Raw genomic sequence first — 1,083,121 nt, forward strand, 5'->3', positions numbered from 1 at the left:
ACTGAACATGAGGTATGATGTGTGGTCTAAGGCCCGGTTGTGATACTCAACTCAATGGGATAATTACATATGCCGCTACAGGCACAATGTATGACTATGCAGGATTCAAACTTGATCTAAATTGCTGATAGATCATACTCATGCAAGTATAATTAAACCAACTAGACACCCCACATGCATTAACTGGGGGCCAGGATGGGGTCATAGGCAGAATTCTCCGCTCGTAGGTAACACACTGGGCTATATGAGTTCACCTACTCCTATTACCCTCTTTTGCACCCTGAAAGGCAAACAACTTATTAGCTAGTTCTCTGCCCGGTCCCTTCCTCTAAGGGTGAAACTATGTTCTCTGGGTCTTAGTAATTTATCTCCCTAAAAGGGCTGTAGTTAGTAATCCTGCTTCTTACAGTAATTCTAGCACTCTTCTAGGTTCTATTATTTAGCAGTGGAATGTAGAGGTGTATTTGAGTAATAAAGGTTGATTTATTAAGAAAGTTCAGCTTAACCATTAGAACTCGAGAGGGGTATGCACCACCCTAGCCAACCATCGACTATACCCCTAACTAGCGTTTAGGGATAGAGTTCAATTCGCACAGTGCCTATCAATTTGGCCAGGAATCAGGCAAAGCCAGTGCTGATCACCCAGCTCACGTCGTTGTTGAACGAAGAGGTGGCGTCGAATGTGTGAACACCGCCGTTGCTCGCGGCGTAGAGAACGTTGTTGTAGTGGCGGAAATAGCGGGTGGGATAGTTCCAGGACCGAACCGAATTGCCCTGGCCGTTGAGGCCGGCTTGCGGACAGAACGTGGCGTCTTCGTGGAACTGCTTCGTGCCGTCGTTGGCGCCGACCTGGAGCACGAAGTTGTAGTGCCGTAGGAAGCTGCCGGCGGTGTCTTTGGACTCAAATGAGAAGCAGTTGCTATTGGCAAGGCCGGTGCGAACCGTCCAGCTGGCCTGCTGCTTGAGGGTGGTGGAGCTGGACGATGAGACGACCTGAGTGTTGACGGTAGAGCCGGAGTGTGCGATGTACCGCGTCGTGTAGCCGGGTGTGGTGGCCTGCAGCGAGATTGAGGAACCGACAGTGAGCTTGGGGCCGCTGGTCAGCGATGCGGTGGCGTATTTGGCTGCCACAATGTTGGCCTGCACCGAGTTCTCGGTGGCATCGGACGGATAGCCGGAGGTCATCACGCCCTCATAAAATGTGCCCTGGGCGCCGTTGCTGTTGTCGCCGCCGATGCCAAGAATGATGGCACCCTCTTTGCTCATTGGATTGTAGCCAGACACGCTTGGGCGCGCACCATTGTAGAACGTCGATAGCGAGCCGGACGCAGCGTTGGCGCCGCGGATAGCCCACTGGTTTTGCTTCCCCTTGACAATCGCAGTGAGGAACCGGTAGGAGATCGACGGGTCGCCAGAGTTGTTGTCAGGGCTGGAGCCAGAGAACAGGCCGTTCTCAAGATCAGCCATGATCCACGGGCCGCTGCCGGAGCCAGTGCCCCAGACAGTGTTGTCACCAAAGTAGATGGCCTCCATGTGGCCGTTGCCTGTATCACGACTGCTAGTCTCAGCATTACCATAGTCGAAGCAACAGGCATCATTGTAATGAGTCCCATCAAGGACCGCGTACATGCCCTCCGCTGCGTCTCCTGTCGCTGTGCCACTGACGGCGTTGTTGCGGTAGCCGGTGCCGGGCGAGATGAAGACACCATACGCCTTCTGACCGTTCAGCGTGACCGGTGCGCCAGTCGCGCTAGCCAGGTTGTCGTAGCCATTAGATTCCGGGCCACTGAAGCCACCGGGCGGAGCCTGGGTGAGGTGATTACCGCGGCCGGACTGGTCATAAATGATGGTGATGACGCAGGTAGTGCCATTACAGAAGGAGTCTTGTGCGGCGGCATTCGCGACACCGCCGGCCGAAAGAGGCGCAATGTCAGCTGTGGCACCATCAGAGCCGCGCTTTACCTGGTAGAGTGGGCCACTGTAGCTGTTGTATAGGGCGCGAGTGGTGCCGTGGGCGGCGACGCAAGGCGTGCCACCAGCCGAGTAGATGTCGCAGGGCCCAGCAGCGACAAGGGAGCCTGTGGCAACAAGGCCAAGAGCAAACACGCTAGCACGTTCAATGCTTAGTTCTGGGAACATCTTTGGTGGCTTTTCGTGGGGGACAGTGGGATGAGGACGCCCGTGTGTGTCTTGGAATCAGCAGTGAGATGCTGAAATGGCCACTGAAGCAAACAGGTATGTTGGAGGGCTGCAAGCCGTCAAGTCCCCCTTTTATAGTCTTGATCCGACTCATCACACTGTCTATTTCTCATATTTATCGTCACATGCAGCAGTAAAGTGGCGTGAAATTTCCTCCAATAATTATAGCTAGATTATACATTATACTTGGTACTATAACCTAGTGAATTTTAGTCTTTCAGAACTCGGTTAATACTGGAAGCAGACATAACATCAAATTAAGCGACAGTTTTTCTAAAACTGTATGATACTCCAAGGCTATCATTATGGGACAGTCTGGATCTAACTGACATAGCAGAGAAGTACATAAATTGCATAGTGGTGCTATATAACAGGCCAATCTTCTCAAAGGAGCTCATTAAGACTTCAAGACAGAAAGACTTTAAAAGATATTACTCGACCTGAAGCCTTGCGTCAACATGGATAAACCAATGCAGTCGTTGTATTCATGATCTTGCAGAATTCCAAGGTAAGAAGAATTGTCATGAGATGAAGCCTTGTGCTGAATGCTGGCGGATATACGGAGTAGTGCAACGATCTTGCCGAAGCTTTTACCGAGTTGTCTTGCTAAGAGGATTATTGTAAAACAGACAGGTCACAGGTTACGGATCAAATGGAACCAAAGACGGCTTAGGACTATTATTTTTGGTGCCTTCATAAAGCTTCGTAAAGCTTCAAGTATCGTGTCCGTGGGATGCGGGGAGGAATCTGCCGGCACTAGCCATGGGGTTCGTTAATTGTATACAGGTCAGTATTAGTTGCGGGGAAATTGATATTCAAATGGAATGTTTTGTTCCACCTCTGAAGCTCGCCAGAAGCAGCCTAATGCGTGTCACGAGGCCCTGTTTATGCAACACTGGAGAGTGATGGCTCCATTTCAATATGTTTTTCTGGCCCGTGTCGAATATACCCCGCATAATGGTCTGGGGCATTAGTAGGTATCCATGTATTATGCGCCCAGGACTAACCATGCAGCTTGTGCCACCGGGATTTTCCCAGTTTTCCTCGGCAGGAGAAATTAACCGAAGCTACTAACATAGCTGAACATAGGAGAGTGCATGAGCTTATTTAGAAGATCGGCGACTCTTGTCCATTTGCTTGAGGATGCGGGGCCCCGGATGAGAGGGAAGAGAATCACAGACAATCAGCCACCAAATTGCGATCGCCCCAACGCGTGTCTTCACCATTTGATCTACCGGTAATGCCACCAATTCGCACTCAACCCTCGAATTTGACTGAGCAGGTTATCAAAACCCACAATTGTCAACTGATCTGTGAACTTGATTTTCTCTACGATTTTGGGTTCGACATGGTCTGCGTTTCGATCCGATCCGACATCGGACGATCTATATATATATATATATATAAACATGTCTTGTAGTGGTCTTGCCCTGGTGGGTGATGGGGTTTGACATTGAAGATCATCTGGCTAGTAATACAAGAACTCCCATTATCTAACATAGTGACCTCTAACTACCGAGGCTGATGTTCATGATCTCCTCGACCAGTCCTATGGGCTAATGCGAGCGTTGGTTGCGGGATTTTCAGGTACTTGGGTTGTTATGAGGATACCCTGCGGCTGGGTAACCGGGCCGTGTTTAGCTTCGGTTCGGCACACAACCACAACCAGAACCAGGACCAGAACCACAATTCAAATGATGAATGACATCAGTTTCCATCTCTTGGAGCTTTTCGCCTTCCCCTAACCACTGATTTAACAGGAAACATATGGGAGTACTACCCGATATTTCACCGCCGTAGGTGGCCTTCTAGTAAATTTGTTGCAACGTCAATTCGGGGGCAATAATTCCCACACATTCCTCACATCCGTTAGTCATGGACTGAACCAGGAGGCCTAAGGAAAGGAATTCATACGTGAGCCGCAATCAAATTTCCCTCAGACAGGGCATTTCGCAGCGCCGGAAAAGCATCTGGGTACTTGTGCCATCCGCTCTCGGAGAAGACCACATGTTTCGACCTGCACCGGTCTCTCAAGGAGATAGGCGGCCATCAAGGACCATCGGCAGTGGTGATATGACACTTCTGGTCTGGGTCTCCAAATGTATCCATTCAATCGACTGTACCGAACGGCGAGTGATAGCGGAAAACAGGATCGTCCAATCGCGGGGAGAACCCCATGTGTAGCGCGGAGATACAGACGTTACTAAGGAGTTGCATGGCAACCCGGCCTCCACCTACTGTAAAATGGCGGGCCCAGACGTCGAGGATGATTTGGCCCTCGACCGTTTGGTTTGGTGATTGGACATTCCGCTGGCATACCTTGCCGCGTGGTGAAGCATCGTCTGGTCGTAACATGGAACCGTGTGCCGCCAGCTGCCAGCACAACGCTACGATTCAGTCGGGGTAAATACTCTCGGATCCACGGACGTGACTATACTCTGTCCAAGTTTCTAGAAGCTGAAGACGATGCGCTTGATCGGACTGGAAACGCCTATGGACCAGCTTAGTCCAAAAACATTTCCTCTCCCGTCCCTACATCTTCGTGCTGTTTCAGACAATCTTCACAACGGCTGTGGCTTTACAATGATTCGGGGCATACTAGTCAATAACTACAACGCCGAGGGAATGTTATGATTACCGTATAGTACTCACGACGAGCATTTTCCGAGATAAGACCGAAATCGTGGCCAACCACTCTCGCCAAGGAGCATGAAGAGGCCCTGGACACTTCAATTCCCTTGCCAGAAACTAGCGGTGTCTATATAGATCACAAAGGGGGCCAACAACATGAGGGTTCTCCACGGTGAGAACAACGGTGAGCATGCAGCTTCATCCGAATACAGAAATTCTTAGTGTAGTTTCACTGACGATTAACCAATCGTCGTCTTATTCGCCTACGGCTGCGCGACCCAGAGAATGCCTGGACGACTCCAAGCCAGTTTCGAGCCGCTGGGTCAAGCTATATCATTGTAAACATTCAGTCGGCCCCCAAGCCTACCCTTTGGATTTGGGTGCGCGATCAAGAGGGAAGTCTGTTGGTATGATTCTTTGTACTTGGCAACGAGTAGGTAGCTTGTGGCTTCTATCAGAGTACTGTTTTTATTATTTTCTGTATGACATCGTGATCATGTCATCTGTTGCAATTTCCTCGGGTTCTGAAATGTATTTTAACTAAAAAGTGTATAGACAGATTTCTACTGTAGTAGAAATATAGTGTAGTATTGGTCAATCTTGATCATAATGCACAGACCAATGTGTTCTAGTTGTTAAAGAATTATGTAGATAGGATTGTTCTTATAAATACTCATAAATAAGGCACATGTGTATGCCTGCAGTCCAGACTCTGAACTAGGATCTATTCCATTTTGCTAGGAATAACATACAGATTAGTACGCCTGCAAGCTGTATATGCGGCCATGGATCCCCGCAAATGACCACTGGACTCTCCACTTCCACGTTTTCCTTCACAATAAGTATTCTTCTGCATCTATGTTCCCTACACCTAGATATACAGCCGGGGTTATATTTAGGAGTAAATATACTTCCTTATATACCTTAGAGGTAGCGAGCTACTCTATCGGTTTGTAGGCAACCATCCGCAAATCGGCGGTGAGCCTTCCACATTTGTGTGGCGTAGCTGGAGGGCCACCCTACCCTGCATGGGGACCACGTCAAAAAGGTTACACAATTCGTATTCGCTATCTGTTGAGGGGTAGAGCTCTGCCAAGGTACTGGGCAATTTCACTCTTCTCCGACAGTCGACACAACAGGGGTCCATGGCGAGTGGTAAGTGCCAAGTGCTGTTGGCAACTGGCATGTCTCGGGCTGGGCGACTCCTGATTGAATGAACTCGAAGCTAGTATCTGACAAGGGTGCCAGATGAACAAAATAATAGGCTAAATACCGGTATGTCGTCCCGTCTGACAGCTTATACCCTGGACTTGTCGGAGTAACCCGCTAGACTAGCGATATGCTTTATATATGTTTTAGACTTCAGATCCACTGGTGATCACATCCATTTTCCGCAACGCTTGCTACCCCAACCATCTCTAGAATAGCATGATGGAGATTGCAACGGAGACTACGCGTCCTGCTGCGGTAACCACGAACGTCACTAACGCCAACGAAAATGAAGAGCAGCCTGCAACTGGATATATGCATGGATGGGCTCTCGCTTCTTTGACTCTGGCGTTTATGTCTATCTGCCTCGTGTTAGCTATTGATAATACCATTCTAGGTTCGTGCTTCCCATAATCTGGCGGACGGTGCATCAGACCTGATTGTCGTACCAAGCAACGGCGATACCACATATCACTAGCGACTTCAAAAGCCTTAACGATATCGGCTGGTATGGGTCTTCCTACTTGATCGCACAGATGGCACTGCTGCCGACCTGCGGCCGCCTCTACGCATTCTATAATATTAAGTGGGTGTACTGCCTCTCGCTCGCCATCTTCGAACTCGGCTCCATCCTCTCTGCAGTCGCCCCGAATTCTATGTCGCTTATCATAGGTCGAGCCATCTCTGGCCTCGGCGCTGCTGGTTTGGTGAGCGGGACGACAACGATTATGTCTTATTGCGTATCTTTGAAAATGCAGGCGATGCTGTCGCCTATCGTCCTGGGCATGTACAACGTTGGATCGGCGATTGGACCACTGGTGGGTGGGTCGATAACCGATAATAAGGTGCTGACGTGGCGGTTTATCTTCTGGATCAATCTCCGTGAGTTTCTGTCGACGAAGAAGCCCATATAGTGATTATGGCTAAAGTTTCAAGCCTTCGGAGCTGTTGCGCTGGCTCTGGTCTGGTTCACCTTGAGGAAACCTCCACCCGCAGTAAAGGGGGACCTACCCTGGGTCCAGAAGCTACGTCAACTTGACCTTCCAGGGGCTACTCTGCTGCTCGGTTCCACATCGTGTTTGAACCTGGCCCTACAGTGGGGCGGCATCGTCTACCCCTGGTCTGATGCCAAGGTATTCGGTTGCCTGATCGGATTCGGTTTACTCTTGATTACCTTCTTGTGCCTGCAATACCTAGGCAAGGAAAAGTTGGTTCCTTCTCTTGCAATTTTAGTTCCTATCTACATAGAGAGTACTTGTCCAGCATGCTTGCTAACATCAATCCAAGCTCAAATATCCCTCTTCGCATCTTTCGAAGCCGTACCGTATCGGCATCATGCGGCTTCATGATGCTCGTTCAGGTGGCTATGGTAGTGCAATCGTACTTTTGGCCCATATACTTCCAGTCGGTCAGGAACACCAATGCCAAAGTCTCGGGGATCAATCTACTCCCGTTGATCGTGTCGAACACCCTCGGCACGCTGTGCGCAGGCTCTATGGCGTCGACATTCAGGCACTATGTACCGTTCATGTGGGTTGGACCTCTCGTCCTGGCTACCGGAGGGGGTCTATATCAACTGGTTCGTGCCGACAGCCCGCGGGGACAGTGGATAGGATTCCAAATCCTCTCTGGGCTTGGCTATGGCAGCTGTAGCCAAATGCCAATCCTGGCTGTGCAGGTCGTCCTCCGCAAAGCAGATATACCAACAGGGCTTGTCATGATCATGTTTTTCCAGATGCTTGGGGGCGCGCTGGCTCCTAGCGTTGGGCAGAACCTCTTCACTGATGGACTTCTGCGGAGTCTCAACAAGGTGCAGGGAATAGATGTTGCAGCCGTAGTGGAGGCCGGTGCAAGTGGTTTCAGGGAAATTGTTCCTCAGGAGCGATTGAATGCCGTCGTGGATGCATTCAATTCTGCGTTAAGGAACGTGTTCTGGGTGGCGCTGGCTACGCCAGCCCTTTCTTGGATAACAAGCTGGGCAATGGAGTGGCGGCAATTGCCTGACTCTAAGAGACAGGTTACCCAAACGCCGGCCGAGGAGGTCGGGGAGAAATAGCTTGACAGCAATGAAGAGTGGCCTGGGGGTAAGGGGAGCATGCCCGACTCATCGCATCGTAATCAATAAAGTACGAATCCGAGCAATACCTAGACGGCGATGCATTGGGAAAAGAAAACGTGAAAGCCTGCAATCTGCCCACGGCGGGCTGGTGCTTATGTCGGCGACCAAAATCGGATGATAGGTAGATCTCACACTTTAGAGTAATCTCCCAGACCAGAAGCATCACGTGTTCCTGTGCGTCCACCCTCCCTCCTGTGGGTTAGTTAAACCATAGCACTCGCAGTAGCAGGTGGGATCTACGTTTGCTCCACACGATGTCCATCCGCAAGCACTACGAGTCACTACATCGCTATCCGTAAATAGTGGCAAGGTAGGATGCCATCGACTGTGAATCAGGCGTCTGGTTGTGGACCATCGGTGGTAGGTGGAAGAGTGTACAGAACCTTGAGAATTTCTCTATGCCGTTTGGGAATTGCGTGTTGCGTACAGTGTGCCTACTGCCAAAACTATCTCCCCTTCAGCTTCCTATAATACTCCTGTTTATTCAGAAGAATACTTCTTGCTAAGGTATAATTATTAGCTACAGCCTCGGCCTGATCAGAAGAGAGTGACAATACAAAATGAGTTCTAGTTGCATATTTTATATATCTTATTGCTCTAGCGACGCCTCACGAGCTTTTCGGGAACCCCATCCCATCCTCCCTACCCCAGATATAATGAACATTTACTATTGGACCTTGCCAGATATTATCTGGATCCCAGTTCTTTGCGTGGAGACCAGGCAAAGAACTAGAGTGCTCACCGATAAAATTAAGACTAGACTTTACCAGAAAGTTTCCAGGATTACTACTTTACCTTCAAGAATTCCTGATGGTACTGTTTATGTGGCGCTAGAGCAATGATATCCAAGTTCGACATTTGGATTTCGGCTGTATTGAAGGACCGGATATGTCTTCCTTGGTCCCGTGGTGGAGTTTATAGTATTATAGTGGTTTTTTGGGGCGATCCTATCCGCCGCTTGCTGCTACGTCAAACTTTCCTGCGAGCTTCCCTGTTTCAATATGTATAAGACTGCTTGTTGATCAATGAATATGGTCCCAAGGAATATCCATTTTTAATGTTGTGGGACTCAACGGCTTAATTATATGTGAGTATGAATCTCAATTTTCGCTCACGTAATTCATGCTCAAGTCCACAGGAAACTATCATATTCGAGATCCTTTCGCAGCCTTGGGTTGGATCAGTTGCACGGGGTAATATCTAGTGAATCCAGGATTGATAACGTACTAACAAGCCCAGTGTTCGTAGTCCTACTCTGGGCTAGGTCCTACTGGTTGAAGTTGTGTTTCCTGACCGTCGCCTGCACGCTTTCCGGATATATGACCCAATAGTATGGATTGGACTTCGCTCGAGGCTCGACAAGATCGACCTGAGATGTAAGTATGTATTATCGACGTTATGGTCCGGTACTCACATCATAGTTCATGAACAGGGCAGTAACAAACTTCTTGATTTCAAACATGGCGACGTTCTGGCCCAGGCAACCTCGTGTCCCGGCCCCAAACTGGCGCAATCAGACATTGAACGTACCAAGGACCCGGACTGCATCCGACTTACACTCAGCAAACTAGCTTCCAGTTTTCTAATACGTGACGGTTCGCCTTCCAACCATCGCTGGGGACGCCACACTTCCGCATCATCCCCCCATGTCGGCCGATAGCGGTTAGTAATATACGGACTCATGCCTACGACGGTACCCCCAGGGTAAAAGTGACCGCAAATTATCGCTCCTTCAGCAGGAACCACTCGTTCGAGAGGCATAGCGAATGGAGGATCAAGCCGAAGTGACTCTTTAATACAAGCGTCAAGGAAGGGGAGGTTCTGCAGTTGTTGCCATTGAGGAATAGGAAGAGTGAGCCCTGTGGTAGTGCCTTGCTTATTCCGCAGCTCGGTTCGTACTGTTTCCAGTGCGTCAGGATTTTCCACGAGGAAACAGACCACAGATCTAAGCATGGAAGCCGTGGAGTCGGCCCCTCCCAGTATATTGGCAAAGGTCCACGTTGACACAAATCGAAGCGGTACATTTTCCTTTTTCTCCTGGGCCTGTAGATAATACCCGAGGAAGTCACCGTCAGCACATGGTCCGTCCGCGTTTGCATTGGAGAGCGTGTTATGACTGTTCCGACGCGCGTTCCGACGCTCTGCGATACGCGCCAGAACGTAGTCCAGCAAAGGGGCGATGGATTCGCGTTTGATGAGATTTGCTAGTCGATTCTTATGCAAGAGCCAATCGAACCATGGTATCTGCGTCATCTGCTAATAGTTGAGTCTTATCCCATGTCAATGTCCTCCGTGGTCTATAACTTACTGGTCCGATATTCAGATTTGCTCTCTTGACGTCTTCCATGATACCGTGTAAATCTCTCCCATGCTGCACGTACCCATATGGGCGGGAGAATGTCATCAAGCCCATGGTATCGTAGGACATGAATTTAGACCAACTTGTTAGGTCAAAATGTGCGCCCGTGGGCACAAACCGGCGATCAAGCTGGTCAAAAAACATTTGCGTGGCACTATCCATTCTTTGCTCGAAAGAGGATACAGTATACGAGAGCGAATAGTACACCGAGATATGTTGCTTCATCTGTCGATTCGCCGCGTCGTCCTCCGCGGTGAAGACGGAGAGGAGTAGGCCGTCTGTGGTCCACGGCCGGAAAGCGCGGTACATCTTGCTCTGCTTTGGTCAGAAGATTCTTCGCATCCATCAATAGGGAGAGAGACAGCCTGATGGATATGGGTTACGTACCTTGGGGAATCCGCCCCGCAGGTTGAAGATTGTCTGGATGGCCTCCGGGTCACAAATGCATACAAGGTTGGGACCGAATCGTACGGCGGGACCATATCGCCGGTGAGCGAGAGTTTGGTACAGGTGGAGGAAACCACGGCGCGCTAGAATGAAGCGATAGAAGTTGGTGAATTTTGCGACGAAGGGACCGGGGATGTGCTGCAGGTGCGAGTATGTACGGTAGAGGTGATAGACCAGTATGGTGGTGATCCCAATTACCAAGACAGCCAGCGCCTGTTGCGTGTCCAGAGACTCCCACAGCATTCTCAGTGATAATAATGGTGAATATAGTAGGTGGTGAAATGTAGAATATCACTGCCTGTTCATCCTACTTCTATTTATAGTCCGAGGCACAGTGCCTGACTGAAAGACTAGAGGTGAAAAGGGTTGAAAGGCGACAATGTACGGCCTAGGCGAACTTCGATGTCCACTGGTTCAGCGAAAGTACGACCCCAACAAGCCGCAGGATACTCCCCCAGTTCTTGTCACCACAAGAGATCTGTCAATGTGACAGTCCCCAACTGCATTCCTCGGCGTATGTGTTACACAACCTTGGAAAAGAGTCTAGAACCTGATTGCTGCGAAGAACAATCAGAGGAGAGAAGCGATATGCACATATCTACACCCAGAAACTGAGGTACGGGAATCTGTAAGGAGGTGGCAGGGCCTTGAATAGATCGGTTAAGCGCTCTATACTCTTGTTGGCTTGCAGACCGCCCTTTTTCTTCATAGAACTTCATAGCGAAACAGCGGTGAGTTGGAATCGCGCGTGACAGCATTGATCGCCGTTGGGACCGAAGACGCAAGCCCCGTCCAATTTCATAAATAGATGGAAGATCATAGGTGCTGCGTCGCCGCATGTAAGTCCGTCTTTGCATCGGCTCTTCGCTGTCGATGCTCTCAGGCCGCATGAAGCAAAGCCTGTCCTGGCTTTCAGAACATGCCTCCGCTGAACCAACCCATCCAAAGGGCGTACTGGAAATGGACATGGCGGAAAATTGGCTTGTCCGACCAGACGCACTTCCTATATTGAAAGACGCAGTGTCGTTGAACCTGAAACAGCAGGACCTCTCATATTCCCAAGAGCTAGGTGGACCTCCAGGGCTTCTGAATGTGTCCGCCTCATTTTTCAATCGTTTCTTCTCTCCTCAAGTTGCTGTTCTACCCGAGCACATCGTTACGAGCACAGGGTGCGCATCAATTCTTGAGACCCTTGTCTTTTCGATTTGCGATAGTGGAGATGGTCTACTACTAGAGACACCCATGTGGGATGGGTTTGCGGTCACCTCAACGCTGAGAAACAACGTGCGGATATGTCCCGTGAAATACTCGAGACGACCGACAAGTGCAGCAGATCTTATACAGCACTATAGCGAAGCGATTAACAATGCGACGTGTCCAATTCGGGGCGTCATCGTTTGCAACCCCCACAATCCTCTGGGTCAGCTCTATCCTACCGTATGGTTAGAGGCACTGCTTCAATTCTGCGAAACTCATAATATTCACTTCATCTCGGACGAAATATACGCCCTTTCAAATTTTGGGGCGATTAGATGCAGTCAAGATGTCAGCAACCCCGACGTTGTGATTGGGCTAGAAACGAAGTTCACATCGGTATTGGCCATAGACCTGAAGCGACTGGGGGTTGATCCCGCTCGTGTCCATATAGCTTACAGTATCAGCAAGGATCTTGGTAGTAGTGGGGTTCGACTGGTTTGTCATCATTCTCAATGCGTAACTATATTGGTGCAATCTAACTCTGACACATTCTCAGGGATACCTCGTTACACAGTCGAATCCTGGGCTCCGCTGTGCACTAGCGGTCCTTAACCGATTCAAGGTGTCTAATATAGCATCAACAGCTGTTGCGTCTCTCTTCTCGAACCTTCAGACACTCGAAAACATACTGGACCGTAGTAAGTCTCGCCTGCGCATAGCGGCGGAGATGGTGGGAAATTTCCTATCATTCCATCACATTGCGTTCTATTCCCCAGTTGCTGGATGTTTCATGTGGGGGCGGGTTGGGGGCGAGCTAGCGACAAAGGAAACAGATGCAGAGCTACTAGAGAAATTTGCAGCGGCAGGTGTGGCTGTTGCTGCTGGCTCTAAGTTCAACGGCGGAGAACCAGGGTGGTTCAGACTCACGTTTGCTCTACCCCGAACGAATCTGATCGAAGGTCTACGTCGAATCGAAATTGCAATGGGGGCGAAACGACATTGGATACCCGAGAATAATGCGGTTGTCGATTTCTAGTCAGGGCCATGACAGGTGGAGGAAGACTCAAATTGGATAGCTGATAAAGGCATTACACAAGCTCCAGGGTTTTCCCTGGCAGCTCAGTCGTCTAGACCGCCTCTAATTAGAACGATGGGCCATCATTGTACAGTCAATCTAGCAGGTGCAACATTACCAACTAATCCACCGACCCGTAGAAATAGTATTGGCGCCGGCATCTTGGGTTACACTCGGGAATTAGATCAGACAAAGGTGCAAAGTGTCCCTTCTCGTAATATCCAAATGAACGTCCGTATGCTGTCCACTGCCACCTAGCATACTTGCAGGCGGAGACCAGCCCGATCAGTACTAGGCCATGCGTCTCAAGTCTCAACCATGTAGGGGGACTCTTTCCCCACTTCGCTATCTAAATACACGTGCAAAGGTGGGTAGTTGAGGAAAGAATCTAAATGGCAGGGCCATGTATTACCATACTGAATCTAGCTCGTATCGGGCATACTCTAGTCATAAGACCAATCTTCAGCTCCCACACTGTATCCGTTTGATAGCTTTAGCCCCATTGGCAGACCGCGGGTGTAGTTGTGAGTGTAGGCTTGTCCGGTGCGTTCGGAGAATACCTCGTCGATGTGCATCTGCATATTATAACTGATACTAATCAGGACTAGATTTCCCCAGAAGGATTGTCGACTCACGCAGTCATCTCTTCAATTGTCAATTTCCCCTGCTCACTCTTCACCACGTAAACTGGATTGTGAATGTTGCTAGAGAAACCTAGATAGATGTTAATGTGCATGTATCCGGGGTTCTCTCTAAAGTGCTTTTTTAACTTACCGATTCGCTCGTTGATATTGTGTGAGGCTCTCGCCGCTGCTGCCTGAACCTTGGTTGCTCTCGGGAGACGAACTGACTCATAGATAGATAGTGACTCGACCACATCTCCCTTGAAGTATTTCTTGCTAAAAAGAATGCCCAAGGCAGCTGCGTCTTCAATTGCCATACAGGCCGCTTGGCTTTGGTGAGGCATCATCTGACTGTCTGTCAGTTTCAATGTTTAATTCCGCTAACCCAGATGGTTCAAGACTTGTGACATACTGGGTGAGCTGCATCACCAAGTAAGCAGACCATGCTTCTTGCAATATACGGATACGGTTCGCTGCGAACAATCAGACTCGTTGAGTAAAGGCCAATTATGCGTTGGGCTAAACCCACTGCATCCATAGACGCCATGGCTGGATTTCTTTGCCAAGGGCCAAATGTCCGCGGACTTGCGCATCGAGTTGAGGGTACGGCATCAGCAACTCTTCCACCGGCCGGTCAGCTCCCCCCCAAGAATGATTCAGGTAGTCTCCTTTCTCCCGTGGGAAAAAGCAATAGTACGATAGCAACTTGCCCCCTCGGCATGGCGAGAGAACGATCTTGTCCCAGACCTCCCCATGGCCGCCCCAGAACTGCAGGGCGTTATCTTTGGAGAAGTCAGTAAGACCAGCGGCGATCGCGTCTTCCGTGACGACGTTTGCATGTAGGCAGCTAGACTCGGCGGGTCGCTTCTCAGACCAGATACCGAGAATACCACGAACGGCGGATCCGATGCCATCCGCGCCGATAATGAGATCATGGTTGGCCATCTCTCCGTTCTCAAACTCAATCAAACCGGTATCGATATGGATGTTCTTGCACTGAAATAAAGAATATTAGATCGGCTGCGCAAGGGCCCGGGCAAGTAGGCGTGCTTATACTGACTCTACACCTTACCTTGTGATTCATGAAGAGTTTCGCGGGCACCCCTTCGCCCTCCCCCAATGCTGAATCCTTCAACATTGTGTGCATACACTGCCGCTGAAACATGTAGTACACGTATCCCCATCGTTCCTCGTAGTCATCCAGTTCATACTCAGTCAGGATCTTGCCCGTCCTCCAATCGCGGCTGATGAGCTTTTTTAGAATGACCCCATCACCCTTAGCCACGTCTACGCCCCACTCGTGTAGCCAGCGCGTACCGTTCGCTGCACAGGAAACAGAAGCACCGGCTTGACGAAGGAAATCGGCACGTTCGTAAATAGATACCTTGTGGCCGGCACGGCGCAGGGCGGTCGCCGCGGACATTCCTCCTATCCCACCGCCAACAACGGCGATGTCTAACTGCCTCCAGCCAGGAGGTGAAAATGACCCCATGAAGACGCAGCTTGACAAAAAAGAGTGGGAGGCGTTCCCTCAGGGTATGGCGTTGTTGTAATATTGTTAGATGCAGATCCCTAGTCAGGACTTTTCCATGACCGAATGTCTTCACTTGTCCGGCCCACGCAATAAGTACTCACTGTAATGATCATTGTAAATGAGCAGCTAGGGGCTCGGGTGACACTGCTTAACATGCAAATGTTTATTTATGGGATGTAATTGCGTTACGGTAACTGCATGCCCCACTAATTTGCTGCCCTGTCGATAGTTATTCTTCTGCAGTATATGTCCTGGGTGGGGTCTTAGACATGCAAGCTGGCTGAGTATGGGTATAGCAACCGTGGAAGTGCCCGTCAAAGTGTAGCTGCACCAAAATCTCAATGCAGATATGTTATCGAGGTCCTGGAAATTATCAAGATCTCGACCATATTTGGGTGCGTCCAATCAATATCATCGGCTCCTCGGGTGCTGTGCCTCAAATAGTCGAGACCATTCTAAGGGCATGACAACCAGTCTTCCTGCAGCATAGACTGCATTAGCTTAGAACCTTCTAAGATTATACAGCATTGCTTTCGTATTCTGGCGATTGGTGGAGAAGAGGAGGTCGTGCTGCTGTTACAAGAGGCGAGGAAGGACGATTCGTCTAATAGGAGGAGCTCCGATATAGGGCGAAGTGAGTTATTGACTTGGCAGTTGGATTATATCTCGCTATCCTGTGTCTCAGGAAGCCATCTCGTGTTGATACCACGTAGATCATGTAGCGGTGCTGCCGTCTCTTATCTACCACCCTGGTGAGTCTTACTTGGGTCTACACGTGGATCTGCTAGGCGGATGGATAGACGAAATACATTCTCTGATGCTTTTCCACTCTCTCCGAAGATTCTTTTTTATAACACCAGCATCACCATGCCGTCACGCACAACCATTTTCAATGGTCTCGCATGGAAATTCTACTTAGAAAGAATGTGGTCGGCGCCGATTTCGTCAACGACCAGGTTCAGCATTGCTATTAAGAAATGCCCACTCGTAGTGACCGATATATTTAGAAGTAGTCATATACTGTTCGCAGGCATATCGATGTTGCAAATTTCATTGGCAATGGGGTTCTTAACGTCCTCAAGCCAGTGACTGATGCGCCCAAGTTCAAACGCTATGTGCTCTCCGAAGTATCCGAACATAACCTTGAGTTAAAGAAACCGATCAGATACGCCGGTGGCAAACGTGCCCAGCAAATGAAGACCAACCCCCCTGGCAATGAAAGAGGGGTTCCAAAAAGATATTTTGTCTTCGCCTAAAGTTTCTCAAACACAATGTCTGGTGGTAGGGGCCGGGTGGACATAAACTGGGATATCAAGCTTTACGACCAAGCGCCAGAAAGCATCCGAGTTTGGTTGATTGTAAAAGTCATAGGTCTCTCCATTAGGCCCAGACTGTGAAAAGTCCTTCACCGACTTTTACAGTGGCTTTATGATGTTTTCAACCGACCCTTGCAATGAGTCTAAACTTTATGACATCTCATCAGCCCGTAAGAACCCGTCAACATATAGCGACATTCACTTACAGCTATACAGTTTCACTGGCTATTATATCTTAGTCACCCGGTCAGATGTTCTTTACCTGATGGTACCGTGCAGCTATCACTAATAGATGATGGGATACCTAACCATCATTTTTGCTTCAACCTAAAGCTTGCTACGCAAGCTTAATCTCCTTTGTGTAACCACTCATTTGTGTAACCACTCATTTGTGTAACCACTCGTTTGTGCAACCACATGACCTATTATCGACTCTTGACGTGGCTAGGAACGGAACAACTAACCCCTCTCGAATAATCAACACAAGGCTTTCCTCCACAGGGTGACCATATGCATGAGCAAATATCCATAGTTGCTTTAAGTTGAGCGGAAACGTCGGCTAGGATGTAAATCGATGCCGAGATTCCAAATAGACAGTAAGTGTCTCGATTTTAGCCTTTAACTGATATATTCAACCTTGTTACGTACACCTGAGGGTGTCTGTAACATAATTGCCTACATCTGCGGCAGTACACCAGGTCTGCATACCACACTGTCTCGTAGTTTGATCGCACCTGAGTGCTTATTTACGAGCAGTATGCCAGCCCAGACAACAGACCGAGGCCAATCCCCTATCGACGTATCTATCGCTACCGAGTCGAATAACTTCGAAGCGGTTCCCACACTACTGAAGGAGATTACAGAATCCTTTGATGCCTTTACTACTAGCAGTCTAGGCCGAAAGGACTTACTTGCCAAATGTCGCCGCTTGGTTCAAGCCCTGGAGACTCCCCGAGAGACCATGATTTATCATTGTTGGGCACAGGTAAGCACCACGTAGACAGTGCTTGGCAGATCTAACTGGTTTAACTACCAAATAGACTGGTGCAATGGCCGGCCTCAATTTCGGTGTGGACTCGGGTTTGTGGACACTCATGGCGCAAAACGGCGACAAGCCGCAAAAAGTCGGCGAGTTGGCAGCGAAGCTGGGGATTGATCATGTACTTCTGAGTATGTTCTACGGTAGCTCATCTGGCCAGTCTTACTAAAACCTTATGAGGTCGTCTGATGCGACACCTCAGCGCCATGGGGTATCTCATCGAGATTGGTGTGGACGAGTACAAGTTGACGAATTACACGAGGGCGATGAGCATTCCGGCGATTGGCCATGGCTACCTTGCCATGTAGGCGCAATCTCTCAGTCCGAATGCTTTCCTTGTATCTGCTCACATCCACAGGCTCTCCTGCACAAGTGCAGGTCCCATGAGGTTCCACGAGTTCTCCCGGAAGCGAGGTTGGGTGAATCCCACGGATGCCAAAGACACGGCAATGATGTACGCCTACGGAACCAGCATGGATACTTTTGCGTGGCAGCAATCTCTGGGTTACGGGACACACTTTAACGACCACCTGAGTGGCTATGCCCTTGGTTCTTTGCCTTGGATGGACCCTAGATTCTATCCAGTGAAAGAGAAACTGATCGACGGTGCTAATACTGATCCAGAAGCTGCCTTTCTCGTCGATATTGGCGGCAACGTGGGCCAAGACTTGGAGCTATTTCACACACTTCACCCCAAGGTTCCAGGAAAGTTGATTCTTCAAGATTTACCCGTGGTCATTGGCCAAATTCGGAACCTAGACCCGGCTATTCTCCGTATGGAGTACGACTTCCATACGAAACAGCCCGTCAAAAGTAAGGCCTCTACGGCACCACAACGTCTTTTTCCTGGAAGGCGAAAATACATACTCACAAACTATTAGGCGCCCGAGCATATTATATGCACAATTGTTTGCATGACTGGCCAGACGATGTATGCAAAAGCATTCTTGCGCAAGTCAAAGCTGCCATGAAGCCCGGATACAGCAGGCTACTGATTCATGAGCACGTGATACCGGAGACAGGTGCCTACTGGGAAGCCACAGCACTCGACATGGTCATGTTGACACTCCTGTCTGCTCAGGAACGCACCCGCACAGCTTGGTATAATCTCATTGAAAAGGAGGCAGGCCTTAATATCAATAAGATTTGGAGCGGTGGAGAGGGTTCCCAGAGCCTGATTGAATGTGAACTGCCAATTCATGCAGCAAACTAAGCTTGCATGACCTCTCTCTAGCCGATCAGGTTTGATGAATTGGCGGCTTTCTATCAAGTGGGATTATTAGTTTGGTTCAATGACGGTGAAAAACTGGAGCGGGTCGGGTACATTTCGGGGCCAGATCTGAGTTCAATTTGGGTAACACATGACGCTCAATCCCGGACCAGCTATCTTTTTTCGGAAAGCCAAAGTCTTGCAGATGAAGTGTAGTTTGCCTATGGCCTCAAAAAAAGCAGCTCTGGCTTGGAAACAGTCTGGGCCTCCTATAAATGTCTTGCCGAATGAATCTGAAAGTCTACAATGGATTCCACAGCTTCTCTCGGCCTGCCAGAACTCACACTTGCGCAAAATGGCGAGCTATTTGTGAGCCATGGCATCGTTTGATTTTTGACTTTCCGCGGGTCAGAGCGGACGTCCATCAAATAGTTGATGGCAGAACCGTCAAGATCGAGTGCTCTTTTTTTCCTGATTCTCCATAGAATATCTTTGCGGGTGGCCCTGGCTCGCCTCCTTGGCCCCTCTATCTGCACGTCAAGATCAGCCAACCAAAAGATTGTTTCAGCACACACCCCCCTATAACTGGCTCCCTGATTAATGCTTCTTTGGGACTAGTGTTTGTGCTGTTTTGGCCCACTTGGCATCAATATACCGGAGTCAAGGATGGTTGAAGAAAGCTGAGGAGCGACAGATGCAGTGGCAGAGATGCGCAAAAAGGTGCTCAGGCCAGAGCATCCAGACGCCCTGGCTGCCATGGCCGGCTTGGCATTAACGTACTGTACTTAGGGATGTTACAAGGGTGCAGAGGAGCTGCAAGGTGAATTGTGCTGGAGACCCCAAAGCAAGTGCTGGGTGAGAGTATCCAAGTACTCTGACCCAGTATGTTCCCATTTGATATGAACTCCCCAGGGCAAGAAAGCTGCAGCAGAGGAGCTGACGGTGAACATGATTAATGGTGAACTGCACCTGGTCAACTGGAAAGAGAGTAACATCCCCAGGGCATCTCAGCTGCTGTGGCAGTCACTTAACCAAATACTGAAAGCCGCATTGGACTAAACCTGAGCACCCACAGCAGTCAATAGAAGATTGGACACTGCCATTCATTGAATTAGTAGCTTAGTTTGGAGTTTTATTATATATTAGACAGCAGAAGAAAGTACAGGCTAAGCCAAATAACTAATGTCAAGAAAGCCCTATTCCTTGAATTCAGATCAGAGTCACTTCGCCGGCTTGGTCCGCGCTGGTAGGTAGTTTTAGCTCCTCATTTGGTTAGAACAGAACGCTCTATAATGGGTTACAACTTTACAACCTCCCAACTCCCGCATTGGCCTTGACAAACGCGGCAACATCAGAAACTGCTCTGGCACCGAGAATACGATTAGTCCCTGCGGCCGCCAACTGTGTCAGCGCGGCAGTGTTCTTAACACCCGCCAGAGCCCCTGAGCCATCGATGATTGAATTAGCCACACATACACGTCCAATGATCGAGGTGCAAGTCGATTCAGCGCCTGAGGGCACGTTGAAGATGGCGTTGGACTTTGTGGTTGAGCCGGTGGTCATGGGAGTGGTTACGTTGCTGAAGACATTTCCCTCAATAAGCGACCAGGTATTCGCCTCAATGTCAAAGGCATGGCCGGCCATATCCTCAAAGTAATTGTTGACGGCGTGGAAGATGTTTGTAGCGTCATTGCTACTAGTCCCGTAGTGTGGGGCGCGACCGGACAGATGATGCAGGTAATTCCCCGAGAACGTGTAGTAATCCTTTGCGCCGATGAGCAGGAGAGTCCAGTAGTGCTCGCTGTTGCAGGTCGCGGACCAGTGTGTCCGACCATCGAACTCGGAGTTCGAGATGGTGACGTGGCCTGCAGCTTCCCAGCCAGATACGATCATCTGACGACCGACAAGGCTGAACTTGCAGTGGTCGACCCAGACCTTGTCTGCCTTCTGGATAGTGAGCGCATCGCCACCCCAGACGTACTGCGGGTTGATGTTGTAGAGGTGGACGTTCTGGATTATGACGTTGGAGGCTCCGTAAATGCGCAGCCCGCGACCCTCGATGATGCCCTTGTTGCCGACGCCAACTATGGACTTGTTGCTGTTGACAGTGAGTGGCTTACCACCAGCCGCATTGTATGTAATCGCCGAGACGGCCGTCGTAGTGCTGCCAGTGCACGACAGCGTGCCGATGTAGTCCTGGCCACCGTGGAAGACGTCGCAGCCTTGGTAGCAGCCGGCCGAGGTGGTGGTGCCCATGCTGGACGTGAAGTCGAAGGTTTTGTCGATCAAAATGACCCGAGGAACATCGTCTTCTAGCCACGACTCTAGTCTGTGATCTCCTGTCAGTATCTTTTGCAGCAAGTCGCAGGCAGCATGGGGCCGGTGACATACTGCGCGATATCGGAGGGTGCTGCCGGCGTAGCACTACCTCCTCCAGTAGTGCCGGTGGCCATGCCAAAGGCTGTCCCAGTGACGCCTGCAGCAGTAACAGTGCTGGCGAAACAAACTATAGCTAGGGTGATGGCTTTCATTGCGGCGAGCCGGAAGCTGGGCAATCTGATGCTGTTCTGACCGTAGGCTCATTCATCTGGACACAGCACCGCTATTTATGTCTTTTGCGATGCATAGTGCAGATTCAACTCGTAAATTGACTTCATGTGGAATGATTAACGCCGTTATAATCTCCGAGTCCTGTGTCAGCAAGTCCCGAAAAGGGAATAGCTAGCACCGACTAGATCCGTTTCAGGACTGTGTGGAATCACTAAAGACGGGGAAATCTTCCCACCTGTCCATTGCCAGACAAACATAGGCTCGGCAGAACCCGATTGGACGGTTCAGATACTTCACACTGCATTTCAGACTGATGGTTTCATGTTTAGTGGTGCTCAAGGGTATGCTGCTCTCAATCTTTCTAGTTTGAAATCCCCAAATCACAAATCCTGGGCGGGTCATGCCATGATCCTTCATCTGATCTCGAAAGAATGGAGCAGTTACATGCGGCTGTCTAGCTCTACATAGTCGTCACGGATGCAGGAATTTCTTGGCTGTTCTCTGTGTCTGCCAGAATCGATTGCAGAAGGTTGACTCTACGCTACTTGTAGAATCCTCCAGTCAGATTGTACGGAACACCTTGGACTCAAGGCGAAAGCCAAAAAAAAAAAAAAAAAAGAAAAGAAAAGAAAAGAAAAAAGAAAACTATGAATGAGTATCCAGCCTGCGAGTAGACCGCAGTGAATGGAATCGAGCACGTAGGTCTAACGAGTTATGCAGTGGCAAAGGGTTGAGTCCTTTGGTTAGATAACACCAATGTATGACTGTTGTAGTTTCACTTCCGCGATGTAATAGCTGTGTATGAACAGTGGCGAAATAAGGGGTAGAAGGAGCTCCCTCCGCAGTGCCTGATGGAGAGCGTAAGGTACATTTGCGGGAGGGGAAGTGGATGGGAGTTTACGCAAGCACGCAAAACAAAACCATAGCCAGCTGGTGACATGCTTATTTCTTTCCAGTTCGTTAATTACACTTCATTGCATCCTTATCTAGTCTTAAATAAGCTGCTCCACCTCTTTTCCAGTAGAGATCTGTCTGGACGCCGGCATCAATAATTATATTTACGCACTCTTCAAGCGTATGCATGCAAAAACACAAGTCAGCTTCCAAGAAGCCCACGGGCATCTTCTAGGAGACCTTACAGTGCACGAACAGACAGACGCATATCTAAAGATCAGGCTTATATAACTAGAACTCTCGAAATCTTGGCACATCGGACGGGTTACCGTGTTGCTACAACTTACAGACCCGGGCTTTAAGTTATGAGCGAGCGACAAAATCAGAATGATAGTAAGTATAACTGTGGACAACAGCTCTTCTAGACAACCATGCCACTATTCTAGCCTCGTTGCCAGCCATTTAGTCAGTTTCATTACCGAGCAGAAAGACTGTACGGCCATTAGAATGCGAGTTTGAGACAGTCATAGATCAGTTGTGATCACTTTCCAAACATAGCATGCCTGAAGTCTTTCACTAAGAGCTCTAGTCTTTTCATATACCTTCCTACATGACCTTATGCGACACACATTTGGTTATAAAACCGGTTAAACTGGTACTAATTCAACATTGTTGTGATGCTCTACGTAGAAAATCCCATCCAAGTCACACCGTTGACTCTGCACTTCACTTTCTAACACACCACCTAGAAGCTGGGCTCGTTTTAAAGCACGGCATAAAGAAGTGGCATTGTCGCCAAAGAACAGTTACAATCCCAGGCGCATAACTGCCAGGTGCTATAACTGCATTCTATGCTCGGGCCAACAGCAGTTGCGACTACAACAACGCAGACACGAAACACCCAGAAAAAGAGAAATGAGGCATGGCTGTTGTAGTGGCGACGCCATTATGGTTTAGTCTCCATTATCATTATACAAGCATAATGGGTCCCTCTCCCCTGCAGTGGTACCTCCCTGAATGTATATACATGCCACCTTGATCACATACAGATACTTTATACATTTCTTCTTATCTTGATTACTTTTATCTCCTCTCGTCCACTAAGACAGTCACTGAAAAGGGCTATATAAGGACACATCAGGATTATATACTCAACCAACTCCATATAATCTACCAGACAGTCACAGTTACTACAAGGGATGAGGCTCTAGTCTGCCAGTTAACCTTCTTTCAGAAACAGGGTGTATACTTGGGAATTGAGGACTGATTTAGGATCATGAGCATTCATATCTAAAAGCCAAGGGTGCACAAAGAGTTGACTGCTTTAACTGCCTATGAGCCACCGCACACCAGGTAATGGCAAGTATCCAACCTTAAGTCAGACACATGCTTCCAGTACTGGGAGATATTTAATTAATCTGATTCTTAAAAACAGCAGTCTAATTACTAAGTGATATATAAATAATATACCCACTAGTCTAGCATAATTAGGGAAACATAAAATTAACTAGCTTACTGTGCTGGTTAGGCAAAACCTAAACTTATCTATCACTTCATGAGCTCAGCTCGAGAAGCTCTTATACTTTAGGATGGGTATGATTGGTATCATTGTTTACTAGTAGCCCTTTAGGGTTAAAGACCTAAACATTGCAGCTAGTCTGAAGAGAATTTAGCAAGCTTCAGGCACCACAAGTTATTAGTATGACCTTCTCCGTAGGCTCCCATATAGTGCAAGAACTTTAAGCCTCTTGTTTGTAATTCGCAGTTTATTCTCAGCCATATCCAGGGCCCCTGTCAGCTCCAGGGTACTAACCCGGTCGTCCTACCTCCAAAAACCAAGCTATGGTAAGTTCCACGCATTTGCTGAATCGAGATTGGTTTCTGACAGGCAATAACCCAGGGACGGACATAAAGGATGTTCGAAACGAGAGACTGGCCGAAGTACCAGAATGTGCAAGTTGCTGGCAATATTGTTGCCTGTTGGGTTGACACAGCGTAGACCATATAACACCTCGACGTCGTTCAGACTGATGTGGTTAAAAAGGAGTGTTGCCAGACATACCAGTCTCTTGACCACCACATATGTGCCGCAATGTTGGCAACAGCTTCCAATTGGGAGAGATGCACAAAATCCATATCCCATACATCAATCAATTATTTATACAGATTCTACCTCAATCCCCTCACTGGACTCACCTGGCAACACCCTCTTCTGTGCCTTGGCGCTCTGGTTCGACCTGAATGAAAGAACCATCATGAAAATGATGTCACACTGAGTACTCCTGCAATAACTTAGTAGGTAATTATTACCCTAGTTAATGCATTAATGCCCTGATTCTTGGGAAGCAGGAACCCTAACCTACTATCCGTGATACTAAGAGTACTTACTAACCAGCCCGGCCAGTGGTATATATATATGAAGACACTCTTCACGCCTGTGCATCAGAAATGAATATATTAAATTAACCTTATAAGTGGTTGGAAGAGCAGCATGCTAATAACAACCAATAACAACCAGACTAATGACTGGGTGGTAATCGCTAATTAATTATGCCAGTATTGATGCGAAGGTAGATTCCTAATCCAAGCCCTATAATAACTAGAGCCAGAGTAAACAGTTGTAGTGGTGTGTGGGTATGTAGGATCGTCTTAGCATAGGGGATGATGTGAATTGAAATAGTAAAAGATGGTAATAATATAATAAAGGTAATGCTCATAATGACTGCATGGGCTGTCAATGCTAAGTTGGATAATCCAGTCCGTCCTTTGCCTGTTGTCTGTGTGGCTGCTATCGCGTTGTACCTAGCGAAGGGGTTTGATTTGTTCACAGTGGTCAACTGGGCCTGTGTTATGGTAATGGTCTGTGTCCCATAGGAATCATGCCACACCAGATTGTATGAGACATTGCTAGAGTCAATTAGGGAGCTCTTCTTTGTTCCCCAGATCTATTACTTAAGGTGCTGGATGTATCTAGAGAGCCACTAGTCCATTGAAGGCAGTTATTACAGTGCATATTAGTGGTCATGTACCCATTACTGACGCTAGGACAATCTAGGAGATTGATATGTGCATTAGAGTTATAGTCCAGCTCTGAGTGACCTGCGTTAGACTAGGGAGAAAGGGTTACATTATTAGCAGACACAGCATACATAATAAATATATTATGGCCCGCCATCTTTGAGCCTCAGCCAAGAGCCACCCATTAATATAAGATGAGCCTGTGGATTTGAAGTATAACAGGGCAGAGTTACTGAAACTATGCTTCTATTCACTGTAACACTATAGGCGACATCACTTATAGGAGAGAAAGAGTAGCTTTGGCTGGCAACACGGGGAGCTGTCATGTCAGCACTTATTTAGAGGCACAAGTAGGAGATACATACTAAATGCCAGATATATGAACGTGCCTCAATGCATTGTGAAGATATATCTCTTAGTTGTTACTGCAGTAGGCAAGCTGAGCATGAGCAAGAGGGACTATACAAATTACTCAGAATGTCAACCAAAAGTGCGTTGCCTGCATTGATAACTCTGATAGCCAGTCCAACATAGACTACCGAAGTCAACCATCCATGGTTATCGAGGGATCCGATGCACCATCTGATCAACTTGGCCACGTTGAGGAACGCCATGTCCCGTCTTCGTTTTAACTCTCCGCTATGCTATGAAGAATGCCCACCAATCAGTTCCTCATAGTGTTGCCTTATATATCTAACCGATCGAACCTTACCGTCTATACCATGGAGTAATGTTCAGGCTATAAGACTGATAGAATAATCTGCTCCCAGTCGCCTCATTCCCAGCTAAAGCCAGGGACTATCAACGGGGCAATGGAATAGTAGATCCCGCACCGTTTTGATGAAATCGGATCCACCGAGAAACCCCCGAGGTGAACCCAGAAATCCGGGGTCTGATTGACCCGAAAAGAATGACGACTGTGTCCGGGGTGAGTACTGACGCGTCCTGGCGGCGTTCTTCATGCAGTCCATGGATGAGCGGGGAGAGACATGAGCTTGACCGGCTAAGATTGCACGCTCAACCAAGGCCCTTTCTTTTAGTCGTAATCAAAAGATGAATCAAAACTGGGGTGATTGGTCGTATGATAATTGTTTCCACGTCAAACAATATCATTTGTCCTGAAAATACAGTTGCCTTGAAGGATCAATCACAACTTGTACGTCGAATTTCAAGTAGATACAAAGGAAACTTTATTCCCGTTGCACAGCCTGCCTTATCTTTATCCTAACCTCCGTAGGCCATTTCGTGGAGCAAAGAAAGATGGCTGGATTGGTTAGAAGAGGAAATAGAGACCATCTCAACTTACATGGCCGGTCCCAAGTTTGAGTACTGAGAGCAATCGTCATCAACTTCATTTCTAGGATTGGAAGGGGATTAAGACCTTGATCGCTCCATGAGAGGGAAGTGCTCCAGGAAGGAGAAGTTATCGAGTTTTGTGTCATATTCTTTGAGAACATGGCTGGAATCCATCTGTCTAGGGACAAATTCATGATTGGTCCGTTTGAGGAACTCTCCATAAAGTAGCGATAGTGATATATGTCATTATCCTCGATATAATAGATAGATTACATTTCGTACACTTATAACATTGCTCATGTTGTTAGGAGCTTTCCTCTACCCTGAGTTTGTTTGAATGGGAGACCTATCCCATCGGCCCCGCCATGGTTCTCTCAGGGGACCACTTTGTGGGTCTTGTCGTCAGTGCGCATAATAAAGTTTCTGCTTGATAGGCATCAGCAAGATAAAGCTTGTGTTCGCCACGTATTGGATAGGAGACGGTAGGCAACATTCTTATTCCAGCCATTGATGACCATCAGTCTCCCTCCCATTGGCTGAGTCGATCTGAGACTACCACGGAACCCGCCCATCTCCTACTTCTGGTAACTACACTAATTGCTGATGACATCTGCCACTTCCGAGTATGAATATTTCTCACGTGACCATATACGTCCAACTAGTTCAGCAATGTGGAGGCTGCTGCTACAACTACAACCATCTTTGTGTATCTATTGTACATCAGCTTATTTCTTACTGGGCAATTTGAGCCTCGCCTAGAGGCTTTTGATGGCCACTTGTCTACTGTTCCGACACTTTGCGGGGCCCCGTGGCGCGCAGCTATGAAACGTTTGAGATGCTTACTGCGAAATCTGAGCAGCACTAAGGAAGCACAGTTACAACCATGTGCCAGTCACCCTTGCAAATTTACTGCATATGCGTCCTGAACTGGTGGCGTGGCTGATGATGGCTGCTGCCTTTGCCTTTACCATGGAACCTGAGGACCATAACCTTGATTGGTCACTCTTCAGCGTCCTGGAAATCAGACCAGAAGAATCAGCTGGTAAGCTCTTTTCGGGAGGGTTCAACAGTTGTCCCCAGCATTAAGTTAATAAGATGTCGTGGTACATATTTCTACTGCTCCTAATGGGGCGCTCATCTTTCAACCTTGGAACCTGCCAGGCTGACGCGTACATGCAAGTCTCGAAGTGAAAACGGTGCGGCTTGCTAGAAGTGAACTGTTGAACTATTTATGCGCGTGTTCGGCTCTTCACTAAAGATGGTTGATTACCCATGATTAGGAACCTACAAAAGACGCAATCATCCATAATCACTGGTTTCAAGATTAGGGACATGGCTCATGATGTTACCCAGCATGTCTCTGTGAGCATCAAGAACAACCTGACTAAGGGTGAGATTATGCTTCAAAACTTAGCTCTGCTTCGGTACGTCTACTAAGGTATAAAAAGCTTTTATGCTGAGCTAATCATTCCTCTATTTGGCAAGCGGCCAACCTTACAAAGAGGGAGACAGGCCAAGTCTCATATCTGCCGAAGATGTGAATAAAATAGTGATTCGTTCAGGAGAGACTAAGAAAGTGTCTTTCTGTGGAAGTGCGGCATATGGGGCGGGAGTTGAAGGCACTTTGGGTCTTTATAACGATCAGGATGGCCAAATTGCCTCACTATACTGGAATGGTCCTTATAATCAGAAGGGAAATCTGTTCGAAGTAACCAATGCTAACACTCAACATTACGAAGTAATAGTTGGACCTATCCCTTTCAAAGGCATTTTGGGAGACGTTTTAGTCACTGTGACTGCTCCTGACGAGGGTTAGGTACAGTCTGCCGCAGAAGTATTCGATCAATCTTGCCTTTAACACAAAATATATTACAAGTTGAGTTTCCAAATTTAGTATCAGAGCCACAGTAGTCCATTGAAATGATCGACATGGTGCATTGGATCCCTTGGCTTCCAAGAAGAGGCAAAGGATTGTCATGCGGCAGCATTCCAGGTTTACGATAACAAGTCTCGGGTCTTTATGAGCCAAGTACGGAAGGCGTTGGTGACCAAAGTGTTTTTGATAAGATACAGTGGTCGCCTTATTGGGTCATGTGGCTGGCATCATGCTTGAGGCTAGATCTACTTGGCGGGCTACTTAGGGATCCCAGTGAAGGGATGGCAGCTGCCAGAGCATGAGATCTTGAGGAATTGTGCTGAAGCTGACGGGAGTTGCAAAATAGGTTACGCAGAAAGATGAAGACTTCATTATCTTATGTTTTTGTGAGAAGTAATGTACGTGGCACTGCGCCGGCCCGTCCACATGACCATTAGTTGATGGAACTGGCATCGCGAACCCTCCAATAGTCCCTCTGATAGTCATAAAATAAAAGGCGAGGCTAAATTCACAAAGGGATATTTCATTTGCTGAGATGCGAGAGGGCTTCTCTCTCTCTCAAATCAACCGAGTTTCTTTTACCCCTTTGTTGGCTCTATTACCTTTTTCGTATAATTTGAGGTGCATCTCACTTTCTCTTGCTCGGCATTTCCCACGGGATGCCCCAATTTGTCCCTCACACGAGTTCCCAAACCCCAAGGTAGGCGAGAAGCCGTCTTTGCTTCTTTATTAAAATGAACAGCCAGAATACGCCATCGTCGTCCCACAGGCGCCGGCGACCCCGCGTTGGCGTGCGAGCAATGTCATCGGCGCAAGGTCCGATGTGACCGGAAGATGCCTTGCGGACCGTGCAGGAAGACTCGAACATCCTTGGCACGTTCGTATGTCCATGAAGGAAAAGCCGCCCTGGATGCTGGGCTTGACACGTCTGCAATTGACGGGGAGGAATCAGAGTCGCAGATTCCTTGTTCTCCTGGGGCCCTTCTTGATGCTAGGGGTGGCTATGTCGAAAGAACCCGACTGGCCCATCAGAACACCGTGTGCGAACGCTTCAGGAAAGGGCGGAAAACTTGGAGCATAGTATTCCTGCAAATCATAGGCACGATGATGGATCTATGGCATATGACATTTCTGGAATAGCTCGCAGTCTGAACGAACTTCAGGATCGCGTTAAAGAGCTGGCACGGCTATTCCCTACTAGCAGACCGGATCGACGAGCTTCCCATCGGATCAAGATTCCTCCTCTGGTCCCATTCTCGAAATGCACTGACCATAGGATAGAAGTTTTCGGCATAACACATTGGGGCCCATGTGTTCCAACGGGTAATTATCAGTTCAACTGGTGGAAACGTTTCATTTTGTTAACTCCAGCCAGTTCCACTACCTCCGCGACTTTCATAGGTCAGCTATTCATGCCGAAAGTCAAGTCAGCAACTTCCTTCAGCAAACTCGTGCAATGACATCCATCATCAAAGGCTGGCAAGCACCGCAGCTTCATGATCCGGCTCCAGGCTTGCAGAATGATCTACCCATGAAAGAAGTCTGCGACCAAAACGTCCATTGCTACTTACGGACACTCCAATTGATATTCAGAGTACTACATATACCTTCGTTTTATGAAGACTATGCAGAATTCTGGGAACATACGGAGTCGGGAACAGTATTGTCTCCTAAGCGGAATACTTGCCCAGCCCAGGTCACACATCATTCAAAAGAAGCAAACTGTGATTTGCGAAGCTCCTCTAGAGAGTATGCAAAACTGCCGGTCCTCTCTCCAGGAATTCATTGCTCGTGAAACGAACAATACTAGTACTGATGGGACGCTGGCCCATGAACTGACGTATCGGTCGAGTTGTGACGGTGCCATACCACCCAAATTAAGTCCAGGTTTTTGCGTTCTGTCCTCGGTTCGTCTGATTTGTACATTCGTTACTGACAATCTTCAGGCTTTGGAAACTGATTTTGATTCATTCAGCTTTTGGGAATTGGCACCGGCATCATCACCTATTTCTTTGGATTGATTTCGGGATAGTGATAGCAAGTCTCACTCAACCGTTGCAAGGATAGTTCATATCAAGATATTGGTGTCATGTCCTACGCTGGCCAACTCTTGCTTCATCCTTTGGGTCTTCTAGGCGATATGTCGGAGCTACAGTCCTTTTTCGTCGCCATGGCTTTCAGGTTAAGGGATAATTCTTGATGTTACATTTCTGCGCTCTATATATCGGGAGACTCTCGGATTACTTAGTAGCCACATGTCGTTTAACTTGATTTGCTGCGCCTGCACCGGGGGGTGAGCCTGATTTTCGCCGCCCTCTTCGCATAGCCATCCCGCCTGGAGGAAAGGGTCATCTTTGGAGCGAGATCCAGCGCGTCATGGACTGCTATCTCGTTGACTAACTTTGGAAGGAGAGACAACACAACGAGCAAGAAACAAGTAGATTCTTCAAGAATTTTTAACAGGGCTGCTAAAAAAATCAAGAAGGCCCCAACGTTTCTGGGGCATTATCGTTTAGACTAATATGGTGACGCACCGGGGCTGGGGACATGGACAAATGAAGGAGGGCAAAAAGCGAATGCGGGTCGGATCGCGGACGGCCTAATAGGTTCACGTCAAATTTGAAGGATTCTTCGACTGCTCATTAGGGGACTACTAGAGAGGTACTTCACAGTAGATTCTGACAAACCTGACTGATCCATGCCAAGATTAGTACCTAAAAGGGCAATTCCTCGAAAAGAGTAAAGGGGACCCTTGATTCAAACTAATTGCTCCTGAAACATGTTCATAGCCTCAACTTATCATTACGTAGTATTAAGCATTATGGTCTCAAAGAATCTAGGCCACGGCGCTTGAGAATCAGCAGGCTAACCCGAAATCTTGGTGGCGTTACCCCTGGCGCCATAATGCTAATTTAAAGAGCATGAAATGACCCACTCACAGCAAGCGCAGAGCTTCGGGCTTGAAGTCTAGAATGCCCTCGACATCTAACTTCCCTCGTCGAAGGAAACTGCCGAGCGAGCTTCATGTAACGTCAACAAATTGCGACCCGGAAATCCCGATAGGGGATATTTGAAGATATATAAACAGGACCCTCATGTTACTTTCTTTTCTTTTGCATTTAGTTGTTCCCCACAACCTTCCATTCATTTCTCTCATGAGTCTGGCTACTCACGAGGTTCATTCATTTTTTTCTCCTTCTTTTCACTGATTCCACGGTGTACTTCGACTGAATTATACGAAGATGCATTTCAAAGCTACAGCTATTCAGTTCGCTGCCCTTTATGCAACAGCATTCGCCAAGGACTCGCGAACGTTCGCGGTGAACCACTTCTATGGCCAGGGTCCGCTAACAATGGGCCGTATGGATCCCATTATCAATCCCGGTACTGCATCCAGTCATGTGCACGCGATCCAGGGGGGGAGTAACTTCAATTTGACCATGGGTAACGATGATCTGCTGGACTCACGTTGCACCTCTTCCCTCGTGGAGGCGGACAAGAGCAATTACTGGACTCCGGCATTATACTTCCAAGATCCCACAAATGGAAGCTTCATCTCAGTTCCCATGTTTTACATGAATGTCTACTACTTGTGCGTAGCCCTTCAAGTCCTGCATTTTCGAGAAATCAAGTTGCCAACTAAGAAAGAACAGTTTCGAACCGACCGATGATGAGATCAAAGCCTTCCCTGTCGGCCTCCGCATGGTCAGTGGGAACAATAGCCTTCGAACTCCCCCACCGGGCGGAGCTGCCAATGTCCTGGACACGAATCAAGGCGTCATTCAACCAGTTCAGTGGACATGCCCACGGACATCCTATGATCCTCCCTCGTATCCTGCAGATTCCGATGGATTGCATGGTGTTGGGATTCAAGACCCCAATAATGCTGGGGCTGGAGCTGGCTTCCCGCATATGAACTGTGACGGATATGCATCCCCTCTGCGTGCTGATATTCACTTTCCTTCTTGTTACAACCCCGAGGCTGGCCTCGATGACTTCGAGAACAATATGGTGTTCCCGAGCAGCAAAGGAACCACAGGAGGCAAAATGAACTGTCCGACAGGATGGATTCACGTACCCCATATCTTCTACGAGGTTTACTGGAACACCCCTTTATTTGCGGACATGTGGGAGCAAGGGAAAGGCACGCAACCCTTCATTTTGGCAAATGGCGACCGCACTGGGTACTCTCTTCACGGGGATTTTGTGAGTTTTTTTTATGATGATGAGTCCTTGGTACTATAGCTAACAAGATTATCTAGATCTCTGGCTGGGATGTGGACGTCTTGCAAAAGATTATTGATAACTGTGATGCCGGCGATTCGGGCATGGACAAGTGCGCCGACGCTGGCAAAATCAACGACTCTTCCGACAGCTGCAACATCGCCAACCTGGTTCCCGAGAAGATTTCCGGTGTTCTCGAGAAGCTGCCTGGCAACAATCCCCCAACTGGATGGGGTCAAGGCGAGAGCGAATCCTCTAGTTCATCCGATCCACAGAGTACATCGACTACCACCAGCATACTGTCTGCATCTCAGGTCTTATCTACCACACCTACTCAAGTCTCTACTACAGAAAACAGTATCATCGGCTGGTCATATCTTGGCTGCTATTCCGACAATGTGTCTAGTCGTGCGCTCACTGGGATCCAATTCGCGGATCTGGGCACTGGCAATGTGACTTCAACTGGCTGTATGGAGTATTGCGGAAATGCAGGCTTTAGCCTGGCGGGCACTGAGTACGCTGGCCAATGCTTCTGTGGTGACAATATGGAAGGCAGCTCTGAGATCGCGGCAAACAAATGCGATATGAAATGCGAGGGTGACACCTCCCAGATTTGCGGTGGCAGCTTGGCATTGAGCGTGTATAAGAAGGCTAAGAAGGCTGCATCGAAGAGATCTCGCATGGACTTTCTTCAACATGTGCACCGCAAACATGTTTGATTTCAGTTTTGCGTGAGCGAGTATCTGGGATGCTAAATTACGCGTAGACTCGAAGACCCCTCGCAATGCGATATGCAGGGTACAGCAACTATATATTGTTGAGGCTTTATCAGTCTTCAATACCGCTGAGGCTTCCTTGATAGATATCAGGTGACTGAGAGCTTCTTTTGCTCTCCGGTCCCTGAGACACGGTGTATGGTAATATGGACCTTTGGGAAGCGTGTAAAGCACGCTTCTACTCAGGGGTTATCTTAGACTTCTCGAACACCTTCAATATTACTCAATTGCAGGCTTGCGTCGTTCCCTCCAGATCCTATGTATACAGAATCCACCGCTGCTGATTAATGCATGCTTGCTCCTTGCAAGTAGTGTTGCGGCCTTGGTCTGGCTATTGGGCCGGCCGAAGATTCGAATGAATGGTCTGTGTCAACCAAGGCCTGACTCCATCCATGTGGTATCACGCTCATGGGAGTACTACCTTGCATATAAATTCTAAACAACTGCATCCTAGCACATACGATCATAGGATGTGGAGAACACGGCTTCCTGTCCGCCCAGCCGTACTTAAACCCATTATTGAACGCGGTAAATTCTTAAAAAGCCTCCCTCCCCTGAAAAGGCGACCTTATGATTTTAGCGCGGGTGCTGGTGATGTGGGTGAGGACTTTATTACTCCTCATCACTACTCTGAAAGATGGCTTAGAGTGGTGATGAGAGGTGGTGATAAGGGTGCGCGAGTAGTGAAGGATACCTTTACTAAGTAAAACATATACTAGGCCGCTAATCCAGCTGCTGTTAGATAGGCTGAGAGCCCTGTAGTTTAGAGATGGAGTTTTTTGATTATTATATTATTTAATCTTTACTAAATTGTCTACTGGCCCCGAGCTTATATCCGCAGGTGATGTCGCATAACCATGTTTTCAGAAATGGACAAAGAGCGTCTGGAGAAAGTGGTCAGAGAGCAGTAAAGGCTTGCTGAGTCACTTGGATTTACTCTTGACTAACATAACTCCCAACCGAGCCACCCCTCATCTGATTTCGACGCGTTCGAACGTTTGAAGCCATCCAAATCAACCAAAACAATATATTTTTATTAGATCTAGCTAGTACGGCGCGTAGGGCAGCTAGTTCTAGTATACCCTATAATAAAGTAATTAGAACACCTTGGTGGCGCGTGTTTGGTTGGTTCTAACAGTAAAGGTACAGAATCAATAGATATACGGTCTAGAGTTGCATAACCGACCCGCAAAAATCGAACCCAACCCTCACCGAACGGGGGGGTCGGGCTCAGGGCCTAGCCTAGGGAATCGCACCAGGTTAGGGGCGGGTCTGGGTCAGTTCTAGGGGGTCTGCGGTTAACTGCAAAAAACCCATTTGCTTAGTAATTACTAATTTCTCAGATTGAGCTAATAGTTTTTATATCACTAGATAGCCCCAAAATCAGGATATCTAAATATATAAATATCAATTCAAAATACCTAGTGGTTGCTGAGATATAAGGGAATAACCACTTTAGTTATAGATTGGTATGAAAGTGGTGCGGAGATATATATATAAGGGCACCAAGCTCTGATACTGTGATACCCACTATAATTTAAATATATTTTTAACCACCACCCATTCAAATCAGTAGATATTAAATCAATATTTCTAATATAGATTAAAACAGCTATAATTATTATATATTCCATAAAGAAATCATAATTTTATATAAGCCTGTTTAATAGGCTTAAAGTATTGGCCTAAGGTAGGAGAGATTGAATTCTGAAAACTATTAAAATTCTGGTTATTGCCTCGGCATACTGCTGGCCTAGATAGGTTAGTAGGGGCCTCGCTATACCGAGCTAGGGCTAGTAGTGGGGTTTTAACGGTGAAACTGCAACCAAATCACACTAGGTTTGATTTGGTTCTGAGTTCAAAAATTTAGACCCAAAACCGTAGCGGTTCGGTGCCAACTCAGGTTAAACTCACCCAAACTTGCACCAAATGCAACTCTATATCCAACCATGAACATCATTTCTTTGATTAGTTACATATCAGGTGCAGAACATGACATTTTAGTCTTGGCCATTGATTATATTTAACACTGTCCTTGTCTTATCCTCAGTCTCCAATCCTGACTGGAGGATGCGAGAGTTGCACATCAGATTGGAGCTGAGAATCCTCGTTAGTTCTGAATGACAGATTGCTCTTTCCAGTCTAGAGCTGATATCTTCCTGGCAGAACTTGTCTTCGTTGGACGCATCCCCTATCATGGACTTTTCTAGCTGGTCCATCCGCTGCCCAGTTACCCTTAGGAACGGCGTCATTGCTAATGAACGGAACGACAATCCCTGCATTTTGGCTATGTACTCTTTCTGAAGACAGCCACCATTGACAGTATTGAAATTTGCTGTGAGCTTGTTGCTTTAAATATAACTAGTTACATTTAAGCACATCAAGTATTTGTTCTCAGGTTGTACTAGTATTACTAGCCCACTGTTAGTTGCTTGTGCCTTTGCAATGACACCACCTACTGTAAGTATATATAGTATTATTGCCTTGAGGTAATCCTTGTTAGTTGTTTATAAACACCCTTGGAGCCTTTCAAGCCATCCTAGGAGTCCTCCACCAGAGACTTTAACATTGATATATAGGCCTGGTCGTGTGATTAAGTAAATGCCAGCTTGTCTTACAGCATCAAAGAATCCTCTACTGCAAAGACACAGTCAGGGTGTATTTTTCCGCGTTCTCCTTTAAGCAGGGCCTAATCTAAGTAAAATAATGCTCCTGATTATCCCAAAGCTTGAATTTTCTGGAAGACATCAAGCCAGACACTGGGTGAAGGAAGCTGAAATGGGTGAAACTCGCCGGAGAGGAAGAGTAGCCTCTCCCCCTGAATAGAAATAGAATACTCATCCCATGTCATGATGCTTTGGAGTGATCCGCTTTGGGCCCAACCAGTACTCTCATGATCTGAGACTGGAGCGTAAAACGGATGAGGATGCGAGACCGCCAGAAGCAGTGACAGTGTGCTAAATAGCAGCATCACGCCAGCAAAAAAGTTTTGGACATTATCGTGGTTAAAAAGTAAGTAAATGCTGAAATGGAATGTCACAACGAGCAATAGAGCGATCAGACCACTTTCAGGCTTTACTAGATCTTGTAGAGTAAGCGCATACACCATTTTAGGAGGCGCATAAGCCGGATAATTAGGTCCTACCGGCTCTCCTCTCCTAGTACTTTAGGTAGAACGATTGCAAATCCAGCTTAAAGTGAACTCAAAGCCCAGTGAAAACGGGGGTTGAGAACCCGCTTCTCCTTGCAGGGGACTCGAAAATCTCAAGGGTCACACACGTCTCGCTCTACTCCAATGCCTGTTGGCGAATCAGCAGAGACTGTATCCATGTATAGATTATGTACCCATGAAGTTCCTCGCCACATCGTGTGAAATGCTGAGAACATAGCCAAACTATAAGACGAGTACGCGTAATTTCGTGAATATGTTCGGTGATTGCAGTTTAGACTTGTATGTACTGCATTACAGTATCTGTATCAGATTGCAAGCCGCGGAAATAATTAGGTCTGAAGTCAAGTCTCGACTCATCGGGAAATCCTCAATCTCTGCTCCCAGCCGTTTCCTGAAGCGAAGTAGCGTGGTATGGATAGCTCTTCTGCCTTGATTGTATAGGGTCGTATATGGATGGTAAAGGCAAATACGCAAAATGCGTACGAAATGAACGTCTGATTCCTCCAATCTTGCTATATATCGTAGTACCTATATATGGGACACGCGATATTGGTAAGGACAGCATTAAACGAAGTAGACTCATTGAAATTGGCGTGTTGAAACTATGGTAGATTCTGGCGATCTGATGGTTCAAACGAAATACAGAATGTGGTATTGCCCTGGCATTTACCGATAGCGGCCAGTATGATTGACGCACCTCCCAGATGAGGATAGCGAAACTGATAATACCAACCCCATCTAGTGCACTGATGAGGCGGTGCACGGTTCCCCCATCGAGGTACGAAGCTTGTATCCGAGGGCCGAGGAGTACGAGAAATATGATCCTTGCCACTGCGGGGTTTTCCACTAAAAGGTCCTCTAATAGCCAAATCATCTTCGTACTCGTTCCATTCTCCAAAGAGAGTATAGCTTCAAGGCGCTCCTGTTGCTAAAATCCCGATGTCACGGATTGTCTCTGCACTCTGGTATCGCACCACTGGACGGTTTTCATAGGCGAAGTGGGATGGGCCGAATTCTTCGAAGAACCGCCCTTGCACTGGCTATGTAATATTCACCATCTACTCTTAGTCGAGAATCCCCAACACGCTAATCCTTTTCGCGTCACTGCTAAGCTTGTTGTCAGAGCAAAGGTAGCCTGGAGCGACGCAAACCCAGGACACTGCGGCATAGATCCTCGGTAGTGGAATAACAGCCTTTTCAAATGCATATCTCGATTCCCATACATCACTAGGGCAAGCTTTGCTCTAGTGGGTATGATCGATTGCACTGGCGCATGTTTCGCTCCCCCGGAGTTTTCAGCAGTCCAAGTCCACCATCCCAGACTCAAACAACGGCGTCAGCACTACCTAGATCCTTTCTATCCCGCCATGGTACTGGCGTTCAATAATAATCATGCTATCTACTATTGTTATTTGCAGGGGCCTATCAACAAAGAGTAGTATGAAGCCACAAGCAGGGGTATTTAACTGAGGAATAGCATCCTGGACATTTCCAGGCGATGCCTAACAGTCTATTCCAGCCCTATTGGTCCCCTCCCAGCCTAGCAAAAAGCATAATGGCGGGCATTTCATTTGTGGCCACAAACGCCACCAGGTTGATGACGCGTTCCCCGCACATCTGGGGGCCCGTGGTCCCTCCGGTTCCCAGACATGCTCCGAACGCCTGGTCAAGAAGAGTTCAAAATGATGAACACCCCCCAGCTCTCTGTCGCCACCTGCACATACCGTGCAAGAAACTGGCGTCGGCACGATACCTCAATTTGCATTCCTAGAGGTACTTCATCAAAACGACTGTATCATGTCCTAGCGACTGTGTGCGAGAGCAACACGTCGCTTGTCCGCCAGCATGAGGAATGCTTCTGCTGCGGTCGTGGCGTCGTGGCCAAAACCAAATTATGAAAACCCCAAGTACCAGGGTCCACAGCTACTCATAGTTGGGATCATTCTTTTGATACTGAGTACGGTAATTGTAGTACTCCGCATATGGGTTCGCTTGTTTATAAAGAACAAAGCCGGGTGGGATGACTGGCTGATGGTGCTCGCCATTGTATGACTCCTTGCAGATGTACTGAGGCGGCTTCCGGCTGATGTGTGATAACAGGCCTTTATAGTATGTTCTACCGTCACCGCCAATCTTGGGACCACATACGGATGGGGTCAGTATCCTGTGCTTTGTCTGATCGAATAATGTCTCATGATTCTGGTGCAGGCCACCATATTTGGGATGTCAAGCCGGAGTGGTCAAAGCCGACATTGATGGTACTCGAACCCAGCTTGCGTTTGGCCAAATTCGGAATCTAACGTGGACACAGACAAGCTGGTTTAATCAGCTGTTGCTTGTCATCATAATGGCATTGGTCAAGCTTTCGCTCCTCATCTCCTATCTGCGCTTTTTCACACAGCCTCTGTTCAGAGGGCTGACATGGGCCATGGTCGCGTTGATTGTATCATGGGCCCTTGGTAAGGATAACGAGATCGCCTCGTTGGAAGCCCTTAATAATTGAGCTTTCTAGCATACATGATCGCCCTTTTCCTTGCATGCAAACCGCTCAAGGACTACTGGGAATCTATCCAATTCAATCCACCGAATTGTATAAATCAGAGCGCGTCGACGTTCTCCTTTTCCATAACGAATCTTGCTACCGATCTCATGGTCTTGATTCTTCCCATGCGAGTCCTGTGGATGCTCAAGCTCCCAATACGCGAGCGGTTGGTCCTGATTACGGTGATGGACATAGGAATACTGTACGCATTAGTTCTTTCGACTCATCCCCAGAGTATGACACGTTACTAAAGCAATTGAAGGGCGTGTGTAGCATCAGCCGTCCGGGTTTACTATTCCTATCGCACCCTAAACATAATTTACGACATCACCTGTTCGTTCTCCAGCCGTATCATTAGTAATGAAAGTCAGCTAATTACTTCCAGGGGACGGCTACGACATCTGGCTGTGGATCTTGGTCGAAGTCAACCTCGCGGTGATGTGTGCTTCTATCCCCACCCTTCGTCCTCTACTAAAGAAATACGGTTCTCGAAACTCCAAATCCAGAAAGTCCCGAGCATCAAATGCTATGCAACTGACTTCTCCCTCCTCTCCACCAAAAATATACATACACACTACCGTCAAGCAAACGGTCTGGCAATCAGACTCCACAGAAGCTTTCGCACTGGTGTAGCTACCGTCGACCGTGTATCAAAGGTTAGCGAGGTGGAGTAGGTCAAAGCAGAAATAATACTGTTTTATTATATTAATAGACCACGGATATAAGCGACCCGACTATTAGCAATCTCTTTGATATAAGCAATCGAAGACGTGTCCAAAATCAAACCACCATATCAAAGTGATTAACCCAGAGAATCTAGGGTGTAAATGGCGTAGTAATAAGAAGGCCTGGATGAGCCAAAAGAGCACCGGCTTTGGTCCCGCTTTACGGTCTATAACCCATCGGTCAATGAAATGTAAGTGTTTGTCACCAGCTCCTAGCCCGTTTGCCCACTAGTCGACACCAGCTGATCAAGCTTCTCCTTTAGCGTGGCTGTTGTGTCCGTCTTCACGGGCGGAGCCTTCTTCGGTGCTGTTGTGGCAGGCATCGCTGCTAATCGCCTCGGTCGCCACTGGACCATCATCTTGGGTTCTTTGATCTTCTGTCTTGGCGGCGCCTTGCATACATCTGCCAAGAACCTCAGATGTCTTTACAGCGGCCAGTTGATTGCAGGTCTCGGTGTGGGCGTTCTCGTGATGACCGTCCCATTGTATCAAGCTGAGATTGCGCATCCTGCTATTCGCGGACGTCTGACAGGGCTGCAACCGCTCTTCACTGGGTTAGGGGCTACGACTGCGGGTATACCTAGACCATCCTATTATTCCTGATGCGCAAGCAACTCTCACATGAAAGGGGGCTTTAATGCTCTCTAGTGTTTATCGCACACGGGATGGTTAGCAATTTTGTCAGTGATAGATTAGTGGCGCGTGCCTCTCGGCATCCAGATCATCCAGACCGGCATTTTAGGAGCCCTGATAAGTCTATTCCCAGAGTCGCCCCGTTGGCTCATGGATCACGACCGACAGCAGGAGGCGCTCCAAACGCTTGCGAGACTTCACTCTAACAATGATCTTAACAACACATGGGTTCTCGCAGAATATGAGCAGATCAGGCGCACAATCCAACATGAGAAAGAAAATGGCGCTTCGAGTCCATACGAGCTCTTCAAGGACCCGGCATCTTTTCGGCGATTAGTTCTTGTCACGGCCATACAGGCGTCCGTCCAGATGACAGGAGTCTCTGCAATACGATACTTTTCCCCGAGCATCTACAAACAGGTCGGAGTTGGGACAGCGCAGGCACTGCTGTACCAAGGCATTTCATACATCTGGTGCATTGCTGGTCACAGCCCGTATACGCGCAACGTTTCTTTTGCATGCGTGTCCCTGTTGCATGCCATCAGAATCATCGTCTCTAGTAGAAGACGCTTGGCCGAAGGCAGCGGTAGGCCGATCAAGATCGGCGTTGTGCTACTATTAGACACTGGCCTGGCACATCGGTGAGGGGTGGGTTGAATGCGAAGTAAGAGACGCGGGAATCGAAAGGATGTCTCGATCGCCTGCTGCATTTCTCCGCTTCCCCGGTATCCAGACACGGCTAATCTGTCGATGTGCACAAGTACTTCCATTCCAGGACTAGAAGGGCCCAGTCTCCTTTGTCTGGTTGCAAAAGGGTGCCAGAACTTAAGATGGCCAAAAGAGACGTCGGCCGGTCTTGCGACTACAGAAACATGTGATGAAGAAGTCACGCAGCCGGAGAGGGGGCTGAAACAAGTCCTGCCCAATGTACACAGTACTTTGTCCTGATTTGTCTATTACATCCTACTCCTATCTTATCCGCCAGTCGTCCTTTTATTTTAAACTTTTTTTTTTGCGGGGAGATAATAAGCCTCGCTTTAAGTCACCTAATAAACTTAAAATAGAGTAAATAGGCTGCGGCTTGCCGCATTTCGCTATTCGCCAGACCCTTGGGCCCACCAGGAGATGAACCTCAACCGGTATAGTTAATTACGTGGTCTGGTTGATCTCCCTTCTCTTTCAAGACTAACGCTGTGCCATCGGCAGCTGCAGCCCTCTACAATTGCCGCTTCCTCCTGAAGATCTTTGTCGCTGAGAAGAAGTAATCTATATCGTTCCCGCTTTTTACTAGCCGCTATGGCTATATCCGAGTGTACACAGGTTACATATGAACTAATCTGCGCGCGGATACGAACGCAAATTAGAACAATCTAACCCCGACCTCGGTTCATCTCAATTGCCGCCTCAGCATGTTTACTACTAATACTACTACTACAACACTCTCTGCGTTTGACGTTCGCACCCTCTATACACCATCGTATATTAATAAAATATATAATATACCAGTATCTTTTAGTATATTATACTAAAATTTGCGAAATCTAAGACGTACATGGGTATAAGGTGATAAATCAAAAAGACTCTACTTCATGGCGAGAATTAAATAGTTCCATTAATTACTCGGTGAGAACTGTTTCAAACCATAATTACCGATCGTGTGACTATCAACGACTTCTTAATATAGTTAGATCTATTTAGGTCCTTATGATTGGCATTTATACGGGCGAAGGCATATTACTCTGGTTGAACCCAGCGGCTTTGTTTGCACAGGCGGACTGAAGAGCAATGCTGTAATAGTTAACGATGGTTTAAAACAGATGACTGCCTGCTCCCATAGGTAGAAGACTTGATTATTATGAAGATCAGCAGCAAGATATCGGCCGGAGACCAATACATGATCCCTGATAGCGTGCGAATAAAAGCCATACTAATAAACCCACCGGGGTCAACGAAAGTAGCTGGGGCATCTGATCGTAGGCGACGACTACAGCAGACTAGATGTCTAGATTACCAGGTTAGCCAAGGAAACTGAAATCGAACCATTATATTTTGATCGCCCCAATTCGCCGGAGTTTAGGCTCTCGACGGTCTCTACTGTCGAAGCCACACCTCCTCCGAAGCTCCTTCCAGCTACCAGTGCCGTTAAATGTACTACAGGCGAGACGGCCATAAGTGTATTCTATGTAGATAGCACCTTCTATTTTTTGAGTGGCTATTAGCAGCACTAGCATTTAGATTTTCTGTAAGCCCGTTACCATAGCTCGCATGTCCTCATATGAGGGTGTCAACACCAGACGCATGATAAGGTTTGGGTCGTAATTTCCCCCGATTTTGGCATGGAAAATAAGACACAAAGCTTTTGGTCCGAGGGACCATGTGAACTCCTGGCATAGATTAAGCCGGCGGCCTTAGGGTATAAAATGCGGCTAGACTTCGTTTTTACAGCTCACCCAACTTGATTGTCCTAGGAAGAATTTTCCGAGTTGTCAGGCTCACATCATGTATAATCATTTGTTCACTCTCTGCGCCCTGCTACCAGTTGTACTGGCTTCTCCTACCCGACGAGACGCGAAACCCACTGTTACTATTTCATCACCAATAGCTACCATTGTCGGCCAGAGCAGCCATGGGCTAGAACGCTTTGACGGCATCCCATTCGCAATGCCTCCGACGGGCACGTTGCGTCTAAAGCCCCCTCATCCTATCGAGACGTCCTTGGGGACTATCCAGGCGACCGGAACCCCGCGGTCCTGCCCTCAGTTTTATGTCAGCAACGAATCCAAAGATCTTCTAGTCTCTCTGGTTGGGGGAACCCTCAACCTGCCTTTCTTTCAGGAGGTTACAAATGCTGGAGAAGATTGCCTCACTTTGAATATCATTAGGCCACAAGGAACTACATCGGAATCTCGGCTACCCGTCCTCTTTTGGATCTACGGGGGCGGATTTGAATTTGGCTCCACCGCTATGTACGATGGGTCGTCCCTAGTTTCCAATTCAATCGATACGCATATGCCAATGATCTTCGTGGCAGTGAACTACCGTCTGGGTGGCTTCGGTTTTATGCCAGGCAAAGAAATCCTCCAAGATGGATCTGCGAACCTTGGTCTACTAGATCAACGGCTCGGCCTCAAATGGGTTGCTGATAATATTGAGGCCTTTGGCGGTGACCCTGACAAGGTGACCATCTGGGGCGAATCTGCTGGGTCTATCTCAGTGTTTGACCAGATGGCGCTCTACGACGGGAACAATACTTATAACGGCAAGCCCCTCTTCCGCGGGGCTATAATGAACTCTGGTAGTGTCGTCCCGGCTGAACGTGTAGACGGCATCAAGGGCCAGGCTGTTTACGATTCGGTTGTGGCAGCTGCTGGATGCACTTCAGCCAAAGACACGCTCGCGTGTCTCCGTGCCTTGGACTACACCACCTTCCTTAATGCAGCAAATTCTGTTCCTGCCTTTCTCAGCTATAGTGGGGTCGCACTCTCATATTTACCTCGCCCGGATGGAACTATCTTGTCAGACTCGCCTGACAAGCTGGCAAGAGCGGGGAAATACACAGACGTCCCTTTTATTATCGGCGACCAGGAGGATGAAGGCACCCTTCTTGCGCTCTTCCAGTCTAATATTACTACAACCGAGGAAATTGCCGAATATCTAAAGCAATATTATTTTCACAACGCCACATCTGACCAGATTGATGGCCTCATTGCTAACTATCCGGACACGGCGCCTGATGGTTCTCCATTTCGCACTGGTCACCTTAACAACTGGTACCCCCAGTACAAACGTCTTGCTGCTATTCTAGGAGACCTTACTTTCACTCTCACTCGCCGGGCTTTGCTGGAGTACTCAACACAAGTCAAGCCAAATATCCGTACCTGGTCATACCTAGCATCCTATGATTATGGCACCCCTTTCCTGGGTTCATTTCATGCTGGTGATATATTGCAGGTGTTCTATGGGATCCTGCCTAATTACGCAGCAAGGGCAATTCGGTCCTACTATTTCTCCTTTGTTCAGAACTTGGACCCCAATGCGGCGGCATCCTATTCAACCTGGCCGCAGTGGTCGGAGAACCAAACTTTGATGCAATTTTTCGCGGACTCGTCAGCGATCCTTGCAGATGACTTTAGATCTGACTCTTATGAGTTTCTTCTCGCAAATGCGGAGGCTTTCTATGTATAGTGGCTTCAGAAGTGTCTAAAGAAGCTTCACTCAATCTCTTTGTTCTTCTTTCAGTTTTTTGCTCGTATTCGTCTTGTTCTTAATTTACTTTTGCCCGGTTTTTGGTTTTTACAACTTTTTGGGTTAGGTTTAACCAACCCGCACTGTTTACCTAGAAATCATTAAATTCTAAATATTTTTGAATGATATTAATATCACTAGATAGCCTGGATTAAGGGCTACCTAGTGATGTTAATATTATTTAAAAATATCTAGTGGTTAGTGAGATATAAGGGAATAATCATTTCTATCATAGGTTGGATTAGAATGACTATAATTACTATATATTTCATATAAAAAATCATGATTTTTTATAAGTATGCTTGTTAGGGGGCCTCAGAGGGGTGCCCTGGGGGGAATAGTAAGGGTTAAAATAGTTAAAATTTATAGTTTAACCAACTTAAAATTAAACTGAATCTAACCATGGTTAGTTAGTATAGGCCCCACTATACCTACCTAGGCCTAGCAGCAGATTTTACAGTGAAAACTGCAACCAACCCCAGATTCGGTTTAATCTAGTTCTGAGTTCTAAAATTTGGACCCGAAACCGCAGCGGTTTGGTGCCAACTAAGATTGAACTCGCCCGAACTCACACCAAATGCAACTCTAGCCAGAAGCAAGAAATTGCTGCAAATCTGTTGGTAGTTAGTAGGATGGTGGTTGCTGGAAAACAAACCCACACACATCTCTTATTATGAGTATACTATGTAAAGAGCGCAATAGAGTACTTACTAATATATCAGCCCAGTCCCAGGGCTTTGGTACCAGAGCTGGAGACCAGCAGTAGGTGAAAGGCATATTAAGGGTCTCTACAAATCTTGGCCCCTCAGCCATGGGAATGGGATCCAGGTCAATAGTGGCTCGCCATCGATTGATCACATCACCTAGCCTAGTCCGTCTTAGCTATATGAATTAAATGCAGACCGGAAATCAATGAATGCCCCTGCCATGTTAACCACTCTATTACGCCAACTCTTAGGGGAGGGAAAAAAAAAAAAAAAAAACAACAACATCAAAGGAAGAAGAAGGGAAAGGTAAAAAATGGTTAGAAGGGCAGATATAGGAGCACAAATTCACCATAGTACCTCGGCTGCTTTGCTCTGGATGCTACGGATATCCAGTGCTGCAGCTGCCTGGCGTTCTCCGCTGTATGTGGCTCGGTCGGATCTGAGAAATCAGTCTACATGAAATGTCACCTATTAGCTTCGGGCGATCCCTAAATCACCTAATTTGTCGAACAGCCTTTGTGACTTGGAAGCCCAAAATAGTCTTTAATACGAGGTACGAGCATCTATCTGCTCGAGGGTTTGGCCGCGGCATTCTTCGGGTCTACCGACAGTCGCAATGGGGTGGAGCAACAACCTCAACACCGCAAACCGTACGAATATGAAAGCCTGCTAATTTATACCTGATCTGGTGGGTCAGGTTCTAATATATTTTCAATCATAAAACTACTCAGCAATTATTTTCTGATGTCCCATAGTAGAGCGATAGTAACTATAAGAATAATTATACAGAAAAATGCGCACCGTTGGCATACCATTCCTGGCAAACCGGGGCGAGACAGTTGCCACTGGGACCCCACAGCCCACCCGCTGTTCAGGATTAGCGTGAAACACGGAAATGCCCAGGTGCGGTAATACATACGAGTACGAGCACTAATCCCAGATACCGCTCCAACCTGAGGCTGTCAGGAGAGTTCCATGGAGACGTTCGTGACTTTTTACTTGGGCACCGAGGGTTATGTCTGTCCTCCGTCTTGACAAGAGCAACAAGCCACCATGACACAGCAAACCAATCCAGGCCATGGTTACCGCTCTAGTCAGCTCCAATAAAGGGCGCCCCGATGCCAGCATCTTACCCGCCTAGATTAACTACGAGCAAGGCACGCTGAGCCTGCGACAACCATCTTCATCAGTCCCTAGGAGAACTACTGTCGGGGCTACGACCAGATCAGTTAGCATTTCTGGAAAATCTCTCAGCTTCTCGTCCTCTTAGCATCGTCTATGAAGCCCAACCTTCCCGATACCCAGCCGTCTCCAACTTTGAAGTGCCTAGAAGATCCCTCAGTCAGCCAGGTGTCTGCAGACTTCATGGGGGTAGTGATAGGCCCGTAGAACTATGGCTCGTGACATATGAATTTCGCCCCTTCGTTGAGGACAGCTAGTAGGATATATCTCGCTGAGGGTGTTAAGAAAATTACGACACCATACAACCTTCAAAGAAAACAAGAACATAACATAGAGTAGTACATCATGCTGGTCTCGTTATTTATGTCCTGAAGGTCTCATCGTCCAAACCGCTATCGTCTCTGCAAATTCATAATCAGTCTGTCGATCACTCTTTCTTTTCTCTGGTCGTTGACCTATAGCTTAATGGGAAGGAAAAAAAAAAAAATGTTATTAATTGGTATAGTCAATAGCCCTGGCAATTCCCTGTAGGAAAAGAGATGATTGAGGGAATGAAGCTGGGCTTCATTAATTCTGTATGGCCACATTCCGTGCCTTATACCGAAGTAGTATCCCGTACGAATACGACGTCAGCTTGGTCTACTGACGTATTTAGTATCCCATCCATTCAAAGTTGGTTAGGAATGGCTTCCCCAAGAAACAGGAGTTTATATACTGACTTGCCATACCAAACTTCCTACTTTTACCGACAATATCACTTTCATACTTACCTACGAAGTCATACGCGAATTGGTCATACCTCCCGAGTAATCTTCAATCTTAAGCGAAATGATCAATAGCAGGCACATTTTGTTGGTTATCCAGGTCTTTGTTCTCAGTTTGGTCACCACATCGGCAGATCAAGGCGTCAACTTCACTTCCCTAGAGCTTTTCTGGTCATATGGACGATCGCCTGCTGTGTACCCTTCTCGTGCGTGCCACAACCCCTAATGGCCGTGCACGGTGTTTAACGAAGTCCAAACAGCGCCGGGAAAAGGGCTAGGTGATTGGGCTCCGGCATACCGGAAAGCTAAAGCGGCCGTCAAAAAATTATCCAACGAAGAGAAGAATAACATTACCTTTGGTTACAACAGCTATGCCCTTGCCAACTTCTCAGGCTGTGCTGGCTTGAGTCTTCCGTTGCCGAGAATTGGCTACCCAGGCATGTGTCTTGCTGACGCTAGCAACGGCCTTCGCGGGACAGATTTTGTGAATGCGTATCCTGCTGGTATACATGCAGGTGCTTCATGGAATAGGAGCCTTGTCTACCACCGGGGCCTTTACATGGGTGAAGAATTTAAGGCTAAGGGAGGTACGCGATGCCACTACCTTGATTGAAGTCGGCTTATGACCGCTGCTAAAACACGAGTTTCCTGATATAGTGAATGTTATTAACGGCCCAGTTATTGGTCCATTAGGCAGAACTGCTCGCGGTGGACGCAACTGGGAAGGGTTTAGTGCTGACCCATACCTGGCTGGAGTGCTTGTAGCCGAGACTATTCAAGGCTTACAAAAGTCTGTGATAGCGTCCGTGAAGCACTTCATAGCCTATGAGCAGGAAACTGCCAGAGGGCCGGAGGGAAACAATGCCTCTTACTCGTCCAACCTTGATGACAAAACCATGCATGAGCTGTACCTCTGGCCATTCGCGAACGCGGTCCATGCGGGAGTTGGCTCAGTCATGTGCTCGTGAGTCGGACTCCGAGTCGTTTCTTGACAAGCGATAAAGCTCCTTATTGATGGGTCTCAGGTACAACCGAGTGAACAATTCATACGCGTGCCAGAATAGCAAGATTCTCAATGGCCTTCTCAAAACTGAGCTCGGTTTTCAAGGCTTTGTCGTCAGTGATTGGAATGCCCAGCTCACGGGTATCAGTAGTGCGAACGCCGGGTTAGACATGGCGATGCCGGATTCACCCTACTGGCAGGGTAACCTGTCTCTTGCCGTGGCCAACGGCACAATGTCGCAGGAGAGACTAGACGATATGGCCACGCGGTATGCTCTAAGCTATACCACTGAGGGGAGCAGCTTTTGCTGATCAATCTACTACTGGCCAGGATACTTGCAGCTTACTACAAGCTCGCGCCTCACAATCATCCCGGGTCTGGCATGCCGCCTGTAATCATCAATTCGCCAGTCCCAACTGTCGATGCCCGAAATCCAGAATCGAGACCGACAATATTCCAAGGGGCAGTTGAAGGTCAAGTTTTGGTGAAGAACATCAATCACGCCTTGCCGCTGTTGAAACCGAGATCTATTTCCGTCTTCGGCTACGACGCAGGGCTGCCACCCAAAACAAACCCCGCTTTCAGCCTCAAATGGTATCTCGGTTACGAAGCGCTCGACCTCGCGGACAGTGTAGAGCTAACAAACCTCTCTCATCTCGCCACCTTTCCCGAAGCTGCAACTTTGGGTACCCTAATAGGCGGAGGAGGCTCCGGGGCGTCGGTACCATCGTATATCAGTACTCCCTTTGCGGCTCTTGTGGAGCAAGCTACAGTGGACGGTACCTATATCTCATGGGATCTAGAGTCATTCTCCCCTACTGTGCCTGTTTCTTCAGATGCGTGCTTGGTTTTCGTTAACGAATTCGCGACTGAATCACGAGATCGGCCTGGATTAGCAGATCCGCAATCTGACAGGTTGATCATGTCTGTTGCAAGTCAGTGTCCAAACACAATCGTTGTGATACACAACGCCGGCGTACGGATTGTCGATGCTTGGATTGAGAATCCCAATATTACTGCGCTCATCTTCAGTCATCTTCCAGGGCAGGACAGCGGCAAAGCCGTGACGGAGATTTTATACGGGAGACAATCGCCGTCCGGCAGGCTGCCGTACACCGTTGCCAGGAAGCCTTCTGATTATGGCCCGCTCCTGGACCCCACTGGGCCGGAATCAGTATCTGACTATTACATACAAGGTATGGGTTCTCTCTGGCCCCATTGCTGGGACTCATTCTGAGGGGCCGTGCGCTGATACGTTCCCAGCAAACTACACAGAAGGAGTCAATATCGACTACAGACACTTTCTTGCGCATAACATAACACCACGTTTTGAATTTGGCTACGGCCTCACATACACGACTTTCAGATACTCGGCTCTCCAACTATCACGTGCAGAGGAACATTGTTTCTCAACGCGACCCCCAGGTACTGAAATTGCCGAGGGTGGACTCCCTTCTCTCTGGGCAAACATTGCAACTGTCAAAGTGCAGGTCATGAATACTGGTAACTTCACTGCCTCTGAGGTAGCTCAGTTATATATTGGTATTCCTGGTGGCCCACAGAAAGTGCTAAGGGGTTTTGATAAAGTGATGCTTGCCCCGGGACAAAAGGCATTGATCAACTTTCAACTGACTAGAAGGGACCTTAGCTCATGGGACGTCAACAGTCAGAGCTGGATTCTTCAGTCAGGGAATTACCTCATACATGTTGGAGCAAGTGTCTTAGATATACGGCTCACAGGATCCTTGTCGATCACCTCGTCATCAAAGTGCTAAGCCCACCTGACGGGGAGATAGGTACCCCAGTGCATGTTTGGACAACCGGATTGAGATTTTAAGAAAAGAGCGATGAGTCTAAGTAGTTACCAGGTCCGGATCATGGAGTCAGATCATATAAATTGAACTACAGGCAGTATTAGAATCACCACTCTTACGCTTTGGGCACCTCGGCAATTAAGTGTGAGCACCACAAGTGCAATGATTTCTTTGCCCATTGCACTGCCAATATTAGTCACTCAAACAACTGAGGAAGTGATCTATACTAACAGAAACTTGTTGGAAAACAGAAAGCAGCAGTATATAAAAGAAACTTTTCGCTACAGCAGGTCGTGGTACATAATGGTGAGTGTTGAGATATCTCTGGCGAAGAGAGGCAATGAGGGGCTGCGGGACGTGAATTGGAAATTTCTCTTCACCATTGCATATAGTATCAATGACAATGCCCACAACCATTCCTTTAAGGGCATAAACAGCATCCATATCTACCGCAGCATTCATTTCGCTTGTGTACCAGGGAGACGGTATATTTGTGGTACCTGACAGTTAAGGAGCCTTCTCTGCTGCCCATTGTTTACGATACATGAATGCATCGAAAGGATAAAGCTAGTCATCGTGCTTGATCAAGGAATGCGCAAGCCACATCCGATTAACAATGTCTTCTTCACCCAGCCATTCCAATTCAAGCCATACTTCAAGGCTTTGTCCGTGCTGAATAGGTCATAGTCTCAGCCAAAAGCAGGTTCGTTACAATGATTAGAGTGCAGCAAATTAAGGCAGAGTGTTTGTACAAAAGGAAATTCAAAATTCTAGCAGGTCCAGCACTTGGCAGGAGCGAATACTAAGGTGCTAATTCGCACAGCTATCTGAATGGCTCAAGGACCCTTATCATACGCCTCCTTTTTTGCATTTAAGGACATTCCTATCATTGGGTCTGCCATTCTTAGTCTTAGTTCCTCGCGTTCAATATGAATCTTTCGCTTGAGTACAAGTTCACTAGTCCAATTCGTCAAATATAGAGATATCATTAGACTACACAAAGACAACACACTAACGTGTAAGCAGGGATACGAAACGATCGCCCAGGTATCATGAATTACACGGTATTAGAAGACTGGTTTATGTATTTGATACCATTATAGAATTGTTTTTTAAAAATAGAAATAAAACGCCCGTACTCATTCATACGGTCTAATTTACAGTGGTGCCACCTACGCACACTTGAATTACCGTCGTCATAATATTCAGAGGAGGTTTTGAGAGCTAAAGGTTAGTATGAGCAACATTGCTAACATGAATTGTTTTGCCGGTAGGAGCACTGGCTGAAGAGCTAAAGACTATCAAGAAGAGAAAATGGATCATAAATGCTCTATGAGATGAGTAATAAAGGCAGCAGATGGGTTTATCCTAGTTTATATGATCAAGCGAGCAGTATCTATTTTAGTAACCCCCAGTAAGATGGTTTTCGTCTATGGGCAACTCTGCTGGTGAATTCGGTAAATATGGTACCCCGAAGCAGCAGTCCTTTCCCCTCATCTGTTTCATTCCAGTCCTAATCCTCAATTTGTCGGTTCTTTTGTTCCGTGCGATCAAGGTTATACGGAGTTCCGGGCCGGCGATGCAGTTGCACTGAATGCAACAGGAGGGAGCACTGACTGTATCAACAGCGTGAGGGGTGGTTCTGAACTCCACAAACTGGGTTGCAAAGGAACTATAATAGAGTATTTGTTGGGTACTCAATACAGCAAGTCATCTGGGGATTGGCTAAAAGGCTTGTTTTGTATTCGTATAGCAGCAGCAACTGCTCACGACCCTAATGATAGTCTCTACATAGTATACATCAAACGATTAGCGCAATCTAGGGTTTCAAGCTTTCCGTCCACTAGAGAGGCTTCGACTAGTGCAAGGGTACAATAGAGTTGGGGCTAAGGATGCAACTCTTGCCCTTTGCAACACCTGGCTGCCTCAGGTTACCGCTTAGGGATAGGCTAGATACTACCCAAACGCAACTCCATTGGTACGGAGGAACGGGGTTGTCGGGAGAACGGGGTAATGTGGAGCGAGCGGCTACCGCAATACACCTGATCAGAAACCCTTGCCGGCATAAAGCAAAATTTCCACCACTGACACAATAGGTCTGCTTAATGTTTACGAAGTGCTAACGTCTCAGAACATTACCAGTCACTATGGCATGAGGGGCCGTCAAGTGGGCTCAGTACCATTAAAGGGCAAGATACAGCCATATGTCACTTGAACTCTGACCCTGCAGAAGCATATATGCTGTATTCCCATCTAACCGGAATACAGGGCAGTACCAATGGCCGAATGAAAGTCGATTTTTATGCAACAATTACTGTTTCAATTTGATGAGTCTGGAAATCTATATAAAGACCATCATCGTGCCAGAGAACGACACTTTTTAACCATTGCAGCTTCCTATTCGTGATATAACCATAATCATGAAATTCTTGACTATATGTGGCGCATTGCAGTCAGTGCTGTGTCTTCTCCCATGCTCTACCCTCGCTACTCCAGTAGAGCGATCCGCAGCATCTAAACCTGCATTCTTTCTTGCTGGAGACTCAACTACAGCAATAAATGGAGGCAAGTGACCTCAACCTGTCCAGAGCACGATGGTGGCTGACGGCAGTGATTATAATTCTCAGGCTGGGGTGATGGCTTCCTAGCCACGTTGGCCGACGGGTCAATTGGCACCAACTTCGCCCATAGCGGTGCTACAACGGCCTCCTTTGTGGCCGGTGGATACTGGACCAAGGTTCTCGACGCTGTCAAGAAAAATAAGTCGAATTACCATCCCTATGTCACAATCCAGGTAAATGACCAGATTCCGTGGCCATACCTTCAAGGACTTACATAAACATGTGTTATGATACCTAGTTCGGGCACAATGACCAGAAGTCAACATCCGGAGTCTCCATCTCCCAATTTATGGCAAATCTGGAGAAAATGGTAGCCGATGTCCGGTCAGCAGGTGGAACACCAGTCAGTCATAAGTCCGCGCTTGGATGAAAGAAATTTCACTAACATAAAACCCAAGATCCTGGTGACTTCTCTGAGCCGTCGAAGCTTCGACAGTTCAGGTCATGTGGTTCCCTCGCTGGCGAACGTCGTTGCTGCCACCAAGGCTGCCGCAAAGGCCACAAACTGCGAATATGTGGATCTGAATGGAGCGTCAACCAAGTACCTGAACAGTGTGGGCGCAAAAAATGCAGCAAAGTATAATCTTACACCCAAGGATTATACACACCTGGACAAAGCTGGAATGATTATCTTTGGTAATATGATGGGTTTGCTCTTGCGGACGTCTATAACCAACAGCTCTCAGATAGCATCTTACATTCACCCCCGGAGTGACGTGGTAGCAGCTATTAACACTGGCAAGTTTATATATCCTTCCTAAACAACACAAGCAATTTAGAGCAACTATTGCTTTTGTTAACAGCAAGGGTGTGGAATCGCTTGAGTTTGATGAAATGTTGCAAGCCTGATGCTGCACAGGACAGGTTGTGTGAAATGCTTGCATAGTTTGCCATCTGCTAGTGCTCCTGCCGCATGAGTTGTTGTTTTCCCTCAATTTAATCCTTCCGTAATTCCCTCACCCCGGGATAGTTAGATAGGTCTCTTACTACTCTGGTGCAGAATTTCGGACACAATATTCAGCTCAATCTAGCAGCTATTCCACGGACACTTCTTAAGATCGATCAACAAATTCTTGGCACAATGCCCGAAAGATGATTCGCCAGGTAGTCCAGCGCGAAGGCCGGCGAATCGCTAAGTAGTTGGCCAAGAAGAAATGGAACAAGCTCCAACTCACCGACCATTGGAATGTGTTAAACTTCTTCAGTCTGTTAACAGGAATCCTTGAGTTCGCTGCAATGCTCGAAATTGTGCCGTCTTCGATGGCCTCATACCTCACATTTCTTGCCACTTTACTTATCATCCTGTATATACTGCCTCCGTCCATGTTAATCTTAACTTCATGTAGGCCGTGGTGGCCTCACCACCTGAAAACCTTTCTCCTTTGGCTTGGAACCTTTCAACCTTGCTACAGTTCTGTAAGTCCATTCATACAAAGTACCCCGGCCTGTCTGTTCTTTTCCAGGATCTTCCAGCGGAATTGATGTCGGAGGCGGTGCCGAATCGCCGGTGGGTCTCCCATAGTAGAAATCTGACTCTCTTACGGAGTAGTCCACATCGTCTCTGGCGGGCACCTCCAAGAGCTCATCCAGAGTGTCTCGGCGACGCCGTGCCGAATCCGGATGATAGTATATCTCTTCGCTTGAACCCCTGGCCGAGTTTATGGAGACTGACTCTTGGCTTGAGGCGTCAGGCTCGACAACATGCTTTCTGATCCCAGGCCGCGGAGGTCTATAAAAAGCGGAGTAGCCGGTTATGTTTCGTTTTATATCTGCTGGCGCGGAGGATAAGGGAATCATTATGTTGTTGTTGTCGTGGTGGTCTTCGTCGTCGAAGCCTCTATAGAATGTCCCGGATGGTCCCGGATAACGGAAGCTAGAGAGCCTGCCATTCTTATCACAATTGTGTTCCAATTTATATACCGCGTTATGGTCACGGGCGTCGGGAGAAAACTCGGTAAGTGTTACACGCTGCGACAGCCAATCAGCCTTTGGAAGCAAGCATGAAAGATCTGCGGAATGGCTTACCGGTAACGCATGAGCATGGTCTGCTCGATCCGTTGACGAGGTTTGCTTTCCGTCGATTCTCTTCCAAGCAGCTCGGAAGAGCTGCCATGCTGAATCGACAAGGAAACCAAAGAAGATTATAACAGCATGAAGGCACAAAATTATGTAGCCAATCCATTGTTTCTCTGTCTCACTCGACCGGCGTGCGAACGCAATGCTCAGTGAGAGAGTCAGGAGGCGGACAGCAGCACACCAAATAGATTTTGAGAAAAGGAACCTGGAGTGCGGCTGTAGGATCATATGGAGAAGAACTATAACTTCACAAGCTCCGAGCACGAGTAGCTGGACTAAACCCCAGTTCTGTAATCCTCCGATCATGATACCTTGTAGAAGCTGAATAGCCTGTGGTAGAAAAGTGAAACAGCGCAGTAACTCTCTCGAACCGGTCGACTGGTCGTCCTGGAGGGAGAGTCCTGTTGATGACGTAGCGCTTTGTTCCTTTTCTTTCTCATATTGGCGAGCGTTGAGATAATTTGAACAGACGAGAACAGCCATCGCCACCCCGACTAGAGTGAGGTGGTAGTTAGGAAGATACCCGATAAGGATCATTTCATACGACATATAGGACAATAGAGGGAAGCTGAAGAATGGCAGAGTCATACTGAGAATGATCCAACCTGCTTGGCGAATCATCGCACTCAGTGGGGGCAGCTGATTGGACGTTATCAAGCGCAAGGTCAGCAAAGTCAGAATAAGAGCGGAAACTAGTATAAAGAGGTTGATGAATGCGTCGAGCATGATATCCGGCACTTGAGGAAACCCGATCATCTGAGCCATGTACTCTAGGCCGTAAGATGCATTGCTAACGTACATGCCATCCTCCACTCCAGCATAACTGAAGCCATGATTAATCGGGCCTGTCCAGTAGAGAAGCGAAGACCAAGCCAGGTGGCCTACTATCGGTTGATAGAACCCCGGGTATTCAATGGAAAGCGACCCAGCCAAGAATATGAACTGAATGTAGCGTAAATAATCAGTTAGATCGAAAATTATCTCCCGGACAGGGTCATGGCTAATCCTGGCGGTACTGTACTCAAACGGCGAGTTTCTTCCGAGCTTGTGGAAGTGTCGATGCCACGAAGCGATGCCGACAAGGACCATCACGCCTGCAGGGGTATATGTAAGAGCTGCAGAGGCTGTTGTTCCAATTTCTGGGGTAATGTTTGCCCCTGCACAGTCAAGCTCGACGCCATTATGAGTTTTCATGCTAAACTCTCCGGCGAGGGTCTGGAGCTGATGAGCATGGCTGAGGGAGTATATAAGCTCGTATTGTGAGAAAAGTAGCCCTTCGGGACTTGAAAATTGTATAAGTGAGTGTGTATTAGGGAGCAATCAACAATACTTACGGCGTGAGCGTCTCAGTGATTGGTAGAGGGCATTGACTCCGAAAAGCGTCTACCTAACCTACTGGAAGCCCGAGCACGTGGAACCGCAAGTCGGTCTCAAAACCCGTCAAGTTGAGGTCATTGCAGGAGAATCGTGATTGATTGTGGACACCTAATAGGGATAATGACAAGACAATCGAGGCATCAAAGGTGTCGAATGTTCCATGGAGGCTATCAATCCAGAAAGGACTGTCCGACGGGGCACTTGGGTGAGATGAACCGCATCGGGATTTTTTCACCCATGCAGCTTGACAGATTGGGCTAAGCAGCATAAAGATAAACAGAAAACAGCTCCGCAACAGTGGCATATTGTAATGAGCATGGCATGCAACAGAACATGTATAGCGCACCATGAAAGTCAGTAGCGAATTTGTAGGGAGTTTGATATTGATATTTAGGACTAGTCTTTGATAATGAAGTGACCCATTTGCTATGCAAATGACTCCTAGGTTGTTTCCCACTATTTCTACCCTTTTCAATGAGGAAGGTTTCAGAAGGGCAGCCGGCGGTAGGGTTGTCCACATAGCATCATAAAATGTTCTGCGGGCGCCACTGTGGAGCAAAATTATTCCAGACATGTTTGCTTTGATTTGTTCAGGTCATACGCCAAGGACAACGACCTACCGAAAAACTTGCGCCACCTTACTCTTTCCGCAGTAAACCAAGTACGGACACTACGAATCATGGCTCTTTATTCGTACAGAAACAATACTCTGTAGACTTCTAACATCCAAGTCGAGCTGCTACTGGAAATCTTCAGAGAGACAACCTGAAAACTTGGAGGCTTCGCTAATCAGTAGCAAATTATAGCGTCCTATCCTCGGAGGTAGACATTTCTCAGCTTGACAGAAGACTGAGTACGATACAAAGTAATCTGTTCGTCCAAGTATTGCAAGAGTAATTTCGCATACAGTTCCTCTTGACTGAATTCTTGGTATCGGAAATAAATTGTCCTATAATAGACTGATATGAGCCATATTGTCTGACCAGTAACCCATAAGACGACCAGTGTCGACAAGAAAAGCCTCGGCCCTGATAATTGGGTGATAATGGGCGAAATTCAATCGTAGAAACAAACGTATACATGGCATCGAGGCGTAAAAGTCGGCATTTCCAGGGCATCCAACTTTCAAGAATCGAGGCTGGCATGCCATTTCATAATAAATCTCCCGAAGAATGCGGACTCTGAAAACCGGCAGTGACCAGGTCTGGCAAATGCCGATTGGCGGACATGATCCCAATTGCAGCAATCGTAGAATCTGAGCACAACAATGGCGAACGTGGGGAACACATCTCCATGATGAACCATCATATTCAAGGATTTGTTCACGGATGATACACTCGGGTAATTGGCATTTATATTTAGATCAATAACAGTACTTGTGCTCCCCTGAAGCCACGTATGGAGTAACTGCATAGTCCCCTAATAAAGGTATATATGCATGAGCCTGAATTACAATGGCTGTCCCATTTTTTTTGTTGCAGCCGGCGTTCTATGGGGCCAACTACAACCAACTATACAACCTCAAGCAGAAGCATGATCCGTGGGATTGTCTGTTGCGCGGACAGCTGTTGGCGCCGTGGATTGGGAGGTTCAGGTCAAGTGCCCTACTCGTGGAATTACCAATGGACATTATGTCCTGTCTCCTCTTGGCTTTGTTGCAATATACGGCAAATGGTAAATAATATTGGTTATGCATTGATAGAATCCTAGAGAAATCCCGGTAAAATATGAGGTGGTAAAATCCCACTACAAGGCAGGACATTACCTCAATAGATTTCATACGCAAGCATAAAGGCTTCTCGATTTATGACCGGATGCTCGACTCAACTCCCGGTAAATAACTCTTCAGTGTCTCCGACGCTTAGCTATTGAGCTTTTCAGAGCCTTCAACGTGGTTTATATAATCTAGTAACTGATTTCTAATCCAGAAGAAGCACAGTCGAGAGCATCGCTATAGCTTCTGACCGAAGACACTGTAATTGGGCGTTATTATTGTTATTGCTTGTCTCTCAGCGATGGAGTTGTAAGAACTAGCACATGCTAGCAGTGGCTCTGTCTGAGATGGGTCTACAGATAATATGTATGAATATGGTGTGTTAACTGGTTAATTATCCAATCCTTTCAGTATATAATAGTGTCTTGTCATTCATTCAATTGTTTGATCGTGATTCGGCAAATCGCTCTCTTTCTGCTAGTTATGTTAGTCTCTGCACTTATTCACATTATAACTCCTCTTGCACCACAGAGAAGTATTTCGGAATTCAGCATATGGAATCAATGAAGAGCATACATCAGAAACAGACCGCGGTCCCAGATTGGCTCCACCCGACCATCTCAGGACCCACTTGAATGTTAGAAGTAGATCAGCCCTGTATTGCTAAAGGGGCGGATCGATGGTTTATAAGAATGTTTCGAAGAACTACTCATTGTAAGTTGGAGAATTTGTCCATCCTATCCTCACAGTTTCCTTCAAATAATCTATTCTGCTGGTTTCAGAAATTACAACTACAAAATGGTTTGCTTCAGACGGTCTCTTGCCCTGGCGGCTTTATTGTTGGCTCACGTTATCTGCGCTCTTCCAGCAGTAAACGATGTTCTTGATCGGGCTCAATCCCCGACCGCTCTCTGCGGAGACTATGATTATATCATCCTTCAAAATTCGCCATGGATTGTCTACAACATGTTGTACAATGCGGCTCAGATGGTCGGCACGCAATGCACAAATTACGCTGGGGTCACTACGAGCGACGGTGGCACCAAGGAGGTTCTATGGAGCAGCATGACAGACATCGATTATGTCGAGAGCACGTAAGCTTTCTGACTCTGTGTCGACATCAACTGCCTAACATGGTCTTATCATAGGAGCAACGTCCCCAAAGGGTACTCCTTTGTCGGCCTGACCCAGAATCTCGAGACCAAACTGTCCGCTATTGACTCAATCCCGGCAGTCTACAACTGGGCGCGTACCAATACCACTTATTTTAAGGGTGCGATAACTTCGCTATGCCTCAGATCCGCCTTAAATACTAATACTCCGAGAAGGAAACGTTTGCTTCGATTTTATGACCAATGACATCAAAGGTGACTCGACTTCCTCTTCGTCACGCGAGCTCATGCTGTGGCTGCAGTATGATGGCGGCCAACTGCCCATCGGCTGGACCAAAGGACCGGCTGCAACCATTGACAACCTCTTTGGGACCTCGTGGACGCTATACGAGGATATCAACACCGACACCGGGATAACGGTCAGCAGCCTTCTGCCTACCAAGCAGTTTGAGGGCTCTTTCTCTGGTGATCTCAAGGACTGGCTACTCGCCATGGCCAATCTGGGCAGATTTACTGAGTCGACATACGTGAATGTCGGCAATGCTGGGTATGTGTTGTTTGCCCTTATTGTCGCCGTATTCAACTGACAGGTCTGGTAGGACGGAGTTCTTCTACGGAAATTCCGTGATGAACGCGACGCTCGGCTTGCAGATCAACCTTGCGTGAGAATTGGTCCGACGCAGGATAGAGCATCTTCATTCGTGAGTCGGCCAGAGCTTTCTTGCTCGCGACACGAGATGGTTCCAGTTCTGTATCTTTATCCTCTACAGTACTCTAAACTCCGGAGTCTGGTTGCAATGTATATACTGTAGTGTCCAGGACGAGCCGACTCTTCAATATACAGACGAGTTAGGCAATCGTTGAAATAAAACACCACTAGGTCAAAAAGGGAGTCCGGACGCAAAGTACTCTTGAGTCTGGGGTTTGTATCTATAATCATAGCGGCACAATATTGCGCCATCAATGATAAATCATGGTCGGTAAAGCGGCAACAGGTGTTAGCGCAAACATTTTTACGGAGTACCTTTTTATGGACGGCGTATATTAAATACAACATGAAATGGTGCAGGGGCGCCCGGCCTTATAGAATCGAGAATTCTCCGCTTCGATGGCCGTGTCTGGTTCTGAAATATGGCACGACTTGAGTAGCTGCCCCGTACACCTTCCGGATACCGTCAAGTGTTACTGCTGAGCGTTCGAGATATTCCTTCGCATCGATTTCGCGACAGACCTACGCAGCTTCCTTACCCATTTGAGTGGACGGGAACGAGGCCCCCACTACCCATGGCGAAAAGACGAGAAATAACCAGTGGTGTCAAGGTGCGGCCAGTCCGGTCGTGTAGGCCTTTCCTTTTCCTTGGCTGGGGACCTTGAGATACAGATCATTCACCATGCTCTGGCGAGCGACGATTAGCAGGCCACCATAATTTTTGCATTGGTTTTCTTCTGACCAACGTCGACATCAACTTATTGCTAGGATGGCAATACAGTTTCATAGATAAAGCCAGGGTTGGTCAAGGGAAAGTTGGGTTGTACCGCTCTGAAGCGACAAGTACGCTTCGGTGACCTCTCTCCTAATTGACCGGGCCAAATTGTCGGACGAGTCGGTGCAGTGGGCATTTCATAAACTGAACTGGGCAATGGAGACAAAGAATATCACCATAAGGCAGCAACTAGGGATACGTGGTATTCCTGCCATATACACCAAATGCTGCGGGTTTATCGCGGGGTGAAACATCCGAAATGGCCGGTGTCAGTAGGTGGTTGTTGGACTGGTCCACTATGGGTGAAGCAAGGGAAAAACTGTAATTTCCAGCCAGTTCGAGGTGTGGATGCTGTGTGGCTAGGGCCACAAAAACGAGGAGCGGGTCAAGCCAGGAAATGCCAGGCCCGTGTTAGGCAGAATGCTCGTTGGAAACCCACATTTGTCTACTTGTTACATGTAGCCGGTGATTCTCTAGTTCCGGCTGGTTCTGGAGGCATTTCAATAAGCTTCACGAGCTGCCGCCCAAAGAAATATGGTGTGTGCTTCCACAAGTTCTGGGTCCAACGTTCTAACATGACCGTTGTTGTAACAGTGAATGCCGACCGCGCACTGAACAATAGTGAAGACCAAACTAGACGAGCGACAATTGATCTTTGCCTAGGGTAGTTTGGATTTAATGCTGTATGTTAGGTCTTATCCTTTGTGAACTTCTCCGTACGTTGCGGACCGTCTCCGTCGGGGCATCTCCGTCGGATATCTCCCGCTGAGGTTGTGTCTGGTTCGGCTGCCATTCTTTCATCAACCTCGTAACTTTACCAGGAATGACAATCGCTTGTGTCCAAGTCTGTGAGGGTGTCAAAATTCTCTTCCATATACTCCGTTCCGTCAGTAGGAAGCTCGCTCCAGGTACCGCGCTAACACAAAATATGGCTTGGTCAACAGATACAACTTGCCACATATTAGACAAGCCGAGCTGAACTCATTCCTGTATCTGAGCACACTTTCTTCCCAGACTTTCACGTTCTCTCTGTCCACCATGACCGACAGCGTTCTCTACGAAACTTCTCAAGATGGGAGAGTCGCATACATAACCCTGAACAGACCGAAACGCTTTAATGCCATTGACTCGTCCATGCCTCAGAAAATACGAAATGCTGTGAGGCGGGCAAATGCTGATCCCATGGTCCGTTGCATTGTGCTGAGAGGGGCTGGGCCGGGGTTCTGTGGTGGTTACGATCTTGAGATCTTTGCAGAACACGCTGCGCGGGGCCAAACCGACGGCAGCCAGGACATTAGTAAAGGCTACGATCCTTTGCGAGACTACTCCACCATGAGGGAAAACACAGCCTGCTTTGCAGAGCTATTCTATAGTGCAAAACCTACCATTGCACAGATTCACGGTGCTTCTGTCGCCGGCGGGAGCGATATTGCTCTGTGCTGTGATCTTGTTGTTATGGCCGAGGACGCTCGCATCGGTTGGGTGGTGCGCATTGGTGGTGAGAAGGCTAAACGAATGCTTTTCACCAGGGATCTAATAAGTGGCAAGGAGGCCGCAGACATGGGCCTCATTCTGAAGGCTGTTCCAGAGTCTCAGCTAGAGAAGGCTGTTCAGTTACTCGCAGATCGAATCAAGGATGTTCCTGCGAACCAGAACTGGATGCACAAGCAAGTAATCAACGGCTTTGTGGAGGGTCAGTTACAGAATGCCCAGAAGCTTGCAACTGTATTTGATGGCATCACAAGAAACTCGCCTGAAGGAGTCGCCTTCCAGACACTTGCCAAGGACAGGGGCTTTAAAAGCTGCTATAGTTGTGAGAGATGGACCAGGAAGGACAGAGCATTATATCAAGATGTGGAGAAGTGTCCTTTAAATCACGTCGCTGTTGTCTTAATTAATTCCTGCTATTTTGCTTGACTTGTTATATTTATTCAATCGGGTATATTGTATATTTAAAGCGCTATCTTCCCCCGGATCCGTCTCTGCTGGGCAGATTTTTAGGATGATAATGTAGCCCACATGCCCTCTTAGTATTTGGATCGACATGGTAAGTTGAGTTTAGGCAGGCAGCAAAGGAGAATGTCGTACAGGCAGTCATGTCTGATTGGAGTGTGATTTGATGTACTCCTGTGCATATCTTTTCGTGGCTCGTACGCGCCAATTCCTGGGCTGGTGCGGGTGGAGCATGTTCCGGAGAACCGTTTTGTAATTGCGAGCATGCTAGTGGGTACCGATCCCCAGCGAATCAGAGGTATTGGAGTAAGGTTTGATCGTCATTCGTACTCGTATCCATTGCAGAATCGAGGAAATGCCGCCGTGGCTATGGCTATGGGTATGAGAACGAGGGCCCTCTCAACACTGAATTTTTGAAAAACCTCCGCACTCCTTTGTCTCCTCCGCTCCAAGGATGAAAACTTGAAGATGGCCCTAATGACTTCTCAAACTAATGACACTGCCTCCATCAAGCATTCCTCCGAGAAAGAGGACACAGTCAGTCTTTCTCCGGCCCTTAATACCTCTCCTGATTTCTCCAAATTTACTGACAAGCCGACAGGCAGAGGCCTCCTCATCATGGACCACCACTGCTCGTTCCTTCGGCCGCTGGGTCCTGACGCCCCTGGGGTTTGCAATTACGGTCTACGGCCTTAATGTAATTGCATGGGGTGGGATGTTATTTCTACTACTGTGCAACGCCGCACCGGCAATGTGCCATCCCAGCTGCAACGATCTGTACTCCTCTCGCCGGATCTGGATCGAGGTCGACTCGCAGATCCTCAATGCGCTTTTTTGCGTCACGGGGTTCGGGCTTGCGCCCTGGCGGATTCGAGATCTCTACCTGTGGTACCGTTGGCGACTAGGTCTGGGGGCAGGAACCCGGCGGAAGTGGTTCGATCGTCTGGCAGCGATTCATGCAAATTGGTTCTACCAGGGTCCCGGGCCAAATGGGAATGCTCTACTTACTACAACTCAGTATAATCCCTCTAAAGGACGAAGTCCTACGCCTACGCCGAGGTGGAAACTACATGTGGTAATCTGGGGCAATATCCTGAATACTGTCTTTCAGATCTGCCTTGCTGCCTGTATGTGGGCGATGAATCGATTTAACCGGCCAAGTTGGACTACCGGACTATTCGTCGGTTGTGCTTGTGTGGCGGCTGGAGTCCCTGGGATTCTGATGTGGTTGGAAAAGAAACGCATCAAGAGAGCCACTGAGCATCCGGGGGCTCTATTGTTGATACCGCGTTCCGCACAATATAGTCTACTGGCTGGCAATTCTAGCACGGCGGGATCAGGAAACGACACCGCAGAAGCAGGATAAGAGCTCTGCGCGAGCGAAGAGCACATTTGTCAGGGCTGGGACTCTGACTGGTCGTTGGAAGGCGGTCTGAAGAACCACGGCAATGCGAATGTAGATACGAGGTCCATTATGCCTGGGAGGGATGGTAGTATACAGGCGAGGATACAGCCTATTCATGAAATATTGGGTGAGAGTTTGAGTGCGCTACATGTGCTGCTACATGGAAATTGTTCAATGAGCTCCAATACCATTGACACAGTCATTATACGTATAGTGCATTTACCTCAATAAAACAATATGCCAAACCAAGGAGTACCAAGGAGTATAAAATGATCACCGTCCAGCTCATCTTTGGAAGCCGCAAGCAGAGCCAATAAATTATCTCAAAGGCAACCCAGTCCCCTTGCAAGCATCCGCATGGACAAAGTACCAAACGTGCGAATGAAACGCCAAAATATCAGGCAGCCCGGTACCCGTATTGCCTTTGAAGTTCACATCTCCGTCCAAGACAGAAACATCCTTCTCAGTGACGGTAGCATTATCGGCGGCAGTGATATAGTACTCCGGACTAACATGGACATAACCCATAGTCAAAAGTGGCAACTTCGGCACGGGATCATCGCGATGAGTGAAGCGATAGTTATTGCCCTGGTCCGTGATGAACTTCGCCAGAGGCTTGTTAGCCACGCGCGGCGCAGCATAGGCATATAGGACTGCATCGTAGTTCTTGGTACGCAGGTCAGCGGCCGCGAGTGAGGCGATGGCTGCGCCGAGGCTGTGGCCCACGACAACGACCTTGTACTCTGCGTATTGGGATCTGAGGTCCTTGATGATGGAGAGGATGTCATCGCGGACGAGCTTCCAGGCGGTCCAAAAACCCAGTTCGGCCTGGCAGCCCTCACAGAGCCCCGGGTCGGTTAGGGGGAAGGTCGCGTCTGTGATCCAGTTGCGCACTGAGTAGGATCCGCGGAAGGCGATGACTATAGCCTTGTTGGTGTTGTCTACGGCAACAAAGCCGGCGGTGTCAGTGATGGTTTTGCTGTTGTGAGATGTTATTTGGTGTTAGATAGTGGGTAATGTATGTATAAGTGACTGACTTGGAGAAACTGTATTTGATGTAAGTGTCGGCTGCTTCTACATCAGGGCAATTTCCCACGGAACAGGTTGGCTTGGTACCCTCTGGGGCGACATAGTTGGGCTGGCAGTAGGTGGCTGCAGCATATTGCACCCAGAACTTGAAGTCATCGAGCTGGGTAGTTGGGATACCTAGACAATGAGTCAGGGCACGAATTGAAAGTTCCCAGCACGAAGCCAGTACCTCTAACATCGATTGAAGATGGGTACGCGTATCCCAACAGAGCCAACGAGGACAGAACGGATACAATGCCGGAGAGGAACCGCATGTTGCCAAGTACGCTGCGTAGTGGGCGCGTTTTCGAGGACAATGATGTGATTGAGGAGCATGAACAGACTAGGGGACGGAACCTGCGCCTATTATATAGTAATGATCTACTAACAACTCTTCCATACCATCCTCCTTCCATATCTCGGGTCCGAAACAGCGCGGATGCAGTTCCACTGGATTGAGTGAGACATGGTATGGATGATCCCTAGAGCCAACCCAGCTGTAGTCTTGGCTGGTTTAAGCTGTATTGGTAATTCCGCACTACTTGATCACGCATATCCATTAATGAAGTTGATGAGAATCCCACCATATTTGCCTCGGCATCGTGGGCAAGGACCCTGCGTGGCCTTCAATAGTAAAGCTCAAATGGTCACACCCGCGGAATCAGGCTACAGCATCAAAAGCATCGAAGTCTAATTCATTTTCCTTACGATGACCACACTGATTCAAAAATGCCTGTTAATGAATAATATATTTGCCTAGCGCTTTAAGACATTACGATGGCGTTTATTCTTCATTTAGAGAAGCCTCTTATAGGCACGGTGTCCCTGATCAAGCCTCCAGCGAAGGCTTGCCGGCCACAGGAGCAAGCACTTAAGCCACCACTATCAACAAAGTTTAAGTCCTAATAAAGGGAATCCCTTGTTCTATGGGTAATTGAGCAAGACACACAAGGATTCTCTCCTTTCTATCTCTAGTGTATGTGAAATGTGCTACTGAATTCTACACAAAAGCTTGTGTCTCTAGATTTACATATAAGGAGCCCAAAGATTGCCTCTATACTTGGAGATGGATTATGGCGGACCCAGACCTGCTGAACTCTTATATAACTTCTTGTCTACTCCAAAAGCGAGATGCAATATACAGTATACAACTAATGGATATATGGGATATGGATGAGCATGTGATTACGTTGGGAGTATGTACAAACTCTCAATTATTGGCAAGACTGGAAACAAGCATGCTTATGGGTACTGCTCTGAGTCAAGGTGGGGAATGGTCCACAAATACTGAATCTAGAATATCCCAAATACTTGTCTTCGATCAAGTATGGGTCATGAGAGCGCTTAACAGCAGTTCAAAAAGGGACCAACTTGTTTGTGGATAACCATCGAATTTGATGGCTCATTGTGGAGGTGCATCCATGTTCTTAATTGTTGTGGTCAGATTTATACGAGTGCTGAAATTTGGGTACCAAACTCTATCCTCCACCAGGGAACAACGAACCAAGTTTCATCCATTATCGGCATTTGCCTGACTTTTGATTACTGCCGGTTTTTACAATCCTCGCATTCTCTGGGAAACTCATTGCCTATGTATCGGCATGCCAGCCTCGGTTCTTGAATTTTGAATGCCCTGGAACTGCCGACGTTTACGTCTCGGTGCGATATGATTTCCCTCCACTATTGAATTCGCCCATTTTAACATTTGTGTCTGCACTGAGGTTTGTGTTGCCGCCTGGTATTGTTCTCGGTACCTTCAATGGGGATTAGTGTTATTTTTGGAGCCGATGACCACGATGAACTAGTCCTGTTCATGGAACTTTAATGGAGGTTGCAGATGCATAAGATGATAAGATATTTGTTCTCTCCATCAGAGTCTCTGCGAATCAGGCTAGGATCATGGACAAATTGGCAAGCTCCAGGACATGGCCCAATTTTCCCATAGCCACGGGCTGGAACTACCAGGCAAGATGTTATTGCGATGAAAGTTGATGCATATCTGGGAGAATAATTCCATGTCGATAATATACGGAAGTATTCTGACAGCATGGGGCACAGTGCGGTAGGCAACTACACTGTACATATGCGCACGCAAGGGACGCTATGTAAGAGAATTAAGAGAATCAGGATTCAGAGAGCAAGGGTTGGTGTGGTAGACTCTCTAAGGGTCAGTATGCTGGATCCTTCAGGATATAACAGGCGTACTTCAATTTTGAAAGGCGGGAGTCTGATCCTGTGAGTCCCTATAATCTATAAAGACATCCATCTTGGGATGATTAACTAGGTCCAATGCAAATAATGGTAAGTTATGTCTGATGCATAACTCCCATGCCAACCTGGGTAAACATAATATCTATCTTGGCTAGTACAGAGATGGACCTGACGATCACAGGGGATAAAGCAAACTAAATTTTCAGAGTGTGTCTAAAGAACTTATAGACATAGCTGACGGAATCCCCCTGACAGAAATAATCTATAGTATATGAAGAAGTCCCATATAAATAGTACAGCTAGTTTTAAAACCAGAACTTAAGCTTATAAATAAAAAAGTCCAATATATATAGGCCTAAGCCTTCTGTCTCTACTCCCTTGGTTTCCAATATCCCTAATACTAAGTTTAAAGGGTAAAGTTGCTATTATCATCAGCCTTAGCTAAACAGCCCCAGAAGGTTAGGGTATTAGTGCTGCCATCACTATAAAACTTTTGTAACACAGTGCCCTTATCTTTAATGGAAACTGCACCTTGTCCGCAGCTAGGTAAATAAAAAGCCCAGGTAGAGGCTAATGGTGGCACATGTGATATCTAATAAATAGATACTACTATTTACTAATGCTGCATCTATTGAGGCGCTGGGCTGCTGGTAGACAGCTGCATACAGAAATATAGCTATAATAACATCCTTATTAATAACATAGGGAGGTTAGAGCCGGGCTATCCTAGAGTTGCATTTGGTCCAAGTTCGGGCGAGTTCAAACCAGTTGGAACCGAGCCGCTGCGATTTAGAGTATAAATTTTAAGAAACCAAAATCAAACCTGATCCGTTCCGATTCGGTGCGAGTTTAACCGAAAAATCGACGCTTGGTATAGCTAAACCATTCCTGGCCAAGTCACATTATCTACTAATTATCAATGGTTAGATTCGTTTAGGTTTGGGTTGGATAAACCGCTATTTAAAACCGGGCATTTTGTGACCATAAGATGTTACAATATATCCTTATATACTAATAATTCTAGTATAAAATATTATTTAGATAAGTCTCTATATGCAGAGGTTTTATCCTGACTTAATAAAAAATAGATTTAAGCCATATTAGGTGAGTTTGTGGTTTACCGCTTAAAACATAATAAAATACATGAATATATATATAAAAACCTTAATGGTTGTTCATGCTCATGGTGAACTCTATATATTATATTAGCTTTCAGCCTCTCATATTATCATATATCTAATAAGATAATCCAAATATGCTAAATCTAACTATAGTTAGATTAAGAAAGGACTACATATCATACACCTATAATAGTTTTAATATAACTGAGAATAATGTGACTGAGTAGTATGCAACAAGTTTGTTCTAACTTCCAAGTGCAATGAGTGCTCAGACTAGTGATGTATTCTCTAGCTTAGGTGAATGTATTTTCTAGACATCACCCCTCCATAAACTGCACCCATGCTAATCACCACCGTATTTAGATAGCATCACCTCAATCATCCATGAGGGCACTGCCAGACCTATTCATAGGCAAACGTTAAAGTCTGGTCCGGGGCCACTTAGTTGCTTGCGACGTCACAGTTTGGTCCGACAGCATGTTTTGTTTGCTTCAACTACACTGATAAGCCTGCAGTCAGGCAGAGAGAGGGTGGGGTTGTATATATATAGGTAGCGGAACTGTTTGCCTCTACCCATTGGGTGGAGGGCGTGTCCATCTCCTTTGGCATTTCCGGTTCATCAACTCGGCTTCTCAAAGAAACGGTGCAGTTCTCAGTGCGTATATTCCGTGGTCGATGACTGTTTGGGCCCAATGGCTGCTCGGAGAGGAATGTTCAGCTTGACCTTTGGGGGAATATCCGCACAAGTAAACTGCTGCATACTTGCGAGCAGCATATCATCCAACTATCATTTGGGTTTGACGGATCCGCGGTTGCCCTCGAAACCATTGAACTGCTCATGCAACATAATCGGAGATGTTCCTTTCGGGACCCGCGCGCTCCGTAGAAGGGTGTCTTACCACATGTCCTTGCGCACGGGTTTTCTCTTACACATCTTCATACTCATTAATAGCCTCGCAGCCGCGGCTGACCATGGAGCCGTAAGCGGATCCGCTCGGTAGCTTCGAAGTGCATCTCATGCTGCTTGGGATTTCATCGCGATGGCTTGAAAGTTGCGCAGAATGGAAGCTGTCTGCTTTCCGGATTCGACCCTACATAGGGGAATCACGGCTAGCTTGAGGTGTATATAACTTCACATTTGACTCCTCTGTGAAAGGATGCATCGACATCACTTGTCTCAGACTTCTTTCAGACTCCTTTACTACCCGTATTATTCAGCGCAAGAATGATGAGTTCGCTCAGATCCCCCAAACCAGTGATTTTCATCGGTGCCGCTGGCGAAATGTGCCGGTTGGCCGTCGAGCGTTTCGCCAAGGCAAGTGATCATGCCCTGATTCTCACGGATATCAACCTCTCCACGCTCGAGACGACCGTCGCCAAACTCAATCTTCCACCTTCCCGCATCTCTACAATGCAGTTGAATCTCTTTGACCGTGCCGCCCTGCTCGAAGCAATCAAGGGTGCCGCACTGGTTGTGCTTGGTGCTGGGCCTTATATGCGCACTTCAGAACCCGTCCTTACCGCGTGCCTGGAAGCCAAGGTGCCTTACCTTGATTTTGATGACGATGTGGATAGCACTCAAGCCGCCCTTGCCCTCCATGAGCGTGCAAAGACCGAAGGGGTGCCGTGCTACATCGGATGCGGGGTTTCCCCAGGCATGTCCAACGTGATGGTGCTTGATGTCACTGCGGAGCTCGATACCGTCGACGCAATCGACATTTGCTGGAGTGTCAGCGACGGAAAGGGCAAAACCGGCAAGGCGGTCTTGGAACACTTGATGCATATTGCTGCTGGCCCCTGCCTCACATGGGCAAACGGCAAGCCGACAATGAACGAGTCATGGGTTGAAACGACTTACGCGCCAATGCTGGGCGGCGAAGGAGAAATGCTCCTCCACGAGACTGCGCATCCGGAGCCAGTCACCTTTCCACGCCTCTTTCCCAACGCTCGACGAATCCGTTGTGTTGGTAGCCTGGATCCTGCCCCGCTTAACGGGATCGCCAGGGGTCTCGGCCGCGCCGTCCGCCGCAATGCCTTGACCATGAGCGACGCTGTCGATTTCCTGTTTCATCTGGCCAACGACGAGTCCTCCCTGGCAGGAATGGGTGAGGCATTTGGTGAAATGGCCGCACAGTTCCGCGGCGGTGACGTCACGATCAAGGAGCTATTCCAACTGGTCGCTCACGCGAATCGCAAGCTCAGCCCCTTACGGTACGCTCTGTGGGGAATGGTCGAGCAGATTTGGACAGGGGAATGTACGGCAGGGGAGATCCTTAGCTTCCTCGTCGACACAGCTCGGGGCAAGGTGGTGGCAAATGGGACCGGCTTGCTTGTTCGAGCTGTTGGCACACGCAATGGTCTTCCTGTCTCGATCACCAAGCGTACACCCAAAGCAGACGAGAACGCGTCTCTAAGCAAAACTATGGGTACTGCGACGGGAACGGCATGTGCAGCCTTCATGGTCATGGCAATTGAGGATGGTCTCGAGCGTAATGGCGTCTTTTGTCCGGAAGATTGGGCTACCCCGGTCAGATTCTACGAGGCCTTGGGACGTGTTGGCATCCCCAAGAATGAAATCATAGAGAAAGTCTAGTGGTTTTCATTCAGGTAGAGCTAACTCGTGTTGAGCAATGCAATAGGAGATATGGTTAGGCCTAACTAGTTCGGTCCGTTGAAAGAGCCGTGTGAATACTATATTTGACAGTTAAGTGGCGAAGAATAGCTCCTATTCCCTTCTCTAGATCACCCAAAATATTGGACTCGAGAAAATTTAGCAACTCTTTGTTGACAGGCATCGTCATCAAGTACGATGCTATGATGGGCTGAGCTGCTTCCGTTTCGTGGATCCATCATCCTCCTAGAGTATCAACCTACTCCAACCCGTAGCACTTCAATAGCTTAACTGTCACTACCTCGATACGATCGTTTTCCGTCCAGAATTCTGTTGCCAACATTTCGTAAATCATGGCGAGGAAAGAGGTGGAATAATGATGCCTGGCACAATAGTGGCATGGATATTACTGCTCGTGACAATTCAAGCCCCATCCGCGGATCCGCGGATCCGCGCTTTCGATTAGCTAGCTTAATGATCTGCAGTCCTAGTACAATTGACCGCTTGTTCCTGGATGCGTCTTTCAGCATTGCCTCATTCCAGCCTCGGTAATGTCCGTTCCCAGGACTTATATCAGAGACCCTCATAGCTGTCCTCTGAGGAGCAAATTCAATACTGCAACCCAACAATCTTTGTCTCGAGTAATCCAACCATCGCATTCCGAATATACAGCATTAAGCCGACTTGCCCAAAATGCCGAACGAATTCGACGTCGCTGTGATTGGGGCCGGAATGGCGGGAATCGTCGCCGCAAGGGATCTCAGTCAGAAAGGCTACTCAGTCGTGCTCCTAGAGGCCCGTGATCGCATTGGAGGACGAACCTACATGGACCACGCGCTCGATGGGGAACTGGAGCTCGAACTGGGAGGAGCTTATGTCCACTGGACACAAGCACACGTCTGGCGTGAGCTGCAGCGCCACGGAATGTCCCTCAAGCCACCCATGGAAGGGGGCAGGTTCTACTGGCTGGCCGATGGGGCTGTCCACTCTGGTGGGAGCGAAGACTTGTATGGGACAGTCATCCCACTAGTACAACGACTTTTTGCAGACGCCCGAGCTCGGTTCCCGGTGCCATTCGAGATTGACCTTCTCGAGAACCGCGAGATCGAAGAGGAAACCATCGAAGATCGCATTAATTCGTTGAACCTGTCCAACTACGAGCGTGATGTCCTGGAGGGGCTCCTAGCAGGCGTCATCCATTCATGCAAGAAACAGGGGATTGCACAGCTTCTGCAGGCGGCTGCAACAACCTTTGGAGACTTCACGGCCTTTTTCGAGACCGCCGGAGCTTGGGGTATCCAGGGAGGCACCAAGCAGCTCATAAGTGCCATCATGGCCGAGTCGAATGTTGAGCTCCGTCTTTCAACGCCTGTATGTGCGGTGGCCGATAGCGGCCGTGGTGTTACGATTACAACGCGCCAAGGTCAGCTCATCAACGCTCGGTCGGCCGTGGTTGCGCTACCCCTGAATACCCTGGGCGACCTGAAGATCAGCCCAGACGTACCCCCAGCGGCGCGCTCGATGATTGAGCGGAGGAACCCAGTGATGGCTCACAAGGTCTGGGTCCGAGTGAAGGGCGAGATGGAGCCGTTTTCGATGGTTGCGCCGCCCGGGAAGCATCCCATCAGCGCAGCCAGGTTCGAAAAGCATTATAACGGAGACACGCTTATCATGTGCATGTGCGCTGACGCTGCCGCTCTTGACCCTGCGGATTTACATGCAGTTCAGGAAGCCCTGCGCAAGTTCATCCCGGAGATTAAAGTAGTTGATACGGCCTGCCATGACTGGGTTGCTGACGAATTCTCCAAGGGGGGGTGGATGATGCACCGGCCGGGAACTCTAACAACAGGCCCACCAATGTTCCGGAAGCCGCATGGAAACATTTACTTTGCAGGGGCCGACATAGCAACCTGGGGAATAGGAACGATCGAAGGCGCCATGGCAAGCGGCGCCCTTGCCGCGCGGGATTTGTCCATGGCATTGGGGCAAGGGGCATAAGCTTTAGCGGTGGATGATGTTTGTGACTTTCAATCCGCGACTCATTCTCCTTTCATCATATGTTGTAGGTAGTGTCCCTCCAATCAAGGTTTATCATGTGTCGTGCGACCCAGATCTCCGATCAGGCACTGGCGATGTTACTTCGCTGTAGTAATGTACGTAAAAGCTGTTGAACATTCCTCGTTGAACAACAGATCTAGTAATATTCAACATGACCAATGAATTCCCAGGGGAAATACTATGTCTCGATCAACTAGAATGATATAGCTGACGGGATGACACATTGTCTATAGACGCCCGACATGATCCGTCATTGACACTCAGACTAGCGCAGAATACTGCCAGATGAGGACTATCCACATCTTGAAAACGCTGTGATGGTGAATAATTGTACCTGTTAGGAGCATATGTTTGAGTGGACGTGTATCTAACATTTGAGAATAGAGTGAATCACCGGCGCTGACAACATCGTCAATCCATTGCTCTTGTAGGACCTGGAAGGAGAGGTTCTCAAGAAACTAAGTCTATGCTCTATGCTCTGTGTGACAGCTATCCAGAATGCCGCAGTACAGCGAAAACAAATTGAGAAGAAACGCCTCGCGAGGTCGCAGTAGACAGGCCCTCTCATTTCGACCATTCCATGCCAGCCCAAATATCACCCCAGCGAGCAGTAAATATGTCTTTCCAGTAATATGACCGACGCTGCCACGGAGAACGATCGCCTGCCTTTGGCAGCACGCTCTTCCCTCGCTGGACATATGTTGACTTCAGGTAGAGGAACGGAGTTTCTCTCATTCCTTTCTTCTCATCATCGCTGCAACGAGGTACAATCATGCTCACCGAATCCCGTTTCATCCTATTCAGCAAGCGGCTCGCCAGCTGTGCCGTTGCGTCCGCTCCCAAAGTCCAGCTAGCATCCACGTATCCAATCGCGAGAACCAGGTTGGGCAGGCCCTCGAGCATGGCACCATTCCACATGAAATGGTCCGCCGCCTGGTATGGCTCGCCATCAACAATGATCTCGATGCCGCCAGCCATGGCCATTCTAAGGCCTGTGGCGGTCACAACAATATCTGGATTGAGCTCGTCGCCTGATCTGAGTCGGATAGCTGCCTGCGTAACTCTATCGATGACCCCTGTCTTGATGCTGCCTTTACCACGACGCAAACAAGCGTAGAAGTCCCCGTCTGGACACACACATAGCCTTTGGTCCCACGGATTATATGAGGGAGTAAAGTCAGGATCGAGAGACGCCCCCTGTGGTAGTTCTTGCTTCACCTTTCTAAGAAAGGATTTCCGAGCGTGGTTGGGGAACCATTGGCAGTAGGTCACGAGCAACAGCGACATCAGAATCCATTTAAAACGGATAATTCCAAACGCCAAAAAATGTGGGAATATGGATCTAATGGCTCTGTCGAACATGCTCTCCTTTGATACCGGCATGATATAAGTGGGTGAGCGTTGCAGCATCGTGACATGGGATGCTTTTTCTGCCAGTGCCGGCAGCAACGTAACGGCTGTGGCGCCAGATCCGATGATGACGATGTCTTTGCCACTATAGTCAAGGTCTGTTGGCCAAAACTGTGGATGTACCACCGTGCCCTGGAAGTCCGCTATTCCCGGGATCTCAGCATCCATGGGTGTTTTGTAGTCATAGTAACCGGTCCCGAGCATGATGAACCGTGTGCGTAGGGACTTCTTAGCAGCTCCCAGGTCCTTCACGGTCACATCCACAGTCCATACCTTCGTTGCCGTAGACCAAGATATCCTGTCAACACTGTGGAAGAATTTGATTTTTCGATCGATTCCCTCCTGCTCGGCCGATTCCTTAATGTAATTGGAAATCATCGAGCCTTGTGCAATGGATTCTTTCTCTAGCCAAGGACGCCACGCGAAGCCGAAGGTGTGAAGATCGGAATCGGACCGTATACCTGCAAGGTAGAATGGATCAGACAGTGGAGCTTTAAGGCCTCGGAGGCTCCATGGATTTCATTTGTTTACCGGGATACTGAAAAAGACTCCATGTCCCGCCAATCTCATGGCGTGCCTCCAAGATACAATAGTTCAGATTCGGATTTCGCTCCTGAAGTCGGTAAGCGAAGTTGACTCCGGAAATTCCGGCTCCAACAATCACCACATCGTAATCAATATCCTGCGTGTTGTGTGAAGGGCGCATGTTCATATGTACCGTGAGGTTCAAGAGGAGAGGCTTTCTGTTCAAGCATACACCATCAGGTTTAGGGCAAGGGACATGCCTTTATCCTGTCCCTGGCAATGAGTACGACGTTCAAATATGTCCATACCGATCCTCGAATCGTGCCTAGGGCTGCCCTTCTTGGGTGCTGATATGTTTTGGAAGTTGTATTACCGCGGGACCGACGACGCAGGCCCCCCGCTGTTGCATGTCCAGAACATCCATACGCACCCGAAGTCAGGCATATTGATTGATCCGGGGCCACATCCTTTGCCGCTTCATCGCTCCTTAGTTTTTCAGCCACTTTGCCTGACTGGCTTTCCCTGACGAGGGAGAGCGGATCCCGCGGACTCCGAGCAATATTTGCTTGACCCAACAAAATTCGCCCAGCTTAACGGCCTTAACCAGTCCACCCATCTCTCCTTACATAGCCGATCCATGTGGTTTAGACTATTACGGTAGGTTAACGGCAAATCCAAATCCTGGAACAAGAGAAAGAGCGGGGTTATGGGAACTCACTCATCTAGGATAGTGGGAGCCGCGGATCCGCGGATCCGTATTTCCCTCCCTGCGGTTAAGTAGGAGTGGCTCGCCCGTTCTCCAGGGCTTGCTATTCTTCCCTACGTCGACATCCCAGGATTTTCTATTATCATTGCTTTTGATGCAAGAAGATGGCTTCCGAGCCTGCGAATGAGTACGCTCACAATTACGATCCCTGTAGCCACGATGACTGGAGCTTGATAATGGGCGCCCTGATGAGCCAGTTTCCACTTACAATTCCGCACCCTATGGGGGAAGGAGTAGGGTATAATGCAGGATCCACTGCTCCCGGCGGCTCGGAAATGGATCCCTTTGGCGCCTTCGCGGCTCCCTCTGCTACGAACAGAGCCGCGGAATGGCAAGAATCCTTCGAATCTGTGCTACAGACATTGCCTTGCCCAGCCCCAGTTAGCCAGGTTCCTGCGGATGATCATTCCCAACTTCCGCGTGGGTTGCTGCCCGGGATAAGGAAGCGCGCACGGAAGCAAAATCATTGCTGTGACCCCTGCCGTTCGGCAAAAAGGGCATGCGATTTGCCGCCAAGGGGCGCCAGCCAGAATCACAAGCCGTTGTTAACAGCTTGCTCGACCTGCAAGCTGCGTGGTGTGGAATGTACGGTTACATGGCTTGCGAGTAGACAAAGCTCACGACAAGTTAGGAAAGGCCCTGTAACAAGGACCGGGTCCACTTCAGAGGACGGGTCGACCAAAGACAGCCAAGGCATATTGAGAAAACATGTGGAGGCCGCTTCTGTACTAGGTAGTCTAACTTCCATAGCAACCGCTGAGGGAGACTTGGCCAGGCAGGCGGTATTACATGAAGTGTGCTTCCAGCGACTCTATCTATACATAGATATCGTCGACATGCCCCTGGCTCAGTGCATGACGCGGGAGTGCATGCCTCCTTGCTATTCCTTGGGTATTACGGCTCTCGGGCCATTGGGTGAAAGTGTCTACATCAGTCCTTATCTGGACCCTGTGCGATCCAGGATCGACCGCTTCTGGAATATAAGTGTGACCTCGTCGGGCTCCGAAGATGCAGCGCCACAGATATTTCTCGCAGCAAGCCTCCTTGATGCGCTCTTTCAGGTCTCCATGCCGACTTATAGCTCACGCCATGACTCCATAAACGAGGCATACAAGTGGGTAGCAATAGCAGCAGCGTCACAGTTCACAGTCCAGGAGGATGGCCTTCCCGGCACGGGCGGGTCCCATGGACGAGCAAGGGACATTGCCTGGGCGACCTGGCAAAAGGCAAAACAGATGGTGTTCGAAAACATTGCGGCCACCAGATCTTTTCGCCTGGCACTCTGTTTGCTGTTGCTTGGCACTTTGCTCCCACCAACGACGCCCGAAGGGAGCAGCAGCGTTCTTGAAGACGCGGCTTACGCTACGCGAGAGGGCCTTCAGCGCCTCCAGACACTCTGTGCTGAAGCTCGTGCACATTGCGTGCCTGACCCTGACACGTCACCAGATCCTCCCTACCGGACAAGGCGAGTCGAGGCTGCGAGCAAACCTCACCCAGTCCGAACGTTGCCATCTGACGTGCAAAAATACATCCTGGAACTGATCGCTGCTGTTGAGTGGTTAGCCTCCATGTCTCACGCAGCAGCAGTAGTCTACTCGGGAAGAGTGCTCTGTACCGCTACTCGCTTCGTCCGCTGCAACTGCAGCTCAGACTGGACAATCGATATAATGCGAGAGCAGGTTTGGGGTTATAGGCAAGAGTTTGAAGACTCCATTATCGCGCGAGCCCAAACCGATACGTACAGAGTAACCGCGTTATGGGGTCGCCCGATCTCCGACGAGATTGTGGCTCGAGCTGTGAGTCAGGCAGGCTCCATCGGCATACTCCTATGGCAAACATTGGCCATTTTCACCCTGAAATTCGAACAGCTCCACACAGATAAAGTCCAATATGAAGAACTACATAGGTGCTATTCCGCAATGACGAATTTGATCGATGTTTGGAGATTGGCCTGGGGCGAAATTGATCGCTCGGCGGCCATGAGTCTGCACCGGTCACGACCCAACGTGCTACGCAGCGTTTATTTCTGTTCCACGGATGTCGACCTCGCTATACTTCTTTTCTGCGAGCTTATCTGCCAACTTGAGTCTCAACTTGCGGAGCAGATATCATTAACGTCGTCGTCATCAACGGCAAGGGAGCGGCTATGGAACGCTCTCAAGGAAAAAAGGGCCTGTCACAGGGACCAACGGCGTATGAGCGCAATGCAGATATCTCATCTGGCCATGGCAAGTCAAGGCGTCTCGAGTCCAGGCTTTCAAGGCAAGAGTGGCCTAAAGGCGAACGTTGAAGACATTAGTGCGCACCCAGTACGTAAAAGACAGCGTCTCCTGGAAATTCAGGACTAACGAGTCCGTGTAGTATCCTACTCTGGCGGTGCAGGCACATAAACTTGCGGCCAAGGCGCTAGCAGATGAGATCCAATGCTCGATCTCCCAAATGGATGCCAGACGAATTTCAGAGCTAACAGTTGGCCTTGAGAGCTGCATGGTGGGGTTGCAGCGGCTTCAGGCAGCTCTCGTGGTGTTCCCGGAAATGAGCAGTGACATAGACCGGTTGTTCCTGTAGTGTTGTGTAAATGCCCATAAACAGTAGCGCCTAGTAAATGTTGGATCGAAAGGCTCAGGCAGTCTCCGAATATGCGGCGGATCATACAGTGATTTACTGACTACATATGATTGTCTTCCATTCTTCACCCATGGCCGATTGACTTGAACCGCCCCTACCTGGGGGCAATGGACTGAATTTTCGTCTCTCCTCCCTGATCACTCCTAGAATTTTGTTCTGCATGGGTCAAGTGGTTCAGCTCCGTTCAGACAGTGTTCAATAGTCCTGGTAGTCCTGGAAGGCCGTCTCACTTGCACGGTTTGACGACTGGCAGGGGAACAAGCTAACTATAGGAGACTACCTTGATCTCAAACCGGTAACGCATCTTTTCACTATACTGATACCTCATGTGTGCTAGCCCTACATAGTTTTAGCCACTCGGGACTGAGCCCCTTTCACTTCTTGGTGTATCAGTTATTGAGAATAGAATATACTGGGATAGTATTGGGCGCCAGTTGATGCCTAATAATGTGCACGCAAAAATTTCCTAAGCATGATTGTATCCAATCTGAATTTGAGTGGGAACCCCAATTTAGTTTCTTCAGTGCTTATATATGCAAAGTGACCCCTGTTTCAAGGATTCGACTGATCTCCTCTGCACTAGCCGGCTCGCATGTCGAGAGGACCTCATTCATATGCGTCCACCAAAAACCTGTCAGGAAATCTGGTAATGCTAGAGTCTGCTCTTTGTACTTCGCGAGAAAGTTTTCAACCAATTGCTGCGACAGCCGTATCGAATCCTTCTCCTCATCTTGAATCTCTGCGATCTCGTCTGGCTCGTAGGCTTGGTGCCCTTCATGGCTGCATGTGTGAGATATTCCCAGACTTCGAGAAGTAATAAAGCGTAAGACACATGGGACAACTTTGCCTGTGATGTATTCCCGAGTATGGAACTCCTCCGAGTCGAAAAGTATCTCCAACATCGTCGCAAGTCTCTGTACTAGTTCGTCCATGCCTTCTTTAGATCTTGTTGGGAAAAGACCGCCCAAGAGTCTCGTGAGCGCAGAGCATCCAGCCAAAGAATAGGGGCAGCAGCAATTGTCTCTAATGTGATCGCAAATTATTCTGCGCAATAGTCTCTTGCAGTCCTCGCTCATTTGACTCAAATGTGAAGCGAATTCCTCGGTGTCCTTCACCAGATAAATAGCCGTCCCCACAGTGTGTCCCAATATTTGCAAGGCTGAAGAGCCAGATATATTGTGACTGATGTCGGCGCCTTTGCTGACGAGCCAGTTCGCTTTTCTCAACAAGCCCACAAATTTCCATATCAATGGACTCCATCCTATCCTTGCAAGGCAAGTATCGCCAGTTTCGTTTACCTCATCAACATCTCGGAAGCCGGCATCCCAAAGCCGATCTGATAGCTCAAGATTATCGCCTGTCGAATCATAGACTGACCATAGATGTTTATAGTCTTCATGAAACTCGTCAACGTTAGCGAGGCTCTCGTTGAGGGTCCGGTAGGTGATGAAGACATCGAATCCTAACAGAGTATCAGGTGTGATATTCAGCGCATGGCGCAATTCGTCTGACAGGAAGGTCTCTGCTACGACCTTTAGCCTCTTTCTGCGGTCTAGGAATTCTTGGACTACTAGGTCCCTAATTCCTGAACGATGATGTCTAGCAGCAACCTGTAGTTCATCTCGCCCGAGGCAGCATCTTGTGGACCTGATCAACATCTTGACGCTGTCCTCGCAGTCCGCTTCACATGCTGCTCGAAGAGTGCCTGAACCAGTTGTGTGACCAGATTGAAGCAGTAAAGAAAGACCCGCTGGCCAGTGAGTATAAGAATCAACCCACGTCTGTAAGCAGAGTCCTTTTCTAAGTAGCACCTGAAGATGTTTTTCTGACCTATTTACCAGAGGAAGAAGCTCTTCCGGAAGGTCGATATCTAACGTTGATTAGCCTCCGCTATTCCGAGAGCCTGGGTAGAAAACTCCACCTTCAATCTTTTCTTTATCAACAAGCTGCCAAACGAGCCGAATACTGTAATCTTCAACTAGATGATCATGCCCGAACCCATAATACGAACCATGGTAAGTGTTCGGATCATGCCTCCAATCAAGGGCCATGTGCGTCATGTAGCCTCCCGAGCTCAGAATATCAGAACAAATATCAAGTGTAGCCTGTTGCTGGCCAGGATCTCGTCGCCAGTTATATGCTTTAAAATGTTCTATCATTCTGTCTGGTGGGGTTTCTCCACGGTCATTAAGACGATCCGGTAACACCCCATTCCGTAACAGGTCTTTGATCAAGGCACGCCAGGCTAGCCATGAGGAGGCATCCCACTGGTAAGTGTACTGTTGCCAGCCAGTTATCAACTTTTGAAGGAGTTAGACGAATTCTTCTTCCAAATGACAAGCGTTCATGTAGGTATAAGCCCCCTCGCAAGCTAGGGCAGAGCTTTCGATTTGGCACGGGTAGTCCACTCACGTGTAATATTGTATCACCATTTGGTAGAGTGTCAGAATATGATGCGTTGCCTTCTCGAAATAGCTGGAGCAGCTTTTTGTGGGTACTATGAATGACAAAATCCGCTTTTGGTGATCCCAAGCCTTTCTTGGTATCCTCGAGAAGGCTAAATACTGGCGAATCTAGCGGCACAACTGATCGGAACTCAATGTGGGGACTAATAGTGAAACATCCAGCTGCCTTTGTGATAGTCAATGATGCTTGAACCGAGAAGTTTAGATTCCAGGTATGGAATGTTCGTTTCTTGAACAATGAAATGACCCTTTTGTTCTGTGCCGGAACTTCGCATCCACTGTAATAAGTTGTACCGCTTTTCAGAGCCTCTCCAACTGAGTATGTGGGCCAGTTGCAAGAAGGGCATGAGCATCTCATCCGGGGTGTCTTAGGCTGAACGTGACCATTAGCTATAGATCTGCCAGTGGCTTTGTCAGAAGTTTGGTGATTGTCCAGTATTGACCGTAGTAAAGCCGGCGTCAGGAACTGGCTGGTTTCGAACCGAAGAAAGTTGGATTCCTTAGTGCAAGTAGTGAGTAGTTGTGTCACAATCACTAGGCAAGCTTCTCAGTCGAAGTTCTACTCGTACCAGTTGCTTTACATGCTGTTCAATCGTATCTAATTTTCCACCAAGACCAAGACTGCCTTGGTCCAAACGATCTGCCGCTGCAAGAACCAGGTCTATATTCGATGCGCTAGACGATGAGCTGCTGAGTACCAAATCCATCTGCCTTTGGTTAACAGTCATCATAGAACTATATCACCGTCAGCGAGAGGCTAATAGTCTTCGCTTAGTTGACCCCTTACATGTTCAATATTTGCAAAGACGTACTGAGGTTAGATTGCAACCAGTTCATCGTTTCCATGAGTGTCACCAGTGTGTCACGTCTAAAAGGGTACAACATCCGATTGATTTGAATATTGGATCCCAGTAGGTTGCTGGCTGGTTTTGTGTTTTGACATTTCTTAAGCATCTTCCTTAGCCTTTGCAGTCCGTTGTGGCAACATATAATGGAATCGATAGCAACAGCCGTAGATTGAGCTGTAGAGGAGTTGGATAAGTCATGTGCATTAATGAGCACCCCTTGCAGAGAGTTCAAGATTCCGTCTAGGGATGATACTCGAGAGGCCATCTCATCAATCTGCTCGTGAAATGTTTTGAATGGCCCATAGTAAGCAAGAAGACCTTGACAAACTGTCAGGCCTAGAGATATGACGCCTACAGCGCCCCCAGCCGCGGAGAAGGGGTCAGCCATGACAGAAGTCTGATAAAAACAATAGTGGGCGATAGAGAATTCAAGAAATCTATCCATATATGACAGGTTTTTGAAGAGGGAAAACTGATGGGGCTGGGGTGGGCTGCGCTGGATCCTAGCCGCCCAAGGCTGCGCCATGTCGGACACAAGCAGCCAATGAACTGACTATGTTGCGGCAGTGTGCATACGGCAAGCTACTAACTGTTTCACATGGGACAAAGGTGACTGCTGTATCTTAGCATACCTGAGGAAACCAGTGCAGCAGTTCGCATCACGGAGCTTGTTTCTATTGTACACCATCCCTTCTGAGACCAGGTCATGCAACACTCAGCTGGTGATCACCCATTGTTCATCTAGGCCGCAGGCATCCAAATACTCGCCAACGGTAAGCCATATGCCAGCTGTTTGCTAGTTGGGTGTGTGACTACCAGGAGCCCCGACTGTTGTATGTTTCTGTACAGGCTCTTCTCCATTATCAAAGTCTTTCTTGTAGCACCAGTAAGCCACCGCAAAAAACGTATACGATTCTGCATTGAAGCTGGCTTTTGCCCTTTCGATGGAATTGGCAGATGCCAAATTAAGACATTCATCCAGGTAATCTGTCCATACATAAGTTAGAAGCTGGTCCTTCGTACAGAGGCCTCTAAAGAGGCAAATTAGTAATCACAGGTATGGTCTCTAATACATTCGTAGTTACCGGCAGGTGTTGACTGAAATTCTCGCCACATGGTGACCAAATGGGTCAACTCATGAAGGAGAGTCGCGGATACTGGCATGGCCGTGTCCAGCGGAACTTCACTCCTGGGGCTCGGCCAAGCTAGTTCATTCAGCAGACGTGCAGCCAGTCCTTCCCCGTTTATAAGCCAGGGGCAAATGAGCATCACTTCTGACGCTGCCGTGTATTTGACAGTCTGGCTGCAAAATATTTGTTCAACTTTCATCGTGTCTATAGGACGTGCTGCCGGCCATGCTCTTCTCATCAGGGGAGGTTCTGCTGTTATTATCGCTATATTTCACCATGAAGACATATCGCTTATGGAATCTCACCCAGAATGGACGACTATCATCTCCGAAGAAGTCCTCATAGACTTCCTCAATGGGGAGCATATTTCCCGTCGGTTGTCCATTACTGTCAAGCTGAGGGATTCCCTCTTCCTTGTCATCAAAGGCCTCATCTTCCCATTCAAACCAGTCGACATTTGTATCACAGAGGAGTACTGGAGGCTTGTTTCATGTAGCATATGAGTGATGTCTAAGGAAGTAAGCAGGGGCGTCGATTGTGTTTTTCATGAATTCCGAAGTCAGCGCAATAAACCCCTCAACTTCACTGGAGTCATTTGATTCTCATACCTCGAACTCCAAACCAAAGGAGTTTGCTTTCAGTATCAGGCGCCCAGAAATAATTATTGTCATCCTTCACAAACCGGACGCCGAGGTATGGTGTGAAAAGTTCCGCCACACGCTCATCGTGTGGCACATCTGCAATAGCTTGTTCTAGTCCCATAACAAGCGTTTTCACATCGTCGAATTGCTTTATGTTTACTGCTTGAAGGGATTTGGTCTGCCATGTAGCCACCGCTATAGCTAGATGAAACCTTGTAATCTGAATCTATTCTCCCCTTGTAGAGGTACAGTTGCTGCTCCTCAGTCTGTAAGGATGAGGGCTAACCATAGTCCCAAGCTAGTAGCGAAAAGACTACATGTCCTGTTATGCGGAACTATAATTCATGGTCAGGATTAGGCACCTCCTTTCTGATATTAATACAAAAATATATACCTGACTGCATCCTTACTAGTTTCCCGTGCTTCATGCTAAGATGAACTTAAGACACATGTCTTTTGCAGTCCATACTGGTTCCTCAACATTGGTTCGCTTGAGATGTTCTCGCGCCTGTCCTGCTCTGGCCATGTTATCGATGTGAAACAGAGACGGCCTGTCGGTGACCCTGGCAAACTAAGTCATGTCCAGAACAACGGCCACATAGGCTGTACGTACACTCATTCGCGAAATTGGCTTGACAAATACACACTAACTCTTTCAGGGCCCCACCCCCAAGGCTTTAGCGCGGAAAACTTATTGAACAATATCTGGTTGGCCCCTAGGCAAATCGAGCCTATTGGTCCCGCCCACATGACGACAGTTTAAACCTGAATCAGGTCTTCGAGATCCCGAAATAATTTGCGGGGTATTTCAGGTTTACTTTTCCCCCTGAGGCCCTTGCCACGAGTGGCAAGGATATCCAGCTTCTATTCATTCCGAAAAGTTTGGTCCCTCATTCGCTCTGTTGATAGCAGCAAGCCTTGCCTGGCCCATAAAGCCATAAAGAAACATGGCTTCAGCTTTCAATGATGACACTGCGTCACTAAATCAGAGCTTTTACTATGAGAATCCGACTCATAGCTATACGGTCAAATGGTGTTCGCTAGGCGACCCTGCCTCTCCGCCCCTTATTCTCATCCATGGAACACCCTGGTCCTCCCGTCTTTGGGTACCTTTTGCTCTCTCTCTATCTCGACAGTTCCATGTCTATCTGTTTGATAGGCCTGGTTTCGGGGACTCTCCTCCAGAGCGCAAGTTACTTGGCGCACCTACCAGCTCTAATAAAGTTGTTGAGCTTGACGCTGACCTTGCCCGACAATCAGAGGTCTACGCTGCGCTTTTTCAGTTGTGGCAATCAGAGTGGGGCAATCACAAGCCCCACGTCATAGCACATGATAATGCTGGCTTGCTCAGTTTGCGAGCATACCTGCTGCATGACTGTCACTATGCAAGTCTCTGCCTTATTAATGTGGTTGCCATTGGACCATTTGGACAATCCCTATTCAAGACTGTTGCCGATGACCCCCATCACTTCGAGCAGCTCCCTGGCATTGCATTTGAGGGTATATTAGAAGGCTACATCCGGAATGCCGCCTTCTATGAGCTATCAAAGGAGACTATGCAGATGCTAAAGTCGCCTTGGCTTAGAGAGGGCGGGAAAGAGGGATTCATACGGGAGCTATGCCAGGCTAACTCAAGATCCACTAAAGCAGTTGAAGGACGATATGGGGAAGTCGGGTCGCAGTTGCCAGTCAAGATTATTTGGGGTGCCGAGGATAATTGGATACCAGTAGAGAGCGCATGGAGGCTGGGAATCGCGCTGAAGGCTAAGGAGGTCGTGGTCATTGAGAAAGCAGGCCATCTTAGCATGCTTGACCAGCCAGCACAAGTTGGAGTTGAGCTGGGGACGTGGCTAATTTCTGTTTCCAAGCGAAGTTAATTTTCCCAGCTCGGACGACAAAGCAATGGAGAATGCTGGTAGAGAATCAGCCAACAAACAGAATTATGTCATGGAGCAATTTTGCTAAGCACTACAGAAACAGCTCCTTTCGAGTACCTTAATAGAGTGATTTCTTTTACTCTCATTTTCGAGTAAGCAAGAAGACCTTGACAAACTGACAGGCCTAGAGAAATGACGCCTACAGCGCCGGCAGCCGCGGAGAAGGGGTCAGCCATGACAGAAGTCTGATAAAAGCAAGAGTGAGTGATAGAGAAATCAAGAAGTCTTTCCATATAGATATGACAGGTTTTTGAAGAGGGAAAACTAATGGGGCTGGGGTGGGCTGCACTGGATCCTAACCACCCAAAACTGCGCCATGTTTAACGCAAAGCAGCCAATGAACTGACTATGTTGTGGCTGTGTGCATACGGCAAGCTGCTAACTGTTTCACATGGGACAAAGGTGATTGCTGTACCTTAGCATATACATTGGCGAGATTGGATTGGTCATAACGCGCGAGATACCGATTTCCGATGTTGGCCCTTAATGAGATCAAAGTCGCCTTTCGGAGCCATGGTAAATAAATATTTCGGAGTTATGTTGACAATTTGATTCAGGGTTGACAGAAAGCAACTTCGCGGAGAGAGTTGGACCCATGTAATTAGGATTAAATTGAAAATTTTAAAATTACTTACAACTATAAGAAAATGGCTCCAGCTACTAACAAGGGATATAGCCATTGTATGGAGGTTGAGGAATTATATAAACAAATACTTCTTTATGAACTTACCCTTACGCCTAGTTGCTAATAGGAGAGACCTGTCTCCGAGGCTGGTACCATTCTCAATAGCAAGTAGAACGAAATCATTGAGCCAACATTGGCATTGTGTGTCCACCGGCAGGAAGTGGCGTCCAGTTTTTTGATTTACATCGAAAAATGCCTTGTTAAGGTACATTGCCCAAGTCAGTCTAGTGCCTATTGTATTTGGTGGCTTAGCGTCCCACTGACTTTGCTAGAGCTCCCTCTGTGCTGGTAAGAGCGGTTATAGCTTGGGATCACCGAGATAGGTTCGAGCTAAATAGCGTAGGTTTTAACTCCTGTGGAAGGTACAAGGCCTGTTACGACTTAGGTGGCAAAGGCGCGATAGGCCACTCATAGCCTCTAGTGAAGCTCGTCTCGAAGACCCAGTCCCCTTGACCAATAGTCTCCCTCTTCTCCCCATCTCCATCAGGAAGAATAACATCGCAAGTCGTACTATACGGAACCGACACCTCCAATCTCAACCTCTCGGATCCATTACCATTCTTTTCCGTTTCCCATGAGCATGACAGCAACCCGAACGGCGTGATATGCATAGCAGCAGCATTCAAGATTTCCGCTCCTATTCCTGGAGCAACGCAGGACCTTTGCCAACCAGGCTCAACCCGTTGCAACCCAGCAACCCGTTCATACATGAACTTCGCAATCGTGCCGAAGGCATAGTGATTGAACGAGGTCATTTCACCAGGGTTAACCGATCCATCAGCAAGCATACTATCCCACCGTTCCCAGACTGTAGTCGCACCCATGGTAACCGGGTATAACCAAGACGGACATTTCTCCTCAAGGAGCATCGCATACGCGATCTGGATATTCCCAGTCAAGGCCAGTGCTTCACAGATGTAAGGGGTTCCAGCAAAGCCAGTACCGATTCTAAACTCGTTCTTCCGGACCAGATATGCTAGTCGGCCGCCAGCGTATTTTCTTTGACTGGGACTCAACAGGTCAAAGCAGATGGCCAAGGCGTATGCAGTTTGGGAGTCGGAGACGATGCGTCCATTCGCAGTGATGTATTCGTCTTGAAATTCTCTCCTTGCAGACTCGGACCAGCGTATAAAGCGCGATGTATCAGTATCTTGCCCAAGAATGCGAGAGATCTTGCACATCAAGTCCAGGCTATGGATGAGGAAGGCGTTCGCGACCATTTTCGCGTCCGTGGTGCCCTTCCACGGGGCGTCTGGTGGTGCAGCAGGATCCAGCCAGTCCTACCTTATTAGCTTCATATATCACCCGAGTTGGCTAAAACGTACTCCAAGGTTGAAAACACTTGTGTCCCACAAATGCGTAGCCCCAGTGCTATTCAGGGGCACCTTCCGCATCCAAGTCAACATACTGTTATACTGCTGCGCGAGAATGCTCTCATCCCCCGTCTCTTCGTACAGCGCCCAAGGCGCGAGAATTGTAACATCGTGCCAGATGGCACAAGGGACGCGTCGACACCAGACTGGGTCGGGAAGCGTTGCATTAGGCGTGACCATCGCCGGCACTCCACCCAGAACACTCTGGTCATACTCTACATCGATCAGCCAGTTCTTTAAGAAGCTGAAACAGTCGTAGATAAGCACTGCCGTAGGAGCAAATAATGCCAGATCACCCGACCAACCGAGTCGTTCATCACGCTGGGGACAGTCCGTGGGCACGGAGAAGAAATTCCCGCGCATGCCCCAGACTATATTCTGGTACAGCTGGTTAAGTAGCGAATATGAACAGGAGAACCCGCCCACGAACTGCATATCTGTATGACAGACGATAGCTTCTGCGGATGTCTCCAGCTGCGCCCCAGTCCAGTTGTCTATCTGCGCGTAGCGGAATCCATGAAAGGTAAATCTCGGGGCATATTCTTCGCCTTGACCGCCCTTGAGCGTGTACACATCGACAGCATTGCAAATTCGAAGCGGTCTAGTACAGAGCTCTCCATTTTCGAGCACCTCGGCGTGAGATAGAATTACTCTGTGCCCGGTGGGACCCTTGATGTTGGATAGCTTGACATAACCCACTAAGTTCTGGCCAAAGTCGAGAATGACCTTTCCAGATGGACTAATCATTTTAGACATTGGCTTCAGTGCTTCAATCCGCCGGACAGGCTCTCCAAAGCCGGCAGTGAGCTTGACAGATTCGGGTAAACGTGACATGACAAGAACGCTAGACCAGCCAGGAGCGTCTTGAGAGATCCCAGCTGAGGACCAAGAGGGAATTTCCTTAGTAGCATCATACTTTTCCCCATCATAGATCTCCGCCAGCCGGATAGGCCCTCGCGTGACGCTCCAAGAGCCGTCTGATGTAATCGTCTGCAACCCTCCATCCTTCAATGTTACTTCCATCTGGACTAGCAGCGCCGTATGGGAACCCCAGATATTGCGATGCCCACCTTCAAAGCCGATGCGACCAGAAAACCACCCCTCTGCCACACGAACACCAACACAGTTGTCCCCGGTCGACAGATAGTCCGTGATGTCGTAGGTTTGGTACTGCAGTCTCCCATCGTATGTCGTCCACCCGGGAGCGAGGAAGTGGTCGCCCACACGGCGACCGTTGATCTCCGCTTCGTATACGCCCTGGGCGGTGATGTAAAGACGGGCTTTGGCAATAGAGTCTGCGAGCCTGAATTCCCTGCGATACAACTGCTCCGTGTCAGGCTCGCAGGTATCTGGGCCCCATGGAGCCGCGATGCGATCGCACTTCCAATCACTCCGATTGAGCAGACCAACTTCTAGAGACGCGGGCTCGCTCCATTCCGTGGCATGGCCGTCCGGATCCCAGGCTCTGACTCGGATAGACACCTTCTGTCGGGAGGTCAAAGGCTGAGAATGTGGCCAGGGGACAAGATACGATGAGGGCGATGACAGCTTGATGGAAGAAAGAACAGTGGCCTGCGAATTCCAAGCCACTGCTGAGACCTCGATCTCGTAGGCATCCTGTTGGAAATTTGGTGGATAATCCTCGAACTGCCAGGATATCCGCGGACGAGTCTCCTCCACCCCGATGGTGTTAGGGGGGTGATAGTGCTCAAACTGCACGTTGGTAATGCGCGTCATGATCGAGAGCCGGTGCTTCGCAAGGACCATATTTCAGTGGGTTGGCTGCTTATTTGTACGATCTCGGGGCCATTTGACACGAGACCCATGCATAATGTCTCAGAATCGGGGTAAGCTGGAAGCAGACTGGAGTATGGTCGGCGCATCTTTATCCCAAGGATCGTTCGGCAATTGATTCTGGGTAAGAATTCCGGGTCTATATGTCCAGACTTCTGGCTAGCCTACATTCGCGACACTTTCAGACTGAGCACAACTTCCAAGTCCAAGACACGATGACCGACAAAATGAACGTCAACATGTTCAAAGCAGAGGATCCCAACTCTGAACCGTCTGCCTCGCCGGAACCCCCCTACGATCCCCTCCCACCCGTTGAAGATCTCCCGCTCCCGTCGAGTTTCAAATGGGGAACAGCAACAGCAGCCTACCAAATCGAAGGCGCTCCCTCGGCAGATGGAAAAGGCCCGTCAATCTGGGACACCTTCACCCATCTCATTCCATCCCGGACAAATGGCGAGAACGGCGACATAGCCTGCGACCACTATAACCGCATGCTCGAGGACGTCAACCTCATGTGCTCGTACGGCGTCGACGTGTATCGATTCTCTATCGCCTGGACACGGATCATACCCCTCGGTGGACGGGATGATCCCATTAACGAGGCAGGCATAGCCTTCTATAACCGTCTCATAGACGCTATTTTAGCACGCAATATCGAACCGGTGGTAACGCTCTATCACTGGGATGCTCCGCAGAGACTCAGCGACCGATACGGCGCCTTCTTAAACACGGCCGAATTCGTCTCTGATTTCGCACACTTTGCGCGCCTCTGTTTCGCCCGGTTCGGGGATAGGGTTAAAAAATGGATTACATTTAACGAGCCTTATATCATTGCGATCTTTGGACATCATAGCGGTGTTCTTGCTCCGGGCAGGAGCACTGCCACTGGTGGTGATTCCCGTACGGAGCCGTGGAGGGTCGGGCATAGCCTGATCCTCGCTCATGCCGCTGCTGTAGAGGTCTACTCTGAGGAGTTCCAGTCGCAGGATGGGAGCATCTCAATTGTGCTGAATGGGCACTATTACGAGCCCTGGGATGCGTCTAGCCAAAGTGATCAGGAGGCCGCGCAACGCCGTCTCGAGTTTTACATTGGGTGGTTTGGCGACCCGATCTTCCTAGGTCGAGATTATCCACCGGCCATGCGAAAGCAATTGGGCGATCGATTGCCGTCCTTTACTCCCATGGAGCTGGACCAGCTGAAGCGTCTCGCCACGCTCAACGCCTTCTACGGAATGAACCACTACTCCACCAAATTCGCCAGGGCTCTCCCCGACCCCCCGGCGGACGATGACTGCACAGGAAACGTGGAAGAACTCCCCACAAACTCCCAAGGAAGAGCTATTGGCCCCGTTTCGGGGATGTCCTGGCTGCGGGTTGCGCCTGAAGGGTTCAGAAAACTCTTGAACTGGGTGTGGAATCGGTATCAGCTGCCTATCATTGTTACAGAAAATGGGTGTCCCTGTCCGGGGGAGAGCCAAATGTCTTTGGAGGAGACAGTGAATGATGAGTTCCGGATGACATATTTTGGACTATATCTCGATGCGATCTCGCGAGCCATCTATGAGGATGGGGTCCCGGTTGAGGGGTACTATGCGTGGAGTTTGATGGATAATTTCGGTATGTTCTCGCCTCCACTTACTAATTTCTGCGTCTGACAATTCGTTATCCAGAATGGTCTGCCGGCTATGGCCCTCGCTATGGCATCACACACGTGGATTATAAGACCTTGGTGCGAACTCCCAAGCGCTCTGCATTGTATCTGAAGGAAACATTCCGGGAACGTAGAAAACATTCGGGATAAACTTCTTTTCTGTGGGTAAGAGTCATGGAGTAGGAATGGCATACTTTTCAATTTCGCAGCTGAATTCATTACATTCCACACCAATAGTCGTATCTTTTACCAGGTAAAGCACGCCATTGGCCTATCCTAATGCAGCCCGTGAGGAGACAGTTGAGGGACGCTAAATGCAGCCACGTCGAGTTTCTTCCCCTTTCCGGTATAGTTTTCGAAGTACGACGGCAACTCGCCACAAGGGTCATGCTTGGACACTTTCGGCATGTCGGTTTATGATTTCAGATCTGCTCCTTGCGGACTCAACTACGTCTCCAGATCCGCCCCCAGGACCGCCCCCCGCACTGTAGCAATCTGGGGAGGCGAGTCGGCCTCTGATGGCACGAGAATCCGGTTGTCCCGAGTTAATGCATGTTACTCTGGCTTAGGACAGTATAGAAGTCAAGTGTATAGAGTTGTGAGGCGCTCACAAGATCGAGCCACTCGGGGGTAATTATGCCATGAGAGGCAAAACAGTATGTTTAAAGACCCTGATCTCGGCCTCATGACAGACATTCATCCAAGTTACCTTCTGTCCCTGTGGGTTGCCTGTCATTGAGCCATGGAGTCCTCACGCCCCTCAGAAAAGCCCCCAGCCGTTGAGCATGTCGAAACTAGCGATGACGCGCCCGTCAAGGGGGACACAGCAGTGGATGCAGCAACGAGAGGGCAGGCCATGACCGGATACGAGCATCTCAGTGTCATCGAAACAATCAAGACTTTCAAACTGGCCAGCCTCATATGCGTGGCTATGGCCTTCAGTGCCGCTACCGACGGATATCAGATTGGGTTCGTGTTCCGCTCCTGGCTGTATAAGGCGACACGTTAACATACATGGTACAGTATCAACGCCAGTGTTATCGCCAACAAGGGCTTCGTGGCTCGCTTTGCCACGAAGAAATCGCACAATGGTTCTCCCGCACTCGCCTCCTCGATCCTCAGCGCGTGGAGTTCGATCATGTCCTGCGGTCAAATCGTAGGCATGACAAGCTTGCCATTCTTGTCCAGTCGATACGGGAGGAAAATCGCCATGTACACCTACTGGTTTATCTTGGTCGGTAGCGTGATTGCCGAGTGCACTACACGGTCGTGGCAGGGCTGGTTGGTGGCCAAACTCCTGGCAGGAATCGGAGTGGGATGCGTGCAATCCACCGTGCCAGCATACATATCAGAAGTGGCCCCGACGCGTATCCGTGGTGCATTGTTGATGGCATATAGTTTCTGGTGGACGCTGGGGTCCTTCTTCGCCCAGGTTGCGCTGCAGCATCTCTCACGGAGTGACCCGACAGATTACCTCACCCCAGTCTACACCCAGTGGGCACAGCTCGGCGTCATGTTTCTCGTCTATCTCCTGGTTCCGGAGACGCCCGCATGGTGTGTTAGTGCCGGCAAGCTTGACAGAGCCAAAAAGGAGCTGCTGAAGCTCCATCGAGGAGTCAAAGACTACGACGCCGACCATCAGCTACAGGTCCTGGTACTGGCGGTGGAACACGAGCGTGCCGTGGCAATTGAACAACGCCGCGAGAAATGGTACGCCATCTTCCGGGGAACCGACGGATTACGAACGGTCATCTCGCTCTGGACGAATCTCTCGCAGCAATTCATCGGTCTCACCCTGTTTGGATCGTTTGGCACGTATTTCTTCCAGCAGGCCGGGATTGATGACCCGTTCAGAGTCAAGGTCATCACCTCGTCTATTCAGATCGGCACGGTGCTGGTGCTGGTGGCCGTTGTAGACTTTGTGGGAAGGAGGTATCTCGCATGTGGTGGGACAACCCTCTCGTGGCTGTCCTGCGTCGCCATCGGCATCATAGGGGTCACACCGCGGGTGAAGGCCTCTACATATATTTTCGTCATGTTTGCCTGTTTCTGGAGTAAGTAGCCCCCTTCCGACCAGACTTTGCAGTGACCAACCGTATCAGATGTCGGCCTGGCCGCAAACGGAGCCACCGGATGGGGGTATATCGGCGAGATCTCCTCCCAGCGTCTGCGCCCGTATACCGCCGGCTTCGGTGCCGCAACAACCTGCGTAGTGGGAGTTGTGATGAATGTCCTCGTACCTTACATGACCAATGTCAATGAATGGAATTGGGGCCTCAAGACGGGCTGGTTCTACGCGGGTGTCGGGTTCCCCTTTGCGCTGGGAATGTGGGTTTTGATTCCTGAAACTGCTGGGTACGTTTTCTACCTTCGGACATTGAAGAAACTAGCTGATAAGGCCATCCTAGTCGTTCCTCCGCGGAACTGGATGAGTTGTTTGAGAGAAGAATCAAGCCATGGAGATTCCATAAGACGCAGACAGCGACTCAGCGCCTTGTTCAGGAGAATAAGCGCGAGGAGCTCTAGGTTAAGAACTGCCAGTTCCAACCAGGCTGGTAGCTTGTGGAACTGCCCTTACGAACGATCGCATAAGAGGGTGTCCCTGTATCGAGTATGGTGCATAATATAGCGGAGGAGGATCCTGGTTGATACACAGTAGTTTACGGAATATGCCCTGAAATGAAGAGGCCGTCCAGACCTTTTGCCAGTATACTTATTGAAAGCATCGAGATGCCATTGGACTGATGTCTCGGTGGTAATTCAGCAGTATCTCACTACAAGCCCTTGTTACGCTGTCGTGGAGAGGTCACAAGGGCAGTGTATGCTGCACGGCAACGTTTTTGAAGGTTGCCAATTCCCCATCGATCGCACTCTAAGAAACAAAAGGAGTAGGAAGAGAATATATTGTCCTTATTACGTTGGTACATCGATTCGGTTGAGCAGCTCTTTGTCCGCCCCTGGTAGATGATCTCTAGCAAGCTTAAGCAAAAGCTCCCCCCAGCCTTCTAACCACCAATGCCCCGAGAGTATCTGCAAGGAGCGCCCGTAAAACGCAAGGGTGAGGAGTGCTATCCGTTCTTTGCGAAGCAGACAGTCAAAATAAGACAGGTCGACCACGACTGGCCAGGCCATGATGGCCCGCGAGTCTCCGCTTTGCAGATAGAGTTGAAGTAGATCTAAGAGGTTCTTGTTCGAGCCGTTCAGCGCCGGGTTAAAGAGCTCCGAGTCCAATGAGGGCCCCGCTTGCGGCAGATTGAGGTCCAGTGACTGCAACTGCGCGCACAGAGCCAGAGTACACCGTTCTGCCGCTGTTGCTATTGGCCTTTGACACTGACCAACCCGCAGCAAGGGATGCAAGGGTCCTTGTTCGATCCACGATCTGGCCTGGTTCACGACGGAGGCCGCCCCACGAATCAGTCTGAACGCTTCGATCACTTCGATCAGACTCCAGATTTTCGGGTTTTTTCTTGGGCTCCGGGACGCGAATACAAAGACCGGAACCAGGCAAGACAGCGCAAACAGGGCGTGGCAGTTTTGGCGAGTAATGTTCTTGAATAAAGGGGTACACAATGCCAGAGACCGGCTATGATGTATCGTGGCGGCCTCAAAGTACATCTGGCCATGGTTCAAGGGCCCACTGTGCACCCGGTGAAGGGCAGAAACTGCCAGAACACTGTGCATTAGGAAAGGGTTCGCCAACCCCTCCTGTGGCATGGCGGTGCGTATGACATCCTGCAGCGGCTTAGCATCCGCCAGGTAGCTTGCTGTCGCCGTATGCCAGTGATGCAACAGCTCCAAGTCCAGCAGTGGGAGCACAGAACTGCTTGGACGCTCTAGAATGACATCGGCAATTGACGGATGTGGGGAGGTCTGGGGCGCAAAGCTCTGAAAATCACACGGGAGCTGTTTCCTGCGGCAGGAACCACAGACCGGCCGGGCTTCATCACATTTTATTTGGCGCCGCTTGCACTGCGTGCAGCCGTGATGAGATTTGGAGTGGGATCGACGCGACGGCATTGCTTCTTACGGGGGTGTTTGTGATTGAAGATTGACTAGAATCCGGGGTATGCAGATATTAAACCTGGCCAGGGATTGTGGGGTCCGTATGCCTTTCTCCATCAGGCTAAGAATACGATATATGATCTAGTGGGTCCACTGCTAGTGCAAGATTAGTTTGTAATCGGGATTCCCGAGACTTGGAGTCACGCACTGTCATTAACTCATTACACCGATGTGAGATAACCGTCATTTGCTGAGGACCGCATCCAAGTCATGCCTTCGGGCTAAAATATGACCGATCGACTGCTCATTGTCGAGTCTCGGGGCAAAATGGCCAGCGAGCTTTATTTCCTTCCCCTGAACCTCGTTGCCAGGCAGCGACCTAGTCTCTCAGCGGCATGGTTTACGAGCATCCATCGAGATGCAGGAGAAACAGAGAACACAGATGTGCCTATAGCTGACCCAACGCCGGTTATGGGCAAATGATAAAAAGGGCGTGTGTACACAATAAAGGCCCCCGTTCCACAACGATATATCCGTCAGACATGATAGCGAAGCCAAGGTGCGGAAACAACGATGGCTATTCTTTCTCTTGTCGTTCTAACCGGGCTCTACCTGTCGACAGCCTCAGGGCAAGCGCCTCCGCGCCCTGAACCCTTCACAGTCGTCGAACTTCCCCTCCCTCCTGTCGTGTCGAGCAACACTATTGGGGCCTGCACCACTGACGTGAATCCACATCGAACGGGCTGTATCGGTCAGGTTTCAGAGGGATTTCAGGCGGGTGATGTTGCACCGGACGGAAAGCATATCATTGTCAATGTCGAGTTCGTAGGCGCTCCGGCTGCTCCGGATCCCGCCAGCATATATACCGGTGAACAGCTTATCCTCGTCAAAGCGGACGGCACCACGTTTGCCAACGGTGACCCATGGAGGTGCCTTAGCTGCGGCGTTCCCGCTGCAAATGCCCGGTCACTGGACCCCCAGAGAGACTATCCTCATGTTGCTCGCAGTGGGAAAAGGGCTCTCTGGGGCCACAACATCGTGGAATGCAGCGGCCTGGTTTTGACCAGCGAGGAATGCACTCCGAATAAGACCTTTATCTACCCCATTTACTGGCCAGTGAACGCAGATGGTTCGGGACCAGGTGGAGCTCCCCGTGAGATGCGTATGCATCCAGACGATGAGCACATGGGATGGAGCTCGTTCACGTCGAATGGAGGACAGTTTGCTTACTTTGGCCGACTTACATTCAACAAGAACCCATCGACTGGCGACGTCCGAGCCCCTCGCTATGACCTGGTCGATGTGAGCGTGCTGGTTCAATCAAACGGGCCGGCTGCTATTATGGCAAACGGAGATGAACTAGAGTTACATGATGAGGCCATCACAGTCGGAGAGCTGCGCGGATTCAGCGGCTCTGGGGATGAGATTCTTTACATTGGCTCCCCTCGGGAGGCAAATAATATCGACGTGTTTGCTGTCCACCTTGTCACTGGCGCTGTTCGGCGTCTAACGAGTCACCCTGAATATACAGACCCTGTCGCGTTCTCTCACGATAATAAGTGGTTTGTCGCAATGGACACCCGGGGCTCCGATCGCCAGATGTGGATGTCTGGGATGCGCATGGTCCCTCCTTTAATTGACCTTGTCGCTGTCACGGCCGCATCTTCAACCCGCAACAATGGCCCGCGTCGCTTCTTTCAACCTATCTTGATCGATCGCTATGGTGACCGTGGTGACTACTTTGGTCAGCAAGTCAATGCCGAAGGCGACGCCAGTAATGGGAGCATTAACGACCCTAACTAGAACGGCCGCGCAGATCCGGCCTTTTCCCCAGATACCACTCGGATTGTCTTCTGGCAAGCCTTGGTGACGTCTCCTTCCTGTGGAGGCGTGAACCCACTGGTATGCCCTAACTCGACTGCCGACGGAGGACGCCGCTACCGTCTCATGGTGGCTCATGGTACTAGTCGCCAACCCACGAAACCCGCCCCAGTATTCAAAGTCCCTGCCGCGATACCATGGGCGACACCATTACCCCCTGGTGCTACAATCCCGAAGCAATACAGACTCCCAGCAGGGAACTACACCCTTAAAGGGCAGATTAGCGGCATTGCAGAGGTCGCCATCATGGCCAACCCAGCAACAGGCGGGTATCAGACCATCTCCGTGGAGTACGACAATTACTCCGATGATGGTAAACATATAATAAACGGCTACGAGTCCGTCACTTCCAATCCCGATCCCTCCAACCCGTGGATGAACAGGCTGAACTGGTTGTCAGATCTTCAACAGACGGGCGTAGTCAATGCGACGAAGAAGACGGGTCCAGGAGGCTTCCAGCTGTCTATTGATGCTGTGACGAACATCTTTGAAGCGAATGGGACGCTGACTACAACTATTGACGGGGTCGCGTATCGACAGCCCGCTAATGGGACTTGAGTCGTCGGATGCACCGTTGATTGTCAGAGGTGGTTGAGATCTGTATCTGTATGAAGTCTAAGATCGGCAAATGGACTCTTTAAAGGGAGGTCATTGTATACCGTATAGCCGTCAACACGTTCGAAGGCATTGCGTATAATGATTAACATTAATCAAAGCCGTGAGGTAGAGGTGGAATGGTAGACAATCAGATGGTGAACTTCTCTTGGTACATGCCAGTGACACTTTCCTAATTCACTGCCGAAGAGCTTAGTGAGGCTGATTGTCACCGATTCATGTCATGCCCTTCCAATTGATTACTCTGATCTATCAAGCTTTCCCAAACTCCAGTTGCTGGTCCACCACATCCCGCAACATCTGGTCCCACGAGCGCCATCGCATCCCCAGCTCTGCTTGTGCTTTGGTACTGTCCGTTGAGAGGAACTCTTCCTTGATGTCCGGTATGAGATTTGCCCCGGGCTCCGGATAGAGTCGCTGAACAACATCTGCCACGTCTTTCTACGTCCCGCCCTGTCCCGAGAGCAGATACTGCGGCCCGTCCGGGATGGCTGGGTCCAAGACCTTCAAGTGTGCTTCCTTTGATCACGTCATCGGTATGAACACCGGGAATTTGGGGATGAAAGCAATGAGGCATGCCTGGCATGATGGTATACCAGAGAAGTCCATTTGATGATTGATGGATCTACTCGGCAGATGCTTGCACAGGGTTGCGTCCATACACGAACACGGGGTGAAGCGTTAACTGAGCTTAGTGCGGTTTGGTAGTCTGCCAGACTTCCCAGGTGGTTTTGTTGGCGATCAGTTTGGATGCATTGGTACAAGTGCATAGTAACATGTAACAGTAGTAATTGCTTCGGCCGTCCGAGCTTAAAGTATTTTGGGATTTGGGATTTGGGATTTGGCATTTGGCATCTATTCATAAAGCACTGATGGTGGTTCCCTGGGCACTATATTCATGCATATACCTGTTTTCTGTTACTTTGGCGATCTCTAATTTGACGACTCAACGCATACAGCTGCGTTCGGGTATAATACCATATATGCATATCCTGGATGTTGGTGCAGCCAAGTCTCATAGCATTCTGACAAGGCGGAGATCTATATCAGGACAGACAGCTTCTCTTGCAGTCCCTTTGTGAATCCTCGGTTTTACTTTGATAACATAGGCATCCCTTTACCACCAAAGGAGAGAATCACATCCTTCACCTGGGAGACATCCACGCCAGCATTTAACTTTGCGGGAAGGTTCAAACTCCAAGTGCAGAATGGACTCAGGGATATCGACTTCTGATCCTGTCCGTCACCGGAGTCAACTAGCGCGCCACCCGCAAGGTACCGTTCCTCTGCCTTGCCGTTCTTCTCAATGATTGCATATTCATACGTCGCTACGACGGCGTTGTGTGTGAATCGTGAGACAGTGCCAGAATTAGGATCCACCACTGTGGAGTCACCATGGCATTTCAAGCTCAAGTAAACCTTTTTGTTGTTCGACGTGAACCGCACCCCTGGCAAGGAGACAGCGAATTTGGTTAGCTGAATGTGTGCCAGCCCTTGGAAGGCAGTCTCGTTGGCAGGAATGCAAAAGACGAGATCTCCGCCGTGTCGAAAGGCCACAATCGAGTCCTCGGTTGCGCTGCTCATGGGATGAGTGTCTAGACGGTCAAAGGGCTGCTCGATGGTATTCACTGCATTCTCGTAGTCGATTACTGCCTGGAGGATCCGGCCTTGCATTACGTTCAGTTCGGCCAGAGTATTCCCGCTTTGAAGGAGTTTCTTAAAGTCCTGCAGTGTGCGGTATCGATAGGCCATAGTTTCGTAGAATAACTTGTCCATGACGCTATCTTTGTAATTGTTGTACAACCCCAGGAGGAAGGTCCGGTAGGGCGCGAGGGTCGGATCGAGCTTGCCACTTTCCACGCTTTGTAGCTCGCCCATCTAGGCCTGCGTCTGGGTGATCTGCGCATTCAACTGCAACACGTCCTCGTCCAGCTTGGAGCACTGAATGACCTTTGTGTTTCGCGCGTTGCAGAGATTCACATAGGTTCGTATAGCTGCTCTGTAGGCCTGGGCCGCGGGCATACTCATATACGGCGCGAGGTCATCGTCAACGGCGGCAGCATCTGCAGCCAGCTTGGCAGAATCCGGCCCATCGGCCTCTAGAGCTGCCTGGGTCTTGTCCCATTGTGCTGCCGCATCGGAGAAATCACTTTTGAGAATGTTTATAGTCTTGCAGACCCCTGAGACACTCGAAGGCAACGTGGTCGCGAATTTGATACTGGCCCCCGAGAACGGCGATTCGCCAACCTTCTTCGCCACATCGCTGACCTCTGCAGGAAACGACGCCAGCGAGGCAATTAGACTTACAATTCCGTCGGACTTCATACAGTTTTCTTTAGCTTCCACTGCTTGCTTGAATGACGTCTCTGCCACCAGCATTTTCTTCTGGGCGGCGGCAACCTGCGAATCCAACTGGAGGCACTCGTCCCACAGCTTCTTCCGCTGGTCGATGGTGGCCGCAATAGCATCCTTATAGGTTTGGATGGCCTGAGTACCTGTGTTGTAGACCCTGGTAAAATCATTGTACCCGGCTGTCTGATCTTTCAAATACTGCGTGTAAGTGTCGAACACAGTTTGTACCGTTCCTCCGAGCGTTAACATCGGTGTGACGGTGGAACAGTACAGACTAAAGGACGCGAGAGGGACAAAGTTGGCTGCGTTGCCGAAGAAGTCGAGTCCTCGGGCCAGTCGTGACAGATATGTCCCCGCTTGACGGTGCAAGCCCTCCCACTTGGCAGCATGGTCAGCTTTATCCCGGCCAGCCGTGAGCCCAAATATCCAAGCCAGGACATTCTTAGCCCGCTGAAAGTCACGGTCGAGATAGTGGACTTTGACTACCTGCATCATCAGCTGGAGGTGAGCGAACAACAGACTATCGGCCCCAATCGTCGCCTGAATATTGTCCATTGGCTGGATCGTCACGGTAGCCTTATTTCCATCCTGGCCGGGGACAACCTGGCCATCCTGGCCGTGCGCTCCATCAGGGCCATCGGGATAGTTGCCGTTATACACGAACTCCATGGTGGAGGCCCCGTGTCCGTGGTGATCTATCCTCCAGTGACCGTGCCTTCCCCCATGTCCCCCTCTCCCTCCTCTCGCCCCAGAGCCTGGTTTTCCTGGCTTACCCGCTTTGCCTCCAACTGCTGTCGCAGCAACATCCCGGGGTTCGGTGACAGTAAAGACGGAGATAGTGCCCGCGTCTCCTCCGTATCCGGGTCTCCCGCCGTTGCCCCCATTCCCCCCTGCTCTACCACCGCCCCCTGGACTCCCGGGATTCGTGCCACTCGGGGACTGGAAATGTCCAGAGCTTTGTGGTTCATCGTCCCGGCCATTGCCGCCATCGGCTCCTTGTCCGGCATCCCCGCCCTGCTGTCCATCGCGGCCCTTTCCTCCCGTGCTGTTCAGGGTAAGCGGCTGCTCAATGCTACCGGCTAAGATCGTGATATTTCCTCCCGGGTGGCCAAATTCCTCTTCTGCTATTGGGTCTCCATTGAGCCCATTCGGGTTACCCTTGTTCACAGCCGGATCATCGCTGGTTCGAGGCTTTGGCGACGGCGCCGGGTTCTGAGGGTCTTGGGGCTGAGTGCTGATAGTTGTGCCATTCGGATTCAATGACCGACAGCAGAAAGTAACATTGCGCCCGGGAAAGACCAGATTCCCTTTGCTGGAGTCTAAAGTAAGGATATCGGCGTAGATGACACAGTTCCTCTTGGGATCAATCAAGTCCGCCGTCAAGGCCAAGTCACTCGTGAGAATAGTATAGCTGGCGTCATCCTCGTACCTTTGGTAAATAAAGTCCTGCGGGATTGCCATGTTGTGAATGGGTTGATTCCTTTCGCGGATTCAAAAGCATCGAATCGTTGCTCGGAGCGAGGAAAACGGTCTTTCTCAGGCGGTTCGCGATCTCAATCCGACACCGGTCAGACTGACGTCAAAGACGGAAACATCATTCCATTGCATAAGGGGATTTCCAACAGTTTGGACCCCGCCCTCTCAGTGAAAACAGACAGAAAATGAAGGCTCATGTCCCTGATAAGGGGCCAAGGAATGTTACCTCAACTCCAGGCGTGACGTCAGAAAATCCAATGCTAAAGGACCTCCACCAAGTACTGTCGCGGATTCACTCATATGAGGAGATTCGGCTGTTCATAGCGGGCACTCCCAACTTTGGTCATCAAGCATCATCTGTCGATTTGCTGCTACGCTTGTCCTGGGACTACGCGTATCCCGGTCTGATCACAGTGGTGTACGACCGGGGCAACCAGAAAAACGGGTGGACCGTACCTAAGCTAGTACAACTCCTACAGCGCCACATCAATCCTGCGGCCCCAGAACTCCTGCCACAGCAATTGCACGTTACTCGGGTCCAGTGGCCCTCGACTGAAGAGTTCGCAGCTCGCACCAGCAAACTAGTTGACTTTGGTTTGACCGGGGGTGCGGAGATCGGGAGGGTCTATCACTCCAGCCTTGCGGACATGCTAAATGTTCGAACAGCCCTGAAGGCGCAGCCATTTCAGTGGCCATGGTGCAGGGATGGCATTGACTTTTGCACTCAAAGTAACCAGTCGTCAGTGGACTTGCTGAGCGAGGACTATCTCGGCTGGAGGCTGTTCCATAGGGCCTACCGGCTCCCTGGCATCCTGCAGCATCCGCTGAAACCCGGTCGTCAAGGCAAGAATGATGCTGTCGTGCAACAGCTCCTGACATCCAAAGGCGAAAACTCGGCTATGTTACTGTCCTGCGTATATGGCGTGAGGCCTGATGGAGTCTGCCGAATCGACCCGGCCAATCTTCTTTATGTATATTTCCTTGCCCTTTTGCACGCATTTTCAGTAGATACAACGCATCACCGCCGTATTCTGGTGGTCACATTTGACAAATACTGCAATGACGCGTTCGCCAGGCTGCAAGCTTACATATGTGGCCAGAAGCCTTGTCCAACATTTGCACAGGCGTCGCTTTCTGGCTCTGGAAACCTTTCCACCTGGATCCGTTGCATTCACGCAACCGAAGACCTACCAACAGCGATCTCATGGTTTGAATCCTCCGATTGTGATTTCCGTGTCAAGATACTATATGTTGACATCGGGTTCGTCTCCCCGGAATCCTTCGTCGAGGTCCTCAAACAGGCCGATCTGCCTTCTATATTTGAAGGCCAGCACACAGCATCAGTTGTTGCATCATTGGGAAAACCATACTTCAAACTCCAGGATGCAGTAATTAATAGTCCTTCCCAAGTCCTTCGGATTCCGGACGACACCTATCGGCACGGTGATGTGATTGACCGGATCCAGGCGGCCAGCCTTGACCTTCAACGTGGAGCACTCGGTGAAATGGATATCAAGCGATCAATTGAGCGTGTCTCTCATTTAGTCTTCGAATGTACAGATCCTGCTAGTCCTTTGAGCACGTACCTTGATGACCTAAAGTCATATTACCGACAAAGGGGAGCGGATAAATTCGAGACACTCCTGAGTGCGTGGAACAAGTATGGCGTCTTCAATAAGGCGGAGGCCATGAAAGGAGGCTGTGTCAATATCAACCCTGCTGACTCAGTGAAGTCAAAGCTACATATTGAAGAGGCGAGAGAGCTGCTTTTCCAGTTAGGTCTCAACTAGAACTCGTTCACTAGCATAGTCACCATGGTTACAGTCACAAAGGGAGGGTCTTGCCACTGAACTGGAATACCTTGTGTCTATCTAGAAGGATGTGTGCTCCTAGTATTCCGACTTTCTACCATTGCAATATTCTACATCACCTCCTGGCCTTTCTCAGCTTTCAAGACTTTAAGTGGGTCTGAGGGATCATAGACAGCTAAAGCCCTAGAAATATGTTTTGATTTGACGGTACGTCAAGCCTCTAGCTCGGGACTACATGACGGATGGTGTTGGGAAAGAGCAAGCCTCGAGCGAGATCTTGAAATAAAAGGGGGCATGTCGAAGAATGAATCAAGAGTTCTCGTGCAGGGTATCTCGGTTATTGTTGACAGCATGATCACGTCCAGTTCCTTCCATGCCCAACAGAACCACGTTCAACAACCTACTCTTTCCCTTCAATGTGAACGGTGGCCGTACCCTTGTCGTTCGATGCTATTATGCCCTGCTCCTTCAAGTCTGCAGCAGCAACTTGACCGACATCAACAGCGTCCTCGCCGTCGAAATACTTGGCAATTTCCTCCATAGGGGTGTATCGGGTTTCAATGAGGAAGCAGTAAATCACGAACACTTCGAATCCCAGGAACACACAGTACACAATGTAGTACTTCCAAGCCAAGGCATCAAGGGCGATGGCATTGATGTACTGATTGAAGAAGAGAGCAGCAGTGACGCAGAAGTTGAGCCAGGTGAAGCCTTTGGCTCGGAGTCCGTAGGGGAGGATCTCCGTTGTATAGTTCGCCATAAGACCGGACCTATCCAGTCGTCAATGGGGATTCAGAACATGGCAGCAGGGTACTCACTTGATATCGTAGAACACTCCGTACAGGAAGGTGAGGAACACAAACGCATAGCCGAGCGCTTTGTTCGGCGCAATCTCATACCGCGCTGACACAATCGTCCAGGCGTTGAAGACGACGAATGTACCAATCGTTGACACCAGATACACCGGTCGTCGTCCGAGAATGTCGATGAAAAAGGCGAAGACAAAATTGACGACCAAGCCCTCAGTCTTCATGCCTGCATTGATACCAAGCTGAGTCTGGGCGTCTTTGATTCCGACGCTATCCATGACATATTTGAGGTAGTAGGAGATAAGTCCATTCCCACTCCATTGACTGAAGAGACCAAGCGCCGTAATCAAAGCAATCCGCTTGCGGTTTCCCTTGGACCTCAGAAAGTCTGCCCAGCCAGTGTGGCCGATTTCTTTGTCCAGGGCGATAGCAGCTTTGATTTCCGAGTACTCAAGCTTCACAAACTCATCATTGTGGTCACCTTCAGCATGGTACTTTACCAGGATCTCCAGAGCCTCTTCGTGTCGTCCTTTGTTCATCAGCCAACGAGGGCTCTCGGGCATCCACCAGATGCCGGCAATAATGACTACGGTGCAGATGGCTTGTAGTAAGCTCGGCAAGCGCCATGACCAGTCACTCTACGAAAGTATATCATTAGCATCTCAGCACCCTGTGCAGAAACGTTGTGGTGAACTTACCGAGATCTGTAGAGTTCCAAGGGTCACCCAGCTGGCTATGAATGCTCCCGAATGGTACGACGCTCCGCTCAGCGTGACGAGGATGGCCCGATCTTGAGGATGAGCAATCTCAGCAATCAAAAGAGGCGCACTTCCCAGGACGATACAGTCCCCAAAACCGAGGATGATCCGGGCCGCGACGAACATGCCGAAATTCCTGGCACCGGACTGCAGCCCGACAGCGAGTAACATGACCAGGCAGCCAATAACCAACCCAATCTTTCGGCCTGCCCAGTCGATCAGGTATGGGACGATGAAGAGACCGCTCAAAGAGCCGAGACTCATCGACGCATTGAAGAGACCGAGAATAGAGCCGCGAGGATGATTAAAGTAATTCCGCCAATAGGACAGGCTCTGTAGTCCGTTCATCATCGAGCCGTCAAAGCCATTGGCCGTATTGGTGAGAATGAGAATGACGATGAAAATATAGAGCGTGCGCATGTTCCGTCGCTTCCACCAGGGGAGACGAGCGAACTCCCTGCCCGCGAAGAAGAAGTGACCTTTTGGAGGCTTTACAGGGAGGACCCTTTGGCTCTGCTTGGGAGGTCGAAGTCGGAAGCCCATGTTGAAGGATTGAGATGGCAAATCAGTTGAAGTTCAGATGACAGACACAGTGATACAGTATGGAAGAAGGATGGCCTGACTCAAGAAGCCCGGGAATGGCCTCTTGTATAGTATCAGAGCATCATAACAACATGGCTAAGAATATCGTGAATTGACCGGTTATACAGGTGCATTCAGCCGGGATCAACCCCGCATTTTGGAGATCATGTCCACGGGGAAATAAACAGCAATCCAGATCCATTATTTATCAAAGGAAACGGACAGGATTCCATTCGTAATACGGAGTGGCGTGCTGGGATCTCCACCGGGAGAATACTCCGTCCAGCTTGAATGGGCAATACTCGGCAAGTGACAAAGACTCCTTGAGCCGATGCCCAGAGTCCAAGGATTTCCAAGACACGCCAATATAACAGACTTCCATAAAGGGTTACTGGCAAACAAATATCAAGACAGTCCAGCCAACCAGCGATGCCCCGAGAATAGGCTGAATTCGCATTGTTTCAGTTCGATCCCTGCGATTGTTGGCAAGCCAGCGCCATGCTTCTGAGCGCAAAGTAACGGAGACAGGTGGACGTGACTTTGGCTTTGCCTGAGGTAAATTGATGTATTCAGTTCATAGGCTAATTGAGGTCTCGAGGTACGAACGCCATATCATCTAGCAAATCGTGAGGTTTCCAAACTGAACTGCCGTATCTGCTGTCTCTGCCACCGCAAAAACGCCAATGACCGGGCCTGTAAAATCGGGACCAGTCAGATCCAGAGTGTCAATCGTCGATGCACACGTCCAATTCGACTGAACGGCATCTCCAACAGTGTAGAATAGCCGATACTCCTGTTCAGTATATTGCATTCGAAACACTACTGACTTGGGGAGACTCTCGAGTGTCTGCCGCTCCCGTCGACAAATCTCCTTTGGCTTGTTGATTATCTCAGTAACAATAGCAAGGTCTGTAGCGTCATAGTATACTCGGAGGAAGCGATGCTCGTCCTTGTAGCAGGCCATTCCAGCCCGCAGCTTTGCCGCACCCCAAGTTGGCTGCACAGCTTCCAGCTTGACACTACTCAATCCATGTAACTGGCGCTGTCTCTTACCGACAAATGTAGGACTGAGCTCAGGATGTGACAGACCGGCGGTTGACGCACTCAGGGTCAGATAGTCACCGGTACTGCTGGGTAGGGTGTAATTGCTCAGATTGGCATCACGTATGTAGACGTAGTCAAGGCCGGGATTGGCAATGAGCTTTTTCCCTTCGTCGCTGGCTAGAAGGCCACGCGGTATCAGTTCGACCTTCTCCAGGGAGAGCCAGTCTCCGTCCCAGCTCCCTTGCGTCAGGAAGGTCTCTCGGCCCATGATATAGCGGCCATTCTTATCTTTCCGCACGCCGAGACAGGTACACCACCATTGGTCCCTGTCGTCCTGAAACACATCGCAGTGCCCAGTATACTGGATGTACTCGTCGGTGTCTCGCGCTGTGAGTATCGGATTGTTGGGACACCCTTCGTACGGACCCCAGATGTCCGTTGATCGCGCCATGGTCACCATATGCCCTTCATGGGTGCCCCCCTCCGCGATGATCAGATAGTAATAGCCTTTCCGCTTATACAGGTGTGGGCCCTCGGGGTAGATACCACCAGTACCGCGCCATATCGTTCTCTCCTCTGAGAGCTTTCTGCCGGAGCGTAGATCGATCTCGAACATATTGATCGTGGTGAGAGGATCGGATGCAGCGGATCCTTGAATGTATGTCTTGCCGTCGTCATCAAAGAAGAGGCTCGGGTCAATACCATTGAATTCGAAATACACTGGATCGCTCCAGTTGTTGACCCAGATATCCTTGGTTGAGATGACGAAGTTCTGCCTGGAGTCGCCGGTGGCTGTGCGAACCACATTTGTGCATACGACATAGAAGATGCCGTCCTGGTATCGGATCGTGGGCGCATATAAGCCTCCGGTGGCCACCAGAACTTCACCCGTGGGCAACGGGTGTAGGTCCGTCTCCGATTTGGACAGACTCAGTTGAGATTGGCGATTAATAGCATTTCCTGGTCTTGCATTAGTTTTGCACTCGTAATTTCATGCCTGTGAGGACACAAACCTATATGTCGCCACGAAATGAGGTCCTGCGAGGCATAGATGGGCAGACCAGGAAATAGATGGAAGCTGGAGTTGACGAGGAAAAACCATCCGTCTACTTTGACGACAGACGGATCTGGTGCGAAACCTGGTACGATAGGGTTGATTGACGACATGATAATTGAAACTAATGCTTAAAAAACAAGGGAATTCCAACAGAAACCAATGTCATCAGTGCCAATGGACAGTATTATAACAGGCGGGGTCCGGCTAAAGTCATAGTCACCCCGCAGGATGAATTTAGCTTACAGCCATAATGACATGAATACTAGAGCTGTTTCTCTGTAAGTAGGCTCATGCAAGTCATGCTCGTTTTCATGGCTTCTACCAGGCTTCTTCCTATCGCTACCACATCGCTATCTTTGATATCGACAACATGTCAGCCGATGTGTGCATTCATCTGCGTCCGATGTTTGACACATAACATCCTTCTATGCCCTTCTACGCGCGGAAAGCAGCAAGACAAGAGTTAAAAATAGAGTAAGCTAACCGGCAACGGATTTATATTGATATCTGCGTTGCTGCGTTGTTGCTAATTGCTTCGCGGTCAAACGACAAGGGAACTACGTTAAGGGAGTCCTAAACTGGTAGACCCGACCCGCAAATCCACATCAACCCGCCTAATCTGCACTTTGGATTGGGTAAGGATGGGCCCTAATTCAACCTTAGATAACTGGGTCAACCTGACCTAATCTACATAGATGTAGGTAACCATTAGGTGCAGGTAACTTAGGGCCGCCTAGAACTAAATCACTAATATGCTTATTATCTTATCTAGTCTTGTCTGGCTAGATAAGGCAATATTTTTATATATATAGATGAAGAATAGTAATATGTATCTATATATAAAATAAAAACATTCGGTTTACCAGGAAACATCAGGGTTATGGTAGATTCTAGATTTCAGATGAGGGTGATCAAGATGGTCGTAAGGTATATATATCACTGCGTTGCTTTTACGCTAATTTTAGGGTCACCCCTTAGCCCCCTATATAAGGTTCTTCAGCCTATACAATATGTAATATTTACTATGCATATAATGACTTATTACATTATCATATACAGTATACAGTATATAGATATCCTAGTGGTGTGGGTAGAATACTAGAAAGGAAATGGTGATCTAAATACTAGATGTCGCCTGACTAGACAGTATGGATATATTAATTATCCGCAATCCAATCCATATGGGTATAAGCGTGGGTTAATAGCTGGTGGATCAACCCTTAATCCGCATGGGTTAGACCAAAGATACCTTGGTGTGGATCAATCCATATCCAATCCACAACCAGTGTACTCCATAGGGGTTGGTGTCTTTATCAAGGACACTAACCCAATTGGCGTTAGATAATGCTTGCAGACGTCGTCGCAAATGACTGTACTGCTAGGCAACAATAAGCCACAGTCAATGTCGAGTTGGCGAGCAGAGGATCTGGCAAGATCGGCTGCCGAAGATAAAGAACCTTTTTGAAACCACCAACCATCTCAGTGTATAGCAGATATCTTCCTTTCAGCATGGAAAGTAATTCCCATGTTCGAGTCCCGCTCGATTCCTCTCACAGTCGACTTCTACACCAAGACGCTGGGATTTGAACTTGCGAGCGTCAAACCTGAGGACAATGGATCTGAACTATATTTCTGCTCTCTGTTTGTTGGCAAGAAGGCGGATGCGAATTTCTTTATCTCGAAGGTGACACCTGAAACATTCAAGTCATCACACGCCATGATCGGTCTGGGGACTCGCGAGCTCGACGATTATTACCTCTATTTCAAAAGTCAAATCAGAGTGGAATGTTCCGAGGACATCGAAGACAAGCCTTGGGGCTTCCGACAATTTACAATCAAGGACCCCGATGGAAATTCACTCACGTTTTTCAAATTCCTGGAAGGGGGAAACCTAGGCAACGAATAACTTTGGGAGCTCGTGAGGGAGTAGGCTACGGACGTATTTGCCTAAGAGATGAAACCTGACGATGCTCTTGCACAGACAGACGCCATAAATCAATGGTAGTGTCAACACCTTCCGTCAGTTTCAACAAGCTATCGAGCTTTCTGCCAGCAAGTGGAATTGTCACCACAATATGATACTAGATGCTTTCCCATGACCTTCGCCTATTTGGGTTTAATTCCACCGTACTTTTACAAATGTATTCCATGCCCCCAGGGAGGGTGAGAAAATATTAATAATGTCTGCTTCTCTGGCAGCACCATCACATTAATGCCTCCACCACAAGCAGCGACGCGGAACGGATAGATTGAGTTCTCATCACAGCCAAGCAAAACTTCATAGTGGACTTGGTGCCAAGTGATCTCACAGAAGCTCACTTCCTGCACATGGTATATATTATCTTCTCTACACCTACCACTTCTGACAAATCTCATCCGACAGAGAGCAGTGGAAGTCTGTCGTTACATTGCACTAGTGCCTGTGTTGCTAACCCTGTCTCCGACGACGGGCCAGGCAAAAATCCACACAAACGGCCACTGATAGGATGAGCCTTATACCACTTCGGACGGTCAGCATGCAATGTAATTTGGGAGAAAAGACCGAGAAGTCTACCTACAGGCAGGCAGCACCCACCCAGAGTACATTACCTACCCACGTACTTGCCTCATCCACCCCACGAGAGGGCTCATAATCCCGGGGTGGATTGGATATGAAATAATTAAGAACCGCACCTGGAAGCAGGAAAAGCCCAATCAAATCCAGAGTCAGCTGTCCTCCGCCAGACAAGCGTGGAATAGAGCGACTCTTGTCAAGTAGAACCCCGACTTCTAGCGCATCAGCGCAGAGAGCCCAGACAGCCTAGCAAAGGTGGTTAGTTTCGTGCGTGTGGTAGGGGTAGGAAGGCTGAATACAGACGGCCACATAAGCTACTGGGTAAGTTTCATGGTAAATCTCAGTCAAACTACCGAGAAAGACGAGCAAGACAATATTGACGAGAATGCCTGCTATGCGCAATACCATGTGCACAATGGCTGACTTGGAAGGATATCGTGGTCGTTGCGGCATTTCGTTGGTGTTTTGGTCTGTCTTGCCAGACATCCCCTTTTTGACTCAGGGTTTCCGCCAGATATACACGAAAACTAGGTAGTATTAAGATCATATTAATAGGGAATAAAGAACACTACTCCCTTGGCATCCTTGGCGTTCGTGTCGGATGGTGACCCTGGTCTAGTTGTATAAGCGATGTAACCGAGGCTTGGATATAGCTTCTTTCCAAGAGTTCGCTTAGAGACTAGGACTTCTAATTAGAGATGGTTTCAAAATAACTAATTAAGTTGCATGGATTGTATGCAGGGCTAATTATCATCTCTGGTTCTCAAGATATCAGTCAAAGTGACGCTGAATAGCACTCGATACCTAGCTAGGGAGGGTTGGCCAAAAGGTATAACTACAGTGCTTGCTGCTGGATGGAGAGCAGGTCTCTAACAAACTCACTCTTTTATTACCATTCACTCATTTAGCACTTTCTCTCATGTGTGGTTTAAAGTCCTAGGCCATCGCCCTGTTAGCCTGGGGTCTCCTGATATTTCAGGTGCTTGCACAACCCATCTACTTAGTTGTATATTCAGAACCTAAATCTGATTCGTCTTTTAGATTGAGCTCTAAATAACGTTCTTCACATTAACATTGGCGCAACCTTGCAGCATCTGTAATCACATCAGAGTGCACTTAAAAATGATCAAGCCATTACTCCAAGGTTACGGAGAGAAAAGAGAACATTACTCATTTCTAATCCTATGATTATAGCTAACACACTCTCATTATGTACGCACAGAGTGCCCAGAGTGCGGTCCAAGTATACCGATTATGCAACCACAGTCTTACCGAAGATACTCACAACGAGATACTACATTCATTACTCGTCATACACGCTGATTCCACACACATCCTATCTCCATAGACCAGCTGTCTCTGTTGCAGATATTGCTACTAATCAGAACGCGTTGTTCGAGTCTATATGCAATCAAATGGGGTCACTCACCAGCTGGCCATCGATATATAGATCTCAACTGTGCGATACGGGGACGCTCGGAAGCACGATATGCTGTATGTGTCCCCCAAGCTCTCCCTATCTTTGTTCAATATCTTCTTTTCTACCTTATGTCAGATTATGGAACTTCGGTGGCAAACTCCTCTCGCATTTTGCAATGAATTAGATAAAGTTACGGCTATTTCATCTGTAATTCAGAATGCTCGGGGTCATTTTATCATCGTTATGTGAAATAACCCTAGATCTTGTCTTTCGAAGGTATGATGCGGCTGCACACTGTGCCAGGACGTCTGGAAAACACCATAAGCACCAGACACAGCTATCAGTATGATCTGCCTGTTACGGCTGAGGTACGGCTTGGGATGACAGACGAAGCAAAAGCGTCGTCGGACAAACGATCTCTACTTTTGGAAGGCCTAGAAGGGTTTGCCTTGCGGGGGCATGCCGCCTATTTCTTCCCTCTAGATAGTTTCTTTCCTTGTCTCCTTTCTTAGTTTCGTTGCGTTTGATTCAGCAATATTTAAAATCTTCGCTCCAGATTGCAACCACTGCCAGTGTTTAATTTTCGTGCATTGTTCAATAAGCTAGAACAACAAGACCCGAAAGTCCCACTGGCTGAACTGATGTTCTTAGAGAACCCTAATATTACCATCGTGTTTACTATACTATATGTATTCCATAACTAGGGCCTCTGCTTTGCCGGCTCCTCATTACACCACAATTTGCTCATGACTCCATCGTGCGTGCTAAATACCTCCACATTGTGCAATTCCTGACCTGCCAATCGGGAACCACTTCCATTGCTGTGTCATTGGTCTGCAGCCAGAGTTGCGAGCCCGACAAATTTCCCCAAGTCTCCCATTCTGGCAAGTCGGAGTCTTTATAAGTGTTCGGATTCAAGTTTCGCACAAAACTCGTCCAGTACCCCATGACAACGGGCACAATGGCAGCATTAATAGTGTAGTAAGAGCTTGCAGCCCAGCCCGCCTGTCCTGGACCAAAGACTGCGCTTATCTCGAAGGTGTGGGGAACTCCGTAGCCACCGGCCACAATCTCCGGATCGAGCACGTTGTACCGGTAACTCCACACCTCAGCAGCGCTAACAAAGCGGGCTACAGCGCTGGCCATCTCGTTGGCAGGGCAGGCAAATGTGGCATCACCATACGCAGCCGAAGCACTAGGGAAGAAGGCTGCGTGGCCAGGGAGGGGAGCCATATCCGCGTATTTGTGATTGATCTCTTCTAGCTGAGTCTCTTCTAGGTGTGGGTAGTTGGAGCGAAGGAAAGAAGAGACCTCTGCGGCGCTAGACGCATTGTTGGCAAACCATGAGCCCTCGTTGGCAACGTGGCCCACCAGCATGGGCACATGGGCGAACTGGCCGGTCGCGAAGAGGGTATGGAGTTGGTCGGGGATCAAGTTGCCATCAATGACGGGTAGCCAGTAGAAAAGCGGTAGGGGGTCGCCAGGTCTGGTGTCAGGAAAGGCAGAGCCGCCGCTCGCTGCCTGGAGAGCAGAAAGGCTCATCTTTCGTAGACAACCTACAGAGGAGCAGCTAGTCGATCCCATCAACCGCTGATACTGAAACTCCATCTCCGAGACAGTTCGAAGTGTTGGCCAAAACGGACTCTCCAGGATTGCTCCGACGAAAAAGCGCTCTTTGTCGCGGCCTCTGTAGGCCGTGAGGTGATGGGATACGGAGCCACCTCCAGCTGACGAGCCTTGTATGACAACATGACTCGGATCGCCACCGAACTAAAGTAAAGATCGTGGTCAATGTCTGTAGTTTTAGCAGAGATCCGTCAACGCACCTTGCCGATATGCGTCTGAACCCAGAGAAATAGCTGGCGTTGGTCGAGAAGGCCGACGTTTAAGTCGGCCTCGTGCCCTAAACAGTTACTGGCGAGGAACCCAAGGACGCCGACGCGGTAGTTGAACAATACTACTATCATGTTACCACCGGAAGACCGAATGATCTCTGTGCCGTTATAGTTTGGATTCCCCATTGCTGCGTACCCGCCACCTTGAATATATATCAATACCGGCAGCTTAGACTCTGGAGTAGCTTCTGAGGGTCTGAACACATTGACAAAAAGGCAGTCCTCATCTAGACCGTTGCCAGGTTGCTGTCCGGTACCCGGGCAGAGAGCGCCAAACTATAATGAAGCAAGTCGGGTTAGTCCAAGCTTCGGTATTGCTACCGACAGCATTCTTTGGGACATATCCTACCTGGGAGGCGTCTTGTTCTTCGTACTCGTACTCTGGCTCCCGTGGCGCTCTAAACCTGAGTTCACCGACAGGTGCCCGTGCATATCGCATCCCCAGGAACTGATCCACACCCCCTGGAAGTCTGACACCACGGTACTTCGAGTATCCAAGGTCAATGGTTGGAGAACCTGGCTCACTATTATTGCTGGAATGTGTCACAGCCAAGGAATTCGTTATGCTAGCGAGATAGATGCCCGCTGCGAGGAGCGTGACTAGTGCCATATTGTGTTTTTGATCAGCGGACTCCAAGGCCGCGAATGAATATCGTGCAGTCGATTGTTGCAATCCCAGCGCATTCATTTTAATTTCAAGCCATCCTCCAGTTTCACGACAAATTTATAGGTGCAGATACATGAAAAGCAAAAAGGTTCAAAGCACCCAAAAGATATAGCCTAAATCTGCGGTACGTTACTTTGTTGTTGGCGTATTAATTTGGTTCATCCAGCGCCAAACTCTAATCTCATTGAATCGAATATAACCTTATACAACGTGAGGAGCGGATGTGCTGTCCATTCCCACCGGATAAAAGCATGCTGCTTTTAAGAGACACCGGGAATCGACTGCAAACGGCCGCAAGCTGTGGATGCAAGAGACGAATTTATGTGGTGATCCATTCGCCCGAGCATAGCAAACTAGGGGAGACCGTTGATAGGGTAGGATAGACCGGAGCGATGAGTATAGGTTCCTCGCAGGAGTAATACTGGTAAGTAATGGCTTGAGACTGCAGAAGCTCAGGTCTAACTACTGTTCGCCATTGTCTAACCGGCGACATTGCTCTCTCCGTTAGCCCCGAGATTCAGCAAGCCTGGTTGGTTGAAAAGCCTTATTCTTTTCTGTAGTCCGCAGTCTACCCGTGGGGTCGTTAGATCTTTACGTACTTCAGGAGTCTCAGTGCAATGCCGCCACGTCAATGCAAGTAGATCGTAACCAAAACTGGGGGGAAAATCAAAGTAAATCTCCGATAATATAGCGGCTCCGTGATGTGATCGGACAAATGGGGCCAGGGATTAGCTCCGGCGGGTCCAAATTTGCGGATCGATTGAAGAGAAAGCCACAAATGTACTAGGACAGATTAATGTACCCCACAGATGGCTCCGGTACCTAATGTTACGGCAGCTGAAGTGCCAAAGATACCAGATTATTAGTATACATAACAGCAGAAAAAGCGAATCGCGGGGTATAAGACATGTTCTTGCCGTAAGTTATCGCCTGTCTCGACATGACCACTAGACTGAGACCCTAAGTCGGTTATATAGAACATAACATTTCACGTGCTACCCGTGTCTGTCGCCCCCGTCGTTATTATACCGTATGAAAGGAGCAACTATTAGCATTGGGTTTGATCTAACGAGCTGTGAGAACAAGGAATATTGTCGACTGAACCAATATGAGACCGCGAAAGCGTGCCATGCCTGCCGGTGGAGTCTCTCTCCCCTCTTGCGGCCTTGTTCGCATAGGGGACGATGCAAGAGGTGAAGGAGTGAAAGCACAAGTAATAATATCAACCTTTGAATGATATTGGACCTTTCTTCTAGTTGATTTTTGTTATATAATGTGCAAGTCGAGTTACGAACACAGTTGGTCAAGTGAGATCCTTGCCGATGTAGTAGATTTTTCTTTCTTTTCCTCCGATCGCAACCATTGCCGTGAGGGGGGGGGAATACACACAGACGTTTGTAAGTCCACACAACTGAATTAAAGCTGCTTTTCAAGGTCATGTAACTTTCAGAGTTGGGGTCCATTACTTCAACTCGTTCAAGCATGATTTGAGAATTGCCCCAATATGACCAACAACCGGCCAAAAGGGTGTGGTCAATCCTTCTCTATAGCATCGTATTTTCACACTGATTAGGGAGCGAGACGGATGCGAACCCTTTCTTTGTGAGCGCTGTTACTGTGAAGGTGGCCACCGAAACATCAAAGGTTCACAGGTCCTGATCGCTAGGGAATTATCTCCACGAACCAACGATGCTTATTGCGGTCTCAGCACACCCGCTAGGCAAAGTATACGATCGATTAGGGTCACTTTCCCATATAACACTCCCATCCTGCCCCTTCCTGATGAATTTGTACTGGAAATGGGTACCGGCAGGCAAATCCAGCTTCACACTCCACACCGGGTTCGAAGAGGTGTATCCGCTAGCAGACAGTGCAACCGCTCTAGAAGTGTCCCAGTCCCCAAGCTGGTCGATTGAACCGGAAATGAAGATATTCTCCCCATACGAGGTGGCCACCCGCTCATTAAAAACAACTGGAATCGTCGTGGAGGGAGCGCAGGTGCCAGTAGAGGTAGAAGACACTGTCGGGGTGGCCAGGCTAGAGGTGGCCGAACCGCCGCATAGTCCGCTTCCAGATACCCAAGCGGCTGGAACGAGCACACGAGGGAGACCAGATGCCATTGGGACAGGTAGGTTGCCGTTTGAGTCGACTTGAACGGAAGAGCACGTGTACAACTCAGTCAATCTTGAGCCGGACGAATACCCATGGCTGTTCAAGTTGAGAGTGTACGAGCCGGCGTTGGAGCCGGAATTGGTCAGGACGGTGATGACGTTGGAGCCTCTGGAGCCCTTTTTCATCGCGATAGTGTGGCTATCTGTGTAGAAGGGATTGTTCTTACAGATTCAGTATGGGTGTTACAATGACAGGCTGTCTGACTTACCCTGACCGGGAGATAGTTCAAATCCTTCGAGATGGCCAGTCTGCGGATCTTGTTTGTCGTGGCGATGAACTTGTAGAGTTCCGAGTTGGTGGAATATCCAGAAAGCCACAGAGCTTCACGGTTGTATGGATCCGCGCCACCGGAATAATGTTGCTCTTGGCCCGAGTAAACGATAGGAATGCCGTCAGTGAGGAATATATAGGCAATCACGCTCTTGGCTTGGGATATGTCGCTGGTATAACTGTAATCGTTAGCATAAGCATCATAGGGCCCTGGGACGTAGCTTACCTTGGAAATCGGGGATTGTCATGGTTCTCGACAAAATTCCCAAGAAGAGTGGGGTCCTTGCAGTTAGAAGCCACAGAGCTGATCGTATTCGAAAGGCTACTGATGCTACCACTCGAGGATTTGAAAGCGTTAACGAGTTGGTAGTATCTATGGCGTCAGATGAGGTTTGCGCGAGACGGCGGGCAAACTTACATTGGGTAGTTCATGACAGCATCCAAGTAACCCTGGTAACGACATGTATATGCAGGATCTCCATGGAGAATTTCACCAACAGAATAGACTCCAGCAGCCTGCGTGTAGCCACTCCAAAAGTCCTTCTCGACATGCGTGGCGGTGTCGATGCGAAGTCCGTCGACTGTTCTTCTCAGATATTGGCATGACAACAACGGAAAAACAAGACTTACCGGAGTAATTTGCAACCAGATCCTTCACCCAGTCATACCATATTTCCCTCACTGCCGAGCTTTGTGTATTCAGATCAGTCAGAGAGACCACGCTATCCCCGAGATAGCAATTTTCCACCTGCCATTGATCATCATAGTTGTTGATGGGGCAGTAGGAGTGGAAGTAGGATGCTGAATTGAAAGGTGTAAAAGTACTAAAGTCTGTTGAGGAACCAGGGCCGTTGAACCCCTACATATCATGCTGTGTGAGAAGCTGAACAGTCGTTTGATTAAGACGATGACACGTACCATGTGGTTGGCCACAACGTCCATCATCAAGTACATTCCCCGGTCATGAAGAGCCTTGGACAATGCCCGAATATCATCGGCGGTGCCGAAATGAGGATTGACATTATATCTACGGAGTATGAGATCAACATTGACCTTCGTCACCTGCTGCTCACAGGACCTACATATTCTGAGGCCAGTACCCGTGGAACCCTGTTCCCTCGGGCGTTGTCTGCGGGATTTGCTCGACAATTGGCGTGATCCAGATGGCGGTAAACCCCATGCCTTGGATATAGTCGAGCTAATTTTTGGTCAGAGTTTTTCATGGATAGATTGCAAGGCTGTTGAGGTACGTGATCGATGATGCCTTGCCAAGTTCCGCCGCAGTACCCCTGTCATCGTTAGTACCTGATCAAAAACAAAGGACGTCAACATACACGTTGTCCGACATCGCAAGCGGCAGTGGTGGAGCCATCTGTCCGGGCAAATCGGTCCGTCATGAGAAAGTAAATCGATTGATTGCGCCATTCGGCTGCATTCAATGCCAGTACACCTTTCCCCAGCAGGGGGATTGTCAATGCAATAGTAAGGAGATTCATGGCGGTAAAATCGCAAGAGCCAAAACTGATCAGTTCTTAATGCTTGCTCGCTGATAGAAGATATTTTTTGCGATATCTGAGCCCTTTTATCTGCCTAGTTCGGGTTTTGTATCTGGATTAAGGGACAAGGTCCATCCTGCGGAGATTCGACTTCAGTCTCGGAAAGACAACAACGGCACTTGATTTTCGTTTGACGGACTTTTCAACCTATCACAAACAACTTTCTCACGGTAAGTGCTCCGTGACGAAGTCAGACATTGATGGGTATCCTTCCGTGTGCTTATAGCATTCCTGGCGTGAAGGTGCAATAATCTACCTTGCATGGGGTCTGCTTGGGATATTCCTCCGGTCATACATGCGCTGATCATCTTCTGCATTAATATGCCTATGCCGTCCTTGCAGCAGTCCACGCGTGAAAGGGTGCCCTTGGCATTAGACAACGCATTTGATAGACCCCTTGTTAAATCCCCGGCTCTGGAGAGAAGACCCCACTTCGGAGAACATACGACATAAGATAATCATTAAAATTGCCCCAACTTCAACGTTCTTGAAGGATCGATCTCGGACCGAGCACTCCAAAAGAACAGAGAGGTGTGGCGCATTGGCCAATAGCGTAGCTTGATTTCTCGTCGAGAACAATGAGGAAACGGGGGGTTTCATCCTGCATCGTCGTCTCAAACCTTGGCGATTCCAAGGGGCCGGATGTCAAATATTAAAATTCATACGAGAGCATCGGCATCGTCAGGGTGACAAGAAAAGAAATGGGCGGAGATTAATCAGGGTTGGGCCAAAATGACAGTCCTCCGGCAAAACGATGGTCAGAAACTGTTGTAGAGTCTTGATCTGAAACTGGACCACTAGTAACAGGAGACTGTTAAACAAGACAGAGGAAGGCAACGCTCTTTTGGCTGTAATGGGTGAGACCTTCTTGGAAATAGCCATTCACTCTTAGCCTAGTAGGGCTGGACTACTGCATTATCTTCAAACAACCAGTACTGATGTAGGCTCTGCCTTGAAGCACTGATAAAAGAAGGCTTGTGTTCATCAATAAGGCTGCTCATCGAAAAGGCTCTAATTAACAGTTCTCGAGTGAGTTTGTACTAGTCGATTCCTCATATTGAGATGTACAGCACCAACGATGACTATCCACAACCACCGACAGATCATGCCACCATATAGGGAGGACATAATAGTCAGTATGTTAGATTATCTACATTAGAGGGGCATCATCTTGTGCATCAAATCATTGCAGAAGCTTGAGACTAGGTTATGTAAATCAAAGGCCAACCTTGTTAGGGTGAGCGGTTGGCTGATACGGCCAAGAATGGCTCTTGGATAGAATCTTAACTGACATAAGTGTCCCTCTTCTTATGTAAACAATAATTATTAGCTTTTGTTCAAAGGCCAAGGTGCAATCTTTCAGTTTTTTGAAGTACTGAAGCTAGAAAGTTTCCTTCACTTTATCTCCATGATGACTTGTCTGTGACCGTCAACCAGGTCGCCACTAGTCGACGAATGCAATGAACAGCTCGCTACAGACGATGGGCATATCATATGACCTCTCCTTCATCGCGAGTTAGGTCGGAGCGAGCGGCATGTCGCTGCAATGCGCATTTGAATGCCGTTACTCAGGGAATCCGCTCTGATAATTTGTTGTACATGAACGACCAAGAAAAGACATGAGGTTGTTTACCAACTCGGTCCGACATGAGCGCTGAATGAGATCATTGGAGAGGATCTCATTACTCACCCAGTTCAAGAACCTGTCACCATTCTCCTACGGTGGTGATTGGGTCAGGTGGAGCCGAATACGAAGCGCCACATGGGTTTAGCATACTCCCTGACTCAAGAATAAACTGCCATTAGACCATGCAGCATGGCCGGGGAAAGATCTCGGTGGATGAGCGAATCATTGAGCGAGAAGGCCTTAGGACCTTGAGAATTAATAACCGGCCACCCGATGATACCGCGAATCTTATTAGTGATTACTTGATAGACTTGGAGTAGAATTTGTAAGCTGTTGAAGTCCAGGATTACCTCTATCAGCCATCCCCGTAAACGAGTTCCAATCCCCAAATCCAGTGTCAGGGCGGGCATTGGGCGGAGATTTGGCGGACACTGTGTCCATTTAGTAGCTAGGCATGTTCTGTGTTGCGGAGAAGGAGAGCTCTACCATTAACTCCAGGTTACCCTGGCCGATCCATCCATATGGTCCCGACGTCTAACATTGCGGAGGTATAAGGCTGCCGGTTGCCCCAGTCAAAACCAAAACCACAACCATCTCAGAAGATCTAGTTCCAACTGCCCAGGATGGTCGGTCTCTCCAAGCATATGTGCAGCCTCTGGCTGGTTACTGTTGCTCATTGCTTGACCCTTCCTACTGCGACCAAGACCTCTGCGAGTTCTCAGTACACCATTCCCTCTTCGGCCTCCAACGGCCAGAACGTGCTTGCCAATATTGAGGATCCCGAAGCTGTTGATGCGCAAGATGTCTGCCCGGGCTACAAGGCGTCGGATGTCCGCCATACCAGGTCCGGTCTAACGGCCACTCTCGAGCTGGCTGGAAAGGCATGCAACGTTTACGGAACAGACCTGGATCGTTTGACTTTCGCGGTTGAGTACCAGGCAGCCGACCGCGTCAATGTTCAAATCACCCCGGCTAATATTGATGCCTCCAACTCCTCTTGGTATATTCTTCCAGAAAGCCTGGTTGCCAAGCCCAAGGCTGCGGGCGGCATGTCACTGGGAAGCGGTGACCTAGAGATTGCCTGGTCTAATGATCCCACTTTCAATTTCAAAGTGACTCGGAAGGCAACCGGTGACGTGCTCTTTAACACCGAGGGTAGCGTCTTGGTGTTTGAGAATCAATTCCTGGAGTTCAAGTCCTCCCTACCGGATGACTACAACCTCTACGGCCTGGGGGAGCACATTACCAGTTTTAGACTGCACAGCAACCAGACCTTGACAACCTACGCGGTGGATATTGGTGACCCTTTTGATACGTGAGTTACCAGCGCACTTAAACGGGTGTTTACTGATTGGCGAGAAGGAACTTGTATGGCGCCCATCCCTTCTACCTTGAGACTCGATACTATGAAATCGGCTCGGGTAACCGGACGTATACCCCAGTTTCAAGCAGGACTACCGATCGCTCCAAAAAGTACACTTCATTCTCACACGGAGTGTACCTACGGAACGCACATGGTCAGGAAGTGAAGCTACAGCCAGACAGTCTGACTTGGCGCGCCATCGGTGGCAGTATTGATCTGTACTTCTATGCTGGTCCGTCTCAGGCTGCTGTAACCCAGAATTATCAGGTCAGCACCATTGGATTGCCTGCCATGCAACAGTACTTCACTCTCGGCTATCACCAGTCTCGCTGGGGATATCGTAATTGGGCCGAGCTCGAGGACGTTGTGGACAATTTCGAGAAGTTCAAGATCCCGTTGGAGACTATCTGGTATGTGTTCTCCTGCTGCTGTTTCCACACTGTACTGACGAAATACCAAGGACTGATATCGACTATATGAACCAGTATCGCAACTTTGAAAACGACCAGAACACTTTCGGGTACAAAGAGGGTAGGAAATTCTTGAACAAACTGCACAAGAGCGGCCGCCACTATGTGCCTATTCTCGACACCGGTATCTACGTGCCAAACCCTGAGAATGCTTCCGACGCGTGAGTATCTCGCTATTGTTCAAGTTCGAGTCTCGCTAACCACGGGTAGTTATGATACCTACGCCAGGGGTACAGCGAATGACGTCTGGCTCAAGAATCCGGACGGCAGTCTGTATATCGGCTCTGTGTGGCCTGGATACACCGTTTTCACGGATTTCCATCATCCCAAAGCGGTGGACTTTTGGGCTAACGAACTGGTCAAATACCATGAGAAAGTAGCCTTTGACGGCATCTGGATGGATATGAACGAGGCTTCGTCGTTCTGCGTGGGCAGCTGCGGGTCTGATCTCATTACTCACAATCCTGCCCATCCCCCTTTCAAGCTTCCCGGTGATCCCGGATATCTTCTTTTCGACTATCCGGAAGGGTTCAACGTCACAAACGCTACAGAAGCCGCCTCGGCATCTGCAGCGGCTTCAAGCCAGGACGCGGCCAATTCTGCTACTCAGGGCCCTGTCACATCCACCGCGATCACCTATCTACGTACAACTCCTACTCCTGGTGTCCGAAATATCAACTACCCGCCTTACGCGATAAATAATGTCCAATCTGGCCACGACCTGGCAGCCCATGCCATCTCCCCCAACGCCAGCCACGTCGATGGGACTCTCGAATACGACGTCCACAACCTGTACGGGCACCAAGTAATCAACGCGACTTACCAGGGGCTCCTAGCCATCAATCCAAACAAACGCCCCTTTATTATCGGCCGCTCAACTTTCGCAGGCTCCGGCCAATGGGCTGGCCACTGGGGCGGAGACAATTATGCCAAATGGGCATATATGTACTCATCCATCCCCCACGCCCTCTCCTTCTCGTTGTACGGAATTCCCATGTTCGGCGTCGATACATGCGGCTTCGACGGAAACACCGACGAGGAGCTCTGCAACCGGTGGATGCAGCTCTCCGCTTTTTTCCCGTTCTACCGCAACCACAACCGGCTCGCTGCTATCCCGCAAGAACCATACCGCTGGGCCTCGGTCATCAAGGCGTCGCAAGACGCAATGAAGATCCGTTATTCTATTCTCCCGTATATGTACACGTTGATGTATCAGGCTCACGCCACGGGGTCGACGGTCATGCGCGCGCTGGCATGGGAGTTCCCAGATGATCCGTCTCTGGCGGCCGTGGAGACGCAGTTCCTGCTCGGCCCGGCCTTAATGGTTATTCCCGTTTTAGTACCGCAGGCGACTGCAGTTCAGGGAGTCTTCCCTGGTCTGGCGCACGGCGAGAAGTGGTATGATTGGTACACGCAGCGTGAGGTAGATTATGCCCAGCCGGGGAAGAACACGACCATCCCGGCGCCGCTGGGGCATATCCCGGTTTTTGTTCGGGGCGGGCATGTCATTCCAATGCAGGAGCCGGCGCTGACAACACGCGAGGCGAGGAATACGCCATGGTCTTTGCTGGTTGCGCTGGATGACAAGGGGGATGCGGCGGGCCAGCTTTACCTGGATGATGGGGAGAGTATTAGTCCGGAGGAGACTCTTACTGTCAATTTAGTTGCCTCATCCGGTACGAAGCTGGTTGCATCCGTCACTGGCTGTTGGAAAGAACGGAATTATATGGACAGGGTGACCGTTCTGGGCGTTAAGAAGGCGCCATCGCAGATTAGGTTCAATGGCGAGAAGGTCAAATCTGCTGAGTATAATGCCACTTCTCAAGTCCTTTCGATTCACGGTCTGGAGAAGATGACCAGGAAGGGAGCATGGGAGAAGGGATGGGTGTTGGCATGGTGATCTGTTGCAATCAAAGTCTGTGTCAACCGTTGGTTCTAAATAACTTCTATCACGGCGCATGAAATTATAGCCTCATATGCTCTGCCAAATGGCCTCTCAAGCATATCCCGGAGTGTCTCTAGGAGAGGCACTTACGCCAAATCTCAAGCTTCAGATTTTGTTTCTATGAAGCCCTGAATTGAAGTACTGAATGTGACGACTACATTGCTACCGATCACCCTTCCGCACTGTGTGATCAATCTTACACCTATTCCCATACAGGACTTAAGCATGACTCTCAATATATCATGTATCCTGACTCCTGAGTAGGCTGTCATAGGCAGACAGTGATAATATCGCGGAGGATGCAGTGGAGAACTGTGTTAAGACCAACACTATCCATTTTTACGAGAGGTGCACTTATATTTGGGCACCGCTGCTCTGTGGCTAACTTGCTTCCCCTGCCACTATTCTACCAAGCAAGCACACTACTTTAGCAGCCTAGCATCCATTTGTCCTCTTATATGTGCAATTGTATGCACGTAAGTTCCATGTTTCCTTGAAGCCGTCATAAGAAATTATTGCTAGTCCCTGTCAGTTCTGAGAATTCTTACTCAGGTATCTCACTAAAATAAAAAGGAGAGGTAAACAGGAAAAAACCGTTGGTGGGTGATGATAACCACTCGTTGGGATGTCTGCAACGATGCAATTCAGCAGAAAGCCATCGAAACACGTGTCGAAATTGAGGAGCAAGCATATGTATAATAGAAAGAATGGCCAAAAGTGTGGAACTGGTGCGTATCAAACCATCTTCGAATATTGGTCGTCAAAGGTTAGTGTCCAAACGGCCGCACACGAAAAGTTGCACGAGTTATGGAATGACCTCGAACGTTATCGACGGATGGAGCTGGCCAGGTATTGCGAACTTTTTGCAAGAAAAACAACTTCAAAGAACTTCAAAAGCGCGAGGTAATTTGTGGATCGAATCAATCAGCTGAAAGCCATCCCACGCGGATCCATCAGAGACGAAGCCCATATATCGATGATATTGACGCAGATTGGGCCTGGGATCTTCGTCCTCAAGCGATATCGACTTTGAAACCCCTCTCCATCGCTCTCCGTTTTTGCTTTCCTGGAAGCATCCGCACCACTATACCCGGGATAACAAAGGTGACTATAAATACCACAAAGCAAAATGGTAGTGCAGTAGCCAGATACTGGGATAGTTCAACCTGCCCGCCATTAAAGATATTGAGATTCATTCCGTACACGGATGCGATGAAGGACAGCGACAGCAGGATGTTTGTCATATACGCAATCTGATCAATTTTTGTTATAATATGCTCACCGTAGCGTCGATTCCAGCTGTACGGATTTGGAGGATCCGGCGGGCCCCCCGCCCCTCCAGAAGCGCCTGGACTATAGCTCTGTTTCTCCGTTAGGTCGTTCCGAGTTGAGCTATTGGGGCTAGTGAGACCTAGCAAGGAGTCGCGCTTAGAAAGGAGGGTGTCATTTTCGCGCTGAAGTCGCTGGGCCTCTTCGGTTAGAAACGTCAAATCGTCCCTGATTAGTTCAGTGTCCACGCTCCCACGCTCCGGAAGCCTGGAGTGAAGGACGTCGCAGTCGTGCATCGCACGTTGCATTGAGCAGAAGACTTCATGGAGTTGCTCGTAACGGGCGCTCGAGCGAAGGTATCCATTGTCTAGTGCATTTTGTAACCATTCCAGCTTTCCCAGGCGCGTTTCGTCGCTCAGGTTGCCTAGTGAAAGTTCTTCAATCGTTCTCTCTGCGAGTTGAGCGGACGAAGCAAACTCAGAAAGCAATCCAGCTGACTCAGATACAATAAGCGGAAAAACCGAATAGATGACGGCTGCCAATGTTGTTGACGCGTCTTGCTGAATATACGTGGAATACTCCATCGAAGAAGGGATTGCGTCGAAAAGAGTGTTAATTTGGTCCCTCACCGTCTCCCGCAGGTTTGAGCGTAGAATGGCTGCAGTTTGACGTTTGAGTTCGTACTCACTTAGCAAAAGCAATCCTAGATATCTTCAGTATGCTTCAAAATTCAACGCCGATTTTCTCCTACCGGTCCACGATTCTTCTCCTCCCTGTGACATGCTGAAAGAGATGTGCTCTCTGTGAAGTGCGCCATTGTTGTCTATGCGGTAGTAGTTGAACTGCACAATTTGTCGAGCTGCAATGCTTGATGGGATCGAAAGACTGAGAGGTAGATCTTGCCGGGAAAGGAAGAGTGCAAAGAGATCAGGATTCAAATCTAGGCTTGAGCCCAGAAGTCCAACCACGGTGTCAGACAGGCTCTCAGATGAGACCAAGTACAACCTTCTTGCTGGGCGGGAATATCTGAGATAGTGACGTAGTGCATCTACCGACCTGAGTCGTCGCCGGGTGATGATGTCTCCTTGTTCCAAAACGAGGATGTTGACCAGCTCGCTACGACTGCTCTGATGTGGAACATAGGCAGACCCATCCGCGACCGTGGCAATGGGATGGAGGCGGAGAAATTGCCGGATAGAACGTGGGTTGGTGGACTGGATGGCTTCGGTAGCCGGGATACTGTCGAGATACTCATTCTCGCGGTCATGCTCATTGATGGTGATACCCACTGATTGGACAGCGTCCGCAGCTAAGGATCCGTTGTCTCTTCTAGGTTCCTCGAGTATTGGCGTCCAGGTGTGAGTTCCAGTTTCTGCCATGGTCATACTTGCCGTTGCCATGTTGGCTGGTGTTCTTTTTTCAAAAATGTGTAGACTTATTGCAATGAATAAGGACCGACTATTTCCAATGAGGTAGCTGTGAGCATTTTAATCCATATTCCCGTCTGAGATGCGCCTTGTGAGGAGCCTTACGGCATCTGTTATATCTCCTGGCACTTCGAGTGTGACCGATGCCACGCGACATCTGAATTCCTGCCCAAATCAGTGATAACTGATTGTATATACGTGGTCTGAGTCCCGTTTAGCCCAAAGAATACGAGACATGGCGCTTTCAGCCTTGCAGACCGTCCTATCCTTTGGACAAGGCTGAATCGACTGACTCACATCCACATCACTGCCAGAAACAGGATCACTCGCACAGAATGTTGTCTCCTAGCCTCTGGGTTGGATGCCGTGCAGGGATTATATTTCATGAGCCATATGTGGCAGACTCTACAACTCCCACAGCAGGAATCCTACCTTCACCCACGGGATACCAACCCAGCCTGTCCACCCGATACGAATACGAAGCGTCGCTGATCCCGCAACACATTCCCTGCGATGCCTTCGAGTGTCCGCAGGGCAGTCAAATATTCCAGTCGATCCGTCTAACCCAGTCGCGTCTTGCTTTAGTAGTCCTTGCTTGAGACCATGGCGGTCCTCCAGGTATCGGACATGTGCCACATGTCGAGCACGAGCGCATCGACGGCGAGCTCAACCTCCAGAGGCTAGTTCTTTGCCTGTTTACAGCCTCTCGCCACTCAAAGAAGAATCGAAAAACTCCGTGTGAATAGCTGCGAAACTGACCGACCCAGCAGTTAGGTTCATACTGTGCCCACTGAAAACTGCTGTAGTGGCTGTCTCCATCCATGGGATTCGGCGCAAAACGAAAGTTGTGACGGGTGTCGTGCTCAGTTGCGGAGAAGCTATAGGAATGGTCCATGATCCATATCTCCTATCTTAGTATGGCTGCTGAGAAGTAGGTAGGATTCTCTCCCTTTCGCCCTCCTTTCGTGCGCTAGGGTCTGATTGATTGCGTCCTTGGCCAGGGACCATCACCCACTGCAGTGGCTTCTACACCATGGTGGGGCCCATCATTGCAGCTAGATGTCCAGCTAGTCACAGAGATGCCTATACTGTTCGGCAAGGCTATTGTCGAAGGAAAAGACACGCTGGTGCTGTTCCAGTGGACGGCGGAGAGCCCCTGCATTGCCCCCGTATCCGGAATCGTTCCAGCAATGGATAGGCAGCACATCGGGTTCCCTTAGTTCTAACGTTGAGCACTGAATCATCTCTTTGCCTTTTCCGCAATAGGCGCTACCGAAGGGTTTCTTCAATTTGAAGACAAAGCAAAACTTGGTAGTGACAGGCGAAGTATATCACCGGATTTTTGACCTGACAGAAGGGGAATTCAGCATGCGATGGTTTCTCCATGATAGAACCGCACGAAGTCAGAGCGCAAGGCATCGAGAGATGTCCCAAGAAGCAGTGGACCAGGGTCAGTTGTGAAGAAATATGATAGCTACCTAAGCTGCTCTCCATACGTACCCAGCCATGATCATAAGCAGCAAAAGACAGCGCTTCCAAAGCCTCTTCGGTATTAGGTAGATAAATTAACTTGTCATAGAGTAGCACTAATAACAACAAATAGATTGCCTACTGGCAGTAGGCGACTTAGGAGACTAGCTAAGCTAATAAACACAAGCCATAAAGGCTGAAACTCTTATACTATGTCAAATTAGTCAGGAGATATTGCTTAAGTATTAACATTTAATACTCATACTCTGCACATTAATAGGACCCGGGTGCACGGGCCTAGATCCAGAGAACACTTAGATTATATGTATGTACATATATTTATAATATGATTGTATAGCATCCTAACATAGAAATCTGACCTAGGCTAGTATAATCTAATTACTATGTATTGTAATTAAAACCCATTTTTAAAACCCAAACTCAGATGGGTTCTGATTTCTAGAACCCAACTAACCTATGGGCCCTAGACAATACGGGTTTAGGCCGGGCTGGGTTCAGATTTTTGGGTTGGTTTAACCACTCTACTACTATATGATGATTTAAATCATTCAATACGCCTAAGGGAAGAGAACTGAAATCTAAAACTTCTTCGATGCTTACTGCTAGGATAAAACCATGGATTACTAACATACTGACAAAACCAGAGACGTATTTTTGGTTCTGTCTCAATGGCTTGCCGTACTCGTCAACTATCCCGTTGGTGCCACAGGCTCATCAGCACATTCGACTTGAACAATCTCGTGCTTGGTTTCTCCATCGCAACCCGTAATCACAAGCGCGCTTAACCGATTGCCGTATAAACACGCTGAATCCAGTCCGATGGTATACCTTCCCAGTTGCAAACGACGCTTCGCATCGTGTCCGAATATCACAGTAGTCTTGGATGCTAGCTTATCTTGCCATCGGTCCCATTCCATCGCCCAGCCTTCTTCCCCGAAGGTTTCAGCTGGTTCGAAGTCACTCTCGCCATCGGGTGTTCGAACGAGACTCCGCATGTGCATAATAGCGTGTGGATCCTGCGCTTCAAGTGAAATACCAGGGACGAGGCCCGCATGTACAACAATCAAAGTATCGCCGAAGGAGGATGTCAAGTTAGGAGGTAGCTTGACGCGCAAGATCAACGGCAAAGCGGCAAGCCAATCGAGCTGGCGGGTCGAAAGTGCCAATGCTGTAGTATACGTTGCTGCGCTATGTTTCCTACTTGCCCCGGTGGTAGCAGATGCGTCTTTGTAAGAGATCTCGCGGTCTTCGACGGTATCCTTGGGCACATCGGCTTCGGGGGTTTCTGGTAGGGCCCGACTGCCAGTCAAGCGTCCAGATTGTAGTAGACTATCGTTTGTGGCTTTGATCTCCGCGGCCGCATTAAGAACAGCATTGTCGTGGTTGCCTCTCACTGCGCTGGCCCCCAGCTTGATGGCCAAGTCAACAACACCAGGGCTATCGGGCCCTTTATTGACTAGGTCGCCAGTTAGTATGAGATGATCTCCTTTGAGTTTGTCGAAGCCAATTTTATCTAGGAGCGCCTCGAGCGATTTTCTCATCCCATGCACATCGCCTACAATGACTAAGCGTCCGCTAACAGGGCCATTTTCGGATGACGATGGGAAGGACTGCGGAACGAGACTAGTCGGTAGGTCCAAAATAAATGTTGTGATTGGGAATATCTCATCGGGAATTGTTCTAGGGATCATTTTGTCAACACAAGATTTCGGAAGTATGGGTCCTGGTCCCATGGTTAAGACCGGGGCAGAGAGATGTGTCCGAAGAGGCTCCGACGACTCACTCAACAGGCTTCACAGCCCTGGAGGAGGCGGTGAGCAGATGACATGTACAAGTACAGCGGAGTCACGGGCTACGGCGAACTATAGCTACAATGTGGACTTTTGAAGCTTTTTTACCTTTTGCCACAAGTACTACCTATAGCCACTGCTTCCGCAAAGATGCAATCATAAAATGAATCCTTAGTGACTGTATCAAATTCTCACAGATGGATCCGGTGCGAAATCCACTATGATGATTTAAAAACAGTACTGGGGAAAGACAAGAGACGTATATCAGAAACCAAAGTCCATGAGTGACTAGGAGCCCAGGACCATTATTATTGAGAGTAGACTATGCATGTTACAGGTGAGCGCCGGCTAAAGTCCTTAGTAGCCCCACAGAACTCGACTTATAGCTATAATGACCTGGATCTTTGTGCCATCTCCCTGTATGTCCCTCCCGTCCAGTGTTGGGCACATAATGGCCTTCAACTCATCAGGCGCTCAAGATGTCTGCATCGGTGTGCACGTATGCTTGCTTGCAGTTTCCCTTTCAGCAAGCTGACCAGACTCTTGCCTGGCATATTCTCCAGTTCCTGGCATCCTATGATCACAATCCTTTGCGACGTGATACACACTCCTCCAGTTGGTCAAGGTTGCGTGTGCCGATCAGAAACACAAGGTCCAATTGTAGCGGTCCGGACACCGTCGGAGCCACGAAAGGTGAGTCTCGTATCCTGATGGTAGCAGGCGAGAATTGGCTAACTCTTCGTTCCGGCCAACAAGGCTCGGAGCACCATGTACATATGTATGTATCATGTTTGGTCGGTGAGGTAGATGGGGTGTCAGAACCGCATGCGCATCGATCAACAGGACTGTCGTCTCCTGGCCGTACATGGACGAGCATCGAGGCCGACAGTGCCGTAGTTGCGAATCAGGTGGCTGCCGTTCTCCTCTGAACCTTTGCTGTGACACCTTGTTGAGGACGCACACTGACATAGCAAATGTCCTTTGCAGAAATTCTTGCATCATCCACTGTGAGCGGAAAACAGATTGAGAGCCGTGGTAGATCTTGTCATCTCCAGAGCCTTCCCAAGAGGTAATGCAGTGGAAGGAGTGGGCTGCTCATTTTTCAAGAGGCTTCATGTCGCACGATGAATGGGAACGTGGAAGGCATGACATCTTGTATTTCTTGTAATTGTCGACGAGGAGAGGATTCATTTCCAGTTAGACTTCCATTGCCTTTGGTCATCGACGAGAAATACGAGCTGGCGTCGAGAAACGGATATCGCAAAGTCATCATACTGTCGCCTTCTGTCTGACAACCTTATCTCTCGCACTTCATGTGCTACCGAGTCGGTGACAGGTCCAATCGAAACACGATGGCCGGAATTTGCACTCAGCGACGTGAGCGTGGCGAAGTCGTTCGTCCATCCGTGTGGGATTGACTTCCTGGCGATCGCAGGCACTCTGTTTCAGGTGGCGAGCGTGGTCAATTGGTGGTCTTGAGTCTTAACGTCGTTTAAAACAAACCGCCAGCACGAGGGGTCGATCCGAAGGGAAATTGAAACCGCTCCGCACGTTGTTTCTTTATCGAGAATCGATCTGAATTGAGCCTGTTTACTTGTCTACTTTGGATGCCAACGCTTGCGCTGAATCTTTCCGGCGGCCATGATCGGATGCGTCATTTTCGGAAATGTGCCCGCACCAGGGAGATTGGATGAACAGGCTCGCACTCGCGCTGCTGAAGAGACCATGCATTGAAGAGTAATCTCAATATCAAGCACCTAGAGGCGGACCAAGAGAACAAAAATCATTAGACAGACCCCGAAGAGGACTGGAACACATATACTGGGTAGGTAAAAACATACCAAGCTCCTCAACCCAGGCCCTTGCTAGCAATACATCATGCAAAACGGCAATGCTTGTGATCATTCTCTTTCGCTGTTTCAGCCCAACGCAGAGCGTTTGTTTTTGGCGTTGGACAATGTAGTCGAAGCTCATCAGAACTTGGTACTATCAGAGCTGGAGGTCGATGGCTGTTGGGAGCGAGATCATACAATCCACATTTACCCCCATGGTCTTTTCAGTGACGAGAAATCAAGTGAGCAACAAGCCTACTCGCGTTCGCATTGTTTCGTCTTGAGATACAATGCAGTTCCTGGATACAACGCATCTGGCGGTGATTGAAGAGACGTCGTTCAGGTTTGACTGGTTTCTGCGCTCGGGACGGCCCCGGCGAATATACGGAAGCCATGCTATGACTGGCTTGGTCGTTGAAGAACGATTGAGCGTCCACCTTGTTGTAACAAAAGGAGAAGATTGACACGTAATGGCTGAGCACGGGAAATGCTTGATGCATCATTGGATGCTGAAAGATGGAAACACCGCGACATGTGTAATAGTCGCAGTATGAGACCTCGCACCAGATCAAATTGAACGAGCAGCATTTTGCCAGGCCGTGTAGCAATGTGCAAAACATGACGTTTGTTAAGCTTTCCTTACAAATATCATGCCTCGCGTGATATCACATGCAACATAAGAGGCCGTGGTCTTCCGCGGAAAGCTCCGACATATTGTCCTTGATTGAAAATCGGTGCGATAGACTCAAGTGAGGCGTGGCACGATGGGTTGCCCGAATGATTTGGTTGATCAGATTCCCACGGAAACAAGTCCGGCGGCATGTAGATGAGCGCCGCATGGAGGTGAGTGACTTCTCGACAAGGGATGGAGTAGCTTTGAACACGTCGAGCCTTGGAACCTCAGTCATGGTGGAGTAAATATGACACGGATGGTTGGCATTGCGCAACCGCTGGTCTCACGAATGAAAAGAGACATGTTAGGATGACTTGCCCAACAGTTCTGGTTGGATGCAGTCTCCTCGAATTGCTCGTGGATGGCAAAGCCGGTGAGCGCCGAATGTACAAGGGCGCTTTGTAGAGATAGAATAAACTTGCAACACATCGAATGACGGAATCGCCGACATGATGAAAGTGACAAAACATAAAATTTGATCGAGCTGAAATGAGTCTCGAATGAGTGGAGGTGCTCCGCAGGTAGGTGAGCGTCGCGAGTAGGCTATTGAGTTCTCGGTAAGGCTTTCAGAGTCCTGCGATACATGGAGTTGTGAAGGACTTCGGATACAGTGGAGGAGATATGACAAAAGTGGTTGGCATTGAAAAGCCAGGTCTCACAAATGGGATAAGGATTAAGAAAGGTCAAACTGCAAGCCTTGGTAAGAGCGGAGGCATTGCTTAGTTGGTACTGGGTTCATATTGGGTCGTTCACGTTGGCTTCGCCTTTCGCAGTAGACGATTAGTCGCTGGAAAGCTTCAGCGACGAGGGAGACAAAGCGAAAAGTTACTGATCCCCGACACCGTAGCGTGTAGACGCACATGGGTGTGAACAAGCCGGGGTCCCCGAAGGGGATGGAGGAATCCGTCATAACGGCAGACCTAACCCGGTGAAGGAGCCGTCCTAACGTCGGGCCTCGAGACTTCAGCCGGGTCAAACGGTCATCGAATGGCAAGATATCCCCCATGTCAATAGCTGTGTCAAGGCTAGAGTTTGGTAACGCGGTTTGCTTTCCGCTAGACGGTGGTAGGTCCTTTGGGTGTGTCAGGCCACAAAGGGCGGCTCCCAAACTCCACGGACGGAGTGAGCCCCTACCGGGTTCCGGTATTTTCTTCCCGTCCCCCTCAAGACACCTGGCCAGGTCAACAGGCACAGGAGAGACCTTTTAACGACATGTCCAAGGTCGTCCGCAAACCGACTTCGACGTCCATCCAACAATCAAGGCGGGGCTCCCACACTTCCGGTCAATCGGCCAAAGTTGAGAATATTGCCCTTGTTGATGCTGATGAGGACTTGGCAATTGTCACAGGGGTCCCAGAGGCTCTCCCAGATCCTCCCAGACAGTCGATCGTCGTAGGCAGGAGCAATGTGTACGTAGCGGCTCCACAGGGCCAACCCATGCACCTTCGCTGCCTCTTCTTCGGTTTTACCCCTATCGTTTATTAGTAAATATTACTGGGAATAGCAACAGCTGGGAATGGCACAAACATCAAAAGTTTGCGGACAGGATACGTCTCCGCACAACGCCCAAACGGCGTGCCCCTCTTTCGGCCTCGAGCTCGGATGGTAGGAGTCCAAGCTTGTGACCAGTTGGTCAGCTGCAGTAATGGAGACCTAATGACCCCATACCGAGCCCTGTCCAACACGGCAAGCCAGGATCCCATACTGCTATCAGTCACACAACCGCCTCTAGAGGCTCCAAGATGGAATTCCCCGTCTTCGGTCCAACTGCACTGAACCACACTTGGCAAACTGAGTCTTCCTTGCCTGATCAACTTTGAGCACCACTGCCCGTAGACAGCGGTCAGCGGCAGGTAGAAATTCCTCTTCGTTGCTATTGTGGGAGCTCGACCTAATGTGCTCATAAAGAGCCCCAAGAGGTCCGGAAGGGCCCAGTATTCCACTCCATCGTACGTCGACTTTGTAAGGCGAAATCGCGACAGGGCCGAGGGCCATTTGGGATGACGCTTACGGTCGATGTTCTGCGGTGGTGGTGGAACGAGGTAGCTGGGACCGTCCGGGCGGCTTTCTTCAAAGTTAGCTATATTTGAACATGCTTGTCTGACTAGCGGCTTACCGAAGGCGGGTGATATCCGCATGTATTAATCGCAGGTTGGCGACATTCTGAGGGAGGACTCCGTATGCACCAGGGTTTTGGGCGATATCCGCTAACAGCGCGACAATATCGCTCCAGCTCATGGTGTACGCATGTCGGAAATCAACACGGCCGTTCAGCCACAAAAGCAACTGTTCAGCCATAGTGATTTACTCCAGAATGATGCTGCCTACAATCCTCTACAAGGCTACGTTGGACACCAAATGCTGCGAACGATTTGAATTACTCTCACTTCTCCGAAGTGGAAGGAACGTCTGAACTGGAAACAACAGACGGGCCTTGCCCTTCAACTATCATTTCCTCCTCCTCCCAGGGCTCCTCATCTACAACCACGGGCCGGAGCACCTTCATCCTCAATCCTCTCTCCCCCTTCGTGGCAAGAGCGCGCAAAATCTCCGGCCAGGTCCTGGGCTTGGTGATCTCAGCGATGTGATCAACCATCAGATCACCCCAGTAAAAGCGGCCACCCGACGTGATTATGTATCCCATGTCCCCAGTATCAGGGCTCGTCATCAACAGAGGCTTAGGATCATTTATCCCATGGCGTCGGGCCAGGTGGGCTTCCGCAGAGTCATAGTCGAAAAACCCTTCGAAGAGCCGGGGGTTGTTCGTCCAGCCTTTCGGGATGTCTTTAGCCTAGACACCTATTGATTAGACTCGACGTTGTAGTGACTTGGTTGTGAATTAGGATCTACTGGTGTTTCCATGATGAGACCAAGAATTCTTGAAGAGACTGATGCAGACGCTGAGAAATTAGCTCTTGTCTCCATATAACTAAGGTTAGGGCAAGTGTTATCATACGAGAAACTTTCTTGAAGGCTTCTTTGGAGTGATTTCGGTTATTGTGTTATTGTTTTGATGAAATGAAGAGAAAGAGAAGTTTGTTATCTGAGTTTTGTGTGGTGAGTGTGGTCAGTCTAGTTGGGTCAGTCATAGGTAATGAGTGAATGCTGACAGAATCACTGAAGATGGGCCTAAATTTAGTACAACCCTAAGACACTCAATATTAGGGAAATCAAAGCAGAAGCAGAGAGTGTGTCAAAGAAGCTTAGATTGTACATCACTTCCTTTAAAAGCTGTCCCAGATTATAGAAAGGCGATAAGCATCCTTGTCTCACAACACAACTACCCAGCTATTGTTGCCAGTGGGGTATACCATATGCGAACATCGAGCTCACTGTGTCGCCTGGATACATGACTCCTGAGCCGCACAGTTCTGTCCTCAACTGGGACAAAAATAACTACAAGAAAACATACAACAGGATATATTTGTCAGTGGCCACCCCTCTCAGCGTGTATTCTATTACTACTTTACTACCTAAGTTAGACAAGGCAGACGAAGAAAGGCACTTCTGTGTGACGTACTACAATTACTGGCACCAGCGGGCCGTTAGATCACATGATCTTACGATCCCTGATGCCAAGGGCCTAAGGCTCACCACCAGTCCACGAGGGACCGCGGATAAAAACACCACCAAGGACTACAGTACAAATTCACTAGTCTGGTTCATTAGTTACTCTCTTACTATTAAGTATACATACTCAATACCCCTTGCTTCTATCTCTACTGTTATTATTATCGCGTTACCTTCAGATCACACCTGACCTGCAGCCCTTGAAGCAAAGTTTGTTGTTGGTTGCATTACCTTTGATAACAACTAGTATACATTATAACCTGAATATTAACATTTCTTTCCTTAACCCCTCGGTATATTTGTTTGTAGTTCAAGGTTTAGTGCTATCTGGATATGGAGCAAATGTTCCATCAAGCCCTCGAATAGTTATATGGCTTTGTTCTACTCCGCTGTGCCTTCTATATATACAGAGTTTACAGCTATGATAATCTCGCTTACATCTGAACGATTCGCACCCCATCCGATTCAGCCCGATAGAATTTACTGCAGCGACGGTACTTCCAATCTCAATGCCTCGCTTTAGATCAAACACATCCTACAGCAAAACAGTAGCATGTGAACACACAGTGGGGAGGCTAGGCCGCCTATAGTGGTTGCAATGGATTCTTTCCCTGTCCTTTTCTTGCATGTTTGCCTTTAATGCCTCACCAAATATTGCACAACTCCTTGGCAGGGTAGGTTCTCAAATTAATAATAAGTATATGCAAGTAAGAGGGGCAAGTGGGGAAAGTGGCGTGAGCTGAATGTACTTTTGTTTAATCTAGATACAGATGAGTAAATGACTCCCATGTAGGATGAACCAGGGCTAGTCTACATGATATGCTTGTTCCATCGCATTATATTTCTGAACGCTGAGTAGTAAAAGATGGTCCGACGAGCATGGCCAACTAGAAACACACCTATTTAGCCAGCCACTATCAGGCCATTTGTCGATTACTGCATCTGGACAGAGCCATCTTGCCGGCCCGATCCCGTCCCTGCTTCTATACATTCAAGGCTCACTAGAGATTCAGGATTCAGGATTCAAGATTCCTGACGTCAATCATTAAGCAAGTCTACTTCGCTATCACAGACATGCATGCATCATGCCCCGCTGAGCTGCATTCCGACCAGACCAACAGTGTTGAGGATCTACCTGGATTCGTAGCTATGCTGGGCGAAATGCAACTTCTTCCTGCAGTCAAGCCAGGGGAAGGGGGGCTCGAGCACCAACGTAGGAGTGATTTCACTTACAACAAGACCTCGCCACCCGAGATCCGGCTTCGATTCAAGTGGCATATAAGTGAGCCGATTCTGTACTTTTCATGTCTTATCTTTCATCCAGTCAATGCACCAAAGTCAATCCGCAACCATAAAGTCATATTCTTTCCATCGCCCATTATGGCAGATGCCAACCGTGAGCTGTTTGACGACCTGCTCGCGAGCTTGAAAAGCCTCCCTGAAATTTCGTATGAGGCTCTTGCCCGCCGAGTCCATTACAAGGCAAGACATGTCTCCCAGTTCAGTTCGATGATGAAATATATCGCCGATGTCGATCCCTATCCATCCGACGACAAGAGCACAAATGCCTCCCTGGCCGGCGGCGAGGACTGCACCGCACGGATGGAACGCATGGGCAGTTACTTCCTCTCCCATGGGGTCAGATCAGTCGACCAAAACAAGTGGACAATAGAGTGGTACGAGATGGCATTCACTTGCTTGGTTCGTTCACCACCCCTTGGACCACCATATCTAGCTTACCGGGGGAGCTGACATACGGCCACTCATGATCCAGGCTTATGAGATGTATATGTTCTGGAATGATGGCATCATTCGCCCGCTCATGCCGTTGCTACTAGGCGAGCATATTGAAAACCGCATTGAAGTAATGGGGAAAAAATCCCTTTACACCCTACCAGATGCTCCAGGCTTTACAGAATTCTTCTTGAATGAGGTCCAAACCAAGGACTTTGCGAGCAACGTCATGGATACTGATGCTGCTACGGGTGACCATCTTTTCAGTATCTCCATCCTGCTGATCGCGGACTACCTACATTACGGAACTTTCCAGCCTCGCCTAACCCAGATCTTTGATAAAGAGAGACCAGCCTATCAGATCCTGGCCAAATGGTCGCAATATTCCTGGGAAGTGGAGCCTGACGATGAGAGTTTGAAGAAAACTATGCTGTTTTGCGGGCAATCTGCGACGGCACTGTTGACTGGCTTAGAACAGCCCCAGCTAGCCTCCCTTGCGGTCAAGGGCTTCTATGAGTTGGTTGTAAACACGTCCGATAACGAGGCTTACACAGCGGCAATCAAAGACGCTCTGGAAAGAATGGACATTGTTGGTATAATCGACGAGTGGCAATCCTACTCAGAGAGACTGCACAGCAGTCTATTCTCCACTCAATATTCAAAGTGGACAGATGCAGTACATGTTGCTTTTAACAAGGACCGCGACGCAGTGCGTGGATGGTACAATCACTACAAATGCAAGAAACCGCCCCCCAATAAATGGAAAGGGCCGCAAACTAATATGAGGAAAATCCAGTAAACTCCATGTTGCTACCGGGGACCGACATCGGGTTGCTGCAAGGCCCGTCCACCTCGGTTGAAGAATTCTCTTCTCTGAATGAGCAACCCCTTACTGTGATGGATCACTATCAGCTCCGCGGATCTAACGCCGAAGGTGTGCAAGTGCGTGTGGTTGGATTTAGTACGCTCCCCAGCCTATATGCCTCAGGGCATATTCCCGTCGATTAGACAGTTGCACAAGACTAATGCTGTTTAAACTAATCTCCAGATGGCGAAAGGCCATTTGCTACCACATCCCAAGTCTTCCGAACCACCACCGGCCTACGGGCAGTTGACCCGGAGATCGCCAGAGCGTGTAGTCCATTTGCGAAGATTGAGCCGCTTAAAGTAGGCCATGTTCTCTATCGGAAAAAGGGATCTAGCGATGAGACAGTCGAAATCAAATCCATGCAGGTGGAGCCCCTGTCTGAAGGTAAATTATATGGGGTCTCTCTGCCGGGAACTCCGGAGTCATTCTACGCGAACGGTTACCTCATGGCTGTGAACAATCCTGTTGTAAGCTAAGCGCCGTCAGTCTGCAGAGAATGTTTAAGTTTGCTCATTTCATGGCTTGTAGCAAAGTATCCGGTCGACGACAGAAGCGCTCCGCTCTCTTTCTGCGGAGCAGCGCTTGGCATGTCTTGCATCCCTTAAGGAATTGAACCCTATGTTCGGTAAACACGAGCTCCAGGCTATTAACAGCCGACTAACTCTCGAGCTGTTCGGGGATCATCAGGTTGGGAAACAGAGACCTATCTCAAGCTCGGCAGTCTTGCCAAAGATCAGCTCACCCAGCCACTTGATCCAAATCATGCGGGATACTCCCCGCGCAAGGTCGAACGGAGCGCCGTTGGACAGACTTGAGAGGACATTCACACTAACCCCGGCTGGCGGAGAAGAAATCCAGTCAGGCTATCAGTTGCCTGAACTGAGTGTTGTTGATGGTTACGTGCTTGCAGACGGTGAGCCGCAGCTGAAATGTACCATCAATAGCGGCAGGCGGACCTTCCAGTGGACTCGACAACTTCATTCGAATAGCTTCGAGCATGGTGTACTCGAGGTTCACCCGCACGGTCTTTCGGGCCGTGGTGTGATTTTGCTTTCCTCATCATCAGAGCCGACTGAAGTCTCCGGCCAACAGATCTACCATTTCCAAGCCATGAAAAAGAATGCAGAGGTCGAGATTGACGACGAAAGCCATCCCACTGCAAGATCTGCTGGTAGCGGTCAGTTTGTAGTCACACACCACGTCAATATGACTTATGACAAGAGTGTATGGCCAGCGGACAAGGAGCGTAACCAGCCGGATAGTCCTATTCCTGGCATGGAGGTTAGGACAGGCATCTACAAGTCCCCTAGCGGAGCACAGATGCCATTCAGCAAGATCCGAGCCCTCGACGACCTACGGACCGCAATCAAGGACAAATTCAATCGCGACCTCGGGCAGTTGTATGATTGCTATCACACAATTCTGGAAAGTGGGCAGATGAGGGTGAAATTTCAATTCAAACTAGCGAGCCTAATCCCCTTCATCTCCGACGTTGGTGAGGACATCACAACAGTCTTCAACGTGGGGTTTCAGTCAACACTGGGGACTGATCTCACGCTGCCTATTCTCTGTCAGTCATTCTATATTGATTTTGACGTGGAGGAGAAGACTGTCACTGGTGCGCTGTATGAGTATAATCCTCTAGTCCGCGACTTGAAAGGAGACAGGTACGGTCATGCATCTCTGTACGATGCAATAGCTAAGATCGACCATAGGCATTATATTTCCGGTGTTGTTCGTGTTGACGAGAGCTTTGATCTTCTGCGGTCCAAGGTGTCGCGTGCTTGTGCCGAAATCTCGGACCCTGCCATGCCAGTCGCGAGATCCAATAAGTTCCAGGCAGCAAAAATCACCGAGACGTTACACCTGGAACAAAGGACCGACATCAACACCTTACTTGAGCCCACTGGCTATGACGAGGTTGTGGTAGGTCATGCAACCTTTTGAGGGTATTGCAGAAATGTTGATGAGCGCGCTATAGGTCCACAATATCTCACAGGCCTTGATCACATCGGCGATGTACTATCACATGGACGATAAGCAGCGTGAGGACCTCACTGATCAAGCCAAGCCCACAGACTTGCCTTCTAGTTTAGCCGGTGACCTCCCAGCGGATGTGAAACAATTCCTTCGTGAGAAGTACGCCCCAGCGTTTCTATGCCAAATGATCAAGCGCGACAAGAAGTACGGGACGTATTTCAGCGACAAGCAAAAAGCAAGGCTCTGGTATTGGTGGAATGGGAATGTGAGTCTCGCTGGGGTAGAAATAAAAGGACGGTACTGATATGAGGGACACTGCAGGGCAAAACCTGTCTCGCTAAATCCAAGGAATATGCCCAGCTCACCCGCATATCATCTGGCGAAGCTGTCAAGCAGTACCTTGGCGATGAGCTTGACGGTTTCATGAAAGATAACCCGGAGTCCTGGGCCGAGACTCTCTACACCGAACTCAAATCCGATCGCAGAATGTACTGGTACATGAATTGCCCTATTAGGAGAGCAACGAGAGACATAAGCCAGGGCGTGAATGTGATGAACAGGCAATCATGCGTCCTTGATGCCCTAGATCAGTCTCACAACTATGCAGATGATTGGTTCAAGGATGCTGTCGGATTCATTGGCGCAAATCAACTTCAGTATCCGTGCATTAGCAATGACACCGACAGAGCTCGTCAACAGCTACACGATGTGCTATATAACCTGATTCTCTATGTCCTCACTGACAACGCCTCCATCGACCAGGAGGTACGCGAGGACTTGAAGCAGGACATAGAAGACTTTGAGGACGCCAATGACCTCGACAAATCCGAAGATGAGGCGAGCCGAGCCATGAAAATCATCCAGCAAATTAGCGAGTTTATCACTTCCGCCGGTGAATGGATCACAGCAATAGAAAAGGGCCTTGCTGCAGCCTTTGGAGGGAGCAAGCTTTTCCAAATTTCGGAAGCTGTGTTCGCCAAAGTAGCAGATGCTATTGGAGACAGAATTCCTGGATTGTTGAAGATTAAAGGAGTTGCTTCGCTAGCAATGGTACGATCTACCTCCAGCTGTGGATGGGCGCTGTGAAACTGACGGTGCGAATCTTAGGTGAGCATTTACGCGCTAGAGCTATTCGCAAGTCTATACGGAATCATCAGCGACTGGAACGAGATGCCAGACGGCGAGAGGGCCAAGGCTATCCTCGAGGTCGTCAGAGTTTCGGTGAACGCTGCTGCATTTGCAAAAGGAGCCTGGAAACAGTTCCGAGGTCGGAAGGGCTCATACAGTCCTGGAGACGTCATAGACACCGCTGAGCTAGATCAAGGATTCTACAAATCTATTGCTGAGGAGGGAGAGGGTTTGGAAAGTCTTTGTGAGGCTATCAACCCGGATGCAAGCTTTCAAGAGGTGATTGGAGAGCATCTTACCCCGGAGGGAGCGGCCACGTCTCCGGGAGAGTCTGAGACCTGGGGCGAGCTTCCCGATAGACCTCCAGCGGGCTTACCGGCCGAGGGTGAGGAGATTGCTTCCAAATGGAAGATCGGAGGAAACGCCATAAAAATATTCAATGTCTGCATGGGAATATTGCTCGTTGCTGCAGCTACATACAGGTCTGTCTCCATGAAAGTCATTTCCAAGGCAAACAAAGCACTGACAGTCTTATTTAGTCTGGTCGCGGATTGGGACAAACTGTCAGACCGAGATAAGATCCTAAATATCATCTCAACCCTCATCCAAGTCCTCCAAGTGACCATGGATATTGTGGAATTAGGTGAGGCGATGGGAGTCTTTGCAGTCACAGGTGCATTCGCCACCGCCATTCCTGTCCTGGGGGCAGTCCTCGTCATTCTAGGTATCGTCATGATGCTAGTCAATTTCTTCCTTAGTCTTTTCGGAAGCTCACAGCCGGACCCGGTGGCGGACTTCGTCGACGATGTGGGCAAGAAACTGCTGGATCAGTTTGAGGAGTCGCCACCCCCGAAGCTGGAGTATACCATCTCCACAGACTCAGTCACTGTCGGCCAAACCACTAGCATATTTGTCCAAGGCCAGAACAAGAGTGACCAAGAGCTGACAGTCACGAATGTGCACATCACCCTCACTAGCGGCGGTGAAGACGACTGCCTTTTCAACAGCGACAGCTTCGAATTGGTCAATGATGATGACTCTGCAAAAGACAGCTCTAAGCATGTCTACGTGACACCAGGCAGTATTGTCGGCGCCGAACTTTCTAATAGCCAGCTGGGGTATGATTATTCGAAGAATTATAGCGAATATGACCTCCAGGTTGCTGGCTGCAAGAAGGAGACGGAGAGTAGCCTGCTGTCTTTGGTGCTGCAGCCTGGGGAATCTTTCAAGGCTTGGTGGACTGCGGAGATCAATAAAAAGGGGGACAGTTTTGTGGATGTTGTTGAGAAGTCACTGTTTGACCGTGGGCATAAACAGTTTCCTATTGTACGGGCTTAAATGTTAAGACAACTTGAGCCCTGTATAGTTTAAGTCATCTGGTGTCCTTGGTCGTGCTTGAGTGTAAGTATACTGAAAAGATCAACAACCGAGAATATTATCCTACAGATGATATTAGACAGTGTTAGCATTACTACATTCACAATATCACAAAACACATAATAAAAAAGGATGTTAATATTCGGCGTCATAATCTTACCGCCCGTATAATATTAGATGATTGCCTAAGCAAGGATCTGATAGCTTAAAGAGGTATATATAGAAACACCATATCTTGAGCAGCGTGATGTCTGATTACATCACAGAATCTTGCTGGGGCAATTGCTGTCCTATTTCTGTCAACTGTCGACACATGCTTCGTGAATATTATGCTCCATCTCCTGTGAAGTCCCAAACTTTTATACGAGCTATTCTTCACCACAAACCCCGACTACAGTTGAAATAATACCTGTTGGCTTTAGGTAGGCTACACCTATCTGGAGTTGAGCAATAACACAATCAATTAACACACCACTACCTTACATAGTGCAAGAGTAGAGCAACATGAAGATGGGAGATAGGAACAGTTCTGACCCTCACCATCCCAAGGTCAATAAGACTAGACGGTTTATGGAGGTGTTTGTGATCATGTCTATGACGACCTTTATCGCCAGCACTTTTGAAGACATCTCCTTTACACAGGTTGATAGTCGGTCTGTTCTCCATCATGTGATATCCATATCATTTTATATGCTGTTTACTTTCCTGTACGAGAAGTACAAACCTGTGTAGATATATACGTCTTCTCTTTCCCCGAAAGCCATGAAGCCTTAGAGTACTTTATTACATAGTGCGAGATAGCGATGGCTTGACTAAGGGCACTTATTATCTGACTCTTTTTTTTTCCGTGCAGAGTCAAACAAATTCGTTTGTAAGAATACATGTATGATCATTTGGCCCTAGCAGTACAGGATGATAATGTAGAGGATCGGGGAAACGAAGTATGGCATCACGCTCACCCGTTTACTGGCTGCGTAGCCTCCGCTGCCGTCGTTGGTAGCTGGGGGGGAAGGCTGTGCTAGTTTTTCATGGTGGTGCGAATTGGATCGCGCTGGCTGTCAAGACGAAATGCAGCGCCAAGTGGTGAGTGTGGGCCTGGTGTGCTTGCCATTTTGTGGAGGCCACGTTTGGCGGAGTGCATGACCGGGTAGGTTTTTCAGGAAGTGCACGTTTGTGCCGTTGTGCATAATTGTGTCTGCTGACGCCAAGATGTGGTCGCTGGTTTCGGGATCGAGGCCTGTGAAAGAACACTGATTTAATTTAGCTTGGCAACAGGCTCAGCGAAACTAATATATATTGATGTGCTCCCATGCTACGTATTTTGTCTAGTATACTCCAAGGCGCTAAAAGATGTAACCTTGTTTGAGTCATCTACTATCCGTTATCTTGCCTTTTGAGCCCGTGTTCCTGGATCGAAATCCGAGCAAACCCGAGCAATAGTTCCATCTCACCTACCATGGATTTCCACCCCAGCGAGCGTCCATCTGAGAGCGATCTCTTCAAATTCGAGCGATTTGATAAGGGCTATGACGCGGAAGATATCTGCTGTGTTGTCTGTGGTGCCCCAAGCTTCGTAAGCTCTTCTTCAGTGCCCCGAGATCCATAGTCAGCTTATAAAGATCAAGGTAGTGGAAGCAGAAGTGCGAAACAAGAATCTTGAGAGGTACAAGTGGTTTGTACCGCTGGCCATCCGAGCAGAGGGTTATCACTACGAGAAAGATTACGATATTGCGAGCCTGCCAAATCATGATCTACCACTAGAAGTACTTGGGATAGATGGTGGGTTACTCTTTCAATTCTCATTCTTGTGCGAAAACTATAATCTGCTAAAGAGATTTCTGATTCCTTAGAGATCGAGATCGACGGTGTCCATTATGGGGAGCGGTTGTCAAGATTAGAACCTGTGAGTTATTGGGAGCACTCGTCGAAGTTAGTCCACCATCTCTATACGGAGTACCCGTATGTCACGGTACATTCGGAATGCCTTGGAATGATACGACGTTTGGTAGACCATCGCCAGGCTCTTCTAAAAGCTGGAGTGTCGGTTGGCCCAAGGCGCCCCACCACTCTCAGCCAGTTCTATGAAGTGTTTGAACAGCGATTAACTAGGGTGCATTCTGATTATCCCCTTGGACGCAGTGGCTCGTTTAACCCCCGACGTGTAGTCGAGCCACATTTCTATTACTTTCGGAACACCGACCTCTTTCACAATGTTGCGTGGGCGTTTGGAGACCGGAAGGTCTATGTGGGTTCTGCATAAGTATAGCCTGTGGTGCTTCCACCCATCACTAACAAGCTGCCATTAGGAATACGAAATGGCACCATATCCCATACCAGGACTCACACAGGAGATCCTTTCATATCTGCGACCTCTTCCGCCGCCCTTGCAAGGACAATCTGGTATACCTCCTAAACTGGAGGCACTACCCAGTGAGCTCCAAGACATGATTTATAAAAATTTACACCCTTTTATCAACCCTGCGCGGACATGCACTTATTCCTTACCGTCAAGGCTGTGGCGTGACTTGCTTTTTAATCAGCAGATTTTACCCTGGCTTTGGGATTTGGACATCTCGGCCCTACAGAGTTGCCCTGTGACATCCCTTGCGGTGGACGCTCCGACATTTGAAGCAGACGAAGTCTGGGATTGGGAGAGCCTTGTTCGCACCCTTGCACAAGTGGAGGTGTTCGAACCAGGGCAACCTTTAGAGCATGCTCCCCTCCGCCTGCGGAATCGTCGGCGCATCTGGAGACTACTAGAGGAGGCCGAGGATGAAGATATTGAGGAGTGGCTCGATACTTATGTACATAAGAGAAAATGACGTGGATATATGAAGATACTAGTGAAACAATGTAATTTGGCCGAGGTTCAGTAGCTACTGTGTATGACCTGAATACAACCCTGCCCCATTAAGAACGATGATGCTTGGTCAGGGAATTGAATCTAGAGCAAGTATTCTATCCGCTGCTAGCCACGGTCAGTAAGATAGTATGAGTTCTACTTCGGCTATGTGGATTAACATATACTAACATATACAGAGTATATTTCGAAAAGATTTATCTTGGAGCTAGTAACGTCACATTGCTCCATATGGGGAGGGGGTTTTCAAATTTCTAAACCAACTATAATTGAAAACTCTTCATGAAATAGCAAAATGTTGGAGAATAGAAACAAACCAGGGCAAGATGACCACCAACAATCTCCGCGAAGGTCCGAACTTCGCCGCCCAGCCCCTGAGACTAGTCCATAGTAGAATTTTGAACAGTGCAGTCGAACCCCCTAATTGGTGACTCGATCAAGCATTGCTCCATTCCGATTGGATAAATCGGATGGCCCTTTTAAATGAAAATCCTTCGCCCCAACCGACCCTCTCTATAATCTTGGCGCGCATGGTATAGTACCCTGTAAGCAGCCATATGGATAACGGCAATATAGTATCTACATTAGGTATAGGTAACACCTACGCAGGTATTAAAACTATAAACCATGTGGCCAGTGTAAACCCCCACTGAAAGTAGTACAACCTACAACTCAGTGACAGTAGATACGAAGGATAGGAACAACAGGTAAAGAAATTTGAACTAAACCATAAGACCAGCAACAGTAATGAGTTTCCAAGGATTTAGACTAGAAAGCGCTATCATGAGACCGTGTTCAGCTAGATAGCGCTTAGTGCTTATCACTAAGAGCCATAGTTCTTACAATCTCCCTGAGACATTAATATCAACTTCACTATCTAATGGGATCTGGTCTACATACCCTTGGCTTGTATACTTTTGATAGCTAGCTAACCGCAATCCCAGTTTAACCCTTCGAATTTAGAAGTGGTATGCCTCGGCACCCAGTTTACCACCAGCTTCGACTAGACTATCCTCAAGTAGTAAGGGCTGGAGGTTCAGAAGTAATATAAATACTCCCCATTGTCTCGCTTCAAAGATGGAAGACAACAAAATATGCCAGCGTTCAGAATAACGCATCCTGATTGCTAAGTCGCAGCTAAGAGGTTGTTGTTTCACGTCTCGCAGGCAACTCTCGTCCGATCGTTTTATCTTGGTTTCTTTTCTTTAATCCTCATGGCGCCTTCCTACCGGGGAAGTAGTACCATTAGAGGTAGTTTCAATCTTTACCTGACTTTCTTTTTGTGCGCAATCTTCACTTTCTCTGACACCACTTTCGCTTATTCATGGCTTCCCCCACGGAGAGAGAACAGCCCAATGCCAACATCTACCCTGAGTGGCAACGCAACATCTTTGGCTGCAGTGTCAACAGCTACCATAGAATACTCATCAGCCGTCGCGATAGAGTCTAAAGTATCCTATCAGCTATCTCAATTAGCTACCGTCCCAGCCATCCCTCTTCCGACGGACCTCCCATATTATGATATCCTGAATCAGGTTGCGGGCCTCATGCCGCCGCTTCAGACAGGTGGCGTACAGAACAACAGTGTCCAAATGTTGGCGGCTATGAGGGATAACCTAAGGTCAAGCGAGAACTCAACCACGGTTGGCACGGAACACCTCCACGAGCGCGCAGCCAATCTCAAGGTCATAGTCGTCGGCGATTCCATATCTCAAGGCCGAGAGGGAGACTTCACGTGGCGGTATCGCATATGGGAGTGGTTCCAGTCTCAAGGAGTAGGAGTAGACTTTGTTGGTCCTTATACAGGCACGGTACAGCCTGATAAGCCAGCACCGCCGTCCCCCCCAGCTTTATACGGGGAACCCCAACCAACAGGCGCGATCAAAGTCAGTGGGGGCTACGCCAAAGAAGTGTCATCGGGTTTTCCCAAAAATCATTTCGCTGTTTGGGGCCGTGCTGCTGCTGTGGATAAAGGCCTAATTAAGGAGGTCATGGCAGCTCATCCAGCTGATTTGATGCTGCTACTACTGGGCTTCAATGATATGGGGTGGTTCTACAGTGATTCGATGGGAACTTTGGACAGCATTCATACGTTGATCAGCAATGCCCGGGCTGTAAATCCAACGATGAAGTTTGCCATTGCTAATGTACCACAGCGGAGTTTCATTGGTGGCCGTGAGGATCTTCCTGTTAGCACCAATATATACAACTCTCTCTTACGCGATGCTATTCCTGAATGGAGTACTACAGCTTCCCCAATCCATCTTGTGGAGCTGGAAAAGAACTACAACTGTCAACCTAGTTCGTGTCCAGTGGGTTCGGATGGGCTCCATCCAAATGCGATGGGTGAATACCAGATTGCTCGCGCCTTTTCGCAAACCCTAGTAAAGGATTTCGGGATCGGATCATCCGCACTGAGTATACCCAGTGATGTTCCTGCCAGGCCCTTACCGGTGCCTAGCAATTTCAAGGTATTCACGAGCCCTAGCGGCGTAACTGCAACATGGGATCCAGGTAAGCCACCCTGCAACCAAGTCCATAGCATCCTCTTGCTGATTGAAAGATACCTAGTCTACGGTGCGTATAACTACGACGTTCGATCCAAGATCAAGGGCGGTATCCCAAATTTTTCCGCGGGCAGTGTATCCTCCAATCGATGGGATGCTACCTGGCCTATAGATGGGTGGGAATATGAGGTCCAGGTGCGCGCCAGTGCCGGGGACACTATCAAGGGCGACTGGACCACTACTTTAACCGCAACGGCCCATCCCCAGACAGCGGAAGCCCCTAAGAACGTGATTGTTACCGCTACTTCGACTGGTTTCGACATATCCTGGGATCCCCCCACAGGTGCTTACAGTGACTCTATCACCGAATATAATGTTATTTACTGGGACAAGGACGCCGAATGTGATTTTGTTACCGGAGCCGCGTTCAAAGGCACTTCGGCCCACATAAATGGCCTAGTTACAGGACACCGTCACTTCGTGGCTGTTGAGACCTGGAATGCCGCTGGAGAGGGCTTTCCAGCTGTGGTTCGAAGTGTTATTCCTGGTGCTGGCACTCCACCGCCCCCAACAGACCTGAAAATCATCGCAGCAGATCCAACCACAGCCCATCTCACGTGGGATAGCCTCTCTGCTGCGGCTGGCTACCGGCTTTGGTCACGCAACGTAAATGCCGCAGGTAGCAAGCTTGAGGCATTGAATTACACGGTGGAGGCTTCTTGCAGCGATCAATACTATCTGTTTCCCGGTACATGGAACTATGAGTGGTGTGTTAGCGCTTTCAATGGAAATGCGGAGTCTGCCAAAGGGAAATGTGTCCTCGCACCATCCCCGGACAAAGACGGTGACACAGCACCAACCTGCCCGTCTGCTCCTCAATGGTGTCCGAATGGTGGTGGTGTCGGAGGAGGCAGCGGCGGCGGCGGCGGCGGTGGTGGTGATGGTGGTGGTGGTGGTGGTGGTGGAGGTGGTGGAGGTGGGAACAGCGGTGGCAGCAGCGGTGGCACTACGGAAGAGCCATGGCCGATAGTTACCAATGGTCAATGCAAAGGTCCGGATTGTAAGAACGGCCAATGTACGGGTGTTCTTTGCGCTTCCTTTGGCTGCAGTGGATCCGGCTGCTTGAATGGTGTCTGTACTGCCTTTGGGCAATGTACAGTCCATGGATGTCTTGGAGCCGGCTGCAGAGATGGTGTCTGTGTGGCGAGCGACTGCATCACGGCAGGCTGCGTGGGGAGTGACTGTGGAAAAGATGGAAAGTGTACTGGCGACCATTGTCTTGGCCTGGGCTGTTCTGGATCCGATTGTGGAAAAGACGGTATCTGCAGCGGTCCGGATTGCTGGGAAGGGACATGTGGTGGCAGCGGATGTGCCAACGGGATTTGCTCCGGCAGCAAATGTTCGAGTTATGATGGCTGTGTCGGCAAGGATTGCAACAACGGTACTTGCAAGGGAGACAGCTGCAGCAGCTGCTCGGGCTCGGACTGTCGCGATGGCGACTGCACCGGCGACAATTGCATTGGATGCACGGGGCCTGACTGTCATAACGGCCAATGTACTGGTTCCAACTGCTACGCCTGCACGGGTCGGGATTGCCATCATGGGAACTGCAAGGGAGAACACTGCAGCAGCTGTGTAGGATCGGACTGTGTCATGTCTAATGGCAAGAGCGGTTGCAAGGGAAAGCATTGCACCAGCTGCACAGGTCTCGGTTGTTCCTGCTTCGGATTGGGCTGTAGCTGCAGTGGGTCGAGATGCAGCGGCTGTACCGGTCTCGGGTGTAGCTGCACTGGGCTTTCTTGCGGCTGTACAGGTCCAACATGCAATACCTGTCGGGGTCTGAGTTGTATGTGCAGTGAGCCTGGCGGTTGCAGTGGCGGTGGGGGAGGTGGTGGCGGCGACGAGGATCCGTCGTGCAGCGTCAAGGAGACGGCCACCATCTGCGCTGAATATTGTACTGTGACGACCAACGCAGCTGCTGCGACAACAACTTCGTGCACATCGACCACTTGCATGCCAACTGTGGGCTGCAGTGTGACGGGGACGACGACTTCGACAATCACCTCGACGAGCAGCGCTGATTGTCCCTTCGCGACGGATATTGGAACCGGCAATAAATGCAAACCATGTGCCTGGGCCTTTGACACGGTTTCCGATTTAGACGCGGAAGGGAACCTCAGAATTCGAGAAGGCTTCCAACCTGTCTACGCTACTATTACAGCGGGGGCCATAGCCCCTCCTCATGCTGGTCTGGTGAAGAGGGCCCCCGCGAGGACTTCTACTGCCCTTGGAGGTTGCCAATTCAAAGCGGGGGCATCTGTTACCATCCCAGCCTACAAGGGTCCACAGAACTATGTCCAGTCAGCCATCGCTGGAGAGCTTCCTGCCTCCCTCTCAATGTCCAGGTGGTACAGCAAGACGACTGTTGACTGCGCGCCCGTCACAACCATGATATCCGATGAGCAGATACAGCCTTTCCTAGGGAATGTCAATCAGTCACCGACTATCGAGCATTGCTGTAAATATCCTTCCGACATCTCAGATAAGTACTTGAGAAGCACTAGAATTGCTGCTAATGGCTCGCAGATGAATTGAACTGGATGGACGGATTCTGGAAGTATCTGTTTACTGAACAACACTACTCCTGCGACGATTTCAACAAACTCATGTTCGACGGTTGCAACATCCTTCAGCCTGTTTATGATAGCCTGCCGGGAGACGAGCATTGGGACTTTGTTGGTATAACTCAAGAGTTAAATTCGATCAAGGCCCTGGTAGGTTAGAGCTTCCCGGTGCCCCAGGATTCTGCTGACACGATACAATTGCAGATAGGGGGCGAGTACCAAGAGACCATTGTCAGGCAAAGTGCAAATGCCCGCAAGAAAACTATAGTGCCCCAGAAACCGTGGAAGGCTTCAGAAGCAATAATCAAGGAAAGAATGGGGGTTTTAGAAAAGATCGCTCTTGGTTGTGATTTATGGACTTCAAGCGCCATCTTCGGTCCACTTGATTCAACAAATCATCGGATATACTCCGCCTTGTATGTGATCTCCAAATCTTTGGATGACGTGCTTTAGCTGGGACACGATATTAACTATTTCTCCTAGGAGAAATGTTGATGCTGACCTAGCGGCCACATATCGATTTTGGATGACAAATATCAGGATTCCCCAGCAGATGGCGGCAGGCAGCGAACAAGCTGCACTTTTGATCACATCCATTGAGACAGGACTTAACACCGCCACTGCGAAGGCAATGGAAACAGAAGATGGTGCAAACCGTTTGAGTGAATACCGCAAGGCATTACAAGCTATACGTGAGAGATACCATCTTGACGGCACAGGGAACGTGTGCAACAAGCCTATCAATTTGAATTGGAATATGGCTACTACAGATGGCGCCCTGAGGCCCCTCCTTGCCGGCCGAGATTCATGTCCATTCCCAATCACGACCAATACTCCTACCAAACCGACTAGCACATCTGCTGCTCCCACAAAGACTACCACATCTTTATCTATTCCAACCCCGACCAAATCCAGTGATCCAATTTACTGCTTCAATGAACACAACGATAGCTCCTATGTACCATTCGAAATCGCTGGGGCACGGGCAGCGATGGGAGCACTTTGCAATAACGGCAATTCACTAATGCCTGGCGGACCTCCATACACGTATGTATACACTGATCCCTATGGAATCAACGTGATTGCATCTGTTCAATGGGCCCCGGATCAGTCTGGCTGCAAGCCAGAGAAGGAAGTCGAGATGAAAACCCACGTACGTGCCCCTTTTCCCCCATTGTTATTCACAGCACTAACCAGACCTTTACAACTAGTGTAAATCTTCAATGGAGGATTGTTTGTCCAAATGTAGAAGCCCTACCGAGGGCTACGGTGGTGCTTTTGTTGAAAATCAAGAGTTTGGTTGCATTCAGTGGATGCTCTACGCGCGGAAGGGCAAAGGGCAGTGCAGCTGCAACGAAAATGGGTGTACACCCGATAGCCCTGCATGCTGTGCTAATGGTTCCTGTGGTAAGAGTAATGCGTTGATGTCGGCGAAGATGAAGTTGATCTCACTGGACGAGGTGGATCCTGCGTTGAGCCTCAGACTGAACATGAAAAGTACGGAGGACGATTGAAAGCTTGATAATTGTCCGGGGTAGCAAGAAGTGACAGTTATAGACTGTCTCGCCAACAACCCTCTATGTACTATTCTTTCTATATTCATATATCCGTTGTGATTGTTGTCAGCTGAAGCTCGCCTCCTGGTAACAGAGCCGGTGAGGTAACATCTCTCCAGTCCATCTCATGGTGTATCTGCGAGCAGTATCTAGCTTATTAATTTAAACTTAACATTCAATTCTAGAGGTATCATAGTAAAGCTCGCTTTAATATTATGAGAAAAGGATCCGTTCAAACCTCCGATTCTGGGGGGAAAGAGAACGGGTATATATTACATTATGTGTAGAGCCGAATGGCCCAATTATAACTGTCCTCATGGCCCGCCTGTTATTTTCACCAAGTTTTCCTGTCCATTCAGTCAAGTGAATGTAACAACATCTAAGCCACTTACTGACCGTGATGTCGGGAGCTAGACAACTCTCCCTGAGCGGATAACTAGGTAGGGCGAGCCTATCTTCTACGAGGAATCCATCCTGTATCATCAATGAGTATCTTAAGTGAATAATGCATTTTATATTTACATCTGTCTAGTTCAAGTTCCCAAATACAAAGTATCCGGAAAAACACTGACTAGTTCAGCCCTTTAAGAATCTCCGGAAAAAGAAGCTCATCGTACTGCCACAACGTGGTCTGGAAATTAACCGAGAAAGCGCCGCCGGTCCACCAGGTCGACCGTCCTCCCTGCAGCGCGTATAGCTTCTGGTAAAAGCCGTCTTTCAAGTCTGCAACCGACACGCGGGCATGCATGGGCCCATGTGCAGAGAAGTCGACCCAGCTCACCTGCTCCCCTTCCTTCGCATCCAACAGGCGACCGGCTTTGCGGAGAGTATCAAAGTCCTTTTGCACCAGTTGTCTGGCGCCGGCAGAGTCGAGTGTATCGTCACCAACGATCGTCACCCTGAACACGTTATCGCCACCCAGGTAGTCAATGCGAGCCGTGAACGAGGGATTCGGCAGGGCCAGATAGTTGTCAGGCGCGGCAGAGGCAGGGAGGTTGAAGTACGAGTAGTTGGTTGCGAATGCAGAATTGTTCACCAGACCGGTGTATTCGTTAGTGTAAGTAAACTTGGAGAAGACTGTACGCTCGTTGTCATCCAGGTCGAAAGGCGCCATGTTGTCCTTGGTCGGCTCGATAGCGAGGAGGAGCCTGCGGGCTGTGATGAGGGTGATCTGGCCTGTCTTGCTGTTCTTCACTGTGAGGAAGACGCCATACGGGGTACGCCAGCTGTCAACAACTGTGCTTGAATACAGGACGTCATCGCCGAGATGCTCGGCTACGGCATCGTACAGGTCCTGGTTGCGACCGGACGCAGGGACAAACATTCCTTGCTTGCCGAGCATCGCTCGAGCCATGGAGGGACCGAACGACTGTAGAACAAACAGAGTGGTTTCCCGCGTCATGTTCCCGAGGCCAAGGCCGGTACTCTCGTAGATCAGAGGGGCGGCATCTTCGAGACCATGTTTGGTGACAAAATCACCAAACGTAATCAGAAGATCTTCAGGAATGGCATCTGGCTGGGGAAAGTCGTAGTAGCCCGGCTGCATCAGGTGCTCCCACGGCTCGACCACCTCGAGGAATTTGGCCATGGCCGCAAACTGGTCGGGAAAAGGTGGCAGCGTCATGTTGACCACGTCTCCGGTTCGGAAGTCAATGTACTCGGTTGTGACCGTGGGGTTGGACGAGTTGCCCCTGGCGATGCCAAACCGGTCAAAGAAGCCGGCCGCATTACCAGCGTCGATGAAAATCTTGACGCCATAGTCAAGAGGGGCGCCGGTCTTGGGGTCGACATAAGAGTCGACCATACCACCCTGTTGGTGTCAATAACTGTGGATTTACCCGAGGCAGGGAAAAACTTACAAGGATGCTCTGCTTCTCGATGAGAGCTACACTTTTGCCAAAATCATCGCGAAGTCGCACCGCAGCGTAGGCACCAGAAGCACCGCCACCGACAACCACAATGTCCTTAAAAAGGATATTTGGTAACAGGCTAGCCGTGGCCAGAGACGCGGCTGCGGCCAGGCTGAGGATAGGAGATGCAAGTGATAACATTGTGGGAGTTTGGAGGAAGGATATCGTCTGAAGTAGGCGATACTTTCGCATCTTGGGGGTTGCATATGCTTTATAAATCTGCAGCTGGCCCTGTGGGCTTGTATTCTTCGGCATGATAGTAAGGTAGTATCAACCTCATCCAATCACTTTGACACACCATGGCTTCAAGGCCACGGTTATTTCGGCAATAACCCCAGATTGAGCAATTTCGTTGACCTGGACGAAATTAATTGGCCGACGGCACAAATTGAAGTGATAGCTATGTCAGCTATGCCGTGTGTTAGCCTCTATAATCCCTGTCCATGAAGTGCCAAGTCTGTGCTAGAGTCGGACCAGAACCGGATACGGAATTCATCTTCTTCCTCTCTGCAGTCAAAGCGTTGTACTGAGTCGCCGATTCTTACACAGACTAGCTGGCTTCGCTTTCGAAGGAACACTGAGTCAGTAGCTTCGGAGCACTAAAGTAGGTGACATTTTGATATATCTTGGCAATCGCGGAGATGTCATCTAAGCCTCGGCCCACGTCTGTGCCTGTAGAGATTCTGAAAGTGACTGGCAGGGACCGCATATACACTGAAAAGATCGGGGGTTCAGATGGAAACAGTCTCCACTTGACAGGTGGACTAATTTTATCCGATAAGCCGGTAGCTAGCATTGCTCATGTCGCTAACACTGCTTTTGTCACAAAGTCAGCCGGCTAACTGTATTCGGCTGAGACGACAGCATTAGGCACTATGAGTAAGCAGAGACCAGGGTACTGATGCTTTTGTCGCGTGATTGGGGGATTAATGTTGATATAGTCTGACATACTAAGGTCGGGTTCGCTGATCATTTTATAGAGATGTACGCATATATATACATGCACAAAGGTCGTTGAGATCATAGTCCATAAATAATCATTATAGTCGAGAAGAATGAAGGAATGGGAAATCAACTAAGGTGGCTATAGCAAGACGACAACAGCATCGCATCTCCCTGGACATTAAACTGGAAGTGATAGCCATAGATTTCATGTACTGCCGATCATACTCTGTCAGAGCGAGTTATAAAATCAGTTTATAGAGTTGTATAGTCTAGCAATGAAATACATGTCCCTGTACTCGTGTGCAACTGTTTTGCTTTTGGTCATGGAATAGAGTCTGGAGTCTGGAACATAGAATTGCCGCAGTATCATAGGAAATATATTCCCAAGCTGCAACAACTTGTAGCATTGCTGTTACCTGTGGAGTCCGAACATCCCCAGAGCAGAAGTTTAGAGCGGCAAAACCCTGTCAGTGCACATGTCTTATACGAACCCCGCCGGTTTCTGGTAGCATGGAGGGCATATCGCGTCCACAGGCGACGCCGATTGATTCTCCACCGATTGTCCCTTAAGCTTATCTGTACCTTACTGTAGAACCAGTGGTAACCAATCATAACAAACTGCGCATCTCGGCGATCCGCTTGAAGTCACGTGCCGCTGGGCCACCTATTCTTGGCTTTTTCGCGGATCGGGGTCTGTGTTGTGTCCATCCTGAAATTACTTCCACTTTTGTTTAGAATTACTACGTAAAGTATTTCTCATTCCTGAGCTGCAATGGGAGGGAAACAGTTCGACCCCTTTTATGATGAAAAAATTTCCGCCGTCTCGGATCCGACCTGCATACAAGACGTGGATGATCCATGGATGGTCTCTTGATCCGCATGCCACGCCTCTGACTTCCACCCAATCAAGTTACATTTATTTTGGCCGTTCCCCTCTTATCGCCACGGGCTAGCCCAGGCCATTTGGTCAGCCAATCACATCACTGCTTTTAATACGGGGACACAGCGCAACCGCACAACTGCCGGACCAGTGTCGACGCTCAAAATGGTCCTTTGATGGTGATCGCTGAGTTTTCCCACTTTCGGCCGGCCACTTGGTTTCTGTTCGGATCCGACAAAAGGGGATTATATTTACAGTCTCTGGCTGAAATGTTCAGCATGTTCTTCCCAAGCACATCGCATCATGCCACGCCGCATCCTGATTGTGGGTGGGGGAATCGCCGGTCTCACGGCCAGCATCGCTCTAGCAAAAGAGCTCACACAAGTTGAACCGGATCTGGACATCGCCATCTATGACAGTCGAAATGAACATTTGATGGGGGATGGAGGGGCCATCAGTCTCACCCCGGTCGCTCAGCACCACTTGGACCAGCTCGGCGTCCTGCCCGAACTATCAAAGATGGGAGAAGACACGGGAATTGAAATAGACGAAATCAACATCTACTCGCTCCGCTCCGGGCTATCGTTGGGTCCCTTGCGATTTGCCGATGAGACCGGACGCGGTTACGGGGGCTATAAGAGCCGCCGAGTGTTGCGGAGTGCTCTCTTTCGCGCCATGCTGGCCGTGGCGCGCCGGTACGCGCAGATCTCGGTGGAGTTTGACAAGAAACTATCCAGCAGCAGCACGGCAGGGAAAGTAGTGACCCTGCAATTCGACGATGGGACGACGACCACAGGCGATCTACTGCTAGGATGCGATGGCGTCCACTCGGCGGTCCGCACGCAGCTGGTGGATCCCGGTAACCAATCCGAATATACCGGCATCGCCTTTATTCAGAGCCTGGCTCCGTCCGAGCGGGTATCTCTACCTTCTCATTTCGACGAATCCGCCATTCATCTTACAAAGCAAGGCTCGCTGCTGGCCAGCTACTGCGACCCCAGTCATCAGACCATGTTTGTGGCCGCGATCATGCGAGTGAATGAACACATTATCGAGCGGTACCGAGCGCTGGCCTACACAGATACCAATATCGCAGCACTCACGTCAGCGCAGATGGCCCTTCGCTACCAGGTGCGCAGCAAATTCGGCGTGTCGGCCTTCCCGTGGATTCGGGAGTGGATTGACGAGACTCGCGATTGGCAGTTGTACCCCATCTATCAGGTTCGCCAGCGGGGGAAATGGCACGTTGACCGCGCTCTCCTGCTCGGGGATGCTGCACACGCAGTAAGTATGAAGGTCTTCTTGTGGAGAAAAATTGCACCGTTAAATGACAAATTGCAGATGCCACCGCGCGAGGAGTCCGCCGCGTACGCCATCGAAGATGCGGTCATATTCGCGCAAATCTTTGCTCGAGGGCGTGATCGTTCTCTTCACCATATATTTGTAGAATACGAGAACGCGCGGCGAGGGCTGGTCGATAAAGCGTTTGATGCCACCCGCCGGTTGTGGCAAAGCGACCTTGACAAAGGACTCTTTCCCGGGAACTTCCGCGACTGCATGTCGTCTACTCAGCTGCCACCAAACCCGTTAATCAAGGAAAAAGCCGCCGGGCCGATAAGTGAACCCATCTTCCCGCCGCCGACGCACGAGAGCATGTCCGATTTATCCGTTTATACATTGACAAGCGAACTGGAGGCGGCTCTTGATGCGGATGAAGGGAGGACACAAGTCCCTTTGTCATTATGAGGTCTTCTATGGAATGTTAGAGTATGGAGAACGGCGTTTGACGACTCGTGACGACTCATGATTTGATGGTGGTTTCGGTCTGGATATGGCCACGGTAACATGAATTACGTACGATCCTCAATAGATAGAGGATACCTTATGACTTATGAACTTTCTGCAATCCACCCAAACTTTATTGTTCAAATGTCTTTGACATAGCCTCAGGGAGGATGAACATCACCTCGCTTCGATAGCCATATGTGTTCTGCATGGAACTGAAACGGGCTGGATGGTCAGAGCCAGGCGGTCATCATCGTCACCAGTCGAATTGGGGCCAGCGAGATTGAACGGAGGGGTCGGAGAGGAGACTGTACCTTAGCAAGGAGTGAGCAAAGGAAGATGACGACGTACTAGCGGAATCCTTCTTCTCAGTGATATCACTGATTATGCGAATGACATCTGAAGACGAGCCCTGGAGTCTCGTCTTCCGAAATGGTAATAACCATCTACCTCTCGCGCCGAGAAATGTTCTGGGCTGTGATCTTCAGGCTCCCCATCGAATTTTCTACGTGCACTTCCCAGCCCGACCTCTCAATTGGACTATGATGGGGCTAAGGGCAATGAACATAACACGTCAAACCGTCGATCAACGTCCAGAGATCATCACATCAGGTAGCCCAGGTTCGACAGAGTCGTCAGGCAATTAACGATCCGTCCAATTACCCTGCTCATATCCCGCTATTGGATCATTTCGGCAGGTACATTCCGTACCTGATCAAGGCTGTTGGGGTGGGGTATTTTCTGCTGCTCACTCATCGTCAAGTGATCGCTTGTAAGTGTGTACAGAGACGCAATGCTGGCTATCAGAACAAACAGACAGCACCCCACTCATGGTGCGAAAAAGCAGATGAAGCTTATTGATCACACCGCTGGACAAGAGAAAAGTGCTATAGCTGAGCCAATGTGTGATATAATGTACTTAATGTTCACCAAATGCCGGTGCACTATAATCATATAAGGAATTCAACGTTTACACCTATTGTCTTTTGATTACGCGGTTCTGCCTTTCATGGCCAAAGACTGAAGAAATATTACATAACGGACAGAAGTGAAGCATACTCTAATAAAGAGCCCCTAACAGGTCCATTATAACTACAAACCACATGAGGTAAATAGAAATAGAACGCGGGTGAGCTTCCTAGCTTCTACCATTTATTCACTTCAGTAATAGGTTCTCAAGTTCAGCATAAAAGTCATTGGCACTTACAGCAACTGTAGAGTGAGGTCCCCATGTATTTTTGCCTTGAGCTGCACCTCAATGTCCAGATTCAAATCTAGCCGTAACCTCACCTGCTCATCCTTGCCTTTCGGCTCACCCTGAGATACTCCAACCACATCCCCCAAAGCCTTGCCAGCTGTGTTACCAGCGGAACTGATAGCTTTCGAGCTCACCTCCTGAACGGCACCTACTGCGCTATCCACTGTCCTGCCGGCAATATCCGATTCGATCGGAGCCAGTTGTTGGTTTCCACGCCTACGGCGTACCCGCCTATGCCAATTTTCAATAGGGGCAGTACTTGGGCGATCAATCACGGCTGTTTGTGTAGCTGACGGCTGAGCTGCTCTCTGAAGACCGCCTTGGGGTTCTGTTTCGGCTATGAAAGACTCTGGCTCACTGATGTACTTGTCGTCCACAGTCGACTCGTGGCCAATGCTTGTCAAGTCCCCGTCAGTATCACCAGAGACTTGTCTGGAATCGGGGTCCTTGTTGGATTTATTGTCTTTTCCGAACGCTTCAGTAGCAAGGGGGAAGTTCCTTCGGAGCTTCGGTGGTCTTCGCTTCGGCGGAGAGTTGATACCAGGGTTGTTCGGGCGGGCATGTGTGCTTGGAGGTTTCTGCACAGTTTCCGCCATTTGGATGGTAACTATGGCGTCTGCTTGATAAAGGGTACGTGGATGTAAGTATTTTGACTAGACCTAATTCATATATGTTACAAAGTCCGCTATAAAATCGTCGATTTTGTACTTTATCATCTATTTGACCCAGTATGTATGTGCGGTTGTGATGTCAGCGTGGCGACCTGGCTTGCTGCTGGGAAATATGTAGCGAGTATCTTGGGAAAACTAGGAGAAACAAAAGAAAATTGATACTGAAATAAATTTTTATTGCTCCATGCTTACAGTCTTCTGTAGCCTAGACCTGGACCTGGTTCGTCCGGAAGCTGCCATGGTGCTATACAAAGGGAATAGTCGAGGCACAACCAACACACAACCGAGCGTAGGTCTTACGTAGAATCAAGGGATTACTTTGCTTCCTATTGTTACGGCGCCATTAGGTCGAAAGTCCATTAAGGTATCATACTTGGATATTTACTGGCGGCATGGCGCCAAATACGCTCGGTTATCCGGCCACTTTGCAGATAACCATACCAAGGTTAGGTTGATATAAAGCACGTCATGGCCAAGAAGATGATGTGAACTGTGTTCGTGATCACGTTCCTTTAATGCGAAGTCGACAATCCAGTCCATGGTAGCCTTCATTGCCCGAGCCAGAGAACTGTTTACGATTAGCGAAATGTCGTCGGTGGCGCTGCAAATAACAGAGTACCCCCAGGGTTTACAACATCCTTGATATGAAACTACATCTGCACTCTGTATAAGACATTGTTATCTAATTGCAAAGTGGGTTGGAAAAAAAGCTCTTCTCTATTGGCATCATTTTGCTTTCTTACACCAGTTATTGCCAGAATGGCTCGCCCTTCTCGATCAATAAAAGAGGACCTTACTCTTTATGAAGACGACTCTAATATGGACCCTGCACCTTCTCCAGGCTATGAATATGAGAGCCGTTCCCAAGTTACACACAGATCCCCAAGTCATAAGCAAATGGAGAAGGAGACACAACAGCTGCAAGTAAATCGTCGGCTAAACAAGTTTCATCCTGCGAAGTCTCGCAGAGACGAGACCCAATTCAGCGCGCTGCAGCCACTTGACCGAGGCGCTTCCGAGCAGAACCCCTTGGCAGGGCCTGTAACTCGCACGCAAGACCAGTCCACTGAAGAGCTTAGTTTGATTGAGGAGAATGAGAGCCAGCAACTTCAGAAAAAAGATGAAGACTCGGGGCTTAAACTGCGTCTGGACTTGAACCTCGACGTCGAAGTCGAGTTGAAAGCCAGAATCTATGGTGACATTACGTTATCGTTGCTGTAAGTGTTTTCATTTCGTGATTATGGCACGGAGCTATCCTGGAAGCTGTTGATAACCTAAAAGTAGTAAGTGACACATGGGCCACGCCCATCATATCTTCCACTGTATTAAGAATCATCGGTCTCGATTGAACACTCAGGGTTCATGGATCTTTAACCTGTTCGCCTGGTCTGAAATAATTTCAGAATATATAGATTTCTTCATACACGCACACACCGTGGTAATTAGTATATTTTGGCGATGCCCATCATTACAGAACTTGCAGATATCTTTATATAGCTGCACATTCCAAATGTATTTTCACACTCTATAATGGAATGACGAACACCCCATCTTTTACCGGCTCAAGATGTCCTAGGTTGAACGAACATCTAATTGTGGGTCTGATTCGCTTCCTTTGGGCTACTGCGCCACTAAAGCTTCATTATTAAGCATATAGCTGTTCTTGAATATTATTAGTCTAAGATTTATGGACGCAGAGTAGTACGTGCATTAATTTGATTTACATGGACTCGATTAGCTCTCCTGTTATAAGTATTATCAAAGCTAAAGCCCGTAGAAGGGAGATTACGTTTTGGATCTATAGATCGGTCCCAGTTATTTATTTTGGGTTGATACATTTCGCTTAAACGACCTAAAATAAGCCAAGGATGACGTCTTATCGAAACGAGTCCAGGGTATGTCTCTGCGTTCTTGAAGCATCTAGCCGCCACCAACCGATGGAACCAAGACAAACGAACCAGTTCCGCCGTGTGGAAGACTTTGACGCGACAAAAAGCATGGCGGACCAAAGGAAGTGACAGCAGCCCTACAACGTGGTTCTCCGTATCACTTGGTACACAAGGCATCTGGCCATGTCCTAAAGTCGTCCTCGTGATTGAAGCCCCACGGTTCCTGCTGAAAATTCCGTACCGTGGTACCTGCCAGCCCCAATGATGGCTTTCTTTCCTATACGCTTAGTGCACAATGATGGAGCAGTAATGATGGAAGAAGACGTCAATGTAATCAACTCCAGCATTCTTGAGCTCGCGCAGTACTTTATAAGCATTGTCTTCGAGATCTCGATTACATCACATAGCAATCGCTCGATCGATTTATATCGCTGCCAACCTGTTTCGGTCTCTGGGCATTGTTATCTAAGCACCGACTATATTAGCCTCCACCTCCAAGCAGAGACTGACAAAGCCAAAAGACAAAGGGGGAAAAAGCAACTTCCAGCCAGTGAGATAATCAGAGAGAAGAAGAAAACACGCGTTCCGACATTGACGGTTTCTTCTTCAGATAAAATGAGTAACTCACGATTTCGAGAACAGAGGCACCCGGGCGATCAGGGTCGACTTGACGCTAAAGCGTCGGGTTCCGGTACGCTTGCTTCGTCGATCATGGACCGCGCGAAAGGGGGCGCATCGAAGCTCACGGAACTGGGTAAAGGGGCAGCTTATATGGGGGGCCGCTTCGTTCGCGACGAAGGTCAGAAGACTCCCGCAGCTATACCCGCGAGCAATGTTGTCAAAACCCATCTAGAAGAGACTTCTCTTGATCTGTCAAGTTTGAAGGGGCTCGAAGTTGGCGAAGACGGAAAGATAGTCGATAAAACGGGCCAACTGATAGGTCAAGTCATCGAGGGCGACCCGCAGGACCTTGTCGGTCAGATTGTCGATGGCGACGGGGAAATACTGGATGAAGACGGTGACCTCATTGGGCGTGTTGAACTCGTCCCTCAGGAAGTCAGGCAGGAGCCGGGCGATCGAGCAGTGACAACCGAAGGAAGCGAAGGGGCTAAGGGCATGGTAGAAAGTGGCCCAATACTCAAGGGCAGGAGAATAAATAAAGACGGCAAAATCGTTGATAAAGATGGCCAAACGCTTGGCAAAGTCGTGGGCCAACAAGACCCAAGTATTCTTGCAGGAAAGCTAGTTAATGAGAAGGGCCAAGTCTTGGATGATGACAATACTGTCGTTGGAAAGGTTGAAATCTTGTCCGGGCAAGGCGCTGATACTGGTTTTCAAACGCCGCAGGAGGGAAACGACGAAGCAATGAGTGGAGCTGTAGCATCGACTGTCCAACAGTTACCTGACATTGCCTCACTGGAGAGCCTGACTTGCGATAAGCTTGGCAACATTGTGAACGAAGCCGGGGTCACTGTTGGGCAGCTTATTGAGGGCGATGCGAAGAAACTTAGCCGAGAGGGTCTGCAGCTGGACAGTGAAGGTCAGTTCTGGGATAACCGAGGGCATCTGGTTGGCAGAGCAAAACCAGTGTCAGTGGAGCAAGAAGAAGAAGAGGTGGGTGTTTTTGCCGGTTTCGGGGAACTCTTCGTCGCCGACGACGGTTACATTCAGGATGTAGACGGAAACCGGTTCGGAAGAATCGTTGACGGTGATGTTGAGAAGCTTGTTGGACGTCCCGTGGATGATGACGGCGATATTCTGGATAAAAGAGGCAACATTCTCGGTCGAGCTGAGCCCTTACAGCCGTGGGAGATGGGATGGGGGAGCGAAGGCGAAGGAGAGGAGGAGGAGGAGGAAGAGGAGGAGGAGGAGCAAGATTTGTCCATTCTCGATGGAAAGATGGTGAACAAGCTGGGAAATGTTGTTGATGATACAGGGGCAGTTTTCGGGCACATTGTCGCAGGGAAGCTTAGGAGGATGGTGGGTAAGAAGGTAGATGCGAAAGGGATGGTCTGGAACGACACTGGTGAGGTGATTGGTATGGCGGAGCTTGTTCCACGTGAAGAAGACGAACTGCAGGAAGGCCCCTTTTTCGGACTCAGTGGCCTTGTTGTGGCCAAAGGTGGTGTGGTTACCGATAGTACTGGACAGATCATGGGGAAGTTAGTGGAAGGCGACGAGGATCGACTTCTCGGACGGGCTGTGGACGAAGACGGAGAGATTATGGACAAATCGGGCAACGTTATAGGTCGTGCAGAGCGCTGGACTCCGGATGAACAGCCACAGCTGTCCCCCGAAGAACTTGAAAAGCAGCAGCAGGAGGCAGAAGAGCGAGCCCTGGCAAGGAAAATGTGTACAATTCTTCGGCAGACGCTCGACTATGTTGGATCGCATTGCAGACAAATCTCACAGGTACATGTCCTCTTTCCTAACATTAGAACTGCGGACGTCTAATGCATGTGCATCCCCCAGCACATTCAAACTGCCAATAGCACCCCTAAGGAAGAGCTTGACGAGGAGCAACTCGTGAAGGACGTCAGGCCCTTAATAGAAGAGGCGAGTGCTTCCCTGCAGGAATGCAAGGGTGCTCTTCGGTCTCTCGATCCGGATGGCCAGATTGCTGCCGCCGCCAAAGCCCACAGTTCTTCTCGCGAGGCAACTCCGGAAGAATATGAACTGGCAGACCTCCTCAAGGAACTGACAGAGACTGTCGTCGAGACTATTGACAACGGAAAGAAGATGATAGCCGATATGCCTCACGCCAGAAGGCAGATCAACCCTTTGTGGGCTCTGCTTTCCGAACCGCTGTTCCAGATTATTGCTGCAGTTGGCCTCCTTCTTAGCGGAGTGCTGGGCCTTGTTGGTAAGCTTCTGAACGGACTGGGTCTTGGGGGACTCCTGAATAGTTTGCTGGGTGGACTTGGGATTGACAGGCTCCTTGAGGGGCTTGGATTGGGCAAAGTGACAGGCTCACTGGGGCTGGGTGGTAAGGAGTAGCTAATCTCTAGGAACCTTAAAAGCCGTTATTCTGATCTTTCTAGACAAGCCCTCTTTTCGTGCTCTCTTGGGTTCGCTCCTTTTCCTTGCTTATCAACTTATTTTCCTTGTATTCAACGCTGTATTTGGTTCCAATCGTTTCTGAAATCTCATTGCACCACTCATCTCACCATCAATAAGTATTTTCTCCGCGAGGACTGCCATGCTAGAGTAGGGAAAAATAGGTATTTGTATCTATAAATGTTCTGTATTTTTCCATATTACTTTATCTGATACAACCTCATAATTCAGAAACAAGTTCCTAATGCTTCGTATTAAACTCTGCTAATCTTTTATGTAATTAATTAAATCTGGTGACTGACCTACTACGTGGTACTCAGACTAGGCCACAAGGACAGTACTTGGCGTCAAAGTGTTGTTGAGTGACCCTAGCATCGTGATAAAAACTAATATTATATAGAAATGATAATAGCTAGGATTTATCTGTCCTTGCGTTCTCTCACGAGGCGGCAAGCTGGGGCCTCCAGAGTGTAGAGAGCCATAAAGTCCACTGTATACACAGTCAGCTGCTAACTATCTTTCTAATGCTGCCTGTTCTGAATAGGTTATTGTGGCACTCTAAGGAGGTATTATGAGAAACAACAACATATTTGCTGGCCCATGGCCGAAACTGAGATATATCTGCTCTTGGTCTCTGCATCCATAAGCGCACGGTCGGAGTATCGATAGACAAGGGGATCAGTCTTTGACCTAATGCCATTTTCCATACTGAGGATATCCTTGTGGTCTCCCATCGTTTTTTGACTGGAGTTGAACTGTCATGTCGTAGGTTACAGAGTCAAATGCACCAGTTGGAACGGTAGTTGGATGATTCAGAGTGTCTTGTTATAGATTTGCTTGTCAAGGAGCAGTATATTCAAATACAGTAACAGTTCAATCATGCCCGCGAAGCCACCTCGACGTGAACGTCCTGCGCCTTCTCGTTAAGCCCTTGATCAAGCTGCTTGTGAACAGCCGCAGCCACTTCATTCGCCTTTTCCTTGCCCTCGAACACTGTATTTGTCAGTTTTGTCTTGCAAGCTCAGAGGTGAAAACTTACTGAAGGACAGCTCCTCGAGAGTTCTGCCGGACGTCTCGGGAAAGATCAAATAGATAAACGCCACCTCGAAAGCCAGCCAGCAGCAATACACCAGCAGCCACCTCCAGCTGATATTCTTCAAGCCAACTGGGTTCACATAGGTTGCAAAGAAGCTCGCGCCTCGTCCGTAGAACTGGAACCACGAGATACCTCTGGAGCGACCAAAGTAGGGGAAGATTTCGACCAGGTAGGCTGACCAGTCAGTGGATATCTTGGCAAAAAAGAGGAGGACTTACTATATGTCAACGCGTTGTAACCGAGGTTATATGCAGGCGAATAGCAGAAAATGAAGAAAATGGTCAGGATGGCCGCGGCCTTGGCGTGGGTATTCATGAAGCGTTCCATGGAGATGGTCCAGGCGATATACACGCAGAGCAACGAACAGGCACAGGTTAGGTACATTGTCCGTCGTTTGAATCGAGGAGCAGTCAGCGCCAGGGTCGTGCCGCAGACGAGACCCCAGCACGCAATGCCGATGTTGATCTTCGACTTGACTACTCCGTCGGTGATGTCGACCATTTCCAGGAGGTCACTCAGATAGTATCTGGCATCATTAGCAAACATATCACGATAGTAGCAGCGGTACGTACGAGATCAAAGTATTGCCCGACCACTGGGTGAACAATCCCAAAAAGGCCGAAATGAGCAACCGACGACGCATACCGGCGGTGCGGAACATATCCCACCACGTCTGCTTGGCCTCTTCGAGCTCGAGCTTGATGGTGCGTTGGATCTGGGCGATTTCGGCTCGGACAATGACCGAGTTGCGGTCTCCTTCGGCATGGTATTTGGTGAGGATATCAAAGGCCTCCTCGTGGCGATCTTTACTGATCAAATACCGAGGGCTTTCCGGAAGAAGGCTGCGCACTTGTCAGTTCTGTTCAGGGACAGTAAGATATATACAACATACAAGATGAAGGCAATCTGCACCATCGCCGGTGCAATCTGAAGGAGGGACGGGATTCTCCACGCCCAGTCGGTTTTGATGGTCACCGTCCCCAACCCGACAGAAGCAGCAATAATCTGGCCAATAAAGTACGAAGAATTGAACAGCGACGTCAAAATGGGTCGTTCCTTGGGATATCCCAATTCTCCCAGAAGTGAAGACCCGGCAACGATGCAAAAGGGGATACCGAATCCAAGGACCATCCGCGCGACGATATACATGCCGACTACAGAATTAGCATGTGGATCAGACTCGAGGTGGGTAGCATACCTCCATTGGCAAAGCCCTGCAGAAGAGCACCCAGGAGACTGACGCAGGAACCAAACACGATCGTCCATCGTCGTCCGAATCGCTGGTTTACCCAGGGAACAAACGGGAGGGAGAGGATGGCTCCGAGGGAATATGCGGCTCCAAGGAAACCTTTGAGATTCGCTTCGATCTCATACTTGGGTTTGCCGTCGACAACAGCTCCGGTCGGATGACCGAAATCTGTAGATGTCAGCATCGATTATAGTATAACGTGTGATGAGGGATACATTTGTTCCATGTGTAGACGATCTGCACAGTATTGATGATCTGCGAGTCGAATCCCGAGGTGATCTCGATTCCCATGCATGCAGGAAACAGAATAAAATACAAGTATCTCAGATTGGGCTTCTTGTACCAAGGAGTGTGATCCTCGGCCAGCAGGTTGGCCAGGACGGGCTCCGCGACATCTTCTTCACGATGCTTTGGCACTACAACCATGATGATCGGTGTCGGATAATCGATGGTGCTGATGGCTTGATACTGTCAGGAGACGGCCTTCTCTGGCTATATGTAGAATCCCGTCTTGGAGATGTCTATGCCAGGGCAGACTGGTTTTCAGCGACGATGACCCTGTTGATAGCTCTGACCGGGGTCTTCGTCCAAAATGCCCCTTGATGGAAAAGGCATCCCGCAACCCCCACGTTCACAGGACGGGAACTCTGGTTATATCCCCCACCAATGGGATCTTGAAGTCAGCGTGATTGAATGCTGTCAGCATACCTGCCAAGAGCGGCCAAAGACCTCATGCGGGGGTTTGCTGAGACAATCCAACGAGCTGACGGAGGATTTGGGTTGCAGTTGGGTTAAAGAGTCAAAATATCATCACATGCCCCACGTTTACCCCGGATTAAACACGGTAACGGCCCTAATAGGTAATGAACGTGGCTCGATTCAGTAATTGATTGACCCCCCACACTGCCCAGGCCTGCACTTTGGATAAATGCATGCTCTTTATCCGGTGCCAAGCTCGTGGGATTCGAGTTCAGACTAAAAGATGGAACACGATTGCTACAATGCTGTCTATACACCACTCCAGTATCTTGTCTGCTCCACCCTAAACTCTCCTCGAGACACAATCTCCTGACTCGAAGTCCCAATCAGCACATGATAGACGCCCTCTTCACTCTTCCACATATCCTCGATCTCGTCCCAAAAGCTGGTAGCGTATTTGTCAATGTGGATGTCTACCGATTTCTCCTCTGCTGGATGCAGGAACACCTTAGTGAATCCGTGCAGTTCCTTGACAGGGCGTGGAGTGGCTGAATTGGGCGCGGCGATGTAAAGCTGTAGGATCTGCGCTCCTGCCACTGGGCCTGTATTCTTGACTAGAACCCTGGCAGTGGCTGGACAGTCCGGTGAGAAGATACTCGGAGAGACAGTCGCTTCAGGAAAGACGCTGAAGGTCGTGTATGATAAACCATGTCTGCAGTGGTCAGCATGCGTTTAGTGAGTAAGATTATCAACCTACCCAAATGGAAACAAGACCTTGCGGCCGACTTTGTCATAGAATCGATATCCCATATACACATCCTCACCATAGAGCATTCTACCGCCAACGCTCATATTGTTCAGATACGCGGGATTGTGCCTCACATCCACCGGCCAGGAAAGCGGCAATTTCCCACTGGGGTTGACATCTCCAAACAGGACATCGGCAATGCCATGACCGGTTTCATTGCCCCCATACCATGCCTGAACAATCCCTCTGGCTCGATCCGCCCACGGCATGGTAACAGGAGTCCCGGATTGGTTAACGATGACAGTCCTGTCAGCCGCCACGTCAAGCACAGACCAAATCATCGCGTCAATGCCCGGAGGAAGATCCATATCCGGACGGTCAAATCCTTCCGACTCCCAGTCTCTGTTGAGTCCCGTGCACACGATTGTATAATCCGCCTCTGCAGCGACTTTAACCGCATTGGCAACCATTTGCTCAGGGTCCATGTGTAGACACGCGCCGAGGTGGGCGGCGCCACCACCAAAGTGGACCACACCGATAGCTTTCATAGGACTGGTGTTGGCAGAGCCGAACTCAATTCGAATTTTATACGTCTGTCCAGCAGTGAGCTGCTTCTGGCCAACCTCCTGCACCGTGCCCTTGCCGAAAAAGGCCGTTCCGCGGGTTTGCCGCGAGGTGTTGTCAATGACCATCTCATCGTCAATGAAAAGCGTGGCCGTACCGAAGACAGTGAGTCCAAAGTCCCATAGTCCAGAGACATCTGGCCTGAACTCTCCGACTAGAGTAGCCCAAAACAGACCCCTGTTGAGACCGGGAGCATTGTAGTCCATCAACTGAAACGCAGTGTTAACCACCGGTTCGGTCGCCAATAACTTGCGCTCCTTTTTGGGCGGCTCATTGTAGAAGTGGATGACGGCATTGCTAAGCATCCGATCGATGACAGGAAGCATCTTGTGAGCATATGCTCCCGCTTCATAGATGATCTCAGCATCGGGAAGGGCTTCAACGACTGCATCATATAAAGAGACAGTATAGTATGGTTCAAGAGAAGCACTACCGCCGCCTGAAATAGCGGGGGTCTTCACATGAGAACCGATGAGCGCGATCTTCTTGACTGTCTTGGGAAGCGGCAGTAGATTTCTCTCATTCTTCAGCAGCACGATGCTGTTCGCGCACAGCGTACGGTTCAGCTCCCGGTCTTCTGGGAAGTCTCGGCCAGTCTCCTCGGCCGACGCAGGTGCGCGGCTGGCGCGTTCGACAAACTCTAGCACCTTGCGAGCACGCTTGTTGATCGTCGACTGTTTGATCAACCGCGCCTGCATGGCTGATTCGATGTACCTTCCGCGATATCGCGTCGGACCCGGCATCTCGAGATCGAGACCAGCATTCATCGAGTCGATGGTGGTGTATGTTCCTAACCAATCGCTCATGATCAAAGGGTCCCAGTTCCAGTCTTTGCGGACAATATCCAACATGGCAGGATTCTCAACGACATGCTTGCCGTTTATTTTGTTGTACGAAGTCATCAAGGCTCCCGCACGGGCGTCCCGAGCAACAATCTGAAAGGGACGCAGGTAGATCTCCCGAAGTGCTCGGGGAGTGACCAGCACGTCAACAGCGCGGCGCTCATGTTCCTGGTCATTCCCGACGTAGTGCTTTACCGTGGAGATGACCCCTGTACTCTCGCAGCCCAGGATAATCGACTTGGCCATGATTCCCGAGAGATGGGGATCTTCCGCGAACGATTCAAACCCGCGTCCTCCCAGCGGCGACCGCTGCATGTTGATCGTAGGCCCCAGCCAGCAATGCGCTCCCTTTGCGAGACATTCTTTGCCGAGCAGGACACCAGCTTGATGCAGCAGGTCACTATCCCAAGTGGCGCCTAGGGCTGTGCCACATGGGAGACACGCAGCGGGAACACCCGCGAAGAACTTGGTGCCACGGATACCATTTGGGCCATCAGTGGTACGAATCGGAGGCACATTGAATTTGGGGATTGCATGTGTGTGCCAAAAGTCACTTCCTATTAGCCATTAGTACATGTTGTAGGTAGTAGTTGCGTCAACAATAAGTACCGGAGAGAAGAGCGATCTTGTCGTCCTCGGTGATATTGGCTAAAACATAGTCGACGTCGAATTTGGGTGTCATCTTCAGTTGGTTGTCATTGATGGTTATTTTGTCATTGCCTCAGACCAGCACAGCTCCAGTGATCATAAAAGTATGGTATGGTTAAACAAGATGACGATCTTCACGGCCCTCGAGCCGAATTCCCGATTCGGTGCGGGACCAAATCCGTCGAGAGTATCCTGATGGACTTGGCAACCCCCACGCGATGTGGGTTTTATCTGATTGGAAGAAGGACTTTTGTGTCTCACAAATGAAATGAGTCGTTGTATCGGTTAAATGAATCTCACCGTGACAGTCGCAGAGTCCTGTCAAGCTGACAGTCTGCCAAGCTCAATTGCCGACATGAGATCTTAGCCTGCTCACGCAAGAACAGTGCTTCCTGACTCATTTCGCTGCTCCCTCGTCATTGCTCAAGTGAAGAATACAGGTACACTGAAATAGCCATTGTGATCAAGTGTCCGAGCTAATTTTGTACCAGGCATGAGTGTCATATATATATCGGGTTGACAGCGGGTGATGGCAATCACGACCTTGGCAAGAATATGACGCTGTAAGGACTATGCTAGGGTTCAGTACCTCTGTATTTAGGAAGGGCATTCCTACGCGTATGGCAGCGGATTATTCTCAGTTCAAGCCATGCTGCTAGCAATTGGTTTCTTGCGGACATTGTTGCTGAGTACTTCGAGCTCCACTGCCTATCCAGTAGCGGAGAAAGCCGATGCGACTTGGCGACTGAGCTGTGCACCTTACGGTCAATATAACTGCGGGATTATGTCCATGCGGATGTCGAGATGAAAGAAATGTGGTCATCGCAGTCGACAAACGCTCCTGATCGAGAGCACCAGATGCCTCAATCCGTCAGCACACAACCATGACGGCTACCACTACTAGGACAATTACTCCAACCGGTGCTTCGTGACAGGCAGAGAGACAAACACAGCCGTGGCGAATGTGAATAACAATATGACTCCTCGTCGTCACCTTAATCAAATTAACTTCCCTGGACACTCAAATAATCAGTCACCGCCAATAGCTCTCACCCGTCATGGGGGCCCGAGGCCAACATTGTCTGTGTAATGCTTCGCCTTTCAATACTGCAGGACGATGACGATCGACCAGAAGCGAGAGGCCTGAGGAACGGATAGATCAGAGAAAGGTCAAGGCGGAACGAGCCAAGCTTGGCGAACCAGTGGACCAGGAGCAGGCCTTTCGCCAGAAACGGTGGGACTGGTACACTCCGAATGGCATTGACTGGATTTTCTGCCAGACTCTACCAGACTCTGAAGGCCGTTTCGATCCCTGAGCGCGCGACTGATCTCATGTCCATGTCCCCAGCAGGGCATTGTACCAGAGCAACCGAGAACCTACCGCAAGAGATCGCCACATACGGCATCGAAGGTATAACATGAAGGGCAACATCAATCTGCACTCTCTTTGATACCTTCAAAGCGCTGGATGCTGGCGAGAGCCGGTCATAAGGACTGGTTCCGAGACAGAAGCAATTTGTCATACATCTACCGGTTCGTGAGTCTTGCTCAGCAGTCTGGCCTCCTCGGGGAGCCCTCGGTAACCAATGAAGCTTTGGACAATTGGCCTCATGCAAACGGCACTCTATGGGTCGTCAAGGGAGTACCAGGGACGTACTGTCGCAAGTCGCACTGTGAAAAGCCTATCCTCGTGATCCTGCAAGGCTGCTTCTGTTCAAAGACACTTTTGCCGTACAATCACTTTGCGGACCGAAAGAATTGACATAGCGTTCAGGGAGTGGACTGCGAGCCAGCAGAATAGAGCAAGGTTTCTGGAAAGGATATCCAGGAGGACTGCTGATCGTTCTACCTCTTCATTGATGGTGGTGTCATTGCGTCCCAGTAACGAATGCGAGCTATTGCTACTAAGTTTAATCCGGAATTTTGGTTACATATTCCTACTGATCAGTTATAGAATGTAATATCTCCCGCTTGAGTATTGAAACCTGGGGAACTAGCCACCACCACTCGCGTGCAATTAGTGCTTACTCTCTGGTATATTGGTGCAGACTCAACCTTGAACCGGCACGAGTCATCACTCATTTAATGAACCCATGCAGGAGGGGTGTAAAGCCCAGCATTGCCGCTTCATTGTCACATTCTCGAGTTCAAGTCAGTCCACACTCAGGCAGAATTGCTCAACATTTTGTGGTTCGTGATTGAAGCAGTCAGAAACATTCCTCGGCATTTTATACTGAGGCTGAGACATGGCTGATATGTCTGCTCATGATTGTTGAAACCCCGCATTGTGTTGTTTGCATGATTGGATGCAAAATACGGTGTAGCATTCTGAATACCAAGCGTCTAACCGGGTAGAACACTAGTGGACACTCGGACCCCTGCCTAGATTCGGGATTATTTATACAAGGGTCTAGAAATCCATCCATGAGGTTGCAGTGATCCTGGTTAGTGTTGCACCGCCATGGCACAATTTCCCTTGTTGGTAGACTCCATTACCCCGGAGTCCGATGCCATTCTTCAGGGCCGAAGAGCCGGGCTCTTTTGGGATAAGGCAGAGAATATTTGCTATGTTTCTTAGCTTACAGCATGTTGCCAGTGCACTCCACCAAGCAATGTCATTGGCTCTCTTATCGATGGAAGGATACGTGGTGGTCATTTCGTGGTTCCCCTCGTAAAGACGGCCCATCCAATAGGCCGCCCATATGACCCAAGTAAGACCGTCTGATCTCACCATTCCTTGCCGATAGGCTCGTCTTTTCCCTAGTCAAAGCGGTTTTCATGGGTCGATCGGTATGCGCCCGACTTCTCCGTGGTAGAAGACCTCAGAGAGCCCTTCGGGGACTGCCTATGTTCTTGCGAAACTCCACAGTTGAAATCATGTCCAGCGATGATATCGAGAAATATGCTATCTTAGATGCAAAAGGATGGCGACCTCGGCCACCGCTAAGACGCAGACGTCGGGCTATCGCATTCCAATTGCTCATGATATTCATTGGTCTCTGGATATGTTACGACTTTGTTGCTGGGCCTGTGAGCCTTTCATCACCGGATAAGGCCAGTGGCGGCGCGATCCACGTTCAAACCTCGCCGCTGACAGATGGACTGGACTTTGTCAAAGACAAGGGCGCGTCGATAGACCCCAAACTGACGCGACTTGAGCCCACTGAGTCAGAGCTAAACCCCGAAGATCCTGTAGTCGTCCCTGGTGACTTACCTGACAAACAGCCAACTGCGCAAGGGATAGACTATGTACCACCGCCTCGAATTGACTTGAGCATGGCCCTCGATCGGATGATTGCCATTCTGCCGGACGAAATGCGCATGCAAAGCCTCCTACGTCCTCTCAAAGCGACCGGCGGCGAACGACTCCGTGATCTGGGTCTCCGAACACGCGATTTCTGGGCTTTGTTCGAGGCGTGGGAAACCGTGCACCTGGTGCCAACCGATGATGGCCTGTACATCCGCGACGACATTATCCAGTACCTGCGACGACATCCTGAGGTGGCAGAGAGTATGGTGAGAAACACAACGGACATTATCCGCTCCTATGAGTCGTATCGCTCGCTCATTACCCGACTATCATCACTACTGTTTCCGTGGACTGCACCGCATTTTCCGGACCATATTCATCTTCATACACAGATCCATAGTGGCGGTCGGGGGCTGGTCTTTTCGGCCGGAGACAACCAGGCACCTTTTCTGCTCGCTTCGATTCCCGCCATCCGCCAGTTGGGATGCGACCTGCCAATTGAGGTCATGTATCTGGGCGACCAGGACCTGAGCCAGGACATGCGTGAGCAGTTGGAGGGGCTACCCGGTGTTACTACACGAGATCTGAGGCAGATGGTGGACGACAATGGCTGGACATTGGCTGGATGGGCCGGGAAACCGTTTGCGATTCTATTTTCGAGTTTTAGGGAAGCGATTTTTATTGATGCCGATTCGCTTTTCCTGCAGAACCCGGAGATCTTGTTTGAAGACGAGGCCTATCAAAAGAATGGGGCCTTGTTCTTCAAAGACCGCCTGATGATGCCCGAGTCTAAGAAACGATGGCTGCAAGAGATTCTGCCCAGACCAGTGTCCAACAAAGCCATGGAGAGTCGCTTCTGGAGGGGTCAGAGTGGTCATATGCAAGAATCAGGGGTGGTTGTGGTGGACAAATGGCGACATTTTATTGCGCTGCTTCTGGTGACGCGGATGAATGGACCTGACCGCGACGGCGACAAGTCGAAGCACAAGACGGGCGTGTATGATATGGTTTACGGTACGTTCCTGCCTCTCTGCTGTACGTGACTTTGGATTGTTGCGAACTAACGATGCAAATCAAACAGGCGACAAAGAGACCTTTTGGCTGGGATGGGAGCTGATCGGGGACCTGGATTATGCGTTCCATGATGGGGATGCAGGCGTGATGGGCACTCTGGAGAAGACTCCCCCGGTAAAAGGTCTACCGGCACAAGAAGAACTGAACAAAACCAATACCACGGACCAGAAAAAGACAACTGCGCCAGAGATGTACACCATCTGTGCTCCCCAACTACTTCATCTTGATCGCAGTGGTCGACCGTTGTGGTTCAACGGCTGGCTCCTCCCAAATAAGTTCGAGAAAGGCAAGGATCGAGAGCCTAGTCGATTTGAGGCCTTCTTAAGGGAACCCCGAGAGATTCGCGACCCGGGCGCCTGGCAATTGCGGGCGCATAACATCTGCTGCTTGACCTCGGAACATAAGGGAGAATTCAGTCCAGATGAGAGACACGCTCTTGATATGATCATTGAGTCAGGACGGCGTGCAGGCGTGCTGGGTACCAAGGGTATAGCACTTTAGCACTCAAGCAAGGTCACTGTAAATATTTGGGGCTTTTTTGATGTACATAATTGTAGCTAATAATGAACGTAACTGATAATGAAGAACATAAAAAGAAACTAGCGTATGCATCACTTTTTGGCAAGACCCCTGGTCCTGTTGAGCCAATCACAGCATGTCCTCTTGTTACCACATCTGCGGCTGCCTGATACTCAGGTACTTAGGCACTAGGGCTCAGTTACGGCTGAAGCTGAATATTAGTACCTTGGAGTCCTTACTTCTGCACGAATAATTTCAGCCTGTTGGAACTTAGTGTGGGTCTCGATCGACTCAGCTTCAGATTGGCGTCAATAGTTCACTTAGTTTCAATAGTCCAGCTAGGATTGACAAATGACAACTCATGAATACTTGAGTGCATCCACTGAGATGCATCTGCGGCCCGAAGGAAAGAGGGTTGTTCCCTAATCATAGTCTTCACAGGACGATTTTCCCTCGTCGCATTTCTGGTCTCCACGTCAGATTGTCAATCGCATTCCTGAAGGCTGTTCGTGGTATGATCAGCCGAATGAACACCGACGATCTTCATGCAAGGTGATATGACTGCAGCACGCAGGATACACCAAGAGAAAGATAAATAGCAAGATGCTCGCTCTGGATTTATTCTCCTCAGCATTACACGGCGCATTCTCACGATGATCTTTACAAACGCCATTCTGGTGCTTAGCACCTTGCTCCCTGCTACTGTCCTCTCCTTCGAACACATAGAGGTAAACATCTCGCCATTCATCTCACCATTCAATTATTCTGACTGACCCTTCAGGACTCTCTCTTCCCCGCCAGATGTTGGCCCGACCCCTGCGCCGGGATTACCTTCAAGAACGACACCTACGTCTGCGGAGACCCGCGCCTCGGCCCCGTCGTCCCACCCCGGAAATTCCCTCTGCGTAACGAGCTACGCACCTACGCGCGGTTCGGCGCTCTCTGTCCCGCCGAATTCCTCGACAAATGGGCCACCGACGTCGCTCCAAACGGGACATACATCTACCCGCCCGCCAACGGCTTCGTCGTCGACACAGAGAAGCACCCAATCCTCGGCAACGCGACCCTACCGGTTGGCATGAAGCTCGACCGCTTCGGGTCAGAGTACGGCACTTTCCTGGCGCCGCTGGGAGCACCGTATATCGAGCGCTCGCTGCCGCCGAGTAACCTCAACACGTTTGGCGGGGATTACCCGTACAATTACCACGTGTACCAGGTGACCAAGGAGTTTGTTGTTGGGCTGGGGCCCATTGCGCCTTGGTTTGAGCAGCCTGGGATGGGGACGCAGTTTGTGACCTATACCAATGTGCTGGGGTTGATTAATGGGGGGTTCCTGAGACGGTTGAATGAGAGCGAGTATGATGAGAAGGTGGAATATTCGAATCCGTATACTCCGGGGCCAAATCAGTAATGCATGCGCTTACGAGAATTATGGGCCTTGTCTTTAGATATTTTAATAATAATACAATCATCAGGCATGATGCCTCAGCTCTGAGCGCATTCGTCAACATGCTAGCATGATGCAATTGGATGTCGGGAATAACCGCAGTGTCTACTACTCTGCCATGGGCGGCTACAATGTCTTGGAGAGGAAAGAGAAAGCGGGCCAGAGAGCTGTCAATCTAGCCAGCGATCCTATCGTGATTCCAATAGCAAGAGTCGGCGACAGACTTTGGGTTGAAGGGATAAGTTTTCGATGATTTCCGGTATCTAGTGCGATGGCCACAAGGGCTGTTAAAGTGTGTTCGGCTTTTGCGGAACCGGGTACCTGCGTAGCTGCACTCCCAAGATGAGTCTATGTTAAACAGCTACGCAGTTACTACTGCCTTATTCTTGTTTGCATCGACTATTTACGCCTAAATACATGTTTCTCCTTCAGTCACTAGACGCAAGAATCCGCCAAGATCTGTCCGAACTTTGTACACATATTCCGCAGTTGAACCATGTCCCGCTCTTGACTTGCGATGAAGGATTATCTGATTTAACAGCGTTTGGAGAAGCTCGCATGGCGGAAGTTGGACACCTTTCCGCGTCAGACCAAGGCTTCTTCGTGACGAGTGGTTAGATGCCGGAACCCTATCTGCGACCTATGTGCAATTGCAAACCTTCTCCATTTGGCGTGTTCCTCTTCCTTACAGTACATTCCTTCGAGGCACTCATTAAGGTTCCATTCATGCACTCTGTCTCCATCCAGCAACAGCCTGAGGACTCCCACGCGCTCGTAGATCATCCTGCCATCATGATAGAAGAGAAGCAATTGCAAGAGCTCATGAAGTACACAAACCAGATAGTCTGGATGCATCTTATAGTCGACTCCCGTCTCCTTTATTAAGCTGAGTAGTCTACCAATCTCGGGTGACCTCGGGCGTTGCGTCCTGGGTATCACAAACCTGCGGTCTTCGGTAGTGATATTCCGCGGACCAAGCAGGTTCTCCGGGATACCGGTTCGAGTGCGGACATCCAACTCGAGCGTCTCAATTAGAATATGCGCGTCTGCAGACGCATGTGTTGCGTTAGGAGGCCCGCATTGGAGGAAGCGCTGTAGAACCCTGTACAAGTCCCAGCAATCCCCTAGAGCGCCTCCGCTTACTGAGCGGTATTTAAAGTACCAGGACTCAATGGGGCGCGTCCCGTCGTCTTTCAGAACATAAAACTTGGCGCGTGCATGCTTGAAACGGGTGGGAAACTTTTGGGTTGGCATGAAGAGAATCAGGCGCTGTCTCTGGAAGAACACAATGTCCGCCTCATATCTGGATGCAGCGAGTTTGTTTAATACTTCCCAACCTTCAGCTCGAAACTGGTGGTTGACCAGCAAAAGTGGATAGTGCAGTAAACGCTGTCCGTGGGACGCATACTTGGTTCCCTCAAACCGCTTTTCCCGCGGCGGGGACGGGGTGGGGTAATTTGGTAGTTCAATGCTGACTGGATCCCGTTCTAGGAAGCTGTATTCTATGATAATGTCCCGGAGCTCTCGTGGAAGAGATAGAATAGTTGGTTTTCCAGACGCAGCTGGACTGGAGATCATAATGATGCGTAGAGAGATGTTTGTCAAAGAATAATAGCGACATCAAGAGAAGAACCTACTCCATCATGTGATGCTGCTTGGCCCTCTAGCCCTCTCTGGTTGGCGCTGCAATTGTATAGTAACATGCTTTTATATCACCAGAGAAAAGCCAGAGATAGGTTTCTGGACTTTCCAACTGTGGGGAACTCCATTGTATATCTATAATACTTACCCATAAGCTACGTGGGCGTCAGGAAATGTCCGTATTGTTGTTGGTTGGAAGGCGCATGTGTATTTCCCTTTTTGGTCCCCGCTATCGATAAGCCCGCAGTATAAGATGGACTTGCAACCCCTCATCCTCTTTCTCTTTCTCCCATCGTCTCATCTTCAATCTTCTTTATCTTCTTTCATCTTCCTCTATAGAAAAATGTCAAAACTCTCCGACTATCGCCTGTTGTGCTTCGATGTTTATGGGACCCTAGTCGACTGGGAATCCGGGATCGTGAACGCCTTCCAGCCGATCCTCGACAAGAACAATCCCTCTGTTTCACGCGAGCATCTTCTTACTGTCTACCATGAGCTCGAGCATGAGCAACAAGCTCTGACACCCGATATGCCTTATTCCGAAGTCTTAGCAAAAATCCATCCCAAGCTCGCTCAGCGCCTCTCCCTCGCCCCGCCGACTGAGGAAGAGAGTATCGCATTTGGTGAATCAGTCGGAACATGGCCCGCCTTTCCCGACACTGTGGATGCTCTCAAGCGTCTATCAAAGCACTACAAGCTGGTGGTCTTGTCAAACGTTGACCGGGAATCATTCGCCAAGACGAACGCGGGGAGTCTGCAGGGTGTCAAGTTCGATCGCATCATCACCGCGCAAGACGTGGGCTCGTACAAGCCTGACCTGCGCAATTTCGAGTACATGTTGAAGACTGTACAGGCCGAGTTGGGTGTCGAGAAGAGTCAGGTCCTGCAAACGGCTCAGAGTCAATTCCACGATCACCAGCCTGCCTCCAAAGTCGGGATCAAGTCGGTGTGGATTGTAAGGCCAGGAGCTATTATGGGTAACACCAAGGATACTATCTATGATTGGAAGTTTGACACTCTGGGCGATATGGCACATGCTGTAGAAAGTGGCCAATGAACGAGACATCTATGAGAGCAGATTTTCAACGCAGGCAATCATATTGCTTATCTCAAATAAACTCCCGCAATGAAAATGGTCCAACATGGACAACATAAAAAATGTGGCCCATCCAAGATGGTGCCTAATCTAGCCACTTCTAAACACGAGCTTCTTCATGCCGTGATCAACATTAGGGAATTATCCCAGTCGCAGATGGCAGGGATGCCAGGTTATCATACCCTCATGCTAGGATCTACTAGTTCATAAAAAGATGTTATAATGTCATATAGACAATCCATGGGAGCTAACCCTGTGAGGTAGTCTACCTTTAGTTCAAGGAAAGATATACTTTCAGATGCCTGCAAACAGAAAGGCAGCATACATCTTAGCTTCCTTAGGTTTATAGACATCTGCTGCAGTTCTATCAATAATAAGAGTAGTAAAGAGGTTGCAATTACAACTAGAAGGTGATATAGACCATAAGACATGGCCTCATGTAGGCATAATTCTAAGTACTATATAAGATCATACACCACAGTTACTAAGTTCAAAGCCCAGGGACTATTCACATGAATAGGTATAAATAACAGCTAATTTTATGATAGTGTAGCCTCTTTCTAGAATAGTATGACATTAAAAATGCCAGGCAATAGAGATTCTATCACTTATAGCTACGTAAAAACACCTAAAGAAGTTAGAAACCAGTTGTTCTTAGCTACATACTAATGTCTGCATGCTTCAATATTTATTTCAACATGGTCTTGCAGAACCATAGGGAGAGTATCCCTATCATGTCAGCCACACCTTTTTTGAAAGTGAATATCTACCATTTAATTGTTGCTACTCTCGCAAATGTTCTGTATGTCTTATACCCCTGGTCGACTTCATAGCCTTAAGGACCGCCCATCAACTGAGTACGGCATGAGGCTACCCACACCAACTTCCTTGGGATTGCGCAGAGCAGGAAAAATCCAAAGCTTCGAGGCTCGCATCGACGCAGCAGAAGCACTCAAGATGGCAGCCCTAACCATGAAACGACAGTACGACAAGTCACACCAGCCTCTGGTATTCCACCCAGGCGACAAGGTCCTGCTACGGCTTCACCAGGGATACAATATCCCTAGAGCACTGTCGCCAAAGTACAGCGACCAATACGCCGAACCATTCAAGGTTCTGCAGCGTGTTGGGCCCCTAGCGTACAAGATTGACATACGAAGCACATGGAAGATCCACCCCGTCGTATCTATCGCTCATCTCGAGCAATACCCGCAAGGTGACGACCCATTCAACCGACCAGCGCCGGACCAACCGGCCCCCATCCAGGTCGAAGGGCAAGACGAATACGAAGTGGAACGGATTGTGGCGAAACAAACGCACGTCACGGAATCGGGCAAGACAAAGACTCAATAACTCGTTAAATGGGTTGGATATTCACTCGTCGTTTCCTCAAATACAGTTTCTCTCTCGTGTAAATATTGACTAGCTATATGACACCAAAGCATCTAGACTTATATTGTTTGTGGTCGTCTCGAGCCGCAGGCAATCACTTTCCAATTGCTTCAAGCTCATCGGACATACCTCGGCACAATAGTACAAGGATACGTATGCTCGGCCATCTCGAGTCTCCCGATTATTGAATTCAGGCTAAATACACTCCATTTATCCGTGCTTTAGACGCGTTCCGATTCCATATACTTGGTTACTTGGATTCGTCATGGATTCACCAGCAATATCTCTTTCTTTGTCCTAAGGCTATCCACCGACACAAAGCGTCCAGTCACTGGATAGTGAAGGTATTCGGCGTCGTAAGATAGTGGAAAATAAGTGTTACTGGGAACAAGGTATATAGAACTATTGGGTGTATGTTCAAACATACTGGTGTTGTTTAAGTCAAAATGAATGATGCAGGTGTAACAGGAAAATTGACAGGGTAAAATGGTTTTATTGACATCTGAACAATGCTGAATGATTGTGACTATCTATATTGTCTAATACATTCCACTGAGCCGAAACGTCTACCATAGTATTGTATAGGTGCAGCCACAACTTCACGAGATAGTCGAAACATCAACATATGATGCTTCTTCTAGAGTGATACAACCACTACGAGCTGGCAGTCTTGGGCAACTCAGCTCGCTCGCGGTGATCCAAATGCTCCAGCTTCTCGGACGTCTTCTCGCTCGAGTCCGGATCTTCACCCAACAAGGCCAGTAAGCCGATCTCTCTCTCGATGCGACGCTTCAGAGCCTCGTCCTCGACGGCTATGCTTCCGGATCCGAATAACTCGTCCATCTCTTCCAATGTGCGACCCTTGGTCTCGGGGACGAGGAACCACACATACAGGACACCGATGGTGGTCACCAAGCCGAAGAAGATAAAGGTACCGTAATCAGAAGCTTCGATGAAGGGGGAGGTTGATAGACCGACCGCGAAATTGTTGAGCTACCTTCTGTTAGAAATGTGTATATGCCACGATGGAGTACACATACCCAGTTGCTACTCCCGCCAATACTAACACCTTTGGCGCGCATGCTCAAAGGGAAGACTTCCGACACGACGATCCACGCGACAGGGCCTGCTTCTGTCAGTTCGTCTGTCAGAGTCCAAGTCAGAAATTGACTTACCCCATGCGTATGCAAAGTTGATAATGAAGATCCACACAAAGACCACGGCAGCCCAGCCAGCTCCCTTGTGATTCTCGAACTCGCCCGAATACGTCCCGATGATGCCGGCAACGATAAAATGGCAGACAGCCATACCGATTCCTCCGGCAATCAGAATCTTCTTCCGGCCGATGTTATCGACCCAAAGAACAGCGGGGATGGTGAAGACAAATTCGAAAATACCTGCGACACCGGTTGCGAGGAGGGAGGTAGTCTTGCCGCCTAGTTGAAGACCTTTGAAAATCTGCGGACTTTTTCAAGTCAACACAATGATATTGACTTCAAGAGTAATGCACTTACGCATAGTAGTTGATCCTGTGAACTGTTAGCAAGCTTCTTATTGCACCAAATGTATTGACTTACGCATTGATTCCGTTCCATTGCTGGAAGACCATGATCATACACTGCGCGAGTCAGCGACTTGCAGAGGACGCGGAGAGAATACTTACCGCTACAGTTGTTCGTTTGAACAACGACTTGTCGGTGATTAGAGAGAGATAGTCATTGAGCCCAATCATGAATCGGCTCTTGAAGGAGCCATCCTGGTACTGAGGATACCTCTTCCGAGCGGCTTCATCCTCGAACATGCGCAGAGCCTTGATTTCGAGAAACTCAATGCGGACTGAAATGTCATCAACAGAGGTATCGCGAAGTCTGGCCAGAGTCTGTAAGCATTCCTCTTCCCGTCCTTGATTCATTAAGTGTCGCGGGGATTGCGGCATGAAGAGTAGCATTCCCGCTGCCAGGACTAGGGCTGGAAGGATCTGGATGCAAACGGGGATCTCCCAGGCAGCAATGGATTGCCCCTCACCAGTCCCTCCAATATAGTTTGTCCCGTAACCGATCTAAAACATCAGCATTCGATCATCCTCGAGCTGACTATATACTTACCCAGAAGCTGACCATGATGCCAAAAGTAATGGATAACTGCTGCACAGCGACCAGAGAGCCACGGATTTCCGGCGGTGCCTAACGAGGTCAGACAGAATCGTCATATAGGTCCTTTGAACATACCAGTTCCGCATTATACAGAGGCACAATCATACTCAGGTTACCCACACCCAGACCAGTCACAAACCGCCCAGCGTAGATGTAGTCCGCGTTCTTTGTGCATGCTTGGACAATGACGCCGACGCAAAACACAACCACAGCAATGACAACCGTGATGCGACGACCGGTAGCATCCGCCAGATATCCGTTGATGAGAGTCCCGAGCCATGCACCAAGTTCCAGAATCGCGGTCAACATTCCCTGTTTCACACCAGTGGTCTCTGCGTATCCTTGGGTCTGGAAGTGTGAGCGACTATCGACGTTAGGTCGTCAAGAGGCACATACTGCTTCAATGAATGAGTGCATTGTCAAAATCTGCGCGAACATTCCTTGGTTGTCTGGATACGTCAGCCTCTGAAGCATTCCTCATGGGGAGTAGGGTGATAGGAGACGCTCATACATCCATAAACTAAGCCACCCAAAGAGGCGAACAAGGCAATACCAAAGGTCTTCTTGCTGCTGAGCAAGCCACGCCAACCAACCTTTCCTCCGGCCAGTTCGGCTCTTTTGGCCGAAATGTCTTGGGAAGTCATGCCCCCGCCCATTCTGATGGATTGATGTAGGCAAGTGGATGAACAGAGGTGTAAGACAGAATCAAACCCGTACTAGCGAGAGACCAGAAAAGTAAAAGAAGGGTTCAATTGTCATCAAATATATAGTTGACACACAGCTAGGTTCGGAACACTCGGCAGCCAAGGGCGTCCTGCGAGAGCTTCTATTGCCAACAAATGCTTGATTTCAGACCGATAGCCGACCAGAACCGGCGCGAGCCTCCCCATCAGCCCATGCATTTACCCCCTCCTGTGTACGATTCGATTTTCGGCAATGATCGGTATGGATTTATCCTGAACCAATGGCGGTGATAGACTGAATGGGGATTGGTCCACTTTTCCCCGGCCTTTATCCCCGTGGGGCCACAGTCGCCTGGAGTATGTCCATTTTCTTGTCACAAACATTCACAATAGTGGAATCGTTGTTCAAACTGTCGGTAAGTATAACACCGCAGAAAAAACCGCGTTGTAACCTGGAAGTGTATGCCTTCGATATTTGCAATATTATTAAGCTTCGTGGCTGCCGGTACGAGACGCCATGCCGGCTGCCGGCGCGGGATCGCAATCACTTTCCATACAGTACCGGTTAGTCGTGAAGCTAGGCAGGGAAACGGTCATAGAGCGGCGCCAGTGCTTTAGCGCAGACAAGAGCAACTCCAGCGTACCAATCATAAGCACAAGGAGATACGTACTGTCTCAATCCGGGGGTGAAACCGACTCAGGTCGTCGGAAGAATACTCAGGAGGGGAAATTTCTCACCTTTCGAATCGAGTGGAGCTGGAACAACCCAACGTTGATTTTAGCCGGAATTCTCCCCTGTGGACTGCGGTATCATTCATGTTCGATTGGACCTTAGCAATCGATGCATTGCAACACGTCATAACTCATAACTATCTATGCGGCATAAGGACGGCATAATGCGTGGCTGGATACCATGGCTCGACACATGTCGCTAAAACCCAGAACATGGACACCGAAGTTACTGAGTCTGTCGAGATATTCGAATGAGAAGGCACAAGATGCTGTGGAATACTCTCAAACAAAGAGTTGCCACAAAATATCGCGCGCTCCTGGTTCGAGTCTGATTTCCATCTCCAGAAGGAACTTTCCGGATAAAAGACGAGCTTTTCGGCGTCAACTGTCAGGTTCTAGAATATGATCTAGAATAATCCATGACGTCTGTGGCCATGCTAGATAGGGGGCTTTGATAGTGGGTTCCAGACATAAACAAGAACAAGAATTGGATACTAAGGTAAAAGCAACCTCAGGCAGTCTTAGCCTCAGGCCACAAGAAACCAGATAAAAATGATTAGTCAGCGTTCTCCCAGAAAGATAAACAGACACAAGTCTGGACCTCTTTGTCAGTGCTATGGACCTTTCTCTTTGAACTACAACAGTTGAGTGGAACCTGCCTAAATCTGGCTGCGGTTGTCTTTCCCAGCCAAGGGTGCCCAGCATGGAAATACAAGGCCATATGCGCCACTTTTCGTGAAGCGTCTGCAGATGATGGTGATCCTGCATATCTCCGTGGACCTTCACCTACATCATCTTCGAAAATCGACGCGCGGATGTCTATCTCATCCAGCACAATGGTTAAAGTCCGCCTTTGAAACTCCATGCCCAACCAATGAGGAATCAGTCAAACTTTGTCCTACAAATAGCATCGGAGTCTTTCCGGGCTCGATGCAAGTTGCTGACAGCCAAGACTTTCCGCCGGCAGTGAGCTCCAGTTTTCCCCCCCGCTATTCCATACTGCGACTTTGGTTCACCAGTACCGTTCGGCATTGTTGGCCAAGATCAAGTGGGAAAGCAGCATAGCCACTTTGTCATTGATAATAAAGCACAGTCTCCGATTTTTGACTTCATCATCGGCGGGAATCTGACATCTTGGCTGGCGTTAACGCCTTTCTCCGACACATCCGTCAGCTACCGAGCAGAGTGTAATCGGCAGCCGGTGGCTGTGCATACACCATATCAAGGCCCCGGCCAATGAGCCAGGCCACTCACGATGTCGAGTCTCCTGTTCGATTGGGTTCTTTTGAGATGACGAGTCCCTATCTTGGCTTCCCCAGTACATCGATTTGACCCTGGGAACCGCAAAGTTTCTTCGATTTATTTGGATGCCTAGCGGAAGTCACAGTGGCAGGCTCTATCTGCAATATGTTGTGGTTCTCTAACTTGTTCGTGTTGAAGTGGCGTGCAATACATATATGGAAATGAGGTCTAACGAGAAGATGTCGATTTACTTCATGTGTGAGAGGCTTCAAAGGCGGTAGCCATGATGATTCTCAAACTCGTCAGTTTCATTGGTCTCCTTGTTGCTGTGAGTCTAAATGTTGCAGGTAAGGTGTGAGCACTGTACAATGCACTATACGTCCTAACGTTCTTAGCACATTCGGTGCAAACCTCCGTCTGGGATAGCGAGACCCGAGTCGAGGATACCATTATCCATACGCAGTCTCATCGAGTCGACGCCTACTCACACTTTGATTTGTCCTTTAAGCTTCCCGGGCAAGGAGCGCTGAAGCTGAGCCTGGAGCCGAACCATGATATCCTCACACGGGATTCCCGTGTCCAGTACATCGGTACAGACGGCGTAGTTCGCAGGAGGGAAGCCGTGAACAAAGCCGAACACAAGGTGTTCAAAGGAGTTGTGTCTGCTCAGCAGGTTGGCTCAAACCCAACTTGGAATCAGGTTGGCTGGGCGCGGATATATATACATCGAGATGGGGATGATCCCATGTTTGACGGTATTTTCAGCGTGGTCGGTCAGCAGTACCAGGTGACGATAATATCAGGATCCGGAAATACCGGGGAGCCGCACATGGTTGTTCACTATCACTCTTCATATCATGAATGGGACCAATTAGCACCTCGGTCGCCGCAGTCTTCGGGGAATCCTTTCATCACAGACGACGATTTACCATGCCCTAGCACCAGAAGAGTCGCCTTGGTAGGTATCGCGACTGATTGCACATACTCGGCCTCGTTCACCTCCAGCGATGAGCTCCGTCGAAACGTCATCAATATGGTAAATTCAGCTTCGGAAGTCTACGAGCGGACCTTCAACATCTCCCTCGCCCTCCACGACCTGACCATTAGCGATCGAGATTGCCCGAGCAGTCCGTCGAGTTCAACGCCATGGAATGCCGACTGCTCGGCAGGAGATTTAAACTGGAGACTGAGTCGATTCACCTCCTGGCGCGGTTCCCTCAACGATGGCAATGCATACTGGACGCTGATGACCGGCTGTCCGTCGGGTCAGGAGGTTGGTGTCTCTTGGCTCGGTCAATTGTGTACTTCCAACCCGGGACGGCAAAGCGCAAGTGGTGCGAACGTGGTGGCACGCACTCGCAGTGAATGGCAAGTTTTTGTGTAAGTCCTCCTTGCCTTGCACACGCAATGTTTCAGTTGGCTGAACTGCGAATTTTGTAGCCACGAGTCAGGCCACACATTTGGGGCCGTCCATGATTGTGAGTCAACGCAGTGTGCTTCCGCCCAGAGTCAGTGCTGTCCGTTGTCCTCCTCCACCTGCGACGCAAATGGCCAGTACATCATGAACCCGGTCTCCTCAGCCTCGCAGACAGCATTCTCTCCATGCAGCATCCGGAACATCTGCTCGCAACTCAGTTCTGGGCGCGTCAGCACGCGCTGCCTGGTCAGCAACAGCAACATTACCACCATTACAGACGGGCAGTGCGGGAATGGGATTGTGGAAGTTGGCGAGGAATGCGACTGCGGCGCCACCTGCGATCAGAACAGTTGCTGTGATGGCTCGACCTGCCGGTTGCGAGCGGGGGCTCTCTGCGATGATGCCGCGAGTCCGTGCTGTACTAACTGCCAGTTTGCTTCGGCGGATACAGTTTGTCGTCCGAGCACCGGCCCCTGCGATGTTGAGGAGACGTGTACTGGCAATTCGACCATATGTCCCGCGGATCAGGTTTTGTCGGGTGGACAACGCTGCGGGGGTGGTGATGGGGGATCCTCGTGTTCCAATGGAGAATGCCGGGGAAACGAGAGGTCATGGGTGGACAGTCATCGATCACTTATTATTGGTCTCGCTGCTGGGATTGGCGGTGCGCTGGTTCTTGCCATCTTGGCTTGCATGATCTGTAGCTGTTGTCGACGGCCGTCAAAGAAGGCATCGCCAGCTGTGCCAGTTGTGTCGCAGACCTATCCCCCGCCGCCACCTTATCGTTACGGTTAGGATGATTTAACGAGCCCAAGTTTTTAAAATTTGTAGAGGATCTTTCTGCAGCATAGCAATCGATGAGCACGGCTACTTGGTGCTACACTCATGTCCCTTTCTCACTGGCTCTTTATTGTACAGAAATTGCAATGTCCATGAACCCGAGTACGACATGCCGTTAAACTACTGCCCTGTCATAGGTATTAATGTAGTAGTAACTGACTCTGTCTATTCATGCATTGATAACTGGCAGATTGCGAGTCAGATATCCTCGCCACTCGGGAAGGGTACGTTTCCAAGGAGTATTCGTGGCCCTTTGCAGGTCTTCGATGGCGCTGGCGTATTTGATCAGAGTTGATTCGGCAAAGGCAGTCTGCATAATTGCTAGTCCGTACGGCATCCCTGATTCCTCATTGACACCAGCGGGGATTGTAATGACAGGATATCCCGCCTGTGCTGCAATCTGAATACTTTGGGCCACATCCGGCGGTACCAACAAGCCGTCCAGAGTGCGGTTTCCGTGCTTCAACGCCGCATCGATTCCCTCTTCACGTGTAGTACGTCTGCAGAATTCCAATGCTTGCCAGTATGTTTCGTTCATGATGCCTTTTGTAGCCAAAGACGCCTCGAACCCGTCCTGCCCTGAACCGAATGCCGGATGGACACCGGGGTAGCCGCCTTCCGTCCCAAAATTCGCTCTATTATACTCGACCAAGTCTTCCAGAGATCGCATATTGGTGTTGTTCAGTTCCGAGAGATAGGCTTTGATGTTGTTGTAAAAGTCGACCTTCACGTAGGTGTACTCGGATTCATTGGGATATCCACGTTTACTCCCATAGTCCCAATCCCATCCGTCCGGGGACACAAGTTGACGATAGTGGGGAAACTCGGTGCCATTGATGATGGTAGCGCCGGCATCCTTGATCAAATCCAAGAGCTCCATCAACTGAGATACTTGGTCTGGATCCCCTAAGCGCCACACAGATTCCCATGGAAGGCCGAACACGGCACCCTTGAGAGATGATCGATCGCTCAGGTACTGAGTATAGCCGCCAGGAGGCGTCCGGCCTCGCTGGGCCAAGGTGTAGTTATCGCGCGTATCAACACCATGTATGACGTCCAGGACGTAGGTCGCATCGCGCACCGTTTTCCCGAACACTCCCACTGTATCTTGATGCAGTGATTCAGGGATAACACCGTCGCGTGAAGTGAGGCCGACTGTAGGCTTTATACCAACAATAGCATTTCTCTGCGCTGGATTGATCACTATCCGTGATTGTCAGAGATATTCCGAAGTATGGAGCTCCATATGAGAAACGCACCACTGCCATCCGTCTCAGTACCAAGAGCAAAAGGCACAAGGTTGGCTCCCACAGCCACACCTGAGCCAGAACTGCTGCCCCCGGGATTGACTGTGAGGTTATATGCACTGCGGCACTGACCTCCTCGAGCGGAATAGCCTTCAGAGTAGTTGTTGGATCGCATGTCAGCCCATTCGCTCAGAGCGGCCTTCCCCAGCAACAGCGCCCCCGCTTCCCGCAACCGCCGCACAACAAACGCGTCGCGTGGCACCACCGAGCCCAACAGAGCCCAACTGCCAGCGGTTGTCTCCATGCGGTCCTTGGTCGCGATATTATCTTTGACAATGAATGGAATGCCGTGTAGTGGGCCACGTATTTTACCCTGGGCGCGTTCAACATCCAAGGCCTCCGCGATAGCGAACGCGTCGGGATTGTGCTGGAGGATCGCACTGTGCTTTGATTCAGCCATATGAACTGTGGTCGGCGCTGGCAGTAGAACAGGTACTCACTTGAGGTAACTATCCGTTTGGGAGATACGATCCAGGTAGCAATGAAGCAGCTGAAGGGTTGTCAATTTCCCGGAGGTTAGGTACTCCTGCAAGTCGTCGATGGTCACTTCTTCCAACTGTATTCCATGACAAGGTCGCATTGGAAACAAAGAGGAGCCACTGGTACCAAGCACTGGAAAGTCATAGACGGATGGATTCCAATAAGTCTGGACGTCCAGGAGATGGTCTTCTGCCGGCTGTGCATTCGCCGGTAGAAGTAGGGGCAACAACAGGAGAAGGCGAATCATGAAGGCGGATGTTTGATACACTATAGGTGAGTTGGTCCTAATTTAATGCTCAAATAAGTAATACTCCGTACTGCCCAGGTGATTTTCTGATACTTTCGCAGCCCCACTGTGATTTGTTGTGGGGTCACAGGGATGAAGTGGCTACAGTGCAGACTCATAGCCCTGATGATAGTCCTATAGAACTGCAAGTATTTGCATACCCGAATTTCATGTCTCAGGCTGAGCAGTAGAGAATATACATATGCCTAGAACACTAGCTGATCCGCCAGCTTATCTTTATTTTCTTACACATACTAACTGCAGATTCAGGTCAGAGCTCCTCAGTCTTGCCTGTTAGGCATGTTGTGATCCTCACTGAGAAACCCTCCTGATTAGTTCAACCCCAGGTCCGATTCTGGTATCCTAGGGCAATTCCCCGCCATGATGAACCAGCTGTTGTTCCTAGCAGTATCCCGAGACTTTGTAATGAACCCACATCCGGCCTGCTGTGCCCTTATCATTTGCGCGTCCTCGCCCCCCGGAATTGGCGCGGTAGTAGAATACAACTCCCTCGGCAACAGTTGGAGTGGTAAGCAGAGAGAAAGCTGCAATAAGACCGACAAGAAGTCGCATAGTGGCAGATTTCTGACATTCAGAAGTTAGCACTAATTGCTCATCAGAAGAAAGAGCCTGTCATGATTTATTAGATCCAACCTTTGCTGAATGAGAACAGAAGAAACGTCAAGCACTAAAGCAATATTATATTTTGCCGGTCTATATAATTACTGTTTAGCCTTTACCTGATTATGCTCCATAGTGAAGATGTCATACCTTGTAACAGGCCTGAGCCGAATCAAGTTTGACTAGGCTAACGGATTTTAAGTACAAAAGGATCGATCAGAGAAGAAAAGAAGAAGGATAAGGAATCGGCAACAGGTTGCGAAGGATTTTCTAGGGGTGAAAAGCGTGAAAAGTCCTGGACGCCTTGGCAGAGAGTGGCTTCTTCAGAGATGCATAGTTTTCTGTAGCTCTCGTATTTTCCTCTGGCCAATGAGCAAGACCATTCTGAGAGAGGCGATGATGCCCTGACCATTGGACCAGAGCTACAGCCACTATACGCATGATAGACCAGTCGACAAGGCCAAGTGTAAGACAAGCAGCAGCTGAGGGCTTTCTTGTCGATGACAGTTGATTGGGTTGATCCACATACTAATTCAATTCTGGATAATTATCTCAGTGCTTGAAGTTCAATCTTGACGACAGGGAGGGACGCGCAATGTTAGAGACCCAAATCTTCACATACTCCCATGAGATCAAGAGCATTTGCAACAGACGGAGCAGCATGTGGGGTAAGAACCCAAGCTTTGAAAGGTGGAAACCCTAGATACTCCAGGTCTGGGTGATCATAGGTTCGTAAAGTACTAAGTTCAACCTTTGTGTGGGTCACGTCGAGGCTGAAGCTGGATAAGCCAACCAACCGTGTCTAAATTCACATCTCTATATTATTATATAGCGGGCCTCTGAATTCTATTATGCAACTGCTTCTAGATGGGTGCTCTCCCCGACTTACAAAACTCCATCCTTTCTGCGGAAGCCTGTTATTTGCCATCACCTTGTGTTGTAGCAGCCCTGGGGAAAGATGAGCGCGATTGACAACAAGCGATTCTCGACCGGCCTGCGCAACAATTGGTTGACTGTTCCCAAGTCGGAGATACTGGGGTTGTTCTGCCACCGTACGCTCGTTGACATCATCAAACAGAGAAATGGTAGACAAAAGTCTTGATTTCCCTGCCAGTACGAGGCACCCTGGTGTGTATAGAAGGTCATCTGAGAGATTTGATTTCTTATGACTTTCCCACTAAGTGGCAGTTTTTGGAAAACCGTCAAATAGCCAAAGTTGCAACTGAAGGTGAGGTACCTGCTGGTCTGAAACTTTGGATGGATGCTCCTTACTTTGCCCATGGGTCTCCTTGTCGCTACCTACCATGTATGTATCTTACCTCATCATTATCTTCACTACGTCTAGTTATCTCATCTCATTTCACTTCACTCGTCAACCTCGCGACAAGGTAAATCATATATTTTACTGACCATCAGACAAAGAAGATGTTATCATATTTGTCTTTCAGTCTTCCCTTTCACTACTGGCTTGCCTCTTATACGGCTGCCACCATTTACCGTCTCATTTGGCGTTCAGCCTCGGAATCATTCAGTTGTTTCGATGTCTTGTCAATCTTAGTATGCGCCTCATCTTACGTCGTGTTCGCCAAAGAGGACCTGCCATGCCAGCACAATTACAGAAGGGACATGCTATACTACACGGGTCTCCTTATCGCAGCGGTATATCTGGGCAAGCTTTCTGACCACGTTGTGGAGCATTCATACTCTTTAAATAACTTGCAGGGTCTGTCACAGAACAACAGGAAATGGATTGTCCATGTCCTCTGCGTTTTTGCTTTGATTGTCGAAGCTGAATCCAAAATACACCCGGTCAGTCCTACAGTCTACAGTCTACCACCTGCTGTGCACCTGCCGAACTGCTGTTGGCTGACCATTCTCACAGTCAAAGAAGGCGAAGGTGCATGTTCTACATTCTCGTGTGACCAGTCAGCGTAGATTCTTCATTATTTTTGTCGTCTGCGGATTAGGATACGGACTCGGACGGATCACAGAGAGATTCTATGGATTCAGATTCACGTTATGTGCAGGTTTGGGACGTTTACACCTTAGCGAACACCCTAATATCCTGGCCACGGTGATGGGGGATGTATGTGGTCAATCACTGGTCATTCTGATTCTCCAGGTAAGATTTACCGTCACCATGCACGTCTTCTGCAGGTATTGACTGATACACCTAGGTTGCCGGCGTCATCGAGGCGATGTTGGTGAAGACACAAATCCTCCAGCCTGAACAAGACGACAAGCCTAAAGACGGAGAACTCCCTGATCCGAACCAGAGAGTCCGCTTTGGGAGATTGCTTGTCGAGAGCACTGTTTGGTATTTTGTTTGGTCTTTTCTTCCTCCTACTATCGAGAAACGGGTTGGCCCCAGCGCAGTTTTCGAGAAAATCGCCCTCGTCACAGTATATTGGATAGTCAGCAAGTGGATCCTAAATATAGGAGACCGTGCCGCCGGTGCCACAATTGAATCACTGTTTTCAGCCTGATACCAAGAAGGATTCCCTAGTTTGCTCAGACGTTTGTTATATAATAGTCTGCCTTGACCCTATGATATGAAAGCTCGTCATTGACGCATATAAGCTTTACCAAGTACTGTGATAATGGCTTGATATCATGATAGGTCCCATTCGCTGATCTTCAACTCTCTGCTTGATTTTCTTCGTAAAAGCATTCAGGCTTTACAAGTAACATGGTTTAAAAGTTCATTTCATTTCTTCTCCTCTTCCATCCTAAAATAGAACTATATGGTCAATCGGTACCCTGTATACCCTTCCTCTTCCATGAATTACCGATGTTTCTATTCCGAGAAGTAGCCTTGAGTAACCTACTCAGCAGCTGCGCCGGCTTTCCCCACCTCTGTAACAGTCCAATATGAATTGTTTCAGGCGAGACTGATACGGCAAATGAGCCGGATTATCCGAAACGCTGGCCTCCTTACTGAACATGATAGGTGGAGACGATTGTCGTAGTGGTCCATTCATTAGACTGCCTAAATTGTCCCGTTCTTCAACCTTGTCATCCGATTGACCGGAATATCCTCAGCACGAACCTTTTTAATCTATCTCGGACCCTGCAGGTTCCCCAGGTTGATGGAGTTTCCTTGGCACGGGGGAATTTCTGCAGCAATCATGCTTGGTGTTTTTATTCTTTTCAGGCCTGCAACTTCGGTATATAAACAAAAAATGGCTCCTCTTTTCATGATCCATGTTTTATAACCCATACCTCCAATATGAAGCTATCCGCTCCTCTTCTGGTCAGTTTAGCAGCTTTCTCTCAAGCTGTCACGGCGCTGGTCGCATTCCCTGGCGCTGAAGGTTTTGGCGCCAATGCGATCGGAGGCCGCAAAGGCCAGGTTTACGTCGTTACCAACCTGAATGATTCCGGAACAGGTTCGCTACGCGATGCTGTTTCTGCCACTGATCGCATCGTTGTCTTTGCAGTTGGAGGCGTGATTAAGATCTCCGATCGAATCGTGGTTTCGAAGCGGGTGACTATACTGGGACAGACGGCGCCTGGAGACGGCATCACAGTCTATGGAAATGGATGGTCATTTTCTAATGCGGACGATGCGATTGTGCGATATATCCGGATGTATGTCTACGCTTTCCGCGGTGACCATGTATTAGATTTGCTTACTGACATCTCCAGTCGCATGGGTAAGGGCGGCTCCTCAGGCAAGGACGCCATGGGCATCGCCGAAGGAAATAGGATGATCTTCGACCACGTTTCGGTGTCATGGGGACGCGACGAGACATTCTCCATCAATGGAGATGCTAGCAACATCACCATACAGAACAGCATCATTGCGCAAGGGCTGGAGACGCATTCCTGCGGCGGATTGATTCAGACCGACGGTGGCGTTTCGTTGTTCCGCAACCTGTATATCGATAACAAGACGCGCAATCCCAAGGTCAAGGGCGTGAACGAGTTTACGAACAATGTCGTGTACAACTGGGGCGGTGGCGGAGGATACATCGCTGGAGACTCGGATGGTCAATCCTGTATGTCCCTCTACCCTCTGTGTTGGCACCAGCTAATTATTAGACGCCAATATTATTGGCAATTACTTTATCAGCGGTCCTTCGACGTCAGTGACGGCGTTTACTCGTGGCAATGCAAACTTCCACGGATACGTCGAAAACAACTACTATGACCCTGACAAGGATGGGCAACTGGACGGCTCTGCGCTCGGCGTGTCGTCGTCGAACTACGGCGGCATGGCAATTGTGCCGTCTAAATACAACTATCCAGCGGTGGCATATACCATGAGCCCAGCTGAAGCTGTGACCTACGTGACCAAATGTGAGTTTGCCTCGTCCAGGGTGAGCATCGCTGACTAAATTCAACAGATGCCGGAGCATCCAAGGTTAGAGATAGTGTCGACACGCAATTGATCACGCAAGTACAGTCTTGGGGCACAAAGGGTGCTTTGATCTCGGATGAAGCTACTATGGGAGGACCAGGTAGTCTAAACGGAGGCACTCCTGCAAAGGATACTGATGGGGATGGAATCCCTGATGAAGCGGAGAAGCAGCTGGGAACAGATCCCAACACCAACGATTCTATGAAACTACATAGTAGTGGCTATACATATCTGGAGGTGTGGGCCAACTCGCTGGTTCCGTCCACCTACCATTGACCTGTCATTACTGAGCTCAGTGCATTCGGAGTATATATGCTAAATTTCCCCAATTTTTCCACGATCCTTGCAGAATACGATCACAAGGTCATGTAGATCATCGATGTAACATAGATATTAGCCTAATCATGTCGGTACTGAAACCTTGTATAGGCTCATCGGCTGATCGGAAGAATGCCTCTCGAGCATATAAACCGCAGGATAACTGAGGTATCGAGAGGGTCACCAACACAACGATGCTTTCCTGCTTAGTCTTCCTTTACCTCATCTCCAGGGGAGGTAAGTCACCTCTCTGTCTTCCGTTGCTATTACTGACCATCCAGCTCTGGCTGCCACCTGTCCCAGTCTCCCTTCATCACCCCAGCTGCAGGCCATCAGCACACTCCCCGATCCCTTCTCGTGGTATCCGCTGCAGCAGTCCGGTCGTGTTACCACCCTTTCCGACTGGCAATGCCGCCAGAGCCACATTAGCACCCTCCTCCAGCAGCTCGAACTCGGCACCAAGCCTCCCGCTCCCTCCAGCGTAACCTCCACCTTCAGCCAAAACAAACTAACCATCACCGCCTCCAACGCCGGAAAAACCATCTCCTTCACAGCAACCATCACCTACCCTTCCTCAGGAGCTGGTCCCTACCCAGCAATGATCGCCTACGGAGGGCTGAGCATCCCCCTCCCACCGGGCGTAGCAACCATCACCTTCGACAACAGCCAAATCGCGCAGCAAAACGACCAAAGCAGTCGCGGGAAGGGCCTCTTCTACACCCTGTACGGTGCCAACCACGCCGCCGGCGCAATGATGGCCTGGGCGTGGGCCACATCGCTCATCATCGACCGGCTCGAAGCCACCCCCGCCGCGAGAATCAACACGGCTCGAATCGGGGTGACGGGGTGCTCGCGGAACGGCAAGGGCGCACTAGTCGCTGGGGCATTCGATTCGCGGATTGCACTTACCGTCCCGCAGGAGTCCGGCACGGGGGGTTCAGGATGCTGGCGGCTGGCGGCGGCGTCTGAAGGCGCGCCGCAGAACGTGCAGACGGCGGGGGAGATCGTGCAGGAGAATGTCTGGTTCTCGACTGCGTTCAATACCTACGCGAATAACGTGGACCAACTGCCGTTCGACCATCATATGCTGGCTGGGTTGATTGCTCCGCGCGGTCTGCTGTCCATTGACAATGCGGGGTACCAGTGGCTAGGCCCGTGGTCGTCGCTGGGATGTATGGGGACGGCGAGACTGATTTGGCAGGCGATGGGGGTACCGGATCGGATGGGGTACTCGATGTCGACGAATCATCCACACTGTTCTTTTCCGGATCAGCAGCGGGATGACTTGTTTGCGTTTGTTAATCGGTTCCTCCTGGGGATGGATGTTAATACCACGGTGCAGAAGAATTATGCGGGGATTGCGTTTGATAGCAAGCCGTGGGTGAACTGGCAGGTTCCCACTTTGACCTGATTGTTCGACGATCGAGTCTCAGTTTCTTGTTTTGGTGCTCTTCTATGATGATGTGCTTGGATTTATCGATTGCCTATAGCTTGATCTGTCATCGTTTTCTAGCTAATGATTCTTGTATTCGGTTGCCCTAGCCGGAACTCAGACAGCTTAGCTTTCCTATGACCCCAGACCTGAGGACAGGCCGTAGCTAAGGGGAAGGTAGTTGTAAGTTGTTATAGACTCATGGGGGAGGTCGACATTGTGTAGCTCCCAGCTATGCCAGTCGCTGTTCTGTCTAGATCGACTGGGAAATAATGATACAATGGTCTATACAGCGTAGTGTCTACGTGTTCAATCTATGAACTGCGTAGACCTGCGCGAGCATTTCTCTTCAGATTCCTATCTAAACCCCTTTGAAATCATGACCTGCGGCCAAATATAGCTGGGTCACACAAGTAATGGATCCATTCATTATAGAAGAAGCACTTCCCTGCCAAGTTAAGGTATGGCGCGAGAAGCAGGAGCTAAGCTGGGTTGCAAATAACAAAGTCAACAAAGAAACAGAGGCACGCGTTGAAAGGTGGTGCCAAGAGGATGTATTTTAAATACAGTCAACAGGATGTATACAGTTGCAAGACGAAATGATGGTCTTAATAGTATATATTGTAAAAATATATAGATAATAAGTAGCTAGAGTTATCAATAGACTATAGTAGATAGCTTTATGGTATATCTAGACTTCGTAGTGATAACAGTTTAACTCAGAAAGGGGGATCCACCTGCGCAGATAAGTCAATCTTATTATCCACCCTGAGCTCCTTACAGAAGACCCCTTGGGCTGCTCCCACGGAGTCCCACCTCGGCATGGAGTGTGGCGAAACGTCGATAAAGATGGTAATGTTATAAGCTATAGAGCTCTGAGCCCAGAAGAAATCCCAGAAGCGCTGACTATTTTTCCTGGCTGGATGCGGGAAGGCTCGGAGAGCGATACGAGGGGACTGACAGGAGGAACGTTACAGATATAGAGCAACTGATGAATCCTGGGAAGATCTCATGCCGAAATTTGGAGGATAGGATGGGGCCGTAGATGGGAGGAATGAGTAAAACAAGCTTTGGTGCTTTGATAATAAAGTGGTGGCACAACGCGGTCTAGACATCGATCATCACCATCTAACGCTCTTCGTCTACTGATGCAATAAAACAGGCTATCGAGCGATCAGATCGTTCAATACTCAATTAAGATTGGATATACATCATCGGACCGGTTCCTGTCTGTAGGCAACGGATGAACGCATCAAGAAATCTGCTCCTTACGTCACCATTGCCTCGGCCTGGTCGGTCGAATTTGTCAACAAGTCTAGACGCCGTGTATAAGATAAGCCAGTGTCAAGGATGGCATCCGATTTCTCAAGAGCGCTGAATACTATAAAATGCATCGAGGACTGAGTTTACTTCGGCGGCAATTTGGTATAATTCGCGGGACTCACTCTGGCCTGAACACAGTGCCCTTCGTATCTAGCATCTACTGCAAGAACCACCCTCATCAAGGCTTCCACCACAGCGTCGGAAAAATGTCCAATTTCCACAAATTCAACGGCAATACGGCTGATAAGCCGCCCAAGAATGAAATGGTTTATCTTCCCGGCGTGATGTCGCCCAATCGGAAGTTTGGCGTTTTCCGCAAAGTACTACATACAGGCTTGTACTCCCAGTTTGTTGCTATGGAAGTACCAGTGAACGGAGAGATCGGAGATGAGGTTCGTCTTTGCATTCAACCTTTGATGGCTCGGTGAAAGCTAATGACCTTTAGATTCACACTGTCGACCAAACGCTCATCTTCACACACGGAAAGGGAAAGGCTATCGTTGCTGGAAAGGAGCAGGAGATCAAGGAGGGCGATGTCGTCATCGTTCCCGCAGGTACCCAGCATCAATTTCTTAACATTGGCGATGTCCCCTTGGAAGTGGTGACAATCTATGCGCCTGCCGAGCATTATCCGAGTACTATGCACCAGACCAAAGCAGAAGGAGATGCACAGGAAGAAAAGGGCGAGGATGAGGCCCCGGAATGGAGTCAGCGAAGCAAGGCCGAAAATGAGAAGATGGGGCTGGTGAAGGGGGAGTGAGCTTCTATAGAACTCCTTGAGTATGTGCCGCCCGCAGCCTCGTCTTGTGTCCCAGGCGACAACTGTATTTAATGATGTCTGAGCAATTGTTTATTTTTGGCATATTTCGAATTAATGCATTCTAGGAGTAAAGTTCGCCAAGATATTGTATCCTTGCTCTGGAGAAGCGGCATCTTGGATGGAAAGGATGGAAACCTCATCAAGATTGATAGGATGCAACTAAGATATATTAGTCTGACATCTGCAAGACTGCCAACTGCACTTACATCAAACTTCCAGATGATCAGAGCAGCTGCTCGCTTCAATTCTTGCCAAGTAGCTCGAGCTTTTGCAGAATTTGGCATATTCGGTCGCAGAACCAACAATGCTGCCTCCATCAGTCTCAGTTGCCGTCGGCCCAAGTCGGCCTGTAGCCATCTCTGAGGCCGAAAAGAAGAGACGTCTTCTCCGAAGATGGTATGATTATTACTTAGAGTCTCTGAATGAAACTGAACGGCCGTTCCTTCAGGAAGGTGATGTCCCAGGACTGCTATACCACCCCCAGGAACATCTCTTCGAGGATCGAATCTCATGGCAAGTCGCATCGATTCTTTCATGACAGCATCCAGGAATGGTAGGGTGTGTAATTCCGTCCCTTTCTGAAGAATATCAGACAAAGCCTCCTTGCAAAATGCGATGTCTACCTCGTGCTTGAGTCGAGACATAGCCGTAGGGCACTTGACCAAATGGAGAAACACTGAAACGAATGCGGTAATCATACAGTCCGCTCCTTTCGCAATCAGAGAGGCGTGCGGATCCAAATCTTCACGGGTTCCTGCCTGCAGGAATGGTCTCCTGCCAGTCTCCGGCAAGACTTCGAAGATAGACGCATCGTTCCACCCGGAATAGGTCCCTGTGCAAGAAACCCATGTTAGGCTATTGTTGCGTTTGCGCTTTAGCATAGCAATTGGGCTCTTGAACATAATATGCTCCAGAGACGCTGTAAATCGGCATCTATTCGTAGGGTTTGTCCCGGTACCCATGGCTGCTGCTCGTTCATTGTCAAGGTCGTCCACGAACATGCGTCTAACAATGTCTGTCGCGAAGGTTCGGAACACGGCCAGTTTCGAAGTACGCTGATTTCGAATGGCTCGGAGAAAGTCGAGAACCAGGTTCTCGATTTTATCATGATGGTGAGGTCCGTCGTCGGTCTGTCCGTCTAGGTAAACACGATGATTGCTTTTGAGTCGAGTATTGACAGTCCCTCCTTCTGGTTCATCCACATAGCTATCAAGGAACGGCTTCATAAATCTCAGCTTGTAGTCCATCTACTTGGAGAGGAAGTGATGAATACCTTCGACGTTTGTTGACGGGTGGCGTCCAGCCAGAAAACGGTGGAGGGGTCAGGGACGCTGACTGTCTTCGGCCCTATGCGAACCACCTCGCCATATTTGCGATGAAGACGCTCCAAGCGATAAGCATATCGTGGTGACGATTTAAGACACTCCCGCCAAATATTAGATAGACGCGCAAGCACTGGGCCGGGGATTGAGTTTAGCCGCGTATAGTTCCACAGGATTCCGCCGAACACGCAGAGAATCAATAGTAAAATCGCAAGCACAGCCATTTGCCTGGGACATCTTTCGAAATGGAGCTTGAATCATACCTGTGGGCTTTGTTCTCCTTTGAAGAAATCAGTAGAGAACCGACTTTAGAGTTCGATGAAACAACTCGGCATGACACCACTCCATCTCCTTGTTTAACCGCGATGTCCCGAACCGAGAAAAAGAACCGGGGAGAAGGGCAGTGCTTCATTTTTTGTTTTTCTTTTTGTTTTCCCCAGGCGACCAGTCTCAATCCTTGAAGCCTCGAAGGTCACCAGCAGCACAGGTAAGCCTAGGTACTGCGTAATTGGTCAGCTTTTCCTTTGGGTCTTATCTGATTGTTCAGTGGGTTAAGTCATGTCCATCTCAAGACCCAACTGGATTGGTCGTGCCCCATTCTCCATCGGGCCGACGGCTTATCAGCTCCCATGCTGCGTGACACCACAAGCAGCCATTAGGTTAATCCGGGGAATCTGGAGAAGACATCATTGATTCATGAGAAAAAAAAGTTATCTTCAAGGTCTGCCAAATACGAGCAGGATTTCAGCCTCGAGGTCAGCAGTGTGGGTGTCCAACGAGACAACACTGTTAAAAAAAGCCGATCGGAGAAGGAGCATCGTGGGGTCATGAGACGAGCTTCGGCAAACATCGCATAGTCGTCGTCAACCTTGATTGCATAAATAATCGAATCCTTGAGCTCACTTCCTGGGCTGTTGACGCCCCTGCTGTGAAAGAAAGGACAATCGAACGAGTTCAAGTCTATTGCAAGCCAGTTTATCTGATCTCCCAAAGGCAGGAGACAGTCAGTATAATTATGTTCTATCTTTGACTGCCACAAATACTTCCCAATGGCGCACGGGAAAGCTCGAAGTGGATTGCAGAACCGATCAATAGACAGGTCGGGAAGTACGCGTTCTGTTATAGCGTGCGTGATGATCACCAGCCGTTCTGCAGAGACCTGCTGACGACTATAGCAGATGCAATCGATGTCGGGGCAGAAAGACCCGATGCGCTGGCACACCACCCTATCCCTGTGCTGCATGTGAGGATGCGGGACAGATATGTGTGTATTCTGAAGCTGAGAAACGTGTGTCGGTATCTGAAAGGTGAGCAAAACTACCCGTACTACGCGGACCAGGAGGGGAGCGGAGATATAAAGGAATAATCGTCGGGAAGGTGCAAGGTGCTAATCGCAATGGTACCTCAAACAGCTACCTGCGTCAGCTTCAATCGCAAGCTAGAGCTGCAAGACAAGGGTCGGAACACAGTCTTCCACCTCTGTCATCGCACTCCACTCCAAGCCAGCCCACCCCTTATAGCAACGCGAGCGAGAGCACTCCGCCTAACCGAGATGACTGGTGGTATAATGGAACGGATAATCTTTTCTTAAACCGATCGGGAGAACATCGTACGTCCCATAGGTTGCGTCATCCATGATAGCAGCTAATCACTCTCAGACTATGTTGGCCCTGCTGCGGCGGTCGCGCTAGCCAAGCGACTGCATCCTTCATCATCCAATCTCGCATGGGACGTACGCCCTCTGTACGATGATCCTTCGTCTCTGCACCGTTCCGTCAATCGGGCTCTCCCACAGATGCCACCATTCGAATTCGCCAAGCGATTGTTCTGGGTGCAGTATGCCTATATTGGAACTATTTTTTCCCTTATACAGCCCGAGGACTTCGAAGAACGACTCAATATCGTCTATCATCACCCCCCTGACTTCTCGAACCGGGAGTCATGCCTCGTTTATTGCCAAGTCCTGCTTGTCATTGCCTACGGACTGATGTATTCAGTGAACCAGTGGTCAGGTGACGATGGCCCGCCTGGCTTCAAGTACTTTAAGCATGCCTTGCGTTTTCTGCCAGACATTCATGAGGAAGGCTCGATATTCTTCGTCGAGGTGCTGTGCTATGTCGCTTATTACATGCAGAATCTGAACCGACGGGATGCTGCTTTTCTATACGTAAGCATTCGTTTTTATAATGGCATTGATGGCCCGCTGACATGGTTGTAGATTGGCCTCGCGCTTCGCATGGCTATTTCTTTAGGACTCCATCAGGAGGTATCGCATCCCGATGTGAGTGATGCGGATCGCTATCGACGACGGCGAGCCTGGTGGTCCGTGTATAGTCTTGACAGGTACTGCGCCTTACATCTTCTGGGAGCGGCATGCTGACATGTTGCAGGTTACTTTCTGTCAAGTCTGGGAATCCAATCACTATCCAGGATGAAGATATTGGGACATTATGGCCGATACCTGAAGTATGACTCCTCAAACTTTATTCTTTAAGTTCTTTCGGTTTTCGTCATTCAATCAATGACTCTTTGCTAACCATTGGCAGGGCGGTTCTGCATCAGCTCCGTGGCCGTCCGTCGTTCTTACTCATTACACCCGACTGTCTCGCATTCTAGGCAGAATTGGAGAAGGCAAGCTCCTCAACCTAGGCCGTTCAACAGCAATGCTAACATGCGGTATAGAGATCTACCGCAAGAAGCCCCGATCCGGGTCTAATCTCCTGGCATCCGTACAGAGCATTACAAATGACCTATCTGACTGGCTCCGACAAGTGCCAGATCGCTTACGCATTGATTTTACCACGCTAGACACCCATATCAATCGCGAATCAGTCTCCATATTCCTTCACTTTTACTCATGCATCAACATGACTGCCAGACCCCTAGTGTTCTATGTAATCCAGAGGCGACTGGATGCAGAGACTGGAGGTCAGGCCGCGAATGACTGGAAAGCAGGCTTGTCGCAAAACACAGTTGCCGTCATTGAGAGCTGCATCACCGCAGCTCGAGCCACGACGCTCATCATGGATGCTGCAGCCAGGCACAATCTAGTGGGTACGTTCTCATATCTTCCTTCTCAACCCGAACTTGATGCTCATTGTAAACCGATCAGCAACCTACGGCTACTTGGATGGCGAGTACATCTTCTCGGCCGCTCTACTGCTGGTCATGGTCAATGCAGCCTTTCCGCACAATGAGACCAATGCCCGAACAATGGACATGGCACTGAATCTGTTGCGCAGCATGGCTGATCGAGGGAATACCTACCTCGGGTCTCGTCACTCCTTGCTGCTAGAACTTCAGGCCTCCATTGGATCCAATCAAGTGGCCGAGGAGAGGGTTGATTTCAATGCTCCTGTGACACCTAGGAGCAGTCAGCAGCGTAGTCCTCCTCAAGATATCGGTATAGGACACGATGATCCAAGGGTCGGTCCCTCAGACTGGCCATCCCAGCAGCATATCACGTTCAATCTTGATATCAACGACGACCCGGGATTGTGGGAAGAAGTCCTTGGTCAGATCGATATTGATATGGACACTGACTGGATTGAGAACACGCTGAGAAGGCAGGACTGATTTAATTGTTCTCCAATAAAGACTTTGCGATGTTAGTCATGACTCTTTTTCAAATGTACATATCAAGTCTTGGCATAGGGTCTTCTCTAGTTGTGAGCACAACTCTGGTAAGATGATAAGCCATGGATATTTTAGGCTATATTCGGAGTTCGTGACCAACTCCCATGGGAATTCTCTTCCCTGAGGCCAGCCTAGGTTCTATAAAGATATAAACGTGTTGCATGTTTACTGCACGGTTGCTTAACTCTCATAGGCCCCAAGACCGCACAAATAAGTGGAGATCATTAGTATCATACTAGTACTAACGCAAAATACAGCGCACTGTGCACTGGTTCCTGGCCTATCCTAACTAAACATAGTACTCCGTACTAGTTAGCGTCACTAGGGTGCTTAGTGTTTATAATGATCAACAAACACGAGTCCATACCCACCTGGCTATCCATCAAGAGACTGAGAACTAGTTTAGCCTACTTGCATCCAAGCAACAATTTCTCTGTCTGATGAGAATACTGCTAAGATAGTACCATCATTCGTGTCATTCCTGTACTATCACGCTCATCCTTCTGATCCTTCTAATCCTCGTTTCTGCTGACTGGGGTATTCTCGGTGTAATCCCTAGTGGGCCCATTGACCATGCCTATCACTAACTATCTAGTACTAGTCTTCTAGTTAGTCGGCAGCTTAAGAGCTAGACATGAACATCCTGCGCAACCCGACTGCAGGTACAAAAAGGGGCCCCGTGGCGCGTGGGCCCATGGGCCTTTGTTCCGCAATCCCGTTCAGTACGACTTTGACTTCGGCATTGCATCATGGGCAATACCACCAGTATCGCCGCAGGGCGTGACTGTTTACTATCCGCTGTTGGGGGGAATCATGCTCATGTCGCTTTCCAAGATCAGCTGTTGTACCAGGCTACCGCAGTCGAGCCATACAACTTGAATATCCCGGTCACTCCCGCAGCAGTCACATACCCTCAATCAGCGGAGGAAATAGCTGCGGTGGTACAATGTGCCTCTGAATATGGCTACAAGGTGCAAGCGCGCAGTGGAGGACACAGTTTCGGCAATTATGGTATGTATGACTGGTTACGGTGGTAGCTTGCAGTCTCGGATATACAGTCCGCTAACCGTCTGTTCTAGGCCTCGGAGGAGAAGACGGGGCCATCGTGGTCGAGATGAAGCACTTTAACCAATTCTCCATGGATGAGTCGACCAATATCGCGACCATCGGACCCGGAATCACACTAGGCGACCTCGATACCGCGCTGTACAATGCGGGCTATCGAGCAATGGCGCATGGTATCTGTCCGACCATTCGGACAGGCGGCCACCTGACGATGGGCGGATTGGGTCCGACAGCGCGCCAGTGGGGTCTGGCGCTCGACCACGTCGAGGAAGTCGAGGTCGTGCTAGCAAACTCGAGTATTGTGCGAGCGTCAGATACTCAGAACCAGGATATTTTCTTCGCTGTCAAAGGTGCTGCCGCCAGCTTCGGGATAGTCACGGAGTTCAAAGTGCGCACCGAACAGGCACCTGGCTTGGCTGTCCAATATTCATTTACGTTCAATCTGCAAACCCCTGCCGAGAAAGCAAAGCTCGTCAAGGACTGGCAGGCATTCATCGCTCAGGAAGACCTCACCTGGAAGTTCTACTCCAACATGAACATTTTCGACGGTCAGATCATTCTCGAAGGTATTTACTTTGGTTCGAAAGCGGAGTACGACGCGCTGGGCCTGGAGAAAAGGTTTCCGACAAGCGAGCCGGGCACCGTGCTAGTTCTGACGGATTGGTTGGGAATGGTCGGTCACGGATTGGAAGATGTCATTCTAAGACTGGTCGGAAACACGCCGACCTGGTTCTATGCCAAGTCCCTAGGATTTACACCTCGTGCACTGATTCCCGATTCCGCAATTGACGACTTCTTCAATTATATCCACAAGAACAACCCCGGAACGGTGTCCTGGTTTGTTACCCTCAGCCTGGAGGGTGGAGCTATCAACAAGGTGCCTGAAGATGCCACAGCATATGGCCACCGCGATGTGCTTTTCTGGGTCCAAATCTTCATGATTAACCCGCTTGGTCCAGTCTCGCAAACCACATATGGTTTCGCAGATGGTCTGTACGATGTTCTGGCTAAGGCAGTACCAGAGAGTGCGGGTCATGCATACCTCGGATGTCCCGACCCCAGGATGCCCAACGCCCAGCAGGCGTACTGGCGTAGCAACCTTCCAAGATTGGAAGAGCTGAAGGGTGAATTGGATCCAAAAGACGTCTTCCACAATCCACAGGGCGTTATGGTTGTCTCCTAATATAGCACAGGTTGCATTTTTGTAAAGTGTTATGCTTCATGCCAGTGTAGGCTCCAGTTGACGGTGCTCCACTTGCTTGGATATCTCCTTTGCGAAAGGTAAGCGCCGGTTGCTACCATCAGCTGGGCAAAAGACCTACTCCAGCTTCCATATATGTATATACATATCTTCTATCCCTCTCTTACAGCTCGTCTATCCTTCCCACTAAGTCTTGGGTAGCCACTAATCATCCTAATTAGAAATATAAATACTTAAATAAGTTAATAACTTAGGTACTCTTATAGTTATAAACTAGAGATATATATTGGCTATTCGCTAGATTACCACACCAGGCATTCCATGTATCTTTACATACAAACTCCATATAAGACATCATCTGAGCATTGATTCCACACCGCAAGTCTGTGCAAGACGCAGCCTTCAGCAGGACAATAGGACTTCTCCTGTATATCACTGGTATCACCTTAATCTCACTCATCACCATCGTCTTCAACATTCTTCTATCGCAATGACCGGCCGCATCGGACCGCTGCTCCCGACGCGCCGACCATCGGGCCGACACGTGATCTGGTCGAATGCGCCCGCAACGCCGGCACGGAGAATGCAGCGCGAATGATGGGGCCAAGTAGGCGGAGAACCAGTCAGATCGGCGCTGGACTTGCCAGTGATGTGATTTCGTTATCAGTGATGGTCTCTTTCGGCCCTTTAAAGTCGGAGAGCGAACGAGCTTAGTGTTTGCCAGAATCTGGGGTGGCATATTATAAATCGGTGATACCCCTCGTTCACATAGCATACTATACTTCTTTCCCCCCTCCATCCTCTCCAAGTTCTTACATCATCTCCGCACACATACATAAACAAGATGGAGGAAGAATCAGGGAAGATCACTATTTCAATCGACCGCGGTGGTACATTCACCGATGTCCATGCCATCGTACCTGGTCGTCCAGATATCATTCTTAAGTTGCTTTCGGTTGACCCCGGTCACTATGAGGATGCCCCCACGGAAGGTGTCCGTCAGATCCTCGAGCTTGTAACTGGCGAGCCGCATCCTCGGGGACAGCCATTGAAGCTAGACCGCATCGGCAGTTTGCGGATGGGGACGACAGTTGCTACAAATGCCTTACTCGAAAGGAAAGGTGCGCGATCTGTGCTCTTCACAACGAAAGGTTTCCGAGATCTCTTGAAGATCGGCGATCAATCGCGTCCCAATATCTTTGACTTGACGATGGCCAGGCCTGGTGTCTTGCCAGAAGGTGTGGTGGAGGTTAATGAGCGTGTTGTGCCCTGCCATCCGTCTGCTGACAAGGACTGCTTCCCCGGCGCCCGCATTGTCGAAGGTGTTACCGGCGAGAAGTTTCGCGTGGTCCAAGAGCTGGATCTCGAGGCCGTTCGAGAGGAGCTTCAGAGACTGAAAGAGCAGGGGTATCAGTCATTGTCGGTGGCGCTTGTTCATTCATACGCATATCCAGAGCATGAGCGCCTGATCGGCGAGCTGGCTGAGAGCATGGGCTTCTCCGTTACACTGTCTTCCAAGTTACAACCCATGATCAAGGTCGTGCCTCGAGGGATGTCGGCCGCAGCCGATGCCTACCTCACCCCAGTCATCAAAACATACATTGATTCCATCTCTGCCGCCTTCGAAGGGGGTCTGGAACAACAGCGCGAGTGTCGATTCGAATTTATGCAATCTGACGGTGGCCTGGTTGACTTTCGCCGCTTCAGCGGGCTGAAGGCGATTCTGTCTGGTCCGGCTGCTGGCGTGGTCGGTTTCGCAGCCACCAGCTATGATCCTACGGAGAAGATTCCCGTCATTGGTTTCGACATGGGTGGCACATCCACAGACGTTTCGCGCTTCGCCGGCCATCTGGAGCATGTGTTCGGATCCAAAGTCGCTGGCGTTCTGATCCAATCCCCTCAACTCGACATCAACACCGTGGCAGCCGGTGGAGGCTCCATCCTCACCTGGCGGAACGGTCTGTTCTACGTCGGTCCTGAATCTGCTTCGGCTCACCCTGGTCCGGCTTGTTACCGCAAGGGTGGTCCTCTGACCGTGACGGATGCCAATCTGTTCCTTGGCCGCCTGCTGCCGGAGTACTTCCCACACATCTTTGGTCCGAACGAGGACCAGCCACTTGACCTGGAAGCCACTACGAAGCTGTTCAACGAACTGACAGACAAGATCAACACTGAAAGGAGAGAAAAGGGTCAGCCAGAGTACACGGCGGAAGAGATCGCCTTGGGTTTCTTGAAGGTGGCGGACGAGTCCATGGCTCGCCCAATTCGCAACCTGACCGAGGCTCGTGGTTTTGAAACTGCTTCCCATCATCTGGCTTGCTTTGGTGGTGCTGGTGGCCAGCACGCCTGCTCCGTTGCCGCCTCCCTTGGAATCTCCCGCATCATCATCCACAAATACTCCTCCGTCCTATCCGCCTACGGTCTGGCCTTGGCTGAAGTCGTCAAGGAGTCTCAGGAGCCGGTCTCTGCTGACTACCACGCCTCGCAGTCGACGCTGCAGAAACGCTTTGACGCCATGACCAAAGCTGCTACCGAGGAGATGGTGACACAAGGCTTCCGTGCCGATCAGGTCCATCATGAACTGTACCTCAACATGCGGTATGAAGGGTCGGACACCAGCCTGATGATCTTGAAGCCGGAGGAGGACTCTGGTTTCCTCGATCAGTTCCGAGAGCGTCATCGCCGAGAGTTCGGCTTCAACTCGGAGAGAGCAGTCCTCGTCGATGACATCCGCGTGCGTACGACCGCCTCTTCCAAAGTGCGGACGGAAAAGAGCCCACTAGTCCAGCTGAAGGAGGCATCTCTGAAAGACGTCAGTCGCCCGCCTGATAATGTCACCAAGGCATACTTTGATGGCCATTCTAGCCGCATTGATACTCCCGTTTATCTGCTCGATAAGCTCGAGAAGAGCACCCGTGTACATGGACCTGCCATCATCATCGACAAGACTCAGACCATTGTTGTCGTACCCAGCGCTGTTGCAAGCATTTTGGAGACGTGCGTCGTAATTGATCTCAAAGACACCAAGACCGATGCATCTGCGGCCAGCGATGAGTCATCTAACATCGATCCCATCCGGCTCAGCATCTTCGGCCATCGATTCATGTCTATCGCCGAGCAGATGGGCCGGACGCTCCAGAAGACCTCGGTATCGACCAACATCAAGGAGCGTCTGGACTTTTCCTGCGCTCTGTTTTCTCCTGATGGGGGGCTGGTCGCTAATGCACCTCATGTTCCTGTTCATCTCGGCTCGATGCAGTTTGCTGTCCGGTATCAGCACCAGAAGTGGTTAGGGAATCTGAAAGACGGCGACGTCCTCGTTGCCAACCACCCAAGCTGTGGTGGAACTCACTTGCCGGATATCACGGTACGCTACTTTTATTCCATCGCTATTTAATGTACTGACATTCCCAGGTTATTACGCCCGTCTTTGACCGCCCCGGTGGCACCGAGATCATGTTCTACGTGGCGTCTCGTGGCCATCACGCGGACATTGGAGGCATCCTTCCTGGATCGATGCCTCCCAAATCCACCGAGCTGTGGCAAGAAGGAGCAGCGATCGAGGGCGACAAGATCGTCAGCAACGGCGTCTTCGACGAAAAACGCATCATGGAACTTCTGGTTGACGGACCCGCTCAGTACGAAGGATGCTCGGGTGCACGATGCGTCAGCGACAACATCTCCGATCTGAAAGCGCAGATCGCCGCCAACGCGCGCGGTATCTCTCTGATCCAGGCTCTCTTCGCCGAGTACGGCGTCGAGACCGTCCAGAAGTACATGTACGCCATCCAGCACACGGCCGAGCGGGCCGTCCGCGACCTCCTCAAGGGACTCCACAAGAAGTTCGAGGGCCAACCCCTGGAAGCAGTCGACTACATGGACGATGGCACCCCCATCAAGCTGAAGGTCACCATCGATGGCTCGGACGGCTCCGCCGTCTTCGACTTCGACGGCACCGGCCCGGAGGTCTACGGCGGCTGGAACGCCCCGATCGCCATCACCCACTCGGCGATTATCTATTGCCTGCGGTGCATGATCAACGCCGACGTGCCCCTCAACCAAGGCTGCCTGGCGCCGATCGACATCCACGTCCCATCACCCAGCATCCTCTCCCCGACCAAGACCGCCGCCGTCGTCGGCGGCAACGTCGTGACCTCGCAGCGCATCACCGACGTCGTGCTCAAGGCGTTCCGCGCCTGCGCCGCCTCACAGGGCTGCTGCAACAACCTCACATTCGGCACGAACGCGCGCACCGACCCGCACACCGGCGAGACACTCCCAGGCTTCGGCTACTACGAAACCATCGCGGGAGGCAGCGGCGCGGGGCCAACCTGGGACGGCGAGTCCGGCGTACACGTGCACATGACCAACACGCGCATCACGGACCCGGAGATCCTGGAGAAGCGGTACCCGACGCTGCTGAGGCAGTTTAGCCTGCGGCCGGGATCGGGCGGCAAGGGTCTGCATCCTGGCGGGGACGGCGTGATTCGCGAGATTGAGTTCCTCGCGCCGATGCAGTGCTCGATCCTCTCGGAGCGGCGGGTGCATCGTCCGTACGGACTGGAGGGCGGCGAGGATGCGCAGCCGGGAATGAATCTGTGGGTTACCATGGATAAAGAGACTGGGGTGGAGCGCCAGGTGAATGTTGGCGGGAAGAATACCGTGTCTGTGAGCACCCATGACCGATTTGTAATTATGACTGCTGGTGGTGGTGGATGGGGGGCTGCCCAAGCATGAGCATGAGCATGAGCATTTGCATTTATTGTATATGGCGCAGGTACTGTTATATTGTTTACGACGAATATAAGAAATGTATGATTTCAATTGAGGCTATTCGTCTATTCCTTATCCATCTAATGCAGGCTATTTATCAGAGAATCTCCATCCACAAACGATGGAACTCCTGCTTAGACCGACAGTGGTAGTATCACGTCGACAAGGGTGTTGCTAGGGTGTATCGGTCCGACAGCCACAACACCCGAAGGATCATGAAGCAGTGTCAAAGCACGACGTGATCAGGTGGTTTAATGGACTGAAAGGAACGTGCTCAATGCTCCTCGTGTCAAAGGACCCAGCACTAGTTCAGTTTTGAAACAATAATAATAGTAGCTAGCCTCGGAGAGATCTGAGCTCAGAATTGTCGCTAAGGATTCCTCGCATGAGCCTAAACAAGGATGCTGCAAGGCGTTTTGTAAGTGCCGAATACGGAGTACTACTTTAGTGGAAGCATGTTGCGACATGTGAAGGAGTTGGATCAAATATTTACAGCCCCTGGTCTCTCATCCAGTGATCAACTGGACGACTCGGTTGGTGCCTGAGGCATCACAAAGGATCTAGTGTTACTGAACACCAGTCGTACAATATGAATCTTCGTTGGATCTGCTTCACTTCATTGAGAGGAAGTAGAACATACACCTTAGATAGATAGTCTACCTCTCTAATATTCAGACATCTTGACAAGTCACAGAAACTCAGTTCTCCTCTCTTCAGAATCCTACTCCTGAAATCGGCGATTCCATTCCTGTTTTACATAAGCAGAATCACATGTTTGTGATTGTGATGGCTTATGGCTTACGGCTTATGGTTACTCCCGGAGATGGCACCTTTTCTGCAAGAAGATCCCATCCTGTCTGAGCGTCTGCCTGTGACCTGTCATGCAAAATGACACAAATCAGTCAGAAGAATTATTGATTAATTAACATTAGTCTGTTTCTGATAAAGCTGGGGTAAGGTAAAAAAAAATGGAAAAAGAAAAAGACTGATTTCCACGATATCTGCTATATCGACTAGGTACAGGGTACTAGTCACCTTATGGATGATGGCCAGATAAACTAATACTTTTCCTCGTGCTATAGCTATATCCTCATGATCATGTTGTCTTGCATCTGCAACAAAAAACAAAAGCAATGCTCTGATCTGATGGCTTGACCAGGCATCACCGGTCACATTTACCCCGCCGGACCTTCACAACGAACAACTGGAGAGCTTCCCCCTCCCTTGACTGCTCCTTTTGACAACCAGAAGAACTGCCTTTCTCTGTTTTTTCCTTTTCGTCATCCGCCTTTTTGTTACCTGAAAGCTCCCTTAAACGTCTTGCCTGCCATGGGGAAACTCCCCGCAGCCATCGTTATAGCCAGGTATGGTCGAAGTTCATGAGCTTCTGAGGTAGCAACGTTTGGCTGACAGATTGATCTCAGGCATGGCGCTCGACTAGATGCTGCCGACAAAAATTGGCACCTCACCTCTCCGACTCCCTATGATCCTCCCCTTTCCTATGGCGGATGGCTCCAGTCCCGCGCGCTCGGAGCTCGAATCATCAACCTACTGCAATCCTTCGACGACCATCCCCCCGTCTCGTCCATCGTACCATCAGACGAGCCGAATTTCCCATCATCGCTCCCGAATCCCAAAAAGAAGCGCAGATTCATAATTCATACTTCTCCATATCTTCGTTGCGTGCAGACGGCCATCGCTGTCAGCTCGGGGATCAGCCAGCACTATACGGACAGCGAGATTGTTCACCCCGCCGTCGCTTCCAACTCCACCCAGGTCAATGGTGCAGACTCACGAAGAGAGTCTATCTCGAGTCCGATGACCTCTGCCCCTGCGATGCCTGGTTCCCACGATCATCGGTGTCTCCTGCGCGTGGACGCATTTCTTGGGGAGTGGTTGAGTCCAGACTACTTTGACCAGATCACCCCTCCCCCGAAGTCGGAAAGGCTCGTGGCTGCGGCCAAAGCTGAATTACTTCGGCGCGGGGATGACGTCGTTCCCGAAGCGGACACGGCCAACAAGCCGTCGACAGGCAACTTCCCTGGGGGCTGGGGTGGTTTCACAAACCCTGACACAACTCGCGTGGATGGAACGGTAAGCAGTGTTGGCCCTTCCTCGGGTGTTACCCATACTCCGGGCCAGCGCACCCGTGCAGGGAGCTATGACAGTCTCAAGTCCGCCGAAACCCCTAACGCTAGAAGAATCCTCGGCAAAATCAACACTGATCTTCCACCGATTCCAGACGGCGCATACATGCCTCCCACGCCGAGCTACGCCATCTCGCCCTCGGACCCGATCCCTGTAGGATATGTCACGCACGCGCGCAACGCCTGTGTGAAGATTGACTACCAGTGGGACAGCATGCGTGAGCCCCAGAACTGGGGCAATGGAGGGGAGTACGGCGAAGAGTGGAGTGCCATGCATTCGCGCTTCCGTGCTGGCTTTGAGCGAATGCTTGCCTGGTACCGCGACAACGAGCAAGGTGCCGGGACTGGCCGACCGCGGCGACATTCGCAACAGCCTGGAATTCACGGGGATCTACACCAGCCAGCTGACGACGACGATGCGACCGACATTATTCTCATCGTGATTACTCACGGGGCAGGATGCAATGCCCTAGTTGGGGCTCTGACTGGAGAGCCCGTGCTGTTGGATTTCAAAACAGCATCCCTTACCCTGTCCGTCCGCAAGGACAATACGGACGAACAAAACGAGGCAGACACTGCTCGGGAGCGATTTTTGTCCCCTGGACCGGTAGAAGAGGCTCCACTCACGAAAGAGTACAGCTTACGACTTGTGGCCTCGACTGATCATCTACGCCCTACCGTGAATCCAATCCCATCCACCTCCAGCTTGCCCTCACCAAGCAGCGCGGTCACTCCCTCGATGTCCGCTTATCGTCATCGGCCTGCGTTGCGCCCCTCGCTTTCTCAGGGACAATTCATGATCGGCCCATCCCCGAATTCGGGTGTTGGATCACGTTCGTGGTCCCTTTTGCGCCCCTCTACCGCACCAAAGGGCTCCACTGGTCTATGGGGCTCCGCCTCTGTTATACACGAATCGGCCGACGATATTTTACCTAACTTTGGCGACCGGAGATCGACTTCGTCTGATGCCGTCGGTCCAGGTCAGGCAAAGGGTTCTGCATCAAAGCCTGAGGAGCCAGCCGCGTGGTCCAACCTGCCTCAAAGAACCTTTTCCCAACGCGGTCTCTGGGGTAGCACACCGGTATCCAAGGACCGGGAAGCTGCTACCAGAAGACGTTGGACGGTGACTGAAAGAAGGATATAGTCGGCTTTGTTTCCACTCTTATTTTGGTTCTACTTTTCTTACTTTGAATTTTTATCAGGATACCTTGGGATGTTGGTTTGTCACTATTTATGTGTTATTTGATTTGTATAAGGCGAGGCGTTCAGGGATCGCGGTCTACAACTGCATGAGACTCTCCTGAAACATGACATAAGTCATGTAATACTCCCCATTCACAATGCTGTACAAAAGTGATGGCCATCACCACTTCCATCAATTGCCATAGTCAGCCTTTTCTCACTACAATATATTTGACTCGCTTCTCGGACTCTAAATCATCTTCGTGTAGTACGTCATTTGTTTACTCCGCCGATTGCACTATGGAGTTTCCACTGACGAACCCCGTTGATCCCCGCGCGGATCCACCTGTTGTAATTGGTGGTGGCAAGCTAGTTCTGGAGGTGCCTTGCAGCCGTGATGCCTCAGGCAGCACTTGCTGATCCCCGTGTTGCCTTTGAGCTCATTCAGCTAGCTGTCTGATCCTCTTTCACTCTTCTCCCGCCTCTCCTTCTTGACATTACTATATCCTATAAATGATGACTCCAGTCGAACTAGATGGCCTCACCATCACACATTCCTCCAACAGAACAGGCCCGCCTGACTTGCGTCTGATTCACTACAACGATGTCTACCACGTGGAGTACGCTTGACCCCTCACCGACATGCCTTCTCGATGAATGCTGACCATGTCCCAGAGCTGGTTCCGCTGAACCCGTTGGCGGTGTCTCCCGTTTCCAATCTGTGATCAACTACTATCGTTCGCACCCGCGATTTACCGACCTTCCCGACGTCCTGACCTTCTTCTCCGGCGATGCCTTTAACCCCAGTCTCGAGAGCACAGTCACCAAAGGGCGACATATGGTACCGTTCCTGAACAAAGCAGGGACGGATGTAGCTTGTGTTGGGGTATGTGAGCGTTGCACAAAGGCTTGATTATGACCAGGAATGTGGCTAACACGCTATGGGGTGGACAGAATCACGATCTCGATTTCGGTGTCGCACAGTTTCGTCATCTGCGTAGCCAGTGCAGGTTTTCCTGGCTGCTGGCCAATGTTCTAGACCCGGCACTGGGTTCAGACGTCTCGATCGCCAATTGCGAGAAGATGGTTATGTTGACATCGTCGAACGGACTCAAGGTTGGCGTTATTGGGCTGGGAGAGCGAGAATGGTAGGCTATTGAACGATACTATGGTACTATGGTATCAGGCGATGAATTGACAATCTTAAGGCTAGGAACCATCAACTCCCTCCCTCCGGACCTGATCTATAAATCCGCCTCACAAACCGCGTTAGAGCTTGCACCGAAACTGCGCCAGCAGGGCGCGGATATTATCGTAGCCGTTACCCACCAGCGAGAACCGAACGACTATAAACTGGCCCAGAACCTTCCCCCCGGCACGATAGACCTCATCTTAGGAGGCCATGATCATTTCTACGGACATGCGGTGATCAACAACACGCATATCTTGCGATCCGGCACCGATTTCAAACAGCTGAGCTATATCGAGGCGTGGCGTAAGACTGACGGACCGGGATGGGACTTCAACATCGTCCGTCGCGATATAGTTCGAACGATTCCCGAAGATCCCGCCACCGTTGCCCTGGTCGGTCGGTTGACCTCCAGTCTCAAGGCGAAGCTGGAAAAGCCGGTTGGATACACTGTCCGTCCGCTCGACGGCCGTTTCTCCACGGTTCGTCAGAAAGAGTCCAATCTCGGCAACTTTGTCTGTGATCTCATGCGATTCTACTATGACGCTGACTGCGCTATGATGGCCGGCGGGACGATCCGCGGTGACCAGATCTACCCACCCGGTCTCCTACGCCTCAAGGATCTGCTAAACTGCTTCCCCTTCGAGGACCCGGTGGTCTTGCTCCGCATCAAGGGCTCAGCACTTATGGACGCCTTAGAAAACGGAGTGAGCCAGCTGCCCGCCCTCGAAGGACGCTTCCCACAGGTATCGAACATCTCCTTTAGCTACAACCCGTCCGCACCCCCTGGCTCGCGCCTCAACTGGGCCAAAGTAGGCGGACAACCGATCGAGTTCGAACGGAGCTACGTCCTCGCGACGAGGGGCTACATGGCCCGCGGAAAGGACGGGTTCACATCCCTCCTCGTGCAGTCCGCCGGAGGCGAGGTGGAAGAGATCGTCGACGAAGAGAACGGCGTGATGATCAGCACCATCCTCCGGCAGTACTTCCTCAGCCTCCGGATCCTGGGCAAGTGGCAGCGCTGGAGCAAGAGTCTATCACGGCACTGGGCAAAAGTCCACCAGAACCTCCACTGCGAGGGCTGGCTGAAACCCGCCTCCGCGCAACCCTCCCCCGTCTCCGAGAAGGTGCCCAGCCGGCCTTTCTTCTCGCGACCGAATCTCAAACGCACAAAGCACTATTACTACGGCCGGTTCACCGAGATCGAAGCAAACGGGACTGCCAAAGGCCGCGAGGACGAGGAGGGCACGAGCATGGACTCGGACTCGGATTCGGACCCGGAGATCTTGACCTCCCCGCAGCCGACCACCAACTACGTCACTCTGCCCGCCCGCTCTGCCGCGGAGGAAGAACAACGGATGCGGCTTGCGCGCCGGGCGGTCCGGAAATGGATGCGCGCTGCGGGGTTCGAGCCCACGACGCTCAACACGGCCGATGATGCTCAGGGGTTCACGCCGGCGTGGACCCCCGGCATTGCGCCCAGACTCGAGGGGCGCATTGTTATCGAGAAGTAGTGCCAACTCGTAGTTGGATACATGAGTTGTAGTCGGATTGTTTGGGAGCTCTGCGAGCAATGCTTACTTCTTGATCTAAGCACAATAGAGTACGACTTACGATAAATGACCAATGGATGATATACTTGGTATTGGCACTTGTTCATTTACATTATATCCATTCCAAACCCCCATTGCCGGTGCCTGAACGATCATCACTTGACAACATGGAACATAGCAACACTGCTCAATGACTCGAAGACTTACTTTTGCTTCGTCTTGAGCAGATAATCCCCTCCCCTCCAGGCTTTGTAGACACCATACAACCCACTCACAGGCCAGAGGTTCCACACAATATCTCGGATAGATCCCCAGCCCATACTGCCAGTACCATCCTCAGACGCCGCAAGTCTAAACCGAACCTTTTGGTACAGATCAGGCAGATAAGACGCATGATATCTCTCCCTCAGCTGGTCGTATTTCCTCTTATCGTATATAGACCAGAATTCGTCTTCGGTGTAGTACGCATGCGCATATAACCATTTCTTTCCATCGAGTTCGCGCACTTTGCCTTCCAGTCGGCGATTCTGTGCGATGAACTCGGCAGTGTTGCTGTGGAAGGGAGACGGCGCCCACAGACCAAAGTTCATGAGGTACCCGTCGTCCTCCGGATTGGTAGATGGTAGGGCCGCATTGGTCGAATCAGTACGTGACATCAGCCCTTCTGAATGCCGCAGAGGGCACAGCCAGATCGGGTATGCGCCAAAGTTCTGTTTCTGGTCCAGCCAGTCGAGGAACTCGGTTGTCCCCGTGTATGGTACCGCCACGTCTTGGATGATGTACCGCTTCGAGTGTCCGCTCTCGTGGAGAGCGTGGTACATCACCCGCGTGTGCATGAAATAGTCCAGAATGTAGCGTGTGATACGGTTGAATGGAACTAGGAAGTACGAATAGGCGTACCGGGCAACCCAGAACCCGCCCCGGTCATAGCGGAAAAGGTAGTCGGTCAACGGGATGTAGTCTGGGCTTCTTGAAGATGAGTTGGCACGTTTCTGTGCATGAAGATAAAACCACGGATCCCGAGCGCCGGTGAAGCGTTGTGGTTTGATGTTTGCAGGCAGAGAATCGGTCAATCGTCCTGTGCAAACGACGATGTGATCCCTGGCGAAGACGATCCCGTCGAGGTAATCGATCTGTTGATCTGCAGCCGCGGTGCGGAAGACGTCCATGGCATGAGCCATGCACGAGGTGGACTGGTACTTCAGCTCGACATAAGGTTTAGCCTGTTGACACTGTACCTCAAGCAACGTGACGACACCTAGAGTGCCGAATGCCGACGCAGCACCCCAGAAGAGATCGGGATCGGAGGTCTTCGAGGCAATCCGTACCTCACCGTTTGGCAGGACTATTTCAATCCAATTTACAGTGGCATCAAAGAAACCGTGTCGAAAAGAGCTGCTTTCGCCGGATGTGCCGGAAAACCCTCCTCCGGCCGTGATACCAGGAAACTCCATTACAACAAGAGGGACCAGGCCAGCAGCCAGAGTGGCCTGGACGAGGTGGTCCATCGGGACATTGGGTTCGACCAGCACTGTTTGAGCTTCGCAATCGGTGCGCATAACATGATTTAGATGTGCTGTGTTGATGGTATTGTTGTGATCATGCTCAGACTGCCGTGTACTATTCGTTGAGCCATGATAGATGCGAAAAGGTTGTTGGCGACTGTGGAATTTTCTGACCTGACCTGCAATGGTCGCTACGGTCTTGTTGTGATCGTCCATGTTGTGATGACCAGGGGCTTTGCGGGAATCGGGGAGAGCGGGTTGTGACGTAGAGGAATAGTACCGTGTCCTAGCTTGTACCCACACCAACTAGGCTACCGAATTACTCCGTAGTGGCTCGACTAACGCAGGGTAGGTCGGCAACAGTCGCATTCCGCGGCCTACCGGTTGTCTCAAACATTGCGAGTTTCATAAGATATAATGATCTTGGAATGCAGGCGCAACGCACATGCGATCATTTGAACCTTCCGCCAGATGCTATCACGCCGACCGTGCACCCTGTGCTCTGCAGCAATTTTCGCCGTGCTCATTGCTAGGTGTTCCTGGGAGCCATCCTTATCAGAGGATCACTGAACTCCAACTGGGCGCGCACCAGACAAGTTCACGACTCTTCCACCGCCGCCGGCAGCAGCAGCAGCAGCAAACTGAGATGCCATCGGTGACGGGGGCTGCACCCATCCAGGCACAGTATCATCTTCTCCTTCCCGTGCAGAGATTGTTTGCCAAACGTTTGGAAAGCCAGTAGGCAAGGCACCACGAAGTCGTGCACCAGGAATCGCAAACCGAGGGTTCCTGTGCGTAAGGTATCCGCGCATGAGACCTTGAGTCAGGAGCGATGCAAGAATGGACTCGAGCTCGCGCATCATAGGTGTTGGCTTTTCGTGTCCTTGATCTAGATGGTGAGCGTACGGATCTAGCTCAAATTGACTGTACTCTGCATCTATTTCGCCATCCGTCAAGGCGCCCGTCGGATTGTCTTGCCATCGGCCCAGAGCATCAAAGTATCCGTCTGGAGCAAGATAATCCCCATACTTGGATTGCAAGGTAGCGGCAGACTCCAGCTCACCGGCATCCACGCCACTCACTCCAGTGAAGTCCGGATCCAATACCTTAAAGACGATCTGCGACCCGGCGCTATTGCTAGCAGCCTTTGCGTCCTGCGCTCTGCTGGGCTGTATAACTCCGATAGCTCCGAGGGATGCCTGAGTATGTTGCGATTGCAGCCATCGCACAGCCGTTTCCAGTTTGCTCAAGTAAAGATAGGGCGGCGGTCCGCGCTGGGATTGCCCTTGAGGATCCCCATGGAAGCCGGCATGAATAAACACCTTACGCGCTAATGACCGCCAAACTAAAATCTCACATCGATTCCGCAAGGGAAGCAAGATGCCTCGCTTTGCATACCATTCAGTCGTCGGCGAGTCCACTGCCAGGTGCTCTCGGAAGGCAATGTAGTCCCCACGAACGATCAATTGGCAAATTGGGATGAATCGCTCGGCGAGTCCTTCGCATTCTGGTCTTTGCAAGAGTTGCAATGAAGGAAAGCGGCCCATGATGATGTTGCATGGGATAAGGTACGTGAGAATCATACGTTTCTGACCGACAGCCTGGCGGTGACACTGGTCATAGGCAGCTTGCAGCGCAATCTGCGCCGGATAGAAGAGGTTGTTGGAGAACAAATATCGTCCGAGGTAGTAGAGATAAGTGACTCGCTGAGAAGCCGGGAAGTACTTCAGAGGCGGGGACTGGGCACTGATGCTGGCGAACATTTGTTCCGCGTTTCGCAGCTTGCCGCACTGTATGGTTGTTTCAGTCGATACGTAATTGATAACGATGAACTGTATGCCGGGGATGAATGCATACCTGAAAGAGTAGTTTCAAGCACAGATTGGCCATAAGATATATGCCCACTCGCTTGCCTTCAGGCTTTCCATGAATCCCTGGAGTGCCGCTACGATCGGTAAGGCACTTGATGAAGGCTTCACGGACGACATTTGCAGACCGCTCCACGAGGGTGACTTTCTCAACGCTCTCTTCCTGGTTCGAACTACCCTCCTGCCTCAACAAGTGTGCAATCAAATCCGGCCGACGGTCCAGGCCCATTGCTAACTTTGCAAGGACTTTGGACAAATAGAGGACGGTCGGTAGCACTATCACACCCATCTGACTGTCGCCGAGAGCTATGACGCATTGGCTGTTTGGTTCAAAAAGGTACAAATCAGTCACCGCGTCGCGAAAGCGGAAATATCGGTCAGAATCTCGCTGCTGATCGAGATCGAGACAAGAAAATCGTGGAGGCGGGAAATACACGGCGGCGACTTACTTGAGGAGTCCCTTGAGTAGGTTATAAGTCTCGAGGAGGTTGTCGACGTTGACATCGCGAAGGAAGCTGAAATATAGCTTCATGAAAGTAGGGAAGGCCGCCCACGAGCTAGCTCCTTTCGTGCGCGGCACAACCTCTTCGCATCGTCGCAACAGGTTTCCTTCCTTTGGCGATCCGCTGGGGTATTGTTGTCGCAGCTCGTCCACCATCTGTCGGTACACGTCGGGAAGAGGAGGTTCGATCTGCAAGAAATCCTGAAGCTTGGCTCCATCGCGCTCTTTCACAAGATCAGCAATTCCTGCTAGGAAGCGATCCAATACAGGAGTGCCCTGGCCCGTCATAGTTGGTAGTCGCGAGAAGCAGCAATAGGAGGAATAGTTTACGTCGGAAACGTGGTGGATAGATTCAAGTTGTTGGCGGTCATGGGAGCTCAGCGGTCGTACGAACTGTGAGGTGAGTAGATAATTATCGGTAAGAATGCATTGTTCTCACTATAGAGAGAGAGATTGAGATTGTAAGCGGCGCAAAGAATGCGGTTGAGCGTATCTTGGGTGGACAGAGAGACTTGACAACCGCAAAAGAAGCGGAAGAAGCTGCGGAGTTTAAGCTCTTTTGTGGCGGGCGGAAGAGACAAGTGACTGACCGCAGGCCAATAATCCCTTTTGTGGTTAGCTCTACTCTTTGTTTTGGGAAACGACACGACACCACGTTGTCTAGTGACATCTGCTACACCTATCTAGATAATTGTCATCTTGCTCATCACTTCGGAGGCTGAAGATGGAGATTATTCAATTCGCTATATACAACGTGACGAAGTCCAACAGCCTTAATCACATCCATGATAGGCTAATCCTTGAAGGAGATTGGAGAAACCAGCCTCCACACAATATATATTTTGGAAATCATGCAAGATCTTGTCTCCGAGCTACAATTCCACATCATATGATGGAACCGATGCTCGCTGACACGGTACTTTATCCTATATATTTTGAGTGGCTTAAAGGCTCTATGGATGTATTCGTGTGGAGAATAGAGGAATGTACCTTAGGGGAAGCTTAAACTAAATATGCCTGCCAATCACCTCACAGTGTCTGCGCTAGATCCTGGAAATCAACCCGGAGATACAAAAGGACTATGGCGCTAGGAGGCTAGCTACCCTACGGAATGATTATAACCTACAAAGAGAGCATTGGAGTCTCGACCACATACACAACGGTCTGATCACATGTGTCTCCCCTGGGCAATACTTATGAGATATAGGTATCATGTTTGATGCCTGCTCTTTCGAAGCGAGGCTCGCCAATGATCTATTGCTTGCTATATTTCAGAATATCGCCATTTCAGGATTGCGTTTATGTAGTAAGATACAAGCTTTAGGTCATTGAGTTGGGTGCTTAGGTGCTATGATGATCTGGTGAAGTGAACTCGTTATAATGGTGAGTCGTCCACTGTATTCCGGAGATGGACATTCATCGTTTGCCTACCTCGGGTGAGGATCTTCGAAAAGCTGTCAAACTTGATAAAAATAACGCACCCCTGCAATATCTTGCGAAATGTTGATGCCGGGCGTCGTGGAACGAGAACAATCACAGGGAAGCAGCAAACATCCCTTTCCCTCGTCCACTTTCACATGAAGACGATCCACTCGCCTACGTCATGCTTGAACCACACCACCACCACCACCTTCAGAGCAGACCAGGAAAAGGCCTATCTGAGATCCGATTGAAAAGAAGCCTGATTTCCCGCTTATTGTCCTTCTTGTAAACAATTTACTCCGTATTACCTTCGCTTTTCATACTTCCTCTTCTCTGAGGTCCCCCTGCCATCGTTCAGCTGGGCAATTAAGTGTTGGCCTTTGCTATAATTTGTCTGCCATATCCAAAGTCGCAATAATCCTCCTAGGTGTCAACCGAGTGTTCATCTTCTATGGCACAATCAAAAGCCAAGTCCACGGCTGTGGACTTCTTCACGCATCCTTTCCTCATGGTGTTCAGTGTATTCTATATGCTATTCCAGAATATCCTCACCTGGATTTTCTCTCCCGCTCCTCCGCCTCCAGCATCAACTGCCAATGGTCTTCCCAAGAAAAGAGTAGCTGTCATTGGTGCCGGCTTGACTGGAGTATCGTCTGCGGCGCACTGCATTGGACATGGATTCGATGTGCAATTATTTGAAGCCCGTCCCAAGGATAAAGGCCTCGGAGGAATCTGGAGCGTACGTTGTTCTATCTTTGAACTTATTCGAAATTTTACTAATGCAATCTCATTTAGCGCGTCAACTCTACCTCATCCTTGCAGGTTCATAGTATAATGTATCGGTTTCATCCATCAGTGAAATACACCACCGCCTATCCCTCGCAACAGGAAATTCGCGAGCAGATCATTGACCTGTGGAAACGCTACGGCCTCCAGAAGCGTACCGTTTTCGACACTCCAGTTACGTCCGTCAAACAGACAAAGGACGGAAAATGGATCATTAACGACAACGAGGAAGAGTACGGACTCTTCGATGGCGTAATCGCATCTGTTGGCGTTTGCGGTGATCCAAAGATGCCGCCTCTTCCGGCTCAAGACCGCTATAAAGGCAAGATTTTCCATTCTTCTGAGCTCGACGGGAAAGACGTCGAGGGCAAGAAGGTGCTCATCATTGGCGGTGGCGCCAGTGCCATTGAAGCGCTGGAATTTGCCGTCAAGTCTAAGGCGAGTGAGATAGACGTGCTGTCACGGTCCGATAAGTGGATTATCCCGCGCAACGTATTCGTCCAGTCGCTGCTAGCCATGAACATCTTTGGACAGGAGACATTCTTGTCATGGATTCCGGAGTGGTTGCTACACAAGCTTTTCTATCGCGATCTCCAGGACATTGCCCCGTCAAGCGGTCTCTACACCGAAACTCCCATGGCCAATTCGGAGCTCTTTGACCAAATCCGCCAGGGTAAAGCACGCTGGCTACGCGGAGACATTGTCTCTCTCACAGAGGACGGTGTCATGTTCAATCATCGCTCACGAGGAGTCCCCAAGGGAGGTCCCGGACACGAATCGGTTGTTCCTGGAGATGTGATCATCATGGCAACGGGTTTCAAGCGACCATCGCTAAACTTCCTGCCGAATGATTGTTTCGAAGACCCTTATGGCCCACCCAGCTGGTATCTCCAGGTTTTCCCACCAAAGTACACGAGCATCTGCGCCAACAACAGCACCTACATCAACGCCATCGGCACTGTGGGAAACATGCACATTGGTATCTACACGCGCTTCCTGCTGATGTTCCTGGTTGATCCTCTATCGCGGCCAACGGAAGGTCGGATGAAGACCTGGATCGACTTTACGCGCTTGATGAAACGGCTGGCTCCGACAGGCGCTTTTGACTTCTTCACTTACGCCGAATTGATCTACTGGTACATCTTCGTAATTCTTGTCAACCCGTTCCGCTGGAAGTGGGCGCCATTCGTGCTCTTTGGCATTGGCCGTACGCTTCCGCTGGAAGTCGTCAGGCAAGAAGAATCGTTCCGACAGCAGTTGAGGAAGCAGCATTAAAACCTCTGTGTGGTTTTGAATGCATCTTGCAGCAAAGCATAAGTCTTGAACTGGACGGTGCCCCGGAAGATGTTCTATCACGATACATATGACATTTTCTTTCTTTGTTCTTATACAAAATATGTTTGATATTCCTGTAGACAGCACTTATAAAAAATTGCGCTCACGTTTTCTATGCCAATATCTTCCATTTAATCTGAGATAAACCAAGGGTCGAAGCAAACCCATGGAGCCTCAAGGACGTAAACACCTTCCCAATATTGATGAAGACTAGCTAGTCGCATGTCCCATGAGTTATGATTATCGCTCCAATGTTTGTTTAAAAGGTACGCTTAAGGCAGCCAATCTTGGTCCTAACTATAACTCTTTGTCACCCTTGCATCCGTTGTTTTGCCTTAGACAAAAGAGAGCTCAGATCCACTGAAAGGTCTCTCGGTTTCGGGTAGAATGAAAGGTGTTGATAAATCTGCAGAAGGCAGATATACTCCAGTTTGTGAGAGAAAAGGAGGTCTGGTCCCTCGGTGTCTTTTAAAGCTCTAATAACAAATTTCCGAACGATATTCACGCTCACGGGGCAGACAGAGTAGATATCTCGAGAAGGAGATAAACAAACAACGCCAACACAACCATGAGTTAAGTTAAACTTGATGACCTCCTCGAGAGCTCCGCCTCACTCTTTCCTAATCTCCGGTATCTTCCTCTCAATATTATACACAAGGTTTCCCTTGCGCAACATCTTATAAGGAATAACCCGCCTCTCCTCCAGCCACATGATAGGATAGAAGATGACAACACCGAGCATACAGAAGAGAGTCGCAAATGATTGAAAAGCAAGAACAAAGAGATGCCCTACATGGGGAACTAGAAACTTGATCCATTCTGAGACCTGGTACAAATCTTCTTGCTTGGCGATGTAGTAGAGGGTATGATCCCCGTTCACCATCGAGGGCTTCTGGACTCCAGAATCCGTGGTGAGGTTGATGACCGTCGTGAGTCTGACGGGAGAGACGTGGAATGGGACCACCCATATTGAAAATATCTGTGACATGGTAATATAGAGAGTGAGATGGCTTTCGTCATAGGCTGTGGATTATTAGCGACCCGCAAGATCAGAGACTTGAGCTATGAACACTTGCCTATGGAATGAATTTGGTGCTCAATTCGAGGCGACATGATTTTGTACCATTGGAAGATCTTGATGATGGACCAACGGCTGCCATCATAACTCGTAACACGGCAGAATGGATGTACAAAGGCTGCTGATGGCGTGAAGTATTTCTCTATTGTTTCCTGCTGAACTGATGGCGGTGACTCTATCAGCTGCTTGATAACTGTCGAGATCTCCGACACTGCATTGTCACATTAGATCAGATTGGCCATTATTGTAGGATTTTGGCGCTAACCTGGGTTTTCCATCTTCCTAATTCCTTCCTTCGAAGTGTGATTTCAATTGCCGCGTGAAGTTGGAAAGCAATTGAGGACAAAACGAATGATGGATGGGCTTCTCCTTGATTAACTTGTTCCTGTTCCTGAGGCCGAAATGGAGATGATGTCATTCGCTTTCCGACGCATGTGAAAATGCAATTCGGAGACGGTGACATTTCAGCATGTGTTTATCATCGCAAAATCTGACTTACATAGAGAAGTAATCATTTATAGAGATTACTAGATCAATGACAGCGCTGCAAGGAATTGAGCTAGTCTTAAAAGATGCTCTGATTAGAGTTCGCACAGGCGGCAAAATATATAATCGATCAACTTTTGGTGGTATCGGTGAAATGCCAGTTGCCTCACATATAAACAAAACTCCAGGACCATATCCGGAATGCTAAAATATGTACATCTAAGCCCGTTTCCAGCTCTCAACCTTCTTCCGACGCTTCTCAAAGATCTGACCCACTGCCGCGCCATCACTGCGTGGTCCATCATCGTTAAGTTTTCGCTTCCGACTCTTCTCCAGCGCGCTGCCGCTTCCTTTGGCCCTACGCGTGAGCTTTGCGATCCGGTCTGCACCCTCGGTAAGACCTCTCCACTCTTCACCACCAAAAGTGCTCTCCTTGCCCTGACCGCGCCGCTTGGCTCTCTCCTTCTTGCTCTCCTTGGCCAATCGCACGAAGTTGGTTTCTTCATATGTAGTACGTTCGGCCTCGTGCTCTCTTTCCCTCCTGGTCTTCGAATGTCTTCCTCCTTGGACAATCGTGCTACCGATACTGGGCTCTGCCATGGGAGCGGCCGACATTTCAGCACTGACAAACTCGTCAATGACATTGGATCTGCGTGGACGGCGGTCCCTCTGCTCTTTGCGTTCGGTTGTGGGAAGTGCAGTTGGCATGATTCTCGGAGGCCGATAGATACCGTCGCCTGCCATTTTCTTGTCTGCCTTCTCTTCTGTCTGAGCCGCCGACTTTATTCCCTTCGAGAAGGCAGAAATATTCGGTCGGTAAGCCATCTCATCAATGCCCTCTTCCTCCTCGTCTTCTCCTTCACTATCGCTCTCACTGTCGCCGGAGCTCTCTTCAGAGCCGGATTCGTTGTTGTTATCGGATTTCGCATTCTTTGCCTTGCTCTTTGTCGAAGCCTGCGCACCGCGCTTGGCCCTGTCGGCATCCTCTGCAGCCTTGATGACTTTGTCAACCTGGTACTTCAGTCGGCCCTCCAGAGGCCGTACGCCTCGGTCCAAATACACGCGGAGCTCGGTAAGCTTTTTAACGATTTCTTCGCGCAGTGACAAGTTTCCATTACCGACATCGCTGTTCTCTTCTGCCTTCGACTCCTCAGAGGCTACCTCTCTCAACTGGAAAATAACGAGGAAAACCAAGTTGTGTAGGTAAGATAGTAACAGGTCGCTTTTGGTGTCAAGAAGCGATATGCCATCGTGAGGAGGTTCGATGGAGACGTCGGTTGGTGAATCTCGTTTTGCTTGCGGAAGGGACGACCCAGTGCTCGACAAACAACTGGTGAGATTCTCCAGTAATGTAGAAATATTCTCTAGACCCGAAGGTTCTGTTTGAGCCGCCGCTGTCGCCATTGTAATGTGGATAGTTATATAACTTGCGTCTTTCTCTAGAGTGCGGTAAAATATGCTGAGGGAAATTTTTCGATCACCCAAATCTTATCGGCACGTGATTATTAACCTGTTGCTTGGGATCTCTCCAGCCATCACGTGTGCCAAGACTGCGGATTAGCTGGCTGTGCGGAAAGTCCAGGTAACCAGAGCTCGTACGGAGTAACCACTGCTTGTTACCTATTCTCCTGCTTCTACAGCAATTGTAATCCTTTCAGCCTGTTGGCCTCATCTATTGTCGACTTCCCATACATGATCTTCTGAGTAGGGTCTCAGCTTCACGGTGCGCGGGTTGTTCGACCTATGGTCCAGTTCGAGTACTTTATGAGCCATCTTTATCCGCTTTAGGCTTCGCCCGTTTATTCTAGACCGACACACCTGAGCTGATTGTCCCCTTTTCCCTCCGGAAACGCCCAATATGCGGCTCGACAAACGGTTAACGACATCTACTCTTCTCCTGACAGCTCCTTCATTATCTGCCGCCTTTTACCTTCCTGGTGTAGCACCAACCTCATACGATGAAGGCCAAGCTGTGCCGCTCTACGTCAACCATCTTACCCCGGGACTAGCGCAACAAGATGAACAGCTGCATTCCGTCTTCGCTTACGACTACTATCATACCGCATTCCACTTTTGTCGTCCGGCAGATGGACCGAAAGATGTTCGCGAGTCATTAGGTAGCATTCTTTTCGGTGATCGTATCCAGACATCGCCGTTTGAGTTGTTTATGGGCAAGAATGAATCGTGCAAGGCTGTTTGTGGAGAAGTCAAGTTCGATTCGCGAAGCGCCAAGTTTGTCAACAGAAGGATAGCTCAGGGCTATAATATCAACTGGTTGGTGGACGGGCTTCCCGGTGCTCAGTTGAACCTGGACGCAGTGACCCAGTCCAAGTTCTACAGTCCCGGTTTTGCGCTCGGCACTCTGAATGATGATGGACAGGCAATGCTGAACAACCACTATGATATCGTCATTGACTATCACCGTGTAGGGTTCGGCAGCAAGGACAAGTACCGGGTTGTCGGTGTGCTCGTTCAACCAGCGTCCCGGCGTGATTCCAGAGTCCTTGAAGATGGAACAGTGGAGTGCGGCGCAGACGACGCCTCTGTAATTCTGAGCGAAGATGGCGAGACAGCAGTCACTTGGACGTATGGCGTGTACTGGCGCGAATCGCCCACTCCTTGGGCTACTCGCTGGGATAAGTACTTGCACGTTTACGATCCGAAGATCCATTGGTTTTCACTCATCAACTCTGCTGTGTTTGTGGTTTTCTTGGTCGGTATGGTGAGTATGATCCTTCTGAGGGCTCTCAAGAAAGACATCGCTCGTTACAACCGCCTGGACATGATCAATCTCGAAGATTTGGATGGCACGTCAGCTGCCATTGAGGACGGAATTCAAGAGGATTCCGGCTGGAAGCTTGTTCATGGCGATGTATTCCGATGCCCCAGGTCACCTTTGCTCCTGAGTGTGCTTGTCGGCAACGGGGCTCAACTTTTCATGATGACTGGTGTGACAGTTGGTAGGTTTATCTGAAGTTCTCGTTGTGCGAACCGAATGCTGATTCTGTCAAAGTCTTCGCGCTTTTCGGTCTTCTCTCGCCAGCCAACCGCGGTTTCTTGGCCACTGCCATCCTCCTCATCTACACCCTTTTTGGCTTCGTCGGAGGCTATGTCTCGGCTCGCGTATACAAGTCATTCGGCGGCGAGGCTTGGAAGCGCAACATCATCCTGACTCCGGTTTTGATTCCTGGGCTTATCTTTGGTACCTTTTTCCTGCTGAACCTGTTTGTCTGGGCCAAGGGTTCCAGTGGAGCCGTACCTTTCACAACCATGCTTGCCCTGGTCCTCATTTGGTTCGTCATCAGTGTGCCATTAAGTGTGGCAGGCAGCTGGCTTGGTTTCAAGCAACGAGTATGTTCGTCCTCAGCCTCTAACGAGCATCTGCTGACTTGCATTTTCAGGCAATCGAAGGTCCAACGAAGACCAACCAAATTCCGAGACAAGTTCCTCCCATGACTGGAAGCCTTCGGACAATTCCTTCTTTGCTACTTACGGGCATCTTGCCGTTTGGCGCTATCTTTGTGGAGCTGTACTTCATCATGACTTCTTTGTGGACGAGCAAGATTTACTACATGTTCGGATTCCTCTTCCTCTGTTATGGACTCATGATCATGACCACTGCAGCCACCACGGTCCTGTTGGTTTACTTTTTGTTGTGCGCTGAAAACTACCGGTGGCATTGGAGGGCTTTCGCTGGAGCCGGAATGACGGGCTTCTACGTTTTTATCAATGCCTTTATTTTCTGGATCACTCGAGTGAGCTTCGGTGGACTCACAGGGGCAGTCCTCTATGTGGGTTACTCTGCCTTGATTGGTTTCCTGGTCTTCATCTTAACAGGTATGTTATTCGTCCATGAGCCAGGCTGGAGGGTTTTGAGGTGGTCCCTAACTCATTCTGCACAGGTTCGATTGGATTCTTCGCCAGCTGGGCGTTTGTGCAACGCATCTACGGCTCGATCAAGGTCGACTAAACCGTACATTATTTATGCCATTCGAAGTCATAAATCAGCAGGTAGTCCGCGCTTCCAATTGGTGAATCAGCACAACTTGCATTTGTTCTCGGGCTTCGGACGGGAGATCCCGTTGCGGAACAGTTGAATACACGTACAATGGAACGATCCAGACGTGATGATCGGACTCCAAAGTATAAAAAGTCTGTCTGATGAATACGCTTACTTCTGATATCTTCGTGCTTCCATGGTTCTTACACATCCATATTCCACTACTATCATGTTCTTCTAAGCCGATGACGTCAACCGGGACTTTGTACATATCTTTGGGTCAGCTTCAAGCTTACTTAGTCACCGACGCAATGGCGGAGGAACGACAACGGGGTGTTGGTGCGATTATTGATTTGACTCGAGATGAGCAGGCGATGTACGATAACGAAATGTAGATATATATTATAGACTGTTCAAGCGCGCACAGGGTCTGAGCTTGGAGGGTATTCTCTCTCCGCATCACGGTGTTATTAATAGAACGTCAATCTAATCAGGAGCTACAGTAGATAGAAACCATCAAGACCTGGGTTCGAGGATCGGAACTAGAAATAATACTAGATATCTTCTGATGATAAAAATAATAATACCCTGCATGAATTAATCCATGATGCATAGTGGAGCTTCCTTCCATCCTGCCGTCTGCGCGCCAAGCCGACGACCTGTTCTGGACCGATGGACTGCCCACGCTTGACGGCTTGACTGACTCCATTACAATCAGGAAGACCTACGGCCAGTTACGACACTACGACAGTCTATTTCTCCGACTGGAACCCGAACCATTCAACTTTCAAGTTTATTACTACACTAGGTTCTTTGTTCCTATATCATCCGTTATTAGCCTCTCTGTCAGTCATCTATACTCCTTAGCTCTCACCCTCTCTTGGCCAAGCAGCACACGATCTTATCAAAGCAAACCTCGCTTTACCCCGCGTCTTCCGTGCTTCCGTCTTTCCACCGCCGTCGCATAATAATTCGGAGCGCTGAGCCTCGCTTGTCCTTGTAAAGGCCAAGAGCTACTTTTTTATCCTTTGATAGTGTGTGGGAAGTTTGTTTGATCATGGGTAAATCGTGAGTACTGCGCTTGTTTGTCGTTCCGCGCATCAGGGGAGTGATGAGACGGGGTTACAACCCGCCAGCTATGGACTTTGCTTTCCCCACGGGGTCGACGACTATATGGTTTTGGAAACTAGGGTCTGTCGTCTCGACGGACCTACATTACTGTTTTCTTCTTGATTATCGTTATAGTTGGGGAAAACATCCCCGCTTAGGGATATAAGCTAACGACAACTGGCCACATAGACAGTCGAAGCTCTCCCCCTCCCAGCTCGAAGAGCTCCAGAGGGCAACACATTTTGATAAAAAAGAGCTGCAACAATGGTATAAAGGTGTGTGAAGAGTGAGCAGCGGCGATCCCAAGCCGGAGGAGATTCAAGTGCGCTGACCGTGGCATGGCGGGGTAGGTTTCTTGAAGGACTGCCCCTCGGGGACCCTGACAAAGGAGGAATTCCAGAAGATCTACCGACAATTCTTTCCCTTTGGCGATCCTTCCTCGTTTGCAAATTATGTATTCAGAGTGTTCGACTCGGATAATAGCGGCATGATCGATTTCAAGGAGTTTATCTGTGCGTTGTCGGTGACCTCGCGGGGTAAGATGGAGGACAAGCTAGACTGGGCATTCCAATTATACGACATCGATGGCGACGGAAAGATTACGTACGACGAGATGCTGGCTATTGTTGAGGCGATTTACAAAATGGTGCGATCTCACAATGACTGGCTCTCTCGCGGACAGACTCCAGCTAACAGGGCGAGTACAGGTCGGCTCCATGGTCAAGTTGCCCGAGGACGAAGACACACCAGAGAAACGAGTCAAGAAGATCTTCCGCATGATGGACAAGGACGAGAACGGCAGCCTGGATATGGAAGAATTCAAGGAGGGCAGCAAACGCGACGAAACCATTGTCAGCGCCTTGTCCCTCTACGATGGATTGGTATAAGTGCGCGCGGACGAAGTGTCCTCTCGCACATGGTGTCGTGCATCCTCTTACCTTTGGCGAATGCGGCGCAAATTCGAGGCTCTCCTCATCGGCCATGGCTCACTCCATCTACTTTTTATCTTCTTGTTCTTCTGTCGGTATTTGTTGCTTATATTTTTTAGGATTCCCACAGCCCGTGATCTCTTACTTGCGCCTGCCCACGTACTCTTTTCCGAGGGCTTGGTAGACAAGATCTCATTTTTCTTGTAACTTTTCTTTCTTCCTTGTTTCTGCTCTGCTGTACATGAAAAAAATCAAAAAGACAAAATCTCGGTGATTTTACCTTGTTTCTCTTTCGGTTTGCTTGCTGCGTCTTCCTTTCCACGATTGGATCGTGCGTCTTCCCTGAAACAAGGGCGGATTTCGTGGGATAATTCTTCGTTTCATGTACAGGATTTTAGCAGAGGCCATTGGTCTCTCCGACTGTTTTGACGGTTATTTATTGCGGTGGATGCGGTTTGTGCTTTTAGCGGGCGAGCCTAGAATAGTGAACATTGCCATATGCTTTTGAAGCGGATATAACTATCGAGTGTACTTCGTATACAACCGTCTCATCCCAAGTCTTCTGATCGCAACAATAATTTCGACTCAAATAATAGCCGTGAGCTGTTGAGCAATGCGTTCTGCAATTCTGTTTATTTGCCTCGATCGCCTCATTTTATTAGCCTCTTACGGCGAAGTCGCTTGGCTCCGGAGTTGACCACTAGTGTCTCATTGATGGCCATCTCCACCGCTCCAAAATGGCGCATCCACCGCTCCTAAACGGCGCTCTAGCCTTTTTCTTCCCATTCCTCCTTGGAGTGCTGGGCATCTTGGACCACACTGGCACACTGACACCCCCCGTACGACCCTCCCAAGACCGATAATCAAGCATTCGCGCAGAGCAGCTCCTCATGCCGAGTGTTCCGAATACGAAGCCTGCGGAACTTCGTTTGATGTCCTGGTGACGAGCATGGCCGCGGTGCCACATGGCTGTCATAATTGTATCGATGCTCGAGCCCAGGTTAGTCAGGTCCTTGTCAGCTTAGACTCAGTCCCAACCACCACGTTATGGCCTTGATTATTATGATTGCTTGATCCTATATGTGTTCTTGTGCATTCTTGTACAATTCTGCCTATCATGTCTCCCCCATGACCCAATTCTGTTCAAAGCGTGACCGGGCGCTAGCTATTCCCATGTCATGTTCAGGTTCAAGCGATTTGCGATGATCCTCATCTTCTGGAAGCCGCTTTTAAGGTCACTGGGTTGAATTTGTCCTAATCCTGCTCCAGTGCGCCGGTCAAGCACCGTGCTCGCGCTGCAGAGACCTCAATCTCCTTTGCACCGGTCATACGACGACCCTGGAGTCCGACGATGAACTGCCAGCCTTGCAGAGACGCCACCAGTTGACATCCTCGTCCTCCGCGACATTCCAACTTCGTAACAAATCCAAAGGCCTCACCAAGGCCGTCTCTCGCATCTCCAATGCGACCGAGACGATTTCTTGTCCTCCGATCGACGAGCTTGCATCGCCCTCATTGACCGCCGTGGCCGCGTCCTCCCAGCAGACCGAAGTCTTCACGGACTACGTGCTCGCTGCGTACCCCTGCTACTTCATGTGCACCGTGAATCGCGTCCCAATAAACTGGGTTGCCTATGTCCACAGCCGGCGCGGATCGATGAACACCCCCTTCGACTGGGCGCTCCGCGCCTGCACCACCGCATACACTGGTGCTCTGCACAACGACCCGCGGTACACGGATGCCGCAAGGGCGATGTACACACGGTCTCTCCGTGGCCTAGCAGCTATGCTATCGAACGCCTCGAGGGCCGCGTCCGACGAGGCATTAGCCACTGCAATTAGCTTAGCCTGCTTCGAGGTACAGAACTGCACAAATCCCGACGCTTGGCTGCGACATGCTGCCGGGATCAAGACGATGATGCGACTGCGCGGTCCGCAGGCCCACCTCCACGGATTCGGGCGGGCCATGTACATCGTTTACCGGAACCTGATGGTGACAGCCGCTCTGCTGTCCGGCGAGGAATGTCTTCTCCAGGCACCGGAATGGCAGGACCTGAACAGGCAGATTGCCGCCGACAATGCGCGTCGGCCCGACTCATCCGCCTATACTGACGTCGCGGAGCGCGGTTTCAGCGAGATCTCTAAGGTACCTGGGTACGTGAAACGGGTCAGGGAGCTGCTCGCCCTGCCATCAAAAAAGAGAGCTTCGCTACAACCAGCCCTGCTGCGGGATGTTCTGGCCGCGCGGGCCGCACTGCGCGGCATCCACACCGAGTTCGGCGTCGCCGTCTCGATGGTTCGAGCCGGGCAGAACGGGCAGCAGGGGTTCATCGGCCCGCTCCCCTTCGTTTTCTTCGATGGCTTCTCCGGCCTCTACGTCCGGGGCATTCGCTCCGCGCTAGTCATCCTCAACAACCTGATTCTCGCTATGGATGAGAAACAGCGCGCGGCTATTGAGGCGGAAAACCGCACCCTGTCTGATGGAATTCCTGACCGTGTCTCCGAACCAAAAAGCGAAGAGTACGAATCGCCCCTTACACCGCCCAAATCCCCTGGCAAGTCGCGCAAGCCGAATCTGGTCGTACGGTCTTTGATCTCCCCTCAGACGCGTGAGCCGCCGACATCGAACTTGATGGATCGGCTTGTGACGACCATGGGCATGGACGGCGTGAGGGTCACACTATTGGAATAGACACCATCGTGTTGTCTTCGTCTTGCAAGTTTGGCAAGTTTGATCTTATTGATACCCATTTTGTTCATTTATCTTCTATTTATATATATATATATATTCAACCATGTCATGCATTTATTGCGTTCTCTATTGGCATAAATCCATCTTAGATACTACAGGCCTGAGAAACAACCAGGTTGGATACACAGAATTCTCCTCGCGCAGTAATAACGTCTACTGAGACCGTATCTTCTATTGACATCTGAAATTCGTCTACTTACTATGTATTCATCTCCAAACCGTCCCCTTTCTTTCCCGATGTACTTTCTATCGGTCTGGTATACAAGGGTATCAGGAGAACCGGAGGCCTCTCCTCGCATAGGCTCGCCGGTGGCTCGGAATCTAGGTGTAACCAGCGATGCAAGAACGAGACGGAACAGAAAAATGGCAACGTCGTGAGCACAGCGGAACAGACCTCGTCATCGGCCAAATCACAGAGATAGGAGAGCAGAACAAGCGGCAGGATATCTAGACACCAAGAAAGATGATAAGAACGGGTTCTTAACAAAGGCTGCTGAGCTGTTTGCACAAAACGAAAGGAAAAAAAAGAATTCAGGTATGTTCGGAGGAAGGGTAGAACAAACAGCAAAAGAGAAATCGTGGATCATCGTCGATCGAAAAACCAGCTCGTGCGCTTTCCGCTCTCCTGCGACTGGACTCCTGCGACCGGAGCACTGCTCTCTGGCCCTCCACCACCACCGCCCCGGAGCGGCTTCGCGATTCTCGAGCCGCCAAAACTGAAACCACCGCTGCCATCCATAGACGGAAGACCCCGAGTCGAACCCTGCTTCGCAGCCTCCAGTCTCTCTTTAACAGCAGTGAGTTGAGCCTCAAACCTGTGGGCGTGGATATGATATTAGCCACTGTCTCTTGCTCACAGCCGAGCTATTAAATTGGGGGGGGCGACTTACCGATGATTTGCCTGAGTAAGTTTCTCTTGGCTCTCTTGCAGGAGACCTTCAAGACTCGCAATGCGTTCGTTTCTGGCAATCAGCTTCCTCTCCGCAATAGCGACCTCCTTCTTCAGGCTGCTGTTCTGTTCAACCAGCTGCCGCTGTACATGAGTCAGTTGCTCCAGGTTGCGTTCCAAGAAAGCCATCTTCTTCTGCTGGGCACGGTTGTTAGATGAACGCAGAACGTTGTTATATTGTTCTCGAGCGTCGTCCAGCGAGATCTCAAGCTCCACCACCCGCTCGCAACGGTTCTGCAGGTCGCGCATCAGGGACTTCTTCATCGCATCGAATTCGGCGATCTGCTGCTGCAGGTTCTTGCCGGTGGCGCCATTTGTCGACGCCTTAGACTGGGAATCTGCAAGGGACTGCCGCAGCTTGGCCAGCTCCTCATCCTTGCGTGCAATCTCGCTGCGGAGTTCCGCCGCTGCCTGCATCTCGGTCTCCTTCCGGGTCACATAGATCTTTTCCAGCCGCTCGCGGATCTCTTCGACATCACCTTCGCCCAGGTTGCGCTCCAGAAGGCTCTCATAGTCCCGCTCGAGGTCGGCCAGCTTCTGCTCCAACTCCAGTCTGCGGCTGTCCTGCAGCTCGCTCAATTCACCCCGATCATTCATGGTAAGCTCAGCCTGCCGAATGAATCCCTGAGTCTCCACCAGGCTGGTCCGTAACTCCAGGAGGTCGTCAGGGGCAACTGGCTCGCCAACCTCGCTGACCTTGTGCAGTGCATCCACCCGCTGTATAAGGTCCTGGAGTTTCCGTTCGTTGTCCGAGAAAACGTCGCCTCCCAGGTCGAACCCAGCCATCATCTTCGCCATCTTCTCCGCCTTCTTCTTCTCCTTCTCATCGAGTGCCGCACTGGTCTCCTTGGCCTTCATTCGCACGTCAAGGAGTTGCTGCTTGACATCATCGAGCTCCGCCGTCAGCTCAGCATTAGCTTCCCGGAGGCTGTCCATTGTAATCGAGGCTTCCTTGCCCTCGTAGGAAACCTTCTCCAGCTGCATCCGAAGCTCGTTGACCTCCGCGCTGAGTTTCTCATTGTCCTTGCCAGAGCGTGCTGAGTTCTCCTTGAGGTTCTTTAGTTCCTCTCGAGTTTCGCGTAAGCTCCTCTCCACATTCGCAATGTGGGATTCTCTCTCGGCGATTTGATCCTGGAGCTCATTCTCCCGTCGTAGGAATTCCTCCCGTTCATCTTTCTCGAGCACAAGGCTGGGGGTGCTAGATCGGTCGCCGAATCTCGAGTCGGGTCGTGGTGTCTCTGATCGCGGAGTTTCTTGCAATCGAGAAGGAGTGCCAGGTCGCGTAACACTTGCACGAGCTTCAGCCTTGGCCGCGTTGACGGCTTCCGAGCCTCTGGCTGGTGTCCAACGGTCCTTGGGAACTGTTTCGCCGCTTCTCCACACTTGAACCTCGCTCTCCAAAGCTGAAATGTAGTTCTCAAAGTTGATGACCTGGGTCTGCGCTTTGCGAAGTAGTTGTTTCAGTTCAGCTGGGCTCAACTCAGCATTGACCTTCGCCTTGTTCTTAATTGCCTTTGCGCGCACACCAAATCGCAGCGTTGAGATCGTTTCCGCATCGTTATAGCTACTCGGAGAGCAATTGATGATCAGGGTCGTCCTAGAGTTACCACCCAAACTCTCCTGTAGAATTCGAGTGAGCTTTGAGTCACGGTAAGGGATGTGTGTTGATTTGCCATCTGTCAGCGCGTTGATGACCATACCAAGAGCACTCAAACTCTTGTTAATCTTCTTGGCCTCCTCAAGGGTTTGGCCACTGGCGCCAGTCTTGCCGACTTTTTCACTACCTGCGAGATCCACCAGGAAAAGCTGGCCGCTCTTTGCGGAACCCGTCTCTAGATTCTTCTGGGTGACAGTGACGACGAAGATCGAATGGGACCGAGACGATTCTTGATTCATGTTGGTCGCAGCCACCGCTCTTGCCGCACCACCGCGTCGCATCACTTCGTAGACTTCCTGCACACTGGAGACATAGACCTCGAGCAGACCTTTGACGTAGACACCACGCGACTTCTCTTCGTGGACAGGCAGATTATCATTCTGTGGCACCAGGAGATCGCGGATCCGTTCCATGTAAATTTCCATATAGCTGACTCGGACCGTATATTCGATGTTGCTCGGGCTAGTGAGAATGCTTGCGAAGATCTGCTCGACAATACGCGGAATGATACCCTTGCCCTCCGGGTCATCGATATCGGAACCCATCATTGTGTAAGACTTTCCAGCACCTGTTTGACCATAAGCAAAGACCGTGCCGTTGTAACCGTTCAGGATATCGTCGACTGTAGGGCGGATCGAGTAGTCGAAAATGTCCGTTTGTCTCGAGTCCATGGGAAACACTCGATCGAAGGTGAAGGCTCCTGAGCCTTCCCTGGACTATCGCTCGCTGGTTAATATCTCCATGCGCCACCAGACCTTGCCTTTCCTGGGCCTTGGAAGAAGACTCACGTTGATTTTACATGACTGCTCATTTTCAAACTCAACAATCGGTTCTCCTCCAGACGCTAATTCGACTTTGTTTTGCGGTCGAAATCTCGCAACGACTATGCAGTACCGGTGAGTATCTTCGAACACAGGTATTCGGACGGAGCATACAAACCCTTGATGGTGTTGGAGCCGGGCCCAGATGATCTGTCATGCCAGGCTATCATCAGTCTTCTCCGCACTGTTTCACGCCGCAGTTGATAGAATACTCACGCCATGTTTGCTCCGACTCAAACCTCAAGAACCACCAGAAAGAAGACCTAGAGGTGAGGGACAGCCCCGAGGGGAGGCGGGTAATTTCTAGGCTTTCGTTCAGAGCCGGATTTCGATCTGTTGGCCAGCTGCGTAGAGTTGGTGGGATGTTTGGGTCAGGGGTCCACGTGCAAGACGGCAGCCAGGAACACGCGATGTCCTCACCCCAAACAGTGACAGAAGGATGGGTCGAGGAAAGCAAGTCCGCACGCACACACCACCACGAGCTTGTGATGTGGGTTAGGACTCACTGCTGATCGAGCAAGGAAGAGTAGCGTGGGGATCAATATGTTAGAGTCGCAGGAATGCTTCGACACCAGCTGTTTGAGGATGTGGCTTGGCGCCGGCCTAGGAACGTTAGAGAAACACTCGTCCCGCATCACCAAAGGCCGCCACTCGACCACACATGCTCAACGCTTTTCTTTCAGCTATATCTATCTAGAGCTACATTTTCCTGTACGGAGAGAAGAATGTCTACGCTCACTTTAAGGCGGAAGAGCAGGCTGCAGAATCGGGGGACTTTAAAGACAAGAAAGGCTCATGCATTATGCAGGCAGAAATAAACAATGCAGCTATCCACACAACCAGCAAAAAATAAATAATTCACCAGGCGCCAAAAACCCCGCGCTGTGCATATCGTCAACATAACGTGGAAGTCAAATACGAACTCGGCCAGAACATTCAGATCAACAACCCGTCAGAGTCGTTAACGTCCCCTTGTAACTCCCGGGTAAACGACATTGTTCCTGTTGACCGATCCAAAACAAGAAACAATAACCACCGGCTTGACAACTGAGCTCAACCACCCCTCTGCTGAGAGTAAACTAGTCTTCCCAGCTCTTCTCGACTGTCTCACGCACGCGCTTGATATATTCCTTTCGATTATCTTTGTAGAGGTTCGATGCTTCCACATTCGCCGGAGATGACGTGTTGGGGTCGTTTAGTAGACTTCATAAGATATGTCATTAGAATCACTGTCCCAAGTATATTCTGGAATAACATTCAACATACCTCTGAATACTAGTCAGGATGGCCGCCACGTCATAGGTCGGGCTCCAGCGGTTCTGCAAGATATCAAGGCAAAGTTCCCCCGTACCATAGACATTAGGATGGAACATCTGGCTGATAAACTTGACACCTGGCGGCTTGTTGGGGTATTGTTCCTCGAAATGCATGACCAAGCGGAATGTACCATCTTCGAATGGGGTATCGGCGGGGCCAATGATGACGGCATTCCTAGAGACGGATATGTCAGTCACTCCATCACCACATTCTTCAGATGTACGGATGAATCGAGAAGAATGAAGAACTCACCAGGTCATGACATTGTCAGCTACTGGAGATGCTGAGACGCCGGCAGGAGGGTCAGTCTGCATGCGCTGCGATCATGAATCAGAGTTAGCTCACGAGACATAGCCTGGTAGCTGAGTTACAGGGTAGAACAAGCAAAAAATATGCAAGGACGAAATAGAAACATATGAAGAAAGAGGTGACAACGAACTGAGTCGGAATCGATGGTATTCAATAATAACGTACCTTGAAGTCACGCATGAGACGACGGCGGGCAGAAGTAGACATGGCGGCGGGTGCTACGACCGATAGGAGCTATCAGAATAGGCTTTACAGACTGCAAGTAAACCACGTCTTGGAGCTGTTGAGATTGGAGAGTAAGAGACCTGATTTGTATACAAAAAGGTAGAGAGGGATATGCCACAAGAGAAGTTGAGATAGCCAGCGGGATATGGATCCTTCTGGATGAGAAGCGATCACAAGAGCGGGAGGAGAAGCGTTGATCCAATACCGGGTTCTCTTAAGGTCGGGATTCCCCTCTTGCTTAGCTGGACGTGCCGTTGTTCCTTGCCAATCCGGGTCCCAGAACGGCAAAACTTTCCATATGGAGAAACTAGCTTTTGTATAGCTTGAAACGCCACTGCTGAGTAATCACACCCGAACATCATGTGAAATCACGTCATGTGATCACTGATCATGTGATTACAAGCAATGTCCAAACAGCCTCGGTTGCGGGAGCGCGGCTACAGGCGGAGCGGAGATCGGGGGAGAACACCAGAGGCGAGTTGCAGTAAGCCAGCAGAACATTTCCGCTTCATCCATCTACATCTCCTCGTACTGTTCTCCTTCTCTCATTCTCCTGTTTCTGAGGCACCCTCATATCACCTTCTAATACCTCTACTCCTTCTCCATGGCGATTCAAACAACAACTGGGTTGGCAGCCCGCCTGGTCTCCAAGCGCGCCGCATTCCCCGCATCTCGGCGAAACTTCAGTGCCTCTCGTTCAGCTTTGAAAGAGATTCAGGAGGCTTACATTCTCAGTGGTGCTCGAACACCTACTGCTAAGGTGAAGCGTTTTACAGATCAACCCTCGTCGTCTTCTTTATCTACTAACGACTCATTCAGTTCAACGGATCGTTTGTCTCGGTATCCGCTCCCGAATTGGGTGCAGTTGCCATCAAGTCCGCCGTGAGCAAATCTGGCGTTCCTGTTGAGAAGATTACCGATGTGTACATGGGCAATGTTCTTCAGGGTGCAGTTGGTCAAGCGCCCGCTCGCCAGGCCTCCATGTTCGCCGGACTCTCTCCTACAGTGGAATCCATGACGGTAAACAAAGTGTGCGCGTCTGGCCTCAAAGCCGTGGCCCTCGCCGCTCAAAACATTCAACTCGGTCTCGCTGAGGCCCAGATTGCAGGTGGTATGGAGAACATGTCCCGCGTTCCCTACTATTTGCCTCGATCCACCCAGTTGCCACCCTTTGGAGAAATCAAGTTACAGGATGGTCTGATCCAGGATGGCTTGTGGGATGTCTACAACCAGTTCCACATGGGCATCTGCGCTGAAAAAACAGCTAAGAAGTATGAAATTACGCGTGAGGAACAAGATCAGTACGCCATTCAGTCGTATCAGCGAGCGCAAACAGCTTGGAAGGAGAATAAATTCGCCGAGGAGATCGCCCCTGTTACCGTCAAAGGCAAGAAGGGAGAGACAGTCATTGAACGTGATGAGGGCTACGAGAACCTTCGAATTGATAAGATGACCACACTGAAGCCAGCATTCTTGAGGGATGGCACCGGCACAGTGACCGCTGGCAATGCTTCCACTATGAATGATGGTGCCTCGGCGCTCGTCCTGGGCAGCAAAGCTATTGCACGTGAGTTCGCTCAGGGTAACCGGGCTCTTGCGCGCATCGTCTCTACCGCAGATGCTGCCATCGACCCAGTGGATTTCCCCGTTGCCCCAGCCAAGGCCGTTCCCATCGCCCTCGAGCGGGCAGGTATCACTAAGGATCAAGTCGCGGTTTGGGAATTCAATGAGGCCTTTGCTGCCGTCATCAAGGCTAACGAGAAGGTGAGTCTGAATGCATTTATAGACCTCTGTCTGATTCTGTTCCCTTGCTAACTATTCATTAGATTCTCGGTCTGCAGAATGCTAGGGTCAACCCTCTTGGAGGAGCCATTTCCCTGGGACACGCCCTGGGAAGCTCTGGTTCTCGAATTTTGGTTACTCTTCTCCATCAACTGCAGCCTGGGGAGTACGGTGTGGCTGCCATCTGTAATGGTGGTGGTGCTGCAACTGCAATGGTTGTTCAGAAGCTGGATCGGGTCGACTGAGCCAGAGGCCCGTTGATTAACGTTCCTATTAGTCCTCCTGTTCCCAAAGTCCTTGGTCACCTCAAAAGCGACACGCGATGATTATACCCACGCTCTGACCAGTATTTCTTAGCATGCTATGATTGTATATATGTATGGATGAGAATTGAGAATTGATGAATCATGCAGTTTTCTCGGCACAATTGTATAAACATTGTCACGTGACAACCCAATATAACGCTTACCGAATGCAGTAAGCCACACGTCCACAGATGGGTGCTAAACCCAAGATAGTTGAAACTATTACATCCCAGCTATTGTTCAGACTTTACTGCAGAGATCAATTGCTTTAGAAATTAGTGAGATTAGCTGCACTACTTGGTCCGTCAAGAGCTTGCTTTGGTATCCCTGTAGTCTCTTGACGGACAAGGCTCTCGTTCCGACTCACGATAGCGATGTTCGATCAGGTCGAGCTAACCGTCTCTCCTTCCTGCTACAATTGCCTTGCCTGGTCAGCAGACGGTGAGATTGCCCTGGCCGCGGGTGAATATGTTCAGATCCTAGTATGCTCCGTCATAACCTCGACTATGTGCTTCTTGAATTAAGCTCACACCAAATAGACCCCGAAGAAACCAACGCAGGGGAAAGAAGAAAGTGGCTCCGATCGTCCAAAATCCGAACCAGAATGGCATATCACGCGTTTTCGCGCCAATCTGTTCACGAACAGGGAGTGGCCCACAGTTTTCCCTCAGAACCGGGACGATTTCTCAATTGGGGTTGAACTCTCGCCGAGCTCAGTAGTCAGTCTGTCATGGTCACCACCAGGACTCGCTAGGCATAGGCGGTGCACACTTGCAGTGCTCACTTCTAACCTGGTACTATCCTTCTATCAACTTGTTGATGGAAAATGGATGCGAGTTGCTATCGTCAACGACGCCTTAGCCGCACATTTTAATTCATTCATTCACGATGAGGGTCCCCGATTGAGGAAGACTAACATAAGGGAATTCGCGTGGTGTCCGCCTTTAAAGGTACCGCAGGGCGAAAACGATTCCGTCCCTGCAGCCGAAAGCAGATGGGGGTTTCAAATACTTGCAGTTGCTAATGACGACAATGATCTGATTTTCCTGCATGTTCGAAGAGAAGAAGCTGGTTCGGCTCTCTCTTCTTATTCTTTCGATATAACCTCGATCATCTCAGTGCATGATCCTGCGGCAAAGTATCCTATAGTCCAGTCCGGCTCGATCCTGGCTACGTCTTTGAAGTTAAAAATGAGAATTTCGGGCCTCTCATGTGGCCCCTGGCTCCTCAAGCAAGATAAAACAACACCGGACGTTTGTCATGCGATAGGAAATGCAGCCGCCACTTATGGCACCCGACTCAAGCTGATTAGGCTCGATGTAAGCCTATGCCGAGATGACGAAGACTCAGAGACTCCTTCTCGCTGGAACTTGCAGGCAACCGCTTCGGAAAACCCAGATTTATCTAGCAAAGATGCTGGCGAACGCGTCTACCGCGGCCCTCTTGAGTGGTTTCAAGTAGTAAGATTCTCAGTAATATTAGTTAAATACTTTGAACTCACGTATATCCAGGCAGAGTCTGGGGAAATTGGCCTAGCTGTGCCTACAGTAGGTGCACTGGTCGTGATAAGCCTCCCTCGCGACGTATACGAGGGCAAAGAGACATCATCTGGAAAAGTTCGAACAAGAGAATATCCCCTGCTTGAAAATACCGACACCACCATTGAGAAAACGGACACAAGGCATTGGGAATCGATTAGTGGTTCGTCACACACTAATACAATTTTATCTGCTTTACTAATAGAAATAGCCATGACGGTCGCAAGCGATGATGAGTCGAAGATATCCTTACTTCATTTGGCCACATCAGGGGGACATGCTGCAATCAAGGAATTGATTGAATTTAACGATACTCAGGATGACGGCCTGCTCTCGCCGCCACCCTGGAAAAGTCAGTTTGATGCTATGCGGGAAAGCTTCGATATTGACCATGATCTCGGAGGACTAGCGATCGGGAGGATCTGGGGACTGGCAGCATACGGTGGACTCATTGCTGTCGCATTCACTCTCCACCCCGGGGACATGATTGAATACCGCACTGGCTCGCAGGAGCGCACCATCATTGTTTTCTCCAAAGCAAACCTACATCAGCAACCACAGGCTCCGTCATTCCTTCGCGAGTTGCCAGTATTCACGTCAGACTTCTTGCGCCTGAGACGCGAGGTGGTGCTGCGCTTCACGTTGCGTTCTCTCGACTATGATGACAGGAATCCTTGGTACCAGAAACTCGTGTACACGGCTGCCTGTTGTGCTCTCGTGGAATCTCAGGATGAAGCTTTACTCCTACAAGCTAGGAAAGTCTTCGAGTGGCTCGCGACTGCTACTGGAGTTGACTTGACTGAGGAGTTAAAAAAATGTTCAACGCCTGGGAATAAAATCGAATCAAAGTCCGCAGAGCAGCTCAACGGCGCTGGTGGACATATTTTCGAGAAGTGCGATATATGCCAAGCTGGGGTAGCTTGGTATTCGACACAGGAAGCACAGTGTGCTGGTGGCCATCTATTCGGTAAGCCCATGAAACCTTTTTGCCAACAGTGAAGCACAATTGAACTGATTGTCTTGCATAGTTCGTTGCAGCCTCTCATTCTTCTCTATTCAAGAGCCAGGAGTATCCAAGTTCTGCTCCGACTGCAGCACAGAATACCTCAATGAGGACGCCCTCGCTCAGCTCCACGGGAGAGAACTCCAAAGCGCTTATAAGAAACTCTCTACCGTTTTTGACACGTGCATATACTGTGGTGGCAAGTTTCGTGCTTAAGGCCTACATTCAGATAAAACTCAAGCTGCCCAGAAGGGGAAGAAAGCTGGCTTGAATGAATACCGATGGAAATAATGTGCGCTTTATGCGAGGCCTAATAGTTTTCCAGCTATGGGATCCCATTCGTCGTTCCAGCGACGATTACTCTCTTTGCGAGCACCAGTACGGATCTTCTCCAGCTTACTTGGGTTCTCGAACAGATCAACGAGGTGATCGAGGAGCTCACCAGAACTTCCAAAGCCCACACCGTTCACACCTTCGGTGACTAGCTCAGGCCAGGCTTGAAAACGATCCCAGCCAAGCACCGGTAATCCAGCCCCGAACATGTCAACAACTTTCATGGGAAGATCGACACCGCTGCTACTGGTATGTAAGCTGATTCCCAGGGAAGCAGACGCCAGAAGGCGCGCATAGTCATCGGTGGTTAACCATGCCGTGCGAATTGTGACCTTGCTGAGCTTGCCCGCTTCTTCAAGCTTTGATATTTGCTTCAGGTACATGTCCTTCTGAGGTCCTTTCCCAGTAATGATGGCCAAAACAGCGGGTAATCCAGGCTTGCTAGTGGTTGCCAGGTTCGAATACCGGCAGAGTGCGTCAATGAGTAACGAGAAGTCTTCGTCAGCTGTCCAGGACGTCGAACTGACTATAACACGGAGGGAGCCGGCCTGGAGCAGGTCTTTCACCGAGGCTGTTTCTGACAGAGATTCAAGGAACCTCTTCCGCTCGCGTTCATCCAAGATGGGCTGAAAATGACTTGCTGGCCGGTCATGCAAGGGCAGTATGGGGGCTGTGAGGCCAAAATGGCTCTTCAAAATGGAAGCCATGGCTTCTGTAACACAGAAGTGTGCCGTGGCGTACCTACAGAAGCTCTTCTCATACCATTTAGAAAATCGCACAAGTGGGTGTCTACCCCCGAGTTTGAGCGCCAAAATGGTGTACCCAAAGTTATGCCAGTCTATTATCACCTTGGTATGCCGGAGGAACGATACCATGGATGCGATTGCCAATGTAGGTATGGAAGGCGGGTTCTGCATTGGACCAACTTAGCAAGAGGATATGGATACCAGACGAGTCACTTGGGCGGACCAGCGTCTTACCTGAAGGAGCAGCCATTGAGCGGGCTCTGTGCGGTACGCCAGAGCCCACCAAAGACATACGATCTGGAAGGCTACTTTGAGCGGACCAAATAGCAGAAAGAGGAGCTTATTACTTGTTTGCAGGAAGGTCGGGTGCGGCGGAAGAGCGATTATGGATATTCTAGGATTGGACGAGATGTCGGGATGCACTTCTGATTCTGTATTATAAAGAGCATCAGTCATACGCTCATTCGCAATTCAGAAACCTAATCTGGCTGTACCATTGTAACCGATAATTTCTACCTGGCCTCCTCCCCTCGCGATACTCAAAGCATGGTACTGCATGCGCGGGCTGCGGCCGATATCGCCCAGGACGAGAATCTGCGTCGTCGTTTTGGGCGCATTGGAAGCAACCCTTTTGCTCCTGTCGGACCGTTTCGGGCTGTATCTTGAAGGAACTAAGAACAGTAATAATGTCACCGCCGTGGAGATGTAGAAAGCGACGCTGATCAGGGATTCAATCATGGTGTTTTGTTGGCGAAGAAATCACACTAGACAGTCTAACGCGCAATCATTGTAGTAAAAAAAGTGGAATAAACAAATATTGATAATACTTATCGCATATTGCGGGCCGAAAAGAAATCTAGTTGTCAGTAGAAAGGCGAATGACGCAGGCTCAAAGCTGTGAAGCTATTACGTTACGCTACCAGCTGTGCGGAGCACCATAACAACAATCTGATCCCCTCGTAGACACCTGAGGCTGCTATCTCGACCTGGAGATAAGGGAATCTTGGCGCGTATCACGTGTGCCCCTGACCCATGCGTTATCACCCGCAGCTGATGAAACGCAAAGGTTCACTCAATTCAAAGTTGATTTCCTATAAGACGTCCTCTACAGGCAATTATTGCTCCTCTTCTTTGAGCAGTGACTGTGCACGTTCTTTTGGCGCGATGCCGCGTTCCTTATCCCAATCCCCTGACCGACTGTCCCCTCAGAGCTGCTAAGCTCCCTATTCCGCCCCGATCTTGGCCGCGACGACCCCGTCAAACGTCTTGGCCTCTTCGCCTTCTCCCTCGTTGCTGTTACAATCAATTGCGATTTGACAAAAAGGCCAAATTACACAACCAAATACCATGTCAACGGGGACTCCCATGCCCAGCGTGGATACACACTTCCCCGCAACTCATGGACATGGATTCGGACACTCCCGCGGCCATGGCCACTCTCGCTCAAAGCGTTGGTCACAACCTCCAGTCGGCCAGTCGCTGTCTTCTTTGAATGGTTCTGCGACTCCAATGCAATCGAGCCTGTCTTCTGTAGACGCAACTTTACCCAATGGCTCTGCGGTAAGGTCCACATCGCACAATCACCACCACTCGCACTCGCACGGTGCAGCCAATCACTCAGGGAGCTGCGACCACGGACATTCAGGGCATTATCATCCAGCCGAAAAGATAGAAGATGCTACAGAACTGCGCGCGCGCGATGTTTCTGTCATCTCTGCCGATTTTACACCCAGCACCAAGTAAGTAACCCTGATAAAACGACGGATCAATTAAGTGACATTTATTCTTTTAGTGGCGAACTCTTCTCAGGACTGCTAACCGCTCTACCCTGGATCGCCTTGTCGTGGTACTACAATCAATATGCCAATTGGAACTCAGATATCGCCAATAAGGACAACACTGACCCGAAAACGTTGGCTGGAGGGAGTCTGGATCGGGCAGTTCTAAGGACCTGTAGTTTGACGGCAGTCACTATGGTCATGACGGGTGTTGGACAACTTCAATGGACCTCACGGGCCGGGAACAAATCCGTGGTCAAAGCTCCAAATCTGAGGGCAGATATCGCAGGTGTTGCGCTTGCTCGCATATGCTCGATTGCGCTGCCTATCTACGCAGCGCTCGAAGTTAGTGGGTTTCTTGTCGCGTTGGGTTTGCTTCTCGCAGCGGCATCAGGGTTTCCTGCTCTTGCCAAAGGCCGCGCTGCTGGCAGCGACGCTCGCGAAAAGCTGGGCCACAAGAAATTCACAGTTGCTCTGATACTTACAATTCTGGTGTTGAGCTTTTCCGGCTGGATTGGCTCCCATGAGTCGAAGTCGTACTTCGGACATCTCTCCTTGTTACTGTCAGTCTTTGTCATTCCTCCGCAATTTGCAGATGTCGGCCAGTCAGATCCTTCTCGGGGGCCCGGTTTTGGTGTCTCCGCTTCTACAAAATTGGACACTTCAGTAAACCGGAAATCGGGCTCATTATCTATCGTCTCACCGGACGATGGTATGTTGACTTTGATACTCGGGCTCGTTGTTGGGCTAGTCGGCTTCGTTCTCTTCGGTATCCCTTCCCTCTCGGCGTTGGATGCGATGTACCTGCTGGCAACAGCCGGTAGCTACGCAACGTCCTTACTCTTCTCAAACCCGCCCAACCTGCGTTCGCCGCACAAATGGGGTCTCGCTACAGGTATTGCGGCAGCGGGAATTTTATCTTCGCCACCTGTAGCTGCTGATAACTGGGTGGTCTATGCATCGCGATGCACGCTGGCGGCGGTGTCGTTCTTCGCCGCTCGATTTGATGACCGCCGGCTACGCCTTGAGCGCCATTCACATAACCACCATCATCATGGTCACTTAGCGGCTCCAGCCTCTCGGGTGACCAAGGTCCTTCTTCGCTACAGCGAACGTTACCCCCTGTTGTACAGCATCCTCAAAGAAAGGGATTCTCGCCGTATATTCTACTTCATGACGTATGCATGCACACCTCTTTGCATTTATGGATGACAACTGATGATATTCTATAGCTTGAATTTCACCTTTATGTTGGTTCAATTATCTTACGGATTCATCACCGGGTCCTTGGGACTGCTTAGTGACAGCATACACATGTTTTTCGATTGCCTTGCACTTGTTGTCGGCCTTTGTGCTGCCGTTATGAGCAAGTGGCCGCCAAGTGCTCGGTTCCCTTATGGCTATGGAAAGGTTGATACTCTTTCCGGATTCGCCAACGGAATTTTTCTCATGTACGATTTGAACCCACTTTTCAATGAGTTTAAACCTGACAACTGCCCAGGATCATAAGTATTGAGATCATTTACGAAGCTGTGGAGCGACTTTCCTCTGGAAGCCAGATGCATCGACTGGGCGAATTGTTGGCTGTCAGCGTTGCTGGTCTGGTAGTGAATCTTGTCGGTATCATGGCATTTGACCATGGCCATGCACACCACGGTCACGATCATGGCCATTCACACTCACACGGAAATGAGAATATGCACGGCATCTTCCTCCATATTCTAGCCGACACTCTCGGCTCCGTGGCGGTTGTGATATCCACCATTCTTGTGCACTTCTCAGGCTGGGCAGGATACGACCCTATTGCCTCCTGTTTGATTGCCATTTTGATTTTTGCCTCGGCAGTCCCACTAGTCACCAGTACTGCTAAGACCCTATTGCTCGCCCTTCCTGCCGACGTTGAATACAATGTTCGTGAAACGTTGGCCGGTGTCAGCTCTCTACGAGGAGTTGTGGGGTACACAGTGCCAAAGTTTTGGTTAGACGATACAGGCACGACCTCGGGACATGACCACCATCATGACCATGGCCATGCCCATAGTAACAGTCACAGTCACGGCCATAGTCATTCTCATAGTCACAATCACAGTCACAGTCACAGCCATGGCCATGATCATGGCCATGACCACGATCACGACCACGACCACCATCACCATCATGAACACGACCACGATCATTCTCACGAGAAACACAAATCAAACGTCCTCGGGGTGATTCATGTCATTGCGTCCCGCGGCGCCGACCTAGAGGATGTACGACAACGGACGGTCAACTACCTCCGCGGAAAAGACATGGACATCCTTGTCCAGGTCGAGCGAGAGGGCGATGGGCGCTGCTGGTGCGGCGGGGGCAACAAGAGCCCCTGATTACAGCCATCATTTCTGTATATTCTGACATGACATACAGCTCACTGCAGAGTTTCAACCACATGCAAATACATTTTTGTACTATTTCACTATTTATGACTTGCGTACACGGAAGCGTTTGGGATGCACATACCATGAATACCATTCAAACGGTTTAGTGGCCGTGTAACGACCTCGTTACAGTATAACGGTCAAAGTCTCGAAGTGGGAAAAGTATATCCGCCTCGGTGTCCAGCGTGGTAAGGGACGTCCAACCACCACACTGCCACCATGTGTGACATCTGTACCATTAGTTTCTTCGTAGTAGCCAAAGAGTCCATGGATGAAATTAGCACGACTCCATGCTGCGCAGATACACTGAGCGATTCACCAATTTAAAAGCATGCGCTCGACGCGGGAACAGTCCGTGGAACGAAGAAGTTCATAAAGGTCGTACAAAAGTATACCCTCGGCAGCACATGTCGACGTATTGAGAGAGGGACTGTAGTTTGATATCCAACATAACCCCTGCGGGAGCCAATTGACTCAGAGACAGTCCAAATCCTTGGTATTCGATATCTCCATTGGCCTTGAAAGAAATATGCAGGTCACAACGGTCTAAGTTGTGTTACAGCACCGACACAAACTCTGGCGAAATACGCATGGAATCAGATGCGAACTGCACATAGAGGAAGTGCCGAACCGCGGTGTATGGTCGTCATGGCTAACTGGACCATCTTATATTTGTAGCTTGTAGCCTCACAATATGACGCGCCAGGACTGGGTGGATGATAATCGATTCAGACGTCATCTGTACAAGCTTCGCCCAGGCTAGCAATGTCAGCCACAATGGCAGATAACGACATCCTAAGGCACGGGTATGCAAAGACTTTTACGAGACACACCGTCTTCCTCACCGGTAGTACTGGATCACTGGGGGGATGTCTACTTTACAAGTTGGCACTGCAGCTTCCTACCCAGAAGATCTTCGTTTTGATCCGCGGATCGGCTGAGTCCGCCATTGGAAAATGGCGGAGACTCATGCCGAAACAGACTCAGGCGATTCTCAATACCGGCAAGGTGCATTTTGTCGTTGGTGACATTAAGGAGACGGACTTCGGTATCGAGGAGTCTGAGTTGAGACGACTGCGTGAAGAAGTCACTCTTGTTATTCATACGGCAGCCACGATCACGCTTGACGCAGACATCGTGGAATCGATCGAGAACAACTGCCTCCCTTCCCTTGAGCTTGCAAAGATAATCTCGCGCTTCAGACGGTTGAAGCTATTCGTCCAGATCTCGACGGCGTATGTGAGCAGCTTCTTACCCGACGGTTATGTTGGAGAGCGACTGTATTCCATCTCCGACGCAGACCCGGAGGATGAGCTCGCGGCTATACTGTCAACAGGCAACTCTCCTGACACCGCTCGGTTTTCATCGTCGTATACTCATGCAAAATATCTCATGGAACGGTTGTTGTTGAAGAGGTACCCACTTCTGCCTCTGCTGCTTGTCCGTCCAACCATTTTCGGCGCTGCAATCCGGGATCCGTACCCTCTGTACGGGACCATCAATTCCACACCGATGAATAAATTTGCCAGTCTGTTCTTTGCGGACCGCGGGGGAACACACATCTGGCACGCCACTGAGGGTTACGCGACAGGTGCGAATATAGTAGACGAGATCCCCGTCGATTTTGTCGCGAACGGCTGTCTCCTGCATGCGGCGGCGAGGACTCAGGGAATTGTTCACCTTGGAGCTCAACTCTATGTGCCGTTCACTTTCGACGACTTCTTGCGTCTCGCAGAGGCCAGCGCCCCTCCGTCGATTCAGAAAGAGTTGCCCACTCTCATATTCACCCAAGACCGAAACGCCCCGCAATCGCTCCTCGCTGATCTGGTTAAAGTCAGTACACGTAACTGGGGGTTTGACTGTGGCAGATCGTATTGGCTAAAGCAGATGGCTGGACCGTTGAGCTTGGCTGCCTGTAAGCATGACGTTGACAGGCTCAATTCAGCGAGGATCAAGGAGATATATGAGCACACAGCAAAGAAGTTGGCGAAGCTTTAGTGTCCTGAATGTGGTCCAAGCTATCTTGTATCAAGGGAGTGCGGATAGAGTGGCTTGTCCAAGAGGATTGAAATCTTGTTTATGATGCCGCGCTTTAATTCAATTGATCATCGTCTGGTTAGACAGCCTTCGTGGCGTTGACCGGGTCCGTTGGTCGCTCAATGGACGAGCTTCGATAGGCCCTAGCAGGCTTGAGGAAGTCGATCAATCCTGGAGCAGTCATAGGCCCATTTTATGTTTGGGCCATAGCCGAGCCTCCTCCCAACGGATATCTCCCGGTTGTAGAGCAGCCAAAAGTTCAGAAACCAGAGCCGTACCCGAGCTTTTCGCCCACCACCATTTCCCATCAAGTTCGCCAAGAAGTACGCCCCAGTACATAAGCACCATCAAGGGAAAGGGTTTTCGGCATCGTAGGGCGTGGGCAAATTCCTTGCTGGCTACTGCGAGCCACCTGAGTACGGATGCCGCATCCCCGTTGGTAGCATGCCGCGTAAAGCATTCGTGAAGGCCAGATATAGCGTCCTTCACTATGAGGTACTGCTCAGGGTCCACAGTAGCCACAATATCATCGTTCAATGCGGCGAGTCGGTTCAACGCACGCTCCGTTTCGCTGTCTAGTTTCGACGTCGTCACTTTGTCCGAGTCGTCTTGTGAGGTGAATAGCTGCATTGTGAGCCATGGGCGGCTGATTTTGAAAATTTTGCTTACGCCTTGCAATAGCTCAAAGACCACGACGATATTTTCAGTGATGCCTGAACTCTCATCGCGCTCCGCAGTCAGCCGTGGTAAAGCTATACCAATGACCGTAGTGAGCACGGAGTGGGCGAATACAGCATCGCAGTTCATAGGGGTTAGGTTATCTATAGCTTGTCGGTATGGGGCAAAAGCACGATTGTGGTATTCCAGGGCCGTGTCAATATAGGTCAGTGCATCTGGCGGCTTGAGCGTTGAAGCTATATGCAAAGCAGCAACCGCAAGAACTCCGTTCAGAAGAAAATCATGTTCAAGAGCTTTGCGGGGAATGACCATTTGCCAGACATGGTAGTCTGATGGTCTATTAGAGAGACTCAGGTACGTTTCAGTGGAGAATTTGTGCATGAGCTCTAGCTCTCGCAAGTTGGAACCTTTGTTCAGGGTCGCGGTTCCGGTGTTGAACGACCGGCCGAACGTTTCAGCAATGCGCCCCTCGCCAGAAGAAGTAATGGACACGGGGCTAGCAGATGCCCCATTCGCTAAACTACGTGGTTTGGGGGTGTTGTAGTAGGAGCAGCTCAACTCTCTAGCAATGCAGTTCGCACATGGTGGCCCAGTCTCATCACACTATTTTGCTGTCAGAATAGAGATAGGAAAACAAAATATCAATGCAGAAGACAAAAGAAGGATGATTGGCTCACCTTGACCCTTCGTTTCTTGCACTGGTCGCAGCCCATGCGGGACTTCGTATGGGATCGACGGGGCGGCATCTCCAAGATTGATTGGGTTCAAGAAGCCAATTCATCCCATAGGAGAATTGCCACTGACAGTCAGAGCTAGGAACTGCTGTCGCCTGCGATGGTGTTGTGCATGGCCGATGGATGATGTTGATTTGACCATCACAACAGATGGGAACCCACGTGGGATTCTCGTGGGATCACGTGATATGTATCGCGTGTCAACAGCACCACCCAACAACGTCATTTGTGTACTCGGACGAAACCTCTGTGATGCACAGCTCTTGCCCTGCGACTACGAAACTACCTTTTTTCATATCAACCAAGCACTATGACCTGACGTACAGCATATGCGGCTCATTCGAATACTTCTCAGTGTTATCCCTGTTGCGCTGGTGGGGTCTCCGCGTACCCACTACGCCAACTAGCGGCCCATGAATCATGGCGAACTAAGGCCGGTGAAATTCGATTCTGGCCGTTTATAACTTTACGCTCGGAAAGAACCTTATTGATCTGGCTTGAGCAGGTACCTGATCGTGTTTTGTGGTTAAGATATGGAGTACTCTACTGTGTATATTGCATCTTAGATTTAAGGACTACCGGGCCCAGGAGAGGCCGAAATCCGAGGGGCTTAGCAGGCAGCACTGCCGTGTCGGTTATGATAAAGCCCTGGCTTACAGTCAGTGGGGCAAAACGAAGACGAAAACGAGAGCGAGAACGAACGCGATGGATGACGAGCACCAATCAAATGAGATAGCGAGGTGTTTCAATATTGTTCTCGATCCACCTCGACATTGGCATCATCATCCTACCAGGCTCGGGTATCTTGGTGCAGTCAGCGCTAATATAATGATGAATGCCAATGGACGGTTTACTGATTCAACGGTTACTAAAATATTACAGAGTACATCTACCCAAACCCCCATTATGGATCATTCTGGATCTAGATTCATCCTCTCTTTTCTTGTTCTCTTTCTCAGCATAATATAGACAATACATTCCGTCCTTCCTTTTTTCTCTCTTTCCTTTCTTTCCCTTTACTGTACAACCCTGGTCACACCAAACATGGCCAGCTACAGTACCTGCACAGAAGTCAGCCCGCTTTGTCCAGTCGAGGCGACGACATACGGCTACTACCCAAACCTAGCCGGCAACGTCTTCTTCACCGTCTTCTTCGGCATCCTCGCTCTCTTCCAGCTCGGCATCGGCATCTACTACCGCACATGGACCTTCATGGTGGCCGTCGCCGTAGGCGCCATCCTCGAACTGGCGGGCTACATCGGCCGCGTGCTCATGCACAGTAATCCGTGGAACTCCTCAGCCTTCAAGCTGCAGATCGTCTGTCTAGTCCTCGCACCCACCTTTGTCGCCGCAGGCATCTACCTCACGCTGAAACACATCATCCTCGCCCTGGGCCCCGAGCACTCGCGCCTCAAACCCGCCCTCTTCACCTGGATCTTCATCGGGTGCGACGTAGGCTCGCTCATCCTTCAGGCAGCGGGAGGCGGCGTCGCCGCCGCAGCAGGGAATACGAACGTCAAGCTGCTCAAGGCAGGCGACGACATTATCATCGCGGGTATCGCGTTCCAGGTTGCGACGATGTCCGTGTGTGGGTTCCTTGGGCTGGAGTTCTTTATCCGCTATTGGAAACGGGGGCCTGGGTTGTCCGGTGAGAAGACCTCTCTCGGGAGAGACATTAAATGGGTCATTGTCGGCGAGGTCCTCGCTTACTTTACCGTTTTGATCCGTTGTATCTATCGGTATGTACTCTTCGTCCCACCTTACTACCCCTCTATCCAGCTTCGCTGGCAAGACTAACAAACGAAAACAGTATCCCCGAAATGGCCGGCGGATGGGGTAACCCCCTGATGCAGAAGGAAAACGAGTTCCTTGTCCTCGACGGGATGTAAGTCCAGGACACTCCATGCAGCAGGTATACAGCTACTAACAATGTCAGGATGATCGCCCTGGCGGTACTTGCCCTCACGATCTTGCACCCGGGGTTCTTCTTCGGGTCTATCCGAAAGGGTCCCAAGAACCAACCCTAGCATTGAATGTATACCATCCTTGTCCATTTCAAAATGCTTCTTTAGCCGGAGTTTGGGATATAGTACATGGCTACACCGTATATACATGAGACACTATAGACATATTCTTATCGGTACTACTCTCAAGAGATAATATTACAATCATTTACCAAAAGTACTCCATGAACAGTCGTCGAGGCCACCGCGGACATCCAGCAACAAGGATATATGTGCAGCGCGCTGATCTCAAGCTATGATGCCATAATGAGAATGAATCAATTCAACTCCAGACCCTTAGAGCGCAGTAAACTCCAAACCAACAGCAAAATAACCGAGAGATGATGTATAGACCATAGAAACGTATAAAACTGAACCGCCCATTGACCGGTTCCTCATGCACATGAGACAAAATAAATGAGCACCGAAAACCGCACCCGCTTATCGCGCTGGTCAACAGTAGAAAAGGCCATCAGAGAATAAAAAACCAAGCGTATTGTATGCAGTCAACTCCAGTTAATGCGCTCAATCCTCCCCCAGACTCTCGCGGACGCACTTGCGGACTCGTTTCTTGAACTCGGCCGGGTCTTCCCTCCATAGCCGGGCAGCTTCTACATTGGCCGGGCTTTCGTCGTTCGGACTCGAGAGCATAGAGATGACGGAGAGGAGGATGGTTTCGGGCGTTTGAACGGGGGACCAGCGCTCGGCGGCGGACTCGTAGCCGTACTTGTCTTCTTCCGGGGGGTGTAGGATGGAAATGCAGACCTCGCCGTTGGGATAGACTAACAGAAGAGAGTGTGTCAGTATCATGGAAGAGATGCAACCAACCACAAAGAGGCAAAGAGGCAAGCCTACTGTTTGGGTGAAAAACGGGACTCTCAAACTTCATTTTCGGCGGCATATGTGGATACTCCGGTGGGAAAGACAGTCGAGCACGGAAAAAACCCCCTGTCAAACGACGTTAGAATATCTTCAAATTGCATGGTACAGTCCTGGTGATCCGTTCGGCAACTGAAGTGAAATAAGTGTACATACCGCCGTACAACTTGACATCGTCCGAAATCATGAGCATAACCTCCCACTCGAATACATTGTTATCCACCAGCCCACAGCTGATTCCCGGAATGTCCTTGTCCTGTTGCATCTGCTGCAACTGGCGTGCCAGCATACGACCGGCTGGTGTTGTGGCCATGGTGGAAGAGGTTATGTCCGGACTGGCCACTCCAGGAGCTAAGAAAAAGAAGTCGGAGCGAAGAATCGGTGGACTTTCGGCCTCACCCAGGGGTAGCGGAGAGAAATAAGAAGGATGTGTCTGAAAGGTACCCAAAGACAGAAAGGAGAAAGAAACTGATTCGGAAAATAATGGACGGTGTGCAGAGAGTGAAGATTGGTTGAGTGGGGAAGCGGGGCTACCTATCACTAACAGATAGATACCTTGGAAGACAGGCGGATGTGATATGACAAGAACGATAAGACGGATCCGAGAGATCAGAGATCGTCAGGGACTCCAAGCGCAGATGATGGGCAAGATTAATGATAGGCTATAAATGTAAGAACAACGGATGATCCTATCGTAGACTAGGGGTAATGCCTAAGAATAACCAACAGCAAGAGAAGAGGAGTGAACAGAATGGCAAGTGGCTGTTCTGGTGAGGGGCAGCCCAGGGCGTGACATTCGGCCGCATGAAGTCAGCGTTGGAAGCCTCCGCGCCGCCACAGTCATGGCAAGACGATTTGCCACTATGCTTCAAGTACAGAGGCCACTTTTTGGCGGAGGATAATGATCTGGTTTTACAAGGAAAAATTAAATCGAAACTATAAATATTCAATGAAGGGACATGCGAAATGCAGCTGATAGAATGACATTAAATAGGAAAGATAATCGTATAGACCTGAGATGATAATTGAGAAAGTGTAGATGTACAATCTGTGCAGCCGGAGCCAGACTGATACCAATCCAGAATGATATATACTTAAGCGCTGCCGCCGCTGCGAGCAATCATGTCCGCAATGATCTTCATGAAAGACTCCGCTCCCATGTATACTTCACCGGCGAGCGCCAGCGAGAAGAAGGCGAACACGCCGAATTCAAGAGCCATGACTTTTCCAACCACCTTGAGGAAACGAATCCGGGCAGCCCGGTCAAAGGTCTTCCAAGCATCAGTGATGCTGAGCTTACCGCTGCCCCCAAGAATAGCGGGAGCCACCTTTCCGCCGAAAGAGCGATCGAAAGGCACGATAGACTCGTCCTCCTCGGGCAGCATGGAAGCGGCGACCCGGATGAAGACCACACGAGCAGGAATGGACGCGATCAGTGAAAGCAGAGACGGAAGAGCGACAACGGTGAGTGCCTGGCGAACGGCTTCGGCGGGAGGAACACCCTCCTCGGGAGCGGAGGCCAATCCATCCAAGGCGCCACAAGCATTCATCACAACGAGAGGAACATAGAATGCAAGACCGGCAACAGCATGCTCAAAGGCCACAACGGGTGCGATCTTCAACCAGGCCTTGTAGCCAGGAATACGCTGGTAGAAGCGCTTAGGAGAAGGCTCCGAGATGACAATGTGGACCCAAGCCAACTGCAAGTTCGCGAGCAGAACACCGACAACCATTTGGAAGATGAACTGGGGAATAAACTGATTCACTCCAAAGGGCATCATACCAAGCAAGAAACCCCGAGCGAAAAGGTATGTGAGGAACATGCTCATGCCGCGGAATCGAGACCAGGGACCGGCACGGGCGCGAAGGTGCTTGATGGTGGTACGGAGCTTGCTAGTGACGGGCTTGGGAGGCACAGCTGCCAACTCGGGTTCGACTTCATCGCCGGGCTTGGTGGGATCCATGTCACCGTCGATGCGGACATAGATATCGGGGTTGCTGTCTTCAACCGCAGCGAGGGTGGTGACTACCATGCCATAGGTGTACTCGATCTAGACCACACCTCATTTAGCAACAATCCCTTTGAGGCTGGGGTATATTGGCGGGAATAATCACTCACCGACCAGGAAATGAGAACGAAAGCAATCAACGTAGCGAAAAAGAGAGCGACGAGCCATCCCGACAGCTGGATCTCAGGCGGTTGCTTGGAAGGCTGCTTCGGGTGCTTCTGGAGATGCTCGGAGGCAAGCTCCACTCCTCGACGGACGAGGGAGCTGACAACCATGATGGATCGTGTTAAGATGAGAATAAAGTGTCGTCAAAGAATATGAATAAGAATATGTGATAGATGTCTTTGATGTAGAGAGAGACAAGTAGTTGGATGGCAATAAGAATCAAACAAAGAAAAGATGATGGGAGCGTCGGCGATTTTATTTGCTTGGAACGGGGGGCGGCGGGCGGGTCAGCCAGTCCAGGCAGGCAAGCAGGCTAGAAGGCAGCAACGAGGCTGAGCCTCAGATCGGGGTTTACGGATGTATCGACGCCAATGAAATTCTACGAGGGCGCAATATGTCACACCATTCGGTCCTATCAGATCCATCTCTGTCATCCTGGAGTTTTGACAGCCATCAATCCTTGCCCTGACGCAGCAAACTAAGGAGCAGCGCAACACGATTCCGTCAGCAGGCTTCCCCTATCAACCATGCAGAATTTATAGCATCGATACAAATCCTTGGGTTGGACCACTGGATAAGAGACCCGATCAGCGTCGCGATCGTTGCTTATTCCCCTACCTATTTGTCTACTACTCTGCCACTGCGTTTGAGCCCATACCATAAACATCAGGAACTGCAAGAGTGAACTTGGACTCCGGACAAATGTCTCTTCGTAACTTCACAAAACGATCGGTTCGGATCATCATTGCTGTCAGCACGGCGCCAAATGTTTCAGAAATCAAACAGTCTTGGCCGACGGTCGCATAATGGAGCTGATTACGAATAGACCAATAGAAAATCATCATCAAGTCTATAATACCTAGCAAACAGGATATCTAGGCTTCTATGCTCCCGTACATAGCAGAGAAAAACTGGCCAAAAACGCGGAATATGAACTCTCAGGGCCACGAACAACGGAAAGTGGTATATATACATATCTCAACGGACGATTCACCCTACACGATCGAACCTCATTCCCTTTTTTTTTCTTTTGGTTCCATCAAGTGTCGGCATCTAGTCGAAGAGCTTGTTCATAAACTGGTGCGCGAGTTCGACACCGGCACTTTTCGACTCGTTAGTAAACAGTATTCAATGCAACATCTAGGGAAATCACATACAATGTAGCCGCGTTTGCGGGCACAGCTCTGGCCAGGGCAGGCCCGAAACCAGGGAAGAAGGCTTTGAAGCCACCGCTGGCGTAGACCGACCGGATAGTGCCGCCGATTGTGGGCTTGCCGGGGGCACTCTGAAGACGCGACTTGATGGTGTCGACAGGGAAGACGGGGATCCACATGGCAATACCGGCAGCACCACCGGCAGCCAGGACGGCGGGCATGGACAGGCCACCGGTGACATTGCCGTGCTCGTCCTTGGGGGTCAGCTTGCGCTTGATGTACTCGTAGGCAGCGAAGTAGGCGGCGGAACCAGGGCCATCACGGGCCAGAGTCATGGCGCTTCCGCGGAAGACACTCCGAATACCACCCTCCTTGTATAGTTGCCGCACGACGTCCAGACCGCCAGAGTACTTGGGCTTCTGTCCCGGAGGTGGAGGGTTCTGGCCCTGAATCTGCAGAAGCACCTTCACTCGCTCAAAGGGAGCCGTGATCAGTGTCATGGGAATGGCGGAGAAGAAACCAGCAGCGGAGATCTGGGCGATGGTGTACTGAGGGGTGTTGTTCTCCATGCGCACGTTCGAGAACCGGCTGACAAGTGTTTTGCCGACGTCGTAACCCTATGAACTGTTAATTGCTTCAACCCAAACACCACTTTTATTGCCCGAAGCATACCCAGAAGCTAACGGCGACTACAGACATCAGTTAGCTTAGTCTCAGACTTCCAAGGAAGCGACACAACTTACACATAGGGGTGACTCCAACCAGCGGAGCCGAAACACCAGCGTACAGTCCCTACAGCCGATTAACATCAAGCACCACATACAACTGACCGCGCGACTTACCCGAGCCAAACCCTCACGGGCAATAGTCTTCTTGACAACATCAATGGCACCCGAGTAGACGCCCTTCTCCGCCGTCTGCAACCGTACCTTCACCAGATCAAAGGGATGGCCGACAACCACCGCACAGATACCACCCGCCGCACCTGCGACGAGGGAGCGGATCTGAGCGATGGTCTGGTTGACAGCCTTGGTCTCGATGGCCTTGAGCTCATCGCTGAGGTTTTCAGGAGTAGACGAACCTGGAGTCGACATTGTGAAAGGTGTGGAGGGAGACGCGGGGAATCGACTCAGTCAGTTCGTAGCGGGGAAGAGGAGGAAGATAAGCAGGGACACAAAGAGGTCAAGGTGTGAGGCGATCCCGAGGAGAGCGTAGGGTGAGAGGACGGAGGACGCGAAACGGTCGCAAAAAGGAAAAACAAAGAAATGAAGCTGAAGTGAGGAGAAAATTGATCAAGGATGATATTCTACAACAGAAATGGAGGAGGAAAGACAGTCAAAGGGGAAAAAATAGCTCCAATCCCGCAACAAAAGCGGCCGAGGCCGAGCAGGAGGATACCGACAAATACAGTCCCGCTACAGAGGTACAACCACCGCTCGGCGAACGCGCGTGACTGGACCTCGGCTCGGTCCGGATCAATGTGTCTCCTCCGATCGCAGATATTCGATTTAACGATAACAGGTTCTGATCTTGTCAGCTGCACTTTATCATCGAAGGCACCACGATAAAAGTGATCTTGTGTCCTTCGTGTCCTTTGCTACATCCCTGAATTTGTACTGTTTGAGACCACCGGATACTTGACCGCGGGCAATGAACGGTCCGGATGAACGGGCACTAAACCACGGCTTGACTTTTAGGTCTTTACCCTCTCCACGGATCCCTGCCCCGGATTCCATTACTCCAGGTATTCTGGCCAGTCACACCAGCCAACAGCAGAGGGCACCTCTACGGACGACAGGAAGCTTGGCTCTCGTGGACATCCCTGTCTTCCAGTATGTAATTTTTGGCTCAAGCGACTGACCTTCTTGACCGACGATGTGGAGAGTGTCTCGATACCAGCTGATGTCATCAAAGACCTTCTGGGAATGCCAAGGATCACATGCGACTGACCGCTCCAAGTGAAGTGATGGTACAGAGGCAGAGCTAAGATAGTCAACTTCCGCACCCACGTGCGTGCTTGAGGTTGGAGTATTTGGTGACGCGTGATACTACTCACACAGTTGGTTACCTATATCTACGAGCACTGGAGAGTTTACTTGAAGGAGAGAAAGGTATAGACAGTTCAGAAATATTAATATATTAGGATAGCACGACATATACCGTGACATCAGAAAAGGTCAAAACATTATTTACTCATCAGACCAGAACCCACCAATTCCCATATACAATCCGGCTTTGACGGCAGGTTTCATCAACCATTATTCATCAACATAAGACATACACTGACATCAGCAAACCTATTCCCATCAACTCTATCTTTGAGAGGATTAGAGGATAACCAAGGCAGCGAGGGCCAGGGCTCCGACGGCACCGGAACCAACGACAGCGCCGCGAGGGGCAACGTTGCCAGTGGACGAGCTGTTGGGGGCAGTAGTGGAAGTGGAGCCGGAGCCGGAACCAGAGCCGGTAGAGGTGGAAGAGCCGCTACCAGCTCCAGTCCCGGAGGAACTGCTGCCAGTGGAGGAGCTGTTCTCAGAGCCGCTAGTAGTAGTAGTAGTCATTGTCGTTTCTGTGGTAGCGGCACCAGTGTTGGAGGGGTTCGCTCCAGAGGTAGTAGCGCCAGTTCCCGAAGCGTTGGTGCCAGTGGAGGAGGCACCAGCTCCAGCACCAGCACCACCAGTCGTGCCGTTGCCGCTGCCGGTAGCGGTGCTAGTAGCGGTGGAAGACGCAGAGCCAGTGCCAGAGCCAGTGCCAGAGCCAGTGCCAGAGCCAGTGCCAGAGCCAGTGCCAGAGCCAGTGCCAGAGCCAGAGCCAGAGCCAGAGTTAGAACCAGAGCCAGAACCAGAGCCCGAGCCAGAGCCTGAGTTAGAACCAGAGCCAGAGCCGGAGCCAGAGCCAGAGCCACCAGCTCCTGTGGCAGTGACAGCTGCAGAGTCACCTAACGATTGCAGTCAGCACCCAGCTCAATCGCGTTGGGGCAGCGCAGAATCTCGTGAGTACTCACTAGGGCAAGAGGAAAGAGCGCTGGATAGGACAGCGGCGGCATTGTCGCCAGGGCAGGCCTCGGTAGTGCAATCACGGATACCATATCCGTAATTGACTTTTGAGCAGAGACAGTTATTGTCGCCGGCAGAGCAGCCCAGCTCGCCAGCCTTGGCTTTCATGTTATCGAGGCACATTTGCTGCGAAAGGGGGAGTCAGTCAAGGGAAACTTTTAACGTAGTTTCAGGGCAACTGAACAACGTACTGCGCACTGGGAGAAAGACAGGGCAGCGCTCGCCATGCTGGCGGCTGACAGCAAAAGAAGAGACACAGAGGCCTTCATGATGAGGTATAGAATATCGAAAATCAAGTGAGGATCAAAAGATTGATGAATATGCTGAGTGATATTGGATCAATTAGAGCACTGTTGAGGCCTTGAACAGAATCAGGTCGATGATGTAAGTTGAAAGAACGCAAAGGAGCGGCAGTGGAAGAGGGGGCTTTTTATAAGGTAACTACGGCCCAAGCGGAAAGTAAACCAAACAATCGCGCTTGAGTTGAAAGCAATTGAAGCTTCGAGTTCCTAGTGGCCCTAGGGATCCATTCCACTCAATGAAAGTGCGATCGCCAGTGGTCCTTGTCCACAGTAAGTCCTTGACCGCGTCTCCGGTTAATGCTGCCAAGCAACGTGGCAGTCTAGTACAGAGTAGTTGCAAGGTAGGTACCCACCACTAAGGGTAGGGATGGAGGCACCGGGCATGTTTTGCTGCTTGGTGAAGTCATTGATACACTTCATGGACTGATCAGCTTTACAAGCGTGGGTCATGGAAGGGATCTTGGATTCTGCATGCGGGCAGGTGGCTGACTGAGTAGGCATGATCCCAGCCGCTGTGGCTTGAGCTGAAGCATCTCTGGCCTATCATTGGCTGCACTCGCTAGATTTTAGGGTTTAGCGTGTGATAGTTTGATCAAAGATTTGAGATTTTGCTCATCATTACAGAGTTCGAAGCGGTCACCAGCCACACTCTTAGTTCTGTTAGTCTCTGTTAGTCCTGCTAAGTTCCTAGCTTCAAGCATAGCAATACAGGGCCATAACCACAAGAGGGACGCATTCCTAGATACGGAGGTACATGCTGGCCAATTTGAAATAATCTGCATCGACGAATGAGCTGCATAACAGGATTAATCCAATGCCTACTCAAATTAAGGATGGCTTCCTCGCGTTGTACTTTGTATCACCAGTATACGTCAATGACAACGTCATATACGGAGTACTGATTGGCTATCAGAAGCACACGAACAAGCTCATTTTGCCAGCGCAGAGCAAGGAAATCATAGGTGGCGGCTGAATTTCTACCTAGCGTATGCGATCATACGAGTCTCCCTCTGGAGGGGCTGGAGTCGAGAGGGGCTGGCAAGTTGGCGTCTGTGATTTGGATGATCGACGGTGGATCGGAGCAATTGAGTTTGCTTTTTCCATTTTCATTTTTCAAGCAATTCCCTCTCTCATGATTGGCCAGAAGCTGAAGTAGCATCCCACCGCCTATGTGCGATACAGAAATACATGAAGTAGCTCACTAGCCACATTTTCAGCTAAAGCTAAGGTAAGCTAGCTAAGTAAAGGCGAAAGGCTCCAATATAATAAAGTCGGTGGCAAATTGGTCTTGGACGATTTCCGCAACCCATTAACCCAGAGCTATGAATTATGCACCATCTGGTAACTGTGGTGAAACACAAAGGCAAGTGTAATTTGATGCTACCTGAGATCCCTCGCTACTAGGTAGCTTAACTTGCGTTAATTTTGAATATGTTGTGCAATAAAAGCAATTTGCTTGTTAAGTTTGAAAATAACAATTACCTTGCTGTCAAGGAGCATTAAGGTAGCTGCTGGTACTCTGCCACTCAGAAGCATGGCATGATCACCCGTGATGGCATTGGTCATTTCCCACTTGTAACATGAATTGACCTGCCCTCGGCAAGGCATGGTCTACCTGTACAATTGTGGGCAATGTCTTGAGGTCAATTAAGATTTGAACTGCGAGACGTCTCTTCCTCGCGAAACACAATAATCAAGGGTTACCTCGGCGAAAAGTGTGTTTGACCTTTGACTTCGCAACAATGCCCTAGGCAGGCGGCCGCTTTCAGGCATCTTCGCTCTACTCGGTCGAACTTAAATGGATGCCACTAACTGGAAATGTCTCGCAGAAGCAACTCTGAAAGTTCGTCTGCAGCACCCTTCATTTCGCATCTGCTCTCCGTCCTCGCTAATTGTACTATCTTCGACCTCTATCCACCGGCCGAAATTCTGAACCACTGGGGAAATATTTCAGGCTCACCTGACCCTAGTTTCCCATCGAACACCCAAGAACATTCTCATTCTTCGAGCTTCACGAGTACTGGTTCACTGATGAACATGTGTGACCTTTGCAAATTATCGAATCAAACGACTAAGTGTGTATTTGGAAGCGCAAGCATTATCCCAATGACCATTGTGAGCATTGTTTCATGCAAAATAAGCTTGAAACGATGCTTCTTTGGACATTCAGCCTAACCTGCTGTTTTCGTCAATTCTGCGCTCTGACTTGCAGACGGTATGATGAACCAGAGATGTGTAGGAATGTGGTCACCATCCAGCTGGCACATGGGAATGGCCTCTTTTGCCCTGACAAGGGTGATTTGGAACGAGGAATCTTCGCTAGGGAGGATATCACCAGACTCCTTGACAGCAGACCCTGCATTCCATTCCATTCCATCCCCAGACCATCCCACGTTCTGATGCTCCTCGTGTCTGAGCTCAACACCAGACAGGGAGGGATAAAATCGTAGATAATTTCCACATTCTCCCAATTAATGAACCTTGAAGTGAAGAGAAGATCGTCATTTGCAGGAAGAGTTAGCATATCGTGTCGTCGATCTTCTTCTCACTAGGCCAGCATACTTGACACCACGATCGCGTCCAGATGCGGTTACATTCCAACCGGACGGGATTACACCTGTTTGCATGAAGCTGCAACAGGAAGGCAAGAAACCATAAGCATCAACACACAAGCCATGAAGGTCAAAGCACCGATGCTCAAGTTATTCAGTAGAGTTAAACGAGATCTCCCGGCCTTACCAACCATGTTCGCACCATTTGATAAAAATGGAAGAGCATTCCCATTTCCAGGGACGTTCCTTTGGCTGTACACTCGTCGATTCGAATACTGAGGAAAACTCGGTGTTCAACCAACGCAGGGCTCACCTGGAGCCTAGTTCAACTTGGAGAGCTAGCTTCGCAGAGATCCGGAGTCAGACAGAGGACGGTCAGGCGGAAACGTGCCTGTCACTCTCACCTGTCAATCCAACGGCCCGCTTTTAGACTCAGCCAGACTCTGGAAACCCGGTGCTCGACATGTTCCCGAAGCGTATCACCCCTCGCGATGCAACCTGAATCCACCCTGGGGACTACTGATTTCCTTCGTTCTCCCTTTAACTTTGATCCCGCGCCTGAACCAAGCGTTCGGCGAGCTCTACTGCTTGAACCAAGATTTAAGGTAGGAGCTGTTCTCCAGTTGTGGTCCGCTCACAGAAACGGCCGTGGTTCTGCTTGACCTTAATGTAACCAATTGTTTTGTGGCGCCGACGGATTGAGACCATGATGCTCGAGACTTGTAATGATTCAAGTCTCGGCCGTTCGACTCTTAGGAGGTAGAAACAGTTAAAAAGCGTGACACACTCCCAACGTCTGGGGCAATCTCAGAGACGAAGACTCGGCCAATGCAGTCCTTTTTGATCTGATTGTTGTAATTCTCCACTTGACTCACCAAAACATCGCTGTGATAACGCTACTATGGCTACTCTACGGAAGGCCAAAGCCAGCTTACTGGCTCTGATTTTCTTGGTCGATATGGTTTCATTCTCTGGTCTTGCCGGAGCGAGACCTATTGCCATGGACCAGTTAGATGTCGTGAGTCCTTATTGATAGAAAGCAGAACTCATAATGTTCATCACTGACACCCGGCACAGGAAGGTTACCATGGCAGACTCGGGCAGGAGGGAGCCGCTGACCTCGCCGAGGAGCTCGACTGGCACAAAGCCCCTGGCGTGGACAGTAGCACGCACATCCAGTCCAGACAGTACTCTGGTTTTGACAGCACTGCCACCGGTGACATGACTGCGGGAAATGCCGCCGCAGGTAATGGTCAGCCTCAGCCCGGAGGCACGACAACGGGAAACACCTGGGCCGGTATTAGCTTTGCTGGAACGGTTCCTTCCGGTATCGCGGTTACACCATCCGGAGGCGATGATAAAGGCACTGCTGCCTCGCCGTGGAGCCCTGGCTCTAGCGCTCCGGGTACCGAGGCAAGCGGGTCTGCCACGGCAGGCAGCCGTCCCGGTAGCGGCTCCAAGGGTGGCGGTGCTCCGACCACTACTTCAGCCAGCTCTGGCACTCCAGCATCTTGGGATGGTAGCGGAGGCTCTAGCTCTGCTTCGGCGAGTCCAGGAACCAAGCTCAGCGGACCTGGGGTGTCTGGTAATGCTGACGAGGCCAGCGACACCGGTACCAGGCCTAACAGCAGCGGTTTCTCCCCCAGCAGCTCCGGGAGCAGCGCCGCCATGGCGGGCTTTGGTCAAGGTTCTGGAGATGCAGCATCTAAAGGGAGCGGAATGGTTTCCAGCGCTCCCGGTTCGTCTGGAACCGGGGGCCCTCGAATGCCAGCACCTTCCATAGGCAGTAGCAGTTCTGCCGACGGCACTTTGGGCAGCAGGGGCTCTGAGTTTGCAAAAGACAACACAGGCTATGGAAATGATACTCCTTCGACGCTTGCAAACGGTGCTAGAGCATCTACCCCCAACGAACCTGCAGAATCCGGAACGGCTACAAAGGGTTCTGAAGCTGTAGACTCTACTCTCGGTCGGGCTTCAGCCAGCATGGAAGCGCCAGACTCCGCCAGCACCAAGGCGTCCGAACGTACCAAGAGATCGACTGAAACAGACCCCATTAATGGGGGCGGAAACACCAGCAATGGAGTCAACGGTGGAGCGACCAACACCGGCGGCGGCACAAATGTCAATGTCATTACGAGTCCAGCCAACGGTGGTGACAGAGACAAAGGGGCGCTTAATACGCTACTGGACAAGGTGACTTCGATTATAAAGTCTTTGCGCTGAATTTGCTGTCATTTCATTTCTACTTGGAGGCAATGTTTTTTACAAGTGTGCTTATAGCTATATGTTTTAATGGGAATATGCTGGACCGTTAAGAGTACGGGATCGGCTGATGTTCTCTTCATCAATCTATCAGCCAATGTACTACATAAGCATGCTTGTCAAAGAACCCCTCAGGCTTCAACTGACATCTCAATCAAAGTTTAGTATGCTGGTACATAACTGTTACTTCGCAGCGATCCGCACAACAGTCCGCTGTGGAGAATCAGGGTAATATACCGTCTCGACATGCAATCACAGTAGTATCTTTCCTGGATGGGTGGTATCCTAAAATGCAACGTCACAAGTCCGCTGGTCTAAGACCACAGCCGATTACCAAACACAGCTTACTTCAGATCCTGGCTGGCTGCTTGCAGCCATACCTACATAGACAGGGGGGACAGAGCACATTCATACGAGTGACTGAGTGACTACCTAATGAGTACAGATAGTAAGGTGGGATGGTCTATGTATATAGGTTGAACGGGGATGCATAGTATGAGCGCAACCATAACCACTACATGAAGGCCTTGCACAATTCCCTGAATGACTGGGAGGAATAGCTACAGTCCTTTACTGCATGTATACAGACTTGATAGATATCATGAATAGACAGTGGTAGTGTGTACAGCTAGTCACCAGTATACTATACTAACTCATAATATGAGGTTTTTCCGAATGCAATCAGCGCGAGATGTCTCGAGTCTGATGGCGACTAGCTAAGCAATATCAAACTGACCAGATCGGGAAAATAAGAGCACGGTGATCGCAAGTATAGCCTATCGATACTGGAGCGTCGTCTCCTTCGGCCGTCAAGGTGAGACTGACATTGTCTCCATCCTGATCCAGTTCGTCCATGTCGCTCGTCCAGATGGCTGACTCGCACAAGATCCATTCTAGTCCTGAGGCCATGGCCATGATGATGGAGGTAGGTGAGCAACTCCCGCTCATTCAGCTATACTATATAGGTGCTGTCTTCCGCTGTTCATGCCCGATTTATTCGCCGATATCCCCTCAGCACACCAGAGAGGAAATCCCATCTAGGTCAGTCCAGAGTCCCATTTATTATTCGGGTTGGTGTATCCCACTGCCGCTAGATATCACTTTGTCCTAGTTAGTCGGACCGTATAGCCCGTCTTCATTCTGGCTGTGCATCTTTCCTTGGAACTGACAATGAATTAGTTGCCTGGACTTGCTCACAATTTGTTCAGAAAGATTGACCGAAGGAGCAGACATCTTACTGCGTTGCTTGGCTTGAAGCTGAACCGAGTGGAGACATCCATTTTCGAATCGGAATAGGGTCCTAGTGGATCTCCACATACGATCCAGACTTGACAGCAAAAAATTCAACAGTAAAAAAATTCAGATTGATTGCAAAATATGACCTACGCAGGATTCGAACCTGCAATCTCTTGATCCGTAGTCAAGCGCCTTACCATTGGGCCAGCAGGCCTTGTTGAGGCAAATGAGCGATATATCATCTTAAGAAACATGGGCATTCGTAGGAATGGCTCATAAGCGTGCACTATAGTATACAAAAAGAGATCTATGGTTTCATACAATGTCATACATCCAACCACCGCGACGATCGACTCAAATTCTCCTTTTCCGAGACGAGACCGTCCTCCAGCTCCACCGAGTCAATGGTAATAGCCGGAACCTCGCGATATCCCCTTCCACTGCGGACATACCAACACCGACACAGCGAGATCATCATCTTCCCAACCACAAACCCAACCAGGCACGCACACAACCCCGCCGCAACACCCAGCAATGCAGGCAGGATCACCGGCCGCACGAGCCTCATGAAGCTGCGATCGCGGCTGCTCCACGGCATGGTATTGTGGTAATGGGACGCAGGGTCCCTGAATCGGTAGATATCGGCATGTAATGGCCGGCGATGATGCCGCGGTTCTTCAGGGGCGACCCCAGCCAACTGATCGAGGTAAGGCTTGATATGCGATTTCAGGAGGCGCCAGGACGAGGTCATGTGGCCGTGGCCGTGCCTGTGGAACGGGGACCGCTCGACCTTGCTGATGCTGAGGGTGCCGTCGGTGCGTCGGGATACGGCCACCGCGATTAGGTCCGGTGTGACGGGCCGGCCGTGGAGATCGAACAGGCGCAGTTTGAGGAGGAATGTCTCGCCTAGGAGGGCGCCCGGCTGGGCGGGGAACGGTCGTGCGTCGAGGCTGTATGCGACTTGGACGGATTGGTCGCCGGAGTCCGAGTGCTTGACTGCGGTGAATTGCATCGGTAATGAAGGTGGGAAGACGGATTCATGGTTGGCGTAGAGTGTGCCATTGTCGGAAGAGATGTCAATAGTCTGTGAGGTTAGTTTAGAATCGTCGTACCGGGGATGTTAGGATTGACGTACCACATGTGATTTTGACTCGGGGTTCTGAGAGCATTCGGCGTCTGAAAATGCACAGTGAGAGCAGGGAATGTCGATTTTGTAGAAATGGCGAGAATGTTGTGTGTTTGACGTTTGTATATTGGAGGGGAGGCCGTGGCCCTGAGGGGCGAGGGCAGCGACACCACGGCCCAGGCAGAGACCGGCCAGTGCCAGAAATCGTAGCAACATGGTGGTTGTTGGAATAAGGTAGAGAGTCGTAAGGAATGATGGCGAGGACTATGTTCGTATATAAGAGCGCATCAAGCGCTTAGCAACCTGGAATATCCGTGTGCGGAAGGTAAATGAGAGTAGAAGGAGAACGTTGGGTGAACAGAGTCAGATGGATTGTAATGAATGAAGCTGCACTAGTGGCAAAAGTGGCTTTTGTGGATGGAAACGTGCTCATCTCATAGTGAGGTGATTTGACGCGGGGAAGGCATAACAGAACCTAAAATGGGTGGACGGATGAATGGGCAGGGAAAAAGGCAAAACTGCGGGCAGGCAGGCAGTCAGTCTTATAAATATCTACCTTGTCTACAGGCGACTTCTGGAACACGGCTACAATTATGAACTAGTCAAGCTAGGAGATTATCGATTTGGGGTCCGGAGGATCAGTAGCGCGAGACAGCGAGGCAGATCGATAAGTTAAGGGCCTTACAGCCTCAATGACACGAGCCGATCGTTTCCTGCCGTCCTTGGCTTGGAAATACATACGAGAAGGATGCCTTGACTCATTGCTACACTTGAACAATACTAAGACTTGGTAGTATCTATTGCAATGCATAACACGATTAAGAAAAATTAAGATTCCTGTTGCCTGGAGGTTTGCGGTGGAGAGTGATCGCACATTAGATGAGCTTGTAGAACTTAAGACACAACCCACTCGCCTATCGATTTACTCGGTAGGAACCTTGGTCCATACCACAATAGTCAGGTACTTCCGTTACTCAGGTAGGTAGGTAGTTCTTAGGGTTCCAATTATCTAATAAACCCGACTGCTGTTTGGCCAACACTTGCAACAGCTCAGCCTCCTATTGGTGTTTATGTCACTGTTGGTTGTTGTTGGTTGGTCGCTCGTAGGCACCAGTACCAAGGTAGCCGGTCATTTAAGTATTTGGGCTCACGCGGATCCTCAACTCATCCTCTTCAAGCATTGCATTCAACACAGTCTCATCTACCTAATGATTGTTGTAAATAATGCAGTATGGAAATTCATGTCTGAAAGTTTTTCAAATCGAAAGGGGCAGATGTCTCGGAGAACACACCTGAGAAGTGTGAGATCCTGGCTCAACTAAGACACCGACTATCCGCTAGTCTAGTCTATGCACCATCTATTGTTAGCAACGGCTCAGACAACCGACGTTACCAGACCATGTGACTCGTCTCATAGGTCAGAAAAGTTTATCTTCCTCCCCACATGAGATGGAAGAATCTGGTCAACAACGCTGAGGGATTAAAGGGGCCCAATCAAATCGGGCCAAAAGAAAGCTTAGAAGGATAGGATAGCTCACGATCCATTTCTGCCTTTTCTGAGTTGCCTGGCTCAGTCTTCTCCTTCAAACACAGATAGAACTCTGCATCCTCTGCCCTACCAGGAATCTAGAAGCAGCCTGTGAGGCATGGAAAATACTGTACATGGAGTCCTTAGCCCTAGATAAGTAGGATACATTGAGCATGCATCCCCCGATGAGCTTTCACTTCAGAACCCTTCTTACTCCATTTATCCTATCAAAGTTAACTTCGTTCTGTGATATTACTGATTTCGCTGTCTCCATATTCCTTCCACGCTCTCTTCATTCAAGATGCGGGAACGCTCGAACTCTTGGAAGGCTGCCCAGCAGAAAAAGAAGAGGGAGGCACGTCGTAAACTGCGTGAAGTTAGAGGTTATAACCCAGATGCTCATCGAGAGAAGGATGCTGAACGGGCCACGGGTAGAGCATCGAAAAAGGCTAAGGAAGTGTACAGGAAGCACGCACGCAAGTACGGGGAGTACGCTTTTACATCTGTTCTGTGTAGCTATACCTATGGACGAATATTGGTAGGTTCCTTATGGAGGTGAAGAACATGCATGAAGGCTTTAGGCTCGAAGAGGGATATCCAGCCCCAACGCTCGAAAGACTCAAGCAATACATGCGATGGTTCATTGAATCTACGAAGGACCGGCTTGACCCTGATGGTCGGCCAACAATGAAATCGACTCAACCACGCCGGAAATTTCGTTCCAGGCTTTTTCCTGACTGGCAACGTATCCCTGAATGTGATGCTGCCGATCTTTATAATGTGAGCAGTCTCATTACTTTCATATAATTATTCACTGATGTTTCAATGTGGATCAAGAAGGATTTGGTCCAAGACCGCACCAATAAAGCAATTAAAAGGCAAAAGTTTGATCTGAAGCTTTGCGATTTTGAACGAGCTATGACGGCTCTGTGGGAGACTGATGATGTATGTGAGAGGTCCCGAGTACATTTTCATTTCGTCACCCTCCAGTTCTTATGTACAGGAGCAAGGATTGGTTCTCTCACACCTCGATCAGATCAGAAATTCGAGCGAGGTCTCCGTTATGAGGTAAGTCACCTCTTTGCTTTAATTCCCTCTCCCAAATTCTCACATCATTCAGAACATTCAACTTGTCTTATTCCGTGCTGTCGATGCCCCTTGGAGACTTGGATTTCGACTTGAATATCGACTTGATCAACAGTGGGCCAAGAACAACATAGATCCCCTTAACAAGGTGTATATCATGCCTAAGTTACAGTGCTATCCCTTCAGCAACATTTTCACATTGGAACCCTCGTGTGGTGAGGTTACTGATATGTAAAAATTGCTAGATTTGGAACAGCCATATGGGACTGCGATGAGCCTATTTATACCAGAGGCAGTTACCTACTCGCTTTGGCTCTTCATGATATGCTCTTGATGGGTTTTCTTCAGCTAAAGATGTCTTTGAGCAAAGAATCCCCGAAGGGCACAACGAACTTGTTCTTCTGTGGACCAAAGAGGCTAAAAATCGTTGTGTTGTTAGACATGCGACGGCGGCAAAAGGAGTTAGTGAGGACCTGTTAACACAGGAACGCTACTCAGAAGCCCTTGGGAAGATATTTGCAGCTGCCTGTTATCATGTGCGTCCTACTGTTCATGCTACCAGTTAATATTACTCAATGAGTATTATGTCTGAGTCTAGCACATGTTTAGCAGACGATGAACGATCGAGAGCATGTAATACACCATTATGATTTTGACGAGCAACACTGATACCGCCCTCCATATGTCACACCTTGTTGAGGAGAAATTTGGGGATCATTCTCCTGCCCAGAAGTAGTAAATATTAGTTCCCGGGCCGATGAGCGCCTTCCAAAATACTAATACAACTAGTATAGCCTACTCCACAGCAGAATGATTGCTGGAGTTGCAGGATCAGGACAGTCTGGAATTTCCGACTCTTATCACTTAATTATCTAGTTGGAACATGCGATACCATGCAGAACCCAAGGCGGATGATGCTAGAAGTGGTAGAGGGGTGGATAGCCTATTTTAAAAGCCGCTTACTGCCTTCTGTATATTGCTGGGCGCGTATATTATTACAGGTCTCTATTATTCCGCCTTGCTCTATATATTTAATAAGAGCTTTTGAATGGTGGAACCGAAGTTTATACTCCCTTTCCCAACCGGGTCCTGCCAGGACTGATCCTATATTGATAAGGCAGTCCAGGACATTATATTTTTCTCAAGACATATCTCACTGAAGTTTGTTCTGAGGAGTTTTAGTGTTAATCTGATTGTCTCGCTCCCGTAAGTATGCTCTTGGTTACTGAGGAATTTCCTCTTTTCCTAATTTTTTCCGATAGGAGATTACTGTTCCCCATATAGTTATAAGGGACAGGGATCTGATAAAGTAGATTTATAAACTATAACTAAAGTAACTGGTACAGTAGTAGGATGCAAGGAACAGAGTAGTTAGTAATGAGGTGATATTGATGACAGTCATGGTATTCACAGGATCGTCTGGCGCATTCCATGACATAGTTATTTGGGATCAAAAGAGCAAAAGCCATAGTAGACGTCGTCGTTGTTCAAGACCTCCTGGATACGCTCCTGACAGGAAGGCATATTGTCATATACAAGCTGGCCAACTCGCTAGACAAATTCCAGAATTAGCCCTGTTGCTTGAAAGCCTGCAATGTAGACTTACCCGCCATACATCGTTATGAAAGCTGTTTTCGGGGTAAAACTGGTCGTCTAGCCACCCGGGAGTGTAACAACTGCGGTCCAACGCGTGGCCTTCAATATATGTTTTCCATGGTTCCAAGACATCATTATCACTATATTTGTGGTAATGATCAAAAAAGGGTTTCTCCTGGGATACCAACTAATAGTGAAGTTTACGGTGGTTAGTCTACTTGGTCTCATCCTTACCAGTGGATAGATTATGATGGTTCTCACCTCTTCCAACTTTGTGACAATCTGGTCCGCATCCTCATTGCTTACCGGCTCCTTGACCAGCTCCTCAAGATCGTCCCCAATGTGAGCAACGGTCTTGATAGCCCACTCTAAGTTTTCATAAACCTCCTAGCATCATTTTGTGAGTTGCTATGGTCAGGATCAGCACCTTGGGCTGTAGTGCTTACATCATAATGTTTTTTATTTGATTCCATATCAGTGATTTTCTGGATGGAGGGAACGGCAAGATCCTTCCAGGCCTCGATAGAGTTCTGAATGACTTTGAGGATTTGCGAGTCAACCATTTTGTAGAATTGGATTTATTGGGCTGGGGTCAGGAAAAAGTATGCGAAAGGTTGGTGGTGGACACTTGACTGCCTATTAATAACCAGGTCGGGGCTTTCAGCCAGCCTCAGCTATGAGATCATGTCAGTTCAGCTGTTGTGTTCACATTACTCTATGAAGTAAGGATCATCAATTGATGGAGGGGTTTGCTGCCAAATTTTCAGCTCCGTTGTACTAAACCCTCCTGAGGACTTGATCGATCTACAGACTGGTCGCTAAGAAGCCATTCAGATAACTTTTATTGGGCAACTCTATAATACCGATACAATAACAATGTAAGACAGATAGACACTAAACCCGGGGCGTCAGCATAAAGGCATACACATCCCAGAGGTTCCAGGACTGCTACTGTGGCTGCGTATCTGCAACTTAGCTTCGAGTGCATGCTGCCTATCGAAGGCTTGGTGTTCTCATACTGTAAATGGTTTGGTGATCCGCAGATTGTGCAATGCGTCTGACTATATCCAGCCCAATTCCAAGACGATATCGACTTTTGGATAATGGCGTCTTGAGGGGATTTCTTTTATTCGATACCATGCTTCCAGTAGGATGAATCTACATGTACTATTGAGGTAGTCTTTTTGATTCTCCATTGCTCCAGCACACAAGACATCCATATAAACACACTAGGTTGGATTGACTACATTATCAGCTTATTGACTGCGGTCTAGGCACCACAATGCTTATGCAACATCTTTGCAAGACCAGGAAAGACCAGGGGTATGGTTAATCGCCCTATACCGAGCATCGTATTATTTGTAACACGGACTTTTTTCCAAGGAACTAGAGGCCCGTCTTTATTTGCACGCTCAGTTCCTCGCTAGCAACGCCACAGACATTTCATCTCTTCCTTATACCCGCTGCTCACTTCGCCGTGGTGGAGCCGAAAGCATACGTAACACACGTTTCAGAATAGATCACACAACAACGGTAATACATCTGTAGGTACAGCGAGATCGTTCGACGACCAGAGTTTTCCAAGATCCGTGTTAAGTCGTTCAAGCACGACAAAGTGCACTTGTGTTCGTACTCCGCGAGCTGAGTCAATTGCGTCTCCACATCACCGTCTGACTTGATGCTTTGAGGAGACGAGAATTCGGGAAAGTTGACTGAATTGAGGTTTGATGCAAGGCGGTCTCGCTCAATGCTTCCCAAGTCATTCCAAAGCCTACCTTCTATGGACATCTGCCTCCATAGCTTCTCGGCAAAGTACTTTTCTCTGGCTGTAGTGAAGACTTCTCCACCATTCCCAATCTTACAGATAAGGTATTTGGAGACAAGCGCACTCTTGACGTCATGAACAGCGGATGTATGTAACCAGTCATAGAATGTCTGACCGGTACCAAGTGTAACACGCTCTGTGTCAGAATGTGGACGGCTGCCGTTGAGTGACTTGTGCGCTTTAGCTTGTTGCATAGCAGCCAAAGTCGCCCTCTTCAGTTCTTCTTGTAGCTCGCGTCTATCATATGGACTTGTGTTTGGCTTGAGGTTATCATCCAAAACAAAACGGAACCAGACTCCTATGTTCTGTTGTATGCTCTTGAGGAGAGTAAGAGTTCCCTCATCCACATCAGAGATATTTGTTCCAGATGAAGGTCCGTGGAGAGAATTATCTTTGCAAAGGGCAGTTTCGTGGCAAAGTTCATCAATATAGCCGGTTATAATGCGGGTGGTAAAATCCGGTAGATTCGCCAAGGACTTTTCCATTATTTCGTCTTCTTGGAATATGCCAACGGAAAGTTCAACCATGCTGTAGATTATCCATGTACTCAGGAGATACTCGGGGCTTGAATTGTTAGCCAGTATCCAAAAGCAGGCCGCATATTTGATGTATTTATCTCCGAGAGCTTTTCCGGTCGAGAATACATCCAGCTTCTTTAGCTTGTAGCTAAAAAGAATCGCCTCTATGACTGAAGCTTGGATAACCCACATCGGTGTTTCCATCTGAGATGGCAATCGAGAAAAGTATTCGGCCATCTTAACAACCATTGTTGTTGACATGTCAACGAGCTTATGTGGTATTTCGGCAGATTTGTCGACGGTGTCCTCAGCTTTCACAGCAGCCATGATATAGGAGTCTGATACAGTCGGTATGGCATACAAGGTTTTGTCCAACCAAAGCTGGTCATCTGTCTCTGACCGCTGGCCTTTGGTAAGAATAAACTGGACACCTCTGCTAATGGCATTTGCAACCTCGGCCGATATCATGTCAGTGAAACTGAAAGATGCCACACTTTTCAGAATCAGGAGAGCATAGGCGGTCTCTTCAGCAGAGTCCGAGATTCCCCAGGATCCATCTTGATTCTGGGTGCGCAGTGTTCGGATTAAGGCCTGACAAAGCGTGATCGGAAGTTGGAACTTCATAAGATCGTCGGGTAATGCGGCCAGATGTCCTTCACTCCAGCGCTGGATATAAGACATCAATGCTTCACACATCAGCATCGTCGGATAATAAGGCGAGATATTCTAGTAATGTTAGAGCAAAACCCGTATTTTCTACGATTATAGTTTGACATACCCATTTGTCCTTTACCATTCGGTCACAGTGAAACCATGCCTCGCACAGGTAGCGAATGCATTTTTCAATTTGTGGCTGGTAGCGATCATCGGTTGAAAGCAGCACCAGAGCGGTGAGAACATTAGCATTGGTACTTATGCTAGTATGCGTCTCGTATAGATATGTTGTAAAATGGTTTTCTCGTTCAAATTGATCGACCAATGCTTGTGGCGAGTAGTGTATTCCCTGAAGCGCAAAGGCTGCTAAAGCCTTGGCCGTGTCATCCGCATCAGGACATGCCTTCGGGACTATTCACAGTATGTTAGTGAAAGAAAGCAACGTCCAGAGTAAAGGCACTCTACCGAATCCCACTACTCCATGCAGCTTAATCTCGCTTTCGATCTGCTTGCCAACTTCTTTGAGTCTGCTGTTTGGTTCGATGCCATGGCGTATTAAGTTTGTTGTCACCTTTCCTGGATTAGAATTTTCATCATACTAAGCACATGAACAAAACATACCCATGCCCATTCAAACACTGTGGTTGGATATCCTGCAGCCACAAGCCCTGATCCATGACCAGCTCCGTTGGAGATTGCACGCCGAATGTATTCCTCGGCCTCATCATCCCACACAGGATTATACATCAGATATGCTGCTGTCGCCGATGGCGATGCTAACATGCTGCCAAGAACTTTATAATGGGCCAGCCCTTTGAAGTCGACCTTCCCAATCAAAGCTTCTAATGAGTGCAGAAGAGAAGATTGTGGGCCGCTGAAAATGGTATTCAAGTCGATCTTTGAAAGTTTCTTCGACTGAACCTTGGTCAGGTATGTCCGATCAAAGTCGAATGCGTGCCCCTCCGCTTCCAGGAGATCAAATATCGCTGGTAATCGAAGCTCCAGACTAACAGGCAAGATACTTGTTGCTAGCAAGTGGTTGAGGCTTTTCAAAGCTGTATCCAAATATGCCTTCGCTTTACGGATTCTCAAGTTGAGACCTTGACGGTCCGTCTCACAGGAGTCGCCCGCATGTCGTTGTAATGCAAGAAGAGCTGTTAAGGTGCTGGCAATGGAATCCAATTCCGACGTAGCTCCACCCCAACTACCACATTCGTTTTGCTGCTGTAGAAGGGCCTGAAAGGCAGCTGGAAATGCCCATAGAGCCTTACCTTGGATGGATTTTCTGACCATTGCAATCCATGCGGTATCGTATATATTGCCAGACATGGTACCCAGGCCATAGGTTGGATGGTAAGACCTATCAAAACTCTCCAACAAACTTCGCTCCTTCATATCGACAAGAACCGCCACTGCATTATCATTCATGGTGCTTGAAGGATACCTGAGAATGGAAGGAAAGGAAACTGTAGATGAATGGCTGATGGGTTGGAATGAGTTCAGACATGCCTGGCTTTGGCAACATCTTAAATAATAATTCCCAGCATGCGTCTACTTAGACCAGAGTACAGAACGTATGAGCCTTTCACTGGCTTATCTTTTAGCTTTCGATCGACATAATACGTCGCCATGAGATTGAGGGAAGAGAGGACTGTGGGGCCTCCTGGAGACGGGTTGCTGGTAAGTTCTTTATCGTGTAGTAGTGTAGTAGTTTGCTTATTTTTCAGCGATGCCTCACAACCTCCAGCAGCCACCGGTACGTACCATGTAAGGGTTAATAATATGGCGTACGGAGTAAAACCTCGATCTCGGCAGCTCCGATATAAATCCCCATCCCAAAATTACTTAGAATGAGAACTAGTGGATCTAACTAGTAGGAGAATAGTCCAATAGTCACTTCAATAGTACTGTGGAAGGCTGCGAGACGATCGTGGTGATCGTCGTCGATCATTTCCTGCTACAAAATTTGCCGGCACGGTCGATCCATACTTAATCTATACTAGATCTAAAATACCTACACTGTCTGTGTCGGGAATATCTACTAATCAAGGTGGAAGACCAGTTAATTGAGTAGGGATATGTAGGCTAAGAAGATCAAAGGCAGGGATATATAACCCAACGATGTCGTTTAAAATCGGAGGCCGTGAAAGGAGAGAGAGAAGGGAAAAAGAAAAGAACGTGCTCAAACCAGATCGCCTGCTTTGCCTTGGAGATAAGCCCAGGATTATAGTGGGTGGGGAATACCCTATTTTTCTTTAACTATTTTATTATTATTGTTATTTCTACTCCGTGGTAAAAATTTCTTGTTTTCTTTTCTCTGTTTCTACTGTTACAGGTAAGGTGGCCGAGTTGTCCATGCACCAGGGGCTATACTGCCAGTACAATCACCCACAATCACCCTGCCATTTGATCTGTGATCATCTGAATTACCTGAACTGTTCAAATTACCCAAATTAAATTCAGAATTCTGTGACTTGATGTAAAACGCCAAGATTTCAGTGAAAAATCGCATGTTCACTGCAAGCTAGGGTTTAATCCGCTGTATATAACCTCCGTCGATCTATCTCATGCTGTGGGTCCCTTGTAGCGTCTCAATGTACAGGACTCTCAGCTGAAGATTTCTTGGGTTCAGCCTATAATTGTCTCCCACAAAGCACATTTCTCACTTAGACTAGGAGTACCTTGGGTTGTGGAATACATATAATACCTATACCTCCTCATTTTTTCTGTATGACTTGCGTCCTCTCTTATAGCCTACAATTTCGCTCAAAATCATGGGGGTCATTTCCGCGGTCGCGGCTTTGGCTTCGGTCAACGAGAACTTCATTCTATCTATCCTACTATTCCTCCCAGTCGCCTTGATCGTGCGGAGTATATATCGTCTGTATTTCGACCCACTCCATCACATACCTGGACCTAAGCTAGCCGCAATCTCTCATGCCTATGAGTTCTATTACGATGTCATCCGGGGTGGCATGTTCATCTGGGAAATCGAAAGGATGCACCAAGAATATGGTCCGATTGTACGGATCAATCCCCGTGAAGTCCACATAAAAGATCCGTATTTTTATGACGAGCTCTACGCTCCAGCCCATGGGGGCCGCGACAAGGATCCCAAGTCCGTTGAGATATTCAGTTCGCCCACTGCGTTGGTTGCAACAGTTGACCATCAAACGCATCGCATGCGCCGGAAATTACTCACGAACTTCTTTTCAAGGCGATCAATCGAGAAGATCGAGCCTGTTATTCACGAGTCGCTTTCGACATTCTTGGATGGCCTTATGAGGGCCTACAAGGAAGGCTCTGTAGTAGAGCTCATCGACAGACTCCAAGGGTTGACCGGCGACGTCATCACACAATATGCTTATGGAGAGAGCTTTGGGCTCCAGGACCCCAAGAACTTTGGAAAGGGCATTGTAAAGGTTGTTCAGGAAGGTACGGAGGAAATCCACCTGCACAGGTTTTTCCCTATCATCCAGCGTTCTTTGCGATTAGTGCCCTCGGTCTTCATGACCCGGATCTTTCCAGCCCGGGCAGCAATGTACGACCTGTTGGGTGGGGTAAGAAATAAATCAATAGAGGTGCTTCAGCAGAAGGGCACGTCCAACCCTCCTGAGAGGATGACCATGTTTCATGCTCTTACAGCTCCCGAGGTCCCCCCTGAGGAACGGACGTTGAACCGCCTTGAGGATGAGGGACTGGTTCTGTTCGCCGCTGGTACCGAGACCACAGCGACCACCTTGGGAGTGGCTCTATTCTACATTCTTAATGATCCAACGGTCCTTACAAGACTCCGCAGAGAGGTTGAGCAAGTCATGCCCACTCCGCAAAGCCTGGCAACGTGGCGCCAACTTGAAAAGCTGCCGTATTTGGTATGTACCGTGTATATTTGTGCTGGCCGTTCCTAGGGTCCTGGTTAATAGTTTATTTCACAGAACGGGGTTATTCATGAAGCCCTACGGTTTTCTGGCCTAGCTATGCGGCAACAGAGAGTTTCGCCGACGGAGGTAATCAAATACAAGGATTATGCCATTCCACCTGGGGTATGTTGTCTCTTGATAACCTTCCTGTAACGGCGGGCACCACTGATCAACGCAAGTAGACTCCCGTTAGTATGCTCCAATACTTCTTGCATACAGATCCAGAACTCTTTCCCGATCCCAAGAGATTTTACCCTGAGCGTTGGATGCTCGCGGCTGAGCGGAATGAGGGGATTTCAAGATTCCTGGTGACATTTGGCAAAGGCACCCGATCCTGTATAGGAATGAAGTAGGTTGACGTCATTTCATTGAGGCATTCGTCCCGCTAACTTCGAATACCACAGCCTGGCCTATGCAGAATTACATACTGTCCTAGCCGCCATTGTCCGTCGATTCGACTTGGAGCTGTACGAGACGACTGCGGAGGATATCCGTTTTGTGCGAGACAAACTGCTTCCACGGGCCAAGGATGGCCCTTGGAGAATCCGAGTGAAGGTTGTTGGTGTCCGTGAAGAATAATGCCTCGCTGCTGTGTATAGCAGTGGAAGAACTGCTAAAAAAAAACGAAAAGTCATTCTCCATGCTGTACATCCTTGACATTGCGCGCATTCGGGAAAACTCACTTTGAGATCTTTCAACACCTAGATTCGTAGATATTTCAGGGAAAGATAGACTATCGCTATTCTATCCTCAAAATTTAGTGGTTTATCTACGACACGAATATCGGATTGAATGGAAATCAGTCGTCATAGTAGGAATCGATCCCTCGCAACCGGTAACCACTCCCCAAAGCGCGCTTCAGCATGCTGTAGCATTATCAGGCATGTAATACAAAGCTATACTACTAAATCATAACAAATCCAAGTTCTCATTATATAATTCATTCTCATTCAATAGTCAACCCAACCATAGGATGTAGTAGACGGGCGGACAAAATGACCACTCACGCGAACACTTGTATGCTGATGTAGATCCTCGAGCTTGCAGGCAGGATGCAGATCCTCAGAAGGATACCCCCAAAAAGCGGTGAGAGGGAATGTGAGTTATTCGCTATTTTAGGGTTTGTAGATCCCTTTTTCCGGAAATCACTAGCTATTTCTTGGGGTACTAGCAAATCCTCTTCGGGCAATAGTTTAAAACTCTAATTCACTTTCCACAATACGTCCGGGCTCCGTGTATATTTCAATTTTGAACGAACCTCGAGGTTGAGGGAAAAAAAAGAAAAAAAGGTTATTCGTAATTATGATCAATAATGGTGTTAGCTGGGTTGAAACATAAATTGTCCAGAGAAATGTAGAATGGCCATAGAGAGTTTGTCTCCTGCTTGTGCTGTCTGGAAAATACTGATTATCACCGAATGCAACCAAAACCATGGGCCAAACTGCATCGGCTCCCAAGCCAGGAACCCAGATCCAAGTCATCGGCGCCGGACTGCCCCGTACGGGTACTGCATCATTCAGCACTGCCTTGACCATCTTGCTCGACGGCCCTGTCTACCACGGCGGCACCCAGACGACACGCGGCCCGCCCTCTGAGTTGAAATCATGGGTTCGCATCCTCCGCGCATGGCTGGAAGGCGAGAAGCGCACCGTCTTGTCCCTCATCGAACGCCGTCTTGACGGCTATGCGGCCATCACCGACACCCCCGGTTGTCAGCTCCTCCCCGAGCTGCTGGAGCTTTACCCGGATGCCATGGTCGTATGTACCGTGCGCGATCCGGTCGCGTGGGAGAAAAGTATGAATCAGATCCATAGCTTTACACGCCTATGGTTCCTCAAGGCTCTCCTCCTCCCACTACCGGGTATGAGACACTTCGTGGAATTTACTTGGTTGCTACGCCAGCAGTGGAGCAATCTATATGGGGATGGTCGACGGTTTAATTCAGTGAAGGAGGTCAGCGACACACTACCCCAGAGGGGGGTCTATTCCAGGCATGTAGCTTGGCTGGAGGAGAACGTGCCCGCCGATCGGCTTGTATTTTTTGATGTTCGAGAGGGTTGGGAGCCGCTGTGTAAAGCGCTGGGCAAAGATGTCCCTACGGATATACCCTTCCCGCATATCAATGATTCTGAGCAGATCACGCGCACTGCGCGGTATCACATTCAACAGGCCTTGCTCCGGTGGGCGGGGATCTTTGCTATCGCTGGACTTGCTATTACAGGCTTTATGTGGCGACGATGAAGTGATAGTGAAGTGGATGGAGTATAGGGGTGGTGGGGTATGACGCATCATGCCTAGGAAGATTTAGACTAGGAAGCCGCTTGCTCCATCAGTCCAGGCAGGATCAAGGTGGGGAGAGGCAGCCACTATGCTGGTTACTGTGGTGTGTGATTTCGTCCGACTTCTTCTAGGTGCAAGGATGCGCCTTCGAACAACAGAATTCTACTAGCTTGTGGCTTTCAATAGTTATTTATGGCTTTCAATAGTTAGGCTCGACTAGGGAACCGAATTTGGATTGATGGCCTGCAAGTCAGGTCAGCCCAGCTGCAGTGGACCAAGTGACGATGTGGCTAGCTGAACCCCACTGCATAGTAGCCGAAGGATGACGGAGAGGCTTGAGTGTATATAGCAACTACCGGAGAATGATATTTTTGGAGGAAATGACTAGTGTAAATTTTACACGCCATACCTGCTAAAGGGCGGGTAATAAATATGATCACTAGTTCAAAGAAATGATCTTTTGATGTTACATTAGCATATATGGAAAAATAAATATCATTCTACTCCGGAGTACGTGCGAGAAGATCATAAGTAGAGCTGTGGCACGGGTTATATCTTCAATACAGCTAGCAATTTTTGTATACAAACACCCCCCCACAGGGATCGGCATGACCTGTCAGATGTGCTGCCATCGATCTTCTGTCGATCATTTCGGCAGCTGGACCCGTGCGTATTATATACGAGTAGATACCGTTCAAGATTACCCATGTAAATGCTGTCCTAAATCCATCGTGGATCACCCCTTAACTCTATACATTGCCTGGAATGTTACGCTGGAGAAACTCGATGCAAAGGGGCAATTGAATACATTGTTTTTTCTCCGAGACGATTGAGAACTAGGTTCGTGTGGTTAACCAACTCAGAATCTTTACCTGGTGTCAAGCAGTTGCCATTACTCGAATTGTCCGACAACCACAGCATGACAGTTTGCTTCTCAAAGACCCCAAGCATCCAGAAGATGCCGCAGATGATGCCCCCATCAGCCTTTCTCGAGGTCTATACCGCCCAGAACGTTGCAGAACCGCAGAACAAGGAACAGGTTTGTTTGATTCAACGGGAGAAAAGAGAGATTGATATCCCCTAACAGTTTTATAGATCATCTGTGGGCCACTAGACTACCTGCTATCGTCTGGGGGAAAGAACATCCGAAACAAGCTTATGCTGGCGTTCAATGAGTGGCTCCGGATCCCACCAGAGAAGGCAGAAATTATAAGCGATATTGTGCATCTGCTGCACACAGCATCTCTGCTGTAAGATTTACCTCCTGATCAAGATACCTTTATTCTATGGTGAACCGTGGCTAATTCGAGTACTGCAGGATTGACGATATCCAAGACTCCTCTAAGCTTCGACGAGGGAAACCAGTCGCCCATAGCATCTTTGGTGTGGCTCAGACCATTAACTCCGCCAACTACGCATACTTCCTGGCACAGCAGAAGCTGTCCGCTCTACACAGCACACGTGCTAATGATGTCTTTGTCGAGGAGCTTCTGAATCTTCATAGGGGCCAGGGGATGGATTTGTACTGGCGAGACACTCTGACGTGCCCTACGGAGGAACAATACATGGGCATGGTCCTAGACAAGACGGGGGGGTTATTCCGACTCGCAGTCAGGCTCATGCAGTTGGAAAGCCATCATACATGGTACGGCAGTCTAGCCGAATATCATTTTATGAGCGTGACTGACAAAGTAAACCTAGTGACTGTATACCCTTGACGAACACCCTCGGCAAGATCTTCCAGATCCGCGACGACATTCTTAATCTCACAGCCAGCGAGTATGCCAAGAATAAAGGCTTCTGTGAGGACATCACGGAGGGGAAGTTTTCGTTCCCTATTATCCACAGCATCAACAGTGACCCGGAGAACATGCAGCTTGTGAATATCCTGAGACAGAAAAGTGACGATGATGCTCTAAAGGCCTATGCGGTTGACTACATCACCTCGACGCGAAGCTTCACCTACAGCTACAAGAAGCTGAACTCATTGATTGCAGAGGCCGAGTCAATGATGGATGAAATGAATGCACAGATGGGCCCCTCCACAGGTATGTCTGTGTTTTTAGAAATGCTGAAGCTCAATTAATGCTCTTAATACCTCTGTCGTTGTATGGCACTCTTATAACACAATGCTTGGGGCGTTGTTCCGTTCGGTGGTACGCAGCCAGGAACTCCCGCTGTGTAGCATCAAACTCGCAATTTCAATGTGGGTATAGGTGCTTGAAATGGGGGAAACCTGAAAAGACTGAGGTACTATACAGAACACGCTCGAATACATAGGAGCTTGGTAGTGTACAATGCTTGGTTGGAACTTGCGAAGACGGTCACAACAAGAAAGAATAAACCAGTTAGGCACCGGGGTGCCGCGATGTATGTAATGGACCAAATACAGAATGTATTGAACTTTATATCTCTGAACCTTTCCTTCGGGAAGCCTGCGATAGTCGTGGTATTGGCAAGTGACCAAGCTTCCATTTCCAGGCATTTACAGACTGGAGTAGGTGAAAATAATCATAATTCACAATTCGCGTTGGATGATATCTTATCATTCTAAATGGCCCCTTTCCAGATGACCGAATTCATAAAAGTCATTACAGTAATAACCTAGGTGGGGACTATGTTAGTTGGCACTGTCCGGATGCTCAGTCACAAGGTATCCTGGAATGAAGGGAGCAAATGGAACTAGACTATGATCCAGATAGCTAGATAACATGGACAGAGACCACTGATGATTCCCCCAAATCAGCTCTCCTAAACCTGAGTGATGTTCTCTGAGATTGCAAAAGCTTCCAAAGCTGATATTCTCGCCCAATTAAATAACCACTCCAAGCTTCGCCGCTGTCATCTCACCCGCAATGTCCTTTCTATGTAACTAATCTTTGACCTTCCTTAGTCCACCATGTTGTTCTGATGTTCTGAACCATATCGATGACCTCGCATACCTTTTTCTTCCTCTTCTCCTGGCCGTTCTAGGGCCCCAGCGTGCGAAGCGCGCGTCATCCAGTCCAATCATAGGTTGTGGGATGTATGTCACGGTTTAGGTCTAGTGTGTATATGAAGTGGAGGTTCACTGATGCTAAGAGTTGGCACATCACACTAGCACAAAACTTTCCTGCCACAATCTTTGCATATAAAAAACCATGGAAGAGACGCAAATAGAAATAAGAATTTAAATAGAACAGTACAATGGGCTGAAGATATATAGGTTAGTATTCTGCACATATTATGAATATATGATTGCATAATTGTGAGCCTTCCTTCACAGACTTATTATATTCTGTTATGATCTCTCTACGGCACCTAAAACATTGTGTTATATATTCTCATACTTGTTAATTGCCTTGTTGCTGAGATCCCAAAGACAATTGCCCATCTGAGCCATAGTTATCTCTATTGTCCCTAGTACTGTAGTACTAAAAGTGAAGGCACAGAATCTGCAATGATGCCTCTTTTGGCATTTATACCAAAGCTATCCTGGTCATAGGCGAGAATTTATCCAGTCTTAGCATTACTATTGCTATTGTGTAGTCGGCCTGGCTAATAAAATAATACAAGTTGGTAGGTTCTCTGAGTAATGGTGACTGAAGATCTTATCAGTGTCCTAGGTGTAAAGCTCTTCGCTGACTTCCTCATCCCTTTTTAGGTGTGTAGAATCCTAGCTAGTCAGTAGATAATGACAGATTGTACTCTAGTTTGACTAGTTTAGTGGGTAACTGTGATTTGGTGGGTTTCCAAAAGCAGTGGGTACCAAAGTGAGCTTTAAGCCAGAACTTGTTTAGGTTCTTTAGTAGCAGCAGGTTGTTCTGGGAGAGTTAGCCGGTTTACTTATATTATAGTGCTTGGAAGCTGAACATATATTAGTGACTATAGATCTTAGGATTTGTTTCTTGTTTCCTAGGTTGTTGAGCAGCTGATGCAATGCTTTATGGCACTGTGCTAGGCGAGCTACGTCTTGAATACTTTCTAGGGTCCCATAGATGGTTAGAAGTAGCTCGGCCTGGAGGTCTAAATGATGGGTCATTGTGTGTTGCAGGCGGCCTTGTTCTGTGTCTAAATATGCTCTACCGCTGGAGTATGAAGCTGATAAGTTAACTTGGCTGTGCAATCACAGTGGTCAGCCAAGCAAATTTTGCCCAAACTCCTGGATATTGATGTTGATACACTGGGCGCACGAACTCGATTGGAACCGAAGACCTGATGGCGCCATTGTCAATGAATAATTTTCTTTTAGAGCTTTTCAGAGTATAGGTCTGTGGAAGACACTTAACATAACATATGCAACAGTTGCCGCAAATATTTCCGCCCGGCGTGCATTCGTCATCAAACCAACACTGAGAGCAAAAACCATGAAAACAGCCACCAATCCAAGCTTTACTGCATCGGTGGTGGCGAAGTAGAGGTTAGTGATAGAGCCAATCAAAAGAATAGCTGCTAGAAGGGAGCTAATGATAGCGACAATGTTTGAGATGGATTTCTCGCTGGACCGCCCTATACGATGAAGACCATCCCGGGAGAATTCTCCTATGCCCATGTCAGTGCGAGTAACTCAGGGTAGTAGAACTCATCCAACGCCACTGACATTGACTGGCCAGTAGCGTCTCAGGGTGCTCGACAATATGTCGGCTTCCGGTAATGTACTGAAATTTACCAGAAGGGGTAAGAATGAATATTGTAATATCCAAAGACATGATGGCGCATTAATGCAATAATGGAGTTGTAGGATAGACAGGATAGGCTTGAAGAGGAAGCAATTCGCTGGTGGGAAAGATGAGCCTCAAGTACGTGGCTCAGGCAGAGATCCTAGCCCTCGTTCAGTCCTCAGCTTTGGCCTTCGCGACCATCCAACAAGTTTCACAGTGGTCAGTCAGCGTCAAGTAAACACTGATGGTCAGCAATATTGTCTAGGTCCCTGGTGTTTGGATTTTTGATACTGCGTGGAAATCCAAGCAGTGTTGAGGTCGGCAATCCGACCAGCTCCGGTCAATGACGGGAGGTAGTTCTCCCTCAAAGTAGTCAAAATTCTGGATTTCTCGGGATCATGGTTGTGATATGGGCTGCAAAAAAGCAGTGGTGTGCTTGTTTTAGTGGAGGTTCATACGATAATAACCTCGTTGTCCCTCAAGATGGCAGGCAGGTGTAGTTTTATTTGAGAACCAACTCTAAGCATGAGGCAACCTTGCAGCTCAAAGTGCTCTGTGCAGCGGTGCTTCCAGCAAAAAGGAGAGCCTCAAAAGCCATCCCTGACTCCGGCGGAGATAGATAGCCGACAGCACAATGATGCACTCAGCCAGTACCAAGTTGTACGAGCCTGCTGTTGTCTCTCCTTTGTCAATCTGCAGAGAGTGGTTACATTATGTTGGACACACTCTTGGCTATCTAGCTAAAATCTGACGTGATCTTTGTGAACGCTCCATGCCGACCTCTGGAAGTAGATGAGGGGGCAGGACGTCACCGGCGTGTCCGTTAGGATGACACCGCAATTGTGGTATCTGTAAGCCACCGGAACCAGGGCCTTCTTGCGAGGCGTTCTAAGTTCGCTAACGTTGACTTAAAAACCAGTGGAGAGGCAACTTCGTAAGTGGAGCAACCTGAGCCACATGGGCAAAGTTTCCTATATCAGAATGCATACATCTGAGCTCATCTTCGGTCAATCGTAAGAGAGCATGAGCTTCAAAGTTCCAGAACCATCTCCAGAAAGTAAACTGAGCGATGAGTGAGTCCTAAATGATGATGATGCTAGGCGACGGAGACGCCTCGAAATGGTGGGAAAGCGATAGTGAGAGCGCAAGAAGTCACTAAACGGCTCCAGTAGTTAGACTGCCGTCAATTCAATAACCCCACTACGAATCTTCTTACGTTCATTAAGCCGTCGCATGCTGAGTCTTCGCAGATATTTTCTATGAACTGTCAATAAGCTTCAGATACGTGCGACAACAGCTACCAGTAAATCCACCGTATAGTAATTAGTACCAATGCGATCAGTGTCCTCTCCATCTGTTTGTCCAGCAAGTCCAGTCCTTGGCGCCGTTTCCACGAATCAAGGAGGGTGCACTGCCCCAGTCTGGAAAGAGGGTGAGATTCAAAATCGCCGCCGCTCCCATGGGATCCTTGCAGCTAACAGAGTCCATACGGCATTATCCTTCGGGTTGCCTCTCGCGTAAGGCACCATGGTCACTCTTTTGAGTTCCCTGGGCATTGCGACGGCCGTATTTGCGGTCGTTTGGTTCCTACGAAGGACAAAGTCTCCACCCCAAGCGCGACCGCTGCTAGAAGTTCCAACGAATTCGGTTACCGCAAGCAAGCTCGCAAAGGCGCTGCCACACATTGTGCTTTTGCATCGCGATGAAGACGCCTTTCGCAAATCAATAAACACCTACTGGGCCCAACAGGAACGCGAGGTCATGCAAGCCTGCATCGTCCAGCCACGTGATGTTGGTGAGTTGGCCAAGGCCATCGTCATTCTTAAACGGGAATATGACGAGCGAAGGACGCTACCAAGGAAAGAATCTGATGATGTTTTGTTCGCTGTCCGGGGCGGTGGCCAGTCTCCTGTACCTGGCGGTGCAAGCGCCAGAGGAGGCGTGTTGATCGATCTCTCTCTGTTTCGGGAAGTGACAGTGTCTGATGACAGAGAAAGCGTAGCCCTGGGAGCAGGGGTGCGTTGGGCTGAAGCATCGCGGATCCTGGATGAGAAGGGTCTCGGCGTTGTAGGAGGCAGAAGCTCTGATGTCGGTGTGGCTGGGTATACATTGGGGGGTGAGTATAACTGTTTATGTCTTAACATATTCCGAACTAACTCTATAGGCGGTATATCCTTCTTCACACCACGCTTTGGTCTGGCCTGCTCGAATGTCCTAGCCTACGAAGTCGTTCTCGCCTCAGGTAACATTGTTACGGCCACTGCCTTGTCGCACCCCGATCTTTGGCGTGCCCTTAAAGGCGGCTCGAACAATTTCGGCATCGTTACCCGCTTTACATTGCGCTGCTTCCCGTCCACGCAAATATGGAGTGGGTTCATGTACGCTCCCATTTCCCAGTCCACCAAGGCGCTCATGGCCTTACATGAGAGTGCAAAACTCGCCAATCCCAAAATACGCGGAGCGGCTGTCGATACCCACGCCGCAGCGCCTATCGCCTGTTTCACCTACATACAGGGGTTAGGCATGCAAACAGTCACGGTCCATTTGGCCTACACAAAGCCACCGGAAGAGCCCAAGAAATGGCCGGTTTACTGGAAGAATTCGGGGTTCGCAACTCTCTGGCGCTTCTGGAGCACCTTTAAAGTCCACACAGTGACATCCGCTGTGATTGAGATGAGTGGCACCTGTCCACCAGGCCAAAGATGGTCCTTCGGTACTACGACCATCAAGAACGATTTGCGTACGATGTTGGCTGCACGTGCCGCCCATGAGGAGGCCATCACCTCGTTGCGGAAGGTCAAGGGGTTGATCTGGACGATTGCCATGCAACCGTTCCTGCCCTCGTGGGCAGCGAAAGGTGACGCAAACGTGCTCGGCATTCATGAGGGAACGGATGATGCGCTCCTCATCCTCAGTTTCTCCGTGTATTGGCGGAGGGCCGGGGATGACAAGTATGTCTACGCCTCTATACGCGAAACCATTGAGAAAATCGACGCGTTCGCCACGGCCAATGGGACAGACCATCCATTCCGCTACCTGAACTACTGTGCGCAGTGGCAGAGACCGTTGGAAGGATACGGCGAGGAGAATCTGCTCTTCCTGACGGAGGTCAGCAGAAAGTATGACCCGGACGGGCTGTTTCAGAGAGGCTGCACAGGGGGCTTCAAGCTCCATCCTCAAATCTAAAGCTGTAAGTATGCATCCCCAGCTGTGTACTATGCAGCACATTAATGAATTTGACAGTCTCAAGAGTTGGCCTCAATACTTTGTCTAATCTTGCTAGTGGTCCGCTCCCTGGACACCTGTCTGCGATTCTTACCGCGCGGAGTAACTAAAGGATTTACAGAAATGTTTCGATTTTGACCGATGCTATCGTGGTTCCAAGTGTTCAACCGCCGAATTCCCCATCCGCGAATTTTACTGTATCTTTTCTGATTTCGCATTGTTTTGAGCAGGTTAGAAGGATCAGATGTCCATCCCTCTGCATTTGTGTCTATACTTCACCATACAATAACAACTCGCGCGGATTATCCAACGAGACCTTATTATTCTTGCTGTTTTGACTAGTGCCAATATAGCGGATTAAGACAAAAAAATTTCAAGATATCTCCTGCATATTCACCCTCAGCAAGTCACAGCGTTTCACCCGCGTTCACTACACTTGGCTTTATACTGGGGCGCCATAGTAAATATAATAAAAACCTCTGGGCAGTTTCCCTGGTGGGCTTAGCCTGATGACTACAAGGTTTTGTTTGTCTAGATGGAAGGATACTACACCGCTACTGAGCCCATGGTTTCTCATCTGAGCATAACATAACATCTCAGATGCCAAACTGGAACAGTGATTTATGTTAGTGCCCGAAAGAAACTACAGTCTCCAAAGGGACAGATCTGGTATCGGATGATAATCGAGCTCTCTGGGCAATAGGATGGGTACTGTTCGCGAGACTACCACCCATGTAAGTGTAGAGGTTCCAATGGTGGCTATGATGGAAACAGTGCAATGAACAAATCGTTTGCTGTCCTGGCATCCCATATAATCCATTCGACCCTGTATCTTCCTTTTCTGTGACGACTTTTACCCAGCCAACTCTACTGGTATACCTGAAGTTTCTGTCGTATTTGGCTTTCCTTGTGCCGGAAGGTATATCCTCCGTCGGTGGCGTGTGAAAGACACCGCCAGCAAAACCAGCAGAATTATAGCCGCACCCCTAACACCGGTCTCCACACCGATCCCCAAAGTCCTTGAATTCGACGAGTCTCTCCTCCCATCGATTGGCATGGACGTGGCAGATGTACTTGCAGAGGCAGTCAATGTCGCCACTGTATCAGTCCCTGTCAACAAAGCAATTGTTGATGTAGTAGTCATAAGCACATTGGTTTTATCTCTCGGACGTAAAAGAACAGGCTCCAGGCTCGCCAGCCGTACAGTTGTTTCCGGCCGTGCCCAGCTTGGCCGACGCATCGAACAAACCGAACTGGTACTGTGGGGGTGGGGGTGGGGGTGTTTGTGTCCAAATCAGTTGGGATGGTCCAAGTGTAATGCTCAAGGATACACTTAGTGGTTTTGTTGGTAACAAGGCAGTAGAGGTTGCTAGACGCGTTGAAGACAGCGCCGACTGTGCGAATCTGTGTCAGACAAGACATGTGGGGATATTGTTAGATGAATGTGATGTGTGGGCAATGCACCCACAGTCTGAGAAAGCAACGCGCCCCTTGCCGTGCCAGAGAGATATTTAGAGACATCTTTCCCTTGTCGACTGCGCCCTATGTAAACCAAACATATCACCAGGGTAAAAGTATTGTCTTAACTATCAGTAAGGTCGTAGAAGGTCCCAGCGACACAGTTCTCATATCGGATGGTGCACATAATGACTTACACAGTAAGAGTTGGGGCCATAGCAAGAGCATGACAGTTGAATAAACACGATGCTAGGTAGCTACGATAAAGGCCAAGACAGACTCTCGGGAGGTGCACCAAAGGTTGCTTTGCGCAGACTATGGTACCGTAGTCCTGTCACTCGGCACGCTGCCACTAACTGTAGTTCTAGTAATATAAGAGTATCTTGTGGAATAATCGTCATCAATGGCTTAAGCCGCTTATCTATAATAAATCATCATATTTCCAAGAGAAGAAGAAGAAGGAAGAAAGGAGCAAACGACTAGAGAAAGTTGGAGACGAATGTCCAATGCATCAAAAACCGCCAAAAGCGGGCTGCGGCGGCGGTTCCATCTTCTTCAACGCTTCCCCTATAGCCTGAAATATGGCAATCTGCCGCTCCTGCTCTTCCTGAGGCAGGGCAGCAAAAGCAGTTGTTTCTTCGTCCCACTTTTTCACACAGTCCATGTTCCAATTGCACTTCTCAACTTCCCCAAAGATGGGGTGATAGAATCGGGGGTGACGTTTTGGCCACTCGGAGGCATGGTAATGATGCTTGACCAACGCGTTGCGCGAATTATGGGTTCCCGAGTCGGAATGACCTTGCCCAGCGGCGAACGCTTCAACCGTCAGGACCAGAAACCCTCCAACAACTTTGGACTCGGGGATATCATGGAACGTATCCCATGTCACGGTCTTGCCAGTGGTACGGCTCATTTCTGATAGGATGGCACTCGTAAAGGCAGAAGGCCCGGTGCCTGTGATCACATCATCGAAGTCCAGCTGAAGCTCTGAGATTGGCTTTCCTTGCTTGATGGACAGCTCATTAAGCCAGTGGAGGATATTCTCGACTAGTCGCATCATCACGGGCTGTCGGGGCTTGCACATGAAGGTCCATTGGCAGAAGGATCGCGATTTCTGACCCAATATAGGATGGTCGCTGAACTCTGGCTCATCAATTTCGATGCCTATGACCATGCCGATATCTCTTTCGTCATGAGTGTTTGGGACAAATCGCTCTACGGGTCTCAATGCTTCCACGTCGATATCAGCATAGACACCTCCTTCTATGTACATCACAAGGTACCGAAGCAGGTCAGCCTTGATAATCGGCGCAGTCAAAGATCGATACGTTTCAACGATATCTGGTCGATTCTCCCCAAGAGGTCCGAAATTCGTTTCGACATATTCGAGGTCATTCTGGTCGGTCAGAACTTCGTACCGATAGCCCGGGTTTTTCGCAGTCCAGCTGCGCGCAACCTCGATATCACGTTCGTCAAATTCTAATGGGTTCACTTTCCAAATCTGCCAGATTTTCCGGGGAAATGTTCCACCAACATTAGCGGTCACCTGGTTAGAGTAAGATCGAGTCTCGCCAATGTTGTGTGATGTCCTGGTGACACAGAAGTAGATGAACAGGAATAATGTCGCCAGGCTGCCATGCGTGAATCGACGTGCCCTCTTTGGAAAGAGACTGATCGGTGCGAATTTTTTCTCCACCATGTCTGTGCCTGAGATGTGATCTTATTCACTGGCCTCTCATCCGGGAAAGCATAGAAGTCGAAAAAAGGTAAAAGATTGAGAGTCCAGGAAAATTTAGCCTTATTTCACCGCTGTGTTAGATTACATTCAGTACATAGCTTTGTATTTAACATGTGGTCTTCACTAAATCTAAAATGCATTGCCTCGGATTGCGTTAGTCGCTGACACCTTTGAAAGCTTATGTCTCATTTGCTGGGTTGTCTTGTTGATAACCCCGCGAGCACAGTGGTAGCCACTGGTACAGGAACTGGATTGTTTGGTGGCATCTAGACTTAATAGTAGGGATGTGGTGTGGGGCAGTCAATCATGGCATTTTACTCCGTAGTGGAAAACACCATGGAGGCTTCTGTAAATCTTAACCATGTAATACAAACCGCTAGCTTAACTAGGAACTTCCCTGCTAAGTATCGGCTGAAGGTTTAAATCCTAAGATACCCTCTCCAATTTAACAACATCATCATGGCGCGCCTCACTAAAAGTAATCACTGTGAATGTGATTATATACATACATAGGCTCTATAGCATTGGATAGAATCATGATAAGCTATATAGAATCCATCATAATATCCCTCATGGGACTATTATGACTGCTAGTTTTTGAGAATCTATCGGGATACCTAAACAGGCTAGCGGTAAATACAAATAGGATTCAAACATTTGAGGTACCACTGTACCTATGGAACCCACTCAAATACGACCCCAAACCTTGGTCGAAGTGCGGGGGCGAGATTGTACGGTTTTGTACCTGCCCAGCTTCAGCCACTCGAGTATGTTCCCCGGGGTACCCCGGCGTGTGGAGGTAGGAAAGATGGTCCTCAAAAACCTGGCATAATCTCTACGAAAACGCAATCTTGCGGCAGCCTCGGCACCAGTGGGTAGTGACACTGGCACGGCCTTGCCTGTCCAGCGACCCACTTAAGGAGCACTAGTCACTGTATGAGTTCACGCAATTCACGTGTTATCGAGTTACCAGGAGCTGTGTATTAGTTCTCAAGCATTGAGACTTGGGATTTTATTGATCGTCTTCTTCGACCTTTCAAAAGACCCTGGCAACTTCAACTCTTGGCCCCGCGATGCCCATCCTACCAGCCTCAATTGAGAGCTTCTCGCCTCAGGTGAACTTGAGTCCCGAACGAGTCATCGAGGGTGGACAGTGGACACCACAGTTAGCCCAGAGGACACACCCTCGACATGGAAAGTCGTCTTTTTCATGGATGGCTCCTTTCCTGCCCACTTTGTTCACTGGGCCGACAAATAGCGATACAAACACGAATGAAAAGCAACGACAGCGTACCAGGCCGACCGCATACCTAGATGGATTGCGAGGGTTTGCGGCTCTCATGGTCTACTGGCAACATCATCAACTTTGGGCCCACGATGGCGTAGGAGTTGGAAAGGCCTTTGAGCTAGCATATGGTTACGACAACAAGTACTATTTCGCGTGCCTTCCTGGTGTTCGAACAATGTTCGCCGGGGGTCATTTTGCCGTCAGCGTCTTCTTCGTGCTCTCTGGGTACGTTCTCTCCATGAAGCCACTGGGATGCATCCAGGATGGCGACTACGCTGAACTAGGTAAAAATCTTTCCTCTGCGATATTCCGCCGATGGTTTCGTCTCTATATACCTCTCATTTGCACAACCTTTTGCTACATGACTTATTTGCATTTGTTTAAAATTCGCACTGTCCCAGAGCTTCAAGGAAGCTACCTCTCGGAACTATGGAATTGGTACGCCGAATTCAAGAATTTCAGCTTCGTTCTGCGAACAGGCGGTGAGCCATGGTTCACGTACAATTCCCATACTTGGTCTATACCCGTCGAATATCGAGGCTCTCTGGTTGTTTACACCGCCGCGATCGCTTTTGCAAGGTTTCGCCGCAACGCCCGGCTGATCGGCGAAGTCGCATTGGTGGTATACTTTTTGTACATTGCGGATGGGGCGCACTTTGCCATGTTTATTGCTGGCATGCTTTTGAGAGATCTCGATCTCCTCGCCATGCGCAATGACTTGCCCGGCTTTTTTCGCAGACTGGAGCCCTTCAAGTCAGCCATTATGACTTTACTCTTCTATGCCAGCCTCTATCTCGGCGGGGTCCCATCGCATACAGATAACTTGCAACAACTACGTGACTCACCGGGGTGGTACCTCTTATCATTCCTCAAGCCACAGGCAGTGTTCGACTACAAGTGGTTCTACCTGTTCTGGGCCGCTGTCTTCCTTGTCTCGTGCACATCTCACCTTCAGTGGCTCAGGGCATTTTTTGCAGCCCCGTTCAACCAGTACTTGGGTCGCATTTCATTTGCCTTCTATTTAGTCCACGGACCGGTTCTGTGGATTTTGGGAGACAGGCTCTACGCTGCGGTGGGATTCGAGCGCGATTCACATGCCCAAAATTGTCCCTGGTGGATTAATCGTTTGCCCCTGCCTACATTTGGTCCTTTTGGGCTTGAGGTCAACTTTCTCGTCCCACAGCTGATTTTGTTGCCCTTGACCCTCTGGCTTGCAGAGGTCACGACTAGACTAGTTGACGAGCCTGCTGTAAGGCTCTCGCAACGGATGTATCAAGAGGCGCTGGCCGACAAAACTTGACAAATCTCCGCTTGTGTTCATGATTCTACTTATTTGTTTTTGAGCCTCTCATGCAGAGCCTACTCTGCATTATAAATTGTTGTATGATACAAGTCTAGCAATGCTTGGACTCCCTAAGTCCGGATACACCTCAATCATGCACACTTGCTACGAAAGGACGTAGTACACCATGTGTCTGAGACCATAGTGGCAAAGTTTGTCGGATCATTGATTTCGGCATGTGTTTTTCGTAGCTTTACCTCAATTCTCACGGTCGATGTATTGTCACTCTTAGAAGTCGTATCTGGCGAGAAATTAACTTGATGCTCTGAGAATACGCCGATTACCATACACAGAAATTAAGAGTTGCGGATGTGGCCACTCGCCATCGATGCACCCCTCAATTCAGCCACTACCCGCGTCCGTTGGGGCCACCCTTCTCTAGTCAATGTATCAGTGACCAACCTTCGGCAACCCGTTTGCTGAAATATGGCTCATTAGCTCTTACTGTTACATCCGATGCTCTACTCTACACTCACCAGACTGAACATGGCCAAAATACCAGCCACACGCCTGATGCTTATTGCAGGGCTATTGTCCGCAGTGATTCTCGTCGCTAAACTTCAATCCAAGCATCTCGACTTGCAAACGAGTTTTCTGTCCCCGTATCACTCCACGGTTGTATCACACATTAATGCCGGGGAACCCGAGCCAGCTTGCTCAGGCGTCCCCGGCAGCGAAGCCTGGTCTCACTGCCAGGAGGGACAATCCGCAGACGAGGACGGAAGACGTCCTATAATCGAAAAAGAAATGTCTCGGACGCATCATATATTATACTCAGCATCTAGTGGCGATCGAAAGTACTTTAAGATCGATTTTGGGAGAAGAACCGTGATAAATCCCAGTATCATACCCCATCCTGAATTGCTTGACACCTGGATCGTCACTGCCCAACTTCATCACCCTCCTTCGGCTCGAATGGCATCAGTCTGGTTTGCTGAACTCGTCTGCAATGCGGCGTTCTCAGAAGATAAGCGAGTTCTGAGCTGTCTGGAACCACCCCTGCAATTGCCCATACCAGCGACGTTTGGTGACTCCAGCAAGTGCGTCGGCGACATTTCATACTTTAGTCTCAGCATTGGGCCTCATGATGCGAGGGTATTCTACGGGCCCGAGATTCCGTACACCATTTATGGCTCGAATTCTTTCTTTACGTGTTTTGGACAATGGATCTCCGATTTTCGAATCTTGGTGGACTGGGGCATGGACACGATACATGAACACGAGTTCCGCCAGTATCGTGAGCTCCAACGTCCAATGCCATGGAATGCTGTCGAGAAGAATTGGTTTCTTTTCTGGGACGACTTTGGGCAAATGTTCATACACCACGATATTACACCGGTGCGAGTATTTGCGAAACTCGAGCTCGATGGCTCCGTTGGGCCAAACTTGGCTCTGGCGACGGCGGCTTCTGACCAAGCGTGTCTCAAGAGATTCCTGCCTCAGAGTACGAACCCAACGCAGAAAATCCATCAAGCGACAAACTCGCTAGCTATCACTCTATGTGCACGATCGGACCAATCTTGCCAGCCTGATACAACCAATACCTTTGTGCTTTTCATCATCCAACAAAAGACCATGCAAGGTTTTCACCCCGTATATGAGCCATATGTCGTGCTTACTCGGCGTTCTACGCCATATGAGATTTATGCGGTCTCGTCGAAACCAATTTGGATTTTTGGTCGCAATACTGCTGCGAAAAAGTCAGATGTATCTTCTTCAACCTTGTTCTCGGAAGACTCCGAGATGCTCTACATGACTAGCATCAGCTGGAAAAGCCACGGCCAGAAGTATCATGGGTACATTGATGACACACTCTTCCTGGCATTTGGGTGGGAGGACTCAGCCGCTGGCGGTATCGACGTTACCGCGAGAGACCTCCTAGCAGAGCTGGGTATGTGTGCAGAATCTTGATTTAATTCTTTACTAGGAGTCTTGCATGGCTCGTTTTTCAATTCCCTTGAGGGTGAATGCGATCTTGTTACGATGTATAATACAACGGTGGATCCACTATCAATACACAGAAATTACAGAACGAACAAAAGGAGAAATGATAACCACGATCCCTTTGAGAGTCAGTGGCGGTCCAGAATCCTTGTCAGTCTCCATTTCTCCATACTGTCTTCCTATCTTCCTATCTTGTTTGTTGGGGTAGAAACTTGGCCAGTGGGCTGGGTGGCTTGCGCGGCGCGGGGGTAGCGTGCTCTCCCACAGGATCAGTTCTTTTTTTTGGCATGAAAAGGGTTGGCCTGCTATCAAGCGTTATGCGTGCTTTCACATGCTTTTGCCACCATTTTGTTCAAAGACATTGATCGACCGAGGTGAGTCCCGTACCTGGGGAGTGCCCCAGTACCTTTTGAGCATGTGCCCGAAACTCAAGATAGTTAGTGCCTGCGTGGTGGGGCAGTCCTCAAGCTAAGGATCTTAATCCCCGCGTTGGGCGTATGCATCAATTGGTCAATGGAGACTTTCAATCTCGATTCGGTTAGATATCCGGTCGGTGGCTGATCTAGTCCCACCTTGGCCACCTTGGTTTTCACGAGGTAATTATGACAGGAATCGTTCAATGCAGGGAATATCATGCATCAATACGAAGTAGGCGATAAGGATCGTGTGCGGTTTGGTATCTGCTATCGTCGGAATCAGGCATTGGGCGAACTTTCGCGGAAATTAGTCCCCACCGGGGAAATGAGATTCCAGCCAGGGGCACAGTGACGAGGTCCGAGGAGATTGACTGGCAGACACTGAGGATTTAGACAAGGCTTCTTGGTCCAGTCATTCTCCCCTTAGTTTGGGCACTGTTCTTCTTGCTGACTTGCATTTGTACCTTACAGAGTCAGAATGAAAGTTAAATCCCGCGCACACACAACTAATTATAATAAGCTCCGAACCAAGGACGTATTTAAGGTTCTCTTTCTATTTTCGGTTAGTTGGCCGGTGCTGATAATATTACTCTGTACAACTAGGGTGTTTAGATTACGGTGCCTCTCGCTGGGAATCCCTGTTTTCCGCATTCCAAGTTTTTAGAGGTGTGCATATTTATATAGGCAGCTGCTGGAGAGTGCCTTGCTTCGAACCGCCATGACGCCATTCCAATGAGACTTCGTGTATTCACATGTGAACAAGTCAGACCAAATATTTGACCATGAGAATGCCTTTCTTTTGTGTCTGGGTGTTCCTCTTTTGAGGACTCCGCTCGTCGTTATTCTTTCCATGGATCATGACAATCGAATTTGAGAAGGCTCTAGGGTCAAGTTTGAGACAGACAATTAGCGAAGAAATGCACCCTGCGGTCAGGTTTTCCACAGTGTCGTAATTGTATAATGTATTATAGAATAGTAGATATTATAAATGATTGTAGCTTGAGGTAGCTTGGCAGCAGGAAGCTACCAGCGTCAAAGTCAGTATATCAGCCAACAGTGGAAAGAACCTCCGAGTCGTTCTCCACACCATTCTTTAGACCAAAAACATGATGCTGGCTAGCAGGATGGCAGTACCAGCCACCTGAGCAACTCCGGATCCAATGCCAGAGGCCCCGTTGGATAGGGAGGTGTTCGAAGGCGAAGCAGTGTTGGCCGTGGACGAAGTCCTGGAACCCGTAGTCGAAGTCAGGGAGGCCGTAGACGAAGTCCGAGAGCTTCCGCCCAAACCACTGACCGTGGTAGAATTGGAGCTGCTCGATGTGGTCCGAACACTTCCTGCAGCAGTCGATGTGGCAGTCGACGAGTCCACCGGCGGGACAGAGACCGGGTGGCCAACACCAGAGCACAAAGATACGACGACCTTGGAAACGGCTAAAGGGCATGGGTTAGAGAGGATCATACGGAGGGGAATATGGCTTCTCATACCTTGTTGGTCCGCGACATCACAAGCTTGTTTGACGCAGGGCACAACCTGTTCCACAAGGCCCGTCTTTTGGCAATGGCATGCGAAATCCGTCAGCTCAGAGCAGCCGTCCGCACCAAGGGCCGAAGTGAGACAGTTAAGCTTCGAGAGAAAGGGAGCAGGGGTTAGTTTTGAAACGAGATATGGAGCCGGAGCATTGAGCGGACAAGTCTTACAGAGCATTGTGGGATACTGGATAGTTGGGCGCTGGTGATGGCACCGGCGCCGAGCAGAACAGCAGCAGCAGCGAGACGCATTTTGGCTATGATGTGAAAACGAAGGGATGGATAGCCTGGAGGTTGTCTGGCGTGAAGGGGCTCTCAACGCGACAAAGCACAATAAAACTCGAATGTATGCACCCGACTATTCTTAAATGATCTGGCACTCCAGGCCTCATATCTAGCTAGCGGAGTATACCGGCTACGAGCACATCATTCACGTCATGTTATTGGTCGCGTAGAATTATCTTTGATTTATCTTTTCCATTGACTCAGCCGGCTCGGGTCTTTTCAGTCTTGGTCTGCTGGTTTTTTATACAGAGTAATCCCGTTACTATGATACAGTTGATCCTGTAATGGAATGAACAAATCAAATCAAAGGTTGAGTAAGACAGAGTCCCAGAACCCAGCCAAAAGTGGGTTAGGGTGGTCCTTTGGCTCTGTTGCTGGAGTGTTCGTACCCCCGCAAGCACTGTTGGACAGATTTGTGGAGAAAACAGTGGTACGGGGGGCTGGCCGCAGCCACAACTAACTAGTTTAACAGTTCACATCAGGAACCCATAACACCCTGTTTCCATGCCCAATCAACTAATTATCATTGGGCAGTACCTGTTACCCTCATTAGAGTCCACCAGCATGTGAACCCTGTCCTGCCTGTCCGTCTCAATTCGCGCATTCCTTTATTCATCGGTCTTACATACATGAGGGAATATTGCCCTTTTTGTTGATTAGTAAATGATTGAAGGCGCTCGAATGCCTAGTAGCGTCCCTCATCCATGCTGGGTTGTGTGTCTGTGGCAGTATTAGATATTCAATATAGCCCCCTTTTGTGTCAGTACTACGCCTATGGTTCAAAAACTTCTACTGAAAATGTTATGCCTCAATCTCCCCGGGCTCATCCTATGGAGACTTTAACTGAGATGGAATGGGGTAATTCGGACGCCGGTAACTCGGCCGGAACGCCGGACAGGCCTCAGCGACCCTCCACTGCGGGCACTTTCTGTCTCTTCCTGTCGATTAGAGCTTCGCCAAGAAGAACAAGATCATTGAGGATCATTGGAAAAACAATAGATTTGTGTACATTGCTCATGAACCATGCTCGTGGAGACCACTGGTACAAGAGAGACCAGATCTATACTTTGAGGTGGTAGACTTTCTATGGGAAGAGTTCCATATCGTTGTGTCAACGTTCACGTTCCGCCGGGCACGTCGATCCTCCCGATGGTCTAAGGTGACTTAGAGATTTCACTCAGGAAAGAATATGCGCTTTCTCCTTGGAACAGAGCATTTTATGCTGGAGTTCAAGACAAGTATAGGCGGACCCCACAGTCCTGGGCCGCAGAGAATGGAAATGAGGCAACAGTCAAGTTACTACTAGCAACCGGCCAAGTTCTTAACAGGCAACGTCTCCACCTCCAAAGGCTGCCAGAACCGAGCCGATTCAAAGCTAAAGCTGACCTGCTGAAACGGGCTCTTCGCCCAGTTATTCACATACAGCGTGTCCGCATCAAATGCTGGCGCCATGTCTAGGAGCCCATTAAACGCCTGTGCTTCTTGCAGCCACCGGTATCTAATGTGGAACTCGTCGCCAGACAGCTGTTCAAGACTCTGCCGGATCTTCAGCGCGATCATAGGAGCTGTCCAGGATGTTAGCGTTGGGGTCTCCTCCACCGCGAAACAGTTCCTGAGATATCTGTCCGACTGGTCTCCTAATGTGCGAAGCATTCCCCATGGTAATGTTCCAGGCGAGGGCCTTCTTGCCTAGCGATGTGGGCTAATAGCAAAAATGCCACACGCCCCTAAACCTGGTTGATGCTTCATCTTATGCGTAATATAAGACTGCCTGCAAAACGTGTATTATGACCACCTCATAGCCAAGAACTGCCTCTTTCAACTGCCTAGTATGGACGTGCATCTTGTAAGGGTTATCAGTAAGTGTAGTGGGGACTCTTGGAGTGAACTTTAGCTCACTTGGGAGGGAATCCTTCCCATGAAAAATTAGGGATTGCAAAGGCTGAAATGAAGCTCCATTCCACTATGTACTCTAATGCCCGTTCTCGGCAAGCTAGGCTTGACCTTTTCACATGGTTCGCTCTAAATCTGGCCAGTCCGTTCTGTCTTAATGACCTTGGGACTTGTTTGGTTGGCCTCATGGTGAGGTTCCTAGGTTATAAATATGATATTGCCTACTCTCTGTAATAAGTCCACTTGGAAACACTCTTCTAGTACCTTTTGTTTCTGGGTGTTGTCGTCTTGTTGCTTCATATGGATAGAAATAAGAAAGAGGAACACCCTGGAGGTGTTCTGCCTGCCATATCCCAGTAGTATTCAGAGGGCATGGTCCTGTCTTGGTAAGCTAAGGTTAGTTTTGATTAAGAAAATACCAAGCACCTATCTTCTCCTGTCTAAGTACTTTATGTTAATTGTTCTGAGATTTTGTTACTCTAGGTGAGGAGGAAAGCAGCTGACAAGGTATTATGATGATGTCCCACTCTTACAGCCCTCACTTGAGGCAAATCAAATAGTATCCCCCATGTCCCACAGGTGCTTCTATATGCATGGCTTCTTCGGCATGGAGTAGATGAACGTCCCACGTATATTTAATGGCAACGCTGAGGCAGGCACCCTGACAGAACCCAAATCCACATGATCAGCGGTGGATATATAAAGAAACTACTCGAGAAATCTGCACTGTACCTAAACGATATTGCTATGTGTTCCTATGGGATGTGTTCCTATGGGATGAATCTAAGATGCTAGCAACTCCCTCCAGCATTAGGAGAGCCCTTGTGTCAGAAGGCTGGTCCAGAAAGACAGCTCAACAAAAGGCCAAAGAGCAGAACACATTACAAGAGAGTCATCTTCACAACCTCCCTAAGTGCAAGTCATACGACCTTGTTTGGGTTGATGAATCTGGATGTGATGAGCGGATTAGGCTTTGATAGACAGGCTGATCACCACTTGGTGTAGCACTAAGACAAGTATCACAGTTTTACTGTGATGAACAGTATAACATTCTTCCTGCATATGCTCAGGATGGTATTGTGCTTTCTCACCTCTTTATTGGCTTAACGGATTCTGTGTTTGAGGACTTTGTTGATCAACTTCATCGATATTGCGGAAGATGGCTGCAGCTGAAACAGCCTGCTTCAATCCTAAACTCCTTCATCAAAATGTGCCTCCAAATCTCCCTTCTCACACAACTCTATGTGTTTGCAAGTCTCAGCCATGCACTTGTCGGTCCAACCTGTATCAAAATTCCAGACGCGATTGGTGACAAACCTGACAAGATCTGCGAGCTATTGCAGGGAGAGAAATATTATCATTTTGACAAGTGGCCACCAGCTACCAAGAACTACCTGCGATGCCTGGGGCGCAGATAGTCTATGGGGCAGTGCTTCAGCACATGTTTGATGCTGCTAAGGAAAATGTTGAGACGGTGGGTGATGGTGGTGATCAAATACTATTGGAAGAGGAACGGCCTGACCTTCCAGCTTGCAGAAATGATCATGACCTTGAATTTATTGCCAGGGTTTGTGGCTAAAGTGGGGGATGATTTCATTTTGTTACCATGCTTTCAATCACAGGTCCTTGGATTCTAGTTGTCATCATTACATCTTTTTCACTTACTACTGTTAAACTAATGATTAGCTACTGCCTTATCACTAAACCATCATCCACTGGTTGCCTTTTGCTAATGGCCATTACTGCCTCGCTGCTGCTGATGCTCAATTCGCTTCTACAATCTACAACAATGCCAACGCCTCCCCCTGATCACTCCCCTTTGCTGGGACAAGCGCCAGCAGAGTCAAGTCTCAGACGTCGAAGATTCATCTTCCAAGTCAAAAATGACATTCTCACTGCAATGGAACCAGTATTTCTGAAATATGAGAACATAGAACCCAGCACTGGGAGTCGTGCTGCACTCAGTCTCGACTCGGATGGGGAGATCGAGGCAAGATCAGTCCTCATCAATTACAATTCAGTCACCCGGATCTTCACAGTCGACATGCCCGCAGCTATTCCCAGTTGCCATCAGCCCTGGATTATTGATGAGTTCATCCAGGCAGGGGTGTCGGGGTTCTTGACTCGCGCTGAAAATAACCATATCAGCATGTCTTCAAGCACTCGTATGTTATCTCCTTTCGACTTCTTGCACATCTAACCGAGTCCTGTACGGAGTAGGCTTCAATACATTTGCAGCCCCGTATCAGATGTCATTTGCAGAGCCAAATCTCTACTTGCAGCCGAGGGGCTTTTCCCTGCCCACGATCGTGTTTGTATTGGGGTTTTCTCACTTATATCCATATCTCATTATGCAAAAAGATGTCTGGTTGATTGGAGGGTCCGCATATGTTAACATCGTCTTCATTGTGAAATGGTCCCAAACAAGTCAATCTAGAGTAGAAGGTAGACTTGAGATTTGGCGTAAAAACCAGCAAGGACCTGAGACCTTTGTAAGGATCTCCCCAGGAACGTCGTTTTCTTTAGATGCTCAATTAACAGCTCCTTTCCAGAACATTTTCCCTCGTCCCCCACTGGGGACTCCTCCGCAGGAAATCACTATTAGAAGGGATGAGCTGTGTGGCAATGCGATTCCCACTTGCAGAAAACCCAGTGATGTCTGGAGGCTTTCTCTTGAGCGACTTCGGTATAGAGCTGATCAAGCCATACGCAACCAAGGTTATGTCCCAGCATGAATGCAGATGACCACAATAATCGATTGCGCATCTAACCAGATCCTGAGACTTGATTCATTTGCAGCTCCATATCAGATTTTGGCTAGGCCTGGCATGCCACTCCCGCTGCAGTTGTTTATGTCTACGCCATTTGCTAAACCTTGACAAGGTCGAAATCAAATATACTCTCGCATATAGTGTTAAACATCACCAACCTCTCGGATCTTATACTCAAACATCTGATTCGAGGGAATTTTCTGTTCATCCTCCAGCTTCTCCGCGGTTTCCACACCCGCCGCAGGGACTCGATACTCGAATCTCTTCCCCGGGCCTGGGAGCCTGCCATCGGGCAAAGCATAAGGGTATGGGAGGTATTCTGGCATCAGGCCCAGCTGCACGAGGACCGTCGCCTGGTCCCATGCTATGTGCTCGTGGTACAGACGATCCCCGCGGATATTCACTACTGATGTGAATGGTATGCGGAGAGGCTTTCCGGTTGGTGGGATGCCGGGGATACTGTAAGATGTTAGGGTTTGCTCGTAGAGTGTATGCAGGTGGATCTCACAGCCAGTCGATCTCCTTGTTATGCGTGAGGGAGAATATGAACTCGTCTACGACCCGGTCGATACCCACCGTGCGACTGATAAGCTCCAGGGCTGTGTCATCGGGATTATTGAAGATGAAATGATTCATGTAGAAATTGCTCAGTCGCGCACGGCCAATTCCACCGGTCATCTTTACAGTGTCAGTCTCTTCAACAGCGGCAGGAAAGGGGACCTCTCACAGTCGGAACATGATTCACATAGGGCTCCTGGACCATTGTCGCCATGGTCTTCTCTACCGATCGGTCTCCGAATTCGTAATAGGTATGCTCCTCCCAGATCTTCTCGAGATTAAAGTAAGGCCCGTCTAGGTGCTTCTTCAAGAAGCTCAATGACCGGGTATGGGCTACTCCTGCAGTGGAGTACTTGAAATCCGCATGACCGGGCACAATGAAGCCGGCGGACGAGACGCCAGGATAGGTGTACACAGTTCGGCTTTCTGTTTCCTGGATTCCATTGCTAGCGCCAGGTATATGTACCAAGGCCGGAATCTCAGCGAGCGTCTCCCAACGACCGCAATATACCAACGCTGCTATACGAGCAGCTACGATTGCATCCAGAATCTTCGCAAATTCCGGCGCATAACCAGTTTCGGAACCGTAGACTAAGCCTATTAGTATCCAAAGGCTTTTAAGACATACTGTGCATACCTAGCAGACCAAATTGATCCTTTTTATCACACTCCCGGAGTGAATCAAGGCTCTCAATCGCTGTCTTGACAGCGTCAAGTACACAATCCTTGTCGCCACTGGATTCCGCATCAAGACTAATCTGGACTATCGCGTAGCTCTCCTCGGCCCATTTCTGCAACGGCTCTGGATCTAAACTTTTGTTCTTCTCCTGGCATTCTGCAAAATGACTCGGCCGAATAAGTATCAATCCCGGGCCATGGCCGCAGCGGGAAAGCGGGGGTTGTAAAACAACGCGGGGGTGTAGATCAACTCGCGGAGCAGAGGGAAGGGAAGTAGAGCTGGAAGCCATCTTGTATTTGGCGGCTAGATGCTCTCAACATACAGGTAATAATTCGTTGAATTTGTACTGTCGAAATGGTGCGCAAGTTATAAGTGATCCGGGGAGTTATGGACCCCGATTTATTCAACAATACAAGAAGCCAGGATCTGATATAATCGCTGGAGACCTCTCTGTTAATATCAGAGGACCAACATGGCCTGACTCGTTCAATCGGATCTTTTCCGCATTATCTCGCCCGCATCTCGGCTATGTAACCCCATATCAAGATAGGCCTACACTGGCTATTGACTGATAGTAGGTACATTCAAGTTGTGAAGGCATGTCCCCTTATAACCAGATAGCCTTTTTTAAGATATTCCCCTGTTTGGAGAAACTGGACCTCGAAGAGAGAATGGTTAGATGATTGACACGTGATGCGGAGCTGCAATATCACGTGATTCATTTGTTACTTGTTTAGGCCGTGCTTCAATGTTCCTTTGGATCAGTCACCATTCAAGCTCCGGTCGCATCACAACCGGTCAATGCAGATAAACCTCCCAATTACTGCTTGCTTCTAGCCTGACATAATTTTCATCATTCTCGACTCCGCGTTGCCGCACGTCAATACCTCCCGCGACGCGTGCGATTGATTGAACCCAGGCAACTCACATAACAGCAGGAAGGGATCTAGGATATACTCAGAATGAACGTCGAGTTCCAAAGGACTCTTTCGAATCTGGAAGATAAACTCAATGCCCTCATAACGAGTCTTACAACCTCGCCGACCGCCTCAGGAGCTCCTGCCGCAGCCCTTGCACTGCTTGACGCGGACGACTCGCTCACATCTGCCATTGAGACGCTTCGCCGGCATCAGGAGAACTACGCCAGGATTCTAAAACTGCGCGTGGAAGCCGAGAGTCTGGAGGAGAAGGTCAAAGGCATTGTGAGAGACGTTGTGGGCTACGAGAAGGAGATTCGAAGGATCTGCGGCGACGACGAGCCGAGCGATTCGGATGCGGATGACGTTTCGGATGATGATGATCTGGGTTATGGCGGCGATCAAATACAAACCAAGCCAGGCGGTCTGCGGAAAACAAAGGAAATTGATTACAAATTGCTGCTGGACTTTGCGCGACGGATTAGCAAGTATAACCACCAGGCCGCGGCGGATGCAGCTACCAACGCCACACAGGCCGCCAAAGCACGGGGAAGAAGTCTACAACCTGGCGACCAGGACATGGCAATGACGGGTGTAAATGGTGGCCCTGGTGCTGAGGAAGGCGCAGAACCGGTCTCATCCGTCACGAAGGAAGCGACATCCTGGCTCGATGAATCGGCGAAGATGACCCGCCAGGTTTACATGATCCCATATCCGATGGAAGACCGTATTCGAATGGGTTTGATGGGTCAGATACAGCTGACCGCTGCCGAAGGTCGGCCGGGGTTCGATCCCGATCAGGAGGTGGAACGATTGATACGCGAGGCCGAGGGTTTGGGATCTACAGAGCCGGTAGTTCCTGCACCACAGCCTATGGGAGAGGAAAGGAGGCATGCAAACGAGGCCGCCAAGGCTGCAGCTCAAGCAGGCGCGGCGAGCAGCGGAACTACAGCCGCAGCAGCGCCTGCGCCGAAGCCCAAGGCAACTCTGGATCTTGATCTCTACGACCCTGACGACGACGAAATGATGTGATTAATGTACAGTGCCCCGAGTACGTTCGCACGTATCGCTACATGCTGAAGATCACGGATTAAGTATTCATTGCATGAACTCATCTGAATTGGGAATCGGAAAGCATCCAGCGCTACCTCCATCAGTGACATGGAACTACATACTGTGAACTGATGACTTGGCAGTCCACTTCCGGAAACGCTTTCCGTAGAAGTAGACCGGAATGGCGCAAAGACACCAGAGGGTGGTCAATGACATGTTCATCATGATTGGGCTGATGAAACCACTTTTGATCACCCACGGGGTGATGAATTCAGAAAATCCATAACCCCACAGGTTCTTGTTGACTGTGATCGCCACAAAGACTAAGCCGGCAACGGGCTTATAGCTGTCAACAGCGTAGGTGCTGGTAATGGCTGGAAGAGCGCAGACCTGAATGCCAGCGCAAGTGTAGCCGATTATCACAATAATCTAAAGGCAGTTAGCTTGAGTCGCTTTTCAACGGGATGCTGTCAACTGACCTTCCAATCCCATTTGTGTTCGTAGCCAAACGCCACGACGAAATTGCCGATTATCATGATGATCACGTAGGGTATCATGGCTGGCAGTCTCATCTCCGGCTCCCGAATACCTCTGTTCTTCTTGGTGGCCCTCATCGAAATCCAGTCAGACAAAGGCCCGTTGGTAACCAAACCTATGGCGGCTCCAACGATAATGGCAAAGTTGAAGAACCCGATGGTCTGGCTGTTGAAGTTGTACGGAGGAGCGGCAAAGGCCTGACTCTGAGTGAGGTTCAAGGTCAACATGCAGCTGGCGGACCACGAGACGGTGAAGGCAGCAAGTTCGACAATGGGGAACGCGAGCAGTTTCCACGGGATCCAGAAGCAGGTCCACAAGGTCTTGAGATAGTTGTCTGATGGCTGCCAGAGCATGAACTGCTGTTTGGAGGGATAGCCCTTTCCCAGCCAAGGGTCTTGATCTCCTCCGCTCTCAGATGCGACGTTTTCCTGCTGCAGGGTGACCGCCGCCGGCTTCTCTGGCTCAGAGGCCAACGAGGGAGTCTCCACCTGTTCTGGACCATCCTGTATCTCGGAGGGGTGGGCGCGGTGCCATTTGGTTTCGGGGAACAGGAAGACGAGGGCTACGAGGACGACGCCGAGGACGCCGGTGTTGAGCCAGAAGAAGCTGCGCCAGCCGACGTGTTCTGCCATGGGGCCCGCGATGACGGGACCGACCTAGATGAGAAGTCAGTGGGTTCGACACCATGAGAGCATCATGCCTACCATGAGAGAACCAAAATAGGCGGTGAAGTATAGGGTGTTGTATGCTCCTCGCTCGTGAAGGAACATGATGTCGGCAATGATCTCAGGTTGGGCTGACTATCATCCTGATTAACACGAAGTCGTGTGTCGTTGCGAGTGTTCCTACCTCGGCAGGCCCAGCTCCGAAACCGTTCAGGATGCATGCTCCCATGTAACTCCCATAGGAAGTAGCGACCGCTCGCCATATGTTACTGACCAGACAGACAAGGATGGAAAAGATGAGGACCGGCCGTCGACCGAAAGCTGCCTGGACGGGAACCCTTCAACCTAGTCAGCCACATGTTACTTTCGAGACTCTCGAGGACGCACCAGAAGAAATTACTGAAACCAAGGACGAGAATGCAAATGCCGGTGAACTTGACCACGGACGCCAGATCGGTATCAAACGACTTCATCAGTTGTGGGAACATCGGCGCGAGCGCCAACGGTCCCAGACCCTGACTGAACGACACTGCGGTGGACATGCAGATGGCACTCATCTTCCAGAACCTGTTCCAATTCTGCGGACGTCAGCGTTCGTCTCACAGATTCATGCGGATGGGCCATATACCAAAGGATCATGAGGGCTTTGCGAAGGCTGTGGCACCAGCACTCGGTCGGAGGATTTGACAAAGTGGACGGAGCCCACATCAGCCATGATCTCCGTTCCGGGATAGATCTTGGTATTGAGCTGCTGCTCGATCTGATGGATCGTCTGTATGCTTCATGTCAGCGCTGCTTGCTGTTCGTAAGCCAGTTGCGGTTACTTACAGCCTCATCATGATTCATCTTCATATTGGGCAATTTCACTCTTCATCAGCAGTAAGGCGTAGTTGAGTGCTAGACTAGCACTGTAGGCCCGTAGGGTCCGATCTCCCTTATATCATTGACGAGAGACAAGTCTTCCAGAATGCGGAATTCCGCCGGCAGTCAGGACTGCCGAAAGGTGATGTTTATACTTTACGAGACCTCGGTCTACCTATATATCGACGTGGCGTTTCAGCCAGTTTAAGTTCACGACTGTTTGCAATCCACAAACAGGACTGCTGTCACTGAACAGCCTAAAAGCGGGGAAATAACGATGCCCGGAGAGAAAACGCTACATGCAGGGGGGGAGCTAGCTCTCGCTGCTCCACAGCAACCCCGGATTTCCCCATCGGGAACTCCACTTCCCCAGCTCATCCACCAAGACGATGGACCGCCCCAGCCATCAACTTCTTATCTCCTGCGCCTGGGCCAGCGCCCAGCATTGGCTAAGACATCTTCTATCTACCCTAAACGGCGGACCACGGAATCTGCCCGCAGTCAGACACATTGACAAATCCCCAACCAAGCTCGAACCGGAGTCAGCAGCCTAGAGCCCTAACCGCCCCAGACTCGCAGACGCAAGCACGGCCGTTCCTTCCCAAATGGGTTTAACTGTCCGTTCTGTCACTTCTCTGAGAGATTGGTTCGATAAGCTACTGGCTAGTTCGTTGATGACACTTGGTTCATCAACCGAGCTGCATTTCCGATGTTCTGAGGAATGGCCTTAGGCGCAGGATTAAGGTTTGGGGTGTATTCCTATCGGCAGATCGAACTGCCGATGAAATTGCTGCTTTTGTAGCCTAGCTAAGGAGACGGAAATGTTCCTGGTGTTTTATGCTGAATTGTCTAGAGCTGCTAAAGCATGGTAATTAGCTAGTTGAGGATGGTGTCGCCACCACAGAGTCTACTCTATGCCTCTTGAGAAAGCCAGAATGGACGTTATCCTGTAGTATATTCAACTCCTTTGGTCCGGTTTTGGACAAGGGTGTCATTGATATCTGCGAATAGCTATCCCCTTATCATGCCAGCCTTACCTGGGCAAATCGATTCTCACAGCTAACGGCATGAACCCTATGCCCTATACTATGACAGGGCCGGACGTCAAGGCTTGCTATTACAGATAACCAGCAGTATATTCCTTCATCTGGTTAAGACAGGCGAAAAAGCAGGACAGATCATACAAGTAATACAGCACAGTCCTGCAACCCAACCCAAGTCTCCATATACAACCATGCCAAACAAATGCCATCAAAGAATCAACTGACTTGACTCACTCCTTGAGCGCATCATGCCCCCAATTCTTCAACGACCTGTAACTCCTACTCCCGGTATCCCGCTTCGCATGCTCCTCCTGTGCCAGATGCCGCTTGCAGTACGAGACCACCCTCCGCATATGCTCTAGATCCTCGTCCGAGTACCCGGCCGGGTCCTTGGAGGGGTTGTGTTCGAGGATCTCCACGATTCTGCGGCCGCTTTTTCGGTCGTCAAGGTCAGTTTTCTTTCGGGACTGTCCAAATAGGTAAATATAGGAGGAGATTACCTCTTGTGACCGACTGTCTCGCCAGACGCGGTCTCGGACGCGCCCATCCAGCCTGAGGACTGGGATTGTTCTTCTGCGAGCCAGGCGCGGAGTTCGTTGGGGGTCATGTTGACCAGGTCGTTGAATTCTCTTGGAGCAGTGGTTAGACGGGATTGGTGGAGGGCGAGGCGGGACATACTCGATGACAGTGGTTTTGTCTTTTACCATTTTGGCTAGTTTTTATTTTAATTGCTGATAGTGAGAGTAATTGTTGAATTGGCGAGACTTGTCTCATATATATCTCCCGTAAAGAAGTGGTACTCGTGGAGAGCTGCTTGATTGACGTCATGGATTTCCCGGCGATCGAGATGGTCGATTGTTTGGCTAATCTGATCGATCGGTATACACAATTGTGCCATGACTTAAGATGATCAAGATTATTGAATGTCTTCATAGGAAATGAACACATCGGCTTTGGCGATACTCGTTGATCTTGAGGCCATATTGGCTTTTACATACAAGAGCAATTGTCAGAGACTGAGGGAACACCATATATACTTGTAGTTCTGTAGTATAGCTCCTTCAATTATGCTTTCAACCAATTGCGAAAAGAAAAATGCTCCCCAAGTCTGCATAAGATCAATTGGACAGGGTACCTAAAATCGATAAAATTAGTTCCTATACCGCAAGGAGTAGAGTCATAACTTACTTAAACCGCGTAGGACCCTTCTGCGAGTCGATCTCCTCTTCAACAATTCTCCCGTTCTGTCAGAAAATGGACTTATTAGGGACCACTTGATTAGTGAGAATTAGGTATGTCACCCCCTGGCAGCCCTGTTGTTCTGCTCCTGTCCTTTGTTGTCATAATAAGTCGCTAGGAACTCCAGCTCGGTGATACGCCCCGCGCGTGTGCGACTTTCAACCTCAGCTTCCGTAGACTCTCCTTGACTATGAAGTCGCGGAGTCGTGCATTCGGAGGGTGGGATGGAGCAGATGACACTGGTGCAGTGCTGGGCGAGTCAATGGACATCTCATTGTCTTGTTCCGAGTCCGGCTTCACACGAACATAGTAGTAAGGTAAGTTATCTCCCTCGTCTCCATCGTAGTCCAGACTGAGATCCCATCCATCTTCGGACTCTGGCTTCAAAGAACACGTTTTTGACAGTCATTTGTGAAGGAGGACAGGCTTTTTGTCCATGGTCAATGACATATTGAAATAGCGGACATTGTTTGATTGCGAGCAGACGGCGACCACTGGTGACTGCGGCTGGGTTGTGCTGTGACATGAGTCCAGCTGGCCAGGTCGCTTCATATTCATTGCAGCCAAATTCATCATCGTCGTCGTTGTGGCCATCATTAACGGCCGGGCCTTGGTCAGGGACACTTCCAAACACAGGCTCCTCAGGTTTTGGAATCGGATCCGACTGGACTGAATTCAGCCCGGAAAAGCCTTTGCTATTCATGTTGGAGACCACGGCTCCGCTCCTCGCATAGGTATACCCGGTATATCTCCTCGGGATTGCAACCTCACACATTGAATGCCAACCATTTGGGATCGACAATACTGTTCGAAAGCTCGGATCTGACAATCAACAGCCTCGTAAACCTCTCCAAGCCTCGTCGAATAACACGAAGAGATGGCAAGCGTTCGAAATGCTGATATTCAATGGGTCAGCGCAGGACTTCGCCGTGTAACAGGGGTTTCTTCGAGGGAGCAATGATATGGATATCACGGGCGAACCCAGCGTGCGTCAGACACAACCCTCTGCATGCGTCTGGATGACCTCGGCCTCCGCGTCTCCATCAACTGACTCCGCTGCGTCTCCCGTCGTGGCTGCCATCACAAGTGGCTTGAGAATGTCATGCAGTGATGCCACAAGCTTCGGGTGTCCTTGACAACATTGTTACACTCTATCGACTTCGATATTGTATGCTCCTGAAACAGGATCTATGCCTTTTGCGCGTCACGCTGTCCCACGCGGTGCACCCGCCCCACTGCTTGGAACAGGGTGTTGAGGTTTAGTGGCGGTTCCAATAGCACTACACGGTTGCACTGTCCGTGTAAATTGAGGCCGTGAGCCCTGCACTGGTATAATGTCAGGAGCATATCACAGTTGCTGTCTGCCTTGGTAAAGAGCTCAGCTGCCTCGCGGCCCCGTCCAGGGGGTCTCCCATGTCCGGTTGAAGACATATCATTCGGACAATCACAGGTAGGATGTAGTGAGCGTCCCTGGGGGTGAGATGCCCCAGCCGGTCAACGACATGAAGGCCATGGGTTGGAGTAGGCGGTACGGCGGGGGTTGGATCTGTTATTACCCTAATGGCAACATTGTTGACGCTGATCGAATCTAGGACATTTCAACCACCCACATGACCATGGGCCAGTGGACAAATAACAAGAAACGTGGTCGCCGCCCTGCCGTGAAGGGAACCTTCTGGTAGAAAATTCGCAGCAAGTATCTCAGCTTGACCGTGTCAGCCATCAAGTAATATGCCTGCCCCAGGCGGGTCGTTGGAATCATGTTACATGTCCTTTCGCACGTCCGCCACAAAAGTCGGGGAAACCTCGGTCTCCACGCTCAATACTCTTCCCGGTGCCGTAGTCATCGCATCTGTCTCGTCGTCGGCCCGGCAGTAGTAATCATCCAGCAGTGGGGTAAACGCAAGGTGGCAGAGTAGACGCATGACGCGCCAGTCGAGGTGCCCCTAGCTGTCACCACCAGGGGCACCCGCGCTATATGAGTCATATATTCGGCGCTTTAATTATGCTGGAGCCCCAGCTGACCTTGCAGACGTTCGCTTGCAATCAGGCATAGGGCAGGGCGCAACTGAAGGCAAAACGCAACCATGGGTTCTTCCTAGCAGCACGGTGGACAACAGCAGGCTCGATTCGTCCTATTCATCTTCAATGGCCTCGGCAGGGAGACTCCTAAGTGAGGGACCCGTATCGGTAACGTCCCTGTCCGCATTGACGTGGTAGCGCCGCTCACCAGCCAGAGATCTTTGTCTCTTGTGAGACGAGGATATGATTCAGAATACCCAACTTCAAATGGGGCTTGATTAATAGTGAGGATCTTCAAGGAGAGTGTGTACGAGCGATTGATGGAGGTAAACATCCGGTCAGCTGCACTGGAATACTCGCGGTCAATCAAGCCTGTCCTGCTTCGCATACCAATGTCCATAGCGAGCAGAGAAATGGAGGTCAAAATTACTCTTTTTTGCTGACGCTGCCTTCAGTTGCCGGCGATTCTCTTGTCGGGTGAAGATGCGTCGTTCAAATTCCATGGACCGAATGCAGTTGCCCTGAGTCGACGGCCAGTCGGGATGACGCTTACGGTCGATGTCCTGGGGTGGCGGTGGGACGACGTAGTCAGCGCCATCTGGGCGCTTTTACCAAAGTTAGCTATATTTATATGCTTGCTTGATAAATAGTGGTAGCTTACCAAAGGCAAGTGATATCCTGGTGTATCAACACCAGGTCAGCAACATTCTCAGGGGGAACTCTGTATGCACCAGCGGGTTGAGAGGATCACAAACTGGTCTGCATCATTTGTAATGGTACCCTTTCGTGCTTAGCAGCATCTGCGACTGCTTCGATTTCCTCTGTATGGAGACTCTGGTCAGCGCTCTCCATGCTCGCACGTGCATCAAGCCACTTTCTAGCCTCAGCGATCATGAGTAAGTTACAGTGAGGAAATGCCCTGACCGTCTGGATGCCCTCGATCGGAGTACCGTGTCCGAGAAGCAGGGTCATATTCAGCAATTGGTGCAGTTCGACTGTGTCTTTCCACTCCTTCACCCCTACTGGAAGGAGGCGCCTAGGGGCGACACCCAGATTCAAGCCATCGCGGGGTGCCATGTATTTGGTAGTAGGGCCCGCCTGCACGCAGGGGCAGCAGATGGAGAAGTCTGCAGCGCTTGGGCACTCATCTATCAGGTCCTTGGTTGTCAGGTGAGAGTAGTTTGCCGTCATTAGCAGCCCGTGATTTCTCAACTGCCTGCGTGGCTACACGCACCCTGCGGCTAACAACACACAGTTGCTGGCGATATCCGCTAAGAGCGCGATAATATCACTCCAGCCAAGGTGTACACCTGTTGAAAATCACCACGGCCGTTCAGCCACAAAAGCAACTCTAGCATGGCTTCAGTGACCCGAGCGAGTCCACATTCCGCGGTGATCATCCACCGTGAACCCAAGATCTGACATCTTGCCGGCGCCGAGATGACCCAATCATAGATGACAAGCTGCGACTCCTTGCCCTGCATGGAGTGCGTGGCGGCCACTTTGGGGATATCCTCCGCCTTGAGAATACCCAGCTGCTCGAGTTTGAAACCCCACCAGCCGAAGGTCCGGAGGCCATCAAATATCAAATGTCCAACGGTATTAATAGCCCACTGTTGACGGCCCATGAACACGATCCAGAAGTCCTGGGAAGCCGGTGGCGATCCGGAGATGTGTGAGCTTCTGGGGTCAGCGATCGAAACGGGCCAGGGAAGGACGTTACCATCCAGAAAAATCTGGAACATCCTGCCCTCCTCCCGATCCTGCTATACGGCGGCTCGGATCCTATCCAGTTCACCGAAACCGCGGAATCCATGGGACTGATATCATCAACGTATCGCTCCGGGATTGGGCACGACACATCGATCCTTTCGTCCGGAGACATGTCGTTAATCGTGTGACGAAACCATCTGGGATCAACAGTTCGGCGGATAAACCCGAGGGTTCAGTATCAGCCTGTATCTCCTGTGGAGTTCGTGGATCCTTTTGGCATGACTTTGCCTTCCCTTAAGGTGTTCCATATTCCAAGGGATTGATCGTTGCTGGGCCTCGGAGTAGACTCCGGGTCCAAACCCCCGACGTCTATGGTCAACCTCAGTCTGAACGTCGATCGCGAGTTGAATGATTCCTGTCTATGACGAGGAGGATGCAACAAACTTTAGCAGTGCGTTCGAGGATAGTCCAACAAGAGGCGCAGACGCAGGAGGAATGGAGCCCGGGCCAGGCGCAGCAGGGATAGCAGCGGGTTCCTCTAGTAGAGGTGGCCTATACGATGTTAGACATGCATTCATCAATTGAAAGATTTAGTATTTGGGCCAGCTCAACGTATGTGCTCACATTAATATGCTTGTAGTTGTGAAGAGGAAAAAAAAAAAAAAAAAAAAAAAAAAAAAGGCCAGAGATATTGGAAGACTGGCATTGTAAAGGTGAATTCTCACTTGACGTATCAAGGGAGCGCGTTTTTAAGGAATCTATGGTTTTTCGAAGCAGATTAGAGTTGATTGTGGAGGGAGAGTAGACGTAGAATTGGACTCACAGAAAACAATTCTTATGGCCTTGATGCGCTGGGTTCCCACTGCGGAAGGAACAAGACATACATGGGAGTTCTCATTTGACAATGGGCGACTTACTCAGCTCGAATCTGCGTGTTGGCATGTTTGTCGAGGCAGATTTCAACTTTCACTTGGAGAGTGTGCCCACTGCCCAGGGTCCGAGTGCGCTTGATTCACTGGTCTTTGGCCATTCTGAATTCTGATAGCAATGTTGCGTACCGGACTCAGCCTAACCAACTGCTCGGCGCTCGGTGCGAGGAGCAATTCTCTGAGTTACAGTGCCCTTGGTCCTTCTGAATCTGGTACATCATATCTGTTACCGGGGACAATCAAATTCGAAGATGGCCCTCTCCTGTCGACGGATATTGTAGGGTACAGGTCGCTCATTGTTTGAGTTGGCGGAATGCTGCCTTGGTGTCAGAGATGTAGGATACCGGAGAAGGTATACAGAACAGAGGCTTGGGTCGTTCGTCTGGGGTAGGTACTGGGCTTCGTATATCTTGGATATTGGACAGTCGTCAAGGGGCATGACCCCGAGCGCCCTCATATGTTCTCTGTTCCATGCTGATCCCCGGACATGGAGCTTGGGTGCATGCTCATGGAAGTCGGTGCGTTCGTCTGGCATGATGGATCGAGGAAGAAAAATGATGAAAATGATTCTGGTTGGTTGAGAGTGGATGAAATTGAACACTGCCTTAGACTCAAACATGGAATGGCTCTACGCAGATCTCCCTCGGTCGCTCACCAGGATCCGCAGCCGCACGAAAACGCAGACTGAAAACGTCTGGATTTGATTCCGAGATCTGGCACTGGTCACCAAAGTTGAGCCTCAGTTGAACCTGTTTATCCTGCCTACTTGGTTGACAAGCCATGGCGATGCGAGTAAGTGAGAATCGATCGAATTGACCAACGAAGGTGGGAACAATTTTCCGACGAAGTTGGTCGGAGGATTCGACTGCAGATGCCGCGGAGAACAGACAAATTCGTACCATTGGCTTCTCCAGTCGGCAGGGGCTGAGATAGTCGGGTTGGCTTATGTAGGCGTCAATCAATCGTGAAAGAGACATCATCTGCCACCGCTGCCAGGCTTAGGCAGGTACCAGATATCTTCCATCTTCGATGTTATCAAAGAACCAGTTGGACCCTCTTAGGGCAGTAACCATAGTTGCAGTCCCGATGAGGTCGTCATATATTTGTAAGAAAGCTCCCTCAAAAATAATAGGGTAACGTCATATACAGGGTTGTGGTCTGTTAGGACATAGGCTTCATCAGAATAATTGACTGTTGGTTTTGCCGTTGCCATTGATCTTGCCATAGAGACGAATTGAGCCGGCGTTCATAGCAATGCCTTTTCTTGCCAGGTTTATCGCTCTGATTCGGTCTTGGTGCGAATACACGCGTCCATGTCGAACTCGAAAAATCGCAGTAATCATAGACATGGCCGGCGTGAGCCAAGCACTGGTCGTATCGAGTGGTCTACTAAGCGTCAGTGAAGAAGCCTTAAACGTATCGACCATGATCCATCAACGTACCTTGCGTTTCTTCTTGTTTTCAGTATGCCATGGGCGAGCGATGACATGCGGAAGAAGCGTTGAAATGTCTTCCTCTGGGGGTATTTGCTCACAACAGATGGCCGATAGGATATTCGAAGCAGTTCCGGGGCTTCATGTTCAGTCGCTGCGTCAGAGCTACTGAATCAAAAGGTCAGTACAGTCATAAAATAGCTGACTATGGACAACTCACTTAGGTCAAGGAATAGCCCTCCCAACCAACAGGAGTTGACCAGGAACAACCGCGTCACAAAACAACTTCAATATGATTGAGTCGTAAGAAATTTAATCTAGGAAATGAATCGTATCGAAGGAAAAGCTGCTCTTCATGCTCCAGAGATGAAAAGTTGGAAGAGTTGGAGAAGGGTGGAAGGAGAGGAATGAGCTGTCTTATATACAGAGAGCGTGAATGAGCCGTTGTCCATCTTGCTTAAGCCAGTGAATGCAGAGGAGAATATTTGTTTGATGAATAGTGAATATGAATAAAGAATTACCCAGAAACCACGGAACCCTAAGCAAACAAACTTATAGTTTACAAAAGAACCAACAGTCAGCTTATACGAGCACCAATCAGCCACCATCTGCAGGCGCATCGGGCAGTCCGAAATCCATGTAACACGAGGCTGGAAATATGACAGCCTCATTCAGCCCAACCGTTTATGGTTACATCGTCATTAATGCTGACACCTCTTGCAGCTACACTCACCAACCCGCTTACGTTCCATCGTACCCATTCTCCGACAAAGCCGTATAAATACCCCTATGTAACCAGTCAAACAGATCCTGTGGCACATTTCTCAACTAGACCAGTCAAAATGGAAACCCTCAAGGAAACTCTCAAGGAAACCCTCTACAACCTCCCGAAGCCACCGGCGCGCACCCGCACCAAGCCCATGCAGGTGATCTGCGTGGGCCTCCCGCGGTCCGCCACGGAGAGCCTGGCCGTCGCGCTGGGGAAGCTTGGTCTAACCTCGTACCACGGGTGGGACATCTCCTTCGAAGAGAACGCGGGGTACATCGAGGGGTGGGCGAAACTGGCGCGGGCAAAATGGAACGGCAAGGAGGATGGCGAGTTCCGTGTGTCGCGTGGGGAGTTTGACGCGCTGCTGGGACACTGCGATGCGGTGGTGGACACGGCGGCGTCGTTCTTCGCGGCTGAGCTGGTGGAGGCGTATCCCGAAGCATTGGTGATCTTGAACACGAGGAAGGATATGGATGCGTGGCACCGCAGTGCGATCAAGACGCTGCTGGAGGAGATCGGGGACCGCTGGTTCCTGTGGATGATGCGGGTGTTCTGTGCGGATCTGTTCTGGCTGTGGGAGCTGTATGTCACGCATGGTTATCCGGGGTTGTTTCGTGGGAAGTCAGTACGCACGGCGATCGCGAAGAACGGGAAATGGGTGTATCGTGAGTATTGCGCCATGATTCGGGGGTTGGTTCCTCCTCAGCGATTGCTGGAATGGAGTGTTGAGGATGGATGGGAGCCATTGTGCGAGGTAAGCTCATTTGCTCATGTACTCTGACGACGCTGATGGTTGTAGTTTCTACAAAAAGATGTGCCTACGGAAGCATTTCCCAAGACGAATGATCCGGCAAAATTCGCGGGTAATGTGGAACGAGTGCTCAAGCCACGGTACATGAGGGCATTCCGCAACCTGGTGCTGACGGTCAGCTCGACGGCGGTCTTGGCCACGGCGATTGTGGTGGGAGTGCGCGGGGGAGGACTGAGTCTGAGCTCGATTCGAGACTCTGGGCTGTTTAGTCTATAGGATATATCTCACTCTTGTTCTTCGGTTGTTTGAGCCCATAAACCTAAGACCCACTGTCTAGAGACTAGTGAGTGGAGATGTGATCCCATTTGAGCACATTATCTGCTTCTTTGCTTGGCATGGTCAAATTCAACCATGATATCATCACGGTTTATAGATATCTATATGCAGGAGTACCTGATGACACTGCGTCTATACGTGAAACAATTCTCTCCATTCTGAGCAGTGTTCCTCATACTGAAGAGGGGAATAGATTGCTCCGACTGAAACACTCCAGCAGCAAAAGTGGAAATCTCCACCAGCGGAAAACTTGGCAACGCCTTTGAGCAGATTTCCTTCTTGGCAGCCCACTCTCTTGTCGCATCTAGATTTGCTGTCTGTGTCGGTCGAGTATAAGACCCTCATGGCTTTCAGTTTTCTCTACTCTCAATTCTCTGGCAGCAGCAGCAGCAGTCAAGATGCTCTCCTCACGCGCCCATCATATGGACATCCCCAATTCCGGCCCCGGGGTCGAGCATCACTGGGGCTACTATAACCGCCAACTCCCATGCACCACCGACAAGGGCAAATGCGACTATCTCGACACGGTGTATCATTCGCACGATCTGTCCATTCTCTACAGTGCCATTCTCTGGGGCGTAATTCTTGGGGTTTTGGTGCTCTGCGCGTTGAGACGGCTCATCCCCGTTCGTCGCACATCGCATCCTTGCCCTCCAGATGCAGCGACGGAAAAGAGTCAGCCCCAGGGCTTCATCTATCGCTGTCAACAGTCCCTCAAATCAGTCTACCACCGTCATCTTCTTCGAGGATGGCTCCCCGGCATATTCGGCCACACAACCGGCTTCAACATCCTCGTCCTGCTCATTCTAACTGCCTACCTCGCCGTCTTCTCGTTTGTCGGCATCGTCTACAAAACCTGGTACAGCCCCGTCAAAGGCTATCCCAACCTGCAGCAGACCCGCGTCGGACTCGGGCCCTGGGCCGACCGGCTCGGAGTGCTGGCCTACGCCCTCACCCCGCTGGCCGTCCTCCTATCCACCCGCGAGTCGCTGCTCTCGCTGCTGACCGGCATCCCCCACCACCACTTCCTCTTCCTCCACCGCTGGCTCGGATATATTATTTACGCCCAGTCCGTCCTGCACACCATTGGCTGGACCGTCATCGAGGGCAAGCTCTACCAGCCGCAGCCCTCCACGTGGAACGAGTTCATCGCACAAGAGTACATGATCTGGGGCGTCGTCGCCATGATCCTGCTTTCTTTCCTGGTTTTCTGCTCCGCGAAATGGTGCATCCGATTGACGGGGTACGAATTCTTCCGCAAATCGCACTACGTCGTGGCGATGGTCTACGTCGGCGCCTGCTGGGGCCACTGGGCGATGCTATCCTGCTGGATGATCGCCTCGTTGACAGTCTGGCTGTTGGATAGAGGTATGCGTCTCCTGCGGACGGCCCTGCTGCACACCACCGCCTCTGGCAATCTGCGCATGCACATCCCCTCAGCGCAGATAACCTCCTTCCCCAACGACACAGACAGCGACGTCATCAGACTAGACTTCACCCTCTCGCATCACCCCTGGTCCATCGGGCAGCACTTTTACCTCTGCTTCCCAGACCTGAGTATCTGGCAATCCCACCCCATGACGCCCTCCAGCGTGCCTACAGAAAGCCGCGAGCAAACACACACCTACATCATCCGCGCGAAAACCGGCCTCACGCGCCAACTCGGTCTACTGGCCCGCAGCAACCAGTCCTCAACGTCGATTGTGCTGGCCGGACCATACGGCCAGTCCATCCTCAGCACTGAACTCCTGCAAGAGGACATCAACATCCTCTGCGTCGCCGGCGGCACAGGCGTGACTTTCGTCTTCCCCGTCCTGCTCCAGCTCTCTCGCCAGACAGGCTTCGCGTCTCGAAGTGGACTGATCGAATTCATCTGGGTCATCCGCCGCAAGGCAGATACGGAGTGGCTCAAGTCCGAGCTCGACGAGTTGCGAGCTGCCGCGGAAGTGTGTGTCAATTTCCGGATTAGGGTGTTTGTCACGCGTGAGGGCGCCGCCGACGCCGACGCCCAAGTCCAAGACCTTGAGAAGAAGGTGCTCGTCAACGATGCCATCCAGCGGACTGAGTCTACCACGTCCCGGGACGGGGAGGCGCCGTTTACTGTGCAGTTCATGGGTTCCAATTCTGGCTCTGACTCAGGATTCGCCGGGACGGATCGACATCCTGATGTTGCCTCGCATGTTACTGATTTCGTGGCGAGGACGGTACACGGCCCGACGCGCGTGCTTGCTAGCGGTCCGACCGGGCTAATAACCGATCTGCGGAGGGCGATTGCGTCGTGCAATGATCCTGGCCGGGTATGGAGGGGTGAGGAGCGGTATGATGTGCAGCTGGTGCATGATGATCGGTTGGAGTGGTAGACTGAAACAAACAATGACCACGCGGGTCGTGGTCTGGTCTGGTCTTATGATTTTTTGAATACGAAGTAAATGTTATATACCCATTAATGCATGGTTATCTGCACTGCACTACGACATCTACACCCCGTAGCCGCTCATACTCGGAGGTAGATCCTCGACCCTCGTACCCCACGCACTCTCAGCTGCCCCCAGCTCAAGTTCCAGAACGCCCCCTTCCATGAAAAAATCATGCGAGATCCAGTTCTTCGTCCATGGCTTCCCATCGCGTTTCGCACTCTGGATGTATATCGCCTTGTAGCTGGGGTCGAAATTGGTGTTTCGCACGGTTGCCACCTTTCCCGTCACGCGGTTGCGGATGCTGACCTCCTTGAAGAATGGCGGGGTGATCAGGTAGACGTCCTGTCCGTGAACCGGGAAGAGACCCATCATGCTCAGCACGGCGAATGCGCCCATGGCGCCGCCGTCGTCATTCCCCGGGATGCCTGGGATGGTTGCGTTGAACTGCGACGGGATGTAGAAGTGTGCTCGCGAGGCGGAGAGCGCTGGCCGGCCGGAGTAGTGGAATTGGAAAACAGGCAGGAAAGCTTGTTCGTCTCCCACGTAGAGAATGCCAGAGTCATGCAAATAGGATAGTCGTGATGTGAATGTCTCCGGACCGCCGAGACGGGTGATGAGAGCGGCCATATCTTGCGGTACGTAGCTGAGGCAGCCGGTCAGCGGTCAGCTTTGTTTTTTGCTTCACAAACGAAGGGCGGAAACTCACAATGTGTAGAGCCAGCAGCTCCCCTCGTAGGTCTCGTGTCCTGCCGGATTGAGGTAGCACGAGGTAAAGTTGTACAGCGGACTGCAAAAGATCGGATCCTGGAATCCCCATGTTCCGTTCAGGTAGCGCGGCTGCAGGAAACCGCTGAAGCCTGTGTCCACCCCATTGATGTACGACCTCTGATCTGCCTTGTACATGTTCTGCCAATTCGACGAGCGTTGAATGTACTTTTCATAGTCGGCGTCATGGCCCAGCTGCTTGGCTAGCTCCGCAATGCAAAAGTCGTTGTACGCGTACTCCACCGTCCGCGAGATACTGCGCGTGTGCGTGCCAATCCCATACGGATCATAGTCGTCGGTCGGGATATACCCGAGAGTCTTCCAGCTATGGAGGCCTCCTCGGCCTTCCACATTCCAGTTGGATGGCTCAACTTCCGCGTCCTTGACCACGGCTTCATAAGCGGTAGCCCAGTCCACATCGCTGACGTTCTTCAGGTATGCGTCGGCGATGAGCACGTCGGCGTTGGACCCTCCCTGGGTGAACCCCTTGCACAGCGACATGCGGCAGTCAGGGAGATATCCCTCATGGCGGTAAATGTCTACCAGACTTCGGATCATCCGCGACTGCGACAGAGGGTCTAGCAGTGTGAGCAACTGATGCACCCCGCGATACGAGTCCCAGATGCAATAGTAGCTGTCATAGTACGGTTCCTCACTCTGCCACAGCGGGTTCTCTCCCGTGTAATCCTGGGGACTCATCATGGTACGGTACACTCCGCTCCAGAACACGGTCTGCAGATCAGCAGAGACACCTTCTGCGTCAACCTCAATCACATCCAGCTTCTCTCTCCATGCTTTCTCGGCCGCAGATACCGTGCCGTCAAAGTCAAAGTCGGGCTGCTCTCTCTCCGCGTTGGAACATGCTTGTTCGACGCTGATGAAGCTCACTCCAACCCTGGCCAGAAGTGTATTGTCCACCGGAGCATGGAATCGGACGAAAGTCCCTGCAGAAAGTGTCGACGCGGTGTTGGTCCCATCAGGAGTCACCGAGACTGTCGTTTGGTTTGTACCCGCCCGGGTCTTCATCCACACGCCCGTGTCACGGAGTTCGGCGCCTTTGAAATCAGCGCAGAAATGTAGATCATAGCTGCCTATCCCAAAGCTTGGATTGAAAGTGCCGTTACCGGTCAATCGCCCTGTCGATGGGTCCACCGAGGCGGTGCCGTTCGTGCGGGACAGGGGCAGATCTATCAAATCGACTAGAATCACCGGGCTGAGTGGTCCGCCGCCGCTGAATTTGAACCGATACAAAGCTGACCGGTTCGTCACCGTCATCTCGGCATTTACGCCATTCTCCAAAGCGATGCTAAAATAGCCTGGTCGGGCCTTTGGGGAGTTTGGCACCCACGCAACCGCCCGATCAGGCTGCTGCCACTTGCATTGATTGAGGTCATCCCCCGGACAGCTCGCATGAGCAAAGAGGGGGAAATTGCCCAAGGATGGTGATCCACCAGTTCCGCTGTCGTGCATATGACTAAAGCCGGTCACGACCTGGGTGTCGTATGCGAATCCAGCTTGATTCTCGCCTTGCGTGTCTGCTACTGCTTTGGCCATGCCAAAGGGCAGAGTCGCTCCGGCGAAGGAATGGCCACCATTTGACGTGCCGATAAACGGATCAACATAGTCCAACACGTCAAAGTTTGAATCTCTCTTCTGGTGACCATGCACGAATGGAGATGCGACAAGTGCACCTAGCACGGCGAGTGGAACTCCTTTCGACCAGAAAGCTACCATTCTGAAGGAATCTGACTTCCAAAATGTAATCAACACTGACGCATCCTCTGTTTTGGAGAAGAAATAAACCAACTCAGGTTCGATGTGCGCGATGTAGGCCAAAGGATCCAAGCATTCCAGGGGCTGGTGGCTGGGAAGGAACGTTTAAACCCCTTCCCCGCGTCAAAACCCTCATTTTCCATGTCACATTGTAGTAACCTTACAATGTAGCAATCACATTGAGATCATCATCGGTCCAGATGCACCCCTCATGTTAAATGCTAGAAAGCATGCAGCGGAGTGGCTCCGGCCGCCGGGATTTGCAGGGAGAACTTCCCAAAGGGGGTTTCGGGAAGACGCAGTGGCATAAAAAGTCAAACTAGTAGTCACTAGTAGCTGCAATGCGGAGAAATCATTTCAAGAACCCAACCGAAGCCTGTGTAGAACCTGTTTGCTCTCCCGATGCTAAATTAATCCCCGCATTGCATGATGTGCAAGCAGACAATGCTGAAATCCTGGCTATCTACAGGAGAAAGACGGAGGAATGCAACAGTACTGCATCTGGCATGTGTCCGGTGTCACTTTGGCGACATTGATTTTTTTTTTTGGTTCCGAGTGAGTCTTTAATCTGGAAAGAGGACACCGACGCGGATCAACAGGCCGTAGTTGCACTGGACAAACAAGCTTGAGCGTGGAGCCTGGACTGTCGACTGAGGGTGTGACATCAATAATAGTGGCTCTTGTGGCTCTAGTCATTGCAGTCTCCAAACCATGCGCGACGTGACTCTTCAGGACACGGCAAATGTCTCCTCAATGTCGACTCAAAACTTGTCGAGCACAACGGCGGGTGTATGGCTTGCAGATGGGCATCGTTCTGCAACGGACAGTTCCGTTCCACTTCCCATCAAAGTTCGCATGCATACCCTGCTGATGCGACCTGGTACAGCTCCCGAGGGCGCACAAAGGCTATCAACCGCAAGCAATGATAAGATATGATTTCGTGAGCAAGTTTACCAACAGGTCAAATCAAATCCATGACAATTCTGTCCCATGACTTTCCCGCCGTGTCGGGAGATGGAGTCTGGATCCTAGGCGCTAGGTGAGAAGGGGAATTGAGGACAGATTCATTTATCGGTGTTCGAGAGGGATAGTGATGCTTGGTTTTCAAAGCCTCTCTTCTCAAGCTGGCATTTTCCTCTCGCAAGTCCTGGATTTCCTGGAGCAGCAACTGTTGGGACTCTAGCTCCAAGATCATTGTCCCCAAATTCGACAAGAGCTCGTGATGAAAATCTTGAGACGTAGGAAACTTTCCATGCTGAATCAGAAAGTGTCGAGCTCGAGACATGATGTCGGAGTTTGATGCCATACTGAGCTCATTCTGGTGCTGCTGACTATCAACCAGCGAAGAATGGACAGGCGGTCTTTGCAGACTTGACTGTGCTGTCAAGACGTCTGCTGCGCCTGTGCGACTATGCATTATAGCTGGATGTGGAACGGGTGTGCTGCTCCGAGAGACGTCTGGTGAAGCCGCCAATGAGTTGATTAGAGGCGGCGTCAGATCCCATCGCTTATCTCTGCAAGAAGGACAATAAAATTTGCCTGTAGATGTAGCTCTAACAGGATCCGACAGACATCTTGCATGATATGACCTACAGCAAGTCTCGCAAAGTATCAAATCATCTGGACTTCGACACTCTGAGCAGACCAAATTGTGAGGTTTCCCTGCTTCTGCAAGCACGTGTACACGTTAGTGGTTCATAAGTCTGTAGAGTAGAAGGGAGAACTAACTAATCCAGTCCGTGTAAATACGGCTCTTTTCATTATCTGTAAACACATGAGAATCAACTTTCGAGGGCACCGGATGGCCGACCAGTCGCAAAAGTTCCTCATAGTCTACTGCGAGATTATCGTTCGGCGAGCTGTCAAGAACTGCGCGACCTTGACTAAGGTCCATTTGACTAGCCAACCTTCTCAGCATGTTAACGACCAGGTGCGCACTTCTTTCGAAAAGAAATACTCATATAGAGTCAATCTACAAAATGCTATTGCTATAAACAGCAAGACCGAACCTCTTGGAGCCAAAAGGCGGATCTGCCAGGCGGTGAGAGATGCCGAACGATTTGCCGATTTGCCGACTTTTATCCGAACGAGCGCCGACGCACGTCACTGACTTGCCCCAGTCCATAATCAATCAAGAATTCAAGATCCCTTACGGTTAAGCTTTTCCTTGCTTCTTGGCCCAGCACGCACTTTCCTTGATCTACGATCTAAAATTTTCTCATCATCTTCGTCGCTGTGAATTGAGATGAGACCCTCAGTCGCGTTTACAAGAGATCATCTCCCGCATATTGAATGCCGCATAGGAAAGATCGACAATGCCAGGGGTACCATCCAACAAGGCTTGCGAGCGTTGTAAAAAGAGACATCTCAAGGTGTGTTCAGGAGCGCAGTGGGACGATTAGACGCATTTCCTGACCTTTTCAGTGCGACGAAACGCGGCCAAGCTGTCAGCGTTGTACCAATGCTGGCGTGGAGTGCCCTGGTTATGTCCAAACTCGCAAGTTCATAGATCAAGGTGCTTCTGTAAGGCGTCGCTATGCACCTTACAGTGAAGCTCACTCGAAGCCACATGCGACCAAATCGAAGGAGGGTGTAAGTCCTGCATACTTACCTTGTGCTTTATGGTTACATCTCATGCCAGGACAGGTAGCCAGTAATCATTCAACAGACTTTGAGCAAAATGTGATGCAAAGTACTGCTGACCAGGGTCTGTCCCACACCAACTTGGCCTTGGGAACCGCCGAGGTCACTCAGTTAGCGGTCCGTTCAACGCCAAATGAGCTAGTGTCAGCCGTGCAAGACCCACCCGTGCAAACAGACGGCATGGCCGAGGTTGTGAATCAACCCGCAGTACAGAGTGGGCCAACCGAAATTGCAGGTTCGGACCAACAGAGTGCTTCCAGTCGGAGCAACGCACAGAGCTCATTTTCGCCAAACAAGTCCGCAGCTGGAGGTTTCGCCTTGCGAAATAATGTCTACGGCGAGCTCAAGAAATCCACTGCCGCTACGCATGTGAGCTCTCCAAGGAGTCCCTCGCAGCATGTCGAGGAAGAGGAGTTTCAGGATATATTCTCCGAGCTCATGACCGGTACCGAGCACGAGCTTGCATTCCTTACGAGGCACTTCTCCGCAACTCTGGGACCCTGGTTTGTAAAGACTCTCTTAGGCAGCTACTTTTTGTGCTCATTCATCTTAGGCTAGACATCTCAGACTCTGGAAAGTTCTTTTCAGCATACGTTCCGGTTCGCGCGATTGACGACCCTTGTCTCAAGTATGCAATTGCAGCTCTGGCAGCGAAGCATCTTGGAAGAGTCAAAGGCGTAATATCTCCGGCCAGTGGAGGACTGTTTACCAGTCCACCGACAATGGAGGTGTACCCGAATTCCGCTCAGGTGGACTGGTTTCTAAAAGCTGCTAATTACTACTATCTTGCCGCGTCTCACATCAACACCTCGGTCTCCGATGCCTATTCAGCTGTCTCTAGCACAGCCGTCCTGGAGTCGCCAGTGGAGAAGATCAGTCGATGGCTGAACCTTCAAGTACAGCAAACTGGACATGGACCTCCTACGGAGCAACCAGTCATAGGGACCTTTTGGAGAAAAGTGGAAGACTTACTCGCCGCCGCGGTCATACTCACAACGTACAAGCTCTTGGATGAAGCCGCAGAAATGTGGCAATCGTATGTTGCACAATTAAACCCACCTCCATCGAGTTCTTCGCTAACCCCTCTGAACAGTCATCTCAGCGGTGTCAAATCTGTTTTTGATAGTCTGTTGCAAATATACAGCAATTATGCAGAGCCCCCGCAGTTTTCACATGGGATTGCGGCCTGCTTTTTTGACTTTGCTCGCTTTGACTATCTAGGGGCATATTTTACTCGGTCTTTGACACATTTCGATCCGGACAGCCTCACACTATGGAGAGCTGCCGGCGTCCCCATTGACGATCAAGGAAACCTCCTGCTAGAGAGTGGACTGACTCGAAACCCAATGATGCTCCAACGGGAGGACTTGGCAGCAAACAGTCTAATCTGGCTTCTGAACAAAGTTCTTAACTTCTTAGCGGCTTCGAAAAGGTCCCAGGTCGAGCAGTGGGTCGGTCAGCCGCCGACAAATTCACCTTCTCCAACCGTCACATCTCCACGTTCCCAGCCGACGACATCGACTTGGTTGAGACTCTGCTTCGAGTTCCAAACGTGGGTTGAGAGGATCCCCGAGACCTTCCGCCCCTGCCTGCGTCTTGCTCGCCCAAAGGATCTATCCAAACTGCCTGAGATCGCCGAAATGCCATTCCCCGAGATCTTCTACGGCATGACATCCTGCGCCGCTGCGATGCAGCAGTATCAGTTTGGCCGCCTTGCATTGTTACTCAACCGTCCGCCGGATGTGATCAGCGCACCGAGCACCGCCTTTGACCGGTTACAGGGCTATCGAGAGCTGACAAAAGAAGTCGACTACCGCTGCAAGGAGATCTGCGGCATCGCCCTCGGCAGACCGCAGGGTGGTGTCCGTATCTACATGATACCCCTGCTCTTTGCCGTGGGGCAGTGTCTCGAGAGCCCTGAGGAACGTCAGATTATTGGAGACCTGCTACGCGGCGTCGAAGCTGATCTAGGATGGGCGACTGGTTCACAAATTCAGAAGCTCCAGAATCTGTGGGATCAGTGATAGGTCGATGCTGCAAAGTGGCTAGCCATCGGCCACCATAGAAATCTAAAGCGCTTGTCTGCGAGACTGATTCGGCATTCGTGCAACACACTGAAGTCAACCACAGTTACTTGGTGGGCCGTACGTCATTGACGTTATAGGAAGCCTTACACAGTCTCGGAGGAGGCTCGATCGATCACGGTTCTCAGAACGCCTACCCACTACAGATACAGACATAACTCTGTACCAAGAACTGGAACAGATGCGGATACTGGTCCAGAATGACCGCCCCCAACCATAACGACTCGGATGTGACCAAGATACGAATATACCAATGCCATAGCACGACACCATATATGAAACGGCATCACTGTCCTGTTGAGCCTCTTAATTCTAATTGGAGTACGCGTGGTCGCCGAGGAGATCTAATAAGTGCAGTACAGCTTGGCCAACAACAATACACGGAGTACAAATGGGTGATGTCATCAAAAGTGCCAAGTACCGGAACTTCATCCCGGGTTCATACCCGGCAAGCGATTGTTTCGGATCTCGGAGATCAACCCCGAGTCAGTGCAAGCACATCAGAATAGCGTCAGGTTCTACCAGAAAAAGAAAAGTCGAAAGCTCGATTGATGGCCATACCAGGAGCCTAGAAATCAAATTCGCTCTAATCATCAGAGTTAGAGTCACCAATTCGCCAAGCTGATGCGAATATCGTGCAGTGTAATCGAATGAATAAGAACAGGAAATGCAAAGATCAAGCATTCAAATGCACAGGCGTGTTAGTCCCACTTGGCACCAATTTCGCCAATCTAACTTACTGGAATTCTCCCTTCAGTTGCCATATAACAAAATCGCACGAAAAGAACTTCCGAGTGTCAAACTACAAGGTCAAATTCCAAACTACTAAACGGTCCAGTCTCATGGATCAAAGTAGTACTCCTCGGGGCCGGCATCGCCAGAACCGCATTGAGAGACCCGGCGTCCGGCCTTCTTCCTGTCGGACGCGAGAATCTGGGCGAATTTGGACCTTTCACGGATCTTAGGTCCGTTCCAATAGAAGATGTAGATCGGGGTGATGAAGATGATGGATAGGAAGCCGAGCAGGGTGGAAGGCCATTCCAGTGGGAGTGATTTGCTCATGTATTTGTACACTCGGCAATTATTAGCACAGCACCTGGATATCTTTCAAAAGTGGTGCTGGTCTTACTTGGAACGGAATACATGGCTGCGATGCCTGCCAGGAAGTCTCGGGCTAGGGCATTACCGCCGGTTGCTGAGGCGGAGTATGGTCCGTAGGAGGCAATCATGTAGTCGATTGTGGCCATATAGATGGAATACTGTCTCTGCGTTAAGACAAGTCCAGCAACTCTGAGGAGAACTTACATTCGCTATCGCAATGCAGGCGGAAAATATCATCGGCGCTATCCAGTGGACGTGGTGCTTCGGACCTAGACTGGTCCATGCGAAGCCAAAAAGACCAATCGTCAAGAGTGGAGCAACTAATACCATTGTGAGTTTGACAGGCGAATGGAGAAGAGAAAAGAGACCTACCCCATAGCAACCAGTATAGACGGACTTCGGGCTGGAGCGCGTCAGGATCTCGTTCAAGCACACGGCAATGGCGATGAATCCAGGGCAGAAAGGAGAACCAAGCCAGAATGTATCCGACCATGATCCTTTTTATATAATCAGCAAGTACTTGCTCCGCGGTTATCGTCGAGAGAGACTTACGGAATGAAGGCCAACCCAATTGTGATGGTATTGAAATTCCACTGCTTGTAGACAGGTTCGTAGGATTGCAGGAAAGTGAAGATCAAGGCGTCACTGAACCCACTGAGGAGGGAAAGCCATAGCACGATGGGCTCCCGGATGAACATAACGAACGGACGAGCCCAGAGAGTCGCAAAGTACTTGAGGTCCACCCGTTTGCCTTTGAGCTCATCACCACTGTACACCTCCTCTCCCTGCTTGCGTCTCTTTCTAGCTTCTCTCGTCACGAGAATGCTGCAGCGCGTTTCCGGCACCCAAAAGTGCACGGCTTGGACGAAGCCACCCAGGATGAGTTGGAGCCAGAAGTTCCAATGCCAGCTCAGAAAAGTCGTTACGAAACCTCCGACAATGGGTGCCACGACTGACCCTGCAACCGATGCAAAGACAATGTACGCCACAGCGTACTGTTGCCGATCTGGTTCCCACATATCCGCAACCATACCGAGTGTCACAGAGCCACCGGCAGATGACAGACCACCCAACGCACGACAGACCACGATGGTGCCAAAATTGGGAGCCAGGGCACATGGTATTTGCCATATGTTCACAAAGAACAAGCTGAGTTGCATGACGGGCCATCTCCCATACTCTTCACTCCAGGGAGCCCAGAACTCGCTACCGAATCCGTAGGCAATGAGGAAGTCCATTTGACCCACTCTTGCGGCTTGTTTTGCAATGTGAAAGTGTTTAGCAATCGGAGTGATTCCGCTGGCGTAGAAACTGGCATTGAAGTTCATGGAAATCTGGACCATGACGACGACCGTCAAGATTGTCCATTTCTTCCACGATGGATAGGAGAACCCCAGTTTATCATAACAGTCACTCTCCTTCAACTCTACCTTGCCATCGGCCCGTCCATCAGCCGCCCCATCGGCTCCCTCTTTCTTCTGCCGTTCCTCTCCATGGCACGCTCTAGACTGAGACGCAGGCGAATGCGCTGCGGTACCATCAGGAGCCTCTTGCTTCTCCCCATCAGACAAGCCAAGCTCCTGGGAAACGTTGAAGTTGGGATGGGAGCCATGAGAGGCAGACATGGTGCATTGAGTTTGAATTGAGGATATGGTTCAGTAGAAGGTCGCGAGCGGTTGCTCATGATGAGTTCTAGCCTCAATCAGAAGGGGTTTTTCTCCATTAAATGCCTCCAGCTCTGCCATACGAGAATCGCCTCTCGAGGCCGGCCTAGACTATGATTGTCACCATCTTGCCTCCGATTGGTTTGACGTCACGCTACCATAGGCCAGGGTAGGCTCTACCAAGCTCCACCGAGCGTTTGGATGTGGAGGAAACATCCGGGGAGGGTAATGCAGTCGACTGCCAATCGCTCTCCGCATTTGCCTCCTCGATTAAGAAAAGGATAGGGCGCAATTGTAGCCCGGGGACAATGGAACGTGGACTCCTCAAACCTAGCACTCGGCCACCCCGAGCTTGTTATCTGCCGGCGCGGCCAATATGAGCCGGATCTGCATTCCGAGTCTGATTGAAATGGACTCTCTCAGATAAACGCGAGTCTCTGGGGAAACTGGGATGCTCTGGAGTCCTCCGAAATCTCAAAATTAGATTGTGGAGAGGCTAGAGTTTCTCCATATCCCTGGTGATGATGGGATTCGTCGTCAAGACATTACATCATTACGCGACTCGTTCTCATCCTCGCAACCGTAGTCGGGCTTGAGGATTATGATGGTGGAGAAGATAAACTTGAAGGAAAGGAGAAAGTTCGAAGCGATAGGTGCTCCTCGAGAAAGGAATGACCAGATTGGCAAGACGGTGGAGGAGGATAAGAACGAGGAAGGCCCCGAGACGCAATGGAAAAGAAGGCAAGACCGTCACATGGCAAAGGATGTGCCTTAGGCAGCCTCCAACATTTTGAAGAGACCCGAATGTAAGATACGGTCTTGAGGTGATTGCTAAGAAGTCCTGCACTCTAATCTTTTGCATGAGCAATTGAATGGTAAAATAGGAACCTAGTACAGTTGCGATGCCTCCTCTTCGGTCGTCGCATTCAACCATTGGCCCCATAGCGTCATCTTCAAGGCACATACTTGAAAGAGCCCACTTAAGCATACTCATCAATCTTTACCTTTCCCTTCTCAGAAGAGTGTACTCTTCGTACAGTCTACTTCAGGTAAAACGCCAGATCCGCTTCCTCCCCTCGCTCCCAAGCCAGTTCCCCATTTCCAAGATACCGGAACGGATTAGTCGTGTTGTACCGGATGTCAAAATGTTCGCCGCGGATGGTGCTCAGGACAGCTGTGGCATGGTTAACACATTCCTGTAAATAGGCAGTAGCAACTCACCCTTGTAGTGCAAGACACTTCCTGGATACATTGCCGTGACCGTGACGCCCTCTCCCTTGTTCTTCTTGCTGTACCAGGCATGGCAGCCCTTGGACCAGACCGCGCGTTTAAGGTTCTCCTGCGCGTAGATGTTGTAATCACGGACGACGGAGTCTTTGACGGCAACCGATCTGGATACGTCAGTAGATGCCCTGGTAATGAAGGACTGACATACTTGATATCTTCGATTGCCATCTTTTGAACCCAATCTAACATATAGTCGGCCGTCCAGGCGAGCATCTGCGGTACAGAGCCATGGCCAATGGGGCAGTTCGGGCCAGCAAACATAAAGTAGTTCGGGATACCGGCCGCGCAGACAGAGAAGTACGCCTTGGGCTTCTCCTTCCACTCCTCGTCAAGCCTTCGTCCGTCTCGGCCGACGAGCTCCCAGGGAGGAATGAAAGACGTGTTGAATCCGGTGGCACAGACGATCAGATCAAACTCCTCAACTCCTTTGTCTGTCTGAATACCGGTCTCGGTAATGCGTTGGATGCTGTCGAAGCAGATCTCCGCGTTGTCGGCCTGCAGTGCTTCGAGGTAACCGTCTCCGGGGCTAAGACGGCGGCATCCAATTTCATACTTTGGGATGAGCTTGTCGGCTAACTCTGGGTCCTTGGACAGCCGGGCTCGCATAACGCTGTCGACGAGATTGAACAGGAATCTGTTCTCTTCGGAGCCGGAGAGCATGAGTCGGAAAACGGAGTTGACCCTGAGGGGATATTAGCTCAAGCTTGATATTTGCAAAGACGGACATACGAGTTCTCGACTGTCTTGCGGTACTTGAGAAAGTCCACAAGGTCTTCTCTAAATTGCTGCTTTTCCTCCTCTGTGAATTCGAAGTTCGTCCCCATGCCATCTTTGGTCAGATTCCCGCAGAGATTCGTGGACACCCAGGTCGCGCGGCGGATGTAGTTGACAATCTTGTTAGCCTTTGGCTGGAGTGCTGGAACTATCTGCAGAGCAGAAGATCCGTTGCCAATAACGGCAATTCTCTTCCCCGTCCAGTCGTAATCCGGATCCCTATATTGTTAGCTACAGAGCATCAGCGAACTACCGTAGCGCTTACCATCGGGCACTATGAAGGAGTTTTCCTTGAAATAAATCCAGACCCTCGACATCGGGCCATTTCCATTGACTGTCCCGAGTCAGCCTCATACTTGCCAGCCGGAGGAATAGCTGCGCACTTTAGGATGCCACTACCATCCAGGACAACATCGGCCACGTCCTCGATGAGCGAGCCTGCCTGCTCCAGCGTGAGTTTCCACTTTCCATCCCTTTCGTTCCAAACCGCTTGTAGAAGCTTTGTGTTGAATGTGATTTTGTCTCTGAGACCGTACTTGTCCGTCGTGTTGACGATGTAGTCCTGGATCTCTGATCCGCTGGCATAGAACTTGGACCAATTAGGATTTGGTTCAAAGGGGATGACATAGCTATCTATTTGGTATTAGGTCAAGAAGCAGTGAGTGTGAATGAAACTTACGGGCCGGAATGTCACTGCCAGAATCATCAGCGGATCGTCTCAATGTACAGAAAGCTAAGAACTAACCATCCAACCCCGGGATAGACATTCTCGTACCACGTTCCTCCGACCTCTGGGTTCTTTTCGTAGATAGTATAATCGACAAAGTCCATTGGTCTCTCGTGCTTCAGCTTGTACGCCAGTATCAACCCCGAGAAGCCCGCGCCTATGCAAACCACTCTGACCTTTCGGGGCGTAAAGGCGAACTGACTTGGATCAACAGACCAGTCATTCTCGCTGTGGCCGTTTGAGACTGAGAATGATTCATTTGAAGGCATTTTGCTGGTACTTGTCACTTTTCCCGACCATGATCGGACACGGGGTAGATTAGGGGGATATATGTCGGTCATCGACCCCTCTCGAGACCAGTCGCTCCGTGAAGCCCAGTTGCTGGGCCCTGTCTATATCTGCTCTGGACCGTCGAATGTGACTGACCGAGTAGCTTGTGAGGAGAAATAGAGCTATTTGGCTAGTTGCATGATTAGTAGATTTAGTGGATGGTATGATCGTTTGACAGTTCGCCTGGGCAGGGAGTGCTCTAGATAGTGTTACATATTAGAATGGGTCAGTGCAACGTACCGTATGCACTCCACAACCTATACTGTTGAATTGTATGCGACCGTTGTTGTGGCTCCTTTTAACAGCCGTTTACTTATCGAGGTGGAAACTCTGAACAGCTGCTGGGCGACGGGTTGCCAATGCTCTTTCCACTTTCCAGGGGTAATGAGCCGAAAGATCAAGATATCTCCCTCCTGTTTCCAAGTCGGCATTCTGTCCTGTACGTTGAGCCGGTTTATCCCTGTCACCGCAGGGATGTATATTGGGCCGTTCCTGGTCTAAGTGTGCTAAATAACCCCGTCCAGTCGGAGACATCGTTGTGTTGGAACGGCGTGCGCGTTGACAGGAGGAACATCATGTGGACCGAGTCTTGTCCCTGCAAATTAATTATTGAAGTGGAGAGTATACAAGGATGTTAGATAGGAGACAGTACATTGATCCAGACTCACTAGAGACTCCGAGATTTCTGGTGATGCCTGTTTTCCGCCTTGGAGATCTTCTCCATCTCATGGAGATGCCATGACCCTCGCTCACCCATCGCAATTGGGAAATGTGCTCCTAAGTCTCTTAGAAGATTTGTGACCTCTGACTGTCAGACACATTCAATTGCGATGTCAAGCCCGTTCGGTGAGCCTTCCCCAGGCATAAACCTCAAAGAAAACCACACGCCCAAGAACAATGCCACGGTCATCGCATTGTACATTCTCGCCATCATTGCGATTGCATTGCGAATCACCGCGAGACTAAAGGTGCAGCATTCCAATGTCCTGGCGGATGACTGGTTGATTGGTCTAGCACTTGTACGTCTCTGTCAATCAACAGGTCTTTGGGGGCATACTGAGCGAAAACAGATCCCCGTCACGGCGAATCTCGTCTGCACCATTGTGGGTATGCAACCCTATAGTGACTTCGCGACAGGTGCTCGAAGGTTAACGTATCTCAGGGGGCTACTATGGCCTTGGGAAACATGTCTGAGTGGTCGAGTTGGACAATGTGATCGTCGTGATGCAGGTATGGCAGTCAAACTCGTGCAATAGATGAGACGAATGGGCTGATTCAACAGCTTCTTACTGCATATGTCCTTATCTATGTCGTTGCTATTCCACTGATCAAACTCTCTATCATCCTGTTCTACCGCCGCATCTTTGGCATGAACTGGGTGATGTGGATTTGTGCGTTCTTGACCGTGGGCTACTGGTTCTCATGCACTATTGCGTTCCTCGTCTGTTGCCGACCGTTATCGTATTAATGGACACAGTATCGGGACCCCGGCGAGGGCAAATGTATCTTCAACCTGTACCCTTTCTACATCGGCAATGCGGCGGCCAACGTGGCCACGGATGGTATAATCCTAATGGTTCCCATCCCTCTGGTCTGGAAACTTCAGATGCGAACGGCACAGAAGATCCTGGTGTCCGGTATCTTCTTATTGGGGGGATTGTAAATTGCCCTGTCCCTGGTGAACGCATGGGGTTACGCTAAGACTTGCAGTGTTTGCGTCGCGAGCGTCGTGCGCATCTACTTCATGACCTTCCTCAGCAGATCTCTCGACATTACCTGGGCAATGGGCGACGTATTCATCTGGTCCAGCGTGGAACCGTGCGTCGGCATCGTCTGCGCCTGTCTTCCAACCTTGCAACCTCTTCTCAAATCAACTCTCAAGCGCATTCTCGGGTCTTCTCGGGTAGCAGGCAAATTTGGCGCGAGTTCGTCTCAAGAGGTTGAGCTCCAGGGTAAAGCACGAATTCAGCGTATCTCAGGCGGCCATGATAAACGTCGTCTCTTACGCTCCCTTGACGATAGCCAGCACGGAAACAATGATGAACGTTTGATTCTCCGGCCAATGGAGGATGAAGCAATTTTGACGACGAACTCGGAGCCAGCCGAGGGGACCAAATTTGCGGGAGGCAAATGCAGCGACATTGAAAGGAATGAAAGGAATTCCATGTCGATCCGAGTGCATCGGGACTTTCAGTGGCAAGAAGAGCATGCTGGCCGATGAGCAAGACTTCAGCAGCAAACCAATGTTGTTGCCTCCGCCATATTAGAAATCCACCTCCTCTACCTTAACATTAAATCCTATGACGGCGTCAGTATTAGAGTCAGAAACAAGACATGGACAGAATGGTTTCTCTTTTCCTCTACCTGCGGAAATTCTCGGCATCATCCTCAAATCCGCCTTCACCTCCATTTCCAACTAAGGGACAATTGCATTCTACGCGGTTCTTGGGCGCTTTCTATTGCGTGGTGTTGTGCGGCATCAGCCTGAGAAGGAAAGAGCTGAGAGAGGGGGTCTTTTATATCCAGGATCAGGCCATCGCTTTCGTTTCAGGTGACGAGGGAAAGGCGGACGTAAATGCGTCGGGTAGATGACGCTGGAGGATTGGATGTTGGAGGAGATAAGTACGTTCCTGCGGGGATTGAGACGCAAGCCTTAAAGGCTTATGCGGGCGGATATGTTAGCTGGGTTTGTAGAGAGCTATCTTCGACCTTCGTTTGAGACTTTGAAGAGAGTTAGTAGTACGTTGAGATGCTGGTGGTGGCGTTGGGACGATTCAGATCATTGTCAATGCATAGATGATGAAGGGGTGAAGATATGATCGAGGCGTGGTACGGGTTTGGTGTCCTGGCAGTGAGCGGAAGATTAAAACAACAGTGATGAGACAAGCTGCAGGCTTACCTGTGGGAGCAATCTAAGCGATACTCTTTCCATTTCCATCAAGTGACGGATATGAAAAGAGCCTCTTAGCTGATGAGGTGAAAGCAAGTTGGATATGATACGAACAATCTATTGAACGGAGCCCCCAGGTACCATCATCATTGTCTATACTTACTACACAGCTGCAGACCACTAGACAGGCTTCTTCCTCGAGGTCACCTTCATACTTAAGCTACTGCCCAAAAGCATTGATCTCCTATTTTTTCCTTTGCCTATCAGCTTAATCGGAACTCCTTCGTCTTTATAGCATCCAGAAGCAGATATCAAAGCGACCCAACATCAGGATGGAGGAGGGAACTCATGTTATCGACCCCGACGGCGAAGTGGTCATCATCGTGCATAATCCCAATGCACCTTTCGCGGTCTGGAATGATGAGAGTGCTCAAGTTGAAGAGCCTACGAATTCCGGTGAGTCACTAATATACTACCTACTCGTCATATGCTGACTCACAGTCTGCAGAAGGATCAGAGGAAGTAGCTGAGAGGGTGGACCCCGTCTTGACATTGACGTTCGATGGCCGCTCTATTGCTACGAATGACGAGCCAGCCGACGGGCCTGTCGAAGGGGAGGACGGTATACCTTCTAAAGTCGACGTCCGTATTCAAGTGTCCGCAAAACACTTGATGCTCGCCTCTCCCATGTTCAAGAAAGCCTGACTGGCAAATGGAAAGAAGGTTCAACCTTTGTTGGTACTGGATCAGTCGAGATTACCACTGAGGGCTGGGATGTTGAGGCTTTCTTGATTCTCCTTCGAATTCTTCATTGCCAGCACCACAAACTCCCAAAGAGGGTGAGCCTCGAGCTCGCTGCTAAGATCGCTGTTCTCGCAGACTATTATGAATGCAACGATCTCGTGGGGTTCATCCGTGATGCGTGGATTAACTGTCTGCGGGAAGAGCTTCCAGATATGTACTCACGGAACTTGATCTTGTGGCTATGGATCTCTTGGTACTTCAATATGCCCATGAAGTTCAAGAAAGCGACCTCGATTGCCATGTCGCAGAGCAAGGATGAGATCAATGCACTGGAGTTGCCGATTCCAGCGCGCATCATATGTAAGTCTGTACAAATCCTCTCAATAAGGAAGATCACTGACCAATAATTCAGACGAGATGAACCAGAAAAGGCAACAGGCTATATGCAAGATCATTCTTCAACTTCAGCAAGAACGTGAAGCGTTCATGACAGGATCTAAAGGTTGCAACTTTGAGTGTAGGTCCATCATGCTTGGTTCTCTCATGGGGCAAATGCACAAAAATGGTCTACTTGAGTCAGAGGTCAAATTCTACTACAAGGGTTGCAATGTCAAAGACTTGACCAAATCTGTCCAGTCATTTGTTGCCCCGAAGTGGAGGGCTTCAATCTACAGCCACGAGCCAGGGTATGCCTATCACAAATGCCCCCACAGTTCGTTTTCTCTATTGGAGAGTTCACGCGATACGGTGGAAGGTCTCAAACTGAAACAATTTCTTGTCAATTGATTTTAGGCGATCGTTGTTCATACACTCATAGCTATCCTTTAATTCCAAGTCAATACACACAAATGAATAGACACATCACCATAGGTGCATTGATACAAAGTAGAAATGCAAATTCCGGGCAGGAGACGGCTCTATCTTACTCAAAACTGCCTCTGTCGCAATGATGCAGCACACATCGCGATCTCCTCGCGAACAGCATCATTGGCAAGATACCTCCTCGTCTCAGAAACAATCTTGTCCATCTTCTTTACCTCCCCCAGTCCAATATCCCCCAATGCATTCGAAACATTGAATCGGAAGTACCGGTGTTCCTCAACTAGGTCACAATGCTCATAGGCAAATGTCTCTGCTTCAAACTCCGTATCCGTCAGACCACGCTTCCTCAGCTTCAGCTCTTGGATGAATCCCCCGGTAAAGTTCATCTCAGACCGCATGCCAGTACCCAAAGACACCAGACATCCCAGCCGACTCTTCAGGTCTTCCTCCCATAAATCCCCAGCATGTAGCCACATTTGTTCAACAGCATTATTGGCTCCAAGCGCACCATCAAGAAACACTCGCTTATACCCCAACAGCGGATCGATTATCACCAGCGGATCAAAGAATGACGGCGCAGCGGAAGTCGCCCTTCCTGCCTCCCAGATCTTCAAATGTTTGTACAAGCCATAGTGTCCACGCAAATGGTGATAACTCGTGAAGCTTGTGACTTTTCCAGTCAATTGCTTCGTCGTGCAGACAAAGACGCGGCAGGACGTATCAGGGTCCCAGAGGAGAGCATCCTCGTCCAGACCCTGTTCGACCACTACAGTCTTCAAGGCCTCTTCAAGCTTCTTGGTGTCGAAGCGCGCTCTGAAGTTACCCCGTAAAGTCACAGGGATATAATTCTTCCTGGTAAAAGCCTGCTTGGAGAGTCGAACGTATGCGTCGATGCATTGGTCCACGTCCATTTTGAGGCGGCCTAGCATAATAGCGATCAACCTGTTTGTATTATGATATGCGACATAGAGCGTTGGCTGGGCTGTTTGGCCGGTAACTCACCCGCCTGTACTTGTCCCACCGATCATATCGAAAACTTCGCATGGTTTTGGGGGATGGTCCGGATCGATTGCTTCCATCATATCCTTGAGCACATAAAGGGAGGAGAGGCCGCGGATGCCTCCGCCGTCCAGGGACAGGAGATTCAATTTCTTCTCTTCCAGTTGCATTGTGCAAGGATTGTTGCTATCTAACTTGACTTCAAGAATGATATTCGAGTACCTACGGTTGTTTATCTCCCTATATGTTGTTCTACGTGCTTATGTGTCTGGTAATAGAGGGATTGCTATTTTTAAGACATCTCAAGCGCCGATCGACACTAAGCACTCTTAACCAGTCATTTGGTTCAGCAAAGATGGATTATTCAATGAAATCCTTGGGAAGGGTCTGCTCTTGGCTTGAGCCTATCATATTTGATCAAAGCAAGAGCTGGATGCTGACCACGTCAACAGCTAAACGCCGCAGATGACGGCGCTTACTGGAGTGCAGAATGTTTCAACTGAGCTGGCGGCTATGTTCCCGGTATTCAGGTTCTATGCTGGAATCTTGCTAAATCTGTCTTCGTGTTGGTCCATGGTATATTATCAAGGTTATTGTATCATGTATGCCCATGAGATGAGACCTGCACATTTTAGACGGCGAGAATATCCCAGCGCTTACCGACACAAACCATTATTAGTCTTTCGACACTCACTTTTCTACTAGTAATTCTTTCCAAATTTCCTTAGGGCTTTGACTAATCAAGTCTCTCGTTTAAGCCCGGTAGGGACAGTTAGAATAGAGCCGTTGTGGCATCTGGACTGCCAACACAAAAGAGGTCTGTTCGATTGTCTCGTCACGGCGCTACATCATAAAATCTTCTACGACGTGGTCCTTTGCTTCTCATTGGATAGATTATACCATCTTCGGTTATTACCTAAGTCATAGAGAAACAACTGACATTGCTGTCCACTCTACATCATCTTTGACAAGTTCCTTCAACTTATCTGTTGCTTCATAGACTGCCCCAACGAAGGAGATGTGGCACTGTTCGCCTTCCTGATTGACGCTGATCCATCTATCAATCACTGAGGATTGAAAACAATGAATCCTGTCATACTCCAGAGACATGAGCATCATGGAAGAGTATATCCCCCATCAATCACAATATTAGCCCCAGTCATATAGCTCGACGCATCTGAGGCACAAAACACATACGCCTGTGACCAAATCAGCACTCTGCACTTCATCCGGAGAAACTTCAAAAAACTCACCCCTTTGAGCTCGTATGTATCCGCAAACCGCTGCGCAGGAACCATACTGTACCACTTCTCCCTCCACTCCTTGGGATGAATATCGAGGATATCAGTCTCGATGAATCCAGGCGAGATGCAATTCACCCGACAGAAATCCACCCATTCGACAGAAAGACATTTGGCCAGCTGCACCACCCCCGCTTTCGAGGCATTATACTACTCCCGTCAGCACTCTCAACTGCAGCTATGCAGGACAAAAACATACCGCAGCTTGCTTTTGTGGAACATTCACCAGCGTCGCGCTCACAGAGGCCGTGAAGATGACGTTGCCGCGTCCCTGGGCTTTGAAGATGTGCGAGGCAGCCTGCGCGGTGTAGAACGCGCCGTCTAGGTTCACCTGCATGATCTCCTTCCATTGCTCGGCCGTGTAGTCCTCCGCCGCGACGTTCGAGGTGATCCCCGAGTTGACGACGACGATATCGAGTCCTCCAAAGTCAGAGGCAATCTGCTGGATGGTCCGCTCAATTTCGGCCTTGTTGCTGACGTTCGCTTGGTAAGCTGCGGCCTTGACGTTGTTCGCAGAGGCGATTTCCGCGGCGGTTGTGTCGGCCGTTTTGGACGAGTTGTAGATCAACGCGACCTGATTATAAGTTTTACTCATCATATGCACGGATGAGGATGAGAATAAGACATACATTGGCACCTGCTTCGGCCAGAGCCCGAGAAACTTCCAGTCCGATGCCACGAGCGCCGCCTGTCTGATCAGCTTTGTAGCCGTGCATACATTAGCAACTTACCAGTTATAGCGGCCACTTTGCCCGTGAGGTCAAAGGCCTTGAGGACATGTTTGTTTTCTGGTTTCGCGAGGACCATCTTGAATCTGCTTGAATCAGACGAGATACTCTTGGATGCACGATGAAGATATCCTCCCCGCGAATACGTTGACCCCGCATCGGAGGCTCTCCGACGGTAAACCAGGAAACGATCAGCTCTTATCAACAGTGGTGATAGATTCAGAGGCTTTAGTAAAGACTTCTATGCAGAGGTCCTCTATTCACAGTAGCCAATATCGCGATCATAATGGGATTCGCGGCGGACATCATGGTCGAACTCGTCTTCACTGATCTCAGAATATGCACATGTCCCCCAATTCTGAGGAAATCAGTCATTTCAAGCACTCAACCAGACTTGAAGAATTCATCTCAAGGTCTCGTCTCGTAGACCTCCCGCGAAACAAGACGACCGCGCCGGTCCCAAAAGGCCCTGGAGCGGAGTGTTTGTAAGTGAATCCAGAACGGAGTATGATAGCACAGTATCTCATACAGAAATTGAGAAAAGCTTACTCCGTACTGAGCAATCACTAGCAGATAATCCGGTCTATAGTGTGCGCAGTCTAGAGTATAAATATCCCTAAACCCAAAATAGTCGACTTATATGCGCATAACATCACGATCATGAATCATGACCATCCTGAGCCGAGGAACTCGGCCTTGGCGTCATCATCATTCCTTTCATCTCAACACCATATCACATCTCCTATCTTCCACATCACCTCACCACATCAATCACCACGCAAAAGAAAGAAAACAGCACAGCCAAAATGTCCCTGTCAACCCCGCTCAAAGCCACCTCCATCGGCTGGCTCCTCGTCTCCGTAGGCCATACTGTAAGACTCTCCCCCTTCCCATCTCATCTGCATCTGCAGAGTCCATACGTACAAACATTCATACATACTAAATGCCTCAGATCTCAGCACGGGACTGGCAATCCCTCCCTCAATTCCGCAAACTGCCTAATCTAGCCTATACCTGTGCCAAGGCAGGCTGGTATCAGGGTAGTGCCTTTTTTCTCATGACTGGTTTGTCCCCTCCCTTTGGCAAACAAAAAGATGCTGGAGCTGAGACTACTGCAGCAATGATCAATTACAACTGGGCGCAGAATCCGGCGCTGTTGGCGGAGCCGATCAACAAGGGGATTGCGGCGTTGATGACGGCGATTGTGTGGGTGAGTGCCGGGTGGTATTTCAAGAAGGGGGTCAAGACGAATGGGGTGGTTGTTGCGGCTATGGGGGCGTTGCAGGCTTGGGCTGCTTTTCGGTAGCTAATAGTTACTTTTCTAAATGATTTGAAAGTGGATATATGTATCAATTTAGCACAATCTGAGATATATACAAGGTATCATATACTTGAAAGATGAAAAACCAAACGCCTATCCAACATGCCAGACACCAATGCAACAGGCCGAAAATCACCTGGCTTCCGCGTACGAATCGTTGGAAGATACGGCTCGACGCCCCCAGCCGCTGAAGAATCCTCCGCCACTATTGACCGGCTCCGTGGCTGATTTAGCAAGATTCGTCGAGGACCGGCCAATAAAGGAATTGCGCGAGTCGCTTCGTGACAATGATCCTTGCCCTCCGATCATCTTCCTCAACGAGTCCAGCTTCGCCTTGACTTCTTCGAGCTCCTGTTTGGCCACCGCCTCGGCCGTCTTGGCGTTCACCAGCTCCAGCAGCAGCGTCTCCTCCGCTGCGGGTTTGTGGTTCTCCGTCGCCAGGACCGACTGCAGTCCGAGGCTGCTCGATCTCTTGTTGAACGTCGTGCTCTTCTGCGAATTCGACCGCCCCAGCTTGAGCTCGCGGAGCCCGCTGGGCGAACGGCTCTCTCCCGCGTCACTGGTCGGCGAGCCAAATGTCTCGGGTGGCGAGTCGGGCGTCGACGTCTTGATGTTCCGCAGCTCCCGGATGGTTCTCTCCAGGCGTTGGCGATCTCGGTAACCATCCTGGATGCGACTGCGAGCCTCGCGCAACTGTTCTCTCAGCGACGAGTTCTCTTGTTCATGTTCGTCAATGCGACGCGTTAGATCGAGACACCGGCCCGCTTCGACCTCGTGCATCTCCTTCCACCGGTTGAGATCCTCACGGAGTTGCTGCTTCGTCTGGGGGATCGAAACGCGCTTAGCGCTGGCCGAGTCCACGAATCTCTCTTCCGCTTTGCTAATCAGCTCAGCAGGCGGATCATCCGCCTCCATCTCCTTGATGTAGTTCAACATGGACTTCGCCAGTTCCTGGTCCTCTTCCCGTTCCTCGCGCTCCTGCTGCAGCTCCCGTGTAAGATCCGCATGCTGCCGCTGGAGATCGCTTAGCGCCATCAGCAGATCCTCGATCTGTGAGTGCAGATCACGGTCTTTATTGTGCGACATGGCCGACTTGGCCCGTGGCTTGGGTGGTTCCGCTGAGAGCTCTGTCGGCGCTGTACTGGCATCGGAGGTTGATTCTATCGAATTGAGCGTGGAGGTCATGCTCTGTTTGGAGGCGGACCGCCGGACACTGGCGCGAGCTGACATACTGCCGTTGTTGGGGTTGAGATTGAAGGACTTCGTCTGAGAGCCGGATCCCGCCCAGAATCGGCCCAGGAATCTCGACGCCGCAGCCTGCATCTGAGGGAAAGTGATGCCGGTTGGCACCCCTTGCGATTGATTGTAGCTTGCCTCCAATGCCTGCAAACTTTCCTTGGTGACCAGTGATGTCAGGGAGACAAAATCATTGACGAAATCATCGGCATGGCAAGCGTATCTGCGAAAATTAGTCAGGTCATGCATGAATTTTAAAGCTCGTGTAGACTCACGTATCCCACAAGCTCCTCGACAGCAAGAATTGCATGACGTCCTCGAACTCAGTATAGGCCATGATCTTCTTCTCGTTCCTCTGCATCAGCGACAAGGCGACCCGCATCAAGGTCTCGCACGCCCCTTCCAAGAAAATGACATCGTAAATTCGAAGAAGCATGGGAAGAGGACAAGATACTGCGAAAAAAGACAGGAACCATTGAGACACATAGATCGGCTCCACATTTAAGGATTCCAGGTGAGCGAACAAAGCAGGACGGTGGCGGGCAAGGAGGTTTTGGAACTGATAGACGCGCAAATGGAGACCCGATAGATCAGGCTGGTAGCATGTCCGCAGATCATAGTGATCCATCAACCTGTGACAATCAGTTCGGGCCTCAAGGTAGAACAATATTTGTCTGAGTGAAAACCCACCGTACTAGTACGCAGAAGGCTTCCGCATCGGTCATGTGCATCAGCAAAGGTCCGACGACAAATCCCAGCCCCTGACAGTAGCCGATTTTAGTATCGTAGAGACTGAAACACTTCAAAACTCTAGCCAGCATCTGCTGCCCCTCGCCGTGGGGGTCGCGGAACATTTCCACGTTAGGAAAACTGCGACCAATGTCTTTTCCGATTAATCCTTCGTACGGGCTTGATTCGCCGCACAGCCGTTCATATTCGACTAGTAAAGAAGAATCTCGAGCCCCGGCCAAGCTAGGCCATACTACGCCCCGAAGCGGCGGCGGGATACCGCCGCGGATTTTATTCGAGGTCAAAGTCGGCAATCGCTGGGCAGTCTGAGGGTAATCCGCGACCAAGGCGGCCCAGAACTCAAGCTCAGTCATGGGAGGAGGGGGCAGCTGAGAGTATCGCAGAGACGATCGAGGGTCCTCGTTAATCAGCCGCTTGATTTGGTGCAGTGAGTGCGCTCGTGATGCCCTTGTCTGCAGCCGGTGTTGACTCACAGACTTGGGATTCGTCGCCAGAGCATTGTTCTCCTGCTCCAACCGAGCCAAAAGAAGAGCAGTCGATTCATCAGATCCCTCACCACGGGGCTCTTGCTCTTCCGTTTTATCTAATTCTTCCCAATTGACTGCATCGCCTCGCTCATATTCTTCGCTGCTACGGGACCGAACAGACGGAGCAGCCGAGGTGCAATGTGTCGCAAGTTCTGTTTTCGAACAGTCGCGGGTGGGCGTTGTTTCCCTTTCCACATTATCTTCATCATATACCTCTTCCTCCCTGGACAAGCTCGACTCGACGGGCGTCCGAGGAATATCAAGCATCCGCCAATCCGGTTGCGAATGTTCAGAATTGGACTGCACGTCCGACAGAGGGACCGTCACCATCGAGTCGGTATGGTTTGGATGCGTTGGCTCATTGTTATCGGGAACGATGTCCGACGGATGCGCGCGAGAGGCGATCGGGTCGGAGCTCTCCATTGTCGATGTGCTGTTTATTAGGATACGATCGTGAATGGTCCACCGTAGATTAATCACACGTTCCTCAACAATTAATCGGTCAGAAAAGGCTTCAATTGTAGTCCGCAACTAGTATCTATGTGAGATTCAAATAGCTGCAGGGGATTAACCCAAAACCGGAGGGCGATAAGGAGAGAGGAGCTGAACGAGAGGTCGATAAACCGCCAATAACGGCAGCATCGCTTCTTGAAACGAGAGCAAAAAGAACGTGGCGGACACTGACTTCGTGAGACCTCAAGCCAACTGAGAGAGAAAAAAACAGTACAGCAGGAGTCGAGGGAGGTGGGAGAAGTAGCGGTGGTGTTTCAAGGCTCCTCCCTAAGCTAGTGTCAAGGACACTACTAGAGTCTATGGACTCCTAGTCTAGACGGTGGATCCTCAGAGTGTTAGAATAATGAATTAAACCGGTTTAGCGGACAGCGCTGTTTGGCTAGCAGCAGTGCTAGGAAGGCCTTAGACTCATAAGTGGGATATGACAGGATGAATCGATGAAATAGGGGGCAGCCCGAGCCCACTTTTGGTGTGTTCGAGAAACGCGAAAACCACGAATCATCCATCTTGCTCGATTCAAGGCCTCGCCCATGTCGATCCTTGGTCAATGATAATTATTCTTGATAATTGATGATTTCAGTTTAACCGTCTTTTCCCGTTTACTGGTGTTCAATATTGAGGGAGATGATTTTCTTGGCTTCGTGAGTGGAAGAACCCAAGCATGTCTGTCTGCAGTTGTCCCTGAATTTGGAGTAAAGGCTGATCTGCAAGGCACGCAGGCACTCAGGCACCTAAGACCAGTCATTCTCCGCACGGGGGGATTTTTGAACCATGGATTGAATTTGGTGCCCCTGAATGGGTATGAATTAGGTACTGAGCAGATAGTTGACTGCAATAGGATCAGGAATCAGAACTACAGCATGTCACGATCCTAGGAAATAATGATTAGTATCCGTACTGGTTGTGGATTCAATCCGGCGGTCGGGATTGATCGCCGCGACATTTGTCCATGCGCTCCAAAAAGCGCACGGTCGAATTGGGATAGGATATGGTCCTTCTGGTTTTCTTTTTCTGATGATTTTGAGCTCTTGAAAATTGGTACTATGTTAATTGATAAGGCTGCTCAGGCACATCAGCGTACTGATAGTGAAATGTCGCGTCAGAGGGCCAACAAGTACGGAGTACTGCCCTACGCATGACTTGCTAATCCATAAATTTGGCTTAAGTCTTAAGGTGTCAATGTCCCCGGCTTGTTCAATATCGCTCCTAGGTGTATTTGCTACTTCTAAGGCCAATCACTACGGCTATTCTGCTGCTGATACTAGTTATATTGTGTTGTTAGCTGTTCCTATTCAACTCTACAAGCCTCGACAGGATATGTATTGTATACTAGACGCTAAGTGAATAACAGCCTAAAACTGAACAAGAAGTGAGAGATAGGTAGCATATAGACTTTCACTCTTATGATTATAATAGGCATATTCCCTCCAGCATGCCAACCGGTCGTCAAGCCCTATCTACAGCTGCCTTCCATTAAGAAGCTGTGACCGAGATCGGCTATTATATATTGCTGAGAGGCAGGCAGGTCGCCTAGGCAAGCATCAGTCTCGCCATGGCCTCCAACTAAAACCCCTCCTAGCATAGAGCCAAATAGAAATTACGAAGGAAATACATGACATTTCTGAATGAATGTATAGCTGGCTGGAAACCAAAGCTTCTGATAGCGCCTGATACGACCTATGGTTGTCTAGGGCGACTTGGTCTCTTTTCGACGAAATGATCTCACAGCTGCTCGATATCAACTCGAAGGTCAGCTTGGTCTAATAATAGATCTAGACCCATGACTCTTTATCTGTCTACAAATGGTAGCCTCGTTTGATAGCCTCGTTTCTTAGTGTTTGCTGCTGACTTTGTGTTGTTGATTTCCCCTCCCCGCCTCCACTCCTGCAATTGTTTGGGTCGCGCCTTCCTCTTTGGGCCAGCTTGTTTAGGAATTTCCGTTTTAGGCCGTTTTGCGCCACTTTCGGCAGGAAGAATAATATTCCCCGTGGCTTGAAGGCAGTTTCTGGCAGCAACTTAACCACAAGCCGCAGCAGCGCGTCAACAACAGGGAAAAAAGAACATAAAGAACTCGACGACACGAGCATTGAGAGTGAATCGCATCTTCTTATCATCATCTCTCGCTCACCCTTTTCTACGAGCATGCCGGAGGTTTAGTCTCTGGCATCTCTTCGTTCCTACTAACCCTTTTGTCACTCGTTGACCCCCTCCCGGATTTGCCTCTTCTTTTCCGCTTCATTTCTCCGCTCGTGCTTTTTGAGTCTTTCATAACACTCCCTCATCATGGATGACTCTATCATGGAGGGCTCCGTCTTTGAGGACGACGGCAGTTCCGACTTCGTCCCTGAGTCTGCACCGGTATGAATTTTCAAAAATCTGGCAATTTCTCAATCCAACCAGCTCGTGCTGACACCTGTCTTCTCGTAGAAACCCAAGGCAAAGGCCGCTCCCAAGAAAGCGGCACCAAAGAAATTGACCCAAACAAAACTCACAGCGAAGCCAGCGGCGAAGGCGACCGCGTCAAAAAAGCGATCCAAGCCCGATAGCGAGGATGACCTGTCTGACGACATGGGAATGTCCGATAACGACGACTCCTCTCTTTCCCAGACACCTCCCAAGAAGGTCAAAAAGGCTCCCGCTAGCAAGAAAGGAGGCTCGAAGCCTCTTGCAGACCTGGAGAATGAATCATTTGGAGGGGATGTTGGCGATCAACCTGCAAAGTCCACCAATGCGTCAGAGAAGTACCAGAAGGTGAGTCGCTGGCTGATTTTGCACCACTCTTTGCACTCCACTATGAAGAGGAAGCATGCTAACTAGCACTATCTACCAGCTTACACAACTTGAACACATTATCAAACGTCCTGATACATATATCGGGTCCGTCGAACGAACTACTCAGCTTATGTGGGTGTACGATTCGGAAATGGAGGGAATGAAATACAGGGAGGTCTCTTATGTGCCCGGTCTCTACAAGATCTTTGACGAAATCGTCGTCAATGCTGCTGATAACAAGCAAAATGACGCGAACATGGATGAGATACGTGTGACCATCGACCGCGAGTCGGGCGAGATCAGCGTTTGGAACAATGGTCGCGGTATTCCCATCGAGATTCATGCAAAAGAAGGGATTTACGTTCCCGAGTTGATCTTCGGCCATCTTCTCACCTCGTCCAACTATGACGACACCCAGAAGAAGGTGACCGGTGGTCGTAACGGTTTCGGTGCTAAGCTTTGCAACGTCTTCTCCACCGAGTTCACCATCGAAACTCAAGACTCCCGTCAAAAGAAGAAGTACAAGCAGACCTGGACCAACAACATGTCCAAGATGGGCAAGGCCAAGATCACCGATGCCAAGGGCGACGATTACACCAAAGTTACCTTCAAGCCCGACTACGCCAAATTCGGAATGGAGGGTATGGACGATGATTTTGAAGCTCTCGTCAAACGTCGTGTCTACGATTTGGCAGGAACTGCCAAGGTTGCCGTCAAGCTGAATGGTAGCCGCATCCCAGTCCGCAACTTCAAGAAGTACATGGAAATGTACACCAAGGCCATCCGCCGAGAACGGGGCGAAGAGGACACCAATGCCAAGGACGAAATCATCACCTGCAGTCCAGACCCTCACTGGGAGATCGGATTTACAGTCTCGGACGGCTCTTTCCATCAGGTGTCCTTTGTTAACTCCATTGCTACCACCTCGGGAGGAACCCACGTTAACTACATTGCGGATCAAATCTGCGCCAGGTTGGCCGACCAAGTCAAGAAGAAGAACAAGAACGGAGCGACGCTGAAGCCTGCCCAAATTCGAAACCATATCTTCATTTTTGTGAACGCTCTGATCGTGAACCCGGCGTTCACCTCCCAGACCAAGGAGCAGCTGACAACAAAGTCGAGCCAGTTCGGCAGCAGATGTGTTCTTGAAGAGGACTTCTACAAGAAGATCCTGAAGACCGAAGTCATGAACAACATCCTGCACTTCGCGCAAGCCAAGGCGGATCAGTTGTTGAAGAAAACAGATGGTGGGCGTCGCACCCGCATGAACAACCCGAAGTTGGTCGATGCCAACAAGGCTGGTACCAAGGATGGTCACCACTGCACTCTCATCTTGACCGAAGGTGACTCGGCCAAGGGTCTTGCCATGGCCGGGCGAGCCGTGGTCGGACCCGATCTTTTCGGTGTCTTCCCCTTGCGAGGAAAGTTGCTCAATGTCCGCGATGCCTCTTTTGAGCAGATTTCGAAGAACCAGGAAATCCAAAATATCAAGAACTTCCTGGGTTTACAGCACAAGAAGGAATACACCGACACCCGCGGGTTGCGCTACGGTCATTTGATGATCATGACCGATCAGGATCATGACGGCAGTCATATCAAGGGCTTACTCATCAACTTCCTCCAGGCTCAATTTCCTAGTCTGCTGAAGATCCCAGAATTCCTGATTGAGTTCATCACTCCTATTGTCAAGGTTTGGAAGGGCGATCCCAAGAACCCTACCAAGCAACGCTCGTTCTTCACCATGCCCGAGTATGAGGCCTGGAAAGAGGAGCACAAGCATGAACGTGGCTGGGAACACAAGTACTACAAGGGTCTGGGTACGAGCACGACTGAAGATGCCCAGGTCTACTTCCGTGACCTCGACCGCCATCTGAAGGAGTTCCATACCATGCAGGATCACGAGACGGAGCTCATTGAGCTTGCCTTTTCGAAGAAGAAGGCCGACGAGCGAAAGGAATGGCTTCGCCAGTTCAAACCTGGGACCTTCCTGGATCATTCCGTCGAGAAGATCACCTATACCGACTTCATCAACAAAGAGCTCATCCTGTTCAGTATGGCGGACAATCAGCGGTCGATCCCTTCTGTTGTCGATGGCTTGAAACCCGGTCAACGTAAAGTCCTGTACACGTGTTTCCGTCGCAATCTTAAGAAGGATATGAAAGTGGTTGAACTGGCAGGGCATGTCTCCGGTATGACCGCGTACCAGCATGGTGATGCCTCCCTGCAGCAGACTATCGTCGGTCTCGCACAGACCTTTGTCGGATCAAACAACATCAATTGCCTCGAGCCCAGTGGTAATTTTGGAAGTCGTCTCCAAGGTGGTCAAGATTGTGCCAGTGCTCGTTATATCTATACGCGACTGTCGCCCTTTGCGCGTCGTATGTTCCACGCTGCGGACGACCCTCTTCTCAATTACAACGAGGATGACGGCAAAAAGATTGAGCCAGAGGTCTACGTTCCCGTTGTGCCTCTGATTCTGATCAATGGTGCTGACGGTATCGGCACTGGTTGGAGTTCTTCAATTCCAAACTATAATCCCGAAGACATTGTGGACAACCTGAAGCGGCTGATGGACGGCCAGCCCGTCAAGCCCATGCAGCCATGGTTCCGCGGGTTCACCGGCGAAGTCACTGCTCTTGGAGGCGACCGCTTCAAGTTCAGCGGTATTATCAAGGAGACGGGCGACAAGGAGGTGGAGATTACTGAACTTCCCATCCGCACCTGGACACAGGACTTCAAGGATAAACTTGAGGAAATTATTAAGGCCGAGAAAACGCCGTCCTTCATCAAGGACTACAAGGATTACAACACGCACACCAAGGTGCACTTTGTCATCCAAATGGACGAGAAGAACATCAAGTCCGCCGTGGCGGAAGGATTGGAGGAGAAGTTCAAGCTGTCCAAGACCATCGCAACCACCAATCTGGTTGCTTTTGACCCTGAAGGCCGAATCACCAAGTACGCTTCTGTCGACGACATCTTGAAGGAATTCTACGCAGTTCGTCTCAAGTTTTACGAACGTCGCAAGGTATGTGGCTCTGACGCCTTGCGTACTTGAAGGCATGCTAACTTGGACGTTATCTAGCAATATCAACTCAATGAACTTCAGAAGGAGCTGGACAAGCTCACCAACCAGGCTCGTTTCGTGCAGATGATTATTGACGGTGATCTTGTCATCTCGAAGAAGAAGAAACCTGTTCTTGTTGCCGAGTTGAAGAAACATGGCTTCAAGGCCTTCCCCAAGGTGATTGATGCTGTGAAGGCGGGTGAGGATGCGCCAATAGTGGAGGAAGAAGAAGACGAGTCTGGCAACGACGAGACTGAGGTCCTATCGAGCGCTTACGATTATCTCCTTGGCATGCCTCTGTGGTCTCTGACCCACGAGCGCGTGGAAAAGCTGCGACGACAGATCGGAGAGAGGGAGGTTGAGATGGACGCCTTAATCAAGCTTTCCAAGGAAGATATCTGGAAGCGCGATCTTGATGACTTTATCAACGAATGGCGATTCCAGCTTGAGGATGAAGCCCGCCGCCAGCGCAAGGTCGCTAATATGGGCCGCCGTACCTCGGCGAAGCTCATGACTGCCGCCGGTCGGGGGAAAGCAACCAAGAAGCGCAAGGCGGCGCTGGACGACGATTCGGACGACGAAGACTTTGCGGCTCCAAAGTCTAAGAAATCAGCGGCAGCAAAGAAGGCAGAACCTAAAGGTGGCCTTCTCAGCTACTTGGGCAAGCCATCCGCGAAGCCTGCTCCCGCTTCTGCTCCCTCTGGCGATGGAGGCGATTCTGATGATGATTTCGAGGTAGAAGTGCTACCGAAGAAAAACAGGGGTGCAACAACCAAGGCAGCTACCAAGGTAAAGGATGAGGATGAAGTTATGGATGACTTGGGCGAAGAAATACTCCCAAAGAAGAGTCGCGGGCCTGCCAAACCAGCATCTCAGCCGAAGGAAGAGGACGATGATGATTCTGAAGACATCGCTCCTAAGAAGGGCAGAGCCGCCGCTAAGGCAAAACCCAAGCCCAAGGACGAGGATGACGACGAGCTTGATGACGATGAATTCATGGAGATTGCTAAAGCCGAGGCAGCCAAGTCCGCCAAGTCCCAGCCGACTCGGACAAGCCGGAAAATCACAAACTATACGGCCCTGGACGACTCCGACAGCGATAACGGCGACGATCTTCTTGGCGATGTGAGCAAGATGGTCAAGGGCATTGGAGGCGCTACCGCTGACTCCACGACCGATTCACGCCAGCTCTTCTCCGAGCGATCCAGACCGAGCAGCAGCTCTTCTGGCTTGAAGGTCAACAGCTCCAAGCCCTCGAAGCTATCCACCGATTTCGATGCAGATGAGACGGACTACAGCAAATTAATCCCTCAGAACTCTCCCCGCCGATCGCTACAGGTCAAGCCCAAGGAGACCAAAGTCAATGATGATTTTGACATGGAGGATGATGACGACGACGAGCCCGTGAAGCCAGCTGCCAAGGCTAAGCCAGTTGCCAAGGGCAAGTCGGCGACCACGGCTGCGGCCTCGAAGCCCGCAGCTGCCCCCAAGCCGCGTGGCCGCCCAAAGAAGGAAGCGGCTAAGCCGGCTGCTCCTGCGCCTAGTCTCAAGCAGACGACTCTATCCCCTGCCGCCAAGGCATATGCATCCAAGCAGGCCAAGGCGACAGCCACCAAGAAGAAGCAGCTTGTCGACGATTTGTCAGATGACGACATCGATGCCATGGCCAACGACATCCTGGACTCTCCGGCAGGCAAGATGGACGTTTCGGAAGACGATGAGCCCCCTAAGCGGAAGACTGCTGCCCGACCAGCTCGCCGGACTGCGGCCGCCAAGAAGACGTACGTGATTGAGGATGACAGCGAGGATGATGATGGAGATTCGGGCGATGACTTTGATGAGGACAGTGAGTAGAGGGAGAGAGTGTCCATAGGCGTTGATCGTCTGGATACCCGCTCTTTGTTCTCTGTTTTCCTTTTCTTCTTGTACTTGGATTCTATGGTTACATCTCGTTGGTGTCGTCTTGTCTATGGGTTCTTTCATTTAGATCAGCTTCATACATACTGAGTTACTATCATGCCTGGGACATAATATAACTCGCGTTACCATGCAATTACGTCCATATGGACCGACTCCGAACCTAATACTAGACAGTAGACAGAGATTACTTTACTCGCTACGAAACACGCACAGTAATCAACAGCTATCCATGATGATAGATCGAATATAGAAATGCCGCCTCTTTCTTGATGTGCAGACTCTGCTGAGCATGTATCATGTAAAGTGAAGCGAAAGCAAACCAGACCGGACAATACACCAAGTAGAAATGAAACAACGCCAGCCCCATCCTTCTAACTTGGCCTCGTCGTCATCATCACTCATCAAGACCGAAACATCAAGCAGATGCCCTCCGTCTCTTCCTACTATTCGAGCACCGCGAGGCCATCAGCAGAGGCTCTTCATCGCCGTCACTGCCCGTGGCTTCTTGCATGTGCAGACTCAGCAAGGCATGCGCGGCCTTGACTTCTCGCGCGAAGAGCGCAGAGCTATGTTTCCGCTTGGACCGGGTCTCGATCTTCCGGTTGTGGTCAAGGCTCGACAACTTGACGGAACCCTTATCGCTTCGATCCCTTTTCTCGCGGTAATCCTCGTCATCGTCATCGTCGTCGGCATCAAGATCCATGGAGAGGACCTCTGTCGCGGTACTGGTACTCTCCGTGTACACGGTCGAGGAACCCGTCTCGTCCGACCCGGAATCCTCCTCGCTTCCTGCTGTGTGTTCTCTGTCGGGCGGTGGGGCGATGGTAGCGAGCATCGCTCGCGGCGAGGGTACGTCGGAGCAGATCACCTCAGAGCTCCGGGGTGTGTTGACGGGGGTGAAGCTATTCCGGAAGGGGCTCACTGGAGAGACGCAGTATACGTCGCCATGGTACTCGGGTGAGGACGACCCGTAGCCGCTCCTAGTATCTGGGTATCGGTGCTGTTGGGATCGGGGTATGAGTCGCTTCACGAACCCAGAGCTCCCTGGTGAGTTCGGACGGAAATTGGTTCCTGTCCTGAGAAGGCGGAGGGAACTATGCGATGGAGACTGGAGTTCAAGCATGCGGTAGTAGTTTGCTGTCTCGGTAGCTTTTCTTACAATAGCCGGGTCAATGACCATACGGCCGAACCGTCCTCGGTCCTGAGGGTGGATGCACATCGACGGGAAATCCAGGCCGAATAATGGTGTCAAGGCGTGTCGGATCTTCCAGCAGAATGTCGCTGCCACCGCTTTTGCGGCCTCATATGGCATCCAGTAGCCTCGAAAGGTAAAGAGTCAGCAGGAGAATACGGACAGAAAATGACAGTCAAATACCTTGGGCGGCAAGTGCTCCCCCAGTGATACTGTGGCAAATCTCACGAAGACCAGGGTTGGCATTCAACATCTTGGCTGGTGTCGTCTGATCTCAGTCAGTCAGGAACTACTAGCCAAAGTCGTTGTGTATACCTTTGAATAGTCATTGCATTTGAAGAGATGTGTCGTCCGCACAAGGCCAATGTTGTAATCCCACATCACGATCCATTCTTTCTCGTCGCCAGGAAGTTTAAACGTATACTGAAAGACTAGAGAGCTTGTAAGCAAAAGCACCCCTTGTAATGCGGTGTGGTGTTGGCTGCTGTGACTCACCCTCAAAACTCTCCCGACCAGTCCGCTCCTGGAACGATTTTTTGTCACTGTTATATGGTATGTGTCTTGCGTACTCTACAATATCGCCCATGGGATGGATGCGAAATTCGCGGTGCTTTCGAGCCAACTCTTCGTCTCGCTCTTCGCAAGGGGGGTACCGAACCTCGCCCCTGGGCTTGGCCTTTGTGAAGATCGCGGCATCCTTGGCGACCTTAGGCCGTTTAGGACGGGGCGTATTAGAAGCCATACTGGCTGCAGAGCTTGCCAGTGTTTGGGTTGGTAATGATAGTTGGCTCGGGCCGGGAAGGGGATTCAACAAGGATGCTATCGACGCCATGTAAACAGTGGTCGAAACGAAGGTGGAGATTGATGTACAGTCAGCGGATCTCCAGTGAGTGCTTTTGGAGATAACCTTCTCTTCGAAGCTGGAGATTAAGAGAGACACTGAAGAAGACAAAAAGGTCAAGGTTGAGAGAGGATTTATCTGACTTGAGGAACAGCAGAGGATGAGGCTAAAGTCAATCCTTCCGATCTGATCCCTAAGACACTGAGGATGAAAGAATTCTAGAAGGCCTTGCCCAGTGCCAAAGGAAAATATAAGAGACAATGGAAACAAAAGGATGGGAGATGCAGAGACGGGTACGAAGGGTACGCAAATGTGTGGTTACCGTACTGCTTTGGGCGATCACCGGACTAGCCCAAAGAGTCAAATTAGAAAATAGAATGCTGGAGGCCCTCACAAGAGACAAGTGGGCGAGCACCCTTTTCACTTCTTTGTTAGGAGGCTTGTTCTGAATTGCATTCCCTTCTAAAAGTGGATGCAAGTGACGGCGTCTTAGGAAAGCTGCCCAAATGGCTATATTCTGTTTGTCCGGCCAGCCAAACTGAGAAGTAACCTCAGCAAGTGCAATCCTCTCTTGCGAGGCAATGTTCCATAACGGGGAGGCAGCGGTGAACCCAGGCCTACGACTAGACTCCAGATCTAGACGTCTGGGTTGAGCGGATGTCTTGGATTGAGGTGAGGTGGGAAAGTCTTCGGCATGAGAACAACCTCACCGGTACTTGGACCCAGGATTCATCACGAGGTACACGTTCAGATTGGCCAGGCTGCGATGGCGAGTCCAGACTTGCCCTACCTCAAGCACCGTTAGAGTATAGCAAGTACTCCCAAGGTATAACCAGACAACGGTTCGGTTGCAACAGAGCTTCAATTAGCGCCAGCTCGACAATGACAGAAAGCTTGCTCCCCTTCCTCCCTCTTCCTCCAACTCCCGTTCCCCTCTCACTGCCCGGCCATGACCTGTGACCCCTACTAGCCCGATCAAAAGTAACGCATGCCCTCCAATTTCTCGAGGCTTCACCTGTTCCACTCCTGATCTGCAGCTACCCAAGACCAAGAGATGACGCAGGCCTAATGAAGAGACATGGTAGATCACGTTTCAGGAACGGCTGCCACCATGTGGAGGTCTTGCATAGCCGGACCATGTCTATTGCTGCTCTTGCTCCAGATCCCCACCATGCAAACAGATGGAGACAGCGGTCTGACGAGCGTAGACCCCAAAGGGACTAGATAGCCATGGAAAACAAAAAAGGGTATCGACAGACTTTCGTACCGCAATACTAATTCATTTTGTGTTGACCATCTGTGGTTGTTCCCGTTCCCGGTTGGTGAAATAGTGTTTTGGTCACTATTTTTGCCCTCACAACTTGATATCAACCATCCATGTCGATGACCTCGACCTTAGAAGATGGTATCAACCGCTAGATCATCCGGAAGATTAGACCTGACCAGATGAAAATGGCCAATGAACGAACGGGCTCAACAGCGACGGCTCGACGAGGCGGGCAGTAGGGAGGTCTGAGACTGCGGATAGCTGCATGGCGCTTTCTTCCTGTACGACGGGAAGCTGCTTTTGCTCCCAACCAACGAGTTCCCGCTAAATCAGCCATTTGAGCCAGGTGAGACCCAGTATTGCCCGTAAATTTGTCCGTAAGGGCGACTTTGGCTCCATCCGAGTCGGATCTGGTCAGAGACAACCTAAAAATTGAATAAAAAATTGAGCTGCCGTGGTAAATAGTCCGAAAGGGACAATTCATTTCAGAACCATACAGCTCTTGGGTGAAGCCGGGCTAGCCTTCGAAGAAAGAGGACAAGCACAATAACAGTTGTTACACCAACGGAGCTCCCAAAATTATGTAGTCATTCTATTTCCACCCCCCTGCTTCCGCCCGTCAGGCGACATTGCGATAACATGGAGCATGCCATACTAGCCTCGCTCCCTGGAAGTGACACCCGTTGGTCGACTTGACGGCTTTGGTTCCGACAGACCGCTATGACAGGACATAGCTCTCACTGGGCAGTTATTTCATCAGAGACGCAGTTTATGCAGACTCTGCTTATAGGACCACAGACTTCAAAGGAACCTTCCATGCAGCTTCTCTGCAGTAGGTCCACAACCTCCGTGGCGTACCCAGTCGTCATTCCTGCTTGATGGCCTGTCTATTGGAGGACCCGCTTGTTTCGTTGATGTCGACAGCTCCGCCTTTGCCACCCTTTCAGGCTTCCTCTTTGAAGGCTCTGCATTGGTTTGTCAACGGTACTTCAGACCCGCAGCTAAGCCTGGGGACAATAGGTGGATGGCTACTGGCGATGAGGATTCTCAGCCTCATGCTGATCCACAGAGTATGAGGTCTTGCTTGAACCAAAGACAACAGCAAATATTCTTATCCATCACGGCCAAGTCAGTGGCAGTATCCCGTAGGTATCGAGCAGTCCTGCGCTTGCCATTCCAGAGCCTCTCAAGTTTGAGACAACGAGGATCTAGAAGGTGAGAGGGAAGCTCAACGTCCGAAACACGGACTACATTTGCAAAAACTACTCTCAATTTTCGCCATGGACGGATATCCTGTGTATACCTGTGCTTTCAAAATGAAGTCAGAAAAGTCTCAAGGCTGTTACTCGTATGCGACAGACGGCAAAGGATGCGTCATCGAGCAATGCCATCTTCTGTGAGTCAGACTGCCACAGGATCAAAATAGAGATTATGCAATGACTTCACTTAGCCTGCCTGTGCAGATCATGTGTCCCATTTGACCTCAAGCTGATGAGTGACTCGATATCAACACAGCAGGCTGCTCCAGCCCAGGTCACTGTTCTATTGAGAGGCAAACAGCACAAACAAGCCCAAGTCGCGTGACCTCGAGGTACAGAGTACGATGCATCGAAGCACTTCCCCAACCCCCCAACCCATGTGTCAGGAACTCTCGTGTTACATTGGACATTAGCTAACATACAACCCGGGGGTTGTACTGAAGCCTAGGTAACTCCTTAATTATTCAATCTGCATTATACATGACATGGCATGACATACAGCACGCAGTCAAGCACGCCCGTTGCGAAATGCGACGTTGCCGGGTGTCCCCCGTTAGACTCAGGGCGGGATGACCCCTGTCGACTGCGGCATCATAAAACAGCTCAGGCAACACTTGTGTGACGTCTCTCAATCTGGGGTAAAGGGGTGGAAAGGAGCGAGGTCATCCCGCTTACTGCAGATCACAGACAACGTTATGTCCTGTTTGGATGTATTAGGAACAAAGTACCACGCTTCGTGGACTTGGTCCGCATTGCGATGCAGCATTGCCTGAGAGGAGGCGAGTCGGAGCCATTACACTCCTTAGGCCGTGAGGCTGCCATGGGTTGATAATCGAGGATCGAAACGGTTATTTCATATTGGCATTCTTGAAAGGGGAGGTCGACCGACGGATCAGACCTTCGCAAGAACAAGACTCGGCACAAGTACCATGATGCAGACAACTCAATAAATTTGAGGCGGATCGTAGCGTATGTCATTTAGCACGCTGATGCGCATCTTAAATACAACGATACTAGAAAAGCATGAAGAGGGGGAGAAAGGAAAAATGAAAATGAAAAAAAGAAAAAAAAAAATTTACATATGTCACAGGATACTGATGGTGAAGCTTTTAGACAATAAACCTGAGTGTCAACGCAGACTCGATTGCACACAGAAAAGAAGACCCTTGTAAAGGGAAATAAGAGAAAAAGAAACCCTGAGAAATCATACCATCTTAACATCATGCACGCCGAACCATCCGTCCCGAGTCACAATGTACAATCCAATTCTACCCAAACTCGATTCGCAGGAGCAATACTAGATCGCTTGCCCGTTAGCATAATCCATGTCCGATGTCATCATATCTTTGACCGGCTAGCAGGTCAATAGACGAGCAATGAGACCAAATTGCGCACTTAAGCAGCCAGCAGAGGCTCCCTGGACTCCAGAGGCTGACGGTTGTGCTCAATCGGTTCTGCTACCGGCTCCTGCTTTGGAGCCTCCGGGAAGTCCGCTGTCTTGATGACGGGTTCGGGGATGGGCTCCTGCTTGACAATGGCTTCGGCGCTAGGCTCCTTCTTGACAACAGGACCGGCGGCCTTGGTAGCTTCTGGTGAAGTACTGCGGCGGTGGCCAATGTACTCCTGAGCCTTGGCGCTGTAGTCACCGACGTATTGCTTCACGAGACCGGTGGCATGATGGGTACGCTCCTCGGCGAGGTCCTTCAACTGGTGCGCTTGGGAGTTGATAATTGCATGGACATTCTCAATTTGAGCATCAATGACTTCGCGGTTGTTGATGTAGACAAGCGGTCCCAGATACGCGATGGTGACAGCAATGAGCGACAATCCCCAGAATGGGAGGAATTTGATCAGCCAGTAGGCAGTAAAGGCGGCAGAGAAGGCCTGCAACTCCCGTCAGCGCTGAGCCCGTACTTCAAAAGGACAATAAGAGGAAGCATATTCGAGGCTAAACATACAGCAACAGTGTGGACCACATTCTCGGCGAACAGAATACGCTGGAACTCAAGAAGAAGGAAGTCGACGAGCTGTTCAAGGTCCTCCAGGACTGCCTCAACGGTTTCCTTGGGGACGGTGTAGTATTTGCGAGGACGGAATGAGCTGGCGAGGCCCTGTGACAGCACGAGACGACCACCAATTTCGGCCGCAGCAGTGACTACCATCTCAATCAGCCAACGATCGCAATATATGCACCAACCAGTATCAACTCACATCCCAAAGCCAGATATGTAAACTTGAAGAACCAGCGAAGAAGGGGCAGGTAACGGGCGGCAAAGATAAAAGCGATGACGCTCACAAAGGAAACGGCAGTAGCTCTTGGTTGCTCCCACTGGTGCATGTCAGCAACATATAAAATTGAGACCAGACCAGGAGATAACTCACGCTCAGGAGTCTGTAAAGCAAGGAATGATAGTCTATGCGATCATTAGCTCTGTTTTCTGAGGTTACTAGCTTGACTTTAAAAATTGCTTGACATACATGTCAGGGGCTGGCCGGTCGCAGTGGTCGTTGACGGAGTTGAGCTCGAATATCTCAGATCGCGCAACTCCTCTTGGGTACGCGAGGCCTCAGACTTGATGTTGTCAATAACAGGACCTGCAAAGCAATCTTGTTAGAACTTTGATATCTCCGCTATCGATTGAGTTCATTCTGTACCGTTCGTCACAACATCTCTGATGCCTAGATTCTAAGGTCAGTCTATGTAACGCTAGGCCGTAGGGAAATGACAAACTATAGATAGCAGTTGTAGTTAGCATTCCTGTCTTCAAAGGAAGTCGCCTATGTCTGCTCCAAACGTACCTTACTGCCGTTAGGGTTGGGATAGCTCACGTCACCTTCGGCCATGGCGGAAGTTTGTGTGGAAAGCTCTAGAACTTGGGTCACAGAGTATGAAGATGATTTTGTTGTCAGGGGTTCCGTGAGAAAATGAAGTTCCGGATTTAAACAGATGAAGTCGATGAGATTAGGAGGAGTGTTTGAAGAAGAGAAGGATAAGAGAGGGATGAACGGATGTGGATGGGGGCAGCAGCAGCAGAAAAAAGATAAGGAGAGGGTCGTGCTTTAGTCTAGTCTGGTTCGATCCGGCCTGTTTTGGTGGTGATGCAATACAAGCGAGCCCGGACAGGTTCGGGCTTGTCTGGTCGTGTGCTTCACTGCCTTTTCTCTCTTGTCGAGTTAAGGGGACGATCCACTCAAGTATTATTCTGCAATAATAAACGTCATTTATTGTTCATTAATTAGTTCTCGTCTCGAAGCATTAGAAGACTGCTACCTACTCCGTACATGGCGGTAGGATTGTCTGACAGAGCTACCATTAATATTTCTGGGCTCCTTCGACATGTGATAGCGGCACTCTTTTCCTAGCGATGACATACGCAGTAACAACATCATAGGGGCATTCTATCGCCACACTCTGCAAACTTGGCAAGCAGCATATCCATGAAAGCAAAGTTCCAGTGTTACTGCTGTACTACTACATACAAAGGTCATTGTCCATTTGTATGTGGACTTGATCAGATCTCTCAGCATTAATATTGTGGCTGAATAGACACAGTCAACCCCGCGCATATGGGCGAATGGTGGACGCCGTCGAGTACCTATGATCTCACAATGATATCTTGATTCTGACAGGCTGATTTGAAAGACCATGTTTGCACTGCTGTTGATTGCAGGAACCGAACGCCCATTAACGAGCCCGCTGTTCGATCTTCTGCTCGAGTCGTCAAGTTGGTTGGTGGATTGCGGCTTATAATAGCTATGCTCTTAAATTCTTAAATACAGTTCAGAGTTCTGTCCAAAAGCTTAGATCTAGTTTGTCAACCCTTTTGACTGTTCTCCGTTCTGGCACTGGTTTATCCCACTGGAGGAGGCAGTAGTGAAGGCTGAGAGGCTCACCGACACCGGCCGATTCCACTGCTGGAAGCAAGGGATCAAACGACTGCAGAACAAGAGAGTCTGGTGCAGGCTTTGGCCATCAGGTATGACCCTTCTAGCGAGCTGCTGGCTATTTGAGAAGGAGCGAGTATAAATGTCATTGTATCGAGGATTCGCAGCGTAGAATTAGAATAAATCTAGATGCCAGCAAAATCAGGCAGAGTGCATGATGTAGTGTATCACGTGATCTGGCAGGACTCACGCGTCTCCGATGTTTTGATGCTCAACTTCCGCCGACGACGAGCGACCGCAGCACATTGTTCGCCAACAGACATTAGCCGCACCACTCCATAAATCGATGATTACCTCGCCTGGTACTGACTCCTCAGAACGGGCATCTTGGCCCTTTACGTGATTGCACCGATTCATCCCGCACCCGCCCAGTAAATCCTTCCGATCGCATTTGTTTACATCGCCATGGCGCCTGCCGGACCAAGGGTGCAGAAGCCTGTGGGCTCTGCAGCATGGATTTCAACCGAGAAGGAGAACTTTGCGCAGCTGGTCGATCAGGAGATGGAAGAGATTGAGTATCCTGTGCGCCATGAAATGGATTGGTTGAATGAGCACATGGCAGAGGTGTTCGCCAGCAATCAATTGTGCGTTCTGATCTACATCTCAATCAAACCGTTGACCCTTGCTGACTGCAAAATAGCAATCTTACAGACGTGTTCAAAACTCCCGGAAAGCTCCGAGGTAAGACACCTCGAACAGCACGGAAGCGGAATGTAAATGAGAACAGAATTGTACGTTGGCCACACCCATTGCTATGTTTGATGATCTTCGATTATTCGTACTAATCGATAACAGCCTTTGAGTGAGATCTTCACAACATCTCATAATCAAGGAGACCGCAGTCGTAATGTCAGCCCCGCCCGTTCACCCGTCAAACCCTCCGCTGCGCCTATCACAAGTGCACCGTCGGAGCCAAAAGTCTCTCCAGCCAAGACGAGGGATGCCGCGGAGAATATCTCGCAGCCTCAATACCCTGATTTAAGCCAGAACTTGAACTCGTTCCCCCAGTATAACACTGATTCTGGCTACCATGGCATGCCGGACGATGAAGGGGAGGATCAGGACGATGATGTGGTTCTCACCCAAGTGCAGTCGGAGACGCAGACATCCACCCAGCCTGTCGAAGACGAGCCCGTAACCGCCAACGAAAACCGAAACGAACCACAGCGACAGTCTGTTGATCGTCGTACAACAACTGCTTCATTCCATTCAGCTCAGGAAGACGTACGGCAACGCGGAGAGACGATCGAGCCTATGGGGGAGCCTGTGGAGGCTATCAACAATGAGACAACGCCAAGACAGGAGAAGGCGGCTTCTTCCACGCCTCAGCCAGACGAAAAGCAGCCGGAAGCATTCGTCGTGGCAGATCCGGCACCAGAGGGGGAACCAGAGGCCGAGTCGGAGTCCGAGTCCAAGCCACGGGCGGAACCACAAACATCGCCAACCAAGTCTTCTCCAATGAAACGACCAGCAGCTCCGGTGGAAGAAGATCCGGTGGAAGAAGATATCCACGAAAAGGACGACACGCCTCTTGACTCCCTGGATGACATCGGCACGCCTTCGGACAACTCCACTCCGGAAAGACCTCCCATCCGCAAGAGCAGTCTGAGCTTTGCATCGCTCCCTGCACGGGAGCCACTATTGAAGAAGAGCTTGGGTGGCTCGAGACTCTCTCGCACAAGCCACGTTGATATTGCTAGAGTGAATAATGCTGCAGGTCCTAGTTCATTTGGTCGGCAGACCGGTGGACACAGAAATACCGCTGTGGATGAGGAGCCAGCGCTGGATGACGATATGGACATTGATGAAGGTAGAAGAGGTGCTCAGCTGCAGGATGATATTGAGGCAGAAGCAGACGCCACAGCTAGCAAGGCCCATACCAAGTCTTCCACTCAGAGACTTCACGAAAAGATTAGCATGCTTGGCAAACTTCAACCCTCGCGGCCCACGAAGTCCATCCCATCCGTTTCAGGTCTATCCTCCGCTCACGTTGTTTATCCCGAGCTCCCGGCAGCCAGTGCAAAGTCAGAGGTACTCAATCAGGAATCTCGCGAGCCGGCTGCACCGGAGCCTATGGCAATCGACGCGGACGACTGGATCAAGCCAATAGAGTCTCCGCAGAAAGCACATGCTCCCAGAAGCCCGAAAACGGAAGTGAAGGTGAAAGAGCCCACGAATGAAACGAGTCGTGCACACAGTGAGAAGGTTTCGCTACCACGAACTCAGAATCAGATCGACGCGGACGCGGCGAGAGCCAGCAACCGAAACGTCGCAGAATCAATCCGTGAAAAGTCTTCAACACCAGCTTATTCTTCACCCCAACGGCCTGCTCATCAGAAGAGTGCGTCAGTGTCCAACAGGAGCCACCACGCTTCCACAACACCAGTGGGGTCTCCCGCTGCCGAGCGTCATGATGGCCCTCTGAGCGCATCCAAGTTGAAACTTCAATCCATCATGAGATCTGCCAAAGGTCTGTTTACGAACACTGGCAGTGTGACAGCTGCAGCAAGATTAGAAGCGTCCTCGCCTGATGAGCTAGGGTTGCATTCGTACAATCGTGCAAGCGCTGATGCTGGTCGTGAAACACAAGATCGCCGGCCAGTCCAGATATCTAGTCCTCTTCCTCGACAGGAAGGGCGCAGAACGCGAAGCTCGACAGAGAGGGAAGAAAAGCGCAAGCAAAAAGAGCTTGAAGATCGTCGTCGAGAAGAGGAGGAGGCGGAGAAAGCGCGGGTAGAGGAACGCCAGAGAGCCCTTCAGTTGAAGATTGCTCAGGAAAGGGCGCGGATGGAAGAAGAGGAACGTAACGCTCCTCCTTCGGCAGCCGCCGCTCCAGCAAGCTCGAAGAAGGCACAGCCGCTGCAGAGACATCAATCCAGAGAGCCCGAGCCCAGCCATGAGACTAGTTCTCGAGCACCCAGTCGAATGTCCGTCTCCCAACAGCAGTCAAAGCAGAACGATCGGCGCCCTGTCAAGCCCGCTCGTGAAGTTCTCCAGAAACCCAAGCCTCAGCCCGTCTCCATTCGTGTTGGCAGCGCGCTTTCGCGCCAGATACCACTGGCATCCACTTCTGTGGCGTCTAGCGCTCCGGAGCCCAGTGCTTCTGTCGCTGTACCGCCCTCGGCTTCCAAGCCGCCAACTCTCAAAAAGAAGGCCAGCAATTCTTCTTTACATACCGCCTCTTCAAATAGCAGTTTCAAGAGCTCAGTCTCCAGCCAATCGCAGCGCAAGGTTCAGCTTGCGAACGAGAGGAAGAGGGAGCAGGAAGAAAGAGAGGCGCGCCGCAGGGAGGAGCAGAGACGTGAGGTAGAACGCAAGCGAGCTGCTCAGCAGCAAGAAGACGCGCGTCGTCAGGAAATGCGCAGCCGAGCAGAGGCCGAACGTCGGGAAAGGCTTGCTGCTGAGGATGCGAAGAAGGCTGCCCAGATACAGGCGATCGAGAAGCGGAGACAGGAAAATGCACGGAGATTGGAAAGACAGGGCAGTCAACAACCTACTAGTGAACGGGTAAGTGAATCCCGTGAGTGGCTTTGAACCATGCTGATACTTCATCTATTTAGGCTTCAATTGTCCAGCCAGAGAGACCTCTTTCACAGGCTGCCAGACCCGCGTCACGGCTTGGATCCATCCAACCTTTCAGTCGGACGATCAACCCTCCTCAACCCAATCCGGCCAAACCACCAAAGAGAGGGTTGGATGAGGAAACCAACTACCGTCCCGCGGCTATGAAGTCCAGTACTGTCCAACCTTCCGGGGAATCCAAGCGCAGGAAGACGGAAGACGAACACAACCCTATGTCCGCCATTCGACCCACAATGGCCCCACCCATCAGACAGTCGGGTATCCGCAAGGTAGACTCCCGCCATTTCCAAATCACTCTGGTCGTATATGCTCATCTGTATTGCAGGAATCCATGAAACCTCCCATGTATGGTCACGGACAGACGTCTACGCATCAGCAAGGCTCTTCGATCTTCAAAACCGCCCAGCCCCAAAGGCCAGCTCACCCCATGGATATGGCAAAGTATGCAAGCGGCAAGATACCCTTCGCAGAACCAAGCAATGCCGCGTCTCAGCTGCCTGGGCATAAGACTCCAGGAGCCAGCTCGTCTCAAAGGGCACCGGCGAAGCCATCTCCCAACTATCCCAACGGCGAGAACATTCATCTTCCCGAGATTGCTACCGATAGTGAGGATGAGGACTCGGATGCGGAGATGCTCCCCGTGCCCAAGTGGGCTCAGCCTAAGGAGCTCGAGAATATCCTTCGCCAGCAGGAAGGCATGGAGGCGGACTCAATCTTTGGTCCCATCGCTCCGTTCTCACTGGAGGAGACTTTCAAGGCGGACAAGAAAATCAAGAAATTCCGTGAGCGTACCAGCAGCGCCAACTGGTCTGGTGCCGATGGACTGACCCAAGAGGAAATCCGTCGTGACCTCGCCGAGCGTCAACGGCTGAGACTCAACGGCGGCTGGACCTTTAACTCATAATTCCTACCTCCATTCTTATTTTGGTCGGGTATTTGTTCAATCTTTATGTTGAGGGGTTTGCGTTGCTAGCGACAGCTGAACTCTGGGAGAAATTGGGTGATTGGCATACCTGGCGGCGTTTGCGGGTCGTTGATACGCTATTAGCTTTGCAGTTGCATTATTGGGAACATAACCAAGCATTTAAATTTACACGATTATGGATAAGTTTAGGTATTCTAATGTAGTCGAAGCATTGGTTTCTCCCGGTCGAATACAATAGACTTGTAGTCCATATTACATACAGTCCATCTGATCGGGATATATATTGTATCTGCTGTACACAACATCGTTCTAAGAACTACTACGAAGGGCAGACGGGTAAACAAAACGGAAAAACATCAAGAAAAAGAACGAGAAAAGGTAAACATAAAAGAAAACGAGGGACTGAGGAAAACCGTTCCAATAATGATAATGAGAGGGGTGGAAAAAAAAAAGAATGCATCATCCGTGAATCGAACACGGGCCTCGTCGATGGCAACGACGAATTCTACCACTAGACCAATGATGCTAGTTGTTGAAGTTCCCTTCTTACTTTGCTATATATTCCAGAGTATGCTAGTCCTTCAATTGCGAGAGAGCCTGGTCCAGTACAAGTTGAAAATATATAGTAAAGAGCAACAGTTGAAAATATATAGTAAAGAGCAACGTACAATCGACGAGACTCAAGTCTCAAATGGGTTATTTAGGCAGCCATCGGCGTCTACAAGTATTCGCTATGTGCGTTCAGGTGTCGAGAGAGACTTCGTCTACTAGTTTATTCAACTAGTACTCTGGGAAATATATAACCCCCACGGACTCATCGTGAAGCCCTAAAGAGTTAGAGACCCAGTGAACAGCAGATGTCTCAAAAGTCGGATTTCTGTTCCTCAAGGCTCTGGTATCAAGGTGAAGGGCACTCATAATTTTAAGTCGCTACATTCTACCGCTAAAATCCAAACCAAGCGAATCTGCTATGGGCTATTCCGGATATGATTTTCTGAGTTTCATATTCTGGCACATACGACCACAGGGTATGGAAAACGGGCTTCCTATCTGATATAGGAGGTATTGTCCCAATAAGTTTGATGGAGACGGCCAGGACAATCATTGCCAATGCCAACATCCAGTGCAGATCACCATATTTCGAATGGAGACTGTCTTCCAGCATGGGAAATGGCTCGACATGTCCAGTCAAGTAACTAGACAGCACACACAACGTTAGAGTCCAAATCAACAGCATCAATGATCATGTCACAGTTACGCTTTTCTTGTCCAACTGAGGGGCCAGTATGGAAATCTCTAGCACCAACAACCTGATATAGTCCCGATATCCCAGGTCAAGTCGTATCAAGGTCCCATCCCAGCTTTGACTCCAATCCACGATATCTGGGACGTCGTGTACCCCGTAGTATGTTGGAGATCCCGGATCCCAAACCAGAGATCACATTGCTCCTTGCCCTCCTTGTCCTCCTTGTCCTTCTTCTCCTTCTTCTTGATGGCTTTGAGGAGCTCCTGGGCCTTGGTGCGCTTGCGCGCAACTTCCGCTTCTTCGGCCGCGGCGGCCTTCCTTCTCCAGCCGATCGACTTAACTTAGGCCCCCTAATATGATAGATAATGTCATATATCAGCATCAGCCTTGGCTCACTACTATACGTGCATAGTGGCAATGACAGACAGACTTACCAACGTTTCCGATGGACGAATCCATCTGACAATATGGGCCTTCTCTCGGAACTCGTAGCTCATGAGCCTTAGAGCCGGAAGTTGGTCAAACAGGCCATTAGAGGAAGTAAAAGTTGAAAGTGGTATTTCAGTGTTGCATTACTAGTAGTCAAACGAGTATCTGGAGAAGTGATAATGTCTTACAGAAAGTGAGTGAGGAGCCTAATATGACAATAGCTTGAGACGTTGGTAGGAATGGTTAGAATTTTCTGTTCATTCACTGTCTTTAACTTCCACTAGTGAATTGTCTGCTTTTAGATCTATGTTGTGTGAATATCTGTAGGGCCTGAATAAGTGGATAGTCAATAGACCAGAGTCCAAGGGTTGACCTGAGTATCGAGAATCCGAATTCCTGATTCACAACTTCTTTGACGATATGGTAGACATAATTTTCAAGTACACAGGAGATGTCTATATCCAACGTGCATCCGTTGATGGTATTGGTATTGGTATTTTATCATGACATCTGCAAGGAGTATACAAGGGCCGAGACCCTATCTAGATACATACATTGTGCTCAGCAAGACTCAATCCCACCATGCACTGATAGTTACAAGCCTGTCCGGACCATTTCAATCAACCTCCGGTTCAACGTCACTGACCTCCTCGTACGCCTCGTCCATGGCGTCTGGATTGAGATTGGCTGCGTCGGGGGTGATGCCATCCTTGTGCCTGTCTCTGTCATGGGATACCGTGCGCCACCCAAGTGGCTGCGATGGGTCTTTGATGTACTCGGACATGGGGAACTGTCGCAGGGTCAGCTAATATCCAAAAGAAGGAAAGAGATAACCTACGTAATGATCGTTCTTCTTCATCGTTACAACCCATGGCACGTTGTCAAAGGTCACGGCACGCAGCCGGAAGTATGTATTGTCTGGAATTTTGCTGACCTCCCTGACGAAGCAGTCAAGGTTCGGCGTCGGAACGCCATTTACGGCGGTGATGAAATTCGTCGGAGCGAGGCCATATTGATAGGCTGGGGAGCCGCGACTCTGCAGGAAGTTAGTGCCACGACTACATTAGAACTCTCAAGTACAATGTTGAACATACCCTCGCGCTGACATACACCTCGCTGTGCAGCTTGGAAATTTGCTGACGTACGGCGTGGTGTGGCTTCTGTAGCACAGCACCGCAGAAGACAACAGCACGGTCCGTCTCCAGATCCTCGGTAGGCACTGTCGGTAACTTGAGGTGCATCTCCTGTCCGTTGCGCACGATAAGAGCGTCAAGAACCTCTTTCTCATACATTTTGTCCAACTCGGAGACGCGAGTGATGAGTTGACCGTCCAAGGTCAAGATAATGTCCCCTTCTTGTAATGAGTCCGCGTTGGACGTAAACTGCGGCGGAGGACAATCGACTTTGCGCACCATGAAGAGTTGGTGCCGCGATGGATTCGCCTGTGCTACCTTCTGGATCCACTCTTCCGAGACACCCATGATGCGGGCCTGACTCATTTGAACCACATAGCTCTCCATGTTGAGGATTCGCAGGTTGGGAATGATCCCCTGCTGAATCTTGGATGTAACAGGCAGGAGCGCCGGTGTGGCGAAACCGAGATGGTATTCCACATCCTTGTGAGAGCTCGGGGTGCGCTCTCCCAAATAGTTGAGCCACAAAGCCTGGACGACTCCATCTTCCCCAATCAGCACACCGTTCGTGCACTGCCCACTCAGGCCCGTATCAACCGTGATAGCGTCCAGGTTGATCGCACGGTAGCGCGGCGCCGAGGCATTCGCGGGGATCGAGACGGTGGTGATGTCGGTGACCGCTGTCTTGGCGACCACGATGCGGAAGTTCTGATTGAAGCCCACAAAGATGGTCTCCTGGCCCTGCTTGATGTACTCGGTGCTCAGCTTGGCGCTCTGAACTGGAGCCTGTACGAGACTGGGGTCATATTGGATGATGGTATAGTTCTGTAAAGGATGCAAGAAGATAACCTTGGCCGCGACAATGATCGAATCGGCCACAGTGATGTTGATGTCACATAGGTTATAGGGAACAATAGCTCTGGACACCACAACAAGACCCTTTTCGGCATCGATTACCAACCCGAAACCGGTTTTCTTGGCTTGCGGGTACCCATCGAGCTTCAAGGGCATGGTGCAGGAGACACGTACGAAGCTGCGCACAATATCCGCAACCGCAGGCTGACTGACTCCGTCGAGCTGAATGAAATCAGCTTTCCTCGGAACCGGCGTTTCAGCTGGCACGGGGTCGGAAAGATCGGAGAAGTCCCAGAGACCCGTCTCGTCGTTACGAATGGCCATTCGCATCTTGGGATGCCAGTGGCGGTCTATGTACACGATGCTGGTACCCCGGGTGTGGAGATCTCGAATATGACGATACGAGATGACCACCCGAGCCCGATCCGGAATCGTCTTCATTACTTCAATGAACTCGTCTAGGTTTCGGGTCGGGCGTTTGTCCACAGCATCAATAATCCACCCCGACAGGGTATTCTCCAACTTGAAAGAGCCTGCTGCTTCGCAAACATACACTCCTCGAGCGGCAATGGCATAAAGCCGGGCCTGCTGATAGGACAGATTGTGGAAAGTGCCACCGGCCACCGCCACAAAACGGTCTGGTGTGATGGCATGCAGATCGCCAACCTCGCATTCCACCTCGACATTCTGACCGCCTCTCTGAACCAGCAAACGCACGGTCTTCCCGACGCTTGAATCGAGAATATCGTCCAATCGGATGAACTGCGTGAGGAGCTCCCCGTTGACCTGCAGCAGGACATCTCCTTCTTCGAGCTTTCCATCTGCAGGCCCTTCAGGTAATATGATCTCAGCCACCAACATACTGGTCTCATGCGGCGAGGCTTTGCGGACAGCAGCCTCCCACTCGGGGGTCAATCCCAACCGCCGACACTCGTCGAAAGGTTTGAGGATCCACTGTGTCTGAATCGTACCCCGGGCGACAGGCTCACCGCGTCGGATGCATTCCAAAGCGCGAAGGGGGCGGTCTAGGGGAAGGAAATAGTCCGTGGCCGCACCATCCGCGCGACCTCCAGCCTGTAAAGCAATTGCATGCCCGTCGATATTGACAACAGGACTGCCGGAACTGCCACCACTGGCGGCTGCCGCGGCCTGGATGTAGTTCGTATTAAAATCACAGTAACCGTCACCATACTCCGGCGCATTTCTGTCGAGCCGACTGATGACACCAGACAAAATGCTCAGCTTCTCCCCAGCATCATTACCCACGACTCGAATCTCACAACCCACGCGGGCCGCCTCCGGTCGAAGCTTGAGCTCAGTCAATTCCATGTATCGAATTGCCTTGGGGTCGAATTTCAGAATACCAAAGTCGTGCACGGGATCTCGATAAACAGGACGCACGTCGCACTAAATAATCCCATGTCAGCACTGCACCCATATCCGTATGTCCAAGCCCAGAGATCCAACTCACCTCCTCATGATTATCAAATATACAATAACCCCAGAACGGCCCCGCGCAAACCACATGGCGATTCGTCAGGATATACCCGCGCTCAGCATCGACCACAAACCCCGTCGCCTGACTACTCATCGACAAGTCCGTATCAAACGAACAAGTCTGGCAGAAATGGATCGACACCACGCTCTTGACCACCTTCTCGATCGTAGCCTGCCACTCGGGCGAATCCGCCTGCGCGGGGCCGATAGGCATCACCCGGCCTGTATCCTCCTCATCCTCGACATCGTAGACGGTCCCGTTCGCGGGCGTCGCGTCCCCGGGCGTTAATGTCGAGCTCTCGGGTTTCAGGTGTTTGGCTGGACGGTCGGCGGGGGCGGCGACGGAGCTGCGCTTGCGCTTTGTGCTGGTCTCGCCATTTAGATCCATGCTCTTTCGAGAAGCAGACTGAGATAGGGACGGACGGGAACGAGTGAAGGGTGCGAGGGAGGAAAGTAATCGGTTGTTTGTCCCAAGACTGCTGCGTATGACAGGTGTCGCAACGCTAGACCACCGCGAGAGAAGATGTCGATGCGGCAGGAGACGATCAAACTGCTTATGCGGCGACACAAACGTAACACTGTAGACACTAGGCGATCGTGAACGACTCCAGGCGTATCGAATAGACTGTTTGGAAATTCGAGGTGTAGAGGTGTATCGCGATGGGGGCGGCGCGGAGGCGGAAGTAGCAGTAAGATCAGCGATAGTAGTAGCGACCGGCGGGCTCCTTCTGTACAAAGGGAGCAAGACGCAAGACATTCACAAGACACCCCCTCCCAAGTCAGCTACTACCTTAGGAATAGAAGAGGGGAAAGAAGCAAAGAATGAAAAACAGAGGAGGGTGAGACGAAGGTTAGTAGGGAGAGGAAGTCAGGCACAAACTCCAGAGCTTCCCAAGGTTCTTTTTTTTGCAGGGCGGACAGCCGCAGCGCAGGCCACTGATTGGGCAAGACCCTGGCCCGACAGTGGCTGGAAGGGGGGATCAAGTGATGATGCGCAGTCATTGTAGTCCTGTCTTCTGACCTTTTCTACTGCGTAGATTAAGCTAGATTCTGAAGAGAAAGCGACCGAGACATATTGCAATCAAAGCGGATCGTCGTCCGAAGTGAATTGTTGTTCTACCCTGCTCATCTACATGTGAAACAGCACAAATCTAGCGATTACTGTCATGGCAACGTCACATCCGGAACAGACCAACAAGACGCCTTCTCTCCATGGAGCTGTAATATACATCACTTCCTAGTATACAAGTAGATACAAGTCAAGAGGATATACGGCACTTCCTGTTCTCACACAACCACCTCAATACCCAGGGACAGTACATCAGTCCAAGTTCCCGCTTCCGACAAGGGGAAGAAAGTGTCCGGCATCCGAGAGATCCTCGAGTGTTGGTCTATCGCGCTTGGTATTGAACACTGCACGTTCAGGGAGAGTCCCGGCTGGAGCCGTTTTGTTGTAGATAAGGAAGGCTAGAAGAGAGAGATCCCTTGTACTGCTTCTTGGTGGAGACTGAGAGTATGGAAGAGCTGGCGACGGTTATGAAGAGATTCGTGGGAGTCTGTCCTCCAGTTAATAACGATCAAGTGACTATTCGTAGTCTGTCGTCTATCACTGAGGAGTCTGGTATCGGATTGCATGTTCGCAGTGTTGTCAAGTGTCGCCTGGCGCACCGTTTTTGCTTAAAGGCGTAAATGCGTAATCCCCGCCCAGCAATGACCGCACATGCCGACCCCGGGTCTGTAATCAGCGTAGCGCCGAGCGGATGAAAGCCGAGAACTGCGCAGGTAACCTCGAAACGAGGGGCGTTGACTTTTCTGTTGCCTTTCGTGTGCTGGCCGATTGCTATTCCAAAATCGATTTCGAGCGCGAATGAACCCTACAAGTGCCCATACTCAAACCGCCGACTCGGCCGCGGGCGACGGGCTCGGTTTGGTGTTGCCAGGCGTACCTTGCGGGCTAGGCTGGGGTGTGCCCACGGCACCTTTCGACGGCCGGAACAGCTCATTCAACTTGTTGTAGAGCTCGTTGATCGCTGGCATATTTGGAGGCGGCGTCATGATGGCCGGGGCGGTGGGAGCCACACCACCCGACTTCTTCGCCCGATCGGCAATAGTCGCCAGATACGCCAAATTGGCCTGGAGACGGCGCATACACTCAACGTACTCGAGACTGGGCTTTTGCGTCGGACCCTTGGCCGCGTCGGTCGCCTGGTCGGAAGTTGGTGATGGATTGTTGTCTTGCGATGCTTGTTGATTCGGAGGCCCGCCAGCCTTACCCGCCGCCTGCAGATTGATGACCTCTTGCAACAAGATGGAGTTGATATCCAGGAGGGTTGACACACGAGCCTTCTCTCGCGCTGCCGCAGCCGGACTCTGCCCTGCTGTCGGAACGGATCCTTGCTGTTGATTTGGCTGCTGGGCAGGGCGTTGTTGCTGTTGCTGCTGTTGATGCGGCTGCTGCTGTTGTTGTTGCTGTTGTGCCGGAAGCATGCTATTCGCAGAGACCGAAGCCATGTTTTGCGTGAAGTTTTGCGCCGCACTCGGGGACATGTTCGAAGAGGGAGCACCCTGATGCGGTACGAACTGGCTAAGAGTGGCTGGAACAGGAGGTTGGGTGAAAGCAGCAGAGAAATTCCCGTGGGGACCTGCAAAGCGGGAAATTGCACATCACGTTAGCGGCTTGCCTAAGAGCCTAAATCATCCAGGGCGTCCATCCGAAGAAGTCGTGCGACTAGATACTCCGCAGATACTCTGTAGATATGTAACGGGGCAGGGGAGGTGTTCAGGAACGATGTTAAGGCTAATGGCCCGCACAGATAGGACAGGACATTCATGGCATCCATCAGGGATTTGGACTGAGGAAGACAGCTGAATCAAAGTTCATTCAAAACAAAACAAGCTTCAGATAGCAAGTGCAAGTACTCGATCGACAAGACGACCGAGGGACCAGGCCAAGGGGACAATGCACCCTACGCAGAAGAAGGACGGCCGGTGAATGGTTGGACGACGCGAAAAGGAAAAGCAGAAAAAGAAAAGATAAAAACTAGAAAACGACCATGGAGATCAGAAGTCAACGTACCAGACGGCTGCTGAGGGAAACCAGACGGCATCATAGCTCCACCGGGACCGCCAGATTGCAGAGGCACGGGACCGAAAGAATGCTGCTGATGCGATTGTTGGACCGGCGTCTTGGATTGGGGAAATGAGGAGGTGGGCATAGCATTCGGATAGAAAGGGAACTGCTGTCCGTGTGGACTCTGTGTGGTGACAGGATATCCCGCGTTGTGCTGCTGTTGTTGCTGCAGAGCAGGATAGCCGGTAGCGTTGGGATCCATTTTTCCTTATTCACAGTGGTCTGGTCCGAACGTAGTACCTTAGTGATTTGACTGCTGGAGAAAATTTGCCCCCAGTGTTACGCTCGGCGGCCTTTCTTCCCGCTCGACCTATATTAATTTGCTGGACGAAGGGGGATGCGCAAAAAAAGACTTGAAATAAGGCACCGCACGGACGATAGGCAGGGCCCCAGTTAGAGCGCCAGAATAATCTGCGAAGGAGGAAGACCAGCTTAGCTAAGGTACGACCCGTAGACAGCTCTCTGACACTCTGACTCGTCGGGGAATCCAGGGATGACTCGTTAGTGTACGGAGTCAGAGGACAACAAAGGCCAAGGACAATGATGATTGGCTCGACGAAAAAGGTGCTTTCAGGAGTCGGAATAGACCAGGTTAAGGAGTGGAACAGTTAGTTCATTTGGCTAAAAGACAGGATCGACTCCGGGGCAGTCTTCGTTTGCTGGGACGAATCGATTCATCAACCACTGCGCCTCGGAACGGAATTTATTCGTCCGCCGAAGTTAGAGTGGTTGCTACGGGAGTAGACACTGGGGATCTTGACAACCCGGTACTGCAACTGGAGTCTGGGGACAACGTCCATGATGCCCCTGACTCGATATGGATGATTGTAACCTTTGTCTGATATAGCGAACTCGACGTTGGAAGGATGAAAGAGAGAGACTGCGGCAGCGTTACTATACGTAAGTCATACGGATAAAATACAGAATACCAGCGGGATCTGCTCTGTATTTTACAAAGGTCATGGCTATACCGTTACGGCCTGCCTAAAGAGTCAAACTGAGACAGCTCAGAGCAATCCTCGATTGCAACTAAATCGAGGATGCAACGTTCTACTATAATGTAGATAGATGGACACAAAGTATCTAATAAGTACCTATCACTTCAAGTCCACTGCAAGATTCTTCCCTTACCTCTCCGGGAACGGTTGGAATAATGTAATGCTCTATCGATGCTGAAATCCTTCCAGAACTTCCTCATCCACAGGCCTGAGCACCGATCCGCTGTGGCGGGCCTCGGCGACACTGACAGTGACAGCTGGCATATGATGCGTCACATATTTCATGCTTCAACAATCATCATCCCCAGCGATGGCACATAAGTTAGCCATTACCAGCTTGACAAAACACACCAGGGTCTCTCCTCGCGCCTGTCTCCATTTCCTCGACATTATTACGACTTCCAAGAGGTCCAGATCAGGTAACAGTACTCCGTACCCTTGTCTGATCGGTTTTATTGATCTGTCATTCGAGAAGTCTCGGCAGGCGGACTGGGCCGATGGGAGGGCTTGTCTTCCATGGTCTCCGTTTCTCAACATATGTCAAGTCTTGGACAGCTCATTCACGGATTGTGCTGCGGCTCGTCAACTAAGCGATCTTGACTCAGTCTCCTCAAATAGGAAGCATATGATGTGCATGTGATGGGAGAGGTGTACTCACCTAATAGAGTTACGGCATCAGCGCATCTTGACTGAAGAGTCATGCTTCCATCTGAAGTACTTTTCTTTGTGAACATGGGCCACGTAGCGCCCTAACTTCTTCGAATCCTTCAGCGCCATATTACGCGTTACCTGCGGATACCACCGGCTCATGCAAGGGAGCATTGATCCATGGTTTCGGGAATAGACAGCCATTGATATGGAAGTAGGTCGAAGATTGGACCGTGAGGCCCGGATATATAACTCCGGAACCATCACAGGTGAGTAGTTCCGCCACTAATTTTTGCTGTCGATCAATAGTTGATACACCCACCTTTGCCCCATTGGAAAAGAAGCTGTTCGCCAATTCACACCTATGATTGGATGTCGTGGATTGGAGACGGCCGTATTGGTAAGTTTATTATTATAGCAGATCAGCCGCGTTTTCTCCCAGTCGAATGCTTCATCTCCTTGTTCGCGTGATGCAGTCCGGCGAGGGCAGACTGATAATTATCAATGTTGTGGGAGCGATCAATGGAACTATTGATCTCAACGATATGTACTTACTCTAAGGAGGTGAAGTCAGCTTGACCAATAGGTGATTGTACTCCTGTGAGGTTCGCTGTCTAGTATCTAGACAGTTGGCCTCTGGAGATCGTCAGATGCAGAAGAGCGTTAGTCGTAAGCCCAATGCAGCTGAGGGGGGTGGCTCCTGCGCACCGCTGTGCGCATAGATGTATGCATGGCAATGAGGCAGCCTTGGCCAGGGTAGACTCATGAATGCAATTGATTACAGTTTCGGTCTGAGAGTGCAGGTTGCTTTTTTCGTAGGATGTTGTCAGGCGCTCTTTAAACAGAGTTGTTTCGCGCGTATAAAGCACGGTGGAGCATCACAAGACAGTTTCAAAGCCGAGACAAACCTTGTGGACTCCAGTTCATGGATCTTGTCCTCGCTACGTTCTCTTCTGTGCCCGATTTTCTTGTTGCTCCATAAGACATGTCTTCGGAAAGTAGGTACCACCGGCTCTCTTGCACATTATCGGCATTGCGAAACCTGGATCGTTAACTAGTCTTCTCATGTTAGACGACGCGAAGCTACCATCCTTGACTGCCAACAAATTCGATTATTTGCAACAGCTGGTACAAATACCGAACATCCGAGAGGCTAGTTGCTTGTTTAGAAAACTGATTCAAGCGGGTGCAGACGCCAGGGTCATCGGATGTCCAGCTCGGGAGCCTCACGTATGGCCATTATGCCATCATTTACACTGATGGCAATGGCAAAGTGCGGCTACAAGCTTCTCCTTCAATTGCGAATAGCTGCCAGACCATCCTGTCACCCATCGTTATAAAGAACTTTCTGGAAGCAGTGGCACTATCGAACAAAGACAGAGTGTTACCCGGTCCAGGTAGGACCTTCAGATATTCACAACAGAAATTGACTGACGCCTGAGGGGTAGACTCCATCCACGAAACGCCTTCGGCCAGAGGAAGAAGCCCGCTGTCGCCACAGTCGCTTGGGACAGGAGATGTCAACGACGTGACGGACCAGGACGATGTAAAGGCGTCGGAGCAAAGAGGCGCAGCTGAACAGGTGCCTACTGATTATGGCCGTCGGGCAAAAAGGAGGAAAGTGTTGCATGAATGCGTGGTGCCACTGAACATCACTTGCCATCAGAAAGCCATGTTGCCGCTCCGAGACAGAAGGCTTCTGCGAAGATTCTATCAAAAAGCGTTCGAACGCCTGCAGCAAATCAACTGTCGAACCATCGCTAAAGCATATGTCAAACTTGTGGAGCCCCGAAAGCAAGTCAATTATCCTTATAACGGGCGAAAGCTCATCGCTGGTATCTCTCGGCAACTTGACCCAGAGATGACAAAGCCAGCCTGGTGGCCAAATGGTGTCACACATAGAGAGCCCGACCATCTTCCCAAGGCGGGTAAGATATAACGGAGTCTTTTTCCAAGTTTCAGAAGCTGACCATATCAGAGAGAGTTCGATTGCTTGTACACATTCTTTGCGAGCTCCGCGATAGCCGTGGCATCACCGTCGCGAAGCTTAGAGAGGCCGATCAATCCATCCGCCGTCAGATTTCACCACCGGACCGTCTGGGGGTCCTGGACGAGATCTATCGCGTCAGAGAAGAAGAGGAGAGTTACCTGGACAACCGTCTCGGTACGTAGCCCTTGAGGCCTATATCAACATAAAAAGATGCACACTCATCTCTTGATAGATGAACAAGCAGTTGTGTATATCTCCCGAGCACACTTGCCGGATGAGACAGACCCGAAGGATGCTGGTTCTCCCATGGCAGAAGTGATGAACGCAGACGTGAACCCAGTTTACAAGCGCGAGAGTCATGACATGGAGTCCCACACATCGGTCTTTCCATCAACAGGAGCTTTTTTCACCAGTCATACTGATACAACAAGCGGGAAGGGCGATCATGAAATCATGCCCACCAACCCGGGTTCCTGCCCCTCCGCGGCAGTACCGACTCCCAGGATACCGAATGACGTCCACGAAGGGGAACATCCGTTCTCTGTAAGCATCCCGTCAGCTCATACCTTCCACCATGCTCCTCCACCTGTCCCGTTAAACTTTCACGCCTTTCCTCTGCGATTTTATCATGAGCCGAATGTCAGTCATGGGCAGCAAGATCATCATGGGCCCGACATGGGCGTTGCTGGCCATGGTATGGAGAGTTGTCCAAATCCGTACTACTTTAACTTTTGACGTCCGATTCCTGGGAGGCTGATGGAGCTGGCTACAATCTGTCTTTGGGGAGGATTTTCTGGTTGCTTGATTTCGGTTCTTGTGGATCATTTGGCGGGCTATTTGATACAAGTCAAAGCGCATATTCTTGTTCATCATTGTACTTCATATAGAAAATTTAATAGTAGCTGAAAATAGTCAAGTGTTAAGAAATGGCTCGAGAAGCCGAAGACATTTTGAAGGAAGAAGAGGAAAGGGAGTTTCGGTTTGGAAGGGAGGCGACAGAAGAAGACACCCTAGTTGGCTGTGCACCTGACCTTCCAGAAGTGGTATCTAAAGCTGCCTTTGAGCACCGCACTAAGATGCTCGAAGCAAAGTTCATCAACTGAGGTTCTTTTGTAGATGACCTCTCTTGTTTGCAAAAGTTGTATATAAGAGGTTTATGATTTTTCATGAACAAGCGCAGTTTGTGTTTCAGCAGTGAAGCTAATCAAGATTAGATAGATGTCAAATGAATTCATCTTGCAAGTGCTGGACTTATTTCAACTAGTTACAAGAAAGAAGAGGAAAAAGCAAAAGAATGAATATGCTAGGGCTGTGATCCATTTACAGGCACTGCGAGTACCAGTCATTCACCTTCTGGCAAGTGCTTCCACTGACACAAGTTGTTGGCCCCGTCCAGCCGATACCGCCGCACTGTCCCCATTTCTGAGCGACTCCAGTAGGCCCTGCACCTCCTGTAGTAGTAGTGGTAGTCGTCGTCGTCGTCGTTGTGGAGCCAGAGCCGCTTGCTCCAAGACCCGCCATCAGGCCATTGTATGCCGGCTTCTTAACATAGTTCTCATCCCAAGGCAATGCGGCGCCGTAGCCTTGGAACACGCTGGGGACCCAGGAGTACTTGTCGGTCCAGTCCCAGATAGTGACACCCACACAGCCTGTGGTGCTAACGCATGCTGCGGCGACGCCCTGGAAGTCAGTGGACTGCTGAGCCAGCTTTGCGGCGGTCGAGGGCGTCTGCATGCGGATGTCAAGTTCGGTATAGGCCACCTCTACGCCGAGAGCAGTGTAGCCCTGCAAGACGGTCGTCAGAGCCGATTGGCTCGGAGTGCTGCCGACAATGAAATGTGCCTGGAGACCGACGCCGTCAATCTTCGCTCCGTAAGCCTTGACCATCTTGACGATGTTCTGTGCAGCAGTCGCTTTGGCGCCGGAGTATTCAATGTTGTAGTCGTTGTAGTAGAGTTTCACGTTGGGATCTGCGGCGGCAGCAGTCGCGAACGCAATAGGAATGTATGCTGGGCCGATTATCTGGTAGAAGACGGAGTTACGGAAGGTACCGTCCTCGTTCAGGGCTAGATTGACAGGCGTGTCAGTTTCGGAGGTACCATTGAAGGATAGATGGAGCAACGAACCTTCATTGACAACATCCCAGGCATAGCACTTCCCCTTGTAGTGAGTGACCACGTTGGTGATATGGTTCTTCATGGCCGCCAAAAGGGTTGCATTGGTCCATGACCCGCTAGAGACTGTCAACCGTTAGAGAGTATCTGACCATAAACAAGACGTCCACTTACCCCAGTTGGGTAGCTGACTGTGCCAGACCAGAGTATGGCACCGCATCATCTGGCCATTCTTGTTCGCCAGATTGACAATGGCGTCTCCGTTTGTGAACGAGAAAGAATTCTGAGAAGGCTCGGTGGCATCCCACTGTCCATCAAAGCAAGCAATTAGCTCCTGACGCAATGCTCCAGGGAAAAGACGTAAACAAACCTTCATGGAGTTTCCGGGAGTGATCTGACCAAAGTCATCGGTGTTGCTCAGTTGCGCGACATACGCAGAGTCCGAGAGCTCCGGGTTGTCAGTAGCGGAGCCAAAGTACTTTAGTCCTTTGGCTTTGGCTGCTGTGTTCAGGCCAGCTCCATATACGCTAGAGCGATGTCAGAGCTGTTTCTCCTCTCGTGAGTGGTAAACATACAGAGGCAGAGCAGCCAGGGCTGCTGCGATTGAAGATAGATGAACCATCTTGGAAAGTACTTTGAGATACGGATTCAAGAAGGATAGTTATCTAGTCTAGTCAATCGCAAAAATTCCGTCGTGCAGGTCTGGATGCCCGTTCTTATACGGACGAAGGTTATTATTATGATCTAGTAAAAGGACCAGGCTAATAAGACATGGTTCTCAATACTCCTCGTCCAGATTGATCCAGATCACTTCAACCGGCGCTAACGTCGTCGACGCTCGACGGCCGGCATAATTTCCTTGATATATTCTTCAGGTCAAGGATAATGCGAAGGCCGTGTGGCCTGCTCGGGGCATGGCACCGTGGCAGATTGGTGCAGGAAGGTATTGCCCACACTGACTTCATCGTTTTGGGCAGCATGACCGGCTCGAGTTCGGCCAAGGAACAGTAAAAGCCCCTATTTGTCGATTTGTTTTTGAAGCAGATCAAGCAATGATAGCTTTTAGCCTGAAGATAGACACGAACGCTCGTAGGAGAGACGGCTGACGAATGAATGTGAGATTGCCGAGGAGCAGGAAGGTGGGCCAAGGAAAATTTGTGTAGGGAGTGTGATTAATCTATCTTCAACACCAGAGTGATCATTACGAGTTAGTGTCGTTGACGAGGTATTTAGGGTGTTTCAGGGGTCACTTCAAGACTTCAAGTGCGACAATCGATGTTTTGGCTCCCCGTTTTAATGAGAGACTTTGCTACAAATGTCCTTTTGAGTTAAAAGAGGTAATCTGTCAAGCGCGAAAGCGAACCATGATCAACATTGCAAGAGGACCAGGTACGAACGACAAATGCTGACTAGACTACCACTCTTCAGCTTCAGTACGTCAACGAGGAAGCGAGATCCACTAAACCTCCAGGTTTCCAAAAGTGGAGTTCTTCAGGGAATGAAGGAACGGAACTTCCCCGCATTTTGTCCGGATAAATTGGAGCAGAGGAGTGGCTGACCATCTATCCAATTCACTCCTTAGATGAACTGGCTTCTAGCCGGAGACTTAACGAGACATGACTTTCGTCAGTAGCGAACTAACGTAAGCGGAGGTCATCTATTCATCCTATAGTCATAAAATTTCGTTACGTAGGATATTCGGCCCACGATTCCGGCGCCATTCGGCAGTTTGTCCATACAGCCTGAAGAAATACAGCCTGCAGAACAGCCTATGGCTGTATGTACATCATTGAAATTATAGGTTACCCCAAGCGATTTCAGGGATCGAAGATCCGAGAAATACACGAATCCCTGTGGAGTGCAGAAATGCGGAGAGCGATGCCTCTTTTCTCGGGTAGACAGATAGCGGGCATATTGCCCAACGTTGCCAGCCAGGCCGCGGTGTAGTGAGCTCAGAAGCATTCAGTCTGACAGACTACTGCACATGCAATAGCCAGTGCATCCCTGAAGTAACAACACGCCGGTCGACGAAAATTCTAACCGGTATGTACTCCTAAGGATCAGCCCTCTTTTCTGGCCTTCATCTCGGCAATGAATTTTGCGCTCTTGGAGGTCGGTATCACGTAGATCCTGACAAGCTCGTCGACTACTTCAACCTTGCCCCCACTAAGGATCTGCAGAAGCGGTAGTTTCTTGCCGGCCTTGATCAGTCCCCCTGTCACGGTTTCCATGAAGCAATCAACACCGTTGATCGTATACTCCTGCTTGGTGTCCCATGGCAATGGGAAGATGTACTCCAGATGATCTTGAATAGATGTCGCCTCAGAGAACGTTTTAATAAAGTCTGATTGGGCGTCCATGTGGTACAGCAGCACGGCCGGGAACTCAAGGGTACTTTCGGGAGACAAAGGATCGGGAGTCAGCCGAATATGTGCACCCTCCATGTCCGGCGGTTGGGCTGTCTTGCGAGTCCTGATCTGTCTGGCACGTAGTGCAGTACCGAGAAGCTGCTTTTCCTTTTCTATCCTTTCCTCTTCCGCCTTCTTTCGCGCCGCAATACGTTCCAGAGTGGCCTTGCGATCAGCAACTTTGGCGGCCACTTGTTGTAGCGACTTGTTGTTGGGGTCAAGGGCGAGACCCCGCGAGGCGGCATCTTCGGCCTCCGGAAGCTTGTCGAGGGAATAAAGCGCCATCGCGGAACGGTAATAGGCTTTGATATTGTTCGGGTTAAGCTTGAGAATAGAGGCGCAGTCGAGGGTGGTAGAACGGTAATTTTCTGAGCCAAATTAGCAACTTGTGCCAGGTGTGGCCATAACGCAGTGACCTACTCAGTTCCAGATTGCACAGAGCGCGGTTGATGTATGAAGCCTCCTCGACCTGCCGCAGGAGCTTCTCCTCCTCCTTTGGATCCTCTGGTTTATCCCACTTATCGAGTTTACTTGTCACTACCGCAAGAGCCTTGGTATAAAACTCCTTCGCATCGATCCACCTCTTTTCTCTCGCTGCCTCGTTACCTTGCTCGCGGTAGCTCTGGGCGACTTCACCACGGGTACCTTCGTTCTGGAGAGCTTGTATGGCGTCGAGCATGGGATTTTCGCCATCTATGCAGCGAGCGCATCGTCAGTCTTCGGTCATGATATTGCATCTACTGAGTGGGGAGGATAAGCATACTTTCGTCGCCCGCCTGATTGATATCGGTCATAAACAGCGGGGTCTTATTCATCATGCTCAAAAGCTCCTCCGAGGTATGTGACTTGACCGACGCCATAGCCGGCGGCAGCTTGGGTGCATTGGGGTCATTTTCGAGCTCCTTCAATCTCTCTTCGTTGATTGGAAAGGGAGTTTCTTCCACGGCGGGAGAAGGGCCGTCATTGTAGATTTTGGAGGGAGGCACCTCGGTAGTTGGAGGCTGTTCGTTAAGATTGAGGCGCTCGTCAAAGTCGTCTGGAAGCTCCTCTATTTGACCCATCGTGCTATCTGTGGTTGGATAACCAAATGGTTGACATCTTGATCAAAAAAGTCTCACGAAATCAGTACCTAACAAATGCGATCAGAACAAACATTGCAAACAAGAGGGGATAGGGTTTGCCCTTTTGCCTTATTGCCTTGGAAATGGAAGGCGGTGAGCTGTCCCTTCCGGAGGGTGTCCGCAACAGAAGGGTAAGTGCATATGTAGATTCGGTGATGCCTCTCTACTCCGTACATCAAGGGCAACGGCAGGTAGCTAGGTAGATGATGCATCTTACTGGAAGATAACTGGAAATTCATAAATAGTGGAAAATACTAAGGTAACCGGTGTTTCTGAATTTCATCTACTGTCCGCCCATCCCCAGGTACCGGACATTTGAGGGGAATGTACATCTGTATCCATCCAGTTCACAGCGCCATCGATGCCCATAGACAATTGTTTCATGAGATGCCATTGGGAGTACGGGATACCGCCGTTCTATTCCAGGCAGTTGAGTGTCGGACCCTTGAAATCAACATCCTATCCCTGGTTCACGGCATGTTTATATGATCAACTGCGTTCCTGGCTGGAGCCATGGTTGACAGTGTGCTTAGCACAAGCCACATCACTCCTTGAGCGTCCTTTCTTTTCAGGTCCTGAGCCTTCAGATGAGCCGTTAAGATAATGTCGTACAACCCAGTTCGTAACTTCTTGAATGGATTGAGTCGGACGAACCCCGCGGTCTCCTCAAACCCCGCAGCATCGGTTGGAGACCGATAGCCGATACAGGAGCTACAGTATGCTTATATAGTTCTTTGTAAACAGGGTACACGTTTTCCATGATCTCATCAAGCTCTGAATCCAGTCGATGGTATTGCGTTGAACATTGATCAATCCTTGCACTTGTCTGATATCACTCGATGAAAGAGATGGCGACTACTTACAACATCCTCGTCCTTCCGGGCGATGGGATCGGCCCCGAGGTCATGACCGAAGCGGTCAAGGTGCTAAAGGTCTTTGAGAATGAACACAGGAAGTTCAACCTCCGGCAAGAGCTCATCGGGGGCTGCAGCATCGACGCACACGGGAAATCCGTCACAGAAGAAGTCAAAAAGGCAGCTCTGGAATCCGACGCCGTGCTCTTCGCAGCTGTCGGGGGTCCAAAATGGGACCATATCCGTCGTGGTCTTGACGGGCCGGAGGGAGGCCTGCTGCAGCTGCGCAAGGCAATGGACATCTACGCGAATCTCAGACCGTGCTCGGCCAGCTCGCCGAGTGCGTCGATCGCGAAGGAGTTTAGCCCATTCCGCCAGGAAGTGATCGAGGGTGTAGATTTCGTCGTTGTGCGAGAGAACTGCGGAGGAGCGTATTTCGGGAAGAAGATTGAAGAAGAAGACTACGGTATGTCGTCACTTACAAGCAGTATGCTTTCAGGACTGACTCTGTTATTTCAGCAATGGACGAATGGGGCTATAGCGAACGCGAGATCCAACGCATCACCCGTCTCTCTGCGGAGATTGCACTCCGTCATAACCCCCCATGGCCCGTCATCTCGCTGGACAAAGCCAATGTACTGGCCTCTTCGCGGCTCTGGCGGCGCGTCGTTGAAAAGACGATGACTACCGAGTATCCCCAGGTGAAGCTCGTGCACCAGCTGGCGGACTCAGCGTCACTGATTCTAGCGACTAACCCGCGCGCCTTGAACGGCGTCATCCTGGCCGACAATACATTCGGCGACATGATTTCTGACCAGGCCGGTTCCATCGTCGGGACATTGGGCGTGCTTCCCAGCGCCAGTCTCGATGGGCTACCCAGTGAGACTAGAAAGAGAACGAATGGTCTGTACGAGCCGACACATGGATCTGCCCCGACGTACGTTCCTTCCCTCGTTTCCTGATTTTCAGGTTTCACTATGAAGCAAGTTGACAATCATCTGCAGAATCGCGGGCCAGAACATCGCCAACCCCGTCGCCATGATCCTCTGCGTGGCACTCATGTTCCGCTATTCGTTAGACATGGAGGCCGAGGCGCAGCAGATCGAAAAGGCAGTGCAGGGTGTTTTGGATGCTGGGATCCGCACCCCTGATCTGGGAGGGAAATCGGGGACGAATGAAGTTGGGGATGCAATTGTTGCTGCGCTGCAGAGTAGTTCATAAGCTTTGATGGGCGTGTCAGCCAGACTGAGATCAGGTTATGACAGATTCAAAGAAAGAAAACTCCTTGAGTCTAGACTCTTTTCCCCAATAGTGAGGTGAAGCTTGAGCCTCAGGTCTGATTCACCAGAACAATGGGCGCAATCAAGTGACGGGAGTGAACAAAGACATCTCCTCAGAGTTCAAACATCGGTTATATTGTTTTGCATGGCTTATCATACTGAGTTATGAGAAAAAACAAAAGATGCTGGATTAAACAATCTGTTAAGGAATAATATAAGCCATGACTATACCTACATCCATCTCACCTACCTTCTACAATCTCGCAGTCCTCTACAATTCCAACCATTCAATTACTACGAAATGCCCAAAGACAATAGACACACATCCTACATCTCCCGCCTCCAAACCCTCCCGAACCTAGACAGCTCCTCCAAACGCACCCTCCTCTGCTCCATCGCCACCGACATCACAGCAACCTTCATCTGTATCTCAAGACACATCGAAAACGGCACTCTGAGCGATGAACATACAGCCTCCATCGAGAGCGTCATCGACATCATCAAGGGAACAGAGGTGTCGCACCGCCGGATGCTGGAGCAAAAGGTAAAGCGGTATGCGCGGCTGACGCGACGGCTGAAAAGTGACAGGGAATGGATGCGTAGGGAGTTTGGCGAGCTGGTGAAGCGCGCGGATGCGGTCAATTTGCGGTGGAGCAAGAGAGTGCGGGATCTGGAGGTGGTGAATAAGGCGATAAGGAGGGAGTTGGTTATGGGCAAGCAGTGAGGAATCTCAAGATGGGGATAGGAGCAGCAGATGCGACCGAGGATGAGTTTTGAGTATCCCGGTGACATCAACGCAATCTTTTTGATGCTTTAAGCTTTCATCGCTGGAATTTGGACATCTGCAAAACAACATCAATTTCACGTGGCAATGTTCCCCTGTCGTCCGTAATTGGCCGATAAATTTTGATGGTGGACGACTCCGTGGCAAAATCAGCCATGGGGTGAATATTCCATTTGGAGATTGTCACATCTCAGTAAATGCACTATTTGACCATCAGTATTCATATAGACGGTCAATTGCTGAATTGAATCGAATCGCCATATCCTCTGCAGGTAGATAGATAGAAGTGACTTGTGCGTTCTCAAGGCGGAATCAAAGTTCCGAGGTTGAATCACGCAAAAAGTTTCGGATCGGGATTCCCAGCACACCCCTGGCAGAACTCACAGGCATCATCCGACAATGATGATATCAAACTAATCACCAAAGGAATTTCTACCTGTAGTCTCATTCTGGTTGTTATCCACGGTAGTCACTGATCTTCCAATACTGACGCGATAGAGTACAGCATACTCCGTTACAGCCGGACGATCAGCTGCGCGAGGAAAATGTCGCGATGCTTCCCCAGATGTTTCCAGAATCCGGTCCAGATCCCGCGAAGGAAAAGCCAGTAATCAAGCAGATATATCAGATCATTCCTTCTGGGACCAAATGAAATGGACCTCGGCATCTGAACACTTATCGGCCAGAATCTTTGCACTGATTCGGCCCGCGGATCCACTCCCTTTTGTCCTTCATGTGCGACAACTGACAAGAAAAAGAGTCGACGCCTCCCAGGCTCAGTGACCTTTGACCTTCTTTTCTCCCCTTCATTGTACATTCTTTTCCTTTTGACTCTCGATACCCATAGTGTTCTGTCTCTCTTTTTTTGAGTTCCGTGTTTGACCTGAAGAGGCTGTTCAGTGTTGACCCACCTATCGATACCCCGGAAAGAACACAATCCGCCGAAATGAGCAGAGCCGGGGATTATGACGCCGTCCGCAAGGACATCATTGCTCAGTTGAAGAAACCCGACTATGACGATGGCAGCGCAGGTCCCGTATTCGTACGACTGGCATGGTTCGTTTTCTTTCTCTCCTTTCCGGCACACTCGCCACTGACACTTCTCCGCTACCAGGCACTCCGCAGGCACATATGACCTCGAAACCGACACCGGCGGCTCCAACGGCGCAGGCATGCGCTACGAAGCCGAAGGCGGCGACCCCGCCAACGCCGGCCTCCAGCACGGCCGGGCCTTCCTCGAGCCCGTCAAGGAGAAACACCCCTGGATCACATACGCCGATCTGTGGACACTAGCCGGCGTGGTCGCCATCGAAGCGCTGGGCGGCCCCAAGATTGTCTGGAAGCCCGGCCGGACGGACCTCGTCGACGACTCCAAGGTTCCCCCGCGCGGCCGCCTGCCCGACGCCGCACAGGGCGCCGAGCACCTCCGCGCTGTCTTCTACCGGATGGGCTTCAACGACCAGGAGATCGTCGCGCTAGCAGGCGGACATAACCTCGGCCGCTGCCACATCGACCGCAGTGGGTTCCAGGGTCCCTGGGTGAACAACCCGACACGGTTCTCGAACCAGTTCTTCAACCTGCTGCTGAAGCTGGACTGGAAGCCGAAGACGCTGCCGAACGGGATTAGCCAGTTTGTGTATGTGGATCCGGACGCGGAGGAGGGCGACGAGCCGCTCATGATGCTGCCAACGGATATCGCGCTCAAGACGGACCCTGCGTTCCGCGTGTGGGTGGAGAAGTACGCGGCCGACAAGGACCTATTCTTCGATCATTTCGCCAAGGCGTTTGCCAAGTTGATGGAGCTGGGGATCAAGCGTGATGAGAACGACCGTGTCATCAACGCCGATAACGTCAAGGGCGGGTACATCTCTGCGCCGAAGAAGAGCAATCACCCCACTGGGCCGGCGAAGGGGGCTCACGGCGGTTGCCCTGTGGCGGCGTCGCAGGGTGGATGCCCTCGGGCTAAGCTATAATCCTTTTCTTTCTCTGCCTGTCAATATTTTAGAATCTTCCTTTTTGTGGATACAGGATCGGACTAGATAACTAGATCACGGGTGCATGTACATGTATAGATTAGACGCATACAATACCATGTTTGATTTTGCTCCAAAGCAAATCGAGTCGTCTTTTCTCATAAGAAGAGGAAACTATTCGTGTAGGATAGAAAGAAGATCTTCAGTACTAATATACCCGGGGAAAGGGGAGAGTAAATGCGGGGAAGAAAGTATCCCTGCAGCCGCACAGACAAACGGCATCAACGGCACCTCCGCTTCGCTAGAATTTATAATTCATTGGTCGTCGAGATTTTTATTATTCATAGCATTATCAGCATGGCTTGATCTACTTGGGAATGTTCCTCGGCCTAGAGACGGGTGTCGATTGTTGACAGTTGACTTTGGTGGCCTGTGTGCAGTGTAGCCACAGTATGCATGTACCTTGTTGAAATCCAATCCGCTACAGATGAATTGTCTATTTTTGACTATCATCTCGGGTGAAACCGTACTATGAAATTCAAGAACTCAATATGGCAAATAACAGATTGTTGACCCAAATCAAATCATCAACCATGTAAGCAAGCTGCAACAAGCTAGCAAACTCCAACCCAAAGCAAAATAGAACAAGCAAAACCTCACTTAAATTCATATACTGAGCCTTGTGCTTCTCCTGGTGCCGACTCTTTCGGTCCGTTCAGCCCGAGTTCGTGCTCTTTTTCTCGGGGGTGGTTTCATCGTAGTGTCTGCCGTGGCACCATTGTCACCATCGCCCTTGTCGGTACCGTTGACATTGTTGCCTTCGCTGCGATTGTTGTTGTCGCTATTGTCATGCACTTCTTCGATGGCTCGCTTTGGCGACACACGCATATAAATTGGCTGCAAGGCACCACACACCGCGAATCCCGCCATCATCTCCGGTGATGGCTGACCTGTCTGCCCTGTTCTCTGTTTTTCGGGGCTGTTCGACGCAGATGGGATCCAGAAGAATTGCTGCGTGGGCGAAATCGACATTGCGCTGGGGTCGCCGGTAGGCTGCATCACGAGCGTGTTTGTGAAATTGGCGAAATTGCTGAAGGGGTTCTGCGGGCTGTTGCTTCTGCGATTGAAGCCGCTGAATAGGCTAGTCGTGTTCATTGGTGGGTTGATCTCGAACGGGTTCACGCCTACAGGTTGCGCCATTGCAAAAGTCGAGACGAACGGCCCGACGGTGGCTGGTATCGCAGAAGTGTATGTGGTGGGAGCCTGCGTGTATGCAGCCTGCTTCATCCCTGTTGGAACGGGTGATACTCGCATAGAAGATCTGACTGACGTTGGAGCGGAGGGTAGATCAGGGCCGGACGAGCGGCCTGACGAGTGGCCAGCCGAGCTGACGGAAGTCTGACTTCGCACAGTTATACTCTGTTCCTGTTCCTCTGTAACACCATCTGCTGCAAGCTTGAAGCGGTCTGCGTTGGGCAAGATTCGGTCCCAGGGAGGTGACTGCGTGGGGAGCGCAGGTTCGGCTCTGGTCCAGGGCGTATGCTCCTGGGCAACTAGTTTGCCCTCCATTTTCACCTTCATCATGTCAAGCAACGAGTGATACGCAAGACTGAATACTTCGGGCTCCGGGTCCATGACTCGTTCGTAAACGAGGAATGGCACCGAGGTGTTTCTCCACCATTCCGGAGGTACTCTCTCATCCCTATGGGCCGGTGGAATATCGCCGATGATCAGGCCCGCGTTCATCGTGCTGTCATACATCTTGAGGAAGCCATGGTCGGTCTCTCCTCTCTTAGTGTCCGTCCAAAACACGCGATACCGGTAATCCTTGTAATAAATGCCTCCCAACCAACGGTACGTGGCCTTTTGCAGCTGACCATCTCCATCGCAAAAGTCGAAGGTGATGTCCTTGGTGTGGTTTTTGATTGAAACCTGCTCGTCAAGTCCCACTACCATGCGCAGGGGAAGAGTGTCGAATCTTCTCTCGATGGTTACAGATTGTGGAGCGTTGCATGCCGTACAATCCGCATGAAGAAGAGGCGCGAACGGACGGGCCATCACCTCGGTCATGGACACCCCATGCATATCACCAGGATGCAGGTCGGGCGCCACGAAGGTTTTGGTATGTGCTTGAACAGTGGCAGCCTGCCCGGTACATTGACAAGGCGCAACTGCTTCTCGGTAGGTGAAGTGGAACTGGTCAAAGTGCCCCGCGCAATCAGACCAGACAGTCCACAAAGGGCTGAGCAATCCAGGCTGGACGCCTGCTACGTGCTCCTGAACGACTTCCCAGAAGTGGTCTCTCATTTCTGAATTTTCATCCAGGGAGAGAACATCCCAATTGACATCAGTGGCCTCGATAAAGGCTCGCTCCAGTGCACCGAAGCGGGTCTCCCATCCAGCCCTCTTACGATCGATAACCGTGGACCCAGCATCGAGCAATTTGCCCACAACAATCAAACTGTCGATGGTGCTCGAGTTATTTTTCCAGATAGGGCCTCTGCCTCGGCAGGGGTAGTCATTGCCGGTGGGATCGATAATCGTTCTGGTAGGGTCGTGCGGGTCCAACGAGAGCCGCACTTGAGCATTTGCATGGTACAGTCCAACAATGGCTTTCGATATGTCTCTTTCATCCAGAGCAGTAAGATATGGCCGGGCGACGGTCTGTGGAGCAGCGCTGGCGTCTCGCTCAAGCTCCAAGTAGGCATATTTCATGACGACTTTTTCAACGTCCTCGATGATTGCTCGAGCCATGTGAGCAGGCACGCGAACGACCGCAGAAGGAGCGGGTGCGGGTATAAAGACGCCCGTTGGGTTCGCAGGGGCTGTAAGGGTTGGGTTTGCGAGTGGTCCAGCTGCTGCACTAACCACGGCCGTTGTCAGGTTATTGTTTTGAAATGCAGCAGTATTGCCATTACCCCCAAGGTTCAACGCGCCCATCGCGGGCGGGCTTGACCCTAGTGTTTCTGCTTCGGACATGTCCAAGTCACGACTGGGCTTGTTCATTCGCTCAAGGTAGATATCGGGAATATTCGCTGCAGCATTCGCCGGTCTGACAAAGTCGGGTTGCGTGGTGCCGTCCAGCGCCGGGGGATCAGGGTAGTATCTGCTGATGGGCAGGAGAGAGGGATGGTCGATCTCGCAAGACAACAGTCTCGGGCCACCATCTTTGCCTTCAAAGTCTAGAAGGTCTCTGAAAGATCGAGGTCGGTGATAGTCTGCCGTGTAATAAAAGATCTTCCACAGAGCTTGCAGAATTCTCAAATTGGTCAACCGCGATGGCATTCCCGTGTCGATTCCCCAGCTGTAAAAGTCCAGCATAGCTACCATTTGCTCGCGTACGTATTTGCGCGTACGGAGGACAACGTCCGCAGACTCCCCAAGGAACTTCCAGCTTGGGGGTGGATCAGGCATCTCGGCGAGATTGAACCTGGGGTGGCGAAGGGCAGGGTTCGGCCAGTTGTGGCCATGAGAAGATTCGCCGGACGAATGCTCCGCCGGTGAGCTCATTGTGGTTGTAAGTAGAGTGAACTGTTGAAGATGAGTGCTAGAACACTATTGTAGGGACAAATTGCGCAAAGTAAACAATTGTATGGCAAGGAACAGGGAGATAGGGATGAAACGATACAAGTTGGAACAAACAGGAGCAGGTCGAGGAGAATGAGACGATTTAAGTACGCAGTAGAGTCTCGTCTTTCGAGACATATTGCCATTCATTCAGAGACTGGAGACAAAGGACCTCATGGCGACTTGATGGTAGACAAAGATAGAGCATAGAACAAGTCAGACGTGGAAAGAATACCCATATTCTCGGCAATGAGGACCGAATACTTGGCTATCAATCCTGGTTGCAGAGCTCTCCACGTCTGTTTCTCCAACAGTTGAGCAGAAAGCAACCTCTACTAAAAGAAGGTGTGCAGATTGCCAGGCTGCCATGGCCAGTCAACAAGCGACGGGGTAGGAGGATCGAGTCAAAGGACTGTTTCAAATCAATCACCATCATGGTGACAGGCCCTTTGTCCAGGTTTCGAAGGTCTTGATTGTGTCTAGAACAGACATTCCAGCAAACTCAACAAAGATGGAGAACATAATGGCTGTTGCGACGATCCGCGCTAAACTCTAACCCAGCGAAGTGGACGATGGAGCTGCGAACATGCTACATGGTTGCGAATGTCAGTTATATGGCAGATGGAAGGGCCTGCACAAATGGGATCACATCAAATTAGCACACGATATGAGATCAAAGAGCATCTGCTGTTTCTACAAGGAAATCTCGCTCTGTCGTAAGGTGCCTCTTGAAGACATCTCTTTCATCAGATTGATACACATTTTCATCGAGAAAAAGACGAGCAAGAAAAGCACTGCAAGAGGTCTAGAACCATCACTCAGAAGAGTCCATGAAGGTCTCAAAGACATACGACAATCCTCTAAATGGCAGACATAGGATCTCTGAATGAAGACAAAGACCGACAATCGCCAGTACATCTGATACAATACACATACATGCCAAGTCACGTGCCAGATCTAATGCGAAGAACAGGTAATTTATCCCTGTTGAGTTTAGCGGCTTCGACAAGCGAGCCCTTAAGCGGGCTTTACCCAATCAGGCTAGACCACTGCTTACCCGATCCCACAACGGGAGCGAGCAAAGTCATGGAAGGCGCCCTCGATTTCACCTCTCCTTCATCCCTCTTGCTGTCGACAATCAATCGCGAGTCCCGTCGCGCCATCGCCCATCATGTGTACGTTCATCCCATATTCCCGGACTCCCTTTTGTTCGCACATTGCTATTTCCTCGATTATTTGGTTCGGAAAAGTGGTTGCAAATGATGGAAATGAGAGACGGGTTTCAAGACCGTTGAAAATTGCTCCATCGGAGGATGCTTTTCGGAGACGATAAAAATTCAGAAATGACGGAGAGAACAAGAGGCTGACTTGATTTTTTTTCTCGATTCTACAGCGCTCGTGTCCGGCGAGAAGACGAACTTCCAGTACATCTTGCGTCTGCTCAACACCAATGTTGACGGCAAGCAGAAGATCATGTACGCCTTGACCCAGATCAAGGGTGTCGGCCGTCGTTACTCCAACTTGGTTTGCAAGAAGGCCGATGTTGATCTGAGCAAGCGGTAGGTTTCAATCTTTTTTTCTTCTTAGGACATCTACAAGTCGGTGGTGTTGGTGTGGACACGAGGAGAGCGAATGAATCGACTTGAAAGAGTTTCACTACGATGACAGAAGTTGACTTGAATCACAGCGCTGGTGAGCTCACCACCGAAGAACTCGAGCGTATCGTCACCATCCTCCAGAACCCCACCCAGTACAAGATCCCCAGCTGGTTCCTCAACAGACAGCGCGACATCGTCGATGGCAAGGACTCCCAGGTTCTGTCCAACGGTCTGGACAGCAAGCTCCGTGAGGATCTCGAGCGCCTGAAGAAGATCCGCTCCCACCGTGGTCTGCGTCACTACTGGGGTCTCCGTGTCCGTGGTCAGCACACCAAGACTACCGGCCGCCGTGGACGCACCGTCGGTGTCAGCAAGAAGAAGGGCTAAACCATTACGGATGTCTTTTTTGTTTTCCGCTGGAGTGGATTTGGTGGGACTATGTTGGTGTGTGGTTACGAATCCTCGTGGGACTCTGGACTTGATCTGGTGTTGATTTAAAAACGACACGGGCCCCAACAAAAGCGAAAGAAATCATACCAATATGAAATGAACAGATCAAAATCACTCCTTTTTCCTTTCACGTTATGACTCGGCATAGCTGGTATTCTATGGACCTACCTACGTGGTGGTAATGATTTCGCCGTACCGTTCCATTGTACTTCCGTAGTTCGAGTAGGCGTGCGTCACGTACAAGGACTCCAATACTTAAATGATCTTTACCGGTCTGAGAAAAGCTGCCATCTTTCTATAAAGTATAGTATATATATCGCCTTCTCAACTGAGCCATACAATCCTGAGCATCGTTTATAAATAAAATTGGGTTATGCAATATCCGCACAGACAACACTATCCAAAAAAGACTGCGATATAATCAAAAAGCCAGCATGTTTCCAGTATAGCAACGAAAAACGATGTCTAGAACCATTCACCTCCAAGCCAGCGGTTGAAGAATTCAAGACTGGCCTCGGGCTGGTCCATGGGAACCATGTGTCCAGCACCGTAGAGACGCATGAAGGTGAAGTTGCCGTGAGACTTGATCTGGCCAATCTTCTTGCCCTTGTGTTCATTCTCCTCGATGACCAGATCCTTCAAAGGAAGAGGTGCATACTCCTTCTGTCCAGGCCACTCGAGAGCCTCGGTCCAGGCCTTGTTACCGAGCCAGTTGCAAATGAAGTCCGCGTCACCGGCGTAAATCAGGACGGGAATCTGCTCAAGAAGGCCAGGAACCAGGCGGTGATACGGCTTCATCCAGTCACCGTGGAAGAGGAAGTTGCGGTTGATGTCAAAGTTGCAGGATTCGTAGCCATCGACTTCGGCACCGACAGCTTCGCGGACTTCACGCTTGTTCAGGTACTCGCTAACATAGCCCATGCCCTTGTAGCACAGGTTACTCGTATCCTCACACTTGCCACGAATATCGTAGACGTTCTGGCCGGTTCTCTGGTAAGGACCAAGGAGGGCGTTGTTGCAGTAAATCGAAGCAGGGACGCAAATCCAGGAACTCTCTGTGTTGTAGCAAGACTCAATCATCGACTTGCAACGAGGCAGAGCGTTATCCATAGATTGGCAGCTGGCTTCGTCCAGGACAGCAGGATAACCACCCTCACCGCAAGCCATGGGCCGGTAGTAGTCATACTGAGTCAAACCATCGGTGAGACCATTGCCAATGAGGACGGACTTCAGGTTGATGTTGCGCTTCTTGTGAGACAGGATCTCAGAGGCAAATACTGGGATGTAGTGACCAGCGTACGACTCTCCAGCAATGTGGAAGTCCTGCTTGGCATATTCGGGGAATTGCTTGAAAAAGAGGGTAAGGAGGGCGTAAACATCCTTGCCTGCAGCAACGGTGTCGCTAACAGCAGCGCCACTGTAAGAATAGCCGACATTGACGGGCTGGTCGAGGAAGATGACGGAAGCGTTGGAGTTCCAGGCAAAGTCATTGTAGACGGGCTTGATCTTCTCGTTGATGCTGCTGGGGCCAAGCTCCAGGAACAATCCAGTAAGGGAAGAACAGCCAGGACCGCCGTTGAGCCACAGCACAACGGGGTCGTTCTTGGGGTCATTACGGGACTCGAAGAACCCTTTGAAAGTTAGCATTCAGCCATGCAAGGCCGAGAAATCAAAGTGAAACTCACAGTAAAACAGGTGCTTGTCATTCTCGTTATCGTCAAGATAACCAGTGTACTGCTTCACACCAGGATCGATACCGAGAGCACTAGGATCGGTCTTCTTGACTCTCAGATCATAAGCCTCGAGCTTGCCATCGATCTCCCGCTCCTTCTCGCCGCTAGCTCCAGTGACCCAGACACTCTGGACATCAGCACCGCGGACGATGTGGTCCCAGTGGGAGTCAGGACGACGGGTGTGCTTCTTAGGCAGCGAGAAGACAGGGTTATGATCCATGCTGTTAGGGAAGTGGCTAGCAACCTCATCCCACAGATGACGAGCCTCACCAGACAGGGTCTTGAGCTGCTCTTGGAAGTCATGAAGAGGCTTGGCCAGTGTGTCGGCACCCTTCTTGGGCAATCCGAGGATCTGCTGGAAGGGAGGAGCAGCCGCAGTGGCCGCTCCGACCAGCAATGTAGCTGGAAGAACTCTCATGATGACTTAATTCGTTTCCAGATCCACCCGGGATGTGTATTGATGATGGATGGGAGGATGGATGATAGAGTACCCTGGGGATGGGGGATGACCTGAGCAGCGAGCTTATCAGTACCGTATCAGTGGGATGGAGAGAGCACAGTGATGGTTGGCAACGTACGATTCACAGATAAACAAAGCACAAATTGCTAAAACAGTTGATGAACACTCGACTGGCTTGAAGATAGATGAAGAGAAGAGGAGAGGAGATGGCGGATGGATGGACGAGAGGTGAAGCTTGATGGGCAGGGCCAATGACGACTGAATCAGCAGCACTGATAGCAAGGTACGGAGGCAGCCACTCAGAGCGCGGTGCCTTGTGCGGAGAACCAGTCACATGCCGGGTCACCTGCCGCTGAGTCACGAGGGCGGCATGAGACCAGCGTCATCGCATTTTTAGTAGGTACATTGGGGATAGTCGCATTTTTGGAGGGACTACATGACTTTTTTCATCACGAACAGCCACATTTATTTCGATCTCATAGATTAATATTGTTTAAGTTTCGATTGCAGAGAGCCCAGGAGGCTCAGAGAACATAGACAGAATGCCTATCAATCAACCCTCCAATCAGATCAAATTTACCAATGTATCAATCGTCCGATTAAAAAAGGGTTCATTCCATCTCCCCTTCAGATAAAAGCATACTGAATCATCACTAATCCTACAAACAGGCAAGAAGAGATTCGAACTCGCGTGCTACAAAAACAAACTCCTAGAATACCGCTCCGGCGCCGAAAAAGACCTCGACAATGTCCTCCAAGTCCCCACAATCTTCCTCTCCGTCTCAAAAGCCCAAACCGCCCCCTCCGCCGAACTAACAAAAGCCTTCGGCTCAAACGTATCAACCGACGAAATCCGCCAGGAGATCCTCCGCAAAGGCGAAGTGCAGGTCGGCGAGCGTGAGCGCAAGGAGATGCTGGAGCGGGTGGGGAAGGAAGTCCTCGACATCGTCTCCGGGCGCTTAGTTGACCCCAACACGAAACGGGTGTACACGCCGGGAATGATTTCCAAGGCGCTGGACCAGTTGAGCTCGGCGAGCGGGCAGCAGCAGATGCAGCAGGAGGGGAATGGGAACGGGAACGGGGCAGGGGATGAGAATGGGCCGGCGCAGCCGCGGAAGCCGCTTTGGACAGGCGTGACGCCCAATAAGTCGGCGAAGAGTCAGGCGCTGGAGGCTATGAAGGCGTTGATTGCGTGGCAGCCTATTCCTGTAATGCGGGCTCGGATGCGACTCCGTGTCACTTGTCCTGTGGCGCTGCTGAAGCAGTCTGTCAAAGCTGCTGCGGCGCCTGGGGCGAACAAGGAGAAGGAGGCACCGTCTGGCGGGGCGAAGAATAATAAGAAGGGTGGAAAGGGTGGTAAGGGGAAGGCTGCGCGGCAGCAGGACTCCGATGTGGAAGCTGGTGGCTCGGACGCGGAGACGGCGCCTGCTGTGAAAGCCCCAACCAACGTCAAGGACAAGATCATGAGCTACATTGAGTCGGTGGAGAGTCAAGAAGTGGTTGGCGGTGATGAGTGGGAAGTGGTGGGGTTCGCTGAGCCAGGCGCCTTCAAGGGGTTGAACGACTTCATTGGCACCGAGACTCGCGGAAGAGGTCGAGTCGAAGTGTTGGACATGGCGGTTACCCATGAGGATTGAGGCTTCCCTTCTCCGTGACATCCCTCCGCCCAATCAATGATTACTGTCTTTAGAGTCAACTAAAAGTATATATCCTGCATGTTTCACTTGATGTCTGTTACGAGCGATGACAGGGCTATGTAATGATTAGTCAAAGAATAGCATTATAGAGATTGAACAGTCAATGTTTCTGGAAGTATTTGACTATGGGTAAATATGAGTGGTAGTGTTAGAAGACACGCAGTTGCATACTCAATCTGGGAATAGTACAGTAACACTACAGCGCCAGAGGAACGAAAACCACAACAGACCACAAGAAAGAACAGATCATCCCGCCACAAGCAAGACAACATCCTTCCCCGGCCCAAGTTCCCTCGCAAGCCGAATTGTCCTCTCAACCGCATACCCCGTCATCGCTGCCGAGACAATCCCCTCCTGACTCCGAAGAATGTCCGCACCCCGCAAGGCCTCAGCATCCGTCACAGCAACATATTCCACCCTGGCCGTCTCCTTCCAGTGTGCCAGTTCAGGACCAACGCTGGGAAAGTCGAGATCGGGGGATATCGAGCTCGAATCGAGGATCTGGCCATGCTCGTCCTGGAGGAGATAGGTGCGGCAACCGTGTAGGACGCCGAGGTCACCGTTGGATAGAGGAGCTGCGTCTGCCGCCTCGATGCCGAGCAGTTTCACTGATGGGTGTTCGATGAACGGGTAGAACATGCCGACGGCAGCACTGCCTGGTCCGATGGGGGAGACGAGGGCATCCGGCAGCCGGTCACCGCTGGCGCTGCCGAACTGCGTTTTGATCTCCTCGCCAAGAATAGACTGGAAGGTGCGTGTGATGGTTGGAAGCGGGTGGGGACCGATAGGGCCGCTCATGATGTGGTATGTGGTGCTGAGATGGGCGACAGAGTACCGAAGGGCCTCGTTGACTGCAGCTCGGAGGGTCCCGCGACCCGAAGGCGCGCCCATGTCTGCAGTGAGCACTGTGGCTCCGAGTTTTCTGATCATGTCCACGCTGTCCTTCTGATTTGTTGCGTCCCGACTCCCCATGAGGATGGTGCACTTCATATTCAAGCGTGCGCAGGTCGCCGCGCAGACTATACCGTGCCTGGCCGAGCCGCACTCCATGACGACTTCGGTCTTTCCTAGCCGCCGTGCGAGCAGGGCTTGACCGACGATGCTGCGGATATTGTGACTTCCATGTTGGTTGAGATCTTCCCGCTTGAGCCAGATATTCGCACCGCCAGCGATGCGCGTGAGGTTTTCTGCGAACCGAAGTGGGCTAGGACGGATACCGGGGAAGCTTAGGAACTCTTTCCAGAAGCCGTAGTCGGAGATGAGACGGTCGAACGCCAATGTGAGCTCCTGCAAGGCGTCCATCTGGGACTCGGGAGCAAAGCGACCGCCAAAGGTGCCGAATCTGGTTGGAGACAAGAGGATTGGCAGGGAGGGAAGAGGACTTGTTTCCCATGCTGCAGTATTGTCAAGCGTCTCTCCGTTGATCAGACGATCTGACTCTAAAGGTGTCGCGAGCTGTACATCATGGAGAAGTAGCGTGGAAGGGACGGCCGTCCTCCCTTGTATAATGCTGAGATGATAGAGACATGCTGGACACATCGAGTGAGTATCTCCATTTTTGACCCTCTTGTTGCGTCTCTTGCTTCTGATTCTTGTCAGAGAAGGCTTGAAGCTGGTCGGAATAATCATGGTCAACAGATGTGCAATATCAGGGATGCAACCAGGAATAGACAAGACGGTAGAGAAGAGAATGAGATGTTAGTTCTCAAACAGGTATTGAGAGACTCATTGCCGTCCAGGCATTTATACCCCAGGGCACCTCAATCTCACACAGACCTAAGTACCCCCACCAGGCAGCCAAGCGTTGCAAAAGTTGTCAGTCGGTCAAGAGGATGTCCATCGAGCTTGGGTACTTTTGAAAGACACAGCGAGACCATAGACATATCGAACCCGACTCCACCAGGCCCGCAGGCTCGTCGCAGTAACGTCACGAACCAGGAGCCAAAATGCTCAAGGAGGCCCAGGAATCCTATCCATGCGTTCCTCTTGAAAACCATGAAACAGGGACACTCCTAGCAAGGATCTGCACAGGGTGCTCGCGTTTGTTCAATCCATCACAATCCACACGTACTTCATGGAGGAAGCTCCGAGTAGAATGTCCTCACTGGCCACATTCGCCTGAGCAGGACGACGCACCACGCGCAAACTGACCAGGGTACGACATCCGGAACCTGGAAGCTGGGACCGATGAACGCAGACTAGACCACTTTGTACTGTGGCAACTTGCGGTGTGATTCGCCTGTGCTTTTGACAGCTCAACCCTGCAGCCATGTAGCAGCTGCGGAAGCGCTCTATCTTCAGGCTTCGCAGGACGAAAGTACGAGACCCAGGCGGTTGGGTACGACATTGTCATTGTGTTGAGGGTTGACCAGGTTGTCGGAGCCGGGGGGAACGAGGAAAATCGACCCGATCGTCAAGGAATCATATCGTGTGTGTGTGGTTAGATCGATGTGATTCCCAGCGATGTGGGTACTGGGTTGTCGAGGAGTAGCTGTGAAGCCTGTGATTGCTTCAAAAGCTTCGTTGCTTTTTCGACAGCGATGTGATGAATCAACTCATAGGTACTTCCGTACTTGGGCAACAACTCCTTAGATCATAAGTGATTCTAGAACCGCAACAATGAGTGACCCCTTCAAACAATCCAATATTGTCTTCTTCACCTGTCAATGTTGATGGGTCCCGATAGTCTGGCCCGCCTCTGACGTACCAAATATAGATGCAGGGAAACTACCGACAGAATGATCGGCGTGGAGGTTCGATCTATCCATCATCAACAACAACACCGAGACCAGTTCGAGGGCGATCTTCCGTCACCGACACGAGGTGAGTCGCAAAGCTGCGAACCCAAGATCCGGACGCACCATCCGTCATCCCCGTCTGCGTAGACCGCCGGTGGCAGGAAGAAGCATCCGGATCTCTGATCCAGCAAAGTTATTTTAGATTTCAAATCCCAAAGTTTATCTACCACGATCAGCCCAGTCAGGTTCTCCGTTGGAAGGTTTGGCTGAAACTTCTTGTTCACCTCATTTTCCTCCTGCTGTGGATAGATAGACTTGACTCTTGATCTCGAATCCACTCGATATTCTGTGACGCTAGTTGGAGCGAGATGGGTTTCATTTGTGGCACTATTGTCTTGGCAGGTGATAAGGCGTGGATACTGACTGACTCGACAATTGAAGGTATGAGATAGATAGTTAGGGAATCCAATAGTCGGTTCAAAACAGAGTGGATGGAGATGGCGACGGAGATGGTCTGATGGTGTCCCGGAGGTCCTTTCCCCGTGCCACTTGCTACGCAAAAGAGGTTTTGTTTTAAGACCGTACTTTTGTTCAGTGCACCCGGAAAACTAGCATTATCTACTCTAGGCAGATGTAAAGAAGATCTTTCTGTTTTGAATAAGTTTGCATTTGATTCATCCAACGTCTCACATACAATACAATATCGCATCTGGCCGTTAAAACCGCGAAGGAAGTCAGTCAATCCCAGCACGGCAAATGAGACGGGCTCGAAGATGTCCATTACGGGTATTCGCTCAATCGCAATGACTAAAAGATTGCTCCAACCGTACGCCTACACGGCGTGAGACGGTTGGGAGCATGCAAGATAAACGCCGTTCCTCTCTAAAAGCACACCGTGCATATCTGCATCATACTGAATTTTGAAAAACAAGACCTAGAAAAACGGCCAGGCATTCGAGGTCTCCGGTGAAAGTAAGGTAGGTTGAAGGGAATTCGCACACCAGTGCGGGAGCAAAAAAGTCGTCGAACATAAAGGACAGTCGACAATTGACAAGAGGATTCGTCCGCTGGACAGAGAAGAATGGCAGTTGGTCAAGGTACATTATGAGCAGATCTGAACGGCGTTCAACGCTCGAGTCAGATCATCTGGCGAAAAAGGCATCAAAGTACCCTTTATGGATGTTGGCGGCGGTGGTGACACGGCGCGAAGGATCGGCGAGGTGTACCGTACCGATTCCTTGATTTGCGCAATGGAATCCATTCGAGCATCATCAGAGTACAAAGTCATCGTCGAATCACTATAGCTGCTCGATTCGACGGCTGTAGAAGACGACGAACCCGAAGATTCTTCCTGTCGACCCGGAGCATACTCGTGGTGGGAAACAGTGGCGGAAGCTGGTCGTTGGTCAGAACGTCGTTACGTGTATGCTTGGGATTGCACCAGCATGAACAGAGGGTACGTGTGGAAAGGAGGTAATAGCCACTTACAGTCGAGCAATCCCACCTCTGGGGGTGCTGTCTCGCAGATCTGGTCTGGAGCCACGCCTTCGTCCTCGCTCTCGCCATGACGCGGGTTCAAGTACTGCGATAATGTTGTACAAGGAGACAGTGGGGGGTCTAATGCGCGGGGGCGCTCAGCCTGCGCCGCCTCGAATGACCAGGCGGCCAATCTCTTTTGGTGTTCAGGATCGAATGGGCCGCGGAATTTGGACGGCGGGATTTCACCGCGTTTGTAGTACTCGATCTTGATCCCATTGCGACTGCCATTTCCGTTCGATTTCGATTTGGAGTTGCTATTGGACTTCGAACTCGAGTGGCCATTGGAATTTCGGTGGAACACCTTTTTGAACTTGTCTTTGAAGTTCATTGTGACAGAAAGTGCCAGGAACTGTAGAGTATGTCGTAAGGAAGGGATTGGTGTAGTGAGGTGTTGTAAATAGGTGTTGAGAATAGTAGTAGTTGCTCTATAGCGCCTCAATGCAGACCAGTCCCGGAGAGGGCACGGATGCGCGGGAGGGTGTGCAAGCACAAACTACGATCGACTGTAGTAAGAGACCTTTGGTTCATCATTTGATTATATGAGGCTGGACTAGGGCAGGAGAGGCAAACTCCAGGAAGGGAAAAAAGAAAAGGTAATGGAGGGGAAGAAGAGGGAGAGAGAAGGGGAAAAGACGGAAGGAGGAGAGATTATGGAGATGTAGATGGAGAGGCGGGTACGATGCACTGGATAGATTCTATGGAATCATAGATACTAGACTAAGGTAGGTTGAGTAACATACGGGAACTGAGCAGATTAATTAATTAAATAGAGATAGACTGTGAGCATTATTAAATAGGTAATAGTTACCATCAGTTCTGGCGCAGATAAGCCGTGGGACTGAAGGCGTAACATCTCGGGACCTAATCCGGTGAGGGCAGGAGAGAGAGAGAAAGGCACACCGGCCGTATTTAGTCCGCCTTTTCCGTACGGAGTATCTGTAGATTACAGAATTACTAGAAAATGTGGGGAGGCAAAACGAGGAGCACAGAGGACGAATACCTATGCAATTAGTCTGTGATTCTTATTTGTTCTCGCAATCTTACTGCAGCTGGAAACTTCCTGGGAGTCGGGGCGTTGGAAGTGCGCTGTTCTGAGAGGGTGGGGGAATTCAGCGAAACCCACTTGGCCATGGCTCTGTGCGTCTGACGGGTTGGATCATAAACGCCCCAAGCGATGGAATTGTAGTTCACTCCGTACCTACGAGTATGAGCCGTAGGTTTAAAAGAGATCAGAGCTCGTCAACCTTCTTGACAGCCTTCATGATAACTATCCAAGGTAGCCTAGGGAGGTGACTACTGTGATACCTTGGAGATGCAACCCCAACTTCCAGTTCTCTGAGTTTTGTTGAAATTGCGAGGTGAGAAATGAGATTACTCCATTCGCTGGTCGGCCCATGGAAGCCGATGTCAATCCGAGCTCTTCCATGGGTGGCCAAAAACCAAGCGTGCCGTGTGTTCCTATCTCGCACGAAATCTCGCACGAAGTTAACCTTTATGGGAGTACCGCATTTCTCCTCAACCAGTCAACCACTTCTGAACCAAGGGTTAACTTCTCCTCGAGTCAGTTCATATAGGTCAATTCATGGTACAAACACGGCCACTTCTTGCCAAGCATTCCAGTTCTCCTCTGTGCCAGGAGGGAAGGTAACATTGGTATGTGACCCTGTAACCGTCTGAGTGCAAGAGTGGTGGCAAGCGGATTGATTGACAAGTGTCATTCTATTCTCTGCACAGACGTATTAAACAGAGTACCTTATACTCGATAACGGTACATAATTAAGTGTCAGAGAAAATACCTCACATATGAGGATTAGATGGGTACTGTAGCGCCGAGTACGTAAGAGAACCTCTGTAGACGACTGGATACTTCCGCGGGCCCCTGCGGCGGTATGTAATAGGCTGGCGCACTCCTTGTAGTCGCCCGTCCTGCAGCGAACAATTCCAGAATTACGGCCAAGACGACCGGTCTGAGAGCCACCACCAACCAACCTACCATCTTGATCTAAAGGATCCTGATTGCCACCGGGATCAAAATGCGACATACATCATCTCGCTGTACTCTGCACTCTGGGCGTTTGTTCTGGATTCAAAACCCCCCGACGTGTGCGATCGCGACCTTGCACGTACAACGTTAGCGAACAAGGCGGGGGCAAAAAGTCTCGTCCAGGATAATCCCTTCAGGTAAATTATGTAGATACCGGGCGTAAGTTCGTAACGTACTCCGTCGGCCGTTCCGTCATAGTTGACGGAGGTAATCCAGAAGCAGCGAATCAGTTGGATGGGAGTTGGGAGGGCCATAATGTCCTCTCCACCGGAGTGAGCGATTTCATGCCTGCCGAGTGCCCCACTCGGCACGGCGTTTCCGGTGAGTGTGTTTCTGCAGACTGATGTGGCTGAATAGAAGTCCATTCTTTCATCAGCAAGGCCTGCTGGCCCAATGGTAAGGCGCTTGACTACGGATCAAGAGATTGCAGGTTCGAATCCTGCGTAGGTCAAAATTTTTTTACTTTCTACGGGAGTACTTTTTAATTTGCTGAGAAAGCTTATTATTTCAATCAAGTTCGTCAACGTGCAGGAGGGATTCCAAAGTATGAATTTCACTACTGATGTTGGATACCCTTGACGTAAAGCCTTGCATTGCAGCTGTGCACAAGCCAGGCCAGAAATGACTTAATGAGAGCATTGGCGTCGTTAACTGCTATGCATGATGTCAGCCCAGCATTGCTGAACTGCCTTGTAGAGAAGTACATACGGGATACAGGACGGGCCACGACATTTGCCTTTCTAGAACTCTCGGAGATCTCCTCGTAATTGCTTCTTCTGCTATGGATGCCTTATTTCGGGCATTCATACGTCAAGAATGCAGAGCCAGTCCTATCTTCAGCCGGCGTGCGGAGGGAGGCTTTACAAGATGACGTTTATAGAAGGGCGCTTTGCTCGAGCCTACCTTGCACTTATCCTTTGGGGATGCTCTCTATGATGTTGACCATGTGGCAGGCCATACTTTTGATGACAGGATAGTTTATTGAGCCATGTAGTCGGGGTCTAGATCCCCATGGATGGTTTCTATGTTTGTTGTGTTCACTAGGACGGCTGTATATATTCTTCCATTCGTGTCTATGTCCCCAATTTCCATATCTCACGTGGACAAGTCATATTCGTCCAGGTTTCCCTTGCCAGTACCCGGACAAAGACTGAAAGCATACTCACCCAGCTCCAGTGTTAAAGTCCAGAAGAAGACTCACCTGTCAAATATGTACGACCTCCGGAAGCAGCCAGTGGTTAGCACATTACGCTCCAGATTGCGTTCTACTCAGTTAGGAGGTAGATTTTTTTCAAGGCTATACATACAACTATAAGCAATGACATGGTCATCTCACCTTTCTAGCTAGTCGTCAAGCATATCACGTTTAATGTTGATGTTGATTTTCCATCTCATAATGCAACCATGTCCATCCGAAATAGGCAGTTGATCGGGCGTTCGGAACAAGGTTGATCCGCTGCTAGGGCTGGGAGTGAAACCGCCCTAAACCCCTTGAGCAGCTGCAGGCACACGACCCGCGATCACCGGAAACGGCTTGGCTGTCGTCGGTTTGATCCTTCTCTCGAACACAGCAAGCATGGACTGCATAGCTTATAGATACTCATCGTTCAAGACTTACGGAATCAGAACCAAGAAGGAAGAATGACATTAATCATGATCAGCAAGCAATTGACTAAGCTGTTTCTATAATAATCTTAAAAGATTTCAAATGCGTCACCAGCAGGGAGAGCTGTTTCGGACCCAGATTGAACCGTGGCTGAGACCGGCCATCCCCTCGCTGATACGGTAGCCAGAATAAGCAAGATTATCATCACTACTGCAAGGACCTACGAATAATATACTGTAGCGACCTACGAATAGAAAGTCCTCGGCCCATGGGTAGTGGGTGCTTGCGACGCAGCTCATGTGACTGTTGCCTTTGAACATTCTCTCATCTTCCAGCGCACTGAACTCCGATCCACTACAGGACCATCTCTACTGCTAGTAGTTCAATTGAATCCGACACTGATATCTGCACAGCTAACTCTCGAGGTGGATTGATTCTGAGTGAGTACCAAACCATTGCAATGCGCGATTGCCTCAGCACCCGGATTAACCTTCCCCGATGTCGATTAGCATCCCGAAGAGACGAACCAAACATACCAGAATCGCCGTCGCCTTCCTCAGTGTTGTCAACAACTCCCTACCCTAAGATCGATATTCAGCTGGGATTCGCGCCATCTATCTCTCGATCTTCGTCTCTTATCGCGCCGCACAAGACAGTAAGTACTGCTGTCCTTTTTTCGACACCGACTGCACTCCTAACTCCGCCCTTGGTGGCATATTTTTCTGACATTGTCCCCCAACGTCCCACAGGTCAAGGACTCTAATCACCATGCCCAAGAAAGGTGGAAAGGGAAAGAAGGGCAAGGGTAAGGGCGGTGGCGGCACAGCGAAGAAGGCACCCACCGTCCAAGAGCCTGTGTAAGTTGGCGCAAATCCCTCGGTTCCTCTCAGGACTCGCAACAGTACTGACCGTAGTCAATTATTGATAGAACCCCCGGTCACCAAGTTGAAGACGTTGTCAAGGGCGAAGGTGAAGGCGAAACCACCGAAAGCCTCGCCCCCGGCACTGCTATCAATGTCCCCTCCGCTGCCCCGCCTCAGGCCTCCGAGACAGTTGCCGCGAGCACAGGCGCAGAAGGCACGTCAACCGCGGAGACCACTGAGAATGGTGACTCGTCCAACGAGGAAGTAGAGCAGGTTTCGGGCCCCGGCACCGCCAAGAGGTTCTCGTTGGCAGAGCATCCGGGTGGCGGAGAGGGGCGTGAACTCCGCATGCCGTCTTCCTTGCCGGATACAGGAGCAGCTGCCGAATCCGAAGCGAATGAGAACACCCTGCAGGGTGCTGTCGGTAAGACCCAGGCGTCGAAGGCGGGTCTGGTCGGATCGTTGGACGCAGGAGATGGTGAGGGACAAGGTAGGTGTTTCTCTTGGTCTTGGAAGCGAGGCAGCTAGGCTGACGCAATCTCCAGCCGTATTGCCCGACACTGTCGCCAAAGAATCCCAGTTGACGGCTCCTACGACAGCCCCTGAAAGCACCATTCCCGAAACGACTGCCACCGAGGCCGCCGCTCCCGTACCGGTCGTCACAGACGCCAGCGCTCCAGTGTCGGAGGCGCCGGCGGAAACAACACTGCCCGAGAGACTCAAGGAGAAGGAGACCGCTGCGGCGGAACCGACAGCCACATCTCCATCCGAGAGTGTAGATCTGACGGGCCATGCAAAGCGCCCATACGAGAGCAGCCTCTTCCACAAGGACGAGGACCACAAGCCTCCCAAGATGGCCAAGGTCGAGGACTCTGAAACCGGCCCCGCCGCCACAGGGACCAAAGCTGCGGATTTGCAAACCGAGGTGCCAAGCCAGTCTACCGTGCAACCCCTGGTTGTCCCGGGACTTGGTGCCGAATCCACGGACAAGCCTGCTGAAATTCCTCAGAAGGTTGAGCCCGCAGAAGCTGTCGCCCCGACCACCGCTCCTTCGGCTGCCCAGGCTGCTGCCTCCACCACGTCCCCTGTCGTTCCCGCTGCAGTTGCTGCCGCAGGTGCAGGAAGCGAAGCCGACGCGGAGGCCAGGCAGAAGCAGGAGGCTAAAGAGAGCATCCAAGCTTTTACCGGCGAGGGACAGGTCCCCGCGGCCAAGGCGCCCCAGCAAGAGCCTGAGGAGAAGGCCAAGGAAAAGGCCCAGGAGACCGCGCCCGTCCAGACGACCCCGGAGACTCCCACAAAGGCCAAACCTAACGTCGCTGCCGTTGCCGCGGCCGCCGCCATGAGAGGAAAGTCGGCTGCTTCGCCGGCCCCTGCCCCCGAAGGCGCCGATAAGACAGAAGCTGAACCCAAGGAGACTCAGCCTGAGACTCAGGATCAGGTCCCCACCGAAACTCCACGGGGAGAAGAGGCGGCTGCAAAGGAGACCCAGCAGCCGGAGACCGCCGAGGGCAAGAAGTCGCACGAGGAGGCACAAACGGCCGTTGACAAGGCTCAAGAGGCAGCTAAGGCCGAAGCCGCCAAGGCTGACAAGCGCAAGAGTGGCTTCTGGTCATGGATCAAGCGCAAGGTCAAGGGTACTTGATCGCTTACCTTGCCTCGTCAAATATTTCTTATACACCTATAGAAAAGTATACAGGACGCGACAGAAGATTGCCGAAGAAATTAAAGACAAAAGACAAAAACGCAACGAAAAATAAAGGATACAGATTCGAATTTTTTGTTTGTATGAAAACAGATGATGAGTGATGCATTGAGTCGGGCCAGTGCATCATCCGGCTGTGTATGATATGGATGGGACAAGATACCAACGGGTCTGGGCTGGAGGCATTGGTCTGAGTTGCTTTGACTGATTGATTACTGCTGGGGGTCTTTAGCCCTCGACTGTTTTGAGATTGATACAAGTTAATGTTAATGGAAGTTCTCACCGTACGTCTCCTATAAGGTATACACCGCTCATTGCGATATGGAAATGGAGTCAGTGGAGGGAATGATAAGTTGATATGAATTGTAATAGTCTAGGTAACAGTGGATATTTGCACAATCCTCTCAGTGGAACTATCTTATGGAGTATCTACAATCAGTTCTTCTACTTATTGGGTGATACTACTATTATTATTGATGCCACTGTCATCATTGCAATCACAGTACCCCACTTGGTGGCTGGAAATGAGCAGCAAACACGATCCCCTCCATACTGACGTGGATCGACTCACCATCTTCTTCCGACTCTCTTGATCATCCTTATTCTGTCCAGTTTCCGCAATTTGCACATAGACAGGGTAGTACTAGTCAATACTGTGCCTTTGAGACTCGGCTCCCCTCCTCCAACCGGTTTTTGTCTCCTCGACTGTGGCTGTGGCTGAGATGAGACCCAGTCTATCCACTTGTTCCTTGCCCCTCTCTCCTGGCCAAGCTTTTCTCAAGCTTTGGATACTCTGACCCTGCTATTTTGGTCATCGATCAGGATGCACTTATAATTGACTGTGGAGGGGTGGATCCAATGAGACATGCTCAGCTCTCCAGCTCGACGGATGCCGTGTTGACTGGCTGAGAATATCTTCTCACTCACTTAGCAGGTTAAAGGGCTTCTCTAGTATCCAATGTCAGCATGCTATTATCCGATCCACCGATGCTGTGGTGCCACTTATCATAGCACTCGTACACAGCTGCAACACTACTAGTCTAACAGCCACCCCCTCTTCCCCCTCTGATGATAATAATGACGGTCCTCAACCATAGAGTGATCCATCTCTGGTTCCCGCCCTGTTTTGTTTACTCTGGTGGTCCATGCTGATCTCTCAAATTATTAAGATACAAAAATAGGCAGCTAAATATTAATACGTTGCTTTCCCCTACAACTCCTGCATCTGACCTATTTCCTCTTGCATTCTGCATCTGTTCAAAGTACCTGCATCCGCATCTGCATCCGCATACCACCGCCAATATGGTCCACCTTGCTACGGTCAAGCGCGACAGCGAAAATGTCGAACCCCTCGTTAAACGCGTTGATTCTATCAAGCTTGAAACCACCGATGACGACGATTTCTACTCCACTGTGTACGGTACTCGGTTTGCGGCCGAGCAGCTGCCCCAGACTGAGATGCCCGAGAAGGAGATGCCCCGTGAAGTCGCCTACCGCATGATCAAGGATGAGCTTAGTTTGGATGGAAATCCTATGCTCAAGTACGTTTACTTTTCAAATGGTCCTGTGGCGCATAGTTGACCCTGTGTAGTTTGGCGAGTTTTGTCACGACGTACATGGTATGCGGGCTACACCTCTTTGCAGGCTGAGGCTAATTGGAGTAGGAAGAGGAAGCCGAGAAACTCATGACCGACTCTTTCAGCAAGAACTTTATCGATTACGAAGAATACCCCCAGTCGGCCGAGATCCAGAACCGGTGTGTCAACATGATCGCTCGGCTGTTCAATGCCCCCATCGACAGCGACAACGAGCACCCCGTGGGCACCTCGACCATTGGCTCGTCCGAGGCCATCATGCTGGGCACGCTGGCCATGAAGCGACGGTGGCAGAACAAGCGCAAGGCCGAGGGCAAAGACACCACCCGCCCTAACATCATCATGAACAGCGCTGTGCAGGTCTGCTGGGAGAAAGCCGCGCGGTACTTTGACGTGGAGGAGCGCTACGTCTACTGTACCGAGGACCGCTATGTCATCGACCCCAAGCAGGCCGTCGACCTGGTCGACGAGAACACCATCGGCATCTGCGCCATCCTGGGAACCACGTACACCGGCGAGTACGAAGACGTCAAGGCGATCAACGATCTCCTCGTGGAGCGCGGCCTGGACATTCCTATCCATGTGGACGCCGCCAGCGGTGGCTTTGTCGTCCCGTTCATCAACCCTAACCTGCTGTGGGACTTCCGGCTGGAAAAGGTCGTTTCCATCAACGTGTCCGGCCACAAGTACGGCCTTGTCTACCCCGGCGTGGGCTGGGTCGTCTGGCGCTCCCCCGAATATCTGCCCAAGGAGCTGATCTTCAACATCAACTACCTGGGCGCCGAGCAGGCCAGTTTCACCCTCAACTTCTCCAAGGGCGCTTCGCAGGTCATCGGCCAGTACTACCAGATGATCCGGCTGGGCAAGCGCGGCTACCGCTCGATCATGGTCAACATCACGCGCATCGCCGACTACCTGGCGCAGCAGCTGGAGCAGCTGGGCTTCATCATCATGAGCCAGCGGCGCGGCCGCGGACTGCCCCTCGTGGCGTTCCGCCTGCCGTCCGACCGCGATGAGCAGTTCGACGAGTTCGCTCTGGCGCACCAGCTGCGCGAGCGCGGGTGGATCGTGCCCGCGTACACGATGGCGCCGCACAGCAACGAGCTGAAGCTGATGCGGGTGGTTGTGCGCGAGGACTTTAGCATGAACCGGTGCGACGCTCTGCTGACGGATATCAAGCTGGCGCTGAAGACATTGAGCGATATGGATAAGGCGATGCTGGAGAAGTATACTCTGTAAGTACACTGACTAACACCCTTCATCAACCCGGGCTATACTAACGTGATGTTGTCTAGACATGTGCAAAAGCACGCGGTTAACTCGCACAAGTCCAAGCACAACCACTCGCACTACAAGAACGAGAAGCATTCCTTGCAGGGCAAGACCAGCAAGACACACGGCGTTTGCTAGATGATGATACTCGGATCGCGCAGGAAGCGACAGATAGTGCTATGATATGAATGATACTTCCACTCACTTCTTGACAAATCACTTGTCTACTCCCATAAACTAAGCCCTAGTTTCATACCAACTCACAAGCTAATGGATAATGACCCACCTTGATGCAACCATGCCCAGGATGCATAACTAGCGCGCAGCGGACTAACATGTACTAACAACGAGTCATTAGCCTGTACACCAAATGGAGAGGGGGCACAGTCTTATATCTTATATCCCTATTCCCCCGTCTACAAGCCATCAGCCAAGTAAACCAGAACGTCTCATGAAAATGACCTCCCAATCTACATCAGACTCCCTCATCGCCGCCCTCTGCGGCCTCCTAACCTTAAACATCTACACCCTCCTCCCGCTCTTCATTTCCATCCCTCCATCTCTCGATCTTCGCGTGTCGACACTATACGTCCTCGCGCTACAGGGCCTGATCTCGCTAGCCGTCATCCGTCTATTCTATATCGCTACGCGCCGCCCGTTCCGGCTCCGATGCAGGAAGACTCTCATCTTGATGCTCCTGTATGCGGTGTTTCCTGTCCCGAGGGTTGCTATTTGGGTGCTTGATACGGTTGTTCCGGGGGTTTGTGTAAGGAAGGGGTTTTGTAAGGTTTGTTGTGTCGTGCTGATGCCTGCTAGCTGGTGAGAGATGCTTATAGTAGTCTACAATAGAAATAGGTATAACAGACTCCTTGGTGCCGACTACGGTGGTGCAATTGCTTTCTATTGTTTCGCTGGGGGCTGGATCGGATGCTCGACGGGGTAGGGTGAGTTACGCTGTACAAGTAGCGCTGGCGGAGCTAGAATGGGTATCTGTCGAGCTATTGTAATGAGCTAGGGGTGTTGACTGATGTCTTCAAAGGGAGAGATGAAGAGTGGAAAGGAGGGAAGTTGAGAAGAGGATTAGATGCTACAATGAGAGGCTATTGGTCAATTTGTACTGTATGGCAGATGGCATTGAATATAGGGCTCAGTACTGTTCAGGGATAAGCTACTACCGAGGTAACCTGCCAATACTACCATGGATGTCTCTGCCAAGGACCTCTCCTTGTATCCTTGGATATCCTTGGAAGAGAGCATTGTACATCCTCAAAGAGAATGGTGATGCTGCTGTTGGGTGACGTCATGTATACGAGACTGCCTTGAGATGACGGTCGATAATAATCCTCAGCTGCAATTCAGCTTCTTCATCAATTATAATCCTAATCAAACTGAATAGGGCGGCTCAATAGCCCAATATGAAGCGTCTATCCATCGATCCCGGTCAGAACATCCCCCCAATTCGGGATTCGCCTGCTACTTCTCTTCCAGCAAGTCTTCCCGAGGCGAAACACATCAAAACCAATCCTGCCCGAGCCGGAGAAGAAAATGCATCGGTTTACTTTGTTGGAAATGCTACGACAATCTTGTCAGTAGCTTCTTGCCTCGTATCAATGTGATGCTAATCTGGATAGTGAATGGGAGGGAATGAGGTTGATGACCGATGTTGGTTCATCCTCTGTTAGTACACTGGCACAGACTGACAAGACAGCCAAATTTCCTTCATGCGGGAGATCATGTCCATCTTGGTCCTGGGGTGACCTCTACGCGTCTAAGAAACCCCGCGGTTGACTTGCACGAACTGCCTCGGATCGACTTGGTTCTCTTATCTCATTATCACGGGTATACTATACTGCCTGCAGTGATACTGATAAGTGCATTAGACTGACCATTGCAGAGATCATTTTGATGAAAAAGTCGAGGCATCTCTTCGGCGGGACCTGCCCATCATCACCACCAGCCATGCCAAGTCCATATTGACGTCCAAGGGGGCAGACTCCTTCCAGCAAGTGTTCGATCTCGAGCCATTCGAGCAGATGATGGTCAATATCAAAGGCGACAGCTCGCGAACCAAACAACCGCACATCCGAGTCACTGGAATGCCAGGCAAACACATCGCGACCAACAAGGTCGTGGAGAAATTGAACGAGTTCGTGGCGGCAGTAAGCATTCCCTGCCATCGCGAGGATATAGGACAATGAATTGACAATCAAGATTCCCCCCACCAACGGATGGATGGTTGAATTAGGCTATGGCAGCACCCAAACTATGCAACCCGATTTCGAAGTCGGCTATCGCGTCTACATCTCCGGCGATACGCTCATGGTGGATGAGCTCAAGGAGATCCCGCGGCGGTTCGAGGGCCAGAAGATCGACCTGATGCTGATCCATCTTGGAGGCACGACGGTACCTCATCCGAAGATGTGGCCGCTGACGATGATGGTCACGATGGATGCGCAACAGGGCGTGGAGCTGGTGCGCCTGATCAAGCCTGATCAGACCATTCCAATCCACTTTGATGATTACGATGTATTTGCGAGCTCGCTGGAGGACTTCAAGATAGAGATGCAGAAGGCGGGATTGGCAGGACAAGTGGTGTATTTGGATCGCAAAGAGGCTTATCGCTTCCAAGTGAGAGCGACCTGAGCTCTACCTGAAGATGATCTCGTTTTGTTGATCCTGGATCTTATTGGATATCGCCGGATGGATTTAGCCTTGTTCTTTATGAGCGTCGCCTCGTGTTCGGTTGGATTATTTATAGCAATCAACAACCAACAACAAATCTAGTCATGATTATTCTTCCATCGATTCCACTATTCATTCATCGTCGTCTCATCGTCTGAATTACTGTTTATTGTCCGTGGCTGCAGTTGTGCTGTTGTTGATGCTTCATCGCCCCCTCTCCTCTCCTCCCCGCCTCCTTTTCGTCCTCTTTGGACGACCATCGCATCGCGTCCATCCCACTCTCCATGCCTTTGTTTCGCAAAAAGCACAAATCCCCGTCGCCTGCTGCATCTCCCGCCTTTCGTTCGGTCGAGCAACTGACCGTCCCGCCTCGTGTTCCTCCTGAAGATCGTGCGTTTTATCAGCGCTTCTCCGACGTACGCCTCCCCACTTCTCCTGCGGACCCGCCAGACAACTCGTATTGTCAACAACACCAACAACAACAACAGCACCATCCCCATCCCCATCAGCTATATCATCAGACTCATCCCGATCATCCCGATCATCAGAACCCTCTGGAGCATCCCCCTTCGTATCAGCCTACAATCACTCGGTCGCAAAGCCATCACTCTCCCACTCTGCTCAACTCGGTACTTGCGACCCCCGCTTTACCAGCTGCTACTACTCACTTCATCGATGCTGACCCTGCCGACCAGTCCAGCGTGGACAGGGCCTCTGAGCAACCGGCTTTGGCCCCCAGCGCTCACAATAGCAATAAACAGGATCCGCCACAAAAGTCCCGCAGAAAGCTATTCGGCCTTGCCTCTTCGTCCTCGTCCTCATCGACAGGCTTCTTGGAACGCAGCCTGTCCGTCAAAGGTACTGCCTCGTCGCAATCGTCCCGCCAGCGACGGCATCAGCAACAACTATCGCTAGACACCCACCGAACGCATCGCGAGCGAGATCCTCAGAAGAGTAACCGAAATATCAATTACCATTCCTCGTCCGAGACAGTGCCCGAGGACCATGTGGTAGAACCGACCTGGGGTAGCTCACAGTCTCTCCTCATGCAGCAGGACACGACATCAGCTCATCAGCGACCTCCCCGTTCTCCGCAGCACCCGCCTTCCATTCAGCGATCCAACACCGATCCTAGCCTTCTCGAGAAATTATACAATTCCTCACCTGTGGACTCGGCTTCTAGACAACCTGTCGACCCTTCCCACGTCATCTCTAATCAGTCCCAGACACATTTACAGCAGCATCAGCCGCAGCAACAATCGCCTGTTTCCCAACTTCAAGTGGAGCCGCCGTTGAGTGCACGACCTCCATCGCGCCAGTCCGCGGGGCCGCCCTCTCCGTTGCCCCCATTCTCCCATCAACCCGATCTGCACCCCTCCTGCACCCAGCAGAGCGGCATGGCTTCATCATCCGACCGTCCGGCCGGTCCACCGCAGACGCAGCCCCAAGGCCACCCGGCTTTCCAAGGCGCCAGTCAGCAGAATGCTACAGAGTCAGGGCGCAGCACGCCTCCAGTCAATCCGAGCAGACGAGATGATCTTTCCGAGATCGATGTGCGAGCTTTGCTCCAAAAGCATGACGAACTCCGTAAGATTCACGCCCGAGCGCCCCAGTCGGCAGACATACTGACAAGAGTGTAGAGGCCAAGTACTCCAAAGTGAAGCGGTACTATTTCGAGAAAGATGCTCAGGTGCAGCAACTGCAGAATACCGTGGCTCATCAGCGCATGGCGGTGTCCCGAACGGTCCTCGACGACAACGAATATGTCAACCGGTTCGCGCGGCTTGACGGCGCCATCAAGGATCTGGCCTTTTCCATTCGAAGAGACTGGAAGAGCTTGCCCACCTGGTTGGCTGGCCATGTCAATGAGGACGCACACGCCACCGGCATGAAGGAAATGACGGCCATTGGCCGCGCGACGATGAGCCGATGGCTGGTGGAAGAGATCTTTGAGCGGCATTTCCATCCAGCTCTGGAACCGAACTTGAGTCTGCAGCTGAAGAGCATCGAGATGAACCTACGCCGGCAACAGACCAAGACCTACACGGAGGAGGATCGCGAGAATGCGATCGCGCGGATCTCCAACTGGCGGCGAACGACATTCGACGGTCTGACGGACTCGCTGCAGGGCAAAGCCGCGGAGGAAAACCGGGCGCAGCTCATTGATCATCTCGTGGAGAAATTTGTTGCGTGCCTGGAGATGAATCTGTGTGAGCCTCCGCCGGCGGGGCTCGAGAACGGTGCACGGATGATCGTGGAGAACGCCGTGAGCATCTCGGAGAAGATCCCGCTGGAGTCGCGCGACATCTGCGTCGAGTACTTCATGCCGGGGACGCTGGTCAACGAGGCCGTGATGAAGATCGAGAGTGGCCTGCCGCCGCTGACGAACGTGAAACAGCCCCCCGAGGTGCCCCCTACGCGAGGCTCGATTGAGCACGAGGGCGCTCACGAAGGGTTTGTCGAGGATGGCGACGGCGAGTCCGTGCCCCCGTCGGGCGGTAGCAACTCGGTGGATGGGGCAGCGGCGGGATCCACCCCCGGACGCGAACAGCGCATGCGGTCGGTTTTCAACACGTTGATGGGCAAGCGGCAGGTCCCGGCCGTCGAGGCGAGCCACGGCGGCAAGGAGCTGAAAGAGCCGGTGGAGGAACGAAGCGGCGGCCGGATCCGATTTGCGTCGTTCCTGAGCGCCGAGGTACGCGGCAGAGGGCCTACGAATGTATTGGTCAAGGCGCCTGTGTATTTGATATGACGTATGAATTTACGACCTATATGATAATCTGGAGTCACTTCAAACTACATCTTGAAGCCCTACACAAGTTCCATTGTAGTCACCAGGTTAGAACGGAGGAGGACTCAGGTCCAACCCATCGACCGTCAACTTGAACGCATCGTTGCGCGAATAGCTCCCCGCAACGTCCATATCCAGGCGTCCGCGCTCACAGTCCTCCAGGTCGATCTCAGCCACAAGCAGCCCATCCCCGACCGCATTCCCGTCGGCATCGGTTCCAGCCGCGCGTGCCGTCACCGCCGAGTCGGGCGCATCATCCGCAGAGACCTCCCAGATGGGGCCGGCCAGCACGTCACCTTGGCAGCCGACAATGCACGATCCCCCGCGGCAGACAAAATCATCGCCATCTATCATCATATCAGTTATAGTCAATATAAGCAGAGTTCCGTAGTGGCATAGACATACGAGGAACACCGTCTACCGCAGGAGCTGAAGCAGCAGCAGCCGGAGGAGCAGCCTCCGTCACCGTCTCCCCGGTCTTCCCCCCTTCGGCCTCGGGCCAAACGATCTCATGCGGCCCCTCGGCCGTAATGGAATGCTTCTTGCGATGCGCCGGCCTGGTCTGCAGCTGCAGCTGTTGCGTCTGCTGCCCCCCAGCCCCAGGGCCAGGGGGACAGGTCACCCACTCGGGCAACTCGTTGTAGCGTACGCACTGATTCGCCGAGAGCACAAACGCGCGGCCCTCGCAGGCAACCGTCCGCATAAGCGACAGCCAGGTATCCCGCGCGTCAGCCGTGGGGGCAAGATAGATATTGACGTTCTGGGCGTAGAGGCTCTGTCTCAGGAGGGGCATGTAGTTCTCCCAGCAGATCGCAGCAGCAAGCGTCACAGGGACGCCGTTGAGGTGCGTGGTGACGGCTTTGAGGGTGGAGGGGGAGCCTTGGGCCCAGATGAGGCGTTCTGTTCCTGTCTAAATCGTCACCATCAGCCTTATCATCTTCACCCCAATGGAACCTAGAGGAAAAAAGGAAAAGGGGAGATACAGGCATGACCTTCCTCCTCTTCCCGAGACACCCACGCAGGGGATCCACATAAACAACCGCACAATACAAACTGCCTCCCGCGCGCTCAATAACCCCCACAACGAGAAACACCCCCGTCTCTCGCGCCACGCGCTCCATCTCCTCCCTCGTCCCATCGCCGCGCTCGCTCCGCCCCTTGGCGACAGGCAAGCGTCGATGCACCCAGTCATCGCCCGCCCCCGCAGGCGTATCGCCTAGATCAACCGCCGAGCGGAAATACGCCAGGAACTGGTCGCGGCCGTGCGGGGCGCGCGAGCCCACCGCGCAGCCGAAGGAGCAGGTCCGTGGGTATCCGCCTAGATAGGCTTCGGGGAAGAGGAGGAGGTGCACGCCGCGGGTGCGGGCGTGGTGGGCGATGCGGGAGAGGGCGGAGAGGGTGGCTTGTGTTGTTTTGTGGGTGCGAGCTTGGGCGACTGCGACGGTGATTTTGGAGGGCATTTTGCTTCTTCTTCTTCTTTTGTTCCCCTTAGCTTCTGTGGTGGTTGGGTATTGTATTCTTGGCCGAGTGGATGGAGTGTGGTGAGGGGAAGGTTTTATATGCGGATGTAAGTAAGCGGGGTACTCCGTAGCGGAGCGGAGCAAAGACCGAGTCCAGGTGCCGATCAATCTCAATCTTGAGAGGAATTGAGGACTCCGTAGTCAGTCGGCAGTTTTTCTCTCGAGTCAGCTGAAACTTGTAGATACTCGTGTACAGAAGTCACGAAGAGATAGTAGGTCCCTTGGGGAAGTTGGTGAATGCAACATATGATGACATCATCATCTAGGGTAGCATTGTATGTATGTAGTAGATTTATGGATCTCTACGACAGTCGGAGTACTCTAAATACATGTAATAGAAATTATATAGTCTGAGTGTTTTGGTTTAGTAAGCTGCCTTACGAAAGATGGTAGGATTCTATCTAGATCTGACCATGCATGCAGTACTACCATGCGCATTTTTTCTCGGGGCTATCCATCCATCCATCCAGAAAGAAAGAAAGACTCGTCACCAACATTCGCGAGTGGACCAGCTTTCATAAAACAACCTCCTCTTGTCGCCTCCTCACCAGGATCTGTGCCGTTGGTTCCCTCGCGTACACAAACCCGTGCATCTCCAATTTGGGAAGCTCCTCGCCAACCAACTTGAAGTCATATTTCAGCAGGATATGGCTCAGAGCGAGCTTGATCATGTCGTTCGCCATAAACCGACCCGGGCAGGCGTGCCTCCCGAGCCCAAACGACAAATGAGTGCTCCTGGCCTTGGTGAACGAGGCGAGACTCGCCTGGACAGGGTCCTGTCGCATTCTCATGAACCGATACGGGTCGAAGGTCTCGGGGTCGGGATACATGGAGGGGTCGAAGCGGTTCTGATATGAGAAACCGAAGATCGTCCCTTTGGGGATCGTGGTCCCGTCGGAGAGGGTGACTGTTTCTTTGGCAACGCGGAACATGTTTACTATAGAGTAACCGGTCAGTCTTTCGGGTGTTAAGGGCGGGGGATATGACACACGTTCCGCAGCAGGTTCCAACCGCTGAGTCTCCTTCATCACACTCTCCATCAGCTTGAGTTTTCCAAGTGAGTGATGCTGGGCACCTGAGCCCCCATCAAAAGCCGCAACGATTTCCCTCCGCAGCGGCTCGATCAGGTCCGGACGCTGGCAGATCCTCAACATGACCTTTCCCAAAAGGTCCGAGGTATTGTGGATCGACGACGAGGTGAAGCGCATCTGGGCCAGAGTCGCATTGTAACTTCGGCCCTGTGCCCTGGCATATTCATCCGACCAGGCAAGGGTCGAGAATGCTTGTGGCGGGTCGCCCCTCGCTCTGTGTCGTCGAGTACGCTCCAGAATTGGGGTGATGAGTTTCTCTGCGCGCCGAATCTGAGTCCGCACGTTACGACAGGACGGCAGAAACCAGTGAATCAGGGGATGCAGCGCCCGCGGCCAGGCGTGGATGGCGGCGAGGGCTCGGCCACGGCTCATCGTGTAGCTAAGGGTAATCGCGTGGTATTCCTTGTTGCGGCACAGCTCGGGCCCGACGATTATGCGTGCGGCTGCTTGGCCGATTAAGCCCGACATGGACGCGCTGACAGACTGGGTATGCCAATCTACGTTGCCACAAAAAGAAAAGCGTTAGTTGGCCCCTGCTATTCAAGGGGTACATGGTAGTACCGGGATCATCGGTCCAGTTGGTCTGTAGGTAATGGGACACCTCTTCGGACATGGGACTGGTCAATGATGCTAAACCCGGGTGGTTTGTTAAATTCATCATTCAGTGCATCGGCAATCCGATCGGAATCGAGTCCAGGACATACCCAGCTGCCGGTTCATGGCGGCGACTCCAGGAAGTACCACATCATTGTGCATCAAGCCCTCGAAGACTGATTCAAAGCCCGGCAGCTCAAGGAGGATGATCTGCGGTGAACTCTAGGGCTTAGCGAAGAGGAGACCTAGTAATCTCCATGCAGACAAAGCACATACGCGGGATAAGGCTTCATAGGCGCTGAATCGCTCATCATTCTTCACCTCTTCCGAGTACCGCTCTGGTAGGACCAAGAAGGTGCCTGTGTTTGTTACAACGTGGAAGCCTGGTGATCCCTAACGACATCACTCAGTAAAACCCGTACCCTTCGCAAACCGTGGTGCTATTTGGGGATCGATCACCTTCTTCAATCCTGCCTTGATCAGGTCTTGTGGATTGGCAGTGAAATCCTGGATGGCCCTGCGGTTGAAGATATCCCATCGGTGGTGGTTGATGGCTAAGGGGAGTGCCTTCTTGGGTATGAGAAGTGCTCGCAAAATAGTCAATAGAAGGAGACCGAGAATGCACGACGCTCCCATGGAAGCGGGGTGAGGCAGCACAAATGCCGAATCCATCTTCGAGGAGGTCTGGGGAGTGTATTACGGGCGAGAAGGGGGGAAACTGTGGTCTCTGAATCTGGTTTGATCGTTCTTATACCGACAGTCACTCATCCAGGGGGGGGGGGTTGGAAACTTGTGAGAAGATGCTCAGGTAAGCGCGATAGTCCATTTGGAATGCCAGATGATGGGCTGCAGGGGATGACGCTCTGTCATGATACATTATGTAGCGGTGAGCAAACACCCTATTTCCCAATGATTGAGACTTCCACGGGACATTCCAGTCGAGGTTAGGGACAGACATATACTTGAGTTTCCCGAAGAACCAACGTCTTTCTCCGCGGACCCTTGCTGGCTGATACTGAAAGTGGAGAGGTTGAAAAGCTGTCAGGTCCATTCATTCATTACCTTGGGTTATAGCCCCGTTAAGATACAAATCACCAGGAATGCGAAGGGGGGCCTGTCTCGTTGAGCTATATATCTCATTGGCGAATGCAAAGAGTGAGAAGTGAGACTATTCAAGACTCTCCCGAGGCGATGTTGAGTACCCAGTATGTTGGAATTTCTCTCTATATGTTCAGACACAGACAGGCACATTGTAACCTTATCTTATGTACTTTGTCGTCCTTCATTCAATGGGTTAGTTAGCGGGGAGCCAATGCTCTCTTTTCTTGCATCAAGTTCATTTTTGTTAGACCATGTTTTTTAAGAGTTGAACAAATTCCACCGGTATGGTATAATGCCTGACTTTTTAAATAAACCATCGCAGTAAAAACAAACAAAATCACAACTTGGAAGCCAAAACCAGTTCCTCGCCAGCAAAACCCCGCACAGAATCCGAACTATACCAACAATCTTGTAGCACGTCACGGAACACACCTCCACGCAACGCCATGTAAATCTTGCTCACCTGCGACCCGATCAGCTCCTGGCCAGCGTGCTCCTCGGTCACCGACGGATAGGTCGGGTGGTCAACAATCCCGCGGTGAAGCGGCACCCCCAGCCCCTTGCGCACGAATTCGTACATCCTGCGGGATGCACTGCAGAGATAGAAGGGCGTGGTCGGATTGGATTGGAACTTGGCTCGGGTTGCATCGTAGCTGCCAGCCAACGTGGCAGACACCTCGTCGAGCCACTGCTGCTGGGGGGCGAGGCGAGTGGGCAGAGCAGTCGCTTCGTTCAGCTGCATCGGCAGCAGCTCGACGAGGGCACCCATCGTGTGACTCGCCGCATTGCGACTGCGGTCGTGGAGGTCGCTGGTGCTGCTTCGGTTCCAATGGTGCAGGAGCTGCTCCCATGTGGAATCCTGGATCTGACGCTGGTCGGACTCGGACAACAGGGGGGAGAATGACAGGCATAACTCGGCGGTGAGGCTGTCGACCGTGCTGCGAGCGTTGCGGAGGAACTCCAGGTGGCAGGCCCGGAGATCGAGCGCCTGACACAATGCATAGAGATATGCCGAGGCCATCAAGGACAAGACCTCGACCGTCTCGGCCGCGTAGCGGCTGGCGACCAGGGCGAGGGAGTTGAGGCCCTGGTTGTGCATCTCGGCGGACTGGACGTGGTTGCTGACGTGGTGATTCAGGTAGCTTAATTCGGCCATGTACGCCGACATGTTGATGTCGATTCCTTTCATGGTGAACGACAGACTGGGATCGTCGAAGGAGAGGTTTGGTGGCAGCCCATTGTTCAAGGCCGGGTTGATGAGCTCGGTACACTGGGAAAAGATCATGCGGCCAAGCATCTGCATCGCGCTCATGGTCTTCTCCATGGCACTGGTGATCGAAGTGGCCTGAAAGTTCCCTCCATGGTGCATGTGGCCCGAGCCCGGATCCAGCAAGGGATTATCTGTGGTGGAGTTCAATTCGCAGTGGACCTGTTCCGAAGCAAGAGACATGTCTTCGATCTGTGGGCCTATCCACTGGGATGCGGTGCGAAGCGCATACCGGTCCTGCGCCAAGCTACTACTGTGGCTTGCGCCATCCGCGCCAGGGCTGGTGGCCATGCGCGAGTCCCGCAGGAAGTGGAAGATGTTTCCGGCCGCCTCGATTTGGCCGCGGTGGGGACGGACGCCCGCAATGAAGGGATGGTAGTTCCCGGTCGAGCCCGCCAGCGCTTCCGTTCCCATCGCTGTCAGTACCTGGGAAAGGAGCACAAGCTGGTTGGCTTCGAAGAGGACCAAGCTGGCGGCGCCAGCGCTAAAGGCCGTGCCGTTGAGCAGGCCCAGGCCCTCCTTGGGCCCGAACCTGAGAGGCGCAAGGCCCAACTGCTGCAACGCCTCGTCGGCGCGGATGACGTCCCCAGTGGCCTCATTCTGGATAGCAATGTCGGGGTTCCCCTCGAGAGCGTTGGCGATATACGAGAGCGGGGACAGGTCGCCGGATGCCGAGATGCTCCCCCGAACAGGCACCACCGGGATTAGACCACTGCGTAGGAAAGCCAGGATGTGCTCAATGACTTCGGGGCGGACGGCGGAATGCCCTCGCAAGAGTGAGTTACATCGGACGAGCATGGCAGCCTTGACCACCGCTGTGGGCATGCTATGGCTTCTCAAACCATGCGGGTACCGCGACGATGGTCGACTACTGCTGCGGTCGGTGGGCAGCAACACACCGGACGCCTGATGCTGGACCAGTGCCTGCTGCAGGGTGGAATAGTCGTCGGTGCGGGTGTCAGCGCTGCCACCAAACCCGGTGTTGACCCCGTAGACGATTTCGCCTTCAGCCAGCTTGCGGGCAAGCAGCTCGACGCTTTCTCGCAGCCGCGCATGAAGCTGCGGGTCCTTGCTGATTGACGCTGGCACTTGATGGCTATCATAGTCAGAAGATATGTGGCTGTATAGAGAGAGAGAGAGAGGGCATACCATGCCGCGGCGACCACTGAACTCACATTGAGCGATTGGCCATCGAGAATGATTTTGGAACCATCACAGGTGAGATCCTCCAGGGATCGAAATGTCGACAGCACGGCCTTGCTGTAGCTTCCTTGAGCAGATGGTTGTAGCATCTTGGAGTCCGCTGAACGTGGCCAGATAAAAGGGTAGTAACAGTAGCAGTATAGTAGTAGTAGTAGGGGGGGACTCAATCAGGGTCGCTGTCTCGGTATTTATTCCATCTCGTACCTATTTTTCTACCATGCTATCAAGCCTATCTAGATACTCTCCTCCCCTGCGTCGAGTTGCAGACCGCTTATTGAACGTGGGTAAGACATTCCTTGCCCCTTGCCTGGTGCATAACACGAGCTGTCCATCGAGTAGACTGAGATGTAGATAGATAGCATATGCTATTCCCAGCACACTTTATCATCGTTCGCAACGCAAGTTTATTTTTCCTGTACTTCCCCATAAATACCTGGATCAAGCCCGTCAAGAACCGCTCCTCCGTTTATATAGATCTGTCTTTGCTACTACAATTAAGATCTGTATTCATGGACACTATGAAGAGGAAGCACCAGGGCCTGTTCCCCGTCTTGAATGACGGCGGACGAGAGCCCTCAGTGACCGTGAATGAGATCTCGAGCGAGGCTCGAGAAAGAGCCATAGCCTATACGGCGAGGAGGGGTTATGATATCGTCCATTTCCTCCGGACAGTCTGGTCCATCGTGCTGCAGCAGTTCTTGGAAACCGACTTGGTCTGCTTTGTGTTTTTCGATCACTCAGGAGTGCAGGTGTGCGAGGTACCTGTCTCTCGCGAAGAGTCCATCCCGAATCTATTGGAGCGCATCGCAGAGTTACGGCCTTTGCCGAGTGCCCTCTGCGAGGAAACACGGATGAATACAGGCTTGCTGATTGGGGATACCTCTCTCGACGTCAACCCTACGGCGGTCCTCGACACTTTTAGAAGGATCCAGAAAGACAACCAGCCGGTAGGTTGTCGACTTGGTAATCCTCTGGGGTTTGCATACAATGCTAACCATATCTTCTTCTGTCTGTTCAGTGCGACTGCTTACTAGTCTTGGAGGGAGAGCCGCCCCATCGACTAGCTCTTGTAGCAACGACAACCCTACTCTCCAGTGACCAGGCCACAGCCGTTGCATCCACCGTCTCCCAGGTCATGGTAGAAATGTCGGCAGAAGACAACAGCCGCACGGTGGGGGATTTGAGTCTACTTAGCGAGCATGATCAACAATGCCTTGTACGATGGAACAATTTCCAAGCTCCTCCCACCAACACCGACGGCTCGATCCTCGACACTATCCGCGCAAAGGCGCTTTCGCAGCCAGAGGCCACGGCAATCCACTCACCAGATGTGATCATGACGTATCATGAGCTCGATACGATCAGTAACAAGCTGGCTGTTCACCTGCGTCTCCTTGGGGTTCGCCCTGACATCCTTGTGCCGTTCCTATTCCAGCGCTGTCACTGGGTCATTGTCGTACAACTGGCCGTGCTTAAGGCTGGCGGGGCATTTGTACCTCTGGAGCCTGCACATCCTAATGCCCGCCTGGCAGAGATCACCAAGCGCACCAACTGTGGATTCCTGCTCACGTCGGACGCCAATGCAGGCCGGGCAGCGCTACTGGCGGAGAAGGTTGTCTGCATCAACCACAGCTTGATGTCAAGCCTGCCCACCGACTTTACTACCTATCGGCTTGTGCCATTGTCAAGCCCGTCCAGTCCCGCCTACGTCCTCTTTACGTCTGGAAGCACGGGCCAACCAAAGGGATGCGTCGTGGATTGCAGGGCGATGGCGCAGATACCGAACCAAGCCGTCGTGCAGTCGATGGGCCTCTCCTCGTCCACCAGAGTGCTGCAATTCGCGTCCTATACCTTTGCCATATCCATTTTTGAGATCTACTATGCCCTGGGCTCGGGCGCTACGATCTGCATGCCAACGGACCACGATCGGATCAACAGCCTAGCGACAGTGATGGACGAGATGAAGATCACCTGGGCATGCATGACCCCGTCCTTGCTGCGAACACTGGACCCTGAACGCTCGCCAGCAACGTTGAAACGAGTCTTTCTTGGCGGCGAGCCCGTCGTCAAGGGCGAGTTCGAGGCTTGGGCTGCCATTGTCGACCTGGTGTACGTCTACGGCGCGAGCGAGGTTTCCGGCGCCATCGGTTTCACAGATCACCAATGCGACGGGAATGATATTGCCTATCGGGCGTTCCCCGGCATGAGGTTCTGGATTTCTGATGCTCTCGACTACCACAAGCTTGCCCCGGTGGGAGTCACAGGAGAGTTGATCCTAGAGGGCCCCGCGTTGGCTCAGAGATACCTGGACGACGTCCAGTCCACGTTGACTGCGTTCATTGACCCCCCCCTCTGGCGACAGTCCTTGGGTTTGCCAACCGTTGGCGCTGCTTCTCGCATGTACAAGACAGGCGATCTTTTCCGCTACGCGCACGATGGCAGTGTCATCCACGTGGGACGGAAGGGAACGCAGGTCAAGATCCGCGGCAAGCGACTGGACTTGGGCGAGGTCGAGTTTCATGTGAGCAAATGCTGTCCAAATGTTGCGCGCGTGATCGCAGAGACCGCGGCACCACTCGATGCGAATGGGGTCCCTGCTCTTGTCTTGTTCCTATACTACTCTGCTGATGATGCAGGTGAGAGGAACGAAGAGACGACACCACAAACGCTGTTTGCGGCCGCCTCCGAGCGGTTTCAGTCCATAGTTCAGTCGACGCAGACTAAGCTGGAACAGACCCTGCCGGATCATATGTTGCCGTCATTTTACCTGCCGCTCGCGTCTATCCCCATGACTGTCACTGGAAAAGTTGACCGTCGAGCACTCCGGGAAAGTGTTCAGAAGTGCACGCGGCGCGAGTTGGAGGCTTATCAGCCTACTGGGGTTGTTGAGCTGGTGCCGCCAGAGACGGTGCTAGAGAAGGCCCTGCATGCGGTTTTTGCTCAAGTGCTCCGAATCGACGGTGCCACGTTTGGCGTTCACCATAGTTTCATACGCCTGGGAGGAGACTCCCTAGCTGCCATGCGAGCCGTCGGTCTGTTGACGACGAAGGAGTATAACGTGACCGTGGCTGACATTCTGGGCCAGCCAACGGTCAGCAAGCTGGCCCAGTATTTGAGGAATACTGAGCGACCCCAGCGGGCTTCTGCGGCCGCATCAGCCCCCCCTCCCTTTTCTCTCCTTGCCGGCGGCCACGATGAGACCGTTGCATCCGCAGCACAGCAATGCGGGATGTCCATCTCTGCTATTGAAGACTGTTATCCCTGCACGGCATTACAACAGGGTCTCATGATATCCACCATGAGAGTACCCGGCAGGTACATCGCGCGGTGCGTTTTCGATCTCGCCCGCGGCCTCGATCTCGAACGTCTAAAAGCCGCCTGGCAACAGACAGTGGATGCAAATGTCATCCTCAGGACCAGGATCGTGAGGCGGGCTTCGGGAGACTTGATCCAAGCCGTCCTCGGCAGGCAAGTCTCGGCCATCCAGTGGCAGAGCTATCCGACTGTCGGAGCCTACAAAATGGAAGACGCTGTCATTCCCATGCAGCCGGGCGACGCCCTCGCTCGATTTGCACTAATCGGGGACACCTTCTCAGGGTGGTCACTTGGCCTGACGCTACACCATGCCATCTTCGATGCACATTCGCTGGGTCTCTTGCTCGAGCAGACCCAGCAGGCATACTATGGAGCAAACCTTGACCCCAACTTATTCAGCCCGTTCATCGAAACGGTCCAGAAGCAGGATGGAGCTTCAGAGAGAGAGTTCTGGACGGCGACGTTCGCGGATATTCATGCCCCGGTGTTCCCCTCACTCCCACACGACAGGGCGGTGCCGAGAGCATCAACCCACCTTGAGCGGACTATCCCGCTCCTCTCACGGACCGGCTCTGGCATTACATTGTCTAACGTGGCCCGCCTCGCATGGGCGATTGTCGTCTCGGCCCATACGGACTCGGAGGATGTTGTGTTCGGCGTGACAGTCAACGGGCGAGCGACAGCAACCGCGGGAGCTCAGGACATGACAGGCCCCACAATTGCAACCGTTCCCTTTCCAGTGCGCTGTCAGAAGCAAAAGAAAGTCGCAGATGTTCTTGAGGCAGTTCAGTCTCTGGCAATCAGCATGATGGCTTTTGAGCAAACGGGGCTGCAGAAGATCCGCCAGATGAGCCCGCAGGCCGCTGCCGCTTGCGACTTCCAGAGCCAGCTGATTTTCCAGCGGCCGGCCGCTCTCGATCCTAGTCATCAACATGATGCGCCGCCGATCATGGTGGGCAAAACCGCCCTCCATGGTCTAGAGGACTTTAGCGTGTTCATCGACTATGTCATCGGGTTGGTATGCACGCCGTCCGCTGGGAACGAGTCGCTGCATATCAGCGCATACTTTGACGGTGATATCCTTCCGGGGTACATGGCCGAGCGCATGATGGGTCAGTTTGCGAATGTTCTGCAGCAACTCTGTGCCGGTCAGCATGACCGTGTGGTGGGGGAGCTGGAGCTTGTCAGTGTCGAAGACAGGAAGCTTCTAACGCAATGGAATGGCGTCTGTCTTCCAGTGGAAATTTCACGTACGCTCCACGACGTGATCCTGCAGAATGCGCAAAAAGAGCCGCTGATGCCAGCTGTGTCATCCTGGGACCGGGGCCTCACTTACCGGGAGCTGGACGTGCTTTCCGCCACTATTGCTCAAACTATTATTATGCCGGCTGGTGTCAAGGAACGAGATCGAGTAGCGCTGTGTTTCGAAAAGTCCGTCTGGCCGGTGCTCAGCATGCTGGCAGTCCTTCGTGCTGGGGCCACTGCGGTCAACATCGATCCGACACTACCTCCAGCGCGCATGTCGGCGATTTTGGAGGTATCAAACCCTTCCCTTATCCTCGCGTCCTCTGAAATGGGGCCCATGATGCGAGATCTGCAGACAGGACTTCCAGTTATCGAGATCTCCCAAACGTCCGTACCCATGACTACTACCACGACGGAAGAAGCAGCGCAGATACAATGGCCAACTGTCCAGCCCAACGACGTAGCCTTTATTCTATTTACATCGGGATCGACCGGAACACCCAAAGGCATCGTCATCGAGCATCGTCATTTTACTACAGCATTCCATCACCACCGCGACGCCCTGTACGCCCATCCGGGGATGCGAGCCCTGCACTTCTGCAGCTACGCGTGGGACGTAAGCCTGCAGGAGATCTTCTTCACCTGGGTTCACGGCGGCTGTCTATGCATCCCATCCGAGGAGCAGCGCCTGTCAAATCTCGCCGGCTTCATCCGCGAACACCAAGTCAATTGGGCAATTATGACCCCCTCCGCGTCGACGATTCTCAGGCCGCAAAGTGTGCCCGGCCTGGAAACGCTCGTGCTTGCCGGCGAGCCCATCCCGGTGGAGTTGATGGAGCTGTGGTCGTCGCGGCTGCGGCTTCTGAATGGCTACGGGCCGGCCGAGGCCTTTACATGTGCCTTCAACCGCATCGAGCCTGGAAGCCATCACCCCGGACTGTTTGGCCCCATGTGCGGCGTCGTGGGCTGGGTGACGGTTCCCGATAATGCTGACCGGCTCGCTGCGTTGGGGGCCGTCGGCGAGCTGCTCATTGAGGGGCCGACTGTGACGCGTGGGTACCTCGATCTGCCGGAGCTCTCAGGGGAGGCGTTCATCGACGCCCCGGAGTGGCTCCGCAAGATTCGGCCGGGGGTAAAGCCCGGACGTCTCTTTCGCTCGGGTGACCTGGTGCGCGTTGCAGAGGGCGGATGTTTCCAGTATCTGGGGAGGAAGGACACCCAGGTTAAGGTGCGCGGGCAGCGGGTGGTCCTTACGGACGTTGAGCATCAAGTTCGGCTTCACTTTGTGGGTGCTCAGCAGGTTGTGGCGGAGGTTGTCCAGCCCCAGGGCTCGGCAGCAGTCATGCTTGTAGCGTTTGTTTACACGGCGCCTGTTCAAGGACATGAGGAGAAGACCCAGTTGCTGCTTCGGGAGCCAGACGAGAACTTTCTGCAAGCCTGTGCAGCAGCAGTTGCGCGTCTTGAAGGCGTTTTGCCTGCACATATGATCCCAACGGCCATGTGTCCCCTCTATCGGGTCCCTTACGGAGCGACCTCGAAGATTGATCGCCGCCAGCTGCGACAGGCGGCCGAACGGTTGACCCCCGAACAGTTGCAGGCATACACCACGGGAGTAGCAGACAATTGCAAAAATGTCAGCAAGGAGCCCCCTGTGTCTGCTGCCGAAAAGAAATGGCAGGCGCTCTGGGCCAGAGTCTTGGGAGTACCCACACAGCGCATTGGACGTGACGATCTTTTCTTCCGGCTTGGAGGGGATTCGCTCTCGGTGATCAGGCTCCTGGATCTGGCTGGCCAGGAAGGTCTGCCTCATCTTACGTTCCAAGACGTCCTTCAGAATCCTCGACTGAGGGAGATTGCTGCCTTGTCTGAGACCCGCGATTCGTCTCGCGGCAGCGACGACAATGACGACGGGCCTGCCCCGTTCGCCCTGGTGAAGGACGCTGACGCCCTGTTGCGCGTAGCCAGTGAGCAATGCGAGACCCCCATCGAGACGATCGAGGATATTTACCCCTGTACACCCCTTCAAGCCAATCTGATTGCTGCAACCGTCCACCAACGCGGGGCCTACGTAAGGCTGAATGCCTACACTTTGGTGCCCGACATCGATATCGAAAGATTGCAGCAGGCGTGGGCAGTCACGGCGAAGTGTAACCCCATTCTCCGAACACGCATTTTCCAGACACCAGATGGTTCCTCCTACCAAGCTGTCCTCAACTCGCCCCTCAACTGGTCACGCCACGAGACTCTAGACGATGTATTCGCCTCCCAGCCCGTTATGGGCCTGGGGACACCCCTGGCCCATCTTATGCTATCTCCAGGCCACTTGCACCTTGTAATCCACCATGCATTATACGACGGGTGGTCCCTGTCCTTGCTGGTTGCCGAGGTCGACAAGGCGTATCTTGGGCTTCCGCTCCCGCCAGCTGCCAAGTTCAACAACTTCATCGCGCATGTCGAAAGCTCCATGCAGTCAGCAGGCGCGTTCTGGAAGCAAGAGCTAAAAGACTCACCATCGGTTCATTTCCCGGCCTTGCCCTCTCTCACCCACCGGCCTCAACCGCGCATATCTATGAGCAGGATCATCGACCTGCCAGACAATCCCACCCAATCCAACGTGACGGTGGCGTCCAAGATCAAGTTGGCCTGGGCGCTGGTGAGCCGAGCCTACACAAACAACAGCGACACCGTGACTGGCTTTGTCTCCTCCGGGCGAACCGCGCCGGTTGCGGGGATTGTCAAGGTCCCTGGGCCCACCATCGCAAGTGTACCGCTGAGGATCCGCCTCAGTGCAACCCAGCGGGTATGCGAAGCCCTGGAAGCGGTGCAAGCCCAGTTCGTCAAGCAGACACAGTACGAGCATCTCGGGCTGCAGAACATCAGCCAGCAGAGCGAAGGCGGCGCAGCCGCCTGTCAGTTCCAGACTCTGATCGCTGTTGAGGCCAAGGAGCACGAAGTTCAGGGAGCTGGAGAACGGCACACGTGGTTCTGCGGCGAGAAGGTGCTGTCGGATATCAACAAGTTCAGCAGCCACGCTTTGATGCTGCAATGCCAGACCCGTCCCGGGGGCGGTGCCATCGAGGTGACGGCAACCTTTGACCCGGAGGTCCTGGCATCGGAGCAAATGCACCGGGTCCTCGCGCAGTTGGATCATTTCCTCGTGCAGATCCAGGCTGTGTCCGAGGCCAGTGCAACAACGATCGCAGACCTGGATATTCTGAGCGATGAGGATCTGCAGCAGTTGCTGCGTTGGAACGCGCTCCCTTTGCCTCCCACGCCGTGGGGATGCAACCGCTGTGTGCATGATCTGGTGCATGACGCATGTCAACGTCGCCCGGCTGCCGTGGCCATCGAGGCATGGGACGGGCAGTTTACGTATCAACAAATCGATGACCATGTTGCAGACCTAGCACACCGTATCCAAACCCTCGGCGTTGTTCGCCCGGACACCTTTGTTGGGCTGTACATTGAGAAATCCCGTTGGACCGTGGTGGCTCAGTTGGCCGTCCTCCGGGCAGGGGGAGCTTTTACCATGCTCGAACCCTCCCAGCCACTTCAGCGGCTCCGAGAACTCTGCGCGATTACCAAGCTGCCTTTGATTCTGACGACGGAGGACCAGCAAGAGGCTGTCGCTGGACTATTCAGCCTCCCAGTACTGGGCGTTGGCAACACTCTCCTTAAACAACGCCCGCTGTGCCTCGAGACCGGCTGCACGCGCGTGAAGCCGTCCAATGCCATGTATACAATTGCTACATCCGGCACGACGGGAAAGCCCAAGGTGGCAGTCATCGAGCACGGCTGCTTTATTGCCAACATCCAGCCGATAATCGACGCGGTGGGCATCAATGCCAACTCACGAGTCCTCCAGTTCGCAGGATACGGCTTCGACGCGATGCTCATTGAACACATGATCACGCTACTGGTCGGGGGCTGCATTTGCATTCCATCTGGATTCGATCGCGACAACCGTCTGGCAGAGGTCATTACAGAGATGGGAGCCAACTGGGCCATGTTGACTGCATCCGTTATCCAACTCCTCACACCAACCAACGTGCCAACCCTCACAACCCTAGTCCAAGCTGGCGAACCTATGCAGCAGGGCATTGTTGACCGCTGGGCCTCGCATGTCAGGCTGATGAATGCATACGGGCCGTCCGAGTGCACGATCCTCTCGTGTGTCCAGAATTGCATCCCGCCAGGTGCAGCGCCCTACGATATCGGCTATGCGACAGGCGGGGTGACCTGGGTCGTTGATCCGGACACACTCGACCCGGTCCCCATTGGCGCCGAAGGCGAACTGATCATCGAAGGCGACATCGTCGGCCGCGGGTACTTGAATGACCTCGAGCGCACCGCCGCCGCTTTCATCCCCTGCCCGCACTGGCTGGCCGACCTGAGGCGCTCCTCAAATGCCAATGGCACTGAACCTGGACCGGGAACCCAGCTGCACCGGGTGTATCGGACAGGCGATCTGGTCAGATATACCCCACGGGGATCCATCGCGTACATCCGCCGCAAGGACTCGCAGATCAAGCTTCGCGGGCAACGGCTCGAGCTGACGGAAGTAGAGCACCACGTCCAGCAGACCTTCCCGGGTGCTCTGCAGGTTGTGGCTGCCGTCTCTACCTTGGGTGGTACGGGCAATGCTGTTTTATTTGCATTGGTGCTCTGCGCCCCTGACGCCGCCCAGCGTTCAGCTGCGACTGACACGGATCGCACTGATATCCTACTCCCCGCGAGCAACCCCGACTTCCACAAGGCCGTCGAGACCACCGAGCTGGCTCTCGTGGAGCGCGTGCCCGCATATATGGTGCCTAGTATCTTCATCCCCCTGTCCCGCGTTCCCCGCGACAACAACGGCAAGGTCGATCGACGGCTGATCAACGCACGTCTGTCGTCCCTGTCCCGGAAGGAAGCCGATGGCTACAGCCCCAGCTCCTCGGCCGCCAGCACCATAGTTGCGCCGCAGAACAGGCTTCAACATGATATCCGGGCGATATGGGCCGGCGTGCTGGGCATGGCTGACGAGGACATTGGAATCCACAACAGCTTCTTCCGCATCGGCGGCGACTCCATCACAAGCATGCAGGTTGTTGCTCGGTGCAGGAGTGCTGGGATTGGCATTACTATGCGGGACGTTTTCAAGCATCGCACTATCTCGCAGCTGGCGTTGCATGCTACTCGTAAAGACGACGGAGAGAAAAGGGCACTCCCGAGCGAAGAGGAGGCGGATGTTGGCTTGGATCACGCGGTTAGCTTATCGCCCATTCAGCAAATGTACTTCGACTATGCTCTCGAGAATCCGAATCATTTCTCGCAGAGCGTGTTTCTGCACCTGGAAGGACCTGGTGTGGGTGGTGCTGAGTCCATGGCCCGTGCTCTGGCTGTGATTGTCGAGACTCATCCCATGCTACGGGCTCGCTTTGAGAAATCCAGCGACGGCACATGGAGACAGCGAGTCACAGGGAATGCAGATCAGAGTAACTACCGGTACTATCATCATGGTGTCACTTCGCAGGAGCAGATCACATCCATCTGCAGCGCTAGTCAACAGGCTCTGGATATCCGACACGGGCCTCTACTGATCATAGACCAGTTTGAGCGAGATGACGCAACGACGTGGCTCTTCCTTGTTGCACATCACCTGGTTATTGATCTCGTGTCATGGAGGGTGGTTCTGGCCGACCTCGAGCAGCTGCTTACTACGGGGGAACGGCCCAAGGTCCCCCCGACTTCATTCCTCCGGTGGTGTCAGTTACAAGCCGATTATGCTGCTCGGCTTTCCGCGCCGCACCAGGTAGAGGAGGACCAAGAGACTGATATCAGTGCATACTGGGGAAAAGGTGTGACCAGAAACACGCACCGAGACGTGGACAGATACGCCTTGATCCTCGACAAGCAGACGAGTGAGCTCTTGCTCACCAAGGCCAACATCGCTCTGAACACGCAGCCCGTAGAGATCGTCCAGGCCGCGCTGCTGCACTCGTTTGTACACCTCTTCCCGGACCGTCCAGCCCCCATCATCTTCTCCGAAGGCCACGGGCGCGAGCCATGGGATGCTACAATCGACATCACCAGAACAGTCGGCTGGTTCACCACTATCTGTCCAGCTCAAGTATCCCTAGATGCATCTGAGGACTTTGTCACCGCACTACGACGCACCAAGGATGCCCGTCGCAGGTCTCCCGCCAACGGATGGGAACACTTCACCGCGCGGTATCTCCATCCGCAAGGCCCAAAGACCATGAAGGGAATGGAGATTCTGTTCAACTATCAAGGCCGCTATCAGCAACTAGAGCGACCGGACGCCATGCTGAAGATTGACATGGCAAATCAATTTACCGCTGGGGATGTCGCTCCTGACATGCAGCGGTTTGCGCCTATTGAGGTATCAGCGCAGGTGGCCGATGACTGCTTGCGAGTAGAATTCCAATTTAATCGCCACATGCGGCACCAGGACCGTCTATATCAGTGGGGGCCGGTTTGTGAGCGGTCTCTGCGCCAGGCAGCTGCCCAGCTGACTGGCATGTCTGGTCATATCCAAACCGTGTCTGATTTCCCTCTCGGATCCTCCCATGTGACGTCCGACTTGCTGGATGAGACCCTGCGTACAATGCGAACGAGACTAGCTAACGGCCGTCAGCTCATTGTGCAGGACGTCTACCCCTGTACCCCGATCCAACAGGGGATGCTCATGGGATACACCCGCACACCATGGCATTACGAACAGGTTCTCACCTGGAGGGTTGTCGGTGCCTCGCTGAGGGACGTAGCCCGACTGCAGGCAGCGTGGCAGCACGTTGTGAATGCACACCCCGCCCTTCGCACTGTCTTTTTGCAGACCTCCGACGGCCACATCGAGCAGCTGGTCTTGCAAGATTACACTCCTGTGGTTCGGATTCACCAGGACAGCAGCCATCAATCTCACGCACCCGAGCCCGAGCCAGTTTCACTGGATGCGCTCAAACCGCTACATGAGCTGCATGTCCACACCTCGTCAACCTCAGGAGACGTCGTGCTCCGACTCCATATTAACCATGCGCTCGTGGACGGAACGTCGACGAAAATCCTCCGGCGGGACCTTGTCTGCGCTTACGAGGGACAGCCGCTGCCGACAATGATGCTTGAATCACAATCCTATCGCGACTACGTCGAGTACATGCTCACCCAGGCCGCCAGTCTCAAGTCACATCAGTACTGGCAATCCCATCTGCAGGGAGCCCTTCCGTGCCTCGTACCCTCTCTCCAAGGCCACGACGGCAGCAACGATCTTCCACAGAGTGTCAGTACTATCAGATCCTTCACCATGGAGCTAGGACCAACCGAGGCCCTGGATACCTTCTGTGAAGTCCATGAACTGGCACTGACCGTATTGTTCCATGTCGCCTGGGCCCTTGTGGTCAAGCAGTATACGGCATCTGAAGACGTTTGTTTCGGCTACATCGCGTCTGCACGGCACGCGCCTGTGCAGGGTATTGATGATATGGTTGGCCCACTTATCAACATGCTGGTTGGCCGCATCGATATGCCGGCTGGCATGACCCTGTTATCGGTGCTGCAGCAGTATAACAGAACATATCTGCATAGCCTGGAGCATCAGCATCAGCCTCTCGCGGAGGCTTTGAATGCCATTGGGTCGACCTCGGGCGAGCTTTTTAACACCTTGCTTACAGTCCAGTACCAGCAAGACCCCCGGAAGGATGCAGCTGGGGATCCGTCAGGCATAGTCCTGCTCGACGAGGATATGGAGGATAAATCAGAGGTGAGAGTTTCCCATGTTTGGCGCCCCAACCTGTTGCAGTGCACACGAGTTGACATATCGAAAAATAAAAAAATAAACAGTACCCTGTCACACTCAATGTCGCAGTCTTTCCGGACCGTGTTGAGCTGCTCTTCTCCCATCACACGGCGCACATGAGTGATTGGTATGCAGCCCGTATGGCCCGATGCTTCCGGCACGCTCTCGCCGAGGTCCTCACGCACCCTTCTCTGCCTGTTGGCGAGATTCAGGTTGTTGATGACAGTCAGCGGCAACAAATCCTGCAGCGGAACGAGCCACTTGCCGACCCGGTCAATACCTGCGTGCATCATATCATCCATCAACGATGCCTTGATTTCCCAGCCTCAGCGGCCGTCTGCTCCTGGGACGGGGAATTCACCTACGAAGAATTGGACACGGTATCGTCGGCGTTGGCAGAGGAGCTCATCGATTATAGCATCGGCGTGGACATGACGATTCCAGTTCTGCTGGAAAAGTCTCGATGGGTGCCGGTCGCGGTCCTTGGTATCCTCAAGACCGGCGCATCCTTTGTGCTAATGGACGCTTCGCACCCTGAAGCCAGACTACGCGGTCTATGTGAGGACGTTCAGGCGCCACTGATCCTGGCGTCACGGGGGACCTTCTCCAAGGCATCGAACCTCGCACCCCATGTCGTTTGTCTTGGTGAGCGACTGCTCGGGGAGATAGCATGCCCCCATCCGGCTCGGTGGTCCCGTGTCCCAGTCTGTGCAAGCAACGCGGCCTACACGGTGTTTACCTCGGGCTCAACAGGGAAGCCCAAGGGCGCAATTTTGGATCACTCATGTCTAGCGACGGCGGCAAAGCATTTGCAGTCTTGCATGTACATGAACTCTGCGTCACGGGTTCTACAGTTCTCCTCGCACGCGTGGGACATTGCCGTAGCAGATATTGTACTGACACTGCTTGCCGGCGGATGTGTCTGCATCCCTTCGGAAGAGGAACGCACCGGCGACATTGCGGCAGCCGCCAACCGGATGAGAGTCAATTGGGCCATCCTTACCCCTACAGTGTCACGGCTGGTCAAGCCTGGGGCCCTCAAGCACCTGCAGACTCTGGTCCTTGCGGGAGAGCCCTTGTCACCATCGGACCTGGCCATCTGGCACGATAAAGTCCGGCTCATTTCAGCCTATGGCCCGGCCGAGTGCTGTCCCATCAGTACAGTTTCCGAACCCCTGACCGCGTCCAGCAATCCTCGAGATATTGGACGACCCCCAGCTAATGTGGCATGGATTGTGGACCGGGATAACCACGCCCGCTTAGTCCCCGAGGGCGTTGTAGGCGAACTACTTTTGGAAGGACCGACTGTTGGTCGTGGGTATGTGAACAATGCCCAACAGACTGCCGCCGCGTTTATCGATCCTCCGCTGTGGCTGCGGGGTCTACGACACGGCCAGTCTTCCACGCGGTTGTACAAGACCGGTGATCTTGCTCGTTTTACCCCGGACGGGCGTCTCATCTTTGTTGGACGCAAGGACAACCAGATCAAGATCCGTGGGCAGCGGCTTGAACTAGGTGAGGTCGAGGCTCAGGCCGGCATTGCCTTCTTGAACAGGGACGTGACAGTGGAGCTTGTAGGGCAGGCAGACGATGCATTCCTGGTGGCATTTGTGCACCCGATGGCGGATGACCACGAATCACCAGCAGCTGGTACCGGGAGTTTGCTGCGGCAACCGCACTCCCAGCAGTTTCAAGAGTCTGTCCGGGCAGCCATCTCCACTCTCCGCGAAGCCCTGCCATCGTACATGGTTCCTACAGCCTTCTTGCCCTTGGCCTGGGTGCCTAAATCGCCCACAGGCAAGACAGACCGCAAAAGGCTGATTGAGCTGGCCGCTTCCCTGTCGCAGAGTGAGCTCGACGTCTACAGCGGCACCAATGCTACACGGCGTACGCCTTCGACACCCCTGGAGGCTCAACTGCAGGACCTCGTAGCTCGGGTGTTGAAAAGGTCGCCGGGCAGCATCGCATTAGATGAAGACCTGTTCCACATTGGACTCGACTCACTCAGGGCCATGACATTGGCGTCCTTGGCCGCAAAGGAGGGCCTGAAGCTTCTCGCTCTCACCATCTTCCAACATCCGCGACTCTCTCAGTTGGCGGCTGTGCTTGAAGAGGGCGCCAGAGCAGCAGCAGTCTCGTCGACGACCTCGTCGAGCCCGCAATCAACCCCCAACCCGCTCCTGGACTCGGTCGATGACCTCTGCACCAAGTGGAAGATCGATCGCAGCCAGGTCGCGGATGTTCTGCCCACCACCTTTTACCAACGCGGGTCCCTTGACTGTCAGCACTTGGCGCACATGGTCTTGACCTTTTCACAGCCGGTGGATGTGGCCCGATTGCAGAGTGTCGTTGTCGCTGCGATCCGCCACTACGACATCCTTCGGACCGTCTTTGTCCCCTTTGAGAATACCACCGTTCAACTCATCCTGCACAAGATGAGTCTGCCCACCGTGGAAATCCAGACAGACAAAGACCTGCAATCGACGGTGCAGTCCATTTGCCAACAAGATATCCAGACCCCCATCCCACCGGGCCATCCCGTGACTCGACTGTTCTTCGTCATCTCCAGAAAACAAGACGACAACCACCTTGCCATGATTTTGAGACTCCACCATGCCCAGTACGACGGGGTCTCCATCCGGCGCATCCACAACTACATCACCGCCGCCTACGAAGAACCCACCCACCCCCCGCTCACCACGGCCGGCTACGCTGACTTCCTCAACGCCCGCAGACATCACCAGCACGCCTCAACATTCCAGTTCTGGCGAGACCTGCTCCACGGCTCGACCATGACCTGCCTCGCGTCAGGAGGGGGCCATATCTCCACTACGACCCATCGCCACCGCATGGACCTCCTCGTCACGAGCGCGCGCGAGATCCCCAGACCCCGTCTCCAGCCGGGCCTCACAATGGCCACATACCTCAAAGCCGCATGGGCGCTCGTCCTCGCCGCGCAAACGCACACCCACGATCTCGTCTTCGCCCAGCTCGTCAGCGGGCGCAACCTGCCCGTGCCGGACATCGATCGCATCGTAGGCCCCTGCATCAACTATATCCCCGTGCGCGTCACCCTGCAACCCACCTGGACCTGCAGCGAGCTCCTGCGCAACGTGCAAGCGCAGCATATCCGCACAATGGCACACGACGCGGTCGACTTTGATGAGCTCGTCGCCCGGAGCACCGCGTGGCCGGCCGGCACGGAGATCGGAACGGGCGTCCACTTCCTGCACGGCGACCGGTTCTGGGACGAGGTCCGCACGGTGGCCGGGGTGGAGTGTCGGAGCCAGCATGTTGATTTCAAGCTCCTGCAGACGTATCCCATGCTCACTTGCACTGGGAGTCCCGATGCAGAGGAAGCGACGGGGCGGTCGGTGCTAGGCGTGGCGCTGACCAGCGCTGTCTTTGGGCAGGAGGTTGCGGATCGCGTTTTTGAGGTCTTTTTGGGCATGCTAGATTACTTGACCACGACCCCGGAGAAGTTGGTTGCGGAGGTGATATAGCCTGATTCCTTTGGTTCTAGAGGGTAAGAAATAATGCTCGAACCGAATGCAACTCTAATTATTATTATTCTTTATCCATGATACTCTACTTTGACTTCTTATAATCGTAGTATATATACTCGGCTTATCTTATAAGAAATACCTAAACATAAACTAAGTAAGGTTGACTAGTTCTTAAAGTAGTGATTCATAGCATGGAAAGGCCATAGTTTCTAGCGCAAAAGCCATGCATAACTATATCCTTTCTATTATCACCCAGACTTACTCTGTAGGTAGTCCACGCTTCTCTTTCTAGTCAGTTAACCGATAGATACTCATATATAGATGGTGCCTATGGTGAAGTCGAGTCGGCGATGTAACATTCTGGGGTAGCATTGTATGGATGTAGATTCATTGATCTATACTACAGTCTGATTACTCTAAATACACTTGATGATCCTATGTACCAAATTGTGGATCAAATGAAACAAACGATCAACCCGACGCATTCAAATCGCTAGCAAACCATGAATGCAACAAGCCCGGGTATACGCGCGCTAGAACAAGCAGCAACAATAAACCGAAATCAGATGCCGAGATAAATCTTGCAAGGAATCATTCTTTTCAATCAAGCACGAGTCGGACGTGTCGCCGTCATATACTAGGTTAGACCCTGGCACCCATGGCGTTGGCGGCCTGCTGCAACACACGAGGCCAGCGCGAGATAAACTCGACATCGTCCAAAGCCCCCTTGCCCTGGTTACGCACATACTGCGTGCTTGGGTCAATGCGAGGCTCATAGTCCCAGACGGTTGGAGTGCCCTGGATCAGAGCCGAGTACACCAGACGACGCCGGCGCTGCGACCGCAGCACGTCCTCCCGGATCGCCTTCAGATCCCAGCGGGCGTGCACTTCCTCGGTGAAGTGCGCCAACAGCGTGGCCGGATCCGTGGTCGCAGGCAGCCCAGCGGGAAACTTGGCGGGACTGGGGGTGCGTGGAGGAGTCGGGAACGGGAAGGATGAATTGGCACGCTGGGGTACCGGCGACACACGAGGAGTTCCCGACGGTGTGTCAGCCGGGGTAGGTAGCGCTGTAGACTTGACCTGATCAGGCACGACACTCTTGACGGCAAAGGATTGCGACGGTTCCGCAAGTCCCGCGACCAAGTTCACCCGTTCCTCGGGGTCGTTCTCGAGGTCATAAAGCATGGGGGGATCGATCAGCGAATAGACAAACTTCCACCGGCCGCGACGGATCATCACCGTGGGGGACTGAGTGCCCTCGGCCATGTACTCGCCCAGCACCGTGTCGGTCTTGACCCCCTCCTCGCCAGTGAGATACGGCATCAGCGACACACCGTCCAGCGGAAGCTCCTTGACCAGCGGCGCTCCACCCATTGCGGCAAAGGTAGGCAACAGATCCATAGTCGAGACGTTCTCCGAAACGCGCTTAGGAGCAAAGCGGTTGGGGGCATGCACGATCATGGGCACACGCGCCGAGTTCTCGTACCAGACCATCTTGTACCACAAGCCTCGCTCACCCAGCATGTCGCCATGATCTCCGGTGAAGACGACAATGGTGTCGTCGCGCAGACCGCAGTTCTCCAACACCTTCAGCAGCTTCCCGACATTGGTGTCGACGTAGGTGCAGGCGGCGTAGTAGGCGCGGCGCGCAGCCTTGATGCGCTCCTCGGGTATCTCCTTGCCCCACAAGTCAATGCACTTGAGGACCCGCTGCGAGTGGGGATCTTGCTGGTCCTGGGGAATCGCGGGAGTCTTGGGCAACGGAATGTCGACGTCTTCGTACATATCCCAGAATTCCTTGGTCATCGCGTAAGGATCATGCGGATGGGTCATGGAGACCGTCAAGCAGAAGGGCTGGTCGGTACGGTGGCGGACATGATCATAAAGATACTGCGTAGACTTGTAGATGACTTCTTCGTCATAGTCGAGCTGGTTGGTGCGCACAACGGGACCTGCCTCCATCACAGACGACATATTGTGATACCAGTCCGGACGGATATCCTGTTTCAATTAGTATTGTGGACTACGAGCACGACACAAAGTAACTCACCGGCTCGTCCCAATTGACGGACCAACCATAGTCCCCGGGGTAGATGTCGCTGGTCAGTCGCTGCTCATAGCCATGCAGCTGATCCGGTCCACAAAAGTGCATTTTACCAGCCAGAGCGGTATGATAGCCTTCGCGGCGCAAATAATGGGCATATGTGGGGATGTCGGCGGGCAAGTCTGACGCGTTGTCGTAGGCGCCAATCTTGGACGGGAGCTGACCGGTCACCATGACGAAGCGCGAGGGAGCACACAGCGGGGAGTTGCAGTATGCGGAATCAAACACCACGCCTTCCCGAGCCAGGCGGTCCAAATTGGGAGTCTTAATAGGAGAGTTTTTGTCATGGAAGGCCAGAAGGGGAGCGGCCATCTGGTCCGCCATAATGTAGAGGATGTTGGGCTTCTTGGCCGCCATGGTGGTGTCGTTGTCGTCGTCGTCGTCACAATCACTAAGAAGGATAGTGGTCTAGACAGACTAGACGAGACTTGAAGGATGAATTATTCTAGAGTCAAGATATACACAGGAATCACCAGGACAGAAAGGGGAGTGGGAAGAAGGGAGAAAACCCGGGGATGGAGGGAAGAGGAGAGGACAAAGACGAAGAGGAAAAGGAACGGGAAAGATGGATAGATATAGGGAAACGAGTCCAATGGTCCGGCGAGCAAGTGGAGCAAAAGATGACAATCAACAATCAAACAATTTATTTACTGACAAAGATATGGAGTGAAGAGGAAGCAGATGAGAGAAACAAATGGAAGAAAAAAAAGCAAAAGGGAAAAAAGAAAAAAACAGAGAGCCCCGAAAAGGCAGGAAAAAAAGCAAATGAAGGGATTAAGCAGTAGGAGACTTCCCCGTTAATTGTTAGATTGCATATCCCCGTGAATTGTGTCACTTGGTGTCCAATCCCAGAGCAGCGTTTATAGTAATTCTGATAAAGTTGCCGGACTAGCTGGAGTCTTCTCCGCACTAGTAATTAATACACAGCATTACAGCACACTAACTGCCACTAGAACATCTACAGAGATAATAGCCCCTAGGATACAAGATGGAGGGTAGGAGAGTAGATAGAGATACATCATTCACAAACCCTGTCGCAAGATGAAACCTGAATTTGTCAAGGCTGAGCGCTGGAGGAATTTCACCGCCAGTCCGCAGCAATAGAACCATCGGCGGGGACGATGGTGTGATATCCGCTGCTTCTGACTCGAGCGTTCGGGGGTTGGTTCCAGTGTCAGATTCCGGGCTTCCAGTCCTCTGGCGTCTCAAGGAGTCTCCTGAAGATCATTTGGGCTCTATGATGCTCTATGTCCTTTCTCCATGTTCATTCCTCGCAAAACAAGGTCTCTTGTGATGGATCAATCTCTTCTCAAAGGAATCGATGCGTTGTTCATGGGAGTCATATAGGTCGCGTGAGTCTCGAGTGAATGGACTCGATTACCCAGCATAGAAAAGGATTCCGGAAAACCAATGATCGTCACTACCAGTGATAAGATGACTAACTAGGTCTTGTATGATTTGCCACGCAAGCACTATCACATTTATTCCCAAGAATGTTTCTCAGGTTGGGATAATCTTGCGTCTTACATACCTGATATCCTGGTTTATAACTCATTTCTGACTCTCATAGTCACTTCCGAAAGCTCCCATTGAGGGTCTGTTTTTGAGTGGACTATCTACTACTCGAGAGCAAACCATCTTCTGAGCTAGAACCCGCCTCTTAAGGGAATTAACCTACAAGAGTATAGCGGCCATTTGTGTTTCTAGGCTAAACCAGAAGCAAAATTTGATTGGTCGTGTGATATAGTGATTGCCGGATCCCGATGGACCCACTTGCTTATCACACGAGCAGCACTTCTCAATTCGGAGGTCAGCTGATAACCTGTTACAAGTATATTACACTGATACACCATTGATACACTTCTACCGAAGTCTCCAAGGTTTCCGTCTCCAAAGAACATCAATGATCGACTGACAAGACAACTAGACAGGTAGACAGTGGAAATCAAAAACCAATACACGCAGGCTTCCATCCCATACCGCATTCTACCTAGCTTCCATGGCGAAAGTCAAATCTCACAGTACATCCAGGCAGCCTTACGTACCATCACCCACTCCGGGGGCCCGACAGAATTCCCCATCCGGAGCAACAATGGCATCATCGTCCCCGTCCTCCTATCACACGCGCCTCTCCGCGGCTTCTCCTGAAGATCGTTGTTTCACGGATATGCAAGGTTTCTGGAAGATCTACGGAACGGGTTTCTTTTCTTTTTTTCGGACTCCGATCCGCTTTTGCGGGGACAATAGTACAAATTCTTTTCTAGAGCTAGTACTACCCATAATACGGAGTATGGGGTAGTTATGACATAGACCAGAACACGCAGCCCACTCTTTGAGGTAGCAAATACCAAATAATACTCGCCCCGGAACTCAGCGAATGCACTCTCAGCAGGAGTAAACGTGCCCGTCATCCCTTGGGCCTTGGACAATGGCGAGTAGTCCATATGAGCAATCTTTTCACCCGAGCACGCAATCGACAATCCACGCTGACGTAGTCCGTTTGCGTTGCGTTTGCATCGGCGATCTGACTACGGGGTAGAGCGACACCTTTCCCAGCGGGGTCGATGGCGACTGCGATGTACGTAAGACGCTGAGAATGTTTCATGTCCTTGTAGCTTGTTCTCGAATCTATTACGCTACTACTCCTTCAAGACAGCATCAAGCTTGGCGTTGAGGGCAGTACTTGCATTCTGCCAAGATGAGCGGAATGCTTGCTGTACAACCTTGAGGTCTTGGCATAGGACTACTCAGTGAGGAACCTGGACTGTATTGAATAGGACTTGTCATGCTGGGCTGCAATGCAAGGGATATGGATTAGATTAGTGTTGTACCGCTGGAGATGGTCCGATGACTGATGTCCATGTCGAGGAACCGCTTGCGAGCTGAACCGAGACTCAATTGAGGGATCGCTAACCAGCAAGACCGATGAGGACCTCAGTTTAGCTCTCATTGGACTACATACCTTACATCTCTACTTCTCATTATAGTGGACGAGCACCAACGGAAAACTGCAAACCAGTCGCCGACTTGAGACAACACTACAACAGTGAAGAATGCGCTATATTTGTTCATGTACTAAGAGCTGATAATGGACTGCATGCAGTTGAACGCTAATCAAAATATACTTATTCAATGCGGTTCAGAGAAATTAAGGGCGCGGTGAACATGTTACAAGCTTATTGCTGCAGGGAAGCGCCTGCAGGCTGACTATAGACTGTATGGTGTCAGATCAATCGATCTTGATCGAACTGTATCGCGGTCAGCCCATTCTAATATACTCAAAGGGCCATCCTACCTGTAGATACGCCGGATGAAGGCATATGCCGTCAGGAATCCAACGGTCCCTGTCAGCAAGCCGTACACCGCACAAGCCAGGAAACTGTAGCTGAAGAAGAGCAGGCTCGATACAAAGCCGGTGATGTGGAGATGGAAGAAGTAGTACCAAACACAGTAAGCAAACACCCAGAAGGCACTGCTTCCACCTGTCAGGAAGCTCTGCCACCACCAGTGATAATTCTACTGTGGTTAGTCTTCAATACACAAAAATAAAGGCGGACACTTACCTCAGCACAAAGCTGGCTGTGCGTTGCGATGATGGTCACTTCGCTCACCGTGATAATCACAATCGTCGATACAGCGCTCAGGAAGCCGAAAACATAGTAATAGCCACTCTTGTCCTGCCACAAATTCTTGAACACAAAGAGTAGTTCGATGAACAAGACAGCAAATGGAGGTAACCCGGTGAGGGCAGCTCCCGAAATGCTATGCAAATACCACGGTTGAGGCGGAATCTGGCGCGCGATCGAGTTCGTCTTGGTCGGATGTTCCCACGGTCTGGCCCGCACGAAGCCGTACCAGCTGCCAAGGTATACCAGAGGAACTTGGATGAGAAGCCATAACGCAAGCATGCCGACCAATGTGCCGAAAGGAATGGCAGTACTCGATGCTTGTGCCCAGACAAATAGATTCAGTATGAAGATGAGGCAAAAGATCAGCCCGGGGAAGAAAAGAGCAGTCTATGCGATTGTCAGTCAGAGTCAAAAGGAAACAGCAGATCAACTTACGATGAGCGTATTCTTTCGCCAATGGACACCTCCGAAAGTCTTGTACAATCTCCCAGAGAAATATCCGGAGAAAAGGCCTGCAAAGACGAACAAACCCATGCCCACACTAACAAATCCACCTCGGAAACTGGGATTTAAGACACCCAAGCAACTGAGGATCAACAGCCCAGAGACCATGAAGAAGAGCTGCATGCCTGAGCCCACCAATGGCGCTAGCAGACCGCTATACTCGGGCACCCGGAAAACGTCTCCATGGAGGAGCTTCCATCCGCTCACATCTTCCAGAGCTTCGTCATCAGACGATCCGTCGGCATCCCGCTCAACATCCATGCCTTGATCTAGGAGGCTTTCTCCTTTCTTCTCGGTTGACTTGGAACGTAATTTGATCTTACCGTCCTCCATAGCGCCGTCTCCGCGACCCTTGATATCTCCTTGCACCGTCCGACCCCAGATCACATAGACCGCCACACCGAGGACACCCGATATGATCAAAGAGTTTAAAACCGCCAGCCAATGTGTCATCGAACTTTCGCCTTGATTACTGAAGTAAAGGTCCCAGCGGTTCGACCACTCGATACCAGGCTCTTCTTTGAAGTAGACCGAGTAACTGTATGGGATCTTCAGCTTGGCACCATCGTCTATTTCATCATCCTCCTTGGGAAGATACGACGATTCAGGATACATCTCCTTCAGCCTCGACAGATTAGGAGGAATGTATAGTTCCAGGCCCTCGTGTTTGCCATGCACTTGTCTCGGACATCCGTCTTCCTCGTAATCGCTGGCCTTGATGCTCTTCGGATAGATCTCAAAACCGACCACCACCTTGCCTCCTTCTGGAGCACTCCGCCAGCGAATGACTATATTGAAATGATTGTTGATGAAGAAACGTGGTTTGCCGGTGCCAGGTGAAAAGTCCAGGTCCCCAATCTTGAATCCGGTGGCATAGTATTTGCGGCTACGGTCGACGGTGACGAAACTCGTTGCTCCAGGCAAATTGTCCGCAATCCATTCCGCCACATATCCTTCCCTGATGAGTTGCCGGCCCCATTTTACGTCTTTCCGTCCCACCTCCACTGTACAGAGTTTCTGGCATTCCACATTCCTGCCCATATGAAGCTCGAAATCGGAGGTCATGATGCGATCGCCGCGGAGGATCTCTCCCAAGTTGAGCGAGACACTCTTTCCTGAGCCGAACGGCGAGCCACCATGACTCTGCCCACTTGGCGGACACACGAACGGAAGATCAAAGTAGGCATACTGTAGCTGCGTGTGGTCCGAAAAGATCTTGTTGACGAGGAGGGGAATGGGTTCGTCGTCATTATAGCGCGTGACAGAGTAACCTACGGAGTAAGACGGGGCATAAGCTCAAGTACAAAGAAACTTCGGTCAATGGCAAGCCTACCTGGTATGTAGAACGCGCAAGCGTGGGAGACGAATAAGAGCCATATTGTCCATTGGCGCGGACAAAACACCGATCGAAGTTTCATCCTCTACGCAGCGGCAAGACGACCCTCTCCAAGGCGAAATCGACAGCTAGATATCACACAAACACGCGGGGGTAATCGATTGAATGATATCGGTCGTGCGGGACAAGTCCGAAGGTTGAAAAGCGCAGGTGGGCAAGCCGGCCGCCCTTGACGCACTCCGAATCCAGCAACAAGCTTTGTCGAAGGGTAGACCAAACAGTATATATTCTGTCTCAATATGTGCAGTCTCTGATGGGCGTATCGCAACGGAAAACAAAATATGGACGATGGGAAGAAGAAGGTGATTGTCAATGTGAGAGACGTGGCACCGAGTGGTCGGAATGCCACTGAGTAGCGACGGGAATTGCGCGATTTCACAGTCCAGCTTATTATAACGAATGGAATGGCCGATAACGCCTTGCGCAAGAAAGATCAAGCATGAGGACGGGGAAGGGATGACTCGATTGTTGGAGAAAAAGTAACAATAACAACAAGCTAATTACAGATAAGGCCAGAACATGGGAGTAGAAGAGCCTATTGTAAGGGACAATCGGGCCATCCATAATAGGCTTAGCTTCCATTCTTCAAGCGGATATCTACTTCTACTTCTACTCATAAAGAAATAACGGAGGAGAATGCTGAATAATCGGCTTCATGAGAGATTATGACCATACACAAACAAATCAGAAAGTCTATCGTGTCTACCGTCTTATCTGGGAACTGAAGTTGAAAGGTTACACTAAGCTGTCCAAACGGTCGCCTATCAGGCTATTTCACATTTGAGGAAACTAATACGCCGAGGGGTAATCGTAAGATGATGTGTCGAGAATAAGAAGACAGAAGATGAAGCCGCCAACAGGATTGGATTGTGCTGGCAAATGAAAGACATCCAGCCGATGCACCGCGAACCGACCAGACGGAAGGGAAAGAGGAGAGAATCGCGCACCGCAAGAAGTCCCAGAGATTACGAAGGATGACTCAGGAGATATTCTACAGCACCCTGAACACTGCCCCCTGAGCGTCGCAGAGCTTCCACATTTCTCTCGAACTCAAAGAAGCCCATATCGTTGAGTTGTCGAAGCTGGTCCGCGTATCTTTCCTCAGGCGGCCGATTGTCCTGCGGCGGAGGGCTTCCAAGGCCGGCGCCTCCAAGAAGAGCCGCCAAAGGATTAGCACCGGTCGCACCTCCTTGGGCTCCCATGGCCTGCATCATCTGCGACAACAGCGCGGGATCTCGAAGGAAGGGGTTCTGCTGCGGATTGAAAGGATTTAAGCCGGCCTGCCCAGCCTGAGAACCTGTAGCTCCAAACATGGCGGGGTTCATCAAGAAACTGAATGGATTCTGAAGATTCTGCTGGTTCTGGCCCTCACCGGTAGTTGTGCTGCCAGCAGTGGCGCTGCCAGTTGCTCCTTGCGTGCCTTGGGATTGTTCGCCACCTGCAGCTGTCGAGGTACTTGACGGGTTGGCGCCGAAAGCTGGTGGGGCTCCACCGAAAAGAGCAGCGAAAGGATTGCCCGCTCCTAGCGCAGGAGGAGCGAAAGGGTTGAAAGGAGGCACGCCCGCTGCAGCCGCATTTGCATTGTTGCTGTCCTGGTTGTTTCTGTTCTCCTCGGGCGTCGTGTTGGTCACCCCAGGGGCTGGGAACGCACTACCTCCGCCCAATCCGCCGCCACCAAACGCCCTCTGCATCTGCAACATATGACGGATAGAATTGGGATCGGTGAGCATGCGGCGAAATTCAGGGCTCTGCATCATTTGCCGCACTCCAGGACCCATATCACGCAACATGGGGTTTTGTTGAATCATCATGTCGATCATGGCTGGGTTCTGCAGGGCTTCATTGATGGTGGATTGAAACTGGGGGTTTTCAAGCATGTTGAGCATGCTTTCGGCGTCGGGAGGAGGTCCCATCTAGACGCATCAGTCAGCCGTTGAACTCAAAAAGCACGCTAAACTCCTCAATCGACAGTAAAAAAGCACTTACCCCGCCATCTGGACCAAACATGCCAGCGCCTGGAAGCTGTGCAAATCCAGCATATCTTGCACCTGTCAAGCCCGCGAGCGGGTTGTTCCCAGTGCCGGCAGCGAGATTGGTGGGCACAGCACCAGCTGCAGGAGCAGCCGAGGTACCAGCAGGTGCAGATGTAGCCGCACTCTGCGTAGACCCACCCTGTCTCTGATTGCTAGCGGCGCTCTTTACCAAATGGACAGTGTGGCCATCTTTGATCTTGTAAGTGGCTAGAGTCTCATTATCCTTGAGCACTCTCCCAGAGTAGATCAAACGCTGACGTTCAGCTGGAGTATCGGCATATTCGGAAGATGAGAGCTTCTGTTTCAACTCCGAGACTTGAGTAGAAAGAGGAAGAGTGAGGGTATATTTGGCGTCATTGGAGGATTTGATTGTGAAGGTGATGGGCGAATCTTCAGTCGTGGCGGTATCGTCGGCCATAATACGTAATGGAGGTGCGGGAAGGAGTATGAGGAGGGTAGAGCTGATGCGCTGTCAGAGAGGGATCACACTCAAGGAAAAGGGATAGTTGGTAGAAATTCAAAGTGTGACTGAGAATATGACACAACACAGGTAAAATGATGAAATTGAGAGACAGAAGAGCCGACTGCCTATCTGTAAGCTGGATATGAGGAGAGACCCCTCTAGGCTGTAAGTGGTTGGTAAGGTGGAAGCAGGCAGAATCCCATCGACCGCCTTTCTTTGGCCGGTGAATTGATGCACTGAGCTCATAACAGCCGTGGACCTTGACAGCTATGTCACGTGCATGGGGACAAACAGTACAAACCCACGTGACTGGAGCTTCTTTCTCCCTTCAGAGCTGAATTTTCACTTCTGGCTCCTCAGGACGCAGTTGGGCAATACTCGCTCTTCTCGTGCAAGTATTTCCAACCCCGCTGCCAATCCCTTCTCTGAGGACACTCGGAAACTGAGAGTCCTCTTTTCCAATCTCTCAAGCTGCAGCAATGGGATTGATTCTATTCTAAAGTCAAATTGACTGCATTTGCGTCGTAAAACACTAGCAAACCGCAACCCTCGGTTCGGGCTGTGAAAAGCCTAATCGTTCACCATGGCTACCACTTCGAACATGTTCATGTATTCCCTGACGATCCAGCCTCCGACTGCGATCACACAAGCTATTCTGGGCCAGTTCGCAGGGACTAAAGAGCAACAGATCGTGACGGCGTCAGGGTCGAAGCTCACGATTCATCGTCCCGATCCGACTCAGGGCAAGATTACACCAATCTATTCCCAGGATGTCTTCGGTATCATCCGTTCTCTGGCAGCCTTTCGGTTGGCTGGAAGCAGTAAAGGTATGTTTGACATTCAGCCTCCTTGCCCCAATCGCAAGACCAACTTAGTGATTCGTCAAGCTTCCCGGGCAGCACGATCCTTATCTGCCGAGCCGACCTTAATGGAAGCAGGACGTGCTCCGGTCGGCATTGCTGACACTGGATGTTGATTCTGAATTGTGCTGAAAGAATATTGCTTATAGATTATATAATCATTGGTTCGGACTCGGGACGTATCACGATCATTGAATACGTTCCCTCCCAGAATCGGTTCAACCGTATCCATCTTGAGACCTTCGGCAAGTCCGGCGTCCGTCGTGTCGTCCCTGGTCAATACCTTGCGGTCGATCCAAAAGGTAGAGCTTGTTTGATTGCCTCTGTGGAGAAGAATAAGCTCGTTTACGTTCTGAATCGGAACTCGCAGGCCGAGCTCACGATTTCGTCCCCTCTGGAGGCCCACAAGCCGCAGACAGTGGTCTTTGCGATGACGGCTCTGGACGTTGGCTACGAGAATCCCATCTTCGCGGCCCTTGAGGTTGACTATTCGGAGGCGGATCAGGATCCAACTGGTCGAGCGTACGAAGAGTCCGAAAAACTGCTTGTGTACTATGAACTTGATCTCGGTCTGAATCATGTTGTTCGCAAGTGGGCCGATCCTGTTGACCGCACAGCATCTATGCTGTTCCAGGTGCCGGGAGGTGCCGATGGTCCCAGTGGTGTCCTGGTATGTGCAGAGGATAACATCACCTACCGGCACTCAAACCAAGATGCATTCAGAGTCCCGATTCCTCGACGCATTGGTGCAACAGAAAACCCCGACCGCAAGCGCTCTATCGTCGCCGGCGTCATGCACAAGATGAGGGGTGCTTTCTTCTTCCTTCTTCAGACTGAAGATGGCGACCTGTTCAAGATTACCATCGATATGGTGGAGGATGACAACGGACAACTGACTGGCGAGGTTAGAAGGTTGAAGATCAAATACTTCGATACAGTTCCTGTCGCGTCCAATTTGTTGATTCTGAAGAGTGGTTTCCTTTACGTTGCCAGTGAAGCAGGAAACCATCACTTCTACCAATTCGAGAAGCTGGGAGACGACGACGAAGAGACTGAATTTAGCAGCGAAAACTTTCCTGCGGATCCCTCTCTTCCCTACGAGCCGGTCTTTTTCCGACCGAGAGGAGCGGAGAACCTCAACCTCGTTGAGACACTCAACTCTCTCAACCCTTTGATCGATAGTAAGATTGTGAATCTGAACGAGGACGACGCTCCTCAAATTTACACTGTGTCCGGCACTGGCGCCCGGAGCAGCTTCAGGACCCTCAAGCACGGTCTGGAAGTCTCAGAGATCGTGGAATCGGAGCTCCCCAGTGTGCCTTCTGCTGTGTGGACGACCAAGTTGACTCGTGCCGATGAGTTTGACGCTTACATTATTCTTTCTTTCGCAAACGGTACTTTGGTTCTCAGCATCGGTGAGACAGTTGAAGAAGTTACCGACACCGGCTTTCTTTCCACTGCACCTACTTTGGCTGTTCAGCAGCTCGGTGAGGATTCGCTGATTCAGGTTCACCCGAGGGGCATTCGCCATATCCTTGCAGACCGGCGTGTCAATGAGTGGCCCGCTCCTCAACATCGTTCGATTGTCGCCGCTGCGACAAATGAGCGTCAGGTAGCGGTTGCCCTCAGTTCAGGTGAAATCGTGTACTTCGAGATGGATGCCGATGGAACGCTCGCTGAATACGATGAGAGACGCCAGATGTCTGGTACAGTAACATGCCTCAGTTTAGGCGAGGTTCCTGAAGGGCGTGTGAGAAGTTCTTTCTTGGCTGTCGGATGTGACGACTCTACTGTCCGCATTCTGAGCTTGGATCCCGACTCGACCTTGGAGAATAAGTCAGTCCAGGCTCTTACCTCGGCTCCATCTGCGTTGAACATCATGTCAATGGCCGATTCAAGCTCGGGAGGTACGACACTGTACTTGCACATTGGCCTCTACTCCGGTGTCTACCTCCGTACTGTTCTCGACGAGGTGACTGGCGAACTTTCCGATACTCGTACCCGTTTCCTGGGAGCCAAGCCAGTGAAGCTATTCCGTGTTTCGGTCAAGGGACAAACGGCCGTTCTCGCGCTCAGCTCCCGACCATGGCTGGGCTACTCCGACACCCAGACAAAAGGTTTCATGCTCACCCCGTTGGATTACGTGGGCTTGGAATGGGGCTGGAATTTCTCCAGTGAGCAGTGTGTTGAAGGCATGGTTGGTATCCAGGCACAAAATCTTCGGTATGTTCTTCCCTTTTTACTCGCTTGTTCACTTCTCCTTTGTGATCGTATGATGAGAACTTTAATCCGAAAGTTCATGTGGATCATCTCTTTTAAAGTTTATATCTCCAATTGTTCCTACTGAGATCACTGCACCATACACATTTCAATTGTCAAACAATGTCTCACTCGATACATTTGACTAACTCGTTCACGCGATGACAGGATTTTCTCTATCGAGAAGTTGGACAACAACATACTGCAGGAGTCCATTCCTCTTTCAAACACGCCCCGTCGTCTGCTTAAGCATCCAGAACAGCCATTGTTCTATGTTATTGAGTCGGACAACAATGTCCTATCGCCGGCTACGAGAGCCAGATTGATTGAAGATTCCAAGGCGCGCAATGGCGAGACAAATGTTCTTCCGCCCGAAGAGTTCGGCTATCCACGGGCTACAGGTCACTGGGCGTCTTGCATTCAAATCGTCGATCCCCTAGATGCCAAAGCGGTGATTTCGACGATTGAACTCGAGGAGAACGAGGCCGCCGTCAGCATGGCAGCCGTACCCTTCTCTAGCCAGGACGATGAAACTTTCCTGGTGGTGGGAACGGCCAAGGATATGATTGTCAACCCTCCCTCATCAGCCGGGGGTTTCATCCACATTTACAGGTTCCAAGAAGATGGGAAGGAGCTGGAGTTCATTCACAAGACGAAGGTTGAAGAGCCGCCTCTTGCTCTCCTCGGATTCCAGGGACGTCTTCTTGCCGGCATCGGCTCTACCCTTCGGATCTACGACCTGGGAATGAAACAACTGCTCCGAAAATGTCAGGCTCCTGTTGTGTCAAAGACAATTGTTGGCCTTCAGACACAAGGTAGCCGGATTATCGTCAGCGACGTTCGCGAAAGCGTGACGTATGTCGTATACAAGTACCAGGAGAACGTTTTGATTCCTTTCGTTGATGATTCCGTCTCTCGCTGGACGACGAGCACCACCATGGTAGACTACGAGACTGTTGCCGGTGGTGACAAATTCGGTAACCTGTGGCTCGTCCGCTGTCCTAAGAAGGTCTCAGAGGAGGCGGACGAGGACGGATCGGGAGCGCATCTGATTCATGAGCGCGGTTATCTGCATGGCACGCCGAATCGCCTGGATCTGATGATCCACACCTACACACAGGATATCCCGACCAGCTTACACAAGACACAACTAGTGGCAGGTGGACGAGACATCCTTGTGTGGACCGGGTTTCAGGGTACAATTGGCATGCTTGTGCCTTTTGTGAGCCGCGAGGATGTGGACTTTTTCCAGAATCTAGAGATGCAACTAGCATCACAGTGCCCACCCCTCGCTGGACGGGATCATCTCATCTATCGCAGCTATTATGCACCAGTCAAGGGTGTGATTGATGGAGATCTGTGCGAAATGTATTTCTTATTGCCTAATGACACGAAGATGATGATTGCAGCGGAACTGGATCGTTCCGTCAGGGAGATTGAGCGGAAGATCTCGGTAAGTCAACCCATTTCCGACGTTATTTCTGGATGGTTTTCACTAACTATATACCTAGGATATGCGGACGAGGGTGGCGTACTAATAATTCTCTGATGGCAATTCCGGCGTCTGTGTGCGAGGGTCTATAGATACCCAATGACGATCATGCTAGATAAGCATATGTACAGATTTTATATCAGTCTTCCGGTTCCGAAGCATACATGCAATCTGTAGGCGGATGTCTCTTGCCTCGCTCGGTCTTCTGCTTCACTCGGTTGATCTTGAGCTGGATGCAGCCTGCATTTTCATATGCATGTCTGTATGAGACGAGAATGAGGTTTTGCCCTCGACGATCTTTGAGTACGGTTTTGTCCGGTATGCACCACGGATATTGAATCGTAATTTATCAGTCGGGACAGTCTCGTAGCTCTTATTCATAATGACAAGACATCTTTGCCATATTCGCATATCTTCCATATCACGATTCCTATTCCGTAGAAACTGCAGTCTTTAAAAAGTAAGTAGCGAAGTAGATGAATGTAGCTCGCGCACGCTGATTGGCTGGTGCCCCTCATAGTCTATCCCATGTCTTCTCAATCAGTTAGGTTGCCCTGAGCTGTTCCATCCTTTGTCATCCTCTTCTTCTTTTCAGTAAAGTAAATCACCACTAATCCAAACACCATCCGAGAGGATAACGCATACATCATGTCCGCCCAACCACCCACAGAACAACCTTGGCACGCCGCCTTCCCAGCACCCCGCAACACCGCCCGCAGCATCTCCCGTGAAGAAATGCTCCAGTGGATGCGCGAGGGCAAGCAGGCGGGAAAGGACTACGTGCTCGTTGATCTGCGCCGGAATGACCACGAAGTGAGTTGCTTGCCGTCTCTCTCACTGCAGCTGTAATTGTACTGACCATAACGCAGGGAGGAACGATCAAGGGCTCGCTGAATCTGCCCGCTCAGAGCTTGTATTATTCTCTGCCGACGGTGTATAATCTTCTCCGGGCGGGAGGGGTGAAGTACATTATTTGGTATTGCGGTATGTGGTTTTAGTCTTTGCAGGATGCGCAGGCGCGCAGGATGTGCTTGACTTGTGGATGGATTGTTTGATTGCTCATGCTGATATAGGCTCTTCGGCGGGGAGGGGAACTCGAGCTGCGAATTGGTTTGCGGATTACCTTGAGGACCAGAAAGATGGGTCGATTGAGAGCTTGGTGCTGCAGGGTGGGATTAAGGGGTGGGTTGGTGCTGGGGAGGAGTATAGGGAGTTGATGGAGGGGTTTGATGCTCAGATTTGGCAGAAGAATGGGATTGAGTTGAAGTGAGGCAGAGGAGGTACGCTTGAGGATATGGGTGAGATGTGGGTATATATATATATATATATATATAGAATGATAGCGATACTACGATCCGATATCTTCGTTTATTATGCCAGAGACACTTTTCATACTGGAAACGGGGCGTGATGACCTGGGAATCTCTTCTTTGGCAATGAATGCAAGATAATGGAGGAACGCCAGGCCCGGTCGTCGCATTTGCGGGCGATTAGGCCAGAGGCATTACCGGGAGTACCAGCAATCTGGGCGTCCATGATGTGGGAGACGATGTCTGAATTGTAGTTTGACTCGTCGTGGGGCAATCTTTCAAATAAGCAGCTCAAAACGAGCTACAATCTCACACCTTAGATCTTCGAAAGGTCCAAATGAAGAGACACTATATAAGAGCAACTCGACCGGTGGCGTCTGTTTCTGGCGCACGATATCGTATCCGAGATGGTTACGATGATCCTCCTCCGATGTGGGGTCAAGCTTACTGCCATATAAGGCAGGTGGACCCTTGGTAATCAAGCATATGATATCAGCCAGGGTGCTCGTCTCTAGTACAGACATACAAAGACTCAGATCCATCCATTCTGATTAGTTGGAACCATGCAGTAGCATCAAATGGCCCGATAGGATGGCCCTCGCTAGTTGCATGCTTGAACCGCAGCTACTTCTACTTGACAGCCTGATAAACTCCGTGTTCCCGCTGCAAACTAGTTGCGCCCCGAGCACTGACCCAATATCAGCTCTCATCATGGCCTTCGCTCGAGCTATACTCTCCAACCCCGCAGTTCCGATTGAAGATCGGCAACAGGCGCTCGACCGTGCTTTTTCCGATCCCGGTCTACCTTCAACTCACCCGACGTCTTCTTTCTGGCTCAGAAATCCACATCCCGAAGTTGCCCGGGCGCAGTCTACTGAGTTGCCATCTGAGGCAGAAGTAGTCATCATCGGTTCTGGGGTGACTGGAACCTCTATCGCAAGAACTCTGCTGAAGTCCCGCAAGCCTGGGAAGGAGACTAAACCTCGACCGGCTGTTGTTATCTTGGAAGCGCGCGATGTCTGTAGTGGTGCCACTGGCCGCAACGGCGGTCATATACTTGAGACAGCGGAAGAATTTGCAGCCCTCGAAGCAGCGCATGGCCTTGAAGCAGCCAAGAAGATCGTGAAGTTTCGAATGGCTCATCTGCAGGAGATCCTGAAGACCGCTGATGAGTATGGACTGACGGAGGAGACTCAAGTGAGAAAGGTCCAGTTTCTATGTGTGTATTTTGATGAGAGAGGCTGGAAGCGGGCTTTATCTCGCCTGCAACGCTTGAAAGAGTGTTTACCTGACGAAACCGTCGAGTGGAGAGCATATGAAGGAAATGAGATTCCAAAAGTGGGTTACAGATTTTCTTTTACCCAGTAGTCTCACCTGGGTTTGCATTTGCTGAATGTGCAGGAATTTTGCCTCCCTCATGCTCGAGGTATCGTTGCTGGTCCGGCTGGTGCTATCTGGCCATACAGGTTTGTCACTGGCATTTTGGCTCACTTGCGCGCCGAATTCCCCCATGATCTGCGGATTGTATCAAATACACCGGTGACATCTATTCGTGATGTTACGGTTGAAGAGGCCACTTCGTTGCGATATTCGATTGAAACGACCAGGGGCACTATCCGCGCTCGTCATGTCGTTCACTGTACCAACGCTCACGTTGGCCACCTTGTTCCCGGATTGAGAGGCCGTATTTACCCAGTCCGGGGGCAAATGTCTGCCCAGACACCGGGAAGCAAGTTCCGCAATCAGGGAACCGAGCATTCTTGGATTTTTAAATATGAACGGGGATTCGACTACCTAACTCAGCTACCACCGTCCGAGGCAGGCGACATGATGATGTTCGGAGGCGGATTGGCTCAAGGCGAGCTCGGTGGTGTTGGCGATTTTGGTGTTTCCACCGACTCGGGGCTGAGCCTGTACGCTGATATCCATCTCTCCGGTGCGTTGAGTGCTATTTTTGGTCGCGAGAACTGGGGCAGCGTCCCGGGTCCCAGTGTGGAGAAGATGTGGACAGGAAATATGGGCTTCAGCGCAGACGGCTTCCCATGGGTAGGGCAACTTCCTGTGTCTTTGACTGAAAGGAAACAGAAAGAGAAAGGCCAAGGAGCCGAATGGGTCTCTGCTGGATTTTCAGGGGAAGGCATGGTTTATGCATGGCTGTGCGGAAAAGCTCTGGGAACGATGCTGCTTGCTTATGACGATGAACTGCTCGAGACAGAATCCGCAGACCTCTCCTGGTTTCCAGAGCAGATGCTGGTAACTGAGAAGAGGATCAAGAAATCTATTCTGCCTCGCGATGTTGATGGGATATCATCTTATTTATATTTAATCCGGTAGTGGAACGATATGGCCTGTTCCGTGAGCATCTCTTTGAGGTTATGGGAATTATGGACCTTCCCCTCTCCCATGGCGGCTGGGACTCAAGCAATACAACAAGGATGGCGGGCATCCTATCCGACACTGGGGATCTGTAATGTGATTGTTTCTGTTCTGTTCATGTTTCTCTACGAGGAGACAAAATACTCTTAAGGTCATTGAAGGCGTGGACGCTTCCGCGGGACTTGCTGGGGATGCTCAGCAGGTCTCCGTGGACAACCCCAAGGCGGATTGCAAGCCCGATCTTGATTATCCTGCGAGTAGGGTGCAGACGAATACGGCAGGCCACCATGAACTCGATCACAAGCTCTGGATCTGGCCGAGTATCGGCGGCGCTTTATTGGGATTCGGACTGGGAAGTATTAGCGATGCAGCTTTGAGGCCGGTGATTGACAGCTATGCCTGATGTAAGCCCATCCCTTTTCCTTGCTTCTGCATGGGCTATTCTGATTAGGGGTCCGGTGCTAGTTCACCGGAGATGCCTGCCTTCACAGGCGTTACGTTTCTACGCAACCCCATCAGCATCGGAGTTCCCTTTGCTATCTCGCCTTGGATGCAGCGCAGCGGATTGACCGACATGTTCATCGCCTGCGGATTGGGTTTATCAGTCTGGCAATCACCATGACCATCATTCCGATGGAGATGTATGGGAAGAAGATGCGGGTGAGCACCGCAGGTCGATATCGACTGATGGCCGCTCAACAGGGGCAATGATTTAATATTTTCAGTCTGTCGTCCTTCCAAACCCAGATTCGGGGGATCCACCGGACGGAAAGGCTGGGGAGACGGGACCCAACTCCGCCGAGCTGGAAGTCGGCACCTGGCGTGATCGGAAAACCGTCCAGTCTCAGACTTTTATATGCAGGTGCTGAATCGGAGACGCAGTTCGGTGGTCTATACTTCGGCTAAGAGCGGATAGAACTGGAGTAGCCCCCATAGAGCCAATTCTAGAATTTCGCTCGGTTATCCTCGTCTTTGATCATAGAGAAAGATAAGAAGTAAAACAGTTGAATTTCTCAAAAGCAGTCAGGAATTGAGCCAAGTTATCAAATATTTTCATGTTATTATCAGGCGGGAGACCAGAATTGATGCCAATGCGTATTTTGACGTTTTTATTTAGCCGGACCCGTGTACGTGTTCCAAGCTAGTCCGGTAGGGCGCATCAAAGGGCGTGCACTGCAGCCACAAACCAGCCGAGGAGTCTTACTGCTCTTTGCAAGGTGTCAAGGAAAGGCGCAAACCAAGTTGGAAAAAGTCTTGGTACTGTATTCGATACTGGTATCAAGGTCCTCATTACAATCCTATTGACAAACTTGGGAAAATCATCCCCATGTGGAACAAATAGTGAAGCAATAATGGAAGACAATCAATCATTGTTGCATGATCATCATACTAAGTATATGCTGAACAGACCAGGTTGATCACTGTTCTATCTATTGATTCTCTTCTTCTTCTTCATCATCATCAGATGTCGTCATTCTCTGATATTTGTAATCTTCTACGTCTTGCATTATTTCAGCAGTGTACTCAATTTCAAGAAAGAGAATACGAGCAGAGGCGTGTCATTTCTTGTCATTGCAAGGGCGCAGACTGAGCATTAGTCATTTCCTCCAAACTGGCCAATCAGAGCTGCCTCCCATTGCAGGTGGATAATGCTTCTTTTTTCTCCCAACTTCTTGTTCCTTCATCACAATGATCCAAGTATAGTTTGGTACTACTAGTATCTCATCGGCCATCCATCAATCGGGAAGTTGTCTCGAGATCAACACGTGCTCGGTGGCTTTCTCTGGCTGATGTTCTCATGATCCATCCCTTCGATGATGGAGTCGGTCAGTCCAGATGTGATGTCGCAATCGATGGCTGATCGTTTCCCCGTATTGCTGCATTTCCATACTTCTTCACCTCCAAAGGAGTATGGAATTCAAACTTTCTTGATGCAAATGACTCACAAACGTTCGTCTATGCTTAGCAATCCATGTTAGTTCTTAATTTTGAACATGCAGAGGGGTGTTTCTCCTCGCTTTTATAAACATACGTTGTTTCCCTTGCTCCCTGTTGTAATTCCAGCTCGTCTATTTTTTATACTACTTCTTGTATAGAACTATCAGAGACCCTCAGGGCTCCACTGCTGCTCTTTTCCATTACTCAACAGCAATACTTCCGTCACCCCATCCCTGGATTCTCCAGTCATAGCTTCCGCGGGAATTTCCGTCGCTTTCCTTTTTTTATTATTTTGTGATCGGAATAAATATAACTTGCGTGATCCCTTGACTGTTGCGTCTGCACTTTTCTTTCCTATACAGACAGATCGAACTGCGCTGCTGCGTCTCTCTATACTTCGTCCGCTCGATTGACCAGCTCTCTCAAATGGCGGCTTCGATTATCACTCGGGGATCTAGCTCCCTGGAGTCGCTGACTGGACGCTCTCGCCCCAAGGTCCAGATCGACCTTGCCAATCAGACAGAAGGACTGGTCAGCTCGTATACCACCAAGGACCACATCGAAGGAACTGTGACCATCCGAGTAGACCATGACACGCGCTTTGAGGACGTCGAAATCACTTTCGAAGGTGCGACTTCCCCCCCCGTCAGGTGCCAGGGTTGCATGCTTGCTAACAGACGAGAATAGGAACAGCAAGAACGTCGGTCGAGCGAGCCGCCTACCCCGGCCGCACAGGGGCTTATCAGACATTCCTCAAGCTGCGCCAGCCCATTGATGACGCCGCATACCCAACTCCCCGCATTCTTGAGAGTGGACGCTCCTACCAGTTCCCCTTCACCTTCGTCGTCCCCGAGCGTCTGCTGCCCCATGTCTGCACCCACTCCAAGACCAACGCCCATGTGGAGCGGTCCCACACATTGCTGCCCCCGACCCTGGGGGACCCCATGCTCGCCAGTAACGGAAAGACCCTGCTGGATGACATGGTGCCCGAGATGTGCCAGATCTCGTACATGATCCGGGTTGTCTTGAACCGCAAGCCCGCCGGTGAGACCGCCGCGCGCAAGCCCCTCGCCTCGGCGGGGAAAAAAGTGCGCATCATCCCTACCGTCGACGAGGAGCCGCCACTCAACGTCTTCGACGGCGACGACGTCTACTGCACCCGCAAAGAGAAGGATGTCAAGCGCGGACTCATGCGCGGCAAGCTGGGCCGCTTGGTTGTGGCCGCCTCGCAACCGAAGCCTGTCCAACTGACTGCGCCCCAGGACGAGACCAAGGAGTCTGTCGGGACAGTGGCCACCATCCACCTGCGCTTCGATCCGGTCGGCAACGAAGCGCCGCCCCGGCTCGGCAGCGTCTGGAGTAGACTGCGCGTATCGACATACTACGCCGCTGTCCCCTGGGAAGACTACCCCTCCGCCCTGTCGGCGACCATGTGGGCGCAGGCCGGGAAGAGTGTCTACACGGAGACCGTGCCTCTGTCTACCCTCTGCGTCGCCTCGGCCCAGTGGACGAAGCACTCGGTCTCGAGCCCGGTCCGCCGGAGCTCATTGGAGTCTACCTCCTCGTCCGAGTCGCTCACCGGACCCTCGGCCTCTTTCTCGGGGAGCACCTACTATACCGCCTCGGTGGTGGTGCCCGTCTCCCTCCCCGCGTCCAAGGCCTTTGTTCCGACCTTCCACTCCTGCCTCGTCTCCCGCATGTACGCCCTCGACCTGAGTATCTCGTACCACACTCCCAACGCCAACATCCTGACTCCCACCGCCTCCCTTCGCGTTCCACTTCAGCTCACCTGCCAGCCCAAGGCAGATACGCGCCCCAAGTACGGGGTCCACGAGATCACTCTGGAAGAGGTAGACGCCGAGTTCTTCAGCCCTCGCAACGTTGCGCCCCCGTCCATCACCTCCTACGAGGCGTTTCCTCGAGCGCAGTCGAACCACATCGCGCCACCGCCCGAGTATACCGCCCTCCGGGCGCCGTTGCTGGCGAGCGAGCAACCCCGGCGAGTTGCCGCTGGTTGATGATTGAAAAAGGAGTGATATGATGAACATTACTAATTGCATGGCGTTTTTGATTGCTTGTATGATATACCCATTGACATCTTGATACCATAGATTGATGTTTGCTACAAAAGTTTGGGCGCTGCACATGGAATAGTTGTTAGATTGGCTTATGTTGGAATATTTTGCTTTGTATTCCTATAATAATATAATCGATCTCATGTTATCATCTGACAAACCTGTTGTACTTGGAGTAAGTAGGGAACTGCTCGCTTCCACGTACGCTACCAAGGTTTTCTGCAATGGTCACAGCGTCAAAGTAACCCCTATGTATCGTCTATAATTCCCTCATCATGGGCAATTCCAATAAGCAAAACGAATATAGTTAGTTCTGTGAAAAAAGAAGAACTAAAAAAAAGATAATGACAAGGGTGGGATTCGAACCCACGCCCCTTGCGAGACACGGAAACTGATGAATCAGTTTATAGGTCCAGTTCCTGAACCGTGCTCCTTAGACCACTCGGACACCTTGCCATTAGGTAATTCTACTCTCCATTTTATGCTATATTAGCCTGCGCCAGACTGATTATTCGTTAAATCCCAATTGCTCATAGAGTATTTCCACTTGGGAACAATAACGCTCAGGAGTTGGGACACATCCAGTCTCTATTTTGAAAGATCAATCTGGGATCACACAACTTCTTACCTGTTAAATTCCGACATGCTCTTTCTAAGGTGTGTAACCTTACAATGTGCGTGTGCTCCTGGTTGAATATACACTTCCGGAGTGAGCTAAATGCTATTGTTCATCGCAACCCCTGGTGCTCAGCTCTGCCTCCGGTTTGGAAGTATGGTTTTGATGTTCCCTCATCAAGACTTAGTTCCGAGTACTGAGATAGCCATTTTATCTACATAAATGCTGCCCTGCCGTCCACTTTGTGGTTAGTGCTTACGGCGAGAGGAAATTGAGAGGCTCTGAGAGCCATGCTGAAAACAATTAGGCCAGGAATAGCATGTCGGTGACAGGGAGGCTGAATCTTCGGCATAATTGACGCCCTCTGATCCTATCATCTATCTACAGAGATGAGAGAGAAATCTCACATGGTGGGGTGGATGCTCCTCTGCGTGAGCCACCCCCCGATCTTAGGCCATTGAGCGCAACACGGCTGTGTATATGCATGTCAGAAAGAGGATTGCAGCAACATGGCCAGATTCTCACAGCCCATATAAAACAGCTCACTTCCCTGACTTTGATGCCAACTCATCCGACTCAATATCATGACGGATACCGCCCAGTTAACCGCTCTGGAGTCCTTCCTCCAGGAGCATTCGACTATCATATACATTCCGCCCTCCTCTGCTGATTATCCATCCGCTCGTAAGGTCTGGAACAGCTCCCGCCGCGACAAACCGCTGGCCATTGTCCAGCCGCAGTCCCCTTCGGATGTGGCCTCTCTGATCAGATTCACCAAATCGCAGTCTCTCCCCTTCACACTCCGCTCGGGCGGCCATAACCTGGAAGGCCGATCCATTGTCGACGGCGCCCTGCTCATTGACCTGCGCGCTCTGAATGCCGTCACCATCGCACCGGATCGCAAGTCCGCCACCGTCCAAGGCGGCATCTTACAGGGGGAACTCGCCAACAGACTCTGGGCAGAGGGGCTAGCCACCCCGACAGGAACAGTCCCATCCGTAGGCTATGTCGGCTGGGCCACATACGGCGGGTACGGGCCCTTCTCCTCACACTGGGGTCTAGGCGTAGACCAGATCCTCGGCGCGACCCTCATCAACCCGGACGGCGAGATCATCGCTGCCGACGAGGCCCTTCTCCAGGGCATCCGCGGCGCGGGAGGTCTATTCGGTGTGATCGTCGATCTCACCATCAAGGTCTACCCACTCACGACCGTAAGCACTCTCCCTGCAACCCAAACCTGATGGCCAAAGCTAACACCCTCGTTAGCTCCTAGCCGGCGCCATCCTCTACGACTCAACCAACATCACCCAAACCTTCATCGCCTTCAACGCCGCCTACCGCGCCCTCCTCGACAGAGACCCCCTCCCCCCACAACTCGCCATCCAACAAATCGCCTTCAACAGCCCCTCCGCAGGCCGCCTCCTCGCCGCCATCTTCGTCTGGAGCAGTTCTGATACCACTACCGGCAACACCTGGGCCACCAAAATCGCCGCCCTCGCCCCCTGCCTCGCCAACACCGTCTCCGAAACCACCATCCCGTCCTTACTAACCTCCACCGGCGCCCTAATCCCAAGCTCCGCCTACGGTGCCCCGAGCACACACAGCATCCGCAGCATTACCCCCGCCGTAGCGGAGACTATCGGGGAGTATCTCGACTCGATGCCCTCGGACCCAGGCACGATGTTCTCCATACACCAGCTGCGGGGTCCGTCAGCCATGGCACAGAAGCACCCCACCGTCTTCGCGGCAAGAGAGCCGCATTACATGCTCGAGTTCCTGGGGTTCGCGGCGGAGGAGACGCGCAGCGCGGACGCGGTGGAATGGGCTGGGCAGATGGCGAGGGGGATTGAGCGTGCGGATCCGGTGACTATACTCCCGACGGCGTATGTGTCATTGTATAGTTCTGCCGCTGCAATATCATCTGATGAGGTGCTGCGGAAAGTGTATGGGGACCAGGCTGGGGTGGTGAGAGATCTAAAGAGGGGGTTTGATCCGGGGAATGTATTCAGGTTGACGGTGCCGTTGTTGTAGACGGCAATATATATATCTATATAGTGCGGCAAACCAACAACCCTTTTAACATTGTTTCCATCGATTACGAGCTGCCGATTCTGCTATGACGGACAATACTGAAATCTGTCCATGTCCAACATCCGAAACCAAAGGAAGGACCTTTCTAGGGCAAGAGATCAAACGAGGCCGTCACAATTGAAATATGACAACTTAGTTTCAGAATTATAGAAAACTGTACAAGCATGGCAAGGTGTCCGAGCGGTCTAAGGAGCACGGTTCAGGAACTGGACCTATAAACTGTTAATCAGTTTCCGTGTCTCGCAAGAGGCGTGGGTTCGAATCCCACCCTTGTCATTATCTTTTTTTTTTTTTTTTTTGGTTGGTCATTTTTAACGACATGAAACATCTCCAGCATCCGAGAACTGTGAATCTAATAAGACTTCTTCCTATACAAGACTGGAATACCAAGACGCAATGGTATAGACGACTTTTCGCATATATACACCAGAGACCATTTTGAACGCCAGATATGCTTCCCTCCAATGAACAACCCTGACTACGTCAACATATCGTCCAGCTTCTCGCCCAATACGTTCTCAATTTGCTTAACCCATTTGCGGACCTCGCGCTCGACGTTCTCGTCCTCATCCTCCATCAGCTCGCTGATATACGGCAGCATCTCAGGCAGGAGAGCAAGCCACTCCTCGCCCAACTGCTCGGTGAGCGATTGCTCGGCCTTGAGCGCTGCGAGGCGCGTGTGCGGGTTCTCGCCTCCCGCGGCCTTGCCGTTCGGGCCAGCGGATGGTCGGAGGAACTTCATCAGGGCGGTGTTGAGTTCCTTGTGGTTGTCTGTTGAGTCGGCGGCGACGGCGAGCTCGGTGATGGCTGGCACGGCCTCGGCGATTACGATAGCTGCCGTGGAGGAATTCGTGGCGTGGGCGAGTTGGTTGATGAGGGGTGTGGAGATTTTGTTCAGGTGGGACGGGGATTGCCAGAATTCTGTGATGGTTAGCTTCGGCACGAACCCCATGAAGAGAATGAGAAGGGAAAAGGCATACCGTCTTGATCGTGCTCAAAGGCATTGCGGAGCAAACGCATTGTGGCTAACCACAGAGCCTTGCTGCTCTTGTCGGCCGGACTGGCCTTTCCAAGGACGGAGACCACGCTTTCGATGATATAGCTGGCATAACCAGTGACGATAGACTATCTTTGTCAGCGATGGTGAAACTTAGATGAGAAGTAATAACATACCTGGAGAGTTCCAAAGAAGACCTGCAGGAACTTGTAGAACGTCGTAAGTCGGGCCCAGCTGCCCTGGGTATCTTTCTTTGGTAGACCAGACGTGGCCCAATCCAGCATCTTCGTGAAGATAGGACGGAAGGTGGTGTCGTTCAGCTTGTAGATCATCTTGATGGTGACATCGTTGAGGGCATCTTCAATTTCATCCACCTCAGCCGCGTCAAATGTGGCGTTCGCTCCCAGTGCAAGCTGCTCCCGGCGTAGATCGAATGCCTTGAACAGGATGCTGGACAAAACCCCGATATTCTTGCCAGTCGCGGATTTCGGATGCTTCTCCACGGCAAGGCTGACCACCTCCAGCGTCTCCTTGGCGGCGACCGGCCCGGCCTGCACGGCGTACTGCCAGTTGCGGTCAACCGCTCCCAGCGTCGCAGCCATGTCAACCTTCCGAGCCATCATCTTCAACGCTTCTCGTCGGCTATCGTCTTCGCAGTCTTCAGCGTTGGCTGACTTGAAAGAGAGCAGAAGGATCTTATCAAGATGAGGGCCAGAGATCATGTACGGGATATGAACAAAGAGCGCCGATAACAACGAGAAGACGGCATCGTGTAACCGGGAGTTCTCCTTGCCCTCTTCCAAGCTCAGTTCAAGCAGAGCCAGCGAGCGGCTGAGGGCCTCTGGAAGTGCGGGGATCATGACTTGGCCAAGGGTCTCAGCCATGGATGCAAGACACAAGACACCCATGATACGGATACGGTCGTCCGTCTGGCCAATGCAGGCCTCGCTAGCCACGACCTGGGCAGCACTGATAACTCTTGACGGGTCCTTCTTGCCGTACTTCTCGGCAATGCGATCAATACAGGCAACCGCGGCGTGCTTGAGCAGGATATCTGTCGAGTTGCGGATAATGTCAACAAGAGTAGGCAAGAAGTCAAGCACCCGGATCTGGGAGGCGCTGTCGCGTTCGGGGTTCTGGCGAAGGCGTCCCTCAAGGAGCCGCAGGACTTTCCGACGGAGCTCATCGTTGGGCCGCTGAAGCAGCACTTCGATGGTGTCGAGGAAGTCGACCAATGTCAGCGTGCCGAACAACGCGGCCAGAACGTCACCGTTGGCCTGGCTGACGAGCTTCATGCTCTGCACGGAATCACCAATCGTCAGGACCTGTTCCAGGATCTGAGAGAAAATGGTACGGAGCTGTCTGGTAGCCTCTTCGTCCTCTGAGGCAAATGTCTTGGCCATCTTGACCTTGAGAGACGAATGCTTGAACAGATATGCCAAGTCACGAAGCAGGTCAACCGCAACCTTCTGAGGCTCGCGCCCATCATCACTACCAATTCCAAGGAGCACTTGCGAGATGCCAGGCTTTGGCTTGAGCGAGTCGCTGACCAATCCGAGGAATTTGCTATATGTCTGTCTAGAGTCAGTAAATAGTCCAGAAATGCGGCATGATAACACGTACGGTAAGCTCGACAGGAGCACTGGCATCAGAAACGAGACCTGTCATCAGGACGAGAACATCCTTGTCCATGGCATATCTATTGGCGAGCATTGCCAAAACAGCAAACAAGAAGTCCTGCGTTCCTAGCTTTGTGATTAGAGCATGGAAGAGGCGCAGACGGCGGTGCGAGGGGATGTGCTCAAACGCAGCTGTAAAGCTTAGCAGCAGCTCGGACGTTCCCGACACCACGTCACGTTTCTGATCACGCAAGGACTGGATAAGAGCCGGCACAACTTGGTCGATGGTCTGGTCAATAACAGAAACCGAGTACTCATCATCTTTCCTGAGAACACTGGAGCCCATGAACGTGAAAATGGGCATCACGCTGTGAAGAACCAACTCAGGGGCGATGACGGAAAGCCCGGCCACTAGAAGCAAAGCTGCATTCTGCACTTGAGGGCTCTCTGTGGTCCGCACGCAATCTACGACCAGATCGGCGCGAATGACCGAGGTATCGAACTGTGCCTTTGCGCTCTCCTTTGACCGGTTGACAATGGCCAGCAGACTACCCAGAGTCAGGCTGAGCAAATAGCTCATTCCAGACTGAATCTGAGACTTGAAGTGGTGGAGAGCAGCCAGCGCCTGGAAGAGACCGTCGGCGAGCTCAGGGTGAGTCTCCGGTGATGAGCTGTCAACAAGTTCCAGGATGAAAGTCATCTTCTCCATGACCTTGCCAAACTCCGCCTCATCCTTCACAGTCATCGCAATCATGTTGTTCTGGCTAGTGCGTCTTCTCTTTGGCGCAGGCCCAAGAGCTTCCATGTCCGTGAGGGTGACAGGTATTCTTTCCAAAAATTGGGCAAGTACAGAGCCTGGGAGCTGAATGCTGCGGAGAAGATCTCTGCAGTTGTTGACAAGAGGCAAGTTGGAAAGTCCAAGCGAGATATCAAACAGCTGCTCCGCAGCTACAACCTGACGATCCTCCGCCACTCGAGCCCAGATGTCCTTTATGCGACCAAAGACGGCTGCAATGAAAGAAGGCCGCAGAGACTCCGAGTGAGGGCTCACATTCGACAAAAGAATCATAATGGCGTCCTTCTCCTTGGGTGTGATAATCGTCACCATCTGATGCTCCACATCAGAAATAGGAACCCGCTCTTTCTCGCAGATATCCTGGGCTTCACGCTCACTGAATCCACGCCAAGTCTTTAGTAGAGGTTCAAGCTCCTTCGTACGAGTGGTTCCACCAGCCTTGTCGATACGGTTGAGAATGTTGAGCAAGCCAAGTTTAGGTGTGAACAACGGAAGCTCGATGGCATGGGAGCACAGGAAGGTGAAAAATGCCAGTCTCAGAGGCTTCTTGAGCTCGGACGCGTTCGTATCGACCGACACTCCCCGGAGAGTGTTCTCCAAAACCTTGCCAATGTGAGCCGCATCGAAGATGCATTCCTCCAAACTGGGAAGCACTGCACGTTCAAAAACCTTCTGCGCGTCGCGAGGGGGAAGCCATTTAATGTCCTTTGGTTCACCATAGATGTTGTCGCGAGCCCAAACATCCTCTCCCTTCTTATTCTTCTTGTAGAGACTACCGACAGCAGCAAGAGCTGCAGCTGCCTCACGGCGAACACGTTCCGACGGATCTGTGAGAGCAACTAGCAGGAATGGCAAAAGCGCCTGGAAGTCTAGATTCGTGATCTCGGTGGATGTGAGGAAAGAGGTGATCATATTCAAAGCCGTGGCCCGTGTGCCCATTGGATATGGACCAGAGAAGACTCTGATGAAGAAGGAAAGATATTGAGGAGACTTCGTCGCCTCGCTCTTCCCAAGAGCCGCCAGGTCAGAGAAGGTCTGACATTTCTCGTTCGAGCCAACCGCCAGTGTAAAGGCTTGGGCAAGCCTCTCGAACAAGGGGATGGATTGTGTGCTGAGGAAAGAGCCCTTGAATGACTTCTCCCCGCTCAAGGATTCCACAGCCGATGAGAAGGTGTCTTGCTCTTCTTCCTTCTCCACATCCTCCATCTCGACATCTTCCACAGCACGAGGCGCAGGCGCGGTATCAATCACTGTCTGGAGGTTGTGTTCCAGCGCAGCGATGTCGAAAGATGACTCCGCGATTGTCTTCTGGAAAATAGGCCGCAGAGACTCGGACTGGCTGAATACTTGAACTAGATCTGCAAGACGTGCCTGAGCATCCAAAGACATGGCACCATCCTTGTGGACATTGCTCGTGGCTTCCAGGAATAAGGCCATAGCCTTGCTCATTTCCGGCTCACCCAAGAGCTGGTTCTGGAAAATCTGCGACAAGAGATCAAGGCGTGCTGTGTCCTTTTGTTTCGGAAGATCGTCAAGGCAGCCGGCAATGACCCCGAGAAGAAGGTGAGAGGACTTGTACTGTGCCGCTATTTCGGTCAACCGCTTGAGAATATCGTCCAATCGCAAGATTGCCTTCAAAGCACGTCTTGGTAATTTGGTTTCGGGTTTTTGCTGTGCCAGAACAGCCAGGCACACCAGGCCCGATTCGACTGTCTCTTCTGTCCACGATCCGGCAACGGCCTCCATCAAACCATCAAGGACCTTGTCCTGAAGAGACGCCTTTTGTGCGAGCATCACGGAAACCATGTAGCAGCCAATGACCAGTTCCGAGACGTTCTTCATAGCGAAACCATCGTTCAGAATTGGGAGAACACGTATGACGATATCTTCGTGCTTCTGTTTCTCGACTTCTCGGCGTCCGGAGCGCGATGCATCCAGCATTCCCGCAACGGCCTCGGTGTAGATGCCGGCCCAGAATGCCAGAAGCGCATGATGATGTGCTTGCTGCCGGCTCACCTGGAGGACATAGCTGTTCAATGCCGCCAAGAAGGGCTTATTCGTAGTAGCACTGTGCACGAGCGGATGGCGAGGTGGATTGATCGAGCCATTTTTGTAGGGAATCAGGACTTTGAATGTCGGCGTCAGGTCTTCGGGAAGGATGGCCAGGAGATTCACAAATAACGGTGTGGTATAGTACGGTAGGAATGTGAGAATCGTAAATGACATGTTATATTCGTGAATTCTGCGTGCTTTGTTAGCCCAACACGTCCGAGAAAACGAGTACTTGAACTTTGAGATTGCCGCTTTCGCACCTGAAACGTCTGACAAGCCACTCGACGGCCTTAACAGCAGGATTCAACAGTAACCGTCCTCCAACCAGAGCAAGAAAAGCCTCCAAGGCCACGTCGAGTTCCTTATTCTGAGCCGCAGTCAGCTGTGTGCGATCCTCGGCCTTGCTCTGCTCGCTGAAAATTGTGCGCTCGAATGCTGTGAATCGTGAATCCAGCTGGCATAACTCCTGGAAACCCTCGTAGCATATTTGGTAAATCGTGTCGAAATCTTGAGTACTAGCAACTTTCCTGTCAAAAATCAGGGACTGCGAATGCGCTATTCTCTGAGCCTTGAGATCGAGCTGGTTTGTCGACTTTGCCGCAATCTGCGACAGCTGCGCGGCGAGGGACGAAGCCATTGTCGATAGAATTTTGTGCTTTGTCGAGAAATCAGATTAGACACCCATCGCTCAACGAGCTCCTCCTTCGCTTTTCCAAGTGAAAGCCCTGTTGTTTCCTTGGGCAGTTTCTTTCCGTCAAGATCGACTAATGGTCGGAGCAACTTTTTTTTTGGAGTCTTTTTTCTCCAACCAAAAAAAGGCAGCGGGAAGCGGGAGCGGAGTTTTTCCAGCCAACACCAACTCCGCAACACTTGGAGTCTCCCGATGATGTCTCACGTCCAGGAGCATGGATTCCTCGGGCTCCCAGGTAAGATTATTTCGGAAGTTCACACTATATCTCGCGCCTATACTAATAATTGCCGAAGGAGAAAAAGTCCATCCCGCGGTTTGCCAGTTTCAAGCCTCCACCAGCTCCTCCGCCCAAGGCTGATCGGCCCTCCGATCGCCGAAGTCACGAGCCCGCCCATCGCGACGAAAAGTCCAAGCACCACTCGAGACATAGAAGCCATCGGGATCGTTCGCGGTCTCGAGAGCGTCGAAGAGAACGGAAGGAGCATCGTCCGACCCAACGAGATGCGGAACAACGAGATGTGGAGTCTACCCGCGAACCTGCGCGCGCACCGAAACCCATCGTGAGAGGGGGAGAAGATGGGGTGTCTGATCTGTATGTTATCGATCGCAAAGGCGACAAATACAACCTGATTTACGGGACATTACACCGCTACAATGTTCCCCTCTATCACCGAGTCGGCCGAGGAAACGTGCTTGGTCTTCCCACGAGCTACCGAATCGATCGTGACACGGCGGAAGGAGATGCGTTGATCTTGAAGACGGGCATTTCGCGTACAGACGCGAAGAGAATCAAGTCAAAGAGTGTCTTTGCTGGATTGGCGAAGCAACGAACGAAGCTTCTCCGGGTGAGAAAAGACCCTTTATTGGATGCCGCAGTCGAGGCCTCGAAAGACTACCTTCCGCTCGATGCTTCAGCCAGTCGGAGGCGCAAAGGAACACCAGAAGATATCGCTACGGAAGATGAGCGATATGCCTATAGGTCGATTCATGGTAAAGCGAAACCCGAAGATGACATTCCCAGCGACTTGGAGGCCGTGTCGGATACGGACTCTAGTGACGGCCGCCTTCGAGTGGATCCCGACGAGGAGATCAAGTCTCGCAACGCAGAACTCTTGAGAGATGTTGAACGAAACCAAACAGATATTGAAACATGGCTCCGTCTTATAGAACATCAGGAACTGCTTCTTAGAGGTTCAGAAAGGGATTCTCGCGCCTTGACCGCCGCGGAAAGAAAGAGCTTGGCCGACATCAAATTGTCGTTGTACGAGAAAGCGCTGAAAAAGGTCGGGGACAGTCCGTTCAAAGACGTCCTACTGCTGGGTTTATTAGAAGAAGGCGCAAAGCTATGGGACACGAAGAAGCTCTCGTCGCAATGGCAGGCAGTGCTGAAAGCGAACTCACAATTCATTAGCCTTTGGATCAAATACCTCGATTTTCGTCAGACGGAATTTCTCGATTTTACGTATGAAAGATGCTTCAACACCTACCTTGAATGCTTGAAACTGAATAAACTTGGCCCTGGAGGGCCAGGAAAAGGCCATGTGCAGATCTACTTGTTTTTACGATTGACTTGTTTTATCAGGGAAGCTGGATTCACAGAACATGCAGCGGGTCTTTGGCAGGCCATTCTTGAAACAGTGTTCTTTCGTCCAGATGACTTAAGTATCGAAAAGGACCAAGAAACACTCCCAGCATTCCTTGACTTTTGGGAATCAGAAGTTGCTCGAATTGGAGAGTTGGGCGCAAAGGGTTGGAGATCGGGACAAAATGCTCTCCTGGAACCCAAGACCTTCGCACCTCAGTTCAAGGTCGACTTGCGATCGATTTTTGCATCCTGGACCGTTTGCGAAAGAGAACGGATATCCAATTCTCAATTGCCCGACCGAAGTCTGGATGAGACCGACGAAGATGATCCGTACCGTGTAGTAATTGCATCTGATCTTCGAGAGGTCTTACCCCTCGTCTGGGACGTGGACTCGGCCGACCTGTTGATCGATAGCTTCATCTATTACTGCCAATTGCCCCCACTCAAGTCACCTGAGAACCTGGAATCGACCAGTCGTTGGGCTGGAGACAATTTCCTGCGAAATGAGTTGATGAGCAACAGGGAGATGACGATGGACGATTTTCTTCAGAATCAGACCGACGGTGCCGAGCCATCTGCTATCTCCCCATTGTCTTTTCCTCATGCAAATTTCATCCAAACCGCGGATACGCTGTTTGCAGACCAAGAGGCCTGGTTTTCATCTCTACGGTCGTGGACGAAGACTACGATGGACTCACGATCCGATATCAACCCCGATTGGGCTCGGAGGACCCTCAGGTTATTGGTAGAAGCAAATCCGCGAAACGATGATCTGGCTGAGTATGCACTTGCCGTGGAATTAGCGTGCAATAGCAAAGAAGCCAGGAAGTACGCCAAGTCACTTCTAAAGAAGAGGAGCTCGAATCTGCGCCTTTACAACTCCTACGCTCTTATAGAATCCCGCTCTGGAAATCATACGGCTGCCGAACATGTCTGGACGACCACACTCTCCATGAGCAAGACATTTTCCGATCATGACAGGGTCGATTGTGCCCTGTTGTGGCAGAGTTGGATCTGGGAATCGCTTAATGCTCGAAATATAGCCCAAGCCTCCCACCTACTTCTTTCGATACCACAGAACAGTGTTGATCTCAAGGCTGTGCCCGGCGCTTTTAGCGAAAACATGTTTAGCGCGACCAGTCTGCTGAAAGCACAGAATGTGAGTTCTATCCGCGTGTTTTATTGCACTACTAGCTAACGCCCTTCAGTCTCTTTCAGAAGCCCAAGAAAGCGCCCTGGTCACCAGAAAAGCCAGGATTTTTGTTGCCTGCACAGATTGTCTGGCTCTTCTTGCATACCTGTCCCATTCCTTCGATATGGCCAAGGCCTTGGAGGCATATAGCCGTGCAATTGCCAGTCTCAGCACGCTCCCTGAACGATTCTACAGTTTCCGGACCTTCACAACCGAGCTACTACACCAAGCTCGGGCGAAGCTGATCTACTATCATGTTCGCACCAGCAGCCTGTACAAACCGTCTCAGATTCGCTCCCTCCTAACCGAAAGCATCTCCCTCTTCCCCCACAACACCATATTCCTATCCCTCTTCGCCTGGAACGAATCCCGGTTCCGCATCGAAGAACGCGTCCGCGAAGTCGTCCGGGACGTCACCTCAGAGACGAAACAGCGCACTAGCCACGACCGCACTACCGCGCAACAAATCCCCATCGCCTCGCACCTCTTCTCGATCTACACTGAACTCGTCCGTCCCGTCTACGCAGGCTCTACTCTGCACTCCGTCCGCGCAGCCTTCGAAAAAGCCATCGGCGACCCTGCTCACCTCCCACACACAGGCGCAGGCGCACTCACAAACGGCACCAGCACCACATCAACCGCGCGCTCGAGCCTCACCCTTTGGAAACTGTACATCCTCTTCGAACTCTCCCGGAACGAGATCAACCGCGCCAAAGAAGTCCTCTACCGCGCTATTCGCGCCTGTCCCTGGTCCAAGGAACTCGTTATGCTGGCATTTACGCACCTGCGCGCGGACGTCGTCCGGGAGCGATACAAAGATTCCCCGAGAAAGGGGGAGGGGATGGACTTCGATGAGCTTCGCCGCGTGTATAATGTTCTTGTGGAGAAGGAGTTGCGCATCCATGTCGATATCGAGGAGCAGTTGGATAGACTTGCGGCGAGGAGGCTTGAGGATGCTGCTATGTCTTTAGGGCCGATTCAGATGCCCGACGATGCGGAGAGTGAGGATGAGCGTATGCAATTATAACGAGCAACAGCGCTTTCTGGTCCTTTCTGAGTATTGGGATGAACTATCATATTATAAGATAGCATTGTATGGGAAGCAATCAATTAACGATGGATATACGGCTAGATTCTGTACTATGATACATGCAGGTCCAAATACCTTATATAATCCAACCAAAACCAATAAAGAGAGTCATAACTCGTAACACGTTAAACTCATTCATGATACTCTGTTTTGATATCCCCTGCAGCTGATGGTTCTCTATTCAGCACAGCAAATCAGTAAGAAAGTCAGCAACCGAACGCCTAAAGACTAGAAATGTTCCTTCCAGAACTTGAACCTGACGTCCCTGGTGGACGCCGTCTTGGCTGCTTCACGGATCTGCCGGGCTGCCGCATTCGGGCCGCAAAAGTACACTCCGATCTCCGTCGTCATGGCCGCATGGAAGCCAGGCATATACGTCTGGTTATGCAGCCCGTCTCGCATCGCCGTAAAGAGCCGGTTAAAGTCGGGCCGGCCAAAGTTCGTGCGACTCCGGAGCTCAGTGAGCGGGTCGAGCTCCTGGCCGACGGAGTTGAGGTAGATGTTGGCGGCAGTGTCCTCGTCGAGCCGCTGCGTGAGGTAGGTGTGGATGCGCAGGAACTCGGCGCTGCCCTGGCTGGCAGCGGCGCTGGCGGACTGGGACTCGAGTGAGGACAGGAGCGCCTGGAACCATTCGAAGGAGGAGGTGTCCTTGCAGACCCAGATGAACTCGACCCGGCGGAGACGGCGGGGCGGATTCGGGCCTGAGCGGAGATGCCAGATGTTCTTGAGGATGGAGGCCCAGGGTGTGACGCCGATGCCGGTGCCGATGAGGACGGCAATTTCGTTCTCGAAGACGTCCTCGGCGGGGGCGCCGTAGGGTCCGTCGATGAGGAGCTTGGGCATTTTCTGGCCGTTCTGGAGGGCGACTTCGTACATCCCCAGCGGGTCTAAGCCTTCCATATCTCTGGCCTGTGCGGGGCCGCATCCGAGAGCGTCACCGAGCGCTCGAGTGAAGTCGCCCACTTGGCGGACGTGGATACTGATATACGGATCAAAGGGACAGGATGTGATGGTAAAGGGGTGCCACTGAGTGTTGGAAACCTCGGGAACCTGGATGAAGAGCCATTGTCCAGCTTTGTACTTCATGCTGTCCTTGCGAAACTGAATTTCCATCGCATCTAACGAGTTGTGAGCCAACGTCAAGCACTGTACAGGGGAGGTGTCGCTTACCATATGGATGACGGATCACCTTTGTGATGACGGTGGCCCGTCTGGACCGAATCTCGCGGTAGAGCCTCTCCAGGAGGTAGAGACCGCCCCCTACCAGTTCCCATCTCCAACCTTCGTAACCAAGGCAATGGTTCCAAAACCTCTTCCCCGCAAATGGGGAAATTGGTTCTGGAGTGTCTCGGACGAAGCAACCAGTCGCATGCGTGTAGAGGGCCAGCAGAAAAGGAACGAACAGGTGGTGCGTGTACCAGAAAGTCTCGAAGGACTGCTGTCGGATGCGATGGTGGGAGGTTGTATACATAAGCATCATGCACAGGAGCATGACATGGCCGCTGATTCCACCTGCCTGGGTATAATGAAGCTGGATAGCAGTTACGGGGCGGATTTTGTCTTTCTCAATGTTGTAGAAACTTCGGCGGATTAGCAATCTCCAGATAGCATTTCAACCGCGTCTGACTTACTTGACGTAATGCGAAGCAACGTGTATGATAGTGAAGATGAGCAGCGCATACGCTACCTGGCGATGAAACCATATTGATTCGTCGAGAGGCAGCCATCGAATTCGCGGTCTGGCGAGAGTAATGAGGTTCCGGCACATAGGTAGCACGATAAGAGTCCCATCAACGGTCAAGACCAGACCTGCAGCTCTGGAGAACCACACAGACCACTTCAGTGCATTGAGGGCGTCCAATTTGTGGTTTGAAGCTTGTATGTACCTGAACGCATATCAGTCTGTGTCATCCGATTGCTTGAGCTATATCCGGACGTACCATCCTGCGGCGAAGATACCAATATGTACACCCCAGAACAGAAAGTAAAACAAAATCTTAGATCCTGTAAACTGTGAGGACAGTGGGTGCCGCATGTTGATGGGGCAGAGTTGGAGGATGTGAATATCCGGATAGAGAATTGGGAATCATCGACCGGCGATGATCGATTACCCCCGGCTGGATCAATAGCAATGCTGCAACAGTCGACTACTTCTAAATTCTTTCAAATAAGGATTGAAATCATGAACTTAAGGATCGGCAGCCGGTTCCGGAGTTCGTGATGGATGTCGAACGCAGTCGCTTCAGGGGTGATAACCGAGACAAAGGCATGTACCGATATTTCTTGTCAATGTCAGATCTACCAGGGCTAAGAGCCTCCATATAGGACCTTTCGCGGTTATTATGGCCAAGAGAAAGATCACAATGTGGCGCGTAAGTTTGCTATGCCGGACAGGTTAACGGCCAACGCTACAGGGAGAGTGACCGGTCAAAGAGAGGCGAACAGAATCATGATCAAGAAAGTCTAATGGCATCAAAAGAAAGAAAAAGGGATATCATCTAGGATGGATGAATAGACAGATCCGAACTCGTTAGATAGAATAGGATGACGTTGAGAAGGTTTTTTTCTTTTTTTTTTTTTTTGCAGGAAGTTCGCTTAGGTCGCTTGCTTGGTTTCCCAGCATTGTGGTTTGGCTGCAGGGAGGAAGAAAGAGGGGGAAGGGGTCAAAGAAGCCACCAGCACAGGGAATAATACTAAATTAGATCTTCACTTGGCTAATGATCTTTCTAGATATTCTATATTTAAATCATTGACTGGACAGTGCTGTATTTTGGGTTTCTAGCACAAGTCAATACTAGTTATCCTGGTAAACGTCCATGCTGATACACTTGGCGTTTATTTACTTCTTAAATGATGCCTCCCTTCCAATCCTTCTGTGGCTGGCCAGTATCATCGCAGTTTCCATCCATCTAGTCCGTATAGGTACTCTTACACATTGAGCTTTGACGATCCACTGCCAATTACTATCATACGATGAATGCGTAAAGTGACTGACTGGACAGAGAAAGTCTTCCCGTGTGTCACTCTTCGGACATGATCTCTTCTAGGTCAATAGCACGCCGAGATCGTCAGAGTGTGATAGATGTCGTGCCTATCACGAGTCCTCGTTCGGACCTGCCGGCCATTATGGGGAATCGCCAAGCGCGTCTTTTCTCCTCGTCCTCTCGCTGCCTTTTTCCTGCTTCTCCCAAGTTCTACTGGCGTTCTCAAATCCTGGGGGCTCCATCAGCGAACCATGTGGTACCGGGATCAATCATGAACTATCCTAGCTAGTCGCTACTATGGTCAATATCTGGCGGTGATTTATTTTTAACTCTTGTGGGCCCGGATAAAGGCCCTCTGAGAGTCTCTACAGGCATCTAGGAGAGGTGTAGAATCGTCGCCAGTCCATCACTACTGGGATCAGCCAACTGGCCAATCAGAGCCATTCTGCAGGCGCTCATCTCCGTCACATTTATTCTAGCCAATCAGAAGACGAACTCTTGCATCTCAATCAGAACGCCTCCCCCAGATAAGTATGTCGATACTCTTGGTGCCTTGATGTTGCTCGTATTAAATTGATGCCAAATATAGTCATTGGGCCCTGTTGATGTCAGGTATCTAAATCCTTACGTCTATTCATAGATATCACCACCAATCCAAAGTTGACAATATCTCCGATTTTGCGCCGCTCTCGAGGGCCTGAAGAATCGTTCCTTAAAAGGAATACAAAACGAGGGGTAGGATTATCATAAGATATGCACGTGGGTTCAAAGGTATAGACTCTGACACTTTAGATATCTACCTTGTTCCACTCAAAAACGAAGAACAATGAGCTGAAAAGACGGTGAGACGAACTCTGTTCTTTGACATATTCCGAAGTATAAGCTTGAATGGATCATCCCGAACGTTTCTCGACTGTCTCATATACAATAGGGTCACTCGCATATCAGTTTCTTAAATTCTCCTCATCGCTCTTAGAGTCAGAACTATACTGTAGTTACTGTAGAAGTGTCACAGTCAACTCATCGGAAGGAGGAATTTCATAGGAGTAAGGGACGTCTTGTTCTCGGTCGAGTCTGTGCGATTCCGTGACTCTACAATCCATTACTATTTTTCGTTTCCAGTAACTGAAGTCCGATATTCGCAAGATGATAGGCAGCTCGACTCGGTCTTTTGAGGATTGTTATCACACAGCTGCATCGGCCGCTAAAGCGTGTTCCCGCTAATCTCCTGCAGTCTGTCACGCTCTGTCTACTCCCCCATTCGTCCTCTTACTCGCTCATCCTGCATTTCTCATAGCGCCGGACTAGGGACTGCCAACCTACCAGCTTCAAAATCTCCAGGATTTGCCAGTTCGAACTCATTTAGTTTATTCGCTAGTGTCCATGCTCCCGCCCAATCGTTCATACCTTTTCACCCTCTGCATGAAGCAGCCAAGAGGGGCTTTGACGGCCTCGAGCGGCCTTTCGCTTCAATTGGTTCTCAGCTTCAAGGCGATTGATCAGACACTGCGCGTGTCACAATTGCTCTGACAATCCCAGAACGAGGAATCCTCAGCAGTGCCAAGTACTTATTTTTATGATTCTGCACTACTGCGCGGAGATATCCTCGCTAGTGATCATGTGGTCTCCCTCGCAGTGCTGATTTGGCACTGTGAGCTATCTATGTAACTAATCGCTTCCCCTCCCACTCATCCTGCCATCACGCTATCTTCACCTTTCTTCACAAGCCTTTGTCGTCTGATTTCGACGCATTGATCGTCTCGGTTGATGTGATATCCGTGATACAAACCTTAAATCTTACAATCCGACTCGACTCATGGGAAGATAAGAGTAATCATACCATTGTTCAACTGCCATGTCACTGTCACCGATCATTCCATATGTGAGACCAACTGGCAGAGCGGACGTCTGATTTCGGTCCACGACAACGCTGATCGATACTGAGCCTTCGATCTCTGCATGGAAGTCTTTCGCTGGACGAAAGCCTGCTTTTCAAATATACAGCGTCTTAGCCCTCAATAATCTCGATATCGTCGTATTCTTGCCTCGCAATGGGAAGACTGATTAAGAACCACTGGGCCCGCTTGATCATCCTCACCGCTGCAGCTTGTATGTGATTCTCTTATCTTCAAACTACAGCAGGACCAGCTGACACATTGGCCTCCTAGATCAAGTAGGCAGCGCTGTGGAGTGCTTCATCTGGCCCAAGATATTCTGGGACTTCACCACAAGAAATCTTAATGGCGCTGTAAAACCTACCCCGATACTCCAAATCCTCAACCTCATAATGGGCTTGCTCGGCATCGCATGGGAATGGCCGTTGAATCTCCTCGCTGGAACCCTACCACATCGCAGCATCGAAGTGCGACTCATCATGTACCCTCTCAGCGCTCTGCTCGCTGCCCTTCTCTACCAGGGGACGGATCCTGCCATATACTATCTGATCGGAATTGCGGTCTACTTCTGGGCGTACACCGAAGGCGAGGTGAGACTTGTGTTCGATTTCCTCCCATACATTATCTGACGAATGACAGGTTGTATGTCCGGAGCCGTGGACTTTGCCGAAACGACACTTCCTCAAAGTATAACAGTTCCAAGTCCTCTTACCGAAGAACTCTACATCTCACGAATTGATATACGACGTAACGAATCATGAACAGGAGGAAAGGCGTTGAAACCTGAAGAATTAATACTCCGCCACCAGGAGACCTGGAGCGATTACGGGACTGTAACATATGCCGCCGATAGAGTGGCCGGTCTAGAAGTCGAAGCTGCAAGAGCCAGTGGTTCTTGCTCATGTATATATAACATTTACCTGGATATATAGAGAGGTAATCAAAGTTACTGATAAAGCATCTGTTTCGCTCAGCTCAATGCCAAACCTCGGTAATGGTCACATGATCGCCAGTGTGCCTGAGTGGCAAGGTCGCCATGATTGGATCCCATTACAGGATTTCCCAGGGTAGATATCACACTGGACAATCCAATGCAGACTTCGCAAAATCATCCGAAGTCCATACCTCTCTAGTATTGAAGGGTCTATGAGCTCCCTGCTAGCCGTCTTCTGAGCACTTCTGCGAGGCACTGACTCCATCACCACTAATCCGCTCCAGCAAGGTCTTGGTCGTCAACAGCAGATATGTCGCCACCTGCTCCTGTTGCTGAGGACATTTCCACAGTATATCAAGATGAAGCTGGCATCGACGACGAATATGATGTCCCGGTGAACAAGAAGACCACTTTCAACGGCAGACTGAACCAATACTTTCATGCATCCAAGAACGTCGCACCGACACGGGAGTCGCTGGCAAAGGTGGCCTCAGCGCCGAATCTCTCGACAGCAACGATCAAGCGCAAATCCGAGTCTCAACCAGAGTCACCCAGTGATCCATCCCGCAACGCCTCGACACTTCAACTGCCCATCAAACGACCACGAACCCTCCGTTCAAGCCGATCCTCACCCGTAACTCCCAGCCTCACACCACGCATCACCCGCTCGCGCTCCGCTTCTTCCACCACCTCGCTACCTCCATCAACACCCAACTCGCCTCTCACACCATCCACAACACCCGACGAGACTTCCCGCTCTAGGTCCCGCCGCCGACAACCCTCCACACCAGCTACATCCTCCATCTGCCTCCTCCGCGACACTATCCCGCCGAATCTCACCCTCCTCCTGGTCGGCGTAAACCCAGGCATCATGACCGGCACCACGGGGTTCGCCTACGCACACCCCTCCAACCTCTTCTGGAAACTTCTACACTGGTCCGGCATCACTCCCATCCGCCATCCGCCCTCAGACACCTACCGCCTCCCGGAACTCTACAACATCGGAAACACGAATATCGTCGAGCGTCCAACGCGAGACGCAAGCATGCTGAGCAAGGCCGAGATGAACGCGGGCGTCCCCGTGCTCGAGGCCAAGGTCGCGAAGCATCGGCCCGAGGCGGTCTGTCTCGTGGGCAAGAGTATCTGGGAGGCAGTGTGGCGGGTGCGCAAGGGGAGACCGATCCGCAAGGAGGAGTTCCGGTATGGCTGGCAAGACGAGACGGAGAATATGGGGCGATGTGACGGCCCTGATGGATGGGAGGGAGCACGGGTGTTTGTCGCGACGACCACGAGCGGCTTGGCTGCTGGGATGAGCATCGCGGAGAAACAGGCCGTGTGGAATGAATTGGGAAGCTGGGTTATTCAGCGCCGGGAGGCTCTTGCGGGCAAGCTGCCTAGCCAATGATGCATATAGCATATAGACTTCTCTACTGTCATAGACATGTAGACACACAATAATGAACTACGAATTTCTACCCAGTTAAACCGAAGTTTGAAAGGGAATTCATGTATTGATATGGACAGCAAGCTCAGCCCGCTATCCATTATTCATTGAATGGCTATCATAAGGTACATATCCCCAGATCCCTTCCACCGGGTAAAGAGCCCCATAAATCATCATCGCTCATAGAATGTAGTGCAGCATAGCCCATGAAAGAACAACCACAACAACGGCCCCAATCTACCGGAAAGCAGGCCCATTGGCCATGTTCGTATCGGCCTGGTGCTCGTTTTGCTGCTCCAGAATCAGCTTCCGCCATAGCTATCCCTGCAGATTAGAAAGAAAAAACTTACAGTATAAGTCTGGAAAGTCCCCCTCTCCAGAATCTTCACAATGCAATCGTCGATATTGTGAGTCCCGAACTCATTGTCCAGACTGGCGTTGCTGGCGCCGTCGAGCACACCCTGGGATCCGTGTCTATATTGCCATGGGTCAGCATACGGAGTCCACCTTCACCTGCACCTACGGGGGATAGGTGGAGTAAAATCAATTGGCATAACATACCTGTGAGTAACGAAGATCTTGAACCCGTTTACCACATCGGAGAGGGGAATTGAGCGGTCGTTCTTCCAGTTCTTGAGGGCCGCCGGGTCATCGACGAAGACGATGAAGTCGTCGGAGTTGCCCTTGTAGAAGACCTTGGAGCTGGGATCGTTGGCACGCATTTTGGTTGGTTTCTTGTGGTGTTGAAGGTATGGAGTTGAAGAATGTATATGAAGGGGACGGTCTTTTGAGGGAAAAATCACGCTTCTGGGAAGTTCGAGAGGTTGTAAGGACTGATCGCGTGAGGTGATGGTTGATGACGTCACGAAGGTGCTATGCGGAGAGGAAGCTCACAGTATGAGAACGAAGAGTCTAGTTACGAGGGAAAAGGATATAAATGATGTGTGTCAGATAGGAATTGGATGTTGTTTTAGCTGAAGTCAATTATTGATTACTGCTCCTGCAGAGAGAGTCCTCTTTATATAAGGTCGTCTGTTGAGGGACCTGCACAGCCAGAGCCCCTCCGACGTCATCGGTCTCTCCCAGTTACAACTTCATCCTCCATTCAACTCTTGATGGATCCGCTTTGTCTAGCGCAATCCAGCCGATCGACTACTACAGGGAAGACTGGTGGGGAGATCTTTCATCATGTAATTCACTCACTTGTCACCGTTATTCGACTTTGAGCTTAGGCTAATCCGTAGCCTCCTATGCTATTCTATTACGTCTCGCCAAGGGTGCAGCAATACCAGCCATGCCTATCCCCAGTCCTCTACCCACACTAACCCGGTAACCCCACTGCCTATCGAAACAACGAGAACAAAGAGTGAGCATAATAATAATAGAATACCATTTTCTGTATCCCTGACAGTGACCCATGGCGTCTCTGTCGTACTTTCAATGCGCATTGCATCATTATGCTCCACCATCCACGCTCAAAGCTAAATGCAAACCTCTCTTTGAGCTCCTCCGAGATACAGAGTTGAAGATGCCTCGTACAGATACCTTGGGAAAAGGTTGATCTGATTGCCCCTTATACTGCAAAGGCAAATCAGCATGAGAAGCAGACTTGTGTCTGGCCTGAAACCTGACAGTTAGAGCTCGTCGAACCGTACCCATCCGACTCATAGGCGAGGCAGCCTTCTTCTTGTCCTCGATAACAGGCGATTCGTCAGTTCTATCCTTCTCAGCCCGGCCGATTTGCTCATTTTTGCTGGTTTTTGCAGGTGCAAGTACTATGGCAGGACGCCTAGCGGTTGGAAGACCTCCGGAGCTAGAACGTCTGTACACCCCTTCCCGGATAGCTACCATGAGCTTACTAGGCTTGAGCAAGTCCTTGCCCTTGGCCGGAGGCATTCCAGGATAAGGCAGTGAGCTCTTTGTATATATGTTGAAGATGAACCGTTCCAGATCAACTCTATCTTGTCTTCTTGTTGTCAGGACCAGCGCTGAGGCCCAAGGGGGGATCTTTGGGCGTTCAATCTCTCCATCCGCCTCGGGCGATGCCTCTCCAGGCCTGTGCGTTTTCCTAATCACAATATGCTGCAAATTCGCCTTACTCGCAGAAGTGGCCAATGAGTGGATGGACGTTTTTCGGGACAAGAGAGTTGTTAAACCCGTCGAGCATTCAAGTGGGAGTAGACCTAGCACCTCAAAGGAGTATAGACTTGATTCCGACTGTCCTGCTGTTGAAACTTCGGTCGATGCCGCCGCCGCTCTAAGTATTTCGGTCTTCCACTGCTTTTCTTCAATCGCCGATGACGCGCTGAAGACCAGCTCGTACTGATTATTTCGATGTTCAAATATCAGCTTCCACGAGAATAAGCATCCGTAGCAACAGAGCCCTGTACCGAGATTAAGCATGAGCCACGGACAGGGAAAGAGGTTAAAAACCGTCGGGATGTATGCCGCTTACCTCTCCCGTTTCTCAAGGTGTCGATCTTTAGATCACGGACGTACAAGCACGCCATAGCCTGGAGTCTTGAACAGCCGTCTCTTGAAGCAGCCAGAACAAGATAGCTCTCAAAAAGAGCGCACACGACGTATTCACCCACGATATCTGCCGGTAACTGGTAGGTCGCATGAAGAACGCCACAAAGTTTGATGGGTCCCAATTGTAGGTAAATATCGTGAACAATGTCCTGCATGCCAGATCCCTGCTTGTCAGTAACCTCTCAGATTAAGGAAAGTGACTATGGGCTCACCGGTTCTGGCAATTCCAGCTTTTCTCTCAGCAAGAGGGTTTTTGCAATGAGTTCCCTTTGCTTGAGAGTTTCATTGGCTTGATTGACTCGCTCGATTGTTGGGCGAAGGCCATCCAGTACCTCCTTGATCTTTTCATGCGACAACGGGTCATCTTGGAGCGGCGTGCACTTTAGTAGCTCCCTCAAGAACAGCTCATACTTACAAAGGCGCTGAACTGGCTGAGGCTAGTTAGCGCAGAGATGGTGGATCTGGAAGGTGGGGTTGGAAAAACCTTGACGACGAGATCACTCAAAGACATTGATCTATTATCTGTCAAGAGCTTGTTCTCTAAGGACGTCACAGACTTTGCAAGGGATTCTATGCCTCCTTCGAACGTTTCCCAATTCGGTATCGACCCGCGCAGAAGGCTCACGTCTTGTAAGAGTAGTTCAAAATTGCTACAGAAGTCTTCATAGAGCTTGAAGGACTTTGACTACACAGAAAATAATTAGCATAATAAAGCCCAAGCCTGGATGCAAACACGTACCAATTCAGTAATCTCATACGCGATGTCATAGGCTTCCGAACCTTGCGCAGCCAATGAGTTGAGGTGGGCAATTATCGATGTCTTCAGGCTCTGCTTCCTCAATGATCTGCTTTGAAGGTTATTAAGGCGTTTCAAGTCAATCGCCCTCAAGCCTTTAGCAACGCCCTGAGGGAACAGCTTATCGACCTCGGATGCAGCCGAGACGGACTTGGGGCTCACGGCACGAGCCCTTGCCAAGAAGGTCTGGTGTAGTTCTCGAATCTGTTGGACGTTGCGATATATCCGGGGTCTGACGGAACAGATGAGAAGTACCTGGTCGATTGACGGGAAAAAGTCAGTTTCAAGGTCAATTGCACGAGATACTACTATCTGGCATACATCAGCAAGGGCCTTCAACCCGAACACGTAGTCGGTTTCAGTAGTGATGATCTCCCGAAGTATTTGACGCCTCTCAAGAGAATGAAGTAGCGCTGCATGGGATATCGAAGGGCTGACACTGGGCCTCAAACTCTCGATTGAACCACGACCGCCTGAATGTATGCTGGGGTTGAAGGTGCTCTGTGTTGCAGCCCTTGATCTCCCTACGCTTTGGTCAGTGAAGCTCGCTGTTTTGACAATCCCCAGATGTGACGAATGTGCCGATAGTTGTTCCCATTGCTGATCTTGAAGGCCACAGTGAGGTGACCAGTCGTCGTTGGAGCACTTGGTCAACAGGATCTCGGGCCAACCGTCAACGTGTTTCTGGCCTGGAGAAGGAAGACTCCTCTTCAGCCAGAACTCTTCAAACCATCTCCTGAATGATCCTGAATCAGTTGTTCGTCCTCCAGAGTCGTGAACTGAATCCCTTGTATCCACTACTTTCACGTCTGAGTTCGGAGGCTCCACGAGAAGGAGGGGTGTTTCGGATAGGGTATCCTCCTTTGACTCTTCCATGTTGCGTGAGCACGCGAGTCTGACTCCAGAAGAACTGGAGTATGGACTCTCTGAATAGCAAGTTCGGGAAGTTCGTTTCAAAGATCATAGTGCAAGCGTGCAGAAACCGGTAGGCGCGGCAGGAGTGAAGCAGCTTTATGGAAGCTGCGACCGGCGCAGAGGAAGCAATGGCAAACAAAACATGAATCTAGACGCCCGCTGTAGAACCTGCAGAACTGAAAAATTGGCCATTCGCAATGCTATACGGTCCATCCACCTTCTGTTTGCCTGCGTTCCCGTTTCTGCATCTTTCTGCCTGTCATGTTCTCTCTTGCAGGAGAACACTGCGACAACACATTCATAGCATCCTTCTTGGTTGATGAAATGCACGAAAGGGAATACAAACACAGTAGTAATTGAAAAGTCTATTCCATTCTTCGTTGGCTTGAATCTACCTGTACTCTCCACTCTCGTGTGTAGACAATTAGTGGAAAATGGAAGCTTGATGTGCCAAGAACAGCAAAGTAGCCGTTCCGACCCCGCGGGTTATCGACTTATCTTTAAGGTGGACCCGCCACTGTCGCCCATCAGTTAGCTCTCTTCGACTACAACCAACAACTTACTAAAACAGCACTACGATGGTCTAACTATACCTTGTCATCAAGGGATGGGAATACCCATGAACGATAATATTCACGCCCCCACTGTACCCTCTGGACCTACGTCCGGAGGGGTTCCCCGCGACCTGTCCAAGCTGACCATGGTGGACCTGATGCAAGAGAAGGAACGCATCGAAGCAGAACTGTCGGCCCTTAGCGCCGTGCTGACGTCTGTGAGTCGATCCGATTTACCCAGACGTCTCCGGATGTTACGACTGACAATGTGTGTTTACAGCATGGCGTGAATATGAACACGTCCCTCACGACCTTTGATGGTTTTCCGCGAGACGATATCGACGTTGCGCAGAGTAAGGCTCATCGGATTCCCATATGCGGTACGGAGACTAAATCTGAAGCATAGTCCGCACGACACGAGCACGAATAATTCACCTGCGAACCGACCACAAAGAAGTAATGAAACATCTCGAAAAGGGCCTCCATGAGCATTTCGCCAGTCTTCAACGTGCGCAAGCCGCCGTTGCCGCTGGCGGTTTGAACGGTACTGCAGTTCAACGAAGCAACTTGGGTGAGAACAGTTTATCAGATGCTGAAATGATCGGGACGCCATTTGCCAAGGTGAACAGCGTGGTGCCCGGTAGTCCTGCGGATCATGCTGGGTTGAAGGCCGGGGACACCATACGAAGCTTCGGAAATGTGAACTGGATCAATCACGAACGTCTATCTAAGGTAGCACAAACAGTGCAACAGAACGAAGGAGTAAGTTGTCGCATTCTCTTCTCAAGCTACACCTGGCTGACTTTACGCAGCGCACAATCGTCGTCAAAATCGTAAGAAAGGACGGACCAACGTCCAATAACACTACTGAGCTGAGTTTAGAACTCATACCACGCCGTGATTGGGGAGGTCGTGGTTTGTTAGGTTGTCACCTTGTTCCACTGTGACAGGAGAACCGCAGGCCGGATTGACACTGGCTCAATGGTGCTGCAGGAGGAAAGGTTTTTCGTCATGACGTCTGCTTCTGCCTTGCTCCTCTCCTTGTGCTCTGACGAGAAATGCGGTATGGCTTTTATGATCGTGTCGAAGGTAGGATCAAGCATAAATTGGCGTTACTGTTTGTTTAGGCTGCAAGCGGAGACCTGAAGTCCGAGGAAGAATGTATTAATAATTGATGCATGGAACTCCAAGGTATCTTCGTGCCTAATCTGTAAAAGATGTAGAACATGGACAAATCAAGAGAGATATTTGGGAAAATCGTACTGTGCAAAGAGTTGTTTTTCGTAGATCTACTGGCTGCACGTGCCCCTCAGGCGTCCTTGGACTGCTATCTCGCGGGGCACTGACATCCTCAGGCAACAACACGTGACTTCAACCTGTTGTGACCGACTCGGGGCAAAAATTCCATCACCAGAATAGTCTTTCGCTCTGCTTCTCCCTGGCTTCAGCCGTTCTGTTGAACACACTTCTCTCCATCAACTGTCGCATATTTTTTGACGACTTTCCATAATATAAATACAGCGTGATTTTTTTTCGCCACTTGACTTTTTTCCATTCTCAAACGTCACAGAATCATCGCCATGGCTGCTCCTACTACACCAACCTTCAAGCTCGTCCTTGTTGGTGACGGTGGTACTGGTAAGGCAAGTAAAATCACCCTCATATTGCTTTTTACTCTTGACATACAGTATCTTGCTCTGCCTGCATTCTACGAAAGGGTCGACGCTCATTGACCTACTTGCGTGGCCTTGATTTCTTCATCGCCTCCGCCCGCCGACAAGAAAAAAAATCACCCAAGTGTTGAAGTTCCTTGCGGGATCGCTAACATTCATACCTTGTAGACCACCTTCGTCAAGCGCCACCTTACTGGTGAATTCGAAAAGAAGTACATCGCGACTCTCGGTGTCGAAGTGCACCCTCTGACTTTCACCACCGTATGCCCCGCCAACAACCCCGCTCTATCGTTCCACTTTGCTTCTCCGAGCCGACTAACCTTTCGCGATAGAACCTGGGAACGATTCAGTTCGATGTATGGGACACAGCCGGCCAGGAGAAGTTCGGCGGTCTGAGAGATGGATACTACATCAACGGCCAGTGCGGTATCATCATGTTCGATGTCACCTCCCGTATCACGTACAAGAACGTCCCCAACTGGCACCGTAAGTTACTGTTAACTTAACATAGAGGGTGATGGCAATACTGATCATCACAAAACAGGTGATCTCGTCCGTGTCTGCGAGAACATCCCCATCGTTCTCTGCGGTAACAAGGTCGATGTTAAGGAGCGCAAGGTGAAGGCCAAGACCATCACTTTCCACCGCAAGAAGAACCTGCAGTACTACGATATCTCGGCCAAGTCCAACTACAACTTCGAGAAGCCCTTCCTGTGGCTCGCCCGCAAGCTGGTCGGCAACGCCGCCCTGGTGAGTTTTCCGCCTATGTAGCCTTGTGATTGCAATTTCAGCTAACCGCCGACTCAGGAATTCGTTGCTGCTCCTGCTCTTGCTCCTCCTGAGGTCGCTGTCAACCGCGAGCTCATGGCAGAGTACGAGAAGGAGATGGCGACTGCCGCTGCCATGCCTCTGCCCGACGAGGAGGATGCTGATCTGTAAGCGTGTCACACAGATCGGATCGGGGGAGAATTGCAGTCATTCATCCATGCCTGCGGTTTCCTCCCGGTCATTCGGATTCGTTACGCCATGCCTCGAGTTACGATACAACGATAGCGGTCGGTGGAAATAGCCTGAAGGGAAAGGTCGGCACTGTCATGCATTGGAATCTTACACAACTAGTAGTTTAGACGCTTATCACAATTTTTCTCCCTTTTTCCTTTCTTTTTCTCACACGATAACTCTATTTACGACAAACAAAAAGCAAATCTGTTGACAAGATTGGGCTGTCTATGGATGGTCGAAAAAGTTTTCATACCGTCTTTGCTTCAAGAGGGTTATCTACTCCTCTTACTCCCGTACATAGCCTTACAGCGTAAGCCACTGCAGGGCAAATAGACATATCTACTACCTAGGCAGACTAATAATCCATAACATCCATAAGGTAGCAAACTGTCACCCCATATAATACCTTGTTGATTCCCTGGAATTCCAAGGATCTACCTCTTAACTGGTTTATTGTGGGTGACGTCATAGGCTTTCTTTTATTGGATTAGGTCGAAAGAACAGCACTGTACGTCTCATCCGGTTGTATACAACGTCCAGGAACTTGAACACTACTTATGCACTTGGCGTGTTGATTATGGATGTATGGGCAGCGAATTTGTGACATAGCATGAAGCCCATGATTAAGGGTCGAGACTGCATTCTATCTGCTGCTCTGAGTCTAATGACACCGCAGATGATAGATAGATACGAACTTGTCCGGAATGTAGATAGTAAAGATGTCAAAAACAAAATAAGAAGGGGAAAGGTAGCCATCTAGGGTATCGTATCTGAAGCAAAGCCGAAACGACGCAGAATGATGCCACCAACGCCGTATCGCGCATACTGAAAAGTTAAGGAGCCGTTACCGAACGCCCTGTAGAAGAATTCAGTTAGTCTCTAGTACAATGGTTTCAAGGAATGGGTTGACATACGAATAAATAGGCCAGTTCCTGAGTTCCAAGGCGAGACACCTTCTTCTGGGCCTTCTCGTCCAGAGCACCATCAATGACCTCGCGCTTTTTCTCCTGAAGTTCGAGGATACGGTCCTCGACTGTCTTTTGTACAAGGATTCGATGGATATGAACCTGGCGCATCTGTCCAATGCGATGAGCACGGTCGATGGCCTGGTCCTCGATGTAGGGGTTCCAGAAGGGGTCGAAGATGATGACCTGAGATGCAGCGACGAGGTTCAGGCCCGCGTTGCCGGCTTTCAGGGAAACCAGCATAATCTTGCAGTCTGGGTTGTCGGTGAATTCCAGAACGGCGGCATTTCGATCACCAGGTCTCATGCTGCCGTCATAGCGGCGATAGCCCCAGCCTCGACGCACAATTGGGACCTCGAGGAGATCCAGCAGCGATGTGAACTGGCTAAAGATGATGGTCTTCTCGCCATCCTCTCGGTCCTGGATCTCCTGAAGGATTTCGAGAGTCTTCTCAATCTTTGCACTGGTGACCCAGGTTTTCTCTAATCGGCGAAGGTACTTCTGTTTCGACTTGATATTCTTCGATGCCTCCTTCTTGAGTTCCGCAAGGCTCTTCTTGGTCTTCTTTGCTTTCTTTCCCTTCTTTGTCTTGGACTTTCCGACTGATGCTGGATCATCCTCGTCCTCAACGATGAATCGAGACAAACTGTCATCGTCATCGTCGTCGTCGCCATCGCTATCGTCATCATCTTCGTCGTCACGAAGAGGCTTAAGGGACCCCACTGGATCGGGATCATCCGCATCAGGAGAATGAACCTTCTTGAACGTCAGATGGTCGGTGACCTTCTTCGGATCGACACGACCGCGACAGTTCGGACATTTGATCTCCGCTGCACCATCTTCACCACGCTGCACGGCAAGTGAGGGATCGGTCATCCTTGAAAAACACTCGGCACAAGCGCTATGACCGCATGGAAAAAATATAATGGGATTGTCAACTGCGTCGATACAAATGGGGCACTCAAGATTTTCGTTCTCCTTGAGACGAACCACAACCTCGTCCCCGAAAGCTTTCGCATTGGCAACAAGGTCCAACTCGTCAGTAGCAGAATTGACCTCGACACTAAAATCAGTCATCAAGTGTGGGTGGCAGCAAGCCTGACGAAGCCGAAGAAGCAGAACGAGGATGTTGGAGTAGTTTCTTCCAATGGCGTTAGCTCTGAGATACTTGTTGAACTGAACCTGAGTTTTGCTCTCAAGCGCATCGTAGATGGCCTGTTCATCCTCGCTGAACACAGCATGCACCTTCTCTAAAACCCGGGGTGGAAGCCGTAGGATCGGCTGGCCGTCAATCTTCGATGTCTTGGTGCGTCTAAGCAGAACCGCCTTCACCAGAACCTGCAGTTGTTGCATAGCTTTATCGCGAGGCTCGCCAGGCGGACCCTTGAGTGGCCGGGTAAAGTCCTAAAAAGATAGGTCAATCTTCAGTTAGCCACAAGGCGTGATCATCGACACGTACCTTGTTGAAACGATCGATGCTGGAATAAGGTCTGATCCGGAGGAATTTCAACAATGAATGTAGTTCTTCGACAGTGTTCATCATTGGAGTTCCGCTCATACACCAACGATAGGTGGAATTCAGACGGCAACATGCTTGCGCGGATCTCGTATTTCGATTCTTGATGCACTGAGCTTCATCTATGATGACTCGGTGCCACAGACTGCTCGGGCCGAGGCATGGCAGGTTCTTCAGCAAAGTTCGGGATAAAGCCTCCTCATTCGCGCCAGCCGACTGTAGTTCGTCATACTTTTCCCTGCGCTTCAGTTCCGAGGACAAGGTTCCGAACGTGGTGAGGACCACGTCGTAGTCTTTCAGGTCTCTGTAGCTAACCGCTCGCTTGTCACCGTGTAGAACATAGACTGAAAGTTGATGCCTACCCGGCTTGACAGCCTTCTGAATCTCTCGCTTCCACTGCTGCATTAAAGAGACCGGAGCAACAATCAGTGTGGGTTTCCGCTCTGGATTTGTAGACGGGCGGGACACCATGAGAGCAATGGCTTGTATGGTCTTTCCCAAACCCATGTCGTCGGCCAGGATACCGCCTTTCTTTTCGCTCTCTTCCATGGTCTTCATCCAGGTAAGCCCCAGCTTCTGATGCTCCAGCAAAGTGTATCTAAGCGCCTCCGGGGTGCCTTCCCGCTTTTCCTTGGCAATTTCGGTGTCTGGTCTGATCGTTTCGAGCAATTGTTTGATTTCTTCCTGGACTTGCTTGGGATCCACACCAGGCTCATAGAAATCACTAGATCGAGAAGAATATTGTTAGCACAATGATGCAGTTGCAATCTCAAGGCGCAGGGCAGCATACCTGTAGCCCTTCAACGAAGCATAGTACTCATCAGCAGAAAGTCCTGTGGGCAAGCCGGAAGAGCCTGAGGGTGAGAAGTACGACGAAAATCCTTCAAAGACCGATCTTCCCGCCTGCTGTAACATCTGCCGGCTTGCTTGAAGCCTTGCCATAGTATTCTGCAAGACATTGGGCCCGTACACCGAACCTTGAGGCGCACTGTATCCCGGTGGGATGGAAGGTTGAGTAACTGGGACGTATCTGGCCAGCTCGGTTGCCACGCTCCGACGATTTGGAGAATGACCCGGACGGGTATTATAGCTCGGATACAGCCTGTGATGGCTTTGGGGTCTGGCCTGACCACTGTGGAAGTCTCGGGGTGAGATCTCTGCTACATCGCTGTCATCACTATCGCGCAAGGTAATAAGTGGTAGATGCTGTACTTCTGAATGTCCCGATTCAGGTGTTGACGGAATGCTGTAGGATGAGCGCGAGTGATCCACAAGACGATCCACAAGTGTCGTATTGATGGAACGATGCTCGGGAATGGAAGACGGTCCCGCTGCGCCGCGATATACCAGAGGAGCTTCAGAAGGAAACTGGATGGACGACCGTAAATGATTCGTAGAGGCGGTGCTGCGAGCTGAGGCTGGACGAGGAGGTTCATACAGCCCGTTCATGAGCATACGGGCATACTCTTCGTCACGACGCTCCTGCTCCTTTCGCTCTTCGAGCCATTGCTCTGCTTTTCTCTGCTCTTCCTGGAGTGCGCGCAGGGTATCGTCATTGTCTAAGCCCAAAAGTCGCTTCAGTTCCTCAGACTCATCGTTCAGTTGGCTCTGATGAGTGTGAGACGACGCTGTGCTAGAGTTAGAAGGACGTCTGTCGTCTGTCGCTCGCTTCTGTGGCCGTAAAAAGTTAAGGTCTCCGCTAGAACTCTGACGCCGACGCTTCCGACTGGAATCAGCTTCCAGAGAAAGACCTGCAGGTTCCCTCGAAGCGGACATCGCGGAGCTAGAGCTAGTGGAAGCACGCCTGTGCGTCGATCGTCCTCCAAGTGGCCGATCTAGGTCATCATCGTCATAACCATATGAGCTCGATCTCTTGTTATTGTTAGCATTATCTGCTGACGCTCTTGATATACTCCCTGAGGAACAACCTACGCTTATGGGGAGTCCAGGTCGATATGGGCTTATGTCAAGTGCAGGCTGATATGGCCGTCTCGGAGGAGACATAGCAGAGCTCCCCCACTGAGGAGGACTTAAAGCACCGTTTGAACGTGGAAGAGCGGCGCCGTCTAGCTGTGCCTGAGACAATGGCGACTCAGGCGTACCTGAACGGGCAACCGTAGAACGTGTTTCAGGAGTAGCTTGGCCGCCCCGACGCAGCCGCGCAAGGCGCGTTTCCAAGTCTCTGATAATGTCGAGTATTTCTTGTCTTTCTTCGACAGCATTTGGCCTTTGCTCATTTAAGCTTTGCAGAATGACTTGATGCAGTTGAAGATCGTCCTCGAGATCGTCAATGGACGCATCCTCCGCGATATTTGCCATGCTTGCGTGGAGGCTCCCAACCTGTTGAGAACAGCCTGTCGCCTGGAGCGTAAGAGATTCGCTAGCCAAGTGGCGAAAAAAAGTTCAATCAACTGTCTACTAATCTTGATAGATGTCAAATGAGTGACATTAGAAAGAATCGAAGAAGATGGTAAACAGTTGAAGAGACTCAAAGGAGTTGATGGGTTAAGGATTCTGGTGTTCCTCCTTGGCAGAAAAAAGCAACAGACATAAAACAACACCAGAGACGTCGAGACAAAGAGTGAGGGAAGGCTGAGCAATCCTTGAGTCACAGACAGAGGATCTGGCTTCCTCTGTCGCTTTCTCTGACCAGCGCAATCGAGATTCAAAGAGTGTGTATCTGGTTGACTCTGGAATGGGAGTAGGAGCTGGAAAGGAGATGTATCTAACACGGTGGCGACAGCGCGGATAGTTCACTGGATCAATTTTTTTCACTTCATAGAATTCTCTTTCCGTCACTCAGGTTATTGTTGACAGGTCGATACATTGAGGGGATTCGGGTCATAATGACTCCAGAAGTTTCAGTCTGACAATATCCATGGTTCCATTGAGAAATATTGATCTCTTTTGCTAGTTGTCCCTCATTCTGACGACGTCTTAAAAAGGAACAAAGCTCATCAAGGACGAAGACCTCTTAGAACACTCACAATAATGACGTTCAGTGATCACTTCATATTCTCAGAATAGAAACGGTCGCCTTCTACAGTTATTGAAGCAAAGTAATCGTAGTCTGCAGAGACCCTTCTAGCAGGGCCACACAGTATGCTTTCGCAAACTGTGGTCTCACCCCTGTGAGGATTTCACAAATTCCTCAAACATAATGAATTGGTTCACAACCACGATTCTCATCTAACCCATCGACTGCTACAAGGGAAGATCCTCTTTATGTTGCTATTGAGCAGCCGTTGTACCTGATTTTACAGGCTAGAATCATCCTAGCAAGAATTTTCCCGATAAGGGTACCACTAAGCGTGTCATTATACATAAAATCTCGAGCACACGATCATATTCCTTTCTCCAATTTAGCATCGAACTCGAAGTCGGGAACGTCTTTGGTGCTATCGCTGCTATGAATTTAACCGTGTAACAAGGAAGCATCGAAGAATGAACCGGCCCATGTGGATTTCTCAAATGCTTGTGCTGGTCGTTGAGACTAGGTTGAGTAAGTCCTCGCATCACTTTCTGTTCTGAGTATGGTTGAAGCCTCAGATAGGCATAGAGGAATTCATCGGTATTGTGCTGTAACCTGTAGATCTATTTCTGGTCTGTTCCTGGTTTCAAATACTGTGACTTCATCTTGAGTGCTTGCCAGGTTGGTAACAGAATACCTTGTTCTGAGGAAATATATACTGTAGTGACGCATATCTACACTCTCTATCCGCACTCCGTATAGGGGACTGTCTCAATTTCAAAAGATTATCTGCATGATATGGACAGACAATGGCGACGAAATTGAAGTTTAGCCCCATTCCATGGAATCTCAGCGATCAATCACAGGGAGCCTCCAGCCTCGGCAAGTTGGAAAGCTGACAGCGCCATGCTATGAAGATCCCCGACCGCCCCAGCGGAATTCACATGTCTGCCCCGAACTCTCCGGGGAAGCTGATCATAAGCCCAGCTAAATAACGACCTAATAAGAAGAACAATATCCCCAGTCTTCTTCTCCTTCTATCTATCGTATCTGACCTGGTACTACCAACTATCCACCACTCCTTCACCCAACCCTCGAAAACCCAGAACAGTCATACTCATACAATCCATCACCATGTCTCTCAAGAACGGTACGTCATCCCCACACTACGCAACCAACCGACCAGAAGCGCAAGACCAACTAACAAACCCGCGAGGAAAACAACAGACGCCTTCCCCTCCTCCGCCGCCTTCGACGTGATCAACTCCGCCCTCCAGTCCGACGAAGCCGAGCGCAAAGACGCCATCAAGAACGCCAAGGCCATCGTCGCGTTTAACCTCAAGAACGCCTCCGGCCAGGAGGACAGCTGGTACCTCGATCTCAAGGACAAGGGCGTCGTCGGCAAGGGTGCTGCCCCCGCCGGTGGAAAGGCTGATGGTTCGTTTACATCCCTCACTTTCCAAGATCTGTGGAGTGGGTTGGACGGGGTTCAGGCTGACCAGTGAATTGAATGAACAGTGACTCTCTCCCTCTCCGACGCCGACTTCGCTTCCCTGGTTAGCGGCAAGGCGAATGCGCAGCGGCTGTTCATGGGCGGCAAGCTCAAGATCAAGGGAAATATCATGAAGGCGACGAAGATGGAGCCTGTGCTTAAGAAGGCGCAGAGCAAGGCTAAGCTATAGATACCCCTTCGTGCTCGCTTTTCTTGGGTCGCTTTTTTCTCGACGATGTATTTATTTGCTATATAACGAATACACATGTCCCTATCATTTTATTTGTATTCACATGAGGTTCAAGTGTCTGGAAGATGGACAATTGAAGGAAACGACAGTATCAATCTGCAAGAAGAGAAAGTAGTCGAAGCTAAGAAGGGAAAGAATAGAAAGCTGCCGAATAGTACGACTACAAGGTGAAATAGGCAATCGTGTCCGCGTATGTAGCAAGATTATCGCTGTACACCGCCAGCGAGGCCCCGTCCTTCACAACCATGTTCATCGTTCCCACGGTGCTTAGAGCGTAGACGACCAGCCCGCTGGTGCTGCCCTCGATGCTAAAGATTTCGCTCTGGCATTTCCCGCCCGGATAGTCGGAGCAGGAGGTGCTATAGGAGTTGAAGAAACTGTAGAGCCCTGCACCGTAGATCAGCGTGTTCTGGCTGTTCAAGACCCGGAGACCGAGCGCATCGCAGTTCCCGGGTAGGCAGCTGCTGTAATCTGGGTCATTCAGAGCCGTGTTCCTAGGATATGGGCCATTGGCTGCGTTGGGATTAGGTTGGTAGTATCTGCTTTTGGTCAGGCAGATTTCAAAATTGAGACGACAGTTATTGACTCACGGTGTTTCTGTCTGGATGAAGCTTGTAACAACAGACTGGGAGCCCGAGAACTGATATTGATACAACGAGTGGTGCTCGACTCCGGTACCGTATCTGAACTTGAAGTCAGTTTGACGACAAAACCTGCGAGAGGACCTATGACTTACAGCCAAATGTTCTGTCCTTCTACCAGAAGCCCTCGGCCAGTGTAGACGGAGATCCGGGTATCGCCACCGTCGTCGAGGTCATGATCGGCTGTCCACAGCCAAACATTCTCCAGGTAGACGTTACTGGCACTGCTCGTGATATGCATCGACATGTAAGCCGCTTCGCAGGCTGCCGAGACAGCTGCGGATGTCGGGCACTGTACGGCTTGTAGGTTTGATCCCGCAAATCCCCCGATTCGTGTGTGAACGTCCCACATGCCTGAGCCTTGACTTGCCGCCAAGTTCCACTCGATAAGCACGGCACCAGGCGTCGAGCCTTGCGTGCTCACGATCATATCTGACCATTCGATGCTTCCAGTCTCGCCTGCCTTACCAACTTGGATCACCGGCACTGGCTGGTTGATGTTGGACCACCGACTCCCGCTAGCCATGATGACCGGATATGCTTCTCCTACAATCCGCGAGCCAGGAGGTATGTAGAGTGTGCCAGTCACCTTGTACACACCCTGATCGAAGTAGACAATTCGTCCTGAAGACACGGCTGTGGTAAGAGCAGATTGAATTGCGGCAGTGTCATCAGTAGACCCATCGCCCTTAGCTCCAGCACTTCGTACGCTCAGGAACGAAGAAGTCGAAGATGATTCATACTGCGGCTTTGACTTGGTGTAATATCTTCCACCAGACAGTAGAGCGCTGGGTCTTGTTGGCGCAGTAATCGCACCCTGAAAGTTGGTCGGTCCGGAAGGAGTATACTTGTGTCCCTGACCCCACGCAGCGATGGTCATGGCTCCCGCTGACCCGGCAAGGACTGTTCCACTTGGGCCCTTGACAGCCACGGGAACGTTGTTGAGGGCCACGTTCTCCAGAATCAAGCTACCATTGCTCTGGCTCGAGCTCTGCCAGGCTGTCTCAACGAATACAGGACAGTCCTCAATCGTACTGTCAAGTACAATGGCAGATCCAACTAGCTGAGCTCCAGGACCGCCGTTGGCAATTGAAAAGGCCGTGGTGCAATTTGTCAGAGTGAGTCCTTGGTATGTCCAGCCCCAGTCCCAAATTTGGGAGATACCAACAACGGCGTCTGAAATGTGCAGATTGCGCATGGTGAATTGCTGGTTTCCGATGTTGAACCCATACAAACCGCCTACGGTCGTAACGTCGGCTATAAAACCGCCAGATCCTTTGGGAAATCCTCAGCTGTGCCTCACTTCGTACGGAACGGATTTATGGCTTACCATTCTCAATGAAAAGACCTTGATGCTGCGTCCCCGCGCCAGAACTCATCCTGATCTGGACATTTTGAATGCTCGTAGCTTGCCCGGTAGGCCAATGAATACCGGTGGCAGCAGTGCCCGCAGGTATAGCAGTCAGATCGAGGATCAAATTGCGAATTTGCCTGAAGAAGACATTCGTCGATATCCAGCCCTGGTTACCGTCGCTCTGATATTGATCGCCGTCTATCAGACCAAGTCCTGTGAATCCTGGCGTCGCCTTGATGACAGGAAGCGAGTTTGGATTGCCAATAATCTGGGTAAAGTAGTAATCAATGATCGGCGAAGAGATTATATATGTGCCGGCTGGGAAGTAGACAATCGCAGGGGTTGTAGTTGAAGAGTCGCGACTCGCTGGGGAGAAACGACCACCATCGCTCATAGCTGCGTTGATCGCAGCAGTATCATCTGTTACACCATCACCTGGAGATTATAATCAGAACACGAACAGCCAGTATCGTTACGCGAGGACGCACCTTTAGCACCATAGTCCTTGACATTGCGAAAGACCTTGTATGAAGAAGGGTTTGGATTGAAGGCCGCGATACCCTGATGAGCGATGTTCGCAAGCCAGTATGCCGGATCATCAACCGCTGCAGCTGCGGCTGCAGCAAGGTTAGAAGAATGCCCTACAGCTGCCGCAACTGTCGGGGAGGCGCTGATCACTCCTGACGCGCTCGAGGATGGCGCAGCCGAGGGGCTTCGAATAGGGCTGCTGAAAAGCTGGGCGCGCACTCCGGCAAAGAGCCAAACAGACGTGGCAAGCCAATTGACATGCATTTTGGAATTTCCTGAAGCAACTCAGGTTGGTTGAGAGTAGGATGATGAAGAAGGGGCCATACATCACAATAGTCAGGGCACTTGTGTATTCTTATATGCAACGTACTGCATATGAAGTGTCACATTCTCAAATTCGACCGCTTCAGCACGACATAAAGTGGACGTGTCTTCAGGATACTCCCCCTAGCCAACCAAAGCATTCATATTCGTTTAGGTGTCAGCGGGCCTACCCTAAATCCCCACATCAGGCATGACATGATGGAGGGCTAGGGAAAAGCCGAACGCCACAGGCGGCGTCTATACGGACACGAGAAGATGGCATTGCCATATTGGGAGATATCTCCTTTCCAAAGCGGCATTCTTGCTGGGGAAAGCTGGGGGAGACGGCTGAAGAACAGGGCAGAGTGGACAGTGTGACATGGTTTGAACCCTGTCATCATGAGTGATTAGTCGAAGACACGTCTCCGAGGAAGCAACGCAATCAATTCGAGAAGCAAAATTGGGCATACGGTGTGACGGTGTGATATGCCATGGTGGTGCCTGAGTCGTCGTAGAGTTTCGCTCAGCCACTGAGGTGAGAGCGCACTCCGATCAGGGGGTTGATCCATCTCAAATTCTCAAATAGTCCTCGGTAGTTTGGCTGATCGGCATGAATCTTTGGTCCTGAATGAAAGCAATATTAATTTAAAGTAAATGTTAAACCGACTCCGACTTGTTTTGATTCGCTGTGCCATTCCTTTTTGAACCAAGCGGCAAGCCTCCGACACTATTCAAAAGCCACGTCCACCCCGTGCAGGAGATGTCAATGTGACTGAGAAGCCCCAGATGACTCGGCGAATGTGACTTGAAATCGGCTCCTGACCGTGATAGAGCAGCACTGTAGTATGCAGGAGGTCATCAGCCTAACTCCTTTAAGCAGAAGACTTGAATGCCGGAGTTTCAAACAGAGTAATAGCTAAATATTCAGAAGTGTCTTGGCTGCAGGTCCAGGGAGTCAGGGACAGTCGACTCACCGAAATGCGGAGTACCTGGACTATGCAGCAAGGAAGAGATGATCCACTCCACTCCGCAGTCTGCCAACATCGTACAGAGTAGATATCTGCTCAGCATAGCCCGTAGGTTCAACCTATTGAGCCTGAGAATTGAGACGAGCATTTAAGTAAATACTACACCGTAGATATATGGTACTTCATCTACACAGGCGTCACAACTGATTACTGTGTGCACCGTAAGTCTATAACAAAGCCGTCATACTGAAGAGTTTCTACCAATGCCGTTATGCCCTAATAGCAAAGCCGTTATATCAGAACCGGTATATTAATCTTCGGCATAAGGTTACCCCACGCAAGGTATATCATGGCAGGCAGATCCACACATCCCAGACGGCTCGTCAAATGTAACTTCTGTCAACTGAGAAATGTAACCACAGGCCACACTTGCATCGTACGATCATCGTTTCGGACCAAGCTTGAGGGCGCCAAAGTGGTCTCTCCTCCGTCGGCAAGTGTCCTTCATCTCCGAAGACTGCGGTGTTGAGCATCTAAAAGAAAACCAACGGTCAATAATCGGTTTCCGAAGTCGCTCGGTACGCCAGAAAACCTGCTTGAGCAAATGATGTCTACTAAGTTCACAGAACAACCCAGGCACTTCCCCCGCATTATGACTATGCACTTAATTGGAGCCTGCAAGCCACTGCTGGCAGGTTGGCTTCACTGTTGCAGGCTATCAGACTCCACAGTTTCAACCTGACGGCGGGTAGTTTCCCTCTTCACCGATGGTTGAATCGGGATATCCCTGTCCTCCGTAGGAGACGCGACGGTAATGATGATTCGTCATCAAATCCCGGAAACAGTTTGTATGGAAGGAGGAATCTCCGATGTGACAGGAGGCTGCGTGGATAAGTTGGACTCAGCAACGATGGATAGTCTCTTCTTCTAGGGGAAAGGATATCCCGTTGCTTGCATCAGCTTGCTCGACTGGAAACCCCGAGTCGAAGACTGAGTGACTATGGGAAAGTGCTTCGCGCTAGAAAATATTATAACCTAAGAGTCGTTCATGTTAAGAGAGCTTCCAAAGTCAATAATCTTCAAACAATCTTGACTATATATTCAGCATTTCAAGGTTCCATGACATTGCATTCTCAACCTCGTGTACGGCCATAGAAGCTTTCAAGATCCGCACTCATGGACGGGCAAATGTGTATCAGGTGATTTTCCACCAGACCTAGATTAGCGAGCACCTCTTTGGCAGAAAGACGTCAAATATGCTGCTGTTTCGACGTTGCTGTTTGTGCCATGGCAACCCGTGGAAAGGCATGTCGTAATGATATACAGTATCATTACATATGATACGCCTTTATGTAGGGAGTATCTTTACTTTCCTGCCAGGCCATAACGTAACAGCAATACGCCGTGATGTTGTGCGAAGATAAAGAAGGTCGTTATATGGCCCATAACCAATCAGAGCAGCAACAATGATGTACCATGTAGCTCTCTAGACAAAGAAATTATCTCCATATAATTCTCAATCTGCTGCATATTCTATCCTCATCGCCGGATGTCTCTTCCTGCTGGCTGTTATGTCATTTGTGCCAAGAACGTCACCCTGCATAATCACGTGATGCTGACTTTTTCTGCCAGCGAGAGGCTCTCATCACCGGCGAAAAAAGTCGCGAGCCGAGTAGCTGTTGAGGAAAAGCATATAGCTCTTACCCGCTCAGTCTCATCCTCTCCGGGGCAAAGAACATCGAAAAGAGGCACATACTTCGCGCCTAGCATTGGAGCGCCCCAAATTTACGCCTCTGGCCCCCATTACACCCTCATTCTATTTCTTCTTCCCAAGAGCCCCGTTGCCCAGGCTGCCTCTCGCGCATCGCGACCTGTGCAGAACCAGCGAAATCCGTATTGCTTTCTCTGGCCCACGACTTGACGAAAAGTTTTCGATAAATGAACCGGAGTATTGGCGATTGATCCACACGAGAACGCGAATATACCGCCGCTTTTGCCGCTTGTGAAGACCGCCCATCAATATTCCTCTTCGCGTCTCTGCGCGCCGCTTTGCAGCAGTCGGAATCACTAAGTTGTGCTGTCTTCCTCGAGCGAGATTCCACGGGAAAACTCAATCGCTTTATTGCAGTTTTGCGCGATCGTCGAACCTGTCTCAGTTGATGAAGGATCACTTTCGCGAGTAGGAAACCAGGAAGGGGGTTGAGCTCACCTCGGAGACTCAATAAGCGATAGATGTCTAAAAGAGGAGCTGTTGGCCCTCAGGGCGATAAGGACTCCGATCTCTTTGCATTCAATATGGCGAGCACACCAGAAGAAAAGCCTCAGCGGGCCACTGCTGCGCAAATGGCACATAGAAAGTAAGTGCATGAGATTCATGGTTGCGATTAATTTTATGCATCTGTCATCACTTGTAGTGGCTTTATTCACTGAATGGGAGAGCGGCCACCATCAATACCAGCCTCCCATATTGTTGTGCACATTGTGTTGCTCGAATTCCTTTTTTTCTTTGTCTTTGGTTTTTCCGTTTCCTCTCCTCTGTTACCTCAACCCTTTCCACCTGAAAAGTTCTCCAACTCGCAATCGTTGATAGCGAATTTTCGGCTTCTTGTTCTATATTCTCCAACTTGAATTTGTAACTGACAACATCGGCAGAATTAAGGATATTCGGAGACGACCCCGCCCGAGTACGACTACTCCAAGCGCTACTGGAGCTACATTTAGCCCTTTCAATTCTATCGATCCCAATACTGTCTCGGGCTCCCAGCCTGCGACGAACGGCTTCTCTTTTGGTCAATCTCAGTCTCACAGTTTCCCAGGAGCTAGTTCAAATCCAAGCCAGCCCACTCAGAACGGAGGATCACCGTTTGCCTTTGGCTCAGGAGGTGCTGGTTCATCGTCCTTTAGTTTCTCTACATCCTTTGGTGGATCAGGGTCATCGGGGAATCCCTTTGCGACTCTGAACACTCCTGCGCCCAGCCAACCGTCTGATAATACTGGGTTTTCGGGCTTCAAAGGCAGTATGTTCAACGTACCACCCGCCGGAAGCTCTGCTCCAGGCCAACCGTCTCTGCCTTCGGGCGGTCTCTTTGGAACTGGCTCGCAGCAGACCACTGCTCCTGGAGGCATATTTGGAAGCACTTCCACCAGTGCGCCTTCAAGCCAGCCCGTGACAACGGCACCCTCCACTGGCAGCATTTTCGGCCAGAATAACGCCACTAGCACTGCTCCATCTACAAGTCTGTTCGGCCAGTCCGCATCAGACAAGCCTTCTCCCTTTGGCCAATCCACAGCGTTCGGTAGCGATTCGATGCAGACATCTCCTGACCCAAAGGCCAATGCTGCCGTATCGAAGCCAGCTATCTTCGGAGGAAGTGCTTCTCAGCCTGCATTTGGCGCATCCACAGGCTTCGGCAGTCCAGCGGGAGGTTCCGTTTTTGGGGGTGCTACACCGGCGGCTCAACAAACTCCGTCTAAACCACTTTTTGGGACAAAGCCGACAGAGCAAGCTACTCCAACCTCGACGCCTCTCTTTGGTGCTACTTCCCAGCAACCCACAGCAGGCGCTACGGCACCTACGCCCGCATCGACCTCTGCTACGCCCACAGCAACGACAGCCACGACGCTGTTTGGTACTGCTTCGCCGGCCAAGCCTGCAACGCCGTTCCAGAATCCTTTCCAGACTTCAAACCTTTTCTCAGGCGCGCCCTCTCCATCAGTTACACCAAAGCCTGCAGAAGAGAAAGGACACGAAGAGAAGACAGGCGAGTCAGCCCTGCCCAAGACCGACTTCCAATTTTCCTCCTCCACAACCGGAGGCAATCTCTTCACCAAGAGCGAAAGCGCTGCTGCTGCGCCTTCAACTATATCATCAGCTGGCCTGTTCCAGGCACCGGCCACGGGCAGCCTGTTTGCGCCCAAGCCTGCTTCTGCAGAGACTGATAAGCCCGAGACTCCCAAGGCAAATCCTTTCAGCAGCCTTTTCGCTCCTAAACCATCCACTACCATCCAACCCACGCCAGAACAAAAGCCTGCACCTGCTGCTGCTCCGTTCGGCTCCCTCTTTTCTCCCAAGCCTAGCACACCTAATGAAGGTGCGAAAGCGGGAGAGCCAGCGAAACCGGTCGCGTCTACCCCGGCTATTTCGTCTGCAGCTCCTCCATCAGCCGGCCTTTTCGCGCCGCAGCCTTCGTCTCTCTCGACCACTGCTGCGGAGAGCAAAACCCAGACACCTGCGTCTCAAGGCGTTTTCAAAGTCAATGGTGCAGCACCCGCTCAGCCAGCACCTTCAGCCAAGCCTCCCGCAGTCCAATTCGTCGAGAGCTTGCGGCCGACCAAATTGCCTACTGGACTGAGCGAACAACAGAAGAAAGATTTTGATCTTGTGTATAGTCTCCGCATGTTAAATGAATGCTTTCAACGCGAGATCGCTCGACTAAACCCTTCAACGGACGACTTTGACGCCACCATTCTCTTTTACATGCGCGTCCGTGAAGTGATTGGTGCGCCAACCGCACCGCGCTCATATAAGCGGAAGGCCGCCGACGATGAAAGTGCTGATCTTGAGACACAATCAGCGAAGAAAGTCAAGCCCTTCGGCACCACCGGTGTACCGGTGACCCCGAGCACCAACATCTCCTCACCTTCCCAGAAGATGAACATCGGACCAAGCTCCATTACAACAACACCGTCTAAGCTTTTTGATACAAAACAGACCGCACCAACTACCAATGGAAAAATGGCTGAGGAAAAGGCTGAAACTGGTGTTTCGGTCTCTCGGTCTGAGAACCGTTCCGATAGTGACTCTGCCACAGCGAGCATCTTCGCTCAGTCGTTCTCGAAATCGAAAGCTGATGATTCAGAGGCCACAAGTGCAGTGTCTCCCAGGCCAGCTACTCCAGAAACCAATAAGCCTTCTCTATTCTCTACCACCCCGACTGCGTCTCCGGCGAAGCCCCTATTTTCTTCATCGACTACCACCAAGGAGAATGCAACATCCAGCTCCATCTTCTCTCAACCTACCTCAAGCCCTGGGTTCACGTCATCGACAGCCAGTGTCGGCACGCCTGCCCAGAATCTGTTCGCCCCGAAGCCCACAGGTGATGGGAAAACTGAGGCGCCAGCCGCTCCCAAATTCGGTACCGGTACTGCGACGAACTTTTTCGCTCAGTTCAAATCCATTGCCGATAAGAGTGCTGAGAAGGAAAAGGAGAAGCGCAAAGCAGAGGATTTCGACTCCGAGGAAGAAGACGAAGCTGAATGGGAACGGAAAGACGCCGAACAGCAGCGCAAGAAACGCGAGGAGTTGGAGGCTCAGTCTAAAAAACGCGCCAAGTTTGTTCCAGGCAAGGGATTCGTCTTCGAAGACGAGAGCAGCGATACTACGGAACCCAAGAAACCAGCACAAACATCAGCTTCAACTGCCAGTTCATCCGTGTTTGAAGCAAAGCGAGACACTCCGGTCAAAGCGAACAATATCTTTGGTCATCTCTCTGCGACCCCATCAGAGGTAGAGGAGGATAATGATGCTGACGATACTGAAGAGGCGTCAGCTGCTGGGGAAGATGCTGATGAAGAGTCCAAAGAGTCCTCTCTGGTACCGGCCAGCGACCGCGACGGTAGTCGGGATGCGGAAACCAGCGAAGCAGACTCCAAAGCCGTTTCGGTCAGCGGAGCCGAGTTCTCTGCCAATGACAGCAGTGACGACGGCGATTTTTCTAAAGCTCTGACGAAGTCAAAACAAGCCTCGAGCGATGGTAAAAGCTTATTTGATCGGGTTCAGCCTAAGCGGCAAACCGACGAGGAACCAAAGAATCCCTTTTCTTCCCTCTTTAGCCCTTCGTCCAAGTTCTCTTCTTCCATGACGACTCCTGGGACGTCCACACCGAATCCGTTTGGCTCACCCAGTACCCCTGCGCCCGGCCAAGGTGATTCTGCCGAAACTAAGCCATCATCTAGTATCTTCAAGTCTTCGGTTAACACGAGCGGTGGTCTTTTTAATTCCGGACCGGCAAGTACTGGAACGAGCACGCCGTCAATCTTCGGCCAGAGCTCGTCGAAACCAGCAGGGGACAAGACCTGGAAGCCCGATTCCCCCATCAAATTCGCCGACTCGACTGCCACGGCACCTTCGACCACGTCGAAGCCTGATGCCGGGCCCACAGCTCAATCAACCGACTCCTCAAAGCCATTCTCTGCTCTCTTCGGCGCGCCAGCCGCCGGGGCGAAGGCGTCTGGCAGTGGACAGTCGGCGCTAGGGTTCTCCTTTGGTGGTCCGTCACAGCAGAACTCTTCCTTCCTAGCTCCTTCCACCGTCACTTCCGCTACTGGCAGTCGCGCGTCTACTCCCGGAATGACCTCCGATACTGGCGCGGAGGAGTCTGGAGATGGAGAGGCTGCCGAATCTCTACCCCAGGTTGATCTTGCTCGCAGCAGAGCGGGCGAAGAGGACGAAGACATTGTGATAGAGACTCGGGCGCGAGCATTGAAGATCAAGCCTGGCGCAGGCTGGGAAAGCCAGGGTGTCGGTTATCTCCGTGTTCTGAAAAATCGCAACACTTCTCGCTCTCGCATCATCCTGAGAGCCGACCCAAGTGGCAAGGTTGTCCTGAACGCAGCCTTGTTGAAGGATATTAAGTACACCATTAACGCAAACAGTGTGCAGTTCCTGGTTCCCCAGGCTGAAGGCGCCCCGGAACAATGGGCTGTTAGAGTGAAAGGAAAGGAGGAAGCTGAGCGTTTGCATTCTGCAATTGAAGAGTCTAAGGCGTAAGCACAAGCTGTGTTTACATATCACGAATCGGCGTTGTACATTTGGTCTATCTCGAACACTTTCGCGGCTTTTCTTACGACAGTTTACACCGATTCCGTCCGGCCATAACCGTGATTCCATGGTTTATGCGGACGGGCCTGAAAGCCGATGCTTGTATTTTTCTTCCGCCAAGGAATCATGGTTGCCATGCGATTTCGTTCATCGGACTAACCTACTTTGTATCTGCGACGGTCATGTCAAATTTGTCTTTTCTACCTGGGTGCCGTATTTTGTCCATTCTTTCTCCTGTCTTTTTGAACCATGAGCACTAGAAGTTGGCGTCATTTTGTTGAACCATTTTTGCATTCCATATTCTTCCTGCCGCCCATTTCCCCAAATTCAGATCATGGCCTTGTGTAACTATTTCGCATTTCAATTACACTGCGTCATCAACATCATGTTATTATCTATGGAACAAGACAGGCGCCTTAGCATAGCGTGTGGGTTCGAACCATTGCAATGCACCCTCCATCTAACATTTCATTCATACCTTATCTTTATTGGATTCCCTGGCGTTGTTTCTTTGGCATGGCGCACATTGAGGTGTGAGTCCAATTATAGTTGATGGAGAGTCTGAATCTCAGTCAAGTCATCTCGAGGATAGAGTCTCGTATACATGCCGTCATCCCAACCGCATATATTGACAATCAGGAATCAGTATCATTCTCCCCACGAGAATAATGTCTTTTTCCCATCACTGCTCTGAGCCAAGAATACCACAAGGCCTCAAAGCCCTTCAGAGGCAGCCACGGTTGAATAATTTCACACCAAGGATTGACTTAATCAGTTAATTCATCCAATACCTGCTTATCCTTAGGTAGAGAGCTTCGGTATCCCTAAATGAGTGATCAACGAAGCCTTACCTTGGTTTCTTTCACTGGACCCTACCTTACTTGTGTCGCTGTCAGAAATTCATGCTCTTCTCAACTTGCTCTCCCTTTCAACCCTTCCTCTCCTGCCCTCTTTTAAAGATCTTACCGGTCATCAAAAACCTCTGAACCTTGTACCGCAAGGCTGACAGATCTATCACTATTCTGAGCCCTGGCCAGCCTTCAGTATAACAATAACTGACTCCAGAAGCCCCAAAGACTTGATCTTCGAAGCAAAGCCAAAATGGAAGAACAGACCCAGCATAGCATTCCCTTCACTAAGTTCATACACCATTCAGCACGCGGATTCCAAACTTGGCAAGAGCTTTGCAAACACATCCGAAGACAGGTTCTCCAAGCACAATCTTCAACTGAAATTGCCTACACTTCGGTTTCCCCCGACTGGGGTCCAGTGATTGTCGACTCGCTGGACGAGGACGGCGACGTCGAACGCTTGAACGCCGCGTAAGTGAACACTGCCAATCGTCCCTATATTCCTTGCTGATGATGCTCGGGCTCAGCCTCAACTACAACTCTGTTACACAGACCTTGCTAGCCAAAGTTGTATATACCCGTCTCTTTGCATGTCATTTTAACTGGATGCTTATCCAGGAACACGACTGGCTCAGGCAAAATTTTGTCAGGGATGGTCACCTCGATCTTCTCATAGTATCGGCAAACGCTAGTCAGTCTTCAGCTATGGACTGTATGGTATATGATATGGCTAACTCTGGGTAGCGTATGGGCGATTCGAGGCCCCGTATTCGGGTTCGAGGAAGATACCCACCTTCTGCATGATCCCAGACAATCGATACCACCCCTCATTGGTAATCGAATGCGGAGATTCCGAGTCCAGAGAGCGACTCCTAGAAGATATGAGACTATGGCTTATCGGTGCCCGTCCATTTGTCAAGGTCGTTGTGATAATTATGTATGCTCGCACAGGCAACACCAATCAAGTGGAAGGCAGAGCTGAACTCTACGTTCGAGACGCAAATGGCTACCCAATCCTCCAGCAAGAAGCAGTACGTTGTCTTCCCTTACTATTGCTGACCGGGGCTCACCAGAATAATAGACCATCTTTCCTGCGACCCAGTCTGAGTGCTCACTTGGGATCACTGCTGGAGATCTCTTCGGCCCGGTGCTCCCCCAAGGTCTGCAAGCCGACACAGTTCTCCCCTTGAGCATCGATAACCTTCGAAAGGAGGCTCGTGATGCAATGGTGCACATGGACTTGGCCCCTGCCACTTAGCGCAGGAACATGCTGGCTTAGAGTAGAAAGGACTAGATGATCGCTGAGTATTAGGGTTCTACAGAGATTTTGCTGTTTCGCTCGCATTACCAAATCAATATCTCACGAATCTCAAACGGGTGATGATACAACGACACCCCGTTACCCAAATGGCAAAGACATTTAATGGGAACGAACTACTCGCGATACGATTCTTTCAAGCAAGAGGGTATAAGGAATTCAATTAAAGGATCTCCTGGTAGCCACGTCGACTATAGTTCCTCTGTAGTCTCGCATCAATCGATACAACCCTACCCGATAAGTCCCACATGATGATATTTCACTCCGTACTCCCGAGCCTGAAAGAGAAGCACCGATGACCGAAGCTACAGCGGAAGGAAAGAAATTTTCATTTCATCGAATTTGTTTTATTGTTCCAAGTCAACCGTAACCCAAGACCCAGGCAGGAAGCGATCCATTTATTCGTCAACAACAGCGGTGTGCAGACCCTTGGCGTCCTTGACGTTGACGGCCTGGACGTAGGAGTAGAGTCTCTCCTTGGCGCCCTCCTCGTCGTTACGCTTGCGGGAGATGCGGACACGGAGGCGGAAGGGAACGCCCTTGACACCGGCTTCCCAGACCTTCTTGTTCAGCTGGGGGTCGAGGCGGACATCCTTGGTGCCCTGATCACGAACGTGAGTGGTTAGCTGTATTCAATCTCGTCACTTCCCGGGAAAAGAAACTTACCATAGCCCGCTCAGCGAAGGCGCGGATCTCCTTGATAGCACGAGGAGCGCGCTTCTTGAAAGTAACACCGTGCATCTATAGATCGAGCAAAAAAAGGAGAAATTAGTCTTCCGCCCAAATGCCATCTGGTAGAGTGAATCTGCGAAGATGCTATTTGCGGCCATAGAGGTGGACTTCATCAAACTATTTCTTCTTTTTTTGTGGTCGTGTGTATTGTGTATGTTCCTCCTCTTTCCTTGGGTTTCGGATTCCAATTCCCAAGACGAAAAATCTCGCACAAGCCCTTCTGCAGCGGATTCCTCCTCACACACAAGGTTGTTTCGAGATGTTCCCACACGTTGTTCTCCGTCCATGCCTCAGGGTGTTTGGTTCCGCAAGGTCGCAAAGAGTCGGTCGATTTATTGACCACGAGATTGTGTGCAAAGGAAAATAAAAGCAAAGGTCCAGCGTCTTCAACGTACTCTCTTGTGCATGTTGATGGTGTACTCGCGGGTGACAACGTCGGCGATGGCCGAACGAGTCTTCTTGCCGGTGGTCTTGACGGTGCTGGACATTTCTGGAACAGTACGAAAAAAATGTCAGTAATCCTCAGTTCTGGGGAAAGAGAACTGCGCGACACAGAGATTGCGGAATTGATACTGACTGAATGGGCTGACACAGAACGTCGGCTGTCGTTGGCGATGTGGTCGACTGTCAAAGGAATTGGGATTTTCAGATGGCGTTTTTTTGGTGGTCGAAATTCAGTGTGGCTCGCTTATCGTGTGCCAGCACCCTGATTGGGTAGTTATTGTCACGTGATAATACACCCTCCGCCGCTAATCGAGACTGTCCTGAGGCTACACTAATGGCTCTTCATAGATGTTGTACTCGGAATAGGTAGTATTTATTGAATTGACATCTATCGGTCATAAGTCATCTATCACTAGCCCTCTTGTTTCCTCCTCCCAGAACGCAACACCAAATGTATCCTCTAAGCGTGTCATTTCTCGGCGCTCACATCAGGGTATAGGTCAAAACGTCGCTGAGAATAGACGGGGATGCCCTTTCGAGTGTTCTGAATAGACTCGTTATCCAGGTCTGCGTAGACAATCGTTTCCGTCTCGGCTGCTTCTGCCAGGATCTCCGCATTAGGATTGACGATCAGACTGTGGCCCCAAGCGTGGTATGTTGCGTTCGTATCACGAGCCGGGCTGCACAAGCCAACATAGATCTGGTTGTCAACCGCACGAGCGCGACCAAGGAGGGCCCAATGAAGAGGGCCTGTGGTCATATTGAAGGCGCCAGGGTAGATCAGCGCGAAAGCTCCCTTGCGCGCTGCGATCATTGCCGACTCCGGGAAACGGATATCGTAGCAGATGGCGAGACCGATCTTGCCATATTCTGGGAGATCGACGAGGGTCAACTGGTTTCCAGGCGAGAGTACTTCGCTTTCCTTGAACGTAATCTTCCCGGGGATGTCAATGTCGAATAGGTGCGTCTTGCGGTGTGTGCCAATGAGAGAACCTGTCGGCGAGAACACAAGGGAAGTGTTGTAATACTTCTTTGTCGAAGTGTCCAGCTCGGGTATACTGCCTCCTACCAGGTATGCCTGGGCCTCCGCAGCGATGGCCGACAGAGCATGGTATGAGGGGGATTGTTCTTTCGTGGGAGGCGACGGGAGTAGTGTCTCCGCATACGAAGGGAAATATTGTGTTCCATACGGCGAGTTGAAGCATTCAGGGAGAACGATAAGCTTCGCGCCTGCTTTTGCAGCCTCAAGGACCTTGGTCCTTGCGTGAGAGAGATTAACGGCTTTGTCCGCCCCTATGACCGAGCAGATGTTAGTACGGGATGGACCTAGAGATCATGGATGCTTGGAAGATCGTAGCATACCTGAAGCCAGCTGCACCAAGGCTAACTTAAGAGGTTGTTTCAAAAGGGCAGCCATCCTGACAAATGCAACGATTGTTGGGAAGTTGAGGTTATCAGTGGTTGCACCGATGCGGGGAACTTCCTAATAAATGGGGTCGAAGTGGCGGCCGATTCCCGTTGCTTTATCAGTGTCGCTTTCGAGAGTTCCCAGAGTTCAAGCTTTCTCTAACCGACAACCGCTACATCTATTGCATTTCCTACAATTGGTATAGTGATTCTGGCAAGATGAAGAGCATCAGTTTGTACCGTAGGCTTCCAATTGTGGCCGATGACTGTTTTGCATCTGTTCCCTTGCATCCTGCCCGTCGGTTGCTGTCGGGGAGCAGTCTATATGCGGACATCGATACCGGTGCATAGCAGCAGAGGCATGATGTAATGCTGCTTGCAATTCGACTCAACGGAGCTGCTTCCTATCAAGAGATTTGAGTGCTCTGTTTATATTGATCAAGAGTTGGACGGTCTTCTCCTTGTTCTGAGGACTGTGCTAGATGTTCGGTCTGGCCTTTCGGCTCCCTGCAATACGAGACATGGCACAATTATTCTATGACGAAAATGACTACTCCGTACGAAGGTCGTTGTTTTCTACGACGATGACGCCTGTTTGCATAGTTCTACCGTTTGTCTATGAAAGTGAGACCTTCCCTGATCGTGAAAAGCAATGGCTCGGTTACATACGGCAATTAGGGTCCTGCCCAACAATGAAGATCATGAAGTTCTTCAGGCCATTTCAAGCCGCTCGACAGTTCGACTTGCCCGTAACCAGGATAGTCGCAGGGGGTCTGATACTAGCCATCCCGGCAAAAAGAAATGATGTTTCTGCGGTGAAATCGTGAAACAGGTTCTACTAGCCGGTTATCCGTTCTCGCTGTGATATGAGACCGACCCAGTTTAATGATCGACCGTTGACAAAATGGGTTCTTTCTCCGGAGAAGGATGTCATTACTCTTCAATGATATGAGCGGGCGCAATTCCTCCATCCCGTGTACGGACAGTCAATGTCGTAGTTGGCCCTGACGGCTTCATCATGGAGATTCCACTCAATCTATCTTCAGTCTGCAAGTCTAGACGAGTGACTTCTTCAGAACATGAGATGAATTGGACGTTTCATGCAGTTGGTACTAACTGCTGGTTGTGTGAAGCCGTTGAGGATCACAAATGGCATATGCAGGTCTCCTTGAGCCTTGCAGATATGTCTGTAGATCGCATAATATATCGACCTTCCACGCTTCAATTAATCCTTCAAAATGGATTCATCACAGATGAGGAATCACTTCAATATATTGAATGCTGCGCGACGACTATCGCCATAGTGTAACTTGTGTGTCGATATCAGTTCCGAAGCTAACGAGAAACGACTACTCAAACCAGAAAGGCGGAGCATCCACAGGCCTGTCATACTCATTATCATCCGTCAATGCCTGTAGTCTAGGGGAGAGACTAACGAGCGGGATAACTTGAGACGAGAAGGAGAGGCGAATAGCAATCCGGCTGAGTCAGCGAGTCTGGCCCCTGAGGCATCAAGTGCACGGAGAACTCTCTGGCTTTTCCTGTGTCGATTCCAATTTAGATACAAAGTGTTCAGAAATAAATATGGAGAAAAAGGGGCAAAGGAGACTCCCTTATCATCTCCTGTGTCTCTGCTTCCCATTATTCTTTTCTTCTGGTCCTTGATTATTGAACCATGGATAGCCGGAGGGTGCCTTTCTTCTGCCCACCAACCATCAGTCTGTGATCCTCCTCCCGCCGGTGAGACAGCGTCACAGCCGCCCACTGATTCCCCACGGCCTTCGCCTATTCCGTTCATTTTGCCCCAGGGTTCGGATGTTCTGTGGGTTTCAGGCCTTAAGCAGCCTTAAGCGCCCCATTATTCTTTTCTCATTTTTACTGTCTAGCGTGGTTTTTCTTTTTCCTGCAGCACAGCGGAACGGGAAAAGTCCGAAGTGGCCAATCTTGGTAGTGTCTAGGCTCTCTAATAAGTTGCCCGAGACGCGCTGCCGCCTGATACTTCAATTCTGGTGATTCTCAGCACTCATTGCCATCAGATGATCTAGGCATATACAAAACCAACAGGCCATCACACAACGCTCGTTACAGTCGGTTCGAAGGTTAAACACGGCGTCATGTTCGAGGACTTTTCCTTCTCTTCACCGTCGTCCACCAGACCTCCGCGGCTGGCGTTCGACGGGGACGATCGACTCATGATTGATGGTGATAGTTCTATGATCTCGCCATTGTCCTCTCGGTGCCCCTCGCCTAGATCGACGTCGTCGCACAAATTTCCTCGGAGTTTGCACCGCTCACGATCATCACACTTTCGCTCCCCTCAGCCGCCTACCTCTGTGCCGTTCTCCGCTTACGACGGCAAAAGACTTTCCATCAGCACATTGACAAGGAAGCTCCATGAGCATACTATCCAGAGTCAATCTCAGGAGGAGAGAGTTGACGACGTACCCACCTCGCCGTCAACGCCCCGGTCGGTGTCCGATATGGGGTCGGTATCTGGGCAATTTCATGGGTACTTCCTGACGCCTCCCGACACGGACCATGACGACGAGGGATACTGTGACTCGGCGTCGATGGCCTCTCTCTCACCCTCATTGTCACCTCATCAGCAATCTCCATTTCTGGGAGCCCTATCCGCCCCGCTGGACTTGACGTCGCAGGGTGGGGCTCTCGAAAGCCTGTTGAACGGTGGACTTGATACTACGATGAACATCCGGGCACATCGACAACATATCTCCCGCCTGCAATGCAATCCTTCGGACGTCGAAGCCATTAGACGGGCTCTTATATCTGAAGATGAGACGTCGGAGTTCGACCGATCCAACGAAGACGACTGTCACCCAAGCTCACTCCCTCTGCAGCTGTCGCCCCGTAGGCGGGCTGTCACGCTCAGCCGGAGCCGTTACCGACCGATCACCGCCACTTCTGGCCTTTCTGATACATCAGGAGTTGAGCATCGGGACCGGCGGAAAAGCACTGCTGGCGTCCCCTCATCTCACCGTATCGAAAAGAGCTATTGCTTGTCATCGAGCCGGGATTACCGCAAGAAAAGCGATCAAGGCTTGAGAAGGAAGAGTCTGGTCAGCGCTGCATTGGCTTCCGTGGTTGAAAAGGCACCGCAGTCGACTTGATCTACTGGGATCTACTGCCCCTTGAGAGACTTTTCTTTCAATTGTACATATTGAGATAGATACCCGGCCTGTATATACTTCGTCAGAGCGTATCAACTTGTTCATTTCACGTCCGCGTATACGTCACTCTCGTCCTAATCCTCTCGCAACCCAACCAACCGTCGAGACTCCTCCCACAATCTCTCCGCGCTCTCCTGATCCCAAATATGCATCGCATACCCAGGATCGATCGTCCGAAACCCCGGCCTCGCCGGCCCCGACTCCCTACAATCCTCCAAATACTTCCCGCCTTTCCCCTCCCACTCCCTCCCCACAGCCGCCACCACAACCGTCGCAGCCCCCTGCTCCTCCGTCTTCAGATACGGCCTCATCCCAGGCTTCCGCCACTCCTCCATCACCCCATCATCCACAAACTTCTGCAACCCCGTGAAAATCAGCCCCGGGTGCACACTAAGCCCATGCAGCCCCCGCCCCGCAAACCGCCTCTCAATCTCATTCATCATATAGATATTCGCCGTCTTGCTCTGCGCATACGCCAGCGCGCCGTCATATTTCTCTATCTCAAACTGCAGATCCCCAAACCGAACTCCGCTCTTCCGGTGCGCGGACGACGTCACCCCCACCACGCGCGAGTGGAATTGTGGTGTCGCAGACCGCAAAAGGATGGGTTTAAGGAGCTCGAAGAGCAGGAAATGGCCGAGGTGGTTCGTTCCGAATTGGGTCTCGAAGCCGTTTTCTGTGCGGCCCTCTGGTGTGGCCATTACACCGCCGTTGTTGATTAGGATGTTGAGCTTGTCGCTTTGTGAGAGGAAGGAGGTTACTGCTTGCCGGATACTGGACAGGCTGGCGAGGTCCATGTGGAGGAGGCGAATCTCCCCTTGTGAGGAGGGTTTGCTGTCTTTGACGGAGGCAGGGGTAGAGTCAGACGCAGGGGCGAGGAGATCGGCCAGCACGTGTCGGGCTTTGGGGATGTCGCGAACGGCGAGGAAGAGGGTTGCGTTTGTTTTGGAGAGGGCGCGGGCGGTTGCGGCGCCGAGGCCGGAGGAGCAGCCTGTGATTAGGATAACTTTGTCCGGGAGGGCGTGGGTGAGGTTTTCGGACTCGATGACGGAGAGGGCCGTTGGGTGGTTTTCCATGTTTTGGGTCAGTACAGTGTTTGCTTCGAGCTGAGGATGGCGACTGTGAATGACTGAGGTTTTCTATGGGGTATACGGTATATCATGAACCAACCCAGGGCTTGGTAACTACGTCAGAATGGCGACGCTTGCATGACCTCCCTGACTGACTCGAGGTGCACCTTACTACACCGGAGGATGAAGAGATTAAAGTATATACCAGGCTAATCTATCGCAATGAAACAGAAACCAGCTCCAGGCTGTCATATAGGAACCCACTCACACCGCGGTGTCTCGGACAGAACACACTGTTGACCCTATCATCGAAAGAACCGGCCCCTCCGCAGGGAACGCGCAAAGCTGCGTAACTTTCTAAACGGATTGCGTTTCCCGCGCTTCTTCCGATGTGATGAAGACCTCTCGGTCGGTTCGCTCCGCTGCATCTCGTCATACTTCATCGCGATAATATCGTCCGTGGTGCTCGTCCATCCTGCCCCGTCGTAGGAGGCTAGAACCGAATACCCCGGCTCCCCAAGTTCACTTCCGTATGATTGCGCTGTCATCGGCCTGGACTGCGGAGGCGAGCTCCACTTGTGAGATTGCGGGATATCGGTCTCATTTCCCTCCAATCGTTCGGAGATGGACGGCATAGGATGATACGGTATGTCACCGATGAGTTCGTAGTGGGCTTTTTCTTCGTCAGCGTCGGAGATGTAAAGGTCGTGAACCTGGTTGTGGTCATGATTTGCTTCAACGGTCTCGTCATGCTCCAAGATCAAGGTCTCGCTCTGAGGCCGTGTTGCGTTGAACGAGTCCCGCTGGTCGTCTATGATGGACGAATTATCGACGTCTTCAATGTATGAGACTATGCGGGCGAATTTCAACGATTCATGCGGATTAAGTATTTCGAACGACGTCCCCTGATGCTCGACTGTGGCGGTTGGGCGTCGCAGTTCCAGCAGCATCGAATCCGAGCGAGCTTTGGTATGTCTGGGAGTGAATGTTTGCTCCTGTGACTCTGGCTCAGGGAACCGGGCGAGCCTAGCTCGGAAAGTCTCCTATACCTTGTCAGCTCAGTTAACCGTGTGGTTTCGGCAAACTCACCAGCAATTGATGCGGACTATGCACGGGACTCGGACGGAGCGTTTGCTCTGAAGTGTTGATATCTAAGAAACTGGATGGGAAGGAAACTGTATCCATTAGCATACCCTCACACGGCGCGACAGCGGATTAACACCCACGGAGTGATTCGTCAAGCCCAGGCCCATTCTCACCTCGGTATGAGACAGGACTGGGCGTATATGACGGAGACAGCGGAGGCGGGCTCGACGCCGCAGACGATACTGAAAACGAGCACAATGGAGGCGTCAAGCTCGTTTGGCTTTTGTTCAGATCCAAGGCTGCGTTTTTACGCCGTAGGGTCTTCCCTCCGTTGCGATTGAGGGCGATGAAGCCGTCATCCTGCGTAAGAAACCTCCGGTAGTGGTGCAGGGATAATGCTCCCGGATATCCCGGCTTCGGCGTTGCGGCGTCGAAGGCGGTCGATAAAAAAGAAGGAGAGTCCAGAGATGGAGATGTGAGAGACTGTTTTAGTGGGGGGTGAAGCTGGAGAGGTTCATGGCAGCCGGTTTGCCAAATTTGGTGGTCATGATCGAGATCCATGATAGCTTATCTTTTGAAGACGGAGAGATATGTTGCTCCCGCTGAAAAGGAAAACACCTTAGATATAAAGGAGCGATAATAGAGAGCCTGTCAATTGAACCAGGCCACTGTCTGACGGCATTGAAGGTACAAGTACAGGTGCATGAGGGCAGGACATATTCCGACCGTTAGGGCCATGAATCAAACAAAGAAACAGACATTATGATTCTGACCTTCCGCAGTCAGACTATAAACAAAAAAAGGAGAGAAGAAGAAAGGGGGACGAAGAGGTTGTAAAAGATAAAAAAGAAGAGACAGATGGGCCCTGGACAAAAAAAGAAACAAGCAAACGTCACATTGCCAGGCCAAAATCAATAAATCATGGAATTAAAAATAACCAGCATGTATTGATTTTCTTTCGGCATCAAGGGAGCCCTGTCGCTGCTTCTGGGCGCCACATAGAAGGATTAAGTCCACTCACTTGGAATAATGAACACGCACTATGCAGTGGCCCCTTTAAATATTTAGATGGATTCGATATCGATATTAACTTACAGTGGAGAGAATGACAGCTATGCCTGTTGCGCTCAAAGAGTGTTTTTTTACTACAGCTGCTACTGCTAAAGACCACCTGACTTACCAGTGTTTGCCCCTGATCATATTGCAAAGGAGGATTTATGGGATGAGCAGATTAGAACATCACTCCTGGATTCAATGATGGACATCCTTCAAAAGAGGCCGACCTGACTACTTTCTCTTAAAGGATGCTGTCATTGATGTGGATGAAGTAATAGAGCTTGAGAGTGCCAGAAGTATGTAACTACTTTAGAACTACATGGCTCACAGCCTCATGTCTGCATCCCATGGCAGAAATCGAAGAGCTAGGCACCTCCATTATAGAATCATGCACGCCACACTATTATCCAACTCAATAACCACACCAAGGATATCACAATAAAGATATTTGTCAATGGATGCCCTCTGGTCTTCAGTGATGACAGTTTGATGGGGCAAGCATTTCAATCCCTTGCTCCGATCATGCCACTAATGTTTCATCACCAAAGTGGTTTCAGCTGATTCTATACAAATTAGCCACTTAGTGTTGAAGGATTCATACCTACCGTACTTTGCCAGAAACACCACAAGAATGATAACAGTAAGACATGCATCTTCAGGTACAGTGTTATAGGATGACATCCATTTTGCAAATATGCTGATTTGTCACTGGTTTGGGACACAAAGGAGTTGATTGAGGTGGGTATGCTGCCTAGTACTTAGTGCCATGTCCCTATCAGCCAGACTTGGGGGATTGAACTTACTGAGGTTGATCCAGCATGCTATGGCGTAGTCTCCATAGTATGTGGACTGTATTCTCCATACTGGGGAGAGCGAGTGAGCTCCCTATAGTTTGCATCTAGGTTAGAAGGCCATTCTGATAGGGGAACGTTGACGGGTAAGACTCAGAGAATCACAGTAATAGCAGATGATACTAATCGAGATAAATGAATACGAACAGCGGCACTATGACAATAACCCTATTAATTTGCCTGAAGACAAAAGGCTATAATAGTATAGCCTCATGTCTGCACGCACTCAATCAATCCACGCACAACTCAAAGAGACTCTCAATAGCTAAAGCGGCACCACATCAGGCTGAATATACGTTAGAGAGCATCAACATTCGAAAAGGCTAGCGCACATGCAACCCATAACGAACTCAACCTCGAACTCGGCCGCATCCAATCGCCAGCCTCAAACCCACCCAAAACAACGATGACCAGTCATCTAGAATCCTCCCCATCAACCGTCATCCACTGAAGTTCACAACTTCAAATGAACGATCATCTCACCCATCACAGAATCACAGTTCACAGTTCCACACCACCTAGTTGGGAACTTGGGCACCAGGAAACGTGGCCCCAATGCCGAAGCAGAATCAACCACACCCTCGTCACACCAGATGACCCATCAATTTTTCTTTTCGATGACGATCCACTTGGCCCCCGATCAACGGCGATCGATCACTGGTCTTTCTGGTAGTGCTACTGCCAGGAACTGCAAGCCATCTTTGTTTCAGTTTGGGCTTGCGAGCACCCACTAACGAAGAGAGTTAAGCCTCCTGGTAGGGATCTGGAGGCGAATCTCGTTTCTGGGGGTTTTATTCGTCGCTGGCCCTTGCAGTAGCCTTTCACTGCGGGCCCTGGCTTACTACAGACTTTTTCAATAGGAAGACATCGACAATGATGACGATATTATTGTCTGATATCAACTTGAAAGGGTGTGGCAGCGGCACATGTCAAACGGCCCAGGAGAGGAATTCGTTGGGCTGAGCAGACTACGCTGACACTCTGGCATTGCTGTGTCTGTGTAACTTTGGAAGGCGAATAAAGGAGGGCTTTGGTTCTTTTCTAAGAATCTACCGGATTGTTAAAACAGGCAGCCCACATCTACAGAACCTATCCTCTTCATTACAGAACCCTCTCTGCTGGGACAGCATGGAGCAATCTCATTCCAGTTTATTTGAAGATTAGCAAGTCGCTGAGTTCATCATATGCAAGGCTAGTAGACAAAAATCCCAACACCAATCTATGCTTCGACGGGAATATGAACAAAGTCGTGAACGTTTCTCAAGTCATTCATCATCGTAGACAGCATTGATCTCAAAAGGCTCGCCTGTCAGCTAATCAATATGTACCGGGAACAGTCTGGAAATGGGGGATATAGAGCAGAAAAAAAGTAACAATCGTAGCATATCGTCATAAACGAGTCGTCTGAGATATGAGCAATGGAAATAAGGTATCATCTTGGTCAAAATAGCACAAGGTAAGGTCAAACTGCCCAACATGGTCGACAATCTTAATGGCGTTTATATTTCTAAGCAGGAGAGTCAGCAAGCAAACTTGAGAGACATAGTTCACCACGACACTTACATCTTCTATCTTTCGGCGATTGCTCGGGTCCAAAGTGTTTCCAGCGCCGAGGAGCGTCTGCCCAACGGCCTTAGAGACTCCAATCGCTGGTCGAAGGATGACGGTTGGAGCGCGTTTAAAAACAGCCCTAGCGGCAGCTTTCGCGCTACCACTCTCCACGATTTCGCCAGGAACAGCAACAATGGCATCCCGTGCGAGAAGCAAGTCCCTTTCCAAGCCGCGGAAGGCACCCCGAAGACCTTGTACCACACCCACCGGTTGATCCGCATAGGGCGAGATCTTGTTCGCCTCCTCTTCGTCAATCATGTCTTCTTCGGAGCCCAGTGTTGACGCGGTCGGTGTGGTTAGCATCTCCTCAGCTCCTTGCAAGACCGTTTGAGTGCCAATGGCAAGCTTGGCACCAAGCTTCACGAGTTCATTGGAAGTGGTCTTGGCAAAAGCGAGCGCCCCTTTCTGGATGCTTCGGATGATCCGGCCGTCCTTGCGATACTCTCGCATAGGAACCACGACGAGGTCTTTAACACCGCCTCCCACGTTGACTAGAGATCTGATGGGAGCCAGGCCAGCAAGGACACCCGGAAGTTGGTTTCTCTTGATGTCTGGCATCCATATGTCATTGAGTGTCTGACCCAGTTTATCAAAGCCGGACACTCCATAAATGATGACATGCCGCATGACCATATCCGCGCCATCAAGGACAAAGAAGTTCATGAACTCAGTCGTTCGGCCTGATCTGAGCCCGGCATAATCTACGCGCTTGGGCTTAAAGTCAAGTTTGACAGGCACGGCGTTAACTTCCACTCGTTGCAAGAATGGAATGTCGGCTGGTGAACTCGGCGTAGGTGCAGAGTCATCCCTGAACTCAAAGAATCGGCAGATGAAGTCCAGCGCATCCTGGTCTACGTGCAGTCTCAGGGGGAGAAGAGTTGCCTGTAAAGTGTTAACACAGCTGTTCAGATTACATAACGTGGGTAACAAAGTGCTGACCTTGAGAACAAGCTCGGACGCTGCCAGCTCTGGAACAGGCCGCACAGTCAACATTTCCAAATGAACCATACTGGCCCCACTTTCCCTCTCGCCTGCCTCATGCATATAGGTGGCGAACTTCTTCCATGTCGACGTAGGAACGTGGTCGAAGATCTCCAGGTCGTTCACACGCACGTCGAGCGAACTCTGCGTCTCTTCAGTGCCAGGAGGGAAGACGACGAAATCCGCGCAAATGCCTTTCAGCTCAAACGTCATCTTGTGGTATTTACTCCTAGACAATTTCAATCTCCTTCCTCTATACGAAGGCGACTGGCTTTGACGTGCGGTGGCCCCAGTGATAGTTGTAGATGTCGCATAGCTGCCTGTCTCGCTGGCAAGATCGTCAATGTTACGATTGATATCGTTGCGAAGCTCTCGAGGATCCTTGTTCGCAGGTATTCCAATATATATGGAGTTGAACAGACAGTCGCCGATAACCGATTCCTCTTCTTCCTCGAAACCTGGTGAGGTCCGACTTCCAGCTCGGGCGCGCCGCTCCGTGGCTTTCTTCTCCACGTCCTTCACAGCTTTCGAAATAGTATCTCTGGTTCGCTGCCAGTCATATCCATCGAACAGATTCCAGATAACATGAGCATCCCGGACTCGGATCCGCAGCGGACTTTTACGGATCTTTGAGTCGTCGGTTAACCCATATGTGTTCTGGGTCGAATCCCAACGATGAGCCGTTCCTCCTATAGCAGAATGGTTGGCGAAATGGTCTTCCTTGAATTCCAGATCCGAGACGCTGGAGGATACATAGTACTGCGAATGGAAGCTGTCCAAAAGATCATTCGACTCTGATGGCATTGCGCTCACACTGGGGGACAGGTTATCTGGCCCTGACTTCACCGGATAAAAGTCGCTCACATACTCAAGCTCGTCTTCTACGCGTGGCCCTCCGTCCTCGGGCTCAGCAATAGTAGGAGCTTCCGGGATCTCTGCCTGCTCAGATGGTGGATCCATGGCGAATGCGTCTCCGGAAAAAGAAGCCAGCATATCCTCTATGGGCAAAACTTCAGTCCGATATTTGACGGCCACACTTGGCGGTGTGGGAGGCTGCAACCCATTTATGATGCTGATGAGGGTCTGCGTTGAATCGGCACAGGTCTCGAGTATCAAGAAATCATCCTTGAGCTCCACGTCTAACGACTTCGTCCCGTCATCGTCCAGCTGCATCAATTTGACGGTGGCCATTGCAGATGATATGGAAGATACCGGGACAAACCCCATATCAATGAAGGACTGAATTTGGTCGCTCTGCGGAATTGTTGATCTACCACGGTGAAGATTTCCCGCCAAACCCATGTTTTTGACATCATCAATGACCATGATGGACGCTTTTTTGAGATCCAGCATTGCTTCTGAACACCCACTGTCGGGAATAGCCGCTGAAAACTTAGCATTCGTTAACACAACCAGGCCTTTCGCCGCTGAACCGCGAGGATTTAGCCCAAGGACGCAGTCCCGTAGGGCAAATGCAAGCCTGCTTGGCTTTGCGGACGCTTGCCGGTCTTTTGAACCAATTGAAATTTCAGAAGCGTTTCGCTGTAAGTGCTGCGATACGGCAATATTGGCCAAAGAATTGGCCATATTAGCAGCGACATCTCCTGTCGTCTGGTCCTCGCTCAGTCCAAGGAACGCGATGATGGACGGTATGGTGTATTCTACGCGTAAATTGTGAGACTTAATCTTGATAGTTGGATCCATCTCATCAGCGATGTAGCGAGCCATCAGTATGGGAAGTTGGCTCTGGTTCTGACCCTGGCTCCCGCTCGCCGGTAGTGCTTCACCCACGAGCTCCTCGCTCCCGTTTCGGACAACTTTGATTGTTCCCAGTTGCGTAGCGATGAGAGACGGCATGCTGATATAAGCAGCTTCGGCGTTTCCGAGATACGTCGTGATATTTCCGACAGGGCCACCCAGGTAGACTTGAGATTCAAGTTCTCGAATGAGAGAGAGAGTGAGGATGCCTGGGCGATCATCTTCGGGGAGATACTTTGCGACGGTAGATAACCTGCCCAGTTCCTCTCCAAGCTGAGAAAGTGACTCGAGGTCACTGGTGCGCGAGACGACGATCTTCGCACCCGCAACTGTAGTACGAAGAACGGAGCCTTGTCTACGCTGGCGGAACAGCGTGTCTAACATAATGTCGTCGTCTTCGTCATACTTATCTTTCGACGGTGTTATTATGGCCAGTAGCCGGTCCAGATCGGGTTCCTTTGGGGAGTAGAGATACTCCACGCGGATGTTGCTCAGGTTGATTTTTGCCGGCGCATCTCTTGAGTCGTCAAGAGGTAATGGCCCACTCAACTTGGCTTTGTCAATCTGCACGCCTATACCCTCAAATCGGCTGACAACCTTGACGGCTGTCGTTTTCAACCTGAGATAATGTGTCTCACCGGCAACATCAAGAACGATTCCACCGATTCGAGCATTCACCTTCCAGGGGAGTCGGGGATTGGCTTGAATGTTATTCTCAGGCGGCGGTGAGCTCTCGAAATGAACGCCACGAGCCCGTCGTGGAGAATCCTTCTTCATGTTTCTACCGGTGGAGACAGAAGAGATTGAATTTCCGAGCTCCAGGATAGTACTGAGGCCGCCAACCCGCCCGACGACTTCCTCCAGGCGCTGAACATTAAGATATAGCCGGAGCGGAAGAGTTGTAATGGTGAGGCTTGCACAGTCGGAAGACTTGGTCAGAGAAAGAGAGAAATCACCATTCACAGGTGATAGGACATCTCTTGTGGACTCCCGCATCTTCAAGCTTTCACTGAATGAGATCAAGTCATCCGAGGCGAAGCCAAATACGAACTTTGAGACGTCTAGGCCAAACTTTGTAACATTTTTATCAGCCAAGTAGCGGGCTGTTAGACCTGATGCCGTCGCTCGTAAAATGATATCTTCATGGGGCAAGCCAAAAAGTGACGAGGAATGGGGGTCATAGTCGCCTAGACCATACGTTTGACCGGGAATGTGATCAACGTATTTGATGCAAAACTTATGGAGAGTGAGAGCGAGACGGTGCCGGGCCTGCACAGGTTCTGGAGCGGGCTTTGCACTGGAAATATCCCCGCCGTTACCACCAAAGGCATGAAGAACCCTTTGGCCGGCCTTGACAACAAGCCACCCAGTCGCATTATCGAATCGTACATCTACAGATGATATTTCGACAGCAATGTCACCCGGCTGAGATTTCGAGATGGGATCTTGGTCGGCCTTGTTTGCTTGACGATGCGGCGATCTGGGCAGGGTGCCCTCGGATGAAGCGGCTGAATTGATCGAGTCGCTGCGAAGCCGTGCGGAAGCATACATGGTGGAAGAGAGCAATTCGGATCCGGCTGACGAATGACCAGAACGCATTGCAGAGTCTTTCAGGCTGTCACTTGCTGAATTTACGTCTGCTGAACGGACAGTCTCATCCGCATGACGTCTATCTTCATCAACAGGGATCGATATCGATATTCGATCAATACGGAGAAACCGCTTGGCAACATCTGAAAGCTTGCTCAGCGTAGGCGAGAACGGTGTTAAATCAGGTTCCCGTGCCTCAGACGGGCACTCACTTTGTTCGCCGAATGATCTTTTCTCTGTAAGGGTCGAGGCTGACTGAGCAGTGAGCTTTGGTGTAGATATAGACGTTTCGTCTTGCACATCCTGTTTCGCACTTGCCGCGTCTGTTGGCCCTGTGCCTGCGTGCACATCTCGTACGACTGTTGACTCCGGCAGATCCCAAGCGCCTGGTATATTGGGAACGAAACTTCTACTCGAACCTTGACTGATAGCACTCATGTACATACTCTGAGCCTCTTCATTGGAGAACAACTTGGACTCAGAAAGTTCGCCGCCATTGGCAAAATCAGATGAGCCCACGCTACCAGCTTCCGAAGGAGACGCTGTTTGCCTGTCTGAAGTTTCTCTAGAGTGTAAAGATCCTGGAAATGAGGGGGCATCATGTGACACATCCCGAGTTACGACGTGAGCAGTCTCGAGGTAAGGTTGACTGCCGTGTGGGGATCTGTCCATGAAGGACCCATCACCGTAATGTGAGAAGGGGGCTGAATGGTGCGTGTCAATGTCTGACGGTGGAGTCTCGCGGTGCATGTGCACCTCAGGTGTCTTAGGGCGCGGTGTTTCACTGCTGGGAGGAAATTGATCATCTTGAGGCACGAGGTCCTCTGGTGGCTCTAGATCATCGTCATGCAACTGGGAGTCAATGACGGAGTCAAGATATGCAGGGTTGTCTAATAATTTATCATCGTCCAAAAACTGCTGCGAGTCTTCCAGATATCCATCACTTCGATTTTCATTGTCGGTATCGGCATCGGAAAACCGCCCATCGTACGTGTAGGCGGATCCTTCCATTCGACCCACACCGGGTTCTTCTATATCCTGAATTGAATGTTCTTGCGGTGGCTCCAAGATTGTCGATCGCGCCATAGCTAGGACAGAGTGCGCGTCCGATGCGTGCCCGGGCAAGGGTGACGGAATCCTGCTCGAAGGCTCGCTTGACTTTGGCTGCACGGGTGTAGTCGGCGAAGCGGGCGGAGCGAATCGGGAATAGTTGGAGAAAACTATCGGTTCGGATATCAAAGCCATATTGATGTCAGAAATAACGATGGGCCGGTTCCGATTACGAGAATGCTTCTCTTCCTCAGGACTGGACGTTGTGCTGCTCACGGCACCAACGGAGACCTCTCGCACAGTAAGAAGTCCCGTCACTATATCAGGTTTATTCTCCGGTTCTCTCTTGACGACCCCCTCCTGCTTCGTTTCCATATCGACTCGTATTGAAACATTCTCGACCCTGACCTGCAGGCGCTCCGCGACTCCCTTCAAAAAAGCAGCAACAAAACTGGGCAGCGATACCCCCTCGTTTCCTAGACCAAGCTCTTCCTCATCGTCGCTGATGGACGCTGATGTACGGTGCAGCACCTGTGATCGAGACGTGATAGCAGCTTGTAACTCCTCCTTTTCCTCTTTCGGTTCGGCATCGAGGAACGACTCCGCAAGATCGGCCGGAGTCGGAAGAATGTGGTCGCCACTAGCGTCATGGCTACCAGCTTGAGATGGCCTACGACTATTCTGATTTCCGTCCTTTGCTGCACTGAAAGATTCTTCTGATGGTAGTCGGAGATGCACATCGATTCCGCTAGCCTCGCAGATGATACCGCTACTGTAGATATCCGCAGGGACGGTGATCTTGAGAAACTGGACCTTAGCGCTCAGCAGTTCACTCGAGGCAGGGAGCTGAAGAAGTGTTGCTAGTTTCTGTTCAAAAAAAATACCATAGTTGTTAGCTATACATCGTCCACTGAGCTCAAGCCGGGTGGAGCTGTCTAGTAGTATGGGATGTCTGCCGACGATATAAACTCACCTCAAGCCTCAAGCCTATATCCCGAAGTTCGACAGTGCTTCGTTGGCCCCATCGGATTCCCAAACTATCTAAATCTAGTGCTTCGGTGTCGACAAGCTCGAGCCGAGACAAGGCATATCGGAGCAACCGTTTCTGGAAGAATGAGGGCAAGAAGTAAGCCATCTTGGGCGAAACGAGCCAACCGGCGGCTCATCTAGGAGTTTCGTGTGTCATTTCGGAGCAGGGACATAATAATGAAGATGATCGTGTTGAAGACAGTTCTGTAAATGGAGGATCTCGCAAAGGCGAGAGTTACGCGGAGGGTTGATGATTGATTGATTGATACTGTAGGATGAATGACGTTCCGGGGCGCTGATAGCACCGCAATAGTCAGGTGGAGCTAAGGCGGAGCCAAATCACACTAACAACGTGCGTGTTTGTTGATGGTTCCCGGAGATACTGAGTTGTCTAAAACCCTTTCCTTCTAAACAAAGATTGTAAGCTGTGTGAGGGTGTTGAAAAGCTCTCTGTAATAATACTATTTTGCCTCTCAATAGTGGCAAGTGATGTCGACTCTACGGAGTAACCCCCCAAGACCCTTGCCCATCTCTAGTTCTCGGACACGCCAAGGATTAAGATGCCTGGGGAACATGGCATGTTATACCCGTTTGGGCCAAGCACCAGGCTATCCCATATCAGCTCCCCGACATCCTGTGCTGTGACTCAGAGACGAAATAGAACCATTAAAGTGGCGTAAGCGCCCAAAGGTATATTATTTAAAAGGTGTCCCGCATTCCTCACATTTTGAGCTGGCTCACGAATTACTGAATTCTCCTTTTTCTTCGCTGACATTGTCCTCTTCATGATCACGTGGTCATGGTGACTTCATGGGTATACGAATTACATTCAAGCCCTATCTCAAGCTTGTGAAAGGGTGAAACATGCCGTTGAGTAACTCGCTTGAATGGAAGCGGTGACAAGGATCTGGACCCTCAGAGCCCTTAATGGCATTACTTAGGAGATTGAATCCACAGGCTTATTTAACAGCTCATCACGTCAAAAATCGCAAAATGAATATGATAAAAATACAGTTCCCATAATTTGCAGGCAATAGTGAGGACGCATCTCATCTTCACTGACTAAGGTACTTGCCCTCCTCCGTAATCAGCAGACCCGCGATAGCCGCACTGGTAAAAGTAGCCAGGGCGCCGGTAATCATGGCACTAACTGCAACACGGGAAACATCGCCCGCACGTTGGGGGGCGAGTTGATTGAGCACACCGATTTGGTTACCCAGGGAGCCGATATTGGCGAAACCGCAGAGAGCATACGTTGCGATGATCTGAGAGCGGACGGAGAGTTCCTGATACTCGGGCTTGGTTTGAAGGTCGCTATAGGCGACGAATTCATTCTGAAGATGATTGAGTTAGTGACTGGTCCCCGCTAAAGGTGACTGAAGGGTGGGAGGATATAATCTTACCATGACAAGCTTCACACCGATCAGTTTGCCCACTTTGAGCAGATCTCCGTCGCGGGAGACGCCGAGGAGGAAGGCAATAGGATAGCAGATGTACCCAAGAATCAGGTCGAGGGTCAAGGGGGGGTCGTTGATGTTGAGGTAACGTCCCCACCAGGTCAACAAACCGTTGATCAAGGCAACGAAGGAGATGATACAGAGGAGGGTCGCCCCAATCGTACCCGCGATCTTGATGCCGAGCCAGGCACCGTTGGCGAAAGCGTGAAGCGCATTTTCAGCCTTGTGTTCCTCGTCCTCGGGCACGACGACACGGCCAGCCGTCAGAGTTTCTTCCTCCTCAGGCCAACGCAACTTGGATGCGGCCAGAGAAGCAGGGATACTCATCACACACGAGGAAACCAGCGCTTGAGGGTTAACGCCCATTCCAATATAGGCGACCAGCACGGAGCCTGCAATGGTAGCGAAACCGGAGCACATCACCTGGTGGATTTCGGCCATGGTAAGGTGCGCCACGAAGGGTTTGATAAGCATGGCCGATTCACCTTGTCCGATGAAGGGGGAGGCAGCAGCCACGACGGCCTCGGCGCCAGAGACCCGCATACTCCAGAAGAAGAAGACGGCGAATTTACCAATAGCCCACTGCAGGACGCCGGAGTAGTACAGAAGCTGCACAAGAGATACGAAGAAGATGATAGCCGGGATGACGGTCACCAAGAACCACGTGTGCTTGCTTGCGAAGCCAGGCTCCGTCAAGAAATCAACGCCGTCGTCGGCAAAGCCCAGCAGCTCTCTGGCCAGCGTCGAGACGAAGTTGAATATGTCGTAACCCGCCTTGGTACGAAGCACAAAGAGAGCAACAATGAACTGCACCAACATTCCTACAATGACGGTGTGCCAGACGATCTTCTTGCGGTCTCTCGACGAAAGCCACAAGGCGAAGACGAAGACGACAAGGCCGAAGAGACTGACAGCTCTGTTGGCTCTGGTGTTATCGGCGGTCTCTTCCGACGCAAATGAGCCGACGAGAATGACCGCAATGGTCAAGAGCGCCGCGCCGGGAATCCTCAATTTCTCGGGGATCAGGCGAACGAATGGCCGAGCGGTATGGTCCCAGACCCAATAGGCCGGTCTGGTCACGATGGACACGGGCACGTAGAGGGTAAGAAGCCGCAAGGTGATGCACAGATACAGCAGGAACGGGATGAGCCAGCCCAAGTCATGCCGATGGAGGATCAAACCAGCAATCCACCATCTATAGGGACGACAACGGATGAGTTTCGATTTTGATCAAACAGGACTGCCAGAAGATGCGGTGCAGTCGAAAGGGAAGACAACTCACCCGGTGAACAAAAGCCACACGACAGCGTACACGACATGCTTGGTGTACTTACTGTAGCGGCGATAGAAGGGCCGCGATGGATAGCTTTCACCTGCTTCCTCGAGATCTTTCGAACTCTGGCTATGAGCGTGTTTGTCCTCCACAGTCGGGTCGTGGACCAGGCCTTTGACATCTTTGGCATAGATCACATCTTCTTCTGGACCCTTCTCGGCCAGTCCCGAATGGTGGGGATGACCGTGGTGATGTTGATTTGTGGGATTCAGCGCAGGATCTGCATGTCGCATTGTCTCGTGGGGAGATGCCTCGTTCACCTCCATAGCCTTGTCATCCGCCATTTGTGGTCCCGTTCCTATTGCACAATCACTAATTCCAAGAATGCGACAACCTTTCAGGGTGTCGAAAACGTCTTATCCGGAGGAAAAAGACGCGAACCTCTGAAAAGGATGGAGGGAGGAGAATTTGGCGGCAACCAAGTCAATTTAACTTCGGATGGGGCTGGAGATAGCTGTCGGATAAGATGGAGAGGAGAAACCGAGAGAGGAGACAAAACTCTCTTTTGAAGCCAACAAAAGACGAGCGTTGCGCCCGGATTCCAATTGATCGACTAGGGTTTCTCTCTTATCAGACCAGCAGGTGCGGGGAGATTACACAAGTTGCATATTCCAGCAAAGTGTGAAATTAGCCACTCCAGCGGTCCAATGGATTCGTTGATCCGTCCTGGGTTTGGAGATACCCTTGAGCAGGAAAGATAGAATGTCTTAGTGCTCGACGCCGACAAGGATCATGATAGAACAGGTGAGAAGAGTGAAAAGAAAATTCTCTGAAGGGCTACAGTTGCTCGCCTTGGTGGCTAAGGAACCAAGTATAGCCGTGCATCAAGCCAAGGTCGAGGCGTCTGGTTACTTATCTTTTCGCCCCGATAATATTTTTCACTTTTCAGCAGTGTAGCGAATGAAGACCCAACGATGCCCTCGACGGTCGATAAGACTTTCCGGTGTTACAGCACTAAAAAGGACATGGGCCGAAGTCTGGAGGAAATTCTGCAAGGAGATTGGCGGCTGATCAGCGAGTGTAGCCGTGACCCGCGCTTTTTTTCTCCGCTCCGTCCTCACGCGGTTCCTCGGTCGTGTGCCTCATGCCTTTTGACGGTATTCAGTACAAGTTCTTGGTATTCATTTACCGTGCATTCGGGAGCCTGACTCGCTGTTAACATTGGTTTCTACGGGCCGATATACTACAGAATCTAAGGATACATTTACTGCGACACTTGCCACACAAGCTGGCAGTATATCTCATCCTGACGTCGCGTTAAACTACCGAGGATTGCTTTTTATTGTGCTTGTGGGAAATAACCGTTTACTGGTGAACTGTGGACATTGACTGGGCTTAAGGGCTAAAGCTTGTGGGGTCTTCCAGCTAAAAATTCTACCCGCCACCCTCAGACAACTATGGATCAAGCTAACTACACTATGTCGCAGAATGGCTTACGGCGCCCCGGGAAAACAGCAGAGAACTGAAAAAGAAAAATAGAACAGTCCAGGAAAAGCCCCAGTGCGTCGAATCATAAGTTTCCATGACACCTCGATAGGCTCGTTTACTGGGATGGGTATTTTATGCCCGACACTAACTAGGTCAAGTATTGCCCGCAGTTACTCCGTGAGACTGCTGGTTCGATCTCGGAATGTTCTCAATTCCTGATGATAAGCTTGCCCTTTCTTTGTTATCATCAACTCTGCGAAAACAGGCTGAGTTGAGTGTATCTGTATTATCCCTGTCAGCCATTTAACTTTAGTATTGTGCCACCTTGGCACGTGAACACCTGCAATATAAGATCGGAGATCTCCGATGAAATACAGCTTCTCAGTGAGGTTGGAGCTGAGAACTGAGACTACTACTCTGCCGATGATTGCCCTTGATCCTTTGTGCACTCTTAGTCGAGGAGCAGTGTGTTACAGCTTATCGTCTTCGAGTCCCTATGATAAGGAATACTGATAGCAATCGAGAAAATATATAGTACCAGCTGTTACTGTGGTGCTGTCAAAACCCTAGGAATTCTTTGACCCATAACGGGTGGTCCCAGGTTTGCATTATTATTAGATAAGCTCCAGACCCGCGAGTTGGCGAAGTGGAATCTATTAGCTCCCTAGGAAGTTGGCCTCGGGCTGAGCGAGATTACGGGCAATCTCATTTTGCCACCCCGGATTCTGTAGTCATTACGTACCATCCTGGAGGGTATCTGCCACGTGTTTCTCCAGCTTTCAAGTTACCATGGAGTATCACTATCCAAGGTTTGTTTGAGGTTGAATGCTGTGAATTGGCTCGAAGCTAGCATGGAACTCCGACGGGGGATAGTGCTTAACGGACGGCGAATCATGGAATCCCCGGGAAACTCAGGCCGAGGTGTTCTACTCAAATAAGTACTCCGTAGCGAGACACAACACATTAAACTCAACTTTCCTGGTGATGGACGAGACCGTTACATCGCTTCTTATTGAACATGGATCACGTGGAGATATATACGAGATTATTGATCCATTGAACCGCTCACGCAGGTCTAAGTTAAGGTTGGAATCTTGAGGATCCTCATCGAGATGACAAAAACGGCCTCAGGCCTTACATTGGCCGTGATGGCTGGGGGTCCAGAGTGGGGATTGCTATCGATCCCCTCACACGCTGCGATCAGCATTGCCTAATTTTCAGTTAATCATCATCTCTATTTACCTTAGTTCTTGTCAAATTTTATCAGTCTAGAATAGTCCTGAACTCTGGTTCATTTCGAGGACCATAATAAACGAAAATTCTCCTTGCCAGTGGCCCTCCCAGCATGGGTTCAAATGATACCGAGTGGGAGCTGGAGGAAGGCATCCCTCAAGTGGAGGAACCCTTCATCCAGCAGTATCTGAAGGGTCGTGATGCACTGGTCCTCGAAGAACAGAAGCAACGTCATGGTTAGATTTCCAATTTCTATATGAGCTTCAATTCCAAAGAGTTAATATCGCCAGCATAGATGCCAATCTCCGCAAGGCCCTTTCCCCGCTGGCCGCCAGAGCATGCAAGATCGTGTCCAAGGTCCGCGCTCGTGAGCTCGAGACAGTGTGGTCCAAGGGGTGGACACAGGAGCAAGCTCACGGAGCCGATGAGATTCTCTACCCGGGGGTGATGTTCCATCTGGCAAGGGGTCGGATGGAAAACACCGACTTGTGGAAAATCGTGCAGAAGATGCCCAAAGGGTCCCTCTTACATGCTCATATGGATGCCATGTTCGATATCGATTTTCTGATCGAACAGGCCTTTTCTACCCCAGGAATGCACATATCTGCTCCACAACCGCTCATTACCGCGAAGGAGCTTGAGGAAGCACCGTTCTACCTCCGGTTTTCGTCTCAGCCATTGGAGGAATCAGAGGACAAACCTACAATGTGGATGTCTTCCTACGAGTCTTCAAGACTGATATCTCTGCAAAAGGCAGCCTCGTCATTTCCCAAGGGTGGAGAGGCCGGTTTCCGCGAGTGGCTAAAGAGCCGTTGTGTTCTCGGGCCCGAACATTCCTACCTTCACCATCACGGAGTCGACGCCATCTGGGACATCTTCCGACGCACGTTCCCAGTCATCAACTCCATTCTGAACTACGAGCCAATCTTCCGCGCATGCCTGCGCCGCATGTTCGAACAGCTCGCCAATGACGGAATCAGATACGTGGACTTTCGCATCGCTTTTGTCTTCGAGTACCGACGGGAAGGACGCGATACGCCAGAGGAAGGCTACTTCGAGTGGTGCCGTGTCTTCAAGGAAGAACTCGAACACTTCAAGAACACCGAACAAGGCCGACGATTCTACGGCGCCCGCATCATCTGGACCACACTCCGCAATTTCCCCAACAAAGACATGGCAGCCAGCATGAAGCAATGCATCGAGACGAAACTCGCCTTCCCAGACGTGATTTGCGGGTTTGACGTCGTCGGACAGGAAGACCAGGGCCGGCCGCTGGTCGACCTCGTGCCGGTGCTCTTCTGGTTCCGCAAACGCTGCGTCGAGGAAGGCGTGACCATCCCCTTCTTCTTCCACGCGGGCGAGTGCCTCGGCGACGGTGACGCGACAGACCACAACCTCTTCGACGCAATCTTACTCGGCACCCGGCGCATCGGACACGGCTTCTCCCTCTACAAACACCCCCTCCTCATTGACCTCGTGAAGGAAAAGAAGATCCTCATTGAATGCTGCCCCATCTCAAACGAGATCCTCCGCCTCACAAGCTCCATCAAATCGCACCCGCTCCCCGCCCTGCTGGCCCGCGGCGTGTCCGTCTCCCTCTGCAACGACGACCCGGCCATCCTCGGCCAGGGTAAGAACGGTCTAACGCACGACTTCTGGCAGGCGCTGCAGGGCCTTGAAAATATGGGTCTCACAGGCCTCGCCATGATGGTGGAGAACTCCATCCGGTGGAGCTGTTATGAGGATCAATCAAATGCCGAGTGGGCCTCTGACATTGAAGATGGGATTCTAGGCGATGGGCTGAAGGCCGCCCGTCTGCGGGAATGGTATGAAGATTTCCAGGCTTTTTGCGAGTGGATCGTTGCGGAGTTTAAGGATGTAGAGGTCGACGAGTAAGATAAAAGTTTAGACTTTGTGTTTAATAGGCGCTCTACCGGGGTATCATGAATATGCACTCAGAGCTTTCAGTACCTTTCCTCCAAACGCAGGGTACGGCAACGAACAATAGCTCAGAGTATGAGCAAGCTTGTTATTATCATGTTTCGCGATCTGGGGTAGACAGTGCAGTGTCGTCCTGGATGTAGTATACCTCCGACCAATCAACCGTCCTAGCGTTTGGTTGATGTTCAAGATGGGGAATCTCAAGCATATGCTCAGGTATAAAACTCCAATTCGAAAGATAGAAAATTGATCCAAAAGGACACAAAAAAGAAAATCAGGGTATGTATTTCCGGAGACACAAGTTCCTCTGTACTGTGGAACTGTGGTCCACATTATCCAAAGAAGAAAAATGTCCAAAGCAACGCACGAACTCCAGACCCAATGTGCCAATATGCAGTGAACCTGCGCCCGGAGCCGGAAGGGCCCTAGGGATAGATAAGACGCCAAAGAAACAATGCACCGACCCTCCGATCATGCAATGCAGAAACCAAGCCTTGGTCTCTCCTGAAATAGAGAAAACGCCATGAACATAGCCTAGTTGTCCGTATGCTTCACTCGAGATCTTCGATATCGCGGTGCCGTGCGAGGACATGGCGCTTGTATTCTTCCTTGTCTGTATCCCAGAGCTCAGCTGCTTGGGCGTTTAGAGGGCTCGCGCTATCTGCCAGTTAGCATCAACGTGATTGTATAGCGAGTGATGAGTGCAAGCTTACTTGTTGGGTTCCCCGAGCAAGCTCTGCAGGCTCAGTAGAACACTCTGCACGTTATATACGGCACTCCACTTGTCTTTGAGGATATCCAAGCAGATCCGGCCGGAGAAGTCGACATTGGGGTGGTAGATGGGTGTTTTGAAGAGAACCGTAGGGGGCGAGTAAGGATAGTTGCTAGGGAAGGCGAAGGAGAGCTTGAAGGTCAGTCCCTCGTATGGCGTCTCGTTGGGTCCGCTGATCGTGGCCGTCCAGTTGAGAAGGTTGCCGTCTGCGTTGGGGAAGGCAGAGACACCGGGCGAGGGGGACATCATCAGCTGCATCAGCTCTGTTTGGAGGCTATAAGATGTCGAACAGCCTGTTAGTACAGTATACAACAACTCAAGTTCACGATGGGAGCGTATTCAGCTGGCAGGATAGTGTGTTCACCGTTTTGTCACGCTCTGAGTGTCATTTCTCTGGCTGGCAGAGCTCAGTTTGCTTGCCTCGAGAACTTCGGGCGTGGCGTTCTGAGTATCTTCCATCGCGTAGTCCATCTTGGCCGCTCAGATCACAGAAGTCTGCAGACACTTTTTGAGAGGCCGACTTCTTATTCTTTCCCTTTTTCGATTATGGATTAGAGGAGCGGTTCCCGGTGTGAGGAATGCTAGTAACAGTAGCAAGGTGAGGTTGCTGTCTGGAATGACGACGGATCCGAACACAGCGAAACTGTTGGTTGCAAGAACGCCGGATCGACCCACAACTCGAACCCTCAGATCGAAAGCAGCAGAGACAAGTAGAGAAAGGAAAGGGTGATACTTGAGATCTCCAAAAGAAGTTTTTTTATTATGAGAGTTTAAAGACAAAAAAGTTAGGTAGAGAAGAGAGTAAGATATGAGCAGACTTGATTTGGTGTCGCGAACGGGGCGTTGTTTACTCCACCTTACGAAGAGCATCAGCTTCCCCTGGCAACGATTGGAACCAGTGTTGAAGCCCCCGCCTGATCCCACTAGACTAAGGTACTGAGCGAATTTGAAAAGTCAAGCAGGATCAGAGATAAGGCCCAATAATGAACAAGATGAGAAGAGCAAAAGAGGAGCAAGACTGCAGTTGGATGCGCCTGACTTGTTCACTGGACCATCTGAGTGCCTTGTCTTGAATATTCCACGTCATTTATCAACTTGATGCATCCCCGTACACATACTCCGTACTCTGTGTACTGGCATCGACCTTAATAGTAGCCCCTTGGCTGTCAGATCACTTTGACAGGAGATGCAGGTGACTGAGGTGAAACAGCGATACGCCAGAGATCTACATGATGATTCAGCGGTCAATGGATTTACAAGGACTCAGTAGATACATTGTTTCAAGTCATGACTCTAAATGCTCTACATTCTGTAGCGACTTGCATTCAGAGCCAGCTGTTTTAGATAGAAGAGAGCTTCTTCCGGAAGGGATCAGCTACTGCCAGTCTACTGTATATCGGACATTTTAAAGCAATAGTTTCGGAGGTCCACTGTGTTAATCCATGCCAGTGCATGGAGTTTATTCTTTCCAACTAATACTTCTGCTCCCACTTATGCATACTGTCCTCTAGATTGCTACATCTTTTATTATCTCCGTACTATCGTATGTCTTATCGTTGCTATGGAGTACGAGGTACTCCGTACCCTCTTCAGCCTGCTCACTTCTGCGGCCGGCGGGCATATCAACACATTACCCAAATAGGATAAAGTGGCTCGCGTTCCCCGGCGCACCGCGTATTACGCCCATGGTCTTTCGACTCATTGACCCTTGCTTGTCGTGTCCAAGACACCACAAAGAACAATGGTATTGCGCTGAACCTCGCTGGGAGAAATTATCTTTGCCGCCCGTGAATCAATAGCGTTCATTTTTCATGGTCCTGGCTGGGCTTGTTTTAAGCCTTGAACACAATGCACCACTCTCAGCTTGCCCCGCTGCCTAACGATCTGCCCTTTCGGATTGTCTCCAAAACGATCGGTCAGGGTGCCTATGCCTGGTATGTTCTGATGCTTCTACATTTAGCTTGTTGGGTTGTCAATTTCAACTAATGCGTTGCCCAGTATAAAGAAAGCCTGTCCCTCGAACGCCGATAACCCCATTTTTGCCGTCAAGTTCATCCATAAAGAGTATGCTGCTCGACATGGCAAGATCAGCCCTCGACAGTTGCAAATGGAAGCGACGGTACATAAACACATCGGCGACCATAACAATATAATCTCGTTCTTTCAGACCGGCGAGGATAGCGTATGGCGATGGATCGCAATGGAACTGGCCGAGGGCGGAGACCTTTTCGACAAGATCGAGGCTGACGAGGGTGTGGGCGAGGATATCGCTCATGTGTACTTCTCGCAGCTTATCAGTGCTGTGGGATATATGCATTCAAAAGGGGTCAGCCACCGGGACATCAAGCCCGAAAACATGCTTTTAACTGCCGACGGAAATCTCAAGATCGCCGATTTTGGGTTAGCGACGTTGTTCGAGTACAAAGGGGTCACCAAGCTCTCGACAACTTTCTGCGGCAGTCCTCCATACATTGCGCCAGAGGTCATATCGTGTAGCAACCGTGGTCAGGTCAAGGGAGCGGGTTATCGCCCAGATCTGGTGGATATCTGGTCGTGTGGGATTGTACTCTTCGTTTTACTGGCGGGCAACACGCCGTGGGACAGTCCGACAGACAGCAGCTACGAGTTTCATGAATATGTTGCGACGAACGCACGAACGAGTGATGAACTCTGGCAGAAGCTGCCTACAGCAACTCTGTCTTTGCTACGCGGCATGCTGAACGTCGACCCTAGTAACAGATTCTCCCTTGAGGATGTGCGACGGCATCCTTGGTTTACCCGACAGAATCGGTACCTTGCCCTAGATGGCAAGCTCAGAGACTCTATCAATCTAGCGACGACCATGTTCGAATCGCTGCACATCGATTTCAGCCAGGATCCGCTTTCTCGACCGCACAGGACTGGCAGCTTTGACCCGGAGCGGATGAGGTTGGGCGACGGAGACTTGGATACAGAACCGAGAATCTCCTCCACTCAGCCAGAAATGCCGAGGGGAGATATGTTGGTAGACTGGGATACACCTCACATGGCGGATGTATTTTCGTCCACTCAACCTACGGGAAGGCCTTCCTCCAGCGACGACATGTTAATGGCGGGCTATCTAGAGGACGAGCCCTCCATGTCGCAATTTTCGCCTCATCCTTCCGTGCCGCTCAGTAGAACGCAAAAGGCTCAGCGCTTCCGTGACATTGTACCTGCTCGCCCTATGACTCGCTTTTTCTCCACGTGGGAACTCAAGATTCTCGTTCCTCTTGTGTGCGAAGCTCTCCACCGCCTGGGGGTTCCTGTTCCCAGTGTGCCCGCGGTTTCTCCAGGAGACACATCTTCAATGATCCGAATCGTCACCAGAGATGGCAGAATGTGCACATTGCAGGGGAAAGTAGTCATCGAGTACGTTTCAGAGGGGCTCTTTGAGATTGAGTTTATGAAAGTGAAGGGTGACCCTCTCGAATGGCGACGTTTTTTCAAGAAGGTCGCTGTCCTTTGTAAGGATGCCGTCTACATACCCGATAGCTGAGCTGGCTTTGAAGTTACACGACTTCCGGGGTTGCCAACCCAATCCTATATCCTTTTCGATTCTTTCTTTCTCTCTCACTTCTTTCTTGTCTACTATGTTTCTATTCTTAATGTACGATTGACGCGAGTTACGATGGTTTGGCTTTGGGATATTGGCAGGAACACAGGCGGTTCTTTTCGTATTCAGCATACTAGACCAATAGAAATCATTTCTCATTTGATCTGGTCCCCAGCTGAACGCTACCTCTTTTAGATGAGAGCTTCGTGATGAAATTTTTCCAAGCTTGGACTTCAGACCCAGTCAACACGTGACGTCAGTCTAGGCTTGTTGATCGCGGGGAAATTAACGGATATGGAACCCGATCAGGAGGGGAACAGTTTGGGCTGTCTTACATCGTGAGCGGGTTTGATCTTCTATCTGCCCTCCATGCTGTGCCTTTCTAGATCCTACCCATGGAAAACCTCCCCGTAGAGATTCTTTCCAAGATTATCGATTGTGAGTAGTCGATGTCTACGCCTTAGCTGCGAAGAGCTTACCCCGCATGACCTGTGACAATCTATAACTAACGCATTTCCTTCTATTATGGACTAGATCTTACCCCGGTCGAGCAGGTCCAACTTCAATCTGTCTCGAAGCGGTTCTTTGCTCTCGCGCGTGATAACACGCGATGGAGACTTCACTGTTATGAGGAATCATGGGCTGCTTCAGAAGCTGCCCGCCAGAACCGGAGTATTTCAGAAAGCTTGAATGCGAGATCTACGGCGCCCTTGGGCTCACTAGGGCAGACGTCGCTTCTCTCCTTAATTCAACCACAGCATAGCCTTTGGAATGGGGGCTCATCGGATCAGTCTGGCCTGAACGAATCGCAGAATCCGTCATTTGCTGAGCGAGCGAGAGCGGCGGCGGCGTGGGACCCCTCGTATGAGGGAGAGGATGTCGACTGGTACTCTGAATACATCGCACGACATGGACCCATGTCGTTCAGTTGGTTGCAGCAACCATTCACGAAGAAAGACCCGGGAGGGAGGAAGATTTACCGTGAGGTCAAGGGCATGGGGCTGCTCCGGGATTGGAGCTCGGCGAGACAGAACAAGGTGGTGGCTCCGCTTGACGATGGGAGCGTCTGCATCTGGGATCTGAATCATTCTCATTCCATCGATTCAAAGGCTACAAAAGGAAGCGTCCTCGGAGTCAGTGCCCCGGGGATCTTGATGGCAGATCTATCTAAAAGACGGGATCCTGTCTCACGGTCGGCATTAGAGTTTATCAACCTGGGCCAGAGTGTCAGCGTGGACTCTATACGTCGGAGGGCTTACATGGCTGTCGGAAATGCGTTGAATGAGGTCGATCTTGAAACTCTTCAGGTGATTTCACAGCAGCGTTATCCTTGGTCCATCTTCGCACTATCTCAGGAAACAGACTACTCAGTTCCGCTCACCGTGGCTACCACCTTGAGTATCCACATACACGATTCTCGATTGTCAGCCTCCGAGGAAGAGGCGGCCATCAATCTACGTTGCGAGGAGCCAGTCACTGCGTTAGTGCCGGATTCCCAAGTCTATGCGCGTCCGGATTCCCCGCTTCTACAACTCCAACCTGATGGTCGGCCACCTTACCGTATACGTAGCCCTGATCCCTCACAAAAGGGCGCGGACTATGCACCTCTCTTCCAGCCTGGCCCTTTATCGCTTTTACACCCTCCCGCACCGCATGTGAACACGATTCTTCTTGCAGGCCGCTTTCCGAGCATATTGCAATACGACAGGCGGTTCTTCCCTCGGCTACAGAACACGGTGCATTCAGGCGGCCGTCTCTGTGGCCTTACTTCTATGCCTGCTCCCCATTTTCCTGTATCATCATGCTCGACGTATCCACAGTCACATAAAGTGGTAGCCTGTGGTGAATACAAGGGAAGAGGCTCACTCGAGCTCTATGATCTAACACCCTTGTCCCTGAACAGCGAAGACAGCCCGCCGGAAGTATCTTCCAGTATGAATGCTGTATATCAAAACCGTCAAAGTGCCGCGAGATCGAAGGTCCTGTCTGTAGAGTCGCACGGGACTCGCATCGTCTACTCGGACGCTGAGGGTAATATCAAATGGGTCGAACGAGACGGCCGTGTCGATGTTCGCCGCTTCAATCTCAACTCCTATCTACAGCAGGCCCGAAGCCAGAACAACCGACAATCGAGCCTCAAAGCTTCAGACGAGGTCGCCGAGGACGACGACGAAGAAGAAGAGGAAGAGGAAGAGGGCGCCTCCGGGCTCTGGCGAAGCGTTTTCCGCTCTCAGTCTGATGGTGAAGTTGCTCGCAAGATCTTGCCTACTGGTGGGAACTTGACAGGGGATGAGCTCCTCGTCTGGACGGGAGAGCGAATTGGCCGTGTTGTGCTCTCCGCCTCTTCCGGTGACAACCAGGGCGAAGAAGATGACGATGATGAGATGTCTATTGATGGGGACCTGGACGACTCTGCTCGCACAGAACTGCGAAATAGAAGACGAGAACATCAGCGACAGGAACGAGAGTACGCCCGAAGGATGCGCAGAGCGCTGGAAAGGCAGGCGGACGAAGTCCGGCGTATGGGAGGATTCGGACTGTGATTGGAAATAGTTGCCATGATAATTCGATTTCTTTAGCATTTAGACAGCGCTCTCTTTCATAGACCAGAACAGATGTTTGTCGCTCTATCAGAGTTTTGGATACGAGATTTGTGTTCGCATTAAGATCATGATGACCAGGAATGATCACTGCATTACTATCCTCATATGAGCCACGCGTAGACCTGATATTTACCATCAAGCGGAGCCTTTAAGAGCAGTCGTGTCAGATCTTCCAAATTGTCGTCCAAGAAACGACAAAGACACATCATCTCCGACGGCTTTAGCAGCGAAGCGCAGCCTATTCTCCTACCCATATCACGTCTCTTGAAACAAAGATCACTCCAGTGGTCCATGGACGCTACCACATCATTCATTCGGGCCGTGCTCATGTTTGTCGGCCACTGTCGGCAGCCTCGGCCGGTGAATTCATCTGCCGCGGTGACCGGTGGACCTGGAAAGAAAGTGGAGGATGAGTCCTCATTAGACTTTCTGACAAAACATTAGTGATCGCTGATGATTTGACAGGGAGACTTTCTACGCTTCTATCATGTGCACTCTTGCTGACTTGCTCGTATAATCTCCTCTTGCATTTTCACTCTTGGAGTCCGTCCGTTATCACTCCGGGATCAATTGAGGATATCCTTGAGGCTTTGATAGTCGTCTACAGTGTTCATCTGCATGCATCATTCTTGAGCCGTCCACGCCGCCTCCGAACTTCCCCGCGTGCCGATATTGAGTCACTGACACAATCACGCTGGTTTCTCAACTGCCGGTCAATTGAGCAGGGACCTTGTTCGATATATATCACCGGAGGGACGCAATACTTGGAGAGACATCTGGTACTACCCAGACGGTTGTTTTCTGAAGCCCAAGCCCCTCTACGGCCGATTCGGAGATTCAATCATCATCAAAGCTGCCCCGCGTGAACTTGCCGAGGGGCAACAATTATTCATACATTTTTTTCCTACCATCGCCTCGATCTTCAATTGCATAACTTCACAATGCCTTCGCCTTCAGATCCCAGCCAGCAGTTCGATTCTATCGAAGACTCAATCAAGGCTTTTAGTGAGTTAACCTCACAGGTTGTTGCGCCACCTGCGCGAGCTCCGAGGATTGGGAAACGGAGATACTAATGGTTCATGCTCAACACAGAAAACGGAGAATTCATAATCGTCCTTGACTCGCAAGATCGTGAGAATGAAGGCGACCTTATCATCGCCGCGGAGTCGATCACAGATGCGCAGATGGCGTTCCTAGTCCGCTTTACAAGGTTGGTACACCCTCACCTGCCCTCAACTTCTAACGCTCAGAGCGCTTCTTGAATACGGGCTAACTTTCCGTCTTTTGGAACTACAGTGGTCTGATCTGCGCACCTATTACCCCTGAAATCGCCCGCCGCCTCTCCCTGCCCCAGATGGTCGTCGAGAACGCAGATCCCAAGGGAACTGCATACACCATTTCCATCGACTCCAGCGACCCCTCCGTCACGACGGGGATCTCCGCGCAAGACCGCGCCCTGACATGCCGCACGCTTGCCTCCCCAACTGCCAAATTCGAGGACTTCCGACGGCCGGGCCACATTATCCCGCTTGAGGCGAAGAGCGGCGGCGTGCGCGAGAGAAAGGGACACACGGAGGCGGCGGTCGAGTTTTGCCGTCTGGCGGGTAAGCCGCCTGTCGGTGTGATTGCTGAGTTGGTGGAGGATGGTGAGCTCGTTGAGGGAATCCCGGAGATCCGGGGGAATAATGGTATGATGAGGCGCGATGGGTGCTTGAAGTTCGGCAAGAGATGGGGGATCAAGGTGTGCACGATTGAGGATTTGGTGGAGTACCTTGAGAGGACTGAGGGACCTGTTCCGAATGGGAAGCATTGATCGCTTGATTTTTGGATTACTTCAGGTTGCATATTTTTGTTTTGGGAATTCTTTCCACTCTCATGTACATGTGAACGGCTCTTGTCTTGCGCTCTGTTTGGCCAGGAAAGAAAAGGTGTACCAATAAAATACTAGATCACTTGGATATATATTTTCACTCATGAAGTCCTTGTAGAAAAAGGCAAAGCATCATGAAACTACTGTGTATATTTCCTGAAGACAGATAGTGGTAAGTATAGTCGGCAGCTTCTCGCGGCAGCTTTCTATGGGAGCAAATAAAAACCAGTAAATGGTGAAGTATGACGAGAAGTAATTGGATTGGAATGGGTATCTATCTTGATATCTTTTACTAGTAAAAACGCCAGTTGAAAGCATAACACAACTGAGATCGTCCGCAATTTATAGTATGAAATGGTACGCCAGATTCGAGGAAAGCCCCGCCCAACGCCGATGAATGCAGGTGCAGTGTCATTTGTGAGACATGAACGGAAATAGAGAGCGGGTAAAAAAAAAAAGGCATGGTCAAGAATTGTCGGCTCAATAACGAAGCCAAAGACAAGGTGTTCAGCGGGAAGCCATGTCTACCGTTTGAGGTGCGAATAATCTCTCAAAACGCCCATCATATGGGTGTTGGTCGTCTTGCCACTGCGACGAGGTTTCTTGACCTTTTTCTGCTCCACCTTTGGGCGTACCTTGATAACCTTGTTCTTGTTTGTTGGAGTGATACCAGCTTTCTCCAGCTCTTCCTTGACGGCCTGCTGGTCTGGGACTTTGATCTTCGCCCAAATCTGGCGGAACTCATCATCAAAATGCTGCACCAGCGAGGGATCGTTGGCCCAGACCATCTTCGCATGATCATCCTTCTTGTTTCTAGTGACCAACAATTTTCCTTCTTTCTCCAGCCTGTTAATTGTTTCTTCAACGTTGGGCCAGCCTTCCCGGAGCTCACGGACGCTCATGCCGGCAGCGGTAGTCTGAGACTGTAGCTTCTGCAGGAGTTGCTCCGCGTTGCGGATGTTGTGAGGAGGCCGAAAAGCGAATGTACCCTCCCCGTTCGCGCCACTGGGATCATACAAGACTTTTTCGTGCTGCGTGAGAATTCTCCGTAGTGCCTGAAGGTAGCCTTCGTCGCTTGAGCGGTGCTGGAGAGAGAGGTACGAGACAATATCGGAATACCTGAGCGGGACGCCCTTCGATTTCAAGTGCTCAACTGCAAAGAGCACCTGTGTCATGATGTCCTTGCCCGTGCCGGTATTGGCAGGCTGCGAGTACACGATGTCTGCATTCTGCCTCTTCCGCTGTGCGTCGCTACCTGGCGTTGGTGTTGAGGTGGAGGATGGTACCTGAGAAGTGCTTGTCGAGCCGTTGTGGACAAACCGTCTCTGCTGCGGCATACGGTTCGCATAGTCGGTAACGCTGGCGTTGAAACTCTTGAGCTGCTGCTGGAGTGACATGGCTGCGATAGCTGGTAATGACGTGAGAGATGCTTGTGTTTGATAGAATGAGGCGACGTCCGGCTCCAAGAGCCAAAAAGGGCTTAGTTTAATCTGATCCGGAGCATATAATTAGATCAATACCTTCCCTAATCGAATTCAAAGTCGTCACCCGATAAAGATGCAGAGGACAGATGCAGTGTGTTGGGGAAGGGGAAGAAGTGATTGCGACTGCTATTCTTCGAAAGCCATAATTGGTATGCTGAAGCCTCAGGCAAAACATATCACGTGCTCTGAGAGACGCGCTAACCGCGTTTGGAGCAGCAATGCAACGCAAACGCATCTCATTTATCCTTCAAGACCGACATTCATCACTCGACAGAGGACTCACCTTCACTTTTCCTCTGTCGGTCATTTCCCACATTTTTGTATTTACATCGTCATGTTATAATAGACCTATTTGAGCGTTGTGTGCACTTATCTTGGAGTAGTGCATGTTACGCGCGCAACGACATCATCGGATTGAGCTAGTGACCTCTGCGCATCTTCCTGACTGACCGATTGCTGCGCAAATTTCACAGTCATCAGCTTTGAAAAGGAAGCGGCTCGATACAACAGCCGTTCTTTAGCCATTATGGCCACTGCTACCGTCGAATTGCCTTACCTCGCGAGCCATTACACTATCGCGGAGTCAACACTTACCACCCTTACCCAAGCTCCCACAGTCGAGCTAGTCAACCAGTTGCTGGAGGCAATTACCAAAAAAGCGCATGAATATGAGGAGCTCAAATCCGACAAGCTTCGTTTGGAAGTGGAGCTTGAGAACGCGGTTCGCAGCAGCGACTCAAAGATCAAGGTGCTGAAAAGCTCTGTGGAAAAGGGCCATGCCGAAGTTGAGGAGGCAAGAAAGAAACTGCACGAATCAGGTTGGCTGTGACGCGTCCTTTTCTGACTACACCTTCTGACATTTATCTAGAAAATGCTCGTTCGGCCCTAGAATCCGAAATCGCGACGCTGAAGTCCTCGACTACTTCCAATGAATCCGAAGTCAACACTCTGAAATCCCGTATTTCCTCGCTCGAAGCATCGAACAGGGATACCCTAGGGCTTCTTGAGTCAAAGAGTGCTGCGTACGACAAGCTTGCGGAAGAACTTTCCACCCAACACAAGAAGACAATTGAATTGAGACGCGAGCTAGCTACTGCCGAACAAAATCTTCAGGCCGCGAACTCGGCATCCGCCAGCGCCCGCTTCCGTGAACAGAGCTTGCAGCAGGAGCTGGACTTGACGAAGAAGAACAACGAATGGTTCGAGACGGAACTGAAGACGAAGTCTGCAGAGTACCTCAAATTCCGCAAGGAAAAGACCGCCCGAATTGCCGAGCTTCAACGTGAAAATGAGGAAGCCAACTCAACCATCGACTCGCTAAGGCGCAGTGAAAATGCCCTCAAGAGCCGTTTGGACGAGGTCGAGCAACGATACGAGGAGTCGCTTTCGAGCATCCAACAACTCAAGGAGGAGGCTATCCAAGCGGCTGAGTCTTTCAGAATCGAACTGGATAGTGCTAATCGTCTGGCTGAATTGCAAGGCAATGCCGCGCAAACTGCCAAGCAGCGTGTGCAGGAGTGTCAGCTCGCTCTAGAAAAAGCCAGAGACGATGCCGCCGAAGAGATCTCTCGACTCCGCGTTGAGATCGAAACAGAGCACGCTGACAAGGAGGCTGCCGAACGCCGTGTTGCTGAACTAGAGTTGACTGTTACTCAATTGCAGTCGGAAGGTGCCACTGCCGGAAGATCCATGAGCCCAGCTCGTGGCTTGAATGGTACAGGACCCAGTACGCCTGTCCGTCCCGGAACTCCCAGTGGCGCATTTTCTCCCAGGACCTCGCGCTCCAAAGGAGGACTTACTCTCACTCAAATGTATACCGAGTATGACAAGATGCGAACGATGCTTGCCACAGAACAGAAGACCAGCCAGGAACTCAAAGCGACCCTCGATGAGATGGTTCAGGAGCTCGAAGCCAGCAAACCGGAGATTGACGAATTGCGGGCTGACCACGCACGACTTGAAAATGCCGTTGTCGAAATGTCTAATATCCTCGAGACAGCAGGAAAGGAAAGAGACGATGCAACCAAGGAGGCACGGAAGTGGCAGGGCCAGGTGGAGGGATTGGCTCGCGAAGGGGATATCTTGCGTCAACAACTTCGTGACTTAAGCGCTCAGATTAAGGTTCTGGTTATGGAAGTTGCTGTCTTGAAAGAAGGCGAAACCACATACGACAGGGATGAACTCGAGAAGATCGCCCGCAAGGAGATCGACGACTCGTCGGCGGAACTCAACCCAACCGGCCGATTTATCAGCCGTCATCTAACGACGTTTAAGGATCTGCATGAGCTTCAGGAGCAGAACGTCACACTTCGGCGAATGCTGAGGGAACTCGGTGATAAGATGGAGGGAGCAGAAGCTCGTGAGAAGGATGCCGTTCGCCAACAGGAGCAGGAGGAGCTGAAGGAGCTCAGAATTCGTGTGCAAACGTACCGTGATGAAATCACTAATCTCGTTGCTCAGACCAAGAGCTACGTGAAGGAGCGGGATACCTTCCGCAGCATGCTGACAAGACGTCGTCAAACGGTTGGGGATGCTTCTGCATTCTCCCAGTCGCTTCCTCTTGGTGCGGTCCCAGCGAATGTTGACGACCAAGGGAGGGATGTGCCCGACTATGCGGAGTTATTGCGCAAGGTGCAAGCCCACTTTGACAGCTTCCGGGAGGAGTCCGCCACCGACCATGCCTCTTTGAAACAGCAAGTCAATGAATTATCACGGAAGAATAGTGAATTGCTGAGCGAGATCAGTCGCTCAAGCAGCCAGCTTGGCGCTGCCACTCAGCGAGCTGAGCTGTTGCAGAGCAATTTCAACATGTTGAAGAATGAAAATGCAGAGCTGCAGAAACGCTATGCTGCTCTCCTGGAGAACGCCAACCGACAAGACTTGAGAACCCAACAGGCTGCCGAAGACTTGGTTGAGACGAAAGGTCTCGTCGAAAGCCTTCAACGTGAGAACGCAAACCTGAAGGCCGAGAAGGACCTTTGGAAGAGTATCGAGAAGAGGTTGATCGAGGACAACGAGGTTTTACGGAATGAACGCAGCAGGCTCGATTCTCTCAATGCCAATCTGCAGACCATCCTCAACGAGCGTGAGCACACTGATGCTGAGAGTCGCCGTCGTTTACAACTCAGCGTCGAATCCTTGGAGTCCGAGTTACAGTCTACGAAACGTAAGCTTAATTCCGAGGTTGAAGAATCAAAGAAGGCTGCTCTCCGCAGGGAATATGAACATGAGCAGAGCCAGAAGCGGATAGATGACCTTGTGGCAAGTTTGAGCTCGGTTCGGGAGGAACTGGTTGCCACCAAGACGACTCGGGATCATTTGCAGACCAGAGTGGATGAGTTGACGGTTGAGCTACGGAGTGCTGAAGAGCGTCTACAAGTCGTACAATCCAGGCCAAGCATCTCAACTGCCCTGGCCGAGACAGCTGCGGCGGCAGAAGAAGGCGTTCCGGATACTGGTTTGACCCGCGAACAGGAACTGGGCATTCAGGTTTCCGAACTGAAGCGTGACCTAGAACTGGCTAAGGGCGAACTCGAGCACGCTAAGGAGCAGGTCGAAGTTTACAAAACCATTAGCCAGGAGACCGAGGAGCGCTTGCAGTCAGTCACCGAGACGCAAGAACAATATAGGGAAGAGACCGAACGTCTTGTGGAGGAGAAGGAGAAGAAGATTCAGGATCTTGAATCACGGATTGAGGAGATTTCGTCGGAACTTTCTACGACAAACAACGAGCTCTCTAAACTTCGGGATGAACAAGGTGAAGCTGGACGCCGCTTGGAGGAACAGAAGGCTGCCTTAGAGGCCGAAATTACAAGACTGAAGGAAGAAAACGAACGTCAAATTGCGGCGGCTCAATTCCACCAGGACGATCTCAAGGCCCAGGCAGAAATTGCCCAGCGCGCGCAGCAAAATTACGAAAGTGAATTGCTTAAGCATGCCGAGGCCGCGAAGAACCTACAAGTCGTTCGTGCAGAGGCCAATCAATTGAAGCTGGAGCTGGTCGAATCTCGAACTCAGGCCGATACCTACAAGAAGGACCTCGCTCAGAAAGAAGAAAGCTGGAGTGAGCTCAAAGAACGATACGAAAGTGAGCTTGCAGAATTACAGAAGCGTCGTGAAGAAGTTTTGCATCAAAACAACTTGCTGCATACTCAGCTTGAAGGCATCTCAAGTCAGATCGCCGCGCTGCAGAAGGATCGCGCCAACATTCCGGACAGCGAGCAGGACGAAGGAACAACAGCACCGAACCTGGAGGGCCTTCAGGAGGTCATCAAATTCTTGCGACGGGAGAAGGAGATTGTTGATGTGCAATACCACCTCTCCACACAGGAGGCCAAGCGTCTCCGCCAGCAGCTCGATTACACACAGTCTCAGCTAGATGAGGCTCGTCTCAGGCTAGAGCAGCAACGCCGTGCAGCCGCAGATAGTGAACACACTGCTTTGAGCCATAATAAGCTCATGGAAACATTGAACGAACTCAATCTTTTCCGCGAGAGCAGCGTTACGCTGCGCAACCAAGTCAAGCAGGCTGAAACTGCTCTCGCTGAGAAATCTACACGTGTTGAGGAACTTTTGCAGCAGATTGAGCCTTTGGAGACTCGTATCAGGGAGCTGGAAAATATCGTGGAAACGAAGGATGGGGAAATGAAGCTTCTACAGGCTGACCGTGACCGCTGGCAACAACGTACACAGAACATCCTGCAAAAGTACGATCGCGTTGACCCGGCCGAGATGGAAGGCCTTAAGGAGAAGCTTGCCTCGTTGGAGAAGGAACGAGACGAGGCTATTTCAGCTCGCGACACGTTACAAGCACAAGCTGCAACTTTCCCAGAGCAGCTCAAGCATGCTGAGGATAGGACGCAAGAACTGCGCACAAAGCTCACAGAACAGTTCAAAGCCAGATCTAAGGAACTCACTGGCCGCATCAACGCTAAGCAACTTGAACTGAATGCCGTGATGCAGGAGAAGGAGGTCATTCAGGAGGAGCTGAACACAACCAGGAACGAACTGAGTGAGCTCAAGACCAAGATGGCTGAAAGTCCATCCGCAGCAACTGCACCTGCACCTGCTGCACCCACTGCACCCGCTGTTGAGCCAACGCCCGCCGTCAACTCGACACCTGCGTCTCAGTTCCCGACACAAACTTCTATGCCAAGTGATGACGAGAGAGTGAAGGCGCTAGAGGAGAAGGTTCAGCGTCTCGAGGCGGCTCTTGCTGAGAAGGACGCTGCTTTGGCTGCCAAGGACGCCGAGTACGAGGCCAAGGCCAATGAAAGAGTAGAGAAGCTCAAGGAGACGTACAATAAGAAGATGGCGGAAGTGAGAGCGGCTCATCGGCAAGAAGTTGAAAGATTGTCGGCCAATCAACAGGTCGCACAGCAAGAGCCTGGAACGCCTATCTCGAAACCTGAACAGACTCCCGCAACCCCTTCGCATCAGGAGGGTGACCTACCAGAGCTCACGGATGTTCAGGCGAGAGCCTTGGTTGCAAAGAACGAAACGATCCAAACGATCGTCCGCAACAATATTCGGGCAAAGGTCGCGAAAGAAACAGAAAAGCTGAAGCAAGAATGTGCAGAGTTGGAGAAGAAGTTTAATGAAGAGAAGGAAGCCCTCAAAAAGGCATATGAGGAGAGTACAGATGAAAAGGTCAAATCTGCCGTTGAGTTATCTGACAAGAAGACCCTTGTCCGTATCAGCATGCTCGATACTCGGTTGAGAACTGCACAGGCCAAACTTGATGTCATCGCGAAGGCAGCTGCCGAAACTCCTCAGAAGCCCGTCGTTGAGGTATGGGAAGTGGCGAAAACCACGAAGGCTCCACCTGTTCAGGCACAAGGAGCCAAGTCAACATCAGCTGCACCATCTGCACCGGCCGCACCGACTGCTGCTCCCGCTCCAGCGCAAGTTGCTACAGTGCCACCACCTTCTGCAGTCGCGGCACCTACTGCAACAGCCGAAAACCAAGACCAACAAGCTGCTGCTCCCGCTCCCGCTCAGCAAGCGACCGCTGCTCCCCCTACTGGCTCAGTGCCCGCTGAAGCTCAGCCTCAAGCCGATGCACAAGTACAGCAGCCGCAACAAGAAGCCGGTCCTGCGCAAAAGCCGGCACCAAATCAACCCGCAAACGCAGTTGCTCAATCTCAGAATAAGCAGCAACCCTCATCGCTACCTAATAAGCCTCCTGCTGGGGGTGTTCTGAGGGCGCTCCAATCAGGGCTCCCAGTCGCTAGAGGTGGTCGAGGTGGCGCTCGTGGCGGCTCTCATCAACAGAATCCATTCGGCCCGCAGCCTGCTGATCAACAGCAACCGCAGCAACAGCAGGCACAAACCCAGCAAAGTCAGCGTGGCACTGGTCTCCAACGTGGCCGTGGCGGTCGTGGAGGAGCTGGTCGAGGTGGTCATCAGAACGTGCAGGCCGGCAATGCCCCTCAAGGGCAAAATCCGTCCAGTCCTGGAGGAGGGCGCGGCGGACTCAATGTTCAAGCTCGCCAGTTTGTCCCTCAAGGGAGCAAGCGGGCAAGAGAGGACGGAGGTGAGACTGGAAACGAGGCCGGCGCCAGTGGAGGGAAGAGAATGAGAGGAGGTGGCCATGCCAGGGGTTCTTGAGCCATCTATCGACATAGACTCGGTGTTTGTTTCCTTTTCACGTGCATGTACCTTTACTCCCGGATCTCATTGTGGTTTACAGCATTTATGAATATTCCAATGCCTATATTCTGGTTCAACAAGGCATGAGGCAGTCGAAAATAAGTCATTTCCTTTGTCTATGATGCCTATTTTTGGAGTCTGTACGGTAATCAAAGAATATTTGCATCACATAATTCTTCGGCCTCCTTATTAATCTATTGTATGTGTAGTGGGTCTGCAACTCACTGTGTATGATCTGGGGTATATAACAAACATAAAGACAGTATCATATAACATCGTAATGCACCCTTCGCACTCATAGCATGGTTTGTGCAGTAATTTCGGTCAACTCCAATGTACTGTTTGTTCAGAATGAGCCGCTCATATGTTTCTCTACTTCGACCAATTGACACTGGACGCCGTGTCCAAGACAATGGCCGAAGTAAGCACTTATCAACAGAGCCGGATATCAACTCTCGCACGAACAAGATCATTTCCTCCTGGCCCCAGCAGATGCAGATGACCCAATAAGCCTGGCCACTACCTCTCTCTCCTTCTGTAATACAATCAACCGCGCATCCTCAACCACCTTGGCGTCCAGTGCCGACACGTCCTGCCCAGCCGCAACAGACGAGCTCGTCTTCCCCGTAGCCCGTTTCCTCCTTTGACAGGACCCAGCCCCCGAGCCCCAAACCACAGTCCAATCCTTTATCACCGTGTTCGCCGCAACCTCACAGCCCGAACAGACCTTTGAATGCGCACCCAGAGACACACGCCGGTTAATGATGGCTAGCGCCTCGACCGTAACGAAGGAGTGGATGTGCGCGCCTGGGAAGACGGTCACAAGCGGACCGATCGTCACTCCGTTCGATATCCGTGTTGGAACCACTTCTTTCGGCGCGGGCGGGAGAGAAGGTGGTGTGCTCGGCGGGATGCCGATTGTGCTCTTTTCGCTGATTATGCAGCCTTCGCCGATGATAATGGGCCCGTCGTATGAGTAGATGCGTGCGCGCGGATGGATGACCGTCCCTGCGCCGACGGAGATGGGGTGTGTGCCTTGGAATATTACCGATTCGGCGACTGTAGCTGTGTTGTGGGCGGCGACGGGGGCTCGTGGTGTTGGGGATGGAGATGTTGACGATGAGGGGGAGGTGCGTTGGTGCGGATTTGGGGGTTTGAGATGCGTGTCAGGCCTTGGTTGACTAGCTCTGGGGTCCATTGTTCATGAGGACCGGCTGGTCCAGGGAGTGCCGTGTGAATTTTGTAGAGAGACTTTCTTGCTGTGGTTATTGATGTGATGGTAGTTGATATCGGGAAGCTTTTGGCGGAGTTTGGAGATCTCCGTGTCTTCTCCGCCCTATTGCTGTTGTGCCATGGGCCTGCTTTCAGCTACCACAGGTAGAGTCATTTGGTGGACAATCTAAGGTTCTATTTTCATGAAGAGGATTCGACACAAACGGTTCCAAAAACGAATGGTCGACCTAGTATGCGATCTTGTCCCCTCTGGGTATCTTGAAGCTAAATTCTAGCGGTGTCATGCAATGTATCCGAACCCAACGCCATTCCCAGCATAAAGCCATATATATACAGAATGTTCATACCGTCTTATTGACCTAAGCGTCTTCGTGACCCTGCTTCCGCGCCCCTGGCTTGATTCCGTTTCTCTTTCTCCAAGCCCAGACACCGCGATCGACCTCCTCCTTGGTCATACCATCTCTAACCAAGCAGAAGGTGACCCCTAATTCGGTTTCGACGTTCCTGTTGCGTGCCTCATCATCAAAGAACAACATATCCTCGTAAGCGATCTCGCTGGCTTGCTGGATTTTCGCAAAGTGTTGTGTTTTAGTGGCAGGGAAGATTTGGACATAGTCAAAGTAATCCAGAGCGCGGACAGACTTTGTTTTCGCCGCAGGATTGTCCGAGAATGTCGGGATAATATGAAGCGCTTTGAGCATATCGCGAGCTAAATCAGGAGCATGCGTGCGAGAAGCTATCGCAAGGGGAATCGAGCGAGTCTTGCAGGAGTACACAATTGACGAGACGGCTGGGTAGAATGCGAATGATTCGTTCCATCTGTGGCGTGGTTTCCGGGTCAGTAAGAGGATATGGAGACGGACATCAATGCTTGATTCAGGTACATACTTGTCAACGCAGCGAGAATTGTTATCGCGAGGCTTGATGGGTGCGCTGACGTGCGTATCAACCCAGAACGGCCATAATGTGTAGTCCAGGTCAAATGCGATTAATTTTGGTAGAGGAAGACCGTCGTTGAAGGTTGCGGGGGCTGTAGATGCGTCTTCTAGCGGTTGAGTGTTTGTTCTCTTGTTTTTCATCATATTGTTGGTATTCGATGCCCAGAGTGCAGACAGGAAAGAATTTGTTGAATTCGCCTTTTCTATTGCTTCTGGTCCGAGTAACTCAATTGCTGTCCGATCCGTGGTCCGGGGAGATCAAGGTACTACGGAGTATCTCCACGTGCCTACAACCGATAGCAATGGATCCTCCATCTCCTTCTACTCGTCCCTACTTACGATTGATGAATTTGAATTATATCGACTACAGAGACAAAAGATCAGCGTATCGGATGTTCAGTGAATTCAATCAGCCTCTACATACAAGAACTTATTTCATCCTGCTTTCCTGAAGCTTGAAAAGTCCAGCTAAACCCGAAAACCATTCATCATAAAAACATGAAACCTGATAAATCCCAAAAGTTGAATTCCCTTTTTTTCGTGTTTTCCGTGATTCTCATCTTTTTTTGACAAGCGACTCCATGTCTCGAAAGAAGGACGTCGCTTTCTCCTTAAGTGTGATACGATTCTCTTGGTCTTCAAGGGCGGCTGATAGATCACGCTCTCAAGTCAAAGAGCTGTAGGTGATGCATTTGACAGTCTCAAGGAACTTCCAAATCTGTTGGTGATCTTCCGCTCCTTTGATGGTCAGCTCATAGCTCACAGCATCCCAATCCGCAGCGTAAGTCATGATGCGGACTTGCTGTTGGTGACTGAGAATACCGTCAGCGCCGACAGCATCCGCGATAACCTGACGCCAGAACGCAAAGGGCAGTCCGAAACGCCATTCTCGCTTACGAGAGCTGCGAGGGACTGAACTGGGATGGCTTTTACCCTTTCCTGAGCGGGCTGCCTGGCTCGGCGGTGTGGATTCCTTTGTCTCTCGAAACTGGACGTCTTTGTCGTGGCCGTTGGTTTGCTGAACTTGCTGCAAAGAGGGAAAGTTGACCTCAAAGTGCTTAGCACCGGGATGAAAAGGTCCGACGGCGATAGGTTCGAAAAGTTCATATTCTTCAAAAACGTATTCTGGACTCTGCTCCACAGTTTCTTCTCCTTCTTCGACCGTCTCAACTATCTCGTCTACACCTGAGGGCTCTTCCTCAGAGGGAGCTTCGACGGTGCGGTCTTTGTCGTTTAAAAGCAAAGCGCGGGAGACAGTCATCATCTTCAACGCGACTCTCCAGATATCGTTGCTGTGTACTCCCTCTTTCTTTAGAGCCTCAATACACACTCTCTTGGCGAGTCTAGCGTGCTCGATGTCCAGCTTCTTCTGCAGCTTGCGCTGTGCCGCATTCTGGTCATCGTCCTCACTAAGCTCGTCCTTTGCAGTGTCATCGTTAGACTTGTACTCGCGCACCAACTCGGCTTTGTCGAGAAGCTTGCATTCATTCGGACCAAGGCCGTCATTTGGGAGCCAGACGATGCCCTTGCATTGCTCTGCTGCTTCTGGCAGGATGGGACATTTTCCACTGGGTAGAAAAGCCAAGAGCTGCTCGGGACTGCGGTGCATGCTCAGCATGCTTGACAGATGCACAGCACAACTGCTGGTCAAGTTGGTGTTGGAAATAATAAGGAACGGGATTGAGCGTAGGCCTCGAGTGCAGGCATATCTCTTCAGCTCTGCATAGGTCAGCTTCTTTGTGGCGCAAGTAGCGTGAGAGGAACCTAAAAGAGCATATCGTCAGTGTAAGCTATTTAAGACGACTGAATGCTTGACTTACCATTCTGCTGTGCAACTTTGCTCTTCTTGGGGGATTGCTTCGAAGACGCCTTCTTGGTAGCTTCGATTTCCTTGCCGTTGATCTTGAGATCTTCCAGCTCGTCTGCGATGGCGTTACTTTCGAGGTCACCCTCGCAGCTCATCCCAACGACCGCTTCGGCATCAGCTTCCAGAAAGTCCAGATCGCTCTGCAGGTAGACACGTGCGAGGACCCCGATACCCTTCTGCCCAAGTGGATTATTTCCGAGATCGAACTTCTTTAGCAGGAAACAGTTCTTGAAGGAGTCAAGAAAGCCGTACCATATCTCCTGCTCTTCGGGGGTGCAAACCACAATGTTGTTATGGGAGATGTCCAATTCTCGAAGATCGGCAATACTAAGCTTGATCACTTCAGATAGCTTCCGAAGCGATATGACCGTGAGCTGGTTGCCCTGCAAATGCAGCTCGATCACCTTGGCAGACCCTGCGGGGTGCTCCTGATCGCAGTACTTCATGCAAGCGATCAGGTCATCAATGAATTCGGCAAAGCCCTTGTCAGTGAGTTCCTTGCCCGAAACATCAATTTCCAGATTCGGATCTCTTGCCGCAGCTTTCGCGCCAACGCCGGGTGTGATTCTCTTTTTCTGCGAGGCGACAAGTGTCAGTATGTGCCTCATATCGATGTTGATGAATGAAACTTACCAGATCCTTGGACACAACTTGTCCGGCCTTAAGGCCTGTGATTTTCCTCTGTCGGTGCGGCGTTAGTCTGGATTCCTAGCGAAGATCATGTTGGAAAGGGACAACTTACAGCTGAGTAGTTCAACTTACCCATCTTGGGCAGTCGTCAGACCGACGTTTGTCCTGTTCAAAAGCAAGCATCAGTCATTGTTCTTGAGTCAAGAAAGTGTCGACAGCTAGGCACTGTGAGAATCTCCCAAAAACCTAAGACGCGACCAAAATGCATGGAGAGAGGTGTAGAAGAACTGCACTCACCTCGATGGTCAGGGAGTATCAAGATGGTTGAAGTGCAATGCTAACACGCTCAGGAAATCTCGCGAGAAAGAAGTCTAGAGAGGTAAGAGGCAGCAGTTAACTCGCGAGATCAGAGACTGCAGTGTGAATAACACACCATAAGACGATAACAGAACTGCTCTTGGAAATGGGAAGGCTTGTATACCTAACTTGTCTTCTTTGACGAACTCAGAGAAGGTGGTTGCGTGAGATGACGGACAAAGGAGAATGAGAGAGAGAAAAGACATAAGTCCTTGTTTTCTCTGATTGTTTACATCTCAAGTCATCTAGTGGGATACCCTGCCTCCAGGACGCGCTAGGCGTTGAAATTCACGGAGGTTGCCATGTACTCTGGCGAGACCATTCACGTTGTGCTTTCTTCTACTATCTGTTGCTTTCGCTGGGCTTCTCTACAAGGGTAGTAGGCAGTGAAAGGCATAAAGAAGGATAGTAGCAGATGAGAATGAAATCCCTTTGACTTCTTTGTTAGAATATCTAATAAAGATGTGGTGTATCTGCTACAGTCTCAAATATGGTATACAGATATGCGAGTCCATCCTCGTAACTTGCCCTTGAACTTCGACAAACAATACCATCAATCAAATCTCCAGTCTCATATTCCATATTTCTTTCCTTCAATCCTGGCATTGCTGTTGCCTCCTCCTTTGTATTACCGTCTAGAAAAAATTGACAATGTCTTTGAATTCATCCAGCAAAGCAGGGTCGATGTCATCCCAGTCCTTTGGCACCTCTGGTAGGTTCGCGGAGCCCTGAATGCTCCCGTTTGTCTCTTTCCCTATAGCAGTTTCAACTTGACCGCGAGGAATCCGAGACAGCTCGTCATGCTTCATTCTTTTCTCCATCCTTTCGTCAGAGAGGATTCGTCCGGTCTGCCATGAGAGGTCCCTCTTTCGTCCGCGGTGCTCATCTGAGACTCGGGAAGGGTCTAGCGCTTTGTCGACGTCCGTCTCAGAGGTCCTTGGAATATCAGCCTCATTAGGGACAGCATTTCGTTCAAACATGGAATTATCCGGTAGTACTAATGTCTGATCTTGCTTTCCCGTGGCTGAAGTGGCAGTGTGGATTTTGATTTGTTCTGGGGAGTCAGTGGATGAAGGTTGAACAGTATACGTGAACAAGTCATCGACGTCGGTCCAAGTATCATCCGCCTCGGTTATATCATCACATTTACTGGCAAAGGTTTCGGTCTCCCCTTTCACCTGATTCGTGCGCGTACTACAACCCACCAGCAACTTTGATGGCGAGGGCAAGTCGTCAAAGCTATCATCACCATAGTCACTTGAAGAGCATTGAGGCTTGGAGACATGGCTGGTGGAGTTGAGGTGGAAAATGTCCCCGATATCAGTGATATCTGAGTCGATACCCGTGGATCCCACGTCCTTGGTGTGTGTCTTACCACTACTCTTATCCCGAGCCTCGATCGTCGAGGTCCTTCCAGCCTTTATTCTAGGAATGCTGGCTGAGAGTGTCAGCTGGTTAAGTCCACTCTTCGCCTGATTGCCATTAGCAGACTGCTTCCGGGCGGCTTTGTGTGGCTTCTCGAGGCCTTCTCGGCAGCAGAGATGCTTGCACCTATCCATGGTTCAGCTCCCTTTCGGATGGATAGCAGTTGGTTGGAATTTACGTTGATTTGTCCTTGCACCTGTGGTTACACGCATATCTGCCATTGTCTAGCCGAGGTGGCTCTTTCTCGGTTTCAGTAATTGGATTCACAGGCTTGCGGTCTTTCAAGCCTTTCTCCTCAACCCGACTCCGGGAGGTGCCGGTTGACTGGTCGACGGCAGCCCAGTTGCTTGCCTCGTCTGCTCAATATTGTTTAGTCTGTGTCTACGGCAGGTTGAGTGGTGACATACCTGTCTCCATCAAGTCGTCAAAGAGCCAATCATCATTCTCGATACTATCGTCTGCTCCTTGATCATTTTTGTTGATCGGAGTGTCGTCGGTGTCGCGGCTTGGGACATTCATCCTTGGCCGCTGCATCAACTCCAAGGCTTGACTTTCCCTTGGCTGAGATGGGAAGAAGACACTTGGCAGCTCCGGTTTCAGCTCCGCAGACCTCAAAGTACCGGCTATTGGGATTGAGCAAAACCTGCGAAGGCGCGGTTCAAGCTAGGAGTTTAACATACCGATCTCGTCACACATCGCATAGCATGTTATATATAGGTGTGGGCTCTTCAGCTCTGCATCTAAGGGTATCTCCTGACTCTGCTGAAGTTTATTTGCACTATAAGGCCGTCAGCTCGGCAGTGCGATTATGAAGGCTGCCCAGTCATACCTGATACGCCGAAAATCTATCAGATGGCCGTCGGAGGCCTCTGCTAAGAAGCAGACATACACAGGTCGCCGCTGGAAGAAAGTCGGGGTTTTCTCATTCATGAAAGCAATCTCGGCCTTGAATCGTATCTTTACAGGTTTTCCGGGTTTAATTTCCTAATAAGCTATCAGCGAGACCATCTCGCCAAGAGATCAGAGAAACATACCTTTCCTACCAACTTGACATTCACTCTAAGCTTAGGAAAGTCGGCAACACGGGCAAGTAGTTTCATCCCGAATGGCGGATTCCTACTCATGATCATATCAATGCGATGGGGCTCTGTGGCTTCCAGGGCGTCGATGCTGGTAACCCCAGCTGCTGCAAGTTTTCTCACTGCCACGATACCGACTTGGTCGATTTGCTTCATCTGCAGAGGACAGTTATCCCAAACCTTGGCCCCAAAGCTTCTTGCGAGCTCGAGGGCATTCCTGGCGGTGATTGAGTCTTCAAGGGAGATTTTGCAATCTATCACGCATCGAATGAGCCTATTGATATGAGAGAACACGAAATTCTTGTCCTGCTGAAAAGCAAACTTGTGTTTCTGATATTGTTCGCCGTCCGGATACTCGACCCCACCGAGCTCTGACTGGATGAGCAATAGGATCTTATGAGCTGGAAGCGCTATATCAACTTTCACCGGGAACCTTATGCCATTGGCTCGGTTCAGTTCTTTATACAGCGACTTCTCGCCTGCCTTGAGCCTTATCTCGCGGAATTCTTCTGCTTCAGCAATTGCAGAAAGCTGAATAGAACCATTAGAATTTCTCCTATCTTCGAACAGAGGACGGGCTGACCTACCACTTGAGATATAGTTGCGTGAGCTTTCAGGGCGAGTAAAGTTTTCATGGTATCGAACCGTACATAATACCGAGCCATGGCATCTCCGAATGGTGTGGACTTGAGACGTTCAGAAGCAACTAATCCAGTCTCTTGCAGAAGTTTGATATCTTTCTCGCAAATCTGCCTAAGCATCTCGTCTTCATCATTCTTCCTGGCCCCTTCCTTGAGTTGATAATGCTTTGGATTTCTTCTCAGCCTGACAAACAGAAAAGTACCCGCAAGCCATCTGACCGCGGAATCGACATCAGTGACGGTACCTAATCCAATCTCGGCGTTCAAGTGGTCGATCAGGTTGAGATGCAAACAACTCTCAAGTGTCTCAGACCCAGATACGAGTTTTTCATAATGTTGAACTCGTTCCTTTCTCGTCATGATCACTGCAATAGCGCTATCGTCGAATTGAGGTCGACCAGCTCGACCAAGCATTTGCATCATCTCGAGATCGGAGTATTCTTTGCAGCCACCATCCTGCCAGCCTACTGTACCCTTGATAATAACAAGGTGACATGGGAGATTGACCCCCACTGCCAGGGTTGAGGTACAGCAAATGACGGCGATATGTCCCTGCAGGTACCCAGACTCAACTGTATGGCGATCAGCAGGGTCAAGACCGGCGTGATGAAATGCAACTCCTGCCATCAGCGTGTCTGTGCCATCCAGTTAGTTCTATACCCACGAACTGGAGATCAGTGCGTACTTCTGAGGTCCGCATTGTGGGCTTCGAGATACTTGCCCGATGCTGTCCATAGCCTTGCCGGGGGGTTGGTCATGGACCATAGACGAGCAAGCTCTTTTGCTGTAGCGACGCACGATTTCCTGGTACAACAGAAAATCATGATTGGCTTTCTACATGAATGCGTACCTAGAATATCGGGGAGCCTGTAGACCTCAGTAACATCCGCGACAGGACAAAATTTGCATGCTTACTTCGAACCGCATAACTTGTCGAAGGCAAAATCATTGCTGTGTGACTGATAACCATACACAAACTTCTGGAGCTTGACAGGGCGAAAATCCTCCCCGAAGTGCTGTCGGTGCGCCGGTACATGTTGGTTCGTCGCGTCTTTCCCGAGCCAGCTCGCAATATCCTCCGAGTTCGGGACCGTAGCACTCAGCGCAACGAAGCGAACATTCGATCCGAATGTCTTCATTCTTGACACAACCGCTTCCAGCGTCGCACCACGAGCCTCCTTGAGAATGTGAACCTCATCAATTAGGAAAAGCTTAACCAATTGCATCAACCGCGCATGATCTTTCCACTTCCGAGTCATGCTGTCCCACTTCTCGGGTGTGGTGACGATGATCTGACTGTTCTGGACACTCCTGAGCTGCGTATGATCAGTGTCGCCAGTTAGCTCCGCACACTGGAGTCCCAAGGACATGAACTTCCTGTTCCAGTCCCGAAAACGCTCGGAGCACAGGGATTTGGTCGGTGCCTGGTACACAACCTTGAAGCGCTCATCTTTCAAAGTGCTGAGCAAGCGACAGATCGCCAATTCCATGATGACTGTCTTACCGCTTCCAGTAGGAGCTGCCAGCACAATATTGTCATCGGTCTTGTAGACACGCTGGAAACATTTCGACTGTACAGCATTGAAAACCGGGAAATGGAAGATGGACCGGTAGCTATCCGGAAGCTCATGTACTGAGACAAGGACGATTCCTCTAACTGACATGGGAATATTTTCGAAGGGGCTCTTCTGACATTGCGCTGTACTAATCGATAGTGTAGAACTTCCGTGTGACGGCGATTCTTCCTCATGCAATATTTGGTCTTCGTGGTACTGTCTCGAAGGCCCCTTCGCTTGATACTCTCGCTCCCGACGAGTTACAATCGTCTTTCCGGGCTGCAATCGACTGAGCGGACTAGAAGGTGACCCCAGACCTAGATCCGATGAGCTAGAATCCAAGTTTCGGAGGGGCGTTATGTGGGAGCTCGCTGCGTTCATTAGTCTTTTATACAGGATAGGCGAGGCATGAGCGTACTCTGGAAAAATCTAGATACCTGCTTCTCACCATCATTTCTCTGTTGCACCGATGGATAGTTCAAGTTAGCCGGCTGCCTCAATGGATTTGGGTTGCTTCCATCCGACTGAGCAAGCAGTTCGAGGTCTGGAATCTTTCCGTCAACTCAATCCACGACCCCATTGTATCGACTCGTCGCCGTCAAAATCACTCACCAAAGGCGTCCAGTTGATGATCATCGCTATGGAAGGACGGCAAATCCGGACCAACAAGATGGCTACAGTGATCGACATTCTCAGATTCATGACCTCGAGGTCTGTTCCAAGGTTGGGAGATCTGAGCGCCCTCGATAAGTCTTTGATCGATAATTGCTTTTGATGTAGACAACCCAGGCTGGGCCCGCCTTGCGCCCATCGGCCTTTGGTTGAAAGCACTATGTCGTGTTATTGAGAGGGGCTCGTGAGATTTGCGCCCCATGATGATCGACAAGGGACAGACAGCGTCCAGCTTCAAGAAGCTTTAAACGGAGAAGATGAGTGCAAGAGATTCAGTGGAACAGCAGCAAGCCCCGAAATGAGGAGGGGCCAGGCGGGAGGGCATAGATGCCCCAGGCGAGAAGAGCACGTGGGAGAACTCGATGCAGAGGAGTTAACAAGACAATCATTGAATCAAGTGCTGTTAAATATCCTTGGGACGAGAAGCTCGACGTCCAGCTCGTTCATATTCATTCATTCAACCTTATACACTCATACACATCAGGACATCTCCCATGATTCACGCTATATGAGATATAATGACCATCACACTAAACAACCAAAATCAAACCATGGTCACAAAAGGTATAGAGTACAAGGACTTGCTACGCTTCCCTCCAAAAGAAATGCAATGACTCGGAGTCGGACATTCTTATTTACTTCTCGATATCACGGATACCGGAGCAACGCTAAATATTGACAAGGTGAAGGCGGGATATGCTTGGAAGTCGGTAGGCTCACTCATCCCGTGACTGCTTATCGAAATAGCCGCCGCTTGTAGTGCGGCCAGAGCTGATTCTAGCAACGCCTGGCGACGTGGGTCTGGAGGTGGACAACCCAGCTTGAGACAGGAATGGGGTGCTCGGGAGCTTTATCGAGAATTCGTTCTGCGGACCTGCGACAGGTGAAGTCTCATCACTCTTGGCTTCCTTCTCAAACCGCTCGATCCGAATTGGCGGTGGACGGATGCCGTGAGCTTGAGTAGGACTGGAATCTAAGCTAGAATCCTCATAGAGGAATGTGGCCACAAGCACCGCGAAAGTCCCAAGGATGAACTGAAGGAGTCAGACGTCAGTCACCATGCGCAGAAGTTCATGATCGAGTGAGATACATACGTTCCCCGTGAGTTCGAAACCAAACAACCACACACTCCCCAAAGTGCTGAGGACAATGCTAATGGCAGTGGCCACGTTTCTTGCGTCCTTGTATGCGTGGCTGATACAGAAAGAGGTCGTGATGCCCCCAATAGCCTGGACCACGATAGTCGACCAAACAACCCAATTATAGCCCTCAAAGAAGCCGTTTGCGGCGACCTTTTCCCCGTCGAGGAAGACGACACCGATGAAGAGGGCTGGGAACAAAGAATACACGGACAACTGCACATTACGCACCCACAGAGAGGTGGTTTTCACGCTGTCTTTTAGTACTTTCTCAAAGTACACACCGGCGAGCCCCGAAGCGACACAGGCCCCAATCGTAGCCAGCAGACCAACTGTGCTGTTCAATCGCGGCATGGCGGTCAATAAGTCCTCTTCAATGCCCTCGTAGGTTGCTGAACGCTTGTGCAAATTGGCGCGTTTTCCTCTAACAGCTTTCCATTCTTCGAATGAGCGGGGGAAAGAGTGATGCACGGCCTCGTGATCCAGTGAGATTTCATCGGTGGCTCCATCTGGCATTTGCACAAGATAGACGCCGACGAGAAGAAGAATCAGGAAACCCCATTTACGCAACGGTATAGCTCTCTTCAGGAGAACAAGGCCAAAAATGGAGCCGACGAGGAGCTTCAACTGGTACGTCACCTGGAAGTTGGCGGCCTGCAAGTTGGAAAGTGCAATATATTGCAAAGAGTTCGCGAGGGTGTATAAGCTGGCAGGAATGGCAAGTTTCCAACTGTCACCAGAGAACACAGTACTGGTCAACGAAGAGAGGAGCGACGTGGCAGGCATCGATGGGGGAGCTGATCTCGATACTTCGTAGAGGGCCACCGTCAAGGAAATCGCAAGCTTGGTGACTTCGTTGAGAAAAACTGCGGTAGACGTGAGGTATCGTTTACCTCCGGTGGGAGGCATGACTCGGGAATAATGCAAAAGCTGTTATAGAATGGAATTTAGCTAAGTGTCACTCTTGCTCCAAGTCGAAGAAAATCTTACCAGTACGAACGCCGTATATTGAACCGTCAGCTACAAAGGAGAAGTCAGTAAATAGAAACTTAAATCACCATGTTCTGGCTCGGCGCAGTTCAGAAAGAAACACGCAGTCCAAACCAAAATGCCTCAGTGAAGACTAACCAGCATCCAAGAGGAACGTCTCAAAACGCCTCCTAGGCCTGAAGACTGGCCCCGAGTATGTTCCCCCATAGTGACAACACTATCGTAAGTGCCAGCCCCTTAAAAATGACCGCAACACAACCCACTGGAAGATGTACGTTGTTGGCTGATTTAGCCTGTGATTCTGATTTGGAAGAAAGGGTCGTTAAGAAAATGCCGAGGGCTGCGAAATAAGTTGTGCGCGTGCCGATGGACAGGGAACGGGAAATCTTTCGCGGTTCTTCACACTAAGGCTTAAGCCTTGCAGTCCGCCAGCAAACTGCCGCTGAGAGAGGACAAAAAGCGGCGTTTGTCCTCAGCGTAATGTAGACAAAAGACCCTCGGAGCGCGCGTATTTAGACGAAAAGCCGGGGGTGATATCGCACAGGGCGTCGGATGGAAATAACGACGACGTCAGATAGCCAAGATAAAACCTGAAGACCAAGAATGAAAATGGCCTGGCAAGCAAGCGGTCGTCAGCATAAATAGAGACCTCCCCTGCGACGAGCACCTCCCAAGATCCAGACAGGGAGTCCACCAGGAGAGCGATCAGTGATTCTGTGTGGATTCTGGGGTACCACAATTACCAGCTGGGGGCGGTGTGTGGGCCACGGAGAGGGTCTAAGTCTAGGGTAATAATACTGATTCTAGTTCTCACTTTGGTTGCTCAACTCTTGAGCCTTGAGTCTTGACTCCCCTTGTCCGCCAATCGCCAGTAACAAATACTGATGATCCGCAGTCCACCAGCTCGCCAGTTTCTAGGCCAGCCACAAAGAAAAAATAGGCCAATGAATCGATTGACGTCCTTGATCAACTACATGAAAAGTAATCTTTGCCATTGTTATTACCTAGTTGTTACCTGTTAACTTGTTCCTACGTAATACTTTGGCTTGGCCTAGATCGACTCCAGCTCCAGGGTCTGACGTCAGAGTCCAGTCTCGTCTCACAATGGGACGATCCTCCTCGCCTCCAGTTTAGTCTGACTTGCTGGAGATCCAAGGCGCTCCTTCGCTGCAGGTTGGCAAGCCACATCACCCTAGCAGCACACAGCCTGAATCGTGGGCTCGGTGACATTATCCTTAAACCAACAGAAATCCTACACACTACACTGTCCCTGTTTGATTTGCATACAAGAACGAGTTCCCCACCAGTGAATGCATTTGCTTGTAGTTTGAGCCCTGGACAATATACAATTGGCTTTGTACACACAGTGATCATATAGATTCCATGAAGTAAGGGAGTCCGTAAGGCAGCGTATTTCGAAGCCGACTTGTCATTTGCCTTCCTTTTATAGAGCATTGCAGTAGAATGATGAGATGGTATGCCTTGCATGCAAGGCATCGTCAAATTTAAAGGAAATATACTAAACTCATGTGGTATATGTTGCAAACTTGCGGTGGAGCATCGACAATGCTCTGACATAAGAGATGATCCGCTTGATGTGGAGGGAATGACGCGGCAGAACATGATATAAACAAAGAACAAAGTAACGAGAGATCATAAGTGAGTGGCAGCTCCAGATGTGCGAGATTAAAGGTAAGGGAAAGAAAATCAACGAGAGTGAAAGGTCAACGTCACCGCCTATCTAGTGTACAGCAGCTAAACTGCGACTGGCTTGGTTCCAGTCAAGTGCCCAAATTGGAAACTCATTTCCCTCTCCCGACTCTTCAGCTGCGTCTAAGGCAATCGCCTCGCTGCTATCTGTGCGTCTTCTGGAGTGCCTTCTCTGAGCCTGAGGCACGGCGGGAGGAGGACGACGTGGGGGCGGTTTCTGTGATGGAAGGGGTGAGAATCGGTGTATAGGCAGTGTCGGGGTCAGCGGTGATGCCCCGCTGGTAGCGGGAGATGGTAGGCTTTCAGAGTACGCCACGCTTGCGCGACCTGAGTTGATCGTTTTCTGTTCAGCATCAGAAGCAGCGCCCTGAGAAATAGTACCGTCCTTGTCATGGTAGGTTGCACCTTGATCTGCCCGTGACGGACGCTGAGGTGGCAGCCCGGGACTCAATCGCAAGAAGGTGTGCGAACCGTAGAAAGAGTCACGGGAAGGCGAGGAAAGCATTGAACCCTGGTCAGGCTCCAGGCTGGTGTTATACTGTGCCTGCTGAAATATACTTGGAGTGATCTTCCCTTTCCGCTGTCTCATCGCCTCGAGGAGATGTTCTTCTTGCCTTGTCACTGCCATCACTCGACTTCTCCTATCGCGTTCTTTTTGAGATAGGGGCGGATTCCTGAATTGACTGAAGATATCATCGTTATCAGGCTCGGAGATGGTAGGTATGCCGCTTGACCGACGTGATCGGCTTTTCTTTGTCGCAGAAGATAATTTGCCCGCTGAAGACATTGATGGGTTTCGATGGACAGATGAGTTGTTCGGGAGGATCTGAGAGCTGCCCTTGCTGGACAGCTTGGATACGTCCACCCGCCGTAATGTCGAGGCCCGTGTGGCTTGTGCGGCGGAGGCCATACAGATCTCTGCGTCAAACTCGTCTTCAAATGTGACGAAGCTGTCTCTTGCTGTAAGATTGTGAGGTTCGCCTATGTTCTTGCTTGGCGCCTCATCTCCATCGCTTTCATCTTCCGAGGATGAAAGGCACAGAACGCTGGAGTTGTTTAAATCGACATTCCTCAATGTGCTCTTGCTGCTTTTCTTTGACATTAATCCCTTGTCGACGGCCGAGTCTTCCCGCGAGGCAGACTTGCGTGTGTTTGACGAGTCTGATTTGTGGTTTGGCCTTGGAAAGGCGCAATTTTTTGGAGACAAGTATGTTTCTTTGCTCCAGCCCCCAACAGAGCCACTGGACGACATCTTCCGCAACGCTTTCTCTCTGGATTTGGGACCAGGGGCTCGCGTATTTTCCGGGCTTTGTGAACTCAAGACAGATGGCCCGGATTGCGCTGATTTGATGGACTTGAGACTTTTGGCGTCATAATATTTGTCGAGGGCCATATCGAATTCGCTAGTCCTCACTGTTCGTTCAAAGGACGCGCCCAAGTAATCCATATTCTTTGACTCACGAACTGCTGAGGTTATTTTTGCGTTATCGTTCTCCTGCAGGGTATCTAGCTGACCGGCAGGCGCTCGTGTGGGTGATGTTTTCGTGGGTCGCTTCACAACTGTAGGCGGTTCTGGTCTCTTCATTTGAGTGGAAGGATATTCAGAAGTCACCGAGATTGGAGACGGAGAGCTCGTCAGGCGCTGCGGGGACAAAAGAGGCGCGGCAGTCTCTCGCGGTTTGGGAAACAATAGAGAAAGATCAATCCTTGGTGGCCGCATTTTCCGCTTTGATTCCTTGACGGGTGTTTTGGCTGGCCTTAGGCTCATTCTTGAATCTATATTTGATCCTCGGCCCGGACTGGCACCACCCTGTTGCGACTCGGGACTCCTTGCTGCTGCCCCGGTGCTCAAATGTGACGAACTCTGCTCACCGGTGGGTTCTCTCGAACTGAAATAGGAGAAAAGAGTCGACGATGACCCGAACTGATGGATTTTCTTCGATGATTTCGGAAGAGGAGGACTAACATCTTGAGACAGATACTCTTGTCCCAAAAGCGGGGACGATGCTCTGACGCGAAGGTGCTGGGATGGTAGGGTTGTGTCAAGATAGCCCGACGGAAAAGGGACGAATGTGCCGCTTTTTGTCGATTTGTTTTCTGATGTTCTCATGAAACTGGCCCGGATATTTCTCCTTGCGTCATCTTGCTTATGTTCCTGAAATGAGATGTCTGTCGTTCCCAAGATCTTGTGGGCTTTCGATGATTTCTCGCATCTCAGGTTCTCCTGACTCCTGTTGCTCGTTCGCATTCCTGTGGTCTGAGCATTCATACTCGATGACCTCAGCGGAATTGCCAATGACGGCTGAGACATGACGCAATTCAGTTTGCTGTGCCACGCCAGCAGATGTTATAGTTTCGTGAAGGGAATTCGGGGTCGGGAACTGAAGCCAAGGTGCAATATCGAAACGTCGTCCTCGTCGGCTGTTATCGCAAAGGCGTTCCGGAAATGCTGCTCTTCTGCTTTCCAAGGACGGCCTTGTCGAGAATCGTCAGATTTCGGGTGATTAAGCTATCTCTAGAGATTTAGGATAAAGAGGGAGTGGAAGTAAAGTATCGGTAGGAGATCTTCGAAAAGGAATCAGAGGTCAGCTTCGTAGCAGCAACATCCTTCGACAGGTCACCCTTATGCTTTTCAATGATGCACAAGAACAAGTGAGCAGGGAGTCGAGTGAGACACCAATTTCTGGCCGTGCGAGCCTAGATATTCGATTGGCGCTATTGGTTGATCGTCTGGTATCTGGGGACGAAGAGGGGAGTACCTGAGGAACTTCCACTTCCAGCTAAGGGGTTACGTATGGGAAGGAAAAAGGTTGTTCGAGCGCCAACATCTTAATCGCATTGGCCAATCCACAGCTGATACTCGATGGAGAAAGGAGTCGAGGGAGATCCGCCAAAAGTATCGTACGGAGTTTAATTTGTCATAGTAAGAGTGGGCTGTGTGGACTGTGGGACGTCAATCGTGAGCAACACCGCCCAAGCGCTAAGTAAAGTACCTGTGTGATATCTAGATTGCAGTGCTAGCACTATCACCTTGGGCTGGTTCTGACCTGCATCAAATTGCACAGAAGACGGCATGTCTGGTGGAAACGAGACCTGTGTGAGCCGTGGTAGAGGCCGTGTAATGGGTATAGCGTCAGCTAGCAAGGACAGGAAAGGAAATCATCGGCAGGCACGGGGCGGCGATGCGTCGATGGACGGATGGACTCCATGGTTCAACTAATTGAAATAAATCCACTTAAGTCTGTTAGAAGTTAGTGCCTCGAGATTAGCTGCTAGATAATTGATTATTTCAGAACAGTTGTACGGAGAACCAGGACCGCATTCAGAGATGAAATAATAATAATGTCTACCTTAGACTAGGGATAGGTACTCCGTGTCGAGCACAGTATGTTGGGATTCCCAGGGGGTTCTATTATTATTATAAGTCCTACAGTACGGATTATTGGTCTCAACCTGGCAACCAGGGTTTGATGATCAACCTGAGCAGTGAGGAGAGATAGCTTATTGCTTTCCCTCCGCATACTTCTCTAGTTTCCAGGAGATTTTCTAAGAATTCAATAGTCGGAGAATGGATTCGTGATCGTCCTTCAGAATCGGGACACAATGAGACGTATTGGGCGCTTTTGATGCTGACACGTGCTTTTCCACGCGGACTGCTTCAACGATAATCAGTCTCCTGTCTGCGAATTTATGGCATCTCTCCACGATCATGACTTTCCTCGGATGTACCTTTTCTTTGTATGATATCAACTCGGCGATTGGGGACAATAAACATGACAATACTGCACGGGGGCAATAATAATAGTCATTGGTTGTACCAGCAATTCCGCAAAAAAAGGGTCGACACTGACAAGAGAGTTTAAGGGGTAAAACCACCCACTTGGGACTTCATCCTCCACTGGTTCTGCCACCAACTCGATCGATGGGCCTAATAATAATAGTGCTAGATATTAATTATGGAGCTACCCCGTGCCAGGAACTGGTTCATGGCTTGAACTATTATTATTCGGCTTGCCTCAGTCCTGAATTTCCTGACTGAAGTCGAAATCGATGCCGATCACCCTCCCGCTCACCAAGGCCTCACTCTGGCATGAGGTAGGCTTGCCTCCAGGCTGAGTAGACAGGGGCCAAGTGCTGCTGATTGGAAGATTCTCCTGTTCTATTCTCGATCCAGAATAGAGGAAACTCTGCCAAGTAGAATACTGCAAGTCCTAAGGTAGTAGAACATACAGAGTCTAAGCTGATTTCCTTCTCCGGTAATCGAGCTGCTTCAGAGTTCAGACACTAACAGAACTTCACAAGATCCTTTTTCCACAACTAGTAAGGTGAAGTCTGGTTTGATTGTTGGGCATGCTCGCCTTGTTTTCTGTCTAACGATCGACTATACCATCATTGCAATGCATGACATGACGGATCGCCGTCAATAGTTGACAGGTCCATTGGAAGAGTCCCAAAGAAGTGAAGAGATCATTGACTAGATCTGTTGCCCATAAGGGCAAGATGTGCATCACTGGCTTCTCAGTTCAAGTCAGAGAAGCTCCAATGCCTCAGCAACACGCCGACAATGTTCGTGCTGGCCAGGACTTATTCTAAAAAACACTAGCCTTTTTTTTCCGAAACAAGGTGAAGAACATCTCCACCGACAGACGATGAACAGGGGAACGATCGACTGAGCCCACTCGTCATCCAGAATCACACGGACCAGATTAACTTTATGCCAGGAAGGGGCAATGGACGTCACTGAAAGTCCACGGATGAGATGCGAATGATTGTCGTACCCCGGCATCAAGGTCTGTGGCACGTACCGGAATGCGAACAAGCGTAGATCAACTCACCCACTTGGTCGATTGTTGAAAGCTGAATCGTGAATTTCAAATACGGCTGAATCTACTGCTTGCAATATGCCCCAAGGGGTGGCAGAGCTGAGTCCAGGCGATAGGACCAGGTACAGAAATTTCTCACAGAGCACAGAAGCCAGAATCACAATAAGTGCCATAAAGACATAAACAGAAGATCTACCGAATCCTGACAAATCCGTCGCTTCACCTAAGCCACCGACCACTCCTCCTCAGTGTTCTGTCTATCTATCTAGTATCTGCAGGCGTCATGCAGCTTTGACAGACTAGAGCACCTGAACTACGGAGTATTGCTGGCCAAAGAAGCAAGGGATACTGCCACGAAGATATATCGGAAATATGGAGTGATATCTAACATGAACTGTCGCGGAGAATCGGATCGATCCATCGGCGGAGATCTCTTTGGCGTTGTTGATACATCACATTCATGGACCCATGGCACCGTTACTCCGTATGTCTCAGGTCTGTGTCATATACGGCACTCTGCGACTGTGATCTAAAACCTATTCCAGCTCTTGACTCCTTTGTTGGGTAGGTAAAGAATGAATAAGCCTCGATCAAGCTGCGTAGCTGGTTTCAGTCTCAACAGCGGCCTCAATTGGGCTTGGGAGCCCTGATGACCTAAGCTCACGTTGTCCCATACACATGGTCTTTCAAGGTCACTAGTGGTTTAATAATTGTGGAGGACTGCTCTCAAGCGTGAGTACAAATAGCCAGCTGTGGCAATAGGAAGCAAACCGATCTTTCGACAAGTTGAACACGTAAAACCCTGCTCCAGCCAAGTGGTCAAACGAGGCGGGGCTGCAGGAGTCGCAGCTAGTTAGGGAGGATTCTTCCGGGCATAGCTAGCTAGAGATCCTACAGGAGGACGCATCATGAAGTCGAATTGTCAGCAGCATATGTTGGAAGTTGGGTCCGGTGTCTTCGATTCGGTAGACGGACTCCTGTAAACAGGTCTGCATTTCCTCTTCAATCACAGAAGCTCGACGGGCTAATATCCTCATGATAGAGTGTGAATTTTTTCCTGTTTTGCATGCTCTCACGTGTAGAATTGAATTCGTTAATGGTCGGGAATATAAGGATGGTCATGGCTAGTTGAGTCTGACTGACACTACGACTACGCTGGCTGCTCAAGATATCAATTGTTAGAAGCTGTGATCAAAGGTTCGATACTAATACATCTATCATGTCAATAATTCGCACAAACATCGTTCAGCTAGACCCCGACTCTTGCAGTTCTTCATTTTCTCTTCTTCCTGTTTCCTCTTGCTCTTTTATGTCACCCTTACTGAGCCCCTCTCCCCGTGAATCGAGGGATCCTAGGCCACAAGGCTAGGGGTGACCCTTAGGCCAGGAGCTCTGCGTGCACGAAAGGAATGAGAAGGCGTTCCTTGAATAAAGCATCAGCACGGCCAGTTGCTTCCAGGTTGAATCTTGCGGAGCTGAGAGCTTCGGAACTGACTTTGGGCACTCGTGATTTTTTATTCGCCGGCTTGATTTTGGTCAAGCACCCGTCGCACAAAACCGTACAAAATCAAGATCTATTTCAAAGCACCCGTTCATCCTCGCTCGTTGCAGCGCCGATATCAATCAGCCGAGAGTAATTGCTGATTTTGCGTCTTTTCCTGCTGCTACGTCGAAGTGCGCCCTCGCTACTCGATGGGCTATCGAGCCCTTCTTTCTGGGAAGTCATTGAGTTATCAACAGGAGTGTCTTTTAACTCGTGGGTTCCGCCGAGGTGGCTATCAATGGCTTGTGCCTGCGTCGGTGGCTGATTGCTGTTCATATCAAGGTCATCGGAGTCGTCATCATTTTCGTGGCTCTGCGGCAATTGCTTTCTCTTGCGCGCACAGTTTTCCTCCGCCGGTTTGCCGAGAGACTCTGCTCGTTTCGGAGTTTCCTGGTCTATTCCCACATTTGCTCCTATAACGGGAGCCTGATCTCGAGAAGCGGGTCCGGCCAAGGAGCGAGGTAGAACATACTACAATAGTCTTAGAACTCGAAGTCTGTTCATGGTACGAAGACACTCACGTGATGCCCAATCTTTGCCATTGGGTTGAGTATTTCTTCTTTCATCTTCTGCTGGATTTCTTCCGAGGGCGAGATCTTGAATTTTGGCAAGCCTTTCCTGAGGAATCCTCTTTGTTTGTAACCGGGAGTCGGCTGAAGGATGTTTTGTTTTTTCAGTATATCAGTAATCTGAATAATAGTTTGCCCATTGCAGTCTGCCACTCATCAGTCGAATTCACAGTTGACACCGACGGTTGAACTTACGGAGTTTCTGAGTAAATAATGAAGTATGACTTGGATAGCCTTCATCCATAATGATCCTAAGGGCTCGTCTCAAGAGCACCAGACTAGTCATCTCGCTCAGTAACCGGACCTCATTGGGCTCAAGTAGGCACTGATAGCACGCATGGACATCAGGAATTCTGGGGTCGTCCGAGCTGTCAAATCCGTAGCATGCGGCATGCTGACGTGAATGGCAGAAAACACACTCAATCTGCTAGACTTAGCATTCAGCATTTGCAAAACATAACAAGCTTACCATTTCCGATTCCTCTCCATCCCATCCGCATTGACATCGAACGCTTTGCTGATTCTCGTTGCCCTCGCCGAGAGTCCTATCTCGTGGCCCAACGTGCTTCTGGATCTCGGCAACTTTTTTCTGTGACAGTATAGTCCCATGGCCTGGATGCGCGTCTCCCTTATCGACATGGTCAACTACGGGTCTGGGATTGATCGGTTGGGTCGGAACGAGTTCGCTGTCCGGCAGAGGGGATGTCCTCTGGGTCTGATTTGGTGAGCTATGTAATCTATGCTCATGATTTCAATCGGACTGCTTACAGGAATCATCATCTGCAACTTCTCTCTTTCAGTGATATCTTGGGTTGCTTCCTGAGACATGTCGGTGGAACGAACCGCTGTTAAAGGTAAGCCTCGCCTGAAGTCATCACTTTTTAGATGACAATTCTTACATCGGATTTTCAAGTCATCCTCGTTGATTTTCTCCTCGGCAAGTCCAATGTCCTCAGATCGGTGCACCACGTCTCTATATTCGAGGTCCATGGGCACCTTCGGTACAATTTCCGACCCCTCTGGGTCGGGTCCCGTCCATTTGAGGGACGTCACTTTCAGTCCCACCCTTATAAAATTAGTAAGGGAAATAACTCTGGCGGGAAAAGACGCCTACGTATGCCATCCGCTATTCATTGCTCCGCAAGACTGGGTTTCCTTTCTCCAGTTCTCATTAAGTGGATATTTGATCACGTCATTCATCGCGCCGGTGAACCCGGGAGGCTCGTACTCCGGGGGACAGTCATCGGTATAGAATAAATGGATTCCCAGATTCCTTTTATCTGTCAAAGAATTAGCCAGTACGTCTTTCATATAACAGAGGAGGAGAATACGTGGGAGGTTCGGTAGGAAGGTACTGAGTGTAATCAGTCTTCGAACTATCGTCTCTAGACCGACTCTGGCCGTTTGAGCAGACTTCAAATCGGCGACACAGCCCACAGGATTGATCGACAGACTCTCAAGGCGACTGTTCACACCGCCAGAACCTTTCGAGTATTTGAAAGTAAAAGTATAGGTCTCCAAGACATTTTCTGGCTTGTCTTTGTCAACAAGAATGGTGAATTGAATAGCACCGAGGACATTTCTCTTGAGCGCATCAAATATGCCGTTTTCCTACTCCCATCAATGGTCTGAATATAGATCAACGTAGACAGCAGACGCACCAGGACATCGAGTATCATATTAGCCTTGGGGTCGGAATCGCGGACGATGATCTTCAGTGGTTGTCCCCTCCTCCCGGTCCCGAAGGGGACTTGTGAAAGAACTCCGGTTCCTCCGGGGTGCGGTTTTCCATCTATAAACTCTCTGTATGATAAAGCGTTTTCCCTCTGAGCCTCTTTCAGATCTCGATCGTCGAAGCACGGGAGCGGTAGAAACTCGCTTTGGGAAGTACAGATCAGGATGTCTGTTAATATGGCACAAGGTGAGGACAAACTGACCGGAGATAGAACAACGTCCCGAGCTATAAACATCCGATTAACCTTAGTAAGGAGATAAACCAGACTCGGCCAGGTGTACTCACCGAGACGTGCAGCATGATTTGTACCAATTCCAGGCTTTGCTGCTGTTTCAAGGCTGTGCTCTCTTCAACTATGGATCTCGAGATATTCTCCACTTCCGCCTGCCTTTCAGTCTGGACAGAGACGTCACCTTTTGACATGAGGCCTTGGAGAATAGGAGTTGGCTGTAGTTGGACCGTTGACACAGGCCCGGTAAATTTGATTCGGGCCATTCTGAGCAATCTCTCTGACGGCCCCCTCTACGCAAGTGGTTTGAGAACAGCAGAGACAAGGAAAATGCGGAGCTGATTTTGGTTGCGGTTTCGTGCCAGATGTTAATAAGGTTGCAGATAAGATAATTAGAGTTGACCTGAAAACAAGGTCATCGTGACGCGAGGGAAAGACGATGGTCAAGGTTCTGGGGATTCACAACTGTTTTCTGTAGAGGTTCCTCCCCGCACGCCTCAGGCAACGACACAGCTACAACCCAGCAAGGCCAATCGACGCAGGTGGTGGGTGCATAGTTTAGGGGAAATGAAGATAGTAAGTCTCTCCAAGTATTGGTGAGTTAAGTTTTCTGCTTTCAACCCCAGGTGGTAGAGTCTGAGGATGGAATCATGAGCTTTCAATATATGGTAGGGAAGCGGGGATATCGGAGATTCCAGATGCAACCACTTGAGTGACGTTCTTCTAGGTGCCTGTCTATTGGGCCCCTGGGACTTAAGGATAGCCAGGGCTTGCCTATGGAGCCATTTTCCTTTCTATTTTTTCCTTTTGTACATTTTAATCTTCTGCAGCATTCTGCTTATCTTTTCAGTTTGGCTATCCTTGAAATTTTCATCCTTAGCTCTCTAATGTATCTCCGTGACGATATGTTTGACAATGTGTTTCCCGGTCTTGGCGCGCTCACTCCAATAATCCGTGGTTTACATATTGGAAAGAGTTCCTGCTTTAGCCCTTCGCTGTAAATTCGAACTATATTGTTCGATTCTTCCGAAGCTCTTCCTACGCCCTCATTCTTGTTCTTCTTCTAGTAGAGCTATATCTCCAAGAACCACAACCATGAACCGAGCACGAGCATTTCCAGAAGAGTTCGAATGCATTGGAAGACCTTCTTGTAGTATATCTGCGCCCCTTGATATGTGAATGACACCCATTGGTCTCAATGATGCGGCTGGCTGGATTGGGTGAACGAGAACGGCTGCATGGCCTCTGCTCTTAAATTGAGACACGTCGCATGCTCCAAACATGCTATACTCAGTTCCTGCGCCTCAAGACGAGGCATCGAAACACAATTCTGTCCCCACCCTTGAGTTTGTCTCAACTGTATGTTGACAATCCAGCAGCTTCAGCTTTGATCACGTTTCGATGCCTCGAGAGTAAGTGCTCATAGTCGACCGAAAAGTTTGCATGGCAGGACTACTCCGTACTCGGTATACTGCCACACCTGAAAAAACGCGAAAAACATGATTTTAGGAAAACCGAAACACTATTCCGTCAGGACCTACTATCTACAATGCATTTGGACAAGTATATCACATATTTGATATTGAACCGAGCAGTGTACGTGATGGTTGAGGTCGGCTTAAAGCGAACCATTTAAAGAGATAGCGTTCCGATTCCACACAATATGTAATGGCAGACTTACCTTATCTGGCCTCTTCCCCGCAATCCTTGGGTCAACTTCTGGACTTTGTCATCTGCTGCATGACAAACATGATATAGGATGATGGGAACCATAGCACTAGCCAGGCTGGGTTCTGCCGATTCTAGAGCAGTACCTTCTGGCTATGATGATTTTCTAAATTCTAGTCCCGCAAAGGCCGTTTTTGTCTACTGGAATTATTCTTTTTACCTGTCAGGAATCTTGAGAATCAGGGCCCCAGAACTTCATTCCGCCCCACTATATCACGTGTGGTTCTGTGGTCATGGAGTGGCAATGGCATACATATTTTCTAGAGCGAGGTTGATAAGTGATCCGTATGATGGAACAGCTAAGTTTCATGTCATAATACTGATCATGGCTGCGAGTGAGATTATGAGATATAGTCAGTGTGTCCTTGCTCTGTAGGGCAGTATAAGATGTAGTTTCAGTAGCAGAAGTCTAGGCGTAAATATTTGGAACTCTTTCTTACTCGAAGGATCTCCGGTATATGTATGACCTAGGTACTTTGTTCTCTCTAGATGTGTGACAGCCAATTAAGGAAATTACTCTGTATGTCTTATAAAGGGAGAATGGACCCTTATCACTTTTATAGTCTCTAGGGAAGTTCTCAAGGTGATAATCGTTCGTTGGCACTATTTATGTAACTAGGACGGCAAAATTATGAACCCGTCTTGCCTCATAATCGAGATTTTTTTTCCCTGATTTCGCCCTCGTCATCCGAAATTCCTCTGGAGATCGCTCTACCCCAAATATCGATTGTTTGTTTGGTTTATTTCCCTACGTTTTGCCCTTGCGAAGCCTCTTTCAATCCTCTTTTACTTATGCGCCCGATCGTTATCACTTATCATCATACCGATAACCCCCTTCCATCGAGTCTAACTAGTAGGTACCGCAGTGGGTGCCTTAGTCCTTACTAGCCTCGGAGAAGCGCCAAAAAGCCTTGCCAGAGGAGGCACGACCAACCACCTCCCAGTGATGGTCCAGCTCCCTCGATCATTCTCCGCCGCCCAACTGTTCCAACATCTTTCTTGTCAGCTGCAGCATTTCAATCCTTGCTAACACCACCGTTTCTCTCCCACTCGTTGTCCCCCTCTTTCTCACGGGAACTCTCTTATGACAACCATGTTCTGAATTATCCTCTCGCTCTTTCATCCAAGGTTTCAGGGCATCAACACTGTCTCTGCGAGCCTATCGTGCTATCAGACACCGTGCCCTCTCCCCACAACTGGTCATTAATTTCCCTGAAGGCTGGTTGTCTTGCTCTGCCACCGTTCAAGACTCGCTTCGTGTCGTCACCGCATTAGGTGAATAGATCAACAGTTGTTATCGATCTGACCCTCTATCAGCGAGTCAAGACGCGTCTCCCGCCTCAGTCCCACTCTCCGTTTACCTTCCAGCGAACGTTGTCAGCAGCAAGAAATTCAACATGGACCAACTAGATGTCAACAATGACCTGGATCATCGAGCGGCCAATAGTACTATTGGCCAATTTTCCTTCGCTCCTGCTACTCGAACGACTGTCGTGACTACCACAACCACTACCACTACCACATTTCCTCCCCTCGTCATCAAATCTCCTCGAGCGACGAGGGATCTCGATCCTAAGCTATATCCCCTGGCCTCTTCTCCCACTCCTACGTCTCTGAGGAACATCAAATTCGAACTCGGCGGGAAAACCGTCGTTTTCAACGAGCCGGAAGATGCAAGAGTGGCTGTCAAAGAGGTACGGCACTCCCAAATTAGATCCATCGGAGCGTGACTTCACTCTGTTTCCGTTTACTTACATGCGTACTACATTACGTGTCCCGAACATTCTGTCGGCTAATTTGACTTCAACAGGTGAACGAGACAAACAACGCGTTGAAAGCCTCGAATGGTTTTGTGCAATCCGTCACTTCATACACTACTTCAGATAATGCCCAAAGCTCCCGTCGTCTAGCATCCGCTCGATTATCCAGCCAGCCGTCCAACCCGTCCAGCGCGAAACGTCGGCCAGCATCAGTCGTAGATTCCCACCAATCTTTCACAAGGCTACGTCCAGGTAGACTTCCATCGGAGCCCTCATTTCGCCAGATCCGTCCTCATCTCTCTTCAGCCACATACACGGCTGGCTTGGCAACTCCGGAGACCGAATCCAGCGGTTACAACTTGAGTGACTACGCGATGCCTCGAAGAAGAGTGCATAGTGCGGCCATACCCCGCAGAGAGACCTTACTGCGCTCGCCTCTGTCTTCAGAAGTTGAAAGCCAGGAAGTATTGCAGGATCCTGGTGCAGAATCGGTATTAGGAAAAGGAGAACTCCGCGCACTCCACGCTAAGGCAGCTATTTGGGAGAGAGATCGACTTCTTAGTCGACATAGAGACAACGCGTCGTCGAGGCCGGCACCCCAACTTGCTAGTCCGGCGGTAAATAGTGATGGAGCTGCGGGCGTGAACACTGCAAGCCAAGGCACTGACTACGACGGGTCGGAAGAGTCGTTTCAGCAGGCACCAACGGAACCTGCATCCCAGATTTCAGCTATTGAAAATCTTGTTGCCCACGACATGTGCTTACCCAGCCCCAGTTTGTCGCCTGTGGCTGCCCTGAATGCGATGAATGTGGATTCTTCATTTGAGTCGGCGGAAGACCAAGAGATGGATACGGACTCAAGCCTCGATAATAATGCCTCCCGACTTTCAAACATACGGCACTTGGACGATTCGAAGAACCATGATTTGTCTCCTTCCAGGTCTGGAAACCTGCCGGGCGCTACGGAAAATCGTCATACTTCGTCTTTGATGGACATACCCAGTGTACTGGACTTTTTTGACTCGGTTCCCGAAGAACTGAAAACTTACTTGATGTATCAGTTTTTGAGGAGGTGCCCCAAGCCAACACTGCATTTTGTGGCCGACGTCGTGAATCCAGCTTTGAAGTGCGATTTTCTCGCGCTTCTTCCTCTGGAGCTTAGCCTCAACATTGTCAAGTATTTCGACGTTCAAACCATGTGTCGTGCAGCACAAGTGTCCAAGAAATGGAGGCATATCATCAATTCGGATGAGAAGACTTGGAAAGATCTATTTGACAGGGATGGATACGTTCTCACAGATGGTGAGTTGGAACGTGCAATCAAAGAAGGTTGGGGGTGGCAGTTTCCGCATGGGGATGACGACTGGGAAAAAGATCTGAGTTCGTCTGCAGTAATAAAACCTGAACCAGATTGCGCTCCGGGGTCCGCCTTCTCTTCCTTGCCAGGAGAGTCCGGTGAACGGGCTCTGTCTGTAAGTCGTCGACCGAAAAGGAAGGCCACTCGCATCTCAGGTCGGAAATACGCGAAGAGAAAGATTTCCTCTAGTAATACCGATTCCTCGGACTCCTCAGGTTGGAGAAACGGAGTAACTGCAGCTGAGGGACCATATGCAGCTGCGAATGCTGCAGCTGCAGCTGTCCCATACCCGGAAATTGGCCTACCGTCCCTCAGGGGTCTTCATTTGTTCAAGTCCCTCTACCAGCGCCATCATTCGATTCATAAAGGCTGGATGAAACCCAATGTGAAACCGAAGCACATTGCCTTTCGCGCTCATGATCGCCACGTAGTTACTTGCCTCCAGTTTGACACCGACAAGGTTCTGACAGGAAGTGACGACACAAACATTAACGTCTACGATACAAAGACGGGCGCCTTGAGAGCGACTCTGGAAGGCCATGAGGGAGGGGTTTGGGCCCTGGAATATCATGGCAACACTCTCGTGTCCGGATCCACAGACAGGTCGGTGAGAGTTTGGGATATCGAAAGGGCAAGATGCACCCAAATTTTCCATGGACATACCTCGACAGTGCGTTGTCTGCAAATTGTTCTACCGGTCCAAGTTGGTAGCAATGCTGACGGCACACCCGAAATGATGCCTAAAGAACCAATCATCATAACTGGTTCCCGCGACTCTAGTTTGCGAGTTTGGAAACTCCCAAAACCAGGTGATCCGGTGTACTACCAGAGTGGACCCCATGCCGATGATACCGATTGCCCTTATTTCATCCGTGTCCTTACTGGTCATCAGCACTCTGTTCGTGCGATCGCTGCGCACGGTGACACTCTGGTTAGCGGGAGTTATGATTGTACCGTGAGAGTGTGGAAAATATCGACTGGAGAGACTATTCACCGACTTCAGGGCCATACACTCAAGGTGTACAGCGTTGTACTTGACCACAAAAGAAATCGATGCATCAGCGGTTCAATGGACAACACAGTCAAAGTGTGGTCTCTCGATACTGGCTCGATCATTTACAATCTAGAAGGTCATAGTTCACTTGTAGGTCTTCTTGATTTGAAGTGCGACCGTTTGGTCTCTGCGGCTGCAGACTCTACCTTGAGGATCTGGGATCCTGAAACTGGTCAATGCAAGAGCAGGCTGAGCGCGCATACTGGTGCCATTACCTGCTTTCAGCATGATGGCCAGAAGGTGATCTCGGGATCTGATCGGACGTTAAAGATGTGGGATGTGCGGAATGGAGAGTGCGTTCGAGATCTTCTCACAGACCTGAGCGGTGTATGGCAGGTCAAATTCAATGATCGAAGATGCGTTGCTGCAGTACAGCGCGACGCTCTGACGTATATTGAAGTAAGTCGTGGAAGTGTCTCTTAATTTGCCATCATCCTTGTTAACCATCTTCAGGTCCTCGACTTTGGAGCTTCCCGTGACGGTGTCCCGGAGGATCAGTTGGGGAGACGGATAGTTGTCAACCGATGGGGACAGGAGATCGGTGACAATGCTGACGAAGATTACGATCTATCTGACGGTTGACGCCGTTGATTTAAACTACTGGGCTCGTCAGTGCTTCGCCAGCTGGCATGGCTCGGAGCACCTCGGTCACCAGATCAGCCAACGTTTGTCACTTTTATTCTTTTTCCTGTTCTACTTCCTCTTCCTCTCTGCCTTTCAAGCCATGAAATGTTTAGATACCCTTTATCCACAGACTTGTTGTTTAACGAGAGGCTTTGCATAGCGTGGTCAGCATCTTGTCATGCTGGGAAATGACGGAAATGGCGTTTTGACTTTCGAAAACAATGATTTACTAGCCCCAGCTCACTTCATTTACTCTCTTCTATCATTTTTCATTCATATCTCTTGTTCCATGTTTAAACGTCCTTCCTATATGCATTATGATCAATTGTTGTTGGGTGAGTTGGGCAGACCCGTTCTGATGCACACGGCGCTTGACTGTTTTCTCCTGCTTCCATTCGTGCTTCAGCAGGCGAAAATTTTGTTCATAGACTCTCTATGACTTCTTTTTCACGATCATTGAAAAGTGAATTGAATTCTTGCATTTATACTCATAAGGTGCAGTTGTACTATCTCATGCGGTAGGGCTTTTTTGCTGGAAGAGGTAGCCTTATAAAGGATGAACTTGAGTACACCATCACTTGACGTATCGCCCTCAGAATATGAGTCAGAAGTGTGTGCTAGAACAAGCTTGAGCTAGACGGAATATTGGCGATCAATTTGACTTGGCCAGTAGTATAACGCCTTGCCGAGTCTAAAGAGGACAGGATGACACCGGTTGTATTCTGGGGACCATCAGTTGTCGACTTCTCCATTGTCTGGCATACCCAAAAACCGGGAGAAGATCCTGCGCAGGGCAATTCGCAAGATGTAATTCAATTGACTGGACGTACGACAAGGAAGGAGCCTCGCAGAAATGAGTCCTAGAGTTCTAAATTGCACATTGGCAGGTGCGCAATGGCTTGTCTATAAAGTATGCGGTATGAGAGCGCTTGAGATTCCTCATAATCTCGAGGTTCGGTTGAGATCTGAACGAACACACGACGTCCCAATCGATCATGGTGGAGCTGCCGAAGCGCCTGGGACGGACGAGCTGGACGGTATAGACTCAGCTTTCACTTCTACATTGCCATCAAACCCGGCAGCAGATAATATGGCCCATCGTATGGCACTGATGCCTAGGAATTGTCCTGGCCCAGTAGGTGTCTCTGCACTGCATGTGAGGATTTCACCCAAAGCGCCAGGGCCTTCGACACGACCGTCAGGTTGAACTATTGGCCTGAGATCTTGAAGCAGGTTCCTTAGCGCGGCGACATTGGCGACGGATGCGCCGCTCTTAACCTGCTTTTTTCTCTTTGCTAATACCTTGTCGACTTTCGATAGGATAATCTGGTGGGGGATGGCGTATTTTCGAAATAGCATGAGAATGTCCTCGTCTTTCTTTTTGATTCCGTGGAGGCTGTCTATTAAGATAAATGCCCGGCGAAGCCTACATATCGCGGCCAAAGTCAGTACCAGGTACCCATCATTAATGCACAAGAGCGACTCACTGGCGGCGTCCCTGGAGGTACTTCAAAATCTCAATACCCCATTCCGTCCTGCTTCCCTTTCCATACCCTGGCATGTCCAAGAGGACAATTTTGGATTCGCCGCCTTTAGTCCCTCCAATCCCAAACGCGTTCATCTCCCGGGTTCTCCCAGGCTTAGATGAAGTCCAGCACATCTCCTTCCCCATTATGGCATTGAGTAACGAGCTTTTTCCGACGTTCGAGCGGCCAAGGAAAGCCACTTCGGGTTCGAGCGACGAGAGAGGCGTTGTGCGGAATTTGCTGGCGGACCATAATTTGACTGGAGAATGCCGCGACGGAGTAAAGAACTTATCCGCGAAGGAAAGTTGAGATTCGTTCGGTATTCGTGTATCCCAGTAGTAAGAGAGGTCAGAGGGAGTCAGATCGCGAAGCTGGAGTTTGGGCGCATTTCGGAGATTGGAGGGCGCAACAGCTGTTGAGAAATTCCTGCGCATACAGGCCGTGCAGACGTAGAGTCTGGTCTTCATTATGATGTATGATTTTTTGTCTGTAAGGTGAGATTCAGCTTGCAGAAAGTATCTTAGCTCAAACATGATGCCGTCGAATGAGAAAGTGATCCGAGCGGGATCCAAGGGGTCTCCGCTGATACGAGGCCCCGCCGCATCAGTGCGATAAGCAAGCTCCAAGGTTCCAAGAGCCCAACTCTACGTCAATTCTGTTCTGATCCCCTATCTGAAGAGTCTTGACTACTGTGCGCATATAGGGGTCGCCATCCACACTGTTCTGGTTTTTAGTACCCGAGGAAGGCTGAAAATACTTTTCGTATTGCGCCCAACATGATCAACGCCGTCCTCGTCTTCAACAATAATGGACAGCCGCGCCTCACCAAATTCTATACACAAATCGTGAGTGTCCTGGACGTCGCGGGTCCTGATGGGCTCGATTGAAATTGAACTTGACTGACATAAGCCTCTGCGTCGCGGTTAGGATACGCAAACGAAACAGTCACTGATTGCCCAAATCTACGATCTGGTGGCACAGCGTCCGCCGAGTGCCTGCAACTTCCTACCACTTCCTCCATTGCTTTCGCAAGGCGCGCGTTCAAGCGCAGCAAATGGTCCTTCCGATGCTCCTACGCAAGTCACCTACCGCACCTATGCCACCTTGTCTTTCATCATGATATCCACATCCACCGAGTCACCGCTTGCGCTCATCGATCTAATACAAGTTTTCGTGGAAGCCCTGGATCGGATATTTGAGAACGTTTGCGAGCTGGATCTTATCTTCGGGTTCGAGACAATGCACGCGGTACTCAGTGAGATGATTGTCGGTGGTGTCGTGGTCGAGACTAATATCGACAAGATTGTTGCAGGCGTGCGAGAACAGGAAGGCAATCTAGGTAAAAAGAAGGCTATACAAGCAGCCAGCTCCGGCCTTGGGCGAGGAGGGCTCTCAGGGCTTGGTGCTTGGCGTTGAATATCGTGCTTCCCATATTTGTTTGCTCGAGTGCTACAGGGCATCGGGTAATTTGGTTGCATCTACGGCTACGGCGTCTGGCTTGGGATTCGCATTCTGTACATATGATGGCTATGAGATAACTTTAAGTGTCCCCAAACATAGATAATGGGGACAATATTCGATTCTATACCTAGATGGACTCGATCACACTTTGTTAGGTCAGACCTCTCTGATCACGCCGTACTCTATATTTATTGCCTTAAGGTGCAGGCATAAGTTCAGGCAGCAATCGAGATTCGAAACACGAAGGGTTAACCCTAGAGCATGTGACCAACGCCAGCAACAGAACACGGCCAATAGTTTTTCCGCACTAGCGCGACCCACAAACGCAACGGCGGCTTTTCTTCTCGATGATCAAAAAAGAGCTTCAACTTTTCTTTCTCTTCCCTTGTCTGTCAATCCCGTCACCCAGCACCGTTGCGGAACTCAGTCGACAAAATGGTAAGCCCTTGACATCCAATTCGAATCTCTCTTTGTAGAGCTGTCGATCATTTTGCGACATGTCGTGAGACAAGAAATTGTCTACCTCATTTCGCGAGGGTCGTGGCGTATTCCGTTGGTCGCACAATTCTCTCCTGAGATGCGTACACCGGCGATGATTTGGCTGGAGTCACAGAAGTTGTCTTTGGACTCTTTCTCGTGTTCTCTCTAGAGTTCAAAGAAGATGCAGCAATTGGTGGACAACTCGCTGATCTTCTTTTCTCAATGACAGCCTCCTAAGTCCGGAAAGAAGGCCGCCCCTCTCCCTTACCCCCAGGGCAAGGCTGGCGTTACCAAGAAGGGCGCTAAGGTATGCAGTCATTACTCAGACTTCTGGAAAGAATTGCTTTTGCTAACAACTTCTAGAACCCTCTCATCGAGCGCCGCCCCCGCAACTTCGGTATTGGCCAGGACGTTCAGCCCAAGCGCAACCTCTCCCGCTTCGTCAAGTGGCCCGAGTATGTCCGCCTTCAGCGCCAGAAGAAGATCCTGAACCTCCGCCTGAAGGTTCCCCCTGCCATTGCTCAGTTCCAGAACACTCTGGACCGCAACACCGCTGCCCAGGCCTTCAAGCTCCTCAACAAGTACCGCCCTGAGACCAAGGCCGAGAAGAAGGAGCGTCTCCACGCTGAGGCTACCGCTGTTGCCGAGGGCAAGAAGAAGGAGGATGTCTCCAAGAAGCCCTACCACGTCAAGTACGGTCTCAACCACGTTGTCGGCCTGGTCGAGAACAAGAAGGCTTCCCTTGTTCTGATCGCCCACGACGTTGACCCCATTGAGCTGGTTGTCTTCCTTCCCGCTCTCTGCCGCAAGATGGGTGTCCCCTATGCCATTGTCAAGGGTAAGGCTCGTCTCGGTACCGTTGTCCACAAGAAGGTAAGATAAACTCATCACATTATTTATATCCTGTAACGTGCACTAACGTCACACTTCCACACAGACCGCCGCTGTCCTTGCTCTTACCGAGGTTCGCGCCGAGGACAAGGCTGAGTTCTCCAAGCTCCTCTCCACCATCAAGGAGGGCTACACCGACAAGTACGAGGAGTCCCGCCGCCACTGGGGTGGTGGTATCATGGGCTCCAAGGCCGTTGCCCGCATGGAGAAGAAGCGCAAGGCTGCTGAGGCTGCCGTCAGAGTTTAAAGCCTGATCAATTTGATTGACGGTTTTTTCCGGACGACATTATGACTTCGCGGTCCTTTTCTTTTTATTCTCTCCACAGGGGATGGATGTAATCAAAAGTTGAAACACTTTGGGAAATGGGAATGGTGTTCTGAGGCTCATATTGACTTGTTGACGGCATTTTAGCTTAGATGGGTGGAGCACTCCGGCACCCTCTCAATTCCAATCCATATTGATGGCCCACCTTGTTTTCTTTTTATGTACACGTCGCAGATACCCATGAATGCATTTTCAGACATCAATTAGCAAACCATGCGTAGAGCATAATTGAGGTTGAGCATTCATGCATGTGATATCTGTCTGCAAAGTAGAACAAGGCTTAAGCTAGCTAATGTTACTAGCGTGTACCATATCTGTTGTAGTGTAGAACTTTATTCCGATGCTGTACAACGTTCTTCCTTTCGAGTGAATCATGATGGCGGAAGAGACTGAAACCCTAGACTTCTGGATTCATAAACTTCCTTCGAGTACCCATTAATTTTCCATGTATACCTAATTTCCAACGACCCGTATCCATAAAATACAATCCGCGCGCAAGCATGCTGCAAATTTATACATCAGAGGCATGACAATAGAAGAAGCAGACCCCGACAAATGCAATCAAATGACTGTTTCCCTAGCACCACAGCTAGTCCCCGAACAAGCGGCCGAAAGAAGTGCAAGGGGAGAAACGACCTCCGAATTGGAAAAGAGAAAGACGAACGCCGGGTATTGGCCAACACCAAGGTCAAGAAGCCTGCTGTCATAAGAAAGAACAAAAATCATGTCATGGCTTATAGAATTGAAAAATCATCCATGGAGGAGCCGTTAGCGTTGCGCAGGGCCTCGCGACAGACCTTGTCTTGCCTAGTAAGATCGATCAGAGATAGATTCACAAACGAACAGAGATGGTTAAAGACATACCTTCATTTGTTCAATTCTCGCCTTGAGTTGGCTGGTGACTTCCGCGGCTCTCTTCCAATTCTCCGCGGGTTCTGAGCTCCTCATCGGTTGCTCCTCTCCAGAAGCACTACCAGACCCTGGTATGGACGATCTTGTTGGACTGCCCATCCCAGAGTAGTTGGTTCCGAAGGAAGGGCTGAGCTTCCGTCGACCAAGGCCTCCGTCTCTGCTACCGCGTCCTGGTGACTCCAGATCGGTGTTTTCTTTCTCCTCACTTGGACTGGCAGACACGTAGCTCCGAGGTCGCCCACCATCAAAGCGACTTCCCATGTGGAGGCCGGTTCTGGGAACGGCACCATAACCGTTGATACCCGTTTCATGGTATACCGACGTCTCCGGTACTGGCAAATTTATATTATCCGAAAATCCATTGGGAGGACTCTGAGCGCTGGCCCTGAGAGCTCTGGCCAATTCACGCTTTAGACGATCAATTTCCCTCTGCTGCTTCTGAACCGTCTGCTCAGCCGCTTCTGCATCACTTCTGGCTCGAACCAACTGCGTTTCCTTGGCTTTGATACTTAGAACATCCCTTGTATGATCCTCAATGAGTTGTGCATTTTGATCTTGAAGCTCCGTCACTTGCGAGTTGAGTCGAGTTCTTTCAGTCTTCAAGTCCTCAATCATTCGAAGGAACCTTTCTCTTTCAAGGCGTAATTCATCGAGTTCAGCCCTTTCGATGGCAGAAATCCCGCTCACCTGGGGTGGCGCAGCTGGAGCTGGAGCTGGTTCAGGAGCAGCCGAGGGTTTGGCTATGGGACGGCCTGCAAGCCCTCTCCCAAGACCAAATTTCGGTGCAGCTGGCGCGGAAGGCTGTTCTTCCGAAGGAGGGGAGATGACCCGACGCTGTGGGGATGCAAGGCCACCAGGACCACCAAGCTTTCTTTGAAGCTTGAGTCCAGCGCCTGGAGTGGGAAGTCCACCAGGCTTGGGAACTCCACCCAACTTCGAAGGGATCGACCTTGTAGCGGGTTTTGGAGGAGAAAGGGTCGGTGCAGGCTCCTCTGGTGGAGGCGCCGTAGCAGCTGGAGCAGGCTTCTTCGTTCCCAGAGCAGGCTTCTTCCCTCCAACAACCTTCTTGCCGGCGGCAGGCACGGCCTTTGGCGGCCCAACGATGGGCTTCGGTCTGTCTTTCGCTTTTACCTCGGCGGTCTCATAAAATTCCTTGATCTTTGTCTTCCTAATATCATCAAGTCCGTCCAGGTAAGGGTTCATTGCACGCTCGCCCATGATTTTCATCAAGGTACCCAAAATTTCAGCTCCTCCTGCACGGTTGACTTCAGTGGACTCAGTCAGCAATTTTGTGGCGGCATCGGCAATGGCTTTCACTTCAGCTTTCGATGGAACATCTCTAGTAGTTCGAAGGCAGCGAATCAGGAATTTCAGGGTTTCCTGCTTCACCTGTGGGTTCTTATGTTTGAGAAATTCTAGAATCTCCTCTAGACAATCCGATAGATTCGTCGATGCAAAGACCGCATCCAAAGCTTGCCCTAGAGCATCTGCGACGGTCTGCTTTTTCTCCTTCAATCGTTCCATGATAGGCGGCATGATCGTGGATCGGTGTTTCGCGAAGCCACCCCGCAGACCCTTTGCGAGGAGATCGATACAGTTGGCGGCGACAGTCACGACTGCGACATTTGCATCTTTCATGGATTTTGCAAGACCCCGAACAATATCGTCAAACGGCCCGTCCTTGATTCGTGGAACGTTCAGTGCAGTATACAGAGCGTCCAGCGCCTCTTTCCTGTCTTTCCACTTCGATGATGCCAATTGCTCATTAAAGTCCTTTGGTATTTTGGGGAAGACGTCGACCGGCTCAGCAAGATCGAACGCATCTACCTCGCCATCATCTTCATCTGCGTAGACCTCTCCAGCTTCTGCGTCGCCATCACCGCCTTCTGGAGCAGCACTAGCTGCAGCCATCGCGTCCTGTTGCGCTTTTGTCAATCTCTCTTGCTTTGGCGCCGGTTCCTGCTTGACGTTTTCGAACAGTTTTTCGAGATCCTGCTGCTGAACAGGTTTAAGCTCTCCCCAGAACAGTGGTTTGATAGCCTCTTTCAACCATCGATACAGTTCGACTGTGAGATTCTGCGCTTCCGCACGGACGTTTTTATCTGCGTGCCCGAATACTTTGGGTAAGGCCTTCAGGACTGGTTTAGGATCGACAATCTTGCAGCCGAAGTTGTGATAGATGGCTTTTAATCCGCTTAATGCCGCTGCAATCACCTTGGGTACTTTGTGCGACAAGATAGGGACTATTTCCTCAATAACCGGATCTGCCTTATCTAATTCGACACAGAGTAGAAGAGCTTCAAGCGCATTTGCTTTTGCCGCCGGTCTGGTTGAGGGAAGTCCTTTTTCGACAATAGGACCTATCGTGGATCCGCGAGTTCTGCGCAACCCCTGTCAGCTATATCCAAAGTTGGACCGGGGTGAAATGTGAGGCACAGTGCTAAGGCTAGACATACCGTGTACAAGCCTGCACACCCCCATATTTGAGAAAAGAGCAATATGACGCAAGACCTTCCTGTTGAGCAGCTACATTGGAATCTGACACTGCCCCTTTCCAGAGACCTGGATCTTGTAGAAATGGCACAAAAACTGGATCCGACTCATCGGGTGTCTTCTCAAACTGCTGCTTGGCATCTTCATAACCTTCCTTTCGCACTTTCCAATTCTAGACACATGCGGAAGATTGTCAGCATTTTGGTCATCGATGAGATTTGACCGGAGACATCGGATCGGGTAAAGGGCTTTTAACCTTGTGAGAGAACCGGTCAGGCAACGGTAATGACGAAAAGTCCTCCTCCCCCTCAGCCATGATGACAGATTATATGCGTGGGTAATGTTATTAGCTAGAAGGTGCACTAGAATTGAGAAGCGAGTACAGTTAGCTTCATTCCACCGGAAGTGGCATGGCATAACAGAACAGTAAACAGCCGAAGCGCAACATGCAGGAATCTATACAAAGTCGTCGAGAGCTACGAGTAGCCTCAGGCTAGACAACAAACGGCTGTTGACTTCATGCAACAGGAAAAGGCCAGGAACGTACCTTAGAGGGGTCGTTTGCGGAGGGGTCGCCTGTTGTGGATCTTTCAAGTAGTGGTCAGTCCTGAGTGTATCAAGACATGCACGACTGTCACCTGAAGAGATGAAAATAAACCCTTCAGTCAATCTTGAATCACCTCTTCCAATATCTTTGACAAAATAAGAGGACGAAAAGGTGTGGTGATCGTCTAGGAGAACGTGCCACTTTGAGGCAGATGATGATTGATAGAATCGGACAGTAAACAACCAAGAAGTCGCTGTGGTGATTTCGCGACCCAAAGATTGGGTGGACTGGCTGCCTTGGCATTCAAGCCCGCGGGAACACATGCCCAACTGTGCTGTTGTGTAACTAAACAAACAATCTGAGGATTTCCCCACGGTTGTTTCAACCAGCATCATATCAATTCTTAATTCTCTACGCCTGGGCTTGATTCTGCGCTATCACCACTAATCACCTCCCGTCCATAGCATAAAGTATATCCATCCGCTCTGACAACAGATACGACTCCCACGTTGTCCCCTCCCCTACCCACCCCTCGGTCGCAAAACAGGACCCTCCCCCTCTTGACATCCAGCTGGCTCACCGCCCGGCTCAGGACTATCATTCGCATACAATTCCTAGATCAATTGCCAATAGGAGCCAGCTTAAAGGACTTCACGTCTCCTGCGAACGACCGCACGGTATACCGTTAAGAAATTTACCTGTCTCGGTCGACGAGGCTACAGCAGTGCATGCAGAGGGCCAGACTAGCTTGGAGAGACTGCGCACGAAACTGCCGTTGATCATGAGCCAGCTACTCACGGCGCGGCAGGCAGAGGAGCTGTACGTCATTGCTCCTGGGTTGCAATAACTGGAAAAGACTAAGGAGGAGAGGGTGTGACGCTGACATTGCTCAAAATCTTCTCCATAGACACAAATCCATTATCGCCTATCTTACCTCGGTGAACCTAACTGAGAGTTCCGCTGCTCTGCGAGCGGAGCTAGGCGATTCGGTTTCAATTGACGATGCGACACTCAAGAAGTATGAGGGGCTATTAGAGAAGAAATGGACCAGTGTGGTCCGCTTGCAGAAGAAGGTTGGTTCCTAAGGCTGCGCGATCTCATTTTTCGTCGTCATGAATGCAGGATAGCACTGACCATCGTCTTCGCTTTGGGCTGATCAGATCATGGACCTTGAGTCCCGATGCGCGGCACTCCAGTCAGAACTAGACTCTGCAACGCCTACTTCACTATTGCGAAAGAATCAGGACCCTACATCGTGGTTACCGCGATCCCCTGCCCGCCATATACTCGAGGGCCACCGAGACCCTGTCACATGTGTTGCGTTCCACCCAGTGTTTTCTTCCCTCGCATCCGGCTCAGATGATACGACGATCAAGATCTGGGATTGGGAGCTCGGGGAACTAGAACGGACCGTCAAGGGGCACACCAAGGCGGTGCTAGACGTCGATTATGGTGGGCCCCGCGGCGGAACACTTCTGGCGTCCTGTTCATCGGATCTAACAATCAAGCTATGGGATCCATCTGATAACTACAAGAACATAAGGACCTTGCCAGGTCATGATCACAGTGTCTCCTCGGTGAGATTCATCCCATCTGGCGCGGCAGGCTCGCCTATGTCGGGAAATCTTTTGGTCTCCGCATCACGAGATAAGACTTTGCGGATATGGGATGTAACGACCGGATATTGTGTGAAGACATTGTCAGGACATGTGGACTGGGTACGTGCCGTTGCGCCATCTCTCGACGGAAGGTTCCTCTTCGCGGCGGGCGATGACCGGATTCCTCGCTTGTGGGATCTATCATCTGTGGAAACCAAATCGACATTCCTCGGGCACGAACATGTCATTGAATGTGTTGCTATTGCTCCTGCTGCCAGCTATCCACATCTTGCGGTTCTTTCCGGCTTGAAGAAACCGCCGCCGGCTTCCTCGTCAGCTGAATTTTTCGCCACTGGGTCTCGGGACAAAACTATCCGGCTATGGGATTCACGGGGCAATCTTATCAAAACGCTTGTGGGCCATGACAACTGGGTTCGTGCGCTCGCTTTTCATCCAGGCGGTAAACATCTTCTATCGGTTGCAGACGACAAGACTATCCGCTGCTGGGATTTGACCCAGGAATGCAAGTGCGTCAGGGTCATCTCTGATGCCCACGGACATTTTGTCACATGCCTCCGATGGGCACCGCCATTAATCAAAGATGGGGGAGCCAATGGCGAATCGGAGACCAATGGAGCACCGGCGGCCACCGCGACAACAAATGGTGTCAGATCAGATCCCAACGCGGCCAACAAGATCTCAATCAGATGTGTCATTGCCACCGGCAGTGTCGACCGGAAAGTGCGAATCTTCGCAACCTGAGGACGTGCACCGATCAGTGCCGTCGTTCTCCAAACAACGACGGAGACGCACCAAAAGACGAACGCATATGAAGGCGAAGAAGCAGACTAATCGATGTCGCTCAATTGGAATGAAATCTAAGTGAACATGGCTCGCTCACCAATATGGGCATGGAGTTGGTTTCCATTCTGTGATACCAGTATATTTTAGGTGGAAGCAAGGTCTGATTTCATTTGGGCTAGAAATCTGTACTACCCTTATTACCTTCTCTATTGTCTTTAATCCTTCCAGTTTTGGGGGCTGTTGCATGGACGGATTCTCTCTTGGTTCAAACCTACGTCTTTCCTCGTACATATTTTACGGCCTTTTTCTTTGTTGATTGAGATTCAAGATACCTTTCTGCTGTGACTGTCCTATACTGTTGAATGCATTTTCAATCAATACATTGCACCTACGACGATACTATGTCTCTTCAGTCAGTCTTCAAGTAGTAGTGAACTGTCTGAAGCTAAATGAACATATATTACTTCATAGTCAGTTTCAGCTGCCAAAGTAAGCAACAGAGGATGATGGCAGATCTGATTGAATGCCTTTGCCATTTTGGCTTGTATTTCGACGAGCCAATTGTCCAAAAAAAAAAAAAAAAAAAAAAAAAAAAAAAAAAACAGTAAAAGAGCATGAATGTTGGAGTATAATACACTTTATCTCGCAAACCCTATACAGGAGGGAGTCTCATATCCCCCATACAAATACCAATTTCGAAGACCTAAATACCCTCCCCTTCACGCACTGAGATCACCAACCCTCTCATAAATCAATGCTCTGATCCGTCCAACATGCTCCTTCACACCCTGCACCTCACCACCCTCCGACCTCCTCGCCTCCCGCCGCTGCCACTTAGCAGCTCTCTTCTCGGCACGCACGGCATCCCGCTCCTCGCGCGTCATAACAGGCGGACGATCCTCAATCGCACTCCCAAACGGCGCCACAATCCGCTCAACGACATGCCGCACATTGCGACTCTTCGGGAAGCCCGATGAGAACTCGATGACATCGCCCTCGCGGAGAGAATTGCGGGGGTCGGCGACGAGGTAGTGCGTGATCTTGGGGTAGGACTTGCGGAGGTACGGGTCCCAGGTTGTATGGCGGTGGCTGACGCGGACGGTGCGGTCCATGCGGCCGACGGAGACGACGGTGCCGGTCTTGAGGGTGTAGGGGTACTTGCGTAGGGAGGGGGGTGCGATGGTCGACGAGGGTGTGAGTTCGGGGGCTGTCTGTTGTTGTTTGGCGGCTGGGGCTGTGGTTGAAGCGGTGCGTCTGACGATGTTGCTTGACCGTGTCGACTGGAGGAAGGACACTTGGGTTGAGGAGATTGTGATTGTTGACCGGGGGATGCAGGATCGGAGGGGCTGCATTGCCCGTATGATATTGCTGGGGGGCATTTTTATGTAAGAGACTGATCTCTCCGAGATCTCAACGACTGTGTTTCTGTTGTTGAATGAGGGCGTTGTCCGTTCGACTGTCTGAAGAGGTAGAGTTTTGACTTCTTCGGAGATGCGGTCGTTCGGAGAGTGGAAAGTCGTGGCCTTGTGGGACCGGGAGGAAACAGAGTATAGTTCCCTGTATGTCAATTAGGTGCGAAAAATGTAATGAGCACCTGGATATTGACAGAATTGCCCTATATGGGATCGTGATGTCCGAGTTGAAATCCGCGGACGGCGGAGTTTCCCAAGAATTTCTCCATTGGTGTTTGCACTGTTTGTCAAGTTGAAACGCGAAGTCGAAATCTACAAAGACCTGCCTTAGATTCGTCTCTACACAAGAAGAGTATAATTGTCGTGAGTTGAGATCAAAGTCATTTTGATAGCCCGAGATAGAATAGAATAAACTCATATATCGAAAATTCGAACCTGAATGAATGAAGAGGCCCATAAGATAAACAAAAACATCTAATGGGAGTGCTTAATATACAAGACGCCAAAACCTCCCACCTGTCATGCCTACCCGGGCATAGGAATCTATTCGTGATCATTTTTCTTGGTAGTTTTCCGTCCCAGAGAGTCTGTTATCATGAACACAAAGCATAGCAGAGACAGATTATGTCCGCGCCTAACTCGTAAACCGGCGGCGAATCTTCCTCACCCCATCAAGCGATCCCAGCTCTTCATTCTCTAAGCAAGAAAGAATGACAATTTCACTGTGTCGTTTGAGATTCCTCCGACTCTCCAGAACCATTCATAGGCTTCTGAGCGTCAGCACTTCCAGGCAGCTTGGCCTTTCGCGATTGGAATTTCCCAGCTGAGTGCGCAGAAATTCTGTTCAACTCGGTGACAAAGGACTGGCCCCAGAAGGCACTTGATGTCGTCAGCTCAGGTTACGCCGGTCAGCGGCGGAGAATTCAGCTGGTTACTTACCTTGTATATTTATTAACATACTTGTCCAGTTTGGAGAAGTTGAGGGCCCTCTGCTCGTCACTCATAGTGACGGCCTCTTGGTAAGCACCGGCTAGCTCTTCCGTATTCCAAGGGTTGATGATTATACTGCCGTTGAGACTCTGGGCCGCGCCAGCGAACTCGGACAGAACAAGCACACCATGTCGTTTCTGTTGAGACGCTATGTACTCGTATGCCACTAAGTTCATGCCATCTCGGGTCGAAGAGACGATGCAGGCATCGGAAACCGCATACAGAGCAATCAGCTCGTCAAAGTTGACTGACTTGTGCAGGAAATGGATGGGCATGAACTCCACCGTCCCTAAATGCCCCAGTCAGATATTGATGTCCAAGATAATGACGGCTGCCAAGCACTAACCGAATTTACCATTAATCCGCCCAACCAATTCGTTCACGACCGCTCTCAAGTTTTGATACTCCTCAACATCTTGTCTACTGGGCACTGCGACTTGTACCAGCACCACTTTGCCCACCCATTCCGGATGATCGCTGAGGAAGACTTCGAGAGCATGCAGCTTCTGGGGAACTCCCTTGATATAATCGAGACGATCAACACCCACCATCAGCTTCACGCCCTGAAATTTCTGCTCGAGCTGTGCTATCCGTTTCTGAACCTTTTCCTTTTTGAGGCCTTCCTGAAACTTCTCGGGGTCAATGCCAATTGGGAAAGCACCGCAAGCGATGACCTTGCCCTGGAACTCTATTCCATTAGGAGTGGTTGCTAAGCCCCTGAAGGTATATGTTAGCTGCTTCAAGTGTCAATCAACATCAAAGGCGGCCTTAAGCATACAGTAATCGCGAGCATGCGCTTAAGAAATGTCTCGTATAGTCATATGTGTGGAAGCCAATGAGATCGCAGTGGAGCACACCAAGCAACAGCTCGTTACGGACGGGCAGGATTCTGTAGATTTCGCTGCTAGGGAAGGGAGTATGGAGAAAGAATCCGATCTTGACGTTTTCCTTGCTATCGCCAATCTCCTCGCGAAGCATCTCAGGAAGAAGCATGAGGTGATAATCATGGACCCAGATCAGGTCTCCATCTTGGACTTCTTTCGCAACGGCTTTGGCAAAAAGGCGGTTCGCTTCCTTGTATGCCTCCCAGGCTGATTCGTCGAATGTAATTTCACCTGGATGGTAATGGAAAAGTGGCCACAGGATAGAATCTAGACGACAGAGGCACTGTCAGCAATCCATTCTGATTGCGCACTGCAAAAGCGTACAATTCGCCTGCTTCAACAATGCGTGAGACGGTGAACTAACTGGAGAATCCATTGTAGTGCCGATCCGCTAGTTCATCATCAATGAATACCGGGATCGCTCCATATTCGTCCTTTAGACGTTGTTTGACAACAGGAATTTCCTCTTCGGGAACCTCCAACCCGGGCCAGCCGTACCATTGGAAGGTCGTAGACTTGGACAGGCCGCTAAGACCGCTGACCAGCCCACCGGAGGACATGGAGAAATCATACTTGCCATCCTCCGAGCGCTTTATAGTAATGGGAAGCCGATTGGAGACGAGAAGCAGTCTCGCCTCGTTTTGGGTGGAGTTCTCGAGTGACGGCATAGCGTATCAGGGTATGTGGCTGCGCGATATCAGAACAGGCACAGTCGGGAATATCTGATCGGACCGGCGACAGAGTGTAATTGAAATTTATTCCAATCGGAAACCTTTTAGAGAAAGAACGCGACGCTAAAGAGAAGAAAGGCAAGTCAAGACCGGTGACGTTGAACGGAGCGTAGGAGTAGGCCGAGAATAAGGTGGGGACGATCTTTAGAGCAATCCGACAGTGAGGGGAATGAAGGGCGCCGATAACAGCGCAGGGGAGCGACAATATCGGTCGCCAATGCTGTATAAATGTAGTCTTGACTGGTTGTGGCTTTGATCCTGAATAGCTCGCTCACTCCTTGAACGAAGAATTTGTTGACGTTGCTGTCTTCCGACAGGAGGAAGAAACAAGCTGGAGGTTGGCGGGGAAGAGTGACCTCAGAGCCCAGCAAACAGCCAAACGCGCGGACCAACGGACCCAGATTTGGGCAAAAAGACTGATGGTGGGCAAGAAAGCGTTCTGCTCTTCAATAGCGAGCTCATTGACTGCGAGATTCGGATGGGATATATGATATCAGGGCCAGCTTGTTGAGACCGGAAGGGAGAGAACCATAAGAATACTGCCTTGATTGCCCTCAATACATGTATATGGTTTGATACGAATAGTGTAGTGATATTAATAACAACGATAGGCAGTGAGATTCAAATGGAGGGGTAGCCGGTTAAAACCAGTTTAGTCTAAGATAAGTGATAGGTAACAATAAAAACGACTGCTCGGCAAACCCATACTACTGCAGGTCTCCAGGTCTGTCAATTTGGGCACCTGCAGAGCCAGTATCAGAGGTAAACTTACAGTACATTATTGTTGTAACCTAAGGTTTGTGGCGATGTGTCCAGCCTAAGGAAAGTGAAGTCAGAGAGTCTGACTAACTGGAACGTCGCCTTGGACTTCCCGACCAGTCAAGGAAGAAGCCGTCGATGATGCCAACACTTCCAAGGAAAAAGATAACGGCATCAGGTTTCCTTTACCAAAGAAAGAAACGAATCCCGCCTACAGTCCTTTTTTCTTTCTTTCCGGTCTAGGTCGCATCCTTTGATAACTTGCTTTCATGGGTCAACCACCAGTCGTCTCGTACTCGTGGGTTGATGACGGGCTGGCGCTGTAATCATAACTCCTGCATGTTTACTATCAGCGGATTTTATATGAGTGAAGTAGGCGCCCAACTGGTGGCGTTTTGGGAGTCCAATCTCATATTTTCTGTTCACATGGCCTGGCTGCCGTTACAACATTAATCTAACCTCTTCTTGAAATTCTTGCATACTCAGTAGATCTTGGGATCAGACCGGAAGCACTTTCACTGGTTAGAAGCATTGTCTGTCACCTCAAGCTACTACTAGATACCATACATATATATATGTATATATATATATATATATCTCACAATATTAATCGCGCATACAGGAGGGCTATGAGACGGATTTGAAATCAAGCATCCGCTGCCGGGCAGTAGTATGTGATTCACAATGCAGACTTTCCATTGTCTATGCTCCATTTCCCCGTCTCTGTGTTATGGACCACCTTTCCCTCGGCCTCCAGTTTCATCAACACCTGCAGGACACCATGTGAAGCAGGTAAGTGAAGACTTTCGGGAACATTCCGATAGATAACCTTGACTAGTTCGAGGGGGGTCCATGAAGCCTTGCGTTCTGGAGAAGGTTCATTGTCCGGGACCTCAAGTCTTCCATACCGCAGTACCCGAATTACTTCTTCCTCACGCTGCTGCCGATGGTTGATGTACTCGGTGATCTTCGTAGTGGCATTCTCTATCACTGCACCGTGGCCTGGATATCCGCGGCCTGAGACCCGATTCTGCATTCTCTGCAGGCTGGACAGATACACTGGGAGATCTTCAAATACTGCTGTCCCGTGACCCAGTACGTCTTAAAAAAAAGTAAGAAAAAGGTTAGCCGCAACGGTGACCACATAGAACAACTACCTAGTGGAGAGTAAGACTCACTATCACCAGTGATAATGGCGTCCTCCTCTTCAAGAACGAACATCATATGGTCCACGGTATGCCCTGGAGTATGGTACGCCTTCAACGTAGCGCCTTCAACGCTGAAGACTTGGCCATCTTCAATATCAAGCTGTCCTTCATCTGGTTGGTGTTTGTAAACCGTCGCTTGCGGACAAATCTTGAGGAGATCGGGAACCCCATTGACATGATCGTGGTGCCAGTGTGTTAGGAGTGCTTTGTGGACTGTCGCATTCTCCCTTGCTAGCACACCTTTGAGATGATTTGCCCACGACGGTTTGCCCTCGCCGGTGTCGATGAGTATCCGCTGGTGGCCCCGTCCGATTAGATATGTATTCGTTCCTATGATATCCAGCATGAGACGCCTGATTTGTTTTAGGACTCTTGTGTAAGCCACTCACCTTGCAGAGTGAACTATACGGTCGATCGCACATTAGCTTCGAACCGGGTCATTGATTTGTATTATCTGCTCCAGCGCGAAGCCTTAAGAGCCAAGAATGCACTCACCTTCCCAGGATTTCCCCCCAGTATCCGGACTACTGAAGCACTGAGCCTTTCCACTTCTGAGAGCGGGACAAGTTGTGTAGCCATGGTTTAGGAAGTGATGTTAATGGTGGTTGATATATGCGGAGTTTGCCTGCGAAGTTGCGTTTCACAAAAGCCGCTTACAAACTGTTTCTTTCTAACGGATCAACCGTCGAGTCTCCAGGAATAGCCAGAGGATATCCATACAAATTAGACGCAACTATAATGCCCGGCAGTCTACAATTTGTTAATCGCCATTTCTGAATTTAGCTAGGTTCACTTTGCTCAAGCCCGAGTATGGAGGAGAGAGTGGTCCCTTAGTAGCCGAGGTTGTTTCATTGCGGGGTGCTAAACTGTCATTAGGTACGCTAGTGAATTTATGTTGGTTTCTGTGTATTGGTTGTATAGCTTCCTATTGCTCCAGGTCGAAGTTCATATCACATTGGAGGCATTTGCAAACTCCATGGACTTGGCACATGGGAAGCAACCTCCAGATTTCACGTGTTACGACTTAACCAGACAGGCCAAACTGCTACTAGAAGATCTGAATCACAAGGATCTAGCCTTGAACATAAAATGAAATGACTTTGGTATGCATGCGATCCCTAACATACAATGGCTGTGTGCAAAAAAGAGAAAACGGAAGCCTATATCCATAGAGTCCACCCAAACTCGGGATGGTAGAAAACAACAAGGAAACTTCGGTGGTAACGGAGAACACAAATCGTTAGAATTTTCAGAACACCGTTTTTCATGAACCGTGAAAAGCAGGTCAAGAGGCCGCTGTCCACTCTCCAAACACTCGAGTCAAGTGCAGGATACATACACTAAACTCAGAAGCTCAAAACGATGTTCCCAGTGATCGCTAGGAACACTCAAGACATAATTTACAAACCTTCGACATCGTATGCGGAGGGTTTAGCCTTCAAGCGGACTGTCGCAACTAGATTTATTTGGTACCGGACTTGCGGGCCATGGTGTTGAGGGCAGAGCCATCCTTGAACCACTCGATCTGAGACTCGTTGAAGGTGTGGTTCAGGGAGATGTCGAAGGGAGCGCTGCCATCCTTGGGGTGAACACGGAGAGTCATGGGCTTGCCAACCTCGAGCTGAGTGCAAAGGAGGTCGACGGTGTCCTCAGGGTTGATCTTGTCATAATCGGCGGGGTCAGCGAAAGTGAGAGGAAGCATACCCTGCTTCTTCAGGTTGGTTTCGTGCTGTGAAAAGAGGGTTAGTATTATTCCGAGAATGCAAAATGACGAACCAGAAAGACTTACGATACGGGCAAAGCTGCGGGTGATGATGGCGAGACCACCAAGGTGTCTGGGCTCCAGAGCGGCGTGCTCACGGGAGCTTCCCTCGCCGTAGTTCCAGTCGCCAATAACAACCCACTTAACACCACGAGCCTTGTAGTCACGAGCGGTAGCAGGGACAGCATCGTACTCGCCAGTGAACTTGTTCTTGACAGAGTTGGCCTTGCCGTTCTCAGCGTTGACAGCACCAATCAGCATGTTGTTGGAGATGTTGTCAAGGTGGCCACGGTACTTCAACCATGGACCAGCCATGGAGATGTGATCGGTGGTGGTCTTGCCCTGGCACTTGATGAGGATAGGGATGCCGTTGGCGTCCTTGCCATCCCAGGGCTCGAATCCAGCAAGGAGCTGCAAACGGTCACTGGTGGGGGAGACAGCGACGTTGACGGAGCCGCGGTCGGCGGGAGGAGCCTGGTAGGTGTCACGGCCGGGGTCGTAGCCCTTGGCGGGGAGACCCTCTCCAGTAGGAGGCTGGAGCAGGAACTCATTGCCGTCCTTGTCCTTCAGCTTGTCAGTGAGGGGGTTGAACTTGAGGGTACCGGCAACGGTCATGGCGACGACAAGGTCGGGAGAAGCGACGAAGGCGTGGGTAGCAGGATTGGCGTCGTTACGACCAGTGAAGTTACGGTTGTAGGAGGAGATGATGGAGTTAGGCTCGCCCTTCTTGACGTCCTTGCGGTCCCACTGACCGATGCAAGGACCGCAAGCGTTGGCGAGGATTACACCACCGAACTCCTCGAGAGTCTGGAGCTGGCCATCACGCTCAATAGTGGCGCGAATCTGCTCGGAACCGGGGGTAACAGTGAAGAGGGACTTGGCCTTAAGACCGTGGTTCAGAGCGTCGCGAGCGATCGAGGCGGCACGGGACATGTCCTCATAAGAGGAGTTGGTGCAAGAACCGATCAGACCAACCTTGAGCTCCTCAGGCCACTTGTTAGTCTCAACAGCCTCCTTGAACTTAGAAATGGGGGTAGCAAGATCAGGAGTGAAGGGACCGTTGATGTGAGGCTCAAGCTCAGAGAGGTTGATCTCGATCAGCTGGTCGTACTCGGCGCCCTCGTCCTCACGCAGCTCCTTGGCGTATTCGCGGGAGAAGTCACCAATGTGCTGACGCTTGGTGGCCTTCAGGTAATCGTACATGCGGTCGTTGAAGGGGAACATCGAGGTGGTGGCACCAATCTCAGCACCCATGTTACAGATGGTACCCATACCAGTGCAAGAGAGAGAGGTAACACCAGGTCCGTGGTACTCAATGATAGCACCAGTACCACCCTTGACGGTAAGGAGGCCGGCAACCTTCAGGATGATATCCTTGGGAGTGGTCCAGCCGGACATTTCACCGGTAAGCTTGACACCGATGACCTTGGGAGCCTTCAACTCCCAGGGAAGACCAGCCATGACATCGACAGCATCAGCACCACCGACACCAATAGCAGCCATAGCAAGACCACCAGCATTGGGGGTGTGGGAGTCAGTACCGATCATCAGACCACCAGGGAAAGCGTAGTTCTCCAGGACAATCTGGTGAATGATACCGGAACCGGGCTTCCAGAAACCAATGTTGTACTTGGCGGTGGCACTAGCTAGGAAATCATAAACTTCCTTGTTGATCTCGTTGGCACGAGCAAGATCCTTGTCACCTCCAACCTGGGCCTCGATCAAGTGGTCACAGTGGACGGTAGTAGGAGTAGCGACAGAGGGCATGCCAGCAGACATGAACTGCAGAATGGCCATCTGAGCGGTGGCATCCTGGCAAGCGACACGGTCGGGGCGGAGCTTCAGGTAGGACTTGCCACGCTCAATCTCCTGTCCGTGAGGGTCGTCAAGGTGAGAGTACAGAACCTTCTCGGCGTATGTGAGAGGACGCTGCAAGCGACGACGGACAATGTCCAGGTTCTCAGACATCTTCCTGAAAAGTTAATGAACATGTTAGTAACTGAGTAATTAATGCTGATTTCCAGATTCTCCGCATGAGCGAATTGTTTTGGGATGAGTGCAAAGGGCGTTTATAGCATACTTGTAGTTGATGTAGTTACCCTGGCGGATACGTTAGCGGATCCTGTTCCCGTAACGAGCTAAAACAACAACGCTGGACTAGCGGAACAAGACCACTCACCTTCTCAGTGTTGGCCATCTCGACCTTCTTGTCAAGAGGGGAGTCACCGACGGTAGCGAAGGCCCGGGTCCCGAGGAACTGCACAAAAGATCAGTCAGTACATCTGCGCTGTGGGTCAAGTAACCATAGCCACGGCTTCCGAGTTGCTCGCTGGAGAACACCGCGGCGAGGTGAGATCATGGGATTCTTACAAGTCGGGACTTGGGGCCCTGCGAGGTATCATGTCAGCTTCTGGATAATGATTCATATTTTGGTGCTTCGACCCATCCTTCAATGCATCGCACATGAATGCAGGTGCTTGAAGGATGAGCCAGGAGCTAGAGTTCACTTACCAGCGCACCGGCGCGCGCAAGCCTTGTGGAGATCATTATGGAAGCTCTCTATGTGAGTTGGGCAATGCCGCAATACATCCAACGAGAGCCAATCCAAGCAGCAACAACAGCCAGCTGCAGTAAAGAATGGAGTGGAGTGGGAAAGTAAGTAAGAGAAAAGACTTAGGGATCAAAGGGAGATGGAGCAGATAAAAAGGAAGCTTGGTGTGGGAAAGAATTCTTGATGAACCGGAGAAGAGGACCCGTAACCGCTCGTGACAGTACGGCCGTACGCTTTCGGTACAATCGGCGCCATGCTTGCGACCGGAGACAAGGAAAAATGGCTGGAAGCCCGCCTCCTCCATTATTCTACTAAAGCTCACTATGCACTGACGATCTTGATTACAATTGGAGAAATCATCTTGGTCTGAAGACCAGAGGCCTCGAAAGATTGATCCACAGGCTATTAGGAGTCTTTTGAAAGCGCCCATCATTAATAGCCTTCCAATGTTGCTGCCAGCCCTAAGGAGTACCTAGCACCCCCATGTGCAACTTCATTACAGAAAACGGTATGGACTGATGTAATGGGTTTACACCTAAGCGGCCTGATGCCCGTGCTTCCACTCTGGGGCATGTGAGACGGAAATAGCGGTGGGCCAATCATGTGGCAACGATTATCTATCGTCACTCTGATTCTGTACTGAGGTAACCCGGCAGTGGTCCACTGGCTTCGATCGTAGAGAAGCCTGAATTCCGTGACCCTACAGCTCATCTAGGTCAAAATGATTACATGGTCCTCTCCATGTTGAAGAATAGTACAGAGAACTTGTGTCCTATTCATCAAGGGCAACGATCTTGACAGGTGTTCACAGGGAAACTCAGAAAGCGGCTGTCTATGGGGCTAAGATCATTACTTTACCTGAATCGCAACTGGACGATGCTAGGAGCCTAGGACGGAGCAACATGCCGAAAAGAATGAAAACGTCATAAATTACAGAACGTGGAAAGATGTTGTAATAATGCCTGTATGGGGGTATGCAGTTGAAGCCGAGTCTGAGCCGAGGCCTACCGAAGGGGCATCCCGCGGGCCGGTGCCAAGCCCCAGAGCACTCACACCAATCAAAAGCGAGCACTTCGAGAAAATCCCTCTTTATGGACACAGGCGGAAATTTCGAGACAGTAGACCCGCTTCCAAAGGTCTAAAACTTTTGCATCGTTCCGTATATCGGTGATAACAAATTTGTGCCTATCTGGTGAATAGTGTCCATACTACACTAAGTCTACAGATATTCAAGATGGGAGCTGTGAGAAAGATCAAGACAAAGCGCAGAACAAGGTACGTTATACAGGGATACACTCATCCCACCGTTGGTACACTTGAAGATCCGATAGCTCTAATATCACTCGACTCTGTAGGGATTACGATCAAGTCCGAGCGGACATTGACTCTCCCAAGCACCTTACGCAGTACAAAGCCACCAAGGACGCGGAGGATCTTCCAGGTCTAGGAAAGCATTATTGCGTCGAATGTTCGAAATGGTTTGAGAGCGAATACAACCTGGTCGCCCATACCAAGGGCAAAAACCACAAAAGAAGGTCGGTGATCATAAACATTGCGAACGTCTTCTTGGACCGATCACATCTGACTCAGGGATGCTTGAACAGGTTGCGATTGCTGCGCGAGGAACCTCATTCGCAGAAAATCGCAGAGGCTGCTGTCGGTCTGGGTACCGACAATGGATTGCGACAACAGGAGACGGTCGTTGACATGGAGGACTAGACAGCCTATAGCCTAACGGTCATCCGCAACAAAAGGACAACCCTTGATAGATACACTGTCCTCGATCCTCTGTCCAACAGCAGAATCGGCGACAAACTCTGCACGACTGAATTACACCTTCAGGTTCTTTGTCGTTTGCTTTGGAAGGCAACAGTGAAGCTCTTTCGTCCAATCAGCAACCAGCTGGGTCTGAGCCGCACATGAAGCCACATGTTCCGAATTTCGCCAGTTATAGGCGACCCCAAAGCCGAGCAAGCCCAATTCCGGTTTGCGGTGACCTTCAAACCGCCGGTTTTCGGCCCTCTACTAGCATCGGCCCACATTTATTTGGGCCTTAGTATGAAAATTATTTACTAGCTGCAAGAAATACCAGATACAACGGTATAGTCTACAAGTTGATCTTAAACAGAATAAATGTCCCCTCTGCTCTATACTTGTGTAACTCCAGCAACACAGCTCCGTGTCTGATCGCAGGAGCTGTTTAGATATTTCATGAGCCATTCGTATGCTGCCCACTGTTGCGCATGATTAGCAAATGCCATTCCATGGTGATGGCGCTGTTGAGATCACATACCTGGACAGCGTTTACTATGAAAGCTCTCAAGCTACAAATCCCCAGGCCTCGGTAGAAGGCTTTCAACCCTTCGGATTGATATGCGGCTTTGGCAATCTGATAGGAATTCAATGTCTGGGGCTTGCTCTGTATAGGTATCAGTGGGCGGGACTCGGGAGCTGTTGCAATTGTCTGCGCTTGCAGTCTCGTCTTAATCATGTCCAGCGGGTAGACAGAAGCCCATGTGGTTACTCCAGCAATGCCTCCGCAGAGAAGTATTTTCAGAGCAATCTCATGCGCGGTATTATTGTCGGAGGCCATAAGACGTTTGCTGTACTCGTAAGACCAGAAACTGTGGGTGGCATAGGTAAATAAACGTCCGGCTAGAACTGGCGGGGAAAGATCCGGGGAAAGCATTGTGCATACTAAAATCCGTAGCCAATCGAGTCTCTGGCGCAAGTAATCATTCCTCCGAAGTAGAGACCTGTCAATCCTCGAGTCCGAAAGATGTCCTTGGCGACTGTCCACGAAGAGATCCCAGGGCGAGTATCAAGTTGCGCTCGGCATTTGATGAGCTCTGTGGGAGATGAGACTGTCCAGCTGGCCACTCCGCCAGCAGCACCAGCAAGCCAGATTTTGTAGAGCGAAACGCCTAAAGGATTTGTGGGATCCTTTACCGAATCATCCAAGAACATCAATGAACGATTGTAGGCGACAAATAGCAGCGCATTAAGCGCTCCATATCCCAGTATGGGAGCAGCAGCACCTGCAGAGTACCCATGTCAGTGTTTCTGTCAGATTCTGCATCATGAGAGGGCCAACCAACCTCGCACAAGGGAGCTCACATTCTCAAAGGAGCCTATGTTCCGGCTTGTTGATCCAGCTGCATTAACCCCGCCAGCTTGTAATCGAACCTTGACAACATCTAGAGGGTTGCCGATTAGGATTCCAACGGCCCCACTGAGGTATCCCGCCCAAAAGTCCGACGACATTGAGAACAATTTCCCAAGGTCGAGAGCTTGAGCAGTGGCTACCTACATCGTTGCCTTAAATATTAATCCTACCATGGCTAATGGCGGGGTCGGCAACAATATCCGCACGTGATTGCGTGGTACTTTGGTGTTTAGTCAACAGCGGAGACGCGCCAAGTACTGGGGACAACGCGTCGAGTGGCAATCACCGTATCAATCAGCTTTGATTGTTGACCACAGATAGCGAGAAGGCAATCCAACCAGCCACTCGAGAAGCTATCCTTCTGTAGGAGAAGCTATCAATGTGAGTACATCCTAGGCTCTTTACGTTCCAACGAGCTGAATTGACAGAAATAGGTATCGCCCGCGACCAGCGGTAGGAACCGAAGGTGGAAACACCCCGTTATCCAAGCCACTACAGAGAAGCGTGCCATCGAACACGATAGACCGTCTTTCAAAGCCTTTCAAATGTCCTGGGACCGCCACCCCTACCCGTACTTCAGATAAGCCTGCCAGAAAACGAAGGAAAGTCAACTATGCGGGAGCAGATGGAGAGGTGGAGGACAACAGCGTCAAGCCATGGACCAACGAAGAACGCCTTGCTCTTGCGACAAGAGATGCGAATAAATTTCCCGTCTTTAAGGTCAAGGACAAAGAAACCACATTTAAGCAAAGATTTCGGATCCCTTTGATTAACAAGTCCTCCGATGAATACAATCCTTCGAGACCAGCTCCCACTTTGGGAATGAGGCAAGGTGCCACCTTTGTTGTGAAACCATTACACGATCCCAGTGGAGAATTTGCCATAGTCCTATATGATCCAACCGTCGACGATATTGATGAGCTTCCGGAATCGAAGCCTGAAGACAAGGGCACCGAGGAAGCCAAAGCCAGGCTGGATGAGCCGCTGATGCACAAGAGCCTAGCAGATATACTCGGGCTGAAGAAGAAGGTTGAATCTCGTCCTAAGGTCCCAGTGGTCATAGATCCCAGACTGGCGAAAGTTCTGAGGCCACATCAAGTGGAAGGTGTGAAGGTAATGATTCTCTCTACATCCACGCGAACACGAATCCAGGAACTGACCTGTCCTCTCCGCAAGTTCCTTTATCGCTGTACAACCGGTATGATAGATAAAAATGCGAATGGTTGCATTATGGCCGATGGTATGGGATTGGGAAAGACTGTATGTCGCAACTTCTTTCGAGATATTGATCAAGCCTAACATTGACAGCTTCAATGCATTTCCCTGATGTGGACGCTTCTGAAGCAATCGCCGGAAGCAGGAAAGACGACAATTCAAAAATGTATTATTGCTTGTCCCTCCAGTCTGGTCGGAAACTGGGCCAACGAACTTGGTAAGCCACAAGCCCTTTGCGTCATTCGCTTATACTAATATAGGCAGTGAAATGGCTGGGAAAGGATGCAATAACGCCGTTCGCGATAGACGGCAAAGCCTCGAAGGCGGAGCTCACCTCCCAAATAAAGCAATGGGCAATCGCATCCGGGCGGTCCGTAGTCAGGCCTGTCCTCATAGTTTCTTATGAAACTCTTCGAATGTATGTCGATGCATTAAAAGACAGTCCGATTGGGCTTCTTTTGTGCGATGAAGGCCATCGACTCAAGAACAAAGACAGTTTAACGTGGACTGCTTTGAACAGTCTGAACGTGACTCGTCGTGTGATTTTGTCGGGTACCCCCATTCAGAATGATCTCTCGGAGTATTTCGCTTTACTTCATTTTGCCAATCCAAATCTGCTGGGCTCGCAAAACGAGTTCCGAAAGAGATTCGAAATACCTATTCTAAGAGGACGAGATGCCGCAGGCACAGAGGAAGATCGGAAGAAAGGCGACGAGCGATTGGCAGAGCTGTCCGGTATTGTGAACAAATTCATCATTCGCCGGACGAACGATATCTTGTCGAAGTACCTACCGATCAAATACGAGCATGTTGTCTTCTGCAACCTTTCCCAATTTCAGCTTGATCTCTACAACCATTTCATTCAGAGCCCCGAGATCAAGAGCTTACTTAGGGGAAAGGGAAGTCAACCACTCAAGGCCATTGGGATATTGAAAAAGCTATGTAATCATCCGGATTTACTTGATCTCACGAGAGATCTTCCCGGCTGCGAACATACGTTTCCCGAGGACTATGTTCCTCCTGAAGCTAGAGGGCGAGACAGAGATATCAAATCATGGTACTCTGGGAAGATGATGGTCCTCGATCGTATGCTGGCTCGTATCCGTCAGGATACCAATGACAAGATTGTCCTCATCAGCAATTACACCCAAACTCTCGACTTGTTCGAGAAACTCTGCCGATCGAGAGGCTATGGCTCGTTGAGGCTGGACGGTACTATGAACATTAACAAGCGGCAAAAGCTCGTCGACAAATTCAATAATCCAGACGGTGAGGAATTTGTGTTCCTTCTAAGCAGCAAGGCGGGCGGCTGTGGATTGAATCTGATCGGCGCAAACCGCCTTGTGTTGTTCGATCCAGATTGGAATCCCGCTGCAGACCAGCAGGCCTTGGCTCGAGTTTGGCGTGACGGACAAAAGAAAGACTGTTTTGTCTATCGTTTCATTGCAACTGGATCGATCGAGGAAAAGATTTTCCAACGTCAATCCCACAAGCAATCACTCTCGTCATGCGTCGTGGATTCCGCAGAAGACGTTGAGCGACATTTCTCGCTGGAGTCCCTCCGCGAGCTGTTCCAGTTCAAGCCAGAAACGCGAAGTGACACGCATGACACATTCAAATGTAAGCGATGCAGACCGGATGGAACGCAGTACATTAAGGCACCAGCCATGTTGTACGGTGACACCAGTTCCTGGAATCATTTTGTGAATGATGGCGAGAACGGCCAGCTCAGTAAGATCCAAGATTTACTGATACGCCAGGAGACTGGTGAAAAAGATGTGTCCGCCGTCTTCCAATATATCAGTCATTAAGGCTCTCGCCGATTCTCGCTCGGAGCGTTTACGACTTACATGTTAGTTTTGGAGTTTTGGGGATCACTTTGATGACTTGTTATGGTCCTCGCGGTTAGAGCGATCAGGCACTCAATCCGACTTATAACACCATAGGTGATAGGACATAGAGATATAGTTGAATACATTTTCCCCGTATGCATATATAGTAGTACGTTGAGAGTCTGCACGTCAAGGATTTGTTGTACCGCAAGACTCGAGTATCTATGGTCGGCGCTAAGGCCTGTCTTTGATGGTTGACAACTACGTCACTTCACGTCCACTAAGATATCCCCATCAACGCTGCCAACGCATCTTCGCTGTGAGTGCTCCCCACATTGCTATCGCAACGGCCAGGCGCGCGTAAGTAGCTGACTTAGCAGTTTCGCAGCCCCATTTGGTTTTGACCGTGCAGAGGGTGCAGTGTGATATTGATGGTTTTTTCATAGCTACAGTTCGTTGAGCTCGCGTCCCCGATTCACCGCCAAGTCTAGCCAGAAATCGTCCCTCCACCATGAGCACTATTTAACAGAAAATCGAGAGTCGAGAACTCATCAAATCTATGTTATTTGAGCTATGGATCATTCGATTCAGCGCCTGCTGAATGACAAGCTCTATGATCGCAGAAAACAGGGGGCTCTAGAGTACGGTTTACCGATTCTGGTCCGGGAAACTCTTCGACCCACAGGATACTGATTAGACCATATTCAGGCTCGAGAAAGTCGTTCGCAATGCCGTTTTCCGAGGAGATCATGAAGAGATTCAGAAGATTGTCGATCAGCTTTGCCATGACTACGCCTACGCCGTACATCAGCCGCATGCGAGAAATGGTGGGCTGATCGGGCTAGCTGCAGCTTCAATAGCGCTTGGATCCGTGAGTTTGTTGGTTAGGTTGCTATGATATCGCTGGTGCTGAGACTGGGCTGGATTAGGAGGGCGTTGCGCCATATCTAAAAGAGATCGTGCCACCGGTTCTTGCTTGCTTTTCCGACCAAGATGCCCGCGTCCGATACTACGCATGCGAGAGCATGTACAACATTGCGAAAGTCGCCAAGGGGGAGGTACTTCTTTTTTTCAATGACATATTTGACGCTCTGAGCAAAGTAAGTCGTTTCTAGCTGTTTTCTTCGTTTTCTCATGTAAAATTGTCATGATCTAAAATTCGACTTCAGTTAGCTTCTGATTCCGAGCTTTCTGTCAAAAACGGTGCGGAGCTTCTCGATCGACTAGTCAAGGACATTGTTTCGGAATCTGCTGCCTCCTACATTTCGGTCTTGCAATTATCAGAGAAGCACACGGCAGATCCCGATGCGCAGGAAGAGGTCGAGCTGCCCACTGCGTTTTCGTTGGCCAAGTTCATACCCTTGCTGAAGGAACGGATACACGTCATCAGTCCATCCACACGCACTTTCTTGGTGTCATGGTTGACCTTACTGGACACCATTCCCGACCTGGAGCTTGTCTCATATCTGCCCGAATTCTTGGGAGGATTAATTGAGTTCCTTGGTGACCCGAACAGAGACGTCAATGTCACCACTCAAACTCTTCTCGACAGGTTTTTGTCCGAAATCAAGAGGATTGCACGTCTCAAGAAAGGCATAGAAGAGAGTCGCAAAGAGCAAGGCAGCGACAACAGACAGTCGGCCGCGAGTGATAGTGTCAGCACTACTACTGATCACACAGTGGCTGTGGACACTGATCGCAGTGAAAATGCTATCGAGGACTCCGAGCCTGAGTCAGACCTTGAGGAAAATGACTTACAGGCTGATGGAGACTGGATCCCAGGGCAAGATGTTCACATTGACTATCCCAAGATTCTGGACATCCTTGTGGGGTTTGTCGATACCTCATTTGGTAAGCAAACTGAGCTGTGCATTATGCCATAGTCGCATACTAAACACTGAGTTAGATGAGGAGATGCAGTTAACTGCATTACGCTGGATTGACAGCTTCTTCGAGATTAGCCCTGAAGATATCCTCCCTTTTGTCCCGCGTCTCTTGACACAGGTTCTCCCAGCAATGTCTAGTGGTTCAGACCAAGTGCGGCAGGCCGCAAACCGCGTCAACACATCATTGCTTGAGTATATCGTCTCCTTGTCCGAGGATAGCACCGAGGGAACACGACAGGGTCCCCCTTCCAGACCAATATCCACCGCAAGCAAAGAGCTTGTGGAGAGAAGAGCATCGACACCAAGTGGTCGTCAATCTGTCGAAACGTCCACGAGTGAGTCGAAAAAGCAAGCCTCTCAACAAGAGCTCCCCAATGAACAGACACCTCGTAGCAGTGTGATATCTACGCCAATCCCTCCAGCGGATTTGGATTATGCCGCGGCCGTCAACTCGCTGACTCTGCAGTTCTTGAATGAGAACGAAGCCACGAGGGTGGCTGCCCTGTCTTGGTTGATTATGTTGCATCGGAAGGCGCCAAAGAAAGTGGTCGCATTCAACGATGGGACATTCCCTGCACTTCTGAAGACGCTGTCAGACCCTGCGGAAGCTGTTGTCACAAAGGACCTCCAGCTTCTTTCACAGATCTCGAGAAACAGCGATGATAGCTATTTTACATCTTTCATGGTCAATTTGCTTCAGCTCTTCTCAACCGACAGACATCTGTTGGAAGTCCGAGGCAACCTGATCATTCGACAACTCTGCATGAATTTAAGCCCAGAGCGCATCTATCGGACTCTAGCAGACTGCCTCGAGAAAGAAGAAGTTAGTATCCGCGGATATGCGGAGCTTTCAAGTGCTGACTGGTATTGTGTCTAGGATATCGAGTTTGCAAGTATCATGGTACAGAATCTGAATAATAACCTGATTACTGCACCTGAGCTATCGGATCTCAGAAAGAGGCTAAGGAATCTTGACTCCAAGGTAGGAGAACCTCTTGATGAGTCGATCACTGCAAGCAGTTACTGATATATCCCCAAAGGAGGGTCAGATGTTCTTTGTCGCTCTGTTCCGGTCATGGTGCCACAATGCTGTTTCTACATTCTCCCTCTGTCTGCTTGCGCAGGCTTATGAGCAGGCTTATAACCTTCTTCAAGTCTTGTACGTTCACCGGTCCCTTTCCCCATCTCTGATGGTGACTAACGTAGGAATCAGTGCTGAGCTTGAGATGACTGTGAATATGTTGATCCAAATTGATAAATTGGTTCAGCTTCTAGAGTCGCCTGTCTTTACCTGTCAGTTTCCCACCTACCTACATGATCCGTCGAAATCCGAGACTAAGGTACAGCAGATCTTCGTCTCCAGTTACTCGAACCAGAAAGATACCCGTATCTGTACAAGTGCCTCTACGGAGTTCTCATGCTCCTCCCTCAAAGCAGCGCATTTGCTGCATTGAAAAACCGTCTAAACAGCGTCAGCAATATTGGCCTCCTGCATACCGGCCCTCGACTGTAAGGAAATATTCTACCTTTTGCAAGGAACCTGAGCTGACAAAGAACCAGTACGAGCATGGTGTCATCCTCATCATCAGGCTACGAACGCGCCACTGGCAGTCGACTGAAAAACCGCGAGGAAAACACCATCCGGTGGGTCGAACTCCTCGACAAGTTCAAGTCTGTCCAGGAGAAAGCCCGCCGCGCGCAACGTGCCTCTCAACGGCAGTTCGACCAGGACGGCAGCACCGCGGGCCTACGAAACCCCTCCCTCACGGCCGCCCTGTCCGCCGCTGCAACAGCCGACAGGGGCAAGGAGCGTGGGCTGCCGGACTCGCCTCGAGGTGGCAGACCGGACATGGGTGGCTCGGGTGGGCGCAATAGCCCCGGAGACTCGGGCACACCTAACCGTGGCTCGCTCCTTAGTGGTACGCAGAGACATAAGTCGGGGCTTCCCAATCTTGGCCGTTTAGGTATCGGGAGCAGAAGGTCCAAGCGTTGAGAGAAACTAGCGTTGTCAACGCACGACCTCTCGCTAAAACATGATGATGCCATGTTCGCTTCAGAAATTTCCAGCTATCCGTCTCTTTCTCGCACGCATACCCAAGTGTCTGTCAAGTGGAATGTCGTTGACCCAGGGCGGCGTGATTCGACAGCCAGACTATATCTATACCCACAGTGATATCCATACAGATGAGATTACTACAGTTTACTTATCTTTTTATTGCAGTATTTGTGAAACAGCAAGTAGGGTTGTTCATAGCTCTAGGGTGATTTGACTCAAAATAATGGAGTATAAATCCTATGCATAGTTGTCCAGCGCTGGCCACGGGAGAAAATCCATTCCGTATGTCATTGCGACGACTCGCTAATTTCGCATGCACTCACGTATAATAAAGTAGAAAGGGAGGATAGAAAGTCCAAAATCGAAAATGTAGAAGAATGTATAGAGCGCGAAAGTGTCACGTCTTTTAAAGTCAAATCTCCAAAAGAGGAAGGGAAAGAAGAACATGCAGATATGGGTGACAGGGAGGTAGGCCATGTGGTAAATCGGTATAAAGTCAGGTCATTCAGCAAGGGTGACCAAGTCCATTGACTTGGATCTAAAAATGATCACAGATCACGATTGGGAAGGAAGTAAGGGCGCATGTCTTCTATGTCGCTTCGGGGCGGGGCGTCTGTCCCCATAGAAGAACGCGAGAAAATCGAATAGCAAGCATTCATATGTGATCGGAAACGTCATCATATCCTCCGCACAAACATAATGCCGAGAATATACAAGGGCAAATAGGAAGAAGTGGAAAAGAACAGAAAAATTCGGTGTCAGATCGGTTCATCACCGCCATCGCGACTCGGAACCGGAACCACCCCAGGTCGGGGTCTTCCAGTAACTGCCAGTTGAATGTTTGGACACAGTTCCTGTTGGCGAGTTCGAGCCGTTGGAGTAGACATATTCGCCGTCGACGTATTGGACGCCGGAGAATGTGCTGCGGTGCTTGCGACGGGCGTAGCGCTGCTCTAATCTGTAGAGCTCGATCTCTGCGGATAGGACGTTAGTAGACACATTAAGTGAATTCGTGGTTGTGTTCAGAGGGAGATGAAATAGCTATTCGATAGCAGCGAGGATCCAAAAATAGACTTACTTGCTTGCAACTTCTCGATGAAACCCATTGTGTCTTAGAGGGATTCGGCTTTGAGTCGTTATCAATCACAAAGAACCGGAGATAAGTGCGGTACTCGAAATCAAGACGGGCCCACGGTTATGATGGTCCACTTCGCAAGGTATATGTATAAATAAAAAGAAGTAGATTTATATATCCAATTTAAGAGGTTGACGGCAATTGAGAAGTTAAGACAGTACCTCTCAGGGGAAGGCTGAGAAAGAAAGATGAGGAAAAGAGGGGAAACCGGCGATAGGACGGAATTGAAGAAGAACCCTGGGGAAGAGAGGCTAAACGGGTCGTGGCGCGAAAAGTCTCTTTTCAATAAAGGATGTCGGATCCTCAAGATAGCCAACCCGGTAGGACGGTAGGTAGATATCTGATGAATAGAAAAGCCCGACGTGATAGTAATGATATATGAAGGATAGTGGGCTCAATAGTCTAGTGTCAAAAAGAGCGATGGCTGGTTGATAGTATGCTGAAAGGGAGTATGGCAGCTGCAAAGAATGTGGGAAGCAATACAATTGGTGGTTGAGTACACGCTAACCACAATGAAGTATGTATCAAATAAACTATTGGCAATGAAAGAAAAAAAGAAAAAGAGGGGAGTATTACTGTAGTCTAGAGAGTTGTAATACTCGGTGGAAAGACACAAGAGAATGACAAGCGATCAGATGGAAGCAGAGGGAAAGGGGAGTTTGTGAACAACAGGAGAGAGGAGTAGATACGATACTCGATAGTAGACACACTAGTCAGGAGCAGTACTAGTATCTATCTACTGACTCGGTGCTAATACTTGGTTCAACCCGCGGCTGCCGGGGCTACGTGCAAAGAACAGGGCTCTGTACCTGACTTAGTAAGAATCTAAACCGGCATGAGCCTAGTAAATCGTGAATAGTACTTTCTAGTGCGGAGTTTGTCATGGGAAAAATAGCGAGAATACGTGGCCCGAGGGGAAAAATGACGCGAGGCTAGTCCTGGAATGGACTAGCCAGGGGTCTCAGTCCCACTTTCACTTGGTCCCGCTTGCCCATTTTGGGTGTAGCCCAAGGCTCACGAACCCGTTTATGGCCCCAACGCGCTTCCTAAGTTCTTCCAGGCCTACTTCTCGGCCCGTCTGGCTGATTTCTGGCGTCCTCGTTGGTGTCTTTTGGTGCAACGGACCCAAATGGTGCAACGAAAGTACTCCATATCGTATGAAACCATAGGGGATATTGAGCCGAGCGGGAATAAGTGCATTGGACTTGGTGGTCTAAAAACCATGTGGCGCGCACGGATGGACAGATGGCGATATGGATATGGCGAGAATTCATCTAAGAGTTCATCTACCTCCTACATTAGACTGACAACCGTCTTTTTCTAATAACATTCTTTAGTGGTTACGATCCCGTCACCATTGACAGCAGCCAGGCAGGATTTTTATTTGCTATACTCCGTAGTGACGTTGTTGTCCAGTATTTTCTAGGTTACACACTCGATCCCCACGTTGGCTGGATATGAACGGACTTACCCGCTTCAGCGTCCAAGACCCTCCTTCTGGACAATTCGTCATGGTGGCTATCCCAATGAAACCTCGTCCTCGACGGAATTGGTTGGTTCGTCTTTATTATGATGTTTACATACACTCCGCTCGAGAAAAGCAAACTCAATCAACACTTTTGTACACTCGTCTAGTTTAAACAATCATACGCTGTACGGAGTACAGTCATGTCAATCCAAAATTATCTATGTACATCATGACCCCATCGACAAGAATTAAAGGAAGGTTGAGAAACTATTTTACTATTGTTGCGCTTTTGGCCCGGGCGCCATATCCCGCTCTTTCGGCTCCACATCATCACGCTCAGTCTCCCGTTCAAACTCCAGATCCTGTGCTAGAGACATTTCTTGGGCTGCAAAAACCATCATTAGCTCCAGTCCAATCCGTATCTTCAAAGTCCTGCGGAGTACACTCACCATTCCACAGCTCAGCATAAATGCCATTCAGATCAAGCAATTCACGGTGGGATCCTGTTTCTGCCACACGTCCATCCTTGAGAACGAGGATCTGGTCGCTGTCATAGATAGTTCGCAGTCGATGCGCCACGAACACACTGGTGCGCTTCTTCTCTTTCAAAATGCTGTTGATGTTTTGCAACAGTGCCTGTTCCGTGTATGTGTCGAGGGCGGAGGTCTATTCTTTCAGTCACCTATGTCATAACTCAAAACCAAGGTTGGGTCCTTGAATAACATACCGCTTCGTCAAAGAATAATAGCTCCGGATCCTTCAGAATCAGGCGAGAGATGGCTAATCGTTGTTTCTCGCCCCCGGATATCATCATACCTCTTTCTCCCACCGCAGTCTGATACCCTTCGGGCAATTTTTGAATCAAAGCATCAATGCGTGCTCGTTGCGCGGCCTTGCGCACTTCCTCGTCGGTTGCATCGATTCTTCCATAACGGATATTATGGGCAATGGTGTCATTAAACAATGGCGTATCCTGCGGCACAACTCCAATCGCTTTGCGCAAGCTCTCAAGAGATACATCACGCACATCTTGATCATCAATCAGGATTCGACCCTCCTGAACATCATAGAATCGGAATAAGAGTCTCAGGATAGTGGACTTGCCGCATCCACTAGGGCCCACGATAGCAAACTTCTGTCCTGCAGGAATTGTGAAGCTAGCGTTCTTGAGGATAGGACGGTCAGGATGATAGCCGAAAGTGACGTTTTCAAACTTGATCTCGCCTCCTTTGTGGAGCTGGAGCGGTTTGGCGTCGGGCTTCTCCTTGATATTGACGTTGACCTTTTGCAGATTGAACAGCGTCTCCATATCTAGCAGAGACTGACGGAGTTCACGATACACGGATCCGAGGAAATTAAGTGGCACCGAGAGCTGAAAGACGAGCTGATTGACCATGACCAAGTCGCCAACCGTCAAGTTTCCGTTGGCGACTCCGTTGGCGGCAAGATACATCATTGCGGCCAGCGCGCTCGAGAATATCATATTTTGGCCGGAATTCAGAAAGGCAAGAGACGTCGTCACTTTGATGGAGGCATCCTCATAAGCCTTGAGTGCCTTATCGTAGCGCGCCACCTGATACTGTTCATTATTAAAGTACTTGACAGCTTCGTAGTTGATCAGCGAATCGACAGCCACCGTCGCTCCGCGGTTATCAGCCGCATTAGCCTGTTTTCGAAATTTGGTTCGCCAGGCAGTAGTTGTGATGGTGAAGGCAGTGTATGCCACCATCGTTGCCCCTGTGATTGCAGCAAATTGGAATCCGTATTGGTATGTCTAGCACTATTAGTCGCCAGGCAGTCCTGCCTATGGTTAAGTACCGCGACTTACCAGGATACCGCAAACGAGCGAGATTTCCAGAGCAGTAGGTACCACATGGAAAACCATGGACGTCAGCAAGAAGCTGATACCTTTTGTTCCCCGATCAATTGCTCTTGTTAATCCACCAGTCTGGCGGCTGAGGTGAAAGTTGAGATCCAACCGCAGCAAATGCTCAAAGACATTCCGCGCAACCCTCCGAATTGCTTTCTGAGCCACGCTCGCGAAGACAGCGTTGCGAAGCTCTTGAAATAGAGTAGCCCCGATTCGGGTAGCTCCGTCTGAAAAGCGTGTTTGTTAGAGTATATTGTATAATTACCCGCCAAGCAGTTATCGCTTACAGGCAATAATCATTGAACCAGCCACAGTGTATGCTGTTCCGCCGACAGTTGCAAAATCGATATTCATCGAATCCACGATGCTTTTGAAATAAAATGGAACTTCCACGTTCAAGATCTAGGCCCCCTTTGTGAGCTGTCGCTTGATCATTTTGTACTTCAAAGACCTCTTACCTTTGCTCCAACTAACAATGAGAGCGCAGTTCCGACACGAAGTTTGGTTCCCCAGTCATCCTGCATTATACAAAATCAATACCCATGTATTCCCTGAATATGAAGGCCTCACGATGCCATACCTTTGGCCAGAGGTACTTGGCCATTTCCTTTATGATAGCCCAGTCTGCCTTCCTTTGTTCCTTGTTCGCAAGCGTCGCCTCGCTGAGGAGGTCTTTCTTCGCGGTCGTCGCATTTCGTGCATCTTTCGGTGGGTTCACACTGGCGGATGCCGGGGTAGCTATGGGGTTCGCAGTCTTCAATTTCGAAGCAGGATCTTTAGGTACCTCCTTCCTCGATGGGCCGTTTGCTGAGGTAAATGTTCTGCATTGTATTCCATAGTAAGCGGTGGCCCACAGCGCTGTGCGCGGAACGGCGAGACCACTGCGGGCGAAGCGCCTGGGAAGACGCAGGCATGGCGATCGAGCTGCTCCGGGCAGCATTGTGGCCGTAGATCCTATCTAACGACGGTCTTCACTTCGATGTATCGACAAGAGACCATCATAGACGTGTGTTCTTGGGTGTAAATAGCTCACTAGTTATGCAAACCGCCGGGTTCGGAGGTTGAGCTCGGCGGGGACAATCTGGATGCTCGTGAGGTACTCCCGGATTCAGTCACCCTCTCGGCACAAGATACTACTCTGGTAGATCTAATCAACCACTTTTGCGAGAACTCAAGAAAGATAATAACAGAAAAAGAAGGAGATCCGAAAGACATTCAGAAGCACACATTGGAAGAGATAGCATCAACATGCGTTGCTCTGTCGCAATCGCCAATTCGCTTCTTCCGGTAATTACGCATGGACGCTGGTAATACAGAGAGCGCCATTTCTCCGCACTGTGCTTTTCAGCTCCATAAAGTGCTTATCATCAGTCCATGCTTGATAGAGTAGAAATCCACCGAGAGGAGAGAATGAACATCTATTTCTCACTGCAAGATCTCATATTCAAGCTGGAAATAAGGTGAGTGCGAGTATATCACGTAGCAGGCTATCTGTTTCGCATGTGACATCACAGGACGGCATCAGAGATGTTTTCGCATTTTGGGTGGGCACACAACAGTATCTCCTATGACTTGCTTCATTGGTAGAAGCACTTAAAACTGCTCAGTCCTTCATCAAGCTCCTAGATGTCTACCTAAAGAATTCCCAGCGCCATTCGGTTTTACACTCATAGAAGAGCAATCCCCAAGGCGGTGTTGAGTTCCAGCCAAACGCTTTACCCGATTTGGAATATTGAAATCCGGGCAATCGAGGAGCGTCACTCACGGCCGGCCCTATAGTCTGACCCTCGCTTTTCTGCAATACGTCTTGAATATTTGCTGTAGGTTCAAGGATGAGTCAACCCTTGAGAGGAGGTGTTCGGACTCTATCCTCCATCCGAGCGGGCCCTCCGCGGGTGCGACAGGGTGTTGCATCGCTTCCCCGATGGCAGACAAGATGCGTCCAAATCCGCGCGGCGCCTTCAGAGCGACCAGGTACAGTTAACGGGGATCAGCTCGCCATTGTCGACACACCAAGCTCGGCAGAGTCAGCAGGTATGTGCTTACAGAGATAATGGCGCCATTTGCAATTGTCTTGGGCGCAGACGCCCTCGCTAACAGCGTTTGAGACAGATGCGCGATTCGAGGTCATTGGCGCACCCTACTCTTTGCTCTCAGTTTCGCTTTCCGCTTCACAGAATCTTTATACTCGACGAGGGACACTGGTGGGATTAAGTGGGAAAGCAGACAACGTATGGAGAAGGCCTTTCATTTTCCACGCGTTCGCTGAGGGTCACCGTGCTGACTGCTCTCGCTTGATTTGCAGGTGGTTTCGACATTAAGCGTTCTCGAGCCTTTCCGGAGAGCCGCCGTCGGCATACCGTTTCTTTACCAGAAGGTCTGGACCTCTAAGACATCATGCGCGAAGGAGTCATTGCTGAAATCGGGCAGGTATCGTCGGCGAGTCCAGTAACGGCGTTGGTCTCCGTTCGATCCCCAGTCACTTCTTTCGCGGTTGTCCGCCTCGATGGCTCGGTGGACTGGATGATTGCTCAAAGACGAGCATTGCTCGCCTGGACCGGTCGCACTCTCACTGTCCGGCCAACGATCAACACAAACCTGGTCCGCAACCCTATGTTTATCTATGCGGGAAGACTGCGCTAACTTGAGCAGAGCTTGGCCCACTGGGGTAGCTCAGAGGTGACGGGACGAGGGCTGCTAGCACTGGTTGGCGCGGGTCAATTATACTCAGTCGAGTTGAAGGCAGGGGAACAATACATTGTACACCCCAGGTATGCATGTCTTTTTTGACATATGTGCATATAGCTCTAACCTATAGTAGTAATGTGGTGGCCTACACCATGACCTCCAACCCACCACGGCCATACCGTTTCAAATCTACGACACTGAAATTCCAGGTTCCAGGGCTCAAGAGCCTGCCGAATATCTTCCAGAACTCGAAGTTCATTCGGGACATGGCAGACTCAGACACATGGAAGACGACAATGAAAATACTGCACAAGGTTCGCACATGGTCGCGAATGACGATCTGGGGAGACCGGGTATGAGCCCCCCTGCAAGCTTCGCTTTCATGAACTAATCGTACATGTGACCAGCTTTTCCTCCAATTCGACGGCCCTACAAAGATCCTGTTGCAAACCCGTGGACCTCGTATCAATGATATCATGTCTGCCCGTGAAATCAACGAAATCGCGGATACGCCGAGAGGACTGACCTTCGACCCTACAAATTCTGCTAAACATCCAAGGGTAGATGGAGAGGAATTCAGAGACGTCGCTCACGACGCTGTCCATGCAGGTCCCGGACCCTCGCGGACAATCGAGGAACTGGAAAACGAGATGAAAGGGATAAGCCAGAGTATCGCGACGCTCACAAAGGAGGGGAAAGTGATCATTGAAAAAATTGCTGAGAAGAAGTAAGATGCAGTATTGTTATGCATAAATTCAACAGCGGCTCAATTGGGGATTTCCATCTCGCAAGTTCGATGTACTATAGAACAAGACACTTATCTTCTTGCGATGCCTATGAGCCTTCCCTGCCTCTGAAGGGAGAGATTTTGATCCATTTTGTCATTGTGCCATATGCCTACTCGAGCTGATCATGCGTAAGCCAAAAGAGCCATTGGCCTTGGAGGAAAACGCAACATTTATTGACCTTGTTGATCCTGCGAGAGTATGTATGTCGAGTCCTGAGGTTGTTCGAAGCCAAGATTCTTTCATTCTTCTTCTGTTGATCCCTTATTACTGGCCAAGGCATGCGACTTACTCGATAAGTTACTCCCTAGGATCCATTGAAATACTTAATTAGACTACCTCCGCCTATAGCCATGCTGCCCCGACTTGTCGCGTACTCATAACTTGATGCTTTGACTGCTATTCTTCTGCTTCGAAAGCTTATTGTTGCAGTCGGTCAACAACGTGCTCGCCAACAAGTGGATGTCTGATCAAGGGTTACGCAGAAAGGGTATGTTTGATGCATATTATTTCACATATGACGTCGATTGCTGAGATGCTTTGACGTCTCGACTAAGCGAGGCAGTTGCCTCATATCTGTATTCCAAAGCTACGGAAAGTATTCTCGCGTGCGGAGTCACTCTCCCTTGTATCCTCGCTTCACCAAGGACCAGAGCCTGGCCTGCCGTCGAGGCCTTGAGTCCATGTTCGACTAGCGGTGGTTGTTGGCACCATCTGCCGCAATGTGATGCGGATACTGCGAAAGACAATTGGCGATGAGGGGGTCTATCAGACGATAAAGACCTAAAGACCACCCTCTAATCCTGTTGAGAGTAGATCAAAAGAATCAGCCAGAGCAGATGACCTCACTTGGCAACTGTCCCCGCCTTGCTCGTAAAGGATAGCGAAGCGTGCCGGGTGAACCTGGTTCATCTGGAGACTCTTTACTTGGGCTTTCGGTTCTGGTACGCTTTGAGCGCTTTGGCTGGCAGCTTACAAGAAGATCGTCATCACTGTAATGAGCTAGGCTCTCTTCAGGCTCTTCGTAGTCTTCGTCAGATTCAGCAGCTTGGCGTTTAGTGCCAGCACGTGCTGGATGTTTCTTGATCGACAAGATGCTTCCGAGGCCGGGTTTGTGCGCTGAGGGCGCATGGCCAGTGACCTCAGTGATCTGCTGCTCGCGCTGCCTGCTCTGAATGCGCTCTTTCAGAGTAGCAATCTTGGTCGCAAGTTTCTCATTCTTTGGAAAGAAAGGGAGCGCCAGCTGATACATTTTCAAGGCTGAAAACTCCTCCCCTCGCGCCTGATGTTGCTTGCCCATGAGTAGGTACGAAAGTCCTTCGGCTCTAGCGTCCTCTGTGCCTTCAATCCGCTGCTCCAGTATTTCCAGACGTTTTTGCAGTTGTTCATTCATCTCACAAACTTGACTCTGCTTCGATTGCTCACGCGCGGCAAGAATCTCCTCAACCTTCTTCTCGACCATTTCTTCAATCATTGCTGTGGAGATGTCTTCCTGCCGCTTGCTCGGTAAAGATGTCTGCGCGACCCGAGTAGTCTTCGATGTTCGGTTCGGCTGTGCTCCGTGAAGCTCGGAACTCAATGAAGACCTCTTTGGCCCATCAGATCGTTTGAATTGCGCCGAATTTCTAGAATGGGACTTGTCCGAGTATACGTGGAATGCTTTCACCGGCTTGCCGTCAGCAGGTTTCGACGTATCTTTGTTAGTTGGTACAGTCAAGTTGACATTAACAGTGGCCGTCAATGGCCGGAGAGGCTGCCGCTGAGCATTTGCTGTTGAGGCTCGTGCCACGACCCTCGGTGGTCCTTTGAACATAGGCTCATTCTCCACTTCGCGAACTTCGATCTTCTTGGTACGGTTTGCGAAATTCAGAGAGCTGAGGGTATCTAGGTGATAAGACTTGATTGGCGCGAGGTTGAGGATCATGACAGTCAACCCATTGTTCTGGCCCAAAGATAATATCCTCGTCATTTTCGACTCACGATATGGAATTCGTTGGTGTTTCTTGCTGATTGCTTCTACGCATTGCGCGAGAACGAAAAGGCTTTTGTTAATACTGGCCGATTCAACCATGCGTTCCTTGTCGTTGTCCGTCCGGCGGTTATCCTCTGAACCAGCAAGATCAATAGCAGATGCAGTGCTGACGCGAACCTTGTCACTGGAGCTGATGGTCACTTTCACACACAGAATGGCGTGCGATCGGGATGAGTGAGCATTTAACTATAACAAAGTTAGCCTCGCCTCTCGTATCCTGGTTTCCGAAGCCATGTCTATTGACCTTTGTTGCAGATGTGGATCTGTTGATATTTGCATGGTCGTACAGGCTCTCGAATTCTTTCAGGCTGGTGCACGGTTTTTCCGTCAAGCCTACGACTACAGTCTTCCCGCCATTGTCCCGAAGAGGCAGCCCTGCTAGTGTCCTCTTCTCCGGGGGTTCGAACAGATCGAAGACTTTGTCATTGTAGATCTCATAGTAGCTCAAGGCAACCTTGACAGTTGTTTCTCCTTCGCTGTCCTTCTCGATCTTCCGGCTGCGTCTGTATATGCTACTCAGAAGACGCGGAATAACACCCCTCTCGGCCAGGCTTTTACCACCTCGCATAGTATGTGTTTTCCCTGTTCCGGTGACCCCATATGCAAATATTGTAACATCGAAGCCGTTGAAGAGGTGCTTGACTGTGGGGGCAACTGAAGAATAACGTCAGTCTATCGTGGCGGTCAAATCAGAGAAACGCATAACGAACCCTCGGCATCATAGAGCTCCTGTTGCGAGGCATCTGCATCATAAACGGCATTGAACTGGAAAGAATATTCCTCGTTTTCATTCTTGGGATTGGGGATCCTGACAATTGTGTCTCGGTCCCTCAGTTTTGCAACCGCCGAATTACCCCGGGAGCTCTTTGGGTCGCCCTTTGGCGGTAAAGTATGACTTGACGGACCAGTGCGAAGAATTACATCTTGCTCACGTTCCGCTTTCAGAAGTGGCCTAACGCGGGCCACTACCCGAACACTCATATTATGTGTTTATGGGCTTGCTCGTTTTGAAAATGTGGTTCCCACGCGATTGGAAGTACCGTCGGTCGAGGTCTGAGTTAATAGTTCGACCGTTTTCTTCCTCAATTCAGGATAAACTAGAGGTGACCTCCAGGGTTCTTAGGTTTCGCATAGCAATGAGGCGCTCGAATCACTCTGCGAATGGATGCACGATGAGGGTAGGATAATATAATCCAAGTCGGAGCAAGGTGAAGATACGTTGGGCTCGATAAATCAAAGACACAACCCACAAACTAAAAGCCAATTGACCACGATTAGAGCAAGAAAGAAACCAGCGCTTAGCGAAATACGCTTCACTGCAAAATAGACCCGCTAAGCACCTTTGGACTGAGTTGCTGTTAGAGGTTACTTACTCGGCCGTACTCTTGGAAGATTGGCAGGGATGTGCTCATCTGGTGACCTGGTGCGATGCTTAGCGGTCAGGCGCTGTTGGCACGGCAACCTCACACGTCTCTCACTAGTACAAGGGCGGATAAGTTATGGGGAATATCAATGTCAGTGCGATTTGCAGTTAGACAGAAAGGGGTCAGTCAGTCGAATTGGTAGTTTTTAGTACTCCATAATGTCTTTTACAAGTACGGAGTAGTGGTCGTCGAATCAATCCGAAGCAAACATTGGCGCACTCGATCATTACCTCTGCTCATTGATCTCACTTGAAAATCCAGGCATACCTCTATCTCCTGGCCTTCACAAAGCACTTAGCAGCTGATTGTCTCATTTGACCTTTTTGTGAGCACTGCGACACTGGTTTTCCATCAGACTAATGGTGGAAGTTTGAATCCTCAAGTACCAGAGGTATGGCTGTGAAGTCGGATTTGGAGGAAGAAGAATATATATAATTCCAATGCGGCAGGCGTCAACCACCTGTAATGGAAGTCGAGTCTTACAGGGAACCCAATATCTATACAAAATACATCATGCTTGAATGCAATCTCAGTTCCTCAGCTCATCTCTTTACCTGCGGCGATGTCAGCTTCATCCGTTCCATTTATGTTTCGACAATCCCTAGCGATGTACTCCCTATGAGATCATCGCTAATACCCCGGACACTCATTGATCATGTCAACAACGCAGCAATGTCGGACAGGTTTCCGAGAATTATAGAATTGTAGATAAGCCTGCAGCTCAGCTCTCGAACCAAGAGCATCACCACCCATAATAATACCTGGAGCAGGTGTTTGCCATGTATTGGGGGAGCTGGAGTGTTTTGGTACACAGTGAACTTCGGCTAGACTCGTAGTGTCTGATTGGCCCGAGGGGAACAGCAGCCGCAAAGGCCACCGTACACCATCCATTTCGAAAGAACCTCCATTATCTACCTACAGCTATCCCAAACTCTGCCAGAACACGTCAACTGCATTCGTGTGCGGCATCTGCCTATGAAACCTTGGATTCATATTCCACATTTGTCTGAAGCGTGACACTGCTTGTTGGTACGCGGATTGCCCCGAGTCTTTGATCACCTCCCCGCCCCTCGCTTGAACAAATGCTGACTACTAAGGTTGTGAAGCTGTGACAAGTTTGCGCGACCTTTCAAGATCCCCTTAGCCTACGCCCTCGGAAGTCGCACGGATTGACAACGATAATATTACTCATACACAAAGAAGTCGCGCTCGTCCTTCATGGCATCACCACAAGGGGGCTATCCTCCCCAGGAAGGGTACGGTCAACCGGCCGGTTATGGGTCTCCCACTCAGCAACCCGCCGGCATGGTCGCTGGAGCTCCCCCCCAGGGTCATGCAGGTGGTAAGAAGAAGCGTGCATATGCTGGGGAAGCCTTTGAAATTGGATCTGGTGCCAATGCTGCTCTTGGGGGACAACTCCCAGCTGGTGGCAGTTACGGTGCATATCCCCCTCAGCCGCAGGCCGCGGGATATCAACAACCTGTATATGGGGCGGACCCAAGTCAGATGAATGCAGCAGCGCCGGGGTATGCTGCCACTGCTACTCCAGGAATCGCACAGATGACCCAGCAATTCGGCGCGATGGGAGTGACTGACCCACATCTCATGCCACCGCAGCCTCCGCAGCCCGCCGTGGCCCCCCAGGCTCCGCGCCCCGTTCCCCTCAATCAGCTCTATCCTACAGACCTTCTCACTCAACCATTCAACGTCGCGGAGCTTGATTACCCTCCACCGCCTATCGTTCTCCCGCCAGGTGTACGTCAATCGCATGATCCGACCCAGGAAGTGAAATTGCTGACCGCGTCGTTCTCTAGACCAGCGTTTACCCATCTCCTACAGCGAATTGCCCTCCGAAATATGTCCGGTCGACCTTGAATGCCGTGCCGACAACGCACTCTCTCCTCAAGAAATCTAAGTTGCCGTTTGCCCTTGTCATTCAGCCATATGCCGCTCTGCATGATGCGGAAGATCCAATCCCAGTCATTCCAGACCAGGTTATCTCGCGGTGTCGACGCTGCCGGTCCTACATCAACCCATTCGTCACATTTCTGGACCATGGCCATCGCTGGCGCTGCAATATGTGCAACCTGACGAATGATGTGCCCCAGGCGTTCGATTGGGATGCTGCTTTGCAAAAGCCTGCCGACCGCTCCCTGCGACCTGATCTCAACCACGCGGTAGTCGAATTCGTTGCTCCCCAAGAGTACATGGTTCGTCCTCCTCAGCCGCTCGTGTATCTTTTCCTGATCGACGTGAGTTATGCGTCCGTCACAAATGGTCTTCTGGCAACTAGCGCAAGGTGCATCAAGGAAAGCCTCGACAGGATCCCCAATGCGGACCGTCGGACTCGGCTGGGTTTCATCGCAGTCGACTCTAGCCTTCATTACTTCAGTATTCCCAGAGACGGCTCGGAGAACTCTGATCCAAGAATGCTTGTTATCAGTGATCTGGATGAGCCTTTCCTCCCTATTCCGGGCGACCTTCTCGTGACTCTGAGTGAATGCCGCGAGAACATTGAGACCTTCCTCGACAAACTACAGGAAATGTTCCAAAACACTCAGAATAATGGTTGTGCCATGGGATCGGCTCTGCGGGCTGGCTACAAGTTGATTGCTCCGGTGGGAGGAAAGATGACCGTGTTGAGCTCGTCTTTGCCCAATGTCGGACATGGCTCCCTGACCATGAGAGAGGATAAGAAAGTCCTCGGGACGAGTAAAGAGAGCAGTCTTCTACAGACGGCGAACAGCTTCTACAAGAGCTTCGCTGTCGAGTGCTCTAAGGCACAGGTCTCAGTGGACATGTTCCTGTTCTCTTCCCAATACCAGGATGTGGCATCCCTCAGCAACCTGCCGAGATATACTGGTGGACAAACGTACTTCTATCCGGGATGGAATGCAGCACGAGGAGAGGACGCGATCAAATTCGCTCGTGAATTCTCCGATTACTTGTCTTCAGAGATTGGGCTTGAAGCTGTCCTCCGTGTCCGTGCTACGACTGGGTTACGTATGAATACCTTCTACGGCAACTTCTTCAACCGCAGCTCCGACCTATGCGCCTTTCCCGCATTCCCTCGTGACCAAGCGTACGTTGTTGAGGTCGCTATTGATGAGACCGTCACCAAGCCTATTGTTTGTCTGCAGACTGCTGTCCTCCACACTACATGCAATGGCGAGAGAAGGATTCGAGTGTTGACCCTCGCTCTCCCCACAACGCAGAACCTTGCCGATGTATACGCATCGGCTGACCAACAAGCAATTGCGACTTACTTCAGCCACAAAGCTGTCGAGCGGGTTCTTTCAAGTGGACTGGAACCTGCCCGTGAGGCCCTACAAGCCAAGGCTGTGGAACTTCTGTCGACATATCGGAAGGAGCTTGCTGGTGGAAGCGTGAGCGGAGGCGGCCTACAATTCCCTGCCAACTTGAGAGGTCTCCCTGTTCTTTTCTTGGCGATGATCAAAAACGTGAGTGTCCTAGTTCCCCTATTGTTCTCCGGACCAGCTTGTTATATCCTGAGTGAACTGCCGACTGACATTGATTTTAAAGCTCGGTCTTCGCAAATCCGCACAAATACCCACTGATATGCGATCTGCAGCGCTGTGCTTGCTGTCCACGCTCCCTCTTCCTCTTCTCATTCAATACATCTACCCGAAGATGTATTCACTACATGACATGCCTGACAATGCAGGATTGCCAGATGAGCAGACCGGCGAGATTGTTCTCCCTCCTCCAATCAACCTGTCTTCTGAACGCATCGTGCCGTACGGTCTTTACCTGATTGATGACGGACAGACCCAGTTCCTTTGGGTCGGGCGTGACGCAGTGCCCCAGCTCCTCCTTGATGTCTTCGGTCTCCCTGACAAGTCGCAACTTCGCGTGGGCAAGCAGAACCTCCCAGAGCTTGACAATGACTTCAATCAACGAGTGCGGGCGGTCATTGAGAAGAGCCGGGACCACCGGTCAAAGGGCGTTGGCAGCATCGTGGTGCCTCACCTGTATGTAGTCAAGGAAGATGGAGAGCCAGGGCTTCGATTGTGGGCCCAGACGATGCTTGTGGAAGATAGGGCCGACCAGAGCGTCAGCCTGGTGCAGTGGATGGGTTCTCTGCGAGAAAAGGTTTGAGAAAGCCCCAATCTCCTTTGAGGTCTTCCCCATTTCACTTCGACACCGTCGCTGTCTCAGCTCATCTGACTGACGCGCTTGATCACGCCTACAGGTTGTCCAGTAATGATAATCTTTACAAAGTCTGATAATTTCTATGGCAAATACATCAACAATTCCAGTGGCCATGTCATTTTATTTTGAAACGAGCGGCACCGGAGCCTTACCTTATCATTTGGAGTAGATCCTTGGTCTCATTGTACCATTATTTCAATACTCAGTGTGAGGGTCACTTTTAGTGTGATGAGAACGGCTTCTTTTCTTACACGTTACCGCATGTGCATACAGAATCCAGACCTAGTAGACCGTGTCTTCTCGTCCTTGCCTTTCTCCCTCATGTCCAGTCATCTTCTGCCTTTAACTGGAATGGTCACGAGGGAGCATGTGGTAGTGAGTTAAATCTATATGCTAAGTACTTTGTAAGTAGGGAGGTAGGTTGGAACATAGGTATGCCCCTAAGCTGCAGTCCGTTGGCGCTCATCACTGGGGCTTGTGTCTGCCTCATCGCACAAGGGCTGCATCTGCCCTGGCATCTGTGACTCTGTGTGGCCGCTTATGCACAGTAGACTTTTGGTCACAGCTTAGCATTGCCGACATTGGGCAGTGAGCAAAGTTGACTGGTAGATACCTATCCAACGTCTGGTGATTGTGACGACCGTACTCGGCAGTAGCGTCAAGTGCAGTGTCCGACCTGTGATCGCACAGCCTCCTCATCCGGCCAAACATTTGGTGAGAATAGGAATGGTGGGGTGTAAGCTGCTGGTAACAAATTGAAGGGGACGGCCTGTAACACGCCCGAACTGTAAGTGGTGGGACCATTGTGGTGTGTCCATCCGTACGAGATGCGGCTTTGGCGCTGTGGCGGCTAATATTTGGGCTTCGTGTTGGTTAGCTATTTACCTGCTTGTTAGCTTGTTTGAAAGCGACTAGTGTCCTTGCCATGGTTGGATTGAAACACTGGTTGAGACAGAGTTGATCGAGACGGGATTCTGATACATTCAAGTGGGTCGTGGCCAGTAACTTGTCTCAATGTCCTCTACACCTATCCTTCGTAGTTGTACCTATCCACTGTCTACCTCTGTACTGACGTTGAATGACCCGATGATTGAAGCCTGAGTGTTTAACTGCTCTATTAATTGACAGGCTGGGAAGCGATAGTTCGTTTCCTTCGTGGCCCCCAATCAAATGGCGCTTTTTCTCCTCTATTCCTAGTGCGAGATCTCAAGACAATGTTTCTTCATCGCGAGTTCTGGGGTCTTTCGCTTGATAGTAGTCAATAATAGACACAGTAGTAAGACAGAATTGCTATTTGCTACCTGTACCCCTCCAGAGATAGACAAATACAAGTAGTCTCTTAATTGTATGGCGAATAAACTACTATTCTTGACGAGTTCAGCATCCTGTCCCGTATTACCTGTAATTACTTTCCGCTGCAAAGGCTCTCTCCAGATATCAAGTCACAAATTCGCCCCTCGTACAAGATCGACGAAGAAGAACCCTCAACCAGCATTCTCATAGGGAAACTGAAAGTCCCTATCTATAATATAATCCTGCCTTAGTATATACATCCACAGCGGCCCCTCTCTGGGTGATCCAAGGTTCAGTCCCGGCCAACACCCGGACTTTTCGTGTGCCTGTCTTACCTTAGCTACTCTTCAACCCCCCCTAAACCCAACAATAAGAAGAAGGAGGAGAATCAACAATAAGTGAGAAGTTTCTATTCAGCTCCTTATCGTACCAAACTTCCAACAAGCTATTGACGACTCCTTGAAAGATTGAGGGTAACTATCGATATAATCAGTCTGGCAACGCTGAAATTGACGTCGAATCTCCATATCGATAAGTCACTACTATCATTAGCTACTGCCGATCATCAGCGACAATATTGGGTCTCCTGTACCAAATCTATATTCCTGTAAACAACTCTCGCTATCCCTCCTCCATCTACCTAGGATCTATTTACTCCTTCTATCTATGCATTCGTAACATATCACCGAATTTCTCTTCGGGAATCTCTCAGTAAGTGTTATTTCACTCTATTTCTTTCCTTGTTCCTGACCAAAAGCTGCCCCACCCCACTTAGACCTTTCCGCTCCCTGTTATTATTGCTTTCTCCAGCCCCTCCGCATCACGATACTACTCGATCTTCCTTCTCCTCCTCTGTTTCTTGCGCTCTGCCTTTTTTTTCTACTGCCTGTCTTAAACGACGTATACTCTATCATCGTCTTGCTGCAAGCTGTCTGATACACTGGAAGCTGGCTGTCGGAGCGGCACGCAAACGAAGATAGCGGCTAATTCCATTCAGGGGAACAACAGATAGCCATTATCAGTTACCTGGGGAAGTATCGAGTCTTGGAGACCACAGAAGCTAAAGCTTGAGCTTCGGTAAGGTCTTCCAATCGCGTTCACCATTCTTTGTCTAAATCTTCCCTGAAAAAGCCTTTGACGGCCCTGACATTGAAGCTTATTTCATCTCTCAAAGACTGACTCGGCGCCGTCTAGACGTCGACGTATTCATCCGAAGAGCTTCGTGGCTACATCTCAAGCTCGTCAACCCGATTGCTTGAATTCGACTCCCTATACCTTCGAAAGGCCGGCGTGCTTGTCTGATCCACCTTTTCGAATTCGTATTACTACGCTGCTTTATACTCGTTCAGCCCCCCACACGGATCTTACCCCGCTTCAAGCCTTCCACAGATCCCAGGCGACTTTCAGCAATTTCGAGCGCGACCACGGTATGAGATTTGGCTACAATTAAATCAAGAATTATCGTCCAAAGCTACGATTATCACGGGTTAAACGAATGTAAGCGCCGACTTTCATTATCTGTTTCCGAGCCACTGTGTGGCTCATCAGGTTGCATGCCCAAACAGTACTTGATAAGCCCTCAAGCAGGAGTGCTCCAACTCCTGTTCTGAGGCTTCTTGAGCTATTCCAACAATGATGCACTGTTGCGGGGGTGACGTTGAGCATGATCCGAATTGCGACTATCACTTTTGTAATCCAAGAGCTCGTGGCTAACCTTCTTTGATTCTGAAAGTTAGCAACCATGGTGCAGCAACCTCCTCAAGGAGGATCAAGGAAGATCTCCTTCAACGTTTCTGAGCAATATGAAATTCAAGATGTCATTGGAGAGGGTGCTTACGGCGTCGTTTGGTGGGTGATCTCTATTGTCAATAGCGACAGTCTGGCTCTGATACTGACTTGTTCCAGCTCGGCTATCCACAAACCCTCTGGTCAAAAAGTTGCCATTAAGAAGATTACGCCTTTCGATCACTCAATGTTCTGCTTGCGGACTTTGCGTGAAATGAAGTTACTGCGCTACTTTAACCACGAAAACATCATTTCGATCTTGGATATTCAGAGGCCTCGCAACTATGAGAGCTTCAACGAGGTGTATTTGATTCAGGTACATTCCTCGACGCACGCACGCGCACGTCTAGACCTCGAAAGGCTGATTGCTTGGACAGGAGTTGATGGAAACCGATATGCATCGTGTCATCCGCACCCAGGATCTCTCTGATGACCACTGCCAATACTTTATCTACCAAACGCTCCGTGCACTCAAAGCCATGCACTCAGCTAACGTGCTTCACCGTGACCTAAAGCCCTCGAATCTGCTACTCAACGCCAACTGTGACCTGAAAGTCTGCGACTTTGGCTTGGCTCGGTCGGCTGCCTCGACCGATGACAACTCCGGTTTCATGACAGAATACGTCGCGACTCGGTGGTACCGTGCGCCGGAGATCATGCTGACATTCAAGGAGTATACGAAAGCCATTGATGTCTGGAGTGTTGGGTGCATCTTGGCCGAGATGCTGAGCGGGAAGCCCTTGTTCCCTGGGAAAGACTGTAAGTTGCTGCGCCTCTGGGAGGAATTTCCTTGGTGAAGCGTTCCGCGACTGACTGAGCAGACCATCACCAATTGACCCTCATTCTGGATGTCCTCGGAACACCAACCATGGAAGACTACTACGGCATAAAATCGCGCCGGGCTCGAGAGTACATCCGCTCTCTCCCCTTCAAGAAAAAGATCCCATTCAAGGCATTATTCCCCAAGAGCAACGAATTAGCATTGGATCTCCTGGAAAAACTTCTGGCTTTCAACCCCGCAAAACGTATCACGGTGGAAGATGCTCTACGCCATCCGTATCTGGAGCCGTACCACGACCCCGACGATGAGCCCACGGCTCCGCCTATTCCCGAGGGCTTCTTTGATTTTGACAAGAACAAGGATGCTCTCAGCAAGGAGCAACTGAAGAGTTAGTTGTCGCTTTATCCGCTTGCCTCATTGAGAGCCCGCTGACCAGTCATCCGCAGCCCTGATCTACGAAGAAATCATGCGGTAGAGAGACAGTGGCGTCTCGTGCAGTACTCTTAGACTGTATCCGATTTAATGGCAACTCTTCAGCAGACCTTGAAGGCAGGATGAAACTCGACCATCTCACCCGCCGATCCAGGGACGGGTTAAGCTCCTGCACATATTATCATAAGCGCATAGAAAGAAGGCTCTAGCGATATGCTCACACATGTCACCTATCGTGATTCTCAACAGCATTCAACTTCCACGACTCGTCGCACCGTTGAACATCTTTCCACAATACCCGATTCTGCCTAGGTCCTTCTGTTGTACTGAATAGGATATCAGCGCCGGCCGTATGCGTTTGTTGTGAGCACATTTCCATGTTTTGGCGTCCAGCTAGTTGTTTGTCAATCTAGAACGTCCATACCAATTTCCTTGTATCTTACGTCGGGTTTGATGAACGAAATTTCTTCTGGATGTGCAATGCTGTCTTTCCGTTCAGTGCAACTCTGTCAACAATAGCTCTTTGGGGTATACTGAAGAAATATTATATCTTTACATGATGCCTTGGAATCATCGGCAATGCGACGAAACGGCTAGACATAAATACAAGTACAGTAGCAGTCATCGAGCACGCTTAGATCATACCCCCTTTCTCCGCCGCATGAAGGCCTCAATGCCAGCACCAACACCTTCCGGACTAGGTTTGTCCGCGCAAACATCCGGCTGGAATCCATAATTCTTGACAAGATGATCTCTCGTCGTAGGCCCGATAGTCGCAATGAAGATCCTCCTCTCCATCCCGCTTGCACTCCCATCAACCAGCGCACCGGTATCTCCGCCAGAGGAGTCTGTAGACGTAGAAAGCAGCCCCAGAACACGAAGCATCGCATCGCAGCCCGTCGGCGAGAACACAATCACCCAGATCACCCTCTCCTCCCCGACCCCGTCAGCCAGAGCCACATACTCCTGTCCGGCGCGCACCGCAGCTCGAAAATCACCCTCAAAGGACTCCATCACCCCCGTCTCATACACAACAAGCTCATCCACCTGAATCCGCTTAGTGGGGGATAGTGACTCATCCATGAGTGTCCTGGGTATGATGTCGCGGCGCTGTTCGCCAACAAGGAAGAGGAGGGGAGGCTTCACGAGCGGTGTGCCTCCGCCATCATACAGCGCATTATAATGCTCCAGGATCGCAAGCGCAAGTTTCTGCCCGTCTCCGGCGTCGGAGCCGTAGATCGTCGCATGGGGCAGATGCGTGTCTCGTAAGGTAGTAAGGGAGCGGGATGTCGCGGGTCCGACGGTGTACAGTATCAAGGAGCGGGATGCGTCTGTCGCTATTGAGACTATTAGAGCTCGTTAGCTTGTGCATGTTCTTCCTTTTTTGACATGTCTGCTGTTGGCAGGGCAAACGTACCATCTACTTCGGTGGTGACCAAGCGCGCGAACCCCTCCACAGCGCGCTGGCTGGTGAATATCAGCCCGCCGTATTTCCGGCCTGGGCCGGCATTTAGACTGCCTGAGGTGAAGAGATCCTCTACGGTGCGGAGGTTCGTGTGGTTGAAATGGTGCTCGAGGACTGGGACGAAGGCGGGGTTGTAGCCGTGGGCGGAGAAGAATTCCTCGTAGCCATCGTGCGGGGTAGATTTCGTCTTGAGGAGCAGGATAGGCGTTGCCGGTGAGGATGAGAAGGAATGTGAAGGTGAGGCGGTCATTTTTCTCTGGTGTTCGATTGCTGAGCTCGTTTACTGCCGTTTCGTTTGATATGTGTGGGGTAAGATACGCTCGGAGCCTCGGAGAGTAAGGTAAGTTGATCGGTGGAGTCCTTAGCATAGCTGTGCGAGGAGACAGTTTATGACCTGTTTGTTTGACCATGCAGCAGATGTCCTATTCCAATTGATAACGTAGATTAAGCCAGTTCTTTTTGACATATAATCACCGTATGTACGCGGCTCCTTCGGAGACTCTTCAATACGTCATTACTGAATGGATATGCCTAACACACTGGGATAACACAAGGAAATTGACTGGGTCTAGTAAACTTATGTACACACTTAGAAGAAACAGAGACGACTACTGGTCGTCAAGAACGTGCAAGTACTTCTTTTCCTCCTTTCTTTCGCGCTCTGTGGCGGGAGGCAGATCGTAGTAGGAGGAGCTTCTGTAGCCTTTCTGTTGGAGGGATTAGTATCGTTAACCACTTAAACGAGGGCGAATGGCTTACCAGGTAGTGGAAGGTGAGGTCGCTGAGCTCGGCGGGTTCAATACCGAGGTCTTTGAATGTCTTGGCAGTCTTGTCAATCTTCTGGTCAATGAACTCCCGCTCCACCTCATCGGCGGAGATGGTGTGCCACCAGAGGAGCTTGTTCAGGTAGTAAGCCATAGGCTTCAGGACAGCCTTGGGGACGTTGATGTGGCGGCGGTGCTTGACGATTTCACGGTCAACCAATTCAGCAATTTCCGCAGTAGAGTAGTTCTTCGGCCCATAAAGCTCGAAAGTCTGGCCGGCAGTGGTGTCGTCGTGGAGCATCAACTCGAGGGCGGAGCCAACATCAATGACCTACATAACATGATAAGCGTCGCGCTCCGAATTGTTAGTTTGGTGGTGAGCTTACGTGAACCGGCCAGAAGCGTTCCTGCATGTGGTTGGAAGTGAAGAGGTTGGTGACACCGGCGAGCTTGTGGAGAAGATTGTCCTCGAAACCAAACATGGGAGCAGGCCGGACGATGGTAGTCTCGGGGAAAATTGAGCGAGCAACCTCCTCACCCCATGCCTGTACGATCAATCAGCATTTCCAGCATTTCCATGCAGCCACCGCTCGCGAGGGGACCGAAACGGACCTTTGTACTGAAAAACTCGGAGGGCGAGTTCTTGTCGGCGTTGTAGGAGGAGACGTGGATAAATCTGTCAACGTCGTACTTGGCGACAGCCTCGGCGATGCGCTCAGTTCCATCGACATGGACGTCGGTGTAGGAGAAGTTCCTGCGAAGCATTAGCCGTGCCCCTCTTTCCCGACCCCATGAAACATGACGCGGCCACTCACTTCGTGGGATATTGACGACCAACAAGGTTGTAGACAACATCGGAGTGACGGACACTCTCCTCGATAGATTGGGTATTCCGCAGGTCGTATTCCTAAGTGATGCTCGATTTAGCCCTGGAAAACAGCCTCAATGCCTCCGAGATTAGACGCTCACGTACAATGAAGACAACTCTTCCGAGATCACCAGTCGGTTTGAGGTGTCTCTTTGTCATTTCCTCGCGGAAGGGAACAACAACCGTGCATCCCTGGTTGGCTAGTTGCGAATCAACATCTGCTTCCACTCTGCGGCTCACCTCGTTGACATACCGAGCTTGTTGACAATGTAGCGACCGAGAAAGCCAGTGGCACCAAAAACAGTGGCGGTATGACCTAAAGCAAACGTATTCATGTTAGGCGAGCTGCAAGCGACGTGAATTGCTGGCGATGACTGGCATACCTCCGAGAGAGGACCTATAACAAAGCTGCCTGTTAGCATCCCAACTACCGAACAATTCCGACTCAATTGTTCTCACCGTCCGCCCTGAACCTTCAGAATTGGCTTCCCAGTTCTAGTAATGGCGACATCCTGGAGATTCCGGCGCTGTACTTGGAATTGGACCTGAGGGGCGGGGACGAATGCCCTCGACCCCAGAGCGGAATTGACAGCCCGGCACTTCTGCATGGTCTCTCTTCAGCTCGCGGTCCGAATGAGACCACCGTGTTGTGTCCGGATCGGTATTGCGTGGATTGTGTGAGAGATGGAGGTGAGAGCACAGCTCGGCAGGTGAGTTTCGGCCTTGATGCTGGAAAGTCGTTCTCCAGAGAGCGAATTGCAGCACGGGACTTTCGCACTAGTCCAAATTCGGACAACAGCCTCCAACAACGTCAATGACCTACGATCAATAATAGTTACTCTTGCACTGTAGGAATATCTGCAGACTATTCGTCTCCATAAGGTGAATTGGATAATCTCGAGCGGCATCCCCATTCGAAGTCTAATTAACGCCAATCTATGCTGGGACACTGTCATCTTGTGCCCTCAACGCGAACCCCCATCTGACTATTCGGAAATTCTGATTGGACGTTGGAGGTGACCAACCTTGAACTGATGGTGTCTATACTTCCCTTGACCTCTTTCTGATACTTGAAATGTTTTGGCCATCCGAAGCCGCCTCGTTCTGCTCGGGTGGCTGACTCTGAGCTCCTACAGGAAGCTCATCTCTACTGAACCGGCTACCCTGGAGCCTGCAAACGCCTTCATGTCATTTGTACAACCATCACGGTCTGAGGGATATAAAAGCGAACATGCTTGAGAAGCGCACGGCGTGTACTAGCTGCGCTGAGCTCTAGCGATGAAAATAGTCTTCCTGAGTTCCTTTCCCTCCTTTCTGAACACTACTGGCTCCTGAATGACGTGGTAGTCGAACTTCTGACCCATTCCGGCTTCTTCGAACATCTTTTGCATGCTCTCCGAGGTGAAGCCATGTGTTCTAACTGTCGCGCTTGCCTGGGGGAATGCCTTCTGCAGGCTATTCGAGGAGTGCTCATCCTCTGGTACCAAATCGATAATCAAGAACATGCCGTCCTTCTTCAGCCGCTCACCAAGGCGTTTCAACGCCATGTCAGGCTTGTCAAAGTGATGAAGGGCCATGCTCACAGCGACGAGATTGAAATCGAAGAACTCAGGCCCAGATAGATGGTCCGGCACGGGTTCAGCGAGGAGGTCGCCGTGGTAGCCATGCATCTTATCCGCAAAGCCCGTTTCTTGGGCGTTGATGTTGAATTGCTTAATCATTTCTTCGGATACGTCCATGCCAACAATATGGTCGACGAACGGTGCTAGCGCCTTGTTTTCAGATTCAGCAACATACTCCATCACCTTAGAAGTCTGTTTGAGATACATACTGCGGAGACAGCACCAGGCCCGCAAGCATACTCGAGCATCCTGACTTTATGGCCTTTGCCCGACTCGGTGTCGCTCCAGGTATCACTGATCCATGAGCGACGTCCTTGAACCTCATTGAAGATCAATTCCTGGCCTTGTCGGAATTCCTCCCTGTAGGAACTAGCTAGTTTACTGTGTGAATTTGTAAGCAAGGTACTCTGCATCCAGCAATGATCGTGGACTGACCTAAAATATTGTCTGTTCAACTCGGTAAAGTCCGACATCGTGACGACGTTTGGAGACTTCTGAGCGATATGTGAAGAGATTTGATGTGGAAGAAATGTAGGGAAAGAGACTAAGAGCGTTATAATCGGTTTCAATCAGCTCAATATAGCTATAATAGAGTATTAAAGAGGATATGTTGAGCTGGCACCTCTAGGACTGCCATGTATATATATATATATACTATCATTCGGAGACATATCGGACACATTATTATTGCTAGAGGCGAACTGCTAGATCCACTACCGGGGTCCTGGAACAGTTTAGTCGGACTGATATCATGTTACTGCCTCTCTAGTACTTTAAATAATACATGCTAATACACAGAGCTCCCATGTGGGTCAGGATGCTACCCAGCCTCAAAATTCAGTTATCCAACCGCAGACGACGTAGTAGGAGGGATGTCATCTCTCCGGTACTACGGCGGCGCAGAGACACCGCCCAAGCTCCTACGCAACGTCGCCAATCTAAGACCTAAGCATCCTTGCGCTCACGATTCATAGAACCAATTCCCTAGTCTTCTACTCCGCCACTAATTATCTCTTCATCTCAAATACTTGTCTCTTCTTCCTTCCCACCCTCCGTATCCTCGCATCCCGCAAACCAGCATCTCTCCTTCACTTCTCCACCATGGAGAACCAGAAGATCTCCGATTTCCTGGCAGACCAGCTGCAACAAGCTCCAGAGCAGAGCCAGGCCTTCTTCCTCAGCTTTGAAGACTTTTGGGAACGGAAACTATGGCATCAATTGACTAACGCTCTGGTGGAGTTCTTCCAGTTACCTGAAAGCGCTCCTCAGCGGTTACCGATATTCAAGACGTTTGTTCTGAGCTTCGCCGACAAGATCAATCAGCTGAAGTTCGTCTCGTTGGGTTTGATGGCATCAACGGAATGCGCAGGTTTGTTCGACATCCGTCTTCCATTCTAGCTAGAAAGGGAGAACGCAAGGTAGCATCTGACTGACAGTCCATGGGATGACAGATGACCAAGAGCGGCTCTCCTTCCTTACATCACTTGCCGAGAAAGTGAACAAACCCGACACACAAGAAGCTCACGTGTATGCCCTTGCGGAAGTTGCAAACGTGAAACAGCGACTACAGGACTTGGATGGAGCGCAAAAAGATCTGGAAGTATGCCAGAAGGTTTTGGACTCCTTCGACTCGGTCGAGACAGTGGTGCACGCTTCCTTTTACAAGGTCAACGCAGATTACTACCACGTAAGTCGAACGGCCGATTCGCATTTATCTCCCTTTCCGAACTAACCATGAACATACGTGAAGGCCAAACAAGAATTCGCCGCCTATTACAAAAACGCCCTTCTTTACCTAGCCTGCATCAACCTGGAGGATCTCAGCGAGTCAGAGCGTGCCTCCCGCGCATATAGCCTGAGTGTCGCCGCCCTCGTCTCAGACACGATCTACAACTTTGGTGAACTCCTACTGCACCCGATCCTGGACTCGCTCACCGAGACGCCGCACAGCTGGCTGCGCGACCTCCTGTTTGCCTTCAATCGCGGCGACCTTACTGCGTACGATGTCCTGGCCGGCAACATTTCCAAAAACAAGCTGCTCGAGCAGCATCGCATTTTCCTCTACCAGAAGATCTCCCTGTCAGCACTCACAGAAATGGTCTTCCGCCGACCCCCGCACGACCGCAACCTCACATTCGCGTCGATCTCCTCTGAGACCAAGGTCAAGCCCGAGGAGATTGAGCATTTGGTCATGAAGGCTTTGTCCCTGGGCCTCCTCAAGGGTGCTATTGATCAGGTTGCGCAGGTCGCTCAGATCCACTGGGTGCAGCCCAAGGTTCTGGATATGAAGCAGATTGAAGGCATGCGCAATAGACTCAAGGATTGGGATGCTGGTGTGAATCAGCTGGGTCACTGGATCGAGGGAGTTGGTAAGGACGTGTGGGCTGCCTAGAAAGTGAACCTCGTAACGATAGGTACCCTTTTATGAGCCCATGTTTCTGGCCTTCGAGGGTACTATAAGGGTACTGTTTTGCATGTATGTACGGACCTTACTAGAACACTCTGAATAACTAGAAAACAACGAGCGCGACTGGACCTTTCCAGTCAAGGATGGGCTCTACCTTTTAGTAAAATATAAGATTCCCAAAGGCAACGATATACATATTTAATAATATGAGGGTGGTGTATGAACAGTAGCCCGAATGTCGAGCCATACCTGACCCCAGGATTTAAAGAAGAGACAATCCTAGTAAGACACATCCAACCACCCAAGCAGGCCACCAGACACACCAGACAACCACCTGTGTCCACATACCCCAGACATTCCATCCGAATGCTGCCTGAGTCAGAACTGACTCAACTGACACGCCTGAGTACCGACATGCCCCAATGAGAACCGCAGGAGGAGAAAGGACATTCAAGGCTAGCAAACCAAGTATAGCGATGGGGTACCGCAGAGCAGCTTTCGTCTGGGGATTGATGCGCTTGACGAAACTAAGCGGTGCGCAGAGTAGGCCAACCATGAAAGATAGAGAGAAGTTCAAAGTGGCAAGGGTAGAGAGGAACAGGCCGAGGAGAAGGAGCGAGAAGGATTTAGTCAGGAAATATTGCTGAGTTGTTGGAGAAGAAGTGAACCCATGGTTCAAGAGGGCTGACACGATTAGGGGGAGGATGACCCCAGCTCCGAGGCAAGTGTAGGTCGCGGTCGTATAGTACTGTTGGTTGTTAGTAGGAGTCTTGGGACTACGTCAGTGCAAAAGTGAGGAGACTGACCTTGTGATGGATGTTATTGAAGATGTAAAGAGGGACCAGGCCGAGCAGGTGTAGCCCGATAACTAGGGTGAGCGGGAGCGCTAACTGTCGCTCCAGGACACTGCCAGGACTCGGTAGCTCGTTGGGATTTGCGTCATTCAATTCGCCATTTTTCTCCGTATTCGTCGCTTGATCGGCCGGAGTCTTCTTATCCTGGGGGACTCCTCCGTTCGTGGTAGAGGTCGCCTGAGCGTGCATATAGTATCCTGTACGCATCCACAAAGCAATCGCCATGATAGTGAAGTTTCCAGCAATCAGCATCGCACTTGGAAGGTAAGTACCTATACTGACGAAGCGATTGGTGTGCATCAGCAGATAGAAGAAGAAACTCTGGTGAAGGTGTTCGAGCAGGTTGTTGAGACTGCGACAGAGACTCTCCACAGTTCGACCCAGAGCCATCTCATCTTGCCAGCCATCTCCCTTCGTTTGCAGAGTGATCGCATCAATGTGGTAGGGCATAAAACTACTATGTGCCCCAGTAGCGTGCCCGAAGCCCTGCTTGACCATACCCCTGAGGATTGTCTGCAGGCGCTTTTGATAGCTATCATCATGCTCCCACATTTCCTGTAGGCTGGTTCCGATTCCCATCTGCCCCCCGGCGATTGAAATGGCTGTATTAAATAAATCCAAATTGGGCAGTTGCCCGTTGACGCCATCGTAGACGATATGTAAAGACTCGAATCGATGGTCGAACGGGTATTCAATAACGAGCCCTCCCTGTAGGGCACCGCTCTTCAGCGGCAGAGGCTGGACCGAGGACGGTTGCATGTCATGATACGCATCGATCCACGCCTGCGTTCCGGATTTGCTGTCTGGCGGAAACAGAAAAATGATATCTTTGGACCACAAAGACCAACCTAGAGACGATCGTCATCAGCACGGCTCGAATAACACCCTTCCCCACAATGCATCGTGATAAGATTCGACCCACGCTTAAAGTATCTTGCCAGCGTCAGCGCAAGGCTGACTCCATTCAAGTTCAATTCTCCATCAGCAGTCTTCCACGCAGCAACCAGCACAATCGCTTCCGTTGCATCGCCCCGTGGCGCATGGATGATCGCGTAGACATTCTGTCCCTCATGCGTGATACCCGAAGAAGTGTACTCGTACTTCTGCGTCGCAACTTTCAACCCGGCCGCTCGCAAGATCGACTGTATCTGATCCGAAATTCTAGTCACGGATTTGGAATTAGCAATAGGACGCACGAGACCACACCATTAAGCAGTACAAAGGTGTAGCAGCACCGTCTCAACGTACACTGGTGTCAATTCACTATCCTTCGTCTCCTGACCTTCCTGGTTTCCAGAATTCAACAAACTTTGGAGTTCCCTTTTATACCCGCGGAAGATGTTCTGTTCACTGCCTGCGAAGTAGGCATGGACCTGGCCAGGCAAGAGCGCATTCTCGGAGATGTATGTTCGACGGGCGTACTCCTCGAGAGGAAGGAGAAGAAGCCAAACCACTCCTGCGATTATGCAAAGAAGCGAAAGTATATACGGCAGGCGTACGAAGAGAAATTGAGGATTGCTCCGCAGTTTGCGGATCACGGCTGTCACCCGGTCACTATCAGCTTAGGTCTATTTGAAGCTGCCTCTGATGATATTATGGGGTAGATGCTAGGGGATGCGTCGCGCGCAATTGAGATATATTTGCGGATGCACCAACACTCTGCGCGTAATTTTGAGGTGATTAACTTACATTTCAATGCCATGGAATTGAAGACATTCGGAAGTATCTTCCCATGCCGGTGTTGTTGTAAAAGGGCGTGGAGGGCAAGTTGAATGAATCGGAACCAGCATCTCCGCAATAGCTGGTCTGTAAATTTACGTCGGCCGGTAGTGACCACCTACACAAGTCGCTCAAAATAGACTACAACTAATGCGAATGAATTAACAAGTTTTACCTGATACACATAACGCTTAGTTAACAAGTATATCATTGATTAATATGCACACAAAATTGAAATTTCTTCCTGCTGAGCGTGGTAGCTTCAAGGACCGAGGCGCTGATTCGTGCCCAGATAGCTCAGAGGAGTGGGCCTCTCACCCGGTACGGCCGCCGTCGCCGTAGGAAGAACACCATAACGACCATAGGTCTTCTGATCTACTGAGACATAATGTGGCAGTCGTCCCAGGAGGTTCAGCTTTCCCTCAATCCATCTCAGAATCTTCTCTGGTGGAACGAACACCTTGAGATACCCGAGGCCGACTAGTAAATAACACATTAGTCTGAAACCAAGAGAGCACAACGATAGACAATACTCACGTAGATAGCCTATTAAAATAGCGCTCAGGTGGCCCAAGAAGCTCGTGTTCGGCACGAATATCGATACAAGACCACATGCGAACAGCGGTGACGTCCATGTCGGAATCTTCGTCGTCCCAAGACTATGAATAATTAGATCTGCAGACTTCATCGTGGCTCGTTCCGAGTTGGGATACCTGAAGTATGGGTTTGACTTAAACGTCTTTATAGCTTCGGAGCCCAGCAGTAGGAAAATCCAGACACTAAGGATATGTTAGAATAGTTTCACTTTCGAGAAGGAGGTCTTCAAATCTCACCTTGCTCCAACCACAGCAGTGTTGCTGTGCAGGATGAATTTCTCAATCAGGATGTATATACCGGCAGGGAAGGTTGAGAGAGCTGCGCATAGATTAGCCCACTGCAAGCCGAGCCCCTTGATATGGCATTTCTGCGATTCCTGAATCTGAACTGGGAGGACATACGGCCAATGAATAAAGCTACTGCAGTCAATGTACCATGCTCAGCTTCGAATCGCTCCAGCAACGGTGTGAGGGCTAGCAGATTCACGAAAGCGTGAAAAAAGCCGACGTGAATAAATGGATAGGTGTTTAGTCGGTACACTATTTTCTCGCGTCAGAACTGTTCGCACGCAAAGACGTAACAATCGACTGCAGATTGGCCCGCATGGCTGACATGGACATACTGCTACCGATTCCGATCTCATTCGGCGTCAATGACCCCCATTGTACCACACTCCATATAGTTTGTAACTCGAGCAACCAAAATGCAACGATGACCAATAGCACAAGGCGTGTGAAAAGTGGTAATCGGAGCACATACGATCTCACCCTGGTAGGGTTGAACGGTAATGGCGGCAAGGCGGACGGGGTCGCCATGTTGCTTGGTAGGGAAATGACCCGAAATTCCCAAATCACAGGATGCGCGACGAATTGAGTATATCAAAAGTGACGGTCAACGTAGGAATGAGGTGGATGAGTATGCTGCTTGGTTTGTGTTGAAGTCTGCTGTCGAATTGAGATCGAAGGAAAAGGGTTGACGTCGGTACAACCGAAGAAGCAATCAGACAAGGTGTTCGAGGGAACCGAGATCGTGATTCATCAATCAGTCAAGGACAATGCACTATATGTCGTAAACCAGAATTGCCGGTGTCCAGGTCAGTGTCTAGGATGGATGCAAACAATGCAGAAGCCAAAAAGCATGCGATGCGGACCACACGACTCGAAGTTCGACGTGCTTTATGCAGAAACAGTCTAAAGAATATAAACCTGCAAGACTAAACTGTGAGCTCGAACAAAATACAAGGAGGTAATGCAGCAACCTGGATTTGGACTGAAAACAATCAATGGCTCAGGGCTCTTTGAGGCTACTTTACTTTGTCTGAGTGGGCCTTTCAGTAACGCGGATCACGGGGTCACGTGTGTGATAAGCGCTATCGGTCCAGTATCTCCAGCCATGCATAAATACGAAAGTTGATCCTGAAAATTGCAATCTCATTTCTTCTAGCTCATTAAATCATGACCAATTATATACGAGATATATGTCTGACTTGTAGCATCAGATTAAAGGTACTGCTGGAACCACGCAACAGCCTGGTAGAAGGCCTGCTCCTTGCAGAACTTGAAGTGCTTGTTGCTCAAGTCAGCACGGACAGCGAAGCCATGTGTAACGCCGCTGAACAGATTGATCTGCCAGGGCTGACCCGTCTTGATCAGAATATCCTCGGACTCGTGACGGAGTTGGGTGGTGAAGATGTTGTCGATTTCTAACAAATTCTCAACGTCAGTCACGATCTTGATGTTAACCCAACACATCCTCGCGGATCAACTTACCGGAGGCAGCGATAGAAAGGGGACCCGCGATGGCAGCGAGCTCCTCCTTGGAGATAAAGGAGGGGTGGGCGGTGTAACCGACGTCGATCTTACCGGGCTTCAAGAAGCGGCAGACATACTGATCAAAAGAGCCATGTCAGGAACGGGATGTCCAAGAAAAGCACCTTGCAGTTCTCAAAGCATGGAGCTTACCTTTCCACCAAAGCAGTAACCGACACCAGCGATTCTCTTGACTCCCAAGTCCTGCCTGAGGTACTTGATTGTAGACTCGACAACAGGGTCGACGTTGGCCGTCTGGTGCTTAGCAAGCCATGCGGGAAGATCAGCCTTGCCGGATTCCATGTCACTGAGCTTGATAGCGTCTTTCTGGAAGAGATCGGGAATAACGGCGAGGTATCCATTGGATGCGAACTCGTCGGCAAGCATCTGGGCGTTGACATAGATACCAAAAATGTCGCTCAATATAACGACGGCCTTCTCGGGGCTCTTGTTGTCCTTGGGGTATGAAAGGTAGGTTTCAACTTTGAAGACTCAGCATCGAGACCATTTGTGTCAAGAAGGAATAGCAAGGCTGCTTACCACCCTCGACAGTCTTGATCTCCCCAGCGGGATTGCCTTCGTGCTTGAAGCCAGAGGCACAGCAAGCTCCGGGAGGATTGGATGCCATCTTTACTGGATATGAGAATAGAAAACCGCGTGAAGAGCGTAGGTTTGACAATGACTGTGAAAGATGCGAAAATAGCTGATAGATAACGCGGGACAGTCGCCCCTCTTAAATGCCCGAAGAAACATCAAGGAACATCCATCCAATTCGATTTCGACGCAGGAGGCCCGCCCGCTCTCCCCACTCCAGCCCCTCATGGACGCTTACTAATGGTTTACTATTCTATGTACTACACACTGCAAGGTAAAAGCCATCCTGTGTTACAGCTTCGACAGAAGTGCTCAGTCCATTGACACATCTAGAATCATGTTTTGTGGGACTTAACCGGGCCTTGTCACATTCTCCCTCTGCAACGTCTGTCTGACAGTGTTGACTTCCACCGAGCCACCGAGGTAATTGAAGCATCGGGTAATCGGGAGTATGGCTAAGCTTTTCCTCCCCGTCGGCGGAGGCTCGGGGATAAACACATAAATCGTATTAAATACGCTAGAGCGGATTAGTTCAAAGCCTCAAATGATATGGAGTAGCAGCAAAACGTGCCTTGCTGAGGACGATTGGCTATTCCAGCGGCTGAACCTCCACCTGAAGAAACTTCTAAACTTCTGCTTGGCTCGTGCTTTGAAATCAGACTCAGGAGGTGGCACTTGGACAAGACTCTGTACAATTGTTCATGGTTTGTTTCATCCTATATCCACTAGGTAAGACCATAAGAGGCCTCTTAGGTATTATTCCCCCCAAAATCTGGTCATATCATTGGTTATCAACAACCCCTCATTAGCCATTCCGTAAACCATGTGTATCGTTCATAAACATCACAATGCATCAAAAAATGTGAAAACCCGGGCTGTGGTATATCGGGTATTATGTCATGTCACCCAAAGCCAAACACCTGGTCATAGAAGTCAAATAGTGTAATGGGTATAAAGAGATCACAAGTAAACATTAGATCCTCAAATTCATCCTGTCCAAGTTGTTTTTTGTTCTTCCATTTTTCCCTCTTTTCTCCGTGGGTCGTATCAGAAACTTCATGCTGAGGCGTGAAGCATTGATCTAGCGACGGGCATTGCAGAATCATTTCCGCATGATTCAGGCGGCGGGGAACTGGAAAGGCGGCAGTTGTGGTCGCGACTCCTTCTTCACCGCCCAAGCTTTGAGGGCAATAGCCAAAATCTCACAAGCCATGATGAAGGCGGTCACTCCCATTCCAACAGTGAACGTGAACATCGCATCCAGATTATAGTATTCCATGCTATCAACAACATTGCGCGTCTATCGGAAAAGATCAGTGACAATTCGTGGATTGAAAAAGGAGGAAAGCGAGGGGCTCAAGACACTTACACTTAGCATGAAGATCAACCCGCCAGCAATCAGGCAGAAGGATGCCACAATCTCAGTTGGTGGGCGCGACGGGAGATAGGATGTCGGAGGCTTGAGGTATAGTAAAACATAGGTCATGCCACGAGCCAAGGCGAACCCAACGAGAAGATTTCCCCATTGCTTGTGCACCATGGTCGAAATCATGCTCGTTTGATGGTGAGATCCCATCATCATTCCCAAAAGCAGGATAACAAGCGCAGGCATTGGATTGAGGGAGACGCCTTGCGTATCAGGGGTCTGCCAAGCAGGGTCTGCCGAACCATGTACGCCGGCATGAGCGGGAGACTGTAGAATAGTGCTGTTCAACCAGCCTCTGACGCGCTTGGATTCGAATAGCATGCCACACAGGCCACCGCCGAAGAACATGATCGAAATCGACACATGCTCAAGGTCCGTGGCAGACCATGCGCCGCCCCACCCAGCCAGATGTTCCAGAAAGACATTGCTTGCCCCGTAAAGGAAGATGACGAAGGATTCGGTAAACTCGCCAGAAGGAATCTTCGCCTTCCATTTGCCGACGATGGAGCTCGAAGGTTTGACGTTCCACGCCCAGCCAAAATCTGCCCAGCAGCCCATCCAGCGGCCCAGGGTCAACAGACCGTACCAGAAAAAGATTCCACCCTTGATGAAGTGCGCCAGACCGTTGAAGACTTCGCTTCCGCGCTGCAGGTGAACTCGATTAGCGCCATCTTACATCGAGGCAACTGGGATCTAGAGAGAAGGTGCTTACCATGATGCCACCATAAGTTACAGCACCGGTTGCAATAGCGACGAAGCCGAAAGGCAGGATAATCCTGTCAATAACCAAGGATACAACATTCAAGACCCGGAGGACGCGACCAGATACCATGCCAGGCACGCGACTGGCAAAAAAGCGGCCTAAAATGGTGCTATGTAGCCAGCCGCCATCAGCAGGCTTCTCGAGCACTTGCTCGGGCTTCTCAAAGGTATCATATTCTTCCGACGGAGATGAGCAGGAGGGTGAACTTGGCCGACTGTGAAGAGAGGAGTTTCTTTCGGTGCCCTGGCCGCTGTCTTTTGACCAGCGATAGGCATGATGGATCCCCGACGGATAAGGATGCGAGTTATCAGACATTTCATCGGTGGGCACAGGGAGGAATGCTTCCTGCTCGTATGCCTTTGCTCTCTCGCCTCTACCAGCATAGGCGAAGATCAACGACATAACGACCTGTGCGCTGATGACCCAGGTCGCAATCCATCCGATCTTGTGGTGAGCATTGTTCTCATAAAGATCAGGTGTCTGACTGTTGTAGATAATTCCAATAAGCAAACCAAAGGCATTGCACACCAGGAAGACAAATTGCGATGGCAGTGCAAATCGCGAACGCGCGACACTGAACATGACGGCTATACATCACTGATCAGCAAGGTCCGGAAGATGGCGGTTGCTGAGATTTCTTACCTGTAGGCAAGACGAAACACCATGCAATGATCATGAGAGCGATGTGAGCCATTATGGTTCCCGAATGCTTTCCGTATGCGAAATAACTCATGGGGGATTCATCGTTTGCGTCTTTAGGCGGCTCCGACTTTGCTGTTTCTTCCATGTTCATGTTCATGCCCATGTCCATATCCATGGATTCATCGTCTCCGTGAGGAAGCGCATTGGCGATGGATACAAGTAAGAAGGAGGCCGCAAATGCGGCGCGGGATGCTGCTCGCAGCATGGGTGGTTTGTTTATGGTATTATGGAGATAAGGACTGAGCTAGAAGCTTGTTCTCGGTGGGCAGCGACTACAGAGAGCTGGAGTTGAGGAACCTAAGCTCCAGCTCGCCTGATGGCTATTCCGATGGCCTGATTGTCAGAAATTCTGATTGCGCAAAACCGCAGCTGTACGAGTTGCGGTGTTCAAGTGCTACCGGCCCTGGCGCGCAAGAATTACGTTAGGTATGCCTGTAGGGCTGAAGTATGGAAGGAGACAGCCGAAGGAAGAGGGAAAAAGAAGAAGTAAGATGGAATGGGAACCAGGGGAGGAAGTAAGATTAAGAGGTAAGATGCGAGGCCAGAATATCTCTCTGTATTTTTATTTTTTCCCCTTTCCCTCTCTCTTTATACGCGCCGATGACTTTTCAATCTTTGGAGCTTCGCTCTGATTCTTCGGAGCAGGCGGGGATAAGACGCGCCCTGCGCCGAGAAGGACGTGGAAACAAAAAAGCTCCCCAAAGCTCCGTATGCCGAAGAGGACAGCGGTGGAGAAGAATAATTACCTAGCGCTACCCTGCTCGGCTTGAATTGTCCTGATTTGTGTCCGTTATTTTGATAAATTCGTGGTGCTTTTCGATATAGAAAGTATCAAGCGCTGAAAAATATCACGCCATTTTATGATGCTGACTATGAGTGGTGATGACAATAACTTCGTCGCTTATAGCCTTTCTACCTGGGATTAGAGCTCCGGAGTGACATAGAGACCGTCATCATGCGGAGTCTCTGGGACTTTGTATGAGTAATTGAGGGTCTTTGGTGAGAATTTTTCTTTTCTCTTATTTTTCGTTTTCAGCATGGGTCGGTCTGGAACGCCAGCGAACTACAGAGTATGTATCCCAGGATCACCTGGAATCGCTCTGATTCGCATGATGTCAGACTTGATATCACTGATTTCCTCTCGACAGCTATGCCTCAAGCATGCACTCGAGCTTGAAGCAGACTACAAAAACAAACACATCTCCCAACAGCAGTCCAATAGCAACAATAACAAGCAATTACCATCCAGACCTTTCCAACGGAAGAACAACATGAACAAACAGAAAGATTTTCTTCTCGGATGCTCGGATCCACCGGGAAGCATCGTCCCGCCTTATCCTTGAATTACCAATCCTGGACTAGTGCGTGACCAGCTATACAAGTCACCATTGGCCCAGTGCGTGCCGTGGGATGACCTCATTCCAAGGTACCAAGGCTACCTGTACCAGCTGGGCTTTAGCGCCTGAATCAGAGCTACTAGGGATCAGGCATTGACCTCTTTCGATGACGGGGCCAAATTACTCTATTTGTACGTCCCTTTGGACTGGATTATTTTTTGAGAACAACCCACTGCGAGTAATGCGATCAAAGTTTCAATTCGCCCGTTGTCCAACAGATCCTTATTACTAGGCGCCGCTAATGGTCTGATCTGATCGGTGCGGCTCATACTATCTCAACGCACCTACTACCTCTGCCCGGCTCCAGCCTGATTCTTTGAGTAAGTGCCTATCGCCAGAAGGTGTCACTTGATCACTACAGGGATTTTGATTCGCTATTCCTGTAATTCCGTACGAGTACAGGTATTGGATGAAAGTGACCCGTGCCGAGCGACAAGGTTCTGCCTTACCAGCATCCCTGTTACGGAGTTGGGGCCTCTGCCGATCTTTAACAACATCAATAATGAGAAGGGCACAATATCGGTGTTGTCCATGATTTGTAAAACCGTGCGACAGAGCAGAAAACTATCAGTCTAAGGCACTTATTCATTCGACGGCACAAAGGGTAAGTAAACACGTATACATACGGCTCAGTACAATGAGGAAGTCTTCAATGCAGAGTGACAATATAGCCAGTTATAATGGGCTCATTCATCTTCTCCTTGCATTTGTAACAAGGCAAAGACATCAAATGTTACTTGATAAGGAATGACATTTATTTGCGCGTGATGCAAAAAAGAATGCACAAAGGTAGAGAAAGATACTGCCGAGCCGAAGTCCGAGATTTGTACCCCTCTTCCCTGGAATTGTTCTTCAAGATCATCCGCTATTGTCATTTGTCAGCCTAGTTGGCAGATAACTACCCACTCGTGCATTCCCACTCAGCGCCAGGCGCAAAACACTTCCTACCGACAAAGCGAAGCTGAGAATGAGCTGATGTCACGCTATGCTGGTAGGGGCAGGTATCCCATTCGCAGAGTACGGAGTATCTGCATTGAAGACAGGAAAGCACTGCGCCAAGAATCCCATCTAGAGTCCGGGAGATGACCTCTGACCACTCCAGTCTTTAAGCGAGTATCCAAAAAAGGCATAGATGTATCCACAGTACTCCGCCGACTTCAGCCAATTAATCCGATTAGCTGCAATCAAGTCTCAGGTTCCCTTCATCTGTTCCTAGAAGAGACCCCGCCAAGCGGAACACCTAGCACGTTGGCTAATGTTGGTGACACGACATCAATTAATAAACAAGACTGCATCGGTAATAATTTCGAAACTGCCTGCCAGCCCTGAATCAATTGGGTTCTCGCGATAGTACTTCGTACGAGCTCCCTGGATACGGCGGACTAACAATAATTAGGCCTACTCACCTGACAGCCCACGCCAGCTGCCGATCCAACTCGGCATGATTGGCTGGTAAGAACGGATTAAGGAATCGGCCTGCACCGCCATCCGCGAGCTTCCGCAAGAATGAACTATGAACTCCCAGTTCCAGTTTCTCTCAGGAATAAAGTTCTCAGAGTTCCGGACAGTCGATCTTTGAGGCGCAACGGGTATCACTGTATGTGCACGCACTCGTATCCCCTAAGACAACAACCCGTCTTTTGGAATTCATGGGTGTTGACGGACAAACCGGTCCTGCTGACCTGATGTGTTTTCTCGATCTTTCTATGCTTGTGTTCTTACTAATTTTGTCAGAGTGGTGTGACTCACAACCCGGAACAGCGAGACTTCGGCCAAACCTGCTTTCCGTTCAGGCTTTGTCTCTGTCGTTTCAGAACTTCCTATGTTGAGTATCTATGAGACCCTTACCCTCTTGTTATGGCCGAGATACTGCGACATCATGTTGGCTACTTCGTATGTCTGTGGTCGAGCTTTGAACTCTTGGTGTTTCTCCACATTGACACCTTCAGTGTCAGTACTATTTTAATTAATGTAATGCGGTATTCCGGAAACTCATTCAACCCCTTTTCAACTCACGCGGAACAGCTGAAGTATAGGCTGAGGTTGCCAAAATAATACCTGGGTGGTACCTACACAGTACAGCTGAGCACCACATCACAGCGGCACATTCCCTGCAAAGAGGTCTTCGTGATCGTGTCATGGTGACAGGTAAGACCAACCAATCAGAAATTATTATTTATGATCGCCGGCCGGACTCGGGGACTCGGAAACTTCAGGTACCCTCTCTGCACTGTCGGGATATATCACGAAGCCATTCTCGGAAACATAGGGTATTGCAGTTTGCACAAAACTTTGGCGCGATGCATAAATCCTTAACACAAGAGCATGAACCTTATGCAAAGACCGGCACTTTACTCCGTGACCATACTACGCCCGGAGGCCCCAGTCACTGTTGGGGTCATCAACAGACCCATTTCTGGGTAGTAGCTCCCGAGATACTAGTAACTGCTCAGCAATTGATTCCTCCCACATCGGAAAATCGGCGCATTGCTAAGGGAATATCAGCGGGATTTCAGGAGATGATCCGCGGCTCGTGTTACTGCGTAGGAGCTACCTGTGTTCCAATACTCTGTACTGAGGCAGTAGTTCTGCTGACTTGAGTTCGTTTTGCGAAACGAATTCAAGAACAATATCTACCCCATATATCTGTATGACGCGGGTAATCCCGCGCCCTGAAACCGAACAAATGCCGGATTGTCATACCAGTCCCCGGCTTATTCTTCCCAGGGGTAACTAACTCTTCGTGAGTCTGAGACCATTCGATATAGAACCATCACTCCCAGCCTGCATCGAGTTACAACCTGCGCGCCTCTTGGGATCAAGAATCAAAGGGAGCGCGTATTTCATAACCATATCAGGACGTTTTCATTCCTTGTCCACATTTGGCGGCTAAAGTTACCTGTTGGTCGCGCACACAAACGTAAGACTAGACAAGCTGTGACCGCGGCTGAAGGGAACAGAAGAAAATTTTCGAACAATGCGCGAGGACGAGCAAAAGGCAGAATATTGAGACTTGCTCTATGCGGCGGTTCGGTTGTGGTAGTTTTGTACTAAAACAATGTCCAGTCCTGCATACGTTGACGAATATGCTTGCTTCTGCTTCGAGTGTTGCGAGTACCTCCCCTCCGTAGGACCGTTGTTCAGCAGCCAGAAACAAAAACAAAGTTGGCCGTGTGGCACCTATCAATGGTGACATGCCATATACACCCTCAACTTTGGACTGATCTTTAGCACAGTGAGTAGTGCTTCGCTTGCCGGACTTTCATAAGCTTTTCAATTTGCAGGCTAAATGCAGCTTAATGATCTAGCACATGCTAGTGACAATCCACAATGACGACCATATGTGCTTCCTCCAGGGCGCGCTTCTCTATGGACGTAGTTGGGCGTGCGCAGCTTCTACCCGCAATAACGCGGAAATGTTTTCATTTGGACGCCTTTCAGTGAACGATATCCAGGAGAAGATGTGCCTTCTCCAGAGTTAGGGGCTGACCACCCATCCGCATTGGTATCGGATACGCACTTGCAAAAGCCTAGAAGTATGTCAACTGTCCTTTGTAACCGGATTCAGCAGTATAACTTCATTTCCAACCATTGACCACGTAATAATAAAGAAGAGAGGTGGCTTTAAAATTACCCTCGAGTGAGTGAGGTCGTTCCTTGCTGACTCATGTGCATTGATATCCAGGCACTGCGGAGAAACAAACACCCGTGGACCTGGAGGCGGGGCGCTAAGCCCAAAAAAAGAGATCAGAATCACATGACCACTATAGCCTAATGCATCCCGAAACAGCTTAGCGCTCCTCAAGCGAGGTGGCCCGAGCCCGGCAGCGGAACAGAGGCACACAACGCATTTTCAACCCTAATATCTTTTATCCTCAACGCCCAGCGCCAGCGACGACAAACCACCTGCCAAACACCGTCAACCCCCAGGTTTCCCTCGTCTCAGATTCAAGATGACTCACGAGTCCGTTTGGTACAGCCGGCCCCGCAAGTAAGGATATTCTTCAATTCTGGGATGCATCGGTACGATTTGGCTAATGTGTTATCTCTCTATAGGTTCGGCAAGGGTTCCCGTGAATGGTGTGTGAACGAAATTCCCCAGGCGATACCAGGAGGATAGGATCGAAATATTATGGATTGCGAGCAGGAATGGCTAATCAGATATTTTGCGTCGAAACAGCCGTGTTTGCGCCCACCGCGCTGGTCTGATCCGCAAGTACGGGGTATGGAAATGAGCCAACTATCGAGAATAACCCGCGTTGGATATGCGACTGATAGTGGTTATAGATGGACATCTGCAGACAGTGCTTCCGTGAGAAGGCTCAGGACATCGGTTTCTACAAGGTTGGTTCCCACATATGCCGCAGAGCCAGAGCACCATGGCCAGGGTCAAACCGACGACTCTCTCGGAGAACTGGTTGGCAGAAGAAGAGCGGATCACTAACAGAACTACCTCTTCATACAGTACCGTTAAATCTGTTTTCTCGATCCATTTCCTGTTTCACGACGAATCGTTACGTGCTCGGCGCTCGGTAGCTACCATGGAGGAAAATCAAAAAGGAATCATATCCGCTTGAATTCCAACGGGGGGAAAAATAGGAAAGAGGAAGAGGAGATGCCGGTCTGAACAACCCAAAAGGTGTTATGTCGAAACCTTTATCTTTCCAATTCAATTTTTTAAATTGAATTCATTCATGAGGATCTTTTCTCCCGTCCTTTCCACTTTACTTTACCTACACCTCGAGCCCGCCATAGCGAAACAGTGTGGTGAATGTGACGAATACAACTGCAGCTGGGTCAATGCCGCCTGTAGACGACCATGTCTAGTAAGGCTACCTATGGACGTAGCGGCCGCTTGCAATAGTTGGACTTTTTCTTTCGTCTAGCCCTCCGGTGCGGCATCGCTCACTTCACCTTTACACTCTACGACTCGAGAAACATACCCCGTCGCGCAGCAAAGCTTTTGGTTCTTTATCATGTGCCCGCCGATGTGGCTCGTAGAAACACGGGTTGTCTGCTACCTTCTGTTGAAACTACCCGTTTTAACCCCACAACGTAGCATTCCTAATTCGCAGAACGTATCATCAGAAAACTGCTGGAATCAAATTCTAGCGATCACCAAGCTATGTCTTGCGCGACCATTTTAGCCCGGTATTCTAACTGCCTGCCTGATGGGAAAGATGCAATCAAATACAGATAACGTTGAGGCCCTCCCGAGTGGAATTCAAATAAGACCCGCGAATTGAACTCCGATGCCATGAACTCCTGCCCGCTAGAGCCAGGAGGGGAAAACAAAGATGGATGCCTCTCTATTGAGGATTGAAGGGTGCCGAGGCAATGCGACGAGCTACTGCAAAGAAGCAGTAAACAATCGTAGATTGTAAAATAAGAGATACGCATCGGCGTTGAGGACTTCAGCCTCGGTGGCGGCAGTGACCTGATCATCGTTGAACAGTACCCACTGTCACGAGAAGAGTTAGTCATGTCAACAATGTCGTGTGTTGTCTCCTGAGAGCAAACACGAGGCATAAGCCATTGGATAACGGATAGACAAACCTGGTCGCCCTGCTTGCAGTAGACGTAGTAGTGTCCAGCGTCCAATTTGCCTTTGTGGACAACTGCAGAAGAGAGATCATAAATGAATTTGGATTTGTCAAGATCCTCCCTGTGCCGATGTGTCGTATATGGGAGCATGTTGATCGACAAAGGGAAATCGACCCTGCCTTCCACTTTCTCGGACACTGCTGAGCTATGCTCGAAGCGCTGCATATCATGTTAGCCAAGTCGACCGCGGTCGTCAGAGAGAAGAGACAGACCTTCAGCTGCATGCAGAGAATCGCCGGCAATTTCTTGATTCGCAAACGCTTTGTTGCTTTCTGAGGCGTACCGCCACACTCACTGCAATTGTAGACACCTGCCATCAGCCTTTCTGGCGACGTAAAGCTCTCCAGGCAACCATTTAGTGTAGGTGTCGCTGAGGGCCCGACACCACCGCCCATGGCCCGTTTCTTCGCCTGTACCTGAACGTCCAGGCTCAGATCGAGCATAGGATCTTCCGTTTTTGTAATGTTGCCGCAATTATCGCACATCACACTACTTTTAAGCTTGCCATAAAATGTTTGGTGAAAAAAGCAAGAACACCCTTGGTCGTGGTCATCCACGTGTCCTTCAGTGCTAGTATGTAACTTGTCAACGAGGAATTGGTAGTACTCGTGTGCATCCTGCTGATGGTAACCCGCCAAAGTCTACGAAGAGTCAGTATTTCAATGTGGTAGCAGTCGGCCAAGAGATCACCTACAGGACTTGCACGCCATGATGCTAGAAGAAGATTCAATGCGGCAAAACCTTCGGCTTTGTCGCTGCTGTTGAAGTCGGCAAATGCTTCTGCAACTGCGCAGCCTATGCAATCCTGGAGAGTACAATCGTGTGACTGATGGCCATTCCCCAAGAAATAGGCATTCAAGATGGGATCATGCAGTAAAGTCTGCAGGATGACGTTGAGATAACATGTTTGTCCGAGATTGTACAGACCTCGGACGCCCTGCTTTGCACAAGCGCGCTTGTTGGCGTTGTTCCTGACAAACTGTTCATCCGATGAACTTTCGCTTGATCTACGTCTCCTAGATGCTGCTGAACTTTAGCAGGTTGAATAAAATCAAGATAGACAGGATACGAACCTTGAAGCATTCCAAAAGGTAACGATCGAAGACGTTCCAAGTCATGGTCATAGACGAAGTCACCGCAACCTTGGCAGAACAGAGTACGCCCCCTTGACTCCATGTCTGCGGCTGTCAGCTACCTTCTACTGTAGAGTCGCACTAGATCGACTTACAGAACTGATGCCCAGTCTCTTTCGTATGAGCTGGTCTATCGGCAGGGGCGCACACTTCAGAGCAAGTCAAGCACGTGTACTTTGGCCTTAGCAGAGAAGCAGTACGCAGGCCTCCTTTTTGCTTCGGGGGATCATCCACCGTCAAAGGCTTAGGAAACAGAGGTAGGGGCCTAGGAGCCAGAGCATTGTGCGTTTTAAGGAACGAGCTCTTGAACAGCTCGGCAGTGTTTCCACTCTGAGTCAGTATTGCGGCGAGATGCTCTTACTACAAGTCAGTTTGAAGATTTATAGAGAGGATGGTATCGTGATGATGCCTGCTTACCGCAACCGAACTCAGCCTCCGAGAGAAGGGACGCTGAAGTAATGCTAGCCATGGTGACGAAGGTGACAGCACGAAATGAAGCTGTTCCAAGGATGTTGTCGAAAGGAAAGATCGGGATGAGAGGGTATTAGAAGAATTAAAGAAGATTTGAGAGTCTGAATGGAAGAGCTTCAGAATATATAAGACGACCGGGAAAGGCGTCAAGCAACAGATACCTTGACTCTTGCGGCCGAAGAAGGAAGTGTGGATGAATGCAAAGCATTCATAGATAGAAGTCGTCAAAGACCTTGTATGGGTTCACAATCGCATTGTGAAGCTTTCAGAGGCCAGCCTCTCAATCAACAATAGAGATCTTCAGCGTTGTGTTGCTCAAGCTGGATGGAGGCTATTGACGGCTGTGGTGAACCTGAGTGCCCCCCTGCTACCACTAAGTGTTCCGTGCGGATCGGATTGGCACCGAAGCGACCAGAGGAGCAAATGATATACCGGCAACAACACTTGATAAAAAGCAAAGCTTGAACTGCAGATGATTAAACTTGTTAAACTGATGGTGTTGCCTTAAGATTATTGAGCCGAAACTATGTGACGCCACGGAAGCTTTGTGGACGGCTTGATGTTGGTTAAAGAGATCTTTTTCTCCTCAGGGTCCGCCGCTCGGAGCGATAAGGAACCGGGCCTGGATCCGCAACCCGGGGGAGACGCCGCCTTTTGGGAGATATCTAAAGGTAAGATGTACTTGTACTGTCTCATATTGCACTCGTGAAATAAAATCTAAGAATATGCGTAGGCCATTATTTCTAAAGATAACTAGTTTTATTTCAGATGGTCATGCCATCAATCTGGCTTCAGTGGTAATGGCAAGTTTGAGATCCATCTCAACAAAAGTAGTCCATGGAAAGAGAAAGGGTCGAATGGAGGCGGCCGCATGCTGGCGAAGCAGCCCAGGCACTTGAAGCGCTCTGGTTGATCTGGTATAGCTGTGCCTCGACCATTGGGCCGGACCAGCGCTTCTCCGTCAGACTACTGCTTCTTGGTCTCCAGTTCTCGACAGTGCTGTCAATCTTCGGTATCTTCGATTTAAGAGGAAGTCCGCATGAGCACAGTTTTATACTAGGATATCCGGTCGTTGACATGATAGTTCCCAGAACAGCGCTCACCGAACACCTCTACCTCGAGGCAATGCGCTGGGCCGAGCCCGATTGGTCCCTCTCGTTGTATAGCGACCGCGTGTCGACCCGCGCGTTGAAGATCCCCGAGTACCTCCTCGAGAAGGGATGGAGGATTTGGATGTGGGCTTTGAGGAAATCGTGCTAGGGGGATTCTCAACGAACGAGGTATCTGTCGTCCTGTGGCCCCGGATCGTGGTCAGAGTGAACACCCAATGTGCAATGCGGCTATGACTTAAGGAATATCTCACATGAATGTTGCCTCAGCGTCAACAGCTCTTCGAACTTCTTCAGCTTCAGCCTCTGCAATCTTAGTGAGTATAGTGGCCTTGTTAATGTTGTCGAATGTCGCTTGACAATACCTTTTTGAGCTTCAGCTTGTCTAGCCCTCCGGAACGAATCTGCTATTGGTGCCTAGTTCCTAGTGAGCAAGAGTTTAAGTGCGAGATAAGGCTTAATTCAAAATACCTCCGGAAAGTCCACACAGAACGCATTCATATTCAAACCATAGAGGAAGCTGGCAAAGCTTTCGCTGAAACGCGTTAAACTCTCGTGCATCAATTGAAGGTGCATGAAATTCGCCTCAAGGTCTGCCATAGAATCTGCAAGTTCTGCAAACTGCGGCTCGAGAGCATTGATTGCGGGTTGCGTGTAGGCAGCATTGCTGATACTCGTCCCATAACCATGGGCTTCGCGGATTGACGATCGAGAATTGGGCCTCAGAGGAGTCGTGGGCCTGGACGAAGGTCGCGGGCGCGAGGATGACGACCGAGCGAGAGCAGGTTCCATCATAGATTCTCACAATTACGCGACGTTCGAGGAAAGCTGACCAGAATTGAGCACGAAGCTCTTGTTGCGCGGCCAACGATAAACAATCACAACACGTGATGAATTGGGCCTAGCCAGCGAGATAGTTGGGCAGGTCAGCAAAGGATATCAAACGCAGTTTGTAAATGGTTGGTATGGAATGGAATTTGTTGGAGAACCAAAGCAGATCGGTAGATAATATCTATCGAGTGTTCATGGCGTTCTGCCTCGTTAATTAAAACAGTGGGCGCCGCATTGTTGATCCCCCGCTTTTCCAGTTTGCGATCGGATCGGGAATTGAGGCGCCCCGAGGGTCCGTTGCGGCATTGATCGTCCACAGAGAGATGATGTTATAAATCGTTCGAGGTTGCCAAGGTAGAACCACTACTATTTAGTACTACTAATAATAATTATCAATTTTCCCATCCTCGTGTGCCCTTGCCCAGTCTGGCGTGAAATTGAGGATAGCAACCACCAACAACATCATAGTCTTCCCAACGGACCCCACTCTAGACCCTCGTTCTTTTAATCTCTCAGCACATGCATGCTTGTTCGTCTATTCGACGCCGTCTACTCCTTTCTTCGGCCAACTCTGTCCATTTCCGCTCATACTCCCTGCCATTATTACTCGCTGAAGGCGCATCGAAGCCTTGTTCAGTTTCAGGCTCCCTAGCTAGACGATCGATCTTCACTGTACCGTCACCGCGGAACAACCCTCCGAGGAAGGCTTCTTCATTTTGGACAGTTACATTCGCTCTCGCTGTTATTTGCGGAGGAGTTTGGCTACAGGATAAGCGCTTTCATCCCAAGAACGACTCTCCTTCTCCATCAATCTCGCAGAATATCCGGCCTGAACAGGAACCATTTCTCGGCGTCATCGATACTCTTAAAACAATGCCTACCGAATTGCCTCCCGGAACCGTGGGGAATCTCACGGCTGAGCAGGAAGCGAAACTGCAGGAATTCTGGGTGCTGCTTCTGAAAGTCTTTGGCGTTAGACTTGATGCGTTGGAGTCAGCTAAGGAAGCATCGGCCAACGCGCCGCAGGAGAACAAGAAAGAGCCCAAGCGACGATTCGGACTGTTCGGCCGAGGCAAGGATAGTGAAGATGGCACCGCGAGCGAGAAATCAGCAGAAGGGATCACAACCAACCTCGCGTCTATCAATATTTCCGATGCAGACGATAAGTACGGTCAGTCGAAGGAGTTCCAGCAAACTCTAGTTGACATGTCGCCGGAGGACATTCGGACAACATTCTGGACGATGGTTAAACAAGATAATCCCGATTCTCTGCTTTTACGCTTTCTACGGGCGCGTAAGTGGGATGTCAAGAATGCTCTCGTCATGTTTATCTCTACTATCCGCTGGAGGTTGATGGATGTGAAGGTGGATGACGATATCATGAAGAATGGCGAGCAGCATGCTCTCAAACAGTCACAGAGTTCCGATCCTACTGAAAAGAAGGCTGGCGAGGAATTCTTGATGCAAATGCGTCGGGGAAAGAGTTTTCTCCACGGTGTCGACAAATCAGGTCGGCCAATTTGCGTCGTCAGGGTGCGCCTGCATAAGGCTGGTGATCAAAGTCAAGAGGTCTTGGACCGCTTCACTGTTTACACAATTGAATCGGCGCGCATGATGCTTGCGCCTCCCGTCGAAACAGCTGTGAGTCCCAAATCTCAGGTAAAACCCGCTGAGATGCACCTGACAAATTCTAGTGTATCATTTTCGATATGACCGACTTCTCATTGGCGAATATGGTATGCCCACGATCTTCAATCTGTCGAAAACATTTACTTACCTCTGCAGGACTACTCTCCGGTCAAGTTCATGATCAAATGTTTCGAGGCCAACTATCCTGAATCATTAGGGGTTGTGCTCATTCACAAGGCGCCTTGGATCTTCTCTGGTTTGTCTTCGCCCGTAAATCGAAAGCCATATGTACTAAATTATTTCTGCACAGGCATCTGGAACATCATCAAAGGATGGCTTGATCCGGTCGTTGCTGCTAAGGTTCATTTCACTAAGAATGTCAAGGATCTGGAGCAGTTCATTCCTCGAGATCGCATCATGAAGGAGCTCGAGGGTGATGAGAATTGGGAGTACAAGTACGTGGAATGCGAACCGGACGAAAATAAGCCGATGGAAGACACTGCCAAACGAGACCAGCTGTTAGCAGAGCGACGTGAACTCGGCAAAGAAATCCAAGATGCGACCATTTCATGGATCGCGGCCAGCTCCAAAGGAGACAAGGATGCTGTGGCGACGGCTAAGGATAAGAGAAAAGACCTTATTGAGCGATTGAGGGAGCAATACTGGCAGCTTGATCCTTACGTACGTGCCAGGTCCCTGTACGATCGCTTGGATGTGATCAAAGGTAATGGCAAAATCGACTTCTATTCAGCGGAGAGCATGTCGAAGGGAAATGCGGCCAGCAGCCAATAATCCGGAGGGTCAGAAGTTGATGAGACTGAGTACTATAGACCTGACTTATCATTACCTTTTGGACATCGACGGCCTCAAAAATGAGCCATGATGGTTGCACTGGATGACAGTTTGTATATATAGAGCATTGCAGTCTATACTAATGCATCGATTCCGTCTACTCACTGTCTTGACTTTCTTACTGAATGGTATAAGAGATGAATTTGAGACTGAAGGACCACGCTAAGCTCTTGTACTGAGCCAAGGACGGCAACTTTTGGACTGTTTGTGTCGGTTTACATCTTGGACTTAATTTCCTCATGCAGAGCCTTGAGTTTATCCATGTCGGTAGGCTGGGCAGGCCATCCAATACCAAGACCCTCTGTCTCATTTGGCTTGGGAATCTGTTAATGTGCGGGTTAGCACCATTTCTCTATATACCAGGACGAATGCAAAAACGCACCATATGGAAGTGGACCTAATCAGATAGAAAAGTATGGATTAGCGCCGTGTTTCATTTCTCACGCCCAGAAACAGTCTCTTACATGGTCGACAACTTGGTGAGCAATACGGCCGTTGTTCTGCAGGATATTGAAGTCCTCGGCGCCGCTTGCTTTGGCAATCTGCTTGGCCACGGGCTATGAGGTAACACCTGTCAGCCTTCTCCTAATGAGAATAAGATTATGTAGGGACCCTGTAACCTGCGGGGGACAAGGTTCAGAGTCCGTGGACCTTATCCCACAAGGTCCTCAGGGATGTGCAAAGGGTATAGAAGGGCGGTGACACGAAATTCTGCTCGTGTCTTCCTTCTTTCTTCACATACCAGCACTTCCCTGAGGTCTTCGTCAGGGATATCAGTGAGCTTCGCACCGTGGAACTTGGGGATCACGAGCTAGTACAGACGATTCAGCCCTACTGTTAGCGAATTTATGCTTTTCTCGGCATTAATGGCATTGAAACCGCCGAAATTTATACAGAGCGGCTGCATGAGATATCATATGCCTTGGTATAGGATTGATATCTCGGGTAGGTTATGCTGCAGGCCAACGTAAAGCTGCCAGAACTTACCGCATGGCCACGGCTGAGAGGCTGGATGTCAAGGAAAGCGAAGACCTTGTCACTCTCGAAGAGCTTGAGAGAAGGGATATCACCTATTATTCACAAAGAAGCTTAGCGCCATCAGGCAGGAGTGCGTACGGCGTCATCGCAAGCTTTTCAGGTGAAAGTTGGAGACGCAACAGCTCACTGGAAGCTGGGCGGCAGGAGATAGTACTCACCCTTGATAATCTTGCAGAATATACAGGCAGCGGAAGACATTATGTAGACAACGTGTGTATTACTTAGATGGCTATACACGTAAATTAAGTGAAGTACCGATTGACAGCAGACAATAATCAATCGTGAAGTCAATGAATCGTTCAAGATGCGGGCAGGTGGGTTGAATGCGGGGTACGCGAACTTCAAAAGAACCGAAAATAAAAGAAAAGGGCGAAGGGAGCCGGATTCGAACGGAGACACTTTGTATGGTTGCGAGGTGGGTTATATTCTAAATTTGGGAGACCTCCCCGAGGAGTGGGACAAGCTAGCTCAGAACCCATTTCTTGCCTTTTACCAGAGATGGCCGTGGCTTGCCCAACATACTCCTCTTCTCAATCTTTGGACCTTTCCATCGACATAGCTGTCGATTTTGTTACTTTTATTTTTGCCTAGATTGGATCAAAGCAGTCTAAATTGTCGTGTCTTTTTTTTTAACGACATTTTGGTCCTGAGTATGCCTCAGATAGTTGTAGGAACGATACAAAGTGCGTGTTCTTTTTAGTGGGAAGCCCGTGGCTATAGTGCCACTGCGAGAGCTCCTACTCCGCCGTTGTCAATGAGTGCTATGTGCACCCCTTGACACTTGCTTTTAAAGATCATCGTGACTGCACATGGTAGACAAGCTGCACCAAAGCAAAAGTCATGAGTCTATGCTCGTGCTCAAGCCAGTTTGTTCCTATTTGATCAAAGCATCTAGAGGGTATCTCACTACTCCGTCGAGGCAGGTCCCCCCGTCCCTTTGTAGGTTTCCCAGCTACCCCAAATCTTCGGAGTTGGAGAAGCAGCCTATCCTGATGAACGGGCAAAAGTCCGCTTCTAACGGCTCGAAACCACCCAATTGACGACTATTGAACTCGATGAGATCCCCGAGACCCGCGTTGATAGGCCTGACCCCGCCCTGAGCAGTCATCTTATCTCTGCTTTCTCCGCAGGGCCTCCCTATCAAGCGGCAGTTCTTCATACCAAGGACTCGTAGATAAATTGTCGTCGTTCCTTCGTTGGAAGGCGCCATGGCACTTGCATGGAGTTCTAGGTTTGCAGCGTCACCAGCTGTCCGATTACTTTTGAAGCGAGGAGTACCGTCACATTCCGTCAAATTGGCATTTATAAGATCTCAACGGTCTTTCTCAGTCTCAAGGATCCAAGCCATGTTATCTACGGAATTGAGCGAAGCTCAGGTCGCGGCTTTACGCGCGAACAAGGACCGTCTTGCGAAAGACCTTCATCACAGTTGTCAATGGGGCTACGGTATTCGTTGGGGAGAGTAAGCATGGCATCCTGCATTCTTTCTTAACCTGGGCCGGTGCTCTTCAATGAAGCTCCCACATGATACGCTGGTCCCATGTGTAATTCGACCAGAACAGTGCTGACCGATGTCTGGCGCAGTGGACCGACGGATACCGGTATGCAGCGTCTCGCCTTGTCTGAGGAGGACAAGAGAGTTAGGGATTGGTTTATCGAGACGGCAAAGGCACTGAAGTGCAATATCACCATTGACGAGATGGGCAATATCTTTGCTGTACGCCCGGGGCGTCGAAAGGATGTGCCTGCCACGTTCATCGGCAGCCATCTGGACACTCAGCCGACCGGTGGTCGATATGACGGGATTCTCGGAGTCCTTGCGGGCATTGAAGCCTTGAAGGTCATTGACGAGATGGGAATCCAGACAGAGGGAGGCATAGGAGTTGTCAACTGGACAAAGTAAGAGCCGTTTTCCAGAATGACGTGCGCAGATTCGTGCCGCAGACAATGTAGTAACATTTCCACAGCGAGGAGGGTGCTCGATTCCCAGTTAGCATGATTTCGTCCGGCGTGTGGGCGGAGTGCATACCTCTTTCGAGGGCCCATGACCTCAAGGAAGTTCCTACGGTGGCTTCACTACCTACCGCAGCCTCCTCTCCAGAGTCGATGAAATCCGCCCTGGAAAAGATCAACTACCTTGGGAGTGTCCCATGCTCATACAAAGAAACGCCAATGGCAGCGCACTTTGAACTTCACATCGAACAGGGACCCCATCTCGAGTCTGCCAACCAGCGTGTCGGTGTAGTCACTGCCGTCCAGGCATACCGCTGGTACCGCTTGAATGTCATCGGCAGAGACACTCATACTGGTACTACAGCCTTCCAGCACCGGGCAGATGCGCTATACGCTTTTGCCCGCATGATGGTTCGCGCTAGGGAAGTTGCGTCATCTCACGGTTGCTTGGCAAGTGTTGGTATTATCGAGGCGAAGCCTGGTAGTGTCAACACCGTGCCAGGGCTTGTAAGCTTCTCCCTCGACCTTCGCGGGCCAGAGACCGAACTAGTGGCCGTCGTGGAAGCAGAATTGAGGAAGGATTTCGATGCAATTGCTGCCGAGGAAGGTAAGGGTATCGGGAAGCCATGTCGAGTGGAGTGGACCATGGATTTCGACTCCCCAGCGGTGAAATTCCACCCGGACTGCATTGAATGTGTTCAACAATCAGCGGAAGCCGTCGTTGCCGACGCTGGTGTCTCTAATCCCAAGTCACTTGTGCGGACTATCATGAGCGGTGCAGGGCATGACAGTGTTTTCACCTCCAAACGAGTCCCCACAAGTATGATCTTTGTGCCGTGCAAGGACGGATTGAGCCATCATCCCGAGGAGTTTTGCTCTGCGGACGACTGTGCCACAGGCGCATCAGTCATTCTGCAGGCAGTTATCCGATATGACAGGAGAAGATTCTCCGTTTAGAAATCGTGCTTGTCATAAGATATCAAGAAATCAAACTGTTTATATTGTTCTCTCCGATCATATCGACAACAGGCAAGCTCCATTGCGCACTTCCGTGTGTAAATTCAAGTGCTGGCATCTTACCGACAGAAACCAACAATTCTACGAGTAGCACGGGCTGATCGAACTGAGTCATGATGATTTTGCCATTAATCCTAACTAGTTCGTAACAAGAGGCATTGGCAGTACAAAAATCCTCATTCCCCAGATAGAAAGAGAAGTTCTATTTTTATCATCGGATGAGCAGGGGTGCAGCTTTTTCTGACTTTTAAAGCCTACTCAAGCCACACCTGCAGCATCCTTGAAAACCCCTTGGATGACCGAGAGACGAACAACCTTCCTTTAAGAAGCGGGGGCGCCACGGCCACGGCCAAAGCCACCGCGGAAGCTGGGGGCGAACTCGCCGGGGGCACCACCCTCCTTGGGCTCCTGCTCACGGCGGCGGTAGCCACCCTCACGGGGAGCACGGGGGCGACGCTCGCGCTCCTCACCACCCATCATGCCGCGAGGGGGAGCGTGAGAACGCTGCTGCTTGATGTGGGTAGCGGGAACAACCTCGGCGGGAAGGTGGAGCCACTCGCGGAGGTAGTCAAGACCCTAGATGAAAGAAATCAGATGCGGCTCAACTTATCGGTGGTCGACAATAAACCTACCTCGGGGGTGAGGGTGTAGTAGTAGTACTGCCACGAGAACTGGGTCTTGACATAGCCGCGGGAGTTCAGGGACTGGCAGGCCTTGATCACCTATAGTAGTAAAAACACACATGTCAGACGCAACCGTTCATCTTCCGACTTTCCTCAAGCGGTTATGGGGTCGACTCACGTAGAGGTTCTTGGTGTCAATGTCGCCATGCTTGGGAAGGTTGAAGTCCTTCTTGGCCACGAGCACACCCTCTGTTCAATAAGAAGCACCAAGTCAGTGAGAGTTCGTCATCAATTGAGCGAACCAATCTGCGCTGCGAAAGCCACACGATTGGGAGGCGACGGCAACATACCGCGGAAGAGGTACTCGTGGATCTTCTTGCGGTCTTCCTTGGGGATAAGCCTGCAGTAACATTAGTACAAATGCGAAATCATGCATGAAAGCCATGAAGCTAAATGTAGCACTTACATTGTCGCGAGTTCCAGGCGCTATTCGGGGAATCGCTCTGACAACGCGAGGAGAATGGTTTATATGATGGAAGTGATCAAGTGGAGCGGCAGCCAAGGTTAAAAGTGCGACGCTTCCTGTTCGGGAACGCCTGTTAGGGTTGTGGCCCTGATCCGCGCGCTAGCCTGATATGCTGAACATCACATGGTCATACGAGATTGGCCTTCTTCAGCCTCAGGCATCAGCCACCGCATCTTAGTCAGCTTCCCTTATCTTCAACTCCGCCTTTGACAACCTTCAACGCCTCCTCTACGTCAACTCACACTTTACTTACATCTCGAACACCTGACCGCGCAGTCACGTCTCTAACGGCATTGACTAGCCGCTCAATCATTCGAATACACTAATTTCAGTGCCAGTCGGATACTCAACGTCCAGTATGGCATCACAAGCAGTGAACGTACTCCTTTCATCCTTTCCAGGACTTTCCCTACCTTCGACAGTCTCATTCTCTCTCCCATCCACGTCGACAATCTCCGATCTTACCGATAGAGTCTCCGCATACTTACCGTCGTCTATACCACTTCAGTCCCTTGTCTTGACCACAACAAGTAACAAACAACTTGTCCCATCATGTGAACGTCTACTTTCTCTCTTTGGCGCCTCCAATGGCGAAGTTGCAACAACGTCGAATCTCCTCCCCCTCCGGTTGACTGTTCCCCTGCGTGGAGGCAAAGGTGGTTTTGGTTCCCAGCTCCGTGCGGCTGGTGGACGTATGTCGAGCAAGCGGAAGCGCAATCAGGGGGACGACAATGGCTCCAGTCGCAACCTTGACGGTCGCCGTATTCGCACGGTCAACGAGGCCAAGGCTCTGGCCGAATATCTCGCAGTCAAACCGGAGATGGATCGGAAAGAAAAGGAAGAGCGTCGGCGCCGGTGGCAGGCTGTTGTGGAGGCTGCAGAAAAGCGCCAGGAGGAATTGAAGAACGGTGGCGGAAAGCATAAGATTGATGGACAGTGGATGGAAGACAAGGAGGAAATGAACGAAAAGGCCAGGGAGGCTGTGTTGGCAGCAATGAGGGACGGAGTGTGGACGGATAACTTACGCGACACGATCCTGGGCGGATCCAGCACGAGCGCCAGTTCTAGTGAGGGTAGTGGGCAGGATACTCAGAACAGCTCAGAGGAAGACAGCGATGAAGAACAAGAAGCCGGGGATGTACCCATGCCGTCAGAACCAGCTGTCAAGTCAGTGCCAGCCAGGAAGTTCATTGGGTTTGATGACGACGACGAGTTCATGAGTGATTCTGATGATGGAGAAACCGAGCAAATCGATGATCCGGAGGGCAAAGGAAAGGCAAAGGCTTGATTTTACATCCGACTACGATTGTTTCTCTGAATATATCATGTTAATTACGTACGGTCAGGGATTTTCAGCGTGTTTGCCTTTGGAATGTTTGTAATCTTCGCTGAACTTGAGCAATCAGAATTTACGGAATACTGCGCTCGTAATCCTCTTTTTATCATAGTTTTGGTGCTATACCTGGGCTTGTAGAGAGGTAGTTCTACATCTAAACAATCTGTTTTGCCACAATAAACTTTTTTTCCGGAGATCTGGGCGGCCGCCGACGCTTATCTATCGCATATGAAGATCGTCTCTTACATTTTTGCAACATGAGCATTTAGGCAATTATCACCATAATGTCACACTGTCTAAAGTGCACTTATTCCAGGGCCGTCAGATTCCATCAGATACCGTCAAGGCGACCAACTCTAAGCCTTCGCCTCTCCTTACTATCACCACCACGAAAGCTCTTTGCGCATGCCGAGCTCTTTGGCAACCGTCACCCGAGCCAGCTTTTAGCCAGAAGCCAGTTACGCAATCTATCAACCACTGCTCAGTCATGTCCGGAGCCCTCCAAACCTGTCGAAGATGTACTGCCCGTCTGTTGTCCAGGATGTGGTGCCTATGCGCAAACCGTCGAGCCGAACGAGCCGGGTTACTATGGCAAAACTAGGAAACATGTTCGAAAGCTCATATCGGAGACACAACGAGCGGCAAACGACAGGCCTGGAGGCGGAGAAGGAGAGACTGACTTGAGGAGTGAAGCGGAGAAAGCAGCGAGCACAATACTCAAGCTAGTCGATTCCGAAGTACCTATTCCAAAAGCTAAGCGTACGTTGGGATTTCCCTCGGTTGACTAAGGCGACGCTGATGAACTTCTTTTATCACAGATGGAGCGATGCTGGAGGAAGCCACCACAACTGCCAGCCATTTCTTGGAGAAATCCAGAGCGCCTGCACAGGTGTGCGACAGATGTCACGACTTAATTCACCACAATAAAGCTGTTTCCGTACCTACGCCTACCATTTACTCAATCCAGGAATATTTGAAAGAGTCGCCTCACAGGGATAACCGCATTTACCACGTCATCGACGCAGCAGATTTTCCCTTGTCCCTTGTCGACAATATTTACGATGCCTTGTCTATTCAAGAACCACGCTCAAAAAATCGAAGAGCCTCGACGGAGAAGTACCGATGGGGGAGGAAGTTACCAACGATATCGTTTGTCATAACCCGCTCCGATCTATTAGCTGCGACTAAGGAGCAAGTTGACTCCAAGATGGAGTACGTGCGGTCGGTTCTCCGAGACGCCTTGAAACTGTCCTCGGAAGAATTTCGGTTGGGCAATGTACATATGATTAGTGCTCATCGAGGCTGGTGGACTAAACAGGTGAAGGAGGATATTAGAGAGCATGGGGGAGGCATTTGGGTAGTTGGCAAAGCCAATGTCGGGAAGAGCAGCTTCATCGAAGCCTGTTTCCCCAAGGATTCTAGGAACCTGGAGAAGATTGCAGAACTGGTTGAACGCCGGGCGGTAGAGTCGGATATCAACCAGTTCAACGATGTCGCATTGGGTTCCGACTGCCTACTGCCGCCGGCGCCTCGAGAAGATCTCTACCCTGTCCTCCCCGTTGTCTCGTCTGTGCCAGGTACCACTGTCTCACCGATTCGCATCCCCTTTGGCCACGGTAAAGGTGAAATGATAGACCTGCCTGGACTCGACCGCGGTCAACTGCTGAACCATGTTCGTGACGAGCACAAACGCGATCTCACCATGACGAAACGGAAGAAGCCTGAGCGCCTCACGGTGAAACCCGGGCAATCGCTACTTCTCGGAGGAGGTCTCGTCCGAATAACGGCTGAAAACGCCGACCATGTCTTGATGGCGGCCTGTTTCGTCCCCATCGAAGCCCATGTTACCAAAACAGAAAAAGCCGTGGAGATGCAGGCAGGTCAGCGTCCTTATCCCGGCGAGCAGATTATGAGAGAGGAAAGCATTTCTTCGATTTCATCTGCCGGGATTTTTGAGTTGAAGTGGGATGTGACTCGCTCGCACCTGCCGACCTCCATCGCCAAGGCAGTAGAAGACCACGGTATTCCAGTGCCTCGACTCCCATACAAAGTGATGTCGACAGACATCCTAATTGAAGGTTGTGGATGGGTGGAGCTTACCGTGCAGATTCGAGCCGGTTCAACATCGGAGGGATCGGAGTCCCCAAGTTCTGTGCCTCGAGTTGAGGTCTTCAGTCCCAACGGACAGCATATCGGATCGCGGCCTCCGATCGAATGTTGGAATTTTATCGCCGAGAAGCGCGCTGCTGATAAGCGCAAGAGGCCTTCCCGAGGACGACAAAACGTTGGTCTGAAAAGACGAACGCAGCAATCCCGATAGTTAGTATGGTATGTGTCTGTTCAATCCGTGTCTGACTTTGTGGATGATGTGAAGCCAGCTCGGCGATTGTGTGTAGTATTGCATAGCGATGGTGTTCATGGGCATAGAGGGCATCGTCAAAATTCATTGCTCCCCATTCTTGCACGATATCCGATATACTAGATCTCGATGTATATAGACCACCTTGGTTCAATTTAGGACCTACATGTTGTTCCAGCAAATCATTGATTGGGGGTGTACTGGTCCGCTTCTGTAGACTTCGTTCTTTTCCTGCCTTATACGGGTATTTTATGGCTCTGTAAAGAAATGGAATGATTTTGAACTCGCAAGAAAATCGTCAATATTTGTATTTGATCGTGGAACCGCCTATAGAAGCTCGGCCTATATCTAATCGAAGGCAAATATAACAGCAGATGGTTATTGTGCCCATGTCTACTCAGCGATATTGGTAAAGCCGAAGGTGGGCTGACCAGGAACCGCATTTTCAGCCGACAGGCCTTCTCTCTTCTCACCAGTGCCCAGCACCTCACCGGTCTTGCCACCTTCATCAACAGCAATGACCTCAATCTCCTTGCAACCAGTCGTCCGCTTCAGGGTACCAAGCATCTCCTTCAGAACAGTTAATTCATCGAAGGGAAGCTTCCGCGAGAAAACGTTCTCTGGAGCCTCCTTGGCCTTGATCAAGCGGGTCTTCAGGGTCTGGACGAAAGGCATAGCCTTCTTCATCTCACCCAGCTTGCCAACCTTGGCGTTCAGCTCCTTGTCGTCAATAGAGAGGCTGACAGCATCGAATGCTTCTCGGACAAGGTCGATGTACTTCTCCTGCCAGGCAGGGTACTTCTTCGCGGCGTAGATGGTAAGCTTCTTGGGCTTGCGAGGATCGAAAAACATCGTCTTGCCCTTGGAAAGCTTCTTAACGAATCCAGCCTCAGCCGACGTGATGCTAGAAGAGGTGGAACGAACATAGTTCAGGGCAGCCGAAAGCTCAACGGAGGGCTCGGGAACCTCCGGGAAGCGAGCATAATGGATTGTCTCAGGCTAAGAGGTACAAAATTAGTCAAGCTACCTTAAAGAGTCATTTGATACGCAGAGGTACAAACCTTGTTCAGAACCTCGAGCCAGATGTATTCAGCCCAATGAGGCGCAATGGGAGAGATCATCAGAGCCTGAAGTTCAACATAGCGCAGGACCACGTCACGGTGCATTCCGACACCAGCCGAAACTGCGGCCTCACGGTAGACGTCACGAGCGTTGGTCAGGTCAAAGAGAGCGGATTTCAGGGCGAGCTTGAAATCGGTACTGAGATGGGGTCAGCCATTGGAAGTACACATGTAGGATCATCAGAAACTCACTTTTTGTAGTGCCTGATGGCTTCGCGAACCAGACTGTTCATCTCATTATCGAACAGCTTGTCCCAGAAGGAGTATTCCGAATCTGTGCGCAGGGAGCTGTCCTTGACAGTCTCCTCAATCCACTCCTTGAGCGTGAAGAGCCTGAGAATATTGCTGTTAGCGACATTCTCGTCGAAGTTGGCGTCTTCGATTCCGTCACCAGCATCGGCGAACGCAATACGAGAGGCGTCAGCACCGAACTTCTCGACAGCATCTTTAAGTGTAAGGAAGTTGCCCGTGCTCTTGCTCATCTTGTCTCCGTTCAGGAGCAAGTGTCCGTTTGCACGGACACCGCGGGGCCAGAATTCCCGTGGGAAGAGCGCGATGTGAATGTAAAGGAAGAAAGTCAGATGGTTTTGAATGAGGTCCTTGCCGGAGACGTTCACATCCAGAGGGTACCAGTACTCGAACTCTCTACGCATCTTCAGCAGTGCATCCTTGCTGATACCGCTCTTTGAGATGAGCTCGTCGCTAAGCTCACGTCGCGCGAAGATATAGTCCCAGACCTCATCAGTCATCTGCTCCGGCTTGATGTTCAGCGGACCGGGCGTGTTACCATAGCGGTCGCCATGCAGGTAGTGAGCAACGGTATAGTAGGCCATGTAGACGGTACTGTCACTCAGACTCTCAACGAGGAACTTAGGGTCCCATGGGAGCTTGGATCCCAGACCATAGGTTCTCGCACAGGCCCATCGATTCAGCCACGTTAGGTTCTTCTCGAAACCGTGCTTGGTCTCGGGCAGGTACGTGTTGAGGTCGTTGGCGACATATTTCAAGGTTTCTTGCTGCCACTCGGCGTCATTCTCTCCGTAGTTCAAGAACCACTGACCAAGGTAGGCAACGACACAGTCATCTCCACTTCTGCTAACAACCTTACCCATAGGATCAGCAAAGGGGAAGGCGTCGCCGCTCTCGTAAAGGGACTTGCGGATCTTCTCTTTGGCGGCGCTCACTGGCTCGCCCTTGAACTCACCAACCAACATAGTACCCTTGTAGTAGGCTTCGCCGTACGCCAGCTCCTTGGCCTGTGCAAGTTGGTTGACATCCTTGGGAGAGTTGATCTTGAGCTTCTTGACAAGCGCAGGGGCGGTGAGGTTACCGTATGTCGGGGTCTCGATGAGAGGGAAGATCTCCAGCTCGGCCCATTCCTTCTTGATGCCATAGTATTCGGGTTTCTTGGCAAGATCGATCAAAGTAGCGTAGTCGTCGGGACTGTCCGAGGGGACTGATGTAACGACACCGGTACCCTTGGTGGCAGAGACACCCTCCATAGGCAGAATACGCACACCCTCGGTGTGGAACGACAGTGGGGCGTTAACAAGGGTGCCCACAAAGGCGGAACCAGGCGCTTCTAGGACGAGTGGCAGCTCGTCCTGCGTCTTGGGGAAGTGTTCGTTGTCGAAGAAAATCCCCTGGAAGGCCATGTTCCAGGCCGCTCTCTTGGTCACGACGTAGTATTCCTTCTCCTTGACCTTGAAAATTCCGTACTTAATCTTGGGACCAAGGAAGCAGCAAGTCTGTCCGTACATTGTCTCTGGACGCAGAGTGGCTGGCACGAAGTAAACCTTGGCATCATTCTCGATCTTTCCCTTGACCAGCTCAGCAATTTCTGGGGCCCACTCCTTCACCTGCAACTTCATCGCGGTGTATTCCTGCGGGCCAATTCCCTCACCTTCCGTGCGGTCATGGTCCATGCAAGGCTGGCCATCCTTCGGTGAATAGATAGTATAGCGGTTGCCGTACAGGATCTTGCCGAGATCATGGAGGCGGTTCATCTGCCAGCGCACGAAAGAGTCGTAGTAAGGATTGGCGTCGGTCGTGACGAACTCTCTGCGCCAATCCATTCTAGCACCGAGGCTGTCGAGGTCGCGAATGGCAAGGGGTGGGAAGTGGTGAAGCCAATGGTTAGCATCGGCGAACTTGTGGATTTCCTCAAGAGGCAAGCCGATGGCCAACATGATCTGGAACTGATACTTCATCTTTACGGTCTTCGCAGCGGCCTTGCTCTTCTTTCCGGAGAACTTCTCTTGCTCAGCCTTGACTTCCTGCGTAGGGGCTGCAACTGCCGTGGGGTCCTGCTCCTCGCTCTCTTCACTGTAGCGTTCGAAGTTCTTGCCGAACTTCTGGACTTCGTCGGCAAGCTTGTCTGCGCAGGCCTTGATAGGCATACCCGTGCAGTGGAAACCGAGAGGGAAAAGAGCCCTCTTACCCTCCATGCGGGCAACGCCGGTCATGAATTCGATTTTACTGGCCGTGAAACTGTGACCAGCGTGCAGAGTACCGTTCATGTAAGGATATGCCATGGTTCCGAAGAACTTTGGGTACTTCTCCCGAAGCTCTGCGGAAGACATGGTGCTGGCAGGAACCTCCGATAGCGACGGGGCATCGACCTCGAACACCTTCTTCTCTTTCCATTGTGCTTGGTATTTCTTCTCGATGGCGATAAGAGTGTCTCTCTTCTCGGTCTAGATCAACAAGAAGCAATTAGCAGTAAATCCACCCGAAACGCTCAATGAGGGGGAGGGGTAACAGGTTGTACGAACATTTTCGAGCTTAAGAGTATTCTTGGTGCTGTTGCCCGGGTCGAGCGCAGCAGCGGATGCAGCAGCGGCTGCCATGGCTCTCAATAGTGAAGTCTGCCGTGATGCAAACAGAAAATGGGAGAGCCCTGAGGCGTGGTTGTGGAGGTCAATTACTATATATCCACCGCGGGGTTTGGCTCTATCGAACGAAATTCTTGCCGGCCATTTGTGAGTCAAAACGGCGTATGTAACGGCGGTGACAGTAGTTGTATTTATCGCGCACGTGCCATCTATCTGCTTTTGGTGGAGTTTGAAGGTCAGAACACCAGCTCAAATTGATGCTGGCTGTAGTCAACAGGTAACAGCGATATAGTGGTATGAATCAAATGAATGTTCCTGTGCAGCCTAGTCGAAAAAACGTAATGCAATTTACGTATATGCTTGGAAAAGCCTAGCGTTTCTGCGTTGACTCACTGGCATAACTTCCCCATGAACGAGGCCGAGTCCAAAGCAGAGACGCCTCGAGGATACCAAGCAGCAAGCAAGAATTGGTATGTGTCAATTGAGATCTATAAATGGGAAACTTCTACTAAGTGCGAGTTTGTTGACATTGACCCCCCATTCTTAACAAGACAGCATGGAGTAAAACACCGTAGGCTATCTATAAAAGTCACGTGAGTATATATTGGATCGTTTTCTTTCCGCCGTGTTTCCAGAAAGTCAAGTTTAAGCTTCGAGCCAGAACTCCCTTTAGTCCCCGCTGGTACGGAGTAGTAGTTGAGAGTCGATTGTTGTTCTATCATTGATCTTGTCAATCTCTCCATTTCATCCCACCTGTCACAAGGACCTGGTCCTTGTGCGCTCCCACAACTCTCAAGATGGTGAACCTGTTCAAGCGGATGCGGAAGCTGAAGACTGTACGTTCCCCGGCCACCTCAATCTGTCTGCTCATTGAACCGTTTTGCTGACCTAGAATTTCTAGAGGGTATGATCCGCCGGATTCCCTTAAAACACCCATTCTACTGTCCTTCCTATCGCGAGCTGGTTTCAATTCTAGCCTCAGCCGCCTTTCCTTCAATATAACAAACCCACCTTCAGTGAACCCGATATACCATTCGCTAACTCAATTCTATTGTACAGATCCTCAACGTCCGCGTCGGAACAGGTGCTGCAATCCTTCCAGCTGCCTCAAAAGCAACCGCAGAATTCCCAGCCATCACCCGACTGCACCTCACATACGCCCGCAAGATCTACGGCGGCCACCAAGGCGCACGACATTTCTGGCGCAATTGCCTGCCTCGACTCAAGTACTATAACCCTGGTGTCCGAATGACCGTCAAACAAACCGATGAGCAGGAAGGACCCGCCGCGTTAACGATATACTTCGCCGAGCAAGCCAGCAAAGCAGCGGCGCTGAGCGCCTCCAAGGTTGAAGACAAGTACGCCCCTCCGCCGTCAGAGACAGAGAAGACGGCCGTCGTTGACCTCAAGAACCTCGATTACAAGGAGATCTGGAATAAGGTCAAGATGATGACGGGGGCGGAGGAGCTGCAGGCGACTTCCGAGGAGGAGGCAGAACTGAAGAAGCTGGAGCAGATGCGTCAGCAGTCGGATAAGGACCGCGCGCGGGTGACTGCTATCCGGCAGGCGAAGAAGGACCAAGAGCGGATGTTACAGGAGGCGAGAGGCGAGGTCGAGAGACTGAGGCAGTCGTAAGATGTCGTTCTTTGGGGTTTTGTTTTTGGAGAATGTCTTCTTCGCATTCTGAGGTCTCTGGGTACATAGCTCTGTTTGTGAGATGGGTTCTGACTGTGGGAAAACGACATCGGCATGATCAATTGTAACATAGCCTTTCTTTTATTTCTGATCGTGTAGTTTTGGGAAAACTCTTTTTACAAAATTGTCTTGAGAAGTGCTTGGAAATGTTCGAATACGCGGATATGAGAGTTTTCGCGACTCTGACTCGTAAGTTACTTCGGTTGCATATCCACTTTACGCCATATACATCATAGCAGATTCCATCATAGCAAGTGACAACATAAACAGAACATAGTACGGGAGGTCCCGGCAGCTTTGAAGAAAGCGTTTTAGTCCCTCCCGTGAAAATCCGGTTCCACTACATAGGGGAAAATTGCAGAAACCAGCGTTTGTGACGGTGTAGACGGTTGAGAGTAGTAAAAGCTCATCTGTTCCCATTTTGAGTTATCAGTATCTCATAAGAGATTGGTATCTCCAGAGTGGTCACGAGAAACGACGAATGTAGGGTTCATGCATGATCAGGCGTGTAGCTCGTTTCCCCTAGCATACGCTGGCCCGTTGAGACAGTCGGTGTCGCTGGGTGAGCGTGGCTGGGTCCGGCCTGATTCAATGTAGTCGACTGGGATTGAGCTCTTCCTGCGGCGGCAGCTTGGAGTCTCTGGTCCAAAGCTTTGAGTGCCAGCGCCCGTCTTCGTTCAGCCTCTTCACGTTTTCCCAAACCACGCATTCCTCCGCCTCTTTGGTTGCTGAGTAGGCTGGGTAGACCCGCCTCACCTCTCGCGAGGACTTGCTGGTTCCCGGATGCAATCTCTTCCTCCGAGAATGGCGTGCAAATTTTGAGCGCCACGAGGAGCGTATAGATCTGATCAGAAACAAATGCAATTGGCGGCTGCATAACGTCCGGAAAGAGGCAAGCGAATGCGAACGTCTCGCTTGCATCACCCTTGATTCCTTGTCCGTCTGTCGACGTGCCCGTGAGGTCTGGCTGCCGCTTGTAGAATCGCAGGTAGGACCAGCTGGCCAGCAGGCCTAGCCATGCGAGGAGCGCTGCGACTTGCGTTCCGAAAACCAACCCGCTAACTGTATTGAGTAACAGAAACAGGGCGGGGAAATGTTTCACGCGCATCTTGACCAGTCCTTTGAAGATCGTGACTGTATGCTCGGGAACGAGTTGTTTGAAGGCGACGAGGAAGGACGACTGAATCGATATGCCACCACATATTTGCGTTAGGCTTAGAGAGGGGAGTCAGCAGATAGAGCGCAAGAGGTTATGCAGTCGTGCTGGGAGAAGATCTCATACCCGCTCACTGAGCTCGCCCCTATGGCGGCGCATAGTAGGTATACCAGGGCTACCACCACGTTGGGAATGACTGCGATAATGACGATAAATTTCGCGAACTCTCTGGAACCCCAAGCGCGCTCCAGGTATTTCCCACCATAGAACAGAGTAGCCGCGTTAAGGAGTACTGTAAAGATATTCTGCTCCACGAACGTGGCCGTAAGTAGGGTCCATGGGTAAAAGAAGAATTGCGATGGCACGAGGGTCAAATAGGGAACGATAGGTGTCGCTGTAGGTGCTTTCCCCGTAGTGTCAATTTGTCGCCATCGGGCGATGTTGTACAGCAAGGAGAGAGTGACGAGGCTGATGAGACAAGTACGGGTCGCAGGAGGAATGTTGATTCGGTACGGCATCTTGTCGAGGAGAGCACTCACGGCTGCTCATTTAGAGCGCAGACCGCAGGCTGTTGACGAGAGCCCACGGAATCTAGAGATGTAGGAGATGTCGTACCGTAGGCAGGACTTTACGAGAAAGGCGGTCGACCGGACAAGTGCACGTCCGACAGGGAGGTTGAGCGCCGTTTGGACTTTGGGACCGCGTTTAATGATTGGATGAGTAGATCTAGCTGGAGTAAATCTGACTCCTATCTCTGAGAATTGGCGAACAGTTGGGTTCAATAACAATAATTATGAAGTCTGGAATAAATGATCTATGACGAGGTGGATAGGAAATAGATGCACCTGGTCTGCAAGGTGGTCATAATCGTCGTACCCGCACAATGAGTGATACAAACCGACGCAGGTATTTGGCTTATGTCAAGTTGCATGTAGCAAAAGTGTCTCGAACACCGTAGCTTAAATGAACTGCTGATAGCCTTAATTATTCAGTCTTTGTCAAGTCTTCCATCAACTCCGAGGCAGCAAGATGGATGCTGTCCACCTGCAGTACCCAGATTTACCGGTCGGTACATGATATCTTTGGCGATTACGAGTAGAGATTTATTGGGAACAAAAACTCATTGTCGTCTACTTCTTGTCGAATGGACCAGCCCATCGGTACCGTTCGCAGCTAGCCGCGTTTCCTCAGGATGAGTCCTATTGACGTGATGCTTTTCCTTGGTGCCTTGGGAAACTGTAAGCATGTCCCGCACCTTGGCTGTGTCAGGACTGACTTAGACGGCTGGCTGCGCTTTACGATCTGTTGAGCATTTTCATCAAGTGGAGGTCCAGAGGAAGTTTCTTCAGAGCTTCAACAGGAGCACCGAAATGAGCAAATTTGGAAGGGCACTCTACAGGAAATGGTTCATTCTCAGTACCTTATATATATACGACTTGTAATACTCCGTAGTATATATCTACACAATATCCACCACAAGCAGCAACATCGAGGGAATACATTGCGGGCAGCGAAATCACAAAGATAGCCGTATAGATGAAGAAAAGGTTTAGGCTGGAAGCGCTGACCCTAGACCCCAATGGACAAACCAACGAACCAGAAAAACAAAATATTAAAAAAAGGCGCCCTAGACGATCATTTGGCCGTCAGAAGTTTACCTAGTTACCTTAGCTAGATAAATACCCAAAAGCGTAAAGTCCCAAGGGGCCGGTGGGTTTTCTGACTGCACGGCACGCGCTAGTCTAATCCTAGCCTCAGCCAGATGGTGGAATTGTGGGCTAAACGCCACAACGAGAGACAAGCCCATCATGTCTCCATGCCTTTTGGATTCTTGACTTTTGACTTCGAATTTTGGACATCTTGTCGTTGACTGGACGCGGTTAGCCTAACCCAGTGACCTTACCACTGGAGTCTGGCTCGAAGCTGAAACTTTAAGCAGCAAGTCCCCAGACTTAGAGCCGCCTTGGTAGGCAAAAATACCTACCCAATCTTCCTTTTCCTCTTCTTTCTTCTTCACAAAGACGTTTACCCTTTTGCAGTTTGCAATCTTTGTCTTACTGGACAGTCAGCAACAATCAGGAATCTGGATCCAACTTCTTTCTTGACAAGAGTTCCTCCACAGTGTGCAATCCCGACTTTTTGCAGTTCACTACTAGCGGGCCTGCAATCCTTGAGCCACCCATCTCTCAATTCTGTTCCGGCTCATGACCTCCGCTATTATTCATTATTATTTTCATTAATCCTTATTACTTCCTACTGTTCTGCAACGGAAGAAATAATCTTTCTTAAAAGTTACGCAAGCACAGGACTAGTTTCACTTACCTACACCTCTGCTCTTTGCCAACACTCGCATTAGCTTGTCTAGGTACAGGCTTGAGGAGGAACATCTGGTACCTATTACCTATTATTGGTTCCTTACATCTTCATTCACGAGCCCCTTCCTCATCACTTCCATTGGCGTTGTTCCTGAAACTCGGTCTTATTTTCCTTCGTCTTCTTCCTTATCATTATTTCTCCCTTGTCACAGTCTTGGCTGCATCTGTCCCAATCGAGCCTCCCCTCTTTGAACCCCAAAAAAAGGACTCCGCGTCTCCCACCTTAAGTTTGCAGGGTAGGAAAATCGGCGAAAGGAACCTAAGGAACCTTCTTTTTGTTTTACTGGCCCACCCTGTCAATCCTTCGGATCTTGAATCTCGCAAGCCCATTGTACCGCGCCATCTTTTGATCCTCTCCTTCTTCTCCAGTTGAGGACCTTTATATTCTGGATATTGTCAAATCCTGGCATGCGAGCGGATTCTGAATCTAGTTGCTTCGCATGTAACAATGGAACATCCCGACCTCACATCACATCACGTTAATTACTTAATATGGAGGTATGTGCTGATCACCCTTGCCGACCTTTGATGCCCATTCTCAACGGCCACACAGTCCTACCATGATGGTAGACTTCTCACATTGCCAGGACACTAACACCTATTAGGTATCTTCAAGAATCAGGTTGGTCTTCACAGCTTTTAGACTTCGCTCTCTCGCCATAAAATCAGATATCTCGCAAAAGGCGAATCCATAATTAAAAGTCTTGATCTAACTTCGTATCCAGGCCATGGTGAAGCTGCAGTGACGCTGCAGCGCGCATGGAACCATGATCCGCAGAGCTTACCGTTTGCTCCCTACATTCGAACGCACGCACTGGTATCTCTGGTTCAAAAGGGACTCCAATATTACGAACTCGAGCAGTCCATTGACAAGGCATGTTTCTGCTGTTGAAAACATCCCGCCCCTTTTTTACAATTTTTTTTGGTCTTCCTCAAACATTTATTGTCGAAGATCTCTAATCTTTGCTTACAGGATGGCAATCCAACACCATTCACACCTTCAAAATATTTCTTCGGACCGGTGTCGCTAGAGCTAGAAACGCAAAAAGGCCAAGCTGGTCCAGAAGAGGCGGGTACCGGCACCGACCAAGCGCCTGACTCGTCTACAAGCAAAGCCGCGCGAGAAGGCGGCGTGAGTAATGGTCACCCGACGGCCGAGGCTGGTGGCCCCCAACTACCGCCCGCTACCGTCAAAAAAGCTGGGAAAAGCGATCGCGGAGAAGTCAACGGTGATGGAGTCCCTATGGACGTAGACACTAATGGCGTGGAAACAGAAAAAAAACTGACTGTTGCCGCGTCGCCATCGCCTGCCGAAACGAACGTGGATGGCGATGGTGACGTGAACATGGATGTACGACCACACCTGCAGGAGCAGGAAGCAGCCGCGGCGCCAACCTTCACGCTGACAACGGGCCACAGCGTGGGTGTCCAGATCAGTCCCGCCAAGGCTGCTGACCTCAGCCCGAACACCACCATCCTGAATGTGGCTGGAAACGATCACGTGACGCGCACCTTGTGGCGGCCCAATGATCCCACCACTGTCCTTGCAGCTGGAGATACGTTCTGCAGTTTGTGGAGGTTACAATCTACCTCCTCCGGTCCGGTGCAGGAGAAGTTGGTCGAAAGCAGAGGGGACGGCAATTGCGTCTCGGCCGTTGCGTGGCATCCCAAGGGCCACAAGTTTGCTGTAGCCACCTACAACGACATGAGAGGCTCCATTACCATGTACGATGTGGCTGGAAACGCTGTTGACCTCCTTCCAGAAGTACCACGCATGATCACTGGACTTCACTGGGCCGACAATAGCTCCCATTTGATTGTAGTAGCATCGGATAGCAAGATTTCCGAGCTGGCAATCTGGGATGACTCATTGCGACCAGATGAGTTTCCTTCTCCTCAAGTGGTGGATGGTTCGATTTATGACCTTAGCTGGCTCGGGCACAAACAGGCCTATGCCAGCGGTCACGGTGTAGTCTACCAGTGCGATGTGGACTCCAGCATTCGTATCGCCAAGACTTTCTCATGGGGCGAATCAGACAGAGTTTGGTCCTTCGTTCGCTGTGCCAACGCCGGCTCCTCCCCTGTGGCAGTGGCTGCATCCTCTGATACTGCTGCATTTTGGGTGCCAACGCATGATATGTATCTCGACGACGCGCACCAAGGAGATATCACGTCCATTGAGATGCGTCCTCATCCCGAGTCATCTGAAAAGACCCAGCTTGGTCCTTCTGTCGTTCTTGCCTCCGCATCCACCGACGATACAGTCAAGATCTGGCAAATTGACCTGGAAGCAAAACGTTTTATCTGTCTTCATCGCCTGGTCCTCGGTCAGTCAATGCCAGGTCTGGCCGCCTGTTTCTCACCTGACGGTTACGCCGTCGCTGCTGCCAGCCGCGACAGATTGTTTATCTGGAATGCAGAGAGAGGGGGTACCGCGATGGCTACTTGGGTCGTACCCGGCTCCGATAAAGCAAAGTCAGAAGGAGAAGCAGATCATGCGGCCAATGAACAAAACGGAGCCGTGGAGTCGCTGCCAGATCGCTCCCTTTCATGGGATACCGATGGTAAGAAGCTTGCATTCGGTTTCGCAAAACAGGTATGTCTCTAATTTCTTGTCAATTACTTAACCATATACTGAAAATGTCAAAACAGTTGGCAGTAATCAATCTACAACGTTGAATTGGACGTCATTTGTCAACGGGCGAAGAGACTCCGTGGCTCGACGCACCGCAAGACTTTTGTCAATCCGAACAAACAGCTCATGTAGCATATCCTGTGTCCAATGGTGACGACTGCAGGTTGATGAGCTTGCTACCACATCCGGCAATCAGTGAGGATAGGTGGTCTCCCACTGGGTACTCCCGCTTTGTTTACGACCCTTCTGAAAGTCTACAACTACGCAGTCCGGTGCATAACCGCGTCTGGCTACCATCATTTCAAGCTTGACCGCTGGCGACAATTTACGAGTATCTACTTCACCCTTCGTGAATCATCTACTTTTACACTTATACCCTGATAGCATGAACTATATGGTGCATGGTGGCTCAGCGTTTTCCTTCGGATTATGTGGCAATATTAAGGTGATTGGCACACTGGGCGCGACTTATTCTTTTCCTCTTCCAACCCAGGTAAATTTGTCTTCGCGAATTCCGATCTCAGAGGGTTCCAGAGGTGCCGTGCTCTTGAATGTCTTCGAGCTGCTGTCTTTGTCTACCTTCCATTTTCAGCCTGCGCTCTCTTTCTCGTATGCGATATGCTTCTTCGACATCTCTCCATCCACGGGTCCAAGCGCGTATACCCTCAAGAAGCGCCCCGATGGTTTCCTCGTTGCATTTTTCCATCTTACGTCGTGGCCATTGCCTTCGCCCAGATTTATGCGACCTGGATGCGGTTACCTGGGCATGCTGTTCCTGCCAAGACTCAACCCAGCCGACCAACCCATTAACTGTACCTTGAAGCCCTTCACGCTCCGCCGTCTCTTCCCAGAGTTCCTTCTGCCTACAAGGGAAATCAGATTGGTCAATTTGGGGCGTACGATAAAAAGATCGGTAAAGATACCGCTCACAATTCATGCACGTCGTGTTCCAGTACAGATATGCTCCGTGTCATTCTTCGAATTTCCCGGTTACAAAGACCATAAATTTGCAGCGACTCTTTTCTGCGTTTCTTGAACTCTTCACTGAGTTCGGTGGTTTCATTGAGGACGCTTGTCAGCTCCTTGATATATGCCTTTTTGGTGCTGGAGATTCCAACGTCGTTATTATCGTGACGAGTGCTTGGAACGCCAGGAGTAACGACTTTCGCGCATTCCGTGCAGACACTTTTGGGACGGCATTGGGCAATTTCTTGGGTCAGTCCTGGGCGTGGATCGAAAATGGATTCAATGCTGTCAAGGCAGCTGCTCAGAATAATATTTTGTTCTTCTGACAAGCGCGCATTTTTCGATAAGAAAGCCAATCTTACCAGGCGGTCTGAAACGGGCGTCATTCCCTCCGCAGGGAACTCTTCCGCAAGCTTGGGACTAAGGGTGTGATTCACTGTCAAATACTTATCACACTCGTGGGTATCGGGAATCGTGTGTGATGTCTCCATGGCATTATGATTCGCTGTTCGTATGCATGTACTTTGTTGTCTAGACGTACATAGGGGAATACGTATTTGCCGTTTGTCCAATCCAATTGCTAGATCTCTCGTACGAAACGCAAGGGGAATACAAGGACATTGAAAGCTGATCGAAACCGTGAATCAAGCTCGCTGACCTTGACAGAAAGGTCCTTCCGACACTTGAGATGCTATGCGGTGCAAAGGCAGAGTGACTCGACTAGTATCGACAAAAATCGAACTTGGATAAATTCAGTTGTAGCTTGAGCATCATCAGAGACAAAAGGAGTTCGCAGTAAGGGGGAGGGAATAAGAAATATGGCGGATCATGTGAAGTGCAGTGAGAAAATAGACGGTCAGTATCTGAATCGTCAGTAGTCCCAGTTACCTAAGGTACCTTTACCTACTATCTATTAGTTCTATTACCATGCAAAAACACATGGCTCCATAATTCTAGGTATACTATCAGAGCGGTGCATCAACGCTAGACCACTCTGGTCCACCAATCACACATTGATCTATTGACCAGTTCTCGAGGCTGCTGACAAGTCGTATTTGAGCAAGGATAGGCCTATTTATTCTTTTCAAAGGTCTCAATTCCTCTTTTCTTACCTCTCTGACCCTCTGATAATCTGTGTCAGCGGTCGAAAAGTGCTGTCGCTGGCAAATACTTTGTGCTACTCATCATACTCATCCACCGTCATAACCACCACCACCACCACCACTATCGGCGGAACAGTGATTAACTCCGTGGGCATTATTTTCCCCATCACCCGGCACTTTCAAATCCCCGCAGAGAGCCTTTTCCCTTCGGCACGCAAACCCATCAGAATTATCACCGAGAGGATGGCGCCCTCTGTGAGTATATACTGTTCAGACTAGTTTTCTTGAACTATGTTTTCTATTCTGCTTATTTGCGATCCCGGTCGGTGCCAATTGCTGACCACTGTCCGATGACTCAGACTACCATTGTGCCGTCCCTTGAGACAGCCAGAGATGTGATCAACAACTCGAGAACAGCAAAATACCCTCCAAATCTGCTGCCGTTGACGGCTAGTATACCAGCCGATCTGTTGACGCCCACATTGGCTTACCTGAAGCTTGCTGAAAAGTGAGTCGTGGATTGTCTGGGCCTTTTGGTGTAACGGACAACGCTGACTAGGTGGTTCGATCGATGAGTAGATCGAAATTATCATTTCTCTATGAGAGTGCTGCTACTACGGAGACAATTGGAAGATACAGTTTCGTTGGCGCAGGTACGGTGTTATTTCCCCGAGTCACTCTAAGAGTTCGGGCTGTTTTGCTGACTGTGTCTTCCTTCACAGAACCGTACAAAGTTCTCAAGACTGGGCCAGGTCATGGCCCCGAGTGCGATCCTCTCCCCATCCTTGAAAAAGAGCTCTCGCAGTTTCGTGTTGCGACAGTCCCCGGGTTGATACTTCCACCGCTCACCGGAGGAGCCATCGGATATGTGGGTTATGACTGTGTTCGATACTTTGAGCCCAAGACGGCTCGGCCAGTCAAGGACGTGCTGGGGATTCCCGAGTCGCTTTTTATGATGTTCAAGACCATTGTCGCCTTTGACCATTTCTTCCAGGTCATCAAGGTCGTAACATACATTCCTATTCCGAGCACCGATTCGGAACTTGAAGCGGAATACCGTAAAGGCCAAGAGGCGCTCCAGCAGACCATCGACTTGTTGCTGCGGCCAGAATGTCCCCTTCCCCCTCAGGGACCGATTATTCCGAACCAAGAATACACATCCAACATAGGTAGGGAAGGGTACGAGCGGCATGTGACCAGACTGAAGGAACATATCTCCAAGGGAGACATCTTCCAGACAGTGCCGTCGCAGCGCCTGTCACGTCCCACTTCTTTGCATCCCTTCAACCTCTTCCGTCATTTGCGCACCGTCAATCCATCCCCTTATCTTTTCTATATCGACTGCGAGAAATTCCAACTTGTCGGAGCGAGTCCGGAGCTCCTCGTAAAGGAGGAGAAAGGCAGGATCATCACGCACCCCATTGCGGGAACGGTAAAGCGCGGCAAGTCTGCCGAGGAGGACGATGCTCTGGCCGCCGAGTTGAGGGGCAGTCTGAAGGACCGAGCCGAGCACGTCATGCTGGTTGATTTGGCGCGCAACGATGTCAACCGGGTCTGTGATCCTACGACAACTCAGGTCGACCGGTTGATGGTGGTGGAGAAATTCTCGCATGTTCAGCATCTTGTGTCGCAAGTGTCGGGGATTCTACGGCCGGACAAGACGCGCTTCGATGCGTTCCGATCCATCTTCCCTGCGGGAACTGTGTCCGGTGCCCCCAAGGTTCGAGCTATGCAGTTGATCGCTGAGCTTGAGGGCGAAAAGCGCGGAGTCTACGCGGGCGCGGTGGGCTACTTCGGATTCGATAGCTCGAGTGCTGACGGGATGAATCTGGTGCCTGGTGCAATGGACACATGCATCGCGCTCCGGACGATGCTTGTCAAGGATGGAGTTGCCTATTTGCAAGCCGGCGGTGGCATTGTCTTTGACTCGGATCCGTATGACGAGTACGTCGAGACACTGAACAAGCTGGGTGCCAACATTCAGTGCATCAAGGGTGCCGAGGACAAATATTTGAGCATGGAGCAGTCGTAGGGAGAGAGATGTCTTGAGGTATTCGAAAGCGAGATGACTAGACGGGGTATGATAAATTGATAGACACAAATGATCACGATTTCAGGCATGTAATGCATAACTCCGACTTGTTTGTTCTTTAACCTCTGATATCTCTTCACTTCCTGTTCGAGATCGTCCTAAATATGTAAACAGATCTACCATGGATATATGCCAAGGTTTCCAGCATCATACGTTTCAGGAAGTGTTCCAGAATCCAAGAACTTAGCCGACTCGGCCTACGATGACGTAGATGGAGATCCTCGGGTGTCTTCGCTTTCATCTCACAATCATGGACGATGAGAAGCACCGCCACAAAGTAGATATAGTGAACAAAACTGTTCCATCTAGATTCCTTTGAACCAAGGGAGAATTACTGCATCGGCTATGGCCCGTGGTTCTTCATTGACTGATGGTTGATGCCAAGTCCAAGGCGTACGCGGCCAGTTTGCCACGAGAAGTATAGCAGTCCCAGAATCTTTGTCTTCGGAGTCTGCGGTGTGGCTGGGTAACAGAGGATTGGTATTCATGCTGGAATGGTGAATTGGGACTTAGAAACAGCTGAGCCGAGCCCAGGATAGAAAGTTGTGGTCTGGTGATTTTGGATATATGTAGCGAGAGGATGATATTGACCAGCCACTACTCCTTGTATATGACCATACAGGATTCACCAATAATGATAGTTATGAACCCAGAGAGGGTCAAGTAGATATGGAAATAGTAAACCATAAGGTCAATCTCATCTCTCTATTGAGCTAGCAATTATATTAATTAATCTGTCCGGCCACTGCCCGGTCTTACTCCGCACCTCCGTGCTGCTGCCTTCACTAATATATGTGCAGCACTTGACCTCCTCTATTCAGTAGTCTTTGCTTCTTTGAATTCTTCACTTTTCCTCTCAAATTTGCTGCAGGGTTTGAGCTCGTTAATAAATCAATTGCCTCCTTTCTGGTTCTCCTATTGTTGTTGGTGTGCAATTGATAGTACTTGCATGGAGTGAACCCGAAGCCTCACAAGGTAATCAGCCAACCCTTTGTTTGACGCAAGAATGATTATTCATTGACATTGTTCAGACCTCCAGAGTGGAAGTACCCAAATCCTCTTATTGACAACATTCTCGAAAAAGTTCTTTATCTTGCCGTGCACAGAAAGAGTGCTCTTATTGAGGCCACTGCCACCCGCCGCCCAATTCGTCATCAGAATCTTGTCGGAACCAAACCCAAAGGCCCAAACTTGCTGACCCGCCCGGCTCCCCTCTCTCTCTCCTCTTCCCTCTTCCTCCACGTTCATCTTTCTGCTTCGTCCGGAGGCGCTGGAGGTCAAATAATAGATTCACCAGACAAACTTCCTCTACCATCCGATCGCTTCCTGCTTCCTTGACCCTTTGCCCTCATTTCCAGCGCCGACACTCCCCCTCGCCAGAATACTTGCGGCGCATTCATTATTGACTGGAATCCCGCACGCGGCTTACATACACCACCGCCTTGTCCTGCTTGGGCCGTGCGATAAGGACTAAGGAGAAGACGACGACCACGCCATCTATCTCTACGAGCTATCCAAGAACAACTACCTGGTCTCACTCCAAGACACTCCAATATTGTCTTATTTTCCATCATCATACGACGTCAAATCGATCCCATCCGCCGACCAACAGAAAGGCGAACAATTCGCGATCCGGCGCCCTCGTTTCCCCGCAAGAATCGGGACCGCGCTCGTGTTGAATTTCTGGAACCAAATTCACCCTCATACATAGTCACCATTTAAGATGTCGAAAGTTGTCCGCAGTGTGAAGAACGTAACGAAGGGTTACTCTTCAGTACAAGTCAAAGTTCGAAATGGTATGTCTTGGTTTTCTCCTTTTTCTCGCTTTTCCTATCTTCGCCTCTTCTCCTCCGTCGGATCTAGAGGGGTGACCATGAGGCTGCTATCGTTCCTTTTTTCATGACATGTCTGTGCTTTTGTATTTATGCTACTCGTACTGACCTGATTCAGCGACGAGCAATGACCCTTGGGGCCCGACGGGCACCGAAATGGCAGAAATTGCTGCCATGACCTTCAGCAGGTATGATTCCATTTCTTTCGGCATAACCCGGATCCAGGCTGACGGATACGACTAGTCCGACAGATTTCTACGAGATTATGGACATGCTCGATAAGCGACTGAACGACAAGGGCAAAAATTGGCGCCATGTTCTCAAGTCGTTGAAGGTATTAGATTATTGCCTTCATGAAGGATCCGAGCTGGTTGTTACGTGGGCCCGAAAGAATGTCTACATTATCAAGACGCTACGCGAGTTTCAATACGTGGATGAGGACGGGAGGGATGTTGGCCAGAACGGTACGTGGTACTGCGACGAGTGTTTGCGCGACCGGGTAACCCTTTGCTAACGATTGCTATCTCCTGTCTCATACAGTTCGTGTTGCGGCCAAGGAACTTACCACTCTCATTCTCGATGAGGACCGCTTGCGCAGTGAACGATCCGACCGTAAGCTTTGGAAATCACGGGTGAATGGACTGGACGAGTACCAGAGCCATGGGCCCGAGCCTTCGCGCCGATCTGACCGACGGGAGCGTCGCCGACCGGCCGATGAGGAAGACATAGAGTATCGCCTGGCTATCGAGGCGAGCAAGGCAGAAGCAGAGGAGGAGCGGAGACGACGGGAAAAGCAATCCATGATGGGAGAAGAAGATGAGGATCTGGCCAAAGCGATCAAGTTGAGCAAGGAAGAAGAGGAACTGCGGAAACGGGAGCTGGAAGAGAGCAATGCCCAATCGCTTTTTGACGATACTCCTGTGGCTCAACCGCAGCCCACCGGGTATAACCAGGGATACCAGCAGCAAGGCGCTGTCGACTGGTTTGGCAACCCCATTAACGCCCAACAGCCTCTGTCTACCGGTTACTTGAACAACCAATACGCACAGCCCACCGGATTTCAAAACCAGGTCACTGGAATGCCCAACGGATACGCCAATGGATTCCAAAATCAGCCAACTGCATTCGATCAGAACCCATACGGCCAGCTTCAGAACAACTTCTTGCAGCCACAGGCGGCCCTCCAGCCTCAACAAACGGCTTTTACCACGAACAATCCGTATGGCACCGACATATTCTCCCAGCAGCAGCAGCAGCAGCAGCAGTACCAGCAGTATCAGCAGCAACAGCAAGCACAAGAGAATGTCTCGCCGGCAGGTAGCAACAACCCATGGGCCCAGAGCGGTGGCCAGACAGCGAATGCCTTGCAACCCATGCCTACCGGGTCCAACAACCCGTTTGCTGCGCGCACTCAGTTCCAGACTCGGCCCCATACGTCGACGGGACCTCCATCCCTTAACACGCTCGCGGAAGAAAGAGCGACCAATCAGTTTACTTCCTCTCCTAACCCTATCGCCAATTTCCAGGCTCCAGCACCTCCCAAGAGCACACCGCCACAAACGAACAATCCTCACCACGCCCGTCTCAATGCTCTTCTAGCCACCGGCGAGGGGCAGGACACTTTCGGCAACGTCGGCGATCTACGTATCCCAGCCCAACATACTGCTCCAGGCACCTTCGTCAACTCTGCCGGTCAGGGTTTGGATCGTCTGCGAGCCACTCACACAGGCAACAACCCTTTCTATAACCAGCAGCAATTTGTCCCTCAGTCGACAGGCTTTGCTCAATCTTCGAACAACCCTTGGGCGACTCAGCGGCCGTACCAGCAGCAGTCTCAGGCCGGTGGCAGCCTGATCGACTTGTAAAGTGCGCACAGTTGATAACTGTCTATGTTTTCCATCAACTCTGGGTTTGAGGAAATGTTCGTTGATTGGGATACCACGATTGTTTTTCTCCCTCCATATTTAGCATCCTTCGCTGCTTACCGATCTTCTTTTCTTCGGCCGGGTTGTTGAATGTTTGATGGCATTGTGAATATACAAGAATGCCCCTTCTCATTCCCACTTGGTCGCGTCTTGCTCGTCGCTCGACGAGACCCACGACTTATTCTCTTGTCAACTCCCTGATTACTCGACCTGGCCCACCCTGTTTTCTATTGTCCGTCCCTGGCCTACCCTTTCCCTTTGTGATGTGCTTGTCTTTATCGCCATACCTACTAACGCTTACATACCTATTACTTCTTATTGTCAATGAGATGATATCTCCACTGAGATGACTTGCCCAGTTGGGTGGAAGATCGTTTTGTATCTACCTCTAGTAAGCATAAGTAGCATCCTTGTGGCGACAAGGTTGTGCCGCAGATCATCGCTAGATACCGATGGTTGAACATAGAAAGCTGCAGCTGCCAAAGCTCAATGTAACGACGAGCACTGAGACTCCGATCCCACCTTATCCATGCCCCTAACATCGAGATCACCAAGTTGAACCATGGACGCCAGGGATACTATAAAGTCATTTCAAAAAAGCGCCCGCTCCTCCGGTACCACCAATACCATGTATGTACCTATACACCAGGACCCCATTCAAACCGAACCAGCCGAACAACCATAACAAGACATGTAAACCACCCGAGGAAGACCACGCCGAAACAAGCTGTGCGGAAAACACCAAATACCGAGGAGCATGTACGATGGACTCCACCATGGAGGTGACGTGCAACCGGCCGATTGCTAGAGAAATCTGCCACGAAGACGTGCAAAAAGAACGTAAATGTTATGTCAGGCGCAGAAGGGAGAGAATCAGCCGCCCCGTTCGCCGAATTTCCTGGCCCACTCCTCGTATTCGCGTAGCCCGTCGCGACTGACGCTGGGTCTGATTGACTTGAGACTTGCTTCGAAGTCTTGGAAGCGGATGGGCCGGATTTGGTCCATGGGGGTGTGGAGGAGGGCCTCACCGAGGTTGCGGAGGGGACCCATGGCGGCGTCTTTGGCGAGGGCGGTGATGTCGGAGCCGGAGAAGCCTGTGATTTTTGGTTCATCTTGTGAGTATTTGGTAGACAAGGGAATGGGGTGGTGGATGATGATAATGGAATTACCCTCTGTGACATGGACGAGGACTTCAATGTCCTCGTCATCCAGTTCGTGCACCTGATGGCTCAGGAGCTTGCGGAGCTGTTGGTCGCGAACATGGTGCTCGGGCAGGGGGATGTACTGTCTGCGGACGAACCGCCGACGAGCCGCTTCGTCTATATCCCAAGGCACGTTGGTCGCTGCCAGGACGAGGACCCGACTGGGGTCTCCACCACCTCTCTTTGTTGATGGCTCACGGCCGGCTGCTGCTCGTTGAAGGTCCGACCACTGGATCAGAAACTCCGTCTTCGATCGTCGCGATGCTTCGTTTTCTGTTCCGGAGGAGCGCGACGAAAGGAGCGAGTCGATCTCGTCGACAAAGATGATGGACGGAGCCAATGCTTTCGCGAGCCCAAACAGTGCTCGAACGAGCTTCTCGCTCTCGCCGTGCCACTTGGATGTTAATGTTGATGCGGAGACAGAGAAGAAGGTCGACTTCGACTCCGTGGCTACTGCTCGAGCGAGCATCGTCTTACCTGTTCCCGGTGGGCCGAACAAGAGCATCCCTCGAGCGGGTTCCCGAAGCCCAGAGAAAAGATCCGGGCGAAGGAACGGGTAGACAACGGCTTCTTTGAGCGCTTTCTTGGCGGCGTCCAGTCCGGCAATATCATCCCAGTGGACCTCGTCACCTCGGACGACGATATCATTGAGGATCTGCCGGGCCGCATTTGGGTCAATGCCCTTGGGCAGTTTGTTCATGATATCCGTAATGGAACTGTCGTCGTCTTCATCTTCTTCCTCTAGTTCCTCGTCCGCGTCTATCGACTTCGGGCCTGTCGATTCTTGATCGCTTGAGGGCGGTGTAACTGTATGCGCAGGTTGTGGTTTGCGCCGAGTAGAACTATCTGATATCTCCAGTTGCCTCATGGAGGGACTCAAATCCTCAGGTTGGGTCCGGGAGACGGGCTTTCCTGTCGACGCGGAGTTGATCCGAGACCTCGATGTGGCCTTGCTTTGTGGGTTGTCCGAAATGCTCGTTGTGGTCTCGGGTCTCGTTTTTCTGATAGGGAATGAGGTTGGGCCAATATTGCTCGATTGCGGACCCTGAGGTGAAGCTCTGAGCGTAACAGGTTTGGGTCTCACGGAGGGCCTAGCACTACTCAGAGGGCTGTCAACAGGCTCCGACGATGGTTGGGCGAGGGTCCTGCTCCGACTGCCTGACGGCTGCCGGACCTCACCAGCCGGGGAGTGATGAATTGATGTTAGCGTTGGCACTGGGGTTGTGTTACTGATTGTCCGTCGCGCAGACCGGACAGGTCGAGGCTCCCGGCCATCTGAGTCGTCTGCCGCACTTTTCTTAGATACAAGCTCATCCCCGGAGTGGGACCTGAACTGACCAGAATCTTTCCGAAACCCAGAGTCACTGGAGATACTTTGCCGCGAGGACGTTATTGCGGCGTCACTTGCTAGATTCCCAGATGCTGAGGGGAGCCGGTAGATGTTCCCCCAGGCTAAACCCGCAGCCTGAGACGCAGCCGGCCGCAAATCCTTCCGCCGGAGAGTATCCTTGTTCTTGCTGTGCTTCTTGTGCCCGTCCGACTTGCGCAGAGTGGTAGGCATCGTCTTCCGTTTCTCGGGGCTCGAGTTGCGAGACTGGTTTTTGCCGGACGAATGCGATGGAACTCGTAACGCCGGTAAGCTAGTCGCAGACGCAACGCTGCTGTCTTGGATAACCGATTCTGAGCTCGCCTGCGTCACCGGTGCTGGACGTCCTGGGATCGGTGGCGGTCGAGATAAGTCCGTATAACCCACCGGAGGTACCGTCCCGTCTCCGATCCAACCGGGTGTGTTCGAAGTAGGTGACTTTGAGACCGACTTGCCTTTGAAGAATCGGTGTCCGACACCGCTCGTGGTGGGACTGTCCTTCTCCTGTGCTTCTTTCCTGCTTTCACGAAGAGCTTCCAAGAGATCAACTCGCTCTCGGCACTGGAGTTCTAGCTGGCGGATCGAATCTTGGAGCGCTTTTTCCGTTTCGTTCTTGGGTGTATAAGTCGACGATAGTCGGTAGGCGTTGTGATAAGAGATTGTGTCTAGAGCAGAGCGCCATGCTCTCAAAGCTTCATCTTCGTTGTTCTAGAATATCAGAGCAGATCAGTACTCAGACAAAAGAAAATATCAATTGACACCGAGCGAACATCCGAGATAGGAAGGGAGGGGGGCGACAGACCTGGCCCTCAAAGTATACAGCCGTGGAGCACGAGAGATAGCACTCATCGTATGTCTTCTGCAGCGAAGACGCAGCAGGCTTGGAGCGCATCATTCACGCCGGCGGAAATGCAGGACCCGCCCGCACCAGCCATGCGATCGACCACAATTGGAGTGCGGAGGCGAAATTGTAGGGTTGTCGGGAACCGAGGGGGGCGATGTCGGGATGTCCAGAGGCGGTACGGGTGGCGTGGCAGAGTAGGGATGAAGAATTGGATGGATAGATGGAAGGGGAAGATGGAATCGATGGCCAGTGAGTCTGGGGAGGAACAGACGAACAGGAGGGTTGCTGGAAGTTGATGGGATTGCTGATTGATTTTTCGTCTCGTTTCCATCAGAACGTTCCTCGCGTGACGTCGTTGGACCGCCGGATCGAGGAGACACTACCCCACGGTGATACTACGACTGGCATGGTAGTAATAATACCTTAATTACTGGACAGATATCTACTACCTAGTTTCTCAATCTTCTTCTTTCGAGTTTATAGTAAGTAGTTTTTGAGCTTGAGCCAATCGTTCCGTCTATTGAGTACATATCCAACCAGGTACTGGGATCAAGTGAAGGTCCCAAATCATAATCGCAAGGAAAGCTTTCCTGCAAGCCCAACGCCAGCACAATATAGGATACATCGATCAAGCAGTAGAGAACTCTAAATTAGGAGCTCACATTTTCGTCTCGGAAATCTCATGAGACGAGCCGCCTCAAGTATGTTCCCAATGAAGAAAGAAGTCCTTCTATATCAAACCCACAACACCCGTCCCAAAGAGAACTTATGCACACATTATCGGAACGGATAAACATGAATCGGAAAAGTGTATCGTCCACGAGGTGGTCCAAACGTCGGGGGTGCCTGAAATCCAGAACCACCTCGGCAGGAGGTGCGCAAAGCAAAGCAGCAGATGAGGTGGGTAGCCAGGGTCGGAGGAAGACGAAAAGACATGTCAGGAGAAGGAGGAATATGGAGGAAATATAGAAATCACATCGCAAAGCGGTCCGTGGCCGGCTAGGACAGAGTATTCCCAACCCGCGGGTTTGCTCTCTCCCTGCTCTTCCGGTACCCCTTCTCTTATGCAATATGCATTGAAATATAGCTTTTGAAATTTTTCATTTTTTTCAGTCTGAAACCCTATTGACTTTTCACGCTTGCCGATGGGAATCGTTTCAAGTCGGAGAAATGGTAGGTATAGTTGCATCTATGTGACAAGGGCCGTTACGGGTAGGAGCTCGAAGATCTCACTCCTGGCGTTTGAAGTAGGCCTTGGCCATCTCGTACGATGTCCTGTATGCCGATGTCAGTTCTGGAGCCCTGTTCAAGCGCAGATAACAACGTACCAGCAAATCGCGGTGCTGGGCATCGTGGAGATAATGCGGGGACGAGCGCCACGTAGGAACCCTCTCCAGCCAAACTGGCGCTTGATGATGGCCGCCGCATTGAAAAGGCCCTTTGCCGATCGAATCTCCTCATTCTGCGCCAACCCACGTGTCTGAAGAAGCGTCTTCACAACGTCCAAAGGAGTAGTAAGACCTGCAGCGAAGGCACCAGCGAGACCACCAGCGATGCAGTGAGTGAAGGGGTCATATTCCTGGGACGGGTTCATCACTTTCGAGATCGACTCGTACGCCACGAATTGAGTAGCCGTGAAAGGCACCGTCATGCAGAGTGTAGTGGGGTAAGAGACGTAGAATGCGTGCAGACCCTCAGTGCGGTAAACGGACGTGGCGCATTGTAAAAGGCTCTTATGTACGGAGCCATGTACTTGCATCCGTTGCTTGATGACTATTTCCGGGTGTCAAAGGAGTCAAATAGGTCAACCCATCGAAGACGACTTACCATCGAATGGATTCATCAAAGCATCGCTGGCAATGGTGGCCGCCGCTCCACTAGCGGCTTGGAAATGTTAGCACTTTTTCCTGCGTCGACAGAATTATAATTGAGAGGACTTACCGGCAGCAAGCGGATGGTGGCCCTCGTCGACATTTCCACCGGCCATTTCCTTGACAACCTCATAAGTACCAAAGTACACGGCATGCGCCGGACCTGCCGAACCAGGACTGTCAGCCTTTCCTCATCCCCCAAATATGTCAGTGATATGTGCATCCCTACCAGCACCAACAATCACACTCGAGACTCCCTTCCATAACGTCCGCCACCCCTCGATGCGATAAATCGTGGAGACCGCATTGGTCAGGCCGGTGTAAAGACCTCCGGTTGTAGGATGTATAACTTGCATGCGCGTCTGTCCGTAGCCACCCCGATATTAGTTACGCGTCCGAAAGTGATCTAAGAGAAATATTGTCATCATGCCCAACATACCTTCAATAAGTCTACCGGGTACATGACAGCGTGTTCCTTTCCTTCCGGTCAGTATCGCCACGGAATTCGCAAAAGCCCCAATTTTCAACGCCGACATACCATTATCCCTGCAAAGGCACCGGCCAACATGTTCCGGCCGAGGCCATAGTTTGAGGGAAGGGCTTCGTAGCTTTCGTATTACAGAGGTTAGCATTACGTCGGTGAGACTGGCAGTGTGATTGGAGGTAAGCAGATCGGCTCGCGAGAAGTAAACTTCAGATTGCCTTCTCCTCGCGCCACCGACAGCGTTGCAAATATGGAGTGGTGGAATCCAAGTTGAATATAGCAACATACTCATATTCCTGCCCTGGGATCTGCTCGGGGACCGCCATTGAGCTCTAATAGCTCCGGACGCAGCCGGAGCCGCACGAAATTGAAGGAGGATGAAGGGAGGAGAGGAGAGGCCAAGAAGACGGGTGCCTCAAGCTTGTCCAAATGTTCTTTTCAATATGCCGATGAAAGCGGGCTTTGGCAGGAGCGACGATTCTCGGTTGGATTGAGCCTGCGGCGAAGAGGAACGAGCTGGGCGCAAAAAGAGTCGAGGACGATAGGAGAAACGGATATGGGCCTCAAGGAAAACTCAATCAACGGGAGTAATAAGTGATGAATTCCAATGCGTGAGGCAAAGGAGAGGGCCGGATGTATGTAGGGCCTGATCGATCGAGAGGTTGACAATGTTTCCGGAAAATCCAGGTTGGGGAAATTATTGTTCTTTTTCGTTTGCTGCGCTAAAGTCGAATGCCGCGGAGCTAAAGTCACTACTTCCACCAGTGGATTGAACACAAGACAACTCGGACCAAATCAATCGAGCGACGAGACGTTACTAACTTGCTTAGAAGTTGACGATGGTGAACGAAGTGTATGACATTTTACTCTAGATCTAACACACATCGCTCTAGCACGATATACTACTGTCGCCAGGCGCACCATCACGATTAGTTGCTAATAATGAGGTCGCGGCTCCGCTGCTTAATCATCCAGCAAGCCTAGACTACACCGAGGTTCCGATAACGGAGATTTCTTCGGTATACTCAAAACAACCCTCGAATATCCTAGTTATCCGAGTAGGATAGGTAAAGATACATGAGAATGACAGCAGCAGCAGCAGTTGAATCATTTCATGCAGTCGGCGCCTACTCTTCCCCTGGAAGCCTTGTCAACTTCTGCCTGTCTAGCATCTCATAAACCTGTTCTTGTCCGCCACCCCGAAGCAGATATCTTATCATATCAGCACTGGATCCTCCGAGTCCCGGAGGAAACCGAATAACCAATGTTTAATGTTACTAAATTCTAATACCAAGCCCTTGGTTAGCTTGAGCTCCTTATCTGATCCCTAATCAGATTTTGAACCCCTAGTCAAGTGATCAGTGACCATGATAACGTTACCTAGTTAGCCTTCAAAGAACCATTCCTCTTGTTAATGGACTATCAGCACTAGATAGAAATTAACCCTTGTAGACTGGTTTTGTGGTGATTTTAAGAACAGGAGGAGCACGCAATCTACATACCATTGCTTGTGATTGCTATACCCTTCTACTTCCTAGGATATAATGACCCTGTCTTAATGCATACATACACCAGCTGTATATTTAAATTCTTAGTTGTATCCTCCCTACCCATTGTCCAACTGACCTGACGAAAAGAGATGAAAATAATGCATTGCTAACTGATACAATAAAATAAGTGAGTCACTGCCTCGCTAACTCCAGTAAAGTCAGTCACACCGGGTGCAAACAGATAAATGTAATGAGCTTGTATGAATCAGAAATAGTAATCATATGCGCTGTCATCATTCACGTCATGAAAATCCCATTCACATCTGGCCTGTTCGCCAGATTTTGACTGAATTATCAACATCTGGAACAGCTGGGTGTCTGTCGGCTCTATATAGTCTACCATTCAACATTGAATGACCATACCCCTGAAGAGATATAGTTGTCAGCTTTATCTCGTGCATCAACATTGTGTAACGAATGAGAGCTTACCTTGCTTCAATTTCTGGGCGGTGTCGCTAAGAAGGATCACTCGGCGTTTGTTGCAGTAGGCCGTTTTGTCCAAGATATCAACTTTCAGATTGGCCAATTCAGGTACTGGCTTTTCGAACATCTCACTAAGGCTCTCCACCGCAAGCTCCAGATCTTTCTGGTTGTCCTCGAAGATTTCCGTCAGGTTGTTCCGAGCAAGATAATATGCAAAGGCATAAGTCCACTTCAAAGTCTGTCGGCACTGCTGAAGTGCCTGAGATGCAGTATCGAGGAACTGAACCTCAATCCACGAGAGACCGGATTGAGATTGTAGGCTTGTCATTTTCTTTTCTGTCTTGAGGTAGAGATCTTTATCGAGCTTCGCAGATTGCTCGTGGTTAGCGTATCTGTTGTAGTAATGCAAGTATCTTTCGAGGGATGCCCGAGACTTCGCCTGCGCTGAGCGAGCTTCTGATCCTGACTTCTCCTCGTAGCGATTACAGTTGTACCAGCTGGTGCCGTGTTCAGACCACAAGCCCATGCACATCCAGCAGAACTCGTGCTTGCATTTGCGGCATGTCATATGGTTGCAACCCCCGTTCTTCTCGATCGTCGAATGGCACTTTGGGCACTCCTTCGTGTTGGCCGAGATCCAGTTGGCGGTCTCTGAGTCGTCTTCACACTTCTTGAGCCACATCTTGACCAACGTGCACGGCGACGGTAAATGATCGTTCAGCGTGCAGCCAAAGCAAAAGAAATGCTTACAGGCACATTGCACCGTAGGCACGATCCGATTGAGGTCGCGCTGCTTGACGGGGCAGTCGACCGCGTACTCACAGTTTGGTGCCGGGCACCACTTGAGATTCTCCTTGTCATCAACGTAAGTGCGCATCAATAGCGTTTGATATCTGCAAGGCCCGCGTCAATAAGGGTTCCAACACAACAAGACTTTGTGTAGAAGACTTACCTGTCCTTGAGATCATCGGTGACGAGAAGACTCAGGGACTTCGAATCCACAATCATACGGCAGCCGTCCCCGGGACATTCTATCCTCGCAGCTTCTCCCTCCTCGCGGATTTTCTGCGCGAGATAATGTCGGTAGCAGTCAACGCAGAAGCGATGTCCGCAGCGCATAGCATATGTCTCCAAATCGTCGCCATCCTCACAGCAAATGTCACACATGAACCCTGGTACAACCTCTGTCTTCGGTGTCCCATAAAAATTCGTCCCAAGCCCAGCTTCCTCGAGTGTCTCCTCCGGATGATCCATGTAGGACTCTATGAGCTTCTCCCGGTTCCATCTCCCAAACCGTAATAGAATCGCGGACGACTCCGGTGGCAGGCCCAAAATCTGCGAGACCTCGGTGACCTGCTGACTCTGCTCCCGATCGATATCCTCTGGGCTCAGAACTCTGAAGTCGACTTCATATGGCTTCTTTGTGTTCCCTAGTAGATCCTTATCTTGAGAAAATCCGCCGTCGAACTCGTCGCCAAACTCTAGAAACCGAGGAAAGACCGCGTCAGCAAAGTACGAAACGGGAGATCGAAAATCGCTAGGACATACCTTCTCCTAGACTCTCATCATCACTTCCCTGTGTATCCAAGAAGTCATCGGCGCTGGACGCATCCGTCATAAAATCATCGTCTGAATCCATGCTGGTAGACGCCGGCGTGACGAGATCGATTCCCTTTTGCTTGTTCTGAACAGTGACGCTCGCAGACGCCACCGATACCGAATCTGTGTCAGGATCTTGGTCCGCGAGCTTGTCCTTTTCACGAGTAGACCTCTTGTTTGACGAGGTTTTGCCGGTGGCGGTTCGCGAATCAGCGACGGAAACCTCGGTGGCGGTTATGGATGGTTCCTGGTCTGTAATCGCCGCCTCGGCCGCCTTCCTTTTTCTCGTTAGAGGAGGCGTGGTGAAGATCTATGCTGTGGCAAGCCGATATGTGCTGACTAGAAAAAAAAGTAGGCCTCGATGTTGTACCTCGAGGCCTTCTTCTTTTCCGGGACAACACAAGTCGCAGCTTACCAACAAAAAGTGGGTAACTATTTTCAGTCCAGGGAACTGAAGATGGTGTCAACAGCGATGGAAGGGTAAACGGAACTATGCAGCACTAGCACCAAACGGGGTCGTTGCGTCGCTTATCGAGTTCAGCGTCAAGGGAGAGAGCGAGGGGTGATTGTGATTAGTTATCACGTATGATCGCTGGACGTCACGGGAGTGGGGCGTCTAAACGTTTCGAAGCAAGCGTGTACTGTTACCCAAGACATCAATCACTGATTGTTTCAACTGACTGATAGTGTCAAGGGGAAGCCTGCAGACGTATGTGGAGCAGTATGAGTGAGTTAAAGGGGTTGGAAACAAGCGAGATTCTTGGGGATGGCTTAGAGGCTGAGAGCTGATGTACGATCTGACAGATCAGCAAGCCTCCCCAGTCATAAGGAAGGAAAATCTTGTTCGGATGACTCCGCTGGTATTCGCGGAAAGGCCACCCACTGTGGGGAGAAATCAAAGTACGGCTCAATGGGCTCAACAATTAACTAACTTACCGTTTGATATCCTTCGAGGTTTCCCTCTGCTGTCATTGGATCCTCTGGGGCTCTTTAGGTATTCTCGGAGTATCTTGCAGCGCCTTCTTAGATATCGATGCCCAGCTGACTGGGTCCACGGGAGAATGGGAGAAGCAATGATGTCACTGCATCCGTGAAAGGCTCAGTACAGACAGCTTCAAGGACTGGTTAAATCTAGTGAGATAGAAATTATGAGTCACGGCCAAGAAGAGAGTGACTGTTAGAGATTATCGATGCAAAGAGAAATGTATCTTGTACGTACTTCGACTGAAGCTAAATAATGGTGCACTTAAATAGACGCCTTGGAGCCATTTTCCAGGCTACTGGTCTTAGGCAGCCAGGCAACGATCTCACTCGAAATCGGCTCTGTCCATAGATAGAAGATTAGGCATAACAACATATCGAATATTGATCATGAAATTATATATGGCCCATCAATGGATATCATAACTTGCTCGTCTATGTTGATATAGCCTCATAACGCAAAACTCATCCCTGCTTTTCCACTCTTTTCCAAGGGCATGTCTATGTAGTGCCTGGCTTCAGTTTCATTCCTCATCGCTCTCTTCCTCACTCTCGTCCTCTTCACTACTTTCCTCTTCCTCGGCATTGGCGAGCCAGTCCACGAACTGTTGGGTCTGACTCCGCACCTGCCTCATCTCTTCGCTGGCACTGGATCGCTCATCGGCCCACCATTGCTCGTAGGCTTCCTCCTCGAAGAGCTCCAAATCGTAGAGCTCCTTAGCAGCGAACAGTAGAACTGTCTCGCCGCGAGGTCGATGTACAAGGTCCTGTTGGAGCAGGAGTAAGAAGTCGACCTGGTCGGTTTTCTCGTCGCTGTCTCGATCGAACATACACCGTTCAACAACCTCGCGATATGTGCCGAAAATGTCCCGAATCGCTTCACCAGCACCTTTTCCTCCTTCGATCAGTTGTTGGGTTCGCTTCATGAAGGCTGTGACAACAGCTCGTCGGAGCTGGTGGTCAGAGGCATTCGCAGTCATCCGCAAACTGACCAATTCCAACTGCACAACGTCCGATGTGACGCCGTCCTTCAAACTGTCGTAGACACTGGCTGCAGCGTCGTGCACGAAATGGTCCGCATCCTCATCTTCAGAGTACGAAGTACCGAAGCTCTCGGATCGAGATCCGCCGAAATGAGAAATCTCAGAGGACAGGGTAGAGATAGACTCCGTAGAAAGAGAGAGCTGCGCCATGTTGTACACTAAAGAGATATTAGTACTCGACACCCATTCAAAGTGATGATGAGGAGGGGCCTGAAAAGTGTAGGGGAAGGTGCGTACCCAGTCCTGAGGAAGCATTGGATGCAGCGTCGTCTTCGTCCTCGTCTTCCTCGTGGAAATATTCGTGACCTTCACCTCCTTCACCGACCACATCCGGATCATTCGCTGGTAGGCCCCCGTCTTCCTCTCTCGACGCCTTTGTGATTCTTCTGCCTTCGCTCACAGTCACACCATCAGCGATTTTGACTTCATATGAGAGAAGAGCGCCAGGTTCAACACTGCAATTATTGCCGACCACAGCCTTATCGGCAATGATAGCCTGCCGAACTGTTGTGCCGTCGCCAATCACCACACCATCCCAAACATAGGCACCGTCCAATGTAACGTTTTTCCCGATCTTGCAGTTCCTTCCAAGGACTGTGTCCTTGACTGTCGTCTTGTCGCCAATGCTTGTGCCTTTCCCGATAACCGTTCGCCGCCCAATGACACATGAACGCGCCAAAGTAACGCCCTGTTCTGCATACAGATTGCCCTTGCGGAGATCGTAGGTGTGACCGGGAAGCAAGTTTGTATCCGGGCACAGTGGATACGTCCATCTCGATATAATATCCTTGCTCACTGCGTCGTATGCTTTCAGATTCCTCACTCGAGCAGCGTAGTGGTCCTTGATGATATGCGTGTGGATGGTTTTGCCGTTGAGCTCATAATCTTTGAGCACACCGAACAAGAAATGCTTTCGCGGAGACTGATAATCGAAACTATCGGACCACAAGCTCAACACGTCAGGCGTACAAATATCAATATTGCAGTCAATTAGATCCTGTCGGATATCGATCTCCGCATGAGATGAAATAAGCTCGGTGTCGATAGTCAGGCGAGATGACTCGTCAGAATGATGCTCAATTTCCTCATAGTGTAAACAACGATCTTTGGTGGGATCAATAACGAACACAGGGGACACGGAGGACGACTTTGTGCGATGGTTTCGACCAGCCTCTCGCAAGATCATAGTCATGATTGCATTCTTGTCTGCTTGGCGCCGGGCACGATGAGTTGCCAGTGCACCCTCAATAGGCAGGTTACTGATCACGTCACCGCTAACCACAATGAAGTCGCCAGTGATCAGGTGTTTGCCATCAAGATCACGCATAACATCACCAACTGAAGTCGATGTTGACTTGAGGAAAGTCAATTGCTTGAAAGGCGACGAGTTGCTTCTCCATTTCGATGCACTTCAGTAGATGCCAACGGTCAGTGGACATCCCTTAATCAAAGCAGATATCAACATACTTAATGTATCTCTCCAACTGATCCGAATGAGCCCCTCCATAAAGGAAAACCTCCTCGACGCCGGCGTTTGCCAAGAACTCAAAAGTGTACTCAATCAACGGTGTATTCGCAAGCGGCAAGAGGCACTATCGTACTCCACGTCAGCTACCGACTTTTTCGGCACGCCAAGTTTTCGAATCGCATCGTCCTTCACGAAATGGTTCAATCACGGACAACATACACGAGGCTTCTCAAGGGTAAAAGGCTCGAATCTAGTTTCGAAAGTATCGGCAAGAACCTGAGAGCACCGAAGCACACAATCAGCCATCGTCGTCCCATGATCTAGCGAACGGCAGTGCCAGTGCGCTGGTCGCTCCGTATACAATGAACATACCACAGCCTGCAATGTCTCCTCAACCTCCTCAGTCGCATTGCCTCTCTGCTTCGCTTGGCCGCCGCCGCCTTTTTTGGGACCCATCTGGCAGAAGAAAGTGGTCAGAGCTAGCTGCGGGCAATCTGAAGCATTCCGCACTCACGTCAATAATTTAACTCAATTTGCACCCCGCTTTCCGGATGATGAAAACACCGAATAGTCCAGGCTTCGAGACGAGAGCCGGTATGCGAAGCTGCTAGGTGATGTGCAGATCAAGTGAATCGCTCTCAAGTTTCTCTGTCAGCGACGGCGCGCAAAGCTCACAAGTACCGCCAAGTGAGCTTTCATCCACAAAAATTGTGCCAAGCCCGATGCGAGGAGTCATTCCATCCCACTTCCACCCTAGGCGGTCAGCGACAAATGTTTGTACTGTTTGTATTCACGTGATGTCCCTTCTTGACCCACAAGCCACATCCTCTGCGTGCTCCAGCCTCGAAAAGTCCAGAACTTCATCAAAAGGCCTGGGCCCTCCTGGACTCAGGGTGATTCCCCTGTCAAGGGGCCAGCGGTCTAGAACCATGTAAAACTGATTTGCGTCAACGTGGAGAATGCAAGAGATCTGTCTAGATAGTGGAAAAGAAGGTTGACGAACTCTCGATCTTTTGAAGCTGACGTAGCCGTCTTGATTGTGGACTGTCTCGGAGATTTGGACTTAGCGGGAATCTCAACCACTGAGAGCACCATTACTCTTAAATGAAATGACCAGGGTTAGACTGTATCTAAAATAATTTTGATATGTGTGTATCTTCTAATAAGCGGTTCCCAATGTAGATGACATGATGAAGGAATGTGGCCAGACAGACTCAATGCCTGAGCAAAAGCCTTAGGATGATCATAGAGCGTCACTGGCCAGAAAATCGCACCTCAGCCTTCCATGCAAAACAAGAAATTATAATAAAAGAAAGACATTACAGAACCAAGTATCAACACTTGAAGGTAAAAGTAATGCAACGATGATTGGAGGACAGCTGATGCTACACAGCGCCCCTCGGCTTCCACCTCCGTACGAGCTCCGACAGTGATTTGATGCATTTCTCGCACAAGGGCCATTCCACACACTTTCGTCGTATCACTACGCAATGGTGAATGGATGCGTCTCTTATAGTGTTTGCAATCAATGCAAAGGACCCTAAACACCGCAAACGCCGTAGTCGCCAATTAACAAGGGACACGAAAAAGCAAAATCTCGAGGTAATGATCATCATACAAGAGAAACTTCACGATATATTGCGCAGAAAGAGGCGAAAAAGAGGTTCGATCCATTGTATGATTGAGATAGAGGTGAGAGGAGTGGGTGTGAGATAAAGTTGGCATAGATCGAGAAGCGTTCATTTAAAGGGACCGACTGTTCTCAGCTTAGCCAGTCCGAGTAGCCTGAGCTGTGTTGACCATCGGCTGTGATGGTTGAGCGTACATGCGCGGTCGCTTCGCAAAATTTGGATTATCTGCGGCGCTAGACAGCTCGGATATCTGCCGTCGATGAGGCGGCCGCGCAGCCGCAGCAGCGGCAGTGAGGGCCACTGGAGGCGCCGGGTATTGCACTCCATTCTGGTCCACGGCGTAGGCGGCTGGGGCAGCGCTCGCAGGGACATATTGGGGTTGAACCTGTTGAAGGAGGCCTTGGAATTGACCGGGAGACTGCCAATTATTCATTGACGTGGCTGGTGATTGGCCAGGGGAGCTGTCTTCCTTGACAGAGTGGGTTGCCGAAGTTTGAGCAGCCATTGTGACTGTTGCCGTGGGTTGCGAAGTCTCCATGCCTTGCGGAATGGTCTTCAAATGAACCAAATGCTTCTCAAGCATGTCTAACAGGCTCTTTCGTGTGAAAGGCTTCGGTAGCACATCGTCCATGCCTGGTGCGCATTAGTAACAAAACGCCAGAGACCTTGGGATTGAAGGACTACGTACCATGTTGGAAGTAGAGCTGAATATCATCGCTTCTAATGTTGGAGGTCATAGCGATGATAGGAGTTCGGTCAAATTGGCGAATAAGGTGACATGCAGAAACCCCATCAAGATTTGGCATGATGATATCCATCAGAATCAGGTCGTACTTCGATCCATCCTGAATCTTATTCACCGCTTCCAGTCCGTCAAACTGTAAGACTGTCAGCTGCTTTGCATCCATACAGGAAGAGAGGAGAACCGACCGCGGTGTCAATAACACAAGAGAAAGAATAGAGAAATTTACCACCAATTTGGCGACATGTTGCATCATCTTCCACCAGTAGAATGTGTGGGCTGCGTACCCATCCGGGATCGACATTTGTGCTCTTCTTTCGATTGTCGGGAACTTGTCGGCGAGTGTCGTCCACTTCCTGTTTTGGAGGCATAGGATACGGCAAATTGTTCACATGTTCACTGTACATTGGATCAATTCCATTGGTAGCACCAACAGGGTAGACAACGGGCTCAATCTCGCCGTTCATCTTTGGATATAGAAGGTTGGTGGGATTTGCACCTGCCGCTGTAGGCGGGCGCACTACCCCATTGCGCGGCCCAGCCTCTAGTGCAGGGGTGGAAACAACAGGAGCGGATTTCGAAGGTTCGCCCACCGACTCCATGCCAGCCAAATTGAATTGGACCTCGGCGTTCATGTTACTCAGTAGCTTCGACGCATGCTGCAAGGGAGAGGAAGGCACATCGTCTACCTGTCCCCCATTCACGTTCGAACCGCCTTGCCCTTGAGCTTGGAAGGCCGCTGCTGCTTTGCTATCGCGCCTTTGGCGAGCATCTACTGACAGCAAATAATTCATCACCTGGTGAATGACATTTTCATGGTTCAGAACGGTCTTCTGAACTCTCATCAGCTCCTGCAACATGAGCTGATGATCGACCGTCAACTGTGCGTATCGATCCGAAAGGTGCTGGATCTGCTGCTGCTGCGCGACGATCTGCTGGTTCAGAAGATCGATCTGTTGTGTCGGAACTGAGTCGTCGGTGTTCTGAGTCTGCTTTCGAGGCGCCGGCGCCTTTCGTCGAATATTATCAAGCGATTCCTTGCTGTTCGCTCTGAATTCCGGGTGTTTGAACTCCCATGCCTATCTGTTGTCAGAATTGTTCGGCTTGAATCGAGCGACGAAGCCTTACGTTTTGTCCATAAGGCGATTGTCCATTTTCTTCGTTGTTTTGTCGGACCTTATGGAAGTCGTATTTATTCAACTGCCGCACAAAACTGGCAAAGTTGCTGTGTTTGAAGTGTTTCGGAAGGATGGTCTTTGTGAATTTCTCGCACTGCGATAAGGCAACACTGTCAGTTTGGAAGTTTCGACAGCGGACACCCCGAGGGGAACAGGCGGAGGAAGCAACCGACCTCGAGAACCACGAAACTATCTCCTTCGTCTCCCCAGCGAACGATTTCCGAGTACGAAGGGTCTTCCAACATTCTTGTGCAACAAATGAACTAGTTAGAAACATTCCACAATGTATGCGATCCATCCTGGCCATTAACTGGTCGTAGTCAAGACAAAGGCAGGGGGAGGACAAAGCCAAGGCAGAGCGCTAGATTTTCCCCCGAAAGAATCGTAAAAGGAGAACTCACTTGTACAGTTTCCGCACCTGTAGTACATCTTGTTAGCCTCAGAACAGCAGAGATAATTATCATGCAGCTCAACTATTTTCTAAAAAGAAAATCTTCATCTTTCCAGGGTCAACACTTACAAAATCGCTGGAGTTACCAGCGGGGGCGGTGTTGGTCGTGGTCTGGCCACCCTCCATCGTGGGCTAGATGGGTCGCGACCGATCGAACAAGCAACAAGCTCACCAAGTCGCAGCTCTTTGAGAAGAACGGGCGGGAGTGATGAAGATCGCGCTATAATGTGCGCCGAGATGCGGATAGAAAAGATGCCGCTGGAGAATAATAAAGGAGAGAAAGAAGAAGAAATTGTCCAGGAAATCGGTAGAGGTTGAGGTAGTCGAATAGTAGGTAGTTTAGTAGTTGAAAAAGGTGGTGGTGTTAGCATTTAGCAGCAGCAGTAGTTTTAGGTAGGAATAAAATGATTAGTTGGTTCGTGGTGATAAAGTGGGACGACTAGCTGAGTTGTTGGAGTTGAATAACTGTTCTTCCGCGGTTCGTGCACAAAGACGCTGTGGGAACCACTTTTTCACGGTCTTTCGTTCTATAGTAGACTAGTAATCCTGATCATATTATTATTTACTTCTGATTAATAGGTAGAACGCAACATAATCGTTGAACTGTCTGTTTAGGCTTCCCTTTCCCTAAAACTGATAAATGCAAGGAGAGGCAGAAATGAGGGGATAAGAACGGAGAGGGCAAGAAATATCATACTACCGGTCCTTGGGAATAACAGTGGGGACCCAAGAGTTATCTACTTGGTAAGGACTGAGGAAGGGGGGAAATAACAAAATCAGGTATGAAAAATCAAAAATCCACAGTGAAGGAAGAATCAGCGCACATACTTATGCAAAGCAACATAACCGTTTCAAGTACAAAGCCTGTGAGTTGCTAACTTGGTATTATTTATTAGCTACTGTGTGTCTTGCGGAGTATTCTTATTAAACCCAACGTGACTATGTCTCTACAATATGCAAGAATCATGGAAGTTAGTAATGTCAGTGCGCATTTCGATGCAGACAGAAAGCAACAACAATGGAGGGGAAGACATTATGACCCTGGAGTATTGATGAGGATAGGCGAATGATGATGCTAGAGGGGAAGTCTAATGCATTATGATCGTCCTAACTCTGGGGTCCTGACGCTCTTCCACAATAGGAGGAAACGGTCAATCAGATATAGATAGTTTTGGTCCTTATTCATTCATCAAAGGTATTAACTGCAACTTGCTGCAGATATTCTCTTGTGGTCTACGGCATATGTAGGTGAAAGACCCCAGAGTTATGTAGAGTACCCCAGGGTATCATAAGGCAGGTGGATAAGGACTCAGTCAAACTGTCGAGGATTAGACACATAGCGGATATTCTACCCGCACCAATATTCGTTCAGTGGATAATGGATAGTTTTGGAATTGCTGGTTTCATGCAGATCCCTCGCGGAACGTGGATGAGGTGGGAACAACCGATATTTAGACAGCTTTGGGGGCAGGAGAGGTGAAATGTCTAGAGAGGTAAGAACCCTTAGGTTGGAATGTTCGTCTTTATTTTGATTTAGGAGTACTCCTGCGTATGATTCTTACATATCCTCTGATGTCCCTTTATTGTGTACAGTGTTGGTTATTTTATTTCTACATGCCCTTATGACTGATGAGGTTTGGTCAGACCCGGTTTTCAGGGAGCTGTGCGCCACATCAGCAGATCACCCTAATACTAAGATAGTTGGCATACAGGGAGAACAATTTGAAGAAGTTGATAATGAGTATGGTCAGGGGTCTGAATCTCTTTCATTCAAAAAACTGCCATACTGACTGTCGTTGAAGATTCTGACTTAAGTGAAAATACAAGCCAGATGTCAGTTTCTCCTCAGCTGCCAACACTTAGTTACTAAGTACCCCTTGCACCAACCACTTAATAATTATTATTGACAGTTGGACTTAACTGTCTTTCACGTATAAGCAATTAGATCAGGCTTTGTCATAATGGGATGAAATGGGATGAACTGCAGACGGAGGCTCCTCTTGACCATACATTAACCTAGACCCTGGAACCACCAGAATGTCCTCATGACTCGATTATACAGTAGTAGGAAAATGCAAGCAGATGCACAGCAATATTTATGGCAGTCAGCGATTACATATCGTATCAACCAAAGTGTTGGTGGAGAACTTAGATGGCTCCCGATGCTGCCATACCAGCAGCCATGACGAAATACGTCCAGTAGTGGTGAAGCGCCTCGGCCATGCTATCTAGTCCCAACGACGCGCCAGGTACACAAACCTTCCCTACGCATCCATCACTTCATCGTCTATCTCGGAGACAATTATCTGTCAGTTGAATTGGCACATTTACATATCTCATAGCCGCTGCTAACCACATTCTGAGCTCAACAGTTCCTCTTCTCGTAAAGATGTTTGCTGCCCGTCGCCTCGCTACCAGCGCCCCTCGCGCCGTGTCCCGGAGGGCGCTGTTTCACAGCACTGCGCCAGCCTTCGTCCAAAAGGGAGACGCCATTCCAGATCTCGACGTGCTGGTCGAGAGTTCACCTGGAAACAAAGTCAATCTTGCAAAGGAGCTCAAGGGAAAGGGGGTTATTATCGGTGTCCCTGCTGCTTTCAGTACGTTTGCGGCCCCCAGCCTTGAACCCCTACATCTCATACGCATCCAATCCGACATGAGATCAACGAGAGGGGAAAGACAAATGCTAATTGACTCGAATAAAAGGCCCCGCTTGCTCTAGCTCCCACGTGCCAGGATATATCAACCACCCCAAGCTCAAGGAAGCCGGCCAGGTCTTCGTGGTCTCAGTCAATGACCCCTTTGTGTAAGTTGCCAATGGTCGATCGTTGAGGCCTCCAAATGCTTGGGTCTCAGTGACCGAAGCTTACCATGACTTAATAGGATGAAGGCCTGGGGCGTTTCCCTTGATGCCACTGGCAAGAGTGGTGTAAGTCTTCCCCATGATACTGCGAATCTACAAAATCAATGGACGCTAAAAAAGGAGGATAGATCCGCTTTCTGGGCGACCCGACCGGCAAGTTCTCGGAGGCGCTCGATGTCACCTTCGACAGCAGCTCAATCTTTGGGAACCAGAGAAGCAAGCGGTATGCGCTTGTTGTTGAGGATGGAAAGGTTAAGGAGGCTTATATCGAGCCCGATAACACCGGTGTCAACGGTATGCATATTTTCTACTATTGTCTTGGTTGCCAGGAATATACTAACATCATGGAATGTAGTCTCGGCGGCTGAGAAGGTGTTGGGCTAAACATAGGTATCAGAAATTCACAGTGTGATTTTTGATGATCCTGTTGATGGTACAATGATAACTCCCATCATATGTAGTCTATAGCCAAAGGCGATGTACGCTAGAAATCCTCCTAGCGCCTGATTGTTCGATACCCAAGTACGATGAAGGGCATCTGGAATATACAACGTTTCAATCAACATAACTCGCCCCCAGATCAAGCGCCATAGTCATAACCTTGGTATATTGCGAATTCAAGCGCTTCCTTGCTGCAGGGCCTGCCATTGCTCGGGGGTGTAGCACTTGGGTGTCCAGGCGTGAATAGCAGCAATCTCCGACTTCAAGACCGAGTTCACCAACCGATGGCGCGCAAGCATGTTCTTCTTCTCAAACTGCGGAGAAACAATAATCGCCTGGAAAGCCTGTCCGCAGCCACCTATGAAAGGGAAAAAGCAGTTAGACACCCTAAGTCAAGTATTTCCACACTGTAGCCATCGCTGCAGACTTTACACACCAGACAAATCCTCAATCTCCACAACCTGCGCCTGAAGTTGTTCAACCAATTTACTCTTCAGTAACTCCGGTGTCACACTCGACGTTGCGTCCGCCATTGCTGCGTTTATAGCCGCGAAGGAGCGTGCAGTGATCGAAAAAGGCGAGTTTTGGCGAATGGGGGTGCGGAGAAGGTACCGGCAGCTTCTGCTTAACAAAGTGGTGGTGCGGGAGTACATCAAGCGTGGCTGTCAGGCATTAAGTAAGAGGGGTCAGCGGGGGTCTTCCTTTAATATGCAAGCCAAGGCGTTGATGCGTTGATGCGTGTAACCAATAGATCTTGCAAACAGCTCAGAAAAATGATAAGTGATACTGAAGTAGTCGATTAGATATTATCAATCCGCGGAAGATGGATGACGGAATCCGTAACGGACGGATTCGGTCAGGAAAGTGTGACGGCGTAAATTACAGCGTGTGGCTTGATTACCTTTGTTTTGTACGCTCAGTTTTATCTGATCACCTGCATCCTGTGGCTGGTGTAGTATCTATCGGCGTGGCGCAAGCTATCCCCTCTCTTATCGTTTGGAGTTTACCTTTTGCTAGGATCTTCTTTCAAAGACATATACTGTGCGCAACATCACTTGCTGAAGATTATTGCATCCTTTCATGAGTTCTTTCTCCCGAGTAGCACTGCGCCGGCTCTCAACAATGTCGACTACCTCGTCACCTTTCACTCGGGCGGTTGTGAGCTCTATGAAGAAGCTGTATGCTTACACCTTACTTCAGTCCTGCCATCACTGGCATTTCTTCTCAATTGCGATTTTGCTAATTTTCCTACAGCTATCCGGAGTCATTAGCAGACAAGAGCTTTGACAACACTGGCTGTGAGATTGCCTGTATTATGTCATAGTGTCCCAATTGCTCATACAGTCGTCACCCAGTGCTTCTGGAAGCTCCCTTCCATCCGGCTCGGCGGCAAAAGAATTCAGTGCTTCTGACCATTGATCTCACAAAGGCTGTGGCAGATGAAGCTATCAAGCGGAAGGATTCAGTGGTTGTGGCCTACCGTATGCATTATGCCCGGCAATCGTCTACGGGCTACCAGCATATTCGCTAACCTGGTTTTTGTTACGCAGACCCCATCATCTTTCGAGGACTGAAGTCTCTCACTCTCAATGACACACAGCAACAGACACTGCTGCGGCTCGCCTCGGAGGGCATCAGCGTGTACTCTCCGCATACAGCTGTGGATGCTACCCCCGGTGGGATGGCAGACTGGCTTTGCGATGTCGTTACCGGCGCAATTGCTCCATCCACCGACTCGTCTCCCTCTCTCGCTGCGTCCACCTCCCAACACTACTCCCAGCCAACGTATCCCCAACCTCGGCCAGCATCCGTATCCCCCTCCTCCGCATCCCCCCACGTCCGAAGCACAATCCATCCATCTCCATCCCCAGTCCCTGAAGGTATGGAATCAGCCGGTATGGGCCGTCTCGTTACCTTCGAGACTTCCCAGCCTCTCACCACCATCGTCGACCGCATAGCACAAGGCGTCGGCCACCCGGGCGGTATCCCGATCGCGATCCCACAGACTGTCCCGGTCGACTTAATTAAGATCCGCACCATCGGCATCTGCCCGGGTTCTGGATCTAGTATCCTTATGAGTTCTGGCAGCCTGCCAGATCTTCTGTTCACAGGCGAGTTGAGTCACCATGAAGCGCTGTCGGCCATTGAGCGTGGCTCGGTTGTTATTGCGCTCGCGCATTCCAATACCGAAAGGGGATACTTGCATGCCGTCATGCGTCAGAAGCTAGCCGCTACCCTCAAGGAGGAATGGGAGGCCCAGCGCGAAGAAGGGCGGAAGGCTCTAGAAGAGACTTTCAGGCAAGGAGGAGCAAGCGTGCTCGGGAGTTACGAGGAGGTCTACAAGGACCCTAGTTGCGCTGTCGACGTAAGTGAACGTGATCGGGACCCTTACGGTATTATGATCCGACGGGTGTGATCTCTTCAACATCGCAACGAAGCATATATTGCCTGCCGGTGTAATGTACCTTTAGCACTAGTAGAGCACGCAGCTAAAACCATCATGAAGAACTAGGTTCGAGTAGATGAGTATGTAGATGAAGCACCTATATACACGACTCACCACCATCAGTAATGACGGAAGCAGTCTCATAGCGATCAGCTCAGCAACACCCGGATCTCGCCCGTAGTACGAGGGAAGAGCCTCCTAAGCCCGGATTCCTGCTCATCACCATCAGGTACCCTTCCGCTCGAAGAGACAACATCATCCTCAACGCCAGCGTCACTTCCATCCTCCGTCCGTTTAATATCGACTCTACCTTTAGCTTCGTCCGCGCCGATGATCATGCCCTCCACAAATTCAAAGTCGCGGCAGAAAGCCTCGACTGCTTCTTCCGTGACGCTCTGAACGAAACTGGCACTCTGCAGGTGTTTCAAGTTATCCGTAGCATCCATCAGGGCTGAGGGAAGGAAGTCATCGAGCTGTTGGCTGACGGCGATGAGGGCTTCTGGCTGGAAGGCGGGAAGGTCAGCTATCCCAGCGATGTCTGTGGGTTGTTTATCGGCCTGTGGCAGTGCGTGGCCATCTTTTCCCTCAGATTCCGGTTTTGAAGTTGTTGAGGATGGAGAGAAAGGCTCGAGGGCAGCCAACAAGATGCCCAGGCCAGAAGCATCCAGTAGGTAGCGGTGTTGGATTTCAAGCAATTCCATTCGCAGGCTAGACAGTGCTGTAGAGATTGAATTCAGATGTGTTGCACTTGCGAATGGGAAGGCAGAGATCGTTGAGCGTGCTGTTAGGAGAACGTTGGTGATGTAGATAGCTCGGGCTGTTGCGTCGGGGAGCTCGGCCGCTGAAGATTTGGCCAGTTCCAGGAAAGGGTCAAACGCGACACGGAGGACGGGTGTAAATTTGTTATCCGCTGTGCTTTCAGATTTCGCATCTTCTGCCCCGAGTGAAGCGTCATGGGTCTTCATGAGGGAGGTCAGTTCTTCCAAGGCATCAAGGAAGAACTCCGGCGCGGAAAGGTCGTCCGGTGGAGTCAAGGCAGCGTGATCGTTAGAGAGTATATTGACTTGCTCGCGTATAATGCTTTCGAAGCGGGCAAAAGTAAAGTTCTCTAGTGTCTGCATCATGTCTGCCAAATTGGATTTCGTTCCCAGCAGTCTGGAAAAGGTGGCTCGATAGAACGAAAGCAAGTGGACAACTTTGTAGCAAGTGACTGGCTCGTCGTGGCCCTGAATCACCAATTCAACCCGCTGCCGTAAAGCTCGAGACACTCCGACTAGATCACGATTCACGAGGTCGCTGAGGGCTTTCTGGCCATCAAAGGAAACCTCTTCTCCCTCATCAATACGTGACCAGGGTTCGCTGCTCAAGCCAGCCTGGATCCCTTTGGCAATTTCCTCCCCATCTGCTACGAACAAAGCTTCCAAGGCCTCTCTCTCGGATACAGTCGTAGAGTGGACCCATGCCAGCATATCGCCGACGTACCGCAAAGGATCATGAGCAGAAAACTCAATCGGCTTCACGTTGCGGTCACCCCCAGAGCCGGAGACGGCGTCGGTTAGGGCATAATGAAAGGCGTCGGACAGGACATAATCTCGTGCGTCGGCGAAGAAGTCCAAGCAGCTGTGGAAGAGGCTCGGTCGTTCGGCCAGAACGCGCAAAGCGCGCCTGATTGAACCGCTAATCCGCGGATCTTCGAGGTTTAAGGACTTAAACTCCTTCTGTATCCATCTGAAGAGTTTCTGGTATGCGGAGTTCAGATTCCTGGAGCTCTTCTCCATCAATTCCAGGCCCAGTCTTTGGTTCTCCCCTCCCAGTAGGACCTCGCAATCATGGTGCACCTGTTTTACCCGATCAAGAACATCGAAAAAGCGGTCGTCAATTGGCTCCTCTGCCGATGTGAGAACAAGTAGATCATCGTCTGAAACGACGAAGTGCTTCACGAACGCATCGAGAAGTTGTTGTTTTGTCTCCGATTCCTTCTTCTGGTTCATCAGTGCAGATGCTTCCTCGATGACCGGTGCCGTGTCCTGTTTAGCTCGGACAATGTGCTGCCGCATCTCTTCACATGTTTGATTCAGGCTTGATATCACGGTTCCGATCCTTTGCAATTGCTACCAATTTGGACTATGTTAGCCACCCGCTTCAAACGTCGCTCTTATGCCGCCCAAGATGCGAAAGGACTCACCTCCGCGACCTTGCCGAAATCTCGAACGATCTCTGCATTGCATTCCACCACTTCTTTTTGCACATCTAAGCGCAGCTGCCTTCGTGTCTCTGCCGTGTTATGTACGCCCCGAAGACTGAGTGTCTCCAGCGCATCGCGTATATCGGAGTCCGCATAGGAGGCAGACAGTACACTTGTCAGTCGGTTTGACAAGGCATTCGATCGCTGTGTAGGCGGCGACAAGGGAGTGGAGGCCGGGGAAGAAGCACGTATGGAGGAGTGGTTAGCTGTAGCTCCCGGAGGAAAGTAGCTTTCCATGGTGGGCTATCCGACTAAAAGTCAGACCGGTGAACTGTCGAAGGATGATGTATCCAGGAGGTCACTACAGTGAAAGCGGGAAGTCGGACCACAACAATCCCCGCTCCTGATTCCAATCCACCACATCTCGAGTCGATCCTATGGGAACGCCGGTGGCATAATTGGTAAAGCTCGATTACACGCGGGAATTGATCGCTGCGGTCCGGTTTACAATTTTGCTTCTCTACATACCAGTCAGGAGGTTACTTGGACAGCCTGGCGATGGACAGCCCGCTCCTTTCCCCCGCAAAGGCACGTCAAGCAGCCATTCAGGCCAAAGACTGGGCATATGTGAATTCGTGGCTAAGTCGCCAATACTCGCCGAATCCAGTACCGAATTTTGAACGAAATGAAGACACCTTGCGTACACTTTTAGCTCTTGCTGCTGCTAATGACGCAGCGGACGAAGAGGCCGCATTGCTCCACCGTGCGCGCGAGGAAGCGATTCGGGAATTCAGAGAGCGCGAGGAAGCTGAGGATAAACAGAAGAAAGAACTACTGGATGAGCTGGAGCTTTGCCTCGGTGAGAATGGAAAACGTGATCTCGACGATTTGGCGGAGACGACTGCTGTCCTGGGGGCTTTACGCACAGGGACCAAAGACCTTGGTCAGTCAATCATCGAGCTCACAGTAGAGGAGTTTGATGCTCAGGAGGAACTTTCTAAGGTTGACATGCTACAAAAACATCTGGAAAAGGAACTGGCCGCTCTACAGGAACAACTTGATCAACTCAAGTCCGATCCTGCATTCGAAGTACCTGCAGACCTCCCGGCTCAGACCGCGGAGTGGTCGAGGAGTACCAAAATGCTCACTGCAAAACTTACCGAATACCAAGACAGGTTAGCAACTTTGGGAAGAAACAGCAGCAAAGGTCCTACAATCGAAGACTTGGTCACAGAAGAGAAGCAAATAAGCCAACTGAAAGACATCATTCAGAGTCTGGACCACCGATTAAAAATGTTCCATGATCTGCCGAAGGACATTCAGGGCGCTCGGGCACAATACAGGCAGCTCGAGCGAGAATTGAACCAACTCATTGAGCGACGGGACTCGATGTTTGAGAGTTTAGTGGAGAAGAGATGAATTACGGATATAGGCGAGCATGTGAGCTACTTTCAATCATGAAGACATATCATTCGTAACTAATAACGACATAGGGTATGAAAGCATGGTTTCCGAAGTACTGTCGTGAACTCATAATGGAATGATGATATCAAGCTGCCGCAGGCTATCCATTCGCTTCCAACACAGTATATCTAGTGGTTGCCGAGGCCGACGGCGTTCTTGACCTTGTCACCACTGCACGAAGACAAGTCAGAACTAGTTGCAAGCTCAGTCTGTTTGAAGAATACTCACATGGATCCGCCGGCACCGCCGTGGGCATGGTTGTCATGGGAACGCTGAGTCTTGTCGAAAGCCTCCTGAGTGCCGGACTTGCTCTGGTCGGTCTGCAGACCACGAGCGACACGGTCGCCAGTATCAGTAAAGCCCTCCTTGATCTTCTGCTGGGTGGACTTGGTGGAGTCAGGAGTGATCTCCTCCTTGGCCTCTGCACGTCTGTGTTAGTGAACTGTAACAATGGTTGCAATGTATGGAGTTGCATATCACATACTGGTAGAGAAATCCTTGCGACCGGCGTCAGACATTTTGAAGATGGTTTGATAGGGATAAAGTAAGATTGGTTTGAATATTCGAAAAGTGTTTGCGTGCTTGTGAATTGTTTGGATTGTTGTGATTGTTGTTGATGATGAAGGAGCTCTACACTGGTCGAACGAGACCTTTATATCTTTCTCTGCCTGCCATTTGGACCCCTGAGACTGACAGCTTCAATGACGTCGTTTGAGCAACCTGTATCTTGCGATATCTGTAACCAGGATTGCGACTATCCCAGGTACATACTCTGTCATAATTCACAAGTGCTTGCAGCCAGTAATAGATACCCCACAACTTGCCATCGCCGAGCCCTGTGCCTCGGACATGACATATGGTCGATCTAACGTCACCATTACGAAGCTTGTCCCTGACTCGTGCGCAGCCATCATGAGACTTGAGTTCTGACGTTGGAGTTTAAGCCACAACCATCAGAGCAGTAATATGGTTGAACCATGTTATGAAGTTATGACGTCCGGATGATTAACAGCTAGCCCACATGAGGTTAGCAATATTCTTGGCAATTTTGCAGCCGTGTTTGTATCGGATTATCTGTCATTGCGGCCTCCGGGAAGGCTATACCGTTTGTGGAAATGAGTTTTTGATTTGGAGGAGAGAGAAGGCGGTGGGAATCGACAGAATAATCGCCACCCATCGAGTCATCTGCAAGGGAAGGGTCATGGTGTATGCCCGATCTGCCTTATCCATCATCTACGTTTCCTTCAATGCTTCTGGCAGCAACGTTGTCTTGTGCAATTGTAGCGACAACCATGTTGACCTGCTCTACCTTTTCATCTTGTTGTTTGTTATCACATTGTCATCTCTAGTCATTTTATCGTATTGTCGCTCCAGTTTAGTTTACCGTTCTTTGTGATCCTTTCGAAACCCCGCATTATCTGAGAAGCGCCTCGACACTTGCACAACTCTTAAGCATACATATCAACATAAACCATCGCGTTACTTGTCAATGCCATCATCTGCTGAGACAGCTTCGAACTGGGACTTCACTTCGGTGTTGAATCTGCTACGTTCGCCTGCGTACAACGGGCGTGAGCAATCCCATCTAGTTGGCCACACCAACGTGCCTGCTACCTTCGAGAAAGACGACACCAAGAAAAGTGCCAGCGATTCGGACGCTAGCTATCCGAGGCTAGGCGATTTCGGCCCTCTCTGGGATCTCCTTGGCCGTGGGAGTTCACCAGACGTGAAGACAGAACAGTCTCAGGCTCCTAGGGCTACTTGTGCTGAACAGCAGAAATGCAACCCGATTCAGATACTCAAGAGACCTTTAGCCAATGCAAAATCTGCCGAGCATACTATCGAACAGACGTCTCGTCCGGCCCCTAGGCCGATCCTTGGTTCAAATGCCTACGAAGCCCAACTCCCCAAAAAGAAAGCTGTAGCAGAAAACAGCACAGCCTGTCAGAACCCTCAATCGAAAGCTTCGGACGCCAGCTCGTCGGAGAGTAGTGCGGAAGCAGAGTCCGATGGCAACTTCAGTGTCTTTGACCCACCCTTGTTGAAAAACCGGGGTGCCGTGTCCTTCATCCCCCTTCAAGTCTGCACAACGGCGTCCAATGCTGAGCCGTGCGACACTCCGCCATCCTCTTTTGATGAGCTGGATGGATCCCTGACTGCTGAAACTGTCAAGAGCTTGCCTACTGGTCCTATTCGTGCGCAGCCCATTGCGTATAAGTCGGCAGCAGACCGAAAAGTTGGTCTCCTTACCAAACTCCTGAAGAAATTTCCTGAGTACGCGGAAGCGGTGGCTCAAGTTGGCCGGTCTCAAAGCACTAAATCGAACGATCAAGCGTCTCGTCCCATCCATGTCTTTGTGGATATGTCCAATGTGAGTATTCGGTACGCCATCATTTCCATGATCATGACTAACTTCGCATAAGATTATGGTTGGCTTTCATGACTCTGTGAAGCTAGCTCGCAATATACCTGTGAAGACTCGCATTCGGCGTCTACCCCTCTCGTTTCAGAACTTCTCTTTGATTCTCGAGCGTGGCCGCCCCGCTGCCAAGAGAGTCTTGGTTGGCTCTGATCGATTTGCAGCCATTGACGAAAGTCAAAAGCTGGGCTACGAGGCCAACATATTGAATCGGGTTCACAAGGTGAAACATGTGACTCGTCGTCAGTCGAAGTATCGGAAGAATCCCCGAGTCAGCTCTCAGGAAGGAGGCAGCGGTTCTGAAACGAACGATGCGCCGGAGGAGCGATGGGTTGAACAGGGTGTGGACGAAATTCTGCACCTGAAAATCCTAGAGAGTCTAGTGGATACCGATGAACCGGCGACTATTGTCCTAGCCACGGGGGACGCAGCGGAAGCTGAGTACTCAGGAGGCTTCATGAAGATGGTGGAGCGAGCACTGCAGCGAGGATGGAACGTCGAGCTTGTGAGTTTCTCGCAAGTGACGAGCTTCGCCTATCGTCGAAAGGAATTTCGCGCGAAGTGGGGGAAGCAATTTAGGTTTATCGCATTGGATGAGTTCAGTGAAGAGCTGTTAGACATGTGAAACCAATGATATTTGTATGGATTGTCCGTGCACTTTGCTTCTATCTTGTAGAGAGGTACCTTTAGCGTCGAGCAATCCGCTAGCTTGGAGGCAGCAACCGGAGGACCGACAACCGTCTTTCTACAGTTAGTCTTGCGCAAATAGTAAAGTAGGCATGTATCTACGACATGTAGGCTCCAGCTGTGCTTCAGGGATACTGTGGTCCAGAACACATGTAAACATTGATTCTCCAATTAAGCACTCATAGAAGTCAAATCCGACCAATCAGACCAACGGGAACCCCTCCAGGCACGACCGAAGGCGGACGTCATTCTGCGGCGGAATACCGTCCACCGCAGTCAACAGCATCGAAACAATAGATACTCTGAGAAATGGGATGATAAATAGCTCTGAGGCTGCTTCCAATAACTTACCTTGTCTAACTCAGCTCACCCAGATCACCTTCCGCTCGCCCTTTGAATATTGCGTTGTCCGTGATCTTCGATTATCTCCGACAGCTTCCCCGGCGTTGAAAGAAAATAATTACGTGCAACAAGACGATATGGCTACCTTTACCGAGCAGCCCTTCTACGGCGGCGCAATTCAGGGCATCATCCCCGAAGGCTGGGTAGACGGAAGGTTAGTATACCACACATTCCTGCTCTTCAACAGACACCCAAGCTAACATCTTAGGGAAACAGTTCCCTCCGCGAAATCCCAGACCACCAAGAACTCTTCCTCTCCCCGACCACACTCTCAAGCTTCATCGTCGAAGTCAACCAGCGCGTCACACAAGAGCAGGCCCTATCAACGCTGGACACGCAGGCCGCCGTCCGCGGCGGCATCCCCGCCACCCACGAGACAATCGACAAAGCAGCCGTCATGTACCACCTGCGCGACCTGTGCGACGAAGACGACACCCTGCAGGTGATCATCCCCGCGACAGCGGTAACCCCAGCCAAGATCCCTGCCTCTGCGCGCGCGCATGCGTACAAGGGCGTCGTGCAGATGACGACGCCTAAGCGGCAGCGGAGGGATACCAATACGGGGAGGATTCCTGTTTCGGTTGGGGGTGCGGCGGCGGGATCTAGTGCGGACGGGCCGCAGACGTCGCGTGTGACGGTGCATTATCTGCTTGTGCGGCTGGAGGCGCAGGAGTCGGATCTGCTTATTTTCTTCAATGTGCCGCATGATGAGTTTGATTTGTCGGGGGATCCGCGGGGTTTGTCGAAGGAGGAGGAGGTGGCTACTGAGGCTATTGATCGGTTGGTGCAGACTTTGGAGGTTAGGGACTGGGGATTGTTTGCTTAGGACTGGTCTTTGGTTGCAGAAGAGCTGGGGAAGCGCTTCCAGTCTGGAAACTGGTGTCATCACATGCGCTCTTTGATTGCTTCAGGAACCCCATTACTAGCACAATTAGTCTCCACCAATAATGGTTATAAAATATCAACATAATTAATTCACGAGCGGATCTTTCCCTTTTTTTTAAAGCTGGCTCAAGACTCAGCCTTGTACCTTTTGTTTAGCTTCCTAAGAAAGCAGAGGTGCTCCTACTCTGTTCCAGAGCCGATAGAACCCAGCCCTTCGTCCATTCTGAGTGCAATACCTGCTGCGCTGTCGCTCTTTCCTCCGGCCGGAAAGCCAGCATCGACCGAAGCATCCCCTCAAAAGCTCTTCTTTCTTCCTCCATCACGGTCTCTAGGCCCTCCTCAGCCCGAGGCTCCTGTATGCTGTAGTCGAACCTCTTGTCCAAGGTCCTGCGCACGCCATCGTGGCCCGCAGAGGTCGCTGGTTTCAGAAGCATTTCGCCATCTTCGTTGAACCATTCAAATCTTCTCCTCCACTTTCTCCACCATTCCGGAGGTAAGATGCCTAGGTCTTCAACTTGCTCCATGGGAACGCAGTCGGCAGTCGGGAAGAAAACTTCAAACAAAGGTCGCTGGCCAAAAATTTCACATCTGCAGAGGCCGCATTGCGCACCCAGTCGGCGTCCGCGTCACATCTGGCCAATGGTCAATAAAATGAGCAATCAATATATCAGTTTTGCCAAAGGAGGACTACGCGACTTGGCGTTAGTGCCTGGGAAAGAAACCCAAAGTGTCCTGGTGACACGATTATCCTGAAGGTATGACAGGTAACATTCTGGCACAAGAAAGGAGGTTGCGAGTTCTCGGCATGATATCTGGGAAAAGTATGGGGGAGATAATCAATCAGAAGACTAGAGAGGTACTTTGGCAGAATGTGGGTGAATCTATGAATAGATATCCGCAAACTGAGAAATGAAAACATATAAACAATGTTTGAGACATTGGGGACTATGTTTCCAAGTACAATGTCAAATGTTGCCTCTATCTACATTACCACCATCAAATAAGCTTGCTTGCTTTTACCTGTTTCCAAGAATTGTTAGGTGGGATCCTGGAGGTAGGAAGAAGGATGATCCAGATCGTCAGTAGATATGAGATAAATTCATCATGTCATCATAAGGAGCGCTATAGTTATATGTCGGAGAAATGACTAAATCCTGTAACTTTGAAGGAGAGACAAATGTTTCCAAAGGGACAGACAGCAGGCCAGTCAAGCCTCCACCTCCGCTCATTAACTGTACAAACTGACTTCGCCAAACACTTTCGCCATATCCTCCACTGATTTCTTTTCGCACCGCTCTGACGGAGGAGTCGGTTGCTTCTTCCTGGGTGAGACATTTCTTGGCTTCGGCTTGATCTGCTGCAAAAGGCCTTTGCATGCGCCGCAGCGAGATTTGGCAGTGTCAATGCTCTTGGAATGCCGGCCATAGTTCTGACCGCAGTCAACGCAACTCCAGACATATTTGTAATCGATCTGGTAGCTGTGTTTCGTCGTCACTTCGACTCTTCCGCCGTACACAGGGTGGTCTTTCAAGGCTTCTTTGCATTTGCGACCCCAAAGCTTAAAGCTTGCCCCATGGGGGTTGTTGTGGATGTTTGAAATCATGTAATTCGCCAGATGGCAGTACTCATGTGCCACTGTGTTGATCAGTCGATCCTCGCTGTCGATGATGCGCTCTGCAAGCTCAATTGTAGCATGCTGCTTGATCAGCGTTGACGGTTCAGATCCGCTTTCTGATGTTCGAGGCTCTTTTCCAATCTTCTCGCGTTTCCAGTTGGCACGTCCGGCCGTAGTCAGCAGGGTTTTGCTCCAGATGATCCGGACACCGCCCGTTTCCTCTGCGAGCTTTTGGATTTGGCCTCCAGAAACGGCCTCATCTAGAACCTTGAGAAAGTCATCTGCGATTTGCGCCTTCTTGTTGTCAAACGACTTCTTGCGTGCTAGAGCAGCTTTCTTCTTCTCTGTCTCTGCTCTCTTCAATGCCGTCTTGCTTGGAGTTTTGGGCTCTCTCTGCCTTTCACGGGGTCTTCGCATGTTTTCGGAGTTGGTATCATCATCTGACTCCTCAAATTCTCGTAGATACTGCTCTAATTTCTTTTCTTCTTTCTGCGGAGAATGTTGGTCGATCCAGTCATTGGTGGCGTCTTGGCTCCAGAAAGCATCAACGCTCTCGCGGTATGGGGTTGGTGGTATGCAGATCCTGCCCTTCGTTGGTGACCGAAGAAGGCTCTTAGAGGGACTGGGAGGTGGTGTTTCCAGCACCGCCAGAGAAGCTTCTGATTTCTTTGTGGGTGAATCAATATGTGCCGCAGTACTTGTCGGGTATTAGCAGCGTGCAACAGATAATGAAGTGATATAATGGCCTAAAAATCGCCTGAAACCACTCACCTGTTTCTTTGAAGCTGGGAGTCAGTATCAGAGTCCTCCAGGTTCAGCACTTTGGCTTTGGTCATTTTGGAATCTTTCACGTGTGATTTCTCAGGTTTTGGTTTCAGCTGGGGGGTTGGTATTGTCATCGTAGCTGGCAGGGATGGTTCTAAGCAGAGGTCATCTTTGTATGAAGGGTTCATCAAAGCCTCCCTGAGCTCTGCTTCAGGGTTTGGTCGTCTGCCTCTTAACAACCTTCGCCTTGGTCTTGGGGGAGAAATCCTTTTCGGGATCTCTTCCTCCTCTAGTTCGTCTGCAGATGTTTCATGATAGCTCAGCTCCTCATTGTCACTGACTATGAAATCATCCAGGGAACTAAAGCTCTTGTCTCCCTCTTCATCTTCTGAATTAGACTCTTGTGACTGGCGATAACTCAGAAATCGGAGGTTTCCCTCCTTCTCTTCCATATCCTGGCGGGCATTCCTCCTTGTTGGCGAATACCGCGAAGAGGCATTGGATGAATGCCTGGATATTGGCTGTGCATTTTCCTCTTCCTCCCCGTCAATGGGGTCGTTCTCCTTCGCATAGTCGTATGTTTCCAGTTTTTGAGTTGGTCGGTTTCGTGGTTGTTGCGACAGTGGGAGCAGGAGTGAGTTGACATGTGCTTGCTTCAGCGGGACTGTCGTCTTGACTGCCTCCTCGGGGGCAGAGCTCGTGGAGGATTTGTAGTCCTCGTCCACGTCGCTCGACCCGTCACTATCGGGAAGTATGTTGAAGTTCGCTGCCAAAGTCGCCTTCTTTTCCCGTTGTGATCGATTTCTTCCCAGCGGTGGTCTTCCTCCAAATCCATAAGATCTGTCTTTGGCCCATGCATCGGTTGCTATCCTCCATTGTTCCTCCCTGTCTTCTTCTGCTTCTATTGTTGGTGACCGATCTTTGAATATGCGTCGGACGGAGGTGTGTGGTTCCTTCTTCTCAGATAATTTTGTCAATCTCCGAGCAGTTGTCTGCTTCGCCGGCGTTGCGTTGAGTCTTGCCATGATTCGTTGCCCGTCCTGCGGCTTCCCTCTGAGTGTTGTGCAGCTTGTCCCGCGTCTCCGATTGTGACTGCGAGACTGCGAGAGAGAAGTAGGGCAACGAAGACGATGTAGGTCTTCTATATCTTTGCTTTCTTGGTTGAGGACGAGAATAATGTATATATCATCCGTTTGCTGAGAAGATGGCCTCACGTTGATAGTCCGAGTATAAAGTTAGAAGTTGGTGGTTGACATGGCAACCGCATCCAGGTGACCCAGGCTGCTGTGATTATGCAGGACGGAGGTGATATATCTCGACAGCCGGCATTAAGGTACAGTCTGCAGGATGTGTGTGTTTACTTGCTTTCTACTTGGGGGTTGTCTATCCGTCCACCATTTCTGTAGTAGGTATTATGTCTAGGAAAAAATAAACAGATGTTAGTACCATGGAAGGAGGGAAATCTACAACCACAAAAAAGAAAAATGAGGGTCAGGGCCCGAGCCGCGGATCGAACGCGGGACCTCTCGCAGATATGCTTGGGTTAATCCCTAAGCGAGAATCATACCACTAGACCACCCGGGCCTGATTGTTGGAGAGCCTCAGCTAAATAAGTTAGTAAATCAGCAAGCTACCAGTCGAAAAACTGCTTACAGCAGAAGGTCGTCTTCAGTGAGTTTCTCTGTTTGTTCGTCGCTGCTGCTGCTAATTGTTTGTTTACCAGATCTACCTATGAGCGACTTACCAGCATTTAAAACAAGGATAGGTACTGAACACTGCCGGGTCGGTACTTATGGATTTGTCTCTGATTATGCTGGCATCAGTGATATATTTATATCATGATCTCCGACAACACGAAATTCAAGAAACTCGCCCAGCAGAACCATAATTCCCGAAGAAACCCTACAATCTACCATACAGGGAACTCATGGAAGAGCACTCACGACCCAATGGATCAAGTAGGACTCATACGGAGTATATAAACGCCGTCCACCTGCTAGGGATAATAGGGATACATGTTTTTGGGCAAGGCCTGAACCTCTCACTCCCGGCCGGATTCACAGCATGAACATTATAGCCGCAACCACAAGGGAACCATGCATATACTCTGTTCGCACAATGCCGGGACTAGAGACCGCACGCCGCTAATGTACACAGAGCGGAAAATCTACAGTAGAACCATACCAGCCCCGGCAGCAATGGCTGTAATCACATACAAACCGAGCTGCCAGATACCAACTGTGACTCTCCCGGGAGCATTCATGTATGCAGCACCCTCAGAGGTCGACGCTGATGCACTACCAGAGGAGCCAACCGCGGCCGCACCCGCAACCCCAGTCGGGGAGCTAGTTACAGTGCCTGTACCGGAATTGCCAGCCTCCTTCAAAAGCGCGGAGCAAGTGCCGCTGGGACTGCTGGAAGTCCGAGTGGATGCAGCGCCGTTGAAATCGCAAGCAGACTGGGCCTTGCCCTTGGCAGACTGTTGCTCGTAGTAGAGATTCATAGCATAAGACAGCTGTTGCTTGGGACTGCAGACACTGTACGCGCCATACTTGCCGGTGGTTGCATTGGTAGTCACTCCCTCGCAGACATCATAGCCGCAGACGGTCTCAAAGAGCTTCTCGATCTGGTCGCCCGATACAGTGTCCTTCAATGCGCAGCTTAAGCTGTCCTCCATGCACGAGCAAAGGTCGCCGTTTGGCGAGGGTGGAAGGGGACTCGCAGTTGCAAGCCAATCGCCGTTGACCGGTGGGCATGACTGAAGAGCACTATTTGTTGGGGTGTATTCGCTCTTCTTGGTCCCAGAGGGAGTAGCACTAGCCAGCTGCTGGGAAAGATAGCTATAGTCGGCTCTAGTGCTTACCTTGTCGCCATCAATGCTAACCAACCCTGCGGATCATTAGTCGCAGAACGCAGGACAGATAGAACCACCAAACACATACCGTAGTTGTTGGCCTCCTGAAAGTACATATAAACAATACCACCGGACCAGACATCAGCCATCTTCGGCCCATAGAGCGCGGAGACTTCGGTGAACTTGCGAGGCTCAACCGCATTGCAACCATACTCAGCGAAGAAAACAGGGACCGAGTAGTCGCGGAACTCATCAGTACGAGTCGAGTAACCGGACTCATCGTAGTTAGAATCACCACACCAGGAGTAGATGTTGTAGCCCCAGAAATCAATGCTCTCCTCCGCATTATCGCAGTTGAAATAATCGGCCATCTTCTCACGGATTGACGAATCGTCATTGGTAGCATAGCCGACACCCATTGGTCGGTAGTTCTTTGCTTTGATGTATGCCTTCATGTCTCTCACTGCAGCCTTGACGAAAGCACTAGCATCCGTTGTCTGTTTCGTATTTGATACTTCGTTTCCAGCAAAGAACCCGATGACGTTGGTATATTTGGCCAGAGCGTCAACCACAGTGACGTATCGGTTGAAAAGGTCGCTATCCCACTTTGGGTCGTTACGTATAATAGATTCACCCGGGGATGAGAGGTCCGCAATCACATAGATACCGGCCTGGCTGAGAAGGTCCATGCACGTCGTATGGTCCGCGGTTGGGTCGACGGCATATACACGAATTGTGTTGGTACCAAGCTTCTCGAGGTATGGAACGTCCCGCTTACAAGCATCGGCATCGGCCAGAGGATCCTTGAAGCTGTTCGAGGACTGGCTGCCGGAATAGTCCTGCTGGTAGGCAACGCCTCTGATATAAAACTGTGTGTCATTGCTCTTGTAGAAGAATTTGGACCCCTTGATGACGATAGGGTCTACATCTACAGCGCTAGCACTGCTGGCAAACAGTATAGCACCTGCAAGGATGCTGCTGAACCTCATGTTGATGCTTCAAGGAAGGAGACTGGATCTAGACCACGGAATACTCAGAGTCAGAGTTCAGGTCGAGTGTCGTGTACGAAAGAATGGTAGCTCTAAAGCGGGATTCAATTAGGGAGAGTTTTTTGAAAACGAAGGACTTAATCGACCGAATGAGCAAAAGACCGTAGATGGGAAAGCCCGAAGAAGATTTCAAAAAACGACAGTGGTATTAAGAAAGAAGATGAAAAGAAAGACAAGCACGCAAGCCAAAGACAAGCGACACTCTTACGGACGAATGTACGCACGACAGGAAGACAAGGTGAGCCACTTGAGCCCTGGAAATTCGTCCTCTTCTATGCGGCAGGCAGACCCTACTCCAAAGGCCTCAGGGAGTCGAGGAGAGAACGCAGGGCCCACCATCATCCCGCTCTGCTGGACCCCAGGGCATCCTGCATGGGGTGATATTCATGTTATCCACTGTTGATCGCAGGCGATAATCGGTGATCTTCCCGTCCCGCGGGCTGTTATTTGCTCGGAAGCAGATGGTGGTGCCCTTGGCGCGGGAGATGTCGACATCAGAGGGCATCCGGAACACGCAATGCAGGTCCACACCTCAGACGATCAGGGCTCCGAAACCATTGGAGTCTAGTTTAAAGAGGGACAACAATAAAAGCTTATTCAAACCGTCAATCAGCAGCGTGTTGGCTAGAAAGCGACTGTATGCGTCGTGTACCGAGCGCAAGCTGGTACCTTCCCTTTTCAGAGGTTGTTCGGGAGGAAGGAGCAGAACTACCTCTATGAAGTAGGTGCCATGTCTACCTAGCGGCAGCCCTGGAGGTGTGTATGCATCTCGGCCATTCAGGTTCGAACCCATGGCACGTTGCATGGAAAAAAAAGAAAAACTGTGCAGAGAGTGGGCGAATGCTATAACCCAAGCCACTCGGCCACTCGGCCATGTTCGCGTAGCAAGTTTACTCCAGGTCTACAATCTATATCTCATATTCCTGAAGATTGACCAAAGTCGAGGTCGTGCGCAATCGAGTTTTATCATTATTCTCTAGACAAGTTTTAGGTAGTCGGTACTGATTACCTAGAAGATGCTTCAAAGCTAACGTCATATACCGTTTATTGTTCTCTCAGTACCCAAACACTATCAAGCAGCAGCAGCCTACTTGAGAAGAAAATAAAGTAAGAACATGTCCGAGCTAATCGCAGCTTATTGGATAGCGAGACCCAATGTAAAAAAAGAATTGTGCTTCTCTTTGAGCATGTCTTCCAGCTGAGTGCCATGCAAGCCACTCGACTATCAGAGTAGCGGCCATGTGTACTTGGAAGAGCTTAGTACGGTACGGAGTATATCTGGCATGGTCCATCAAGGTGTTGTTTTCTTTTCGGCAAAGTACCCATGTTGACTACCTCTGTTCTGGGGAATCATACTTGAAAAGTGATGTGGCTGGGACATGAGCCTTGTATATAATTGTGGAATAATGTGGGCAGAGTCCCGGTCTTTGATGTATATATGTTGATAGAACACAACATCTGAAAATCTGATGCAGGGAGCTTACATGGGCTGACGAGCACGTTTTAGTATGGGTTACTACTTATTGGGTCAAAAATGTTACAGCAAGGTTGGCCGCCTCGCAAGCCTTTGTAAAGCTTAGGATATCGAGTAAGCTCTGTGGTACGCAGTACTTAACCTACGTAAGCATCCAACAGTATGAGGAGGCCGTGAAGAACTTTGTCAAGAAGCAAGGCCAAACCTAAGTATACCACATTGCGATAGATTTGAAATCTCATTCCCACACTTGCCAAAGCCGCCGTTCTCTGCTCTTAGCTTATCCTTTAGCAGAATTCCACCTGCTGTGATACATTAAACTTGGCAATCGACATAAAGGAACCATTATAAGCTTATATCGCCACACACGCCTAGAGTCGTGCCTAGCTTGAGCCTTGAACATATTGGGACTGGCCTACTCAGCGCAATAAAGGCAATCGGAAGTCAATTAATAAACAGCTAAAGACGCCGGCCGCTTGTCAAGTTGACAGTGTATTTGAGTAAACTCGATTGTATTCCGAAAGCATCACATAATGTGAGTGATGAGGGGCCGGCCTCTGCGGACCGCGAATCCCTGATGAGAGCTGAATGTTGAGAGTTAAAGGGTGAAACCTCCTTTTCTGGTCCATGTTTGACCATTCAATCACAGCCGTGTAATTAACTTGCCACCGTTGGCCCTAAGTGGGACGTATTATTTGATTGGACTTGATGTATTACTAGCTCCTGCCCCACCATGCCAATTCCGCAATCCATAGCTCACAGCCACTTTAATTTTGAACATTGAAGTTTGGCTTAAAAAGGTACAAACTACGCCAGCATACTGAAACGGGCTAATTGAGCCACAGCGGAGGTGTAATTACCTGGCATACGGACCAGACTAAAAGTCCTCTTCAGATTCTAAAATTTCCGCAGCGTAATATCCACCTGCGGATGAAAGAACCTTCGAGATGGCGGCTTTGAAATAGAAATTCGTCAAAAATCGGCCAGGACGTCTGGTCGTTTTTGAGTAGACGAGATGGTGATAATGCACAATATCCTGCAAGGAGAGCACTGCAATTGTTGAGTGGATAATCAGACCTTTTGTTCGACAGCTCCTGGCTCCCCTTCCTCGGTCGCCACAGGGTATTTGTGGACTGTGGCCGCCGATTGACGGAGCTGTATCTAATACAGAATTTAATTTGATACCTGGATCTCGCATGCTTCATTTGCCTGAGTAGTAATAGATCATGCGTCATGCACACTTACCTTATTACCAACCAGCGCTGTAGCTAATCTGTATGCCTAACCCACCTACAGAGTACTTTGTATGACAAACCTTGTGAGATCTGTGTCCTACATACGTCCTATAGCTAAGGAGTTTGTCCAACACATAAGGTACCTAGGTACCTACGCGGACGACAGTACCGTGGGCATGAGGGGTGAAGGATGGTGGTACTGGTAATTAACGTCAATGCTCAGTAATCGGTTCCATGGATGCTAGGAACCAGGATCAGGATACCAAGCGATAATCATCCAATTGGGAATTGTGATATATTTGGAAACACATTTTCCGCTTAACCATACTCTGTGGGGAGGTACCTAGCAATAATAAATTCTTCTTACTACTGTAAGTGATGAAGTTCAGGAGACAAAATGTCGCATAATAAGGAGGATGACACAGTTGTACTCCAATAAATCAGCGTAAGAGTGATTACATTGATGGCTTTGTCCAGACCACCATTAAAAGAACTTGAACCAATAGTGCCAGAGTCTGTACTCCATAGAGTGGAATTGCAATCTTTTGTACGGAGTACTCAGTGTGGGTCCACTTATCTCCGATCCTAATTTCAGAATCCAAGCACTAGTAGTTTGAAAGTTGTTGGCCGTATGAATGAGATTGGCTCAACCACCATGTTAAATCTCGATTGTTCTATTTTCGAGTGGTACTATCTAATACCTAAAATCATGCCAATTTCTAAGGGAATGAGGCGGAACGCAGGAAAGGCAACATTCTAGAAGCGATGATAGTTTGTTCTAAATTATCAAGTCCTTACTCTGTACAGAGTACAACACGGGGGATAAGGAAATTGATTAGCAGTACCCAGTAGGGTTGCCGAAAGAAAATGTAGCTCAGTTGATGGTGGATTGTTTTGTTCTACGAGGGGCACAATGTCTGATTACTGGTAGTACGATTGCATCATAATTCTTTCTTATGGCTTTGTGTGCTTCGTACCTCTGTACACTATTACTACGGTCTTGGATGGGCTACCAACATGGAGAAGTCGTCTATAGTGTGCTGTCAAGAATATCAATCTGTCAGCCAACAGCGGGTGTAACATTCGAGCTTCGACTAGGATATCTGGACTTAAAACCTTTCGGAATCGCCAGAGAGCTGGCAGCGAAATTGGTGATGCCTTGTCGATTTTACATGGAGGACACCGTCCTGACACCAGACCATTAAGATCGGCAGACACTTATTTCTGCGGCACCATACCTCTTTAGGCTTAAGACTTGGTGTTACAGTGTTATCTTGCTTATTCTGCCAAGGCAAGGCTGATGATACCCAGGGATTATTCGCAGACCATAACTCGTAGATAGACCATACAAATCTACCAAGCATAGAATTCAGAGTGGCGAAACTGATTCTATTCATGGCTGCATTCAGCTATGAAAGTGTCTAGCTCCTATATTACGCACTACCTACTGCAGTCTATACGTAAGTTACTACGTATGTGACTCTGTAGTTTGTAGTTTGCATCTTAATATGAGCAAATACCCCATAGAGTTCGGAGAGTCTGATGGGTTTGATGGGCGGCGGAACCTTGACAGAATCCAAAGCAGGTACGTATTTCATATAGATAGCAATTAATATAACAATAATTGACTTGTCATTTAGACTCGCAACTGCAATATTAGTGCAATGCAGCATAAGCAGCAGCAATTTTACAGTAACTGGGACTTGATTTGTAGGGGCACAAGTTGTTAGTGTTTCATGATTGAAAGCATAATGCATCCATGGTAAGTAACTGATTTCTAAGAGTCTCCAACCAGGCCATGCAGATATAAGCTACCTATCAGAGCATTAATAATCATAAACAAAGCTTTTTCTTCTTCGTCCTAACCGCAACCGCATAGCGACGCATTCATAAGGTTGCCACTCTGATATATGCTGGGGCTGAACGGAAGTCCCCAAGACCCATTGACAGGAATGGGCGATGTACATCCCTGCATACCAAAAGTTCACAGACAACCTGTCCACCACAAGTTGCTGTAATTTAGTTCCTGCGGACTCTGTACAATACCTAGGTACGGACCATGTATTAGGTCCCATGGATAATTACGTACCTATCATTGTTGCGTCTCAAAGAACGCAGTGGGTCTGGTTTCAGGGGCCGCCCGACGCCATCAGCTTCCATGGGTTCCGGAGTCCACGGTGGCTGGTCATTTGCTACGGTGAATCCACCACTACACCTTAGCTTGTCTAAACTTCGAATCTCAACCTGCTTGATGTGATTGAAAAGAAGGTGGTGGCTTTAAAACTTGGAAGGCCAACGCATTATTTGACAATTAAAAGTAGTGGGATTAAGAAAACATCAACACGGAATAAAAACTTTACGAAATATGACAGCACAAAGCTGTTTGGCTCCCTCTCCGGTCCTTTTATGAGAAAGATGGCTGGCCTTAAATGGTTGATTTCTGCCAACCTCTCCCAAGTTATAAAGGGATGAGCCACATCTAAGTTGATGTATTTATTGTATTTAGGTCAGGGTACCTGATACAGATTTAGGTAAACATACAACGGTGGACCTTCTAAACATGGTGCGATGCCTGCATTATGTCCAACGCAATCGCTAAAGTTACCATACCATACCGGTCTAGTACCTTCCCCACCTACTTCGTGCTTACCATACATACATTTGTGTACACTTTAGGCCAAAATAGCAGTAAAGGAAGGTAACACCTTCATGTGCTTGATTGTTACCCGTAAGTTGGCAGATCCAGATCCCAAAATAACCACAATTGCCGTAGCGCCAGCATTTTCCCTGAGTTGGTGGTCAATCCTTTTCCTTTTCCTCACTACTGTCCAACTCAAGTCTTCCCTCCCCTACCTTCGTCCATCTCTTGGTCATTTTCCTTCTGTTCTGACCACTCTCGTTTTGACGGTTCCGTTCGCTCTTTAATATTGTTATTGTCAGAGGAAGGAAAGTAGAAGTTTTTCTGGCGACAAACTTCGGCCAAACGCTCCCTTCCCTTTTTCTGGCTTTCGTTTGAGGAAAGAAGAGAGAGCCGGTTTCTGCGGCCTGAACTGTTGCATCAGAGACTAAATCTGCAGTATCGATTCTGCAATACTATTTCCTCAGCATCAACTTTTTCTTTTTTTTCCGCTTCGCTTTTCTTATCTTCCCTCTCGATTTCCACATCCGCTCGTTAATCACCTTTGTCGATAACGGTCATCTGGTTCATTGCTTGGGTTGAAGAATAGTCCACCATTTCATTGTCAACGAAACGGCTGGGCAGTCTGGGACTGGTGAATTGTCAATATAGGTCACGACGCGTCTGGTTTACTGCGACTCGAGATTCAACCTTGGAGACGGCTGCGCTGTTGTCGATCGATGCTCTGATATTGTGGAACGATTGGTCTTTTAACTTCTAATCATTTAATGGGTAGTCCTTGATGTAAGGTTCCGTTGCACCTGCCATCCCTTTTACGAAAAGTACACCAGAAGCTAAGATTCTACCGTCCGCCACAGAGCTGTCAACAGTTTCATTTCAGCATGTCGGGATATCAACAAGGGGGAGGCCATTACAACGATGGCTATGGCCATCAGGAACATGGTGACTCCTACTATCAAGATGAGCACGGGCAGGCTTACTATGACCATGACTATGGTGATGGCTACTACGACAGATCGTATGTCTCCACCCTTTAGGTTTGCATACACTTACTAACCTGTCATAGCGGGTACTATGGCGCGGACGGCAACCACAATCAGCATGAAGGAGGATACTACGATGCTGGTCAGCCGCACGATGACTACTACGGTGACCAATACTACGACCAGGGCAATGGCCAGCAGGGCTACGATAATCGGGGAAGACGTCGGGGTGATTCCGAAGAAGACTCGGAGACATTCAGTGACTTCACCATGAGGTCTGAAACCGCTCGTGCGGCCGACATGGACTATTATGGCCGCGGTGACGAACGTTACAACAGCTACGCCGATAGCCAGTATGGTGGACGTGGGTACGGGTACCGCCCACCGTCATCCCAGATCTCATATGGGGCCAACAGGTCCTCCGGAGCATCAACCCCAGTGTACGGCATGGACTACGGCAATGCTCTGCCCGCCGGTCAGCGGTCTCGAGAGCCTTATCCTGCGTGGGCATCGGACGGCCAGGTCCCCGTTTCCAAGGAGGAGATAGAAGACATTTTCCTCGACCTAGTGAATAAGTTCGGTTTCCAACGAGACAGCATGCGCAACATGTATGATCACTTGATGACGATGCTGGATTCGCGCGCTTCCCGGATGACGCCCAACCAGGCACTTCTTTCCTTGCACGCCGACTACATTGGAGGTGACAATGCCAACTATCGACGTTGGTATTTTGCTGCCCACCTGGACTTGGACGATGCCGTGGGATTCGCCAACATGAAGCTTGGAAAAGCCGACCGTAAGACAAGGAAAGCACGGAAAGCAGCCAAGAAAGCGGCCCAGCAGAACCCGGAGAACGTTGAGGAGACCTTGGAAGCCCTGGAGGGTGACAATAGTTTGGAAGCCGCCGAGTACAGATGGAAGACTCGGATGAACAAGATGTCCCAGCATGACAGAGTTCGCCAACTGGCACTGTTCTTGCTATGCTGGGGTGAAGCCAACCAGGTCCGGTTCCTACCCGAGTGTCTTTGCTTCATCTTCAAATGTGCCGACGACTACTACAATTCGCCCGAGTGTCAGAACCGAGTTGAGCCTGTTGAAGAATTCACCTATCTTAACGAGATCATCACGCCTCTTTACCAATATTGCCGTGAACAGGGCTATGAAATCGTGGATGGGAAATACGTACGTCGGGAGCGCGATCATAACCAGATCATTGGTTACGATGATATGAATCAGCTTTTCTGGTACCCAGAAGGTATCGAACGGATTGTCTTTGAGGACAAGACGCGCCTGGTTGATATCCCTCCGGCTGAGCGGTGGACAAAGCTGAAGGACGTCGTCTGGAAGAAGGCTTTCTTCAAGACCTACAAGGAAACACGATCTTGGTTCCACTTGATCACCAACTTCAACCGTATTTGGGTCATCCATCTGGGTGCTTTCTGGTTCTTTACTGCTTTTAATGCACAATCGCTCTACACCGACAATTATCAACAGCAAGTGAACAATAAGCCTCCGGGTTATAGGATTTGGTCCGCCGTTGGTTTCGGAGGTGCCCTCGTCTCTTTCATCCAGATTGCAGCTACTATCTGTGAATGGATGTACGTGCCTAGGCGCTGGGCAGGCGCTCAGCACCTCACCAAGCGACTTATGTTTCTACTCCTGGTTTTCGTCATCAATCTGGCTCCTGGTGTGTTTGTCTTCGCCTACAGCAAGAGCATGGGCATCAGCAAAACTATCCCTTTAATTGTCGGTATTGTCCACTTTTTCATCGCCCTGGCGACTTTCGTCTTCTTCTCTGTCATGCCGCTTGGTGGGCTTTTCGGCAGTTACCTCAAGAAGCATGGCCGTCAGTACGTGGCTAGCCAGACATTCACCGCAAGCTTCCCACGTTTGCACGGCAACGATATGTGGATGTCGTACGGCCTATGGGTCTGCGTTTTCGGTGCTAAACTGGCGGAATCGTACTTCTTCCTGACCCTGTCTTTCAAGGACCCGATTCGAATTCTCTCCCCCATGCAGATACATCAGTGTGCGGGTGTGAAATACATTGGGAATGTTCTGTGCCACAAACAGCCCCAGATTCTTCTCGGCCTGATGTTCTTCATGGACTTGACGCTCTTCTTCTTGGATAGTTATCTTTGGTACATTATTTGCAACACTGTCTTCTCTGTTGCAAGGTCGTTCTACCTGGGTGTGTCGATCTGGTCGCCCTGGAGAAACATCTTCTCCCGACTGCCCAAGCGTATTTACTCGAAGGTTCTCGCCACCACCGACATGGAAATCAAGTACAAGCCTAAGGTATTGATTTCTCAAGTTTGGAATGCCATCATCATCTCAATGTACCGAGAGCATCTGCTGGCCATAGACCATGTCCAGAAGCTCCTCTATCACCAGGTTCCTTCTGAGCAAGAAGGCAAACGGACCCTGCGTGCGCCCACTTTCTTTGTGTCTCAAGAGGATCAATCTTTCAAGACTGAGTTCTTCCCTCCTGGTAGTGAAGCTGAGCGTCGGATTTCGTTCTTCGCGCAATCACTCTCTACCCCAATGCCCGAGCCCCTTCCTGTGGACAACATGCCTACATTCACCGTTTTGATCCCCCACTATAGCGAGAAGATCCTCCTCTCCCTGCGTGAGATTATCCGTGAGGATGAGCCTTACTCTCGTGTTACACTGCTGGAATACCTCAAACAGCTTCATCCTCACGAGTGGGACTGCTTTGTCAAGGACACAAAGATTTTGGCCGATGAAACCTCCCAGTTCAATGGCGAACCTGAGAAGAGTGAGAAGGATGTTGCCAAGAGCAAGATTGATGACCTTCCTTTCTATTGCATTGGTTTCAAGTCCGCTGCTCCAGAGTACACCCTTCGGACTCGTATTTGGTCCTCATTGCGTTCACAGACACTCTACCGCACCGTTTCCGGGTTCATGAATTACAGCAGGGCGATCAAGCTCCTTTACCGGGTTGAAAATCCAGAGGTCGTGCAGATGTTCGGTGGCAATTCCGAGAAGCTCGAACGAGAACTTGAGAGGATGGCGCGCCGCAAGTTCAAGATCGTCGTTTCTATGCAACGCTACGCCAAGTTCAATAAGGAAGAGCGTGAGAATACCGAGTTCCTTCTCAGGGCTTACCCAGATCTCCAAATCGCATACCTGGACGAGGAACCCCCCGTCAATGAAGGTGAAGAGCCCCGTCTGTACTCTGCCCTTATTGACGGACACTGTGAGCTGTTGGAGAACGGTATGCGGAAGCCCAAGTTTAGGATTCAGCTTTCTGGAAACCCAATTTTAGGAGATGGCAAGTCTGACAACCAGAATCACTCAATCATCTTCTACCGTGGCGAGTATATCCAAGTGATCGATGCCAATCAGGACAACTATCTCGAAGAGTGTCTCAAGATCCGTAGTGTCCTCGCCGAGTTCGAGGAATTGACTACTGACAACGTCTCGCCCTACACACCCGGCATTCCCTCTACGAACACCAACCCCGTGGCCATTCTTGGTGCCCGTGAATACATTTTCTCCGAGAATATCGGCGTGCTCGGTGACGTTGCGGCTGGGAAAGAACAGACTTTCGGTACCCTTTTCGCTCGTACGCTGGCTCAGATCGGTGGTAAGCTTCACTATGGTCACCCCGATTTCCTGAACGGCATCTTCATGACAACTCGTGGCGGTATCTCGAAAGCTCAGAAAGGTCTGCATCTGAACGAGGATATCTATGCCGGTATGACTGCCATGATTCGTGGTGGACGCATCAAGCACTGCGAGTACTACCAATGTGGTAAAGGTCGTGATCTTGGTTTTGGCTCCATTTTGAACTTCACAACCAAGATCGGTACGGGTATGGGCGAACAGATGTTGTCCAGAGAGTACTACTATCTCGGCACTCAACTGCCTCTCGACCGCTTCCTCTCATTTTACTATGCTCACCCTGGCTTCCACATTAACAACATGTTCATCATGTTGTCGGTGCAGATGTTCATGATTGTCCTAGTCAACCTGGGAGCTCTGAAGCACGAGACCATCACTTGCCGTTACAACCCTGACTTGCCTATCACGGATCCTCTTCGACCCACTTACTGTGCCAATCTCACCCCCATCGTCGACTGGGTCAACCGTTGTATCATCTCGATCTTCATCGTCTTCTTCATCTCTTTCGTCCCATTGGCTGTCCAGGAACTGACAGAGAGGGGAGTATGGCGGATGGCCATGCGTCTAGCCAAACACTTCGGTTCCGTCTCCTTCATGTTCGAGGTGTTTGTCTGCCAGATCTATGCCAACGCTGTCCACCAGAACCTTTCTTTCGGCGGTGCGCGATATATCGGTACTGGTCGTGGTTTTGCCACGGCCCGCATTCCCTTTGGTGTCTTATACTCGCGTTTTGCAGGTCCCTCCATCTACGCTGGTGCGCGTTCGCTGCTTATGCTTCTGTTCGCGACGTCCACTGTCTGGACGGCGGCTCTCATTTGGTTCTGGGTCTCTCTGCTTGCCCTCTGCATCTCGCCGTTCTTGTTCAACCCCCACCAGTTCGCCTGGAATGATTTCTTCATTGATTACCGCGATTATCTCAGGTGGCTTTCACGTGGCAATTCGCGCTCACACGCTTCTTCTTGGATTGGATTCTGTCGTCTCTCGCGTACTCGGATCACTGGTTACAAGCGCAAGCTTCTGGGTGTGCCATCCGAAAAGGGCTCCGGCGATGTTCCTAGGGCTCGTATCACCAACATTTTCTTCAGCGAGATTATTGCACCCCTGGTACTTGTTGCCGTGACGCTGGTTCCCTATCTCTACATCAACTCCAGGACCGGAGTACGAGATAACCCGGAACCTACGGATGCCATCATGCGAATTGCCATTGTTGCCGCTGGACCAATTGCCATCAACGCAGGTGTTGCTGGTGCTTTCTTCGGCATGGCCTGCTGTATGGGGCCAATCTTCAGCATGTGCTGCAAGAAATTCGGTGCTGTTCTCGCTGCCATTGCGCACGCTATAGCTGTCATTGTATTGCTCGCCATTTTCGAAGTCATGTTCTTCCTTGAATCCTGGTCCTGGCCGAGAATGCTCATTGGCATGATTGCAGCAGCGGCCATTCAGCGTTTCATCTACAAGCTCATCATTGCCCTTGCATTGACTCGCGAGTTCAAACATGACCAGTCTAATATCGCATGGTGGACCGGCAAGTGGTACAGCATGGGTTGGCACTCGATGTCGCAACCTGGCCGTGAGTTCCTGTGCAAGATTACGGAGTTGGGATACTTCTCTGCAGACTTCGTTTTGGGTCACATACTCTTGTTCGCTATGCTGCCCGCCCTCTGCGTCCCATTCATTGACAAATTCCACTCTGTCATGCTCTTCTGGCTGCGGCCAAGGTAAGGAACACTCTTCCCCACGATATTTGATCGCATCTTGTCTAACACTGCTCTAGTCGCCAAATTCGTCCTCCAATCTACTCACTGAAGCAATCGAAGCTCAGGAAGAGAAGAGTCATCCGCTTCGCTATTCTCTACTTCGCGATGCTCATTCTGTTCCTTATCCTTCTCATTGCTCCACTTGTTGTTCGCTCCATGGGACTGGTTAAAGCTCCCAATCTTCCCTTCAACTTGCTCCAGCCTCTTGACAAGGACAATAACGACACTATGGTGACATACACCGGCAACAATATTCCCCCTGGGTTTGAGCCAGTCGAGAGCGCCTCGAGCGTGGCTACTGCAACGAGCTAGAAAGCGCTGTAATTTTTCTAATTCTCGACTCTCTTTGTTTTGCCTGTTTTTAAATATTTTGCAGAAATGGCATCATGAACACGAGCTGTATAAAGTATCCAGCGCCTCGAAGTCGCTGTTTTTTCACTGTTCAATTTGTTTTCTGTCTAGTTGCTCTTAAGAGCCCTGAAATCAATACAGAGGATTCATCATAAACTGCGTTATCACGGTTACTAGTACTCTGATCTTAGGCATCATGCATGGTGTTCATTTGGCAATCCACACGACAGTCAGATCGTTCGTTTCCAGGAATCCAGGACATTGCTGCTCCGTATTACATTGCGGACTACAATGACAGCATCATGTGGTGATCATCGCGAAGGATAGCAACGGAAATATCATAGTCTAGTACTTCAAGATACATTGCATGGGTCTCGGCATCTGGATGGAACAGGACTTTGATATCTATACTTTGTCGTGTCTGGCATTTGTGTCGTTGTTGCCTGAGAAAGAACCCTTTTAGGCATGTCACGTGCGCAACGTGTTTCGCCGATCGTCCTGTCATGACTCTGGACATCCCAAACCGAGGGCTCATATTTCGTTGCGTTTCCCCAGATAGTCTCTCGTCTGCCGATAGTATTATTATTGCTCGCTGAAACTGCCCTTGAATGATTACATCAATCTACGTTTCCTGAAGCTCAAAATCTGGCCTTGCGCCCCCGAAGGCCGCGTTCTTTCGGTTCACCATGGATATCCAGGAGACCCAACGTCTTCTTTCGGAATACCTCCATGAGCTCGCAAATCTATTTCACCGTCTACCAGGATCTGCAATTTTTCTGCGGTACGTGAAATCGAGCTATCAGAATGATCCGATTCGATCCGCCGTCGAATTGTTCCTTTTCCTGTTTGCGGTTCGCTATCTGCTCGCACCGAAGTACTCAACGAAACCCGGAGTCGTCAAACTTTCCGAGGATGAGATCGATGACCTCGTGGACGAATGGACGCCGGAGCCTCTTGTTGGACAGCCCACAGCTCTGGAGGAAATGGAGGTCGAGAAGCGGACGGTGATTGTTGGGTATGCTTATTCTCATTTCAATGTTACTGCGATGCTGATGTTTGATGGTCTACAGTCCGATCGGGCCCAAGTCCAAACTCTCCAACGGTCGCACGGTGATGAATCTTGGTTCTTTCAACTTCTATAACTTTAATACAAACGAGGGTCTCAAGGAAAAGGCAATCCAGACGCTCCGCAATTATGGAGTTGGCCCATGTGGCCCTCGAGGATTTTACGGCACACAAGACGTACACATGAAGACCGAAGCAGATGTTGCTGCCTATCTCGGCACAGCGGCTTGCATCATCTACTCCCAAGCATTCTCTACCATATCGAGTGTCATCCCCGCATTTTCGAAACGTGGAGATATCATTGTTGCCGACAAGGGTGTCAATTTCGCCATTCGCAAGGGTATTCAGATTTCGCGCAGCATGGTCCGGTGGTATGAGCATAATGATATGGAAGACTTGGAGAGAGTTCTTGCGAAAATCACCAAAGAGCAAGCGAGAAAGCCCCTCACGAGAAGGTTCATCATCACCGAGGGCCTTTTCGAATCGTATGGTGACATGGTCGATCTTCCCAAAATCGTACGTGATTCTTCCCTTCCCCCCCGTCTCTGAGATATATGGCACGGTCTGACACACAAGGAAGATTGAACTGAAACTCAAGTACAAATTTCGACTCATCCTTGACGAAACTTGGTCATTTGGCGTCTTGGGAAGGACCGGCCGAGGCGTCACTGAACACCAAAACGTCGATGCGGCAGAAGTTGATATGATTGTGGGCTCGCTGGCCGGCCCACTCGTCGCTGGAGGCGGTTTCTGTGCTGGTTCTGAGGAAATTGTCCATCATCAACGGATCTCTGCCGCCGCATATACATTCTCAGCGGCATTGCCTGCCCTTCTATCGACGACAGCCAGTGCAACGATCAACTTGCTTCAGAATGGCCCTGAACTAGTATCGCAGCTGAGGGAGCATACCAAAGCTATGTGGGCGCAGTTGGATCCTCGCAGCGATTGGGTGTATTGTACCAGCGCCCCTGAGAATCCCGTCATGATCCTTGTTCTCAAACCCGAGGTGGTGGCCGCGAAGAAACTTACTGCGGAAGACCAGCAGTTCTTACTGCAGGATGTGGTTGACGAGGTATGCAATCTCAAATCTGAGCTCTTCCAAGTTGTCATGGGATTCAGTGAGAACTGACTTTCTACTAGTGCCTTGCGAATGGCGTCCTTATCAGCCGTCTCAAGTCTCTGGATGATAACTTTCAGCCGAAGCAAATTGTTCCTCCAGCGCTCAAGGTGTGTGTCACCATCGGCTTGACGAGAAAGGAAATCGAAAAGGCCGGAACGATAATTCGCCACGCTATCACGAAGGTGGTGAGTAAGAGAAAGTAGATCACTTCTTCGCCCAGATCTCTTTCTCAAGGGGCTCAATCCGAAACCCTTATGTTGTCATGACCTCGTTTGCTTCGTAAATGACCTACATCGCCATGACTTCTCGGTTGTCTTTCTCCTGACTTGCGACACTCCTGCTCTCAACTTGTGTACAATACACCATCATGATGAACGCGTGCAGCAGCCATCGACTTCACTTTGGTGAAGCAGTTTGGACATAAGTTTGGCCATCTCCCCCGTCAACCACATGTGAGGGGAACGGGCATAATGACACTTCTGGTGTATGGGAGACCGTTTTCTCAATTGTTTATAATTAGGCCTTGCTGTGTGTTCACCTCTTAGCATTATTAGATACGCTTTTAATACAAGGGAACAAAATGGTATCCTCTCAATATGGATAGATCCTGATAGTTCAAGATGAGGAGAATATGAAGAAGTAGACCGTGCCAAAGACGCTAATCCAGGCAGGATCGATAATTTAGGGTGGTGAAACGGAATTGCCTACAGTAATGCGTGATCAACTGTGATTTTACGCCGAAGCCTCTACCGATTGCTCTCTTCACGAGCCTATGTGATGGAAAAGCCATCGTCGTTCTCATGTTTGATAATCCTTCCTAATTGCCATCTGAGGCATAGTGAATCAATGTCGACTAACTGCACGACACAGGGACCAAAAGGTTGACCCGCACGACTCGAAAGAAACCGACGGGGTTCGAAAAAATTCAGATTGCATGTCCAGCAATATTCAACCCAAGTAAGATCCCTTCATTGATCGCTGTGGTTGTCTTCTCAGAAGAGAAAGCGATAGCCGTTTAATAAGAAATCTGCAGCGAGATACTCTATCAGCTTCTGTTCACATTCTCGTCTGCTTGTATGCGTTTTCAGAGCTAGGGTTCATAGATTTTGCCTTACCCGAAAAGCCTTCCACTCTCCCCACGAGCCTGCATTGACACACTCATTTCGAATGTACCATGATTCCTTGTTTCTGTTGTCACACTCCTGGTTATAGACTTGAAGGACGCCATCCGCGCCAGCGTCACCCCTGACCGACTTGATCGGAACTAGGAAGTCCAGATTTTCACACTGAGGGTGTCGGTCAGCAAAAGCCCGACTGCCCACCTCTTGCCCGCCGCAATTGTCACCGGTGTAAGCCTTCAGCTACCAGTCGGCAGCAGGGAAAGGAGCTGCTGAGAGAAAAAGCGGAATGAGAATAGAGAACCGCATTGTGATAGAGGGTCACTATTCGATATTGAGTTTGAATGCAGGCAAATAGAAGTCAGGAGGAGATGATTGAGATGGATTCTCCTGCAGGGACGGACGACAGAAGGGGATACCTATACTCCTGCAGATGACCTTATTCAAAGGAGAAGAACGAGATGCCTATGTCGGTGATGTGGAGTGTGTAGATGCGTCGGGGAGCGAGAAACGCCCATCGTGGGACGATATTTCAAAGAGTCATGGCCATCTATGTCCGCAATCTTGCCATTCGGACGGGCCGACTCCAACGATGTAACCTGAACTGGGATGAGAATGGAAGACAGAGGATCCGGCATGGATGTAAGAAGCTTAGTCCATCATGGGTTGATACTCCAGAGAGCCATGGCCATCTATGTCCGCAATCTTGCCATTCGGACGGGCCGACTCCAACGATGTAACCTGAACTGGGATGAGAATGGAAGACAGAGGATCCAGCATGGATGTGAGAAGTTTTAGTTCATCATGACCTACCTCAACAATCTCCCGTAGCCTGTGGGAAGTGGTCCCCAAGCACAGTGAATCGTTCTCCGGAGGTGACTCACATGCATGGTTTCCCTGACCATATGAGCTTGAGCGCTATTTTCTAGGACTTTCTGACTGCACACCTAGCACACTTGGCTTTGGTGACCCCATGTGGATAAAACGACATTCAGATCAAAGGTGGAGGTACTTTGGGACTTCTGGAGCTTGACCGAGACCTACTACGTCTAAGGCTTGGTTGGCCAAGTACGCCTTAGCATGAGGCGTTGAGATTTCCGAGGCTTGTCGAACGGGCCACACGGTTATGGCGGTATGATGCAGGGATTGACTTGCATGAGCCCGTCGGTTCAGTAGATGCATTAGACTCGCAAGTCGAGGCGCTAATGTCATTCTCTAGTTAACGACCCCTTGGGTAGCTGGGAGTTCTCTTTCCGCACCATGGTCGATGATCTTCCCCTTCGCACATCCTTTGCGAAAATTAGCAACTCACACACAAACATAAGTCATTTGGGAGCTCACTCACAGCTGGACAGCAGCTGCTGTCCGTCAACAGGCTCTGAGCAATCCAGCACATTCATGTACTCCGCACCTCGCCGGTACGCCGTTTGCTTGGCAATGCAGCATCCCGACAAGTCGCATGTTCGTGGTTTCTAGTGCATGCACATCGCGTCGTCCGAAACCAATGCATCGAAACGCACTGTTGGGGTTTCAACGGTTGCTATGCCTACTTGGGCCAAATCTCCCAAAGCATGCCAAGAGCATAAGTAGATTTCACCAGCAGGGAGAAACCGCTCTGGCTCTCAGCCATTGACTGACGCTGTGACTGAGACAACCCAGGATAAGGCGAAGGAGAGATGCAACATAACACGATTTGAGGAATTTCCCCGAATTGGCTACGGGTCGAATTAGAAGCCCATTGTGATATCTTTGCTGCTTTTGGCGATCATGGCAGATACACTTCATAGTGCTGTTACCTAGCCAGGAACGGAGATGGCTCCATCATCATGAACTGGCCATGTGACGATTCGGATGATTAGGAAGCGCCCAAGGGGAACCATGAGAGCGCCAAGGGCAATGTAACTATGGAAGATCAGCACTCATTCAAGACCTCACCCTCGTTATCCAATGTCTCAATCTTCCGCCCTTCATGATCTCTGAGTTATGGAGACGAGATATTCTGGGGCAGGTCACAGTGGAACTAGGTACGATCTACCTTCTGATATAACAATACCCGTGTCGTTCACTTCAATTCACCTGTCCTGTTATGGGCGAAGACCATTGGACGCCTTGGCGAGAGCAAAGTTCTTGGCATTTTGCTGTCTCAGGCTTGAGTCGGTAGGTCCAAAAAATCGATACAGAGGATTGGACTTAGCATCAGACCTTACTGATGGCAGTCAAGTGTACCCGAGGGAATGATACAGATGGGAATTTTGGTCGCATCCTAAGTCGGCCAAGATGGATGCCTCAGGATTATAATGAACCCTCCATTGTACACCTGGTTATAAGTTATTCCTTCTTGGCCTTCTTGACATCACTAAGAGTAAACGAATAATTGCACAGCTGTATCTATTGAGCTAACCCCCGAAGGTTATGGTGATCAAAATGTAATGATGTTTATTTATGCCGCCGTGTTGGTCAGATAATGAGTGTCGAAGGGTTAAGTCAGGAAGTCTCCCTTGATAGCGGTTGAGACAAAAAGACTACTTTCCGTTTTCTCCAAGGGCTTCGACCACCCTACGGCGTAGATTCAAGGCAAGGAATATGTCAGTCATGCTATACTGTCTTGCAGTTGGAGGGATACAGCCCCCGAGGAACATGCTATCAATCCGGGTCCTAGCACATTCTTTTTGTATGAGGGGTTTGGCAAGGTATGGGCCCTGCATTCCACAGAGAACAAGTGAAGTACTGGTACTTAAGAGCATGAATTCACGGATTACTGAATTCATGATGGATTTCACTTCTAGAGATCTAGAGTAAGTGGATATTAATTCACTACGCCTCTGATGGTTCTATCATTGACTCTTTGACAGTGAATGTACATCTATAGCTGGGGTATTTAAGCCCACTGTCTGGGCCTGGCCTCACAATCTCTACTCCTTCATTAGTCTGACTAGATCGTTCTGCTCGGTTCTACTGTTTCTTGGATTGTGTTCAGAAGAGTTAATGAGAGGACGGTGATTGACCATCGCAATGAGGTTCAAAGTCAACCTTCTGGCCCTGTTGTTGGCCTACCAGTCTGCAGCGCACCCTCATGGTGAGATATTTTCAAAGAAAACACCTTTAAGGGTCGAAGGCATCGCTGACTAGTAGACACCTTCTCAGTTGGCCATCGTCGCAATGCCGAGCATGATATCAATCCCAAGGAGCAAGTCATCGTTTGGGTCGATCACGCTGGACACACGATCAGTATTGAGCATAAGCATCAAACCCCTACTACGACCTACAACAACGTATGTGTTACCTGCAATTGATCCATGTATAACCTGCCTGGACCTGCAGCTGACATTGGGACAGTCCCCCACTGAGCTGCCTTTGCTCCCAAACACCGACAATATCATCCCCGACAATATCATCCCCAATCTCCCCATCGAAGCGCCCGACCTAAATACAAACCTGGACTCTCGCTTCGGCATCTCCTATTCACCTTACACCAGCTACGGCACCTGCAAGACCTTCGACCAGATAAACCAGGACATCGAACACCTACGCCATCACGCCTTCATCCGCATCTACGGCATCGACTGCGACCAAACCAAGCTCGTCACGCAAGCAGCCAAACAGCACGGCCTAAAAGTCTTCGCCGGCGTCTTCGACCTCCAGAACTTCCCAGACAGCCTGCACTACATCCGCGACGCCGCCACCGCCGCAGGCGGCGACTGGTCCATCTTCCACACCATCGCCATCGGCAACGAGCTCGTCAACAAGGGCCAGAACAACCCCGCCGACGTCGCCAACGCCGTCAACACCGCCCGCGACATCCTCCGCGGCGCAGGCTACCAGGGCCCCGTAGTAACGGTCGACACCTTCTCCGTGATGCTGCAGCACCCGGAACTCTGCGCCGCGTCCGACTACTGCGCCGCCAACTGCCACGCCTTCTTCGACAACAACCAGCTCCCCGAAACCGCGGGCGAGTACGCGATCGACAAGGCGCGCCGCATCTCTGCTGCGGCGGGCGGGAAGAAAACGGTCATCACGGAGTCGGGGTGGCCTCATGCGGGCCAGCCAAATGGGCGCGCGGTGCCGTCGCCGGAGAACCAGAAGAAGGCCATTGCGAGTCTGAGGAAGGCGTTTGCGGACGATCCGGACTTGGTCCTCTTCACTGCGTTTGATGACTTGTGGAAGTCGGATAATCAGTGGACGTTTGGCGCGGAGCGGTTCTGGGGGATTCAGGATACGGGGCGTGAGCGGGATCGGGAGTAAGGCAAGGGGCTTCCAGCGTTTACGCTGTGCTGCACCGCTTTGCTCTTGCGGAGGTTAGCTGATGGCCTTCTATCTGCGTTGCACTTGCATGGCGTTGCATGCGCATGGCGTGGGGTTGGGTATTGGCTTGATGAGTTCACGGTTGAATCTGATTAATGCTTTGGTCTGCGATTATGATACTTCTCTCCTTTCTTCTCATGTACATTTCGGGCACATACTGAATAGCAGAGTGAAATGATGAGTTATGGAATTCTAAATTGAATCACACTGATCGTGGAATCTTGGCTAGCCCAGACGGCAGCCTCCTGCTTAATGGGTATGTGTAAGGATAGCAAAAACAAAAAGGTATCTCTGCACTGACACGCGATGCAAAAGAGTATGCTTTCTACGTAGATTCGATGCTCGAAATCAAGACTCCAGCGACACCTTTTGAACGGCCTCCTCCACGCTCACTGTCCCACCGTTCGATTCGGCCGATGACTCGGGCAAGATTTCACCGTTCATTGGCAACTCCTTCCCGGACCTGTCGGCGGAGTCACCATGTGCGTGCCTTCCTCTCGCCCAGCGGCGCGCCTTCGGCGGCTCAGGTTTCTGGCCGTGTTTGCCAACAGAGGGGATGTTCAGAGGATTGCTGCTTAGAGGGCTGCAGTTCCCAGAGAGAGGATGCGCCTGAACGGCCGGGTGAGTCGAACGTCGAGGGGGCGGCAGGGCTGGAGGAGGATTCGATGCGGAGCGACGTAAGTGAGCAGGGACCGGTGGAGCGAGACCAGACATGCTTGTAGAGTTTCTGCGATCGGCTGGAGGAGTGACAGATGCGGAAGCCATGACTGGACTCGATGCTGCTGATGCTGCGTCCTCGGGGATTTTATCGGCATTGTCTTCCTCCTCGAGGATGCGTCTCCCGCGCCGGCGTCGGGACTTGGGGGGCTCCGGCTTGATTTTGGGCTTGATGATCGTCCCGATAGCGTCTGTATTTAAAGAATTCCCTGTGGGTTGGGCGTCATTGCGACTAGGGGTGATGACGCCAGGTTTCTCGTGCTGGCTGGCAACTTCCTGCACGCTGATAGTCGAGCATGAAGCTGGCTCCAGGTCCATTCCGAGGCGCTGCACCGCGCTCGGTTTGCGATGCGCACCCGGCTTGGGAGAGTCTGATCCACCAAGCCGGGTGGGTGATAGAGTCCCAGGCGAACTGCCTTCCGTGCTGGTGGGAGTACCAGACTCCGCGTCCGTCTGGACGGCATCGGTCGTGGAGTCAAACGAGGCAACGCTCTCTCTCTGTGACTCAGCTTCTTCGTCTCGCAACCATTCGACTGTCGCGCATCGGAGGACTAATCTCCTCGTGGTTTCGTCGACTTCCTCAAAGTGCAATATCCTCTCTAGGTCGCCCTCACTGCTCGATAGCTGGCCCCGGCCCAAAATATTGAGCACTTTCTTCAGTTCCTCGCGCTTGTAGTGGGGAGGATACTTCAGCTGCGTGTGAGCGAGCAATGGGTAGAGAACTCGGAGGTATGTATGTCGTAGGGCCGATGCCTCTTCAGGCAAGTCCAGAAGATTTCGAATAAGAATGTCAACCAAGACATGAAGATCATTGGTGTAGAAGTATTCATAGGTGCTAGGGGTTGTAAATATGAGGTAAAGAAGCTTGAGCGTGAGAAGCTGAAGAGATGTTTCCGCTAGGACTCGTTAGAGATTTGTCATGCCAGAGGAGAATCTGGGGGCTGGTACCTTCTCTGTTGATGAGGAGAATGATGTTCTCGCCGAATGTTTTATAGAGGTTCCCATGCATGGCCAAGACCTTGATGACCTTGTTGGTCAACGGAGTCGACTGTTTATCGTCCACAGGATCATGCGCTGAAATCATGAACTGCTCGTTGAAAACCAACTACCGTTCGGTCAGTAACGTACTTCAACCCTGCAGTAGGTCAAGCAAATTCTCACCAAAACGCGAATCACAGGATAATGGTAGGGGTCGCTGGCGTCGTAGGAAAGATCTTCGATAATCTCAAAAAGTCCCTTGATAAAATCATCGTCGACAAGTACTACCCAGATTGCGTTGCCCATTAGCCGACTCCTCCAAACAGCGGAGCCCACCTGGAACACTCACCCAAATCCTCAATCCTTATCCGCTGGATTCTCGACATTTCATACAGCAAGTCCATCAGCATGCGATGAAGCGCAGCCTGATTTTCCCCATCCTTGATTTTGTAGGTTTGCAAGAGCTCCAGCAATCGCGGGAAGGAACCCTCCTCGTTCATCATCCGAAAGGACTCCTCATGCTGGCGGCCATCGAACAGAAGGAAGGAAACGATCAGATGTAGCGTGTCCGGATCATCCTCCTGTAAACCGTCGTAAACCGTCAGCGGGCCCAATTGCAAGCCAGAACAAAGCGAGCAAAGCCCTTGGAAAGATGGAAGTCATCCAGCGCATACCTGCAATAAGCCATATATCATCTGTCTTCGAACGTAGTCGGCATGGGCGGTAAAGATACTCGATGCAAGTAATTTATACGAGCAGCGCGAGACCTCGAACGGCGAGTTGAGATATTCATCTGCGATTGACAAAGTCAAGTCAGCCCTCCGTCAGATTGGAGAAAACATGGAAGCTCGTTTCCAATCCATGCTGTCATCAAGATCAAAGAACAATCTCGCACCTTTGTACTTCGTAGCAAAACTCAAATATGACCGGAGCGCATTATCGATGAGGTCTTCGGTGCTGCAAGGAGTGGAAACAATCTCTTGGAGTTCTACCAAACAAACATGTTAGATACGACTGAACAACTCCCTGAAATAAGGAGAACAAAGTAAAGCATGAGGAAATTGGTAGAATCTCTGGTTATGGAGCAACCAGCCAAACACACAAACTCACCGTCCCAGAACTGCTGCTCGTTCTCCAGGGAGACCTCAAACTCCATTTCCCACAGCTCGATCGTCGTCGTCGTCGGACTAGTCGTCTCTCTGCACTCATCCCGTCTCGTGCCCGGAAACCTCTGGTTGGGAGGGCTGCTCCGTGCGAGGAGGCTGGAAACCACGAGGGAAAACTGGGGTACCGAGCAATAATGTTGATGACGACGAATGTGGCCAAGGCAAAGCGAACAAGGCGGGCGGCGGGGGATTTGCGGCGATCCACCACTATCTTTTGCCAGAGTGCTTTACTGTACTTCATAGTATGCAGAGCGCAGGATATCATACGATGTACAATTTTTGACGAGAAGGTTTCCCCTTCAGAGGTCCTCATTGCGACTATTTCAATTGTCATTTCCTCAATGCTTTCCTCGTAGATCGAGTATCAGAGCCACCATGCTCATTATGATTCGTGAACGCTTTCATTTGGCAGTCTTCCAGCCATATATGTACACATTAAGTCAAACATTAAATGGGTGCAGTAAAGGTAATGGACGAAGAGGAAAACATAACGAGGCGTGACAAGCCAGCCACTGGAAAGAAAATGTCATGTACTTGGGGGATGGTATCAATACTTCTACATCAACAAAAGAATTCATATGAAGGGAAATATATACCCTAAAAGGAAAAAAAGGAACGGCCGTTAATAGGCCGGACGTTTCAAAGGATGAGCTTCGGTGTTGCTGCGAGAAAAGTCAGTTTTGCTTCTAGCAAGAGATGCTGGCGAGTACTTACAGAACATAGTCGTCAAGACTGACCACGCTCGGGTCGGCAAAGAGAAGATAGAAGTATTTCAGCGTCTCCGCAAGCCAGAATGACTCCATGGTGTCCCGCATCTTGGACTTTTCAAGGGTGACATCGTTGATAGCAGAATGCGCGATTTCAGTGCGGGTGTACTTGGACACAGCTTGGAACATCTCCCAACCCTTTTCTCGCCAGTAGTTGTCGCCTGTTATGCGGAACATGTAGAATACGGACTCGATGGCCTCCGGACGAAGGAGGTATGCGCGGTTCAGAATGCGAGTAACGCCTGGCGGTAGGCGTTCGTTCATGATTCGCTGGGTGACAAATACTTCATGAGGGACAGCTTTATCCTTTGCATCTTGCTTCTTGACATCATCTTCGTCATGGTTGATCAGGTCGTCCGTATTTGCCGAATCGGCGATGACGTGCCATTTTCCAGATGAGTCACGCCTACGAATACTGTTTGTAGTAGATTGCTTAGTCGAGTCGCTCTCTTTCGATTTCTGCTCGATGGCTTTTTCTGCGTCCGCGATCCGCTGTTCTCTGTTAGGATCGAGTGAATTCCAGTACTCGGTCTCGTTCCAGACACACGGCTCGCCCTTTTTGCAGGGAACGAGGAAGAAGTGTTCGGGCATGATGCCCGTTTTGGTGACCCCATAAGCCCAAACGCACGCATTGGTCAGTTTAGCAGCGAGGTCCAGATCCCCTTCAATACCAAATAGTTTAGCACCAAGAGCAAACATGCCACCCGCAAAGCAGCCCAGATGAGTTCCCTCGTACGTCACAGAGACACTGTCAGGGACCTGGTCCGCTATGGGGTGCGTCAGGGTCATGGTGCTCAAGAATCGGATATCACGCTCGTCTTTGACCATGGGCTGAAAGAGGAGATGTTCGCGTGTTGCATTCATGGCTTTCTTGTACATTGCGGGGTATTGCTCGCTGAGACCGCCCAAGAGCATGTACTCCTTGGGAAGGTATTCATAGGTTGAATCGCCGCGGGCCCCGAGCCCGAACTTGTGTTTCGAGGAAGGCGGCGCGGCGAGACCTCCTGTGCAGGCCTTATCACCGGAGCTACCGGAAACTGCAGAATTCGCGCCTTCATTCGGGGCGTCATAGTTCGCCGGCTCCGCGTCGATATGTAAGCTACCACCATCGCGCCGATCAAACAATTTGGCGTAGCTCTGTGCGTCTGTAGGCAACGGCCGTTCGTTTTGCGCGGGGGGAGGTGGATGCCTGGAGGAAGGTACAGGAGGGGTGGAAGAAGACGCCGAAGACGATGCGGAGGGAGATGGAGAGGAGAATACGGGCGTAAGCACAGGTGTAGGCGATAAGGCAGACGGCTCGGTGTCAACCCCACCATTGCGAGGGACCTCGTAATTAAGCTGTGAGGCGGCGGTCCTACAACCAGAAGCATCGATTTTGAGCGGCCACAGACCAGGGAGCATGGTTTGACCCTGCAGATTCTCGAGCGCGTTGGTGATCCGTGCAATGGCGTCGTAGTACTTGTCTTGCTTGGTCAATTGTGCCAGTCGAGTGAACTCGACAGAGAGCGAGCCTATTTCCGCAAGGGTCGTATCAAAATCAGCAATATGAGGTTTAGCGGCATCGTGCCTGTCATTTCACCTGTCAGTCCTTCAATATACTCAGACAACCAACAAAGTGAGATCTTACGGTGCCCATTTGTAGAACATGGTCGGCATGCGATTAGGCGTATCGAACGCACCCATCACGATGTCCGCCAGCTCAACGGCTTTCTCCAGGAGTACGTCGTACTTGTGACCCGAAATATCATAAGCGCCAAGCAATCCTCCAAGATAGCGAATGACCGTTTCAAATACAGGAATCTCGTCCCTCTTGCTAGTTGTGAAGTCGATCTTCTTCACCTGATCAACGGCAATGGCGAACTCGTCCTTAAGGTCCATGATCCAAAGCGTATCCAAGGAATCCACAAGCGTGGCTGCCCATCCCATGAACGGGTCTCTGAACCCACCTCGCAGAGGTTTGATCTCGTCATGTCCCATCGCAGAAGTCTTGTATCCATTCCAGGCATGTTCAAAGGCCGCCTTGATGGTCGACAACCGCTGCACCCGCTGTATCTTGTCCGAGGTCGTCTCGTCTCTAAAGACAGCCTGCACTCTCGGCAGTGCCTTGGATTTACCGGTCGGCATTTTGATGAGGTTTTCAGGCGCCAGAGGATAATGTTCCTGCACCTGCTTCCAGTGCACGGTAGGTCGATTCGTTTCCAGAAGGTCCACCTCCACCCGTGCGTGGCCGTGATAGTCCAATTGGTACGGGGGAACTTCGAAACCGTCTCCCTTGGCAGATCCATTGTCACTGGATGATGTTGTGGTTTGACCGGCGGCCGAACCATCTTTGGACGACGCTTGCCCATGCGCATCGGACGCTAGATCCTGCGGAGGTTTTGAGTCGGGAGTAGCGGGCTTCTCGACTTGCTGAGCAGGGGTAGAAACTGACTCGGAGGTGGGCTGATGGGAGGAGGAAGATTCGGGTGCGATGGGTTCTTTGTTGTCGGGAGCAACAGGGGGTGGTCTCTGAGGGTACGACTTAGGCTGATCGGCAGGCGCGGGGATGCTCACAGTACTCGCAGATGTATCGCGGGATCGGGAGAAATGAACGAAGATCAGCACGAAGATGACTGCGAAAACCAGTGAGACTCGATAGCGACGGGCTCGAAACATGGCAGGCAACTGATAGCGACGGTGAGGCGACGCAACGAAGATAAGAAAAATCAAAATCTCAACAAGAGGAATAAAAGAGTGACAGGAATAATGATGCGATCACGAGACACCACGGAAAGACCTTGGAGCCACAAGAAAAAGGAAATTCACAAGAATAAACAAATCAACAAACTGAACGAGAGGCTGGAGGGACCGAGCCGTAAAGGTCACTCATTCTACTCCTCTCTGAGGCCGAACAGCAGAATAGAAACCGTAAGCAGGCTGTCTCGGGGTTGAACGGTCGAAGTGATCATATCACATCAATTAATGTCATGACAATCCTTCGGATATCAGCTCTCGCCTAAGGATCAAGAAATTGATAGGCTAGACTAGACTATCTGCTTAGTGGAAGCAAGGGGGGTGGAAAAGAAGCGAAACCAACGGATGTTGCAGCCAAGAAACGCCAACATATAGGGCAAAAGTCAGACACACTAGGTTGACGGAAATCTGAAGAAAAGATGATGTCCAATTCTCGGACTATCTGATCTATTCCAGTATTCGTAGACGATTATGGATCAAACTGTAGTTCTTCTTTGATGCTTTCCCTCGCCCCCAACATCTACCCTTGGACGCCTTTCTGTGTCCGTGATATGATATCTCATGTCGCGAGGACCCCGGATCAACATCGCAAAAGATCAGCGGTCGGAGTCCAGACTTTTCGACTGAGTGGAATGGGCGAGATTAGCCCGTGGATGCTGCCCAAATGGATGGTCCAGATCCGATGATCACAGCCTTTTACGTCTATCCACGACTGGGATGGTCCCAGTCTGCAGACATCAATATACTATGTAGATATGGTACATGAAAACAATCAAGTCCATCGCATCCTCTGGACGCTTACAGAGTGTGATTACACAATTCATCTCTAGACTACAAACGAAGCTGTATTCCGATAGATTTGCAGCTTCCTGTGGATACGCAATCCCCAAATGATCATTGCCAGACTGATGGGTCCTTCAGCCCTTCATGGTCCATCTATTTCTATTTTTATCCAGGGGTAATCTACATTGAACCATGACAAGGGGTGTCTCTGTGGATACCTAGGTATCAGTCATCTAGTCCAAGAGACACGTCTGTGTACGGAGTATCTATGGAGTAGTCTACTTCTTGAACAATTGATGACTGACCGAATAATACTGGGTGGCTGATGATCGATGCCAGTATTTCTCATACTTGGTACTTTTTCATATATATTTACTTTAGAACCTGCACATTCATGCGTGTGTCATCTATGCAGTAGTACAGACGGACCTCTTTGCAAGCCAATCCAGCCAGATAAATCTACGATGCTGGAAGAATATCGCTAGGATTGATAAATTCTACCCTGTCTCAAGTTGCATGCAAATGTCTATAAACCAACCGGTGTGCGTCCTCGACTGTCCTTGTTTACCCTCTGAAATTGTTGGATCAAGCCCAAAACACCGGCACCCCCAGCAATAGCATCAACATTCTCCCCGCCCTCTGTGTTGTCATCATCCACGTCTTCCGCCAAGTTCATCCGCCACGAGTCCCCCAGGTTGCTGTCGCTAGTGCCTACACCACCTGCACTTGATGCTCCAGCAGCATTAGGGGCTGGTCTTGACGGGTCGTTGCGTCCCGTAGCTACCGGTGACTCATCGCCATCCGCTATTGTCCCTGATATAGGAGGGTGCGCCCGCGACGATCTGTACCGTGGAAAGGCTGCTGCTGCGCGGCTCGTTCCTCGGAACCCTGAAGTTGATGGCTGGTGATGCGGATCCAGGAGTATTGAAGGAGCCGGAGATGCATGGTCACCTAGACCGATCGGACCGTAACGAGACGGCCCAAACACGGATTGCTGGCCCATGAAAGGGCCTGCCAGACCGTGCCGAGTCTGGGTCTGATCGAGCCGGTCGCCAATAGTTCCCATCTCGCCCGCTGGTGGTGATCCAAGAGTAGGAAAGGCAGGGGGCGGATGAAATTGTCGTCTAGTAGCAGGATGGCTGCCGCGATGATTGGCACCATAGTTATCCAAGAATCCATAGTATGAGGCCAACATTTTGCCATCTTTGGTAGAGAAATAGTCGGCTCGGAGATCTTGCCTCGCCGGGTCTCGTCGATCTCCCTGGTTGATCACATTGGTTCCCTTCTTAAAATCGAATACTGCAAATGAACAAAGGTACCCCATTCCATCCACATGAACGGTGAACTCCCGAAAGAAGTCGATGAGACGATCGCTGCATTTGGGTAAGCTAAACCAGAGAATAAAAGGTGTAAATATCATGCTAAGGATCTCCTCCAGGAAGATCACGATTTTCATCTGGTAAAGCTCCGCGAACTCCCTCCGGACTTCGTCACTATGCAATCGCCCTTTCCAATGACTCGGAGCATAATGGGTATAGTTGATCACTTCAAGTAGAGCATATTCAGGATCGAAGACAGTTGTCTCTTCCGGGACGAGGCCTCTGGCAACAGCCCAGACAGACCCAAACACTCCAAGGTAGAAGAGAACAGTCCGGTCATGCGTGATTTCGAATCCCAAAAACAGTTCCGGGTCCACGATCGATGCCAGAGCCAATACAGACGCAAGTGCGCCCGACACAAACGCCACGAAACCTGCGACCTGCACCGTTTTATCTTTGGGGAATTGGTCCACATAGCGGCTAGCAAAAGGATAGGACATATTGATTCGGCGTTCGAAGAGGTGCCAGAGTTCATTAAATTCGCGAAATTTCCACTCCGCCAGCGGGGTATATTGGCGTGAGCCGATCTGAGAAGGATTCTTCTTGTACTCGTTAAAATAACGAAAGAAATAATGCATCATAAAATAGACGACAATAAACGGCGCCACGAATATATTCATAATGCCGGCGAAGATAAATCGTCGTCGCAGGCCCTCGCTCAGCGCCTTTCGATGAGTGTCCTTCAAGAACAGAGTCCGAACTTGGCCTTGTTCGTTAAAGACATAGTCCATTATACATAGGTTGATATTCCACTCCAAGGTCTGAGAAAACAATTGCTTGTTTCTGAGAAACGGGACGGGAAGCGTCAAGTCCAATATGTCTTTGTTGAACAAGGCGATAAGATAATTTTCCTTGCGCATCAGTCGATTGGCAATGTCGTGCGCATCCATTCGCTGTTTAGACTGACTGCCCATGAATTTACGGTGTCTCGCAGACACAGCACCGGCCGTCGCGGGATTGGCGTCCCTGAGGGTCATGAGTCGACTGACAATCTCTTGCCATGATATAGTTTGGATGTCGGTATCAGAGACTCCAAGCAAGTAAAAGTAGAAGTCATGCATGTGTTTCAGCCTTCTGATATCCAACAAGCACTGGAAGGCTTTCCCAATCCAGAACAGCGTGAGTAACCAGAGTAGAAAGGTGGACGATAGTGACATCTTGGTGGTACATTGCTCGATCAAGATATCGTTCAACGTCTTGCTCCCGCGAACCTTGTGGTAGTCGATGCAATTTGTGAGAAATGTGCTGAATCCTATAACGAATGCAAATGTTCTATAACGGCACAGGCCCTTTGTCAGAATGCGTAACATACCCAGGTGAGAGTGAGAGCACGTAGCGACTTACAACAGGCTCAGAACTCGGTTCAACAGAATGGACCATATCCCGTTTCCGAGGAAATACGTGTAAACATCCTTTAGAAAGTTGTCCAAATTTTCAACATTTGCCCACATCCACATTGCTTTCTCTTTCGGATCCACCGTGTTCAGGTTGGGCTGCCCTAACGACCAGCGTACGCCAGGGGCGCGCCTTCGATCGGCATGGTGTAGCGGCTGTTGTTCTCTCGCTGCTCTCCAGCGAGCTCGATCACCGCGGGTTGAAGGTCCGGGAAGAGAGGTTTGTCTATCGTCGGAAGTGAGGTGGGAAGTAGGAGGTGGCGGCAACCGAGATTTAAGATCGTCATCATCTTGATGGCCTTCTACGAGAAGGGAAGCTGGAACATCATCATCGCCATCCTCGAAGTCGTGACCTGGTGAGGCAGCATGTGCCCATCGCGGACGGCTAGACTGGCGATGACGAGAATTTGACTTGGTCGGCCCCGCAACAGAAGCTTTCCGAGGGCTCTTCCTACTTATGAAGGCATCATCCGGGTCCAGCAGCCTACTCCGCTCGGCGTCGGCCATTGCGTCCTCAAGTTCACGATCACTATAATGTTCTCCAGAACCATCCTCCAGAGTTAATCCCGCGCGCTCCTCCACATCCGATGAATCTGATGTCGCATCGTGATGTCGAATAGTCTCGTATACAGACGGTGAGCCGTTCGGAGGAAGGAAACGGGATAAGATATTCGATGTCATCATCTTGATCCTAAAAGCGTAGACATGGAATTGAAAAGGCAGATGCTTAAATCTTCTGTAAGTTCAGCGCATGGCAGCGACTTGTTAGCTGAGAGCCCATATCAGTCACGGGCCATTTGAGAAGCAATCTCAGGCGCGTCTGCTGCACAAAGAACGGTAAACAGGCAAATCGGAAAGCTTCTCGGTATCAAAATGAGTAGTGCAGAAGTCCAACAAGCTCCTATCTGCAGCTTGTGTAGAGACTTGTAGGAATATTAGGACTGTCTTTTCCACGAAGGTCGTTTGACCATGCGTGCCGGTCGACCTGATGACCAGTCAACCCTCATGATAAGGTACCTATGATGCAGGCGGTAAGGATCATCGCATGCTATCAAGAATGCCTGAGGCTACTACACAGGTCAGGTGATAACCGATCGGGGAAACGATTGACACGTGATTCTACTTAGAATGACTCAGCAATCTCCTTTTTTCCTGACGACACGAGTCAGGCAAAGGTGGGAAACGACACAGTAATAAGGCCGTTGATTGGCCACGGCAGGTCCGATGGCTTAAATGAAGGCTTTTGTCTACCTAGGTACCTCTCTAGACATGTATGGTTTGTGCGGGGTGCAGTTTCTTTGGCTGCTTGCTTGCGTACGCAAGTCTGGAAAGAGGCAGGCCTAGATGCTGGGAAGATGACCATATCGTGGGTATTGCCTCATTTGTGAGAGACAGCTAACTATGCGCTGTCTCCCTTTTCCGTCCCCTCTATATACATGCGTTGAGGGGCCTTATCGCAGGAAGGTTATCAGTCTGGAAACAGTTCCAACTCAGTCAGACGGAAGTGCTGATTTTGACTCTCCTGAGCTCCACCCTCGCAGAATAACTTAGACCTCACCCACCTTCCGATCCAACGATTGGACTGTCTGGACGTCTGCAGTTTGCTCTACTAATCCGTACCTTGATTTCTTTTCTCCCGTTTCCACTTGAGTTCCTGGTATGCAAAAGTAAGAAGAGTGATAAAGGTATACGAAGAAGCTTAATCTGGTGATACTCATTTCCTGGTGCGAGTCAGCGACTTTTCTAGGTAGCGGTCGGTACCTCTATATGTGGATATAGTACAGAGGTGAAACACTATGAGATGCCTAAGCATCTGCCGAGTTACGATGGCCTAGATGCATCCTAGAATCTTGAGCCCCAAGCTACAATGTCCTTGTCTCGGCATGGGCCTTTTAGTTTCGATTCTTACCCCCACGTACAGAATCGAGTCTATGGACTAGGACTAGTGATTACTGGATGGCGTAGATGCTTGGGGGTACCTTACTCCGGACTCACAATGGCTTACCTTATCATTGGTCGAAAGAAAATCCCAGGTTGAGGGGCATTGGGCCCTGACTGGTAAGGCCCATCGACTGTCGGCTATACTTTTAGATAGTCGATGACTTCTACAGTTCTTCTTCTAGGTACCGTTTCAGAGCCGCCACAAGGGCGACCTATAGTATCTAGCAATGATGAAAATAAGTCGATGTATGAGACCATGGATTACAAATTAAGCCTTCTGACTTATTGGTTGCCGAGATAGTTCCTGACAACGTGATTCGCCCATTCATCTCAATGAAGAAGATGATTCATGCTGCGATGAATCGGTAGTCCAATAATACGTGCTTGATATTGTAGACAAGATATGTAGGTAACTTTTAGCAAGTTCCATATCACCAAGGAGGATTATGAAGATGGCCGACCCTCTCCCGAACGTACCCTTAGGAAGCTTCCCGTTATCTTTAGGATAGTGCTCAAAGAAATATCCTAGGCCCGGGTAGTAAGCATATTCTCAGCACGACACCATAGAGAAAAGACGAGAAGAAGACAAAATCAGTGGTAAGGGTCCTTTGTCAGCTATCCTCATCATCGTCATCCTTTCCCTTCAGGGCTTCGGCGTCTGCACCTGAGAGGCCCAAAGAACAGAAAACTAAGCTGGTCTCCCGCGAATAACAGTGCTCCATCCAGGGGATAATTGGTGCGATAGAGATTGAAGTACCAAGAAGTCAATCGTCCAAGCCATTATTATCGGTATTAATATTAATATTAATATTCATATTATTATTGTCTTTGGGAGTCATCCGAATTCCCAAACTCCCCTCTGTCCGTCCCGCTCCAGGCTGGGATAGCCGGGAACCACTTACCTTGCCTCCATTCGACACCGCCTCCCGCTTAGGACTCACGCACCACCACGACTCGCCCGACTTGGGTTTCTGGGCATCCTGTGTATTTCAGCGGGATCTGCAACAGTACAAAGTCCTTTCTTACCAATCCATTGATACTTCCCTTTTCACTGTCGCTCTTACAAACAAAGAAAAAGAAGCCATTAAATAAAAAGCAGGCTGATGAAAGAGTGTCTTTCTTTTCCCAAATGGATGATCCGTCCAACCTAGCTACTACCTGGGTACTACTAGGTAGGTACTACCTAATTCCCTCTACATCCAATGATATCACGTTATTGCTCCAGTCCAGCACACGGCCAGTCGGCCTCCCCAATGGCCTCGTACCAACGGACCGTTTCTCCAGACTTTCCCTTTTCCCACACCACCTTTGCCGGGCTAACCTACCGATCATGGTTCTTCTAGCAGTGACTTTGTGACGATAAACCCGTCGTTGTTGAAGGTCTGGTTATTTGCCATACCTCTCAGCCATTTCTTCAGCTCTTCCACACTTTTTATTCTGCCGCCCGCGCAAACCCCCCCTCTCCCCTGAACCGACATTTCGTGGATTGCGGCCCTTTCGCTTTGTCGCTCGATTGCCCAACGCTGCTATCTCAACGCGCCCCTCCGTCTTCAAACCGAATGTACGACTATACTCAGTATCTTTCGCTTGGACTCCATGCGTTCACTTAGCGACCCATTGGACGACAAAGGCCCTCAATTGTTCGAGGACGGTTGCGCAGCGTCATTTGGTTTCAGTGTGCTGCAAGGTAACACTCTGAAAGCGAAGACGTCGAGGTGTGCGTCTACTTGTGGGTGCGTTTCGCGTGGTTTTGTGCTGGCCCTGATCTGCGTATCATACGTTTCCTAGCGACCTCGTCTGTGCACCGCTGTCACCGTTTCCATCGTGTGCCGCTGGCAAGATGGAATCGGAAAGTTCGAATTCAAACGGGTTCAAGCGGACCTCTGCCCACCACAGCATCTACAGTCGCCCAGTGGAACGGCGTCCCAGCAAGAAGTCATCCTCCAAAGACCGTCATGGAATGGTCTACCCCGATAGCTTTAGAGAGACGAGCATCCGGACGGTGACGCCAGACCCCTCCTCCGAGACCGGCAATAATTCCCCTCTGTCGGAAGCTGAATATATGTCTGGAAGTGCTGCCCCATCACCTCGTGCCGCATACAGAACAAGAGCGCCCGATCATGAATCTCGTCGCGATTTTCAAGCCTATCATTCAGCGGGAGACGAGGATGAGGGCCAGGTGGAATTACGAAGCCAGCGGGCGCGGTCCCGCACCACGACCTTGGACGACCAGCGCAGCGAAATCTCCTCCAATTCCTTTCTCACACGGACTCGAAATCGCCTTGGTTCCATCAACACCGCTTCTCCCCCGCCCAAGGCCTCTGAAGACCAAGCGAGCTCCATTGGTTTCCCATCAATACAACCGGCTCCATATTTCAGCCAGACACTTGGTCGTCATCGTTTGAGTCGAAATCTTGGTAGTTCAAACGTAATCACCACCGTTACTACGAACCCGTCCTCGACAGCCTTGTCAAGCAGCGATGCTTCCAAAATACTTCAGCTCATGAAAACGACGTGTGGAAGAATGCATGGTATTCTTTCATTTCGGACATCTTCCACCACAGCCTGGACGTCAGGCTACTGCGCTATCAATGTTGCAACAGGCAGTCTAATATATCAAGCCAAGGGAGAACCTGCACTTGCGAAGACATTGATTCCGGACCTGCGTGGATGTCAGGTTCGCTCTCTTGTCGATCCAGAATCTGGAATGAACTATCTCAAAGTCTCCACTTTCACCTCAGGTCTCGGCATCGAACTGAGACCCCACGTCAGTGAAACATTCGACTCCTGGCTGGCCGCCTTACTGTGTTGGCAGCCGATTCGACCGAAAGGCGTGCAGAACAAGATGACGAAACCTCAGTCGGTAGCGATCGGAGAACGTCGCCTTGCGGACCGTCGGCGAAATTCTGAGAGCACCGTTCAGAAAGACGCGGCCATTATCAAGGTCGGTAAGATGCTCCTGTGGGACAGACCGAGTACGTCCGGTCCCCGTCCCAATTCCGGCCATCGTGTTTCGACCTATCGCCAGCAAAGGGCGCTATCTTCGTCATGGCAGAAAGTCAGCTGCACGCTGCAAGAGAATGGTGCTTTCAAACTATTCACAGAAACAGACATCACTTTAGTCACTTGCATTCAATTGTCTCAATTATCTCGTTGTGCGGTGCAGCAATTGAACGAGTCTGTTCTTGAGGACGAATTCTGCATTGCCATCTATCCTCAGTATGCGGCGCATTCTGCGTCCGGGTTGACCCGACCGGTCTATCTTGCGCTAGAAAGTCGAGTGCTCTTTGAGGTCTGGTTCGTTCTCTTGCGCGCTTTTACCATTCCCGAACTCTACGGTCCCGAACTGCCTGTCGAGGAGAACTCGACAAATACAGCAGGGTCAGGTGATACGAGCTCGCCACCCACAAGAGACATGTTTCGAATCGAAAGGATGCTCTCGGTCAGAGTGACAGAAGCAAAGCTGCAACGTGACAGGCCAAGTGAGGAGACGCCGAGGAGCCGGAAGCCATCAAGGTCTCACAGCAACCCGGCACCGGCGCCCGCTGTCAGCGACTACTACACGGAAGTTCTTCTCGACGGCGAAATTCGAGCGAAGACAGCCGTCAAATTCCGCACGTCCAACCCTTTTTGGCGCGAAGATTTCACTTTCAATGATCTCCCCCCTGTCCTTTCGCAGGTTTCCGTCCTCGTCAAAACTCTCAACCCGACCCAGAAAGACTGGACGCTCATTGCCCACGGTTCGTATGCTCTGCACCAGGATGCAAATTCCCTGCATGCTTTGGATGATGTGGAGATATCGTCACATGATGCCACATACGGACGGGTGGAGATACGGTTGGATGACTTGGAGTCTGGCGTAGAAACCGAGAAGTGGTGGACCATATTGGATGAACGGGATCAGTCGGTTGGCGAGATGCTGATGAGAGCTCGGATGGAAGAGACGGTCGTTCTGATGTCGCATGAATACACGCCCATGTCCGAGATCCTGCATGCCTTTACCAATGGGCTTACAATAAACATGGCTCAGATCATTTCCTCCGAACTCAACCAACTCTCAGAGGCTCTACTCAATATTTATCAAGTCTCGGGGCAGACGGTCGAATGGATTTCCGCTCTGGTTGAAGACGAGATCGATGGCGTTCACAAAGACTCGACTGCGAATAGACTCAGGTATACTACAAGAATCCATTCAAATGACTCAAGGGAATCAGGTCAGGACCGAGAAGTCCTTGTCAGGGACATGGGCCGAACGGCGACCGTGGAGGCGAATCTTCTGTTCCGGGGGAACTCCCTTCTCACCAAGGCGCTGGACTTGCATATGCGTCGGCTCGGGAAGGAATACCTTGAAGAGACCATCGGAGAACGGCTGCGCGAGATTGACGAGAGCGATCCTGAATGTGAAGTTGACCCTTCGCGAGTCCATCGTTCAGACGACCTGGAACGCAACTGGAGGACCCTCGTCTCGCTTACCACAAGTGTTTGGAAGTCAATTGCTGGCTCCGCTTCTCGCTGTCCTGCAGAGTTGAGACTCATATTTAGGCATATCAGAGCTTGCGCAGAAGACCGCTACGGCGACTTCCTGCGAACGGTGACATACAGTAGCGTCTCAGGTTTCCTGTTCCTGCGATTCTTCTGTCCAGCAATCCTGAATCCAAAACTCTTTGGATTGTTGAAAGGTAAGAGGCCTTGTCTCTCCGTTTCTCTTACTTTTGTTCTTTCCCGCTAATCCTAGCAGATCACCCTCGCCCTCGTGCTCAACGAACGTTGACATTGATCGCCAAAGCCTTGCAAGGCCTTGCGAACATGACGACGTTTGGTAGTAAAGAGCCGTGGATGGAACCGATGAACAAGTTCTTGCTTGGCAACCGGGCCGAATTCAAGCAGTTCGTTGACTCGATTTGCGCGATTCCTGCTGACCGTCCTACCCCTATTGTCACGCCATCTTATGCGACGCCGATTCAAATTCTTAACCGGCTGCCCCCTACCTCTCGCGAGGGCTTCCCTAGTCTCCCGTTCTTGATTGACCACGCAAGGAGCTTCGCGAACTTGATAAGGATCTGGCTTGAAGCAGCCCCGGGAAGGCTTGCTGAGCTGGAAGAGGTCGATCCGGCCCTTGAAAAGTTCCACGAGATGGCGCTTCGTCTCCACCAACGTACCAAAGAGTGCCTTAGTAAAGCGGAACAGGCAGAACGCCCGAATGGCAATCTCGAAGTCAAATGGGAGGAACTGGTGGATTCCATGGAACGATCAGCGACTTTCTATGAAGACAGCTCCAAGCCGACGACACCGGCGACAGAAACGGCGATTGCAACGCCAGCATCCGTTCCTGGCAGTCACAGGAACTCGATTGGCTACTTCGCTTCACGGCCTTCGCTGCCTCGCCGGTCCACAGATTATGGTCCAGACGCTGAGGAGGAGACTCCTCCTAGCTCTTCGTCAGCTACCTGGGACCAGAGTCGTGTGCCCTTTTCCATGCCCCGCTGGTCGGACACTCGAGACAGCACCGGCAGCTCAAAGAACTCTTCCACCTACTCTCTTGAATATTCTGACCCTTCCAAGGCGCGCAGATCTAGCATGACGAAAGAGACGTCAAGCAAGTATCGGTTCTTTGACTTTGTACCGGCCTCGTCAAGACGCAAGGCCAAAGACCGTGAAAGTACTCAACAACACTCGCGCGAAGAACTACGGAACGAGTTTTGACGTACGAGTCTCTACGAGCCTATCTACTTCCTGGTCAGATCATATCCGACGCGTTAAACGGTCATGATCTAAATATAGAGCATGATATTTTTCCAGTGTTAATCGGCTGATATCATATCAAGCCTGGCTCGCACTCTCAGCCTGCTCTTTGTTATACCCGGAGCGAGACTTCTCGTCCTCCATAATGAACGGGACATGTATGACTCCTAGAGGGAAAATGCAGTTGAGAGAAGACTTTCTGTTGTATAACAAGGAAGGCCTCCTGTGAGCAAAATTTTGCATCATCTGGTGTATATTCTACCTCATTCCGGCGATTGATCCCATGTGTTGATGATCTGACGTTCTGCCCCTTCTTGGATTTCTCTTCCTTTCTACCCTGCTCATTCTCCTTGAATAGCATTTGTCACGGTGTTGATACCCTGCTTTGATAGCTGCTTTTCTGGCTGGAAAATGTCAGCATGGCCTTTCGTCTCGTACACGCCGCTATGGACGGAAGGATTTCGCTGAACTTTTTCATGGTCCAAAAACAGTTCGTGTTCCTTTGTGTACATAACATTTGGCCTTTGCATAGATGAAATAACTACTATCCATCCATTAGTTCCTTCTGCCTTGCATGGCTCGACCCGACGGTCTGTGTTGACCCAGGTAATAGATTTCGAACAATGTAGTGTATGGATTGTAGAAGAGTGAAGGGATCAATTTGTCTTTCGAGATTGAATCATGTTCAACTCCCATCGCTCAGATACGCTTATCAAGGAGATACTTGCAAGTAGATATACACCTTAAAGCACGGCCACGCAAAAAGCCTAAACTACAATGCCAAACTATTATGCGCAACGGCTACATCGGTCCGTCGCCATCTTCCGAAGTGACCTCACATCCACAGACATATCTTACCGCTGGCAGTACCGCCTGCGATCCAGTTCATGCTGCGGTGGAAGACCGCCACAGCAGGAACGGCGGTGATACCGTCGCCTCCTAACTGAGCGAGCTGGTCACCGGAGCTACTGTACACATCGACGAAACGGTTCATGTTTCCGATGCAGAAGCGCTGGATAGGGGATTGCGGGTTTGCTTGCCACTGGGGACGGAGGCTGCGAGACATCTTGTGTTAGTTTTTGCAATGAAAGGGCTTGAAGGTGGTAGGACGGGGAAAGAATTACATGGTCACCCATCGTCCTGTCTGGCAATTGTGGCGGACGACAGTGTCGGGTTTCATTTCGGCGTCTGAGAGTGTGTGCCCTGGTTTCCAGGTTGCGATGCTCTTGGATCCAAAATCGTAGATCTTGAGCGTGTCGTCGTAGGAGGATGTCGCGATCTGGCCTGCGCTGTTGAATGCGGCGTGGGAGACCGACAGCCGGCCGACGTGCTCGCCTACCGGGACAGGTTCATCGTGGGAGAGTTTGCGTATATCCCAGAGACGCATGGTGCGGTCGAGAGAGGCGGTTGCGAAGTAGTGCGGGTGGGTTGGGAAGAGCGAGAAGCCGCCGATTTTCTTCTCGGAGAGTTGCCAGGTGGCTACGGCGCTTCTGCGCGAGGCGCGGGTGTCGTAGCGGCCGAAGGCGCCGTCTAGGGTTGTCCAGTAGAGGGTGTTGGGGTCATCGGCTGCCATGTCAATGCCGGATATGGGGATGTCGTCTGAGGTTGACTCTGGAGCGTATTTTTCGACAGAGGTGGTCTTTTCCAGGTCCAGCTCGCGGATGGAGCTATCGTAGCTGGCGCTGTAGAGGTGGGTTGGCTTGGAGGGGTGGACGTGCATGGAGCTGATGGTTCGTGTGTGTGGTTTGAGAGTGGTCAGGACTGGATCTGGGTCGTCGTCCTCTGCGTCTTCGTCGTCTTCCTGCTTGACGGCTGAGATTGGCTTCTCTTGCGAGGCGTCTAGGACACCGAGGTTGCCCATCTTGTCTCCGGCGAAGATCAAGGGCTTGGCTTCTGATGGGTGGAAGGTCATCGTGTAGACTCGTTCGGGGGTGAGCTTGATGCCTGTGATACGGTCATGTTAATATTTCTAGCCACAGCATGTCGCAGTTCACACAGGAGGCCAACGCACGATTAGGTTCCCATGCCCCCCACAGCCGCAACCCGCTCATTTCCTCCCTCAGCGCCTTCAGCTCCTTATCTGTCGTCTTCTTGATATCCTCATCACCAAAAGTCCGCTGATACGGCATCGCAACTCCCTTCGTCACCACGTCCACCCCGATTAGACTATCACCGCTGAGCTTCTGCCCCGACACAAGCATCTCACTGAAAGAGAACGCATCCGACTTGCGCACTCTCTTCGCACGCTCCGCCTGCTGCGCAGCCTCGTACTGCTCCTCCGCCTTGCGTTTCGCAACCTCGCTATCCGCCGCGAGCCCTCTCAACCGCGAGGACATACGCCGCGGTACTGGGTCCTCATCTTCCTTCTTGACCTTCTTCGGCGGAGGCTTCTTCTTCGGCTTCGTTTGACCCCCTGGTGAGCTTCTCGCTAATTTGGGTGGGAAGAGGCCGGACGACTGGGCGTCCTGGGTCAGCTTCTTAAGGAGCGCATCACGCTCCGCGATATTCGCGAGACGCTGCTTTTCGAATTCGGAGAGCTCATTATCGGCGCCCATGATAGTAACTGTCTTGCGAGCGCTTAAGCGTCCGCTGTCTATACCAATGCCTTGACAATCGAAGGAGTGGTGTAGATTCAGTTTCTGCGTCGTAGACCAAAGCCGCGCTTCTGCCTGGGAAAACGCGTGTTGCAATGTCGCGCTGTCACGTGATATAATGGGATGCGATGAATGAGGTAGAACAAATGATTCAGTGCGGTTATTCTTTCTTGTTTTCATGTGGGAAATATACTCATAGGAAAAGGATACAAATAAATAATAACTGTTGGCGATGTCTTTTGTATAATAAGCGTAGTTTTGCGCTACTTAATCTCGGGTCAACCTAGAGTGGTATCCGTGTGTTTTTTTTTTATTTTTTTTTTATAATTTCTCCGACTCTTTTCTCAACTGTCTACGTCAGAGTTTCGCAGACTTTCTGACGAGCCTCAACGCCTTAGTCTGCTCAGCCGTGGTGTACAATGCCGCTACGCATCTCGCGCATTTGCCTGGCGCAAGTAACCGTTAACTCCCCCGTCCCATTCCTCTACCAGACCCGGACACTCGCTGCACCGCTGAGCTATGCAAAATGGAATGCCCGACAGAGCCGATCATTTCAGTCAACATCGACTACGTTCACACCACCCGAATCAAGCCTAGGTAGTGGCGAAGAGTCTGTTCATGATAGGGAGAGCCCTGAAAATGGGACACCTCCCTTGAAATCCGATTCTTCCTCCCAGGCCCCGAGCAACGATGGCCGTCGATCCCGGAAAAGTTACCTGAAGAAGCGCGGCGCCACGGTCTCACAATCTCGGACACCACCGACACCACCCTCCTCACGACCACCAAAAAAGCCACTCACGATGACAGAGAGCGAGAAGAGGGCGTTTGGTGGTCTGCTGGAGCAGATGGGTGTGGAGGAGAAGGATGACCCGGAGGCGGCTACAGAAGAAACGGTGAAGCCGGCGCTGAGCAAAGACGAGATGTCTAAGATCTCCGATATCTTCAACTCTGTGCTTGAGGACCTCCGGAAGAAAAAGGGGGGTTCTGAAGCTTCGACGGAAGGTGCCGCAAAACGCAAGTCCCGGAGGAAGGTAGATGAGCCCGCGTCCACTTCGAAGCCGGGGCCTCAGGAGCAAGCGGGTGACTCTAATCCTCCAGAGTCGCGCAGTGATGTTCCTCGCTCTGCCGAGCTGGCTATTCAATTCACCGTGCAAAGGGAGTCGGCGAAGATCGAGCGCGCGCTCCGTGCGGCGATTGACGAGGGCAAAGGGGATACTGGGATCTGGGAAGTGTGCAAAGAGAGAGTATTTTCGATGCTACGATATCTCGGAGATAGCCGGGTCCCGGAAGACAATGGCACGTCGCCGACAAGCTCAGGGGGCAAGCTAACACCCCACAGCCCTCTGGAGGTTCCTGAATCCGTGTCCGTGGAAGCAGTGGTCACAGAACTCTACCCGAAGATGCTCCTCGTGGCATTCCGTCTTCTAAACTCGCATTTCCCCGGCTCGCCCTTGATCGGTCAGTTCCGCTCGACGATCAGGTCGCATGGCAGGACCTCAGCGGTGCTGGGGAGTTCGACGGGTCTATATAACGAGCTGATCTACTTCTACTGGCGCGGGTGCAGTGATCTCCCTAGTGTTGTGTCGTTGCTGAAGGAAATGGAGACTACAGGGGTGGAGCCGGATGAGCGAACCTGCGGGCTGCTCAAGGCTATCGCCGATCAGCGGGAGCGGGACCTCAAAAGTCATCGGAAACAGGTGCGTCGCGAGGATCAAAATCGGGGTTCGCTCCGTGATCCGTGGTGGGATATGGCGCCCAATCGCACAGCTGTGAAGGAGTTGTTTGGGGAGAATGGGTGGTTGCCGCGACTGGAGAAGCGTGTGGAGGAGATTCGAAACCTACAGAGCTCGACGAGATTGCTTGCAGATAGGCTTAATATGTAGCGGTAAATACAGTCCTACCGCCGGAGGCAGCTGAAAGGAGGTGTATATTATACAATACCGGAACTCTACATCAGAATATGAATACAATATCTACTCCACCTATATTCCTCATCTCAGTGCAGCCTGTACCGCATCAGACTAGATCTTCAATCCCCAACTCCTTCCCAACCCAACAGCAGTGGAACCCATGAAGCCCAGGCACTGCTTGATACCGGTAATCTTATCACCGATATACTTGTTATCCTCGATGCGACGGTCCACAAACGCCTGCGTAGCGGAGAGATCCGGACTCGAGTCGCGGGTCATAACAACCTCGGCACTGGCATAGATGGCCGAGATCGACAGCCGTTTTGTATACCACGAAGCATCGACTGAGGCGTCTCCAGCAAGATCCAAAATATCAGAGGACAGTGCATGCAGCTCGGAGAGCGAGAGCGGGATATTTCCGGCGAGGGACATGAGAGCCAGCGCCTGGAAAATAGAAGTAATAATCAGCACCATTCAAATGTATGCAATGGCAAGACACAAAAGCAGAACTTACCCCCTGCCACTGATGTTTAATCTCCGCATTCATCCGCAAGCGCTCCATGATGAGCAACTTGGTCTTCTCCTCGACAGACAACGTCTTCCCCTGGGACTCGATTTTCTCAAAGAACCCGTTCTCGACTTTCCCTCGCAAAAGGCCGCGCCGACTCGCCAGCCAGAAAAGGACGAGATCGAACTCGCCGCGTGGGAGCAGCTGGACCGAGACATCGAGGAAGCCTGCGTCGCGGGCGCCGAGGGTTAGAGCTTCGGGTGTGAAGCCGTGCTTGGGGACATGGTTGAGCGCGGCGGAGAGAATGGTGGTTTGTGAGTTTGTGTATTCGTGGGGGGGTAGCTCGGGGTGGTACTGCGAGTGGTAGGATCTTTTAGCGATACATTGCTGCGGTCGTGAGAAATGGATCTGTTGATGGATGAGACGGCGCGATGAGCGTTGAGTCTGGTATAGACGGCGGGCTCGCAGGGCGATGTAGGAGGAGCGGTTGGTGCCAGAAGAGAGGGTAATAGAGGACGAGATAAGGGCGTTGATTTGTCTTCGGGAGCAGCGAGCAAGGGAGACTGGCTGGGCCATTGCTACTGATCGTAGAGAGTACTGTAATTTTCGAGGAGTTTCCTCTTGTTAGTGGTTTTCTCAAAGTGCAGTTGGGAAAGTTACTAGTGGCTTGATGAACAGGATGGAACGTCGGGCCAGCCGGAGAAGGAATCTCGGTATAAGCGGTGGTCTGAGCTGAGCCAAGCTGATCTTCCTGTCATGAATTCATTCTTCACCAATTCAACAGGCAGTCCGGGTCGCAGCAATTAGAAACGGTGTTATGCTTTATCTTGACTGCTGATAATGGATCATTTCAGTCGATGGTGACTGAACGGAAGTGGTCTAGTATATGGGCTTGCATTGTATGGGTACTTCATCTATATATTTCTTCCTTCCCTAAGGCTGTCTCAGTATATACATTGTCCAAGAGCACTACAGGTTTGACCATGGTTAGAAATTCTCCATATGACAACACACCTATATACATCTAGAAAGATAGGGTGATCAGGCCTGGTCATCCACAGCAGTATGCTGCAGCGTCAACTACTCCAAATTATATCACATTTGGTAGGCCATTATATTTGATCGATGGTTGGCTGGTTGTTAAGGAGGCTGAGAACAGTGATCATTACTAGTAGTAGCTCTCTCGTGGTGTAGCTATTATCTTTCGGGATCAACATAATTACCTGACAGTTTGATGAACATAGAATTGAAAATGAATAGTAGAGTAGTCAATATCAATAGTATCATGGGATAAACTAGTGTCGACTATTGCGTACTCCGTAGGTACATAACCCCAGGTGCGTGGCCATTATTGGACTCATCCACTTTTTCCGCTTCCGCACCTGCTCAGCGCTTCTTTCCACTCCTCGTCAAAACAATCGATCCTTCTATCAAAAAGTTAAAAGTCTTGACTATTGAGTATTGGGAGAATCCATCTTCCTCCACAATTCAGATATCTTGAATCGCTGGCAGATACTCTGTATACCGGCAAGAGTTGCATGAACGCTGCTTGACCTCAACAGTCCCAATCAGCGTCCCTGTCATCGGCCTGTTGTTTTCTTTTTCCCCCCATTAGTATCTATCTCCCCCCTCGATCCCCTCTGATACTATCATCTCTTATTACTCTAGTCCTCCCCCTACTTATCGTTCATTTGCTACTCCCTTCCCCAGGTCTGAGAGCCCATTCGCTCTTAAATCCACAGCCTGGACGGACACCAAGCAGGACAGACCAGACAGACCTTCAACTCGGGAGGATTCAGATTCCAGACCATCCCATCCCATCTGATTGTCATCGTCAACTGTCACATCGCATCTCACAGCTACCAACAATAACACAACATCATGGGTGAGTGATCATCTACATCTTTCTTCGTTTGTTTTCTTTTCTTTTTCAAGTCTTCCTCAGCATTATCAATCATCACCACCACAACCACAACAACACGTATCCCTCTGTATCCAGGGTACCTCCATTGCGTCTCCCCTCAATTTCTCCTCCATACAAGTTGTTATTGCTACCTTACAGAGCAACCATTAGCCTTGTGTTGCTCTGCTGAACAATCACCTCCACCTTTTCCCTTCTGTCAACCCCCCTGTCTTGGCCTCCTCCAAAGCTACTCTCAGTCCAATCACTATTCGACGTTCTGCACATACCATCGGCTTGACACTTGACATTCAGCATTCAACACAAACTATCTACTTTGTACCTTAGTTTTCCCTCCCACCCTCCGTCTCTTCTTCCCCCCCAACCCAAAAATCATCCACTACCATCGTACTACTGTACCTACTACTGTAGGAACCATCACCTTTCACACCCCCTCTTCCATCCGTTTATCCACCCGCTTCATCCCTTCATCAGTCCATCCAATCTTTGGTCCCTCCCTCCGTCAGAAATTCCTATCCCCCAACATTCCCGGAACTCTACCGCGCTGTCAATACCAGATAAGAGCCATCCACGGGCTACTCGTTGTCCGCGAGCGAATCATCCTGGTTGAGAGAGCGCTGCTGCGTCCCTTCGGATCCCCACGGGATTCCAATCAATCGTTCCCATCCCTCTCTCCCTCCCTGACACTTCCGATGATCTGACAGATATACATGCACACGCACACACACAAAGTGGTTGACAAAGTGTGATTGATTTTACTTTCCGTCTTCACCCACTATTTACTCTCTCACACACTCATCGTTCTCGCTTCCTTTTGATCGTTTCGTTCCTCCTACCTTTTACCCTTCTCCACCTCCCTGGCTCTTGCTTGATTGTCTTCGCTCTTCCTATTTCCGATCGCGTTGATACTGGACTTCTGGCTTACATTAAGTGCTCTTCTCCAGCCGACGTTTATCGACCATACCAAGTAAGTCATCTGCTTTACTGTCGTGCTCGTGTCTAGTGTACATTGTACAGTACATCACCTGCCATCAGACTGTCACTCCCAAATGTGCTTGAACCGAAAGCATTCTTCCCTTGTTCAGAAATGAGTTTCCTATGCCTTCATAGTTCCTATTTCCTGGGGCTGATGGCGCGCGGCTGATGATGCCGGGTACCCACTGTCCCTATGGGCTGCATGTAACACACTGCCGACGTCTCGTTTGCACTCAGCACCATGTTATTTGTCTTGGAATTTCCTCTACCTTGATTGTCTCAATTTTGTCCTTCACTTCCGCGATAAAAAAAAGGTTTCTTTTCTGTGTGCCCTTCTCCCCGGGTCCTCAACTCTCTGAGATCTGCGCGTTGTCGCGCAGGCGGTGTCACCTGATCTCCCATTCTGCCGGTTCTCAGCGCTAGCGCTGGGGTTTCCTCGAACTCGGGAAGGACAGTTTCAGACCCATTATTGGAACCCGCCCCCCCTTGAGACGTTGCATTCCCGTCATTTCCTAGCCTCTCATTTCAGTCATACCCCTTTCGCTACTCGCGCTTCTTATCCATTTCTGTTTTTTTTTACTTTTACCGGGCTCGGTCCAAACTCGTCGATGCCTTCCGACTCTTTTGACACTGACTACGCGCAGCGCGAGAGGTCTCGCTCGCCCCGCCGACGTTCTCGCAGTCCTCGACGAAGCCGTCGCTCGTACTCCCCACGCAGTCGCTCTCGCAGTCGTGACGATTATCGCCGCAGTGATCGCCGGTCTCGGTCTCCTATGAGTACTGCTCAAGGCGCAACTGGAGGACATTCAGGATCTGGTTACGGTGGCCGCAGCAGTTACCCTCCTTCGAGATCTTTTGAGGACCGCTCAGTCGCCAAAGAACAAATGATGCAATCAGTACGCGAGTCGTCCCAACAGGACCGCCGGGTCTATGTGGGCAACCTATCCTACGATGTCAAGTGGCATCATCTCAAGGACTTTATGAGACAGGGTGAGCAGGGTCATATCGTGTCGGCAGTGCGACGCAGCTTTTGTTGGATGAAAACTTGTGGCTGACTTTGGGGGGAATGATTTTCCGCATCGTTCGTACAGCTGGAGAAGTTATCTTTGCCGACGTCTTACTACTTCCCAACGGAATGTCGAAGGTGGGCACCAATGCGTAGCGTGGCTGGCTTTTTCTTTTTCTTTCTTTCTTTTCACTTCTGGATTTCCTTGGTTTCTTGCATGGACGATTTGGGTTGACGGGCTGGGCCTGGCCGTCCGGACATTGTAGGGATGCGGGTGAGTGTTTCCTGCTCTCTTTACCTCTTGAGCTCTGCGCTAACAATATGTTGCAGGATTGTGGAATACGCTACAAGGGAGCAAGCGCAGAATGCAGTCAACACGCTTAGCAACCAGAACCTCATGGGTCGTCTTGTCTACGTTCGCGAGGTACGTCCGCGGCGCGATGTGTGCGCATCTCTCGCCCATGGTGTACGCTAACAAAAATTGACTAGGACCGTGAGCCTGAACCACGCTTCACTGGTGGACCTCCCCGAGGAGACTTTGGAGGTCCTGGTCGAGGTGGCTTCGGAGGCTACGGTGGCCCCCCCGGTGGTGCTCCTGGCGGTGGTGGAAGACAACTCTATGTGTCTAACGTTTGTTGCCCCTACTCGAACCATATAATACTCGGTCATAGGTCCGGTTATAAGGGTTGACAATCTTGATTTAGCTCCCCTTCAATGTCGGTTGGCAGGACCTGAAGGATCTGTTCCGCCAAGCTGGTAAGTTTAAAACCGTTCCGCGGCAGCCTTCTATCGGCGATATTGCATATCGATATTAACGTTTGGATGCCGTGACAGCCCAGCAAGGTGCTGTGATCCGCGCCGACGTTCACACCGACGCAACTGGCCGTCCCAAGGGCTCCGGTATTGTCGCCTTCGAATCTCCCGAGGATGCGCGCAACGCTATTCAACAGTTCAACGGCTACGACTGGCAGGGACGGACATTAGAGGTCCGCGAGGACCGCTTTGCCGGTTCCGGACCCGGCTTCGGCGGCCGTGGTGGCTACGGTGGCTTCGGCCGGGGTGGCTTTGGCGGTCGTGGTGGTTTTGCCGGCCGTGGCGGATTTGGTGGCGGCGGCTTCAGAGGTGGATACGGCGGAGGCGGTGGTTTCGGAGGCCCCCAGAACTTCGAGCCCGCCGCATCGGCTCCTCCCAACCCATTCACTGACTTTGCAACCTCTGGAGGAGAAAAGAGTCCCATCATCTACGTGCGCAATGTGAGTTTAGCCTTTTTAACTCACACGGCTGGTCATGTCCGCCGTCGAGGAGCTTGTGCTAACGATCCTGATCACCAGCTGCCATGGTCTACTTGCAATGATGATCTGGTGGATCTCTTCTCCACCATCGGCAAGGTTGAACGTGCTGAAATTCAGTACGAGCCCAACGGTCGCTCTCGTGGCACTGGTGTAGTCCAGTTCGATAACGCGGAGACTGCGGAGACTGCGATCGGTATGTTACCGTTGGAAAATATCATTGACTGCACACAGACTAACTCCTCGGCAGCCAAATTCACTGGTTATCAGTATGGTGGTCGTCCTCTCGGTATCACATTTGTCAAGTACATGAATGCAGACCAGGGCCAAGGCGAACCCATGGAAGGCGCGGAACCCACTACCGGAATCACGCAGGATCAGATCATGTAAATTGCGGGTATTATTTGCTGGGAAAACTAGTTTACCAGAACTCGCAATGTATTACTCATGAACACCAGGAATTGATGACATACTGACCTGTATGTCATAATTTGACTATTTTTTTCGTCTCATTCCGCTATTAAACCTCCTTGTGCTGTTTTGTGTATTTGATTCTTGTTGAATGGCAGAGTTACCGTTATTGTAGCACACGCAATATATGTGCCTACCTGGTCCCATTCCAAAGATCGTCGATTGTCGCAATAGGAAGGAACATTCAATTGATGTAGGAATCTGCGAGTGTCTTTTTGGTTCCATCTGTTCACTACCCGGATGCCTTGCCCTCGATCGCGACTCTACCCTAGAGACGCGTCCCTGGGTGCCACTTCTGGCACACAGGCAACCCCTGCGTCGGTCACCAAGTGAGGCGATTTTCAACCGCCGCGCCTATCACACTCGTGACCATGTCTCTGAAACCTCAAGGATCAGTGATGGAATCAGTAGACTACCTTTTGTGTTGCATTGGGTGCAATCTTAATAGGTTACCTTCATGCAGCGGATCCAGGGCATTGCTACTGCGGTCTCCACTATTGTTCACTGGCACAGGATTTGGGCCAACAATCTTGGCAGATCATTCCTGTTACGCCGAATCTCAATATAAGAGGTACACTCTCAAGTCGTAAGAATACAGGAAGTGCATCCTGGACCGGTGTGTTTGTGGGCGCACCAAGTCATCGACTGGCGCCTTCGATTTTTGTCTCTGGAGAATCCTCATCAGGGAAGCAGTAGATTTTAGTGGCCTTCTTATAATTGACCTGTCCGTTATAATCACCAGTGATCATACAGAACTACCCTTTCCACACTTGCCGGCGGTAATCTCATGGGTCTATCACGACTACATCCCTCACGTATGAATGGGTTGTAAGTATCTCATTAGACGAACGTCCGCCGTGACCTAGAAACTTGTTCCATTCGACTTATCTACGAGCCACCCCGAGAGTCTGATGCTGCAAGAAGCAGCATTGGGATGGTACCAGCTATCTCAATTCCCTCATCTGCAGTTCATGAGGCTTTGCGTTGATGTTGAAGCAACCTTCTTTCCTGTTCCAGGCAGTAATCTCTATTCCACTGACTGGGAACACCTTGCATCATCTTCCACAAGTTCCGCGACTGATACCTATAAGGGAATTTTAGTAATTGTTCTTCTTTCTTCACAGATCATTTGATAAGCTCACCAGTACTTTTCATTATGTGAAAACCATGCTCCAGTAAGACGACATTGGTCCAGCCAAGGATAGTCTGCAGGCCATTCACACCTTCCCAGATTTCGAACTACCCAGAAAATAGCCTGATTCACATCTTTAGATAAAGGGTATTTGGCAATCAAAGTCTGACACCTAGGACAGGCTTTTGAGACCAGCGTCACAGGGACAAGAGACAAGACTTAGAAAAGGCATTACCTGATCTATCGCCTCTTAATGCCGTTAATATTCCAAGTCCTTTGGATGGTGCCTTTCTGCAGTTGCTGATGGCGTCGCCGGTAGTACTCGGGGCTAGGCTCTTATTTCCCTCTGTGTGGTAGAAGAGCCTTACTTTACACAATGTAGTTTCCCCAGTAGTTAAGACCGCCGAAGGAAGACAAATAGTTCTCGAAGGAAAATAGGTGATGTGATATTTGGGAAGGCATATCGGGTACAAAAAGAGAAATGATCGATGCAGGGTTCCTGCGATCCCCTGCGATTTTACTGTAAAGCAGGGGCCTTAACCACTGGGCCAATCGATATATTTGTTGAGATTGTGGCAATATTTCAGTTTCTTGACCATAATTCGAGGGTTAGTCTCGACTGGCGCAAAGCCTGATATCGAGAGGGTTAGGTTCGTTGCATTGTCTGTACTACCTGAGCAGATTTATCTTATGAGCGAGAACTCCGCATGCTGATGCCTCCGTCTAGCCGTTCCATAGAGTGTGGTACGGTAGTAGCCTCTGGAGGCTTGTCCATGTTGAGATTGTGGGCCTGATATCCATATGTTTCAGAGACGTGACGTGTATTTCAGGAAATATAAGAATATAGTACAAGGAAGCGAAGCATCAGAGTCAATGACACATGACATAGGAAATGACAAAGGAAACCACAAAGGAAATGCATCGCACCGCATGGGGATTCAGAGTCAAGTCAAGCGCACACGCCTGAGCAGACAAGCAATCCAGATCCCCAGCTCCACAGCCGTATCCAACCAATCCATTCATTCGAAAAGAAAAACGCCAAGCACCCCAATTGTAAAGTATGCCAGTCCATACCGTCGGCCCCGGTGACATTGTCACCAAAAGGACAACGGAGGAGGCTTTCAGCCAGGTACGCTGGTGATCACCTGTTGACGACGTATATAATGTACAGAGAAGAAGAAAAATGCAGTTGAAAATGAAGTGTTTGCGTCAACCGGATGCTTTTACGCAGGTATATGATTTGCGGGTGGGTAGTGGCCTGGAATCTGTAGCTCAAGCGCAGACACACTTGGTTTAGATCGCCTCGCATCACCTTCGGATTTCGTTATATAGGAGCTGTAGGCTCCTTCCGGAGGAACTTCAGACAACGGCGTTGCTGCAGCGCTGCTCATGTTGGATGGAACCCTTTCATTCTTCACGCTCTCACGAAGCTGGTGGCCGACACCATTACCTCCGATCATGGAAGTTTCATGATCCCCGTCAATCGAGGTAGGGACGGTATTGTGCGTGCGATCGGTGATGTTCGTCGTGGTCGGGGCAGTAGATCCGCTGTCGCGCCTGTTCCTCTGCCGATTCAGTGAAGGGTCGCGAGAACTCGCAGAGCCCATTCCGGCGAACAGCACGGGATGTACGTCGCCCGATCTGTCGGAACCCAGATTGTCTCTTTGGTTGCCCAGAGCGTTGATCTGTTCCTGTTGCTTTTGACGAGCGACAATGTCAGCTGGTCCCATCCAACCGGCATAATATCTTTCATTTCGCTCTGGGCCCGAGAGCCCGTAGTCCCCATCGTGTTCTCCGACTGCGTTTCGAGTCTGGCTACCATCGCGTCCAGAGATAGAACGATTCCCATCTGCAAAAGAAGCTCCGTCGGGTAGGGACCCTGCAGCGGCAAACAGGTCGTGTCCGCCAGAACTCTCACCGCTGGATGGAGACAGTGGGGCTTGCAGGTGGCGATCAATCTGCACGTCACTCGGGAAACGGCCACCAGGCTCGCGAGGCGCAGACGTGGGCCGCTCCTGGTTTAATACGACTGCCTCCGCTGCGTACGGTGTGCGATCGGCTTCGTCTTCATCCAGATCAATGCTGGTCCGAGCACTCGCGCCACTCACACTGCGGACGTGTTTCCTAACGTATGCATTACGTGCTTCGCCAGTCTTGGAGATCAAGCTTTCGATGTCTTCGTACCACGCCATCATGGTGTCGTGTGATTCCGCGCGGAAGACCCACGAGTGACCACGATGCATGGGACCGGTTTGTCGCCCTTTGAGCATGAATTTATGCGACGTCGAGTCCGGCTGCGAGTGTGACCCCAATTTCTGCTCCGGTAGGTACAGTGACATCACTGGCGTCTGCCATGCTACCCGATCGGCAGACTTGAACTCGTGTAGATGAGTCGGTGACAAGACATACCTATTCTCTAATCAGAAAGATGGCAGACATTGACAATGAGAATACTTACCAGCCGGGAGTATAGCTCTTCAGATACTTGCTCTTTCGCTCCAGCATGCCGGATCGAACTTCAGCCGCAGCCGGATGATCCTTGCCAGGGTAGGTGATGCTCTCCACGTTCCGGAGAGAAACGCGGGGATCGACGAGTTCGTCGGTATTGGCAATGAAGTGGTTCCATTCGTGATCATGAGGCATGGATATGGGCCCTGTCCGGAGCTTCTCCACCGTGTCATAGGCTTCATCGGCTTCTCGCTTGAGGATACTGGCATACGCATTGTACGCCTTTTGGATCTCACTGACGACGATCGATTCAAGTTCGCGACCGGAGTTCTCCAGGTTTAGGAATGCCTACGGCGCGTCAGTGATTGAAGTCTGTAGGAAGCTTCCGAAAAACTCACACGGTGGAGGTAATTTTCCTCCTCAATCTGCTTCTCAATCTGTCTGTCCACACCCAGACGAATAATGAACGGGTCTCCTTTGCCTGAAGTAGCAGACGGATCGGTATCGACCAGACCAAGCGCTTCGTGCAGTTGGCGAACCGTCTTGCGCGTGTTCTCTACTTCCTTGTCGACGGAGTTCCGGAAATCACCCTGAAGACTCTTGATTTCTTTGGTCTTCTTTTGCAGGTCGTTACGAAGGCCCATGAGCTGGTTAACGACTTCGCTCTCCACCTCGGCAGCCTTGGTTGCTTCTAGGTAGCCTTGACGGTGGAAATCGCGCAAGATGTCGGTTGCATCGGCGAGGCCACCAGATTTGAGAAACGTCGGAGGGAGCGAAGCGTTATTTACTACATTCGACGCTGACAGGTACAGCTTAGACCGGGTCTCGTAGGACTTCTGGACTTCCTTGAAAAAGACGATGAGGTCTTTCAAGACCTTGCGCCAAGCTACTATGAATTAGCATATTATCGATTATGGAGATAGATGCTCCGAAGGATACATACCTTGAAAGCGTTGCGCCATGACCTCAGTCGGGTTCCCGTTCGTCGGGATCGGGACATAAAAAGCACTGTGCTGATCATCCGGGCCATCGACGCCATACTTTTCCTTATCACCCAAGACAAGACTCCTCACACTGCCTGCGCGTAGGCTCCGGCGACTTCCGCTGCGACGCATACTGCCCTTCTTGCTGAGCGACGATTTCTTCTTCAAAGTAGTAGATCGTGTTGGAGTCGCTGAACGGGAATGTGACATCTGCGACGCGGAACGTTGTACACCAGAAGTTGACGGTCCATCGAGCACGACAGAACCACGCTGACTGGCCGCGTCAAACTCCTCATGAAAGCGAGGATTGTGAACGTTTGAAGGAGGGTCGACAACAGCACCGTGAGCGTAGTTGTAGCCTGAATTGCTGGCCACAAAGGAGTTAGGTCTGGAGCCGGAGCGCAGGCTGTAGCCTCGATTTAAGAGAACGGATTCGGTTGGTGGTGACAGCGGACGATATGCATCCTGCACAGGTGTATGCGCCCGAGCGGTCATTGCCATGGCTGGAAAGGAGGGGTTGTTCCGCAGCGATGATGACGCTACCCAGAATAGTCGGGCGGTGCAAGTCCTGTAGTGAGATAAGGGAGCGCTCCAATCAATGCGTTGTCGGTTAGTCCAGGAATGTTGGAAAATTGAATGGGAGTCCGTAGTAATAAGGACAACGGGAGGAGCGAAAGGAATGGTAAAGGAATCATAAAATAATCATAAAAGGAGTCGGATCTAAGCACACGATCTGAATATGAATCAGGTAGTCGAGTTTGGTTACCAGGCGAACGGAAGTGTCGATGGTCTGGAGCGAGCTGTTTTGCGGGGGCTTGAATCAGAAACCAGACTGCCAAAGAAAAGCGCGCCCTTTTCGCGATGGCGATGATCGGCTCAATTTGGGAGCATGTAGATAGATTAGTCCTGAGATGGCTTAGGGAGTAACTAATATAGGGATTCCTTTAGATGGTTCAAGTATGAGCCCCACAGCTCTAGGGAGGAACTATCGAAGATGGGAATTCGTCCACGCAGGGGAGTTATGAGAGGGAAATTAAGGAGAGGATCTGGAAGCCGAACGGATACAGGATAGTAATTAATTAATACCAAGAGATCTGTGATTATAATCCTGAGATCGACCAGGGAGTTTAGACAGAAGTAGTCGAGATGATCATGAGGGGATGATGAACAGTTAAACTGCTGGACGGTTCCGGATGACGTCTACGCTCTCGACAAGGACAATGGAATGCGACGTTATGACGACCCAGGAGAGGGCTGTCGGGCTCTCACAGAGCGGAATTCCCGGGCCAGTGGAAAAAAGAACAGAAAAGCGGAAAGCATCAACAGTAGTCATGAAACTTTGACTTTGTCCAGGATGTGGGCAGGGAAAAAGAGATCGCTATGGCATATGGTATCTATCTATACGATGGTATTGAGGTACAGGTACGGAGTACTGCAACTGCTGTCTTGCTGGACAAACTACAGACCTCCTTTTCTGAACAAGAGGAAGATATGCAATTTTAATAAGATGAGGCATCACAGTACTATTAATAAACAATAAAATGAATATCTTTTTAATGATGTTGCCTATTCCTCTCCTAATTGATGATAATTAATCCAATAATCCGGAGATAATGATGATCATGAAACAGTACCAATAGCCCAAGGTAGGTAGCAAAGGACCAAAGTACAAACCCCCAATGCCCCCTTTTGACGACCGAAGCGTGGCTTGTGAAAATGGCTTGGACTTCATTAAAGTGGCTGTGAACCGCTTACTTTTCCAGCTGATCTGGACAGCAACGGCCACTATGAAGCTCGGAATCATGCTGCGTTACACACAGTGGGTACAAGTCCTTGTTGTAATAAGCCAGAGTACTCCCATACCCTCCTCGAGTGCTTGCACAAGTCGTTCTTCATAGCTTCGATGGGGTTCCCCCTTTTCAAGTGGCGACTGTAATACGCAAGACGCAATTAGGAGGCAAAAGCAAAAAAGAAAAAGAGTAGGGGGAAAAAAGGAGACGGCCCGCTGGAAGATCGGAACCTTTGCTTTCCCCACCTAGTGAACGAACCCAAACTGTCATTTGTTCAACGTCATGCATGGTTCATCGTCTGTGATGCGCATCAGTGTAGAGTGTAGAGTGCTATACTTGCCCGGCATCTGGAGCTCTAATCTGACTACCTCTGTTTTTGTCTACAGAGTACCAGTGGCTACTACTAACCTTGAGTCTGCGCAGGCATCAGCATAATCTGCTTGGATTAAATCATACCTTGGCCCGTATACATCAGGTACCAAGAACGTGCCTTGTCCGACCACTCGCAGAGGTTAATTCCCCTCATTTGAACCATGATTCTTAATACTCAGATGATGCATGAATCATACGGAGATGATCTCCATGATTACTCGGTCCCGGACATGATCGGATCAATCTGATGGCCCCAAATTTGTGCACCTACGAAGATACTTCGGTAGGTAGATAGTATGCAGTATGCCATCAACGAGTATGCCTGGTTTCATGATCCAACAGGTACTGATTCGACAGCACTGCTGTCAAGCATACCAATCTCTTACCCCCTTTCATAGACATAGAAAGTTGTACTTAAGAGTACATTATGTCATGCTGAGGGCAAGGGGTACACGGTTATGAATAAGGTGATATCATATTGGCCCCCCGCATGGATTGTCATGCATACCTTAAGTTAATCTTGACCTGCAATCAAGTGCCTCCTGTCCTCATCAAGTAATTATTTCCCTTCCTCTATCTAGCCATAAATGGACTCTTGAAACTTAAAGATAAGTGGTCTAGCATTTTGTAGGCGGGCTGTATCGTGATGTGTCACCACAGCCACCATTGTCACCACTGAGATGATTTAAGTTTGTCCAAACATATGCTGAACGCACGTCCATGAGGAATGTTGTTAGACGTCTGACCATCCAAAGCAATTCTACTTCTCAGCTATTGTAACTTTGTCTCATGATCGACCGTCCGAGCTAGGTCGCTCAATGGCTGCAATAGCTGCATCCATGGATAATCGCATACCAAGTGGCCGAAGACGCAAACTGTTGCATACCGTCGTCAGAGCTCTTCTCATGACGCTATCCCCTCGATGTTTGTTGACCAAAGCTTAGACTAGGAAGAAGAGCGCTCTCAACAATCATGGAAAAGGAAAGAAAGATATCATTGCGTGGAGCATGCCGGAATTGCTAGCTGAAAGGCATCCGACAGGAAACGATAATTTACACAAACGAGACTGAAGACTGGCACAACTGAGTTTGCAACGGACATCGATTCTAATCATTTTATGATGCGGGTGCGGCGGATGTGGGAACCTCAATGCCGTATGTCTCCTTGAGTCTCTCTGCGCGCCTCTCTGCGTATCCGGGACCGTAGATACCTAAAGCAAATGATTTAGTAAAGCCGCCATAGCTGTGATATCCTGAGAGTTTAGATATCAACACACCTCGTCCCTCTCCCAACTCGGCAAACGTCTGCTCCGCTGGAGTCCTGTACGCCTTTCTGATCTGTGTACGGCGATCAAATTCATCTACATCGCTCTGTGCCTTTTTACCCCACAAGGTTCCGCCAGTGAACTCGAAGGCGCCCATGGCCGTTGCCAGAGCAGCACCGTAACCCAGAAGGGCGGGGAATGTCCGAGCTAATGCAAAATCAGCAATTGCCGCATGTGCATATTTTCGGAAAATAAAACAGACCTCGAAGGCCCAGAATGGCTCCGGAGAAGAAACCGCCGAGGGCTACGTTGTAGTGGTCGTCCTTCTCCCGCAGGTTGGCCGAAGCGTTCTTCACAAACTCGTAGGTACCACCCATTGCGGCTAGAGAGCAACCGTCAGAGAAATTCTGTACACCAAATGATCTATTGGATGTGCATCCGTACCGAAAACACCGATTGTCCCGCCGCTTCGCACGAAGACACCCCAGGGTCCAACGTTCTTCCTAGTGAGGGTGTTCTGGACGGCCGACGCGAAAAGACCCACCGCACTGGTAAGCATGGTGGTCTTCATCGCCGCCGAAATCGTATCCTTCGGGTGGTAATGGTGATGTTCATCGTGCGAGGCCATGGTGGCGGCTTATGGCAGGAATTGTCTGCTGGATTGCCGTGGATAGCGTCGTTCGGTCGATCGAGGATGTTGAATTTGGATGTCCGGTTCTGCCACTCGCGACCGCTTTCCTTAGAGTGGAGCTCCATGTGAGGTCAATGAGCGCAAATGACCGGTAAGTAGTCATTTATTTACTTTATTTTGAAACCTACTCTTTCAGATATTGTCAGTCCCTATCATATTTCTGATGATATTTACTCTGTACTGAAATATCTTGTGCTGATCGAAAGCTCCTTGTCCTCAAACTTGCCGCTTGTTTTGCCTATAGAGGTGTCCCCGCTATCCTGCCTGCTGTCTTGCGACAAGGGACAACTGTTTTTCAGCAGCTACGACCAGTCCTTTACCCAAATATTTCCGCGAACCTTGATATAGATTGCATGGGATCTGGGATATTGAAGAACGTCCGAGCTTTGGGCCTGGTGTTGCCGGAAACGTGAGCTCTGAAGGGCATACCCATGTCGTCTCCATCAAGGTCCGGTATGTAACTATGTTGAAGATTCCCATAACCGTCTTTAGTAATGTGCGTTTTGCTAACACCCGCGTTTCTACCGTCTAGGCAAGACTGCCCCACGGCTCGTCCAAGATCTCTACGATTACGATCCCGCCAATCCTCCAGGCACAGGCCGCAACCTTCTCTCAGAAGTCCCTCCAGTCTTCCCTCAAGGTCATGAAGGTCCACTCGATTTCATCTCGCCGTCGGCATGTCACCATCAGTATATGATCAAATCGAACCAGAGCTTCCTACCCCAAGCGGAGCAGAAAAGGAGTACCGGAAATCCGTCCAAAGTGTCAGCGGTATGCTGGAAGTGTCGATATCATCTTCAACTTGTCGTTAGCTCGACTCCCGGCATTGGGCAATCCAGTCAAGGGTTCCCGGATCACCTGCATCATCTGGTCTATAAATCTGGAAGGCAGAAAGGAGGCGCTTCGCCAGCGGAGGTATCGCCTAAGGGACAGACTGTGGAAACCTTTCTATATGAGTGTTCATATCTCACATGTCCTGTGACGGTATCTGTGCGAATCGCATCGCCAATCCTTGCTGACGAATGGGTGCGGCTGCTGGTAGACCCTGATTTGCTGCGGCAGCGGGCGGACGAGGCTATTGCGACACATCCTGAGCGTTTGGAAGGTGTTGGTCGACCGTCGCCTATCACGGTTCTAGAGAACCTCCGCACTTACATATCCAATGCCCTTCATAACAGTCAGCATAGCAAGTCTATATCTGCGATAAACAAGAGATTCATGACTTGTTTCGGCGTTGAAGGAAGGCCGTGCAAAGACCTGTTGGAATTCCTTGGTTTTTCCGTGAAGGTCTGTATCAATTACCTCACTCCGGGTGATAGGTGCATTTCTAATTTTTGCACAGAATGAGGGATTTTGGGAGCCTCCCAAACCAAATCCTTGGGCGGAGTATCCTTATCAGGACCAACTGAAGATATTTCTCGACGACGTTATACATGAACTCTCCGCACTTATAGAGCAGCGGCCTTTGGCAGAGAAGAAGGGACATCAGGTGCAGAATACTGAAACCCCGGCGTTGAGTGATATCCTCTATGCAATGGATGCTCTGGATTGTGAGTATTGCCTTGCGAATTCCGGAAATGCGTCGCTAACGTAGCTACAGATCCCAAAGCTTTGAGGGCGAATGAGTTCCAAATGGCACCTGCACCGTATGGTCACAGCAAAATCGAGTCTCATTCGCAGAGTGGCTGACCGAATATTTAGTTACTACGAAGATTTGGGTGTCGTGGAGGATATGTCGGCAGCGTCAGTTGTGGAAGCCTTCAATAGGCAGGTTTCCATTGACCCAGCAAGGTCACCACTTTACCTACAGTGTCTCAAGTCTATTGGAAACTTGAGGGGTGGCGACGATGCCCAGATCATAGAAACGGCGGTTCAGTTAGCGTATGCCGAGGGTCGATACACACAGGAGGATATTGTGGATGCTTACAGATACTTCGGACTTGATCACAATGACCCTCGCCTCACCGACGAAAGCATAATTGGGAAGTTCTACGCTTTTATGAGTTCTACTACACAGGAAAATGAATCGCGCATTCGGCTCTGGAGAATCGGGGATAGCAGAAGAAGTGAGCGTATCAAGTCCGCGGCGGAAGACAGTGAGCGATTCCCTACCTAGATTCCGCTATATCACTATACTAATAGTTGAACAAGGGGTCACCAATGTTGAACAGGCCCAGGTCTTCCTTGGTGTCGATAGTACAACAAGCGACGAGTTCGTTCTGACCATGTATACCACAAAGGTAAAGGGCTAGTCGGTTCTGCAATAGGCCTGGATGCTGATTGTGTTCAGGTTAACGACAACCCGTCGACTAGGGATATTGCAAGGCGCGCTGTCGAGCTAATTGCTGAGGCTCGAAAGTCGGCCGTCTTGAGACATTTTCTGAAGACGGGTGAAATGACAACCGGGGAAATGGATGTCGCCGATGCCTATCGCTTGCTCCAGATTCCTGATCGCACCGTGGACGATGCAGCGATAATGGCAGCTTACACAATTTGTGTTGATGAAGCTCCTGGACAAGCCGAGCGATACTACCAAGCCTTGAGCATCATCGCCAAGGACAAGAATAGCTCTCTACTCGGCAGTATGATCGCTGGGCCGGGTGCCGAATCTGACCGTGACTTGTCCGAGTGGCCCGTCGGACTGCAGAACATTGGCAATACCTGCTATCTCAATAGCTTGCTACAATTTTATTTCTCCATTCGCCCGTTCCGAGGGATGGTCCTGGACTTTGAGAGTTTCAAGATGGAGCTTGATGACGAGAGTTTGAGCAAGAAACGCGTTGGTTCCCGCCAAGTTATGAAAAAAGAGGTTGAGCGGTCTCAGACGTGTAGGTGTTATCCAGTTCTATGTGCGATATCCGAACGACTGACTAATCTCTTCATTCGCAGTCTTGAGAGAATTACGGACGTTGTTTCAAAGCATGATCACTTCATCAAATTCCTTTGTCACTCCTCGTCCGGAGTTAGCACGTTTGACGCTAATAAGCCCGTCCAATGAAGCAGCGATTCGGCGCCGCTCTACGATATCTATGACCAGACCCGGCGGACTGGGAGACATCAATGGCATGCCTATCATGGGTCCCCTCGGACCGCCTCTGCCAACGGCAGATCAGAGCCATAGTCCAACTGATGCCGAGACAGAAAGGCCCAAACGTAAAACAACATGCGACGTGGATAGCGAAGCGACCCTTGTCTCGGAAACTGCCAAGCCAGATACGTCGTTGGCTCCCAGCGAGGACAAGGAAAACGAAGCGCCACCCGCAGATGCCGTGTTGACAGATATCCCAGTATCTCAAGATATGGAGAGCAATCTTTCTCCCAAAGGTGAGGCACCGGCTATCACTTTCGGGCCACCAAATCAGCCGCCTCCAGTACCTCCGCGACCAACAGTACAAGTTGACCCACAAAAGCAGCTTCTGGAGGAGGTAGAAATAGGTGCTCAGCAGGATGTCACCGAAGTGATCAACAATGTCCTTTTCCAGAGCCAATGCGCAATCAAGCCGATCGCATTCGCCCAGGATGGTGAACAACTTGACCAAGTGAAAGAGTAGGTTCTAATGACGCTTAGATTCGCTCAATGTACGGCGCTAACATGTGATTGATAGCCTATTCTACGGACGGACCAAATCATATATTCTTGCGGAAGCAGGTGTTCGGTCCAAGGAGGAATGGTGGTGTGATATCAAGGTCGATGTCGCGACGGGACCTCGCGATATTTATTCAGCGATCGATGGCGCGTTTGATGCCCAAAAAGTCAATGTTGATGATACCGTCGTGGAGCAATTCGGTGCCATTAGCAAGCTACCTCCGGTCCTTCAGATCCAAGTGCAACGAGTACAATTCGACCCAGTCAAGAAGAGTTCTTTTAAGTCCACCCATCACCTTGAACTCAAGGAGACGATCTACCTTGATCGTTATATGGACACACAGCATCCTGAGATCATGAATCGACGACGGCAGTGCTGGGAATGGAAGAATACGTTGAAGACACTTGAAGATCGCCGTGCCGAGCTGCTACGCCAAACCGTAAGGGAAGACATATATCAGTGTTGTATTGAAATCTAATTGATTTTAGGAAAATGACGGCCTCGACTTGGCAACTCTGTTCGATAGCGCTAGAGCGGTTATTGAAGATCTGGATCAACTAAAGGCGGATCCTGAAACTGCTGACGATGCCCTCGACATCAACCCACAGCTTCCATCTGAGCTAGCCCAACTCTCTCAGATTGCGAAAGCCGAATTGAACTGTGAGCATTTCTTTATTGTTCGAGGCACTCGCAGCATCTTTAGCTGACCTTCTTCATTCTAGACGTCGAACAAGAAATTAAAGATACACAAACCATGATCTCCAGCCAGTTTGTCGACTTCAAGCATTTGGCCTATCGGCTATATGCGGTCTTTGTGCACCATGGGTCTGTCGAGTTCGGCCATTATTATATCTATATTTTTGATTTCAGGAAGAATGTCTGGCGCAAGTACAACGACACTGAAGTCACCGAGGTGACCAACACGGACGAGATTTTCAAGAACCACGAACGCCAGAACCCTCCTACCCCATACTTTCTGGTTTACGTCAACGATGGTCTCAAGGATCGCTTGGCCGATCCTGTTTGCAGGCAGATTATTGAAGACCCTGCACCCAGCGAGACTATCCCCTCGACCGAAGCGATTGTTCCCATGGAAGGGGTCACTGCGACAACCTTGACACCTCAACAGGACCTGGACATGGAACCGCCCGCCTACGATGAGGCTCTGGCTGATACTCAGAATTCAGGTACGAAAGCTGTCCTCGATGTGAAGTGAGCGCCTGTCGGTGCGGCGGGTCGCAAGTCTCGTGCTCCGACACGGTCGGCGAACAACGAGGCTGATAAGCGTGATGTGGAATAGTAGGAACAGAGAAGGTCTCTCCGACACTTTCCACGACCGCGAATCCACTTAAACGCAAGAACGAAGGCGACACGAGTTGTGCGTGATGGTGTACTCTATACAGGGGTTGTCTGTCTCGCCCACTTGGTTGAGTTCCTCCCGTCATATTATATGTTCTGATACCTGTGCATACTAGCGGGATTCGATCTATTACTTTATGTTCATGTAGATAATGAAAGATACCATGAGGCATGAGTAATGATCTATATCAAGCACGCGATTGAGCCATGATAAAGTCAGCGGACGAGCTTGAGCGGCCCGCGGATCGGCACCGGAAAGACAGAGGCATCGGCTCCCACATCGGATAAGCTGTGTCACCCCGGATTGTAAGCGTTATCAAGTGCTCAAAGTGCATCCAGATGGCAGAAACCGTAGATAGCAAAGAGAATACTTTGGTTATATAAAGTAGTATTCTTGTTCGCATTGTGCTTCTCCTGAGTAGTTAACCGGAATGTTACTGATGATTGGCTGTTGGAGCAGAGTGCGGGGTATTTCCGGGGAAGGACGGCAGGCGCGGCTGACTTTCCGCAACTCCGCGAATGGCCGCTCGTTTCCAGCTTCTTATATTTCTCCGCACGCCTCGACCTTGACGGGAGGCAGCTCATGATCTCCTGTCCTAGTCTTCGGTTGAGTCTAATCCCTAAGGATTTCTTATTTGTGGTTGAGAACGAGCATTGTTAACGAGTGCGGACGTTGCAGCTTCTGTCGAGCAGTGTTTATTTCCTCCCTGTTTATACACCCCCTTCATAATGCCTTCACAAGTGGCAACGTGTCTGCGCCTTGTGCGGCAATTCTCTGTCAATCCTGCAAAGGTACGGCACAATTATTCGGAATGATGCGCCAAACTAACAACTGCTCTCTAGCACCAACGGTTCCTCGCACGAGCATTCTCGAGCAGCCTTCACCGGAATGATATCAACAAGGTGGTCGCTTCTGCCGAGGAAGCCATCAAGGATATGAAGCCCAACTCAACCCTTCTTGCCGGAGGATTCGGTCTGTCCGGCGTTCCCGACACACTGATCGGCGCCGTGCGCGCCAACCCCTCGATCACAGGCTTGACCGTTGTCAGCAATAACGCAGGCGTTGATGGAGCTGGCTTGGGTCTGCTCCTCCAGTCGAAGCAGATCAAGAAGATGATTGCCAGCTACGTTGGAGAGAATAAGACCTTTGAGCGGATGTATCTGACTGGCGAGATCGAGCTGGAGCTGACGCCACAAGGCACGCTGGCCGAGCGGTGTCGTGCCGGTGGCGCCGGTATCCCTGCCTTCTTCACCCCAGCGGCCTGTGGAACGGTCGTCCAGACCGGCGAGCTGCCGCTCAAGCATAACCCCGACGGCACGGTGGCTCAGTACAGTCAGCCGCGGGACGTCAAGGTCTTCGACGGCAAGAGCTATGTGATGGAGGAGGCGATCAAGGGTGACTATGCCTTTGTCAAGGCGTGGAAAGCCGATAAGCTGGGTAACTGCCAGTTCCGGTACGCCGCGGCCAACTTCAACGGCGCGATGGGCCGCAACGCCAAGACGACCATTGTCGAGGCCGAGCACATCGTTGAACCGGGTGAGATCGAGCCGGCTGCTATCCACCTGCCGGGTATTTACGTCAAGCGCGTCGTCCAGAGCACGGCTCCAAAGAACATCGAGAAATACACCTTTGCCAAGGAGGATGGTGACGACACTGCCGCCCTCGGCAAGGGCGATACGGCCGCGAAGCGGGAGCGCATCGTTCGCCGTGCCGCCAAGGAATTCAAGAACGGCATGTATGCTAACCTTGGTATTGGCATGCCCATGCTGGCGCCCAACTTTGTCGATCCCTCGGTGGAAGTGATGCTTCAGTCGGAGAACGGTATCCTCGGCCTGGGCCCTTACCCTAAGAAGGGTCAGGAGGACGCGGACTTGATCAACGCCGGCAAGGAGACCGTCACCCTCATTCCCGGTGCAGCAGTCTTCGGCAGTGATGAGTCGTTTGGTATGATCCGCTCTGGACGCATCGACCTGACCATTCTGGGTGCGATGCAGGTGAGCGCGCGTGGTGACCTGGCCAACTGTGAGTCTCTTTTCTTCCCTCATTATTCGCCCGTGACTGACTGTATTGTAGGGATGCTCCCTGGTAAGATCAAGGGCTTCGGAGGTGCAATGGACCTAGTCTCCAATCCCTCCGCCACCAAGGTTGTGGTGACTATGGAGCACACAGATAAGAAGGGCAACCCTAAGATCGTCAAGCAGTGCGAGTTCCCTCTAACCGGCAAAACCTGCGTCAGCCGGATCATCACCGAGCTTTGTGTCTTTGATGTCGACTTTACTGACGGATTGACCCTGGTCGAGCTTGCTGATGGGGTTACTGTCGAAGAGGTCCGGAGCAAGACGGAAGCTCCATTCAAGGTTGCGGACGATGTCAAGCCCATGCTGTGATTTATTGCTATCGTACGCTGTGGTGAAGCAAAATTTTGGAGTTTTATCTGATACCTATGGGCTTGAGCGTGATTGGATTCGGATTGTACATAGCATTTGTTGTATGCCACTTCTATATATCTTGTGCCTTGCTCGTTTTGCTAATGGATGAAAGCCTCTTTGCAGCGTCACTTTCATTCTCATCGAATCGCGTCACTAGTTCAAGGCTTAATTGCGATACGACGGTCCCGGTCTGCATGTACTTCTTCTACCAGAAGTTTGTCATTCTATTTGTTCAGAATTATTCGATACATCGCGTTTTTAAGATCGACTCTGCCGTTCGAAATAGGCTCACGCTGCTCCTTGCTGATCAATGCATCTCCCACGTGGCCATCTGACAAGGATTGACAGGGAAAGAATTCTAGAAATTGGAGACAAAATAGAGAATTCACTGGAGACAACTATGTTTACCTCCAGTCTTTGACAGCTCCACGAGAGAAACTCACGCCAGCCACTGAAGGAAGAGTCCAATCCGGCGACTCAATCACCATCAGTGCTGGATGCATGTGCCGACGGGGGCGTGAACGCCAAGAGCGCCAAGAATCAGTGTTGCTTTCAAAGCGGAGAAAAGTTGGAGATGCGTGCGATTTCGAGCAAGTCAGATGTTATGGTTTGTGCACGGGGTGGTGGACCTTATCAGCGGAAATTGCCATGCAGGGGGGTTTTTTAGATATTGCTACCAAGCGAACTGGGAAGTGAATGGTCCCATGTGCTCATGTCATCATGGAAGAGGCTGGGATGTATTTATGGCTACGAGAGAATACTTGATCTCGAGGATATAAAAGCGCTATGTGACCCGGTTGGAGGGAGTAAGCATCTCCTGCTTACAAGTGCAAGTGCAAATTATCAGCACCATGCATCTCACGTCTCTGGTCCTCACTGCCGGCCTAGCCGCAGCCGCACCCTCGTTCAACCCCCGCGGCAATGATCACGACTCTCGTCCAACAGTCACTAACATCCAGGTCGGGCCTCGTCCGTACTACCTGGTCGACGCAATGGCCGACAGCCCGCTGAAAAAGAAACTCCAGTCCTGCTCGGAGAAGCGCATCAAGCACGCGCCCGCCTTCTCCATCTCCCACCGTGGTGGTCCGCTCGAGTTCCCCGAACACACCCGCGAGGGCATTCTCGCCGCCGCGCGCATGGGCGCAGGCATCATGGAATGCGATGTCGCGTTCACCTCAGACCGCCAGCTCGTCTGCCGCCACTCGCAGTGCGACCTGCACACGACGACCAACATCCTCACCATCCCGAGCCTGGCAGCAAAATGCACCGTCCCCTTCCAGCCCGCGACGAACGGCAAGTCCGCGACAGCCAAGTGCTGCACCTCCGACATCACCCTCGCCGAGTTCAAGACCCTCTGCGCCAAGATGGACGGGTACAATGCTTCCGCTACCACGCCCGAGGACTACCAGCACGGCACGGCGGCGTGGCGCACGGATCTCTACGCGACATGCGGCACGCCGATAGAGCACAACGAGTACATCGAGCTGGTGGACCGTCTGGGCCTGCAGTTCACGCCAGAACTGAAGACGCCGGAGGTGGCCATGCCGTTTGGTGGCAACTACACGCAGGCAATGTACGCGCAGCAGCTCATCGACGACTACAAGGCCCACGGCATCCACCCCTCGCGCGTCTGGCCGCAGTCGTTCCTGCCGGACGACATCTTCTACTGGCTTCAGCATGAGCCCAAATTCGGCAAGCAGGCGATCTACCTCGATGAGCGCGTCGATACCGCGGCCGGATACCAGCAGGCCGTGGACGGAATGGCCGACCTCGCTAAGAAGGGCGTGAAGATTATGGCGCCGCCCATCTTTGCGCTGCTGAATACCACCGCGGACGGGGAGATCGTGCCGTCGACGTATGCGGTTGCGGCGAAGAAAGCCGGGCTGGATATCATTACCTGGTCGCTGGAGCGGTCGGGGCCCCTGAAGGCGGCGGCCGCCAAGGGAGAGTACTATATCCAGTCTGTCAAGTCGACGATCACCGGGGACGGGGATATGTATCGCATTGTGGACGCGTTGGCACGAAAGGTGGGCGTCAAGGGAATTTTCTCGGATTGGCCGGCCACGGTGACGTATTATGCTGCTTGTATGGGATTGGACTAGACTTGTTTGTGCTGTACGATAGACTAGCTGGATTGATTCCTTCAGATTCCTGCATGGCCGAGGTTTCATATATACGAAGTACAACGTTTCGACCTCTCATTCTTAGTCTCCTGGCCTCGAGATCCCACTCTAAATCATCTGTAGGAGCGTCTCTGCACGGAAAAGTAGTCCTCACGTCATATTCCTCCGTCGATCGAGACAATGATGCTGTCTAATTCTGCAGCCGTGGGAAGGCTTGAGTCTTCAGCCAAGCATTCGTGGAATTATGCCCCTCCGACAACGGAAGGAAAGTCACCTGATCGGCCACGTGCCTCAGTGCGTCTGGAAAGTCTTTCTGTTCCAACCAATCAGACAAGCAGAAATCTGTCTGCCAAGAAGCTGCTAATATCGCTTAGACTCTGTTCGGCAGTTCCTCATTGTTGTCCGTGTCCTTCTCTAGAGATGTAGTGTCAACAAGAGGTTGGTTATCCACTGGTGTAGCCTGAATGAGGACAAATCGCTAAACATTTCCTCAACGATCAATCAAAACAAGCCTCTGTGCTCCGTTGTATCCGTCCCTTCCGAACAGTCCGTTCTACAGAGGAGTTATCTGTCTTGAGTCCGAAAGGCGAACAAGTGAAACGCCAAGAATGATCCGACAAGGCCTCGTCATCTCGTGGGGATCTGTGGAACGCACCAGCGGCGAGATCATCCTCCAGCAATGCTGCAGTCAGCGTTGGAGATCCAATAATAATGTTCTGGAAACGGAACGTAGTGAAGACTGAACCAGGCTCGGCAATGTACCTGATCAACGGCTCCTCATTTCCCCTTTTCGTTCGAAATTATACAAGCCTTACGAGTGTTTTTAGTCTGACGGGCTGTCATGGATCTGACCCGCATTTTCTTGTCTTATCACTCTGTCGCAACATTAATTGACACTCCCAGTGTCTTTCCCTCTCCCCTCGACTTTTCAAGTCTCTCACAATGCTGCGATGGGCCTTAGCATTATTGTTGCCGCTCTTCCTGCATAATGTGGCCGCGCAGCAGCTTGACGAGGATCTCATGTCCTTTGTGACGGTAGGCTACTTTATGCTTCTTTCTTTTTCTCCGCCTAGCAAACTGCGAAAGATCGATCGCCGTGCTAATACGAGATCTGCCACCTCCAGCTTCCTCAAATACGAGCCTTGAAATTCGACGTCCACTACCAGGATCGCGACCGTGTCAGCCCTGGTTATTGGTTCGTCGCTCCGTATGGTCAAATCGACCCTGAAGCGCCGACCCATCGATTCGAACAGTATCAGGTTGGACCGTATATCTACGATGGCGACGGCACTCTCGTCTGGGCTGGATCGCCCATGTTCGATAATCGAAACGTTTTTGATTTCAAAGCTGTTCACAGTATCGGGGATGAGCCGCATCTCTCGTTGGTTTGGCAGCATTCATGGGACTATGAAGATCAGGGCCATGGGGTGATTCTGAAAAACAACTATGAGATCCAAAACAAGCTCCCCTTTCGTGAAGATTTGGGCTCCTTCGATATACACGAATTCAATATTCTTGGTGACGGCAAAACGGGCCTGGCGATGACATATCGAGAGCACGAGGTCAGTCTGGAGGACCTTGGGCGCCCTGAAGAGCGAACAGCGATCCTGACCGGTGGGTTCGTGCGACTGGATCTCAACACCGCGGACATCTTGTTCGAATGGGACTCCCTCAACCAGGTTCCCTTGCACGAGTCTGTCCGCTATGGCCCCGACTCGCCGACGGAAGGACGTCCCGGCTGGGACTATGTGCATGCCAACTCCGTCGATATGAATGCTGCGGGAGACTACATTGTGTCCTTCCGCTTCACCAACACCATCTACCTGATTTCGGGGGCGGACGGACGCATTTTGTGGCGGCTCGGAGGCCAGGGCCAGCGCAGCGACTTTGTGCAGGATTTCACTTTTTCCAAACAGCATGACGTCAAATTCGTCGAGTCCAACGGTACTCACCACATCATCTCTTTTCTCAACAACGCCTCGGACGAGGATACAAATGACGAGCCCGTTTCATGCGCTCTGATTGTAGAGCTCGACACCGGCGTACAACCGATGACAGCCAAGGTCCTCCGGCGCTACAACCGCCCTGACGGGGGGCTGACCCGGCTGCGTGGGAACGCGCAGCTGCTTCCCAACAACAACCTTTTTGTCGGCTGGAGTGAACATGGGTACATCACCGAGTTTGCCCCCGAAGGCGAGGTCCTGCTGAGTGCGATGTTCAACTCGACTCGCTTCTCGACCTACCGGGCCTACAAGTTCGAGTTCACCGGCCGGCCCAACACGCCGCCCGACCTGGTCGCCTCAGTCGCCGGGACAGACGCATCTGATCTCGCGACGACATTTTATGTCAGCTGGAACGGGGCCACCGACGTTGCGCGCTGGGACTTTTACGCACGTGCCGCAGCCAACGCCCCGCCTGTCCTCATTGGAAATACCACCAAAACGAATTTTGAGACCATCTATATCGCCCACGGATATCTGGACTGGGTCTCCGCCGAGGCGGTCGATCACGCCGGCAAGGTCCTGGGGGTATCGCGGGTTCATCGGAGCCGTGTGCCCGGCGACTGGGCCGCAGCGGGGTTCAAGGGCGAGGTGGCAGAACTGCATCCTACTGATCCATACCTTTTGTACTCGCAGAAAGAAGCCGACCAGCAACACGGTAGCAACTCGAGCATCCCTGCAGGAGTCGAAGCAGATACAAGCGGTAATAGCAGTATCACACCTGTCGACACTGCGGAGGAGGCTCTCCGGATGGCGCATGAGACGTATGAATTGGTCCGGGACTTTGGGCTTCTCTTTACGTCTGTGCTGGTCCTGTGTCTTGTCGTTGGGATTGCGACGTGTGTGTATACGGTGCTGCGTCGACGGCGCACGAAGACGTACCAGCATGTTCCGAGTGAGGAGGGGCTGCCCGAGGAGCAGATCCGGCTTCAGTCAACGACTCATGAGTGAGTTTGTACATTGTGTACATTCTGTATATATATATTTGCATTTGATACCTGAACTTCACATGATGATATGTGCGTCCACAGCGATAGATAGAACGATTACCTGCTTCCATCCCCTTGACCGTATCCTGAATAATCTAGCTTTATGCACATAGAGATGCATGCTCACCAGACCCAACACAACTGTGTCCGCCTTCACATTATGGATAGACATGGCGGCAGTGGATCTGTAGATGTCCGATACTGATATTGAACAGTCGATATGGGCTGATCTGTATACGCAATCTGATTGGGTCCTGAGGTATATGACAGCGCCAAGAGACAGCTTCAAATTCTAACCAATCAAATCACCCAATTCGAGTGTTTTTCGCTGTTGCTGACAATTACTTTCTACTTGAGTCATGACAGTAGCCTCGCAGTATATAAAGTAAATATCCAATTGCAATTGCAATCGCAATCTACATCTCAATCTCACCTCTATTTAATACCCTACTGATTCAATCAAAATGCTCAACCTCTCCCTCCCCACCGCCCTCGTCCTAATCGACAACCAAGCAGCCTTCACCCACCCAACCTACTGGGGCACCTCGCGCTCCAACCCCTCCTACGAAACCAACCTTGCCTCTTTGCTTCATGCCTTCCGCACAGCCCGAAAGACCAACCCCGCTCTCCCCCTCGAAATCATCCACGTCTTCCACTCCTCCACCTCGCCCACCAGCCCGCTCCACCCCGCCGACCCCAGCAAAGGTGCCCACCCGCTAGACTTCGCGCAGCCCGCGCCCGACAACTCAGAGCCTGTTTTCTGGAAAAACGTGAACTCGTCTTTTATCGGGACAGGGCTGGAGGGGTATCTCCAGACCAAAAAAATCAGGCAGGTGGTGTTTGCGGGGTTGACGACGGATCATTGTGTGTCGACGACGGTGCGGATGGCGGCGAATTTGGGGATTGGGGATGTTTATCCGGAGGGACGGCCGGAGATTCTCGCGGATGGAACGCAGACAGTGAAGCCGGTCGAAAAAGGGGTTGTGGTGCTTGTTAGTGATGCGACGGCGACGTGGGCTAAAGGGGGGTTTGATGCGGAGACGGTGCATAAGGTTTCGGTGGAGAGTTTGAGGGGGGAGTTTGCGGAGGTGATGAGTACGGAGGAGGTGGTGCGTTGCTTAGAAGCTGCTTCATAGAGATAGTTATTTAGGTGGTTAGGAGAAAGCAATGAGGTGTACAGTATTCGCCACTTCGCTGTGGTATGACAGCGGAGATCTTCATTATACTTTATTGTATACATGGATACCTCGAGGTTACCATTTGGGAACCAATGATTCATTCGCATACCAGAGTCCTGACATCATCATGAGTGATCGATATATATAAGAAATGCTGAGGACCTCTACTCTTCTCAGCTTATGTGTATCAGAAAATAATACCTCTAGTGAACCCATAGTCCATACAATGTCCTTGAGACCCATCACCACTACTATCCGGACCTCCCTCCGCTTCAGACCCCTCCCCCTCCTCAGAGCCTACCATCACCCAGAGCTATCCAACAAAGGCGAGAAATGCAAGTCTCTCATCACAGCCAGAGCTTATGACTACTAATCATGGTGATTAGTCTACATCCCGCCGCAATACCCCGACAATTTTGAATCTCCCCCCCTCATCAAGAAAAAAGACAGCAGCGGCCACGAGAGATGGGAGGAGATTGACTCGACAGTAAGCGAGGCGTCGGTCAAGGCTGATCGGGGCGACGTGCAATTCGAGGTGAAGCAGCAGGAGAGCAAGAGTAAGAAGAAGGTTCGGCAGGATTTGGAGCCTGAGCCGACTGTTCACGATATGTGATTATCAAAATTGCCAGCCGTCTGTCTGTCTGCGATGCGACTGAGAATGTAACTGATTGATATCATTTATATCTATTGAAATGAACTAATTAACCTGCTGTTTCAACCTCCTGCACTTCCACTTTCCTGTCTACCTGAACATCTCGAGCATACTGCCCCGGGGTGACGGTTCGGCCTCCCTTGGACGACAAGACTCCCCCTGTAACTCCCCACTTGGCAAAGAGTAGCGGGATAACCTCCAGCTCCGGGCCCTTAGTCTCAGGATAGAAGCAGTAGACCATCGGGATGAAGGCGGCATTCAGCACGGCAAAGATAATGAACATTTCCCACCGATGTTCGCTACTTCGTCAGCACGTCTCAGAAGCATAAGCACAGGGACACCCACCAAACGCAATCGGGGTAATCTTCACCACCGCAAAAACCGCCATCCAGTTCCACCCCGACGCAATCGCCTGCATCTTCGTGCGCACGCGCGTGGTATTAATCTCCGCGGAATAGAACCACGGCACAGGCAACCAGCCAACCCCATAGAACAACTGGAAGACAAAGATAAACGCCGTGACTCTCCAATGCGGCCTCCTCACGCTCCAGCGAGAGGAGGATCGAAACCATCACGAAACAGACACAGGCCCGCGGAGCAGACCATCAGCAGCGTTCGGCGGCCGAAGCGGTCCATCTGGAGGACGAGGATGGCGTTGCCGACGAGATAGGTGCACTGCACGGCGCCGCTGAGGATTGGGGCTAGGTTGCGGCTCATGTGCATGTTCTCCTGGAAGGAGAGGGGGAAGCGCCAATGGAATGAGGACTCGGTGAAGCTGGTTCCGTAGTCCATCCTTCCGTCGTCAGTATCTTCTCTTTAACTGGACGGCGACAACGTACCAATAGGCGATCACAACCCCAAGGATTGTAACCGTCCCCTGGAGGGTCAGTAAAGCGCCCCGTATCCCCACCGGCGAGCATTCACTCTGATACACCGGCGCCGTTGACGAGGTCATCCCGTCCCCGACCTGCATTGCGGCGTCGGAGTTGTTGAAGTCGCGGCCAAAGCGATTTTGTGCGCCGATGATACTGGACATGACTCCTATTTCGTCTGTCAGCTCGAATTGGCGTCGAGAAAGAAGGGGGGTTTACCTTGGTCGAATCCTAACAGGAGAACGGCCAGGCAGGAGGCCATGGTGATGGCTGTAATCAAGGCCTTGCCTCGGAAGTTGATTCTGTAGAACTGTGTACGGTCTGTAGCCTTGAACGGTACATATCGATAGATGTGAATGTAGACAGGCCGGGCATCTTTATCTGATCATGTCGCTTCGTGGAGTCATACCCCGACGCAGTGAGGATCCCCCACAGTCAGGCCAAGACGGATGACGATCATGGAAGCTTTCTTGGTTTTATTTGAGGAGATAGACATGTATGTGGAGACAGCTTCATAGTGCACATGTACAGCTCTGGACCGTTGGGGGAAAGACTCCCGAACGCGGAGGCCCTCCCGGGGAAGATTGACAGAACAAAGATTCGCTTGAGGATTATCATATGGAAATGTGAGTACTAAATAGAGCCATATAAATCAGAGTCAACTATTGAGCACTTGATATTTATTGGAACTAAGCATGGGTCACTGGCAGAAGCTACGGCGGAAAGAAGCTTTGTGGCTTGTCTTACCGAGACTCGATAGAGTAGAATGTGATCATATATTAGCAGAGAAAGCGAGTACTCTAGACAGCAGAGACAGTCAACGTATGGACAATGAGCTATACTAGTCGAATGGCACATCAGAGAACCAGATCTCTGACCGGCTGTAGGTACACCTGATCAAAGCAACCTCTAAGAAACAGTGATAGTAGCAGACCCGCTGCTCTGGTACCCCTCCGTCGCAACTATCATATAGTTAAAGTTCCCCAACTTCAGACCCGCCTTGGTCCATGCATCAAAGTGGTTCTTCGTCGTCACAGTGCCGCCCACGCGGTGCGAAGTCCGAACAGACCAGTACTGGTCAAAGTTCGCCGTGCCCTGGATCGATGGCGCATTCGTCCGGGTCGTCTTGTAGAGGCCGTAGGTGCCGCCGTCGCTCTCGACGGTGCCGAGATGGGTGGCGCCACTGGAGGGGTTATAGGAGCCGTAGCTCTCCACGATGTAATATTCGACAAGCGGGTCGGTCATCCAGCCGTACACGGAGAGGTAGCTGTTTCCGCTGGGCTCCCAGGAGCCGCTGTAGGTGACCGTTCTGAATCCATTAGCTTGAACCTACCAAGCTGGGAGAAAGAATCGTACCTCTCACTGCCTGGGTTCCAACCCTTTCCAGCAACAAAGTTGCCGCAGTTAGTCCAGTCGACGCTGTACTGGCCGCCGTTGCCGTTGGTGTAGGTCACCTTGCCGCCGCCGTCGGTCCAGAAGGAGTAGTAGTAGCCGTTGTTTGTGCCAGTCTGGGAGGAGGAGAGCTGGCGCTTGGCTAGCTCGACGTATTGCTCCGAGCCGGGTGCAGCCAGCACACCAGCGACGGTGGAGAGAGCGAGAACGAGAGAAGAGAAGGATACCATATTGCTTGATTGCTTCAATGGTGAAGAGGAGGTCCTGGTGGCGACTCCAAGGCTTAAGTAGCCATTGTTTCAACGGATTTTAGCCGATGAAGGGATTACGAATTCTTTGGTCAAAACGAATCTCATGATCTCAGATAAATTGTCTGTTTCATGTTGTGATCGACACCCACTTCTGCCGGTGGGCCGTTAGATAGATATTGTAACTGGATTGAAGGAGTGATCGGCAGCATTGTCTCAGTTTCGCTGGGACATGGATTACCTGGAGCACTCCATGTCTCAGGCGGAGTGCAGACATGAGAAGAAGATTGCTGTGTTGTATGATGATTTCTCACCTTTGCCAATAGAAGAACAACCGCATTTTTTGGCTCCCATTTAAGCTTATTGATTGCCAAGGATAGGGCAGAGCACTATAAAGGAACAACTGGACATCGGCTTAATGCATGTCTCACAAATAAGCACCAGAGGAGCTATAATGCGGGGGAGGTGCAGTATCCCCGAATTTGCCGCGTACAAAAAGTAATCATTGAAAATTCTTTCCCCGGATAAACAATGCCTGAGCAGTAGGATTATCCTGCATAAATCGTGACTAGGATTGGCCTATATTTTGCCGCCAGCCGTGATGCTGCATGGCACTTTAGCCGAACGTCGACTGTCGAGAGAAACTAGTCGGCAAAAGTGATAACAGTGCTAGATGCTGTTGATTTGTCGAACCTGAGCTAATAATGAATATGAGAGACCATCAGTAATGTAAAACATATGTTTCACTCAGTCCCAAGGAGAATTGGCTGTTCTTAAAATGCATGGTAGACACGAAATACATACATACATACATCCATTTCCATCCATCATGCCACCTTCTTCACATCATCGATTGCATGATTATAACCCCCATTCTCCATTTTCACTGCAACGTACGGCGGCCCAACACGATCCAGCACTTTGACCTCTCGGGGTTTGAGATACAACGGCATCGTCGCCGCAAAGTACTCTTTATAGTACGGCTTATTGGCTTGGACCTAGCGCATATCAGATCCTGCAATATATTCTCCGTATATTTACGTAACCTACCTCAACGAGCCATTCCATTGGCTTTGACCTGTCCCAGTTAGCTAAGTTCTTGATTATATTGGCGACAGCATACCAGTTTTCCACCCATGTGATTGCCCCCGGGTTCTCAGGATCTTGATAGACCTCGAAAAAAGTGCATTCTGGCTCTGCGATGACGGCCTCGTATACTGGTTTGAATGCTTTCCAGAATGTTGGGAGATTCGCTGGGTCGATGTAGACCGTCATGTGGAGGGAGATGCCTTGGAAGAGTGCCATATTGCATGCAGATGAGAGGTGACTGTGAGGTTGAATGTTGGTGATCGTTGTCTGCTTGCCTCTTCGGATAAGGTCAGTATTTATTCCGGAGATTAACGTTGAGGTTGTGATGATTGACTGTCAAGGGGTCCAGCATAACGTTATGCTGGCGCTTGGCGTCAACCCTACAGTTTATTACTGCAGAGAGATGCGACCCGAGATTGCTCATGGATTGCCATGGCATGTTTCTAGATCCTAAAAATGCTTCTGGAAGGGAATCGAATATTGAAACGGATTGCTTGATAGCTTCATTATGCAGCTCTATCGCTGATGTTGATCTTGATCGTAAGGAGTGACACATTCGGTATTACATGATAGTGGGAGACAGGCAAAAAGACGCAAGCTCCAATAATAATTGGAGTCACACAGCAAAGACACAGACACGGGATAGTCAGACAGGTATTAGAAAAGTACAGCAGGACAGGATAAACATTGTCTTTTCACCCCTTCACTGATCGCAGTCGCAGTCCTCGGAGTCATCACCGCCCGCGGACGAGTCGTCGCCCTCACCAGCGTCATTACCGTAGTCATCGCCGTTGTCACCGGTAGTCGCATCGGCGCCGGTCTCGTCGCAGTCCTCACCATTGTCAGAGCCCGATCCACCAGTCGCAGAGGCACCGGCAGAGGCGCTCGCACCGGCACTGGCGGAGGCAGTGGCAGAGGCCGAGGCGCCGCCGGTACCAGTAGCGCTGCCGCCAATGCTGATACCGCCAGAGCTGGAGCCAGAGCCGCCTGCGCTTCCACCGGCGGAGCCGCCAACAGAACCAGAGCCAGAGCCAGAACCTTCGGTCGAGCCGGAGCCGGAACCAGTAGCAGAGGCACCCGTGTCGCCGCCGGCCGAGCCGCTAGCAGAACCGCCAGTAGAGCCGGAACCTTCAGTCGAGCCGGAGCCGGAGCCAGTAGCAGAGGCACCAGTGTCACCACCTGCCGAGCCACCTGCAGATCCTCCGGCGGAACCACCTGCGCTTCCTCCAACACTACCAGAGCCGCCAACAGAGCCTGTGGCAGAACCTCCAGTAGAACCAGAACCAGAACCAGTAGCTGAGGCACCAGTGTCACCACCTGCCGAGCCACCCGCAGATCCTCCAGCCGAGCCGGTAGCCGAACCTCCGAGAGAACCAGTCGCGGAGCCACCAGCGGAACCACCAGCAGTACCAGAAGCGGAACCACCTGCTGAGCCTCCAGCGGAACCTCCAAGAGAACCACCAGCAGTACCAGAAGCGGAACCACCAAGGGAACCGGTAGCAGAGCCACCGGCTGAACCAGATCCTGTAGCAGAAGCACCGGTATCACCGCCAGCACTTCCTCCAGCGCTGCCACCAGCAGATCCACCAACAGATCCTCCAAGGGAGCCACCGGCAGAACCACCAGCAGAACCACCAGCAGAACCACCAGCAGAACCACCAGCAGAACCACCAGCAGAACCACCAGCAGAACCACCAGCAGAGCCACCGGCAGAACCACCGGCCGAGCCGCCTGCAGAACCACCAACACTCACTCCTCCTTCACCATTTTCGTCACAGTCTTCGCCGGAGCCAGCGCTGCCGCCGAGGCCCAGGCCACCGCCGAGGCCACCACCAAGATGACCGCCGAGGCCACCACCGAGATGACCACCAAATCCAAGGCCACCCCATCCACCGCTGCCACCAGCGGAGCCACCGGCTTCACCCTCACAGGCTTCACATTCAGCGGATCCGGATCCGCCAAAACCATGGGAGAGCAGACCAGACAGAAGGCCGAAGGTACGGGCCTTCAAGTGAGAATCCTCCTTGGAAGGGTGGGAGATGGGAGTCAGGAGTCTGGCGGTACGGGTCGGGGCGTTAGAATCCTGATTTTGAGGAAGGGTATTCACCGGCGCAGCCAGTGTTGAAGTTGCCGAGAGGGCGAGAAGAGAAAGAGCGAGATGCATATTGAACGAAGGAAGAACGATGGTATTCAGTAAGTAAGAAGAGAGAAGAGAGAAAAACGAGAGGAAAAGAAGGAGGAGATGCTTCTACCAGAGGAGCAGTGAGTGGATTGGTGGATGATTAGGAGGAAGAGGATGGGAAGTTGAGAGGTATTTATGCCTTGTGGTTACTATTTGAGAGCTGCAAAGATGTTCTTCCTGCCTCTGGAAGGTATGATTCTATTCCAGGCGGATGAAACGATGGCGTCAAGAGGGCAGGGCTTGATGGTGATCCGAGTTTTGGACAGAGACAACGACATGGGGTGAAACCTGCTAGCACCCCGAGTTGGGGCTTCAAGGGCCGATCGAGTAGCAAGCTACTTCGGGTAACATCGTTGCTACAAGTTCGCGCAGATGTCGTGCAATAGATCTGTCCACCAGGGTGTCAGTTTGTCTTAAGGAAACCATTGAGCTCAAGGGATACGAACAGAAGTGAATTATGTTTAGCATCATGGCATCAGAATACGGACCTGCATCCATGACTGCAACAGACGAACCATCATCATACTCTACAGTGCAGCTTGGAGAACCGATTTTGCTAAGCGAATAGAGTTACCCCGGTGGAGACTCCAGCCTTAGCACGAAATGTTCAATTGAACATCGCACGAACGAGTTCTCCTTCTGAACCTTCTGGCTCCTGGCCAAGTCTTGTTTTTGCTCAAGCTCGGGTTTTGGATCGTCTGATGCCGGCTAGACCATGCGATCACCAGGGGTTTACCCCGTAGTTCAGTTTGAGAAGTTCTAATTTTGGTCTTCCGATTACCCGTACCATGCAAAAATCATCGGAATGCCTCTTGGGGTAAAGAAAGCGAGAAGAATCGAGATGTAACGAACTAGTGATCTGCCCTCGACAGCAAGTGCATGTGTCAGGGATCCAGCGTAACATTGGAACTTGGTTCAGAGGTAATTCGAGACCTCGGTATGGACTGGCTGCATGAATTCAGTTTCCTATTGGTATGAGTGAGTCAAGGAATCTGCTCAGCCTGTCCACATCCCGTAGCGACAGTTCCGTGCTCACCAGAGTCAAGGCATGTGAGAACTCCAAACAAGTCCCAAGCCTGAACTCCTGAGCAGTTCCTCTGTCGCAAACCATGACTAGCAGGGACTTGAAACTGGCTAGTTGGTTCCAAAGTGGATATTACCAAACTCCGATCTTCGATGCCAAGCACCGGACTGTTTCTTCTCTCTGCAGGATCCTTGGAGGCTGGAACGTTCGGGGAAGTTTGTCTCACTTCTAAGCGACCTATGCAATGGCTCTTGATGCTGGAATGATCAGGAATTGATGATATGTCGCCCGCTTTGCTGAATTCTCAATTCTCACCATGACCGTGTGCAAGTGGATGAAACGGATGGGTCCGACTAGAGGTAAACAACCCCTGATGCCAAGACCTCGCCTATTGCCCCCAGCATCTTCCCCAGCGTTGAGATCTACTTACTGATCGATACTGGGAAAATCGTAGAATTCTTATCTATGGAGTGATATGCACTATTTTCAGCCTTGTGCATGTAGACTTGAGTCAATTACTCCTAACTAAATATAGGCATTGCTGAAACCCAACCATGCACTCGTGAAGACTGCAGCTATCCACACCCTGGAAACTCGACGTAGGGCGCAATGCGTATTGCCTCAAGCTATACTGACCCCAGCGCTATAATACTGTTATAGTCATGTGCAGAGCGTTTAGTTTGCCTATTTGCGTAAATGCTGATCGAGAATTGGACACTAATCCGTGGTTGTGATAGACCGTCCACTCATCCTCTCCCTGTTGGAGATATAGGTCAAAATCAACATCTTAATTCGAGACTGTATCTCGAGACTAGACAGGAAAGTATGTGCTCTATGCAGTAGGAATTCCAAAGCTCAATGCGTGTTCAGATTGCGATATCTCCACTGTATACTAAGACAGGTGATTATTCTGAACAGATTATACCTGATACTTTAGTACTAACGGTCTATAAGTTGCGTCAATCGAGTTCCCTATGTGTAGTACTCAAATATGCGCGTTAAAGTAGGTGTTTGAACATCTGCATGACAAACAGAAATGACAGAATGAAATACGTGATCCATGGCATGAAGAGATCGACAAGGATTGTCCCAAAACTGGGACTTTTGACTACGGGGTATGGCCCAGAAGCGATGTTTTGGATAGTACAGCATGACCAGATGACCTGCCTCAGTAGGTTGCTCCACTGCATCCACTGGGATACCTGGAAAGGAAAAACAGACGCGATATAGGATAGAACGACAAGGATTGAGAAGAATCAACCATGGTTATTCAAGATTACCGCTGAGATCGCTACCAAACCACCTGTGATTTCATCCGACTTCTTCCGATGAGCATATTCGATATAGAATTCCTTATCATGTTATGTCAGGTGCTACGATATGTCCTTTTCCCTACCGACCGTTCAGTTGAGCCACAGGAATTTTCGAAATCAACTCAGCGTACAACGCTTTCTCGTTCGAAATCAACAAGTCACAACGCTTTCTCCTTTCACCAATCCTCAACCAGACTGTTTAGCTCTCAGGGATAGGGTTCGGAATAACAATGCCTATCTTCTCCAGAGAAATCTACCAGTAATACCCCTACTCAGCATAACAGTGACTGATATGCAGGGGAACACAACAGATATTAGGCCTCCAGCACCAATATACTCTCTACCCAAAGATTCTCTGAAGCAGGATCGAGCATCGCAATCACCCCAAACCGAGACAGTACGCCGCTGACCGCATGTCAAACACACGCCTTCGTGCTCTACCTCCGAAAGGTTAACGTCTTGGGCAAAGACCCGGCCAGCAGTGAGAGACAATTAGCCAAGTCCCCTACGGCATGAATGTATGGACGAGTAATGGCCGGGATGCCTGCTACGATGGGATTCGAGAACCTACGGAGGGAGATCAGAGCACGAGAGCTTTAGTTACTCTTTGTACGTAGGTGTTGCGATTGTTACTAAGAGCTGCAGCAAGATTTAGATAAGATGAGTGTCATTGGTCATAATACTAATCATAAAAGACATCGTCACGGCATAAGAGGATATCAAAACCATTCAACTTCAAGCGTGCGAAAAAAAGATGAAATGGGTATCATGCTTAGAAACCACGCTGGGTGCCCAGGGTGCCACGGTTGTCCAAGTCAGAATCAACACGAGGATCCACCTTGTTCATCAGGTTGGAGTTGTGGGGTCCCGCGGTGTGAGTGGTAGTGCCAGGGGCGTTGTAGCTGTTGGAAGCAAGAGCCTCGTGGCGGGCGCGGTTGTCCCTGTCAGAATCGACGCGGGGGTCCACCTTGTTCATCAGGTTGGAGTTGTGAGGACCGGCATTTGTGCTGGTGTGAGTCCCCATGCCAGTTCCCATGCCAGTTCCCATGCCAGTGTTCATACCAGCGCCAGAACCGTGGGCGTGGCCAGTACCGTAGGAACCAGTAGTTCCGTGGGTAGTGCCGCGGTTGTCCATGTCAGAGTCAACGCGGGGATCGATCTTGTTGGCAAGGTTGGAAGAATGAGGACCGTGAGCACCTCCCATGGCCTGATGGCGGGCACGGTTATCCATGTCGGAATCGACGCGGGGGTCGACCTTGTTCATCATGTTCGAGTTATGGGGGCCGACGTTCGAGCTGGTGTGGGTGCCAAAGGTGTTTCCGGCGCCGGTACCGTGGGTAGCGGTAGTTCCGTAAGCACCACGGTTGTCCCTGTCAGAGTCGATACGGGGGTCGACCTTGTTCATCATGTTCGAGTTGTGAGGTCCGGCGTTGGTAGAAGTTGTGCCGTAGGTGTTGTGGGCACCGCTGGCATAAGCGCCGGTAGTGGCTCCAGCACCAGTGTGGGCACGGTTATCTGAAAGAGTCAGTACGCCATCAGGACGACCGAGTCGGTTCTTCTCACCTCTGTCGCTGTCAACGCGGGGATCAGCCTTGTTGGCGAGGTTAGAGCTGTGAGGGCCGTGGGCTCCACCAATAGCTTCATGCCGGGCGCGGTTGTCCGCATCAGAGTCGACGCGAGGATCAAGCTTGTTCGCAACGTTGGAGCTGTGCGGGCCGTGGGTGGTGCTGGTAGTGCCAGTAGTGCCAGTAGCAGCAGAGTGGCCATGGCCAGGCTCGATGGGGCGAGGACCGTGGGTGCTGGTGTGAGCGACCTTTTCACCATCTGGGCCCCGGGTTATCGTGGCGTGAGAACCAGGGTGGTGGTCTTTAGCAGTGGTTAGCATTTGTAGGAAAGCTTGAGGTGCGAATAGAACATACCACGGTGGCTGTCGACGCGGGGATCGAGCTTATTGGCGAGCTTGGAGTGGTGAGGACCATGGTTGGTGGTCGTGGTATCAGCAGTGGTGTGGTGAGTGCCGTGCTGAGTACCAGTGGTATTGGAGGTGTGGGTGGAATCGTGGTGATGGCCAGTAACGGCGTCCTTGACCTTGTGCATGAGTCCAGACATTATGATGGGTTGTTCGTATCAGGGTATATTAGAAGATAAAGGTAGAAAGTTTGATGGAAAAGTTCAATGATGATTGCTTGATTGTTCAATTCAGTACGTTGATTGTTGTATGTTGAAGATGGAAGAATCTCAAGAGCATCTCGAAGCTTTATATCTTTAATTCAGCAATGAAAACAAATGACGTCAAGTCATCGAGCTCCATTCCAACTCATTCAGGCGCATTTCATTATTCACTCGTGGGTCCCTCCACATTGAACCTGTCATATCAACCCCTGGCAGTACCTGAATGGAGCTGCCACATACCGGTCTGGGGTCATATCATATGTCGTCATACCTACGATGGTAGGTCATTATGTAACCCACGATCACTTCACCAGCCACAGTGATACCGCCACAACGGTCTACTTCGCTCCAGGTCTCATGTTACGATCTGGTCATTCGCCAATGAAACATCTCAAGGTGTTACTGGTCTCTGGTCGATTGAGGTTGAACAGATTCGTATCGCTTTAGCTATGTAGCTGGGACTTTCCACCAATCGCCATGCGAAAAAAGGCACACGGACGACAATCAACTCAACCTTATCTCATGTATAAGCCACAAGGACTGTCATAGTCTGTCACTGCTTCTATTTTAGAATCCAGTCTTCAAGTTGCAGCATCCAATATCGCTGATCATGACTTCAGCCTTATGTCTGAGGCGCCAGAGTTAACTAGAAGAGGTTAGTCTGCTATGACGCGGGGCAGCTTGACGCGTCGCGGTGGATATCTGGCCTCAGGCACCGTGCGCTGATGTCATCCCTACAGTCAGACAAGTACATTGTACTACACCTACTACTGGTTCCATACTGGTATCTACCTGACTTATTCTTTGATAAGATCAAAGGACAATTGCAGTGATATCATACCCTGTGCAATGAGATAAGTTCCTCCCACAGTGGAGATTCTCAGTCACAGACTCGCAGCCTCAACCAGCCTTTACTTACCCCTTACCCACAAGTCACTTCTTCGCTACGGGTGGAATTGTTGGGACTGATCTACAATTGCACAGGTAAATGCTCCATGAGATCATAGGGTCTCATATGTGCTTCGTTGCGTATCTACATTGGTTTCCTACATGTATACAGAGTATGTCGATCCTTGTGATCCTAAGTCACCATGAATCATGGCGCCAAGTAACAGTAGAATTGCAATTATTCAAGCATTGATTCTATATCCTATCACTTGCGGAAGGGATCTAAGCCTTCTTGTTGTTGATGGCAAGAAGCTCAACCTCGCTATAACCCAGTCAGCTCCCATCACTATCCACAGCAGCACACAGGGACAACTTACAAAATGAGGGTGGAGTTGCCAGGAATGACAGGGGGGAAGCCACTAAAATGAAAATGTGTCAGTTCACCGAACACAATGTCCAGGCCGTAGACACATACCGAGCACCGTAGCCGTAGTCACTATCAAATCACCCATTAGCAAACGGACTAGCTATAGAATCAAACCGAAGCAGACAAACTTACGGGGTAATGGTGAGGACAGCCTTCTCGCCAAGGCTCATCTGAGGGACACCCTCATCCCAACCTAGGTATCCTCGTCAGCACAGAACATCCCAGCGGATTCGTATCAAGATAAGGTACCCTTGATGACACGGCCGGTACCGATCTGAGTCTGGAAGGGGTCTTTCCGGTCGACGGAGCTGTCGAACCTAGAGTTCACCATCAGTAATGTAGTCACACAAAAAGCAGGGAGTCCTGCTCATAAAACAGTGGATAGCTAGACACCTACTTTGATCCGTCGGTCAGTTTACCGGTGTAGTGGATGGTGACAAAGTCGCCCTTCTTGGGGAAATCGACGCCGTTGCCGGCGGACACGAGCTGCTTGGTGACACCCATTGTGATTTCTGGTGGAGAATAGAGGAAGAACGAGGTAAATCTGGAGTTGGATTGAGATCAGGGGAAAGGAGGAGATTTCTGTTGAATTTCCATCTCCAGGGCGGGGTATCTCAGCAAAGCGCGCGGTGGGGGCACACCCCACCATGGTAGCTTCTCATTGGTCAGAATTTAGAAGGGAAGATTGTACCATCCTTGGCATGTGATTGAGATCAGTCATCACTAATGAGCTACAGGTATCAATCGTCGACTCTTGGACGGCAATGACTTCTCATTATGCTAGAATATTATTCTAGACTTGTATTATAGTGTAGGTCTATATACATCGTCATTACACTAATCTAAAATTAACTTTTGACCCTCAACTGCCCATATTCGGTGAGAATAGATGGGCTCAACCTAGACAAGGATGTTAGCAATGCGGAGAAGGATGAGCGATGATCGACTCTAAACTACAAGTACAGGCGATAAGCTGGTGTTGTTGCGTTCGGGTACCTACCTGGCGAATCGATTGAGAAGCTCGTGCCAGCGTGCGACGACCTACTTGGGATAGTCATGCATAGCACAGTCCATTTATGACTGCAATGGCACGTATCTGTGGTGTTGGGTCGAAAATGTAGTCGTCAATTACGGAGAGCCAAGGGCACCGCGGCAGGAGTAAGCCGTAGGTAGAGATCTTGACAGATCTGCCACGCTCGCTCTGAAGCAGGATGCCGAGAAGCCATGGCTAAAAGCCAGTGCATGCCTTTCTGTATGTATCTTGAAATTAGCTCCGAATCCTTGGCTCCGTGCTTGACGCGAGAGTCCAACTCGATTAACAGCACAGTGAGGGCTTGCATGAGATCATGCAAGATCCAGCACCAGGGAGCAATGCGAGCCAGCCAGATAACGTCGGGCTCGTCGGGCAACTGCGAGAGCATATTGCAGGCCGCATTGGTGCAAATCTCCGACATCTCCTTCCACCTAGAACTGGTAGCTTGACCACTTCGCTCCCATCGGTAAATAGCGATGCGGGCAATCGTCATTTTCGCGCTATAGAACTGAAAAGCAAGGCACCATCGCTGCGTCTCAAATGCCGGGTCCTCCCGAGGGCGACTGAACTGGAATGGCTCGGGCAGCCTTCTTTGCAGGGAGTTGACGGTCGAAATAAGGTCTTCAAGGGCTTTTTCCACTGAGTAGCTGCTCGACCTGGTGGCTGCCGGAGCGTACAGAAGGTTGATTGCGCATCGCATAATCCGGGCTATTTCAACTGTGAACAAAAAGTAGAGCGAGGCGCACGGCTTGACGGCGGGAAGATAGGCTCCCGCATCCGGAGCCGTTGACGACAGCAGGGATTTGGAAAGAGCGCGTCGAGCATTGGCATCCGCGAGCAAGCGAGCAACAAACGCATCCCCAAACTGGTCCTCGTCAAATGGAAGGGGCAACGGCGCCGTGCAGAACTGATTCGCCACGCTGTACGGCCGACCGGTCATGACTGACAGAGTAGTTTCGAGAACGAAGATTGACCACCAAACTCGACAACGAAGCTCTTTCGAGATATCCAAGGTATCTTTGCTCACACTCCTGAGATGAAGACCCATAGCGATAGCGGAACAAGTTGCCGTACCGGATATTCTCCAAGCCCTGTCAACGGTGGTGTCAGAATAAAGCACAAACGAGTCAAATAGGTTATGTTCGACGTCTACTTACCTATTCACTTGACCAATGATCAGCAGGTAAAATGCAGCAAGTCCTTCGATTTGGGCTTGTTGAATGTCAGGGTGAGGAATCAAAGGCGTGTCGGTCAATCCCAGCTTGCTTCCCCGGGAGAAGTATATCGTTGGGTCGTGCCATTCGTCCGCCTCATCAAAATACGTCAAGCTCAAATGCTGCGCAGCAATGGCAAGGATCAAGTTAAAAATCGCCAGCCATTTCTTTGGCGGCTTGGATTGGGGTTCGGAGTATAACCGTCGATACTGATGTAGAAAGACCGTTTTGCCGACAATGGGGAACCCAGGATGCACCATGTCAAAGTAGGTGTCCAGAAGTTCGTCTGCGACATCTTGCGGAGGGATAGTAAATGGCTGCACCGAGAGATCAACCGAGAGCTCTTCACCATCCAGGAAATAATTGACGGAGCTGATCGAGTCTGGAAAGAGATCGTCTTGAGTTTCTGGACCTAACCATGAGGCATCCAGCCGGAGCCCTTTGCGCTTCAATTGATGCAACCATGACCTACCCGAGTGTGCACCGATGAATCCCGTCGCCTGACTTATCTTGTCCTTGTTGAAGTCTTCTTCGATGGGATCGGTGGTCGGAGTTACGAGGCGGGTAATAGCGTCGATGGATAGATCGCTGCTCGGGCTAAGACTCGCAGGCGGCGTCTCCTATGGAATTGTTAGTCCGAATGGTTAGGGGCTCTCAAGCAAATCGAAAACGACATACCTTTTCCAGAGCTTTAGCGATCAATGGCTGGTCCTTGGCATCTGCTCTCGGCTGAATGCGCCGCAGCAAACGGTAGAATTCCTTCAACCGCTGCTCGAGATCCTGCAGTCGCCTCAAGACGAGGTCAGTAACACGCGTACTGTGCTAAAGCATTGGTGCCAGTAGCTTACCTTGCGACCTTCTCATTCTTGTTAGCAACAAACACGCACTCGGCTTTCAGCTCGCGGCATCTCTCACATGGCGATCCCCCAGTGCATTTTGCCTTTTGCTCTCTACAACTAATACAAGCTCTGCTCGCTCGACGGGTCCGAGGCTTGGCCGTTGTGATGCGCGGCAAGCTGACCTTGGGTAAAGTCTGAGTTGATGGTGACTGTAGTGGACTATCGTCTTTCTGGGTACCGCCTGGTGAGCCTTCTCTCTGACGCTTCCGTATCTGAGAAGCCTGACTCCGGGGGTCCATAGGGAAAAAGCAAATCGTCAAGTGATAGATTCAGACATAATTGAAAAACTGCAAGACAATTGTCTTATGATTTATCTGGAGGATGAAGTCATTCAGACCTGGGACTTGGCCTTTAAAATGCAAAGCAACTAGATCGCGCATGAGCCACATGTGTATGGGCCCACAGCTGTCAGCTGGCCTATTTTTCCTTTTGGGGAATTAGTTTCCAGAAAGTTCTTGTCGATTCCTCCCCTTTTTGGTGTCGCGCAGCCACAGACGTAATTGTTGTTCTTGTAGACCGACTGCCATTGAACAAAGGGATTCAGGGACATTTCAAACTACTTTCTTGGATCGCCAATCACAGTTGGAGTTCAAGATCAGTGAATCTGCCCTAGTTGATCTGCATCGATAAACAAAGTGGACTGGACAGTTCAGGATCAAGAAGAGCGGGATGACCTCACCGGAGAAACGATCAGCCTGAAGGACCCACCGTCAAGCCACTTTCATCAAGCCAATTCAGCCACAGCGAATGATCCAAGCAGATTCTCCAATCGTCAGGATGCATCTACTGTTGTGCGCTATCACGGTTTGCGTCAGTCAGTGGGGATTGCGGGCAATTGCAGTATTATTACTCTTTCTGCTTGCTAAACAAACACACGGCTGCACGGTGCAGAAACAATAACAACCCTTAGTGAGTGTCGATCAAGTCGGATCGCTTCCGAATGTTCCTAGATTGCTCTCGGCGATACGGATCAATACCTTCGAGATACTGCTGGGGTGATGCTATCCAAAAGCCAGGTCACAACTGCTAGCAGCCTTTGAGTAGCCAGATAAGAAGATCATTATGTCCAAAAGCGATGATATGGTGTTATCTCTGGCAACTGCTAGTTTCAATTCCATCAATCTACTTCAGGGTGGACATGTTCATATCTTCGAGGATATCACTGATTTAGATGACCTTGACGGTTCGGCTCTAACGGATGTCTCGATATTCTTCTATGAACTGCAAGCTAAAAGAACCAGTGTCGGCCGATAGCCGAGGTCCCGACACCCGAGCATTAAACCATTAGGATGCTCATCACCTTGCTAATAATCAAGTTGTCAACTGGTCAAATAGTATCGCGTGTTATTCATCTTCCAATGAATTCCTTCCGGTGACAACCTGTCTCATTTTACACTAGCCTCTTCTGGTCATGCAGCTATAACTCGAATATATATTGACTGGCCGAGTCACCCTAGTGGGCCCAGTCTCAGAAAATATTCAAACAATCAAATAGCATCGCTTCAGGTATATACAATTGCGAGAGCTTTCCCAAGGTCGGTATAGGCTTCTACAACAGCGTGCTATTGTCTCCATTGCTCTTGTCAGAACATATTCAAGGAAAAAAAAAAAGAACGATACAATCCACATATCGATCCTACCCTATATACAATAAACCCTGTACAACATGCAAAACCCCCACAATCCGCCCATCAAATCACCACCATGCCATAAACACAAAAGTGCCCAACTTTTATACATCAAGCACTTTTCCTCTCTTCCTGTTTCCCAACACAAAAATCAAATACACCCCGCCCTCCTCTTCTCAATATAACTCGTAATCGGCCCATCCCCACACCTTGCATGCCGCACCAGTTCCTCCTTCAGCGAGATCAACCCATCCCGCAGCATCTGCACCTGGCACTGAAGCTCGCGTTTCGCAAGCGATAGGTCCTCGAAGCGGGATTGCAGTTGCTGGATGTACTGCTTTTTCTTGGAGCGGCATTTCGTCGCTGCCACGCGGTTCTTGTGGAGGTAGCGTTGTCGCTTGGTGGTGTCTGGTTGGGGTGAGTCGGTGGTGTGCGGGGATGGCGGTTTGGAGGATGCTGCTGCGAGAGCTTGGGGGCTTATATGCTGAGAGTCTGGGCTGGGGTGTGGGGTTGCCTCTGCCCAAGGAAAGGGGGGTTGGTCGAGGTAGAGTGGTTGAGGGGGGAGGTAGGCGTAGGTGTAGAGCTCAGCAGGAACGGAATAGGCGTATGCATCGACGGGGGTTTTCGATGCTTCTGGGGAGAACTGGGAGAATTGATTGGCGTAGGGGGACTGTGTCTCGTAGGCGGGTTGATTTGGCGAGAAGGGTTCCGCTATGGTTGTAGCTGTGTAAATGCCCGTTGAAGACGGATAGTATGGTGGTAAGAAGGAGTTGTAATCATCCCGGCTATAGCTGGGAGGAGGGTATGATTCTGTCATTTGAGTGCACATATTACGTATACCACAAAAAGAATGGAGAGTAGGTATAGTTGAAGAGAGTAAGGAGTAATAGTCTCCCTGAGGACTTAGCAGCCATGATATATGCTTGCCACCTCGTGAAGTATACAGAGGGCAGCATGTACAGGGCTGATATCTGCGCGACATGATTACGTTTGAGTTTCTTTTTCCTAACTCAAACGCCTTGTCCTGGACGTACTTGAGATACTTTTACGATCATTGGTGGATGAGATTCAGCCTGTATCCAAGATAGTTTGCGCATGGTAGCGGGATCAAGCGGAGGTGACTGGCTGTTAGCAACAGATACGAGTTGATGCTCTCTTCCCGTGTCGCTCTTGGACCTGATAATCATCAATGATATCAGGACTTACATTAAACGAATCAAACCTATCGCCGTGCGAGGTTTCTTATCCCGAAAGTAGATACCCCTTGCCTTTTCGGTCATTATTCCGAAGCTATAGACAGGACGGACTGGTTGATTAGGCTTGCACGTTGACTGTGTCGGGAGCTCGGTCACAGAACATTAGAACATTCTACTTTCTCTGGTAGCTAGAACTGCCATAATTCGGGAGTTGGCGTCTTATTTGTATCCCAGGTTCCTTGGCTGGTTGGTACTTGGGAGGAGGCTGGTAACACGATGCGTGCTGGTGGGGATGATCTCCATTATTGTTCAATGGGGCAGAAAGTACCTTGGATAGTGGCGTTTGACCTGAGACGGACTATGTCCGGCACAGCCGATTGTTCTCCTCGCTCAGAATACTGTTGACCATGAGAGGGCTGCATTAATCTCAAGGAGACCTATAGAGCTGCATGCGGTGCGCAAAGGTTGACGATCGATCCAATCGACATATTTCAAGGCAAACCGATTCTCGAAACTCATCTGCATGTCGACATACCGTCTTGGAGATCATTTCCGATATTGTTCTCATTGGTCTCAGGATCAGACTCAGACACGGGCCAGCTCGAGTGATTGTGGGGTGGGGTTGCCAAGGAAGCACCACCATCAGGCAATCGGACCCTCGAGTGAGGTAATTGAGACGACCCATGTATTTTGGGTCAGAATATGAATGGTTCGGATGCATTCCCCGACGGTTGAGTCGACAATCACAAAGACATACCCTGATACACAGGCTGGAAGTCAGACGCTGGCACTGGAGGAGAATGAGGGGTAACAGGATCAACAACACCAGCCCCACCACGAAACAGGCTCATCAACGGGATCGTCGATACTCTCGATGGGATACTTTTCCGAATCCACCAGATACCTTCTAATATTGATTGGATAAAGGATTCGTTTTGGCTCGGATGATGACGCGGACATTGGATGTAGGCATTTGGAGCTATAGCAAACCATGTTTCGCTGCTTTGTGGACGGTCTTTGATAGCCTCGAGGCCCTCGACGGCTACAATCGGCCAGTACGAACTGAATCGTCATGTTTTGTTATCTTCAGCCTATCTTCCTCCGACTTAAGCAGATGTCATCAGGAAACACGAGTTCTATGGTGGAATAAAGTGCATGCGAGATACATCCAGAATGTATCCTTGGGTTTCGGAAGGATTCCGGCCTTTCCTATTCGGCCGGCCTCGTCTCCAGCTGTCTTCTATTGGCGGGAGGTACGCGGGGAATTTATCAAAGGTCCCGCAAACTCAATGTCAACGAACGGGGGGGATAGGCAGTAGTCGAAGTCGATAAAGTGGAGCAGTGCACAGGGCACAACCCGGTTCTGAAGATTGACTTGAGCCTCGTGTTGACATAACGGCGAGGCCTCGATGCCTTTCACATGTGTCCAGTGTCCCACATATCAAGCGGTTAGCTCTGGGCTGATCGATAGACATGCCATACTATCCATGGATTATCAGACGTCTTTCAAATGGGACGACATGATACATGACCAATCATAGCCAGATCGTCGAATGTGGCTGCATTGAGCTGAAACACTGCTAGGAGAAACGCCTGCGTCAAAAGCCGGAGTTGGAAGCAGTATCGCTAAGCATCAAAGCAGATCTTATTCGGATGAACATGGCCCAGATCAAACTATCGGAGGTTCCTGTTGGAAAATCTTGCCGTGAAATCCTCAGGGAGAATACCTGACCAAGATCAGATGTCGAGGATACCATGTATGCTGCTGCTCACTAAAAAGCTGCTTCGACCTTGGCGAACAGTATACGAAACCATTATAGGTAAATGGTCAGCGACATTATCCGATTTCCCTTTGAATCCTCCCGTCTCCGCGGACTTGCTGAGTTTTCTAAAGGCCGGAACGTGGCTCAATCTCGCTTCGATACGTCCTAAGTGCTGGCTCCAGTCAAACTCTTTTCCTCTCAGTGATTCTCATCTGAATCGAAGTAGCCTGGCAATTGGCCTGCTTGAGAGCACACAGCTACAAAGTCAGTACAGCCATATTCGGTCCCCTCGCAGCTGAATCACTACCATCAGCGAGCACATTGTATTGCTTTACCCTCACAGCTACACTAACTCAGTCCTGGGGACAAATCCTCTCCGCCCCTCTTTGCGAACAACGACGCGACGGAGCCCTTGGTACGATAAGGATGTCGGTGTCTGCTTCGGAGCAAGGTTCTGGGGGCTGCATGTAAAGATCTGATCCGTTGAGACTGTGCCTTTCTCGGCTAGTAACAGTTAAGGTTCACGTACATATCGATTATTTGGCCTTCATAGGGAGGTCACTGTACATTTTACTTGCGAAGAGGGACCACTAACTCAAACCTGTCTGACCCAGTGGTCCGGTGTATTTATTGGTCCTCCCGAACTAGGAGATTATGTTCTGGATCCAGCTAAGCGCCTTTCGCCACTGACGATTCCCGTACTCGTTTTATATACCGCAACAACTGTGTTTCCAATGGAAGAGCTGTGGATGTCATTAGTGACGGTGGTGGATGAAGAAAACTTCGAGCCGCATGGGGGGTTCGAAGAAAAATAGAGGTGCCCGCTCAGGCAGTAGTGGACTTCAGCTGTATAAACCACATCTTTGGTACCCGTACTCACGCAGGTGATGATTACCCAAGATGTAAACGTTTGGAAAATTGGAATCTGTCAATGTACTTCAGGATGTAGCTTTGGCTTTGAGCGACTTCCTTTCGTAGCAGCAACAAGACAAAGGAGGTTCTCGACGGTTTTTGGCATTGTTGTCTTTTCCATGACGGTTGATCACATTGCAGGTATTGCACATGATGGCAGACTTGATCGAGAAGGCTTTATTGATTGATATGATGAAGTAGTTGGTTGAGTTTGGTCGGGATCGTATGAAAGTATGGGGGTGGTGTGTGAAAAAGCAAACCTCGAGCCGGGAAAGGGATCTCATTACCAAAGACCATCAGTAATGTATCAATACTATGTCCTTTGCAGGGAGATACCTCTGCATTGTATGGCATTTTGATGACCAGGTCAATGTTTCTTGCTGATCATTTGAGTTAACGATATCACCATCGTGCTGCGTATAGACTGACTCTGTGTCTGTCTGCTAACAGTGCTTTCTTCTCAATGATAGAAAGGGGTATATTTCTTTATATCATTGTCTTCATTGTCTTTGATGTCCCTAATTTCAGAGTGTCTAAGCCGTTGTTTGTTTTGTAATGTGAATAAAAAAGAAAACTCTCCCAACTGCACCCAACCCGTCTTAATTTTGAAGCCATTATGAATCTTCCACTAATTCTTCTTCTTCCTTATATTCCATGATATGATATTCTACTTCGTCATCCATACTTGTTGGGAGGTGTCAGTGCAGAGAACATGAAGCAACAGTTAACAGAGAGCCTAGCTCGGGCACTAAAGGCGAGAACTTTTCTTCTTTTTGACTCAAAACTATTCATCTTTGACATAAATGTCAGAGAGGCTGCTTGAAATGCATCAGGTGGGGTACTTCCTATCTTTCTTTCATCAACCATAGCATCACTTTTTATTACGGCCATCACAGATCAACTCTTCAAATCTATCTACTGTTTGAATGATCGGCGAACTTGGATACACCCTCCTGCACCATAACTGCAAACCCCAAAATGAAACGACCTCCCTCAACAGCGCTAAATCATAATCCACTGATGCAGCGGATGTGATGTCCTCCAACCGTCAGTATTCTAAGCGCCGACATGCCAGGGTCCAACAAGTTCTTACCAAGAGTTCACCGGCGCTTAGCCTTCCCAAAATAAACCAGCAGATAAATGACTTAAAGAGCCTCTCGACACATCTCCCATTTCTCTCACCTCTAACGCTGTCTCAAGCAGCACAATGTCTCTCTCAGCAATATGTCTCATCCTTATTCTCACCCTCACACCAGTCACAGCAACATGTTACTGGCCCAACGGTGACACAGACAACAACTACACCCCCTGCCCCAACAGCAAATCCTGCTGTCTCAAGGGCGAAGCCTGCCTCTCCAACGGCCTCTGCTACGGCGCAACCCTCAACATCGCCTATCGCGGTGCCTGCGCCGATAAATCCTGGCCGGCCCAGGACTGTCCGCACGTTTGTCTCGATTGTACCGTACCACTTCTACCTTGCCGTATGGCCTTGACTAATTTGAATACAGCGATCCCCGACCACTGGGCGAACCTCTACTCGTGCCCCAATTCCTCGACAAATGTGTTCACGTGCGGGTATGCGGGGTGGGCGACGGACGTCTGCAGTGCGAATCTGGGGCAGTGGTTGTGGGTGAGTGGGGACGTGGAGGTTGCGAAGAATGGAAATCCGAGCCCATCTGCCTCTGCTTCGACGGTGCCGGACATTATCACAACCACGTCGTCGGTTTCTGGTTCGTCTACGGGGACGCCGAGGGGGACGATTAAGGGCGATATCGTCACGACTACTGGGTCTGCGACTGCTACGGCCACGGGGACAGGGACAGAGACGAGTACTCCGAAATCGACGGATATCTCTATCTCTGCGATGACGCTCGGGGCGGGATTAGGGGTTGGACTAGGCGTCCCATTGCTTGTCGTATCGGGGTTACTAATTTTTTTTATCCGGATGAGAAGGCGAACGCCGGCAGCGCCAGCACCACCGGTCAATGAAAAGCCCTACGCCGGAGCTGTATACTATCCAGGCACGGCGGAAATCGACACGCAGAGACACAACATGGCGACGGAGCTGGAGGGGTCGAGGCATCTACCGGACCGACCGGAGTTATATGGGTAGTTAATTTACGCGCATACTTGTATTGAAACGTACATTTCTCCTCAAATCTGCCACCACCCCGGAGTGGACCATAAGTCCATCGTACTAGCCTGCCCCTGCACATCAGCCCACGCTGTGGGACTCACCCAACTAATATAATCCCAAACGTCCTGACTCGACACTCCCAGTTCATTTCCCGCGTACGCCACCGGAACAGTCTGCGGGACCTGAACCCCCGGCTGCAAATGAGCCGGATACACCCTCCCCGCCGCAGCAGGGGACGTCTCATCCGACGAAGCCACCGACACGGCCACCAAGCCCAACCTCGCCAACGACGCCCGAAAAATCCTCGCAATGAGATCCAGACTCGGCCGCGCAGTGGGATGCCACGCCTCGACGCGCGCAATCGCCGCCATGGCGACCTCGACCTGCTCTCTGCATGACTCCACCAACTCCGCATCCGTGTCCGTTTCCCCCTTCGCCTCCGCGGCAAGAATACTCAACGTCAACAGCGGCACCAGACTCGCCTGGAACATATGCCAGATGACACCCCACGCAGCCGTGGGGCTTTTCACCTGCGCCTCGGCAATATCGACTATCGCCTCTCTCGCGAGCAGCTGACACTTCTCGATCGCGAGGCGCTCTTCGGTATGCAGCGTGATGGCGGGAACGCGGCGGAGGGCATAGCGCAGCAGGAAGGGGCGGTAGAGGAGGATGCGCAGGTTATGCAGAGCCCAGCGCATGCGGGTGCGGGCTGTATGGATCGAGTCCGGGCATGGTTCGTACGTTTTCAGGAGCGGTGGGAGCTGCGCGTACCAGTCTGTCAACTCGGCGTCGAGGTCTTGGAGTTGCTGGTAAGTCGGGAGAGGGGATGCGGCGAGGGCCTCCTGGGCGCGGGTGGCGATCTGGCAGAAGCGGATGTTTTCGAGGAGGATGAGGGTATTGGACGAGTTCTGCTTAGTGTTAGTTTAGCAGCAATGGGAGGAGGCGAACACGTACAGCTGGCGGCTTCGTCGAGACGGCCATGGATGAACGGCCGAGCGTCGGCCGTCCGAGAGTCATGCAACCCCATGTATCGAGGCAGTAGAGCGACCACCAGATCCGCCGGCGCAGGTCGACGGGCACAGAAGACGACTGGAGCGGTCTGGTCTCGCTCGCGTCTGTGTCTGCGGTCTCCTTGTGTAGACCCAGGGCGGTGGCCATCCGTACCGCGGCTCCGATGAGCACGTACGCCAGGCTCGGCTGGCTGATGTAGTGCAGGTAGTGGCCGGCCATGATGCCGAGGGTCTGGACGGTCTCGATGTGTGCGCGGCCGAGGGATTCGAGGGAGAGGTGTTGGCGCGCTCGCTTGCAGTAGACGATGTGCGTGGTGTCGTCGCTGGGGTAGAGGGAGATGCTGCCTAGGGCGAGGACCATGTTCATGAGGGCGAGCCAGGGCTCGTCGTGTCGGGCGTTGGATACATAGGTCTGTCGAAATTCGGTTTCGTCGAGGAGTGGCATGGAGGGATGGATGAAGTTGAAGTAAGCGTCGATGAGCTGGTCGCTGGCTTGTGACTCGGTCGATGGGGGTATGGACACTTGCGGTTTCCGTCTAGGCTTGTTTCCCGATGGAATTGTAGTGAACGGTCGAGCCATTGATTCCGGATTGACCCAGCTGATGACCTTAAGGACGGCATTGATGGAGGAGATGCCTAGATACGTAGACGGCGGACGCGTCGCCATGGAGAGCGCGTTGACATCATCAGATACACCATCCTTGTCATTGACAGCATTAACTTCACCACTCTCAGCATTTCCCATTGACATCGCCTCCAAAGACGATCGCGAGTGCTCCTCATCCAGACTCTCTGGAGGCTGCGGAGGGGGTCGATCCGAGCCAAGTATACTATCTCGCAACAGATCCAGGAGCTCCTCACGCGTCAGAGCCACAAGCGACTGCAAAGAGACTGAAGGAAACAATCTCTCCAAAACAGACCGGTACTGACTATCGGCATGGGAACCATTGTCTCGCGTCCCGCTGTGTGGCACTCTGGGATCCGAATAGCGGCACAGCTCGGGCTTCTTGTAGTACAGACACGGCTCACAAGGATGCGTCCCTGTGCAGCGGATCTTGCGTCGCCGACATTCCTTGCAGGCTCGTAATCCTGGTCGTCGTCCACGGCGTTCGTCTCGGGTCTCTGTGCACGGGCTGTGGCGGACCTCAAATGTGTGGAACATTTTCAGTGAACGTTTTCATAGAAGCAAGTCGAGTAATCGTTGACACTTTCTTCAGAGAGCATGTTCGAAGTTGTCAGTTGAGTAGAGGACTGGTTGAAATGACTCTGTGGTGATCGTGTCAGGGTGGCCACTCCCATCCCCTACTCCTGTTCTTGCATAATCGGTCATAATAGTGGTAATAAGACTATGGCTGAAATGAGATTGCATCTGACACATTACTTGCCCCGGATTCTACCCCGCACATTGAAATTACACTGAAGCCAGGAAGCTAACACACATAGTGTGATTGTCGGGTGTGATGGGAATCTGCTCTCGGACCCTATACGCCAGGATAATGCATAGTCGTCTGAACGCATCACAGTCTGCTGACTGACAACTAGCAGAAACAGGAAATTGCAGCAGTTATAGTTCAGGCGCCAGACTTTAGGCTGTCGAGTACGGAGGTGTCCATTGTTAAGTCTCAGTTCTTGACACCCTGGCTTTAGTCGGTTTCAGATAAAGAGTCTCCGGCTAATGTTGTCAAAACCCGAGTCTACTTCATATATTCATAGGAGAATGGCCACAAATTTAATTTAGGGGTCTAGGGGTCTCAAGCTACAGAAATATAATATGTATCAAACATGCTCGTTTCCATAGAGGTATCAAAAGACTCCTATTCCCTAATTCATCTCTCCCCTTGCAACTTTCCAACAAGATCAGGCAGGGTGGACTTAATCTGAAGTTCTGCTATCCGCCTTGGACCTTAAAGTCTTCTTACAGAATGACATCCAACCAACTGACAATGGCCAAGTGGGCGTGAACTATTAGCGTGGAATCTCAATGCCGAAAGGGCTAACTCAAATCAAGGAACGTGATTCTTGCCTTACCTTATCAGGAAAGCTGGTTTGCTTTAGGCTCTGATTCTTGACCTACTGCCGAAAGGCCCAAGTTCGAGGCTTTGAAGTCGGCTGGGAGTGAAGCTCATCGGATCGTCGGGTCGAAAGCCGGTGTACGCTGAACTCTATGATCTATAAGCGCTGCGGATGACAACATCATTTTGTTTTGCATCTGACTGTGAATATGTGACAATCACTGAGCCATTACTGAGGAGTACGTCCCCCTCCCTGCCGTAGCACTGTGTTCTCCCCCACAGTGACACAATAGCCATCACAGCTGCCTTACGAGGCATCGATCATGAGAACATCACATGATGCTTTCGCGGCTATACTTCACTTCTCTTACTTAATCAGGGATTTTTCTTTTCTTCCCCCTGACCCACATCTGCCGCAAACATCAAATGGAACGCCGGGTAGATTCAAGGATCCAGTCCATACTGACTACAAAACTGACACTTCAAGCCCCACCAGAAGATGCATGCATGCACGAGATCCGAACCCTCATCCACTCAAACACCACCCTTCCAGAGAGGCCTTCGGCATTCTGTGTCAAATGACATCCTACGCAACTTCAGCTTGTTCGGAAAAGTAGCTGATTACAAGGTCCTGAATACAGAACAGGTATCGACCGCGGTCAGACTGTTCACATCGAATGAGCTGCTTGCCGTCCAGAAAGATCAGTTGGAGAAGACTTTCAAAGGTTTCGATGAACGGGATGGTCTCGAGGGAGACATTGACGAACCCAGATTTGGAGATCATTCCGGAGGTCTTGAAGAAGGGTCGTACATAATGCCGCCTATTGCCAGAGGTAGTCCTAGCCTTCGAAATGAGTGCTAACATGCATCAAACTGATCTTCCACCCGAGGACTCATCGCCGCATCAGCATAGGCGCATCCGATGCCATCCCATGTAGCGACACGTCACTGTGGTCATGCACTGTTTCACTCTCAGGCGCTTCAGTCGGGGAGTCAAGTCGATCAGCGTCAAAAATGGAAACCTGGTCGTTCCGCAGGCCCAGATTGAAATGTCTGATTGAAATAACGGGAGACCCGCGCAGACTGACAATGCCAATCAATCTATTTCTTGCAGGTCCTGACCTTCCGGCACGGTTGAGGTTCTTCTGGAAGCCATGAGAAGGGGATGATCTCCCAGAAATAGTTTTGCAGCGGACCGTCTTGGCGTATGTGACTTGACGCGTTCTTCATACAGTGGCTGAGCGATCAACGTAGCTGCTGTATGTTTTGCTGCAATCTCCGGCTGATTGTGTGATCCTTCGAGTTGGATGATCGCCATCGGGGGACTCTCGTTTGGTAATGAATCATGGATGTCTTTCCAGTCACTGAGAGTACGCGAGGAGGATATGGCATCAGGGTGATTAGGCCCCAATGTTTTGTTGTGAAGCTCAGAACATTTTCCTATTAGGGTCAAGGCGTCTTGCAGCTTTCCTTGGGATTTCCAGGTATAGGCCAGGTTGCCCATGCTGGTGAGAGTATCAGGATGTTCCGTCCCTAGCACAGCCTTCCTCATCTCTAATGCTTGCAACTCAAGCTTCTCAGCTTCATCCCATCGTTCCTGCGCCCAGTAGATTGATGCTAGGTTCGACATGGCCATGAGAGTATCGGGATGTTCAGCCCCTAGCACAGCCTTCCTCATCTCTAATACTTGCAACTCAAGCTTCTCAGCTTCACGCCATCGTTCCTGCACCCAGTAGGTTAATGCTAGGTTGGACATGGCCAGGAGAGTATCAGGATGTTCAGCCCCTAGCACAGTCTTCCTCATCTCTAATACTTGTAACTCAAGTTCCTCAGCTTCATCCAATCGCCTCTGCGCCCAGTAGGTTGCTGCTAGGTTTGACATGGCCAGGAGAGTATCAGGATGTTCAGCCCCTAGCACAGTCTTACTCATCTCTAATGCTTGCAGCCCAAGCTCCTCAGCTTCACGCCATCGTCCCTGCGCCCAGTAGTTTGATGCTAGGTTGCCCATGCTAGTGAGAGTATCAGGATGTTCAGCCCCTAGCACAGTCTTACTCATCTCTAATGCTTGCAGCCCAAGCTCCTCAGCTTCACACCATCGTCCCTGCGTCCAGTAGGTTAATGCTAGGCGCACTATGCTGGATAAAGCAGAGTGGCGATTGGGACCAATTTCCTCCTGTTTGATCCGTATTAGCTCGGTGTATAGCACCTCTGCTTCATTCCATCTTCCATCTCTGTAAAGGCAATCTGCAATATTCTGAATCAAGTCAATATACTCTTTCCACTGTGCTGTGAACTCGTCTTCATATGCAAGAGATAAAGCATGTGGGAGGTACTCTCGCCAGAGTCCTCGATTTGTGTAGTGGGCATCTGGGAACACCTTGCGCATCTGATCAGCGGCCCTCTGGATCCAGTGACTAAACAGTGCATTCTTTTTTAACCAGTTCCTTGCCGCAATATGCACAAGTCTATGTAGGTTTATGCTCGTATCTTGCCTGTTGGTAAACGCATATGCATTCAGAAGTCCCAAAGCATCAATTCCGCGTTTCCTTGATTTTGGCATGGGAAGAAGGGACTGAGGGATGTTTCGCGGATTGATACAGGCCATGAAAGATAGAAGGTCGGCTGCCAGTTGGTCCTGGCGTTGGATCTGTTTGAATGAGATCAACCATGTGGTGATCACTGGATTCTGCAGATCCTTGTAGCGTCCTTCATCCTTGAAGTCCTCGCTCAAGAGTTCCACTACCTCTGGTTCATGTTCTTCTAGAAGCGCAGAGTAGGTGGACAGGCTCAGGCCATTTTTATTAATGTATGCCGATGCCTGCGTGATTGCCAAGGGCAGAAACGCCAGTTTCTCCAAAATAGCAACTGCTGTGGGATGATCCTGAAGCAAACCCTTATCTACCAGTGACCTTTCGAGAATTTTCAACGCAGTGTCCTCATCCACATCTGGAATAGGAATGATATTGGAGGATGTTAGCTCAACCGCAAGTTTCCGGTTCCTTGTGGTGAACAGAATGCGGCCTTGTTCGCTCTGAGGGAGAAAGTCCTCAAGAGCTGGACCTGCGTGATCATCTGATAGCCACATGTCCATGTCATCAGCATTGTCAAAGATCAGAAGCCACTTCCCGGCGTGCTCGGAGCTGAGGTATCTTTTGACTTGCTCCTTGACTTCTGCCGGCTTCACATCGTGAAGTCCAACAGCTTGCGCGATATTCAGGTACGTCTGCTCCATCACCTCATAGCTAGTGCATGCAAGCCAGAAGATAGAGCACTCCGTATCTCGATCCCGTATGCGGTATGCAAGCTCCAAGGCCACTTGCGTTTTCCCAACCCCTCCTAAGCCTGTAATGGCGACTTTTCTGGGCCCGTCTTTCATCATAATTAGCTCTTCCAGTCTGGTGATTTCGTTCTGACGACCAACGAATCGCGGATTCCTTCCCAGTGGGACCATATAGTGACCCATTCTGCAGTTGTTCTTTGTCAAGCCCTGAGTCATGAGAGAGACGGGCATGGCCGACAGCAACCGTTTCGCATAGGCAGCTGCTGTCAAAGCCGCATATCCTTGCCACTCCTGCTGTTTATGAGAGTCGCAGTAGTCGCATATCCCTCGGATCACCAGCGTCGGAAGCCCGTCCATAAGGCCTGCTGCCTCCATCTCAAAACAGAGTATGCCATGCTGATGAGCGAGACGGTCTCGAGCTTCAGAGTCCTTCATCACTTGGTCTCCAGATGCAATCAATCCATAGTGGATATGAGGTGTGTTGGGTGTCCGCGGCAGTCGGCAGACTAATTTGTCTTTGTCGCACTTTTCGCAGTTGCTTTCTGGGTCAACGTGGCGATACGAAGAACGAAATAGATAATCGGACCGCTGATTCGGGGGCGAAAATCGGTCTTTCATGTCAGGATTTCGATCCAGTACATCCCGCACTATTGTCAAAATAGCACCCTCTTTCCTAATCATCTCCCTCGACTCAAGGTGAGCCACATGTGTCAGAAGAGTCTGTGGCGGCTTGTTTAATGTGCCTGTCGGCTCGAATTGTCCGCCTTGGACTGCCTTGCCGTAATCATATTGGATCACTCCACTGTATCTTCCGACAGGCTTGCTGACGACGACATCCCCCAACCGGATGTCATTGCTGGTACTGGGTACCCCTCCTCCAATCCCCACCATCAGACCAAACTGGACCCGTGGGAAGGTTGAGACCATGTGAGCCATGACTGTGGAAGCAGATATGGTTCCATATATGCCATCTGGCAGACAGGCAATCACGATATAATGGCCGTTCAATTCACCAAGCACGTATGCATTCGGATCAGTGGAAGGCTTAGGCAGGAGATTATGGGTCTTGTCCAGCATGACGCTTGCCGCTGCCATCTCCAACGGGAGGGCGCATATCCACGCGACTGTGTAGTCATCGTGCGTTAAGGCCATGGTTTCGAAAAGTGAAACAGGACATAATTAGTGAAACCAGACTCCTCAGGGAATGCACGAACGCAAAAGCGAAGGGATTCTAACTGCGCACAGGAGTATGTCAAGGAAGAGTTGGAAGGGAGGAGGGGTAATCAGCTGTGTGTTCTGACGAGGCTGTCGCTCTCAGCACCTGCCTATTGGTTGAACACAATCATTATCATTGGATAATTCATCATAAGCAGTGACTTCTAGCTTCTTGATACTAACTCTATTGTCGGCCTATCAGCAATTCTATGTTCACAAGATTTGTATAGCCTCCCCATCCCGACAGAACTGAAGAATACGCACAATGGCATTTAGCCTTCATCGGATCCTGTATGGCAAAACTGTCAGTTACTGGTCTGCATACTCCAATGTTCATGTACATGCACAGGCATCTATCCCTTCGTCACCTCGTTGTCTGTCATGAGCAAACTGCCATCGGCCAGTCGATCAAGCTTTGTAGGCATCTTATACGAGGACATGTATCTCAGAGCGAGTTGTATCTCATTCGAGTGAGGTACACGTTGCACTTCATCATTAATCCCTTACCGATGCACGGGATCCGGGTATCAGAGTCAAGCTGCTGGTGAGGGGCAACAAGTCCGGCGGGAGGATATCTGGAACGTAGTGAGAATGGATACGACTCTGGGCCTCTAAAGCATCTAAAACTTCATATTGATTAGGGTCAGGACCTCACGTCAAAGGCTTCTTATTCCTTGATATGGTGCCGTAGATTCATTTAGAACTTTTATCTACCTATGCCGCCCAATTAACACACCACCTCCAAAATTGAGATTTGACTCCGACACGGCCAAATTTTCTTCAAAGTCAGTCCTGCCTGACGGAAGAGAGCCCTGAACTCGGCTGGTGTTCGCTCGATACCATTGGCAATAGCCATAAGGTCCAAGTCCCTTTAGTGACTGTATCTCTTATGAACCCCATAGTTCGGAGGAAGACACGACTCAGTGGAATTAGCGGAGTCCCGGGTAGTAGTTCCCATGACCTGCTCGCAAATAAGGATTCGAGATCCAGAGGTCATCGATTTCCGGATGTTGGAAAGGATGTTAACACAACTCTCATCATCCCAGTCGTGCCTATCACCCTTGGGTCAGCTTCATAGCGTTTCTAACGAGATTGAAAAGTCAAAACCTACAAAATGTAACGTAACCAATATATGTCAGCGGTGTTATTGGAGGTGGCATTGGTAGAGTTTCGTTCTCGCTACTATCTCTAGTTGGACACTAACATAGCCAGGGGGTCTTGCAACCGCATTATCGCTTCGTCGTGCAGGACACGCCGTGACTATTTATGAGCGAGCGGACGCCATAAGAGACGCCGGAGCATCGATCAGCTGTGCTGCAAACGGGACTAAATGGTTAGCCGAACGGGGTGTTGATATCACACTGGGCAACCCCATCCAGATCCGCCGCCAGATCCGGCATGCGTAGAGACTGGGGAAGTGGGAGATGTCCTTGATCTGTTCGATTATGTGGAAAAATGGGGATATGTGAGTAATCTCGTGGTTATATAACAACCGGACCTGGTTATCGAATTACTACAACTTCTATCGGTTTGATATGCATACTATGATGGAAGCTGCCACCGGTCCGGGGGGAGGGGCAACCTGCTGTGCTTCGATTGAACCACACATACGAGTCATTAGACGCGGAGAAAGGTGTTATCACCTTCACCAATGGGACATCCGTCCAGCACGACATCGTCGTTGGTGCCGATGGAGTTGGCGTAAGTGATGCCCACTCAATCGTATACCCTATTGAGAAGAGCCAGCCACAAGGGCCATTTATAACAGTATTCTACGTCTAGTCCTCTGTACGTCGATCATTTGGAATTCCCCCAGAGCGCAAGAGAGCAACCGCCACCTGCTATTACTGTCTAATCACAAGCTCCGATGTTCAGCGGTTGGGCCTTTCAGACATGATGCGAAGCGACGCAATTGAATACTGGGGCAACGGGGAGTACAAGGTAGTTTTGTCTGCATGTCGGGGTGGTAGCGTCCAGTTGTTGTTTATCTTCTCCCCTGCCTCTCCAGAGGATATTTGGCAGAATCTTGAGACCTGCGATGCACAAGGGATCTCCGACCAAGTACTGCAGCCATTTCCTGGTCTGGACCCGAGAATTCGCCGGTTGGTTACCCATGCAATCGATATCCGTCCTTGGCGACTCTTTGAACACTCCCCCTTTCCGACCTGGCACATGGGTCGAGTGTGTCTTATGGGGGACGCGGCGCACCCGATGATGCCTGACCAAAGTCAGGATGGTTGCCAGTCTATAGAAGATGCTGCTGCGCTAGGGATCATCTTCTTCGAGAAATACAAATTTACGTCAGATGTCAACGCCGGGCTCTGTGTGTATGAGCGGGTTCGTAAACCGCGGGCTAATAAGGTTCAGGCCGCGAGTGCATGAGCTCGGACGGACATTTCAGAGCGGATTGGTTTCTCGACTCTCACAATCCCGAAACTTTTGATTACGGGACGAGAGTAAGCCAAGAACGATTGATGATTTGCCATGGCAGCCTTGGGGACTCCGGTCGATCCAGAAGTAAACACTGCAAACAGCGGCTAGTCTGGGTGGACTGCCGGAAGAGACACATCCTTGAGGAACGGATACTGAACGTCCACGACTACCACTCTGGTCCCGAGCTTCAACGCAAGCTGGACGGTGGCTGTCACGGTGAGAACCAGTTCCAATTTTGCTTGCCGGCAGCTATCGATCAGGCGCTGCTCGGGCACGGCAGGATCAAGTAGAATGAATGCAGCACCAGACCTGATCACGGCCAACATGGCGATAGGTGTCCAACCGGATTTCTCCAAGCATATCGGCACGAATTCCTCTGTCCGCACGCCAATTGCCACCAGGTGTTGCGCGAGATTGGTGGAGAGCTCATCCAGCTCTTGGTGTGTAAACTGAATGTCCCACGCATCGACGGCTAGGCGGCTGGGATGTTCCACACATTCGTGGCAAATCAGCTCATTAACGCTGCGGGCCGACAAGGCGGGAATTTGCCGGTTCCATGAATAGATCTCCTAGATGTCCCCAGGATTCGGTGTCATGCAATCGTCGATAGTTGTTGACAATGGGGCAACGCATATGGCGTGAACCATATGTTTCAGCTGGCGTAGTATGCGCCGTACCTGCCGTGCCGGGACGAACTTTGGGTCGAACCAGGCCTTTATTTCAACGGGATCCACGTTGAGATTACAGACTCGGGTGAGAGTGTAGGTGCAAAATGCGGCGAAACTGGATTCTTGTGCTTCTGTGCCCAGCAAGCTGTAGCCAGTGCTGCCATCAATTTGCTGGATGACCAGTAATGTCTGGAAATCGCACGCCGCAGCGATATCGCCACCCCATTTTCTCATATTTTGCAACCCGGTCTGCTCATGGGGAATGCTTTGCACGGTCTGTTGAACTAAGCGGTCCAATGTGTCCTCGATCGATGCAGCGGGATCCAGCTGGATTCGCAATGGCATAGTAGCCACTGTCGGACTGGTCATGTTGAGTATACCGGGGATGGGAGCATTTCGCCCGGACACAATCACTCCATAGACGATATCATAATTACCTTCATATTGGGACTGGACCATGGCCCAGGCAAGCCGCAAAACGGCCGAACGGGTAAATCTTTCGGGGCGACCAAGTTAACCGAGTCTAGCCAATCTGCCGCCCTCTGCGGTTGGGGACGGCTGATAGGACATGGGCAATACTGCCGGAAAGACCTCTGCACTGAGGCCGGAGAGATAGTTCGTCAAGTACTCCTTATGGTCCGGGAGATGGCTGACGTAGTTTACCAACGCGGAGAAAGGGGGTGATGCTGGCAGTGCGTTCCCATGATAAACCGCTTCCACTTGATCCAGAATCCTCCGGAAACTCCACCCGTCGATCACCGAATGGTGCATTGTCAGAGCCAGTTGAAGGCAATCGGCGATGGCCTGCCGATGAATAGACATTTTGACCAGCGGAAGACCAAAGTCAATCTCGAGACATGGGCCGGCCTCCGGTTCGCCCGAATTCAATAAGCCGTCTGCCTGGTCCCACCTGGGTATTTCTCGAAGACCTGATAGATGCGTTGCGAAGATGATAGTATGATCCTGCTCCTCAAAGCTGCGGTTTGCTGAAGAACCCGAACCCAAGCTCCACGCAAGCGCTCCATCTCAGCATCCGAAAGGTTGCGGAACTCAAACACCCAGCGGCCAACATATCCTCCTCCAGCCTGCTTCCTGACGAGGGCAAACATTCCTTCCTGAAGAGGTGTACATGGGTATATATCCTCAATCATGGATCTTTCAACTTGGCACTGATCGCAAGCTGCCTGTATGACACCCTCTCTCGGATCCGCCTCGTGCAGCTGGAAAAGCGGAGATACCGTCCAATTGGCGCCTCCAGCGATGGGTTTACTCTGGGCCACCCGAGCCAGTTGAGCTACTGTTGGATAGGTGAGGCCTCGCCAACGAGGGCCACGGCCTTGATCGAATCTCCCCCGCGGTGGAAAAAGTTATCGACAACTCCCACATCACCCACGGGAATGTTGAGGGTGTTGGCCACCAGCAACGCTAACAACGCTTCGATTTCCGTCGAAGGTGCAACGTACAGGTGATTCGTCTGGTCTTTCCCCAGCAGCTGGTGGCGGCTGCGCTTGTTGGCGTATGTGCAGAGGCGCCGGCGGTCTAGTTTCCCAGTGTGCGTGAGGGGAACCTTAAGGAAGGCAAGGAAGAGGTCCGGCACCATGTACCGTGGCAGTCTGGTGGACAGGAGTGCCACGGCTGCGTTCACCCGGGTTTGAAGGTTGGAGGCGAACCGCTTCTCGAGAGCCACATATCAGAGTGGGGACCACACGTTCGACTGATCCAGTCTTATGGACTCACGGACTGCTCGGGTACGTTTTCCGTCTCAGACCAGCTATTCCCGTCAGATCTCATGGAGAGATCCATTGGATACCCAGTCTCCGGGAGATGTTGGATTGCAGATCCCCAAGATCACAACCGGCTCCGCGGTATCGGAGATGTCGGCGAGCTTCTCATTGAAACCCCCAATCTCGCACAAGGTTACCTCTACAACTCGGAGAGAACGGCAGTCACCTTCGTTTCGGCGCCCTCCTGGATTGAGAAAGAGATATTAGTACGAAATAGCCGCCCAATGGTGCTCTATAAGACAGGCAACTTGGCCCGCTTCAACCCGGATGGCAGCCTGTGTCATTTAGGCCGGAAGGACCATCAGCTCAAAGTACGTGGCCAGCGGGTGGATCAGGGGAGTTGGAATATCACCTGCGCCAGGTGCTGTCCGATGTTGAAGATGTAGTCGTATATATGGTAGTTCCGGCCGAGACGAATGGCGTTCCTTCTCTTACAGCTTTCATTCTGCGGGCAGATGAACACGCAAGACCTGAGCATGCGCCCATGCATCATCACCCTCTCTTCGCAGAACCAACATTGGAATTTCTGGAAAGAGTCCAATCCGCCAAGCAGCGACTGAGCAAGATCATTCCAGACTATATGGTCCCCACTCTCTTCCTTGCTCTCCGCAAAGTGCCGCAGACGGTCTCGTGCAAAAAGGATAGGCATCAATTACGACAAGAAGTTGTCCTGATGACCTGGGACCAACTGAGGGCATATACTACCAGCCCGAAGTGTGGGAGAAGCGTTACACCTGCTGCGCTTAAGACATGGGCGGTACAGCTACTCGCTCAGATCTGGGCAGAGCTACTTCGCCTGGACGCCGATACACTTGGGCCGGATGATGATTTCCTTGCCCCCGGCGGCGACTCCATTATCGCGATGAGGGCAATTGCAATGGCGCGCGTCAAGGGGTTAGGTCTGACGGTGTCCGACATCTTCGCCAAGTCAAAATTGGCGGACATGGCCAAGAGCGCCACAGTGTTACCCAGCGGTGTTGTAACAGCCTCTCGCCGGCCGGTGAGCTTGGTGGGCGACAACGTCCAGGAAGTCTGCATCTCACGTCTTCAGGAACAGACATGATTGGGGGAATCCTGTTTGCAGACGCCGCTTGTTCTGCCCGCGACTGAGATGCAGAAATTCTTCATTGAGGGTAGGTGCTTCGACCATAGACTCTCATGCCTCCTTATCAACTGCCGGCATGCTGCCAAAAGTCGGGCTCTGTCGATGGTGCTGGGCAAGGGGATTCGGAAGTATCGAAAATACATCGAAAACAACGTCAACCGTTGAAACTCTGTCGTGGGATGAACAGCGGTAAAGCCATCCGCGATATCGCCCTCGAGGTCTCGGCAAAGGCTCCCACCACTGGTAGTACAGCCTAACGATGTTTTCTGCTCCCCTGTGTGTATCACCCGGGTGGTGTCGGCGGTTCTTTCTCTAAATATCGTCACGAGGTGGGAGCAGGTCGGATTGTTGAAGATATCTTCAACAGTCAAGCGTACACCTTCATCCAGGGCCAGGTTCACCAGCTGCTGGGCAGCAAGAGAGTCACCTCCGATCTCGAAAAAGTTGCTGTCTTTCCGAATGAGCTCTGTGTCTACACCGAGGGCTCTGGCCATGATCCGTCGCATCTGCCCGTCCTCTGCCGTCGTGCTGTCGGTCATCGAAGGAAAACAATTAGAAAACTTGTTCACGACGCAAGTGAGGGGAGGATAGATGTGGCAGGGGCCCCTTTAAATCCCGTTCAGGCAATAGCATGCACGTCTCACCGCAGGTTGATAGCAGAACTTGGGAGACGCAAAATAAATTCCTGAATGCAAGAATGTCATCTGCATTTTCTAGGGTTCTGATTTGCGCCTTTTTGAAATGATCGCACCCCATAAGTGTGACCAGATACTTGGCTCCGGTACGAACACAGGCGGTGCTATGCCCGAGGATATTACAATGAAGCGGACAGCTACCCCTTACAGATTTTCTCTGACCGCATGACTGGGTCGATAGTCCGGCAGGGTGAACTGTCAATATCTGTACAATCTTGCACTAGATCTACATCAAACCTAGTGTTACGACTGCGTCTTACAACAGATAAGCTGTCAAGATAATTGTACCCACTCGGTCTCCACCAGTAGTGTCAATGGCAGGCAGGCCCCTTCCTCCTTGCTTAGTGGTTGAAAGTCGTGTTAGGATCTTTACAGGGTAAAGCCGTATAAATTGATAGGTCAGAAGAACCTCTTACGTGGCTCACTAAGTGCCAAGATTGTATACTCATGTCATCCTTCCTACTGTCTGAGAATGAATTGCTGTGTACCATTATAGCACCCCACCGTCATGCTTATCCCAACCAAAGCACTGAATCTGTATGCTCATTCTGTAACGGCAAGGGTGCATAGTCATGTTATATTTATAAAGCATGTGAAAGCAATTCACCGACTCTAAAATCTTTATTGTAACATAAAGAGGTTCTAGTTGCTACTTCATATCTCTCATTCATTAGGCAAATGAGTTACTAGGTTTTTTGACAAAATGCTTTTTCTGACTTTGGTTACTCTATCAGCTGTTAGTGTGTTATGCCACTTGCTACAAATCTATTGGCGCTTGCACACAGTGCCTGGTCCACTATGGGCCAAGGTCACCAATTTTCAGCGTCTATGGTGGGTGCTAACTGGGAGGGCCCATGAGATACACAAAAGTATGCATGAGAAATATGGCCCTGTGGTGCGGATCGGACCCAATGTGGTGTGCGTGTCAGATCCAGAATACATCTCAACTATATACCCAGTTCGAGAAGGGTTCCCAAAGGTGGATACTTTCTCTATCCCTGATTGTCGCTAATGGCTTCATGACTAAGGTGACTTTCACTATAGAGCGACTTCTACCGGGTACAACAGCCGTACACCAGAAAGGACGGTGCCGTTGCAGCAATCTTTAACACCCAAGACGAGGCTCTTCACAAAATGCTGAGGAAGCCGGTAGCCCATTTGTATTCTATGACAAACGTGATCTCTCTCGAATCCACCGTGGATCAAGTACTCGAAATCCTGTTTCAGCAATTGGACGCACGGTTTGCGGAGACTGGACATGTGTGTGATCTGGGAAGTTGGTTACAGTTTTTTGCCTTTGACACGATGGCTACTTTGACATTCTCCAAACGATACGGCTTTCTCGAGGAGGGCAGAGACGTCAATGGTATCCTGAATGCCGTCGGGACGTTTATGAAGAAAGCGGCTCCAGTAAGCACCTTTCAAAACAAGGCTAAAATAAACTAACCTTGAAAATGGGCAGATAGGCCAGATACCTTGGGTGGACCGCCTCCTGTATAAGAATCCGGTTGCCACAGTATTCCAACGTACAGCTGGGTCTACGATTCTTGGAATGGTGAACCAGTATATCACAGAGCGGCAGTCACGACGAAACGACACGGGACATCATTTGGACAAACCAGATATGCTGTCATACTTTCTGGAGGTTCAAGCAACCAAACTGAACGTACCACAAGGGTATTAATATTGATCCCTATTGCTGTAAGTCTTTTGTTCTTTCGAAAATCGACTAAAATTCAGCCAGGGCGCCAAAGGCCTGGACCTTCGCCAATGTAAAGGCTGGCTCTGATTCTACTGCGAGCGCCATGCAAACTATGTTTTACTACCTACTCATCCACCCGGACTCAATGAACCGCCTGTTGGTAGAGCTTGAAGAGGTGTATGTATCTGAGGACGTACGATGGCCGATTCCCAAGTGGGAGCAAGTGCAGCGATCGTCCTACTTGGACGCCTGCCTCATGGAGGCCCTCCGCTTACACCCTCCTTTCTCTTTGCCGTTCGAGCGGGTAGTCCCAGCGAGCGGCATAACAATTTGTGGGCAGTATCTACCTTCAGGAACTGTAGTCGGAATGAACCCGTACGTCGTGAATCAGCACCGGTCAACCTTCGGGGAGGATGCGGCCAGATGGAAACCAGAGCGATGGATCGGACTGAAGCCCGAAGAGAGGCGAAAGCTTGAACGCAATGTGTTGACGGTATGTTTTCTCTCTATCTGCAGTAACGAAAGCTACTCCTACTTCCGTCACATTGACCTCATTATGTCCATTTCCTCCAGTTCGGGGCTGGGCGTCGATCTTGCCTGGGAAAGAACATTGCAGTTTTTGAAGTCAAGAAATTGGTTGCAGCTCTACTTCTCCGTTACGAGGTATATCCCCCTGTCCGAGCGAGTCCTTTCGGGATACTGCTGACCGGCCAAAAAAAAGATCCAGATAGTTGACCCTCGGCGACGCCAGACAGAGAATGCATGGTTTTTCCGGCAATGGGGCATAGACGTAATAATCAAGCAGCGAGAAGCTACTACACGGAATGTGGCTTGTTTTAAATAATCCCTTCAATTCTTAATTCTGCGTCATGCTATGGATAGAAGGTTGGAAAGAGGCATGCCAGGATAAGGGAGAATCTCGAACCTACAAACAGAGTAATCGAAATCACGTTGCTTAAAATCCAACACAAAGCCATAGACCACTAGCCTGGAGTGTGATTGCGTTCACTGTAGCCCCTCCTGAGAGAATCCTGTCGCGCATATTAAAGACCTTCCAGGTGCCGTGATGCTTTGAAGTACTGGCGGTATTGTGCTTTTGAGCAGCGTAAGTATCCCATGCCATCGAGTTAGAATTATTAGTTGGCCGCCATGGTGGTCATTTTATACTTTATAACCAGTGGATCACCCTTGCTGGTGTATGTTGCCTGATACATGTAGAAAGCCCTAGCATCTGTTACTTGGCGGAAACACGTATAAACTGACTAAAATCTACCCCCTTGGCGATGGGTGTTGTAATTTAAGGGACAATCTAGCGGAATCTATACGGAAATCATTCCATATACAAAACACTTTGTACTCCTAGACAAGCCCTCGATCCACAACATTGAGACTTGGAAGCTGTGACATATCACTGACCAAAGCTAGCTATTTCAGAGCAGCCTCTATCATGCCGTACCCAGGCTTTGGAAGCATTTGAATCTGCGTGATGACATAGCCTGCTGTACCGAGTAGTTGATCCCACTCTGCACGTGTGCGCTCCTTACCCCCTATGAAAAGCATGTTGAGATCGCTGAGGACATGGTGCGCATCCGGTGACTGCTCAGGGACCACTTTCTCGCAGATGAGTAGTCTGGAATTGCGAGACATGGCAGGTGCCAGATTAGCAAGAATCCGATGACAGTAGGCATCTGGCCAGTCGTGAAGGACTAGCTTAAAGAGATACGCAGCGGCACCTGGTCACATCATGAGCACCGTTGTGTTAGTTCCAGCCACTAATCAAGCAACCCAAGCTAGGCACATACCTTTAATGGGCTGTATCTCTTCGAGGAAGTTATATGCTTGGAAGTCGACTCTACCTTGGAACCCATCCGCCTTGATATGAGTTACTGTGCCCTTGATATCCTGCAGAACGAGTCTCCCATTAAGATCCGGGTAATCTGAGCAGATCTCCTGGATGTTGTAACCACTTCCACCACCGACGTCTACTAGAAGTACACCGTCGTGGCCAGGCTGAAGCTTGTCAAACCTATAAGCTGTCACAGAAAGCGCAAGGCTCTTCATGGCATTATTGAAAATTTCCAGTCGACGAGGATCTTCCTCGAGTATGTCAAACAGGCTCTTGTCCTGTCCACCCAGTGCAAACGTAATCGGCGAATTCCTTGGATCGGTCGGACTTCGGAAGCCAAACTTTTGAAAATACTCGATACAAGACCAAATTGGGGTCTGGAAATTCTCCCACTGGTGAATCGTATAATCTCTGGCTTTGGGGCTTGCCCATAGACGCGAGAGCTTCGTCTGCCGGTACGTATTTTCGGCCACCTCTTCCAGAACATCACCAGCTGCCAGGCCGCGCACAATCCGTTTGGTAAACTCCAGGTCATACCCTGCATCTATAGCCAGCTCTCGGCACGTGAATGGTTCAAATGTGGGCAGCTTTTCAAACAGCTGCATCTCAATTGCGATCCGGACACAGGCATTCTGCAGGGGTTGGAAATTAAATCGTCGGAACGAAGTCCCCGCATCAACTGCCTCACGAAGCAACATCTTGGACGCTGATATAATGTTCTCTAGAGCGGCAGTGTTGTCGGAGGCTTTTTCGTAGCGTGCTATTGATTCTTTGAGGTTGCTGACAAGGGCAGATACCTCGACGGACGAGTCCTCGGCGCTTGATGGGAATGTCATTTCGACGTGAGTATTTCTTTTCGAATGGTCAGCTAGTAGACACCAAATATTGTCCGGCTATTGATAATGTCAATAGTCACTGGTAGTTGCAATTAATGGGGCTCTGTTATATACCGTTAACACTCTCTTTGATGGCACGGAGCCACTTTATACAGCTTCCCAAAACCCCCAAAGTCCAAAAGGTTACTCTAGGAGGAGGTGATTTCTGTGCTACAGTACATTCAGCTGCATCTAAACCGCTCATCATTCCTATCCCTCTCCCTCAATGCATTCCTGTGATGAACAAATATCTATACCAACGAGCCACGTTGTTGTACTAAACTGCCAATGGTGGCTTCCATTCAAGGTGGGAAACGATGACAATGTCGGTGTAAAAAATGCCGTTTCACACCTCTACGTAAAGTTGCCTCCGTTTGCCTGTTACATTGCCTGGCACTGGAGAAGAACCAATACTTTTGACTCGGCAATTATGAGGCCCGGCGACATATTAGCTAGCCTCCACCAGATCCTAAATGACAGCTGAACAGCTGTAAGGGTCGTGCTGGCCTATACAATCAAATATACATGTATCCCTCTGCATGCATGATGCATAATCAGTATTTCTCTTGCTATATGGCCTACACCGCAACACCAAGGCTACTGCAACACACTGTGTCTCTCATGCAGTCTGACATAGCTTCCTTGAAAACCTTCTAATAGTTGGGCAGAAAGATGAAATATCAGGCACTCTGCTTTAATTCGCGGTGTTGGGATTTTGGTTACTTTTACCGCACACATTCATTAGAGCTCTGTTAATGCGTAGTTTCATGCAACATAGACAGAATGTAAGATACCTATACAGATATTTATATGCAATACAAGCATGGCGTGACAGGGAAAGGCCAACCTCTGCTCTATTTTGTACAGTGCCTGATACCTCTAACTGGCACTTCAATGTGATTGAGGGGTTTGGTCAGAATGTAAAGACGTGGCAGATATGTACTGACATCTCCATCACTGTCCGAATGCGTCCCATGGAATAAAAGAGTCTTGCTTCCCTTGCCTGGAAATGCTGACATGCTCATGCATACCCCTAGCGCCGAAGTGGACTTTCCAGGACATTCATTATTTAGAGGTTTTGCACATAGTAAGGCCTAGGCCTGATGCGATTTGCTACTAAGAGCCACCGGACACCATATCAGGTGCTTTTCTTCCAACCCTCCTAGACCGTCTTTTGGACTCATTGAGTTGAGAGCGGGCTTATCGGCATTCGCTCTGTTTAATCGCTGAGAGGATGATCAATGTAATAATATCCATTTGCTCAAAATGATAAGGTGCCTAATAGAGCGGCTCATTCTTATATTATACGTCCGCTGTAGGCCTTGGAACTCCGACTGATGGGATACCGTCTTTAGTCAAAGATGTAGATAGACGCTTTGGTACTAGATAGAGTTACTAATCTGATATTACAGGATGAAATCCTTGGACATAACGGGTCTCTTTTTTATGCGTGTACCTATCTGATACTGATCTATAGACTATCAGACAAGTTTCCCAGCTGAAGCAACCAGGCAATGGAGTGTCAGTGTCAATGTTCCAGCCCTGTGTAGGACTCGTGTAGTGATCGACAAAAATTCATTTAAAAGGGTCAAGCTACAGTCGAGAAGATAATAATCCGATGTCACTGTCAGAACAAGACTTTAGGCTAAGATCAGCTTCCATATTTTTACTTGCGCCGATGTACATTCTCACCCCGGATTCTCCTCCGGGTCCATACACGGCTAAATGACCCTTCAGAATACCATGTACTACGATTTAACCGTCGTCGCCTATATAATCTGTATGGCTTCGTCCTTTCGCACTGTATGTATAGTGCCATCAGAGCTCCATTTCAAGCGTCTGCAGTCTCAGACATCTGGTCACAATGACAGCTCGCTCAATCACAGCCTTCATCTCTCTCCTAGCATTTACGACAGCAGCAGAGGCAGTCTTCGACAATGTCACCGTCTTTGCGCCGCCATCCAGCTGGCCTTCCCACAGCACCTCGTACGGCCGCACCCTTCTACTAGACCACAACAAGCCAGACCCCGTTCTCCTATCGACGTGGTCGTTTTCCCCGCCGGATGGGACATACCTCCCAATATACCGGTCAAAAGACGGCGGTCAAACGTGGTCTAATTATTCAAGAGTCCACTTCTCCAACAACGGAGGCTATGTCGGTGGTTCTATCTGGCAACCATTTCTCTATGAACTCCCACGGCAGGTAGGCGAGTACCCTCGCGGGACCATCCTCGCCTCGGGCAACGCTATCCCGCATGATTTCTCATCGACAAACATTGAGGTCTATGCCAGTCTGGACAGAGGGTGAGCCACTCTAAACCATTCGCGAAAAAAGTCTTGCTCATGCTCATGACATCGAAGATTCTCCTGGGAATTCGTCTCCGTCGTCGCGACTGGCGGCCCACCAAACACGACCAACGGCGCAACCCCGGTGTGGGAGCCCTTCATATCCATGTACGAAGACGAGTTGACGGTCTACTACTCCGATCAACGGGATCCTCTCCACGGCCAGAAGCTGGCCCACCAGTCGACGCGAGACCTCATCCACTGGGGTCCCGTCGTCAACGACGCGGCCTATGCGAACTACACCCTGCGTCCCGGCATGACGACGGTTGCTCGGATCGGAAACGGGAAATACCTCCTCTCGTACGAGCTGGCCAACGCCCCCGAAGTCCCGTATGCAGTCCACTACCGTATCGCCGAAAGCCCGCTCAAGTTCGACGAAGCGACGCCTTACCTTCTCAAGTCTAGAGATGGGACGATCCCGTCCGCATGCCCGTACACCGTCTGGACGCCTGTTGGCGGACCGCACGGTACCATTGTCATGAGTGACGGCACCTACTCGGAAGTCTTTATCAACCGGGACAACGGCAACCCCCGCAGCTGGATCAAGGTGCCTACCGGTAAGGGCGTGGCGTATTCTAGAGCGTTAACAGTCATGCCGGACCCGAGTGTGATATTGTTCTTCAATGGCGGTATGTTTGGTGAAAACAATACTACCGTTACGGCAGGAGAGTGGATAGTCCCGAGGCGTTCAGATCACTTTTAGGGTGTATGCTCCCTTCTCCATATAGCTCTCTTACGATTACAATAAAAACAAAATGGAGATTGATTGGTTCTTCAAGGAATCTCTATATAGGCTGAAGAAAGCATGCAGATGGTGATAGCATTGCTGTTACTCATGCAGCAGGGGAATTTACCCGTCTGTTGTTAATATCCATGATGTCTCCGGCGGGGTAGCAGGGGTTTAAAACAACTATAAAGAAAATCACATCTTAGGGCTGCTTTAGTCCTTCTTTCTCGGCAATCAGCCCGGGACAACTGCCGTCTCAGGGATGCTGCTTTAATCCATAACTCTACTGCGCCTGCTATAAACGGTTTATGTTGATGGTTCAACGCGTGATCATTGTCTCCCATATCACAAGCTACAACCATTACCACTACAAAATCAGAAACTCCTCATACTTCCCTCCCTTAATCTCAGCAAGCAGCGGAGTAGGGGTTTCTTTCTGATCCTCCGCGATGCCCTCGACGAAGGCGTTTCCAACCATACGATAATGTACCACGTCTTCCTCGGTACTGCGGAAGCCCGAGTCCCGCAAGGCAATAGGATTCATCATTTTGCCAGAAAGAATTAGTAGATCTCCTTCCTGAATGTGCCCAATGCCAATGCCGAACCCGCCCGTTGGACAATCCGTCAGCTGAAAGACCGTCCTTCCTGCGAGGGATGGCAGGTCCCGCAGGAGCTGTTTCACAAGTTTCGATGACTGGGTAGAGTCGGGAACGTCACCAGAAGAACTGGTCAGTTGTTCCAGGACGTTGAGGATATCGTCGATTGCGAACGTCTGTTGCATATGGCCATGGGCAAGAAAGGCCCATACTAAGCGTTCGGTAATGTTCGCCTCATCTACACCATTGCCCCATTCGGAAGCCGGCGCTTTGACTGCATCCAGAATCCTCCGGGCAATTCCCACAGTCTCCTCGGGGAACTTGTAAACGATTCGAGTCCTGCCCACCCTTCTGGCCCAGAACCGTAGCACGTACTTGCCCGGAAGCAAGGACAAGTTCGTCATATAATCTTTCTGCTCCCAGTCCTGAAGAGACTTGTCGATCTCCTTAAATCTAAAACTGGTTCTAGACGTCGAATCCCGATAGTTCGGCACCCATGACGGGCTGGGGCTACCCAGGATATTCCCATGGGGCCCGTCGTAGAAATGAAACATGTTGAACACGAAATCAACCCCCTCGTAGACCAAAATCCAGAGCGTGATTTGCAGTGCCACCTCGTCCGCGGTATATTCGTAATCGACGGGGTACTTCTTCTGGACGCCGTCGACCATGGAGTACAACGCGTAGAAGCGGTCGAGGGGGTTGTAGGATTGCCGCTGGACAGTCAGATCGAGCACATCCGCAAAGGACGACAGACCTTTCCGGCTGGCTGCGATATCATGCGCAAAGTCCTGCATAGGATTTGACTGCGCGAGGCGTTGCCGCGCCTCCTTCAGGCGGGTCTGGAGCTTCCGGTGGTTTTCAATGTCGGCTGCATCGCCCGCGCGCGGAGCCACTTTGCCGAGGTCTTCCATGAGGGGGGTCAGAACCTCCGGAAAGTGTAGGCCCAGATCGACTACCGCCGGGAGGGTAAAGGGGATGTTGCCGACCATGCACACGGGGAGCTTCTCGGGTAGATAGTACTCTTGGAAGGTCCAGATGCGTCCCCAGTATGGCGCCGAAACGATGTCCAGAAAGCCCTGGACAGCGTCTAGAATAGATCCAATCGTGTCGCGCCGGTTCTTCCGGCTCCACGGCCGCGTCATCTGCCGTACGTCCTGGAGGATCCCCGCCAGGTTGCTTTCTCTTCGCTTGATCATCGACATTGTCTGTTCCATGTTGGGATTTATTGGTCCGAGCCATGCAACGACAGAGATCGCGTCCTTGTAGATACGGCCCATGAGAGGGAGCTGGGTGTTTTTTTCTTTGACGTTATTTTGATCGATGCAGATAAAGTCAATCCAGATGAGGCGCTTCTTCCGGGAATGTCGAAGGCATTTCAGCGCTGCCTCAAGGTTCGTTGTGACTTGAAATGGGATGTCATCCACCAAGATTTCCACCTTTTCAACAACATTTCCCCAGACGTATGAGAGAGCCTCGAATTGGGGTGAGTTGTTCAACGACACGGTCTGCAAAGTGCATCTCACTGGGCCCTTTCCATTTTTGTCGGGTAGGATAGTGAGAAGGCGAATCTCCGCAGCCTCGGGATTCAGGGGAGAGTACGGAAAGGAGTCCGAAGGGTGATCCATCGGGGCAGACAGGCTTCTAATATATGCAGATTCAAGTACGAGCCGGTGAGATGTGAAGATGTTCGAGATGGAGATGTAGACATATTTAGTAGTGTTGGCTGTCCGAGCGCTTTGACCATAGTCAGCTTATACCCGGAGGCTGGGATCCCCCCACTTCTGAGAGAAAAGTCAGAGAGAGCACAAGTATTACTCCATTCAAGTATATTGTTGCGAATATATTGCATTACTTTCTGGCTACCCTAGCATGTAGCCTATACAAGACCTTACTGCTGAATAGACCAAGAGCCATTGCCATTCGCCTCAAGCTGGAGAACTCCATCAAAGGCCCGACCACGTTTGAAGTGCGTTGTATCTTCAGTATTATTTATGTTGTCCCCTGGAAACGTCAGAGATCGATCTACATACTTGAAGTGCTAGCTCCAGAGCTTGTGGAAGCATTGGGGGCTCATTTTCCCCTTCACCCGTCAGTATTTCTGGATCACGAGAGGCTCGCTTAGGATGTGTTCATATTGGATTTTTCTAAATAGAGGCAATGTTTGTCCATGGAATAGGGTATTCAATTAATCAGTTCGTTAAAGCATGATGAATACGGAAGTGTCTCTGCAGATTTCCTTGAAAAGACAAAATGATTATTGAATGAAGGGGTTGATTGTTACTCATTGTCGAATATATATGATATTGCTAGATATGGGCGCTAGTACCACGTGAAATTCCAGGTCCCTGAATCTCTGTACAAAATGAATGATAACAATGTAGCCTAAAGGAATAAGAACAAACCAGCAAGTGCTTCATCTCAATCCATCAAACTAAATAGCACTGTCTTAAGATCACAGTAGGACTAAACCACCTCGTAATCACCCGTTGCTAGGAGCTTTGGTAATACCACAACTCCTTCAACAAACGACCTGCCATCCGGCATTTTGATAGTAGAAGAAGAGCTCTGAGATGAACCGCGCAGCGTCACTTCCCCACACCCTGTTTTGAAGTAAAACCTAACAGGGCCAGCTGACGCAAGCCCTGATATCTTCAGACGTACGGACATGGGGAGGCCTAATGGGTGATACCTCTCAAGGGTGTCATTTAACCCGGCGAACTTGGTGGCTTCTTCGATGAGCGCATCAGCACCACCAACCAACGTGGAAACAATGTTTGATGAGTTTAGCGCGAAATTTGCCACATAACTGGATGTTGTCAGCTCGTGCAAGGTGCAGCCTTGCCTCGAAGCGGGTTCGATGGATATACGAGGGCCGCTAACGTTGAACCAGATGTCGTGGTGTACGCTGGCGGTATCGATAATAGCATCGAAGCCCAAACCCTGGCATCTACAGGAGAAAATGCTCCGTTGGCCGGGCTCCATCTCTTGACATGCACAGTTAGCGTTGCGTCAATTGTCACCTTATCGAGGGAACTGAAAGCATCCGACAGCTGTTGACCCAGACGCTGATGGGATTCATCCGAGCTGTTTTGTTTTTGAGCAATGTTCCGAACTCCTCTAGACGGACGTTGACGATTGCGTCCGTGGCGCCGTCCTTACGGCTGTCAACTCAGGCATCGAATTTCGTTCGATCCTGGGGATCACCTGCCAACTTTGCTGCGAGGGTTGCTTCACCTCCTCGGACATAGCACTTGGTGTCGCATGATCTCATATACTTTGACGACGCTTCCGTGCTCTTAACCTCCCCTTTCGCCTTCACAATGCTTCCATATTCCGCCTCGATATTCGCGGTCATAGACTCTTTAGTGTCGGATGACTCGGATTTTTTCACAATTCTTAACAGATACCGTGTACCAAGGTAGCACTCCTTGATATAGTGAGTGCCCCAGTGACCGAGAAACGACTTGTACTGTTATTTCACGGAAGAGTCATTAGGTTTTCAAGGTGGCAGCCTCCTGACCGCTCGGCGAAAGTCTTCGCTGATAGTGCTTGTTTGATCACCGTCAAGGAAGATGGAATGAGTTTTCTGGTCAAGGCTCCAGAGGCCGTAGATTGAGTCCGATTTGAACGAGCTTGTTTGGCTATAGCTCGCACTGCCACTGACCGAGACACCAGCATAGTTCACACTAAGTTCTGCCTTGGCCTCAAACTCCTTTGACAATGTCGAACCAGATTCGACAACGAGACTTTGCCTCACAGTCCCTGACCTAGGTCAGGATATAGAGGCGTTGGTTGGAAAGACGTAATCCTTTGGGTTCCCAGGAATCTTTTCGGTTCGATCTTCGTAGTTTAAACCAACAATAACATGCTTGTCACTGCGATCAAGGAGAGAACTCACATCAAAGATATCGTCGCCTAGATTACAGCTGTTAGATTGGCCATTAACAACTGATGATATGGGCACGAACCTGGTCTGAAAATGATGCTGCGACCAAGAAAATCACAAGATGCCAACATGGAGCTAGACATAGTGATTGCTGATGCTGATACTGATACTAAAGGTATGTGAGATTAGGAGGGGGACTGTGGTGAAGTATGCTCAACATGTAGCTCAAGGCAAGGAAGCAAGCCACTATATAGCCCGCAGAGCTGAAGCATGTGCAATAAATCATTGGCATAGAGCGATTTAGATTACTTCACACTTCACAGCATCTCCATGATCAGGATTGAACCTTGAACCTAGCAACATGAATGGATCATGTAATCTGTTATCTACCAAGGTAATATTGGTCATATACACTATGTGTGATAGTCTATGAGGTTTTGAAAATGTGATATATCAATATGACTTATCAGTTTTATCATTTCATTGAAAGTTTAGTTCATGGCTGAAGACTAAGAAAAGGGATAATGAAAGATAAAATTACACATGTATATATACCTCTATCTATATAATAATAGAAAAGAGAGAGAGAAAGAGGGCAGTGATACTACTCTATACATAAAGTCCCAGACCATAAAAGTAGGATATGGTGGGGTTGGACAGTATAGTTCACCAAAGTTGCTGGGTTTAGTTCATGATAGAGATGATCAGGGTCCTCAGGGATATAACCCCGCAACCCTTTTCCGATGAGTGGAGGCAACCAATGATTGGTCGACCTGTCCGCATATTTAGGAGTCAAGACCTTAGCTGGTGGCACAGCCGAAGACCGCGTCACAATCCTGCGCGATCTACCTGAACAACCTCGGAGATGCCGCACCTGAAGACTATGAATGTAAGAAATATGCCTTAGAGAACTGCAGTATGCAAGTGCAATCACCTCGGTCCCTAGGCGAGCGAGTAAAGCACAACCACGATGCGCCGGTCTCCATTTGCAGTCTGATACCTGTTCAATGGACATGCCTAAGCCTAACTCTCATTGACCCATTGGCACCAATGCCTCAGCGTACCTCCAGCGCCCGCTTTTGTTGCATGACTTCATCCGCAAGTAATTTTCAGTGGTTAGAATTCTGGCGAAATCTCAACGGTGCGGTGAAAGCGTGTGATCCTCCAATTTTTTTAAAAGAGGGCTAGCCTTCCGAATTTTATGCCCGTAGAAATAGAACACCACAGGGATCGAGATGCACGCGGCTTCCACAATACCAAGAAGCGTACTTGCCCAATTCAATCCAAGATTTTCGTACATGGACGGACCTGCAAGCGGAAGACATGCTCCCACGATACTTCGTAACAGCATATTCCCTGCAAGTGCAGACGCAGCGTAGATGCCATAGGAACGGGCGAGATAGTTGGAGGCATAGATGAAGACACATGCATTCCCAGCTCCAAAGGGAACGCCAGCCAGGATAGGAACGATCCAGTGAACGTTGGGAGTACAGGTCCAAGAGAACCATAACTGTCCAACAGCTAGGAGAGTTGCACCAAATCCAACGATGCTGACCATGGCCTCCGGTTCCACCATGCCGTCCTCTGACTTTCGATGAAGATTGATTACTTTGCGGAATATGGGTTCGCACGCAATTGCTATCAGAACCCCGACTCCTATGCCAACGAATGAAAGACCACCGATTCCCGGCGACCATCCGCGCTCCTGCTGGAAAGCGATAGGATACGCAACGAAACATAGGTAGAGCACGCCATAGACGAGAGCAACGTAAACGTCCCAGAATATACTGTTAGAGAGTTAGTCGAGGGTCCTTCACCGGGGGAGGGAAGAGAGTGTCTTACCAAATTGGTTCAGTTAGAAGCATTATAAATGGCCGGCTGAGACTGGCTCGCAGTGATGACACGAAATCCTGTGCACCATCATACCGTGTCCACCACTTTGTGCTTTGCGTCTCTTTCCTTTTTCGTTCTGCGCGTCTTCTCAGGATAACCGGCGCATATGTTTCCTTGATAGAGGCCATCAAAGCCAGGACACCACCTCCGATGATGAGCACAATCCAATTTGTCCATCTCCATCCTAGGTGTTCAAACACAAAGCCCCCAATGATCGGACCGTAAACCGGGCCGTTAGTAGGTCCAATGGACCAGAAGCCGAATGCCAAGGCCCTATGTTCGTCTGATACAATATCATTCACCGAAGCAGGAGAGTTTGACATCAGAGCACTCCCGAAAAAGCCCCCGAAGAACCTGCTCACAAGAATTGTTTCAATGTTGCGCGCTAACGCGCTCGGCAGTAGAAGTAAGAGGAAAACCGTCATTGAGATAATATAGACCGGCCGCCGACCCACGAGCTCGCTTAATGGGGCAAAAAGGACACTCCCTAGCGCCATACCAAGGAGATAGGTGGTGACACCGACAAGCGCCTCCAATTTAGAGATACCAAACTCTTCCTGGAGCCCCGGGATTCCAGATGTGTACAAGGTGCTAGATAGGCTGACAACTGTGGCTCCAAGGCTCATGGCTGCGACAGTGACACCTTTGTACCAAAGTGGCCACAAACGTGGGTTGTCTGTGTCATTGTGTTCCCAATAGACTTCGAATTCTGGGTCATCTTGGATGCTGGGTAACTTGGAAATCACAGGCTCGACGTTCGGGGCGCAGTAGCCCTCCGCCCCTGCAGTGAAGCTCGGCGTTTGGGAAAGAATCATTGTGCTACAAATCAGCGAATTGGCCGAAACTGCACATTCTAGGCAAAGGTGATATAGGTAAGATCGAGGCTTGGTCTTTATACGGCGAATTTATATGATGCATGTACAGCCGATAAGCCACCAGCAAGTGGGATGCCGGCGAACCTCTGCAGCTTTGTAACGTTTTAACTGGCATGTTGTCTTCGAGTGGGATACCGGTGGCAGTACATTTTCGAATTAATTTGACCAGCCCGCTGACAAGTGGGATACCGATGAAAACTTCGCCAGTTAGGAGAGGGAATTCTGCGGGATAATTGAAAACTTACAAAGAAAGCTAACGTCATTACGATTGTGTCAATGTGAAATATGTTCACATCTCAGTGAGATATTGTCTCTATACTATCCAGTCTATGGGCGGGATGCCGACTACCGCATTATTCCAGAACATCCACCATCCAGGGGCCGCCTGCTAAGTGGGATAAGCCGAGCTTTACCTAACTAACAAAGGGCGAGAATGACTAACAAGCTTGTGATGTAATGAGCGAGAATTTTAGCCATTATTTATAAGCCTTAATCCAGCCAAAAGAAAGTATTTATACCTGAAGACGTACCTCCGTAGTCATAGGCGTCTCATCATATACATGACTGCCTTATTTTGCTTTTACATTTGATCTTCATTCATAACAAGCCACCTTCGGTTCTCCCAATATCACCTCTTATTGCAACTATGTCACCAAGTCTTACAGTCACCCATATCACCACGGCAACTGCGATCCTAAGCATCGATGGCATTAACTTTCTTACGGATCCTTATTTCGGGTCCATCGAGGGAACCGAATATGATACCACGCCAGCTTGGGAGAAAATGGACATAAAAGCATTTGGCCTGGACCATATTCCACCACCGCCGCACTTGATCAACAAACAAGGTCCTGCCCTCCAGCTTCATGATCTGCCACCAATTGATGCGGTTCTTTTAAGCCATGAAGATCACCTTGACAATCTGGACCCGGAAGGCCGCAAATTGCTTGATGGCCGGAGGGTTTTCACTACTATGGATGGTGCATCTAATCTACGCCCTCGCCCTGGAGTGGTTGGTCTTCGCCCCTGGCAAACCGTGACTGCGACTATCGGAGGAAAGCTCTTTCGAATTACTGGGACTCCCTGTAAACACTTTCCCGGTGGAGAAGTCACTGGTTTCATTCTGGAGACTGATTCCTTCGGCATTGATGCTACGGGAAAACCCAATGCAATTTACTTTTCTGGAGACACGGTGTATATTGATGAGCTACGGGAGATCGGAAAGAGGTGGCATATCACTGCTGCCCTTCTTAATCTGGGCAACGCTACGTTCCATTTCCCAACAGGGCCTATCCAGATTACAATGGACGGAAAACAGGCTGTCCAGCTTACCCGCGATATTGGCGCAGACGTCATGATCCCTATTCATTTTGAATCCTGGGCCCATTTCACTGAGGACCGAGAAGGTTTGGTGAAGGTGTTCAGTGAAGAGAAAATCATGGAAAAGGTTGTGTGGACAACTCCTGGTGTTCCCAAGGTCGTTTATTAATGCTGTGTGCCGGGGCAAAAGTGTCTCTTGTTGTCTCTTGGGCCGTCAGGCTTTTTACACAAATATTCTGTCATGTCGAAACGCCTTGGCCACTTCGTTTGTACTGAATATACACAAATAGTCCTACTATACCGTAATTCTGGGCCATTCCGTTCTTATTGCCTTTCCATACCCTACAAATAGATAAAGTCCAATACGAGTAGCTATAAGCGGTTGACCCATCGATGCTCACCTTGCATTGTTATCCGCTTGAAGTGACGTCGATCGATGTGATTGCTCCTAGCAATGATTATGCATGCCAGTTTTGATGGCAATTGAGCTATTGCAGACTTGAAAAGCTTATAGTGCTTCCGGGCTGCGAAGACCTCGAGTCGATATGGAGGTCGTACCATGAAGCTATAGAATCCCCCTCCGAGCAGTCCGTTCTCCAACCGACGCTTAACTATTATCTAATTGAGACCGCCTTCGACAAAACTATCGCCGGCATCCCACATGGCGGGTTTGACGTATGTGACTAACGGGGATTGCCACTCCACTGTAAATCATCCACCAAAGGCCGATTAGTTAACTACATAACTAAGCGCCGGGTTGATGATTAATGACCAGGGGTTCTAGGACGGCATCCCGCCTAAGGGAAAGCGACAAAAATATGGGCGTCTTGCCTGTTACCAAAGGCTTGGCCGGCCTTATAAATAGGTTAACATGTCCGCCCACGGTACTATTTATCACAAACCACTGACTCTTCTATATTTGCGTTAGTTCCTTTGCTTCTTTAGTTCTATGATGCTGTAAGTTTCTCCTATCTCTCTATTCCCTACTTTACCTGACACACGCATTCAGGGAATCAAGCAATTCGGGCGAGGTGGCTTACTTCAATCTCGGCACTCACCATCGGTCAGTGACCACTAGTTCAAAGGAAGCTCAGCTGTGGTTCAACCGCGGGCTGATATGGTCATATTCGTTCAACCATGGGGAGGCAGAGCGATGCTTTAAAAGAGCTGCTGAATGTGATCCCAGTTGCGCAATGGCACTGTGGGGTATTGCGTATGCGGCTGGGCCAAATTACAATAAGGCGTGGAGATACTTTGCCCCAGAGGATCTTCGGTCGTCTGTCAAAAGAGCGAATGACGCCTTAGCCCGTGCTGCCAAGTTGGCGGACCAGGCGAGCCCTGTTGAACGAGCGTTGATTGAGGCAATCACCGCTCGCTTCCCGCCTACGGACAAAATCCCTGACGATCTGAGTTATTTGGATCGCGCATATGCGGATGCAATGCGCCCTGTATACGAGAAATTCGGCGATGACCCAGATGTCGCTGCATTATTTGCCGACGCGCTCATGTGCATCACCCCTCGGGGACTCTGGGATTTAGATACTGGGAAACCTACTGGTGATCACACAGTCGAGGCTCGAAGGGCGATTGAGTTGGCGCTCAAGCGTCCTGACGGTTATAATCACCCTGCTCTATGCCACCTCCATATCCACATGTTGGAGATGTCACCATTCCCGGAGTTAGCACTCCCTGCCGCCGATCGATTACGTGGCCTGGTTCCAGACGGTTCTCATATGCTGCACATGCCAACACACATTGATGTCGCAGTTGGCGACTATCGCCGCTCAGTCGACTCTAACCACGAAGCGATTGTCGCGGACGACAAATATTTCACTCGGGAGGATGCTTCAATCCAGTACACAGCGTATAGGGTGCACTATATCTGCGCAAAGCTGTATGCTGCCATGATGTCCGGCCGCTTTACAGACGCCATGTCCGCTGCGGAGAAGCTCGAGCAAGTTATTGATGCCAAACTGCTATCTGTCACCGTCCCGCCCATGGCGGACTTTGTAGAGAGTTTCTTGGGGAGTAAAGCGCATGTGCTCGTGCGCTTTGGGCGCTGGGAGGAGATCCTTCGTCTTCAGCTACCTAGCGACCGCAGCGTTTATTGCGTCACGACAGCGAGCATTCTCTATGCGCGCGGACTTGCCCTTAGTGCGCTGGGCCGTATCCCAGAAGCTGAGGCTGTTCAGAAAGAGTTCGAAGCAGCACGCGCAGCCGTGCCAACCTCTCGCCTCAACAGCATACCGTGCAAGGAGGTTGATGTCCTTGGAGTTGCCTCAGCTATGCTCGCTGGAGAGCTAGAATATCGCAAGGGAAACTATGACACTGCCTTTTCCACTCTCCGGCGAGCTATAAAGCTTGAGGACGCACTTCCATATTCCGATCCGCCGCCATGGATGCAGCCTGTTCGCCATGCACTCGGCGGCTTGCTTCTCGAGCAAAACCGAGTCGGCAAAGCAGAAGTGGTGTTCAGGGAGGACCTTGGCATGTCTAGGGACTTTCCTCGGCGCAGAGCAAAACTTAATAACGTGTGGGGACTGCACGGACTGTATGAATGTTTTACTCGCTCGGGCAAGATCGAAGAGGCTCTTTTTATCCAAGCATCACGTGATATTGCCCTAGCCTCTGCCGATGTCCCCGTTACGACTTCGTGCTACTGCCGCAGATCTGCAGTGGGAGAGACCAGATGTTGTTCATAAATGCGTCAGGACGCACAGCACGTCAACCGTTCATGTCGAGAGTTAGACGCTACCTTACTCTTACTCTTATATTGATATCAATAAAAGCGCTTTGAGGACCTTGAACATCTATAGGAACGCTTATAATAATGCTTTTTGGCCAAGATATCTCTGTTGGTTCGATTCAAGTAGAATTGCAATACTTTTATCGATCACTACTTTTAAATAGTTCTTTGGAAAATATTATTACGTCGCCTATTGTCCAAAATTAAAAAAATCATGATGACGCGAAAATTGTCGTTTGTCATCTTCGTATATCTAACGGGACCCACCGAGTGGGATACCGGGTAGACCTGGTGGGGTTCTCAGGAGCACCTTAACCAACATAAACTGTCGCAGTTCATCTGCCAGTTTGTGCATCCCAAACGTCTTTTTTGGCTCAGGTTAAGCGAGTCTTGCAGAGGCATCTAGTTCGATATCATTCTCCTATCCGATATCATGTCGCCGCAGCCGCTTTCTGACCCAGAACTTCCGCCGTTCCAATGTGACTACCCTGGTTGTGCGGCGAAATATCGACGCAAGGAGCATTTAAATCGACATGTGGCGGGTCATTCCCGAGGAGATTGCTTTTCTTGCCCGTATTGTGAGAGCACCTTGACCAGGAGGGACGTTATACCTTACATGCTTTTAAACCCCATAGATATGCATACTAACTAACGACCAGTGACCTCTTGCGCCGGCACATTCGGACCTATCACCCGGATAGAGCGCCTCCTGCGTCTCGGGCCCAGAAGGCTTGCGCTGCGTGTCACGCCCGGAAAGGACGCTGTTATGGTGGATTTCCATGCAGTCCATGTCGGAAACGGGGCATCGCCTGTTCTCCTGGGAAGAGAGAGTCTCGAGAAGAACACGTTGTCGACAACAACGTTCAGATCTCACAACGACCCCATACGCCTCGGTGGATCGCTCATGACTACATCGATATCTACTTTGATAAATTCCATCCGAAATGGCCGTTTCTTCACCGAGGTACATTTGACGTGACCAAAGAACCTTGTGTACTAATTCAGTCCGTTGTCATGATAGGACTGTGGGTAGAGGGAAGCAAGAAATCGCGGGACGCAGCTACAGATCTTCACCGTAGCCTGTCTACTGCGATTCGTACTCAGATGGTGAGACATGCAAGGATCCAGCGAATCCGCCCTTTTAATAACATTTTTTTCGTCCATATCAGGATAGGTGGCGCGTATCCAATCAAAATCAGAGTACCTCATGGCCCATGGCAACGTATCAGAGCGTGCTCCTGCAATGTATTTTTGCGTTATTTCTCGCAGGGGACAGGGCAGCCATTGATCTGAACTTGCGATACCGGATTCAGGATGACGAGTACGACCTTCTGGTGACTCTGGTCGAAAGCTGTCGGCTAGGTGGTATTTTCTCGTATCCAAACATGCTTGCACAACACAGCTCGGCAGTCCCGCTGACGCTGGTGTGGCTGAATATCGAGGAGATAAAGCGGTTCGGATTAGCCCTCTATAAGGTGTGCCGAATGTCTACTCGCCTAGAAACAACTGGCGCAGATGCCAGCAGTGCCGAAAGTGAGCTTTTGACCCTGGCCGATTTGTCCTTTGGTATGCCGGATAGCGATGAAGCGTGGAATAGTACATCGGGAGAAGGCTCTGAGGCGCGTCAACAAGAGGTAGCGTTTCAGACAAAACTGAGGGACAGTCGGGACCCGACAGGGTGGATTTCGCAGTCGTCGAGTGTGCTGTCCAATGCGCGCGTTGCCTTTGACTGGATATAATCGGCCACAGTACTTTCGGCAAATTGAAGACGTACGGATGGCGGAGTATACGAATTGCTGTTATTCCGACGGGTCGGACCAGGGCAGCATATAGCATAGGAGGTTAACTGATTACATAAAACGAAACATCGGGATGAATACGTTCCAGAACAGCTGTCTCAAGTCCAATCTGATAATGAGACAGGCATATATCAATCCAGAACTCTACTGCGTTTTTATTGGGCGCTGCACAGCTAATTATGGCTGCGGACTTCCAGAGCCACCGGAGCTAATCAGATGCGCTCTATTGTCGTCAGATTGAAATGCTCACACTAATGACGGCACGCGTACTCGAGAAGAGGAATGACTTGAACATCCCGTTTCTGCCCGGTGCTTTTGGGTGCTTGAGCATCAGTACCACATGTACGCAGTGCAGCTCTCTGCAATTAACGCGTGTGCACAACCCGCCTGGAATTCATAGTGCGAGTATGGGCCGCTTTGAATTGCGACGGACGTCAAAAGCTTCTTCACAGAGAAATGGGAGAAGGACATGCAGTCATCCTCATTGCCAGTGCTGGCTAACAAGGCAGAACAGACAGAGAAGAACACCGGTCCCTGTAGCCTTTCTGCCCCATCAATTGCTGGAGAGTTTTACGTATTGATGATGCAGGCCTTGAAAGAACTGGCTCCACTTAGATTTGCAGTAAGAGATCTACTAGCAACAGAGCGCCTTAAGAAACAGATAGTCCCCTGGATTTGGCACGCCGAATTGTAGATTCCAACGACATCCTCCCGGCAGACTTTCCAGGACTCGTAATACTGCGGGCAGATTCTGACATGCCTGACTCCTCATCTGCTCCTTTCGCAATCAGCTCCTATACACTAACTACTACTACAGGAGTTTTACAGAAACCTGTACGAAGGAACTCGGCTAGGATGCTGCAGCCATCTACCCTGTAGATATGCTTTCATTGGACTTAGTAGTAACCCATCACTCTAGACCGGGTTATGCTGGCCTAGTAGCCTGGATCACATACTTGTTTGAAGAAGCCTCCACAATCCAACGACTGTCTGCACTATCCAAAGACTCATTCATCGCCTTCCTGATCAGCTCTGTTCCAACCTTCCTGTCTGCCACCACATTTACATGCGAGTACGTATGACGATTTGGCTTCTCGCCAATTTGGGCTTGGACATTGACAAATGGCACCTCTTTGCCGCCGATATCGACGTTGATGACCCCCTATAGTACCATTTCATCAGTTGCTTCCATCCTTCGAAAGCAATAACGACTCACCTGACGATCAATGGTTGCTGTCTTTAGCGTTTTCTCATCCAGAGCTTTGAGCTGTGGATTCTTTGCGATGTCACTTTTGCTTATGCTGACGAACTGCGGGGGGCCGCCTTTGGAGCCTAGCGTGTGCTCCTGGAAACCACCTTTGGGGTCATTGATCATCCAGTGAACCACAGTATACTGGTCCTTGGTTGCACGTGTAACGTTTGGATTATTAGCGGCCATAGTTTGCTCGAAGGAAGTGGTAGACTAAGAGAGGTTATCTTGTGAGAAGAGTTCTCTTGCTGCGGAGGAGGCAGGTTTTTATATGCCAGACATGCTCAATGAAATAAGCCCGCCCAATCCTGTAGAATGATTGAAATCCATTTGTATCAATGGGCTAATGTGATGACGTCCAGCTTCATGCAGTCGTCCTTAATAGGCATCAAGTTTGCATGCATGTTGGAATGCGCGCCATAGCTAGCATGTACGCGATGTCGATATGATGAATACTGCAGTCATCTGGACTCCTACAGTTATGTGAGCCACCACTGAGAGACAATTTTATTCAAGCCGTCCGTCTCATTGACTTGTGCTGTATGCTTGGCTACATTTACCTGATGCGAGCATGGTGTCACTCTTTGACCTGTCAGGAAAGAAGCCAGAATTAATCATACAGCTGTAAGTATATACACATGTGCATAGTGATATAGAGGTCCCTCTCACTAAACAACTATTAGCATCCATGATATCATGATAATGAAGATATTTTATAAGGGCTGTGCAACGATATCTACGCCTCTCGTGTTAGATCCAATCGATAGGCAGGGCCAATCTTTCCAGTCAATAAAGAGGTTTTGGGAGATAACTCTTGGAAGATATCACTCTAACTACCATAATAATATAGTTCATTCTCACAAGAACTGGACAGAATGAGAAGGTCTGATACTATTCAAGAAGAATCCTGTCGCATTCATACCCTTCGCTGAGCCGGCTTCAGCAACCAACCCTACACAGGAAACAGCCAATTCCTGTATATCCCAAATTAGGACTGAACAGAAAAAGGAAAGTCATTAATTAGTTTAGCTGTAAGACACTCGGGCATTTACAATTACAAGGTGGCTGCTATTGCACGAAACAAAAAGCTCAGCTATAAACCCATTGCGCAAGAAGATTTCCATCCAGTCTAACTAACAATGTGGGGTTAGTGGTGGAATACGGCTCGGCCCTTCCCTTTGTTTGGGAGGGGATGTGCGAACCACATTATACACTATCATTGCTACTATGCTATGCTGGAAACGGAAGTCTAGCCACCTTTCTCGCTTAGTGGTTAGATGGTCTATGGCTAGATCAAAAGTAAGAGCGATTTAATAGATTTTACGTAGATCTAGGGATCTTGGAGTACTTGTAAGGTCAGGATGAGAGTTTGCTCCTCGAAGGGGTGGCGTATCCATTGACTTGCGGTGCCAACAAAGTGAGGTATCAACAGAGAGCAGATCCCATTTGATCGTAAGACTCCCCTGCGAAGATATTGCTGAGAATCTTCCCAGTGTTATGTGTACTGCAGCAACACCTAGTGGCCAAATGCATGTGTTTACCATGATTAAAGCACGAAGTACTTGGTTAGATGCCCACAGAACCTAAGGCAGCAAAAACAGCCTTGGCCAATTAACATAAAACGGCAACAAAGAAGAAAAGATAATGGGAAACCCGACATTTAAGTTTCTTTCATAACCAGCTAAAGCAGGTTTCACTCTAGTGGCTAACAAGCCTAATAGCCGCCAGTGAATATGCCTGAATGAGCATTTCCATGAACATAGCACGTTATGTAATGCAATAGCAGACAGAAGTTAGGATGTGGTACAGTTTGGGTTGATTATCATGGTCCTGATCAAAATACCAGTTTCATGCATAATAATAGCGCATCATCATTATGATGTAGTACATACTAGCTGGACTGTTTCAGTCGGCCTCGCTGCTCTGTTAATGGCTGATGATAATAGCATATTGCAAAGTTGCCACATAAGAATTGAAATTTATAGAATATAAGCGCAGACATTATCCTCTGTTATGTAGGAATCATGAACTCCAATTTCAAGCAGACGGGACTCAGATAACAATATCGCCTGCTCAGGCCTGTATATAAGTTCTAGCCAAACAGATAGTCCAGCCATCTCAAAGCGTCTATTATGAGAACAGCTACTTGCATATTCCTGTACCAATCAATTTGGACAAAGAAAATGGGAGACGAGTCAATCAAGCTAGGATCACGATGACAAACCATACTTGGTCGCGGTATCGAGCTTCGGGAAAGTTCGTTTTCTATTTCACCCTTTTCTTTGCCACAATCAACTTTGATCTTGGTTTGTTTTATTTTAGAGAGGAATATGGTAGTAAGCAAAGGATATCTACCCAGAATCACTTAAGGAGAGTAATAACTCTACAGAAGCTGTTATTATCAACTGAATATCTGAACATGGCTTAACTGCCATCCCTGCTCATTACAAGCACTGTTGATCCCTACCTCAGTATGTGAGAAGATGTTAGGTTAGATTTGCACTTTTGCCAAAAAACTCATTAACGGGTGTCCAAATAAAGTGGCCAGATTGCAGGCTGCTTGATTGCACGCCTCTGGTGCATGAGAACGACTACCCGGCTTGGATTACTGAGAGTCGTGGAGCTTCCTTGGGCTCTAAACTCATTTGAACCAGATATGCCACTCACAGTGCCTGTCCAGTCACCTCGGGGGACACCATAGCAGCGGTCACCATGACTGTTTCGGCAAATGAACAGTCGGACCAAGTTTTATCAGCGGCTCCTGTACTGCCGGTATCAACTATTTCAAGTTGTCGTTCACCTGTTCGGAGTTTGTCTACTACGTGGTGACGCTTCCTCAATCCATGCTCAAGAAGGTAGTCTTTTCAAGAATTAGGTCTCTTTTATATTGGCGAACAAGAACTTCGTAGCACGTAGACACAGAAACTGAAGCTTGGAGGTTCCTCATATACCAAATTAGGACCTCACAGGGCACACATATAGATGTTGTTTTCTAAAATATAATACGTAAGTTTCGGCGCTGATACGGGTTCTTTTATGTGGCGGAATGAGTAGGTATCTAGCAGTTACGCGCCGGCAAATTGGGCCAAATTACCCTCATCCATCAGTCTGCACAGAGAGCGCGTCCCCTAAAGCCGATCAGACCATCAGCTATACCTATTTATAAAATCGAACAAATGTCTCAGTTGTGGTGAAATGCTAGCTGAGAGTTACAATAGTATCTGTGGAGAAGACTATCCAAGCAATAGCCTCCGGTATCACAAACGACAGCTCTGTGATCGAAACCATCCTTTATATATTGCTATTTATTGACGATCCACAAGCCGATCGACTCTCCTGGAAGTGGAAATTCAACGCTCGCAAGTTGGTCAATGAACAAGGAGAAAATTATAGTTTCTTTAGCTTATCCTGCTCAAGGCAGAATCTAATCCAGAAAATCTGACACCAAAATCAGTAAGGGTATGCTGATAGACAGATCCATGACCATAACGTAGCCCATCAATGTCCGCTCTCTGCGCTGACTGCCGCTTTGGAAGACTTGAAGTGTCGTGGTGCGGTTCCCATCTCATATGCCCTATCAATGTCTTCAACACTGAGGCCTGCCGTCTCGGGAACGAGGAACCAAGAGATAACAGTGACGACCACCGTCAACCCGGCATACACAAAGCCCGTCTTCGCGCCTAGATTGCCAGAATCGACGTTATACATGTAAGGGGTGATAAAATTGAACAGCCAACCGCCGATGGCGCCAACAATGAAGGCAACAGACTGCGAGTATTGGCGAAGTCGGTGGGACGAGATCTCAGGGCAGATGGTCCAGGCTACACCAACCGTGGCATATACACTGTACGAGATGAGGACGTTCCTGTAGGGAGAAAGACGTCATTTAGACAAGTTCTTCGTGGTAGTTTGAAAGGCGGGAGACCTACATGATTACCGCAATTGCCAACTGGCTCGCCTTCTTGGTGCTGAATCCCAAGGCACCGATAGTAACCATGCAGAGAAAGTTGCCGATTAAACCCCAGAGCCACAGTCTCCGACGACCGATCCTTTCGTTGGAGAGCCAGCCGAGCATCACAAAGAGACAGCCGAGGAAAAAGCCGCCGATACCGATGTCGAAAACGCTGGTGACGTTGAGGCCAACAGTGATGAGAAAATAGATATTCTGCGTAAGGAACGGCACGCCAATGGCGCTTGTGCTAAACATGATGAACCCAATGGTTATAGTCCGCTTGAGATTGAAGCCCTTGAAGAGCTCAGACCAGGACGCGGATTCGGACTGCTGCTTCCTCTCCTCGTCGAGCGCATGGACGATTGCCCGGTAGCGTATGTGGAGGTATTGGTCGGCACTGCCGTGTAAGCGCCTGAGTGCGCTTTGGGCCTTATCATGCTTTCCGTGTGCCACGTAGAAGACGGGAGACCTAGGGAGTGGGTTCTTAGTTGCGGCTCATCCAAACATGATGACGCAGGAGGGAAACGAACTCGGGCACGAGGAAAGCAGCAATCAAGACTAAGCCGGCGAAAGCCCATTGGATGCCAAAAACAATCTTCCAAGCAAGCGGTCTCATGTCGAGAATGAAGGCGCGCACGATTCCCAAACTCACACCCTGCATGGCCACGCCGAAGAAGACGATGGCCTGCAGGAGTGCACCACGGAGTTTGATGGGGGCAATCTGCCAGCAGAACCATTTGTTAGCATTCCTCCAGATAGAACTCGCCAGAAAGGGTAGATGTCATACATCGGCGGCGTACGTGGTTCCAATCGCCATCAATCCTCCCACAACGGCTCCGTTCATCGTCTTGCCGACCAATAACATGCCCCTGGTAGAGGAGAAGACGAGAATGAAGGTGCCCACGATAGAAAGGATGGCGAGTGACACGGCAGTCCAGCGACGACCGATGCGCTCGGCGAGGAAACCGGCTATCAGGGAGCCCAAGGCCTGGCCGAGGTTGGTCATGGAAGTCCAGAGCGATGTCCAGATGGATGGCAGATACATAGACCCCGTGGCATGATTCATGGCGCCAAAGGACATGATAAACGCCGGCATGGCAATACTGGAGCCATTAGAGACAGTGTCATAGCCGTAGTTGCTCGCACAAACAAAGGGCAGGATAGCTAGGTGTTTGACTCGGTAAGCAGCTACAGTGCAGTAGGACAGACACAGTCAATGCTGAAGGGGCCTCACCAAAGAGCAACAGGCGTCTATGCGCCTTGACGGCCTGCCAGGTCGTCATCTCCTTTTCTGCGTGCAGGAATTCCTCAATCGCCTCCGAGTTGAACTTGGCATCATAGTGACTGGATTCGACATGTTCGATTGCTTCGACCTTGTCCTCGGGCATGTTGGCGATGCTATTGCAGAAAATACAAGCGATTACCGAGTTAATGGCACAATTTGTCGCGATAGGGTAGACTGATCACATATCAGGAAACCTGCAGTGTAATCATGGCATGATATAGGCCTGGCAACCTGATGCAATTCCCCCAGATTTTCCCATGCCGATCCCCGCATGTCGAGCCCAGCAGAAAATGTTGATCTGTGGCGCTGTGGACGGTTCCGGGGAAGTGGACGGCAAACTCTGCTCGTCTGGCGGAGGTCCACTGGGAGAGAGCTCTCTAACCGGACTTGGGGGGACGCGGGGAGACATCGGTACATCTTTGAACCGACATATAATAACAAGGACATGATCTTTATTGGATCACTGAAGAAATCAGTTGATAGTAGCCGTCAGTGAGTGGCCGTGCTACGGAACTCGCGCGTCAACGGCTTTCCACAACATGAGAAAGAGACACCAAGACGAACAGGATTGCCAGGCAGTCTGATTATACGGTAATAACAGACCAGGCCATACTGCTCGCGGCTTTAATTTAATTACCTCCCATTGTAGGAGAAATGATGTCCCTAGAGAATACCGAACCCTATGTAGCAAGGTCATCTCTCGTATGTTATGGCTTGCCGTATGCAGCAGGCTCTATACTAATTTTTTTAAATCTCAACGGCGAGAGTTCATAGGTCCACGTCGGCTCATGAATAAGGTCTGTGAACCACGAATGTCCATTCGATCAGTCTCGGCAGCTGGAGGAGCTCGGCAAAGGTCTCGGAATTGCCGATATAAGTGGACGGTGGACCAAAGTGGACGCGGATATCTGTTTGTCAGCCCCGTGCCGTTGTGGATATTCCGACGGCTTTGGAGTGACGTGCAAGACGGGGAAATGAAATGGTTCTGATAAATCCAATACAGGCAATTGTGGAAGGTACCTGCATCCTCTGTGGCAAATACTGAGTTACTTGCAAAAATGGTGCGCATTGCACGAGTATGGGCCGAGCACCACGAGCCAGACACCATCGGTATTGGAGAAGCCCGGCCACGTATTTCCTGGAGCTTCGCCGGCGCCGAGGAAACTTGGGAACAGACCAGCTACGAGGTTGAGATCAAACACAACAATGGGAAATTATCGTCAGTCACCATCGAATCATCCCAATCTCGACTCGTACCGTGGCCGTTCCAACCGTTGTCTTCGCGAGAGCGGGTCGAAGTCCGAGTGCGAGTTGGCGGTACTGCCAACTCATGCAGTGACTTTTCTTCACCGCTGGTGATCGAGACAGGCTTGTTGCGCTCAGATGACTGGAGCGGATGCCAGTTGATTGAGCCGAGTCAGTCTACCGAGACTGTGCAGGGTAAGCATCGGCCGGTCATATTTCGGCGTCTGCTAGTGCTGCCCGAGGGCGCTGCCGTCAAGCGCGCACGCTTGTATATCACGGCGCATGGCATCTATGAGGTGCACATCAATGGGTTTCGGATAGGGGACCAGCTTCTTGCGCCAGGATGGACCTCGTACCAGGAACGCTTGACCTACCAGACGTATGAGATTGGACCCCAGTTGCTCGCTGGGCAGCAGAACCAGATTGATGTGGATGTAGCTGAGGGATGGTTCTGCGGATCCCTAGCCTTTCTTCGCAAGCACAACCTCTACGGTTCGCGGATGGGGCTGATTGCTCTCATGCTTGTGGAATTTGATGATGGCACGATTGTGCGCACGGGGACGGATGAGGAGTGGGTGTGGGCTCACGGGCCGATAATTGAAGCTGGCCTACTCGATGGCGTGACGTATGATGCTCGTGAAGAACACTCGGCGCGCACAGTATGGAGGTCGGTTCAAACAGGTTGCGACTACTGCATCACGCGCCTCACTGCGCCCGACGGTCCACCAATACGGCAGATACAGGAGCTGGCGGTGCGCGAGATCATCACGTCCCCATCTGGGAAAACAATTCTGGATTTCGGCCAGAATTTCGTCGGCTGGGTAAGGCTGAGATCGGTATCGGGACCTGTAGGGGCGACTATACGTTTCCGGCATGCCGAAGTACTGGAGGACGGCGAGATTGGGGTTCGTCCCCTGCGATCTGCCAAATGCCTCGATACGCTGATTCTCGACGGCGCAGCGCCAATCTCCTGGGAACCCAAGTTCACTTTTCATGGGTTCCGATATGTGGAGGTGGACGGATGGCCTGCAGAGTGTCCTCTTACAGTCGAGGATATTGTCGGGGTAGTGATCCATTCAGACATGCGACGCACCGGATATTTCCGCTGCTCGAATCCCCTGCTCAACCGGCTACATGAAAACGTTGTGTGGAGCATGCGAGGCAATTTTGTCGGCATCCCAACGGACTGTCCCCAGCGCGACGAGCGACTTGGCTGGACTGGTGATATCAACATGTTTGCCGACACCGCCTCCTTCCTGTTTGACGTCAGCGGCATGCTATCCTCATGGATGAAGGATATGATGGTGGAGCAAAATGCTGCGAATGGCGTCGTACCGCTGGTCATCCCGTATATTCTGGGAGATTTTGGCCCTGGAAAATCTGCAGAGGCAGTCTGGGGTGACGTGGCCGCCATGCTGCCGTGGGCTCTATATGTAGCATCGGGAGATATCGAGCTGCTGCAGCGGCACTACCAAAGCATGAAGGATTGGCTAAATGCTATCCCTCGCTCGACTTCCGGTCTGTGGAAGCAGGCTGGCCACAAACTGGCCGACTGGCTAGACCCCAGTGCCCCTGCCGACGACCCCTCCAACGCCATGACAGATATGTACCTCGTTTGCGATGCCTTCCTGGTACATGTTACGACGCTGATGGCACGCGTCGCAGCCACATTGAACGCCCCTCCGGAAGAGCAAGAAATCTACAAGAAGCAGATTGCCGACCTGCGCGATGCATTCGCCCACGAATATATCACTCCTTCCGGCCGCCTTGCATGCGACACGCAGACGGCTTACGCACTCGCCATCCAATTCAACCTCCTCTCCACACCCGAACAGCAGACCCACGCAGCTGAACGGCTCTCTTTACTCATCCGTCAGCGAAGTCGCTTCAAGATCTCCACCGGCTTCGCGGGGACACCATACCTGGGCCACGCGCTAACCAAGGTCGGCAAGTCCAACGTCTTCTACCGCATGCTGCTGCACCGTGAATGCCCCAGCTGGCTCTATCCCGTTACCATGGGCGCGACGACCGTCTGGGAACGCTGGGACAGCATGCTGCCCGACGGCCGTATCAACTCGGGCGACATGACTAGTTTCAACCACTACGCCTTGGGCGCTGTGGCCAGCTGGATGCATCAGACTATCGCGGGGCTTGAACCCATGGAGCCGGGGTGGCGTGTTTTTAAGGTTGAGCCTGTCCCGGGAGGAAACCTACAGTGGGCGGAGGCAGAGTACCGGAGCGTGTACGGAGACTGCCGTGTTAGATGGGAGATTAAGAGAGAGGGCAAGCAACAACGTTTATGGTTGGAGGTGGTCGTGCCGCCTAACACAAAGTGTCAGGTTTGTCTACCAGGCTCATCGGACTTGATTGTTGTTGGTTCCGGGCGGAGAACATGGGAAGTCGACTATCATCCCCAGGAATGGCCCGTAAGAGCATTGCAGCCCCCTTTCAGACCTCCGGACGACATACTGCCAGACAATGAAGTTGTGCCGCATGAATGGTAATTGATGGGTGTCTCAACTCTCTGTGATGATTTACATCTGTTCATTCATTGGTGGAAATAGGCGAGATACTCGAGGTATATGATGTATAATCTGCGCTTCCTCGAGTACTCTACTGTCCTACTACCCCATTCACTGGTGCGTTGTGAGGATCTGTGGGATAATGGGGCGGTTGAACATAAGGCTAAGGCTATTCATCATAGAAACAAGCCAAAAAGCTAATCAAAGGATGAATCGCCCAAATATTTGGTGGCCTTGACGAGGTAAAGATAATTGTACACAGCGGTAATTGTTGTACTCGTGGTTAACTGAATGTGGCGGCCCTATCGCCTGTACCAGTATCTTGGTCGGCACTTCCTTCACTGCGACTGTCGAGAAATGGCTCTAAGATGGTGTACTATAAATTACCAGTACACTAAAACTAGCACCCTCACTGGCACTGTGACCGTGACCCTCCTGAAGAATAAATAAATTGCTACAGAGTAATCTATTGATGCGCCAAATGAGACGCTATGTATTCACTGGCACATCTGGTAGTACATCGTTTAAGTACTACCGGCAGATGACGCAATACTGAACCAGGTGAAGGGCGTGGTGATGACTTGTCTGAGTGATATTTATCTTGCCAAGTGCTGCGTTGGTGAGGGTGAACTTGTATAAGTTTCTTAGTTGGTTTGCAAGCTTTCTAAGAGGCAGGGGTAGGAGACTCTTGATCCGAAATCAAGGGTAGCTGTCAAATCTGCGTGATATGTTAGCTCTCCAGTGTCGGATTGAATGTTGATAATCTCGAAGCTGTGGTGGTAGCGCGAAGAAACTTATACAGGTGCGGTTTCGAGCTGGAATATAAACCTGGATTGGCCGCTGAAGCAGTTCTCCCCCGCCGTTGCATAGACTAATGCGTCTCTAGAAAACTTTGTGTGGTTGCGGTATCCAGGGCGTGCGACCATTTCCATGCATATATATAAATTGTCGTCCCGAAGCAGTTCACAGGGAAGGGAGAATATTCATGTATTAGCGGCTGAACTTTCTCAATATTTGAGCAAAGTTGGTGCATATACCCCAGCTGTTTAGTCGTTCAAGGGCCTGGCTTGCTTGATGCAACTGTTGACCCTTCCTGTTAGCTAAAACCTGCTCGACGACCCATCCATTTGATCAGGTAACATTCAGGATCAAAGGACAAGGGGAACAAGGAAATTAATAACGTACCCAATCACCTGAAGGGGCTTCTCCACCTAATCGATCGTACATCCAGCATATTAATCCACCTGTCAGCAATGCAACTGAAACCTCAAAGCCGCACGTAGCTGCCATTTCATCTTCAATAATTCGGCGAGCCAGATCAAGCATTTCGTGGACGCGTTCAATCGTACGCTTGGAACCAGAGCTCTGACACCATCTTCTCAACGCGTCTTCAGCAAGCTGGATGTCCTCGTTTAACCCCGAACGTCCGGCATATAGATGGAGGTCGGAAATGTTTATGTCTAAGTATATGTTCGCGAGATGGTGCAAAAGGAGACCTGCGGGTGGAGCTTGGGAAACGTTCCCCCTCACATTTGAGTGGTGGTAGTTATCGAGCCAAGCCTTGAGGCCATTGCGAAGCCATCGTTGACGGTCGGCGAGTCCTTCAGCGGGCCCGATGCTCTCTGGGGCTCTGATGAAGGCTGAATGGAGAACAATATTCATATTTTGTCGCCATTCGAAAATGTGGCCAAACAGAGCGTACATGAGGATAATTTTACTGTAAGAGTCGATAGGCGCGTAAGGAGGATCGCGCTTGAGCTCCGGATAAAGAAGACAGGTATCCAACGGAACCATGAAATACATTGCAGAGGGTATTTCGGCGGGGCCAAGGAGTACTTTCCACGCTTCAGGAGACTTGGCTTCCCAGAATGCAGCTTCGCAAGGTAACACTAGATTCACAGTTTCACCTTTGGAGATGTATGGTTGATTGTGAAATAATGCCGGAAACTGAAGGTCAAACATCTATGCTCCTCTTGTTAGTCCTGTCAGCCAGACCAAGTTACGGACAACGCACATGTATGGCAAGTCCCAGACGCTTACGTTGCTCCAGCTCAATCCAGGCCATCCAAGTGTCCAGGAGCTTCACTCGCATGGGTCTTGTGGCTCCTGCGTCCGTAACAAGGGGCTTTGGACGGCAATCAAGCAACCTGCAACGACGACAAGCAGTAACAAGAATTCCACGAGCCCCTTCTGCAAACTCAAACGCACTCTTATGTCCGGACCAAGCACCGGAGACGCAGAGAAATAGTAACGTCAGAATATTTGCCACAGAGCGTAGCTGTGGCAGTAACAGGTCAGCGAGGGAGGAGCTGGGCTAAGAAGTAAAGTAGCTGAGATAGCGACGACGAGTTTTGTGATGTCACTCGACCGGGAAATGGGCCAAGGGTGTCTTACAAATGATGGCTTCAAGGCATGTAGCCTCATAAACATCGTAGTAGCCAAGTGCAGGTACACAGCAACGAGTTTACCTCGGTTTGATCTAGAATGGCTGGAGCCCAGAAGCATCATCGCCAACAACAGGTACGGTGGCGCACCAGCCGTATTAAATGTCGGTTTGTGGAGAACAGGGAACCTAGGATGGACGAATTCGAAGAAGAGTGAAAGGAAATACTCAAGTACCTCTGGAACAGGAAACTTCGATTCATCTGGAGGCAAGTGCCCATGCTCAATCGAAGCACTATCAGCTAAGGTGGCCAACAAACGAGCTCTCACGTCTGGTGTTACTCTCAGAAATTGCCGGTTGGCGTTTTTGAAACGATTCTGGAAAACTCTAATCTCGCCAGGCTCTACCCAGGATTCCTGACTGGGAATATCAGTTGGTGGTATCTCAGACGGTGCTGGTGCTCCTGGAACGGGATCCTCGTCGGGCCAATCATTTTGGTCGTCGTCAGTCGGATAGTCGCATGCCTGACCACCACGATGTCTGGACGCTGTTTCGCCCCCGATGGAAACAATACCAGGCGGGGACCGCTCAGAATGCCTGTTCGGATAATCTTGAGTTTGGACGCTGTCAAGATTCAGATGATGATCGTTAGGACTGGGATAGTCCACTAAACCGATGTCGAGGATCCATGCTAAATCCGTATCTAAACAACCTTCTCCATACATTCCATAAGAGGCGTAGGGCCATGGTGGGTCAGAGTTCGGACTGCTTTGGGTTATTGACGTGCTTGATGGATATGGGTTGGGGTCCAAAGATGCTCTATAGTCTTGCCCTTGGTCACGGCTACCAATAAGTCCTCGGCTGACCTCAAAATCCCGGGTAGTGCCATGGGTCGCGTGAAACGCTTCTTGATACCTTGTGTCGAAAGGATGCGCAGGCCGTGCGTCTGATGAGCGAAGGACCATATGCATATGGGATTCGTCCATGTCCTCAGCCCTAGGTTGGGTTTGCTGAAGCCGTTCATCAGCATTGTCAAAGTGCAGATTGCCCGCAGGGTCTGGCAAGGGCGCATCGGAGAGGTATTGGCGACCCGCATTCTTGTCATGAATTTTTGAATGACGTTTCAGCAGGTCACTTGAAGAAAGTCAGCGCCACGAGTCGTTCGTCCCTACATGCGGTACAAAATTCACAATACAAGGCAGAACACAGGAACCGGCGGGCCAACTACCTTCGAGTAAACCGTCTCTGGCAGACATGGCACACAAATTTGGCGGTAGTTTTGTCTATCACAATCGCATTTCAGTACATAGGGACCCGGTCTAGGCTATGGAAGTGGACTTCTGCACATACGATTCTCCGCATGTCGAGTCAAATTCTCAACTCGTGTGAACACCTTCCCACAAGTATGACAGGTGAACGGACCAGAGGGTTGTTTCCTATGCGACCTTGACTGGCGCCTAGTTGCCTTTGGCGAAGCGACCTGCATACTAGTCTAAGCCTAATTCAGTCTCAACTGAGGCATAGAAGGAATCTCGAAGCAATGGAGCACATATAGGTGGAAGGTGGATCGTCAGAATCAGCAACACTGACAATGCCTCCCGATGTTGACTCCGGATGGGAGTCTCAGAAGTGGACGGGAGAAGCGCGTGGACGGCGTTGTGGGCTCACGTGAGCCAATGCCATGATGCGTCCACTCCCTGATCCTCAGCATCCACTGACCGGCATCTCCGCGCTCCTCCACTATCCGCACTAATCCACTATCCTCACCAAAAGAGCCAATGAGGGACGATCTCCAGTTTCATCTGTTCTGTTCCTGTAATGTGGACGGTGAACCAACCTTCACGGAAGAAGATGTAGACGCACTGTAGTCTGTACGGAGCTATGTACTTATATTACCCCGCGGATTATAGACAGGTCTCTACATTATTCATTCCGCCAAATCCTTACTGATCTAGGTACAGCTGTCCAAACATGCAGGTCAAGTCAGAGTGCTCAGTCCCAGAAATGGGCGACCTCAAGACCGTGAACGCCGCGGTTGATGAGGTATCCGACTCCTCTCGAGCTGGTACGCCAAGCTCCCAAGATGAGAGCACTAGAGATGACGCTGCACGATCAGTGCAACCGAACTTTACCTCGCTGCTACCGCAATTGACCCTAGAGGAGAAGGTTGATTTGTTGTCGGGAACGGATTTTGTTCACTCTAGCGGAGTTTCGCGATTGAACATTCCTCCTTTGAAGGTATATGCAACCTCAGCAATGGGCTGGCCTGCGTGTTCGATTGCACGGCTAACATAGCTTCCACAATCGTCTAGCTCGTCGACTCTGTTAACGGGGTCAAAGGCTCTGAACTTCACCACGGTGTCCCAACGGCCATTTTTCCAAGCTCGACTTTATATGGTGCCACTTGGAACAATACACTCATGGAGGAGCTAGGAAGGGCATTGGCCTACCAAGCGAAATTGAAATCTGCGCAAGTCATTCTTGGACCAACAATCAACATTCACCGCGATCCTCGAGGGGGACGAAATTTTGAGTGTATCAGCGAAGACCCTCTTCTGTCTGGTCAGCTTGCGGCCGGCGTCGTGCGCGGAATACAATCACAAGGGGTCGCTGCTTGCCCGAAACATTTTGCTTGCAACGAGAGTGAGTTCAAGAGGAGGGAGTACAGTGTGGCACAGTCTCACAACAGCCGCGCTGTTCGGGAGATATACTTAGCTGCTTTCCAGGAGATGTTGAGGAGAAGTGAGCCTCATGGCTTGATGGTAAGGTACGTATCAAGGCAGTCTTCCTCGGTGTTCATATTGCTACTTCGCTTCTTCAATGATTATTGGATGATATTCCTGACGCCTGTCATAGCTACAATAAACTGAACGGCACCCATACGACCGAGCATCCTTTCCTGAAGGAGATATTACGAGACGAATGGGCATACAATGGATGTCTGGTATCTGACTGGTTTGCCACCAAATCTTGTGCAGCATCAGTTAATGCTGGGCTCGACCTGGAAATGCCCGGTCCATCAGTCTTTCGTGGTTCAAAGCTTGTAGCGGCTGTAAGGGACGGACTTGTTGACGAAAAAGCCGTCGATGAGTGTGTTTCTCGAGTTCTCGGTCTGGTCGAGAAGACACGAGAGTCTCACTCACAGGAACCTGAAAGGTCTGAAGTCAGCCCGGAGACGAACGCACTAGCCCTGAAGATCGCATCAGAGGGCATTGTCCTTCTGAAAAATGAGCAGGGTGTCTTGCCTCTTGACATGCGTCGTGCTCCAAAGATTGCAGTCATTGGCGTCCCCGCCAGTGAGCCCGTCGTGAGCGGCGGAGGCAGTGCCAGTGCACCTCCGCAGTACCTACAAAAGCCATTGGACTGTTTGAGAGACGCTCACCCTTTCCCTTCTTTGGTGAAATATGCCCGAGGGGTCAATACAAACAGAATCGTCCCCATAGTACCGCTAGATTGCACTACGTCTAAGAATGGCAGCCCCGGTTTTGACATCGCTTATTTCAACGAGGGTTCTAGTATACCCGTGTACACGGAACACCAGAAGGTTCCGGTGGTTGCCATGGTTCGAAACTTGAAGCCTGGTCTGAGGGAGCCGGGCTTCAGCTACGAGATTTCAACTACCATTACCCCCAAGACGACCGGCCCACACACATTAGCCGCTCGCGTTACGGGGAGTTTCTCTCTGTCTGTCGAGAGAAGAGCTGTTCTTTCGGTCCCGAATCAGCATGAAGTGACAATGGAAGATTTTCTCTTTGAGCACGCTCGCCTGGAACACCGCATTTCTGTTTTCATGGAGGCTGGAAAGCCTTACTTGGTGCGGCTACTGAGCCAGGCTCGTATCCCTAGGGAAAATGACTATGAACCCACTCCTCACGGTGCAACGCTGTGCTATGAGGAATTCAGTGATGAGCGCGCTTTGATTGCCGAAGCCGTCCAGGCTGCTTCTTCAGCAGATGTGAGCATCATCTTTGCTGGTCGGAATCAACAATACGAGTCCGAAGGGTTCGACCTTGATTCCATGAATATGTCCGAACCCCAGGTAAGGCTCATCAGAGCTGTCACAGCAGTTTCCAAGAAGACAGTTTTAGTCCTCAACTGCGGCAATCCGATCGACGTATCGCCATTTGTGAATGAACTCGACGCGATTCTCAATGCTCACTTCCCCGGCCAGGAGGGCGGACGGGCAATCGCTAATATTTTGACTGGAAAAACCAACCCCAGCGGCCGCTTGGCGACCACCTGGCCTAAGAAGTTCGATGAAGAGCACGTCCCGACTTACCACAATTTCCCAGCGCGACTTACGGAGCGTGGGTATGAAATCAAGTATGAAGAAGGCCTTCAAATAGGATACAGACATCCTCAATCCCAGCGCACTGCGCAATGGCAATTCGGCCACGGATTGTCTTATACTACCTTCGAATACTCGGGACTCACCGTCAGTGGCCAGGAGGTAACTGAGAAGGCACCCGACTCGGATCTGAAAATCTCGGTCAGGGTTAAGAACACTGGTATCTACCCCGGCCATGAGGTTGTCCAGCTCTATATATCTCCTCCGGACAGCACGAAGGTGTGGCGTCCTGCTCGCGAGCTTAAGGGGTACGCGAAAGTATGGATACTTCCTGGGAAGTCAGAAACAGTGGCAATCTCCCTGAATAAGAAACATGCATTCAGCTACTGGGATGAGGATGCCAAACAATGGCGGCTGGAGCCTGGAACATACCGCCTTCTTGTAGGACCTTTTTCCACTCCCTTTGAGATTGAGCACAGTTTAATGTGGGCTGGACGGTAGATTCAGCAGCTTTTCCTACTTTATATATATATATATATCCATCGAAGACACTTCATATAACGAGTTGTTTTAAATCCTTGCCATTTTTGGTCGGTAGACAAGGGATCAAGCGTCATTGAGGGTGATTAAGGCCATTTACCTTGTACTTAATGCTTGAAGAGCGTTGCGTCGATCTGATTTTAATCACAGGACTGCCATGATCTATGATAATGCGACATTGCGAGCGTCTCCGGTCAACTAGAGATTTTAGAGGTCATTAATATTTTGCGGACGGAACAGCGGGGATATATAAGTTTCGGGAATATATTTAAGGGAGGAGAGGAAGGGATTGTGGCATCAGAAAGGCAGAGAAGACGCTTGAGCTTAGCCAATTATGGCGGGATATAGCAGAGTTGTACTCATTTCTGAACAATGTTTTAATGTCCAAGTCCTAAATCCAGAGCTAATTTTCCCTTACTTCTGATAGCAGCAACGATACATAATGGCAAGTTATTTTAAGCAAGCCATGAACTATTTACTCCTTAAACTCGACTTCCTTTCCACTCTTCATGCCTATAGCAGCGTAACTAACAGGATCTGCAGTACTAGTCAATCATTATCCACTCGTGCCTATCCTGGAGAGCTTACCCATCTGCTGGAATATGACTTGTTCCCCAGGCATAAAATGGACATCCTGGGTACACTTGAGCTCAACAGTGGAATCTGGAGATGTATAAATAGTAACCCGTTCAACTTCTCCAGTAACTATTTCCGTTCCATCGGGCTCAATCTTTTTGCCACCGATCTGAGCACCGACGTAGCTTCCCTCTTGTAGGGTTATAGGGTCACGGTCGAAATATGCCTTAGGCATGCTGGAGATTATTCGCAGTCTGTTCAAAAGGGAGGATCTTCAATACAAATCGATATTCGTGAAACTGAATTGAAATTCTCTTGAGTATTCTAGGAGAAATATATACTACCCCTCGTATGATCTTTACGTAGCCGATATATTATAGCGAAGTAATTGGGGCCAGGCCGCGTTCGTCATCATGACATCTTCCATTCACATTGATAATATCAGGTAGACCTAGAGGGGTACGTAAAGACGTAATGTAAAATCATCACCTAAATTCTAATCCATATGCTCTGTATTCATGGCTGTTCTTGTAGTAGCTATATCCACTCTCTGGGTAGGACAGAGTTTCTTCTATGAAAATGCTGTGATGAACGCGACCCTGTGGGCAGGAGACCGGCTTATTCCATATCTCCACAGCCTAGAAACTCATTCCCGGATATCCAAAGTGGATAGGATTGCATCGCGGATCTTGTCCCACTTGCTGAATATGGATTCAGAACGAACGACAGAGAAGCTTCGGAGTGGCTTGACAAGCACAGAATCCATGATATCGGCGCAGATGCCAGGAAATCTAGCCTGAAGAAAATGACGTATTTTCCGAGCGGCACCTCGTGCTTCTGCCGGACTGCGAGTCGTCTGTGTGACCACAAGAACTGTTGGGATAGGCTCAGGCTGTGGGTCGAGACGAGAACGCCGACCGTTGACGCTGCTGTCAGGGTATGTGATGCCTCTTTCTCGGAGGATGGATTGCGTGGTTTCGTACATTTCTTGATGTGGTGGGCATATCGAAAGTGTAGAGGCCCTTTTGCTGGAGAGTCAGGTGGAAGAGATTCAGAAGGTAGTTTAGGTGAAGTAGGAGTATGTAATAGTGATTCCTATAGTGGTGCATTTAACCAGAACGAGGCAATTCTGAAATTCCAGAAGTGGACTAGCGCCGTCACAGCACAATCTCGGTATCTTACCTCTTACCTAAATAGGCTTAGTAGCCAGGCCGGTACCGATGTTTAGGAGATGAGACCAAAGGCGGTATAGGCTACCCGTAGCGGAAGGTCTGGGCGCGTGCCCCTTCAGAGAATAATGTGTCTTAACCTAAACCTGTAGGGGTAGGGCTAATCCACGTGACTACCTTACAGTAATTGATATCTGCCAGCGAATCGGATGAAACCCACTTTGAGCTGTCACCTCCCCCCACTCTCGCCAATTATTCTTATTCTGGCATCCGCTCGCCCACCTTTGACGGCCCGGGAGATATTTAGGAAAGTAAAGAAAGACCCGCTTAGCTAGAAAAAGCACCGGTTGCGAAAGACCTTTCCAAGACTAATCTAGCTACGACGGAACTCGTAGCAACCAAACCGGTTCCCTTCAGGGTCACGGAAGTTCATAAACCACCCATGAGAACTCTCAGTCGTCTTGGCTAGACAGGTGCTACCACCGCGTTCGTGAATTTTCTTCTCCACCTGAATATAATCAGCCTTGCCGATCTTCTGGAAAAGGTACTCATTCCTGGAGTATTTGGGCACCAGGACTGACCACGTCAAGGGAGTCGACTGAGTAGTACACGGTCATCCCACTGCCCATGCTCTGCTCTGTTGGAGCGCAACCCTCCGGCACCTGGACGATGCCTCCCGATAATCCTAGACGGAAAAGACCCATTCAGCGATTTTGATAAGCCAGTGCATCAAGATTGGCTTACCCTTCGGTTCAGCGAAGCTATAGTGCTGCACTCTGCTTTGCTCTTCAGCGGCCTGAGCTGGCCTCCATTCCCAGGACGGAAAAATGGCACCGTAAAATGCCTACCCAGAGATCATCGTCAGCGGGGTCAAGTACTCTACTACCACAGCGGACGAAAATCATCAGTCGCCCCATGATCGCGGACCGACCTTTAGTTTTTCAGTATCCCGTGCAGGGATCTCCACCCAACATGGAGAGCCTGCTGGGGGAGGCTTCCATGTCTGCTGGGCCTTAGTTGCGTCACTGGTTTCGGTAGACATCTGGGGCTGTTAGGGCCGGAACAAGTTCAGCGCGTGCCAAAGGGGCTGGACAGGGAGGTGAAAGGAACATAGTAAATCTACTCCGTCTTATACTGCCAACACGAGGCAGTGAAAGATAAAGCATGGTTCGTGCACGTCATCAGCAACATGATCATGGAAAGCAGGTGGCCTCAACTTCGAGTAGAGTTTAAGCCATATAGCTATCTATCCCTTAGCGATGGGCTAGATCGGGCAATTCACTGGCAAACAATGTCACAGGATACTGCTCAGTCTTCTCTAGAAGAGCCTCTCAACCCCGGCTTTACACATCTTTCATAGAGAATAGCAGGATCGCAAATCAACAGTTCGTATTTTCAGTGACATTTCCACCACCGGTATGCCACGCAACCCACTAGAAGCTGAGACATCACCCCGCATGAATCTCTTTAGATACAATCAGATTCCAAACTAGGGCCCAGATCAAGGCAGCCACTTCGTATAGATACCGCGAATTCATGAATCTGGGGTCACGGAGAGTACCACAGCGAATGAGCGTCAGAACTCCGCGATTTGAGTTCGGATACGAGGAACGGAATTCCTGGGAACGCGTGACAACGCGTCTCCCTCACGTCAACGACTCTGCTCCATGACATGTTTTTGCTTACACATGATATAAGTCTTCTGTACTGATTGGCTCTGGCCTGTATGGCTAAGCTGTAAATTGTCCTTTTCTGAAGAGTAGATCCCGTCTCTTCCTAGAACGCGGATGTGACGTGTAGATTTCGATTATATACAAAACTCGTGTGATCTTCGGTTCAGCTACCGCCCTCGTAGAATGGTCCCTCTATCTTTCTGCCACAAATTACAGCAATGGATAGCCAGGTATGTTTCTCTCGCAAATATTAGTGGGTTTCCCTCATTTCCCTCACCACTCCTAGAAAAATATAGTCAGCCCCGAAGAGTACCAGGCTGCTCGATCTCGTCTTCTCCAGCAGGAGAAAGCGGCAACGCGACTGTTACAGGAGCTCGCCGTGGCACGCCGTCAGTTGCCCATGGTGCGCATCCACGACCCAGCTCGGTTCCAATTCGATACACCTGACGGAGTGAAGAACCTGTTGGATCTATTCGATGGGCGCAAACAGTTAATCCTCTACCATTTTATGCTGGGACCCCAGGAGACTCAGGGCTGCGTGGGTTGCTCATTCTGCATGGACCATATCCCCGACCTCCGCCACCTGTGGAGCAGGGATACTTCTTTCGTCGCCGTGGCTACCGCGCCTTTGTCTGAAATTACCGCCTACAGGAATCGGATGGGCTGGAGGTTTCCTTTTTATAGTTCCGCGAAAACGCACAAAACGTGGGCCGAAGTCGAGGCACAGGGTGAAATTATCACCTGGAAGCCCGGGAACGGCTATTTTGGACTATGTTCGTTCTTCCGGGAAGGTGACGAGGTATTTCACACCTACGACACCTCGTCTCGTGGCTTGGAGATTATCCTGTCCACGTATCACCTGCTGGATATGACCGTGATGGGTCGGCAGGAGGTGGGAAATGGAATGAACAACTTTCGCCGTCACGATGAATACTAGATTGGCAAGCAATAAAAGTAACAACTCGTCATTTTATCCCTTAGGGTCATCTCTTGCTTATGCCCTCTCCTGCTTCCTGCTTATTCCCCCAACCCGATAGCACATATAGCCCCGAATATTAGTATGTCACTTGATCGTATGGCCCTTGCCAAATGACCTGATATTCAGTATTGCCTAGGCCGACAACTTCGATCGGGTTTTTGACTTAAAGGATTTCAATGGAAAATGCTAGGCGCAAATATTCGAGCCCCTGTGATGCTAACCTCTGTTACGGGGTCTTTGGGAAGATCCCTGGCAAGACTAGCCTAGATATATTGCGAAGGCCGCTGCGGCGGATCAGAACGCCGGCCGAAAATACTACATCATCGTCGATGCACTGGATGAATGAGATCGGGAACCACAAGCCACTCCCTTACAGCAAGCAGTTTAAAGATACGTTTTCAAGCCTAACCAACTCTAATACCCGGATACTAGTTACCAGTCGGCCCTATCCCGAGATAGAAGGATACTTTAAAAGGGTCGCAGACAAGAACCTGACTTCCTGTCTCAAAAGGGAGCAGGATATTGTACGCTACATTGAGGAAACGGTGGTTTACCTTGCCCAGGGGCATTCCTACACAGACAAACTTAAAAAGCAAGTCAGCAACCTCCTTAGAGAGAAGGCTGGAGGCACTTTATTGTAGGTCGACTTAGCATATGAGAAGGAGAAGTTAGAGAGTACTCCTTCAAAAGACGCCGTTCCCGTCTTGAAGAGCATACCCAAAGGACGAGATTTGCTCTACAAGGACGTTTTCAACGCGGCCCTTGTATTGGAAGTGATTAGAAACTGTGTTACCGCCTCTCTGCGACCACTGAACGTGCTAGAGGTTTCTGAGAATTGCAACCTTCACCTTGACGAAGACATTTTGAGGACTGTAGGTCAGTTTACACGTGAGGAAATCGCATCCTACCGTCTAATGGTCATCATCAGTCCGTGAGAGACTGCTTGGAAAGTGTGGGCTACTCTGACGAGCTAAAGGCGCATACCGAGCTCGCCTATCGCTGTGTTGATCCCCTCATCGAGGAGTCCCATTACAGTGATTTCTCGGCCATCCACTTTTCACTCATGCGGCTCACAATTGGCCCAATCATGCGCGCATGTCGGTCCAGGATTCGCAAGTGGAGTTCTTTGGCATCGACTCTCCCTGTCGAGAGCAGTGGCTAGGCCGACTACGCTCTATAAAAGGCCTTATCAATCGGATCGCATGGAACTGCCTTCTGCTGATATGGCGGACGATAGGGGCCAGAAGGACACATCAAGTTTCATTGCACCACACCCTACTCAATGTCCTTAGGGCATGCAAAGCTATGCAGACTGGGACTAAGTACAGTGTCTGGAGGAGCTATAGATCTTCCTTACCAATCGGAAACCTGAGAAGCTACTCCAGAAAGTAGTTGTACGTCTGATCATTTAGGATGCCTCTCAGACCTTGGGCTGAAAACTGCCCATATTTAAAAAGGCTTTCTTCATATGTAGAAGACTTGCTGACCGCTTCCTGTCATGTATGTAGGCTTTTAGACTAATATACGGATTAATAGAGGGCCAGAGCTGTATCTCAGATATCTAACTTTCAGCCAGTCAAAAATTTGATATGCTCTTCTGGTCCCTATCGTCGGCCATATCCTGGTCTTCAGAGAGGTACATGCGGGCCAGAATGCTCTCATCTCACCTTTCCCTCAGCAGCAGCGGTTCAGTGCCAACTAGGCTTGAACTCACCCAAACTCACACCAAATGCAACTCTAAGAAAATTATACTAAAATAAAATAATCTAGGTAGCTTAACTTGGAAGCCTAGTTAGGTTCTAGGCTGGGCTTAGGCTTAGGAGGGGTATTCTGGGTTTTGCTTAGGTCTAGGTAGAATTATCACATCAGTAGGCATCCAGCGGGTTATTCCGGTCCGTAGACGGATGTGCCCCGCTAGACCTTTTTTCCTTGACTCCGTAAACTTGTTTTTCTTAGTGATATCTTGGGCAACCGCCATTGTGAGGCTGATTAGCGCTGATTATTAGCAAAAATCAGTATACTGTATGTTCTTTGTGACTTTCTTATCTTTGTATTGCCCCTGAGCTTTTCCCTTGATTTACGGAGCAGATGGACTTGCAAAAGAGGGCTCGGAATCGAGCCGCATGCAGGCGTTGTCAGCGACGGAAGATCCGTGTAAGCGAATCCCAAAAGTCGCATTGTTCAATGAGAGCTCATTTTGCATACAGTGTGATGGTAATACTCCCTCCTGCGGTTCCTGCGAAAAGGTGGGCGTTTCCTGCATCAATGATGGAAAGCAGCAAGTCCATCGATCGTCAGTTTTTCTCCATGAGTCGTCCTCTTCAGTCACGCTGATTACCAGAGAAGATACATTTCCAATATGGAAAACCGAATACAATGGCTGGAGGCGATTGTACGAGAGAGATGTTCCGATGTCGACCTACGCCGTGCACCAGAAGTTCATGTACGAGCTGTAGACGGGACAACGCACCCTGGAATCTCTGATGGACCAGTCGAAAGCGAATCCCACCATAGCCAGGCTCCACCAGAGCCTTCGCCGCAGGAGACAAGGACCAACATTGCTGAGGGTGCTCCAACAAATAATGTTCGTTGTGAACAGGCAGCTTCGCAAATCATACCTACGATCAATGCAGTCAATGACGAACCTCAGCAGGCGCACGAGATTGGACTGGTCTCGCTGTCACCTGGGGGAGACCCTCGGTATATTGGTCCCTCCAGCGGTTACTTCTTTGCAAAGCGAATTCTCTCCAGTGCTGGCTGTCGTGGTAAACAGAAAGCCGCACCAGGAGCGGCTTGGGACTCAACGCACCTATCAGTGGAACTGCTGAATACACCAGCCTTACTGCCGCCCCGAAAAGAAAGCGCTATAGAGCTCTCTGCGAAATACTTCCAAACAGTTCATCTTCTTCACCCCTTTTTACACGAGCAATCGCATATGAAACTTATTGACCAAGTCTATGCGTCGGAGGAAGAGAGGCCGTTGGATAACTTCCAAGTTTACATGGTCTTGGCCGTCGCTGCCCTGAATCTATCACGCCAATGCAAGATTCATCTTCCGGTGGAAGGATACTATGCATCTGCATTGAAGTATGCTGATCATGCCTGCAATCATGGTTCCATTACTTCTCTTCAATGCCTATTGCTCCTCATGGTGTATGCTTTGTATAACCCCTCCTGCAATATCAACATCTGGAACCTCAACTATCAATGTCTTGCGAGCGTGATTGACCTCGGCCTTCAACGTGATGTGCGGGCATCTCAGTCCCTCCATATCTCGGTATTCGACCAAGAAATGAGGACCCGTATCTTCTGGGTGGTGTATACCTTTGATCGAACAGTGTGCACTATGATGGGTCGACCGATCGGCATTAGAGATGAAGCTTGCGACATAAGGGTAAGCAAGACCAACTTCCTCCACGTTGAAGTACCAACTAAAGGGAGAATGCAGTTTCCCCTTGCTATATCAGACAGCGATCTCATGAACATCGGTCCTGACCAGCAATACAAGGAATCGCCTTCGCACATGTCGTATTCAATCCATATATTCAGGTTGGCCCAACTGGTATCAGAAACAAAATACGTTATGCACAGCGTCAACCGTGCAGCGCCTGCCTATGCTCTTCCCCCAGTCCGAGATATAGCCAACTGGCAAAAGGATATGATTAAAAATTTGCAAGATTGGCATTCGAGCATACCACAACAAGTGAGCGGCGTCAACTGTAAATTGCCGCTTTTGTGTAAGATCAAGTATCATGACACAATGATCCTACTATTGCGACCCAGTCCCGGAATCCCAAATCCGTCGGACGAAAACCTCGAGCAGTGTTTTCAGCACGCCATCATGCTGCTTCAAGGATATGGGGATTTGTACGGCACAGGACATTTACTATACAGCCGGCTTGTTGTGCATTCAATCTTTCTTGGCACGCTTGCCATGTTGTACTGCATTTGGAGGTTACCACAAACAGCGACAAAGTTCCTGGTGGACGACCTGATATCTAAATTCAACATTGCACAGAACATTCTGAGCAGCATTGGAGAGCACTGGGCTGAGGCTATCCGAGCTCGCGATTGTATTCATGAGTTATCTAGCGTCACCATTCGAAGACTCCTAAAGAGCCAGCCTATGGTCTCTGCTGTTTCCCAGCCAGATCAATCATATCTGGCACAACATGGCGACATCCGGGGTCCTGGATCAGGGTCTCACTCTACACTGCAGTCCGATCAACTTGGCACTAACCAAGGACAGCCTTTCTTAGACGTACAGGCTAGTAACGCAGAGTCCTGGCTTGTCCAACCGCATACAACGTCAGAGGACGGCGTATCCGATTTCTCAAATCTGTTCGATGACCTCTTACAAGGGGATTTCCCAGGTTGGAGCGGGACGTTTGATATTGATGGGCTCATGGGGGAGATATTCAACAGCGCTCCGCACTGAGCCTTCGCTGTAGCAGTAGGTACGGGGGTTCTGGGGTGACTATTGCTTAGTGAGAGCAGGTCGAGACGACCATGGCTCGTTCAATGAAACTGAATATTTGAACTATGTTACCAGTGCGGTACTCTAAACGGTTATCGGCTATTCCCGATGCAGACTTTGGGATGATTAGACCTCGAGTCGCTTGAAGAAAGCAGATGGCATAAGAGGTCGCGACTCCGCGGAAAAGACATGTAGATGATCGATACTCTTACTTCTCCAGCCAAAAACAGACGATTTTCGGGCCTATTTATTCAGTGGTTGAAAGACGGCCTCTCCCCGCCGTCGGAATCCTTCCGATGGGCGGATGGCAGCCCGTTCCGTTGCCGTCTTGGAAAGGCAGTCAACCGCGACAAAGAGACAATACCTTCTCAGCTTAAAAAGCACTACATCCACAAGGGAACGAAAAATTTGTCTGATAATACGTCAAGGTTCCAAAAAAAAAAGGCGAAAGGGACGATTCTTGAAGTTGCAGTTAAGACATAGAGTTCTCATCACTTTCTCTAGATTGCTCGAAACCGTCCGTTCAAAGCAAGAAATGCATCACATCAAACATTCAGACCTCGAAAGCTTCCTCCACAGGGTCCTCGCAGCCAATGGCGTCCCGGACAAGCATGCTTCCATCGTGGCCAACTGTCTCGTCCAAGCCGACCTCTGCGGCGTGGATACGCATGGCGCAAACCGCATCCCCTCATACATGCAACGCATACGCCAGAAAGTCCTAGATCCCTCGGCATCCCCAGAGCTGCAGCAGATCACACCGATTGCGGCGCTGGTGGATGGGAAAAACACTTTCGGGTTTGTCGCGGCCCATCTGGGCATGCAGCGCGCGTGCGAGATGGCGCGAGAATTCGGCATCGGATTAGTCTCCGTCAAGCACTCAAACCATTATGGGATGGCGGCCTGGCTTGTCCAGCAGGCGATTGATGCGGGGATGATGTCGCTTGTTTTCACGAATTCCTCGCCCGCGCTACCGGTTTGGGGCGGGAAGTCGAAACTTATGGGTGTTTCACCAATTGCCTGCGGAGCTCCCGCGGGGAAGGAGAGGTCGTTTATCCTTGATATGGCACCTTCAGTTGCGGCGAGGGGGAAGATCTATAAAGCGCTCCGGCGCGGGGAGAAGATCCCCACGGACTGGGCGCTTGACGCAGAGGGAAAGAGGACGGATGATCCGGCCAAGGCGCTAGAGGGTGTGATGTTGCCGATGGGCGGCCCAAAGGGGTCTGCCCTATCGATTATGATGGATGTGTTTTCTGGCGTTCTTTCGGGGTCGGCATTTGCCGGGCAGGTGACGGGTCCGTATGATCCGTCCAAGCCGGCCGATGTTGGGCACTTCCTGATGGCTATCAAACCTGATTTGTTTATGAGTATGGAGGACTTCAAGGACCGGATGGACTATTTGTATCAGCGGGTTGTTGGCTGCGAGAAGATGGAAGGTGTAAATCGTATTTACTACCCTGGGGAGATTGAGCAGATTACCCGCGAGAAGCGGTTGGAAGAGGGCATTCCTTTTACAGAGTCGGAGATAGAGAATTTGAATCGAGAGGCGGAGCTGGTGGGCGTGGAGGAGTTGAGGTTTGACTAGACAGAGCAAGAAAAGAGAGAGAGAGACTCCGTGATATCAATGACATACTTTATGCAATACTGCAAAGCTATACCCTCCCGGTGGATGAAGTAATTCCCCCATCCACAACCAACTTTTGGCCAGTGATATACCTCGCCTCATCAGACGCCAGAAACAGAACCGCATTAGCAACATCCCAGGCATCCCCCATTCGCCCCATCGGCACCTGCGTATCTCTCTTCCTCATATACTCCTCCTCAGCGCCCCCGGGTGCATACCGCTTCGCAAGCGCTTTCGTATATGGTGTATATATCAAACCCGGCACAACCGTGTTCAACCTCACATTCCTCCCTGCATAAATCACAGCCGACGTCTTCGTAAACTGCATAATGGCCGCCTTCGCTGCCGAATAAGCAACCTGCGGTTTCCCGATGTACCTCATCCCGGCGATACTCGAGACATTCACAATCGAGCCCCCACTCTCTTGCTTTTCCATGATGGGCAGTACAAAATGACATGTCAAGTATACGCCCTTGAGATTGACATCAATTTGCTGATCCCATACTTCCTCGGACATCTCTGCCGGGCACCCGGGCTCCGATCTCCCGACGTTATTGATGAGGATATCGATGCGGCCGTGTTTCTGCATGCAGCTGTCCACCAGCGCCTTGACAGACGCGGCATCAGTAACATCTGTTTCTTGAATGTCGCATGTGCCGCCGTCAGCCTCTATCAGGGCCTTTGTTCGCTCGGCCGCGGACAATGTGCGGTTTCCGCCGAAGATAAGGGCACCGTGTTGCGAAAGTTTCGTGGCGATTGCGGCGCCGATGCCCCAGCCTTCTGGGGCTGTTTGGCCGAGCCCAATAATAACGGCGACTTTACCCGGTAAACTTAACATCGGGGAGGTTGAGAATTAGCGAGTAGAGACGGAAGACTTGGGCCTACGTGTAGCGGATTCACATTTAAATGTTGTATACTGGTCCAAAACTGCCTGTGGTATTGCTGTGGAACTTATCCATATGCTGCGGATTGCTTCCGTCCCGGGGTTATCCGGCGGCTATATCCCGTAAGTTCTCTAGACACTATGCGAAAAATTGTTTTGCGCTATTCCCTGTGATCGTCAGGCCAGTCTCTGTACCAGCTAAGATAGATGTCATGTTTTACTCAGGTTGGCACGGGAATCAGCCGTCAGACACTGACCTACCGTCGTTTGCGTTGAAGAAGTCCGGAGTTTTCCGCACAGATTTGTCCAGGCTCAAGACGGTTATCCAATGCTATAAGATGCCTTTCTAAAAGGTTTCCTCTTTAACAGCCACTATTCACCCGCAAAAGACGCCAACTGGTACATGATTCCACCAATGCCCCGAGAGGGCCAGGAAAATGTAATCAGCCTCCGGGCCCCCAACCCTCTGTCTTCTGCCACCGGCTTCTTTTGGACGGACCGGAATATTTTTGGGAACCAGTGGGTATGCAATTGGCAGTTGGTTTGAAGGAGGAAGGAGTAAAAGCGGCTAACAAAATGGTAGACCCGAAGTATTACTTGGAGTACATGTCCATGGCTGTACTGTTCCAGGAGTCATCGCAGAGTTACCACCCACCTTGCACCTCATCTTCCAGAGTATCATGACTACAGGGATAACCATCGATACCTTGTGACACCATACAAAATTGAAGTTCCTCAAACTGAACGCTTTCAAATGTGGGAGTATCAATTATTATGACATAGAAATGTACTTCCTTGCGTTGCTTAGCCTTAAAGCGGCATTGTTGCTGCTGGATAATTTCTTGTTAAGGAAATCCTCCGTCGCTTCCTGAGCATTTCCCATGATCACTGCTTGTCCCTTTCCAGATTTCCAAAGCCTTTTCATTGACAAGCAAACATTTTTGACTGTACTCTATCTAATCTCGTTTAACGGCATCATTCATCACTGAAAATCGGGAGATGTATCATTTTATATAGAGACCCCTTTTGATCTGTAAGCAAGTAAAATGAGTCCTCCTTCTCATTCTTACCATCACACCCGATAATCCCAACTTTTTGCCAAGTATAAGGAAGTGTATGAGGAGCATGTCTCCTATCCAGAAGGTCTTCCCCCTCAAAATTTGGTACATCTCCCGTGGTTTTAATTAACGGGAACAATGTGCACAGGCAATCATTATCGGAGGCGGTCCAGCTGGACTGGCGGCGGCCATACGACTCAAGGCGTACAATGGGACTGATACGTCGGCCTACGAACTCAGGCCGGAATCAACTACCTTGGGAGGCGCGGTGAATATTCCTTCCAACGGCTTGCGCCTAGTTGATCGACTGGGTCTGTACGAGAAGCTCTGCTCCCGCGGGTCGTAGTATACTCAGATATCTCAAACATGTTCACTGTCCTGCCGACGTCTGTCCTGTCTGATAATAAAGCGGCGGTCTCTCCCGTTCGTCATGCAACATTGACATTGACTCCGGAGGGTCTATTTGGAATAATGCCGTGTAGCGCCTCTGGTGACCGTGTGTACTGGTTCTATTCGCGCGAGGTCCCAATCGCCCTTGGGAGATAGCAACCGCGAATGGTGGGAAGTATTCGGCGAAAGAGAGATTGAGGGTTTCAAGGAAAACCTACTTATCCGCAGCGCGAGTGGCAGCTGGGCGGATCGATTGCGCGAGATCATCCGCAAAACCGAAACTATCAAGTTCTATCCTATATACAAGATGCCCACGGCTGCGACTTTGGCCACGAAGCGCTGCTTGCTCATGGGCGATGCAACCCACGCGATGCAGCCACATGCGGGCCAAGGCACATCGATGGCCTTAGAAGATGTCTTCTTGTTTTCACGGCTGCTAGAAGGTACCTCGAGACCACTGATGGAACTATTCCAGGACTACGAGTCTATTCGCCGGCCCCGGGTTGAGGCTATCGCTCATTTGTCAAGCGAGAACGGAAATCTACGGAAGAACGCGAGTCCTCTGGGGTTCAAGGCAAAAGAGATTGCCCTTGGGGTAGGCTTCTGGCTGTACAAAATGGCGGGGTTGCAGAAATGGAGAATCGGCATGCAGCAGAAAGAGTTCGCCTATGACATTATGGACGAGCCCCTTCCGCCGAGGAATATTGATAATTAACTGCACTTTCAAGTTCCCTCTAACCCGTACGGACATTGGTACGATCCTTCGCATAGATTATATATCATTACTTGGCTTCTACTTTTCCGTGCGTACATCGGATAATCAAAGAAGCATGAGAACATTTACCAAGAACGGTCCGGCCCCATTTCATGCGGTGAGATTGCGGATTTAATGCCTATTGAACAGACTTAAGTCACCTATAGGTGGGTAGCATTCCGCATCAGCTATGTGGACTAGATCGGACTCTAGGTTCTCTCAGATACGGCACCGGAGTCTCCTGCTAGACGGGTGAGAAGAATCGTACATGTGAGTGTATATTAGAATTCTTTCCCTTCAGAGCTGGGTTTTAGGGTGACCAGGGCTACCTAGGCCCAGCGGATGCCCACATTAATTATTTTTTTATGAAGAGTTCTACATGGCACAGAGATCTTACAGATTGAAAATCTGAGGAAGGACCGGAATAGAGTAAGAGTTACTGGACGTTCAAGCTGAAACTGCCACAGTAGATGAAATGTTGCAAAAGAAGGTAACTGTTTATTTTGTCCTATTCTAAAAGGAGACATTATCAATCGAGATCTCCGCTCATCAGCTCTCAAGCGTGAGTACAATACTTCAGCCTGGCAACAGAGCTCTGCAATTTGGCGACCTTCTATCGTCAGTCAAACAGGAGTACATTGTGACTCAGTCGCACTTTCGGTCCACGAAAGTGTAGACGAGTCGTCCCTTTCGGTACCTGCCTTTAGTATCCGACATTACCATGCGATGAACACACTGATGCTGATTGTCGATGATTTCAAACACCCAGACCTTTCAATACTAGTTAGAATCCGATCGCTTGAGATTCCAAGCCCGATAGAGGAGCTTGAACTTGTCTTTCCAGGGTATGTCTTACCTGTTCAAACAACCCGTTTAGGGTCCTGACTTCCAATTACTACCTGGATCCATAGCCCATCTCTTCCGTCCTCATGGGCCCCGTTTGCCTGGGCTTTTTCAACAAGGAACCCGTCGTACGGGATGCAGTCTCCATCAATCTCTGCGCGCAGAAATTTGCGAAATTTGCCAATGTTTGAATCATCGATTTCGGTTTGAGTCCACACACGGTATTGGCTTTGCCACTGACGAATGCTGTTGTGAGCTGCCGATAAATCGGGATTGAACCACGGTTTTCCCGAAGATGTGATCTTCCTGGGGATACTCGAGCCAGTCCATAGAGCGATTTTCAGAAGTCCCGCCCAAATTGACGTTGGTGGGCTGGCTTATAGCAATCTGACTAACCAGACTGTCGGTACTAGGACTGGGGCCTTCGAATTATTCCATTTTAATAGTAACTTCAGTCATCGCAACGGCCTTCCGAACGACGCAATTAATGCCTTGTTTTGACTAAGGTCAGTGAACGAAGAACGTTTTCCCAACTGCGGAAGATACCATTGCAAGTAGCGGATCGGCGTCGGTTGAGAGCTGTTTGTCCTAAATTATGCAACCGCCAGCATTAGTAAAGGGGCTGGTCAAGAGATCTTGGTTGAGACCAGATATAATTAGCACTACCTACCAGCATACATGATTCGGTGAGATTTCGATCGAAATGTCACTGGGAGCAGCCATGTCGATAATGTGCGTTTAAAGAGTGGACGAACCAGTTTTTATCACCAATAAACTAGAAGGGGATTCTGCAATATCCGAATGTTAAGACTAAGTTCATCACCACTCGGTTGGAATACAGCGAACTTATATTTGTTCAATACATGGATGATCTACATGGCCGTAAAAACTGGTCTTGAAAGGAAAGATAGTTACGGCGGGAATAATTCGAGGAGCAGGACGAGAATTTTCACATCGCTGGTCGAATATACCCGGAAAAGACTGACGTTCAGCCCAGTTGAACGGGTTTTGATTTACGGATGATTTCCCATGAGGGAATCTAGCCGAATTGCCAAATTTCAATAACATTCGTTTCAATATTTCACATGCCGAATGTCATCGCCCCGGCTTTTGTTTTAGATGTGACGTTTAAGTATGCTGAGCAGTATGTGCTACAGTGTATAAGCTCCACGTATCATCTTAAAATCAGATTCTACTCTCCTCATGCCGGTGAGAACAGAATCAAGTAGTCATCACTTTTGAAGCCATCTATACAGGTCCTCATCATGGTCCTTGCAGCAAGCCCAGCAATGGTTCTAAACAATGTCAGCAGTTTTCCATGGACATAATAAGTGGTGGGTAAAGTCAAGTCTTACTTCAATCTCCTTTGCATACTACATATGTGAAGCGTTAGTAATCTTTCTATTCTTTTCATAGTAGATTCAAGGTATTTTCTCTTTTTACCCAGCCATCAGGACAGTCAAGCTTTTCAGGGATGCAGGGCCTCCAACATAATTCATTTGGCTCATGGTCTGTCCAAATAACTCTAGCAGTTGCTCCAGATAGACTAGCTGACAAGGCCAGAAAAATAGTAGAGAACTTCATTATGCCAGCTTTGAGAAGAGCGGCTGAAGTAGGAAATAATTGTTAACCAAGAGTTACTGGAGGAAGGAGGCCCGATTCATAGGAGAGGAAGGGCATATTTATATCCAGGTTTCTCCACAGGTCATATTGCTTTGCCAAGGGTCAAGAAGTTAAGAGACTAAGTATTTTACTAGAGAAGTGACACACTGGCGACCTGGCGATATGTAAACTCTACATCTGCTCTAGGAGTCTATGTCTTAGCAGAGTCTATAGCCACTCCCTTTCCCAGGAGCAGAGTCCATGGATATTGATTTTTAAACTTCTACTAGTATATAATGGTACTTAGTTACTTTATAGTATATTAACAGATCGCTTGGACCCTTAATAATTACTAAGATTCTTAAGCTAGCTAAGAAACCACAGCTACTGCCTGAGTTCCTGTATAATTTATAGGGTACTAATATAGAATATAGGGCTGATATCCACCATACTCAATACTCCAGGCTCTTTTATTAAAGGCGCTGTATATCATGTCTATATTATGCAGGAATCAGAATGGTGAGAGGCTTGCTACATATGACTAATTATTATTATGCTGACTACTATCTTATCAGTTACACAGATGGCAAAGAGCCATTAGAAGATCTTGGATATATGTTCCAGTTTGTTGGGAACCCAAGCAAACTAAGCGCGGGTGACTTTGACATAAACGTCTTATTAGAAGGATGGGAAGACAAGCTGTGGCTAATAAGTTGGAAGCTGCTAGAAAGAAATGGAGTGTAGACTTCTATGCTTTGCACCCTCAAGGCCAATAATGCTATATCGCTAGGAATGCAGAGTCACCAGGGCTTGGGAAATGACTTCTGGGACGAACTCTGACATCTAACGTATGAAATACTCTATCTTCCTTTAAACTCTGTGACGGTGAAGCATCAGGTCTTCCTTCGTGTATTATATATGACAGATCAGTAGGTCGTTCAAGTTCTTGATGGCCTCTCTCTTGCGCTGATGAAAAAAAGCTTATCCACCTAGTCATTTGCTGATCATTCACTTCATTGGAATATGGCTTGGGAGAGAACGGCGCCTGATGCAACAGGACAAAGATCCTGAGAATTGCAGCTGGGTTGCGCGGGATATTTAAGCTTCGAGGGATGCCAGACAGCAGGTTGGGGCACTGGCTCCTCGTCCTCGTTTCTGAAGTGATTTGGACCGGCCAATAGGAAGGGAGCCGCTGATTCATCGGGCATGGGGAACATGCTTAGTTTGAAGCTCTAAAAGCTCGAAAGACACTTGCTAGACAAGACATTGAATGAGTAGTTAATCGAAATGGGTAGTAGAAATGCGAGCGGGTAGGATCTAATGTCATTTTGAATCTTGAATACATCTTTCGAAACACCTTGTCAAATATGTTGAGCAAAACATTACATGCATCAGCACCTTCTACAGATAAATCTCAATGTCCTCACGTAGTCACTATGGCGCTTTAAGCTCTTCCTTCTTTGGTTCTGAAGCAATTTCAAGAATTGCTCAACATAGTTATATTGATAATCCAGGACTGTTTGATCTAGCGGTGGAAGAATATTCTAATCGTCATCTGTTACAGGTAAGTGCTGAGAGCTTTTTAAATCATAGAAAACCCATATGATGTAGCCTTAGGTAAGTTCTCAAGCAAATCTGTGGTGGAAGCTCAGAGTTCTTTACTTTATAGGGTACAAAAGTGAATTTATGTGCAGACATATTAGCAACAGGAGCCTGTGGCTTAAACACCATGAGTAACTAAGATGAAAACAGAAATCCTGTCATTGCATATTAGGACGGCCTTTTACTTTGATTGGTCGTAGCTCATATCTGGTCCATTTCTGAGACCTTCACGTTTCTCCATTTCGCCCAGTGGCACCTCTCCGCGAATAACATATTTGGTCCGAGCCATCAATCTACTAATTGGCCCGCGTTGTGATGCAACCCAGCTATGGTAATTGTGGAACCCAATCATCAACTGGAGAGAGTAGTCGCCGGATGTGCTTCCTGGTGTGAAAGGCTGACCGGAGGGTATGTTACGGAACCTGCGGACAGCTCCTAGGTAAGCCATGCTCAATCCGCCGAAGAAGAGAACCCAAAATAAGAAGTCTTGTATCGGAATAAGGGTATATATGAATTCTGCGGGGTCGGCTTACCAATTCATAGTTCTCGAATCATCTACAGGGATATACTTACCATTTACAAACCTTGGCCCCGGCTGGGTCATTCTAGTTTCGCCGGTCTTCTGCGACACGGAGTGGCAGGACGCACAAGATGATATGAAATTATCCGCTGTAGCCCATATGTTAGGACAAGCAAACTGGAGGGCAGAGAGAGAGAAGAGAGTCTCACCAGGGCCATTCAATCGTCCATTCCAACCCCAGCTGGGCCGAGCCCCTGCTAAAGAGATCCGTAGGGTTTCGGCTTCGGGATTTATCCAAGACTCTGCTGGTTTAGAGCCAATGTCGAAGGCAGCCTGATCCATGGTCGGATCGTTGCCCCACATTATGCCCACTGGGATAATACGATTCCATGGCTGAGCCCCTGTCAGTTACAGGCGCTTCAACTCACAAGAAAGGAAGCCTTACATTGCTTTCAGGTTTATTCCCAGTATAAATGAAAGTACCAAAGACCCAGCCAATTGGAGCCCTGTTATCCCGGACGGCAAAATCGACTTGAAGCAATCGAAGATCAGAGGCGAAATCATTTCGCAAAACTGGGTTGGCTGCATTTCTGGTAGGATCGCTCGCAGAGGGGGCGATAACCTGATCATCAGCATTTATAAAAAGCATCCTCAGCGGAATTAATTTGTAAAGTTACTCACTGCTTTCATAGACGGAGAGCCTGTCATGTTAGGTAGCTCTTGATCTGTGGCATCACTTAGCAGTATCTAATGTGTTGCTTCTGTCAGTAATTTGCTATCAGCTAGCTTTTTCCCTCCGTACCTTGAAGACACATGTCCCCAGAGGGAAACTTTGGTCTGTATTCCACTGTGGATTACTAGGATCTCTCCACACTTCTCCGAATAAAGAGGCACCTGTAATGTTTAAGATTTATATCATCCTTATTAAGAGCAAAGCTCTTACCGGCGGAGTTGTAGTAGCTGCATGCCCAGGTCTGCAGATATCTACCCTGAGTCCTTGCAAACTCATATGGTGGTGTTGCACGTTCGAATGTAAGCCCATTCAACGGCTCTCTCCCATTAGAGGAGTAGTGCATCCAGGGTGCATGATACCAGTCTCTAATCTAGAAGAGGTGAGTGGGTTCCTGAAACTCTCTTGAAATATGCTACAAACAAAAAAAGGGGAAAAAAAAAAAAAAAAAAAAAAAAAAAAAAAAAAAAAAAAAAAGAAAGAAAAAAGGTTTTTACATTGTTCCTTTGCACAACAAAGTTATTATTCTCATTCCCTTCCCAACAATACTCCTTCACCAACTGGCAGTATCTTTCAGGATCTGACCTGAAGTCCACTGTGAGCCATGGAGCTTCTTCATCCAAGCCTCGGCCTGGCAAAGGGACGTCAGGGCCAGGAATGATTGGACCATTGGCCTCTCCTACTACCTGAGTTGAGGGACGTCTAGTGATGTCGGGATAATCGTTCCGAATTTGCCAGAGGCTACCCGTCCAGCCAGGAGGAATAGAGTGGGAAGATGAGGTGTGGAATTGTTCACCCGCTGCAGTGATGTGTTGAGCATCACGGCGACGAGGGTTATTTGCTGTGAATCCAGCAGCTCCCACACTGGAGCTCGCGATGGCGAGACGCCGAACTGTGAGCCGATAGAAGGGCGATGTCATATTGGAGAAGGGAGCAGTGCAGTCTCTCCAGATCGGCTACAGAGAACAATATTTTCTTCTGATTAACCCGGTTAATCGAATATAGAATTGCTTTGAAAAAATGTCTAGGTGGTCAGGAGCGAATATAAGTAGCCAGATTGCAGGCATCACAAAACAAGAGTCTAGACTAATTTTGCGGGTGTCTGTCTGCAAACAGATCGTCACCATTTGGAAAATACAAAAAATCATACTTTCTTGCTTTCCAAGATATCATATCTGCTTATGACCTCATTCTTATGGCCGCTCCCGTCCCTTTTCCCCATGTTATTAACAGCCCAGCTGTGGCCAGTTTGGGGTTCGGACAAACCGGATGCAGGCGCTCTGTAGTTTAGTAAGTTAAGTTAGTATCTTTTCGAATTTCGTGGTAACGTGGGGCTGATAAAGAAAAGTCCGGAGAAGGTAATTTCAACTACAGTAAAACATGGATGCAAGGCGCCCATCCCCAAGGTCACTATAATGTCTACCAAATTGTCAGGACCCCGGCGTAGTACATTATGAACTACGTCATCTGTATGAACGGACGAACTGGCCCTAGGAGCTCACACCATCAACTTACTAACATTCTGTATGCAATAAAAGCCCCCACAACATAAACCATTTCATGGGGTTTGATGTTGATCTAGCTGATACCGAGGATAACCACCAATGAACGGGAAGATACCCAGTGAGTAACGTATATAAGATAACACCGCAGCTCCAAATGTCAGCCTTGTCGCCGCGGTACTTCCGCTCATGGATGAGTTCCGGGGGGACGTAATTAGGGCTTCCACAAAGCGTATTGAACCAATGACCCGTGGGCTGGGGTGCGGCCAACCCAAAATCTGCAAGTTTGACTGCGCGACACGCAACCAACAAGATGTTCTCAAGCTTCAAGTCTCTGTGGTAAATGTTCAATTGATGGCGATAATCGAGCCCCGCAATGATCTGCGGAAGAACCGAACCGAACCGCCTCGTCTTCGGGGAGGGGACCATTATTAGAGACGTAGTCAAACAGCTCACCACCCCTGCATATATTCCAACACCAGGTATCTAGGCTGCAGGGTTAGCTAGCAATTCAGTATATCGCCCGCCCCTTCCTTCGAGACCCACAGTTCGTCATGTTTTTTCCCACACATCATACAAGCTGACAACATTCGGATGTGCAATCACTTTCATAATAACCGCCTCCATTTCTATTCTACCAGCTATCTGCCTTGCTTCCGTACTGCTGGAAACCCATGCGGTTTACCCTAATGTTGCATTTTGCTCACTTTGGTTCAATGCAGCTGACTTCTTTGACATGATGTTAATGGCGGCTATTTGACCTATTGGCAACTCAAGTCTTACCTGGCTAGAAACCCCTTCTCCCAGTATTCTTCCCAATTGCCACTATCCGATATGTGTCGTTCCTTTTTCTTTTCCTGACATATTCGAGGCAACATGGGGTTGCCAAGTTGTAGGTGAGACTGCCTTAGAATCCGTGCACGTTTGCTTTGACGATAGTGGTCTTGCAACAGTAGATATCCAGCCTGTTGAATTGAGTCCGTTCTGCACCCCGCCGATGTGGCCTGCTTTCGAAATCGTGATTTTTGTAATTAGGGAGCCTACTGCATGCAGAGTAAGTGGCTTGCTGTATGAAGTCGCATACATGAGAGTTCGAGGAAGGTTCACCTTGACCGGGTGATTCAGGCTATACCTTTTTCTTGCGAGAAACTGGCCAGCCCCGTGTTCTGCCTATTTAAGCCTGGCTGCTAACCTAGACCCAACAAAAGGAGATCACTCAGATATTGCCGGTTTTGTTGAAGATCTCGTTCCGGCAATATTCTCAGTCGAACGGCCTAAGGGGCGAGCTCAACGTCACAGCACCATGGGTTGTGTGCGTCACTACATATATGGTTTTTAGAGCTAAATGCTGAAATGAAATAGACTTTTCCTTCATAGGCGAGCTGAATGTGATAGCCTTGCCTATAGTCTCGTGTGGCTGGTTTTGGCCCGTGTGCCTTTCCTACTGGGTTTTGTCGACCTTTTGCTTTTTCCAAGGCTGACTTCCAAGGCTGACTCCTTCCAACCAGTTTCTTTCAGTAAATTCTGATTTCTGACTCCTTACATGCTTTGAGCGCTTGACTTTGTTTATGCATGTTGAGGCCACCGAACTTCAACGAGAAGTCGTTAAGGAAGGTAGAATCGAGCGAGAAGCCATTAAGGCCAAATCCAAATTCTTCAGACATCTGAGAGGCTGCGAACGACGAAAGGCTCGACCAGGACGACGATGTCAATTCTTAGTGACAGTAACACTTCTTTATCCGGCCCTCCAAGTCTTCAAGAGGCCGAGCGGCCCCTTTTTGATTTTGAGCTTCACTATGACCTCTCAGTCCAAAGCGTAAGAGTGGTCTTGATTCAGATTATTAAGGACCTGTCATCTCACAGACAGCTGCACAACTGGGACGAAAAACTTGCGGCTAGTCCGCTCAAGGCATTAAGAGCAATTGCCCTTCGCTATTGAAGCACAAACTACCATAGCTCGATCAACATACTACTGTCCCATGCCGCTGTACACGAGGCCATCACGGTTGATGGTGTCAATAAAATGCGGCTCGCTATTCATGAAGCAGGCGATATCTACAGTCAGTGGTCAGTCCAGGCAGCTTTCGGCTTTCGTACTGATGGACACAGCTTCCTGCACATTGCCGCTCCAGAGAGTCTTCCTTTCCGGCCCTGGATAATCCTGACGGTACACAAAAAATGTGTTCAGATGCAACCACGCGATTGCCCTTCGCCCAAGGCCGTATCGTGTGAGTTCTGTGGCGTCTTATAGGCCCCGTCATTCTAAATCCCGGTCCATGATTTCTGCTGGCCTCGCTGAGAAGGAATATCAAGGAGCAAATCCCGTATTTCCAACGAGCGGCTTTGCTAATACTCTAAACGCTTTAGTTGCATAAGGGGAGACAGCCTCTCATCCATGGAAACTGTTCAAAGTTGCTTACAGAAGCCTAGTCAAAACCAAAGTGCTATAAAAGTGTCACTCTATCCAGTCACATTCCGTATTTGGTCTTGGATGACCGGAACGTGAGTCATGAACGTGAAGTCCTAATTGATCGCTTGATAATATGCCCTTTTCGTCCGCACAAAAGGACAGGTGAGAGTTCTCAACCATACCTCTTCAAGGCATCATCTTCTGTTTTGGTTTCAATTGTTCTGCCGGAAGAATCAGAGACTCATGAGGAAGAGATTGGCCTATTGACAAACCCGCAGGCTCTCTGAACGGTGCTCATTGTCAATGGCCCTGCAGGATTTGCGCTTGATGTTGAGCTTCCAGAGCACTTATCACCTTGTGCTTAATATCTACGAGGCATAACAGCATCCTTGTATACACAGAGAAGCCATGCGCAACATATACTGGGGGTGCTGATTGATCATCTTAGTGAGACGGACAATGATAGTCTTTTTGATGACGAGATGTTCACCAAATCAGAATTATATCACTGGGTCATCAAAATATGTCACGAACTATACGGGTCACTGGCTTCGAACCTGAGACCCATCGAAAAAGTGCTGGACGGTCAAATAAATCATCTTTGCGGCAAAGCTCATGGCTACGAAAACCTTGGCTTATCATATTGGAGGCGAAAGATGAAGGAGGAAGTTTATGAACTGGATAGATTACAGATGGAAATACATATGCTAAGGGAGAAAGTGCAGGAGAGCGTTAGTATACCATTATCTAAGCGTTCAGGTCCCCTTTACGACCATATGCTAATGAATGCTTCAAGCGGAATGCTGTATGTGCACTCTACATTTGCCACCCAGCAGTCACTAATACTGTACTAGTTGCATGGTGCCACCGCAGTAATTGAAGCCCGCCTAGCATTTCAGCAAGACGAGCGCATGAAAACATCGACTTATCTCGCTACAGCATATTTACCTTTAGCCACTGTGGCAGTAAGTTTTAAGCCGCGATGTGTTGATATCTACAAAATGAGTGTTGACTCGTCAAACTTTATAGTTTCTGTACAGCATGTCTGTTCTCCCGCATTCGGCTACCTTTCCGTCATTCTTTATGGTCGTTTCTATCTTCTTTCTCCTTACCCTACTTCTTGGCGCAAACTTGTCGAAGCTCTCGACAGGAATACTGTCAACTGTACAAAATTTAAGAGGGTGCCTGAACATTTTCCTCGAGCCTCTTTCCTGGACAAGAAATTATGCACGAACTTAACTAGATGCGATTATGCCACGGGAAAACGAGCCATCCGGCCGTAGGTTTTGCTACAACCTCATGCTCTGCGGAGGCATCCGACATTCTTTCGTTGCACTCATACGCGGTTTTTTTAATTCCGGAGATTCTTCTTCAGTATGCACTTTGGAATCTGTTCCTGTACCGACATAACAGGTATATCTATTTTTGGTGGAGCCCTGTCTTGTTTACGGTGCATGTCATCCGTATTGCCCTTATTCCAGCCTGGGTCACGGTACTGACAGGGATGATATTGTGCCTTGTGTCCTATGATATCTTATCCGGGTGCTGCTACTTAATTTCTCGGACATTGCCTTGCAGAAATTGAAAAACTTCCGTTCCCAAGTTGAATAATTTCTTCGGCCCTGTCTATTTGGCATTGAGATATGGTTAACTGTGTGCTCACAAATACTGGTAAAGCAAATAATATGCTTTTATTAAGACCTGTTTAGGCAGTCTATTGCTATCTTAAGAAGAGCATAGAAAGGCTCTGCCTTATGTAGGCCGTAAGCACCTTGTTAAAATTCTCTTTTACTTTAGTAAGAGTGGGAAAGTGGGAGAAGAGGAAGCTACCACCCTAGATACTTACATCAAGCTTCTGTAAATAAATCTACATAACTAGGAAGGCTGGTAAAGAGCTAGAGGAGATATATCTTTATACCTCTCCTCCTAAAACATGGATGGATGCCTTAGGGCTTATTTCATGGTTCTACTAAAGGACTATAATTATTTTAGAAGAAGGGGGTATAATTAACACAAAATGATATTCCGAGAGGGTGATTGCTAGTAATTATTATCACACTAAAACTAAAATATTGATTTGATATCTATAGTGCTGAATGGATGGTGTTTAAAGATCATTCTTAAAGTATTTGGATTGTCGAAGGGTGACGCAAATATATAAAACCACCACAAATTTCATACTAATCCCTGACAGAATGTATTATTTCCTTATATCTCAGCAGTTGGGAGGGCCTTGTTGAGCGTGATGTGTAACGTCTCCCGTATATGGTCTCGAATGAACGTCAATTGTATCAATTGCAGTGGTACATAGTTAAATCTGCAACTGAAATAATGGCCCTGTTAAGGAAACTATTTATAATAATCACAGGTTCTTTCATCGTCAGATTAAACAAGGCTAAACTTGACAAGTGTAGCATGTCTACTATCTAGGAGATATCAATCCCGGCCACCACTACTCAAAGCTTATGTGTGTTGACGTCAGCATCATTCTTAGTTTGAATAGAAAGTGATATCTTGCCCATATGGGAATATATCACTGTATTTGCGCACTCCATAATGATCAAGAGATTGTTTCCTCTTTGAACAGGTCGAGAAAATGGAGTATATGCTCCCTCCTGAGATGAAGCCAGATTACAGCTAGTGAGGCCATGAGAGATTAAGAAAATAGTGAAACTAATGGGCAACCATATACAACTGGTTGCTACGCCCTTTGAAAACCCCTACAATCCATCAATGACATAAGCAGACTTGAAAGTACAGCTACTTGCCTAAATCGTAGAACTGCGACGCGCGTCTACCCTTTTGGTAATCCGAGGATGACTAGCATGGTCATTATGTGTGCAAAGTGGCTCTGTTCGTCATATTCATGCACACAAGCAGGATCAATATTCCTGAAAAGCTTTTTGCCTTCGAGTACGTCCCATAACTGATCATAAGCATTAGAAATACGACACGCACTTACAGTAAACATACCATTACCCCGAGGTTCCATATATCAGCGCTGTATGAGTAACCTACTGGAGAGGCAGTTATTATTTAGTTAAGGTGAGGAGGATTGAACAAGTTCTTAGAAAGAAACCTCTGAGTCTGTAGCTCAGGCTACTGGCTTGCTTGATGATCTTGCTAAGGATGGCATAGCCCCAGTTGGCATAAGCCCAGGATGCCTGGAAAGAGCCTGCTGGCTCAAGTATACTATAAAACGGAATTGTTCTACTCTTCTCCAGGCTGAGCTAGATCCTTGATTGAGTTCAGTCAATGTCTCCATTTGGAAGAGATATGTTGATCCGCTGAACACTCGATAGTAGGAATCTAATGGAACAGATAGGTATGGTCTAGCATGGGTAAGATACTTAGCCAGTACAATTTGCGGTCCAAATCTGTCTGGTTCCGCAATAACCGCGGTGGTCCGCGGCGTTTGTACTGAACCCTACTTCGTGCAATGGGTAATAGTCTAATAGATATCTCACTCTCCAGAAAGGGGGAAAAAAAATAAAAAAATAAAAACCACATGCCAAAGAACGGTGAGTGATTCGGACGCCATCCAGGGCTTTCTTGAAATCTCTTGACCTTCTATAGCTGAGCCTTGTTCCTTCTTTCACAATAGAGAGAAGTGCTACAAGGTTCCTAGCCAGACTTATCTGCATCATCAAATCAATCCTTTCTTCGGCTTCATAGCACCTACCATTCTGTAACAATGGTGTCACCAAAGCTCTACGAGAGCAGTACTCAGCTCTCTCAGATGAGCAACTCGAAGGAAAACATTGGCCCCTTCAATCCCGCACAAGCGATCACTGATAGCCTGCAGCATCAACTGGCCGTCGGTTCGAGCCATGGAAGCACTAAGAATGACAATCGACCTTTAACCATCGGGGCTGGGAAGCCCTTTCCTCCGCCGTTAATTGACTCAGATAACTATGTTGTTGAGTTTGATGGACCCGACGATCCGGAGCACCCATACAACTGGAGTTACTTTTTGAAGTATGCCCCATCGTGTGCTTTGCTGTGGTGACATGGATTCTGACAATATCCCGTGCTATCCCAGGCTCCGTATTTCAGCGACGGCCTGCCTCGGTACACTCACAGCTTCATTCACGAGCGCGATCTTTGCTCCAGGAGCCAGTCATGCAAGCAAAGCGTTTGGCGTGGGCCCCGAGGTTGGCACCCTTGGCACGACCTTATACATCCTTGGATTCGCATCTGGTCCGTTGATCTGGGCCCCTACATCCGAGTTAATAGGGCGACGATGGCCGTTGACTATTGGCATGCTGGGCGTTGCCATCTTCACCATTTCCGCCGCAGTTTGCAAAGATATTCAGACGTTGATTATCTGTCGCTTTCTTGCTGGGCTCTTCGGTGCCAGTCAACTCTCCGTGGTCCCGGCGGTGCTATCGGATGTCTATAATAACTCTCAGCGTGGCACTGCTATTACCATCTACTCTCTCACCGTGTTCGTTGGCCCCTTTAGCGCACCATTTATCGGTGGCTTCATCTCATCAAGTTCTCTTGGCTGGAGGTGGACTCTATACATCTCTGCTTTTATGGGCTTTGCGAGTGTTAGTCTATTTATCCTCTTGCTGAAAGAAACTTATGCACCACTTTTGCTAGTTGCAAAGGCAGCAGCGATTCGACGAGAAACATTCAACTGGGGTATCCATGCAAAGCTGGATGAGGTCGAGGTTGATGTTCATGAGCTGATCCACAAATACTTCACACGTCCGCTGAAGATCCTTACTACAGAACCAATTGTCTTGTTAATATCCCTCTATATGTCATTCATCTACGGGCTGGTGTATGCGCTTCTGGAAGCCTATCCATACGTGTTCGAGTCCGTTTATGGAATGAGTCCCGGCGTCGGTGGCCTTCCATTTATTGCCCTTATTATTGGCCAGCTCTTAGCATGCGGGTTTATCATTACACAGAATTCGTCCTATGCGAAGAAGCTTGCTGCGAATGGCAACGTTGCAGTTCCTGAATGGCGCCTGTCTCCAGCTATTGTCGGTGCTCCCGTGTTCGCTGTTGGAATCTTCTGGTGAGTCTGCAGTTTCGCAACAGTTAATGGACCACAAGCTTACGCATGTTTCCAACCAAGGTTTGGTTGGACGAGCTTTAGTTCTCGCATCCATTGGATGGCCCCAACTGCTGCGGGGGTATTTATCGGATTTGGCGTCCTATGCATCTTCCTTCCCTGCTTCAACTATCTGGTCGATTCCTATTTGCCTCTGTCAGTCTTGATCTAACGCCGCCTGTAACATGTCGCTGGAAACTGACTATCGTGTTCTCCAGAGCCGCGTCAACCGTCGCTGCAAACATTATACTCCGATCCGCCGTTGCGGCCGGATTTCCGCTGTTTTCAAAGCAGATGTTCGAAAGATTAGGAGTGCAATGGGCAGCCACTCTACTCGGTTGCTTGGCTGCAACTATGATCCCCATTCCTCTCGTCTTCCGAGCCTTTGGTCCATTATTGAGACGAAAGAGCCGCTCGGCGCCATGAATCCATGAGGTGGTTGCCAACGATTAGAAATGTTCCATTTTCAAAGCTTTTTAGTGAGAATGCTGTTTACCTGGAGAGCATGAATTTGTATATAAGTATCAGAAAAGTGGGTGAACCCACGAAGGCCGCAAACAATATACCCAAACCGTGGGAAGCAGCACTTCTCCATCTTGACCACATGTCATTATTAAAGCCTCGATCGTTATCAGACGCTTAGGTGCTAGACTCCGCTAACTCGGGCCAATGATATCTTGCTTCATTTCTTCCGTCATCTTTCTGCGGATTCTCTGCGGATTCTCTTCTTTCTAATACGCTGCAACCTGGGGCTTGCCGTCCAACAAGTTCAATCAAGTCAGAATCTTAAAGGAGTGTTGCAAGATCAGACACGTTTGAGTAGTCCACCCTCCGCTTGGAGCAGGCAAACTCTTCCGGCAGCCACTCGCCAATTTTTCCGCCTGGTATGCCTGGAGCCTGTTCAAAGACTTCGTCATCCTCTCCAACCAACATCAGTCCAACGGCGACTCCAGATAGCCATGCTAGGACCATGCCCTCTCCTTGAAAGCCTGCGGAAATCCATTCTGCCGGGTGTTTTGCATCTTTGCTTGAGCGCGCAGTTGAGACTTTTCGCTGGGTGATTTTCTGGTCCAGAATACCAACATAGGGTAGCAGGTCCGGCGTGAATCCCATACAGCCAGTCCAAGCCATTTTCACCCTGGCACCGGTATCAGCCCCCCAGTTGTGCGCCCCGAACATTGTGGGTAAGAGACCGTCCAGATAGGCGCGGATAGCGAAGCTGCTTCGGTCATCTCGCCAAATACCGAACTCATCCATTCCCTTTTCTGGTGATTGAACCAGGCCACCGCCTGCTATAAGCTCACCTGTTCCTGGACGCTGACTGACATAGTCGAAACCGCGCCTGTGGATGAAGCTCCATGACCTAGCACCGCCAAACTTGGGAAATAGAGTTCCTGGATTTTGAGCCGTCACATGTCCCCGCACGGGAAATATTTTCCCCTTCAATCCAGGGAGCAGGTTCGCTGCAAATGCGTCGGTGGCATGTACGACATGGGCCGCAGTTATCTGTCCACGGGGTGTCTGAACAGTGAATGGCCTGTTGAGATCACCTGAATTGACTTGTATAGCAGTTACAGGAGTGTTGGTCTCGATAGAAAGGGTAGCGCTGTAGGTCGAAAGAAGGGATGCATAGAGAGACGTAACGAAGCGATATGGCCAAAGTGCCCCAGCCTTGTAAGTTATGATGCCATAGCAGTGTTGGGGGTCGATGTGAAGTTCCTATATGATTTAGTAAGGTACCAAATAGGGAAAGAAAAATATGAAGCTCACTTCACACGCTTCCGTGCCATCATGAACCACGATGTCTTCAGCCATGTCAGGGGCATCTTGTCTTAGCTCCTGCACCATTTTCTTCGCTTTAACCCACATCCTTTCGTCGGTAAAAACATCCACGGTCTGCACTTCTCGAGCCTCGCTAGCTTTCAATTCTTGGTTCTGTCGCACGAAATCCAGGATAGCGGCCAAATTTCGACGCTGAAAACCAAGTAATTTCTTCGCATGTTCCACTCCAAATCTTGCCTTGAGCCCTGCATATTCTACATACGGCGAGCACTTCATATGGCCCCCATTTCTTCCAGTTGCGCCACTGCAAAGATCTCGCGCTTCTAAAACGACAATTTCCGGGGAGATCCCACGTTTATCGAACTGGGTGAGGATCGTATATGCCACACTTGCGCCGGAGATGCCTGAGCCAATAACGATGATATCGGCCGTAGTCGGCAAATCGGGAGACTGGACGTCAACTAAGTTGGGAAATGGTGGATCTTCTTGCCAATAGGATATGGATGGATTTGGCACGGGAGGTGTCGCACTTGAGATCCGAGCAAGGAGCGAGTCAAAAGAGTGTTTAGTCTGATTGAGCTCAGAGATGACGGCGCTCAAGTCGAGACAGATCCGGCGGATGGTAGAGAAAATGGCCCCCATCGTCCACCGTTTTGCAAAACCAAGAAGAACTGGTGTATTTGAAGCTGCTGCACGTGTCGGAATCTATTGCTCGGAGTTGGAATATTTAGATTACCGATTGTCTATATTAGTTAGCTTGCCCCATAAATTGACTAGCTAACTAGTTACTAGATAGGGGCTTTGATGGAATGGCGGATTGTCCCGCATAGGGATTCAGGCACCAGGAATCGGTTGATTTCGCCTGTCACCCACCTTGCGGCTAATGCGGCTGTGTTAGTAACACAGTCCTATGACTCCTATCGAAACCAGGCCATCAGCAGAAGCACAACCTACTCCCAGATAGCTAACATCAAAATCGTCTATAGAAGGAATATTATTGCTCTGATTATCTTTGCTTTTGCAGTGACTGCCGCCCCTTCTTTTACTGCTGAACTGGAGCTTGTTGCGCATAAGCAGCGTAACCTTAAGAGTCATAGCTCTGTTGCGCAGACCTCTACTGGCTTATTGAAGCTGATAGTTCCTCTTCAGGTAGTTGCGCGAGCGACTGTTCCTGAGGCATCGAACGCATGTGCAACAAGCCCCAGCTGCCATGCTGTCTCCTCAACAGCCGATTTCATCGGCGTCTTCGCGACTACTGCTTAACACCAAGACAGGGGCCGCCAACACGTGCTCCGTAGAGAGTAATCTGTAGTTTTATCCGGTGCTCGTGCAGCATGCCGAACGCCACTGCATGATGCTGGGCGTCGGTTGAGACATACAGCCCGCGGTCAGCATGATCAAGGCAAATATGTTGACTCCGAAAGACCAGCGTCTAGACTGGTTCTGGGCCAGTCATTCTGCAAGAGCTGGCTCAGATCAACCCCTTGCAAAGTCGGCATGTCGGCAGTCAAACCCTCCAGCCATGTTAACTCTTCGAATGAGGATCCAGTTTGGTGGGGAGAAAGCCTGGACTCTGGCAGCTCCTCACATTTATCTAAAAGAGCCCTCAGAAAATTTGAATCCTCATTTCTTCGTCTCTGATAGAGAAAAATGATTAGAAGTGCAGTATCATAGGCCTCCCTTACTGTATTGGTATTGTAAGTGGAGGCAACAAGCTTTAGGGTCTGCACGGCCTCAGGGAGAACTTCCAGCGATGACTGGGTATCCATGTGAAGAAGAATACAAATAGTGTGGAATGGTACATTAGCTATATGCTGCCACGGAGAGCAGCTTATAACTAGAGTGCGTGCTGCTTGGAGACCTTTCTTTAGTAATGAAAGAATATCCCCAGTGGCAACAGTGGAGATGTTGACATTCAATGTGCATAGGCGTCGAAGGAGACAAAGCACAAGGTTGCATTGGGCGAGGACAGAGGGAGGTTGTGTATGAGTCCTGCTCAAGACCTGTAGAAGCAAGGATTCAAGGTCTTTGCCATCTTGTGCTTTCCCTGGGTCCAAGTTTGCTGTTGCCGGAAGAAGACCCAAAACTTCGGCAGTATAGTCATCGGACCTAGGTAACGGAAGGGGTGATAAGCTGCTTTGATGTGGCACCCTAGAAAGACCTATATCATAGGAGATCCACATGTTCAAATGCTGTGCCACGCCAACTAGCCGTCTTTGAAGATCTTGATCGCACTGCGTGCCGCTGGAAAGGACTGTTTCAAAAGAGGATTCCAAGTGAAGACCGGCTGCCTCGATGAGATGCATCAATGTGGAACTTGCGATCCATGCAGAATGGGGTGTAGCGGTCATCCGCATATAGACAACCCGAAGCGTCCAGCCTGCCACAAAGTCTAAGGAAGGCGCGCCACTTAAACTATTAACGTCGAGAATGGATCGGGCTGCCTCCACTAGGTGTAATTCGGTGATCGTTGGGCTCAGCTCGGAGAACAGGGACCCTAGTGCCGCGACACCGCTGAGGACACTATCGTACTGATCTCTGGCGAGGGGCGAACCCCACCGGGCGTCTACGCGCTCATAGAACTGTTGACGATCGATGAAGCCGTAGCATGGATGTACCTTAGAAAAGTAGACAGTCGCCAGTGACTCCATAGCTGTACGAGAGAGGATATCAACGATTGGATAGGCACAGATAGGTCCCGAGCCGGATGGTAATTGGCGAGGGCCAATGTTCCACCCAAAGAGATTGAGTTTAGGTGCATTCGCTGGATCAACTTTGAGGCCCATCCTTCTGATAAATGCCGCCCCAGAATTCGCCTCCATACTTCGGATAACACCTTGGAGTTCTGCTGGTTCCTTTCCTTGGTTCAGGCGTTCCGCACGTGGCTCATCCTGCAGTGTCGGCCGTGAAGACTCGGAAAAGCGTGAGGTTTTCGGCTCAGAATGCTGCTCATAGAAACATTCATAACCCCAGCTCATACATGTGATACATGGGTTCCCTCCATTGCATTTCCTTTTCCGCGCCCGGCATGGCTCACAGGCGATCCGAGAGCGCTTGCGCTTTAGTTGTGCAGACGTATGGGCCATGAGAGCTATCATGTGACCTGGAAGAGAAGCAGTGTTTGAGCGCCAGGTGGCATCAACAGACCAATGAGCCAAAATGGTCCTCAGTTGGTCGCTTCAAGAGAATGATAGATACCATGAGCTAGTGGAGGTGATTTAAAGGGGAAATTACTTTAGGTTGGAAGAGCGGATATTGCGGACATCTCTATTGAATTAGATAAGCAATAAGAAGCCGATGACGTTGATGGTGGCGCCCGCTAGTGTCAGCACCTCCGATACCTACTTTATTCTGTTAGTCCAGCGATCTTGTACAATGCGTTCGATGCGATTTGTAGATCGAACGTAGCTAAGTAAGAAGACCACGGGGTTTGTAATCGCCCCAACAAATGATCCTTTGTGAGTAGAACAGGAGCCAGCATCGGCAAATTTAGCTAAAGGGCTTGGGAATAGCCTCTCAGGTACGGCGTCATAAACGAGGACGCCGTTTGTCAAGCAGACCGCCTGTAAAGGGTTGTTTCATTTCCTATACCTCGTCTCCCTCGGCTACGCTTATGCTCACCGTAGAGACAAGGTTGCGTCGATTACTTAAGGGTTGCTGCTGTCCACATTTATCTGTTGCTCGCGCAGTGATTGTATATAACCCGCCACGACTTAAGACCACTCTTTGCTGGAACAGCTGCCACTCGAATTCCCTCCGCGGAGTAAGCTGGGCGTTGCACCAAGAATTCCCTCCATCGGTGCTGATTTCCACTTGTACTATCTCCTCGCACGCCCAGGCACGACCAATGACAGTTATAGTGTGTCCACTGGCGAAGGTCGCGCCGGGACGAGGACGCACAATGATCGAGTTTGGTTCCACCTTCCACACCGGCCGTCTCTGCTGACCGTCAGGATCGGCCGGATCAATCTCGTTGTAGAACAGGGTGGTGTACGGCCCGGTTGCGCGCTTGTCTTGGAGAGAGATATGACTGATCCACTTGGTGGAGTTAGTGCCGTACCAGCCCGGAACTACGAGGCGGACTGGGCCCCCACGCTCCTTGTCTAAAGGAGCCCCATTTATCTCAAATGCGAGTAGCACCTCAGGAGCAATTGCCTTCTCCAAGGGAAGGTCCTTTTGATACCGATCTGCCCAGACATCGGCAAAGATCCCACCATCTAGGCCTTCGGACCAGACGTATGACGCAGACCTCTGGGGCCGTGCCATCTGGAGCAATGTGCGTAAGCGTACCCCAGTCCAGCGTACGTTTCCAACCCTCCGTACAGCCCGCGTCGGAGGGAGAAGCGGGCTACCATAGCATTCATGGAATGTCGTGATGGACGTTCGTGGCATGCTCTGTAGTTGGCGGAGATTGAGCATAAACGGATGGAGCACCATTCCGTCAACAATGAGGCGCCATTGGTTGGGGTCGACCACCGCGGCGCCCATGTGAATCGTCTGGAATAGTTGTGCGTCCGGTGTCATGTGGGTATCGAGCTCGTGAGGCAAGGGGGGTGGTCGGAGGAAAAACCCCTTGGGCTGTATATCAACCAGCGCATCTCGTTCAGAATCTGTCTCGTAGCCGACCTGGTTCAAGGGCGTGACGTATTGTCGGTAGGCCTCAAGACCATCCACAACAATATTGTCCCACTGGACAGGTGAGTCGACTGGATCGGAGAAGAGCGCTTCTTCGGAATTTTCGCAAATCCCCGGCAACGGGGGGCTCAAGTCAGCCATATTCATATCGTGTACCCAGTCAGATAGGCTGGTTCAACCCGATGTGGCAGATCATTGAGGGATCCTGCAGGATTCTGGCTCCTCTGGCTCCAGCTGGATATGAGTTCCGAAGGAGATTGAAAATCTACAAAGAAGCTACTCTCCAGAACGCTATTGAAGGCAAGCGAGAAACGCAAGGTGTAATGTAATAGCCTTGTGAGTGTTAAGACTCTTGTGGAATAGGCGGATTGGAGTGTCCGGGATCTTAATTCATGAAATACGGTAGAGGCGCTTCACCCAAAGCGGTAAGTTTAACGATTGCTTCAGGAAACACCACTGCACGAGTCTCTTAATATAAAGCAATCCAACTACTGTACCGTAACACCCCAATGGGCACCCACGCTGCAGTGACCATCATATTGTAGGGTATAAGTGATGATGATGTGCTCACCCCACTACAACTTAGCTCGATGTTAAAGAGCAGTTATAAGCTGCATTCCTAACAAGCAACTGTTGCTCGGCAAAGAGTGACTACTTCGAAAAAAGCAATTATATTGTTTGACCAGCTATGGCTCTTTTCGTATTTAGTACATTCACTATCCACTGCATCTCCAGAGTTTCCATCCCCCATAGGCTCCAAGATATAAGCGAGCCAAGACCGGGTAAACCGCAACGTCTTCCAATCTGTCCCCGCAGGAGATTTATCGAGGTTATATGAGGCCTTAGTAGTGCTGAGCGCATTAGATGATTTGCTAGAACTTTCACCAACCTACGGACGTAGGAAAATGTAGTGCCGGTTGCGATTATGTACATTGTGCCTTTACTAGAAGAAGCTTAACATAAAACGCAAAAGCCATTGTTAGGAAACAAATGATGGCGTTTCTAATATGAATTCAAGCAATGTAGAGCCCGAAGCATACGATTTAGTCCTTCTTCAAGAACACTCTGGGAATGGGCAAACACCATCCGGAACCACCCTGCCTCCTCACTTGCGTAGGCATAACCCGCCGCAATATATACCTTCTGCCTTTGAAGTTCCTTAAGGATGTCTGCATCCTTGATCGACTTATCTCTCAAGACCGCTGCAAGGTTCATCCAAACAAAAATTGCGGCATTGGACTTGTAATACGGAATATCATGGAGCGTAAGAAAGTCGGTCACGAAACGGTAACTCTCGCCTAAACGGCGCTGATTCGTCGCAATGTACTTGCTGCTGAACTCATCGTCAAGTAAAATCGAAGCCGCAATACTGTCTGCTAAGCTTGACGGAAAGTTATAGAGACTAAAAGGAAGAATAGTCAGCAGTTGGCAACATTGGCGAGTCACACAATTCTACCTGATTCCATCTGCAGCCTCCAAAAGACTCATGTTTGACTGGCTAATGAGGCAACCAATTCGTAGACCCGTCGCTCCAAAGTCCTGATTTCACCAGCGCTAAGTTTATGACCATGTAGAACCCAAGAGAGGCCACTTACTTTGCTTAAACCCCATACTACATGAACCATACTGGGATCCATGATATTGTCGATGTCCATAGACAACACTGACTTGAAAATGGGCGCTCCAGGAAGATCTTTATTCTCCCACACCGAGAGTGCGTAGATCTCATCAGATATTAGATGAAGCTTGTGTTTATTACAGAACTTCATGTACTCCCTCAAAACATCCTCAGAATAGCAACGACCTGATCGGACAATCTTGTAAATCATTGACGGTCGCAGTTATGCGGGAGATTTACTAACCAAGCGGATTATGAGGCGAGCACAACAGGAGAGCCTTCACACGGATGCCCCTACTACGCGCTTCCTCATATGTTTTCTCATATTCTCGGACTGCGTCAAGACTGAATGGGTCGGTCATTCCAAATTTGACCTCAAGAAGACCAACTCTAAGAACGGAGGGTCAGTTTCAGTAGGACTCCGTTCGATTGGGGTAAGAAGAAACACAGAGGGGTCTGTAGGTTGGGGGAAACAGATTGCCGTACCCAGCACGTATTCCAAACGTAGGCTTGAAAGCATTGAAATAGGGACGCCCAATCAAGATATAGTCCCCGTGGTCGGACAGGGCCCAGGCACAACACTCGACTGCATTGCTCACACCAGAAGTAATGGTGAGCTGAGAGTGAGACAACGCAACTCGAGGATGAAAGTGGCGATTCAAGAAATGACAAAGCGCCCCCTTGAGCTTACGGGACCCCGAAAACCCATCCCCGTACGTCAACGCATGGGAATCAACATGCATCTAAACCCTGGTAGATTAGGAGCCGTCCCCATCTCTTCACATGGCGTGTGCATGAGTGGATATTACCTTGGAGTTCATGAACTCTTTCATTTCCTGGTGCATTAGAGTCTAAAGAGTGGTTAACACATAAATTAACAATATCGAGAGTGTTAGGCTGACATTCTCGGCGAGCCCAATATTCACAACTCCATCAGGGTTTGATGAAGGATCCCATATATCACCCAGAACATTCAAGAAGACGGGCTTCTGTGCCGCTAATGTCCTACCTCGCAAAGAAAGATTGCTCTCCATTTTGATGTCTGAGCAGGGGTCGTGGGGGAGTCGGTCGAGGGAGAATTGGCCACAGAAGGTCTCAGACATGAACGCTGAGATATTTAATAGTCGTTAGTAAACTCTAGTTCCTTGTCCACCATCTCCGCGGGTATTGCGGAGAGAAATCGCCAAGATCATAAACTCCCCACCAATAGCAGATGGCAAAACGCCCGATTGACGTAGTCGGACTGTAGGGCGCGGTGTGTCTGTTGCTGCCAGCATCTCTTGAACGATTCAGAGGAGAAATTAGGCTGGATTTCTACTTCGTGTTACAGAAGGAGGCAATGTGCCGACAACTTGGAGCTAGAATGATTGGATAAAATTTGTGCCTTATCATTATCTGCCGCCCCCCAGCATTGTACATTGACGGAATCATTCCAATCCCAAAGTTCTATATTGGACAATCACAGTCACCGGATAGTTAGACACTAGGATAGTGCAACTCACATACTTCCGCTCAAACAATACCATTTGGATATGAAAGGATATGTACTATCCGCTGTACTTTTCCCCGGAAATCTCTGCGACAGGGGCTTATACTGGAAAGACTGGCGGTGTCATGTAATAGAGCTGTCAACTACGTCCGACTTAATCTCTTTTAGGTGAGTCCCCTAAGGGCTAAATGCCGCCGGCTTGCTCAACATGCCACGAAGATTGGATTTAGGGGAGCAGTAACTGGGAAGCGTGCATTGCCACATTACATAAATTCCCCACCACCAAACTAGTCATGTTAGAGGCAGCATCCCTCAGATAACGAAACTTTTATTTATTTACTCTGAGTAAATCCTACCTCGACTGCTTGAGTGGATCGCATGGGAGTAGCGAACTAAAGTCGGGGTTCTGGTGCCCCGCTTGGTGCAGTGCCTCGTTCGATAACCTGCGATATGCAGAAGAGACCGGATCCTGGAGGTGAAACCCTGGATATGTTGCACCCTGGCGCATGTAAGGCTAAACCTGAGGATCCTGAAATCGTTGGAGAGGATACAGCACGGCTGGTTCGTTTCTCATGTAGCAGATCTAGCATAGTTGTGGGATCCAAAGATATGTATCTGCAGCTTTAACATCGCAACAGGAGAAGAGACTTTCAAATAGATATCTCTGCTGAAGTAGGCACTTTATTTATTTACATCAGACCGTTGATACTTTGTGCTTCCTTTGGTTCTGAGCTCAAGTTCTAATACCTGGACTTTTCCAACTATTAGACTCTCCACCAACTAAAGCACAACTTCACGTCTTGACGGCGTAAAAAATGTATTAATATCTCCTATCGTTCTTGGAGTTCCAGAAACATCTGCTTTTAGTAATCAAAGTCTTCATACACCACGTCCTTGCCGGCGAGCCAATCTAGCACTGGGACCCTTAGGGAAGGACTACCGCAGAAATACCATGTATCTGCCAGCGCTAGATCTATATCGTTGGCCCCCATCCTTCGATAATAAACCAGTGCTCCAGATGAGTCGATCGCCTCTAGCTCTTCAAGGACCCGTCCATGCTGCGAGCTAAGTTCTGTGATGAACACGGTTGTTGAGCAGGGCAGCCCGGGAAATCGCCTGAACGCGTCCACTACCAAAGCGATGCCCTCAATCGAGATTGACCATAAGAGACGAAGTTTTCTAATATCAATGGTCGGAAGTTGTGCTAGAACGGGCGTGATCCCGATCCCTCCCGCAACAAAGGGGAGTATACCATCGTCGCTTTGTTTCTTGAAACTAAAGTCGCCCCCAAATCCCTTTAGTGGAACCTCCAATCCGACTCGGGTGCTTTCTCGGAAAAGATAGTTAGTTATTTTGCCGTTTCTTCGAGCGGTAATCTCAAATTCACCATCAGGGATGCCGTATCCTGGACAAGATGAGATGGTGAATGTGCGGACGAAGTCGTCGTTAAGGCTCGATGGGTCACTATCGTTCATGTGCCTGTAACCCATATCCAGCTCATTTTGGAAACTAAATGTTGCATACTGGCCCGCGCTCCAAGGCCCCGCCTTTTCTTTGTCTGATAGTCGAAAGCGAAATCGACCAATGGAGGGAGTGATAATCTCCTTTCGAATTAGTGTCGCAGTAACGGTCGATTCGCGATCTGCAAGAGCGGCCGAAGAAGTTTTCTCCGTTATTAGATATCGGACACTTGGATTGTAAGGGGATGGTTTCCCCGGAATCCCTCGAAAGGCAAGCGCCTTCTCTAGGAAACGAGCCGAGGTGATGGTCACTCTGACGGCAATATTTGAGCGAGGAAGAACAGAAGACGCGTCCTTTCCTATTAGAATCTCTGTTCTCCCTGTGATAAACAATGCATCACCCGATCCGAAATCCGGGAAGACGAAACCTGCCAAAGGAGATATCTGGAGGTTGCCCAGGGTCTGATAGAGCCGATTCCCCGAGTACTCCGGGTATATGAACACACCGCCACTGGGTTCGTTGGAGACGATCCGGACAAACCCGGGAGGCCCGCCCCGGATATTTGTACCCATAGCCTCTCTCCCATGCGATGGGGATATGAAAAAACAATCTGCACGATGTAGCAAAGTGAGGGCCTTAAGGTGCAGCTGGGGACTCTTCGAGATGAGTTTTGGGTCTGGAGGAGCAGGAAGAATGTGCTTCGCGTTCAGGTATTTGGGACAATTGCCTAGAATGTAAGCTTTGGTATCCTTTTCATTGACCGGGTTATACTCACCGAGACTACCGTCAACGTGGACGATAAGGTGAGCAACATCGACCCGAGCCTCTACATCGAGAGTATCCAACGATCCAGCGGCTACCCTGCCATGAAGCTTCACTCTTTGGTGATTTTCGAGATCGACCGCTAAGAACGAGACCAATCTTCCACTGTTGTTAGTGGAATCCAACAACAAACTCTCAACTACAGGATCATAGGTCACCCCGATTGGAGTTTTGATATCCAAGGTGGAATCAGAAGTTGGAGTAGCGAAGCCTTTTGTCCCTCCCCAGATAGAAGACCATGGCCTCCCTTCTTGATCAAGCGTCCCAATTGCAAGCAAGGGAGATTGCTTTATTAGGTGGGCTGCACGGGGGCTGATGGAGGGAACTGTAGGGTTGTCCCTGTGTGGAACTCGGAGCAGTTTGTGCATTTTCTCCTCGCCATCATGCCAAGGGCGTATCGAGCCAGCAACAACTGATGACATTGTGCAGTAACGGGTGAACTAAGAGTTTGGTGGACTTTTGCAATATTGAGCAGTTTATGAGGTCATTTCAAGAGCGCCTTCATATGAGCCTGTGCGGCATTAAATAGTCCGAACGACATGCTCTTGAATATGTGCTTGTAACGCTGTACTTGCACTTCGGGGTGCGGGGAATCACCTGACGCACGATCTGTGACTCAACTACTGTTGATTAAGCCACTTAATCACGCCTATTAAACAAAAGTAATTAGATGGTTTTACAGTTGTGGCATATTGCGCCCTGAAGACCTCTTTAACTTTGGGGACAAACAGACTCATGGCAGGTATGGCCGCCTCGGGCCCGAACAAACTGAGCAGACCGCGCGTTTGCTATTAGTCAGAATAGCGCGCGTTAACATGAGTCTTTGCGCAAATTCAAGATATGCTAATTGAAACGCACCGGGTACTGCGGGGGATTGGGCCATCCCTGAGGCGAAGCGGCCCCTTTACCCGTTTAGTTCCGCAACAACCGCAAACTTCGAGCCCTGATATGAAACCTTGTTTACTACCCCTTTTGATCGAGTGTCGAGCCCCGATATTGGGAGCCCATGAGCGCGTCTTCCATTGCCTCGGCAATATGTCGGAAAATCAGTCAGTGAATAAGTAGTAGACGACCAGACCATGGGACTATCCACTATGTCGGTTATATCTGTACCGTTCTAAGTAGCAATCACTCGGACAACAGTCATTCGTTGCATAGAGCCAGGAGCAGCAGTTCTCTACGGGTTTGTTGCATTCTAGTCAGATCCACCTCGCCCTCCTGACTAAAAAGGGAACTTTTGCGCCTTCCTATTTATAACTGCATTCCTAGCTTTCTGTCTATGGTTTGCCATGGATCGTATATTCTGATCTGAAGAGCCGCAGACATGAGACTACACGTGGGGACGAAGTCTATGATACCCCCAGCGGAAAAAGCTGATGGTTCTTGGGCATGTCGTCGGTTCTGCCAACCGGAGTATTATCAGGTGGGAGCCGCTGTTACTTGTGATTCTTCTCCGCAATACCCGCTGATCCTAGGTTATCCGTGATGTAGCCAGGTCCCGTATAGTATTGGGTCACGCCCTGTTTTGTTCTGGAGAGATTGCAGGCAAGTTTGGTTGAAAACTACGGATGGCCTTTAAATGTACTATTGCATGTGAAGCGGCCTGGGAAAGTACTATGTTAAACTGTCCAATACGAGGAATGGGTGAAAATCCGACTACCAGTATGCCAACCAAGCTGGCTGGAATATCCCTTCACATTTTTCACTCTCCACAGAAAGGGCACTGTGAAAAGCAACACTCTAAGTGTTGGCTGGAGAAGGGAGCATGGCTACAAAAGAGCCACAACACATTAGGATTACTGTCTGCAATATGGTGTAGGAGGAGATGATGATCCTGGTAACAGCCAGTTTTAAGCAGTTTACTCTTCGCGGCATGCTACTGAGACTACTGAACTGATGGCGGCACAGACACAGACAGGTGGGCTGGCATCAGTTCTTACCAATCATGAAAACATGATCACGGGCCTTAACTGCAAGCGTCATTCGGGAAAGAAGAGGCCTGCGAGAATAGTAACGAAAGAAAACTAAGAAAGCGAAGTAGGGTAGAGTCAGTAAGTGGTTTATCACCGCACCTGTGGACCATTTGGTGCAGATCCCCTAACGAATGACAGTTTCAAACTCTGATATCATATTCGTTTCCGCAATACCCGCCCCGATGCTCTGGAGGCGCCTTCTCATAAACTTGATCACCGCTACGTCTACTTCACTCGCCTTCTTTGCCTGGCAACTCTATCGTCCAAGCCGTTAATTTCCCTTTCCCGTCGGTACCGAGTACACCTTGAAATGCCAGGGATTTCTGAAGTCACGAAGAAACTCTCCCTGCTCTATCCATGGGTGTTGAGCCCATTTATTGTAAGCGCTCCGATGCGCGTCATGTCTGGTCCGGCGTTGGCAGTCGCAGTTTCTCGCGCTGGCGGGTTGGGGTTTATAGGACCGGGCGTTAAAACGCGGGATATGCTGGCGGATCTGGAAGAGGCGACAGCACTAGTCGGGAAACTGCGGACGTCTTCATCTGCTTTCCATGCCCTGTTGCCCGCCGAGTGTCCGCTTCCCGTTGGCGTGGGTTTCCAACTCTGGAGTGATAACCTTGAGGTTGCGGTAGCAGCAGTTGAGAAATTCAGGCCTTGTGCGGCTTGGCTCTACGCCCCGCGAAATGGTCAGAGAGATTTCGATGCTTGGTCTCTTCGAATCCGCAGCGCCTCACCACGTATCCAAATCTGGATTCAAATAGGAACCCTGGCGGAAGCGAAGGAGCTTGTCCAGAGTTCCGTGCGGCCCGATGTGATTGTTATTCAAGGGACGGACGCTGGAGGCCACGGCCGCGCCAAGGATGGACTTGGGCTATTATCGCTCTTCCCAGAGGTGGCCGATGCACTCGCAGGAAGCCAGATCCCGCTTTTTGCCGCTGGAGGGATCGCTGATGCGCGGGGAGTGTTGGCGGCAATGTGCCTGGGTGCCTCCGGCGTGGTGATGGGGACGCGCTTTCTCGTATCCCATGAAGCGCGCATTAACCCCGGGTATCAACGTGAAATCGTGCGAGCCAGCGACGGCGCGGTTACGACCGCACGAACATTGCTTTATAACAAACTCCGCGGCACCAAAGGATGGCCAGAAGAGTATAGTCCGCGTACTATCATTAACAAGTCTTTTATCGAGTACCAGGCGGGTAGGCCCTTTGAAGAACTGAAGAAGCTGCATGATGAAGCTCTTAAGGCCGGTGATAGTGGTTGGGGACCGGAGGGACGGCTTGCCACCTATGCAGGAGCTTCCATCGGGTTGATCCACGAAATAAAGGATGCTGCGACGATCATTCGTGATGTCCGTGAGGGGGTGCTACTGAGTCTTCCATCCTTGCGGGGGCATTAAATGTACGTCTTGGCCATCATTCACGTCCTTTGTGAAACAGTACCTCTCGGACTGCAATTGGTCTTCAATATACCGGTAAACCTGTACTGGTTTTGTTTTAGCTAGAAGTTTGCTCGTCGACTCATACGTTCTTAGTTTGTAAACTTTTTGGTCTTCTACCGCAACTGACTGCAGTGAGGCCAGGTGTTGTCCTTCTGTAGTTGGATATCCAGTTGACTGATTTCTAGGAATCATTGTCTTAGGTTGAGTCAATCATTTAGGATGCATCCATGTGACCAGCGACGCTATGCCGTGGATAAGACAAGGGCTTTGCCGGAGATTGCGGAGAAGACACTGTATATGAATCACAACCTAACCAAGAGAAGCTCCCTAATATACACTAAAATCGTCAGCTTGCATCCCATGCAATGGTGAGTCAATACTGCGGACATCTACGAAATATAGATATGACAATCAAAATTATACCCATAAAAGACTGGTAATGCGTTGAAGGATCAGGACTTTGGCAGGCCGCAGGCTTAGGGGTTGTCAGACAAAGCATTGTAAATTCGATCATACCTGCATCCTGCGCTTCAATTATCGATAGACACGAACATAAGTCAAGGCAAACGCTCAATCTCAGGGGGTTCAGCATACATGATATGCCACAGCGGAGTCAGCAAAAACGAATAGAGTCTGGGATGCACCTTGACCACCAACACCTTTTTCCAACCAACAATCTCATCCAGCCCATCATCCTCGTCCGCTTCCTCATTAGGCACATCCCCACTACGTCGGCCCCTGTCCTCCCGACGAAGTCTCCTCTCCTCCATCTGATCAAACCAGCTCATATTCAACACAATAACATACGCAGTAGAAGTCCGATAATCAGCGGCCCTCCATTCACTTGGCGCCGGACCCCTCAGAACCGACTCCAGCGCTTCCCGATCCACCACAATCGGATACCCATGCCGGATGTCTCCCGGTTGGTACTCCCCATACAGATCTCTCATCAGCCCCCGATGCCGTCTACAGCACGTTAGCCATAGCATAGATTAGAACTTATGAAGGCATACCGCCAGATCTCCTCCTTGGAGCAATTCTCCAGCGCAGGGTGCTGCTGCACGTTCCACTCAAGCTGGGGAAGAATTGCCTCTCCGTCGCGACCGCGTTCCCGCGCACTGAGATGATTTTTCTCCGCGAAGCCTTTCATGCGCGAGAGGAATTGCTCCCATTGTGACTCATCATGGTAAGAGCAGGTGCGGTAGATGAAGAAGCCCCAGCTCTGGGCGCCGGTTTTGGTTAGTTCTTCGCGGATGCAGGTTGCGTCTGTTCTTTCGTAAGACATTCCAAAGAGACTGAGAGAGAGAAGAGGATAAGATGCTTGCTTTGATGAGGCAAGGCTGGATGATTGGCGATATGATATGATGTGATGGTGCGAGGTAATCGTCATTCGTCGCCTATTTGGTTGCGCAGTCCAATGTAAGTTATCAGAAGAGAAACAAACTTGAACTGGGGGTTTTCCGGGATTTATTGGGCCGAAGTTCAGTCGCCAATCAGAACAGCCGTTCCCCTGCCAAGCCCTAAGGTAGGTAGCTTAGACCAATGCTAAATATGTCACTGAGGTTTGCACCAGGCCCACAGGCGAATAAAACCATATTAGCTTAAAACACCGTTTATTACCGCTCGTACAAGAACAAAAGCTGCAACCAGCAGACAATGTCTGATAGACTAGCATGACTTCTGGGCCTACTTGGTAGATACTGAGATGATTGGCTTTTTCTTCTCGTTTTATTTGCTGCGGAAGTGGGTGGCGGTTAGGGCGTCGGCTACTTATTTTTCTGTACTAGAATTATATAGCAGAAAGACGATATATATTTTCACAGGGCTAGCCTCTGCCTGTATAGCGGCACTCAATACAACTGTGGAGTGCACTTCCGTCCTGGCCAATGCATCCATAAGGCCAGCCCAGCTGAGGCGTCAGTGAGCATATCAGATCGGAATCATAACAGATATTGTAGTAATGACTACCTCGCTGCTGCAGAGGATGTGATTGCGGATAGTGGCAGTGCATACCAAGCAAATTGGGTCATTGACCATCTCATTTACACGTACAGTATTTCATGTCTGACTGATCCGTGCATGTTTCCGGTCTCCATTGACCATAAGTGCCATAGAACTAACCGTAGGTCTTAGTACGACCAAGAATTCTGTGATATCCTGGTCCAGTCATGGACTACCCTTACGGATGAGGCTCGGAGCAGACCTGCTGGGACTGCATGCTCGGCATGCAACAAGTGGAACTGAGCTCGCCCATCTGGCATGACGACGATCTCGCTGAGAGCTTCGCATCCAACTATCCCTTTACTTCACCAACCGCATAGGCCTTGAATGCGACTGCCACGACCGCAACGCCCACGACAACAGGGACTGGCGCGCCGACCATGACAGCAACATGTACGGACACCTACACAGTGATGGATGGAGACGCTTGTCAATCGGTTGCAATCGCTCACAATGTTTCTACATCTACCTCGCGTACAACAACAACTTAGATATCTATTGCTCCGACCTCACCATGGGCACGATGGTGTGCATTCCCCAGAGATGCGATATCTACACTGTCCAACCAAATGATACCCGTACATCTATCATCCGGACCGTCTCCGAAGAAATCACGGTCATTCAGCTCCAGACTGGAATCCTAATATCAATCTCCTCTGTCGAAACATGGACAGTTTGGACAGCACAGTTATATGCGTCAGGTAGGATACACCAGATTGTACAAACAAATAAGAAGCTAACTGACGAGTCCACCCCCACTGGCGGTTGGTTGGATACCTCCAACAGTGCCAGCCCATCCACGGCCGCGACAGCTGCGCCAGTGCCCACGAATGTTGCTCAGGGAACTGACAGTGACTCTGGAAAATACTATACTATCCAAGATGGCGATTAGTGTGCATCTGTTTTCATTTAGATGGGCATTTCCCTCAACGACTTCTACTTTCTCCACCCGGAAATTGACGCCAACTGCACGGACCTCATGCTAGGCATAGCATATTGCGTTGAGGCTGTCGGTGGCATCCCATGTGTGCCAATTATACTGATTTTTGCGCAGCAATCGAGTCCGAGTTCTGCATCACCTTTGCTCAATTCTACTGCTGGAACCCTGGCATCGGGTCGAATTGCGAATACCCGCAGATCGAAACACGTACTGTGTTGCTGGGCCGACAACCTTTACCAGCACCACGACACCGGCGTCCTCAACGGCCACCACCGGCGCAGTTCCGACCGAAACGGGCATCATCTCCACCTGCAAGACCTACTACACTGCCGTCGAGGGCGACTCTTGCTGGTCGATCGAGCAGGCGTATGGGGTCAGAGCGGACGACTTTGTAAGCTGGAATCTGGCTGTTGGGGAGGATTGCTCGGGGTTGTGGTTGGGTTATTCCTACTGTGTTGGGGTGTAATGTACGTTTACTGGACGTAAGGAGGGCTACGTGGAATGTATGCCGTTCCTAGAAAACCTAATCTTCCGTCCTGATGATAGAGGCGAGTTTGATCAATATTCTGCCATATTTCCTGATCTTCAACATGAGTGATCTGAAAAACTGCAGTGAGTTGTTATTAAGTGCACCTACACCTCTAAAAATCAACCGCATGCTACTTCCAACATAATTAATTAGTTTATTAGCCCAGCTTAATGATCAGCACTGCAATCACACGTAGCCCATGCTATTATCACTTGGAATGCTCACATGTGAGTACGCAGTGTAGATACGAAATAACTGGTGATTTACAAACACCCCTGAGAAGAGGGTGGCAAGACGTGCAAGGACTAATCTCATTCTAATGCATGAATATGCACCTAATCTGAATGCCACCATTCACAGATCTAAGTCTGGCCCGTCTCGCTAAGCGATTGGCTAAGAAGGAGAGTGCTGAGGTCTCAAGAGATTTCTTACGTTAGAGCTGATGCAGGGAAACTGAGCGCACTATGACTTTCTTAGAGGCTGAATGAATTGGTGGGGACATGCATGTCTGGAACTAGAGATCAGAGGGCCCTTGGAAGTAGCGGTGAGGAGAAATCAGAGAATTACGTGCATCACATTAGTGTTGGACCCATTCTTCAGCTTAGCCATAGACTAGCTTGCAGATGACCTGCATGATGAATCGATCGATCGGGCAGATTCGGGTCTCATGCAACTGATACTGGCCACATTTAATCCTTGCCACCGACAAATCAAAATTGAAACGCTCTAGACAGGGTCTATCCGATTGTAACCTTACACCGCCCACCAGAATCCTCCGTCCTGCATCATGCCTGAAGAGCTGAGGAAGCTGCTGTCTGTGTATAACTGTCCTTCTCAGAGTTGAACCTCAATCACGTAGTCGACACCGATTTCTGACTGCTTGAAGTACCGTTGTCCAGTGTAACTGTTCCTGTCAGTCTCAATCTCACGGCAAGAACGAACAGATCAACCGAAGAAGTCCACCTAGCCGAGGCTGGCAAGTGAGATGCAGGAGGGAAAATACCTCCAATGAGTCAATCCCATAACAACATCCTTGCACCCTTGCAAGAACATTTCGGTAACGGGATTGGGTGACTGCAGAGACAGTCCGCGTAGACGTTTCTCCACCTCGTGAAAGGCGCAGGCCGCCTCCTGGACAAGCAAGCTCGAGCGCTCCACTGCGGTGCTGCAGTCGATGTTGTGATTGAGCATCAGGATCGGAACTAGGTTCTCGATCTGATTGTCACCCTGCATGTCTGTGTCAGAACGTGGAGTTTAATTGTCAAATGATACGTACAATTTCCTTTCTGAGGGAGAACATGTCATTGATCCTGCAATCGTGATCAGCAGATTGTCGCTGGTAACTGAACTAGAGAAACTCACATGTGTACCAAATAAGAGGTATGTCTCCACAGCAGTCCCATCAGCTCACCGGCAAGCTCTTGCTTGCTGACGTCGACCCCATAAATGAACCTACTACTCGTTAGTGTGAGTCCAAAGTCATGGTTACTGGCGGGATCTGCGCACGGAATAGTAGCTATGACGGGGTACACTCCGGCGGTGCGTTCTCGACGCATCCAGTATTGCGCCACGGTGGGTACACAGTCTTCAGCGCAGATCGTATCCACAGTGTCAACGCTAGATACGTAAAACAGCTTACTCTCCAGCAGAACCTCGCAGGTTTCTCAACAAGATTAGCCAATAGACAGAAGATAAGTGGTGGTGAAGAATACCCTTTGAACAAACCTCTCGAATGTGGGCCGCCACCTCATCCCAGCATAACAGTGCCTTTTGCAGCTCGTCTGAGCACCCTGATAGGTCCGGTGGATCCTCTTTGCTGGAAAGAACTGCATGGAAGTATTGCATAGACTTGTCGCGGTATTCTGGGATAGCCATTTTCTCATGCGTCAGGCTACCACAGTCAAATACTAGGTAGAGTGGTCAATTAGTCTTTTCCCCTGGGATCCGATCTGCTGAAAGCATACAATCATCCCAGATAAAGTACTATTTTGGGTCAGCAGACTATTCAGGGCATTCGTCAGACAATAGAGGCAACGAACCCATGTAAACGCCTTGGCTACAGTGCACATCTTCTCAAAAGACACATCCGCACATATGATGGCAGCGAAACGGCCAAAATCCGCTTTTTGAAATTTGCGGCTTGTGTCTGCATCAGGGACCCAGCTTTGCAACCTTAGTAATGTCGGCAGCAGACGCTGAAATCAGAGCACTTACCGTTCAATCCACGGATTAAGCACTTCGTCACGAGCACGGTCATATTCAGGATGAAGTCGAGGTTTCCACTCAGGGAAAAGAGCGTAGAAGTTGGGCAGCCTGGCTGTTTGTCCTCTGATTGACTGCCGAAAATCGACATGGGATTGTAGGGTCGGAACTGTTCGAGTCATTTTAAATAATAGATAAAGCTGGTGTTCCATGGCTCTTACTCCAGGTTCAGCGTTTTATACTCTGAATTTCGCGCTTCCAGCTGAAAGAGGAAGCATGGTCCGTGGCAAGAAGACACAGTCCCAGCTTCTGCAGGAGCTGAGAAACTTCAGCCAGAGTGACCCACTATTCAGTACGATCTACTTAATCTCCGAGATCTGCTTTCAACAGCCTCTGCAAATGATATGTCAGGACCGATACGCCACCTTTTCTGCACATGAGTTGAGATGAGCTTTGGCCTTCGTCTCTGCATTCGTATCAGTGACACGGCCAGTATCCACATTCAGAACGTGTATGGGTTGATTGGGCTCCATGGCCCCATCCATCGGCAACATTGCCCTTGCTATATACGCCTGCAGATTAGGTACATGAGAGCTGAATAGGGAGGAAAATGTGCAGACTTACAAATCAAAAGATCCTCTCTTTCTTTAAACCTAGCACATACGACCGTAGGGTGTGGAAAACAGGGCTTCTCATCCACTTAGCTATACTTAAGCCTAGTATAGAATATGGTCAACCTATAGAAAGCCCTTTTTACCTCTAAAGCAGCAGCATGGTGCTCTTAGTATAAGTGCTAGTAATATAGATAAGGACTCTACAGCTTCTATCACCCCCAGGTGATATGGCTCTCTTGGGGGGGTAATGAAGGTAAAAATAGTAGCTAACTATAGGAGAAAATAATGATTTAACTGCTTTAAATAGGCTATATACCCTGTCGGTTAAAAAGATAAACTTATATATTATTAACTCTATAAAAGACTAATCCTCTTCAGCTTCCCCTTTGTGATTACATATAATATTATATAACTATAGCTCTAGAAGATACTAAGTTATAAAAATTACTAGAACAGTAACTCTAACTTATAGAGTTATATAGCTTTACTCTTAACTATTAAAGTAAGTAAGAAAGAAAAGAAAATATTATAAGTTTCCCTAGGCTAGCACTAGTGATTTATAAAAAGTGTAATTAAGTAGTATCCTAGTAGGCTTTATAAGTATCTACTTCTGTTAAGTCTGTAGAGGTTACTCTTAACTATTCTTTAGAAGAGACTTTCTTATAAAGAGAGCAGAATAAAAAACTTCTTTAAGGATAAACTAGATTCCTCTCTATAAATTCTAAAGCTTTTTATAGAATTTTATATTTCTATTTAAAAGTATTTACCCCTACAGAAGATAGCATGCTATATCCTTACTAACTTTACCTTAAGAGTATAAGACATCCAGGAAACTTCTGATGAAAGTAAAGAAGGATATTCTTAATATATAACCTAAATACAATTATACACCTGCACACTTAATGCTAATATAGTTCTCCTTAGTTTATATAAACTAGCTAACTAGTAAGTATGCCATTCTAACAGAACTAAGGGCACAGTTCCTTATTAATACTAAGGATATTAAATATCTACTCTACTGTTTATTTAGTAATGATATGCATGACTATATACATAAACAGGCATAAGTTTAAACTAGAAGTATACTTAAAAGTTGCGTCAATCCTAGTTCTGAAGAGACCACGGATGATGATACCGGCACTTCTGGTTTGCATTTGACGATTTTGACATCCACATTGAAGATGGCATTCTGCATGCTATGCTAGCTAATTCAGACACAATCCCTGCGATGGATGATCTCCAATTCCGCGAGGTCCAGAATCCTCCTGGCGCCTCTCTTGCGTTCTTGATCAACCAAGACATTCCTCTAAATCGGAAACAACGAATGGTAGTGGAGAAAGTGCTGTCTGAAGCTTTGACCTGGGCGGACCACCCCTATGATTCGTCGCGGCGCAATCAGACGCTCCTCTATGTTGGAGGAGAAGGCGGCACGGGCAAAACCCAGATTGTCAAGGCAATTGTCGCTGGTATGAAACTTATCGGACGAAAAGATGAGGTAGTCCTCATGGCGCTGACGGGTTCGGCCGCCGATAACATCGGCGGCAATACGTACCATACATCCTTAGGGATATCTATCGACCGTTCGCGTGAAACCGGAATGAGATCCAAAGTGAGACGGCTTTGGTTTCGTAAGACTATCATGATCGTGGATGAAGTCAGCATGATGGATCTGCGCATGATCAGCGTGATTGATAATCAATGCAAAATCGTCAAAGCCCTCAACAGATCCTCTCCTGACCTTTTCGGTGGCCTTCCTGTTGTCATCTTTATTGGTGACTTCTTCCAATTTCCACCTGTTCTAGGCTTGACACTATGGAGGGAGCCAAGAAGGGCATATATGAGGATGAAAATAGTCATCTACTCTGGCATCAATTCAAAGAGGTGATCATTCTGGATGAGCAAATGAGGCACGCAGAAGAAGACACTGCATTCCGCGATTTGCTATCACGAGCCAGGGCAGGGACTTTAACGGAAACCGATCGATCATTTCTTAATAGCAAAACCGTCACGACCCTAGTCAGCCCTCAATTAGAGGGTGTCACCACCGTGGTTAAGTTGAACTCTCTGCGACATCAGGTCAACCGCGTTCGATTAACAGAGTTTGCCCGGACCCAATGCCAGAACATATATATCTTCCCCGCGCTTCATAAGCATACCAAGTCCACTGCCTCAACGAACCTACGACTCCATGCAGACGACTTACTCCAGCAGCCAGACCAAGGCACCAAGATCCCTTTCCCAGGACTCTTCCTATACACCCGCAATATACCAGCCGTCATACTGACCAATATTTGCACCCCTCTGGGCCTAGTCAATGGGGCATCGGGGATTGCGATAGGCATCGTGGTAGATCCCACAGGTAGGTTCATCCTTCCTTAGAAACAATAAGGGGCATAACCACCTCATACGTTATCACTAGCCGAATTCTTTCAGATCGACAACCTCTACATCATGTGCACTAAACCACCGTCTTGCGTTATATTCGAACCAAACAGATCCAAGGCAACCGTATTTCAAGGCCTTGAACCCTCGGCTATGCCAATCTTTCCAGTGGAACGATCGATTACCATAAAAGGCTATTCGGTCCGAAGGAAGCAGGTTCCTATGTGCCCAGCCTCCTGCCTCACCGATTACAAAGTGCAAGGCTCAACACTTTCAGCTGCAATCCTCGACCTCAAAGACGACCCTACCATTCGAAGCCAAGATCATCACCGGAAGTATAAGTATTGCTCGATGTATGTACAGCTATCCCGCCTTCGATCCTCTAGCGGACTTCATCTCGTACAGAAGCTCGTATGCATGACCTCCAATTCGGACCCGATCCTCGACTGCTAATTGAAATGGAAAGACTGCAAGAACGCGAAAAAGAGACAATTACTGCTCGGCGGGAAACTTCTGACATATAACGGGCACTCTTCTATGGTAATAGAATATCATTATTTCGCATCTATGCTTATCCAATCATATCTTTGGTTTCTGTGCTTTAACTTCACTAGATTTTAAGTTTTACCTACAAATTCCGCTCCTTTGCATACTTTGGACTACTACTTAGGCTAGGGTATTTTTAGAGTAATACACAGGCTTGGTTAGCATTTCAAACTGAATGACCTAAATCTCCATTCAGGCTGTTGTCTTCCGCAACCTTACGCACGCTACGGCCTGTCTAGCCGTAGCTGTTGCTAATGCTGCTATACCCGACATCGTTTATTATTACCTCTTAAAGAAAGTATGCTAGCTTCACTATCTAGGCCCTCAACATTATATCATATACATTATGTATGTCTGCTACCTTCGCTCAACAATCTTCGTTTATAGGGGTAAGTTTTGCTAGCTTCTATTAATGATCCCTCGTATATATGATATTTAAGTGCTTCTTGAAGTCCTTGTGTCGATCTGGTTCGTTGTAGTGGTTAAATTTATTGACCAAACAACGTGACATCGTGACTCTCTTCCACTTTCGCGTCTTAAAACCATTTCAGTCCGGTAAAGTTTACCACTTTCGCAGCTCTACCTGAATAAGTATAACGTAAAGCTTAGTCTAATTCCCTATGTCCACTAAATATATCTATGATAACAACCGCTGCGATTCTTCTCCACATGCCTTTCTTGCCTAGTATGTCTACCTAGGAATATCTTATACTGAACCGCCGCAGTACCCCGAGACCTCTAATTTTCGTTGACACCGGCTGTTTCAAATTTGGCGTTCATATGCCCTCTCAGATCAACTCCCCAGCTATTCTCCACTTAAGAAATTTTATAGACAGCGTGGGACCTGACCCGTCTCGACCGGACCAGGGTCTTGCTCTGAAAATTGAGGCTTCTTTACATCTTCCTTTTCAAACCAACCTCTACTCGGACGGCGTTGAGTTGAATGAGCTTCCGACTACTATACATTTCTTCGCCTCGCCGGGCAATCCTCAGTCCTACGGACCAAACAAATTCATCTACGCTTGGGCTCATTCTTAAGTTCGGTAAACCCAAATGGGGCTCTACGTCTTATTTTACACGCCCATGAAGTTGACTGGCAATATACGAATCCTAAAGCCATGCTAATTTCCCCACTGCTAAAGGTCTCCTTAGTCACCCGGGCGACCATTCCGATTCTCATGCATATAATATGCACTGCACGGAGGCCGCTCTCCTCACAGTCAGCTTACTGGGAATAGTCCGAAGTGGAGAAGGACAGTTAAATAACGGATCTACTCTGTTGCATTACGACCTGGAGACCAATGTCTATGATCCCTCTAATAAGGCGTCTGTGGCATTTACAGTTTCCTTTTACTTCAAGAATGGCAACCGTTGGACAAATTTTCCGCTTCTTGCTAGACAGTCCCGCATATTTATCACTGGGAGAATCTTCGGCATCACTACCAACACACCTCGACTCGCAATTGGCGTGGATGATGTCTATTTTATTCCAAATCTGGGCTCCATTACGACAGCACCGGTGACTCCTACTTCGTCCGTGGGAAAGCAGAAGCAAGCAGATAGATGGAACAGCCGTGCCAACCCAATGACTCCAATAAAGAGACCTCGAAGGCTGATCTCCAGCTCTGATTCCCAACCCACAAGACGACGAGGTTCAAAACTACCCCTCTAGTACGGCGCATCTTCCAATAGGATCTGAACTCTGCGACGAACCCATCGATAAGGATACAACTACCGACCAACTGACTCGCCTGGAAGACGGTTCGTCGGCTGACACAATCCTCCAGGGACGTCGACCTAAGAGAACTCGTAAATTCTCTAAGGCAGATTCACCTTTATAATCAGCTTATTTATAGTATCAACTATCAAGCTATCTGAGTTGTTTTAAATTGTTTCTGGTATATAAGAATTTCGACGGTAACGCATCGTATACAAAGGAGAAGAATATGTTACAGGCACGGGCCTGATATGTGACAGAATTTCGATGTGCCTAATTAAAGTGTGCCGCTAGTATTGCACTAATTCTAATATAGTAAGAGCTAGTCTGTTTTTGGTCTAGAGTGGTCTGCAACTTTGTGTGTTTCCTCCCATCAAAAGAGGTAGTAGACTGAATATATATATGCACATTGTGTAGGAAATTTGACATCTACTACTGTATTAGAGCCAAACCCGAAACAGCAATCGTACGGGTACGTTGAATCTACTTTGATTGGGCCTCCATCGACTTAGGAGACAAGTCAAATGACGCACGACCAGCCGTCCATAAGTATCAGCAGCAAGAGTCAGCACTAGTCCCGAATGGACATGAGCTGACACCGCCTGAGAGTTATAATGTCCGCAATCAGAAATAATGGCTTGGTTTCCTCCCAGCACAAGAATCATTTGAGATCCTTGCATAGCAGCTTGAAGCTGTTGACTCGTCTTTTCTCATAATGCCAAAAACAGCAACCGTGGATTGGGAGCCACTGAATGCCAAACCTGGGGCTATACTCGAACAACCCGCTTGTAAGGCAGGCGATTCTCTGACCAGTTGTGCTCACTGACAACACAATAGGCCGATATCAGAGACAATTCGCTCTCTTGAATCACTTTGGTATGCAAGCCAATGTGATCATTGCTGCCACCTTCACCAATACAAAGGCTGGAAGCATCGTGCTTTCCAAAGAACTCATATACGCAGCCCTGCAACACGTTGTTCGAAAATACCCTGAGCTTGGGATAACTACTTTCTGTCGTTCTTCAGAAACAAAGACTGGGCAACATCGGCGCTGGTCGGCTTTCCTGCGGCAGATCAACCTGGATGCCCATGTGAAGTTCATCAATATTCCAGCAGAGGAGGAAGTAAAAGGATTGACTGCAACCATTGAGAACTATCATGGCCTTTGGTTTGAGCCATCGATAAGACCTGCATGGCAGCTGGTGATTGTTAACGGAAGACATATACTGTTCGTTTACGATCACTACATCACCGATGGGCGCGGCGGTACATACATATTGGAGAGTATCCTGGAAGCCCTTAACTCCCCCAAAGAAGAATTTGTCAACTCTTCAATCGTCGAGATTTCAACAGACGTCAAGGGTTTCCCCGAGGAAGATGCAATTAAGCGGGCCCCCGTTCCGGTTTCCGTCCTGTACGCCGTCTTGAACTATCTTCGTTTCTGGGGCATCTGGCTGTTATACCGGCAAAAGGACCTCTTCTTTCACGAAACCACCCCCAAATTTCGTAAGCTGGACTTCAACAACCCGCAGAAAGAGGATAACCTCGTCAAGACGCGACTTCACACTCTTCGCCTCGATGCCGCTACGATGAAAAAGTGCATTCAGGCCTGTCGATCCCACCAAACATCTTTTACCAGCCTCCTGCACACCCTTATCAAAGTGACATTAGCAGCGGATTTCTATCCTGAAGCCAAATTCTGTCACTCGCAGGTAGTTGTTGATCTCCGCCCATTTTTGAAACCCCACGATAGGGAACAGACCGTGGGCAATGCGGCTTCTGTCGTGTCGAGCTACGACTGGCTTTCCAAGTTCCGACAGGCAGGACAGCAAACAGCTCCGAAAGAGCACACATCGCTTGAATCAAGTCTCTTCTGGGAGCTAGCGCGCAAGCATCGAGCGCATGTCATCAACGATCTCAATCACAAAAAGACGTTCTTGAGAGCTTGGCAGTCTATCGAGCTTATAGGGGAAGATGAAGAAGACTATATTGCCCGCTTTTTACCGGGGTTGAAACTTTTCCAGCGTAATTCTTTCTCTATCTCCAACCTAGGTGCTTTTCGCCCGAGTGCATCGGTCGGCCAGGACATGCACAGCGGAAATTGGACCATCACCAATATGGAGTTCTCCGCGGGTGCTGTCAAAGGCGGGTACGCAGCCAACTTGATTTTCAATGTGGCAGGTGTTCAAGATGGTCCAACTACCATTCATGTTTGTCATGAAGAAGGTGCCTTCAGCGAGGAGTTTGTCAATTCGCTTCTAGAGCGGATTAAATTGCGGATGGATGCCATCATCTGAGTGGGCTATAGTAAATCCTCAACGGTTCTCAGCTATCCAATAGATTTATGCATTCAAAGTTTGAGATGTATGACAGAAACCAACAAGCGATATTAAACAAGACTACACCAACACTGAAGAGGTCAACCTTGTTCGATTATCTAGAGTTTGGACAGTTGGGTGGACGATAAGGGTTGCAAACAAGACAAACAATCCAGCACTGCGCCATGGTGGGTACACTATCTTCAGCGCAGATTATATCCACAGTGTTAATACTAGACACATAAAACAGTTCACTCTCCAGCAGAACCTCACAAGTTTCTTAACAAGGTACAAAACATAATATTGAATTCAGTAGGGCGTTGTTGGAGATTGTGAAGATGTTTTTGCCTTGTATCTTGTGGTACAGACTCGTGAACCTTGGACCAGGGAGTAATGAAGACGCCTTTTCTGGTCTAATGTCTCACTGATTGAGGTAGATGATGGGGAAGCTACATCTTCGTGCAGAAGGACGATGCAAATCATACGTATACTGGTAGGAACACCTAATCTCGCCTCTTTAACGACAAGGTCTAGAGGTTGCTCTGATATGCTATCAACGGTGCGGGCGAATATATGGGAACTGAAAAGGATCATCCTTTAGGCCAAAATGAAAGTAATTTACTAGTTAATTGTATTCGGTTGCTAAATGCCTTGTGGGTAACGACTTTATTTTTATTTCATTTTCTCTCTACCAAATCGAACCAGACTTAGCACCTCATTGAGAACCACAAGGCGGTTGGGATGGCATTGAATTTGGAAGAAACAACAACACAGCCATGGAGTGGCCGAAGGACTGGAACGAGTCTGACCGTGAAACCTGTGAACATTAATGCAAATGTACAGAATTAGTCACATTATTGCTGAGTTTCATGTGGACCAGTGCTCCTTCTTAATCTTAATCAAGTTTAGCTCATTACATATATCTAGGACGCTTCACGGGCTGTGTTCTGCACACCTTGATAATGCCTCAAAAGTTACACAACATATTATATTCTGGACAACATGGAAACTAGCACGCAGCAGCACTGTCATTCTTTGCTATCCAGCACGCCTGCCACTCACGCGAATCTTGCTAGTACTGTTACAGGAAAAGATATGATGTATTCATGGATGCGGAGATGCGCGGGAGGGCAAGTTGTCCGGGAGCACACTAGACTACGCAGGCGAAGGAATGGTGGCTATTTTAGGGTTTGTGCGTAACTGCGCTCATAGAGTGGCCGCCTAAACTGAAGGCAGCAGGATCTGAGATCTGACAGTTTCTAATCTCCAGACTGATTCTGGCTTCGTGTAAAGCCATGTCAATGCTAAGCATTGTCTTTGGATTGCCAGGGCATAAAACTAAATCTTCAGCTCCCACAAAACTTTCGGCACTGCTGACTTCACGCAATATGCAAGGGCATCTTCTGGTTTCATTTCTATGCTGCAGTTTTTACTGCCCACAACTTAGCTCAGAATGGAGGAACGTTCTGTTCATATGAGGGGTGGGATTAGAAACCGTGCTTTTCGATTGTAGACGTTCACTAATCCCTTGATTCATTGACGGTATTTCTTCCTTTTTGACCTGACTGATCTAGGAAAGTCATGTTTGGAACCAGATCAGGCCAAGCTTTTCGGCGGGGGATGGCAGCGTGCGAGGTTACGCGATAAAAAAACGAGTAGGGGAAATGCCTACTGCCAAGAAGATGCAAATGCTTTATGATGTATGACATCCATGACGTTTATCTCTTCAACTAGAATGATTCGGAAGACTTCAAGCCTCTTATGAAATGCAGCGTTATACGTTCGTAGACAAGCCAGACGCAAAACCGGTGGCAGATCCTGAGATTCTAGACACTGAGCAGTTGGAACGAGGGTCGGAATACTCGCCACAAACTATGAAACTTTTGAGTATGAAAATTTGCCCAGACTCAGCCATTTTGTGGAACGCAGTTGAAGACCAAAACTCTACGAAGCGATAGAGCGATCATAGGTCGCCCCATCCGCCCCAATGTTTCTGGCTCGCGCATTCAGAACGCCAACGCTGTCATTAATTGAGTATTTAGTCTTCATGGCTATCGTTTAGGAAGTGAGAAGTCCCTGCTTTGCATTCTTGGTTCCTAATGATTGAATTACTAGAATTCGAACGTCAGCAGGAATCGCAGACTGCTATTAAAGATGGCACAGAAACTGCCCAGCCGAGGAGCATCAGCTCTTGACGAAGACTTCAAGAATAGTCAAGCACTGGAGAAAACGACGATGTTTCTCCAGCTCTTTGAGTATCTTCCACGTGAAACGACATCAGAAATCAGCGAACTTAACTCAGCGTTGAAGGAATATTAAAGAGTGTCTAATTTGCCTACATCTGGGGTCTTTGATAAGGAGACAGCCGCGCATATGGAAAAACCTCGATGCGGCGTACCCGACGGTCTCGGGTTAGCAAACTTCACGGTGGCGGGTACTAAGTGGAACGAATTTAGCCTAAAATACTGCTTTGACACTTTTTGCCAGGAGCTCAATGAAGAACAAATCAGAACGGCTATATCAAATGCTTTTGCCAAATGGAGTGCTATCTCGGCGTTCACATTTACAGAGGTGAGCCGTGATCAGGCCGCCCATATCCGCATTGGTTGGTACAAGAGGGATCATCATGATGGCAGCCCATTCGATGGAGTGGGAACTGCTTTTTCTAACATTCTCGCCCATGCATTCTATCCCCCTCCCAATGCAGGGGACTTGGCCGGGGACGTCCACTTTGATGAGGATGAGGACTGGACAGTCGATAGCCTTACGCATGTCGCTCTTCATGAGATTGGCCATTCTCTGGGCTTGAAACATTCAACAATCGAAAAGTCCGTTATGTGGCCATCTTACAACGGTGTCGGGGATCTCACTACCGATGACATGGATGGACTATACGAAATCTATGGGCCATTTGGTCGTCCTACGGTCCTTCGGCGCAATATCGGTCCGCGTATATATACCAAAAATGAAACAATAGCTGAAGGTGATTTCCTCCAGTCAGAGAACGCCCTGTACCGCTTCATTTGCCAAGGAGACGGTAATGTCGTGCTTTATGGACCAGGAAATAGTGTGGCATGGAAAAGCTCCACCGATGGGATGGGAAAGCCTCCCTACCGCATTGTCGCCCAAGACGACCGCAATATCGTCCAGTACGATCGCGACAATCGAGCCATTTGGAGGACTGGTACGAGCCTACCTGGTCATAATCACACAGACTGCTTTCTCATTCTGCAGGACGATCGTAATCTTGTTCTATACGAGGAAGGAAATCCGATAGCAGCAGTCTGGCAGACTCATACACAACTGTGATTGCGCCGATATGCTCGCATTAAACATGCAAGAGGGAAACCATAGGGAAGGCGATTAAAAGTCTATTCTGGTTCTGAGTGCATTTTACTCGGTACGGAAGGGGTAAGTCTGAAATGTTGTATACGCAATTGATAATAGTTCGCAAGTTCTGTTTTACTATTAACACATGGGTCATGAATACCGGTAGAAAATAAACCAAAAAAGCTTCAATGGGCTAGAAGACCACCTACCGTGCTGGAAGACAGGATACTAGTCTCTCAAAACGCTTCCTCAAAATGGCTCGCTGTCTATATGTCTTGTGATCTAGCTGGCTGGTTTTGTTCCATGCCTAGCGCAGGCCGTGGACGATTCATCGGACTATGAAGGTCTCGATTCGACTGTAACCCGTTTCTAAGCAAGGTGAATAGTAAATGTGTATCATTTATGACATCTTACGTATCTCGTGCTCCCGAGCTCCATGACTGGATCGTGACGCGAGAAGCGCGGGCCACCGCGCTCCCGGGGTACGATGGGGATGTCTGCATTGATTTTGGCGATTTCAACCATAGTTGCGTTTGTCCTTTGTTTGGCACATAGAGACATCATGATCATATCCAACCAACCTTCTTCAATACCGGCTTTCTCTGCTGGTACGATGATCTCCTCAATAAGAAGACGTAGCTTCTCTGGCTCCATAGCCGCAACGATATTCCGCAGGCTCCGAACCACGCTGTCCTCGGGCCAGTTGTGGAGACAACGGCGGATGAGGTATCTCATGTCATGAAATTAGGTTCCAGACCAGTGGTTGGGCTGCTGAGGATGTTATCCCAAAGGGCTTCTGTCGCAAACAGTTACTTGAACGTATTGGCCGTCGAATTGGCCCAGATGGGGGATTGCTGAAACCGGATTTTGGTGACCAATGGCAGAAATAGATTGGGATACAGGCATAAGTGCTGTGAATACGGAGTACTATAACATATGAAAGGTCAATTATGTTTGGTAGGTTCGGCAGGGTTTGGCAAGGTTTGGCAGAACTCTATTTCATGTAGATAAGGATCTCCTGATCCTCGCCATTTGTGGATCTGATCTAAAAAGCCTGCAACGATTAAGAATATTAAGTTTGTCACTGTGGCGTGTCAAAACTGATAATCAATAAACCCTGCAAATAAAGAGATAGTTTATTCAGCATAGGACTTCTCTATCTATGAATTTTATTCGGCCATCTCAGCTGCAATTGATTCAGTAAGGTCATATGACCTTATGTAAGGCAGCGCAATAACTTCAACTCTGTTAAGCGTAACTCCGCAGTGTCTAATAAGTCCTGAATACCAGTAGACTGCTATCTATCCTAAGGTTGAGCTGGTTCCCGAAAATCTATATGACAGTAAAATTAAGTTTTGGATTCGCCCTCAGATTGAGCTGTTTGAAGGCGGTGCAGCAATGGTAGTTAAGCATGGGCCATGTGCGTTTCCTCCTATGGTTGAAAACTTTAGTCTGTTCCAACTGAGTCTAAAATTGATTTGCCTCCTGATTCTTTAGCTTTATCTAAGCTTACCGAACGTAACTGGAAGTTCAGATCAGAGTGGAGCATATTGTTCTAAAAGTAGATTGGCCTGTGTGAATCTGTTAACTGATCAGTAATGGTTGTGCTCTACTCTTTCATCCAGCTAAGGATGGCATGCTTAAGTAGATTTTTCTTATGAATACATTCTCTCTATTCTCAATCAATGATTTAACAGCGCATTCTATTCTCCCTTTCACTGTGGCTTATGAACTATATAGCAATTAACAGATCCAGTACTGTTCTATGCATTCGGGGGACGCACTGTATATGTTACTGTTCGCACGACTTCCAAATTCTAGAGGTTGTCTCCTAGTAGCATCGTATCAACTGCACCAGCCAGCTCACTTACTCTTCTGCTGTGGCGGACCCTACCCCAATGGCAGCGACCTTTCCTGTTCGGAACGGGTCGAGGTTGGACTTGCTGGTGGCGACAGCTTGCTCTCTGTCTTGGACAGTGCAGCCTGTCTTGCATCTTCTGACGTGACAACCCCAGGAAGGATTGACTCACCGGCCGACAGTCCAGCGTTGGGATCGGTGCGCAGGTCATACTCGTGGCCATGGAGTCCACCAAGAGCGTAAAGTGCAGGGAGGGATTTCGTGTTAAAAAAGTTTGTGTAATTGGCCCGGTGAGAAGGCAAAACAGTTGTCTGCTCAGAGAATACCTAGACAATTTAATTAGAAGGGAAGGCTAGATCCAAAGACTTTAGCTCAGTAGACTTTGGAGAGAGTTGAACTTTGTAGAAGCTTGTTCACCACCTAGTCTCATGATGCACCTGCCTCCAGATTCTGGTAATAGTAGGACAGAGAGTCTGGAACACGCCGCTGGAGTATTTAGGAGTCTGGAAAATAGAACCAGTATACTTGTATCATCTGATGTGGATTTATGAGAGCAAAGACACGCAACCACTTGATTATATCAACTTGGAAGATGTAGCCCCAGGCATATACTGGTCATGCAACTTTCTCTACGTAATAACTATTACTAAATAACTAGTTAGAGCGAAACCTTAGTACTCTTACGCGCGGGAAACATTCTGGGTCTGAAGCCACAAACATCTACAGAGCATATCGAATGAATTACTATGGGCCTAGAACCAGGTGGGCAAGTATATTAGCCCCTTCATCTTGGGGTAACGTCATCATTTTTTTCAGGCGTCATCAGCCATCAAGTGTGGTGCCACGCAGTTGTCTTTACTGTCTATATATTGGTCTATCACCATCCCCAGGGACTAGATTCTTTCTCTATTTCGATTCTAGTCTGGTAACACAGGTTAAGAAGACTAAATCTTGACTCTTTTAATTAGTATCAGCTACCCAACCATGGCCACTCAACAGATCTTAACTACTGAACAAACTGCCGTGCCGGGTCGCTGGGTCGTTCGTGTCAAGCCCTATCTGTCCCCTGAGCTTGTACAAAAGGAGCATCTGTCTCTATTGGCGGAGAAAACGGAAGACCCCACGACTTCATTTAACGTGGATATTCTTCAGCAGTTTGACCTGGATGATTCAAAGGGATACTCTGCAAAATTTGATGATACAACCAAAGAAGAGTTGGAAAGGATACCTCATGTAAGCGAGCAGTGGCAAACATGGTCTGTGAGGCGCTAACAATCTCGCAGGTCTTGTCTATTGAGCCTGAGCAGCTATACCGCCACTGCAATGTCCAGCCAAACTCACCGTGGGGTATCAGCCGCGTGTCTACGAGGGCCAAACTCAGCGGTCCTCCATATTCTTACACTTATCGAGATGATGTCGCCGGCAGCGGCACTGTGGCATATGTAATTGATACTGGTATCAATGACAAACATGTTGAATTTGAGGGGAGGGCCAAAAAGGGCCCAAAGTTTGTGTCCGACGAGATCTCCAATGATGAGGATGTACTCGGCCATGGTACCCATTGTGCGGGAACCATAGCCAGTCGAGCCTATGGCGTTGCGAAGAAGGCAAACGCTGTAGGCGTCAAGGTCTTTGGTGATCGGACAGAAACTGCCCAGACAAGCGATATCATCAAGGCCCTTGAGTGGGTTGTTAGTGATGTCTCTGCGAGAGGTATAGGCGGCCGTGCGGTGGTGAATATGAGTCTGGGGGGACCTCCTAGCGAAGCGCTCGATGCTGCTGTTGCTTCGACTGTTCGTAAAGGGGTAGTCGTTTGCGTTGCAGCTGGGAACGGAGCGAGTGTGAGTAACTGAGCAACGAAGCGATCACAAGCCAGTTAACTTGGGCTGATAGGTGATAAATGAGTCCCCCGCACGCGAACCCCTTGCAATTACTGTTGGAGCTACGGATATCAATGATCGAATTGCCAGGTTCTCAGATTATGGAAAGTGTACGCGACTAGTACTTGGCTCTTCTTTTCTCGTTGCCTTGCTTAACTGCACTCTAACCTTAATATAGTTGTGGACATTCTAGCTCCTGGTGTGGACATTCTCTCTTGCTGGACAGGCGGCCCAACCAGCACTAAGACTATCAGCGGTACATCCATGGGTAGGAGACTCCTTTGAATAGCATAGCTTTTATCAGATACAGTCAGCTAACTTATACTAGCTACGCCTCATGTCGCTGGTGTGGCCTGCTGTCTCCTCAGTGATCCCTCCTTGGCTAGAGGTCAACTGGCCACCTATGATGTTATGAGCAAAGTCCTCATTCTCTCTGATAAGAACAGAATCACAGGGATCGATACAAGAACCGTGAATGCACTGGTACACAATACCACCAGTCCTACGGATGCTTAAGTATTGAATTTCAGCTATTGAAATGCTCCGCGCGAGTGCTCACTTGTGGAGGTATGTGGCTGCAACCAATTTAGTTCTTATAACAATATCGAAGCTGCACGATGTAGCCAAAAGTGATTGATTGACTGCTTCCAAAAAGTGCAATTTATACTGTGGCCAGACTGGAATCTGTGACAATTTTTTATCAATTTTTTCCTGCCATTTTACAACTTACCCCTTCCGCCTCCTTTTGGAATATCAAGAATATGAGTTAGTGATAAGTCTATTGTAACGCTACCTGGTTGCTTACCCCTTAATGGTTACAATCGGGGTACAAATAACAACCCTATAGACATAGTTCCTTGGGTAATGCTACATCAACATTATGACCCTTGTCATATATGAAAAGTATTATTACAGTATCTACATCATAGTTAAGTCAATCATAATCCATTAATAGATGATTTCTGATGATGTCCTATTTAGTGCGGTGGGCATTGTCAGATGAGCCTAGACTACCTTTTTAGCTACGAGAGGTTCAAATAGGGGCTAAGTTCGCCACCATTTATCATATTACAAATAAGCTTAAGCATAGATCTAGCCATAGGGTACCCCAATGTACGCTACTGGGGTGTGATTAGTGTGAAAGGGGATGGGGGGGATAAGCAGGCAGGATAGACTTTTGTATCCAGACCTAGGACCCAAATTGATTTTGCCGAAGTCTAATGACAATAAGCTTGTTGATCTTCGACATGCTCGCACGAGCCACCTGTCTGATTCGAAAAGAAATCTGGTAGCCGACGGTCCAGGCGCGGCTAAAACCCATGTTAACCTTAGCAGAGCTATGTCAACCATGGATCCAAGTCTAAAGAGGATACACAAAAATAGCCATGGATGTCGTTGAAGTTTTACACGTCATAAACCTTGACGCTAGGTTACAGAGAAAGGACCGTAGAGTCTTCTGACCCCTTAGTCACATATGATGTGCTTAGGGAGTTATTCAGTGACACCTGGATCAGAACTGTATTTTAAGCAGACTACTAGCATTCAATTACTGCCTGGATTGCGTGTGGAGCCCAACCTTGACTCGCAGAATTGTTTCCTCTCATTGAATTTCTGACGTCAACAAAACATATGCGCCCTTTATTCCCGCTTACTCTTATTCACATGATCATTGTTGAAGCATTTTATCCTAGGTTTCTTAAATAAGGAATTAGTCTTGCTAGCGGAATCAATTCAAGATCCTGGGTAGGACGGATTTCGTCATAAGTCGCGAGAGTCTGCGAAGGACGAGACGGCGGCACATGCATTGCCTGGCTCCTGACCGCCAGTGCTGTTTTACTGTTCCCGTAAGGTCTGTCGAAGAAAAGAGATTCTAAGGTCAGGCCACGAGAACTGACTTTTGCATAGACGACGCGACACACCAATAAAGCAATGTGGAATCTGCCACTGGCCTTTCTATCCCTCTCTTTCCTACTAGATTTTTTTTCTGTGGACAGGATCACCAAGTAGATGCATTTGCAACCGGTACTCTAAACAGAAGGGCTTCTGCGAAGACCTGGACGAGGGGAAGTACTCATTGCCACTAATCCATGCGTTGGTAACCTGTGTCGATGGCAACCACCATCTGCTGCGCAGTCTACTCGTACAACGCTGTCTAGCTAGATGTCTGAACTACAAGCAGAAGAAATCGGTGCTGCTCATAATGCGACGTTGTAAAAGCTTAGAATTCACTAAGCACCAACTGTGCGTTCTTCAAGCAAGGACCCAGGAAGTGATTGATGAGCTTGTGGCGGGATTCAGTGACGAAAATTTTCAATTAAGGCCTCTCGTCAAGCTGCTGGGTGTTAGCGATTAATGTCAAATAAGTTTGTCTCAAGGACGTTACTCTTAAAGACACATAGGTTTCCTGAGGTGGTGGACTACTAGGCTGCTGAGAGAGATTAAAGAAATTAGGTAGAGGGATGAATGAAATACAAAACATCAAGTATAACGCCATCAGAACATAGCCGCAGTCTTTTCTCCATTTGGAGAATATTCATAGAATCCTGGCCCACCCTATCTGTGCTGCCTGATTCAAATTATTGCCACCAAAGCCGCATGTCTTCTGATTGTTTATGATTACAGTCGGCGATGTGTGCGTATCAGCGGGAAGTAGGTACAATCCCATAGCGAAATATTACTTGAAATTATAACTCCGAATGCCCTCTAGCGACGCGAACTTGACCGTAGCTAATACGGAACACCAAGATCTGAGTGTCAATGTTGTAACCAGACTTGTCAGAAAAGCGGAACTGGCCAAAATTTTGGAAACCTGAATAAGGACAAGATTAGCATGAATAGACACAAGACAAAGTGAAGGCCAACTATACCATCTTGCGTTTTAAAATCGTTGTCGCTGAAACTGAAAAGGAAGTATTCTGGATTCCTGTTGGAATCCACTTGGTCAATGGGCACCAATGAAAGACTCTCCCATTTTTCATTCAAGAGATGATCATCTTGTTGCCCGCCGTTGTGAAGTCCGAATTTCCTGAGCTCTGACTCTATGTTGAAGTCCAGGAATGGACAGTACGTCGCATTTGTAAGATTATGATCCAGAACACCCTTGTCGCTTGCAATTGAGCCATTGATGCAATCATACTCTCCGCCAGCAATGTCTGTGGCTTGATCAATTGACATAATGTCAACGTGACGGTATTTGGACTCTGTCTCTTCCTCACCACGCCCGAACCCTGAATCCCTTGCCAAAACCAAGAAGTGCCCGTTAGAAAGCTGATGGATTTCAGATTGAGATGTTGCTTCCAATTTGTCCCCAGTGTCGTAGAGTGGTAGGGTTACAACGTGCTCATGTGATAGAGCTGGGTTTTGCCCAGAAATGTCATATTCAAGGAGACGTGCCTGCCGTCGAAACCTTTTCTTCGGCCCACCTTCTTGATTCAAGGCAGACTGCATCATCGCGTATATGGTTTTTCCATCAGGAGAGGCTGTCAGTCCCTCAAAACCCTGATTATTTGCTCTACCAGCTGTTGGGTTTAACGGAATGGGGACCCGATCCCGTTGAAACATTGGTGGCTCAGCCCCACTGAAACTTACTGTACCATTTCGAAGGGGTAGGAACGCTGGAGGAGGCTGAAGAGCGTGGATCATCTTGCCCTGCTCAGAGAACTTGTATATATATGGACCATACTCATCGGAGATCCAGAAGGAACCGTCCGCATCCAAAACTAAACCTTCACAGTCCATGGCTATACGAGCGTTCCTCACGCCAGGGCTGCCAAATCCGTCTCCTTCGTAGGTCGCTCGAGGTAAAGGAGGAAAACCGTCAAGTTGTATAAATCCAATTGCATCAGGATCTAGGCTTGTGATTGGAACTCCATCGGGCCCTGTCAATAATATTGTATCTAGGTAATTTAGACGAATGTTTGGTCGACTTGAGCCGTTTCCAGAGGGGTCTGGAACAGGGTCCATAAGAACTGAGAATTTATGAATCCGTGATTGGTAATTCAAGGTACCCTCTGTATTCCTGTAAGAGCATGTTAGCAAGGATAAGCCATAGTTTCTGACCCTTTGACAGGTTCTTGAAACATACCATCCACGATCAGGAGCAGCCCACAGAATGCCTTCATATCTACCAGCCTGATTTTTTCTCCAAGACGACTTATTAAAAGCCACTGCGCTTCCGATCCCGCCTAAAGTATCTCCGTATCGATCAGTAGCATTAGAAGGAAGATATCCATATCCTGATAAGCCATGGTAATGATACAGCTGACCGGCGCAAGTGGCCCAGGAAACAGGCTCGTTCTCTACTGGGAAATCTTCGTTGAAATGCTGAGTCTGCTCTGTCAACGACCCCGAGAAATGAAAAAATACAAGCAAATATGCACTAAGAGAAAGGTAGTAACGATATTTTGCGAACATGAAGTCTTTGTCCATGATGTATTTCTTCCACCGAGTATTGTTGCAGACGAGAAAGGGCACTGGTCAGCAGGCTATCTTTGTTCCTATGCTTACTTATTGGCCAAACTGGGAGCACACCATGAATAATATAAGTTGTAATGAGCGACGACAGCATGCTATCACTCACGTTTCATAGAATAATCCGAATAACCATCAACCCAAAACAGAATAAAGTTGAGTGAAGCTGCATATGACTTGTTCGTACAAATGTTAACATTGTCTAGAAGGCTCTAGGCCTCTCACCTAATTGCAGTGGAAACCGTTTGCGGCAAAGGTCGTAAAAATAAAGGTAGAAACCCGAAGTGGCAGACATTCCAGCTTCACGTTTACTATTATGAAATTCTGAAAACAGTGTCCTTAGTAAGGACTGCAGAATCAAAAATGTTATTGAAGAGACTTGACGACTGGTTAAACTTTCAGTGCTGATCAGCTGGTTAAAATGAAAGCTCCCTCCATTTCCTAGACCCAAACCAGTAGACAAGTTAGCGTTTCTCCAGAATGTAAGCAAAATGAGCGCATTGTGAAGCTTCTTTTTTACTACCTGTCCTAGACTTATCGCCTCCTCTCTTATCAAGACGGTCCTTGTCAATCGAGTAGTAATGATGACGAATGTAACAAATGCTGTTGCCTCAACACTACCTAACACCCTGCCTATGCGGATTACAGTGGCGTTGGATGACGATCATGCTATTCACTGCTATTGTTTTTAAGTGCAAAAGGCCGATCCACAAAGAGTCGATGTCTCGTGATGCGGGGAAGCTTGGCGGGAACCACTGCGGTGCTCTAGTTTTAGGTACTGCCCGTACCCCAGGTCTATTCAGAGATGGCGCCCCTCCCCCCACTTCCATGGGGCACACCATTCCCACGAGCCCTCAATATTTAACGCGCGGCTGATGGGCCTTAGATGTCCTTACCAAGTAAGCTGGACACATCTTTGGGAATTACATAGCTATTCCTGATAATCCCCAGAATCTGAGAGCTAACAGAGCTTTCTAACCTTCCTATTATTTATAATAGGACTATTGTCAGCCAGCATGGCTGCCGAATCTAGTAAAGGATTTCGGAACTCTCTGGAATTCTGATTTGACCAATCAGATCACGAGAATTACACCATATTGCGATTCAACTCGCCGATTCCATCCCAATTAGCCGAGAACTATCTTTCCTGTCTATAAGTTCTAGTATGAGTTCGTAGATTAGAAGAAATAGACCTTCTTCCCTTGATATTCCGTGTATATGCGTTTACCATACAAACGTTATACCTCGGATTGATTAACAACTATATTCCTAGTATATAACGCAGTTATCTGCTTATAGTCACTAACTATACATGCTGCCTGTATTAGGGATTTTAAGGTAGTTAATTTAACTAGAATAAACTTGTATACTCTTAAATTATAGCTTGAAGCATAATTAGGAATTTATGAGATAATAGATGGCTCAAGGTATATTATTAACAAACTTTTACAATATTTCTACACTAGAGATTATGTAGAGATATCTGAACAGGATGATAGTACATACTTAGATATATCTGCACTATAACTTCATGAAAGACTACATCATAAAAAATTTAGAATCCATCCTGGATGTCTATTATTTAACGACCCCGCAAGTTCACACACTAAGGAACGCTATTCTATATTCTGCCTGAAAGAGCCTTGACAACACTCTGCATGACAGCTCACATTCTAAGCTCCATGATCATATCACATCTGAAGCTCCAACATTTATGAAAGACTTGCTCGACTTATATATCGCATAGTTAGCACGACAACGGCGCTGTATAGTGGCGATGGTGTCTAACCCTGTTAAGGTTACAGCTAATCATTTACACCCTCTATATGTCCTAGGGATATAGCGAGCCAAACGCTGTCAAGACTGAAGGAGACAAAATATAGCCTGGCGGGTATTAGGATCTCGCAAGGTCTCAGCTACCTGCAAGGGGCTTTTGCCAGGATATTGCGTGCCAGACAATCATGCTCTATGGTTTGTCCCCGCATCCGGCAGTAGCTTGACAATATTCAGCTTGCCAAGGCGGACAGCAAGTACCCCATTTCGCAGAGGTTGTGTTAGGGTCAAGACCTTTAGCTAGAAAAAAACCTAGCCATAAGCTCTCATTGGGGCACACGCGGACCCACAGCAGCAAATAGTAGATCTGAGTCTAGCTTAGCCCCCATGTGCAAGAAGCAGCTCAGCAGCGATGTGTCATCCTCACGGGTGCCAACAATGGCGCGGACGAGGGGAGGTACATCCCTGGGGCCAGAACGGTTGGGGTCAGTGCCTCATGAGAGTAATTCGCGAGCACATGCGGGATTGGTTAGGAGGCTGTTAGGAGGAGTTAGTCTCAGCCCAGATCTTCGACTAGCAAGGCCGATACGTACGATAAGAGAGGCTCGCTGTTAGAAAGGCTCGAGTTGGGATCAAGGCCATGGTGAAGGAAGTGGCGAATGACGCTCGGGTGCTGCCGTCCGTCCTCCCCTGGGAGGAAGTCTACAGTTGAGGCCGACACTTGAGCGCCGGCGTCGAGGAGCGCGGCCATGATGTCCGGGTGTCCGCTTCCGGTGGCGAGCTCGAGCCCTCCTCGAGGTCATCAGGGGTTAGTCTCCCGCTGGCAATGGCTTCCTGGGTCTTTAACAGTTCACATGGAGAAAGGCATTGAGAGAAGCATTATCGGGTTCCATGGTGTAGGTGAGATGAAGGTTCCTGCGGTATGTAGATAGGCTGAGTTTCGGTAACTTGGTATTTTCTCTCATATGAAAGTGAACAAAAGATACTAGTTACGCGTGTGCTGCGTGCATTAGGTAAGTAGTCAGAGAGTGTTCCTCACTAAAATAACCAGCAAGTACCACTACCTTGTAAGTTACATTAGAAGATACACCCTGGACTATGGACTGGGAATTCAGCCAGCCTAACACGATTACCCCCTCGATATAGACCTAAGTCAACAATATTACCACTAAAACAAAAGGCGTCCTGACAACCACTCCTAGCTTAGTAGGATTGGTTACTCCGTATATGATTTTCCATGTCCTTAGTAGTTTTCCAGTCTATGTAGCTTCTCCAGCACAGTCCTGTTAGTCATAATATATAGTATGACAGTGCAGAACTATGAAGTTCCTAAGCAGGTGTATGCAATAAGTCAATGGCCGTAACATATAAGGCTGGAATCTGCTGCTTAGTAAATCTCCTCATCAATCACCCAGCATAGGAACAATCCATATACCAGCAGGGTCTCCTGGGCAGCCCTATGATCAGCAGGCTGAGCCATTTTCGGCAACGACACCGAAACAGGCCGGATGATCAACAGCTACTTGACTGGGGCGGACTGAGCCAAGAGCAGCCCTCTTCAGCCGGGACAGGAATTTAATTTTGAGATGTCATACTATGCCACGAAAAATAAAGGAAAAGGAAAAGAAAAGGAAAAACTTCAGTGGTTCATGAGTTCCGAGTTCGTGCAGGATAGCATATGTCTGAGCTCTGAAGAACAGTGGATGAGATAGATTTCATTGTCTTTGATAGATACAGCCACTCAAAGCATAGTGAAAATCCATGTGCAGGTGAAATGATACTAGTAGATAGGATTGGTAATGAGATATGTTCCAGATACTGCTGGAATGATGTTATCGGACTAGGGGGTTGATCCTTCTGTTAGGGATGTTTCCTTTCATTGGTGCGTTGTAGTAAATGCACCTGACACAATTTAAACGAGTCTTGTGTCAGTCAACTGTTATTTTAGTAATTGATACTGACAAGGACTGATCAGCATGATTATCTAGGGCTGAATGAGGAACCTACTCATGCATAGACAGTCACCTGTGCGGTACCACTGCATCCCCAAAATGCCTACTCCGTATTTGATTGGATCTAGCTAAAAAGAGGCTTCTCGTGGACCCAGGTTGCCGACGTTGTGAATGACTATGCTGCTATAGTACACCGACGTGTATCAACACCCATGTCTTTGGATCATGGGTTAGGTCTAGCTGTACAATCATCACGGCATGGCTTCACTCAATGGCGACAGAGGTTGCATGGATACCACCAGTTCCGTTACTGCATCAGGGAAGCTATGCTGCTGCCTAATGCCGAGAAGTAAGTCTGTGGAGTCTATTACCCTACTCGTCTTTCAACTCCCTGCTACCTCAATGGTGATCCGATTGGACGGCGTACACTACAGACGTGGGAACAACCTAGGTATACCTCCCGACTTGGCATGCATCCTTGGCACGGACTTTGGCCGTTTGATCAGTGATCTGCGTTTTCTGATGATTCTCTTCCATATGTTGCATTCAATTCATTGGTCTCACATGTGATCAATACAGCTGCCCAGAATTCCATCTGTAGATCTCCTTGCGATCGGCATTCGGACGATTATGCCGTCCCATTTCCTCTCCCCTCAACCTTTCTCTGCGCTTGCCATTTCCTTAGCGGTATCGTTAACAAACTACTGCCAGCTATCTGAATGGCCTGGAATATGACCATTGGCAGTCTTGTCCGTGATTGCTCGGCGGCAGACAGACCCACGAACATGATGGTAGTCAGTGGCACACCCATGGCAGGGGTTTTTGTAGAAACCAAGTACGACACTGCGATTGTATCCTCGCGAGAAAGCCACACTCGGGATATTACAAAGGCGATAGTAATCCAGAGGCAAAACAGTGCGACGAGAATAAACACGGTAAAGACCATGTTGTTCGACGGGATCTCAGCGAACGCATTCGAAGCAAATGCGCCGTCGTAGGTGCTCCAGATAAGCACCAGCAAGGCACAGGAGCCTAGCTTGCTCATTTTCCATTCCAGAAGGACCTTTCTCACCTGGTTAGGGAACAGTTTCACCACGATCTGACCCACTGCCTAGAAGACCGAGACCCGGTCAACCGAGAGCACATAGGAACGTTTGCAGGAAATAGGAAAGAAAACCCACCAGTGGAACAAACACCGAGAGCCCAAGTTGTCTGAAGACGTATCGGTAAGTCTCACCAAATCCCAAAGACATCTCCGGCAGAATGTCCGTGTACCACACATTCGTGCTGATGTACAGCTTGATCAAGGCTGTGCTCACAAAAGGACCAAGGATGTTTCCGATAGTGGACTGCGCTACGGTCAAGGCTGCATTTCCATTGGCCTTGTTGGTCATAATCGTATTGAACGCAATTCTAAAATAGGCTTCTCATTAGTAACGGGACCGTTTATCAGCATCGAAATCTATTGAAGGCAAGTGTGCATACGCGGTAGGAAGACAGCCCATGATGACAATACCCACCAGCAGGGCTGGGTCCATAAATTGGTGATTGGTAGCCGCCGCACTAACGACCCCGTAGCTGGTCGACGAGGTCAAAAGGTAGCATTGCACCTGGACGAAGATATGCATCCTCCACCGGCTGAGGTTCTCCACCAGGACCTTTGTGGGCAGGGTGCAGCCATTGATGAAGAAGATGACGGCAACGGCTAGGTAATTGGTCACTGTTTGTTTCAGTTCCTGGTGGGCTTGCAGCACCTGTATCTGCGAGGCAAACGCAATCAGGATGCCCATGACAATCAGAAACCACTGATCCATCGCCAACTCCCCGATGCCAAGCAAGACCCGCGTAAGCCACGACCGGGATGGCTTTTCGGGAGCCGGGAAAGCCGTGACATCTTCATGTGCAGTCGGGAATGCCGAAGGATTGTCAACTTCGCTGGAAGCCCATACTCGACTTGGCGAACATCCATTCGAGGATTCTTGAAGTCAGAGTGATAAGCATATGCTACTAACTTTCTTATAGCAGCCCACGCACCTTTGTTCTGTGACAACTCAGGCGGCTGAGTGTTGAGCATCTTGTCATTCAATGCTGTTTCGTCTTTTTGCCAATGGAAAGGTAAATGGTAATATAAGAGGAATCGCCCTTCTTCAGACCAGTTAGGCTGCAATGGTTGAAGCAGGGTGATATATTTCCGGACAGAAGCATAGGGGCTGATATGGGCGGATCATTCTTATCAGGAAGACGGTGGGGGAAAGACTTTGGATATTCCAGCGCGCTTTTGACACTTCGTACAGGGGGAAAAAGGGGAATCCAGGTCATGATTGAATGGCTGGTGCAGATCAATCCCTCTTGGCATTGCTCTTACATGACGAGGATAGAGCAACCCCACTGAGCGTCGACCGTCCATATAGTGGACAAAAACCCTGTCTATTCAATTTTAGCAGAAATTCCTTCACCTATCATATTCCCAACATCTCAAGCGGCTGTCGGTCTTAGGTCTGCTAGGCAGCATGATTCGAACATCCCTGCGGCCCTGCCCTATGGACAGGGAAGATGGTATCTCATGAGACGCCGACAGAGCAACCTCACTACTTGTTCCAAATCCGGAAAGTTGGTCGGTAAATCGTACAGGTAGGAGACACGATTACCCTCTCAATATCTGCCAAAATGCACCTCCTCACATCTGCAACATACTCTAGCCCACGTTGACCCACCAGGTCTCATCCAGTAGAAGGACAAAAAGAATGCGTGGATGATTCTTATCACGACTGGAAATACTGTACCAATCACCATCCGCCCACTATCTCACGCGCTGGTTGCTGAGAAATAAAGATATGGTGATCTATATAAACCCCTACGAGTTCTCGTTTTGGCCATCTTCTTCAGATCCAAGCTCCAGCACGGCTATCAAGAAACACTTCCCCCGCTTAGTCTGTGGCGCCCCCGTTACCATGTCACTTCCTTCTCAAGTCCCCAGATCTTGCCTTCAGCGTCTGGCTGGCTATACTAGCCGTTCCTATGCCTTGACTGTCCTGCGGTCGGCCCCCAAGTGCCTGCCGCGCTTGCTTCATGTATCCCACTCTCCATTGAGATCTTCCGTCCCTTCGCGGGAGCAATTAGGGCTAGACTCCTCGTTCCCTACTCAAGAGATTGCGTTCCTCCAAAATCTAGTCAGGAAGTCGCCCTTGTTCCTCCATGCCTCGAGGAACAAAGCCGAGGAGTTCCGATTTCCGCTGGGTACCACCTTCAAGGCTCCCTCACGCGAAATCGGCCTGGATATGAAGGATGCATTTGCACAGGCCCTGAAAGAGTACGGCATTGTTGCCGTTGAGCTTGGTTTCAGTGACCCTAAGAGTCAATTTATGCTCGAAGTCGTGGAAGCGATGGGATGTAGTCCCGACACCCACTCCAGCACACAGGGTGCATTGGTATTAGCCTCTTGTTTATCTTAACACATCCAAAATCTCCCACTAACCAGCATTTCTTCTCAGTGGGACGTAACCTACCGACCCAGGGGCGTCATCAGCCAGAAAACCGGCCGCAACGTAGTCAGCATTTCCCACTCCCTGGGCGAATTCGCCTGGCACACCGACGGCTGCTTCGAGGTCAACCCACAACGCTACTTCGGGCTACACATCCTCCATCCAGATAAGCTGGGCGGAGGTATCTTCCGTGTGCTCGCCGTAGATGATCTCGTCAACCTACTGTCCCCGGCCTCGATCGAGACCCTCCTCAACTACGAGTTTGAGCTCCAAGTTCCACCAGAGTTTTACAAGGGGGCCGCAACGACAAGACACAAGTTGCTGTCTGTTGAACCGAATACGGGACGATATCTTGTGCGCTTCCGTCGCGATATCCTGGCCGATCCGCCTAGCGACGATCCGGCTGCCAATGCGGCCGTTGCGGAGTTGAACGCCATTCTGGATAAGCGGGATACTGTGGGAAAGTCTTTCTCTGAGGATGTATTCAAGGAGAATGTTATCCTTCTGATGGACAATGCGCGGTTTTTGCACTGTCGGACGGAGATTAAGGATCCCAGACGGTTTCTGAGGCGTATTCGGTTTAATGGGACCCCTGGAGTCCGCAACTAGGGTGATGGCAACACCTTTGTTACTTACCAGATGTTGGGACTATTCTACTTTGACACATATTCAGGTCTCCATATATCTTCGCCACAGCGGTCCACCCATTCGTGAGTAAGGATATATGATCATTAGATAAGCTCATATAAATATGTAGGATTAGTAGTTAGTTTTTTACTAACTCTATAGGTAACTACCGGACAATTCACCATGCAATGAGTTCATCGGAGTGGAAATCTGCCGTTGTAATGGGGGCATAGCTGTTTGGATTCTCGGACTGGACCAGATAGAGATGCCTTTTGTTTGTCGCATGTAGATGCGCTCAACGCGGCAGATGAGGTTCTGGGATGAGCTTGCGGGGTCGCACGAACAGCTGCTAATGGAGCACAGGTGCTGGCCCGCTGTGACGGTCACGTAGGCAGCGATGATGGCTAGGCCTAGTCAGCCAGATCGCCCATGCGGATGGGAGGAACGACAACAGAACGGTAGCAGTCGGTGTCGATGGGCTGAACGATGATTAGATCTTCGAGTGAGGCTATGCTAGCGGCGTTTTAGGTATCACAGTATGAAGATGAAGGGACTTCATATCAAGTCGGGCCGGTACAGATTATATTGTAATCATGTCGTTCCCCTAGAATATTGTGATCAGCCGAAGCCTCCGAGGTACATATCGAGCATGATTCCAAGGATGATCTACCGGTTATATATGATCAGCCCTCTTTACCGAAGCTTTAAATGCACGCCTGACGTCTGTCTTCCTAAACCCAGGCGCGCGGCCAAGGATAACAAGCCCGGAGAGAAGCCCTGGAGCGATGAGCATAGGAACAATCGCGCAGTATGGCGGACTGGACTCACGTGAGAAAAAACCCTCGACGTCCAAGACAAAGGAGCGAGTGCGATCCCTTTCAGCTGCTCCACTGGATATGTGCAGCGTAGGAAACAAACCCCCATTTACGTCCACCCCATGCAGCCTGAGATACCCCTCCACATCACGGCTATCAAACCACTCCCCTCCAAGCCCATAGACCTCCAGTGCCTCTTCACCTCCATTGGTTCCTAGCTCCGGCCACGGCAATATCCCCAAAACCCGCCGTGGCATCCGACTATTCACCGGGTATATCGCATTTCCCTTCTCATCAACATCCGGGAAGTGCGTACCCGCGCCGCCGACGGTGTAAAATGGGAGACCCGGTACCTCCAGAGGGTCCGTTCGTCCGCCCATCAAGAGCTGCCGGAAGCGCGGTTGCGTCTTTCCCCGATCCCTCACACAGGGGACGAGGCGGAAGACGCGGTGAATCTCACGCGGATCCGACCGGAACTCCGTGTAGAGACGAAAGGCGTGCTCGAGGGAGTATCGCTGTAATCGACGAGCGAAACGCACTTCTTGGAATGCGTAGGTATGCTGCCTGGTTGGTAGAGGAGGGGGAGGTGGGTAGTGTCCGGGGCATTGAACTTGCGCGCTGACCACTGGCACTTCATCGGATGAATCCGCAGATGGCTCGGTAGGGGCACCGGCCTCGATGGGACTATAACCATCGGCTACAATTCCATGAAGCCGCTTCAGGCTCGCATAGATATCAGGATGAGAGAGATGCAGCTGCGCCTCTGTGGCGACCTCGGACAGCCAGGTTACCTCTTCAGCGGCGGTGCGCATTCTTGCTTCAAGCTGTTCGGCTCTGGCGGTCGCATTTCGGAAAGCGGCCTCCTTCTTCAGTCGGTATGTGCGCTGGGCGCGACGGACCTGGCTGCGACGATCGGCGGAGAGGATGGCGTCCCTGCTGGCGTCCAGACGAGGGCGTCCTGCTCGTTTTGATCGGCGGGGCACCATGCCTGGATTAGCTCGGAGTTGGCAAGAGACCAGTTTCGCCTAAGGACCGAGTAAATTTTTGCAGATTAGATTACTTTTTGCAACAGTATATCTACTCTGCTGGGATGGACTGTATCAATTGTGGCGTTTAGTGCAGAACTAGCGTGATCCGATATTGTAATCAGTTTAACCTCGGCAATTCAATGCTCAACGGTTATTCCCCAAAGTTCATTGGTTGACTGCAAAGTCTGCAGTGTATCCATGGAACTGGATTAATTGATTCAACAAGCAATCCCCATCACGTCGTCCCACCTTCACCTGCGACTACGAATCAACCATAACCGTCCATGGCAGCCACCCCGAGATGTAGTGGGTCCCGATGATTCTAGGGCTGACAATTTGCCCGTTTACATACGCGCCTTGAATGGCCAGGATTTGGAGTCCTCCTACTTTCAGCATTATCTTCCCCAAGAGGCATGCTGGACTTACTACGCCATATATGGGTTTCTGGCTGCATCTTTAACGAGACTAAGTGAGATACCTGGCCAGAGTCGGGGATAGATCAAGGAATATCAACAATGTATCATCATTAGACTTATGAATGATACTCTGCCCGATGATTTGTTCTTTGGTGCGCGGAAATTTCGGTGAGCAGCCTCGGTGTATGGGTTCGATTACAATATCTTGTTCTCCATATCTGAGCCTATGTTGGGATGTAGTGATTCACAGTCCTCCCTTGCCAATTCGAACTCGGTTTAAATATCCTCGATCACCCTGGGATACTTCTTCGTCGAATCATTTAAAACAACCCCAGCGCGAAATACGGTTTAGTTAGTGGCGAGTTATTTTGCACCATATAGCGACGAAACGACGATTTGATAGCCCTACCTCTCCTGATTCACGGCAAGAACTTCTACGGACTTGTTGACAGGATGCCTGGAGCAACTGAAGCTTTCCATGCACTATGGAACAATTGTTCCTTGGCAATTGCCATAGTTCTCACCAGCTATATGGCACTGGTTCAGCGTCTTCGGTACCGCCGCATGGCAAAGATCGAGGCCCCATTCGTCAGTGGCGGGAGGCCATTATCAAGCATGACAGTCGAAGAAGCTCATGCAATTATTACCCAATTGCAAGAAATGGAATTTCCATATGCATTTGCCAAGGCTCGTCGAATGGCGCTACTAAAGGTACGATAAAGCAACTGTGGCTAGCTGGCCGAAGCGTTCGATGCTGGATTATCCGAAACTAATTCCCATGTCGCACTACCGAAACAGGCCGGTGGTATTCCGACTATGTCGAAGCTTTTTGCCGTTACTGGCCAGAACAACAGGCGGAACGCGGGTAGGCGCGCTGTTGACACGGAAGTTCTGTTGCGAGAGTCGCAGTCCCAGCCTCGAAATTCGGACCGTTATGCAGCAGCCGTGGCGAGAATGAATTATCTGTATGTAACCCTGAAGTTAAATAGCAGCCTTTCGTTTGGTCGACTAACTTGCCGTCGTTCAGCCATGCTCGCTACCGCCGCGCCAACAAAATTACCGATGATGATCTTCTCCACACCTTAGGTGATGGTCTTGCCGAGATCTTGAATGTGATTGAGAGAGAAGAGTGGCGTAAGCTTACGGATGTTGAGAAATGTGCCCTCGGCATCTTTCACAAGAACCTGGGCGAGGATATGGGAATCCCATTTGATGCGCTTCCCTCAAGCGCACAAGGCTGGAAAGATGGCCTGCACTTCGCGTTAGAACTGCGCAACTGGACAATCCACTATGAGGAAGAAGTCGCGCGATCGGCCGCAACAAACGATCAATACGTGCGAGTTTACGTGGATTCTGCGCTTCCCGGCTTCGTAAAACCAGTGGTGCGACAGATGTTGGGTGCTGACTTGGATGATATCATGAGGACAAGCCTTGGGTAAGTTCTGTACCCCATTTCAGCCCGTGAATCCCGTACGTTGCTCACAGTCCCAGTCTCGAATCTCCCAGCCTTCTCCTCTCCATTGTGCTGGGCCTCGTCCGACATTCACGAAAGTTGGTCCTTCGATTTTTTGCACTTCCACGTCCCTCTTTCCTGGCCGTCAAGCTCGTGCATGATACGCCAAACCCGGAAACGAATCTGTACAACTTCGAAAGAAAGGGCCTGCAACCATGGTACGTCCGACCCAGTCTCTGGTCCAAATGGGGACCGGGGGCGTTGTTGGTTAGAATATTCGGAGGCAAGGTGCCGGGTTCGCGCGGGGACCGGTATCTGCCACAAGGATATGACCTGATGACGATAGGGCCGGAGCCACAGAAGGGAAAAGGATTGGAAGAGATGAGCCTTGACATGGAGGTCATCAAGGCGCGAGGTGTAGCCACATGTCCGTTCTCGCAGGCAAAATCTGGTAGCTTCAAATGATGCTTTTTACAATATATACAGATAAGAAGGCATGCATGGAATGGAGTCATCCGAACCTGGTCAGCCTGTACCTATGGCTTTGTGACACATGTTGGGCTTACAGTAGCGACTCCGCTCGTAGATGGAAGCGACTCCTAAAGGAACCACGATGGGGGATTGCCGACTGTCTGTATCTTTTCGGGGACTGGACGTCAACTCTCGATACTCTGAGAGGCAAACTCCGTGAGGCGGAATTGCGTAGTTCCGGGAATCGTCTACCTGTCGCGGTGAAAACACCCCTGTTGCACCAACAGGCAGCCACCGTGGTTGAGGTGAGAGAAAGCCTTCGTTTTACCTGGCCGTTATAGTGCATACCAGAGACAAACAAAATGGACGCTCTGGGGTAGACTTGAGCGACCAGTTGCGCCAAATGAAGAGACAGCTCGACCATAATATGATCACGTTAGATACACTGAAAGAGCAGTTCTCCAATTTAATTAACTTAGTATGGCCTAACAATTGATCATAGTATCGCGGAAACGCTATAAGACCAAAGGAATCGAATTTGGCCACCGTGGCCCAAAGCCGGTCAGTCGCTGGGCTTACTGTATTTGCCTTGATCTATATCCCGCTATCATATGTCGCAGTAAGTGTTGCTCATTTGATGGATGTCTGACATTAGAGTAAGAGCTTTTTTGCTATGCCCAACTTGAATGCCAATCCGAAACTGTATCCGGCGGCAGCACTTCCTCTTCTGGTACTCACCCTCGCCGCCGCCTGGGTCACAAACCGTTTGATGCAGCGAGAGGCAGGACAGAGTATACCTCTACACGGCAGATGTTTAAAGCTCAGGGCTGGGGCTACCCGTCTCTCCAACCAACTGAGACAAAGTCGTGGGATCACTGATATTGAAAGAGGAATCTCGCCGGCTCCAGCTCCAGCTCCACCTCCTTTATCCCCTTCTCAATCACCACCTGCGGAAGGCAAGGGAAAAGAAGAACATGAGTCCAAATCAGGATCCACATCAGACATCACGTCTCCAGTGCCAAGCCCCGCTCTATTCTCTTTCCTTCCATCGACCGCCGCAGTAAGCGAGGATGGGGAGAAGAAGGATGTATCGTTGACAACAACTGCCCTATTTGCCGATCCAAATTCGCTTTTCTCGCTGCCAACGGGAGCAACATCACCGGAAACTCACTAACAAGCCGTGACGGCGTCGCGGAGGCCGTATTTGGCTCGACCCTCTGCTGCTGTGCCTTTTTCTTCCTGGCTATCGGACGCAGTGAAGCTATGAGATTATACAGAAAGTGTCTGATAAGTGATGTGGGCCGCGGTCGGGCGAGGAGGTATAAGCCTCGAGGGAAATTTACGGATGTACCTTGTCATGGAAAGGCATTATGGGGAAGCTAGTCTTAGAAACGTTGCTGTTTCTTGATGACCCATCTGAAAGCTGCGGGCCTTCAAGGAGTACTGCAGGCACCAAACACTACGCGCGGGTTCATCCATGGCATGTCACAAAATCGCAAGATTAAGATACTCTCTTGCAGATGGTTGAGACCACTGGCTGCTGTATGTGTAGTCTCCAAACCAAAGGGAGTAAGCCACCAATCAACTTCCATGTTCCAGTGAGGAGGGAGCCACGGAGCCATTTTGCGGAAGGGCAGTGGGAGAGTTAGGATGAGAAGAGAGGGCTTTGGGATAAACACAAAAGTAGGTAGTAAAATCAGTTCTCATGTGATGCTTTGTTACAATACATTTTGAAGCCTCGGAAGAAAGCTAAATCAAATATAGAATCGCATCTTCATTTCAAAAGAGGCTTTGAGGAAGTGGTTATGAGCTCGGAAGCCTGATGCGGGGGATAGTGGGGCTGCGGGTCTTGTTCGGTTCGGCCCGCGAACACCTGAAAGTAGTTTAAATTGCTTGTACTAATCACCGAAAATGATTACTGAGGGGCCATCTTACTCTGTTGTTTGTAGTGCTCTAGAACTTTTGTCCCTGACCAACAACTTATTTCTCATTGAATCTTGGCGCGCAACATTAGGAAAATAATAGGTTAACTAGATCAGACACCGAATTTCGGATAAATGTAGTAACGGCCCGGTGCTCGATATCCGGTATTTAACGGCGGTATGCCGACTTTTCTGCTACAGAAGAATTGAATATTTGATGGCGATCCAACGTCTGCTTTATTTCAAGGCTTCTCGGCTTCGCTCCTTGACTAGAACAGTAGCCAGGTATACGAGCGACTGTTATTCTGATATCAACCATGAAGAAGACAGCAGCACCAGTCACGATGCAACTAAGTACTATCCTGCTTGTATCGGAGCTTATTCACGACAAATACCGCCTGATATCGAACTCGGATGGGGCGGCAATTCTACTGTGTGGCTGGCTAAAGACACTTTGCGGTAAGCCGTATTCATATACCTTTCAATCGATCTGATTAGTGGAAGATGGCCCTGGCAGTCAGACCGGTACTACGATTTAAAAATCCCAAACTGCGGCGTTAGAGATCGGGAATCTGCCCAGGAAGAGCTCCTCATATCTCGCCACATTTCTCAACTAGAGTCCAGCTACCAAAGTCGGGCATATGCCCGCGTAGCAAATGAATTTTTCGATATCCATGGTCCTTATGGAGAACATACGTGTTTAGTGTTCGACCGATTAACAGAACCACTCTGGCTCTTGGGGAAGCACCTCGCGGGTATTGGCGTCCCTCCTAATGCGCTGAAGATCTTCTTGAGACTATTGCTACAGGGTTTGGACTTCTTCCATACTAAATTCCGTATCATACATACTGGTAATTTGCCTTCTCCTTATCTCTCTTGGCCATTGTAGACAAGATGTGAAGATCTTAAGTCAGAAAATTTCCTGGTGGGATTCGAAAACAACACCATTCTTGACAGTTACGTGCGCCACCAGGAAAGCCATCCTGCTCCGTACAAGATACGTGCTGCTCGTCGTCGTACCTACCAGTCACGCCCTGATTTCGGGCGTTTTCCAAGGAGGCATGCGGTGTGTCAAGATAACCGACTTCAGTACTGCCGTTTTTGGTGATCAGTCTACACCTCATACGCACGATATCCAACCCCGGCAATTACGCGCACCGGAAGTTCTCTTAGAGTGTGCGTGGTGGTATAGCACCGATATCTGGAATTTAGGGACTGTGGTAATCACACGCAGCTTTGATTATGGAGTACCATGTTCTGATATTGATAGCTTTGGGAGCTACTCGGAGAAATCGATATTTTCGACGGCATAGATCGCAGAGCTAATGCTTATGGCCGCGCTGCTCACTTGGCCCCGATCTTTCGTCTGCTTGGCCCGCCTTATTTGCGGTTTCTGGAGAGGGTCGATCCGACTATATGTTCTGGTCTTTTCTCCGACGATGGTACGACTTTCCATCCTTCATGACTTCTTCTGTACTTACACGTCTCTCTATATAGGTGACTTTAAGTATCCAGAGTTGATCCCTCCAGAGGGTTTCTCTTTCTCAAACCTTACACCGTTCTTGGGCGGAGAGGACAAGCAGCTATTTATTAGGTCTGCTGAAAGAATGCTGCAGTGGGACCCAGAATGTCGAGCGACAGCAAGAGAGCTCTGTGATGATCCTTGGCTGGATTACAAAGGTTGAAATAACCTCGTGTAACTGAACGCCATTATGGCCTCATAGTTCAGTATTTGTCAGTATTTCTTGCGTTAGATGAGTGGATCAGATATAGTGCAGATCAACCAAAATCCAACCCAACTCTAGGTAGCTTCTTTTAGAGTTTCACTGATATCATCCTACATTCAAGGTTCGTACATAAGCACAGACAGCATGCAGAATATGTTCAAGCTACTACCTCAGCATATAAACACCAAATATCGATAGCAGTGAAGCAGTGAATCAAACTCACAACTACAGATACATATCCCTGCACAATCAAATCCGAGTTAGCAAAAGACTGATTTATAACATTTTCTCTGACGATTAGATTTACCTGCCTGAAGTGCCTGGAGAACGGAATAGATCTACTCTGCGGACTGCGCAATTTGTAACACTGGTTTTCGACTGAGATACTGGGCCACAGGGATAGTGACATCCGCCTCGCCCAGTTCCAAGGCAGAAAGGGGAATAACACCTGCATTCCTCTCTTCTACGGCACAAATAGAGCCTGCTGAATAAATGCATGGCTACTAGTTTTTACAATACAGATGCCCGAGATATCCTCCTCATTTTCAAGTGGGACTTTAACCATTGCTTACCCGCCACAACAATGCTGGTGCTCGGGATGCTTAAGAACCGGAGAAGGACCCGCTTCAAGGCCAGGATGGACAGCATGGACACTCAGACAGGAAACTATTCCTTCCGATGTCTGGAGGATCACATTCACAATATGACTCCGAAGGTGTGGCAGGCCAAGGAAACTCTCGACTCGACGTTGCATCCTGGTACGGGAACATCGGTTTTCCTGTCTTTCCGTTTGTCATGCATGTCTCTTCCGACCTGATTATCACCAGGGGGGAGGCTCATCCCAAAGAAATCGTAAGCTCTGCTAGACCCCTAATTCTAATTGGCAAGCGAACAGGTAATTACATGACTTGCGGCTCCCAGGGGCAAACGGATCTTGGCATTGTAAATTGCAAACGAGCCCTGAACGTGGCGATTCATGATAAGAACGCCAACAAATCCAATCCTCTGTCGACTACCAGCATGATGAAATTGTATCTTATGGCAGTGTTTGAACCTTGCTCAGTCGTGCTAAGTTCGAATCCCATCGTCCCACGGCTAAGGTTAGTTCGCTAAGCACAAAGTTGGGGTTAGGACGTTTCGTCCTATCTTCTGCTGTCGCCAGCGGCGGTGCGCTCAAGGTTTCATCAAACAAGGGGAGGATCTCCGACAGAGAGTCGGGGTTTACCACTAAATGCATCATACCAAGCAAGTCGGAGTTCCTGGATTGGTAACCATCAGCCCAATACATCTGTTTTCGAATAGCGAAGCATGGGGTGCCACGTGGACGTCAAAGGGGTGGCAGACCTCAGGGGAATACTTCACAACGGAACTCAAAGCTGAGATATGTGCTGGGGTTTTACTTGCAACAGTTCTAAGGCAGGTGTTAGATACTTCATATGCAGATGCGGATATCCGAATCAAGAATGCTCAATGGAAGGGTTCTTGCATAACACGAGAACGCCCAATCTTACAGATTCTGACCAAAGCCTTGAAATGTTTCGGGGTCAAACGGAGAATTTACTCTCTTGCTGGTGGAGCCTATGCCGGACTGCTGGACAGTAGTAGAGGTGCCGGTACTGGTGCCTGTCATAGGTTTGGTGCTGGTGCTCGTAGATGTGTCTGTGCCCAAGCCACCAAAAACAGATTTCTTTTCAGATATGGCTGCACCTAAAAGACCGGTAACAGGCTTATGTTCAGAGGAGGATATACCAAAGCCACCAGACAAGGGTTTCTGTTCTGATGAGCCTGTACTAAATGCCCTTGTAATAGGTTTCTGCTCTGATATGGCTGCACCAAAAAGGCCAGAAACAGGCTTGTGCTCAGACGGGGCTGTACCAAAGCCACCAGACACGGGTTTCTGTTCTGATGAGCCTGTACTAAATGCCCTTGTGATAGGTTTCTGCTCTGATATGGCTGCACCAAAAAGGCCAGAAACAGGCTTGTGCTCAGACGGGGCTGTACCAAAGCCACCAGAAACAGTTTTCTGTTTAGATAGGCTGACATTAGACAGAGTCCCAGAAGCTGCCGGTGAAGCCTTGGCCGATTCAAGTACAGTGGGTGGTCTCGGTTCCGCAGCTTTCGTAGCTTTCGCCCGAATTAGCAAGATCCTGTTTAGGGAAAAGGCACATAGACCTACGTCCGGGAGACTCCAAGGGGGCAATGGACTCGGTTACAGCGACGGGGTTTCCGTTGACTGAGGCTATTGTTGGTCCTGGACGGTTTTCTTCAATGGATGAAATAGGACCGTCCGATAGTCCTGCAGCCGGCCTGTTCACTGCAAGCGAGGTCCGGTTATACTGTAATTCTTTATACAAGGACTCTGCAGCTTACCCAATAAGGGTGGGTTACCCAATGACGGCTTTTGTGTGTTGAAGACGCTGAGGGCCCGTAGGCCAGCTTGCAATTTGTCGAGCTCGCGGCCTAACCGTTGTCGTTCTTCATGTATATAAGGCGGTTCCATGGCAAGTTCTCGGATCTGATCATCATCCATGTTATTCACAACCTGGCTGGTAAATATACGTTGCAGCGGGTCAAGAAGACAATTTTCGATGCCTAGAGTTGCGACATTGTCGACAAACGTCACAATTGCAGTCTGGAGTATTAGTTAGAATAGATGTAGTCGTAGCTTCAGCAAAGGAAGACTTTCTTACCTCATAATACGCTTCCATCTGGTCGATGATCTCGACGGCTGCAGATTCATTCCGGGAAGCCTCCGTCGACGACGTGGCTTGCTCGAGGTCTCTCATCGAAAAGTACTTTTCCCCCTTTTCGTCCAGACGACTGACTCGGAGATTTGCTCCTAGTGATTCTAGCTGACGCTTGCTTCTGGCCTTCTGAATCTGTGAGAGAAAGCTCTTGCCCACGGGCAATGGGTGACCTCTCTTCGTGTATGCGGTCAGCTCGTCAAGCTTGTCAAGCAATGATTGCTTCAATTTCTCAAATTCTGCATCGATAATTGAGCCAACCAGCAAGGAATAGGTATGGTCGTCAGTAATGTGTTGTAGAACGAGCAAAGCGAAATACCTCGCTGACTCCCAAGCCTTCATTAAGTGTCCTTTCGCAAGGCTTTCCCATGGCTTGGACTGGTCGCGAAAGAGGCTCCCTACGAGGAGTTGGTTTTGCATTCCCTGGAAGCTCAATGCCTCTGTTTTTGCGTGCTTGCTTGCTGATCTCTGCTTCGATCGAACGGCGCTCTACATATTCAGGTTTCCAGTCGTCCATGTAAGGCTTCCTGAAAGAAACTTGCAAGTCATCTATGCTAGGCAATGGGCCCCGGTCGACAATTTTCCTGCGGCAGCCTCGAATGGCCATTGCGTCTGCGAAGTACTCATTCAGCTGGCGTATAACAGCTCTGAGTCGTCGGAAGTCCTCGATACTCCCTGTATCATCCAAGCCACCAAAGAACTCATCTGCATACATGCCATTCAAAGCTTGCACAGTGATGCGCTCAAAATTACTACTAATGTTGAGTAGGTAGCCCCTTTGCTGCTGAAGAGTGGATCGAAGAGGCCCCAGTTTCGGAAGTCGCTGCTGTCGATCAGCCACCTTTTCTTGGATCTCTGTAATCAGCCCTGGAAGTTTCGAACGGATGAGCTTGAGCAATATGCTGCTAAGGCGGCGACGTAGACTTTCGACGCCGACACATTCCCGTGAGAGCGATGACCATCGTCCCTGATTGAAGAACGCCTTCTCCATCTCGTCGCGGGCATCGTCTGAGATATCCCTGGTCTCAAACGATCGATTGCGCAAGACGTGCCATCCTATCTCTAGACGAATCTTTTCATTCTTGATAAAGTGTAGATATGTGTCTTCCTCCTCCGAGTTCGCCTCCAGAATATCAGGCTGAGTAATGATTCCAAGTGTGCGCTCACGCTTGGGATCAAATCGTTCCGCAATGTTCAGGACCTCCTGAAGATGGTAGTCCGTCTTTGCGCTGACCACAGCAAGAATGATGCTTCTTGGATTATTCATATATCTCTCTGTCAGCTTGCGGACTATCAGGATACCCTGAGAGTCCTGCTCCTGACTTGTAGAGTAATACAGGCCGGGCAGATCAACCAGAGTCAGCTCCGGTTTGTCCGGCCCTGAAATCTCGACCTTGAGCACATCATCACTGAAGCCTGTGTTAACCGACTCCGTGATGCCCATGTGCTGTTTGGCCTTATCGATCAGGGGAGGCAGGTCATTGCCATTAGAGAAGTCCTCATAGGCAAAACTCCGGAGTCGGCGTCGCTCGTCTTCGTCCGTGCGAGAAGGGCCGGGCTCGATGGACACCTTAATTTTTGATGACGATGGATTCCGCCGCAGGATCACCTCCGTCGCGAATCGCGTACAGACATTACTTTTCGCCGGGAACCGCACGCGAGAGATGGCTTCGAGGACGGAGCTTTTCCCGCTTGACTGGTTGCCGCAAACAATTAGCTGGGGCAGTTCCACGAGACCACCGACGCCGATGGTGCGCAGCTCATCGATCTTATCCAAAAGCTTGGATTGTTCTTGCTGTAACTGATGCAAAGCCTTGTTGTCTGCCTCGGGAGACATGATGAATGAACTAGAAAAGGTGGAAAAGTGTTGGAGACGAGACAATGAAATTGAAGCGCCTGCTACCCGGGGCAGCAGTCACGTTTTATCAGCCTGATGGGAAGGAGTGATTCTGCGGCGCAGCATACCTGCATCACTAGTACGGCCTAAATGCGAGGCTGACTTCCACACCTGCGCGTATTTCCTAGCATACCAGGAGTTTACCGTATCACCCTGAGAAATCCACCATTGGCACACTCTCGGTAATATTCTATTTGAGCCATGAGAATCCAGACCTAGGGATTGCTGTTGGCCGGACAGGGGCAGCGGGTTTGTCGATGACTCGATGTATGTTTGTATAACACACTATATGCCTCGACAGCATATGAGCGTCAAACATTAAAAGAATAGTGCTCCACCTTAATCTACCTGCTGTTTTAGGTCCTCGGGCTACCTCTCGTCTATGTAGCTGTAGACCATCGTATAACCGAGCGAGGAGTATGACAACCACGGTATCTCCACGGGCTGCTTCAACCCGCATTTGGGACATGATTAAGGGAGGTTGCTCAATAACGAGTCTTCTTCTCTTCCCGTCCACTGGAGCACACTTTCTCAGCCACACAATGCAGCTGGTGTGACGGTGGCTCTGAATTATAGCCATATGGAGACATGCTAACGTTCCGGATAGGATGTGGAAGTATTGCTCTGGAAATCCCAGTGGAAGTATCGGATACCAGATGTGGATTTTCTCAATAGAAGGCCGCGAGTGCACCAGTCGCTTTCTGGGGATGCATGCTGAGTATCGGCGAGCCCGCATAGCCTCGACTGCTCGCATCGAACCTACTCCCTTCCATCCTGATCAGAGTATGTCCAAAATCGGGCTCCAGGCCTAGGGTCCGCAGGACATAAGAATTTCCAAGCAACGCGAATGGTGATCTTTTCTGAGAGTGCTCTACGGAATTCCAATCCCAAAAAATTTCTTCGAATGGGTTATTATAATGGCCGTCGTTGGAGGAGCGAGAAGAGCTCAGGAGTAAGTCACTAGGTGGTGATCCTGGGCTGCTGAAGCCGGCAAGGACCGGAGGGTGTTTGCGTCGTCGCTGGCGTTCGACGTTGATTACGCGCTTGTCTTCGAGCTCCATCGTCTTCATAAGTTCGAGGTCGTCCACGAGGCATATTGCGCTCTGAAATCTGGCAGATACAGATAGGGGCTGCGGGAGTGTGGTTCTGTTTTGGATTTGTGGTGTTCAGGAGAAAACAACACAATTGCCCAATTGGGTCTAGCGCGTATGGATGTGATCCGATTCAGGGGAAATCATTATCATCTTAGTAGGACTGTATGATATCATTGAGAAGAGACTATGGATAGATACAAAATGAGGAGGCCATATTACAATGGGCAATGTCCTCTTCATGTTGCTCGGACTGTGATGGGTGGAAATAATGGTATTGCAGGATAATCAGGAAGCGCCCCACCCAGGGACCAGAGGGCCATAGTGTATCTACGGTGTTGAAATAGTGGCAATCTTCAAGCTTTAGACTGAGACCTGTTGATCAAAGTGAAACAAGCTTAACTACCAGTGAGGAAACGGGATGTTTCAGCACTCGCCCGCCAATCTAACCCTAACAGGCCCCACCCATGATCATTTCACCTTTTTAAAGTACTTGAATGCTCTACAGCCCACAGTTTACTTGTTCAACCAACTGTGCCGGTCACACTTTCTGTTCTCTAGCATTCCTTACTGCATTTCTCCCACCATGAGGTCATTCATTTCTCTTCTTGCTTTCCCCGCTTCATCGCTGGCTGGATCCGTGCTGTGGAGCGGCATCTTCGATTCTTCTGCCACCGTTGAGGACTTTGACAAATGTATTCAACTGCCCGTCCCCTCTAATTTGAACCCTCACTGATTAATATAGGGTCCTGGTCCAACCAAATTGGATCATGGCAATGGTACATCCACGGCAGTGGCAAGACGAGCGAGTATCTGGGTCTGTCCCCCGACTTCAAGAACCCGGCCGACACCAGCGACGCCCAGGGGGTCCGAATCACCATTGTATGTCATTCACTTCTGTGCGGTGGAAAAAGGACTAACAGTAAAAAAGGATGGAACCTCCTTCTGGAATGGACAGAACATGGAGCGCTCTGAACTCATCCCCCAGACTACCGCCAATCTTGGCTCGGGCCATCTATACTATCACTTCTCCCTGTCCACGAAGACAACAAATGCCCCCGACGCCTCCTTCGAGCACCAGATCGCGTTCTTCGAGAGCCACTTCACTGAGCTCAAGTATGGCGCGTCCGGCTCATCCGACAACACCTTGCGCTGGAATGCAGGTGGCCAAACACATTGGTCGGTCCAGCTGGAGCCAGGCAACTGGTACAACTTCGCTTACGATATCGACTTTGCATCGCAAAAGGTCGGTCTCTGGGCGTCTAATGGCTCCGATCCCTTGACCGAGGTTGTCTCTCCCGTCAGCGCATCCACCTCGACCAACTCGGCAGACTGGCACGTCGGCCAGCTGCGCCTGCCCAACGGGGGATCCTCCAACGACGCACCAGAGGACTGGTTCTGGTCTGGCATTTATGTTGAGCAGGCACCTATCACGAAGGAGATTGGTTCTTCCGGTTCTTCCGGTTCTTCCAGTGCTTCCAGTGCTTCCAGTGCTTCCAGTGCTTCCAGTGCTTCCAGTGCTTCCAGTGCTTCCAACACGTCCTCCTCCAGTACTTCGAGTGCTCCCAGCCCCTCGACTTCCACTCCTTCCACCACCCAAGCAGCCCCTCAGCCGTCTTCTACCAGTGATACAGAGCCAGCTGCAACCTCGGCCTCTCAGGCTGTGACAACACCTGCAGCTTCTGCGCCTGACACCAATGCGGCGACACCCGCTGAACCTTCCTCGACACAGCTCCCCACCCCCACCACTGCCGCAGAGCTTCTCGCTGATATTCAGGCTGCTTTGCGCGCTCTTCTCTCTCGTTCCAACAGCGTGCATGCCCGCGACTTTGCCCGCCGGGGGTAACTTGGATCGAGGTGACAGTATTCATCCAATAAGTTCATGATGTTGAGGCAATCACTCAGGAACTTGATTTGTATGTCTCAGGCCTAGTGGTAGTTGGTGTATAATATGAGTTATCCCAGAAAGCCAAGACTGTCTTTCTAGGCTATTCTGTTCAAAATATTTCAAACAACAAGAAATACTCTACCTTTGAGCTCATCAACATCAACCTTCCTCCTAAACTGGCCAGCGCAGTCAGTAACCTAGGTCCAAACCTCACTGACTAGTTAACTTATTGCAAGTGGAGAATGTGCTGCTACATAAGCATTAGAAGCCTAATTATATAGAAAACTCCATCATAGATAGTGACATATCCTGGATAAGGAGCTGCTTTGTTGCTCTTAAGATAATGGAAGGGCCCATGCGATATATATTCCTTCTCCCCCTCTTCTCATCAGGGAAAACATATAAGAAAGGAAGGAAAATTAGAGTAAATTATTATTAAAACCCACTAGATGAATTCCTAACCATTATTCATTTTGTCTAGAAGGAATGCTCCTATAGCTGCTATTATTACTCAATCTATCTATATAATTTTTATTATATAATTTTTATTTGCCAATCATAGAGCTTATACTGTCAGATACTCCATGATTATAGTTAAGCCTCATAGAGTAGAGCAAGGAAGAGGCCTTTTGAGCATACCACATCTGGCTTGATATTGTCTAAAGATGTGCTGGCTTGCTACCACATACTATGGTATACTCCGAATCTATATTGAAATAACTAAACGTTGGTTGCTTCTGGTTTAAGTCAAGATATACTGAGAAACTTAAGCCCTGAAAATTACCTTCATGTGGTCTTTCCTCTCTAATTCTGTTGATTGCTTCTTCTTCTGTCCTCGACAGGGCCCTCGTCGTTAAGAAGACGATATACTACGTGCATATCCGGCTCTTGAAAGTCTCACAGTTATGGGCATAAGAAAACCATTCTATGCAAAGGGATGAATTCAAGCTATCAAATGTCGAAAGACATGGCAACCCTGGGAAATGCAAAGCCCTGCATGCCAAGTATGTATTATTAAATATAGCTCAGGTAGCATGCATTTAACTTTCTATATTCTCCGCAGTAGTACGGCGTGGCATGTCTTACCTGTCGCCTCCAGGACAGCCCACCGGAACTTGGTCCCGAGTACTTTTTAATTCCGTTTCCTCAGGCTACTCATTATGCCAGCAGGGCGTAGAGATGAAGTCTACATATAAGTCTGATGGATTAAGTAATTCTCAAATTAGATCGCAAGATAAGCCCAGAACGATAACGCAGTAAGTATCCCTAGCAAGCTTCACTGTGCTCCACAGGCACAGTGCCCAGACCAGCCACCTACGCAGCAAGCGCCTTGTGGGTACTATCAAAGGCAGCATTGACCTCAGCAACCTTGGGCTCAGCGTCGCGGTACCTCTCAGCAGGCACCTTCCCCTGAATGGCGGTCTCGAATTTCTCCTTCTCACCCTTGAGATCCTCCATCATAGCCCTCGCCACGAAGGCCACTCCCGCATCTTTGAAGGCCGGCGCCTGGATCCAGGTCAGCACTGCTGGCCATTAAATAGGGAGGGGATGGCTTTACCTTCTGCTCTGCTGCATTAAGCGCTCCCATAATCTCTGGCTGCAATTGGGAATAAGCTGCGAGAACCTCATCCTGGTCCTCATCGCCAAAGGCATCAGACTGCTCGATGGTCCTGCGAGTGTCGGCAGCGGAACTCTTCACGCCTTGAATTTTGCTGGCGACGGGGATGACGCCTAGAAGGCCGCCGTTCCATCCCTCGATGGTCTTGCGGGCCTCGGCGACGTTTTTCTGCAGGGCGTTCATGCCTTCGATAGCCTGCTTGGTGTTAACCGCACCCAGGGCGGATGTCGCGAGGGCGACGAATAAGGCGACTGGGGTCACGCGGGAGAAGAGCATTGTGTCTTAGGAAAGAATGAGATTGGGTTGAGATCAAATCAAGAGTGTAGTATGGTTGAGGATGTCTTAAAAGTTTGTTTCATGTCGTGGCTTTATAGCTGGGGCAGCACGGCAACGGTCCATTCCTACATATCACGCTGGCCCAAGACAGGGAGGGACAAATACCGTAGAGCATACCTGGAATGTGAGGCGCCGCCATAGCAGCAAATTCTCCGTTTGGTGGTTTGAAGTATGAAAGACAGCAGGAGAAACAGGGGAGCACTGTTAGCCATCGAATATGCTGCAGTTGAGGCTAAATTCCCTTGTATGCAGTGTAACTCTGATACTTGTTTATGAGGCTACGTCCTGAAAATCCCTTGTTGTGTCCAGTAGAAACCGTGCCTGCCACATTCAAGCATTCACGCGCCGTTGATATCATGCAAGGGGAGAGTTTGGCATTCTCCGGGGAATAAAGGGGCTTCTTGACACAGGCAATACGTGTGACGTAGTGCTTGATGATGGTAGGGTTGACAATATACACAATATACATATCGTCAACAATAGCAAAAGTTGACGGCTCAAGGAAGGTCTCTTCTTTGCTCTACGGGTGCAACTTCCAATCTACGGGCAAAACCATTCAAGATGCATCTTACCGCTACTCTGTCATTATACAGTCTTCTTACTCTGGCTACACCCGTCCTCTGCGCCCTTCCATCAAACTGCACCTCCATCTCAGATTTCATCCCCAGCAAACTCGACACCACCTTGCAGGCGTTTGACGAACGCGTCTGCAAGAAAGGCTGTACTGTAACAATGCCGCAGTTTGAAAAATGGATCAACAGCAAAATAGTCAGCCAGATCGTCACGACCAGCATGAATGAAATGGGTCTGTCTGGCTTTCCCACTATTGCGGACAGTATCTCCGCTGATATAACCAAGACGATTGAAAATAAGTGTGCTGCGGACGGAGGGGAGACCAATCTATGCCAGGATCAGAAGGCAATGCAGGCTGTCGGGACTTGCTTGAAAGAGAATATGATGCCTGTAGTCCTGGGTGAGATGGAACAGCTCTCGGCGTTTATCACAAAGGATATGTGCGACAAGATGAATGCGTATCTCAAGGGGCCGGAGCTTTGGGAAAGTGTCATTCCTCGGGAGTTGGATAACTATGCGTCTACCTGTGACAAGAATTGATTGCGCATCTTCGACCAGTATGAAGGGATTGGGTACGGTATTTAGTCGTCGTGATCAATATGGATAGTGAGTGGTTGCTTACATTGCCGAGGCATCAATATGCATGGAATCGCGTCCGATGTGTTAGTGATGATGCATATACCACCTCAAAATAGACCTACAAGCCTGTACTCATACTCCTTCGCTCAAAACACTGAATAGACAACACTCGAACCTTCAAGGGATGAATATCAGCATACATTCAGGCAACCTGTGATAAATACTGCCTTCACAACCATAATTTAAACTTAAATAACAGACAGACACACAGTGAAATATGCGTTATAGATTTGGCTATGTCTATATTATGGACCCATTGAATATCTATACTATTGCGGATATGCCTATTTGTAGACATCGCAGATATTGCCCAGCCTGCATACACTGCGTCATGGAATGTATACACGTTGTATCACCACCACTCCCTACTCTTGATTCCTCCAGAGAGGCAAGTATGTTTTGATCAGATCATCCATAGAAGGCACTTCGAGAATCTCTGGAAACTGCGAAAGCGCTCGGCGCATGTTGCTTGTCTCATAAAGAGCCATGGTGCCCTTATCGACGGCCCACCAGACCGAGTTTCCATCCAGTCTCTCTTTCAGTAAGGAAACCCCCGCCTTCTCCCTCTCGTTGCCATGTTCGGCAAAGATGTCAATCCACTGCTCGGGAGACACGCGCCGCAGCGGCACAGTACAATTCTGGTTGAGGATCTCGAATGTCTCTTCCCACGTGACGGTTTGTGTCTGGTCAGGCCGAACAAGATTGAAGGCGTGGCAGAGGTTTCCACTAGACAGAGAAATCCGCAGCATGGAGGAGCAGACAAAGTCAACTGGAATGAACTGGTTTCGGGCATGTGGAGCAACAGGATAGCTGCGAATGCGAAGACAGTTGGCCATCAGACGGTTAATAAAGTCCTGCTGTTTATGGGCCCCAGTGATGCTGTGGCCCATGACGAATCCAGGCCTGTATATGGTCAGCGGGAGACCATTCGAGATGGCATTCCACGCTATATGCTCCGCCACGACCTTGCTCTGGGTATAGCCAATGTGCCCTTTGACTATGTCAAGATCAAACACGGGCCTCTGGTCCTCCGGAATGACCTGCCCTGCCAGGTATCCCGCCACTCCGCAGGCGGATATACTGGAGACATAATGAAGCGGCTTAGGGCGTCCAGTGTTCGCAAAGCGGAGCACATTAACCAGACCGAGGACATTTGCTTCTCGGTGAGAGGAATAAGGGAGCGTATAGTTGGAGTAGGACGCAAAATGAAAGATGACACTGGACCGCTGAGCGAGTTCGTCAAATTCCTCTGACCTGAGCCCCAGCGTGGGGCTACTGATGTCTCCTGGAATAAGGCGAAGCTTCTCTTTAAAGTCGAACGGAAGCCCATATCCAGCCAGAACTTTTTGGATCCGAGATACTCCAGACACCACGTCCTCAGCCCTAACAAGACAAGCGACTTCCTTGACCTGCGGTAAACCAGACAAGAGAGTTAAGAAGAATGCTCCCAAATATCCTGTGGCCCCAGTCATGAAGACACGCCCTTCACCGTCAGCATACCAATCCGCGACTGGAGTTGACAGTGGCTCGATGTCCTTGCCCAGCTGAATATCCTGCAGGCAGAGTCTTAATTCATCTGGCTCTCCGGAACCCCATGCCCCGTCTTTGGCATTCGCAATCTCCTGCTCGCCTGACTGGTATTTTTCACGGAGCATCTTAAGTGTAATTTTGCTCAGCCCAGCAACCGTGCCCGCCTTGGAAATTTCCACCAACGATATCTCGAGTCTGGCGTACCGTCTCAACCAAGCCCTGATTTCAATAGTCATCAGAGAGTCGATTGCAATATTCGCGAGCTCGTGCAGCTCCAAATATTCAGAGTACGACATGTGAGACGCGATCATCTTCCCAAGCTCATAGGTGAGCTTTTCCTCTGTGGCCGGCTTGTCTAGGATTGATGGGTCACGCTTAACGTCTTCGAGAAATTGCCTGAGCTCTTCCCGTTTGGCGGTTTTGTCGCCCTCCGTGGCTGTGAAGACGTTCTGCCACCCTAGTAACCGAGCATCATGACCCCATATTGGCTGCGCAGCGCATTCTGAGGGCGGCTTAGAGGTGCCCAGTCCGAGGAAAAGCTGAGCTGGGCCCTTGAGTGGTCCGGAAAGTATGGAAAGCTCTAGGGCATGAAGCAAATCCTGCTCGGTTACAATCAGTGACGATGCTGCCCGAGCATACTCGAGGGTTTTGGGGGAATTCTCAGGGATATACCCTATGTCTCCCATGAAGCCTATGTCAAGGACGCTGGCAACTAGGCCTTGCGAGTGACGATATTTCACGAACGCATCAAGAAAGGTATTGCTTGCTGCATAGTTCGTTTGCCCACTAAAGCCAATAATGCCCGCGACGGAACTGAATAGGACGAAGAAGTCCAGGTCATGGCCATCAAGTGTGTGGTGGAGGTTCCAGGTACCCTGGACCTTTGGCGCGAGGACCTCGTTCCACTGGTCGAAGGTCAGATCTTCAAACCTAGCATCCTGGAGACAAGAAATACACGTCAGCGTTATCAGCCTGATTATAAGAGCAGGGGATGCGCACCCTTAACACCATTGACATCTGTATGACCCCAGCAATTGGTTTCGTCGCGGCTGATACCGCTCTTTGCGTGTCGGTCAAGTTCGCGACACTTCCAGTCACACTGACGACATGGCAACCACCTTGGCTTTTTAAATCTTCAATGAATGCTCGATTCTGGGGCAACTCCTCGCCAGATCGGGACAGGATAATCAAATGCCGCGCTCCCTTCTCAACCATCCATGTTGCAACCGCCCGTCCAAGGCCTCCAAACCCACCGATAAGCAGGTAGGACGAGTCGTCGCGAAACAAGTTACGTTTATCATGTATTCGAGAGACTGATAAGGTGGAAGGATCCTCCGGCATGCGAATTACTATCTTCCCCATATGTCTTCCGCTTTGCATCAGCCTCAAGGCTTTCACAATATCAGTTGCTTCATAGATAGTCACTGGACGGATTGGCTTGAGTTTTCCTTCCTCGAAGAAATGAAGACAATCGTCTATCATATGACGGAACAGCTCGGGTGACTTCTCGGCAAGTTGAGTCAGATCCACGCCAATGAAGGTGCGATTGTCCACAAAAAGGTCCATGTCCAACTTGCCATGGCCCAGAAAATCGCGTTTACCAAGTTCAATCATCTTTCCAAACGGTGCGACGCATTTCCAGGATGCATGCAATAGCTCCCCCGACAGGGAATTCAAGACGATATCAACTCCCCTGTTGTTCGTCATCCTCATCACATCTGGCAAGAATGAGGGGCTCCGAGAGTCGAAAATATGGTGCTCCGGGATCTGGAGGTTGTCGATCAGGTGTTGCTTTTTCGCATTGCTTCCGACTGTCACGAAGATCTCAGCCCCGATCATCTGGCAGACCTGAATAGCAGCCAGTCCGACGCCTCCGCAGGCGCTATGAATGAGCACCGATTGTCCTTTCCGGAGCTGTCCAACATACATCAGCGAGTAGATGACCGTCGTGAACACACACGGCCCTGCTGCGGCATCCTCCAAGGAAAGACCACTTGGGATTTTGATGCAGCTACCCGCGGGCATTATCTTCCGTGTAGCCATCATGCCTTTACCAGCAAACAGGACTCGATCCCCGGCTTGAAGAGTGGTCACTGAACGACCTACTCTCCGAACAATTCCGCTACCTTCCAAACCCATTTCGCTTGTATCTCCCATCAGGCCCATAGATACCATAATATCCTAGAGACATTCCTGTAAGTCGCACTCTCCAGCAGGTAGAATGGCAGAGGAGGCCCACGTACCCTAAAATTCAATCCTACGCATTTGATGTCCACCTCCACGTCGTTCTCCGCCACGCAAGGGCCTCGCCCGCTCAAGGACCAGTTTAAGGTGTCTAGCATTCCGTGGGACCCAATGTCTAGAATCCGAGATCCAGTTTTGGGGGCAGAGGTCATCACCTTATCCAAGGAGGACCACTGGAAACGACCAACATAGACATCGTCATCTTTCAGAACATACTCATAATCGAGGTCAGGGTCCTGAGTCTCGTCGTACGTTTTCACATTCTCGAATATCTCAATAACACGACGCATCGCTGCGTCATCGAGCTGCTCTATCTCGACCGTGGATATACTTCGTGCCAGCTCTTGTCGAATGGTGCGCATGACGCCCAAAGTCAATGCACGAGCCGGGTCAGGATCCGACTCGACTAATTGAATGGATCTCATAAGCCAGAGTGAGCGGCCTTTGGTGAGATGCGAGGCAAACCGCTGGAATTGCTGGAATTTGGAAGGGGAAAGATTGTTGAAGAAGGGTTTCTCCAAGTCCAGCAGGGATATAAAATCCGCCACTGTCGGAGATTCATCCAAAGTGACCCACTTAACCACATATCCCCTCGAGGACAGAAGTCGTTCAAGCCCCTGAGCCCAATCGGAGACTTCACCTTGATGCAGAAGACCTATCTCATCCTTGATAGGCAGACGAGGACAAGGTCGCGACACAATGTGGGCATTGAACTGGTACGGGGCGTCATGGTCCAAGCGAACCACATCAGCACCCGTGAACCCTGCATGTACTAGTTCGTCGTGCCATTTCTCGGGACTCACGTAGGGCACATCCCTGCCGTCTTCTGCAACCCACCAGCCTGGCAGGCTTCCCATGATGTAGCTTATGACGGGGTTCTCACAACACAGTTCCTGTAGAAGCAATCGGCCGGTCGGTGCGAGAAGTCTGCGCACATTGCGGAGTGTGTCAGAAATCCGCGGCGTAGCATGGAGCACGTTAGCCGCAATGATCAAGTCATACGATCCAGGCGTGAACCCTTGCATTTCTGGGTCTTGGGAAATGTCGAGTGTTGTATATTCCATGCCCCTGAACTCGGCAAATTTTTCCTTGGCCTGGGAAACGAACCCCGGCGAGATATCAGTAAAAGTGTATGTAGTATACAGACGGCCCTTGCCAGAAGAAATCAGTGCATTTAATGCCACCTGCGTGGCACCACCGGTTCCCCCACCGATTTCCAATACGCGGAGGCTGGGGTTGGAGTGGCCGAGCAAAGCGAGGAATGCGTCGAAATGCGTCACAGCGGCTGATGCCTTGTACATTTCCTGTATCCCCTCGCCTTCCATGAGAAGCTCAAGGGGGCTGCATCTATCATCTAGAATTTCGTTGATATGACGCAGGATCCTCTCCGCGAGCGAGTAGACGCTTCTTAGCAGAGGACTTTGCTCCGCGTCGAGAACGCGTTGGATGTCAGGCCACCGGGTGACGGGATCGGCAGCATGCTTGTCTCGCATCTCCGGCAGCAGATCTCTGACATCGTCGTGAATCAACTTGTACTGCGATTCGATCCACTGATGATACCGCCTCAAGTGCTCTTTGGCAGGAGCTGCCGACCTGGTTTGATGATACGTCTCAATGATCACCGACCTCGCGAAGATGCCAGGCTGTTCCTTATTGTACGGCGTATTGGGGAATGGTGGTAAAAGCTTGTCGGGGGTAACAAAATCAATATGGGGCTTCCAGTGAAGTGTAGATGCCATTGGCGGCGCGCCGTCTCGCAAGGCAGTATCTGAAATACTGAAAAACACGCCGTCTTGCATAGACAGTACGGTGTGGCTATCAGCAACCAAAAGCGCATTACCGCGCATGGTAGCCCCCACATTATTGTCGCAGGAAACGGCTACTGACATCTCTCCCTGTCCATCAGCAATATAGAGGCTGCTGATCGCCGTTGGGATGCAAAGCTTGGTCATCCGACGCGCAATGCCATTCGTAGCTGCCACACTGAGCAGCTGCAAGCATTGATCAATGAGAATAGGGTGAAGGGCGTAGTGACTCTCGCAGGTCTCTTCAATCGGATGCAGTACGGCTGCAGCATGTGGGCTCGACGAACTCGCAGTGATGGAGTCAAGCCCCCGGAAGCGGGGTCCGTACTCCAGCCCTTTAGCCTCCAAGGCTTCATACCATTTGTCAGATGGAACCTGGCGGCTATGTGGGCTGAGTTGGATAGGGGCAGGCTGACGATCCTGGCCAGCATAGACCTGTCCAAGACAGTGTTTGGTCCAAACGCCATCTTGATGGGCTGTGATGGTAAAGTCATACCATGCTGAATCCACATTGTCTGCTATCCTTGCCGGTCTAAGGCTTGTTATGATTTCCACCTCGTCATGCTCTTCGTGGTTTAGAACCAGCGCAGTCCTGATGAACATGTTTCGGATCGAATAGTCATTGGACCCTGATATCTGTCGGATGGCCTCGCCAACCATAGCAACGTATGCGGCGCATGGGAACACGACCTCACCACTTAGTCTATGATCCAGCAGCCACAATACATTATCCAGATTTAGGAGATTCCTCCACATCGGCTCGACGTCGGTGGACTCGAGTGCGCGAGATCCGAGCAGCTCATGATGCGAATGTTGTCGCAATCTCCAGTCTCGGGCTAACCGCGTCTCGTTCCAAAAGCGTTCATTATACTCCCATGAATAAGGGGGTAGATTGGTCAATGTTTTCCCACCGTCAGCAAGTGGGCCAGCCATTTCGATAGCGGCGCCATGGATGTACAATTGACCTGCTGTAGCTAACATGCACCTCCACTGGTCTTGGCGTCGCACCAGGGTAGGTACGTAGTATAGCCGCTTATTGTCTGCTGCCGAGAATATTTGGCGTAGAGGACTGGAGAGCGCGCTGTGGGGCCCAATTTCAAGAAAGAGTCTTTCATCCTCGTCGGCATCTGTCAATGTTTGGACTGCACTGCTGAAGAGCACCGGAGATTCCAAATTCTGTCGCCAGTATCTGACATCTAAGCGGGCTGGCTCGCAAATCACTTCCCCAGTGACCGTGGAGATGAGGGGGACCATGGACTTATTGGATGTCAGGTGTGAACCCAGATGCGTCTCAAACGACTCCCCGAGATCCTTCATATGGGGAGAGTGGTAGGCAACATTTACCGCCAGACGCCTGCAGAAGATGTCGTCGCTGGCCTGTATTTCTTCAACCACTTCATTTATAGCTTTCTGGTCCCCGGAAATAGTGACGTTTTGTGGGCTGTTCTCGCATGCTATCACAACACCCTCCCTCAGGTAAGGTCTGATCTGTTCGCGTCCTAATCCAACCGCAGCCATGGCGCCGTTCGACCTTGACGACATAATAGTTTGGCCCCGCAGATATGCAATACGTATGGCTACCTCTGCGGGTATTGCGCCGGAAGCATATGCCGCGGCGATCTCACCACTGGAGTGTCCGATCACTGACGAAGGTTTGACTCCCCATTCAGAGAGTATGTTCACAAGACCTATTTGAACGGCAGTACATAAAGGTTGTGCCACATCAGCTTGTTTGAGCCTGTCCGGGTCATCGCACTGAAGAAGCTTCCCTAAAAGAGTTAATAGAATATGAAGTCGGGTGCCACGTTCGCCCACCTTCAATGGTCCACTTTGGTGGACTCTCTAGCGACTGCAGCACGCGATCCAGCATTTTGATATCCTGTCGGAATCTCTCGCTTTCAAGGAACAACTCTCTTCCCATTCCTGGCCATTGCGCGCCCTGTCCGGTGAATACAAAAGTCACCTGTGGACACCCAGACTTTAATCGCTCAAAAGACGAAACCTGGCCGTTGCTACCAAGGATTGCAAAGGCTCGGTGGACCATATGTTCTCTTTTCAAGGCTAGGGTATATGCGAGGTCACTGGGGCAAACCGAGCTAGTGTCGATGTAAGCCTTGAGAGCCTCAATATTCCCCTCTAATGACTTGGGTGATTTGGCTGAAACAAGCAACAAATGAGAAGAGCATTTGTCCGACACCCTGTCAGATAATCCTTCTCTACACACTGTCGATGCGGAATCCATGATGAGCTTATTTGGTCAGCTAACAGGGCCGTTACTCAACGATTATCGGAAGATGAGACCTACATGGGCATTGGTACCCCCAACTCCAAATGAATTCACACTGACTCGTAGACATCGATCGATGGGCCACGGCATGGCCTTGGTGGGAACCTGTAAGTTTGCTTGCTCAAAGGGTACTAAGGTGCAAATGCAAGTGTCAGTTTCAAAAAGAACAAAGTATTGTACTGGACATACTGTTCGGATTTGGATCGTTGAAGAAGACATTCGGCAGGATAGTCTTTTTCTCCAATGACAAGACACATTTTATGATGCTTGTAATTCCTGAAGCACCTTCTGAATGACCGACATTCGCTTTCACCTGGCTTTAGTTAGCTTGTTATACTTTAGGAAATAGCAGGACCCAACATACTGCACCGATGTGTATACCATGCTCCCCAAAGACTTTTGCCACAACTGACGTCTCTGCTATATCTCCGGCAACCGTGCCAGTGCCATGACACTCAAAAAAGCCTGTTTTGAATACATCCGTAATCTGTGCTCTCTGGTATGCTCGCCGGATTAGGCGCTCTTGTGCCTGTGAGCCCGGGGTAGTTATACTAGGCGTTTTACCGTCACAATTGACAGCAGTTGACCGAATAACCGCTCGAACGGGGTCCCCATCCCTCAGGGCGACATCCAGCGGTTTTATGTAGATTGCATTCACGGCCTCCCCTCTGCCGTAGCCATCCGCCGCGGCATCAAATGTCCTGCAAATCCCACTCTTCGAGATGACCATATTGTCAGACATGGAGGTGGTCATAGTCGGTGTGATGATCAAGTTAGTTCCAGCAACCAAGGCGGAGGAGCATTCCCCCGAGTACAAAGCCTGGCAGGCCTCATGCAAGCCTACTAAGGAGGACGAACAGCCTGTTCTAATGGTCATGCTCGGGCCACGCAGGTCAAATTCATATGATATCCGATTTGATAGAGCAAAATCCCCAGCTCCAATGACCCGATATCGATCATTAGCCTGGGTGTCCTTGCTCAGCAGATCCAACCAGTCCTCTCCAAAGACGCCTACATAGCATCCGATGTTTTTCCCACGCCATTGTGTCTGACCTCCGTTCTCCATGCACTCCCACACAATCTCCATCAGCATTCGCTGTTGCGGATCCAGCCTGGCAGCCTCGGCCTTGCTCATTCCAAAGAAAGAAGCATCGAAATGCGCTATATCCCGCTGGAGAAAATATCCATGCTGCGTCCGAATCGCACCAGAGGTCGACTCCTTGTGGAAGGCGTCGATATTATATCTATTGCCGGGGACTCGGCACAGACCGTCTCGTTTGTCTGTCAAGAAGTCCCAGAACTCCTTCTCGCAATTGACACCTCCCGGCAGCCTCATTGACATGCCCACGATGGCGATTGGGAATGGAACTGGAGCGACATCGCCATCATTACTCTCGGCTCGATCTTCCTCGGTGTCTGTCTGGGGATTTATCGGTCTTTGCGGCAATGAACACAAATTGGCAGCAGAGAGTCTGTCAGACTGCGCCGCTCCAACCGCTAGATTCAATGGCAAGTCCGCTGTTAACACCATTCTGTTGAGCTAGATTGAGTTTCGTGGCAAATCGACAACTGTAGGATATCGATACTGGTGAACTGATAAGAATAACCCTTCAAGACCCTGAGTCCACGGACATTGTAACTTAAAAGGCGTTGCGCTTCCCCATACGCTTGCTACATTTTCCTTCATCCCCGCTCCTCCTTACCTGGAACTGCGCAAATAGGACCAGCGATTGCGAATCACCCCAGACCTCATGCAAGGGAATGCAACCACCATCTTGACCGCTGGTATTTTGGTAACAACTGTCCCTTGCATTGAACGGTGTAGAAAACAGGAATTGCGCCACTGAGCAAATGCTACAAACATAATGGAATGTAATGATCGTTAGCCGCAGCGAATGTATCATAAACTTGATTTCCTTTACACTCCCTCTTATCAGCTCATGGTCACGGATGAGCGAGAGGATAAGCTTCGACATTAGAGCAACGAGAAGGGATACTATGCTCGTGCTCCTGTCTCCCTCTTATTACGCTTTTGTCCCTTGCTGCCAGGGCGTCTTAGGCTAGCCTACCCAGACGGAGCCTGAAAGTTAGTAATGCTATAGACACGTCCTTTTGCTTTGGTTTCCGGCCGCTACAGTACTTCCTTGCTGTCTGGCAGTGTCTGATAGACCTCCTTATGAATTCAGGTAGCAGCTTACGTCACTGGTCGTTTATTCTGATAGTGATTGCATTTGAGTTCCTCGGCTAAGCAGGTCGTTTTCGACAAAATAAAAATGCAACAGGAGTTCGGGTCAAGTGCATATAGAGGACTTAGTACACGTTCACTTTCAGTACAAAGAAGGGAGTGATCATCTCTGCGGGCGATTTTCAATCCCAACAGCAGTTGATGTTATCCGAATGGCCCAATGGGCATTCTTCAACAACGTAATATTGACCTGCCATATACAACATTTGGCTATGTTGATAATACTGGCTTGAGTACGGCCGAGCGGACGGGAAGCCTGTTTCCAAACCCTATGGTGGTATGTACTAGAGGCAGGTGAAGATGTTTGGAAGAACAATTCCTGGCAGTTTGTGATCACTCTAGTATAATCATCATTATGCCTGAGCCTAGAGATGGTAAGACTGAGGGGAGGCAATGCTGGTAAGCGAGAAATCCATTCTGATCCTGCCGGGATTTGACCCTGAATCACATAGTAAGAATCTCATGCGATCCCAGATATGAGTCTTGGCAGGGGCTAGCCTATCCAAAGCCATATTGATTAGTATTACCTTCATGTGAGATTGTGGTGCATCAGAATACTTACTATCTTTCAGTAAGACAGTGGCAGTGAGATTAAGCAAGCGCCGAGGTGATACCAGCCCTCTTGATTTATTTCCCTCCAATAGGAGTAAAGTAGCGGGTGGTATCAGTGTCTTGTCTAATGCTTAGGTCCTGAAGCACAAATAGGCTAATTTCACAGGTTCTGTGCATTTTCCGAAATGTCTCTAGCTCGTAACAGGGATGTTCAATCTATCAGGCTAGGAGGCTAATCGCTGCTACCGAGGTTACATCAGACTACTTGGGCGAAATTGGTTCATGAGATAGTTCGCTTCTCGCTATTAAGCAATGTCTCTATCTCTGTTATTGTTTCCTTTTTCTTGCTCCCCTTCCTCGCGCTGTCAGTTTGCGGGGTATTAGTTTCCCTCCTCAACATTATCTTTGCTTTATCCTCAGCTACTTAGAAAAATATATAGATGGGCCAATATATCCAATCTCATTCCTGTCAGCTACTCGTTCTGGCCTTGTCGAAGCCCTTGTAAATTCAATATAGATGATATGGCTAGGTGTCAGCTCAACAAAGGCACGTTCTATCCATAACTAATTGAGCGTGCGGATTATTAGCGTGGAAAATCGAATCTGCTTGTAGTACATATATATGCCGTGTGATTTAATAGGAGGGCATTGGTCTCAGGTTGAATATGCATATTAGTATTTTATGCTAGCCAGGACCGTCTCAGTCTTTGCTGTCCACTCGTAGGCCATAGCTCGTCACACCCTTGCAGCCAGTAAGACGTTTACTCGACCTCTATAAGCCTATGATCCTATCTATCCTCCAGGCGAACTCTTGGTTGAGGCCTGTTCCCCTGCAAGTCCGAACGACGACGTCCTGACAGCCCGCAAAGAAACATTGACAAGACTCTCTCACATCTGTTCAAGTTAACACTTTTCAAAGCAGTGGGTGTAGTACAACATACATGATTGCAATATTCAGATCAAAGAGTACCAGATCAATCTTTTCCCAGCCATGCAGGTGGGGGTTAGGGTCGTCCGCATAGTTGTAGTCGCTTAGCGCAATCGCCGGGATACTGATCCCTGCTAGAATACAGGCCACAACATCTAGCAAGATGAGTGTTGGCAAATATGATGGTTTTCGGAACAATAGAGCCAGAGCCAGGACGTCCACGGCGATTGCCAGGGAGGCCTGTATCCGTTAGATTATCCAATCCCATGACACGTTGATCCAACACGTACTGCGGCCAAAACCGTCCGGTAGATCTTGTTGGAGTCCTCCGGCCCCCATCTAGCAGCAATGTATGCGGCTATAGCCAGGTAGGAAATGGAACAGAAGAAAAGGGGCACACGGCCGATGAGATGAACCCATGTGATTGTATTAATTGTAGTGCGGGCCATGGTGTGTTAGTGTGGTGTTGGCTGCTGAGGCAGTACCAATGGAAATGCCATGAGCAGTAATCGAGGAGAGTAAAGGGTGCGATTATATCATAAAAGAAGAAGGACCACTGACTCGAGATAAGTACATATAGCCTCGAAGGTAGTGTGCGGCCTAAACAGCTGGCTTTAGTGTAGTTGGAACTGCGTGGGCTGTGCTTAGCGCCGCACGATGTCACCCAATCTACTAGAACTACTTCGTATTATATTAGACGTGAAAAATATAGCCGATTGATTGGCGGATTCTCCCTGGTTACGATCCTTCTTAGATGCACCTCCAAATTAATCTTCTTGTTCCTGTTCTTGTCAAATGCAGGCTCTGGTTAGACCCTCGCTCGCTTATACCTCCCCGGTATATCGGCTGCATGGGCTTGAAATTAGATATGCCGCAGCTATTCGAATCTGAAATGACCAAGAAGATCAAGATGTCTCGATGTTTTGGCCTCGGGTGATTAGGGGCCCTTTTGGGCAGGGTTGAGCATGCGATTCTGGGGAAGATGATGAAGATATATAAGGCGACCTTTTCGCTGCACCAAGCTGTATAGAACCTTCACAGCATGCATCGTTAACCAGTCACTCCTTCATTGTTTATACTAACCACTTTCGTTACTTTCATATTCGGGAGATGGCCGCCCACACGGCACTTACACTCTTTCTTTTGATATTTCTTCATGTGCAATACTCTCTCTCGTCGGGCATTCCAGTCCATGCGGTCCGGAAGCCCGCTGTAGCAGCTCTCCAAGCCCATGGCATCCATATTCCCCCGCGCGTAATCAACGCTACCCAAGCCCAGATCGACCAGGCATACGCCATCGTCAAAGCATCTATCGCTCAGGCTGCGAAGCTCAACGAAGCCCGTGTGAAGAACCCTGCTCGCAACACCTACAAGCTTGCCCCTGGCACTATCATCAAGCGCGACTCCAACGATACTCAGACTGGCATCGGGCAGCCCCCTCCCCTATTGAACATTACTACCGAGATTGCCAATGCTGCTGCCCTGATTGCCGAGATCCAGGCATTGAACACGGCGAATGCATCCCGCACTGTCTTGACGAGGCGATCCAGCTTCTGGATGGAGAACATATCGCGCAAGGGAACTGTCCCGTGGGGGAATATTGATGGGTTTCAGGTTTGCTCGCGTCAGGCTATGGAATATGCTCTGTGTTGACTGTACGCAGGTGTTCAGAAACGTCAAGGATTTCGGCGCCGTGGGCGATGGTATCCATGTAGGTCTCTATGCTATGCGCTAGTTCTGCAACTGACGGTTGTAGGACGATACGGAAGCGATTAAAACTGCAATTATGGCTGCGTCGAGTGGTAATAGAAAGAGCGCACGCTGCGGCGCTGGCTGTTATGGGTCTTCCACCCAGAATGCCATCGTCTACTTTCCACAGGGTACGTCAACCACTCCATCAACTCCATCAAAGGATGGATCTGACCAGTAATAGGAACGTATCTTGTGAGCAGCACAATCGACGTCGTATTCGGCACTCAGCTTATTGGAGATGCTACCAATTGGCCAACTATCAAAGCAGCACCATCGTTCGTGGGTATGGGTGTCCTCGCGACAGATGAATATGTGCCAAATGGTGGGAATGGCGCGGATGGGAATGCGAAAGAGTGGTATATCAACACGGTTCGTGTCACGAGTCCAGCCCATGATTGACTATGAATACCACGTCTAAACAACGTCTAGGCAAGCTTCTACCGCCAGATCCGAAACTTCAAGATCGATATCAGAGCCTCCTCGCAGGACGCATACATTTGTGCTATCCATTACCAGGTGGCACAGGCTACCAGTTTGCAGTACGTCGAGCTCATTTCGACGAGCCCGTCGGATAACCCTGCCACGACTCAGCAGGGAATTTGTATGTTCATCCACCGATACATCCCTAGCCATGGCTGACGTAGGCACAGTCGCAGAAAATGGCAGCGGAGGGCAGATGAGCGATCTGACTTTCACTGGGGGCAATTTCGGTCTCTATGGCGGGAGCCAGCAGTTCACTGCGCAGCGGCTCACATTCAAAGGGTGTAAGACTGGAGTCCAGTTAATCTGGGACTGGGGTTGGGTAAGAGTCATCAGTCAAACAATAAGCCATAATATATACTGACGACAGCACAGACGTGGAAGAGCATAGAGATGGATGGTGTTGGCACTGGATTCCGCCTCATCAGTGAGGACGGAACTGGCAACATTGGATCTGTCTACGTTATGGACACCAAATTCACCAATGTCGCCACTGCCATACTGACGAAGCCGGCCTCGAAGGATCCCGGGACGGGCACCACCGGCATCACTCTTGATAACGTGGCCTTCAGTAATGTTCAGCACTACGTGTTTGACACAAATGGCAAGGAATATGTCGAGGGAGCCCCCTCATCCGTGGACACATGGACATTGGGTCCAGTGTATTTCAGGGGCACAACGAGGGATGTCTCCCTCGGTTACTCCTTCACCACTCCACGCAAGAGTCCTCTGGTCGGCACCAGCAATGGTCTGCCGAAGAGTCCATTCTTCGAGAGGGCAAAGCCGCAGTATGAGGATCTGGATGCTTCAGCTTTCGTTCACGTGAAGGATCACGGCTGCAAAGGTACGTCACAGCTCCATAGCTCTTTGAGTGCGAGCTAACGAGTCTAGGCGACGGTTCCACCGACGACACGGCTGCTTTCCAGGCTGTCCTAGACGCCTATGGCAACTCTGGATCGGTCATTTTCGTGGACGCCGGCACGTACATTCTGACCGATACTGTGACGGTACCTCCTGGTACCCGCATCGTCGGTGAAGCATGGTCTCAGCTGGCTGCCTCCGGGTCCAAGTTCTCCAGCATCAAGTATGTATCCGTCCGAGATAATCAATTGCATTTCTGACATGATACTAGGTACCCGCATGTGATGTTCAGGGTGGGCGACAAGGGCTTCGTCGGCTCCGTCGAGATACAGGATCTCCTTTTCACGACCAAAGGGGCCACCCCTGGAGCGATCCTCATCGAGTGGAACCTCCTGGCTGATAAGCAAGGCTCTGCGGGCATGTGGGGTACGTATATTCTATATTCGTTGCGTGGCTGCTCGTAATATTTGCTAACAAGTCAGACTGTCACACGCGGTTGGGCGGCGCCACTGGTACTGAACTGACGCCGTCGGAATGTCCCCCTTCAACAACTGGCACCGATAGTGGATGTTCTGCGGGCAGTCTGATGATGCACATCACTTCGACTGGAAGCGCATATCTGGAGAATGTATGGCTCTGGGTTGCAGACCATATGACAGAGTGAGTTTGCTGGCCGCGATTGATACGCCTACTGACAGTGGCTAGCGATCCAAACTGGACCGACGACGGTAATGACATGGTACGACAAAGAAAACCTGTCTAATAGTAAGCTAAATATCAACTGACACTCCACAGGTTCAAAACTCCATATACAATGCCCGAGGCTTCCTCATTGAAAGCACAGCTGCAACCTGGCTGTACGGCACAGCATCAGAGCACTCGGTATACTACCAGTACAACATCAACAATGCCAAATATCTGTTCGCGGGCATGATTCAAACAGAGTCTCCGTATTATCAACCGACTCCTACGCCGCCAGCTCCCTTTGCCGACGCCGTTGGTGTCTTTCGTGGCGATCCGTCCTTTAGCTGCCAGGCTGGAGAGGCCGGATGTGACGAGTCGTGGGCAGTGATGATCCAGAATTCAGAGGACGTCTTCATCGCTGGTGCTGGTTTATATTCTTGGTTTTCCACCTATTCTCAAACATGCGGTATGGCTTCTGAAGTCTTTCTAAAAGGGTCATACTGACAGGATTAGTGGATTCTTCCAACTGCCAAAAAACGCTGGTCTACATGGATACCAACAAAGATGTTATCATCCATAACCTGATCACAATCGGGGCAACGAACATGATAACGTCGGATGGGTCCACCATTCCATCCAAAGACAATCTCGCCGTCAAGAGCCATCCCTACTGGAGCCAGCTGACCGTCTTCTATCCCATCCAGAACACTCCTGACCCGTGCAAGGCAAGCAACGGTATCTCAACCTGGCACGGCGACATGCCCGAAGGAGAGTTCTTCCCCGGCCCAGACGGTGCAGGCTGGCCGGGCACCAAAGACGAGGCGCTCATCACCTACGTGACTCTCGTCAACGGCTGTCCGCATGATTTCACACTAACCAGCAAGCATTCCTACCAGATGCCCACTTTTGATTTTGATACTGTCCCTTCTGGCGCATCCCGCCAGAACAAGCAGGAATACCAGCAGGACGGCGCGAAGATCTTTGTAGATGACAAAGGCGAGGCATACTATTCGATCACCGACACAGACGACACGTTCCAACTGCAGGCTCGCACTAATTCAGAGAGCGACCACCGCATGCGTGAGGTGTACTACTTTGACAATTTCGCCACGGACGACGTCACCAAAAACTCGTCCTTTGAACTCATGGACCGGGGCGGCCACCGCGCTTTCAACCTCATCATAACCGGCAGCGAGCGCTACGGCCACTATTGGACATCAGTCAACCCGCCGGTAGCATGGATGCATGCTATCCTAGATGTCATTGGCGAGCGCAAGCTCCGTCATGTCAGTATGATTGGGTCGCATGATGCTGGGATATCCAAACGGAATGGGGGAACTGCGTGTACGTTACCCCGACTCCACCTGTTTTGAAGAAGAAACTGACACCGAATCAGTCGCCGATGCGGACAACTCCCAGACGCAGAAATTGAACATCTCAGGGCAGCTCGGCGCCGGCTCGCGGTTCTTCGATATCAGACCGGTAGTCGGCAACGGCGGCCAATACCTCGCTGGCCACTATAACCTGCCGTCCTCTGTGCCGCAGGGGATCAACGGGGAGTATCTGACTGACATCGTGGACGAGATCAACGGCTTCACAGCGACCAACGGCGAGCTGATCATCCTGCACATTTCCCACGCCTACAACACCGACGAGGGCTACCGCGACATGAACAACGACGAGTTCAACAAAGTCTTTGACATCATGCAGGGACTAACCCACCGCTGCGGTGGCCTGGACGGCGACCTAACCGACAAAACCATCAACGATTTCATCGGCGACGGCAACGCCTGCGTGCTGATCATCTCCGACGGCGGCACCGCGCGACCCGCCGAGGGCATCTACAACACGGGATCCTCGTTCGGTTGGGACGGCGAAGGCCACTGGTCGAACACGGACTCCATCAGCGATATGGCAAGTGACCAGCTGTCGTATCTTGCATCGCATCGCAACATAATCCAGGATGACGGAAAGAGGTTGGACAAGTTCATGGTGATGCAGTGGATCTTGACGCTGGAGGGGTTGGAGAACGCCCCTGGGACGGGTCCGGATGACCACAGTATCAGTATTGAGTCGTTTGCGACCCGGATGCCGTATGATGCACTATTTTGGAAGGCGTGGAATGCGTTCACGCCGTGGAGTTATCCGAATGTGGTGCTGCTGGATTATGTGGGAGATTTGCAGCAGTTGTACGATGATCAGCCTGTGGGAAAGGAGTTGATTACGTTCGCTATGGCGATGAATCTGGCTATCGCTAGTAAGAATTGCTATGTTGGGGGTGGAACGATCTACTGATCGTTGCCTGGCAATGCTTGGGTAAAGGTGTGGAATGAATCTAGGCATAAATGTACAAGCACTACTAATAGGGTGTCAATATAGATAATCCTGGACTAGCTGAGTTTAGGAAAATGACTGACAAAGGAGTATGACCACGTTGAGTGTATGGGTTATCTACACGGTCTTTTCAGGAAATGATAGAGACTCTGCAGGCCTTGGTATCAGTGGTAATTCTGAAGACGTCTAACCTGATTCTGTCAGGCTGATAGCTCATACCACGTCTTCCCAGACTTATCTTAAGTCAAAGACAATCCTGAATCAGCTTGATTTCCCGAGAATAAGTATGCAATTAGGAATGCTATAATCTGAGCGTATTCCAGACCAATGCTTGCACTTGCAGAGAGACTATTTCGCTGTTTGTCCATAGCGGTGGAACCTTTCAATGAGCTGGTGAGCTGAAGACGGCCACTAGGGGTCTTCGAGGCAGAGAAATTCACCGTTAAGAGGTAGAGGGCAAAGGATGTGTAATTAGTAGCGGAAGGGATAAACACTGGCGGACCCGGGGCTGGGATAGTGCTTTTAGCCCCTTGTTAGCGTATACACCTCACTGGGGAAGCCAAAGTTGACTCTCTCTACAGGAGTCTGTGACAGGTATGAATCCACCAGGCTGCCAAAGAGGACAATGTACTCGGACTAATCTCGTTAGTTTAAGCTTGATGCTTAATTTTATTACCTTGTCAATAAATCTGACGAAGAGTTGAGCTTCTGCCAAGAACCCTCTGAGCATCCGCCCTCGGATTGAAAGGACTTTCAAGTCCTGACCGCGTGAATGCTGGTGGTTAGTCCTATCAGTACTATGATTCAATTCCCTCCACTCCAAGCGGAGAAATTCCGCTGTCCTTGATTGACAGTGAGTGTGGGCCTTCCCCGGATGATATCTGTCTCCAATCTCCATATGCTATGAATTCGGCATGTCCATCGGCAGGCAACGCGGGGAAGACAGGAGCTACCCCGATTTGTACGCGTCTGATTGGTCCCCGCATGTTCCGAAATCGCGCCAAGAAGCACAAGCTCTTCAGGGCGGACAACTTTCCACGCCCGTTCGGTACTTGACTGTTGATATCTCCCAGCTGTAGACTAGTAGGTTGTTAAAAGGCTCTTATTGTCTGCCTTGGGAAAGGTAGTTCGCACTCACGCATCAAAAAATCACAATGAACGGCGATATACAGACCAAGAAACGGAAATGGGAAAGTGATGCGCGTGTTGACTCCGCTGCCACAGGCTTCTTTGAGGCATTGGGTATATGAACTTTGCTATTGTGAATGGACAGAGCTGATAGGATGCAGTTGAGGCTGGAGTCAAGTACTGCTTTGTGAACTTGTAGGTTGGCAGTCCTCTTTGCTCCCATCATACTGACTGTGATCAGGGGGAGTGATCATCCGGCTATGCTCGAGGCCATGATCAAAGCGAAACAGGGTATGTATTCAGACCTTGAGTAAGTCTCACACTGACGAAAAATGAAGAAAACTCGACCAAATTCCCTACGATCATCACCTGTCCTTCAGAACTTGTCGCCTTATCCGCGGCCTTGGGTTATGCTCAAGTTACCGGATCTCCAGTACGTTTCTACTCATTACGAGAACTGAGTCTTACTGACTCGAAAGCAATGCGTCATTGTACATGTCGACTGCGGAACCCTAGCAATGGGCCAATCCATCCACAATGCCTCCGTCACCCGAGTACCCGTCCTGTGTTTTGCGGGATTGAGTCCTTTCACTGACAGCGGGGAGATGCTCGGTTCCAGAACAGAGTGAGTTAATTGACCTTTTGTCTGCAATACAGTCTAACAGCCGTAGATTCATCCACTGGCTGCAAGATGTCCCTGACCAAGCATCTATCGTGCGACAGTACTGCCGTTATTCAGGCGAGATCCGCACCGGCCGCAACATCAAGCAGATGGTGTATCGGGCTATGCAGTTTGCCACATCTGATCCAAAGGGTCCAGCGTACCTTACTGCCGCACGGGAAGTTCTGGAGGAGGTAAGTGTCGCTCTCATTTTGAGGTGAGTTACTTATGAAAGTAGCAAGTGGAGATTCCCCACCTTGGAAACGAACTCATGGGCCCCGTCACCCCGTGTGCTTTGCCTGAACCAGAAGTCGAACGCATCGCCGCTGCTCTGGTGGATGCCAAACGGCCGTTGATCATCACAGGCTATATGGGCCGGAACCCACGGGCCCCGCCGCTTCTGGCAGAATTATGCGACAAGCTGCCAATCAGCGTTATTGAGACTGTCGGGTCGGACGTGAGTCTTCGCAGTGATCACGAAGCATACCTTGGTGTGACGGTCAGCACGCACCCAGCTGTATGCGAGGCGGATGTTATCCTCGTGATGGACTGTGATGTTCCTTGGGTTCCGACGGCAGGCAAGCCTGCAGATGGTATGCTCTTCTATAATCTTTATCAGACAATGGCTCACATAGCACAGGAACGAAGGTATTCCACCTCGACGTGGACCCGTTGAAGCAACAGATGCCAGGTGAGCTCCAATTCTCTGCCGAACGCCCTCGATACTAACGGACGTAGTCTTCTTCATGCAGGCCATCCGGCGATATAAGGTCAGCTGCGAGCTAGCCCTGCAACAGCTCAACGCCTACCTCGACAAGCAATGTCTCGATCGAGGCAAATACGCCGAGGCATTCGACGCACGCGCAGCACGCTACAAAAAGTGGAGACAGAGCCTATGTGACCTCGAGATACCTTCACCAGAAGGCATCGTGACGGTTCCATTCCTGTCGTCCAGACTCCGGCAGCATCTCCCGGAGGACAGTGTCATTGTGATTGAAGCGGTCACCAACGCCATTCCTATCATTCATCACTTGAACCTTACCAAGGTATGTGTGCCACTACAATTCCCTCGACCTCACCTGACTGACACACCAGCCCGGAACGCTCTACGGCAGCGGCGCAGGGGGCCTCGGCTGGGGCGGCGGTGCAGCGCTGGGGGTCAAAATGGCTAAACGAGATTCTTTCATATGCGCAATGTAAGCTTCTAGCTTATTGCAGTATACAGCAGAGCTGACAGCTATAGCGTCGGCGACGGCACATACCTCTTCTCGCAGATGGAATCCGTGTATTGGATCGCACGGCGATACGACATTCCTTTCCTCCTGATTGTGCTGAATAATAGCGGCTGGAATGCACCCAAGGTGTCGACGTTGCTTGTCCATAAGGACGGACTGGCGTCCAAGTCGAATAGAGCGGGTAGGCTTTCCTTTTCGGCAGAGTAGCTCTCCATGCTGATGGATGTAGATTTGAACCTGTCGTTCGAGCCGTCGCCGGATTACCCCGGGATTGCGGCTGCGGCCGGCAACGCGTGGGGAGCGACGGTCAGCAAGACGGACGATGTTGATTCGACGCTGAAGAAGGCCGTTGAGGTTGTCCAGAGGGGCCGGTGTGCGGTTGTTGAAGCTCGGTGAGTTTCCTCCTTGTGTTCAGGGTCAAGTGCTGATGATAGGTAGGGTTCCGTCGATGTGGGTGGAGAAGTGATATGCATACTGTCTTTGAGGGCATCCAAGAGTTGAGCTCATAGAGACCTGAATTAAGCTCTTTTGTTCCTTAGAGGGACAACGCCTTGCAAGCACAGTGATCGAGTATATGCTCAGTGTAAGTATTTCCATGTTAATTAGCGTAGTATCAATTACAGAGCCTATCAACGCGTATATGAGTGATTATATGTACTACTATTCTTTTAGAGATCGATCGTCACGGTCGATGCCAGTTGCCGTCAGATAAAGGTACACTAAGCTGGCAGAAGCCAACGTTAATAGGATTCTGTAGTCAGAAGGAGAGTTCAATACCCTTATCAAAGTTTATCCCGCTTCTACCGTATTGATTGGCTATTCTATTAAGTGATCAAGGGCCGATCTCAGTCGATCTGATCGATCTGGGATTCAATCGCGATGATGGACGATTGCGGAAGTTGATGTCATGGTCACGCATGACAATCATATTTAAGCATAAGGTGGCCACAACTTCAATCTGACTCCTCAATTTAATTTTCGAATCCGTTAATGTAGGAATAGCTGTAGATAGCGAAATGCCCCAAAAGAAAAACCGAGTCGCAATTGTTGGCGCTGGGCCGGCAGGCATGGTAAGCCGTGCTTTCACCAGGTCCATCTGTGAAGAACCCAGTTGAACAGTTGAATGAATAGTCCTGCGCCTCTGCTCTCGCCAACCATCCTGATCGCTTCGATGTGACCCTCTTCGATATTGCCTCCTACACCGGCGGCCAAGCAACCTCCATTTCCATCGACGAAGCCCGGTACGGGGCCGACTGGCTCAACGATGGCGTGCAGGGTGGCTCCCCGATCTTCCGACACACGTTTAACTTCTTCCGGCGGTATGGCTACGAGCCTCACCCCGTGAAACTGCAAGTCGCGTTCGGCAAGGGCGTGGAGAACTTCTTCACGAATGTCTTTCCGTCGCCGCTGGTCGACCAGCTGTCTGACGAGATCAAGAAGTTGGGCCGCGTACTCAAGTGGATTAAGCGCCTGCTTCCGATCCTGGGGCTCATGCCTATCAAGGTGCTAATGAAGCTGTTCCGGTTTAGCGAGGAGTTTGCCAATAAGATGGTTATCCCGATTATGGCGCTCTTCTTGGGGACAGGGAACCAGACACCGAACGTTTCGGCCGCACTGCTGGAGAGGCTATTTGATGATCCCAATATGAGACTGTGGGAGTACGATCCAGACACACTCCTCCCCAATCAGCCGACCATGTACACCTTCCCCAAGCTCGGCGACTTCTACCGCGACTGGGCCGCAGACCTCGCGTCCAAAGGCGTGGACGTCCGTCTCAACACAGCGGTTGAAATCCTGCAACGAGACAAACACGGCATCACCCTCCGACTCCGACCCACCCGTCCGGACAGCGCAACCGCGGAAGCAGTCCTAGACGACTTCCGCGAGACGTACGACGAGCTCGTTCTCTCGCTTCCCGCCGACGAGGCCAAGGCCCTGCTCGGCAAACACGCCACCTGGCGCGAGCGGTACGTCCTCGGCGGCGTGGCCTTCTACAACGACATTACCATCACCCATTCCGACAGCAAGTACTTCAACAGCATCTTTGAGACGCGGTACAAGCCTGACCTCTGTGCCAAGGGCGTCTCAGCTACTAAACAGGAGCAGATCGCATTCGCGAAACGGCAGCCGCCTACGTGCACAGCGGACGGCTGGGAGGGCTTCGCGCCGATGTACTTCACGCACTCGTTCGCCAACGCGCCGCAGTGCATCGAGATGGGCTTCGACTGTTCGAATTACCAGCATCAGTTCCGGGAACGCATCGGGGTGGGGAATACCCCGCTCGTGCCAGAGAGGCATGTCTACCAAACGATCTACCTGAACGATCAGCAGAAGCACCTGTGGACGTGGGAGAGCGTTGATCCCGATAAGATCATTGCGAAGAAGTGGTGGCGGCAGTTTGGGCATCGGTGGCAGCATTATCTGCGGGTTGTGCCTGGGATGATGTTTATTAATGGGAGGAATCGGACGATGTATGCGGGGGCTTGGACTATGGTGGTAAGTCTTGGTTTTCTCCTTGGATGTGGTGGACTGGCTGACGAGGCGTTGCGTCTAGAATATGCATGAAATTGCGTGCATCTCCGGTCTAGCAGCTGCGTATCGCCTTGGGGCTGCGTATGAGCCGTTTGATGATTTCGCGGAGGATCTGTTCGCCAAGTACCTGCTTGTGTCGCATGGGGTGCGGTATAAACGAAGCCAGTGATCATCCATTCATTGCGTGTATAGCCTATGAGCAACCACAAAACGTATCGAAAGCTCTCAAACTCCAGGGACGTCTTGTTGGCGCCAACTCTTGGGTTCTATTCAACTCCGTCACTGAGCCGTTAACCGCTTCCCTCTACCAGATCTCAACCCATAATGGACGAGTAGGCAAAGGAAGAATGCTCGCAGTGCGAGCCCCGAGACTGCCGCTTCTATTCCGGTCTTTACCAATCTGACCCGTTAACACAGGAAGAGGACGACTAGATACGACGGCTCTTCACTCGTGGCAAAAAGCCGTGTCCCAACGATATTTCCCACGCAGTATACAACAAATAACATGGAGTAAACACCAGTCGGGAATAGAGAAGGCTATCAGCCGTCTGTCCAAGCCAACGTCGACTCTGATAAGTGCACAGGTGCCGGGACTGCAGAGGGAGGAAGCGATTTCTCTCGCCACTGTTGAAAGCCGGAGGATTATTGGTTTAGGAGACATTCCTTAGTTAGCAGGCTTGGTGATTTAGCGTGATGACAACAGAACAGGGACAGATTGGAAGGCAGTGCGGAACCAAATGAAGAAAGGGGAAGACGATTGATAGGGATAGTCACCTGAAGATAGGAAAACCTGGGATAAGTCTAGCAAGATTAGATAGATTCGGCCGGGGAGAAACTAGCTCGGCAGATCAGCCAATTCGAATATCTTCCCTTACCATTGTGTGGGGTCCGGATAATGGAACAGGTCAGTAGCATACGGAATGAACCCCGAGTGTTACCCCAATATTGAATGCGGACAGAAGCAAGGTACCACGGCTCGCCTGTGGATTCAATCTGCCGAGCATATCGAAGAGATCGACAGTCACTTGCGACGGCAACTAGACTCCAGTCATTGCTCCAAGGCTTACCCCGCATTGATAAGCCGACGTGCATAGTCGAATTCCTGGTCATTGCCGAGAGACAACAGCTATTTGATCTGCATGGCTTCGTGGTGGAGTGACCGCGGTCTTTCCCGGTATAATAAGGGCGGACGTCCTGTAATTGACACACCAGTATACGCTTCCTACTGACAATCAAGGACGGCATCATGGCAACCCTCGCGCCCACTATTGACGAGATCAAAACGTCCATCGACGCAGTCCTGGACGATCTCCAGAGCTCCTTGCGAGAGCTCAACCGAGAGGTATATTCCTGTCACTACTTGACCTGCGCCGTTAACTGACCGATTTCATCCAGATATGGTCAAACCCCGAAACAGCGTACCAAGAGCACAAAGCCCACGAGACCATCTGCGCCTTTCTCGAAGCCCAAGGCTGCACCGTCACCCGCCACGCCTACGGGCTCGACACCTCCTTCGAAGCCACCTGTGGCTCCGGCGGCCGGCTGATCAACTTCAACGCGGAGTACGATGCTCTCCCTGGAATCGGGCATGCCTGTGGCCACAACCTCATTACCACGAGCAGCGTGGCGGCCTTCCTGGCACTGTCAGCCCTGCTGAAGAAGTACGGCACTCCTGGACGGACGCAGTTGCTCGGGACACCAGCCGAGGAGAACGGGGGCGGGAAGACAAAGTTGATTGAGAACGGGGCGTACAAGGGGGTCGATATCTCGCTGATGGCGTATGTCTCCTCCCTTCCATGGTGACATTAACTGACAAACTAGTCACGCTGGACCCAAGAAGCTCTTTCCCGGGGTTGACTCGGACGGCGTCGCAGGTGTACTCATGAACGCTCGCAAGGAGATCCACTGCGAGTTTACTGGCAAGTCTGCACATGCTGGGGGTAACCCGTGGGACGGGATCAATGCGCTGGATGCTCTGGTTAGTGCGTACAACAACGTCTCTGTGCTGAGGCAGCAGATGCAGCCGGATGAGAGGGTGCATGTCGCGTTTACGGAGACGCCTACTGTAGCCAACGTCATTCCAGAGCGGACCAAGGCGTACTGGCAGGTGCGCAGTCCGACACTGAAGGGGTTGGATCGGTTGATTGGGAGAGTCAGGAATTGTATCGAGGCAGGCGCGTTGTCATCGGGTTGTCGGGTCGATATTGTCGAGTATGTCTTCTAGTGTTGTTGACAGGTGCTAAAGTGCTGATTATGCAGGGATCAACTGTATACTGATATCAAGATCAATGACGCCCTCTGCGGACGATACCAGACTCACATGGCTCGCTATGGACGGAAGATTACCAAGAGCCACGACAAGGTCTTGACAGGCTCATCAGATATCGGTACGTTTTGTCCTCCAGCAAAGACTGCAGCTGACTCTATAGGAAACGTGAGCTATCTCGTTCCAACACTGCATGCCATGTTCGCGATCGCGGACCAGGAAGGCTTATTTCTTCACCATTCTTCATTTGCCACTGTAGCCGGGACGGATACTGCGCACGAGGAGGCAGTCATTGTGGGCAAGTCTCTCGCAATGATTGGATGGGAGATGTTGACAGAGGAGGGACTGTTTCAGACGGCAAAGAAGCAATGGGAGATGGCGATTTTGGAGTGATCTCTCGATGTGATGCTATCCGGGTTTCTTAATGGATGTAAAGACTCAGAGAATAGAGATAACCATCGAGGCATAAACTATTCTATTCACATACAGAATTTATTAAAATATGTTAATACTCATGGTTGTATATATAAAGTCTCCTGGGTATTCCCTCACCAGCATGTTCATATACCCCTAGCAACTCAGAACAGCATTTTAGCACGCAAACAGGAATCTTTTCTCACACTGATTTCATTAGATACCAGTACCTCTACTTATATTCGAACATGTGCCGCTTATCGACTTCTCTTCGATGTCAGCATATCCTCTCTCCTCACGCAATCAATCGCGCCATTGGCATCATTAGTAGAGTATGAAGATGATTCTTCATTGGATAGTATATATGAACGCATTGTATTGCTGTACTTGCCACGAATGAGTCTAGTTCCTGTATAACCCTATTTGAGACTTTTGTGCTACCTAACGATCCGCCGATTATGCAGACGAATAGAGAATGCAAGAACATCTAAGCAAAAACAACCGTCTTATGCCCATTAAGCAAGACCCTCCGCTCGGTCACATACTTGACTGCCGTCGCCAGCACATTACTCTCGACATTGCTGCCCGCATGGGTCAACTCCTTGGGGCTCAGCGCATGGTTCACCCGCACCACATTCTGCTCGATGATCGGCCCCTCATCCAAATCACTCGTCACAAAGTGCGCCGTGGCGCCAATGATCTTAACACCTCGGTCATACGCCTGGTGGTACGGCTTCGCGCCCTTGAAACTCGGCAGGAAGCTGTGGTGGATGTTGATGATGCGCCCGGACATGGCCTCGCACAGCATCGGGGACAGCACCTGCATGTACCGCGCCAGCACGATCAGGTCGATCTGGTGTTCGCGCACCAGCTCCAGGATGCGCGTCTCCTGCTGCTGCTTTGTGTCCGGCGTGACGGGCAGGTGCACGAACGGCACGTTGTAGGTTGCGGCGAGGGGCGCGAAGTCCGGGTGGTTGGAGACGATCAGGGGCACCTCGATGGCGAGCTGGCCGGTGGATTGCCGGAAGAGGAGGTCGTTGAGGCAGTGGCCGATCTTGGAGACCATGATCAGCACGCGGGGCTTCTGGGCGGCGGGGTGGATCGCAAAGTCCATGGACAGGGACTTTGCGGTTGGTTCGAAGGCGGCGCGCAATTCCTCGACGGTCAGCTTGGGGTGCTCGTCTGTGGCCTCGGTAGCGGAGGCGGAGGCAGCGAAGTGCATGCGCATAAAGAAGCGCTTCGAGGTGGGATCGCCGAATTGCGATGAGTCAACGATGTTGAGGTTGCGCGCGACCAGGAAGGCGGTCACGGCGTGGACGATGCCGGGGCGGTCCGGGCAGGAGATGGTGAGGATGAAGCTGTCCATGATGTTGAATCGAGGGGGAGTGTTGAATTGAGTCGAACGCAAAGACAATCGACGGTAGATGACAGCAAGAAGATGGGCTGATCCGGTTCGATGTGGGAATTTAGCAACAAAAAGGGAAGAAAACCCCGCGCCGTTTTCGGCGCTGACTAAGGTGGGGCTGATCGATAAGATTAGGGTTGGGTTGGCTATCATTTCCGGATCGAGCACCATCATTTACAATTGTTATCAGCAATGATATAGCTGTTATTGATCATATGCCTATATGTGTAGCTGATGAGGATGTGTGTTGTAGGATATACCCTAGAAAGTTGAATATACGGAGGGTGCAAAAGTCCACCGCCATATCTACTAAGGTCTGAGGAATGTCATGTCAATTGTATATTACGATGCTCAGCCTCGCATACAGCAAGTGTATACTTTACAGAAAAGGTTCAAGACTCCTTCCTTATTACTTTGAGCTACTTGACGTCTTGATTGTTTCAAGCGCCGCAGAATCAGTAGATTGGTATATTAAAGATAGTAGCACTCCTTAAGCTGCATCTGTAAATATCTTGCTCAGTCCTGAGGCCCATGCGGCGTCTTCATTCTATTCCTGCTTGGTCTTTTGAGTACAGCTTGACAGGGCCTGGTCATTGATATAGAAAATACTGATTGAATTGGCCTATCCTCCATGTAGAAAGAATTGAACCATCACTCATCTAGTCTAGCTAAATGTGACAAAGATCAGGTTTATCACATGGATGGACATAACTTATTCCATAGGCAAATAACAGGGATCATTCACAAGCGATAAACGGAAATTCCCCAGTTTTAAGGATATTTCCCCATTCGGCAGATTCGGTCGGGTCCTCCGTCTTGTCCAAATTGTCAGATCAAGCGATCTCAACCTAGGCGGTTCCCCGCGTCTTCAGACCAGAATACCGTAAGAAGCCACCTGCAGGGTCGACGGGCTCGAAGTCCGAGTCTACAGTGTTCAACAGTGAGGATTCAGCCATACCTAGATCTCTCACCGAAGCCCACCCCGTACCTGGACGACCAGATACGCCAGAGTACGTTTCGGGATTTAGGTTGCAAGAGCCGAGAATTCAGGCGGTAGGACCATGTCAATGCCAGAGGCATCCTTGAAGAATCTCAAATCCGGAGCTTGTGTTTGGCTGCTAGAGTACACTAAGGTTGATTAGAAAGTTACCCCTCTCGTATCGACTATTCCCATCCTGATCACCTGAAACAGGTCGATTGAGCTTCATTTCCGGACATGCTGTTGCCACTGCGGGGTTACTATGTACATACTTCCAGGCCGGGTTACTACATACTACTGGAGAAGTAGGGGCCTGTTTGACGAGGGTCTTTCTCGTGGTTAGGGTCACTGCGCGAGTTAACTGATGTCTGCTTTGTTGAGCAGGAAACAGGCCGATTGAGGGAAAAACTGAGGGTGGAAGGACAATATTTACTCCGTGGTCAGGAGACTAACTGCACAAGCAATATAGAGGATAGCCATGTTCTACTCTGCGACGTTGGCGCTTAGGGTACTAGCAGTAACTTAGCGGGGACGGACTGCGGAGTAAGTGGATGAAGGATCAGGAGAAATGGCAGGTCAGATGAGTCCGGGGCTCAATCTAACTAACTGAACGCTAAGGCAGGTCGAATTAAACTTGTTGCTGGCCACTCGCGAGGACCGAGATCCTTCTGGATTGGTAGATGAAACAATGTATAGTGCGGATAGTATCGGACACTGGACAACGGTGACTGGGCATGACACTTTCATCAAATGCGAGGTCTATACCTATGGTCAGACGACGGATATAGATTAATAGAGAAAGAATAGGGCAGATTGGAAACATGTGGTATGCACATGTGTAAGGGCAGTAAAGTGACCGAAGCACCCGATTAGGCAACAGAAGGGCTATTCAGCGTTCTTGATTTGGGCAGAAATCATTCGGATGACAGGAGGAAAATACTTAGCGACTTCCAAGTTAGCGAAAAATTAATATCTGACCACGATATGATTGCAGGATCTGTGGCGTAGTGCAGTTACTTAATTAAAAAAGGGATCAGCCGCCCAAATGCCGAGGAACAACGAGGATGGCCTGCAGTCAGCGTCACATCAAGCGATACTGCATTGGAACCGCCCGCCGCTTTTCAAGGAGCTTAGAGCACTAGTCCGGAATTACTCCTGATCGTCTGGACACGTCAATTGATAGTCAGGACACGCACTAAATTCCCCGGTATCTACTTTGTCACCTCACCTGTTTATAATGTACCCATACTACAGACTCGATTCTCTCTATGGATCCCCTCCATCAAGCTAATAATGGCATCAACGAATTGAGCGACTGGTCTACATCATAGAACGATGCTAATAGAAAGGCTAACACTCATGGCTGTACAAGACGCCGTCTTGGCCGGCTTCCATGACTGACCTTCGCATACCTACCTTTCCCCTGACTTGAAACAGGGCATCTCGCTATATGTCTAATCATGATATCTCGTTTCCAATTTTCAGAGAGGTAAATCCATGCTCAGACCAGAATCGTAAGACCGAATCGAATAGGATTAACCGCAGAGAGTTGGAAGATAGTAGGGAAAGGCATAATCAAATGTGCTTGGTTGCAGATCGTCTCAACAAATGATGTAACCTTCATGTTTTCTCAACTATGGATTATGTTCGTGAACAGTATCCAGTGCCTAGGTCTAATGCATGCTGCGGGCCGCGTTTGGGAGAAGCTGTTGATACTGATCATCGGTGAGAGCTATACACTCCTGCACGAGTAGCGCACTATATCATACATATGTACAATGCTAAAACCCTGCAACAGTTCCAGGATAAACAGACCCTTGAAGAGCAAGGCTGCAAGATCCTAGCTAGAGAGAAACAGCGCCTGGAGTTGTCGGAACAGCCGGAAAGTAGGCCCTTTACAAATTATGCCGAATCGGACAGACTAGCCGTTGCACTGTCGTTCGATTAGTTTGACGACAAGTTGGTTGTTCCATGAAATCCCCACACCTAATGCGAGCATTACTTGAACATGATGTATTGCCTGCGAGAGGAGACCGTGGTACCGAAGGAAGGGGTACACATCAAAACAGAGCGTGACTCCTTCATAGCATACATGTATAGGGCGGTTTGGGAGTTGATTGCACTAAAGGCTTCCTATCAGATACTGGTATTGGCTAGATTCGCTGGCGGTTTAGTTGTATAAAGTTTTGTTAATTATTAAATGGTGAAGACAGGGAAGGCCAGAGAATTACCGATATGCAAATATGAATACAGGTCACTGGTAAACCCGTCTGGCTTGGCTACACGGTTTATTAAACTGACAACTAGAGGAGAAATGGATTGATCTAGTGATTGATGGAGGCTTTGGCGGCTCAGGTCAGGACACACACCGAGCACGCATGGCCACAATCAGGTAGTTGATGCTTGTCCAAAAAGCGGCGGCCTAACGGGCCGAATCTGGACAGAGAACCCCTAAGGTTCTGCAGAAATGTAATACGACGTAGTAAGGAGTAAAGGGTACAGCTAGTGTTGTCTACTAAGGTGGTGCATAACCGCTGACTGACGGCTATTTAGCCGATTCCTGATCGGTCAAGGCACTGCGCCGACTAGCTCCTAGTCGAGGTACCGGAGGCTAAAGGCATCAATCACATCTCATCTCCGCTGCACTAGTTGACTGAAGTCTGTAATTTCTTCACGTCTTCACGCGGGGAAATCAACTCTACCCCATGGGGACATACAACGGCATACGGTCCGCAAAGCCGTCGTCGACGATGTTGAGCAGAATGCGACAGCAATACGGGCTTGGTCCTTAGCAGAAGAGCACGGTGGATCTCCTCAACTCTCTCACACTCATAAGATATAAAAGCAGATCTATCTCTCTTGACAGGAGTCTTCATTCTCCTTCTCATCACTCCCTAACCAGTCAACCCAGTCAATCCTTTGACAATCATCACCATGCTTGCCTCCACCTTCTCCTACCGCATGTACAAGACCGCACTCATCCTGGCCGCCCTTCTGGGCTCTGGTCAGGCTCAGCAGGTCGGTACTTCCCAGGCGGAAGTGCATCCGTCCATGACCTGGCAGAGCTGCACTGCTGGCGGCAGCTGCACCACCAACAACGGCAAGGTGGTCATCGATGCCAACTGGCGTTGGGTGCACAAAGTCGGCGACTACACCAACTGCTACACCGGCAACACCTGGGACAAGACCATCTGCCCTGACGATGCGACGTGCGCATCCAACTGCGCCCTCGAGGGTGCCAGCTACCAGTCCACTTATGGTGTGACTGCCAGCGGCAACTCCCTCCGCCTCAACTTCGTCACCACCAGCCAGCAGAAGAACATTGGCTCGCGTCTGTACATGATGAAGGACGACTCCACCTACGAGATGTTTAAGCTGCTGAACCAGGAGTTCACCTTTGATGTCGACGTCTCCAACCTCCCCTGCGGTCTCAACGGCGCTCTGTACTTTGTCGCCATGGACGCCGACGGTGGCATGTCCAAGTACCCAACCAACAAGGCCGGTGCCAAGTACGGTACTGGTTACTGTGACTCTCAGTGCCCTCGCGACCTCAAGTTCATCAACGGTCAGGCCAACGTGGATGGATGGCAACCCTCCTCCAATGATGCCAATGCGGGTACTGGCAACCACGGCTCCTGCTGCGCGGAGATGGATATCTGGGAGGCCAACAGCATCTCCACGGCCTTCACTCCTCACCCCTGCGACACCCCCGGCCAGGTGATGTGCAGCGGCGACGCCTGCGGTGGCACCTACAGCTCCGACCGCTACGGCGGCACCTGCGACCCCGACGGATGTGATTTCAACTCCTTCCGCCAGGGCAACAAGACCTTTTACGGTCCTGGCATGACCGTCGACACCAAGAGCAAGTTCACCGTCGTCACCCAGTTCATCACCAACGACGGCACCGCCAGCGGCACCCTCAAGGAGATCAAGCGCTTCTACGTGCAGAACGGCAAGGTGATCCCCAACTCCGAGTCGACCTGGTCCGGCGTCGGCGGCAACTCCATCACCAACGACTACTGCACCGCCCAGAAGAGCCTGTTCAAGGACCAAAACGTCTTCGCCAAGCACGGCGGCTTGGAGGGCATGGGCGCTGCGCTCGCCCAGGGCATGGTCCTCGTCATGTCTCTGTGGGATGACCACTCGGCCAACATGCTCTGGCTCGACAGCAACTACCCGACCACTGGCGCATCCACCACCCCCGGTGTCGCCCGTGGTACCTGCGACATCTCCTCTGGCGCCCCCTCCGATGTCGAGGCCAACCACCCCGACGCCTCCGTCGTCTACTCCAACATCAAGGTCGGCCCCATCGGCTCTACCTTCAACAGCGGTGGCTCGAACCCTGGCGGCGGAACCACCACCACCGCGAAGCCGACTACGACCACCACCACTGCTGGTAGCCCTGGTGGCACCGGTGTCGCTCAGCACTATGGCCAGTGTGGCGGCAATGGATGGCAGGGCCCTACTACCTGCGCCAGCCCCTATACTTGCCAGAAGGTGAACGACTGGTACTCTCAGTGCCTGTAGATAGTGAGCCTCCTGCTGCCAAGATAGCCGGGAGCTGGATTGACGTTGACGGCTTGAAGGAAAATGTTTTACTATTATGTCGTTGCTAGTTTGAATTGAATTCAATGCAATTATTCTACCTCCATTGGTTCTTCTTTGTATTCCCTTTCATAAGCAGAGACCGTATACGGCATAAGCTGGCCGACCCTTTAAACGCGAAGTCTGCATCAATCTATATTCCATCCAGCTGATTGGCCAAAACCTGAAGAACTTAATGCAAGGCTTGGCCCTGGCTAGTCTAACCTGCTTGATTTAGCCTGTGAGGAGTCATCTGCTGCGCGGCATCCTGGTTATCCCCTGCGCCTGCATATCCTTTTCTCCGGGGTCACTTGCCGGTTTCTGGGGTGCAGGGTGTCAGCGTGACATTGACATGCAGGGGTTCCTTAAGAGTCAAGTACATTAGGTCATGGAAAGTGTTCAAGCGAGATACTACACTAGGTGGGAATTCAGGCAAATCAAGCTAATTTCCGCAAGCCATAGAATTCATGGTCAGCCACCCCCGCAGATTCATTTGCGTCGTATTGTATACGCGAATATTAGCCTAATAATAATACCGGAATTGGGGATTTGCATGTGCAGGGCAGGTAATCGACTAATGTAATTTACTTTCTTAATCTGCTCATTAATATCCCAGGAATATTAGCTTCTCACACTGAATTGATCACTACGGTTCCTGGCCTCCCTGACTGGTCGTTGAGCTAGCCTAGGGACCCGGGATAGACCGGATCATCCTCAGTCAGTCACCTCAACAACTGACTACTTGCAGAGTACTCGGGGTAGGGCAGTATTCCGTTCCGTCACTTGAGACGGTGGCTGTACTGTCTCCTGCAGAATAGGCCGTCACCGATTTGGCCGTCGCCACCTGCAGGGTAGACGCCATGCAATCTATTCCCGGAGATTACACCCTCAAGTACCGTGACGAATCGGTTAGACAGTCCTTAGAGGCTCCGTTCCGGTTTGGGATGGGATTTCCTTGCAGACATGTAGACCTGCAGAAAGTGTCGGGGTGCGGTCCGAACGGCCGTCGTGATGTGTCCTTGTTTGGCAGCGATGAGTATATATACCTTCATTGTGAACTGTGCTTGCCTTTGTGCATATCTTGCAAGTAAGGATACACGTACAAGATGAAGGCTTCGACTATTATCTGCGCGCTTCTCCCCGTTGCATTGGCGGCGCCGAATGCGAAGCGGGCTTCTGGGTTTGTTTGTATGTCTCTCTCCTTCCTCTTTTGCTGTGTGAAGCTCTCTTGCTGCGTGAAGCTGACGGTGAGATAGGGCTCGGAAGTAACGAGTCTGGTGCTGAGTTTGGAGAAACCAAGCTCCCTGGCGTGCTGGGGACGGATTATATCTGGCCCAGTGCGTCGACGATCAAGACTCTGCACGATGCCGGGATGAATATCTTCCGAGTTGCCTTTCGCATGGAGAGGCTGATCCCGAATCAGATGACTGGGACTCCTGACGCGACGTATCTGAATGACCTCAAGGCGGTTCGTCTCCCGGTCCGGGTGTTGAGGCGTCGCTGACGAGGATAGACTGTCAATGCGATTACGAGTCTGGGGGCGTATGCGGTGATTGATCCCCATAACTATGGGAGATAGTGAGTTTCGTTCTTCTGTGTTAATAGAGCGAGCTGACCAGACAGCTACGGTAATATCATCTCGTCGACTGACGACTTTGCTGCGTGGTGGAAGACCGTGGCTGCCCAGTTTGCGTCCAATGACCATGTTATTTTTGATACCAGTATGTTTCCATCAGTTTCGAAATGAAGGACAAGCTGACGGGATAGACAATGAGTACCATGACATGGACCAGACGCTCGTTCTCAACCTCAACCAGGCTGCTATCAACGCCATCCGTGCTGCCGGCGCCACGTCGCAGTACATTTTCGTCGAGGGCAACTCGTGGTCCGGCGCGTGGACCTGGACCACCGTCAACGACAACCTCAAGGCTCTCACCGACCCCCAGGACAAGATCGTCTACGAGATGCACCAGTATCTGGACTCCGACGGGTCCGGCACCTCGGCCACCTGCGTGAGCTCCACCATCGGCCAGGAGCGCGTGCAGGCCGCCACACAGTGGTTGAAGACCAATGGTAAGAAAGGTATCATAGGCGAATTCGCTGGAGGCGCCAACAGCGTGTGCCAGTCCGCTGTCACGGGCATGCTTGACTATCTGTCTGCCAACTCGGACGTGTGGATGGGCGCTGCATGGTGGGCCGCTGGTCCCTGGTGGGCAGATTACATGTTCAGCATGGAGCCGCCGTCCGGCACTGGCTATCAGAACTATCTCTCGTTGTTGAAGCCGTACTTTGCCGGTGGTTCGGGTGGCCCTCCTCCAACTACGACCACGACGACGACTACCACCAAGCCGACTACGACCACTACCACGGCTGGGAACCCTGGCGGCACCGGAGTCGCACAGCACTGGGGCCAGTGTGGTGGAAATGGATGGCAGGGCCCTACTACCTGTGCCAGCCCCTATACTTGCCAGAAGGTGAACGACTGGTACTCTCAGTGTCTGTAGGCAATATAGCACATAGCATCTGTCACTTAAAATTGAACTGCCATTGAAATTCTATATGCTTCAAGCAACCAACTCCTCCACACTCTTCATCTCCCTCCCATTATTCTCCCCCACATCCAACGCAACCAACACCCGGCTCACACAGTTATAAGCCGCCACTCCCGTTGTCAACTCGACAATCTCCCTCTCATTCAGCCCAGCCCTCCGTAAGTCCTCAAACGTCTCCTCCTCAACCCTCACCCGCAGCGTCATCTCATCCGTATACCGCACCACCGCCCTCTGCACCTCACTCAGCACACTCCGCCCCAGCGCTTCTTTGCCAGCGTCGGTAATCGTCGCCTCGACCTCGCGCACCGCCCGCAGCTCGTCGGCCGTCACCCCGTCCTTCAGCGCAAGCGGCGCGTGCGCGTTCCACTCGTACACGGCGCCGTTGAGGACCGCCACGCGGCAGACGGAGAGTTCGAGGAGCGCGCCGGGGAGAATTGTGCGCGTGCGGATGGCGCCGAGGAAGCTGTTCCAGCCGTCGGCGACTGGGGGGGAGTGCAGCAGGGAGAGATCGAGGGGGATGAGTGGGCGGGGGTGTCTGCGGGCGGCGATGCGGGCGTAGATTTCGGTGGTGGAGGGGTCCGCGTCGGGGGGTGGACTGGACGGCGCGTATGGGAGGCGCATGGTGCAGTGTGATCTTTTTGACTATGTTGGAATGTGTATCTGAGTTGAATTGTGTTGTTGAGTTGAATATATCTGGGGTACAATGATGCGGTGGAATTGAGTTTAGCCGCGGGTATTGTTTCTTCCTAGATCTGCACTGCCGTCATGGAATGCCGTTCCCCGCATGATGAAGTATGGAGAGAAATATCATCTCAATGTAGTCCAAATTTATAGATTATAGTACTTTTGTGATCAATTGAGCTTGACTCTGTCAAACATGAAGCATCACTTGGTGATAGGCACGTGGACCCCTCCTGGTCGGCTGTACACCGTCGCATTCGACGACGAGGCCTTGACCTTGGAATTGGCCAAGAAGACAGAGATTCCAGAGGACGAGCCGATCTCATGGTTGACTATTTCGGTATGTATCGAAGCTGTCGAATTGGCGTTGACTAATGTTATCCAGCATGACAAGAAAAATCTCTACGGAGCTGCCATGAAAAAATGGAACAGCTTCGCCATCAACAGCCCAACAGACATTGTACATCAAGTCTCCCATCCTCTTGCTGGTCACCGTACGCACTGATCCATCTTTGCGCTGTCTGCGCTGCTGCTGATCTGATCTGCAGCTCTGGCCTCCAGTAGCGAAAGCAACACCCGCGCCATCTTCGTCCTGGCCGCACACAAACCCCCTTACAACGTCTACGGCGCGCCCTTTTACAAATACGCGGGCTATGGCAACGTCTTCTCCGTCGACCGGTCCGACGGCCGTCTGGTCAAGAATGTCCAGAACTACGAATACCAGGAGAACACAGGCATCCACGGCATGGTCTTTGACCCAACAGAAACTTACCTCTACTCGGCCGATCTGCAGGCCAACAAGATCTGGACCCATCGCAAGGACGCTCAGACCGGCGAGCTGACCCTCGTCGACTGTCTCGAGGCCCCGTCGCCGGATGATCACCCCCGTTGGGTTGACATCCACCCCAGCGGCAAGTATCTGTACGCACTGATGGAGGCGGGTAACCGGCTGGCGGTGTATGTGATTGACGAGAAGCGCAATGTCCCTGTCTTTACGCACATCACCTACCCATTACTCCCCGCAGGTAAGAGTCTATGTCCATACTATCGGTCCGTCGATGCTGATGACGATGAATAGGCGTCCCTCCCACGAACAAATACCGCGGTGACGTCTGCTTCACCACGCACAGCGGCGAGTACCTGTTTGCGACTACACGCGGAACCTACGGCCGCCCCTGGACCGGATATATCACGGCCTTCAAGCTGGGTCCTAACGGTAATGTTGAACGACAGCTCTTCATCCACCCCACGTCCAACAGCGGTGGTCACTCCAATGCAGTCAGCCCCTGTGACTTTAGCGATGAGTGGTTGGCGCTGTGCGACGACCAGGACGGGTTCGTGGAGATATATCGCTTCAAGGATGAGACGCTGGCCCGGGTGGCTAGGCTGGATATTCCGGAAAAGGGATTCGGAATGAATGCCGTTTGGTATGATTAATGAGATGTAGAATTCAATAGAGGAACATTCATATAGTAAATACCTAATGTGCTGTGTCTCTTCAACAATGTAATGGTGATGATGCGAGTCACGTGGACGGGTCATTCATCTGTGCTTCCTCGTCAGGAGAACTCAGTCTTCATCTACTCAATACTACTCATGATCTCATCCATCGCAGACTGTGAATGATGGAAATTTACTCATCTTCATTTTGCTATGATGAATGAAGACAGTATTTGATAAGATGGCATGAGATGACTAACATCAGCGGCATTGCCAGATATCGGGTCTCCGGTCGGCAGTCGAGATCGGCCTCGAGTGCGTTCCGAGGGGTCTGGGGTAGACAGCGCCTGTGTTGTGAGTCCCATTCCTGCCAAATAAATCATTCTTAATCTTGTTCACTTGTCTTTCTCTATTGCTCATCATACTCGATACTCACTGGTTGTTGATTATTCCACAGAACACACCATGGCGACCCCCGGCATGCTCTACGTCACAATGCAACCCCGCCCGTCTCTGCCGGCGGCCCAGTTCCACGACTGGTACAACACAGAACACGGTCCGTTGCGTCTACGCTTGCCCTTTGTCACCAATGGCTTCCGATACAGAGCCGCGGATGGCCTCGAGCCCGAATGGGTTGCTCTGTACGATATCACCGACATGGTTGAGCTGACCCGCGAGACGTACCTGGCTCTGCGAGGCGACGGCATCAAGACCCCGCGCGAGAAAGCCACCATGGCTCAAATTGCGGTCGATCGCCGACTCTACGACCTGTTGGACGATCAAAAAGCCCCCGACTACCGTCCTCTCGAGGACGAAACCGACGCCGCCTCCGCGGGCTCCGTGCTCATTGCCGTGTCCGTTGTCGTACCCGCGGATAAAGAAGACGAGCTTAACCGGTGGTACCGCGAGGAGCACTTTGGGATGCTCTCTCGCGTGCCTGGCTGGCGTCGCTCGCGCCGCTTCGTGACAGCAGCCATCGACCCCAATGCCCCTCGGGAGTTCCTTTCGTTGTACGAGTACGCGGCAAAGAACGGACTTGAAGGCCCTGAGCACAATGCAGCGAAGAATACCCCCTGGGGCAATCGGATCAGCGAGATTGCCATTAGCAAAAAGCGCCGGGTCTACGAGTGGGCCTACACATTTGGACCGGCCCCGCGCGAGCTCGCCTCCCTTGCGTCCGAGGACGTCGTCGGGCCCTGGCACTCCAATGACAACCGCACCCGGACGTATCCCTCGCCAACTCGCCCTGCAGTGGAGTCCTACGTGACCACCAAAGACGGAGTGTCACTCCCGTATCGACTCGAGGGCAGCACAGATCCCACCGCCCCAGTCATTGTCCTGAGCAACTCCATCCTGGTCGACTGGAGCATCTGGGACGGTTTTGTCGACGCCTTCCTGTCCAACCCGCAAAACCAAAACTACCGGATCCTACGTTACCTGACACGCGGCCGCCTCCGCGACTGCGGCGAGACACCCATCACCATCGACGTCCTGGCCTCGGACATCATCGCTCTACTAGACGCGCTCCGCATCCCGCAGGCCACACTCATCGGCGTCAGCCTGGGCGGCGTAACCGTGCTGAACACGGCGCTGCTGCACCCGTCGCGCGTGACGCGGTTCATCGCCTGCGACACCAACAGCTCCGCGCCGGAATCGAACCGCAAGGCCTGGACGGACCGGCACGCGATGGCCGCCAGCGAAGGGGCCGTGTCGGCTGACACCCAGGAGCCCGTTATTGGCGACAAGCTGGCGGAGGCGACCACGCGGCGGTGGTTCGTGCCCGAGACGTACGAGACGCAGCCGGAGGTGGCGGCGCGGGTTAAAGAGGTAGTGCGCACCAACAGCCTGGAGGGATTCCACAAGGGCATGCAGGCGTTGTGTGCGTACGACGTGCGGGAGCGGATGGCGAGTGCGCGCGTGCCGGGTCTGTTTGTAGCGGGGGCGGGCGACGGCGTGCTGCCGCAGACGATGCAGAAGATGGCGGCTGATCTCAACGGGGGCGCCGAGCTGAAGATCATCCCCCAGGCGGGCCATCTGCCGATGGTGGAGCAGCCGCAGGCTTTTACAGAGGTGGTCAATAGTTTCTTGCATCAGTAGCTTGGTGCTTGCATATTATGTCTATAGCATCTGAAGGCTGGAATTAAATTTAATAACAAAAATGAACTTCATCATACCATTACTATACATGTTCTCTCACGCTGGCCGACTTGGCCTCGGAGGTCTGCGTCACCTCGAACGTGCGATGGATGCCCAGTCCCATGTCTCCGCCGTCTGCCGCCGGCCGCTCGGAATTCAACCGCTCCTCACTGCTGTTCTCGCTAGATCCTCTCCACGGGCTATCCGGCGCATGCACGGTCGTCACGGTCGTGGCCAGTTTATCCGGGCGGAATCGACCCCCGGCATCCGTATCTAACGATCCCAAGGGCACAGGACGATCACGACTAGGCCCGAGACGGCGCGAGGACGACTGGCCGGGCATCGGCGACATGTAATCGTCGGTGGTGCTGGTGCCGCGTATCATGCGAAGCAGGGGCCGCAGGGTCGCTAGACTACCGGCGGAGATACCCAGGCCGACTTCGATGTTGGACCAGAGCGCGATATCGACGGTGGCGTCTACACAATCACCGTTAGCAGTGCCGTAGATCAGGGATGAGAGCGGACTTACAGAGGAAGTCTGGATCCGCAAAAGTGCCAACCCAGGGGATACGGATGATGACGGCGGAGGAGGCACTACATCAGTCAGTTTGCTGTCGCATGAGGGGCGGGGAAACTGGGGGGGGGTAAGACATACATGCAAGCCATGCTCAAAATCCCAATAACCGCAATTTTGGTCTGCCGGCGCATATGCAGCTTGCGCACCATGAAGATGGGCAGAATACCGACGGTAAAATCACACAATGCCGCAAACGCGCTGTAGACGTAGGTCATGGCGATGACGATATGGATGTTGATGCAGGAGCCCGGGATGGAGGGGTCGAGCGCGGTGCGGGTCCAGAAGTACTCGATGGGCCTGCACTGCAGCAGCATGATGAGCATAAAGGCCGACCCGGCGATGGCTGTGAGTGCGATGACGCTGTAGAGGATCCAGATGTGGAGGCGTTTGACGGTGATGCGGCGCAGGAAGATGCAGACGGAGACTTTGCAGCCGACGGAGGCCCAGCAGTAGGCGATTTCGCAGAGCCACCAGTACTTGTCCTCGAATTAGTTGTGTCCATAGGATATGAGGGAGGGAAGGGGATATACCTCCATGGCTGTGACTCGCTGATGGGCCGTGAGATTAGCGAATCTCCTGCCGGTGCCGTAGAGGGCTCCCCCGATCATACATCCGGAAAACATGATGTACCATAGCTATGCCAGGTCAGTCTTTGAAAGATAGTCAGAGGATCGAAGGATGGAATACCATGGCAATGACCATGGCGCCATCATCCCAGCCAAACGCCTTGACGACAAATAATCGAACATAGCACCGCAGGATCACGGTTACCGAGGCTATGGCCATGAAGACGGCCGCAACGACCTTGACCTCGAGGCTGCGGTCATCTTTGCTCGTAGTGCTCATGCTGGCTTGAGCATGTTGATATTATTGCAAATTGAGATGAGATGAGACAAGTGGAGGGGGGGGGAATCCATCCATTCATATACACTGAGACAAGGGCCACTCCAACTTGAGTCCCACCAGCACCAGAACCGAGGAAAACAGAATAGGAGAGCAATTCTCCTATTCTGGAACTTTGAACCTTGATCGGGGCATTCTAGCGTCCCAGAAAGTTTTAGTAACTTCACGGTTGGTACTTGGCAGTTAGCAGCGTTTTAATTTTCTCCCCCCGTAGTCCGTTTTTGTTAGTCTGCTCCGTGCAGAGTCAGAAGTAAGCCTAGAGATGTGCATTGCCACTTGCCGTTTCCAATTGCTTTGCGCAGTCCGAGTCTAACCAGTAGACTACTGACTAGCTCTGTGGAGCATGGAGATAGCCTATAAAAGAGGTTGATATGTCGGTAGAGGTTTCCGTTTGAAGCGTGGCCAAGGGCTATCTGTCAAGGTCTGAGCGGTACATTTTTTCCTTGGCTTCTAGAAGCGACAGGGATAATCAAATTAAGACTAGATTATGCACGTCTTTTGATGGATCTGCCGAGATGAGGAGATATACGCATGATGGCAATGGCATATGGCAACGGCACAATGGTATTATGCATTTGCCGTCCACGTCAAAGACAGAGTGCACTGACTGTTTAGTGTTGCTGTGGCTGTTTCAGCGACCAGACCCATTAATTGGTAAAGAGACTAAGATGCTCTCAATTCTCGGCGACTTGCAGAAGATCATCTCTATTATTAATCCGCACCAATTGCAAAGGTGCAATGTTCTTATCCCGAGATTCATCCTCATTGTGGGAAATGCATCCCCTCCCCTTGGCGAAGACGGGGCTCACCCTAAGTTCCTAACACCAACGCTAAACACAACTAAATGCTCCACTGCGTCTCAACATTTTCTCCTGTTGGAGTCGAGACTGAGTCATGGACTTTAATTATTATTATCATTGCAAGGGGAGTTGCCCAGTCTCTGCAAAAGTGCATATCCCCGTAATGTGGATGTTGACTAGAGTGATCCTGCAGAAGCCATGTTATTCCACACCTCAAGCCATGCTTATAATAAGCATGCAGAGCATATCGATCCTTTATTTCATCGTGATCATTCTTATCGTCTTATTATCAGCTTGTTCCTCGTTATCTTCATTATCGTTGCTTCCTGTCGTGTTTTTCTAGCGGAACAGCCACTTGCTGATCATCATTACCGTGACAGTTGGGCTGCAAATCTCGTCCATCAATAACTGGCTAGCGATCCCAGTAGCTTTGTAATAAACTCTCAAGTCGCCGACCTGCAGACTATCGCCGGTATGATTCGGATTTTTCTTTTCTGTTGATATCCTGGGGATAAAGTCAATTCAGGGGCAGATCCGTCCTGCCCTAGGTGGAGTCGAATTCGTACCCATGTGGCTCGGACTCTTCAGCTATCACTCTATTACATATATATACTTGGTAAGATCGAGTCTATTTACACATCGAAATTCTATTCCCACTTGATTCCCGGAACTGGCCTCGTATTCCACTTCGCTGGATCCTTCGAGGCGCTTCGTCTTCCCCGTTTAGGCTGAGATAGCGTGAAACTCCAAGACTCTATTCTTATGATTGATCTGCAATGAACCCTGTCCAGACCATTTGGATCTTCATCTTCTTCATCTTGTCTTCATCCCTGACAGGTCCAATCGCTTCGCTTGAAGTTCGGGTTCTCCTGTCGGTGACATGCAGTTGTATACTGCATACATTGGAAATAGCCTTCTAATGCACTCAGAGAAGACATCGGGACACATGGACAACGAGGTGGTCCCCGATGTCGTGATTCTGGCACAACCATGACGTCGTCGGGCACCTATCTCCATCGACCATGTCGCTGCCATCAGAAGCAATGACAATAACAGCTCAGAATGGGCAGATTAAGCCCGGACCGCTGCTTCTCCCTCGGATACAGACTTTCATCCCCGCATCGACGAGTCTCTCTCTATGCCAATGGTATGACACCCTCGACCTACTGCACTCCCGACAACTGACAACTAACAATATCAGGCAAACCAGCGACCCAGAAGGATCTGTTCGGATACAACAAGGGCCGCTTCCTCGTCAACGAGGGATACGAGCTGGCGAAACGGTACTCGTCCTTTGACATCCGCGAGCTCTGCCGTACGGTCTCCGCGCTGCCTCGCGTGGCCGGCTCGCCCATTACCCGAATCGAGAAGAAGGAGGGCGGATACAACAAGGCGATGATGATGACCGCGGACAACGGGACCAATGTCCTGGCAAAGATCCCGTGCCGGAATATCGTGCCTCGATGGTACGGGACCGCGTCCGAGGTGGCTGTCTTGGACTTTGGTAGGTATCTCATCGAGGTGAACCGGGGATGCTGACCGAGCAGTCAAATCGCACTCGACCACGCCGGTCTCGGATGTCCTCGCCTGGTGCGCGGACGACTCCAACCCCGTGCAGTCGGAATACATCGTCCTGGAGCCGAGCGTCGGCAAGCAGCTCATCAAGGTGTGGGACGACCTGGCCGAACACGACCGCGTGAAGCTGATCCGCAACTTTGCCTCCCTCGAAAGCAAGCTGGCAGCCAATCAGTTCCCTGGCTATGGTGCCTTGTATCTGCAAAACGCCCTGCCCCCAGCGCTGAAACAACCCGGCCGAACCATCGACGTGGATGACACGTACTGCCTGGGCCCGATGTACCATGGCTCCTGGCCCGGGGGATTCGCTGCAAATCCAGACGACTATGCAAAGTACTCAGGGCCATGTACGTTACTCCTCTGTCTGCTGGGCTGTAGTATACTGACTGCGAGAAGGGAGAACCCTCGCCGACCTGGGCCGCGATCTCGCCCACCAAGGCATCTGCCAAGTACGCAACTACAAGACCTCCTACGCTGGCCGGGGCCCGCACTACGGCACGCCCGAGGAACACATTCGCGTTCTGGAAAGAGTCCTCCAGGTGATGCCGATCCTCGCAGAAGCCGTCCCCATCCGGCGCCACACCGAACCAGTCCTCAGCCACCCCGACTTCCACCCAGGCAACATCTTCGTCTCCGCCGACGACCCCACCGTCATCGTAGGCGTCATCGACTGGCAATTCACCTGCATCCTCCCGCGCTTCACCCAGGTCCGCTGGCCGCTGTTCCTCGCCCCGCCGGAGGGCTACCAACCCGGCACGCCCAACCCGGAACTCCCGCCGACCGACAGCGACAACACGCAACAAGCGCAGGACGAGGCGCTACGCGCCAAGTGCTACGAGGCCGCGCTCCTCAAGTCCCACCTGGAATCGTACCTCGCTCTCACCGAACCCGACGTTGCCATCCGCCGCCTCTTCACCTCCTGCCCCTTCACCTACCGCGACGGGATTCTGCCAGTGCGCGACTGTCTGCTCAAGCTCTCGCAGCATTGGGCGCATCTGCAGGTGAGCCAGGGGTGCCCGTACCGGTTCACCGCGGCGGAGGTGGCAGAGCACGAACACCAGATGGCCGAGTACGAGGGCTGGCTGAAGCTGCGGGAGCATACGCACCAGCTTCTCCGGTCCAATGACGGCGGGTGGGTGCCGTCTGGAGTGGACTTTGAGGAGATCCAGGCGAGGCATGATAAATTGTATCGACGGTTTGTGGAGACTAAGATGGAGCGCATGTCTGAGGAGGATGCCAAACGGCAGTGGTTTTTCCGGGATAGGGGGTAGTCATCAATCACCCTTCTCTGAAGCATGGATTCTAGTATCAGTGTCGAAATGCAAGCGATATGGCGAGTGTATTATCAGCACACCACTTTCGCCCGCCGTAAGTAAAAAAGTGTCTAATCAGTGTGTTCCTCCCTGCTACTCCGTATTGTCTGTTAAGTGAGAACAACTCGATCGAATCGCAGCACAGGATACAATCTACTCCACCTTAGCCCACTGCTTGCTCAACTCCCACAGCCTCTCTCCCTTCTCCTGATCAAACGTCCAACTACCATACCCATACTCAGCAGCGTCCCCATCAGGAGGACAAGGATGCACCGCAACCGACGCTCCCTCAAGGTACAACCCACCCCTCCCCTCCAACTCACTAGACACCGCCCCATAAACCGACGTCGCACACGCCTGCCCCATACTAGACAGATACTTGCGCATCTTTTCGTCATTCAAAAACGCCTCCATCTCCGCCTTCGAATGCTTCTGCAAGTTGGGACTAACAAACGCCCCCGGATGCACACTATACCCATGCAGCCCCTGCTCCCCAAACAACCGCTCGATCTGGTTACTCATGTAGATATTCGCCGTCTTGCTAGACCCATACGCTAACCAGCCGTTATAGTTTCCCTCGAAATTGATATTCTCCAGCTGGACGGGCCCGTACCGATGCCCCGCCGAGGAGACGTTCACGACGCGCGAGTGGAACGCCGCGCTGGAACTCTCCAGAAGCAGATCCTTCAAACACCAGAATAGCAAGAAATGCGAGAGATGGTTCGTCCCGAACTGCGTCTCGAAACCGTCCTTCGTGCGTCCCTCGGGCGTATTCATCACCGCTGCGTTGTTGATCATTACATTCAGCTTGGTGCTCTGCTGGCGGAAGGCCTCTGCGCAGGCGCGCACGCTGGATAAATCCGTTTGATCCATGTAGAGTAGATGAACACGCCCGGTATCCAGTAGCGACCCCAATGCCTCATTGGCTTTCTCGAGGTTGCGGGCCGTCCCGTAGATGGTTGCGCCGGTTAGGGCCAGGACGCGGACGGTTTCGACGCCCAGCCCGGAGGAGACGCCTGTGATTAGGATGACTTTGTCACTCCAGGCGTTGAGGAGGTTTTCGTCGTGGAGGATCTGCTCGCCGGTGACGCGGGAGTCGTCGGGGCCGTTTAAGACTTCCCATTTGTTTCTAGGGGCGTAGCGGCCGGAGAGTTGGAAGGGGGTGCGGGAGGTGAGGGTCATTTCGTGTTTTGAGTGTGGTGACGGAACTGTTCGTTTCTGTGTCTTGATAGAAATAGAGAATCGAGGTACATTTGTGGTGTCCAGTTATAGATGTGATAGATAGCAACGTGTTGCTTTGTCTTAGGGCAGAGGGGACATCCGAGCTAAGCTACCGTCGTATTCTATAGCTCGTTCTATCCCCTTCGAGACTAGGACAAGAACTGGGCCAGTGAGCTTGATCATCTTTATTTTATTATTAACTCCTAGTAAGAATGACTCCATGCGATTCGTGGAACTATGAATACCCCGTTGACTGAAATTGGTACCTATCTAAGCAAGCCCGTCTAATATTCCAGATAGTGCTGAGCAATCTATCGGTCAGCCTAATATAACATTCTCATGCAAGAACCAAATCATGTCGATATGCAACTGCCCCATAACGCCTTTGAAGCAAAGTTCCACCTCGCAATCTATCAAGAGCCATCAATCCCAAAGTAAGCAGCAGCAGGTAGGATGTCCGCGCTGATCAACGACAGCTCATTCGCGGATGAGCTGATATCTGCCGAGCTCCTAAGATTAACAATGGCCTTTTGCGTCTGCGCGCTGATCTGGTGAATCCGGCCGATATGCTTGCTCCAGTAGGCACATGCGGCGAGTCCACGCCGTAGCCGCCGATCAGCACCTTGGGGACATGCCCCGTGAACGAACGCGCGCGCACCTGGCCGCGCGCCTGCAGCCGCCACTGATAATCGGGTGTCACAACTAATGTCACCGGTCCGGGGAACAGCTGGTGTGCCCCGGGTAGAGTCCTGGCTTTGGACCTTAACTTGAGATAGATGGATAGACTCCACAAGAGAGCCACAGGTACAAGTCACAGAAGACTCTTGTCTCTGTTCAGGTTACCATCGAGAGAGGATAAACAATACTTGATACTTACTGCAGTCGAGTACATGAACCAGTGAATTCCGGCTGTTTGGACGATCCCCTGTCGAACAAAGCTTTTCCAAAGTCGTTCAGCCCCAGAAACAGTAAAGATCTTCTACGCTGGCTTAACGTCAACTTCCTCTCGGAGGGTTTAAACCGCCGGTGTCTCGGTCCTCTCGGATTCGTCTCCAGCAAGTGTATCTCTATCTGCTGTCATGCAATGTGTTGCAGAGTCCCAACGTTTCGGATTCAGGTCGCTATCCTCTGCACCTCAACAAACACTTTCCGGTCATCTGAGGCGCAGACGTGAGGATTCGACCTGCTCACGGAGTATCGTGGTCCTCGGACTCCTCCTGCTGAAGACACGTCCGAAGGCACGTCTTTGACTCCTCCTCTAGTGAGGCTGAAGGCTCGAGGTTGCTGGATCGAGAGACCAAGAGGAATTTGTTGAAAGATGATCCACGTGTCATTGACCTTAGCAAACTTTAGCACTAGCATGGGTATAGTGCCTCAACGCCCTCAGACTGATGTCCAGTAACCTAGTCAAGTGACCACTCCCTTGCCCTCAAACTGACTAAGCGAGAGAGTGTATATACACTGAAGAATGAAGATGGCCGCAGCATTGGACCGCCTCCCAACAGAGATCCTACCTGGGATTCTGAAATTTCTGGGCTGCCATTGCAGCGGGAAACACCTTCCGGAACCACCAGATGCGTATATTCGTGGCGACCGGCAGGAGCAAGCAGCCATCTGTCCGCAACTGCGGAAACTCATCAGCAAGGACGAGGCGGACGCCCTCCGGGTGGTGGCACACGCATCAGGGATTGAAGAACTGCAGCTTCTCTCAGCTGCTGACCTGCTTACTGTTTGATTATGGCGCTACCGAACCTAGAGCATTGCAGCCTTCAGGTCGGCCCATATCACGATCACATCGTTCGCTCCGCGGGGCTACGCGCGGCCGGGATTTCACGCCTGGCTCTCAGGACCCTCGACATTTTCTTGAGAGCTACAGCATGGGAAGCGCATTACGGGAGTCTATTCTACCTTGACAAGCCTGCGCGTTCTCTCTTAAACTTGTCTGCAGGTCTAGAGACACTCAATCTTCACATGTGTAAGGGCATTTGTCGCCGGGTTCGATTTCCCTCCCTGCCGAATCTTAGACTCTTCGTCTCACATTCAGCCGACTTGGCGAGCGGGACCTTGAAGGGCTGCTTTCGTCTCGTAACGGCTTACGCAGCTTTTTTTATGAGGCCACTAATTGCCCCTTAACTGGATATAACAGTCCCTACGACTGCAGCGATCACTTTCAGCTGTCAATGCGGTGCGATATCTCAGCCGCCACCGCGCAACACTTGAATCTCTGCATCTTGACCTTCGAAAGCGGGGTCACACCCAAGATGGCCCGGAGCCACGGGCTATCTTCAGCCTTCGAGAGTTCACTGCGCTGAAACATCTGTTTCTTAACTTGGACGAGTTCTACACCCGGTTCTGGGCAGGGTCTCATGGAGGAGATCCAGAACTGCTCGTCCAACTTCTTCCTCCTGGCATCACATCGATACATCTAACGCGCCATATCACGGGGGGAGCTTCCTCGCCTGGAGGAAAGCCTGCTGGACCTTGCTCACGCTGCTTCGAGCGGCCAATTCCCGAGGCTGGCGCAGGTTAGATGGGACCAAAAAGGAGAAACTCCATAGTCAGTGTATTGTGAGGGCTATGTGTGCAGCTGCCGGGGTCAGCTTTGGTTATGACAGTTGGCCAGTCGCCGTCCCCGAATTATCTCAATCGATATCCGTTGAGGGGCCCGGACGAGCCCGATCTCTGATCGTCGCGTGCGTCTGTTTTGCAAGATCCATGCCAACGAACCCCTTATCACCGTAGTTGCAACATAGCATCATGCTTCTCTGTCCCCTCGACAGGCGCAAGCCACTCTCTCCGCCTCGCACAAAAGACCTCCAGCTTGGGCTCCCACTCGCTCTTCGCAGGCCCTAGATCCATGGTCCCAGAGGTGACGGTCACCGCAGTAGGGGCGAGGGACTCGCTGCTAATAAACAAGGGCGAACCACAGATCGAGCAAAACGACCTCGACAGCGGTTTCCCTGATCCGGTGCTCTTGTCGTCGTAAACTCTCAGGGCATCTTCTCCTGTAAGAACCTGTAGTTGCTATAGACGGATTAGCTGACTGTAGTCATTCCTGAGCGGAGGATTGTCACGTACATCTTTCATATAGAAGCTGTTTGCCATGAAGGCTGATCCTGTGCTTTTGCGACAACTATCGCAGTGGCAGATGATGGTTGATTTGGGGGGCCCGGTGACTTTGTAGCGGACTGTCTGGCAGAGGCAACTGCCGGTCACGATGTCGGGGGTAGACATGGTTTAGATGCGAGCACGGTGAGTATATCTTTTGATGGAGGGTGAGAAAACAAGGAGAATCGCTGATTCAACTTTGATGATAGTCCGGCGAAGACAATTTTTGGTTTTGTAACTTTGATCAGGCAAGGCTGACATGGCGGGGTAGATATCCACAAAATGATGGTCGCCTAATATGACGGGCCTGGTAGAAACTATTCGAACTAGAACTCTCGAACTGACTAGAACTGACTAGAAGTGACTAGAAAGACGAAGCAAAGATGTTGGCGATCTGTTGGTTAACAATGCTCGGCAGTCGTCCGATCACGTAAAACAGGAATAGGCAATACAGATAGAGATGGAAGGTTTCCCTCATTCGACAAACCTTCCATCTCGTCAATTTGATCAATTTGATCAGCAAGTCGCTGAGATATTGATGATATCCTACTCATCGGCAGTGATCTACTAGATCACGCGTTGGGCTGCGTATATTAACTATGCAAATGCCTTCGTCTTTGCCACATAGGGTAGATAGATCGCCTAGATACACGTGTTTGAGAAGAATCAAGCCTGTGTGAGCTTTTGGATATTGTACTGTTTTGGGGGAAGTGTAGTAATCTCATATTCAGGATCTATAGGGTATATCCTGCAAGCGTGCATATATCTCTATAACGATATCTAGCCCTATGAAGCCAGATCTCTCAGTAAGCTTTCCTCCAAGCAGACAAATCCACAGTTGACACCACAGTACTCTATATCACTTCAACTGAACCATGAGTTACATTGCTGATAGCCGTATATCTCACTAGCGAGGTTCCCTTCAGAATGTGACTCATTTGGGAATGCCAGCTCGCCTTGAGACAGCATCTGATCAAACACAGATGACGAACTGAACAAATAGTCGTCTACACCTGATAACGTTGCTTGATCCTGTCCAGGTGCAGAGCCTATCCCGTACAGGGACATTGAGCTACGATTAGGAGCGGGTCCTTGTGTGAGGTTGGATCGCTTCTCGAGAACTCCGTCATCTACAGGCGTCATTGAGCCTGGCTCACTGATGAAGGCCTGGGACAGCAAGACAAACTCATGGAACAGCCGCTGCAGTGTGGCAATCGGTTGACTGACCGTCCCGCTTTGTATCAAGCAGTTCGCGACCGTGTTTAAAAGGTGGAAATCGCCTAGATGGGATGTCGCGACGGCGTTGCAGAATAGGACGAAGCAGGCGGTCAGAGGATAGTAGAGCAGAGTCCTGAGGATTTGTCAAACATGCCAAACCGTTGGGATGAGCAAACTAACCAGTGCAGAAAGGCAGCAGTTCTTTGCTGATTGCTTGGTCGACACAGACATACCAGTGCCGAGAGCTCCTGGCGAGCTGACTGGAGGTAAAGCCCTCCAGCGCCATGGATCTCACCCGAGTTCACTTGTGTTAAGTGGAGGATGGTGGTCATGATTGAATGATAACCGAAATCGAGGGCCGCGACTTCGCAGTGGACATCCAGGCCTTTCCACAGAGGCGATGGAGGCGAGATCTGGCGGCGGTCCAGTCAGCTTTCAGCTAATAGCACTGATAAATGCACTATGGGAGTACCTGGTCTATCTTGCGCCGAATTCTATTCATTTTCAGGAATAACTGGATTCGCGCATGACTAAAGGATTGGCCTGCCGTTTGTCTTTCCGAGAGAGATCCGTCATTGAGGAAGGGAATCAGCACACTTTGTACATGCGCCAACCCCATGTAAATGGAGAAATGCTCAGAGACTGGAGTATCATCAATGTCTAATTCAACGGTGAGGAAACAGCTGAATCTTCCAAGCTTCCAGGCATAGTTTCTGTCAAGTATATAGCACCACATGGCGCAGAAGTACTCTTCTTCAGTTACACCTTGCGAATTGGCGACTGCATGGAGGCGGAGATCGACGCAAATCCTACAAGCAACGCGCGTCAAATCACAGCACAGCTGAGTCTCGCCTGACCCCTGGCATAGGAAAATCTGCTCCCTGTCAGATCGTGACGGAAGTAACGGATGTTTTATAACTCACACCGCAAAGGATAGCCTGTAAGAGAGCGAGTGAAGGTGATGTCAAGAGTGGGATCCTCCTCAACGCAGCCTGGGCCGTTCGCTTGTACTTCGCAGCGCGTTCTCGTAGCATCTGGGAAAGCTCACCGTCATCTTCATCCACCAACAGACAATTTATAAACTTGTAGGCCACTGAATTGACGCAGACCGTGTAAAGGAGAGTGTCATGGGGAGATGCGGTCTTGCGAAGAAGCGACAGTCCCATATGCTTAAGTGTTGATCGAGACACGTGTTTGAAGTAATCCAATACAAATGATCCGAATCTGTCGCCTCCAAGATCTATGAGAATAAGTCAGTATTACATGAAATCAAAGAGTCTAAGGTGCTGTAAACATTGTACCATTCAACATCCAAGTCAGAAACTCAATGGACGGTATCTCTGGCTGTTCCTCGCCGTATCCCCCGACGTTTAGAGGGCTCGCAGAACCACCAATACTTTGCGAAAGATGACTTGCGACATAGAATGCTGACTCGATAACTTGGATCCTGTTCCAGGCAAGACCCTGTATACGGTCTAGTGGGCGCTGTTTCGTTAAGTGAGCATCTGTTAGCGGAACTAACAAGATCCATCTATGGAGCTCTTGCTCTCTATCTTGATCTTGGTAATTCCCCTGTTCCGTGATCTTGAACGACATTGTGTAGTCGTCCATGTCGGAAAGGGTGTTATCTGTTGCAGACGTGTCGCTTTGCCGAGCTATCTCAAAGAAAGAACCACCACGAGCGTCAGGTAGGAGCGGAATGGGTGAAGTCCGGCTCGACTGAGGCGCACTGCTTGTCATTTGTGCGTGGAGTGAGACTCTTTTTGGTAGTCGTCTCCTGCTCCGTCGGCGAGTACATGCAGTTCGTTGGTCCTGACAGTTCCCACAAGGGTCATTCCTGTCACATCGCACCTGTAACAATGGTTAGAGCGCAATTAGAATGATGCAGGGGATAAGTTCCTAGGCGGATGTCCATGGCTGAATTACTGAACATGGATTCTGAAATATCCATACCTTTCTAGAATGGCATGCGTCACACTTCGAAAATATTAGCAGAAAGGCCCCTAATGGGCTAGGAGAACATACCACCGAATAGTGCTGAGACCGCAGCCGGCCTACGCCTGAAGAAACCATTGTTCTTATACTTTTCTTTCCTCCTTTGGATTGAAAATCCCCGTTCTGTTGAAGTCTATCGATTCACGGTCATACAAACCTCGAATTTACCCCTGTCCTCTTTATGGATGGTTGTGCTTCGATAGACACGCTCGAGTAATCCAAGAATCCATATTACTAGATCTTTGGATGTCGATGAAAAATGGCAACTGAGAACGGGAGAGGTAAGTAACATCAGTACCGAGAAGCTAAAAAGTCTGGGAGAGGATCCAGCCTGCCTCACTCGGTCCCGTACGGTCCCCACAGTCTGTGCTGCACGTTCCTGTGGCTATGCAATCCAGTTAGGATGACTTAAAATAAACATAAAAAATAAAGACCAACCAGTGTAAGACAGCAATAATAATAAGGCTTAGGTTACACAACACAAAACCTGTACGTCTCCATGTTTATGCAGGTGATCTTGAGGCCAGGCAGTTGAATGATGTGCAGTCGGAGATTGCCGACACCAAGGCTGATATAGTGCAGCTACTTTAGGTACCTCGCCTGGAAATAGACACCATTCGTTAGGGTTTTGGGACTTGGGCTCCATTCTTATGCCGAGCCAGTCATTGTGAAGAATAAATATAGTCGGCTTTCAGGCGCTTGGCGTTCGGGACCCTCAGTCTTAAGTGGAGATATCGCGACCCATCTGCGCTTCATCATAGTCTAGATAGAAAACTGCGACACAATGGCATCGTCGTTTAGATGAGCTGAAACACTCAACATTGCCTCCAGGTGAGAGAAGGGCAGTGAAGATGTTCAGAAATCTATTTGTTATATCATCCATCTAGTTACATTAAATAAGAGAAATTCTAGCTCATGATGCTCTGTCTTTCTTTGGCAATCCGCTGCTTAGAGATATATCTTCTCTTGTCCGGTCCAGTAGAAGTTGATCTTTGGAATAGTTCAGGCTCGTCTGCTGGCATATAAGCTCATTGTTGTGGCGCTTGGATCATTCATGTTGTCCCGCTTAGGACACTCCTTGTCGTTGTCTTCTAGAATGGACGTCCAAATACAACTGGATAAGAGGGAAGCAACCTATACAAACCAGGACACAGTCTCTGGCCGCCTCATTCTTTATACCAGATCATCAGTCGATATATCAGCGATACAAGTTACTCTCTCTGGCTCAGCATTATCCAGACTGCACTCGGGGAGGCGCACGGAATCGCACCAGGCAGGTTCTGGCGATGGAATGAGCGCAGCATGTGCTAATCATCCTCTCAGTTGTTTCATAAAATGCAGAGAGTCTTTCCTCCTCCTTCTCAAGGAAACCTCGACATGGCTTCGTTCACTCTCGGTCACGGAACATACGTCTTTCCATTCTCCATTCCAGTAGGCAATGTGTCCCTACCATGAGATTTGAAAGTCTACCGCTAACAACTCTTCGCAATCTCTAGTTTCCTCAAGTCTCCGAATGCTATAGAACCAGCACGGATGGAAATCGCTCTCGAGGCAGTTGTGGGAACCTATCGAAAAAGAATCGCCAAACTATACATTTACTTCGGAGACTTCCACCCTCCACTACTATGGATCGAGAAACCGCTGGAGAGATCACCTACACGCTAAAAGCAATCATCAGGACTGGTGCAATAATCAGGGGATCAGAGATCATCACAGTTGAGCGTCCCGTCGCATCATTACTTTCATAAGTTAAGGAGAAAAGAGAATAGCTAAAGCTAACGATCTAAATATTATCTAGTCTCGAGGTATAAGCTTCTGTCCGGTTACCGACTTCAGCCCTCCCTCACATACCCTCACAGAGAGACATTCAATCATCCTCAACCCAGGAAATCGCGAGAAACCCATACCGACAAGTTATCAGATTGATGTCCGACTCTCAGATGGAGCTTGTCTCCTCCTCGGTGGACCAATCCCCCTGACGATATATATAACGAGAATCACCGGACCCGGCTGCGACCTCATCCTGAATGACTTCCAGTCAATGCTCATCGAAACAACCGAGGCACGAGCACATGGATTCGTCGAAACCAGCATACAAATCCACGTCCTACAAACAATGAGCAACGTGCGCAAACAAGCATATGCTTCTAGCACACCTGCGGGCTCGGCAGTGAGCCTTGATGACGACCTGTGGAGACATCATCGGCTACCGCGCTCACTAACACCGACGTTTGAAACCTGTAATATCAGCCGCAGTTACAAGCTTCAGGTACGGCTTGGCTTCAGGTTTGGGTTTGCAAATGTAAGGCGATCACTTTTTCCCCTTCTTATTCTATACAATCAGGACTGAGACATGGCTTTCTCTGATTTAGGTCCTGACTAGAGTTTTGGAAGTTGAGTTTCCGGTATACATTGTGGCAGCTTGTCGTCCGAAGAACCCGCCTCGAGCTTCTTAGGTTTTTAAGCAGCATGCAGCAGATAGCTTACGGTTGGCACAAAGCACTGAAAGATGTAACGGACGAAATCCAATCCGGCTGATGGAAAATCTATATATATATGTTTCTCGCTTGAAGAATATCAGTGACCAGTTTGGAATTACAGAAACCTGAATACGATCTAAGAAGCAGCGCCATGATTGGCATTATTTCTTATCTGAAGGCCGTGACGGAGCCGTAGTTCCTACCAGTTAGAATCGGTTACGGACCATGTGTGTCTGCTGGGGAAAAACGGACTCGATCCGAGGAACCGACTGCGCCTGTGACTTTTAGACATGATCCGCTATAGCTCCGCGGAGTCCTCAGTGCTGGCTGCAGAGGTTTAGAATCTCACTACTAAGTAGCCATCCGGTCCTCGGCCCAGCGCCGTCATTGCGATAGATGCTTTGTCTGGCTCCGCGGATACAGAATCCCAACTTATGATTCATTGACTCTAGGCCAACTAGCTAGTTACTACATCTATTGTCGGAGCATCCAGCTCCACAGCTACTCCAGTATGCCCTCCTTTCATCATTTGTAGGTGAATACCACCCCCGTCCCATGGAAGGCGTTGACAGGGATCGTCCGTTCACATACACTACAAGTCTCACAGATCCCATCCTCTTTCATGAGTCGGACGATGCTGTCGAGGTGCTCCCTGGGGTGTTCGCGAGGAACGGAATCCGTCTCTCTGCGGTGGGAAAACAGGAAAGGAAGAACAGCAGATAGAAGGCTGGAGTGAGAAGCTTGGCTTTTTGAGTTTGAGGATTTGACTGGACCAGCGATCGCTAGTTCAGGGTTGCCGTGGCTTGAAGACGGCCCCTATCGTTGTTGTATTGCGCCAGGCTGATGAAACTGGGCGCCAGAGCCCGACGCCTTTGCGGTATGCTTATCGTCCTGCGGGACCAGTCCTGTGGACGGATGAGCATGTTGGCAACCATACTTTCACGTAGACCGCAGCCAGACGGCCTCAGAAGGCATGTCATTCTTGGCAGAACTATCAACCACCTCTCTCAAGGCTCTGCCGTAATCTGCATATGCTTCTTCTTGCCCTTGGTGTATACACGCTGATCGTTCGGGTCAAAACCACCATTACCCCACAGTGCCCAGTCCTCGGTTTCCCTCATGTAGTCTTCGGGGGTAAAAGACGACCCATCGGCCTTCTCCTTCTCCAAAAGCTCGAAGAATCGATCGTAATCGATCCGAGTGTGCCATTTGCCCTTGACGTAGAACCGTTCCGAGGCAATCAGCACACAGCAACTGTGCGCATGCTCCGCGGCGATGCCATATTTCAGACCACGGCGCTGCAGCTCGGCGTTGAGAGCAGTGACGAACTGGGCAACTTCTTCGTAGAAAGGTACATTCTGCATGGTCAAGCCAACCCCAGCAGTGGTGCTTGTGCCACAGAACGTCACGCCTTTTATTTCGACGAAACACGGAAGTGCCTTCTCCACCAGATTTGCGTAGCCGATGACTTCATCATCGATGTTGAATCCCTTGACCAAGGTAAGACGGAAAACAGTGCGCTGGACATGGCGCTTCTCCCGTAGAATGTCTAAGCAGCGTTGGAAGCGCTCCCAGAAATCCCGATGCAGAGGACGATCAATCTTCCGTAGACTCTCACGGTTGCTTGCATCAATGGATACATATAGTTGAGTTACGCGACGCAGAGCTTCAAGCTGATCAGGATGTTGAGCATTGCATACCAGGAAGCTGGAGATGTGTTCGGCGTGCAGCATGTCCAGGAACTCATTGATGTGAGGATAGAAAATCGGTTCGCCGACCAAACTCAAGGCACAGTGTCGGATGCGCATGGCCTCAGCGAATCTCTCGGCTCGCACACCAGGAACGCCACGCATCATCTTGATCTTCTTGTAATGGCCCTCCTTGACTCCCTGGAAGATCAACTCCGGAGAATCCACTTTCCAACGCCAAGTAGTTCCGACCGGGTTGGTACCGTGGCGCCAGCAGAAGACACACTTATTGCTGCAAGACAGCGACGGTGTAGCCTCCATGCAAAGATGCGATCGAATACCGTAGAAGGAGTACTTGTAACATGAGCCTCGACCACGTAGCGCAGATTTAGTCCAACGGCAGATCTTGACACCGGAGTGAGACCCGACAATCGTATAGCCTTGCTTTGTTAGAGCAGCGTAGGTGGGTGATGTCTTGGGGACCATCTCTTTCTCGGTTGATTGACCAGAGGAAGATTTTCCTGTGGTTGTAAAATCCACGGGGATTGGCGACCCGGCCGCATTCTGATCACCTCCAAACTTGATGTCCTCCAAGTCCATGACATTTTGAGTATTGTCCTTGTCTGCGTCTTCATCGTCCAATTCCTCGTCACTCTCAACGGGATCACCACTGCCAGGTACGCCTTCTCCTAGTCCACCGTTCTTGAGAATGTCAAAAAGGACGTCTTGCAATCCCTGAGACCACTCTTTCAAGGAGGATTCAGCGTCACTCTTAACATCACCGAATCCCAAAGGATATGCTCGTTTACGCCTCGTTAGTTTGGCCATCCATTTGTCCAGCTCTTTGGCTTGAGAGCAGAAGCCTTCCTCCTCGGTAGGCCAGCCTTCCTTATCACCAAATCCGAAAACAGAGTAACCGGCGAGGCTTGACAAAGGACCTGTGTCGATGCGGAAGTCATTATGAGTCTCGTTAAGATGGTCAAGGAACGTATTCAGGATACTGTCGATGTTGTAGGTAGGGATCAATAAGCAGTATACGTAGCCGGTACCGGGTGAGTTTGACGGAGGCTTCGGTGCAGAGGTGAAGTAGTCGTCGAGATCGACGTAGGAGAGGTCGTGAATCTGAGGGGGTAGAAGGCCACGCTCGCGATCCTGCAAATCAGCCCGCTTTTGGGCCGCAGCGCGCAATTCCTCCAGCAGTATTTTGGCATATCTTTCGGTGTTGCCAGTCAAAGAAGCGTAAAAGATGATGGGTTGGATAAAGGCGAGGGGCTCCGCATCCTCTGTGAGTCCTCGTCGTCCGGCAACCTTCAATGGCTTTTTACCGGTAACTCTCTTCGGACCTGAAGTGGTTCTTGCTGAGCCGTTGGCCACGGCGGGTTGCCGTTCAGCCTTCTGTGTCGTTGCTTTGTTGCTGCTCTCAAGCGAGACGCCTTTCTCTGTCTTTTCGGGGGATTGGCTTCGGGGTGATGGTGGAACCGAAGACGAGGCAGTGGTTTTCGTTCTGGACTGAAGTTTGCGGTAGAATCGTAAACCCACGAAGACGGTTGAGAGAGCGACCAGGAACAGTAGACGGTACGAGTGCCAGAAGGCCAAAAGACCTATAAACGAACTATCGGTCAGCATGATATTGGTGGGAGGGTCTCGTTTTGTCAAACCTTCAGCCGTGGAGTGCTCCGCCATGATGATTCCAATGAATCGATAAACAGCAGTGCAAACCCTTTTTCTGTTTTTAAGCTGTCGCGTGAATATGTAGTCGCATCCGCGGAGAGAAATTTGAGAAGGCGGGATAAAATTGATTGACAGACGGCGATCGGGCCAAGTGCGGAGAAGCCAAGAGGGGCACAAATCGGGTCCGTCTGTTTGTAAGCAGCTCCAAGCATTGAGAGATGGAAGAAGTGAGCGAGGAATACTTGCACAAATGACGATTTAACTGGATATTCCACCTTTCAAGAGCCTTTTGATCAAAGAAGTTGCTGTCAGGCAGTTGAGAGGATATATTTTCCCATCCAGATGGGACTCTGATTGGCTGCCGCGTTTTGTGCTTGCTGGGTTACAGGTAGACACCTTAGGCAGGAATCAGGACCCGAAGGATCATTTCAGTTTATACTTCGAAATAAAACAATAAACAGTAATCGTTATGTCCTTGCTATCCTCCTCCTTTGAGGAAATAAATCGACCGAGATCAGATAGTTATATATTCGCCGCATGATGAGACAACCTAAGGAATGCCTCCCTCCCTTGATAGTCAACCTCAGACCTGAGATAAGGGACTTAACAACTTGAATTGCACAAACACAGATGGTCTGCATCAATTATCTTCGAGAGCGTATTAATTCCTCTGGTCAGATGGAATAGAAAAAGTCATGGTATGATTGCATGAAGATAGGAATCGTCAATTAACTATCTGTGCTATCGATTGTATTTGTCAGCCCAACCAGCCTCGCCTCTAGTGCTGTCACTCCTGAGAGTGTAACTGATTTCCTAACACGAACTTCTTGATATCGATTGACCTCGATGACGTACCATCAGATGTTTAGCAAGATGTCTGATGAGAAGAAGCAATCCCTTGAGAGCTTCTCATATGATGAAGAGAAACATGTTCAAACTTCCAAAAACACGTCCTTTGCTCGCTATCTTCGACGTTTGGCTGTGACGCTCGTATTGGCATGCCTTCTTCTTTTTACGACGGTGTCTCCCCGATTGAGCGCGCCTCTTAGCATTGAGCAGAGAGTTGACAAGATTTTGTCAGGCACTCCATTGATTGGTACAATATCCTTCAAATTTAGCGCGGCGAGTATGCTGACGGCTATACAGATGGCCACGATGACCTTCCAATCTCCATTCGGGCTTTCTTCAACAACAAGATTTATGCGGACAATTTTACTGTTCCTTTTACCCAAGGAAACCTCAAAGGCCATGTTGACCTGCCGCGGCTTTCTAAGGGCAAAGTCGGCGGTACCTTTTGGAGTGTGTATGTCGAGTGTCCTAAGAATTGGGAGGATTTCTCCGATGCAACCTATACAACGAGTAGGCATTTCAAGTCCTCGGATTTCAGACCCACTGCTAAACTGATCAACAGGTGTCCGTCAAACATTTGAGCAAGTCGACCTCATGTCGCGCCTAGCAAAGGCCTACCCTGACACATTTTCATCTCCTCCGAATGGAACAACCGCTCTTCAAGCTTTCCTTGATGGCAAGATCATTTCTCCCTATGGAATTGAGGGCCTGCACTCTATCGGTAACTCCTTGGCTCTGTTGCGAAATTTCTATAGCCTTGGAGTGTCATACGCCACACTGACACACAACTGCCATAATCGTTACGCGGATGCCGCTTTGACCGAACAGCACGGCAGTATCAGAAAAGCCATTCCGCACTGGCACGGGATCAGTGAAGCCGGAAAGGATCTAGTCTATGAGATGAACCGGATGGGCATGATAGTCGATCTCGCTCACGTCAGTGTGGACACAATGCGAGACGTCCTTGGTGCCGGCAAGGACAATTGGCCCGGCAGTCGTGCGCCAGTGATATATAGTCACAGCTCCACGTACGCGATCTGTCCCCATCCTCGCAACGTTCCCGACGATGTGTTAGAACTCGTCAAGGCAAAAGACTCGCTGGTTATGGTCAACTTCTCGCCCGACTTCATTTCGTGTACTGCGTCGGACCACCCGGATGAGCTACCAAAGACTGATATGGAGCATGCTACTCTTGGAAAAGTTGCGGACCACATTATGCACATTGGTGGTCTGATTGGTTTTGAACATGTTGGTTTAGGTAGTGACTTTGACGGTATCCCGACTGTTCCTCGGGGTCTAGAGGATGTGTCCAAATTCCCCGACTTGATCGCAGAGCTTCTACGACGAGGTGTCAGTGATGAGGATGCTGCCAAGGTCGCAGGAGGTAACCTACTGCGCGTATGGAAGCGAATCGACGAGGTCGCCCTGCAGATGCAAGCTGAAGGAGCTTTGCCGGTGGAAGACAATATAGTCTACGTTGCTTGATGGCGGCAACAGATTCTTCATCTTCTTTTGGTCATTTCTAAAGCTGCGTATCAAAACTATGTAACAGTATCAGGAAATGTTGCATAACACATAAGACATGATAAGATCATATACAAAACCTGCCCTTGCGAATTTGCGATTCTCAGGCAGCCCTTGCCTTTACGGTATCATCCTCAACTTTCCCCCTCAGCCGATGTAGTCCTCTTCAGCAATTCAAACCCCTTGAGCAAATTCCAACCCTGATCTTTCAGAAACTTATACTTGCCCTGTGACTCTAGGCTCTCACGCACCTCCTCCTCCGTCGCCCACTCAAACGCCTGATGCTCAGCCTGCTCCAACTTCACCCCGTCCTCCCAGCGCTCCGGCGCAACCCCCACCACCACATCCTCGGATGGCACACCAGCCTTCCCACTCGCCTCATGGACCTCAACCAAAAACGTGAACTTGGCTACACGGTGCAACTCATTCCGCAAAGTCCGCGACCACTCGTCAATCGCAATCAAATCAACAAATTTGGAAACATGGAGTCCAGTTTCCTCGAACACTTCGCGCGCTACACCGGCTAGCAGCGTGGCGTCGGTGCGCTCGCACATCCCTCCTGCTCCTTCCCAGTGCCCGGGGTACGAGTCGGTAGCGGCGCGTTGGAGGAGCAGAACGCGCGTAACGGGCTTTTCGCTTGGCGAATTGGCGGCGTCATCGTCTTTTTCGACGGATTGAGAATATACCAGTCCCCCAACAACAAAGTCCGTTAGGTGTGGTTTGGACGCCGCGAATTCGGGCAGAGGGACATTGTATTCGGCGAGATGAGGAGGGACGATGAAATCAGGAAATTGTGCCATGTCGGTCTTCGATGGGTGACAATATTGCGATGTTTGTGTTTCAGGACGAGCTAATGGTATCGACCCTTTGAAAGATGAGTCCTCGGCCTTTTTGTTCGTTCAGGCGAAGGATGGATGACTCATGCTATACGAAAGCTGACTCGATCGATCTTCCCGATGGTATAGGCAGTCGTATTTACTTTATTTAGGTTTTGAGCCTCAGATGATGCAAATATCGACAAAAACAGCCATCCCTCGACGAGAATGCGGGGTGGTCAAGCTCTTATCACCAGATACCCCACATCTTGACGATCCATCGACTCTTGATACAAAGCAGTTGCCTACTGCTCACCATCATTGATATATACAGGCTCATAGAAAACTATATACAAGTCGAAAAATGTCACTGTAATATGATTGCTATAGTCAAATCAAGCACAGTTTGCTTTCAGGCTGCTGCGGTATCAGGAAACCCGCAAAGAATTTTCCAATCTGCGTATAGTCACCCAGGCTCGTCACGGCGGATACATCTGTACAAGAATTAGCATTAGCTTTTCATACTGACGATTGGGATCCTCACATTGATCTGGACGGACAATCACGATTGCGCCTTTCTCGGGACTAATCCCCAGGTGCTCATAGCAGTGGCCATGACCCTTGTTATAGCTCTCGTCGTCGTAGTAGATTTTGTGAAGGTCTGATGATCGTTAGCATATCTTACTACGGAGAATTCTTTTGAATTTCGGAGGCCTGCCTTTGATTTGATGCTTTCCAGTCACAGGGTAGAAGCACTCGGGAATCTGTTCCAATTCCACGGCGTGGCGGTTGCCATGGCCCACCAGAATGGGCTCAATAAGACTGTCGACATCACCTCCCTTGGGGCGGAAAGTATGGATAGGACTCTCTGTTGAGCCGAGGTAGTCACCAATCTACTATGAGGTCAGCAAAACTCATCCAAAACCTCACTATGGCGAGCGCCACCTACGGCTTTCAACTTTGTCCGAGTCTCTGCCGAGCTGACATCTCCAATAAAGACCATCACTCGCCAACGGCCATCTGACTTGAGCGACTGAGCTAATTGCATGGGCTTCGAGTCACTGAAGCGCACGACTTGAGCGCTGGGCAGTCTCATACCAACAACAATGTTCGTCGAAAGCTCGTCTGATTCGTCCACGTCGGATGTGATCGGTGACTGGTCATACCGCGCTGTCATTCCGGCGGTATACTTGCCCGCCTTGATAAACCCCTCCTGGAACTCAGCGGGAGAAGTCTGGCCTCCCGAGGAGAAAAGCTTGGAGAAATAACGGTCGAAGTTGATCAGATCGATCGCAACCTTCTGGCGTTCCAGGACATATGTCTCCAACAGGGAAGACGGCGCCAATTCTTTTAAGACAGTGGCTAACTTCCAGCCTATGTTGTACCCATCCTGCAAACTAACGTTCATGCCCTGGCCGGCCTTGGGGGAGTGCGTATGACAAGCATCGCCTGCAAGGAAGACGCGGTAATCCTTGTGAAAGTAATCTGCATGGCGTTGGCCAATGGAGTACGCAGACCACCAGACGGTTTCGACAAACTCGATCGCGTACTGACTGAGAATGTTCTTTGCTGCCTGTTGGAGATGCTCAAGCTTGACTTCCTTGGGCTTTGTGCCGGCTGGCAGTTCGATGTAAAACCGAGCCAAACTGCCACCTTCCCGGGGGATAATCAACAGGTTTCCTGCTTTCGAGCGGATGGTGGTCTTCTTGCGAATGTCGGGGAAGTCGGTGCGAGGAATCATGTCCATGACACCCCAGACGGCATCGGTGCTGTCTCCAATCATGTTGTAGCCGAGTGCTTTCCGAACGGTACTGTGCGCACCATCACACGCCTAGAGATGTCAGAGACTGCCCTGTAGGAAGAAAATTGAAGTAACTGAGAATGACATACAAGCGCATATTTCGCCTCAAACGTCTCAGTCTTCCCGTTCTTCTCAGCAGTGACTTTGACAGGATACGCCTGCGGATCGGCCGCCAGCTGGCTATCCACCTCGACACCGGTGACAGTGTACCCGTAGTCGATCTCCTGATTGTTCCACTCCCGCATCTTCTCAATCAGCAGCCCATTAATCCGAGCCTGGTTAAGAATAACATGCGGCTGATGCGACAGACCCGGCTGCGTATCCGCCGTCCGACCAGTCCGCTCGATCGAACCAGATCCATCGTCGGCCCAAAATACCACCTCCAGCACGTGGTACGCTTCACGCAGCAGCTCCTCACCGATACCAAAGCTCTCGAAGATTTCAACCGTCCGGCACTGCACACCATCTGCTTGGCCCATCGTCATGGGCCCGTCGCGGCGCTCCAGCACCTTACACCGGATGCCGTACCGCGCCAGCCATGTCGCTGCGCAGAGGCCTGCGGATCCGCTCCCGCAGATGAGGACATCGACTTTCTCGGACATTGAAACGAGTTGATTATGGGAAAGTAGGAGAAGAGTGATTGATCTGGAGAAGAACCCTTTCCCTGGGTTTTGTGGCCATGGTCTGCTTCTTTATGGTATACTCGGACCCGGGGCCGGAACGCATCCCGTAAGTTCGGGATGCATCCCGGGCCCTCGGCAGATGATGCCTCGCTTAAGTGCCAGCCAATCAACAACGGGATCAGAAAGGACCGGCATAAGGACGCGGAATAAGAGTGTATTAGATGGATAGAGTCTATTGCACGCATGCAAGGTATCATAGTGGAAGCATACAAGCTGATGGAGCGAGTAATCATGCTGCCCTATTGGGCTCAAAGATGAAAGTATCGTTAGCGGGTCTAGGATCATTATATAAATCATCATCACTGCCCACACTGGCAAATAAGACAGACCGACCATCAAGCATGCTAAGACGCCAGCGTCGATGCGGATCAGGTATCTCCCGGAATTCTCAGAAAATATGCCAAAAGGGAGAGCGCGAAAGAGGCATTCTACAAAAAGTACTCGCTGCGGCCCGGCCGCGATACGGGAACATGTCGTTGGTCGTCGCTGACAGCACTGAACAACTTGAACGTCGGTTTGAGGTCGTCACCAATCTCGCAGACGGACGCCAGATTTCCGCATCGGTAACAATAGTTGGGCGCACTCCAGACAGTAACCACGTTTTGGTTCGCAAAATGATACTTGTAGCCCTCATTCACTAACTGATGTGCTCGGGCGATCAATGTCAAGTCGTTGACGTGACAGAATTCGTCGGCCACCTTGTCACCGAACAACCAACCTATTAATGGTAAGTATTGCCCTGGCCTGAATGAACACAAAACTGACCTGCTCCTCTGGGGCTGACAGCCCATGTTTCCACATCGTCTGGATCTGACCACACAAGGTCACAGAACGCGCCTTCGTGCGGAATCTCCTGGGCTCTGGCAACCACACGAACTTGGTCCAAGGTTCTGATCTCCGGACTCAATCCTCCATGTACACACAACACTCTACCGTCGATGATAGCACCCAATGTCATGAAGTCAAATACTTGACAACAAGCCTTCCATACAGAGGCATTTCCGTACTTCTGAAAGCATTCCTCGTAGAACCCGTACACCTGCGTAATTTGACGAGACTCGTGATTTCCGCGGACCAGTGTTACCCGGTCGGGGTATCTAGGGCGAAGTCAGTAGTAGTATATGACAGAGAGTTAGAGCGAGCACTCACTTGGCTTTGAGACATAATAACAATGTCAGGGTTTCCAGACTGAAGTATCCACGATCGACATAGTCACCCAAGAACACAAAGTTCCGCTTCAGCTCGACATCTCTTGAGCCAGAGCTCGAGGACCGGTCTCTTTGGCTTGCACTGGAGTCTTCGCCTCCCTCCTCCGGTGCAGAGGCATTTCTTAACTTCTTTCGTAGCTTGGGATCTGAGATCGTGGATGGAGGCTCGATATCATCCGATGTAATGACAGCTGACTGCGTCTTCGGGGCCTCCGCCTCAGACCCGTCGGGCATTCCGCCCGATACTCGGAAAAGCTCAAGCAAATCGTAAAATTGGCCATGGATGTCGCCGCAAACCGTGACCGGTGTCGATACGGGCTGGATATTTGATTCTTCAGAGATACTTTGTCAGAGCCGGTGTATATCCCTTGATCCCCTGAGCAGACTCACCCTCCATCATGTACTCCTTGACGATCTCGCAAAGCTGCTTCATATGTTGTTCAGACAAATACTTGCAATCTTTGGCGGCCTCCAGCCATTCGTCTGGACCGGCATTGCGTTTCAGTTTGGCTGGTCCCGGCTCAGGGATCTTACTGTCCACCATGGTGCGGGTGCGGACGAACGAAGCGACGAAGGGAAAGTGTGACCGAGTTGGTGAGAGGCTTGAGGTAAAATCAGAGAGCTAGCAGAACGGAATATAAAGATTGCTTTCTTGGTATAGTTAATTCACGGCGGAGGATCTGGACAGCGACGAAAGCAACACAAGTTTACTTGCGCAAACGTATTTCCCCGCAGGAAATTGGGCCCTGATCGTCTGTGCAGGGTCGCGTGCTTGGCGGCCCTCGTGTCCCGTAGTTCACTCGCCGCAACATATCCAGCTGGTTTTCTTCTTGAACCGGAGGGTGAATCTTCGTCAACTCAGAACCAACTTCACCTTCACTATAACCTCACTGGTCCTTGTTCCCTCGACTTCTTGAATATCAGATTGTCCGCAGCGTCCTCATTCTCAGGGATTGACGTTTCGTCGCACCCCAGTCGGAGCGTAGATCCCACCCACCCCTCGTAACCGTTCATCATGACGCAGATTTCCGATGGCAAGTCAACAGGGGGTGTACTTCAGATTCCTGCAGCTGCAACACAGAAGAATACATCAACAGCCTCCAGGAAGGCTCCGAAGCCACCTGCTCCGCGACTCAAATTGCTCGTGAGACGGTTACCGCCAGGTTTAACCCAATCCGAGTTCGAAAACGCTCTGGGTTCAGAGTGGATGGTTGGAGCAGGAAAAGTCGACTGGTACCAGTACAAGCCAGGCAAGGTATCCAAAGAGTCAGTGCCAGCTCCTAGGATCAAATCAGTGCCTCTTTCAACTGACATCGGTACAGTCATGCCAAACCTTCGAGGCCCTCCCGCGCCTACATCCATGTTACATCCAGCGAGCATATTGCACCTCTATCAGATAAAGTCCGACAGACGTCGTTCCTAGATGCTCGCAACACGTTCAATGATCCCGTGCTCTTGGGACCACCTTCTCTGGAGTTCGCTCCCTACGCCAAAATTCCTGGTACCCGTGTACGGAAGGATGCCCGCCAGGGTACCATTGATCAAGATCCCGAATTCATCGCATTCCTCGAAAGTCTGACTCAGCCCATTACGAAACCTGCCACCGTTGAAACGCCTACCGATGCCGAGGAAAAGAAGGAAACCGTTACCACCACGCCTCTCGTGCAGTATATCAAGGAAAAGAAGGCCAACAAAGCCAAAGAGGCCTCCAGCAAGTCCTCGAGACATGCCAAGGGCGAGAAAGAGGCCAAGTCGGAGAAGGTACAAGCGAAGAAACTTTTGCAGCGGCCGGACAAGGATGTCGCCCTGGCAGCAACAGGAGACAAGGCAGAGAAGAAGTCTAGGACCTCAGACAAAGCGACGAAAGAGGCAGTGAAAGCAGCAAACAGAGCCGCCAACGCTGCTGCTAAGCAGGCTGGTAAACCAGCAGCTACCCAAAACACAAGCAAAGATAGTCCTCAGGCTGCTCCAACTGAACGGAAACGCGAGCGTAATAACGTCGCTGCGGCAGCCAAGATCCTTCAGCGAGACTTGGGTCTTGCACCTTCAGGCGGCCGTCGGAGGGCTGGTAAAGGCGCTTCTACAGAGACGGACTCGAGCAAGAAAGAGCCGGACGCTGCTGCTACCGCAGAGACTGGCAAAAAGGATATTAAGTCTGGGAAGCCCGCGTCCCCATCGCAACAAGGGACTCCAAGGAGCAAAGCCAATGCTACACCTCCATCTGGCGAGTCCGCGTCTTCCCGTGCTCAGTCTGGTCCAAATTCAGCCCCTACAAGCACTCCATCCGCACCGAAGCAGTCGAAATCAGCGAAAAGCAAGCCAGCCGCGCCAATCGCTTCACCTACGGCTACACAGGCGTTCCTCAAGCACGCCAATCCATCACAGGGAGTTACGGAACCATTACTTGAAACGGCATTTGCGCCTTTCGGGAAGATCTTGAAAGTAGAGATTGACAAAAAGAAGGGATTTGGCTACATCGACTTTGCAGAACCGGATGGTCTTCAGAAGGCAATTGCCGCTAGTCCTGTCACGGTCGCGCAGAGTCAAGTCGTCGTGCTTGAACGCAAGGTCAATCCTGGTGCAGAAAAGACTCGTGGCAAGGGACGAAGCGAGCAACTCGCCCCGATTAATGGCAGCAACAGCAACGGCAATCGTGGTGCCAAGCAGGGCTCAGATGGGGGATCTGGACCAGGAACACCATCCTCGTCTCGTGGACCGCGAGGAGGTCGTGGATCCAGGAACAAGGGCGGGTCGAAGAGCAACGGAGCAAATGCCAGTTCAAACACACCTAGTGGGAAGACCGGTGGGGAGACGAAATGAGAAATGCAGGAACTGATTGTTGCATGTTACGGAGTAGTGATACCCATCTGATGACTTAAAATGAAAGCGAAATTTTATGACTTATCAGATCGAAAGTTTCCCATAAGCCCCCGAAGAGCGATTGAGAGCGAAAAGGCAGAATAGAATTTGGTGTAGACATACGGAGTAACGAGCGATTGTGTTTGCAGAATGATTAAAATCTTAGCGAGCTACGATTCAAGTCTACTGTGTGAGAACAAGGTTTCCATCCAAACAGTTAAAATTCTTTCTATCTAATTTGAAGCAAGAGAAAGTTTGAGCAAACTCCAATCGCTTGATTACACCAACATAAAAGTGTAAAAAAGAGGGGCACCTTTCAGACCTCCTCGACACCCACCAAGTCCGACCGACCGAAGTCTAGACGTCAGGACAAGGTCAAGATCATCACCACTCCCTGGACCAGAGCAACATCCAACAGCCCGAACAAGCTCGTTTTGCAACAAGTCGTTCAGAGCGTCGGAACGAAGCAAGGTCGAGGCGGGAGTAAGAACGGCTTCACTTTAGGGCATCGAGGACATAGCAGTCATCAGCAAGGGTGGAGATTCTGTGGCTCTTTAGAAGAGCTCAGAGGTGGGACGTCTACTCTAAAGTGATTCTTTGAACTGTGGCAGAGCTGTTAGCAAGATGTTTTGACTCGCAGTTGAGAGGTTTTCCCAAAGGTAGGGAGGGGGAGAACATACGTAGAGTCGCTTGATTTCCAAAATGAATGGGATTTCGGGGCCTTTTATATTTGCGTCCTGGCGCTAGCGAGTGCGCTAGCCTCAAGCGAAAATTTTCCTGTTTGCTTGGTTTGTTCAGTGGGTCTGCCCGGTGGTCCAATCAGAGTTGGTGGAAGATTTTCCGCTCCGCTGGCCAGACTGTCCCCGAGCTCACCGGTGAATGGGCTCCAGTGTAAAACTTCAACATCAGGGATGGTTCCTCGAATATCTGCTTCTCAGTGGCTGTTGAGCGACTTTATGAGGATACGATGACAAACAGCAACTCATATGATACCCTGATTGGAGTTGAAGGCAAGCGTTTAGAGGACAGCGTACATGCTGTCAGTGGTCTTGACAATCCAGCGTCTATTAAACCTGAACTTCTCTTACAGATCGTTTACTGTTGGCCTGCCTTTGGTAGACAAGTCAAATGACATTGGCGCAGTAACTGCGCGCCTATCATATTTGCCGGCTTATGGCTGGCCTCTTATGTTGTTTACATTGCCGACTGTGCCTTACCTATTTCGGCATGCCGAAGTCGAACTCATGCACGTATGGAGTACTGCACTTTCCATCAAAGCAGAGAGCAGAATTACAAGCTTAGGGATAAATGTAGTCTAGACTCCGTTCATAATGCCAGCCAGTATCTGTCTGGGGATCATGGCCTCTGTTACAATGGGTCGGAGTAAGGAGTATCACCCTCCTACAATACTGAGGGCCAATATGGACCTCTTCTCTTGCACTCATTCCTCCGTATGAGCGCTTACCAATTGCGTCCGGCAATTAATATGAACAAAACTTGAAGTCTTGTGGTTGCATTCGTGTTGGGAGACACGATTGGAATCTCCATCACCCTATGGCCGACGTAGAATTTTTTCTCACATTCAAAGAGACACTGCAGCTCTTGGACGGTCCGAGATTCGACATTAAGGCGTATAGTGCCAAAACATATATGCGAGCTGCTTTCAAGATAACCAGAGTGATCGGGGGCATTGCAGTATTTGCCTTCTCCGTCCGCTGCATCCTTTGTCGATGACTTATTGTGGTGATCATTTTTGTGTGGTTGCCTCGACATTCATTTTTATTTACGCTGGAACTAGATGTCCAGGTCTCGAACGAGTGACCTGAACGAGTAGGAAATAAACAAAAAAAAAAAAAAAAAAAAAAAAAAAAGAGAAAAAGTTGCAGGTCTAACCCTTCGGCCAAGAGGCAAAGATCTAAATCTAATTTTACGCCTATAGATTAATATCCCCAACATCCATCTTAAAACGCGAAAGCTTCTCATGAGCTTCGAATCCAATTTTCCACTTGTATTTTGAATGACCATGTTATTGAGGTATTCATCTACTGTGTTACCGAAGAAAAAGCTAGATTTTGCCGATGTTAAGTGACCTGGGAGTTGTAGCGTTGTGGCAGCCTGTTATCTAGCACAAGTATATATATCGTACTACTACATTGTGTTCGGCTGCAGCAGTTGTCTTCGATATCCATGGGCAACCCACCCACACCTCCATTGCGATATTTCTCTATAGTTGATCCTATCAAGCATGATGATTATATGCCTAACTGAACCTCGTTGAAGTCGGTTCAAATAGCAAGGAAGCCCTAAGACACATCAAGTCACGAGAATTATCCCCCGGAAGTCGGAAGGGGAGATTTGGAGATCATCACGTTTCCCCGCCCACATGGAGGTCGCTTGACCAATCCAAACATGCCGGGACTTTCGACGGCGACGATAACCGATACGCCGCATAGTAAAGCATTGGCTCAAATGCGGGGAGACCTTATCTTCCCCTGCAGAGCCGGAAATAAAATATCATCGGAAAGTGTCAAAGCTACTTCGACAGCAAATATTTCTTTGACGGCCGCGTCACTTCCGATGACATGAACATGTGGATCTGCGTCATATGTTAAACACTGAGATCGGCTATGGCACGACCGAAAGTGCATCCCGCTAATCGTCTGCGGGCATACGAGGCGTGTCTATTTTGCAGAACATCCAAGAGGAGATGTAGCGGATCATTCCCATGCCAAAACTGCATTCGAAAGGGACAGGCGCATTCGTGTATGCCAAGTAGACGAAGGGAGTCATTCTCAGCTTCAAGGCAACCTAACACGCCGGATGCGCCAAGCGGACCTGTTGCTGCTATCACGCCGCCCCAGGTACTGTCTTCCACAGATTCCCAGCGTCATGCACCGCTCGAGATACCTGTCGACCAGGGATCGGCCTCTCCGGAAGCGCCGCACAAAACGCGTCCTAGAATGTTGCGTAGCCTGCAAGGGGAAAGAGGTACGTGCTGCAGTTGATCATGCCTTCTGAAACACCCAAGTTGACATGCTATCCAGTCTATGTGGGCAGAGCCGCGTCGCTATCCTTCCTGCAGTTACTCCGAGATACAGTCACCCAACACATAGGCCCGTCTCAGTTCTCACACAATGTTAAACTTGAAGACATGCTCGAAACAGAAGCGCCCAAGAATGTCTCGCCGGGCTTTGAGGACCAGCTGGATCTCCAGCAGCGTCAAGCCTTGCTCCGAGCATACCAGATTGCAGTAAGCCATACCACAACAGCCCGAGGCTTATTGAACCTAGTCCGTCGCAGAGGCATCCGGAAATACCCCCGCTGATTACCCGTGCTTACAGACACGTGGGTTCCTCTATCTGATGCCGGATTCCGAATTGACGCAAATGCTACATAATCGGCGCTCCGACACCGGCCATGCGCAACATACAACAGCTCTACTCGACGTCATGATTGCCATTGGCGCACAGTCGCATAAGCATGATCCAACGAAAGTGCAGATTGAGCACTTCTTCTTTGCGAGGGGGCAACGCCGGGCGTTCGTTAGCATGCTGGAGAACCCCAGCCTGGAAATGGTGAGCTTGTTTCTGCTGATGTCGTTCTACATGCTCGGGGCGTGCCGCAGAAATGCGGCTTTCATGTATCTTGGGGTGGCCGCTCGAGCAGCTGTGGCACTCGGTCTACACATCGATGTCTCTGGTTCACTACCGGTCAGTGAACAGCACCGAAGGTATCTCCATGGTTTCACTGTGATGTCACTTCCGAGCTAATGCACGATTATAAATAGAGCATGTGTTTGGATGAGTCTTTGCAACCTTGATCTCCTCGTCAGCTCCATCCTCGGACGACCTCCCGCAACAGCCTCACTCCGCTCGGAATCAGGAACCAGCATCACTGAGGCACTACAGCGCAATGATCTTGCCGAGGAACGACTGGTGGCTTTATATAATCTCGCGCAAATCCTGGATGAGACGATCACCCGCTTGTACAGCGAAAAGGCAGCCTCGGCGCAGGTCGCAGAGTCGATACTGGAGAAGCTTAAGCGGTGGAGCGATGGTCTGCCGGAGTCTTTGCTTGCTCCTCCAGGGACAGAACAGGAGTGCCTTGCTGCTCAGGACCGCGTCATAGGCAGCCTGCACATCGCCTGTTCCTACCACTTTGCCATCATCATTGTTACGAGACCATTCCTGATATCAGCGCTAGGTGTGCGGCTGGCCCGACTACATGACAGCCTCGCTGAACGAAATCTGAGTGACGTTTTCTCAGAAAATCCTGTGCATTCCCGGCTGGCTCTCGCCTGCACAGACTCAGCTCTTTATATGCTCCAAACTTGCCTGGAGATTCATCGTTCCCATCTACTCCTAGGAAATATGTGTATCATGAAGTGAGTTGTACACCCGACTAACCTACTACACATGTTACCTACTACACATGCTACCTACTACACATGCTAAATGATTATCTTCGTCAGAGCCTTCATCTTCGCTGCAGCTCTCGTCGTCGGATTCTCGCTCTTCTCGCAAAAAGACCCAAATCCCGACCTCGAAGAAGCTTTCACCGGCGCCATCGACATCCTCCACATGTTCTCCCAGCAGTCCGCCCAAGCGGGCCACTACTACGAAATCCTCTCGTTTCTCCGTAACGCTATCGCCGAACAACGGCAACGACTCTCGAACCAGGACCAAAGCAGCAAAAGCCAATATGTGAGCAAGCTTTTCAGCTTGAATGGCCGTAGGGCATCACGCCAGACGGAGGGCGCGGTCACCGTTAACCTAGCCACACTGACGAGTCCCTTTGACATCAATAGCGTCCCCTTGGAATGGGAGGGCATGGAGCTACCGTTTTGGGATAGCTTCCCCTTCACAGAAGAAACACTTCCGCTGCAGGACAGAACGAGTGATATGAACCCACTGTGAATGTATCTTCTGTACATACTAGCATGTATACTGCATTGTATCAAGTCCATACTGCGAATTGACCATTTAATTTGACTTTCCTTCTGCTATTGATTCATGCGTACCGTTTTTGCAAACCGTCATGATGTGTCACTAGTGGCCCATGATCCTAGATTGAGGGTTCAACGGTCCAAGCTCAGAGTTGGCCATGTTGATTTGCGTCTTTAACCTTTTATTGTATTGAGTATATCTTATGCAATACAGTATCAACCTTCTTAACCGGCTACTATTCCATCCGTATGTTGGTGCTGTTCCACATATTTCATGCTTGTATGCCGAGTTAGGAAATACAGATGGCTTCATTTCTACCCGTTCAGGCAATTTGGGGGGCAGGTTGTTTCGTTCTGAAACAGAAGATGTCATTCTGAAACATCACATTATAGAGGTGCCCTACCCAACAATACTGTGTACGCTGCGATTAAATGGCCTCATCATTTTAGTTTTACCAAGCCTGCGAAAGTGAATAAGCTGTAGCATATCTACTTAATAATCTTATGTACTGGTGAATACTTGTCTAAGTATATGGCCCTTAAATACCTCAGGCAGACTTTCTCCTCCTAGTACAGAACCCCTTCACTACTGTTACCAGGCCGCGGAGACTCCCAAGCCTTACCCCTCATACTGAGTCGAGTATTCTCTAATGTATACTCCACCTTAAACATCTCTGTCATCATGTGTTTCTTTCTTGCGTTCCTCGCTAGTTTTCTCATTTCATTAAGCAATTTCACTTTGAAAGTGAGTGACTTGGTCAATGCGAAATAATCCTTCCTACAATACTATAACTTGACAATGTCATTCAATCCTTATTGCCTCCACTGACAGGCGTTTTCTAATGGCTGCCAATATGGATATCGAAGGTACATTCTGACAAACTTCCCAGTAAGAATAGACCTGTTTTCTCCTCCCATTTCCAATCCCTCACCTGTATACCCTCTTGAGCACTCATATTCTCTCATCCGTTGACAAAGTCATCTCTCTACTAGCCCTGTCATTCTCCTGCGATTCTCGCTGACCTGTCAGCAACCAAAGAGCTATCGAAAGTCCTCGATTGCTTCTCGGGCACCGTCATGGCCTTCAAGGAAGGCTCCGACTCGGTTGCCGACTTATCGTCCTCTTTGCAATCCGCAGAGGCAGAAAAAGCTTCTATACTCGGCAGAGTATACCACTACGTGTTGTAGCCTCCGATGACCTCGAAAGCATCAATACGCCTATTACAGTCGAGACTCATCGGTCTCGCGCTCCCCGGTGCGATTGCCATCGGGGCGCTGGCCAAGAAGAGCCTGGCAAAGCTTGAAAATGCCTTTCCAGAAGGAACAAGCCACCAGAGAGTTCTATCGTACCGCCTCACAATGATTGAGCCTACGAGAGGTACGTTGCTCCCCATATTGCCTGGTTTTCGTCGATCGTTGACCGACCCTAATTTTTGGATGTAGCAGGTGGGTTGCTCTGCGCCTGGCCATAAAGACCCCAACCTCGACTTCTTCAAAACCAGCCCACTATCTGTTTCGGTCAAAACCCTTTCTCGATCTCAACGCGGATGCCGTAGCATGCGAAGTCGCCTTGCTAGTATGCAGCAATACTCTTTCCATTTGGTCATTTCAAATGGAAGGCTGAAGAGATGGGAAGCAAAATTCTCAAAAGCAACACAAAGATTGCGCCTGAACGGGTTTCTATCCTCAATCCCTTTGTCTTTACATCGATTCGAGCATCGCCGTTCCTTATGGAAACCGTTGAGTTTACTCCCGGTCGACGATGTCGACTATCCATTTGGGAAGAGCTCTGTGGCGGGAGCATATCCTTGACATACCGGCCCTCTTTGGCGAGTCTATGCCTGATAGGACTACACTTGAGAACAAAGGTTGGGGTAATATCTTGGCTATGCTCTTGTCCTTTGAGGTGACATGGTGTAATCAAGAAAGTGTGTAGTGTTCCTTTCTGAGAAAATCCTATGATCTCGCAGAGATTGTTTCGTAACGAGTCTCTGGGGCAGAGTGGATATGTATCCCCAGACTGACGAGTACATCGTCCGGACACCCTTTTAGCCTAGTGGTATTGTATGTCTATAGAAAGCGAAGACACTGATCCATCCAACCCGTTCAAATTTTAAACAATTTCTGTACAGGGCCACAAGGTATGATTTCACCCAAGGTGAAGTCAACACTGTATGTGGAGGAATGGCTGAGGATCGTTCGGGGTACGGAGTAATGCACCGCGAGATGCCTCGGGTTATTCTACCCCGACACGACAGTACACAGTACCAAGCATCTCTAGTGGAGAGACAAGACTCCAGTCTCAGTTTCGAGAATGATAAATGTGACTTGTTACTAACAATCAAAGATCATCCGAGATAAAAAAGCTTTCAAGAAGATGGTTCCTTTCCCGCAGGATAATTACTTGCGCTGCCTGAAGAGCCTGTTGTCTCAAACACAAGTTTCACTGGGACCAGAAGACAAGATTTCATAATGACTACAGAGGTGCGACTTAAGAAAATTCACCTCCAATAATGGCGATTATTTGTGGAGGCAGGAGTAAGATGAACATGCGGAGCGGTATTCTCATTTGAAGTCTGTGTATGACCCCGAATACGAATCCCTGCATTGTCAGCCAGGTGACTGGTGACTCATTCTCGACCGTCAATTGACATCTCACTACGGAGAATCGTACGAATATCCGAGGGGTCTCCATCCTCATCAACCACACCATGCCTAAATTCTACCCTTCAATCACCCCAGACCTCCACGACTGGGCCCTCCGCCAGAGCATCTTCTTCGTAGCCTCGGCCCCCCTCCGCGGCAAACACATCAATCTCTCCCCCAAGGGCCTCCCCGATGCCTCGTTCGCCATCCTCGGCCCCAACGAAGCGGCCTACATCGACGCAACAGGATCCGGCAACGAGACCATCTGCCACCTGCGAGAAAATGGGCGGATAACGATCCTCTTCTGCTCGTTTGACGCTGCGCCGCGCATCCTGCGCTTTTTCTGTACTGGCTCAGTGATTGAGTGGGACCAGCCTGAGTTCGCGACGTATCTCGAACGCATGGGGAATAAGAGCGTTATTGGGGCGAGGGCGATTATCAGGTTGGATGTTTTTAAGGTCTGATTACTCCGTTTGCAGTGTTATTACCATTATCGTTTGATTTGAGTACGAGTACAGTGGTGGTAAGGACCGTCACTAAGGTTTGATTGTGCAGGTCCAAACCTCCTGCGGGTTCGGGGTCCCGCAACTGGCTCTCAAACTCGACCCGGAGACTCACGAGCCGAAACCGTATCTCAAGGACCGGGAGACGCTCGGGCATTTTGCCAGCAAGACGGTTGAGAAGGGCAAGCTCCGCTCGTATCAGCGGGAGTGGAATGCGAGCAGTTTGGATGGGTTGCCGGGGCTGTGGTCTGCGATCAGGGATGACGGGGGGTATGTGTGGGTGGGACGAGCGCGGAATTGGTTGCGGCGCCATGAAGAGGAGATTGAGGTGGTGAAGACATCGTTGCTGTGTTTGTTTTTTGCGATGACTGTCCTTCGCTGGATGGGTTATGATTGATATGACTAGTAACTTACGGAGTATTAGAAACAAGTAGGTGATTTTGGCATGACTGAACTGTACAGTTTTCTGGATGAAGGCAGAAGACGAGGCAACTGACTCTATCGCTACGTGTCTGGCATGGCGTCATACTGCTAGTGAACTAATAGTACTGCTACAAGGAGAAATACAAACTAGATAGGCGGATTCGAGTCTAGGTACGGGTCCAGTTGCTGACATCGCTAATTATCATTCAAAGGACTAAATGTTACTATCTGAGAGTCATCATCCTTGAAAGACTTTTGAGCCTGAACGTGATAAACAAAAAAAATTCGTTAATCAGATAACCTTCCTTCGGAAGCGCACTGTGTCACTGCTTCAGGGGAACGGGCAATCGCCTGTCCGGATGTGCACTGTCTTGACCTGAGTATAGTTCTCAAGAGCATAAGAGCCGAGTTCACGGCCAAGTCCCGATTCCTTGTAGCCACCGAATGGTGCCTGGGGGAAGATCATATTGTAATTGTTGACCCAGACGCTTCCAGCCTTGATGGCGTTTGATACACGAATTGCTGTATTGATGTTCTTGGTGTGGACAGCAGAGGCAAGACCTGTGCATGAGATTAGCATGGATAAAGCAGCTGGGTATCTGGATACACCTACCATAGTTGGTGCTGTTCGCAAGCTTGATGGCCTCCTCCTCGGTGCTGAATTTCTGCACTGTGCAGACCGGGCCGAAGATCTCCTCTTGAACAATCTTCATATCGCCGTTGACATCCGCAAAGATAGTGGGCTTGATGAAATATCCCTTGTCGCCAAGGCGTTCTCCGCCAGTAACAACTCTTGCACCAGCCTGCTTTCCGTCTTGAATGTAGCCCATGATGCGATCAAACTGAAGTTGCGAAACCTGAGGTCCTTGGAAAGTCTGGGGATCGAAAGGATCGCCGACTTTGTTCTGTTCTGACCGCTCCTTGAACCGAGCCAGGAACTTCTCATAGATCGACTCCTGGACAAGAATACGGGATCCCGCACAGCAGCACTGGCCATGGTTGAAATAGATTCCGAACGACGCCCATTTCAAAGCCTATAATTTGCGCAAGATATGTTAGAAAGGAATGATTTTTCATGCTGCACGGGGCGGGGAATTTATGGGGCTAACGTACGTTCTCAATGTCGGCATCCTCAAAGACAATGTTGGGGGACTTTCCACCAAGCTCGAGAGTCACCTTCTTGAGGTTGCTCTTGGCGGCAGCCTGGAGGATGTTACGTCCGACAAGGGTGGAACCAGTGAAAGCAACCTTGTCGATGTCCATATGGCTAGCAATAGCAGCTCCGGCAGTACGACCGAAGCCAGAAATAATGTTGATGACACCAGGGGGGAAGCCAGCTTCCTTGATCAACTTGGCGGCATAGAGGGCGGACAGGGGGGTCTGCTCAGCGGTCTTGAGGACAACAGTGTTACCAGTGGCGACGGCAGGACCGATCTTCCACGACCACATCAGCATGGGGAAGTTCCAGGGAATGATCTGACCGCAGACACCGATGGGTTCGTGGCGAGTGTAGCTGAGCGTCTCGGGGTTGATGTCAATGGTTTGGCCGTGGATCTTGTCAGCCCAGCCAGCATAGTAGCGAATGCAGCCAGCAGCACCGGCCATATCCAGCTTGGCGATGCTGAAGGCCTTGCCGTTGTCGAGAGCCTCAATAGCAGCGAGGGTCTCGATATCGCGCTCCATCAGATCGGCCAGCTTAGTAAGCATACGGCCACGGTCAGAGGGAGTAACCTGTCTCCAGGGACCCTCGAATGCCTTGCGAGCAGCGGCAACAGCAATATCGACATCCTTCTCAGTAGCTTCGTGGACAGCAACAATGGGCTGCTCGGTGGCGGGGTTAATGGTCTCGAAGGTCTTGCCTTCAACACCCTTCACAAACTCGTTGTTGATGAACCTAGGAACGAGAAGCAATTAGAAATGACATCAATAATAGAGGAAGCGACGATAGAATGCCGGGAAAACTTACAAACCCAAAGGCTGCTCATATTTGCCCTGGGGGGTCTCGATAGTTGCGTAAAGGTCAGACATGGTGGGTGGATATGACGACTAATGAGGAGTAGGGGGGTATCACAGGGTCAAGAAAGAGGAGGGAAGACACTCCTTATTATAGGTAAAAGAGTTAACCACGGCAAGCTGTATGGAGCTGTTGCCGGCAAGGAGGAGGGGCAAAGGGGGAAGGGGAACGAGGGGAAGGCATGGGAGGCGATACGTAACAGGATCCAATAGGATTGCCGCATGGATTGAAGGAACTCCTCCTGGGACCCCGCTCTATTGCGGGGTTGCTGTTTTGCCGCTGCCCGTTTGGTTTTCTGTGCCACTCATAAGTCACATATCAACTGTAACGGGATAAAGAAGTGGAGTCCTGCAGCTCCCTAGTGGCATCTAGCTTTGGTTGCTCAGCACGACATTCTGTTCTCGTCAGGCGGAGAGATTTTCGCCCGAGAAACTGGGCTCAGCTCTACTGGTGAATCTTAAACGGACAACACGGAAATCAACAATGGCAGATAGGGGAGCCATGAAGGCACACACAGTATGCTTGCCGGCAATGGATAGCTCTCAAAAATTCCCGACGGGATCACAACGGCATGTGTTGGAGGTTGTACTACATAAATGAAGCTTAATGGCAGAACTCCATAGACAATGTCCATTGTTATCTGGACTCGACTTCCACCACCCTCCCACACTAGTCTATTGCATACTACGGACCCCCTAGAAGATTTGACGGGCGGAAGTTTTACCGAACCAGGAAAGATGCGCAGCGAAACTGTTCCAGGCCTCGGGGAGAAGATCACGAATGCACCGAGGGCAGACAGTCGGGTTGAGTTGCTGCTTACCAACGGACTTAAAACGGAGCACGGATGTATCCTGTCATGAAAACTTGCGAGAACAAAAAAGGCATTATTTAGGGAGACCAAACGCCAAGCACTGTGCTCACCGCTCACTTCTCCGAATAGGACTGTTTCCTCGGATGCACAGCGTCATCAAGGGGTCTAGCTGGCACCTTAAACGGGAAATGTGCAGCCGAGGCAAGGCGAGACTAACCAGCAGCAGCAAAGAAACCTACCTTAACCCCACTTCAACTCCTAGAAGTACATCAAGTCCTAGGCAACAAACGACGATCATGAATACAAAGGTGACACTAGATGATGGGTGCGGAATACTAATGCGAAATTACAGCTGCTCAACAGTTCAGAGCTTCGAACTCCACACCTATTGCCCGCCGCCCAACATCTACCCCTCTATGGTCAGAGTCTATGTAATAGTGGACGGTTCTTGCCAATAAGGTCCTTCACGTTTTAATCTCATACTCTAGCTTCATCTCCCGGTTTCGAATCCGATGATCACCTTCAGAGTGTCGGTTTATTGGTTTTGATCAACTTCTAGGATCCCGACTCTAAGTTACTTTCCCTTTCACTGGTCGCGGCCCCTATCTGATAATGCATTCATCGGCTTCCTACGGTATCCTTGAACCATATGGAAACCTATACAAACTATACACAGTACAGACATTCAATAATATTAGTCAAGGGGGAAATAGTTTAGCTTGAGAAGCGTTTGGGAACACAAGGTCTAGACGTCCCTTAACCAGAAGATCTGCATGAAGGACCTTGTGATACGAGTTAATACTACACTTGGTAATATGCTCCACGAAAGTACACTATCTAATGCCCTCTAGACTGTCTCTTAAAAATGATTGATGCCTAGAGAGGTTAAGATCCCATTTTCTTTGAACCTAGACTGATCGACCTTTCGTGCGCTATGACGACACATATCAACATTAGTTACTTACCGTAATGACCAGTGTCAATTCAAGCTTATAAATATGTCTAGAAACGAGACCTGAAAGTCCCAGGAGACCTACTATACTCAGCCTAGGTTGAAGCTTCTCAGCTGGCTGGCAAAGCCAATGTTAGAAGCACCCAATCAACCATATTAGAACATATGCTTGGTTTACAGTCGAGTTTCATCATCTGATGCTTGATTTCGTGAACTAGCAAAATGTAGATTATTGACCTGATACTTAGCCCTTCCTACAGTTCGATACGCTCGGGATGACTTGATGAACCACCTCATGAAAACACTTCTGTGGATGTTATACAGGGAGAAACATCAGGTCGTATAGATCAAGGGCTCTGAAGAGGTGGTTGGCCTCAGTCAATCAGAAAATGATGAAGCTGTGCAGTACAATGTACACCTATTATTAACGTATTAACTACGTGAAGGTGAAGTCCAGGAAGTGTTGCTTGCCATTGAAAAAGCTTTTATGCTCAGGGCTGGAAGCAACCTAATTGACGTGTGGGGAACTGCTTGATTCTGATACCAAATTCTGAATCGCACTTTAATAAGTTTAATATACAGACTGTCAACTCGAGAATGAGGCACAAACATAGAGTCACGTTCAAAGAAATGAAGGCTGGAGTTATGCATCTGCATTACCCCAGATTGTATGCTGACGCTAACCCCGCATTCCAGACCGAGGACCGAGCTATCTTTCCCTCGGTGCTTCATCCCAGACAAACCAGATACAATCAATTTATACAGCGCATCGTCAGTTGATTATTTCGACCATGTGTGTCTGGCTTTTGGATCGAGCAGTATTTGCTGGTCAAGTCTGCTCATTCAATTTGGAAACTGCTTGCTCTATCAGAATTAGCCTCAACTGACACGATGAGAACTCGCCCCATTCGCATCGCAGGTGAGTTGGTGATCTATGTATAATTCTGCTCGATGTCGGTACTGACTGAATAAGGTGCTTCGGGCTCTGCCTCTGACCGGCGCCATGCTATTGCTGAATTTGCCCACAATTATCCTCAGGACCCAGTCGATGTGATCATCGCGGACTTCATGAGCGAAGCCAACATGGTCACAGGGGCAGCACGGAAGATTGACCGGCTACAAGCACAGGGTAAGCAGGATGCAGCTATGCCGGGGTATGAGACCTCCTTCCTGCTGGCCCTAGAACCGGCGCTGGAGGATTTAGCGAGACATGGGATCAAGCTGGCTGTCAATGCGGGAAATTCTGATACTGAAGGTTTGTACAAGGTGGTAGCGCAAATGGTACAGGCTAAAGGGTTGAAGTTAAAGGTAAGTAAATATCCCTTGCTGCACTGGCGGCGTACACTGAGTAGGTACAGGTTTCTTGGATATCAGGAGATGAAGTTCTTTCTACTATCAAGAAATCTTTATGCTCTGGCAAATCTACGTTCAGCAACGTCTACACCGGTGAGACACTCTCAGAATGGTCATTTGAGCCGATATACGCCCAATGTTACCTGGGAGGTCTCGGAATCGCAGAGGCTTTCGCTCAAGGGGCCGACATTGTTCTGTGTGGACGAGTATCAGACGCATCGCCCGTGATAGGTGCAGCGTACTGGTATCACGGATGGAACCGTAATGACCTCTATCGACTGGCGAACGCTTTTGTGGCTGGCCACCTCATTGAGTGCAGCAACTACGTCTGTGGCGGCAACTTTACGGGCTTCAAAATGCTGGAAAACGCCGGTGGTGATGGCTGGACCAACATCGGATATCCCATCGCAGAGATCTCAGCAGACGGCCAGGTGGTCATCACGAAGCAAGCATACTCTTCCGGTGGCGCTGTCACTGTCGACACATGTTCCTCTCAACTGCTGTACGAGATCCAAGGCCCGTGGTATTTCAACTCGGATGTGACTGCCATACTGACGGACGTCCATTTCGAACAATTGGGAGTCAACCGTGTTGCTTTGCGCGGCGTTCGCTCCGCGCCGCCCCCGCCAACCACAAAGGTCGGCATCACTGCCCGTGGTGGGTTCCAGGCGGAAGTCTCATGGTTCCTGGTCGGACTAGACATTGAGGCCAAGGCGAGGATGCTAGAAGGCCAGATCCGGCACCTCCTCGCGCCGTATTCGTCCAGTTTCTCAGCCTTGAAGTTCTCCACCCTAGGCTCGTCACCGGATGATCCCAGAGATCAAGACAGCGCTACGGTCACTTTCCGAGTCGTCGCACAGGCCCGTAGAGCCGAAGACCTCTCCCCCGCCCGATTCCTCCGTCCCATCGTAGACAACATCATGCAGGGATACCCAGGCGCCACGTTCCACCTGGACCTGCGCCAAGGTTTCCCCAAACCTGTCCACGAGTACTATGTCACACTCCTCCCTCAAGAGGACATCAAGCACCAAGCCCACCTCCCCTGGAAGAACCAAGTCATCGATATCCCCCCTCCCCCGACGACCCGCCAATACCCACCCCGACAGCCCTCGCAAGCCATCACACAATCCCCCGCCAATCCGCAAGCAGATTTCGGACCGACGACTCGCGGCCCCCTGGGCTGGATTGTCCATGCGCGCTCCGGCGATAAAGGCCCAGACGCCAACTGCGGGTTCTGGGTCCGTCACAACGACGAGTATCTCTGGCTCCGGTCGCTGCTGTCCACGCCAAAAGCGAAGGAACTCCTGGGTGAGGCGTACAATGCGAATCCCGAGCTGCAGATTGAACGGTTCGAGCTGCCGAATCTACGGGCTGTGCATTTCTTGTTTCGGAATTTGCTGGATCGGGGGGTTGGGATCACGACCACGGTGGATTTTCTAGGGAAGAATGTGGCAGAGTATTTACGGGCGAGGTGGGTTGACCTGCCTGTGAGGTTTTTGAATAGGGGGAAGTTGTAGCCTTGTAAGCGTGCATTGCCGTGGTAGCCAGCTTCCTTACGAAATTTAACCAGATGAGGGTTCATGAGACTTTGAAGAATGACTGTTATTTCCTCAAAATGAGGACCTGTAAGCCTGAACGCCATAGAGATGCAATCCAGCCGATAAGACGCTCATTTGTTTCGAAGGATGGAAGAAGAAAAGAGATTCAAATAGGATGTTATTCCCAGCCTCAGTATCAATTCCTTTACCTCCGCCTTCTGGAACTCTGCATAGGCTCGAAAGCGTCACTGTCATCATCGATATCCTCGCTGGCCACGCTAGCAGCTCTGGTGCTTCGGCTAGTTCTCGATGCCGGTTTGGATGCTTCAGCAGCACGCGACCGCGAACTGGTTTGAGAGCCGACAAAATTAAGCATCGTCTGTGTCTGTCTCGCTCGGCCAGTGGTTCGACCAGTAGCCGTGCCGCTAATGGTCGCTGAAGATGGGGCAGGTGACGCCGCGCTGCGTCCCGATCGGCGCTGACTTGTAGCTACCGAGCTTGCTGCTGGTTTGCGGGTCCTTGTTGTCGGCTGTTTGACGAATAGGGCTTGTGAGTCGTCGTCGTCGTCGTCCCCGTCAATGTTGGAGAGGGCTTGAGGGGCGGCATCCTCTTCATCGTCATCGAGCATGACTACATCGTCATCTTCTTCATCTGAGATTACTTGCTGTTTTCGACCTCTTGTCGTTTTAGCAGGAGTGCTCTTCTTTGACGCTGGCGCTTTAGTTGTGGTACGAGATGTGCTAGTTGCTGCGGCTCGTCCACCTCGTCCACGGCCGCGACCACGACTCGACGCAGCCTTCTGGGGTTCTGTTCCATCTTCAGCAGCTTCCTCTTCGTTGGGATCGCCACCTTCATTATCTGAGTGAATTAGAGCGCCTGGTTGATCCTCCCACTCGCCGTCGAATTCGGTGTCCCATCCGTCGGGCTTCGGCTTGAACCGTTTCTTGCCCCGTGTGCTTCGTTTCTTTACTCCCCGAGAAAACATTTCTTCCATCTGTGTCCGGTACTTATCCATGGCCTTCTGTATAGAGCTCTGGGCTAGTTCTTCATCATCCATCTCGTCGCCTTCACGATCTAAGCTCATCAGATGCTTGACCTGGCTTTCTAAGGACTCGTTGACGAACATCTCCATCGCATGCTTGTCATCCTTGTCGATGAATTGAGCCACTGCGTCTCCGAAAGAATTCTGCGGAAGGATGGTCAACGACTGGGCGGCGAGAAACTCGCGGACCAGCTGTTCCACCTTCACTGTGTCCAGAGTGGACAGCTGAGATATAGCGGCTTCATCGACTTCGTCGTCCTTCTTGCGTGTCGTTGTATTCTTCTTCTTCCGATAGAATTGTACCACGTCGTTCACATTGGCGACCTTTCCCACAAAACGGTTGGAAAAGCGCTGAGGGTTCTCACAGTCATAGCTGCCTCCTTCTGGCGTGGATGTCTCGACACGAAGCCTCACTAGCGGTAATGGAACTTCGCGCTCCTCATCTTCATCTGCCTCGTCTTGCATTTCCAGCCATTCCGTTTTGGCTTCCTCGATTAGTTCTTCAACGATTGATATCAGGAAGCGCGTAACTTCAGTTCTGTTGTTCTCTTTACGGGCCAACTTCTGTGCGCCTTTTTCTTCTGACAACACAATCTCTCTCATCGCAAACGGACGAACTGTTTTCAGGCGGATTGGCTCGCATTTAAACTCCCGACCAGTGATGCTAAGAATCGCGACGTGCTTTGGAACCGCTTCGCCAGGGACAAGCGACGTCGCTACTGACGATCCAGGCTGCATGACATGAAATTTTGTCTCCGGGTTGAGCTTTGGATTGATTAAGCATTCGTGTTCGTGGCCCCAGATGACCAGGTCGAGGAATTCTGGGAGGAAATTTTCTGGAAGATAGCCGGTCTCGGTATATGCGTGATGGTTCTGATGGACGCACATCAAGTTGAACCAATCGTTCTTTTGGATGGAAGGCTGATAGAACTTCACTTTACCGTCTCGGAATGTTCTGAAAAGCCTCTCATCCCGTACATTACTCATACCGTACAAAGCTAACTTTGTGCGCCCTTTCTGTAGCAGCACTGGCTTGATATGGATGTTATCGGACTCTGGTGTTCTACCGTAGTAGTTTAGCAGTCCTGATACCTGGAGTAGATCCAAGGCCGCCAGATGACCCTCGCCTGACGGGTCATCGTGATTTCCATGAATTGAGAAGATCGGAATGGCAACGTTGATGTCCAAATCTTCGTAGTTGACGTGGTTGAATGCCCCTTGAAAGTTCTCACTCGCATCACTGAGCATCTCCAACTCACAAGGCTTGTCACCCAAGCAGTTCATTCGGATTGATCGCATGACTTGGTACATGGACTTTCGGGACGGCTTGTTTTCATGGAAAAGATCGCCAGCAAGGAGTACCATGTCCACGTCCCGCTCTTTGGCCAAACACATCACCTCATGGAAGCTCTTCCAGCTGTCATCGCCCCTTATCGGATCTCGCTCATTGTACCCGACATGGTTGTCGGTTGATACAAGGATGCGGATTGTTTCCGCGTCTATGTGAATCAGCCTTTGAAGCTGGAATGGTTTTTTTAAAAATCACTGCTTACCACTGATGCCAGGCATATTCAAAGCAGAGAGCTAATCACACATGCATGCAGAAATGGAGGAGTAAATGTGGACTTTTCAAGGTAACCAGAGAGCAACAAGAGCTTAAAGGTGAACTACGGAGGACAGTTGCTTAGATGCCTGGAGAGTGCTGCCTGCAGACAACAAACACAGCCAACCTTTTTCGGTGCGAATTCATGAAAGACTTGCCATCTCAGTCTGAATTAATATAATCGAGCTAAGAGCATAAAATTTTGTCCACAGAACACTATCCTTGGAATTCTCAGGCTGTTGTTGCGGACGAAAAAGCAATTTGCCTCCAAGGCGCGACCGCGTCACGTGTTTCGGGACGCGAAAGTCTGCCCCCCCGCCATCGACCATCCGAATCTTGAGTCTTGACTCATTCCTTGATTTCCCCTTCAACCCTCCTCCATTTGAGTTCTATCTCAGGAATCGATCCTACCGTATTTCCTTCGTCGCTTCTCTCTGACTATCATCCCGGCTGATCCAGGATTCTCCGCTGGTTCAGTCGCCTACATTGTCCCTCCAACCTTACCAAACCTTTTTATGCAATCAGAGCCATCTGCAGTTCTTCAATCGACTTCCCCAGCAGAAACGCCATCCGGAGACGCTTTCAACCCCACCCAGCATGGACATGACCTTTGCGGAGAGAATCACCGGGTTTCCGGTCTTCCTCATGAGGGAGTCGGAGACCCTAACACTGGCCTCGAGGACGACAGCCTCTCGTCCTTGAACGCGATGAGTTCCGATCCACTCCTTCACTCATCGCCGGCTGTCAGCGGTGCCGGTCAGTACAGGAATGCCATCCCACAGTCTCCCAGCAAGCAAGCAGATTATCGCTCTAAGAGGACAAATCTCAATGCTCAGCCGTGTATATCTCTGGGAGCCTTACCCAATGGTACGTCATCATTCTCCTAGTGCAGTGATTAGCGGCCAACGAACTAATTTTTGGAACTCGCAGAGGTCCTGACTCACATTCTGTCTCATCTGCCACCGCCGTCGTTGTCATCTATCTCACTTGTGTCCCGCCGCTTTTATAGTTTAGTCACCACCCCTCATGCCTGGAGAATCGCATTCTCCCGGTACTTCCCGGGTCCGTACACTCTGGAAAATGACACTCGGCTCTCTACAGCGGACAGCTCGGATAATGTGGCTTCGAATAAGCGGTACTTCTCGAGACTGACTGCGCTAGCTTCTTGGAGAAGCGAGTACATTCTGAGAACCCGCTTGTTGAGATCGCTTTCAAGGGGCAAGCCAGCTCAATTCGAGCCTTCCAAGAAACATGGTACGGTTCGAGCTGCCAATGTACGTAATGGCAGCGCTGTAGCCACCTACACTTCACAGCTTATGTACCCCGTGAGTCATCTCGGTGCTTCTTTCGGTGCAGACGATGCCAAGAAGGAGCCGCATTTTATTCATGGTGCGTCGGAGCAGGGAATTGCATCTGCTAGCGACCCTTCGACGGTCAAAGTCGGTACATGGGGTCTGTCCGATCATCAGATGTTCCGGCATTTCGCGGACTTGTTCCCTGGCGATACCGAATATGGCCTTGGATCCGGCGACCTTGTTGGGCAACCCAACTGTATGGACGTCAGTCAGCCATATGGCATGGTCTATGGCGAAGGTTGTCCGCAAGGCCGTAGTTACTTCATCTCGACTACGGAGCAGCGTGGCCGTTTCCTTGGACTCGTGGAATCAAGTTCCAAACCACAACAGGGTGTCCCTGCGCTCAACCCGGCGACAACTTCAATCACTGCAGTCTGGATCGCCAAGTCTGCGCACATCCTTAAGATGACGGGAGGCTTGATTGGGATGCTATCTGGCTCATCTGTCGGTATCATTACGGCTTATGCCCTCGGACCTCATCCTACTTATGAGAAGCGGTTTGAGAGGGGCCAGGTCACGGCTAAATGGGCTATTTGCCCTGGAGTCCCCATCATTGGTATTGCTGTTGATGACAATTATTCCAAGAAACGCTCCTCTTGTGGCAGGATATGGGTAACGGTTCTTAATGCTCTCGGAGAGGTGTTCTACCTAACAGAAATACCCCGACAACCTGATGTTGCGGCAAAGTTGAGCGCAGAGGAAATTGATCAGCTTGCTTGGAAAACCGGTAGAAGTGTTCGATGGGAGCTCATAGAAGCGAGCAGGCGGACTGCACGAGCAGACCCGTTCAACAGGGATCCTGTCGATGGAAGCTACAGCCCTAGATCGTCGTCCGACTCGATGAAGCTGGATGAACAGCAGATAGCTGCCGAAACCAAGGAGATTGAGCGTTTCCTGAAATTTAGACCCAAGCATTTCCGAAAGGTTTGTGAGGGCTGGGATATGAGACGCGATCTGAAAGTCGACTTTGCCGGTGATGACGGCCATGGCGCTGGTGAGTCAATCATGGTTATTGCTCGAGGCGCTGGTGAAGGTGAAAAAGCTTCAATTCGCAGGTTCACCAGGATCATGAAGTCCGATCTGCCAGCGGCTTCTGGAACCCTTCCTCATATCACTGGTGATGCTACATCTCGATCTCTTTTTGGTGGGCCTAGCCATACACCTATCCCATCATCCGCTTCGGACGCGAGTAGTCTGCCTCCGTCCAGAACTTCCAGTTACCTCAACGATACAGTCGTCTGCTCGGTTGCAAACACAGAATGGCGCATGTCGGACTTTGGCTTCGGCGACCGAAAGTCCGTCCGAATTACTACAAGCGCCTTGGATTCTTCTACTTATGCCGTCCTGACGGCTGACGAGGATCCACTACTCGGGATGTCTGGTGGCTCGGGCTTCTCTTCGGCCATGTCGTCCCCATTGCCGCACATGAAGCAGTCTTCCTCAAATCCTGAAGTTCCTGGAAGTCGAGGACGATACCTCGCTGTTGGTACCGCCACAGGTCTGGTGTTCGTTTGGGATATACGGGCCCCCTCGGCCAAGAGTACCGATATTATCAACTCCGTGTCGCCACTCAGGATCATCCAAACCGACTCACCACAGGTGTCATGTGTTGCCCTGACATCCTTATATTTGGTGCACGGTGGTAACGACGGACTTGTGCAAGCATGGGATCCCCTTGCCTCTACCACACGGCCTATTCGGACAATCAACTCACGGTTTTCTTCCAGAGCCCGTCGCCGCTTAGTGCAAGCAGAAGCCTCCATGCATGGAGTTGGCAATAACTTCTTCGCATGTGGAGCCATATGCCTTGATCCCGATCCGACTGTGCTGAGAGGCATGGTCGCTCTGGGAACGCATCTGCGGTACTGGGCTTTCAGCTCGTCGGGCGCAGATCAATACAAGAGTAGTAAGCGTCGACTACGCCGCGGCCACAGGGGTAGCAATATCACGGCTGAGGGTCAACGATTCAGCAGCAGTGGCCGTGGAGCCCTCAAAGAGTACATAGATGACGAAAAGGTGGAAATGGAGCGACAGAAAGTTGCCGAAGCGAAGGAAAGGGCGCATCTCAGCAACCGGTTTGGTATCGATCTATTGGGACCGGACGTCAGCGAGGAGCAGCTTCTCGCCTACGCACAATTACTGAGCGAAGAAGCTTTCGCTAGTGAAGCCCTCAAGCGTGGTGAAGCGGTCGATAGCTCGGTGGTCAGTACCTCTCCAAGTGACACCATCGGTCGGAATGATAGTTCTGTCGCAGCAGACGACTATTCATCCTCATCCTCTCCGTACCAGGACACCGTCGACGATGATCTTGCCCCTGATATTGCTGAAGCTATCCGCCTGAGCTTGCTCGACGAAGGAGCTTCCCAAGAAAAGTCTCCTTTTTCCGTGAAGTACTCCAAGAAGTTTCATTCGAGTTACGGTGACATCTCACCATGCGAATTGGCTGGTCCTGAAAGCAGTCGCCAGCAAGAGCTTGATGATCTAGAGCTTGCCATACAGTTGAGTCTTGCGGAGAGCCAGAGTGTTGGGCAAACAGAGAGACAGCAACACGGGGAATATCCTTCGCCGAGCACATTCTCACCGGCCTCTGACAAGGGTAAAGGCAAAGGAAGAGCTTTGTAGATGAACATTTTGTTTTGTTTTGTTTTGTTTTCTGACTTGATTCCAGTCTAGTTTTTATCTTCGATCATTAGATATTACTAATCCTTTACATTGACTACATCATCTTGAGCATTTTCTCCATGCCCTATCAACAGAGCATAAGGGCATACCTATTCGGCTGTATCCAAGTTCATACAATCAATATGACTCAATTTCGAAAGACGTCGATTTGAGCTTTCTTTCTGTACAAGTATTTTCTAGCAAATATCGAATTCATGAAATTTCCATATCAGGTAACAAAGCATCATAGCTACAAAGAATAAAACCAAGTCTTATAAGCAAACTATATCAGAGCTTGATCTATATGTTCTGCACAAGAATGTACTGTGTTTGAAAGCCCCAAGACGCGGCGAGGTTACATGACCGCCTGGACGAAGACAAAAATGTTCTCAAATATTTAACAGAATACAAACCAGGAGACAAGAATATTAACCGATTACAGCATGAAGAACGCCATGAACGAGGCAGCAGACAGGAGGCCAACGAAGGGCACGGAAATCGTGCCAGCGGCACCCTCCTTCTTGCCAGAGCCGGACGAAGACGAGCTGCCGCTCGAGCCGGAGCTGGAAGAGCCAGAAGTAGAGCCGGAGCTGTGAGCACCGGGGGTATTGGACTCACCGCTAGCCAGAACATTCAGCTTGATGCCGGTGATCTCCTGGCCGTTGGCGCTGTAGACCTTCTGCTTGATGTCGGTGCTCTTGACCTCGACGAGCTTGCCGGTGTTGGCGTCGGAGAGGCCGTTGTCGATCATGTTCTGGACCTTGGAGGGTCTCTTGGGCAGATCGAAGGAGTCGGTGAAGGTGGAGTTGGTGATGAGGGAGGAGTCGCACTTGGGGGCCTTAGCGGAGGTCTGGGTTGTGTTGGAGGCTTGGATGCGGCTCATGTCGAGCTTCTTGTACTGGGTCATGAGGTTGTCGTAGTCGACGAGGAGTGTGACGGTGCTGTTGTCGTTGATCTGGACGAGACCGTAGTCGTTCTCCTCCTGGGTGTATTCGTAAACGAGACCGCCGGAGAAGGACTGGGTCATTTCCTGGCCGTAGAGGGCCTCCACTTCGGTGAAGTAGCGGGGCTGGACTTCGTTGCAGCCGTACTCGGAGAAGAAGACGGGGATAGAGGCGTTGGCGAAGTCCTCGGTGAGGACATCGTAGCCGCTCTTAGTGTAGGACGAGTTGCCGCACCACGAGTAGGAGTTGAGGCCGAAGAAGTCCGATTGGGAATTGGCGTCGTCCGCGCACATGAAGTAGTTGAGGGTGTCCATGAGGATAGGACGGATATCAGCAGCAGAGTACCCAACAGGAATGCTGCGGTTAAGGTTCTTTGCGATGTAATCCTTCATGTCACGCTGAATTGCCTAGAAAAGTGTCAGTGGACAGGCAATCGTAAGTTGTTGGGATGGATGACGTACCCGGACATAAGTGGGAACGTTCTTGACACTCTGCTCGTTGATGACCTCGTTTCCGGCGAAGAAGGCCAGGGTGTTGGGGAAGTTCTTGAACGCTTCGACGACACCAAATACCTGCTGGAAATAGACATCGTTGTAGGTGCTTTCAGGGTCGGTTCTGTCAAGGTATCCGCCATACAGAGGCGAGTTGACATCCAGGATCATGTAGATACCAGCTGCGTTGAAGATGGATGCGCACTCGTCGTGGTTGAGACTCGGCGACAAGTTGTAGATACGGATGGTGTTAACCTGTTTTCGCATAAGTAATGCAACGAATTTTGCCTGGGAAAACAGTGAATCTTACGCCCAAACGCTGCATGAGAGCGGCATCCCGCAAGCACGCATCAGGATCGCTGAGAGGATCTTTGTCCTTGGTGAAGCCAGAGGAACCGCCAGGCTGGTAGCTGTTGGACAAGAGAACGGATGATCAACAATTCCGCTTTCAAATGGTCGAGCATCGCGGAGAGTAAATTCTTACTCGACACCCAAGATCTGGAACCGAGCACCGGTTTCACTGTTCACAAAGTCCTTTCCCTTGACCTCAATAGGAACGACGGCGCTGGCAGTGGTCGCGAGAGCGCAGACCGCCGTGAGAAGGCGAACGTAAGTCTGCAAATCATTCTCAGTATATAAATCAAGAGATCAAACAGCGCAAGAACTATATAATGAAATTATTGGAAATTGAGGCGTGACGAACCGGAAGCATGGTTGAACGTGGCAGAACAGTATTGTCCCGATGTGGATTAGATGCTGAACGATTGGATGGACCCTTTCACAGGGAGTGCCGAAGCGAAAAGAGGGGCTTAGTTAAAGGGTTCAAGGGTCTTCAAAAGAATGACTGAAGTTAGGGAGGTGTGTAAACAGAACAGAAGGAAGCGACCGTGGCGATTAAAAGATATAACCAACGCGACAAGGAGAAAGGATTTGAGGACGAAGGAACAGAAGGGAATAAGGGAGTAGTAGTAAGGGGAAGAGGACTGAGCAAGATCTTCATTTTGGAAACAGATAGGGCCAAGAGTAATTATCAGCGCCCAGGAGTCAAATTAGACGATTTATCAAGGCTAAAAGCTGGGCACAAATGGCACAATGAAGGACAGTGGAGCATCGTGAGAGTGAAACAGTGCGGCCAAGCGGCGCTAACAACAGTCCGGCGCATCCACTACGCCAGCGTCTCACCTCGAGGTTGCAGACGCTGGGATTGGGTCTTTCCATGATCCAAAAAGAGTCAGACATCATACAAAGTGGTCTTGGATGTTCTTGGGCCGTCCTGTGTAGAATTTGGCTGCCTTCGAATGAGTTACAACCTCAAAAGAGAAAACAACAGCTAACCGAATTTTACTTTTTCTTCAAAGACCGTCTTTTTCACCCTGCTAGAACAACTGATCCTTCTAAAATACAACCCAAAGCAGACCCATCGTAATGGAGAATTCGGAGACAGAGGAACTACCGGGGCTCAGCCACCCAGCAAAATGTGGTGTCTGGCCAGGTCCGGGGCCAAGGAGACCGATGATAGGCGAAAGGGGAGAAATACACATAAATAGAACGAAAAGTCATGGCGCCGAGAAATACCAAGATGGTCCGCCACATCGGCGGCCAAGACACAATGCAAATGTACAGGGGTGGAAGAAGAAAGGTCACCAGTAGTGGAGATTGTTGCGAGCGCCACTTGAGAGAGAGATTTGATGAAAGGAGAATCAGATAGGTCAGTCTGGAGAAGTTACCAGGCCACGGCCCAGCGTGGACCGGAAGCTCAAGAAACAAAGGCCAAGACTCCTATTGCGGGAAAGGGTGAAATGACGGAGAGGCGGAGGGTAAAGTACTGTGGAGGGCTGCTTTCTTATGACATCTATTCGACGCCGTGGTTGTCAGCACTGCCACCCTCGCCAGTGAAAGAACCCAATTTGAGACCGGCGTCCATGGCGACCATTTCGGCCAAGATTTCCAACACGTCCTTAGGGACGGTCTTGTCATATATCGAGATCAGGTCCTTGGGCTGAGGGTAGACCTTGAGAGCCTTGTAGAAGCACAGAGCAGCTTCAATCTGGTCGGAGCCTATATGCGAAGGTGTGTGAGTCGGACTTCCGTGTTGTTGACCCTGATGAATTGAGATGTTGATCATACCTTCGGCACACAGAGACTCTCCGCGAGCAACTTGACCCATGAAATAGGCCTCCTTCTCTTCCAAGTCCGTTGGGAAACCTTCATCCTTGGCCTGCTGAACAGCCTTCTTGATGGCTTCCCGCTGCATAGCACCCTGGGCTTCTGCTTCCTCCTTCACAGCACGCGCAAGTCGACGGTTGTTTCTCTTCAAGCTTCTGCGGAACTCCGGATCGGTCTGTCTCTTGTGGTCAAAGTATACGGCATAGGCTACAGGATGAGTCAACTTCAATCGGGATAGATGCGATCGATGGGTTTCCTCGGCACTTACCCAAGACGCCGGTCAAGATGGTGCCGGCAGAAGCGGCCACCAAAGTTGAGGTCTTCATGTTGGTGCGGAGAGAGGAGCGTTTTAATTAAATCTAGAAGGATAGAATACAATCGGAGAAGTAGAAAGAGAATTAAACAATCTCTCGTAGTTCCAACAGGGGATGGCAAGGTATTCCCTTTGACGACTGGAAGTTTTGGTGACGCCGGTCTTGAGCTTGTAACCGGGCAGCCGCGATAATTTTGAAGCGCGGGATCATTGTTGTTCCGCCTCGGGGTTTCTGTCCCGCTTGAGCGCCCAACGGGACAGCTACCTATGACAATCAGCTCGTCATGTTGCAATGCTTGCGCTTTTCCTCAGCTTTTTCATAGCTTATCATCTAATCGATCTGACCGCGTGCTGACCGTTTCAGTCCGAAAATATGGAAGGCCGCGGGTTGACCCTCCGAAGTAGAACGCGCCGTGCTCGTCCTCAAATCAGTGCTCCAAAGCCCATATCCGGACCGCTTCCACCTAACAACAAGAATACCGATTCGGGCCAGGGAAACAATATCTCTCAGTCAGCGTCTCGTGATCGAATCCCTACGAATGGCGCGACCTCAGATCTAGTAAAACGGAGATACTCAACGCGATTCAATCAAGCTCCGGAATTCGATGCCAGCACCCCCCCTGTCCCTGGTCTCCCTGCGGCAGCAAGCAACTATGGCGGACTGGGTCCTCCAGAAGCCAGCAAAAAGCCGTCGTCGGACTCCTCCGGGCCGCCGCAAGTTGATTTGAATGCATTGAGGGATCCAAGTCTGCCGGTAGACAGATGTGAGTCGCTTTGAAGCTTAGCTACCGTTCTGGGCAGATCTCATGTAGGCTAATCCGGCATGCTCCCTTGTAGATGTAGCAAACCTGCTCGCCAATGCTACAGAAGAAGAAATCGAAGAGTATCAAAACAGTCTACGGAAAGTGAGAAACCGAACGTCCACCGACCTTCAGCAGAATGTGTACCAGAATCGCACCCAGTTCATCAAGATCAGTAAGGAGGCGGAGAAGCTTAAGGGCGAGATGCGGACACTACGCACTCTGATGGCGGAGCTCACCACCGCTCTGGGCCAGACAGCTATTGGAAATGGCCCCAATCCTATGTCACCGACGGCGGATGACTGGGTACCGAAGCGCAATGCGAATCGCAGTTCAGTAGCCAATCTTGAAAGCATGTGGAATGTCCAGCTTCAAACACTATGGAAGACGGTGGAAGGATCGCAAAAGTTCTTGCCTGTAGCTCCAGGTCGGCATATTGTGATGGAGACAGGGCAGTGGGTCGAGCTGGACTCGGCCACGTGGAAGCCTAGGCGCCCTGTTCATATCGTGCTTCTGAACGACCATCTACTGGTGGCCGCGAAAAAGCGAAAGCGGGTCGACCAAAGCAACCCCAACCATCGAGGGCCGGTTCCGACGAAACTTGTTGCTGAGGAGTGTTGGCCTTTGCAAGATGTTGACATGATTGACCTCGGCGCCAATATGGGCACTGGGGCAGCCCGCGAAGAAGCCGAAGAGCGGGGCATTGCAAACGCAATCAATGTCCGAGTAGGCTCAAAGACTTTCACGTATCGCCACGACAAGCGCGATAGTTCCGACAAGAGCGAGCTTCTTGCGACTTTTCGAAAAGCGGTGGAGGACCTTCGGCGAACACTGCGGTCTGAAACAGAAACGGCCACCAAGCCCACTGATGGATTTGGCTACGCAGGCGTCAGACATTCCGTTTCCCAAAAGTCAGATCTCAATGGTTCAGACGCTTCCCGCGACAAGCCCGAAGTTCGCATTGATGTTGATGGAAAGCAGCAAAATATTCGATGGGTGGATGGACAAGTGGATGAACTCGACATCGACATCGCCCTTCAACGTTTCGAAGAAGCAGTTTCTGGCATTGAGCGGCTCAGAAAATTAGCCAGGGGCTTGAAGGGAAACTCGGTTGCGCAGCAAATCATCAACAGCAAGGTTGATGAACGCGCGGCAAAGCTGGCCAGTGTCTTATCACGAGCATTGGCTGGCACTCACTCGTTCTTGAATGCCACCAAGACGAACGTTACCTGGCTCACTCGTCTAGGCTTTGAGGATCAGGCTCGGGAAGCGTACTTGAAAGCCCGATCTGATGTGATCTCCAAACGAGTCCGGTAAGTCTTTATCGCCAGGGCCCCAGGCTCGAATTTAGGACTAATTTGGGACGGATCTAGGGCATGTGTCTTCGAGGGTGATCTCCCCCTCTATATATTCCAGGTTTCCTACGTCTATTTCACCTTGATCAAAAATACACTTAACATCTACCAACAATGCTTCCCGTCTGTTATGACAAGTGCGTGCATCAAGTGGGCCAAACACCACTTGGACGGATTCAATGCGCTTCTCACCCGGCAGCTCAGCAGCGTACAGCGAGGCACGACTGTCTGGCAGAAATGCATCGATATTGTACATGAGCATGCCGACTCCTTGACCGAAGTCGGTGTAGACTTCGCCGACCTTGTTGCCAAGGGTCTGGATCTGCATGATGATGGAGGAGAGAAGCCACAAATGACTCGGTCGGAGTCTCTCATTTCGGGACTGGCGGATGCTGCACGGGACCATGCTTTTTGATAAGAATATCAGGAGGTCAGGCTATTAGGTGTTTCTTCCTGCGGGCTGCGCTCTGGGTATTTCATTTAGATTTCGATCAGACTCAAACATGACTAACATTTATGCCTGTAAACCAAGATTCTCAAATCATTCCGCAAATTCAGAAACCTCTGAAAGGAACTTCTATCTATTCCCCATTATCTTTGGTAGCTGCAATAGCGATCAAAAAGCGAGGTCGCCCGGTATTTGCTGGTGCTCTGATCATAGCTGAAGGTATTAACGGACGGAAAGGACCAATAGGAACTATACTACACTGGATTCGCGGCTAGGGTCTTTCGTATGTTTGGCCTGATCAATGAGCATTCAGCCCTCGCGCTGAAGATTCCAAACTATTCAAGGTCGACCCGCTCGTGGTATCTAGCTTATGATTGGGGCTGTCAATGCATTCAGGATGGTCTGGGGAATGGGGATAGACACTGTTTGGGCCAAGTTAAGCACGTACCTACTGTGGTCAACGGTAGCCCGTGTTTAAGGAATCTCTGGTTGGCTCAGGGAGAATAGGAATTGGTGGGAAAATGGACTCATCTAACTATTCCATTCTCTGTGCTCTTCTAGTGCTTTGGGAGAGGGGCTTGAAATGGGCGGCGGGATGCTGGAAATATTTATAGTTGGCAAACATAGTAGGCGCTATTTGTACCAGTATGTGTAGAGGACCTGAGTTAGGATTTCGCTAGATGCAGAGAATTAATGTACAAGTGAGGTATGCTATATAGACTATGTCTATGTCTATCACCAGTCAATGCTTTTTATATCGTGTACCATTCATAAATATTCTCGTCATGGCGCCCGTTCTTAGCGGAAGATTTTTTCCGCCGTACTGGCTTGGCTGCTTTATCAAACGCTGAAGGAGGAGACCATGCCAGATCCCAAATCTCGGGATCACTCATGACACTGCTTCGTTGTAAAACTCCAAACCGGAAGTCAAGTGGCTCGCCTCCGTCGCCGGGATCAGAAGGAAGACGCATATAGTACCGGACGCTGTCAGGGATTTCCTCCTTAACGTGGCTGATCATAATGAGAGCCTGCTCGTCGGATAGGCCTCGGTGCCGTACTTCACTAGGCTTGACATTGGAGCCCTTGAGCCACGTAGCCTCTGTGCTTGCTGTGCGCCTCGTGATGGAGCTCTTGAGGTTGCCGCGCATCTCACCGGCCTCGAGGAAGTGGATACACTTGTCTCTGAGGGACGCAGACATGTTGGAGAAAGGCTCGTCAAGGATAATGATATCTGGCTTGTGGATCAATGCGCGAATGAAGAGCACGAGGCGTTGCTGGGCAGTGCTGAGTTCTCCGAACCGTATAGAGTCGGCATACTCGACATCGTAGTCTGTGGGCACGAAATCGCGATTTTTGGTAGTTTTGAGTTGCCCGATATTGGGGAATAAGTCCATCGCGCGGTAATTCACACCAGGTGGTTTCTGTACAGTTGTGACGGCTGCATCTGGGTCTAATTCGGCTTTGAAGAACCTCAGCGCTGCACTCACGTCCAAGTCTCGTTCATGATCCAAAGTCGGCTTGGCAAGGAATGTTTCGGCAAAGGCAGACTCAATGGCCTGGCGAATGCTAAGTTGACGGGGAAAGAAAGCATGAATTTCGGGGGACGAATGACCAAGGCGTGATTGAAGCTCAAAGATCGAAATGCCCGGCTTGCCCGCCTCGGGCAAACGAGAGCGCCCAAAGACCTTGATCGGCAAAGCGTAGGTTTGTGGATGGTCCGATGTAATCAAGGATAGTAATGTGGTTTTCCCTGAACCATTGGCCCCAAGTACAACCCAACGCTGGCCGCGACGAACGGTCCAATGCAGTCCCTCCTTTTTCTGATCGCTGACCGTTTGCTCCCATCCGCCAAGAACGACCTTGTCGCCGTATTGCACACGAACCCCTTCCATCTCGATCAACGGCTCTCCCCCATGAGTTGTCACTGCAGTGCTTTGACCCGAACTAGTTTCGATAAGGTTGAGATCCCAGAGCAGTTGTCTATCCAGAAAGCCCGACTCCATATCCTTTCGAGCGTCCTGCAGTATCTTTTGTTCCTCTTCACTGAGTGTTGGGGACTTCCTGGTCTTCTTTGTAAGATGCTTCCAGACGCGCATGACTTTGTCCGCTTCCGACCTTGTGCCCTGGAACAGGATCTGGTTGGAGTTCCCCAGAAGAAGAATGTGAGTGATCCAATCCGGAAGATTGTCCTGCGGCCTCAAGGCGAGGATCAATCTTGGCGAGGCCTTCACTGCTAGGCGTTCGAGAAGACCGGAAATACTCCGAACTGTAGCTGGATCGAGGCCCACTAAGGAGATGTCAACACCCTTCTCATATGTTCACTTGTTATGGACAGTGACTTACTGAAAGGTTCATCAAGCAGTAATAGTTCCGGCTCACTGAGAAGGGCCTTTGCGATTCGCGCACGCCTTGTTTGGCCATTGCTCAGATTGGCAACAGGCATGTCGAGCAGCTCGCCTAAGCGCAAGTCGGTGATAACCTGCGCTAACAACTCCTCATTTCGGACCGTTCCATCCTCCTCTCCCTCCAAGGGATTCAGAGAGGTTTGACCCCGAAGATACTGGCGAACAGTCCAGTCGGTTTCTTCCCGGAGGCTCTCATACCGAGCACTCAGGTACGCGCCCCGAGTGCCACCGATTGCCTCTGAACCCTCCCCACTGAATCCAATGTATTGAATTGCATTTCCCACAAACCGTAGCCGAGGGTCTTTGGTCGCGATCTCGTCCGTGAGAAGGAAAGGATAACTGCGAGCGGTGGGTGGAAGACAGATGTACTGGCCGCGGAGGATGTCAAGCAGCTGGGTCCTCCCCAACGAACCGATCACAGCCCAATGTTGTAGACTTTCCTTGCCCTCGGGGGCAGAAGGAGTTGGCTTCGAAGGTAGGACAAAATTTAAGTTTTGGAAGAGAGGGCGGTTACGGCCTTTGGCCGCATCGTCGGGAGTAGGATAGTTTTCGTAAAAAGTTCCATCTTGGATGCGAATTAGCGGCGGTGCCAAGGAGGAGCCATGGCGAGCAATGCGGATGAAACTCGACGGTCTGAGGTGGCAGAAGCGCGATATTGATCGTCTGAGCAGCATATTCTTGTAATTGTTGTCGCTCCCTCAAGGAGCCGTCGCATACGGCTTGAATGAAGATGACTGCTGATCTCCGAGTTCGCTTGAGGTCGGCCTTAAGTCCGAGGCTGCAATCCCCGAGTAGGGGCACGTGATCATTTTAAAGTATGGGGAAGTACCAAGGTATTTGGAGTCAAATAGAAACCAATGCAATCAACAAACAAATCAGAAAGAATTCTAGTGCGCAATCGAAGGCGCTTGATAGCATTCTGGTAGTGGGAAGGATTCGACACCTACACCTTACGCATGCATCTAAATAATGGCACAATAGGACGACTTTCCTCGACTGCGACTATATAGTACTGGATTATTCCGATCTTCCAGATACGGAAGCCAAATGATAAAACCGGTAGTTACCACAAACTTTCTAGCTCAACATTCCTCGTCAACATGCTGCAATGTGCAATTGGCACTGTTTGAAATGTCTTCATCCATTCCAGCTTCGTTCGACCTACCCTGTCTCTCTGTCGCCGGATGACGACCGAACTCCGATAAGCGTCGGCTAAGATCAACTCCCCTCACTCGATTTTCAATGCACGTACGGACGTACGGAGTGGGTGACTGGGAAAGCGATCTTCTGAATTCCCGAATGTCTCTCACCAAATGATACTTTCTTGAAGTTTCCCCTCTTGAATCCCCTGAATCGCGGCCTTTATCATACCCCCTCTACAAGATACGTAAGATAACATGACTGTTTACCCCTCCACCACTAATGGCCGGTATGTCGAGTGAAGGTCCGCCCCTCAACCTGTTAAAGATCACTATCTTGGTCAAACTATTCCCATAGGTCGACTCTGACTTTTGTTCATGCAGTTCAGAGTCAGAAGAAATCTCTCCATTAGATTCTATTCCCTCACTCCCCTTATTTCTGGAGGCACAGAAAGTCTCGCAGCACAATGCGGGGAAAGTTGCGGTGATAGATGCGGCCAAGGGGGAGCAATTCACTTACACGCAGCTTTTAGTGGATACGGCAGCGTTGAAAAAGATCATTCTCGAGGAATTGGGGCTTAAGGATCTGCAAGAAAGACGCATCGCCTTCCTGGTCCCAAATGGATACGATTATGTTGTTACCCAGTGGGCTATCTGGGCTGCTGGCGGCGTTTGCGTTCCCCTCTGTACGTCTTTTAAGCGTCGACTGTCGTAAGACTACTAATATCAAATGCCAATTGAAGGTACAACTCACCCGGTCAAGGAATTACTTTATACAATAGACGACTCGGACCCATCCTTGGTCATTCTGCACCCTACGTTCGCCAAGTTTAACGAGCCGCTACGTGAGTCAATAACCAAGGATGTACCATTCATGGCTCTCCGGCCTTTTCATGCGATAAAAGATCTCTCGTCGAATTCTCTGCCTACGTTCGGCCCTGAGTCCTCCCTTGATCGAAGGGCGCTGATGATCTACACATCTGGTACAACGTCAAAACCCAAAGGCTGCGTCACAACGCAGAAGAACATCACCTTCCAAGCGAGATGCCTCGTCGAAGCGTGGAAGTACAGCCCGTCGGACCACCTCATCCATGTCCTACCGCTTCATCACGTCCATGGGATCATCAACGGCCTAACAGCTAGTTTCCTCAGCGGAGCTACGGTCGAGATGTACCCCAAATTCGACCCGCAAGTCATATGGAACCGGTGGCAGGATCAGGGCTCCTCTACGATGTTCATGGCAGTTCCGACGATATATTCTCGATTGATCGATTACTTCGAAGCCAACCTACGCGGCACAGACAAGGAAGCCGCTGCGCGAAGTGGCGCCAACTCCTTGAGGCTCGTTGTAAGCGGCTCCGCGGCTCTCCCTACCCCTATCAAAACCAAGTTTGCCGCAATCACAGGCCAAATCCTTCTGGAGCGCTACGGCATGACCGAGATTGGCATGGCGCTCAGTTGCGGGCTGGACGTCGACAAGCGGATAGACGGCAGCGTCGGCTGGCCTCTGCCTGGCGTACAGGTGCGGCTGGTCGACAAGGAGACGGGCGCAATCATCGAGACTGCGAACGAGGACGGTATGATCGAGATCAAAGGGGATAACGTCTTCCTCGAATACTGGCGACAGCCCGACGCAACAGCCAGGGAGATAACTGCAGACGGATGGTTCAAGACCGGGGATGTCGCACGGCGCGATGATTCCGGCGCATACTACATCCAAGGCCGGGCGTCGGTCGACCTGATCAAGTCTGGCGGATACAAGATCTCGGCCCTAGAGGTGGAACGGAAGATGCTGGGCTTGGATGCCATTGAAGAAGTTGCGGTTGTGGGTCTTGCGGACGAGGAATGGGGCCAGCGAGTCGCTGCTGTTGTCAAGCAACGGCCTGGGGTGAGATATTTGCCTGTCTCGAGCACATCTCTCGCAAAGCATTAACTGACGGACCTGCAGACCGAGCCGCTGGAACTTCAGAGCCTTCGTGCGGAACTTAAGCAGGAGATGGCCCCTTACAAGATTCCAACAGTCTTGAAGGTCGTCGACAGCATTGAGCGCAATGCGATGGGTAAGGTGAACAAGAAGATAATCGTACGGAAATACTGGCCTGATAAGGCTTGATCTAGAACCGTCGCTGGACTGCGCCGTATAATAAGCGTTATGAGTCACAGCCCTTCTATATAAATATTCCTTGACAAAGACTGGAAGCCTCGATAGTGTCTGCATTGCTCTACACGAGCTATACCCTCTCATGTACCATCTGCAAAAGAGAGTCTTATGCGGGTGAAATGCTCAACGACCGCATACCTCTAAATAAATTATGGAGTACTATACATTGTAAATCACACAAGAGAACCAGTAAGGACTGTGTAATGAATACAAATGTTACAAGAAAAAAGAAAACAGGCGAGTGAATCGGATCAAGGCTTGACAACACTCAAGAAAGGAAGCGTCAAGTCATTGAAGAAAGTCACAGCTCCGTCCGAAGTGGCAGTGGTAACATTGCCCTCGGAAAGACCACACACCGACGCAAAGGAACCGTACTGCTCCCTCTTCTTGGCCACCAGCGCGGTATACTGGTCGAGCGGGCAGCTGCTTCCAGGTCCAGAGCGGCAAGACGGAACGGCTATGGATGTTAGTCTCGCTACAGTAATATGTTGCTGTGGCAGATGCAACGGGGCAAACTTACGATAGACAGCGTCATTTAGGCGGATACGGACATTAACCGAGGTCTTGCCGTGGGATGTGCAGTTGAGACGCTCGAAGGCGATGGTCCCCCGCATAGGGTTTACGCGAGTGCTGACGTAGATCTACAGGCAACAGTTAGACTTGGGTTGGATAAGGGAAAAGCTAGCATACCCTTTTCTTATCCATTTTATCAGCGGCAAGGGGTTCCTGCTCGTCGAAGACGCCTAGGAGGGAGGCGAGCTCGTTGATCTGGTTGTCGTGCGTGAAGGCGACGATGAGAGGAGGGAGCTTGCTCGTGCCGGTGGTCGTGTTTGCTGCCGCCGATGGCCCGTCGTCGAGCAGGTTGACGATGCCCTGGAGGACGGGGAGCATGACGGTCATGTTCTTTCCTGCGCCGGGACCTGGAATTGACAATAGTTTCAGTGGCCGTTCGTCTCACTCCGTCTCTTTGTCCAATTTGTACAGGAATCACTCACCCGTGCCGTAGTAATAACGAAGATCCTGACGGTATTCGTACTGAAGGATTTCGTTAGGCGTGAAGACACCGCACCAGGGACTGGTGCTGCCGGTAATTTGGGTCTCGAAACCACAAAGGTACGGGAAGAGCGAGACTTGGTCATCAGTTAGAGTGAGGTTACCAGAGATCTTCTTGTTGAGTCTTTCGGTGATGGGTGGCAGATAAATCTTGTCCCACGTCGAGGCATAGGTGCCTCCGCTGGTGTCCTTGAAATTAGGACACATGTCGGATGTCGCAAGAGAGTTGCCGGTGGCTGCTGCTACGTCCGGATTAACGACATAGATGTCGCCGTGGGTGGAATTGGGTCCGAGGTAGCCACGAGCAAAGAGTCTGTCAGATATTAGGAGAGTCTAGTTTTGCAGATAGAGGTTCTGTGGAATACCTAGCAGAGTCAATAGTGCGTTTATAGTCGTTCGCCCATAGCAAAAATGGCGTATTGTCTTCGTAGAATGAAGGGTACCGAAACCGAAGGTCAACTCCAAGATTGTACCTACCAGTGTATCAGCATCGTTCATTCCAAAAGAGCTGGCCGACAGAAAATACTCACAGTTCCTTATACCCAGTGACGGAGACTTGCGCTATCTGCTGATCAGGGTATCTCAACACCGGAGCCCAGTCAGAGATAAAGCTCAAAGACCCAGAGGCTTTGAACTTCGCAGATTGGAACTATAAACTCAGCAATTGAGCGATGTTACCACGACGAGAAAACATACAGCATTGTAAAGCGCTTGCCACTGTGCATAGGCACCAGGATCAGGATATCTGCTGCCATGGCGGACAACGTAGATCGCCTGATCGACGGAACATTGATCTGGAACGTCAGACGAGATCTTATTGACGTTAGGTCCTGTTCACGTAGGAAGATCAGTATATAAAAATAACATAGTTCAAAAAAGAGCATACCAGCGAACCATGGAGAGTTAGCTCCCAGATGTTCAAGAGGCTCCAAAGCATGAACTGAGGTTGCATAACCCAGGCTGAGAAGCCAAAGAGTCTGAAGAGTCGGCCTCATTCTCTGATTTTGTGAGTTTGACACTCAGTTTGAGATAATGTAGAGAAGAGAAGATATCTGGCTGTGAGATATTTTAACAGCCTCCATGGTGCGACTCGTGGTATTTAAGATATCCAAAAACATCCTCCTCGAAAACAAGCGTCGAAGACGGGCAAATTCAAGCCATCGCGAGCCAAGTGTCTCCACCGGTTCTCTGTAGCCGAAGGTGATGTCTCGGTTGTATCGGTTGATTGTTCGACGGTGGTGAGAGGAGGAAATGCCCAGACTGCGGAGAGTTGACTCGGCAGGCCGTTCACCTACAGCAGATCCGCCACGTGCGTCGAGTGGCCGTTGAGCCAACCAAGGCACTAGATAATGCGTTTAATCTATCTCCTTGGAGCTTTAAATTAATTAATTTTGCGTTCCTAGGACCTAAGAGGTTGCAGATACCCGAGATAACGCACTGGATGCTTGCCATGGTATTTCGACAAAGATGAACCGAACCGTACTGGTACCAACTCCGAGCACTAAGTGAAGCCGTTACATTTGATAAGCAGTCGTTAAGTCTGAAAAATCCACCGAGAATCTCTGTCGCCCTGAAAATCGCCTTCTGCATCCCCGATATCACCGATAAATGCAGTTATGCCCTTTGCCTCTCTTTGCTTAGCCTTATTGACGTTCTCCCGGTTGAGCACGGCCCACAAGACACTAACCACAACGATATTCGCAAGGAGGTACCCTAATGCAAATCCATGGCCAACATAGTAGCGCGGGCTGCTTTCAGTCCGATACAGTTGCGTGCCCATGACAGCTCCCAAGTTTCCGATCGAGATCTGCATCGCGTTGGCTATAGCGCGCTTGGTTTGCCCGGAGACGTTGTTGGCCGGCCAAGACAGCACGATGGCCACCGAAGGGTAGATGCCGCCAGCGGCGAAGAAGACCCCAGCGTAAGATACGGATGCTCTCTTTGAAGTGAGAAGAAGGATGTATCCGATGCAGGCGAATGTGGTCGAGCCAATGATGAATGGTGCGCGGCGCCGAGTGCGTTCAGAGAGGATTGCGACGATGATTGTCAGAATGAACCCCAAGGCATAAGGAGGAACAGTAAGCAGCTGGGCCTTGGCAGCCGAATAACCCAGTTCCTTGATGATCGTGGGCTACATTCATTATCAGATAGCGACATAGTCTATGGTGTCGACGCATCTTACCATGAACAGCGATAATGTGTACAAGGGCAGAGACATCGTGTGGAAGCAGAGCCCGTACAACCAAACCTTAACATCTTTGAACGCAGCAAACACTGCCGTCCAACTGAACTTTTCGTCCTGAGCGGCATCGCTATCCTTCTTCAGGCGGAATTGGATGAACGCGCGCTCCTTGTCTGTCAAGAACTCTGCAGTTGCAGGGTAATTGTAGACCCAGAAATAAGCGACAATGGACATGACAACAGTCGCCAGTCCTTCCTTCGAGCTAGTCAGCTAAATCATCGTTTAAGAACGCTTGGTATCGCGCCCTACCAATATAAAGATCCATCTCCAGCCATTGTAACCACCAACACCACGCATATGCGCAATACCCTGCAGATCGTCAACGGGATGCTAATTATCTTCTGGTTTGCGTTGTGCCTACCCAGGCGAGAATGCCTCCAAAAGCACCAGCGAGCGATGCAGCGCTGAAGAAGAGGGCCACCCGATAGTGCTGCTCATTTCGCTTATACCACATAGAAAGATAGAAGACGACGCCCGGAAACAGTCCGCTTTCAGCAATCCCCAGGGCTACAGACGTCGAAGCGCCACGCCTCAACGGACTACAAGGCCCATTGAGACATGGGCCCCTTTCGAGTCAGCACTTCTTTTAATTATATGCAACGTCTGTCAATTTACCTGTCCGTGATGTCAGGTATCCAGCGTAATTCTGGACAACCCCAAGAAGCGTGGCAACGATGCCCCAGATCAATGTGAGGGTCGGGAGCCATATCCGAGGTGTAGTCCTCTTTAGCACGATATTGGAAGGGACCTCGAAAGCGACGTAACCAATGAAGTAGAGTGTGAGACCTGTAAGATACATGTTGCCCGCTTTAAAACCACACTGTCATCAGCATCGGATTATGCGAATAATCGTGAACAAGGCCACGCACTCATTCCAATATCCGTAGCCATACCCTCCAAGCGAGCGTTGCCAACTAGAAGCTTTGAATAAGCATTCGATAATTCTTTTTGGCTTGAATCGACAAATTCAAGAATCTACGTACCATTGCTTCTGTCTAAGAAGGACAGAAGATATAGTATCGTCAATGGTGGAAGCAGTCGGTAATCCAGCTTACGCAACAGCGCCTTTTCATTGATATCGAATTGACCTCCTTCTAGGCTGCTCTGGGAGAGCGTATTTGATTTCATCGGTAGCGATGCAGGCTTCGAACTTGTCTTTTCCTCAACTAGAGCCATAGTTTCGAGCAGCTCTACCTGGTGGGGTGTTGCTCGACACTGGGACAGTTGAGGGAGCTTTTAGGTGCAACGGTATTGCCGAACAGACAATAGGTGACTATTAAGAAGGTTCTGAGAGGGCATCAAGCGCCATATGGCATACAGAACACAGCACACCATCCTTGTCGTAATTGCGCGATAGGGACAATGACGGACGCGGACTGAGGAAAGACGATCCCGCATAGCCATAGACAAGAAAATATAGTCCTTCGAATGTCCGACCAATAATCCCGATTGACTGAGACTCCAATGTCAATATGACATTCTTGTGAAGATATCTGATAGCCATGCTTGATGAGCAATCGGACCTCCCCAATCTCGTCATCGCGGAGGTGGGGTGCATATTTGGAGGTCGACAGCATAAAGCAAGGACTATCGTCGAACCGCAGGATGCAGGGAAAGCGTCAACCGTCTTTGTTTCTGCTTTAGACTAGATCTGCGCGTGGGCTTCACAGCCACCAAGCCAGCTTCTTCTGGCTTCCTCCCTATCACGCCATCCGCACAAGTAATGGAATCATTATCAGCCATTGTCAAGAAGCGTTGCAGCACCTAGGGCCAGCAATATTCTGGGATATACATAAGATCTCCCTATCTCCATAGTTGTCTAGATAGCTACGAGTCAGTACGAGAGTAAAAAAAAAAAGGCTTTCGGAGATTCGTCACTGACTCGCATTAAGGGAGCCATGGCGCAGAGAACCAGGCCTAAAGGTAGTTGGAAATGGGATGCTCCTGCTGCCAATGTCCATACTAGGGATTCAAGACTATTTTGAAAATTCGATCGCAGAAAGAAAGTATATGCTGTTCTGGTCCTCATTCTTTGCCAATGCTGTACCTTCTCGAAGGAACCGATTTCGGATCCTGATTCTTGAAGATCTATTGTTTATAGTGTAAATAGATAGGAGTGAAAGATCAAAGGAGGATAGTTGAAGTAGAAGTCAAGTTCTCATTGAAGATGCATAATGATTGAGATGCATAGATGAAAATGGGTATCTCTGTATGATAGCTATGCAGTGTCCTGTCCCACCCAGAAACCTTGACCGATCAACGCCCGTTCAAAAAATCCCAACCCATCCGACAGAAACCCAATCCAAAACCCATAAATCCAACCCAAGACCGTCCCAAAAGCACGCCCAAGTAAAAAGGAAAGGTGAAAAAGAAATAAAACGGAAAGATAAACGATGAAAGAAAAGAAATGAAAAGAGAATGAGAAAAACTCAAAACACACACAACACACATAAACCCACACACCACACACCACACACAAAACACAAAATACACCCCAAACATACAACACATACATCACACGTAACGGGATCATGAGGTTCATAAGAGAGATTCATCTAATCTATAAGGCGAGTATATCTAGTATTCCTCGCGGAAGCCTACGTGTATAAACACTGCATAACTTTTCTGAGACATGACATGAGGTGCTGGAAGAACATCGGAAAACAAAAACGAAGAGAGAACTAATGGAATGCTTGACCACACAAGTCATCAGCGTCCCTCTTTCCCTATATAGAACATGAGATGACCTATGGTGCCAGGATCAACGCAAGCAGAGCCATGCGGCAGTAGAGGCCATATCTCATCTGCAGATATAAGTCAGCACAACTCGACACAATGAGAGACGAGAAAGAAAGGCAACTAACCTGTCTGAAGTAAGCCGCCCGCTGGTCGAAATCAACCTCCTCGGCGATCTCTGCATTCCTGGGTAGGGGGTGCATCACGACCATGTGGCTCTTGGCGTGCTTCATGAGAGCGTTGTCAATGATGAAGCTGTTCTTAAGACGCTCGTACTGCTCGAGATCAGCGAACCGCTCCTTCTGCACACGAGTGCAGTACAGGACATCGGAGCGTGCAACAATCTCTGGTGTCAGCTCCTCAGACTCGAGCACCAGCTGTCCGGATGCGACGACTGTCTGACGGACCTCCTCGGGAAGAGAAAGATCCTTGGGCGCAACGAGCTGGATGCGCACGTGATAGAACTGGAGCAGCTTGATGAGAGAGTGGATGGTACGTCCGTATCTCAGATCACCAGTGAAGGTGATCGTCAATCCAGTGACAGTTCCAAGCTCTTCCCGAATGGTGAAGAGATCGAGGAATGCCTGAGTGGGGTGCTCGACGCTGCCATTTCCGCCGTTGATGACTGGCACTGGCGAGAATTTAGCAGCCGTCTCAGCGCTGCTGGGGTCGGGGTGACGCAGAACAACGGCATCTCCGTAGCAACCCAGGGTGCGGACGGTATCCTGCAAGGTCTCACCCTTCTTGGTAGAAGAGTGCTCGGTGGAAATGGCGATAGTCCGTCCGCCGAGACGCTGCATGGCAGCGTCAAAGGATGCCGATGTGCGGGTCGAAGGTTCATAGAAGAGAGTGGTCAGAACACGACCCTTCAGAATGTCAAGAACACCCTGGCGCTGAACTCCGAGACGCATCTCCTGAGCCACCGTGAAGAGGAGGTGCAGGTCGGCACGGGTGAACTGGTTGACAGAGAGAACATGCTTCTGTCTGAAGGTCGACCGCGACAGCAAATCGCGCAGGGAGGAAGAAGTCTGTACAGGGGTATACAGAGGAGGACCGAGCTCATTGGCGGCCGACTCAGCGGCCCTTGGCTTGAAAGAGCGACCTGGAGTTCCAGAAATCGACAGTCTTCTGTCAAGAGAACTCTCCGGGCGAGCCTGGACCATGGGAGACATAGCCTTGACAGACGGAGACGCAGGCACAATACGATGGCCAGACATATCTGTTCCCTTGGGAGCATCTCGAGTCACTTCACCATCGAGGCAAGAGGTCTTGCCCTGGAAGGTAACCCGTTGAACAGCACCCCGCAAGCTCTTGCCATTGAAGGGAGACCAGCACGGGCTCTGGAAGAGGTATGGGCGGTCAACTTCAATCTCGACAGAACTGTCGGCTTGGTCGTGAAGCTCGAAGATCTTCTTGGGGTTCTCGTAAAGGCGAGAAACAATATCTTCAACGGTAAGGCGACCCTCTGATACAGCGGTGAAGAGCAATGGCAACGACTCGGCAATACCGGAAACTGGAGAGGCCTGCTTACCAGCAAGCTGGAAGGGAATACTGCCGATGGAGAAAACATCAATGGTGCTCATGTGCTCCCACAGGGCCTTCTGGTCCTCAGCAGACGGCAAGAAGTTGCAGTCAGGGAAATCTTCTGTAGAGAGGAAGAGACAGAAGATCGAGACGTCGCAGGTGACCTTCAGGCCCTTCTCCTTGCTGAGAGCGATGAGGTTGATATCTTCCTTTGAGGTGACGCTCATGACGTGAATGTTGCGGCTGTGGAGGCTCGCCAGCAACAAGATTGACGCGAGATCAGTAGACTTGGCGTCGGTGATCATGGGCTTGTTCGAGGGCCACACCGAGAAGTGGTTTGTCACAGCAGTGACCTTGCTGATGTTTCCAGACAGATGGTTGAAAGGAATGAACAGAGCGCCCACCTCTCCGGTGACTTGGCCGACCTGCTCGGAATTGGTAGAAGTCGCCACAACGGAGAAGTTGAAGTCACAGTAAGAAGCCTTCTGAGCATTCTGCTGGGCAAGTCTGAGAGCGCGAGCATCCGTGACAGAAGCGTCGACGCCCACGGGCATGACGCGAATCATGCTGAAACCAGCAGCAATCGAAGCCTTGGTGACAAGCTCAAAGTCATTGGAGCCGGGAGTGACCAGACCAGGGACAAAGGCGGTTATGTTGATCAAGCCAGGCAAGATGATGGTGCGATGGCTGGTCTGATAATCAATGGTCTGCACATTCAGAGCGTAGTGGCGGGCGATGGCTTCGATCAAGATCTTGGCGTTCTTCACGTTGGTGACCAGAGGAGTCTGGTAGTCAACGGCCATACGACGAGTCCGGTAGCCTTTACTCATGTAGTTCGCGGGACGTCTGAAGCGGTTGTTGGATGGCAAGTTGATGTAAAGGTCAATGAGGTTGTTCGCCAAGTGCTGAGTAAGGGAGTACTCGGACTTAAGTTCATCTTCCTGGCCAGGAAGAACCTCCAGATACTTGACAGGCACACCATTCTCCTTCAAGAAGTCGGCAGTACCAGCGGTAGCAAAGAGATTGAATCCCAACTGGTGCAACTTCTTGATAGACGGCAGCATCTCCATCTTCTCCTTGTAAGAACCAATCGAGAACAAGACGTTCTTCTTGGGAAGACGGAAACCGGTGGAGATCAGAGCCTTCAGATAAGCTTCGTACTTGTCGCGACCAAAGGAAGCAACTTCTCCGGTAGAAGCCATCTCAACGCCCAGAACTGGGTCGGCACCGGAGAGACGAGAGAAAGAGAACTGAGGGACCTTGACACCAACGTAATTCTTGGGGATGGTTACTGGCGGGTACTCAGCGAAGGGCTTGCCAATCATCGCCTTGGTAGCCATCTCAATCAGGTCGACGCCCATAACCTTCGACACGAAGGGGAATGAACGAGAAGCTCTGACATTGCACTCAATGACCTTGATATCGTTGTCTTTGGCGATGAATTGAATGTTGAAAGGACCAGTGACATTCAGAGCGTTTCCGATCTTAGCAGTGGCCTCTTCGATACGTCGAACGGTCTCAGGGTCAAGATCCTGAGGGGGCAAGATCAGGGTTGCATCTCCAGAGTGGACACCAGCATTCTCAACATGCTCAGAGATGAAATGTCCGACCATGACACCGTTACGAGCGACGGCATCCATCTCAATCTCTTTGGCGTTCTCAATGTACTTGGTGATGACGACGGGATGTTCGCGTGAAACATCAGCCGCCTGGTTGAGATAGGTAGCAAGATCGTGCTCCGAATAGACGGTGTTCATGGCAGCTCCCGAAAGCACGTAGGAGGGCCGGACAAGCACCGGGTAGCCGACCTTGTCGCAGAATCCCTTGGCCTCCTCGATGCTGGTAAGTTCCTTCCAGGCAGGTTGATCCACGCCGATACGGTCAAGCATGCGAGAGAATTTGTAACGATTCTCCGCGCTGTCAATCATCTCAGGAGAGGTACCCAGAATCTTGACATTGAGGCGGTGGAGGGGCAGGGCGATGTTGTTCGGGGTTTGGCCGCCCATCGAAATGACCACGCCACTAGAGGACTCCAGCTGATAGATGTCCAGAACAGTTTCGAGGTTGATATTTTCGAAGTACAATCGGTCAGCCTCGTCGTAATCGGTACTGACAGTTTCAGGGTTATAGTTGACCATGACAGTCTTGTGGCCCTGCTGACGGAGGGTCCGAATGGTACGCACAGAACACCAGTCGAACTCAACAGAGGAACCGATTCTGTAGACACCAGAGCCCAAGACCATGATACCATTATCGTCGAAAGCAACATCATGGGCAGATGCATTGTATGTGAGGTACAAGTAGTTGGTCACTGAAGGGAATTCAGCAGCGACGGTATCAATCTGCTTGACAATGGGGACAATGCCGGCTTCAGCACGTAGCCGCCGGATGGACAGCTCGTTCGAACTCAGGAACTTGGCGAGTTGGCGATCGGAGAAACCGAGCTGCTTGGCCTCGCGCAGAAGAGGACGAGGAACAGTAGTTGCATTGTAGGTGTTCATGAGCTTGCCAAAGTCACTCAGGCGCTTGAGTCTGGCGAGGAACCACTTATCAATCCTAGTAAGCTTCCAGATGTCATCGACGCTGTAGCCGGCAGCCATGGCGTTGGCAATGGCGAATAGACGTTGATCTGAAGGTGTCTGGAGCTCTTGATCGATAGACATCAGTGCATTGGTTTCGTTGAACCCCAGGTTGTGGAAGTCAACGGAGCGAATGGCTTTCTGAATCGCTTCCTCAAAGGTACGCCCAATGGCCATGACCTCACCAACACTCTTCATCGAAGAGCCAAGTTGGGTCGACACACGGGTGAATTTCTTAAGATCCCAACGGGGAATCTTCACCACACAGTAGTCCAGGGATGGCTCGAAGCAGGCACAGGTGACCTTAGTGACAGAGTTCTTGATCTCGTTGAGAGGAATGCCCAGACCAAGCTTAGCGGCGATGAAGGCAAGAGGGTAACCGGTGGCCTTGGACGCAAGGGCAGAAGATCTGGACAGACGAGCATTGACCTCGATGATGCAGTACTCCTTTGAGAAGGGATTCAAAGCATATTGAATGTTGCACTCTCCGACAACACCAAGGTGGCGAATGACATTGACGGCGGTAGTACGCAGCATGTTGTAATCCTCATCAGACAGAGTCTGCGAAGGTGCAACGACAATAGAGTCACCAGTGTGAATACCGAGAGGATCAAAGTTCTCCATGTTGCAGACAGTGATGCAGTTGTCCTGGCAATCACGGACTACCTCGTACTCAATTTCCTTCCAGCCCTTCATACTCTTTTCGATCAGAACCTGGGGACTGACGGCGAAAGCCTTC

The 1,083,121-nt window shown here is 50.2% G+C and overlaps 336 protein-coding genes and 6 non-coding genes across 342 annotated transcripts in view; 161 read left to right on the top strand and 181 right to left on the bottom strand.

Annotated features, from left to right (window-relative positions):
- Nucleotides 1-618: 618 nt before the first annotated feature.
- ALT_0017 (alpha-L-arabinofuranosidase B) lies at nt 619-2,139 on the bottom strand (the record flags this gene model as incomplete). Its single annotated transcript, XM_033564235.2, has 1 exon — nt 619-2,139. The coding sequence occupies one exon, from the start codon at nt 2,137-2,139 to the stop codon at nt 619-621; it is 1,521 nt and encodes a 506-aa protein (XP_033420126.2).
- A 4,122-nt stretch (nt 2,140-6,261) lies between these two features.
- ALT_0018 (MDR family MFS transporter) lies at nt 6,262-8,095 on the top strand (the record flags this gene model as incomplete). Its single annotated transcript, XM_089598900.1, has 5 exons — nt 6,262-6,436; nt 6,493-6,746; nt 6,798-6,921; nt 6,976-7,246; nt 7,327-8,095. 5 exons carry the CDS (start codon nt 6,262-6,264, stop codon nt 8,093-8,095), a joined length of 1,593 nt encoding a protein of 530 aa, XP_089456564.1.
- A 1,330-nt stretch (nt 8,096-9,425) lies between these two features.
- ALT_0019 (cytochrome P450) lies at nt 9,426-11,207 on the bottom strand (the record flags this gene model as incomplete). The annotated part of the gene is made up of 5 exons (XM_033564237.2): nt 9,426-9,527; nt 9,573-9,662; nt 9,716-10,411; nt 10,467-10,832; nt 10,905-11,207. The coding sequence occupies 5 exons, from the start codon at nt 11,205-11,207 to the stop codon at nt 9,426-9,428; spliced, it is 1,557 nt and encodes a 518-aa protein (XP_033420128.2).
- Nucleotides 11,208-11,924: 717 nt separating this feature from the next.
- ALT_0020 (putative inactive 1-aminocyclopropane-1-carboxylate synthase-like protein 2) lies at nt 11,925-13,197 on the top strand (the record flags this gene model as incomplete). The annotated part of the gene is made up of 2 exons (XM_033564238.2): nt 11,925-12,656; nt 12,718-13,197. The coding sequence occupies 2 exons, from the start codon at nt 11,925-11,927 to the stop codon at nt 13,195-13,197; spliced, it is 1,212 nt and encodes a 403-aa protein (XP_033420129.2).
- Nucleotides 13,198-13,679: 482 nt separating this feature from the next.
- On the bottom strand, nt 13,680-15,351 carry ALT_0021 (FAD-dependent oxidoreductase; the record flags this gene model as incomplete). Its single annotated transcript, XM_033564239.2, has 6 exons — nt 13,680-13,824; nt 13,872-13,950; nt 14,011-14,206; nt 14,272-14,332; nt 14,389-14,855; nt 14,932-15,351. 6 exons carry the CDS (start codon nt 15,349-15,351, stop codon nt 13,680-13,682), a joined length of 1,368 nt encoding a protein of 455 aa, XP_033420130.2.
- Nucleotides 15,352-17,466: 2,115 nt separating this feature from the next.
- Nucleotides 17,467-18,961, top strand: ALT_0022 (demethylsterigmatocystin 6-O-methyltransferase; the record flags this gene model as incomplete). The annotated part of the gene is made up of 5 exons (XM_033564240.1): nt 17,467-17,694; nt 17,750-17,879; nt 17,929-18,052; nt 18,107-18,561; nt 18,630-18,961. 5 exons carry the CDS (start codon nt 17,467-17,469, stop codon nt 18,959-18,961), a joined length of 1,269 nt encoding a protein of 422 aa, XP_033420131.1.
- A 1,302-nt stretch (nt 18,962-20,263) lies between these two features.
- Nucleotides 20,264-21,489, bottom strand: ALT_0023 (polysaccharide lyase family 1 protein; the record flags this gene model as incomplete). The annotated part of the gene is made up of 2 exons (XM_089598901.1): nt 20,264-21,287; nt 21,350-21,489. The coding sequence occupies 2 exons, from the start codon at nt 21,487-21,489 to the stop codon at nt 20,264-20,266; spliced, it is 1,164 nt and encodes a 387-aa protein (XP_089456565.1).
- A 10,345-nt stretch (nt 21,490-31,834) lies between these two features.
- On the top strand, nt 31,835-33,535 carry ALT_0024 (DUF1996 and WSC domain-containing protein; the record flags this gene model as incomplete). The annotated part of the gene is made up of 3 exons (XM_089598902.1): nt 31,835-32,184; nt 32,246-32,798; nt 32,855-33,535. 3 exons carry the CDS (start codon nt 31,835-31,837, stop codon nt 33,533-33,535), a joined length of 1,584 nt encoding a protein of 527 aa, XP_089456566.1.
- A 5,576-nt stretch (nt 33,536-39,111) lies between these two features.
- On the top strand, nt 39,112-41,309 carry ALT_0025 (uncharacterized protein; the record flags this gene model as incomplete). Its single annotated transcript, XM_089598903.1, has 6 exons — nt 39,112-39,223; nt 39,277-39,508; nt 39,569-39,639; nt 39,692-39,746; nt 40,295-40,605; nt 40,798-41,309. 6 exons carry the CDS (start codon nt 39,112-39,114, stop codon nt 41,307-41,309), a joined length of 1,293 nt encoding a protein of 430 aa, XP_089456567.1.
- A 1,854-nt stretch (nt 41,310-43,163) lies between these two features.
- On the top strand, nt 43,164-44,849 carry ALT_0026 (lipase 4; the record flags this gene model as incomplete). Its single annotated transcript, XM_033564631.2, has 1 exon — nt 43,164-44,849. One exon carries the CDS (start codon nt 43,164-43,166, stop codon nt 44,847-44,849), a length of 1,686 nt encoding a protein of 561 aa, XP_033420522.2.
- Nucleotides 44,850-47,626: 2,777 nt separating this feature from the next.
- On the top strand, nt 47,627-53,761 carry ALT_0027 (putative beta-glucosidase M; the record flags this gene model as incomplete). Its single annotated transcript, XM_033563765.2, has 9 exons — nt 47,627-47,768; nt 47,823-48,149; nt 48,220-48,526; nt 48,588-48,833; nt 48,896-49,761; nt 49,829-50,068; nt 53,007-53,173; nt 53,239-53,343; nt 53,399-53,761. 9 exons carry the CDS (start codon nt 47,627-47,629, stop codon nt 53,759-53,761), a joined length of 2,763 nt encoding a protein of 920 aa, XP_033419656.2.
- A 577-nt stretch (nt 53,762-54,338) lies between these two features.
- Nucleotides 54,339-56,270, bottom strand: ALT_0028 (uncharacterized protein; the record flags this gene model as incomplete). The annotated part of the gene is made up of 1 exon (XM_089598904.1): nt 54,339-56,270. The coding sequence occupies one exon, from the start codon at nt 56,268-56,270 to the stop codon at nt 54,339-54,341; it is 1,932 nt and encodes a 643-aa protein (XP_089456568.1).
- Nucleotides 56,271-58,965: 2,695 nt separating this feature from the next.
- Nucleotides 58,966-59,945, top strand: ALT_0029 (xyloglucan-specific endo-beta-1,4-glucanase A; the record flags this gene model as incomplete). Its single annotated transcript, XM_089598905.1, has 4 exons — nt 58,966-59,261; nt 59,316-59,440; nt 59,496-59,826; nt 59,879-59,945. 4 exons carry the CDS (start codon nt 58,966-58,968, stop codon nt 59,943-59,945), a joined length of 819 nt encoding a protein of 272 aa, XP_089456569.1.
- Nucleotides 59,946-61,801: 1,856 nt separating this feature from the next.
- On the top strand, nt 61,802-64,152 carry ALT_0030 (1,4-dihydroxy-2-naphthoyl-CoA synthase; the record flags this gene model as incomplete). The annotated part of the gene is made up of 3 exons (XM_033563768.2): nt 61,802-62,524; nt 63,318-63,843; nt 64,043-64,152. 3 exons carry the CDS (start codon nt 61,802-61,804, stop codon nt 64,150-64,152), a joined length of 1,359 nt encoding a protein of 452 aa, XP_033419659.2.
- Nucleotides 64,153-64,439: 287 nt separating this feature from the next.
- ALT_0031 (lipase family protein) lies at nt 64,440-65,464 on the bottom strand (the record flags this gene model as incomplete). Its single annotated transcript, XM_033563770.2, has 3 exons — nt 64,440-65,100; nt 65,159-65,327; nt 65,380-65,464. 3 exons carry the CDS (start codon nt 65,462-65,464, stop codon nt 64,440-64,442), a joined length of 915 nt encoding a protein of 304 aa, XP_033419661.2.
- Nucleotides 65,465-69,746: 4,282 nt separating this feature from the next.
- On the top strand, nt 69,747-71,114 carry ALT_0032 (saccharopine dehydrogenase family protein; the record flags this gene model as incomplete). Its single annotated transcript, XM_033563771.2, has 1 exon — nt 69,747-71,114. One exon carries the CDS (start codon nt 69,747-69,749, stop codon nt 71,112-71,114), a length of 1,368 nt encoding a protein of 455 aa, XP_033419662.2.
- A 711-nt stretch (nt 71,115-71,825) lies between these two features.
- ALT_0033 (flavin monoamine oxidase family protein) lies at nt 71,826-73,130 on the top strand (the record flags this gene model as incomplete). The annotated part of the gene is made up of 1 exon (XM_033563772.2): nt 71,826-73,130. One exon carries the CDS (start codon nt 71,826-71,828, stop codon nt 73,128-73,130), a length of 1,305 nt encoding a protein of 434 aa, XP_033419663.2.
- A 624-nt stretch (nt 73,131-73,754) lies between these two features.
- Nucleotides 73,755-75,312, bottom strand: ALT_0034 (flavin-containing monooxygenase; the record flags this gene model as incomplete). The annotated part of the gene is made up of 2 exons (XM_033563773.2): nt 73,755-75,061; nt 75,132-75,312. 2 exons carry the CDS (start codon nt 75,310-75,312, stop codon nt 73,755-73,757), a joined length of 1,488 nt encoding a protein of 495 aa, XP_033419664.2.
- A 1,415-nt stretch (nt 75,313-76,727) lies between these two features.
- ALT_0035 (uncharacterized protein) lies at nt 76,728-78,459 on the top strand (the record flags this gene model as incomplete). Its single annotated transcript, XM_089598906.1, has 2 exons — nt 76,728-78,200; nt 78,253-78,459. The coding sequence occupies 2 exons, from the start codon at nt 76,728-76,730 to the stop codon at nt 78,457-78,459; spliced, it is 1,680 nt and encodes a 559-aa protein (XP_089456570.1).
- Nucleotides 78,460-83,150: 4,691 nt separating this feature from the next.
- On the bottom strand, nt 83,151-83,724 carry ALT_0036 (uncharacterized protein; the record flags this gene model as incomplete). Its single annotated transcript, XM_033563775.2, has 2 exons — nt 83,151-83,437; nt 83,571-83,724. 2 exons carry the CDS (start codon nt 83,722-83,724, stop codon nt 83,151-83,153), a joined length of 441 nt encoding a protein of 146 aa, XP_033419666.2.
- An 826-nt stretch (nt 83,725-84,550) lies between these two features.
- ALT_0037 (alpha/beta fold hydrolase) lies at nt 84,551-85,480 on the top strand (the record flags this gene model as incomplete). Its single annotated transcript, XM_033563776.2, has 1 exon — nt 84,551-85,480. One exon carries the CDS (start codon nt 84,551-84,553, stop codon nt 85,478-85,480), a length of 930 nt encoding a protein of 309 aa, XP_033419667.2.
- A 1,119-nt stretch (nt 85,481-86,599) lies between these two features.
- Nucleotides 86,600-89,335, bottom strand: ALT_0038 (alpha-L-rhamnosidase; the record flags this gene model as incomplete). The annotated part of the gene is made up of 2 exons (XM_033563777.2): nt 86,600-87,505; nt 87,551-89,335. The coding sequence occupies 2 exons, from the start codon at nt 89,333-89,335 to the stop codon at nt 86,600-86,602; spliced, it is 2,691 nt and encodes an 896-aa protein (XP_033419668.2).
- Nucleotides 89,336-89,607: 272 nt separating this feature from the next.
- On the top strand, nt 89,608-91,193 carry ALT_0039 (glycoside hydrolase family 1 protein; the record flags this gene model as incomplete). Its single annotated transcript, XM_033563778.2, has 2 exons — nt 89,608-91,009; nt 91,063-91,193. The coding sequence occupies 2 exons, from the start codon at nt 89,608-89,610 to the stop codon at nt 91,191-91,193; spliced, it is 1,533 nt and encodes a 510-aa protein (XP_033419669.2).
- A 592-nt stretch (nt 91,194-91,785) lies between these two features.
- ALT_0040 (putative MFS alpha-glucoside transporter) lies at nt 91,786-93,569 on the top strand (the record flags this gene model as incomplete). Its single annotated transcript, XM_033563779.2, has 4 exons — nt 91,786-92,012; nt 92,067-93,097; nt 93,146-93,398; nt 93,452-93,569. The coding sequence occupies 4 exons, from the start codon at nt 91,786-91,788 to the stop codon at nt 93,567-93,569; spliced, it is 1,629 nt and encodes a 542-aa protein (XP_033419670.2).
- A 387-nt stretch (nt 93,570-93,956) lies between these two features.
- On the bottom strand, nt 93,957-95,060 carry ALT_0041 (Zn(II)2Cys6 transcription factor domain-containing protein; the record flags this gene model as incomplete). The annotated part of the gene is made up of 1 exon (XM_033563780.2): nt 93,957-95,060. One exon carries the CDS (start codon nt 95,058-95,060, stop codon nt 93,957-93,959), a length of 1,104 nt encoding a protein of 367 aa, XP_033419671.2.
- Nucleotides 95,061-95,618: 558 nt separating this feature from the next.
- ALT_0042 (uncharacterized protein) lies at nt 95,619-97,484 on the top strand (the record flags this gene model as incomplete). Its single annotated transcript, XM_089598907.1, has 2 exons — nt 95,619-96,797; nt 96,849-97,484. 2 exons carry the CDS (start codon nt 95,619-95,621, stop codon nt 97,482-97,484), a joined length of 1,815 nt encoding a protein of 604 aa, XP_089456571.1.
- A 1,149-nt stretch (nt 97,485-98,633) lies between these two features.
- ALT_0043 (uncharacterized protein) lies at nt 98,634-101,354 on the bottom strand (the record flags this gene model as incomplete). The annotated part of the gene is made up of 3 exons (XM_089598908.1): nt 98,634-99,419; nt 99,492-100,588; nt 100,667-101,354. The coding sequence occupies 3 exons, from the start codon at nt 101,352-101,354 to the stop codon at nt 98,634-98,636; spliced, it is 2,571 nt and encodes an 856-aa protein (XP_089456572.1).
- Nucleotides 101,355-101,554: 200 nt separating this feature from the next.
- Nucleotides 101,555-103,159, top strand: ALT_0044 (uncharacterized protein; the record flags this gene model as incomplete). The annotated part of the gene is made up of 1 exon (XM_033563074.2): nt 101,555-103,159. One exon carries the CDS (start codon nt 101,555-101,557, stop codon nt 103,157-103,159), a length of 1,605 nt encoding a protein of 534 aa, XP_033418965.2.
- A 421-nt stretch (nt 103,160-103,580) lies between these two features.
- Nucleotides 103,581-105,290, bottom strand: ALT_0045 (putative hexose transporter; the record flags this gene model as incomplete). Its single annotated transcript, XM_033563073.2, has 3 exons — nt 103,581-103,950; nt 103,999-104,627; nt 104,688-105,290. 3 exons carry the CDS (start codon nt 105,288-105,290, stop codon nt 103,581-103,583), a joined length of 1,602 nt encoding a protein of 533 aa, XP_033418964.2.
- A 655-nt stretch (nt 105,291-105,945) lies between these two features.
- ALT_0046 (putative xylosidase/arabinosidase) lies at nt 105,946-107,540 on the bottom strand (the record flags this gene model as incomplete). Its single annotated transcript, XM_033563072.2, has 2 exons — nt 105,946-107,333; nt 107,387-107,540. 2 exons carry the CDS (start codon nt 107,538-107,540, stop codon nt 105,946-105,948), a joined length of 1,542 nt encoding a protein of 513 aa, XP_033418963.2.
- Nucleotides 107,541-108,955: 1,415 nt separating this feature from the next.
- ALT_0047 (uncharacterized protein) lies at nt 108,956-109,336 on the top strand (the record flags this gene model as incomplete). Its single annotated transcript, XM_033563071.2, has 1 exon — nt 108,956-109,336. One exon carries the CDS (start codon nt 108,956-108,958, stop codon nt 109,334-109,336), a length of 381 nt encoding a protein of 126 aa, XP_033418962.2.
- Nucleotides 109,337-112,148: 2,812 nt separating this feature from the next.
- ALT_0048 (acetylcholinesterase) lies at nt 112,149-113,909 on the bottom strand (the record flags this gene model as incomplete). The annotated part of the gene is made up of 3 exons (XM_033563070.2): nt 112,149-113,174; nt 113,231-113,575; nt 113,649-113,909. 3 exons carry the CDS (start codon nt 113,907-113,909, stop codon nt 112,149-112,151), a joined length of 1,632 nt encoding a protein of 543 aa, XP_033418961.2.
- Nucleotides 113,910-115,636: 1,727 nt separating this feature from the next.
- On the bottom strand, nt 115,637-117,904 carry ALT_0049 (acid alpha-amylase; the record flags this gene model as incomplete). The annotated part of the gene is made up of 8 exons (XM_089598909.1): nt 115,637-116,299; nt 116,347-116,587; nt 116,635-116,781; nt 116,827-116,989; nt 117,039-117,267; nt 117,327-117,435; nt 117,491-117,606; nt 117,743-117,904. 8 exons carry the CDS (start codon nt 117,902-117,904, stop codon nt 115,637-115,639), a joined length of 1,830 nt encoding a protein of 609 aa, XP_089456573.1.
- Nucleotides 117,905-120,214: 2,310 nt separating this feature from the next.
- On the top strand, nt 120,215-123,324 carry ALT_0050 (glycoside hydrolase family 31 protein; the record flags this gene model as incomplete). Its single annotated transcript, XM_033563068.2, has 4 exons — nt 120,215-120,906; nt 120,954-121,364; nt 121,415-121,585; nt 121,635-123,324. 4 exons carry the CDS (start codon nt 120,215-120,217, stop codon nt 123,322-123,324), a joined length of 2,964 nt encoding a protein of 987 aa, XP_033418959.2.
- A 1,058-nt stretch (nt 123,325-124,382) lies between these two features.
- On the bottom strand, nt 124,383-126,038 carry ALT_0051 (uncharacterized protein; the record flags this gene model as incomplete). Its single annotated transcript, XM_033563067.2, has 2 exons — nt 124,383-125,341; nt 125,390-126,038. 2 exons carry the CDS (start codon nt 126,036-126,038, stop codon nt 124,383-124,385), a joined length of 1,608 nt encoding a protein of 535 aa, XP_033418958.2.
- A 2,207-nt stretch (nt 126,039-128,245) lies between these two features.
- On the bottom strand, nt 128,246-129,247 carry ALT_0052 (metallophosphoesterase family protein; the record flags this gene model as incomplete). The annotated part of the gene is made up of 1 exon (XM_033563066.2): nt 128,246-129,247. The coding sequence occupies one exon, from the start codon at nt 129,245-129,247 to the stop codon at nt 128,246-128,248; it is 1,002 nt and encodes a 333-aa protein (XP_033418957.2).
- A 3,277-nt stretch (nt 129,248-132,524) lies between these two features.
- Nucleotides 132,525-134,149, bottom strand: ALT_0053 (uncharacterized protein; the record flags this gene model as incomplete). Its single annotated transcript, XM_089598910.1, has 4 exons — nt 132,525-133,052; nt 133,127-133,322; nt 133,379-133,915; nt 133,968-134,149. The coding sequence occupies 4 exons, from the start codon at nt 134,147-134,149 to the stop codon at nt 132,525-132,527; spliced, it is 1,443 nt and encodes a 480-aa protein (XP_089456574.1).
- An 85-nt stretch (nt 134,150-134,234) lies between these two features.
- On the bottom strand, nt 134,235-134,713 carry ALT_0054 (uncharacterized protein; the record flags this gene model as incomplete). Its single annotated transcript, XM_033563065.2, has 2 exons — nt 134,235-134,642; nt 134,702-134,713. The coding sequence occupies 2 exons, from the start codon at nt 134,711-134,713 to the stop codon at nt 134,235-134,237; spliced, it is 420 nt and encodes a 139-aa protein (XP_033418956.2).
- Nucleotides 134,714-136,495: 1,782 nt separating this feature from the next.
- On the top strand, nt 136,496-142,469 carry ALT_0055 (uncharacterized protein; the record flags this gene model as incomplete). The annotated part of the gene is made up of 11 exons (XM_089598911.1): nt 136,496-137,122; nt 137,196-137,748; nt 137,952-138,116; nt 138,204-138,490; nt 138,552-139,690; nt 139,739-139,949; nt 140,005-140,268; nt 140,325-140,497; nt 140,564-141,053; nt 141,111-141,613; nt 141,671-142,469. 11 exons carry the CDS (start codon nt 136,496-136,498, stop codon nt 142,467-142,469), a joined length of 5,211 nt encoding a protein of 1,736 aa, XP_089456575.1.
- A 10,157-nt stretch (nt 142,470-152,626) lies between these two features.
- On the bottom strand, nt 152,627-154,106 carry ALT_0056 (flavin monoamine oxidase family protein; the record flags this gene model as incomplete). The annotated part of the gene is made up of 2 exons (XM_033563061.2): nt 152,627-153,865; nt 153,915-154,106. 2 exons carry the CDS (start codon nt 154,104-154,106, stop codon nt 152,627-152,629), a joined length of 1,431 nt encoding a protein of 476 aa, XP_033418952.2.
- A 1,987-nt stretch (nt 154,107-156,093) lies between these two features.
- On the top strand, nt 156,094-157,536 carry ALT_0057 (FAD-dependent oxidoreductase; the record flags this gene model as incomplete). The annotated part of the gene is made up of 2 exons (XM_033563060.2): nt 156,094-157,074; nt 157,132-157,536. The coding sequence occupies 2 exons, from the start codon at nt 156,094-156,096 to the stop codon at nt 157,534-157,536; spliced, it is 1,386 nt and encodes a 461-aa protein (XP_033418951.2).
- A 1,242-nt stretch (nt 157,537-158,778) lies between these two features.
- ALT_0058 (uncharacterized protein) lies at nt 158,779-159,429 on the bottom strand (the record flags this gene model as incomplete). Its single annotated transcript, XM_033563059.2, has 1 exon — nt 158,779-159,429. One exon carries the CDS (start codon nt 159,427-159,429, stop codon nt 158,779-158,781), a length of 651 nt encoding a protein of 216 aa, XP_033418950.2.
- An 834-nt stretch (nt 159,430-160,263) lies between these two features.
- ALT_0059 (uncharacterized protein) lies at nt 160,264-160,725 on the top strand (the record flags this gene model as incomplete). Its single annotated transcript, XM_033563058.2, has 1 exon — nt 160,264-160,725. The coding sequence occupies one exon, from the start codon at nt 160,264-160,266 to the stop codon at nt 160,723-160,725; it is 462 nt and encodes a 153-aa protein (XP_033418949.2).
- Nucleotides 160,726-162,008: 1,283 nt separating this feature from the next.
- On the top strand, nt 162,009-164,390 carry ALT_0060 (DUF3659 domain-containing protein; the record flags this gene model as incomplete). Its single annotated transcript, XM_033563057.2, has 2 exons — nt 162,009-163,805; nt 163,866-164,390. The coding sequence occupies 2 exons, from the start codon at nt 162,009-162,011 to the stop codon at nt 164,388-164,390; spliced, it is 2,322 nt and encodes a 773-aa protein (XP_033418948.2).
- A 937-nt stretch (nt 164,391-165,327) lies between these two features.
- ALT_0061 (uncharacterized protein) lies at nt 165,328-167,221 on the bottom strand (the record flags this gene model as incomplete). Its single annotated transcript, XM_033563056.2, has 7 exons — nt 165,328-165,443; nt 165,490-165,720; nt 165,765-166,072; nt 166,119-166,388; nt 166,439-166,700; nt 166,745-166,963; nt 167,011-167,221. The coding sequence occupies 7 exons, from the start codon at nt 167,219-167,221 to the stop codon at nt 165,328-165,330; spliced, it is 1,617 nt and encodes a 538-aa protein (XP_033418947.2).
- A 582-nt stretch (nt 167,222-167,803) lies between these two features.
- Nucleotides 167,804-170,390, bottom strand: ALT_0062 (beta-glucosidase H; the record flags this gene model as incomplete). The annotated part of the gene is made up of 3 exons (XM_033563055.1): nt 167,804-168,206; nt 168,252-170,265; nt 170,318-170,390. 3 exons carry the CDS (start codon nt 170,388-170,390, stop codon nt 167,804-167,806), a joined length of 2,490 nt encoding a protein of 829 aa, XP_033418946.1.
- An 850-nt stretch (nt 170,391-171,240) lies between these two features.
- ALT_0063 (putative alpha-1,3-mannosyltransferase) lies at nt 171,241-175,181 on the top strand (the record flags this gene model as incomplete). The annotated part of the gene is made up of 5 exons (XM_033563054.2): nt 171,241-171,284; nt 171,489-171,590; nt 171,637-171,767; nt 173,226-174,620; nt 174,688-175,181. The coding sequence occupies 5 exons, from the start codon at nt 171,241-171,243 to the stop codon at nt 175,179-175,181; spliced, it is 2,166 nt and encodes a 721-aa protein (XP_033418945.2).
- Nucleotides 175,182-175,852: 671 nt separating this feature from the next.
- On the top strand, nt 175,853-176,610 carry ALT_0064 (TNT domain-containing protein; the record flags this gene model as incomplete). The annotated part of the gene is made up of 2 exons (XM_033563053.2): nt 175,853-175,927; nt 175,981-176,610. 2 exons carry the CDS (start codon nt 175,853-175,855, stop codon nt 176,608-176,610), a joined length of 705 nt encoding a protein of 234 aa, XP_033418944.2.
- Nucleotides 176,611-177,231: 621 nt separating this feature from the next.
- ALT_0065 (uncharacterized protein) lies at nt 177,232-178,224 on the bottom strand (the record flags this gene model as incomplete). The annotated part of the gene is made up of 1 exon (XM_033563052.2): nt 177,232-178,224. The coding sequence occupies one exon, from the start codon at nt 178,222-178,224 to the stop codon at nt 177,232-177,234; it is 993 nt and encodes a 330-aa protein (XP_033418943.2).
- A 406-nt stretch (nt 178,225-178,630) lies between these two features.
- Nucleotides 178,631-179,344, top strand: ALT_0066 (putative haloalkanoic acid dehalogenase; the record flags this gene model as incomplete). Its single annotated transcript, XM_033563051.2, has 1 exon — nt 178,631-179,344. The coding sequence occupies one exon, from the start codon at nt 178,631-178,633 to the stop codon at nt 179,342-179,344; it is 714 nt and encodes a 237-aa protein (XP_033418942.2).
- A 996-nt stretch (nt 179,345-180,340) lies between these two features.
- Nucleotides 180,341-180,736, top strand: ALT_0067 (uncharacterized protein; the record flags this gene model as incomplete). Its single annotated transcript, XM_033563050.2, has 1 exon — nt 180,341-180,736. The coding sequence occupies one exon, from the start codon at nt 180,341-180,343 to the stop codon at nt 180,734-180,736; it is 396 nt and encodes a 131-aa protein (XP_033418941.2).
- Nucleotides 180,737-181,429: 693 nt separating this feature from the next.
- ALT_0068 (putative glucose transporter rco-3) lies at nt 181,430-183,584 on the bottom strand (the record flags this gene model as incomplete). The annotated part of the gene is made up of 10 exons (XM_033563049.2): nt 181,430-181,768; nt 181,816-181,901; nt 181,951-182,240; nt 182,290-182,304; nt 182,353-182,393; nt 182,439-182,834; nt 182,881-182,958; nt 183,004-183,276; nt 183,325-183,377; nt 183,440-183,584. 10 exons carry the CDS (start codon nt 183,582-183,584, stop codon nt 181,430-181,432), a joined length of 1,716 nt encoding a protein of 571 aa, XP_033418940.2.
- Nucleotides 183,585-185,868: 2,284 nt separating this feature from the next.
- admA (ADAM family of metalloprotease ADM-A) lies at nt 185,869-187,797 on the top strand (the record flags this gene model as incomplete). Its single annotated transcript, XM_033563048.2, has 3 exons — nt 185,869-185,932; nt 185,981-186,965; nt 187,026-187,797. 3 exons carry the CDS (start codon nt 185,869-185,871, stop codon nt 187,795-187,797), a joined length of 1,821 nt encoding a protein of 606 aa, XP_033418939.2.
- Nucleotides 187,798-188,011: 214 nt separating this feature from the next.
- On the bottom strand, nt 188,012-189,876 carry ALT_0070 (amidase family protein; the record flags this gene model as incomplete). The annotated part of the gene is made up of 3 exons (XM_033563047.2): nt 188,012-189,045; nt 189,102-189,529; nt 189,590-189,876. The coding sequence occupies 3 exons, from the start codon at nt 189,874-189,876 to the stop codon at nt 188,012-188,014; spliced, it is 1,749 nt and encodes a 582-aa protein (XP_033418938.2).
- Nucleotides 189,877-192,162: 2,286 nt separating this feature from the next.
- On the top strand, nt 192,163-193,022 carry ALT_0071 (uncharacterized protein; the record flags this gene model as incomplete). The annotated part of the gene is made up of 3 exons (XM_033563046.2): nt 192,163-192,345; nt 192,419-192,658; nt 192,714-193,022. The coding sequence occupies 3 exons, from the start codon at nt 192,163-192,165 to the stop codon at nt 193,020-193,022; spliced, it is 732 nt and encodes a 243-aa protein (XP_033418937.2).
- Nucleotides 193,023-193,765: 743 nt separating this feature from the next.
- Nucleotides 193,766-196,628, top strand: ALT_0072 (putative pectate lyase C; the record flags this gene model as incomplete). The annotated part of the gene is made up of 5 exons (XM_033563045.2): nt 193,766-194,127; nt 194,185-194,537; nt 194,581-194,838; nt 194,886-195,113; nt 195,499-196,628. The coding sequence occupies 5 exons, from the start codon at nt 193,766-193,768 to the stop codon at nt 196,626-196,628; spliced, it is 2,331 nt and encodes a 776-aa protein (XP_033418936.2).
- A 1,550-nt stretch (nt 196,629-198,178) lies between these two features.
- Nucleotides 198,179-198,732, top strand: ALT_0073 (cupin domain-containing protein; the record flags this gene model as incomplete). Its single annotated transcript, XM_033563043.2, has 2 exons — nt 198,179-198,364; nt 198,418-198,732. The coding sequence occupies 2 exons, from the start codon at nt 198,179-198,181 to the stop codon at nt 198,730-198,732; spliced, it is 501 nt and encodes a 166-aa protein (XP_033418934.1).
- A 111-nt stretch (nt 198,733-198,843) lies between these two features.
- On the bottom strand, nt 198,844-200,338 carry ALT_0074 (uncharacterized protein; the record flags this gene model as incomplete). The annotated part of the gene is made up of 3 exons (XM_033563042.2): nt 198,844-198,951; nt 198,999-200,012; nt 200,066-200,338. The coding sequence occupies 3 exons, from the start codon at nt 200,336-200,338 to the stop codon at nt 198,844-198,846; spliced, it is 1,395 nt and encodes a 464-aa protein (XP_033418933.2).
- Nucleotides 200,339-201,163: 825 nt separating this feature from the next.
- On the top strand, nt 201,164-203,690 carry ALT_0075 (transcription factor domain-containing protein; the record flags this gene model as incomplete). Its single annotated transcript, XM_089598912.1, has 8 exons — nt 201,164-201,221; nt 201,293-201,421; nt 201,499-201,723; nt 201,773-202,281; nt 202,333-202,457; nt 202,505-202,580; nt 202,661-203,168; nt 203,227-203,690. The coding sequence occupies 8 exons, from the start codon at nt 201,164-201,166 to the stop codon at nt 203,688-203,690; spliced, it is 2,094 nt and encodes a 697-aa protein (XP_089456576.1).
- Nucleotides 203,691-204,499: 809 nt separating this feature from the next.
- ALT_0076 (FAD-binding oxidoreductase) lies at nt 204,500-205,998 on the top strand (the record flags this gene model as incomplete). The annotated part of the gene is made up of 2 exons (XM_033563040.2): nt 204,500-204,761; nt 204,830-205,998. 2 exons carry the CDS (start codon nt 204,500-204,502, stop codon nt 205,996-205,998), a joined length of 1,431 nt encoding a protein of 476 aa, XP_033418931.2.
- An 862-nt stretch (nt 205,999-206,860) lies between these two features.
- Nucleotides 206,861-210,753, top strand: ALT_0077 (5-oxoprolinase; the record flags this gene model as incomplete). The annotated part of the gene is made up of 2 exons (XM_033563039.2): nt 206,861-209,383; nt 209,431-210,753. 2 exons carry the CDS (start codon nt 206,861-206,863, stop codon nt 210,751-210,753), a joined length of 3,846 nt encoding a protein of 1,281 aa, XP_033418930.2.
- Nucleotides 210,754-212,118: 1,365 nt separating this feature from the next.
- Nucleotides 212,119-214,080, top strand: ALT_0078 (uncharacterized protein; the record flags this gene model as incomplete). The annotated part of the gene is made up of 2 exons (XM_033563038.2): nt 212,119-212,153; nt 212,214-214,080. The coding sequence occupies 2 exons, from the start codon at nt 212,119-212,121 to the stop codon at nt 214,078-214,080; spliced, it is 1,902 nt and encodes a 633-aa protein (XP_033418929.2).
- Nucleotides 214,081-214,631: 551 nt separating this feature from the next.
- On the top strand, nt 214,632-216,821 carry ALT_0079 (putative 5'-nucleotidase; the record flags this gene model as incomplete). The annotated part of the gene is made up of 4 exons (XM_033563037.2): nt 214,632-214,738; nt 214,794-215,004; nt 215,073-215,266; nt 215,327-216,821. 4 exons carry the CDS (start codon nt 214,632-214,634, stop codon nt 216,819-216,821), a joined length of 2,007 nt encoding a protein of 668 aa, XP_033418928.2.
- A 242-nt stretch (nt 216,822-217,063) lies between these two features.
- ALT_0080 (FAD-binding oxidoreductase) lies at nt 217,064-218,581 on the bottom strand (the record flags this gene model as incomplete). Its single annotated transcript, XM_033563036.2, has 1 exon — nt 217,064-218,581. One exon carries the CDS (start codon nt 218,579-218,581, stop codon nt 217,064-217,066), a length of 1,518 nt encoding a protein of 505 aa, XP_033418927.2.
- A 347-nt stretch (nt 218,582-218,928) lies between these two features.
- On the bottom strand, nt 218,929-221,023 carry ALT_0081 (protein CSN12 homolog; the record flags this gene model as incomplete). Its single annotated transcript, XM_033563035.2, has 3 exons — nt 218,929-220,155; nt 220,223-220,553; nt 220,683-221,023. The coding sequence occupies 3 exons, from the start codon at nt 221,021-221,023 to the stop codon at nt 218,929-218,931; spliced, it is 1,899 nt and encodes a 632-aa protein (XP_033418926.2).
- Nucleotides 221,024-222,608: 1,585 nt separating this feature from the next.
- On the top strand, nt 222,609-224,218 carry ALT_0082 (flavin-containing monooxygenase; the record flags this gene model as incomplete). Its single annotated transcript, XM_033563034.2, has 2 exons — nt 222,609-222,896; nt 222,953-224,218. The coding sequence occupies 2 exons, from the start codon at nt 222,609-222,611 to the stop codon at nt 224,216-224,218; spliced, it is 1,554 nt and encodes a 517-aa protein (XP_033418925.1).
- Nucleotides 224,219-224,888: 670 nt separating this feature from the next.
- Nucleotides 224,889-225,266, bottom strand: ALT_0083 (uncharacterized protein; the record flags this gene model as incomplete). Its single annotated transcript, XM_033563033.2, has 1 exon — nt 224,889-225,266. One exon carries the CDS (start codon nt 225,264-225,266, stop codon nt 224,889-224,891), a length of 378 nt encoding a protein of 125 aa, XP_033418924.1.
- Nucleotides 225,267-226,061: 795 nt separating this feature from the next.
- Nucleotides 226,062-227,246, bottom strand: lcp5 (small subunit rRNA maturation protein LCP5; the record flags this gene model as incomplete). Its single annotated transcript, XM_033563032.2, has 1 exon — nt 226,062-227,246. The coding sequence occupies one exon, from the start codon at nt 227,244-227,246 to the stop codon at nt 226,062-226,064; it is 1,185 nt and encodes a 394-aa protein (XP_033418923.2).
- Nucleotides 227,247-227,700: 454 nt separating this feature from the next.
- On the top strand, nt 227,701-229,812 carry ALT_0085 (transmembrane 9 family protein; the record flags this gene model as incomplete). The annotated part of the gene is made up of 4 exons (XM_033563031.2): nt 227,701-228,802; nt 228,856-229,193; nt 229,244-229,679; nt 229,745-229,812. 4 exons carry the CDS (start codon nt 227,701-227,703, stop codon nt 229,810-229,812), a joined length of 1,944 nt encoding a protein of 647 aa, XP_033418922.2.
- A 341-nt stretch (nt 229,813-230,153) lies between these two features.
- Nucleotides 230,154-234,572, top strand: ALT_0086 (uncharacterized protein AN5342; the record flags this gene model as incomplete). The annotated part of the gene is made up of 5 exons (XM_089598913.1): nt 230,154-230,233; nt 231,142-231,227; nt 231,303-231,598; nt 231,660-231,833; nt 233,151-234,572. The coding sequence occupies 5 exons, from the start codon at nt 230,154-230,156 to the stop codon at nt 234,570-234,572; spliced, it is 2,058 nt and encodes a 685-aa protein (XP_089456577.1).
- A 643-nt stretch (nt 234,573-235,215) lies between these two features.
- ALT_0087 (putative kinesin family protein (KinA)) lies at nt 235,216-237,909 on the bottom strand (the record flags this gene model as incomplete). Its single annotated transcript, XM_089598914.1, has 2 exons — nt 235,216-235,447; nt 235,523-237,909. 2 exons carry the CDS (start codon nt 237,907-237,909, stop codon nt 235,216-235,218), a joined length of 2,619 nt encoding a protein of 872 aa, XP_089456578.1.
- Nucleotides 237,910-239,138: 1,229 nt separating this feature from the next.
- ubc2 (E2 ubiquitin-conjugating protein RAD6) lies at nt 239,139-239,892 on the bottom strand (the record flags this gene model as incomplete). The annotated part of the gene is made up of 4 exons (XM_033563798.1): nt 239,139-239,262; nt 239,326-239,550; nt 239,629-239,693; nt 239,851-239,892. The coding sequence occupies 4 exons, from the start codon at nt 239,890-239,892 to the stop codon at nt 239,139-239,141; spliced, it is 456 nt and encodes a 151-aa protein (XP_033419689.1).
- Nucleotides 239,893-240,514: 622 nt separating this feature from the next.
- ALT_0089 (thiolase family protein) lies at nt 240,515-241,937 on the top strand (the record flags this gene model as incomplete). Its single annotated transcript, XM_033563797.2, has 3 exons — nt 240,515-240,670; nt 240,730-241,674; nt 241,737-241,937. 3 exons carry the CDS (start codon nt 240,515-240,517, stop codon nt 241,935-241,937), a joined length of 1,302 nt encoding a protein of 433 aa, XP_033419688.1.
- Nucleotides 241,938-242,371: 434 nt separating this feature from the next.
- ALT_0090 (uncharacterized protein) lies at nt 242,372-244,754 on the top strand (the record flags this gene model as incomplete). Its single annotated transcript, XM_033563796.2, has 5 exons — nt 242,372-242,479; nt 242,537-243,457; nt 243,509-243,698; nt 243,747-244,502; nt 244,564-244,754. The coding sequence occupies 5 exons, from the start codon at nt 242,372-242,374 to the stop codon at nt 244,752-244,754; spliced, it is 2,166 nt and encodes a 721-aa protein (XP_033419687.2).
- Nucleotides 244,755-244,837: 83 nt separating this feature from the next.
- Nucleotides 244,838-246,355, bottom strand: ALT_0091 (chitobiosyldiphosphodolichol beta-1,4 mannosyltransferase; the record flags this gene model as incomplete). The annotated part of the gene is made up of 3 exons (XM_033563795.2): nt 244,838-245,782; nt 245,852-246,048; nt 246,112-246,355. The coding sequence occupies 3 exons, from the start codon at nt 246,353-246,355 to the stop codon at nt 244,838-244,840; spliced, it is 1,386 nt and encodes a 461-aa protein (XP_033419686.2).
- Nucleotides 246,356-246,964: 609 nt separating this feature from the next.
- Nucleotides 246,965-249,761, top strand: ALT_0092 (metal cation transporter MSC2; the record flags this gene model as incomplete). The annotated part of the gene is made up of 4 exons (XM_033563794.2): nt 246,965-247,356; nt 247,410-248,573; nt 248,628-248,846; nt 248,897-249,761. The coding sequence occupies 4 exons, from the start codon at nt 246,965-246,967 to the stop codon at nt 249,759-249,761; spliced, it is 2,640 nt and encodes an 879-aa protein (XP_033419685.2).
- An 828-nt stretch (nt 249,762-250,589) lies between these two features.
- Nucleotides 250,590-251,810, top strand: ALT_0093 (fatty acyl-CoA reductase; the record flags this gene model as incomplete). Its single annotated transcript, XM_033563793.2, has 1 exon — nt 250,590-251,810. One exon carries the CDS (start codon nt 250,590-250,592, stop codon nt 251,808-251,810), a length of 1,221 nt encoding a protein of 406 aa, XP_033419684.2.
- Nucleotides 251,811-251,928: 118 nt separating this feature from the next.
- On the bottom strand, nt 251,929-253,273 carry ALT_0094 (Zn(II)2Cys6 transcription factor domain-containing protein; the record flags this gene model as incomplete). The annotated part of the gene is made up of 3 exons (XM_033563792.2): nt 251,929-252,020; nt 252,128-253,130; nt 253,205-253,273. 3 exons carry the CDS (start codon nt 253,271-253,273, stop codon nt 251,929-251,931), a joined length of 1,164 nt encoding a protein of 387 aa, XP_033419683.2.
- A 1,032-nt stretch (nt 253,274-254,305) lies between these two features.
- Nucleotides 254,306-255,288, top strand: ALT_0095 (RTA1 domain-containing protein; the record flags this gene model as incomplete). Its single annotated transcript, XM_033563791.2, has 3 exons — nt 254,306-255,000; nt 255,072-255,146; nt 255,198-255,288. 3 exons carry the CDS (start codon nt 254,306-254,308, stop codon nt 255,286-255,288), a joined length of 861 nt encoding a protein of 286 aa, XP_033419682.1.
- A 501-nt stretch (nt 255,289-255,789) lies between these two features.
- ALT_0096 (putative ubiquitin conjugating enzyme) lies at nt 255,790-256,456 on the bottom strand (the record flags this gene model as incomplete). The annotated part of the gene is made up of 3 exons (XM_033563790.2): nt 255,790-256,046; nt 256,120-256,212; nt 256,300-256,456. 3 exons carry the CDS (start codon nt 256,454-256,456, stop codon nt 255,790-255,792), a joined length of 507 nt encoding a protein of 168 aa, XP_033419681.1.
- A 781-nt stretch (nt 256,457-257,237) lies between these two features.
- ALT_0097 (uncharacterized protein) lies at nt 257,238-258,427 on the bottom strand (the record flags this gene model as incomplete). The annotated part of the gene is made up of 2 exons (XM_033563789.2): nt 257,238-258,194; nt 258,263-258,427. 2 exons carry the CDS (start codon nt 258,425-258,427, stop codon nt 257,238-257,240), a joined length of 1,122 nt encoding a protein of 373 aa, XP_033419680.2.
- Nucleotides 258,428-259,370: 943 nt separating this feature from the next.
- Nucleotides 259,371-260,565, bottom strand: ALT_0098 (carnitine:acyl carnitine antiporter; the record flags this gene model as incomplete). The annotated part of the gene is made up of 5 exons (XM_033563788.2): nt 259,371-259,419; nt 259,475-260,088; nt 260,144-260,160; nt 260,215-260,263; nt 260,314-260,565. 5 exons carry the CDS (start codon nt 260,563-260,565, stop codon nt 259,371-259,373), a joined length of 981 nt encoding a protein of 326 aa, XP_033419679.1.
- A 1,233-nt stretch (nt 260,566-261,798) lies between these two features.
- Nucleotides 261,799-262,796, bottom strand: ALT_0099 (CFEM domain-containing protein; the record flags this gene model as incomplete). The annotated part of the gene is made up of 3 exons (XM_033563787.2): nt 261,799-262,409; nt 262,476-262,653; nt 262,719-262,796. The coding sequence occupies 3 exons, from the start codon at nt 262,794-262,796 to the stop codon at nt 261,799-261,801; spliced, it is 867 nt and encodes a 288-aa protein (XP_033419678.2).
- A 3,486-nt stretch (nt 262,797-266,282) lies between these two features.
- On the top strand, nt 266,283-267,604 carry ALT_0100 (putative extracellular glycine/serine-rich protein; the record flags this gene model as incomplete). The annotated part of the gene is made up of 2 exons (XM_033563786.2): nt 266,283-266,399; nt 266,459-267,604. 2 exons carry the CDS (start codon nt 266,283-266,285, stop codon nt 267,602-267,604), a joined length of 1,263 nt encoding a protein of 420 aa, XP_033419677.2.
- A 1,417-nt stretch (nt 267,605-269,021) lies between these two features.
- Nucleotides 269,022-269,093, bottom strand: ALT_t001. Its single transcript has one exon. It is a non-coding gene; the product is annotated as a tRNA-Arg (tRNA).
- Nucleotides 269,094-269,204: 111 nt separating this feature from the next.
- On the bottom strand, nt 269,205-270,221 carry ALT_0101 (uncharacterized protein; the record flags this gene model as incomplete). The annotated part of the gene is made up of 2 exons (XM_033563785.2): nt 269,205-269,963; nt 270,015-270,221. 2 exons carry the CDS (start codon nt 270,219-270,221, stop codon nt 269,205-269,207), a joined length of 966 nt encoding a protein of 321 aa, XP_033419676.2.
- A 1,613-nt stretch (nt 270,222-271,834) lies between these two features.
- On the top strand, nt 271,835-272,753 carry ALT_0102 (uncharacterized protein; the record flags this gene model as incomplete). The annotated part of the gene is made up of 5 exons (XM_089598915.1): nt 271,835-272,022; nt 272,076-272,313; nt 272,371-272,478; nt 272,537-272,601; nt 272,654-272,753. The coding sequence occupies 5 exons, from the start codon at nt 271,835-271,837 to the stop codon at nt 272,751-272,753; spliced, it is 699 nt and encodes a 232-aa protein (XP_089456579.1).
- A 1,306-nt stretch (nt 272,754-274,059) lies between these two features.
- Nucleotides 274,060-274,778, bottom strand: ALT_0103 (uncharacterized protein; the record flags this gene model as incomplete). Its single annotated transcript, XM_033563076.1, has 4 exons — nt 274,060-274,170; nt 274,226-274,402; nt 274,477-274,602; nt 274,662-274,778. The coding sequence occupies 4 exons, from the start codon at nt 274,776-274,778 to the stop codon at nt 274,060-274,062; spliced, it is 531 nt and encodes a 176-aa protein (XP_033418967.1).
- Nucleotides 274,779-275,682: 904 nt separating this feature from the next.
- ALT_0104 (terpene synthase family protein) lies at nt 275,683-278,640 on the bottom strand (the record flags this gene model as incomplete). Its single annotated transcript, XM_089598916.1, has 5 exons — nt 275,683-277,284; nt 277,337-277,623; nt 277,678-277,783; nt 277,834-278,448; nt 278,503-278,640. The coding sequence occupies 5 exons, from the start codon at nt 278,638-278,640 to the stop codon at nt 275,683-275,685; spliced, it is 2,748 nt and encodes a 915-aa protein (XP_089456580.1).
- A 1,346-nt stretch (nt 278,641-279,986) lies between these two features.
- Nucleotides 279,987-281,711, top strand: ALT_0105 (putative cytochrome P450 oxygenase; the record flags this gene model as incomplete). Its single annotated transcript, XM_089598917.1, has 4 exons — nt 279,987-281,084; nt 281,148-281,255; nt 281,315-281,481; nt 281,537-281,711. 4 exons carry the CDS (start codon nt 279,987-279,989, stop codon nt 281,709-281,711), a joined length of 1,548 nt encoding a protein of 515 aa, XP_089456581.1.
- An 852-nt stretch (nt 281,712-282,563) lies between these two features.
- Nucleotides 282,564-283,373, top strand: ALT_0106 (sulfotransferase family protein; the record flags this gene model as incomplete). Its single annotated transcript, XM_089598918.1, has 1 exon — nt 282,564-283,373. One exon carries the CDS (start codon nt 282,564-282,566, stop codon nt 283,371-283,373), a length of 810 nt encoding a protein of 269 aa, XP_089456582.1.
- Nucleotides 283,374-284,331: 958 nt separating this feature from the next.
- On the top strand, nt 284,332-285,498 carry ALT_0107 (FPP/GGPP synthase family protein; the record flags this gene model as incomplete). Its single annotated transcript, XM_033564477.2, has 4 exons — nt 284,332-284,451; nt 284,508-284,662; nt 284,731-285,057; nt 285,114-285,498. The coding sequence occupies 4 exons, from the start codon at nt 284,332-284,334 to the stop codon at nt 285,496-285,498; spliced, it is 987 nt and encodes a 328-aa protein (XP_033420368.2).
- A 4,081-nt stretch (nt 285,499-289,579) lies between these two features.
- Nucleotides 289,580-291,238, top strand: ALT_0108 (FAD-binding oxidoreductase; the record flags this gene model as incomplete). The annotated part of the gene is made up of 2 exons (XM_033564474.2): nt 289,580-290,168; nt 290,217-291,238. The coding sequence occupies 2 exons, from the start codon at nt 289,580-289,582 to the stop codon at nt 291,236-291,238; spliced, it is 1,611 nt and encodes a 536-aa protein (XP_033420365.2).
- A 2,008-nt stretch (nt 291,239-293,246) lies between these two features.
- On the bottom strand, nt 293,247-294,434 carry ALT_0109 (glycosyltransferase family 32 protein; the record flags this gene model as incomplete). Its single annotated transcript, XM_033564473.2, has 1 exon — nt 293,247-294,434. The coding sequence occupies one exon, from the start codon at nt 294,432-294,434 to the stop codon at nt 293,247-293,249; it is 1,188 nt and encodes a 395-aa protein (XP_033420364.2).
- A 1,112-nt stretch (nt 294,435-295,546) lies between these two features.
- Nucleotides 295,547-297,061, top strand: ALT_0110 (acyltransferase family protein; the record flags this gene model as incomplete). Its single annotated transcript, XM_033564472.2, has 1 exon — nt 295,547-297,061. One exon carries the CDS (start codon nt 295,547-295,549, stop codon nt 297,059-297,061), a length of 1,515 nt encoding a protein of 504 aa, XP_033420363.2.
- A 528-nt stretch (nt 297,062-297,589) lies between these two features.
- Nucleotides 297,590-299,014, top strand: ALT_0111 (uncharacterized protein; the record flags this gene model as incomplete). The annotated part of the gene is made up of 1 exon (XM_033564471.2): nt 297,590-299,014. The coding sequence occupies one exon, from the start codon at nt 297,590-297,592 to the stop codon at nt 299,012-299,014; it is 1,425 nt and encodes a 474-aa protein (XP_033420362.2).
- A 1,542-nt stretch (nt 299,015-300,556) lies between these two features.
- Nucleotides 300,557-301,242, bottom strand: ALT_0112 (CFEM domain-containing protein; the record flags this gene model as incomplete). The annotated part of the gene is made up of 3 exons (XM_033564470.2): nt 300,557-300,894; nt 300,949-301,087; nt 301,162-301,242. 3 exons carry the CDS (start codon nt 301,240-301,242, stop codon nt 300,557-300,559), a joined length of 558 nt encoding a protein of 185 aa, XP_033420361.2.
- A 1,335-nt stretch (nt 301,243-302,577) lies between these two features.
- Nucleotides 302,578-302,928, bottom strand: ALT_0113 (uncharacterized protein; the record flags this gene model as incomplete). Its single annotated transcript, XM_033564469.2, has 1 exon — nt 302,578-302,928. The coding sequence occupies one exon, from the start codon at nt 302,926-302,928 to the stop codon at nt 302,578-302,580; it is 351 nt and encodes a 116-aa protein (XP_033420360.2).
- Nucleotides 302,929-306,082: 3,154 nt separating this feature from the next.
- Nucleotides 306,083-307,465, bottom strand: ALT_0114 (uncharacterized protein; the record flags this gene model as incomplete). The annotated part of the gene is made up of 4 exons (XM_033564468.2): nt 306,083-306,398; nt 306,448-306,617; nt 306,667-307,088; nt 307,135-307,465. 4 exons carry the CDS (start codon nt 307,463-307,465, stop codon nt 306,083-306,085), a joined length of 1,239 nt encoding a protein of 412 aa, XP_033420359.2.
- Nucleotides 307,466-308,138: 673 nt separating this feature from the next.
- Nucleotides 308,139-309,125, top strand: ALT_0115 (uncharacterized protein; the record flags this gene model as incomplete). The annotated part of the gene is made up of 1 exon (XM_033564467.2): nt 308,139-309,125. The coding sequence occupies one exon, from the start codon at nt 308,139-308,141 to the stop codon at nt 309,123-309,125; it is 987 nt and encodes a 328-aa protein (XP_033420358.2).
- Nucleotides 309,126-309,191: 66 nt separating this feature from the next.
- On the bottom strand, nt 309,192-311,200 carry ALT_0116 (putative MFS transporter; the record flags this gene model as incomplete). Its single annotated transcript, XM_033564466.2, has 8 exons — nt 309,192-309,208; nt 309,269-309,575; nt 309,626-310,339; nt 310,388-310,483; nt 310,533-310,686; nt 310,736-310,926; nt 310,977-311,120; nt 311,177-311,200. 8 exons carry the CDS (start codon nt 311,198-311,200, stop codon nt 309,192-309,194), a joined length of 1,647 nt encoding a protein of 548 aa, XP_033420357.2.
- A 1,282-nt stretch (nt 311,201-312,482) lies between these two features.
- Nucleotides 312,483-316,704, bottom strand: ALT_0117 (DUF3140 domain-containing protein; the record flags this gene model as incomplete). Its single annotated transcript, XM_089598919.1, has 7 exons — nt 312,483-312,684; nt 312,753-312,881; nt 313,441-313,496; nt 313,630-313,872; nt 313,940-314,186; nt 315,904-316,118; nt 316,294-316,704. The coding sequence occupies 7 exons, from the start codon at nt 316,702-316,704 to the stop codon at nt 312,483-312,485; spliced, it is 1,503 nt and encodes a 500-aa protein (XP_089456583.1).
- An 80-nt stretch (nt 316,705-316,784) lies between these two features.
- ALT_0118 (uncharacterized protein) lies at nt 316,785-317,398 on the bottom strand (the record flags this gene model as incomplete). Its single annotated transcript, XM_033564463.2, has 2 exons — nt 316,785-317,279; nt 317,348-317,398. The coding sequence occupies 2 exons, from the start codon at nt 317,396-317,398 to the stop codon at nt 316,785-316,787; spliced, it is 546 nt and encodes a 181-aa protein (XP_033420354.2).
- A 3,032-nt stretch (nt 317,399-320,430) lies between these two features.
- Nucleotides 320,431-321,384, top strand: ALT_0119 (sulfotransferase family protein; the record flags this gene model as incomplete). Its single annotated transcript, XM_033564663.2, has 2 exons — nt 320,431-321,111; nt 321,157-321,384. 2 exons carry the CDS (start codon nt 320,431-320,433, stop codon nt 321,382-321,384), a joined length of 909 nt encoding a protein of 302 aa, XP_033420554.1.
- Nucleotides 321,385-321,842: 458 nt separating this feature from the next.
- ALT_0120 (ferric reductase family protein) lies at nt 321,843-323,804 on the top strand (the record flags this gene model as incomplete). Its single annotated transcript, XM_033564664.2, has 1 exon — nt 321,843-323,804. The coding sequence occupies one exon, from the start codon at nt 321,843-321,845 to the stop codon at nt 323,802-323,804; it is 1,962 nt and encodes a 653-aa protein (XP_033420555.2).
- A 117-nt stretch (nt 323,805-323,921) lies between these two features.
- On the bottom strand, nt 323,922-326,360 carry ALT_0121 (glycoside hydrolase family 92 protein; the record flags this gene model as incomplete). Its single annotated transcript, XM_033564665.2, has 2 exons — nt 323,922-324,504; nt 324,568-326,360. 2 exons carry the CDS (start codon nt 326,358-326,360, stop codon nt 323,922-323,924), a joined length of 2,376 nt encoding a protein of 791 aa, XP_033420556.2.
- Nucleotides 326,361-328,714: 2,354 nt separating this feature from the next.
- Nucleotides 328,715-331,066, top strand: ALT_0122 (Zn(II)2Cys6 transcription factor domain-containing protein; the record flags this gene model as incomplete). Its single annotated transcript, XM_033564666.2, has 5 exons — nt 328,715-328,771; nt 328,824-328,991; nt 329,046-329,545; nt 329,596-330,078; nt 330,136-331,066. 5 exons carry the CDS (start codon nt 328,715-328,717, stop codon nt 331,064-331,066), a joined length of 2,139 nt encoding a protein of 712 aa, XP_033420557.2.
- Nucleotides 331,067-331,966: 900 nt separating this feature from the next.
- Nucleotides 331,967-333,852, bottom strand: ALT_0123 (putative MFS multidrug transporter; the record flags this gene model as incomplete). The annotated part of the gene is made up of 5 exons (XM_033564667.2): nt 331,967-332,199; nt 332,256-332,385; nt 332,432-332,547; nt 332,600-332,724; nt 332,780-333,852. 5 exons carry the CDS (start codon nt 333,850-333,852, stop codon nt 331,967-331,969), a joined length of 1,677 nt encoding a protein of 558 aa, XP_033420558.2.
- Nucleotides 333,853-334,931: 1,079 nt separating this feature from the next.
- ALT_0124 (flavin-containing monooxygenase) lies at nt 334,932-336,948 on the bottom strand (the record flags this gene model as incomplete). Its single annotated transcript, XM_033564668.2, has 8 exons — nt 334,932-335,065; nt 335,113-335,282; nt 335,327-335,860; nt 335,908-336,171; nt 336,218-336,286; nt 336,336-336,585; nt 336,632-336,645; nt 336,698-336,948. The coding sequence occupies 8 exons, from the start codon at nt 336,946-336,948 to the stop codon at nt 334,932-334,934; spliced, it is 1,686 nt and encodes a 561-aa protein (XP_033420559.2).
- Nucleotides 336,949-337,839: 891 nt separating this feature from the next.
- Nucleotides 337,840-339,230, top strand: ALT_0125 (putative integral membrane protein Pth11-like; the record flags this gene model as incomplete). The annotated part of the gene is made up of 5 exons (XM_089598920.1): nt 337,840-338,028; nt 338,080-338,156; nt 338,240-338,414; nt 338,487-338,668; nt 338,720-339,230. 5 exons carry the CDS (start codon nt 337,840-337,842, stop codon nt 339,228-339,230), a joined length of 1,134 nt encoding a protein of 377 aa, XP_089456584.1.
- A 2,339-nt stretch (nt 339,231-341,569) lies between these two features.
- ALT_0126 (uncharacterized protein) lies at nt 341,570-342,634 on the bottom strand (the record flags this gene model as incomplete). The annotated part of the gene is made up of 2 exons (XM_089598921.1): nt 341,570-342,407; nt 342,468-342,634. 2 exons carry the CDS (start codon nt 342,632-342,634, stop codon nt 341,570-341,572), a joined length of 1,005 nt encoding a protein of 334 aa, XP_089456585.1.
- A 945-nt stretch (nt 342,635-343,579) lies between these two features.
- On the bottom strand, nt 343,580-344,572 carry ALT_0127 (SDR family oxidoreductase; the record flags this gene model as incomplete). Its single annotated transcript, XM_033561553.2, has 5 exons — nt 343,580-343,663; nt 343,718-343,915; nt 343,965-344,339; nt 344,395-344,453; nt 344,497-344,572. 5 exons carry the CDS (start codon nt 344,570-344,572, stop codon nt 343,580-343,582), a joined length of 792 nt encoding a protein of 263 aa, XP_033417444.2.
- Nucleotides 344,573-345,299: 727 nt separating this feature from the next.
- ALT_0128 (uncharacterized protein) lies at nt 345,300-345,799 on the top strand (the record flags this gene model as incomplete). The annotated part of the gene is made up of 2 exons (XM_089598922.1): nt 345,300-345,365; nt 345,446-345,799. The coding sequence occupies 2 exons, from the start codon at nt 345,300-345,302 to the stop codon at nt 345,797-345,799; spliced, it is 420 nt and encodes a 139-aa protein (XP_089456586.1).
- A 147-nt stretch (nt 345,800-345,946) lies between these two features.
- Nucleotides 345,947-348,750, bottom strand: ALT_0129 (putative GTPase activating protein (Evi5); the record flags this gene model as incomplete). Its single annotated transcript, XM_033561551.2, has 3 exons — nt 345,947-347,273; nt 347,326-347,682; nt 347,741-348,750. 3 exons carry the CDS (start codon nt 348,748-348,750, stop codon nt 345,947-345,949), a joined length of 2,694 nt encoding a protein of 897 aa, XP_033417442.2.
- Nucleotides 348,751-351,123: 2,373 nt separating this feature from the next.
- On the top strand, nt 351,124-356,533 carry ALT_0130 (DNA topoisomerase 2; the record flags this gene model as incomplete). Its single annotated transcript, XM_033561550.2, has 4 exons — nt 351,124-351,198; nt 351,268-351,591; nt 351,671-354,640; nt 354,698-356,533. 4 exons carry the CDS (start codon nt 351,124-351,126, stop codon nt 356,531-356,533), a joined length of 5,205 nt encoding a protein of 1,734 aa, XP_033417441.2.
- Nucleotides 356,534-357,014: 481 nt separating this feature from the next.
- On the bottom strand, nt 357,015-358,533 carry ALT_0131 (uncharacterized protein; the record flags this gene model as incomplete). Its single annotated transcript, XM_033561549.2, has 4 exons — nt 357,015-357,919; nt 357,975-358,059; nt 358,107-358,222; nt 358,287-358,533. The coding sequence occupies 4 exons, from the start codon at nt 358,531-358,533 to the stop codon at nt 357,015-357,017; spliced, it is 1,353 nt and encodes a 450-aa protein (XP_033417440.2).
- Nucleotides 358,534-362,553: 4,020 nt separating this feature from the next.
- ALT_0132 (reticulon family protein) lies at nt 362,554-364,002 on the bottom strand (the record flags this gene model as incomplete). The annotated part of the gene is made up of 7 exons (XM_089598923.1): nt 362,554-363,042; nt 363,117-363,313; nt 363,370-363,487; nt 363,541-363,572; nt 363,637-363,753; nt 363,814-363,844; nt 363,958-364,002. The coding sequence occupies 7 exons, from the start codon at nt 364,000-364,002 to the stop codon at nt 362,554-362,556; spliced, it is 1,029 nt and encodes a 342-aa protein (XP_089456587.1).
- A 1,506-nt stretch (nt 364,003-365,508) lies between these two features.
- Nucleotides 365,509-369,589, top strand: ALT_0133 (INCENP ARK-binding domain-containing protein; the record flags this gene model as incomplete). Its single annotated transcript, XM_033561547.2, has 5 exons — nt 365,509-365,687; nt 365,744-365,834; nt 365,899-368,610; nt 368,664-368,954; nt 369,011-369,589. The coding sequence occupies 5 exons, from the start codon at nt 365,509-365,511 to the stop codon at nt 369,587-369,589; spliced, it is 3,852 nt and encodes a 1,283-aa protein (XP_033417438.2).
- A 476-nt stretch (nt 369,590-370,065) lies between these two features.
- On the bottom strand, nt 370,066-370,136 carry ALT_t002. Its single transcript has one exon. It is a non-coding gene; the product is annotated as a tRNA-Gly (tRNA).
- An 818-nt stretch (nt 370,137-370,954) lies between these two features.
- On the bottom strand, nt 370,955-378,102 carry ALT_0134 (pro-apoptotic serine protease nma111; the record flags this gene model as incomplete). Its single annotated transcript, XM_089598924.1, has 10 exons — nt 370,955-371,196; nt 371,291-371,357; nt 371,840-371,872; nt 371,932-372,075; nt 372,124-372,321; nt 372,380-374,680; nt 374,745-375,498; nt 376,439-376,610; nt 376,717-377,412; nt 377,847-378,102. 10 exons carry the CDS (start codon nt 378,100-378,102, stop codon nt 370,955-370,957), a joined length of 4,863 nt encoding a protein of 1,620 aa, XP_089456588.1.
- A 2,509-nt stretch (nt 378,103-380,611) lies between these two features.
- ALT_0135 (DUF2841 domain-containing protein) lies at nt 380,612-382,639 on the top strand (the record flags this gene model as incomplete). The annotated part of the gene is made up of 6 exons (XM_033561543.2): nt 380,612-380,674; nt 380,739-380,943; nt 380,995-381,474; nt 381,525-381,710; nt 381,769-382,230; nt 382,461-382,639. 6 exons carry the CDS (start codon nt 380,612-380,614, stop codon nt 382,637-382,639), a joined length of 1,575 nt encoding a protein of 524 aa, XP_033417434.2.
- A 217-nt stretch (nt 382,640-382,856) lies between these two features.
- ALT_0136 (putative endo-1,4-beta-xylanase) lies at nt 382,857-384,272 on the bottom strand (the record flags this gene model as incomplete). The annotated part of the gene is made up of 5 exons (XM_033561542.2): nt 382,857-383,602; nt 383,663-383,776; nt 383,825-383,957; nt 384,021-384,177; nt 384,226-384,272. 5 exons carry the CDS (start codon nt 384,270-384,272, stop codon nt 382,857-382,859), a joined length of 1,197 nt encoding a protein of 398 aa, XP_033417433.2.
- Nucleotides 384,273-385,710: 1,438 nt separating this feature from the next.
- On the bottom strand, nt 385,711-387,119 carry ALT_0137 (HSP70/90 family co-chaperone CNS1; the record flags this gene model as incomplete). Its single annotated transcript, XM_033561541.2, has 3 exons — nt 385,711-386,426; nt 386,479-386,751; nt 386,822-387,119. 3 exons carry the CDS (start codon nt 387,117-387,119, stop codon nt 385,711-385,713), a joined length of 1,287 nt encoding a protein of 428 aa, XP_033417432.2.
- A 908-nt stretch (nt 387,120-388,027) lies between these two features.
- ALT_0138 (3-isopropylmalate dehydrogenase) lies at nt 388,028-389,254 on the top strand (the record flags this gene model as incomplete). The annotated part of the gene is made up of 3 exons (XM_033561540.2): nt 388,028-388,499; nt 388,553-388,970; nt 389,038-389,254. The coding sequence occupies 3 exons, from the start codon at nt 388,028-388,030 to the stop codon at nt 389,252-389,254; spliced, it is 1,107 nt and encodes a 368-aa protein (XP_033417431.1).
- A 360-nt stretch (nt 389,255-389,614) lies between these two features.
- ALT_0139 (uncharacterized protein) lies at nt 389,615-390,037 on the top strand (the record flags this gene model as incomplete). The annotated part of the gene is made up of 1 exon (XM_033561539.2): nt 389,615-390,037. The coding sequence occupies one exon, from the start codon at nt 389,615-389,617 to the stop codon at nt 390,035-390,037; it is 423 nt and encodes a 140-aa protein (XP_033417430.2).
- Nucleotides 390,038-391,043: 1,006 nt separating this feature from the next.
- Nucleotides 391,044-392,070, top strand: ALT_0140 (peroxidase; the record flags this gene model as incomplete). Its single annotated transcript, XM_033561538.2, has 2 exons — nt 391,044-391,153; nt 391,212-392,070. 2 exons carry the CDS (start codon nt 391,044-391,046, stop codon nt 392,068-392,070), a joined length of 969 nt encoding a protein of 322 aa, XP_033417429.2.
- Nucleotides 392,071-392,736: 666 nt separating this feature from the next.
- On the bottom strand, nt 392,737-395,580 carry ALT_0141 (uncharacterized protein; the record flags this gene model as incomplete). Its single annotated transcript, XM_033561537.2, has 1 exon — nt 392,737-395,580. The coding sequence occupies one exon, from the start codon at nt 395,578-395,580 to the stop codon at nt 392,737-392,739; it is 2,844 nt and encodes a 947-aa protein (XP_033417428.2).
- Nucleotides 395,581-396,808: 1,228 nt separating this feature from the next.
- ALT_0142 (40S ribosomal protein uS13) lies at nt 396,809-397,622 on the top strand (the record flags this gene model as incomplete). The annotated part of the gene is made up of 3 exons (XM_033561536.1): nt 396,809-396,812; nt 397,031-397,196; nt 397,325-397,622. 3 exons carry the CDS (start codon nt 396,809-396,811, stop codon nt 397,620-397,622), a joined length of 468 nt encoding a protein of 155 aa, XP_033417427.1.
- Nucleotides 397,623-398,150: 528 nt separating this feature from the next.
- On the bottom strand, nt 398,151-399,836 carry cp3 (carboxypeptidase C PRC1; the record flags this gene model as incomplete). The annotated part of the gene is made up of 2 exons (XM_033561535.2): nt 398,151-399,316; nt 399,371-399,836. 2 exons carry the CDS (start codon nt 399,834-399,836, stop codon nt 398,151-398,153), a joined length of 1,632 nt encoding a protein of 543 aa, XP_033417426.2.
- A 584-nt stretch (nt 399,837-400,420) lies between these two features.
- ALT_0144 (guanine nucleotide exchange factor SDO1) lies at nt 400,421-401,515 on the top strand (the record flags this gene model as incomplete). The annotated part of the gene is made up of 2 exons (XM_033561534.2): nt 400,421-400,487; nt 400,548-401,515. 2 exons carry the CDS (start codon nt 400,421-400,423, stop codon nt 401,513-401,515), a joined length of 1,035 nt encoding a protein of 344 aa, XP_033417425.2.
- Nucleotides 401,516-401,821: 306 nt separating this feature from the next.
- On the bottom strand, nt 401,822-403,204 carry ALT_0145 (tryptophan synthase; the record flags this gene model as incomplete). Its single annotated transcript, XM_033561533.2, has 1 exon — nt 401,822-403,204. One exon carries the CDS (start codon nt 403,202-403,204, stop codon nt 401,822-401,824), a length of 1,383 nt encoding a protein of 460 aa, XP_033417424.2.
- A 2,211-nt stretch (nt 403,205-405,415) lies between these two features.
- ALT_0146 (uncharacterized protein) lies at nt 405,416-406,180 on the bottom strand (the record flags this gene model as incomplete). The annotated part of the gene is made up of 2 exons (XM_033561532.1): nt 405,416-405,708; nt 405,802-406,180. The coding sequence occupies 2 exons, from the start codon at nt 406,178-406,180 to the stop codon at nt 405,416-405,418; spliced, it is 672 nt and encodes a 223-aa protein (XP_033417423.1).
- A 2,095-nt stretch (nt 406,181-408,275) lies between these two features.
- Nucleotides 408,276-408,347, top strand: ALT_t003. Its single transcript has one exon. It is a non-coding gene; the product is annotated as a tRNA-Arg (tRNA).
- A 1,923-nt stretch (nt 408,348-410,270) lies between these two features.
- Nucleotides 410,271-412,007, top strand: ALT_0147 (uncharacterized protein; the record flags this gene model as incomplete). The annotated part of the gene is made up of 3 exons (XM_033561531.2): nt 410,271-410,359; nt 410,431-410,855; nt 410,911-412,007. 3 exons carry the CDS (start codon nt 410,271-410,273, stop codon nt 412,005-412,007), a joined length of 1,611 nt encoding a protein of 536 aa, XP_033417422.2.
- Nucleotides 412,008-413,369: 1,362 nt separating this feature from the next.
- Nucleotides 413,370-415,072, top strand: ALT_0148 (glutamate decarboxylase; the record flags this gene model as incomplete). The annotated part of the gene is made up of 4 exons (XM_033561530.2): nt 413,370-413,608; nt 413,659-413,686; nt 413,732-414,897; nt 414,958-415,072. 4 exons carry the CDS (start codon nt 413,370-413,372, stop codon nt 415,070-415,072), a joined length of 1,548 nt encoding a protein of 515 aa, XP_033417421.2.
- Nucleotides 415,073-415,391: 319 nt separating this feature from the next.
- Nucleotides 415,392-417,577, top strand: ALT_0149 (MBL fold metallo-hydrolase; the record flags this gene model as incomplete). The annotated part of the gene is made up of 4 exons (XM_089598925.1): nt 415,392-415,700; nt 416,344-416,519; nt 416,829-417,093; nt 417,146-417,577. 4 exons carry the CDS (start codon nt 415,392-415,394, stop codon nt 417,575-417,577), a joined length of 1,182 nt encoding a protein of 393 aa, XP_089456589.1.
- Nucleotides 417,578-417,900: 323 nt separating this feature from the next.
- On the top strand, nt 417,901-420,368 carry ALT_0150 (uncharacterized protein; the record flags this gene model as incomplete). The annotated part of the gene is made up of 2 exons (XM_089598926.1): nt 417,901-419,203; nt 419,257-420,368. 2 exons carry the CDS (start codon nt 417,901-417,903, stop codon nt 420,366-420,368), a joined length of 2,415 nt encoding a protein of 804 aa, XP_089456590.1.
- Nucleotides 420,369-420,455: 87 nt separating this feature from the next.
- Nucleotides 420,456-421,867, bottom strand: ALT_0151 (nitrilase; the record flags this gene model as incomplete). Its single annotated transcript, XM_089598927.1, has 3 exons — nt 420,456-420,754; nt 420,813-421,313; nt 421,462-421,867. The coding sequence occupies 3 exons, from the start codon at nt 421,865-421,867 to the stop codon at nt 420,456-420,458; spliced, it is 1,206 nt and encodes a 401-aa protein (XP_089456591.1).
- A 575-nt stretch (nt 421,868-422,442) lies between these two features.
- Nucleotides 422,443-424,284, bottom strand: ftmG (cytochrome P450 monooxygenase ftmG; the record flags this gene model as incomplete). The annotated part of the gene is made up of 5 exons (XM_033561526.2): nt 422,443-423,515; nt 423,580-423,648; nt 423,723-423,834; nt 423,889-423,971; nt 424,035-424,284. The coding sequence occupies 5 exons, from the start codon at nt 424,282-424,284 to the stop codon at nt 422,443-422,445; spliced, it is 1,587 nt and encodes a 528-aa protein (XP_033417417.2).
- A 766-nt stretch (nt 424,285-425,050) lies between these two features.
- Nucleotides 425,051-427,272, bottom strand: ALT_0153 (phenylalanine/tyrosine ammonia-lyase; the record flags this gene model as incomplete). The annotated part of the gene is made up of 2 exons (XM_033561525.2): nt 425,051-427,076; nt 427,130-427,272. 2 exons carry the CDS (start codon nt 427,270-427,272, stop codon nt 425,051-425,053), a joined length of 2,169 nt encoding a protein of 722 aa, XP_033417416.2.
- A 420-nt stretch (nt 427,273-427,692) lies between these two features.
- Nucleotides 427,693-443,041, top strand: ALT_0154 (non-ribosomal peptide synthetase; the record flags this gene model as incomplete). Its single annotated transcript, XM_089598928.1, has 23 exons — nt 427,693-428,130; nt 428,202-431,512; nt 431,558-431,681; nt 431,775-432,035; nt 432,099-432,307; nt 432,365-432,875; nt 432,942-432,971; nt 433,041-433,707; nt 433,771-433,811; nt 433,866-434,212; nt 434,321-434,543; nt 434,595-434,741; nt 434,796-435,245; nt 435,291-435,392; nt 435,444-435,662; nt 435,720-435,866; nt 435,924-436,214; nt 436,269-436,374; nt 436,438-436,829; nt 436,887-436,991; nt 437,061-438,128; nt 438,198-439,502; nt 439,583-443,041. The coding sequence occupies 23 exons, from the start codon at nt 427,693-427,695 to the stop codon at nt 443,039-443,041; spliced, it is 13,953 nt and encodes a 4,650-aa protein (XP_089456592.1).
- A 645-nt stretch (nt 443,042-443,686) lies between these two features.
- Nucleotides 443,687-450,699, bottom strand: ALT_0155 (choline-sulfatase; the record flags this gene model as incomplete). The annotated part of the gene is made up of 6 exons (XM_089598929.1): nt 443,687-445,045; nt 445,095-445,539; nt 448,444-448,664; nt 448,712-449,164; nt 449,213-450,552; nt 450,615-450,699. 6 exons carry the CDS (start codon nt 450,697-450,699, stop codon nt 443,687-443,689), a joined length of 3,903 nt encoding a protein of 1,300 aa, XP_089456593.1.
- A 943-nt stretch (nt 450,700-451,642) lies between these two features.
- ALT_0156 (ubiquitin domain-containing protein DSK2) lies at nt 451,643-453,128 on the bottom strand (the record flags this gene model as incomplete). The annotated part of the gene is made up of 2 exons (XM_033561521.2): nt 451,643-452,590; nt 452,664-453,128. 2 exons carry the CDS (start codon nt 453,126-453,128, stop codon nt 451,643-451,645), a joined length of 1,413 nt encoding a protein of 470 aa, XP_033417412.2.
- Nucleotides 453,129-453,756: 628 nt separating this feature from the next.
- On the top strand, nt 453,757-457,830 carry ALT_0157 (DDB1/RSE1 family protein; the record flags this gene model as incomplete). Its single annotated transcript, XM_033561520.1, has 4 exons — nt 453,757-454,000; nt 454,183-456,256; nt 456,461-457,745; nt 457,804-457,830. 4 exons carry the CDS (start codon nt 453,757-453,759, stop codon nt 457,828-457,830), a joined length of 3,630 nt encoding a protein of 1,209 aa, XP_033417411.1.
- A 602-nt stretch (nt 457,831-458,432) lies between these two features.
- Nucleotides 458,433-459,054, top strand: ALT_0158 (putative arsenate reductase (Arc2); the record flags this gene model as incomplete). The annotated part of the gene is made up of 3 exons (XM_033561519.2): nt 458,433-458,597; nt 458,654-458,768; nt 458,858-459,054. The coding sequence occupies 3 exons, from the start codon at nt 458,433-458,435 to the stop codon at nt 459,052-459,054; spliced, it is 477 nt and encodes a 158-aa protein (XP_033417410.1).
- Nucleotides 459,055-459,805: 751 nt separating this feature from the next.
- On the top strand, nt 459,806-465,426 carry ALT_0159 (uncharacterized protein; the record flags this gene model as incomplete). The annotated part of the gene is made up of 7 exons (XM_089598930.1): nt 459,806-460,432; nt 460,496-461,347; nt 461,622-461,852; nt 461,936-462,130; nt 462,196-462,332; nt 463,771-464,036; nt 464,096-465,426. 7 exons carry the CDS (start codon nt 459,806-459,808, stop codon nt 465,424-465,426), a joined length of 3,639 nt encoding a protein of 1,212 aa, XP_089456594.1.
- A 402-nt stretch (nt 465,427-465,828) lies between these two features.
- ALT_t004 lies at nt 465,829-465,939 on the bottom strand. The gene is made up of 2 exons: nt 465,902-465,939; nt 465,829-465,872 (listed from the first exon to the last, which is right to left on the bottom strand). It is a non-coding gene; the product is annotated as a tRNA-Leu (tRNA).
- Nucleotides 465,940-466,683: 744 nt separating this feature from the next.
- ALT_0160 (FAD-binding oxidoreductase) lies at nt 466,684-468,130 on the top strand (the record flags this gene model as incomplete). The annotated part of the gene is made up of 2 exons (XM_033561516.2): nt 466,684-467,310; nt 467,366-468,130. The coding sequence occupies 2 exons, from the start codon at nt 466,684-466,686 to the stop codon at nt 468,128-468,130; spliced, it is 1,392 nt and encodes a 463-aa protein (XP_033417407.2).
- Nucleotides 468,131-468,356: 226 nt separating this feature from the next.
- On the top strand, nt 468,357-468,466 carry ALT_t005. Its single transcript has 2 exons — nt 468,357-468,394; nt 468,423-468,466. It is a non-coding gene; the product is annotated as a tRNA-Leu (tRNA).
- A 202-nt stretch (nt 468,467-468,668) lies between these two features.
- utp10 (snoRNA-binding rRNA-processing protein UTP10) lies at nt 468,669-474,291 on the bottom strand (the record flags this gene model as incomplete). The annotated part of the gene is made up of 5 exons (XM_033561515.2): nt 468,669-469,111; nt 469,171-469,315; nt 469,364-470,761; nt 470,811-473,844; nt 473,915-474,291. The coding sequence occupies 5 exons, from the start codon at nt 474,289-474,291 to the stop codon at nt 468,669-468,671; spliced, it is 5,397 nt and encodes a 1,798-aa protein (XP_033417406.2).
- A 268-nt stretch (nt 474,292-474,559) lies between these two features.
- ALT_0162 (uncharacterized protein) lies at nt 474,560-478,149 on the top strand (the record flags this gene model as incomplete). The annotated part of the gene is made up of 3 exons (XM_033561514.1): nt 474,560-474,580; nt 474,639-477,089; nt 477,139-478,149. The coding sequence occupies 3 exons, from the start codon at nt 474,560-474,562 to the stop codon at nt 478,147-478,149; spliced, it is 3,483 nt and encodes a 1,160-aa protein (XP_033417405.1).
- A 291-nt stretch (nt 478,150-478,440) lies between these two features.
- On the bottom strand, nt 478,441-480,247 carry ALT_0163 (putative NADPH oxidase (NoxA); the record flags this gene model as incomplete). Its single annotated transcript, XM_033561513.1, has 4 exons — nt 478,441-479,330; nt 479,383-479,792; nt 479,844-480,098; nt 480,153-480,247. The coding sequence occupies 4 exons, from the start codon at nt 480,245-480,247 to the stop codon at nt 478,441-478,443; spliced, it is 1,650 nt and encodes a 549-aa protein (XP_033417404.1).
- A 3,000-nt stretch (nt 480,248-483,247) lies between these two features.
- On the top strand, nt 483,248-483,720 carry ALT_0164 (uncharacterized protein; the record flags this gene model as incomplete). The annotated part of the gene is made up of 2 exons (XM_033561512.2): nt 483,248-483,305; nt 483,365-483,720. 2 exons carry the CDS (start codon nt 483,248-483,250, stop codon nt 483,718-483,720), a joined length of 414 nt encoding a protein of 137 aa, XP_033417403.2.
- Nucleotides 483,721-484,335: 615 nt separating this feature from the next.
- ALT_0165 (mismatch-specific DNA-glycosylase) lies at nt 484,336-485,430 on the top strand (the record flags this gene model as incomplete). Its single annotated transcript, XM_033561511.2, has 1 exon — nt 484,336-485,430. One exon carries the CDS (start codon nt 484,336-484,338, stop codon nt 485,428-485,430), a length of 1,095 nt encoding a protein of 364 aa, XP_033417402.2.
- Nucleotides 485,431-485,706: 276 nt separating this feature from the next.
- ALT_0166 (SBDS family protein) lies at nt 485,707-486,191 on the bottom strand (the record flags this gene model as incomplete). The annotated part of the gene is made up of 3 exons (XM_033561510.1): nt 485,707-485,760; nt 485,820-485,943; nt 486,031-486,191. The coding sequence occupies 3 exons, from the start codon at nt 486,189-486,191 to the stop codon at nt 485,707-485,709; spliced, it is 339 nt and encodes a 112-aa protein (XP_033417401.1).
- An 851-nt stretch (nt 486,192-487,042) lies between these two features.
- Nucleotides 487,043-489,673, bottom strand: ALT_0167 (putative Rho guanyl nucleotide exchange factor; the record flags this gene model as incomplete). Its single annotated transcript, XM_089598931.1, has 7 exons — nt 487,043-487,047; nt 487,125-487,853; nt 487,925-488,165; nt 488,214-488,432; nt 488,486-488,686; nt 488,741-489,052; nt 489,119-489,673. The coding sequence occupies 7 exons, from the start codon at nt 489,671-489,673 to the stop codon at nt 487,043-487,045; spliced, it is 2,262 nt and encodes a 753-aa protein (XP_089456595.1).
- Nucleotides 489,674-490,319: 646 nt separating this feature from the next.
- Nucleotides 490,320-492,878, top strand: ALT_0168 (GTP-binding nuclear protein GSP1/Ran; the record flags this gene model as incomplete). Its single annotated transcript, XM_033561508.2, has 10 exons — nt 490,320-490,484; nt 490,547-490,619; nt 490,673-491,028; nt 491,079-491,099; nt 491,149-491,181; nt 491,260-491,355; nt 492,108-492,200; nt 492,272-492,425; nt 492,484-492,689; nt 492,747-492,878. 10 exons carry the CDS (start codon nt 490,320-490,322, stop codon nt 492,876-492,878), a joined length of 1,329 nt encoding a protein of 442 aa, XP_033417399.2.
- A 907-nt stretch (nt 492,879-493,785) lies between these two features.
- ALT_0169 (DEAD/DEAH box helicase) lies at nt 493,786-497,741 on the bottom strand (the record flags this gene model as incomplete). Its single annotated transcript, XM_033561506.2, has 5 exons — nt 493,786-493,797; nt 493,856-495,310; nt 495,366-496,146; nt 496,213-497,294; nt 497,355-497,741. The coding sequence occupies 5 exons, from the start codon at nt 497,739-497,741 to the stop codon at nt 493,786-493,788; spliced, it is 3,717 nt and encodes a 1,238-aa protein (XP_033417397.2).
- Nucleotides 497,742-499,527: 1,786 nt separating this feature from the next.
- ALT_0170 (SCP2 sterol-binding domain-containing protein) lies at nt 499,528-500,075 on the top strand (the record flags this gene model as incomplete). The annotated part of the gene is made up of 3 exons (XM_033561505.1): nt 499,528-499,543; nt 499,621-499,830; nt 499,912-500,075. The coding sequence occupies 3 exons, from the start codon at nt 499,528-499,530 to the stop codon at nt 500,073-500,075; spliced, it is 390 nt and encodes a 129-aa protein (XP_033417396.1).
- A 220-nt stretch (nt 500,076-500,295) lies between these two features.
- Nucleotides 500,296-502,922, bottom strand: ALT_0171 (glycoside hydrolase family 55 protein; the record flags this gene model as incomplete). The annotated part of the gene is made up of 5 exons (XM_033561504.2): nt 500,296-500,674; nt 500,726-500,818; nt 500,872-502,051; nt 502,107-502,565; nt 502,619-502,922. 5 exons carry the CDS (start codon nt 502,920-502,922, stop codon nt 500,296-500,298), a joined length of 2,415 nt encoding a protein of 804 aa, XP_033417395.1.
- A 3,302-nt stretch (nt 502,923-506,224) lies between these two features.
- On the top strand, nt 506,225-510,698 carry ALT_0172 (uncharacterized protein; the record flags this gene model as incomplete). The annotated part of the gene is made up of 2 exons (XM_033561503.2): nt 506,225-506,286; nt 506,582-510,698. 2 exons carry the CDS (start codon nt 506,225-506,227, stop codon nt 510,696-510,698), a joined length of 4,179 nt encoding a protein of 1,392 aa, XP_033417394.2.
- A 1,152-nt stretch (nt 510,699-511,850) lies between these two features.
- Nucleotides 511,851-512,858, top strand: ALT_0173 (uncharacterized protein; the record flags this gene model as incomplete). Its single annotated transcript, XM_033561502.2, has 4 exons — nt 511,851-512,071; nt 512,128-512,291; nt 512,345-512,631; nt 512,682-512,858. 4 exons carry the CDS (start codon nt 511,851-511,853, stop codon nt 512,856-512,858), a joined length of 849 nt encoding a protein of 282 aa, XP_033417393.2.
- A 458-nt stretch (nt 512,859-513,316) lies between these two features.
- Nucleotides 513,317-514,138, bottom strand: ALT_0174 (60S ribosomal protein eL31; the record flags this gene model as incomplete). The annotated part of the gene is made up of 3 exons (XM_033561501.1): nt 513,317-513,520; nt 513,585-513,659; nt 514,046-514,138. The coding sequence occupies 3 exons, from the start codon at nt 514,136-514,138 to the stop codon at nt 513,317-513,319; spliced, it is 372 nt and encodes a 123-aa protein (XP_033417392.1).
- Nucleotides 514,139-514,563: 425 nt separating this feature from the next.
- ALT_0175 (carbon-nitrogen hydrolase family protein) lies at nt 514,564-515,511 on the bottom strand (the record flags this gene model as incomplete). The annotated part of the gene is made up of 2 exons (XM_033561500.1): nt 514,564-515,387; nt 515,457-515,511. 2 exons carry the CDS (start codon nt 515,509-515,511, stop codon nt 514,564-514,566), a joined length of 879 nt encoding a protein of 292 aa, XP_033417391.1.
- A 2,104-nt stretch (nt 515,512-517,615) lies between these two features.
- On the top strand, nt 517,616-518,629 carry ALT_0176 (uncharacterized protein; the record flags this gene model as incomplete). The annotated part of the gene is made up of 1 exon (XM_033561499.2): nt 517,616-518,629. One exon carries the CDS (start codon nt 517,616-517,618, stop codon nt 518,627-518,629), a length of 1,014 nt encoding a protein of 337 aa, XP_033417390.2.
- A 134-nt stretch (nt 518,630-518,763) lies between these two features.
- Nucleotides 518,764-519,765, bottom strand: ALT_0177 (retinol dehydrogenase 12; the record flags this gene model as incomplete). The annotated part of the gene is made up of 1 exon (XM_033561498.2): nt 518,764-519,765. One exon carries the CDS (start codon nt 519,763-519,765, stop codon nt 518,764-518,766), a length of 1,002 nt encoding a protein of 333 aa, XP_033417389.2.
- Nucleotides 519,766-520,064: 299 nt separating this feature from the next.
- On the bottom strand, nt 520,065-521,406 carry ALT_0178 (uncharacterized protein; the record flags this gene model as incomplete). The annotated part of the gene is made up of 3 exons (XM_033561497.2): nt 520,065-520,802; nt 520,849-520,934; nt 520,986-521,406. The coding sequence occupies 3 exons, from the start codon at nt 521,404-521,406 to the stop codon at nt 520,065-520,067; spliced, it is 1,245 nt and encodes a 414-aa protein (XP_033417388.2).
- Nucleotides 521,407-524,241: 2,835 nt separating this feature from the next.
- atg2 (autophagy-related protein 2) lies at nt 524,242-530,877 on the bottom strand (the record flags this gene model as incomplete). Its single annotated transcript, XM_089598932.1, has 4 exons — nt 524,242-524,259; nt 524,316-525,245; nt 525,303-530,588; nt 530,716-530,877. The coding sequence occupies 4 exons, from the start codon at nt 530,875-530,877 to the stop codon at nt 524,242-524,244; spliced, it is 6,396 nt and encodes a 2,131-aa protein (XP_089456596.1).
- A 949-nt stretch (nt 530,878-531,826) lies between these two features.
- ALT_0180 (NupC/NupG family nucleoside CNT transporter) lies at nt 531,827-533,845 on the bottom strand (the record flags this gene model as incomplete). Its single annotated transcript, XM_033561495.2, has 3 exons — nt 531,827-532,105; nt 532,175-533,423; nt 533,511-533,845. The coding sequence occupies 3 exons, from the start codon at nt 533,843-533,845 to the stop codon at nt 531,827-531,829; spliced, it is 1,863 nt and encodes a 620-aa protein (XP_033417386.1).
- Nucleotides 533,846-536,334: 2,489 nt separating this feature from the next.
- Nucleotides 536,335-538,118, top strand: ALT_0181 (putative CECR1 family adenosine deaminase; the record flags this gene model as incomplete). Its single annotated transcript, XM_033561494.1, has 2 exons — nt 536,335-536,458; nt 536,518-538,118. The coding sequence occupies 2 exons, from the start codon at nt 536,335-536,337 to the stop codon at nt 538,116-538,118; spliced, it is 1,725 nt and encodes a 574-aa protein (XP_033417385.1).
- A 596-nt stretch (nt 538,119-538,714) lies between these two features.
- ALT_0182 (putative ubiquitin conjugating enzyme (UbcK)) lies at nt 538,715-539,406 on the bottom strand (the record flags this gene model as incomplete). Its single annotated transcript, XM_033561493.2, has 3 exons — nt 538,715-538,820; nt 538,877-539,209; nt 539,300-539,406. 3 exons carry the CDS (start codon nt 539,404-539,406, stop codon nt 538,715-538,717), a joined length of 546 nt encoding a protein of 181 aa, XP_033417384.2.
- A 1,377-nt stretch (nt 539,407-540,783) lies between these two features.
- ALT_0183 (serine/threonine-protein kinase chk1) lies at nt 540,784-545,052 on the top strand (the record flags this gene model as incomplete). Its single annotated transcript, XM_033561492.2, has 3 exons — nt 540,784-540,869; nt 540,934-542,420; nt 543,044-545,052. The coding sequence occupies 3 exons, from the start codon at nt 540,784-540,786 to the stop codon at nt 545,050-545,052; spliced, it is 3,582 nt and encodes a 1,193-aa protein (XP_033417383.2).
- Nucleotides 545,053-546,053: 1,001 nt separating this feature from the next.
- ALT_0184 (3,4-dihydroxy-2-butanone-4-phosphate synthase RIB3) lies at nt 546,054-546,925 on the top strand (the record flags this gene model as incomplete). Its single annotated transcript, XM_033561490.2, has 3 exons — nt 546,054-546,117; nt 546,205-546,322; nt 546,409-546,925. 3 exons carry the CDS (start codon nt 546,054-546,056, stop codon nt 546,923-546,925), a joined length of 699 nt encoding a protein of 232 aa, XP_033417381.1.
- A 581-nt stretch (nt 546,926-547,506) lies between these two features.
- ALT_0185 (transcription factor TFIIE subunit TFA2) lies at nt 547,507-548,379 on the bottom strand (the record flags this gene model as incomplete). Its single annotated transcript, XM_033564348.2, has 1 exon — nt 547,507-548,379. The coding sequence occupies one exon, from the start codon at nt 548,377-548,379 to the stop codon at nt 547,507-547,509; it is 873 nt and encodes a 290-aa protein (XP_033420239.1).
- A 613-nt stretch (nt 548,380-548,992) lies between these two features.
- ALT_0186 (putative filament-forming protein (Tpr/p270)) lies at nt 548,993-555,075 on the top strand (the record flags this gene model as incomplete). Its single annotated transcript, XM_033564349.2, has 2 exons — nt 548,993-549,284; nt 549,335-555,075. 2 exons carry the CDS (start codon nt 548,993-548,995, stop codon nt 555,073-555,075), a joined length of 6,033 nt encoding a protein of 2,010 aa, XP_033420240.2.
- Nucleotides 555,076-555,586: 511 nt separating this feature from the next.
- Nucleotides 555,587-556,315, bottom strand: ALT_0187 (transferase hexapeptide domain protein; the record flags this gene model as incomplete). The annotated part of the gene is made up of 1 exon (XM_033564350.2): nt 555,587-556,315. The coding sequence occupies one exon, from the start codon at nt 556,313-556,315 to the stop codon at nt 555,587-555,589; it is 729 nt and encodes a 242-aa protein (XP_033420241.2).
- Nucleotides 556,316-556,709: 394 nt separating this feature from the next.
- On the bottom strand, nt 556,710-557,432 carry ALT_0188 (Mg-dependent acid phosphatase; the record flags this gene model as incomplete). Its single annotated transcript, XM_033564351.1, has 1 exon — nt 556,710-557,432. One exon carries the CDS (start codon nt 557,430-557,432, stop codon nt 556,710-556,712), a length of 723 nt encoding a protein of 240 aa, XP_033420242.1.
- Nucleotides 557,433-557,952: 520 nt separating this feature from the next.
- On the bottom strand, nt 557,953-559,921 carry ALT_0189 (uncharacterized protein; the record flags this gene model as incomplete). The annotated part of the gene is made up of 4 exons (XM_033564352.2): nt 557,953-559,052; nt 559,109-559,730; nt 559,789-559,836; nt 559,898-559,921. The coding sequence occupies 4 exons, from the start codon at nt 559,919-559,921 to the stop codon at nt 557,953-557,955; spliced, it is 1,794 nt and encodes a 597-aa protein (XP_033420243.2).
- An 856-nt stretch (nt 559,922-560,777) lies between these two features.
- ALT_0190 (ATP-dependent DNA helicase MER3) lies at nt 560,778-565,717 on the bottom strand (the record flags this gene model as incomplete). The annotated part of the gene is made up of 12 exons (XM_089598933.1): nt 560,778-561,693; nt 561,746-561,923; nt 561,975-562,190; nt 562,248-562,345; nt 562,397-562,551; nt 562,602-563,177; nt 563,234-563,922; nt 563,973-564,071; nt 564,138-564,154; nt 564,203-565,214; nt 565,292-565,387; nt 565,456-565,717. The coding sequence occupies 12 exons, from the start codon at nt 565,715-565,717 to the stop codon at nt 560,778-560,780; spliced, it is 4,314 nt and encodes a 1,437-aa protein (XP_089456597.1).
- A 514-nt stretch (nt 565,718-566,231) lies between these two features.
- ALT_0191 (putative UDP-galactose transporter) lies at nt 566,232-567,563 on the bottom strand (the record flags this gene model as incomplete). The annotated part of the gene is made up of 2 exons (XM_033564354.2): nt 566,232-566,549; nt 566,610-567,563. The coding sequence occupies 2 exons, from the start codon at nt 567,561-567,563 to the stop codon at nt 566,232-566,234; spliced, it is 1,272 nt and encodes a 423-aa protein (XP_033420245.2).
- A 1,822-nt stretch (nt 567,564-569,385) lies between these two features.
- ALT_0192 (uncharacterized protein) lies at nt 569,386-571,665 on the bottom strand (the record flags this gene model as incomplete). Its single annotated transcript, XM_033564355.2, has 1 exon — nt 569,386-571,665. The coding sequence occupies one exon, from the start codon at nt 571,663-571,665 to the stop codon at nt 569,386-569,388; it is 2,280 nt and encodes a 759-aa protein (XP_033420246.2).
- Nucleotides 571,666-575,555: 3,890 nt separating this feature from the next.
- On the bottom strand, nt 575,556-578,519 carry ALT_0193 (uncharacterized protein; the record flags this gene model as incomplete). The annotated part of the gene is made up of 12 exons (XM_033564356.2): nt 575,556-575,702; nt 575,766-576,191; nt 576,242-576,435; nt 576,485-576,713; nt 576,759-577,004; nt 577,058-577,134; nt 577,189-577,355; nt 577,404-577,569; nt 577,621-577,900; nt 577,951-578,167; nt 578,227-578,249; nt 578,310-578,519. 12 exons carry the CDS (start codon nt 578,517-578,519, stop codon nt 575,556-575,558), a joined length of 2,382 nt encoding a protein of 793 aa, XP_033420247.2.
- Nucleotides 578,520-581,378: 2,859 nt separating this feature from the next.
- Nucleotides 581,379-584,734, top strand: ALT_0194 (F-box/WD repeat-containing protein; the record flags this gene model as incomplete). The annotated part of the gene is made up of 3 exons (XM_033564357.1): nt 581,379-581,675; nt 581,792-584,551; nt 584,606-584,734. 3 exons carry the CDS (start codon nt 581,379-581,381, stop codon nt 584,732-584,734), a joined length of 3,186 nt encoding a protein of 1,061 aa, XP_033420248.1.
- Nucleotides 584,735-585,769: 1,035 nt separating this feature from the next.
- On the bottom strand, nt 585,770-586,769 carry ALT_0195 (translation initiation/elongation factor MRX8; the record flags this gene model as incomplete). The annotated part of the gene is made up of 2 exons (XM_033564358.2): nt 585,770-586,202; nt 586,264-586,769. The coding sequence occupies 2 exons, from the start codon at nt 586,767-586,769 to the stop codon at nt 585,770-585,772; spliced, it is 939 nt and encodes a 312-aa protein (XP_033420249.2).
- A 309-nt stretch (nt 586,770-587,078) lies between these two features.
- On the top strand, nt 587,079-587,718 carry ALT_0196 (putative AP-3 adaptor complex subunit sigma; the record flags this gene model as incomplete). Its single annotated transcript, XM_033564359.1, has 2 exons — nt 587,079-587,147; nt 587,230-587,718. 2 exons carry the CDS (start codon nt 587,079-587,081, stop codon nt 587,716-587,718), a joined length of 558 nt encoding a protein of 185 aa, XP_033420250.1.
- A 480-nt stretch (nt 587,719-588,198) lies between these two features.
- On the top strand, nt 588,199-589,381 carry ALT_0197 (60S ribosomal protein eL8; the record flags this gene model as incomplete). Its single annotated transcript, XM_033564360.2, has 4 exons — nt 588,199-588,201; nt 588,473-588,550; nt 588,607-589,116; nt 589,181-589,381. The coding sequence occupies 4 exons, from the start codon at nt 588,199-588,201 to the stop codon at nt 589,379-589,381; spliced, it is 792 nt and encodes a 263-aa protein (XP_033420251.1).
- An 846-nt stretch (nt 589,382-590,227) lies between these two features.
- ALT_0198 (putative spindle pole body component) lies at nt 590,228-593,180 on the bottom strand (the record flags this gene model as incomplete). Its single annotated transcript, XM_033564361.2, has 4 exons — nt 590,228-590,266; nt 590,324-592,751; nt 592,828-593,036; nt 593,121-593,180. The coding sequence occupies 4 exons, from the start codon at nt 593,178-593,180 to the stop codon at nt 590,228-590,230; spliced, it is 2,736 nt and encodes a 911-aa protein (XP_033420252.1).
- A 1,012-nt stretch (nt 593,181-594,192) lies between these two features.
- On the top strand, nt 594,193-595,771 carry ALT_0199 (WD40 repeat domain-containing protein; the record flags this gene model as incomplete). Its single annotated transcript, XM_089598934.1, has 3 exons — nt 594,193-594,230; nt 594,319-594,484; nt 594,572-595,771. The coding sequence occupies 3 exons, from the start codon at nt 594,193-594,195 to the stop codon at nt 595,769-595,771; spliced, it is 1,404 nt and encodes a 467-aa protein (XP_089456598.1).
- Nucleotides 595,772-596,532: 761 nt separating this feature from the next.
- Nucleotides 596,533-599,767, bottom strand: ALT_0200 (alpha,alpha-trehalose-phosphate synthase [UDP-forming] 1; the record flags this gene model as incomplete). Its single annotated transcript, XM_089598935.1, has 6 exons — nt 596,533-597,370; nt 597,949-598,104; nt 598,165-598,504; nt 598,562-598,932; nt 598,994-599,330; nt 599,464-599,767. 6 exons carry the CDS (start codon nt 599,765-599,767, stop codon nt 596,533-596,535), a joined length of 2,346 nt encoding a protein of 781 aa, XP_089456599.1.
- Nucleotides 599,768-601,268: 1,501 nt separating this feature from the next.
- Nucleotides 601,269-602,376, bottom strand: ALT_0201 (beta-lactamase-like protein 2; the record flags this gene model as incomplete). Its single annotated transcript, XM_089598936.1, has 4 exons — nt 601,269-601,669; nt 601,768-602,127; nt 602,187-602,199; nt 602,293-602,376. The coding sequence occupies 4 exons, from the start codon at nt 602,374-602,376 to the stop codon at nt 601,269-601,271; spliced, it is 858 nt and encodes a 285-aa protein (XP_089456600.1).
- An 883-nt stretch (nt 602,377-603,259) lies between these two features.
- acoA (aconitate hydratase ACO1) lies at nt 603,260-606,106 on the bottom strand (the record flags this gene model as incomplete). Its single annotated transcript, XM_033560200.1, has 6 exons — nt 603,260-603,526; nt 603,587-605,531; nt 605,640-605,659; nt 605,739-605,816; nt 605,930-605,947; nt 606,071-606,106. The coding sequence occupies 6 exons, from the start codon at nt 606,104-606,106 to the stop codon at nt 603,260-603,262; spliced, it is 2,364 nt and encodes a 787-aa protein (XP_033416091.1).
- Nucleotides 606,107-607,344: 1,238 nt separating this feature from the next.
- Nucleotides 607,345-607,829, top strand: ALT_0203 (putative C2H2 finger domain protein; the record flags this gene model as incomplete). Its single annotated transcript, XM_089598937.1, has 2 exons — nt 607,345-607,385; nt 607,466-607,829. The coding sequence occupies 2 exons, from the start codon at nt 607,345-607,347 to the stop codon at nt 607,827-607,829; spliced, it is 405 nt and encodes a 134-aa protein (XP_089456601.1).
- A 490-nt stretch (nt 607,830-608,319) lies between these two features.
- Nucleotides 608,320-609,374, bottom strand: ALT_0204 (mitochondrial basic amino acids transporter; the record flags this gene model as incomplete). Its single annotated transcript, XM_089598938.1, has 3 exons — nt 608,320-608,734; nt 608,809-609,148; nt 609,209-609,374. The coding sequence occupies 3 exons, from the start codon at nt 609,372-609,374 to the stop codon at nt 608,320-608,322; spliced, it is 921 nt and encodes a 306-aa protein (XP_089456602.1).
- Nucleotides 609,375-609,447: 73 nt separating this feature from the next.
- ALT_0205 (DNA-dependent ATPase RAD54) lies at nt 609,448-612,302 on the top strand (the record flags this gene model as incomplete). Its single annotated transcript, XM_089598939.1, has 5 exons — nt 609,448-609,462; nt 609,644-609,657; nt 609,711-610,536; nt 610,585-610,708; nt 610,756-612,302. 5 exons carry the CDS (start codon nt 609,448-609,450, stop codon nt 612,300-612,302), a joined length of 2,526 nt encoding a protein of 841 aa, XP_089456603.1.
- A 594-nt stretch (nt 612,303-612,896) lies between these two features.
- Nucleotides 612,897-616,202, top strand: ALT_0206 (VAC14 family protein; the record flags this gene model as incomplete). Its single annotated transcript, XM_033560204.2, has 10 exons — nt 612,897-612,964; nt 613,032-613,194; nt 613,253-613,423; nt 613,493-614,174; nt 614,230-615,032; nt 615,087-615,191; nt 615,250-615,368; nt 615,423-615,502; nt 615,559-615,718; nt 615,770-616,202. 10 exons carry the CDS (start codon nt 612,897-612,899, stop codon nt 616,200-616,202), a joined length of 2,784 nt encoding a protein of 927 aa, XP_033416095.2.
- Nucleotides 616,203-617,036: 834 nt separating this feature from the next.
- ALT_0207 (uncharacterized protein) lies at nt 617,037-617,371 on the bottom strand (the record flags this gene model as incomplete). Its single annotated transcript, XM_033560205.1, has 2 exons — nt 617,037-617,239; nt 617,344-617,371. 2 exons carry the CDS (start codon nt 617,369-617,371, stop codon nt 617,037-617,039), a joined length of 231 nt encoding a protein of 76 aa, XP_033416096.1.
- Nucleotides 617,372-619,143: 1,772 nt separating this feature from the next.
- atm1 (ATP-binding cassette Fe/S cluster precursor transporter ATM1) lies at nt 619,144-621,652 on the bottom strand (the record flags this gene model as incomplete). The annotated part of the gene is made up of 8 exons (XM_089598940.1): nt 619,144-619,253; nt 619,318-619,534; nt 619,596-620,642; nt 620,697-620,965; nt 621,026-621,140; nt 621,197-621,256; nt 621,319-621,476; nt 621,523-621,652. 8 exons carry the CDS (start codon nt 621,650-621,652, stop codon nt 619,144-619,146), a joined length of 2,106 nt encoding a protein of 701 aa, XP_089456604.1.
- A 918-nt stretch (nt 621,653-622,570) lies between these two features.
- Nucleotides 622,571-624,157, top strand: ALT_0209 (AIM24 family protein; the record flags this gene model as incomplete). The annotated part of the gene is made up of 7 exons (XM_033560207.1): nt 622,571-622,772; nt 622,851-622,969; nt 623,044-623,115; nt 623,169-623,339; nt 623,391-623,509; nt 623,560-623,779; nt 623,834-624,157. 7 exons carry the CDS (start codon nt 622,571-622,573, stop codon nt 624,155-624,157), a joined length of 1,227 nt encoding a protein of 408 aa, XP_033416098.1.
- Nucleotides 624,158-625,037: 880 nt separating this feature from the next.
- Nucleotides 625,038-627,224, bottom strand: ALT_0210 (kinesin family protein; the record flags this gene model as incomplete). Its single annotated transcript, XM_033560208.1, has 3 exons — nt 625,038-626,429; nt 626,488-626,897; nt 626,954-627,224. The coding sequence occupies 3 exons, from the start codon at nt 627,222-627,224 to the stop codon at nt 625,038-625,040; spliced, it is 2,073 nt and encodes a 690-aa protein (XP_033416099.1).
- A 1,661-nt stretch (nt 627,225-628,885) lies between these two features.
- ALT_0211 (COPII subunit SEC24) lies at nt 628,886-631,786 on the top strand (the record flags this gene model as incomplete). The annotated part of the gene is made up of 3 exons (XM_033560209.2): nt 628,886-629,422; nt 629,482-631,128; nt 631,211-631,786. 3 exons carry the CDS (start codon nt 628,886-628,888, stop codon nt 631,784-631,786), a joined length of 2,760 nt encoding a protein of 919 aa, XP_033416100.2.
- Nucleotides 631,787-634,874: 3,088 nt separating this feature from the next.
- On the top strand, nt 634,875-636,092 carry ALT_0212 (mitogen-activated protein kinase; the record flags this gene model as incomplete). The annotated part of the gene is made up of 4 exons (XM_033560210.2): nt 634,875-634,981; nt 635,039-635,234; nt 635,296-635,677; nt 635,740-636,092. The coding sequence occupies 4 exons, from the start codon at nt 634,875-634,877 to the stop codon at nt 636,090-636,092; spliced, it is 1,038 nt and encodes a 345-aa protein (XP_033416101.2).
- Nucleotides 636,093-636,770: 678 nt separating this feature from the next.
- ALT_0213 (uroporphyrinogen-III synthase HEM4) lies at nt 636,771-637,846 on the bottom strand (the record flags this gene model as incomplete). Its single annotated transcript, XM_033560211.1, has 2 exons — nt 636,771-637,477; nt 637,549-637,846. The coding sequence occupies 2 exons, from the start codon at nt 637,844-637,846 to the stop codon at nt 636,771-636,773; spliced, it is 1,005 nt and encodes a 334-aa protein (XP_033416102.1).
- Nucleotides 637,847-638,204: 358 nt separating this feature from the next.
- ALT_0214 (complex I NDUFA9 subunit family protein) lies at nt 638,205-639,836 on the bottom strand (the record flags this gene model as incomplete). The annotated part of the gene is made up of 9 exons (XM_033560212.2): nt 638,205-638,303; nt 638,356-638,691; nt 638,747-638,905; nt 638,973-639,114; nt 639,176-639,267; nt 639,334-639,428; nt 639,482-639,544; nt 639,612-639,625; nt 639,688-639,836. 9 exons carry the CDS (start codon nt 639,834-639,836, stop codon nt 638,205-638,207), a joined length of 1,149 nt encoding a protein of 382 aa, XP_033416103.1.
- Nucleotides 639,837-640,484: 648 nt separating this feature from the next.
- ALT_0215 (class I SAM-dependent methyltransferase) lies at nt 640,485-641,323 on the bottom strand (the record flags this gene model as incomplete). Its single annotated transcript, XM_089598941.1, has 3 exons — nt 640,485-641,000; nt 641,060-641,210; nt 641,286-641,323. The coding sequence occupies 3 exons, from the start codon at nt 641,321-641,323 to the stop codon at nt 640,485-640,487; spliced, it is 705 nt and encodes a 234-aa protein (XP_089456605.1).
- Nucleotides 641,324-641,951: 628 nt separating this feature from the next.
- ALT_0216 (proteasome regulatory particle lid subunit RPN9) lies at nt 641,952-643,242 on the top strand (the record flags this gene model as incomplete). Its single annotated transcript, XM_033560214.1, has 3 exons — nt 641,952-642,219; nt 642,302-642,537; nt 642,601-643,242. 3 exons carry the CDS (start codon nt 641,952-641,954, stop codon nt 643,240-643,242), a joined length of 1,146 nt encoding a protein of 381 aa, XP_033416105.1.
- Nucleotides 643,243-643,519: 277 nt separating this feature from the next.
- ALT_0217 (GPI-anchored transamidase subunit GAA1) lies at nt 643,520-647,242 on the bottom strand (the record flags this gene model as incomplete). Its single annotated transcript, XM_033560216.2, has 10 exons — nt 643,520-644,005; nt 644,064-644,959; nt 645,007-645,272; nt 645,360-645,651; nt 646,149-646,310; nt 646,368-646,489; nt 646,544-646,609; nt 646,664-646,745; nt 646,829-646,966; nt 647,050-647,242. 10 exons carry the CDS (start codon nt 647,240-647,242, stop codon nt 643,520-643,522), a joined length of 2,703 nt encoding a protein of 900 aa, XP_033416107.2.
- A 684-nt stretch (nt 647,243-647,926) lies between these two features.
- ALT_0218 (dienelactone hydrolase family protein) lies at nt 647,927-648,863 on the bottom strand (the record flags this gene model as incomplete). The annotated part of the gene is made up of 4 exons (XM_033560217.1): nt 647,927-648,129; nt 648,197-648,314; nt 648,389-648,717; nt 648,776-648,863. 4 exons carry the CDS (start codon nt 648,861-648,863, stop codon nt 647,927-647,929), a joined length of 738 nt encoding a protein of 245 aa, XP_033416108.1.
- A 1,083-nt stretch (nt 648,864-649,946) lies between these two features.
- On the bottom strand, nt 649,947-651,925 carry ALT_0219 (Ytp1 family protein; the record flags this gene model as incomplete). Its single annotated transcript, XM_033560218.1, has 4 exons — nt 649,947-650,129; nt 650,199-650,900; nt 650,968-651,605; nt 651,661-651,925. The coding sequence occupies 4 exons, from the start codon at nt 651,923-651,925 to the stop codon at nt 649,947-649,949; spliced, it is 1,788 nt and encodes a 595-aa protein (XP_033416109.1).
- A 6,539-nt stretch (nt 651,926-658,464) lies between these two features.
- ALT_0220 (putative ubiquitin carboxyl-terminal hydrolase 8) lies at nt 658,465-660,323 on the bottom strand (the record flags this gene model as incomplete). Its single annotated transcript, XM_033560219.1, has 7 exons — nt 658,465-658,578; nt 658,674-658,880; nt 658,934-659,362; nt 659,416-659,744; nt 659,795-659,899; nt 659,950-660,210; nt 660,272-660,323. The coding sequence occupies 7 exons, from the start codon at nt 660,321-660,323 to the stop codon at nt 658,465-658,467; spliced, it is 1,497 nt and encodes a 498-aa protein (XP_033416110.1).
- Nucleotides 660,324-663,138: 2,815 nt separating this feature from the next.
- ALT_0221 (CRAL-TRIO domain-containing protein) lies at nt 663,139-664,686 on the top strand (the record flags this gene model as incomplete). The annotated part of the gene is made up of 4 exons (XM_033560221.1): nt 663,139-663,906; nt 663,960-664,001; nt 664,051-664,150; nt 664,205-664,686. 4 exons carry the CDS (start codon nt 663,139-663,141, stop codon nt 664,684-664,686), a joined length of 1,392 nt encoding a protein of 463 aa, XP_033416112.1.
- Nucleotides 664,687-664,961: 275 nt separating this feature from the next.
- On the bottom strand, nt 664,962-665,982 carry ALT_0222 (HIT family protein; the record flags this gene model as incomplete). Its single annotated transcript, XM_033560222.1, has 6 exons — nt 664,962-665,069; nt 665,129-665,143; nt 665,211-665,303; nt 665,489-665,557; nt 665,734-665,816; nt 665,943-665,982. The coding sequence occupies 6 exons, from the start codon at nt 665,980-665,982 to the stop codon at nt 664,962-664,964; spliced, it is 408 nt and encodes a 135-aa protein (XP_033416113.1).
- A 1,148-nt stretch (nt 665,983-667,130) lies between these two features.
- On the top strand, nt 667,131-668,694 carry ALT_0223 (M20 family metallo-hydrolase; the record flags this gene model as incomplete). Its single annotated transcript, XM_089598942.1, has 3 exons — nt 667,131-667,246; nt 667,342-667,683; nt 667,752-668,694. The coding sequence occupies 3 exons, from the start codon at nt 667,131-667,133 to the stop codon at nt 668,692-668,694; spliced, it is 1,401 nt and encodes a 466-aa protein (XP_089456606.1).
- A 381-nt stretch (nt 668,695-669,075) lies between these two features.
- ALT_0224 (40S ribosomal protein eS10) lies at nt 669,076-670,343 on the bottom strand (the record flags this gene model as incomplete). The annotated part of the gene is made up of 7 exons (XM_033560224.2): nt 669,076-669,330; nt 669,387-669,476; nt 669,556-669,626; nt 669,680-669,777; nt 669,844-669,863; nt 670,157-670,225; nt 670,287-670,343. 7 exons carry the CDS (start codon nt 670,341-670,343, stop codon nt 669,076-669,078), a joined length of 660 nt encoding a protein of 219 aa, XP_033416115.2.
- Nucleotides 670,344-670,597: 254 nt separating this feature from the next.
- Nucleotides 670,598-673,559, top strand: ALT_0225 (uncharacterized protein; the record flags this gene model as incomplete). The annotated part of the gene is made up of 3 exons (XM_033560226.2): nt 670,598-671,123; nt 671,780-671,998; nt 672,058-673,559. 3 exons carry the CDS (start codon nt 670,598-670,600, stop codon nt 673,557-673,559), a joined length of 2,247 nt encoding a protein of 748 aa, XP_033416117.2.
- A 432-nt stretch (nt 673,560-673,991) lies between these two features.
- On the bottom strand, nt 673,992-677,568 carry ALT_0226 (leucine--tRNA ligase CDC60; the record flags this gene model as incomplete). Its single annotated transcript, XM_033560227.2, has 4 exons — nt 673,992-674,597; nt 674,660-674,858; nt 674,912-677,415; nt 677,494-677,568. 4 exons carry the CDS (start codon nt 677,566-677,568, stop codon nt 673,992-673,994), a joined length of 3,384 nt encoding a protein of 1,127 aa, XP_033416118.2.
- A 782-nt stretch (nt 677,569-678,350) lies between these two features.
- On the top strand, nt 678,351-679,188 carry ALT_0227 (mitochondrial 54S ribosomal protein mL61; the record flags this gene model as incomplete). Its single annotated transcript, XM_033560228.1, has 2 exons — nt 678,351-678,389; nt 678,613-679,188. The coding sequence occupies 2 exons, from the start codon at nt 678,351-678,353 to the stop codon at nt 679,186-679,188; spliced, it is 615 nt and encodes a 204-aa protein (XP_033416119.1).
- Nucleotides 679,189-679,738: 550 nt separating this feature from the next.
- Nucleotides 679,739-680,922, bottom strand: ALT_0228 (rhomboid family protein; the record flags this gene model as incomplete). The annotated part of the gene is made up of 2 exons (XM_033560229.1): nt 679,739-680,462; nt 680,531-680,922. The coding sequence occupies 2 exons, from the start codon at nt 680,920-680,922 to the stop codon at nt 679,739-679,741; spliced, it is 1,116 nt and encodes a 371-aa protein (XP_033416120.1).
- Nucleotides 680,923-683,227: 2,305 nt separating this feature from the next.
- Nucleotides 683,228-685,387, top strand: ALT_0229 (SIF2 family protein; the record flags this gene model as incomplete). Its single annotated transcript, XM_089598943.1, has 4 exons — nt 683,228-683,277; nt 683,385-683,401; nt 683,505-683,596; nt 683,753-685,387. 4 exons carry the CDS (start codon nt 683,228-683,230, stop codon nt 685,385-685,387), a joined length of 1,794 nt encoding a protein of 597 aa, XP_089456607.1.
- Nucleotides 685,388-686,002: 615 nt separating this feature from the next.
- ALT_0230 (uncharacterized protein) lies at nt 686,003-686,871 on the bottom strand (the record flags this gene model as incomplete). Its single annotated transcript, XM_033560231.1, has 3 exons — nt 686,003-686,160; nt 686,231-686,277; nt 686,345-686,871. 3 exons carry the CDS (start codon nt 686,869-686,871, stop codon nt 686,003-686,005), a joined length of 732 nt encoding a protein of 243 aa, XP_033416122.1.
- Nucleotides 686,872-687,833: 962 nt separating this feature from the next.
- trpE (anthranilate synthase TRP2) lies at nt 687,834-689,515 on the top strand (the record flags this gene model as incomplete). The annotated part of the gene is made up of 3 exons (XM_033560232.1): nt 687,834-687,991; nt 688,063-688,136; nt 688,206-689,515. The coding sequence occupies 3 exons, from the start codon at nt 687,834-687,836 to the stop codon at nt 689,513-689,515; spliced, it is 1,542 nt and encodes a 513-aa protein (XP_033416123.1).
- Nucleotides 689,516-691,298: 1,783 nt separating this feature from the next.
- Nucleotides 691,299-693,272, top strand: ALT_0232 (epsin; the record flags this gene model as incomplete). Its single annotated transcript, XM_033560233.2, has 4 exons — nt 691,299-691,371; nt 691,526-691,595; nt 691,651-691,871; nt 691,948-693,272. 4 exons carry the CDS (start codon nt 691,299-691,301, stop codon nt 693,270-693,272), a joined length of 1,689 nt encoding a protein of 562 aa, XP_033416124.2.
- A 933-nt stretch (nt 693,273-694,205) lies between these two features.
- Nucleotides 694,206-696,795, bottom strand: ALT_0233 (protein SAP1; the record flags this gene model as incomplete). Its single annotated transcript, XM_089598944.1, has 2 exons — nt 694,206-696,608; nt 696,703-696,795. The coding sequence occupies 2 exons, from the start codon at nt 696,793-696,795 to the stop codon at nt 694,206-694,208; spliced, it is 2,496 nt and encodes an 831-aa protein (XP_089456608.1).
- A 1,178-nt stretch (nt 696,796-697,973) lies between these two features.
- On the bottom strand, nt 697,974-703,643 carry ALT_0234 (E3 ubiquitin-protein ligase dbl4; the record flags this gene model as incomplete). Its single annotated transcript, XM_089598945.1, has 12 exons — nt 697,974-698,019; nt 698,073-698,517; nt 698,572-698,628; nt 698,686-698,778; nt 698,845-698,977; nt 699,055-699,090; nt 699,154-699,223; nt 700,990-701,014; nt 701,079-701,965; nt 702,025-702,553; nt 702,621-702,981; nt 703,608-703,643. 12 exons carry the CDS (start codon nt 703,641-703,643, stop codon nt 697,974-697,976), a joined length of 2,718 nt encoding a protein of 905 aa, XP_089456609.1.
- Nucleotides 703,644-704,176: 533 nt separating this feature from the next.
- On the bottom strand, nt 704,177-706,619 carry ALT_0235 (translation initiation factor eIF2B catalytic subunit epsilon; the record flags this gene model as incomplete). Its single annotated transcript, XM_033560237.2, has 5 exons — nt 704,177-704,853; nt 704,933-706,104; nt 706,163-706,287; nt 706,383-706,439; nt 706,536-706,619. The coding sequence occupies 5 exons, from the start codon at nt 706,617-706,619 to the stop codon at nt 704,177-704,179; spliced, it is 2,115 nt and encodes a 704-aa protein (XP_033416128.1).
- A 1,311-nt stretch (nt 706,620-707,930) lies between these two features.
- Nucleotides 707,931-710,291, bottom strand: skn7 (transcription factor prr1; the record flags this gene model as incomplete). The annotated part of the gene is made up of 7 exons (XM_089598946.1): nt 707,931-708,427; nt 708,483-708,672; nt 708,824-709,615; nt 709,665-709,808; nt 709,888-709,960; nt 710,116-710,132; nt 710,235-710,291. The coding sequence occupies 7 exons, from the start codon at nt 710,289-710,291 to the stop codon at nt 707,931-707,933; spliced, it is 1,770 nt and encodes a 589-aa protein (XP_089456610.1).
- A 2,263-nt stretch (nt 710,292-712,554) lies between these two features.
- Nucleotides 712,555-713,409, top strand: ALT_0237 (peroxiredoxin family protein; the record flags this gene model as incomplete). Its single annotated transcript, XM_033560239.1, has 5 exons — nt 712,555-712,762; nt 712,869-712,968; nt 713,046-713,091; nt 713,154-713,319; nt 713,381-713,409. 5 exons carry the CDS (start codon nt 712,555-712,557, stop codon nt 713,407-713,409), a joined length of 549 nt encoding a protein of 182 aa, XP_033416130.1.
- A 233-nt stretch (nt 713,410-713,642) lies between these two features.
- ALT_0238 (BolA family protein) lies at nt 713,643-713,999 on the bottom strand (the record flags this gene model as incomplete). The annotated part of the gene is made up of 2 exons (XM_033560240.1): nt 713,643-713,824; nt 713,903-713,999. 2 exons carry the CDS (start codon nt 713,997-713,999, stop codon nt 713,643-713,645), a joined length of 279 nt encoding a protein of 92 aa, XP_033416131.1.
- A 589-nt stretch (nt 714,000-714,588) lies between these two features.
- Nucleotides 714,589-715,882, top strand: ALT_0239 (Nif3-like dinuclear metal center hexameric protein; the record flags this gene model as incomplete). The annotated part of the gene is made up of 4 exons (XM_033560241.2): nt 714,589-714,644; nt 714,721-714,764; nt 714,822-714,947; nt 715,017-715,882. 4 exons carry the CDS (start codon nt 714,589-714,591, stop codon nt 715,880-715,882), a joined length of 1,092 nt encoding a protein of 363 aa, XP_033416132.2.
- Nucleotides 715,883-716,061: 179 nt separating this feature from the next.
- Nucleotides 716,062-718,394, bottom strand: cog6 (Golgi transport complex subunit COG6; the record flags this gene model as incomplete). The annotated part of the gene is made up of 2 exons (XM_033560242.2): nt 716,062-718,023; nt 718,098-718,394. The coding sequence occupies 2 exons, from the start codon at nt 718,392-718,394 to the stop codon at nt 716,062-716,064; spliced, it is 2,259 nt and encodes a 752-aa protein (XP_033416133.2).
- A 261-nt stretch (nt 718,395-718,655) lies between these two features.
- Nucleotides 718,656-719,516, top strand: ALT_0241 (uncharacterized protein; the record flags this gene model as incomplete). Its single annotated transcript, XM_033560243.1, has 1 exon — nt 718,656-719,516. One exon carries the CDS (start codon nt 718,656-718,658, stop codon nt 719,514-719,516), a length of 861 nt encoding a protein of 286 aa, XP_033416134.1.
- Nucleotides 719,517-719,689: 173 nt separating this feature from the next.
- Nucleotides 719,690-720,079, bottom strand: ALT_0242 (heat shock 9/12 family protein; the record flags this gene model as incomplete). Its single annotated transcript, XM_033560244.2, has 3 exons — nt 719,690-719,732; nt 719,790-719,982; nt 720,046-720,079. 3 exons carry the CDS (start codon nt 720,077-720,079, stop codon nt 719,690-719,692), a joined length of 270 nt encoding a protein of 89 aa, XP_033416135.1.
- A 971-nt stretch (nt 720,080-721,050) lies between these two features.
- On the top strand, nt 721,051-723,895 carry ALT_0243 (uncharacterized protein; the record flags this gene model as incomplete). The annotated part of the gene is made up of 4 exons (XM_089598947.1): nt 721,051-721,932; nt 721,985-722,485; nt 723,042-723,223; nt 723,286-723,895. 4 exons carry the CDS (start codon nt 721,051-721,053, stop codon nt 723,893-723,895), a joined length of 2,175 nt encoding a protein of 724 aa, XP_089456611.1.
- A 211-nt stretch (nt 723,896-724,106) lies between these two features.
- ALT_0244 (1,3-beta-glucanosyltransferase gel4) lies at nt 724,107-730,177 on the bottom strand (the record flags this gene model as incomplete). The annotated part of the gene is made up of 5 exons (XM_033560247.2): nt 724,107-724,523; nt 725,201-726,266; nt 726,341-727,387; nt 728,551-729,223; nt 729,277-730,177. The coding sequence occupies 5 exons, from the start codon at nt 730,175-730,177 to the stop codon at nt 724,107-724,109; spliced, it is 4,104 nt and encodes a 1,367-aa protein (XP_033416138.2).
- On the bottom strand, nt 727,830-727,918 carry ALT_t006. Its single transcript is given in 2 exon segments — nt 727,830-727,865; nt 727,883-727,918. It is a non-coding gene; the product is annotated as a tRNA-Pro (tRNA).
- Nucleotides 730,178-736,465: 6,288 nt separating the features above from the next.
- Nucleotides 736,466-742,284, top strand: ALT_0245 (1,3-beta-glucan synthase; the record flags this gene model as incomplete). The annotated part of the gene is made up of 3 exons (XM_033560249.2): nt 736,466-736,602; nt 736,651-741,933; nt 741,990-742,284. 3 exons carry the CDS (start codon nt 736,466-736,468, stop codon nt 742,282-742,284), a joined length of 5,715 nt encoding a protein of 1,904 aa, XP_033416140.2.
- Nucleotides 742,285-743,009: 725 nt separating this feature from the next.
- lcbA (serine C-palmitoyltransferase subunit lcbA) lies at nt 743,010-744,711 on the top strand (the record flags this gene model as incomplete). Its single annotated transcript, XM_033560250.2, has 4 exons — nt 743,010-743,338; nt 743,394-743,904; nt 743,969-744,460; nt 744,529-744,711. 4 exons carry the CDS (start codon nt 743,010-743,012, stop codon nt 744,709-744,711), a joined length of 1,515 nt encoding a protein of 504 aa, XP_033416141.1.
- A 3,927-nt stretch (nt 744,712-748,638) lies between these two features.
- Nucleotides 748,639-749,868, top strand: scw4 (putative cell wall glucanase (Scw4); the record flags this gene model as incomplete). Its single annotated transcript, XM_033560251.2, has 3 exons — nt 748,639-748,702; nt 748,771-748,898; nt 748,963-749,868. 3 exons carry the CDS (start codon nt 748,639-748,641, stop codon nt 749,866-749,868), a joined length of 1,098 nt encoding a protein of 365 aa, XP_033416142.2.
- Nucleotides 749,869-750,276: 408 nt separating this feature from the next.
- Nucleotides 750,277-756,211, bottom strand: ALT_0248 (class I alpha-mannosidase 1A; the record flags this gene model as incomplete). The annotated part of the gene is made up of 10 exons (XM_089598948.1): nt 750,277-751,541; nt 751,594-751,750; nt 751,807-751,907; nt 751,973-752,204; nt 752,298-752,416; nt 752,519-752,611; nt 752,734-752,905; nt 752,962-753,019; nt 753,504-755,123; nt 755,184-756,211. The coding sequence occupies 10 exons, from the start codon at nt 756,209-756,211 to the stop codon at nt 750,277-750,279; spliced, it is 4,845 nt and encodes a 1,614-aa protein (XP_089456612.1).
- A 1,387-nt stretch (nt 756,212-757,598) lies between these two features.
- atgI (autophagy protein ATG9) lies at nt 757,599-760,529 on the bottom strand (the record flags this gene model as incomplete). The annotated part of the gene is made up of 2 exons (XM_033560254.2): nt 757,599-759,723; nt 759,796-760,529. The coding sequence occupies 2 exons, from the start codon at nt 760,527-760,529 to the stop codon at nt 757,599-757,601; spliced, it is 2,859 nt and encodes a 952-aa protein (XP_033416145.2).
- Nucleotides 760,530-763,382: 2,853 nt separating this feature from the next.
- ALT_0250 (GTPase-activating protein BUD2) lies at nt 763,383-767,489 on the top strand (the record flags this gene model as incomplete). Its single annotated transcript, XM_033560255.2, has 3 exons — nt 763,383-763,519; nt 763,575-766,465; nt 766,525-767,489. The coding sequence occupies 3 exons, from the start codon at nt 763,383-763,385 to the stop codon at nt 767,487-767,489; spliced, it is 3,993 nt and encodes a 1,330-aa protein (XP_033416146.2).
- Nucleotides 767,490-768,363: 874 nt separating this feature from the next.
- ALT_0251 (WD domain protein) lies at nt 768,364-770,083 on the bottom strand (the record flags this gene model as incomplete). Its single annotated transcript, XM_033560256.2, has 3 exons — nt 768,364-768,583; nt 768,653-769,472; nt 769,540-770,083. The coding sequence occupies 3 exons, from the start codon at nt 770,081-770,083 to the stop codon at nt 768,364-768,366; spliced, it is 1,584 nt and encodes a 527-aa protein (XP_033416147.2).
- A 458-nt stretch (nt 770,084-770,541) lies between these two features.
- ALT_0252 (uncharacterized protein) lies at nt 770,542-772,005 on the top strand (the record flags this gene model as incomplete). Its single annotated transcript, XM_033560257.2, has 1 exon — nt 770,542-772,005. One exon carries the CDS (start codon nt 770,542-770,544, stop codon nt 772,003-772,005), a length of 1,464 nt encoding a protein of 487 aa, XP_033416148.2.
- A 138-nt stretch (nt 772,006-772,143) lies between these two features.
- On the bottom strand, nt 772,144-773,116 carry ALT_0253 (ubiquinone biosynthesis protein coq9, mitochondrial; the record flags this gene model as incomplete). Its single annotated transcript, XM_033560258.1, has 2 exons — nt 772,144-772,476; nt 772,547-773,116. 2 exons carry the CDS (start codon nt 773,114-773,116, stop codon nt 772,144-772,146), a joined length of 903 nt encoding a protein of 300 aa, XP_033416149.1.
- Nucleotides 773,117-776,044: 2,928 nt separating this feature from the next.
- ALT_0254 (putative RNA-binding protein C328.05) lies at nt 776,045-778,121 on the top strand (the record flags this gene model as incomplete). The annotated part of the gene is made up of 8 exons (XM_089598949.1): nt 776,045-776,426; nt 776,528-776,594; nt 776,773-776,866; nt 776,932-777,072; nt 777,147-777,198; nt 777,277-777,695; nt 777,774-777,927; nt 777,982-778,121. The coding sequence occupies 8 exons, from the start codon at nt 776,045-776,047 to the stop codon at nt 778,119-778,121; spliced, it is 1,449 nt and encodes a 482-aa protein (XP_089456613.1).
- Nucleotides 778,122-780,557: 2,436 nt separating this feature from the next.
- Nucleotides 780,558-783,266, bottom strand: ALT_0255 (SLM1 family PH domain-containing protein; the record flags this gene model as incomplete). Its single annotated transcript, XM_033560260.2, has 4 exons — nt 780,558-781,743; nt 781,793-782,130; nt 782,181-782,668; nt 782,726-783,266. 4 exons carry the CDS (start codon nt 783,264-783,266, stop codon nt 780,558-780,560), a joined length of 2,553 nt encoding a protein of 850 aa, XP_033416151.1.
- Nucleotides 783,267-786,042: 2,776 nt separating this feature from the next.
- ALT_0256 (Tim17/Tim22/Tim23/Pmp24 family protein) lies at nt 786,043-786,819 on the bottom strand (the record flags this gene model as incomplete). Its single annotated transcript, XM_033560261.1, has 4 exons — nt 786,043-786,137; nt 786,204-786,398; nt 786,454-786,573; nt 786,636-786,819. The coding sequence occupies 4 exons, from the start codon at nt 786,817-786,819 to the stop codon at nt 786,043-786,045; spliced, it is 594 nt and encodes a 197-aa protein (XP_033416152.1).
- Nucleotides 786,820-787,313: 494 nt separating this feature from the next.
- Nucleotides 787,314-791,685, top strand: ALT_0257 (ubiquitin-specific protease UBP2; the record flags this gene model as incomplete). Its single annotated transcript, XM_033560262.1, has 11 exons — nt 787,314-787,335; nt 787,415-788,169; nt 788,225-788,432; nt 788,483-788,528; nt 788,584-788,978; nt 789,034-789,122; nt 789,173-789,710; nt 789,772-790,429; nt 790,488-790,908; nt 790,958-791,129; nt 791,192-791,685. The coding sequence occupies 11 exons, from the start codon at nt 787,314-787,316 to the stop codon at nt 791,683-791,685; spliced, it is 3,798 nt and encodes a 1,265-aa protein (XP_033416153.1).
- Nucleotides 791,686-792,557: 872 nt separating this feature from the next.
- Nucleotides 792,558-794,216, top strand: ALT_0258 (3-oxoacid CoA-transferase; the record flags this gene model as incomplete). The annotated part of the gene is made up of 3 exons (XM_033560263.2): nt 792,558-792,620; nt 792,672-793,851; nt 793,903-794,216. 3 exons carry the CDS (start codon nt 792,558-792,560, stop codon nt 794,214-794,216), a joined length of 1,557 nt encoding a protein of 518 aa, XP_033416154.2.
- Nucleotides 794,217-795,109: 893 nt separating this feature from the next.
- ALT_0259 (glycerophosphodiester phosphodiesterase family protein) lies at nt 795,110-796,360 on the top strand (the record flags this gene model as incomplete). Its single annotated transcript, XM_033560264.1, has 1 exon — nt 795,110-796,360. One exon carries the CDS (start codon nt 795,110-795,112, stop codon nt 796,358-796,360), a length of 1,251 nt encoding a protein of 416 aa, XP_033416155.1.
- Nucleotides 796,361-797,323: 963 nt separating this feature from the next.
- Nucleotides 797,324-799,332, top strand: ALT_0260 (uncharacterized protein; the record flags this gene model as incomplete). Its single annotated transcript, XM_033560265.1, has 2 exons — nt 797,324-797,416; nt 797,506-799,332. The coding sequence occupies 2 exons, from the start codon at nt 797,324-797,326 to the stop codon at nt 799,330-799,332; spliced, it is 1,920 nt and encodes a 639-aa protein (XP_033416156.1).
- Nucleotides 799,333-799,834: 502 nt separating this feature from the next.
- Nucleotides 799,835-801,161, top strand: ALT_0261 (putative isochorismatase family hydrolase; the record flags this gene model as incomplete). Its single annotated transcript, XM_089598950.1, has 2 exons — nt 799,835-800,465; nt 800,935-801,161. 2 exons carry the CDS (start codon nt 799,835-799,837, stop codon nt 801,159-801,161), a joined length of 858 nt encoding a protein of 285 aa, XP_089456614.1.
- An 88-nt stretch (nt 801,162-801,249) lies between these two features.
- Nucleotides 801,250-803,694, bottom strand: ALT_0262 (putative endo-1,4-beta-xylanase B; the record flags this gene model as incomplete). The annotated part of the gene is made up of 6 exons (XM_033560269.2): nt 801,250-801,499; nt 801,745-801,975; nt 802,040-802,241; nt 802,292-802,382; nt 802,991-803,381; nt 803,429-803,694. 6 exons carry the CDS (start codon nt 803,692-803,694, stop codon nt 801,250-801,252), a joined length of 1,431 nt encoding a protein of 476 aa, XP_033416160.2.
- Nucleotides 803,695-804,539: 845 nt separating this feature from the next.
- Nucleotides 804,540-805,017, bottom strand: ALT_0263 (putative quinol monooxygenase; the record flags this gene model as incomplete). Its single annotated transcript, XM_033560270.1, has 3 exons — nt 804,540-804,710; nt 804,763-804,790; nt 804,836-805,017. The coding sequence occupies 3 exons, from the start codon at nt 805,015-805,017 to the stop codon at nt 804,540-804,542; spliced, it is 381 nt and encodes a 126-aa protein (XP_033416161.1).
- A 487-nt stretch (nt 805,018-805,504) lies between these two features.
- ALT_0264 (uncharacterized protein) lies at nt 805,505-806,965 on the bottom strand (the record flags this gene model as incomplete). The annotated part of the gene is made up of 1 exon (XM_089598951.1): nt 805,505-806,965. One exon carries the CDS (start codon nt 806,963-806,965, stop codon nt 805,505-805,507), a length of 1,461 nt encoding a protein of 486 aa, XP_089456615.1.
- A 3,127-nt stretch (nt 806,966-810,092) lies between these two features.
- Nucleotides 810,093-811,429, bottom strand: dprB (the record flags this gene model as incomplete). The annotated part of the gene is made up of 2 exons (XM_089598952.1): nt 810,093-811,186; nt 811,240-811,429. The coding sequence occupies 2 exons, from the start codon at nt 811,427-811,429 to the stop codon at nt 810,093-810,095; spliced, it is 1,284 nt and encodes a 427-aa protein (XP_089456616.1).
- A 1,233-nt stretch (nt 811,430-812,662) lies between these two features.
- On the bottom strand, nt 812,663-813,311 carry ALT_0266 (FKBP-type peptidyl-prolyl cis-trans isomerase; the record flags this gene model as incomplete). Its single annotated transcript, XM_033560274.2, has 6 exons — nt 812,663-812,702; nt 812,758-812,799; nt 812,856-812,876; nt 812,940-813,000; nt 813,057-813,124; nt 813,205-813,311. The coding sequence occupies 6 exons, from the start codon at nt 813,309-813,311 to the stop codon at nt 812,663-812,665; spliced, it is 339 nt and encodes a 112-aa protein (XP_033416165.1).
- Nucleotides 813,312-813,931: 620 nt separating this feature from the next.
- ALT_0267 (putative C6 transcription factor) lies at nt 813,932-816,192 on the bottom strand (the record flags this gene model as incomplete). Its single annotated transcript, XM_089598953.1, has 5 exons — nt 813,932-814,931; nt 814,998-815,466; nt 815,527-815,674; nt 815,733-815,844; nt 815,903-816,192. The coding sequence occupies 5 exons, from the start codon at nt 816,190-816,192 to the stop codon at nt 813,932-813,934; spliced, it is 2,019 nt and encodes a 672-aa protein (XP_089456617.1).
- A 1,540-nt stretch (nt 816,193-817,732) lies between these two features.
- On the bottom strand, nt 817,733-818,410 carry atfD (bZIP transcription factor atfD; the record flags this gene model as incomplete). The annotated part of the gene is made up of 1 exon (XM_033560276.2): nt 817,733-818,410. The coding sequence occupies one exon, from the start codon at nt 818,408-818,410 to the stop codon at nt 817,733-817,735; it is 678 nt and encodes a 225-aa protein (XP_033416167.2).
- Nucleotides 818,411-822,659: 4,249 nt separating this feature from the next.
- ALT_0269 (uncharacterized protein) lies at nt 822,660-823,565 on the top strand (the record flags this gene model as incomplete). The annotated part of the gene is made up of 1 exon (XM_033560277.2): nt 822,660-823,565. The coding sequence occupies one exon, from the start codon at nt 822,660-822,662 to the stop codon at nt 823,563-823,565; it is 906 nt and encodes a 301-aa protein (XP_033416168.2).
- Nucleotides 823,566-823,606: 41 nt separating this feature from the next.
- Nucleotides 823,607-825,761, bottom strand: ALT_0270 (putative C6 transcription factor; the record flags this gene model as incomplete). The annotated part of the gene is made up of 2 exons (XM_033560278.2): nt 823,607-824,497; nt 824,544-825,761. The coding sequence occupies 2 exons, from the start codon at nt 825,759-825,761 to the stop codon at nt 823,607-823,609; spliced, it is 2,109 nt and encodes a 702-aa protein (XP_033416169.2).
- Nucleotides 825,762-827,707: 1,946 nt separating this feature from the next.
- ALT_0271 (uncharacterized protein) lies at nt 827,708-831,043 on the bottom strand (the record flags this gene model as incomplete). Its single annotated transcript, XM_033560279.2, has 1 exon — nt 827,708-831,043. The coding sequence occupies one exon, from the start codon at nt 831,041-831,043 to the stop codon at nt 827,708-827,710; it is 3,336 nt and encodes a 1,111-aa protein (XP_033416170.2).
- Nucleotides 831,044-832,561: 1,518 nt separating this feature from the next.
- ALT_0272 (uncharacterized protein) lies at nt 832,562-833,488 on the top strand (the record flags this gene model as incomplete). The annotated part of the gene is made up of 3 exons (XM_033560280.2): nt 832,562-832,571; nt 832,728-832,807; nt 832,889-833,488. The coding sequence occupies 3 exons, from the start codon at nt 832,562-832,564 to the stop codon at nt 833,486-833,488; spliced, it is 690 nt and encodes a 229-aa protein (XP_033416171.2).
- A 155-nt stretch (nt 833,489-833,643) lies between these two features.
- nrps12 (nonribosomal peptide synthetase fmqA) lies at nt 833,644-835,807 on the bottom strand (the record flags this gene model as incomplete). Its single annotated transcript, XM_089598954.1, has 4 exons — nt 833,644-834,108; nt 834,217-834,703; nt 834,776-835,183; nt 835,506-835,807. 4 exons carry the CDS (start codon nt 835,805-835,807, stop codon nt 833,644-833,646), a joined length of 1,662 nt encoding a protein of 553 aa, XP_089456618.1.
- A 189-nt stretch (nt 835,808-835,996) lies between these two features.
- Nucleotides 835,997-840,199, top strand: ALT_0274 (uncharacterized protein; the record flags this gene model as incomplete). Its single annotated transcript, XM_033560283.2, has 7 exons — nt 835,997-836,302; nt 836,353-836,991; nt 837,144-837,339; nt 837,436-837,608; nt 838,836-839,201; nt 839,254-839,468; nt 839,536-840,199. 7 exons carry the CDS (start codon nt 835,997-835,999, stop codon nt 840,197-840,199), a joined length of 2,559 nt encoding a protein of 852 aa, XP_033416174.2.
- A 719-nt stretch (nt 840,200-840,918) lies between these two features.
- On the bottom strand, nt 840,919-842,175 carry ALT_0275 (demethylsterigmatocystin 6-O-methyltransferase; the record flags this gene model as incomplete). Its single annotated transcript, XM_033560284.2, has 2 exons — nt 840,919-841,226; nt 841,296-842,175. The coding sequence occupies 2 exons, from the start codon at nt 842,173-842,175 to the stop codon at nt 840,919-840,921; spliced, it is 1,188 nt and encodes a 395-aa protein (XP_033416175.2).
- A 1,903-nt stretch (nt 842,176-844,078) lies between these two features.
- On the top strand, nt 844,079-845,263 carry ALT_0276 (BNR/Asp-box repeat domain protein; the record flags this gene model as incomplete). The annotated part of the gene is made up of 2 exons (XM_033560285.2): nt 844,079-844,518; nt 844,576-845,263. 2 exons carry the CDS (start codon nt 844,079-844,081, stop codon nt 845,261-845,263), a joined length of 1,128 nt encoding a protein of 375 aa, XP_033416176.2.
- A 391-nt stretch (nt 845,264-845,654) lies between these two features.
- ALT_0277 (HET domain-containing protein) lies at nt 845,655-847,511 on the bottom strand (the record flags this gene model as incomplete). The annotated part of the gene is made up of 1 exon (XM_033560286.2): nt 845,655-847,511. One exon carries the CDS (start codon nt 847,509-847,511, stop codon nt 845,655-845,657), a length of 1,857 nt encoding a protein of 618 aa, XP_033416177.2.
- Nucleotides 847,512-848,349: 838 nt separating this feature from the next.
- Nucleotides 848,350-849,915, bottom strand: ALT_0278 (uncharacterized protein; the record flags this gene model as incomplete). The annotated part of the gene is made up of 6 exons (XM_089598955.1): nt 848,350-848,833; nt 848,907-849,047; nt 849,162-849,355; nt 849,407-849,598; nt 849,689-849,801; nt 849,855-849,915. The coding sequence occupies 6 exons, from the start codon at nt 849,913-849,915 to the stop codon at nt 848,350-848,352; spliced, it is 1,185 nt and encodes a 394-aa protein (XP_089456619.1).
- Nucleotides 849,916-850,907: 992 nt separating this feature from the next.
- ALT_0279 (MFS transporter) lies at nt 850,908-852,480 on the bottom strand (the record flags this gene model as incomplete). The annotated part of the gene is made up of 2 exons (XM_033560288.2): nt 850,908-851,559; nt 851,615-852,480. 2 exons carry the CDS (start codon nt 852,478-852,480, stop codon nt 850,908-850,910), a joined length of 1,518 nt encoding a protein of 505 aa, XP_033416179.2.
- Nucleotides 852,481-853,186: 706 nt separating this feature from the next.
- Nucleotides 853,187-854,029, top strand: ALT_0280 (MBL fold metallo-hydrolase; the record flags this gene model as incomplete). The annotated part of the gene is made up of 1 exon (XM_033560289.2): nt 853,187-854,029. The coding sequence occupies one exon, from the start codon at nt 853,187-853,189 to the stop codon at nt 854,027-854,029; it is 843 nt and encodes a 280-aa protein (XP_033416180.2).
- A 780-nt stretch (nt 854,030-854,809) lies between these two features.
- ALT_0281 (uncharacterized protein) lies at nt 854,810-858,345 on the top strand (the record flags this gene model as incomplete). The annotated part of the gene is made up of 5 exons (XM_089598956.1): nt 854,810-854,817; nt 854,870-856,411; nt 857,266-857,570; nt 857,628-857,713; nt 857,776-858,345. The coding sequence occupies 5 exons, from the start codon at nt 854,810-854,812 to the stop codon at nt 858,343-858,345; spliced, it is 2,511 nt and encodes an 836-aa protein (XP_089456620.1).
- A 985-nt stretch (nt 858,346-859,330) lies between these two features.
- ALT_0282 (uncharacterized protein) lies at nt 859,331-859,843 on the bottom strand (the record flags this gene model as incomplete). The annotated part of the gene is made up of 2 exons (XM_033560292.1): nt 859,331-859,567; nt 859,622-859,843. 2 exons carry the CDS (start codon nt 859,841-859,843, stop codon nt 859,331-859,333), a joined length of 459 nt encoding a protein of 152 aa, XP_033416183.1.
- Nucleotides 859,844-863,152: 3,309 nt separating this feature from the next.
- On the bottom strand, nt 863,153-864,994 carry fmqE (MFS-type transporter fmqE; the record flags this gene model as incomplete). The annotated part of the gene is made up of 5 exons (XM_089598957.1): nt 863,153-863,519; nt 863,584-864,075; nt 864,137-864,327; nt 864,394-864,794; nt 864,841-864,994. 5 exons carry the CDS (start codon nt 864,992-864,994, stop codon nt 863,153-863,155), a joined length of 1,605 nt encoding a protein of 534 aa, XP_089456621.1.
- Nucleotides 864,995-865,949: 955 nt separating this feature from the next.
- Nucleotides 865,950-868,640, top strand: ALT_0284 (putative rhamnosidase; the record flags this gene model as incomplete). Its single annotated transcript, XM_033560294.2, has 1 exon — nt 865,950-868,640. The coding sequence occupies one exon, from the start codon at nt 865,950-865,952 to the stop codon at nt 868,638-868,640; it is 2,691 nt and encodes an 896-aa protein (XP_033416185.2).
- Nucleotides 868,641-869,831: 1,191 nt separating this feature from the next.
- ALT_0285 (uncharacterized protein) lies at nt 869,832-872,403 on the bottom strand (the record flags this gene model as incomplete). Its single annotated transcript, XM_089598958.1, has 4 exons — nt 869,832-870,620; nt 870,673-870,972; nt 871,053-872,175; nt 872,348-872,403. 4 exons carry the CDS (start codon nt 872,401-872,403, stop codon nt 869,832-869,834), a joined length of 2,268 nt encoding a protein of 755 aa, XP_089456622.1.
- Nucleotides 872,404-873,045: 642 nt separating this feature from the next.
- Nucleotides 873,046-875,830, top strand: ALT_0286 (glycosyl hydrolase family protein; the record flags this gene model as incomplete). Its single annotated transcript, XM_033560296.2, has 3 exons — nt 873,046-873,279; nt 873,354-873,808; nt 873,898-875,830. 3 exons carry the CDS (start codon nt 873,046-873,048, stop codon nt 875,828-875,830), a joined length of 2,622 nt encoding a protein of 873 aa, XP_033416187.2.
- Nucleotides 875,831-876,344: 514 nt separating this feature from the next.
- On the bottom strand, nt 876,345-876,680 carry ALT_0287 (uncharacterized protein; the record flags this gene model as incomplete). The annotated part of the gene is made up of 2 exons (XM_033560297.2): nt 876,345-876,406; nt 876,458-876,680. 2 exons carry the CDS (start codon nt 876,678-876,680, stop codon nt 876,345-876,347), a joined length of 285 nt encoding a protein of 94 aa, XP_033416188.1.
- A 411-nt stretch (nt 876,681-877,091) lies between these two features.
- ALT_0288 (uncharacterized protein) lies at nt 877,092-877,430 on the bottom strand (the record flags this gene model as incomplete). Its single annotated transcript, XM_089598959.1, has 1 exon — nt 877,092-877,430. The coding sequence occupies one exon, from the start codon at nt 877,428-877,430 to the stop codon at nt 877,092-877,094; it is 339 nt and encodes a 112-aa protein (XP_089456623.1).
- Nucleotides 877,431-877,987: 557 nt separating this feature from the next.
- Nucleotides 877,988-878,656, bottom strand: ALT_0289 (VOC family protein; the record flags this gene model as incomplete). The annotated part of the gene is made up of 4 exons (XM_033560298.2): nt 877,988-878,122; nt 878,196-878,299; nt 878,359-878,458; nt 878,546-878,656. The coding sequence occupies 4 exons, from the start codon at nt 878,654-878,656 to the stop codon at nt 877,988-877,990; spliced, it is 450 nt and encodes a 149-aa protein (XP_033416189.2).
- An 849-nt stretch (nt 878,657-879,505) lies between these two features.
- ALT_0290 (DUF899 domain-containing protein) lies at nt 879,506-880,224 on the top strand (the record flags this gene model as incomplete). Its single annotated transcript, XM_033560299.2, has 2 exons — nt 879,506-879,517; nt 879,574-880,224. The coding sequence occupies 2 exons, from the start codon at nt 879,506-879,508 to the stop codon at nt 880,222-880,224; spliced, it is 663 nt and encodes a 220-aa protein (XP_033416190.2).
- Nucleotides 880,225-882,625: 2,401 nt separating this feature from the next.
- ALT_0291 (fungal specific transcription factor domain-containing protein) lies at nt 882,626-884,704 on the top strand (the record flags this gene model as incomplete). The annotated part of the gene is made up of 1 exon (XM_089598960.1): nt 882,626-884,704. One exon carries the CDS (start codon nt 882,626-882,628, stop codon nt 884,702-884,704), a length of 2,079 nt encoding a protein of 692 aa, XP_089456624.1.
- A 574-nt stretch (nt 884,705-885,278) lies between these two features.
- ALT_0292 (Ldh family oxidoreductase) lies at nt 885,279-886,325 on the top strand (the record flags this gene model as incomplete). Its single annotated transcript, XM_033560301.2, has 1 exon — nt 885,279-886,325. The coding sequence occupies one exon, from the start codon at nt 885,279-885,281 to the stop codon at nt 886,323-886,325; it is 1,047 nt and encodes a 348-aa protein (XP_033416192.2).
- A 67-nt stretch (nt 886,326-886,392) lies between these two features.
- ALT_0293 (SDR family NAD(P)-dependent oxidoreductase) lies at nt 886,393-887,202 on the bottom strand (the record flags this gene model as incomplete). The annotated part of the gene is made up of 1 exon (XM_033560302.2): nt 886,393-887,202. The coding sequence occupies one exon, from the start codon at nt 887,200-887,202 to the stop codon at nt 886,393-886,395; it is 810 nt and encodes a 269-aa protein (XP_033416193.2).
- Nucleotides 887,203-893,677: 6,475 nt separating this feature from the next.
- Nucleotides 893,678-895,666, bottom strand: ALT_0294 (uncharacterized protein; the record flags this gene model as incomplete). Its single annotated transcript, XM_089598961.1, has 6 exons — nt 893,678-894,012; nt 894,070-894,409; nt 894,462-894,638; nt 894,698-894,741; nt 895,332-895,377; nt 895,433-895,666. The coding sequence occupies 6 exons, from the start codon at nt 895,664-895,666 to the stop codon at nt 893,678-893,680; spliced, it is 1,176 nt and encodes a 391-aa protein (XP_089456625.1).
- A 6,686-nt stretch (nt 895,667-902,352) lies between these two features.
- Nucleotides 902,353-904,149, top strand: ALT_0295 (MFS transporter; the record flags this gene model as incomplete). The annotated part of the gene is made up of 4 exons (XM_089598962.1): nt 902,353-902,636; nt 902,701-903,687; nt 903,769-903,879; nt 903,942-904,149. The coding sequence occupies 4 exons, from the start codon at nt 902,353-902,355 to the stop codon at nt 904,147-904,149; spliced, it is 1,590 nt and encodes a 529-aa protein (XP_089456626.1).
- Nucleotides 904,150-904,509: 360 nt separating this feature from the next.
- Nucleotides 904,510-912,792, bottom strand: ALT_0296 (uncharacterized protein; the record flags this gene model as incomplete). Its single annotated transcript, XM_033555166.2, has 11 exons — nt 904,510-905,442; nt 905,494-906,194; nt 907,667-908,608; nt 909,216-910,211; nt 911,181-911,542; nt 911,597-911,679; nt 911,736-911,944; nt 912,003-912,148; nt 912,245-912,501; nt 912,568-912,609; nt 912,661-912,792. The coding sequence occupies 11 exons, from the start codon at nt 912,790-912,792 to the stop codon at nt 904,510-904,512; spliced, it is 4,803 nt and encodes a 1,600-aa protein (XP_033411057.2).
- A 1,318-nt stretch (nt 912,793-914,110) lies between these two features.
- Nucleotides 914,111-915,952, bottom strand: ALT_0297 (uncharacterized protein; the record flags this gene model as incomplete). The annotated part of the gene is made up of 1 exon (XM_033555165.2): nt 914,111-915,952. One exon carries the CDS (start codon nt 915,950-915,952, stop codon nt 914,111-914,113), a length of 1,842 nt encoding a protein of 613 aa, XP_033411056.2.
- A 1,861-nt stretch (nt 915,953-917,813) lies between these two features.
- ALT_0298 (nitronate monooxygenase) lies at nt 917,814-918,896 on the top strand (the record flags this gene model as incomplete). Its single annotated transcript, XM_033555164.2, has 1 exon — nt 917,814-918,896. One exon carries the CDS (start codon nt 917,814-917,816, stop codon nt 918,894-918,896), a length of 1,083 nt encoding a protein of 360 aa, XP_033411055.2.
- A 599-nt stretch (nt 918,897-919,495) lies between these two features.
- ALT_0299 (uncharacterized protein) lies at nt 919,496-920,223 on the bottom strand (the record flags this gene model as incomplete). The annotated part of the gene is made up of 2 exons (XM_033555163.2): nt 919,496-919,904; nt 919,952-920,223. 2 exons carry the CDS (start codon nt 920,221-920,223, stop codon nt 919,496-919,498), a joined length of 681 nt encoding a protein of 226 aa, XP_033411054.2.
- A 1,629-nt stretch (nt 920,224-921,852) lies between these two features.
- On the top strand, nt 921,853-922,345 carry ALT_0300 (LysM peptidoglycan-binding domain-containing protein; the record flags this gene model as incomplete). The annotated part of the gene is made up of 2 exons (XM_033555162.1): nt 921,853-921,964; nt 922,077-922,345. 2 exons carry the CDS (start codon nt 921,853-921,855, stop codon nt 922,343-922,345), a joined length of 381 nt encoding a protein of 126 aa, XP_033411053.1.
- Nucleotides 922,346-923,242: 897 nt separating this feature from the next.
- On the bottom strand, nt 923,243-924,792 carry ALT_0301 (terpene synthase family protein; the record flags this gene model as incomplete). The annotated part of the gene is made up of 9 exons (XM_033555161.2): nt 923,243-923,312; nt 923,412-923,635; nt 923,685-923,718; nt 923,771-923,860; nt 923,915-924,060; nt 924,134-924,315; nt 924,373-924,391; nt 924,448-924,571; nt 924,623-924,792. 9 exons carry the CDS (start codon nt 924,790-924,792, stop codon nt 923,243-923,245), a joined length of 1,059 nt encoding a protein of 352 aa, XP_033411052.2.
- Nucleotides 924,793-926,452: 1,660 nt separating this feature from the next.
- ALT_0302 (uncharacterized protein) lies at nt 926,453-928,059 on the top strand (the record flags this gene model as incomplete). Its single annotated transcript, XM_089598963.1, has 3 exons — nt 926,453-926,983; nt 927,043-927,583; nt 927,644-928,059. The coding sequence occupies 3 exons, from the start codon at nt 926,453-926,455 to the stop codon at nt 928,057-928,059; spliced, it is 1,488 nt and encodes a 495-aa protein (XP_089456627.1).
- Nucleotides 928,060-930,584: 2,525 nt separating this feature from the next.
- Nucleotides 930,585-932,166, top strand: ALT_0303 (uncharacterized protein; the record flags this gene model as incomplete). The annotated part of the gene is made up of 2 exons (XM_033555159.2): nt 930,585-930,657; nt 930,707-932,166. 2 exons carry the CDS (start codon nt 930,585-930,587, stop codon nt 932,164-932,166), a joined length of 1,533 nt encoding a protein of 510 aa, XP_033411050.2.
- Nucleotides 932,167-934,560: 2,394 nt separating this feature from the next.
- ALT_0304 (interstitial collagenase) lies at nt 934,561-935,496 on the top strand (the record flags this gene model as incomplete). Its single annotated transcript, XM_033555158.2, has 1 exon — nt 934,561-935,496. One exon carries the CDS (start codon nt 934,561-934,563, stop codon nt 935,494-935,496), a length of 936 nt encoding a protein of 311 aa, XP_033411049.2.
- Nucleotides 935,497-935,853: 357 nt separating this feature from the next.
- On the bottom strand, nt 935,854-936,252 carry ALT_0305 (uncharacterized protein; the record flags this gene model as incomplete). Its single annotated transcript, XM_033555157.2, has 2 exons — nt 935,854-935,886; nt 935,932-936,252. The coding sequence occupies 2 exons, from the start codon at nt 936,250-936,252 to the stop codon at nt 935,854-935,856; spliced, it is 354 nt and encodes a 117-aa protein (XP_033411048.2).
- Nucleotides 936,253-938,359: 2,107 nt separating this feature from the next.
- On the top strand, nt 938,360-939,771 carry ALT_0306 (S8 family peptidase; the record flags this gene model as incomplete). The annotated part of the gene is made up of 5 exons (XM_033555156.2): nt 938,360-938,608; nt 938,659-939,216; nt 939,269-939,365; nt 939,434-939,523; nt 939,584-939,771. 5 exons carry the CDS (start codon nt 938,360-938,362, stop codon nt 939,769-939,771), a joined length of 1,182 nt encoding a protein of 393 aa, XP_033411047.2.
- Nucleotides 939,772-941,939: 2,168 nt separating this feature from the next.
- On the bottom strand, nt 941,940-943,218 carry ALT_0307 (esterase-like activity of phytase family protein; the record flags this gene model as incomplete). The annotated part of the gene is made up of 3 exons (XM_089598964.1): nt 941,940-942,064; nt 942,123-942,608; nt 942,678-943,218. 3 exons carry the CDS (start codon nt 943,216-943,218, stop codon nt 941,940-941,942), a joined length of 1,152 nt encoding a protein of 383 aa, XP_089456628.1.
- A 2,774-nt stretch (nt 943,219-945,992) lies between these two features.
- ALT_0308 (uncharacterized protein) lies at nt 945,993-946,249 on the bottom strand (the record flags this gene model as incomplete). The annotated part of the gene is made up of 2 exons (XM_033555154.1): nt 945,993-946,035; nt 946,092-946,249. 2 exons carry the CDS (start codon nt 946,247-946,249, stop codon nt 945,993-945,995), a joined length of 201 nt encoding a protein of 66 aa, XP_033411045.1.
- A 1,829-nt stretch (nt 946,250-948,078) lies between these two features.
- Nucleotides 948,079-949,524, bottom strand: ALT_0309 (bile acid:sodium symporter family protein; the record flags this gene model as incomplete). Its single annotated transcript, XM_033555153.1, has 4 exons — nt 948,079-948,561; nt 948,632-948,863; nt 948,936-949,428; nt 949,485-949,524. 4 exons carry the CDS (start codon nt 949,522-949,524, stop codon nt 948,079-948,081), a joined length of 1,248 nt encoding a protein of 415 aa, XP_033411044.1.
- An 877-nt stretch (nt 949,525-950,401) lies between these two features.
- Nucleotides 950,402-951,541, top strand: ALT_0310 (uncharacterized protein; the record flags this gene model as incomplete). Its single annotated transcript, XM_033555152.2, has 2 exons — nt 950,402-950,878; nt 950,942-951,541. 2 exons carry the CDS (start codon nt 950,402-950,404, stop codon nt 951,539-951,541), a joined length of 1,077 nt encoding a protein of 358 aa, XP_033411043.2.
- A 691-nt stretch (nt 951,542-952,232) lies between these two features.
- ALT_0311 (bZIP transcription factor) lies at nt 952,233-953,360 on the bottom strand (the record flags this gene model as incomplete). Its single annotated transcript, XM_033555151.1, has 1 exon — nt 952,233-953,360. One exon carries the CDS (start codon nt 953,358-953,360, stop codon nt 952,233-952,235), a length of 1,128 nt encoding a protein of 375 aa, XP_033411042.1.
- A 7,067-nt stretch (nt 953,361-960,427) lies between these two features.
- On the bottom strand, nt 960,428-963,972 carry ALT_0312 (interferon-induced GTP-binding protein Mx1; the record flags this gene model as incomplete). The annotated part of the gene is made up of 7 exons (XM_033555149.2): nt 960,428-960,679; nt 960,736-960,802; nt 960,903-961,515; nt 961,568-961,705; nt 961,762-962,023; nt 962,082-962,458; nt 962,538-963,972. 7 exons carry the CDS (start codon nt 963,970-963,972, stop codon nt 960,428-960,430), a joined length of 3,144 nt encoding a protein of 1,047 aa, XP_033411040.2.
- A 1,737-nt stretch (nt 963,973-965,709) lies between these two features.
- ALT_0313 (glycoside hydrolase family 131 protein) lies at nt 965,710-966,969 on the top strand (the record flags this gene model as incomplete). The annotated part of the gene is made up of 3 exons (XM_033555148.2): nt 965,710-965,818; nt 965,869-966,005; nt 966,055-966,969. The coding sequence occupies 3 exons, from the start codon at nt 965,710-965,712 to the stop codon at nt 966,967-966,969; spliced, it is 1,161 nt and encodes a 386-aa protein (XP_033411039.2).
- Nucleotides 966,970-968,325: 1,356 nt separating this feature from the next.
- On the bottom strand, nt 968,326-968,905 carry ALT_0314 (mannoprotein; the record flags this gene model as incomplete). The annotated part of the gene is made up of 2 exons (XM_033555147.2): nt 968,326-968,517; nt 968,570-968,905. The coding sequence occupies 2 exons, from the start codon at nt 968,903-968,905 to the stop codon at nt 968,326-968,328; spliced, it is 528 nt and encodes a 175-aa protein (XP_033411038.1).
- Nucleotides 968,906-969,526: 621 nt separating this feature from the next.
- On the top strand, nt 969,527-970,078 carry ALT_0315 (uncharacterized protein; the record flags this gene model as incomplete). The annotated part of the gene is made up of 1 exon (XM_033555146.2): nt 969,527-970,078. One exon carries the CDS (start codon nt 969,527-969,529, stop codon nt 970,076-970,078), a length of 552 nt encoding a protein of 183 aa, XP_033411037.2.
- Nucleotides 970,079-970,542: 464 nt separating this feature from the next.
- Nucleotides 970,543-982,217, bottom strand: ALT_0316 (lovastatin diketide synthase LovF; the record flags this gene model as incomplete). The annotated part of the gene is made up of 9 exons (XM_089598965.1): nt 970,543-972,645; nt 972,707-973,888; nt 973,951-977,525; nt 977,572-978,004; nt 978,062-978,174; nt 978,233-978,356; nt 978,408-979,575; nt 981,782-982,008; nt 982,059-982,217. 9 exons carry the CDS (start codon nt 982,215-982,217, stop codon nt 970,543-970,545), a joined length of 9,084 nt encoding a protein of 3,027 aa, XP_089456629.1.
- A 661-nt stretch (nt 982,218-982,878) lies between these two features.
- Nucleotides 982,879-987,840, top strand: ALT_0317 (glucan 1,3-beta-glucosidase; the record flags this gene model as incomplete). Its single annotated transcript, XM_089598966.1, has 14 exons — nt 982,879-983,382; nt 983,432-983,479; nt 983,525-983,648; nt 983,702-983,889; nt 983,950-984,121; nt 984,171-984,322; nt 984,376-984,844; nt 984,892-985,084; nt 985,133-985,287; nt 985,344-985,521; nt 985,567-985,600; nt 985,657-986,011; nt 986,059-986,889; nt 986,942-987,840. 14 exons carry the CDS (start codon nt 982,879-982,881, stop codon nt 987,838-987,840), a joined length of 4,302 nt encoding a protein of 1,433 aa, XP_089456630.1.
- Nucleotides 987,841-989,033: 1,193 nt separating this feature from the next.
- ALT_0318 (uncharacterized protein) lies at nt 989,034-991,369 on the top strand (the record flags this gene model as incomplete). Its single annotated transcript, XM_033555142.2, has 13 exons — nt 989,034-989,121; nt 989,169-989,202; nt 989,249-989,298; nt 989,346-989,440; nt 989,487-989,632; nt 989,679-989,862; nt 989,907-990,261; nt 990,309-990,359; nt 990,407-990,714; nt 990,764-990,864; nt 990,912-991,084; nt 991,133-991,295; nt 991,342-991,369. The coding sequence occupies 13 exons, from the start codon at nt 989,034-989,036 to the stop codon at nt 991,367-991,369; spliced, it is 1,776 nt and encodes a 591-aa protein (XP_033411033.2).
- Nucleotides 991,370-991,919: 550 nt separating this feature from the next.
- Nucleotides 991,920-993,604, top strand: ALT_0319 (putative flavin-containing amine oxidasedehydrogenase; the record flags this gene model as incomplete). The annotated part of the gene is made up of 3 exons (XM_033555141.2): nt 991,920-991,973; nt 992,035-993,399; nt 993,458-993,604. The coding sequence occupies 3 exons, from the start codon at nt 991,920-991,922 to the stop codon at nt 993,602-993,604; spliced, it is 1,566 nt and encodes a 521-aa protein (XP_033411032.2).
- Nucleotides 993,605-994,681: 1,077 nt separating this feature from the next.
- Nucleotides 994,682-996,094, top strand: ALT_0320 (M20 family metallopeptidase; the record flags this gene model as incomplete). Its single annotated transcript, XM_033555140.2, has 5 exons — nt 994,682-994,777; nt 994,831-995,213; nt 995,257-995,646; nt 995,695-995,822; nt 995,865-996,094. The coding sequence occupies 5 exons, from the start codon at nt 994,682-994,684 to the stop codon at nt 996,092-996,094; spliced, it is 1,227 nt and encodes a 408-aa protein (XP_033411031.2).
- A 508-nt stretch (nt 996,095-996,602) lies between these two features.
- Nucleotides 996,603-997,481, bottom strand: ALT_0321 (formyltetrahydrofolate deformylase; the record flags this gene model as incomplete). The annotated part of the gene is made up of 1 exon (XM_033555139.2): nt 996,603-997,481. One exon carries the CDS (start codon nt 997,479-997,481, stop codon nt 996,603-996,605), a length of 879 nt encoding a protein of 292 aa, XP_033411030.2.
- A 3,952-nt stretch (nt 997,482-1,001,433) lies between these two features.
- cbhB (putative 1,4-beta-D-glucan-cellobiohydrolyase) lies at nt 1,001,434-1,003,026 on the top strand (the record flags this gene model as incomplete). The annotated part of the gene is made up of 1 exon (XM_033555138.2): nt 1,001,434-1,003,026. The coding sequence occupies one exon, from the start codon at nt 1,001,434-1,001,436 to the stop codon at nt 1,003,024-1,003,026; it is 1,593 nt and encodes a 530-aa protein (XP_033411029.1).
- A 1,163-nt stretch (nt 1,003,027-1,004,189) lies between these two features.
- egl2 (putative endoglucanase) lies at nt 1,004,190-1,005,587 on the top strand (the record flags this gene model as incomplete). Its single annotated transcript, XM_033555137.2, has 5 exons — nt 1,004,190-1,004,271; nt 1,004,340-1,004,551; nt 1,004,597-1,004,661; nt 1,004,707-1,004,804; nt 1,004,851-1,005,587. 5 exons carry the CDS (start codon nt 1,004,190-1,004,192, stop codon nt 1,005,585-1,005,587), a joined length of 1,194 nt encoding a protein of 397 aa, XP_033411028.1.
- A 60-nt stretch (nt 1,005,588-1,005,647) lies between these two features.
- ALT_0324 (carboxymuconolactone decarboxylase family protein) lies at nt 1,005,648-1,006,256 on the bottom strand (the record flags this gene model as incomplete). Its single annotated transcript, XM_033555136.1, has 1 exon — nt 1,005,648-1,006,256. One exon carries the CDS (start codon nt 1,006,254-1,006,256, stop codon nt 1,005,648-1,005,650), a length of 609 nt encoding a protein of 202 aa, XP_033411027.1.
- A 256-nt stretch (nt 1,006,257-1,006,512) lies between these two features.
- Nucleotides 1,006,513-1,007,753, top strand: ALT_0325 (lactonase family protein; the record flags this gene model as incomplete). Its single annotated transcript, XM_033555135.2, has 4 exons — nt 1,006,513-1,006,656; nt 1,006,702-1,006,810; nt 1,006,865-1,007,341; nt 1,007,395-1,007,753. The coding sequence occupies 4 exons, from the start codon at nt 1,006,513-1,006,515 to the stop codon at nt 1,007,751-1,007,753; spliced, it is 1,089 nt and encodes a 362-aa protein (XP_033411026.2).
- Nucleotides 1,007,754-1,008,221: 468 nt separating this feature from the next.
- On the top strand, nt 1,008,222-1,009,853 carry ALT_0326 (putative alpha/beta hydrolase; the record flags this gene model as incomplete). Its single annotated transcript, XM_033555134.2, has 1 exon — nt 1,008,222-1,009,853. The coding sequence occupies one exon, from the start codon at nt 1,008,222-1,008,224 to the stop codon at nt 1,009,851-1,009,853; it is 1,632 nt and encodes a 543-aa protein (XP_033411025.2).
- An 82-nt stretch (nt 1,009,854-1,009,935) lies between these two features.
- ALT_0327 (putative integral membrane protein) lies at nt 1,009,936-1,011,315 on the bottom strand (the record flags this gene model as incomplete). Its single annotated transcript, XM_033555133.2, has 5 exons — nt 1,009,936-1,010,369; nt 1,010,422-1,010,486; nt 1,010,548-1,010,945; nt 1,011,000-1,011,104; nt 1,011,157-1,011,315. The coding sequence occupies 5 exons, from the start codon at nt 1,011,313-1,011,315 to the stop codon at nt 1,009,936-1,009,938; spliced, it is 1,161 nt and encodes a 386-aa protein (XP_033411024.1).
- A 1,919-nt stretch (nt 1,011,316-1,013,234) lies between these two features.
- On the top strand, nt 1,013,235-1,015,018 carry ALT_0328 (phosphotransferase family protein; the record flags this gene model as incomplete). The annotated part of the gene is made up of 4 exons (XM_033555132.1): nt 1,013,235-1,013,319; nt 1,013,374-1,013,676; nt 1,013,720-1,014,094; nt 1,014,144-1,015,018. 4 exons carry the CDS (start codon nt 1,013,235-1,013,237, stop codon nt 1,015,016-1,015,018), a joined length of 1,638 nt encoding a protein of 545 aa, XP_033411023.1.
- A 195-nt stretch (nt 1,015,019-1,015,213) lies between these two features.
- On the bottom strand, nt 1,015,214-1,016,242 carry ALT_0329 (putative short-chain dehydrogenase/reductase; the record flags this gene model as incomplete). The annotated part of the gene is made up of 1 exon (XM_033555131.2): nt 1,015,214-1,016,242. The coding sequence occupies one exon, from the start codon at nt 1,016,240-1,016,242 to the stop codon at nt 1,015,214-1,015,216; it is 1,029 nt and encodes a 342-aa protein (XP_033411022.2).
- A 1,507-nt stretch (nt 1,016,243-1,017,749) lies between these two features.
- ALT_0330 (uncharacterized protein) lies at nt 1,017,750-1,018,811 on the top strand (the record flags this gene model as incomplete). Its single annotated transcript, XM_033555130.1, has 2 exons — nt 1,017,750-1,018,010; nt 1,018,428-1,018,811. The coding sequence occupies 2 exons, from the start codon at nt 1,017,750-1,017,752 to the stop codon at nt 1,018,809-1,018,811; spliced, it is 645 nt and encodes a 214-aa protein (XP_033411021.1).
- A 203-nt stretch (nt 1,018,812-1,019,014) lies between these two features.
- ALT_0331 (GFA family protein) lies at nt 1,019,015-1,019,515 on the bottom strand (the record flags this gene model as incomplete). Its single annotated transcript, XM_033555129.2, has 2 exons — nt 1,019,015-1,019,305; nt 1,019,360-1,019,515. The coding sequence occupies 2 exons, from the start codon at nt 1,019,513-1,019,515 to the stop codon at nt 1,019,015-1,019,017; spliced, it is 447 nt and encodes a 148-aa protein (XP_033411020.1).
- A 738-nt stretch (nt 1,019,516-1,020,253) lies between these two features.
- ALT_0332 (transcription factor domain-containing protein) lies at nt 1,020,254-1,022,347 on the bottom strand (the record flags this gene model as incomplete). Its single annotated transcript, XM_089598967.1, has 4 exons — nt 1,020,254-1,020,740; nt 1,020,788-1,021,020; nt 1,021,531-1,021,847; nt 1,021,909-1,022,347. 4 exons carry the CDS (start codon nt 1,022,345-1,022,347, stop codon nt 1,020,254-1,020,256), a joined length of 1,476 nt encoding a protein of 491 aa, XP_089456631.1.
- A 3,742-nt stretch (nt 1,022,348-1,026,089) lies between these two features.
- ALT_0333 (flavodoxin and radical SAM domain protein) lies at nt 1,026,090-1,028,453 on the bottom strand (the record flags this gene model as incomplete). The annotated part of the gene is made up of 1 exon (XM_089598968.1): nt 1,026,090-1,028,453. The coding sequence occupies one exon, from the start codon at nt 1,028,451-1,028,453 to the stop codon at nt 1,026,090-1,026,092; it is 2,364 nt and encodes a 787-aa protein (XP_089456632.1).
- An 834-nt stretch (nt 1,028,454-1,029,287) lies between these two features.
- Nucleotides 1,029,288-1,030,775, top strand: ALT_0334 (putative dipeptidase; the record flags this gene model as incomplete). Its single annotated transcript, XM_033555126.2, has 3 exons — nt 1,029,288-1,029,537; nt 1,029,588-1,029,800; nt 1,029,853-1,030,775. 3 exons carry the CDS (start codon nt 1,029,288-1,029,290, stop codon nt 1,030,773-1,030,775), a joined length of 1,386 nt encoding a protein of 461 aa, XP_033411017.2.
- Nucleotides 1,030,776-1,030,948: 173 nt separating this feature from the next.
- On the bottom strand, nt 1,030,949-1,031,614 carry ALT_0335 (NUDIX hydrolase; the record flags this gene model as incomplete). Its single annotated transcript, XM_033555125.2, has 1 exon — nt 1,030,949-1,031,614. One exon carries the CDS (start codon nt 1,031,612-1,031,614, stop codon nt 1,030,949-1,030,951), a length of 666 nt encoding a protein of 221 aa, XP_033411016.2.
- Nucleotides 1,031,615-1,032,019: 405 nt separating this feature from the next.
- Nucleotides 1,032,020-1,034,032, bottom strand: ALT_0336 (putative phenol 2-monooxygenase; the record flags this gene model as incomplete). The annotated part of the gene is made up of 4 exons (XM_089598969.1): nt 1,032,020-1,032,123; nt 1,032,315-1,032,522; nt 1,032,579-1,033,460; nt 1,033,520-1,034,032. 4 exons carry the CDS (start codon nt 1,034,030-1,034,032, stop codon nt 1,032,020-1,032,022), a joined length of 1,707 nt encoding a protein of 568 aa, XP_089456633.1.
- A 509-nt stretch (nt 1,034,033-1,034,541) lies between these two features.
- On the bottom strand, nt 1,034,542-1,035,865 carry sitA (TOR signaling pathway phosphatase SitA; the record flags this gene model as incomplete). The annotated part of the gene is made up of 4 exons (XM_033555123.2): nt 1,034,542-1,034,831; nt 1,034,879-1,035,210; nt 1,035,263-1,035,653; nt 1,035,712-1,035,865. 4 exons carry the CDS (start codon nt 1,035,863-1,035,865, stop codon nt 1,034,542-1,034,544), a joined length of 1,167 nt encoding a protein of 388 aa, XP_033411014.1.
- Nucleotides 1,035,866-1,036,336: 471 nt separating this feature from the next.
- Nucleotides 1,036,337-1,038,141, top strand: ALT_0338 (putative nonsense-mediated mRNA decay protein Upf3; the record flags this gene model as incomplete). The annotated part of the gene is made up of 2 exons (XM_033555122.2): nt 1,036,337-1,036,587; nt 1,036,644-1,038,141. The coding sequence occupies 2 exons, from the start codon at nt 1,036,337-1,036,339 to the stop codon at nt 1,038,139-1,038,141; spliced, it is 1,749 nt and encodes a 582-aa protein (XP_033411013.2).
- Nucleotides 1,038,142-1,041,140: 2,999 nt separating this feature from the next.
- Nucleotides 1,041,141-1,043,096, top strand: ALT_0339 (fungal specific transcription factor domain-containing protein; the record flags this gene model as incomplete). The annotated part of the gene is made up of 5 exons (XM_033555121.2): nt 1,041,141-1,041,168; nt 1,041,225-1,041,430; nt 1,041,522-1,041,910; nt 1,041,968-1,042,564; nt 1,042,652-1,043,096. The coding sequence occupies 5 exons, from the start codon at nt 1,041,141-1,041,143 to the stop codon at nt 1,043,094-1,043,096; spliced, it is 1,665 nt and encodes a 554-aa protein (XP_033411012.2).
- Nucleotides 1,043,097-1,045,836: 2,740 nt separating this feature from the next.
- ALT_0340 (uncharacterized protein) lies at nt 1,045,837-1,046,671 on the top strand (the record flags this gene model as incomplete). Its single annotated transcript, XM_033555120.2, has 2 exons — nt 1,045,837-1,046,229; nt 1,046,327-1,046,671. The coding sequence occupies 2 exons, from the start codon at nt 1,045,837-1,045,839 to the stop codon at nt 1,046,669-1,046,671; spliced, it is 738 nt and encodes a 245-aa protein (XP_033411011.2).
- Nucleotides 1,046,672-1,047,028: 357 nt separating this feature from the next.
- Nucleotides 1,047,029-1,048,725, bottom strand: ALT_0341 (aldehyde dehydrogenase family protein; the record flags this gene model as incomplete). Its single annotated transcript, XM_033555119.2, has 4 exons — nt 1,047,029-1,047,258; nt 1,047,311-1,047,731; nt 1,047,811-1,048,591; nt 1,048,664-1,048,725. 4 exons carry the CDS (start codon nt 1,048,723-1,048,725, stop codon nt 1,047,029-1,047,031), a joined length of 1,494 nt encoding a protein of 497 aa, XP_033411010.2.
- Nucleotides 1,048,726-1,051,365: 2,640 nt separating this feature from the next.
- ALT_0342 (acyclic terpene utilization AtuA family protein) lies at nt 1,051,366-1,053,344 on the top strand (the record flags this gene model as incomplete). The annotated part of the gene is made up of 3 exons (XM_033555118.2): nt 1,051,366-1,051,393; nt 1,051,448-1,051,782; nt 1,051,833-1,053,344. The coding sequence occupies 3 exons, from the start codon at nt 1,051,366-1,051,368 to the stop codon at nt 1,053,342-1,053,344; spliced, it is 1,875 nt and encodes a 624-aa protein (XP_033411009.2).
- A 226-nt stretch (nt 1,053,345-1,053,570) lies between these two features.
- Nucleotides 1,053,571-1,055,976, bottom strand: ALT_0343 (MRX complex nuclease subunit; the record flags this gene model as incomplete). The annotated part of the gene is made up of 2 exons (XM_033555117.2): nt 1,053,571-1,055,906; nt 1,055,961-1,055,976. 2 exons carry the CDS (start codon nt 1,055,974-1,055,976, stop codon nt 1,053,571-1,053,573), a joined length of 2,352 nt encoding a protein of 783 aa, XP_033411008.2.
- Nucleotides 1,055,977-1,056,525: 549 nt separating this feature from the next.
- ALT_0344 (F-box and WD domain protein) lies at nt 1,056,526-1,059,987 on the top strand (the record flags this gene model as incomplete). Its single annotated transcript, XM_033555116.2, has 2 exons — nt 1,056,526-1,056,877; nt 1,056,941-1,059,987. The coding sequence occupies 2 exons, from the start codon at nt 1,056,526-1,056,528 to the stop codon at nt 1,059,985-1,059,987; spliced, it is 3,399 nt and encodes a 1,132-aa protein (XP_033411007.2).
- A 475-nt stretch (nt 1,059,988-1,060,462) lies between these two features.
- Nucleotides 1,060,463-1,062,173, bottom strand: gel2 (1,3-beta-glucanosyltransferase gel2; the record flags this gene model as incomplete). Its single annotated transcript, XM_033555115.2, has 5 exons — nt 1,060,463-1,061,377; nt 1,061,432-1,061,716; nt 1,061,772-1,061,871; nt 1,061,946-1,062,076; nt 1,062,165-1,062,173. 5 exons carry the CDS (start codon nt 1,062,171-1,062,173, stop codon nt 1,060,463-1,060,465), a joined length of 1,440 nt encoding a protein of 479 aa, XP_033411006.1.
- Nucleotides 1,062,174-1,063,313: 1,140 nt separating this feature from the next.
- On the bottom strand, nt 1,063,314-1,063,953 carry ALT_0346 (TOM complex receptor protein TOM20; the record flags this gene model as incomplete). Its single annotated transcript, XM_033555114.2, has 3 exons — nt 1,063,314-1,063,519; nt 1,063,589-1,063,834; nt 1,063,896-1,063,953. The coding sequence occupies 3 exons, from the start codon at nt 1,063,951-1,063,953 to the stop codon at nt 1,063,314-1,063,316; spliced, it is 510 nt and encodes a 169-aa protein (XP_033411005.2).
- A 360-nt stretch (nt 1,063,954-1,064,313) lies between these two features.
- Nucleotides 1,064,314-1,066,510, top strand: ALT_0347 (exocyst subunit EXO84; the record flags this gene model as incomplete). Its single annotated transcript, XM_033555113.1, has 3 exons — nt 1,064,314-1,064,704; nt 1,064,778-1,066,053; nt 1,066,114-1,066,510. The coding sequence occupies 3 exons, from the start codon at nt 1,064,314-1,064,316 to the stop codon at nt 1,066,508-1,066,510; spliced, it is 2,064 nt and encodes a 687-aa protein (XP_033411004.1).
- Nucleotides 1,066,511-1,067,295: 785 nt separating this feature from the next.
- Nucleotides 1,067,296-1,069,757, bottom strand: ALT_0348 (putative ABC transporter; the record flags this gene model as incomplete). Its single annotated transcript, XM_033555112.2, has 3 exons — nt 1,067,296-1,068,830; nt 1,068,887-1,069,581; nt 1,069,666-1,069,757. The coding sequence occupies 3 exons, from the start codon at nt 1,069,755-1,069,757 to the stop codon at nt 1,067,296-1,067,298; spliced, it is 2,322 nt and encodes a 773-aa protein (XP_033411003.2).
- A 588-nt stretch (nt 1,069,758-1,070,345) lies between these two features.
- Nucleotides 1,070,346-1,072,200, top strand: ALT_0349 (acyl-CoA synthetase; the record flags this gene model as incomplete). The annotated part of the gene is made up of 4 exons (XM_033555111.2): nt 1,070,346-1,070,377; nt 1,070,472-1,070,773; nt 1,070,831-1,071,975; nt 1,072,036-1,072,200. 4 exons carry the CDS (start codon nt 1,070,346-1,070,348, stop codon nt 1,072,198-1,072,200), a joined length of 1,644 nt encoding a protein of 547 aa, XP_033411002.2.
- Nucleotides 1,072,201-1,072,499: 299 nt separating this feature from the next.
- ALT_0350 (3-phytase B) lies at nt 1,072,500-1,074,296 on the bottom strand (the record flags this gene model as incomplete). The annotated part of the gene is made up of 8 exons (XM_033555110.2): nt 1,072,500-1,072,705; nt 1,072,769-1,072,889; nt 1,072,939-1,073,168; nt 1,073,244-1,073,614; nt 1,073,667-1,073,774; nt 1,073,832-1,073,950; nt 1,073,998-1,074,131; nt 1,074,188-1,074,296. 8 exons carry the CDS (start codon nt 1,074,294-1,074,296, stop codon nt 1,072,500-1,072,502), a joined length of 1,398 nt encoding a protein of 465 aa, XP_033411001.2.
- A 539-nt stretch (nt 1,074,297-1,074,835) lies between these two features.
- Nucleotides 1,074,836-1,076,671, bottom strand: ALT_0351 (allantoate permease family MFS transporter; the record flags this gene model as incomplete). The annotated part of the gene is made up of 7 exons (XM_033555109.2): nt 1,074,836-1,075,432; nt 1,075,484-1,075,738; nt 1,075,793-1,075,852; nt 1,075,905-1,076,050; nt 1,076,159-1,076,350; nt 1,076,413-1,076,457; nt 1,076,527-1,076,671. 7 exons carry the CDS (start codon nt 1,076,669-1,076,671, stop codon nt 1,074,836-1,074,838), a joined length of 1,440 nt encoding a protein of 479 aa, XP_033411000.2.
- A 1,619-nt stretch (nt 1,076,672-1,078,290) lies between these two features.
- The window catches only part of ALT_0352 (bifunctional carbamoylphosphate synthetase/aspartate transcarbamylase), a gene marked incomplete at both ends in the record, with an annotated part of 6,893 nt that continues 2,062 nt past the window's right edge, over nt 1,078,291-1,083,121 (bottom strand). The window contains 2 exons of the mRNA XM_033555108.2: nt 1,078,291-1,078,347; nt 1,078,408-1,083,121. The exon at nt 1,078,408-1,083,121 is cut by the window's right edge and continues 1,273 nt beyond it. Coding sequence (XP_033410999.2) covers nt 1,078,291-1,078,347; nt 1,078,408-1,083,121 — 4,771 coding nt within the window. The remainder of the gene's footprint in view (nt 1,078,348-1,078,407) is intronic.

This window comes from Aspergillus lentulus, assembly GCF_001445615.1.
Source record: "Aspergillus lentulus DNA, contig: Alt01, strain: IFM 54703, whole genome shotgun sequence".
Classification (NCBI taxonomy): Eukaryota; Fungi; Ascomycota; class Eurotiomycetes; order Eurotiales; family Aspergillaceae; genus Aspergillus; species Aspergillus lentulus.